The following is an 860,092-nucleotide window of genomic DNA, read 5'->3' on the forward strand; positions in this document are numbered from 1 at the left end:
GGATTGCTGGACATTGCCAAAGAAACATGGGAGGGGCAGTCCAGTCCGTATAAAACAGTTATTGAGCATGTTTCCCAAATGCAAGAAGAATTGCTGCTGTGGTGCCGATAGTAAGAGAGCACTTGGAACAGGCCCAACAGGCACAGCAGAGGGTGTACAACCGCAATGCTCACTTACGCAACTTTACTTCTGGGGACAGAGGGCCTAATTCAGACCCGTTCTCGAGCGGTGAGCGCTCACAAGCGGGTCGATGTTGGCCCAGTGCGCATGCGCACGACAGAGGTGGCTCCATCGTGCCGTGCACGAGACCCGGATAGCGACGAGCTAGCCGTCGCTATGGGTCTCGCTACAAAGGGGGCGTGCTGTCGATGGTGAGTGACATCACGTGGGCTGGTTAGGCTTTTGGGGGGGACCTTATGCCATTTTTTTTCTAAATTTTTACACATTTTTTTTACAGGTTAACAAAAACGGGAATTTTTGGGAAATATTCTAGGGACCCCCTAATGATGTCTAGACATGGGGGATCACTATGGGTACCCCCATTTTTAACTCCTGAAGGAAGTCGGGCTTTCTAATAGCCGCGGCAAGTGCATAAATGCGACTTTGAAGAAAGTGGTGCAGAAGAGCATTTAGAATTTTTTTGGGGGAAAAATAACTATGCCCAGCAAATTTGGGGTACTTGAAAATGGGGGTCAGCATATTTAAAAGTTGCTAAACAGACTTGAATAAATCGTGAAAAACCCACTTGCGCAAGGAGCTGCAATGAAAAAAAAACACCTGGGGCGTACTTGGGGACCCCCCCCAGAGTCAAGTTCGCTATTTTTTAACTTTGTTCCCCAACATTTTTTTTTGGCCCCCAAATTCAAAGTGCTTTTTTTGGGGTGTCCCGATTTTTTTTTTCTTTGACACAGATCGTTTCAAGGGGTCATTCTGAAGGGTGCAGGCTATTTTTTTTAAGCCTGCACCCCTAAACTCCAATTCTGCACTTTTTTTCGACACCTATTCAATGGTGAAAACTTATCCCCGTTTTTTATCTTCGACTTTTCAAAACTGCGATAAGTCTTTGATATTGAATAAGGTGTAAAAGTAAAACCTCCGATAATGACGTCATAGCTCCGATATTAATGCAAAAACGGACTTATCGCTCCCATATTGAATACCCCTGTAAGTCTCATAACCAAATATGAAACAAACTAGACGACCTAGAAAATTGATTACACAGGAATAACCTTAGTTATAGGTGCAGGACTGTTTGATTTCCTTCACAATACACTGCCTGCGATGTTACAAGTTCAGGATGTGTGCACTGACTCTGTGATTTAATGTGCTCACACAGTGGGCCCTCAAAGGCTGCAAGAAGGGGCGTGTCCGAGGATGGTGTTATTAAAATGCCTCAATTACTGTATCTACATAAAGAAGCTCTTTGGCTGGCCTCTCATAAACATCGTAATTTGACCTGAAAGAGTCACAGGATTTTACTCTTCCAAGATTATTCAGCTGAATTTACAAAGGCCAGAAAAGAGAAACTAAGAAATTTGCTTTCCTCTACCCTGCAAGGCTTCGGATTTATAATGACACATCATTTGTGGATTTTTTGCCAGTAGCTGATAGGGCTTATCTCTGCCAGAGGAAGCAGAGAGTTACAAAAACCACACTGAGTCGTCAGAATCCTGCACTTGTTTTGTTCTTCACAGATCTACTATTTCAATGGCTTATTTCATGTTTAGTTTTGACTTTCACGTAAAATGTTTTTAATTTTGGGAACCTTGCAAAAAAACGCATTGCTCTTTTTTCAATGTAAAAGTTTTATTGTTTCTTTTCAGGTTTAAAGATTATTCTACTTACTATGGTTGCAAATGCATGCTCAAATTTGTTTGCATAGAGATTTATCTAGGTGAGGTCGGCTTTGAGTTCCGGTTTTTACATTGGAAATGCTTATCTTCATAATTCCGCCCGGAAGTGTGATCTCTTCTACAGAAGATTACTAAAATGGAAGTAACACAGTACTTACTGGGTTTTTTTTTTCTACGTCCTTATAGTTTGATCATATGGTTTCAAATCCCCTACATGTATTTTCCCTGAATTCCCTTTCCGTATTATCACTGCAATTTTTTGTAATTGAAGTGTAGCAATTGTGGTTCTCTGAAAATTACATAACTAACTGTATGTTGCTTAGATATGTTATCCTTTATTGTTAGTGAATGTCAATTTTGAAAATTGGTTCCTGAAATGTTGGAGGCATTAACTACCCTCAAAAGAGGAAGAAAATGCTATTATACCTTCATAAGTTAAAAATAGATATAGCATTCCTGCAGGAGACGCATTTGGTACCTCAAGAAATCCTTAAATTGAATATGCTGAAGTGGAAAGTAGTTGCCTCAGCTTCCTTTACTTCTAAGGTGAGAGGTGTTACTATTTTAGTGAAAAACAACATATTTCTATTGAAGTCACATCTACTGTTTCAGAGCCAGAGGGTCATTATGTGATATGCCAGGTTGTCCTGGATAAACAGTTATCTATTATGCCATGTATAGGCTCCAAACACGTATTCTATAAAAATGTTTCAGAAATTGTTGACCCTCCTTGCCCCCTATAATAACTTTCCATTACTCGTTTGTGGTGATTTTAATTTGGTGTCATCTGTGCAATTAGATAGGCAATTTCCACGTAAGGGAGGTGGAAAACCCCCTAAATTTGGAGTACCTTAGTTTGCACGTAGACTACAACTGTTAGTTATGTGGAGATTGCTCCATCCGGATGACAGGGATTTTTCATGTTTGTCGGCAGCATGTGGTACCATGTCCAGGATTGATTACCTGTTACTCTCTCACTCATTGTTACCAAAAGTATCTCAAGTGGAAATGGAACCCATTACTATGTTAGACCATGCTGTGGTTTGGTTAGAATTAAATGTTAATTCAGAGAAAGGTCCTTAGCGAATTCCTTCAACTCTTTCAGAAACGCTTAAATTTAGAAATAAAGTGGAAGCTGCCTGGGAAGAATACAGGATTAATAATCTAACCACAGCCACTGATGATCCAATTTAATTTTGGCAGGCCTTAAAGACTGGTCCAAGGGAAGATTATCTCCTATAATTCCTCTATGTATAAAAATGTATAAACAGATTATCTCCAGGCTCAACAAGCACTAATAGAACTAATCTCACACTGGCTTCTAGAGCTCACTATGATGGGGCTCAGCGTGATTTTGATGGCTTGTTCATTATAATGGAGTCTAAATATTCTTTTCAAAAAGACCATAGATTTTACAAATATGGCAACAAATCCGGGAGATTGTTTACTAATCTATTGAGGGGACAACGCCCCCTGACGGTGGTAAACCCCTCCAAAAATAGCTTCTGTATTTAAAGATTTTCTGGTTTCTGAATCTCAAGCTGCTTCCCTGATTGCCCCTATCGCTGAGACTGAGGTGTCTAGAGCTATATCTAGCTTGAAACTGAGGAAATCATCCGGCCCTGATGGCCTTACCTCCGATTTCTACAAGCTCTTGTCATCGTGTATAACCCCAATACTTACTACAGTATTTAATAGAATTTTAGATCTTGATAATATGCCCACCTATTTCAATTCCGCCATTCTAAATGCCCTCCCAAAACCTGTCTGATCCTGGGTCTTATCGTCCAATATCTCTACTTAACATAGATTATAAATTGTTGGCTGATAGCAGATTGCCATAGACAACAAGTTACCATCTTACTTGGTGCGCAGGTACACCTACTTCGATTAATAAAGTACGTTCTACCATTTATCATTTACCAGGATCAGACAGGTTTTATAATGGGTAAGTCTTCTGTAGTGATTATAAGAAGAGTATTGTCGGTGGTTCATGATTCCTAGCGTGCCATGTCTGCTATTCCAAAACCCATATAGTAATTGGATGCCGAAAAGGCATTCAACATGGTACACTGGGATCATTTATATGACATGTTATTAAGATTTGGTTTTCCCCAGAAATTTGTAACCTTTTTGAGAACATTGTATATTAACCCAACCACACAAATTCTTTGTAATGCTCTTTTATCAGACCCTTTCTATATAAATAAGGGCATTAGACAGGGAAGCACCCTGTCACCACTATTATTTGCAGTGGCGTTAGAACCTTTAGTGATAGCTTTACGACAGTCTCCGCATTTTTAGGTCATTGTTACAGGTGGAGTCGATCTACGCATAGCCTTGTTCGCAGATGATATGTTGCTCTTTTCGACCCAACCAGCTTATTCTATTCCTATATTTTGTTCGATATTATATCTAGATTTAGTGAGTTCTCTAGATATAAGATTAATATTAATAAGTCTGAATTCTTACCATTATGTGGAGTTGTAAATGACTTACCGACGGAGGGTTTTTTGAGTACTATAAAAGTCGTATCTACTCAGTTTAAATACTTAGGTATACAAATACCATCACAGCTTTCAAATTTGTATAAGGTAAATTTTACCCCCGTAATAAGTGCCATTTCTAAAATGTTAGACGGTTGGCAATTTTTACCATTATCTCTGCTAGGATAAAACGGTAATATTCCCAAAATTATCATATGTAATGGAAATGATTCCACTCAGATTATCGATGGCAGATATCAAACAGTTGACTAAAATTTTCCAAAAGTTCATCTGGAAAAATGGGAAATCAAGGATCTCCCACCCCAGTCTTCAGTTGTCACGTAAGGAAGGAGGTTTAGGGTTACCAGACTTCTTACTTCTTACAGTTTTCACATTCTATATTCTTTAGATATATCATTGACTGGTTATTGGAGGGGAGTATATAAATATAAATACACATTTTATGCCCTGGACTGCGCTGTTATGGCACCATTCTCTCCAGGTGCTGTACTTCATGCTCCCAAATCTCATATTCCTTCCCATATCTATACAAATATATTTTTTAGAGGTACTTATAATGCCTGGTGGGCCATAAATAAGAGATTACAGAGAAACTCCCGTAGGTCGAACTTGATTCCCTTTTGGGGTAACCAACTGTTTAAACCTAGGACAGATAATGCGATTTTCTATCGTTTAAAAACTAAAGGGATCAGGAAAACTGAGGATGTTTTTGATCCCGGAGGATCCATTTACTCATTTCAGACCTTGCAGGAACAACTGGGGTAAATCCCAACAAAGGGCCGTATTCAATTAGATGCGAAAAGTGGCATTTTGCAAAAAGTTTTCGTAGATTTGGACTTTTCGCCTGGTTTCAAAGTATCGCCGTATTCAATTCCAGGTTGTTCTCGCGTGCGCGGAAAGTCAATGCACTTTTACAAGGACGCTAGTAGCAAGCAATTGTAAACACTAGATTGATCCCCAATATTAGTGCATCTTTTTGGGGGGTTCAGGCTGATCTCCCCACTTCTGACAGCACTTTCCGCCTGTTTCACATTCGCCGGGTCCCGTTTCCGCGTGGTTTGTAATTGATAACGGCGAAAAGTGGGGGCGCACACAATATATTTTTGAGTCCAAAACACACGTCAGCGGAAAGTCGGGCATGCGGGTTAGCGTACATCTCTGAATAAGGCCCTCAGTCATTAAGATTAAGCCAGACTACCTATCCTTATACCATAATAGAAAGCTTTTCATGTGATGACATAAGAGCTTCTTCAACTCTGCATGCTAATTTACTTTCATATACTAGGAGAGCCTGGCTGTCCCTGCAGAGGTACAGTACTCTGCACTGTCTCCTCTGAGCCATCCGGACCCTGTACAGAATGACCTCTGACCCAGTCAACTGAGATATATTGTACTACTTATTTGCGCAGCTTTTCTACATGTCTTCCAGCTCTGTCCTCCATTGTGGAAGGACATGCCCCTCTGTGTCTTTCCTATGCGGAGAGGGTTAGTAATGCCTGAGATACCCCGTCTGTCATCACCACTAGTTGCACTAAGTACTCTACTGCCACCACTGTGTATTAACAAGGTGTGTGCCTCATTATACAGTACACCGCCTGCATTAACCCCCACACGTCCTGGCTGGATCTATTGAACCTGCTACACACATTGTATGCCTGCTGCATGAACCCTGTGCTATTCTGCAACCCATTCTGCATGGTTAATAAAACAAATCCTGGGTTAAGTTATTCATCGTGTGGACTGACCTCCATCACAACCACTACCAACTTTAACAGCATCCATAGGTTCTACCAATAGCCTCAATGTGATGGTCAGGTCCTCCAATTACCACTTATTTTCTGCTTTGCTCCTTACCTTGTATCATCCAGTGTCAAGATCCAGTATAGAGCTTCCATAACTGGATGGAAGATCGACATCAATAGATCGACAATCAATAGGTTGACATGGTCAAAAGGTCGACAGGGATAAAAGGTCGGCTGAAAAAATGGTTGACGGTGCAAAAGGTCGATAGGGTTAAAAGCTAGACAGGTTCAAATGGTCTACACAAAACTGGTCAACAAATGTTTTTCAGCATTTGTAGGGGTATGGTGAAGATTAAGCTTAGGTACTTGGGGGAGGGTTTGGGTTAGCCATGGGTCAGGTTTAGGCACTAGGAGGAGGGTTATGGTTAGGTACCAGGAAGGGGGTTAGGGTTAAGCACTAGGGGGGTGGTTAGGGTTACATTTAGAAAAAACATGTTTTTTTTCTAATTGTAAATGTTTTTTCGTGTCGATCATTTGAACCAGTCAGCCTTTTAACCCTGTCGACCTTCTGCACTGTCAACCGTCTGTCAATCAGCCTTTTGAGCATATTGATCTATTGCCTGTCGACCATCTGCTGTTGACTTATTGACTATCGATCTATTGACTATCTGTCTATTACACCACACTTTAAGCTTGAAGGTTAGGATAGACAATACTGTTTTAAAAAAGTGAATGGTGGTACTGGCTTATAATTACAATTTCAAATAGGGTTGCATTCCTCAGTTGCTGAACTATTAGGGCAATTCTATACTGTATACTGTATATAACATATATAAAACACATGCTTGCTTGTCTATGTATACTCCAGCATCAGGAATGTGTAGGTGTTGTATGTTTTACCAAGGTCCTTAACACAACATCTTAACACAACATGTGGGACTAGACTCCTATAGCTTTGTTTTACAATTGGATACCTAAAACAAGTGTGGGGTGGATTTCATAACCTGAATAAACAAAAAACGATGGGATTCCTGGCCTTGTAGATAACTTCTTTAAACTCTTCTGTAAACTGCATTGGTGCATACAATTAAAGCCGGGCCAGAAACTTTACAATTGTTTTCATTTTGTAATGAAATTTCACTTTTACAGAGTCCAAACTGAAGTGTGAGCCAACTTACTGGGCAAAAAAAACTATTAAAAAGATCCATTTCTAAGACAACATTATTATCATTTTATATTTACAGCAATTTCTTTTTTTAGTGTTATCATAAATTGCAGTGATGTTTTTGCAATTTGTATGTGTTGAATAGTCAACCACTATACAGATCGGTCATAAACTCCACTTCAAATATCTACACAATCAGTTTCTCACAATTTGCAACGAGAAATGCAGAAGTCACCAATCTACTGACACTGATAGCTCACTTTGGAAAACACTACATAATGACAAGATACAATGCTTCTTGAAAATTCCATTATAGAGCTGTCATCAAACAGTTCATTCCTCTAATGTATTACCCATATTCTACATGTCTTCTCACTTATCACCCATGCATTCCTGTGATAGACTCTGTTTCTCAACACCTCAGTGTCTATCTCATTTATTGCTTGGAAAGTACTGTAGCTGTAAGTAGGGATTGTTCCCGGTGGAAGGGAATAAGGTTCTTGGATACAGAAGGTTAATTAAGCCACACAAACCAGTATCTTGAAAAAATAGTAGCCATTTGCTATCCCAATACAGTCCACCCTTGGGCTTATGGTGTTGAAGACATGCATAACATGTTCTCATAGGAATCTTTCCTCCTAATCGGCATCAATTTAGCAGAATCCAGCGTGTTACAACATTTCCCTGCACAAAGAAATAATACCTTGATCCCAAGATACATACATATTATGATCATGATTCCATAAATAAACATATGCAGTAAACCAGTGGACCAACCCCCTACTTCTGAGCAGGGTTGAACCACCGTAACCGACTGTCCTCATGATGCCATTTTAGAGGCTGCACTGCTCTCTTGGTTAGCAAATGATGCGGAATCTGTTTGGTATTAACTTGATTCCCATCTGTAAAGAATGTGGTGGGTATCAAACGTCCCAATGTATAATTACCAAATCCCCATAGGGCAACCATTTGTATACCTTTCTCCCACAAAGGTAATACACATCATCTGGAAGAATATATGGAATATTAGCCACCACAGTGTATACATTGGCCAAAAGATCTCTGCTCTTATCAGGATCAAGTGTTAATTGCATCATGTCTGGGGTATTACTACAATTATGTGTATTATTTAACAGAGCCCACCATTCCCTGGCAGTATTAATCAATTGAGCTCCTACATCCCGTATATGAAATATCTTCCTACCCACCATACACTCAGACATAAACAATCCCCTTTTATATGTGAATACTCTAATAAAACAGTGAATAATACATATAATATCAATATATCAGTTACTTATAAGATAATATCAGTAAAGTTCAGTTCAGTTCAATGAAATCTTGAAAAAGTCTTGTGAACATTGGTGAGTGTGGATCCAACCAATATAAGGCACAAGTTCAGTTTTGCACAATGCACATAGATGTATGTAATGGTTGTGCTGTCAGATCTTATAACTCTGTTGTCCTCCTGGACTCTCTCTCCTGTATAAGGAATCACTCTCTGGTAATCGTCATCTCAGTCACGCCTCCAGCGACGTTCTCTCACCTCCTGATCCAACCATCAACCTGTTGGCTTAAACAAATAAACAGTGTGAGATAAACCATAACAACAAAACTAAATAAGCATTTACTTATCCTACTGCAATTATCTATTACACCTGTCTCTATTCTCTTCCTACTAAACATTTCTTCATAACAACCTTATCATAAGTGTTTGTGTCTGTGCACAAGATATCTTACTTAAAAAATTCCACCTTTACCACCCTCCGGTTATCAAAATATATATACTGTATACAGCCTGCTCTAAACACCCAACATTGTGTATATATGAACATTCCTGTTTCCTAAACAACACATTCACTAATTCAATTATACTGATGTCAGTTTTGTGAATGGTATGAAGCATAGAAAACCCAATATTGTATATAATAGGTGTCTGTCTGCTTGAATCGTCTCGGACATCCCATAATATAAACAAATCAGTCTGTGTCACATCTACAGGAAAGTCTCTTATCTTGTATCACTCTACTTAAGACAACTTCACTCCTGTATGACAGTGTTCTGTAGCTGTTCAGTACAACACTCGTCCTCCATCTTCTTGGTGGCAAACGATGAATTTAAACTGCCAGACTTGTGCAGTCATTTCACAGTATATGAGGCCTTTATCAGTTGCAAGCAAGGTAGGCCACATTTCCAGTTGTTGGTAAACATATCAGGTTTTTACAAAGTCTCTGACCATGGTTTGGATATAAGGAATCCCTTTGATTTGAGCTTGCTCGAATGCAGCGTCAGCTCCGTAATGGCTTAACAGTTCTCCTAGCACCATCAGTGCTGTCTTTGTGGTGAATTGCACATGTTCTGTGCTCAGTTCACTTGTGCACACACCATTGAAGCTGTAGGTGTGTGCATCAGCATGTCCCACGTCGTTCTTCCAGCTTTGCACAGCAACGCAAATTGGGCCTCATTCAGAGGCGGTCGGAGGATGCAAGCGGTCGCTCAGAAACTGGGCGGCCACTTGCATCTTGACCTCCCGCCTCTGTTGCGGTCGTTAGGCTGTGGGTTAACACCCACAGCTCTAACAACCGCTCGGTGATGGTCGCGATGGTCAGAGACCATCGCGACCATCGGGGCTTACGACGAGACCCTAGGGTAGGGTCTCACTTGTCGTAAGCCCCGGAGAGCTTCTGGCTCTGTCAGAGCCGGAAGCTCTCCACTGACATCACTAGTGATGTCAGTGGGGCCTTCCCCAAACGGCAGGCATTCCCATGGGAACACCTCTGTTTGGGCTGCCACCCCCCCGGCCCGCCTTCCAAACGGGGCGAGCTGTCAATCAACATCGACAGCTCGCCTCCTTTGGAAAGAGACCCGCTACGACCGGCACTGTTGGTCGTAGCGGGTCTCATGCATGCGCACAAGGGAGCCGGCTCCCTCGTGCGAATGCGCACTGGCAAAACATCGAGGCGGCCGTGCGGTCGTAGGCCGTACGGCCGCCTCTGAATAAGGTCCATAGACTTTGTGTCAAATGTCCATTTCTCAGTGTAAAGACTTACAGGCAGTGGCGTAACTAGGGGGGGTCGGGCAGGGTTCATGCCCTGGGCGCCGTGGGACCGGCGGCGTGGGGGGGGCACTGCCGGCAACGGTACCGGCCCACCCTAGTTAGCCACCAGTGTAGCTCCGACTGCAATGAGTGTGGTCAGCGCTACACATTTACACAGGACCGGCACTAGGCTTCCAGCGCCGGTCCTGTGCTGCACACCTGAGCTCGTTCCCTCCCCCTGAGCGCTTGCCCAATAGCGCCAGGAGGCGGGCTCAGGCTGTGCATAACACACGCATCGCTGGCAGCGCTGGCGGCGATGCGTGTGTTAAACAGCAGCCAATGAGAGTCAGATAGACTCTCATTGACTGCTGCAGCACCCACTGCAAGAGCCGGACTTCCGCCTGCATGACGTCTGTCCCATTATGCTGAGCGCGCCAGCCCAGGAGGACTGGCGGGCGGCGGTGGCGGGAGCGGCGTCGTGGACCGGAGGAGCAGCAGCAGCGTGGATTCAGGTAAGTATGTTTTTATATATATATTTTTAAAAACATGTCAGCACTACTGGGGACACAATGGGGGTGGCTACCACTGGGGGGACCTCTACTGGGGTGGGGGCACAACCGGGGGGCTACTACTGGGGGCACCATTATTAGGAGGACCTCTACTGGGGGGGCTATTACTGGGGGCACCATTATTGGGAGGACCTCTACTGGGGGGGGCTATTACTGGGGGCACCATTATTTGGAGGACCTCTACTGGGGGGGCTATTACAGGGGGCACCATTATTAGGAGGACCTCTACTGGGGGGGTTATTACTGGGGGCACCATTATTGGGAGGACCTCTACTGGGGGGGCTATTACAGGGGGTACTTAATCGGGAGGGGGAACCTCAACTGGCGACCACTACTTGGGGGGGGACTACTACTGGGGGCAGTATAAAAGGGGCACTGCACTGGAGGGACCACAACTGGGGGCAATAACAGGAAGGACCACTACAGGGACCACTGGATAGGGGGGGTCACTACTGGGAGCTTGCATCAGGGGGACCACTACTGGGGGCACGGCATGGGAGGGGACTACTGCTGTGGGCACTATATAAGGGGCTTACTGATAGCGGCACTGCATAAGGGGGACCACTACTGGGAAACCTGCATGGGGGGACTACTGCTGGGGGCACTATATAAAGGGCACTGCATAGGGGGGGACTACTACTGGGGGTTCTATATAAAGGGCACTGCATAAGGGGATACCACTACCGGGTGCACTGCATTGTGGGGACTGCTACTGGGGGCACTGCATAAGGGGGAACACTACATAGGGCACTGCATTTGGGGGGACCACTACTGGGGGCACTGAGTAAGGGGAACTAATTGGGGGCTGTATAAGGGGGACCACTACTGGGGATACTGTATAAGGGGCACTACTATGGGCCTGCATAAGCGGGACCTCAACTGCATACTGGGGGTACTGTATAAGGGGTACTACTACGGGTTAAGGTGCATATATATAGGAATGTTCAGCGTGAAAATAAAGAGGTGTGTCATGTTGACACGCCCCATTTTTAAGTGACCATGCCCACTTTTTCCGCGCGCGCCTAAGGCACGCGCACATATCGGGGTGGTTGGGGGGCTCCCCTTTCAAATTTGCCCTGGGCTCCAAATACCCTAGTTACGCCATTGCTTGCAGGGCATCCAGTCTTGTCAGTGATTTGGAAAACAGTCATAAATGCAACAAGTTCGCTAGCCCCTTCTTCTGGCTGTTGGCTATCAGCTTGTAAAGAAAGCTGCTTTGCTTCAACAAAAATCCACAACAATCCTGTGTGCTTGCAGATAGCACCATAGTCCATGAACCAATAATGCTCTCTGTCTTGGAAATCTTCCCACCACCGTGGAGCTGTGATCATAAAGAAATCCAGTATGGACAGTTCAAACATTGGTTTAAATTTCACTCGGCCAGCAAGTAGCACTTTGATCTCCTTAATCAGCATCAGAGAGGGGGGCGTGGCCTGATCTTTGAAGGAGATAGACGCATGCAGCCTGAGCTCCCGCTGACTAAGGAGATTATTCAGTCTATGACACATATTGGTGGCTGATTTCTACCCCCTTACCCACCAAGATTACTCATCACCGGGCGCACGAGGTCCGCGGAATCGGGCAGTGAGTACTAACACTGCCGCGGTTTGCAGCCTCCAACCGCCTTGCAGACCACGGCCTCGATTTCCGGCCACGTTTAGTTGGGACTCACGGCTACCACACGCGCAGTACACCAGGGCTCCCCCCCCCGCCCTCCGCCCTTCAGCGATTCTCCCGGGACTTACTTCTACCCTCTCATGGCGGTCCTCAGGATGCGGAGCTGCCCTTTGGAGCGTATTATACAGGAGAGCTGAGAGGGGACGCCGGCGCCATTCTGAGAAGCGCTACGAGCAGTGCACTGGTCACGGCTCGCGGCTAAAGATCACAACACCTGGAGAAGGGGGATTTATTAGTCTCTCTATTCTCCCTACTTTAGAGGCAGACTCTGACCGTGTCTGCTGGTCAGTGTCATTTTATCCTCATATGATGCGTGCTGTTTACTCTCACTCTCAGCCTGCCACACATTATACAGGCCTGTTTATTACTCTCAGTCATGTAGTAATTACTTTCTAATAACCCTGAGCCTCCGGTGAGATATGGTATAGTTCTATATTGTAATTCCACTGCCACCCCGACCATATATTAATCGCCTTTTAGGTGTCCGTGACCCCCTACACTCTTTATTTGATACATCTCTTGCTAAGTGTCTCCACTGTATGGAGAAATTTTTCCTTCCACTGATGCCAGGAAAATCAAGTCAGAAACAATGGGGAGACAGACGCAGAGATTCCACCATGGCCGCTGTTATTGAGCCGCAAGTGAAAGACTCTAACTTACAAGCTTCCGACTTGATCGCTACTAAGCCTATATATTCCAACCCCGAACAGCCTATAAGTTATGCATCAATGGTGCAGGCTATAAAAGACACAATGGGTCCGATGTTACAGGATCAAGCAACCATCTTTACACAGGCTATAGCAGACATTAAGTCTAATGTTGCACGGGTGGAAACTCTTGTGGACACAATTGAAAATAGAGTGCGGGTCAACTTCCATGACATACAAATCCTTAAAAGTAAATGTGAAACGCTGGAAAAATCTAATTATCAACTATGCAATAAGATCGACGACTTAGAAAATCGTTCCAGAAGAAACAACCTGCGACTAGTGGGACTGCCTGAATCTATCAAAGGAGCTGCCTTATACCATTTCTTGCATCAGACCCTCCCTGAATTGCTGGAGTTGAATTATATTAGCTCTGATTTAGTAATTGAACGAGCGCACCACCTGGGACCTGTCAGAGATACAGGTTCAAATAGACCTAGAGTGGTCATCTTCAAGTGCTTAAATTTCACACATAAGGAAGCCATCTGGTCAGCTTCTCATCGCAAGCACAATTTAATGTGGGAAAACACCAAACTATTTTTGTTTCAAGATTATTCTACTGAGGTCACCAGAGCCCATAAAGAGTTCAACCCAGTGTGCTCTCGGCTGATTAAGGATGGTCGCAAATTTTCACTATTGTTCCCTGCACGCCTTCGGATGTTTGATGGCTCCTCATATCAAGATTTTTCCACAGCAGCAGATGCGATGGCATTCCTATCGGAAGAGGGTGACGCTGCTCAAGCATCCCCACCCGTCCACTCTGCCTCTTCAGTGGGGTGACCTAGAGACTTCCTTCAATATGTTAATGAAAGATGCATAATGAATATGGTAATTACTACAATTTTCATAAATGTTTTTCCTTTTGCTGGTGAATTTTAACGTTCTTCTAGCTATGTATGTTAAATGTCAACACCTAAATCATAGGGCCGTGGCAGGCTAAAAGTATAATATGTTATATTGTTTTTCTATTCTTTTTATATTTCTTTGCCTGAGGCTTTGGGTATTGATGCTAATCATATCAGAGGTTTTCATGCGTTGCCTGAGGGCTTCAATTATAGATTACCTCCCTTTGGAGGGTAATTATATATGTTTTTATTTTGTCTTTAATTTTTTGAATGTTTTTCTTTCTCTTTTTTCCCCCCTTCTCTTCTCTTTCCACTTGCTAATCCACCCCTCTCCCCCGTCTTAATGAGGATAATGTACTTAATATACAACATGAGTCTTTTAAGAACATTCTAGAGTTTATTAACCCTAATCTTATATATGGAATAACCTTTAGTAGTGCTGCTAGTGTGAGACCTGATTTATCTCCTACATAATGGGCTCACTAAACATTGGCTCATGGAATTTGGGTGGGTTGCATTCTCCTATTAAAAAGAAAAGAGTGTTTACTTATATTCGCAAACTATGCATTGACCTGATGATATTTCAGGAAACCCATTTATTAGATCCTGAAATAAATAAATTGAACATGTTCCAATATAAAGTTATGGCTTATGCTTCTTTTACCTCCAAAGCAAGAGGTGTGGTAGTATTAATACATAAAAAGCACTCCTATGTGATACATTCCTCTGTCCTAGACCCAGAGGGTCATTTTGTAATAAGTGATGTGACTATTAATGGTACTAGATACAGATTGTGCAATGTTTATGCCCCAAATGTATATAACAGACCTTTCTTCCAAAAAATTCTCAATAAACTAAACTCACCTACTGGGACTAAGCTTATAGTGGGAGGAGATTTTAACATCATATCATCTCCAATTCTAGACAGACAGACAATTAGGTCCCGTCCAATTAAACCACCTAAACTTGGTATTTCAGCCTTTGAACAACAATTAGATCTTATAGACATATGGAGAACGCTACATCCATTAGAAAAAGAATACACATGTCTATCAGCTGCTCATGGTTCTCTTTCTAGAATCGACTATTTGTTAATCTCGACAGCGTCCAAAACAGTAATAGGCGAAATAATATCATATGTTAAACAACATACGAAGAATTATTATAAAAATTATCATAAGGCTCAACGAGAGCTAACTGATGCTTTTCAAGCATATAAATTAACTCTTTCCCCCATACAAAAAATAATTTACCTAGATAAAAAATTTACTTCTGATTCCATTGTGTCAAACTACCATGATAGATCACAATATGTCTCAATTTTAAATTCCACAAATTCGCCAACAAAACAGGACCTCTACTTTCCAATTTATTACGTGGCCCTCGTGCAACAAATATCATTCAATCCCTAATAGATCCAAAAGGTAATCGAATACACACCGGTATACAAATATCCGAAACTCTTAGGACGTTTTATTCAGATCTTTATGCAAACAGTCAAATAGACTACATACAAAGAAATAGATTCTGGGAGCAATTACACTTACCCCAGATCAGTCAAGAAATTGCAGAAAATCTATGTACCCCTATTACGATGTCAGAACTCTCTAGAGCTATACGCTCTCTTAAACCCAATAAAGCTTCGGGACCTGATGGCCTTACTGGAGAGTATTTGAAAATTCTCTTCACCCAATGTGGAGACAATCTATTAGAAATGTATAATGATATACTTCAAAATAAGTCTTTACCACTTTATTTTAACAGTGCTATTCTTAAATTGCTCCCAAAACCAGGAAGAGATCCTGAACAATCAGGGTCTTACAGGCCTATCTCTTTATTAAATTCGGATTATAAACTTTTTACAAAAATTATGGCAGATCGTCTTAAACTATGCCTGCCAGCGGTAATACATACAGACCAAACAGGTTTTATCATGGGTAGACACTCAGTAACCAATATTCGGAGAGAGAGTTTTCGATTATGCAGGGATTAGAACTCAGGGAGAAACGGGGAAAGCCTTTGCTTTTCTCTCTGGATGCTGAAAAGGCGTTCGATTTACTAACTTGGGATCATCTTTTCGAATCTCTAAGATGTTTTGGCTTTCCTTAAAATTTTATAAATTTAATTTCAGCTATTTATACTAGTCCAACAACCCAGATAGCCTGCAACGGTTATCTGTCTCATCCTATTGTGATAGGCAGGGGGACGAGGCAGGGATGCCCGTTGTCCCCCTTGCTGTTTGCATTAGCACTGGAGCCTCTGGCGGTCACTCTGAGGAATGATGAGCAGTTCTCTGGTATCAAGATAGGAACAGTGGAGTCCAAGTTGGCTCTATTTGCGGACGACATATTGTTATTTGTCTCCAATCCAGAGGCTTCTATACCCTCAATTTTAGAAAATATTGAACGCTTTGGATCCTTCTCGGGATATAGGGTCAATTTTCACAAATTTAAGTTATTATATTTGGGAACCTTCTATCCTTCCCACTGTTTGTTCCCAATTTTTAAGATCGCAGAACACTTTAAAATATTTAGGAATTTACATCCCCGAAATAACTACTAAAATATATAACTCTAATTTTTCCCCAATACTCTCGAAAATCAATACGCAATTAGAGGATTGGCATTATCTTCCTTTACTGATGGGAAGAGTGGCGGTCCTGAAGAATATACTCTTTCTGAAGATTGCTTATCTGATTCAAATGCTTCCTATTGCCCTTACCCAAAGCGATATTAATGTTTACTCAAAAGCAGCCTCCAAATTTTTGTGGCGTGGCGGGAAAACCAGAATAGCTCTAGCTAAGCTTCGGGGCGACAGGGGGAGGGGTGGTTTGGGTATTCCAGAGCTGAAAGACTTCTCAGCAGCTGTATTTTATAGATATGTGTTGGATTGGTGTCTTGGACATAATATCTATACGGATCTGTCTCTAGAAACAGAACTACTTTCTCCTTTTGCTCCAAGTGCCCTTCTACACACACCTAAACCCAAACTCCCCAATCTAATTTTAAATAATATAATTTTTTGTGACACCTACAAGGCGTGGTGGAACATCAAATGGAGACTCAACAGAAATGCTTGCTCTACTAAATACAACACTCTTTGGGGTAACCCTATGTTTAGCCCAAGTTTAGATAACTCCCACTTCCTCGTTTGGAAGGCTAAGGATCTTGCGAAAGTCAAGGATGTTTTTGACCCAGGGGGCACCTTTCTTCCGTTTCAAATTCTTAAGGATAAATTTAATCTTCCTAACTCGCAATTTTTTATGTATCTCCAAGTCAGACATTTTATTCAACATATACCTCCTGCTTTGACAGACCCAGGTACAAAAGATACATTAGACTCCATATTTACGTTCACAATGCAGAATAATTACAAAACTAAACTTTTAACAACTGAATTCACTTCATCTAAAGCAAACTCCCTATGGCATAAATGTGCGGTGAGATGGGCAGTAGATATCCCCACAATAAATTCTCCTGAAATTCTTTTAAGATATTATGAGACCACCTTGAAAATCTTACACTCGGCACGCCTACAGGAAGTCCATGTGAAGATTTTACACAGGGCATATATTTCACAGAGTAGTAGAGCTCATATGGTATTAGACGAGACAGGACAATGTGTGAAGTGCAAAGCCTCTAAAGCCACCTTCTGGCACAATATATGGGAATGTGGGCACATCCGCAAATTCTGGGATAAACTTATGTGCTTTATAAATGATTTGCTATCACTACGTCTAGTAAAAGATCCCTTAGCTTTAATTTTCGCAAATTTTTGTAATTGGAATGTGTCCCCACATAATACGAAAACAATAATTCCGCTCCTTACGACAATAGTGACGATCGCTAAGAAAGCGATCCTCATAAATTGGACGGTAAAGACCCCTCCTTTTCTTGGTGATGTTAAACGTATGTTACTTCAAGTTCTCTATTTTGACCGGCGTGACACTCTCCCGGATATAGAAAAGGGTGTAGAATGTTTCCAGAGAAAATGGGGTTTCTATATATCACATTTGGATAACACCACTCAATCCCATATTAACAACATTTTTGAAACCACATCATGGTACTTGCACCAAAAGCTGGTTTAGTTCATATACTATGTCTGTTTCCCTTGAGAGATTTGGAAGAATTTTGTTCAAGTTTTCTGTATTAAATTATTAAAAGGTCTGTACTATAGAAGACTCAGACATAGAGACACCTAGAAATACGGGTACTTATCTCTCTCCCCTCCCCCCCTCTATTCTATTCCCTTTCTTTCTACTTCTTCATCATGTATATTGTCCAGTTATATGTATTTTGGTTTTTATACTATTGTATTATTTTGTATTATTTAGTTAAAGATATAAATTGTCTTTATCCAATAGAATACCAGAATCTGGAACCTTGAAGTTCTCAATCATTACAGTTTTTATGTGATTTTTGAGATTGGAACTTCTTTTAGAGTTCCTTAGCTCTGTATTGTTTAAACTCATTTGTAAACAGTCGGAGATACTTGGTAATAACTGTTTATATCCTGGTCGACTTTTATGTCTTTATATCTTTGATCAATATGTTTGTATTTACTTTCTGCTATACTTACACGAGTATTTTGTTACTTTTTTTGTATTTTTCTGTCTGAAAAACTAAAATAAAAAGATATTTGAAAAAAATCAGCATCAGAGTTTGTCAGTGTGTGGTCAGTGTGTACCCACCAACCCCTCCTTCACAATGAACAAGTAAACCATGAACATCATTGGCAATGGATGTTTCATCAGAAAACACATCTTGCTCACTTTTTGCATCTTTAAACTCAATAATGACATGCTGATGTTCATGCCATGTAAAAGTAATGTTCTCATGGGGGTAGTATTCAGTTTCAGGGGCATGGTCTTTAACTGCAATCCTACCTAACTCCCACCCTCTAGCTTTGGGCAATGCCCATGTCTCATTGGGCAAGGCAAAAGGCATCATCACCACCCCTTCACTTAGCAACACCCTTTTGAATGGCCAAGAACATACATCCTGTTCTGCATTCATATCACAATGTATGGCAAGCAGGACAGTCCTGGGCAAGTCAGACATACCATCATTCAGCTCAGAAGTACAACAAATCAATGGCATGTTGTCCGAAACCTCATTTGAATTCAAGTTTGACTCTGATTTCTGGACACATTCTCTGAATTCATGGATTTCAACATTTTGTTCACATGTTGTCAAATCATAAGACATTTTCATTACACGACTCCTCTGATCAAACACATTTTCTGTTTTAAGTTCTTTCTGACACACTTCTCTGTGTATCTCAAACTCACTAATTTCTACACTGTCTGTGTGTAATAAATCAGCACTTATTTCTGCGCTAGCTGACATCTCAACTCTAGCTTGTGAGGATTCCCTCCTCCCCCCTATGGAATTTCTGGGACAATGTGAATTCAGGCTTACTCTCTCTGTCTGTGAGAGAGGCTTTCTTATCACTGCATTCCTCGGAACATATTTTACACTTCTTTCAACATAAATTAGTCTACGCAAAATTTCACTATTTTTACTCTTATCAATACCAGGCAGTGAAAAACCAACATTATGCTTTTCCTGGAAATCAGCCTGCTGAAATCCCAATTCATTTTTCAACATATTTGCATATTTCTTAAAAATCTTAAAATGCATTATTCTTGTTTGTTTCAAAAATACAAACACACAGACAGTAAACAGACAACATACAGATATACTGTGACGTACAGTATACACTCTGTGACTGATCAGGTCACACCTCCCTCATTCACTTATGAGACAGAGGATTTTTTACATGGGTTTGCACAACCCTGCATTTGCACAACACTACATTTGCACAGCAATGCTAAAACAATCGACTACACATTCCAAGCATGTTTATGACTATTAACTCTCTGTATCCCACATTCTGACACCACTTTAATGTTCCCGGTGGAAGGGAATAAGGTTCTTGGATACAGAAGGATAATTAAGCCACACAAACCAGTATCTTGAAAAAAGATATAATTTATTACAACAAATGAAAATATATAAAAGAATAACAGTTACTTAGCTTCGGAATATAAAATGGTTACACGATCCAGGAGCCTCCTCTCAGAATAGAGCTGGAACGAACAATTTCCTGGTCACCAACTGTAGTCTGGTCAAGGCTTAGGGCAGCTTATTTGTTCTTTGCTTATATAGTATCCTACTTGTCATACCCATCTAACTCTACTAATATGGGCATAAACCTACTTCAAACTACTTTATTGGTTAACTACTGATAAGAACTTTCTAAAACTTAACGCAAGCGTACATCGCAGTAGACAACGCCTTGTGGATTTATGGCCTGTCTGCTTTCCACATTCCTGTACCATTTCATATCTGATACACCACCTCATGTCTGATACACACATAAGAACCATGAATAGAAAATACAAGAAAAAAGGTTAAGTGGTGAAACCCCAAATACTCTCTAACTGGTTCCTGCACATGCCAGGCTTTCTTGTTTAGACCTATGGATACACATTTTGGGAATCAGTCAGATGCTAAACCCTGTGTATATACAGTCACTTGAAGGCAATATAGCACAAATGTTGATATTTTTTTTTGAACTTACATTTATTTATGTTATTGTACAACATATTTATATTACATACTTTTCTTGATTGCCCTTTGGATTGTTTCAATAAGGGATCATAAGCTTTATTTTTCCAAAACTTCAAGATGATCACATTTTCCCATATACCCTGTCTCTATTTTTTGGACCTTGGGTACGTACATTGCATGTCTGCAGCAGGTACTGTACATTGCTTGTCTATATAGTCCAATTGCTAGCTCAACATTGGAATTACTTGACCTACTACACTATACTGTATATTTTCTTTTTTCTAATTTTGATTTTTTTATCACAGATCATAAATATGAAATATCTCATAACTTTGGACTGCAAAATTCATTATTGTAGACTGGCCTGAGATTTAATTACATTAAATTAACAATTATTTATGATTTTAATTTTTTTTAAGCACCAGGAAAAGGTTTATTATTTTATTGCATATTAGATGGTCTGGTGATATCTGGGATCTCCTATTCTAGACTGCTTCAACTGCACTGATTTTGATGTCTAATTATTGTATTGTAACTGACAAAATACACAGATTCTTTCTGCAAATGTTTATCTACAAAATGTAAACCCGAAGTTGCAAGTTTTCTCACAAGCTCTGTCCCTGCTTGCGATATTTGATACATCCTTGCGATGTATTCAAATATTGCATTGCGAATCCACCTGAGATGCGGATTTTGATAAATAGAGCCCTTAAAGTGTTCACCTATTGCATGGTGTCCATATTTCATGTTCCCAGCCTAGCCGGGGTTTCCGAGGGGGGTGTGCGGGTACTAATTACCCGGTCTTGTTGGGGGGGCCAGCGGGTGCCCGGGTCCGACGCTGCTTCCCCTTTCTCTTACCTGTCAGCAGCCCAGCACACTAATTAAGTGTGCAATATTATTGGTTTTAAAGGTTTTGCAAATGTTTTAACTATTTTAAAAATTCAGTTTTGTTGAACAGTAGGGAATATATACTGTCCCCTGGAAAATAATGCATAAATGTCTGTCGATATTTGTTTCCTTCATGTACATTTAGTCATAAGAGATAAATCAGTCAGTATAATTGTTATTGTTATTAGACACTTTCCTATTCACTGGACAACGTTCTCAAACACATCTGCATAGTGGTTTCATTAATAATATCAATTTATTCCAACACAAAATTAAAACAAGATTCTGCAAGTGATTACCACTTACTTATTGGCATTTGGGTTGTCTGAGATTGATTGGCCTGTGGAAAATGGCAATTATAATAAGTGACACTAATATGTTTGATGCATTTCTGTACTGTGAAAACAATTGTTTGATCAAGCAGTGTTACTTTCCCTGGCTCATCTTTATCTGGATGAGTAACTACTGTATAGGCAATAATAGAATGTAAAACTCAGAGAAACAATATCAAAAGCATTAATGACATTTCATTCTACCAATCAATCTAAGAAAACCCCAATTACCTTGTTGGTCACATTTGGTCACTACGCCAGTCTAGGTGTATCACAGGGATCTACAGTAGTGTAGGGACCCCTTCATGTTAGAATAAAAACCTTGGCTACCCATTTACATTGGTGTTTGCCCTGACCATAAACTGAACCATATACTGCTGTTTAATAAAATAATAATTTTATACAAATGTATTAGCATATATTCTGTTTACTTAGATGCATCAGAAGTCTGAATTCCTGGAAAAAGATTGTTGTGAGTGAGTTAGGAAAAAAGCACCTGGCCTGTGACAATATCTAAGTCATAATGTAGGGGCAAAATGTGAAAGGTTTTGTAAAGGTAAAGCCTCCTCTCACAAGACTTTCCACATATGTGCAGTTATTATACTAATTGTATGTGCATAACAGGAGTGGTCTACATGAAACTCATTACTTATGAAATTGAATAAGGTTACCACCAAAGACTATATCAGCATTCCCGATTGGAAATTTGGGGTAAATTAGGAGAGGCTTTCATTCTACCTAAACATTGGCCCAATCCACCCAAGCCAGATCCATCTCTGATTAAGCACCCTCCTTTATTGAGTGGCCACTCCCCTCTTTGGTTGCCAGAAGTCAGGAATGTCCTGAGAACCGCCCCAATTGTATAAGCTGTCATTAATTGTTAGAAAGAAAAAAAATATATTGTTTAATCCAATATAAGGACTTTCAACATCAACAGTATACAAAAGTTTAAAATGAATTAGTTATTAATTTGCACTAGTTACTTTGTTGATTACATTTGGATTTGCCCTTGTGAGCTTTTTAGATAGTCAAGATATTATAATGTTTCCAGGAATTCACAATTAACCATAGGTAATTAATTAGAGATGGACCTTTGTACAAAATGGGGGCGTGTTGTCTCCATTTTGTAGGCGTGCATCGTCGGAAATAGACTTCCAGGACCTGGCAGATGGGTTCTGACGGCCGGACTGAATAAGCTTTGGCTTACGCAAGTTGGCCGGGGGCCGCGACCATCGTGAGCAATGGTCGCTATTGGGATCCGAAGGAGCGTCTACGGACGCTGTACACAGATCGCAGAAGCATGCAGGAGGTGTCCTTCAGACACCTCCAGCTGAATTTGCATTGTACTTGTATGGTATTGCACAACCACTTCCTTCCCAGATAGAACTGTCTGTTAGTTAAGTAGTTGAAGTAGTTGATGTGTATCATTGAAATATTACATTCTATGAAATATAAAAAGAAATACTAGAAAATATTTGCAACAATGCCCAGCTACGTATATATCAGCCTGTTATGGTAATCTCTATGGAGTGCTAGGCAAAACGTTTTGTGTAATTAGATGAGATTTGCTGTTGCGGAACGACAAATAGCGTCCAATGCTGAGAACTGAATTCCCCCCTCAACAGTAATTATATCATAAATCCTCATATTTATAGCTTAGAGAAAAGTGCTCCTTACATTACTCCATGGGTCTGATATAAATGTCTTAAACATTTAAACATCCATGTGCTTTGTTTCTCAACAAGTTTATCTATTAACTGTTAAAGTATCTCTCCATATGTCTATATTTTATATCTACAGAGTGAGCCAGCAGGGACAACACCAAAAATAGCTGTTCTGATTAAACTACAGCATAATCTTGGTATACAGCTGAAAAATGGTGTGGCTATCTGGAATCTGGGCTGTGACAGATGCCGTCTGATACAGGAAAAGATTGAGCACAGATTCAACTTTACAGATCTCTGGTTGATTTTCAGCACTATGAGCTGTGTAGAAAATGACCAGCATATGTTTTATTTGTACAGAAGTGCTAAAATGTATTGAGTATGGAGCAAATTGTTATGCAATACATGATTTACTTAGAATATATATAAACTAGTTACATTTAACATAAAAAAATGTAGATAAAATAGAAGTGTGGTATTTAGGAAGTCTGTCTATGATATAGACCAGTGCTGATCAACTTCTCAGGTATGAAGGGCCAATTTTTGGCATTGCATTGTGGAAGAGCAAATGGCAAAGCATGTAGTAAGGCAAAAAAATAAGTAGCATATATGATATGTCAAAAATTGATAGATTTAGTGAGCTGTATATAGAACAGCTCATAACCAGGAAATGACCAAAAATAAATATTTAATATTCGCAGAATGGCAAAGAAAGAAATACCAGGCATTGTAGACCAAATGCCCACTGCAAACAGCCTTGTGTCCATTATAACAACATTATTCAATGCCAGCCCTATGCCCTGAGCCTTATCAGTGCTATGCCTATATACATGCCTTTACCTAGCAGCTTCATGCCAACCACAGTCTTCCATACAATGCAAAACACAATACTTTGTTCATAATACACTTACAACAGTATTATGTGCCCGCCATACACTGCAACAGGGGCGGATTGGGATGGAAAACCAGCCCGGGAAATATCTGCAGCAGCCCTAAATGGGAGAAGGTGGAGTCTGTGAAGGGGGCAGGATCTGATGACATATCTAAATGGATCAGATGGTATATAGGTGGCAAGTGGAGGAGAGGCAGCAAGAAATCTCAGAGAGAGATGGGAGAAGGGAGAGAAACAAACGAGAAAGATAGAAAGAGAGAGATGAAAGCTGTTTTTTTCTTCATCATTTATCAATGTACAATCCCATCTCCTCTATATAATAATAATAATAATAATAATAATAATAATAATAATAATAATAATAATAATAATAATGCCACATATCAGTGTATGCTGGGGGCTGTTTTATTCCCCCTCACATCACTGTATAGTGCCTTCACCTCAATATAATATTAATACCACATATCAGTGTGTGCTGGTGGCTGTGTTATTCCCCATTCTATATCACTGTACTGTCCCATGTAACCTATAAAATAATAGTACCACATATCAGTATGCTAGGAGCTGTATTATTCCCCCTCATATATCACTGTACAGTCCCCTCTCCCCTATATAATAATACCACATATCAGTTTGCACTGGGAGCTGTGTCCCCTCTTCCCTATATATCAATAGCAATACCACATATCAGTGTGTGCTGGGAGATGTGTTATTTCCCCTCATATATCAGTGTACTGCCCCTCTCTCCTATAATAATACCATATATCAGTGTGTGATGGGAGCTGTGTTTTTCCCTCTCATATTTCACTGTACAGTCCCCTCTCCCTATATAAAAATACCACATATCAAGGTCCACTCGGAGCTGTGTCCCCACCCTCTCATATATCACTGTACAGTCCCCTCTTCCCTATATATTAATAACAATACCAATATCAGTGTGTGCTGGGAGCGGTGTTATTCCCCCTCATATATCAGTGTACTGCCCCCTCTCCTATATAATAATAATACCATATATCAGTGTGTGCTGGGAGGCGGGAGCTGTGTTATTCCCCCTCATATATCACTGTACAGTCCCCTCCCCCTATATAATAATACCACATATCAGTGTGTGCTGGGGGCTGTATTATTCCCCCTTTTATGTCACTGTACTGTTCCCTCTCCCCTATATAATAGCAATGTCACATATCAGTGTATGCTGGCAGCTGTGTTCAGCCCCCCCAGAGGGTCACTTACCTTACCAGCCTTTATCCAATCCTGGTCTCACTGCTCCACCAGCCGTGTTCAGATCGAAGAGCAGCTCAGCCAGTGACGATGCGCAAGCTGTGCTCTCTAATGAGGAGGCCACACTGGAGTGAGACACCTGGTGGTGGGGAGAGGTAACTTCAAGGCAATGTTACTGGCCGCCCTGAGAGACCGTGCTGTCTGCGCGGCCCAGCTGCCTGACATCTTCAGCTTCTCCACCACCGCCACTTCTAACATGTGCGGCCACAGCAGTGAAGGCCCTGACGGGGCTGCTAATGACAGAGATGTCCGGCCCAGCAGGAAGTACCCCGGTTTCCCGGCGGCCCAATCCGCCCCTGCACTGCAAAGAATAGTCCTATTTCCACCACACTATGCAGGGCCTGTCTGTCTGTGTTTTAGGAGGTAATCTAACCAAATTGCCCACCATGATGAAATGAATGACAAATAAAGGAGTTGTGTCTAGGACTGGACTGTCTCACCCGTCAACCCATTTCCTCTCCATTAGTGCATTTGAAATATGCTCTGTACAAGTAGATTCACTAAAATATGCATCCTCCACATGTTTGATATTATTTTATTTTTTCTTCCTGCAAAATAAAATGTATTTTTTACTTGTGGACGTAACGTGAGAAGCACAGGTGTGCCCAGCTGCATTCCATTTACAATGGCTTTATCCATCCATCTTCCCCTGTCAGAACATTTTAATTGCTGTACTCCTGCAAATACTGTCACAAGCAACCTTGTGAGTCTCGTTCAAAATCAAGTTGATGGGTCTTGTTTGTAGAAAGGAAAGCTATTACGCACCCTGTAAAATGATAAGCAGTGAAAAGACAAGCACTAGTACCCCCCCGCAACACAACATTAAATAATAATTAAGTATTAAAGCATAAATAAAAACTTGGGGACTGTGGGCCTGATTCAGACCTGCTCGCAAGCGCTGAGCGCTCGCAAGCGGGTCGATTATGCCCTAGTGCGCATGCGCACGACGGAGTGAGCTCCGTCGTGCGCATGCGCGAGACCCGAATAACGACGGGGTAGCCGTCGTTATGGGTCTCGCACCAAAGGGGTGTGCTGTCGATGGTGAGTGACAGCACGCCCCTTTGGTGTGAGTGCCAGGGGCGTGGCTGCCAAACAGAGGTATTCCCATGGGAACGCCTACCGTCTGGGTCCGGCCCCACTGACATCACTAGTGATGTCAGTGAGTGTGATTTTGGCTCTGATATGACTGCTTTGCTTACCCAAACCCCACATCACTTCACCATCACTTACCCATCTCCCCTCCTCTATTTCGTCATACATCTTTTAGCGATTTACTGTTATTTATATTGTCTGTCTGTTTGTTTGTGAGTTTTTTTGTTCATTTGTTTGTTTGTTTTTTATTTATTTATATTTTTTTATTTTGCTTACCGAAACCCCACCTCACTTCCCTATCCCTTACCCATCTCCCCTCTATTTCTTCATACATCTTTTTAGCGATTTATTGTTTTTTATATTGGTGTCTGTTTGCTTGTCTGTTTGTTTTTTTTTTTTTTAGTTCGTTTGTTTGTTTGTTTTTTATTTATTTATGAAAATACATCCACTGAGTGTCATACACTAACACGTTCAATTAGCGCTCAATGTGGTAACATTTTCCTAGTGAAGTGTGTAGAATGGGGAGAATTTCCGCAGCGATCGCGGGTCCCTGTGCAGGGGGCGGGGCTTAAGGAAGTGATTCTTCATGAATCTCGTCATTTAGCCCCACCCCTATTTAAATCTGTGCCAATTATGGTAATTTACCATGTAGGGAACTGGGCTTAATGACGTGAACCGTCAGGCCCCACCACCATCGCAACCCACCTGCTTCTCCTCCCCAGGCTTCTCCCGGGGTGAAGAAAAAAAATGTAGGCAAGAAAAAACAAGTGCATGCTCACATACACTCACACACGCACGTACGCACACAAAATAAGGGTCATTTATAAATGAGTGAAAATGCGCCTCCCTCTGTACAAATATTATATGCTCCTTGTTTTGGGCAAATAATCCTGATTTTATGTAATGTTCATTGTATTTTACAAATGTAAAAAAATGTGCAGGTTAGGTGCATGATTGTAGCATGCTATGTATCCATATGAAATTTATCATTTTTGCAGGATAATATTATTTAATTGAGATTCTTGAAATGATTTCCAGTTGCCAGTTACACATGCCATTTCTTCGACTCTAATTAACATATTTTGTACCAGAAATCAGGACTCCACTTATATTTTAAAAGGAACCAATTTTTCACCTTCACCTTTCATTCAAGGCACAATTATATTAAGTGCACCTTAATATAAACCTTATTCTAATTCTTATATTAAGCAGAGGTAAACGCAATCCCTCTCTTCTCACAGATAATGGTGATTAAATCACCAGTATTGATTACCATCACTGCCCAGGGCTGAGGAGATGAGAGAGAAGGAAAATGGACACAGCAGCCACCAGACAGCAGATGGCATGTGAGCAGCTGCCGAGGCTGGGCATGTACAGTACAGCAGCTCCACCTTAGCTTGTATTCTGTTGTGAACACAGAGCTCTGCCAATAAGAAATCTCTGTTTAAAGAGCTGCTGTGCACAGCTTTCTCCATCTCAGAAAAAATGTGTCCATCAGGGGGTACTCCCCGAGTGTGCCACTGATTAGGGTATGCACTTAAACCAATGTAATAAAAATATTCAATTAAACAAAAGTGACCTGTAATAAAGATAGTCTTGATACTCTTCACTCAGAATTAATTTCAGACATAAATAAAGCTAAAGCAAGCAAAAATTGAAATGATTCCATATTGTAGTTTGTAAACGACATTAACGTGCTGTACTAACTACATATAAATAAGTTTTGAGACCTATGGCAAAGCGTATGTCTGTTCTAAAACAATAATGGATGAAATGCCAAGAACCACCAGTCAATTAGTGGGCTCACATTTTGGCCCTCAAGGGATTGTTATACAGATTGCCATTTGTGCTGATTTAATTATAGTAAACACCCCCAGGAAATGAAATCAGATGGGCTTTATGACAAAGACCCTTGCTATTAACAGAAATTAGGTCACAAATAATCTTCAGATACTTGTTGCATGTATCATGTAAATGTTATTGTCTCTAGGGACTTTGTATGAAATTAAAGAAAACAATTATTTTATTATTTTGTTAGTGATAAATAGTATTATTTGTTCAATAGAATGTTATCACTTGCAATGTAACATGTATGTGGTGTAGTAGGTATTACCGCCGGACGCAGGGCCGGCGGTTCAAATACCGACAGCGGCAGCCAGGCAAGGGTGAAAATCCCGATCGTCCCTAAGGTAATTATCGCTAACCTAATTCCCCCCTAACGCTCCCTTAGGGGTGCCTAACCCTAACCTCCCCACAAGTGCCTAACCCTAATCCCCCCTCTAAGTGACTAAACCTAACCCCCCCTTCCCCGCAGCCTAAACCTAAGTCTCCCGGGGGGGGGGGGTGCCTAACTCTAACCTCCCCCCGGGGGTGCCTAACCCTAACCCCCCCTTTCCCCTAGCCTAACCCTAACCCTCCCAGGGGGGGTGTGTAACCTTAAGTCCCCCCGGGAGCCCTAAACCTAACCGTCCCCCCCCCCGCGGCTGCCTGCGCCCCGGCTTACCTTCGTTTGGTATCCCGGGCATCAGTCTTCCGGCGTCTAATTAATGACAGGCGTCGAGGTTTTCGACGCCTGTCATTAGTACCATGCCGGGATTAGAAAGTCTGGAAGCCAGCGGTCGGCATTTAGACCGTTGGTTTCCTAACTACACCCCATTGTATGATATTCTGTTTTACAATGGTAAAAAATATTAGGCAGCATGTTACTACAATATATATATATATATTATATATATATATATAATGTGTCATATCTAATTCCCTCTTATAACCTATTTTGTAAACAAAAAAGTCACTATTTTGCTGATGTTTAAACCATTTTCTTTTCAGATTCTAAAGTAAACATAATGAGAAGCAGTTCTCTATACCCAAAGCAGTAATAATTTTTATACAAACTTACAATTGGGGCAAATGTTAAAAATATATATGAGGGGCGTGGCCTGACTGAGCACCTGACGGGTCGCACTTTTCTGGGCTTTCTCTGCTGGAGTGATTCCCAGACATTTTGGCAGCTTTACCTTACCATTGTGCTACCCAACTGCCTCTCAGCTTCTCCCTTGCCCCCGGGGACCAGTTTGCATCAAACATGGTGCCGCTGGTTGCCCGTATCCATCAGGGCCTAGCTCCTGCTCCGGAACCACGGACTGGATTTTAGGCCAATGTGCTGCCTATTAGTAGCCTCCTTACTCACCAACGGATGTGTATTAGCCACTGAATGGGACCTCCGGTGAGTCCTGCCTTATCTGAAGAGCATCTTCTGAGCACCGCTGACTGCCTGCTATGGGGCCTCCCAGCCAGCTGCCATCGTAGGGTCTCTTCAGACTCCTATATAGCCTCTCTGCCCAGGTACCTGTGGGATCCCTCAGCCAGCCTATCCCTGACTCACTGCTGTGGTCTCCAGGGCTGACCTTACTACCCACACACCAAACCTGTCTGCCTGTTCCCTATCCACACACCAAACCTGTCTGCCTGTTCCCTTCTGCATCTGCCCTGCTGTGGAGGTCCTGTTGCTGTGACAGCTGGTCTGGTTTAGGAACTAACCTCTCCTCATTCTACCTACTTCTGAATGTACCCCAGCCCTGCCTGCACCCTTGGACTCTCTCTACTGTGAGTACTGGGAGTACTGGTCCCCCAGGACTTCCACCATCCCACTCAGTCGCCGTCTGACCACAACATCTCATATCAACTATCTCTGCACCATCTACAAAGTCCTAAAAAAAGACATACCAACCAAATAATTGCGCTAGTCAAATGAATGGTAATCAGATAATTAATGGAAGTCTGGTTCACATATAACACTAGTTTAATGTATAAAGATATAAAATCATATAAATATGGCTTCAAAACAAGAATACATTACTATTTACTATTAATAGTGTTTTTCATATAGTTATATATACATTGGTGTATATATTTTTTTTTTTTTCTGTCTATACATTTGATTATTTCCATTTTTTTTTCCGCAATTATATGGTTCCTTGTATAACATTTACTATTTATTACTACACCAAGGGAATGATGGTTGATATACTGTAATTTAATTTATTATTGTTTAATTATTTATTTTGAATTTATTTAATTGAATGCTCTTTATTAATTGGATGATAATATTTGGGAAATCTGGTTGATATATCATCATTCAATATTGTGGAATACTCGTGTAACCCTGGTTAGGGTTACGGAGATAATTCATATATACAATTGAAACAGGTATATATTTTCATTCATATATTTACTAGGGGTGTGCACCGGACACTTTTCGTGTTTTGTGTTTTGGTTTTGGATCTGGATCTTTCTTCGTGTTTTGGATCTGGATTGGTTTTGCCAAAACCACCCTTCCGTGTTTTGGGTTCTGGGTTTTGTGTTTTGGATCTGGATTTTTTCTTAAAAAATAAAAAAAAAACGCTAAAATCACATAAATGGGCCTTTTTTTGTTCCTACGCTATTAATAACCCCAATAACATTAATTTCCACTCATTTCCACTCTATTCTGAACACCTCACACCTCACAATATTGTTTTTAGGCCAAAAGGTTGTACCGAGGAAGCTGGATGACTATGCTAAGCGACACAAGGGGGCGGCACAAACACGTGGCCCATCTAGGAGTGGCACTGCAGTGGCAGACAGGAAGCCAATCAGCGTTATGGTGCCCATTTGCATGTAGCACGAACCCGGGAGATCCGTGCTACATGCATCTGTGTGATTGGCACAGAGCAATGACAGGTCCGTGAGACCCGTCTGTGCTGCTGTGGTAAAAAAAAAAAAAAAACCTGTGTAAAAAAAGAAAAAAATGGCGTGCACCCCCCCAAAAAAGAGCAACCAGCCCCGGGCATTAGTAACCCAGTGCTGGGTGTGCTTAAATACAGGGGACAAACGACGTAGGGGTCCCCTGTACTTAAGCACAACCAGCACCGGGCTAGTCAGAACCAGCGCTGGTTGCCAAAATACGGGGGACAAACGACGTAGGGGTCCCCTGTATTCTGCGCAACCAGCTCTGGGCTCTGATCCGGTCCTGGTTCTGGAAATATAGGGGACAAAAAATGAGTAGGGTTCCCCTGTATGTTCCAGAACCAGCACTGGACTTTTTCTAGCGGGGGGCTGATGCCACAGCCAGGGGAGCCCTTTCACCGGGCCCCCCAGCCGCAGCATCAACCCTGACCGCTAGTCAGCCCAGGCCGGGGATCCCTGGAGAGCTGGGGACCCCCCCAATAAAGGGGTCACCCTCTCCAGGGCACCCCAGGCCCAGGCTGATAGCCCGGGGCTATCCCCGCCACCCCTGGTGGCGGTGGGTGGCGGGTTGATTGTGTGGTGTGGTGTAAATAAAGAATATCAAACATTGTCTTTACAAGTAGAACTGCAAGTCCCAGCTAGCCTGCCCCGCATGCTGGTACTTGGAGAACCACAAGTACCAGCATGCAGGGCATTAAGGGCCCACTAGTACCTGTAGTTCACCTGTAAAAAAAATGTTTAAAAAAACACAGGACACACACACCGTGACAGTATAAGTTTATTAAACATACATACACACACACACACACACATGTACACATACTCACCTATGTAACCTGTAGCATCGGTCCACTTGTCCGGTAAAGTATCCCTAGGGGACCTGTGAAAAAAAACATACTCACCATCTCCTATGCGAGGTTCTGTCCTCTTCGTTCCAAAGTAGGCATCCCCGGACTTGGCAAAAAAAAAAAACGAAAACGCGATCCACGAACTTAGTACCGTTCTATAGAACGGTACTTCCCGAATGAGAGCTTAGCGGCGGGGTATCACCATGGAAACCCCGCTGCTAAGCGTTCATTGGCTGAGAGAGGTCATCTCCCGTCTCTCAGCCAATGAACGGCTCCCTCCATTGTAGTCAATGGTGGGAACCGCAGGGTAAACTTTAATAACCTTGCGGCTCCCAGCATTGACTACAATGGAGGGAGCCGTTCATTGGCTGAGAGAGACAGGAGATGGCCTCTCTCAGCCAATGAACGCTTAGCAGCGGGGTTTCCATGGTGATACCCCGCCGCTAAGCTCTCATTCGGGAAGTACCGTTCTATAGAACGGTACTAAGTTCGTGGATCGCGTTTTCGTTTTTTTTTTTTGCCAAGTCCGGGGATGCCTACTTTGGAACGAAGAGGACAGAACCTCGCATAGGAGATGGTGAGTATGTTTTTTTTCACAGGTCCCCTATGGATACTTTACCGGACAAGTGGACCGATGCTACAGGGTTACATAGGTGAGTATGTGTACATGTGTGTGTGTGTGTGTGTATGTATGTTTAATAAACTTATACTGTCACGGTGTGTGTGTCCTGTGTTTTTTTTAAACATTTTTTTACAGGTGAACTACAGGTACTAGTGGGCCCTTAATGCCCTGCATGCTGGTACTTGTGGTTCTCCAAGTACCAGCATGCGGGGCAGGCTTGCTGGGACTTGCAGTTCTACTTGTAAAGACAATGTTTGATATTCTTTATTTACACCACACCACACAATCAACCCGCCACCCACCGCCACCAGGGGTGGCGGGGATAGCCCCGGGCTATCAGCATGGGCCTGGGGAGCCCTGGAGAGGGTGACCCCTTTATTGGGGGGGTCCCCAGCTCTCCAGGGATCCCCGGCCTGGGCTGACTAGCGGTCAGGGCTGATGCTGCGGCTGGGGGGCCCGGTGAAAGGGCTCCCCTGGCTGTGGCATCAGCCCCCCGCTAGAAAAAGTCCAGTGCTGGTTCTGGAACATACAGGGGAACCCTACTCATTTTTTTCCCCTGTATTTCCAGAACCAGGACCGGATCAGAGCCCAGAGCTGGTTGCGCAGAATACGGGGGACCCCTACGTCATTTGTCCCCCGTATTTTGGCAACCAGCTCTGGTTCTGACTAGCCCGGTGCTGGTTGTGTTTAAGTACAGGGGACCCCTATGTCGTTTGTCCCCTGTATTTAAGCACACCCAGCACTGGGTCACTAATGCCCGGGGCTGGTTGCTCTTTTTTTTGGGGGGGGGGCACGCCATTTTTTTCTCTTTTTACACAGGTTTTTTTTTTTTTTTTTTACCACAGCAGCACAGACGGGTCTCACGGACCCGTTAGTGCTCTGTGTCAATGACACAGATGCAAGTAGCACGGATCTCCTGGTCCGTGCGTGCATCTGTGTCATTGAAATACACAGCAGCACAGACGGGTCTCACTGACCCATCTGTGCTCTGTGTCACTGTCAATCACACAGATGCATGTAGCACGGATCTCACGAGTCCGTGCTACATGCAAATGAGCACCATAATGCTGATTGGCTGAGAGCCGTGACAGACGGCTCTGTCAGCCAATCAGCACTTTGCCCATTAAAGGCAAAGGCATTTTTTTTAAAATGGCCGCTCGAGGCAAAACCTCGAGATCCGACAGCAGATCTCGAGGTTTTGCCTCGGGAGAGGGATCCGGGGCAGACAGGGAGATCCGAGCTTGGGCTCGGATCGCCCCGGATCCCCGAAGTTCGGGTGGGTTCGGTTCTCAGGGAACCGAACCCGCTCATCCCTAATATTTACAGAAAAAGGCCATTTATGAGGTAAATGTTATATATACTGTAGGGATAGATGTGATGTGATATAAATATAAGTAAATATGTGGAAATGTATGTACCCTGTGCATGTAAGATATCTATGATGTCAGTGGACTTTGGTGCTTCATGCTGCAGATATACATTTCACAGACATTGGTGATAGTTGCAGAAGGGGGCGGAGTAATATAGATGGGAGTGAATTGGTTCCTGTCAGGAAAATTGGATCCGGTGAGAGGGAGGAGATATAACAGTGGTTAGCAGCAGTTGAGAGGCAGTCTGCTGATCCCTCCCTCCAGTGCCTGCCCTCCTGTGACCCGGGCAGCCAGTGAGCGGCTATATGCTGCCGGGCGCAGGGGGGCAGAGCCGGAGATGGAGCCCAGCCGGAGCTGGGGAAGAAGGTGGAACAGTGGCACCCACCCTGCCTACCTGATGATGCCAGAGAGGCAGCGTTGTGGGACGTGGACTAGGCAGCATGAGTGGAAGTGGCTAGGAACCACGCAGGAAGTCCCGGCATCAGCCGCCACATCAGCGGGGAGGCAGCTCCGGAAGTTCTGGCTACTGTCCAGTGACAGGAGGGCTGCCTGCTTGGTGGCAGGCTATGACAGAGCCAGGGGAGAGGGAGACACTGCAGCTGATGGGGTGAGGCTATCAGCAGTCATCCCTGCACAAGCAGCTGGAGAGCCTGTGTGCACACAGCCCCTGTCAGTGAAGCAGACTAGTGTCCTGCCGAGGCAGGCACTAAACGCTGACGTGGTCATAAAACCGTCTATCTCCCTGGAAAGCACCAGTCATCGGCTGTGAGTAACCATAACTTGTGCCCTTACAGGATGCAGAAAAAGCTGTGCTGTCACACCAATAGCAGGCCGTGTTACCTGCAGTTACTAGCCTCATGTACTATATCTCTAATACTCTCTCATTAATACCAGACTGACTAAAGAGGTGGGGGAGAGAACAGTTTACTGCACTTATTCAGACAAAGCTGAAAACTGGTATATTGACATTTGATCACACAGTAAAGTAACTATTCAGTTTTGGCTTCTGATAGCAGAGATCCACAGGAACTGCAACCGGACTTTTAGAACTTAGTATTTAGGAGGAAATCTATATTGATATATTGTTATTATTTATGCATGATGTTACTGCATTGTTCAGATAAACATATGTATGTCAATATACAACACAGTACACTGTTATGTCATATAATGAGATGAATGTATGTTCTTATTTACTTGGAATTTCGTCAATATAAAGAACGTTATATCTATATGTAATTGTGTTTACTTACCTGGAGGTGTGATGCAAGCATCCAAAAAGTATAAGGAACAGATGTCTTTGTGTTATAATATTGTTTTCAACTAACATGCCCCTTCTACACACTACACTATAGGGAGTAATATTAATACTTGAGTGTATCCTTGGGCTTACATAGGCAAGTCCTATACATATTCTATGGGTTTTCCCAAGTAGACCCATACCGACAACCAATACTTGGGTGGAGGCACTGATAAAATAATGGTACACCACTTAGAGAGAGGTTAAGGGTGGGTACATTAGGAGTAATAGAGGTGTTAGTAACCTGGTGACCCTTTAGTGATAAAAGGGGGGTTACATATGGAGGCGCACTGCTGAGATGTGAATACACTCAGGTGCAAATATAGCACAGTAGCCAATATGGCTCAATTTGTGAGCAAGGAGGCCTGTGAGTACTCCTGAGAGGAGTTTTACACTATATGGGGATCTTACAGACCCTATAGAGATAAGGGATGAAGAATTAGAGTAAATGATGTCCAATCCTGGACCAGCAGAGCACCCTCTGTGGTTACAGGTGAGGACGAGGGACTAATCCTCAGGGAGATAGAGAATGTAGTAGAGGAGATATGGGGACCGGCTATACTAGCATGATATGGGAGACTAGGAGTAGAGGTGACCGGTAGATAAATTGAGAGATGGAAATAGCCAAGCTTTCATAGAGAATAGGAGAATATGTAGAAGTAGTCATGACCGGTATATAAATATAGTGAAAGACGGATGCAACCGTGCTTTCACAGTGAGTCGGGGGAGAAGATTATAGCCGGGAGCCATGGGGGCTGACCCTGAGGAGGAGACAGAAGGGGGGCCAGATGAGGAGGTCCACCCTTAGGTGTAAGGGAAAGGTAGGGGGAGCAGAATGGAGTTCTGCTTCTCTAGAATAAAAGTAGAAATGTGAGGAGACTCACTAACAGAATGAGAGGGTAGTAGAGGATGCCACATATGTGACAGGAAATAGAGAGAGGAAGAATCCCCCGGTAGTAATGGCAGTGGCCAATAGAGGTAGTTTGAGTGATAATCTGGATGATAACCATGTATCATTCACAGATTATCAGGGGGAGTGTGTAACCCTGGTTAGGGTTACGGAGATAATTCATATATACAATTGAAACAGGTATATATTTTCATTCATCTATTTACAGAAAAATGCCATTTATGAGGTAAATGTTATATATACTGTAGGGATAGATGTGATGTGATATAAACATAAGTAAATATGTGGAAATGTATGTACCCTGTGCATGTAAGATATCTATGATGTCAGTGGACTTTGGTGCTTCATGCTGCAGATATACATTTCACAGACATTGGTGATAGTTGCAGAAGGGGGCGGAGTAATATAGATGGGAGTGAATTGGTTCCTGTCAGGAAAATAGGATCCAGTGAGAGGGAGGAGATATAACAGTGGTTAGCAGCAGTTGAGAGGCAGTCTGCTGATCCCTCCCTCCAGTGCCTGCCCTCCTGTGACCCGGGCAGCCAGTGAGCGGCTATATGCTGCCGGGCGCAGGGGGGCAGAGCCGGAGATGGAGCCCAGCCGGAGCTGGGGAAGAAGGTGGAACAGTGGCACCCACCCTGCCTACCTGATGATGCCAGAGAGGCAGCGTTGTGGGACGTGGACTAGGCAGCATGAGTGGAAGTGGCTAGGAACCACGCAGGAAGTCCCGGCGTCAGCCGCCACATCAGCGGGGAGGCAGCTCCGGAAGTTCTGGCTACTGTCCAGTGACAGGAGGGCTGCCTGCTTGGTGGCAGGCTATGACAGAGCCGGGGGAGAGGGAGACACTGCAGCTGATGGGGTGAGGCTATCAGCAGTCATCCCTGCACAAGCAGCTGGAGAGCCTGTGTGCACACAGCCCCTGTCAGTGAAGCAGACTAGTGTCCTGCCGGGGCAGGCACTAAACGCTGACGTGGTCATAAAGCCGTCTATCTCCCTGGAAAGCACCAGTCATCGGCTGTGAGTAACCATAACTTGTGCCCTTACAGGATGCAGAAAAAGCTGTGCAGTCACACCAATAGCAGGCCGTGTTACCTGCAGTTACTAGCCTCATGTACTATATCTCTAATACTCTCTCATTAATACCAGACTGACTAAAGAGGTGGGGGAGAGAACAGTTTACTACACTTATTCAGACAAAGCTGAAAACTGGTATATTGACATTTGATCACACAGTAAAGTAACTATTCAGTTTTGGCTTCTGATAGCAGAGATCCACAGGAACTGCAACCGGACTTTTAGAACTTAGTATTTAGGAGGAAATCTATATTGATATATTGTTATTATTTATGCATGATGTTACTGCATTGTTCAGATAAACATATGTATGTCAATATACAACACAGTACACTGTTATGTCATATAATGAGATGAATGTATGTTCTTATTTACTTGGAATTTCGTCAATATAAAGAACGTTATATCTATATGTAATTGTGTTTACTTACCTGGAGGTGTGATGCAAGCATCCAAAAAGTATAAGGAACAGATGTCTTTGTGTTATAATATTGTTTTCAACTAACATGCCCCTTCTACACACTACACTATAGGGAGTAATATTAATACTTGAGTGTATCCTTGGGCTTACATAGGCAAGTCCTATACATATTCTATGGGTTTTCCCAAGTAGACCCATACCGACAACCAATACTTGGGTGGAGGCACTGATAAAATAATGGTACACCACTTAGAGAGAGGTTAAGGGTGGGTACATTAGGAGTAATAGAGGTGTTAGTAACCTGGTGACCCTTTAGTGATAAAAGGGGGGTTACACTCGTTTAAAATGTATTTAATTTAATGTATTTATTAGCTAACTGATAATATTTCTGGATTTATATAAAATGTCTAGGTATGGGTTAATGTGAAATCCACCTAGAGTGCCACTACATGGCTGCTGCCAATTAACTAATGGAGGATACTATTTAATCTTGACTAAGGATCCATGCCCACAATCCTCTGATGAACCTTCATTATTGAAGGGAAACGCGTTAGGACTGTGGGACCTCTAAATCGCTCTTGTCTTTGATCCAGCCAAACCGCTTGTTGCCAACTGCAACCTGCACTTTACTTATACCACAGAGCTTTTGCTCGACGGAGGACATGGGGAGAAACAGACCTGGTACACGCACCAGGTTGGAATAGAACCAGGTCTCTAGAAACCATGTGTTACCCTGTATAAGACCATCACTGATCTAGCACGCTATACTTGACAACCCTGCACAGCTTTGTTTAACACCTACCACATTTGGAGGAGTTTCATCCGTGACCATATACAACTATTACAGGTCACAACGTCATTGAAGTGCTGCTAACACGAATATACGCTGCTTAGATTGTGCACGGCAAGCAGCTTGGTAACAACCACACGAGGAGTGCGTAAAAACTTTTATTGACTAAGTTAATGTCATTTGCAACTTCAGTGACAGAGTTATTAATATTTGCAACATTGTATATCCAAACAGTGTGACGTTCTAATGTGGCTGTTCCTTAAAATGAGCTGGAGAGACTGATATATTGTTTTAAACCGAATGTTATCCAGCTGCTATAATCCAATTAGTGGAGTTTTATACAGACATTGGTTGTACTTTTTTGTATTTTTTATTTATCATTTCATTTATATATTTTTTATTATATATTTTTTTTATCTCTACCAAACACTGATTTCAAAAGGGTTTTCATGCTTGTACCCTGTTCATTGTTTATTGGTAATACTGTGTTTGACTGGAATTTTTTTATGTATTGTTGTTGTGAAGCCATATTTATATGATTTTATATCTTTATACATTGAACTAGTGTTATATGTGAACCAGACTTCCATTAAATATTTATCTGATTACCATTCATTTGACTAGCGCAATTATTTGGTTGTTATGTCTTGTTTTTGAACTTAAGAGTGAGGGCTACACAGATACCCTTTTACCAATTGCTGCAGTCTCAGTTTGGTAACGGATTATCATATCAATATATTGTACTAAGTAGCGCCATCAGATCCTTTTAATTTTTTTGTACTCTACACAATCCTTCCTGCAACTCTGGACTGGTGCATTTGCCGCTCTCCCTACTGCTTATACCATATTTACAGTGTTGACTCTTCTATCTGCCCCTCTTGACCCTGAGATATGCCTGCAGAATATTGGACCCTCTCTTCTGTATTTTTCCCATTCCTTCCATGTCCTCCTCTAAAAATGCCCAAGAGTGGGAAGAAATCTTCAGGAGGTGACCTCCTTCCTTATCTCTCTTGGCAGAAAACTCTGAATCAGAAGATGACAACCTCAGGCCTCTTACTCGCCGGTACTTTCTTTCCCTTCTCAAGGAAGTAAAGAACATCAAAGCCTCTGTTCCAGCCCTCTATTCCCTGAACTCTAATGTTACAGAATTGGGGCAACTGGAGTGTTGTATGGAATATGTGGTGTGGTTCCAACAATCCATAGTATCTGACTTTCATCTTATACATCAGGAAATTATCCAATTACAAGAAGCTCAAGGGGATCAGGACAACAGAGCGTGGAGGAACAATCTGAGAATTCGAGGAATCCCTGAGGATGTTGAGCTTACTCACCTTGAACTTTACTTCTAAAAGTTCTTCACCCAGCTCTCCCCTGGGAATCCTGAAGGTCATCTCCTTCTTGACCATGCTCACCATGCACTGCATCCTTGTCCACAAGATCAATCCCAGGACATTCTGCATAATAATAATGTCAACCTCAGAATGCATTATTTCACCGCCAAGGAAGCCATCATGAAGGAAATCTATAAACTCCATAGAAAAACCTACATTAACTCTTCACTACAAGTTTTCAAGGAACTTTCCCTAATTACCCTGGCTAAATGCAGGGACTTCAAGCCTATCACTACTATGCTTCGTCAAAAGGATAATAATTATCGCTGGGGCTTTCCCTTTCATTTAATGCTCACAGACAGATCACTTTCTGAAGCTCAATCCCTACTTTCTACATTAGGACTCACCACAGATGGAGCCGTGACTGCTGCTTTACCTCCACTTCCACAGAGGTCCCCAAGAGCAGACCCACATTAGCCCCCACGATCTGAATGGATGACCATCTCTGCTTCATCCTCATCACCAGCTCCACCCTCCAGGACTTGACTTTCTGCACCAGGTTTATTTTGTGTTCCTTCACCTTTTTGCAATTGACCCTCTGAGATTTTCCTCCCTCTATTGAGGATCCCTTTTGGTTCTTTAATTCATTACACTGTATTCAGTTTGTTATATTAGGTTGCTCGACATGTCACACTGTATTGTTGCTATGGCCCCCTGGGTTGTCTTTATGGCTCCTCTTCAGCCTCCCTACATTTACTTACCTTTCTTAGTCTTATTTTGAGTGTGCTATGTGTGAGCAATCCACCATATTATTTGGTTCCCAGTACTGTTACTGTGTTTATTATGTTTCCGTATAAGTTTATTGTTATTCCACTTCTGTTTCTTCTCTTTCCCCTCTACATTTCTCCCCTGCTTTTATGCACCTCCTCTCCTAAACTCAAATTTTTTACTTTTTTCTTCCTTCTTTTCCCCTACTATCTTCCATATTCTTCTCTATTGCCCCCACCCGCCTGTTCTGTACTCCAGTTTGTTTTCTCCCCAGTCCCTTTAAGAGGGGCCCCTTCAACTCCCACACATACAAACCACATGTTGTGCCCTCCTGTTGCCCAGCGATGCCTCCTTAGGGCTCTTAGCCCTCTAACAGACCTATGTGCTTTGTTGACACATAGTACCCCTTCCCACTGTCAGTCCTTTACCTCCTGGAGCCGCCTCATCATCTCCTGGCTGGGCAGGATCATATCAGTTAAAATTAATATTATACCTAAGTGGCTCTACCTGTTTCAAACACTCCCTGTGGCTGTACCTGCTACCCTCCTTTGTGACATCCAAAAAGCTCTGGTCCGTTTTATCTGGAATCACAGACCCCCTCGGATCTCAGCTAATATTTTGAAAAGACCGGTAGATGCAGGCGGCAGGGGTCTCCCAGACATTAGACTCTATTACCTAGCCTCCCACTTCTCACAAATTGTTACCTCCTTCTCACCCCCAGGATCCACTTCCAGGCTAGACCATAGAAGCCGCCTACATTACCCTTCCCGACCAGACCCCCATATGGGGCTTACCCCCAACAAAATGCCCTAACAACTTTAAACTGCTTCCTGTCCTCAAATGTAACATCTCTCTCTGGGTTCTGCAATTTCAGGACTCTCGGGTGTTTAGCACTGGTTTGTAAGGGTTACCTAACCCGGCATTGGTGGTGCGGTGGCGGGGCATGCAGGGTCCTCATGGACACCAAGTGAGACGGCAGAGATCTCGGCCATGACGGCTGGCAGCACTGGCTGGTGTATCAGTGGCCGGGGATCTGGGGTAGTTTGGTGTGTGTTCCAAGTGGCTGGTGTTCCTGTGCCTCTGCATGGGGGTGCCGCCATGTTGGAGACCATCAGCTGACTACCAGTAATCCAATGGTCAGCCAGAGGGAGTTCCTGGGCCAATCAGTGCGCTGCTATGCCTATAAAGCCAGTCTTGCCCAGAGGGGAATTGCCAGTGCAACAAGTCACTACACCTGTAAACTTTTTGTTACTGTGCTCCCTGTTGCGGTTGTTGGTTTGGTCCTAGTGCCCTGTGGAAACCCTTATTGGTGTTTTGGTCTGCTAGTACATGGTTGAGTCTCGGTCCTCCTGTGCCAATACTGTTGATCCTAATGTTTACCTCTGCTATCCTGTATAGATGGTTCTGCTCCACATTCTAGCATAACCTGTATAGCTGGTCTTGCTCTGCATTCCATCACATCCCGTATAGGTGGTTCTGCTCTGCATCCCAGCATAACCTGTATAGCTGGGATGTGCTCTACATCCCAGCACATCCTATATGGCTGATTCTGCTCTGCATCCCAGCATATCTTGTGTAGCTGGTTCTGCTCTGCATCCCAGCTTATCCTATATAGTTGGTTCTGCTCCACAACTCAGCACATCCTGTAGAGCGGGTACAGCTCCACAGTCCAGCATCATCTCTAGTAACACACTTTTATCAACACACAGTGAATCTTATGAACTTCTCCATCTAGGATACTCTACAGCTCTTATACTCACCTGATCCCAACAGCATTTAGTGTCCTGGTTCCATACTCACCTGCTACCTGTGATGTCCGGTTTCTATTCAAACTCCATACACACAGCTAATACATGAGGAGAAATTATATATTACCTCGTTGTTTACTCCCATCTGCTAGAGACTCTCCCACTACTACCCTCACCTAATCGGTGACAAAAGCCCACTAAGATCTGACAGCAGATCTGACATGCACTCACTTAAATTTAGCCTTACCTCCCCAATCCCCCCATGACTTCCATTTGGTTCAATCCCATTGTTTCCCCCTGGTCTTCCACCAAGAGAGCGTATTCATGGACCAAGGTAGGCCTTAAATTCCCTGTGGATTTTTCCAGGCAGGTTCAATGGGTGTACTAAGCCCCTTCAAATTTGTCCAAATCCATCATTTTTGGCGCTCCCTACCCCCTACCTCAGTAGGTCCATTAAGCCCTTTGAATACCTCTGCAAATTTCATCCCTTAACTAAAGGCCTGATCTCCCAACTTTATTCTATTCTCCTTGATATAGCCCTTCCCTCTCCGAGACTTCATGAGGATGAATGGGAAAAAGATCTTGGGTCCCCTCCGTTGACCTCGATGGTACTATACTCCTGTGAGACTCCACAAAATGTTCCCCTTCTCATTGCCTGACTGTTGGTGAGGCTGCGTCTACGGGGACACTATGCTGCATATCTGGTGGACATGCCCTAATATTATCCCATTCTTGGATTCAGTTCATGGTCTCTTGAACTCCCTTTTGGAATCCCCGTAGCAAGGGATCCCATTGCCTGGGTTTTCTTGTTATGCTACCCACCCCCCAGATCCTGATACATTTTCAAAGAAATGACTTATGCGTATCCTGTCAGCGGCCAAATCCCTGGTAGCCCTCAACTGGAAAACTATTCCTCCTCCATCTTTCTGCGCTTAAATGCCAGATTTGGCATGTGGTTTCTATGGAGGAGATAACATGTTATCTTCATGATAGGGGCCATATTTTTACTCAAGTATGGACTTCCTGGCTCTCTTCCGAATGTAGACTTTCATCTCTCTCTACCCCTGAGCACTAAACACCTGCGGAGACCCTTGGGCGGAATATGTTGTCTCCCTCATCGCTACTCCCTCCAACACTCCCAATCTCCCTTGAAACTGGCATGTAATTACTCATTCAATCTTTTGCTGTGGTCATCCCCCCCTCCTTCTCCCCTACCCGTCTACCTCACTGCACTCATTCCCCTTATAAAAATCTGTGTTACAATTGTTGTTTCCTAAATTTATATTTGCAGCAAAATTTGGTCACCTATTTGTGTCTATTACTAATATTTGCCGATGTTCTTTTAATTTCGTGTTTCAATTTTGGACCGGAATCCGCAGTGACATTTGTTAATTGCCATATTTGTTTTCCGCTGTATGTAACATAGCCTTAGGGGTCAATCCTATTCTGTGCGATGATCTCGCCAGTGCGAGTCATCGTGGCAGTGGCCGCACCTTCCGGCAGCCTGGATTTGCCAAATTTTGCTTGCAACCCCTTAGGACAGCGAATAAAGTTTGTCAAATTCAGGGGCGAGTTGGGCTGCGAAGGGTGCAATGTGGCAGTCCGTTCCCAAACTTTTTTTTACCACGGTGCCCTAGAGTATCAGCATTGTTCTCATGGCACCCCTAAGCCAAAAGTTTGTTATTGAGAAATTCAGAAAAAAATGAAGGTAAAGTAGTAAAGTGAAGTATATTGTGCTTACTTGTCATCCTTAGATACAGTTATGTGGTGGTAGACAGGTTTGTTCTTCTGTTTGTCCACATATTTATATTTCATTGACCATAAATAATTTCATTTGGTGCTGGACCACCAACCTAAGGCACCCCCTGCAAGTGTCCCGAGACATAGGCCACGGCGCACAGTTTGGGAACCACTGCCCTAGATACTCAGACAAACTCCATTGCAGAGTTAAACGTTCCTTACATGAACATCAACTGGTTGATACAGGGACGTATCTATAATGGGTGCAGGGTGTGCGAGGGGCCCCACCGCACACCATGCACCCATATTTCCTAACACTTAACTCTCTGAAGTCCCACGTCGACTGGAGAGGTGCTAGACAGAATGACTGGTTTTGGAATTGGATTTGGATTTGGATTTTTTACAAAAAAAGCTAAAATCACATAATTTGGGTTTTTTATTCCTAGAGTATCATTAACCTCAGTAAAATTAATTTCCAGTCATTTACAGTCAATTTAGACAACCTCACAGTTCACAATATTGTTTATACCATTATTGGCCAAAGGCTGCAGTGAGCTGGTTGGTTACTAAGCGACAGAGCAGCGGCACAGACACCATAGTTTAAAGCACATCTATGAAACATTGCCACACACAGCAGTGGCAGAAATGAAAGGTAGTACAAGATGGAATTGTCCTTGGGCTCTCCCACCCACCCAGTGTGGTATGGCCAGCAGAGTGACAGTACTTGTATATATTGGTGATAAAGATGTACTACAAAGTGTTAACTCACTGGTGCCGTTGTCCCAGTTTATTGGCTAAAATGTACCCTGGGTTGCCTAGTTTGTACTGGAGATGCAATAAGTCATTGGGCACGCTTTTAAATATTTGGTGGGAATGTTCACTACTGCGTCCCTTTTGGGATAAGGTGATAAAGACTGCAGGTATTATCCTAGGATGACCTGCCATCTTGCCTTAGTTTCTGGCTTTTGAACCTCCTCCAAATACCGCAGGCACTTTTTAAGAAAACTCTACTGTGGCATATACTCAATGCCTCAAAAGTGGTCATAACAGTACACTGGAGGTATGTTACCGTCTCTACCATAAAAAAATGGTGTTCGCGACTTGACCATTACCTGTCTATGGATGACCTTATACTACCTTTACCACAGGGTCATCAAGATTTCACAGCGATTTGGTACCCCTGGCTTCTATATAAAGAATCTGATAATTACAAATCGCTTTGGAGGGGACTGGGGTGGTGAGTGGTGAGAGGTCAATGTACTTCCTTGAGGGTATTGTGCACTGTCGTGACAGGCTTCTTTCCTATATCTAGGGTGCCTGTTTATGTTATTCTTTTCTGGCAGTGAGGATATGTTCTTTTCTTTTCTTTCTTTCCTTTTCCTTCTCTTTCTCTCATTTCTTTTATATCTCTTTTTATCTCTACTTAGTATGATTATGTTTCTTGTTTGTTTTTGTGTACTTATTAATTGATGTTTATTTGTAAAATGCGATTCAACACTTAAGGTTGTCTCTCTGCCATCATATAAATTGCATTACGGTATGTTTCCTGGTTTCTGTACCATTAACATGTTCTTGTATTTTGTGTTGGTCTTTAATAAACATAAATTGCAAAAAAAAAAGAATAAATATATGTAATTGGTGTTTGTCAACAGAAAGGCATGGAGTGAACTTAATTCACAAAACGTATTTATTCTCTAAAAATTATATGAATTAATACAATATACCCTTATGAGGTTAAACATACAGTCAGGTGCATAAATATTGGGACATTGACAGAATTTTCATATTTTGGCCTCTATTCACCACCACAATGGCTTTGAAATGAAACAAACAAGATGTGCTTTAACTGCAGACTTTCAGATTTAATTTGAGGGTAATTACATCCAAATCTGGTGATCGCTGTAGGATATACATAGGTTTCTATATGTGCCTCCCACTTTTTAAGGGGCCAAAAGTAATGGGACAAACTAAACAATCCTAAATCTAACTTTCACTTTTTAATACTTTGTTGCAAATCCTTTGCAGGCAGTTACAGCCTGAAGTCTGGTACGCATAGACATCACCAGACGCTGGGTTTCATCCCTGGTGATGCTCTGCCAGGCCTCTACTGCAAATGTCTTCAGTTCCTGCTTGTTTTGGGGAATTTTCCTTTCAGTTTTGTCTTCATAAAGTGAAATGCATGCTCAATCGGATTCAGGTCATGGGATTGACTTGGCCATTGCATAACATTCCACTTTTTAGCCTTAAAAAAGTCTTTGGTTGCTTTTGCAGTATGCTTCGGGTCATTGTCCATCTGCACTGTGAAGCACTGTCCAATGAGTTCTGAAGCATTTGACTGAATATGAACATATAATATTGCCCGAAACACTTCAGACTTCATTCTGCTGCTTTGGTCAGCAGTCACATCATCAGTAAATACAAGGAAACCAGTTTCATTGGCAGCCATACATGCCCACGCCCTGACACTAGCACCACCATGCTTCACTGATGAGGTGGTATGCTTTGGATCATGAGCAGTTCCTTTCCTTCTCCATACTCTTCTCTTCCCATCACTCTGGTACAAGTTGATCTTTGTCTCATCTGTCCATAGGATGTTATTCCAGAACTTTAATGGCTTTTTTAGATGTTATTTGGCAAACTCTAATCTGGTCTTCCTGTTTTTGTGGCTCACCAATGGTTTACATCTTGTGGTGAACCCTCTATATTCACTCTTGTGAAGTCTTGATTGTTGACTTTGACACATATACACCTACTTCCTGGAGAGTGTTCTTGATTTGGCCAACTGTTGTGAAGGGGTTTTTCGTCACCAGGGAAATAATTCTTCTGTCATCCACGACAGTTGTTTTCCGTGGTCTTCCGGGTCTTTTGGTGTTGCTGAGCTCTCTGGTGCATTCTTTCTTTTTAAGAATGTTCCAAACAGTTGATTTGGCCACACCTAATGTTTTTGCTATCTGTCTGATGGGTTTGTTTTGATTTTTAAGGGTAATGATGGCTTGCTGCACTGATAGTGACAGCTCTTTGGATCTCATATTGAGAGTCGACAGCAACTGATTCCAAATGCAAATGTCACACCTAGAATCAACTCCAGACCTTTTACCTGCTTAATTGATAATGAAATAATGAGGGTATAGCCCACACCTGTCCATTAAATAGCTTTTGAGTTGATAGTCCCATTACTTTTGGCCACTTAAAAAGTGGGAGGCACATATAGAAACGGTTCTAATTCCTACACTGTTCACCTGATTTGGATGTAATTACCCTCAAATTAAATCTGAAAGTCTGCAGTTAAAGCACATCTTGTTTGTTTCATTTAAAAGCCATTGTGGTGGTGAATAGAGGCCAAAATATGAAAATTCTATCAATGTCCCAATATTTATGCACCTGACTGTATGTAGCCCACCTTTGTCTCCCCTACTTAGGTAGGATACTTTAATAAGCTGTGCCTCTGCCCAAGCTATGTTCTAGGGTAAACAATATATCTCGAGGGCATGCTTGGGTAAGCCCTACTTAATTTTATATACCTCATTAGGATGACAGAGCTAAAGTAAATACTCTGAAATGTATACATATAATTCTGGAAGTATTTTTTAAGATGTCCTGAGTGCCGCCTATTTGGCTCTGTACCATTGGATGCTGTCCTGTTCTTCAGGATGTTAATTATGGAGGACACCGATGCAATCTATTAAAGAAGCAGAGGAGTGATAAAAACAATAAGAATAATTCATCAACAAAAGGTGGATTCAATAATGATGGAATCAATTTCACACCTCTAATAAAATAGATATAAAAATATATATAATGTAATCACCTATATTTTAGGAGTTAACATTGTAACTTCTGTGCATAATGTCACTTATCAGTAGCTAATTGGTCCTCAAAATAATTTATAGTAACAAAATATCTATGTAACAATGTCTGAAGAGTACTGAGGAATTACCTTTACCAAAATGTCTTGCAATGTTTTTCAGGACTCCCAGTCAAATCCTTATATCTAAAGTTGGCTAAACTGTGGTGATGATGCATTGTTTGTCCAATGGTCCAAATTACTAGAGGAGCACTGATAAATAATGTAAATGCAGTATCCAAGACAATATAATTGAAAAGGGGGCTGATGCGTTTTGTTGCTAACTAACAACTCCCCCATAGGTATTGCCTTATTGGGATCCTTTCCTATATAGTCTAGACAGGGCCGGCCCAAGCCTAATTTTTTTGGTAAGCAGCTATAGATTTTGGTGCCCCTTGGTGAAATAAATCCTCATATTTCAGTGTATGAAATATCGGGTGTACATGTAATGATGTAACAATTACAAAAGTGTTATAGCACCCTTAAACAGCAGGATCAACCTAGGTGCTAAGCTACAATTATACCCAAAGATACAAATTCAGAGAGAGGGTGACAGCACTTGATGACAGGGAGAGGGTGACAGTAGTGGGTTATAGGGAAAGGGTGACTACAGGGAGAGGGTGACAGCAGTGGGTGAGGGTGACAGCAATGGGTGAAAGGGAAAGGGTGACGACAGGGAGAGGTTGTCAGTACTGGGTGACAGGGAGAAAATGACAGCACTGGGTGACGGAGAAAATGACAGCACTGGGTGACAGGGAGAGGGTAACAGCAATGGGTGACGTAGAGGATAACAGACAGCACTGGGTGACAGCAATGGGTTAAAGGAAAAGGGTGATGACAGGGAGAGGGTGTCAGCACTGGGTGACAGGGAGAAAATGACAGCACTGGGTGACGGAGAGGGTGACAGCACTGAGTGACGGAGAGGGTGACAGCAATGGATGACAGTGATAGGGTGATGACAGGGTTAGGGTGACAGCACTGGGTGAAAGAGGGTGACAGCACTGGGTGACAGGGAGAGGGTGACAGCACTGGGTGACAGGGAGAGGGTGACATCACTGGGTGACAGAGAGAGTGACATCACTGGGTGACAGAGAGAAAATGACAGCAATGGGTGACAGTGATAGGGTGATGACAGGATTAGGGTGACAGCACTGGGTGAAAGAGGGTGACAGCACTGGGTGACAGGGAGAGGGTGACAGCACTGGGTGACAGGGAGAGGGTGACATCACTGGGTGAAAGAGGGTGACATCACTGGGTGACAGAGAGAGTGACATCACTGGGTGACAGAGAGAGTGACATCACTGGGTAACAGAGAGGGTGACAGCACTGGGTGACAGAGAGAAAATGACAGCAATGGGTGACAGTGATAGGGTGATGACAGGCAGAGGGTGACAGCAGTGGGTGACAGGCAGAGGGTGACAGCAGTTGGTAACAGGGAGAGGGTGACAGCAGTGGGTGACACCAAGAGAGGGTGACAGCAGTGGGGACAGGGAGAGGGTGACAGCCAGCGGATGATTAATACACATTTATATTTTATTACCTGGGCCCAGAACTGCAGTGTAGCTCGTGGATGGCGGCACCTCCTTGGCCTTTTAACGCCGGGGACGGTCACGTTACGTCAGATGCCTGGCGCCCAAGCACAGCCTTCAGAGAGGGGAGGAAGCCGGGGAACATAAGGTAAAAGGGGAGGAGCTGAGTATAGGTAGAGCGTGACCCCTCGTCCCCCTCCAGCTTTGTACGGACCTACTCCAGTAAGCCAGGCTGTCCCTATGGGGGAAGGAGCTGAGGAGAGGGGAGGAGAAGAGAGCACGTGGCCACTCCGCCACCTCCAGCCTTGTGCGAACGGACACCAGCATAAGCCAGGCTGTCACTCTGTGGGGAGGAGCTGTGGAGAGGGGAGGAGAAGAGGAAAGTGGCCCCTCCTCCCCCTCCAGCCTTGCGCAGACGGACTCCAGGATAGGCAATCTCTCTGGGGGGAGGAGCTGAGGAGAGGGGAGGAGAAGAGAGAGCGGCCCCTCCTCCCTCTCCAGCCTTGCAAGGATGGACTCCAGCATAAGAAAGGCTGTCACTTTGGGGGGAGGAGCTGAGGAGAGAGGAGGGGAGGAGAAGAGAGGACGCCCTTCCTCCCCCTCCAGCCCTGCCTGTACTGTCAATCACTGACAGTGTTCAGGACTTCAGGCTGCGGCACTGGCTGGCGGCGGGCAGCGCAGTGGCATAGTATAAGTCAGTATGACTTATTGTTTTGCCAGCTGCTGTAGGGGACAGCGGTGGGACTGAGGAGATGGTGCCCTTACAGATAGGCGCCGTACGCGGTTGCGTACCTCGCGTAATGGGCAGGCCGGCCCTGAGTCTAGAACATAATAAGATATCATTAACAGTTTCCACAGTTCTTACCTGTCATTATTATTGTTATTATTATAATTATTATTATTAATAATAATAACAGTTACTTATATAGTGCAGCATATTGCATTGCGCTTTACAGTTGGGAACTAATTATAAGAAAACAAGACTGGGAATAGCAGACAGACTTAGAGGTAAGAGGGCCCTGCTCACAAATTTACAATCTATAGGGAAATAGACACTGATACAGAAGCATAGGTGATACCTATTACATATTGGTCCAGCCAGATTGCAGAGGTTCTTGATGGGCTGTATGATCCAGACACACAGTAATGTTGGCCTAGGGATAGGAGGAAGTGAAAGTGAACAAAAGAGAAAATATTTAGAGTTATGTGCGAACTGTATGGAGAGGATGTAATTATAGCTTATAGAGACTATGGCCCTCATTCAGAGCCGTACGCTCTGAGCAGAGCGCACGCTCTGAATGAGGGCCGCCCTCCATGAAAATGGAGCGTCCTCCTGGACGCTCGTATAGCTGTGGGTCACCACCCACAGGCTATATGAGCGTGCAGTTTGATGGCCGCGATGGTCTTGACCATCGCGACCATCGAAACTGCGAGCCGGAGCCTGCGGTTGAGGTTTTCAACCGCAAGCTCCGGAGTGATTTTGGCTCTATCAGAGCCAAAATCACTCCCACTGATATCACTAGTGATGTCAGTGGGCCGGCTTCTGACGGGAGGCGTTCCCGTGGGAACGCCCCCGGCAGGGAGGCACGCCCCCGGCACGCCCACCAAAGGGGGCGTGCTGTCAATCAACATCGACAGCACGCCCCCTTTGATCAGACACAACGAGCGAAGGACTTTCCTTCGCTCGTCGCGTCTGGCGCATGCGCACGACGGAGCTCCCTCCGTCGTGCGCATGCTCAGTGCAGAACATCGACCCACTTGCGAGCAGACAGCCGCTCGCGAGTGGGTCTGAATCAGGGCCTATGTGATACTGTATATAAACTAGGGGTGTGCACCGGCCACTTTTCGTGTTTTGTGTTTTGGTTTTGGATCTGGATCTTTCTTCGTGTTTTGGATCTGGATTGGTTTTGCCAAAACCACCCTTCCGTGTTTTGGGTTCTGGGTTTTGTGTTTTGGATCTGTTTTTTTTTTTTTAAAAAGCATAAAAACAGCTAAAATCACAGAATTTGTAGGTTTTTCTGCTCCTATGCTATTATTAACCTCAATAACCTTAATTTCCACTCATTTCCAGTCTATTCTGAACACCTCACACCTCACAATAGTGTTTTTATGTCCAAAAGGTTGCACCGAGGTAGCTGGATGACTATGCTAAGCGATACGAGTGGGCGGCACAAACACGTGGCCCATCTAGGAGTGGCACTGCAGTGGCAGACAGGATGGCAGTTTGAAAAACTAGGCCCCAAACTGTACATAATGCAAATGCAAAGAAAAAAAAGAGGTGCAAGATGGAATTGTCCTTGGGCCCTCCCACCCACCCTTATGTTGTATAAACAGGACATGCACACTTTAACAAAGCAATCATTTCAGCGCCAGGGTCTGCCACACGACTGTGGCTGAAATGATTGGTTCCTTTGGGCCCCCACAAAACAAGCTGGCAATTAATCTGTCCCTGCACAAACTGGCTCAACGGAGGCAAGATGTCCTCCTCATCCTCCTCATCCACCGATTCCTCACCCTCTTCAGTGTTGTGTACATCCTCATCCTCACAGAGTATTAACTCGTCCCCGCTGGAATCCACCACCACAGGTCTCTCTGTACGTTCTGGAGGCTGGTCTCCCTGGAAGAGTTGATAATTCATTTTTATGAACATCATCTTCTCCACATTTTGTGGAAGCAACCTCCTACGCCTTTCGCTGACAAGGTTCCTGGCTGCACTAAACACTCTTTCGGAGTACACACTGGAGGGGGGGGCAACTCAGGTAAAATAGAGCCAGTTTGTACAGGGGCCTCCAAATTGCCTCTTTTTCCTGCCAGTACAGGTACAGACTGTCTGACATGCATACTTGGATGCTGTCACTGATGTAATCCTCCGCCATTCTGTCAATGGTGACAGTATCATATGCAGTGACAGTAGACATGTCAGAAATTGTTGCCAGGTCCTTCATTCCGGACCAGATGTCCAAACTTGGTCCTGCCTGCCCTGCATCACCACCAGCGGGTTGCTTAGGATACCTAAGTTTTTTCCTGGCAGCCCCAGTTGCGGGAGAAAATTAAGAAGGAGCTGTTGACGTGTCACGTTCCGCTTCAGCTAACAGTGTTTTCACCAGCAGGTCTTTGCACCTCTGCAGGGTTGTGTCGGCCGGAAAGAGAGACACCACATAGGCTTTAAACCTAGGATCGAGCACGGTGGCCAAAATGTAGTGGTCTGATTTCAACAGATTGACCACCCTGGAATCCTGGCAAAGCGAATGAAGGGCTTCATCCACAAGTCCCACATGCCGAGCAGAATTGCTCCGTCTTAGCTCCTCCTTCACTTTCTCCAGCTGCTTCTGCAAAAGCCTGATGAGGGGAATGACCTTACTCAAGCTGGCAGTATCTGAACTGACTTCACGTGTGGCAAGTTCGAAGGGCTGGAGAACCTTGCACAACACAGAAATCATTCTCCACTGCGCTTGAGTCAGGTGCATACCCCCTCCTTTGCCTATGTCATAGGTGGATGTATAGGTTTGAATGGCCTTTTGCTGCTCCTCCATCCTCTGAAGCATATAGAGGGTTGAGTTCCACCGCGTCACAACCTCTTGCTTCAGGTGATGGCAGGGCAGGTTCAAGAGTGTTTGCTGGCACTCCAGTCTTCGGCACGCAGTCGCTGAATGGCAAAAGTGGCCAGAAATTTTTCGGGCCACCCAAAGCTTCTCCTGCATGCCCCTGTCGCTTTTCAGAAAATTCTGCACCACCAAGTTTATTGTGTGAGCAAAACATGGGACGTGCTGGAATTTGCCCAGATGTAATGCCCGCACAATATTGGTGGCATTGTCAGATATCACAAATCCCCAGGAGAGTCTAAGTGGGGTAAGCCACTGGGCGATGATTTCCCTCAGTTTCTCTAAGAGGTTGTCGGCAGTGTGCCTCTTACTGAAACCGGTGATACACAGCGTAGCCTGCCTTGGAACGAGCTGGCGTTTATGTGATGCTGCTACTGGTGACGCTGCTGCTGTTGCTGCGTAAGGTGATACATCTACCCAGTGGGCTGTCACAGTCATATAGTCCTTAGTCTGCCCTGTTCCACTTGTCCACATGTCCGTGGTTAAGTGGACATTGGGTACAATGGCATTTTTCAGGACACTGAGGACACTTTTTCTGATGTTTCTGTACAGTCTCGGTATCGCCTGCCTAGTGAAGTGGAATCTAGACGGGATTTGGAACCAGGGACACACTACCTCCATCAATTGTCTAAATCCCACTGCACTAATGGCGGATACGGGACGCACGTCTAACACCAACATAGCAGTCAAGGCCTCAGTTATACGTTTTGCTTCAGGATGACTGCTGTCGTACTTCATCCTCCTCGCTAAGGACTGTTGGAGGGTCAATTGTTTAGTAAAAGTAGTGGTGTTCCTACTTCCTCTCTGGGTTGATGAACGACTCCCAGCAGCAGCAACAGCAGCAGCGGCAGCAGGAGGCGTAGCAATGCAGGATCCTCCGGAGGAATCCCGGATAGGAGAGTCAGTCATGCCAGTGACATGGCCTGCAGGACTACTTCCGATCCTGACTAAGGAGGAAATTGATGAGGAGGGAGTTGACGGTGTGGTTTGCAGGCGCTTGGATACAACAGGACAACAGGATTTAGGTGTCCCTGGACTGCTTACGGTCTTAGCCAAAGTTTCTGAACTTGACAGTAACTTTTTATGAGCGCGCTGCAGGTGCCGTATAAGGGAGGATGTTCCTAGGTGGTTAACGTCCCTACCCCTACTTATTTCACCTTTACATATGGTACATATGGCAAGACAGTTGTTGTCCAGATTTGGATAGAAATATTGCCAGACCAAAGAGGTGGAATGTTTGGTCTTCTGCCCAGGCATGACCGTGATGGGCTTTTTCATCCCACGGACAACAACTGTCTCCCCCGGAGCCTGATTTAAACAAACCACATCACCATCAGAATCCTCCTCGCCAACTTCCTCCTCAGCGCCAGCTACACCAGTATCCTCATCCTGTTGTACTTCAACAGTGACATCTTCAATTTGCATATCAGCAAGTGGACTGTGGGTGCTCCTTTCAGCACTTGCAGGGGGCGTGCAAATGGTGGAAAGAGCCACCTCTTCCTGTCCAGTGCTGGGAAGGTCAGGCATCGCAACCACCACCACACTTGGACTCTCCTTGGGGATTTGTGATATCTTCTTAGAATGCACAGTTCTTCGCTGTGCTTTTGCCAGCTTAACTCGTTTGATTTTTTGTGGGAGGAGGGCTTCCATTGTCATGTGAAGCTGAACCACTAGTCATGATCATAGGGAAACCTTGACAAAGACGCCCGAGGAGCGTCGAAACGCGTAGGTGCTATTACTTGAACTACCCCTGGATCCTCACTGTGCCATCTTTATACCTGTCCTGCTTGGCTATCACCATCGACACTGCCAGATTCTTCCATGCATGCCCCGAACCACCTGGCTACCACAGAGCACGGAGACTCTCATTGACTGAGACTACACAAGTTTTCCAGTTCCCCGCACTCGGGTTGAGCTGAGCCGCTGCAAGTCATCGCAGCGCTTGTACAGCCCGGTCCCTCTGCCGAACACCACAAGGGGAAGGTCAGCAAACATCAGCTGTGCCTCCCGCGCTTCATGCTGCAAGCGGTTCGCGGGGACTGAATCCCTTCACCACGGGAGTTACTGCCGCTACAAACAGAGCTGCCATACGGAGATCCAAGCTCCCCAGATAACAGGTGAGAGCTTCCCATCGTGACACCGTATTACAGACCGCTCACCTATTCACAGGCAATATTGGGCTACTTGAATATTTCTCCTGCCATTCAAAGGATACTTTACAATTACGGTGGTGATAAGTGTATCAATTTGCATCCTCACTTTTGTTGGATATTATCCTACATAGCCAGCGGGCCCGCAGCCATTCAATTTGGACATTGTTATCTCTACAGTAAGATCACCAATGTGATATTATGCACAGTTTTCTTTAAACAGATTATCCAGGGTTATATGTTTATTTATCTATTATACCATTTTAATTGTTAATAAATTTGTATATTTTAACACACGAACCTTGTCATATATTATCTATACCCCCTGGCACACCGGCTGCTTTTTCTTCATGAACATAGGGAAAGACCTTAGCCATTCCTTGCCACTCCGTGTTGTAAATGGCATATTGGCAAGTTTACGTTTCTCTTCAGATGATTTAAATGTTTTTTTCAAGGTCATTTTCTTTGTCATTTGGGATTGTATGTGCCCTCTACTATGACATTGGGCATTGGCCTTGGCAGACGACGTTGATGGCATGTTATCATCTATGTCATGACTAGTGGCAGCAGCTTCAGCACTAGGAGGAAATGGTTCTTGATCTTTCCCTATTTTATTTTTATTGGAGAAAGTTTGGTCCTCCATTTATGTTATATTGATATATATGTGCGGCTAAGGCGCACACAAACACAGAAAATAATTTTTTATTTTTGTTAGAGACTAGTGCACTTTGTGGGTTACACCACCCTTTAAGAAATGAGCCAGCCGGCCCTTTACTTATGGGACACAGGCGCACGCTTGACGCTGCTCCTTTGTTGATGCACGTGCAGCTACAGCCCACACAATTCACAAACACAGAAAATATTTTTTGATTTTGTTTGGAGTGCCCTTTGGGGGTTACAGCACCCTTTAAAGGACAAGCCAGCCGGCCTTTTACTTATGGGACACAGGCGCATGCTTGGCGCTGCTCCTTTGTTGATGCACGTGCAGCCACAGTGCACACAATTCACAAACACAGAAAACATTTTTTTATTTTGTTTGGAGTGCCCTTTGGGGGTTACAGCACCCTTTAGCGGTCAATCCAGCCGGCCCTTTATTTATGACACAGGCGCACGCTTGGCGCTACTTTGTTGATGCACGTGCGGCTACTGCGCACACAATTCACAAACACAAAAAAATATATTTTTTTATTTTGTTTGGAGTGCCCTTTGGGGTTTACAGCACCCTTTAGCGGTCAATCCAGCCGGCCCTTTATTTATGGGACACCCCGGCGCACGCTTGGCACTACTTTGTTGATGCACGTGCGGCTACTGCGCACACAATTCACAAACACAAAAAAATATTTTTTTTTATTTTGTTTGGAGTGCCCTTTGGGGGTTACAGCACCCTTTAATAGACAAGCCATCCAGCCTTTTACTTATGGGACACAGGCGCACGCTTGGCGCTGCTCCTTTGTTGATGCACATGCAGCCACAGTGCACACAATTCACAAACAGAGAAAAAAAAATGTACTTTGTTTGGAGTGCCCTTTGGGGGTTACAGCACCCTTTAGCGGTCAATCCAGCTGTCCCTTTATTTATGGGACACAGGCGCACGCTTGGCACTACTTTGTTGATGCACGTGCGGCTACTGCGCACACAATTCACAAACACAAAAAATATATATTTTTATTTTGTTTGGAGTGCCCTTTGGGGGTTACAGCACCCTTTAATGGACAAGCCATCCGGCCTTTTACTTATGGGACACAGGCGCACGCTTGGCGCTGCTCCTTTGTTGATGCACGTGCAGCCACAGTGCACACAATTCACAAACACAGAAAAAATATATATTTTTTTTGCACTTGGGGGGAGCACCCCTGATGGACAGAGCACCCCCTGGACAACACTACAGCACCCCTTTAGGACTGGGACACTGCACAGGACTTTGGAGTGGACACAGCCCCTATGGACAACTGACTGCACAACACAGTCCAGCCAGCCCCTATGGACTTTGAAGTAGTGGACACAGCCCCTATGGACAACAGCAGCACAGCGCAGCACAGCACAGCACAACACTACACTGCACTACACTACACTACACTACACAGCCCATCCAGCCCTAACTCCCACCCTCCCTCTTCACTGTCCACAGCCGAGTGAGAAAATGGCGCCGACGCGGGTACCTTATACAGGATCCAAAACCCGCGAGACCCGGAAGGCGGGATGATGACGGTTTGCCTCGATTTCAGATCCGAGTCAGGCGGGAAAAGTCGAGCCTGACTCGGATCGGCCTCGGATCGGGGGGCTCGGGGGGGTTCGGATTTCAGAAATCCGAACCCGCTCACCCCTAATTTAAACTATCCCAAGCTGTATGACCGGACAGGGCTTTAATTATCCATATACTATGAAATACTTTTATTTAACATGGGCTGTCTTTATTGAGATGCTTGGCATATGATTCGAAATCATAAATATGTTATACTGCCCATACCTGTATGTTATAGGTAGATTACGTAGGTATATCTGATGTAGGCCTGACATACAGATGTTGTAAATGCTACTAATGTACAGCTGGATAAATTTATATATGCAGGCAACTTTGTTACATATAATATATTTCCATAGAAATACAATAATATATATTAGATTTTAAAGAAATATATTCATGTGGTATAGGTAAAAGTGTTCACTATTGGCCATTATAGAGGAAAATGAAGGTAAGTCAAAAGTCGACTTTATATTTGGGTGACTTGATTAATAATTTACATTCCACCCCGCATAAAGTGTAATGTGTACTGATGGAAAATATGGACACCCACTTATTATAAGCAGTTTCTTGGACTATATTAATGTTACATTTGGCAGCGCTCTGTGGAGTTGAGACATCTGTTCTTCCTCTTCTCATCACACTTTGTCTCTTTAACTTTTCTGAAAACCTTCCAGTAGCAAATTCACGTTAAATACTTTAAGACCTAAGAACTTTAGCACATTACAAGTCTTTTACTTTCAGAAAAACATGTTCTGTTTCAGACCCCCAGTCTCCTCTATTATCAAAGTAGCATTGGTGGGTCATTTTGTCACGTTACTGTACCTCTAAGGAATAGGGGGGTGCAATAAAGCATTTGGTCAAATGTAGAATCCCACCATTACCCTGCAGGAAGCAGTTCATTATCTACAATCTGACTTATTTTCCCTTGCTAGCATATAACCATCTGGTGTGAAAGAGCCTTAATGAGAGTTGGAAGGAACAGGTTAACAAATACTGCTGAAAGTGGAATAAACTGTGCCAGACTTAATGATGCTATGCCATGATATTCAGATATACCAATAAGGGAGCTAATGAGAGGTGTCTCATGCAGTGTCCTCCGAAAATAGTGCAGAAAATTAACAGTCTGTGAAAAAAGCCTTTGTACCTAATGGTTTAAATTAAACATATTGTACTAAAATATCTAAGAATGGCAAAAGATCCAGGCGTCTGCATTTAAATGACAAGTTTTAAAGATTTAGATGATTTTTAAATGCTGAATATTCATCATAGAACAAGTGGACATGGATTGCAGGAAGCCTTTGCCAGAAATAGCTGCCTCTTTCCAATGACTTACAGGCTGAGGTTTGTCTGGTCTTTAGTTTGTGAGCTGCTAAAATGGCATTCTTTCAAACTTAGAGCCGTATTCAATTTGACCCGAGCCACGATACTTTTTCACGGCCCGGACTTTTCACCCACTTCGCCTGTTTTATAGGCGGAAAAGTATTGCGCACGTGCCCGCTTTATCCAGTATTCAATTTGAAAGTACGCAAAAACATGAGCCAGCGAAACTTGAACAGGCGGAAAGTACTGTCAGATTTGGGTAAATCAGCCAGACACCCCCCAAAAGATGCTCTGCCATGGGGGTTCACTATGGTACCCCCCGGTATTTGGTGTTTTTAAACGGGCTCAATAGCTGCTAAATAGCGGTTTTCTATATGTGGTGCAGAATAGTATTCAGGAGTTTTTTTTCCCAGAAAAGAACTTATCCCATCAAATTTGGGGTACTTGAAAATGGGGGTCAGCATATTTAAAAGTTGCTAAAGTGAAGTTGAAAACATCGCAAAAAATCCACCTGCCGCAAGCACCTGCAATCAGAAAAACATTTGGGACATACTTGGGGACCCCCCCCCCAGAGTCAAGTTCGCTAGATTTTAACTTTGTATCCCAACTTTTTTTTTTTTGCCCCCTTTTTCAAAGTAATTTTTTGGGGGTGTCCTTATGTGTTTTTTTAAAAAATGTTGACACAGTTTACCATTGGGGGACTGTCTGAAGGCTGCAGGGGGTTTCCCGCAACATTGCACCCCAAAACCCCAATTCTGCACTTTATTCCGCCTGCTATTTATAGGCAAAACTTTTTCGCCTAGTACATTGCATTGACTTTCTGCCTAGGCAGAAAGTCTTTCAAATTGAATACGGGGTAAAAGCAAAACAGGCAAAAATGACTTAATCGGCGAAAAAGTATCGCGGATCCGGATTTTTGGCCTCAAATTGAATACGGGCCTTAAAATGGGATCTCAATTTATGTAACACATATTATCCAGATGCTAACTCAAAATTGGCCAATGGTCAGACTAGTAATAGTTACTTGGGCCCGTCTCTTGCTATGATAACATTTTCAAACATTTCTCATTCATAACCTTGGCGCACCCCAAAAACAAATTGCATAAAATAAATCCACATTCACAATAATTAAAAGTGTTGTCATACTCTGAATTAGAGATATGGGCCGGACCATTTTTGCTGGTTTTGTTTTTAATTCATCATCCGTTTTTGGTTTTGCTAAATCGCCATCACTGGGTTTGGTTTTGGATTTTTTTCCAACAATTTCCAAATAAAGCTAATTTGAACCTTTATTAGTTCCTAGAGTATTATTAAAGTCACAGCTCACAATATTGTTTTCAATATTCAATTTTGCAACTGGATGAGAGCTGTCATACTTGCATAATTGTTTCACAGTCAGGTGGTTTTTTTTTAAATAGTAGTCTTCTAGGTCCCCTTCTGGGATGAAGATCCATCCCCAGCAGCAACAGCAGGCCTAGCGCTGATGGATTCTTCTGAGGAATCCAGGATAGGGGAGGAGTCACCTAGTCTTAACAAATTGGATGCAGGACTACCTTCGATCATTACTGTGGATATTGAGGATGAAGGTGTTGGCAGTAGAGATTGCAGGTGCTGGGATCCAGTTGAACTTGAGAGAATGCAGCTAGCTGATGCTGGACTGCTTGTTATTATTATTAGCACCGGTTTCTGATGTTGTCAAACATTTTTTATACAGATGAGCGGGTCCGGTTTTTAGAGAACCAGACCCACCCGAACATTGCAATTCCGAGTCGGATCCAAGACCGGCTCAGGTTTTCCCGCCTGACTCGGATCCAAAAACGGGACAAAACGTCATTCTCCCGCTGTCGGATTCTCGCGGATTTTGGATTCTATAAAGGTACCGGTGATCGGCACCATTTTCACTCCGGCTGTAGAGAGTGTGCAGAACAGATGTGCTCTGTCTGTGCTGCTGTTGCTCAAGGGTGCAATGTTGTTGGGCTGGGGGTCTGTGCTGCTGTTGTCCAAGGGTGCAGTGTTGTCGGGCTAGGGGTCTGTGCTGCTGTTGTTCAAGGGTGCAATGTTGTCGGTCTGGGGGTCTCTGCTGCTGTTGTCCAAGGGTGCAATGTTGTCGGTCTGGGGGTCTGTGCTGCTGTTGTCCAAGGGTGCAGTGTTGTCGGGCTGGGGTTCTGTGCTGCTGTTGTCCAAGGGTGCAATGTTGTTGGGCTGGGGGTCTGTGTTGCTGTTATCCAAGGGCGCAGTGTTGTTGGGCTGGGGGTCTGTGTTGCTGTTATCCAAGGGTGCAGTGTTGTCGGGCTGGGAATGCAGTACATAAAGGGGGGCTGCAGTACATAAAGGGGTGCTGCTGTGTTGTCCATAATGGGACAAGGGCTGCAGTGCATAAAGGGGGGGTGCTGTATTATCCTGTCTATAAAGGGGCCAGGGCTGCAGTATATAAAGGGGTGCTGTGTCATCCAGGGGTGCTCTTCCCCAGTGTTAAAAAAATAAAAGTTAAATAAAATTATCATTCCACAAAAAAAAAGATCTGTTTTGATTTTTTTTTTGTGTGTGCTACTGTAGTAGCTACGCTATTATTGTTCGGTGACACTGCCGGCCAGACCACAGTTTATCATGCACGTATTTGTGATTCTGCAGGTGGTCCATCCGCACTCCGTAGGGGTGCTTTGTTGTCCATAAAGGGATGCTGTGTTGTTCATCAAGGGGCTGCTGCCAGGTTTGGAATTGCTTTTTTAGTGAAGTTGAATCTAGATGGGGTTTGGTAGCAGGGACAAAGGATCTCAATTAACTGTTTAAAACTCACTGCAATATTGGCAGATATTGGATGCACATCTAATACCAGCATAGATGTTATGGCGTCAGTTATGGATGACGCCTGTCATACTTGCTCCCCCTTGCAAAGGATTAACAGTCAATTGTTTTTTAAAGTACTAGTAGTCTTTCTGGTCCCCTTCTGGGATGAAAATCCACTCCCTGCAGCAGCAGCAGGCGGCATAGCGCTCAAGGATTCTTCTGGGGGCAAGAACTGATGTGAATGATTTAAATATTTTTTGTAAATGCCTCCCCCTCCTCCCTCATAAATTGCTTTGGAATCAAAAAATGAAATTAAATGTACTACTCTTTAAATCTTGCTTTCTCCGCCTTCAACTACATACATACTCCAACTCCCTCAGGCCTCTTGAATAATAAAAACATTTGTTTCCTGATGTGCCATGTTGGAAGTTGAACTGCCACGTGTTTATGCCGCCCACTGCTGACGCTTAGCTTAGTCAGCCAGCTAGCTTGGTGCAACTTTGGGCCTAAACCGGATGGAAGCAATATTGTGAGCTGTGAGGTGGTCAAAATTGACTGGAAACGAGTGGAAATTAATGTTATTGAGGTTAATAATAGTAGGAATGAAAAAAGGCCAATTATGTGATTTTAGCAGTTTTTATAAATATTTTGAAAAAAAAAAGATCCAAAACCAAAACCCACAAAGGTGGTTTTGGCAAAACCAAATCCAGATCCAAAACACAAAGGAGACACAGATCCAAAACCAAAACACAGGGGTCGGTGCACATCCCTAATATTTTATGAGTTCACTGCAAGTGACTTAACAGGGAGGAGGTTCCAAGATAGTTAACGTCCCTACCTCTACTTACTGTGGTTTTAAAAATGCTACAGAGGGCTTGACAATTGTTTTCAGGATTTGGGTAAATATAATTCCACATATAAGAGGTGCATATGTTGGTTTTTATGCCCAGGCATGCCAATGGCCTTCCTCTTATCATGGCCAAGAGCTGCTTCCACTGGTGTCTGACTTACACAAACAACATCCTCATCCTCAACATCCTCATTAGCGCCAGCGTCAGCAAAACAAATGTCCCCCTTATTCTCTTGCACTTCCTCAGTGGCATCCTTAATTTCTATGACATTAGTTATATGTGTGCTGCTCATCCCCACATTTGCAGAGGGAGCAGAAATTGTGGAAGATGGCTTCTCTGCGAGTACAACAGTATCAGAAAGGTCAGGTTCACACATAGCACTCGTGGTTACAATTAGACTCTCCTCAGGTATTTGTGACATTTCTGTTTATGAGCACAGAGTTTGTTCTACTGCCTTAGTGGTTTTCATTTTTTTTACACTTCTTCTAGACTTTGAGTGAAAAGATCTTGCATCGTCATGAGAGGCAGAGGAAAATGCCTCACTGACACTTGCTGAACTACCATTCATAAATAAAGGCAATACCCTCAGTCATTCATTGCCACTGCGTGTTGCCAATTTAATGTTTTTCTGCATCACACTTTCCCTTTACTAGATGTGTTTATTCTTTAGCACTGTATATTGTTTTTTGTTTTTTTTAGATGCCCTGACTGCGGCTTTAGTAGATGATGTTGAAGGACTAGCATCGTCATCATGACTAGTGGCAGCAGCTGCAGTGACAGTATTTGGTTGCTCTTCTCTAAACTGAACGCTATCCATTTTTCAAGTTGGAGATCACTGTGTGGCTTATATATGCTAGTGAACAAAGTGCAACAAACAGTACAAACAATACAATTATTTTTAATATTTTTTTTATGTCACAGCTCTATTCCTGTGTGGACTGGAACCACAAGGCTTAAACAGCCATGACCAAAAGAGAATGACACATGTATTGTTTTTCACAATGTTTCCTGCTTCAGTCTTTCTTAGACCTTTTTGTCAGATGTTATAAATTGGTATACTGAAGTAAAATTACAAGCATTTCATAAGTGTCAAAGGCTTTTATTGACAATTACATTAAGTTTATGCAAAGAGTAAATATTTGCAGTGTTGACCCTTCTTTTTCAAGACCTCTGCAATTCGCCCCGGCATGCTGTCAATCAACTTCTGGGCCACATACTGACTGATGGCCACCAATCAATGCTTGGAGTTTGTCAGAATTTGTAGGTTTTTGTTTTGTCCACCCGCCTCTTGAGGACTGACCACAAGTTCTCAATGGGATTAAGGTCTGGGGAGTTTCCTGGCCATGGACTAAAAATGTAAATGTTTTGTACCCCAAGCCACTTAGTTATCACTTTTTCCTTGTGGCTAGGTGCTCCATCCTGCAGGAAAAGGAATTGTTCATCACCAAACTGTTCTTGGATGGTTAGGAGAAGTTGCTCTTGGAGGATGTTTTGGTACCATTCTTTATTCACGGCTGTGTTCTTAGGCAAAATTGTGAGTGAGTCCACTCCTTTGGCTGAGAAGCAATCCCAAACATGAACGGTCCCAGGATGCTTTACTGTTGGCAAAAAGTGTATACAGGTAGTGCTGGCCCTGACTGACATCTCTGTGCACATCTGCTTCAATTTGCAATTACATGAACACATCATAATTGTACTCAGGGCCTGATTCAGCAAGGATCGCTATTCTGCTAGAACGCACGCACCGCAGTTGCTATTATTAGCGGTGAAATGCAAATGTTTGCAATCGCATTGCAATCACAGCTTATCATAAGGATGTCCACTTCCCCTTACACACATCCGTATACTTGAGCAACACAGCAAAATAATCGGTAACATCAGACCCATATGCACAGTTAAGGCAGGACAGACCTCACTCAGGAATTGCTAACTTCAGGTCACACTATGAGGCCTCAGGCTGCGTATGGTATTGCAGTGGATAATTCATGTATGCCCCTACAATGCCTTCCCAACACACTGGTATACCTGCGTTCGCCCGACCCCCCCCCCCATCACCACCCACAAATGGCACTTCCTGTCAATCACTGTGCTTGGGGTCTGCGTAGCCTCTTCAAATGCATTTCCCATCGCAATTGCTAGGTCACGCGCGAGCACTGTGACGCATACGCATGCGCAATGCAAATTAATCGACCAATTGCGTGCGTCTTTGCTAGTGCAATCCTTGCCGAATCAGGCCCTCAGTCTGCATTTACATGCCCCTTTCTCCCAATCAGATTCTAGCTATTATCTTCTTCTAGAAGGTGCTAGTTAAATGTTAAGTAGAGTCTGATTGGTTGCTATGGGCAACATCTCTTATAAAACTCACTTCTGAAACTTTCACTTTAATAAATTTAGTAAGTTTAATGAGGAACAGGATTCAATGTATACACATGTAATTGTATGCTTTTATTTCAGGGCATTTGCAGTAAAAAGTGCATATTGTACACTAAGCAAAATGATATACATCCAATTTAGCATGAGCCCAAAAGTAGAGTATTATATTGATATGTAGGATTTTTTAGATATTGAGTCCACAAAGTATTAGAAACATTTTTGCTTCTGAAATAGGCTCCGCCAAACTCTAAGAGCTAATGGGCCTGATTCAGAGATGTACGCAATCCGCATGCAATGTCGATGTTCAGGGGCGCTGAGAGGGGTTGGAAGTGGGTACAGATTACCCGGAGTTCCTGAGGGGCCTGGCAGGGGCCCGGGTCCGGCGCTGCCCCCCCTCCCCTCACAGTAGCCCAGCACACTGCTGAGCAGCCTAACGCTAACCTCTCCTGCGCAGCCTAATCCTAACCCTCCTGGCAGCACCTCACCCTAAACGTCAACACTTCACATGGCAACCGTTCAGGTGGCGAAATTGTGAACATGTCCACATTCTAAGGATGTTGACAGTTGTAACTATGTCAACATTGTGATGTCATTATATTAATGTCAACATGTTTACTGTCAGCCGTCTGACTGGATATCATTTTAAGATTATAGTGTTTTATCTAAATCACAGTTGTGAAACCCGTTTTACTAAAATGCAGGGATCCCAAAGCTGCCCATTAATAATCTCAGACACACTACCCCTTCTGGAAAATGCCTGAGTTCCAGATTTCCAGGGTGCTACCAAATCTGGTTTGAGGACCAAACATTTTTGACTTCCAGTACCTAGGAATTTTAGCAAACAGAAGAGGCCAAGAAGTGATGCAATACCAGCGTAAAATAGACTGCCTACGGAATGGAACTTACATCAAAGAGCTTATTGCTCTACATTTGTTTAAAAACCCCTGTTGTGGTTTTCCTAAAGCCCCCTATTTATTCATCTGTGACATTTGGCACCAGAAGGGGTGGGTAACAGTAATGAGCTGGAGGCTGTTAATTTTCCCCATCCCTCACCTCCCTCAGTAGGGATAAAAAACATTAAGCTATTGGTCAGTACTCTTCATCATCTTCCACAATTTCCATAAGGGATTGATCAGGCCCCAGTACTAGTCTGGGACCATCGTGGGCTCACACTGCTCAAAATTTGGTCAGGTTACTGTATTTTGTGTTACCCATTATCAACACTGCAATTGATTATGGAAGTGTATGTGGGGCAGTGTCCGGCAAAACATTTCTGTTACTGGGACTAGTGAAACTGCATCTGAGGACACAACCACTGGCTTCTGGAAGCACCCATTTTCTGTAACACTCCCCCCTCCCTGCCCCCAAACAGCTGCAGACTGTCACTCACCTGATGTCTACAATGTTTTTAGAAAATTACCGTCCATATCTGAATGAGCCCCTCTGTTCTTATTTCATGATCTCCATGACTCCCTTAGTGGCAGACATACAGCTATTCTGAGAGTCTTTCCTACAAAAAAAACATTCAGAATTATTATGGGGTATAGTTGAAATGTTGGCATTCAGAATGTTGACATGACTTGAATGTCAACATAGACAATATATGTCAACATGCACAATGTTGACATGGTCATAATGCCAACATGGTTATAATGTTGACAGTCGGCATGTCAATATAGTGTTTTTATAGTGTAAGAGCCCTAACCACAACATAATCCTAACCAAAGCCTAACCACAGCCCTAAACCTAACCCTAACTCTAACCTGCACTCTAGCCCTAGTCCCACCCCTAAAGATAACCTTGTCCTGTACTGTTAAACATTCTGTTAACATTATGTCCATGTTGACATTTTAGCCATGTCGACATTCTGAATAACTACATGCCCTTATATTTTGTTGATTTATAAATATAGAATAATAATCAGGACCAGATTAAGGGGGGGGGCAACAGTAGTGGTCGCCCCAGGTCCCAACACACAGAGGAGCCCTACACAGGGTCAGTGTGACCCTGCTGAGAACAGGTGTCCAGTGGTACCTGTTCCCGGATGGGAGCTCGGCTGCCACAGCTCTGTGTTCTGGATGCAGTAGCACAGTCAGCGCTGCTGCATATAGCGCAGAGTGGTTCCCAAGTCCCCTCATCAGCGTCACGTGACACATCATGTCCGTGACGCTGATCACTGATGTAGGGCCTCAGGAGCTGCTCTGCGCTGTATGCAGCAGCAGAGTGACTGTGCTGCTGCACTCCAAACACAGAGCCAGAATCACGGGACTCGAAGTAAGTACAGAGGAGTAGCATGGAACCATGGCGCCCGGAGAAAGTGCATGTCATACCGCACCCCCCTGTACTGAACTGTGCCAGTGGGGTATGGCCAGTCTGTGGGGGAATACTGAAGTGAACAGAAAAAGAGAAAACAGTGGCAGTATCATGCTGAGTGTTGAAGTCCCATTGGGGGAATGGAATGCTTCGGTGATGCACTATCTGACATTAAGGGGTAGCACCTTTGGCACTGGATTATATATCTATAGCACCTAGGATCTGACTTTTATCTCCTTTGAATTATTATTAGTCAATAGAGGAGATTGATCAGAATATATAATACAATTAACTTAAATTGACAAAATAAATGTGCAAGAATGAAATGCCTCAGGGTGCACAGCTTATTACTGTAATTACTGCCCCAAGCAGCTGTCACTGGAGTGGGGACACCTATGGGAAGCTCCCTTCTCAGCTATGCTCCTACTTTGCAAATATACATCGCACCTATATTATGTGAGCACTACTAATCATGTTCTGTCTGCCACCATTATTATTATTTCAGGTCTCCTAATATTTTTTAAAAGACCTTTCAAATAACAATGTGTGGTCATGCCTGGGAACACCTCATTACTTTAAATAGCAAAGCAGTGATTTTATTTAATCTAATACCTTATAATTGAAGTTTAGGACTTTACCTCAGATGTGTCACTTTTAAGTCCATTGAAGCACAATGAATGAATGAGGAGAGAAGGAGTTAGGGGAACAAAGAGGAGAGGTTAGAGGAAAGTGCCAATCAGAGAGGGGAGGTGACAAAAGCCAATAAGAAAGGAGAGGGGAGGGGCAAAGAGCCGATCACATGGTAGAGAGGGGAGGGAATTATAGAGGTGAGAAGTGAATGTAATCAATCTGACAGGTAAGAGGAGGTGACAAAGATGATGAGAGAGGAGGGAGGGCTGGAGGGGAGGCAATCTGAGCAGCTTGAGGAGCATGAAATGTAGAATGGATCTCAGATCAGTAACTTATTTAGGATATAGAGCAAACAAACCGAGATAAAACTAATAGGCGGCCATCATACTGAGTAGCGCCCATGAATTCCGGAACCCTGGATGGCACCCTCTGTCCATTTTGGCACTCATGCTCCACCGGAACCACCCTCGCTACTCCCCTGGGTAAGTAATCAGGGGAGTGGGGTTTGGGGGGTAGGGTCCGTGCGACTTGGAGGGGGTCCCCAAAATGTAGTTGTCCCAGGGCCCTCACAAGCCTTAATCTGGCCTAATAATGCTCAGTATCACTAGGTTTTAATAGTAACTATCAAATTTTCAACATTCGTCCTGCTTAGAGATACTCAAAAATATTGCACTGGTTCAAAATTTATTTTGACCAGTTTTATAACCGCAAACACATTTGCCAGGGCCGGCTCCAGGGGTCTGAGCACCCTGTGCTGGCCCGGTACATAGCGCCCTGTAATCGCGTGCAACTGAAATTGGGGGCATGGCCTCATTTCCATAGGCCACGCCCCCTGTGTGACGTTATTTGGAGGCATGCCCGCATGGCACGCCTTCAAATAACATCAGGCTGGGGGTAAAGCCTAGCCTTCCGTCACTGGCTGGGCTTCCCCCAGCCCTCTGCCGTCAGTGAATGGTGCGGCATCCATTCACACTCCAGGTATCCGGCAATGCGGTGGGGGTCCCCAACCTTCTGATTTGACCACCCGTGGGCCACTGAAATTGGGATGTTGGGGAGGGGTGTGCCCTCTATGGGTGGTGCCCCTGTGCGACCGCACTTGTTCGAACACCCCTAGAGCCGGCCCTGACATTTGCAGTACAATCATTAATAGTCCTCAATTTTCTCATTGTGATTTGAAATGTGCTTGAACATATTCAAACAGCTTATACATGGTTCAATATGTTCTTTTGAATCTAATTTTAGGACCGATTCATCTTACTTGTTTCAGAATCAATATTCGTCAGGTTCAATCATTACGATTCATCACCACTGGATATTGCGGAACCATCAGTTGTTTAGTTCACTACACGTGTGATAACCATGCAGAGGAGTTGGAAGAGCACAGAAACAATAATATAATGTCTTCCATCTGTTACACAATTATCTGCTCCCAAATTACCCGTTTCATTTATCATAGCATTTACCTCTACTGAATGAAATAATTGATGAGGAGGATGATTTTTAAAAAATCAATTAATTTACTCAGCCCTCGTAATAGAAACAGAGCAATTTGCACCAGTTAAGGGGTTGCGTTAGAATGTATGTGAGTAATAGCGGTAATAATTACAGCTTATTTATAAGAGCACATTTTAAATGCTGTTCATTATGCATTGCAGTGATCTTTGAGCCCTAATTTAGAAATCAGCTATGTGAGTATTTTTATTACTATTGTTACTATTAATACAGATGTGTCCTCTTGTATCTTTGCCGCTTGTGCAGCAAATCGCGCCACGTATGGCGCAAGTCATGCGCCCGCGGCCAGGTACATGCGCTGCGTTCGCCACCACAGTCCATAGGATTGCATGGTGTGACCATATCTGCGGCCAGTCATACCATGGCGTGCGTGGCAAGTTGCATGGCGCATTGAGTGCGCACATTTGCCGCACAAGCGGCAAAGATACAAGAGGACACATTTGTAGTTATATTTATACTAATATATAAAATTACAAATAAGCTTTTGCAAGTAGGTTTTTAAGGTTTTGAACAGTACAAGTTTAATTTCTGATTTAATGTAAAAACAAGTACATAAAGTAAAATTAATTTGACTTCAATTATAGGACCCCATACATCTGCCTGCCAGAACCGCCCATCTGCTAGTCGTAAAAGCTGATCAGCGCCCATCGATGTTTGCCGATCCGTTGTGGAATCAGTTAAATTCTTTATGTTAAAAATCCCCGACGTGCAAATCATGATATTATTTTGGTCGGTATCGACAAATCGGGGAAATCCTAAATGTTGGATTTCACCGATGCCCGAACCCCTGGAGATCGGGGAATTGCGACAATCTGTGGCTGATGTATGGGGCCTTAAATTTATTAAATTAGCTATTGATGTTAATTTGTCAAATCACCACATGCTTTCTTAAACAATACTTCTCTTAATCCAAATCAAGAGCAAGCCTTGAGCAGAGTACTTTGTTGCTTCAGAATTGTCCTATATTAGCATGCTACTTTTTGTAGAAACAGCAGTGTCAATTATTGCATCCATTTATTTAATGATATTGGTTCCTCCCTGCTGTTGTGAGGACTATTTATCTATAGAGCAGATTAAGTGCAAGCTTTTGTTTGCCTGCCGTAGATTAAATACTGTAGCTTCACCTTACAATTTACATCTAGTAATACTAATTATACAATATTATAAAAATGTCTCTAAATCAGTCAAAGGTTGCCATTTAAATTGTAACTTAATTGACACATTAAGTATTTTAACTAAGTTGCATATTTATTTAGTAAAATTGATTGATTTGCTAGTCACTAACAACAGTACATGTACTATATACAAATTTGGATCAGATTTCTACAGCACATAAACAGCTTTCAGAGCTGGAGTGTGTATAATGGATACAATAGATTAGGTAGTCAATTTACCACTGAAAAAAGTAGCACATTGACAGCTTTATTACTATACTTTTATTCAAATATGAGGTTGCTCTCTCTGTTATGTGTTTGTTTTGGCCACAAAAAGTAAGAAGGCAGCAGATTAATAAAAAAAAAGTGCAGTGGTATTTTGCACCTCATATATCACTTCAAACACAAAAATAGAGAATCAATTAAATAAGTTCAAATAGCTGTAACACCATGGCAGAAGAAATAGCTCAAGGTTAACACCAATGTTATTACCGTAAGTCAGCTCTATATAAATTCATGGGTCATCAAACCTAGCCTGAGTTATTCCACATCCACTTTGCCCCAGGCACTCGCTTAAACTATTTCCAAGTTTCCTTTGGATACATAAAATGTTTTTTTTGCTTTTGTTTTGTGCCTTCAATAGACTTTAACTAATTGAAACTATCTTCTATTTGTTTTCTGTTTTGAGCAGCAGTATAATGTTACAGTCCTGATAGTAATTATAGAAAATTTCTATATTTAATCAAGGGACAAATTAAGCTGAGGACAATTTGTTATTAAAACATTACACAAAATTGCTAAAGTCCCCACTCCTTCCCAAAACTACACAGGCACGGACATCATTAGTAATACGTACTCTTGTTAACTAACTGAGTGCAAATCTAGTTCCTAATAAGTGTCAGATTAGGTTTATGGGTGCTCCCTGCTGTGTCTTAAGCATTTTCCCCCAACAGCATTTCTCCCCAACAGAACAAGAGAAATATATATGAATGTTGTTTTTCTTCATAGATCAAATTTCATATGACATATATTGAAAATTATACAATGGGTGAAAAGAAACAAGAAGATCCTCTATGTGATCTATGTATCTCACATGTAGCCATGAATGTACCAATCCATTTAAGATTTATTTATTTTTAACATATTGAAGTTTTGTATTTTCCAACCATTGTCACTGAGAAAATCACGCCTCGAGACCAGGGACAGGCCAGAGTACTGGGGGCGTTGCCAAATCAGGGAAGCATGGCCACGTCCCCTCCCAATATATTTTGGTTAAAAGTACACAGTAGGGTGTGCTGGGCTGGAGAGGGAGACTCCTGCCACTGAGCAGCAACTGCCTACTCTATCTTCCTGCCTGATATGCTACTGACCCAGGTCACACCAGCCAGCTCGGGCCCAGGTAAATAGTAACCACTCCCCAACTTTCGGGTGCCCTTGCTCATGAGTGACACTTACATTTTGGGTTCTGATACTATTTTTACCATATTCACAGCGGCTTCTATACTGCTCAATAGTCAAAAATCCTAATAAAAAGTTTCTCCAAATTTAGGCAATTTAGTGAAACAAACAAGTCAAATCACAGCTTTTTTATATATTGTCACTTCCATATTCCTTATGTAGATTATTTAGAAGTCTCCAGAAGGTTTGGTTGTGTCTGGAAAACAATGTAGATTACACCCTTTGTTCTAGAAAACATTGGGTATTGGCCATAAACCTTCACTCTATGACATCATTACCACCTGAGATAGTTCTATAACTTTTAAAAGAAAATTATTGTTTTTTCTATTTTTTTTTTTTAAAGAAGATAGCCCAGGGTTGGCTGCTGGCTCATAGATGATGGTACCAACAGTGAAAGTCAATCCCTGGCTTATAGGAGCTGGTCCCAAAAGTAAAGAGAAGTCATTGCAGAGAGTGGACAAAGAGCACTCAGTGTAACAAAATGGGAAATTCCTCATCTCACTTGTGAACCTACAAGTGAAGTCTCTGCTTCACTGTGCACACTCAGTTTGAGTGACCTACATTGACAGTAGAAGACACCGCATCCAAAATGAATATTCAACCTGGGGTGTTGCAAGGGGAAAGGATTTGGCAGGGGGAATTGTATGGCAGTCACTAGAATACTCTCCATGTTTTATGTCAGTCATTAGGGTGCTCTCTGTATTGTATATTGGTCATTAAAATGTTCTCAGTATTTTATTGCAGCCACTAGGATGATCTCTTTATTGTATGGCTGTCATAAGGGTGCTCTTTGTATTGTATATCAGTTACTCAGATGCTCTCATTATTGTATGTCATTAGGTTGCTCTACAGACAGATACACAGAGATAATATGATTTATTTTTTTCTTTTACATTGGTGAGAACCTGTATTTTATCCCACCTATTTTTTGTGTTGGCCCTGCCCACAGTTGATTTAGTCCTGCCTATATGAGGCCATTATCATCACTTTTTCCAGGGCAACTTTAAGTTCCCAATCTGTGCATAGCACTGTCCTGAAAGTCTTTATAGCATCTATTAGAGATGCAGTGGCAAACACAGGATTTGTAGACGTGGGTTTCCAAATGCTTGATTTTTAGAGTAAGTGTGACCAGTCCATGAAGAGGACATAATTAGCACTTAACCATCTTGGCAGTAGGGCCATCCTGCCTGAACTGAATGTTTTTATTTTAGATGTGGGCACAATTCCAGAGCATTGGAGCAAGTCCGGGAGTCTGGGGGAGCAGTAGAACAACCTAGAACTGCTCTTTCCATAAATGTACATATTTGTTCTCCTTATGCACTGGATAGTCAATGATTTTAGGGAAGACAGAAGAAAGACTCTTCTTTTTTTTTATTTTTGCTCTGTATAGTGCATTATTATACAGTAGTAATAATTAACCCTATTGATGGTCTATAGCAGTGCATCCCTAACAGTGCAGAACTCTTGGTTAAAAGATCAACAGGTGGTGCAAATGATTTAATTTGTGATACTGAGAAGAACATCCTGCACTAGTAAAATTCTATTATATTACTATTTCTATTGTGGTCAAGGTGTAAACTGGGGAGGGGGTTTTCCAGGCAACCGGAATACTGTGTTTGCCTATAAGATGAGCAGTGTTTTGGCAAGTTTTAGGGTTAAAATTTAGTAACTTTTGTCTAGCAAGTCAGTAAGTGGTAAAGCTAAAAACTGTTGTTCAAAATTTAGTAGGTAAAAGAAAAGAAAATGTTTAGTTTCACGTTTATGTAAAATTTATCCTGACATTGAAGTCTTTATTTACTAGTGCAGTATATAGATCCTGTTTAAAATGTGTAAAAAATGTAAAGAAATACACTAACAGACGATTGTGCCCTTGTAGTACTACACACCCTGCTCATATCACAGATACTGTTCAGCACTGCAGCTTCTTCCTAGTCACGACCTGCAGCCATTTGTTTTTCACCTTTTCCTGTTGCAATTCAGACACTCTAATATACTTATATTCTTCTAAATGCTACCATGTGAATAGTGCTACTTATTTAGCATTATAAACAAGACACATTGAAGAATTTCAGTTTTTTAGGTTATTCTTTTATATCTTTATTCTTGCCGTGAAAATTTCAAATGAATAGTCCATGAATTATACAGAACAAGTTTAGTTATTGACACATTAAGCATAGTTTACCAGTCTAAGTTTGTCAAAAATAATATATTTTGCAGGATTGTTGACAATATAATTCAACTTAGTCTTCCAACGTGGTAACGCTACAGATAATAAATCCATAGGCAGTCTCTGAAGCTTAAATAGCAGACACAATCTATCAACTGAAATATCCATCTATGAAAAGTAGAGAATTGGGACACAGAGTACTTTTTTCTCTGGAGTGTGTTTGATAAATTATCTCCTTCCTTAGACTGCATGCGAAAGTACCTGCAATCTGTCTCTTGAAAATCCTTGGTTTTTCACAGCATGTAGTCAGTCGCTTGTACTTGACTGTATTGCTTTTTTTATATTACAAGCTTTATCAGTTATTATATTTCCTACATTGTACTTATGAAACATGAATGAAATATTAAAGCCCAGTCTAAATGCTAAGGTGTTAATTACTGTTAAGGTTTTCTTGTAGTCAGTACACTCCAGAAAAATTTAGACTCTTGGTAAAGGCTTTAAGGTTTAAAGTACATATTGTATTAGAAACGGTCATGTTTGGTCTGAAGACATTTCTCAAGCAAGAGTAAAGTATTTACTAACCAGGATATTCATAGAAGAATCATTATGATGTGGATATGTGAAATATTACTGTTATGATGTCAATTGTATTAGAAGAGCCTATGGTGTAAATAGGTGTCAGTAGTGTGTGGTGGAAGACAATTCCACATGGCAGATAACTTAACCGGACTCAGGGCCACTTTCAGGGGGGTTTACATGTGGTACTAGTGTACCACGCCTAGGCTCAGTGGGGGCCCGCACCATGCAGATAGTTCTTTTTTATTTTCAGGCAGATGTTTGCTTGTGAGTAAGAAGCAGTTTGCTGCTGGAATAAGCAGTGCTGCGGGCCACTTGCCCTACACTGAGGACAGAAAGGGTTTAGATGGGAGCACAGAATTTGTATGCCCAGGCCACCCTTTCGTTGAGACCACCTGTTATTTTGTCTGACTGTAAGGCAAACTCCTCCTATTCCCCACCATCACCATTTCTCCTCCCACTGTCTGCTTCCATTCATGTACCTGCTGTGTCTGCCATACAGCTTCCACAGTAAGAGGAGCACACAAGTGAGCCTCTGCCCCAGCCCTCCCCATGTGTGCCTCTAACTCCATGTGTCCATCTAACTCCATGCATCATTCCCAAGTATGTCTCTGCCCCAGCCCTCCCAAAGTGCCTCTGCCCTCATCTCCGAGTGTGCCTTTGCCACCCTCCTCATGTATGCCACTGCATTAGTCATCCCCAAGTATGCCTCTGTCCCAGTTTTCCTCCGCCTCAACCCTCCCCAAGTATGCCTCTATCCCAGTTTTCCTCCGCCTCAACCCTCCCCATGTATGCCTCTGTCCCAGTTTTCCTCCACCTCAGCCCTCCCCAAGTATGCCTCTCTCCCAGTTTTCCTCCACCTCAGCCCTCCCCAAGTATGCCTCTGTCCCAGTTTTCCTCCACTTCAACCCTCCCCATGTATGCCTCTGTCCCAGTTTTCCTCCACATCAACCCTCCCCAAGTATGCCTCTGTCCCAGTTTTCCTCCACCTCAGCCCTCCCCAAGTATGCCTCTGTCCCAGTTTTCCTCCACCTCAGCCCTCCCCAAGTATGCCTCTGTCCCAGTTTTCCTCCACCTCAACCCTCCCCATGTATGCCTCTGTCCCAGTTTTCCTCTGCCTCAACCCTCCCCATGTATGCCTCTGTCCCAGTTTTCCTCCACTTCAGCCCTCCCCAAGTATGCCTCTGTCCCAGTTTTCCTCCACCTCAGCCCTCCCCATGTATGCCTCTGTCCCAGTTTTCCTCCACCTCAGCCCTCCCCAAGTATGCCTCTGTCCCAGTTTTCCTCCACTTCAACCCTCCCCATGTATGCCTCTGTCCCAGTTTTCCTCCACATCAACCCTCCCCAAGTATGCCTCTGTCCCAGTTTTCCTCCACCTCAACCCTCCCCAAGTATGCCTCTGTCCCAGTTTTCTTCCACCTCAACCCTCCCATGTATGCCTCTGTCCCAGTTTTCCTCCACCTCAACCCTCCCCAAGTATGCCTCTGTCCCAGTTTTCCTCCACCTCAACACTCCCCAAGTATGCCTCTGTCCCAGTTTTCCTCCACCTCAACCCTCCCCAAGTATGCCTCTGTCCCAGTTTTCCTCCACATCAACCCTCCCCAAGTATGCCTCTGTCCCAGTTTTCCTCCACATCAACCCTCCCCAAGTATGCCTCTGTCCCAGTTTTCCTCCACATCAACCCTCCCCAAGTATGCCTCTGTCCCAGTTTTCCTCCACCTCAACCCTCCCCAAGTATGCCTCTGTCCCAGTTTTCTTCCACCTCAACCCTCCCATGTATGCCTCTGTCCCAGTTTTCCTCCACCTCAACCCTCCCCAAGTATGCCTCTGTCCCAGTTTTCCTCCACCTCAACCCTCCCCAAGTATGCCTCTGTCCCAGTTTTCCTCCACCTCAACCCTCCCCAAGTATGCCTCTGTCCCAGTTTTCCTCCACATCAACCCTCCCCAAGTATGCCTCTGTCCCAGTTTTCCTCCACCTCAGCCCTTCCCAAGTATGCCCCTGCCTCCCTCCCCCAAGTGTACCCCACTTATGCCCAAGTGTACCACTGCACCAGTCATCCCCAAGTGTGCCTCTGCCCCATCCCTCCCCATGTGTTTCTCTGACCACCTCACCTTCTCCAACCTTGCCATCAGCCCCATTGCCAAATGTGCTTTTTCCCCCTGCAATCAGAAGTTGCGCAGACGAACTGAGTCAAAACTGTTTTAATTCCACATAAACCTACAATTTACAAACAATGCTAATTTTTCTTTAATAAATAATTTGAACATTTTCTTTCCTTAAAGGATTATCTACAGTATAAAACCCTGGTCTGAGGCACATTTCAGCACTGTTGAGGGTTTCATGGTGTGTGCTGCTCTGGGTGCCAGCACTCCATGATACACCTCTGCGTCCTACAAGTGGGCCCCACAAGTTTTGATGGCAGCCCTAACCAGGAATGTTGGTTTATTAACTAGCAGCTAACAAGATTCAGGGTAACACAGGGTTAATGCAGGCACGCACTTATACCAGCAAGACAGACCTAGCCAGGAGCTTCAGTGTTAATACACTGTAAGGTAATAAGGTGTGTGTAGATAGAATAGCAGTTTTAACATTGTTTAGGAATAAATGTTACTCTGATTAATATAGTAATTCTGCTCATGGAGAACTACTGGAACCCATGAAAAGAAAACAAAGAAGTTTTAGGATGCCCAAGCACCCAGCTTCACTGGTGAGGTGACCATTGCAGAGAGGACGGAGTGTTACAGCTCTGGGTGATTTGTCCTTTTAGAGAAAGAGGGACAGAATGGGAAAAAATGTTGTGGTGCTTCCTATCAGTGAAGGCAATGGGGAAAGTTGACAGTTCCTCTCCTGGAGGAAAGATATTACAAGAATGTTACGGTTTTCCAAGGATTCCCTGCGTAAACCACCTAGAACTCAATGGACGAGATCTTCTGCCACTAACAACTCCCCGTTGTTCCCCTAGAACTAGAAACATTCACCAACATTTAGGCGGCCGCCAGGACTTAGGCTCGGAGTAGTAGGGGGTTTACACAGATCTCCCAGGAGAACCAGAGTAAAATATGACACCAACATGAGCTGGTAGCTGAGATGCGACTTGTGCAGTACTGGTGTTATAGATGTGGCTAATGAAGCACTAGTGGTACAGATGCGGCTAATGTAGCACTGCTGTTATAGATGCGGCTAATGAAGCACTAGTGGTACAGATGCGGCTAATGTAGCACTGCTGTTATAGATGTGGCTAATGAAGCACTAGTGGTACAGATGCGGCTAATGTAGCACTGCTGTTATAGATGCGGCTAATGAAGCACTAGTGGTACAGATGCGGCTAATGTAACACTGCTGTTATAGATGTGGCTAATGAAGCACTAGTGGTACAGATGCGGCTAATGTAGCACTGCTGTTATAGATGCGGCTAATGAAGCACTAGTGGTACAGATGTGGCTAATGAAGCACTAGTGGTACAGATGCGGCTAATGTAGCACTGCTGTTATAGATGCGGCTAATGAAGCACTAGTGGTACAGATGCGGCTAATGTAGCACTGCTGTTATAGATGCGGCTAATGAAGCACTAGTGGTACAGATGCGGCTAATGTAGCACTGGTGGTACAGATGCGGCTAATGAAGCACTGGTGGTACAGATGTGGCTAATGAAGCACTGGTGGTACAGATGCAGAAATTGCTGCTGGTGAAGTAATGCAGCTGGCACAGTCTGTGGAATCGATGCAGCAGTAGCTGGTAGAATTGATGTGGCTGATATAGCCTGTTGAATTGATGCAGCTAGTAGCCGGTGGAATTGATGTGGCTGGTAAAGCCTGTTGAATTGATGCAGCAAGTAGCTGGAAGAATTGATGTGGCTGGTATAGCCTGTTGAAATGACGCAGCAAGTAGCTGGTGTGACTACCAGAGCCGGAAGATATGATTCAGCCTAAGGACCGAGGTGCGGCTAGGTGAGCCGTGGTGTGACTACCAGTGCCGGAGGATATAATGCTGCCTGAGGACTGATGTGTGGCTAGGTGAGCCGTGGTGCAACTATCAGAGCCGTAGGATGTGATGCGGCCAAAGGACCGAGGTGCGGCTAGGTGAGCCGTGGTGCGACTATCAGAGCCAGAGGATATCATGCAGCCTAAGGAACGAGGTACAGCTTAGTGAGATGCAGTTACAGAGTCCAGACACAGGAACCATAAGGACACTCACTAAGACGCTATAGCCGGCAAGGCCATGAAGATGTCACCGGATATTTAACAGACGAAGAACCAATAAAAGTAACGGAAGATCATTCTGTATCCTAGTAACACGTGATGTCGTCCGGCATCCAGATCGCCTAGCAACAGATGGTGCATTTCTCGTATGGCAGGCGGAAGTAGAAGGAGTAACCATCGAAGTAGTGGAGGGTAGCAAGTCGTGCCAGCAACTTGTAACAAGGACTCTACATAGGAGGAGACAGGTCAAATTATTTATTGCTGGATGTGAGAGAGCTGCCTGCAAAAAGGGAGGGCAGGCATTCACCACAGAGTGGTGCTATGGGGCTGATCAGTCATAGAAACACCCATTGAGCCACCTACCAGGTCTGGTTGAAAAGTAATGAGACTGCCTCTGTTTCTCTGTCCCATAGGTAGATGTGGCAACGCTATGCTGGTTATTGTGAAGCACATACATCGATGTGTCTGAACCTGCATATTGGACTGCTGTAGTCTTCTTACTATATATCTGGTCAAAACCATCGCGACCATAGGGCTTGCGACAAAACCCTTGTGGTAGGGTCTCGTTGCCGCAAGCCCTGGAGTGCTTTCAGCTCAAACAGAGCCAAAAGCACTCCGACTGACATCACTTGTGATGTCAGTGGAGCCAGCCCCAGATGGTAGGCGTTCCCATGGGAACACCTCCGTCTGGGCAGCCACGCCCCCGGCATGTTCACTAAAGGGGGCGTGCTGTCACTCAACATCTGTCGAAGCTGGATAATTGGCTGAGACAAGATCAGTTTAAAATTGGATCGCAGCAATGCCATCTTGCGACCGGCCACAAGATGCCATCTTGGAAATGAGATCGCAAGACGCCATTTTGCGAATGGCCGCCTAAGCGCCATTTTAGATAAACTCACACTTTAGTACATGTGACGATATTACTATTAGCATCATGCGATTGCATCTGTGACCATCGCCATAAGTTACGGCGATTCATCAAAAGCCCATTTCATGACTTTACGTAGTTTGGGTGCTCTGGATAAAGTGTGTATATTATTATAATTCCCCTAAAGGATATATTTCAGAAATGGCTGTACAGTATGTCAAAATTGGATTGCATTAGCTAAACAGAGCAAATGGCCACGTGACAACTAGCCTGTGAAGACAAGCTTCATGGACATAACGTCTGCTCTCACTCCATGTGGCCCTGCTCGAATACAGCAAGAGGGTCGTTTGTAGCACCTTACATTAGCAGGCTTCCTACAATAAAATACCTTCAAAGCCAAAAGTGTTATCTGAGGTTTGGGTCTTGTAGCTGTGCTAATTTGCATCTACACAGGCCCTGGGAGAACAAAGACCAGTATTTTGGAACCTGAAAAGGGTGGGGGCTGCTGGGGCACGAGCAAGTCATGGAACTATAATGCTCAGCATTCCACACTGCTAGGTGTTCACTAAAATGCTGAATATTAGCTCCATGCACACGCAAATGCCCCAAGTTAACTAGCGTCTTTACATCAAACCCCACATACTCACACATTACATATTCACATACAAGGTTCCATAAGCTTTAAGGTATAAGATTCATGTATGCACATTTATTATCATTGCTAGGAAATAAAGGTTATTTTGTAACTAAGGTTTTATACGTGATAAGTAAGCCATGTTTGGTATTGTACTGATGCGTACTCTCTCAACAGTATTCCGGTAATATCGATGGAGAGATCGCAACATGCATTCTCAACTTATGGACCGCAGAGACTTCAAGCAACAAAATGTACATCATATGAACAACTGTTAGTATTTGCATGAGGCGGGAAACCAGAGACCACCAGTTGTTAGAGGCTGGATTGTGTCTATTTGAACCAACCTGTTAAATGCCTTGTAACATATGCCCTCTCCTTTAGGACCAATGGTATTAGCAACAAACTTCTCTATTGTGTTGTTTATTTCTGGGGGGTATAAATATGTGTGCTCAGACCCTGGGTTCCTAGTCTTTGTGCTGAATGCTGATTGACGAGGGGTTTCTTGCTGATGCCTAACATCTGGACCAGAGAGCGCTGCATATGTATAATTGTACTTGGGTCTGTATAATCTCTTTGCGCTAAGATTATATGAGGAACATACCGTGTAACTGCTTACTTTTACTTGAATAATACTTTGTGCTTTGGAACCACAGGTTCTAGTTCTGGAGTCTTTATTTACTGTATGCCTGCATATGCAAATTAGCGTCATCCTTATAGGTTTATAGGCAGGATATTAGAAGGTATAGGCAGGGGTATATAGAGGTTCAAAGGCAGTATCCTTACATCGACAGCACGCCCCCTTTGGCACGAGACCCGGAGCGATGGTTTGCCCATCGCTATCCGGGTCTCACGCATGTGCACGACGAGGCCGGCTCCATCGTGTGCATGCGCACTGGGCCACCATCGACCCGCTTGCGAGCGCTCACGCGTGGGTCTGAATCAGGCCCAGTGTTTGCAGTCCAAGTGTGGTGCTGGTCTTGAACTGCAAAGATTGAAGATGTAGTTTCTCTCTGTGCAAGCTGTTCCCTCTGCACTTCCACAAAATGCTAGTGCTCAGACTGCATGCCAGAGGCCCTGATTCAGAGCAGGACGCTCTGAAAGAGCCCTTGCTCTGAATCTGGGTGTTTGCTTTTTTTGTGCGGCCTCCTGGCCGCTCGCATAGCTGTGAGTGACCACTCACAGCTATTGCGAGCGGCCAGGATTATGTCAGTGGAGCCGCCCACAAACGGCAGGCGTTCGCTTGGGAACGCCTCCGTTTGTGAAGTCACCCCCCGGCCACGCCTACCAAACGGGGCAAACTGTCAATCACCATCGACAGCTCGCCCCCTTTGGTGCGAGACCTGGAGCGACGGAGCACCCGGCTCCAGCCGGGTCTCGCACATGCGCACGACGGAGCCGGCTCTGTCGTGCGCATGCCCAGTGGGCAAACATCGACCCGGTTGCGAGTGCTCAGCGCTTGTGACGGGGTCTGAATAAGGCCCTGAGCTTCCTCCTAAACTCAGTATGGGCGCAGGCATTTTGGACTTTCCTCCACCACTCAGATCCCTGATCGCTGCATCATCCAATACCTGCGAGACACAGGGTACAGTATCCTGCTCTGACAGCATTCTGGGCCTAAGTTTCATTGCTATTGGACATTATAGGCTCCAGCTCCCTGACAAGCCATATACAGTTTACCAGTGGATTCTGCTGCAGTCCTAGCCGCTACCTGTTACCACATCGGTCCCAGACGATAGCTGTTACCATCGATTCCAGCTGATATCTGTTACCATCAGTTCCAGCCAATGCAGAGAATTTACGAAGCAGTGGCTCCTGTAAACAGCTGCCTCCCGGTGGTCTGCAGGTAAATATTTTAAACAGCACTCAGAGTCAGTGTAAAACATGCCGGACTTTACACTGAACATTTTAAATAACTCACCGTAAATTCTCCCGAAAATCTGTTATCATTAGTTCCAGCTGATACCTTTCATCATCTGTCTCAATCCAACTGTACTCCAGTCTGGTCCCAATCCGGCTGCAGTCTGTACTCCAAGTCTGGTCCCATTTTAGCTTCGGTCTGTGGGGGTCATTCAGACCCGTTCGCGAGCAAAGGACGCTCGCAAACGGGTCGATATTGCCCCACTGCGCATGTTGATTGACAGCACGCCCCCTTTGGTGGGCGTGCCGGGAGCGTGACTGTCAGACGGAGGCGTTCCCATGGGAACGCCTACCGTCTGAGTCCGGCCCCACTGACATCAGTAATGATGTCAGTGGGAGTGATTTTGGCTCTGATAGAGCCAAAATCACTCTTGGGCTTGCGGAAGCGAGACCCTACCACAGGGTCTCGTCGCAAGCCCGATGGTCGCGATGGTCTTTGACCATCGCGATCATCTTTTTGGCCGCTCGCATAAGCTGTGGGTGGTCACCCACAGCTATGCGAGCGGCCAGGAGGCCGCTCCAAATTTAGCTGGGACGGCCCTGATTCAGAGCGAGCGCTCTGGTCAGAGCGTTCAGCTCTGAATCAGGCCCAGTGCTCCTAGACCAGTCCCATTCTGGCTCCAGCATACACTCCAAGTATTTACTCTGAAGGCTTGAAAAATTCTGTGTGATTACAGCGTGTAAAGTCATGGTTCTGCTGTTCTTTTGATACGGTATGTTACTACAGCATTAGTTTCCCCGTGGACAGACAATTAATGGTATAAACAAAAACTGTGGTGGGTTACACTGTAAATGCACAATAGCAGCCCGCAATAATCTCCCAGGTTTAAAAGGAAATCACCAAGTCCAAAAAATACATGTACTATGATAGAAGGCAACACAGGGGATACAGACAGGCGCTAATAACAAATTATACTTAAATTGTGTGTGATGAACTGAAGCAGTCCTTATAATACTTGAAGTTGAATCTTCATACATTTCTTTATGTACAATTCCTCCTCAAAGATCACCACCGTAGATTCTCTCCATATGGTATATATGCAAGGAAAGATAAATGGGTGGTCACTGAGGGGTGCTTTCATGAAGAGAGAAACAGCCAGATATTGGCCCTCATTCAGAGCCGCTCGTTAGCAGCAGTACGCTCGTTGCGTTCCGATGTTGAGAAACCGCGCTTGCGTCGGTGTAACACTGCGCATGTGCGTACGGCAGTTTGCGAGCTTTTTTTCACTCGTTCGGCAAATTGCGAACAGGAAGTGACATGTCAAATGTGATTGACAGAACAGGCCGTTTTTGGGCGTTGACGTGGGTGGAGATGGGAAAACGCAGGCGTGGCGAGGCGTTTTTTGGGCATACATAAATTAGCTCATGCGAACGTAAAATGTGTTCGTACCAAGTCATACGTCACTGGCTGATCCTCTTTCTGTTCAAACTGCTCGCACAGCTTGGGGTCTGGATTACTCGACCACAATGGCGATGGCCTTGTCCTCTGGTCCGGGCCTCCTCGAACGCAGCTGAAAATCTCAGCTGCTAATTTCAGGATTACACAATCAATTAGCGTATTTTTGAAGGAATGTTTTTTACAATTTTGTTAGGGTTTTGTGATATTGTAACAATATTGTCATCATGTTTGTGTGTATTGTAACCTTTTGCATTGGCCTGGAGATTTTGGTTTTTTTTTTAAACAAAGTGTTCCTTAAAGAAACATTTTTTTTTAACCCTTTTTTTTATGGGTTTTTTTTAAAGCTAAGATTTAGTTTTTGCCTTGTGGTACAGGATTAACTCTAAACTATTTTTCAAATAATGTCACAATACAGTTGAGAACATTTTTTTTTTTTATTTACTCAACACATTTTTGAACAAATCATGTGCATTTTGCCTTAAAAGTTTGGGGTCATTGTTACCCACTAATATTTTTTACATTTGTCTTTAAAAAAAAGCCAATTTTGGGCCAAAAAAAACATAAAATTAAAAACAATTGACAAGAAAGGAGAGGGAAGTTTTGGCCCTTAAGGAATATGGGGCAAGCACAGAAGGAGTGTGGGAAAAGTAGCCAGTGCTGTCATCGTTTCTTTCCCCGTTTGGCTGGGGTAGGGTGGGCGCCAGACCAGGTCTGGGATGTCCTCTGGCTGGCCTGTCCAGAGGCAGATGTTGTGGCCTCTGGACTAGGCACAGGGCTAGGCACATTTGGAGGAATGGCTGTTGTTGTGCCAGAGGTGGAGGATCCAGATGTTCCGGCAGGAAGGGAGGTCGGCTCCACCATGTGCTGGCGAACGAGCTGCTCCAGGGCATTGGCGATTCGGATGTTGGCCCTGGTATTTTCAGCCAGGGCCTGACCAATGGTCACGTTGGCCGCAGCATTTTTCTCCAGGGCCTCAGCCACCCGTAGCAGACTGGTGTCCATCCTCTGCAGAATCTCCGTATGGTAATCCGATTTAAAATTGAGTTCTGTGAGGAGTGCCACTGCCTGCGAGGGGGATTGCCCAGGACTGGCTTCTGCAGGGTCCTCAGCCAGATGTACTGGTTCCTCCCCTGCAGAGCCAGCAGAAATTCTGCGGCCAAGGCTCCCCTCTGGAGCAGACTCATCCGCCTGTGTCTCTGTGAGTAAAAAGAGAAAAGAGGAACATTGCAATCTACATATTGTCACAATAACATTTCAGAGTTGGTTACATCACAACATTTACCTGGGACAACATGAGGAGCCGCAAAGTCTGGCATGTCCGTATCCATGTTGGACACGCCAAACACCTCCACATCCTGCACACACCCCTGTGCCAGCTCTTCCAAATCATTAAACTCCAATGACACAGGGGTAGGACCCCCACCTGTCCCCCTTGCATGCCTAGCCCTGTCAGCCATTTTTTGCTTCAGGCGATATTTGAAGTCTTGCCATCTGTGGGTGAAAAAGTAGGCATTATTCCTGCATTATTTGACCCTTTTTTTTTTTGTGGGTCAAGTTTTTACTTACCGGCGTTTGACATCCCGGGCTAGATGGACATAATCACCCACCCTATTGACAGCACTGGCTATCTCCTCCCACATTCTCCACTTCTGGCTTACACCCATATTCCTGTCTGCCTGTGGCAGGATGTCCACACACTTCTGAACCAAAACCTCCATCTCCTTTCTTGTGAATTGTGGCTGCCTTTTCTTTTTGCCAGCTTTGGCCGGAATACTGGGCCCAGCAACCTCTTCCATGTCATCCTCAACACCTATTTACATTAAATTAGTTTGAATTTAGATGTCAATCTTTCATTATATTCTGGTTGCAACTAAGCCTTCATTAGAAATGTGAGAAATACTTACCGGCCGCCTCTTGACCATTGTTTGGCTGGTCTGTAGCCATTTTTCATGCCAAAACTTGTACTACACCAGACCGTTAGTTTTTTTCCATGACGTATTTATACATGCGTCCTTATTATTCGGCCGCATCATTGATTGTGCGTTCCTATGATCCGTCCTTAATTTGAGCAGGAAAAAAAACACTATGGCTTTTGGCGACTCGAGTCGAGGTGGCGGGTGTTGTTTGTTGGAGGTTACATTGGTCGGAGTGGATTGTTGGCGGGAGTTGTGTTTGGAGTTGTTTTGGATTTTGTTAGAGGCGTTTTTTTTGTGTTTAACTTTCCGTTCGCATTTTTTGGTGTGGCTCTTTTAGTTGTGGTGTATTTTTTGTGTAAGTTTTTTCCCGTCATCCTTTTGTAAAATATGGCTCTCCTTTTTGTTTGGTTTTGGCCCAAAAATATTATTTACTTTTTTTTTTGTTTGTTTGTAGGTTTATTTTGGCTCTGCCCCAACGACCATTTTGTTCTGTGACTTCTTTATTGGTAAGTTTGGATTTTAACTTGTTTGTTAAATGTTCATGACTTGTTTTTCGCATCTTTTGGGGACATTACGGATTTTTTCCTGGTTTTTGGGGATGTGAAAACTGCGAACTATTTAGCGTACTTTTGTAGGCTTGATTCCCCTTGTAAAACTGCGAACTATTTAGCGCACTTTTGTAGGCTTGATTCCCCTTGTTAAAATGCGAACTATTTAGTGCACTTTTGTGGGCTTGATTCCCCTTTTAAAACTGCGAACTATTTAGCGCACTTTTGTAGGCTTGATTCCCCTTGTAAAACTGCGAACTATTTAGCGCACTTTTGTAGGCTTGATTCCCCTTGTTAAAATGCGAACTATTTAGCACACTTTTGTAGGCTTGATTCCCCTTGTAAAACTGTGAACTATTTAGCGCACTTTTGTAGGCTTGATTCCCCTTGTTAAAATGCGAACTATTTAGCGTTCACAATCTGGGTTGTTTTTTGGGGGCCAAATTGTGGAAGTCGTCGCAATGTCGGTTTGCTCTTTGTAGAAATGTGTGTTTACCCCCTTTATTTTTGTGCCTTTTCAAAATCAAGCTTACAAAATGGACACCCCAAAATCTTTACTTTTTATGGTCTGTTGAAATGTAGGTTTTTTTTAAATCATGACAATACCCCGGCATGTAAGCATCTTTGGATTGTATCGTAAAGATAAGTATTTTTCAGTCTATTTTTGGGGCAACATACCTTAACTACAATTCTTACCATTTCAGGTTGATGTTGGTCGTATTATTGTGGCCATGCTACCGGAAGCCGACCAACCTCAATCTCGTCCCAGGCGTAGGCATCATAGGCGTGCAAGGCCCCAGATATATAGAACACGTGTCACCCTTTTTGGAATGCCTGATGATGAGGTGTTAAGGTGCTACCGTCTTCTGCCCCAAATCATCATAGACACTCTCTCATTAATAGAGAGTGATCTTGAGCGGCAAATTGACAGTCCTACAGCAATACCACCACTTACGCAATTTATGGTGGTGTTACATTTCTGTGCCTCAGGATCCTTTCAAACCACGGTGGGAATAGTTGCGGGAATATCCCAATCCTCCTTTTCAAGGATCCTGAGGGCAGTGATGGAGGCCCTTTTCAAGCACCTCCATCATTTTATTAAAATGCCTTTGGATATGGGTTTCCTTAGTGTTGCCAAGGCCAATTTTTACCAAATAGCTGGCGTCCCACACATCATAGGGGTTGTGGATGGTACTCACATACCACTTCAGCCTCCAGCACGGCTGGAGGCAATTTTTAGGAACCGAAAACACTATCACTCACTGAATGTAATGGTGGTATGTGATGCCTCCCTCCAGATCCTGTCCCTGAATGCAAAATTACCCAGGAGTGCACATGACTCATTCGTCATCCGGCAATCAGGGATTTGGCACAAATTAACCAACCTACAAGCTGGTGATGCGTGGCTTCTGGGTAAGTGGAGACCTTTAGTAGATACCAATGCAAAGCTTGAAACACAGTGATCCTGATGTTGCCACTTCTTTTTCACAGGAGACAGTGGCTACCCTTGCACGCCCTGGCTGCTCACTCCTTATTTGGCTCCCACACCAGGCCCACAAAGTGATTTTAATTCCGCACTTACAGCCACCAGGCAAGTGGTGGAGCGCTGTATCGGCCTTTTAAAAGGCCGATTCAGATGCCTCCACCGCTCTGGTGGCGAGCTCATGTATTTGCCGGATATGGTTTCGAAAATTGTGGTCCTGTGTGGGATATTTCACAACATCGCCATAAGGAGTGGTGTCCCAATGCAGCCAGAGGATGCCTTGCCTGAGGATGGCCCCCCCGAGGTTGGTCGGAGGTCAGTATGTGGGGGGGCCATACGCGATGATGTGGTGGCCAGATTCTTTAGGTAATTATTGACACAAAATAAGTTATTTGACACAATGTAGAAAGGTAATTATTTTTAATTCAAATTAATCATTTTTTTCTTTCCCATCTTGTGTTTTATTTCTTAATATTTTGGACTGAAACGATGACTACTTCCTGCTCCCAAAAAATAACTTCATGTGGCCACATTGGATATATCTTCTGGACCCAATTTTGCAACGCCACATTTGCGGAATCATGTTGGCATGCTAATTCGTCAACCAGTTCTTGATTGTTTTTTGCCTTTTTTATTATGGTGTAGGCTGCATTTTTGAGATTGTTTTCACTGTGTGTATTGATTGTGACCCAACACTTTGTGTTTATTATTTATGTTTAATACATTTTCGCTTATTTAAAAAACATCATTTCTTTTCGACATTACAAGCAAGTGTAAGCTGGTTCACCCAAGGAAAAGTTGCTTAATGGCTAATCCTGTAATGTGTAAAATTGCTCAGTATTTTACTATGCTTTGTGGGTTAAAACCAACACCAAAAGGTATTATGTAGAATCAGTATGTTTTATAATCTCGGCCTAAGCATGTTTAAAATAATATTTACCGAACCCCACAAAAATTTAAAAACACAAATGCTGGTAACTCTCCAAACCTATTGTTAGTGTTAGGTGTTTCATGTGCCTGCTTAAAAAAATCAGCTTTACACAATCTTAGTTACATTACTTTCAATTACTTGCTGCAATAGTCTACTTATGTAAGTTTAAACAATCTAAGATTTACAGACAAGGAATGAGACTGTATTCAAAATTGAAATGTTTATTGTTTTAAAATATGTTGCAAACAAAAAAAAAATAAGAATAATTAGTGGCGCAGGATCCCCGTCATTTTATCCAGAACCACCAGCAGGCCGATAACATGCCCCCTCAACATCTGGACACACCCGGCTAGTTCCGCCAACCGCCTCTGGTCCTCTGTGGGTTACCAAAATGAATCCTTAATTTATGATTCCAAAAAACTTCAAAAGCAAAATCGACTTAGCAAAAAGTGACTATTGTTTTAAAAAAACCAAAAAAACACCAATTCATTTTTCAAATAAAAAACTAACCCCCCCCCCCCCCCCAAAAAAATAAAAAAATAAAAACATTCTTGCTACCGTAAACAAGAGTATAAGTGTTTGGACATGTGTGATATGTGTATGGGGAAAACATCTGAGAAATTTTTAAACAAAGATATATATAACCAACCTTTTAAATACTAAAAAATGGAAAAGGCACAGACAAAGGATTACATCAACACATTAAAAAAAAAGAAAAATGGTTAAAAGGGAAACATACCGTTCAGAATGACGCCTGGACCAGGAACCACACCATCGTCCTCCTCGGAGGTGGGACAATTGACTAAGGAGGTCGGCGGGGTTATTTCTGACAGTGGTGATGGGGTGGTCAAGAGAGGGGTGGGTTGAGGGGAGGGGGAATTTGTAAGGATGGGAATTCTCCAAGAGGGAGGGGCGTCAGGGTCTGGGCAGGCTGGGGTGGAGGGGGAATTTTGGGAATTTGGGGGAGAGGAGGTTAGGCTAGGAGTTGGGGAGAGGGGACGAGGGCGACGTCTTCGCAGGTGATGACGCCGTAGTCTTCGCTCGGCCCCTAAATGATGGATAACAAATTGAGGTTAGTTTTTAAATTCACCTTTCTAAACGTTAATTGGTTAACAAACAAAAAGGAAAACATGCATACGCAGATATGTTTTTAAAAAAGAAACAGGCCAAACAAGAAAACATGCACACGCAGATGTTTTTTAAAAAGAAACAGGCCAAGCAAGAAAACATGCACATGCAGATATGTTTTTAAAAAAGAAACAGGCCAAACAAGATAACATGCACACGCAGATATGTTTTTAAAAAAGAAACAGGCCAAGCAAGAAAACATGCACACGCAGATATGTGTGAAAAAAAGAAACAGGCCAAGCAAGAAAACATGCACACGCAGATATGTTTTAAAAAAAGAAACAGGCCAAACAAGAAAACATGCACACGCAGATATGTGTGAAAAAATGAAACAGGCCAAGCAAGAAAACATGCACACGCAGATAGGGCCGCAAATAAAAACATGAAAACCAAACAAAACATAACTTACTTTCCGCTATACGCTGGCAAAAACATGCCAGCAAGCGGGACGTCCGCCGTTGAAGGTCGGACCACCTGCGCTCCAGCTGGCCGATCTGTCGGCGTGAGCCGAAGGAACGCAGGCGGCGGCGAACCTCCGCATAGGCGGAACGCTTCTCCCTATTGCTGATGGGGGGAGGCTGGCTGGTGATACACCGGTCCATCACCTCTGTCAGGACAATAAGCTCCCGCTTGGTGAATGCAGAGGCTCTCACGATGGCAATGGTGTATTTTTAATAAAACAGTTTTAATAAAGACCAGAAAATAATTTTGATTGGCTAATGTAGTTGGGAAATTAACAGGAACCATTCTATTGGTTAGTGTATGAGTCATGTGTTCTACAGGCCAAAAAATCTATTGTGAGTTATGATAGGCTTGATGCAGTGACATGCGTAAGCTAATTTAAATAAAGAAATGAAACAAGTAAAATATGCGTGGGTAAAAACACGGAAAACAATTTGATAATTGGATCAAACATGTATTTTGGATAAAGAAAACCATTGTTTAAAGCGTACGTATTCTGCGGGTAAACAAAAACACGGACAAGAGTAAAGTTTATTGAAAATGAAAAAAAAAGGTTTTGAACACACGTGAAGAGCGATTAACCTAATTGATATATTGATTGGCATGATACGATTGAAGTAGGTAGGCAGAATGAACGAGCAGGTAATTGAAATCTGACAGGACCACTTCTGGTTTGTACTTGTGCGAGCGTTCCCTGCAAGCCACATTGGGGATGTACGCTCGCTATTTGGCTCGCTCGTTAGCTAGAGGAGGGGTTGGGAGACTTTGGGGAGGAAGTTTAGCTGCGTACGAAATTACGAGCGAGCGCTTAAATTAACATATTTCGGCACGTATGCCGAACGTACGAACGGCCACTTGCGTCTGGGTCTGAATCAGGGCCATTGTTCCTTATAATAGAAGGAGTTTATGTGTGCTTCAAATAATGCGTACCCAACTCACATAAAATATATATGAGTGCCTCCTACAAAGGTATCTTTAAAAAGAGACATTCACACCCAAAGTGTGTTAAGTGGAGGGAAAATCCTGCGTACCATTCACTCACATCAGAAAAAGTCGTGGGAAAAAACATAAAGGTTTCTTTTATAAAAACCCAAAAGGACACTGCGTACCGAACTCACAATTCTCATGGAGTTATGCCTGCACAGCAAGGTATCTTTCTTTTCCCTTTGTTCTCAATGGATAAAAAATCATCAAAATTGATAATACTCCATAAAATTTAAATTCCACAAGAAAGTTTATTTATACAAGTGTTCCAAAGTTTGGTAAAAAATGAAATTTTTTGATGTGCAGGCATAACTCCATGAGAATTGTGAGTTCAGGGCCTGATTCAGAGCCGGACGCAATTAACGCTCGCTCGTCCAGAAAATAGGGGTGGCTATTCAAATGAACCGTTCGCTCTTTGCGGTCTGTTTACGCCTCTAGGTCTGAACGAGCGAACAAAACTTGCGGTCATTTTTTTTGAAAAATACGCCCCCTGGCCGCTCGCATCCTACGTCATGTCCGCTATTTATTCGGTTAATCAAGTACATCGACCAGCGTATGAACTGCTTGCTATTCTTGTGGTTGGTTTTTGCTACCACTATCTTGCAAGCAGTTCTGGCTATAAAATAACCCAGTAACGTGGTCAATGACGCTGCTGTTTTAATTATGCACACCCACAAAACGCCCGTTTTGACCTTTAAGCACGCCTGCGTTCTGATCTCCACTCCCCGTTTTCAAGCACCTTCCCCTGTTACCACCCACATACGCCTCATTCTGTCACTCAAATTATCAGGCATTCGCTATTTTGTGAGCACATGAATTTCGACCGCACTGACTGGTTCGCGCATGCGTATAACGATCCGTACGCATGCGCAGTTGGGCAAACATCGCTCGGAGCGAACGAGAGGCCGCTTTCGAGCGGCTCTGAATCAGGCCCTCAGTACGCAGTGTCCTGTTGGGTTATTATAAAAGAAACCTTTATGTGTTTTCCCACGACTTTTTCTGAGTGAGTGAATGGTACGCAGGATTTTCCCTCCACTAAACACACTTTGGGTGTGAATGTCTCTTTTTAAAGATACCTTTGTAGGAGGCACTCATATATATTTTATGTGAGTTGGGTATGCATTATCTGAAGCACACATAAACTACTATTATAAGGAACAGTGGGTCTGATTCAGAGCCGGACACTCTGACCAGAGCGCTCGCTCTGAATCAGGGCCCTCCTACCTAAACTTGGAGCGGCCTCTTGGACACTCACATAGCTGTGGGTTACCACCCACAGCTTATGCGAGTGTCCATAATGATGGTCAAGACCATTGGGCTTGCGACGAGACCCTGTGGTAGGGTCTCGGTGACCGCAGGCCCTGGAGTGATTTTGGCTCTATCAGAGGCAAAATCACTCCCACTGACATCACTAGTGATGTCAGTGGGGCCGGACCCAGACGGTAGGCGTTCCCATGGGAACGCCTCCGTCTGGCAGTCACGCCCCCAGCACGCCCACCAAAGGGGGCGTGCTGTCACTCAACATCGACAGCATGTCCCCTTTGGTGCGAGACCCGGAGCGACAGCTTGGCTGTCACTATCTGGGTCTCGCGCATGCGCACAACAGAGCTCCCTCCGTTGTGCGCATGCGCACTAGGGCACCATCAACCCGCTTGTGAGCGGGTCTGAATCAGGCCCAGTATCTGGCTGTTTCTCTCCATGAAAGCACCCCTCAGTGACCACCCATTTATCTTTCCTTGCATATATACCTTATGGAGAGAATCTACGGTGGTGATCTTTGAGGAGGAATTGTAAATAAAGAAGTGTATGAAGATTCAACTTCAAGTATTATAAGGACTGCTTCAGACAATTAATGGTGACTACTATGGAAACATCTAGAAAACCCATTTGCATATAGCCATGAGGAAGAAAAGACCATATTTGCTGAAGAAACAGTGGTTTTTGCTCAAAGACAATGCCTGACCACATGCTACTGCTGTTGCATTGTCAGCACTGACTGAAATTAATGGGACAGCACTGGAACACCCTCCATATAGCCCAGACTTAGCGCCCTGTGATTTCTGGGCATTCCCAACCTTGAAAAACCAACTGCGAGGAAAGAAGTTCTCAACAGATGATGAAGTGAAAAATGCCACAGCTACAACACTAATAGTGATGTCACAATTGAATGTGAAGGGCGCTACTTTGAAAAAGAAAAATGTTCAGATCCTGTGGAGTCATCTGATTCTGAATAAAACCATCAGTCTCATTACTTTTCAATCAGCCCTTATATTAACTGATGCCAACCACAGTGACCTCTCCCCAGGAGGAGGAGAATGATGCCTGGAGCCTACCATGGAGATGTAGGGATGACCACTGACCATAGATATTTACAAATGATTGATGGTTAACAGCTTTGTCATCAATGGAGGAAAACCAATGGTTCTACACCACTGAGAACCCCCCAATATTTTTATTTTTACTTAATGCCATGACATGGAGCCTAGTTCTGTCCCCTGATGTACCCGTGAAGCCTAGTCTCTCAGTTCTGATTGGCCGGCAGCCCAGTATGTCATAGATCAGAGATGACTATCGGTGGTTGAAATGGTTTTATACCATCGATGATAACCACCGATGGTACCATCGATTGTTACCCACCTATGGCAATCCCTATGGAGATGTTTATTAGCTGGAGCCAGAGCAGAGGTTGCATCAGGATTTTTAAAGGAGGCAATATAATATAATATTATATAATATAATACATATGTGTAGGTTAATAGGCTGTTGACTAAAATGGACCCTAGTGTGTGCGTATGTGGGTTAGGACACTTAGGGCCTGATTATTACCTGTCACAACTGTGACTAAGCATGCAATCGACTGATTGATGCATACTGCGCATGCAAATGCATCGCAGTGCCCAAACAGGCCACTGCAATCAGTATTGCGATCACAGTGACTACACAGACCCATCACAGAGTGATTGACAGGAAGTGCCGTTGGTGGGTGGTGATGGGGGAGTTGGTGAAACGCAAGAGTGCCAGTGTGTTTCAATACTGTTGCATGGGCATGAATAAATTATCCACTGCAATGCCATACGCAGCCTGAGTACTCATAGCGTGTGACGAGGTTAGCAATTTCTGAGTAAGGTCATAGCTTGTGTGAGCGCGTGAGGCTGCGATTGTACTCGATGTTACCGATGGTTTTGCAGGCTTACTAACTATTACAGATGTGTGTAAGGTAAGGTGGGCGTCCTTATGCTGTGCTGCGATGACATAGTGATCACAATGAATTACCATACTATCGCATGGAGACAGCATGCGTAATCGCTATTGCGATCGCAGTTGCGATCGGTAATGAATCAGGCCCTTAGACTGTAAGCTCCAAAGTAGCAGGGAATGTTGTGAATTATACCTATTCTCTGTATAATGCTCGGAAAGTGATGGTGATCTATATACATAAATAAACATTAAAAAAATGAAAATGGAAAATTTTTCAAATTGAATGTATTGTTTGTATACCAAACTATAAAAACTACAGTAAGTAATTGTTCCCATTAAAACATTAATATATTTAATTCAACTTAATGTTTACTAGCATTCAAGAATGACGTTCAAATTGGAAAGTGAAATGTATTGTAATTACTTTAAGGTGTGTTTTGCATTTCAATCTGAGTTACCTTTGGGTACTATGGGGAAAAAAAACATAAAGTATAATACTGAGAAATCTGATACAATTTCTTTATAAAACATCTATGTCTCCACTTTTTGCCACACACAGTGAGTGTTAATAGTCTTTAGTATACAAATTGTCTAGAAATTCAGACATTTCATTAGTTAACAAACAATTACAAATAATTATTATGCTAATCCTACTGTTTTCTCTTAGAGACCATTCACAAAGTGTGTGGAGGATGGAGCGGAACCACAAAGCTCAGAGCAGTACAAGGTAATGTTAGGTCAGGTAACTAAATACTGCTGCTAGCATTATGTATGGCACAGCTGGGATATTTAGTACAATGAACTACAGTGAAATGATTATGATAGAAAGAATATATCATCACTTAATGTTTAACAAGTGAGAACATTGAACTGATACCTCACTGTATTTACTGCTTAGTAGCTGATCGCGTGATTACAAGAAAACCCTGTGTACACACATTTACATATACATTTCTTTATAGCTTTCTGATCATCATATTCTAAATACATGGAATGCTTATAACCACTGTACATTCTACCATGTCTAATCTACACTTTATTTTATTTCAGTGCAAAATTCAAATACAATTCAACAAGTTTTTCAAGGCAAAATTATTATTTTATTATTTAATGGCATTAAATAATTTTACAAAAGCACCACAATTCCTAGGGTGTTAGGTTTTAGGGTAAACTAGATTTAATTTCATAAGGAAATGTATGTGTATGCGTGCATATAAATGTACAGTATGTGTTTATATATTTATGCCTGTGTGCGTTTGTATATTTGTGTACATATATGTGTGTGTATGTATGTATATATATATATATATATATAAAAAGTATGTAAAGGACCCTATGTACCACCCATTGGTGAAAAATGTATAAAGCACATGTAACTTTGACAAGGAATATGGGCCCCCTCAGCTCTGGAGCCCATAGCAGCTGCTCCAGAGCTAAGGGGGCAGCTATGGTAGTTATGCCAATATATATTTAAATATATATATATATATATATATATATATATACATTGATTACATTCCAGAAGTGGCGGCACTCAGTACTACAAGGAGGACTCAATGGCAGGTATATTCCAATGTTTTGATACTTTACAGTATCATCTTCAGGGTACCAAACCCGAACGAACTTACCTAAACCGAGCAGATCCGTGCCGCTGCTCAGATCTCCGCTCCAAAACGAGGCTTAACATCATTTCTCCCGCTGTGATTCAGCGTAATTTGTCTCAGGACTGCCAGAGGGGAAGGAGGTTAGGGTAGTTAGGAGACTGGAGAGAGCGAAACAAGAGATAGTTCAGGACAGGTTCAGTGACACTGTCTTTGATGGGCAGTGCCACCCACGTCAGTCCCCTAACAGGAATGGTCAGTAGGTTAAGGGCTAATGCCTTAATATTATCTGCGCAGTGTGTTGCAGTTGGTGGGCAGTTTGTTTGTTTTTTAGTTGAAATAAAAGGTATTTTTTGTTAAAAAAGCCTTCAAGCCGTGAAGCCGATTCCGAACACGTTCCATGTTTTGCTCACACGATAAATTTGGTGGTACAGAATATTTTTTATAAATGACAGGGGCATGCAGGAGATGCTGTCCATGGCTCAAAAAATGTTGGAACATTTTTGGCATTCAGCAGCTGCAGGTAGAAAATTGCTGCACCTGCAAAAACAGTTCAATTTGCCCTGCCTCCAGTTGAAGCAAGAGGTAGTAACAAGGTGGAATTCCACCCTTTATATGCTTCAGCGGTTGGAGGAACAGTAAAAAGCTACACAGAAGCAGCCAGTGAAAGTTCCAATGCTGATATAATTGTGATTAACACTCCATAGTAAGGCAGTCACTTTAAGAAGAAACGCATCAAGGACACAGGAACACTTAGGATTTTGCACTGCACTTTATCGGGACTCTGCCTGTCAGCATACCTGCTTGCCACATTGAAAAATTGTGCCTCCACCACGGTCCACTCAGCCGTTCACCCCAGGATAGCGGTTACCGGCAAAACCCTCTCTAGAACCACAAGAGGGTCAAATAACATTACTGGGAACAACAAAGGATAGAACCGACATCTGAAATAGAAATGCCAAGTGGCTATGAAAGTGCTGTCTACAGGATACGAGTTAATATATTCTGTATATTTAAAAACATATGGATGTACACTTTAAAGTGACTGCATTATTATGGAGTATTAATCACAATTATATCAGCATTGAAACTTTCACTAGCTGCTTGTATTTCACTTTCCATAGGAACACTGCTACCAAAAGCTAAAAGGACATTCAGTCTTATCCACCGCATTGAAGGGTATTTATTTACAAACAGTTTTCAAGCAAATACATCGTATCAGTGTTACTGCAGAAACAAGTATATGTTACAAGTGAAAGATCACCTTGTTGCAATTCACCGGATTTAGTGCAATGCTTAGTTGATCAACTTAATTTAATACCTAGACAGGCTGCTTCTCTACAGGATTTTTTCTGTTGCACCATGCAGTGTTATTTACAGATGTTTTATATTGAATTTGTGATTTTATGCAATTGATTGTATTGATAACTACTGAGACCCATAAATAAATGTTTTAATTGATTCATCTACTAAATTCAGGGTAAACGCTTCACATTCTTTTATATTGATTTCTGTTTGGATCTAAAAGAATTCCTTAAAATTTGTGACATCTCTACCATGACTCCATCTGATACGGTCACCATCAAAAGAATGGTAGCTGATTATTTTAATGACAGCATCCAAATAGGCATGTCAGACAGTCCCTTTGACTACTGGAGGCACTTGTAAAAACTGGCTTTACTTAAGCTGCCCACCCTCCAGTGTGTACTCAAAAAGAGTTTTCAGCACAGTCGGGAACCTTGTCAGTGATCGGAATAGGAGGCTACTTCCTCAAGATGTGGAAAAGATGATGTTTATCAAAATGAACTACAAAATCCATGAGGAAGACCTTTACAGACAATTACGGCAAAGTGCAGAGGCATCTGTAAGGGTGGATTCCAGCGTGGACAAATTAATATTGTGTGAAGATGATGTACACACTGTTGAGGATGATAATGACGATGACATCTTGCTTCTGTAGAGCCAGTCTGTAGAGATGTCAGCTGCCCATCGGTAGCTTGTTTTGTGTGGGCCCAAACAAACCAATCACTTCAGCCACAATGGCAGTCCCTGTCGCTGAAGTGATTGGTTTGTTAAATTGTGCATGTACTTCTCTTGTGCTGTTAGGGGCATTGATGACTGCCTTTTTCCATCGACAACAAACATTTTTATAGTTTATTAAACTATAATCCTGTCTGCCAGTGCTGTGTGGCAATGTTTCATAGATTTAAAACTGCTGTGCATTTGTGACACTGATGTGTCACTTAGTTTAGCTAGCCAGCTCGCTGCAGCCTTTGGCCTATATCGGTGAAAAGTAAAAACAATATTGTGAGCTGTGAGGTAGTTAATATTGACTGGAAATGACTTGAAATTAATGTTATTGAGATTAATAATACTGTAATAACAAAACAGGCCCAAATGATGTGATGTTAGCTGTTTTTCGAAATTTTGGAAAAAAATACAGATCCAAGACCAGCACACATCTCTACTTTTGGTAACTAATAAAAAAATATCAATTATTTATGTAGTTTACAAAAATGTTAAATTATGTATTTAACTCAGGGGCATATCTATAATGGGTGCAGGGAGTGCGAGGTATATGGGCCCCTGAGTCCAGGGGGGCCCACGCCGCACACCCTGCACCCATATTTTTTTTACCTACAGTACCTCTATGGAGTCCCACGTCGGTGGTATCAGCACTGTAAAAATTGCCTGGAAAATGGCCACCGCAGCTATTTTCCTTGCATTTTGTAGCTGTGCAGTAGGGACAACACCGGGAAAATGGCCGCCGCAGCATTTTCCTGGTGACCTGCGCATGCACAGTAGACTTTGGGCACAGACTAGTGGCCAGAGTCTACTACTGTGGCGCTGCACTCTGGGCCCGATTCAGACCCGCTCTCTAAGCTGCGTTCGCACGTAGCCTGCCGATGTTTGCATTGTGCACATGTGTATAAGTTGCAGTGCTAGTCCATGCGATCGGGAAGCATTCGCACCCTGTACATGCCTCACTGGAATGAGTGACAGGACGAGCCATTTGTGGGTGGTGACAGGTGTTGGTTGATGGAAACGGTGGTGTGGTGGTGCAAACGCAGGCGTGCCTGAGTGTCTTCACGCCATTTCAGAAGCGTGCATAATTAAGACGCATCATCATAATACACGTCACGTGGCTGAATTACACACTGAAGCACTCGCAGTGCTTGCGGTAGGGTATGGTCAGCCACAAGTGCTGCATATGGGTCCAATGTTACTCGATGTTACTGATAACGTGTATCACTAAGGGAAAGTGGGTGTCTTAAAACAGGCTGGTGGGCGCGATACACACCGCGATCGCACGCCAAGACATAGTGGGCGTGCTAATGCCTTGCCGTGTGATTGCGGGATTTGCATACTTTGGCAGCGGACGGCTGCGTGCGACCGCATCTAGCGAGCAGGTCTGAATTGGGCGCTGCCAACCGCCAGAGAGAGAGGAGGGGGTACTGGATGGAGACTGCACACGGGCTTCTTCCTCTCTTAATATGCCCCTGAGTTAACTAATGTCAATTATAAAATTACTTATAATAGCAAATACTGGAATAAAGCTGTAAAACGTTTTACATTCAGTTACAGTAAAAATTTAGTGGAAATGTATTCAACAAATAGCTCTATGTACTGCAAAGAGAGCCCAGACATGAAGACAAATCTATTTTTATGTACTGTATTACACCAAAGTTAATACTTACAAATGAGATGCATGAAGTAGAATTGAACACCTGGCCTTCTTGCGTTTTACAGGTGTAGGATGTGTCTATATTTAACTTCACCAGTAATTTGAATCAATGCTTAGTTATAAATATACACAGCTAGTGCAATACAGCTGTAGACATGAAGCATGTTGCAAAATAATTGTGCTAGATATTATTATTATTATTATTATTATCCTTTATTTATATGGCGCCACAAGGGTTCCGCAGCGCCTTACAAAGTGCATAAGCAAATGCGCACACAAAAGACAAGTACATAAACAAATGAGCACACAAGAAAAACAGTTATTAACAGTACAACTAACACAGGACAAATATATGATTTATACATTGCTGCATAACACTTAAATAAGCAACATGGTGTCAGCAACCAAGGGTTAGGTGCTGTTGTAAATTAAAGTAGGAGTAAGTGAGGGAGAAGCACATGAGGAAAGAGGGCCCTGCTCTTGAGAGCTTACATTCTAATGGGGAGGGGGCAGACAAACAGGGGTGACACAGATGGGCTGAATTGTGAGGAAGGAACATGGAGTAGTGGGTTAGGATGAGAGCTGGAAAGCTTTGAGGAAGAAAGGGGTCTTGAGAGCCCATTTCAAGGTTAGAAGCCAAGAAGCAAAGTTAACATGGAATTTTGAGTTAAGGCCAGGGGGACGAGGAAAGGCAGCTACTCGAGGAAGTGGAGAGTTTAGAAGGTAAGAGTTGGTGGGAGTGACCAGATGATAGAAGTACGCCAACACGAACACTGTGGCAACCTCCAGGCCAGGGAGTGTGAAAGAATGTGAGGCTCCCAAAGGAGATAGCTGCAGGAGAAGTGGTGTCAGATGGGTAAGTCCAGGATTTGGTGATGGCTAGGAGATTGAAGGACTTGAATATGAAGCCATAATGGACAGGGACCAGTAGATTATAGACAGAACTGGCATTCCAGAGGAGACAGGAGAGATGGACAGAGTTGGGAGGAGAGAGAAGGAGATTGTTAGGGTTGCTGTAGCGTGGGGTTGAGATTGACTTAGAGCAGGGGGATAAGGAGAGTGTGGGTACCTGGTGGGCTTCTGAGTGAAGAAGGGTGACAGCAGTTGGTGGGCATGGTGGAGGTTTAGTGTGGTGTGGGTGGAGAAGAAGAGGTGTAACGGAGAAAAGGTAGGGTGCAGGACTTATGAGTTATGGGAGATGCGGTGGAGAGTACTAGATGGGATGAAGGGAGATAGATGAGAGGAGGGAAGGAGAGGAGAAAGTGGAGGAGACTATGGAGGGAGAAAAGAAATGGGAACTGGTGGTATAGGAAAGTATTATGCAGCTTCTGAGTGAGGCGGGGAGTCAAAGAAAAGAGAGACATTGCGTAGATGAGGGATTGGGGGGGGAGAAAACAGCAGTAGTAGTGATGAGAGTGAGATACAGGAATAGTACAGTTAAAATTTCTAAAAATTAGATAAAAGGAAGAACAGTGTTAGTAGATGTAAAGGCACACCTACAAGAGTATATAATAAACAAAATGAGTTTGAAGCTGTTAAAGTTGCAGGACTTTAAATTAAGGATAAAGCATTCTTATAGATGAGAAGGTGTTTCAAATTGGTAGATACTACAGTGGTGTAGAGATAAATTGGCAGTGATATAGGAATAATAAACAGTGTAGGGTCAAAAAACATACATTAAAAAATGTAAATGCCGCAATCCACCTGGTAGTTGCTTGCAATGCTGAAGCAGGCTGTTGGCATAAGGTGTGTTCAAGTTATAATGAAAGCTGGTGGCTGAGTTGCAGGGTATCCCAGAAGCTCATAAGATCCTTTTCAAGTTGTAAAGAGTTCTTTTTTAAATGTTGTCCTCCTGTTTTCCTCCTGTTTAACTCTTGTCTAACTCATTAAATTATGCTGTGCATATAATACCACTTAGAAAAAAAACACTTTGAAATAAAAACCTACTGTATGCAGTCTTAAACAGGCCTGCAGCCTGAAACCTACTGAGTATATAGTGAAGCATATATGTGTAGTCACTGATTACACCCCAAACCCCAATAACCTCACCCACACCAGATACAAGTCATAAAATTCTAATACAAACAGACAGACCCTAAACAGCATACCATGTATATAGGAGTTAAAAAATAGTTAAATTGCAAGACCTTAAGTCACTCTGGTTTTGGCAGATAATAATTAATAACAAAATACCTATAAAATCAGTGTAATCATACAGCAATGGTATTTCTATGTCATATGACTGGTCCCAATAGATTACCTATAAAATCAGTATAATCATACAGCAATGGTATTTCTATGTCATATGACTGGTCCCAATAGATTACCTATAAAATCAGTATAATCATACAGCAATGGTATTTCTATGTCAGATGACTGGTCCCAATAGATTATCTATAAAATCAGTATAATCATACAGCAATGGTATTTCAGATGTACAATCTTTGGACCTCATTCAGAGCCGCTCGCAAAATGCGAGCGCTCGCTCTGAATGAGGGCAGCCGCTTCTCTATAATGAGCTGACCTCCTGGCCGCTCGCTAAGCTGTCAAGACCATCGCGACCATCGGGGCTTGCGACGAGACCCTTGTGGTAGGGTCTCGTCTGCTGCAAGCCCCAGTGAGCTTTCGGCTCTAATAGAGCCGGAAGCTCACCACTGACATCACTCGTGATGTCAGTGGGGCCGCCCCCAAATGGCAAATGTTCCTTTGGTTACGCCTCCGTTTGGCCAGCCGCCCCCCCACCCTTGCTCCGGGGCTTGCGCACGTGCAGTGTGGCCGCTGCACGTGCGCAGGGCCTCAACATCGGCCCGCTTTCGAGCGGGTCTGAATGAGACCCTTTGTCTTTTAAAGAGGCAATATATACCTTGAATGATCATTTCATTTATTGCCTATTATAGGGCTCAAAATTATAATGCTTTTTAATACTATAGAGCATGGGGATGTCTAGACGGCACCCAATAGGATACCCTTTCTCCTGCAGAGTAAAGGGTTTTTTAACACTAGCGAAATCACATATCAAACACATTCATCATTGAAAATAGTTTATTTAGTTTTATGTTATTTATACCAGAATCTTATAGATCATTGAATAGATTTAAATGTTTTGAAAGTGCCTAAAAGCACATAATAATGGAACAAGTAGAGGCCCTGATTCAGAGCCGGATGCTCTGACAGAGCGCTCGCTCTGAATCAGGGCCGTTCCACCTCCTTTTTGGAGCGGCCTCCTGGCCGCTCGCATAGCTGTGGGTGACCACCCACAGCTATAGCGAGCGGCCAAAATGATGGTCGCGATGGTCAAGACCATCGCGATCATCGGGCTTGCGACGAGACCCTTGCGGTAGGGTCTCGCTGCCGCAAGCCCTGGAGTGCTTTTGGCTCTATCAGAGCCAAAATCACTCCCACTGACATCACTAGTGATGTCAGTGGGGCCGGCCCAGACGGCAGGCGTTCCCATGGGAACGCCTTGTCTGGGCAGCCATGCCCCCGGCACGCCCACCAAAGGGGGCGTGCTGTCAATCACCATCGACAGCACGCCCCCTTTGGTATGAGACCCATAATGACGGCTTGGCCGTCGTTATTCGGATCTCGCGCATGCGAACAACGGAGCTGCCTTCGTCGTACACATGTGCACTTGGGCAACATCTACCCGCTTGCAAGCTCTCAGCGCTCACGAGCGGGTCTGAATCAGGTCCAGAGTTCGGAAAAACACACAATAAAAGTGAAAATGTGAATGGGTATGAGCCACTTAGAACAATTATTACATGCATTTATCCATCATTAATAACAAATGTAAAACACATATAAAAAGCACCAGTGTGGTATGTGACCTTAATGTAATAAAATATATCAGCACCTAGCTAAGGGATCCATTATATAACATCAAGCTTAGTAAGTGAGATAAAAATGATAAAAAAGTTGTCTTATGCTAATGCGGTAGCAGTAAATTGTTATAATAATGAGACATCCTTGTTCCTGTGGAAGTTTGCAACTTTCTATGCACCATAAGTGCCTCATAGGATGCACCATCAGTGCACCATAGGACGCACCATCAATGCACGATACGACACACCATCAGTGCACCATAGGATGCCCCATCAGTGCACCATCATTGCACCATCAGTGCACCACAGAACGCACCATCAGTGCACCACAGGACGCACCATCAGTGCACCACAGGACGCACCATCAGTGCACCATAGGACGCACCATCAATGCACGATAGGACACACCATCAGTGCACCATAGAACGCACCATCAGTGCACCATAGGATGCCCCATTAGTGCACCATAGAATGCACCATAGAATGCACCATCAGTGCACTATAGAATGCACCATCAGTGCACCATAGGACGCATCATCAGTGCACCATAGGATGCACCATCAAAATTTGCACCAGCCCTATGGCAGGTGCAGTTTCTCTGTCTGAACATGGCGTCCTGTGTGAGCATCTTTAGACAAAGCCAATGTCAGCAAAATGCCCCTGTCTACCTAGTCACTCCTGCTACCACCCAGGAATGTTCACCTAATCTTCACTCCCTGCATCAAAATTCATTCCATGTTTCATTGTGGTAATAATTGGGATGCATGCACAGTGCGACTCGGACATATGCACATTGGCCAACTGCAGAATGGGATGACAGGACATGGGGGGTGCAAAACAAGGTGACAGAACATGGGGGGTGCAGAATGGGACACCAGGGCATGGGTGCAGTATATGATGACAGTAAGTGGGAGTGCAGAATGGGATGACAAAACAAGGGGGGTGCAGAATGGGAAAACAGGACATGGAGGTGCAGCAACAGTTCTTCATGACCATGCCAAGTTTCAGTGCAGTTCATCCAGTAACTTTTGATTTGTAGGCCCTCAATTACCATGCCCTCCTTTACAAGATTAACATGGCTGAATGCAGTTCATTCAATTCAGCCTTACTATAAGGGCACAACTGTACCCTTATAATATCTATAGAAACTAGCACCCACTTTTGCCTTCGGCCTAGTGCCTGCCTATAAAAGGAATATATATATATATATATATATATATATATATATATATATATTGTAACATGGGGTATAGAAATGAGGACTCCAGACAGACAGGTATTTTTGGTAAAGCAGTGGCTTTTTAATAGCAGCAAACACTGCACCTTAGCATATGTGAGTTTAGGCCTGGACACACACAGGCACATAACAGAAAATAAGAAAACAACATAAAAATAAATGTCTCGGCACTCCTTGTGCTAATGTCTGTGGACCCTCCAGGTCCTGGCACCCTAATGCTAACCACCACCCCCAGCCTTTCGCCTTACTAGCTTATCTAGCATCAGGAGCAAGGAGCATCAGGTGTGTGGGAGTTTTAAACCCTTCCTGTGCTCCAGTGATTAGTTGCAGCTTGGCATGTGCAACTGTGAAAACATGGAGTTCCATATTCTACTGCAGCTGCAGAATGTGCAGGTCTTGTTTTCCTCTCCCACTGTGACAACCTGGAATTCCACACCTCCATTGCTATTGCAGAACGCACAGACATCACTCCAGTCTCCCTTGTAGAGAGATGATCCCACAGAACTGTTGGCAATTCAGATGAGAGACAACCCCTCTCACCACACATCGCCCCCTTTCGCTTTTCCAAGCTTGGGGAGGCGCACATCTTCTTTCGCAACGGCCGACACCCCTCAGCTTTCTCAAACTTCCATTTTTCACTGGCCTGGGCAGGACAGCCTCTGAGATCAGTGTTAGCTCACTATAATATCTGGGAGTTCTCAGCCATTCAATGATACAATTTCCCACATTAATGAGGGTCTGGAATCCTGGGGTACCATCATGCAAAAATCGGGGTACGTAGCACCAATACTAGCAACCCCATACTCCATAGGCTCTGTTTTTCTGGGAAGGTCCCGTCTTACATGACCTGGCTCTCTGCACTCATAGCAAACAACCCTCACATCTCCAGCAGTGTTTCCTTGAGTTGGGGTGACAGTCACAGGCCAATGGGATGTCATCTTAATGGGTCGCCTATTCCCTGGGTTTTTTTCTGCCATTTTTGTCATATTTCCTGAGGTCTCATACTGCTCCAATACTGTAATTAATTCTTCTAAATTCTAAGGAACAGCGTTTGTGACCCAGCGCTGCATATTCTGCCCTAGAGTTCTTATACACTGGTCAATAACCACTGTCTGAGTGGCAGTACGGTCTTATGGCTGGAGCCAACTCCGCCCCTGTTTAGCGAGTTCTGCAACCTGCTTCCGAATAGGGACCCCTGGTATTAGGGCCCGTTCATGGAAGCGCCGCGCTTTCCCAGAAGGAGTGAGACCCGAGCTGACTAGAATAGCACTTTTGACTAGGTCATATTTCTCCACATCAGCAGAGGACAAATCAGCATAGGCTTTCTGAGCATCACCAGTGAGATAGGGAGCAAGTCTATCAGCCCAAGTATCTACTGGGCATTTTAAACACTGTGCCAACTCTCAAATATCAGCAAATATGCCTCTGGGTTATCTGAGGCAGACATTTTCTTCAGATACCCAGCACCTGTTGTGCCCATTGACTGGGTCACTAACTGTAGTATTTGTTCCTCTGTCTTTTGGTGAGAGGCCAACAAATTTACTATAGTGCAAAAAACTTCCTCCATTTTTATAGTGGGAGGGGTATGTACAAGTGCAGGTGCTTTTAGATAACAAGCCAGTTTATACAAATAAATATATTGCTTTCTTTCAGCAAAGCAATTGTCATTCATGTTTAACACAGAAAAAGAAACCACTGTTTTTTTTTCTCCAGAAATGCAGGGGTTAAACAGAACACGGGGAAAAAAATGGCTTTTTCTCTTCCAGCACTGCAGTGCTTAATTATACCTCAGTAATATGTGTGTCTTGCTCTTGTTCAGTCAATAGGTGAACTTAATTAGACAGCGTACTAGCCCATGAAGATGCTAATCAGCATCTGTTATATCTCAACCACCTTAGTAAAAAAAATAAAGCAAAGTACCTCTTTTTCTCAGTACACATAAACAGCTTTTGCATAATGCATAGCAAGTTACAGTGTCTTTAATATAACTGCATTTTTTCTAGTTCGCCAACCATATTCACGTATACCAAACGTTTTGCCTGGTCATATACACTACGCTGTAGGCTGCTAGCGATTGCCCTGCAACATAGCAGAACAGAGGTTCCCCGTACAGGCAACATAAAATTAAATGTCTCAGCACTCCTTGTGCTAATGTCTGTGGATCCTCCAGTCCTGGCACCCTAATGCTAACCACCACCCCCAGCCTATAGCCTGACTAGCTTATCTAGCATCAGGAGCAAGGAGCATCAGGTGTGTGGGAGTTTTAAACCCTTCCTGTGCTCCAGTGATTAGTTGCAACTGGGCATGTGCAAATGTGAAAACATGGTGTTCCATATTCTATTTCAGCTGTAGAATGTGCAGGTCTTGTTTTCCCCTCTCACTGTGACAAGCTGGAATTCCACACCCCCACTGCAGAATGCACAGGCTTCACTCCAGCTTCCCTTGGAGACAGTTGATCCCACAGAAATGTGGGAAATTCAGGTGAGAGACAACCCCTCTCACCACAATATATATATTAGGGATGTGCAGGCTGGGATAGGTTCGAGTTTGCACGTGGAGTTCGGATTTTTCCCTCCAAAAAAACGGAACTCAGAACGAGGCAAAACGTCATCTTACATGGACGAACATCATCATTCCTGGTCTTTTGTCCAGGAATGATGATGTTCGTCCATGTAAGATGACGTTTTGCCTCGTTCTGAGTTCCGTTTTTTTGGAGGGAAAAATCCGAACTCCACGTGCAAACTCGAACCTATCCGAGCCTGCACATCCCTAATATATATATATATATATATATATATATACAAAATGCTCTATAATTGTGCTAATACAGATTCAAATATACACAATTAGATATATAAAAGGTCTTTGCACCAGCAGCACCTCTCCACTTGCCCCCTGTTAGATGGGTGTTTAGAAAAATGTAGACGTAGAAAAGAAAAGGCGCTAGATCAAATCTTTAAACGGTTCACCTTAATGAATCACTTATTATATATACTTCTAGATGTACAATAAAACCATAATAATCAGTCCATAAGAAACACATTTAAGAACAGATCAGTTCTGGTGGATAATTAAGTAAATAGTCCTTTCTTGAAATGAACTCGAAAGGTATCTTTCGAATTCTTCATAGAAGGCTGAGAACCAGATATTAATTTTCTCCAAATGTCTGATCCTTCATTTTGGGTCGAGCTGAAAAAGACCCTCGCACCAGAAAAACACCCAGACAGATCAGGCAAAGGCCACCATTAATATTAAAATGTTTAATTAACATAAAAACATTTCATCACAAAGCAACTGTTTGGTCTTTCTTACATAGAAGAGATGATACACTCAATCTGTAATCGGGTAAGTTAGTACATCCACTGTTGCACCATATGGTTGAGACCTCACAATGGTGGACCCGACTAGTTCACAGATATAGCAGTGCTAAGACCCTGCTGGGTCTACAGGGACTAGTACCCTCTTATGCCTCAGGCCTAGCACCCACCACCAGCCCTGTAGTACCAGGGCCTAGTGCCCACTTGCCATACTAGCCTAATGCTCAAAAAATAAAATATCAAGCAATGTCTTCGGCTGAACCTGGTTCTGCCTGGGGCCTTTCTCCTTGTGACACCTCCAGATGGTATTCACCTAAGGCAGGCAAATCCCCATCACCTCAGGACTACTAGTGTATATAGTGCTGGCTTTCAGCTGTAGAGCAATGGTCTGTTTAAGCTATTTATGCTCCTCCAGGGCTTCCGGTGTCTTCACTGACTTTTCTTCCATTTTGCATCAGCTTTTCTTTCTTGAGCTGGGTAGCAGAGGCCTGCCTAAGTTCTTTTGCATAGGCCGTCATTGACCCAGGACTTCCGTTGTCTTCTCCATCATCTGTGTTGTCCTCATTGTTGTCTTCATTGGCCTCCGTGATATTCAGGAGCTCTTCATTGGAGAGCAATGTCATGTTTAAGCTATTTTGCAGAGGCCATTACTCCTCCAGGGGTTCAGGCATGTTCAACAACACTTCTTCCATCAGGAATGCAAAGGTTTAGCTTAGTACATTCAATAAGGTTTGCTGTGTAGCCCCGAAAACACCATGCCCCTCCCCCTCCCATCCAAGATCAATGTGGCAGAATGTTGTTTGTTCAATTGAGCCTTAATATATTGGTCTAATTTTAGAAAGAACAGGGTGTAATCACCAGGTTAACACGGACCTTTTTGGTACTGAGGCGCTAATTTTAAACTATTTTAAAATGTATAAACCTGGTGAGTTCACCCCTAAATTGTCTACTACTGAATCTTCAAATTGAATTGGGTTAGTACCACAGTCTTTTGAATTATTATACAAGAGTGCTGACACTATATGTATGTATATTAGAGATGAGAGGGGTTCGGACCAAATAGTACAAAGTCATGACTCAAATCTGCGATCCAAAATCGGACCTTGTCACAAGGCAAAACACCATTTTCCCGGAAATCTCGGTGTTGAGTTTTTGATCGCATAATCCAATCCTGAGGTGAAGCAGGTTAAATTACATTTTCTTCTCTGTGCTCATCGTGTTTTGATCACATATATGTAGGGATGCAGAGGGGGGGTACTAATTACCCAGGCATGGCATGGCCTGGCAGGAGCTCAGTCTGGGAAAATGTCACCCTGTTCTGCCACCAGCGCCCCCTCTCGTGCAGCCATTTTCTTTTCTTTTGAAGGGGAGTGGCCATGCCTACCCAGGATTTGGTCACACCCCCTGCCAGTGACAGCTCACTGAGCCCCTGCATATAAGAGCACTGCAATGTCACTCATCTGCCATTTTGACACTAGCGTGCGTAGGCGGAGGAAGGAGCGCTGATTATCAGTATTACAGAATTGATGTCCAGAGGCTGCCCTGCATCTCTCACATATTATTTGGGAAAATAAAATTTGAACAGTCTTCTGCATTAATATTTCTCTACAATAAGTGGGACCCTGCAATGTTTACTACCTATTAAGTTATAGTTTACTTTATACTCCATATTTATATAGAGGACACACAAAATTGGGCTACCAATAAGCTGGTATTTGTCTTTTTTCAGTGTATTTATCTGCCACCTACCCTCTCCACCCACAAAAAAAATGTTTCCAACAGTGTTAAAAAAAACACCTCAAAAAATCTATCTTGTGCTGAGTTTTACTAGGGATATGCAAAAGTTTGGGCTACAATGCTGAGTTTTGTCAGTGTACCCATCTCATACCATATCTATAATGGGTGCAGGGTGTGCAGTGCATGCGAGCCCCTGAGTCCAGGGGGCCCACACTGCATACCTGCGCCCATGTTTAATACTTACCTTTCTGGAGTCCCTCAGTAGCAGCGCAAATTACAAGGAAAATGGTGCAGTGGCCATTTTATGTTAGATTTGTGCATGTGCAGTAGAGGTATAATCGGGACCATGGTGCCTTGTTATCGGAGACTTGCACATGCGCAGTAGAGGTATAATCGGGACCATGGTGCGGGTGCCTTGTTACCGGAGACTTGCACATGCGCAGTAAACACTGGCACAATGCCAGAGTCTACTGCACCACAGAAAGGAGGGGACCCATATGGAGTAGTCTGCACATGGGTCCCCTCCTTTCTTAAACTGCCTCTGTATCTGCCCACCCAAAATTTAAGTTTCCAACAGAGTTAATAAAAATACCCCAAAAAAACTGTTATTTTATACTTAGTCTTATGTATTTTGTGCAGAGTTATATCACAGTTTCACTAGGAATCTGTTAAAGTTTTGGCTATTCTGTTGGAAGGGGCATAACTAGATATATGAAGGCCCCATAGCAAATGTTTGCAAGGGACCCTATGTACCACCCAACAGTGAAAAATGTATATAACACATGTACAGTAACTAACTTTGACAAGCAAGATGGCCCCACCTAAGCTCTGGGCCCCATAGCAGCTGCATCTCTTGCATCTATGATAGTTATGCCCATGTCAGCTGGTATTTTTGTGAATTGCTATAGTAGGTATCAGTCCCTCCTTTCCCTACCTTGTTGTGTGTAATAACCTACTGTTTACCTGTTATAAATTAATTGTAAAATCATCAGACTGTATTAAATAATATTCACTGATGGATCAGTCTATGGGTCAGGATGATCACATGAGTACTAGCAGCAACACTGGCACTAGTACCAGTAATTCAACATCTTCTACTAGTGGAAACAACGTTCATGTAAGAAGAAGACAATTTAAGCAAGTCCATTCCAAATCACATAAACCTTGCTCAAATGTCAAATGAAACATCAGCTGGTGGTGATGCGAAGGCAGCAGAAATGTCATTAATGATGAATGAAGTGATTTGGCCAAAAGAAGGAAAATTGCTAACATTTCATACACTACCCATAGCGGCAAAGAAAGGCTCAGACCATGGCCACTTTTTGCTTAACATTATACTACTGCAGTGGTTCCCAAACTTTTTTGAATCACGGCACCCTAGAGTATCAGCCTTGTTTTCATGGAACCCTTAAGCCAAAAGTTTATTATGGAGAAATTCAGAAAAAAATGTAGTAAAGTAGTAAAGTGAAGTAAATTGTGCTTAGCTGTCATCCCTAGGTTCAGTTACGGTATGTAGTGGTGGACAGGTTTGCGCTTCTTTTTATCCACATATTTACATTTACTTTGACCATAAAATTTTTTATTTGGTACTAGACCATCAGCCTGAGGCACCCCTGCAAGTATCCTGAGGCACCCCAGGGTGCCACGGCGCACAGTTTGGGAACCACTGCACTACTATACTACTAGTAGAAAAAAGCCCAGGTCAAAAGTGACCCGCCAACACAGTTATTCGTCTCCTGCAACTTCACAAGCACTAGCTTCTTGCTTTAAGTTGAAGTACTAGGAATGTGACTGTTGTCACCTCCTAAACAGACATATCCATAACTAAAACAAGAATCCAGATGAGAGTCCAACGGTGTCAATGGAAATGTGTCAGACATATTTCATTTGGAAACTGAGATAAGTTCTGAGCAGTATCCCCCCACAATTTCTAAATCATCTGAAAATTGGAGGATGAGTAGTATTGAGGAAGATTTAGTAATAGAGGATGGAAATATAGATGTTAATTTGCAACATGATGATGACGATAATTGTGTAGCTAACAATGAAGACGATTATGTTGATGATGACTGTACCTGAAAAAGATGATGGGGATGAATGTCTCCAAGTAAGACAGCCACCAATAGTCCCACCTCATGCCCATGATAAGCATATTATTACTATGTCTTCCCAAAAGACCAAAATCAGCAGCGTAATCATGCAAGTGGTTCATCAAAAAAGAGAAATCATATGCAATAAGCAGTCCAGTAATAGCTACCAGCAGCACAATGCTCATGCGATCTTCACAGCCAATACCCTCGTCATTGGTCTCTTTAGGAACAGTATTAAATAGTCCTGTATAATTGGATAAAATGCAATCTGACTCCTGTAATGCAATCCATAATTCCCAAGAAAAATCTCTGGGTGCTAGGGCAACTGCTGTTGGGAGTAGATTATCACCTAAGAAGGGGAACCAGAGTAAGCCTAGTTTCCATCAATTATCTGTTAAACAATAGTTTGAAAGGAGAAGCAACTATGACAGCCATCATCATGTTGCACAGTGGATCACCCAATCCATGACAGCCATGTTGGCACTTATTTATTATTAACCATTATTTATATAGCACACACATATTCCACAGCAATTTACAGAGAATATATTTAGCCATTCACATCAGTCCCCACCACATCACACACATATACGCTCGGCTTTTTATTTTGTTGTTGGAGGCTAATTAACCTACCAGTATATTTTTGGAATGTAGGAGGGAAACCCATGCAAGCACAGTTCGAACATACAAACTCACCACAGTTAGGGATGTGGTAGGAATTGAACCCAAGATCTCAGTGCTGTGAGTCAGTAATACTAACCAGTACTCCATCCGTGCTGCATCCAAAAGCAACTGTCACACATCGGGCTGTCCTACCCCGGTACGCGATCTGAAGCTTACCCTGCACTCACATGTGGAAGGGTCTGGACGCCTCTGCGGTCACACTAGTTAGTTCAGATGGATGCAGTATCTGCTAGTTACCTGCACCGGCGGTGCATGGGTGCCGCAATCTTGACTTTGGACTGCTGCTATTCCAATCAGATGACCTTCTGCTCTACATGACTGCATCAGCAGATCCTGCACAGAGGCAGCCTATTTAAACTTTGTTAGTCTCCTTGCCAGAACAACATTACTTTCTGCAAGCTACCTGACTCCTGTACAGCACCTGTCTGCAAAATAATTCTTAGTATTTGTCTGCAAAGACTTCTCAGCATTTGTCTGCATAAAGACTTCTCAGCGGAATGGGATTGAAATGCTGGCGGCTGTTTAGCGTCAGTCCGACAGGAGGAACTCCCGACAGCGGCAGGTAAATCACCTAACCCTCCCCTCTCCCCCCCTAACCCTCACTTAGGGGTGCCTTTCCCTAAATTCTTGGGGTGGTGCCTAACCCTAAATCCCCCCTGGGGGTGCCTAAACCTAACCCCACCTCCACCACACCCTAAACCTAACCCTCCCAGGGGGTGCCTAACTCTAAACTCCCCCCAGCGTCACCTAACCCCCTCTTCCCCTAGCCTAAACCTAACCCTCCCTGGGGGTGCCTATGCCTAAGTCCCCCAGGTATGCCTATGTCCCCCGGAGTTGCTTAAACCTAACACCCCCCCCATGCAGCTAAGTGCTAGGGACAGCCGGACTCACCTCGATTGGTCCAGCGTCCTTCGGCACTCCGGCGTCAAGATGGAGATAGGCATCTGTATATCAACGCCTATGTTCTGTCCCTTGCCGGTCCTCTGGTGTTTGGATATAGACCGGCGGCATTTAGTCTGCCGGTCTATTAACTACATCCCCTTCTCAACACATCTACAAAATACACCTGTCTGCAAAAGACTTCTCAGTATTTGTCTGCAACTTCTCAGCACCTGTCTGCAATACACTTCTCAGCACCTGTCTGCAATACACTTCTCAGCACCTATCTGCAATAGACTTCTCAGCACCCGTCTGCAATAGACTTCTCAGCACCTGTCTTCAAAAGACTTAGCACCTGTCTGCAATACACTTCTCAGCACCTGTCTGTAATAGACTTCTCAGCACCTGTCTGCAATACACTTCTCAGCACCTGTCTGTAATAGACTTCGCAGCACCCATCTGCAATAGACTTCTCAGCATCTGTCTGCAACAGACTTCTCAGCACCTGTCTGCAAAAGACTTAGCACCTGTCTGCAATAGATTTTGCAGCACCTGTCTGCAATACACTTCTCAGCACCTGTCTGCAATAGACTTCTCAGCACCTGTCTGCAATAGACTTCTCAGCACCTGTCTGCAATAGACTTCTCAGCACCTGTCTGCAATAGACTTCGCAGCACCCGTCTGCAATAGACTTCTCAGCACCTGTCTGCAATAGACTTCTTAGCACCCGTCTGCAATAGACTTCTCAGCACCTGTCTTCAAAAGACTTAGCACCTGTCTGCAATACACTTCTCAGCACCTGTCTGCAATAGACTTCTCAGCACCTGTCTGCAACAGACTTCTCAGCACCTGTCTGCAACAGACTTCTCACCACCTGTCTACAAAAGACGTAGCACCTGTCTGCAATAGATTTTGCAGCACCTGTCTGCAATAGATTTTGCAGCACCTGTCTGAAATACATTTCCCAGCACCTGTCTGCAATAGACTTCTCAGCACCTGTCTGCAACAGACTTCTCAGCACGTCTGCAAAAGACTTCTCAGCACCTGTCTGCAAAAGACTTCTCAGTATTTGTCTGCAAAGACTTCTCAACGTTTATCTAAAACAGACCCCTCAGATTTTGTCTGCAAAAGACTTCTCAGCACCTGTCTGCAATAGACTTCTCAGCACCTATCTGCAATAGACTTCTCAGCACCTGTCTGCAATAGACTTCTCAGCACCTGTCTGCAATACACTTCTCAGCATCTGTCTGCAATAGACTTCTTAGCACCTGTCTGCAATAGACTTCTCAGCACCCGTCTGCAATAGACTTCTCAGCACCTGTCTGCAATACACTTCTCAGCACCTGTCTGTAACACACTTCCTAGCACCTGTCTGCAATAGACTTCTCTGCACCTGTCTGCAATAGGCTCTCAGCACCTGTCTGCAATAGACTTTCAGGATTTGTCTGCCAAAGACTTGTCAGCACCTGTCTGCAAAGTACTCTATAGCACCAGCATCCAATGTGCTGGGCACTCACCGCAGTTTCCTACTTTGATCCTACCAGTGTCCTGTCTGCTCTGTCTGGCACACTAGGGTCCTTCCAGATTTGCTCTGTACCTCATGACTTTCAGCCTTGCCAATCTTCACCTTTGTCGCTGTTATTCTATGAGGAGAAACCAAATTAAGCATCCCAGTCCCCAGTCCGAATCTGCTCTTGGGTCCTGCTCAGAGTCCAGTAAGTCCTCAAGTTGTGACAGCAAAAGGTTTCAGACAATTAATAGGGTTCACATGCCCATGCTACCAAATTCCATCTTGATTCCATTTCTCTTTAAAAGCAATCCCACAGCTAAACAGGGAGGCCAAAGACAAAGACATTACTTCCCTTGACAAGTACATTGTACCCACTATCCACCTAACTACGAAAATGTGGACTACTGGCTCACCCCACTAAACGCTCCTCTGGATTTCTCACATCTGATAAAGGAGCATGCAATTTGAATGCTTGGCTTGTTTTGAAGTATTAACAAGGTGGAACTCCACACTTTATATGCTTAAAGGACTGGAGGAACAGCAGCAAGCCATCAAAAGCTACACATCTAACTATGGTCTAGGGAAAGAGGGGACATGTTACCTTACTGCAGCACACTGGAGAATAATTTCAGTTGTATGCAAACTACTAAAGCCTTTTGAAAGTGTAACATACAAAGGGCTCTATTTATTAACATTATTTCTACTAAAATAAAGTGGAAAAGGGTGTTTTCACACCCTTTTCACATTATTTTAGTTTAACATAAATTTACTAAAGGACAATTGGAGTAGAATTTGTAAAATTCTACTCCAAGCCCTAATTGTCACATATTTTTAGTAAGCAGATCACATTTCCCATAATTGTAATGGGAAATGTGATCTGCCTGAGATTTACTAAAAATAAATTGTGAAAAAAGAAAAAGTACCGGAGTAAGCACTGTGATAATAACGCCACCCGGAGATGCCGTTATCCAGGGCCTCCCCAAGTTACCAGACTCCTGTTCTACTCTAACAGGCAGAGCAGAGCCAGGAGCCAGGCTCCAGTGATTAGCTGTGTGATCTAAACAGATTACAAGCTGATCACTGCAAAAAAAAAAATAACTAACACCTGCATCCAGGATGATCAGTGCTCTGGTGATGTCCTCTGTGGCTCTAGTCAGCTGGTCTCCTGCACCTGCACTGTGACCCATGTTAGCTGACCGGGTCACATTGCAGGATGAGAGACCAGCTGACAGGAGGGGATTCGCAGGGACAGAGCTTTATTGCAAACTCTGTCCCTGCAAAAGGTTTTTAATAAATCCCTGTGATATTTCCTATATTCCCAATGCGAATTCAGTCGGAAATATCACACTACTATCTGCATTTTAATGCGGATTGTAGTAAATAGAGCCCATAGTGACTGCCAGCCTGAGTCAAGTTATACCCCTAATTAAACTACTTGAAAAGCATTTAGAGAAGCTGAAGGAGGATATAATAAAAGCAAATGATTATGCAAATTATGTTGGCCTAGTAAATAAATGTCTTCATTCCCTTTGCAATGACCCAAAGGTGTGTAGGATCATGCAAAATGATGACTACATTTTGTCAACCATACTTCATCCTAGGTTTAAGTCCTGTGTCATGTCTTTTTTTCCAAATGACCCACATCTTAAAAAATGTAAGGAGATCACTGTGAGAAAATTGATGGACTAAGGGCCTGATTCAGCAGAGATCGCAATAGCAACTATGTATGCAGATCGAGCTATTGTTAGCCATTGTGCATGCATAAAAGCCACACTGTGCATGTGATGCAACCACACTGTGATTATGGACACACTGTGGCTCACAGAGTGAGTGACAGGCTGTGAGTGTTTGGGGTGGTGGTAGGAAAAAAAGCAGGTGTGTCTGTCCGTTTGAACACATTGCATGGCCATGCATAAATTAGTCACTGCAATTGCATATGCAGCTTGATAGCCCACTGCGAGTGCAGAGACTTGCAGTGCTGCATGAGTGGCCAATATGCGTCAACGGTACCGATGTTTACACAGGAGAGCAACAGTGGACGGATGTGAGAAAGCAACAGTGGGCGTCTTTATGTCGGCATTGCTTTTGCAAGCATTAGCATATTTTCACAGCTGCTTTCCATGCGAATTCACAGCTGCGATCGCAGTAGCGATTGATGCTGAATCAGGCCATAAGTCTCGAGTGCCCCATCCTCTAATAGCTTCTTCTAGTGCTGGTATTAGTACTAGTAGTAGTAATAATGCTGGTGCTGGTATTAGTACTAGTAATAATAATAATGCCAGGGAAAAGTTATTACATCTTGGCAGGCTTAAATGAAATGTCTACTTTTGACAGTGACAAGTATACCACATCTCATTGTGATCCAGTGTCATTTAGTAGAATGGTGGAGGAATACTTTAATGCTAATACACAAATTAACATTACAGAGTGTTCATTGGAATTTTGAGAGGGAAAGAATGGAATTTGGAGCAGCTCTAGCTATGGAGTACTTAAGCTGCCTACCCTCCAGTGGGTACTGTGAAAGAGTGTTTAGCACCACAGGGAACAGGGAACATTGTCACTGATTGACGTAGGAGGCAACTGACCAAAATGTAGGGGAATTGGTATTCATCAAAATAAACTACAAATTGTTTGAGGAACATAAAATAGAAAAATAGAACCGAGCAAAATAGGAATTATTCTCCAGCTTTGAGGAATCGGTTTGGTACATTAAATACCTTGAATGATAGAGAGTATGTTTCACCAAATGAGGAGACCTTTTGTTGGAGCCCACAAAAGAGGGTATTATTTAGGGGACAATGCTCAGGGTCATATACCCCACCGTTCCCAAGAAAAAGGTACCGAGAAGACGAGGTAAAAGAGGGGGAAAAGGGACCACACAAAAAGAGAGCACTGTTCTAGCACCCAAAAGTAAAGGGATTTTTAATTTATCCCAATTTCCACTATCCTCAGCTGATGAGAATTTACTAGCTAAGGGACTTTCTTTTGCTCTGAATGTGGGCTGTAATAATTAGAGATTACAGATCGATTTAAGTTTATTTGCATGTAAATTGACGTCATTTTCTGAGGCATGACAATAGCACCTTTAAGGAATTATGAACCAGACAATTTGAAATCTTTTTCCGGTCTAAAGAACCGCTCAGTCTTTTATCCTGTTGAATCAAGAGGATCCCACATTGACATGTTTACCCAACTAGTCAAGAAAGACTTTGAAAAATTATGTGAGAATACTCCTATCACCAACCGAAATTTAACTTCTATGGAGACTCAGTCTTTAAAGAAATTGGTTGAGAACAAGACTTTAGTTTTCAAACAGGCTGATAAGGGTGGGGGCATAGTGATTTTAGATCATATTGATTATGAAAAAGAAATGCTGAGATTATTATCAGATAAAAAATCGTATGTACAGTTAAAGAAAGATCCCACTAGCGATTATTTGATTGTGCTGAAAAAAATATTAGATAGAGGGTTATCTTCCAGTATTTTAAATAATGAAGAATATCAATATTTATACAATTTATATCCACGTATAGCGAACATTTATTATTTACCCAAGATACATAAAAATCGGAATACACCTCCTGGTCGACTGATAGTATCTGGGATAAACTCTTTGGTGTCACGGATATCTGAATATGTTGATATCTTTTTAAAACCCTATGTCTCGCAGCTTGATACATATAGCAAAGATTCCACGCATGTTTTACAAATACTTGACTCATTTAAATGGGAAGAAGGCTATGGTTGGGGAACCATCGATGTTGAGTCACTTTATACTTCTATTCCCCATGGTAATTGTTTACTAAAAATACAAGATGTTCCCATTCTGATGTAAATATGACTGGTGCCAAAATCGATTTTCTTTGCGAATGTTTACAGTTTGTTCTTAAACTTAAATATTTTACTTTTTTGGATATTTTTTATCTCCAGACATGCAGTTGTGTAATGGGCACTGTTTGTGCACCGTCTGTAGCGAATCTATATATGGGAGAGTGGGAAAATTGTATGTTTTAAACAATAATCCCTTTACTGCCAAGACTCGATTATTTAAGTGATATATCGATGATATTTTGGTAGTGTGGGAGGGTGATAAAGATGAATTCGAAGAATTTGTGAAATATTTGAATATAAATGATTTTAATTTGAGATTTACTTCTAATTTTAAATGTAAATGAAATTGAATTTTTAGATCTGGTACTAAATACTAAGAATTGTACTGAGGAATGCAATAATATACAAACTTATAAATTTTTTAAAAAGTGGACTGCAACAGTTATTTCAATTACAAAAGTTGCCATCTGAATAGGTGAAAGAAAAATCTACCGTTCTCCCAGTTAGTGAGATTAAGACGTAATTGTAGTTCTCACGATAAATTCAAAGAACAGGCTGAAATATATAGGCAGAGGTTCTTAGAAAAAGGTTATCCTAGTGAATTAATTAATGCTACAGTGAAAAAAGCTGATACTTTAAATAGGAAGAGTCTTATTAACTGTAAAAAAGATGTCCTGAAAAAAGAAGGATCATCCATTGAGAATAATAAGTGTGCGTTTATTACTCAATTCAATTCTTCCAGTCAGGAGATTATCAAGATTCTTAATAATTATTGGCATATCATTCAAATGGATCCGGTTTTATCATCAATTATGCTGGATAAGCCTGAAATTGTATTTAGAAGAGCTCGCACTTTAAAAACAGCTTTGTCACCCAGCCTATTACCTTTGCCAGATGAAGGGAAATTAGAGAAATCCTGTCAGTTGATGAGATTTACAGGCTTCTATACATATGGCAGGGTTAAAGTCTGCCCTCATGGTTTGAACAAGGCAAAAAAAATTACCAGTAGTACAGGGAAAGATTTCAAAGTTAAGCATATTATTAATTGTTTGACCACTTATGTTATTTATTTATTAATTTGTAGTTGCAGCAAAATGTATGTAGGTAAAACAAAAAGGGTGTTGAAAATCAGAATTTTAGAACACCTGCGGAATATAAAAAATGGTGTTGTTAATCACAGTGTCCCTAGACATTTTAAAAAGTGCCATGGTAGTAATCCTGCTACTTTGAGATTTATGGTATCAGAACATGTGTTGGTTGACATAAAGGGAGGCAATAGAGATAAATTATTGGCAAAGAGAGAATCCTTTTGCATTATAACTTTGAATACTTTACAACCTAATGGGTTAAATGAGGGTTATGATATTACACCTTTTTTAAGAGATTAATTGGCCTGACGTTGTAGATCGATTTTTTATCTCTTTCATTCTACATTATTTTACATCCCGGAATTCCCTATTTCTATTGTAATTTATTAATTTTAATTGTATGTATTTGAATCAGTTTTTTATATTTATTATACATATTCATTATTATGTTTTTATCACAGGTTTGTATCTTTAGGAAAATTATTTCACTATGTTTACAATGTATTTTTTGTATTTATCCACATGTCATTTTTTCATTATGTTTTTATTCATATATGTTATGTAATGTGCAATATATGCATTTGGGTATTTAAGTACCTGTATTTAAACATCCGCTACTATTTCCTTACAATGTTTCCAATACTGAGGAGCTAAAGTATCTATTTAAAACACCTGTGGAAGTAGTTCGGATGACAAGTTTAAAAGCATGCCTGTTACTTACGCCAAACCAGCCTCCTGACGAAGTCGAGGACGAAACACTTTTGGGCGTGGTTTGGTGTTGCTTTCCATTATTGATTGAATAGCCGACGGAGTTTCCGGAGATGTTTGGGTAACACTCAGGCTTCCATATCTTCAATACTTGCGGTGGTATCTGACCGCTAATTGTGGTACGCATATCTATTGTACAAGCTTTATGTCCGCTGTCTGCATTAAAATTTATTTTACGGTTTCATGCACTATGTGGCGCCCCTTCTTTCTTGCTCTCAATTTCAGATAAACCTATACCCGCTTGGATCCGGGTCTCAACGTGGGGAAGACGCTGGCCTGTTTGGTTATCTGTTGCCTGTGCTATATCTGGCGTCTTTGACACAGAGTCATTTTGTTCTACTAGTCCATTTACTAGCTGGACTTTAAAAAACTTTTCTCACAGAGTTATGTGTGTTTATGTATTGATTGATTGATCGATTTGTGCACTGAATTTATTGTATTTGTCGAATATATATATATATATATATATATATATTAGACAGACAAATGCCCTCACTGTGCGCTAATTTTAAAAATAAAATAAAATGAAAATAAAAATCTAGAGTATACCAGAAAATACGATAGATGGCCGCTCCTTTCTATAGATATCTCTGTTAGACAGATAAGCAATAGACAGTAACACACCAAAAGCAGAAAAAGGGCACTCGCAAATACATACTTAATATGAATATTTATAAAAATAGAAACAGTACAATAAGTATAGATAGCAGTCTACGTGCTCAATCGAACGGTTCCAGATGGAGAGATAGATGGTAGATCCTTTTTCAAAGGGAATTCTATTGTTACATTCTTTTTGATCTTTTTAGTTTGGAAAAGGCTTTAGAGATGATGGCTACAAGGTGTCCGCTTGTTCTTTGTAGTCTCACTGAAAAATACCCTTACACCAGAGTATACCCAAACAAAGAGGGCCAATATGGCCACTATCAGTGATAGATAAAAAAAACTTCCTTAAAGACACAATTTATTAAAATAGTGTTTTATTCCATAAAACAGTAAATTCTGTATGAATTTGCTTACATCAAGTGTTTATTCAGGGGAGCTGACGTCAAGATGCCGCGGCCCCACTGCAGATGCCCCTCCCACATCCGGCAACGTCTGGTAACCATAGTAATACAACCTTTCACCAATTAAAACAAAACGTAACTACAAATATTTCACTGGGACATCAAGCTAGAAATTACATCATATAGTACTAGCAATAATAGATTACAAATCAGTGCATATAGGTTAAAGCATCTTGGTAGAAATATTTCCATATAAAAAGGATAATACGCTGCACTATACATTCTAAAGTAGCAACTGAAAGACCAATATTCAAAAAACACCCCATATGGCCGATGCACAATAGTACATGCTATTAGTTAGGCATCAATGATAAAAACAAATTACCTCATTAACATGGTTACAAAAAACAGGACAATGATAGATTTTCATTTAATCCAAGCGGAGCTACACAATTCATGCGATAGATGCACTTGGCCCTAAGTTGTAATAGAGTTTTCTCTCCATTCCCACCTCTTGGTGATATCAGGTCTATTATTTTGTAGAAAACAAGGGGTGTTAGTTCATAAAGAACTTCAACCAAAGGACTCTGTAGTGGTGCACTCTATTAGCTAAAATTACATCTTATAAAACATAACTTTTATTAATTTCCTATAACAAATCAAAGTAAAAAGGACTCACACAGATGTCACAGAATCTGACAAAGTTGTGAAAAGAGTGAGTAAAGTAATCTTGGCTGTAATAACCCAGATAAAGTAGGCAAAATATGGAAAAAACATACACTAGACAATACAACATAAAATATGTATTAATATAATAAAAAACACCAGGTTGTCATGATGTTGATTCGTTGTATCCAATGAACTTTGTAACAAAAAGATAGAAAATAGAAAGGTAAGGAGTATCAGACTCAGAACTAGGCTCTGCTGCTCCTTTCACACTTAATTAAGTGGAGGAAAAGGAGTGAGAGATCTGCTAGTAATGTAACTAGTATGATAAATAGTCAACAATGGTCCATCTTCAAAACCAAATTACTGCTTTATGTTGTCATTCCCAATGGTATTGGACAACAAATGAGCCAATTTACATGGTTGAAATGTGGGCCACTGGGAAATGGATAGATATTAATGTAACCTTACATCAGGTAGGAGGTACCCCATTGGGGAATGGATAGTCGAGGTTGGATATATCGCAGCCAATTTGCAGTGAGATGCTCTTAATGACCAAATAAAATTGGTTGGAGTTGACAGAAAAGTGGGGGCTAAAGATTCTACAACCAGGCTCTGCTGCTCAGTCTCATGCAATGTTGCAGAGGAGGAGGAGTGAGAGATCTGCTGGTATAGTAGTCCCGTGAAAAGTTAGTCAAGAGAGGTCCCCTTCATCAACCCCAATTTCTGCTGTTGGTTGTTATACCATAAGGCCTTGGACAACAAATGAGAGAATCATTAGGTTGGTATGAGAACCTCTTGGAAAGTAGATAGATGTATCACATAAACAGTCTGATCAAGGAGGTGAAACGTGTTCACAAATTGGTCACATAACAATAAATGTGAATAAACTCTGATAGTATCACCATCGTACATAAACTCTCAAGTTTTCAGACAGTAATAGTGTGCGAGTGAAACACTCGCACTCTATTATATTGCCCGACTTGTATTCTCACAATGGCAAAACATCTGGATGCGTGTTTTGCCATTGTGAGTTTGTATGTTCTCACACCCCATTACATAGGGTCAGTTCTAAAAATGTGCGAGTATAGCTCTATAATCGCACATTTTTCAAAACTTGGACCCTATTACATCTTGCCCTATGGGCCTGATTCAGCTGCGTGCACTGCTGATTGCAGATTCCCGATTATCAGGAATCTGCACATGCGCAGGACCCATTCTGCGAGTGTGCAGAACGGATCCTGCGTAGTCGCACGAAGACCCTTCTGTGCCTCTGAATGATTTTACAGGCAGAGGCATTTAATGGGCTGGGGCATCCAACGTTCCCTGAAACGAGGGTGTGTCTGCCCCAATTTCCGGGAGTGGCAAGCCCAGGGACTGTGTTGACCAACACAGTGTCCCGGGCTCAAAAGCCGGCCAGCCCGAGACTTACTCAGCTGACTGGCAGCCCGATGCCGTCCACCATCGGCCGATGGTCGCGTTGGTGATCCCAGCCTGCGACCTACGTCGCAGTGCTGGGATCGCAAATGCAGCAGGGGGTGTAATACACCTCCTGCTGCATTTGCATAATAGCAAGAATGTAATTGCAAAGCTGCCTGCATGCAGGTTTGCAATTGTGATCCTTACTGAATCACCCCTAACAGAACAAGGTCCATCCCCTCTGTTGCAGAAAAATTGTCTAGCTGTTTGTAAATTTTACAATTACTTGTCCTTTTTAAAATCAAAGGTGTTGGTCATTTAGTAAGTTTGCTTGTTGGAACTTGGAAGTATACAATTTTTTAAATGACCATGGTTCGTGCAGCTATTATAGATTCACATTTCTTGTTGTGACTGAGTGTTAAATTTTTAAATGAATAATAAATAATAATAATAATATAAATCAACCTAACATTAGGAAATCTATACTGGCTAAGAGTACAGTATCGGGTGGTTTGGGTTTACCTATTCTTCAATCCTACTACTCGGCATACCAACTCAACCACATTGTCTCCTGGCATTTTGCCTCGGGATTTTAAAAATGGGAGGATATTAAAGACTCCTTAATTCAAGAAGGTTCGGTTGGTTCTCTGATTTGGCTTTCCAGATCGTGTACACCAGCCTCGGCTTACGTAGCGCTTTACCCTCCATTTATGGGAGAAACTTTGTATCACCCATGATCTCTCCTCCTACTCTTCTCCCCTCGCTTTTCCACCATGCAAGTCTATGGGGAAATGTGTGAGACAGGCTGACCGCCCACTGCCAATCAGCGGGCAGCTCCTACAGAGGCGCTTGCTGATTGGCTGGCAGCTCCTACAATGATAGTCATTCATGCAGAGGAAGGAATTGTGTAAACACATACCCTTTCTCCTGTCCAAGCTGATTTCAGGTGCTGTTGTTTTCTTTGTTTCTTTGTTTTTTACAGGTGTCATGGATTCTACTGGACGAGTGGATGTGATTGGCTACAGTGATTATAGGTTAGTATGCGTGTATGTGAGAGTGAGTGTGAATATGAGGGTGCATGTATGCTTTAATAAAATTTTGCTGTCATGGTGGATGTGTCTTGTGGTTATTGTAATATTTATTTTGCAGGTGAACTAGAGGTACCAGCGAGCCTTTAATGCCCTGCATGCTGGTACTTGTGGTTCTCCAAATACCAGCCTGCAGGGAACACAATCAACTGCCCGGGGGTGCCAGAGATAGCCCCGGGCTACAAGCCTAGGCCTGAGGTGCCCTGCCCTGGGACACCCTTTATTGGGGGGATCCCCAACTCCCCAAGGAACCATGGCCTGGGCTGTAATGCATTGGCTGGGGGACCCGGTGAAAGGGTTCCCTGGCTGTGGCATTACACCCCCACTAGAAAGAGTCCGGTGCTGTTTATGGAAAATACAGGGTGCCCTACTCATTTTGTCCCCTGTATTTCCACAACCAAGACAGGCGGCGCCAGCTGAAAGAAGACAAGAAGAGGCGGCGCCGCTGGCCAGGATGGGCCAATGGCCAAAGAATGTGGCTGAGGACCGGAGAGGACTGCGGGGGTGGGAAGTAAAAGAGCACAATATAGAAAGGGGACTCTGGGCAGTAGGCCCAGTCCCTCCTATGCCCTGTATTAGGCAGGCTTAATTGCCTGAGCCGCTGGTAAGACCTTGGGCATTAGGCCCAGGGCCCTGAGCCCATTAAGAGTGCATCTCTGATATAGAAAGTTAGCAGCCCCTGTGTACTTGATTAGAGGTGTGAGCAGAAACCCCCGTGAAGAGCTGTCAGGCTCCCATCAATAAGCTAGTGTTTCCCCGGACACTAAGAAGAGGAGCTGGCCAGCTCTGGATAGGCAGGTAGCAGGCATTTAAAGGGACAGCACAGTGTTTTGCTCTTGTGTACTTATAGTCTGTGATTGTTGTTCAGGGCAAAAGTTTAGTTATTGTTATACATGTCACACTACACACTACACGCACTGTAAGTTGAGGGCGATGTTGTCTCAGTATGTGTAGTTGCGTGACATAGGTTTAGGCCCTGCACGGCTGTGGTGTATATCTCCTTACAGGGTCCTGTAGGCGAGTGAGCAGACGAAGAGCAAGAGTGGACACGGTGAGAAATATCTGTGTGTACTGTCTCTCCCTGTTTGTTTGTCACTACCTATCCTTCCTTCCTTCTGGGCGGACAGTGAACCTTGCATCCCGGTGCAAGGACGGGTCTTCACCTGGTGCATGAGTACCGATAGGTGAAAACTCGGGATCTGAGGCCAAAAGTGCCAATGATGATCTTCACTTAAAACCTGAATTTATCCTTTGCTTCGGTAGGGCGTGTCGGTCGACGTGAGGAGGGACGGTACTCACATAGGACCTCATTCAGAGTCGGTCATTGTGGCCGCTCGGTCGTAAAGTAAAAGGGGCCGGATATGCAAATGAAGCACTCGCAAGTTGCGTCGTTAAGATGGGATCATTAGCTGGACAAGCGAGGGGAGGATGCGGCCGTAAGGCTAAAAACACGCCCCATTCTAATTCGCAGTACACATCATCTCCGGGTATATAAGGATTAATCGAGACCATCGGGAACCATCGGAGCTGGTCGTAGAGATTAAGGTTAACCATACCCTCTCTTAAGCACTACGATCAAGTCAGTGTAAAAACCTCCCATGTCACATGTGCCATGACACTACTTAGTTAATTATGCACTCCCATAAAACGCCATTTGCATAGTCAGGCACGCCTGCGTTCAGATCTCCACTCCCCCGCTCACAAGCACCTTCCCCTGTTACCACCCACAAACGCCTCATCCTGTCACTCAAACTAACGACCTCGTAATAGCTAGTTTGCGCACACGCATTGCGAATTTTACGCATGCGCAGTTTAGCGAACATCGGTGGCGTATGACCGAGCGGCCGCAACGACCGACTCTGAATGAGGTCCATAACCTCCTTCCTCCGAGGTCATCGTGTCCATGTTGTATTTGGGAGTTCCAGGACCGTCTGTTCAACACACAGCCTGAAGGTGAGAGGGTGCAACGCAAGGTAAGGAACTGAAGTACACCTGCATGGCAGCAGGCACTGCACCGCACCCCTCTTACACCATGTAATAAACACTTACACAATGGGAGGACATTGTATGAAACATCACAGCCTATCTTTTCAATCAACCAGCAATGTCTGTGTTTATTGTGTATTACAAAATACATTGTCAGGATTGAATCTTAAAAACAAAAATACTGAAAGTACTATTTCTAGGAATTTTTATTGATGTAACAATGTAAGCTGTGGTATTGTTTTGCTATTTTTGGAATATTGCTTATATATGGCTGGAAAATTGCTGGTGAGATATCCCAGGGATGTCCTAAGATATTGCTAGTATATATTCCAATATGTGTTGAGACAGTGCATATGATGAAATATATCTTGAATCTGCAGTTAATATACAGTGTAATATAAGTCCTGCAGTATATAACACATTTGTTGTCCGTGTCGATTACCAGGCTTTATATACAACTAATTGGGACAGTCAACTCATAAAGAAAAATATTCTTGAAAACAATTTAACATGAAAAGACAGATGAAAAAATAATGCCTATGCTATGTATCAGTTAACAATAATATTATCGGGGGAGGGAGGGTTGAAACTTTTAATTGATTGTATTTATACTTTATAAGGGGAGCATCAATCAATTTTTCATAGTTTCAAATTGTACATTTTTATTGAGGTGTTTTTACATATTTATCAATAAATAAGGACTTTATTTATTTGCAACCTCCTGGATCCAAGGTCTTCCACAACTTATATGTTGCTATAATCATGTTGTACAGAATTATAGCTAACTATTTATTCTACCGTACGTACCTTTTAATTATTGTGTATGTTTCATGTACCTTTTCTGTTTTATCCATATATTGAATAGTCATACTTTTCTTCTTGACTCCTCATTCTCAGGTGGCTCTCCCAGGTGCCTGGAAGACTGGGCAAGTCATCTGGGGGCCGCCCGGTTCCCGAGTGAAGTGAGCTGTCCCGGTGACCGATGACGTGATTTGCACTGAAGAGCATCATCATGGCTCTGCCCCCCACTTCACAATGCAGATAATTACGGCATTGTATGGTGGGGTTTCATGCCCGCACCACCCACTTGACATAGTAATTGTATGTGTGACTGCATGTGAAACCCTATCCCACCCACTATTTTTATGCCCTCTGCCACAACTGTCGTTATTAGTACCAGGACTTACATCAGCCTGGTGCTGGGTGCAAAAGATGCGACTGAAACAGATGCCCCATTTCCGTTTGCGTTTCGAATGAGCAAGGATGTCAGCTGACATGCCCCAAAACACTCCCATGAGACAGCAGCTGTGCAGTTGCATGGTCATCATTACCCAGTTACTGCCCATTTCATGGCTAGTGTGGTACGTCGACAGATGGATTAATCTGTATGCACTACTGATCTCCTTCCGGATGAGGACACCTGATCCGATGCATGCACATACTGTATGCCAATTTCTTTAGCACATGCGCAGTATGCTGAAATTCACAGGATCCATGCGCATTGCGACTTACCTGTGACTCAGAATCAGCCCCATTATGTTTAAATGTTGCATTGTTTCTGATGTATAAGAAAAAAGTTTTATTTGTGCCTATTGGCTAGTGCATATTTAGTAAACCAAAAATATGGCTATAAACATGGGTGTAAGAGTATATGTTGTGTACCGGGCATATACTGGGCCCATATACTACTAATATTTAAATGCATGTATCTTGACATGTTTGCAGCTTTGCATATTTATACAATTGAGGGGTTTATTTACTAAGCAGTGTTAGGTGACAGAGTTAAAAGTGATAAGAAAGTGATAAGGTGCCAGCCAATCCGCTCCCAACTGTCAATGAGATGACTGTTGGGAGCTGATTGGCTGGCACCTTATCACTTTCTTATCACTTTTCACTCTGTCTCCTAACACTGCTTAGTAAATAGACCCCTTAGTCTCTTTTGGTGAACTCTAATTGTGCCTGCATTCCGGGATGCAGTTGTAGCTGACTCCATCGAGCCCCTAATACCTGTGTTTGGAAGGAAAAAAAACCTAACAGATTAAAATATAATCAGTTAATCAATATATGACAAAAATGTACAGCTTTGTTCAGTTACTGACCCATTATGTCAGTGGTCAGGGAACAGGGGTAAATTACCCCACATGGGGTAAAAGTGAAATTCCTGGGGCTAATGGACAGACAGCCGGCATGCATATGAATCATTGATTCATATGCATGCCCGGCTGTGCCGCAGGGAGGCTCTAAGCCGGACGCCTGCTGAGATGTTATTACCAGCGGGCGCCCGGCTACTTCCCTGCAGCGCCGCATTAGCCGGAGGCTGGAGTTCGCTTCTGAACTCCAGCTTCCGCCTCTCTCCATGCGCACTATGGGAGAGACGTCTTGACGTCTCTCCTATAGTTCCGAGGAGTAGCCGGGCAGACAGGAGGCAGGAGCAGGGATTAAGGTAAGTGTTTTTTTTTTTTTGTACAAGCAGTACTACAGGGGCATTATATGGGGGCACTACTACAGGGGTATTATATGGGGGCACTACTATGGGGGCACTACTACAGGGGCATTATATGGGGGCACTACTACAGGGGCACTATATGGGGGCACTACTACAGGGCCATTATATGGGGGCACTACTACAGGGGCAATATATGGGGGCACTACTACAGGGGCATAACTATGGGGGCACTACTGCAGGGGCATAACTATGGGGGCACTACTACAGGGGCATTATATGGGGGCACTACTACAGGGGCATTATATGGGGGCACTACTATATGATTTCCTTCCTATCAAATCAAGGGGGTAACGTTGGCGTATCTAAATATATTTTGGGGTAAAAGGTAAAAAAGTTCCCTGACCCCTGCATTATGTACTCTTCACACAGTCATTTCAGTTAATTAGATCTTTAAAAGAAAATAATCCTGCTAACTTTTAAAAGTACACAGCATAATTACAGTGGTCTACAGATATAGTATCTTAAATAGACTAAAAGGTACTATTTTATTATCTCTTCATTTGTATGTATATTTTTGAGTTTTGTGAAATGCTCAACAATAAGACAGAAATAGTAATTATCAAATATCTATGAAATGTACAAACTTTCCCCATACAGGTAGAGCTCAACTGTGTTAGGCTAACAGTGTACTCCAGCACTTGTCCAATTGATGTCAGTGTGCCAAGGGCGTAGAATAGCTAGAGGCATATGGCCATGCTCACTTTACCTAATACAATCAAATACATATGTCTCCCAGCATTGCTGTAATTTCTATTACTGTATATACGTACACTTACATTGTCTGGCGTCTTGTATCTCTAATGCAATTTTACCAAAGAAGTTGACTCAGTAAATGGATATATTTCTACTGGGATCTGGGTAAACTGCATATTTTACGAGGACAGTGGGTTCCAGTACTCTACTTAATCAATGATGTCTAAATGTAGCAGCACAGTCCATTAGATTTTTCACATACAGTGCTGGACTTTCTAATTGCTAGTAAAGTCTAGAAGGATTAGAAGGCTCATTGCACAGAAAAACTATTAGTAAAATAAATGTTATGACAACATGTTCCCAAAACCTGATTTTTTTTTCTGTCACACAAGTCTGAATAACTGACTTATAAGGGCAGAAGGAAGGGCAATGAAATATACCTGTCTGATGTATGTTAACAATCTATTTTTTTTTCATTTTTATGATCAGTACATGTGCTAGTTTGCTTGCATATACATTCTCTGATACCACAATATAATAGATTGAAGCGCAATAAATGTTTTGCTCATAAAAAAGAAAAATTAAATATTGAGTATTAATAAAGTTTATAGCATTTAAGTAGATGTTATGATGATAGGGTGAATTTGGAGCGAGTGCATTTGTCACTCGCTCTGGGGCTTGCACACGCGCAGTGCGAGCGCTGCGTGTGCGCAGGCCCTCACCATCGACCCGCTTGCGAGCGCATAGCTCTTGCGAGCGGGTCTGAATGAGGTCCTATGTCCACAACAGAAAAAAATATACACATAATGTCCGCCCGCCACAGGAAAAAAAATACACACACATTGTCCGCCAATAAAAAAAAAATGTAAAACATACATTAATTCATTTCCTCCACAGGAAAAATATAAAACATACATTAATGCATTGCACCCCACCCCTGCCAGAAAACTGAGTAACCTCCTCACAGAGCTGCAGAGAAAGTTTTAGGAGGAACTCCATAATGACCCATAGGTCCAGTGATTCGGTCCCTCACTTGCCTTTAGCCGCCGTAATACAGGCATGCAACAGCAGCCTCAGTGATTAGTCAGTAACTGCACTGTCTGCATTTCCACTGTGTGCGTGGGTGGGACAGCGTGCAGCAGCGTGACCTATGATGTCACGCTGCCGCCTATAGTCACATGCATAACACAGCAGAAACAGCGTTGTTCCCTTGGAGCTGGCAACCTAGTGGGAAATCTGGCCCTGATACACTGTACAGTATCTGTTTTCCTACCCAGGAGACACAGTGACATAAGCTTTCATTGGATGTCCATAATCTCTGATTACTCCCTAAGGTCTTGGGACACATGTTGGTCTGGGGCAGAGATATATATAAATCATCGTCTTTATCACTTGCTAGGTGTGGAGTTAGTCTAGGGTGCAAATATGTGCTCCATGAGTGTATTAGCAGTCTATGCATGTTTATATCAGAGCTGTAACTAGGGGTGTGGAACAGGTGCCACCGCACAGAGCACAAAGGCTCTGTGGGAGGCACCGTCGCCGCCCCACACCCCTTGTTATTGGCTGGTAGGATGCCCAGATGGTTTGTGCAGTGCAATCCGGAGCATCCTGTGGACACTCCAGTCAGGCGCTCTGCAATCTGTGCAGCTGACCAGGCATCCTCAGGATGCACAATCAGCGCTGCACTGGCCATACCCCTTTTGCATGATGTCATGCACACGACATCATGATGATGCACGCCCAGGCGGCGGGGCTGGCACGGGGCACGATTGTGTCCTGTTATGGCCCAGTTTAATATCATGACTTTTATATCTTGTGCTAATCATTTGTAGGCCACACGTTTGAGAAAGGAGTAATGCCTGATGGGTGGCTATTCAGTATATACTGCAAAAACAATCATTAGTTTGTATATTGATTTTTCACATGTGCAACGTGGGGCTGATATGCAGTTCAATGCAAGTTCATCTTGCATCTTTTCAGAAGGCTAACAAACACATTTAGGCCCTGATTCAGAGCTAGACCCTCTTTCAGAGTGCTCGCTCTGAATCAGGGCGTTTTTTTTTTGTTAATGAAGCCGGCCTCCTGGCCGCTCGCTAAGCTGTGGGTGACCACCCACAGCTTTTGTGAGTGACCAGGTGATGGTCGCGATGGTCTTGACTATCGCGACCATCGGGGCTTGCAACGAGACCGTTGTGGTAGGGTCTCATTCCTGCAAGCCCCAGTGAGCTTCCTGCTCTAAATAGAGCAGGAAGCTCACCACTGACATCACTGGTGATGTCAGTGGTGCCTCCCACAAACGGCAGGCGTTCCTTCAGGAACGCCTCCGTTTGTGTAGCCACCCCCTCCTGCCCGCCTCCAAAATGGGGCGAGCTGTCAATCACAATCAATAGCCACCCCGTTTTGGTGAGAGACCCGTAGCGACGGAGCGCCCGTCGCTGGCCGGGTCTCGCGCATGTGCACGCCGGAGGCGACGCATGCACAGGGGGCAAACATCAACCCGCTTGTGAGCGCATAGTGCTTGCGAGCTGGTCTGAATCAGCCCCTTAGTTCTGTGCATGCAATAACAGATAACTCTGCACTAGGCCTTATATGTTTATAAAATGTAATATGTGATTCAAGATTTGAGTGTCACATTTAGGTAATAATTACACTTCTGTTGAATGTACAACCTCCTGGCCAGCACAAGTTATTAATCCAGGTATGTAACAGAGCTTTGACATAGCAGTTTCAGGCACCTTGATAAATCTGGTGGTCTGTTTCTCTAAAGCAGGGGAGTCCAAACTTTTTTCTTGGATTGCCGTCTTAAGAAAATTACTTTGGACGGAGGGCCATGAAATATATACTTGCTGTTAGCCTCCAAGCAATTAAGTAAGGGTTCTTTTCTGAGTAAATGCTAAAACTAATAAAATAAGTAGATTGTGATAAATAGGTCCAATAGTCTCATAACTATGGCTTTTGTGAAAATATAGAGAGAGCATGTTTGGGCACAATGTACACCCACGTGGAACTGTGACATCAATTGATATATTGGGTATCACTGCAGAGGTTTATAACTATTGTGCACGCAGGACACAAATGTTGAGCTGTGCTGGTTCCATAGCATTTTGTCTTAATACTACAGAATTCTACGTAGGACAAGTTTAAAGAACCATTGAACCGCAGAGCTAATGTAATCCCTGCATTGCTGGGTTTGATAAAGGGGTTATAAAGGCTGGTTGTTTGGTTTACTCTTGGTGCCTTTATCTAGAGCAGTGGTCCTCAAACTCGGTCCTCAGGACCCCACACAGTTCACATTTTCCAGGTCACCCAGCAGGTGCACAGGTGTACTCGTTACTTACTGACACATTTTGAAAGATCCTTAGGTGAAGCTAATTATTTCACTTGTGATTGTGAGGAGACCTGGAAAACATGCACTGTGTGGGGTCCTGAGGACTGAGTTTGAGAACCTGTGATCTAGAGCTTTCAATGACCTAATGCACAGTACTCCAATGATTGAGCATGTCAGGACTCGAGTCTACTTGAGGAAAACCTGTCTGCTTTGTTCTTTAACCAATAACACACATTCGGCAGGTACAGTATATAAAGTCCAAAGTCATATATCTACTATGGGATAAATGAGAGTGTAGGCAGGAAAGCAATGGCATATTATTATTATTATTATTATTATTATTTATTTATATGGTGCCACAAGTGTTCCGCAGCACCTTACAAAGTACATAGACAAAAAAGTAACCATAGACTTACAATACAATACAATACACTACAGGACATGGATAAACATTGCTATATTAGCGACCTTAACGCCCGCATAAGCAGCCAAGTGTTAGTTGCCCTAGTGGGGAGTAGGAGATAAATTAAATTACAGTAGGGAGAAGCACAAGAGGGTAGAGGTCCCTGCTCGAAAGAGCTTCCATTCTTTAAGGGAGGGGAAGACAAACAGGAGTGACACAGATGGGGTGGGCGGGGAGAAAGGAAGATGTAGCAGCAAGTTAGGATGAGAGCTGGAAGGCTTTAATGAAGTATGAATGGGAGTGATGAGGGAAGGGGTGATGGAAATAAAACTGTTGGTTTTAACACTGTGTAACATTAATAAGCAGTACATTTATATGTAGGTGACCACACATAGTGCACTCAGATTGTTATGAGTGCTTTGGAAAGGATAATGGTATCTATCATCCTGTTATATTATTATTTTGGCTTGTGTTTTACATTCTCGCTAGAATATTGAGATAGAATATTTAACCTGCTTTACTCCCGGGACAGGAAACCACAATTCTGTTAAGTGCAAATTAGCCTCATTAGCAATTTTGCTTGTTACATACAGTGCCTAATCTCCTGTGTGTAAACCAAGGCAGTCAGCTAAGTTACAGATGTAATTAGAAAGCTCTAATATTGCAGAATATATTGAAACTGTGTCTTGTGAATAATATTCAGCCTTTGGAGATGGTTGTGTCACCTTTGAACCTTTTATATATATTTAGTCAGTAGGAAATATTACTCCCTGATCTGAACATACATGCCTGAATAGCCGGTGAAGTCATATCTGTAAAATTGTTGTTTGGAGGTCAAAAACCCAGGTTCAGTAATCATTCTATTTTAGCAGTGCTGCCATAAATGTTCTGTTGTCAGCATATTCTGCACTCTCATACTTCAACTCTCTTTATAGTGAGCTTCAGAGCAGTAAAATTGAAGTTTGTCCAATTCTATCTCTGCTATGAATAAAATAACTACAGCCTTACAGTACCTACAGTATTTAGAAGACCATCTTTTTGCTCACGATGTTTTTGGCCTGACATTATATTACTAATTTGCTTCCTGCTATTGGATCGGAACTTGTTATCACACTAGTTTGTCTGGTCATGTGTCTCTCTGCCCATGATATGTCTTCTTACTACTTTAGATGTTTATTTTATTTATTTTAACTAACTACTTACTCAAACACCAGTGTTTACATATAAATGTAATTGTTAGTGGAGAGCCCTGCGCTATCTCCTGTTTCCCGATGCAACCTATTCTGTCTGGTTGATAAACCAAAGACCTGGTTAAGTTATTCAAAATGTGGACTGACCTCCATCACTCACCGCTGGCACCTATATCAGCACCTGTAGGATCTGCCAAATAAATATGAAGGAAAGAGGTACATATCTTCTCTCCCCTCTATAATTGCTAGGGGTATATCCATAGGAGAAATCAGGATGCATCAAGGGTTTCCATGTAGATGTACAGTGATTGATTTTTACTTTCACTAGTACTGTACAAACCATCCTTCACTAATTAACAATCTGAATATAAACCTACACCTAGTAGGCAGCACTTTTCAAATCTATACTTTTAGGAAACAACTAGTTAGAAACCATTATTTCAATATCATAGCAACCACCACAGAAGCTGGCTTAACAATATAACTAAATTATGAGAATATATATATATATATATATATATATATATATATTATAAATATAAAGAATTCAAACAATTAATTTATAAAAATATATTTTTCAATCCACACCATCAAATTGTTTTCTATGATGAAGAGGTGTATGCCTTCTGAACATTGCTAGAATTGTAGTACCAATTTGCCAAAAAAATATTTCTATGCAAATGTTGGTACATATGACATTTAACTCATTCTAATAGTTTCCAATGGCTCTGGCAGTGTTTGAGATATCATATTTGGCTTATTAACGCAAACTAAATGTGCGATAAAATGTGCAACGAAGCATTGTTACATCTGACCAATACTTATTTTCTGTGAAAATCTTGCAGAAGACACTGATTATTGCAAAATTTGCTTCAATACATCAGCCCCTTAGTATCCAAATTAATGAAATAATTAATTTTTAAATGTCTTATTACTAACATATTCATTAATGTTTTTCTACATGTATATTTGTATTAGCTGATTATATACAGATATGTACTGTATACATTCTTAAAATATGACAAATTATAACACATTATAAAATATAACATTACTTTATGTCATCACGTATGATTTTGTACTATATAAGTCACAGATATAGGGTAAACATTACTTACAGTTGAAAAAAAAACTAATATTTGAAATAATTTAAAGATATGGAGTGTTTTTATTTTTTGTTTTTCAGGCTAATTTAAGATATTGGATGCAATTTCTTATTATTTCATTCAGAGATCCATATATGGATTTACACATCGATTGCCATTTGTACAGTGTTGGTTGCCATTTAAGAATTTTGTGTTGTTTGTTGAAGAACTCAGATATGATGACAGGCAATTAGATTATTTAGATCCCTTTTTTCCCTTTTTTTCAGTATGTAGCATTCCCTCATATTAGGTGAACCCTATTATTATATTGGAGGCTATGATCCTATTAAAAAAAACGTATTGTGATCACTTAATGCATTAGGCTCTGATTCTTCCAAGTGCAAGTATGGATATATGAATTCATTATTATCCACCTTAGGAGTATACATTATAATGCTCACACAATTGCTGACAGTCTTTATTTGAAGTTACAGTAACAGACATCTGCTGGCTCACAATGCTGAATGTTTTCTTTAATACTCAATGGTAATTTATTTTGCTGGATAATACACTTCAGTTGATATTTAAGATTTTAACTGCATAGCTGTCTGAATATAATAAACAGACTTAGGGCCTGATTCAGAGCCGTTCGCTATTTGTGGTCGTTCGTTCAAAAACAAGGGGTGGCTATTCAAATGATCCGTTCGCAAATTGCAATCTGTTCCCACCTCTAAGTCTGAACGAGCGAGCAAAACATATGCTCGTTTTTTTGATAAAAACGCCCCCTGGCCGCACGCACCATACGTCATGTCCGCTATTTATTAGATTAATCGAGTACATCGTACAGCGTATGAACTGCTCGCTATTCTTGTGGTTGGTGTTTTCAACCGCTATTTTGCGAGCAGTTCTGAGTTTAAAAAAACCAAGTGACGTGGTCAATGACGCTGCTGTATTAATTATGCACTCCCTTAAAACGCCCGTTTTGACCTTTAAGTACGCCTGCGTTCGGATCTCCACTCCCCGTTTTCAAGCACCTTCCCCTGTTACCACCCACATACGCCTCATTCTGTCACTCAAAATAGCAGGCCCTCGCTATATTGCGTACCAACGATTTTCGGCCGCACTGACTGGTTCGCGCATGCGTACTAAAAACCGTACGCATGCACAGATGTGCGAACATCGCTCGGAACGAGCGTACTGCCGCTAGCGAGTGGCTCTGAATGAGGGCCTTAGTTTGTTTTTTACATACTATTAGTTTTCAGTATGCTCCATAGAATACTGCAAGAATGGTTTTTCAGAATCTTGATTATATTGCATTCAAACTAAGCCAATATTACACAAACACATGCATGCACAAACATATAGATCATAATTACTTAACCTCTATAATTCAAAGAGGCCTATTCATCTTCACTTCATTTTTACAAAAGCAGATGAAAATGCACATTTTCACCTGCAATTGTAAAAATTAAGTTTTCAAGGCCATTCATCACGAAGGTGATGCAAGAGATATCACAGATATCTCCTGCTTACATTCCTTTTGTGGATTGGCCCGCTGTCCCCATACACTAGTATAACAGATATCTCCTGCTTATCTTCCTCTTGTGGAATGGCCCGCTGTCCCCATACACTAGTATCACAGATATCTCCTGCTTACCTTCCTCTGGCGGAATGGCCTGCTGTCCCCATACACTAGTATCACAGATATCTCCTGCTTACCTTCCTCTGGCGGAATGGCCTGCTGTCCCCATGCACTAGTATCACAGATATATCCTGCTTACCTTCCTCTTGTGGAATGGCCCGCTGTCTCCATACACTAGTATCACAGATATCTCCTGCTTACCTTCCTCTTGTGGAATGGCCCGCTGTCCCCATACACTAGTATCACAGATATCTCCTGCTTACCTTCCTCTGGCGGAATGGCCTGCTGTCCTCATACACTAATATCACAGATATCTCCTGCTTACCTTCCTCTGGCGGAATGGCCGCTGTTCCCATACACTAGTATCACAGATATCTCCTACTTACCTTCCTCTGGAAGAATGGCCTGCTGTCCCCATATACTAGTATCACAGATATCTCCTGCTTACCTTTCTCTGGCGGAATGGCCTGCTGTCCCCATACACTAGTATCACAGATATCTCCTCCTTACCTTCCTCTGGCGGAAGGGCCTGCTGTCCCCATACACTAGTATTACCAATATATCCTGCTTACCTTCCTCTTGCAGAATGGCCCGCTGTCCCCATACACTAGTATCACAGATATCTCCTACTTACCTTCCTCTTGCGGAATGGCCCGCTGTCCCCATACACTAGTATGGGGCAAGAATTCATCAACCTCTGAAAATATAATATTTTCGGAGCTTGAGTGCGGGAGCATTCGCCATCTTCAGATGTGTCCCCTTCCCCTTCCCGTCATGTTCTCCTAGTACCTGCTTCCAGAAGGCTATGTATGTAAAAGACACAGAAGACAGAGTATACAAATGTAATACTCCATAGGGGGAGATTTAATAAAGCTTGGAGATAGATAAAATTGGAGATAAATAGCACCAACCAATCAGCTCCTAACTGTCACTTTACAGGCTGTGTTTGAAAAATGACAGTTATGAGCTGATTGGTTGGTGCTATTTATCTCCAATTTTATCTCTCTCCAAGCTTTATTAAATCTCCCCACTATGTGAGTTATTACGTCTGACTTAGCATTACTTAGGCAGACAATTCCCAGCTGCTGAAGAGGTCAGGAGCAGCAGGTCACATGACCAGTGTCAGGCCAGTGACAGTTGGAAGTATGCAGCAGTTGGTCGGTGCAGTCTGAGGTAACAGTCTGTGCAGAGCACCAGCGCTGGTAAAAGGCTCCTGGCAGGAACCAGCGGCTGTGTTCAGGTGTTACAGGGACAGGCAGCTGTGCTGTGAGGTGAAACAATGGTGACTGTGCTGCCTGCTGGTCCTGAGGGTGCAGGAGGCTGGAGGAATCAAATCAGTGTCCAGGACTCTTTGGTACTGACAACTACATCCTGACGTCGAGGAGACAGGTCTGTCAGAGAACAGTCAGCCCAATATTAGATACACCTCTTCCAACAGGCATCTTCTTTATACAGTAAAAGACATTGCTGTACAGCGACACAGGCGGAGATATATGTATCAGCACTAGTATTATAGACTGGTACACCACCTGAAGGTTACGTGGATGTGCCACACAACAGTTCCTTGCCACCCTTGCTGAAAGTTTATGTTGAGGAGTAACACAATCATATAATGCTAGATTGCATTCTGCAGTAAGACAGCCTGTCTGTACTTATGGGAGAAAGCACATCTGACCCCACACCTTTAAAGTAGGGGTGTGCACCTTCGTGTTTTGGTTTTGGATCTAGATCTTTCTTTTTTTTTTTTTTAATCTGGATTGGTTTTGCCAAAACCATCCTTCCGGGTTGTGTGTTCTGTGTTTTGGTTTTGGATCTGTATTTTTTTGGGAAAAAGCATAAAAACAGCTAAAATCACAGAATTTGTTTGTTTTTTGTTCCTACGCTATTATTAACGTCGATAACATTCATTTCCACTGATTTCCAGTCTATTCTGAACACCTCACACCTCACAATATTGTTTTTAGGCCAAAAAGTTTCACCGAGGTAGCTGGATGACTATGCTAAGTGACACAAGGGGGCGGCACACATGGCACAGGGTAGCATACCCCTACACCACACAGGGCAGCCCCTGTAAAAATTATTTGTATGAGCATACCCCTATACCAGACAGGGCAGCCCCTGTAAAAATTATTTGTATACACAAACCCCTACACCAGACAGGGCAACCCCTGTAAAAATTATTTGTATGAGTGTACCCCTACACCAGAAAGGGCAGCCCCTGTAAAAATTATTTGTATACACAAACCCCTACACCAGACAGGGCAACCCCTGTAAAAATTATTTGTATGAGTGTACCCCTACACCAGAAAGGGCAGCCCCTGTAAAAATTATTTGTATGAGCGTACCCCTATTCCAGACAGGGCAGCCCCTGTAAAAATTATTTGTATGAGTGTACCCCTAAACCAGACAGGGCAGCCCCTGTAAAAATTATTTGTATACACAAACCCCTACACCAGACAGGGCAGCCCCTGTAAAAATGTATTTGTATGAGCGTACCCCTAAACCATACAGGGCAGCCCCTGTAAAAATTATCTGTATGAGCGTACCCCTACACCACCCAGGGCAGCCCTTGTAAAAATTATTTTGATGAAGGGCAGCTTTTCACACTGGAGGTGGGTGAAGAGAGCACCCCAGAAGGACAGAGCAGCCCCTGGACAGAACACCCCCTGGACAACACAGCACTACAGCCAGCCAGCCAGCCCCTATGGACAGGACAACAGCCAGCCAATATATGGACAAGGACAACAGTAGCCAGCCAGCCCCTATGTATATGGACAACAGTAGCCAGCCAGCCAGCCCCTATGGTCAGCGTCAGCAACAGCTAACAGCTCCCAGATCCCTCCCTCTTCACAGTAGCCAGCCAGCAGTGCTTATTTATAACACACAACACTGAGTGACAACAGTAGCCAACAGCTCCCAGCTCCCTAACTCTGCACACTGAGGCCCTGATTCAGAGTTGGACGCTCTGACAGAGCGCTCGCTCTGAATCAGGGCTGTCCCTCCTTCATTTTGGAGTGGCCTCCTGGCCGCTCGCATAGCTGTGGGTGACCACCCACAGCTATAGCGAGCAGCCAAAATGATGGTCGCGATGGTCAAGACCATCGGGCTTGCGACGAGACCCTGCGGTAGGGTCTCACTGCCGCAAGCCCAGGAGTGCTTTTGGCTCTATCATCGCCAAAAGCACTCCCACTGACATCACTAGTGATGTCAGTGGGGCCGGCCCCAGACGGTAGGCATTCCCATAGGAACGCCTCCGTCTGGGCAGCCATGCCCCCGGCACACCCACCCAAGGGGGCGTGCTGTCAATCATCATCGACAGCACGCCCCCTTTGGTGCGAGACCCATAACGATGGTTTGGTCGTCGTTATTCGGGTCTCGTGCATGCACACGACGGAGCAGCCTCCGTCATGCGCATGCGCACTAGGGCAACATCAACCCGTTTGCGAGGGCTCAGCGCTCGCGAGCTGGTCTGAATCAGGCCCTGAGTGACAACAGTAGCCAACAGCTCCCAGCTCACTAACTCTGCACACTCTACAGCCGGAATGAAAAATGTCGGCGGTTACGGGACCTTTATAGAATCCAAAACCCGTGAGAATCTGACAGTGGGATGATGTAGTTTTGCCTCGATTTCAGATCCGAGCCAGGCAGGAAAATCTGAGCCGGACTCGGTTCCCGGATTATGGGGGCTCGGGGGGGGGTTCGGATTTCGGAAATCCAAAACCGCTCACCCCTACTTTAAAGACAGTGTTCTGTCTATCCTAAGCTAAAAAGTTTTCTACACCATACTCAAATATACAATTTCAGGTCCTATTCTTCAAAGAAAGCGCACCATCGTTGGCCATGGCCAGACAGGACTACTAGGCTTAGCCTGGGGTTAGTGTATATTACAGTGACAAATTATAGTTGTGCCTCTGTAGAGTTATAGGAAACAAACAAATGTAAGATTATTGTAATTTTAATGGTGTAAACACTGGTAGTAGTTAAAGTTAGTGTAAATGAACCATATATAGGATAGCTTATCACTAAATGTAATTGTTTTTCTAAAATATATATATTTATCTGATAAGGTTACATTTTACCTTGTAGTCAGGTCACATTATGGCAGCTATTTAAGTAGTAACTTGAAATAACAACATAGGTTTTGATACTGTTATTTTCTAATTGTTGTAATACGCTGCAATGTTGTACAGTATGAAGTGTTAATTCAAGACAAATTCAGGTAAAATAAAAGGATCCAGAGGTTTCAGGGAGTTCCTGCTTAATAAAATAGATATAAATTTACTTATTGTGTAATTACTGTGTTGGGAATGGGGGCCACCTGCCTCTCTGCTGGGATGGGGGAAGAAGGAACAGGAACAACTAAATGGTGAGCAAACCCACATGGTACAGATTCCGAAACTACATAAGGGTATTACACAAATGTTACAGCAGCAATTTTACAGAGTTGTGTTAGGTGTGTAAAGTGCTGTATAGGTTAGTATGCTGTAGATAAGGCAGACTTTGATCAGGAATGCCAGTGTAACACCTGCTCACTTGTAGATAGTGTATGGATGAGGTATCACACTCATAGGATCAGCGTCTCCATCTAGGTAATTTCTTTATGACGGTGACTCTTTCTTGTTGATAGCAGAGGGAGTAGTCCAATAGGGGGTGGTTCAGAAGAACCCTATAACACAATATGGATGGATAGTGACCAAATCAGACTCCCTTCCCAATAAATTGACCCCAAATACAGTTATCAAAGAAATTAAATCCTGTATGTGAGCGGTGATGCTGATATTTATTAAAATACAGTAATACATTTGAAGGGGATTAATATAGTATATATACAATAACAATTACACAAATATGTATAAGCTTCCTTGGTTCTTTATCCATGTATCACAGTTATAACACTTTTCCAAGGAATATTACAAGTATTGTAGCAATAAATGTAACTTTTGACTAAATACCACACACCTTGTCCCCACTATACCGTTACCCTATTTTACAACTACCAAACTCTCATCAGAAGTCGTTACACCCTTGCTCCCAATTAGGGTTGGCCCGAGCTTATTTTTTTTGGTAAGCAGATATAGATTTTGGCGCCCCTCAGTGGACATTCATCTCAGCAAACTCATTCCCCCCATAGAGCCCCTCACAACCCAGCACCCCTCATCACAGCCCCTCACAGTACCCCTCATCACAGCCCCAGTCATCACAACCCCTTTCATCATAGCCCCTCTCACCCCCCTCATCACAGCACCTCACAGCCCCCCTCATCACAACCCCCTCATCACAGCCCCCTCATCTCAGCCACTCTCACTCCCCTCATATCCCCTCATCAAAGCCCCTATATCCCAGCCCCCTTCATCACAGCCCCCTCCATCACAGCCCCCCTCATCACAACCCCCTCATCTCAGCCCCTCTCACTCCCCTCATATCCTCTCATCACAGCCCCTATATCCCAGCCCCCTTTATCACAGCCCCCTCCATCACAGCCTCCTCCATCACAGCCTCCTCCATCACAGCCCATTCCATTATAGCCTCTCCATTACAGCCCCCTCTATTACAGCCCCCCACTCAGATTTACCTGCTGGCTCCAGGTTGTCCTTAACAGCGATGGGGGACTGGTCTGGCAGCAACGGAGGCGGGTGCCATCCTGAGCGCTGCGGCACACCTGCGCAGGCAGCTGTGTCACAGTGACACAGTCTGCCCAAAGGGCGCTTTGCATGTCACTGGCCGCGGCCGTGTCAGGACGCCCTCCTCTAGGTGGCGCCTTACTCGGCTGCATAACCAGCGTATATGTAAAACCGGCCCTGCTCCCAACTTAGTTCCCGATTCTTGGAGCACTAGGTATATGTGAAGCAGAAAGTCTATTACTAATACCTTGACATATTGAACCATCTACACATCTGACGTGGACTGAGGACCAAGTGGGAAGGTCTTAATAGCATGTAGGGTCCATGTGGGGAGGTCTGAAGTGCATGGTGCATGTGGGTAAGCCTGAGGGGCATAGAAGCTCAAAGTGAGGAGGCCTGAGGAGCATGCGGGGGATCTGAATTGCTATGAAGGTCTGGTGGCATGTGGGGAGGCTTGGGGCATATGTAAGGGGCATGTGGTGCACTTCATTACTGTGAGAGGGGTGGTCTTTCTCACGTTGCCAGGGGGTAGTCAATGATTAGGTGTTGCCCTGTCTGTTTCTTTTGTACTAAGCCTAATAATTCTTATGCTACTAAAGTGTTAATGAACCTTCTCTTTTTGTATCATTTTCCTTTTTAATCCTATGGGACACTGTATTTTTATCACTAAAAACTAACTTCACATTTTGCCTAGTTCCTATCAAATCCCAGGAACCTTCCAAGGAGTTTGTCATTGCTCATTGTATTTAAATATTTTGGCTTTTTATCAATCATATTTTGTATGTACTAAAATTTTCAGGGTGATGGGGACAGGCAGAGGGTTTACGAACAGAGATATACAGAGAGAGGCAGAGGGTCACTGGCAGAGGGTGATAGGGAATGGCAGAGGGAGACTGGCAGAGTGTGATGAGGGATGGCAGAGGGAGATGGGTAGAGGCAAAGGGTGTTAGACAGAGATTGACATAGAGACAGAGGGTGATGGACAATGGGTGATGGGTAGAGACAGATAGTGATGGGGAGAGAGAGAGAGTGATGGGGAGATGCCAGGCCCAGCGACAGGGGGGGACTAAGGGGACACCTGTACCGGGCCCCAAGATCCAGAGGGGCCCTGAGGTCCAGAGGGACCCCTAGGTCCATAGGGGCTCAAATTGTGGTCGTGTACTCACTGATCCAGGCGGTGCAGTGTGGCAGCCGCCGGGACCCATGCCCACCACTGCCGCTGCGCATCTCCCTCGCAGCCTGGCCCGGGTCGCATCTGACCAACCTGGCAGAGCCCAGGCGTGAACTTGCAGTCAGCAACGCAGTGGCGTGACATCATAGGTCACGTCGCCGGGACCGCACGTCCGTTACAGCCTCCCACGCAACTTTTACCGAAGGAGTCACTGAACCTGACACTGCATGCTGCAGTGCTGAGAAGGGTTATTGAGGCTGGTAATGGGGCTGAGAAATTTTGCTGGGAGGCTGAGGAAGGTCATTGAGGCTGGTATTTAATAGGGCTGATTAAGTTTGCTGGTGGCTGAGGAAGGTCATTGAGGCTGGTCAACCTCAGCCCTGGGAGAGGCAGAGGTTGACCTGCAGCCCGGGCAGTGGTAGATAGACTGGTCAAAGGACTCAAAGAGGTTTTCTACTCCTGCCTGCAGCACTGACAAGATCACCTCCAGGAGTCTCCAGCAGGCAGTGCTTACGAAGCAGTCCAGCCTTTCCTGGATTGCTGACAGACCATACTGCCCAAGGCAATCTCGGGTAGTAGCCACGAATCTGACAGCTGACGGTACTGCAAATCATAAATGACGATCATCTGATCAACAGCAGGAAGGAGGACACCGGCTGCACTTGCGGTAATTCCGCCTTTGCACAGGTTTCACTCATAAAGCAGAGACAGGAAATAACATCCAGTATGCAGGAATCTGGCAACAGGGGAGATTTATCAAATCCTGGAGAGAGATAAAGTGGAGAGAGCTTCTGTAATTTTTCTAGAGATGTGCACAGATCCTGTGTGCTGGTTTTGCTTCTAAGGGGCCTATTCAATAACACATAAAATTCTCTGGAGGTAACTAGGTTTAGAACTCGCATGGAGTTCTACCTGATTACCGAAGGAATTCATCATTCATCATTCCTCCTCCCCATAAGTATCTATTCCGAAAAGCTGTCATTTTTGCGATGACAGCTTTTTAGAAAAATAGATACTTTTCCCTGCCTATACCTACCTTACCGCAGCTGTAAACGGTGCTGCGAATGCAAACAGCGCATGCGCAGCACTGCCTACAGCCGTGGTAATTCTGTCCCCCCCCTCCGCTCACCTCCTCCCTGTCCCCCACTTACCTGGCCGCTTCAGGCTCCATCTGCTGTGCTGACACTGTGTTCTCCCGGCAGAGCACAGTAAAGTTTAGAAGAGAAAAAAATGTTTTGTTTTTTTTTTCTTAAACATTACTGTGCTCTGCCAGGAGAACACAGTGTCAGCACAGCAGACGGAGCCTGAGAAGCAACCAGAGTGACGGAGGGAGCTGGCAGAGGGCCTACCCAGCTGACAGCAGATAAGTGTAACCTTGTATACGCTACCTGACAGTGCCATATAGTAACACCATCAAATTCCGAAAATACATAATTTTTGGAATTTGATGAATAGCGTAATTTCCATATCCAAAACTAATGTATGGGGAGTGCGGAAATTAACGCAGGCAGACTTAACCAGGAGATATCAGTGATATCTCCTGTGTTAAGTGTCTTCATGAATACTAAAATAATGGTAATTAAGGAAAATGTCCTTAAAAACGTTTTTTTTTTAGTGTTGATGAATAGGCCCCACAATTTCTATTATGTTTTGGATTTGTTTTTTGTCAAATCCACCCTCTATTGGTGTGGTTTTGGATTTCTTTAAAAATTTATAAAAACAGCTAAAATCATGTAATTTCAACCTGTTTTTGTTCCTATAGTATTTTAACATCAATAACACTCTTTCTCAGACAATGTTTACCACCTCACAGCTCACAATATTATTTTTACCAATATTGGCCAAAGGCTGCAGTGAGCTGGCTACAGAGCAGAGGCACAAACACATGGCAATTTAAAAGAATATAGCACATCTATGAAACATAGTGGCACAGTAGTGGCAGACAGGATGGCAGCTTAACACAGTAAACTGTATGACTCTATGGAATTTTTTCATTAGTCAAACACAAATAGCATAAAAGTAAAAGCCTAGTAGAAAATATAATATATTAGACACTTCTCCAAACAGCAAATCACAGACTTTAAGCCAGTACAGGTAAATGAAGATGGAGTAACATGCTAGTAGTCTTTACACAAATTCCGCAAGGTGGGCAAAGCCCATAATGAAAAGTGGTGCATGGTGGAATTATCTTTGGGCCCTCCTACCAACTCTTATGTTATATTAAAAATGTTAAATTAAAAAATGCAGAGTTTAACAAACCAAGCACTTCAGTGGCAGGGACTGCCAGCTTTGTGGCTGAAGTGCTTGGTTTGTTTGAGGACAGGAAGACATTTTGGTGGTATGGTTAAACCGAGCTACCAATGGTCTTAAGGTTGACTGTGTTAATCATCCTCACAGTTGAAACATGTCATAATTCTCATCACCCTCCATCACTGTTGTTAATATCACCTCTCAATAATAGTTCATCACCACTGGAGTCCACCATTACAGTCTCTGTTTGTTGTAATTGGTGATAAAGGTATTCCTCATAGCATTGGTAGTTTATTTTTATGAACATTATTTCTTCCAGATTTTTAGGAAGCAGCCTCCGATGCTGATCACTCACTAAACACTCTTTCTAAGTATACACTGGAGGGTGGACAGCTTACAAACACCATAGCTAGTTTGTATAAGGGGCTCAAATTGCCTTTTTTTCCCCCAGTATTCAAATGGACTGTGTGAGATGCTAATTTGTACATTATCATTAAAGAGTCACGGTAAAGGTGTCAATATATGTTGGTAATTCATTTAAATTTATTTATTTATTAACAGTTTCTTATATAGCGCAGCATATTCCGTTGCGCTTTACAATTGGAAACATTGATAGAACAAAACAGGGTAATAACAGACAGACATAGAGGTAAGAGGGCCCTGCTTGCAAGCTTACAATCTATAGGGAAACAGGCATTGATACACAAGGATAGGTGCTACATATATTGCAATTTGGTCTGGCCAGAATGCAGAGTTTCTTGGTGGGCTGCATGATCCAGTCACACAGGAATGTCGGCAAAATGTCAGGAGTATGTGAAAGAAAGACAATATGTGAGGTAATGTGTGGACTGTGAGAGGGGATGTGATAAGATATGGAAGCTATGAAGGTTATGTGGTCGGTTCTGGAATCTGATAAGCTTGTCTGAAGAGGTGAGTTTTCAGGGAATGCTTGAAGGATTGAAGAGTAGAGGTAAGTCTTATTGTGTGTGGTAAGGCATTCCATAGAGTGGGTGCAGCCCGAAGAAAGTCCTGTAACCGTAAATGGGAGCAAGTAATGCGTGGGGATGAGAGACGCAGTTCTTATGCTGAGCGGAGAGGTCGGGTTGGGAGATATTTTGAGATGAGTGAAGAGATGTATGTTGGTGTAATTCGGTTAATGGCCTTATGTGTAAGTAACAGTATTTTGTATTGAATACGGTAGAAAACTGGCAACCAATGGAGGGACTGACAGAGCGGGGCAGCAGACGATGAACGTTTGGCAAGGAAGATAAGCCTCGCAGCTGCATTCATAATGGATTGTAATGGCGATAGCCTGTTTTTGGGAAGACCAGTAAGGAGACTATTGCAATAGTCAATGCGGGAAATAATGAGTGCATGGATTAGAGTTTTTGCAGTGTCTTGTGTGAGATATGGTCGAATTTTGTATATGTTTTTTAGATGTATGTAACATGATTTTGAGACAGATTGAATGTGGGGAACAAAGGACAATTCAGAATCAAGGATGACACCAAGGCAACGAGCTTGTGGGGTGGGGTGGATTGTTGAGTTATCAACAGTGATAAAGAGATCAGATTGGTAACTGTTATTGGCTGGTGGAAATATAATTAATTCTGTTTTAGAAATATTAAGTTTCAGGTAGCGAGATGACATCCAAGATGAAATGGCAGAAATACATTCAGTGACACGGACCAATACAGATGGTGATAAATCTGGAGAGGATAGGTAGATTTGAGTATCATCCGCATACAGATGGTACTGAAATCCAAAAGAGCGGATTAGTTTGCCAAGAGAGGTGGTATAGATTGAGAATAGCAAAGGACCTAAGACAGAGCCTTGCGGTACTCCAACTGATAGAGGTAGCGAAGAGGAGGCAGAATCAGAAAAACGAACAGAAAAAGAGCGATCAGATAGGTAGGAAGAGAACCAAGAAAGGGCTGTGTCCTTAAGACCTAGGGATTGTAATGTTTGTACGAGAAGAGAGTGGTCAACAGTGTCAAAAGCAGCAGAGAGATCTAGAAGAATTAGAAGTGAGTAATGGCCTTTAGCCTTGGCAGTGACCAAATCATTTACTACCTTAGTCAGTGCTGTCTCTGTGGAGTGCTGGGAACGGAAGCCAGACTGAAGTGGGTCCAATAAGTTGTGGGTGTTAAGAAAGTGTGTGAGGCGGGTGTAGACAAGTCTCTCCAGTAGCTTGGAGGGGCATGGCAGCTGGGAGATAGGACGGTAATTAGAGAGAGTGTTAGGGTCAGAATTTTGTTTTTTCAGAATGGGAGTAATCACTGCATGCTTGAACAGTGATGGAAAGATGCCAGTAGAAAGAGAGAGATTACAGATTTTAGTTAGGGTTGGGATGAGCACAGGAGACAGAGCTTTACTAATTTGTGAGGGTATAGGATCTAGTGGAGAGGTAATAGAGTAGGAGGATGAGAAGAGTGTAGATACTTGATCTTCGTTTGTGGGGTCAAATGAAGAGAATGTGCCAGAGGGTTCAGGTAGGGAATTGAGTAGGTCACTAGCTGAGGAAGAGAATAACATTTCATTTCGGATATTATCAATCTTGTCCTTGAAATAGGAAGCAAGATCTTGAGCACAGATAGTAGCAGGTGGCTCGGGTGAGGGAGGGGTAAGAAGCAGTTTAAATGTATTAAAAAGTCGCTTGGGGTTAGAGGCTTGAGCAGATATAAGAGATTGGAAATATATTTGCTTGGCAGTGTCCAGAGCAGTACGATAAGAGTTGTAGATAGACTTATATGTGAGGAAGTCACTTGGAGTGCGAGACTTTCGCCACTGACGTTCTACTTTACGTGAGAGTTTTTGTAGATGCCTTGTTAAGTTAGAATGCCACGGTTGACGTCTGAGTCTACGCGGAGTGTGATGGGTAGCTGGAGCTACTTCATCGAGGGCTTTTACTAAAATCTGGTTTAGCTGTGATGCAGCAGTCTCAGGAGAAGTGAGTGCAGAAATTGGTGAGAGTTGTTGTTGTAGAGAGGTAGATAGTTGTTGAAAGTTAATCACATTAATATTTCTGTGGGTTTTAGAAGGTTTGGTTGATTTCACTGACATTGAGGTTGATGTAATGGAGGAAAGTGTGCAGGTGATAAGATTGTGATCTGAGAGAGGGAAAGGAGCATTAGTGAAATCAGAAACTGAGCATAGTCTGGTAAATACAAGATCAAGGCAGTGGCCCTCCTGATGAGTAGAGGAGTCAGTCCATTGGGAGAGGCCAAGAGAGGAGGTTAGAGAGAATAGTTTGGAGGCATGAGGAGATTGTGGACTGTCAATGGGGATATTGAAATCACCCATAATGATGGTGGAGATGTCTGAGGATAGGAAGTGAGGGAGCCATAAATCTGCCCAGATGGCATAATATTTCACTTTGGTGCGTGGAGTTGACTTGTCATCACCAGTGGGTCTCTTAGAAAGGGTCAATTTCTTCCTGGCAGCAGCATTTGCAGGAGAAACTGAAGCAGGAGGCATTGTTGTGTCAGGTGCCAGTTGAACTGAGAATTTGCTTGCAAGGAGCTGTTTGCATCTCTTAAGATTTGTGTCAGTTGGAAAGAAAGACATTACCAAGGACTTAAATCTGGGATCAAGCATGGTTGCCAAAATGTAGTGGTCCAATTGCAAGATGTTGCAAACCCATTGAGTTCCGGTGAAGTGAATAAAGAACTTGATCTACAAGTCCAACATACTGTACTTACCGGAATGTTTAATCTCCTCCTTCAGCTTCTCTAGCTGCTTTTTTCAATAGTTTAATTAACGGTATGACCTGACTCATGACCTGGCAGTGTCTGAACTCACTTCATTGGTTACAATTTCAATGGTTTCAGTAGCTTACGTAAAGCCAGGAGTATCCTCCAGTGTGCTCCAGTAAGGTGGCAATATGTCCCCCCTCTACTATATCATGGCTTGATGTATACATTTATATGGTCTGTTGCTGTTCTTCCAGTCGCTGAAGCATATAAAGGGTGAAATTCCTCCTGGTTACTACCTATTGCTTTAGTTTGTGGCATGGCAAATTATACTTTTCTTGCAACTGCTGCAATTTTCTACATGCAGCTGCTGAATGTTGAAAAATGCTCATACAATGTTACTTGCATTATTGGAAATGAGAAATCCTGAGGAAACTTTTAGCGCGGTAAGCCATTTTGCTACCACATCCTTAGATTTTTCTAACAGATTGACATCAGTATGCCTCTTAGTGAAGCCAGTGATACAGAGAGTAGCCTGCCTTTGAATGAGCTAGCATTGTGTGTTAAATACTGTTGCTGCTAAAGGTGATACATCCACCCAGTGGGCTGATACAGTCATGTATTCTGTAGTTTGACCAGTACCACTTATCCACATACTGTAGTTAAGTGGATAATCGGTACAATTACATTTTCTAGGCAAATAATACAATTTTTTAATATCCATGTACAGCTGAGGAATATCTGTTCTGCTAAAATAGAATCAAGATGGAATTAGGTAACATGAACACATGACCTCAACTAATCGGCTTAAACCAGATGCATTGATGGTGGATATTGGATGCAGATTTAATGCTAACATAGACATCATGGCTTCAGTGATCCACTGTGTAACAGGATGGTGGCTGTCATACTTGGCTCCTCTTGCAAACAATTGTTTCACAGTCAATTGTTGTGATGAAAATTTATTATTTATTTATTATTTATTATCAGTTATTTATAAAGCGCACACATATTCCGCAGTGCTTTACAGAGAATGTTTGGCCATTCACATCAGTCCCTGCCCCAGTGGAATGTACAATCTATGTTCCCTACCACATGCTCACACACATACACACTAGGGTTAATTTGTTGGGAGCCAATTAACCTACCAGTATATTTTTGGATTATAGGAGGAAACAGGGGTACCTAGAGGAAACCCACGCAAACACAGGGAGAATATAGGGTTCAGAAATGGTGGGAGGAGGGTTCTCTGGGATTAAAGTGTCAGAAATGTAAAACTCACACATATAACTTGTTGACACCCTTAAAATCTCCACAGGAGTCTGTGAAGTTTTGTGAACACATAGTTTGTTCTTCAGCCTTAGTAGTCTTATTGTGCACTGATTTACCTGTTTTACAGATGACCCATCTAGAGTCAGAGCGATAAGGTGGTGCATACAAGGCTGCAGAAGATGCCTGAATGTGTTTGGTTGTGACTTTTGCAATAGACATTCTAGCGCATAAAAAAAGCAGTGGCAGGACCACCACTTCCTAAAAAAGACCATAGTCTGAGCCTTTCTTTCCACTGTGTGTGATGTATGGCATGTTGGCATTTTACTTTTTTCGGCAGTAACTTTTCCTTCTATAGTTGGTGTTGTCTTTAAGATTGTGAAATACTTTTTAGATTTGAGGTACCCTTTCTTTCCCCTTTATCACCTATTTTTAAGCACTATGACTGTCAGCACTAGTACTGGGTTGCTTTTCCTCTATCAAGTGATCCATGATTGATTTTATTTTTTACACCAGGACAGGAGTAAAGCTAGAGACTGTAATTGAACTTAACTGCCACCACACCAAGTGAACGTACAATGAAATGAGCAATGGCTACCTTTAGATTTGTTTTTACACCAGATAAAGTATTTATTGTACTTCTATTTGTTATTTTTTGCTATGCAGCTAATGGGGACACGACAACAGTACAGTAATATCTGCTGCCTTTCCAATACACACTTTTAAAACACTATTTAAATTGAATTACAAAGATTGCAGATCTTTTTTGACACCAAATAAAAAAAAATCCACTTTAATTATTGTTTGGGATGCAGATGCTGGAAGCTGGAGGAAGCTGGATGTGATTTAAACCAGAGAAAAGCGTTGAGCCTTAACTTTGGAGACTCTCCTATCCATTCAACTGGCTATACACTTTCTTGGACTGCACGAGCCCCAGTTGACTTTGGCGGAGTATGCATCTTCCGGTGGAATATTACAGCCCTAATACCTGCATCGGCCACTGAATGTTGCCAAGGATTGAGGAAAAATCATTCATCCAGTACCGGTAATTCTTCTCGCCTAAGGGACACTATAATCGATATAATTTTTTTCATCAGCCAGCACATGACTGTGTTATAATTGGAAGGAGGATCCATTTAAGAATCATCAGATATGGTTCACCTACACCTATATGTGGCTTTTTTATAATAGTTCATTTTTTATTTCATTCTCATTTTTATTTTCAAATTCCTTTGTGTATAATTTCTTTACATGTGTTTTTAGTGTAACATTGTATTACATTTTGTATTAGAATTATCATTTCGACTGTCCATTGTCCATCCTTTTTTTTTATATATTAGTAGCGGTGGAATCCTTTGGTTTCTTGTTTATGTGTTTTTTAGGGGCTGACATCCCCTTATTTCCAGCAGCTCTCTGACAGCGCTTGCTCAACATGTGCTGGGAGGCTGACCCAACGTGTGCTGGGCTGCTGACAGGTAAGAGGGAAGGAGAGCGGCATTGGACCCGGCCCCTGCCAGGCCCCTCCAACAAGCTTTGGCCCCAATAATTATTACCTGCTCCCCCCCTCTCTGCACCCATGTGTACACCAAGGCATCTATCCTAGCATAGAAGAAATCAGTGTCAATAGCCTGAAGAATCGTGTTTGACCCGTGTCTGTCAGAAGTTTTCTTTTTAAATAAATTTGGCAATTTACCAAGCTCCCGAATTTGTCAAGATCCTGTTCCCAGATGGTGTATATGATCATTTCTACCTGTGTTTAATCCCCATGTATCTGTGAGGGGCGGGTGCGGTGCAATGCCTGCTGTCGTGCAGGTGTACGTCTGTTACTTACCTTGCATCGCACCCTCTCACCTTCAGGCCGTGTGTTGAGCAGACGGTCCTGGAACCTCCGAATAGAACACGGACACGATGACCTAGGGGGAAGGAGACGAGGTGAGTACCGTCCTTCCTCACGTCGACCGACGCGCCCTACCGAACCGGGGGATAAATTCAGGTTTTCATCATTGGCACTTTTGGCCTCAGATCCCGAATTTTCACCTATCGGTACTCACGCACCAGGTGAAGATCCGTCCTTGCACCGGGTTGCAAGGTTCACCGTCCGCCCAGAAGGAAGGAGATAGATAGTGACAAACAGGGAGAGACAGTACACACAGATATTCCTCACCGTGTCCACTCTTGCTCTTCGTCCGCTCACTCACCTACAGGTCCCTGTAAGGAGATACACAACACAGCCGTGCAGGGCCTAAACCTATGTCAAGCAACTACACATACTAAAACGGCATCACCCTCAACCTACAGTGTGTGTAGTGCGACAGATATAACAAAAACGAAACATTTGCCCTGCACGGAACACCAAACACAGACTAAATACACAAGAGCAAAACACAGTGCTGTCCCTTTAAATGTCTGCTACCTATCCAGAGCTGGCCAGCTCCTCTTCTCGGTGACTGGGGAGACCACTACCTCATGGGTGGAAGCCGTACAGCTCTCCACCACTGCTCACACCTCTAATCATCCGCCTCTGTTAGCACTGCAGCTAATGGGCTCAGGGCCCTGGGCCTAACGCCCAGGGTCTTACCTGCGGCTCAGGCCTAGGTGCCTGCCAAACGGTGGGCTCTGGTAGTGGTCTGGGCCTAATGCCCAGACCACATTTTATGGGGCTCAGGCCTATTTGCCTGCCTGTCTGTGGGGCTCGCCTAGCGGTCTGGGCCTAATGCCCAGACCACCTTATATGGTGGGTGGCTCGGGCAGTTGCCCGCCTACTTTATTATATAGTGATCTGGGCCTAGTACCCAGGCCACTTACACCTACTAATGGGGCAATCCTTTCATAGGGCCTAATGCCCGCTATAGTGCCCCGGCCTTGTGCCCGCCTAATTACCCACGGGCCTAGTGCCCGACAATGCTCCACGGGCCTAGCGCCCGACAACCCTGGCGGTCTAGGGAGGGGGGTATATGGTGGGCCTCACGGAGGGCCTACCTGCTACGTTGGAAGAGGCTGCGGGGGGGAGTTTCGTGACGCTCTTTTACTTCCCTTCCCCGCAGTCCTCTCCGGTCCTCAGCCGCATTCTTCGGCCGCTGGCCCATCCTGGCCAGCGGCGCCGCCTCTTTTTCTCTTCTTCCAGCCGGCGCCGCTTGTCTTCTCTCTTGACAGCGGCGTCTTCTGGCCTCTTCCGCGGCCGCTGCCCCTGTTGCCGCGCCGATCTTCCACTCTTCGGGAGGTCTTCTCTCCTCCCTCTCCGCCGCCGAACTGCCCTTTCCCGCTCGGCGCCGTCTAATACAAGACGGCACGAGTGGGCGGGGCTATGACGCGGCGAGCCACGATTGGCTCATCGCGTCCGCCTCTGATTGGCTGCTGGCCCGCGAGCCAGGTTTGGCTCGCGGCCAGAGGCAAATGCCCGCCGCGCCCAACGCCTGACCGGCGCTGGGAGCAGGTACTCTCTCCCAGCGCCGGCTACCCGCCGCTTCTTGGCTGCCGGGCGCCAAGCTCCGCTGAGCTTGCGCCCGGAGCCAAGCTTCTCCCGGCGCCACAGTACCGTCGGCACTGGTGAAAGGGACCAGGCGGTCCCTTCACCAGGTGCCCGCGGTATCTGCACCGACGCTAGGGACATTACTGTCCCAGCGCCGGCAACGGATGTGTCCCACAGAGGACACATCCCTTCTGCCTGCCCCTGCACGTCGGCTGATGCTGGGATCAAACACGTGATCCCAGCACAGCCTTCCACATTTCCCCCCCCTTTTTCCTTTGTAGTCCCTACAAAGTCTTCTTCCATCTCCAACGTCCGCGGGTCAGGGTATTCTATGGTCCCTCCAGCGAGGATCTGTTCAAGGGCCCAGTCGGGACCGACTATGACACCACATTCCTTCTCCACTGGCTCCGGGCTCTCCATCTTCGTACCTCCTGACTTCACTCTGCGGATCCTCTGTGGGAGTGGTAACTCGGAAGTGCCACTCACGATGGGCCACCATGGGGAATTTTCTTCTAAGGGTGCCGCAGCCACCCACTCTTCTTCCAACTTGTCTGGGGCATCTTCACTGAATTCAGGGTGTGGCACTAACCACCACCCAATAGTCGATTCCTCCGGGGCATCCTCTTCCTCCCGGGTCTCCGCTGACATTTTCCATTAGTCTGGACTCTTCTCCACAGACTCCTGCAGCAAGCGACACTTTCCTTCTTCAACGTACTCCATCTCTTCCGCTGACATCTCCGGGTATCCAGGTCTCGGACTCTTCCAGCATGGGGAGATCCTAGACTTCTCTGCCACTGGGTCTTCACGCTCTTCCTTATAGCGTGGCATCTTCACCTCCCAGTCATCCACATCCGTCCTCTGCGGGCAAGGATCCTTCTTCACTGGGACCTCTTCGGAGCATAACAGTGTCACTGCCTCTTCCCAGGGACACTCATGGGCCAAGTGTCCCTGCCGCCGACACTTCCAGCATGGGGGTGCTGTTGCCATCTTCATCACAAAGGGGTCTCTACCCTTCGGCTCCTGCTCAGGAACAATGGGCACCTGCGAACGTACTTCCAGCAGGCTCTTCTGCTCCACTTCCCTGGCTTCTTCTATCCACTTCTGGGCTCGGCCATCCAAGATCATCCGGTTTTCGTCCCACGGACAATCTCGAAGCTCATGCTCTGGATCTCCACATCCTTCACACCGGAATTCTTCATCCTCCTGGTGCCACTCTTCATCACGTGGACAGCTATTATGCTCATGCCCGTAGGTTCCGCAGAGCATACACCAGAGTCTCTTCTTCACAGAGTTCTTCTGACCACATCTCTGGACCGCTTGCTGGGCCATCTGTGTGATCTCCAACGGGGACATTTCTTCCTCTTCTGTCGCCCTAAACTCTCTCCAGGGACATTCGCTGGCATCATGTCCCAGCCGCTGACACGTCTTGCAGGGGATCACAGCGGATTTCTTGCGCCCCTTCTCCGGCGCTCTTCCTTGCTGCGCTGTACCGACCGCTGCACCATCTTCATGATGTCTTCTCCCGACACCGTAATCCAGTCTCTCTTGTTCTCCTACGCCCGGAGATGGTTCCACTCCGGAGCTGTCCGTAGGGGGGTCCTCTTGCCGGTGGTCCACATCGTGTCCGTGATCCTGCCGACTACGCCAAATGTGAGGGGCGGGTGCGGTGCAATGCCTGCTGCCGTGCATGTGTACATCTGTTACTTACCTTGCGTCGCACCCTCTCACCTTCAGGCCGTGTGTTGTGCAGATGGTCCTGGAACCTCCAAATAGAACACGGACACGATGACCTAGGGGGAAGGAGACGAGGTGAGTACCATCCTTCCTCACGTCGACCGACGCGCCCTACCGAACCGGGGGATAAATTCAGGTTTTAAGTGAAGATCATCATTGGCACTTTTGGCCTCAGATCCCGAATTTTCACCTATCGGTACTCACGCACCAGGTGAAGATCCGTCCTTGCACTGGGTTGCAAGGTTCACCGTCCACCCAGAAGGAAGGAGATAGATAGTGACAAACAGGGAGAGACAGTACACACAGATATTCCTCACCGTGTCCACTCTTGCTCTTCGTCCGCTCACTCGCCTACAGGTCCCTGTAAGGAGATACACAACACAGCCGTGCAGGGCCTAAACCTATGTCAAGCAACTACACATACTAAAACGGAATCACCCTCAACCTACAGTGTGTGTAGTGCGACAGATATAACAAAAACGAAACATTTGCCCTGCACGGAACACCAAACACAGACTAAATACACAAGAGCAAAACACAGTGCTGTCCCTTTAAATGTCTGCTACCTATCCAGAGCTGGCCAGCTCCTCTTCACGGTGACTGGGGAGACCACTACCTCATGGGTGGAAGCCGTACAGCTCTCCACCACTGCTCACACCTCTAATCATCCGCCTCTGTTAGCACTGCAGCTAATGGGCTCAGGGCCCTGGGCCTAACGCCCAGGGTCTTACCTGCGGCTCAGGCCTAGGTGCCTGCCAAACGGTGGGCTCTGGTAGTGGTCTGGGCCTAATGCCCAGACCACATTTTATGGGGCTCAGGCCTATTTGCCTGCCTGTCTGTGGGGCTCGCCTAGCGGTCTGGGCCTAATGCCCAGACCACCTTATATGGTGGGTGGCTCGGGCAGTTGCCCGCCTACTTTATTATATAGTGACCTGGGCCTAGTACCCAGGCCACTTACACCTACTAATGGGGCAATCCTTTCATAGGGCCTAATGCCCGCTATAGTGCCCCGGGCCTTGTGCCCGCCTAATTACCCACGGGCCTAGTGCCCGACAATGCTCCACGGGCCTAGCGCCCGACAACCCTGGCGGTCTAGGGAGGGGGGTATATGGTGGGCCTCACGGAGGGCCTACCTGCTACGTTGGAAGAGGCTGAGGGGGGGAGCTTTGTGACGCTCTTTTACTTCCCTCCCCCGCAGTCCTCTCCGGTCCTCAGCCGCATTCTTCGGCCGCTGGCCCATCCTGGCCAGCGGCGCTGCCTCTTCTTCTCTTCTTCCAGCCGGCGCCGCTTGTCTTCTCTCTTGACAGCGGCGTCTTCTGGCCTCTTCCGCAGCCGCCGCCCCTGTTGCCGCGCCGATCTTCCACTCTTCGGGAGGTCTTCTCTCCTCCCTCTCCGCCGCCGAACTGCCCTTTCCCGCTCGGCGCCGTCTAATACAAGACGGCACGAGTGGGCGGGGCTATGACGCGGCGAGCCGCGATTGGCTCGTCGCGTCCGCCTCTGATTGGCTGCTGGCCCGCGAGCCAGGTTTGGCTCGCGGCCAGAGCCAAACGCCCGCCGCGTCCAACGCCTGACCGGCGCTGGGAGCAGGTACTCTCTCCCCGCGCCGACTACCCGCCGCTTCTTGGCTGCCGGGCGCCAAGCTCCGCTGAGCTTGCGCCCGGAGCCAAGCTTCTCCCGGCGCCACAGTACCACCGGCACTGGTGAAAGGGACCAGGCGGTCCCTTCACCAGGTGCCCGTGGTATCTGCACCGATGCTAGGGACATTACTGTCCCAGCGCCGGCAACAGATGTGTCCCGCAGAGGACACATCCCTTCTGCCTGCCCCTGCACGTCGGCTGATGCTGGGATCAAACACGTGATCCCAGCACAGCCTTCCACATATCCTGTCTGTGTTTCCCTCCCGAGAAAACAGCCTGCACATATCAGTGAGATACGTGCAATTTGCTTGTCGATGTGTTAGTATCTAAAAGGTTAAAAAGGTTTCTGTCATTCTCCGGGGCCTCCAGCCAATCAGAGGCCGCTCTACAGTTAGCGGCCGCTGATTGGTTGTGACCCACGTGTTGCTGACTGTCAACCTTGTTGGTAACAGCCAATCAGTGGCTGCTAACTGTAGAGCGGCCTGATTGGCTGGCAGCCCCAGAGAATGACAGAAGCCTGTTGGTCTCTGTCATAACAGAAGCCTGACGGTCTCTGTGTGTTAACACATACATCTCTACATATCCAGTATGGATCGTCTACCTCATTTTTTTATTTTGCGAAGACCCGTGGAGCCTACAGGAGAAGGGGACGGTGAGTATTGGATTTTTTTTTTACAGGTATTTCTACTGGAGAAGGGGACATGAACATCTGGTAGAAGGTAAGTATGTGTGAGTGTGTAAGAAACTTTTAAATTATATGGTGTGTGTGTACTGCCTTTTTTGTGCAATTTTTTTTTACAGTGGGGGTACGGGTGCCGGCCACCTGCTGGCACTTGTAGTTCCACAAGTGTCAAACTGCTGGCACCTGCAGTTCTACTGTAAAAAACAATAGTATCTTTCTAATTTTCCCACTATTACCCCTGCACCCACTGGCCAGGGGTGCAGGGAAAAGCCCTGGGCTATACCGTAAGCCTGGGGTGCTCTGGAGAAGGGAGACACCTTTATTGGGGGGGTCCACACCTTCCCTGAAATCCCCGGCTTGTGGTGTCTAGCTTGGGATGTTAATGCTTTGGCCGGGGAAACCCGGTGAACGGGTCCCCTGGCTGTGGCATTACACCCCAGCTAGATTTTAATCCAGTGCTGGTTTTAAAAATAGGGGGAACCCCATAAATTTTTTTCCTCAGTACTGCTTCCTAAACTACGGGGGAACCCTACATGTTTTTTCCCCGTATTTTTAGAACCAGGACTGGCTCAGAAGCCCGGGCTGGTTATGCTTTGGGGAAGGGGGGCACATAATTTTTTTTTTTTTATTAACAATTTATTGAAACCCAAAAGGCAGAAACATACATGGATCACACTGATCTGTGTATGTTTCTGCTAGACACGCTGCGCAGGAGGGGGTCTATTTGGAAGTTCTATTTTTACACCGTGTTTGGTTTTATTACACCCGTGATTCTAATCACGATTTTTGGTAAATTCCTGTGTTGTATTCGTACTGTCATGTTCAGATGATGGTGTATTCATTTCTAGTTGTATTTTCGGGTGCTTTTTTACTACAAAATCAGCTGTGATCACCTCTAAAGATACAGAAAAAACCCTTGTTTTTTTCATAGTAAATTCTCGTGTTTGGAAAATGTCAATTTACCCCCATGTGAATGATAAAATATTTTCTGTAAAGCACTGTGTAATATATAGGTACTATAAAAAAACTAAAGAGAGTAAATAATGCACATGGTGTTTTTTGGTTAGAATACCAGGAAATTGGTAAGTTGGCAGTTCAAGAGTTTCCAAGTTGTGTTTTTTTCACTAATAATTATTCTTTTTAATCTCCAAACATTAGATGTTAAGTGCACCAGATGTAAAAGAAACAGATAATTAAGTCCCATCTAGAACTCCACAGTGAAATCCCTATAATGACACAACTCTATTGGAGGCCTGTACTTCATGAACTAGTCTAGTGACAACACACGTAAATAAAATAATTACAACTGCTTTATCGCCAAACTGTGAATACCCTGATGAGCTGTGTGTATTTTTGTTCTCTCTATACTATGGAGATTGGCTGAGAATCGCTAACATTTACATGAATATCCTAGATGGTTATTTTGAAAATCTACTTGAAAAAGTGCAATATTGCCAAATTATATCAAATGTTTAGTCAGTTTTTTGTTATTATTTTATGACTGTTTTTGCCTGTGATTCCCTATATTAGCTTGTCTGCTTATTTGTAAGGTTGTCTAACTACATTGGTTTTTTAAATGTGTTTTTTTGTTTGTTTGGTTTTTATGCATGTGTTCATTTTATTTTCCCATCACATTACATTACAGAATCTATTGTTATCCATCCTGACATATTGATATAACCCTTGTTATATTATCATCCTGATATATTCTATATTTTACTGGATCTGAATATATGTATTTGCCTGTGAAAGTATCCTCCTATCGCGTATGAAATCAATCCATCATTTCTTGTCGGATGCCTATCTAAATTTGTTCACATGGGTAATTAAGCCCTCAGTTGAATTTATTATGCTGTACATGTACTGATGTTGAGTACAGCCGAAGAACAAATCTTGCTCAGTTTAATTAAGTTACTCATGCCTCCTCAAATGATTGAACAGATCGTATCCTTACTTCATGGAATCGTATAAGGAACATATAATAGAATAGTAAGCTTAGAGCTTTGTAAATGAATTGAATTAATCCAATTGAAGTAGAAATTAAAATAAAATTAATTAAAATTTCCTAAATTCAGACACCCCGGAAAAACATGTGAATCAGGCCTGATTTGTACAAACAAGTTTCGGCAATTACAAAAAAAACATAATGAAGTTTATGGTAAAAGTGGGGGCGTGGCAAAGACAGCAAAGGAGTGACTCGTGGGTCCGGAGAGCTCCCCGGCTCAAAATCCTTTATAATAATCCTGACCCTTAGACCTCTAAGTGTACAGGGCACCTGTGGGAGTGTTCCAGTCCGGTCCCTGGTTGCCGCTGCCGCTGTGAGCAGCTGCTCTCATCTGGTCCTGTTCCTTTGCTGCGCTGAGCCCCTGTGATTGTGTGCTGTACTGGGCAGTGGGGAGGGCGGTGAGTTTATACAGGGGTGCCCTGCCTTCACATATATATAAGACTGCCTTGCATCCAGTCTATTATCCGGCCAGAGATTGTAAAGTGGACATTGCTTGCCGGATCTCATGGCCATCTTCCCTTCCTCCTCCATTCCTCCCTGCCTTTATATTATTATTTCTACTTCAGGGTCCATAGGGGGTCCACAGGGTTGACCTTGGGATATAGGTTGGGAACCAAATCTGGGCACCATGCAGTTAAAGCTTTCAGCTTCCAGGAAGCACTGGGTCCACTCTCCCTATAACCCCGCCCCCAAGCCAGAGGAACCTCAGTTTAAGTTGGTGCCCGGCCAGAGTCGGGTCACCGTTATCGCAGGGGAGGCTGATTAGCAGCCCCTAAGCTTACTTTTATTTTATGAGTCAAAGGTTTTTTTTATTTTACTTTGACTCTTCAGAGCGGCAGCGTCGGACTGTCCATAGGACGTCCAAGCTGCCGCTCCGTCACCCCGCCGGCACTGAGACGCCAGTACAGATCTGGGGATCTCAACGGGACCCCAGAGTCTGTACTAGCCGGACTCTGCGTGCGCCCAGGACTGCTGCCAGATCGACGGGGAGCAGGTAAGGTCGTGGGTCACCGCTTGCAGTGATTTGCGCATTTAATATGCAGTCCGATGTCTCCGGTCTCTGGGGACAGACCGGAGGCACTGGCAGTGGCGGCGGGCTCCCCCTCCATGGAGGCATACACCGCGTGTCCACTAGACCACCAGGGACTTAACAATCAGCGCTGGGAGCCAGCGTCCCGGGGGTTAATAGCTGGCCAGGGGAGGAAGCCTTCCCTGTTGAAGCGGCTCCTCCCCTCAGTCAAGAGCGCCTTTCAGTGTCTATAGTCTAGCGTCACTGAGCTGCTTCCTCCGCAGGCCACGCTTCTCCTGAGGTCTCCAGGTGGCCAATTTCTTTTGTGGTGCAGCAGCAGATCTCCGGAGATGGTGGTCCAGTCCCCCTGCGTACATCACCATCAGGTCAGTGTACACAGTATAGCCATCCCAGACACTGAATCTGGGCAGTTGAATGTAGCGACATTTTGCAGTATATTATATGTCATGTTCATGTATATATATATATATATATATATATATATACTCATCCAAAAAGAGGGATCGGCACTCACGGGATTACCTCCAACGAAATTTTATTAACATATGGCAAGATCAGTCTACTTCACGTTTCAGGGCCTTAGCCCCTTCGTCAGGACCTCTGCACACCAAAGACACACAAACATGAACAACACTTACCCGCCCTAAATACCCACTGCCAGAGAGACCGCTACCTCCGTCCACATCCGGCTGCCAGTGATCCGACGGCTCCAGCCGCACCGCTTCCGGGATCCACTTGCTGCGTTGCCTAGCAACCAACTAGCTTGCGTGTCACACGGATCGAGCAGCCGGGCACACCCCCTCCACTAGCTACACGGATGGGTCAGGGGACCCGGATTCTGTAGCCTGCATAAAATCAAATACACATCATGAGATTACTACCACATAATCATAAAAATATACAGCATCATAAACATATACAGAAATAAAAAAAGAAAAAAGAGAAAAGATACAAAATCAGAATGCAAGATATTACTACAACACCTAAATTCAATACATCAAACTATTCCAATTAATTTTTTCATTAAGGCCTCTCGGCCACACAGTATCAAGACGGAAGATCCAACGTGCTTCTAGATTAAGGAGTTTTTTTAACCTATCTCCCCCTCTGCATGATTCAGGAATATGATCAATAATCTGATACTTAAGGACAGATAAAGGATGATGACAATTTTTGAAGTGTTTTGCCACAGGTTGCTCAATGTCTCTACCCGTACTTGCTAAATTAATAGCTGACCTGTGTAACGCCATCCTGTCATGAAATTTCCATGACGTTTGGCCCACATAATACAGGCCACATGGGCACCAAATAATGTACACCACAAAGGATGATAGACACGTAAGTACATAACGGATATCGAACATTTTATCAAGGTGAGGATGCTTCAAACAACGGGATGAGACCAAATATCTACACGTAGTACAGAATAGCACCCTGGAGGTTTCACATAAATGTTAGGTGGACCAGGTATTCCTCTACCAGTGATATCAGTGATCATAAGTCGGTCTTTAAGATTGTGGCCCCTACAAAAAGCAGCCACCGGTCGCATGTTCTTAAATACTGGTAATTCAGGGTCAGAGGAGACTATGGGCCAAAGTGCCTTAGTGGCATGTCTGATCACCGGACTTGTCACTGTGAAATCACTTGACCATGGAATAATCCTGTTACCATCCCGAACTCTGGGCAATAACAGTTCCTCTCTAGACATACTTAACACCTTCTTTTTTTGTTCTTGCAATATGTCATAATCATAACCTCTACTTAAATATTTGACAACCAACTCATCCAATTTATATGGAACCCTAGATCTATCACTCATTATCCTAGACACCCTCATCATTTGTGATAGTGGAAGGCCTTTTTTGAGAGCAGGTGGATGATGGCTACTCGCCATCAAAAAGTATTGCGGTCCACATCTTTGTAGAACACATCTGTAATAATCTTTCTATTGCTGATTTTAAGTTGTACATCTAAAAAAGATGCTGTGTCAGTGCTAAACACATAAGTGAACTTAATCGAAGAATCCAAACCATTCATTTCATTAAGCAATGACACAAAACGTTCAGCACCACCTGTCCACAACACAAATATATCATCTATATACCTAGTATAAACGGGCATATAGCACTTCACTTCTGGTCTATGCAAAAACATCTTGTTCTCCTGGTGAAACATGAAAATGTTTGCATATGATGGGGCCACAGAGGACCCCATCGCACAACCGCGCAATTGCAAGTAGTAATCACCATCATATAGGAAATAATTTTTAAACAGAGTGAATTCCAATAAAGACATAAATAGATCAATGTCCATCACATTAGGATCAAGGTATTGTGTCACAAAACTTTTCATGGCATCCAACCCCTCCTCATGAGGAATGGAGGTGTATAGACTTCAAATGTCCAAACAGCAAAGTAAAGTGCCATCTGGCACAACCTTAATCTCCTCAAGCAGTTTCAAAAAGCTGGTAGTGTCCTTAAGAAATGAAGCTTGTAAAGATAATAAAGGCTGGAGCAAAAAGTCCAAGAATTGCGCCACAGGCTGTAGCAATGAATCTCTGGCCGAAATGATCGGTCTCCCTGGGTTTTTTTTATTATCCTTATGCAGCTTAGGTAGAGTATACAATACTGGAACCTTGGGATGTTCATTAAATATTGCTTTCATCAGTTTAAGAGGTAGTTTATTCTCAGAGACTGCCCGGTCTAATAACATTTTAAGTTCTAGTTGATATTGCTTAGTTGGATCGGACCAAAGTTTTTTATACACCTTGACTTCCGAGAGTTGTTTGACAATCTCCTCTCTATAATCTTGAATATCCTGCACTACAATTGCCCCTCCTTTATCGGCAGGTCTGATGATAATGTCTTGGTATGATCCCAAGCTCTTTAATGCAATAGTTTCTGCCTTGGATAGATTTTTCTTAACCTTACCAGGTGCCGTAGTAAATCTAGTGACCGTATCATCTAAAAGCCTGTTGAATATTCTTAATGAGGAATTGGTCGAAATTGGATCAAATACAGATCTGGATGCTTTCTTCAAAAATTCACCAAACGCTGAAGTTTCCAGAGCAGATGTTTTGTGTTGAAAATGCTCCTTAAGCCTTAGACTGCGAGAGAATTTATGTTGATATCTTTTCCAGTTAAAGTTGTCATGGAAATTAGTCGGCACAAACGAAAGTCCTTTATTTAGGACCTGTATCTCAGTGTCCTTTAGAACTCTATTAGAGAGATTGAAAATTAACGTCTCCTTTTGGGAGGATTCCTGGGTGGGATTTTTTTGCCCCCTCTTGTTCTGTCGCCCCCTACGGGTGGCAATTCTTCTAAACCTGTATTGGTTACAGTTGGGGTTTGACCTAAAGGGACACTGCTTTGTGCTGAAGCATCATCAGACTCTGATAGAAAAAATTCGCTATCACTGTTACTGGTGGCATTATAATTCCAATCATGCTCCTCAACATTTCTAGATTGCCAGGGACACCTTTTGCGTACAGGATTGCGATTAAAATTAATTGCATTACCTCCTGCTAACCATTTATATACACGGTTCTCATCATAGTCTTGATCTACTGTATATTTCTTGTTTTTCTTGAATCTAATCAGATCGTTCTTATATTTATCACATGTTGTTGTTATTGATTTGATACATCATCCAAAATAAGTTTATGTTCTTTTTCCAAACTACTAATGTTATTTCTAGTAGCAAGTAATTCATGACCCGCCTCCTCCACAACTAACACCATCAGATCAAGGGCACACTTATTGAGGATGCCAATCCACTTTCTGACAAAATCTGGGTTCTGATATCCAATGGTAGGGACATTTTTTACCCTGAACCCATGAGGTATTTTACTTTCTCGCACATATTCAGAAATTGACACTCCATGTAATAAGTAATCAGTTTCTCTTCTCTTTAATTTGAACAATTGCTTTAATTTAATTGCTTTAATTTAGGATCTGATAATGTTACTATCTCTTTCAATAAAATTCCATCGATCTCAGCAGCTGAATAGCTAAACAATTCCTCTGCTGGCACATTAAAGCTTCTACAGCCTGCTGTTTCAGGCATACTCGATGATCCAACTCCTGGATCCATGATGTAAACACACCAACTCTAGTACTATCCAAATATCACAATGGTGCTGACTGTTTCCCACAGAAGTCGGTATCTAGGCAAGAAAAAGTCCAAAACACGGCCACAGCCTCAATAAATAGTTTCAATGGTAATTTAGGTGCCTTGCAACAGGTAATACCAAACTGTAATACAATACTTATAAATCCAAGACTGCCGGCACTCTGGTACAATGTCATCAACTTATCCAAAAATATGTCACATACTCATCCAAAAAGAGGGATCGGCACTCACGGGATTACCTCCAACGAAATTTTATTAACACATGGCAAGATCGGTCTACGTCACGTTTCAGAGCCTTAGCCCCTTCATCAGGACCTGCACACCAAAGACACACAAACATGAACAACACTTACCCGCCGACGGGGAGCAGGTAGGGTCGCAGGTCACCACTTGCAGTGATTCGCATATTTAATATGCAGTCCGATGCCTCCGGTCTCTGGGGACAGACCGGAGGCACTGGCAGTGGCGGCGGGCTCCTCCTCCATGGAGGCATACCCCGCGTGTCCACTACACCACCAGGGACTTAACGATCAGCGCTGGGAGCCGGCGTCCCAGGGGTTAATAGCCGGCCAGGGGAGGAAGCCTTCCCTGTTGAAGCGGCTCCTCCCCTCAGCCAAGCGCACCTTTCAGTGTCTATAGTCTGGCGTCACTGAGCAGCTTCCTCCGCAGGCCACGCTTCTCCTGAGGTCTCTAGGCGGCCATTTTCTTCTGTGGTGCAGCAGCAGTTCTCCAGAGATGGTGGCCCAGTCCCGCTGCGTACCTCACCATCAGGTCAGTGTACACAGTATAGCCTTCCCAGGCACTGAATCTGGGCAGTTGAATGTAGCAACATTTTGCAGTATATTATATGTCATGTTCATGTTATATTTCTGCATTGTATGTGACTTATGATAGTGCTGACTGTCTGCTTTTTCTCTCATCTGTCAGTGTATATCTATCCATTTTCTTTACAATCTGCCCAGATACAGGTGTACCTAGAGTGGTTCTGAGACCTCACATTTATATACTTGTCAATATTTGTGAGGTTTTGTCACATACTGTTGCATGCTGCCCGTTGCCATATTTTAGATGGAACTGTGTGTTGCATACGCTGATAATGGGTACCTGCAGCTAATCTTAGCATTAGTCAGTACCAGTATAGTGCTACTTGATTTTCCACGATGGAGTGTTAGTCAGATGTGTCTGACTAGGGAATACAGCACTGCCTGTCATGTGCTGCAGGTGTGAATGCGGAGGATTTGACTCGGAAAGGGTTATGTATGAGGTGCTGAGCTCCTTACAGAATACCCCTGGGGCAGTTTGTTTCTCTGGACACTGACCTCCTTTGCGGATCGCCTGGCGGCCCCCTTAGTTGCAACCCACTTTGGGTTGCTTCAGCATGCTACCCTTCCCTCTCAGGGTGTCTCGCAGTTCTTGCAATTACCCCTGGGATACAGACTACCGCTCCGTACCAGGGTTTTTAAAATTCCCTCAGGTAACAGTCTGTCATTTCCCTGGCAGGGACTACCACAACAGCCACCCTGGGTGGATGCCGTTTCTACAGTACACAAAATGGTGTAATAAACGCTGGGTGGTTACTGCCCAGTTTGCACTGCTGTCTAACATAGATCATCATCCATGCACTGGATGAGGCGTCGGATTCCTTCACACGTGGGGGTGCCTAAATCAAGTATTTTTTTTATCCCTGCCTTGGTGCTAGTGGTCATGTCCATCCTGGTTATAAAGGATGTTGAACCTGCACCTAAAATCAAAACACCCTCAGTTTAAGCAATTAAAATGTCTTTGGCTGTTTTCTCCCTCTCTGATCAGCGGGTGGATCACATGGTGGAGGTCGGGCAATTGCCAGATAAAAGGTATCACAAGTGCGTTGGGCCTCATGTTTCCCATTCCCTGAGGGTCATTGCAAATAATAGGAATCACCTCCTGGGGTGGATCCTCATGTTATTTGTCTGATTAAGAGCGCTACTACGCCTCCCATCCTTGCCCGGACGGATTCTACGGAACCGTAGGTGGTGACTTTGCCTGAAAATAATATACAAATACAAGTTTTCAAGGGCTGTTGCCCATCCAACCATGGCTATCGCAGGGGTGGCTAATGCTATTGAGTGCTGGGCCGCTGCATTTGTAGAGCTTTTTCCCTTAAAAAAAAAATAAAAAAAAGCTTCTGGGGTTCAGACATATTTTGTCGCTCACATTTAAAACTGCAGTTTCATATGCTGGAGCCGGTCATTGGACATTGGATGCCGGTCTCCTACTCTTCAGGGTTTCGGCTGCGACTGTATCCGCCACCATACCCTATGGCTGCGCTCATGGATGGCAGAGGTAGTCTCCATGGTAGGGCTTAAAATTGACTATTTTGGGGAGATCTTGTTTGGTCCTGACCTTGACAAGATTATAGCAATGTTGGCAGTTTCAATCGGCAAATTTCCGCCTTCAGCTACTCCCACTACGAGGCCTCGGACTACATCTGTTGAGTCTTTTTGTCCTCAGGGACAGCCTAAAGGCCAGTCTTTTCCTAGGCTGTCGGTCTCCATGAGGGCCGCCATACCCATTACCAAGCAGACCTGGTCATCCAGACACCCTGCTTCTGAAACTGAAGGACGAACCTTCAGCCTTATGGGACAGGTCTTCATCTGGGGGATCCCAGAGTGAGATTCCGACTTTCTCAGTTCGCCCAGTGCTGGTGTCAAGTCACCATGGACGCTTGGGTAAGAGGTGAAGTCTCTCACGGGGGCGCCCTCTCATTGCTCAAATGGCCTCCCCACATAATTTGCTACACAGGCCTTTCTTCAGACCCAAACAAGGCCTTACAAGTCCAGAAAGCTGTATAGTCCTTGCGATAAGCAGGGGTAATTATGCGAGCCCCGCTATCTCAGGGAGGGACTGGTTATTCTACCTTTCTTTTTGGTGCAGAGCCAAATGGTCCTCATTGGCCTATCCTATATCTGAAATCCCTGACCCAATTCCTAAAGGGGCCTAGGTTCAGGAGGGAACCCCTACGCTCCATCATCCAAGCTATGGATCCTGGGGACTTTATGGTATCGCTGGTTATTCAGGACAAGTACCTACATGTACTTATAGAGCCCTCTCATCAGCCATAGCTCAGGTTTGCTGTGCCACAGCTTCTCTTCCAGTTTTCAAGTTCTGCCCTTTGGACTGTCCACAGCCCCACTGGGGTTTACCAGATTTGTGGCTTTTATGACAGTCCACCTGTTCAGGGTATCCGACTGCTCCTGTATCCGGGCGACCTCCTGTGCTTTACAGGATCACCAGGATTCTTTGAAGGCATTTCCAGTTATCCATTGCTTCCCTTCACTAGCACGAGGGGTTAATCAACTGGGAAAAAGTCCTCCCTGAATTCCTCACAGGATATAATTCATCTGGGAGCCCTGCTGGATTCTCAGAATCGGAGAATCCTTTCTAGCATCAGACAAGATCTCCACTCCACTCTGTCATGTGGGTTCTGGAATCCAGGGTGTCTACCTTCAGAAGGGTGGTATATGCTCAGTTCCATTCCAGGCCTTTCCAAAGACTGGTCCTCTCCAGAATGAACTGTTTTCTCCATCGGATCACTGTTTAGAGATGTTCTCTCCGGAGATGTGTTTGTCTCTATCTGGGTGGTTATAGCCATCTCATCTGGGATAATCCTTACTATGGACGCCAGTCTCTGAGGTGCTGTGACCAGTCCGCATTCCTTTCGGGGCTGTTGGATGTCTGTCGCTTCCGCCCTGCCAATTAACTTGTTGGAACTTTAAGCTGTCTTGGGCCCTCACTCTGACCTAATACAGACTTCATGGTGAACCTGAAACGGTTCAGTCCGACAGTGTCACGACAGTGGCTTACATCTAGGATACACTGGTCATTGGGTAGCAATGACGGGAGTGTCACACATTCTGACATAGTCTGAGGGACTCCTCCTGGCCATTTCTGCAGTGTTCATTCCGGGAGTTGTCCATTGGGAAGCGAACTTCCTCAGCCATCATGACGTGCATCCCGGGGACTGGTCTCTTCTCCAAGAGAGGTTTCAACTCCTAATGAGCAGATGGGGCCTCCCAAAGGGGGCCCTCATAGCCTTCTGACTCTATCACACACTGCCTGTGTTAGAGTCCAGCTCTCACGGTACTGAATTAACCTTCGGTGATGAATTGTCAGTGAAGTGGTCCTTCCACTTTGTGTACCTGTATCCTCCAGTCTCACTTCTTCCTCGAGGTCGGAAGTTTTTCAATTGAGACGAAGGTGCTATCCTACTGGTGGATCCTGATTGCCCCAGACATCACGGGTACTTAGATTTTTGGAGTCTCCCCATCGATACTCCATTCCTGCTGCTTCCCTCTCCGGACCTGTTGTCCCAGGGTCTTTGTTTTACCCTGGACCTGGATCGTTCGTCTTTGGCTGCATCCCTACTGTGGTCCTAAGGCTTCCCTGGCTCTGTCATCATTGAGATGTTTAAGAGCACATAAACCAGCTTTTGCTGCGATCTACAACAGACTGTGGCATACATAATTCTTATGGTATCATACCTGTCGCTTCGATCCTCCGATGTTTAGGATTTCCAGAAATTCTGGCATTCTTTCCAGCTGGCTTAGGTCTCACTCTCTGCCTGGCCTTCCTGACAGTGCGGATCTTTACACTGTCAGTGTGGTTCAGATGTGGAATTGCTCCACTCTCTGGTATCCGGTTCATCCTTCAGGGTGTTTTCTGGATTATGCCTCCCTTTCTCCCCCCTAGGGGCTCCTTGGGATTTAGTAGTGGTTCTTCATGCCCTCCTGGGACATTCAGTTGAACCACTGGCTGTGATGGCCATTACTTGGTCTCTTGCTTAGGCTCGCTCTCTTTCTCACTCATGGCATTTGCATCTGCCAGGAGAGTGTCAGAATTGGGAGCGTTCTCAGGTGGCTCCCTCTTCTGGTTAGTCCACCATGTCAGGGTTGTGAGTTGCACTCGCCCTGTGTCTCTTCCTAAAGTGGTTTTTAAGTTCCATATTATTCCGGAACTTATGGTACTGACATTTCAGTCACCAGTCCTCTCGGCTGGTGTGGCCTCCTTGACTGGGGTCCAGCCTCTCCGGATTTATGTGATCCATTCAAGTTCCTTCAGGAAATCAGACTCCTTAGTTGTGGTCTTTGGATTTCACAGGAAAGGATGGCCGGCCAATAAATTGACATTGGCTAGATGACTTTGTATGACTATCTCAGGGGCCTACACATAGGCTAGGCCTTTCTGTCTTGGTTGATACTTCTTCTACTCGGGCTGTGGGCCCCTCGTGGGCAGCTCACTGTGGCGCCTCGGCTGTTCTGCCTTGCTAGGTGGCCACTTGGTCTTCTGTCCACACCTTTTTAAGGTTCTATACATTGGTTACCTTTGCCTCTCTGGATGCTTCCTTTGGGCAATGAATTCTCTTCTCAGCACAGGAGCATCCCCACCCTTATAACGACTGCTCTGGGACATCCCCAAGGTCAACCCTGTGGACCCCCTATGGACCCTGAAGTAGAAAACAAGAGATATGGTAAGAACTTACCTTTGTTATCTCTGTTTCTATGAAGTCCATAGGGTCCACAGGGTGCCCGGTTTCCCATCTCCTTCTTTGTGAGTATGGTTCTTGAGTGTTCCAGTCTTCTCTCTCTTTCTTTCCTCCTCCAGCCTTTGGCTACTTACAAACTGAGGTGCTTCTGTTCTGGCAAACGTAAGAGCGCTATTTTAATACTCTTCGTGGTGGCAGCTTAGGTAAAACCCACATCACAACCACCCAGCTACGTCAGGTTGGCGTATCTGAGCGCAGGCTGGGCACGGTGTCATGACAAACGGGTATACCATGTTCCTGCCCTTCCTCTTTCACCTGGTGCTCCACCCTGTACCTTTATTGCAAAATTACTACACTATAAAGACCAGGATGCAGTGTTTTACGGTTGGGATGCATAAAAGGTCCTCTGACTAGAAACGGCATGAAGATCTCTGCTTTCCCTGATTTTGCAATTGGAGGTCCAAAAGAATAAGGCCCAATTCCTTCCTATTAAGTGTAGACTTAGGGACCTTAATTTATCATATGTTATGCTATTCCCATCCAAACTCCGGATTGCGGCAGATGGGGAATCTAAATTTTTCTCAACTCCACAGGAGGCGGCTGCGTGACTGGATCGTTACACTACTGGGAACCATCAATTGGCTCTAACCTAAACTTCTCCTTGTTTCATGCTATAATACAATAGTTCTGCACCCATTAAAGATGCAGGTTCTATATTTGCTAAGTCATACGAAAAAATATATTTCTTCCTTCTAAGTTTGACATGTGAGGTTTAGAATTGATTACATCTGTGTATTGCACCGGGGTTTTTTTATTGACGGGGGGCTCCTTTGCAATGGTAGCTGCTACACTCTAATGCTCCCTTGCAGCTTTGATATCAGTTTAGTTCTTTAATTTGTATGTGTTTGGGATATATTTATGCCGATGTTGGGGGTGGTATACGGGGTGGGGGTAGGGTTAGAGATTCTGGGAGTTCTTGTTGCTTTCCTTTTGTTTTTTCTTTCCTTTTTTATTATTTTTATTTTTATTTGTGTTGCCACACAGGTGATATTTCTAATTATTTTTGTATGCTGGGTTCATGGGAAAAAGGCTGTGAGACTCGCAGTTTTATGAGCTCTACAACGTTATATGGCTTAGATAAATTTTCTTACATGGAATGTTCGTGGAGTCAATGAGACAGTTAAACGCGCTCTGTGTTACAAGTCGCGGTCACGGCTTGACACTTTCTGACAGTATGCCCAGACAGGATGGGGTTACTCCAGTTCTTACTGTTGCTAGGAGATCGGCACGCCTTAGGAAGTGATGTGTATTCTACCAGTGCAAATCTGATTGGGACCTCAGCCTATTTATACTAACTGGACTATTGCAGAAGTGCCGACTATAGAGTGTCTGTGAGTTGCCTGGCTGCATAGTCAGGTTGTTCCTGTTCTCCTGTTGATACGAACACCTATTCGACTTCCTAGCCACACCAAGCAGCCGCCGGGCTGCCTTCTGTTCAGATAATCCTCATTCAGTTTCCTAGCCACATCAAGCAGTCCCTGTGCTGCCATCTGTTCACTGAACTTCCATACTGCTTCCTAGCCGCACCTAGCAGCCCCCATGCTGCCGTCTGCTCAGCTATCTCCATACAGCTTCCAGCCGCACCAAGCAGCATCCATGCAGCCATCTGTTCTTCAAAACCAAACTGTACTCTCATGGCTATAGCCGCACCAACGGCTATTGCCGCACCATCGGCACCATTGCCACACCATCGGCACAATTTCTGCGCCATCGGCTCCCAAGCCATTGTCCAAAAACCAAACTGTACTCTCATGGCTATTGCCGCTCCATCAGTACCGTTGCAACACCATCGACTCCCAAGCCATTGTCCAAAAACCAAACTGTACTTTCACGGCTATAGCCGCACTAATGGCTATTGCCACACCATTGCCACACCATCAGCACAATTGCCGTACCATCAGCTCCCAAGCCATTGTCCAAAAATCCAAACTGTACTCTCATGGCTATAGCCGCACCAACGGCTAATGCCTCACCATCGGCACCATTGCCGCACCATAGGGACAACTGCCACACCATCGTGCAGTCAAATGCCCGACTGCTTGCGGCACGAAACCAAATGACTCCCAGCACGTTGGCTTGATTAGAGACAGGAGTCTCTTCCTGCGGCAGTTACCTAAGCCGTACTGTGACCTTTTAGGATACGTTATTTAATTTTTTAGACCCCATTGCCATTTAGCTACAATTGGTTCTCCAACGGGAGTCATAAATATCTGCAAGGATTTCACTTGGGATTTCTCAGGACTATTGCGATTTATGTGTTTGGATTTACTTGCTTACATTTGCGATATATGTAACAACTCAATATATTTATGCAATTTACAATTGTTATTATTTTAATAGTGTACTCAATTTGTTGCTGATTTCAGTATTTATAATCAGAGCTCGTTTTACATGTTGAGTGTTGATATTTTTATATCTTGTGGACTAGGAATCTGATCAATTCCGGTCCTATATCTAATTATTGTTTTTTTATTGTATTATTCATGTGTATATTCTTGATTAAGATTGAATAAATTGGTCAGTGCAGACCTATACACACATATATGTGTTATCGTCTATGTCCCAACATAGTTATTAGAGCGCAGTGTTCTTTTGTTTTGGTTTTGCCATCAATATTTTTATCACCATCAACTGTGTCAGTCCTAACTGTACATTTTTACCTATTGAAATCCCTTGCACCTCCATGTGAGCCGCTACTACCTCGAGCATAAGTCCAGGCGGCCACCTAAGTACCGGTGAACATATCCTAGTTCTAAGGTAACAACAGGCGGTTGTTATTTGTGGAAGATCTCGCTAGCTGGGTTCTTGTGGTCTCACATGGAGTAGGCATCGGAATTTGCAACACTCTGGTACTGAAGTTACTTCAACAGTTTAACACTGATATTATTTGCTTAACAGAGACCCATTTCATTGGTAATAGACTCCTCTCGCTTTGCTGGCCATGGGTGGGCAGAGCATACCACACTTCCCACACATCATTGTCCAGGGGGTCTTGATTTTAATAAAAAAATATGTCTCCTTTGTGTTAAACTCAGGTAAATCTGACCCCTATGGAAGATATGTGTTTCTTGACTGTAGAATACATTCCATACCATTGTATAAATTAGCTGTATACATACCTCCTCCTTTTTCATATGAAGTGCTGAAGCGTGCAGCTGAGTTTGTGGCTATATCTCCAAGTACTCCGATAATTTGTTTGGGGAATTTTAACAATCTCCTGGACCCTTCTATAGACAAATGGTGTGCTACCTCTCATATGCAGTTGGGTGAAGGAAAATTGGGTTTTACTAGCTTTGTAGAGAGCCTGGGATGGGTAAATGCATAAAGGGTTAAAAATCCAGGTTTACAGTAGTTGTCATGTTTCTCCATGACTTATCATTCTTTTGCCAGAATTGATTTGGCCTTAGTCTCCCCCAATCTGCTTCCCACAATATGTCACATTACGTATAAAGCCAGAGGGGTATCGGATCATTCTCCCTTCATGATGTCCTTAGAGGTAGATATTCCTAGGGGTCAAGTATTTTGGAAGCTACGTCCCTTCTGGCTCATTCAAATGAAAGCAGTCTCTGAGAGAGGTTCTGTGGGATGGGTATATTATAATATTGGCTCTGCTTCAGCGGGAGTTGTGTGGGATTCCTTTAATGCATATATGCAAAGTATTCTAATTAGGCATGTTGCTGAACTGAAGCTGTTTTATAGAAAGAAAGAGGCTGAACTTGAGTCAGAGTCATGACATCTAGCTCACTAAGTTAGTACATGCTGACCATCCATCTGCCACTGTTGCAGAACTTGTGCGACCTGATGGTACTTTTGTATGGATATGCACTGACACCCGTGTTTTGGTTTTGGATCTGGATTTGGTTTTGCCAAAACCGCCCCTTGTGTGCTTTGGTTTTGGATCTCTATTTTTTTTTTTAATTATAAAAATAGCTAAAAACAGCTAAAATCACATTATTTGGGCCTGTTTTTGTTCCTACAGTATTATTAACCTCAATAACATATATTTCCAGTCATTGCCAGTCAATTTTGACCATCTAGTTTAGGGCCAAAAGGTTGCATCCAGCTAGCTGGCTGACTAAGTTAAGCAGTGGGTGGCATTAGCATGTGGCAGTTCAGCTTCCAACATGGCACAGAGTGGCATTGCAGTGGTAGACAGGATGGCAGTTTAATAAACTATAAGACCCCTAGGAATTTTAAAAACCAAGAATGTTTTCCTTAATTAGGTCAGAGACCCGAAGGAGTTGGTATATGTTTATGGACTGAAGACAGGGAAAGGACAGAAGGATTGATTAGTTTTTAATTTATTTATTTTAATGTTTTGATTCTTAAAAAAATTTATGAGGGAAGATCAATCTAGGATCAAGTTCTTCAGTTCCTAAAATACATCTTTGATCTGGAGGAGGTTTTTCAATTTTTTATACATCTAATATAAAATGAGGTGGCCTTGCTTGTGGGGTATACAATCGGGAAGCCGGCTGCCTTAATACCGGCAGACAGCTTCCCGACTGTCATATACCGGTGAGGGTGAAATGCCGGGCATCTATATCTAGACGCCTATCATTTTCCCGACGCCGGGAGACAGGTGCCCGGCATCCCGATCAGGGTTAGGCTAGGGGGAGGGAGGGTTAGGGTTAGGCACCCCCCCGGGGGACTTAGGTTTAGGCAGCGGGGAAGGGGGGGTTAGGGTTAGGCACAGGGGGGAGGTTAGGGTTAGGCACCCCTAAGGAGGGTTAGGGGGGTTAGGTTAGTAGATACTTACCTTAGGACGATCGGGATTTCCAGCGCTGTCGGCCTTCCACTGCCAGGCTCTGCTGGTTTGTCGGGCTGTCGCTGCTGGGATTCGAACTCCCGGCCATGCGGCAGCTGGGATATCATACCAATTCCGCTTGTGGAGGTGCTGCTAGAACATACTGTAAACAGATGTTTACGTTGTACTCAGGGAGGTTGTTAGGGATAATGGGACCAAGACTTGCTGTTTACATCAGAGGAAAGTAGCCTGTAGTTCTCCAGCTGAACTAGAACTCCCAGCATCTGTGATGTTTGCTGGGCCTACTGGAAGTTATTTGTCAACAGGTGGCATGCTTCAGGTTACCTCAGCCTGCTTTACCCACTGTATGTACCATGTAAATATGTATATATGTGACCAATATACACAACTAATTTTTGTATTAAACGTATTTGCACTTTATTGCACACATCCTGGCAGGAAGATGCTCTGTACTGCTGCTTATATTTGCCCACCCCATCAACTTGGTGGTTCAGAATTTAAAAAAAAATGAAAGGGGCATACAGGAGATTCTGTCTGTGGCCATTACAATTTCTGGACATTCATAAACCATACAATTAAAAATGTCAGGCAGCAATACCCCAAACAGTACATAATGCAAAGAAAAGATGTGCAAGATGGAATTGTCCTTGGGCCCTCCCACCCACATTTATGTTGTATATATGAAACAGGACATTCAAAGTTTAACAATCCAATCACTTCAGTGGCAGGGACTGCCACTTGTGGCTGAAATTATTGGTTTGTTTGGAGCTCCACAAAACAAGCTGCCAATGTGCAGTTGACATTGGTGGCAATGATCCCATATACAAACTGGCTTTACAACATAGGTAAGATCAGATGTCATCATCGTCATCATCATCACATCAGTGTGTACATCCTCTTCTTCACACAATATTATTTCATCCCCGATGGAATCCACCATTACAGGGGCATCCGTATTTTTTTTTTACTTAAGTGCTGGTAAAGGTCTTCCTCATGGAATTTGTAAGTCATTTTGATGAATATCATCTTTTCCACATTTTGGAGAAGTAACCTCCTACACCGATCACTGACAAGGTTCCCGGCTGCGCTGAAATCTCTTTCAGAGTACACACTGGAGGGTGGGCAACTTAAGTAAAGCAAAGCCAGTTTATGATTGGAATATCAATTCATAAACTACCACTGACATTTATTAAATGTTTGCCCTCTGGGAAACAGCACAAAAAAACTTTTATTATTGGTGTTTATATGCAGAGTGTTACATTGCCTCTACTATGTGATTTTATATGTTGATCTTAGGAACTGCAGTTCTATTAGTAAGATTAATTGTTGTTACTGTGTTAATAAACTCCTTTTAATTATTATCCTTGGTTTGTCTAATGTGTCAGTGATCTCAGGCGCAGACACATTTTTTACTGTCTTTCTTGTTTTTTCGGGGGTATCTAGGCAGGAATCCCCTTGTGTCAGCTGCCAGTAATTCACTGATGATCTCTGTTTGAACACAGCGCTCCACTATTTCTCTTTTCTATTCAAGGTATGACTTAAACCTAGGATCAAGTATGGTCGCCAAAATATAGTGATCTGATTTCAAGAGATTGATGACCCCTGGATTCTGGTGAAGCAAATGAAGGGCTTGATCTACAAGTCCAACATACTTAGCTGAGTCACTACGTTTCAGCTCCTCCTTCAGTTTCTCCAGCTGCTTTTGCAAAAGTCTGATTAGGGGAATGACCTGACTGAAGCTGGCAGCGTCTGAACTAGCTTCACACGTGGCAAGTTCAAAGGGTTTGAGAACCTTGCACAACACGGAAACTATTCTCCACTGCACTTGACTTGGATGGCTTTTTGCTGCTTTCCACCCGCTGAAGCATATAGAGGGTAGAATTCCACCTAGTTACTGTGCTTCAGGTGATGGCAGGGCAAATTCAACAGTACTTGCTGGTGCTGCATTCTTCGACATGCAGTTTCTGAATGTCAGAATGTCCCAATATCTTTTGGGCCACCGAGAGCATCTTCTGCATCCCCCTGTCATTTTTAAAAAAATGTTGCACCAACAAATTAATTGTGTGAGCAAAACATGGGGGATGTGTTCAAATTCGCCCAGATGTAATGCTCGCACAATATTGATGGCGATGTCAGAAATCACAAATCCCGAGAGTCCAAGCGGGGTAATCCATTTTGCAGTGATTTTCCTGAGTTTTTCTAAGAGGTTCTCAGCAGTATGCCTCTTAGTGAAACCAGTGATACACAGAGTAGCCTGCCTCTGAATGAGCTGGCATTTGTTAGATGCTGCTGCTGCTGTTTGCACTGTTGGAGGCAATACACCTACCCAGTGGGCTGTCACAGTCATGTGATCTTTAGTTTCCTCTGTCCCACTTGTCCATATATCTGTGGTTAAGTGGACAGTGGGCACAATGGCATTTTGGAGTACAATAATAAGTTTTTTTTACTGTCCTTGTACAGACTGGGAATTGCTGTTCTAGCAAAGTGGAATCTAGAAGGGACATGGTAACGGGGACACAGGACCTCAATTAACTGTCGAAAACCTACTGCATTGATGGTGGATACTGGATGCACATCTAATACCAGCATAGCTGTTATGGTGTCAGTATTCCGCTGTGCAACTGGGTTACTACTGTCATACTTGTTCCCCATTGCAAAGGATTGTTTGACAGTCAACTGTTTTGTTAAACTACTAAAAGTAGTCTTCTTCCTGGTCCCCTTCTGGGATGAAGATTCACTCACAGCAGCAGCAGCAACAACAGGCGTAGCACTCAAGGATCCTTCTGAGAAATCATGGATAGGAGAGGAGTCAGTCATTCTTATGAAATTGGATGCAGGACTACTTCCGATCACGATTGAGGATGTTGATGATGATGCAGGTTTTGGTGGTGGAGATTGCAGGTGCTTGGATCTAACAGAGAGAAGGGAGCAGCTAAGTGACAGTGCATTGATTGTTACATTTTTAGCCAAAGTTTTTTAATTTGAAAAACACTTTTGAATTTGATGAATGCGCTACAAGTGATGTAACAGGGAGGAGGTTCCTAGATGGTCCTTACCTCTTCTCACTTTTGCTTGGAAAACATTACAGATGGCTTGACAACTGTTGTCCGGATTTGGGTGGAAATAGTTCCACACATGAGAAGTGAATTTTTTTGTCTTTTGCCCCGGCATGACAACAATGGGCTTTTTCATACCATAGGCAACAACTGTTGCCTGATTTACACAAACAACATTCTCGGCATCAACATCCTCATAATCCTTGTTAGCACCAACTAAAGAAATATCCTCCTCATCCTCCTGGTGCAATTCCACAGAAGCATCCTCGATTTCCACGTCAGCATGTTGACTTGTGCTGCTCATCCCCACATTTGCAGAGGGCACACAAATGGTGGAAGGAGGATCCTTTTCAAGTACAGAATTAGAAAGGTCAGGCTCACACATGGTAATCGCAGACACACTTGGACTCTCCTCGGGGATCTATGACTTTTCTGAGCACACAGTTTTTTTATCTCTGCCTTAACGATTTTAATTTTTTTGATACTTCTACAAGGAGAAGGGCTTATATCATCATAAGATGCAGAACCACCAGTCATAAATAAAGGCCAAGGCCTTATCCTTTCCTTGCCACTTCATGTAGTAAATGGCATATTGCCAATTTTTTGTTTCTCTAAAGCTGACTTAGCTTTTAATTTTTTTTTCTTTAACACTGTAAAACATTGCTTGTTTGACTTTGACCTTGGACATCGGCCTTCATAGATGACGCTGACAGTCCTGCATCATCATAATGACTGCTGGCAGCAGCTGCAAGACTGGTATGTGGCTCCTGCTCTCCTCTCATTTGATAGTCCTCCATATCAACAAACTTACACTGCAGTCTGACCGGCAGTGTCACCGAACAATATTTTTTTTTACACTGGGGAAGAGAACCCCTGAATGAGGCAGCAACCCATTGATGAACAACACAGACAGCACCCCTTTTTATGGACAACAAAACACCCCTGCTGAGTGCAGACAGACCACCTGCAGAGTCACAAACACGTTGACGATAAACTGCGGCAGTGTCACCATACAATAGTAGCGCGACTAAGTTGCTAATGCACACACACAAAAAAAGTACTTTTATTTTTTTATACACTGGTTAGGAGCACCCCTAATGGACAGAGCACACCCCCTGGACAACACAGCACCCCTTTATGGACTGCAGCCCTAGTCTGATGGACAGAACAACAACACAGTAGCAGCCACAGTTAATTGACAGGACAAGTGACACAGCAGCTGCAGCACCCACTGAAGGAAGCCCCCCTTTATATACTGCAGCCTAAGCCCCTTTATGGACAACACAGCAGCAGCATTCAGGCCAAGACCACATCTGGCCACACACACTGAGTGACTGACAGTGACTGACTACATCTGCTAGCTTCTCTCCCTACAGCCGGAGAGAAAATGACGCTGATCGCGAGGACCTTTATATAATCCAAAACCCGTGGGTCCGACAGCGGGAGGATGATGCGTTTTGCCTCATTTTCGGATCCAAGTCAGGTGGAAAAACCCGAGCCTAGCTCAGTTCTGGTCTCGGATTTGGAAATTCGGGTGGGTCCGGTTCTCAGAGAATCGGCCCCGATCATCTTTATTAGGGATGTGCACTGATCCCCATGTTTTGGTTTTGGATCTGTATCTCCTTGTGTTTTCGATCTGGATTTGGTTTTGCCAAAACTGCCCCTGGCATGTTTTGATTTTGGATCTGTATTTCTTTTGAAAAATTTATAAATACTGCTAAAATCACAACATTTGGGGATTTTTGGTCCTACGGTATTATTAACCTCAATAACATTAATTTCCACTCATTTCCAGTCAATTTTGACCCCCTCACAGCTCAAAATATTGTTTTCATCTGGTTTAGGCCCAAAATTTGCACCAAGATAGCTGGCTGACTAAGTTAAGTAGCAGCAGTGGGCGGCACAAACACGTGGCAGTTCAACTTCCAACATGGCACATAAGGAAACATATGTTTTCATTAATCAAGAGGCCGAGGGAGTTGGAGGCAGGGACAGAAAGGGTTGATTGGTAGTTAATTTAATTTCATGTTTTGATTCTGAAGTAAGTTGTGAGGGAGGAGAGGAGAGCATGGGTGAACAATATGTCCCATGTTTTGCCCAAAAAATCACCTTGGTGGTTCAGAATATTTTTTTTAAATTAAGGGGGGGTGCAGGAGATGCTGTCTGTGGCCATAAACATTTCTGGACATTTTGGCATTCAGCAACCACATGTCAAAAATTGCAGCAGCAGTGGCAGTTCAACTTCCAACATGGCACATCAGGAAACAAATGTTTTAATTATTCAAGAGGCCTGAGGGAGTTGGAATATGTATGTAGTTGAAGGCAGGGAAAGGAAGATTTGATTAGTAGTAAATTGAATTACATTTTTTGATTCCAAAGCAGATTTATGAGGGAGGAGGAGAGGGAGGGGAGGAAAGAAAGTTTTTACAAATACTTTTTAAATCATTCACATCAGTCCCTGCCCCAGAAGAATCCTTGAGCGCTATGCCTGCTGCTACTGGCAGTGGATTTTCATCCCAGAAGAGGACCAGGAAGACTACTAGTAGTACTTTAAAACACAATTGACTGTTAAACAATCCTTTGCAAGGGGGAGCAAGTATGACAGCAGTCACCCAGTTGCATAGCAGATCACTGACACCATAACATCTATGCTGGTATTAGATGTGTGTCCAATATCCATCAATAATGCAGTGGGTTTTAGCCAGTTAATTGAGGTCCTGTGTCCCCACTACCAAATCCCATCAAAATTCCAGTTCACTAGAAAAGCAATTCCCAATCTGTACAAGGATATTAGAAAAAACTTAATTAGTGGCCTCCAAAATGCCATTGTACCAACTGTCCACTTAACCACAGATATGTGGACAATCTGAACAGAGCAAATGCAAGATTTAAGATATAAGGTTTAAATCATATGTTGTGTTCTTCTTCCTAATGGACATAGATCTGAAGAGATGCAAAGAGCTGTTGGTAAGCAAATTGTCAGCTCAAGTGGCACGTGATGCAGCAATGGCTTCTCCTTCAGTTTCTCCAGCAAGTGCATCTGCCGAGAAAAAACTAAACTTTCCCAAAAGACCCACTGGTGATGCAAATGAGTCAACACAAAACACAAAAACTTTTTGGATGGATGTGTTGCAGATGACGTACAGTAACAGGGAGGAGATTCCTAGATGGTTAAGGTTCCTACCTCTACTTACTCTGGCTTTACAAAGGGTACAGATGGATTGACAATTGTTGTCCAGATTTGTTTAGAAATAATTCCACACATAAGAAGAGATTTTTTTGTCTTGTGCCCAGGCATGACAATGGGCTTTTCCTTATCATGGGCAATAACTGTTTCTTCTACTGGTGCCTGATTTACACAAACAACATCCTCATCAACAACATCCTTATTAGCGTCAGCTACACAAGTATCCTGCTCATCCTGGTGCACTTCCACAGAAGCATCCTCGATTTCTATGTCAGCATGTTCACTTGTGCTTACATCATCATAAGAGGCAGAACCACCAGTCATTTTCCTTGCCACTTCCTGTGGTGAAAGTCATATTGACAATTTTATGTCTTCTGCAGCTAACTTTCCCTTTGATGTTTTTTCTTTACCACTGTAAAAGATGAATTCTTGATTTTAGATGCCCTAAGTTAAGCCCTGTATGCCCTTGGGCATCGACATTAGTAAATGATGTAGATGGACTAGTATTGTCATGACTGGTGGCACTGGCAGCAGTATAGCACTAGAATGTGGTGCTTGCTCTCCTCTCAACTGATCATTCTCTATATCAACAAACACGAATGAAGTGGGGAACAGCACACACGTCAATTTGTACCAATTTGAAATATTACACTGCGGTATCAATGACCTACAGTTTCACAAGATTTTTTATGAATAAGAAAAGAATAACACACTATGCTACCATTTAGTGTCACAAGATTTTTTTATGAATAAGAAAATAATAAACACACTGTGCTGACACTTACAGTGATATCATTATGTTTTATATATAATGCATTTTATTTAGCACTTTGTTGTGATCTTGTATTCGGCGTGTAGACTAATAATTTATTCACGATTGATGAAAGAAGTGAAAAGTTGAATATTAGACTGCACTACCACTTAGTGTCACAAGATTTTTTCCGAATAAGAATAACACACTGCACTACGACTTATAGTGTTACATTACATGGACGATAAACTGTGATCTGGCCAGCAGTGTCACTAAACAATAATAACGCAGCTAAGTTGCTAACGTACAAACCCAAATTAAAAAAATATTTATTTTTTTTGTGGATTGATAGTAATTTAATTTCACTTTTATTTTTTTTACACTGGGGAAGAGCACCCCTGAATGAGGCAGCAGCCCCTTGATGAATAACACAGACAGCACCCCTTTTTTATGGACAACAAACCCACCCGGCCGAGTGTGGATAGACCATCTGCAGAATCACAAATACATGGACAATAAACGGCGGCAGTGTCACTGAACAATAATAGCCCAGCTAAGTTGCTAACATACACACATTAAAAAAAGCACTTTATTGTTTTTGGTTTGTGGATTGATATTAATTTAAGTTTCACTTTTTTCTTTTACACTGGGGAAAAGCACCACTGAATGATGCAGCAGCCCCTTGATGAACAACACAGACAGCACCCCTTCTTTATGGACAACAAAGCACCCCTGCCGAATGCGGACAGACCACCTGCAGAGTCACAAATACATGGACGATAAACTGCGGCAGTGTCACTGAACAATAATAGTACAGGCTGCGCAGCTAAGTTGCTAAAGCACACACACACACAAAGAAGAAAAAAAGCACTTATTTTTTTTTACACTGGGGAAGAGCACCCCTAATTGACAAAGCACCCCCCGTGACAGCACAGCACCTCTTTTTGGACTGCAGCCCTAGCCTGATGGACAGGACAACAACACAGCAGCAGCCACAGTTAATTGACAGGACAAGTGACACAGCAGCTGCAGCATCCACTGAAGGAAGCTCCCCTTTATATACTGCAGCCTAAGCCCCTTTATGGACAACACAGCAGCAGCCTTCAGCCCAAGACCCCGACTGGACACACACACTGAGTGACTGACTACACGTCTGCTAGCTTCTCTCTCCACAGCCGGAGTGAAAATGGTGTAGATCGCGGGGACCTTTATATAATTCAAAACCCGCGAGAATCCGACAGCGGGAGGATGACGCGTTTTGCCTCGTTTTCTGATGCGAGTCAGGGGAGAAAACCTGAGCCGGATTCAGATCTTGCCTCGGAACACAAAGTTCGGGTGGGTCTGGTTCTTGGAGAACCAGACGCGCTCATCTCTAATATATACAGTATATATAATAAATTCATGCCAACATAATGTATACTTTTAGTTCATATCAGATTTTACTGAATATGTAATCGTTTTGTGAACAGTCCTTTTCTTGTGTCGACTGAAACAAGAATGAGCAGGTATTAGTTGTACAATCAAATATATTGGCATGCTGGGGAGGTCTTTTGATAGATAGTTAAATGGGTTGAGTACGGGATGCCGGCGCTCAGGATCCTGGCACTCAGAATTCCGACATAAGAATCCCGACTAGATGAAATGCCGACACTTGCTGGTAAGTATCCTAACACTATCCCTAACCCTACCCTAAACCTAACACCACCTCCCCCCGCAGCCCAACCTTAACCCTCCCCCTAACCCTAATACTTACCGTTGGGATAATGGCGATTGGAATGCTGGCGGCGGGATCCTGACTGGTGTCTGGCATCTTGACCGCAGGCGTGCCATCTACATATCAGATAAATATATTATTCCATTTTATCGACTAATCACATGACCTTTATTCCTCTAATACTCTGAAAGGCACCTGGGCAAGTTTTCTTTACTGGCGTGACCTCCATGCTCTAGATATAATCTATCTATCTATCTATCTGTCTGTCTATCTATCTATCAGCGCAGGATAGTGTAGTGCAGTTTTTCAGTTTAGAGCTCATACAGGATGTAAAATGAAAACAGTTAATCTTTGTGAAAACAGATCACTGGGGCTCCTGTGATCACCCCACTTCTGATCCAAGCCCAATACTCGACAAATATTGTTCATGGCTTCTGTACAGTTATTATGGTTTATGCAGGCCTATGCCAGGTGGACAGAAACACCTACATAGAAATACCCTGATTATACTAAACTGCACTATTGTCATCATAGTTGGAAAACTGTGTTGCAGTAGAATGACAAATAATAGTTTGGGTCTTCAATATTTTAAAAAACACATAAGAGGTTTAAAGCAATAATAAAATGTAGGTTTCAGAGTACAAACCAAACATTTAACTTGTAAGTAAATACATCACAGTAGGCAAACAAGAGAGTAATCAAAACAAACATATTGTCTACACTAAGACAATAATTTATTGTGTATGAACACAATTATTTCCGTGCCTTTTATAAGGTTATTTGAACAAGAGCAGTTCTTGGAAAGAAGTTTTCTAGCACCTGCCAAAAGCCTTGGGCCACTCTAATTTTATTTAGAGCAGCTGTATCACCTCGCCTTTAACACGTTAAGAACATATTTTTCAAGATAAATGAAAACTTTAGAGCTTAAATTGCTATATTACTGTATTACTTGTGTTTAACAACCTTTGGGTAGCATTATGATAGATGATAGCTGCTGTAAATTTAAATGTTTATTAGTGTAACAATCTTCACAAATATAGACAGACAGACAGAGAGAGAGAGAGAGAGTGAGAGCGAGCGAGAGGGAGAGTTACTGTAGATACTACTGGGAATTCTGAAAGAAAGAGTAATATAAACTTGTGAGAATGAAATATATTCAAAGCAAGATATGATTATCATTAATTCCCATACTTTCCCTTTTTAGAAGCCAATACCACTTTGTGTAGAAAAGACCAAGTTATTGCCTCAGAGAGTCCAGTTTCTGGCAGGACTGTCAGAAGACAATATTTCATCAGATTCACTTTTCCAACTTTTTGAACACAATGACATTGAAATTTTGAAAAAGCATACCAGACAATCGTCTCCTTGATAAAATGGGTCACGAATGTCTGAGTTAGTGTCTTTTTATAACTGTAAGAAGAGTGCCTGTCAATCATAGAGTTACAGTATTTTGTCAGCAAGAAAAACAACAATAGATAAATGGAAATTATAATTTAAAATGATTTTGTGTTAATAAAGTAAATGCAGTATTGCCAGCAGAATAATTGTTTTATTAGGAATAGGTATTAGTTCCAGGAGAGGGCTGTTATATTGCACATTATAGGTCACTGAAAATACCTCAATGCAAATACTGAGTACAATTCAGCAGATCATATCTCCAGAAGGAACAGGACCAAGCTTATGTGTCAGGGGTAGAGCTTGGTTACAAGTGTCACATTGCCATGAGTGTAGGGAGATTATTTTGCATTTGGAACATGTGCTAGTAGAAGTCCGTGTTGACAAGCTTACCTTTACGTGGACAGGTCCTGCAATGATCATCCATGAAAGTTGAGGTTAGGCTGGGAATACCATGGGGCAGAACAACTCATCTCACGATAGTAACAATAGACTACAGTTATAAATGCTTGAGTGCTTAATGATGGGTGCTACAAGCACTTCTACTTCCATGAACTCTAACTTCAAAAGGATGTTGCTGAACAGTAAGGGGAATGCTTACAGTATATCATCAACCACTGACCTCTCAAACCCATTAGTAAGAATAGAGTCAAAACTATATCTTTGACACTGAATTCAACTTTGTGACAGCGACCCCATTTTGTGACCATGCCCAACCACACAATGGGTCTATTTACCACAATCCGCATTGGTAATGCAGATTGTAGTGTGATATTACCGAGTGAATTCGTATTGCGAATTCAGGCAATATCACAGGGATTTACTACAAATCCCTTGCAGGGACAGAGCTTGCGATAAAGCTCTGTCCCTGCTAATCCCCTTCGGAGCCTTATCACGGTATTTTCGCAAAAAATACCGTGATTAAGTGCCCGTGCATGCGCCGACCGCATCTACCCCCCCTCCGGCGCTAAGCCCCGCCCCCGGCACTAAGCCCCGCCCCTGCGATCGCGGACCCCCTCCCTTACTTACACTTACCTGCATGCTCCAGGCCTCCGGTGATGTTCTCCATTCCTCCGGTCAGGTGATCTCCCATACTACACTGGGGCCCGATCACCTGATGACCGGGCAGCAGTGCACTGTGGGAGACCAGCTGACTGGAGGGGAGTCATCACCGGAGGCCCGATCACCGGACCCTGGAGTCAGGTAAGTAACTTTTTTTTTTCACTATTTTTTTTCTAGTAATCAGCTTGCGGTCTGTTTAGCAGTGATCGGCGTGTGGTGTGTTTAGACCACACAGCTGATTACTGGGACCGACTCCCGGCTCTGCTTTCCCCGTTAGAGCAGGGCAGGAGGCCAGTAACCGGGGGAGACCCTGGATAACGCCACCTCCAGGTGGCGTTATTATCACAGGGCTTGCCCCGGTATATTTTTCACATTTATTTTTAGTAACTATGGTCAGATCACATTTCCCATTACAGTTATGGGAAATGCGATCTGCTTACTAAAAATAAGTGATACTTAGGGGTTGGAGTAGAGTTTTACGAATTCTACTCCAATTGCCCTGTAATAACTATAGATGATACTAAAATAATGTGAAAAGGGTGTGAAAACACCCTTTTTCACATTATTTTAGTAAAAATAATGTTGATAAATAGAGCCCAATGTGTGGAAGCCACTACCTGTCCAGAACAAAGTGGGTATGTCACAATATAGATTGAGGGGAGGGCAGCTATATCCCCATTGTGGTTGATAGGCCAGGTGCACACTGGTCATTATTTGTGGGTTTAAAAATGTAAAACATTATAGTGGAAAAACATATGAAATGCTAAATGTTTGATATTCATTAGTTATAAGCAAACTTACTAGCATTTGGAGGTCATTGTAGGCAAGATAATATCACAATGTATTAATAATGTATTCCAAACAATGCATTTCTTACTAGTCCCTAATACAGGCTAATATAGCTGGGGAACATCAGTGTGGTACACACATAAGGCTATCCTTAATTCTCAGATAGGTTTTGAGGTTGTCAGGAATAAAACATGGGCACACTACAGTATGTGGGGTTGTTGTTATTATCTGCCATCAAGTTTTATATATGTACTACCTAGCAACTAAATTGGGCTGGAGAGTGCCTGCTGTCAACCATTTGAAATCCAGTCTTACAAATTACACAGATTGGCAAATAGTAAAATGCATGTGAGGGAGGGAGCCCATGTCCAAAATTAGTTGTATACCTTTAGTATGTATACAAATAGTAATGCCATTGGTAAATATGGCAGCTGTGTTGAAACTTCCCAAACTTCTCAGTAAATAGTAAAAAAAAAACTATTCTGTATTGAACAGTTCATTATAGGACAGGTCTATTTATGTGATCTTTTATAATAAAAACCTAATTTAGATAAATAAAATAACACAGTCATACAGTTTTCCCAAAGGGAAATGGCAAAGTGTCTTGTTTGCATCACTCTCTAACTCCATGTTTGAGAGTATTCGTATAAATACAGTCACAATAAACAGAAAGCTTTTATTGCACCAACATAAAGTGCCGTGCATGCACCACTGAATGGCAGAGTGTGATGGCATGAAGAGCAGTAGGTGAAACCAGAAGACCCAAAAGCAGGTAAGTGTCTGTGGGCTGGAGCTACGAGGATTTGGAGGCAGCAGCTGGATAAACACTGCGGTGCTGGCTGGAGAGACACTGGGCGGCTAGGGAGACAGAAGGGGGCTGGCTTGAGAGACAGAAGGGGGCTGGCTGAAGAGACATTAAGGGTGCTGATGAGACAGTGGGTGGCATGCTGGAGAGACACTGGGTGGCTGGGGAGATAGAAGGGGGCTGGCTGGAGAGACACTGGGAGCTGAAGAGACAGAAGGGGGATGACTGGAGAGACTCTGGAGAAACAAAAGGGGCTGGCTGGAACTGAAGAAACACTAGGGAGACTGTAGAGACAGAAAGGGTCTGGCTGGAGAGACACGGGGGCCAAAGAGACAGAAGGGGGCTGGCTGGAGATGTAGAGACACTTGGGGGCTGTAGAGAAAGAAGAGGTTGGCTGGAGAAATATTGGGGGTTTGAGAGACATTGAGGAGCTGGAGCAAGCCGGAGTCACCTGGGTGGGTGCCCACCATCTATTTTGCCTCGCCTGGCAAGAGCTTATGACCCTGGTCTGAGACTTAATATAGTCTGTTTTTATTGATTTTAGGGCTTTGATAGAAAAAATATTTTAGTAGTATAGTTAATCCTTAAGTAAGGGTACTCCCCAGCCATATAATTAGGTATAGAAGCATTTAAGCAATCAGTGGAAAAGGAATGGCTTAATCAGCAGCTATTATTATTATTATTATTATCATTTATTTATATGGCGCCACAAGTGTTCTGCAGCGCCTTACAAAGTACATAGACTTAAAAGTAACCATTGACTTACAATACAATACAGGACATGGATAAACATTGCTATATTAGTGACATTAACGCCCGCATAAGCAGCCAAGTGTTAGTTGCCCTAGTGGCTAGTAAGAGAGAAATTAAATTACAGTAGGGAGAAGCACAAGAGGGTAGAGGGCCCTGCTTGAAAGAGCTTACATTCTTTAAGGGAGGGGAAGACAAACAGGAGTGACACAGAATGGGGTTGGCCGGGAGAAAGGAAGATGTAGCAGCAAGTTAGGATGAGAGCTGGAAGGCTTTAATGAAGTAGTGGGTCTTAAGAGCTTGTTTGAAAGATGGTAGAGAGGTGCAGAGTCTGATAGGGAGAGGGAGGGAGTTCCAAAGGTGAGGAGCAGCACAGGCAAAGTCTTGGAGGCGGGAGTGGGAGGAAGTAATCAATTGGCATGAAAGGCGGCGTGTATTAAGTGAACAAAGAGGGCGGACAGAAGAGTGAAGGGAGATGAGATCAGAGATGTAAATGGAAGAGGAATGGGTGAGGGCTTTGTAAGTGAGTGTAAGAGCCTTGAATTGGGTTCTGAAAGGGAATGGGAGCCAGTGGAAAGCTTGCAAAAGAGGGGAGGCAGATGTAGAGCGTTTGGAGAGGAAGATGAGCCGAGCAGCAGCATGGAGCAGAGACTGGAGAGGAGAGAGATGGGATTTGGGGAGGCCAGCTAGGAGAAGGTTACAGTAGTCCAGTCTGGACATGACCAGTGAATGTACAAGGGTTTTGGTAGCATCCTGTGTGAGAAAGGGTCTGATCTTGGAAATATTCTTGAGATGGAAACGACAGGACTGTGAGAGGTTCTGAATGTGTGGTTTAAAGGAGAGGGAAGAGTCCAGGATGACTCCAAGGCAACGCACTTTGGGGCTAGATGAGATAGTAATGCCATCTATTAATAAAGAAATAGTGGGACATGATGTTATGTGGGAGGGTGGGAAGACTATCAGCTCAGTCTTAGACATATTAAGTTTGAGAAATCGCTGGGACATCCAGGAAGAGATAGCAGAGAGACAGATACGAGTCAGTAGAGGGGGGGAAAGATCAGGTGAGGAAAGGTAGATCTGAGTATCATCAGCATAGAGATGATAATGGAGGTCAAAAGAGCTGATGAGTTTACCTAGAGAAGACGTATAGAGAGAGAATAGGAGAGGTCCAAGAACAGAACCTTGGGGAACACCTACTGTAAGAGGCTGTGGGGGGGAGGAGTCGCCATGAGAGGAAACAGAGAAGGAACGGTCAGAGAGGTAGGAGGACAGCCAGGAGAGAGCAGTGTCACGTAGACCAAGGGAGTGAAGTATATGCAGCAGTAGAGGGTGGTCCACAGTGTCAAAAGCAGCAGAGAGATCAAGGAGAATGAGCAGTGAGTAGTGGCCCTTGGATTTGGCAGCAAGGAGGTCGTTGCTGACTTTTGTGAGGGCAGTTTCAGTGGAGTGGAGAGAACGGAAGCCAGACTGAAAAGGGTCAAGGAGGGAGTGGGAGGAAAGAAATGTGGTGAGGCGGTTGTAAACAATACGCTCAAGGAGTTTGGAGGCAAAAGGGAGGAGAGAGATTGGACGGTAGTTAGAGAGAATGTTAGGATCAAGGTTAGGTTTTTTAAGAATGGGAGAAACACGGGCATGCTTGAATGCAGAAGGAACAGTGCCAGATGAGAGGGAGAGATTAAGGAGGTGGGCAAGATGGGAGCAGGCAGAAGGAGAGAGGTAGCGGAGGAGGTGGGAGGGGATAGGGTCAAGGGGAGAGGTGGAAGGGGGGGGAGGACTGGATAAGGGCCTTAACTTCCTCTCCAGTCACAGGGGAGAAGGATGTCAGAGTCTGTAAAATGTCCATGATTGCTAGCCCTAACTGCAAATCTGAAGTATAAATTATCACTGTGATTACATTTTGTACATATGTTTAAAACACAATATATCTGGTATTGATGCAAAGGGCAGCAATTGTGTGATTAAAAGATAGACTTATCTCATATTATTGCTATGTCTACCCCACATATTTTTACTGATTACCTATATACAATAGGGATGGACATCGGATACTGATGGTTACCAGTGGCATCACTGGGGGGGTGCGTACTGCACCAAGTGTCACCCTCCGATGAAGTGACACCAAAATGCCAGCATCTCCTCAGTGACCAGGAGCTGGGTGCTGCACTGTGATATTAGTAAGCAGCGCCCGGCTCTTGGTCACTGAGAAGCTGGCAGTGCAGAGAGAGTCTCTGGTGGAAGCCAGGCATCTCTGGGAGTGATGGGCACTCCCCCAGGGACTGATGGGCCATGCCCCCTTTTTGCCTTCAGCACGCTAAAGAGGTTTACTTACCTCACTGGGTGTAACCTACCCCAGTGCCACCACTGACAATTACTTACCAACAATGTTTTCGTTCAATGGTGATGGACGATCAACTAAATTTCCTGCATTGCAACCATAGGGCCTGATTCAGAGTTGAGAATAGAGAGAGATCTCTCAACTGATCATCTTGGTGAAACCATGTTGCACTGCAGGTGGGGCAGATTTAAAATGTGCAGAGAGATTTAGATTTGGGAGGGATGTGTCCAAACTGACATCTAAAGTGCAGTGTAATAATAAAGCTGTGCAGTATTTGTGAGCTACATGCAAAAGCAGCTAGTATTTACATTACATGCAAAAAAAAATATGTATTTACACCCCTTGCATTGCAACATGGTTTGCCCAGGTACACAGTTAAGTGCTATCTCTCTCTCTATTCCCAACTCTGAATCAGGCCCATAGTCCGCTTCGTTACAATGGCTGCTTTTTCAATGGTTGGTGACATCACTCCTGCTGCGTACACCATGAAGGAGAAACTCTGTGTCAGTAGCAGACCCCCTTATCCACAAACTATATTTGCCCAATGCCCATGCGCACTAGCATATAGATGTAACCTTTTTAATTACTGTATTTTTGTTGGGGCAAAGATTTTAAAAAGGTACATTTTCTTCTTGTGCATATTTTGTTGATACCATAAAATCTAATAAAGAGATAAAAAGGAAAAAACAGGCACACAAACTGATATATAGCAAATACAGTGCATCTCATTGTCATAATTAACTTAATCCTACCAAACATTTTAGGAGTAAACTGGAAATGTTTAAACTAATGTAGTAGGTTGTAGGTTGGACTTTAAAGGGATCTTTCACTTTTCTAACTACAGTATAATAATTTTAGCTGACTCCGCAAACTTGGGAAACTAGGATTAGATTGAATTTCTGCAGCAGAAACCAGGACTGGTAACTTGGTGTGTGCTTTGAAAAAATGCTTGTGTGCCAAATGGGCCATTACAAATCAAGAAGCAAAGACATTAGGCATTTTTTGCAAATAAGCCTTATTCAGACAAATTCATCCTATTTTCTATTTGGGTAAAATGGTAGGAAATTACTTGTTTTGAATAATATTTGCACATTTTTGCAGTCACACTCAGAACAGTGCATGTGCAAGCTGGACAAGAAAGTAAAAGATGACAATTTAAAGGTAGGTGATGGTCACAGCTCTTTCCAATAGAGAGCTCTCTGTTGCTCAAAACAGATAACCAATTATTTTACTATCATAAATGTGTCTGGAATAACATACTTTGGAGAGTGATCTCATTTTCATAATACATCTGGACCAAATACATTGGTTGCTATAACCTTAAAACATAAAAGCGAATAAAGCAGTAAATAATAAGATTAATGAGTAAAAACATCACACACATGCAAGAAGATACTTACAGATAAATGGGCATTTCCCTGCTAGGCTCACTCATACATAAAAACTATTTTTGTTTTGAGTGTCAGTACAGATCTTACATAAAATAACTCGGTACCAGCAGCAGAATGATAGAAATAACAAAAAAGTTTTCCAAAGAATGAAAAAAACAAACCTTTTTGAGAACTGTCAATTTTTTCAATGACATAAGGGACCTCAGGAAGAAGAAGGAGGGACAGCTGAGTTCATACGGATCAGGGGAGAGAGAGCATACGCTGGCATGGGATTGATGGGCAGTGTGGATGACTGACTGACCTGAGCTTGTCAATCTCAGTGGAAGTTTATTTCTTTGCATCTACTGTAACATTTGTGAGTTATTTTTTAAGTCATTTCTTTGTTGAACCCAGGGCATATTGGAAAAATCATACTTTCTAACAATCTGATAACAACATTACCAAGGACCCTGTGTGATTATTACCTTTTTTTGGTGTTTGACTCTCATGAGGAAAATTACTTCCACAGTTAAGTGATTGGCTAATTCAAGTAACCTGCTTTAAATTCCAAAGCTTAAATTGAATTTCCAGAAACATTTGATGCAATTGTAGTGCAGTCTTTGTACCACAGGACCCGTTATTTTCCTACATAACATGAACAATGCATATGATCTTAAGAGTAGAGTACGACATCCCAGCGGTTGGGATACCAGCGGTCAGAATACCAACAGAGGCATTTTGACAGTCAGAATCCTGATGCATCTGAAGGAAAGTAGTCTAACCCTAACACCTTACCCTCCTACTAACCCAATTTTCCCGCATCCTAACCCTCCCCCCGCCGCAGTCTAACCCTAACATGCCTCCTAGAGCCTAACCCTAACCACTAGCCCTAAACCTAACCCTCCCCCCTAACCCTAATACTTACTGCTGTAGAGATACTGTACAATACACAGTGTCACAGTGTGCCAGACCCCAGTCATCTCTTACCGGGTCCGGCAGCATTAGTTTTCTGGAGGGCAGCGGGCGGGTAGAACCAGCACTGGCTGCTTCCGGCTCCTGCTGTTATGGCTGTGTGCAGGCGGCCGCAGCTCCCCTAGGGGCGCACACGCCGTTATGCAGAAGATTTAAAGGGCCAGTGCACTATTTGTCATGACGTCACCGGAGGCATCTATGCTAGCCCTGCCTTTAAAATGAAGTTGCTGGGAACACTCCTGTGCCAGAATATAGGCTCCATACAATACTCCAGCATTCCAAGTACTCACCTGTTATCCTGATCTTGACCTTGGCTTGTTCATGACTCCGATTTGGCCTGATCCCTTGTACTGCTCCCGATATCTGGTTCTGACCTCGGCTACTCCCTGTGACCCATCTACATCTGCTCCCTGGTACCGTTTCGTCTGTTTGGTATTGATCCGGCCTGTCAACTACGTTATTCTTCTGCACAACATCCCATACTCACCAGCACCTGTATAGGGGAACCTAACCTGAGGGCCATGACCTGTGTGTCGGATGCAGCCAAGTCCAAACCTTCTTGTGAGGGTCCCTGGTGAATACCGCCGGCACATTAGACTCTGCGCCTCAGGCATAGGTCTAGCCAATTCCCTAAATACTGGCTGCATCCACAATCCGTCCGAGAGTTTGTGACATTCCAGAGAATGATATACATACAGATAGCATTCCATCATACAATACTCAGAACATTCTACTAATCTATATTAAGAATGATTAGAGAGAAACCTAGTGACTGTATACAATACAGATACCATCCAAGAGGGCACAATATAGTACAGAGATCACCCTGATGTTGAAATACAATACAGAGAGCATTCTAGTGACCAATAAACAATATAGAAAGCATCCACATTACACAAAGCATCACACAATCAACAATGGATGCTGTTATTCAAACTTTAGAAAATATACTTCATGCATAAATAATTTAATTCCAACACTTTATTGATTTATTTAAGGTCACAAAGTACAGTAGGTTGTATACTGTACATTGGTATAGACCAGGGGTGGGCAATAAGTGGCCCACCAGCTGTTATAGAACTATATATCCCAGCATGCCCTGCCACAGTTTTACTATTTGCCCATGCTAAAACTATTGCAGAGCATGCTGGGATGTGTACTTCATCACCAACTGGAGGCCCGCTTATTGCCCACCCCTGGTCTAGACAATAGCTGCCTTGTAGACAATTTAACAATTTATTTTTTTTTACAATTACATTTGGAGCCAGGGTGTCTGGTCTCAAGATAAAAAACTGAACTAAGGAAATATATACAAATGGTCATCTAATACATGATACTTGTATAATGTTATTTCATTAATACACCCTGAAAAAGTGCAGGAGATGTTAATGGGCCTGATTCTGAGGTGGGAGTAAAGCCAAAAAATTATATAATTTTTGACCTTTCAAAAGTGTAATCTAATATCATATCTCAACATTGTGAATCCGGTGTAAACATATTTGTGTTGCTGTTTGTATAATCTCATATGGAACACCCATTCATACATTTACTGTTATCGTCTGTGCATAAATTCTTGCAATATGCTGCTCTTGAGTTTGCTTCTCAAACAAATGTGTGCATCTTATCCATTGAAATGCATTTGTTTTTGTTGGTGTTCATGGATTTTCTATGTCTAGGTAAAGGATTAAATGCATTGTTAGTACTATCAAAATAGTTGCTGTATAACCTTTTTTTCGTTTGACATAATTCAGACATAATTATATTGACATAACCCAGTTACTGTGCCTGAAGAGAATTTCAGGGGCAAGTGAATTGTTCTGATGGGCATTTAAGCAGCAAGTGGGGTGGTCTGATGGTATGGTGGGGGTTAAATGTGAAAGAGTTGAATATTACATACAGTATAATATTAAACATATTACATCTAAATGTAACACATTGATTATAATAATTTGATCCAATGTACTGTATGGCAGTCACTGGGATGTTCTGTGTACTTTATGGTGGTTATTTGGGATGCTGTCTGTACTGTATGGGGGTCATTGGAATACTGTCTATACTCTATGGTGGTCACTGGGATGCTGGCTGAGTTGCTTAAAACTGCTTTTTCTTTCCCTTAAGCAATATGCCCAAACATGAGTGACAGACATAAACTCCACATGTGTATGTAAGTAGTGCAGAAAAAGGGAAATTGGTTAAATAACATTAGAATAAGCAACAAGAAACTATTGCATTGAGGATTACTTAACAAGCATGAGACAGCCTATTGTAGCAGCTTCAACATTGACGGTGCCAGCAGTGGCATCCCCAAGTTCACATTCATCACTGCAAACAGCAGAGAGAGCAACTACTTTTTCTTCAGATAGTAGTTAAGATTCCATTAAAGATATTAGTGATTCAATGATGGAAGGAAGTACTGACAATCAAAGAGAAAAAACTGGGTCCCAACCTCCTGGATTCGAAATTGATATTGGCTTATAGCCAGGATCACCCACACAGGAAATTATAATCTTTTGGGCAAAGACAGAATCGGCTCTATTACAAAACTGTGATGACCAATTTCTAGAGAAATCATCAACTCCATAAGAACAGTCTAAGGGCTGAATTCAATTCAGTGCGATGATGAATAGCAGCGGGAGGGAGCTCCCGCAGCTATTCAGTACACCACGCTGTTTGGGTAAATAAAGGATTTCTTCTTGCAACCACCTGGGGATGCGAGGAGAAATCCGCCAAAAGTGCAGGGCGCGTAGTATGGATGAAGTGATTGGATCACCAACAGAAAATTAACTTGGAATTTTGTTACCACCTTTTGAAGCAAATGATTGCAAGAATAAATGTATCAAATTATTATTGGGGATGTGCGCCGACCCCCGTGTTTTGGTTTTGGATCTGTATCTCCTTCAAGGTTTTGGTTCTGGATTTGGTTTTGCAAACCACCCTCAAGTGTTTTGGTTTTGAATCTGGATTTTTTAAATAAAAAATAGATAAAATTTTTTAAAAACAGCTAAAATCATGTAACTTATGCAATCCAAAACCCGAAAATTCAGATTTAAAATCTTAATTCCGAATTGCAAAAAGATCAGAACCACGACCCGGATTTACCCGGATTTCTTCAAGAGATTAGAACCACAATTCGGATTTTCCCGGATTCAAATTTGGGTGGATTCGGATTTCTGGAGAACCGAACCACACATCTTTAATTATTATTCATAATCACTTTATTCAACCCTGGATGAATCTAACATTGATCAGTTGATTTTGGTTTACACATCACATATTGTACACCACTCCAAAAGAAAGGTTTCTAATTTCCACTCCCAACCGTTGTCACACAGGTGCTGCTATGGCTAATGCATTACTTGAATTCTTGACTTGTCTTGACATTGATATAAATGAATGTCGAGGGCCGCACTACGATAATGCTGCAAACATGAGTGCCAAGTACCGAGGAATGCAAGCCCTCATAAGAGAAAACAAATAGCTTGTAGGTTGGGTATGAGATCCCGGCAGTTGGGATGCCACTGGTCAGAATACAGACAGCGGCATCTCGACAGTCAGAATCCCGACACCCATAAGGAAAGAAGGTAAGACCAACCCTTACCCCTAACCCTCCCCTTCCCGGAGCCTAACCCTAACCTCCCCCCTAGTGCCTAAAACTAATCTCCCTTCCCCGTACCCTAAACCTAACACTCACTCCCCGGTGCCTAAACCTAACCTCTCTCGCTAGTGCTTAAACCTAACCTCCCCCCTACTACCTAAACCTAACTTCCCCCTCCCCACACCCTAAACCTATCCCTCCCCCCTTGTGCCTAACCCTAACCCTCCCCCTAATGCCTAACCCTAACCCTGCACCCTAAACCTCCCCCTAATGCCCGATACTTACCTTCTGGATGGTGGCGGACGGGATTCTGGTGTCGGGATTCTGGTGCCAGGATGCCGACGCTGTCGGGATTCGGCACCGGTATTTCGCCCATCGGCATCCTGCACGCCGGGATGCTGACTACTCATGTTGTGGAAATTCTCTTAATTCAGTTGGGAAATCATAAACTCTGCAGCTGTACGTTACTTTGAATTTGCACAGCAATTACATGTATTGTTACTGCATCTACAACACACTATGCAATTCTAAAGGAAAAGTTGTCCCAGGCAGGCAGTATATTCCCAGAAGACTGAGTGAAAATTGTTGGGCTGATGCAACAAAAGCCATTGTATAAGGATATGAAAAGATAAAAGAAGCACTAGATGACATTTCAAGTGAATAAGAGAGAACTGAACATGATATATTTAACATGATTTCAATGATGTCATTTACTTATTTGCCTCTCATTGTAAATGCTCAATCCCTTGGTAATGTGTATACTTAAAGGAAATGCCTTTTGTGCATTTGTTGTGTTATTTTTGTATTATGCAAGATATCTGTAACAATACATTACATTTTGTAAATTGCCATTCGTAATGTTGTGATTTTCAAAACACTTTATATCATTTTTATGAAGGGATTGAAAATAATCACAATGTTGACTGATACATTAGGCTTTTTATGTAACATTGCCAGTCTATCACTTTGACAATTTTATTGATAGCCCTCCCCCCCAACCCTCAAGACTGTTGACCAGAGGTCCCCACAGACCTCAATCCAGCCCTACCCTTTTTACTTAATATTGAAGTTTATGTTACTCTCTATGCAGCTGCTTATGTTAGCTCTGTGCAAGTGTGATTTCAGATATGGTTGCTGCTAGATCCTAGTTGGAGAAGGGACCTCTCTTACGTCACAACCACGTGACCACTGCAGAAGGGCCGGACTGCTCCAGTGTTACCATCCATATGGGCATGGAGGGGGAATATATTTTTGAGGCGAGCATAGCGAGCCACTGTGCCCGAAGCGTGGCAAGTGAAGCAAGCCTGCGAGGTGCCACTTTTGCCCGGCCCCCTGTTCTGATCCTTGCCCCTCCCCCTTATATCACGGGTCACGTGGGTGTGACATCAGAGGTCCCTTGCAGCACCCAAGTCTAGACCTAACCTTTCATATATGTGCTGATCCTACCATACTGCAGGTAGCTTGGTGATGATGTCACAGGAAAGATACACATAATGCAATGCATGATGGTATATGTAGTTTTCTACCATAATCATTCACCCAAACCTGTGATCACTATAGGGTGCCCTTCTGTAACTAGAACAGTTGAACTACATTCAGAACAAATAGAAAAGCCAAAATGTAGCTAATTCTGGGGTCACAATAATAAAAAAACAAGACACAATTATTGGGAATATTTTAGATTTATTACATATTTTATTTAAATAAAGTATTATCCTTATATCAGACTAGCAGCGCCTACCCGTTATTACTGAATGATTATTCATTTTATTGAATAATGCGAGTGATTATTAATTTTATTTCAATGATACTGAATCGACGATTAAAGTATTATGTGGATGGGGACTCCATGTGGATGGGGACTCTCTCACCTGGTTGTCAGTGAGATCAGTCAGTCTGCCTGCTTAGAGCTGTGCGGGCAGTGTGGTGACTACCCCTTCCCTTTACTTCAGTCCTCTCCTGCACTGGGTTACACGCGGAGCTGTTGCTGGAAGAAGCCCAGTAAGTCCTTCAAAAATAGACTCAAGACTCACCTCTTCACCCAAGCATTTCACTAATGTCCCTGTTTAAGCTTATTTTGTATTTTGTGCTGTAAAGGTAAATGGAAAGCACTTTGAGTCCTTCAGGAGAAAAGCGCTATATAAATAAAATTATTATTATTATTATTAAGTTATCTCTGTAATGCTTAAACTGGTTAGCACTTATAAATGTGGTACATTTGTTTTTTTTGTTAGCATAACTGGTGATGTGCAAATTAAGAAATAAGTAAGGTGCATGGGGTAACCCTCGCCCTTACTGACAGACAGTACAAATTTCAGTACCTCTTTGTTTTAGCATACACAAATTATTCTGGAAATCACTGCTGCCTTCCAATAATGTAGGGAAGGAGTTAAGAAACAATAGAGACTATTGAATAACATATTTGGTACCTCTGTACTGTAACTCAAATTAAGCTTCATGTTGTGTCCTTGAATGACCATTACATGACAAAATTTGTTCAGATTTGAACCTTACTTTCCAGTGTATGTAGCCCAGTATAGTATTACCTCTCCGTTCCATTACAGACACATCTGTATTCTCCCACATCTTTAGGGTAGTGCTGTAATGGGATCTGATGCATGCCATGAAGCTGAGACATTAATTTGAGTTGTTGTGACAACACTGGCACTGCCCCATGTATGAATCCAGCTATACAGTGAATTTCTGACAAGCAAGTCTATTTTAGTTAGAGAGCTAGGTAGTATTTACCCTTTCATATATTTGTTAAATAGTGGTGTCACTTAATCTTTAAGATCCAATAAATAGTGCCAGGTTCCATATCAATCTCAGTAATCTTAACATGACATTAGAAGTAAAGTACCTCTCTGATCCCCCTCCTTCAGGTCAGCAGTCTGTGTCACTTTTTCCACCACTTCAAAGAAACTCGTATGTTTAGGAAATGTGCCAATACATTATGATTGTCCCTTTTATAGACTTGTGCGCAGCTACGAACATGTTACCCTTTCCAGGTTTAATTAATGGTTGTGCTGGGGAAGTAAAAATTATTATCTCATACGAAGATAGATGAGCCCCCTTGTGCAGGAACACATAGAGTGAAAACAGATTCTCACAATGCCTTTTGCCCAATGTAACCCACTGTGCAAGTCATAAATGGAACATAGAAATACGTTTGTGTTTCAGAAGGAAACGGTTCCTAGTTTTCATACCCAGTGGATTTTTTCGGTTTATGAAGAGACCTGGAATGGAAGTTTGGAAGAATTACAGTGTCTCTGTACTCATTTGTATCTAGAATGCCCATAGGGTGTATTTCTCCTACCATGCCTGTAACACTGGTTTGCTTCCAGATTCCAATACAGTGTTTACTGTGCCTGGAGGACATAAACTAGCTTTTTACAATTTCTTATAATTAATTTCCTTCCTTCAAACTACAGAGAATTAGCCTGGTGATCGCTACCATTGGATCAGTTCAATTAGCTGCGCAGGCACTGGAGAACAGTTACTATTCCAGGTCCCTGTGTTCTATGAGGCTTATTTTCTTATTGTAATTTATGGATGAATTCACTGTACACAGCATCAGCACATGCATCATTTTTATCTGTTCAGTTTTTTGTTGTGCTTTTCAACTAAAGCAGAGATTAATCGCAGATTTAATATTGTGACATTACAGAGTGTTTATATAAATTTCCAGGCTATTGTGTCGGCAGTTAAAAGAAAGTAAGAGACAGAGTAACAGACTGGATAGTTTTTATAAAAGTGGATGGGAAGTAGAGTAAAAGCTGAGTCCAAGAACACATTATTGAAGACATTTCAAAAACTTTTGTAAGCACCAAAGAGGATTGGCACAAACCCTAAAGAAAGCTAGTGAGAAGGTATTGAAAAGTCAGTGAGGATGATAGGTATCATGTTATCAAATGTGCAATAAAACATATGAAAAGTAGATCTCCCTTACATTTACATAGTAATTTGGCAATTCCATATAATTAAATATTAATCATTACAAAAGGACACCTAAAAAACAAATAAGATAAGCACCTCATAGTATGAAACCACTATTCATATCAAACATCTTAATGAAAAATTGGATATACTCATCAAAGTAGTAATAATAGTACTTATGTTGTAGCTCTTCTCTTACTGTAATGTCACATGAATTGCTAAAATGTCAGTTTTTAAATGTAACACTTAATCATTTCAGTACTAGGATGGTAAAATGACTACTAGCACAATATGATGATTACTAGCACAGTAATATGACTACTAGCACAGTAAGATTACTACTAGCACAGCAAAAGGACTACTAGCACAGTAAGATGACTACTAGCACAGTAAGATGACTACTAGCACAGTAAGATGATTACCAGCACAGTAATATGACTACTAGCACAGTAAGATGACTACTAGCACACCAAAATGACCACTAGCACAGTAAGATGATTACCAGCACAGTAATATGACTACTAGCACAGTAAGATGATTACCAGCACAGTAATATGACTACTAGCACAGTAAGATGATTACTAGCACACTAAGATGACCACTAGCACAGTAAGATGATTACCAGCACAGTAATATGACTACTAGCACAGTAAGATGATTACTAGCACAGTAAGATGACCACTAGCACAGTAAGATGATTACCAGCACAGTAAAATGACTACTAGCACAGTAAGATGATTACCAGCACAGTAATATGACTACTAGCACAGTAAGATGACTACTAGCACACCAAAATGACCACTAGCACAGTAAGATGATTACCAGCACAGTAATATGACTACTAGCACAGTAAGATGATTACTAGCACACTAAGATGACCACTAGCACAGTAAGATGATTACCAGCACAGTAAAATGACTACTAGCACAGTAAGATGATTACCAGCACAGTAATATGACTACTAGCACAGTAAGATGATTACTAGCACAGTAAAATGACTACTAGCACAGTAAGATGATTACCAGCACAGTAATATGACTACTAGCACAGTAAAATGACTACTAGCACAGTAAGATGATTACCAGCACAGTAATATGACTACTAGCACAGTAAAATGACTACTAGCACAGTAAGATGATTACCAGCACAGTAATATGACTACTAGCACAGTAAGATGATTACTAGCACACTAAGATGACCACTAGCACAGTAAGATGATTACCAGCACAGTAAAATGACCACTAGCACAGTAAGATGATTACCAGCACAGTAATATGACTACTAGCACAGTAAGATGATTACTAGCACACTAAGATGACCACTAGCACAGTAAGATGATTACCAGCACAGTAAAATGACTACTAGCACAGTAAGATGATTACCAGCACAGTAATATGACTACTAGCACAGTAAGATGATTACCAGCACAGTAAAATGACTACTAGCACAGTAAGATGATTACCAGCACAGTAATATGACTACTAGCACAGTAAAATGACTACTAGCACAGTAAGATGATTACTAGCACACCAAAATGACTACTAGCACAGTAAGATGATTACCAGCACAGTAATATGACTACTAGCACAGTAATATGACTACTAGCACAGTAAGATGATTACTAGCACACTAAGATGACCACTAGCACAGTAAGATGATTACCAGCACAGTAATATGACTACTAGCACAGTAAAATGACTACTAGCACAGTAAAATGACTACTAGCACAGTAAGATGATTACTAGCACTGTAAGATGACCACTAGCACAGCAAAATGGCTACTAGCACAGTAAAATGACTACTAGCACAGTAAGATGATTACCAGCACAGTAATATGACTACTAGCACAGTAAAATGACTAGAGATTTGGAACAAGCATATGTACAGTTTATAAAGGATAGCTCTTGGTCTACACTGACTTCTGCGAATCAGGGCTGAAGTGACGTGTGGAAATACAGTGCCTTAACCATGCATGTGATATAAGCCCTAGGACCCAAGGACTGTAGGGGAATCCCATACAGCTTGCTCAATGTAGTGTAACAAAGAATGAAGATAAAGGTGGGATGATGGATCATTGTCTGTTTGACCCAGAATTTCCTATAATGGTATCTGAACAGTACTGGTATTAGACTACAAGCTGGTGATGCTGAACCTTATTATGTAGGTAAAGTGTCAGTGATTAATAGGGAGAATTTCTGCTTGTGTGCGAACATTTTTATTGATCTTAAAAGATTGTCAAATTACTGAATGAGCTCCCACTGCTCCTAATCTGCAGACCAAATCATAGAAAGGCTGTTTAACCCAGCAGTTTCCTGTTTCCTTTGTTTCATTATTGTGGTTAGTACCTGTGGCCTCGCCTTGCTCCTTTTACTGTTATCTGTGTACTGGACCAGTTACTTCTTCACTATAGGGTATCAAACCTTCTAAAGAGGACAGTTGTTGGTCTTGACAATGCCCATAGCAACCAATCAGCTTCTAGCTATCATTTTATAGAATAATAGCTACTATAGAAATTGATTAGTTGTCATAAACAACTTCTCCACTTGCTCTCAGTTTGATTCATCTCCCCCTCAGCAAATGTGCCTACTCTCCCGGAATGGCTGGGAAGCTCCCAGCCGCCTGGAAAAGCAGGCAAGCCTCCCAGCTGTCCACCTACCCACAGACCTGAGGTTTCCACTTCATCCCTTTAAAGCTGGACACATATGAATTACACAAGTTCTGCAGACATGATCGCACGGTCACGGCCCTCATACTGATTGTAGCTTATTTAACTTATGTTTGTATAGAATTCCTTTCATGCTAGCAACTTCTCTTATACCAATACTGTTACAGAGTGTATCAAAGATAAACGTGGTGATGTGCATGGAGATCAGAGACTGGTCTCTAATACTCCATAAGCCATCTGTCAGCTACAGACTCCTCTATTCAGCTGCTGGATCTACTGAGCCAATTGTCCATTCATCCGCTGTTTTCAAAATAGGTTATAGGTGACTTGAGTAGTAGGTTATAGTAGATCTAGCTTCATAGTCACCTCCAGCTAACATAAATCAGGTAAACAGGATCATTTATCTATCTATAGGATCTCAGAATGAGGCAAAACATTATCTTTCATTGACATCTGTGCTGAGATGTCGGTGAAAGATGACGTTTTGCCGTGTTCTATGATCCGAACTTTGCTGGGAAGATCCGAGCCAAAACCGAACCGCTCATCTCTCATTATACAGTGATTTAGACTTCACCAATAAATCTCTCAGAAATTAACTGCTGAAGTAGCTGGACATTATGGTAGTGTTTTGAAGGTTAAGGTCAGAGCCAGATTGTAGTGTGTGCCATAGTTTCTTTACTTTAGAATTAATCTATGAGGCTGCATGGTTAAAGCGATTAACCCCTATCATTTTGTTAGATGTGTAAGATTTATTGGTCGAGACAGATATCACTAACATAGACATAGTACAACCGACTCACTAACTAAGAAGAAAGGGTGTTATGAATGTCCAAATTGCCTTACTTGTACCTTATGCCTTGTACAAGTTCTACCTAATTACCAGAGGTATTCATCATTCCTCCTCTCCATAAGTATCTATTCCGAAAAAGCTGTCAGTTTTGTGATGACAGCTTTTCAGGAAATAGATACTTTTCCCTACCTGCTGTAACTTACCGCAGCTGTAATCAGTGCTGCGCAGACGCCGTTACGTTCACAAAAGTGGCGCATGCACAGCACTGATTACAGCTGCGGTAACTCTGTGTCCATCTGCCCCCTCCGCTCCCCTCCCCTACCTACCTGGCTGCCTGGACCCCGACAGGCTGTTTTGTTTTTTATAACGTGTGTCTCTACTGGGGGGGCTACAAGTGGGGATTACTACTGGGGGCATTTGAAGGGGGGATTACTACTGGGGGCACTTGAAGGGGGGGATTACTACTGGGGGCACAGGAAGGGGGGATTACTACTGGGGGCACTGGAAGGGGGGATTACTACTGGGGGTACTTGAAGGGGGATTACAGGGGGCACTAGAAGGGAGGATTACTACTGGGGCACTTGAAGGGGGATTACTACTGGGGGCACTTGAAGGGGGGGATTACTACTGGGGGCACAGGAAGGGGGGATTACTACTGGGGCACTTGAAGGGGGGGATTACTACTGGGGGCACAAGAAGGGGGGATTACTACTGGGGCACTTGAAGGGGGGATTACTACTGGGGGTACTTGAAGGGGGGATTACTACTGGGGGTACTTGAAGGGGGGATTACTACTGGGGGAACTTGAAGGGAGATTACAGGGGGCACTAGAAGGGAGGATTACTACTGGGGCACTTGAAGGGGGGATTACTACTGGGGGCACTAGAAGGGGGGACTACTGGGGGCACTTGAAGGGGGGATTACTATTGGGGGCACTACTACTGGGGGCACTTGAAGGGGGGCTACTACTGCGGGCACTTGAAGGGAGGATTACTACTGGGGGGAACTACTACTGGGGGCACTACATGGGGGGGAAACCTCCACTGGGGGCACAACAATGGGGGGACTACTACAAGTGGGGACTACTAGGGGCACTACAAGAGGGGGGACTACTACTGGGGGCACTGTATAAGCTTACTAATGGGGGCACAAGGGGCACTGCACAGGGGGGACCACTACCGCGGGCACTGCATAGGGGGGGCGCCAAAAAACCTACTCGCTTACCAAAAAATTTGGGCTAGGGCCGGCCCTGGTGGAGACGCAAAGGTTTCAAGCAGGGAGGGCCAGAGGGGAGGGACAGGACTCAGACAGGAAGGTACCAGTGCACACTGCACAAGCCCCTTCAGCGGAGCGGAAGGAGTGCTCATTGTGCAACCACAAGCTGCATGGATGTGACAGACAGCCCGGTAACAGGCAGAGAATGCTGCCCAGCTTCTCTGATGGTGCTATAGTCGGAGCGACTGGAGAGCACTTTCTGCTTGTCACCCGGTTGTCAGTCGTGCATGTGCAGTGTGTGACTACAGCCCTCGCTGAAGCAAAAGTGTACGGGCCCGGGGGGCATATGGCACCCTGCCCCCCAGACCAACCCGTCCCTGGGGGCAGGGGGATTGCCGGAGGTGTGGACTGCCCTGTGTGCAGTGCTTGGGCCCCTCACAGTGTCAGGAGCCGAGTGGTGTGTGTATGCCGATTCCCCAAACTGGATTCATTCTCTAGGAATGAAAAGTGTCAGCATCCTCACACAGCAAAGAAACACACAATAGAAGTCAAGCAGTGCTACTGGAAATGAAGTGTTACTCACCTTAGACTTATGCACTCTTCTTTCTTTGTCTGTTGCAGTAAGCCGGGCAGGCACTCTTCATGCTTATTATGTATACTGATAGTGTGTTATCATCATTAGATAACATCTGGCCACTTCAAGGTGCAGAGATTTGGAGATATAAATTCAAATGCCAGGTTCCTACCACTTCAATTATTTAAGGGGGTAAAAAACAGTGGTGAGTGGAAGGCACAGGAAACCCCCTGAGAGAGGTGGGGCCAGGGCACATGCCCCTTGTCGTGACCCCTTCCCTTCCCCAGCTCTGCCCCCTCCGCTCCCCTCCCCTACCTACCTGGCTGCCTGGACCCCAACAGGCTGTAGCCGCGGACCCTGACCTCCCGCCCGGCTTGCTGAAGATTTTTTTATTTTTTTTTACTTTACTGTGTTCTGCCGGGAGAACACAGTCAGAGCAGCAACAGGAGCCAGGGGAAGGGACCAGGGAGCAACGGAGTGAGCCGGAGGAGGACCTGCCCATCTGAAAGCAGGTAAGTGTAACCTGCTATACGCCACCTGAGAGTTGCGTATAGTAACACCATCAAATTCCAAAAATACATAATTTTCTGAATTTGATGAATAGCCTAAACGCAGGCGGACTTAACCAGGAGATATCAGTGATATCTCCTGTGTTAAGTGTGTTAATGAATACTAAAAAAACGGTAATTAAGGAAAATGTCCTTAAAACCATTATTTTAGTGTTGATGAATAGGCTCCTTAATCATCCCCATTCGGGCAAGAAGTACTATATTAATCATTAACTGACGTGCAGCTCTAAATTTGTCATATACCTCATAACATGTCCTTGCAGACTTAGTAATGTAGATAAAACCTAAAGGCAATTCAAGGAACGTATGACTTTACAACAATTAACCATACGCACTGCTTTTACCAATGGCTTTAGCGACCACACAATTGCACGCCATTTACTTACTGCTGTCCATAACATATCTGTTCTTAAGTATTGTATAACTGATCATGTCCCAATCCCTCTTAGAGGAGGTGACAGGTCCAAGTTACTTATGCAATGTGAAACAAAATGGTTCCATCGCTTAGGAACTATGGCCTCTAGGAGGTCAAATGAGTCCTTAGTACCCAGTGGTTCTTGTAATTCCCTTGTATCATGTGATTTATTTTTCCATTCATTTGTTCATTTTTTTTATTTTTATTTTTTTTTATTCATTCAGTATGTTAATTAACATTATTTTGATTAATTTTTTTCAGGATGTAGCATATACTGTATATATTTTGTGCTATCTATCTTATCTTCTTTCAGTTGCAGAGTTGCTTGTATTAAGATTATCAAGAAGCATAGCATATTTAATCGTTACCATGGTAACGAATGTAATAATATGATTGACATTTTTGACCATATTAGCATATAGTATAATCATACTTTTGAGGATGGTTTGCTTTCAGCCATTAAGCAATCTTATTGTACCATGTTTTAAATGTAATGTTTATTGTATTTTAGGCACTGTGAGTGACAAGATTGGTGGTTGGTTCATTTGGTGACAGTTGGTGACATCAATCTAGTGCGCAGCAGGTGACAGGGAGCTGGATGTCGGCAATGTTGCACACGGTGAAGGGGCTATAAGGTGAGTGTTTCATTTATTAACTTTAATATGCATGAGGAAAATGTTTAAAACACTGAAACGTTGTTTGGGCACGAGCAGTGGCGTCCTTCCCCGTGGGGTCTCCCAATGCGGGGAGGGATGCTGTGTGCATGGCGAAACCGTGTGCCACCAAAAAGGGGCGTGGCCTTGTGAGCAGGGGCGTGGCCTCGTGGCCAAACTCCCGTGGTCCCGTCATCGTGCTTTTTACTGGGGGACAGGCAAGGACTGGATGGCAACTTTTAGCCTGGGGGCAGACACAAGTAAGTGGCCCGGTTTTTCCACCAGTGCATTGCAATGGGGAAAGACAGCAGATAATCGCCTCTGTAGGTAAGGTTTGTCTAATGTGAGTGTATTTTAAATAGACAATGAAATATATGAAACATTTTTAGGTCAAAGAGCTATAAACAAATACAACGACCAGCCCCATCCCAAACTAGAAACCATTCTAGTGACCCCTACAAAATGCACACAGCACTCTAGTGATGGATATTCAATGCAGGAACCATTCTACTTACCTTACCAATATACAATTCAGGGACCATTCCTGTGACCATTATACTACAGGGATTATTCTCGTGACCAATATACAATACAGGGACAATTCTTGTGACAGATATACAATAAAGGGACCATTCTTGTGACGAATATACAATGCAGGGACAATTCTAGTGACCAATATAGATTGCAGGGATCATTCTAGTCACTGATATGCAATATAGGGGACAGTCTAGTGAGATCATATTAGTAACCGACATATATTGCATGGACCATTCTAGTGACCAATATATAATACAGACACAATTCTAATAACAGGTATATAATATAGGGACAATTCCAGGGACTGGTATACAATACAGGGACCATTCTCGTGATTATTATAGTATATAAAGTAGTATAGTTAATAAATCCCCATTCTATAAGTAAAAATTAAATAAACACATTACAAATGTGGCATAATAATAATGTATTCTACTACTTGTTAGTGAGCACTAAGCAAACATCCCAGGTAGAATACCTGCATTATGCTATCAAATGTTTTCAGTGACAAGTTCAAAGGCGATGGAACGGCAAATATCAATTAATTAAAAACCTCTTATGAGAACTTATAGGACACAGTCTAGCAAGAGTTCAGCACATCTAACAATGGCAGCAGTAGTGAAAGTGTGAAATACATAATTTTAATCATTCACTAGTTAAAATAGTTTAACAAAAAATTGTAAATACAAGCAGCCTACCCAAGATCTTGGAATTGGGTCTGTCTCTTTAACAGAGCTATGGGGGAGATGTATTAACGACGACATCGCCGTTGCGGTACATCCCCCCCGACTTCGAGTACATTCCGCGGTTCATTACCGCGGTATGTACCAAGGATTTCGCAAAGGACAGCCCTCTCGATGAGAGCTGTCCTTTGCGATGCGGCCGGGCAGAGGGACTTCCGGGTTGAACACCCAGAAGTCCTTCTGCGCATGCGCAGAAGGCCGCGGGCCGCGGGGGCTCATGGGAGGGATCCGATCGGATCCCTCCCGGCCCCGAGCGTCGCGCTAAGAAGCCCATAGGCTTCTATTGGGTAACGCCTCCTGAAGGTGGCGTTACCTAGCGACGCGAAGCAGCAGAATGCAGCGCATTCTGCTGCTTAATACATACGGGGAATGCGGTAAAACCCCCGAAAACTGCATTTTCGGGGGTTTTACCGCATTTTGCCGTTAATACATCTCCCCCTATGTCCTTTATCTAGCCGCACTGTTATACACATAGCCGTACCTAGAAATTTTTGCACCCTGGGGACCCTGTCCTTGAGAATTCTTCTTTAATTTCACCCATATTTGCCTACTTTTGAAAAAGTATTTCAGGGAGATTGTGAAAGTGGGTTGTGTACTGCTACATCTGAGAGGTGTGTCATAAAATTGATTTACATCCACATGTAAATGAGCCCCAAAGCAGTTAGTAAGATCTACTTGTTGACGAAAACACACCGATACTTCTTAGAAAGTACATGTAACCATAGGGATCATTGTGCCTTATAACCAGTGCAGGGAAATTATACTAATGATCCCATTTGAATGTATATATCTCTGTTTTTCTTTTATATAACAGTGTCATAATGGGGGTAAGGTGAAATGAGGGACATTGGTAGACTCTTCAGGGAGACAGGGAGATTGCAGCTGTTTCAGGGAGTCTCCCTGACAATGAGGGAGAGTTGGCCATGATTTCACCTAACATATTTATTTTTCTAGCATAAGGCAGGAGAGATATTACATGATTCAAGCAGTGGCCAGTAACCGGTATATAATATACAGTGAGCGTTGCAGTGACCACTATTGTGATGCAGAGAATATTACGGCGACCGCCATATAATGCAGAGAACATCACAGTGACAGCCATCCATGTAATGCAGAGAATATTACGGTCACCACCATATAATGCAGAGAACATCACAGGGCCTGATTCAGCTTGGATTGCAGTTGCTAATATGCATTAACCGGCCACTGCGATCGGGACTGTGATCGCAGGGACTACACAGGCCTATCGCAGAGTGATTGACAGGAAGTACCATTTGTGGCTAGTGACGGGGGGGTGGTCGGAGATATGCAGGCATGCCAGTTCGTTTGAACACCGTTGCAGGGGCGTGCATAAATTACCCACTGCAATGCACAGCCTTAGGCCTCATAGCGTGCGAAGAAGTTAGCAATTTCTGAGTAAGGTCAGAGCTTCTGCAAGTGTGCGTGATGCTGCGATGGTACTCGATTGTACTGATGGTTTTGCAGTCTTGCTAAACATTATGGATGTGTGCAAGGTAAAGTGGTCATCCTTATGTTGTGCTGCGGTGACATATCGATCACAATGGATTACCATACTTTCGCAGTTGAACTGCGTGCGTAATTGCTATTGCAATTGTGAATGGTAGTGAATCAGGCCCAGAGTGACAGCCATATAATGAAGAGAATATTACGGTTACCCCTATATAATTCAGAGATCATAACAATAGCTACAAGATAATGCAGAGCGCATTACAGTGGTGCAGAGAACTTCATAGTGACTAGCATATAATGCAGAGAACATCTCAGTCACCAACATATAATGCAGAGAGCATCGCAATGATCGCCATATAATAAGAAGAGCATTGCAGTGACCACCGTATAATACAGAGCGTATTGCAGTGACTGCCATATAATATAGAGAGCATCGCAGTGGGCGACATATAATACAGAGAGCATTTCAGTGGCCACCATATAAAACAGTGAACACTGCAGTGACCACCATATAATACAGAGAACATCGCAGTGACTGCCGGATAATGCAGAAAGATTTGCAGTGATCGCCAATTCAGAGAGCATCGCAGTGACTGCTATATAAGGCAGAGGTTTGCAGTGACCAACATAAAATGAAGAGAACATGGCAGAGAGGTTTGCAGTGATCACCAGATCAGAGAGAATTGCAGTGACTGACAATATTGCAGAGAGGTTCGCAGTGACTGCTAGATCAGGGAGCATTTTAGTGACCACCGTATAAATTAGTGAACAGAGGACAGGAAGGAGTTTAGATCAGTCAGCGAGGATAGAGGAGGGGGCGGGGTCTTGACCAGGGACAGGAGGGAGTAGATTCAGTAGTAGAGTGAAGAATTTGATTCAGAGTAGTGACAGACAGGGTAGAGAGGATAGCAGGGGTGGAGACGCAAAGGTTTCAAGCAGGGAGGGCCAGAGGGGAGGGACAGGACTCAGACAGGAAGGTACCAGTGCACACTGCACAAGCCCCTTCAGCGGAGCGGAAGGAGTGCTCATTGTGCAACCACAAGCTGCATGGATGTGACAGACAGCCCGGTAACAGGGAGAGAATGCTGCCCAGCTTCTCTGATGGTGCTATAGTCGGAGCGACTGCAGAGCACTTTCTGCCTGTCACCCGGCTGTCAGTGGTGCATGTGCAGTGTGTGACTACAGCCCTCGCTGAAGCAAAAGTGTATGGGCCCGGGGGGCATATGGCACCCTGCCCCCCAGACCAACCCGTCCCTGGGGGCAGGGGGGTTGCCGGAGGTGTGGACTGCCCTGTGTGCAGTGCTGGCCCCCTCACAGGAGCCGAGTGGTGTGTGTATGCCGATTCCCCAAACTGGATTCATTCTCTAGGAATGAAAAGTGTCAGCAAAGAAACACACAATAGAAGTCAAGCAGTGCTACTGGAAATGAAGTGTTACTCACCTTAGACTTATGCACTCTTCTTTCTTTGTCTGTTGCAGTAAGCCGGGCAGGCACTCTTCATGCTTATTATGTATACTGATAGTGTGTTATCATCATTAGATAACATCTGGCCACTTCAAGGTGCAGAGATTTGGAGATATAAATTCAAATGCCAGGTTCCTACCACTTCAATTATTTAAGGGGGTAAAAAACAGTGGTGAGTGGAAGGCACAGGAAACCCCCTGAGAGAGATGGGGCCAGGGCACATGCCCCTTGTCGTGGCCCCTTCCCTTCCCCCAGCTCTATATTGCATGTCATCCTTTCACAGGGCAATGTTAATCTTCTGTGTATAATTCTAGTAGAAATCTTACATAAAGCTGTTTTGATCTTATGCAATGGGATATATAACCATGGCTTATGCAGTGTAGCAGCCCACATACAGCAGGTTTGGGTGAAGTGGGCTAAAAGGAGTCAAACAGCCTTTTGTTAGCTAAATACTGTAAAAGCTAATTCCAGATGTTCATCCTCAACCAAAATATAAACTAACATTGACTTTTAAAACCAATATATATTAGTGATTAATACTTACGTCAGGAACTGTAGACGGAAAATGTGCCGAGAATTAAATTTGAGAGTCGAAGCTCAAATCTAAATTGCAGTGTAAAAATAAAACTGTCCAGTATTTGTGGGACTACGGGCAAAAGCAGCCAGTATTCGCCCTGCAAGCAAAACAAACCTTTAGTTGCAAATTCGGAAACCCCATTGCCCACAGGTGAACAGATACCACATGCACACGGCATCTATTCACCCACTCATCTGTTATGCAGAACAGCAGTGGCAGTGCTCTCCCCTACTGGACACTGTGGCCTGTGGATGGTACAATAGCACAGTCCCTGGAAAGTAGGACTGTCCCGCCGAAAGCGGTACAGTTGGGAGGTATGGTGCAATGAGTTTCTTTATTACAAACTAGCGACCTGCCCTTGCTTCGCGCGGGAGCAATTTCATCTCGCTAAAGCCCCCTGCATCTAATAACAACCTATGCCATGTCACTAAAGTCACTCTTGCCCCCTGCATTTCACCAGTGTCACCACAACCACCACTGCTGCTGCCCTACAGCTGGCTGGGGCCCGGCTACTGGGATGTGCTGGGAAGGGCAGTAGGATCATGGATGAGAGATTTCTATTGCAGCTACCGTAAGCATTATCAGCAGCATGTCCCCAAGGCTCAGGCACCTGTGCATATTTCTACAGCCTCCATGTGCACCCCTCCCTGGCTGCCAACATGGCGATGAGCTATGTGCTGGTTGCACAATGTACTTTGTATTTCCAGGGCATTCTTTTTTGAGCTTCCTCGTCGTGGTGCCCCTTGTCCAAGAACAATGATGACTTCCACGGGAGGTGCCTCTTGTTCACCGAGGGCGTGTGGCTGAGCGGGAACATCACGCTGGAAATGGAGTGTCAGGTTGCGGGATAGGATTGCTCGTTACTCACCCCAGCGCTGGCTTCCCCTGACTTCTTGAGTGTCAGGGTTCAGCCTAGGATCGGCTATCTCTTACCTCTGTGGCAGCTGCCCCTGACTTCCTTGTGGTCAGATGCCTGGTGCAATGAGGGGTGTGATGCTGAGTAGTCTACCTTAGGCGCTTTTGCGGACTTCCATGGTTGGCTGTGTATTTTGGGGATCGGAGTTCCCATCATGGGCGCCGCCATGACAGTTCCTCTCATGTGACAGTCCTCCTAACCAATGGTAGCATGATCTCAGTCAGCTGACGCTGTGCTCCAGTAATCTGCTACCCCTGGGTATAAATCCGCCTCCAGAACTCCAGGAAGTTGCCTGATCAACAGTTGTCAATCCTAGTTTACTAGTTGAGTTTTGTTTCAGGTTCCCTCGGATTCCAAGCCTTTGTTCCAGTGCTTTCCAGCGAGCAGCAGAGCTATAACATTCCTGCCTGTGTTCCAAGCCTCCAGTGTCATTCCTGTGAGCCACAGAGCTATAACATTCCTGCCTGTGTTCCAAGTCTCCAGAGTCATTCCTGTGAGCCACAGAGCTATAACATTCTTGCCTGTGTTCCAAGTCTCCTGTGTATTATCCTGTGAGCCACAGAGCTATAACATTCCTGCCTGTGTTCCAAGTCTCCTGAGTATTCCTGTGAGCCACAGAGCTATAACACTCCTGGCCTGTGTATCTAGCCTCCAGCGAGCTACAGTGCTTTTATAGCTCTGTGTGTGTTGGAGTTCCAGTGTCTCCTTTCAGCACCAGGGTGATTAATATCTCTACCTGTGCATGCTGTTTTGTGATTCCCAGCTACAAGGTTATCCTGAGTGTTTCACAGCTGCACCAATTACAAGCTACAAGTGTTCCTGTGAGCAACAGTGCTGATTACATCCCAGCCTGAGAGCTTTGTTTTCAGTGACACTGCAATTCCATCTCTGCCTGAATATTTGCTACCAATGTCTCCTGTGAACTACAGTGCTATTCCATCACTGCCTGAATATTTGCTACCAGTGTCTCCTGTGAGCTACAGTGCAATTCCATTTCTGCCTGAACATTAAAGTTACCAGTGTCTCCTGTGAGCTACAGTACCATTCCATCTTAACCTGTGTATATTACCAGTGCCATTCCGTGTGGCTAAGTGTGTCCACACACCATTCCCTGTGTATCCTTTGTGTGCCACCCCGCTGTTCAAGTGCTATTTACAAGTACCTCACAAACAGCATCTCCTGGTGAATCTCCCGGTGCAATAGTGCCTTGGTTAGGCACTTCCCTTGGGCCACTGACATTCGAGTCTCTATTCCCACGGGGCTTGGATACCTGGTCAAATGACCGCGACCTGCCTGCAGGGTGCAGCTAAGCCCATATCCCACTTGCAGGGGTCACTGGCGAAGACCTCCCTGCAGGTTAGACTCCGCACCTTTGACCAGGTCTCGTCAATGTTCAAGACCTGTGGATGAGGAGTCCTGATGTCCAGGCCAGTTCCCCGAATTCTTCCAAACTACCATCACTACCCCTCACTAGGGGATTCCAGTACGTCAAACCTGACATTGAGCTGTCAGACGCCAGGTGCGGTGGTGGGTGACGTGCTGAGGATTATGCCTAGGGACTGCTTGGACATCCATGCGTTGCTCCATGACTTGGTTCCTGCGGTTGCCGTCATGGGTGCAGCCATGATGGTCTTCATCACCTGACTGGCCATTTACCCAATGGTAGCTTGGTTGTTGTCAGCTGACACTGTCCTCCAATGGACCGCTACCTTAGGGTATTTAGCTGGGCTCTTGACAACAGGAAGTTGCCTGTACAACGTTGTTACTTCCAGTGTATACTTGCCGATACAGCATTCCAGGTTCCATACTCCTCTCTTTACATTGGCTAATCCTTGTGTTTATACGTGTGCATTCTATATGCCATCAAAGTACAACTCCAAAGTGCCATTCTCCTGTGCCAGCGCTGCGTCTGGGTCCACAGCGTGCGTACTCCATACACCATCTGAGTACAACTCTGAAGTGCCATTCTCCTGTGTCAGCACTGCGTCTGGGTCCACAGCATGCGTACTCCATACATACGCCATCTGAGTACAACTCTGAAGTGCCATTCTCCTGTTCCAGCACTGCATCTGGGTCCACAACATGTGTACTCCAAACACCATCTGAGTACATCTCTGAAGTGCCATTCTCCTGTGTCAGCGCTGCGTCTGGATCCACAGAGTGTGTACTCCATACACCATCTGAGTACAACTCTGAAGTGCCATTCTCCTGTGCCAGCGCTGCGTCTGAGTCAACAGCATGCATACTCCATACTCCATCTAAGTACAACTCCAAGTGACATTCTCCTGTGCCCGTGTTGCATCTGGATCTGCAGCGTGCATACTCAATACGCTACCTAAGTACTAACTGTGAAGTGCTTTTCTGCTGTGCCAGAGCTGTATCTTCAGTGTGAGAATTCAGGATATCTTTCCGGTGCTATCCTGAAAGTTACATTCTCCTGTGCCTCTCCTGTGATTTTGTTCCTCTATTTCCCACTTGTACCGGATACCTGACCAAAGGGCCACTTGCTGGGTGTAGCTTAAACTCAAATCCCACTTGGAGGGGTCACTGGTGAACACTGCCCAGCAAGTATAGACTCCGCACTTTTAGTCAGGTCTCGCCAACATCTGGTACCTGTGGATGAGGAGGACATGTATCCTCCAGTTCTTTCCCCAACCCAGGACCTTGACTTCCAGCTCCTCAGTAGGAGAACTCCCTAACTCAAACGTGACAGGAAGTACTTCATGTTTGAGGAGTGGTGGCAGGAGTCCATCTGTAGGTTCAGCATAGGAATGTACACTAGAAACCAATGGTTACTAACCATAAATGTTTTTGTTCTGATGGTAGTGTTTTTAACATTTGATGGTGGCAGTACGATGTTTTGGTGTTCCGATGGTTTTTGTTTAATTAATTTTCTGATAGCTATGCCTTCACTGGTTGCTTCCTGGCTACTGTGTCTACATTAGGGCATCTTCATGGGTTTGTTGGAGGATGTCTCTCACTTTCTGTCTGCCCTAGATTTGACCATGCTCAGTCCCTGACTCCCTCTCCTCTCTAGGCTGCTGCTAAGCAACAGGGCACATTACTGCAAACATAACAAAGTGGAAGCTGCTCAAATCAATTTGGCAATATATTTCAGGTGCATGAAAGGGAGGGGTCACACTAAACACAAAAACAAAAGTGGAGTCTCCCCCCAGCACACTAAATTGTACTTGCAACAATGCTTGAAAAATATATGGTAATAGAAATTCAGAGATATTTGTTGCATGCATTTGCAAATACATGGTAAGCAACCAGCCCAACTTCACAGCTTCTCTGGTACTGGTCCCTACACTGCATGACACCAGTACACACTCTGGCCCAACAGTCAGACTCCTATACCGGGGGACTTTATTTTATACTGTATACAGATATTAAACCAACCACTTGGTATATTTATATATATAGTATATTCTATATATATATATTAGAGATGAGCACTTTGGATTTTAGAGAATCCAAATGCACCAGAACTTCCGGAATCTGTGTCTACCCGAGCCAGGGATCAGACTTGGATTCCAAATCGAAGCAAAACATGAAACTCTGACGTCGGATTCTCGCAGGTTTTGGATTCAATATAAGGGACCCACGGCAGTGACTTGGTGCCATTTCACTCTAATCTCAGGCACGCTGCTGTGTGCTGCGCTGAACTCTGCTGGTTCAAGTGGCTGTGCTGTGTCCAGACTCCATGAAAGTGGCTGTGCTCTGTCTATACAAGTGACTGTGCTGTGTCCAGACTCCATAAAAGTGGCTGTTCTGTGTTCATACTCCATACAAGTGGCTGTGCTGTGTCCATACAAGTGGCTGTGCTGTGTCCATACTCCAGACAAGTGGCTGTTCTGTGTTCATACTCCATACAAGTGGCTGTGCTGTGTCCATACAAGTGGCTGTGCTGTGTCCATACTCCAGACAAGTGGCTGTGCTGTGTCCATACTCCAGACAAGTGGCTGTGCTGTGTCCATACTCCAGACAAGTGGCTGTGCTGTGTCCATACTCCAGACAAGTGACTGTGCTGTGTCCATGCCTGTGCTGTGTCCTGGACATTCACAGTATATTTGAAAACCGATGTCTGTTTAATATAGAGTTTGTTGAGCTTTGTGTTGATATTCCAATCCAAAAAAATTTGCTTACAAAAAATCCAGTGATCAAATAATTTATAATTTATTAATCTATTAATCTATAATGGTGTTGTCTAATTACACCAGATGATGATGATGATAAAAGTAATTTTCATTATGGCATTATCGGTTTTCAAATATAAATGTCCAATGTTTCCATCACCCCCTATTCAAGGTTAGTATACTACATAACCCTGTAGGACAGGGGTTCCCAACCACGGTCCTCAAGGCACACCAACAGTCCAGGTGTTAAGGACAGCCATAGTTGAGCACAGGTGACTTAATTAGTACCTTAGTTATTTTGATTTAACCATCTGTGCTTAAGCATGGATATTACTAAAACCAGGACTGTTAGTGTACCTTGAGGACCGAGGTTGGGAATCACTGCTGTAGGACCTTGTGTTGGGTTTACTGATTTGCACAATGGAGGCCTGTCATATGTGTTTCCACCTATCTATCTACAAAGGTATAAAGATCTACGTTGCATTTTTGCAACCACCGCAGGACAACAGTGAAAATTGTGAAAATCATAGAAAGCGCTGGAACCATCCTGTACTTCTATATATATATATATATATATATATATATATATATATATATATATATATGGAATGGGTATGTAATGCCGGCTGTCGGGATAGCTCCTGTCAGAATACCGACAGCGTCATCCTGATGGTTGGTATCCAAGTATACTTACCCACCCCCTTCCCCCCCTAACCCTTTCTTCTTGTAGCCTAACCCTAACCCCCCGCACCCTAACCCTAACCCTCCGCATTAGTGCCTAAACCTAACCCTCCCCCTTTGAGCCTAAACCTAACTCTCCCCTTTAGTGCCTAACCCTAACCCCCCCAGTGGTGCCTAAACCTAACCCCCCCAGTGGTGCCTAACCGTAACCCTCCCTCCTAGGGGTGTCTAAACCTAACCTCCCCCACCAAAACCTAACCCTAACCCCGCTACACTCCCTAAACCTAACTTTCTCCCCCTGCGGTTAGCTAAGGGCGCCCCGAACTTACCTCGTTTGGGTTGCGTCCTTCGGCATTCCGGTGTCAGGATTAAGATAGGTGTCAGTATTTCGATGACTATCCTAAGTTCTTTTTTCAGGGATTTCCTTGTCAGTATTGAGACAAACGGCATCGCGGCCGCCGGTCTCATAACTACATCCCATATATATATATATATATATATATACTCATCCCAGCAGAACAGCTGCACTCACAGGACTTAATCGAGGTACACAGTAAAAAACTGCAGACACGCAGCTAAGTTCCGACGTTTCAACTCATATTCGAATTTTCGTCAGGGATATTACAAAATACAAGAAGTAATTTACCATTAAGTAGACTATACACCAAGTGCACAACAGCGTCTAGCTTGCGCATTCCGTCACCACTGGCTGACGTCATCAGTGAGCTCCGGGTCAGTGAATCCCTTCCTCCCTGTCTACGTCATCAGCCAAGCCGGGATGTTGCCATGGGTGCAAATGCTGAAAAAGTGACAACCCATCACCCAAAACATACTGTATATCAGAAAAAGTATATATATATATATACACACACACACAAGACAAAATGTAAAATATACCACTAAACTGTCACATTAATCCAGTCAAATGCTGAATGCATATCCATATAAATATGTAACAGAGCCCACAACTGGGTTTCCAACTGCAGGAGTGTTCGGTCCCTATCTCCACCTCTCAGGCTAGGGGAAATAAAATATATAATCTTGTACCTTAGGGTTGCCAGATTGTGTTTATATTCTCTAAAGTGACGCGCCACCGGTTGGTCAATATTTTTACCATCAATTGCTTAACGGATTGCCGACCGGGGGAGCGCCATTCTTTCCTTAAATTTACGGCAAGTTTTTCCCACATATGAATGACTGCATGGGCATCTAATGTAGTAGATAACATAACTACTGAAACAAGTTAAGCTAAAATTGATTTTAAATTTCCTGCCTGAGTGGGGATGTACGAAGGAATCTCCCGTCTCCATATACCCGCAAGTAGTGCAGCCTAGGCATTTGAAGCAGCCTTTTTTGCGTGAAAGAAAGTGTTGAGCATCAATAGTAGGACTGCCAGAAATATCTTTCCGTACGACGCAATCTCCTAGTTTTTCAATAATGGAAGATCCTTATCAGAATGAATCAAAGGCCCAAATTATTTGACAGACTTCATCACCGATTTCGTTGTATCATTAAAGTCATTCATCCAGTTCACTGTTTTAGACGTCCTTTTTAGCTTTGGAGATCAATGTATCCTCTATCTGAATTGATAAGACCTTAGTTTTCAATAATTCCTTTGGGTTATTATAACCTCTTTCAATGAACTTCGTGATGAGCAGATCTATTTGATTAGAAGTCTCCTTGATGTCATCAGATATGCGATGAATCCTTAACATCTGGGAGAAGGGTAAACCCCTCTTCAGGGGTGCATGGTGGAAGCTATCCACATGTAGCACAGTGTTCTGGTCTGTCGGTTTGTGAAAATTTGTTGTGTGGATTTGATTATTGCACAATGAAATGGACATCCAAAAAATGGATAGACCTATTGTTCACCTCGTACGTGAATTTGATGTTATTATCCTGTGCATTAATAGTGTCCATTGCATTCCGGAATTGGTCCTGTGTGCCAGACCAGATGATAAACAGGTCATCTATATATCTATATAGCAACCTCTGGATTCGTGAAAAATAAATCCTTTTCACATGAAAACACAAATGCATTCGCGAAAGACGGTGCTACGCACGATCCCATGGCACATCCCATTAACTGAATGAAAAATTTGCTGTCAAATAAAAAATAATTACGTTTAAGAGTTAGCTGTTTAACTCCATAAAGAACTTTAAATCAGGGCCAGAGTAATTTGGATTATTGGTTAATAGTCTTTCAGTGGCTGCCAGACCACGAGTATGTGGTATATTAGTATACAAGCTTATTACATCACTTGTGCATAATAGGCAATTTTGAGGAAACGTAGATAAACTTCTAAGCTTCATGATGAAACTAGAGTTCTGTCTACAATGGAACATAAAGTCTTAAATAAAGGATTTTCTTTTGTCCCTACGGATTCTTTTGATTTACTACGGAGTAAAATTGATTTGAACAGATTTATCAAGACAATTACACATTAAAGAATATTTTGGTACCAAAGATGGTCTACAAACAGTTTCAGGGGGACCCCACACAAATTTTTATGAAAGAATTAAAAGATATTATCTCAGAGGCGGTCCTTAACAACATCAACAGTGATAAAATAGGACAAGCACTTATTCCTGTCCATCCGGTAGTTCCGATCCTTTATACACTATCGAAGATTCATAAGGACCCAGTACGACATCCAGGGAGACCTATAATATTTGCAAGAGGGTCTCTTCTGTACAATGTAGCCCAATGCCTAGATAATTACCTGCAGCCAGTCATTCAACCTCAAACTACTTTCCTCCAGGACACAACTAGTTTCATCATGAAGCTTAGAAGTTTAACTACGCTTCCTCAAAATTGCCTATTATGCACAATTGATGTAATAACCTTGTATACTAATATACCACACGCTCGTGGTCTGGCAGCCACTGAAAGACTATTAACCAATAATCCAAATTACTGTGGTCCGGAGGGAACCTGGGCACAGTCTTTTATACCTTTATCAAGAGTGCCGGCTGTCATTTGGATATATATATATATATATATATATAATTCTTTTTTTGTTATCAGTCTCATATATTAGACATTTGGCTATCAAATTTGATGAAAACAAAACTGGAGCTGTTGGTTCGCAATGTGTTCCAGTGTATTAATTTATGAAAGTTATGCATAGTACATATTTTAATTGATTCCTTTTAAATGTTTTGTTTAGTAGAAGTAATCCAGTTTCACTTTCTGGCTTTTTTTCCACACCTCTTGGCAAGGGCAGATTTAGGGTTCAGGCCTCCCCTAGGTACAACATTAATGCCCAACTCCTAATTGTATTATTTCATTATTAATTTATAAGCCCTAATTTGGCTATTGCCAGTATAATCTAATAATAAAACAAGCTTTGACTAGGACGTTTTTAATTATGTACACTAAGTAGGACAGTTTACAGGGGTTTTCAAAACATTTCGGACTGACATTAATAAAACAAACTTCCAAGTGCTGCCCCCAGCAAGTGGCACTCTTAGGCAGGTGCTGCCTCCAGCAAGTATCACTCTTAGGCAGGTGCTGCTCCCAGCAAGTGGCACTCCTAGGCAGGTGCTGCCCCCAGCAAGTGGCACTCCTAGGCAGGTGCTGCCCCCAGCAAGTATCACTCTTAGGCAGGTGCTGCCCCCAGCAAGTGGCACTCCTAGGCAGGTGCTGCCCCCAGCAAGTATCACTCTTAGGCAGTTGCTGCCCCCAGCAAGTGGCACTCCTAGGCAGGTGCTGTTCCCAGCAAGTGGCACTCCTAGGCAGGTGCTGCCCCCAGCAAGTGGCACTCCTAGGCAGGTGCTGTTCCCAGCAAGTGGCACTCCTAGGCAGGTGCCTTAGGAGCCTACTGGGAAATTCACCACTGCTTCTTAGAACTTTTAAGTTGAACTCATGAGTTTTTAAATTTTTCACTGTTCAAGTCAGTGTCTCTAGACATAGATATTTAAGAACAAAAGGGTGATGCAGCTTTGATTATTTTATGACATTCTGCACTTGCACTTAAATGCATTGATAGAACATAATTTAGTTAGTAAAATTTGTAATCATTAGATCAAATTTTGTAAAAATCACGAAAAGATATAATAATTGATTACAACTCTAGTCATATGGAACTTACATTAGGACAAGTAAACATCCTATTCCAGGTGACCACTTGGATGCAAAGGGCTTCAGCTAATGCTCTCTCTGTCTCTGTCCTGCCCTAAACAACTCTTGCAAGGTGATCCAGGCAACTCTCATATCTCTGGGTCCTTCCAGCTGTGTAACTGAGCATCCATTAGTGGCAAACATTAGTCATTTTAATTAAATGAGCCTGTGGTAGTGAAATCAACTCCTTTATTTACAGATATTGTAAGTGCAGCACTTTATCTGACATACATAATCACTGAATCCGACAGTTAATTGCTATAAGTAAACATTTAAGCACATAAAAGATGTACAAATATACCTTGGGTAACATAATTGCCACAGGGAATTTACATAACATGCAAGTAGCCAGGCTGTAACTCTGTATAATTATTCTTTAATATTTTGACCACTAGAGGTCATCACAGGAAATATTACATTTGCTGTCACAAAATAGCTGACAAGATACTATATAAAGACTTGCTGCTAAATCTAATTTCCTCAGTACCCAAAATATCCATCTATGATAATTAGCATTTTGACCAATGAAATATTAGAAGATATAAATAGAAGTTTTAATAATTAATAAATGCAGTCTGCCAGAAGAGTAGAACCATTTTGTAACTTAACTATATGAATGCTGTCTACCTCCACTGACATGGTCACTGTCATACAATGTATAATCTTGCTTATTGTATATTGAATATTGAAATTGTGAAAGTGTGCATTGATCCTAATCAGCATACACAATGCCAAATGTCTTCAGAATACTTCATGCTATTACACATTTATTAGATGATTTTAGCAACTGATCAACATCAGCCTGTGGTCTTCGTGTCACTAACTGCAATTAAGAAGATCTGCGGTGTAACAAAAAGTCCATTACCAATCAGAGAGCATATATTGGGCTGTTTTACTGCTTGGGTAACCTTTTGCTTCTGCATCACAATGTACTATGTGACATTTTGCTTCTCCTCGAGCACATTTCACAAACACGTTTCTGTAAGTTACAAACAGAAGGCACTACTGGTGCATGATGTGAATATTGGTTTTGTAAATGTTCACTTTCAGAAGAACAAATTACAAAAAATAAAACTTTGTAATAACATTGTTAATCTGTGAGATTCATTTGTGACAAGTATTTTGTGAATCCTGCCTTGCAAAATATGTCCTGCTGTTTAGTAAAAATGGGTGACCCACAAGTGTAGTCTAAATTTTGTCTGATTCAGTAACCCCCAACAGGCATTGCAGTTAGTAGCCTCTATGACTGCAGGCAGGACTGGTTCCAGACCTTGCGGAGCTCAGAGCAAAAGTTCCTTTTGGCACCATGCCCCCCCCCCCACACGCACACACACACCTCAAAAACAGCATGAACAAATAGAAGAGGAAGTAATTTAGCGCACACGCTCCAGAAAAGGGGGTGTGGCTTTGTGACTCGCCTCCTGTTCATCACTCTAGGCATTACCAGCAGAAAGTGGATGCGCTGCTGCAGTGTGATGGTGTCACGCCCAGCACCACCGGCATTCTGGGAGAGATTGAATATGGTGCCATCAGAGTTTGTATGTCATGCCACACAGTAGTACTCCTTATACACATTATGCAACACTGTAGTAGTGCCCCTTATAACACATTATGCCACACAGTAATGCCCCTTACACAGTATGCCGCTAATGCCCCTTATGCAGTATGCTGCACACAATAATGCCTCTTACACAGTATGCAGCACATAGTAATGCCCCTTACAGAGTATGCCGCACACAGTAATGCCCCTTACATGTTATGCCGTGCACAGTAATGCCCCTCACACAGTATGCCGCACACAGTAAAGTACCACACACAGTAAAGCTGTACACAGTAATGCCCCTTACACATTATGACACACAGTAATGCCCTTTATAACACAAACTGGGTCTGAACCAAATGGACAAGACAGTATCAAGGAGAAGACGGAATCAGGTCACGAACAAACTAAGGTCAGGAACGAGCAGACAGAAATCACGTAAGGAGCCTATAATCTGGCAAAGGAGAAGTGTCCAGACCTCTCCTTATATGGTCACCGTTAGATTTGCCGCACCCAGTGACGTCACTATTGCTCGCGTCTGTTTCTTTAAATTTGTTTTTGAGCAGCGCGCACTCCCCTATGGGAGCAATGGTCACCAGGGGAAGCTGCAGCCAGCAGGGGAAAAACCGGGGAACTTAAGCAGCGGGCACTGGGGACTCCAGCCCAGTGTCACGATGCCAGCCAGCACTGCCGGACACGGTAAGTGAACGCCAGGATCCACCACGCAGTGACATTGGGGGTGGGCACCGAACACCAAATAAATTACTTGCTGGAGAACTTCTGATGAAATTTCCGGAGAAGTTGAGGTGCATGAACTATCAGAAAAACTGAACTGTGTCTCAAGATATTCTGGAGTCCAGAATTTGTTTCACCTCATACTTGATGGTTTACTGAACTAGCCAAAGGAAAATTGACAGGTGTTGAAAAAATGATTGATAACCAGCAGTTTAAGAAGGGAAACATGAAACACATTAGGTTTTCTGAGTGTGCCAGGGACCAATAAATCTAGGAACTTCATTGTGGGTACCTCCAAACTTATATGTTTGGTTGATAACAAAATTTTCTTACCGGGGTTCAGCAAAGAAATCCTCCTCCTCTTTGTGTTGGCAACCAACTTGTAACATGATGAGGCATTACACACCTCTTTTTCACCTCCTTCCATCTCTTTAAGAAACGGTCCACTGTACCACAGATGGCTGGAAGTGATACTGACCAAAAGGCTGATAATTCTGGTAATACAGGGTGATAACTGTACTGGATGAAGAATGGGGAGTGACCTGATGTCTCATGAAACAGATTATTATGCGCAAATTCAGCCCATGACAGCAAGGAGACCCAATCATCTTGATTGACCGACACATACATTCGGATGAATTTCTCCAAATATTGATTCACTCGTTCCATCTGAACGTTACTCTGGGAATGGAAGACTGATGAAAAGCTCAAGTGAACCCCAAAACACTTGCACAATGCCTTCCAGAATTTGGAGGTAAATTGCACCCCACGGTCTGAAACAATGTCTTTAGGGAACCCGTGTAACCTGAAGATCTCCCTTATGAAAACCTCTGCTAGCTTTGGAGCTGAATGTAGGTCTTATAATGGGATGAAGTGAGCAGCCTTGGAAAACCTGTGCACCACTACCCAGATGGTATTGAAACCTTGACAGGATGGCAAATCGGTGACAAAGTCCATGGAAATATGGGTCCAAGGATAGTCAGACACTGTCAATGGATGCAGGGGACTCGAGGGCAAGTGAGGTGGAACCTTATGTTGTGCGCAGGTAGAACAGGCAGCTATGAAGTCCTCAACATCTTGACGGACCGTTGGCCACCAATACCCCCTAAGAATTAGCTCCAAGGTTCTTTTAGCACCTATATGACCGGTGAAGTGTGAACCATGTGCCCATTGTAGTAGTTTCACACAGAGCTCAGGTGCTACGGATGTCTTCCCTGGAGGAATTTTGACCCTGGTAGTTACTGCTACAAAGCTAGCCTGGTTCAGGATGGGCTTATCCTCTCAAACTTCATCCACCTCCACGGAACTAAATGCCCGGGATAATGCATCCGCTTTGATGTTTTTGCTGCCTGGCCAGTAGGTGATCACCAGATTGAAGCAGTCGAAGAACATTGACCATCTGGATTGAAGATTGTTTAGGCAGTGAGCGGTCCAGAGATAACTAAGGTTCTTGTGGTCTGTATAACCTGTCACAGGAAATTTTGCACTCTCCAACAGATGTCCCCACTCCTTTAGGTCCAGCTTGATGGCTAACAATGCTTTATCCCAGATGGCTTGTTATTTTTCTCCGGAGCTGAAAACGTATGGGAAAAGCAATCACAAGAGTACCACTTTTCCTCCTTGTCCTTCTGGGAGAGCACTGCCCCAACCCAAACTGTCAATGTGTCCACTTCCAGAAAGAAAGGTTGGTCGCAATCAGGTTTCCTCAGAATGGGAGTCAAGGTGAAACACTGCTTCAAGCATTCAAATGAAGCAGCAAAAGGATTGGTGCACCTTTCAAGCAATCTATATAAATGCTTAGTCAAACTAGCAGCTCCAACAGCAAAATCGGCAACCTGCTAGAAAAAATAAATACAAAACCAGATATGTGGAGCACTTCTTTGAAAAAGGTAATAGATAAAAATATATTTAATATCACCAATCAGCAAGAAATATAAAATATAATGTAAATACAGTAGGTGCAATGATCTGCTCAGAACTTGTCACATCAATCAAGTCAGAAGTACAGTACACAATCCCTGTTACTGGCACCTTGCCAAAAATATTAACACATGAGAGTGTAATCCTGGACTTCTGTAAAGTCCCTCTCCTTAGCGAATGTTCACTAAATGTCTATCCTTATCGTTGCAATGAATCTCTGTAGTGTAAATGTTACTCACTTTCCTTATGCCAATCTCTGCGTGGGCGATTCGCACCAATATATTTTGGGAGTCCTCAACAAAGCAGGCGACAGTAATGGACGTACAAAGCCATGACAGTAATTTGCATACGTGCCGACGATGACTCACAATGTTCTTAGAAAAGATCAGGATGTCAATACACCGCTACGTACTTGTATAACAGGTCTCGAAAGATGTTATTCATGTACTTTTAGAAAACAGCTGGTGTATTGCTTAATCCAAAAGGCATGACCAAGTACTCGTAATGACCATCCCGTGTGTTGATGGCTGTCTTCCACTCATCCCCTTCTCAGATCCTGATTGGGTTATAGGCCCCACGGAGATATAATTTGGAAAAAATCTTTGGCCCTTTTACCCCGATAGTCTATACATGGTCTCAATCCTCCATCCTTCTTCTTAACAAAAAATAGACCAGTTCCTTAGGGTGATATAAACTCCCTGATGAACCCACGCTCAAGGTTCTCCTTGATATACTCAGATACTGCTTGGGCCTAAGGAAGCAAGAGGGAAAACACTCTTCCTCGAGGAGCCATTTTTACAGGCAGTAAATCAATAGAGCAGTCCCACTCTCGAAGAGCTAGAAGGGTTTCAGCAGCCTTTTGACTGAATACATCCTGGACGCTTGGAACAGCCGGCAAAGAGATTACCCTGTTCACCATAGTACAGACATACTTGTCCTTGAGCCTCTGCTCCTTTTCTGCAGCAGGAAGACATGTTTTATAAATCTGCATAGGCTCCTCCAGAGGGTCAATTGGTGCCATGAATCGAGGAGTGAATTTAAAGGGACTGTTCCCTTCTCTATGACAAAGGTCTACCCGGATGCATAAGGGTATTAGATCATCCAGAGATGTTGTCAGTTCTCGGGATACCAGTACGTCCTTATTTTGCTCTGAAAGTCCTTGCATGAATGCAGCAACCAGGGCTTTATTGTTCCATCCCAACTCGGAGGCAAAGGTTCAAAACTGCACCGGGTAAGACTGCCTTGCTTCAATTGCAGAAAACCTGATGTTGCGGAGAATACTCATCCAAGTTTATCAAGGACTTTACAGAAAGACACTATGAAATTAGCGCTATGGTTGACCAGAGTATTGTTCCTATCCCACAACGAAAATGCCCATGCTAAGGCCTGTCCAGCGAGATAACATTAGCCACTTTTGTCCTCTCGGAGGGGAAATGTTCTGCCTGGACCTCAAACACTGATTCAAAAAACCTCAACAGCCTTTGGGATCCCCATCATACTTCAAGGAATTCAAAATCCATAATGGTGCAGAGGCCCATGCAGCTTGAACAGCCACCGCAGGTGATGGTGCTGGTTGTACCGGAGGTGGCTGAGCGGCAGTAACCCGTTACATTAGTGTTTGCAGGTACTGCATAATTTGAGCCTTGTCTTGCTCTTGTTTCTTGACTCTGGCGAGGAGATTCACTAGCAGATCGCGAGGTGAAAGATTACCAGCGACATGGATCGTGGATGCTAACCCTTATTTATGGATTGATGAGACCCAGTACAGGAGGTTTGAACTTAGCTGCTTCCGACATGCAGGTCGCGGCCCTCAGACTTGGTTCCCTTGTATATGTTCTTTAGAGCAGATAAAATTCAGGTGTATATGTAGTCTACAAGCCGGGTCTGAACCAAACGGACAAGTCAGTACCAAGGAGCAGGCGAAAACAGGTCACGAACAAGTTAAGATCAGGAAGGAGTAGGCAGAAAACACTGGAGTAAGGTTTGGGAGCCTATACTCTGGCAAAGGAGAAGTGTCCAGACCTCTCCTTATATGGTGACAGTTAGATTTGCCGCCCCCAGTGACGTCATTATTGCACGCGCCCTGTCTCTTTAAATTTGTTTTTTAGTGGCGCGCACTCCCCTATGGGAGCAGCAGCCATAAGGGGTAGTTACAGCCAGTAGCAGGGGGAGAGCTGGGGAACTTAAGCAGCAGGCACCGGGGACTCCCGTCCCCTGTCCCGACGCCAGTTAGCGCCAGCGGACCTGGTAAGTGAACGTCTTGATCCGGTGCGCTGTGACATGACATCAATATCAGCCCTATACCTGGTGCAAGACATCCATCTGCAATAAGATGTCTTTGTGGTGATTTAGCAGAGAACGCAGTAGCTATCGCAACTGCTAACATATTAGCAGCTGCAATAGCGTAACATGGTACTGCAGCAGGAGGCGTTACACCTCCTGCATGCATTGCTTATCTGAGCTACGTCCAAGGACACAGCATCAGATAATCTGTGATCCCAATCTGCCGGCTGGGTGACCCGTGGGGTCACACAAGCCAGCCGCCGCAGATACAACAAAGGGGCCAGGAAGTCTCCGTCAGCTATAGGAGATTCTGGCCTCTTCCCTCCCCCTCAACAGTGGCGACACACAGCCCTTTTAGGAAACAGAGGTCGTCGCTGCTCCCTCCCCACCCACAAATGGCAGCAAACTATCAATCACTGACAGTCTGCTGCCGCTGTGCGTGCGATCACACAGGACCCATACTGCACATGACACCATCGGGAATCTGAGTTCAGCAGTGCACGCTGAATTAGGCCCTCTATGCGTACGCACAAATGAGCATAGACTGCAATTCTAACTACATGACTCAGTTTGGTATTGTAAATGCTCTATTACTGTTCTGGAAGAGTGTCACCAACCCCAATGTAGGAAGTAGCAATTATCCAGCTGCAGACAAGTTCCCAGTAATGTAACACTCGATCCCTTGAAGGACTGACTTATCAGCAGGTATAAAATGGAAGGAAAGAGTGTGCAAAGGAAATTTGATATGTTTGATGGATAAATAAACCTGACAAGCAATGTAATGCTGATGGAATACAATCTAAATTACTCCAGGTGTTGTTGATAAATTGCAGCAAAGATGAATCTATTAATTAAAGCTCTCTAGACAAATCCATTAATTAGTAGCTGCAAGAATGTTTTATACCTTATTGTTACAAAACTTCAGTTGTCACTTCATTGTTTCCAATCACTCTAAAAACAAAATTAATCATTTATACTCAGTTGTCATAATTTAGCAAATATAAATAATGAACCTCTTTCATTAAATGGTTTATCACGATACGGAAAAGATGCCCTTGGCCCAGTAGTAGTCCAGACTGAGCTGTAGTGGGCAGGATTTATGTTCATTTCCTTATTATCCTCGGTCCCTAATGAGACTACTTAAGTATGTTCATCCGACTTACTACTAGCATGTAGTAGGCTTAATTTATGGAAACATTTAGTAGGGTCACTTACCTGCTCCTGTCTAGTGCTTTGAAAATCCCTGGTGATCTATAACCTATGATCCTGGTGTCAATATTTGAATTGCTTACACCTGAAATACTGGACGGTCCTCCTTAGATGCTGGTGTGGTCCCAGGTAAGGTTCCTACATTGTGTTGGGTTGCTCGTGGCTGTCCCAGTTGCCCATGCTTCATTTTCCCTACTGTACCCTCTTCACAGGTGCTATTTCCTATGGCTGCATTTTTCACTTCCCTTCCTTTACCTCTTTTTCCTTCAATGCTAATTCCAACTAAATCAGACTAAAATATATCTGACACTTTAATATTTTTTGCCATTCTCTATCACTGTCTCTATCACTGTTTCTTGCACCTAGTTACTAGCCCTGTCTTCGGGACGCCTGTCATGATTTAACCCACGCCGGGATAAAGCAGTTGTGAAGCCGACTGTCGGGATCATGTCAGCCGGTTTCCTGATTGCATCCCATTTGTTGCAATCGCTTTTCAGTGACGTTTAAACATTGCGCTAGAGAAAATCATTTTCTGTTTTAGTATTTTCTATTTCTAACAATGAATCAGGGAAACATTTATTCAACTCTTATGTAAATACAATCAGACTCTTCACCAGTAGCAGCTCCTACCATAATCCATTAAGGGGGCTGCCTGAATTCAGGTTGAAGAAAGATATGGACTGTTGCAGCACCTGCCTGGTGCATATTACACATGCACAATGGATCTGGCAGGCGCCGCAATCAGTCCATGCACACCAACATCGGCTTGTAGGGATTGAATCGGCTGCGGCCCCTAGAAGTAAGGCTGACAGAAAGTCAGAAGTAAGGCTTACCATTGGAAGTGCTCTCCCTGCTATTGGCAAGCTGGACTAGCAGTCCCAGGGGGAGAAAACACATCACCCAGCTCACAGACACACTGGTTAGCTACACTGGGGTTGGCGGATTTTACTGGGGTGGCTACAGCTCTGCAGTCCCTCTGTAAAATCCGCCACTGCTTTTCACTACAGAAAAACAGATTTTACTGCAAACAATACAGCCATACATAGATAAGTAAGCATTGCGTTTACCCTGCAGAAATCTACACTATATACTGTAGGTACCTCCTTTGCTTTCCCTTGCTCTCACATTTAGGCATTGTTGGCAATTTTATTTCTTATATTATGGAATTAACATAGATCAACTCAGGACTTATCACTTGACTTAACAACACAACATAATACGTATTTTCAAATACTAGAACAATTTAGCGTCTTCTTCATTATTTATAAAAACTGACAATAATAGACTTCATTAGTATTCATTTCCCTTGTTTTAATATGTGCTAAATGAACATTTTGGGTCTACAGTATTTAGGTATCAGTTTTGTACATCTAGCCACTGTCAGTTTGTTCATTCTTCTTTACAATATTGCTGGAGTCGCATCAAATCGGATTGGGACTGTTAATAACCAGCAGTTTTGAATTTATTCCAGACATTTTTGACAGTCAATGCTCCCATGATAATGCACTATGTGAAAGATGGCATGCCTCTCTGGAGCCCACTGAGTGAAACAGCTCCTACTGTGCCAAGGTCAGACAACAGTATTAAGATAAGTTAATATGCGCAGTATCAATAGACAAGGAGATAATAGAAAACAGGGCAACAGTCCAAATAAAAAGAGGAGACAGAACAATACAAAGCAAAAGTAGAAGGGGGGCAGAAATGAGAAGCACATTTTGTTTATTTATATGGAGCCAGGAAGTCTTTTACTACAAAATAAATAATCAAATAGGAAAATTTATTTTTTGCAGTGATGATTAGGAGTGTCAGAGGGCCTACTGCCAAAATTACCAAAGTCTATATAAGTATTTATATACTTATTGAGACAACTACTATACTGTAAATCTGGCATATTGCTGGCTGGCAACTTTTAGCTCAAGGGTAATGTCCATCCAAGCATCTCTGTGTGTGGTTCCAAAAAATGTGTGATCAAGTGATGCAGGGGACATATATAGTGATGTACCGCACTCCAACCACTTTCCTCTTCATTCTCCAAGGAAATTCATTGTCCAGAGTTAAGCATCTAATGCAAAGCAGAGTGATGCATGATCTACCAGCTAACCACGGGCCAGGGTACTGAGAGGGGCACTGCCAAATCCTGCAAAGGCGTGGCCACATTCCCTCAATAGAAAATGAAGAAAAGGGGGGGGAGTGGGTACTAGTTGCCCAAGCCCAGGTCAGCTGCTAAGGGGGACCACCTGTACAGCAGCGATGAGGAGGAGACATGAAGGTGGGAGCGTTGCACCCAGGAGGAAGTCTATCCCCATAAATGCTAGTTGCTGTGGGTGGGGCTATGTGATCTACATGAGGCAGGGTGTCTCCTGCAGATTGCATAGCCCCGCCCACAGCAGCCAGCACCTATAGGGAGTAACTTTCTCCTGAGTGCACACCCCTCGCTTCCCCTCCTCCTCGCCATCCTGTGGGTGCAGCAGCTGCTGAGTGGGACAAACTTCCCCCTGTGCAGCCGCTGGCGCCAAAGCCATGCCTCATTTGATAAGTCATGCCCACTCCAAGTACTGGGGCACGTGGCAACTCTCTACTGCCCTGGTCTCTCACCCATCTACATTACATTATCAAGATGGTGTGTTAATTTATTTACTGTAAGACAGCTGAGTTTTTGCCAACACTACTAACAGGAGGTACCTGTTTCTTACTAACAATATAAATTGCTTTCTATAACTAAGCATTTTTGGATTCTATCTTCATTTTCAGCCAATTTAGATGTTGAATTTGGAGGCAAACATTCCATTAATCACTCATCAAGAAAGTGTAAATTCCCCCATACACGGTGAGATTCAAAGTGGGTAAGATCAGTTGGACGATTTCCCTTGAAATTCTTCATAAGATGTGGTCAAATGGTATAAGATGCATAGAAGTGTGTCACATCGTACAGGATCAGTTGAGATCTCTCTGCAAAACCATCTGATCTGTGATCCAACTAGATGACGGTGGGGAAGCGCATCGGGGTCGCAGAATACTCAAAATACAACTAATTTCAAACGATTGGTCTGTCCAACTTGTAGAAAGTACCAAAATCATGTTAAAAATCGTCCCGTGTATGGCCACCTTAACACTTTTCCTTACAGCCCTGCACACTCACACTTAGTAAGTAACATGAAATCTGCATCGGGAATTGAATGGGGGTGCTCTTAATTCACCCAAACTAGCAGTAGCACCTTACATTCAGAAAGATCAGGGAACACAGTGTGCATAGCCATCCAATGATCACACAGATGTAAGCTTAAATGTTTTGATGAAAATATGGACAATATTCACAAATTTTATTTCTACATACACACAGATTTGCAGCTAGTTACAGTGCCAAAAAACTGTCTTTCTATTTTGTATAAATGCAAAAATATTTCCCTGCAGCTGGTGACATGTACAATATGGTAAAAACGGGCATGGGCATATTTCTTTTCTGTTTTGTTAAAAATTTTGCATAGTGTTGCCATGGCATTTTATTTGCTAGATACACCGTTCTGCAGTGCAAATGATAGCACTGACAACAACTGTCTCTGTATGTATATATACATTAGGGATGTGCAGGCTCGGATTATTTCAGATTTTCCGGCCAAATTCAGATTTTTCCCGCCAGGTCTCAGAAAGAGGCAAAACATCATCTTTTATGGACAAACATCATCTTTCATGGACTTTTGTCCAGGAACGATGATGTTTGTCCATGAAAGATGATGTTTTGCCTCTTTCTGAGACCCAATTTTTTGGCGGGAAAATCTGAAGTAATCTGAGCCTGCACATTCCTAATTTATATATATATATATATATATATATAAATCATATAGATACATCTATGATGATATCATAAGAGGGCACTCACCACACTTGACACAGTATAGCTTCATATATCTTTAATATCTCGTCTTGTCATAAATGGTCATAGATACAATGTGTCGACATTTCTGACCAGGCCTTTCTCAAGAATTGTGATCCAAACACATGCAAATGTTCATAGCATCAGCAGTAGAGTTTAACAGCAACAGTATGCACACCCCACCGGGCCCCAGGATATATACCCACCCACAGCATATGATCTCTTACATTGGCAAAAGAAGCAGCTTATTTTGCCAATACATGCTATTTGCCAATACATTTTACATCCATACATGCTAATTGTCTTTCCTGAGGTGGATGGGATCTTCCAACAAGACAATGCGACATATCACGCAGCTAGAAATGTCCGACAGTGGTTGGACGATCACGACCAAGACTTACAAGTACTTCCCTGGCCCCCTAATTCCCCCGGACTTGAACCCAATTGAGTATCTGTGGGACCACCTCAATCGTTGTGTTTGCTCTATGGATGCACCCTTCAGCAGCTGTGGGATGCACTGCAGTCATCATGGCTCCAGGTACCTGTGCCAACCTACCAGCACCTTATTGAGTCACTACCAGCCTGTCTAGCTGCTGTCCGTGTTGCACATGATGGTTACTCTGGCTATTAGCTGGTGGTCATAATAATGTGGCTTGACTGGGTAATTGTTGCCTGTACACTATGAGTAAAACTGAGAGCAGACATATGCATTTTCTGTTTTCTACTCAGCACCTCCATCATACCCCCCAACCGTCCTGATTTTGTTGGGACAGTCCTAATTTCAGGGTCAATTTGCAGGAGTTTGGAAGGTATTTCTATTACAACATTATGGTATTTTATGTGAAAAATGCTGACTAGGCATGTGGCGATGCCAACTAGAAGTGTGGCTACATCCACTATGAAGCAGAAATTCCCCTGGGGATGCAGTCAGGAAGCCGACGGTCGAAATACCAACCGACGGCTTCCCGACAGTCAAATCCCGGCAGGGTACTAATGACAGGCGTCGAAATCCCAACGCCTGTCATTAAAACTATGCCGGGAGCCTGACGCCCGGCATACCGAACAAAGGTAAGCCGGGCATGGGCAGCCGCGGGGGGGAGGGATAGGTTTCAGGGCTCCCGGGGTGACTTAGGGTCAGACACCCCCTCAGGAGGGTTAGGGTTAGGCTAGGGAAAAGGGGGGTTAGGGTTAGGCACCCCCAGGGGGGAGGTTAGGGTTAGGCACTTAGCGGGGGGTTAGGGTTAGGCACTAGGGGGGAGGTTAGGTTAGGCACCACTAAGGGAGGGTTAGGGTTAGGGGGGGTAGGCAGTGGCAAATGCAGGATTTTCAGAGGGGGGTTTCCAAATGCTTAATTTTAGAGCGAGTGAGGCCAGTCAATGAAGAGGGCAGAATTAGTACTTAACCAGCTTTAATAAGCGTCATACAAAGTGTATTGTGTGTAATAAATCCAGCATATACAGGACCAGTGATCACAGTAAGCCATTAGATGCATCAGCAGGCCATCCTGCCTGAGCAGAATGTATTTATTTGAGATGTGTGCACCATTCCAGACTATTGGAGCAAGTCCGGGAGCCATGAGGAGCAGCAGAAGAACCTAGCACTGTCCTGGACATACAGTCAGGTGCATACATATTGGGACATTGACAGAATTTTCATATTTTGGCCTCTATTCACCACAATGGCTTTGAAATGAAACAAACAAGATGTGCTTTAACTGCAGACTTTCAGATTTAATTTGAGGGTAATTACATCCAAATCAGGTGAACGGTGTAGGAATTACAACGGTTTCTATATGTGCCTCCCACTTTTTAAGGGGCCAAAAGTTATGGGGCCACAGCTATGCGAGCGGCCAGGAGGCCGCAACTAAAAAAAACAGCACCTTCCCTGATTCAGAGCGAGCGCTCGCTTTTTGTGAGCACCTCTGAATCAGGCCCAATTCGAATGTGTCTGTTCTCTGACTCAACCTTCAATGCGGCACAAATTGTCATCTGTGGTATGACATGCTTGGCTGGCCAGATAGCTGCTCATCTTGAACGTCTGTCCTGCAGTCAGTGCACCAAACTGTTATCATCGTACACCTCGACAAGTTGGCGATGAATTTCAGCTGCTGATGCAGAAATCTAATGCAGAAATCTAATCACACTCAACACCTCAATGTTTGACCATGTTTCTGCCAGCCACACCATCTTGCAACTGATGTTGAGACAGTATGACTGATATGAGGTGCAGTCTAAAGGCTGTGGTGGGAAGCAGTGGTCTACTTGCTCTGCCCTGGCAGGAAATTGGAATGCAATAGAGAACATTACACATGTGAGAGGTATTGTTACTTACTTAACCACCCTCATATAATGTTTATCTGTATGGCCCATTTCTAACCAACTCCTTGCACAGTGACAAGGAATGGGTACCACCCATCCTGTTGATCTAGGACACTGCCATGGTATTGTCCTATCAAAGAAGGAATAGAGAACTGTGAATTGATGTGGGAAGCAAGGACTAAAAAAACAGTTTCGCTGCCCTCGGCTCTAGGATGTTGATGTGCAGGATTGATTCTACTAGAGACCTTTCTTCCCTCATTGTTGTCTCCTGAGAAACAGCTTCTCAACCCTGACAGGAAGTGTCTGAGTAGGAGCCGGAATAAGTAAAATTGTCCTGCTCTGTTATGTCTACATAGGCCAGGTGACAAATGCCTGACTAATTGCAATGATTTTTTTAACATTTAGGGTTTTTAGATATGAGTCAGGACCCGTGGACTAGGCTAACAATTCATAGCAGGATAGTTGTGGTTGAATAAGAGGTCTACTCCCGGGTGAGAACAATGTGGTAAATGCTAGGTGCCTTCAGAGAGGTCACAGTGACATCTGGAAGGCTCCCAGTCTGTCCCTGGAACTAACTGAGTGGAAATCAACAACTTAATTTAGGGATAAGGGGCTGCAACCACTGTTTGAGAACTCAAGGAAAAGAGCAGCAAGTAGTACAGATAATCGGTAGCCTACCTGGAATCTGCTAACAGATGCTGAATACTGATTACCAGAGCTGGGCCACTGGAATCTAAACCTTCAAAGATGAATCTAGATCCAGTACCCAGTCTCAGCAACTGGAGTGAACACTGAAGTAAAGACTCATCACAAACCTCAACACTCTACATGAGAACCCTCAGGGCAACAACAATCAATAGAGGTACTGATGGTACAGTGAGTAGAGAGTCCCAAATTAGGTCAGGAGCTACTATGCTGGGTATAAGCAATATAATTGCAGAGCAGAAAGGTAATCTGAAGTACAGTAAAAGTATAGTCCTCTTGAACCCACAATAAGAAGGAGAGTTGTACTCAGAGGACTTGATTGTAATCAGGATCACTGTAGGCTGAGTCTATATGATGCCCAGGAAACTTCAGACTACTATGCAGGCTGGAAACAGATATAAGTAACAGGCTTGGACCATACTTGAACCGGATAGGAACCGAGGGTCCAGACATAGAACCTGAATAGATCCGAAGACTTGACCTTGACCGGAACCAGAGGTAACAACAATAGAATCGTAGTAGGACTAGAGGCTTGAAACGGAATGGTACCGGAGGTAACAGCAGCTTAGCTGGAGTGGAACCACAGGCTTGATCCGGAATGGGACCAAAGGTAACAGCCGGTGAGTCGGAGTGGAACCAGAGACTTGGACCGGAATGGGACTGGAGATAACAGCAGCTTAGCCAGAGTGGAACAGGAGGCTTGAACCAGAATGGGCCCAGAGAAAGCAGCAGCTTAGCTGGAGTGGAACTGCAGGCTTGAAACAGAATGGGATTGGAGAGAACAGCAGCTGAGCCGGAAAGAAACCATTGCTTTGAACCAGACTGGGATATTTGAACACAGACTTGTGAGGAGCAAACTGGAAGCTGGGCAAAGCACAATGCTGTAGAGATCAGAAGTAGTAAACTACTCTCTGGTGAGTGAGATCACAGGAAGATAAAGAACCACATACAGAGGAGTATAATCTTGTCAGGAATATGAGGAGGCGGTTATGTGAGCGCAACAGACAGGTATAGACTGAATACTATTGCTCAAATGATCAGAGTCAGCATGGCTACGCCCAATACCCTCAGGAATGGAATGACTGCGCTCTGGGACAGAGTGACCCACCTTAATGAAGCACCGCCGGAAAGGGTAAGCCTGACTAAGTCTAGGTTTTGTGACAGATTTTGAATTAGTACTATGAGGAATCTCTGTGGTCCTCTGCAAACTAGAGGCACATGAAAATATACCCATATGTCCTAAAACTGTAGCTAGGTCCCGTGGGATATTTTCTGTCTGTGGAAAAAGACAGAAAGGGCATTCTGCACCCCTTTCCATTTTGTCTGGAGGAATGCTGAGTAAAAAGGAATGGGTGTTTAAGAGAAATACTAGAGACTGAATTTGAGTGGGTGGGGTGAGAATTGACTTTGGGTAGTTGAGAGTAAACTGTAATTCTACCAGAAGAGACATACAGTAACTATTACCTCTGTGTGCTCTCCAAGTATCTATGTCTGAGCTTACTAAAAGGATAATCTCTAAATAGACTATGCCAGACGTTCCCAAACGCGGTACTCAAGGCTCCCCAACAGTTCAGGTTTTAGAGATTTCCATGGTTGAGCACAGGTGGTTAAATCAAATTGACTGAGGTACTAATTAAGTCACCTGTGCACAACCATGAATATTTCTAAAACCTGAACTGTTGGGGAGCCTTGAGCACCGTGTTTGGGAACCTCAGGACTATGCAATGTATGCCTTGCTGACAAAGGTGGCACAAAGCTGCATTCATTACTCTGGTGAAGTAATATGGGGCATTCGCTAAGCCAAACCCCATCACTGTCCACTGGTACAGATGGTCTCTCCACCTAAACCGTAACTGCGGTCTGTGGTTTGGGTTAATGGGAATAGAGTGGAAAACATCCATGAGCTCTATCTTTATGCAGTAACAATCTCTGGCAAGAAGAAATGGAAGATTCTTCAACCCCTACATACAGAACTTTTTGTGTTCAGAAAACCATTCATGGCCTTTGCATTTAATACTGGATGAACTGAGCTATCCTGTTTTAAGACTGAGAAGATATGGCTTGTTCAGCCATTTCTGGGTCTGTGCATTCTATTTTGCCTTGCAGCAAGGCCGCCTGCAATGTGGCATCTAAATGTGAGCTGCAATTCTTTTGTGTACAGAATTTCTGATGAGGAATACAGATTAACAGCAGAATTAGGCCAAACTGAATAGATTTCAACAACCATGCATCTGAGGTAATCTGGACCTATTTGTGAAAGCAATGTAACAGAGGACCTCATTCAGAGTCTCTTGCTAGCGCTGTGCGCTCGCAGGCGACCCGATGGTTTGCGTACGTGCATGCGCATGCTTTGTTCTGCGTGTGCGCAAACTACTCTGTGCGATCGCAGGCCGCTCGCTCGCCCAGCAAAGGCAGCCCAGTGAAATGAGTGACAGGAGAGGCTGTTTGTGGGTGGTAACAGGGGCAGGACACTAATAACGGGGGAGTGGAGGTGCGAACGCAGGCGTGCCTGAGTGTTTCAATGCTGTTTTAGAGGCATGCATAATTAACAGGCAGCATCATAGTACACGTCACATGCCTGTTTTTTTACACTGAAGTCCTCGCAATGCTTGCGGTAGGGTAAGGCAACCACAAGCGCTGCGATCGCTTCCGATTGTCCTTGATGTAAAAAATGTTTTAATACACTTCCTGGAGATGACGTGTGCTGGTGGGAGGCTCTGCCTGTGCAATTGGGCGTACGCTGGCCGTTCGCTAAGACATGGTGGGCGTGCTTATGCCTTGGTGAGCGATCGCTTCCCGTGGTGTCACTTTGACAAATTTGCATATGCTGGGGGCGAGCGATCGCATCTAGCGAGAGACTCTGAATGAGGTCTGGAGTTATATGGGGAGAAGGAGTACTCACAGGTCATCCTCATCTGCCTGAATTGGACCAAGAAGTGGAAGGGTTTGTCCTGCGTTCTGCGGATTTGGATGTGAAAACTCCTTTCTGAATCTGCTGAAGCCACGGAAGTTTGGAGAAAGGGCTTCTTCCTGACTTCATGAATTTTTGGCCTGAGGTCAACAAAGGACTTTCTAGATCTAAAATGGGAGCAGACCTAATTAATAAACTCAGGGCCAAATACATTTTTAGCCGAGAAATATGGAAAATCAATGGCTTTGGAAGCAAGAGCTGATATCCCAGCACTAGTAAGCCAATGAGCCCTGTGTAAATTAGTAATGTAATTAAAGGTATACCCTATAATGAGGGTTGCTCTACTGACTGCATTGAACAAAGCAAATTTAGAAGCTACTAGTGACTCAACGGATGAGATGGACTTGTCTTCTCTTTCAGCCTTATTAATTAGTGTCAGGGAAGGATCTAAACCGGGAGTGAACAAAGCAGACTGCGGAACATGCATGACTGCGGAGAACTCACTTGCCCTCCTTAACTAGAACAGAATGAAAGGCCAGCAGAGTGAATTTAAACACCTCAGTATTCTCTGACAAGGTCCAACGTGTGAAGTATAGCTTATCTGGCTGCATTTTACCTGCTAGGGCTACTTTAGCCATCTTAATATCGCTCCATTATCCCCTTTGGAAGAGGAATCTGAATGGACTACCTCCACAGACTCCATCTACTACCTGCATATGTCTGTTAGGAGAAGACAATCTCATATGGGATGGACCATGTAATACATGCTTGGAGGTCCCTTTATGATGAGATGAAGAAATCCCAAAGCTTGACCTCCCTACCTGTCGAGTCAAAGTGATCATGCTCCACAGCATAATCTGCCTGTAAAGATTTTTTTTTCTTTTAATAAGAGGATACTTCCACTGGTCTTTTTTTTTAGAGGGTTTTATGGTCTTTAACAGGAGCCTAGTCCAATTATTCTTAAAGGAACACATTTCATTAACTCTTATTCCTAAGGAAATTGGGGTATTTCCCAAGCTTATCCATGGTGGATTGTGGGTTAACATCCAAAGGCTTGGGTGGAGGAACCATTGACAGACCAGCATAGAGAAAAAAAGCATCAATATACTGTAGTTGGTAGCCCATATAATACCATTTAGCAGGGGTTATATTAATATGGATCGAAGGCTGATGACATCATGGACAGGGTATGAAGGATCAGAGAAGTGCACATACACCATGGCACCAGAAGTTTGGTTTGTGAACGGAGCTTTAACTACAATTTACATGAAAGTTATTACTTATTAAATTAACTATACTTGCTAAAGTAATAATCATCATTTAGCCACTCATTCAGTCCTTAATTCTCCAGATGCATGGATACTATAAATAGTTAACGCTTCATAAGAAATATAACACTGCAATAATATCTATAGAACTGCTAAGAACCGCATGTTTTGTTTCTAAATTATTGTTGTGTTTTGGTTTTAGTTTTGGATTTCATTAAAATTAAATTAATGTAATTTGGACCTGTTTTTGTTGCTAAAGTATTATTAGCATCATCAACAGAAAATATAATATATTACCCACACACCTTTCCAAACAGCAAATCATCACTCAGGCCAGTAGAGGTGATTGCTGCTGGAATATGGAACTCTGCTGTGCTGTGTCTCAGTACCATCTCTGGCAACCGGTGAGAGAACCTGTCACAGGAGATGTATTACCGCATTATATACTTGTAAATATTTTTAACATGTGAGTGCATTGCGCGATATTAAATTGCCATTTTATCCAAGGATCTCTGCACTGCTGGTTGTTTTTCTCTCGTGTTTCTGCTGTGCCCCCACCTTGAATTGGTGAGGATAGCAGGGTGGCATTCTTCTAGGTGAAGGAAAGAGTGGAGGATTAAAGGAATTCTCCTAATATCTATTCTCTACATGAAGGTGTGAGATTCTGGTTACTATTTCTATTAATAAAGATTGAGACGTACATGTTAATCCTTGGGAGCACCTGAGTGGGTACATAACATTACTTGTTTATTTGAGAATAGCATACAGCAGTGGTTACTAAACTTTTTTGAATCATGGCCCCCTATAGTATCTGCATAGCTTTCATGGCACTCCTAAGTTTAAGTTTACTACATTTTCTTCTGAATCTCTCAAAAGCAAAGCAGTAAAGTGAAGTAAATTATGCTTACCTGTCATCCTTAGCTTCAGTTATGTGGAGGTGGACAGGTTTGCGCTTCTGTTTGTCCACATATTTACATTAAATTGTCCTTTAAATAATTGGATTTGGTGCTGGACCAAAAACCTGAGGCTCCCCTGCAAGTGTACCGAGGCACCCCAGGGTGCCACGGCGCACAGTTTGGGAACCACTGGCATACAGTACAACAACAATGTAACATTATGAACAGAACACACACATAACAATAACCAAGAAATAATGAGTTCCAGTCTAAAACAAATAGTGCCATAAACACCAGAACATCCTGTGTGCAATGTTGCATGGTAATTTATGATTTTAAATAACAGCAAAATTGGATAGTTTCTGGATACTAATGGCTTAGCATCCAGTATCCTTGCGCTTTACTTAAAGAGGAGTAGGATATTAAATGGGTAGTAAAGAATTCCCCCTTTAGGCAGCTAGTTCATCTACCAGTACCATCTGGTCCACAAAAGCACACACTAACTGTGGATTTTGGACATTCTCTCACATATTACAGCATGAAACATAAATGCTAATCATTAGTTTTGATCAGCGTAACAACTGGGAGCTACAGAGCCAGCTTGTGTGTATGACATGTTTTTAGTGTTGTGAGTCAAGTTAAAGAGTATATGTATTGAATGTAATAAATTGTGGAACATTTTTTTAAGAGAAGCCTTGTCCTTGGTACATTATTCAGACAGGTGCTACCATATTGCAACAAGTGTTTTATTATGTATACATTCCTTACGAGCGCAGTTCAATTAATTTGTTAGTGTATGATTTTAAATAAGCAAAATTTTCTACCACTGTTATAGTAAGTGGGCATGTTACTGCCATCATTATATTGCATTGACTTAAGGTCATCAGCTGTAATGGGATGTAGTTTACATCCCAGGCAGATGAGATGCCGGTGGTCGATATACCGTCGCTGACATCTTGCCGCCGGGCAAAATACAGATGCCAGTATCCCCTTACGCATCAGGATACCAGCATTGGAATCCCGACAGTCGGCATCCCGATCATAAGATACCAGACGCAGGTAAGTATTAGCCGCGGGGTGGTTAGGCTTAGGCACCACGGGGGAGAACTTAGGGTTAGGCAACCCCCCGGGAGTGTTAGGGTTAGGCTGTGGGGAGGGGGGGTTAGGTTTAGACACCATTAGGGGGGGTTAGGGTTAGGCACCCCCCTGGATACTTAGGTTTAGGGTGTTGGGAAGGGAGGTTACAGTTAGGCACCACCGGGGGGTTAAGGTTAGGCACACCCTCAGGGATGTCAGGGTGAGGCACCACCAGGGGGGGTTAGGGTTAGGCACCCCCCCCAGGGAGGTTAGGGTTTGGCACCACAAAAGGAGGGTTACGATTAGGGGGGGTAGAGGGGAAGGATGGTATACTTACCAGCCAGTCGGGATTCTGTCCTAGCCGGGTTCCAGTGTCAGGATTGTTCAGCCGCCGGTATTTTATACCCATTCCGATGTAGCAAAAAGATTGAAATATGCTATTGATTTCAAATACTTGTATTGCAGACAATAAGAACAACATAATTAATTGCATTTAGAATATAGTATGCAAAATTAGGCATATATAACTTTTAGAAAATGACTGTAGCTAGGCATACAGAGGGCTAAACATAGTACAGTACATTATGTTTTGTGCTCTTATAGGGTATATTTGTATTAGTCTATTTATACATAATATTTATAAAGAAAATCAATAGTTACTCTCTACAGTAGAGTTTACCTTTTATTTAAAATTTTCAGTAGTATTTCTGGTAAGTTTGTATTGACCTCAGTTATATTTATAGGTACAGTAATAAGTAGGTCACCTGTGCGCTTTTTCTCACAGTAAACAAACCTAGTTTTTATAAACTTTTTTTATTTTAATCCTACCATTCATTTTATTATGCTTGCTCACCACTGAACCCTCTTGATCATGGGCGTAACTACCATAGGTGCCAGGGGTGCAGCTGCTATGGGGCCCAGTGCTAAGGGGGCATCTTTCTTATCAAAGTTACATGTGATATATACATTTTTCACCCTTGGCTGGTACATAGGGGCCCTTATAAACTTTTGCTATGGGGCCTTCAAATACTTAGTTACTCCCCTGCTCTTGATTCGGCATGCAGCCGGGAAGCCGGCGGACGTAAGCCCGACAGCCGGCTTCCCGACTGCTTTATCCTGGCGAGGGTTAAATAACAGGCGCCTTAATCTAGACGACTGTAATTTTACCGATCGAAGTGATGCCGGGCGCAGCTGTGGGGGGAGGGTTAGGTTTAGGGTTCCCGGGGGGGACTTAGGGTTAGACACCCCCCCGGGAGGTTAGGGTTATGCTAGGGGAAGAGTGGGTCAGGGTTAGGCACCCCCCCCCCGGGGAACTTATGTTTAGGCAGCAGGGAAGGGGGGGTTAGGTTTAGGCACTTAGAGGGGGGATTAGGGTTAGGCACTGGGGGAAGGTTAGGGTTAGGCACCCCTAAGGAGGGTTAGGGTTAGGGGGGTTAGGTTATGTTAGTTGATACTTACCTGCGGACGATCGGGATATTCAGCCATGTCGGCCAGCCGCTGTCGGGATTTGAACCGCCGGACACAATTCATACTGATTTCCTTGATTCTCCTACTGTATATCTGTATATCTTTCTTACAGCAAGGTCGCCAGAACTAGTGCTCCATATTCAAGATTTTTGTTTGCCTCCTGTGCATTTCTTCTTCTTTCAGGGCCTGATGCAGATATGTACGAATGCCTGTTTGCAGAGCGTGTCTTGTGTGGTTTCACACTACTGATTATGATAGAGAGAAAGAAGACAGTATCTTATGGCGTACTCATGGTGTGTTTAGAAAGATACATTTAAGTAGGTTTGAGTCTTTTTGTTTATAAATTAACTGTTATTAAACTATTATTAAAAGGACTCATTTTCCGTTATGATACAAAACTAAAGAATAATGTGGATAGGTTAGAATTCTTAAGGTGAACTAAAAGTGTGTTCACTACAAAGGTGTGCCAGTCACCTTGTCTGGGGAATGGGAATGGGAAATACGGATGTGCAGAAAAACAGATTGTTGTATATGTTTAGAAAACATATACAACAATCTTCTTTTCTGTACATCCTTCTTTTCTAGAATCTTATCACCTGACTCTGTGTTACCTATACATGTGCAGATAAAAATTTACTATTTATACATTTAAGATAAATGAATTACATACATAACAAAATAAGACAGTACTAAAAACAATACTACTTGCCAAACCCTGTCTCAGAGGAATGAGGAGAATCAATATACAGTAAGTACAGCATATAGAATGCATAGTCTGCGAACTTAGACAGCAATAAACAAAACAGAAGGGGAATACTTTACAAATATGAGACAACCGTTGATAGTAAATGAAAAGTGATATATACATATAATTAAAAGACAAAAACCATCGCACAACTAAACCATATATATTCTGTATGTGTTTGCTCACACTTATTGATAATGTAAAAACTATTGTGACTATTAGAGAACAAGATATATGTACCTATTAAAGCTACTCATCAATATAATATAAATTAATAATCAAAATTAAAAATGAAGATAACATTATTTAGAACATATACTGTATACCAGCCACACAGAAATAGATATAAATCGCCTTGTAATTGCTAGAATTTTGGTGTCTTCTCTTCTTGACGTGTCATCTACTGTCTTATTTATGACATCTTCTTTCTGTTTCTTGCCAGTGGAGCCTCCTCTCCTCTGTCTTCATTCTTCAGAGGGTTTCCTCTCCACCCTCTCCACTGTCAAATGGACTGGCTATCATTTATTTATTTATTTATTTATTTATTTATTTATTTATTAACAGTTTCTGATATAGCACAGCATATTCCATTGTGCTTTACAATTGAAAACAACATTAATAGAACAAAACTTGGTGGTAACAGACAGACATAAAGGTAAGAGGGCCCTGCTCGTAAGCTTACAATCTATAGGGAAATAGGTGTTGATACACAAGGAAAGGTGCTACATATTGCAAATTAGTCCAGCCAGGTTTCAGAGGAATGTTGGCCTAGGGTTAGGAGGATGTGAAACAGAAGAAAAAGAAAATATGTGAGGTTATGTGTGGACTGTAAGAAGGGGTGTAATTAGATAGGGAAGCTGATAAGCTTGTCTGAAGAGGTACGTTTTCAAATAAGGTTTGAGGAGAGGAGTAAAGGGGAGTGAAATGGCTCACTGTCAACATTCAATTTAAAAGTTTGATTACAAGTTCTTATTGTATCACAGCCACTGCCTCTGACTAGACCAATTTTAGAAACACAGAATACTCACCAACTAGGGCTCCATCATTGTCAGTGACTTTGCAATACGATCTAGTGACTTCACTCCAGGTAAGTACCTTCTTCTTTTGGGAGTTCTCCATCCATGGCTGGATCCTATTTTGGACTCTCTTGCATCAACATCCCTAACACACTAAGGCTCTCCTGCATCCAGCATGGGTGACAGGTCTCCTCCAGCAACATTCCACCAGCTGGCAACTTCTTTACAGTATCTACCTGAAAAACTGAGTCATATTGGTGTGCTTAAGAAGATACTCAATTCCCAGAGTAACGTAGGTGCAAACAATGATTAATCAGGCTCTGCAAGCCTTTGGTAGAGCCAGAGAACAAATGATAAGTGCACCATAATTGGCCAGGGGTGGGTTGTAGCTAGAGAAGGGGATGTGTGCAAATGTGTGAGGGAATGTGGCCAAGCACAAAACAGAGGAAAATGGCGACACACTACTCGAGTGGGTTAGGGTACTTGACAACCTGTCACATTAAAGAGTGAGGTTTTTCTTAAAGATTTCATAACATTGATACACAAAATGGAAGTTGCTCATAATCAATGTATTGGCCCATCACAGGGGGAAGCAATCGGGAAGCTGACTGCCTATATACCGGCAGCCGGCTTCCCGACTGTCTTATCCCGGCAAGGGTGAAATGCCGGGCGTCTAGATGTAGACGCCCGCATTTCCCCAACGCCGGGAGACCAGCGCCCGGCATCACGATCATAGTGATGCCGGGTGCCGCGAGCGGACAGCTGCGGGGGGGGAGGGTTAGGTTTAGGGCTCCCGGGGGGACTTAGGGTTAGGCACCCCCCCGGGAGGGCTAGGGTTAGGCTAGGGGGAGGGAGGGTTAGGGTTGGCACCCCCGGGGGGGACTTAGGTTTAGGCAGCGGGGAAGGGGGTGGTTAGGGTTAGGCAATTAGAGGGGGGATTAGGGTTAGGCACTTGGGGGGGGAAGTTAGGGTTAGGCACCCCTAAGGAGGGTTAGGGGGGTTAGGTTAGGTTAGTGGATACATGCGGCCGGCGGTATATCATACCCATTCCATCACAGGTGCGTGTAAGGGAGGGGTTAATCTACACAAGACACAAACTCCTCTCAGCACTCTGCAATGGGCCAGCAAAAGATACATGCACCCTACATAATAATACAGGTTGAGTCTCCCATATCCAAATATTCCGAAATATGGAATATTCCAAAATACGGAATTATTTTGGCATGACTGAGATAATGAAACCCTTGATTTTTGAAGGGTCAATGTACACAAACTTTGTCTAAGGTACAAATTATTAAAAATATTGTATAAAATTACCTTCAGGCTGTGTGTATAAGGTGTATATGAAACATAAATGAATTTCATTTCTGTACACAAACTTTGTTTGAGCCCCAAAATTATTGAAAATATTGTATAAAATGACCTGCAGGCTGTGTGTATATTTGGGTCCTATTCCCAAGATATTTCATTATGATATGCAATTATTCCAAAATACGGAATATTCTGTTATCCAAAATACCCCTGGTCCCAAGCATTTTGGATATGGGAGATTCAACCTGTACAATGCAGAGGACTCAGGGCCTGATTCAGCAGTGGACGCAATGCCGATATTTTTGCAGAACGAGTGATTGTTTGCTTTTGCACATTCGAGAATGCTGCAGAGTGATTGCATTGAGATTACTCTCGTACATAGGAACTACTCGCAAAGTGAGTGACAGGTAGTCTGCATGTGGGGGTGTCTGACCGCTTAAACACAGTTTCATGGGCATGCATAAATTAGCCATTGTGATCACCTTTGCAGTATGAGAGCTCTCTGCATGTCAGGAGAGCTGCAGTGTTTGCAGCTGTTCAGACCTGGCTTACATGCTGCGTGACTGCTTGATGTGCGCTGATGGTACCAATGTTTATGCTGTTGCATGTCATTGGACGGATATGAGACGGCAGTAGTGGGCGTCCCTATGCTCAGTTAATCTTTGGAAGGCATTAGCATGAGATCGCAGTTGCAAATGCATTAGCGTCTGTCTCTGAATCAGGCCCTCAGTTACAGTAGATTTTATGACGATAAAGCTTTAGTCTTCTATACTCCCCTCACCTCCTCCCACCAGCTTCTCTGCACTTATGTTATTAAAAATAACAACTTAGGTCCTGATTCTGGCAGTCAAGACTGCAGTGCAGAATCACTGATGTATGATGCAGCACGCTGTCTTAGCTCCACTGCTGCTCAGGGGAAAACACAGGATTTCTAGAGGCAGGTGGCTTCCTACTGCTAGATTTAAAAAAAAAAAAAACTTAAAAAAAAACACCAGAATTTTTTTGTGATTATATGTTTAAGTTCTCAGTGTATTTATTAAGCATTTATTTAAAAGGAATGTGAAAAGCCTGTACTCCTGCACAATACAAAATGGGGACAATTAAGTTAGTATCAATGGCTACAAAGTCTCAGAGAAACAACCAGCACATCAGGGCCATTAACATCACATATTTTCTCTCGCACTCCATAGAGGTACAATTCTCAGAACACATTGCTGAAATTGAATTGTCCCAAACTGTCTATTCTAAAAAAGAGAAATAAAATAATAAAGAAATGAAAATTTCCACCAGTTTTTCCCTCACAGGTCCTTCTGCCCCCCATCTTTTCACTCAAATATCTCACAGCCCATCAGTGTTTCCCTCACATAACCTTCTGCCATCAGCTCTTCCATTATAAACCATTCTGCCCAAAAGCTTTTGCTCACCAGAATTTCCCTTTCATGTCTCTCTGCCCATCAGCTATTTCCATACATGCCCATCTGCCCACCAGATCTTTGCTTACATGTACAACTGTCTTCCAGCTTATAACTTACATGCCCACTGCTTCCCATCAGTATTTTTTTCACATGCCCAATATGGCCGAGCTGCCTTCCCCCACTTGCCCAACTGTTCACCAGCTTTCTCTCACATGTCAAACCTGCCCACCAGGGTATGCCTCCCCTACCTACCACATTTTTTCTCATGTTCTACCCCTTGCCAACCAAATTTTTCCTTACATGCCTCCCCTGCATACATTTTCATTAAATGCCCCCCCCTCCCGACCACCTAATTGTTTCTTAAAAGCCCCACTTCCCACTACATATTTCATACATGGCCTACCTACTCACCATATTTTTTCCTGCATGTCCCCTGGTGCCTATCACATTTTTCCTTACATGACCTCCTGCTCACCACAATTCACCCTACATCTCAGTCCTGCCCACAACATGTATCCCTACATGTCTCACCCTACCCACCACATTTTGTCTTACATGTCCACCCTTGTCCACCACATTTTTCCTTACAGTCTCCCACTGCCTGCCATATTCCCCTCTGCCTACCATTGCCTCTTTTACTTACCTGATTCTCCATCCCTGCTATTCTGTCATCACTGACCGAATGTAGCAGCCTCCATTCAGACAGGTTGGGTATGAAATTCCAGCAAGCAAGTCCGAAGAAGGATGATGCCGACAAGGGCAGTAAGTCGCCTAACCCTACCCTTCTCCCCTCCCTAACCCTCCCTTAGTGGTGCCTAACCCTAACCTCCCCCCGGTGGTGCCTAACCCTAACCTCCCCCCGGTGGTGCCTAACCCTAACCTCCCCCCCGGGGGTGCCTAAGTCTAAACCCCCTTCCTGTACCCTAAACCTAACCCTCCCCAGGGTTGCTTAACCTTAACCTCCCCCTGGGGGTGCCTAACCCTAACCCCCCTCTCCGTAGCCTAACCCTTCCCGGGGAGGTGCCTAACCCTAATCTCCCCCTAGGGTCCCTAAAACAAACCCCCCCCACGCTAACACCTTACACCTTAATCGGGAATCTGCGTTCAGCATTGCACTTGCGTGCTATGCTGAATCAGCCCCTATGACCCTAAGAAAGTGTAACATTTGTATCCAGAATATGAAGTCATTAACACACTATGTTAGTATTAAATCCAATATACTCTCCACCTTTTAATTAGATGTACTACAGAACAAATTACAGAATGTAATTATGCTACAGCTGCTCACACAGATTGCTATTTTATATAAATTCATTTTACAGAATTTTGCTGTGCTGCTGCCATAACATATTACATATTTTACTTCAGAAAACAAGAATTTCATTTAATGAGCAAAGTCAAGATGCCTAGTTTTGCCAAATGGGCTGTACAGTGACATAAATAAACTCAATAAACAGGAAAAATATATAATACCCTAATATTTAGGTTCTAGCTATAACAGATTATATACCTCTATTATGATATATAAAGATATTAGAAGGAATTGGAAGTCAATGAGAATTTATGTGACCATATAAAAGTACATGGCTAAAGGAGTAAATAGTTAATATATCTTTTAGACTAGATGGTGTTTACCACTCTTATATTTCTTATATTAAGGGGGTACATAGAATAGAACCTTATGAGGAGAAAATTAAATATTTTAGTATATAGCAATTTTGTTATGGAATACTTGTTCTTACTGCATTCATTAGTCCGATTTTTTTTTTCTTTTAATTAGCAACATTACATTACAACTACATTAGACAGGATTAGGTCCACATACAACAGCCCACTGTATAGGAAAAGGCCTGGGGCTGGGAATGCTCTGTGCACAATGGGTCTGATTCACTACAGATCGCTATTACATTCGCAGCTGCGATTGCGCACGCAGGTCTGTTGTATAAATATGCTAATGAATGCAATTGCAAAGCTATTATAGAGACACCCAAAGCCAGTATAGCGACGCCCACTACCGCTATCTCACATCCGTAATACATTGCAATCCTGCGTATACATCAAGAATATTGAGTAACATCGGCCCCTCACGCACAATTACAACAGGTCTGACCTTACTCAGAAATTGCTAACCTCATCATCCGCAGTGAGTACACAAGCTGCGTATGCCGTCACAGTGGCTAATTAATGCACACCCATGCAACAGCGTTTAAACAGACAGGCACGTCTACGTATCTCCGAGCACTCCCCCGTCACCACCCCAAACATTATCGTCCCATCCCTTTGTCTGCGATGGTTTTGTATATGCAGGAGCGATCACAATGCTATCTTGCGAACACGCATTGTGATGCATACACATGCGTAGTACACACCATCGACCGATCTGCGTACGCGGCTGCAATTACGATGCATGATGAATCAGGCTCAATGTAAACTCTGGGTGCAGAATCTAACAAGATATCTACATAAAAAACATGCAGAATTGATGTTTCATATGTTTCATATTGATACATACGTATGCCTTCTGGGCACCTACATTATCTAGTCATAACTTTATATTGGGTTTCGAGTACATCAATATAAGAGGATCATATATTTGTGATCTTAAAACCTTTGTACCAAATAATCCATTCTTTCTTAATGGCTAAGGGCCTGATTCAGACCCACTCGCGAGCGGCTGTCCGCTGGCAAGTGGGTCGATGTTATGCACTGAGCATGCGCACGACGGAGGGAGCTCCGTCATGCGCATGCGCCAGACGCGACGAGCGAAGGAAAGTCCTTCGCTCGTTGTGTCCGATCAAAGGGGGCGTGTTGTCAATGTTGATTGACAGCACGCCCCCTTTGGTGGGCGTGCCGGGGGCGTGCCTCCCTGACGGGGGCGTTCCCACGGGAACGCCTCCCGTCAGAAGCCGGCCCACTGACATCACTAGTGATGTCAGTGGGAGTGATTTTGGCTCTGATAGAGCCAAAATCACTCCGGAGCTTGCGGTTGAAAACCTCAACCGCAGGCTCCGGCTCGCAATTTCGATGGTCGCGATGGTCTCGACCATCGCGGCCATCAAAAAGCACGCTCGTATAGCCTGTGGGTGGTGACCCACAGCTATACGAGCGTCCAGGAGGACGCTCCATGAAAATGGAGCCCGGCCCTCATTCAGAGCGTGCGCTCTGCTCAGAGCGTACGGCTCTGAATGAGGGCCTAAATCTCTGTCCCATAGATCTGAAAATGCGGGCTGTCAGCATAAAGTTCCTGCATAATAAATACTCAACTTTGTACATGATGAGGTGATTTTGGGGAGCAAATACTGTAGATTCAAATTGAGTCACATTTCTATTGACTTCTTTTAAGCCTTCCGAGGATAAAATAGTAAATAAGTTTAATAAGATGAAAAAATTAATTATTTCTTATTTTGTTATATTTATTTTATAATTTTATCTAGAAATTAAAAAAATAAATGGGATGTAAAATTCTGTTTTACAGCATATATAGATACATATGACACCACAAATGTCCCACAATAGTTTCATAGGAAACTCACATCACCACTCTGTGCTGCTGAGGAACTACTGTAGGTCCTTTCAATTCCTAGTATGTGGATGTGGAACTTATTGTGCTGTTTACATTGACATTGCGTGTGAATTGCATGTGACTCAGAGTAAGGCTCTCTGTGTTTACCCAACATGAAGGAGAATAACAGGAGAAGTTATATTTAAAATAAGACAGACTTGTATAAAGCACAAAATAGTCTTATTATAGGAAAAAGGAGTTCCTTCTAGGGCCCAGGTTCTCAAACTCATTCCTCAGGACCCAAACAGTGCATGTTTTTCAGGTCTCCTCATAGAGGGCCTGATTCGCAAGTGAGAGAATGCACGACCTCGGCCGATTTTTTCGCACTGCGCGTGCGCAAACTAGCCAGTGCGATCAGGTAAGGGTACGCAGACTACACGCAGTGTGTACGCAGACCCTTCCGATATTGATTGACAGGAAGTGCCGTTTGCGGGTGGTGACGGGGTGTGGTCGGGTGAACGCAGGCGTGCCTGTGCGTTGGTATTCCGTTATAGGGGCGTACATAATTAAAGCAGTACAGCGTCATATGCAGCCAGACGACTCAATGCACGCAGGAAGTGGTCAACATCCTGCACGAGATCAGATCAACCTCTATTGTGCGTATGGTTCCGATGGTTGTCGATGTTACCGCTGTCTTGCTGACTACTCAGGCTTTGAGTAAAGGGAAATGAGCGGCATTGTGTAGCGCTGAGCGTCTGCATCTTATGCTGCGGTTGCCGTGCGCATGCATTGATTAGCATATATTCACAGCGTGCACACACTTGCGTTCCTTGCTGAATCAGGCCCAGAATCACATGTGAAATAACTAGCTCCACCTGTGGATCTTTTAAAATGTGTCAGTGAGTAATGAATGCACCTGTGCACCTGCTGGGTAACCTGCAAAACGTGACCTGTGTGGGGTCCTGGGGACCAAGCTTGAGAACCCCTGTTCTAGGAGGATGTAGTTATTAGACTGCCAGACGAGAGGCTGCCGGTCTAACTGCCAACGGTTCAAGCCCGACACGGGACTTAAGATAGGTGTTGAAATACAGACGCCTATCTTAATACCGATGCCGGAATCCTGACAGACGCCATCCCAAACGAGGTAAGTCCAGAGCATCATAGGAGTTAGCAGCAGGGGGAAGGTTATGTTTAGGCACCCCTGTGGGGACTTAGGGTTAGGCACCCCCACGGGAGGGTTAGGGTTAGGGAAAGGGGGGTTAGGGTTAGGCGCCACTGGGGGGAGGTTAGGGTTAGGCACCCCCATGGGAGGGTTAGGTTTAGGGTATGGGAAGGGGGGATTAGGTTTAGGCACCCGGGAGGACTAAGAGTTAGGCACCACCCCGAGAGTGTTAGGGTTAGGCACGACCAATGGAGGATACTTACCAGCCGGCGTCGGGATCTCCTCCTGTCGGGATTTGAACCAGCGGCTGTATTTCAATCCCATTCCCCTTCTTGAGTTGATTCTGATTTCAAGGCAGGTTTGTTTTGCCTTTATTAAATCGCAGAAACATACTGTAGGCACTTTCTGCAACTCTCAGGTGTTAAATAAAAATTCTTGGAAGGTCTATTTGTGATAAAGAACATATTAAGTAATATACCTCCACTATTTTGCGCATAGTGACGTGATCGATGACGCTTCTTTAGTAATTATGCACACCCTTAAAACGCCCGTTTTGACCTTTAGGCACGCCTGCGTTCTGATCTCCACTCCCCGTTTTCAAGCACCTTCCCCTGTTACCACCCACAAACGCCTCATTCTGTCACTCAAAATAGCAGGCATTCACTATTTAGCGAGCACACGATTTTCGGCCGCACTGACTGGTTCGCGCATGCGTATTAAAATCCGTACGCATGCGCAGTTGTGCGAACATCGGTCGGAACGAACGAGCGGCCGCTTACGAGCGGCTCTGAATCAGGCCCTAAGTACAAAATTACACAGTTCTAAATATCGAAATGAGGATATAGGGATATAGTACATGCTCTGGTTTCGTCACACAGAACTATTGGTAATGGTGTGGAGCGCACCACCCTGCCAGAGTTAGTGAAAACCTGGAGATTTGCGACAGTAAAGAGATTCTTCAGTCCTTCATTGGATTGAGGCAAAAGCCTTGATACCATATACAGTCAGGTCCACAAATATTGGGACATTGGCCCTCATTCAGAGCCACTCGCTAGCGGCAGTACGCTCGTTCCGAGCGATGTTCGCACATCTGCGCATGCGTACGGTTTTTAGTACGCATGCGCGAACCAGTCAGTGCGGCCGAAAATCGTTGGTACGCAATATAGCGAGGGCCTGCTATTTTGAGTGACAGAATGAGGCGTATGTGGGTGGTAACAGGGGAAGGTGCTTGAAAACGGGGAGTGGAGATCCGAACGCAGGCGTGCTTAAAGGTCAAAACGGGCGTTTTAAGGGAGTGCATAATTAATACAGCAGCGTCATTGACAACGTCACTTGGTTTTTTTTAACTCAGAACTGCTCGCAAAATAACGGTTGAAAACACCAACCACAAGAATAGCGAGCAGTTCATACGCTGTACGATGTACTCGATTAATCTAATAAATAGCGGACATGACCTATGGTGCGTGTGGCCAGGGGTCGTTTTTATCAAATAAACGAGCGTATGTTTTGCTCGCTCGTTCAGACTTAGAGGTGGGAACAGACTGCAATTTGCGAACGGATCATTTGAATAGCCACCCCTTGTTTTAGAACGAACGACCACAAATAGCGAACGGCTCTGAATCAGGCCCTTTGACAGAATTTTCAGATGTTGGCCTCTATTCACCACCACAATGGTTTTGAAATGAAACAAACAAGATGTGCTTTAACTGCAGACTTTCAGATTTAATTTGAGGGTAATTACATCCAAATCGGGTGAACGGTGTAGGAATTACAACGGTTTCTATATGTGCCTCCCACTTTTTAAGGGGGCAAAAGTAATGGGACTATCAACTCAAAAGCTATTTCATGGACAGGTGTGGGCTATTCCCTTGTTATTTCATTATCAAGTAAGCAGGTAAAAGGTCTGGAGTTGATTCTAGGTGTGACATTTGCATTTGGAATCAGTTGCCGTCAACTCTCAATATGAGATCCAAAGAGCTGTCACTATCAGTGAAGCAAGCCATCATTAGGCTGAAAAATCAAAACAAACCCATCAGAGAGATAGCAAAAACATTAGGTGTGGCCAAATCAACTGTTTGGAACATTTTTAAAAAGAAAGAACGCACCGGAGAGCTCAGCAACACCAAAAGACCCAGAAGACCACGGAAAACAACTGTGGTGGATGACAAAAGAATTATTTCCCTGGTGAAGAAAAACCCCTTCACAACAGTTGGCCAAATCAAGAACACTCTCCAGGAAGTAAACATATATATGTGTCAAAGTGAACAATCAAGAGAAGACTTCACAAGAGTGAATATAGAGGGTTCACCACAAGATGTAAACCATTGGTGAGCCACAAAAACAGGAAGACCAGATTAGAGTTTGCCAAACAACATCTAAAAAAGCCATTACAGTTCTGGAACAACATCCTATGGACAGATGAGACAAAGATCAATTTGTACCAGAGTGATGGGAAGAGAAGAGAAGGAAAGGAACTGCTCATGATCCGAAACATACCACCTCATCAGTGAAGCATGGTGGTGGTAGTGTCATGACGTGGGCATGTATTGCTGCCAATGGAACTGGTTCCCTTGTATTTATTGATGATGTGACTGCTGACAAAAGCAGCAGAATTAATTCTGAAGTGTTTTGGGCAATATTATATGCTCATATTCAGTCAAATGCTTCAGAACTCATTGGACGGTGCTTCACAGTGCAGATGGACAATGACCCGAAGCAAACTGCAAAAGCAACCAAAGAGTTTTTTAAGGCTAAAAAGTGGAATGTTATGCAATGGCCAAGTCAATCCCCTGACCTGAATCCGATTGAGCATGCATTTCACTTGATGAAGACAAAACTGAAGGGAAAATGCCCTAAGAACAAGCAGGAACTGAAGACATTTGCAGTAGAGGCCTGGCAGAGCATCACCAGGGATGAAACCCAGCGTCTGGTGATGTCTATGCGTTCCAGACTTCATGCTGTAATTGCCTGCAAAGGATTTGCAACAAAGTATTAAAAAGTGAAAGTTAGATTTAGGATTGTTTAGTTTGTCCCATTACTTTTGGCCCCTTAAAAAGTGGGAGGCACATATAGAAACCATTGTAATTCCTACACCGTTCACCTGATTTGGATGTAATTACCCTCATATTAAATCTGAAAGTCTGCAGTTAAATCACATCTTGTTTGTTTCATTTCAAAGCCATTGTGGTGGTGAATAGAGGCCAAAATCTGAAAATTCTGTCAATGTCCCGATATTTGTGGACCTGACTGTATATTTCAGACAGGCAGTCCCAGGGGGAGGTGTTTTCTCGATCCAGCACATGCAGAATGATCAGACAACGATCGTCTGATCGTTATCTGATCGTTGCTGTCGTACTGTGTGTACGCAGCTTAAGTCTGTGCAGTTAATCACTGCTGTTCTGAGCAGTTTCCTCTCTACTATCATCTCAGTTTCAGACTGCTATCCACTGCTTTCCAGTGCAGTCCCCTGTGCACTACAAGTACCTACATGTACTATCACTCACAACCTGCAAGCTGTGCATCCGATACCAGCATGCAGTTCCAGCTACAGCCTGCATATACCAGTGTGCGGTTCCAACTACAGTGTTTTGATACCAGCGTGCAGTGCCTGACACAGCCTTCAGGCACATCTCTCTAGTGCAGGCATGTCAAACTCGAAATACCAACCGGGCCGAATATTCAAGGTCTTAAGAGTGTGTGGGCCGCAACAGAATAAAGAGTCTTATATGCAATTTTGAAAGGTTTATTATTAACAGTGACGTAACTAGGGGGGGTCGATCGGGGCTTGTGCCCTGGGCGACGTGGCAGGCCCAGCAGAGGGGGGTACCAGCCAGGGCATTGTTACCCGCACCGCCCGCTCTCCGCTCCCCCCCCCCCACTTTCCCTGACGAAATCTACTACTGTACACAGTACAGTGTAGTGAGTGACTAGCAGCAGCAAGCTGCTGGTGCTGACTGTAGGGGGAGCTGCAGAAGAGACGCGCAGCCCCTCCAAGGCAGTCCTCCTGGTATTCTGCAGCATGCTGACCCTGAGAGGCTGAGAGCTGCTGCCGGCGCCGGGTGACACGGATAGTGAAAGTTCTCCTTCCCCAGCGCTCTGCAGCTTCACCACTGGTAAGTATTAGGGGGGGAGGGAGCAGCATGTCAGCATGTGTGTATATGCATCAGCGTGTGTATATATGTGTCAGCGTGTGTACCTGTTTCAGCATGTGCATGTGTGTATCTGTGTCAGCATGTGTGTATCTGTGTCAGCATGTGTGTGCATGTGTCAGAATGTGTGCATCAGTGTCAGCATTTATGTATATGTGTCAGCATGTATGTATCTGTGTCAGCATGTGTGTATCTGTGTCAGCATGTGTGTGCATGTGTCAGAATGTGTGTATCTGTGTCAGCATGTGTGTATCTGTGTCAGCATTTATATATATATGTGTCAGCATGTATATATATATGTGTCAGCATGTGTGTATCTGTGTCAGTATGTGTGTGCATGTGTCAGAATGTGTGTATCTGTGTCAGCATGTGTGTATCTGTGTCAGCATTTATGTATATGTGTCAGCATGTATGTATATGTGTCAGCATGTGTGTATATGTGTCAGCATGTGTGTGCATGTGTCAGCATGTATGTATCTGTGTCAGCATGTGTGTATCTGTGTCAGCATGTGTGTATCTGTGTCAGCATTTATGTATATGTGTCAGCATGTATGTATCTGTGTCAGCATGTGTGTATCTGTGTCAGCATGTGTGTGCATGTGTCAGAATGTGTGTATCTGTGTCAGCATGTGTGTATCTGTGTCAGCATTTATGTATATGTGTCAGCATGTATGTATATGTGTCAGCATGTGTGTATATATGTGTCAGCATGTATGTATCTGTGTCAGCATGTGTGTATATGTGTCAGCATGTGTGTATGTATATATGTGTCAGCATGTATGTATCTGTGTCAGCATGTGTGTATCTGTGTCAGCATGTATCTGTGTCAACATGTGTGTATCTGTGTCAGCATGTGTGTATCTGTGTCAGCATGTGTGTATCTGTATTACTGTCAGCATGCATGTATCTGTGTCAACATGTATGTATATGTGTCAGCATGTGTGTATATATGTGTCAGCATGTATGTACCTGTGTCAGCATGTGTGTATCTGTGTCAGCGTGGGTGTAATTGTGTCACTGTGTGTGTGTATCTGTGTCAGTGTGTGTGCATCTGTGTCAGCATGTATCTGTGTATGTGTCTGTATGCGTCTGTGTCAGCGTGTGTGTATCTGTGTCAGCGTGGGTGTAATTGTGTCACTGTGTGTGTGTGTATCTGTGTCAGTGTGTGTGTATCTGTGTCAGCGTGTATCTGTGTATGTGTCTGTATGCGTCTGTGTCAGCGTGTGTGTGTGCGTATCTGTGTTAGTGTGTGTCTGTGTTAGTGTGTGTCTGTGTGTGTATATGTCAGTGTGTGTATATGTGTCAGTATGTACTGTTTGTGTATATGTCAGTGTGTACTGTATGTGTATATGTCAGTGTGTGTGTGTATATGTGTCAGTGTGTGTATATGTGTCAGTATGTACTGTATGTGTATATGTCAGTGTGTGTGTATATGTGTCAGTGTGAATATATGTCAGTGTGTGTATGTGTACATGTCAGTGTGTGCAGCGCCGTAGCAGGACGGCAGTGCGCCCTGTGCTGCACTTCTGCCCCTCTCGCTTACCCCCGCCCCCCTCCTCCCCCTGAGCGCTTTCCTTTTCCTCTCGGAGGTGGGTGGAGGGCGGGGATCTTCGCCGGCATCGCTGGTGTGCGCCGCGTAACACTGCAGGTCACTTTCTGCAGACCTCTCCAGAGTCGGGCAGTTCGTGGCCGTAGCTTCTAGACGCACCGGCCACGCCCTGTGCTGAGGCATTGGCCGCACCACCCTCCCTATGGCCCTGAGTGTATGTTTATGTGTCAGTATGTACTGTATGTGTATATGTCAGTGTGTATATATGTGTGTATGTCAGTGTGTGTGTGTGTGTATATGTGTCAGTGTGTATATGTCAGTGTGTGTGCCATCGTCCCAGGGAGGATACATTTCTTCAGAGGTTCCACGATGTGAGAAACCACCGCAGAGGTAAGGTGCATATGGAATGTAAAGGAATGTGCCAAAATATGAGTGTCGTGTCATGTTGGCACGCCCCATATTCAGTAGCAACGCCCCTTCTGGTAGGTGACCACACCCATATTTTTGGCGCGCAAGATATATTTGTAGTGTGTGTGTGTGGGGGGGCGCCAATCTGAAACTTGCCCTGGGCTCCGCAGACCCTAGTTACGCCACTGATTATTAATAAAAACCAATGCAGTGCCCCCTGTAGTAGTGCTCCTTATGCAGTGCCCCCTGAATTTGTGCCTATTATGCAATGCCCCTTATGCAGTGCCCTAGTAGTGCTCATTATGCAGTGCCCCAGTAATGCCCCTTATGTTGTGCCACCAGTATTGACCCTTATGCAGAGCCCTCAGTAATGCCCCTTATGCAGAGCCCCCAGTAATGTCCCTAGTAGTGCCCCCAGTAATGCCCCAATGCAGAGCCCCCTGTAATGCCCCTTATGCAGAGCCCCTTATGCTGTGTCCCCTCCCAGTATAGTACAGGCCCCACTCACCTCTGCAGTACTTACCTTTTTCACGATGGCCGCTGGGCACTGCTCCAGTCTACTCCGTCTTCACTCCCACCATCCAACGTAGACGCTGCCACTGACTGGTAATTAGATTCAGAGAGGCAGACGCAGGCACCTCTCATCACGGGAGACGCGGGAGACATCATGACGTCAACCGCACACTGCATCACTGGGAACGCTGGCCTCTGAAGTGATCAGAGGCTTCTGATCGCTTCAGAGACCAGTGTTGCCAGCTTTAAATAGAGGAAACACTGCCCGACCGTTGCTGAGTTCTGATCATGGCAGGGGTGTAGGCCGCATATTATATATATGTGGGCCCACACAGTCAGGCCTCATAAAATGTTTATTCGGGCTGCATGTTTGACATGCTTGCTCTAGTGTGTATTATACTATCTGAACTCATTCCTCTTTGTTCCTGATACACCACCTATATTGTGCACTACCCATATATCTACTTTCTAGGCTTCAGTTAGTGTTATCTCCATAGTTGGTAGCATACCAGTTCCTCAGCCAAGTATTTAAACTGTTGTCCTTACTGTTTAGTTTATTCTGATGGTAGAACTGCTTGTGGAAGAGCCTTATACAATATGACCATATGACTTCATTCACTCCAGCACCAACCAGTCCAGCCCAGTGGTTCCAGTTCTGAATCTAAACAATTCACTGATTCTGACAGTGTTTTTTTTAGATGAGAACAGGCAAAAGGAGTGAAGGAGCAGAGGAGGCTGGAAGATTTGGGGTCAAGGGGGGAAGTGGAAGGGGGAGGACCAGATTAGGGCCATTAATTCATCTTTGGATACTGGGGAAAATGTCAGAGTTGGTAAAAAGGATGGATAGGGGCAGGTTATGAAGGAAGGAGATGGGGTGATTAGGGTCTGGGAAGATGTGATGGCCTGACGTATGAATTACATTTCAGATGTGAAGTGGGTGGTAAAGTCAAGTACAGAGAGTGAGATGGGGAGCAGAGGAGGGAGTCAAAAGTGGCAAAGAGATGACAGGGGTTGGAAGACAGAGGATGTAAGGGTATTGAAGCTTAAGGAGAGCATATGGTGGTCAGAAAGTGAGAAAGAAAAGTTATAGAAACCAGAATTGTTGAGTGAGAGAATACAAGACCAAGGAAGTGACCGAGGCTATGGGTGTGGAATTATGACCATTTAGACGAGTCAAGGGAGTATGTGAGAGAGGAAAGTTTGGAGGCTGCAGTGTCTGATGGGTTGTCAATGGGTTTGTTAAAATCCCTGAGAATGAGGGAGAACAGTCAGAGGAAATGAAGTGGAGAAACAAGCCACAAGGTTATCAAGGAAGTGGGTAGATGAGCCTGGGGGTTGGTTGATGACAGCAATATACAGTAAAGGTGGCATGGGAAGATTAAATAATTAGAATAGACCTTGAAGAAGAAAATGAAGAGTGGTGGAATAACACAGAGTGCACCTGGAGAAGTGGGTGAAAAATGGTCCTCCATAGGAAAGATCAGTGAAAGAACTGACATCAGATGGGGGAGGAATCTGGTTAGCAGGTCAAGATTAATTATGTTGACAATCACAATGTCGACATGGCTCAAACTGTTGACAGGCAACATGTCGACACCTTCAGAATATTGAATAACCGCGAATAACCAGCCCATTCCCACCATTGAAGTCTATGGGGAAGCGTTTATTGGCTGAGAGATCCGGGGGCTCAGCTCTCTCAGCCAATCAATAATCCACCCATAGATTTCTATGAGAAAAGCCGCGGCTGAAGCTTTATTTGCATTGTACTGTACTTATAGTACAGTGCTAACTCTGGTAGACTTAGGTTTTTCATCTTTTTCCATTCTACATGGACTGAAGAGGACCTGAACCAATGTGTGTGTGTATATATTGTCTTTATTTTAATATTTCTTTTAGAAGAGTACAGGTACCAGCGGGCCCTTAATGCCCGGGCTTGCTGGCACTTGTGATTCTCCAAATGCCAGCAAGCGGGGCAGGCTTGCTGAGACTTGTAGTCCTCCTCTAAAGGACAATATTATTTCTATTTTTGAAACAATCAACTCTGCACCCACCGCCCAGCATTGCGGAAGATAGCCCCTAGCTATTAGCCTGGGCCTGGGGTCTACTTAGGGGGGGCGGCTTTATTGGGGGGGGCTTTCTTGGGGGGGTCCCCACTTTCTGAGGAATCCCCGGCCTGGGCTGACAAGTGTGGGGTTGTGAATGCTTTGGCAGAGGGATCCCGTCAAGTGTGTCCCCCTGCTGTGGCATTACACCCCCGCTAGTTAGAGGCCAGTGTTGGTTGTGCATAATACAGGGGACCCCTACTCATTAAGGCCCCCATATTTCCACAACCAGGACCGGCTCACAGAGCCTGGTGCTGGATGATTAAAATACAAGGGACCCCTACGTTTTTTCCCCCCGTATTTTCACAACCAGGACCGGCTCACAGAGCCCAGTGCTCATTATGCTTTTGGGGGGAGACCCCACATCATTTTTTTTCTTGGATTTTTAATACTTTCATTCGCTTTTAACACAAAGGTTACATTGGCTAACTCGCACCTTGTAATGAAACTCACATTACAATTTGTGAGTTTTCCCGCAGTAACAATAGATTAAAACTTGCATGATTTTGCATTTCAGATAAGCTCACACCTTCCAACCCGCAGGCTATTACATACTGCGAATTTCACAGTATGTAATAGCCTGCAAATTTGCAGCGAGACGATGCAAAATCCATACTCGAACAAAAACTTGTAACCTATTATATTTATCCCAAAGTGTCTTGTTTTCCTAGGGTTTTACTCTGGTTGTAAGTCTCACTCCTCTGTGCATTGGTGTCGGTGATATAATATTATATAATTTTAAGATAATTAGTTAATATGTACATATTGTAAATTACCACAGGACATGCAGTAATAATTGGTTATTACTGCATGTCCCGGTAGCATAAAGATGTGGTTACTGTACATGGCACTTCTCTTGTAAAACTTGATTCCAGTCCAGCTTTGTTTGCTTAAGGTCAGTTTTATATCAAATTCATTTACTCACAGCTGTCTTCATATTTTATGATGTAGTTCCAAGAGAACCTTGGAGAAACTGTGCATTAGAGATATATGACACTCCCAATTTATTTTTCTGAGGACAAAGATAAAATATGCTGGAGTGTAGTATATCAACAGTCAAATGCAGAGCTTGGAGAGAAACAGAAAAAAAATATTTGCTATATTAGTAGATAAGGACTACCTTCTAAAAGAGCAAATGTGAAAGAAATGAAATTCAAAGTGTTAGCACTATTTAAAGCAAATTGGTTTTCAAACCAGTAATTAATCACTGTTTGTCACTGCTCAGTGGCACGTTCAGCGCATCTTCCTGGAGCTATGGCTAGCAGTCAGATTTCTGGGTTATGAATCTAATGGTAATGTGGTGACTTTTCCATTTGATATGCTTTTTTTACCAGGTAATTAACAGGCCATAATTATAATGCTTAATCTATCTACGGTAGCTGCTTATAGCTCATATTGTCCCCATACTGTAGGCTGCAATTCACAACAAAATCCCTATGTAAATAACCGTTTCTATTTAGATTTTAATATTAATGTTCTCTGATTTGATAAACGCTATATAAAATTACACAGCTCTGTGTAATAATAAGACCAAACCACCATTCATTGTTACAGGGGGTATCCACACAGGATGAAATAGTTGTAATTAACACAGTGCACTTGTTAATGTAATAACATAATATTGCAAAGAGCTGTACTCACTCAGGCATGTCATTTTTTTAAGTTGTATGTTAGAGATCCTAATGAATGAGGATTCCTTTTGTATTACTGTGTCCTAAGGGACCACACTAGCTGCTGCTACATCAATGTAACTGCTAGCAAGCTCTAGAGACATGGGACCAGAGAAACAACATTTCCAGGCATGCCTCAAGCATTGTATCTGGGCAAAATGTTATACGGCTGTGCCCCTCACACTACAATCAAGTGATCGCTCTGCCAATTGTTCATGCCATGAGAAGACAGTAGTGCTGAGTGGAGCTATATCCATTGGAACAGAAGAGTGGCATCTGGTGTATTCCACTGTGAGTCTGAACTGATCGTACCTAACAATGGTTGTTGATTATTAGAACACAGATTATTGTTCATACTATACATTCCTTCATAACTATCTCCATGGATGATGAAAAACAGAAGAAAATGTTTTAATAAAAAAAATATGGATTGTTTTAATGAACATAGTATGGTGTTTTATGAATGCAAACTAAATAAGCCTCAATGGGCCTGATTCAGAAAGGATCGCAACCGCGATTACGCACGTAATTGGCCGATTGTTGCGTACTGCGCATGCATTTGCATTGCATGTGTGTGCGTAAACACTCCACTGCGATTGGGACTGCGGTCGCAGTCACTACGCAGACCCATCACACAGTGGCGTAAGTTCATCCCAGACGCCCGGAGGCAAGTTATAATTTGGTGTCCCTCCCGTCACAGCCGCTGACACTGTAATGTAACAATTTGCATGCAGACAGGCTATAGAAAGACGCAGGCAGCAGCTGATGGTCTGACATGGAGCTCTCCTCTAGTGTATGCTGGCTTCTCAGGTGCCGTGAAGGGGTGCCATGTATTGGGCGGCCATGACAGTACACTCCGAGTACATAGTTACAGCCCTAAGTGGGGTGAATATGTTGTGGACAATGGAGGAGGTGCCCCTTTAGTGCTGGAGCCCAGCGGCAGGCGCCTCCATTGTCTCCCATAGTTCTGCCCCTGCCACCGCAGACAGATTGACAGGAAGTACCGTTTGGGGGGTTGTGACGGGGAGGATGTCGGCGAGACACAGACGTGCAAGTGCGTTTGAACTCCATTGCAGGGGCGTTCAAACGCATATCATCCACTGCAATGCCGAACGCAGCCTGAGTTCGCACTGGGTACCAGAAGGTTAGCAATTTCTGAGTAAGGTGAACTTGGAAGACTGGGTGCCCCTACCACTGTGTTCCCCCTATAGAATGGAAGAGAGGTGCCATCATCCCTCTGTTATTCAGTTGGAGCTCCTGCTGTGCCAACTGACAGAGACTACGGCACTTGCAGTTGAGCTCTGTTACATGGCACCCGTACGGCAGGCTATGCATATGCCTACTGAGAGCTGCTGACAGTCAGGAACACTGCAGTGTATATTGGCTGCATACTCCCTTTTAAGCTGACGTCTTCTCACATCATTCTACTGATATGGGAAGTGTAAAGTTGATTCCATGGGGACCAGGGCCAGATTAAGGTCTGTGGGGGCCCCTGGGCAACAAACATGTGGGGGCCCCTATTAAATGTGACAAACTGGGGGTATGCGCAATGGGGACCTTATGCAGAGCCCCCAGTAGTGTCAGTGCCCACAGTGGTAGTTCCCCGTATGCAGTGCACCCAGTAGTAGTGCCCCTTATGCAGTGCTCCCTATGCAATACTCCCATTAGTAGTGCCCCCTGTAGTAATGTCCTCTGTAAAAATGCCCCCAGTAGTAATACCCCTGTAGTTGTGCCCCAAATAGTAATGCCCCCCAGTAGTAATTGGGCGTGTGCCCAACAGTAATGCCCTAGTAGTAATGCCCCCTGTATAAATCCCCCAGTAGAAATACCCATGTAGTTGTGCCCCCAATAGTAATGCCCCCAGTAGTCATTCCCCCTTTAGTAGAGCCCTCTGTAGAAATGCCCCCAGTAGTAATGCCCCTCTATTAGTGCCCCAATACTAATGCTCCCTCTCTAGTAGAGCCCCCAATAGAGATGCCCCCTGATTAATGCCCCCAGCAGTAATGCTTCCCCCCGAGTAATGTTCCCAGTAGTAATTCCCCCCCAAGTAATGCCCCCAGTAGTAATGCCTCCCCCTCCCCGAGTAATGCCCCAGTAGTAATGCTCCCCCCTGAATAATGCCCCCAGTAGTAATGCCTCCCCCCTCCCCGAGTAATGCCCCAGTAGTAATGCTCCCCCCTGAATAATGCCCCAGTAGTAATGCCTCCCCCCTCCCCGAGTAATGCCCCAGTAGTAATGCTCCCCCCTGAATAATGCCCCCCGCCAGTAATGCCCCCAGTAGTAATGCCTCCCCCCTCCCCGAGTAATGCCCCAGGTATAATGCTCCCCCCGAGTAATGTCCCCTGTAGTACTGCCCCCCCGCCAGTAATGCCCCCAGTAGGCTGCTTGCACTAAAAAAAATAAAATAAATAAAGCTCATACTTACCTGAACCTTAGCCCCGCGTCCGCTGCAGTCCGCTCGGCTGCTCCTCCACGCTATGGCAGAGACGTCATGACGTCTCTGCCATAGTGCTCTGCGTGAGCCGGAAGCTGGAGCTCATGTGAGCTCAAGCCTCCGATTCCGGCTGCCGCTGCGGGGAGGGGGCCGGGCGCCCACTGTTTACAGCGGGTGACTGGTAAAAGGAGCCTCCCTGCGGCGCCGAATTAGGTTGGCCGGAGGAGGCGGAACTAGTTCCGCCTCCTCCGGTCCACTTTAACCCCGATGGGTGTGGGGGCCCTTAACGTGTGGGGGCCCAGGGATAATCGCCCCTGTCGCCCCCCCGTTAATTCGTCCCTGATGGGGACACTTCCCTTTGGATAGTGAGTATCAGTTTGCCATCACACCATTTGGACAGTCTTTTTTTGTACATTTTCACAGGAGAGGGGCTTATCAGGAGTTCCGTAATATGCTCTGGTATTCATATATTTGTCTAAACACTGTGTTTACAGCATAATTGCATTTTACTATTCTCATTAAGAATGATTTTGGGCGTTTTTTATTTTATTGCATCCCTGTGTTTACATTGTCTATGCCACACTCATGGTATTAAATTCATTGGTTTTATTGAACACTTGTCCGCTCCACAGTGTTTTTTTTCTTTTTTAGTGTTATTGCAGGTGACAGATCCTGTTTGTTGGAGCTGCTCGTGTGAATTAGTTTCATTTACTGATTGGTTGAAGGGCGCACCCCTTTTTTCCTATAGTCTACCTGCTCTGGCCTTGTGGGAAATTAGAATGAAATAGAGAACATTACACACGTGAGAGGTCTTGTTACCTTACTTGGAATCGGTATGAAATTCCCGGCATTGGCAAGCCGACAGAAGCAGAGTTCCCGGCAGTGAAATCCCGATCGTCCCTAAGGTAAGTATAAACTAACCTAACCTCCTAACCCTCCTTAGGGGTGCATAACCCTAACCCCCCCAAGTGCCTAAACCTAATTCCCCCTCTAAGTGCTTAACCCTAACACCCCCCCCCTTCCCCGCTGTCTACACCTAAGTCCCCCGGGGTGGTGCCTAACCCTAACCCTCCCCCCGCGGCTGTCTGCTCGCGGCGCCCGGCATCCCTTCGATTGGGATGCTGGGCGCCTGTCTCCTGGCGTCGGGGAAATGACAGGCGTCTAGATATAGACGCCCGGCATTTCACCCTCGCCAGGATATAACAATCGGGAAGCCGGCTGCCAGTATTAAGGCAGCCGGTTTCCCGATTGTATACCCCTTACTTATTGAACCATCCTCATCTTTCAAGTTGATCTTTTGACTCAAAAGACTGTCTCCCATCTTTTATATATAATCCTGTATTGCGTTTAAGCCCATAGTTGTAATTTATAATTATTTAAGAATGCCATCACCAAAGATAAAGTGTCAGTTAACTAATAAATTGGGTAATGACTTTCCTTTAATTAAGAAATTTAAAGAAAACAACAATAAAATAGTTTTATGCTCAATGTGCAGTGCTTTGTTTTCAATCGGCCATGGTGGGAGATCTGACATTATGGACCATATTAAATCAAAGAAACAAAAACTTGCAGCTCAGACTTCTTTAACTTCTAGGAAGGTGACCAGATTTTTTTACGCCTTTTAAAGCAGATAATGAGTCTCCCGGTCTCAAAACAAAACTTAACGCATCTGTAGGCAGTGCTGCGTATGCTCTGGTTTTACAGATGTAACAGTGCATGCGCAGCACTGTTTCCAGACACGATAAGGTAGTGTAGGTAGGGAAAAGTATCTATTTCCCGAAAAGCTGTCATCGCAAAAATGACAGCTTTTCGGAAATAGATACTTATGGAGAGGTGGAATGATGAATTCCACCTATAATTAGCTAGAACTCCATGAGAGTTCTAAAGCTAATTATCTCCATTGAATTTTTAGGTTTAATGAATAGGCCCCTCAATCTTATTAATTTATCTCAACCAGACCATTCCCTGTGTGATTGTTACATCTTTTTATCAACTGGTGGGAATACAGACTGCTGCACATGTAATCATTGTGTCATATTTATTTTTGCTTTGTCTTCCCACAGTATTGTCAACAAGGGAATGAGATGTGGTGACCCACCTGAGACAGATGGTAGTTTCAGTCTAGTAGATATCTGCCCCATGATAGTGCCTATCATACAGTATGTACCAAGCTGTCATACACACTGCTGGGAAGCCCCCCACCTTCTGGAAAAGGGTCTCCTGTGTATATGCATGATTTATAAACAAAACATTCTGCTGATACACACACCCTACAGATAAACAGTGGCCAATCCCAGATCTTGTTCTAAAAGATCCATCCTATTGTGCACCCCTAATTGCATCTTCCAATGCCTCAGCTAGCAAGTTGTTGGTTAGAGTTTGAACAGGTCACTGGGGTGGGTAACATTAATGAAATCACAGCAGCTTTGTTACTGGTGGGGGAAATTGGATTTGGTCATTTCTTAATGGAGTTCTTCCTACTGTTATAGATTTTGAGGATCCAGCTGTGTTTGCAATGTATTCCCCATCTGACTTCTTTCTATTCCAGCTCTCCATGATTTCTTTGGTAATATTTGACATTAGCTTTGATGCGTCCTTACCGTCATTTTAGTGGTGCATTGTTTATTAAAAAAGCCATTTTAATTATATAAGTATGTAGTATGTAAGTTATTATTTTATATTTGACTATGCATGTCTCTTCTTAATATATTACAAAATAACTTTATGGCATCTTCTTTTGAATCTCCCCAACATGAAAAGGTCTATCTATGCATCATGCTATTGTTACATTATCAAACTAACAACTTGCAATGTTTGTGTTGGATTGCTCAATGTGTGCAATGGCTAATTGCAAACAGCCTAATTTAGAAAAAAAAAAAAAATGAAATGGCTTAAGGCCCCCATACACGGTGCGATATAGCAGCCGATCCGACCGGATTGGTATGATATCGCTGCTATATCGTACCGTGTGTGGGCATGATATCGGCCAGTGCGTGCTCCCGTGGGGTCGTACATCGCACCGCCAGATCTTTCTGCGGAATCGGTATGATTTACCGCTGGACCCATGCCCAGCGGTTCAAATCCTGACAGCGGCAGCCCAACAAGGATGAAAATCCCGATCGTCCCAAGGTAAGTATTCACCAACCTATTCTACCCCCTAACCCTAACCCTCCCTTAGGGGTGCCTAACCCTAACATTCCCCCCCCAGTGCCTAACCCTAATACCCCCCTCTAAGTGCCTAAACCTAGCCCTCCCTTCCTCACTGCCTAAACCTAGGTTCCCCGGGGGGGGGTGCCTAACTCTAACCCCCCCACCCCCTAGTCTAACCCTAACCTCCCAGGGGGGTGCCTAACCCTAAGTCCCCCCCGGGAACCCTAAAACTAACCCTCCCCCCCACGGCTATCTGCGCTCGGCGCCCTTTCGAAAAGGATGCCGGGTGCCGGTCTCCCGGCATCGGCAAAATGACAGGCGTCTAAATTTAGACGCCTGTCATTTAACCCTCGGCGGGATTAAGCAGTCGGGAAGCCGGCTGTAGGGATTAGGGGGGTCATTCAGACCCGCTCGTGAGCAGCAGTACGCTCGCAAGCGGGTCGATGTTCCCCACTGCGCATGCGCACGACGGAGGGAGCTCCGTCGTGCGCATGCGCGAGACCCGGGGAGCGACGGGCTCTCCATCGCTCCGGGTCTCGCACCAAAGGGGGCGTGCTGTCGATGTTGATTGACAGCACACCCCCTTTGGTGGGCGTGCCGGGGGAATGCCTGCCAGACGGAGGCGTTCCCATGGGAACGCCTACCGTCTGAAGCCGGCCCCACTGACATCACTAGTGATGTCAGTGGGAGTGATTTTGGCTCTGATAGAGCCAAAATCACTCCAGGGCTTGTGGCAGGGAGACCCTACCGCAGGGTCTCCGTCGCAAGTCCGATGGTCGCGATGGTCAAGACCATCGCAACCATCTTTTTGGCCGCTCGCATATGCTGTGGGTGGTCACCCACAGCTATACGAGCGGCCAGGAGGCCGCTCCATTTTCATGGAGGAGGGCCCTGATTCAGAGCGAGCGCTCTGGTCAGAGCGTTCAGCTCTGAATCAGGCCCAAGGTCCGCCGGCTTCCCGACTGCATACCCTTTCTGCATGTTCACTTGATCTGGGGATGCCATGTACGATCCCATGCAGCGCTATACGTGGGGGGAAGGGGGGTGCCGGCATATCGGGCAGTGGATCGCTCCGTGTGTGGAGACTGCCCGATATGTCGGCCATCGGATCGGTGTCGCGTCGCAAGGTGCATATCGCACCGTGTATGGGGGCCTGTAGTAAACAGCAAAATAGATAATAAATAAAACTAGGTGGTAACCAGCAATTTCTCCTTTCCAACAGATCATTGTATCTTACTTCAATAGTAATTCTCCTTTAATAGCTTTGGCAGTCACTTTAAGAAGGGTGTTAAATAGAAAAGTGAAGTTAGATATTATGATTATTTATTATAATTTATTATTAATTATTATTATTATTATTATTATTATAGATATATTATGTTTAGCCATTTGCAGAAAATATATAATGTTCATCATAATTTTTAAGTGGTTCTCTAAGCTGAAATGTTGCATTAGTGCCTTGAGACAGACAGGTGGTGACAGAAGCTATTTGGAAAGTAATAATATGTGTCAGTTCCAATTTGCTTCCCAATTAAAAGTATACATCTATCCAGTCGCACATGACATAACTTTTGCACTGTTTGCCATGTAAGCACTCCCCGTGTTCTAATAAAGTATTTCATTTACAAACAAAAAAGACGAAGGCAAACAGTCAATGTAGTGAGTACGCTGAGGAAATAGCTCATTAATCATTTAATATTTGCTTGTGTGGACCTTTATCAGCAATGAGTTGTTTAGCGAAAGAAATTGTTTTAATGGATTTTCTCTAGGGGCCTGCAGTCTACACCATTTATAATTCATGAAAGTAATATTATTTAGCATGTGTGTTATGGAATTTTCAGGCCAAAGAGCTTCCAATTTGGTGATGTATTGATTGCTTATTATGATTACAGATATTTTTCATACCCTTGTATTTATAATCGGGGCGCCGAGAGGGTGGGGAGCGGGTACAGATTACCCGGGCCCAGGCTTCCTGAGGGGCCCAGCAGGGGCTCGGGTCCGGTGCCGCCCCCCCTCCCTCACAGCAGCCCAACACACAGCGTGTGAGCCGGGCTGAGGGGGGCTCAGAGCTCCTCCCCTTCCCAGTGCGCCACGCCATTTTGCGGCACTGCAAAACTTTTCTTTCTTTTTTTTCGGGAAGGGGGCGTGTTCACGCTTCCCGCAATTAGACCACACCCCGTTACCCGGGCCCGCCGCGGCTCTTGGTGGGCCTGTTTATAATGCATGGGTAAATATATAGTGACAATCAAACTTTTTCAGAAAAATCATGTTATGCATTCTGCTTTATACTTTACAGCAATATATAATATTCTAACAATTATAATATTAAAGCAAAATGTACGTAATACTAGTCATATCTTGGTGTTTTCTCCAACATTTTTCAGCAAAGCTACATGTGCAACCATAACAGCCCCACTTCTGGGAATTTTCTGGTATTACCTGTATATATAACTTTGCGTGTAATATTTGCTTAGTTAGGGGGCTGATGTAGAGTTGAAACCAAGGGCCTGATTCAGCAAGGAACACAACTGCTAATACGCACAAACCAGCCACTGTGATCGGAACTGCGATCACAGTGACTACACAGACCCATCGCAGAGTGATTGACAGGAAGTGCCGTTTGTGGATGGTGACGGAGGGTGGTCGGAGAAACGCAGGTGTGCCATTGCGTTTGAAAGCCATTAAATGGGCATGCATGAATTATCCACTGCAATGCCATACAGCCTGAGCTCTCACTGCGTGCAATGAAGTTAGCAATTCCTGAGTAAGGTCAGTGGCTTATGCAAGTGTGCATGAGGCTGCGATGGTACTCGATGTCACCGATGGTTTTGCAGTCTTGCTAAGGATTACGGACGTGTGTAAGGTAAGGTGGGCGTCCTTATATTGTGCTGCGGCAGGAAAAGCAGTCGCAATGGATTAGCATATTTTCACAGTGAGACTGCGTGCGTAATCGTAGCCACGATCGCAGTTGCGATCCAACCTGAATCAGGCCCAATGATCCCTATGGTTACATGCATTTTCTGAAAAGTATCAGTGTGTTTTCACCAACAAGTAGATCTTACTAACTGCTTTGGGGCTCGTTTATATTTGGATGTACAGTAAGTCAATTTTATGACACGCCTCTCAGATGTAGCAGTACACGCCCACTTTACTGCTGCGCTCATAGGTGTTTCTTTCCCAATCTCCCTAAAATGCTTTTCCAAAATTAGGTAAGTATGAAATATACCCCTTACTCTCATCAAATCGGTTTGTAGTCAAAAGGTCAACATCTACAATGTCAACAGTTATGATGTTGTCATTGTTAAAATGTTGACAGACAACATGTCAACATTGTCAGAATGTTGACTTGTGATATGCTGACATTGTCAGAATGACGCCATAAGGGTTAGGGATGTGGACCGGAGGGTTAGAGTTACTCTGCGGGGGAAGGTTAGGGTTAGGCTGCTTGAGGGGGTTTGGGTTAACCAATAGAGGGATGGTTAGGGGTAGGGATAGCAGATAAATACTTAACAGAACATCGGAGGATTGGAGTTCTGACCCGGAAGTGATGGTCACATGATTGCCGGGATCCGGAAGGCGCAGCTGCAGCTGCCAGCAGAAGGTAAGTTACTGCTGGGCCACCAGCACGAAATGTCAACATTCTATCATGTCACCATTTTATCACTGTTTACATAAAAAATATTGACATTGTCAACATCGACATTATGACCATGTCGACATTTTCATGATGTTCAACATGATGAATATTGACATTATCACTGTCAACATTTTGTACCCAACCCTTATTAACCAGACAGAAACAAGGAGCAGGTAACACAGTGTTAACAGCAGGTACAGATTAATGGGATTTCCTAGTCGCAGCCAGGGCCTTTAGGGTAATGCTGGGAATTGTGGGGTGCTGGTGTAGTACACTGTATATGCTGGCTTATGCACAGTGGTGGCAGCAATGGGGTCTATAATATATGCTGTGGTGGTGGCACAGTGTAATTAGAGTCTCTGTGGGGCCTCCTGTTTTACAGGATATTCAGAGGCAACTCCGTATATGTGTGACGCCGAATATGAAAAAATGTGCGGTGTAGCCGTGCATGCACAGAAGTGCCGGGTCAGAGGTTGCACTTCTGTGGAAATCCGCAAGGTCCTAGTGCCCAGCACCAGATCCCGGTAATACAGAGGCAGTGCAAAGTGCACCTCTAAAAACTAGGGGTGTGCACCGGCCACTTTTCGTGTTTTGGTTTTGGGTCTGGATTGGTTTTGCCAAAACCATCCTTCCGTGTTTTGGGTTCTGGGTTTTGTGTTTTGGATCAGTATTTTTTTGAAAAAAACCATAAAAACAGCTAAAATCACAGAATTTGTGGGTTTTCTGCTCCTATGCTATTATTAACCTCAATAACATTAATTTCCACTCATTTCCAGTCTATTCTGAACACCTCACACCTCACAATAGTGTTTTTATGTCCAAAAGGTTGCACCGAAGTAGCGACACGAGTGGGCGGCACAAACACGTGGCCCATCTAGGAGTGACACTGCAGTGGCAGACAGGATGGCAGTTTGAAAAACTAGGCCCCAAACAGTACATAATGCAAAGAAAAAAAAGAGTTGCAAGATGGAATTGTCCTTGGGCCCTCCCACCCACCCTTATGTTGTATAAACAGGACATGCACACTTTAACAAACTAATCATTTCAGCGCCAGGGTCTGCCACACGACTGTGGCTGAAATGATTGGTTCGTTTGGGCCCCCACAAAACAAGCTGGCAATTAATCTGTCCCTGCACAAACTGGCTCTACGGAGGCAAGATGTCGTCCTCATCCTCCTCATCCACCGATTCCTCACCCTCTTCAGTGTTGTGTACATCCTCATCCTCACAGAGTATTAATTCGTCCCCGCTGGAATCCACCACCACAGGTCCCTCTGTACGTTCTGGAGGCTGGTCTCCCTGGAAGAGTTGATAATTCATTTTTATGAACATCATCTTCTCCACATTTTGTGGAAGCAACCTCCTACGCCTTTCACTGAGAAGGTTCCCGGCTGCACTAAACACTCTTTCGGAGTACACACTGGAGGGGGGGCAACTCAGGTAAAATAGAGCCAGTTTGTACAAAGGCCACCAAATTGCCTCTTTTTCCTGCCAGTACAGGTACAGACTGTCTGACATGCCTACTTGGATGCTGTCACCGATGTAATCCTCCACCATTCTGTCAATGGTGTCAGTATCATATGCAGTGATAGTAGACATGTCAGAAATTGTTGCCAGGTCCTTCAGTCCGGACCAGATGTCCAAACTTGGTCCTGCCTGCCCTGCATCACCGCCAGTGGGTTGCTTAGGATACCTAAGTTTTTCCCTGGCAGCCCCAGTTGCGGGAGAAAATGAAGAAGGAGCTGTTGATGTGTCACGTTCCGCTTCAGCTGACAGTGTTTCACCAGCAGGTCTTTGGACCTCTGCAGACTTGTGTCGGCCGGAAAGAGAGACACCACATAGGCTTTAAACCTAGGATCGAGGACGGTGGCCAAAATGTAGTGGTCTGATTTCAACAGATTAACCACCCTGGAATCCTGGCAAAGCGAATGAAGGGCTTCATCCACAAGTCCCACATGCCGAGCGGAATCGCTCCGTCTTAGCTCCTCCTTCACTTTCTCCAGCTGCTTCTGCAAAAGCCTGATGAGGGGAATGACCTGACTCAAGCTGGCAGTGTCCGAACTGACTTCACATGTGGCAAGTTCGAAGGGCTGGAGAACCTTGCGCAACACAGAAATCATTCTCCACTGTGCTTGAGTCAGTTGCATACCCCCTCCTTTCCCAATGTCATATGGATGTATAGGCTTGAATGGCCTTTTGCTGCTCCTCCATCCTCTGAAGCATATAGAGGGTTGAGTTCCACTGCGTCACAACCTCTTGCTTCCGGTGATGGCGGGGAAGGTTCAAGAGTGTTTGCTGGTGCTCCAGTCTTCAGCACGCAGTCGCTGAATGGCGAAAGTGGCCAGAAATTTTTCAGGCCACCCAAAGCATCTCCTGCACGCCCCTGTCGCTTTTCAGAAAATTCTGCACCATCAAGTTTATTGTGTGAGCAAAACATGGGACGTGCTGGAATTTGCCCAGATGTAATGCCTGCACAATATTGGTGGCGTTGTCAGATATCACAAATCCCCAGGAGAGTCTAAGTGGGGTAAGTCACTGGACGATGATTTCCCTCAGTTTCTCTAAGAGGTTGTTGGCAGTGTGCCTCTTACTGAAACTGGTGGAACGAGCTGGCGTTTCTGAGATGCTGCTACTGGTGACGCTGCTGTTACATACATCTACCCAGTGGGCTGTCACAGTCATATAGTCCTTAGTCTGCCATGTTCCACTTGTCCACATGTCCGTGGTTAAGTAGACATTGGGTACAACCGCATTTTTCAGGACACTGAGGACACTTTTTCTGACGTTTCTGTACAGTCTTGGTATCGCCTGCCTAGTGAAGTGGAATCTAGACGGGATTTGGAACCGTGGACACACTACCTCCATCAATTGTCTAAATCCCACTGCACTAATGGCAGATACCCGACGCACGTCTAACACCAATATAGCAGTCAAGGCCTCAGTTATCCATTTTGCTTCAGGATGACTGCTGTCGTACTTCATCTTCCTCGCTAAGGACTGTTGGAGGGTCAATTGTTTAGTAAAAGTAGTGGTGTTCCTACTTCCTCTTTGGGATGATGAATGACTCCCAGCAGCCACAGCAGCAGCGGCAGCAGTAGGCATAGCAATGCAGGATCCTCCGGAGGAATCCCGGATAGGAGAGACAGTCATGCCAGTGACATGGCCTGCAGAACTACTTCCGATCCTGACTAAGAAGGAAATTGACGAGGAGGGAGGTGACGGTGTGGCTTGCAGGCGCTTGGATACAACAGGACAAAGGGATTTAGGTGTCCCTGGACTGCTTACGGTCTTAGCCAAAGTTTCTGAACTTGACAGTAACTTTTTATGAACATGCTGCAGGTGACGTATAAGGGAGGATGTTCCTAGGTGGTTAACGTCCCTACCCCTACTTATTTCATCTTTACATATGGTACATATGGTAAGACAGTTGTTGTCTGGATTTGGATAGAAATATTGCCAGACCAAAGAGGTGGAATGTTTGGTCTTCTGCCCAGGCATGACTGTGATGGGCTTTTTCATCCCACGGACAACAACTGTCTCCCCCGGTGCCTGATTTAAACAAACCACATCACCATCAGAATCCTCCTCGCCAACTTCCTCCTCAGCGCCAGCTACACCAGTATTCTCATCCTGTTGTACTTCAACAGTGACATCTTCAATTTGCATATCAGCAAGTGGACTGTGGGTGCTCCTTTCAGCACTTGCAGAGGGCGTGCAAATGGTGGAAAGAGCCACCTCTTCCCATCCAGTGCTGGGAAGGTCAGGCATCGCAACCACCACCACACTTGGACTCTCCTTGGGGATTTGTGATATCTTCTTAGAACGCACAGTTCTTCGCTGTGCTTTTGCCAGCTTAACTCGTTTGATTTTTTTTAGCAGGAGGAGGGCTTCCATCGTCGTGTGAAGCTGAACCACTAGTCATGAACATAGGGAAAGACCATAGCCATTCCTTACCACTCCGTGTCGTAAATTGCATATTGTCAAGTTTACGTTTCTCCTCAGATGATTTAAATGTTTTTTTTAAGGTCATTTTCCTGAACTTTGTCATTTGGGATTGTATATGCCATCTGCTATGACACTGGGCATCGGCCTTGGCAGACGACGTTGATGGCATGTTATCGTCTATGTCTTGACTAGTGGCAGTAGCTTCAGCACTAGGAGGAAGTGGTTCTTGATCTTTCCCTATTTTATTTTTATCGGAGAAAGTTTGGTCCTCCATTTATGTTATATTGATATTTACGTGCGGCTAAGGTGCACACAAACACAGAAAATAATTTTTTAATTTTGTTGGAGACTAGTGCACTTTGTTCGTTACACCACCCTTTAAGAAATGAGCCAACCGGCTCTTTACTTATGGGACACAGGTGCACGCTTGGCGCTGCTCCTTTGTTGATGCACGTGCAGCTACAGTGCACACAATTCACAAAGACAGAAAAAAAAGATTTTTTTATTTTTTGTGGAGCGCACTTTGAGGGTTACACCACCCTTTAACAGACAGATGCATGCTTGGCGCTGCTGCTTTGAGATGCATGTACAGTGCCCACAATTCACAAACACAGAAGAAAATGTTTTTTTTTGTTGGAGTGCACTCTGGGGGTTACACCACCCTTTAACAGACAGATGCACGCTTGGCGCTGCTGCTTTGAGGATGCACGTACAGTGCACACAATTCACAAAGACAGAAGAAATTTTTTTTATTTTTGTTGGAGTGCACTTTGGGGGTTACACCACCCTTTAACAGACAGATGCACGCTTGGCGCTGCTGCTTTGAGGATGCACGTACACTGCACACAATTCACAAACACAGAAAAAAAATATTTTTTTTTGGAGTGCACTTTGGGGGTTATAGCACCCTTGAACAGACAAGCCAACCAGCCCTGTACTTATGACACAGGCGCACGCTTGGCACTACTTTGTTGATGCACGTGCGGCTACTGTGCATGCAATTCGCAAACAAAAAAAATTATTTTTTTATTTTTTTTGGAGTGCACTTTGGGGGTTACAGCACCCTTTAATGGACAAGCCAGCCGGCCCTTTACTTATGGGACACAGGCGCACGCTTGGCATTGCTCCTTTGTTGATGCACGTGCAGCCACAGTGCACACAATTCACAAACACAGAAAATATTTTTTTATTTTGTTTGGAGTGTACTTTGGGGTTACACCACCCTTTAACAGACAAGCCAGCCGGCCCCTTACTTATGATACAGGCACACGCTTGGCGCTACTTTGTTGATACACGTGCGGCTACTGCGCACACAATTCACAAACACAAAAAAAAATTTTTTATTTTGTTTGGAGTGCACTTTGGAGGTTACAGCACCCTTTAATGGAAAAGCCTCCCGGCCCTCCACTTATGACACAGGTGCACGCTTGACGCTACTTTATTGATGCACGTGCGGCTACTGTGCACACAATTCACAAACACAAAAAAAAAATATTTTTTTTGGGAGTGCACTTCGAGAATTACAGCACCCTTTAACGGACAAGCCAGCCGGCCCTTTACTTATGGGACACAGGCGCACGCTTGGCGCTGCTCCTTTGTTGATGCACGTGCAGCCACAGTGCACACAATTCACAAAACAGAAAATTATTTTTTATTTTGTTTGGAGTGCACTTTGGGGGTTACAGCACCCTTTAACGGTCAAGCCAGCCGGCCCTTTACTTATGACACAGGCGCATGCTTGGCGTTACTTTGTTGATGCACATGCGGCTACTAATTCACAAACACAAAAAAAAAATATTTTTTTTGGAGTGCACTTTGGGGGAGCACCCCTGATGCACAGATCACCCCCTGGACAACACTACAGCTCCCCTCTAGGACCACAGCCTTTATGGGACATTGCACAACACAGTCCAGCCAGCCCCTATAGACTTTGGAGGGGACACAGCCCCTGTGACTGCAACTGACTGCACAACACAGCCCAGCCCCTATGACAGCAGCACAACACAGCCCAGCCAGCCCCTATAGACAACAGCAGCACAACACAGCCCAGTCAGCCCCTATGGACTGAGTGGTCACAGCCCCTATGGACAACAGCAGCACAACACAGCCCAGCCAGCCCTAGCTCCCACCCTCCCTCTTCACTGTCCACAGCCGGAGTGAGAAATGGTGCTGATGCGGGGACCTTTTATAGAATCTAAAACCCGCAAGATCCGGAAGGCGGGATGATGACGTTTTGCCTCGATTTCAGATCCGAGTCAGGCGGGAAAAGTCGAGCCTGACTCGGATACGACTTGGATCGGGGTGGCACTGGGGGGGTTCGGATTTCAGAAATCCGAACCCGCTTATCCCTACTAAAAACACACCGCCTTGATCAAGGCTGTCTCTGGTTACATAACTTCAACATGAGCATCTCAGAGGGTGTTCTGCAAACATGACCTAACTAAATGCATCAACATTCAAAGTCCAGCTGTAGCAGATGTAGGTGTGTTGTTGTAAGCAGTTACTTTCAAAGACGCACAGCCGCTCACGCAGGAGGCCATAGGGCTGGTGCAAGTTTCTGTTGAATCGTGCAACTGAACCTTTAGTACATTCCTGCCTATAAACCTCTAAGATTCACCTGCCTAGAACCTCTAAGACAAAACCTGCCTATACCTCCTAAAACCATAAGGTGTCGCTAATTAGCACTGTGTTTTAAATATACCATTAATAAGACTCTAAGACAGTGGAATAGCGGTCCAACGCGCTAAAGATTATTATTCAGGTAAAAGTACAGATGTTACCACGCTATGATCTAACAATGAGCGCAAACTAAATTGTACAAACATTTAGGTCATAAGGTACAGTCAATACATACGCGTGCGCTCTGGGACCAGATACCGGCATCAGTAATGAAACCTTCGTCGAAACAGCATAACAGGACCACCGCAGACTGGCATCTCGTTTCAGAGCACTCACATATATACCCGTACTGGGATAAGCAATACAATAGAATACGTTGGCAGGTTCTCATTGGTTCCTCTTCTTGCTTCTTCCGTTACGGTACAATTCATAGGTCAGTGCAAAGACTCAAACCAGCCTCTAACAGCCTGATTGTGTCCACTTTCCCGCTGCATAATGAATCTAGTCTAAACTATGGCATACATTTCAAGAAGTTATTCTCTCTATCATTCATATTTCATAGCCGCATGTTCTGATCTCCTCACTGATGCCACTGGAACGCTGTGGGAAAAGAGTAGATCAGTACGGCACCAATCACAGTCCATTTGCCATTTACTAAACCATAGTTACAGAAAACATTCATTTCTTCATATGCTGACATTGCGATTAAACCAAATAATAATCATTCCTTTCGTGCTGCGGGACCATTGCTTTTAAATGTGTATGCGGGGAGAAATGACTTTAAATTGTGTTGTGCGTTTGAGGGTCTGTGGGGCACTTAGCGACCAGCACTAAGTTGGAAAGGCTTCTGTGTATGTGTGTGAGCATGCCAGTATGGGTTTGGGAAAGATCACTAAAAAGCTGGCTGTGCGTCTAAATAGCTATTTTGCGTTGTCCTATGTTTAACATGAAGTGCAGGGAAAACACCACTAATTTGCTACTTTTTGCTACATCGCGTATGTGTTAATGTGAATGCAGGGGAAAACACCACTACTTTGCTACTGCTCAAATATGTTTGTGATGATTTTAATGTGTTGCAAAGTTATTTTATGTCTGCTAAACACCGTCGGTAGGTGTTTGGGGAAGATTGTGAAAAAGCTGTTCGTGCTACTTTTTAGCAACTTTGCATTGTGAGTAGCAAAATTGCTACTTTTAGCAATTTTGCACTGTGGATTGTGTACTATGTATTTTTGACAAAATGGTGCTTGTGTAAGCTTTCTTTTCTAAAATGGAGTCTTGCTGCCATTCACAAGATGGTGTTTTGAGGCCAGTCGCAAAATGGCGTCATCGCGATTAAATTTTAAACTGAACTTGTCTCAGCCAATTACTCAGCTTCGACAGTCCACCCTTTGATAGCAAACAACATGCTATCACAATCTGCTATTAGGATTTAATTTAGGCTTACATTTATATATTATTTAGTGTTATTATGGGATGGCACAAGGTGGTTCTTAATCCATCAATAATGTGTCTCTGGGTGGGGACATAAAACTACTATTATACGCACACCGCGGATCTTGGGAGATCATGTGACAGGTGTGGGAATGCACCAGTCTTATAACAGCAGTCTTGAAGGGGAATTTGAGACTTTACATTTTCTGGGTGTTCTATAAATAACATTTCAATAATATCCTCTATGCATGTCTAAATATTACACATTTAAATGATGGTACTTCCTAGCTCAGGGTTGTAATGCAGTTATGTATCTACCTCGGTATACATATTATCATTTCTAACCACCATCACAGTTTCATTCCTTCGTTTCACTCTGTTTTTACATTTTCCACACTTCAACACAATAGGAACACACCGGACGCATATGCCAATTACTATGATGACAATCAGTATAAGGATCAAGAATTTGCCTATGCTGGCGATCACTTCCTGGACCCATTCCCCTAGACCCGAGAACCATTTCACTGGGTTCAGCCATGACACCCATCCTTCTATCTTTTCCCCTACTTCAGCCACTGAAGCGTTATGGTTCTTGCGAAATTCCCACTTTAGCTACAGAATTTCATCCATCTTCCGGTCTATCACCTCCTTAGGGTCGCTGGTATCATTGGTGACATAGGTGCAACATTTTACTCCAAATTGAGTGGCCAATGTTATGCAATACCCTCCAGTAACAGCTGTTAAATAATTCAACACTAGCCTGTGTTGCACCAGTTCTTTCTTGTACGCTTGCAATTCTCTCCCTGTGTAACTGAATGTGTCATCGTACATCTCGGTGATATTATCTATTAATTTAGCAAGTTCTTGGATATATCTAAAATTTAATGTACCCCTCGCAATTCTGGTGGGATCCAGGGCGACTAAAACTTGGAAGCCAGTTGTCTCACTGATTAACTGAGCGGATTTATGCATATCACCAGGTATATTTCTCTTGCCTCTTTGTTCATATTGAGTGTGAAGATATGGTGACGGTGTGTTTTTATGTATACTCAGCATTTCAACATGTGTGAGGGTCATAACTTCTGGGACTACTCTTCCCAGGTAACACAAACCATCAGAACTCGGGGAGAGCCATTTATACGCTTTTCTTCCACATATAAAATATACATTATCAGGGAGAACATAAGGAATGGTATGCATCATTATCATTAAACACATTTCTCTTGCAAACAATCCTACCTCAGGCTCTTCCATCTGGTATATGCAAGTTTCTGGTTGTATTATTTTAGCACAATAACCATCTGGTACTTTACCAATCATTTCTTTGGTGGAACTCAATGTATACCGGTACCTAAAATATTTCCCACTTGATTTAATTGAGCGTAGCAGATCATAGTTTATGGACTCATTATCAGCTCTTTGTGAGAAGGTCATCGTCTGATTATTCCCCGTCACTTCCCAACCTCCGGGTTTATTGGGGTTGGTTATGTTCAAACACAAAAGTGATCTATCTACTTGGAATTGATAGAGTTTGAAATGAGGTGGTTTGGATGAGAGGATTTTTCCATCCAATGTTTTCCCTTTTTGCAATTCTAAAATTTCCGTGATATTCAGCGGAAATGGCACCAACCCTACATTATGCTGTCCCTGTGGCACATGTGAACACACCCAGGAATCGGTTTGATTTAACACTTTGCCTACCATGCTGTGATAATCCTCTAAAGGATACCCTCCCCAGTACGGATTATATTTTGGTTGGCACCGTTGGATACAGTTCTCATCAACTAGGGACCCACAAAGCTCACAAATACAGGAATCCTCAGACGATAACCCTCCACACCTTCCCCAAGTATCCGGAATGATAGCTCTTTTAACAATAACAGTACTAAGATTGGAAAGACACTCCCCTGATTGGCATTGCACTCCTCCTGTCTCCACTCCATCAGCACTGCCATCAGCTCCCGTTTCCTCAATCGGTCCCCCATCACAGACACTGGATATCCCTGGACTGACCAGAATGGTGAACACTCTAAAAGAGAATATGAAAATGAACACAGCAGGCCTGTCCATTTTAACAACAAGTCCTGCAAAATTTCTCTCGGTTCAAGTATCTCACTACGACCTTTTCAATCCTCCCGGAACAAGCTCTCAAGTGACAGGTCCACACTATCAGCCTTGTTTCCGACTTGTTTCTCCACCGGTTGATTGACCTTTTTGCAGTGAGTCGAATGGACCCAGGTATCTCTCTCGACTACCTTTACAGATGTAGTACTCGTCAGCAGCACCTGGTATGGACCTTCCCACCGGTCAGTCAAACAACCTGAACGCTAGAAATTTCTGATCATTACATATTCTCCTGGTTCAACGTCATGACAGTTAGTTTCAGGCATATCATTAGACAACAATTTCAGTTTCTGCTGCTGTTGCTTTAACTGCCTACTCATTGATATAAGATACTTTACAGTTACCTCGTTGTTACCCTTTAGATCTTCCTGTGGACTTATAATCAAATGAGGTTGTCTACCGAACAATATTTCAAATGGGGACAGATTCAGAGGAGGTCTAGGAGTGGTCCTTATGCTATGTAGGACCAAGGGTAATGCTTCTGGCCATCCTAGTCCAGTCTCTGCCATGATTTTACTTAGCTTATTTTTAATAGTCCCGTTCATCCTCTCTACCTTGGCACTGGCTTGCGGTCGGTAGGGGGTGTGAAGTCGGCTATTAATACCCATCAGCTTACACATATTTTGGAAAACATCACCTGTGAAATGGGTACCCCTATCACTCTCGATGATTCTAGGGATACCATACCTGCATACAAATTCCTGAACTATTTTCTTGGCAGTAAGTGCAGCAGTATTAGTGGCCGCTGGGTAGGCCTCAACCCAGTTAGAAAATACGTCTGTGCACACTAATACATACTTAAGGTTCCTGCAGGGTGGTTATTGGATGAAATCAATTTGTATCACCTGGAAAGGTCCATCAGTCGGTGGAATGTGGGACGGTTCGGTAGGGATCGCTTTCCCTATGTTCATTCTCAAGCAGGTCAGACAGGACATTGCTATCTTCTCTGCTTGTGAAGAAAAACCTGGTGCGCACCAGTATGCCCTCACCAACTTGCACATACCCTGTTTACCCAGGTGAGTCAGACCGTGTGCTGCCTCAGCCATGCTGGGGTAATATGCCTTGGGGGCTACTGGTTTACCATGTCCGTCCCTCCAGAGCCCAGAGGACTCTTGCCCACACCCCTTGGACTTCCAAATGGATTTTTCCTGAATTGAACACAAATTTTGCATCTCAATTAGTTTTAGCATGTCAACGGTTTGGAATGACATAATTGTTTCAGTTGGAGAAAACATTTTTAATCCTGCTGCCCATTTTGCAGCTTCATCGGCTCTGTTGTTGCCCAGTGACACCGGGTCATCCTCACATGTGTGGGCTTTACATTTAATTACTGCCACTGCCTTGGGCAGTTGGATTGCTTCTAAGAGATGTTTTATGTGTCGGGAATGTGCAACTGGTGTGCCTGCTGCTGTCATAAAATTTCTCAGATGCCATAGAGCCCCAAAATCATGCACTACCCCGAACGCGTACCTCGAATCAGTGTAAATGTTAGCAGATTTGCCTGCTGCCAGTTAACATGCTCTAGTCAGTGCTACTAACTCTGCCACCTGGGCCGAGTGAGGAGGACCGAGAGGTTTAGCTTCCATGATGTCTGTGTCATTTACAACAGCATAACCTGTACATAACTCACCTGTGTCTGTTTGTCTATGACAACTCCCATCCATATAAAAAGTTACATCCACATTCTCTAAAGGTGTGTCATGTATGTCAGGTCTAGCAGTAAAGGTCTGATTCAGATATGTCATACAATCATGCATATCATTATGTCTGCTGAACTCACCTCCCGCCAGCAACTCTTCTCCTTCCACCCTTTGTACATCATGTTGTACATATGGTAGGTATGTTGCTGGATTCAGCGTACTGCAACGTTTAACAGTAACATTTGCAGGAGCGATTAGGGCTAGTTCCCATTTGGTGAACCTAGCTGAGGAGACGTTTCTGGTTTGAGCTGAGTTCAACAGAGCAGATACAGCATGGGGAGTGTAGACAATCATATCATGGCCCAATACTACGTCCTCACTTTTACTCACCAATAGAGTGGTAGCTGCTACACTTCTCAAACAAGTGGGGAGTGATCTTGCTACCGTGTCCAATTGGGCACCGTAGTATGCTACGGGCCTACTGGCATCACCATGTTTTTGTGTAAGGACACTTGCAGCACAACCATCGGCTTCCGTACAATACAAATCAAAAGGTTTTTCATAATCAGGTATTCCCAATGCAGGAGCTCTTGTCAGACTATCCTTAAGATTAAGGAAAGCCTGTTCTGATTCCTCAGTGTGTATGACGCGATCGGGCTTTGAGGAAGAGACTAATTCCTGTAAAGGTAAGGCCAAAATAGAAAAACCTGGGACCCACATTCGGCAATATCCACACATTCCTAAGAAGGTACGAATTTGCTGTTGATTCTGCGGCAGTGTCATGTTTTGTATGGCTTGTATTCTATCTGTTGTAAGGTGTCATAACCCCTGGGTTAGGCAGTGTCCCAAATATTTTACTCTGGATTGGCACGGCTGTAGTTTGTCCTTAGCCACCTTGTGTCCTGTTTGTGAGAGATGAAGTAATAAAAGTTTAGTATCATTCAAAAATGACATAAACGAGTCAGAACATAGCAATAAATCGTCCACATATTGAATTAGAACAGATCCATTGGCAGATTGAAAAGCTTGTAAACAGTCGTGCAATGCCTGGGAGAAGATACTGGGGCTGTCTATGAAACCTTGGGGTAATCGTGTCCATGTGTATTGTAAACATCTGTATGTAAATGCGAATAGATACTGACAGGATGGAGAGGCACAGAGAAGAAAGCAGAACAGAGGTCAATGACAGTGAAATGGGTTGCATTTGGTGGGATCTGCATCAAAATGACAGCTGGATTTGGCACTACGGGGAATTGGCTCTCTACTACCTTATTAACACCTCTAAGGTCTTGTACCAGCCTATAGCCCCTCCCACCACTCTTCTTCACTGGAAAGATGGGACTGTTGGCTACACTAGCTGTACGGACTAAAATTCCTTGTTGTAACAATCGCTCAATTATTGGAAACACCCCTAATTCTACCTCCTGTTTTAGTGGGTACTGGGGAATTTTTGGAGCTTGCCTACCGTTTTTTAAGTTTACCATTACAGGGCTTACATTTGCCATTAATCCAGTGTCCTGTCCATCCTTAGTCCAAAGGGAATCTGGAATTAGGGACAACATTTCGTCTACTTGTGATGGGGTTTCATTTACAACTGTAGAGTGATACATTATCCTTTGAGGAGTGTCTAACATATCCCGCACCTCGTATACCATTCTCTCTGGGATATCTAAATATACCCCATCAGGGGTGCAATATATAACACATCCCATCTTACATAACAAGTCTCTGCCCAGTAGGTTAGTAGGAGCCGCAGCAGCCAGAAGGAACGAATGTCTGGTATGCAACGGCCCAATAGTAACCTCTGTGGACTTTGTTAAAGGATAACGTTCCACTTTACCTGTTACACCCATTGTTGGTACTGTCTCATTGGTCACCTGTAAATTAATGGGAGATTTCATCACTGACCTGGTCGCCCCTGTGGCTACAAGAAAAGGATATTCAGTACCAGCTACATCAACCATCATGACCAGTTCTTCCCTAGTACTTCCCGTTAACCTGACTATCTGTAGACTACAGGTATGACCTGACCCCTAGCGTTGGCTACCGTTCTCCAATAAAGCATTTACAGCTACAATTGGAGCTGGTGCCTGTTGAACATTTGCTGGCCTTTGTGCATATCCTTTATGGGGATATCTAAATTTTCCCTGATGTGGGATTCCTACTCCTTTTACTGTGCAGTTTCTACTTAAGTGTCCTGTTTGTTTACAGTTAAAGCATGTTCGTGTTTCGGGTGAAGACATGTGGTGTTGTGAGGTTTGCGCAGAGGGTAAAGGTGGTGGATATGGGTAAGGATAGGGAGGGTAAGGGTATTGTGGGGGATAAGAAGTTGGTGGATAGCCTGGGACCTGTGGTTGCATCGGGTTAGTGGGATAGAGTTGCGTTTGTTGTTGAGTGGGGTTAGTGAGAGTGGGTGTGTGTGCAAGTGCAAGCGTGTCTGTTGGCTGTGATGTTACCGTCATTCCCTCCAGAGCTTGTATACTGACAGCCATCAGTTTCTCGCTCTGGGCTTCTCTCTTTTTGGAGATGTTCTTATCATGTTCAATGGCGGTTTCTATGAGGGTATCTATTGTAAGTCCCCGCCAGCCAGGCTGTGAGGTCTGTACCCGAGTTTTCAAAGTCTCTTTCAGACCATCCACAAGTACTGTGACTATCATTCCCCGGTGGTGAGTGCTATCTTTAATATCCTCTATCCCAGTGTACTGGGTGATAGCCTGCAGAGCCCGATCACAGTAATCTTCTGCAGTCTCACTCTCTTTCTGTTTAATTGTGAAAATTTTGTTCCAGTTAACTACTACTGGAAAATATATACCCAATTGAGTTACTATGCGGGAAATGTTACCTTGGTTTACTTGATCTGTTAAGGGGACGTCACCATCCAATACACAATCCGTGATAAATTTTGTCACGTCGGTATTGCGTGGCAGACAGGCCCTTAACACCACACGCCAATCTTTATTAGTGGGCTCATGAGAACTACCCAAATTTCTCAAAAATCTTTGACATTTGGCTAATTCCTTTTTGGGATCGGGGAAATCATTTATGATGGAATTTAGTTCTGCTCTTGTCCAAGGACAATGCATTACTACTTCCCTCGTGGGCACTATACCGTTTGCGTCTGCATTTCCATTTGGAACAGTTATTGTCCGAATGGGATGCAGACCAGTAGCGCTGCTACCTTTGACCTGGTTACCTGGCTGGGGGTTTAATCTGCTGCTGCTACGTATGGTATTAACAACTTCCTCTATGGGTGCAGAGTGTGTTAACACTTCCCTTGCTGTTACCGATGGAGATGGCGGCACCACCCGTGATTGTGGTGATGCAGCATCTATCATTTGCACAGCATGGGAAATGGCAGACATTACAATAGGCTCATCATCCACATCATAAACATTTTCTTTAAGGTTGCTTAAGAGAGGGTACAATTTGTTTGTTACATTTTTATGGGGGGTTTTTTCATTGACTGCACCTACACACCCATCCGCATAGGGTGGTGGTGGTGCGCGGGAACCATCTGTACTACCTTCTGCGACGCTACCTTGCAGTGCGTGCGATCAAGCGATGCGTCTGTGGTGCTATTTAGCATCACCGGCGCATTGCCCGAGACTGTGCCCGCGACGCCTGCTTGCGTCGCGGGTACCTCCTTCAGCCACATTTCCCCCTCGTGCTGCCACAGTTTTAAACATTCAAAATATTTAATCTTTTTCTCTCGGGATCGCATCAAACTGATGTGATCCCGGACATTATCTAACACATTTTTATCAAAACTACCAATTCTGGGAAACGGTCTGACACTCTTCCTCGTCATATTAAACCATAAATCACAATACCTTATTGCATAAGTACCGTATTTGGTATGCATGATACGACGGGCCGATCTGATCGGCGCCTCCATTAGCAGCACATCATTGCCTAACATTTCTACTGTTTGCATGGCTCCCATTCTGGGACAACTCCTACGCTTTCCAATAAAAATTTAAACCGGTGAAAGACAATCAAGATACTTTCACTTACCTGCGGATGATTTAAGTCGGCGGCGCCCACACACCTGGATAAGATTTAGTAAGGCAACTTCCACACCTGGATAAGATTTGAAAAAGGCAACTTCCACACCCAGATAAGATTTAGTAAGGCAACTTCCAAGCCTATGAGAGTTTATATGTCGGCCACTCTCACGCACCTCTATACAACAAAAGACAACATGTACACCTGCTACTGTGTATAGAACGGTAAAGCTGCTTACCGAGCGACTAGGCTAACCCTTGCACCTAGCCCTTAAGGATCATACGATACCCTTAACTTTGTTCAACAAATATTCACTGTTACACACTTTTTTCCTGCGCATTAAAATACATGTTTAACCTAGATATTGGTAATAGAAAAAAAAAATGTAAACCTCAATGGCTTTGTTCAAACACGTGGCAGCACAACCGGAAGTACGTGTACACAATTGTGCGACTAGTCGCATACACAGTGATGCGACCAGATCCACGTGTTATTACCTTAATGCTATTATGCTACTCCCTCTAAACTTTTATCAACGAGAGAAAATAACTTTTTTCTCCTTGTCCCTGGATTCTGATCAGCGCTTCCTCTACACAATAACCGGCAGTATGCTCTCAGCAACTCTGTGGTAATGAAAGACTGATGCGTCTCTCAAAAGGCGCCTCCACCCTTTTGCTGAGAGGGAACTGACCGAGTGTTACCGTGTATCAGATAACGTGATAAACCTACGAGCCCCCAACTGTTGAATCGTGCAACTGAACCTTTAGTACATTCCTGCCTATAAACCTCTAAGATTCACCTGCCTAGAACCTCTAAGACAAAATCTGCCTATACCTCCTAAAACCATAAGGTGTCGCTAATTAGCGCTGTGTTTTAAATATACCATTAATAAGACTCTAAGACAGTGGAATAGCGGTCCAACGCGCTAAAGATTATTATTCAGGTAAAAGTACAGATCCCACCGGAACACTGTGGGAAAAGAGTAGATCAGTACGGCACCAATCACGGTCCATTTGCCATTTACTAAACCACAGTTACAGAAAACATTCATTTCTTCATATGCTGATATTGCGATTAAACCAAATAATAATCATTCCTTTCGTGCTGCGGGACCATTGCTTTTAAATGTGTATGCTTAAATTGTGTTGTGCATTTGAGGGTCTGTGGGGCACTTAGCAACCAGCACTAAGTTGGAAAGGCTTCTGTGTATGTGTGTGAGCATGCCAGTATGGGTTTGGGAAAGATCACTAAAAAGCTGGCTGTGCGTCTAAATAGCTATTTTGCGTTGTCCTATGTTTAACATGAAGTTCAGGGAAAACACCACTAATTTGCTACTTTTTGCTACATCGCGTATGTGTTAATGTGAAAGCAGGGGAAAACACCACTACTTTGCTACTGCTCAAATATGTTTGTGGTGATTTTAATGTGTTGCAAAGTTATTTTATGTCTGCTAGACACCGTCGGTAGGTGTTTGGGGAAGATTGTGAAAAAGCTGTTCGTGCTACTTTTTAGCAACTTTGCGTTGTGAGTAGCAAAATTGCTACTTTTAGCAATTTTGCACTGTGGATTGTGTACTATGTATTTTTGACAAAATGGCGCTTGTAGAAGCTTTCTTTTCTAAAATGGAGTCTTGCTGCCATTCACAAGATGGTGTCTTGAGGCCAGTCGCAAAATGGCGTCGTCGCGATTAAATTTTAAACTGAACTTGTCTCAGCCAATTACTCAGCTTCGACATTTCGATGGTGTGTCCACAGATATATAAGTGTTGCATATCAAATTAATCAGTGCAGTCTCCTGGTGCGTGCTACTACATCGCATTGTGATCTCGGCAAAAAAAGACACCAAAAAGGAGCCTGGCATTAGCAGTCGCATAGGACCTGGTGGCTCACTGCTGTCAGACATCTCATGCCACATGGCGTACTCAGGGCCGGCTTCACCATTAGGCAGCTGCCTAGAGGCGCGACGGCCACTGGAGGGCACCGTACGCTGCCAATAAATGTGCTTGTGTACTATGGATGAAGTCTGAGTGGCGGCCGCAGCGCTGGTGTAACCAGCTGCAGCCACCGCTATGTCAGTGACAGTGTGCATGGCAGTGCTGCACACTGGTTTCCTCATTCCCCACAGCATCTGCACACTGTGCCCAGAGCTGCCTGTCAGTGTCAGCGCTGCCGGCTGCTACGTTTGCTTTCACTTGTTGTTTTTTAAAGCAATGAATCAATTGCCTGCCCCCTAGCCTCCTCTATACTTCCCCTTTGCCCCTCCTCTTCCTCTCAGAGACGAGGAGCAGGGATGCCACCCAGGCTGACAGCCTAGGAAGTAGAAATGAGACTCAGGGACACATGTACTAAGCTCTGAAAAGTTATAAGGTGGAGAGTGATAAACCACCAACCAATCAGCTGCTAACTGTCATGTTTCAAACACAGCCTGTGGCATGACAGTTGGGAGCTGAGTGGCTGGTGGTTTATCACTTTTCAGAGCTTAGTACATCTCCCCCAGGGTCTTCACTATTAGTATTAGTGTAACTGCCTGCAGAGTACTGCGCTTGTGGAGCAGCCAGATAGCTCCTGACATTCTCCTTATTCCCAGTGTGACAGCAGCTAGATCCTCCAGGCCAGCATTACTCAGTGGCTTGGGAGGGGGATGAGAGGGGGGGGCGCTAGGCTGAAACTATGCCTAGGGTGCCAAGAAACCTTGCATCAGCCCTGGGTGTATTGAGGCTAGATGTATGAGCACATATCTGTAGGTGTTATTGTTCCCCTGTCTGATTGGTAGGCACAAAGAAACAGCCTGGGGCTTCCTTATTCCAACAACATGTCCAGAACCAAACTGACAAAGCCAGTCAGTGCTGTCAGCACTCCCTTTTCCCCTCTCACCATCACCTTCAGATCTCCATCACTTAGCCAGAGACCTTATCCTCCTAGGATCTAAGGACCAGGGGATGAAGTGCCCAAAATTGAGCAGATTCTTGGTGGTTGGGAATCTGCTCATGCACAGGACCTGTACTACGCATATGCAGTACGGATCTGTATGCCGCAGGCAGTCCGCCAGCAGACTGTCAGTGACTGACAGTTTGCTGACATTTTTGGGCAGGGAGAGGGCAACAACGGCCTCCTTTTCCCGAAACAGAGGCATGGCGCGGCCATTGGGGGGAGTGAAGAGGTCATGATCTCCTGGCGTCCCCATGGGTTACTCAGCCAGCTGATGGTATCGCAGATGATCCGATACTGTGTCCTAGGGTACAGTGGTTCAGCAATGCATGCTGGAGGTATGACGCCTCCTACTAAATTACCATATTAGATCTATCACGGCATATGGGGTATCTCTGCAAGTGCAGAGATCACCTGATGATCAGCCCCCCCTGACATACAATCCACTGCGCTCTGCTTTAGGAGTGAGGGGCAATGTCAAGGTGGAGGGGCATTGGCAGTAGAGGGTGCTCTCGTCACTGGGGGAAGAGAGGTGATGATCCTCAAAAAGTTTATTTACCCAAGGGGGCAGGCGGTTTTACAGGTATGCTGTATATGACATTTAGGGAGGTACTAGAACAGGGGGGCCTATGGGCCATGGTGGATGGAGGAGTTTGTGCCACTGGAAATCTCACCACTAGGGGGTGGGGGGTAATGCCACTGGGGATCTGTTGCTGCTGGAGAATTTATTGATACTGGGCAGAAGAACGTAATTTTACAAAGGGGTCCCAAGGACACGGTGGAGGGAGGGAGGGAGGAAGTTAGACACACCCCCTATGGTTTTTTATTCAATAAAATATTTCAATATCTTTATTTACTTTTTTTAAAAAACAAGGCAATTCCGGTTTTGTTTTGTTTTTAACTTAGCAAGTTAAGTGATTTATAGACCCCTCTGAGTTGAACAGAAGTGTAAATGTGCCTGCTTTCAGATGTTTCCACCAAGTATAGACTGTTGCAAGTATGCACTCGTGGCATACAGTAAGTATCTACTTTAATAGAACCTCCGGGAGATTCCCGAATCTTTGTGATTTCCCCCAGACTCCCGGAAGAGTGTGTAGTCCTCCTGCATCCTGCCCACTTCCTAGCAAAATTGGCAGGATGGGGAGAATTGTGGTCCATGGGAGAGGGGAGTTCCAATATGACGTGATTCTATGAGAATTGTGTCTATTCATAGACATGCAATTCATGGCATTATGCTATGAGAGAGCAGGGTCTAATGAGGTGAATAAACCGTGTCACGACCAGGGTTTCTCGGCATAGCGGTCGGCGGGTATTACCTGTGAGGTCACTTTGGCGGGGGGCGTCTGGCGGTGGTGCTGGTGCCTGGAGGGGAGCATTGGTTGTGCGTGATCCTGTGCATGTTGTCTCTCTGGGATTGTTTAGTCTGGCGGTGTCTCCTTCCGCTCCAGCATGGGTGCCGTCATTTTGCCTCTAGCCATGTGATCTAATCGCCCAATCCTGGTGGGTCACATGCTCTCTCTGGCCTGTCACAGCGGAGCACTGGGTATTTAAGGGAGTAGAGAGCTCTCTTTCATTACCAGTGCAACGTGTTTCCGCTGAGAGAGAGTTCCTGTGCTCACTTACTGCCTGTTGGATCTTTGCCTTAGCCTGCTTACCTGACCTGCTCCATACCCTGCTGGAATCCTCTGCCTCTCCCTTGCTTGAGTACCTGTGTCAGCTGTTACCCTGCACCCTGCCTCCACTTGCTAATCCCCTGGACATTATCAGTTCACTTCAGTCTGCAATCCACTTCAACCTGCAATTCATTACAGCCTCACAAGACCCGGATACTGGACTGCTCCTATCTGCCACTACCTGGACTTTTACTCATTGCTTCACCTCAGTTCCCATTTGCACTGTAGTGCCATCCCTGGACTTTATTTTCTCCCATTGTTCATGTCTGCCAAATGACTCATTAAAAGTTCCACGTTTTGTTTTAAATCTGCTTCTGTGTCTGCTCCTATCACCACCCCGGGCCCACAACAAAACATTACAGTCCGGCCCCACCCCATTCAGCTGCCACCTGCCCCTCCTCTATGGGTTTCTCTTGGAGAAAGGATTCTTAAAGTTGATAAGCATGACTGATAAGCATCAAACTGAGCACTCAGATAGGGGCGGCTCGCTAGCAAAGAAGTGTACAACTCTGCATACAGGGGAATATTTGCATTTTTTTCTATGCACCCAAAGCAGGAGCATTTACGGCCAAGTTGTTTTGGGATCAGTGGCGTAAGTTCAACCCAGACGCAAGTTATAATTTGGTGCCCCCCCCCTCCCCCCTCACAGCAGCTGATACTGTAATGCAGACAGGCTATAGATAGACAAAGGCAGCAGCTGATGGTCTGACATGGAGCTCTCCACTAGTGTATGGTGGCTTCTCAGGTGCCATGTATTGGGTGTCCGTGACGGTACACTCCGGGTACAAAGTTACAGCCCTAAGTGGGGTGAATATGTTGTGTGCAATGGAGGAGGTGCCCCCTTCAGAGCTGGAGCCCGGCGGCAGGCGCCTCCATTGTCTCCCATAGTTCTGCCCCTGGTTGGGATCTGCATTAGGCCCAAAGTGTGAAGCGTGGAGCAGCCACAGGAATAATAATTGTGGAAGGAGGCATTTGTATGTCACAATATAATGTTGCTTCAAAAAACTTGTAAATGCATTTACCTTTTAAATATGCGACCAAATCCCCTGATGGTTAGCAATAAACATAAAAAAAATACAAACAAGAAAAAGAAAACACAGATATTTGAGAAACAGCTTCCCATCCAAGGAGATCTACTATCAATGGCTATGAGTGAATATCAGTTCTGACACAAAACTCTCCAAAGTGAATTGCCATTGAGCAATAGCTGACAGATTAAAGTTCATAGATTTATTTCATCAGAAGCATCTGCTATGGTATGCCAGGTATACCTGCAAATGGACAACTAACAGGCTGCACAACACTCAGCCTGGTGTGCATTTTTATGATTACAAATCAGTTTTCTTTGACGGAGCCCATTTTTCATGGCAGCGTCTTGAACTTCCTGCTGGTCCTGCCAAATGTTATAACTTCATCAGTGCATGTGGGAATACACTTATAAAAAGTGTCTTTTGCTAAAGCAGTATAACTTTTGAGAAACCTGTAAACTGCGACTAACCCATTAGATGTACACGTATTGCACAAATAAATTTTTGTTGCCCTTTCAAGCAGCAACTGTAATGGATATTTTAAGAATCAAAATAGTTCTTACATTTATTATTATTAATAATAATAATAATAATAATATTAATAAAAATTAATAATTTTATTATTTTTATTATTATTCATAATAATAATATAGAATAATGATAATAAAAATAATATTACTATTATTATCATATAGCTAAACATGTAAAAATGGATAACTCATAGAAAACTACATTTAAATATTTGCTAAACATCAACAGAATAGGATTCTATGGTCAACTACTCTAAAGAAATTTTATGATGCATGACAACCTTTGGGATACTTCAGCAATGTACTTATGTGCACATGTGCAGAATGGATCTTGTGTGACCACATACAGCCCCTGCTATGCCTGTGCATGATTGACAGGCAGAGGTATCTATGGGACAAGGCGCGGCTGGGGGATCTGCGTCCACGGATGCAGTTTCTGGTCCCCGCAGGCCGGCTAGCCTGTGAAACCTGAGGCTTACTCAGCTGACCAGCGTCATCCACCATTGCGACTGATGGTCGTGATGGCTATCCCAGGCTGCAACATTGATCGCAGCACTGGGATCGCAGATGCAGCAGGAGGTGTCAGACACCTTATGCTGCATTTGTATATTTGCAAGGATGAAATTGCAAAGCTGCTTGTGGGGATGTAGTAAGGGCCTGATTCAGAGCCGCTCGTAAGCAGCCGCTCGTTCGTTCCGAGCGATGTTTGCACAACTGCGCATGCGTACGGATCGTAATACGCATGCGCGAACCAGTCAGTGCGGCCGAAAATCGTTTGTTTGCAAAATAGCGAATGCCTGATATTTTGAGTGACAGGAGGAGGCGTATGTGGGTGGTAACAGGGGAAGGTGCTTGAAAATGGGGAGTGGAGATCCGAACGCAGGCGTGCTTAAAGGTCAAAACGGGCGTTTTATAGGTGTGCAGAATTAATACAGCAGCGTCATCGACCACGTCACTTGGTTGTCTCTTAGCCTAAACTGTTCGCATGATTGCGGTAGGAATATTCAACCACAAGCACTACGAGCAGTTCAGACGCCTTTCGATGATTAATCAAATAAATAGCGGAGATGACGTAGGATGCAAGTGGCCAGGGGGCGTCTTTACAAACTAGCGAGCGCATGTTTCGTTCGCTCGCTCAGACATAGCAGGCACTCGCTATTTTGCGAGCGCTCCATTTCTGATCGCACTGACTGGTTGGCGCATGCGCATTACGACCCATATGCATGCGCAGATGTGCGAACATCGCTCGGAGCGAACGAGCGGCCGCTTACGAGCGGCTCTGGATCAGGCCCTCAATTCAATACTCAGTTACCCTGTACTCAAAATCAGTGGCGTAACTAGGGCAGGGCAAGCAGGGTGCATGCCCTGGGCGCCGTGGGACCGGCGGCGTGGGGGGGCGCCGCCGGCCACGGTCCGGCCCGCCCTAGTTAGCCACCAGTGTAGCACTGACTGCAGTGAGTGCGGCCAGCGCTGCACATTTACACAGGACCGGCGCTAGGCTTCCAGCGCCGGTCCTGTGCTGCACACCTGAGCCCGTGCCCTCCCCCTGAGCGCTTGCCCAATAGCGTCAGGAGGCGGGCTCAGGCTGTGCATAACACACGCATCGCCGCCAGCGCTGGCAGCGATGCATTTGTTAAACAGCAGTCAATGAGAGTTAGATAGACTCTCATTGACTGCTGCATCACCCACTGCAAGAGCCGGACTTCCGTCCGGCTCCTGCAGTGGGTAATGGGACAGACGTCATGACATCATGACGTCTGTCCCATTATGCTGAGCGCGCCAGCCCGGGAGGACTGGCAGGCGGCGGTGGGAGAGGTGTCGCGATCCGAAGCAGCAGCGTGGATTCAGGTAAGTATGTTTTTATATTTTTTTTAAAAAAAACCTGTCAGCACTACTGGGGGCACAACGGGGGAGGGGGGTGGCTACCACTGGGGGGACCTCTATTGGGGTGGGGGCACAACGGGGGGGGTGGCTACTACTGGGGGCACCATTATTGGGAGGACCTCTACTGGGGGGTGGGCTATTACTGGGGGCACCATTATTGGGAGGACCTCTACTGGGGGGGGGCTATTACAGGGGGCACTTAATCGGGTGGGGGAACCTCAACTGGGGACCACTACTTGGGGGGGGAACTACTACTGGGGGCATTGGGCTTACTACTAGGGGCACTGCACTGGGGGGACCACAACTGGGGGCAATAACAGGAAGGACCTCTACAGGGACCACTGGATAGGGGGGGTCACTACTGGGGGCCTGCATCAGGGGGACCACTACTGGGGGCACTGCATGGGAGGGGGGGGGACTACTGCTGGGGGCACTATATAAGGGGCTTACTGCTAGGGGCACTGCGGGGATCACTACAGGGGGCACTAGATAGGGGGGGGATCACTACTGGGTGCCTGCATAAGTGCCTGCATAAGTGCCTACTGGGAAAGCTGCATGGGGGGGGGACTACTACTGGGGGCACCATATAAAGGGCACTGCATAAGGGGATACCACTACTGGGTGCACTGCATTGTGGGGACTGCTACTGGGGGCACTGCATAAGGGGGAACACTACATAAGGCACTGCATTTGGGGGGACCACTACTGGGGGCACTGAGTAAGGAGAACTAATTGGGGGCTGTATAAGGGGGACCACTACTGGGGATACTGTATAAGGGGCACTACTATGGGCCTGCATAAGAGGGACCACAACGGCATACTGGGGGTACTGTATAAGGGGTACAACTGGGGTTAAGGTGCATATGGATAGGAATGTTCAGCGTGAAAATAAAGGGGTGTGTCATGTTGACACGCCCCATTTTTAGTGACCACGCCCATTTTTTCCCGCACGCGCCTTCAGCGCGCGCACATATCGGCATGTTGGGGGGGGCTCCCTTTTCAAATTTGCCCTGGGCTCCAAATACCCTAGTTACGCCACTGCTCAAAATATTGACAAGCAGACAGAGTCAGAGGAATATATTTACTAAAGTGAGAGTTTTTAGAAGTGGAGATGTTGCCCATAGCCACTAATCAGATTCTAGTTATTATCTTCTAGAAGGTGTTAGTTAAATGTATACTAGAATCTGATAGGTTGCTATGGGTAACATCTCCATTTCTAAAAACCTGCACTTTAGTAAATATACCCCAGAGCTGCTGAAAGGGAGAAGGAGACAAGGGAGGGAGCATTCTGACATGGAGTGTGTTAGGGAAGAACAAGAAGACGGAGGCCCCTCATGTAAGAACTTACACTCTAAGGGGTGAGCAGTTGCCTCCCAGAGCCAACCTATATAGTTGTTTATTGAAGCTACATTTTTACTGGCATTGAATACAGATGCTTCCTTTCAGGAATTTTCAGTCAGCTCTGGTTCAGTGAATATATACTGTAAGAATCCATGCTCTGTGGTGTAATAGAGGAAGCAGGAGGCAGATGCTATAACATTATACCAAGAAAATGAACTTAACTACTCTTCAAACTAGAGATGTGCGGGTTCGGTTTTACTCGGTTCTTTTCGACAAAATTATCGCAAGTTCAGATTTATTTTATTGGCTATCCAAAACACGTGAAATTACGTTTTTGAGATCCGAACATATCCGAGTAAAACCAAACTCGCACATCTCTATTGAAACTAGGGCAGGGTTGCCTACACTCCCGATTCGGGCGGGAGCCTCCCGATAAACGGGTGCAGCTCCGCCCCCCCGGAAAGGCAGGCAAGGCTCCCGCCTGCCGCCGATCCCCCGACCCCCCCTCCCCATTCCCGCGATTCGCGTCATTTTGGCCCCGCCCCCTGCATTGCAATGCCTTTTTTTCTGCATTGTGTAGCGGGGCAGGGCTAAAATGACGCGATCACATGGCCCCGCCCCTGTCACGCCCACAAACCGACCTCAGCTCATTTGGACCGCCCCCTTTTGCCAGCCACGCCCCCTGTTCTGCCGGTCTGGCTGCTCCCTCCCGGAAGGAGCAGCCAGATTGTCGGCAAGTATGAACTAGGGATGAGCGGATTTGGATTTACTCGGTTCTCAAAAGGGCATTTTATTGGCTATCGACTATCACGTGTTTTGGATAGCCAATAAAATAAATCCGAACTAATCCGTGGCGATAAGAACCGAGTAAATCCAAACCCGCTCATCCCTTCTACTATGCCATGTATTATTGAAAAATATCACATCACAAATGGTTAGGGCCTTGTTCGATTAAGTAAACATTAATGAGATAAGCAGACTTACTTTGCCTCCTTTACTTTTTCTTTTTACCCCTCTATTTTAAGAATTAATATTTTTGTGCACAATCTCCAGTACACTGGGCCTGATTCAGAGCCGGACGCTATTTGCGCTCGCTCGTTCAGAAAAAGGGGCTGGCTATTTAAATGAACCGTTCGCTCTTTGCGGTCTATTCACGCCTCTATGTCTGAACGAGCGAACAAAACATGCGAACGTAATTTTGAAAAAAACGCCCCCCTGGCCGCTCGCATCATACGTCATGTCCGCTATTTATTAGATTAATCGAGTACATCGAAAGGCGTCTGAACTGCTCGCTATTCTTGTGGTTGGTTTTTCCTACCACAATCATGCAAGCAGTTCTGACTATAAAACAACCAAGTGACGTGGTCAATGACGCTCCTTTGTTAATTATGCACACCCTTAAAACGCCCGTTTTGACCTTTAAGCACGCCTGCGTTCGGATCTCCACTCCTCGTTTTCAAGCACCTTCCCCTGTTACCACCCACAAACGCCTCATTCTGTCACTCAAAATAGCAGGCATTCGCTATTTAGCGAGCACACGATTTTTGGCTGCACTGACTGGTTCGCGCATGCATATTAAAATCCGTACGCATGCGCAGTTGTGCGAACATCGGTAGGAACGAACGAGTGGCTGCTTACGAGCGGCTCTGAATCAGGCCCACAAACTCCAATACTTGCCATTGCCCCCAGTAGTAATCACCCCTATGCATTTTCCCCAGTAGTAGTCCTCCATATACAGTGCCCCCAGTAGCACCCCCCCATGCTGTACCAGTTCCCGTGCCCACTTACACACACACACAGAAAAGAAAAAAAAACAAAACACAACTTACCTGAATCCCCGCTACTGCCGCTGTCTGCTCCTCCCAGCCCGCTCTACTGCACTTTGGTAGAGATGCCATGACGTCTCTCCCATCACCCACTGCGGGGGGAGCCAGAAGGTGGAGCTCATGAGTGAGCTATAGCTGGCTCCCTCCGTGAACGCAGCAGCCAATGAGAGTCTGTCTGACTCTCATTGGCTGCTATAACAAACAGCGGCGGCTGTGTGTTTGTTACTGTGTAGTGCTGACCGCTCTCACTGCGGTCTGCACTACACTTGTGGGGACACTAGCGTGGGTGCATCGGTGGCTATGGGCCCCTGCACCACATCGGGCCTCGGTGCAAGCCACCGGCTGCACCACCGCTAGTTCCGCCACTGACCCCACTCCCAGCACAGCATGTCAGCACCCCATATCCAGCACCTATCTACCAGCACACCATGTCAGCACCCCTCACACAATACCCCATTCCCAGCACCCCTCAACCCTCTTCCCAGCACGGCATGTCAGCACCCCTCACCTATCACCATTTTCCAAGCACAGGACCCCTCTCCTAGCACAGCAGGTCAGCACCCCTCACCTATCACCATTCTCCCAGCACAGGACCCCTCACCCAGCACCCCTCTCCCAACACAGCATGTTAGCACTCCTCACCCAGCACCCCTCTCCCAGCACAGCATGTCAGCACCCCTCACCCAGCACCCCTCTCCCAACTCAGCATGTCAGCACTCCTCACCCAGCACCCCTCTCCCAGCACAGCATGTCAGCACTCCTCACCCAGCACCCCTCTCCCAGCACAGCATGTCAGCACCCCTCACCTATCACCGTTCTCCCAGCACAGGACCCCTCTCCCAGCACAGCATGTCAGCACCCCTCACCTATCACCATTCTCCCAGCACAGGACCCCTCACCCAGCACCCCTCTCCCAACACAGCATGTCAGCACTCCTCACCCAGCACCCCTCTCCCAGCACAGCATGTCAGCACCCCTCACCCAGCACCCATCTCCCAGCACAGCATGTCAGCACTCCTCTCCCAGAATAACATGTCAGCACTCCTCACCCAACACCCCTCTCCCAGCACAGCATGTCAGCACTCCTCTCCCAGCATAACATGTCAGCACCCCACACTCAACACCCCTCTCCCAGCACAGCATGTCAGCACCCCTCACCTAGCAGCACAGATCACAGCAGCAGCTGGGCCAACAACACCCATCACCCCTCACCCAGCCAGTACACATAGCACCCCTCAAAGCATTCATCTCAATACCCCTCATACATACATGTTGAGCTGAGATACATTTTTACAAACCCCACTCTGCCAGGCTGACTGTAAAGCGAAGATGAGAATGCAACTGTGTCCACGGCCCGCCCCTGCAGTTGTCAGTCAGTGCAGCCTGCTGGTCCTGAACTCCGCAAAGGCCAATGGGAGGAGGTGCAGCTGCAACTGGGCATGTGCAGCAGGCCTTCAGCGGCCATTTTATTTGCTGCCCACTTTCTGCTTCCCACTGCCGGTTGCCCACCCACTGCATGCTGAGCTCCGATTGCAGAAGTCAGAGCCATGCTGCCATACACTAAGTGCCCCAAACACTGCCAACGGCCCTAGGCTTGGAATGCTCCTAGGCATTTGCCTACTTTGCCTATGCCTAGGGCTGGCTCTGACTGTGGGCCTGATTCTGAGTTTTACAGTATTAAAAAAGCAACCACATCCACAACATAGAGTATCTAGGGGCTATCTTGTCTGTACTCTGAAAAGTGACTTGGTGAGAGACAGAAGTCTTCTACAGCTCCTATGAGAGACCTGGTTAATACCTGCATTTAGTGCTGTTCCATCATCCTTGCACCCAATTGCCGCATACAGTCACTGGCTGGTGAGCTGTATAGAACCCTGCTTCACTTAAGCTCCACTCCATTACCAGTGTACATGTAATAGTGAGTATGGCTGTACCTGCTGTCTCTCAATAAACCAACACCATTGGTTAAGTAACTGGGCTGTACATAGTTTGAGTCATCTGCTGGTGTGTGCCTATTTATAGCTGAAATATTAGCACCTGTGCCCACATCATTTCCAATGGCAACTGGACGGCAATGGAGCATTCTCACATAGAATAACTATTCCGTAGAATTGCAACCTGTTCTGAGTTGAGCAAAGGTCACATCATTTTCAGTCAGATCTTCTGCACAGAGCATGGCATGGGTGTAGGTGCTATCACTGCGGGACGGGGCAGTTGCATAGATGCGTCTGACTCAGATTACAGGTGGATGTTCGCATAGGACTTCCAATCGCTAAGGGAGGCCAAAATTGCAAACCAATAGTTTATTAGAAAGCTTATATTAATAAATGTGGTCATACTTCATGTAACATTTTTACTGTTGATACCCTGGTAATTTTCCAGAATACAGTATCCACCAACCCTCAAATTTAGTAGCAAACTGGGTCTTCACAGTTGCTTACAAAGACCAGGAGGTGGGTGTGAATCTTGAAATACACTAGTAGGAAAATAAGGTCTTTGCACAACTAATGTTTATGCAGATAGTATTTTGTGTGATGTGTAAATAAGATTTGGTTTCACAAAAGTAGAATGTCACTCATTTTCTCTGTCTACTTTATTGCTTTACACTTGCTGTGATTATTAGCCATCTTTACAATATAGTGATATAAAAGTAGGATGTCATATTGACAAACTGCCTCCCAGCCATTATTCCTATAATGTATAACACTTTAATACAGTCCTTCTCTTTTTAGGAAGATATTCTTTCCAAAGCAAATACTTTATATATAACTGTAGACGGTTACGCTTTTGGCATATATACATAGGAAGATGGAAAGTCACGTTTTAGTAAACTATGAGGCATCATCAGGGTTATGTTCAATTCTCTACAAGAGGTGCAGGTAGTGGGAACTAATGTGTGTTTTGAAGTATTGAGAAAGTGACATGAAGTAGTGATTGGACAGGAATTCTTCTACATCATAAGTCAAAGGACCTCATTTAAGATGTATGATTACTGGAGGGCAGTAGTACTTGGATTGCCAAATCACTAATAATAACACTTTGTCTATCATTTGAATTTACTTAACTGAGTCTTTGGTTAGTTTGATCAATTTAATTACGGTAGACTTCATTATAGGTAGGCAATTACATTTGCACAATTTTATGATCTTAAGACTGGAAAATATTAAAGCTCACTCAGTAGCCAGTGTGTTCTTGTTGCCAAGAGGGCTATAATTGGGAACATTGTTAGGAATTTAATAAAATCACAGGAAAACCTGGGCTGATATCGCTGCCAAAGGGGGAAAGATTAATTACTTCTGTCGCTGCATTGATTAATTATTTACTGTACAGCTCTCCCCTCCTAATTTGCACTAAATTAAACACTATACTATACTAAACACTGACTTTCAATTAGGCAAATATGTGGCATTAAATGGAATTGAAGAGGAATTTAGGTTTATTAACTGTAAAATAGAAATTAAAAAACGTCTTTACAGCTGTATGGACATAAATTAGAAAAAAAAATCTAGATTGCATTTTAAAGTGGATTGCATGGATCCAACAAAACTAAATGAATGCATACCTTTTTTCCAGGTTGTCTATTGTATGGTACTGTATGGTGCTTCCAGTCCTGTGAGAAAGGAAAAATTCATTTCAGTTTCTTCACCATTCTACACATATTTCACAGTATATAAAAACAATAAAACCGTGAAGGGAGGGCGCGTGGCCATGCCTCCCAGATTTGGCCACACCCACAGTAACTGAACCCTGATCAACTGTCATAGCCCTTGGCAAACACTGCATCCTGTTCACCAGGGGGCAGAGTACCATGTCTGAGACCCAGAATAACAACACCTATCCATTTACAGTATGTTCTCTAGCCAAGAAATATATACAATTAAGCAACTGCTAAACTTATATACAGTTCTGTGCTATAGATATTAAATGGGCCCTCCACATGCCCCTATATGCCATGATACCCCACCAGATGCTCCTCATAGGGCATCGGACTCCTTCACATACCCATACCTCCCAACTTTTATGTTTGATCAAGAGGGAAAAGGGGCGGGGCTTCATGTAAAAAGGGATTGAACATCAGGAAACGGGATGGAACCTGGGAAACCAGGGCGGAGCCTCGTGGCACCCCCATTTACGTCATTGTGGGGGGCATGCCCAGCACTCTCCAGGATGCTGGGTAGCCCCCAGGCTCTGCCTACACTAGGGATGGACATCAGAAGCCCACCATCAAATGACTGGCCCAGCTTCCACCATTGAATCTCAGAAACAAGCCTAAAATTCAACCCTGAATGTAGTGACTGAAGCTACTGTACTACAATGTACACCAGGAAGTTAATGGTTTCTCGATGTGTTAATGGGTGCTGACAGGATGGCTAAATGGGGTTGTTGGGGGTAAAATGTGGTCGTAAATGAAGGTGGAGGTGAATGACCATATTGGGTGCTCGGATTATACAACAGTGTTTAGTAGATTTACACACAGGATGTGTAGGTTAATGCCTGGTTAGTTTAGCAGGGTTTGGGGTACAAGAAAAAATAAAAACAATGTCTAGATAGACATCAGATGTTAGACAGACAGTAGGTCAACAGGTACAAAAGGTCAACATATAAAAGGTCGACCTGGATGAAAGTCGACCAGTACAAAAGGTTGTCAGTGTCAAATGGTCAACGCAATAATGGTCACTGCAAAAAAATAAATGATCAACAGTTTTTTGTTTTCTAACCTTAATCCTCCGTCCTGGTGCTTAGCCCTAACCATCGGGGTAAGTGCCAAACTGGAACCCTCCGGTAAGTGCCTAACTCTAAGCATCCCTCCTAGTGCCCAACCCTAACCATCGGGGTACATGCCTAATCTTAACCGTCCCTCGTAAAGCCTAACCCTCCAGTAAGTGCCTAATCCAAACAATAAAAAAATGTGTCGACCATTTCGGCATCAACATTTTGACCATGTTGACATTTTGAACCTTTCGACCTTCACCCATGTCGACCTTTGTGTGTCGACCTTTTGTCCCTGGAGACCTATTGTCTGTCTAACATCTGTTGTCTATCTAGACATTGTCAACCTTTTTAATGTAGATCTATAGACTGGAACCTGTTTTAGCAGGGTGCTGCTCCCTGCCCTGTTTGCAGATGGAAGAATTAACTCAGACCCCTTTTTTAGTGCCACACTCACACAGGATGTGAGTCATTTGGATTGAAGGAGTGTTGTGCCACGCCACTAACTTTGCTGAGAGACTGGGGGTTGGGTTTGGATGCTACGCTTTCCACTAAGATCTCAGTTTGCCGCTTGGCCATTTTGGAATCTCAGTTCCACAGCCAGCATGAATCCACGGCTTCTCTTTGCCTCTGTGTCAACCTGGCCTGAGGTAAACAGATGTACAGATGTGTCCTTACTGATCTTTGCTGCAGTCACACCAAACAGCCCCTCTTTTTGCGCGTGGTCTCGTGAGACTTTGTTAAAGCCGGACCACCATTGTGCAGCAACAGTTAAGACCATATTGTCTAATCTGTGACAGGGGTCACGCTCTGTCTTATAATATAATAAAGAATTAAAGCATGGATGGGAGACACTGAGTGAAATGTCCTCTAAAATGCACCAATTTTGGTAGGGCTGACTGAGCAATTATATCAATGATGAACTGAGGCAATACTATGAGACAGCCTAATACCCCTTTTACACCGGAGCTAAAACCCGGGTTATTACAGGGTTAACCTGGGCAGCTCCCTGGTGTAAAAGGGGAGAGGGTTGGATCGCCGGGTCGAGTGACCGGCAATCCAACCCAGGTAAATAGCAGGGTTTAACACGGGTGTAGCCCGTGAAACCCTGCTGTGAGAACAGCGCACACCGAGTCACGATGACCTGGAGTGTGCTGCAAGCCGGCCGATTGGTCCGGCTTCAGTGGTGCTTGGAGATGACGTCATTTCCAAGCATCCACTTTCACGCCGGGTCTATTCAGACCCGACTCTGCTGTGAGCGGCGCTGACTCGGGAATATCCAGAGTCGGTGCCGGCTAAATTCCGGGTCTGATCTGGATAGGAACTCTGTTCCCACTCCAGGTCAGACCCGGAATTTTGGTGGAAAAGGGGTATTAGGCTTCTGTGCCTTATATTGCCAGCAAATGAACCAGTTGCTGGACTACGCTAATAAAATGATTATGTGCTTTGCATTGTTCACAAGTGTATCAGATCCTGGATTATGATGCTACTCACTCCCTTTATAAGTCACTTTTCAAAAATGCACAAAATAATTATTTATGAAGTGAATGAGTATCTCATGTGTCAGAGACGTACCCATGCAAATCTGAACAGACTAATACAAACTTGTTTGGGGTTTAAGACTTAAATAAATTGACAGTAAATCAACTATTTTCTGCTTCACAACCAAATATGATTGAAAATGTTGTAACAATGCTATGCAATGCAAAAAGAAAGACTTTAATGGCACATTATTGTTTTCCAATGACCGCTAGACATAATCATATTAGAGTCTTATGTAGAAATTAACCTGCCAAACACCAACACTTCTAAAATTTCCACAACTCTTTGCACACAGTTGCTAGTACACTGATCATTATAGATACTGTATTATTCAGCATGTACTTTTTTATTACATGGTTTAGCCTTGTGTCAGGTTTGTAAGAATTCTTTTTAACTTCCTTCACTTTGATTAATATCTTTAAGAAAATTGACAAAACCCATTTTAGGTGCTTTCACTTTAATCTGATCGTGTTTGATTGATCGACCTAAATTCAACCCTATCACTGTTATGTAGCAATAATAACTGTTCTTCCAGCTCATTTCACTGCTCAGTGGTGTCTCCTTTTTGACTTACACAGCAATCCTTTACACATTTGTCTATGTATATGCTCTCACAGTCACTAACTTTATTTTCTGTGTATACACTGTAACACACATGTATAATTATGTAGCCAGTTCTTAAACTGTGTCAATATTTTGAAACAACCTATTTTTATATGGCAAGGCTGTGTACACATTGTACATACAGTACCTTTGCCAAACATCGTCAAGTGAAAATAGACCATAGACCAAAACAAGAGCCCAGCTATACCTGATGTTAAGCATTAAAATCATTCTACAACATAAACCACAGAAGAGCTTACTTACAAACAATTCAGAGCCGTAATTAGGGTGGTGCGACGTGCCACAACACAGGGCAACGCCGGGCAGGGGGCGCTGTTCGGGCATGTCAATTTTATGTTTATAACCATTCTCACTTGTAGTTTCCGTTTCTTTTATGCCCAGCATCTAATGGCCACCCTGATCTCCTCCCTGGCTGGACTGCCCCTCCATCTGGCCATTTCCCCAAACATCTTCAGTCACATCCTCTTTTATTTAATACACACATTTCAAAATACTGTCATACCCGGGACTCGAACCTATCACCTCTCACATTGCAGTCAGACACCTTACACATGGAGCTATCTGCCCCACAATTTCTGATGGCAGCCCTGAACACAGAACCCAATTCCCGACCCAGATGTTACCAGCATACCTCGAGTCCCCTGCCGGTGAGTTTAGCTGCTGGTGCAGTGCACATACACAGTGTACATACACAGATCTCCCTGCTACTAATATTTACTGCATATACACTATAAGTAGCGCTCTTGCTATACCTTCAGTCAGTGATCTATACTGCCGGCTCCAGGTTTGTTCATGGCTGTTCTGATGAAAAAATCCTGCAGCAGGTGCAGTTTCACCAGCGATCTCCTACTTATAGAGCTAGTGAGTTATTGTGTATCATTAATGCAGCCATTGGATTCACACTGTATTTGGTAGTAATACCTGGATAACAGTGGTCCAAACGGATTGGTACCTCTTCATCATAGGACAATTAAGATTTGTCATGGCCCTTCCCCATGAGGTAATGCTCCCTTTTCAGACGTGCATCTTATGTCCCTATTCGAAAAATGTGAAGGGGGGCAGCGTCAATTGGCCCCTTTCCCTGACAAAAATGCGTGTATTTTGCATTGAAACGTTGGTTACACAACCTGATGTGTGTATGATTAGTTCCTGAGTGCCGCCGATTGTAAGTCTTTTGTTTACGGCCACATGGACAACATGTTTGGCGTGGAGGGCACCAGAGCGTAATTATTTTATTATTGTATTTTCATTCTTGAGGAGTGCCGCTTTCAAGACATTAATAATAAAATAAATACTGAGCGCTATGTGTATATGACTAATAGTAATGTGGCACCTGTGAAAAATAAAAATTGGTTAAAACAATTTGTTTATAGCTCCTTTTGGAGAATTTTGGTGGATCCCTTCGTGGAGAGGACTAACATTTCCGCCCGCAAAAGTAGATGTGAACTGTCTCTCCCTACCTTACCCTTCCTGAGGCCAACCGCTCCGTCTCCTCCACGTGCAGTGGTTCCGGATGTGGTGATGGTTAGGGAGTCGGAGAGCTGAAGCTTGGCCTTGGCTATAGCTCTCTGTAGTCTCGTGCCATCTGGCCGCGATCGGCCGCTGGAGATGACGTCACTCGAGACAGAAACGGGCGGCGTGTACAGCTGACTGTAAATAGGTAGTCCAAAGAAAGTCCACGATCTCCACCTGTTACCTCCAACGCGTTTCGTGCGCTTGCGCACTTTATCAAGGATGGTATATGATCCACCAGTGGTGGTTTAAATAGCGAAAAAACTTTATTTAGAAACCGGAACTTCCTCCAGGAAGTAGGTTAAAAAGGCGGTAGCCATGTGCTTTTCCTCCATATTTTTGGATGGAAAAGTAATTAAGGTGCCACATATAAAATTGTATAAAATTTATAAAATTAAGGATAAATATATAAAATGTTAATTACATGTTTAAGATCAAATGTATAAATAAACTCAAGTCTATATGAACGCATTTAATTCGATGTCTATATTTAATCCACATGGATATAAAGTCTTTAATTCATAAATCCATCTTGTTTCTGCTTTTTTTAAATTGTTGACCACATTTCCTCCTCTCCAATTACGCTGGATTTTCTGAATAATTGTGAATTTAAGTCCTTCTGGATTTTTTTCATGAACTTCTAGGAAATGGTTGGAGACGCTATGGGTCACCAATCCTCTTTTTATATTGTACACATGTTCTGCAAGTCTGGTTCTTGCTTTTCTCTTCGTTTGGCCCACATATTGCAGGCCGCACGGACACTCCAGAAGATAAATTACTTCCTCACTGTCACAAGTTGTGAAATCTTTATTTGTGTATACTTTTCCAGTGATATTGAATCTAAATTCTTTTAAAGGTTTTGTAGATGTTATTTTTGAATTTCTACACGCTGGACATTTAAGACAACAATGATGTCCTTTGTTCCCCAGTGGATGGTGCTCTTCTAAAGGAATGAAACTTCTTACCAACTCTTGTTTTATATTCTTTGCTCTTCTATAAATCACATGGGGTTTTTCTGGAATTATAGAATTCAGGTCTGTGTCCAATTTCAAGATATGCCAATGTTTGTTCAATATTGTTTCAATTGTTTTATTATTACTGTTGAATTGCGTTATGAACAATAAATTCATTTCTTCGTTCTCATTTTTTTGTTTATACGTAATGAGGTCTCTTCTTTCCAATTTGTTCACTTTCTCCAGTTCAACATTCAAATCCTTTTCTTTATATCCTTTACTCATGAAATTCTTCTTTAATTCCTCGCTTTGCATCTGGTATACTGACTCCTCCGTGCAGTTTCTTTTGTATCTCCTAAACTGTCCGCCAGGGATATTCTTTACCCAGTTTCTATGGTGGTTGCTGGAAATGGGTAAAACGTTATTTCCGTTGACATTCTTCACATGGGTCTTGGAATGGAGATTATTGTCTTTTATATAAATTTCTAGGTCTAAGAATATTATTTTCTCTTTGCTTACTGTAGTTGTAAACTCCAAATTGATGCTGTTCTCATTGATGTATTTGATGAAACCATCCAGGTCTTCTTCTGAACCGTCCCATATGAAGAAAACATCATCTATGAATCGTTTCCAGCAAACTAAGTTGTTTTTGTATTGGTTGTTATCCCAGATGTGAATCGTTGAAGAAAACGTCATCTATTAAGACATTGTTTAATATATATATATATATATATATATATATATATACACACACACACATATATATATATATATATATATATATATATATAGAGTATATATAAACATATATATATATATATATATCGGCAGATGGGGCGGGCAGGTATCTCGTTCGCGGCAGGCGGCGGGATCCTTTCACCTTGAGGAAGCAGGGGTGGGTTAGGGGGCGGACCCTCTGGGTGCCACATTCATCCACAGTAGCGGCGGCGGGCAGGTGGTAGGAGTGGGCCACACTCACATCAGGACTCTTTTTACACAGATTTATGGGTAAATTTGCTTAAGGTCAATTTTGAAAGTCGCTCTAAATCAATCAACAGCGATATTGTGTTTCAGGGGCTATATCGCACATTTACTAACATCTAAAATTGATATTAAAAAATGTTAGTGTTAGTAAATGTGTGATTTAGCCCCTAAAACACATCGATGTTGATTGATTTTGATCGATGTTTAATCCATTAAAATCGACCTTTAGTAAATTTACCCCAGACTCAGTCCCACACAGATGTACTAATAACAATAATATAATAATAATTTTATTTATATAGCGCTTTTCTCCTAAAGGACTGAAAGTGCTTTACATTTACAGTACAAAATGTAAAATAAGCTTAAACAAGGGACATTAGTGAAATGCTTGGGTGAATAGGTGAGTCTTGAGACTATTTTTGAAGCATTCTAGAGTGGAGGCCTCTCGAACTGTGCGGGGAAGTGAGTTCCAAAAGGTTGGAGCCACAAAACTGAAAGCTCGACCCCCAGACGAATTCCGTGAGATTCTAGGTACTGTTAATAATCCTTCGTCAACGGATCGCAGTAATCGAGAGGGACGATAAGGAATCAGAAGCTTTCAGGTACCCTGGGCCATGGTCATGTAGGGCTTTTGTAAGTTAGTAAGCCAATCTTGAAAACAATTCGCCATCTGACAGGCAGCCAGTGAAGGGAGTAGAGAATGGGTGTTATGTGGCTGGAACGTGGTTGGTTTGTTAATAGCCTGGCAGCTGCGGTTTGTACCATCTGCAAGCGGTGCAATTCTTTTGCTGGGAGACCAAGGTAGAGGGCGTTGCAGTAGTCTAGGTGTGATTATATAAATGCATGTATGACTTTAGGCAGATCTTCTGAGGGAATTAAGTGCTTGATTCTCGCTATGTTCCTCGGATGAAAGAATGAGGATTTGATTGTGGCTGATACCTGATGTTTAAGTGTCAAGCCACTATCCAGGACAACACCAAGATTCCACACATGTTTAGTGTTTTGTAATTCTGAACCCCCAAGCGTAAGTCCTGTTGGTTGGCTATGCTGTAGCCCTGTTTTATCAGGGTTCAGTCGCAGCCAACTGGCACTCATCCACTCCTGAAGCTCAGCTAGGCAGCCATTTAGGGTTGTTATTGGGTCCTTTGTACCTGGAGCAAAGGACAGTTACAGTTTTGTATCATCTGCATAGCAGTGGTAGACCAGGCCATGGTGTCTGATTACTTCACCCAATGGTAGCATGTATACTGCAAAAAGCATTGTAGATAGTATAGAACCCTGTGGGACTCCACATGGAAGTGGCACTGGTGATGAAGAGTTTACTCCAGAAGAAACTCTCTGTGACCTGCAAGTGAGAAATTATTTGAACCAGCTAAGGACTGTGCCATCCGGTCCACAGAAATTTCAGGCGCTCAATTAGAATCCCATGGTCCACAGTATCAAATGCTGCTGAGAGATCCAGAAGGATTAAGATTGAACAATCACCTCTGTCTCTTGCCATCAGAAGATCATTAAGCACACATACCAGGGCTGTTTCAGTGCTATGTCTATGTGCTATCCTGACTGGAATGGATCATAAATATCATGGGTAGACAGGTGGGTTTCCAGTTGCATTGCCACCACTTTCTCAATGACCTTTCCTAGAAAAGGAAGGTTTGATACTGGTCTATAGTTGGTCATGCAGTCGGGGTCTAAATTAGGTATTTTAAGAAGTGGTCTAACAATTGCTTCCTTTAGCGCTTCTGGAAAAATGGCTGTTTGCAAAGAGCATTGAACTATTTTTGCAATTACAGGCCAATAATGTCTATACACCCTACCAGTAGCTTGGTTGAGGCAGGGTCCAGCTCACAGGTGGTGGGTCGCAATATTCTGATAATTTTAGCAATGTATTTTACATCCATTATGTCAAAGCTGTTCCAGGGAGACAGGTGGCTTACCTTGGCAGACTTGGTAGTTTGGCACTCCTTTGATGGATTCCAGCCCGGATGGAGGAAACTTCATCTGCAAAGAATTTTGCAAACTCATTGCATCTTGACTGGGAGAGGAATTCATCATGCAAATTCTCTAATATGTTTGATTAGTGTTAACTTATCCTCTACCAGGTTTGTTTTCCTGCATCGCCTTTCAAGTCTACGCCCCCTTTTCTTGAGTTCACTAACACTATTGTCAAACCAAGGGGCTTGATGGTGTGGTATGAGGGGTCGTATATGCACAGGGGAAATAATATCCATTGCAGCTGTCACATCCCTGTTATAGTAATGGACAAGGGAACAAGGATCTTCACAGGCCCCCATTACTGCAGAAAGATCCAGGTTTGCTGCAAGAGCCTGGGGAGTCATGCCCCTCCTTGGACGATACCTTGTCAACTCCATGGGTAAAGTTCTATTTTGAGGGGTTGCGACTGAGAAGTGAATTGAGTGGTGGTCTGACCACGTGACTGGATTTAAATTTAGGTCAGAGACATCTAATCCAATCTGGAAGACAAGATCAAGAGTATATGAGTAGCCGAAGGAATGACTTGTGTGAGGCCCAGAGCATTCATTGTGCACTTGATCCTGGCCAAGGGGTGAGAGCTCATCAACCCATGCATTGAAATCCCAAAGGATCAGCCATCTTTGATGCTCCAGAACTAGACCAGCAACAATATCTGCAAATTCTTGGAGAAATATCTTTCCATCGCCAGGGGGGCTGTAAATGAGAAGTACTCTGAATCCTAATTCTGTAGAACTCCGAGCAGCGATGCACTCAAATGAGTGAGTAAATTCTATTGGGTGGACCCTAAGTTTAAGTGCTTTTTTAAAGCAGATGGCCACTCCCTCTCCCCTGCGGTTTAGTCTCGGGTTGTGAATGACAGAATAATTTGTTGGAACTGCAGCTTCCAAGATAGGTGCTGCATTTTTGTCTAGCCAAGTCTCTGTAATACAGGCAAGATCTGCAGATTCAGTAAGGTCCACAATTGTGGCAGTCTTTTTTCTTATAGATCTGGCATTACAAAGGACAAACCTGATTGGGCATACCAGAGGGCCTGTAGTTTTCTTTATATTGAGTGTAGGGGCTCTGGGGATGTCAGTCACAGAGCGAGAGTTTAATGATCTGTTCTTCCAAGCACAGGGCAGTTTGATAGGTACCACTTCTATTTGTCTCCTATATGAAACTGGTGAACCTGAAGGCAAGGAACTTAGGTGGTTACAGCGGATAGGAGATTTTCGTCCTCGCTTCCCATGACTGCCCCGTTCAGTTTTTTTGAAAATGCCAATGGATTTAAGAATTAAAGCCTACTAATGTTGCACAACAAAATGATCACTATAAGCTAGCAATGCAGTTTTGCCGCTTAGTTGTTTTAATTATGTGAATAAGACACACATTTCGAGCGAAAAAGAGGCTCAGTGCAGCCTAGTCGCGAGATGGGCCATTTGGAGTGACTGGAGCAACAGGAATAAAGGACACATCTGCAGTTATGGTGGTAATCTGAGTTCCTTGTTGTCTGTAGTAGGTTGTAGGACCAATTATCTTTCTATATAACTAGCTACCATGGGAACAGAGATTGAGCAAATTCTGGGTGTCAAATTAAAGGATCTCTAGAATTAGATACTTGGGAATATTCACCTATACCACCCCTCAGACAAACAGAGGCAACGCAGCCATTAAGGGAGTACCTGATGTACTGATGTATGGGGCCTGGAGTGACAGGAGGGCCCACCAGCACCAATGACCTTGGTTCTAAACAGCTTCTTTTTTCATTAGCAGATGTCTGCCTGTGAATAAGAAGACTACTCCCATCTGTCATTTGGTACTGTTGTACCATCTCCGTACTGTACACTGGACCTAGACAACAACCTATCGCCACTTGTTTGGATTTCTGCTGTGGCTAAGAGACTGGTTTGGGAGCTCACATCAGGACTAACTGTTCCCTTGGTGGCACTGGTACAGAGCGTATACACTTGGAGATTGCGCTCTGCATGAATTCCCAATAAAGAATTTTCTTCATACAAGCTGGATATTATACTGATAATGTAGGACATGTGCAAGTACACCATTTTGAAGCATATTTAACCATTAAGCAGCTTCAAGACTTTGATTAATCTATCAGCTGTGGCAGGTATACAAACAGCTTTATTGTGTATCCAGACGGAGATTCCATTTATCAAACTGATTATTTTTAAACTGCAGTTTATAGAATTACTTATTTTAGATATTGATATTTATGTGATAACTCTCATTGTTATTTTTGTATGATTTGTTTTTTATTAAATTTTGTGTTATTGTTTAGCAAGTCACGTCTTGGTTACATCAATCTGCCATACTAATACCTCTGTTTTTACAGGAAATAAGTAAACTATCGCCAAGCCTTTGATGATTTAATGTAATATCACATTTCACATTCTTAATTCAAAACTATATTTGCCTGGGAAGCAGAGGCATAGCTATAGAGGGGATGTAGTCAATATGTCCACAGTCAAAAGGTCAACACCATAATGTCGAACATCACAATGTCAAAATAAGGGTGTTTTCCACTTCTTTTTCCCAAATATTGTCAACTTGATATTCATTTGCATTGTCTTGGTTTAAGGCTATATACCACAAAGCAATTGTGCCGAGAAGTCTGTGATGTTTTCCTCGTTCTGAGGTCAAAGCTAAAACCAAACCGCTCTAGATTATAGGGGGGGTGTGGACGGGGCAGGTCACACATTGGGGACTCACACACTGCCACTAACATTACCATCTAGCCGTCTCCAGCCACTGATGGCAGCATTACGGACATGATGTACTATGATGCAACGCTAATAAGGGGTATACTTGTGGTGGAGGTGGTGGCAGCAGGGGTGTAGAGAGGCTGACCAGGCCCGGGGTGAGGGGGGCGTGACCTAATTGTGGGAGTCGTGGCCACACCCCCTTAGGGTTGAAAAAAAAATGTTTGCAGCTGGGGAGGGGGGCGATGTGACCTCCTTAGCCCAGTGCAAAGCCAGCAGGGTGGACAATCAGCAAGATCGCTGCCCCCCACAGGCATAGGAGGCTGCTGCACAGCAGCTGTGAGCAGGCTCCCACTGCAGCCCAGCACACAGCAGCGTGTGCTGGTCTGCTGTGATTTAAGAGGGTGGGGTGGCTGCGCCGGACCTGGGCCCCCTGCCAGGCCCCTCCATCAGTACCCTCCCCCCCTTTCTGCACCCCTTGGTGGCAGATGTGTGGCTGGGGGTCAATTTTTTTTGTGGGGTCCCCAACAAGCCTTAGTCTGGCCCTGCTATTACTACTATATGCACTTATTTATTTATAAGCACAATACAGAAAGCTTATTATATGAAGGACAGTATGTTAGAAAAATAGCAACACACACTAATCTGAACTTAAATATGACCGTATTTGGGGTAGTTGGTACAGGTCCATTTATGCTCTCCCTGAGGTGTAATGGCCAATTGTTGTTTAAATGATTGTATGATTTACTGCAGGCTTGGGAGAAGCTCCTCTTCTCTCTTTTATTTTATTTTTTATATATGTATATATATATATATATATATATATATACATTAACGAAACTGGATCAGAACCTTTATATACCCCTGCCTATACCTTCTAAAATCCTTCCTATAAACCTCTAAGAATAACGCTAATTTGCGTACGCAGTCTGACCGCAAATACAGACAGGAGTGGAATCTGTGTTTCCAACGCACAAGTATTATTCAGGTAAAAGTACAGTCAGTTACACGCAATTGATACATACACAATTTAGGCGTAAAAGGAAATATTACAGACCCAAGTACAGTATACATACGCTGCGCCTCCGGACCCAGAGATAGACCTCAGAATAGAGACCCTCAGTTCATACAGCATTCAGCATGGACTAAAAAACCAGTGTATGGGCACACATAGTTATCCCCCTCACACTAAAACAGGACAAAGGGGAAGTTTCTTGCTGATGTCATTGGTTCCCAGAGGAGAAGCATATGTTACACCACATTTAACAGGCTGAATCTTTCTAGTAACGCCTTCTGTACATTCCAACAGTTAAACATTTTGTTGCTTGTAGGTTCTGCGATCCATAACTTGAGTTTGCATGATGCGATCTCTCCACCGATAATACCGGAATGCTGTAAAAAGCGTACGCATCAGAACAAGACCAAACACAATTTGCTTATCATGTATAATACCTTAGTTATCAAAAACCTTTATTTCTCAGCATTGAAACAAACTTAACCGACTTAAATCATACATTTTGATGCTTATGGAACCTTATGTGTGAATATGGAATGTGTGGGTATTCAGGGTTTGATATAAGGACGCTAGTTAACTTGGGGCAGATGCGTGCGCATAAAGGGACTTTTACAGCGGTTTCATTCAAAGTCTTATGCACTCGCTAATATGCGACTAGTTAATACCGCTCTTGTGGGTATGATTGTGTGTATGAGAAATGATGAAAGAAGCAATCACATAGTGCTAACATAAATATCGCCACATGTACTATACTGTGAGTTTACCTAAAATGGCGCTTAGGTGGCCATTCGCAAAATGGCGTATTGCGATCTCATTTCTAAAATGGAGTCTTGCGGCCATTCGCAAGATGGCGTCGCTGCGATTAAATTTTAAACCGAACTTGTCTCAGCCAATTATTCAGCTTCGACAGTCCACCCTTTGATAGCAAACAACATGCTATCACAATCTGCTATTTAAATTTATTTTAGGCTTACATTTACATATTATTTAGTGTTATTATGGGATGGCACAAGGTGGTTCTTAGTCCATCAATAATGTGTCTCTGGGTGGGGACATAAAACTACTATTATACGCACACCGTGGATCTTGGAAGATCATGTGACAGGTGTGGGAATGCACCAGTCTTATAACAGCAGTCTTGAAGGGGAATTTGAGAATTTACATTGTCTGAGGTGTTCTATAAATAACATTTCAATAATATCTTCTATGTATGTCTAAATATTATACATTTAAATGATGGTACTTCCTAGCTCAGGGTTGTAATGCAGTTCTGTATCTACCTCGGTATACATATTATAATTTCTGACCACCATCATAGTTTCATTCTTTCGTTTTTCTCTGTTTTTACATTTTCCACACTTCAACACAATAGGAACACACCGGACGCATATGCCAATTACTATGATGACAATCAGTATAAGGATCAAGAATTTGCCTATGCTGGTGATCACTTCCTGGACCCATTCCCCTAGACCTGAGAACCATTTCACTGGGTTCAGCCATGACACCCATCCTTCTATCTTTTCCCCTGCTTCAGCCACTGATGCGTTATGGTTCTTACAAAATTCCCACTTTAGCTGCAGAATCTCATCTGCTGGTCTATCACCTCCTTAGGGTCACTCGTATCATTGGTGACATAAGTGCAACATTTTACTCCAAATTGGGTGGCTAACATTACGCAATACCCTCCAGTAACAGCAGTTAAATAATTCAACACTAGCCTGTGTTCCACTAGTTCTTTCTTGTATGCTTGCAATTCTCTCCCTGTGTACCTGAATATGTCATCGTAGATCTCGGTGATATTATCTATTAATTTAGCAAGTTCCTGGATATATCTAAAATTTAATGTACCCCTAGCAATCCTAGTGGGATCCAGGGCGACTAAAACTTGGAAGCCAGTTGTCTCACTGATTAACTGAGCAGCTTTATGCATATCACCAGGTATCATATTTCTCTTGCCTCTGTGTTCATATTGTGTGTGAAGATATGGTGACGGTGTGTTTTTATGTATTCCCAGCATTTCAACATGTGTGAGGGTCATAACTTCTGGGACTACTCTTCCCAGGTAACACAAACCTTCGGAACTCGGGGGGAGCCATTTGTACGCTTTTCTTCCACATATAAAATATACATTATCGGGGAGAACATAAGGAATGGCATGCATCATTATCATTACACACATTTCCCTTGCAAACAATCCTATCTCAGCCTCTTCCATCTGGTATATGCAAGTTTCTGGTTGTATTATTTTAGCACAATAACCATCTGGTACTTTACCAATAATTTCTTTGGCGAACTCAATGTATACCTGTACCTAAAATGTTTCCCACTTGATTTAATTGAGCGTAACAGATCATAGTTTATGAACTCATTATCAGCTCTTTGTGAGAAGGTCGTCGTCTGATTATTCCCTGTCACTTCCCAACCTCCGGTTTATTGGGGTTGGTTATGTTTAAACACAAAAGTGATCTATCTACTTGGAATTGATAGAGTTTGAAATGAGGCGGTTTGGATGAGAGGAATTTTCCATCCAATGTTTTCCCTTTTTGCAGTTCTAAAATTTCCGTGACATTCAGCGGAAATGGCACCAACCCTACAATATGCTGTCCCTGTGGCACATGTGAACACACCCAGCAATCAGTTTGATTTAACACTTTGCCTACCATGCTGTGATAATCCTCTAAAGGATACCCTCCCCAGTACGGGTTATATTTGGGTTGGAACCGTTGGATACAGTTCTCATCAACTAGGGACCCACAAAACTCACAAATACAGGAATCTTCAGACGATAAACCTCCACACCTTCCCCGAGTATCCGGAATGACAGCTCTCGTAACAATAACAGTACTAAGATTGGTCAGACACTCCCCTGATTGGCATTGCACTCCTCCTGATTCCACTCCATCAGCACTGCCATCAGCTCCCGTTTCCTCAATCGGTCCCCCATCATAGACACTGGATATCCCTGGACTGACCAGAATGGTGAACACTCTAAAAGAGAATATGAAAATGAACACAGCAGGCCTGTCCATTTTAACAAGAAGTCCTGCAAAATTTCTCTCGGTTCAAGTATCTCACTACGACCTTTTCAATCCTCCCGGAACAAGCTCTCAAGTGACAGGTCCACACTATCAGCCTTGTTTCCGACTTGTTTCTCCACCGGTTGATTGACCTTTTTGCAGTGAGTGGAATGGACCCAGGTATCTCTCTCGGCCATCTTCAAAGATGTAGTACTCGTCAGCAGCACCTGGTATGGACCTTCCCACCGATCAGTCAAACAACCTGAACGCAAGAAATTTCTGATCATTACATATTCTCCTGGTTCAACATCATGACAGTTAGTTTCAGGCATATCATTAGACAACAATTTCAGTTTCTGCTGCTGTTGCTTTAACTGCCTGCTCATTGATATAAGATACTTTACAGTTACCTCGTTGTTACCCTTCAAGTCTTCCTGGGGACTTATAATCAAATGAGGTTGTCTGCCGAACAGTATTTCAAATGGGGACAGATTCAGAGGAAGTCTAGGAGTGGTCCTTATGCTATGTAGGACCACAGGTAACGCTTCTGGCCATCCTAGTCCAGTTTCTGCCATAATTTTACTTAATTTATTTTTAATAGTCCAGTTCATTCTCTCCACCTTGGCACTGGCTTGCGGTCGGTAGGGGGTATGAAGTCGGCTATTAATACTCATCAGCTTACACATATTTTGGAACACATCACCTGTGAAATGAGTACCCCTGTCGCTCTCGATGATTTTAGGGATACCGTACCTGCATACAAATTCCTGGACTATTTTCTTGGCAGTAAACGCAGCAGTATTAGTGGCCTCTGGGTAGGCCTCAACCCAGTTGGAAAATACGTCTGTTCACACTAGTACATACTTAAGGTTCCTGCAGGGTGGTAATTGGATGAAATCAATTTGTATCACCTGGAAAGGTCCATCAGTAGGTGGAATGTGGGACGGTTCGGTAGGGATCGCTTTCCCTATGTTCTTCCTCAAGCAGGTCAGACAGGACATTGCCATCTTCATTGCTTGTGAAGAAAAACCTAGTGCGCACCAGTATGCCCTCACCAACTTGCACATACCCCGTTTACCTAGGTGAGTTAGACCGTGTGCTGCCTCAGCCAGGCTGGGGTAATATGCCTTGGGGGCTACTGGCTTACCATGTCCGTCCCTCCAGAGCCCAGAGGACTCTGGCCCACATGCCTTGGACTTCCAAATGGATTTTTCCTGAATTGAACACAAACTTTGCATCTCAATTAATTTCAGCATATCAATGGTTTGGAATGACATAATTGTTTAAATTGGGGGAAGACATTTTTTTCACCCTGCTGCCCATTTTGCAGCTTCATCAGCTCTGTTGTTGCCCAGTGACACTGGGTCATCCTCACATGTGTGGGCTTTGCATTTAATTACTGCCACTGCTTTGGGCAGTTGGATTGCTTCTAAAAGATGTTTTATATGTCGGGAATGTGCAACTGGTGTGCCTGCTGCTGTCATAAAATTTCTCAGACGCCATAGAGCCCCAAAATCGTGCACCACCCCGAACGTGTACCTTGAGTCAGTGTAAATGTTAGCAGATTTGCCTGCTGCCAGTTCACATGCTCTATTCAGTGCTACTAACTCTGCCACCTGGGCTGAGTGAGGAGGACCGAGAGGTTTAGCTTCTATGATGTCTGTGTCATTTACAACAGCATAACCTGTACATAATTCACCTGTGTCTGTTTGTCTATGACAACTCCCATCCATATAGAAAGTTACATCCACATTCTCTAAAGGTGTGTCATGTATGTCAGGTCTAGCAGTAAAGGTCTGATTCAGATATGTCATACAATCGTGAGTATCATCATGTCTGCCGAACTCACCTCCTGCCAGCAACTCTTCTCCTTCCGTCCTTTGTACATCATGTTGTACATATGGTAGGTATGTTGCTGGATTCAGCGCACTGCAACATTTGACAGTAATATTTGCAGGAGCGATTAGAGCTAGTTCCCATTTGGTGAACCTAGCCGAGGAGACGTGTCTGGTTTGAGCTGAGTTCAACAGAGCAGATACAGCATGGGGAGTGTAGACAATCATATCATGGCCCAATACTACGTCCTCACTTTTACTCACCAATAAAGCGGTAGCTGCTACACTTCTCAAACAGGTGGGGAGTGATCTTGCTACAGTGTCCAATTGGGCACTATAGTATGCTACGGGCCTACTGGCATCACCATGTTTTTGTGTAAGGACACCTGCAGCACAACCATCGGCTTCCGTACAATATAAATCAAAAGGTTTTTCATAATCGGGTATTCCCAATGCAGGAGCTTTTGTCAGACTATCCTTAAGATTAAGAAAAGCCTGTTCTGATTCCTCAGTGTGTATGACGCGATCGGGCTTTGAGGAAGAGACTAGTTCCTGTAAAGGCAAGGCCAAAATAGAAAAACCTGGAATCCACATTCGGCAGTATCCACACATTCCCAAGAAGGTACGAATTTGCTGTTGATTCTGCGGCAGTGTCATGTTTTGTATGGCCTGGATTCTATCATTTGTAAGATGTCATAACCTCTGGGTTAGGCAGTGTCCCAAATATTTTACTCTGGATTGGCATGGTTGTAACTTGTCCTTAGCCACTTTGTGTCCTGTATGCGAGAGATGAAGTAACAAAAGTTTAGTATCATTCAAACATGACATAAACGAGTCAGAACATAGCAATAAATCATCCACATATTGAATTAGAACTGATCCATTGGCAGGTTGGAAAGCTTGTAAACAGTCATGCAATGCCTGGGAGAAAATACTGGGGCTGTCTATGAAACCTTGGGGCAATCGTGTCCATGTATATTGTGCACCTCTGTATGTGAATGCGAATAGGTATTGACAGTCAGGGTGGAGAGGCACAGAGAAGAAAGCAGAACAGAGGTCAATGACAGTGAAATGGGTTGCATTTGGTGGGATCTGCATCAGGATGACAGCTGGATTTGGCACAACAGGGAATTGGCTCTCTACTACCTTATTAACACCTCTAAGGTCTTGCACCAGCCTTTAACCCCTCCCACCACTCTTCTTTACTGGAAAGATGGGACTGTTGGCTACACTAGCTGTACAAACTAAAATTCCCTGTTGCAATAATCGCTCAATTATTGGAAACACCCCTAGTTCTACTTCCTGTTTTAGTGGGTACTGGGGAATTTTTGGAGCTTGCCTACTGCCTTTTAAGTTTACCATTACTGGGCTTACGTTTGCCATTAATCCAGTGTCCTGTCCATCTTTTGTCCAAAGGGAATCTGGAATTTGGGACATCATTTTATCTATTTGTGATGGATTTTCTTTTAAAACGGTAGAGTGATACATTATCCTTTGAGGAGTGTCTAACATATCCCGCACTTCGTATACCATTCTCTCTGGGATATCTAAATATACACCATCAGGGGTGCAATATATAACACATGCCATTTTACATAACAAGTCTCTGCCCAGTAGGTTAGTAGGAGCCGCGGCAGCCAGTAGAAAAGAATGTCTGGTATGCAACGGCCCAATACTAACCTCTGCGGACTTTGTTAAAGGATAACATTCCACTTTACCTGTCACACCCATTGTTGGTATTGTCTCGTTGGTCACCTGTAAATTAACGGGAGATTTCATCACTGACTTGGTCGCCCCTGTGTCTACAAGAAAAGGATATTCAGTACCAGCTACATCAACCATCAAGACCGGTTCTTCCCTAGTACTTCCTGTTAACCTGACTATCTGTAGACCACAGGTATGACCTGACCCCTAGCGTTGGCTACCATTCTCCAATAAAGCATTTACGGCTATAATTGGAGCTGGTGTTTGCTGAACATTTGCTGGTCTGTGTGCATATCCCTTATGGGGGTATCCAGGTTTCCCTTGATGTGGGGTCCATACTCTTTTTACTGTACAGTTTCTACTTAAGTGTCCTGTTTGTTTACAATTAAAACATGTCCGTGATTCATGTGAAAGCATGTGTTGTTGTGAAGTTTGAGCAGAGGGTAAAGGTGGTGGATATAGGTAAGGATAGGGAGGGTAAGGGTATCGTGGGGGGTAAGAAGTAGGTGGATATCCTGGGACCTGTGGTTGCATTGGGTTAGTGGGATAGAGTTGTGTTTGTTGTTGAGTGGGGTTAGTGAGAGCAACTTGTTCTGACATGAGTGTGTGTGCAAGTGCAAGCGTGTCTGTTGGCTGTTACCGTCATTCCCTCCAGAGCTTGTATACTGACAGCCATTAATTTTCGCTCTGGGTCTCCCTCTTTTTTGAGATGTTTTTGTCATGTGCTATGGCAGACTCTATGAAGTTATCTATTATAAGTCCCCTCCAGCCAGACTGTGAGGTCTGAACCCGAGTTTTTAAATTCTCTTTTAAACCGTCCATCAATATTGTGACTATCATTCCCCTGTGGTGAATGCTATCTTTAATATCTTCTATCCCAGTGTACTGGGTGATAGCCTGCAGAGCCCGGTCGCAATAGTCTTCTGCAGTTTCACTCTCCTTTTGTTTGATTGTGAAGATTTTGTTCCAGTTAACTACTACTGGAAAATATACACCCAATTGAGTCACAATGCGGGAAATGTTACCTTGGTTTACTTGGTCTGTTAAGGGAATGTCGCCATCCAATACACAATCCGTGATAAATTTTGTCACGTCGGTATTGCGTGGTAGACAGGCCCTTAACACCACACGCCAATCTTTATTAGTGGGCTCATGAGAACTACCCAAATTTCTCAAAAATCTTTGACATTTGGCTAATTCCTTTTTTGGATCAGGGAAATCATTTATGATGGAATTTAGTTCTGCTCTTGTCCATGGACAATGCATTACTACTTCCCTCGTGGGCACTACACCGTTTGCATCCACATTTCCATTCGGAACAGTTATTGTCCGAATGGGATGCAGACCGGCAGCGTTGCTACCTCTGAACTGGTTACCTGGCTGGGGGTTTAATCTGCTGCTGCTACGTATGGTATTAACAATTTCCTCAATGGGTGCAGAGTGTGTTAACACTTCCCTTGCTGTTACCGATGGAGATGGCGGCACCACCCGTGATTGTGGTGATGCAGCATCTATCATCTGCACAGCATGGGAAATGGCAGACATTACAGTAGGCTCATCATCTACATCATAAACATTTTCTTTATGGTTACTTAAGAGGGGGTACAAATTACTTGTTACATTTTTATGGGTAGTTCTAGTAATTGTACTTGCACCTCCATCCACATAAGGTGGGGGAGGTGAGTGTGAACTGCTGGCAATACTCTCCATGACGCTACCTTGCCGCACATGCACGACAATTTGCAGCTCGCCCGTATTGCAACTCAGCGTCGCGGACGTATTTTCTGGCAATGCGCTCGCAACGCTAGTTTGCGTCGTTTGCACATTTTTAAGCCAAGCATCCCCTTCATGCTGCCATAGTTTTAAACATTCAAAATACTTAATATTTTTCTCTCGGGAGCGCACCATACTGATGTGATCCTGGACATTGTCTAACACATTTTTGTCAAAACTACCAAATCTGGGAAACGGTCTAACACTCTTCCTCATCATATTAAACCATAAATCACAATACCTTATTGCATAAGTACCGTACTTAGTATGCATAATACGACGGGCCGATCCAATCGGAGCCTCCATTAGCAACACATCATTGCCTAACATCTCTACTGTTTGCGTGGCTCCCATTCTGAGTAAACTCTTACGCTTTTCAAAAAAAATTTATACTGGTGAAAGACAATCAAGATACCTTCACTTACCTGTGGACGATTTAAGTCGGCGGCGCCCACACACCTGGATAAGATTTAGTAAGGCAACTTCCACACCTGGATAAGATTTGAAACAGGCAACTTCCACACCCGGATAAGTTTTAGTAAGGCAACTTCCAAACCTATGAGAGTTTATATGTCGGCTACTCTCATGCACCTCTATACAACAAAGACAACATGTACACCTGCTACTGTGTATAGAACGGTAAAGCTGCTTACCGAGCGACTAGCCTAACCCTTGCACCTAGCCCTTAAGGATCATACGATACCCTTAACTTTGTTCAACAAGTATTCACTGTTACACACTTTTTTCCTGCACAGAAAAATACACGTTTAACCCAGATATTGGTAATAGAAAAAAAAAATGTAAACCTCAATGGCTTTGTTCAAACACGTGGCAGCAGAACCGGAAGTGCGTATATGCTATTGTGCGACCATCCGCATACACATTAATGCGACTACCACACAACCGTATAATGACTTTTTAACTGCGTATGCAAAAATGCGTTTTAGCCGCGTACGCAACCGGGCGGCACCCCTCTAAACGCAAGGTTCTATCAACAGAGGAAAACAAACTTTTTCCTCTCTTGTCCCTGGATTCTAGCCAGCTTCCTTAATTCACACGGAGACGGATAGCGATCTATCAGCACAAAGCGGTTGCAGGCAAACCCTGCATGTGGCCACTCCACCCTTTGCTGAAATATCGATGACCGAATGTACCGTGTGAGCAGGTAAGTGACTTCTTTACGAGCCCCCAACTAACAAAACTGGATCAGAACCTTTATATACCCCTGCCTATACCTTCTAAAATCCTTCCTATAAACCTCTAAGAATAACGCTAATTTGCGTACGCAGTCTGACCGCAAATAAAGACAGGAGTGGAATCTGTGGTTCCAACGCACAAGTATTATTCAGGTAAAAGTACAGTCAGTTACATGAAATTGATACATACACAATTTAGGCGTAAAAGGAAATATTACAGACCCAAGTACAGTATACATACGCTGCGCCTCCGGACCCAGAGATAGACCTCAGAATAGAGACCCTCAGTTCATACAGCATTCAGCATGGACTAAAAAAACCAGTATACGGACACACATATTTATCCCCCTCAGACTAAAACAGGACAAAGGGGAAGTTTCTTGCTGATGTCATTGGTTCCCAGAGGAGAAGCATATGTTACAGCACATTTAACAGGCTGGTACAAATAGACTCTCCCTGCCTCTAACAGCAGGGGAATCTTTCTGGTAATGCCTTCTGTACATTCCAACAGTTAAACATTTTGTTGCTTGTAGGTTCTGCGATCCATAACTTGAGTTTGCATGATGCGATCTCTCCACCGATAATACCGGAATGCTGTAAAAAGCGTACGCATCAGAACAAGACCAAACACAATTTGCTTATCATGTATAATACCTTAGTTATCAAAAACCTTTATTTCTCAGCATTGAAACTAACTTAACCGACTTAAATCATACATTTTGATGTTTATGGAACCTTGTGTGTGAATATGGAATGTGTGGGTATTCAGGGTTTGATATAAGGATGCTAGTTAACTTGGGGCAGATGCGTGCGCATAAAGCTACTTTTACAGTGGTTTCATTCAAAGTCTTATGCATTCGCTAATATGCGACTAGTTAATAGCGCTCTTGTGGGTATGATTGTGTGTATGAGAAATTATGAAAGAAGCGATCGCATAGTGCTAACATAAATATCGCCACATGTACTATACTGTGAGTTTACCTAAAATGGCGCTTAGGCGGCCATTCGCAAAATGGCATCTTGCGATCTCATTTGTAAAATGGAGTCTTGCGGCCATTCGCAAGATGGCATCGCTTCGATTAAATTTTAAACCGAACTTGTCTCAGCCAATTATTCAGCTTCGACAACATACATACAATATATAAGATACCATTTTTTCTATAATAAAAGTAGGTTTTGTTTGCCGTAGGATATGGGTGTTTGTATTAAATAATATGGTGGAATAGATGTCCTAATTGTGATATTGTATTAGAATATTTGGTGTTTAGGACTGAGTGGTACCAATTGGATATGTTTGTAATATATGCAACATTTTTACAAAGTCGAGATGATGTTTAAAATTTGAAGACATGTTAGGGTTATTTAAAATACTGAATATTTCTTTACCATATTACGGTGTAAATATACCCTTATTTGATACGATGATGTATATGTTTTTTACTGAAATATGCAATTATTATTGTTACTGTTTGTATTGAGTGTTGGTTTTGTGAAAACTCCAATAAAAAAAAAAAATACTCAATTTAAAAAAAAAAAAAAAACACCCACTAATTTGCATAACTGACAACTCTAAATCTGAAGATTGTGACAATCCCATGTCTAGCCTCACACCACTGATTTTCTGGGAAAAAAAAAAAGTCTTCAATTTCTGCAAGTATGCTGGTACACATGAACAGAGGGTGTGTCGTAGAAGCTCTAAACAACGATGAAGATAAAAAGGATAGACAAGAGAGAAATGTGTGCCAATCAGTATTTTTGTGTCCTTAGTGGCAGATGTATGAAGCTCTGGAAAGTGATAAAGTGGAGAGTGATAATGTCATGTTACAGGCTGGGGGGTAGATGTATGATAACGGCACTTTACCAAGGCGAAGCAGAAAGCACTAACGATGAGATGTATTAACATCTCATTGGCCAGAGCGGGGAAGTGAAAACTCCCCCCTCTGGTGATCCCCGCTAAAGCTCACAGAGCATCAGCTTAATGCTGATGTGCAGTGTCTCAGTCCCGGCTGGCACCACTGAGCATGCGCAGGATCTTGCAAGCAGCCCTGGAGATGGCAGCCCCCGCATCAGGGACAGCGCTGTCCCTGCTATGGGGATACGGCATCGCCAGACTGCAGCTGTCGCTATTGATAGCTGCAGCTGGTGGAAGGTCAGGTGAACTGACCGTTCATACATAGCCCTGCCCATTTGTGCGGCTATCTTGTTGATAGCAGTGCCGATAATGACAGGGGCGCATAGGGCCCTTGTCATTTACCGCCCGGACCCCCAATCATACATAGAGCATACTTGCTGACATTCAGCTCCCTCCTTCCGGGCAGCAGAGTTGCGCGATCGCATCATTGTGGCCCCGCTCCCTCCTCACAATGCCAAAAATAAACATTGTGAAGCAGGGGGTGGAGCCACGATGATGCGATTCAGCGCAAATCGCCTCATCGCCCCCCCCCCCCCGCTGTGCGGGTTTCTAGTAGGTAGTTGGGGGGGCAGGCGAGAGGCTTGCCTGCCTTTCCGGGGGGTTGGGAGCAGCACCCGATATTCGTGAGGCTCCCGACCAAATCGGGAGGGTAGGCAAGCTTGGCATGGGGGAGAAGCAGCATCAGCGCACATAACATACTGTACATCTCTCCCTGTGTTTTAAAAATTACAGTTGAGAGCTGCTTGGTTGACAGTTTATCACTCTATACTTTATCACTTTCCAGGGCTTAGTACATCTGACCCTTAGTATGGTGACTTCTGTAATTAAAAATAAAGTCATGAGGGTAAATATGACTAGCTAATGGGTAGATTCCGTCAGAATACTGTACTTCATGCACACATTGTGGATAAAAGCGGGAGGGAAAACTTTACTTGTTTTTGTTCACTCCATTATATGGTGCAAGAAAAATTAGTCCGTTTATTATACCACAGAGGTTCCCAAATTCCGCCATTACAGTCCAGGTTTTAAGGATATTCATACTTGAGCACAGGTGACTTAGGTACCTCAGTCAATTTGATTAAGCATCTGGGCTCAAACATGGATATCCCTAAAACCTGGACTGTAATGGCAGATTTGGGAGCCTCTATCCTACCGAATAAACCCCGTTATAGTAATGCATGAATGTTTGACAGAACCTCACCGCTAATTGAATCTGCCCATAAGTGTGTACGTAGTTTGCAGTGTGCTGTAAGGGTTTAGGGATGTAGTCAGAGATGGTGATTTCTTTCTAAAAAAAAAAAAAAACCTGATAGGTATATCCATTACCCAGGGTACTGTAATAAGCAGGAAGTATACAGATCACTTGACAAATGTGGAAATTAAGGCATATTAAGAGATAGGCCTGAGGAAGAGGTGTCATTAGTATTTGTTATTTGTATAATACATGTTATAAAGGCTGATAGATTAGATTTTTTGTTGAAGCACAAAAAGTACGGTATGATGAAGTATAAATTTAGGACAAAATTCTCAATATACCTTATACTATAGCAAGCGATTTAAAAAGCACTTCCACAGCGCACATAATATTCAAATGATTTTCATTCTGCATTTGTTTTCTTTAATGATTGTCTACTACATAGTATAAAATATAGGGGAAGAATTAATATGACTGAATTATGAGTTTACGCTAACAAAGGGAGACAATTAATATTGTAATTGTCTGCTTTATCTCATTAAACCACATTTTTATGGGCCAATGTGGTATTATCTCCAGGTTAATAGCATTTCTTGAATATCTACTGCTGAAAAAAGAAGCCATCCAAATCACAAATTTTGCAATTAAATTACTGAGATTAATGAGCCACCTTTAAAATATCACAATAACTTTTATTCACATCTTGACTATTAGTTCTAAAAATGTGAGTGGGGTATTTTTAATAATGTAATCTAAATCTAAGAATGTTTAAATTTTAAAAACATTTAGCAAAATAATGTTCTAGTGCAGGTGTAAAGCATATACTGTTTAATACGGTTGACTTCATTAACAAAGTAATATTTCCTTTACCCATACAGGTAAAAAAAAAAAAAAAAAAACCTTTTCATCATTTTATTTTATTTGGGTTTATAGAACAGTCAAAAAAAATGTTGACTGAAAATGATAAAAGGCAAAAGAGCAATATTTTTGTGTTATGGACAGCAAAAAATAGAATTTCAAATAAGAATAATTCTAAGGGGGAGTATAACTAAACCCAGTTACTGTACATATAGGCTATGTTTCCTACAGAAAAAAAAGAGTGTGGGGGGGAGGGTCAGTTGATTTATACTGTAAGTAGGAAGGGCAACAGGGGAAGATATGAGGAAGTGAACACAGGGTCGGTTGCCAGTTGACGTGGCAAAATTTATAAATAGAGCATATAAGAAAATTATAGAAATATTGAATTAGGGGAAAAGGGGATAGGAAATAAAAGATAAGGAGGACAAGACCATACAACAGAGTGTCACAGGGGCAGAATCTTTCAAGTCCAGTGAGAGTTGCATTGTGAAATGAGGACCATTGGAACCAAACAAATTGAAACTTGTCCACTGTATTGCTTTGAAGACTACTATAGCATTCCATTTTTGGACTCAAACCATATTCTACTCAAAAGTTCCTGACAGGCTGGAGGATCAGATCTCTTCCAATTGCAAGCTAGTTGATATTTACTGGCACAACATATATGTAGAACTAGCTGTCTGAAACTTGGGGCACATAGCAATAGATTAACAGGTGAAAAGGGGAATCAAGACCTGTGACTGGTCCATATTCTAATACAGAAAATTATTGGACACATCCACCAAATATGGAAAAATGTACCAACATGTCCACAATGTCTTCAACACAGGTCATAGGTACTAGGATAGATCTGGTGAAGGTGATCTGGAACTAAATACCACCTGGTGGACACTTTGTAGGAGTTCTCCCTAATAGCCACTTTAATAGAACATTTAGACATGTTTGTTAATATCACATCCAATGTATCATTACGCAGGGAAAAGCCAAAGCCTGTATCCCATGCAATTTCATGGGAAGCTAGAAGTGGTGACCAGTATAGTCATTAGGTCTGTATATATAAAGTTGTGCTATTGGTGAGGGACAGGGGGAAGAGGTTAAAATAGAGCATACAAAATTAAGGCTTTGAATGCATTGGTAACAAAAAAAAGACTGGAGAATTTGTTGTCTTTGTTGAATTGCTCAACAGCTTTTTGCACTCCTACCTACAATGTGTCGGAAGCAAATAGTGCCTGCGGCGTTCCAAACAGACACCTTGAGGAGTGATTGACTGGGCAGAAATGAGTAGGGAGTGTCTGCAGTGAAGTTTGGGGAAATGGGTACTCATAACGGGCACGTTTTTTATTGAGACTGTCCCAGTTGGAAAGCATGAGCTTGACTGTAGGTACCAGGAGAATCATCCTAGGTCCACCCAAAAAATAAATAAGTAAAATCAAATCAAGCACCAATGAGTGTCCAAAAGGAAAGTTTTCCAATCATCAATCTATACTCAGAAGGTTCCAGTATTCCTTAATCAAAGGTCCAGAATATCATATTTAACAGAGAAAAAACTGTGTGCCCTCCACAATAATATCGGATAGTATAGGAGCAGGAATGGGGTAGTAGTTCCCATTGGTATTGCACTTACTTAGGAAAAGATGGAATTCACATAATAATCTTTTGGTCCAAATACTCCCATTGCTCCTTCTTTCAGATTCTCATTCAAAGATGATTGCAACATGCAATAGAAAAGGCTTCCAAAAGTGTATGAATCATAAGAGTTTAAGAATTTATTTCACCTACATACAAATATGTACTCTGAACTGACAGTAAAAATAAATGTGGAGCTTAAGATGGCCGCGTACCAGAGAGTAGATGTAATGCACCTGTAGAGTTATGAATTTATTTTTCTTCTGTTTTACAAATCCAGCAAACCTGTCCCAGTGTCTCTGTATAGCTGCTTTGCGTGATTTCTGTTTTGTAATCTCTTTTTTTGAAAGGTTTGTCTGGCCTGGCCAATGACTGCATCCCTCCCCGGGATCTTTAGCAATGTCAAAGTTTCTCCTGTGTCTCACTCGCAAAATCTGGGACATCTGCTCCATGCTCTTATGAACTGATCTCCTTTCTTTTTTAGAAATCCAGGCAATCCTGTCCCAGCTTCTCTGTGCACCTGCAACACATGCATTTACCTCTCTCTTGGCTGGTTTTGTCTGGCCTGCCTGCATCTCTTTGCTTTTTTGTTCTGTTTTCCTTGGTTTTTCAATCTCCCTGCTTTGTCTGGAAGATTATTTCTCTTAATAGTTCCCATGTTATATAAGAAGACAACAACGGGGCTCTTAGAGAATAAAACAAACTTGCAATATCACAAGACTTGACTGCTCAGCTTGGAGTTTCTGAGAACAGAGCTTCAAGGGTATCAGCAGCTGTACAAGATGTTTGATGTCAGCAGTAACTGTGATATCACAAGCAGCTACAGTGTGCAGTTGAGCTTAGTCCTAATAGTAACATACATTATGGCAGTTCATGTATATAAAAGTTTCATCTTGTCCAAACTGTAAACAGTATAAGATACAGAGAAATATATTTTATTTTCCTTATCTACAAAGTACTTGTGCCCATATTAAGACAATAAAATGAATAATTTATAAGAAAGAAGACATTTTGGTGGTGGGATTAGACTGTACTGCTGTCAGTATACTGTATATCAGACTAGAGAAGCATTTAAAACAGTGTTGGCTAACCTTGACACTCCAGCTGTTGTGGAACTATATATCCCAGCATGCCCTGCCACAGTTTTAGCATGCCCTAATAGCAAAACTGTAGCAGTGCATGCTGGGTTATGTAGTTCCATAACAGCTCGAGTGTCAAGGTTAGCCAACACTGATTTAAAAGAACCTTTTCTCTCAATTTTAGACAGTGGGTTCCAGTCAGAACACCACAGACTGATCTTTGTGATACTTTCTGCTATGTATACATACTCCTTCCTCCCTGCCTACCCCATCTGTGTCACACCTGTTTGCTTGCCCCTCCCCTTTAGAATGTAAGCTGTTACGAGCAGGGCCCTCTACCCGCTTGTGCTTCTCCTTCTCTACTATCACCTACTTCTTACTCCCCACTAGGGCACCAAACACTTGGCTGCTTTGCTCTGTTGCTTATCTGGGTGTTATGGTTGCTAATGTAGCAATGTATATTATCCATGTCCTTGTCCTGTATTGTATTGTACTGTAAGTCACTGGTCAATTTATTTGTTTATGTACTTTGTAAGTTGCTGCGGAATACTTGTGGTGCCATATAAATTATTAATAATAATAATAATAATAAAAATTAAAAAAAAAGATACAGAGGGTTGAGGTTGCAGATCTCCTGGCAACCAGCAAGACTTGCCTGAAATTGAAGGCTCAGCAATTGGTAGTGTCTACAAAAAGTACAACAGTTTGGGGAAGGCATTCATCTTTATTACATTTATACGGTCCACCCAAGATATAAAGTATTTCATCCTTCTTGTCAAATCCTGTTTAATTGACTTAAACAAAGGGGGGTAATATGCCTTATATAATTGGGCATAGGTTTTGGTAAAGTGAATTCCCAGAAACTTCAGTTAATCCTTCCTCCATATAAAATCAACATTTAGCTGTAGTCATTTATTTAAATGCTCTGGGAGGTGGAAATACAGAATCTCAGATTTACTGTGGTTAAGTTTACAAAGAGATAGCATTTCATAGTGAGACAGTTCTCAAAATAGATTGGGGAGGGAAATCAGTCAGTTGGGATAGAGAAAACCATGGAAAGAGCAGTGGTGGGGTAGTAGGACCATGGCAGGGGAGAAGACAGAAAAACAGGAGAAATGGGAGGTGGGGGAGGGGGAGGAGACTATGGGTTGAGGATCGAGGTGGGAACAGGGATGGAGTAAAGAATTATGTGGACACTGAGTAAAGGGGAGGCTGAAGAAGAGGTGGTCATGATGTGGATGAGGAAAATAGGGGGAGGAAAATTGGAAGTAGGAATGGAGTCAGTGCAGTAGATTTGCTTCAACGTAGGTGAGAATACAATGTTGGTAAAAATGTATGTTCAAATGACAGTAGTTAATTATTGGATGGAATAGCTATGGTGAACTTATGGTTGCAGAAATTACATTTTAAAATATACAATGCTACAAGTGAGAGGATGTGAGGCTAGGTTAAAGAGCAATGGTAGTTTAGAAAGAACTTTCAAGGATATAAAGGCAAATTGACAAATAGTAGAGAATACAGATTACAGATGTTTTTGAACAACAAAAAGCCAGCACATATATATGCAAGTCAAGTGGGAAATGTTTGCAGTACCAAGCAGGGAGTTCAGTGTAGAGTGTCCAGGTCATGCAGGCAGCAGCTGTTTAGTATGGAGACTTTGCTAACTCACATTTGCGGTTTCAAAGCAGTCATTTTAAAGTAGTGATTGATGAATGGTAAAAAGAAATGGCAATGCAGGTAGGAGTTACAGTTTTCTAACGTGAAATGGTACAGGAGTGTTTTCAAAAGTGACTTGTTGTGTTTTGTTGTGTGGGGAAAATAAAATAAAACCTTAATTAGTCCAGCAAGCAAAGTAATAAACCCATACTTGGCTACTCTCCCGGAACTGCCAGGAGGCTCCTGAAAATCGGGTGGCGCTCCCAACCACCCAGAAGAGTGGGCCTGCAAATCCCACCTACCGGCGTCCATTCACCCCCACCCACTTATACAAGTGGGTGGTACGGGGGGAGCCGATGATGTGATTCGCGATGAATAATGTCATGATGGCCCCGCCCCCTGCTGCACAATGCTGGTAATCTCGGCATTGTATAGCAAGGGCGGGGCTGCAATGACGCAATTGCGACGTCAACCCCTTTTTGATTGGATTGGACAAATAAATCTTTAGGTAGGTACCCAGCTTTAAAATGGTTACTAAACAAGTATGTTCACTAATTACAATCAAGACCCAGACCTCCTTCCCACTACACAGCCTGCCATAAAATTCTACTCAAACAAACAAACTAACAACAAGATAACATCATACTTCCCACCATGACCAATACTCTGTTCCTGGACTTCGCTCTTAATTGCCGTAATTGATAAGAAAGGTGTTTCACCACAGGTGAAGGCAATCAAACATTAGGTGGTAAGTCCAGGAACAGAGCATTTTGTCCCTCCTGGAATGGGTCATGTTGGGATGCATGTAACGTTTCATTAAGCATTAAAATGCCATCCTGTCTTAATATAGAATGACGGCTGATAAAATTTATGAAGCATTTACCAAAGATATTTACTAAACAGCAGTTCAGATTACTAGCAACTAAAAGGGATAGGCATATTGTTGTTATGAAGATATTACAATATAAGAATACAAATCAGTAACAACAATGATATATGAACGAAATGATATATACCATAAAGTACTAGTACAAAGCTTTTAGTATGCATAAGAAAACCATTCAAATAATATTGCAACTGTCTGACTAACTTATCTTAACCAAGCTAATTAGTGTAATCAAACTGAGCTAAGCAGAATGTAAATATTTCTGGTCTCATGGGGAAAGTTAGAGAAAGTGACTAAATGTTCCATTCAGCTCCTGGCATACTTCTAGCTTCAGTAGGTTAATAGATCTGGCATCATATGTTTTGTGCTGGGGTTACAGTCATAAAAGAAAATAGGTTAGAACCAATTGTTGTAATTAATGAGGGTGCAAGCAACACTTTTGTAGCTTGTGGTTCTTGTGAAGTAAAGATAGGCACTTCTAATATAATAATAGTTATAGTAAAAACAGGACATCTTTCCAGCTTAAAGGTGCTCTATACACCAATATTTAAAAGTAATAACAATGACAGATAGAAACACCACCAGTTAATGCAAAATCTTCACAATTGATATTCATCTGTTATTTCTTCATCTAGTTAACAAGAAATAAAGCTTAACAATGAGAAAACCATCCTAAGTATTAGTGCTGAATAATATAATGCTCATGCTTTTTTGGTGGGGGGGGATTTTGGGACAGTTCGTATGCTTTGGTGCTCATTTGGAATTGGACATATTTGCACACTGAACATATATAAGTAAAGATGTGTGCAAGAAACGTGTTCTGACATGTATATGTGGAGTCGCGATGTTTCTGAAATAGTGTCCAGCTGAAGACCGGAAGCGTTTGCATCAGACATATGTTATGCATACAAGGGTGTATACTTACACCCATAAGAGCATTGAGATTTGGGTTATAGTATCAGTAGGAAATGCTAAAGGTGCACTACCTTATTTATGCACAATATAATGATGTAACAAACTGCCATTGTCACGATCCAGTGCAAGAGTTCCTCTGTGGAGGACAGTGAGCCGGGGGGGTTAGGGTGGCTAGGGAACAACTAGGTAAGTGACAGCTAGGCCTTCCTATTGCGGCCAAACCCAGGTTTGGCTAGAGCTGCCCAGAGGCACGGAGTCTAACCCACTTGGTGGTCTTCACCAGTGACCTCTCCAGTCAGGATTTGGGTTTCGCTGCACCAAGTTGGCATGTCACGGCCCTCTGGACAGGTACCTGGGAGTGGCAGAAAGACCGGAACTATATTAAATTAATTTGTCTATAAACTAATATTGAACACTTGAAATGAACTAAGAACTTGAATATTAGATATGAACTAAATATTTAAAACACTGGAGATGCACAGAATACTTGAAGACTGGAGATGCACTGAACACTTGAACACTGGATATGAACTAAGTACTTGAACACTGGAGAGTAAATAAATACTTGAACGCTGGTGATGAACGGAATACTTGAACACTGGTGATGAACAGAGAATGAAGAAATCCTAATCGCAAGTTTGCTTGAGAACACAGGGAAATGTACTGGGAACTGCTACAGATTCAGGTGCTGATTTGCGCAGAGAGAAGTGGACACAGGCATGTACTGGGGATTGCTATAGATCCAGCTGAGAACTAACTAGAAATTAGCAGGAAACCTGACACCTGAGTAACACAGGGAAGCTGCAGAAGAGCTAGCAGTACACTACAAGACACACAGGAAAAAATATAAAACACTGGACTTTTGAGAGTGAACTAAAGTCTCAGACTGAGAATTAGCATGGGAGCTAATACAAGAAATACTGGAGAACTGTGAGTAGGCTGAAGCAACACTCTGAAGGAAACAGCACAGATCATCACAAGTCACTGGAACAGCGAAGTTGAACAGCAGTTTCCTGTTCCTGGAGTCAGACTTAAATACCCCTGGGTAGCTGATCATTGGATCAGCTGAGTGACCACAGGACTACCAGGTGATATGCACCAACATCGCTGCGCCCATGCCCAGCACCCCGGAAACCAGGATGAAAACCTTATCAGACCCTGGGGAGAATACTCAGACACCACTCACCTCCACTCCCAGCGACTGGACAGCTAAGTCCAAGGACGCTGGCACAAAGGTGAGTAGTGGCCAATCCCAGGCTGTATCCTGACAGTCATACATGGGATGTAGTCAGCATCCCGGCTCCAGAATCCCAACCGCTGATATCCCGATGGTGAATACTAGGGTTACGTTTAGGGTTAGGCACTAGGGAGAGGGTTAGGCTGCTGGAGGGGAAGGTTAGGATTAGGCTACAGGTGGAGGAGGGTTAGGGTTAGGCTGCGAGAAAGATGGGTTAGGAGGAGGATTAGGGTAAGGGTTTGTACACTTACAAATTCTGTTAGGATTCTGACTGTCGGGATACCACTGTCGGCATCCTGACTGCCGGGATTCCATACCTAACCCATATACACAAGAGACAATACTTTCATGAGTCATTAATAAATATTAAAGTCATATTTTCAATACAATATGTAGTCAAATACAAGTACCTCCACATATATTGTTTTTCATTTTAACAATCAAATAGGAATATTCTTTTATGTAATATTGTTCTTACTAGAAGCCTTCTGGAGCAGTACAACAGGATCAAACTGGGTGGAACCAATATTCTCTGCTCTGTTAGGGAACATTGCCACTTCAGAGATCAGCAAAAAGTCTGGTGTAGCAGCTTGGATTGAGTACTTTGGGCTGATTACAGCTGGTAAAGTTCACTCTGAAGACTAAAGTTTGGCAGCTTGATTCCTGGATAACAAACTACATCGGAATACCTAATACAAGATCATTTCCCAGGACTACTATGGGAAAACTGGCCATAGCTGCCACTTTCAGGACCTTCTTCCCAGGTGCCTATTCAAGAAATACCTTAGTCATGGGTACTTCCCACTGGTCTCTATTTGCCACAGTAATTGGCAGTGTGAGCCTGTAATACAGCAATAGGGTCAAGAAGATGAAGGCCTTTAAATTTCTCGAACCTTCTTACAAGTTACTCTTTACTTGGTAACTCAGTTTCTCACCACACAGAATTGGACTAGTTGGGAACAGTCTCTGCTTCCTTCCACACTCTAGTTTTTCCATAGCATGTTCTAACCAGCTGGGGCCCCAGTGGCCTCTAATAGCTGCTAGTGACTGAACAGAGCAGTGACTTGTGAGAGGCACCTAGGTATGTGGGTACTTGCTTGAGAGAGCAGTGGCAGTAGCTATGATAACTCCAATTGGCTTGGCCAAACCAGCCACTCATCACAAAAAATTCAAAAGTTGAGGTCAATTATTCTTATTCCTCCCCACACACACCTAGTCGGCATCCCAACGCGACCTATGCAAAAAATAGTAATTAATTTGATAACTCTTTGCTTGTCTATGTAATACAGCTCAAAGAGTGATGTTGATCAGTCAGTTTTGTATTATACAGCATTGGTGCTCTTTACACCATGTAATTAAACAATCCCATAGTGGTAAACTAGTGAAATGACTTTCAGTGGAGACAGAACGGTTCTTTTCCTTGTCCTTGCTGTCTTATCTATGTATATGAAACAGTCAGAGAAAATCACTGACATTAGATTTGTTACAGCTGTGTTTACCGGTTGTAACGATTGCTACTATTTAATTTAAGATAAGAGTCAATAGTCTATGAATGTCTGTCTGAACATGTAATTTGTAACTTTGTCATTGTAACTTTATTTATGCTTTGAAACTTTGAAAGAGCCATAGAAAAATCAAGGAAAATAAAATCTCTTTAACTAGAAAGCTTTCATCACTGCCATCTGTGTTTTATTTTATTTTTTTATTCTTTATTTATTTTTGTGTTGGAGCAAGATAATCTTCTTTTATCTTTTGTGGTAAAATAGAGCCTATAAATTATTTCAGAGGTTGTCTCAATATATAGACAAAACAAAAAACAATTCTGTGTTCCTCTTATTAGTCCCACACAAATCAAAGTCTATTAAAGGGCACCCTTGCTAATCAGGAAAAGCAGATTCCACTAACCACACAAAGGAATCATTGTGTATGTCACAGTGCACAGAAGCCACAGATAAACTGCACTTGTCTGACAGTGGACAGAGGAACGGGCCAGCCAGGAGCTATGATATGCCAGGAATTAGCAATCCATGTCTGTTCCTCTATTTCACAAGATGGTGACATTGGAGGTGATAAGCTTCTGATTGAATTTCTATCATTCAGCGCAACTCTCAAACTGCTGAAGCAATACAAAAGGTCCGTAGTTTGAAGCGGTCTAAACCCAAGTTTGCTCCATGTGCAAAGTTTTAAAAATTGTCAGCACCATAATGAATTCACCACAATGATTTTTTTCATTCCAAAACAAAAGTGTGCATTGATCAAACTTGTGTTACAAAGAAACTTCAGATCAGCACATTCAAATGCCTTCAAATGGAATAAATTCATATTTTTTTGTATTTAAAAATGTTTTTATGCTTTCCATAAATGTGCTGTTTATCTAAAGGGCCCCATAGATATGCCGGCCGATTCACCAATCGGACCAGAACTGCCGATCCAACGTCGTAAAATGATGACTGGTGGCCATCGATGGTCACAGACCGATCAGGTAATCTTTGAAATTCTACATGTTAATAATCCCTGATTTGCTAATCAAGATCATATTTTGATCATGATATCAAATTTAGGTTAGGCTGGCAATTATTGAACAATTATTAAATAATGAAACAATTATTGAACACAAGAAAAATGAAACAACTAGGCAGTCTTCCTATCACATATCCTGCATATAGATGTTGTAATCTGAAAAACATTGGTTTATGGGGCCCATACATCAGCAATCAATTAGGGCAAAACCCCATTTTGCAGATGATTGTGTAAAAATATCTGCAATGTATAGGATTCACCAATTGCTGATTTTGACCATAAAAGTGATTGGAATTGGTAACTCAGGTTGTCCAATGGGGCCCATACATCTAATGCTGGCCATACAGCAGCGCGATTTTGGGCCGATTTTAGACTCGTCGTACGATGAATTGTCGAAAATGTGTAGTATTTAGGTAGGATACGATCCGATGTGCACTCCCGTCGCTCTTAAAACGTATCATATGATCAGATGTGCAGCCCATATTATCTATCGTAATCGTATGCAGATCGTGCCGTGTATTTGTGCATGCTATGCATCGTGCGTCCGGCTGGCGTCATTTCGAGTGACATTTTGAAGAAGTGTAATATCCTGTATGGAGAGATGATGATCACTTTTTCAGCAGGCACACGATTGATGGTATGGTGAGATCTTGTGTCCAAAGCACCAAAGCGTGCATCCGGGACTGTCAGGGAGCTGCCGAGGAGTTGAAGGGAAATCGTAATATGAATCTCATCTTATGCTGGTCGTACTACTGTATGGCCAGCATAAGATTGATTGCCGCAATTCACCGTGCCGCCAAAGGTGGGGTCGGGGAATTGGGGAAGTTCAACATGTTGGACAATCTCGAATCCCCGATTCCTACCTGAAAATGTTTGGAATTGGCTAATTGGTGCTTTTTAACATGCTTTTTTCCCTGATCCATCGACAGATCGACGATCATCAATGTCCGCGGATCAGCATTTTTGATCACCGAACAGCATATTGGCTAAGTATTGGCAGGACGGGGAGTTGAGTCATGGATATATTGCCCACACAACATGTTGGATTTCACCGATCAATCGGGGCTGTAGATTGCTAGTGTATGATAATGATCAGCCGATTTGCCGACTGTTACTAGCAAAATGATGATCGTTCGCAATTGGCAGATCTGATCTTTGCTGAAAATAATATGCAAATCTCTGTAATATATGGGTGCATATCGGTGTATTGGAAAATTGTGAAATCAGGCAAAGAATACAATTTTTTTTTCTGATTGCTGATTTATGAGATTACTTGCACTTAAGTTTAGTAAGAAAAACCTGTGCCACCATGAAAAGTAGGGAAATACCAGTTAGTATTTTTTCCACGCAATGGGCATGATTTACAGTTGAACATTTAGTGCATCTGTAGGGGATAAATATTTGTATTTCTGTACAGTGGATGTGTACTAAAATGCTTCTTTATTTAGATGTGACCATATCACAGACTTGCAGACAGAATGGAGTGGGCAAGCATTCTTATTATAATTATTTATATGGTGCCACAAGTGTTCTGCAATGCCTTACAAAGTACATCCTATAGATTATAAGCAGGGCCCTCTTACCTCCATGTCTGTCTGTTATTACCCTGTTTTGTTCTATAAATGTTTCCAATTGTAAAGCGCAATGGAATATGCTGCGCTATATAAGAAACTGTTAATAAACAAAAGCATTACATCAGTTCAGTAAAGGAGTGTACATATAGGTGTAGCATACAGAGGCAGTCCAATAAGGTTTGGATGCATCCTCAAAGATGTTACTTAGACATTATTTGCAGGCACTGGAGGCATGATGGAGTAAACGTGATGAAGAAACAGCATCAGCACAACTTAGCCCTTCTGATTGGATGCACGTATGAAATAAACACTATTTTTATACATTCCAAATTACACCTTGCTTTTTTTTGGGTTTGATTCGTACATATCCATTTTTTTCATCTACGGAGAGAAAAAATATGAACTGATACGTATCGTATATAAAGAAACCCAGATAAGAGGAAACAGGCATCTTTTCCTGTGAGTGTGGTAGCCTGCATTGATACTATAGATCTTTCAAACCTGCTTGTAAAGAAACCTTTATATACCTATCTCTACTCTCTCATAAGTGAGTTTGGGTACGCCTTTTTCCATGCATATTCTTTGGTGGACATTATACATCACTGAGAAAAATAAAAAAAGATCTCTCTATATTTTCAACACCAGGTGTTAAAGTGTAAGTTCGGGACGCTACTCCTATTAATTTTTAATAATTGTGGATCACCACTAAGAAACAGATGTACCTATAGACTATATGTGTGTAATCAAATGATACCACCCATTGCATTTATTTTTTAATTTTCATGCGCTTCGATGTAATTACTGTTGAAGTGTAGAAGAAAGAGAGGACAATATCATAAATTGCTGCACAGAAAGGAACGTATTGTATTTTATCCTTTTTGTAAACATTTGTATTGTATAAGCACAGGCGGTCTCATTCAGACTCGGTCGCAAGCACCCATGTGCTCACAATCGGGTCGATAGTTAGCCCTGCGCACGCGCAGCGGCCGCACTGCGCGTGTGCAAGCCCCTGAGCAAGAGAAAAACTCTCTCGGTCGGGAGCTCTCTACAAAAGGGACGGCTGTCGATGGTGATTGACAGCTCGCCCCTTTTTGTAGGCAGGCCAGGGGGGTGGTTTCCAAAACGGAGGCGTTCCTTAAGGACAGTGATGTCAGTGGGGCGTTTCCTGCTCTTTCAGAGCAGGAAGCTCCCTGGGGCTTGCGGCTGCCGACACCCAACCTTAGGGTCTCGTCGCAAGCCCCGATGGTGTTCACCATCGCGACCATCAACCTGGTCAGTCGTTAAGCTGTGGGTGGTAACCCACAGCTTACCTAACGACCAGAAGGCCGCACTTCCAAAATGAAGCGGCCGCCCTCATTCAGAACGAGTGCTCGCTTCTTGCGAGCGCCTCTGAATGAGGGCCAGAGAGCTGTACGCTGTAGCACAGCCACTGTGTCTTTGTACACAGCAGCTGTGCTACAATATGCAAAAGTCGCAGAAGGCAACTTGTGTAAATAGACTTCTGTTGAGTCCAGAAATCGGATCATTTGGGTGACCATGGGACATCTGAGTAACCCTCCGGTTACTCAGGATGTCCAGTGTAATCACACTGCAGAGGCTATAAAATTTGAATTGGAAGATGCAGACCCTGGCCTTGAAAATAGGGCCAACATTTATTTATTACCAATTATTTATATAGCACACACATATTCCGCAGTGCTTTACAGAGAATATTTGTCCATTCACATCAATCCCTGTCCCCAGCGGAGCATACAATCTATATTCCCTATCACATGCACACACACATATACACTGAGGTTAATTTTTTTGCACTCTGTATTACATGGTGGTCACTGCAGCACTCTCTGCATTATATGACTGTCACTGCGACACTGCATTATATGGTGGTCAATGCAACAATCTCTGCATTATATGGTGGGCACTGCGGCACTCTCTACATTATATGGTGGGCACTGTGGCACTGTATTATATGGTGATCACTGCAACACTATTATTTGGTGGGCACTGCAAACTCTACTTTTTATAGTGAGCAATGCAACACACTGCATTATATGGTGGGCACTGTTGCACTCTCTGTATCAGATGGCGGTCAATGTGGCAGTCTCTGTAAATACATGGTGGTCACTGCGGCGCACTGTATTACATGGTGGCCTTCAAACTGCTGTTGTACCCACTGTCCACTTAACCAGAGCAGATATGTGGACAAGCGGAACAGAGCAGCAAATGCAACATTTTAGATTTAAGTCTTATGTTGTGTCTTTCTTGAGAATTCTTGAGCACCATGCCTGCGGCTGGGAGTGGATTTTCATCCCAGAAGGGATGAAGACATTGTTTTGTCTTGAAAAAACAAACAGGTGCAAGCGCTCAGGCCTCAAGGATATAAACAAATCCCAATTTTTGGTCAGGATAAATATAATATTGAAAGAACAGATGTTTTGTGTATAGTCACATTTGTAGTTCCACTTAAGGTGCATACACACGATCAGATTTTTCCTTCAGATATGAACGATAACGATTTAAAAATCGTTCAGTCGTTCATATCTGAAGGAAAATCGTTCATATCTGACATGCCTGAACGATGGACGATCAACGATGCGCGTTCCCGATGGTCAGATAACGATTTCTGACATCTGATGGGTTTGCAGTCAGACTTGGACGATTCCATTCATTTTAATGCAGTCAAAAATCGTTCAATCGTTCAAATCGTTCAAAACTTTGGTAAAATCGTTCAAATCGTTCAGATCGTTTAATCGTTCAATCGTTCATCTGACAAATCTGACAAGTCTGACAAATCTGACCGTGTGTACGCTCCAGAAAAAGGTAATAATAAAAGTCTGCCCAATCCTGTTTCCGTCAACATATATAGGTTGTCAACACCATGGATCCAATGCTAATCTATGTTTCCTCGTGTAGATATGCAAAACAGAGGAAAAAACACATAGTATAAAACCATTAAACAATTTATTTCACTTAAAAACACACATAAAAATGGCTGCGTACCATATATGTCCTTTTTCAGAAAAGGTACAGCCAAAAGCATATAGGGGTCATTTGAGCTCCCCCTACTAAGCTATAACTCATTTTCTCCAGGTAATGGTACTGCAGCCTTTGAGATCCACCTCTTCCTGGGTCAGGTTACAGCCAGAATCTTATATGTGAATGAACAAAGACTGTGAACACACGTGTTGAGACTGCTGACTGAGAAGGTTCTAAGCCAGGCCTGTGATCACCAAGAACATACGTATCATATTATTATATTGTTTTACTTAATATTACATTGAACATATATATGTAAACTGTATTTTATGTGTGTAATTGAATATATTGTTTTGTAGTTAATTGTATCAGGGATATATACAGTATGTACTGTGTAATCCTACTTTGATAAACTAATATTATAAAGATAACTCTGTGGTTGTTTTATGTTATTTCATGTGGTGATAGGACTAAGATTTATACAGCAAGAAACAGTATAAGAAATTAAAGGGAATATAAGAATCCCTTAATAGATACTTACTGTATCTTTGAGTCTTGAGGCAGTTGAGCCTGCATGTTCTCATCCTACAGTACTTATCAAATTACTATTTCAGTGTTTGATTCTTTGAATCCACCTCCTCTTTGCTACCTTTATCAGTTGGAGTACCTCAAGGCTCAGTCTTAGGTACCCTGCTTTTCTCAATCTATACCACCTCTCTTGGCAAATCTATCAGCTCATCTGTATGTGAATGATACTCAAAGCTACCTATCCACCCCGAATTTGTCATCATCTGTAGTGGCCCGAGTTACTGAATGTCTTTCTGCAATTTCATCAAGGATGTAATCTTGCCATCTCAAACTTAATCTTTCCAAAACAGAATGAATAATATTTTCACTGGCCAATAGTAGTTACCAACCTGATATCTCTATCTCTGTTGATAACTCGACAATCACCCCTACCCCACAAGCTCACTGCCTAGGTGTTATCCCTGAAATTGAACTGTTTTTTGTAACCCACATTCAATCACTTTGCAATTAATGTGTAATACATCTAAAAAAATATATCCAGAATATGCCCTTGTCTTACACAAGACACTGCAAAAACTGTAATTCTTAGTTTCCATAGTGGACTTTCCCAAAACAGACTTTCATCACTACAATCCATTTTGAAAGCAGCTGCGTGATCTTCCTCACTAAATGTTCATCATCTGTCAGTCCCTCCACTTGTATTCTACGTAATTTAATATAAAATACTGTTACTTACATAAAAGGCTATCAACCAAACTACACCAACATACATTTCTTCACTTATCTCAAAATATCTCCCAGCTCCGTTTTGCACCTCTAGTAATAATTATGACATGTATGACAAGTGTGACAACGATGGTTATAGATCTGTATTATTACTCTATTCTCCATATTAAGTGTATAATTTTCTATAGCTGTATTGTGTGTTTGTACTATTGGAATTGGATATATCTTTTTCTTTGTAATATGTCACTATATTTGCAAAGACACTGTATGATTTGCTATCATGGAGTTTCAATTAAATTTTCTTAAAAAATAAATAAATAAATAAATGAAAATGTGGCATGTGGCCCCTTCTCAATTCTTTATCTAGTCCCAACAGTAGACTGCTGGAACTGGTTCACACTACAACGGGGAAACCACAAATATTGGGTCGCCTTAACATTATGGAAACCAGCCTCAAACTGGTCACTGTATTGCAGAAGCCTTGATAAGGTATTTGTATTAAAGAAGAAAAAAAAAAAAGGAGGATGGCCCCCTCTCAGTGATGACCAGTCCATGATAAATAGAATTTGGACACTTCCTCGGCCCCCTAGGCTGTGGGATAATAAGGAGGATTAGGAAACAGAGGAGTCACTAATGCCATGGCAGCCCATGTGGCTACTGTGAGGTCCAGCAAGAGGGCCAAGTGATGTGTTCACCTGCTATCTTGGTACCATCTGCCCTTTATTTCCATTGAGATATAACTGTAAGATCCACTATAGCTGTGGTTCCCAAACTGCGCAGTGGCACCCTAGGGTGCCTTGTGACACTTGCAGGGGTGTCACAGGGTGGTGGTTCAGCACCATATCTACTTATTTATAGTCAATGTGAATGTAAATATGTGAACAAACATATCCATATGCAAACCTGTCCACCACCACATAACTGAGCCTAAGGATGACAAGTAAGCCCAATATACTTCACTTTACTATTTTACTAGATTTTTTTGTGAATTTCTCAATAACAAACTTAAATTTATGGGTGCCGTAAAAACAATGCTGATACTCTAGGACACCGTGATTCAAAAAAGTTTGGGAACCACTGGACTACAGGATCACTATGGGGATCCACTTTAAAAGCACTGGATTAGGCCAATGACACGAATAGGAGAACAATAAATAGCACAACGCTGGCAATGTACTTCTTCAAGGCATTGAACACACTGAAATCAATCAAGTGACATCCCACTGCAGCAGTAGGATGACACAAGAATGAACGCAAATTAATATGTACACATAGGGCTCGATTCAAGTTAACATGAATTGAATAGCGCCGGAATGGAGCTCCCGGAGCTATTCAATTCTGCGCACTGTTAGGTCGGGGAGTGCCCGTTCTCCCGCCCTTCATGCCTTAAACAGGTTGTTTAGTCGTGAGAATGAGCATTCTGCGACTAAACTTCCCAGCGCAATGCTGTTTTCGCCGCACTAAGGGCAGAAAAGAGCATCGCGTCTGTACTTTTGTCAGATTTCTGCTTGCATCCCAGGAGGGATGCGAGAAAAAATCCTTAGTCGTGCTTAGCAGCGCACTGAATTGAATAGCTCCTGGAGCTGATTCCTGGCACTATTCAATTCGCGTTGAATTGAATCAAGCGCATAGAATGGAATATATTTTCTACTAAGTGGTTCAATGATTTGTACATAACACCATGAGAAATGGTCTAAAAGTAAAATGAAGGGTAACAGTAAGCCTCTCTGAGGAGTAAGCGTAGGGAACTTTTACAGCATAATGTTACAAAATGACTTTTCGGATTGTAGCAACATGGAATAGCTTGTTCTTAGCTTAAGAATCAAGAAACATAATGTAACAGCTCATTTAAATGAATTTATAAGAACAGTGATACTGCCTTAAGGAAGCTTTCAAAGCTTTAGATGTCAAACATGCTTGTTTTTAATTAGTCCACAAGGGTTCAAGGACTGGCTCCTCTGTGATTACTTGTACATTTGCTGACATAACATTTAACAACCTATTGTATGATCACACTATAATACTTTGTTCACTACATTGTGCCTATACATTTCTGTACTGCCCATGTGAGCAAAATATGTGTATCTATATTTTTGTGTGCCATTGACATGCATATCCCTACTGTACATATGCAGAGGTGGAATATCAGCGGCCAAACAGGCTAATACAACCGAGGCGTGTTCATGTAGTTGGGGCACAGCTAGTCATGAACGCATCATCATACAGTGTTGTAAATAGGGGTGTGCGAGCGCAGGGCTCTTTGGGCGGCACAGTTGCAGACCAACGGTCCCTGCATCTGGATAGCAGGGTGACTGGAATGGAGCGCTGCAGCATCCATTGGATGTGCAAGAGTTGCACCCTGCAGCCTTTAGAGCACACCAGAGCATCCTGAGGATGCTCCTGTGGCGCTGCTGTTCTGACCGACGACCCCGCCCCTTCGACATGATGTTATGCGGTCGGAGGACATGGCTGGCACAGGGTGCCGCAACAATGCTATCCCTCTTTTGGGAGGTGTATATTTGGATACAAGAGGGGTCGTGCTATGATAAGCAATGATGATGATGAGGACTATCAATAACACTAGATAGATGCTACTGTTTGGTTGCTTGTATACTGACTTCAGCTTGCATGACTTAAAACATTAGCACCATAGCAATAGTATAGCAAGTGGCAGCTTTCTATTATGCTTTATTTAAATGACATTTTCATTTAGACTACTGTATGACTTTTAAAGTACCATTTGACTTTTAAGGGGAGACAAAAACAGATGTAGAGGTGTTTATATTTCATTTAATATGTAAATTTATATTTGTTGGATTTAACTGTCAAGTGTTAGGGCTAGTGCTGGACACTAGATAAAACCCTAGAACATGATGTAAGGAGGTCGTCACCTATAGCAAGCTAGCATTCCTGTTGAGCACAATATGCTCACAGGTACATGGATGACCTCAGGACTTTGGGCTGAAAGTAGTATCAAGTTGTCCGATATGCAGCTTAGTTTAGGAATATGGAGACTAGCAAGGTGTTACATGGAGTGCAGGATGAATGGTACACGGGTTGGGTATGATGGTTAGAATACAGATGTCACGCTTGTTACTGGAGATTTAAAAGCCGAGGTCTGGGGCTGTGGTAGGAATCGGAGGCGAGGGTCCTGAATATATGACCTCCTCATCTACGGGTCTTGGTCGTTGGCTAGACCTGGTCAATGGTGCGGAATCTAACTCACAGGGAGGTGTTCGCCAGTGACCCTCCAAGCGGGATATGGGCTTAGCTTCACCCTGTAAGCAGGTTGCGGTCCTTTGACCAGGTGTCCAAGCCAGGTGGGAATGGAGACTCAAATATCTGCGGCCCTGGGAGAGATGCCTAACAAAGGCATGTCCAGAAGGAATGACCCAGGAGGTGGTACCCAGGAAGGGGTACTTGGGTATGTTCCTATATAATGGAGTTGGCACTTGAGGAGCTCCTAGGAAGTGCGGTTGGACGTACTTTAGCACAAGGCCGGTACTGGTAACTGGTACACCAGCAATGGATGTTTGGACACTCTGTGGCTCGAGAAGACACTTGTAATACTGGTAACTGGCACACAGGCTGAGATGTTGGACGCACTGCAGCTTACGGTAACAATGGTAATAGCTCACAAGAAGAAAGGAACCTGGGATGAGAACTCCACTAGTATGCACTAGTCACATGGGGAGACTGTCATGGCGGCGCCCATGACGGGAACTCAGATTCCTGGCACCGGACCACCACTGACACTCCAGCACACAGAGAGAATCCTCAGCTCCTCTTCCGCCGCTGCACCAGCCACCCGACTGCCTGGGAAGTCAGGGGAAGCCGGCGTGACAGTAAGAGACGGTCGATCCCCGGCTGAACCCTGCCTGTACCCCCTCTTTCAGGGTGGACACCGAACACCCACCAGGCTTATCAGGAAACCTCCTATGGAAGGCTCAAACTAATTGAGGAGCATGAACATCAGAAGCTCTAATCCATGCCCTTTCCTCAAGACCATATCCTTTCCGTTCAATGAGGTATTGGAGACCGTTGGATCTAAATCGGGAATCCAGGATTTTTTCTACCTCGAACTCCGTACCCAGTAACGTCCGTACTTGAGGTAACTTAGGAGAAGAGGCTTCAAAACGATTCAACACCAGAGGACTTAACAGAGAAACATGAAAGGTTTTAGATATCTTCATTTGAGGAGGAAGTTCCAACTTATATACTACAGGATTTAATACTTTGCGAATATGATATGGACCAATGAAGCGTGGTGCCAACTTCATGCTTGGCACCCTCAAATGAATATTTTTGGAAGACAACCAAACTTTATCTCCAACTCTCAGCAGTGGAACTGCAAGGTGTCTCCTGTCTGCAAATCTTTTATAATTCTTGGACGATTGTCTCAAAGAAGAATGGATCTTCTTCCATAGGGTTGAAAAAGATTCTACCAAACTGGAGACTGCAGGAACCTCTACAGCAGATAGATCCTGAAAATCTGGAACTCGAGGATGTCTCCCGAAGACAGTGAAGAACGGAATGGATTTAGAAGAAACATGATACCTGTGATTATGTGAAAATTCTGCCCATGGTAACAGATCTACCCAATCATCTTGAGAAGACGACACAAAGAGCCTAATGAAAGTCTCCAACTCCTGATTAACTCTTTCGGTTTGACCATTAGTTTGCGGGTAATAAGCTGAAGAAAATTTCAATTTGATCCTACAGGTATTGCACAAAGCTCTCCAAAATTTGGCCACGAATTGAACTCCCCGGTCCGATATTATCTCCTTTGGAAGGCCGTGCAACCTGAAAATATCAAGAATAAAGATTTTGGCCAACTGAGGAGCAGATGGCAGTCCTACCAACGGGATAAAGCGATCCACCACCACCAAAATGGTATTATGGCCTTTGGACCGTGGCAGCTCAGAGATAAAGTCCATAGATATATGTGTCCATGGAGCAACTGGAATAGGCAATGGGTGTAATGGGCCAACTGTCCTTCTGCGAGGTACTTTATGCTGAGAGCATTTCACATAGGACATCACAAACTCTCGAGTGTCCTTCTTCATAGTGGGCCACCAGTAGAATCATTGGAGGAATTTGTACGTCTTGATAATCCCAGAATGACCTTCAAAAATAGAACCATGAGCCCAAGTCAACAACCTGCTTCGCAACTGAGGGGCTACAAAGATTCTTCCCTGGTGGAGGAGATAATATTTGAGTAGGAGCAAAAACAATAGGATCCAAAATTGGACGAAGCCGGTGATGATCCTCCTCTTCTTGTTCAGACAAACACGAATGTGAGACAGCATCAGCTTTTTTGTTTAGGATGCCAGGACGAAACTGAAGTTTTAAATCAAATTGCGAGAAAAACAAAGACCAGCGGGCCTGCCTGGCATTTAAATGGTGAGCTGTCTGGAGATATATCAGGTTCTTATGGTCTGTGATGACAGTAACTGGGAATTTAGCTCCCTCCAAAAGATGACGCCATTCTAGTAATGCCAGTGATATTGCCAGTAACTCTTGATCTCCAATTGCATAGTTTTTCTCCGCAGGAAAATTTGCGAGAGAAGTAGCCGCAGGGCTGTTCCCATCCTTGGTGGTATGAGACAGAACCGCCTCTACTCCAACTGAAGAGGCATCAACCTCTACAACAAATGGTTTATCCAACTGAGGTTGGCAAAGAATCATTGCTGTAGAAAATGCTGCCTTTCATTTTTGAAAAGATCGTATGGCTGAGTCTGACCAACGGGAGGGGTTAGCACCCTTCTTTGTGAGGGCCGTTACAGATGACACCAACGTAGAAAAATTCTGAATAAATCGCCTATAATAATTTGAGAATCCCAAAAACCATTGGGTGGCCTTCAGAGACCCTGGTAGATGCCAGTCAGCAATGGCTTTTAGTTTCTCTGGATCCATTCGAAAAGAGATCTTCCGGAGATTATGTGTCCCAAGAAAGGCACGAAGGTTTGTTCAAAAAGGCATCTTGACAGCTTCCCGTAGAGACAGTGTTCCCGGAGGCGGGACAATACTTCCCGTACATGAAGTTGATGAGTCTGTAGATTCTTGGAAAATATTAGAATATCGTCCAGATAGACTATGACGAAACTGTAGAGGATATCCGGGAAAATTTCATTTACATAACCTTGGAACACTGCTGGTGCATTACACAGTCCGAAAGGCATTACAAGATATTCAAAGTGACCATCTCGGGTATTAAAGGCGGTTTTCTATTCATCTCCGGCTTTAATACAGATTAAATTATAGGCTCCGCGAAGATCCAATTTGGTGAAAAAATGGGTCCCATGCACCTTGTCAAAAAGCTCCTGGATTAGAAGTTGAGGATACCGGTTTTTGACGGTAATTTGGTTAAGTCCCCAGTAATCGATACAGGGCCGAAGTCCTCCATCCTTTTTGCCAACAAAAAAAACCCCGCACCTGCAAGAGAAGTTGAGGGCCGAATGAACTCCTTTGCTAGGTTTTCCTTTATATACTCAGTCATAGCGGCTGTTTTTGGAACCAATAAAGGATAGATGCGACCCCGAGGAGGTGACTTTACCGGAAGAAGTTCTATACCACAGTCCCTAGGTCGATGTGCAGGTAGTTTATCAGCCGCCTGCTCACAGAATACATCACAAACATCTTGATAGGCTGCAGGTAGACAGGAGTCCAAAGACACTTTAAAACCTTCCAAAACAGAAGGCTCTACCACAGTACTGGAAATGAGAGGATGGATGCGTACTGGAACTACTCGTGTTAGACATCCGTGAGAGCAGTTAGGTCCCCACGACAAAATTTCCATATTAGACCAATCGAATGTAGGACTATGTTGCCTCAACCAAGGCAGTCCTAGGACTACTTCATATGCTGATTTGGGAAGCACAGCAAATTCTAGCATCTCCTGATGCAGACACCCAATCTTGAGTGACACGGGCCGAGATTTGTACTAAATGGATTCCCCGACAACAGGATTACCATCCACTCCAGAGAGCAACAATTTGTTTGGTAAAGAGGTAACCAGGATATCCAAGGTTTCCACAAGTGAACTTGAAATAAAATTTCCGGTGGCTCCGGAATCAACTAAGGCTTTGACTCTCCTGGTTTTAGACTTGTGGGAAAGCAACACAAATAATAGACTATCTGTTATTTGGAATGGCTCCAAGATCACCCCTAACTGAATGCTCCCGACCTCAGTTAGGGTCTCGCATTTCCCGCAAGTGGACAATTTGTAAGGATGTGGTCTGGAATAGCGCAATATAGGCAAAGCTTGTTTTGGAAGCGCCGATTGCGTTCGGCCGTGGTCAACTTAGACTTGTTGAATTAATTGGTTCCTCATTGTTGGTGGATGGAGAACCAGAACGGCCTCCTAGGAATGGACGATCCCGGGCATGATCCCCTCGTCCCCTATTACCCCACCGCTCCCTATGGCGCAAGTCAATCTTAATGCATAGGGATATGACATCATCAAAGGATGTAGGTAAATCTCTCAAAGCCAGTTCGTCCTTCATGCTTTCGGAGAGACCATGAAGGAAAGCTGCTTTAAGGGCTTCCTCATTCCATTTCAGCTCTGAGGCAAGAGTTTGAAACTGGACCACATACTGACCTACAGAGAGAGTCCCCTGACGGACATGTAGTAAGTCAGAAGTGGAGACGGACCTGCCTGGTTCATCGAAAATACTTTTGAAGGCTAAAACAAAGTCTTCATATATACAAACCAACGGATCCGCATGCTCCCATAGCGGGGAGACCAAGTCCAACGCAGCATCAGTTAATAAAGAAATTGCGTATGCTGCCTTGGACCTGGAGGTGGGGAAATTCTAAGGCAGGCACTCAAACTGGATCTCACATTGGTTTATGAAACCACAACACCGTTGGGGATTACCATCGAACCTTTCCGGGGTAGCCAACTGAAGACAGGACCTTTGCGGCATTAACCCCTTGGGTAACACTGGAGAGGAGACTGGAGCTGCAACTGATGGAGCGGGTAGCAAAGACGCCAAAGTGGATTGAATGGATATCAGCTGACCCGAGAGTTCCTGCAAATACTGAGCCAGCTGTTGCTGTGCTGCCTCTTGGTTATCCATATGAGAAGCTAAGTCCTGAAGGGTCCCCATACCCTGGGATCCTGCGGACTCCATTGGGCCTGAACAAACTGTCATGCTTGCTACTGGAGATTTAAAAGCCGAGGTCTGGGGCTGTGGTAGGAATCGGAGGCGAGGGGCCTGAATATATGACCTCCTCCTCTACGGGTCTTGGTCATTGGCTAGACCTGGTCAATGGTGCGGAATCTAACTCACAGGGAGGTGTTCGCCAGTGACCCCTCCAAGCGGGATATGGGCTTAGCTGCACCCTGTAAGCAGGTTGCGGTCCTTTGACCAGGTGTCCAAGCCCGGTGGGAATGGAGACTCAAATATCTGTGGCCCTGGGAGAGATGCCTACCGTAGGCACGTCCAGAAGGAATGACCCAGGAGGTGGTACTCAGGAAGGGTTACTTGGGTATGTTCCTATATAATGAGTTGGCACTTGAGGAGCTCCTAGGAAGTGCGGTTGGGCGTACTTTGGCACAAGGCCGGTACTGGTAACTGGTACACCGGCAATGGATGTTTAGACACTCTGTGGCTTGAGAAGACACTGGTAATACTGGTAACTGGCACACAGGCTGAGATGTTGGATGCACTGTGGCTTACGGTAGCAATGGTAAACTGGCACACAGGCTGAGATGTTGGACGCACTGCGGCTTATGGTAACACTGGTAATAGGAGAACAATTGAAAAGGTTGCGCTGCTGCTGCTGTTGTATATTGGTATATACTTAATTGATCCACGTGACAAAAACCTCCCTGATTCACAAAATGTTTAATGTACACATACAAATTTACATGATAAAAGATATATCTCTATAAAAATCAACAAATTGTAACAGTTACTGTGACAGCGATAAAACTGGAATATAAGTATCTATGAATGGATACAATTAAATTAATCCGCTCAATGTATCAGCTGTCTGGTGCCTGATGAATTTATCTGAAAACCGGCATCCAGACTCGTGATACAATGTACCAAAGTTCTTTATAATTTGATAAAGATGTGCCACTAAATCCACCAAGGCAACTTGGCCCACAATAAAATATGCAATATTGTTCTCTCTCCAGTCAATCTGTATCTGGCTGGGACCTATAGTGCGCCAGTACTTGTAGTTGTAAATAGATATATAGCAAGATCAATGTTAATTTGTATGTCAACAGTCACTTCTGAAAATCAGAGCAGAGTAGGGGCTGTATATGTGGCAAATACCTGACCGGCACCGTGATCTATTAGCGGTCTCGTGTCCTCACTGATTCTGCAGAGGGTGCAGTTTGTTCTCACAGCCAAAATTCCAGCTGGATGATCTCAGTACGAAGCAGAGTTGAAACATACTGACCGGTAATCCAGACTGATAGTGAACACTATCACGAGACCGCTAACAGATCACGGTGCCGGCCAGGTATTTGCCCCATATACAGCCGCTACTCTGCTCTGATTTTCAGAAGCGACTGTTGACATACAAATTAACATTGATCTTACTGTATATCTATATACAACTACAAGTTCTGGCGCACTATAGGTCCCAGCCAGATACAGATTGACTGCAGAGAGACCAATATTGCGTATTTTATTGTGGGCCAAGTTGCCTTGGTGGATTTAGTGGCACATCTTTATCAAATTATAAAGAACTTTGGTACATTGTATCACGAGTCTGGATGCCGGTTTTCAGATAAATTCATCAGGCACCAGACACAGCTGATACATTGAGCGGATTAATTTAATTGTATCCATTCATAGATACTTATATTACAGTTTTATCGCTGTCACAGTAACTGTTACAATTTGTTGATTTTTATAGAGATATTATATCTTTTATCTTGTCAATTTTTATGTGTACATTAAACATTTTGTGAATCAGAGAGGTTTTTGTCACGTGGATCAATTAAGTATATACCAATATACAGCAGCAGAAGCGCAACCTTTTCAATTGTTCTCCTTGTAGTTTTTGTTGTGTCAGTTTAGCAACTGACATTAAGGTATGCTGCGCTGGTGCTAGTATAGGAATTTTTGCACATATAGTAATACACAACAATATTGTTTACATTACAATTGTGATTTAAGGAGAGCTGGGTAGGAACTGAGATCTCAAGATCTCAGCTCTCTTTATTTTAACACTGGTAATAGCTCACAAAAAAATGCAAGGAACCTTCGAACGAGAACTCCACTAGTATGCACTAGAAGTGGCAAACGTTGTTCAGGCACTTTCCTGGAGAACGGGAGCTGGATATATACCGGCTGATAGGTGCACAGCATCAGCTGACCAATGTAACCTATCATGGGAAGGAAGCACTGTCACATGGGGAGACTGTCATGGCGGCACCCATTACGGGAACTCCGATCCCTGGCACCGGACCACCCACTGATGCTCCAGCATAGGGAGAATCCTCAGCTCCTCCTCCGCCGTCGCACCAACCGCCCGACAAGTCAGGGAAAGCCGGCGTGACGGTAAGGGACGGCCGATCCCCGGCTGAACCCTGCTTAAACCTAACCTCCCCCTCCCTAATCCTAACCCTCCCCCTAATGCCTAACCCCGCTACCTAACCCTAATCCCCCCTAACACCCCGATACTTACCTTCGGGATGCCGGCGGTCAGGATACTGGTGCCGGTTGGCATCCCGCATGCCGACTGCATCCCATGGTACACTGGTACCAGGGTTGACAGTAAAGAGAATAACTACGAATAGACTAAAGGACAAGACAAGTGGCAGACATGTAGTAACCAGTATAAAAAGATCGGGATGTAGTCAGCATCTCAGTGTGCGGGATGCCGGTGGTCGGGATGTCGGCGCTGGAATCCCGACAGTGCCGGGATCCTGGCTCCAGTATCCTGACCACCGGCATCTCAAAGGTAAATATCGGGGGTTAGGTTTAGCGTTAGGCACTAGAGGGAGGGTTAGGCACTAAGGGGTAAGGGTTAGGCTGTGGAGAGGTTAGGTTTAGGCACCAGGGAGGGAGGGTTATGGTATGGGTAACGGTTAGTGGTATTATACTTACCTACCGCTATCAGGATGTAAATAGGAGATGAAAGAGTGAGGGCTTTGTAAGTGAGTGAAAGAACCTTGAATTCAGTTCTAATGGGGAGCCAGTGGAGAGCTTGTAAGAGAGGGGAAGCAGATTCAAAGACTCAGCTGCACACAGATATACAAGTGTTGCATATCAAATTAATCAGCACAGCCAAGCTGTCGCTCCGGGTCTCGCACCAAAGGGGGCATGCTGTCGATGGTGACTGACAGCACACCCCCTTTGGTGGGCGTGCCGGGGGCGTGGCTGCCAGACGGAGGCGTTCACATGGGAACGCCTAACGTCTGGGCCCGGCCCCACTGACATCACTAGTGATGTCAGTGGGAGTGATTTTGGCTCTGATAGAGCCAAAATCACTCCAGGGCTTGGGGTCACCGAGACCCTACCACAGGTCTTGACCATCGCGACCATCTTTTTCGCCGCTCGCATATGCTGTGGGTGGTCACCCACAGCTATGCGAGCGGCCAGGAGGCCGCTCCATTTTTAGGTAGGAGGGCACTGATTCAGAGCGAGCGCTCTGGTCAGAGCGTCCGGCTCTGAATCAGGCCCTGAGATCAGTCTTACAGAGTAAAAATGGCAGCATTTTAATAGGGTAGAGGAGGCAGGGAAAAGTGATCATCATAAGTATATGGCAGCATCCATGATTTCACAGAGGAAGAGGACTCCATTTTAAACAGCAACTGCAATAGGTGCAGAAGGGGTGGAAAATTTGCTGAATAAATCTGGGAAGGGTGAGATGGAAAACGTAAGCCCAACAAGTAATAGTAGAATCAGCCCAGTTAAGGGGAAAGCGTGAGCCCCAGCCAGCCCTATTAAGGCGAAAACGAGAGCCCCAGCCAGCCCTATTAAGGGGAAAGCGAGAGCCCCAGCCAGTCCTATTAAGGGGAAAGCGAGAGCCCCAGCCAGTCCTATTAAGGGGAAAGCGAGAGCCCCAGCCAGTCCTATTAATGGGAAAGCGAGAGCCCCAGCCAGTCCTATTAATGGAAAAGCGAGAGCCGCAGACAGTCCTATTAATGGAAAAGCGAGAGCCCCAGCCAGTCCTATTAAGGGGAAAGCGAGAGCCCCAGCCAGTCCTATTAAGGGGAAAGCGAGAGCCCCAGCCAGTCCTATTAAGGGGAAAGCGAGAGCCCCAGCCAGTCCTATTAAGGGGAAAGTGAGAGCCCCAGACAGTCCTATTAAGGGGAAAGCGAGAGCCCCAGCCAGTCCTATTAAGGGGAAAGCGAGAGCCCCAGCCAGTCCTATTAAGGGGAAAGTGAGAGCCCCAGCCAGTCCTATTAAGGGGAAAGCGAAAGCCCCAGTCAGTCCTATTAATGGGAAAGCGAGAGCCCCAGCCAGTCCTATTAATGGGAAAGCGAGAGCCCCAGCCAGTCCTATTAATGGGAAAGCGAGAGCCCCAACCAGTCCTATTAATGGAAAAGCGAGAGTCCCAGCCAGTCCTATTAATGGAAAAGCGAGAGCCCCAGCCAGTCCTATTAATGGGAAAGCGAGAGCCCCAGCCAGTCCTATTAAGGGGAAAGCGAGAGCCCCAGCAAGTCCTATTAAGGGGAAAGCGAGAGCCTCAGCCAGTCCTATTAAGGGGAAAGCGAGAGCCCCAGCCAGTCCTATTAATGGGAAAGCGAGAGCCCCAGCCAGTCCTATTAAGGGGAAAGCGAGAGCCCCAGCAAGTCCTATTAAGGGGAAAGCGAGAGCCCCAGCCAGTCCTATTAAGGGGAAAGCGAGAGCCCCAGCCAGTCCTATTAATGGGAAAGCGAGAGCCCCAGCCAGTCCTATTAAGGGGAAAGCGAGAGCCCCAGCCAGTCCTATTAAGGGGAAAGCGAGAGCCCCAGCCAGTCCTATTAAGGGGAAAGCGAGAGCCCCAGCCAGTCCTATTAATGGGAAAGCGAGAGCCCCAGCCAGTCCTATTAAGGGGAAAGCGAGAGCCCCAGCCAGTCCTGGCCTTTCTATGAAATGCTAAAGCCACCATTTTAGTAGTGCTAATAAGGAAACCAGCTATAGAATGACAATCGTTTAGGGTAAACATTAGCAGGGGGATAGTCACCTGAGGATTCTGAAAATATAGCAATAAATAGTCTACAAAAAAATTATACTTTAATCTTATGATTACCTAGAATATACCCTTCCATCCCGTAGTTTGTACAAAATGTCTGATAAGTTGGACTACGACAAGGTAAAAGAGGACATCCCTGTCTGGTGCCTGCAAAGCGAGAATAATTCAGAATTTCTACCATTGATGGTCAAATATGCCATGGGCTAACGATAGAGCACCTGGAAAAAATGCATAAAATCAGACCTGAAATGTTACATGGGACCTGAAAGCCGCACTGGAGCCACCAGGAGCAGGTTAAGTCACCACTGGGCCTCCAGGGACGATATGTCGACATTCAAATATGTCAACATTTCATCATTGTCTACATAATGAATGTCTCCATGGTTAATGAAGACATGACCATTTCGACATTTATTTCAGAAATGTATCAATAAAAATGATAACTTTAATATCAAATAATCACACATCATACATATACTTTTCAGTGTCTATTATTTGTAATGCAGTCCTGTAGGGGCTAGTAGAGTGTTGTGGTAGTCAGGATGTGGATGCTACTTGGACTGAAGAGGATAAAAGAATGAAGTCTCTGGGAAATTTTTAAAATAAAGTGATTAAAACATTCAGTGTATCTTTAGTTACATTTTTTTAACAGTACTTTTATTCTCCAAGTGCCAGCATATGTTTTATATACATGGCAGCCATTAAAATTGGACATGACTGGGCTTGGTGGAACATGCAATGCGTCAATGATTAGATATTTTACTAATATTAAACACTTTATTAACCCACACCCACTGCCCAGTGGTATGGAAAGAGCCCTAGTGCTATTAGCACGTGGCTACTTTTTCTTTGGGGGAGGAGTTTTTTTGTAGGCCAAATCACCATAGGGAATACAGCCCTGTGCTGACTTGCTTAGGATTGGTTGGCACTATGGTGGGAGACTCCAAGCTGTGTCCCCCTCTGCTATAGTGGGACGAGCTCTGGCTGGTAATGCCTAGTGCTATTATTCCACTACATGTCTAGGCTGAAGTGCTGGTTTTACACTGGGAGGGAAGACACGCCCCCTATTTATTTTTAAAAAAAGTCACTGAAAACACACTGGAGTGCTTGGGAAGTGTGGGTTTAGAAAATAAGACACATTGCCAGAAGAGTGGCAGCGATTTGGAAGCAAAAATCAACATGATCTGGGGTGATTTAGAAGTTTTGATTCTTTCTTCTACACAATTGCAAAATACTGTTCATAGTGTTACATATGCAATATGTGTAGTTATCTTTGTATACTGTGATGCGATATGGGATATTACAGTATATGTTGTTTTGCATGTCATATGTTTTTGTACTTCAGAGGTGTACTTTAAAAAAAAATAGAAAGAATTCCATTAGTATCATGTAAAAATATGATGTGTAAAATTTTACATACTGTGCATATATACAACTTGCGCCTGTGTTCTGAGATGAGAATGTCTTACATTAACACTTGTATAATGTATTGTAATTGTGTGTATGCTGTTTAAAGGTTTGGTATGGGATCCTGGCTGTCGGCTGTCAGAATACAAACAGCAGCATCCCGACAGTCACAATCCCGGCACTGAGAGGTGAGTTCCCTACACCTAACCCTTACCCTCCCTCCCAATGCCTGAACCTAACCTCCCCCCCCAGTGCCTAAACCTAACCTCCCCCCTCCTCGCACCCTACCGCAGTGGTGGCGGGCAGGATTCCGGAGGTGGTATTTAGACCATTGGCATCCCATCTGCCAGGATGCTGACTACATCCCGTTTTATGTATGCACACATTTATTAATTTATATAGTTACATACTACTGTTGATTTTTATGAAGACAGCATGGGGAATAAAATAAAATACATAAATTCCTAGTGACTTAACAGTCGTGGAGCAAAGATACCTCATACATACCTTTCCCATGCATGTCTGAAAACTGAGCATATATCCATGATAACATATATTCCTTATATATTACTGTATTGTAACTATAAAGGGGATCCCAATAGCAGCTATAATTCGCTATCTACACATGACTTTTGCAGACAATATCAGATAAAGACCAGAGTATTGTAATATACAGTACTGTATATGGTCACAAAACTCCACAGTGACATCTAATACACTTATACTGTATGCTACACTAGGATCTGCAATATCTAATATTCCTTTAAAACAATTGAGTAGAAGTGCAAAAAAACACAATAACCACCTTCCAACCTGATGGAAATTTACTTTCATGTCTTGTCATTATATTTAAGTTTATTTCAGTGTCACTCTATAAAACACGTCCTTATGATAGAACAGTTTTTCTTTGTGTTTTAGTTTGTATTACCCTAGACTATGACCATGCAATCTCATTTCCATTTTTTTACCAAGTTTAATATTACAACTAAAATCAAATTTAAATTAGGAAAACAATGTAGTATGTACAACTTTAGAAAAAAAAAAAAACCTTTAAGTCATACTGTCTGTGTGGGATTTTAGAATTCCTAAGCTATGTTCTATTCCTCCCCTACCCCTTTTTGTCTATACCCCCCTCCCTACTTTGTATTGCCCAGATCAAACAGTATTATTTAGACTTGGATTAAGATCATTTGGAAGCCCCTACACTTAATGATAAGGATGACCATTGGATGGAATCGAAAACCATTTCAAAAACACTTGTAAAGAAATATATTTTAGTAAGATCTATTTTTTATTTTTTTTAAACTATATAATTTTACTGCATGACGATGTCTAAAAGCACATAATAGAAGTATAAGAAATATGATGGACTTGGCATTTAATGTGCATCAACAACGACGCATAGGACATAGCTCACACAGCAGCTCCCATTACCAATCATGTTATACATTACAGAGATTTATATCCCAGAACACTGACGTGGTACTTTGGTAATGTTTTGCTTTATTTTATGTAACAAAATATACAGAAAAATGTATTATTACAATCAGAAAACAGCAATGACAAGATGTCAAAGTACACACTCAGCTGACAACTCTCTTTCTATTTATATAACTGAAAAAAATATTTGCCCTTCAATCATTTTTAACTGGCTGTAAAAACCTATGGCATTTTGTATGCTGGTTTGTACATGATCACTCCTAGGTTTCAACATGACTACCATGCATTACTTCACTTATTTCAGGAGGTGTGCATACTGCACTCATTATGCAGCTGATCCATAAGATCACATGTTAAAATTCTGTATATATAGATGGAGCAGGGCTGTATAAGACAAGAGGAGCTTTACAGCACTAACTTTCCTTACATAAAATAGGTGACAATTGTTCTGGTCGTCTAGTCCTAGTCTTGCAGAAGCTATGTCTCCTACAGGAGCTATCGTTGATTTACAAGATCTGACTGCTATAGGGGTATGAATGTTGCTATCATGACTTGTTTTAAAGGTAGTTTTAAAAATATGCCCCGCTGGTAATCATAAACACTCAACACCAAGCAATGTCTAAGTACGACCTGGTGAGACTTAGAAAGATAATTAGATAATGACTTTCCAATGGAATTACTGGTCATATTCCTATTACTGGTTGTCTCCACAGACTATTGAAAAAAAATACTATGTGCGCTTGAAATTACAGTCACTTGTCTATGTTTCACATTATGAGACAATGTAGGTCATCTATATTCATCCACTTTTTGTTTACTGGGAGAATAGCAGTATCCAAATTGTGTGTTAATGATTAGTTCCTCATATCTTCAAGTAGGCTACCTGCAGAGTAAACACAAAAATACACAATAAATATGACAGATAAAATACAAAAAACAACAATATTTATTCACTTAAAACAGCAATATTTACTAAATATATTGACAAATTAATTCTCCAATGTACAAAACTTTAGTTTATTAGTAGGCTGTAATTAGAATTTGGTGTAACTGAAAAATCTAACAATTCTTCAGCACACTATTAACTATTATTTATATAGTGCCACATTATTCTATTGTGCAATTAGCTAGACAAACTGAACATACCATCATAACAATAAGCAAACTATAATATGAATCACAAGGCAATAGTACCCTGGCCTTTAGAGTTCACATTTTAAAGGATATGGTCTCTGTCAAGTGCACAATAATGCTGTAATGAAACAGACATCCAGCTGCCAATATATGTTGTGATGGGATGATGAAAAACATTTTGTTAGGTACAGAAAGCTGTAGCACTGTGTTATGATACCTGATGAACTCCTGCACTGTCAAAACCTAAACAAAGTGCCCTTTACCAATAACCCCCCCCCCCTTCCCCAGAACATACACTTATACGTAGGTACTCAGCTGCCGCCTGGACTTCACACTTAGAGGGGTATTCAATATGAAACGTAAACTTCGCTGTCGAAGTTTACGTTTCATATCGGAGCTTTTACCTTCGTTAAAGTATCGGGCGCGCGCCCGCTTATCCCTGTATTCAATATGAAACTAACGAAAACGGGAGCCTGCGAAGTGGGATTTGCGTAAAGTTACAAAATTTTCCGTAAAAAAATTGTAGGACCCCCCTAAAGTTGTAAAAACATGGGGGATCACTATGGGTACCCCCGTTTTAGCCTTTAAATGAAAGTCGAGGATTTAAATAGCCGCAGCAGGTGTTTTTTCCCGACATTGAAGAAGTGACGCAGAAGAGCACTTAGGTTATTTTTTTCATTTTTTTAAGTGGTCCCATCAAATTTGGGGTACATGAAAATGGGTACTAGGATATTTTGATGTCCCTAAAGTAAGTTTTTAAAAATTCTGCAATTGTGCACTTGCCGCTATAAATCTATTCTAGAAAACACCTGCCGCATACTTGCAGAATAGCCCTGAACCTATTTCCATATTGTTAAACAATTTTTTCCCATTTTTTTTTCACCCCAATTTTTGAATTCATTTTTTGGGGTGTCCCTATTTTTTTTTTTAAACTTTTTTTGACACAGTTCTTTTTTGAATGTCATTCCCAGGGGTACAGGTTATTTTTTTTAAGCCTGCACCCCTAAACCCCAATTCTGCACTTTTTTTCGACACCTATTCAATGGTGAAAAGTTATCCCCATTTTTTATCAAAGACTTTTCGAACCTGCGAAGAGTCTTTGAAATTGAATACGGTGTAAAACTAAAACCTGCGATAATGACATCATAGGTACGATATTAACGCAAAAACTGAGTTATCGCTCCCATATTGAATACCCCTGTTAAAGTAATAACAGTGCAGGAAGCACAGGTATCAAAATATAGACATAGGAATATGACACTCTAAGAACTCATATAGGGAACTAACTACACCTAGATTCTCAGGAGGTCTCCCAAGCCAGGAATAAACCCAAGCCCTTACTGCTTAGATTCCGAAACTAGATAGAAGTCTGTCAAAAGCTAATAGATGTAATAATACAAATAACACTCCTAAAGAGTGATAACCAGAATATTCTCCTGCAGTTAATGTCACTGCAAGCTAGTAACAAACAAGGGTTCAATTTAGCTACTTAAATAAAGCAGCTAAAAAAATTATGCAGTTATATTTTCACTACATTAATAATATATACATTCTTAAGCAATAGTAATAATTCCATAATGATAATTCAATAAACATGAGAGTAATTGTAAAACTCAGTAATTTCTTTAAATATAAAGCAAACTGCAGGATAAGACATTTCAAAACACATGGACTATCCAGAGTAGTATATTAGCCAGGTGTACATCTGCTAGCAATATCATGTAATAGAATATATCCAGGATACTTAGCAAATGAAGAAACCAGCAATCCTCGCTAGGCAGCTTGCAAACAGCTAGAACCAGGGACCAGGCAAGACATGGAATCCTGTGGGAAACTCAGCCAGAAAAGAACAACCCACAAAGGCTCAAGAGCCAGCACCTGATTAAAACTGCTGACAGACACTTATGCTTGGTAGTACACCGGATGCTACTGCCTGTGTTTGATACCGGCAGATACATTTTTTTTTTTTTTCACAGAATATACTTTACTCCATTTAGTGTCTTTAATATGGGGATTCGGGCAGATTCCACATGTTGTATATGTGGGTCAGCTGAGGTGACTTTTTGGCATCTCCTTTGGAGTGCCAAGCTGTGCACCTTTTTGGAACCAGGTGTGGGACTACATCCGTACTACTCTATCTGCTTTGCCCCTCCTTGACCCACTTATATGTCTTTTTGGTTTCTCCCTTGAAGAATTGTTTGATGTTATAAACTATAAGTATGTTTTTAAGTGGTTATCCCTGGCAAAGGTTATTATAGCATGGGCATGGCCCGGGGTTGATTCTCTTCTTTTTCACAGCTGGGTTTCCTTAGTTAATTATACTGTTAACCACAAAAGATTTCTGAATACAGCTAGAGGAACTTTGTCCAAATGTCACAAATTATGGTCACCATGGTACACATGTCACTATTGTTGAAGGGGTAGTGCCTTCTCCCCATCTGACACTGGTTGATTTGGGGATGCTGCCAGCACTTTCTATTGTACTACGTTGTTTGCTGCCACATTGTTAATATTTTGTTTAATACGAAGCTCTGCACATATATACAGTATATGCTGTATATATGTGCATGTTAATGTGATTCTTTTTATTGTTCATTCTTCGACCGCTTGAACAATGCACTTTGTACTGCTGTTTTTTGTTTTCTATAATTTGTTTGTTTTGGTTTTATTGAAAATCAATAAAATACACTTAATTTAAAAAAAAAAAACTGCTGGCAAACCAATCACAGTCGACCAGGACAACATCCAGGCTGACATCATCATAACAGGTGAACAAGTCAACAACCATTCCAATGATTCAGTCTAGACTCGAGCAGCCTACAGATAAAACTCAATGTAGCTGTAGCAATGTAAAAGCAAATTCACAAAAGAGTGTTAATTATAACTTAAGTAATTTAGATAGAGGGTGCTAATGAGGGTGCTCACACTTCCTCATATTATTGTTACATACTGTCACCCAGTGCCAGATTAAGGTTCTCATGGGCCTGGAGCTTAAATTTAAGAAGGGCCTAATGTGTGCTGTGACAGGGGGTGCAATGTTTCAATGATGTTCAAGGACCACGTAGGACCAGGCTTGCCTACCCTCCCGATTTGGCTGGGAGCCTCCCGAATATTGTGTGCCGCTCCCGGCCCCCTGGAGAGGCAGACAAGCCTCCTGGCGGCCGACCCCACAGTATTGATAGAAACCCCCGCAACGGAGGGGGCGGTGATGTGAGTCGCGTCATCGTGGCCCTGTCCCCTGCTTCACAATGCCGTTCATTTTGGCATTGTGAAGAGGGGGCAGGGCCACAATGACACGATCACGCCACCCCCTCCATTACTTTATCACCGCCACGCCCCCCGCTGTATAGAGACATTCAGCTCTCTCCCGGAAGGAGGGAGCTGAATGTCAGCAAGTATGCGTAGGACCCTTTCCTCATGGCGCTGTTTCATCGCAAGTGAAGATGTCACAGGTCTCACGAGATTGAGTGTCCCAGAGCATGCATACCACAAGTAGGCTGTAAATAAAGAATGTGATTGGGATCATGCTGCGCCATTGTTGGTCCAGTCTGGTTATTTATCTTTGCAATTGTTATGTTTGTATGCACCCTGACAAAAATATTAATCTTGCACCTGCCCCATCTGATCTCATTTAAATATTGTGCTTTTATTTGTCACTGTTTCAGACATCCAAAAATCAATCATACTCTGTGCATATATTAATATATACACATGTATTATATATATTTATTTATAAACACATACTGTATATAGATATGCATACATACAGTATATATATATATATATATCTATACACACACACATATATATATATATATATATATATATACTCTAAATATGTGTGTACATATATATATATATATATATATATATTTTATACACTGTGCATATGTAATATATATATATTACGACATATATACACACACACACACACTAGAAACCAAGCATCGGCGGGTCTTGAAATGAAGTATAACACCACACAAGGTAATTCGTTCAAGCAAACTACCCTGTGTGGTGCTATGTTTCCAGTACATATTAAGTATTATATATTTTTGAGGGCACCAGGGAAAGTTTAAATTTTGATTGTGAAGTGCCGACTCTGTGTTGGTACATAGATATATATATACATAGATACATAGATAAATATATATATATATATATACACATATATATATATATATATATATATATATATATATACACACAGTCAGGGGCATAAATATTGGGACATTGACAGATATTTCATATTTTGGCCTCTATTCACCACCACAATGGCTTTGAAATGAAACAAACAAGATGTGCTTTAACTGCAGACTTTCAGATTTAATTTGAGGGTAATTACATCCAAATCAGGTGAATGGTGTAGGAATTACAACGGTTTCTATATGTGCCTCCCACTTTTTAAAGGGCCAAAAGTAATGGGACTATCAACTCAAAAGCTATTTCATGGACAGGTGTGGGCTATTCCCTCGTTATTTCATTATCAATTAAGCAGGTAAAAGGTCTGGAGTTGATTCTAGGTGTGACATTTGCATTTGGAATCAGTTGCTGTCAACTCACAATATGAGATCCAAAGAGCTGTCACTATATGTGAAGCAAGCCATCATTAGGCTAAAAAATCAAAACAAACCCATCAGAGAGATAGCAAAAACATTATGTGTGGCGAAATCAACTGTTTGGAACATTCTTAAAAAGAAAGAACGCACCAGAGAGCTCAGCAACACCAAAAGACCCGGAAGACCACGGAAAACAACTGTGGAGGATGACAGAATTATTATTTCCCTGGTGAAGAAAAACCCCTTCACAACAGTTGGCCAGATCAAGAACGCTCTCCAGGAGGTAGGTGTATATGTGTCAAAGTCAACAATCAAGAGAAGACTTCACAAGAGTGAATATAGAGGGTTCACCACAAGATGTAAACCATTGGTGAGCCACAAAAACAGGAAGACCAGATTAAAGTTTGCCAAACAACATCTAAAAAAGGCAGTACAGTTCTGGAACAACATCCTATGGACAGATGAGACAAAGATCAACTTGTACCAGAGTGATGGGAAGAGAAGAGTATGGAGAAGGAAAGGAACTGCTCATGATCCAAAACATACCACCTCATCAGTGAAGGATGGTGGTGGTAGTGTCATGGCGTGGGCATGTATGGCTGCCAATGGAACTGGTTCCCTTGTATTTATTGCTGATGTGACTGTTGACAAAAGCAGCAGAATGAATTCGGAAGTGTTTCGGGCAATATTATATGCTCATATTCAGTCAAATGCTTCAGAACTCATTGGACGGCGCTTCACGGTGCAGATGGACAATGACCCGAAGCATACTGCAAAAGCAACCAAAGAGTTTTTTAAGGCTAAAAAGTGGAATGTTATGCAATGGCCAAGTCAATCCCCTGACCTGAATCCGATTGAGCATGCATTTCACTTGATGAAGACAAAACTGAAGGGAAAATGCCCTAAGAACAAGCAGGAACTGAAGACATTTGCAGTAGAGGCCTGGCAGAGCATCACCAGGGATGAAACCCAGCGTCTGGTGATGTGTGTGCATTCCAGACTTCAGGCTGTAATTGCCTGCAAAGGATTTGCAACAAAGTATTAAAAAGTGAAAGTTAGATTTAGGATTGTTTAGTTTGTCCCATTACTTTTGGCCCTTTAAAAAGTGGGAGGCACATATAGAAACCGTTGTAATTCCTACACCGTTCACCTGATTTGGATATAATTACCCTCAAATTAAATCTGAAAGTCTGCAGTTAAAGCACATCTTGTTTGTTTCATTTCAAAGCCATTGTGGTGGTGAATAGAGGCCAAAATATGATAATTCTGTCAATGTCCCAACATTTATGCACCTCACTTTTTATATATATATATATATATATATATATATACATATACACACACACACACACACAGCATATATATGCACTATAGACAGACAGTATATAATATAGATTATACTCTAAAAATATATATTTATTCAGGTAAGTGGCATGCCCTGCATTATGCATACCATTTATGCTACACTATCAGCAGCAGCCAGGCTGCCTGGCCAGCAGGACTGAGCAGCATCTCACCTCAGTCAGGACTAGGTAGATCAGACACCACTGCCAGGCCATCTTCCCGGAGCTGCTGTGTCTGCAGTGCTGAGCCTTCTGCTGGCTCGGGCGGGATTCTTCAAGTTCAGACCAGGATGCGGTGCTGGTGGAGGGCGGCATCTATGTGACGTCAGGCGGCGCCGAGTCACTGTGAGTTAGCTGTGCTTGGAGCGCTAGTGTAAAGCCTTCCACCGTGCCGCCATCAGGTACTGCTGTCAGCTTTTAAACCTCCGGCGCCGCAGCCAAGGGGGGGTGGATGTCGGCCGGGAGGGGGGCGGGGTCTCAGACTGCCACTGACCAGCGGGCTGCTGTAGGAGGAAAACAAATTCCTGTCTACAGCAGCAAACACAGCAAATACTTCTGTGGGCCTATTCTGATAGTGGACCTGGAGCTGAAGCTCCATCAGCCCCATTGTTAATCCGGCCCTGCTGTCACCTAACACAATCATCCAAGCTAACTTATTGACCAGTACAAAGTACTGGAGGTCTGGGGCAAAGAAACTGCTCTTCTCGACTGACCTGTTTATGGATTTAGTTACTAAGACGATTTGCAGGCAGAGCTAACCAGTCTTCTTCCTGTAAGTCAGCCCTTCCTATGCTTAACAGTTGTGGAAAATGAAGGGGGATTTCAGAGGGTAGATATAATTACCCACATATGCTGTTTAAATGCTCTACAATGCACCCTTTTCTGAGTCAACTAACGGTGGTGGTGTTGGTAGCAGTGCGGAACTCCCGGAGACAATGGAGTCATTTGCCGCCGGGCGTCAGCCCTGAAGGGGGCGCCTGGTTCCATTGTCCCCGGGAGCTGCATGGAGAAGGAGCGCCGCTGATCGGCGCTCCACCTCCATTGGCGTAACTACGGAGGGTGCAAGGGGTGCGGTCGCACCCCCTGCACCCTCCATTTGCCGGGCACCCGCTGAGTGTGTTACCAGCGGGTGCCAGGCTCCTATTCAAAGCCCGGCGGCTGCCGGAGGACGGAGTTCCCTCTGTCTTCCGGGTTCCGCAGTGTACTATGGGAGTGACATCATAACGTCACTCCCATAGTGCCAAGGAGCGGACGCCGGGGACGGAGCTCAGGAGTGACTACTCACTACTGGGGGCAACTACAGGGTGCTCACTACTGGGGATAGCTACAGGGTGCTCACTACTGGGGATAGCTACAGGGTGCTCACTACTGAGGGCTCACTACTGGGGGGCAACTACAGGGGGCTCACTACTGGGGGCAACTACAGGGGGCTCACTACTGGGGGCAACTACAGGGGCTCACTACTGGGGGCAACTACAGGGGCTCACTACTGGGGGCAACTACAGGGGCTCACTACTGGGGGCAACTACAGGGGCCTCACTACTGGGGGCAACTACAGGGGCCTCACTACTGGGGGCTCACTACTGGAGGTACTGCATAGGGGGACCATTACTGGGGAGCACTAAATAGGCGGGCACTGCATAGGGGAACCACTACTGGGGGCATTATATAAAAGGAACTGCATAAGGGGGGCGGCGGCAGCTGGGGCTGGCATAGGTGCTGGGGGTGGTACATTTTAGTTTGGGGGGGCACCAACATTTATCTTGCCTCCGGCACCTTGGATGAAGTTACGCCACTGGTTGGTAGGGAGGAACCATACTTTGGCCCTCATTCAGAGCCGTACGCTCTGAGCAGAGCGCACGCTCTGAATGAGGGCCGCCCTCCATGAAAATGGAGCGTCTTCCTGGACGCTCGTATAGCTGTGGGTCACCACCCACAGGCTATACGAGCGTGCAGTTTGATGGCCGCGATGGTCTTGACCATCGCGACCATCGAAACTGCGAGCCGGAGCCTGCGGTTGAGGTTTTCAACCGCAAGCTCCGGAGTGATTTTGGCTCTATCAGAGCCAAAATCACTCCCACTGACATCACTAGTGATGTCAGTGGGCCGGCTTCTGACGGGAGGCGTTCCCGTGGGAACGACCCCGTCAGTGAGGCACGCCTACCAAAGGGGGCGTGCTGTCTATCAACATCGACAGCACGCCCCCTTTGATCAGACACAACGAGCGAAGGACTTTCCTTCGCTCGTCGTGTCTGGCGCATGCGCACGACGGAGCTCCCTCCGTCGTGCGCATGCTCAGTGCAGAACATCGACCCACTTGCGAGCGGACAGCCGCTCGCGAGTGGGTCTGAATCAGGCCCTTTGTTCTAAAAGGGATACGGTCAGTATCCCAGGCACAGGGGATCCCGAAGGTAGTAGCGGGGTTAGGGTGAGGGTTAGGCACTAGGGGGATGGTTAGGTTTAGGGTGCGGAGAGGGGGAGGTTAGGTTTAGGCATTAGGGGGGGTGGTTAGGTTCGGCACCGATGAAGGAGAGTTAGGGTAGGGAGAGAGGGAGGGTTAGGATACCTACCGTCAGGTGTTGGTATCCTAACTCTGTTGGGGTGTCTGCGTCGGGATTTTGACCACCGGAATCCCATACCCATCCCATTCTAAAACACTCCAAAAATCATTATTTTTGTTATATACATTGAAGTATAGGAAAAGGAAGGAAAAACGCATCAGCTAATATAATTGGTCAAATTGAATCGATTTTCAATATTTGAAAGCACAGACCTGACAGTATACTACTATGTACAATGTAGGGTAATCAGCTGGTGAGTGATGCTGTTCCCCATTGACTAGACATATTTTATGTACAGAAGAGGGAAGATAGCAGAAGTCAACTTGAAATGGACGTTCACGTATGCAGACTTTCGACACATGGGAGTAAATTTACTAACAATCGTGTTTGGTCGAGATTGCAATCTCAGGTGTGTTTAGGCATTTTTTTCAACTTGCAAATTTACGAATGACAAACTCGGGTGAGTTTGGGAGAGACTTCTCTATTAAACTGAAAAACCTGGTGAGATTGCAAACACTATTAAATACATCATCGGCCAAACTCGAAAGTACTTTCACTGAAAAGTATACAGCTCGGGAATTTAACAAGAATCGTGTTTACAATCACGGGTGTAATTGTAGCACACTCGGACCTAAATAGAAGTTTCAAATAGACCACCTCCTGAGGTGCGTGTTTCGCTGAAAAATACAGTGCTCTGTGTATTTTTCGGTGTCTATATATTGTTTTAGGGGTTAATTTAAAAAAAGAAATACTTGGGCTCCCGCCACCCCCCCAAAAAAAAGCATAACCAGCCCCGGGCTGCTCAGCCAGTCCTGGTTTTAAAAATAGGGCGGAAAAATTGTGTAGGGTTCCCCCTATTTTTAAAACCAGCATCAGACTCAAATCCAGCCGGGGTGTAATGTCACAGCCAGGGGACCTTTCCACAGGGTCTCCTCATCCAAAGCATTATCACCCCAAGCTGGTCAGCCCAAGCCGGGGGGGATCTCAGGGGAGGTCTGGACCCCCCCCAATAAAGGGAACCCCTCTTCTCTTGAACACCCCAGGCTTAAGCTGAAGCCCGGGGCTCTTCCCCGCATCCCTGGGCAGTGAGTGCAGGGGTAATAGGGTTGAAAATATTTTTTTTTACAGTGAAACTACAGGTGCCATCGTGTCTGCCCTTTAGCACTTGTGGAACTACAAGTGCCAGCAGGCGGCCGGCACCCGAACCCACACTGTAAAAAAATTAGTTAAAAAAACCACAAGACACACACACCGTAGTAAGTAAAAATGTATTACATACCTTCCAAACTCACACATACTTACCTGATGCCAGATGTTCGGTCCCCTTCTCCAAGTACAAATCCAATGGGTTACCTGGTCTCTGTAGCATCCAAGGGTCTTCTCAAAATAACAAAACGACACCCAGACCAGAATGGACTGTAGTGATATATGTGTGACCACATACATCTGTACCTGGCTATTGACTGGAGACCCCACGTCAGTAGCTGGAGCCGCCAGTTAATCAGTGGCCGATAAATGTAGGAACCAGGACTGGCTGAGCAGTCCGGTGCTGGACATGGGGTGGGACCCTATGTCATTTTTTTTTTTTTAAATTAAACCTTTATTCACATTAAAAAGACACAAGTAGCCTTCACATATTTCACTGATATGTGCAGGCTGCTTGTTCAGGAGTGTTTGGGCGAGGTCAGACACACAAACTCGGGTGAGAAAACTTGATCACATACACTACTGGAAAACACACTCTCAGCAAAACACGATTCTTGGTAAATTTGAGTGTTTCAGAAGCCTAAAATCACCTGAGTTTCAGCAAGGCAAAACGAGTTTCAAAACGGCAAAACTCGACCAGACACGATTCTTAACGTGGGTACACACCTGAAAGATATATCTGCAGAGTGAGTGATCTGCAGAAATATCTGCAGATGATGGTCGTTTATTCACACTGAACGACCATCATCTGTGCTGCAGCGGGTCCCGGCGGCCAAGGGTTGTGTAGGGGGTGTGGCCTAATAGCAGAATGTGTGGCCACGCCCCCTTCAAAAAATAAAAATCACCATTTGCGGCGCTGGGGAGGGGGCAGCTGTTTGCCCCTCAGCTCGGCACACAGCCAATGGGGGGGGGCGCGATCAGCGTGATCGCTCCCCCCTTTGGCATAGGAGACTGCTCAGGCTGCTGCTTTAGGAGCCTCGGACAGTCTCTCAGTGCAGCCCAGCATACAGCAGCGTGTGCATGGCCGCTGTGGATGAGGAGCTGTGCCAGAGTCGGGCCCGCGGCTCCCCCCCTGATCGCCCATACACACTTGCGGATGGACAGATCTGTCTGCAGACATATCTGTTCATTGGCTATGCAGCACAGCCAATGCGATATGTCTTTGAACGACGTTGTTCACAGACATATCGTCTGTACACACTGGCCGACGGGGGCACGATATATTGGCCGATCAATTTATCGGCCAGTGTGTACCCAGCTTTAGTAAATTTACTCCATGGTGTGATCTAGTTGTTAAGCACATTATACAGGATTACAATGCTATCACCTATGCTTGCGCTTTGTTTTTTTTGTCATGCCTTATCAAACAGATCTTGATTGGCTACTCAAGCCCAAAAATGGATTCATCAAGTTGCAGAAACTAACAACAAAGATTACACCACTGGTCACTAGCTTTAGGAAGAATAGGGTGAAACACAGGAGTGCAACGTTTATTTATGCTCTTTATTTTTAACTCTTACCTTTTGTAAATGTATTACAAATACAAAAACACCATGGCAAATGGCAATGATAAAATAATGAAAACAATAAAACCATCAATAACATTTACAAACCAAGGATAAGGTACATCAATTTAGGAGGGTGTGAGCAAAAATGTGCGAGAAACCTGTGGTTAGGGCGCCGTAACCAGTTAGGACAACCTAACAAAGTCTTTCACCCTCTTCACACCCTATTAGACCGAGTTTAGCCGTTTTAGCCGCGTAAAACGGCTAAACCCGGCCGAATAGGGTGTGAAGAGGGCAATAATTAATGGGCGCCCAGAACAATTGAATTGCAAACTGGATGCTCATTGATTATCGCCGCCCACGCAACAATTGAATCGACCCCAATGAGCAGGAGTGGCACACTGTACATGTGTTGTAAATTATTAGCCTTTATCATTATTATACTTGGAGAGAACTGAAGAGTTACCATAATAAATAACAGCATGAATGAGCTTTTTTTAGCTACTAAGCAAACACTTGTATAGAGAACATGATTGGAAATATCAATATAGAACATATTTCCACACTTGATATGGCTCTTGCAATGCATTCAATCCATGTTACTCTGAAACCACATAAAACTGCTTTTTTTTCTATTTTTAAATCTAACAAGAGATTTCAAAGCAGATATAAATGTTTCCAATCTCTGTGTACCACACTTGTTACTGAACCAGCAATCATGAGGTGCAGGATAATAGGAAAACCCTACAGCTGATGCGATGGTAAGAAATTGATGTATTACAGAGATTGTGCCCATGTAGCATTGTCAGTGTGGGTGCACTCTCGGTGTGAAGGCATATAGTGGATGATACACAAAAACAGAGGACAATTACAATTGTCAACAGGATTCGCTGTACATTTATCTTACTGTAATATCTACTGCATAATCTCTGCTCTCAGCATACACAAATATAGTCATGCAATCAAGCTTTGATCTCAGATAGATTATGCATTGGAAACAAAATAATATACGGTTGTTGTCTGATTTATTGGGTTTTCAAAAATACAATGAGGCCATCAATAATTCAAAATCTCAAAAGTCATAAACAAGAATATAAACAATGCTGTCAAACATATAGACTAGGCGTCATCCTAGTTATTAGTAATGCCACAAAATGGCCATGTAATCGCTTGAATGTACACTTGCGTGACTGTGGACATATTTCATCTATATATACTGTATATCTAGCATAAATGAAGGCAAACACTATGTACCCTAGAATAGAAGTGCTTGAGTTGTTTTAATCATTTGTGCCTGGAAGAAATAAGTCCTGTTTATTCACTCCCTTAGCCTGGAGGACTAGTTTTTAAATTAAATCTTAAAGAACATTGGAAAAAAATACCAAAGCAAGCAGAAAAAAAATAAAAGCCACACAACAGAAATTGTCCTGGAAACATTAAACCAGGGATAAACCAATCTAATCTGAAGTGACCTTTATTTTCGGAATGCATCAGGGCAAATCGCGGATACTGTAGGATCATTTATGATTAATGTGAAAATATATTACATTTAAAATGTGACAGGTATTTTAGCCAAATAGTCTAAAAAGGCTTTACTATGCACTGTAACATTACACTAAAAATATTATAATCGTACATAAGTTTCTAATGACATGCATGCCAATGGGGAGGGCAGAATTTGTATAAATGCAGGGGAATCACTTGGGTGACCCCAATGCCTACACAATCAATATTTGGAGACCTGTATCCACCAAACTGTAGGGTGGATTTAGGACACTGATGAGAATTCCACACTGAATGGACAAATTTAAACTTATTGCTTTCAAAATTGTAGAATGCTGTACGACAGGGGTATTCAACATGCAGCTCCCCATCTGCTGTGGAACTACACATCCCAGCATGCCTTGCCACAGTTTTGCTATTAGGGCATTCTAAAACTTCTGTCATGGCTTGTTGGGATGTGTAGTTCCACAACAGCTGGAAGGCTGCATGTTGAATACTCTGGCAGTACAGTAACCCAATAAAAAAGTAACCTAATAATGTTAGCAAATAAGCATGGTAAGTTAGCAAATAATGTGTAGATGTCTGTGGGCTGCTAATATGATAATATAATATACTGTACATGTGTAGGGATGACTCAACTACATGACTTGTATCAAATATTAAGCAGTACAATGTAGTATTTAGGCACAGCAAAAAGGAATCAGATTTTGTTTTCTTTTTAGCAGTGAATATATAATGTTGTGTGTTAAGGGCTGCTGTGAAAAGTGGATTTAAAAACAAAATTGTAAAGCTGATAAGAATCTGATGCTGTGTGCAAATAGATTTTACATATTACATATCTTATGGGGGAAATGGAGTAGTCATAAATCACTGTACTTGGATTTAACAGCTTGAGGGTTTATAAATGTGAGGTTACAAAAGATAAAAAGTAACAAAGTTAAAAGTAAGCATTTCAGTAACACATATCCGAGTTGATATACTTTATAGCTTATATTGCGCCTCTCCTTAACAATACACAGTTTTACATATACTGTGGACAACAGACTAACAATTATAGGCTGCTGAGAGTCAACATCCTCTAACTTTAAAGCTCAATAAAACATACTTTGTAAACTAGCTGAAGTACCCGGAGTTGCCTAGGTTGAAATCTTCAAGTTTTTAAGATTTATTATGTTATGTCATCCAAAATCCATCCAATGGAAGGCCCAGAACAGGCTCCCTGGGTCCGTTCTGCCTGGCGCACTCCGCCATGAGGTCCAACTGGGACCCCAAACACTATATTAGGCATCCCAAACCAATTGCTAACCCTCTGTGAAGTTTCATCTAAATCCATCCAGAGGAAGACCCAGCACAGGCTCCCCGGTCAAAGTCCTGCCCAGCATATACCAAGAGGAGGTTCGACCGGGTCCTAAACACCCTAGTATGTCTTCTGGGATTCAATGTTACCACTTTGTGAAGTTTTCGTCCAAATCCATCCAGTGAAAGGCTCCGAACAGGCTCCCTGGGTCAAAGTTCTTCCCAGCGCACTCCGGCGCGAGTTCCGACTGAGACCCCAAAAACTCCATTAGGCATCCCAGACCAATTGCCACCCCTCTGTGAAGTTTTCATCCAAATCCATCTAGTGGAAGGCCCAGAACAGGCTCCCTGGGTCAAAGTTCTGCCCACCCTCAAAGTTCTGTCTAGCTTACACCAATAGGAGGTCCGAGGAGAGACCTCAACCCCCTAGTATGTTTTTTGGGATCCGATGTTACCACTCTGACGCTTTTGTCCAAATATATCCAGTGTAAGGCTCATAACAGGCTCCGTGTGTCAAAGTTCTGCCCAGCGTACACCAACGGTAGGTCCGACTGGGAGCCTAATCCACCTAAAACCTGGCCAGAATCCAACGGGATCACCTCACGAATGCATAACCAGACAGACAAACAAACAGACCATTGAATTTTATATATATAAGATAATGTGGATGCACAACTGCACAATGCTCACGGAACAACAGGAACTGTGAGCCTATCACAAATTGTTCCTTTTGGCAGAACAAAATTGGCTTGATGAGGTCAAACAATAATGTCAGGTGTTGCATGTTATAAGATATCAACATTTCTGATGGCACTGAATTAAATTACAACAATGATTGAGTTAATTGTCAGACTCCTTGTCAGTCTAAACAGTGATTTAAGCGATGAGGTCATAAAATGTTATGCAGTCACATTGTGGACGTTGTAAAGACAAAATAATTTAAATAAAAACATTGTGGGAGTACTAGATCTTCATATCTAATATTGATACATTCACGAACACAGTATAAACTTTTTAATTATACTAATTACAACTAATTTGAGGCCGAGCATATAGAGCCTTGGGATCCTATATACAAAATATAATATAAGGAGGAGACATGATGCTCCACCTACATTTACTCGATTGAATGCAGGAGGTTTAAAAGTCCCGGTCTTTCATGTAATCTGCTTGCCTTGAGAAAGCTCTAGCGAAACGTACGTTGCCATTAGTGTCCGCCTGTTAAACCCTAAACTCCTAAAAATGAAGAATATATGTTAAGCTGACAGGTTTCAATCCCTGTGGCATCTGACTGTGTATACGATGCTTAAAAACCATCTGAACAGCACCTTCATTTAAAGCACCCTCAAAGCTTACAGGTACGTAACCCTGGAGCATTTGTATGAGTCTATCTAATGTTGAAACTGACAGGTCTAGAATTAGGCAGCGCTAGTAAAAGTGTAGGATTGCTGTGATTGTCTTAGAACAAAATATATCCTATAGATCACAGGTCTGTAACCCTGGAGTATCTGCATGTGTGTATTTGATGTTGAAACTGACAGGTCTAGAATTAGGCAGCACTAGTAAGAGTGTATGATTGCTGTAATTGTCTTAATACAAAATATATCTTAAAGCTCACAGGTCCGTAACCCTGGAGTAGCTGTATGTGTAGTAGCTGTACATTTAAAAACACTGCTGCAATCACCTGAATACATAATATATCCTAGATTCACAGGTCCATAACCCTGAAGTACTTGTATGCATATAACTGATGTTGGAATTAATAAGTCTGGAATCGGACAGTACTAATGAGTGCACAGGGTTACCTAACATTAACACTGTAACTACTTATCAGAAGGTATACCCTTGGTCGATAGGTTTGTAATTCTGCAGTATAATTGTGTCAGTATAAGTTATGCACATTGACAAGTTATTAATTTATACTGTATAAATGAATAACCTGTCAATGTGCAAAACTTATATTTAACATGCAAGAGATGTTTATGGAGAATCCCGCGATTCTGAGATACACGTGGTACTAAAAGAATTATGGTAACTTTATACTACATATACTGCAGACTATAGAGAGTGTATAAATATATTATTACTGATTGATAATGGAATGCTATAGTAATTGTGTGAAGTGTATCAAATAATTACCAGTACTGTCCTGTATCAGAAACATCGATATCACATTGTGCAAAAACATTGGTACCTTGGCACATATGTTAAGGGGATAATAGAAGTAATGCATATTAATATAACATCGATATTAGGATATGTTGCATAATAATGAGAACATCGGAACTCAAACACTTAATTGGATCTAAACAACATTAATAATTTATTGAAACCAAAGACAATACTGAATTAAATAAACAGTGCATTGATAATGTCTTGAAAAATCAAATAGTGGGGACACAAATAATTGATTTAAGTCATACTATATATATATATATATTAAACACCCAATATAAGGGCGTCTATAATGAACGCAGCATGAATACAGAATTTATAACCTAAATATACTTACAAATATTCATTAGAAATTATGTACCAGCTTTATATACATGCAGAAAAGGCTGTCGTCATATGATAAAAACAAAAATGTATTGAGTGACGGCAGTCACCAAACTTATAAAGACTGTATTTTGAGAATATTACAACCCTCTGATGTATTTATTACTCAGCTTATTCAAGGACATCCCTTAGTACACAGGTTCTCAAACTCGATCCTCAGGACCTCACACGGTGCATGTTTTCCAGGTCTTACAGAATTACAGGTGAAATAATTAGCTCCATCTGTGGATATTTTAAAATGTGTCAGTGAGTAATGATTACACCTGTGCACCTGCCAAGAGACCTGCAGAACGTGACCTGTGTGGGGTCCTGAGGACCGAGTTTGAGAACCACTGCCTTAGTAGATGAGAATCATATTAGATCCAGACTAGCAGTCAACATTAGATACATCGTATTCTACATTGTAACAAATATTGGAAAACAGGAATAATGTAGCAATGAGAATACACTGTAAATACCAAAAGGGAAACTAAGTGATTTTTTGCTACAATTAAGTAGAAAAATGATTATCTGTTGGAGATATCATAGGATGTGATTACAAGTAGACACTTTGTTTTCAAAAATGATTATTCTAATCCCTTTTTCTTTACTATCATCACTTCTATATTTTATATTTCGCTAATAAGAGTAAGATTTTGAGAATGAACAAATAAAAGTTATTTTTGAATCAAGTCATTGAACACTCACAATGATTCATAATTGCTGTAAGCAAGCAATAAATGGGCATGTGCACTTAGTAAAGCAACCCCCTCTCCTTTTCCCTTTTTAACTTTACTACATTGTGGACATTGTCGAGATCAACATTCGGTATGCAGTCGGTTCCCGACTGTCATATCCCGGCAAGGGTCTAAAGACAGGCGTCGATATGCTGATGCCTGTCATTAGACATACGCCGGAGCCCGACGCAGGGCACGGAGCGCGGACAACCGCGCGCGCGGGGGGGAGGGGGTTGCTAGGTTTAGGCACTTAGAGGGGGGATTAGGGGGGGCGAAGGTTAGGGGGCAGATATAGGTTAGTTAGTACTTACCTTAGGATGATCAGGATGTCCTCCTCTGCCGGGATGCCGCTTTTGGAATTCCAACTGCCGGGCATGGGTCCAGCGGTAAATCATACCAATTCCCAACATTCATATATCGACACCAGAATGTTGATATTGACAGAATGTCGACATATGAAATGTCTACATTGTCAAATGTCGACATTGGCTTTAAGGTAACGCTTATGTTTAGGGTTATGGGTAGGTTTTGGTGTGAGGGTTAGGCTTAGGGCTAAACATACCCTAAAATAAAAACAAAACAAAAAAAATATTGACTACATTTTGCCTTAAAACTAATTGCTGTTTTAAATCTAATGGCTACATCACCAAAAGCATGAATCCTAGCTATTATATTTTGTCCATAATGCTGTAACTACATTCATCATTCCTACATATGAGGAGTAAAAAATGATGTGATAGAAAAGATAGTAAGGATGTTCTTATGGAGGGTGTGGTACAAAATGTCGACATTCAGAATGACACAGACTAAATCGTTACATTCAGAATGTCGACATTGCCTGAATGCCGACAGTCAGCACAACATTTTCAGGTGATTGTAGCCCTAACAATACCCTAACCGCAGCCTAACCCTAAAATCAAAGGTCGACATTCACAATGTCGAAATTATGACCAAGTTAACATTATGTCCATGTCGACTTTGTGTATGACATTTAGTCCATGTCGACATTTTGAATATCGACATTCAGACATACAGGTTTTTAAATTATTTTATAGGAATACATTTAATTAGAATATCAAAATGAAAAGTGTAAAAAGAAGTGTTAGCAGCAAAATACTGTGGCTATAAATAGCAGACTAAGGGGTCTATTTATTAAGCTGTTAGGAGCTAAAGTGAATGGTGATAAGGTACCAGCCAATCAGCTCCTAACTGCCATTTTTCAAACAAAGCCTGTGACATGCCAGTTAGGAGCTGATTGGCTGGTGCCTTATCACCGTTCACTTTATCTCCAAACACAGCTTAGTAAATAGACCCCTTAGCCTCATTCATAAATTAAACTATACTTTCTATAATAAGTCTCTGCATGTATAGTAATATTAAATATGGTTTTATGGAAGTGTGGCTATATCCCAAAAACCCAGACACATTAGAACACAGCTGTATATAGTATAACTAGCTCTCTAGAGATCCTCTGTGACAAGAACCTAGCTATATAATGACAAACCGCTTTACAGTGGTGCTTATTAGTGGCGGATTCAATGTTAAGAGTATGAATTCCTCTCTGTATTGAGTCCCTCTCTCAAACGCTCACCTTGTATAGATGCCGATGGTAAATGCTACAGTTCACTGACATTAAATTCAAGCTAAAAAGCCTGAAGACGAAAGAAATGCAGTGGTATCTGTGCACATAACCATCTGCCTCTCACCTGCCAATGACTGTGGACTGTTCTGAAAACATCTATGCGACATGACATAACGGGGCAGAAACTATAGCAATTTGTTTACTTTAAAGGCATTATGACATTTTAACCCTTTAAGTGCTAAAGACGACTCACCAAAGGAGTGTAAATAAACTCAGGGGGAGCCTTATTTATTGGACTAGGCTGATTACTTTTCAAAATGTGGGGTTAATTATGTTATTTCTACATATACTATGCATTTAATTTATTTGTAGATGGTGCAAATTAGCAAAAACAATAAATAAAATTTAATTTTGGAGCGTAGATTTTATTAAGAAAACCTGATGAGGATCACACCACACACACATGCTATTGTTCACTTTCTTGTAATATCAATAAAAAAAAAACAACAACATATTGGGCAAATTTATGTTGTAATGACAGGAGGTATTACCAAACTAATGATCTATTCTGTAAACTCACAGGCTTGAGAAAAACTCAACAAGTTTATGTGGGTACTATACAAACATATTACAGATATTGATGTTGGAAGGAGACCAGCCCAAAAAGTGCTGAAGTAGACTCATCACAGGAGTGAGAAAAGCCTCAGTGGTAAGGGAGTTAAGACATGACTACTAGCACACAGGGGAGCCAAAAGGGGAGGGGAGGGGGGTTGCGGGTACTAATTACAATGGCCAGGGCTTACTGGAGGGGCCAGAGTCCACCACCCCCTTCCCTTACCTGTCCGCGGCAACAGCCTCTTCCCCCAGCCCAGAACACGCTGTTGTGTGCTGGGCTGAGGTAGGTCCAGGAAGGCTGCTGCCACTGAGAGCAGCAGCAGTCTCCTCTACTTGCACCTCATGTGCAGGGGGATTGATCACACTGATCGCGTCTCCCACGTGTATCTGCCCCTGGCTGAGGGCACCACAATTATTTTTTTCTTCAGACTTTTTATTTGTAGGGGGTGTGGTACCGCTCTCTATGATACTGCTAGCACAGTATACCCTTGATTGAGGATTTCCAAAATGTTATGTATAAATTGTATATCCTTGTTAAATGTAACAAGCAACACACACTATTAAATATTTGAGTATGATTTTCTTCAGAGAATCATAATATAATTTGTTTTTAAAAATACAATTGTATATTTTTTGCTTTAACAGAAAAGAAGACACTTTTTAAAAGCACAAGTAAAAAGCAAGACAATAAACTATATATAAAAGCCTCTAGCTCATGGTCCAACTGGTAAATAAAAGTTATGAATAAGATTTCAAGAATGACAGTGTTAAGAATACACAGTTTTCTGTAGGTATTCAACATGACAGCACTATGGCTGTTCATAAGCTGGTTGGGGAACTTTAACTTGCTGGAAGCAACATGGACTATGAGCCTTTCTGCAGCAATACAAATACTAATGTTTTATTATGCACATTATGCATTGTACAAGTGTTATTTTCATTTTTACAGGCATCACTTATTGCATCATTGTAGCAACTCATGACTCCGATTGAACACTAGGCTGCTCATGGCAAGGCAAGGAGAATTATCAGAGTTTGAACGGGGCATGATAGTGGGTCAATGACAGATGGGACATTCCATTTCCGAAGTTTTGCGGACATTCAGCTTTCCTTGATCTACGGCGTCATGTGTGTATCGGGAATACCTCATGGAAGGCATTACAATCCCACCTTGGACAGGGCAGTGGCCGAACCACAGGTGCCTAATTACCGTGACCAGCAGCATCTAGCCAGAATTGTTCGTGGTAACAAACAAGTGACACTGGCTCAAATCACATCCACATCCAATGCAGGAGGTACCAGATGCATATCCAGCAGGTCAGTGCAGCATTATTTAGCTTCCATGGGATATGGAAGCAGAAGACCCACCAGAGGCCCCTGTTAACTACAACACCAGACATAGCTCCTCACCTGGGCAATTAATTGGACCCTGGAGGACTGGACACATGTGGCTTGGTTCGATGAGTCACAGATCTAGTTGTTTGGGCTGATAGTAGCGTTCAGGTGTGCCGCAGACCCCATGAGGCCATGGACCCCAGTTGTCAACAAGGCATCGTGCAGGCTGGTGGTGGCTCCATAATGGTGTGGGGTGTGTTCACATGGCGTGGGTTGGGTCCGCTGGTCCTCCTAAACACATTATTGAAAAGTTACGTGGCATTGCTTGATGACCATTTGCAGCCCTTCATAGACTTCATGTAATATTTGTGGAATATTCCAGAAGGTTAATGTAACATGTTATTGGTTTCAAATTGTCTAGAATTGGTTCGAGGAGCATTGTGGAGAGTTCCGACGAATGGTGTGGCTACCGCGTTGTCCCAACATGAACCCATCGAGCATTTATGGTGGTGAGGTCCATTCGCACCCAAGAGCCTGCACCTATAAATATCAGGGAGCAGTGGGAAGCTATCCAGATGGCATGGGCCAACATCTCCAGGGGTATTTTGTCCACTCGTGGAATCGATGCCACATCGAGTTGCTGCACATCATACTAGGTTAGTAGGCAGCTCTCTCATGACTTTTGGCACTTCAGTGTGTGTGTGTGTGTATATATATATATATATATATATATAATTATTAATGATAATAATGGGACCATCAAATAAACAATGTATATTTTTAATTAGTGAAAATATGCAACACATTTCAATCCATAAATCTATAAAGTGGGGGCAATAGTGAGAATAGTAGTATTAAAGAGTTGGTGGCAGCTGGTAACACACTAAGTTTATAGATAAATCACTCTATTTAGGCTTACTTCTATTGTTTGCTACCGGTAACTAGAAAAAACGCAAAACAAAATAATAGTATTTTTGATCCATCACTCGCTGGGTTGCAAAAATTCGAATGTTTGGCCAACAGACTATAGCCATCTACAATGCACGGCAACGTATACATGCTGGCACCTAGTGTTCGTCCAAATAGTTCCGTTGCACAAGAGTTAATGGGTCACTTTTGGGTCAGTTGCAATGTAGGTTATTAGTTGGCCATACAGTTTTCACAAAGCATTTCTGAAAAATGATTTTGGGAATTTCCCATCTTGCCACTCTCTCTATAGATTGGTGCTAATGAAGGAAGTAACCAAAAACATTGGGCTTGATGTACTAAGCCCTGGAGAAAGATAAATGTAGAGAGAGAGAGAAAGTACCAACCAACTAGCTTCTAACTACAACGTTACAGGCTGTGGGCCTGATTCAGCAAGGGTCGCAATTGTGCTTAAACGCACGCAATGCAGTTGCTAATATCAGTGGGGATATGTAAATGTTTGCATTCGCAATGCAATCGCAGCCTAACATAAGGACGCCCACTTCCCTTTACTCATATCCGTATACTGTGTCAAAATAGCGAAACAATCAGTAAAATCAGACCCAGACGCACAGTTAAGGCAGGTCAGACCTCACTCAGGAATAGCTTACTTCAGCGCACGCTATGAGGCCTCAGGCTGCGTCACGTCTGCATTCGCACCACCACCCTCCCGTCATCACCCACAAACGGCACTTGCTGGCAATCACTCTGCCATGGGTCAGCGTACACATTGCGATCTCATTCCCGATCGCAGTGGCTAGTTCGTGCATGCGCCCTGCGATGCATACGCAGATCGCCAAAATGATAGGAGTTGATTGATTGGTACTTTATGTCTCTCCAAGGTTTGATACATCTCCCCCATTGTTACTAAGTAACAGCTACATTACAGTTACTGCTGGTCTGAACCGCTGTCTCCAGTGTGCGGGATGTAATTATCGGAGAGTTGCAACATCTATTGAGCATGCCGATATCAGGACATGTATTGTAGAATTATGTAGATTGAGCTGATGAATGTTTAGAACCTTTTGTGTGCCACTTAAAACTGTTCTGCATACCACGTCTGGCACATATGCCGAGGGTGGCTGAGCCCTGTTCTAAAGTATTGCACTCTTTTTTTCGCTAATAAGGTTCACTATAGGAAAGTACTTGCTAGATAAAATACCAAAAAAATAGCAACATGAGTACAACCTCGCATAAAGGCTTATCACATTAAATTTGTTTTGGTGCATATATGTAAAAATACAAATTTAGTTCTGATATATATAGATTACTTTTTTGTTGACATTATGAAACATTGTTTTTTCTTTAGGAAAGCGATAGCTAATTGCTAAATGCACATTGCTATTTAAGCCTGCAAGCCATATTAGTTTAAAACTGCAAAAAATGCTTAAAGTAAGCCTTCATTAAATACTTCCCCAGAAGACAATTAAACCCCAAAACAAGATGAATCACAATTAGCGCTAAGGCCATTTGGAATGCAATTCTTTTTCCTTTTATAAATTGAATTGTAAAAATAGCCATACCCACAGCCTATGTGGAAACATTGCTATTTTAATGAATAACAGCTAAATCCAATGTCAAACAACAAACACTTTTTCCGTCTTTCTGAAAAATCAGAATATTTAAAAGTGCAGTAAATTGAGTCTTATACAGAGCTATGAGCAAGCTACTGGAATCTATCTCCATGCAAAACAGAAATGACTACGGATGTAACATACTGTAGTTACATTTATTTTGTCCAGTGGTTTGAAAATATCACAGTGCATAATTGTCATGCCTCAAAGTTTGCATTTCCCTTTAGCAATTTCAAACTTGGCTGATCGCTGTTTACACAGATTTGATAGAGTGTTGCATTCATTTCATATTCTGCACAGTTTATCAATACACTAATAAATGCTTTGAATGGAAGATGCTTCATATATCCTAGTAGAGTAGAATAACAAAACTAATTCTTTATAAAAGCAAAATCAGATGGTATAGAAGCAAATCCTTAAGCTGGGTACACACTAGACAATATATTGAGGGATTTGTCGTTTTGAAGTGAATCGAAACGACAAATCGACCAGTGGGCAGGCCAATCTGAAGATCCGGCGGCCGACACCATGCTTCTGGATGCAGCGGGGCAACGACATATTGGGCGGTCGTACACCAGATCGAGCAGTGTGTACAGACCGCCCGATATATTGTGCCATCGCATCTGCAGTCATTGGGTACACACATCGTACAGTGTGCACCTGGCTTTAAATTCAGCTCAAAGGATTTATATTAATAAATAAAGTCCCTCATAATCTGGAGTAACTTACTTTTCTGTAGAATTGAAACATTTGTAAAAGCAGACATGAAAATGTTTTACTGTAATCAAAAACTAAACAAATTAGAACATAAAACTGTGGAATACAAAATAATATTTAACATTGTAACAAAAATGTACTTTGTAGACTTAAAAGAAATCAGTCAAAATAAGAGTGGTGATGTGCTCTAATAAAGAAATATGATACAAAGGAAAATATCATATTGTAAATGGGCACAGATTGTTATTCTAACAGTCACAAAAACATCACACAAGCACAAAATTAATCTTTAAACAACTGGATTAAAATAAATTCAAGGTACAAGATCAAACATGTACTTATATATATATTTGACAGTTTGAGCTTTAACAGACAGCAACTCTGCTTTAATGTGAACCAGAGAACCAGGAATCTTGGAGAGTGGGATGAGTTAACATTCAAAGGTGGGAGTAGGAGAAAAGTAAAAGTTGAAATCAGGTGACTTGGCTTCAAGTTTTAATCAAAAACATAATTGAAAACCTTAGCACCTCATGTATGTGATGGAAATGTTTATACTAAATATACATAGCTATGGAAACAGGGAATACAAACAGCCTATGATCTAGCCACATGCTTCACACAGGCTTACCAACACACTCATGTTTCTTGATTAGAAAATATTCAAACATCAGCTGTACAGAGAACTGGTTTACCACATTATCAGACTTATTTATTAATGGGAGATACCCTATTTGCTCACTATCTAATAAAGCTCAATAGGCTTTTCCATTTTATTTAACAAGGACAATGGTGCCTCCTATAATCGCTGTAGTAGGATGGCAACAGTAGAGGACCCTTACTGGGAATAAATACTTTAGAGACATTATTATTGGTTGGAAGTGGAACTGAAAACCCAACACCAGACCACTGCAGTACACAGCTGCAGCAGCTAAATGTTCTAATTAAACGCGGGGATACAAGATTTGTTATTGCTGCTTTATATTAAATAGACCTCTAAGTTTCCAAACAGGGGAATTTTAATGCCATTACGTCAGATTCATTACACAGCAGAAAATTACAGCTAATAAGGTTTGCCAGTATTGCTGATTTCTTTTTGCATTGACAATAAAGAAAACTATGAATATAGTGCATACGTTTTCAACTGGCCTGAAAAAGAACAATAAAGTGAAATAAAACAGAATCATGAATATCACATCAGCTTGATATGTCAAATGCCCCAATATTTAGAGACTGTTTGGCTTATTACTAGTTCTGGGACTGGTAACAAAATGACATCCCAAAATACAAATGTTTTATGTGAATTTGCATACATGTCCTGGCACCTGCATTGAAGGTGTTTCTGTAATCTTGGAGTGCAACTGTGACTTGGAGCACTGACAGCAATGAGAAATGATGCTACTTCCCAGAGTCTCCAAACGCTGGAGTCGGTAAAGGTCATGGAGAACATGGATTTTGCAGATAATAGATACTTACTCTTTCCTCAGGACTTTGCGTTTGTTATTTTAGTTTGCTGACCTCTGCATGTTCATAGTCTGTCACAGAGGAATTCCAGCAGAGTCCTGAACTGCTGCTTTGAGGCTTGTTAGTGTAATCCTTTCAGATATCTGACATACAGTAAGTGTAACCAATTCTCTAGTACACATTTTCGGCAGGGTACAAGAAGCAGATCTCATTAATGAAGCCACTTCCTAAAACTATTTAAAACTAAATATTTGCACCTCTCAAGAGGCTATTTGCTTATTATCTTGGGTACCAGTCACTCTTCCAATCCATATAGCCCTGCCACAGAAATGTGTTAGTATATACAAAAAATACAGAGGGAGAGTAGAGTGAAAAGTCACATCCCCAGGAGAAAAACTACAGGCAGGTGTACAGTAATTGGGAGGCCAAGAGATGCTCAGCAGGAAAAGTTTTAGCCATGCAATTGATACACAAATACCCAGCTGTTTACAAGGAGCAGCAAGCTGAACAGAAATCCCATGATGTATAGCTCTGTGTGTCTGCAGTGCCTTAGGAAAGAATAATATCTTGCAATATATCTTGTTTTAAAGTTTGAAAATGTATTGTTTTAAAGAAATGTGGTATGAAAGTGGCAGCACAGAAGCCAGTGTGTGATTATTTAGTAACATCCTGCTGCCTGTCAGTGCTCATAGGATTTCTTTGAGAATAAGCTGAATCAGGGAAAAGACAGGTGCTCCTCAACGGAGGGCAAGGAAAACTGTCAGTGCTCAAACAATTCAATGATGAAATATGGTGATATATTGTTGGCAGAAGTAAGTCTGACCAGGTGGTGTGAATTTATCATCATAATAATAGCCTGCTGAGACGTAGTTATCACTTTGCATTTTGCTAGGTTCAACTTACAACTGTTTAGGGATTTCATGTGTTCTAGAATATTGAAAGGCAATCCCCCAGATTGCTCACATGGGTTCCTTTAAAATTACTAGTATATTTGTTCTATGTATTTCTTTGTTGGTATTTCACACATGCCATTTTGTTTTCCTATTGGTTCTACTTGACGCTATGGTGTGCCCTAGGTTATTGCCATTTCCCAAATGCCCGCTCACTGGGACGTGTAGGGAATTTGTCTTTTCTAACAATTTTTATATTATTTGGCCTAGGACAGCTATAAGTTAAATATGGCTGCGATTACGGTTAATTCCACCAGGGTAAAGAACGTTCTAAAATATAAAACATGGAACGTAGAAGGGCTGAATACCCCTATTAAGAGAAGACATTACTTACCTCTCTTAAGGCTGGTTCACACTAGATGATGGGGGGCTTTGATTGTATGTCATAAACATCTTCCCTACCAAATACGGGATAATCTATTAGATCCTGAGGGTCGTTTTCTTTTACTTAAATCAATTTTACATGATTCTTTCCATACCTTGGCCGCAAGACTGGGTGGAGGGTAAGCTCATTTTGGGAGGTGATTTTAATTGTGTACAATCCTGAGGACTAGACAGGACAAAATACTTTTGGTGAGGGTAGGAGGGTATCTCCTTTTAATTTACTATTGATAATGGATTCACTAAGACTTTGTGATCCCTGGAAGTGCCAACATCCCACGTCTCGTGAGCATATCTTTAATTCTGACCCTCACCACACCTCGTCCGTATAAACTTTTGGTTGCTTTCTAATTCACTTCTCCAACGGGTAGTACAATCGTGTATTGAACTCATTACTATTTATGACCATGCCTCAGTATGGTTCACACTTACCCTACGCTCCCACATTTTTGTTTCTTATAACTGGAGGTTTCCTGCTTAGGGCCGTATTCAATTAGTTTTGCCTCCGCAAAAAAGTTCCGCCTACCCGACTTTTTGCCTACGACGCGTGTTTTGGACGCGAAAACTTATCGTGCGCGTCCTCCTCGCTTTTCACCCTATTCAGTTACCAACCAGGCGATAACGGCAAGTAGCGAATGCAGAACAGGGTAGAAAGTACTTTCAGAATAGGGGAAATCAGTCTGAACCCCCAAAAAAGATGCACTAACATTGGGGATCAATGTAGAAGTGTTCCAATAGCCCTAATATAACTAATTGGGGTACTGAAGTTGTTTTAAATCCTTGTTATTAGCGTCCTTGTAGAAGTGGTGAAGAATGGCGTCAAGCAGTATTTTTTGGTGAAAATAAGTAGTCCAGTCAAATTTGGGGTACTTGAAAATGGGTGCTAGCACCTTTTAGATTCAAAAACACCTGACCCATCCTTGCAGACCCCTAAGAAGGCTATTTCGCTAGTTTTTATGAGTGTCCCCCCACTTTGCACTTTTTCACCCCCAAAATGAAAATACTTTTTTGGGTTTGTTCTTAAATTTTTCCCTGAATTTTTTGACACAGTTGTCCTTTGGGGGGCTGTCCCGAGGCTTCTAAGTGGTTTCCCCATGTTTGCACCCCCCAAAAGAATTTTGCATTTATTTTCTCCTGCTATACTTAGGGAAATCTTTTTCGCCTATTACATTGTATTGACTTTCTGCGTAGGAAAAAAACGTCTGGAATTGAATTTGGAGATAAGTTCCGACCACGCGAAAAGCCCCGATCGGCAATACTTTTCAGCGGAAAACGGCTTTTCGCTTCTAATTGAATTAGGCCCTTATTTGGAAGTCGACTGATTTTCGTACTCCTTTGGAAAGGGCCTTTCTTATTTATGTAGATGATAATGTAGAGCATTTGGATGATGTCAATTTATTCTGGGCCGCTTCTAAACCGGTACTTTGTGGTCAGGTTATGAAATATGTGGCCAGAAGACAAAATGGGTTTATTAAAAGTCGAGCGTTAGTGCACAATGTTCGCGTGTTAATCGCAGCAGTGACCAGTTCACAGCAAATGGCTAATTGTGAGGCTATTATATAGTTAGTTGTGACACAGATAAGGCCTTTGATCGTGTCTCCTGGCCCCATATTTTGCAAATCCTCCATTTCCAGCAATTTGGCCTGGAGTTTATACGTATTTTCCGAATGCTCTATGCTCAGCTGACTGCTTTTCTTACAATCAATGGTTTTAATACCTCTTCCTTCACATTACACAGGGGTACTTGTCAGGGCTGCCCCCTTTCCCCTTTTCTTTTTAATACTGCTCTAGACACATTGATCCAAACTTTTGTCCGGGATGTCTCTTGGAGGGGGATCTCAGTCGGGACTCATGATATTAAAGTTTCTGCTTTTGCAGACGATCTCGTTATATTTTAGTAAGCCCCAGGTAGCGCTCCCTTCAAAACTTGAATTCAATGTCAGATATCCTTATTAATTTCAATAAAACAGGCTTTGGCACTTCATACCGCAGCTAGAGCTGGGTGAGGCCATACATTTCCCTTTCGATGGGCTCATTTGAAATACTTGGGATTGCGGATCCCATCCTCACCCTGGATTTATATTCCTCTAATATCCAGCATTTTATTCACCGAATGTTGGATGATTTTGAGAGATGGAAACATTGTCTGATATCATATTTAGGATGATGTCATTTATTAAAATGGTCTCTTTTCTCTCATCTCCTCTACCAGCTAAAACTGCTGACCTTTACCATCACTAATCATGATATTAAATCTGTTAATATGGCTTTGAATAAATTAATTTGGGTTGGTAAACGTCCTTGCATTTCCCTATTTAAACTACAACAACTGCTGTCTACAGGATTATGCCAAAGCGGCAAATTATAGATATGCCTTTGACTGGAATGGGAGAAGCAACAATTTTGTGTATACAGCCCTAGAGGCATTTAGTCCACATGTGGATCTACTAAGTTTGCTGCATTCACCTCCAAGTCTTCTTACCCCTGATTTATTTGCTAATCCTCTTCTTTACACACCCAGTTTTGCCCGGTGTACACTACAAAAAAGGCTTGGCCTACTTCCGACCCACTAATTATTTTTATCACTAATCTCTAACACAGACTTTCAGTGTGGTGAGCCTAAGTCAGTGGTCCGATCTTGGCACCTCCAGGGACTCAAACTGGTGTATCAATTTCTAGATTCAGACTGCTCCTCTGTCCTTACCTTATCACAGCTTAAATAGAGATACCCCTCTCTTGACTTTCCACTTTTTGCTCATTTTCAGATTCAGTTACATTACACAATTGCTGTCTCATTTATAACAAACTGACTGATTTGTCCTGCTCTTTAGATAGTATTGTTAAGACTCCGATGCCCTCACCCTACATCTGTGCTCTATGATCATACTAGATGAAGGTTAGATTTATCTATCAAAGAAAACGATTCTATCCCAGTGGTTACATGTTTAGCCAATTTATTTCAGATGGATTGGACTGAGTATTCTATTGATGTAGAATCTCGAGCAGAGAAATTTTTCACGATTTGGCTCCCCTATTTAGTCATCCTACCACTGTCTACTAGGGATCATGTTAGAAAAGTGGTTAGAATGACCACATGGTATAATATATATTATTATTTATTACTAGTTATTTATATAGAGCACACATATTCCACAGTGCTTTACAGATAATATTTGTCCATGGATCTACCCCTGTTTTAGCTAGGGCTGTTACTAAATGTCACAATTTTCTCAAGTATGTCAGAAGTGGGATACAAAGGGTTATTAGCCATAAATCTGCTTAGGATGTGTAGTCAATGGTTTAAGGGTTGTGAAAACCATTTGTAAATTCCCTTCATGGTTCAGTAGCTTCTGACTACTACTGTTCTGAAAGGACTCTATTTACTACAATCCGCATTGGGAATGCAGATTGTAGTGTGATATTACCGACTGAATTTGCATTGCGAATTCAGGCAATATCACAGGGATTAACTAAAAATTCCTTGCAGGGACAGAGCGTGTGATAAAGCTCTGTCCCTGCAATCCCCTCCGCACACTTATCAGGGTATTTTCTCATAAAATACCGTGACAAGTGCCAGCACATGCGCCGACTGGTCACCGCTAATCCCCGCCCCCGTTGCTAAGCCCCGTCCCCGCAATCGCGACCTCCCTCACTTAATTGCACTTACCTACAGTGATTGGGGCTGCGGTGATGTCCTCCATGGCTCCGGTCAGCTGACATCCCATCCGCCACTGGGACCCAGTCACCTGATGACCGGGTTCCTGTGCAGGATGGGAGACCAGCTGACCGGAGGGAGGGCATCACCGGAGCACCGATCTCTGGTCCCTGGACTCAGGTGTTTTTTTTACTTTTTTTTAGCAGAGATCAGCGTGCGGTCTGTTTAGACCACACAGCTGATCACTGTGGTCGGCTCAGGGCTCTGCCTGTTAGAGCGGAGCAGGAGTCCAGTAACCGAGGAAGACCCTGGATAATCCCACCTCCAGGTGGTGTTACCACAGGGCTTCCCCCGTTTTTTTTTCACTATTTATTTTTAGTAACTACCAGGCAGATCGCATTTCCCATTACAATTATGGGAAATGTGATCTGATTACTAAAAATAAGTGATAATCAGGGGTTGGAGTAGAATTTTACGAATTCTACTCCAATTGCCCTTTAGTAACTTTAGGTGAAACTAAAATAATGTGAAAAGGGTGTGAAAACACCCTTTTTCACTTTATTTTAGTAAAAATAATGATAATAAATAGAGCCCTATATGAGAGAGGTTTGATCTGATCAATCAGAGTGTATGTTGTTGTTGTTTTTTCTTACTGAACAAACAAGAAAAATGCATTTTAAGGTTTTCTAGAAAATATGCCATTTTGGTAAGTGATGAGTTTGAAACTCAGCTGGGTGATTTCCAGAGGAATGTACGTGTGTATGAAAAAACGTATAATGTGAACAAGCAGCATGTTGATTGTGAGTTGTGTTTTGTATTACAGAAAAGCAGATTGTGAGTAGTAAGAAATATCAGACTCCAGTGTATTTCCTGGCAAAACCTTATCAGGAAATGGTTGTGAAACAGCAATTACCAGAGCCGACATGTCGATTGCTGAGAAGTTCAAAGCAGAGGAATGGATTGTGCATAACAGAGGGATGCAAAATTCAGACTTTGAAACATGGATGATGGTACTTACAAGAAATAATACGCATGAAACAATAAGACCCATTATACCATAGCCGCTTGCTGGGCTTGTCAAGTTTAAACCATTGTTGCCAACGATACCAGGACTGGATTATGGTGCTGCCTGCACCGATACAGATTTTTCTTCTTTCTGTAGCAATGCAGCCATCTTTTCGGACAGACAAGTGTAGAAAAGGAGCTACTCATACTGCAAATAGGTGGTAGACCAGATCAGGTGGCAGAGTCATATGCCGAATTAAAAGAAGACCAGCTGCAACTTGTGTGGTTCACAGATGGATCAGCCACATTGAAATCGCTAGGGCACTGATGGACAGCAGCAGCATTCCAGCTAGCTACGCAAGAACTGTATGAGAGCAGTAAAGGTGGATCAAGCCAATGTGCAGAACTGCGAGCTCTGATGATGGTGCTGGAAGAAACCCAAAGCCCTATGCTCTTCTACACAGACAGCTGGGCCGAGTTCCAAGGACTAACCACTTGGATGCCGATGTGGAAGAAGATAAACTGGAAAGTCCACTGCAAAGTAATCTGGGGTAGCACTGCCCTGTGGAACGAAATTTGGAATCAATGCAACTATTTTAGGGGAAGGGGGCATGAACTGCACACCCTAGCTATTTCTTATTTATTGAAAATAAAATAAAAATAGCAGTGAAGTGTTAGGTAAGTAAAAATGTAACAAATAAGTATAAAGTATTAAAAATAAGTGTTAAGTGGTCCCAAAGTCCAGCCAGAGCAGTTCAAGGGGCCCCACTCCCCAAAATTCACCCCATGACTGATTTGCTATAGTTCTAAATGCATATAGGTCTTACCTGTGGCTTTGAGCCTCCGATCGCTTTAGAGGCCAGCGTTCCCAGTGATGCAGTGCGCGGATGAAGTCATGACGTCACCCGGGACTTGAAAAGCCTGCCCCGTACGCCTGCTGGATCTAGTTAGATCCAGTCAGCGCGAGGCAGCGAGAGCGGGAGCGGCCAGCAAGTAAAGGTAAGTGCTGGGCTGGGGCCGGGCCAGGACCAGTCTGGGGGCACTGCATAAGGGACACTATTTGTGGTGTACACAGTTCTCATTTCACTGCATAAGGGGCCAGCCTGGGGGGCACTGCATAAGGGGCCAGCCTGGGGACACTGCATAAGGGACACTATTAAACCTGGGGCTCTGCATAAGGGGCCAGCCTGGGGGCACTGCATAAGGGGCCAGTCTGGGGGCACTATTTAAGCCTGGGGCACTACATAAGGGACCAGTCTGGGGGCACTACTTCAGCCAGGGGTCAATGCATAAGGGCAAAGTTAAACTACAGGGGGCACTGTATAATGGGCACTTTTGAGAGCCAGTGGGGAAGCAGCCTGAGACCTTTCGGGCTGGATTGGTAAGGCAGATACCCCTTTTCCCGCCGCGCGCATAATTGCGAAGGCCCCTACCCGGCTACTTTTGGATGCCACCTGGCTGGTAAAAATTTCTGGGGAGAACACTGGTCCCTAATTAAAAACATCAGAGGCAGTTGGGCGGGGTGCTAGTCCAGATTGAAGGAGTCTCAGCCTTCATGCGTTTATACATACACATAATATATTAAATATTTTAGGGGAAGGGGGCCTGGACTGTACACCGTAGCTCTTTCTAATGGGATGTGCTACCTAGCTGGGACTTAATACTACAATATAGAAAAGAGAGAAAAGATGCACCATACAACCATTAATAATTATACATCAAATACGAGGTTTTTGGCATAAATTTGGCCAAATTTATGAGCTTACCCACCAACGCCAAGGTAACCTGATCGGGTAAGTACCTTGACGTTGGTATGTAAGCTCATACAGGAAATAAGATGTAGATTTTGCTGTCCGGCAAATTCACTGAAACATTTAAGTAAAAAATGATATTCATAGGACAATTTATTATATTGTATTTGAAATAGAGAGACACCATATTTTCTTCCTCCTTTCAGGATGTATTATGGAGAAGGATGATGTCCCTTGCGTTTATCTCAGGCCTGCTGATACAAGTTCTTTCCCTTTTTCCCTTCTACTACAGTATATCAGAGACTGCCCTATGACAACAGGGGGAAGACTGTTAAATTTGTATGAGATCTCCCACATTGCAGGGTGGGGAAATATTGACTTTAAACGAGACTTTCACAACAACTGATATCAGGTCAAATATATTATAATCTCACACAGGACAGTTTCAGATACCATCAAGGACTAAATATGTTCAAGTAACAGAGATCTGGCACTATGTTTATTATGATTGATATATTTGTTCATGTATGGTTAAAAGCCAAAGTATGGTTAAAGATGTTGACTAAATTATCAAATGTAATGGTATCAGTGGCATAACTAAAGGGGTTTGAGTGGGGCACGTGCCCTGGGCGAAGCAGGCCCAGCAGAGGAAGGGGGTGTGTGTGTGCCGCCGGCCAGGGCATCGTACCCGTACCTCCACCCCGCCACCATTACGCCATGACCGAAGACTTTGATGTGCTCTCGGGCAACTGTGCATGCTGGGCTGACTGTAGGGAGAAGCGTGCAGTCCCCCCTAGGCAGTATTCCTATATTATATCCTGAGAGCTGCACTGGGTAATAGAGTGACTCGTCATTCCTTGGCGCTCTCTCCGCTCCGGAGTAGGTGTGTATTACTTTTTTTGCTGGGTGGTTGGGGCGGTCTGCTGTGAGGGAGGGCGTGGACTGCCGCGGGGGTTGGGGGGCCGGATATGCCAGCATATTTATTTGGCTGGCTGCATTTGTGTGAAAGAGGTAGGTGTGTGTGTGTGTACAGATGTGCCCACATACATCTATCCTCCGTGCGCGCCACACACCGCGGGAGCTCAGTGTGATTCAGTAGCGCCAAACGTTTTTCGTGTGTCTTTTTACCCTCAAATGCGTCTTATTCGCACAACGATGCGAATAGATAGCACAAGCAGCTTCTGCTAATTATAATTATATGCGGCATGCCCGTATTCTGTGCGTGACTGCGGGTGTATCTGCATGATAAGTACTAGTGCTTTCGCATGCAGATACACCTGCAGACGCACAGAGAACATAGGCATGCTGCATATCATTTTAATCAGCAGAAGCTGCTTGTGCTGTCTCAGATCGTTGTGCAAATAAGAAACATTTAAAGGTAAAAAGACGCACAAAAAGATGCTCGGTGCTACTGAGTCAAGCCACGGCATGGCGCGACTAGAAGGGCTGTTTAACGTGCCAGGAGACTAGATGCATGTGGACCCCATCTGTATCTGTCTCATTGTATGTATCTGTGTGCATGTGTGTGTCCATCAAATACACATGTAGAAATTTGACAAGCCCACAAAAATGTAAAAGTTTGCTCAAAGAAGGGGTGAGAGGTTAGAGAGCTAAATTTACTAAGCACTTTTGTCTGCCCAGAGCAGTACCCTGTCCAGGTCAGCCCCGTCACTCCTAGCTATATATATATATATATATATATATATATATGTAGGGAATATCCCATGTGGAGCTTTTCAGCCCCTCATTCACATGGTGTGCTGAGACGATGCGGAGGGGGGAGGTGGAGGCGATGGTGTGGGTGACAGACGACGCGGGGGGGTGATGGTGTGTGACAGACAACAAGGGGAAGGCAATGGTGTGCTGAGAGATGATGCAGGGGGAGGAGGCAATGGTGTGCTGAGAGACGACGTGGGGGGAGGAGGCAATGGTGTGCTGAGAGACACCGACGCGGGGGGAAGATGATGGTGTGCTGAGAGATGACATGGGGAGATTGTGTGGCTGAGAGACGTAGGGGTAAGAAAGATATACAGGGGGAACCACTGTTGTAGGATGATGACCTTGCTAATATCCCTACACAAACGGGCATCTTCCGGATGATGTGACCTACATGAATAGTGAATACCAACTGAATACGCCAGGGAGGATAATTTCTTCAGAGGTTCCACATTGTGAGAAACCATTTTTAGTGGCCATGCCCCTTCAGTATGTGATCACGCCCATTTTTGGCCACGCAAATATAATTTTGTGTGTGTGTGTGTGTGTGTAGGGGGGGGCATTCTTCAACTTGCCCTGGGCTCCAAAGACCCTAGTTATGCCTCTGAATGGTATGTTAACACAAGGAGGTTTTACACTCTACATATTACAAACATATTACAAACAGGGATTTGTTACCAGATAATATGTATTATCTTAGTGGTAGAAAGGGTTGTAGCGGGGAAGCCCATTTCGTATTGACATGGGCGTAGTAACAAATTGTACTGTTTACATTGTAGGTAAAAATGTATTTTAAATTGTATGGCTGATAGCTGAGAGGTAATTGACTGGCTAGTGTTTACTTACTGCCCTAGACTAAGGCCCTGATTCAGAGCCGGACGCTCTGACAGAGCGCTCGCTCTGAATCAGGGCCGTCCCTTTGAATTTAAGAGCGGCCTCCTGACCACGAGCTGCCAAAATGATGGTTGCGATGGTCAAGACCATCGTGACCATCGGGCTTGCGACGAGACCCTTGCGTAGGGACTCGTTGCCGCAAGCCCTGGAGTGCTTTTAGCTCTATCAGAGCCAAAAGCACTCCCACTGACATCACCTGTGATGTCAGTGGGGCCGGCCCCAGACGGTAGGCGTTCCCATGGGAACGCCTCGGTCTGGGCAGCCACGCCCCCGGCATGCCCACCAAAGGGGGCGTGCTGTCACTCACCATCGACAGCACGCCCCCTTTGGTGCAAGACTCATAACGATGGCTTGGCCGTCGTGATTCGGGTCTCGCGCATGCGCACGATGGAGCCGCCTCCGTCGTGTGCATGCGCACTAGGCCAAAATCGACCCGCTTGCGAGCGCACAGCGCTCGCAAGCGGGTCTGAATTAGGCCCTCAGTGTACAAGTTGTCTGTGGTTCTCTCACTTGGATCAATAATCAAAGACTGGGGTCTGTTTATAACACCACAGGGGTGAGGCTTACAGGCCAGGGAAACATACAGGCCCACAAAGTGTCAAATCCTCTTGCTAGCCAGTTGCAAAACTTGTCCAAATATGTAGACACAAGCCTGGTTTCAAAACTTCAAACAGGATGGATTAAGTAATTAACTAACCCCTGCTCATGTGACCAGGAGACCCTGTGTTACAGTCACCTAAATAATTATTTCTGATCTGGGAAGGCGTAACGCTATCCCAAGAGGGGGAGGGGGGGGGAGTGACCAAGAGCAGCCTGTGAAAGGGCATAAAAATGTGTGTTTGATATGAAACAGGGTTCAGTTTCGTGTGGAGGCCTGTCAGTTAGAATGCACCATATCCCCAAGAAGAGACCTCACTTCTGCCAATGTTCAACCCTGCATAGGTGATCTGAACTTAGTTTTTTGAAATTCTTAGTAACTTGTGTGACCTTTTAAATTATTATAATCTTTGTAACTTTTTTGTAAAATAAGCGTTGGAATATAGTTGAAATTAAAATTAAAACTTTTACTAAGTGTGCATAATTGTGTGGGCAGGTAAGGACAAAGGCTTACCTCGTGTTTTAACACTAAAGTTCCCATTTACTGGTGGCAGTGACTGTGTTTGAGTAACCACACATGCTGAGGTAACCAGTAAAAGCACGGGCGGCGATTCTCAGATTGGCGTATCTGGAGGGTCAGCCCGCAAGACTGTGACATTGGCGTTGCAAGGTTTGCTCAGTCCATCGCACTGAAGTACACAAGAGGATTGCTCGAGCAGAGATTTGCACATTTTCGCACTTGCAAATCCATGAGAAAACGCAACAGCGCACTAACGTTGTGCACTTATGAATCAGGCCCATTGATAGGTTACAATGGCATTACACTGTATGTGGAATTTCCATTCTAACTTTAGATTCAAGAACCAATCCATCTGCCAAGGTGATTAGCATTGGCTTTCTGGCTATCACAACACCAATGGTGTTCGACAGGAGGGCTCCCTCTCCCCTCTAACCTTTGTGAAGACTATCAAACCAAACCTTTATCTACATAAATTGTAGCGGCTTGGTGTTATGGTTAGAGAGACACACCACAAACTTTACAGATAACATTCTTTTATTTGTTTCTGAGCCAGAGACTTTACGGTTGGGCCACTACAGCAAAGCCTTTTTCTGCAAAACGAACGCATCTAAATCCGGCGCTCGTTCTGTTAATATATAACGGCTTATTATAGGTCTACTACAGTCTACATACACCTTGAAGATGGACTCTATTATACTTAGGTATATAATTCTCTCCATCCATAAAAAATATTTTTTTTATGTTAATAACCCACGTCATAAACCAGTTGTCTACCTTTACAAAGGCGTTTCCTACATAACATCTTTGCTGTACTACATAGCAGCATATTAAATGATGTTACTCCCTTAACTTATGTTTATATTTCATACAAATCTTACATTTTAAAACAAAAAAAAATAAATGCAGATAAACTTTATTCTATACAGTTATCATACAGATGTATTCACATGCATCTTTTTTTTTTTAATATTTTATTGAAATATTGTCTTATCCCACTCTTCCACTACCAGATGGTGTCCTCCAATGTTCTCTTCTTGGTCCCCTTCTGTTATCCCTCCTTAGGTGGGCTCATCAGCTCTTTTGGCCTCCAATATCATAATATGTTCTCTCACATCCCTTGATTTCACTATCCATTAACAATCTCACCATTTCTTCTATTATGCAAATCCTGTCTTGGAGTTATCACTGATGCCGCCCCTCTACTTCGTACCTCGCATTCAGTCCCTGTCCCAGTCTCGTCACTTCCATCTTCAAAATATCTCCAATATCAGACCCTTTCTCACCCTGAAGGCAAAAGAGACTCTCAACCACACACTGGTCTATGGACTAAGTTACTGTTACCTCTTCTTATCTGCCCTCCCCAACTCCCTCCTCACCAATCTGTCCTCAATGCTGCTACTCAGCTCATCTTCCTCTCTAAAGGAACTACTTCCTTTCCACTAAGTCTTACACTGGCTCCCAATCCCATTCAGAACACAATTCAAACTCTTCATATTCACCTCTAAATTCATCCAATCCCCTCCCTCCTACATCTCACTTCACACCCCCGCCAGCGCACTTTGCTTTACCAATAGCCACCTCTCCTCCTAACTGACCTCCTCTAACTCCCGCCTCCAAGATTTTACCCGTGAAGGTCTCCACCTCTGGAATTCCCTCACTCTTCCAAACACTTCCAATCAGACTCTGCACCTCTCTTCAAAGCTGTACAAGGGCTCTCAAAACCTATTTAATAAAGCTTTCCAACTCTAATCCTAAGCCACGGCTCTGCACCCTTCGCACACTCTCTCTCCCCTCTGTATCACCCCTGCAGATTTTAAGCTGTAATGAGCAATGTCCTTTTCTCTCTTGTTTTTTCCCTCCCTTACTTAAAGCATCATCTCCTTCCCATTGCTAACAGCAGTACTGTTCCTTTGGGTTCAACAGACATTGCTTTTGTGGATATATCATGTGCAGCAATGGTTATGTAGCTTGCATCCTATGTTATGAAGTGGTTTTTACTGTCAGTCTTTTGCATTTTTCCTTTTTGGGTCTGCATTGCTTCTATCCTATACTATATAATACACATAGTTGTGTTTGCATTGCTTCTGTACTATATCTTATTTTATGTATATGGCACCACATGGGGTACACGCTGCAGTCCTCATGTGGTCCCATATACAGATGGGTCCTCATACATCTAGCTTCAATATCCCCATTTGGTCCCATATATAGATGTGTCCTCATAGACCTAGCCTCAATATCCCAAGGAAGGTGAGAAGTCTGGTGCGAGTGCATCATGACTTGCGGCAAACGTCTTTTTCACCCAAAAAGGGGCTTAGTCACAATCAGATGACACAAACCGCTTCACAAGACTGCACGGATTAATTTGATGTCCAAGAATTGTTTATCTATGTGCGTCTGAGTATGTACACGCTACGTGGTGTGAGCAGCCAGATCCCAAGCGACTTTGCTAGCACCAGGCCTTTTCTGCTTTTTGTTTTGCCGAAAATGCATCTTATTTGCAATGTGAAGTACTAGTACGCGCCAGGAGACTGAGCTTATTTATTTAATATACAACATTTGTGTATCTGTGTGCGACTGAGACTGTACACAAACACAATGGAACTTGGTGTGGGAAAAGCTGTGGCCACTGCATCGTAGCATTTCATATATATAGATTCAGAGACACAGCCGCACACAGAAAGACAGCTGCCGCTGTCGGGATTAGAAATCATACTGGATCCAGAGCAACATCACTGGGCTTCTATGCAAATCTAGCAATGGCGCCTAAAGTGAACAGTTTCGCAATAGCCCAAGATGATATGTTATGTTGTAGTATTTAGTAATGCAGCAGTTCTTGATTTAAATTAACAGGCTGAAGGACTTGAATGTTTATCTCTATGGGTGCACGGGCAGTACCCAGGCTGTAGAACACTACTACAAACACTATCAGTTAATCACTGATAACAGATACTAATTATTGTGAAAAATAAAAAAGGTTACTGACTGTAAACTAGAAACAACCATGACCTTGAAAAAAATATGTTTGAAAATAAATTATGCATTTTGATGATATGTCCCTTTAAGTTACCACCAAAATTATGCTGTATGGTATTTATGTTGTACTGTGCTTATATGGTTCTGTGCAAACACATTTTTTTCTTTATTTTAATAGCTTTTGCTATATTGAAGTTCTTTACTGAATAGCTTTTCCCAAATGCATGACTATATTTAGACAATGCACAAATAGAAAGCACATGCAGAATTGATGCATCAGCACTCTAAGGAGATATATTACTCACACTACTAATATTGAACACTCCGGGAGCCACTGAAGTGTACTGAACCCATAATGTCACAGAGGGAAAGCAAAATAATTTGCTGCATGAAAATGAGATCAAAGGGACATTTTATAATATACATACACACACACTGTATGTATGTGTGTATATATATATATATATATATATATTTTAGGGGTGAGCGGGTTCGGATATCTGAAATCCGAACCCCCCCGATCCGAGGCCGATCCGAGTCAGGCTCGACTTTTCCCGCCTGACTCGGATCTGAAATCGAGGCAAAACGTCATCATCCCGCCTTCCGGGTCTCGCGGGTTTTGGATCCTATATAAGGTGCCCGCGTCTGCGCCATTTTCTCACTCGGCTGTGGACAGTGAAGAGGGAGGGTGGGAGTTAGGGCTGGCTGGGCTGTGTAGTGTAGTGCAGAGTAGTGTTGTGCTGTGCTGCTGTTGTCCATAGGGGCTGTGTCCACTACTTCAAAGTCCATAGGGGCTGGCTGTGTTGTGCTGTGCTGCTGTTGTCAATAGGGGCTGTGTCCACTACTTCAAAGTCCATAGGGGCTGGCTGGACTGTGTTGTGCAGTCAGTTGTCCATAGGGGCTGTGTCCACTCCAAAGTCCTGTGCAGTGTCCCAGTCCTAAAGGGGTGCTGTAGTGTTGTCCAGGGGGTGCTCTGTCCATCAGGGGTGCTCCCCCCAAGTGCTAAAAAAATAATATATTTTCTGTGTTTGTGAATTGTGTGCGCAGTAGCCGCACGTGCATCAACAAAGTAGTGCCAAGCGTGCGCCTGTGTCATAAGTAAAGGGCCGGCTGGCTTGACCGTTAAAGGGTGCTGTAACCCCCAAAGTACACTCCAGTCCAAACCAAATAAAAAAATATTTTCTGTGTTTGTGAATTGTGTGCGCAGTAGCCGCACATGCATCAACAAAGTAGTGCCAAGCGTGCACCTGTGTCATAAGTAAAGGGCCGGCTGGCTTGACCGTTAAAGGGTGCTGTAACCCCCAAAGTACACTCCAAACCAAATAAAAATTTTTTTTCTGTGTTTGTGAATTGTGTGCGCAGTAGCCACACGTGCACCAACAAAGGAGCAGCGCCAAGCGTGCGCCTGTGTCCCATAAGTAAAGAGCCGGCTGGCTCATTTCTTAAAGGGTGGTGTAACCCACAAAGTGCACTACTCTCCAGCAAAAATAAAAAAATATTTTCTGTGTTTGTGTGCGCCTTAGCCGCACGTATATATCAATATAACATAAATGGAGGACCAAACTTTCTCCGATAAAAATAAAATAGGGAAAGATCAAGAACCACTTCCTCCTAGTGCTGTTGCTGCTGCTGGGAGTTGTTCATCATCCCAGAGAGGAAGTAGGAACACCACTACTTTTACTAAACAATTGACCCTCCAACAGTCCCTAGCGATGAGGATGAAGTACGACAGCAGTCATCCTGAAGCAAAACGTATAACTGAGGCCCTTGACTGCTATGTTGGTGTTAGACGTGCGTCCGGTATCCGCCATTAGTGCAGTGGGATTTAGACAATTGATGGAGGTAGTGTGTCCCCGGTTCCAAATCCCGTCTAGATTCCACCTGCATCCTCAAAGCAGCAGCGACAAGCGTGCGTCTGTCTGTTAAAGGGTGGTGTAACCCTCAAAGTGCGCTCCACAAACAAAAAAATATTCTTATTTTTTTTTCTGTCTTTGTGAATTGTGTGGGCTGTAGCCGCACTTGCATCCTCAAAGCAGCAGCGACAAGCGTGCGTCTGTCTGTTAAAGGGTGGTGTAACCCTCAAAGTGCTCCAAAAAATAAAAAACTATTTTTTTATGTGTTTGTGACATGTGTGCGATGTAGCCGCACGTGCATCAACACAGTAGCAGCGCCAAGCGTGCGCCTGTGTCATAAGTCAAGGGCCGGTTTGGATATCTGGTCCGGACTGAAGGACGTGCCAACAATTTCTGACAAGTCTACTGTCACTGCATATGATACTGTCCTCAAAGCAGCAGCGACAAGCGTGCGTCTGTCTGTTAAAGGGTGGTGTAACCCTCAAAGTGCGCTCCACAAACAATAAAAATATTGTTCTTTTTTTCTGTCTTTGTGAAATGTGTGGGCTGTAGCCGCACCTGCATCCTTAAAGCAGCAGCGACAAGCGTGCATCTGTCTGTTAAAGGATTACATCGGTGACAGCATCCAAGTAGGCATGTCAGACAGTCCGTACCTGTACTGGCAGGAAAAAGAAGCAATTTGGAGGTCCCTGTACAAACTGGCTCTATTTTACCTGAGTTGCCCCCCCTCCAGTGTGTACTCCGAAAGAGTGTTTAGTGCAGCCGGGAACCTTGTCAGCGAAAGGCGTAGGCCTATTTTGCTTCCACAAAATGTGGTGAAGATGATGTTCATAAAATGAATTATCAACTCTTCCAGGGAGACCAGCCTCCAGAACGTACAGAGGGACCTGTGGTTGTGGATTCCAGCGGGGACGAATTAATACTCTGTGAGGATGAGGATGTACACAACACTGAAGAGAGTGAGGAATCGGTGGATGAGGAGGATGAGGACGACATCTTGCCTCCGTAGAGCCAGTTTGTGCAGGGACAGATTAATTGCCAGCTTGTTTTGTGGGGGCCCTATCGAACCAATCATTTCAGCCACAGTCGTGTGGCAGACCCTGGCGCTGAAATGTTTGGTTTGTTAAAGTGTGCATGTCCTGTTTATACAACATAATCCCAAGGAAAATTCCATCTTGCGCCTCTTTTTTTTCTTTGAATTATGTACTGTTTGGGGCCTAGTTTTTCAAACTGCCATCCTGTCTGCCACTGCAGTGTCACTCCTAGATGGACCACGTGTTTGTGCCGCCCACTCGTATCTCTTAGCATAGTCATCCAGCTACCTCGGTGCAACCTTTTGGATATAAAAACACTATTGTGAGGTGTTCAGAATAGACTGGAAATGAGTGGAAATTAAGGTTATTGAGGTTAATAATAGCATAGGAGCAGAAAAACCCACAAATTCTGTGATTTTAGCTGTTTTATGCTTTTTAAAAAAAAAATACAGATCCAAACACAAAACCCAGAACCCAAAACACGGAAGGGTGGTTTTGGCAAAACCAATCCAGATCCAAAACACGAAGAAAGATCCAGATCCAAAACACGAAAAGTGGCCGGTGCACACCCCTAATATTATATATATATATATATATATATATATACACATATACATACATACATACATACACACACACACACACACACACACACACACACCCACTGTGTGTGTATATATATATTTTTTAGGGGTGAGCGGGTTCAGATTTCTGAAATCCGAACCCCCCCGAGCTCCCCGATCCGAGTCAGGCTCGACTTTTCCCGCCTGACTCGGATCTGAAATTGAGGCAAAACGTCATCATCCCGCCTTCCGGGTCTCACGGGTTTTGGATTCTATATAAGGTACCCGCGTCGGCGCCATTTTCTCACTCGGCTGTCGACAGTGAAGAGGGAGAGTGGGAGTTAGGGCTGGCTGGGCTGTGTAGTGTAGTGTAGTGCTGTGCTGTGCTGCCCATAGGGGCTGTGTCCACTCCTCCAAAGTCCATAAGGGCTGGCTGTGTTGTGCTGCTGTTGTCCATAGGGGCTGTGTCCACTACTTCAAAGTCCATTGGGGCTGGCTGGACTGTGTTGTGCAGTCAGTTGTCCATAGGGGCTGTGTCCACTCCAAAGTCCTGTGCAGTGTCCCAGTCCTAAAGGGGTGCTGTAGTGTTGTCCAGGGGGTGCTCTGTCCATCAGGGGTGCTCCCCCCAAGTGCAAAAAAAATAATATTTTTTCTGTGTTTGTGAATTGTGTGCGCAGTAGCTGCACGTGCATCAACAAAGTAGCACCAAGCGTTCGCCTGTGTCATAAGTAAAGGGCCGGCTGGCTCGTCCGTTAAAGGGTGCTGTAACCCCCAAAGTACACTCCAAACCAAATACAAAAAATATTTTCTGTGTTTGTGAATTGTGTGCACTGTAGCCGCACCTGCATCCTCAAAGCAGCAGCGACAAGCGTGCGTCTGTCTGTTAAAGGATTACATCGGTGACAGCATCCAAGTAGGCATGTCAGACAGTCCGTACCTGTACTGGCAGGAAAAAGAGGCAATTTGGAGGCCCCTGTACAAACTGGCTCTATTTTACCTGAGTTGCCCCCCCTCCAGTGTGTACTCCGAAAGAGCGTTTAGTGCAGCCGGGAACCTTGTCAGCGAAAGGCGTAGGAGGTTGCTTCCACAAAATGTGGAGAAGATGATGTTCATAAAAATGAATTACCAACTCTTCCAGGGAGACCAGCCTCCAGAACGTAGAGGGACCTGTGGTGGTGGATTCCAGCGGGGACGGGTTAATAGTCTGTGAGGATGAGGATGTACACAACACTGAAGAGGGTGAGGAATTGGTGGATGAGGAGGATGAGGACGACATCTTGCCTCCGTAGAGCCAGTTTGTGCAGGGACAGATTAATTGCCAGCTTGTTTTGTGCCGCCCACTTGTGTCGCTTAGCATAGTCATCCAGCTACCTCGGTGCAACCTTTTAGAAATAAAAGCACTATTGTGAGGTGTTCAGAATAGACTGGAAATGAGTGGAAATTACGGTTATTGAGGTTAATAATAGCATAGGAGCAGAAAAACCAACACATTCTGTGATTTTAGCTGTTTTTATGCTTTTTTAAAAAAAAATACAGATCCAAAACACAAAACCCAAAACACGGAAGGGTGGTTTTGGCAAAACCAATCCAGATCCAAAACACGAAGAAAGATCCAGATCCAAAACACAAAAAGTGGCCGGTGCACACCCCTAATATATATATATATATAAATATATATATAAACACACACAGCATATATATTATAATATATATATATATATATATATATATATATATATGCACACATATTTATTTATTTCGGATATTAGAAAGATCTATTAAGTTGCTCACTAGTGACTGCCACAAAGCACAGTGTGTTGGATATGTAAGGACATATTTTATGTGAGGGCTGGATAATAAGTAGCTGAAATTAATAACACTATATGTAGGACAACAGCAGAAACACCTGCTTGTTAATTAACAGCAGGTGATTTATTTAACGATCACCAAAAGTTACAAGTTAAGCATACTTTTTGTGAGAAATAAAACAGCACCATCACTTTTTCAAGTACAAACCATCGATTTTCAGTGTGGGAGGTGCAGATATCTTACTGTAGCCGTAATGCACTGCCTTGACGGACTGTGGAATTGAATTCACATTTGAATTGATAAAGGAACTACTGAAAATAATGTAGTAAGCGCATTTTAATGGAAATAGGACAGGCTTGGAAATAGAGCAATTAAATAGCTACAGGCTACAGAAAATGGGCTATCAAACAGAAACCTATAAGGTGTTAAAGTATATCTCACTGAGAAAATATGCAGCATGACAGAACAATAACTAGAAAATAGGACAAGCACAATGCCTCTGCATCCAGTATGTATGCCGTCATGCTTTCAAACAAGGAGCGTCGGATGTCAAACTTACTCATCAGCTCCTTAACCCACTCTCTGATGTGCTGACCATGTAATAATGCAAATTTAAATTTTTAGTATGCATGGTGTCTGTTCAAAGTATCTTGAGGATATTTTGTGCTCTTTAATGTGAACCTGTTATCACTATATAAATTAGCATTCTTCAAGACATCCATCAAGGATTTTATAAGTTAATTGTTTGATAAGGGAGTTACTAGAACACTTAAGACTATATTGGCACTGGCAGACATAATCTTTCTTTGTAAACTAGTAGAATAGTTGCTGACTATAACTATGTAGTATCCTTACGAATAATGCAAAGACGGAAAGAGACTAAGGGCTCTATTTACTACAATCCGCATTTGTAATGCAGATTGTAGTGTGATATTATCGACTGAATTCGCATTGTGAATTCAGGCAATATCACGGGGATTAACTAAAAATCCCTTGCAGGGACAGAGCTTGTGATAAAGCTCTGTCCTTGCGAATCCCCTCCGCACAGTAGTCACAGTGTTTTCGCAAAAAATACAGTGACAAAGTGCCCGCGCATGCGCCGACCGGCCGCCGCTGCTACTACCCCCCGGTGCTAAGCCCCGCCCTCATTGTTAAGCCCGGCCCCCCACCGCGACCCCCCCCCTTAATAGCACTTACCTGCAGTCACCGGTGCTCCGGTGATGTATTCCATGCCTCCGGTCAGCTGATATCCCATACTGCACTGGGACCAGATCACCTGATGACCGGTCCACAGTGCACCATGGGAGACCAGCTGACGGGAGGGAGATCATCACCGGAGCCCTGATCACCGCTTCCTGGAGTCAGGTAAATACATTTTTTTTTTACATTTTTTTTTTATTTATTTTTTTTATTAGCAGAGATCAGCTTACGGTCTGTTGAGCCCACACAGCTGAACACTGGGACCAGCTCCAGGCTCTCCTCTGCCCTTTAGAGCAGAGTAGGAGCCCGGTAACTGGGGGAGACCCTGGGTAACGCCACCTCCAGGTGGCATTATTATCACAGAGCTTTCCCCGATATTTTTTTACAATTTATTTTTAATAACTTTGGTCGGATCACATTTCCCATTACAATTATGGGAAATGCGATCTGCTTACTAAAAATAAGTGATACTTAGGGGTTGGAGTAGAATTTTACGAATTCTACTCCAATTGCCCTGTAATAACTATAGGTGATACTAAAATAATGTGAAAAGGGTAAGAAAACACCCTTTTTCACTCTATTTTAGTAAAAATAATGTGAATAAATAGAGCCCTAAGGGGGGAATTCAACTAGCCCTGTTAAGTTAACGGGTGCTAATCGGGGATTTCTTTTTAAGTCTACTGAAGAAATCTGAGTTAACCCTGCAGTTTTGGGGTGATCACAGCCAGTTAACGCACAAATCGTGTACTTTACATAGATTGCGCGTTAACGCCCAATAGCCAGCATTAATGGCCATTAACACGTTTAATTCGTACAGCATCTGAAGGAGCTGTGACCTCACATCGATGAGATGATCATCAGGCATCCAAGTGCACCACCCATAGTGAATACCTCTGAATTTGAAAGTCCATGAAATCATTAAAATATTTGAAGCGCTAACAATACTTATAAGTGGGGAGTGATATTTAACAAGTAGAATGGCAATGCACATTGTTTCCATAATTGTTAACAAACTTCAAAAATTGAAGCAAAACAAGGAAAGTCCAAAGGCCATTTTAAAAGAAGCAATAAGTTGCGGGAAGAAAAGATATGACAGCATTAAACATGTGTTTTATTTGCAGATGCCACAGTCATGCTTCAAGGAAATGTACTTTAGATATCCTACTGCTTTGGCCAAATAAGTAATTTATCTTACTAACAAACTGGGAAAGATGCTCAGGAAAGTGCAAAAAACAAAGTCTCCAGTTCTTATCAAATAGTGAAGGTAAGATGGCTTCTTCTATTAACATAAAAAGCTGCTGACACTCACACATAATGTACAGAAAACAAAAACGCTTTGTGGGAATAAAGGGCCCGATTCACTACGGATCGTTATTGCGGTCACAGCTGCGATTACGCAAGCAGATCTGCTATGAAAATATGCTAATATTTGCAATCGCAAAGCCAGCATAGAGACGCCCACTACCGCTATCTCACATCTGTAAGACCTCGCAGACCTGTGTATACATCGGCCCCTCACGCACTATTACAACAGCCCTGACCTGTCTAAGAAATTACAACTCTCGTCGCACACAGTGAGTACTCAAGCTGTGTATGCCGTCGCAGTCACTAATTTATGCATGCCCAAATGGACTGGCACGCCTGCGTTTCTCCGACCACTCCCATGTCACCACCCCCAGCCGCTGACATCCCGTCACTCACTCTGCGATGACTTTCTTTCAGCGTGCGTGATCGCAGGGCAATTGCAATGCTATCTCAAGCACTCGCACTGCGATGTATGTGTGTGCACAGTACATACTATCGACAATCTGCTTATGCGGTTGCAATTGTGATCCATGCTGAAGGCCCAAAGCAGTTATTTCAAATGCAACTTCTGCCAACTTCTTTAAACTTAAATTTAAGATTTTTTTTTTCTTTTTTAGCGTTATGTAAAATTTGTTTACAGATGTGTCCATATATACCTTCCTTCCTTGCGCGTTAAACAACCTGCGTCATGCCGTGGCATGACTCAGTAACGCAGAGCGTATTTTTGTGCAACTTTTTACCTTTAAGATAGGTATCTGCATGCAAAATGCTACGTTACAGTGTCACAGTCACAGTAGCTGATACTATAACATAGTGGCACACAGCATATAGGCTGCGACACTGTAACATAGCGTTTCGCATGCAGATACACCCGCAGTCGCACATAGAATATAGGCATACCGCATAGAATTTTAATTAGCAGAAGCTGTTTGTGTGTCCTATTCACATCACTGTGTGAATAAGACGCATCTGAAGGTGAAAAGTCGCACAAAATGACGCCCAGCGCTACAGATTCACACCACGGCATGGCGCTACTAGAAGGGCTGTTTAACGGGCAAGGAGGCTAGATGTATAAGGACATATCTGTATATTTTATGTTTTTATATCGTGTTTGCTAAAATTCTAGTATTAATTGCTATTTGACATGTAAAGTTTGTGTTGCTGTATTCTCAACCTACTGTCGAGCCAATCAAACAATCTTTTCTACCCAATATGTATATTGGAATTTTTTTTCTCATATGCTGAAATTGAGTTTTTTGTTTTATTGGGAACATTGAGTATAGTTTCTCCTTTAACATGGAGCTTATATTAATTGGATTCTACCACTAAAAGATTTTACATATATACAATAATTTTTTATTTAAGCACTGTTGATGTCTATCGGTTTTAAGCCCCTATCCTGATGCAAACTGTACAACAAACTGATGAGGATCCACCATAAATCTGCTGCGAGTTTCAAGTACTGCAACGCTCTGACCAATCAATGCGGCTCTAGTCATTCTTATGGACAGTGGGCCTAATTCAGACCCGTTCGCGAGAGCTGAGCGCTCGCAGGCGGGTCGATGCTGGCCCAGTGCGCATGTGCACGACGGAGGCGGCTCCGTTGTGCGCATGTGTGAGACCCGGATAGCGACGGGCAAGCCGTCGCTCCGGGTCTCGTACCAAAGAGGCTGTGCTGTCGATGGTGAGTGACTGTGGTCACCCACAGCTATACAAGCGGCCAGGAGGCCGCTCTAAAAATTCAGAAGGACGGCCCTGATTCAGAGCGAGCGCTCTGTCAGAGCGTCCGGCTCTGAATCAGGGCCAGTGTACACAAGTGATGCCTCAGATGTGCAGAGCTCCTAGAGGAGCAGTATCATCATTTTTTTTTTATTTTGCCAAGACCCACGGATGCAATATGGACTGAAGAGGAGCTTTTCCAAGGATGTGCGAGTTATAAATTGGAGAACAAGGGATGTGTTTGTTTTTTTATAAAATAATACCACATTCAGTGAGTGTGTATGTCTTGAGTATATTTCAAAATTTTTTTACACTGATGGGTAACAGATGCCAGCGGGATGGGAACGTGATACCTGGACATGCTGGCACTTGTGGTTCTCCAAGGTTCATCATTCCTTGGCAGTTTTACTGGGAACTACTCCCAAAACCACCCAGGGTTTGTTGTTATTTTGGAGGGGAGGGGAGGGGAGGGGTGGATTCGTCCACACTTACCGAGGGTTGATCAGTCTGGGGCTGGTTAAAATTATGGCAGGGGTACTCCACACTGTGTGCCTCCTTGCTAGAGTGATTTAGCGTCACTAGCCCTGGCTGGTTCAGCCGTGTGCATATTACTGCAAATAAAAGGGGGACCATAAACATTTTTAACCCTTATTTTTCAATACCAGCCTAAGCTAAGAAGCCTAGGACTGGTTATGAATTTGATGAGGACCCATTTTTTTTTCTCCTTCTGTCAAAGCCTGGATAGATCCTATAGACATAGGCAGTACTTCCTGCAAACGTAGTAGCTCGTCTATTGTTTGCAAGAGTTTGCCATCAGTTTCTGAAGAAGACGCTTAGTACATCCGTGGTTTCTCTACTACTACTGTAAAAACATTGATGGGGATGCGATGTACAATTGTGTTCTAAAGTCTGTATTGATGGCGGTCTCCTGTCGGTTTTGCCTCTAGTAAATCAGTGGATTGCAAAACCCCAAACTGACACTTAGTAAATATTGCATTGGAGTGTGTCAGGATAATATGTCTCTGTTCTGATAAGACAGTAAAGAGAAATAAAACACTACAGAATGCTATCAATGCAAATGCAGAAAAAACTCAGTTGAACATCACAATGCTATGTGCAAAATGAACTCTCCATTAGTTCATTTTACCAAACTTTTTATGAGATGTGTTCAAATATTTAATGATGGCTTACTGGGAATAGAACCAAAAATGAACAGCAGTCAGCCATGACTATCTGTTCGCACTGCTTTAAAGTCAGAAATAGCTTATGCATGCTCAGCAAAAGTAAAGCACATCCATTGCTTCTTATTAAATTGTAAAGTTGACAACAGTTTTCGAGCACATTTTATTGGTGCATACAGAGAAAACGTAAAGGAACTTCTTTTTCTGTGCAGACAACGATATATTCAGAGCGCACAGTATGAGGAAAACTTATGAGAGAGATTGTGATGGCTGAAATCTCATGTAACAAATGACAAGAGGAAAAACTAAACTGTAGAAGACTGACAACAATTATTAACTGAACTTCTAACTGTACTATACTAAATTACTTATGAAGAAGATAATTCTGAAAAGCAAAATGCCAGTCACAATGCACTTCATTCACAATGGGGGTGATTTAGAAGAGGTGGGTGCTACCGTGTCTTTATGTTAATGCACTGGCAGATGGGCTTCCCATTGAAACGCCAACCAACTGCGGCACAATTCCGCTGATGTGCTTACAAAGACTATTGAGGGGAATTCAATATGGAGTGAAAACTCAGTTTTTGCGTTAATATCGCACCTATGATGTCATTATCGCAGGTTTTAGTTTTACACTGTATTCAATTTCAAAGACATTTCGCAGGTTCGAAAAGTCTTTGAAAAAAAACGGGGATAACTTTTCACCACTGAATAGGTGGCGAAAAAAAGTGCAGAATTGGGGTTTAGGGGTGCAGGCTTAAAAAAAATAGCCTGCACCCCTGGGAATGACATTTTAAAAATAACTGTGGCCAAAAATTTTTTTTTAAAAAAAATAGGGACACCCCCAAAAAATTAATTTAAAAATTGGGGTGAAAAAAAAAATGGGAAAAAAGTGTTTAAAAATAGGGAAATAGGTTCAGGGCTATTCTGCAAGTATGCGGCAGGTGTATTCTAGAATAGGTTATTAGCGGCAGGTGCATAGTTGCAGAATTTTTAAAAACTTACTTTAGGGACATAAAAATATACTAGTACCCATTTTCATGTACCCCAAATTTGATGGGACCACTTAAAAAAACGAAAAAAAATAACCTAAGTGCTCTTCTGCAACACATCTTCAATGTCGGGAAAAAAACACCTGCTGCGGCTATTTAAATCCCCGACTTTCATTTGCAGGCTAAAACGGGGGTACCCATAGTGATCCCCCCATGTTTTTACAACTTTAGGGGGGTCCTACAATTTTTACCAGGAAAATTTCGTAGTTTATAGCAAATCCCACTTCGCCAGGTCCCGTTTTCGTAGATTTCATATTGAATACAGGGATACAGCGGGCGCGCGCCCGATACTTTATCCCTGAAAAATCTCCGATGTGGAGCGAAAAGTCCAGCACGGACTTATCGCTCCCATATTGAATACCCCTCTATGACGCAGAATGTATGACTGGCCATTGCTGCCGGTGTCAGTGCAAACTGCATCTTTAGGCGAAGTCTCTGACTCCAACACGCCTGCGACTCTCCCGCAACTGCCAGCAAATCCTCCATTTACCACCTCAAAAATCCCCCATTCAATTTCAATCTGCGTCTCTGTGCGGGAACCATCACGGCAAATGCGCAGTGTGGCCCCATGCATGCGCAGAGGGTAACAAACAGACACTTGCATCATATAGGCTACATCACCAGGTATGCCAAGACTTCCAGTGGAAATGGGTGCAGGAAGAGGTGGTCATAGGATTGGATGAGGCTATGCCGCCTCAGTCAGTACTTCGCTATAGAGTGCAGTAACATGGTTTTACCTCCCCTGCACTCCCGGGCCACAATAGAGGCCTTGGCCTGAGTAATTCGTATCCAGTACTCAGTCCCTTCTCATGGCGCCCCTGTCCATTACTGGTGCAACAATATCACAGTAATAAATTGCAACACTGCTGATAAAATAAAATGTTTGTTTTTAAACAAAGGATAACAAAAAACAAAAATAAAATCTGCACCAATAAACATATGATATTAAAATAAATTACTGAAAAGCAACTAAAATATTACTATTTGTACACTTTACCCCCTGACCACCCATGAGATATAAGTTAGAAAGACAGAAGGCACCTTTAAAATAAGTGATAAGTAGAATAAATGGTATTTGGACAAAAGTCATATTTGTCAAGGTTCTGTAAATGTACACATTCAAATATGCTGAAAATCCATGTATATACAGGCAAATGGACATCACAGGGGATTTTTGGAAAACATAAATCACATATCTGCACCATAAAGTCCAGTGATACTGTTAGTGAGAAAAGTTATGCTTTCAACACTAAAAATGCAATTAATGAATATGAAATGAATAGCACCAAACAAAGCATGACTTTTTTACCTGAACAAATTAAATAATTTGCTTCATCTCTTTGCTAATGTATGTATGGCTTACAGAGCATCAATATTTACATAGGGAAATGGAATCTTGATATCTTTGCCACAACCAAAAGAATACAAATCCCTGTCACTCAGCAAATTTACTGTAAATCCAATTTTCTGCTAATGTTCAATGTACGTAGACAATGTGCTCTATTTATAAATGTGTCAATTCCCTTAAAGGGAAATGTTGTCTCCTGGAATACTCCCTGCTCCTGCCCAAGTTCTTTGCATGTAAAAAACATGGAGAGGGCAGCAGCGCCCATGAATGGTCTGGAGTTCATTATGTTGTGAACTTGCGGTAAGTAATGGAAAACAATTCTATTGCCTTCTGCGTAAGAGGTCAAGATGGTACTCTTTTTCCTGTGCTGTATGCTCACGGCCTTGGGCAAGAGATGATACCCTCGGGGACCTGTCACTCCTCATTTCATGGAAGGACTGATGAAATAGCAGGGCGATATGAAAAAGTGGACTTATTCCATTAAAGCAGTGATTGCAAATACGCGCTATAATGCGTATTTTATCCGGTATTGCGAATCGGGGACTCAGTTTTCCAGAATGGGTGAGTTCCCCGTTATACGCGCAGTGTGTGGCCAATCCCTGGGCTCCTGATTAAGTGCTCGATGACCTGGACTCCGGCTGCAGGCTATAAAAAGCGGAGGTGGAGCCACTACAGGGACATTCAGCTCCATGACTCGGGTGAAGACGGCCCCTGCACCTGGAGCGAAGATGGCCCCTGCAACCGGAGCGAAGATGGCCCCTGCAACCGGAGCGAAGACGGTCCCTGCAACTGGAGCAAAGACGGCCCCTGCAACCGCCTTGGATGAAAGCAACTTGCAGTAAGTATAATAGAGGTAGTGACCAGGGCTTTGGTGCTGCGGAAGTGAGCAGGAGACTGGTGCTGTGGCGGGTGAGGAGAGTGGGTTAGAAGATGGCATTTTAGTGCTGTGGCAGGTGGGGGTGCTTTAGGGGTGAACGGATGCTGTATTGTGATGGGTGACTGGTGATGTGGCAGGTGGGACCGATGCTTCAAAGGTGAGCCAGTGAGTGGTACTGTGGGGGTGGGGTCGGTGCTTCAGGGGCGAGCAGGTGACTGGTGCTGTCGTTACTTCAGGGGCGAGCTGGTGCTGTGTATTGGAGTGTGGCAGGTGCGAACGCAGGGGGGGGGCAGGGGGGGGGGTTGAGTTATCTAGAAACCCCCTGCCCCACGATTCATCGCTGCAAGTGACCGATATACAATACTGTGCAAACGTTTTAAGTAGGTGGGGAAAAAATGCTGCAAAGTAAGAATGCTTTCAAAAATAGGAGTGTTAATAGTTTACCTTATTATCAGTGAACAAAATGCAAAGTGAATGGACAGAAATCTAAATCAAATCAATATTTAGTGTGACCACCCTTTGCCTTCAAATCAGCATCAATTCTTCTAGTACAAATTCTTTGTACACTTGAACAAAGTCAGGGATTTTGTAGGATTATAGTCAGGTGTATGGTTAACCAAACAGGTGATAATGATCATCATTTTCATATGTAGGTTGAAACGGTCATTAACTGAAACAGAACCAGCTGTGTAGGAGGCTTAAAACTGGGTGAGGAACAGCCAAACTCTGCTACAAAGGTGAAGTTGTGGAAGACAGTTTCATGTCACAGGTCTTACACCATGGCAAGACTGAGCACAGCAACAAGACACGAGGTAGTAATACTGCATCAGTAAGGTCTCTCCCAGGCAAAGATTTCAAAGCAGACTGGAGTTTCAAGATGTGCTGTACAAGCTCTTTTGAAGAAGCACAAAATAATGGGCAACGCTGAGACTGTATATGCAGTAGTCGGCCAAGGAAACTTAGTGCGTCAGATAAAAGGCACATCATGCTTACTTCCCTTTGAAATCGGAAGATGTCCAGCAGGGGATGAAGTTTATAGACCGGTGGACTAAATGCCGCCGGTCTATATCCCGACACGAGAAGCCCAATGGGGGACTTCAGTTAGGTGCCAAGATACAGACTTTGAGGAACCCGGATGACGCACTGACTCAACTACTTCCATTCAATACTGATAGTAACAGGTGTGCATCTGGGTGCCAGGCAGGGGGGGAGCATCTTTAATAAAGTGATTGTCGGCTGTGTAAATATATTTAATTGATTTTTGCACAGAAAATGGGATACAGAAAGTAAACAGGAAAGGAGGAGGGAACTAATGAAGCATACTTACCGACATTCTGCAGCAGGGAGGGTGGGGGCGGATTAAGTGGGCAGAGTGCCAACGTGATCGCGTCATTGTGGCCACGCCCCCACTTTATGCTGATATTACTGTCATTACAAAGCAGAGGGCGGGACTACAATGACGTGATTCAGAGTAAAACGCATCATCATCCCCCCGAACCGTCCACTTTCACGTGCAGGCGCGGTGGAAAATCCAGGGGACTTGCCTACTCTTGCGGGGTGCCGGGAGCAGCACCCGATTTTCGGGAGGCTTCCAACAGTCCCAGGAGAGTAGGCAAGTATGAAAGGAAGCCCATAGACGAGGGTACACAAAGAATCATATAGAACGGAGATCACAGACAAAATTATATTGACAGTAAGAATTAACATCAGAAAAGGGGGACAGGTATATATGATACTTAAGAAAACTGCAGAATCCCACCACTTAGGCACTTTACTTTTCTTAATGTGTTTTATATTTTTCTTAAATCACTTTTGCTTGATAAGCCATTTGTTATTATAATACTATAGGCTGGGATATCATATAAACAGATACATACACTAAGGGTGCTGTGGTAAAGAATATTTGACCCAAATCTTCTTTACCACAGCACCCTTAGTGTATGTATGTGTTTATATGATATCCCAGCCTATAGTATTATGATAACAAATGGCTTATCAAGCAAAAGTGATTTAAGAAAAATATAAAACATACATTCATACATCAAGACACAGAGCCCCTCTCTCCTGCAGTAAACCCAGTGATCACATCACAGAGGCTTCCTGCTATCATCAAATGTCCCCTGTGACACACTGGAAGCAGCAATCTCTATGATACAGCAGTTAAGAAGTCCAGTGACTTCCACAAGAAAACAATTTGCTTTATTACAATAAAATAGTTCTTTAAATAGTCCAAAAAATATATGGCACAGGTTCAGTACACAGCAAAAGAACAGCTTTTCTACATATTGGCAATAGTACAGACAAATATAATACATCATAAAAACAGACAGAGCTGGCAGTAGCTTCTAAACAGGATATAAAAAGCTGTGTAAATGATTTCCTGAAAAAAATTAATTTTAACAATAGCAAAATGGTCATTGCCATGGCCAGATTAAGGGACACATGAGCCTGGGGCTGAAAACCATCAAGGACTTATTGTGACAAGCAAAGGTATGGCTAGTGCGCTCTAAGTGTGGCCAGTGCCATGTGGGCATGTAAACCCCTAGACCATCAGCCCCCATGTCTTCCTAAATACATAACTGTAAATTAGAAATACAATTTAAAGACTGATGATTTATGGATGTCTAACGTGAATACGTGAATTTGGATGGGGGGGTTAGGATTAGGGACCTCCCGGGTGGGTTAGGGGAGGGTTAGGCTACGGGGAGAGGGGGTTAGGCACCACCAGGGGGGGAAGTTGGGGAAAGGCACCACCCCGGGAGGGTTAGGTTTAGAGTGCGGGAAGGGGGGGGGGGGTTAGGCACCATCGGGGGGAGGATAGGATTAGGCACCACCAAAAGGAGGGTTAGGGGGAGGGTTAGGGTACTTACCGTCTCCTGTCGGGATTCTGCACGATCGAGATTCCGGCGTCGATATTTGAACTGCCGGCATCTCATACACAGGCATATCAGACCCATTCCATTTGATATATGACAGTTACTTACCAAAAGTAAGTGACAAAACAAACTGTGTATGATGTAAACCAGTCCCATTATTCATTTAATGAGTTAATACATCTCAACCAGAATGCATTTTACCACTGCAATAGATAAATATTTTTATATAAAATTTAGGTTAAAATAATCTTACCTACATCAGCAGACACAGCTTTAAGCTTACAGTTGTAAACTAAAGTGACCTTTGTACCAAAGCTGAGTGACATCACAAAGGCTCTTTATGATGTATGTAAGCCACATCATAAGCATACTAAAGTGATAAGTCACAACCTGCCTGCATTTCAGCACCGATATTTATATATCTGTTTGTCTATCTATAGATGTATCTAACATTTAAGTTAAAATAAGCTTACATTACACTTTGAGAAGCAAGGGCCATTTTAAGGGCCACATAGCCTGGGCCTGATAATTATCAAGGGTTTACTGTGAGAAGCAGAGGTGACCAGTGCTGTGTGTGCCATTCTGGCATGTACAAAATGGTATTATTTTGTATGAAAATTTTAAATACTTAAAATTTATGGATGTCTGGATGTGAATACTGCTGTCCTGTCAGACGGAGACTGTCACTTTGCTCTCTTTAAATAAAGACTGTCTGCTGTGGCAGCCTCAAGTCATGGGATTCAAAGGGATGTTGATTCTGAGACACTACACTGGAGGGCGGGCAGTCTAGAGAGGCTAACAGCCTGTCCCAGAGAGCCACCATTTTATAAAGCTGGGGTACTATTTCACCGGTTCTGGTTCCCATCAGTGTACAGTTTGTGTAATATAATTCTGTTTTTCACTCTATATTTCTATAAATATATTGCCAACAGAATGCCCTTCAGACCTCCCAATATGTCCTTCAGCCTTTCTTATTTGCCTTTTAAATGTCCAGCATATGTCCACACATATACTCTGACCTGATCAAAAACTGTAGACAAACTTGAGGTAAGGGCCAGAAGCACAGACAATGCCCAGTGGAAGAGAGGATTTTATATGATTTAAAAATAACAGATAAAACATTAAATTAATCTTATGTTATCTTGTACCATAGTTAAATCACCTAATTTGTAATTAAGGTTATAGCAAATTTTACAGAAATAGTTGTTTTAGAACATATGGAAAACAACTCTCTTGTTTGCTAATGTACAGTATATTATACACAGTAACTACAGTATAGTCAATTTCCCATACTAATTAACTAAAGCAAAGAAAAATTTACCAAAGCAACTTATGGCAGTTATGACCAACAGTGATCTTCATTTCAGACTTCTTTGGAAAGTGTGTCTTCAGTAGGAGCATTTGCAGTGGCAAATCTGCCCAGGAACTGCTCAAAGGAGGACATGCAGAGGTACAATCAGGGGGCCACTTCCAGAGCACTGTGCACAGGTGCGTGCTGCCTTTTTATGGGTATAGACAGCGTGCAGTCAATTGTGAAGAGAAATGGGAATGATCCTGCTGTCACATCCCACAAGCTGTGCCATGTGGAGTTTAGAAATGATGCAGTCACCTATCCTGAGTTTAGAAATAGACCTCTGCGCTTGATAACATATATAGGGCCATATTCAATATGGCTTTTCGCCCTCATCGCCGTTTTTTGCAGGGATAAAGTATTGGGCGCATGCCCACTTATCCCCGCATTCAATTAGGATCCGGCGAAAACGGGACCCGGCAGAAAGGTAAGTATCGAAAAGTCCTGGGAATTTTTGGGAGATCATCCTGGCACCCCCCCTAAAGATGGTCTGACATAGGGGTGACTATGGGTACCCCTTATTTGGCCTGCTGAAGGTAGTCTGGGGTTTTTAAATAGCTGCGGCAGGTGCATAAATGCAGCTTTGGTAGAAGTGGTGAAGAATAGCACTTAGGTTTTTTTGGGGGGAAAAAATAACTAGTCCCATCAAATTTGGGTTACATTAAAAAAATGGTTGCAAGCATATTTTTAAGTCCCTAAAGTAATTTTTAAAAATTCTTAAAAAATGCACCTGCCACTACCAGTTGCACTCTAGAAAACACCTGTCGCATGCTTGGGGACCCCCCTTGAATCAATTTCGCTAGTTTAAAACATTGTTCCCCAATATTTTTTTTCGCCCCCCAAATTAAAGAACATTTTTTGGGGTGTCCAGAGGGTATTTAAAAAATGTTTTTGACACAGATTACTTTTAAGGGACATTAAAAAGGCTCCAGGCTATTTTATTTTATTCTACACCCCTAGACTCCAATTCTGCACTTTTTTTCGCCATGTACAGTATTACTTGGTGAAAACTTATCCCCGCGAAAAGTCTTTGAAATTGAATACGGGGATAATTGAAACAGGCGAAAATGACGTCATGCCGATAACGGCTTTTCGCAGCATAATTGAATACCCCCCATAGAGAGAGGAGCTGCATGAAATGATCTATAACACTTCACAAATTGGCTATATAGAGTTTTAATAACTAATAAAATTAATTATAATTCATTGACCAGTCAAATAAAATCACAATAACAACCTATAATACATACACAAATACTGTATATAGAGGAAGCAACATTGCAAATTTTATATTAATAAAAACAGTTAGCTTAAATAGCAGCACTATATTTAAATAGAATTGGTAAATGATAATAATAATAATAATAATAATAATAATAAGTTGAAGAAGGTGGATCATAAACCATCCAAAAAGATTTTTCAAGGTCCAAAAAAATGTAAGAAACAAAAAAAAAAAAAAAGGGGAGGGGGGGGGGGGGATAGTTTCAAATCATCCACATCTGCAGTAGCTGTGATAATAAGCAATATCCAAGTGTATCCAAGTTACAGCTCACAGTCACACTTTTACTTAATAAAGATTGTAACAAGCTCCTGTTAGAGTCTGTGTTTGTTGTGACCCGGGGTGGTAACAAGCTAAAAAATAAGCATAATATGCCACACATAATAAATGAATAGATAGCCAATACTCTAAGTGTCTAGATTGAAATAAGATGTTAAATTCAATATTAGAGCAATGTCTCTGTTCCTGTGTATTGAAAAAGATGTATAGGACCTAGGACTCCTTCCACTATGTCCAAAGCTTTGAGATTTCAAGCAGCCATATAGGTTATCGGTATAATAGGTTTCAAAACAGTCTTTAGCATCGAAATGCAAATAGATTAGAGCTGTATACAATCCACCTGTATTGGTATATTCTGACGCTGAATGTGGAGGTCCAAAGTATAGTCCAATTGTCACAGAATTCCCAGAGTGTTCCACCTCAATGCGTTTCACTGGGTAATTATACACCCAGCTTCCTCAGGAGTATGTAAACTGAAAGGTGGGTTGTTTAATGTGAATGCTGGAAGACATGAACAATAAAGATAAACTAAGGTCCAGTAATAAACAAACTAATATATGTGGCAGGAGGGAACTGTAGTGAGTGGGAATAAACGAATGTCCAGATCAGGGACAGAGATGAATGAGGTGAATCCAGATAGACTAAGAGTGAAGAGGATATCCTGGTATGCTGAATAGTGGCTGAGAGGGATATCCGGTAATGCTGTGATGAAGGCTGAAAGGGAAATCTGGTAATGCTGTGATGATGGCTGAAAGGGGAATCCGTTAATGCTGTGATGAGGGCTGCGCAGGGATGGGTTAACTGAGGATACAGGTTCAGGTAGGAGTGGGTCTAGTGGAAGGTGCAGGCTGATCCCAGGGAGTGCAAGGCAAGGCCGAGCAGAGCAGGCTATGCAGGGAGCCGGAGGCTGACAAGGAGCTAGGGCAAGCACCGGAGCACAAGTCTAAGGTTCAGGAGCGCAGAGAACTCTCTCACAGCTGACGCTGTGAACACGTTGCACTGGCAACTACAGGGGGCTCCAAACACCCTTAAGTACCCAGTAACAGAGCGTTATAGGCCAGAGAGAACAGGTGACCCACAGACGATTGGCCTGCTATGTCACATGGCCAAAGACAACATGGCGGCGCCCAGACAGCCCTGACGCCACTAGACTTACCCTTGCCAGGATGGCTCAACGATGGCAGACCTCTGCGTACATGCAATGCCAGTCTCCACACGCCAGCTCCCCCACCAGAAGGACCGCGCCACAGCGCCCTCAACGGTAAGGACTGCAAACCCCCACGCTGCAAAACTCGGGTCGTGACAGCTCCATAGAACTCCATAACTTGAATGTTACGGATTCCTTGCAGAGTTCCCCGCAAAGAATTCACGGTGGGGCTATGTAGCTGAGACGGAGTGGCGGGGGTAAGGGGAATAGACACAACATCCTTCGGAGAGATATAGTGTACGGCGGCTAACCTTGCATGGGTACAATTCCTTCCAGCCGTATGTCAATCCCTGCGCCGCAAATGTCCAGATAATGTCCTTCTCACGTTTCTCAAGTCTTCCAAACACTGCAGGTAGGTGTTAGAAGTATCCCAAGTGGGTCCAATGCTGTCCTCTAACCGGTTTCGCTCTTTTATAAAGCCCCCATGGTGTGGAGCGCAGTGGCGTTTTATTAGTTATTAAAACTGTATACAGCCAATTTGTGGAGTGTATGATTCATTTCATGCCGCTTCTCTCTATACATATCATCAAGCACAGAGGTCTATTTCTAAATTTGTGTTATACCTGTTTATAAGGTTATTTTATGTGCAACCACAAGCACATCTTTTTCCTCTTTGCTGCTGGGTTTGACAGTTTAATTGATATTATTATCATTAAATTGACATATCTGCGCTGGGCTTCCTTTTTTCTTTTAACTTAGTCACCTATCTTGGCCTGTTTGTGCCATCCTCTAAAGCTCCCTGGGTTAAGCAGCAGGAGACTGACCATGCAGTTGGTCATCAGATTTTGTTTTATGTGTAGATTTAAGGCTATAGTCCTATTGTTAATCCAGCTTTGGTCAAAACATATCATGTATCTTCCTACCCTGTTAATCATTCTACTGGCTTAGACAAGGAACCATATAAAATACATTTCAAACTCCTCTCGCTAACCTATAAAGCTCTCAACAACTTTTCTTCCAACATCTAAAAACTTATTTGCACTCACACTCCACTCCAAACCACGTCACCCAATCACCACTGACTCATCTCCTCCCACTTCTGCCTTCAGGATTTTTCTTGAGCTGCACCCAACCTGGAATGTTTTCCTATTCTTAACCAAGCTCTAAGGGCCTGATTCAGACCCACTCGCGAGCGGCTGTCCGCTCGCAAGTGGGTCGATGGTCTGCACTGAGCATGCGCACGACGGAGGGAGCTCCGTCGTGCGCATGCGCCAGACACGACGAGCGAAGGACTTTCCTTCGCTCGTTGTGTCCGATCAAAGGGGGCGTGCTGTCAATGTTGATTGACAGCACGCCCCCTTTGGTGGGCGTGCCTCCCTGACGGGGGCGTTCCCACGGGAACGCCTCCCGTCAGAAGCCGGCCCACTGACATCACTAGTGATGTCAGTGGGAGTGATTTTGGCTCTGATACAGCCAAAATCACTCCGGAGTTTGCGGTTGAAAACCTCAACCGCAGGCTCCGGCTCGCAATTTCGATGGTCGCGATGGTCACGACCATCGCGGCCATCAAAATGCACGCTCGTATAGCCTGTGGGTGGTGACCCACAGCTATACGAGCGTCCAGGAGGACGCTCCATGAAAATGGAGCCCGGCCCTCATTCAGAGCGTGCGCTCTGCTCAGAGCGTACGGCTCTGAATGAGGGCCTAAGACTTTACAAATTCCCTTAAAACTTCTCTTCTTTCAAACTTACAGCTCCTCCTCCTAACTCTCCAGACTCTGCATCCTACAGCTTAGTTCCCCTTTCCCTTCTTGTGTACACCCACATCCCCACACAGGCAGTGCTCCTTTGTTTTTTCCCATGTACCGTATATACTCGAGTATAAGCCGAGTTTTTCAGCACATTTTTTGTGCTGATAATGCACCCCCTCGGCTTATACTCGAGTCATGCCCGCATGGTACTTAGCTGAGTAGCGTACCATGTGGGCCGTGGTGCAGACTGTCTCTGTGACACAGCTGCACCGCGTGTGTAGCGCTGACCGGACGGAATTCGGTCAGCACTACACACTGCCAAACACACAGCCGGAGCCGGCAGCTGTGTGTTTGTTGTAATCAGCAGCCGATGAGAGTCTGTCAGACTCTCATCGGCTGCTGCTGCTCCCACTGCGGGAGCCATCTTCCGGCTCCCGCAGTGGGTAATGGTAGAGACGTCGTCATGACGACGTCTCTCCCATAATGCAAAGCGGCCGGAGGAGCCAGTAGCAGAGTCGGGACCAGGAGTGGGGTTTCAGGTGTTTTTTTTTTTTTGTTACATCTCTCTCTACTGGGGGGGCTACTACTGGGGGCACTACCAGGGGGGTATTACTACTGGGGGCACTACCAGAGGGGAAATATTACTACTGGGGGAGTACTAGGGGGGGGGGATTACTACTGGGGCAGTACCAGGGGGGGATTACTACTGGGGGAAGTACCAGGGGGGGGATTACTACTGGGGGCAGTACCAGGGGGGGGATTACTACTGGGGGCAGTACCAGGGGGGGGATTACTACTGGGGGCACTACCATGGGGGGGATTACTACTTGGGGCACTACCAGGGGGGGGATTACTACTGGGGGCACTACCAGGGGGGATTAATACTGGGGGCAGTACCAGGGGAGGGATTACTACCAGTAGCTGCTGCATTTCCCACCCTAGGTTTATACTCGAGTCAATAAGTTTTCCCAGTTTTTTGTGGTAAAATTAGGTACCTCGGCTTATATTCGGGACGACTTATACTCGAGTATATACGGTAATTATGTCATTCGCAGGCTGCAATTATGTACATTTGTGACACCTATGTAAGTTTGTTGAATGTTCAATCCCCTATGTACAGTGCTATGGAACCATTGTGGTGACATACAAAAATATGAATAAATAATAATGTCCTAGAGCCAGGATTAGACATTTCCATCTAGTTTTAGTATCTGCTTTTTAACATGATCAAATTGCTCAGTAACATAATCCACATAAAATGATCCTGAGAGATTGTACAATGCAGCCTTCATTAGTAAAATCATAATGATGATAATATGATGTGGTAAAGTGAATGACTTAGCTCATGTGTTCAGCAGAATTTTCTCTCACAGCTAATAGGCTGCATGGTGTGAAAGCAATGAGGCATTGTAGACAAGGCAAATAGAGAACCTCTTCTGATCACCTCTATCTAGGGTAGTGTCAGAATCGGGGAGGAACACTGGTCAATGGGAATGATGTCAGAATAGATCTAAGGGGGAGCTAAGAGTCTCTAAAAGGCTTGTTTTCCCTGTGGGTGGGGCAATATTTATGCCTACAGAATGTAGAATTAGTCTATGGTAGGGCAATGCTAGGGATCACCAACAGAGAATTGGACTTTTCTTTGAGAATTATTGCCACCCTGACAAATAAACAAAAGGCTATAAACCTAAAATACATCGTGAGCATCCTCATAGAGGTGTCATGGCTTTAAACACGTGTTATATATAATTAGAATTGCTAATATGCTTGCATTAATTGTAGGTCATATGTATGAATAGATAGATAGATAGATAGATAGATAGATAGATAGATAGATAGATAGATAGTATCTAGAGAAGGCGGCACCCAAAAGGGACATTAAAATCATACTTATCTGATGGAAAATACATTTTGCCCCTGGACACTAAGTCATAGTTGATGAGAGGTTCAGGAACTGAGTTCCTGCTGAAAAATAGCACTGATGTCCAGTTTATAATATGTTGGCTTAGTCTATGATACCAATCAATTTGCCAGCTTTATATGCTTCATAAATGTTATTAAAGACAAGAAAAATGAACAAAAGTTCCTAAATACTGCTTAGGGAGGTATTAGAATATCATATAATTAATCTCAAGGAGGAATCCTGATCTGAATAACATTGTGCTAATATCATTACCTATATTACGCAAGAGACAGTAAACAAGTGTTTGAATCAAACAACAATGTTGTATTCACATCATGGGCTGCAAATGGACAAAATTATGAATTAAGCATATATGTATATAAATTTATGGTCTAAGACCACATATTTACAGTATTCATAGTGAAGGCACTTATTATAGTGAATTACCTGCAACTTGTACCTATACTTTATATATAGCCTTATATAGGAAAAACCTCACTGCTGAATACGGAAATGTCTGCCAAGACACTTAGGGGTTAATTAATGCAAATTCTGCATTTATCAACAGCAACCGTTTGTACTTGCATGAGTAGCACCACCGTGACTGTTTTTTTGCACATAACATTACCTTGATATATGACTGTGAATATAACAATTATTTCTTAAGTGTGTCAATATATATGATAAATTGTGTCAATGCTGAGCCTCTGATATTACCTACTAACAGCTAGAAAACCTCTGGTCTCAAGTGGGACACCTCTGTTCCATATGCACTGTATGCTTCTTAATTAATCATAATTAAGCATAATTGAACCAGAGTGTCCTTTTGTTGCCAATTTATGTGAATACAACATTAAGTTGATTGATCCAAACACTTGTTTATTGTGTTTTAGTTAACATTATTAGCACAGTATTTTAGAGTAACGGATTTGGATTCCTCCTTGAGATAATGTCTAGGACAGTAGTTCACAAACTTGGTGCCGTGGCAACCTGGGGTCCCGCGGGGCACTTGCAAGGGTACCACGACTTGGTGGATCAGGACCAAATCAAATTATTTATGGTCTATGTGATAGGCAAGACCTGAGCTGGTGGCTGCCAATCATAAAATATGTGGACAAAATAGAAGCGCAAACTGGTCCACAACCACATAACTGAACCGAAGGATGATATGTAAGCACAATTTAATTAATTTCATAATTTTTTCTGATTTACTTAATAAAATACTTTTGGCCTAGGGATGTTGTGAAAAAAATGCTGAAACTCTAGGGGGCCATGATTCAAAAAGGTTTGGAAACCACTGCTCTATGAATGTTACAAATTCATGGATGGATAGTGGATGCTTGCCTGTATTTTGGGATTGACTAAGACCCAGTACAGAGGCACGTAGTCTAACGTACAACCGGTATTCACCAGGGACCCCCACAAGCAGGTTTGGAGTTCGCTGCATCCACAGTCCTCTGACTTGGTTCCCTAATACAGGTGCCGGTGTACACTGGAGCAAAGTGGAATAAGTTGTAATGTATAAGTGTAGTCAACAGGCCGCGTCAGAAGCAGATGGCTGAAGCAGTACCAGAGGTCAGACGGAAACAGGTTAAGAACAAAGCCAAATTTAGGAATACACAGCAATAATCAGAAGTAACAAGAACGCTGGCGCAAGGTTGGGAACCTATTTTTTGGCAAAGGAGAAGTGTCCAGGCTTCTCCTTATATAGTGAGAATTTAAATATTACGCCCACAGTGACTTCTCTATTGGCGCACCTGTCTCTGTAAATCTATCTCTGAGCGGTGCGCTTGGTCCTAAGAGAGCGGCAGCCGTGAAGAAGAGCTGCAGCCGGCAGCAGAGGGGAAGCCAGGGACTTCAGCAGCAGGTGGGGACTCTTCGCCCATTGCCCGGATACCGACCAGCGCTGCCAGACCCGGTAAGTAAGCGCCTGTGACAATGATGTACTAATACCTTTCTAAGCAGTATTTAGGGAGTTTTGTTCATTTTCCTGACTTTAATAACATTTACGAAGCATATGCAACTGATAAGTTTATTGGCACCTCTATCATAGACTAAGGCAACAAATTATATATACTGGATATCATTTGTCTTTTAGGATTACTAAAATCTATGGTATAATTGAATATTTCCTCTCTTCACCCATCTATTATAAATACTGGGAGTATCGATTTTTAAGTGTGCCCCCACAAAGAGTCCTTTCTCTTTCACCCAGTGTTCTACTATATTGTTTTTGACTCTTGGGCAGAGTTGGACTGGCTCAGGGGTACAGGGGATATCCCCGGTGGGCTCCACCACCTCCTCTAGGTGTCATGTTCCAGACTGTGTACTGAATTGTACATTGTTACTGTATTAGAGGGTCAGTTACTTTGTGGAGCAGGACCACTGATAAACATTGTTTCTAAGTTTGCTTCTATAGAAACTACACCAAGATTTGCCTAATAGTTAGCCAAGCAACTGTGGTGGCTGGCCACACCCATTATGCACGGGTCACTATCACTCCATTCCCCCGGAGAGCCCTTTGTGCCTTAGTCTGACACTGCTCTGGGAAGTACCATTAGCTGGCCAAATGAATATCCCATACCTTGATTAGAATACCGGATTTTCTAGTTTACGTGACCCTTGTCCTTTATTGTACAGTTAAATTACAGTGCCAAGATATTCCTTTAGTATCACATTCTTATCTTTCTAATTATTTGGTCACCCATTCTTTGTGAGTTTTTTTCACATTTCTCGTTCGTATAATTCATAATTCTTCAGCTTTGCCACAGTATCATGGAATACCATGGCAACAGCAGTCACATGATTCAAGGGGAGATGCGTTATACCTTCGAGAGAGAAAGTGGAGAACTTGCCCAAAGCAACAAATCAGCTTCTGTCATTTTATAGACCAATGGAGGGCGGCATGCGGCCCTCTAAGCCTTTACTTCCTCCAGCTCCTTCTTGCTGAAAGGGTCTATTTACTAAGTCTTGGATAGAGATAAAGTGAATAGAGATAAAGTACCAGCCTACCAGCTCCTAAATCCATCCAAGGCTTAGTAAATAGACCCCTAAAGCTGCATGCACACTGATAGATATATCGCCTGCTGGTTTGAATGGGCGATATATCTATAGTGCATTGCCAGGTGTGTATACACTTACCAATCGTCAGATAGGTTGACCGACCCATTGACCCAGTGTGTACCCAGTTTAAGAGTAATCTAAGGCCCTTTTGAAGGTATCAGGTTGTCTATCACTGTTATAGGCAGTGCTAGATAAATGATAGCTGGAAGCCGATTGATACTGTATGTTGGTATGCTCAACTTTTTCTCTCTCTGGAAGGTTTGATTCAGCTCTCCTATAGTGAGCAAAGCAGTGCTTGATTACCTCTCTGAACTCTTGTTTTCACTGCGACATCCTCTCCTACTTCCCCCTTTGCCTCCAGAGCACATGCTGACACTATGTGCTATACGTAATAGTCCGTGAGTTGCAGGTACATGCTGGGTTTGCCTTTAATTTTATTGCTACATATTCACTGAATACTAGTGGATGCCTGCAACTCGCAGGATTCCGCACTCTCACTCCTCTGCCATCACATGACATGCTGAGAGCAGTGACCCTTTTATTGTCATTATTGTGTGCCTTCCAGATACACACAGAAAAGGAGATCACGATTTGTAGGAGGATAGCTAACGACTACCAAAAGTGTCAAACCTGCAATTTAAAGAATAAAAAATCATGCTATGTGGAATTGTTGTATTAAACTAAAAAACAGCAAATGTGTATTGTGAACATTATGTAATCAATATTACAACATGTAAGTGTTAGCAGCATACAGTAAAGATAAACACTCAAATAAAAAGTGTTATTACCTCTTCCCAGAACTACATTTTCAGAAATTAAAAAAATATCATAATACTGTGTGCCTTTTAATGCAAGACCAAGTCAATACAAAATGCATTATTAATGGCATTACCAGTAATTTTATCCCACAGATATAACTTCTAACCTGAAGCACAATATAGTGTTAGGTTTTCCGTCTAGAGTACACCGAGACAACATGACATTTGGGTTATCAAAAATGTTATTTAGGTATTTCCACAATTTCCAAGTCATGATATTCTGGTCTGGATATATAGCCTTAGTGCTGAAGTCTCTCTAACCTTTGTATTTTTATCCAAATGTATGTAACTCAAAATATCTCTTGTCCTGACCTAGTAGTTGTCAGCATTATGAAGGAAAGAAAGCATCATAAATTATATGCAAAATGGGATTGTACAGGATACACTTTTGGAATAATTTGCATTTTGTTATGCAAATTGCATATTAAAAGACCCATGCTAGTGAATATATACTGTAAGCTCCACCGCAGCAGAGACTGATTTGAATGACAAATATACAATGTAAAGTAAGTGCTGGGTATTATGGGTCTGATTCAAATTTCTATGCTATTGCACAGTCACTGCGACTTTGTACATAGCAATAATATGCTAATGCCACAGGACACGTTTTCTGTAAATAGACACCTCCAGCCGGTTTCTGTGATCCGCTGCCGAGTCCGAAGGTGCGGTATCAGATCACTCTGCGTGAACATCAGTCATCTGAGCAACTTTCAGGATATTCAGGATGGCCGGTGTTTTCACAAAGCTGAAGACAGTGGGGGTCATTCAGACCCGTTCGCGAGCAAAGGACGCTCGCAAACGGGTCGATGTTGCCCCACTGCGCATGCGCACGACGGAGGGAGCTCCGTCATGCGCATGCGCGAGACCCGGACTGCGACAGCCAAGCTGTCGCTCCGGGTCTCGCACCAAAGGGGGCGGTGCTGTCGATGTTGATTGACAGCACGCCCCCTTTGGTGGGCGTGCCTGCCAGACGGAGGCGTTCCCATGGGAACGCCTACCGTCTGAAGCCGGCCCCACTGACATCACTAGTGATGTCAGTGGGAGTGATTTTGGCTCTGATAGAGCCAAAATCACTCCAGGGCTTGCGGCACCGAGACCCTACCGCAGGGTCTCCGTCGCAAGCCCGATGGTCTTGACCATCGCGACCATCATCATGGACGCTCGCATAAGCTGTGGGTGGTAACCCACAGCTATGCGAGCGTCCATGAGGACGCTCCTAAAACAGGTAGGAGGGCCCTGATTCAGAGCGAGCGCTCTGGTCAGAGCGTTCATCTCTGAATCAGGCCCAGTGTACAGTAGCTATGTTTAAGGATAAAGCTACTAGCTTCAGCACGCCCAGAAAACTGGGCCAACACGCCAGGCATGGAGAGCACGCTCGCAGAAGGAGAACTGCACACGTGCACTACAGATCCTGCGCAGGTCTGCAAACATCGGAGTTTTACACAAACTAACGGTTTTACATAGATCTCTGAATCAGGCCCTATGTGAGCAGTTTATACAAAAACTGTTAAATAAAATAAATAATCACTTAAAAATGGGAAAATATCCTGTTATTCAGCAATGGTTTATACTGCAAGTAAAAGCCATGTTAGTCAGAAATACATATAAAAGGTAATTGTACAGTTTAAACCTATACTGTAAATGACACAAACTTTTAAAATGATCAGAGTTTTATATGTATCGCATATTACAATTCCTAATAAACTTTGCGCAATAGGGCTGTGATTTTTACCTGTACAGATATGAATGTGCAGAGCTTCCTGTTATTTCTTAGTTCTGACTAGTTTGACATCAGCCAAATATAACTATGGTATTGCTGCTGTGACATAACAGTAAACTGCTTTCAAGAACATATTCTTAGCCCTCCTGCACTGGCATAATTCAGGTTTCTGCTTGGGTCAGGCAGAATTGTTCTTTTTTTTTTTCCTTAGGTTGACAACCCCTCTAAACCTTCAGTCAAAATAAAATAAATCCTTCATAGCATCCTTACCAGCAACCTCAGGATTTTCATGTAAATGATCCCTGAGAACATATTTTGGGGAGTAACCCTTGACAGGAATGACAAATTGCCTGTGACTGCACTAGCCTAGCTGGGACTCTTGAACAGGAACATACTCTAGCGGTGCTCTAATAGACAGGAGGATCAGCATTTTACAACACTATATATTTCATACATCTAACATGGCATGAGTAGTGGAAACTGAATTCCTTAAATGGGCCTGCCAGTCTGAATGAATGCTTTCAGATTCAACAACACATTTCTTATATAAGAAACCAAATAAGGCATTTGTTCCTAAAATGCTGCTTCTCTTTTCCTCTTCATTATCATCTTTATCAATGTGCTATGCTGGACATGGACAGAACAATTTCCCTGGGCAGGAATAGTTTTTGTCCACCCAATCAGTGGCGCCTGCACCAGGTACCAGCATACTTGCTGACATTTAGCCTCCCCGGAAGAAGCCAAGAGAGGAGAAGCAAGTGGGAGGTGTTGGGGGCCGGGCCAGACGGGTTGCGTCATTAAGCTCTGCCCCTTGCGACAATTTGCAGAGAACGGCACATATTTAAATAAGGGGACGGGGCACAATGACATGATTCTCATAAAATTGCATCATTAGGTCACGCGCCCTACTCGCAGACCCGCAAGAAAATTCTCCTTATTCTGCCCACTTCCTAGTGAGCAGTGCCTACCCATCCGGGGGTGCGGGGGATTCCCGAAAAATCGTCAGCCTCCCGAGACTTTCGGGAGGGTAGACATGTATGGGTACCAGGGCAGGAAAGGGTGCCCACTGCTCTGTGGCAGTGCAGGCGCAGCGTAGCTGTTCCAGATGTAAATAGCGCCCACTGTGCCCACGGAACTATGGAGTATGCCTCACTGTCTGTGTCCTAGACAGCTCCAGGGGTACATTTACTAATTGTCAGTTTTTTTTCTAACAGTCGGTGTGTGGGTACTTTGGTTATTTTAATATTTTCTTTACAGGCAGACTACAGGTGCCAGCGTGTCCTTAATGTCCGGGCACAAGTGGCAGCATGCTGGGGCACGCATCACATCATGGGCAGGACTAGTGTTTAGCCTCTTTTTGTCACTCTCCTGTGCAGGATAAGTGCTTGGCCTCTTTTTGTCACTCCCCTGGGCAGGACTAGTGTTTGGCCTCTTTTTGTCACTCCCCTGGGCAGGACTAGTGTTTGGCCTCTTTTTGTCACTCCCCTGGGCAGGACTAGTGTTTGGCCTCTTTTTGTCACTCCCCTGGGCAGGACTAGTGTTTGGCCTCTTTTTGTCACTCCCCTGGGCAGGACTAGTGTTTGGCCTCTTTTTGTCACTCCCCTGGGCAGGACTAGTGTTTGGCCTCTTTTTGTCACTCCCCTGGGCAGGACTAGTGTTTGGCCTCTTTTTGTCATTCTCCTGTGCAGGATAAGTGTTTGGCCTCCTTTTGTCACTCCCCTGGGCAGGGCTAGTATTTGGCCTCCCTTTGTCAACTCTATCTCAATCCTTAAATGAAATGCTCAAAACACATTTGTGAAAGGTACCATAGACTTCATCGTGACTGCAGCCCACGTAAAATTAGAAGCAACAAAATTGTTATTGTAGTAAATAGTGAAAAAATAAAACTGCCGTTGTCCTTGCCATGGCATTTTAAACAAAACTACATTTAAACCAACAGCATCTACCTTTTATTTTATCAATATTGATATATGATGTTTTTGCAAGTACAATGGCTCTTCCAGCTTTTAACAAATCCTTTCCCCAAAACACATTAAATTCAAAATAACGATAACTTAGCCCTATGACCTTACCTGTCAGTAACCATCATCAAAATAGAAATACTGACATTTCAGTAATAGAAGTCAAATGGAAATGTTCTAATAATCCACAGCTAAATACACCCATACATCATCATAACAATCCAATACCAGCAGAAAGTCTGTATACCAGCAAGCCGGGCACAGAAAGATGAGGTTAACAAAATAGAACACAGATTATGTGTCAGTTTAAAGTATTTCTTACACTAAGTGATTTTGTGTGGTTAGCAGAAAAGTAAGAATGGTGTCAGGTCACATTTTGAGCTGAGCTATAATGACTGAACAACTCAGTGATACAGCACATGATTTATAGAATATATGCAAGTGAGCATCTAGCAGCTGAGAAAGCACAAGAAGAAATGAAGCAAACATTGAAGATATCATTCCACCATATAATTTTATTTCTCCAATATATTTTCTTCTATTTGTGGCATAGACAGTAATGCTGGCCATACACTAGTACGACCAGCATAAGATAAGATTTCCCTTGAACCCCCTGACAGTCCCGGTCGCACGATTGACACACGATGTACATACGATCACACGATACGATCGATCTGCAGTTGGGAGGGTAGCTCATTGAAAGAACACACACTTCTTCAAAATGTCAGTGAAACGACGCCGTTCGGATGCACGCACGATGCATCGAATGCACAAATACACGGCATGATCTGCATACGATTACGATGTGTCCTTTTACATCTTTGCTGCAGTCATGCTAGAAAGCCTGTCGGCGCGCCAGATCCCGTGAGACTCTGCTAGCGCCAGGCTTTTTTTGGGTAATTTTTGGACGAAAATGTGTCTAAGTCGCAATGCGATGGACGCACCAGCAGACTGTGCTGATTAAGATATGGGATACTTGTATATCTGTGTGTGACTGAGTCTCTGAGTCTGTATACAAATGTAGCGGCGGGATGTAGTTATGAGGTCTCAATCCCGACAGCGGAATCCCGGCAAGGGATTTAACATAGACGTCGAAATACCAATGCCTATGTTAATCCCGACGCCGGAACGCTGATGACGCCAGCCCGAACGAAGGTAAGTCCGGGACGCCCTTAGCATTAGTCGCGGGGACGGGGGGTTTAGCATTAAGGAGTCTAGCTGTGTTAGGGGGAGATTAGGGTTAGGCACCCCTAGGGGGGAGGTTTAGGGTTGGGCTCCCCCCCTCGAAGAGGGTTAGGTTTAGTGTTAAGAGGGGATTAGGGTTAGGCACCCCCGGGGGAGAAGGTTAGGGTTAGGCACTAGGGGGCGATGTTAGGGATAGGCACCACTAAGGGAGAGTTAGGGGGGGACAGGAGAGAGTTAGGGTACTTACCTGCCCCAGTCGGGATCTACTCCTGTCGGGCATACACTGTCGGGATTTGAACCGACGGCTATTTCAATCCCATTCCGTAGCAGCCACAGCTTTTTTCATTCCAAGTGTCGTTATGCTTCAAATACTGACTCAGGTGCACACAGATATACAAGTGTCACATATAAAATTATTCAGCACAGTCTGCTGGAGCATCCTTGTCGCATCACATTAGACGTAGTTGCATTTTCGTCTGACAAAGATGGCCAGCACTTGCAGAGTAGCACGGGACCTGGCGGCACACTCATGCCAGGAAAGTCACGCTGTGTAGTGTATTGAGGTTAGATGTATGAGGACAGATCTGTACAAAGGGTACAAGAGGCCTTGCTCGAAAAGCTTACAATCTAGAGGAGTGCAATGGACAAGAGATAACAAAATAGTGCTCAAGTCTTGACACTTCAGCTGAAGGCTAAAAAACAGCCTAATTTAGTACTTGCATGCCACCTGATGGTAATGAAAATCAAATGAATTGTAGATATTAAGATTGCTTATAACCTTGTAAATATTTCATGCCATCTTAAATATTGATTAGATGCTGCTATGTAACGGTCACCACACATATACTTATTGTGTTAACATAGCTCAGAGACTGCACGCAAACTACAGTAATGACAGTCAACACCATATGTAAGATTTACATGGAAAATTCTTAAACCTCAAAAAGCTTACGTTTAACTTTATAGTATATAATAAAATGTAATTTCCTAGCACAATACATCAATACCAGAGGTAAAAAAATACTTAGAGCTCTATTTACTACAATCCGCATATTGAAAGCTGATTGTAGTGCGATATTAACGACTGAATTCGCATTGCGAATTCAGGCAATATCACAGAGATTTATTACAAATCCCTTGCAGGGACAGAGCTTGCGATAAAGCTCTGTCCCTGCGAATCCTATCCGCACACTAGTCACAGTATTTTCAGAAAATATACCGTGACAAAGTGCCCGTGCATGTGCCGATTGGCCGCCGCTGTTACCCCACCCTGGCGCTAAGCCCCGCCCCCGTGATCGCGGACCCCCCGCTCCCTTAATTACACTTACCTGCATGATCCGGGCCTCCGGTGATGTCCTCCATGCCTCCGGTCAGGTTATATCCTATACTGCACTGGGACCCGATCACCTGATGACCGGGCTGCAGTGCAGCATGGGAGACCAGCTGACCGGAGGGAGGACATCACCCGAAGCCCCGACCACTGGTCCCTGGAGTCAGGCAAGTTAATTTTTTTTTTTGCAGTGAATCAGCTTGCGGTCTGTTTAGACCACACAGCTGATTACTGGGACCGACTCCCAGCTCTGCTCTCCCCGTTAGAGCAGAGTAGGAGTCCGGTAACCGGGGGAGACCCTAGATAACGCTACCTCCTTGTGGCGTTATCATCACTGGGCCTCCCTAGGTATTTTATTCACAATTTATTTTTAGTAACTTTGGTCGGATCACATTTCCCATTACAATTATGGGAAATGCGATCTCCTTACTAAAAATAAGTGATACTTAGGGGCTGGAGTAGAATTTTACGAAATTCTACTCCAATTGCCCTGTAATAACTATAGGTGATACTAAAATAATGTGCAAAAGGGTGTGAAAACCCCCTTTTTCACTTTATTTTAGTCAAAATAATGTTAATAAATAGAGTCCTTAGTGTTCTAATCAAGCCATTTACAGCTAAAAGTACACATTTATATGGTCTCTACAGTCAGTCAAATTCTGGCATTTGACAGAAGGGCTGATGTGCCTAAGGGTACTAGTGGGCTGCTCTGGGAACCTACAGTATTTCTCTAAATGGCCTGTGTAACCTCAGTCATCCTACTAACCCTGCTTTTCATAAAATATTTGAGGCCCGCAGTCACACAGGTGTAATGTTCACCACTGATACAGGGGAAGCTGTAATGCTAATATACAGCAAATACTAATGGAGGCTGATGTGCTTTACATATATACAAAAACTATGATTTGGGAAAATCCATTCATCTGGCGGAAATGGCGTTCTGCCTATTTATCAAGCCCTTCTTGCCGGTAAAAGTCATAGCCAGACCATATTTTATAACCAATGGTCTATTATTTTCTTTAAATTAAATTACATTTGGGGGGGCGTGGCCTAGCAAGCAATGAGGGAAGACGCGTTCTGAGTGAGCTCCTTCCTGGCCTTCTTTAAAAGCTCCGTTTCTGTGGTCACTGACACCCCTGCTTGCTGCCACATCGGTTCTGAACTTGCCTGTACTGAGGTGGAAGGTCCGCGGAATCGGAAGGCATTTTTAAATGCGTTTGCGGGTTGCGGCCTTCCCGCCCTCCTGAAGCCGGGAACTGGATTTCCGGACCTGGTGCGGCGGTGCCTCTACGTCCGCGGCGCCTGACCCTGCCGCTACACGGGGGATCGGCTGACCCTCCCTCCGTGTGAGTGATATCAGGTGGTCTCCTCCTTACCTCTGCTGGCCTGAACCGCTGCAGACGCCCGCCGGGAAGCCCGTGCTGCGCTCCAGCTCTGACGCGCTCGGCGCGACCTCCCTGGAGCCGGGTGTGGATCTTGGCCTTCTCTTCCTCCTGACGCCGGAAACTATACCTACGGGCAGGTAACGGAGGTGTCTCTGGGTCCGCATCACCTGATTTTACCGCTGCATTCGGGGATTACTGAGGCTGGTTTTCCCTTTAACACCTGCTGGGGACCCTGTCCTACGCCCTTACCCTGCTGCCCCTGGTGTGGCCCTCCTGCGGCCCTCTGGAATCCTGATACCTGTTAGACCCTGATTTGGGCTGTGGATCTGCAGAATTTGGCTGTGCCCCCAGTAGTGCCGAGGTGTTTGCCCTGGAGGCAATATTCCGGATAGTGGTAGCTCATATCTCTCCTTTACCAGCTTAGTCCCCTTAGCACTGCTTTTATTGTATATGTCTTGGGGGCTTGTATATCATCCTCTTCCCCATTCTGCCTATGGGCTGTTATACTACCATCTTGGCTAGCCTTCACCTGCTCACCAAACGCTTCCTAGGTATTCTATCCCCTTTTTCAGTGGAACTATAGTGTGAGCCCGGTGGCTCTATGTGATCGTTTCCGGCTTGCTATGTGGTCTTACTAACAGGGGAATGTGCCACACGCCATCCATCTATCTAACACACTACATGCCCTTATGATTCCTCCTCAAGTCTTTTCCTGATGGGCAGGACCAAGAGAGTTTCGCAGAAAAAAGATCCTCGGACACCGAAGGTCGATTCTTCTCAACCTAAGCTTCGCTCATATCTATCCATTTCACATATTGCGGATTCACCTGTTGCCGATTCCATACCTGTGCAGATTTCCTCCCCTACCATGGCTCGTTCTCCCACATCCAGTGACCTCCATGCTCAATTGTCTCAACTGCGAGGGGAAATCACAGAAGTATTAACACATGTCCGTTCTCTACCCTCTAAACAAGACATGCAGGCGTTGGAATCTCGAATCCAGGACTCAATGCAAACTCAGATCTCGTTAGTACAAGCTGATGTTAAACATCTTGGATCCCGCATGGTCACTCTTGAAGAGGAGAAAGAGTCAGTTGACAACCAGTTATCTCATCTTCATGATTTAGTCTCCCAACAAGCCTCAGACATGAGGACAATGCAAATCAGATTGGATGACCTGGACAACAGAGGTCACAGAAATAATATTCGTGTCCGGGGGCTTCCTGAGGATGTCCCTCCATCTGGTCTGATTGATGCCCTAAATAAAATTTTTGGAGAAATACTGGAACTTGACCCTAATGATCCTGTGGAATTTGATCGTGCTCACAGAGCTCTGCGTCCGAAGGGTCTTGCAACTGACCGTCCGAGAGACGTTATTTGTCGTGTCCACTACTTCTCACAAAAAGAAGAGATTATACGTAAAGTCCGTAATCTGGAAGGTGTGGAATTTAATGGTACACGTCTACAAATTTTTCAAGACCTCTCATGGAGGACTCTCCAACAGCGGCGGTTATTGAAACCTCTTACAGAATCCTTGCGTAAACAAGAAATTAAATATAGATGGGGATTTCCGTTCTCTCTACAGGTCACTCATGCCGGTAAACATCTAATTCTCCAGTCTCCTGAGGATTTACCTGATTTCTGTTCTGCTTTAGGCGTGGAGCTTATTACACTTCCAGATTGGCAGGCTTTTTCACTTCCTCTACTTGCTCCTCCTGGACGTCCGAGAAGAGACCGTTGGCAACAAGTACAGTACCATAAAAAGAAACCTAAATGTCCTGATTCCCCTCCAGCATCGGACCCCACCTGATCTATGTTCAGATTATTAGAGGGTTCCCCTTCATTGAGATGATATTCATTTTTGGCTCTTCCTTTTAATTATTTTTTGTAGAAGTGTTATTACAGAAATGTTTAGAGTTGGGCCGTCCGGGCCTCATTTGTTATTAGAGGCTTAATAGAGCTCTTTCATTTATGTGTTTCTTTCTCCTTCTTCCCAAGGTTCGTTTGTAGTCAGATATGTCAGAGTAACTGAGTGATATATCTTTTTTCAAATTAATATGTTAGCATATGTCTTTTCTCTACATACCCGTTTTAAAAAAAAAAGAGGGAGGGAGAAGAGAGGGAAAACAGAAAAAATATATATTCTGACTACATTTAATTCTTTTTTTTGAGGAGTTTTAGGAGTGTGTTTATTTAATTTATACTGATAATGTTGTGTGTTTCTATTTGATTGTGAGTTTTGTTTTTTTATTGGATGGCGTGGGCACTCCGCCCCTGTGTGCCCCCTACCGCTAATTTTTTCCCGTGACAAGGGTTCCCTGGCGGTCCCCTTATTGTCCGGCAGCGGTTTTTTTTTTTTTCTTTTTCATCTCATAAATGTATTGCTATACTAACGCAATTTTCGTTTTTTGTGTCTCCCCATCATTCCTGCATGTTTTTTCCCTTTTTCCCTTTCTCTCCCTCCTCTCTTATTTAGTCCCTCTACTAAATTTTTTGTTTTATCTGATGTCTTCCTCTCGGTCATGTTGCCTTAGCCCTATTCTCCACATATGGCTGCTTCATTACGTATAGTCTCTATTAATGCCAGGGGATTGAATATCCCAGAGAAGAGAACCCAAGCCCTTCGTTCTTTTCATGCAGATAAAGCAGATATCGTTTTTGTACAGGAGACCCACTTCCGTCAATCCTCATCCGCTCCTAGACTTAATAATCAATTTTACCCCATAACATATTATAGTAATTATTCCCAATCAAAATCTAAGGGTGTTGCTATTCTTTTCGCTAAACATCTACCTGTTACCAATGCTGAAGTACATGACTTGGAGGAGGGGAGATGCTTACTGGTTAAGTGCTCTATTTTTAATCAACCTTTTACATTTGTTAATATTTACGCACCGAACCAGGGCCAGCTATCCTTTCTTGAGAGGGTTCTGGATAAAATTGATTCACTCCAACAGGTGATCTTGATGGTAGGTGGAGACTTTAATTGGGTTCTGGATCATCTACTAGACACCTCGTCGGGTTCCTCATCAGTCCCTTGCCGAACTTCAAGGAAGGGAAGACGGTTGCTTTACACTCACCAGCTGTCTGACGTTTGGCGTATCTCACATCCATTAGATAGAGACTACTCATATTATTCTAGTTCCCACCAATCCTATTCCAGGATAGATTACATATTAGTTGGCCATAGATTTTTACATTTGATTCAAGACACTTTTATAGGAGTGACAACCTGGTCTGACCATGCTCCGGTAGGGGTGGACATCTCCCTTGGATTTTCTGATCCAATCACTAGATCTTGGCGTTTCAATGAGTCCCTTTTGTCTGACCCTTACTGTAGATCCCAGTTAGAAGAGGCCATTGATACATATCTGGATTGTAACATCACCCCAGATGTTTCTGGCCTCACTATATGGGAAGCCCACAAATGCGTCCTTAGAGGAAAATGCATCCAACTCGGTTCCTATTTAAAGAAACAAAGGTTGGGGCAGATAGATCATTTATTGCAGAGAATACAGGTTTTAGAATCTACTCATAAAACTTCCCTTTCCTCTGATGTTTATGTGGACTTAGTTCGAGCTCGTTCAGCCTTAAATAAACTTCTACTCGAAAAGGTCAAACATTCTTTCCGAAAATGCCGTAATCGATACTATCGTTGGGGTAATAAACCCGGAAAGATGTTGGCTAGAGCTTTGCGAACTCGGAGAGCTCGTTCCTTTATCCCTTCTATCAAAGATGGGAGGGGAATAGTTTTACATGATACTCATAAGATTGCAGAAGCTTTCTGCTCATATTATTCTGCGTTATATAATTTGCCTGCCCCTTCTGCATTTCCTGATGTCCTTGGGAAACAACAGGCCATAGAGGCCTACCTCAATAGAATTGGATTTCCCAAGCTGGACGACCTTGCCAGTGGAGACTTAGAGAGACCTTTTACTTTAACTGAGTTGTTGGAAGCTATTAAATCCACCCCTTCCGGGAAAAGTCCTGGCCCTGATGATTTTTCTATCAATTACTACAAAGCCTTTAAGGACAAACTTGCTCCCCCATTGTTGGAGGCTTTCAATTCGGTTTCTGATAGGACCCCCTTCTCAGGCCAATCCCTAGAATCCCACATTACGGTCATTCCTAAGGAAGGCAAGGACCCCTCCCTCTGTCCCAGTTACCGTCCAATCTCCCTCCTTAACATAGATATTAAACTATATGCGAAACTTTTATCAAACAGATTAAAACACTTTTTACCTTCTCTCATTCACAATGACCAGGTGGGGTTTGTACCGGGTCGGGAAGCTAAGGACAATACATCCAAAATTATAGCCCTTATTCATTATATCTCGTCTTCTAGCACTCCAGCTATCCTACTGTCTACTGATGCCGAGAAGGCATTCGATAGAATAGATTGGAGTTTTATGTCTGGAATATTAAGACACTTGGGACTCGGTCCTATTTGCCTTCAACGCGTTCTTGCTCTTTATCATTCTCCCTCTGCCCGCATTAGGGTTAACGGCTCCCTCTCTAACTCCTTTTTCATTAATAATGGTACTAGGCAGGGCTGTCCTTTGTCCCCCCTGATTTTTGTTGTGTGTATGGAGGCTCTGGCAAGGTCGATCAGAATGAATCCGAATGTTTCGGGCTTTAGATTACATAACGATGAATATAAATTAGCTCTATTTGCTGATGACTTATTGGCCACGATTACTAATCCTGTTATTTCTCTACCAAATTTGGTGAAGGAATTTAGGATATTTGGTGATCTCTCCAACTTTAAAGTCAACTATTCTAAATCGGTGGCCTTAAATATTACGGCTTCCCCACAGATGGTTTCAGGCCTTAAATCAGCGTTCCCTTTCACCTGGCACCCCTCCCAACTTACATATCTAGGAGTTAATATTACTAGAGATCTTTCCCGCCTATTTGAAGCCAATTTCACTCCCCTTCTGAGCAGGATACGCTCGGATTTGAGACTATGGAAATCAGGTCCCTTCTCATGGTTTGGGAGGCTGGGCATTCTCAAAATGAATTCGCTCCCCAAGATCCTTTACTTATTACAAACCCTTCCAATTAAATTACATTAAATAATTAAATTTTAGACGAACCGGTCCCTACAGAGCCAACATTTTGGTTGTTTCACCTATCATCAAGGCCCCTTTCACAGTACAAGAAAACTTTATTATGTCATTTGAATAATGCTGCTAAAGCAGTTATTCCGGTGAAATGGCGCTCCTCCTCTCCTCCAACAGTCATGGACTGGTTTACTAGGCTGGATCTATATATGGATATGGATGACATAATGTCCTCTGTTGATGGTGATTATGAGTCTTTTAGAGATACTTGGGGTCGCTGGATGGATTTCAAGGACTCAATGTTCTTCAAAAGTATCCTTTCCGCTTCCCGCCCTCCAGTGTCCTAGATTAGTATCAAATATTATTTGATAACATATTCTGATAATCCTTGTGTATCTTCACATGGTTTAGACATTAACAGCTATACCTCTCATTACATTTCTCTTAATTCCCTCCCATTAAGTACTGATAAATTTGAGACTATATTATATGATATGAGGTGACTGCTATTTTTTGTTTTACTATATTGATTCCTCTTCTTTCCTCCCCCCTCTCCCCTTGTTGCTTGTTTTGTCTGTCTACTTGTGTTATGTCTTTTTTATGTTTCTTATTTCTATATAAATGGGTCTTATGTTGTAATATTTTATGATGCCACTGGCACTTTTTGTGATTGAGGTTTGCCGTTCTCCAGTGTCGTATCTCTACTATAGTGTCTCTCCCGGCAACGACCCGGATACTGTATGTATGTAATTGTATTGTTATTTTATTGACTTTTCTACAATAAATACAATTTGCACTAAATTACATTTGTTTCCCTATATTTTTCAGCTTTCATTTCCACTGTGTATGTGTGTACATGCAAAGCTGGGTAACGCTTGCTCACAGATACTGGCTAGAGAGGCGAATATACTCCTCTTACTGTTGCCAGCCAGTATGAACAAATGGAGGGTTTTGGGCTAAGAAATACTGAGCTATCTCAACTTTGCTTGATAATTTGGTGCAAAAGTAAATTTTCTTCCATGAATTGGTGCGCAAACCAGTTTAAAAGTTTTCAAAGTTTGGACTATGGGGGTGGTTGTTATTATAACATAACAATCTACCAAATTATATATGAAATTATACAAATACAGAAATATAGGAGAGAAAACTGCTGTATAGGGAAAGCAATGTCTATTTTATTTATATATAAATAAAGGGCAAAACTGCATAATATACATTAAAAAAGCCGGATCCACATTAAAAACAACAACCATTGAAATAGCCAGATCCACATAATACACTGAAATGCCATATCTATATACAGTGCATCCGGAAAGTATTCACATCGCTTCACTTTTTCCACATTCTGTTATGTTACAACCTTATTCCACAATGGAATAAATTAATTTTTGTCCTCAAAATTCTACACACTATACCCCACGATGATAACGTGTATAAAGTTTTTTTGAGATTTTTGCAAATTTAATTTAAGAAAAGCACTAAGAAATCACATGTACATAAGTATTCACAGCCTTTGCCATGAAGCTCAAAATTGAGCTCAGGTACATCCTGTTTCCACTGATCATCCTGAAATGTTCCTACAGCTTAACTGGAGTCCACCTGTGGTAAATTCAGTTGATTGGACATGATTTTGAAAGGTATACACATGTCTATATAAGGTCCCACACTTGACAGTGCACGTCAGAGCACAAACAAAGATTGAAGTCCAAGTAATTGTCTGTAGACCTCAGAGACAGGATTGTCTCGAGGCACAAATCTGGGGAAGGGTACAGAAAAATATCTGCTGCTTTGAAGGTCCCAATGAGAACAGCTGCTTCTCCTGTAGCATAGGTCAGAAGATGTGTAGGGGGTGTGGTGATGATATGGACTAAAATGGAGCTCACATCCACTAAAGTGGACAATTAATCCCCAATCTAACAGGGAGCGCAGCTGTAATTTATACACAACACAGGATGGGATGACAATATAGGCTTGGGTGATGGTATAATGCTGGAATCCACCATTACAGGTGCCTCTGTAATCTTTGCATGTAATTGTCGTTAAAGGTCTTTCTCGTAAAATTTGTAGTTCATTTTGATGGACATAATCTTTTCCACATTTTGGGGAAGTAGTCTCAGGCCGATCACTGACAAGGTCCCCGGCTGTGCTGAAATCTCTTTCTGAGTACACACTGGAAGGTGGGCAGCTCAAGTACAGCAAAGGCAGCTTTTTGTGTAACTTCATTTTTAGAAACTTTAGTAAAACTAAAATTACCCCCAATTTGCCACTTTTTCCTGCCAGTAGTTATTTACATGTATCTCTTTCTCTTCAGATCTGTGTCCATTGGGAAGAAAAAAACAAGGTCTTCATCCCTTCTGGGATGAAAATCCACTCCCAGCAAGCAGGTATGGCGCTCAAGAATTCCCAAGAAAGACACAACGTAAAACTTAAACCTTAAAATTAAATGTTGCATTTAATGCTCTGTTCCGCTTGTTCACATATCTAAGTAATATGATTAAGTGGACAGTGGGAACAACGACAGTTTGAAGGCCACTAACTAACTCTGTTTTTTTAATGTCCTTTTACAGGTTGGGAAATGCCTTTACTTCCACTAATCCAAAGGATTATTTAAATCAATTGTTTTTGGAAGCACTCTTGCTGGTCCCCTTCTGGGATGAAAATCCACTCCTAGCCACAGAAGCAGGTGCAGGATTCTCAAGAAAGATACACCATAAGGCCTAAATCAGGGGAAGCCAACCTCGGTTCTCAGGAGCTACTAACAGTTCATGTTTTCCAGACCACCTAGCTGGTGCACAGGTGTATTCATTGATCACCAATACATTTGGAAAGAACCACAGGTGGAGTTAATTATTACAGTTTTTATTCTGTGAGGAGACCTGGAAAACATGCACTGTTGGTAGCTCTCAAGGACCAGGGTTAGCTACCCCTGCCTTAAATCATAGATCTTACGCTTGAGGCCACTAACTGTTTTTTTTAATGTCCCTGTACAGATTGGGAAATGCTTTTTCATGTGGAAGCACTACTAGAAGTCTTCCTGGTCCCCTTCTGGGGTGAGAAAATCCACTCCCAGCAGCAGAAGCAGCAGCCATGCTCAAGGATTATTCTGTGGCAAGGACTGAGGTGAATGTATAAAAATTTTTTGGTAAATACATCCTCCCCTCCCCTTCTGCCTCATAAATTTTCTTCGGAATCAAACATTTTTATTCAATTTACTACCAATCAACCCTTCCTGTCCCTGCCCTGCCTTCAAATACATACATACTCCAAATCCCCCAGGCCTCTCTTGAATAATAAAAGTGTTTCCTGATGTGCCATGTTTGAAGTTGAACTGCCAAGTGTTTGTGCCGCCCACTGCTGCCGCTTAGCTTAGTCAGCCAGCTAGCTTGGTAAAAATTTTGGGCCTAAACTGGATGAAAACAATATAGTGAGCTGTGAGGTGGTCAACATTGACTGGAAACGAGTGGAAATAAATGTTATTGAGGTTAATAATACTGTAGGAACCAAAAATAGGTCCATTTTATGTGATTTTAGCTGTTTTTATGATTTTTTTAAAGAAAAAATCCAGATCCAAAACCAAAAAAAAAAACACGGAGGTGAGGTTTTGGCAAAACCAATTCAGATCCAAAACCAGGGGAGATCCAGATCCAAAACCAAAACACGGGGGTCAGCGCACATCTCTAGAATATACCAACAGAGCCAGGAGTTTCAATGTCTCATATCCCACCAAGCTATTTAGAGTAGCTGGACCCAAAACCATATACTAGCAACAATGAGATCTCTTCTATACCCACACCTAGATAAATAATTTCAATATGCTATCAATTCAGTTAGTGAGAAGTTGGTTCCACTTTGGGATCTGGAACATTGACCCTGAGGAAGTTTCAATATTTAGGCACATTGCTATTGTGTATTTTTTGTTTTTAATAAAAACAATATATAGTCTTGATAGCTGATTTTAGTCATTATTTATTATCCAACTGGAGTGCTGCAATGAAATCAGATGGTAAGGGGCTGCAGAACATACTGTACCACACACTGCTATCCACCACAGAAGGTGAGTGCAGTATTTTACCTTGCACTGAACTTAATTGATCATCTGATGCACTGCACCATCTGGGCACCATCTGTTTTCTTTGACATAAATATCTTATGGCAGTATCCATATAGGGATTGGCACAAATTTCATTTTTTGGTATTCTTGTATGTACTTTAGAAGTATGTAAAAAAAATATTTTTTTTAAATCTTTTTTTTACATAAACGTGTATGCACTTTAACAAAGCCTCATTATTCGAATATTTTATTGTAAAATCACATTGCAGAAAAAGTAAATAACCATATTATGATATTTGAAAACATACTCATATATGCCCATATTTTGTTAAAGAAAGAATCTTTACAGCAGCAATTCTGAAGTTATATGATGCATGCATTGTGTCTATTTCTGTGGGGCACAATGTCTATGCAAGGTGTCTGTAGAAGAACACCTGTTTATTCTGAATTAGAGATGAGCAAAATCACAGGGAAATATGGCAGGAGTCCAGTTTCGCTGGGGAACAGACTAAGCTCCAGTGACATATTCTTCGAGTTCTGCTTTTACTTTGGAGAATTTATAGTCTACTAGCTAAGTACCCGGCATTGCCCGGGTTTAAATCTTCAAGTAATTAAGTTTTATTATGTGATATCATCCAAATCCATCCAGTGGAAGCCCCAGAACAGGCTCCCTGGGTCAAAGTTCTGGCCAACGTCCTGGAAGGTCCCTTAGTATGTCTTCTGGGATCCAATGTTATCATTCTGTGAAGTTTTCGTCAAAATCCATCCCTCCATGGACCAAAATTGTGTCCAGCGTACACCAACGGGAGGTCCGACCGGGACCCTAAATCCCCTAAACCTGGCCAGTATACAACTAGACCACCTTGCGTTGGTTTCATCCCAATCGGTGCAGGGGTGTCTGAATGCATAACCGGACAGACAAACAGACCAATGAATTTAATATATAAGATGAATAGAGCTGGCACGTCAGTGGTAGGTTCATGGAGCTGTGTGAGAGTGCTTGTGATAGAACATGGATACACTTTAGGCCAAATTTTGACAGCAAACTTTAAAAACTTTGATGATTGTGTCAATTTGGTGGAAATATTTTGGAAATTTAATAAATTTTTATTATAAAAAAAAAAAGGAAAAATTGACAAATTATTCAAATATATTTTATGATGTACAATGCATCACATCCAAAGTCATTTATCCCTTATCAATTGTATCATGCTTCATCTAACCTCAGTTTTAACTCTACAACGTCAACTATATCATATTTGTTATATATTATACTTTAAGTATCAGGCTTAACAGTGTTAAGTTATTCTTAACACTTCTATCTTATTTTGTAGCAGAAAAGGATGTGTGGGGTGCAATTTATATCTGGGTAGACCCCAGGTCAGGTGATTGTCCCAGTTTTTTATTTAAACATTATTGAGCTCTATTTATAGGGGATTCGCTTGCAATGATTATGAAAGATGTTATTACTGTAGTAAGGTTTTCCACAGGGACTTTGTATGTGGTGTTTACATCAACCACTTTAAGGCTACAGTATGTCTTTTCTGACTAAAAACAAAGTTTCTCTAAGAAATATGTGTATATAATGCAGCCACTGTCTTTAACCAAAAGGCCAAAAAAAATATGGTTTTGGATCAACTACAATTTGGTAAAGCAGAAAGATGGTCATATTAGCATAAAATGCAGATATCTGCCTCCTGGCTGGATCATCCATACCCTCCATTACTATATGGTAAGGCCTGTAAATATGGACTGGGGTTACATAGGACTGTTATATGATGAAAACGTGAGTTAGCTTATTGTTTACAACATTGGTAGCCACCTCTGGGGTATCCAGACCCATGGTCGACATTCACAATGTTGATATATTTATAATTTCAACACTAAAATGTAGACATGGCTCAACATATCAACAGGCAGCAGGTCGGCAGCCTGAGAATGTCCACATCTGAAATGTCACCATGTTAAAAGTCGATATTTTCAAAAAGCCTACAGTTATGGTGCATACACACGGTCAGATTTAGCTGGTCGATATAAACGATAACGTTTATTGTTTGATCGTTAATTTGTAAATTTTTTAGCTCCTTCCAACCCCCAAACGACGTTCGATGTGCGGGCACGGATGGTTGATAATGATAATGACCATCGCCCGTGCATGCAGTTCAACCTGATCACTATTGACCAGGTTACTATAGGGACCCGTCGTTTAGGGATCGGTGCTGTGCTGGATGTTCGATAACAATCATCCAGCACATGCAGAACGATCAGACAACGATATCTTTATCGTTGTCTGATCTGACTGTTTGTATGCACCAATAGGGTTAGGCGCCGCTGGGAGGGTAAGGCTGTGAGGGGAGGTTAGGTTTAGGCAAGTCGACCTGACTCCTGGAATGAACTTCAAGTTTCCACCCCTGGCATGGGGTGTGTGGTCAAATTTTGAAGATCATACCTCAAAATCAGTTTAGGTGCATAATCAAGACAGGGGGTTCACATCACAAATGTGGCATGGCAGAACATGACTTTGTTACCAAATGTGTGTTAAGTGCTAGGCTTCCCCTTAGCCATCATCCTTCTAAACATTCATTCATTGGCTACTGCTAAACTTGAAATCTGTTCCCTTGCTATACAGAGCAGCAGTGAAGGAGCCAAACCTCCCAACTTTCCCACAATGCAACAGATATGTCCGCTGGCACGACCGAGCTCTCAGATCGAGACTGTCCAAGATACGATAAGACTCGTTTATAGTCTAATGATATAATCCTGCCAACTCCTTAACGATGGGTAAACAATTACACCATGCCGCAATTGTAAATACATGAAGGTTTCTAAGGAGGCAGCTTTTCATAACTGTAAAAATTGTTACAGCTTGCGAGATGCTAAGTACCAGTGACATGTGTCCTTCACAAAAGGGATGGAACTTGCACATATGGTATTATGTAGTATATAGTAAAGCCAGAAAGGTGAAAGAGACTTGTCAGTATTCAGTTCAGCAAAGGACGGTTTGTTTTGTTGGGATGTAGTTGCGCTCAGAATAGCAGCACCGAAATCCTGAAATCAGTCGGAATCCCGTGGCCAGAATCCTAACCACCGGCATCCTGATAGTAAGTATTAGGAAGAGGGTTAGGTTTCAGGTTGTGCGCTAGGAGGAGGGTGAGGGTCAGGCTGCGTGGGATGGGGGAGGTTTAGGGTGCAGGGAGAGTTAGAGTACAGGAAAGGTGAGTTAGGATTAGGGGGAGGGTTAGCGGTTAGTCAACTTACCTACACTGCACCCGTGTGCTGTGTGGACGGCACCAGCCCGGGGTATTACCGGGTCGGCGCCACAGTGGAAATGGGTTAAATCCCTGGTCTGACCCAGCTTGGAACAGAGGGCCTAATTCAGACCCGCTCGTGAGCGCTATTCGCTCGCAAGCGGGTCGATGGTGACCCAATATGCATGCGCACGACGGAGCCGGCTCCTTCGTGCGCATGCGCGAGACCCGGATAGCGACAGCCAAACCGTCGGTCCGGATCTTGTACCAAAGGGGGCGTGCTGTCGATGTTGAGTGACAGCACGCCCCCTTTGGTGGGCGGGCTGGGTGGGGCTGCCCAGATGGAGGCGTTCCCATGGGAACGCCTACCGTCTGGGGCCTGCCCCACTGACATCACAAGTAATGTCAGTGGGAGAGCTTTCGGCTCTGTTAGAGCCGAAAGCTCTCTGGGGCTTGCGGCAACGAGACCCTACCACAAGGGTCTCGTTGCAAGCCCGATGGTCACGATGGTCTTGACCATTGCGACCATCTTCCTGGCCGCTCGCTATAGCTGTGGGTGGTCACCCACAGCTATACGAGCAGCCAGGAGGCCGCTCTAAAAAACAAAAAGGCTGGCCCTGATTCAGAGCGAGCGCTCTGTCAGAGCGTCCGGCTCTGAATCAGGGCCAGTGTTCCAAATCCCGGGTCAGACCCGAGATTTTGATAGAAGAGGGGTATAATAAAGACATCTCCGCACAACATAGTACAATTCCCTCAATATAGAGATCAGAGTTTACAACTGATAAGATCTATATTCTTCCAGAAACCTTTAAATACATGACCACCCTCTTGCACCAAGTAAACAAACATCTCATGGAAGACAGCATCAGGAAAATGACAAAAGTGAAGGTGAGGAGAGGAACTGGGGTGGGAGAGTGGGAGTCAGTCCAGGGAGGTCCCAGGAACAATATCACATATTGTTAATACACTGAGTAATATAGCCCTTTCTCTTGTGCACAATTATCACTTATACTAGGGTTTCTATTATATAGGGTCTCTTCCAATGGGGTGAATTCCTGGACACTAGCACCAAATGTGCATAGGAGTTCCTTTAGCCAAACCACAAGAATCAGAGGTACCAAGGTTCATCTGCACAAAAATGCTTGGACACCGATACCATCTTGATACTACTTCAAACAGATTTTCCACAACGGCCACATTCATAGAACTAGCATGCATGTTTTAGAAAATTCTAATCCAGTTACATTCCCTATGACTCCTAAAATTGTTTTCAAAGTCCAATAGTGTGTTCAAAATGAATCACAATGAGAACTTTGTAACTTAGCAAGATATGCGCTGCCAACCATCGTACATTCAATTAAGCACTGTCCCTTATTTATATATATTTGCTCTTTTTGATTTAACCAATAGGGCCACCTTGCTTAGTGTCAATCTTCCTGTTGAAAGAATTTGAAGAGGAGCCAGTAAATCTGAATCTGGCGGAGAATAACTTATACAATGTACATGATCAAGGCTTTTTGGCACCTGTTAACAGGAGGATAATTGGAGTATCTGATTGGGAAATATAATGTATTCAATCAATGACTTTAATGGTGTTATCGCAAGCCCCATAATCAGGTACAAAGTACTTGGCCATTATGCATCAATTTTGGTATGAAGTATTTTACCGGTAATCAGTTTGCAATTAACTTTGTATAAGGTTTTATGTCAATATTAAGTAGTGATATCGGCTGGGATGGATCTTTCCCTCTAGTTAAAATGGTTAGGTGCCTCAAAGGACTTGAGAAACCGATCTGTTCAGAAATCATGTTAAAGGCCTGCGTTACAAGAACAACAAGCTTTTCTGTAAAAGGGTTTAAAGAAAATCTGAAACCCATCTGGGCCATCCCTTTCCAAGAAGAGTTTGTTTCATAACAGTAACTAAATTCTCTTAAATATACAGTAATGCGGGCAGTAAGATAATGTTACTTACATTTATCATGCCCAGCACTGATAACAGGGCATTTCTACCACACTAAAAATGTGACTAAATCAAGTAAATGTGGAGGAGACATTAACATCTTAAAGTTTAGAGGGAGACTTGGTAATAACTACACAAGAGTCCTCACTTAACTATTCTTCAGGCTGGATATATAATTGGCTTTTTTTATACTACCTACCTGTACAATAGAGTTCTATAAAATAATAGCTTGTAACACTTGTCTCATTTCAGTCAGCTCTAAGTTATGTCCAGCCAAAAGGACAGTTAAGTGAGGACACCTGAACTCTGTCATACTGTTTGTTAGGGATATTCCAATGGATGTTACATTTTTGTGGGATATCTAAGAATTATTATTTTCATGTTTTATTTGTAAGTCGCCACAAATGGTCCACAGCACCAAACATGGGGGGTTAAAAGCAAACACATTAAGCAAAGCACAGACAATAACAAACAATACATATTTCCACAATATGGCCAAACAACAACAAATTAACAGATAATACAGACAAATAAGTAAACAACTTATTGTAGAACTGCAGATCCAGCTAATGAGCGTCAGTGACAAGTAGCAGCCGCGTGAGGTAGGTCAGTGCTCAGGAGCAGCAGCGGCTCCTGCCCTCTTACCTGAGGGGGGCTGCCCCTGCTGCTTGCTTGGGTCCCGACGCCTGCTCAATGAATCTGGCAGGCACTGTGTCTGATGCATGCGCATAACACCAGCCCTGTAGGGCTGCCCAAAAGGCAGAGCAGCGGCTTCCACTCAAAGCCGCTCTCTGTTGATCGCAGCCCGGACAGGCAAACACCTCCCCCTGTGGCTGCCTGTCTTCAGCATGACTGGCGGGTAGTGCTTCCAATGGGAAGCCACCTGCAGCCACAGTGCAGCTAGTGCAGTCACGGAAGTTGATGATTTTACTAGGGGGGCTGCAGCCCCTAGGTAAAATCTGCCACTACAGACACAAATAGGGTTGTACTAAGAGGGAAAGGCCTACATAACCAGATAACGTTTACTGCCTAAAATAGTTTAAATATAGTACCATACCATCACCATATAACTCAAACTTTTCAACCACTGGACCGAACTTTAAAAACCTATAACAATCAGTCACTATATTAATTTAATTTCCAGGACTTCTAAAGATATTGTAAACAGAAAAAGAAAGATGACAGCTCTAGCAAATGCCTCGCTGGATGGGGAATGAGGCGGTTAGAAGGAAATGTAATAGCCTGCGACTTGCAGACAGTGACGAGGTACCGGTGATGTGGCAATCATTTAAAAAGTAAAATGGCAAGGTTGGTAGGTTGGTCTGTTTTGCCTTTACGAATAAAGAGATGGATCTGGGATGGGAAGAGGCATTCTTGTGTAGGCAAAGTTCAGAGTGTGTTCAAGCTGGGCTTGAACACATTTTCTGTACACCGCCCTACGGGTTTACATTCCTGAAAATGGACTGGCAGTTTTCACATTATGGGCCGAATTCAATTAGCCTTGAAGGGCTAATTAGTCACGATGCAGTCCCCAGCACACGGCAGCCACTTAACATGGTTGTTCTAATGATCTCCTTCTAAGGCTCGTACAGAAACCTGCATTAAATAGGGCTTTCTGACCTTATCGCGTCAGCTACGAACGTGTTAACATAAAGCTCTTACTTACTTATCCCGGAATCTATGGGTTAACACGCTGTTGCCACAATTTTACCACGCGAGGCAAAGGGATTTTAATTGTAAAGCTCTGGGAAGTAAAAGTCCGAGGCTATCATCTTTTTTCCCGAGCTGTGAATTAACAAGACTAATTTAACCCGGCCCTAAGCCACCTTGATGTTTTTTGAAGTTTAGCAATTATTTTTTATGTAACACTGTTTATGAGCAAATCACATTCATACATTTATATATAAATACTTCAGGTTCTTTCCAGGTGCAGCGATAGTAAAGATAAGGGTTGGATTTTTTATTTATTTGATAAGGACATTAGATTTCCTGTCAGTTAGACTATAAAAGGCGCTGCCTAAGGGCTCATACTCATGGATGGTTGCAGAGCCGTGCAGATGGTGTGAACGTTACTGTCTGTACTTATGGTTCGGACTTCAGGCACTGCAGGGATTCTGACTACAGCAAGCTACACTTTGTTTGATTTAAAGTTTGAAGTCATGCCAGGAGTCCTGATAGTGTTGTCCTCCTAGGGGCATATCCAATCGGGTGCGAGGTTTGGCGAGGTAAAAAAAAACCTTGCGCTCAGTTTTGGATTGCAGCGGATATGCGCACTCCCGATACCCACGGTATCTAATTTTAAAAAAGTGGTTTCGGGGTTTCCAGCTCTGAAAACCCTGCAGTGAGTAAAAAAGAAAAAAAAATTATGTTTGAATTTCCGGGGTCTCTGCGCCTCCCCCTCCTTCTTGTCACTGGTGAGGTGGCTCCGGGGGTGCAGGGAGGCACAAGGGCTGCTGGGAGATGTGGTTCTCCCAGCGCCAATTACAGGGTATATACCTACAGGTGGAGAGGGGGGGGGGTCACTCACACAGACTCAGGAGCACACACTAACTTCCAATAGCTTAATTAGTCCTCAGGGGGGTGCCGCCGGGGTCCCAGAGAAAGCCCCACTGTTTTTTCCTAAAATTAAAGATTTTCGGAAAAATGGGACTTGCTCTGGAGGTGCGAAAAAAAAGACGCAGTGATTTCCATTTTCAGGCACTTTATTGAATAGCAAAACCCTGCGGCTGCGGGAAAAACCCAGCGCACAGACTTTTTTAAAAAGCCCGTCTGCAATTGGATATGCCCCCTAATGTTGAATAGATCACTATTTAAGTGCAATAGAATACCATCAAAAGAGGATAAGACGATAAATCAATTTAAACATGCTTGGGATAGACATAAGGATAACCTTACAAAGATCTAAGGATCACATAGGATTAAGGTTACCATAAAGGCTGACAAGATGGGCCAGGTGATGCTAATCTGTCCTCAAATTCTATCCTTCTCCTCCCTTTCCTTCAGAGAAGAGGAGGTGCATACTGCCGATTCCAATGGTATATGTGTATGTGGTCAGAACCAGATCTCAACTAACTGGAATAAACTTGTATCATGTATCAGTTCATTTGATAGGCAGGTCACTAAAGGCCTAGAGAATATATGGGCATTAGTAAGGTGGGTATTGCTATGGGCAATAGCAAAATTAGTTGGTATTAGTGTGACATTGTGAATTGGTGTTAGCGGAATTGTGCGAGTTGGTATCAGTGGGTCAGTGTGAATTGGTGTTAGCGGAATTGTGCGAGTTGGTATCAGTGGGTCAGTGTGAGTTGGTATCAGTGGGTCAGTGTGAGTTGGTATCAGTGGGTCAGTGTGAGTTGGTATCAGTGGGTCAGTGTGAGTTAGTGTTGTGACATTGTCAGTGAGTTTGCATCTTTGTGTAATTATAAATTTATATAGACCCAAAACATGAATATTTACATTTTATTTTGTCAAACATTTTGCTAATTCTACTAAAGCCATCCTACATGGCTACTAGGAGACCACAAGTTGATCAGTATCTATACAGGCACTGCAACAAGAGTTTATAGACTGATGAGGACCTTGCACACCAGATTTTGATCTAATTGTGCTTCTATAAATCAAAATTTCAGACCAATCAATAATTAGCTTTCATTCGTCTAGAGGACTTAAACAATGTAAGCAAATATCTGATTGAAGTATCTGGTTTTATACAGCAATGTTTGCAGATAATCCTCACGGTTTGTATTGCACTCTTGCCTTACATACACTGTACAGCCAAAGGAACTAGAGTACAGCTCCCTGTCTAGGATCCATGTCTTCCCACTTTGCATCCATCATAAAACCAATGCAGCCCAGTATGCAATTGTAACTTGCCCCTCTCCGCTGAGGCTAGTATTTAATAGCTGCCCTCAAATTAGTGCCATAGATAAAATGTAGTCAGTGCCAGATTGGACATTCAGGATGTAAGAGACATCCCTGGTGGTCCTCTCTGTACACACAGTACCCACACATATATTGTGCCCAAAAGCATACAAACTTGGTTTTATGTATATGGCTGGGACGAGAGTTTTGGGTGGAATAAGGGCGGTAGGTGAAGTTTTGCCTAGGGCGTAAAGAAATGTTGCCCTGGCCCTGCATGCAGACCAGCATTTAAGCATAAATACTGTACTAGCATATTTTTTGCACCTAGTATAGGCCAAGTGCACAGATATCCTGATGATGTGGAACATATGTTACCATGCGCATCTCAAAATGTCATCAACTTTGAATACAGTACATGCAAAATAAGACGATGTTTCCCTGCGGTTTCTTTTGAACACTGTAGTTCTGTTTTGCTTCCAACTCTGCAGCAGCCTCATGATCTTTAAATGTACAGCTAGGACAGAGCAATGATATACTGCTTTGTATGGAGGTTAGGAAGTTACCAATTTGGAAAGAATCAATTATAAATGTGCACTGCAAAGGACAAAGTATACGTTTCTACGTTAGATTATGGGGGGAATTTAATTAGCCGCGGATCCTCCAAAGCAATTCAATTAGTAGTGCAGCACTTATATGGTATTTTTTCTCACCACTGTACAGGCAGCAAAAATGATAACTAGGTGGTTAACTAATGTCACGACGCTGTTAACGCAGAAATACGAATAATCAGTGTGAACACCCAATACCAGTGTTAACGCCCATTAATACGTCAATTTAAAGTGCATTAACAAAGGTATTGGGTGAAAAAGGAGCCTAATTGCATAGCCTCTGGCTATAAAGCCCAAAGCTACCTCCCTTTTTTACTCTCTCTGCTAAGTTATTGGGGCTAACTGATTCGTGCACAATAGGCCAATGCAGTCATTTTTAACAAAATAAAAATGGTACCCGTCCTTAGCAGATATAAACAGAAACATGATTCAGCCATTTTCACTTTAGATCCATTACAAAGTTTCCTTGTGAATAGTGAAAGCTCAGACTTTTCTTACATAATATATAAAAGTGCACAATTTTTAAACACAGGTTGTTGTTTAATCCCTAGATTCTTTGAAACACACTCATTCCCTTCATTCACTAGAAGGGCTCTCCATAAAACACAGTGTGTACAACAAACAATGCAATATCATGAGGTTTCCTCAGTATCCTGGCAAATTGATCCAATAAACATTGCAACCCTTCCAAATAATGGTTCACTTTCCAGTGACCTTTCTAAAACAAGATCATATGGTATTAAAACATATCAATCATGACAAAATGACTTCTTACTACAAGGACAATGTAGGAATCAATAGAATTTTCTGCCCTAAAAGTTGGCCTGCTTCAACAAATGCTAGATTTTGTGACTAGTGTACATAGAGTGTGTCGTGTACATATTTTATTGTGTTTTTTGTTCTAGAATATATTGGCACACTGTAGGCTTCAGCATAAGTCTTACGCAAGTCCGAATGAGGCCACGTTGTGAGTTTCAGCAAAGTGAGTTAGCGCCACAGCCAACATACGCAACTTAGAACATCTACGAGCCATTCTCAGTTGGACGCATTGCAGTCACTCCTCACCAACAACTAAATGGGCGTTTCAAGATGGCAACTGGGCATTCACACATTATAGAAGTGCCCAGTGGGCATCTCGTGGCTGTGTAGCCAGAGTTGAGACTAGCTGACAAAAGGAGCGTGCAAAGCATGTTCACTACTATTCTATTACAGACCATGTTAAACCATTATGTAAAGTGAAAGCTATTACAAAAGTAAAATAGAACAATGGTTTTTATTACCTGCCAGTTGTTCATGAAACGAAGGGAGTGAGGCAAAGCAGCATTGTTGAGCGAGAGCAGCAAGATCAGTTCTAAGCAGGTACTTGATGGGAACGTCAGCACATGAGCCCCAGTTTCATTCATCCATTTATCCACAAGCCTGGAAGGGACAGACATTTAATTAATTGCAACATCATGCTAAGTTAGCAGCAATCAAAGGAACTTTTTATGATGCTCGCCATTATCAAGCTTCATTAGCAACGCTATAAATTGATTAGAGGAACTTAGCTCACAAATGATTTTTTAATATATTCTCTGAGATAAAACATTTTAAGCATGCAATGAATTGCGTTTGAAAATATTAAGGTTTTATTATGTTTGAGGCTTATTAGTACTATTGCTTTACTTTCCTCTCTGGTGACCCCTTAATATCATAGTGAGAGACTAGCCATCATTAAATAGCTAGACTTCAAGTTTTGCATTTTCTTTTTATTACTTAAAACCACATTCTATCTTCATAGCTCTATGACAGTCATTACAATTGTGCTATCAGCCTGTAAATATCTATTTGGGGACGATAAATAAATTATGTTACATGACAGTCCAAATACTTTCATTTTCAGGGCAAACTTAATCCCTCAAAGGAAGGCCCAGAAAAACAAAAATGTTCCCCTTGCTGTACCTGTGCAGCTGTCCTCCAGTTTTACATCTTATACAAGCAGTGAATAGAGGAGGGGGTGTATTGTGGATGCTGGAGATCTGGTGTGTGATATGAGGCACATCCTCTCCTCTATCCACTGCTTGTATATTAGCCAAGAAAATGTCGGAAGAGTAAAAAAAAAAAAAAAGGATGAAAATTAATGAAGGAGAGGGAGGAGACTGGTGATTGAAAATGTATTATAGGGCAGGGTGTTTGGCGGGGGAAATTGTTATAATTTAAATGTATATTTTAAAGCTAATTTCAGAAGTTGTCTAAAAATGACTTGATCAGGCTACAATAGGAGGCAAGGAGAGGAGTACAGAAAAAGACCAAAATGTAAATCTACATGGCATACCTGGGCGGCAACCCAAACACATAGTACCAGCCTTTTTGTTAAGAAAAAAAAAATCTATTTCAAGTCAGACATTTAACTTTCTCATACTATGGGGTCAATCCTATTAGGTGCGAATTGCGAGGTGCAAGTTGCTATTCTCACTTCGAATTTGCATAGCGAATTCACTTTGCAATTCAATTAGCAACTCGCACTGAAATCAGTCAGACTGAATTCACATCTTTCCAGTCGCACCTCCCTGAGGGTGAGAGATGGAAAGGAAAATCTTTATTTTAAGGTTAATATGTGGGGACACCGTGCTGAACCCCTTGGACACCTCCCTAATGACTAATTAGGTATTTGGATGTATCCAATTAGCTTAATTAGTCCAATAATTACATGTCATTTTTTGAGGGTAACAAAAAAAATTGTCCTCAAATTACCCCAAAATCAACTTTTTCGTTAGTTTAGGCAACCCAAATTTAATTACAATAATTTTTTAGTTGAAAAATAATTGCTTTTATAATTTTTTTTTCCAAGGTGATCCAAAATCACAATTTTTCCTATTTTTTTTTGTATTTTTCTTTTAATTTGTTTGAGATTAAATAAAAAAAAGTTTATTTTTTTTGTTTCATATATAAAAACACAAAAAAACACAAATCAGCCATTTGTCCAGGATGGTCTCCCCACATTTTCATGCATTTCTCGCAAAACTCATTTGGCAGTCAATTCGCACCCCTGCGTTGCGAGTAGTACGAATAGGCATTTTTAATTGGATTGGAGAATTCTCGGGAGTGCGTCGCTGCAAAGTGTGCGAGTTTCAGGAAACAAACTCGCTACTTGCTATTCGCACCTAATTGGATTGACCCCTAAAGCTGTATTTACGAACTACACAAGACTGATACAAAATAAAGTAGTAACATTCTACTAAACGATTTCTGCTTTCTCTAAATAACCAAACAAATTTTGTGTACAGTCATCTGCAATTCCAGGCATACTATTTTTTCCCGTAATTCTGGCGTTTTGAAATCAATACAATGCTCAATTGTAATGTTTTATTTGATCTTTGGTGCTGGAATCAGTTTTAATGTTCATATGTGAATATAAATCATCAACATTAAGAGCATACCTGCCTACCCTCCCGGTTTTCGCGGGAGGCTCCCGATTTTTCGGGTAACCCCCCGCACCCCCGGAAGGGTAGGCACTTCTCCAGCATTCTGCCCACTTCCTAATGAAGTGGGCAGAATGGGGAGAACTTCAGCGGCAATTGCGGGTCCCTTTGTACAGGACGGGGCTTAAAGACACGATTCTTCATGAATCGCGTCATTTAGCCCCGCCCCTTATTTAAATATGCGCCAATCGCGACAATTTGCCACGGAGGGGGCGGGGCTTAATGCCGTGAATCGTTGTTTGGCCCCGCCCCCGTCGGGATCCAGCTGCTTCTCCTCCCTGGGTTCTCCTGGGGAGGAGATTTAAAAGGTAGGCAAGTATGATTAATGGTGCATACACACGATCAGATTTTTCCTTCAGATATGAACGATAACGATTTAAAAATCGTTCAGTCGTTCATATCTGAAGGAAAATCGTTCATATCTGACATGCCTGAACGATGGACGATCAACGATGCGCGTTCCCGTTTGTCAGATAACGATATCTGACATCTGATGGGTTTGCAGTCAGACTTGGACGATTCCATTCATTTTAATGTAGTCAAAAATCGTTCAATCGTTCAAATCGTTCAAAACTTTGGTAAAATCGTTCAAATCGTTTAATCGTTCATCTGACAAGTCTGACAAATCTGACCGTGTGTACGCTCCATTAGAGTAACGCCAGGCCATTGATTTACAGTATGGGAAAGTAGGAGTAAATGAATGAAAAATCGAGTGATGACATAATCTTGAAATTTTTGCCATAAGATATGAGACCAAGATGTGCCTTAAAACTTAGAATCTCAAAATCTGAAAGCAAAAAGACTGTGGTTCAAGAAAATTAGTAACTACCAGAATAGTGTATTTATCAAAATAGGTTCCTGTACAATATTATTATTATTTTTTTTTTGTTATATACTGTGTTTTACTACTTTACTGTATCATTCTCCTTAGTATACAGGAGACAAGGATTATGTTTTTAACCTCATTTTTACAGTGCAATAAATATGCCCCTTTTTACCATATCACACATTAAAACCATTTGTATTTCCAATGTACTGTTTCATACATGCAAAGTGCCTCATGGATTTTATTTTTGCCATGCACATAAAAAGCCTCATTAGCTGTAGTGTTGCAACAATACGGTTTTGGCTTTAGCAAAACAAGTTAAACCAAGTCCTGTCTGAACTCCTTGGCAGAGCTGTGCTATATCTTGTAAACAAACACAATTTCGTTTATAAAAGGGTTGGGTATAGGATCCCAACGATCAGGATGCAGATGGTCAGAATATAGTATTTTAACCCAAATATTAACCCTTACCCATCTTTCCTGAAGCCTAAACCTAACCCTCTCCTCCCGCAGCCTAAACCTTCCCCTAATACTTATTAGCAGAATCTACCGGGATTGTGACCTTCGGGATGCCACTGTCGGTATTGTGACCATGGGCATTCTGACAGTAGGGATCCTGACTACGTCCCCTATAAAACTGGTTCAACATTTGGGAGGCCATTAAATTTTTTTAAACCCGCAGATGTTACTAATGAGTGCGTAACGGAGCAATTCAATTGTTTTTCCGACTGGGCACCCTCCTAAGGTGGCAAGCAGAAATCTACAAAAAGCCCTGGTTTGGTTTGGGTGCACTGACCAGGGCTTTAGACAGGATTAGCTGTTTCACATGGTCTATTTGGGTGCGACATGAGTGAAAAGGTATGGGCGCCCCAAAAACTTTTGAATATTGCCCTTCGATATCCCGTCACTTTAGACGTGAGGTCTGGAGCGATAAAACAAACCCCCTTGGAGTGGTTCCACGAGGAAGTATTCATTTAGTCATTCTATACAGGGTGACCAATCAGCAGTAAATTTACTGACCACCAAACAAATTTGAATCAGTAAAGAACAAATAGTGGTCTTAAAAATCATACCCCACTTGCAACCACTGTAACACAGTTGCCAATTGACCTGTAACAGTCCTATATTTTAAACATTGTACCTGGAGATACTATACCCACCATTAATCAAGACTAGCCAACTGCACAATAACATTTTTGCTAAAATTTATAATCTATTCTTATTCTCCTGTGTGTTAAAATTTATTGAAGGAATATTTAAAATGCAAAACAATAGATCAGATTTTGCCTCTAGCTCTATATACATATTTAAAAACCAAGTTAAACGGTCTGTAAAAAAAAAAAAAAAAAAAAAAGCTAGGCTCCAAAAATCGGTCAGTAAAAATATTTTCAAAATGTTGGCACACTACAGTGGGAAGACAAAGTCTGGTAAGCTAATCATGCAAAAAGAATAGTCACATACCGTACATTTAGCTGCTTTTACAACAAATTCAACACTTATCGCTGTAAGTCACAGCCATGCACATAATAAAGAAAGGTGGGTGCAAAGCACTGGCACTGAGAGTGCTGCTGTTTGATAAGCTTTGTGTATAGTGACAGAACAATCCCAAATGGAAGGTGGGAATTGGCTTTGTGATCCGCAGAGCCGTAATACGCGAAAATGTGTTGGACAAAACCTTTACATAAATAAATTATTATAATGAAATTTCTTTAGCAAGCCACCTATTGATTTGGAAAAACACATCCAGCTTCACAAGCTAAAAATAAAACCTTGCCTTTTCTAAGTCTTGTTCAAAGCTTGTACTAATGAAATATTCAGCAGACACTGGAAGAAAGACCAAAACAAAACTCCCAATCTCAGCACACAAAATGGATTTTTCCATTTGCAAAAGAAACAACAACTACTGTATATTTATATCACTTTTGTTTCTTTATACTCTTTTCCCCAAGTCATCACTGCGAAATGTAACGGAGAAGACTATATAATGTGTTTCAGAGGAGACAAAAATTTTATTATAGAATGGCACTAAACCATCTCGAATAAATGCATTTAAAATGCATGACCCCACAAACTTACTGTATAACTCTCGGTCAGTCATCCCTCCACTAGATGATTTGCTAGATATATATCTGCAGAGTTTGTTTATCCTTCCCATGTTCATGTGCGTTTCCTCCCACAGTCCAAACAAATATAAAAAGTAGAGTGTAAGCTCCATTGGGAAAGGCACTGATCTGAGTGACTGAGCATTCTCTGCATAGCATATTATGTTGGCATTACATATAAATATTAATAAAATAAATGGGTAAACAGCAACAAGAGCAAAAGATCCCCCTTTCCTTCATATAAAAAGTTTTAACAAAACACATTTTGTAAACGTCCTATACTTGTTCGTACTAGGAATAAATGCTACATATATGTTGTTTGTATTGCTTGAACATGGAGGTAAACTGAACAACATCATTGCATAGTGTGCTATAATGTCTCTTGTGTATTCCTAGTCCTGCAATTCTTGTTTTTTATTATTATTTTTAATTTAGCACATAAAAGCAGCAGGCGGACATGTAGAGCATTTCAACTGCAAGGTAATTACAGATCCGAGTAAGTGAAATGTTAACATATTTATGTTTTGATAAAATCTTATGCTTTTGTGTTGTCAATTCAATTACTGTTGCAATGAACCACAACTCACTAACGGCTGTCGTAAGCAAAAGAACATTTAGCAAAAGGAAGCGTGCTGTGATCATATTTCAAGTACTGTACAGAACATCCAAGATAGTGGTCAATTATATCATTATGGTGACCCAGGAGGAAAGCAGGTGTCTGAGCACTAGATAAATGACAAGCACCATGGTAGCGGAGAAAGATTCCAGCTCAATCCGTGCCAGACAATTAACTATTCCAACAATCACTGAATACAAGGTTTTTTTTGCATTGGCGTGCTACTCTACATTTCTATATGGATTACTTTCCAACACAGAATGTCCTCATATTTACAGTATACAAATGTAACCCCCCACAAATACCTAGAGAAGTGACTGTAGGTACAGAAGAATTAACAGGTACAATCTCCCAATTCTGGAGTTTTATTCATAATCCGTATACCTCCAATACATAAAGGGTTTCCCACGAGCTCTGTAATCATATCTACTCCTGTCCATCTGCTCTCATTTTAATCAAAGTCACAACAGGGAGTAAAATCTTTTTCTGGGCAGGCAATTTATACCAGGAAGGGGGCAGGATATAGCACAACTGCATTAATGTTGCCCTGCAATGTATAGTAACAGTCACACAAAATAACCACTAAAAGTGTTGATATTATACAATGCGGTATACTAAGCATGATACAGAGCTAGGATCAAATAAAAACAAATAAAAAACAGGAGCACTTTGCTGCTGGGACAAACCATGTTGCAATGCAACTGCAATTATGATTTTTCATGCAGGGGAAAATACCAATGCTGGGTAGCTTTCTTTTTACACTGAAGAGCAGAATTAAGGTAGGACACACCCTTGACAACTATAAATCTCTTTGTACATTTTAAATCTGCCCCTTCTACAGTGCAATTTTTTAAAAAGGTGTTCTTAACCCTGATTCAAGCCTTAATGAGAGCGGGTGCTATGTGCAGGGTCGGATTGGGAACTTAAAGTGGCCCTGGAAAAAATTCTGAGTGGCCTCATTCAAATTTGGTGCCCCAAAACAATCACAAGTTGTGCTAGCAAACAGCCAACTTGACAGCCATACAATACAGAGAGTAGCTTTGTGTCTGCCATACAGCACAAACAGCATCCCAGCCAAGGGCGTAGCTATATTAGGTGCAGAGAGTGCGGCTGCTACGGGCACCCACTCCCTGGACTGATTAAAACGCCATCTCCTGAGCCTCAGCTTTTCTATTCTCACCAGAGTGCTGCTGCAGGACATCTGGGCCCAGAGCTGATCCAAGCTATAGCCATCTCTAGCTGCTGCCTGCATGCATTGTGATGTCACAGTGCAGGTCACAGCCCTATATAAAGGATGCCCAGCTACTGGCAGCCATTTTGTGGTGACATTTTGTCCTATATTGATACTCTCTGAGCAGTTCCTTTTTTATGTAGGCGACTTTGGATAACGACTACTGATATGAACTTTGAATTATATCTCTCAATAAGGTCCTGAACAGCAACATTTTTAGAAAAAGAATCTGAATAACATCTTAAGGTAAGGACTTTATAATAAATTTTACCCCTCCCTCCATTTTACCTGCAGATTTTAATTTACAAACAATGGATAAAGTAAATTATTTATCTGATATGACACTGCATGACTTAACATGGATACACACTTGTCCAAGTGGAGGATTCAACTCCAGGCCAGACTGTTAACACAATCCTACTGGAGACCTGGATGCAGATTCAACCTCCAGTATATGCCTACACACCTGTCCAATTTTGCAGCAAATCTCAGATAGTAGGTACAGTGTTATTGCAGGGTATCTGCTGCCAATGGCCCATTCGTCTCTGCCTCCTTCTCTCTTCATTAACTGATTTATTAGTGAAACATAGCCTTCTTATATACCATATTGTTTCAGAAACATTTAGGATTAGAGAGACTATACATATATTTATTTTTTCATTTATAATGCTTACTATATGCTAATTACAGTTTATTTAATCCTGCATGTCAGCTAAGTAGGTAGTTATTAGGTAATTTACAATCAATATTTGCCCCGAGGGGGGTGCTTTGGAAGTTTTGCTACTGGGCACCCATAGGCCTTGCTTGCGATCCCAGTAAACACCTTACAGTACAAAGAGCATCTCAATCACCACCTTCAGCTTGGTTACCACCATAAAGTTCATAGATCATTCCAGGGACTGGCACACATTAAATTGAGCATCCTAGTGACAATACAGCACAAACAGCTACCACCATACAGCAAAGGTTATATCCTATCATCACCATACAGCATCCCAGTTACTGCCATAATGGACAGACAGCACTCCATTGAATGTCATACAGTACATTGAGCTTCAAGGTGATGCCATACAGTACATAATAATGTACATAGCACTCCAGACTTGCAGCTTGATAATTTCTGGATGACAAACTCATGAAACAGCACTCTGGCCATAGCCCATGTCCAACAGACTGTGTGGAGACCAGCATGGGAGATCACCATACTTGATTGATCCTTGTTGCCCAATTACTGTTGCATGTTGAAAAAAACAAATTTAATACATCTACCAGTGAAGCCTACAACCAATCCACCCTGCTGTTAAAGTGTGTATAGTTATTCTAAGTATTTTAAGTAATTGTTTCCTATAGTTTAGTAAAATTAGCTAGTATCTTGGTTTAATTATTTATTATATAGGAGTTATGTTTTCTCATAACCTGCCACTAGTTAAAGTTAGCATTCTGCAGACTCGAGTACGAGAAAGCCAAATTATGTATCCCTGAGTTGGTTTAATCACAATTGTATTTTGATTGCTGGCAATCTAAGTGTGTTTTTGTTATTTTGATAAAGGGATCTTCATATGTGCACTGTATGTTTGGACGATTATGTAATATTTCCCTCACCACATTTATGAGAGAGGAGTCGTCAATTAAATGTTGAGGAGGGGAGGTCTTGTTGGCTGGGACCCACTTTGTTAATCCCCAGAGGTGAATCCTCAAGCTCATTGGTAACCGAGTAGACAGGACTTTCCTCTCTGTGAGGGAGTTTCCCAGCTGCTGGACTTTGGGCGTTTGTTCTCCTCCTGTCACTGTCAGCAGGGCCAGATTAACAATTGAGCTGATGGAGCCAAGGCCTCCACAGAAAAATAGGCCTATCATCATTGCAGCATGGTGGTGATCAGCTGCATCATATAGTCGGCCATAAATCTAAAATTATAAAATGGTATTTCTATTTTTTTCACAAAATTCTGCAACTTTTCTCTTAATGTGTTTAGGGAGACAGTGGGGCTGAGAGTGTAGGGGTGGCCACACCCACACAGCACTGTCACAGACTCTCCCCTTCTCAATATAAGCCATTGTACATTTACAGCCCCAGGCCCATGTAGTTCTTAATGCAACCCTGCCTGTCAGCCATGGTTAGGAGAAGCAAGGCTGCTTATTCTTCAAAGGTGGCAGGACAAGTGGTGGAATTTCAGCTGGGGGCAGAGACATTTACAGAGTACACAGTAAGTGCAGACTGTGTTATGTAGCCTAATTTTAATGGCTGCACATAGGGAAGTTACACCACTGGGCAATGTAAAAATATTATTTACAGTATATACAAAATAAAAGCACAAAACAGAACACTAGGAATTACTGGAGAAGTTATGGCCAATCCTCCCTTGTCCTCAGCAGTGAGTGTACATGGGTCTAACCCTAGTGTAGTTACCCCCTCAGCAGTGAGTGTTCAGGGGGCTGGCCCCAGTATAGGTGTCCCCTCAGCAGTGAGTGCTCAGAGTGCTAACCGCAGTGTAGGTACCCTCTCAGCAGTTAGTCCCAGTGTTGGTTCCAGTGTAGGTACACCTTCAGCAGTGAGTGCCCAAGGGGCTGGCACCAGTGTAGGTACCACCTTTAGCAGTGAGTACCCATGGGGCTGTCCCCAGCTACACTAAAACAATAGTCAGAACTTGTTCACACGTTTTCAGACACTACATTAGTTGGATTACCAGGAGTAGAGGGCCCCCAGCTCCAGAGCCTCAAAGTTTGACCAGGTCCTGTAGGGGCAGAGGGGGACACATAACCTGCCAGCCTATACCCTAGCATACTTCCAGTCTGCCTGGCTATATACCCTGGCATACTTCCAGGGGCCTGTAATACAATGCAATGAAAGATGCTGCAGCCCTCCCAGACAACCAGATGGGTAAACTCACAGCAGCGCCCCAGACAGCAGCCCCCAGGTGCATGCACACTCCGGAATTCACCCAGCAGCAGGCATTGCTTGGTGTCCACTGCTGGCTAACTCATGCCCGGTGATGAAAGAGAAGATGATCTCTGGGGGTCTGCAGGCTGAGGAGCGGAAGTGACGGGTGACCTCTGCCGCCATGACCAGGAGGGGCAGCAGCCGCCAATCCCAGCATCCACAGACTAGATAGACAGGCAGTCAATGTGTATGTGTGACCCCGGCTTTGAGACATTGTCTTTTCTACTCACTTCACATCCCTACATTCTACTCACTTCACATTCCTACTTTCCAGCACCAGACGCCAATAGCGGGTAACCAAGGTTGAGCGAGTAGTGAATCAGGAAGGGATGGACTGATCTGTGAAGCACAGCCATAGGTGGCTGGTCCCTGGGAAGGGGCCAGCCACCATGAACAAATCATGTCGGTTTCAGCCATTAATATGCCAGGGCCAACTCTTAAAAAAAAAAAAAAAAAAAAAAATCAGAAAAATAAATTGTTTAGAGTGGCCCCAAAACTGTTTGTCCCACTGGGAAAACTCCCTGTGAAGTCTATGGCCAATCCGGTCCTGGCTATGTGCCATACTTCTAGTTCAGTGGTTCTCAAACTCGGTCCTCCGGACCCCACATCGGTCACATTTTCCAGGTCACAACCTAGATGCACAGGTGTACTCATTACTCACTGACACATTTAAAGAGATCCACAGGTGGAGCTAATTATTTCACTTGTGATTCTGTGAGGAGACCTGAGAAACATTGTTTGGGGTCCTGAGGACAGAGTTTGAGAACCTGTGTTCTAGTTTATACGATGGAAAAGGACAGGCATTACAGCCTCGACAGCCAAATGGGCTCTTGAGATTTGTACTGTAGGGTTCCCTGTTGCGTTGAGGTTTCTGTGTTACCCAGACAGGGCTTCTGTAGTCTTGTATAAAGAGCAGAAAGAGCATATCATGATGATAAGGGGAAAGAAAGTTATGTATTGGGCATTTACCTTTAAACATTTAGCCAGTGCTCATCTACAATATAGCGATATCTTTGGCTTTACATAGGCTGGACTGACAATTTACTGTGAACTCCAAACCATTAGCATATACAGTATTAAGGCACAATTGTGAGTTTGTACTCATAAAAGGTTATGCTAAATTAGAACAGTCTTACAATGCTCTCTACATTTTATCAAGTGTAATTCCCTACCTTAATTATTCTCCTAAGGAAATATGTGGACACAAAACGCTGAAAAACATGCCCTGTTATCCATTGTAGCTCCTCATTAACATAGCAGTGTGCCAAGCACAAATTATTGGTGTAATTCCCTGGCATGATGTAATTTAAAAAACTCCCAGCAGAGAACTGCCTTGCTATTATAAAAGTTGAACAAAATTATTCACATAGCAGCTGAGTGGGTGGTGTTTGAAAAGAGCTTACGCTTATGTTTTAATATTGCAATGGCTAGCTATGAGCAGATATGTTCTGGCACAAAAGGTTGCGTCGCTCTTACTTGGTAGTTATTAACACAATCCATCAAAAATAGCTGCAGGTGTTGAGCTAACATTACTTCCAGAGTTCTCTAATAGACATTGAGGTGATACTGTTCAGCGCTGCTAGATTCTCTTTCATACAGAGATAATCTGGTTGCATCTAGCAACTGAATTTAAAAAGTAATCTTATGATTTCTCTTGAAACTGCAAAACTATGAAACCGAAGGCTCTATTAAGAAACAAAAACAGGTGTGAATTTACTGAAAATTGTACTGATTTAGCACATCAAATTGGCTTCTCATGCCAAGTGATTTAGATAGTCTTCTGTGTAATGCAGCTTTAAGGAAAATTCCCTGCAATACATTTTTCTGCCACCAGACTAATAAAAATTGTACCCAGCATGTCAGATGAATGAACAGTATGCAACACATGCGTATTTTTTAATCAAATTACTATGATCCAGTGTCGTATCTAGGACAGGGCGAGTGGGGCACATGCCCTGGGCAATGTGGCAGGCCCGGCAGAGGGGGACGCCACTGGCCAATGCAGTACAGATGCCGGCACTGGGATCAATTGTCAGATCTCAGCTCCGGAAATGCAGCAGTGGCGGCAGACAGTGCTGGGAGCAGGTGTCTGCCGTCAGCTCCAGCCAAGTAGCAGCAGCAGGTGAAGCCTTGATGTTGCCTCTATTTAAATTTGGCAAGCAATGGCTATTTAGTTTTGGCACCGGCTGCGAGCCAATAGCGGCTCGTGGACCGGCAACCAATTGGGTGGCCACGTGGAGCCTATAGCGTCTCACAGCATCGGACATCAGAGGCTGCCAAGCAGTAAAGGGAGTTCACCAGCGGATGGACAAAGAAGAGGACATTCCATAAAGAGTGGCTGCGGAAGAGACCAGAAGATGGTGCCGTCAAGAAAGAAGATGCCTGGCTGGATGTGGAGAAGACGAGGCAGCAGAAGATAGAAATTGAGGACCGGAGAGTGCTGCAGTGCTGGGAAGTATTACAGCTAATGAAGCTGCCCACTGCAGCCTCTCCCAGCGTATCGGAAGGCAGCCTTGGGCCACCCGTATTTATTAACCCCTCCCTAGACCACCAGGTTGTAGGGCGCTAGGCCCGTAGGGGTAATCAGGCTTTAGGCCCATGGCACAGATAGCCAGACATTAGGCCCATGCTCCTGTAAGTGATCCAGGGCATTAGGCCCAGGTCACATAAGTTGGCACTACACTGTGGCATAATGTGTATAAGGGGCATTAACTGCAATGTGGCCTAATGTGTATAAGGGGTATTGACTGCAGTGTGGCATAATGTGTTTAATGGGCACTGACTGCAGTGTATCAATGGACCTCATTCAGAGCCGCTCGCAACAAGCGAGCGCTCGCTCTGAATGAGGGCGGCCTTTTTTTTTTTTTTTTTTAGCCGGCCTCCGGGCCGCTCGCTAAGCTGTGGGTGACCACCCACAGCTTTTGCGAGCGGCCAGGTGATGGTCGCGACCATTGGCCTTGTAACGAGACCCTTGTGGTAGGGTCTCATCTGCCGCAAGCCCCAGTGATTTTCCTGCTCTAATAGAGCAGGAAGCTCACTACTGACATCACGAGTGATGTCAGTAGGGCCGCCCACAAACGGCAGGCGTTTCTTCAGGAGCACCTCCGTTTGTCCAGCCACCCCCCCTCCCTTTCTACAAAACGGGGCGAGCTTTCGATCAACATCGACAGCCGCTCCGTTTGTAGTGAGCCCCGGAGCGAGTGAATTTCTCACTCGCTCCGGGGCTTGTGCAAGCGCCGCAGTGCCCCACCATCGACCCGCTTGCGAGCTGGTCTGAATGAGGGCCAATGTGTATAAGGGGCAATGACTGCAGTGTGGCATAATGTGTATAAGGGGCATTGACTGCAGTGTGGCATAATGTGTATAAGGGGCAATGACTGCAGTGTGGCATAATGTGTATAAGGGGCAATGACTGCAGTGTGGCATAATGTGTATAAGGGGCAATGACTGCAGTGTGGCATAATGTGTATAAGGGGCAATGACTGCAGTGTGGCATAATGTGTATAAAGGACTGACTGCAATATGGCATAATGTGTATAAGAGTCATTGACTGCAGTGTGGCATAATGTGTACAAGGAGAATTGACTGCAGTGTGGCATAATGTGTATAAGGAGCAATGACTGCAGTGTGGCATAATGTGTATAAAGGACTGACTGCAATATGGAATAATGTGTATAAGGGGCAATGACTGCAGTGTGGCATAATGTGTATAAGGGGCAATGACTGCAGTGTGGCATAATGTGTATAAGGGGCAATGACTGCAGTGTGGCATAATGTGTATAAGGGGCAATGACTGCAGTGTGGCATAATGTGTATAAGGGGCAATGACTGCAGTGTGGCATAATGTGTATAAGGGGCAATGACTGCAGTGTGGCATAATGTGTATAAGGGGCAATGACTGCAGTGTGGCATAATGTGTATAAAGGACTGACTGCAATATGGCATAATGTGTATAAGAGTCATTGACTGCAGTGTGGCATAATGTGTATAAGAGTCATTGACTGCAGTGTGGCATAATGTGTATAAGGAGTATTGACTGCAGTGTGGCATATTGTGTATAAAGAGAATTGACTGCAGTGTGGCATAACATATATAAGGGGAACTGCTACTGTGTGGCATAAAGTGTATAAGGATCACTACTGTGTGGTGAAATATTAATTTTTTTTTAAGGGGGCGTTGTTTTTAATTTTTCCCTAGGCGCCAAAAACCCTATATACTCCTCTGCTATGATCGCCTCTTAGTTTAGATGAATAAGCTGACAGCCTCTGTAGTCTGAATAAAAGGCAACTGCCAATTACTTGATTCACGGAAATAAAACATGCAGCTGTATAGGAGAGGATCGCAAGTGACTGTTTCTGCTAAGACCACATATACTGAACTCTGAAGAGTGCTTGATTAGAAGGGAATCTGAATTGATCTTTAAAAAGTAATAATTGTGGCCATAAAAATGGAAACGTTTTCTGACACTGTACGATGTAGTATGTTCTTGACGTCACCATGACTGTTAGCGCTACCTCAGATGCTCCTTCTGAACAACAAATTCCAGGAGTTACAGATTTTGCTTACACAGCGCTTGACAATTTGCAGCCATTAAAATGTTGAAAAACTGTTGCAATCTGCTGTATGTGCCAATCAGAACTGTGTCTAACTAAAGTGTCAAGTTAGGCCGTAGATTTCAACTAAAAATATTGGATTAACCGTCCTGGTATAGTTTTAGTTTTCTTTCACAGGAAAGGTCCCAGTATCCTTCAATATAAAAAAACAAATATAGGGTGTGTATCGCTTTTAGAACACATTTCCTTGCATGACTAGTCGCTGTAGATTTGTTTTCCTTTTTACTGACAAGTAAATCAAGTCTTGTTTTTCTTTTCACCTATTTTTCAATGACTTTCAATTCAAACTTCAGAAATGCTATAAAAATTGTGAGTCTGCCTGACACCAGGTTCTGTAACATTATCATGCCTGGTGACTGATGTTCACCTCGGTCTCTAATGCTGGGCATACGCCTATACAATAGGCCATTCTTTAAATTTTGACCAGTTCCTTCGATATCGCCTGAACCTTTGACCATGTTTTGTCAGATAAAAACTGGATGAATCGAAGGATTGCATCTTATTTGCTGTTTAATATCCATCTTATTTTACAGGGACTTATCGGACAAAGTGCGCACCTTTGACTGTTCATCCGTTCTTTGAGAGACGAACGATATATCGATGGTGTATCAGGTGTGTACAAATAATATTTCCGTGTACAACGTCATTAACAGACATATCCGATAGGCCATGCTGCACAGCCAATGACTATATATCTAGCAGATATATTGTTTCATCTGTCTGTACGGTCGACCAAGCGATATGTCGGCAGCGGCAGCCACTGAATATGATGTCACAAGGGGGCGGGCATATTCAAATAGTTCTGCTGGCCACACACATTGGGCGGTTGATTGTTAAGTGTGTATGCACTTACCAATCGTTAGATAAGTCGGCAGTTTGGCTGAGCCATCGGCCTGGTATGTTCGCAGTTAAGATGCATCAGAATCTGCACACAGTCTTATGCCAGACTCCTTTTTTAATTTAAATCAACCATCACACTCCAGATCATTATTAAAATGTTCAGTTTAGAAGGCGTCGCTTGGACTTGATTGGGAAAGGACGCATGGCACAGAGGGCCTGATTCAGACCCGCTCGCTAGGATGCGTTCGCATGCAGCCAGTCGATTGTCTCCATTCTGCAAATGCATCGCAATGCACGTGCGCCAACCAGTGCGAGCGATCGGGAAGCATATGATCGCTGCACAGAGACAGCCGGGCTGAATGAGTGATAGGAGAAGCCATTTGTTGGTGGTGACAGAGGCTGGTCGCTAGAAACGGGGCAGTGGAGGTGCAAACGCATGCGTGCCTTAGCGTATTAACGCCGTTTCAGAGAGGTGCATAATTAAGAGGCAGCGTCATAATACACATCACTTGGCTTAATTTTAAACTGAACAGCTCGCAGTACTTGTGGTAGGGTATGGTCAACCACAAGCGCTGCGTATGCATCCGATGGTACTCGATGTTACCGATGGTTGCATACACTTCCTGGACATGACGTGCGCAAGTGGGCGTCTTAAGACAGGCTGGTGGGTGTCTACATACACACAGAGCAAGACATAGTGGGCGTGCTTATGCCTTGCCGTGCTTTCGCCTGCCTTGACGAATTTGCATACGCATCTAGCGAGCGGGTCTAAATCAGGTCCAGAGTTCCTGCTTCAATCCGGTTAATCACCTTCTTCTGGCTCTCGCTCCCCATCAAAACCTGAATCACTTTCCACTGAAACATTATAAGTGAAACATTAACTGCAGTCTACAGTCCTGTGGGAGGAGGTTTTGATGCCTTGCCACGTGGTGTATTGCAGCCGTCACCATGGGGCCCTGTGTATGCAGCCACTCCTGCAGGTGGACAGCTATCCTGCAATACTGAAATGCCACTAGGATCCTGCTGTGGCGCTGCTGGACACTTCTACAGTGGTGTTAACCACTGTGGCTCCCTGGCTCTCAGAGTACTGTTCCATCATTAGAATGTGAATCAGACTCTCACGCAATACCGATGCTGGCGCAGTTGAGAATTTTGTCTTTGTTACTGCACGTGTCTGAAAAACTCTAAATCTCTTACAGCACGTGTTTATACAGAGTGTGGGCACAAAGGTGCTGTTGCAATTGAGACGCACAGAATCAGAAATGTCTTGGAAAAGTGCTGGGCATTCCTGGGCTGTGACTTGGAGCTGAACAGATATACAGAGATGGTCTGTCTTATGGTGGGTACACACCTGACAGATATACAGTCAGGTGCATAAATATTGGGACATTGACAGAATGTGCATATTTTGGCCTCTATTCACCACCACAATGGCTTTGAAATGAAACAAACAAGATGTGCTTTAACTGCAGACTTTCAGATTTAATTTGAGGGTAATTACATCCAAATCAGGTGAAATCTGTAGGAATTACAACGGTTTCTATATGCACAACGACATAGTTCACAGACATATCGTGTGTACACACTTGCCATCGAGCAGCAGATATAATGTGTACCCAGCTTTATGGTAGTATTATGGGAGTGATGCAGGCGTGTCACTGAAATGTTTGCATACTCAGACGCTTAATTATTCACTTTAGAGGCTATAAAATATGCACCTGCCATAGGACTGGTGGAAGTTTCAATGGTGTGACCGATATTAAATTTGCCGCTGTTCCGACTTCACTATTGGGCCGGCCAATGGCTGCTCCTCCCACCCTCCCTCCTAGCTAGTCTGAATGATGGCAACAACAGCCACTCAGTCACTAATCCAGCCCCCTTACTTTTATTTTACCAACCAATCAGCAACTGGTACTGATGACAGAGCGACCAATAGATGGAAAAGGACTGTCCTCCCTGAAATATGGATGACCATCCCTGCATCCCGAATGTTGTTATAACTCACTGATATAGAGGGTTTTGGAGCCTGCGCTGTGCACCAGGTAGGTACCAGCAGTACATTATCTATATTATAGGTCAGAGGTGGACAAAGTTTCAATCGTCATTGACTAATCAACCGCAGACGCTCAACCAGTCACGCCCCCTTTTTGCATGCCACGCCCCCTTTTGGGGGATCTTGCCTACAGCATGAGCAAATGTACTTACACTGTAGAATACAAAAGATTTTTAGCTTCATAAGTAGATCACCAAGTCCAAAAGTCTGGCCACCCCTGGTCTATGTTGTTTCCATGTTTTTGTTTTGTTATTGTTAATACTTGTTTTTCATTGCTGATTTTTTTGTGCTGTACAATAAATAAGATTAAAATACAAAGGTTAATTTGAGCTGCAGTGTGACCTGAAAGGCTATGGGCTATATTTACGAAACGGCGGCTTTTGTAAGCCGATGCTTCTCGGGCTTAATGGAGCTGGAAATTTAAAGCTGCACTAACATTCAGTGTAAAGCACACTGGACGTTACACTGAATGTGAGTGCCGCTTTAAATTTTCAATTGCAACCTGCCAAAAAAATATAACCCTTCATGTTTTAATGTTTTAGTTAAACAAAACTAACAATTTTGGTAGAGTATGCAAGTGAATATATATTTTTTTCTTGTGACAGAGGCGGCTTTCTTTCGACAGCATTTTAAAGTCTCAGAGGTCTATTTACTAAACCGTGTTAGGAGTTAAATTGAACGGTGGTAAGGTACCAGCCAATCAGCTCCTAACTGTCATGTCACAGGCTGTGTTTGAAAAATGGCATTTAGGAGCTGATTGGCTGGTACCTTATCTCTGTTCACTTTATCTCCTAACAAAGCTTAGTAAATAGACCCCATACTCTTTTATTGGTTATGATAATAGAGACAAAATATAAACTTTATAACTATACACGGGATTATAGTCATGCAGGTGGTTCACCCTAGAAATACAGATGGAAAATGTTTTTTTTAGTTGCATGGCATATTGATCGTGTGGTTTGTGCCCTGCTGCCATTTAAATACAACAAAGGGAGCAGGGTTATTGTTGTGCTATTCAGTGCTCTGAACTGTATGGGTTATTGGATAGCGCCACTTATTTAAAAGGAACATGATCTATCTGTAAGAATTTATATTATTTAAATCATTTACTTTGTCACCTAGCATGTACAGTAATCTTGGCATTATGGAAAGTTATAGAGGAATGATGGTGTGTTTCTTTTTTTTTGTTACAAATTGTTTCACAGTATATTTATTAATGTATCCGCCAAGATGGTCACCACTGCAGATACACTATAATATGTACATTTCTTATTTGTTGTAATGGAAGTTTGCAGATGCCATTTCCAGCCTCCGTAAAAATGACAGCTAAGAACATCGCTCTGTAGTACTGGTTGAGTCTCTCATATCCAAGATGCTGGGACCAAGGGCATTTTGGATATCGGAATATTCCGTAATTTAGAATATTTGCATACCATAACGACATATCTTGGGAATGGGACACAAAATATAAGATATGGTAAGAACTTACCCTTGTTATCTCTATTTCTACGAAGTCCATAGGGTTCCACAGGATACCTTGGGGTATAGGTGTGACGTCAGTCATCGGGCACCATAGAGTTAAGCTTTCAGCCTCCCAGGATGCACTAGGGTCCCCCTCCTACACCCCGCCCCCGAGCCAAGGCACCTCAGTTAGTTATCAAGCCATAGGCCGGAGGAGGAGAAGGAAGAGAGAGAAAAAAGATCTGGACACACACAAGAATCACATTCTCACCAGAGGGAGATGGAAAAACCGGTGACCAGAGCAAAGCCCATCTGCAGCACAGGTGCGACAGGGCAGGAGTCCTGTGGAACCCTATGGACTTCGTAGAAATAGAGATAACAAGGGTAAGTTCTTACCATATCTCATATTTTCTACTTCAGGGTCCATAGGGCATCCACAGGATACCTTGGGGATGTCCCAAAGCAGTATCCTTTAAGGGTGGGGACGCTCCTGTGCAGAAAGGAGAATCCGCTGCCCGAAGGAAGCATCCTGAGAGGCGAAGGTGTCAAACCTGTAATACCTCACGAAGGTATGGACAGAGGACCACGTAGCAGCCTTGCAGATCTGGACTGCAGAGGCACCACGTCGAGCTGCCCACGAAGGACCCACAGACCTAGTGGAATGAGCCTTCACAGAAGGAGGAACCGGCAGGCCTTCATGAAGATAAGCTTCAGAAATAGCCATACGGATCCAGACTGCCAAAGTTTGCTTTGAAGCAGGCCAACCCTTTTTACAGAAGCCATAGAGGACAAACAAGGCGTCCGACTTCCTAAACGAAGAAGTGCGGTCAACATAAGTCCTTAAGGCCCGCACAACATCCAAAGAGGCCTCACCCACGGAAAGACCAGGTGAGTTAAAGGCCGGAACAACGATTTCCTCGTTACCATGAAACTGGGAAACAACTTTGGGAAGAAACTCGGGCCGAGTGCGGAGCACTGCCCTGTTCCCGCTTCTGTCGGCGTCCACCTGCCCTGGAACAAGTGTGGACCTGAAACTGCTCCCCAGCCCCGAAGACTGGCGTCCGTTGTCAACAGGACCCAATTTGGAACCCAGAACGGACGTCCCTTGCTGAGATGGGTCGTCTGTAACCACCAGGCAAGGGACAGGCGAACCTCCGGAGTGAGCACAATCGTCTGGGACTTCAGAGACTGAGGCAGCCCGTTCCACTTGGACAGGATCAGGTGCTGCAGAGGTCTGGAGTGAAACTGGGCATATTCCACCATGTCGAACACCGACACCATGGAGCCCAGTAACCTCATCGCCGAGTGTAGAGACACCCGGCGGCTGTGCAGACAACTGCGCACCCTCGACTGTAAAGCAGAGATCTTTTCCCCCGTCACGAAGATCCTTTGCTGTTCCGAGTCCAATAAGGCTCCGAGGTGCAGAATCCGCCGAGACGGGATTAGAGTGGACTTCTGCCAGTTGATTAGCCAGCCGTGCCGTTGCAGTAGCGCAATGGTCAGGTCCAAGTGGCGTAGAAGGAGCTCTGGAGATCCCGCCACCAATAAAAGGTCGTCCAAGTACGGCAACATGCGGACTCCCTGCAGCCGCAGAGAAGCCGCCATGACCGCCATCACCTTGGTGAACACACGTGGTGCTGTCGCCAGGCCAAAAGGTAACGCCCGAAACTGGAAGTGGTCGCTGCGGATTGCAAACCTGAGGAACTGTTGATGGCGCAAAAGAATAGCGACATGCAGGTAAGCGTCCTGTATGTCCAATGACACCATGTAGTCCCCAGGTTCCAGCGCCAGAATGATGGACCGTAGGGTCTCCATCCGAAACTTCGGTACCCGCAAAGACTTGTTGAGAGCTTTGAGGTTGAGAATCGGACGATACGACCCATTGGGTTTCTGTACCAAAAAAAGATTTGAATAGAAACCCTGGCCCCTCTGGTAGAATGGAAAAGGCACTATAACTCCAGCCTGGAGCATAGTGTGCAATACCTTCCGCAGCTCCGTAGCCTTGTTCCGGTCTGATGGTAGACCCGTGGTGAAGAATCGAGCCGGGGGTCTGTGCCGGAAAGAGAGGGCGTACCCGTGGGAGACCACCTCGAGAACCCAAGTGTCTGTCGTAGTGACCGACCAACGCTGGGCGAACAGCAGCAGGCGGCCTCCCACTTTGGGATCCCCCAAAGGGAGGCCCGGACCGTCAGGCCGTAGGCTTGTCATCTGGCTTAGGGGCCGGACGTCTGGTACTCCATGCCTGCTTCCGGGGCTTGGCCGATTTCTTAGGGCCAGCCTGTCGAGGAAAAGACTGTGGTTTGGGCCTGCCCTGGGCCCTATAAGACCGAAAGGACGATGGTCCAGAACCAGAAGGAGCAGCGGCCGACGGGAGACAAGCCGATTTAGCTGCCGCCAGCGTGGCCACAATCTTGTCCAGATCCGGACCGAAGAGAACTTCTCCGGTAAATGGCAACGCCTCCAAACCCTTCTTGGAATCTGCGTCCGCCTTCCAGGATCGCAGCCACAAGGTGCGACGAGCAGCCACCGCTGCTGAAGAAATTCTAGACACCAGAGTACTAATGTCTAAGGCCGCCTCGTTGATATAAGTGGCCGAATCACGGAGATTACCAATCAACTCCGCCTGTTCGGCCGGACAGTCGGAATCAAAAGACGCCTCTAATGAATCCGCCCAGCGCTCCATCGCTCTGGCAACCCAGCAAATGGCCATAGCCGGACGTGCTGCCCCCCCCCGCAAGGGAATAAGCGGACTTCAGGCAGATCTCCACCTTGCGGTCCGTAGCATCCTTAAGGGAGGACATGGATGGTATCGGCAATGTGGCACTACGGACAAGACGGGTCACGTGAGAATCCACCTGTGGAGGGGATTCCCACTTTGCAAAATAATTATCCGCGAACGGATAAGCCACTGCCAGGCGCCTCTGCGGCTGGTATCTTTTGCCAGGCTGTTTCCACGCCTCCTCTAAATGGTCCACTAACTGACCCGAAAGAGGAAAGACTGTGGCATCGCCCTTCACATCTTTAAAAAAAGCATACTTGGATTTAGCCGCTGGGGGAACTTCGTCCTCAATCACCAAGGCTGTGTGGACTGCCCGAATAAGCCCAGGAATATATACCTTGGACTTAGCGTCAGCGTCCTTAGTATGGAGAGGTTCCTGATCGTAAGGATCCAGAATCTCCCCATCATCAGACGTCCCCTCGTCATCCTCATAAGGAGCCGACAGAGACGCCGCCGGCCGTTTATGTGGCCGCATCACATACTCCCCTTGCAACACATCCGACAAGTGCTGTACAGAACTCGTCAGGGAGTTAACCCACGCCGGCTCCTGAGAAACCGGGAGCAGGGAAATAGGGAGACTGTGGGGTACCACCAATTGTCGTGGGGAAACCCTGCATGGGTGACGACACCACTGACTGCTGGGACAAACCCATCGGCATAAACGCGGGCTGCGGAGCTAACTGGCCCACTAAGGTTGTAAGCGCCTGAGCGAAACAAGCCCAGGGCGGCTCCTGTATCGGTGCTGTAACCGTAATAGGCCGCGCCATAGACAAACACTGCCGGCAGAGGCCCTCCGCGCTACCCTCCCCCTCCGCTAACGGTACTTTACACGTAGTACACTGTAGGCGGAGAGGAAAATCACTTTCAGACATGATGGCACCAAGTATGTGACCCCTCTCACCAATTATATATTAAATAGGCGAGAGACCACCCTGCAGCACCGCACCGCAAGGGCTTAGCAGAAAGGACAGGGACAGTAATAAAGCTGACAGTTAGAAGAAAAGTTACAGGCAGCAGCGCTAGCACAGTCACATACAATGCAAAGAAAAATCAATTCCTGCACTAACAGCGCTGATCACTCAACTACGCAGACACAGGGCCTGGTAGGACACAGCGCAGCATACACAGACCTGACCCAAATCGGAGGAGAGGTATGCGGGGGGACCCAGACCACGATGCTTCCGTCCAGGCTTCCAGCAGTGTTCACCATGCGTTGGAAAGATGGCCGCCGAGGAGCAGAGAGGAGGCTGGCCTGGGGGAGGAGCGCTGCTACAGGACCAGTCGGCAGTGTGCAGAGAGGGCTGTGTGCAGCGGGGGAGGCGCCGGCTGTGAGACAGGGAAGGCGCGCTCCCCTGGCATGCATTTAACCCCCGGGACGCTGCAGCGCTACCGCTCTGCTGCGGTCCGCTGTCCCAGGGGGTAGTGGAAGCGCAGGTTCAATACCTGGCTCCACGCTGCAGCCAGTCCCCAGGGAGCCCCCTGCCTGGGGACTCTGGACCATGTAACAGCGGGGACCCACCGCGGGACTCCGCTGCTTACCTGCTGCCCCCCTTGAATCCGGCAATGGTCCGGAACATCTGGGGTCACATCTAGCTGTGACCCCAGATGCTCACCAGCATCCCCGGATCGGTACCGGCGTTCTGGTACCGGCGGGGGTGTAGGGAAGACAGCATGGACGTCAGGACTGACTGTCCATGCTGTTCATCCAGATGTGCAGCCACAGCTGCATGAAGAAAAAGCTTCAGGGGCTCTTCTAGCCCCCACTCCAACAGGTGCACCCGACTCCTGCCGGGCACCAAACGTAACTGAGGTGCCTTGGCTCGGGGGCGGGGTATAGGAGGGGGACCCTAGTGCATCCTGGGAGTCTGAAAGCTTAACTCTATGGTGCCCGATGACTGACGTCACACCTATACCCCAAGGTATCCTGTGGATGCCCTATGGACCCTGAAGTAGAAATCTAAAAACACAGTATGCATGTATGTTTCATATACACCTTATACACAAAGCCTAAAGGTAATTTTATACAATATTTTAATAATTATGTGCCATTTACAAAGTTTGTGTACATTGAACCATCAAAAAGCAAAAAGGTTTCACTATCTTAGTCATGCTAAAAAAATGTTGTATTTCGGAATATTTGGATATGAGACTCAACCTGTAATGACAATACAAATATTGTGAAAATTGACATACAGTATTAAGTTTTCCCTGAGGGGGTTATTTGCCAACAAAAGCATACATGCAGTAACCCATGGCAGCCAATCACAGATTTGCTTACATTGTCTTACTGCAACTAGACTGCTCATAGCTAATAAATGATTGATAGTTATGGATTACTACAAATTGGTACTGCAATCGGTTGTTATGGGTTACTACAAGTTGTTAATGTAATTTTCAAAGACCCCTCAAAGAGGGACATAAAACAAGAACCTACAGCACTTCATCGAAATATTGATCAAACAGGAAATCATTGAGGAAACAATTGGAAATTATAGAAAGCAACAACATTTCTGCTAAAATCATCAGTTATAATATTTACAATATAGTAACAAGTTGGACATAGAAAGATACATTTAGGTAGAGGTTCAAACAAGAAAATAAAAGTTTTGGTGTGAAGTTTCCAAATGAAATCTATATAATCGAAGGTGTTATGTGTTGAGATTGACATGCGAAGCTAGCGGCTCCCACTGAGGGGGAAAGAGAGAAGGGAATCAGGACCGTTTTCGAGGTAAGAGTAGGAGCGGAGAGAGAGGCGAGACTCCTTCACCAGGTATTTGCCAATAAACTAGTTGATTATGGGCCTGATTCATCACAGATCGTAATTGGAACAGCGTACGCTGATTGGCCGATGGTGCGTACTGCATATGCACCGCAGTGAACGGGTCAGCATTGCGATCGCACTGCGATCACGTACGGAGATACAAAGCCATTGTAGAGTGAGTGATAGGATGTCAGCGTTTGGGGTGATGGTGGTGAAGTAGTTGGAAATATGCAGGCATGCTTGTCTGTTTGAAGGCCTTTCCTGGGCGTGCATAAATGAACCACTGTGACGGCATTCGCAGCTTGAGTACTCACTATGTGCAACGAGACTTACAATTTCTGAGACAGGTCAGACTTGCTGTAATTCTGCATGAGGGACCGATGTTACTCGATTTTAGCGATGTATACACAGGACTGCAAGGTCATACAAATGTGAGATAGCGGTAGTAGGCATCTCTATGCTGGCTGAGCAGTTGCAGACATTAGCATATTTTTGCAGCAGAACTGCGTGAGTAATCGCAGCTGCGATTGCAATAGTGATCCATAATGAATCAGGCTCTATATTCAAACAACCCACTACATTAAAGTAACCTGTAGAAAGTTTCTTAAAGATACAACAGTCTATATGAATAATACCCATTTCACACAGAAAAGCAAATTCCCTGGTCAAGAATATGAACCCGGTAATTTGCAGATCAACACGGTTCCTTTTTCTGTTTGAAAGGGTCAACTCGGCTCAAAACTTTACCCAGGTTGACCCTTTCACACAGAATAAATACCCATGTTAATCAGCAAATTACCGGGTCCATATGCTTGACCTAAGAGTTTGCTTTTCTGTGTGAAGTGGGGTACAGACTGGGACCGGCAAAAAAAACCTTTGCATCAGATGCCGGGTAAAAGCCGGGTTATTGATGTTTTCCTGTTTGAAAGTGGTATAACAGAACAGTTCTAAAAATGTATTTGTATTAAGTTTCTATTTTTATTAACTAAAATGGCGAATAAATAAAAAATCTTTATGCAGTAATAAGTTTTCCTATAGTTCTGTTACGTAAGCATTTAAAAACTTCAGTGCTACTTTTTTATTTTTTAATCACCAGGATGAAGTTTGATTCTATTTAAGAGGCATTAAACTTCATGCATAAGGATTTATACTGAAAATATACTTTATCTTATTGATATGATAATGCTGTTGGGAAATATCAACACTTCTGCTAGCTAGAAGTCTAATGCCGATGTTTCATAATCTCCATTATTAATGGAAAATCCCAGAATGCAAAGTAGACAATTATTTGGAAGAGGCACATTCAACAACTCCAGGATAATAATCTAGATCAGAACATTTTACTAAATATTTATTATTTGATGCATTTTCTCTCGTTTTGTCAATTCAGTCTTGGGATAATCTTTTCTTTGCGCTACTAAACATTCAAGGAAAATAGTTTACATTTCATAAGGGTTTAAATAAATAATCCCAAATCCCTATTGGCCTCGTTATAGTAGCCTCATACAAATTTACACTTGTATATGAAGTCAAATAAAAGTGTCTACCTTGCAATTTGAGCTCCTGCTGACTAGTTTCGCCTTAAGGAAGTATTGAAATTCACGTTGCTCATTATTGCAAGCAGTTTTAAGCAGCCTATTGTGATAAATCATTGTGAGGCTTGTCAAACTAAAGATTCTTCTGAAATGAAAATAAACCCATTTTGAAAACCCACATTTTTAGAGAATGCACAAACTTTTAGGTGGAAGAGGGTTTTTTTTGTCACACTGACGGCCATTGACTCGAAATAGAGCTCTCGAACACTGATAGCAGAAATAGAATTGAAAGCAGACCAATTCAAATGGTAATTTTCAGAAAGGCAAGCAGAAAATACACAATTATGAGAAAAACAGAATTTACCTGGCTTCCGTCTGTCACTTTAGTTTATTTTCATTTTATTCATTATTGTTCAGTAAAATGCAGCATTACAACATCTGCAAATGTTTCATATATAACCAAATATACAAAATAAACAAAAGAAAAACATGCTGTACAGCGGTTCACAGGTAAGCGGAAATTTAATACTTTAAAACAAAGAAAAACGGTTTGTGCACAACCTTAAGTCTTTAGTCCTAGTATTGTACACCAGTAAATAGCATAGAAAAGGCTATAGTACATTAACATAGGACATGTTAAACGTAACCCTGGTTGCCTTTATATACTGAATCAATGTGGGATGAATGTTATTCAAGTAATGGTAAAAACAGTGTTCCCGGAAAATGGTTTTGTAGTTAGAGGTCCCTTCAGAACAGCAGATGTTCAGGAAGAAAATTAATTGTTTGAACTACTCTGGGCTTTAAATGCAATTTGTTTTAAATTATATACCAATGTTCATCTGAATTGAAATTAGCAATGTTTTAACAATCTTTATCACAGGAATAATGAACAAATTTAAAGTACAAACTGGAATGTAATTACTCTAGAAATTAAAAAAAAAAAGTGACATTCTGGATGGAAAACCTACAAACCCTACAAAAAAAAGATAATAAAAAAAACACAAAAAAAAAACACATTACAGGACAATATCTTGTCACTACAATAAGTATTAATATCACACTGAATTATTCCAGTACACAATAATAAAGTTAAAATTTGATAATGATAAATAAAATCTACCCACTCTGTGTTGCTCCTGTAAATGCATGGCGTGTATAGAACCCTTGCGACATTTCGGACTTCTAGGGCCTCTGCTGAGTCGTTGGAGGTATTTCCGGAGAAGAAGTAGGAATTGCCTTGTCCACATTTTGTCGATTCCAGCAATAACGTATCAATATTTAACAGCCAGAGCTATATGGGGTAACAAACATTCACTATATGAATACAAATACAGTATGTTTAAATAGCAGGAAGAGGGCTACAGTTAAGAGTGTTAGACATATAACCACACCTGCTTGAAACTTCTAAGCACCAAATCACCAAATGCAATTAAGGATTTATGGAGATATTGATGCTTTGATATACAGTATAGTATGTTATAGTTCACATAAAAAGTTTAAAATGAAAAGGACTGGGTCATTCATACATAATGGGCCTGATTCAGAGGTGCAGGATAACTGCACGCAATGCCGGTATGCTCGCAGTTGGAAGTACTGCGTCTGGGTAAGAGTCACACTGCGCATGTGCCCTGATGGTAACCTGCTGGAAGATACAGAACAAATTTGGATGCAAGAGCTGTGGATTTCATTGGGCATCCCTGGGAGGTAATAGAGAGGCGGTTAGGCAGGCGCAGGTGTGGAGCTGACAGCGGCTGAGTCTAAAGACACAGTAGCGCTAGTACAGGACGTCATGTTCAGAAGGAGAAATTGCACCTGCCATTGGGAAAAACGCAGTGAGATGTAATAGCGCCGCTGCCTGTGTGAGTCTCTGTAGATAGATCATTGGTGGCAGCATTAGCATAAAGATGAAGACGCTCTGAATGAGGCCTAATAGGAGGCAATACATTTATTAATTTGCTGGCACAATGACAATACTAAGCACCTTGAGTCCTTTTGGTGAAAAGCACTATATACATAAAATTATTATTATTATTAATGTCTGATGAGAATGTTTTTTAGTTCAACTCATATTAACATGATCTGGCAATGCAAATACTTCAAGCCACCGTTCGAGTATATACGTAACTGACTGTTTAAGGGGTGTAAAGTGATCTAATTTTATATAACAGTTTTGTTGGACTCTGCAAACAGGCTTATTAATACAGAAAGATAATTTGGTATCTTAGTCACCTACATGCAAGAACTGTAGGAGTATCAAAAAACCCTGGCCAGCGTGCAAACATGGGGGAAGCATATTTGGAAGGTCCCACAATTTTATTTTCCCATGTAATTATAACAAAAGTAGTGCAGATGAAAAAGGCTTCAGAACTAGCCTTACTGTACAGAACAGGCCTGAGAATATGTAGCACTTATAGAGCCAATGTAGCCAAAATGTGCCTTAATTGCGCTAGCATATTTAAGTTCCATATAATAGTTGTTCTTTTCAAATGTACTTTAATGGGTGTTAAGCAGAATCCATCTTTCACACACAGTGGAAAACTAATTACATCAACGCTTTCAGTTTTCTGAAATGCATTCAGTTGCAAAAAACAAACAAACCGGAAACAAAATTAAAAGTATTCAAACCGTAATTTCCACATTATATTTGGCAAAGGTACAGAAGAACGGTATTATGAACAGAGAAAGCTTGTAGCAATAAATCTTATAATGTAACCTAAAACAACCTGCACTAGTAGAAATTAAAACTGGGACACACAGCGACCAATGAGATATTTTCTAAATAACACTATAAATGAACAGTTAAATATGACACTATGGGTTATAGCCCCTTCTATTGTGCACACTGTTTTAAAACAAAGCAAAATATGCCATTATGTTTTATAGTTTGCAAATCTCATGAACTTCTTTCTGGGCACATAGTTATACGGCTTCACACATGATAAAAGACACCACGAGTGAAACAAATTATCAAACATTACAAAGAAAAGGTTATATTCACCAGGATAATGAAGTAGACCTGGGAGGTAGGAGAGCCCTATATACACCACCTGCCCTCTTTTTTTTTAATCAAGTAAATCAACATTACATCAGTGCAGTGGTTTCCAACACAGCGCCCTAGAGTATCAGCATTTCCTTCAGGTTCCAGGTCCACCGCCGGCTCATGCCCCTCCGAAACCGGGACACTAGGGTCTACTGTACATGCACGCAGGGCCGGTTCTAGACATTGTGGAGCTCAGGGCGAAAGTTCACAGTTGCGCCCCCCCCCCACCAAAAAAAAACAAAACAAAACTTTTTTTAGATGACGTTCTTCTGCGCACGCTGAAAGCGCACGCGCTTCCAAAAAGGGGGCGTGTCCTTGCGGAACACCTCCAATTCATCACACTCGGGGGCGTGCCCAGCACTTATGAAGGTGCTGGGCTTCCCCCAAGCTCTCCCCTTGTGGCGAATAATTGCCATGTGCAGTAATGCGCCTTACACAGTATGTCTTACACAGTAATGCCCTTTATAACACATTATGCCACTTGCAGTAATGCCCTTTATAAACACATTATGCCACTCGCAGTAATGTCCTGTATAACACATTATGCCACACGCAGTAATGCCCTTTATAACACATTATGCCACACGCAGTAATGCCCTGTATAAACACATTATGCCACACGCAGTAATGCCCTGTATAAACACATTATGCCATACGCAGTGATGCCCTGTATAAACACATTATGCCATACGCAGTAATGCCCTGTATAAATCATGCCACCTGCAGTATTGCCCTGTATAACACATTATGCCACATACAGTAATGGCTTTTATAACACATTATGCCACATACAGTAATGCCCTGTATAACACATATTGCCATACGCAGTAAGAACCTGTATAACACATTATGCCACACGCAGTAATGCCCTGTATAATACATTGTGCCACACACAGTAATGCCCTGTATAATACATTGTGCCACACACAGTAATGCCCTTTATAATACAGTATCCCCAATTCAAATTACGCCACACATTAGTCTCTTATTCATGTTATGATACACAGTTGTGTCCCTTTTACACAATGCCCAAATTAGTGCCCCTTATACACAAGGCCCACAGTACTGAGCAGTAGTGCCCCTAATACAATGCCCACAGTAATGGTGCCCCTTATAGAATGCTCACAGCAGTGGTGCCCCCCATGCAGTGCCCTCAGTAGTGCCCGCAGTGGTAATGCCTACAGTGTTAATGCACCCATTGGTAAAGTCCCCTGTAGTAGTGCCCCCATTGGTAATTCCCCCAATAGTGGTGCCCCCAGTAATAATGCCCCCTATAGTAGTGCCCACAGTAGGAATGCCCCTATAGTAGTGCCCAAAGTAGTAATGCCCCCTATAGTGCCCACAGTTGTAATGCCCCCATTAGTGCCCCTTATAGACATGCCCCCAGTAGTAATGCCCCCTTATAGACATGCCGCCAGTAGTAATGCCCCCAGTAGTAAAGCCCCCTTATAGACATGCCCCCAGTAGTAATGCCCCCTTATAGACATGCCGCCAGTAGTAATGCCCCCAGTAGTAAAGCCCCCTTATAGACATGCCCCCAGTAGTAATGCCCCCTTATAGACATGCCCACAGTAGTAAAGCCCCTTTATAGACATGCCCACAGTAGTAATGCCCCCTTATAGACATGCCCCCGGTAGTAATGCCCCCCAGTAGTAATGCCTCCTTATAGACATGCTCTCAGTAATAAAGCCCCCTTATAGACATGCCGCCAGTAGTAATGCCCCCTATAGACATGCCCCCAGTAGTAAAGCCCCCTTATAGACATGCCCCCAGTAGTAATGCCCCCTTATAGACATGCCCACAGTAGTAAAGCCCCTTTATAGACATGCTCACAGTAGTAATGCCCCCCAGTAGTAATGCCTCCTTATAGACATTCCCCCGGTAGTAATGCCCCCCAGTAGTAATGCCTCCTTATAGACATGCTCTCAGTAGTAAAGCCCCCTTATAGACATGCCCCCAGTAGTAATGCCCCCATTCCTCCCTTCTGAAAAATAAAAAATAGAAACACAATACTTACCTTAGGCCCCGCTCCTGCGTCCGCTGCCGTCCAGTCTGACCACGGCTCCACCACGGATCTATGGGACGTCCTCCCATAGTGCTCTCTACTGGAGCCGAAGCTCAGGAGTGAGCTCCGGCTCTACGGATCTATGGGAGAGACATGACGTCCCTCCCATAGTGCTCTCTGCGGAGCCGTAGTTCTGGAGTGAGCTTTGGCTGCCGCTGCAGGGAGGGAGCCGTGTGCCCGCTGATAACAAATATCAGCTGGCGCCCGGCAATGTGGGGGGGACCGGCGCTGTTTTTTTTTTAATTATTATTATTATTATGGGAAATTTTTTTTCTTTCTGGGGGACTCAGTGGCGCCCTCTAGGGGGCGGCACTCCGGGCGACGGCCCTGTTAGCCCGCCCCTATAAAACCGCTACTGCATGCACGTCCATATTCAGAGACGTATAGCATCCCTGTCCTGCGCCTATATCCAACTAGAAGGTATGAGTTGAGCATTCACCATAATCGATGAACAGAATTTGAGCGTTTTCTATCACTTGCTATGTCCCTGTAATTATCACACAGGTGCTATTCACCAGGGGTCCACAGCTCTATTTGTTTTTCTACCTAGTGACTTGTGCCATTAATTTGTATCGAATACCTTTCACATCTATGCTTTCTTGGGAATTCATAGTGGTCCCTAATAAGAAACAACTTATATTAAACAACTTGGTTTAGGTGCAGGCTTTGTGGTAAAAAGTCCTCATTGCTTAAAAGGGGCTGTACTTAAGGAATGTAGTCAGCATGCCTCCACGCAGCATGCCGACGAACTGTATCCCGGCGCCGGAATCCCGACAGCAGTCTTAAACCACTCTCACAATCTACAGCGCAATCTGGACCTGCCTCCCCCATATCACCTGTAGATACGTACATTGATCCAAACATTCACGTGGTTCTAACCACTTTGGTGAATGGCATTAAGATAACTTTTCGACAAGAACTAAAGCGTGCGGGTGATGACTTCAAATCTGAGATTACTGCTCTGGGTACTAGGACAGGTACTCTTAAAACCAAAACTGATTACCTCTGTCGCTACAAAGGGGTTGTGGATAGAGAGCTCACCTCAAACAAGAGGACTTGGAAAATAGATCAAGAAGAAACAATCTTCACATTAGGAACATATCTGAAACAATCGCTCCTCTAGCACTACCTTCCTTTCTACAGGATATTTTACCAAGCCTGGAGAATAGTGACCTTATACAGTATTTGATCAGGCGCATTGAGCAATGAGGTCAAGACCACCCCCTGGGAAACAGCCATGAGATGTTATCAGGTTGCATTATTTTCACATAAAAGAAAAGATTATTACAGAAATCCAGGATATTCCCATTATTGATTACCTGTCAAATGTTTCAAGACCTTGAACCATCTACCATCCAAAAGCACCGGGATCTGAAACCCATTACTAAGGTGCAGGGATCACACCATTTTCATGGATAGACCATGCAGGAACTTGCAATCATATTGATCTGTTTCATCCTCCACTCATCCACCCACCCAGACACCTCCTCCACTACCAATCCATTTCATAATCTACTTCCTCATATTACTGTTCAGCAAACTGCAGAACTGAATACAGACATCGCTGAACAGGAGATTATGACGGCAATTAAGTGACTTAAAGAATCGGCGGCTCCTGTTCCTGACGGTGTTACACCTCAGTATTATAAAAAAAAAAAAACTTGCTAGTTCCCTCACCCCTTTCATTAAGACTTTCTTCAATTCACTCTTGAGATGTTGCCCATAGCAACCAAACAAATTCTAGCTATTAACTTCGAGAACGGCCTAGTTAAATGTTAAGTAGAATCTGATTGGTTGCTATGGGCAACATCTCCAGTTCTAAAAACTCTCACTTTAGTAAATATACCTCTTAGATGGAGCCTCTTTGGCCCCAATAACATTGTTGGCTAATATAGTAGTCATACCGAAACCAGGACATGACCTGGGGTTGTGCACCAATTATAGACCCATCATACTAAATGTAGACATTATATATGGGATTATACCGTGCTGCGAAGCCCTTGATGACACACGCCTATGGTTGACTTGATTCACGCTATACATAATCAGAAGATCCTAGCTATGATTTTGGGATTAGACGAGGAAAAAACTTTGACTATATAGCCTTGCCGTTTATGTTTAAGACTCTACGTTTACTGGAGCTTGGAGATAGGTTTTATAATGGTGTTGCAGTGCTTTATGACAGTCCAAAGGAATCGGTATTAGCCAATGGGGTAGCTTATCCCCCTTTTAATATTTCTAACGGCACTAAACAAGGGTGCACCTTGTCCCCACTAATTTTTGCCCTAGTAATAGAGACACTGGCGGTGCAGATCCGCACTAATCCACACATAAAATAAAATTAAGGTGAGCGCTGAGGAGCACAAAATAGCGTTATATGCAGATGTCATACTACCCACTATAACTGACCCAGCTCAATCTGTGCCTCACTTATTTCAAGAAATTGAGAGGTATGGCAGCCTTTCTGGTTATAAGATCAATACACAGAAAATGGAAATCTTGGACTTCTAGGTTTCTCAAGACCTCAAACATGAATTGGAACCTACCTATCCATTTAAATGTAAGAGTCGCCAGATTAAATATTTGGAGATTTATTTTACTAAAAATTACCATCAGCTTTTTCAAGCTAACTATCCTAAATTGTTAGCACAATTCAATATTGATAAATGGAGTGGCTGCTATATCTCTTGGATTGGCCGGATCAACCCTGTCAAAATTAATTTAATACGACTCATTTATTTCAAACCTTACAGCTTGCAGATCCCCCATATGTCTTTAAATATTTGCACCACCTCTTCTCAAAATGTATTTGGTTCAAAAAGCATCCTAGGGTGAGGAGAGACATTTTGCAAAGTGGCGGTCTGTGCGTCCCAAGCTTTAGGCTTTATTACTTGGCAGCCAGACTTACTCAATATGTACTATGGAATCGACCAAAGTCGGAGAGTGTCAGGAGGGTAAATTTACTAAAGTGAGAGCTTTTAGAAGTGAGTTTTAAAAGTGATGTTGCCCATAGCAACCAATCAAGTTCTAGCTATTATCTTCTAGAAGGTGCTCGTTAAATGTTAAGTAGAATCTGATTGGTTGCTATGGGCAACATCAGTTTTAAAATTCACTTCTAAAAAAACCTCTCATTTTAGTAAATTTACCCCCAGGAGTCAATTGAATCGTAAACGCTTAAACTATACTCACTCAATATTTTCTTTATTATGGTGCCCCCGATTGACCTGCCCTAAAACTTGCTTACATCATCCCGTTATCTCTCACTCTCTAGATACATGAGATTTTACCAACCGATTTAAAATTGAGCCATTTGCTCTATATGCATTCGCATTAAAGAGAATGCTTACAAATTGTTTAAAGATGGTATTCTGTCCCTTCCAGACTAAATAAAATGCACCCAGACATCTCAAATCTATGCTGGAGATGTGACTCAGATGTTGGAACGTTTCTACATATACAGCGGGTAAAGTAATTATTGAACACATCAACATTTTTCTCAGTAAATATATTTGTAATGAGGCTATTGTAATGAAATTTTCACCAAATGTCAGCAACAACCCATGCAATCCACACATGCAAAGAATTCAAACCATAGATATCCATAAATTAAGTTACGTGTAATAATGTGAGATGACACAGGGAAAAAGTATTGAACACATGAAGAATGAGAGGTGCAAAAAGGCATGGAAACCCAAGAAACCAGTTGAAATCTATCAGTAATTAGAAAGCAATCCTGCCCCTTTTCCATGCAAATTAATATAAGCTGGCTCAGTCCCAACTGATGGACTAAAAAAGGTGTCTCATTACCAAGGTGTCAAACAAGAAATATCTCATGATGGGTAAAAGCAAAGAGCTCTCTCGTGACCTTTGCAACCTTATTGTTGCAAAACATACTGATGGCATTGGCTACAGAAGGATTTCTAAACTTCTGAATGTACCAGTGAAGCACTGTTGGTGCCATAACCTGGAAGAGGAAAGAACATAATTTCAACATAAACCGGCCACGACCAGGTGCTCCTCGCAAGATTTTTGACAGAGGAATGAAAAGAATTATCAGAAGAGTTGTCCAAGAGCCAAGGACCACTTGTGGAGAGATTCAGAAAGACCTGGAATTAGCAGGTACAATTGTTTCAAAGAAAACAATAAGTAATGCACTCAACCGCAATGGCCTGTATGCACGCTCACCACGCAAGACTCCATTGCTGAAGAAAAAGCATGTTGAAGCTCGTTTAAAGTTTGCTGCACAACATTTGGACAAGCCTGTGAAGTACTGGGAGAATATAGTCTGGTCAGATGAGACCAAAATGTAAGTAATTGCACTGCACATCACCCCAAAAACACCATACCAACAGTGAAGTTTGGAGATGGGAACATCAAGGTGTGGGGCTGTTTTTCAGCATACAGTACTTGCATAATTCATATAGTCGAAGGAAGGATGAATGGAAAAATGTACCAAGACATTCTTGATAAAAATCTGCTGCCATCTACCAGGATGCTGAAGATGAAACGAGGATGGACATTTCAGCAAGACAATGACCCCAAACACACAGGACACTCTCAATTGGTTTCAGAGAAAGAAAATAAATCTGCTAGAATGGCCCAGCCAATCACTTGACTTGATTCTAATTGAAAATCTATGGAAAGAACTAAAGATCAGAGTTCATAGAAAAGGCCCACGGAACCTTCAAGATTTGAAGACGGTTTGTGTGGAAGAATGGGGCAAAAGCACACCTATGCAATGCATGCGACTAGTTACTCTATACAGGGGGCGTCTTGAAGCTTTCATTACCAACAAAGGCTTTTGTACGAAGCATTAAATAAATTTCAGTAAGCGTGTCAATACTTTTTCCCTGTGTCACTTCACATTATTACACATAACTTAATTTATGGATATCTGTGCGGATTGCATGGGTTTTTGCTGACATTTGGTGAAAATTTCATTACAATAGCCCATTACATATATATTTACTGAGAAAAATACCCGCTGTATGGTGGAGTTACCCGAAGCTTGTGTCCTTTTGGAGTGAGATTAATACTTTGGTTCATTCTATAATGGACTCCTAAATACTTCTTACTACCATTATGTGTCCCTGATACCACTCACTACCAACACAACTTATTTCGACATATAGTAATGGCAGTCACATGTTTATTGGTGGCTGTATGGAAAAAAATGGAGGTTCAATCTATGGGGTAGAGCATAGCCAAAATCTGGTATATCCATTCTATGGAATACATGACTAGCATTCTTAAGAATTCTTCTAAAAGTTTTACTAAGACATGGGAGCCATGGACCACTCATTTTCACATCCCCCCCAACATACATATAATTGTTTATTACATAGATCTTCTCGATGCTTTACCTTCATTCTTTCCTCACAGAGATAAGGCCTCCCTGAGAACAGGTTTACTACTTAGTAGACTTGTGAGATTGTCCAGCTGAGTCAGCTCCCTTCTACTCTTCCCTTCCTAGCTTTCCTGCTTGTGGGCAGCAACCCCACGTTTCTAATTTTTTCCTTTTTCCACATTGTTACTTCTATTCTATTTGCATCTTTTCCCTTTTTGCATTGATAGACAGAAGAGTGTAGAAAATTTGGATGAACCTTCCTTATAGTTATAAGTCCAAAAATAATTATAGCGCACCTGAACTGTGTGTAAGCTGCTTCCTTTCTTCTTATGGTAAAATATTGTAAAATAGGAAGTAAGATTCGTGCTGTATAGGAAGCGCTATACATATATATATATATATATATATACATACACACACACACACACACAGTCAGGTGCATAAATATTGGGACATTGACAGAATTTTCATATTTTGGCCTCCATTCACCACCACAATGGCTTTGAATGAAACAAATAAGATGTGCTTTAACTGCAGACTTTCAGATTTAATTTGAGGGTAATTACATCCAAATCAGGTAAACTGTGTAGGAATTACAACGGTTTCTATAGGTGACTCCCACTTTTTAAGGGGCCAAAACTAATGGGACAAATGAAACAATCCTAAATCTAACCTTCACTTTTTAATACTTTGTTGCAAATCCTTTGCAGGAAATTGCAGCCTGAAGTCTGAAACGCATAGACATCACCAGACGCTGGCTTTCACCCCTGGTGATGCTTTGCCAGGCCTCTACTGCAAATGTCTTCAGTTCCTGCTTGTTCTTGGGGCATTTTCCCTTCAGTTTTGTCTTCAAGTGAAATGCATGCTCAATCGGATTCAGGTCAGGGGATTGACTTGGCCATTGCATAATATTGCACTTTTTAGCCTTAAAAAACTCTTTGGTTGCTTTTGGAGTATGCTTTGGGTCATTGGGCCTGATTCAGACCCACTCGCGAGCGGCTGTCCGCTCGCAAGTGGGTCGATCGTGCACTGCGTCCAAGGGAACGCCTACCGTCAGAAGCCGGCCCCACTGACATCACTAGTGATGTCAGTGGGAGTGATTTTGGCTCTGATACAGCCAAAATCACTCCGGGCCTTGCGGTTGAGAAACTCAACCGCAGGCTCCGGCTCGCAGTGGCGATGGTCGCGATGGTCAAGACCATCGCGACCATCAACCTGCACGCTCGTATAGGCTGTGGGTGGTGACCCACAGCTATACGAGCGTCCAGGAGGACGCTCCATAATTATGGAGGTGGGCCCTGATTCAGAGCGAGCACTCTGGTCAGAGCGTCCGGCTCTGAATCAGGGCCATTGTCCATCTGCACTGTGAAGCGCCGTCCAATGAGTTCTGCAGCAGCAAGTGCATACACACTTGAAAGATGCTGGGGGAGACTGCGCAATGTAGGATGTCATGCTAGATTCCTCAGTATGGCATAGTACACAATATGTTATGATTGACTATGCAGCACGGCCAACCAGAAGATATGGAAGTTCAATTTGGTACAGACAGTCTAAACCAGGGAAGGGAAACCACCTGCCCGGGGGCCTTATAAGGCCCTTGGAATCATTGTGGTGGTGAATAGAGGCCAAAACATGAAAATTCTGTCAATGTCCCAATATTTATGCACCTGACTGTATATCAAAATGGCCCTCGGCAGAAAAAAGGTTCCCCACCCCTGGTCTAAACTTTTTAAAGCGATATCATTATTAAAAGCATTTTATTGCACACAATATATTATTATCTTGGAAGTGATCTTTTTTTCTCTTTATCTAGTCATTGCAATCTCTATGTCATCAAAATATTGATATCATAAGATATTTCAGAATGCTAATACAGCAAATTGTTAAGTTAATGAATTTACAAGGGGTGAGAATGTAGTGTCACGATCAGCTGCAATACTGCTGTACAACGAGTGGTGCTGCTTTCTCCAGTGTTGCTACTCTGCTATGTTTCAGCCAGTCTGGTCCCACATTCTGTTTGTTATCCTGCAACCTGTGTTAATTTATCTGATCCAGCAGCTATGGGCTGCACCTGTGACTGCCCTATTTCAAACTGTGTCAGTGTTCTATCTGTGCCAGATCATCTTGTCAGATTTCTGTGCTTCTGCTGGTGCATTTCTGGTTACACTAAACATCCTCCAAATGGGAGACAGTTATTAGACCGGTGGACTGAATGCCGCCGGTCTAACTACTGCCGCCTAAAGCTCGACACGGGACTTGAGATGGGCATCGAAATACAGAAGCCTATCTTAATCCCGACGATGTAAGACAGACAGACGCCGCACCGATCGAGGTAAATCTGGCGCTTCTTAACTGTTAGCCGTGATGGGGGTGGGTTAGATTTAGGCACCCCTGGGGGGGTTTAGGGTTAGGCACCCCTCGGGGAGGGTTAGGCTAGGGGAAGGGGAGTTTAGGGTTAGGCACCCCCCAGGAGGGTTAGGTTTAGGGTGCGGGAAGGTGGGGTTAATATTAGGCAACCCCCAAGGGGATTTAGGGTTAGGCACCGCCCCGAGAGTTTTAGAGGTAGGCACCAACAAGGGAGGGTTCTCCTGACGGGCTTGTGTAGTTGGGATTTGAACTGGCGGTATTTCAATCCCTTTCCCCTCCAAACATGCTCCAGTATTCCTACACTGGACATCCTTAAAACCTGTTGTTCTTATAAACATGTGCCTGTCATCATTTTTTGTTATGGTCTTAGTGCATTCCAGGACATCCGTTCCTAGACCTTGTTCATTGCTAGCTCATCAGAATCCTGTGTGATCAGCCTGCTTCAATCCTGCTTAAATAAAAGCTTATTCACCGCACTATACCCTGTGTGTTAATAAACATCATTGTTTCACTTATAGTTCAGTAGTGCTTGGATCATTCCTTCCAAGCACACAAACAGGGAAATTCCTATATATATATATATATATATATATATATATCTATCCGGGAACATGGAAATAAGAACAGATCCATCTCCCATTAGTGAACAACCTTTCACCTTCTAACCAATACCTAATATTGACCATTCTGGGACAAAGGGTATGTAGTTAACCCGTGAATTTCCACATCTGGATCCAGAAGCACCTTCATCATGAGGCAAACCCACAAACAATATGAAGAAAGATTTTCTCGTAAGTGTAAGCAGAGAGGTATTTAATGGAGTCTAGTAACGCTTGAAGTAAACATTTCACATTCAAGGTGGGGTAATGTTTCAGCAAATGTACCTTATCCAACATTAGAAGTGAGTAGAAACTCCTAGTTAGTATGATGTTTGCAAGGCCAGGTGCAGACCTAGTGGAGCTAGTTCCCTTTGCCCCCCTCTCCCCCCCCCAAAAAAAAGACACAAACGGGGTGTGTCTTCGTGACCCGCCCCATTCATAACTCTAGGGGGGAACGCCCAGCAGTAAGTGGATACGCTGCTGCAGTGTGCTACTGCTCCATTCTTTCCTTCAGCTACGAGATGTCATGCCCCACCACCACTGGCATTCTGGGTGACTGGGAGGGATTGGGAACAGCAGCACAGTTTGTGAATAAGGCACCACCAGAGTTTGTAAGTTATACCATACAGAGTTAATTCACGTTAAGCCATACAGTAGTACTCCTTATACACCAGTGATCGTGCAGAGCGACAAATATGTGGGTCCCAGGGACCCGCAACTTTAAAAAAAATGGGGTCCTACCTGACCATTTCTGTGTCCCATTGTAATTTATGCTTTAGAGCTCCCCACATACCCCTCAGACCTCCCCACATGTCACCACACTTCCCCACATACCCCTAGAATGTCCATCTAATACCAGCCAATAGCATCAGTTTTGTACCCAGAGGTCAGACTGCAATCCCCACTGACAATAATGGGGACTTGTGCATTTAAAAAAAAAAAAATATATAGAAAAAATTATAAAAGGCAAACTTTTTTCATTTGATCTCAAACGAATAACCGAAAAATGCAAAAAAAAAAAAAAAAAAAAAAAAAAAAAGGTGATTGTGTGTTAATTTGAGGCTACTAACATTTTTAAAATGATAAAAAGACATTTTTAATTAAAAAAAAAATAAAAATACTGTCATTAGTTTAGGCACCCCAAATGTAATTAAACAGTTGACATGTAATTATTAGGCTAATGAAGCCAATTAAAAATATGCTAAATGCCTAATTAGTCCAAGGGGTTCTGCACTGTGTCCCGATATTTTGTACCTTAAAATAAAGATTTTCCCTACCATCTCATACCCTTAGGGGGGTGCGCACAAAAAAATGTGATTTACCTCTGAAAAAAGATGCGAGTTTGAAATTGGAGTGCAACTGCACTTCGCAAACTAGACAACCTACTGCATTAAATGAGGGTCTCCTTTTTTTTATTTGACACAAGATGGGTGAGATATGGGCTTTAGATCCCCTTCCTCATCCATGGAAAATATAATTTTTTGTGTACTGTTTGTTATTACTTGATAATCACCAGACAATAACTACTAAGGGGACATCGTTTGAAAGAGGAGACTCCCCTCATTCAAGATGGGGGAGCAGGCCTCCCACTCAAACACAGAAAACATGTATTTTCTGTAGTGCAGGGTAATATTGTCTGGTGATCACCAGACAATAGCTACTAGTAGGCCACATAATTTGAAAGAACAGACTCCCTTCTTTGTGCCCACAAAGATACCGGTATCTTTATGGTGGTGAAAAGGCCCTCCCCCCATGTATACAGAAAACATACATTTTCCGTAGCGAAGGCTAACATTGTTCAGGTATCATAGGTGGTCACAAGACAATAAGTACTATAGGTTGTCTGTGACAGGTTGGGTTATAATGCAGACACCTACCGGTACGAAGGCTAACCCGTGCTCATGTGAGTAAATGCATTCATGTGAAAACACTATTTATTCACCTGAAGTTTCCGTACAAACAAAACTGATTCTAATGATTGATATTCGCAAGGGCAGAAAACCCAAGGGAAGTATATTGGTTCAGGCCACACAAACAAAAAACAAAACAGTCTCCACTGTGTGCAGAAGACAGAGATGCTCTTTAAGAGCTCTATTAAATCAAAACAAACTAAGGTACCAATGTAACCAAAACAACGGTTTTATTATTACTTTACAGTAAAAAAAAAAGCCTTGGAAACTGAATAGTTTGATTTGATTGTTTCCTAATGTTTATACATGTTTGAACAGCCTCCATTTTCTTACCATGAGGAAGAGTTTGCCATCTTGTCCTTGAACACAGAACCTGAAGGTGCTTCTAGAGGCTGAGAATTCCATAAGGAGCTGGACAATCATACGCTCCACAAACTGATTCCTGTTGAAACAAAGATCAGTCTTCACAGCGTGTGTCCATGTTAACTATCATTGAAAAGACAAGCAAGTTAATGGTAAGTGGTCATTAGGACAAAATAAACCCTCTATATTATCCATTTTCCTTTATATGCTGTCAGCTCCCTACTGGATATTACAGAAGCCTTGCTAGCTAGGGATAGTTAACAGGTAATGAAAACACCAGTGTTCTATATCATTTTCAACTTTTACAACACAGGGAATTCTCATTTTCAGAGCCAAATAATTCATTGTCATAAACCAGAGCAACCTAACCCACCTCCACAACAGAATGCGTCATACTTGCTCTAAATTAACAGGACATGTTGTCTTTACATTTACACGGTGCAACATGAAAATAACTAATATACATTGCTACTTATATACTGTGAATTGTGTAGTGAACAGATTCCTTCTCACTTAAATGTACTTTGTTTCTTAAAATATAGTATTTTATTTAGAAGCAAATAAAAAGGACTTTAGTGTTTAATCATTTCTGTCATTTCTCTGCAAATATTGTACCAGGAACCATTTTCTTAACCACAGGAACTTGCACCAAATGAAGATATTAGGTTTAACCTCTTCGGTCTGTGACTAGTTTGATATTCCAACATCAATATAAGTAATTATTTATGTAGTACCCACACTAACCCTTGTTTCTGTGTATGTTTTCTTTCTAGCTGCCTACAAGAACTACTTTGTGGTTCTAGCTTAAGCATTAGTTCCCCTTTCCAAAACAGCAAAAGGCAGAATTATACATATTTCTATGGAATGGGTATGAAATACCAGCGGTTCGATTCCCGTCAGCGGCAGCCCGACAGGAGCAGAGTGCGACGCAGCGGAAGCCCGACAGCGCTGGAAATCCCGATCGTGGATAGGTAAGTATCCACTAACCTAACCCCCCTAACCCTAACCCTCCTTAGGGGTGCCTAACCCTAACTTCCACCCCAAGTGCCTAACCCTAACCACCCCCTTCCCCGCTACCTAAACCTAAGTCCCCCGGGGGGGTGCCTAACCCTAAGTCCCCCCCTGGGGGTGCCTAACCCTAACCCTCCCTCCCCCTTGCCTAACCCTCCCGTGGGGGTGCCTAATCCTAAGTCCCCCCCGGGAGCCCTAAACCTAACCCTCCCCCCCCGCGGCTGTCCGCTTGCGGTGCCCGGCATCACTACGATCATGATGCCGGACGCCGGTCTCCCGGCGTCGGGGAAATGCGGGCGTCTACATCTACATCTAGACGCCCGGCATTTCACCCTTGCCGGGATAAGACAGTCGGGAAGCCGGCTGCCGGTATATAGGCAGTCGGCTTCCCGATTGCTTCCCATTTCTATAGTAAATTCTAAATTATGAGCAAATAATTAAAAAAGGAGCAATTTGCTCCTTGAACAAATCCTGTTGCAATGCAAGGTTTGCAAATGCATTATTCTTTTGTGTATGCAGGGAAAATACAGACTGCTTTTGCAAACCAAAGGGCAGAGTTGTTTTTACACTGAAATCAAGAATTTAGTTAGAACATATCACTTCACTATAAACCTGCAGCTTTGCCAAGGTGCAAATTGTTCCTTTTATTGATTTGCTAACTCTGGAGTAGGCCCAAAATGTGTAGTAGTAATATGGTAGCCAAACAAGGCATACCATTTTGAGAAATAGACATACCTCATAATGCAGAAGTAAAATTTAGTACAGATATATTTTATTTGCATGTTCCCACCAGACCTGAATTACTAATGTGCCCACATACATCTATGCTCCATGCGCTAAAAGTTGCGTTCCACATGCTGCTTGAGCGCGGTGCAACTCTGTAGCGCCAAGTGTCTTTTTGTGCATCTTTTCTCTTTAAAATGGGGCTTATTCACAAATCAATGCGAACAGGACGCACAAACAGCTTATACTGATTAAAATGAAATACTGCATGCCTATATTCTGTGTACGACTGCAGTTATATCTGAATGCAAAATGCTACGTTACAGTGTCAGTGGCTGTGACACTTTAGCGTTGTATTTCGCATGCACATATAACCAGAGTTGCACACTGAAAATAGGCATGCCGTATTTAGCATTTTAATCAGCATAAGCTGCTTATGTGTCCTATTTGTATCTCTTTGCGAATAAGATGCATTTTAAGGGGAAAAAAAAGTGGCACAAAAAGATGCTCTGCGCCACAGTGTCACTAGAAAGGCTGTTTAACATGCAAGGAGGCTAGGTGTATGTGCACACATCTGCAAAAGTGAGCCATGATATACTAGGGGCATGCAGCTTCTTTGGTTTTCAATGACTTGCTTTATAGTGCCTCTAATTAAAAGGACTCAGTAAACGAAGGCTGCAATTACTGACAAGCAGCAGAGAGATGCAGATAGAGGGTATTTTGAGTCAGGAAATCAGAATACAAAACTTACCAACATAAACATTTGACACAAAGGTGGCGAATTTAGAAAAGTTAGCTTAACTGGTCAATCTATGGCTTTCTACTTATCAACATATCCATTCTCATATCACAACCCTGACTCTTTCACATGCAGCTCTGTCAGCACTTACTCAGCTGCATGAGTATACGTGCCACTATCTAGGCCTGTATACTTATGCTGGGAACACACTAGGCGATTTTTCAGACGATATGCCGAATCGGACCAACATATCGTCTAGTGTGCATGCACTATGCACGCTCCCACAAGATGACATCGTTCTGTCGGCTGTGCATATACGGTCGATTGAGTTACCCAGCTGCCGTCGCCAGGAAGGTGAATGGTGCAGGTGAACGATATATCGGTCGTTTGTTCACCTGATTGTGCAGTGTGTACCGATCACCCGATATATTTTGTAGTCGTACCATTGGGCCTCGTATTGGCGGGTCACCTAGGGTGTATCCAGCCTTACTCACATTCTGCAATCATCTGTACTGCTGTTATTATTCCAGCAATCTGATAATACATTGCTCTAAGCCCACCCCATTTAAATAATGGGATAATAACTGATGAGAAGGAGATGATTATTGATTCTAATAGAAAAAGTAATCTTATATTTTGCAATAACACAGCTTTAAAAATGTAAATCATTTCAGTAAAACTTCTCTAACAATATACAGGTGTTTGCAATATATTATTCAATTAAAACATGTTAATTCATGTTGACAGTCAATTGAATGTAAAGCAGTCAATTATTAACGCATACTTGCAGTAATCTCTAATATTGACCAAATGTATATAACAAGTTTTCTTAAAATCCAATTTTTAACTATTTTATATTATGGTCAAAAATTGGACTCTTAGGGCAAAATTTACTAAGCGGCGGTTTGACGGCGGTTTCTATTCTATTCTAAACCCTGGCGGTTTGGTGGCGGTTTCTATTCTATTCTAAACCCCGGGGGTTTGGTGGCGGTTTTGCAGCGGTTTCTAAATAACAGCCCTGTTCTATTCTATTCTAAAATGTGTTTTGATGGCGGTTTTGCAGCAGTTTTGGCCTTAGTAAATCTGCAGATGGCCAAACCACCGCCAAACCACAGTCAAAACACATTTAGAATAGAATAGAACAGGGCTGTCCTTTAGAAACCGCTGCAAAACCGCCACCAAACCCCTAGGGTTTAGAATAGATTAGAAACCGCCATCAAACCACCGCTTAGTAAATTTTGCCCTTAGTACATTACATTAAATGGTTAATTAGGGAAGCCAGTCCTGGGATACCAGACGTTTTTGAGTCCCAAAAATACCCGGGATTTTAATAATTAACTCCTGGGTATTACGGGACACAAAACACACTGTGAATTGGGCTGGGGGCAGTGGTATAATGCTTAGCTTCTCAGTTTCCGTCACTTTATCTGGTTCTCTCAGGCTTTCCCAGCTGCCTGTAGAATAGATGGAGTCCCATGATGCAGTTGTCTCAGACTCAGTAACTGAGGAGTGCACTGTGCGGGGACATCATCACTGACCATCATGGTCCCAGCCAATCAGTGACTAAGAGCATCTGTGACGCATGACTGCAGCTCTTCGATTCAGCTAAGCCTGGGAGAGCTGTGCACTGAGCTGTGCGAGTCCAGCGCCGGAGTTATAGACTCTGGGCACTAGAGTGTGCCCAGAGTCTATAGTCTTTCCACAGGTCACCGGGAAAATGGCAGCGGCGGCCATTTTCCCTGTACTGCGCATCCGCAAACGACGGGAAAATGGATACCGTGGCCATTTTCCAGCCGTTTTACAGCGCCGGACACCCACGCCGACGTGGGACTCCGGAGAGGTAAGTAATATTATGGGTGCAGGGTGTGCGGTGCGGGGCTCCCCTGGACCCAGGGGCCCGTGTTCCCCGCACACCCTGCACCCATTATAGATACGCCCCTGTGCAGAGTTCCTTATAGTGACTAAAAATAGAAAGCTGATGTATATAAGACTGTCAAAGTAGCAGCAAGTTTTTAAAAAAAAAATTTCTCTTCAAATTATGTTATTATAGCATGTCCATAAGACAAACATACATCAAACAATTGGTAAATGAGAATAGCAAAACACAACTGAATAAAACAAGTACATCGTAGGAAGAAAAAACTTCAAGGAGGATAATACACAATGAAGGCAATGATCAAATACACATTGCCATGAGGACAAAATCAATCTCCAGAAAAATGGTTGTATGCTGTGGTGCCGCGTGGGCGATGGGGATGCTACTGATTGCCAAGGCCTGGGGCTTGCCTGGGCCAGTCATGGATGAGGAGAAAGTACACCACCAAAAAATGTTTTCATTAGCAGGTGTTACCATGCCCCCTGCAGCACCCTAGCCCACAGTATATCTGCAGCCCTGATTGTACGTGTGGACAGAAAAATAACAATATATTTTGAATAAACTACAGTCTACAATGTGTTATGCTTACCTTGAAATCATTTTGTAAGCTTGACAAGATGGCAGAATCATTACTTCAGTGATATAATACTTAACAGTGTCTAAAAACAAGAGTTAGGAACAATAAGAACAATACACTGTACATGTATTCAAACACAATGTAGAACAAAACGTACAACACTTTCTATAGATTTATTCAAATCATTAAGTGTGATATGCATAATGAAAACATTTGTTGTATACAAAATAAAAAGTAAATTTGCAAAAAAAAAGAAAAAAAAAAAAAAGGACAACAAGAAAACAATCCCTACAACAATGAGCAGCCTTTAACTAAAGTTGTGCAAAGAAAAAAAATCAGAGTTATGGTGTAACTTACCTTAGATCGCTCTTTTTCTTCGAAGTCCATAGGGTCCACAGAATCTACCTTGGGGTATGTAGTTGGAGAGATCCATTGCACCAAACAGATACAGCTTTAAAGCTCCCAGCATGCACTGGTCCTCCTCCCTATATACCCCGCCTCCAGCCATAGGCATTCAGTTTGTAAACAAGCCTAACGGCAAGAGACGGAAAGTGGAGAAGGAAGTACAATGTACCCAAGAAACACTCTCAAAAATACGAAGAGGGAATCAGTGATACAAAAGAGAAAAGAACAGATCCGAACTGAGGCTAGCTGCGTCAGGGAGGGTGCTCTCTGGGCCCTATGGTCCTTGAAAAAAAAAAAGAGTTATCTAAGGTATGTTATACCAAAACTCTGATATTCTTCTTCAGGGTCCATAGGGTCTACAGCAGTGATTCCCAACTTCGGTCCTCAAGGCACACTAACAGTCCTGGTTTTAGTGATATCCACGATTGTGCACAGATGGTTAAATCAAAATAACTGAGGCACTAATTAAGTCAGTTGTGCTCAAGTATGGCTATCGCTAAAACCTGGACTGTTAGTGTGCCTTGAGGACCATGGTTGGGGTATACAATCGGGAAACCGGCTGCCTTAATACCGACAGCCGGCTTCCCGACTGTCATATCCCGGCGAGGGTGAAATGCTGGGCGTCTATATCTAGACGCCTGTCATTTCCCCGATGCCGGGAGACAGGCACCCGGCATCCCGATCGAAGGGATGCCGGGCGCCGCGAACGGACAGCCGCGGGGGGGAGGGTTAGGTTTAGGGCACCCGGGGGGACTTAGGGATAGGCACCCCCCTGGGAGGGTTAGGGTTAGGCTAGGGGGAGGGAGGGTTAGGCACCCCTGGGGGGGGACTTAGGGTTAGGCACCCCCCGGGGGACTTAGGTTTTATACAGCGGGGAAGGGGAGGGTTAGGCACTTGGGGGGGAGGTTAGGGTTAGGCACCCCTAAGGAGGGTTAGGGGGTTAGGGTAGGTTAGTTTATACTTACCTTAGCGACGATCGGGATTTCCAGCGCTGTCGGGCTTCCGCTGCCGGGGACTCTGCTTTTGTCAGCCAGGCGCTGCCAGGAATCGATGCGGCCGGCGGTATTTCATACCGATTCCATGGTTGGGAATCTGCCTTGGGGGCGTCCTAAAGCAGTTCCCTTAAGGGTGGGAAAGCTCCTGAGCAGAGAGGAGAATCCTCTGCCCAAAGGAAGCATCCTGGGAGGCAAGTATCAAATGCATAGAATTTGATAAAGGTATGGACGGAAGACTAAGTGGCTGCCTTGCACAGATGATCAGCCAAGGCGCCATGTCTAACCGCCTACAACGATCTGACAGACAGAGTAGAATGTGCTGTCATCTTGTTAGGAACAGGGAGATCAGTACGCAGCCAGCGAGCCAAAGTCTGTTTGTTAACTGGCCACCCTCGTTTGTGAAACCCATATAACACAAAGAGCAAATCTGATTTCCTGATGGAGCTGGTCTGATCCACGTAGATATGAAGGGCTCGAACCACATCTAGAGAAGCTTCACCTGTAGACAGGTTTGAAGACTGAATTTCCTCATTTATATGGAAACGGGATACTACCTTCGGAAAGGTAACCCACCTTAGTACAAAGGACAGTTCTATTTTGATGAAAAATCAAATACGTAGAGCGACATGACAGTGCTGCCAAGTCAGAAACTCTACGAGCTGTGGAGATATGGAGGAGAAAAAAAGTGTCTTCGCTGTCAACCATCTTAAGTCCACTTTATCCAAGGGTTCAAATGGGGGAGCTTGCAGTGCCCTGAGAACCACGGATAAATGCCATGGTGCTACCAGAGGGACAAACGGAGGTTGCAGTCGGAGAGCCCCCTGCAAAAATGTTCTTACATCTGCCAGGGGTGCAATTCTGCGCCGGAACAAAACTGACAAAGCAGAAACCTGGACCCTCAAGGTAGCCAGGCGCAGACCCAAGTCTAACCCAGCCTGCAGAAAATCAAGTACTCTTAATACCATGAAAACCATAGGGTCATATTTTGTTTGGGAACATCAACGAAAATAAAAACGCCAAATCCTGTGATAGATGCGGGCCGAAGCAGGCTTCCTTGCCCTTTTCATCATCTGGATCACAGAAGCAGAGAAACCTTTGGCCTTTAAGACGGAAGCCTCAATAGCCACGTCGTCAAAGCAAGCCGAGGTAAATCCGGATATAAGCAGGGACCCTGCACTAGCAAATCCGGTCATAGAGGCAGTGGAAATGCTATCAGTAATAGAGGGCTGTATCAAGTCTGCCACACAGATGGATAGAATGATCACTAATTGGATTGAGTTTAAAAGACCCTCCTGACAGAGGATTGACATGCTGTTTGCCTTTTGAGAAAACCCCTGTATAGGGGAGAAACGCGTCAAGGAACCAGTGAACTGCCGACAACTCCATACACTCTTGGTTCAAATTTGCTGAAGTGATTGCCATTTGGGCTCTCCGGTCGAGCCTTCTGGATCCCTGTATGCTCAGCTTCCGGCAGCCGCCCATATCCATCTAGCGGTCATTTGATTGCATCCCGCTTAACCGCCGGGCTCCTGTGCCGGTAGGACGGACACGCACCTGTTTGGTTGCCGCTGGTCTCCATTGTCCTCTGGGGCTTCTTGGCTGTGGTGCCCCCTCTGCTGCGGGCTGTTGTCCTTCTGCCTGCGATGTGTATGGGAGCCGGTCCCGTGGTGCCATTCAGCTATACACCAGCACCCGGTATGTTGCACTTTTCATCCACGGTCTTTCGCTATCCACCCAAAGTGCAGGCAGGAGTCGCCTGAATGGTGTGACTCAGTCTAACATCACTGCCGCTCAATTTTTCTCCTATGAGCCTTTGTGGGGTAAGGAGGTATAGTCACTGGACTTTACACATTTGGATGTGAGCGATTTGTGACATTGACCAGCTTGAGAACTTTATTCCCTTTATTGGGCCCTATTGTATACCAACATTATTGTCATTTGCTTGATATCATTTACTGGCTATCATATTAGCCGTTGGGAACAATTGGATACTATCCTTTTGTAACAACCACCCCATTCATTTGGTTGTTTGCATCATTTATGGCATTAATTCTTATTAATTATTTGTTATATGTGTGTATGTTGTATTGAACTGCAGTTCACTATCGAATAAATTATATATTTGTTTTATTTTGAAGGTGTCACATATTTATATAATTACCAGCGCAGATACCTCAACTTTCTCTTTTTTCTATATTATTTTGAGGGTTTATGCAGAAGCCCCTCTGGTGTCAGCTGCAGGTTTTTATATTAAGACAGCAACTGAACAGATAGCGCACCTATTTGTTTTTCCTTTACATTTCACTTGATGAAGACAAAACTGAAGGGAAAATGCCCCAAGAACAAGCAGGAACTGAAGACATTTGCAGTAGAGGCCTGGCAGAGCATCACCAGGGATGAAACCCAGCGTCTGGTGATGTCTATGTGTTCCAGACTTCAGGCTGTAATTGCCTGCAAAGGATTTGCAACAAAGTATTAAAAAGTGAAAGTTAGATATTGGATTGTTTAGATTGTCCCATTACTTTTGGCCCCTTAAAAAGTGGGAGGCACATATAGTAACCGTTGTAATTCCTACACCGTTCACCTGATTTGGATGTAATTACACTCAAATTAAATCTGAAAGTCTGCAGTTAAAGCACATCTTGTTTGTTTCATTTCAAAGCCATTGTGGTGGTGAATAGAGGCCAAAATATGCAAATTCTGTCAATGTCCCAATATTTATGCACCTGACTGTAGCTGCTTCTCGCATCTAATAGAGGGAAGACAGCTGTTCTCTGGTAGCATCAGGCATGCTATCCTCCAGAGACTCCGTCCATTCTTCCATAGCTTTGACTACCCAGGCTACAGCCACAGCTGGCCTGGTAATAGCTCCAGATAATGAAAACGCTGATTTTAAATAGTTATCAAGTTTTCTATCTATCTGTAACCTCCTTCAAAGAGGATGCTGCAGGAATGGGTAACAGAGCTCTTGATCAATCTAGTCACATGAGCATCTAGTGATGGAGGAACTTCTCATTTGCTACATTCACCCTGAGCAAGTGAATATCGGGAGATTAAATTCCTTGTAGTATGGAAATGCTTATTTGGAGTACACCATGCTTCAGATAAGAGATTCGTCAGTTGCTCAGACTGAGGAAAATAATCTCTAGCCACCTTTTGACGCCTAAAGACCGGAGTCTTAGCTTTCGGGGGCACCTCCTTTTCCTCTATACTGAGGACAAATCTAACCACTTTCACCAGAGAGGGGACATCCACAGAGGATTGATGGTCTTCTTCCACTAAGTAAGACCCAGAACTCTGAGTATATGAGTTTGATGAGGAGGGTGGGTCAGAATCCTGAGGCAATGTCTGAAGAGAACCACTCTTATACCCCAGCTTTTTTGCTGCCCCAGGTATATTCGCCTGTTCCACCTGCTGAGGGGTTATAGATGGCAGCATACTCTGATTAGAGTGAGTAGAAGAATCAAACCAACAGGGATTCATAGGGGACATGTACATAAAAGGATGCAACTGCTGTGGGTATCCCACAGTAGGAGGCAATATCGTGGTAGGAGCACGCAACGTATGCAACCTTATCCACCATATGCGACAAAACCTGCGACCAAGACGCCACCCACAATGGCTCTTATGTAGGTGCAGGGGTACCAGATAGGAAAGGTGGCTTGTTTACAACAGGCACTAAACAATCCATCTTGCACAAAATCCTGTTCAGGCAGGCCTGCCAAACAGGATTTACATGACTTGAGCACCAGAGACTCACCCTTCTCACCTTTACCCTCAGACTTGACAAATGTTTGATTGGTATAACGTGTACAGTATAAATGCAATGCGCCCACTTCACATATGAAAAACCCCACACACATTTTCAGAGGGATGAGGAGAAACACAGTGATCAATATAACAGACAGTTTGAAAACAAAGGACGGTGTATATACAGCAGCTAGCATGAAAGTAACATACAATGTATATATACAAACATTGCTATTGCAATTTGACTCTGAATCAACTGACCAGAGCCTCCGGGATATTGGCAGGATATAGAGCGCTATACACCAGACCCAGGGGAGAGGTATACAGGGAGACAGACCAGACAGACAGACTGAGATAACTAGTCTGCAGCAGTACGCACTATTGCTAACTGCGAGCGTCTCACACATGAGGTTGTGAGAAGTAGCAAACCAGAGGTGGGAATTCGTAACCAAAAGTTGCATCTGGGTCGGAGGAGGAGCAGCCGGGGAAGCGCTTATCTCCCCTAAACTGTGATTTTGATGGCACGGATACACTGGCCTCACAGTAGTAAACACTAACTAGTGCGTCTACTACCCATCCCCGGCGACAGACATTATGGCCCCGGTCGCCTTAGAGAGTAGACGTTACACGAGGCCTTCACCAGCAGCCACCTCTGGTGCGATTCCTACACCGGAGGCCTGGACTGTGTCACGCATGATTCCCAACATGAGGTATTGCTTACCTGCCATCTCCGTGAATCCGATCGCAGTCCGGACTCCAGTGACACCGCTAGCTAAGCCTCGCTGAGGCAGCCAAAATTCTCAAGGCATGTAGAGGTACTGGCATTTTGGCATCGGCGGAGTCGCAGTACCTGTGTCCTATTCGACGCTTAGTACCGCTCAAATAAGAAGTTCAAAAAACTAAGGTAAATCACAAAAGAAAAATCCTGGGACTGCCTAGGCAGTCCAACTCTTAAACAGGTGCATCTGGATACTTGCTGCACACCAAACAAAAAAAACTGAATAGCTGTAGCTGGAGGCGGGGTATATAGGGAGGAGGACCAGAGCATGCTGGGAGCTTTAAAGCTGTAGCCGTTTGGTGTAATGGATCTCTCCAACTACATACACCCCAAGGTAGATTCTGTGGACACTGGTTGATAAACGCAATGTATCCTTTTCTTCAATCTAAGCTGCACTAGAAAAATTACTATGATTCTACTTGATCACTATGGATAATAGCACTTTATGCCTCTCCACCAGTTCATTAGCCATCCTCAAACACTGTGCATGAGAGCTACTGTAAGGGCTGATCTGTTTATGCTAGTCATGCAGGGCCAGCGCAGGTGACTACTACCGTGCTGGCTGCTGCCGTGCCTAACACACTGTATGACAGGCAGCAGCCTGCTACAGAGAAGCGCAGCCTAGCATGAGAGTCTCCTCACACAGTCCCCCCCCTGCCGATCGCAGAGTGCCAGGTGAGGTGGCTGTATTGCTTACTTCCCTAGTACTCCTATGTAAACAGGCTCCTTGCTCTGCCGCAGTGTGGATGACCCAAGGAATCCCTTTCTCCCTGCCTAAGAGCCCGGAGTCTCTACCCCCTCCTACCATCTTCCTGTCACTGTCAGTCCCTCTTCTGTTCTATGAAATCTCCTCCTGTGACTGTCTCTGACTGCTCTGGCCCCTCACCGCGAGTCTCAGACTCTCCAGTCTGTCACTACTCTATTCTATTGAATATGCTCACCCTTTGTCCTTAGCCAAGACCCCGCCCCTCACACAGTCCCAGCATCCTCATCAACCCTGTCTGACTATTCTATTTTATTCACCGCTGGTTAAGACTGTGCCCCTTGCCTGAGACCCCGCCCACCCATATACCCTGTCTGACTTTTCTCATCTACTCCCTCTAGTCCCTTGCCAAGACCCTGCCCCCTTGCCCAAGTCTCCGCCCCTTTCCCAGTCTATGCTGCTGTTAAATTATTTTCCTGTATCCTGGAAATCGGCAGGAACCAGACTGTCACTTCCTACTTCCGTAAGTGCTAAAGGAGGGGTGAAAATGTTTAGATATTGTCTAGGGGGATGGTATACTTATGCAATGAGATTGGGTGGTTTTGTTCTTTACTTGGGGAGGGGGTTAATAATGTCTGTGCTGGGGACGATTTATTAATGTGTGTGCGTGGGTATTATTATTGTATTTGTGTGTAAGGGGTATGTTCATGTTATCTGTTGTATCTGGGTCAATTATGGTCTCTGCATTATCTGACGGTCACTGCGGCACTCTCCACATTATTTGACAGTCACTGTTTATGCTCTGCATTATCTGACGGTCATTGCTACACTCTGCATTATTTGGCAGTCACTGCAATGCTCCCTGCATTATCTGGTGTTCAATGCGACACTCTGCTTTATCTGGCGGTAATTGTGATGTTCCCTGCATTATATAGCGGTCACTGCGACACTCTCTCCATTATCTAATGATCACTGTGACTCTCTGTGCATTATCTGGTGGTCATTGCGATTCTCTCTGCATTATTTGGCGGTAAGTGTTATGCTCTATACATTATCTGACAGTCATTGCTACACTCCCTGCATTATCTAGCGATCACTGCGGTGTTCCCTGCATTATATGGTGGTCACTGGAATGTTCCCTGTATTATCTTACGATCACTGCAATGCTCTCTGCATTATCTGGTGGCCATTGCGAAGCTCTCTATATTATCTGGGGGTCACTACAACACTCTCTGCATTATCTAGCAGTCAGCTTTACTTTAAAATAAACTCCACTCAAGCTAACCAGTGCTACAATCTGCTTTCGTCCTAAGGGCCTGATTCAGCATGGATCGCAGTTGCTAAACGCACGCAATCGGCTGATGATAGCAGTCTGCGCATGCATCTGTGTCACAGTGCGCGAACCGCTCACTGCGATCGGGTCTGCAAGCGCAGCTAGTACGCAAGTCCCCTCGCAGAGTGATTGACAGGAAGTGCCATTTGTGGGTGGTGGAATGGTCGGCGGAACGCAGGTGTGTCAGTGTGTTTGAATGCCGTTACAGGGGTGTGCACAAATTAGCCACTATAATGCCATATGCAGCTTGAGGACCCATAGCATGCGTGGCTGTTAGCAATTCCACGAGCTTGTGCAATTTCTGCGTATAGGGAATCGGTATGAAATACTGTTGGACGGGATGCAGACTGTCAGTACACTGACAGTGACATCCCGATGGTTCAAATCCCGACTGGGGAACAGTGAGTAATGTACCCCTGTCCTATTTACCCCTATCCCTCCTTTTTATTACCCTAATGCTAACCCTCCCCACCCTGCTCCCTAACCCTCCCGGTAAGTGCCTAAACCTAACCATCCCCCCTTAGTACCTAACCCTAACCCTCCCCCGCTTAGTGCCTAATCCTAACCTCCCCCTGGTGGTGCCTGAACCTAACACCCCCCCCCCCCCCGTCTACAGACTAACCTTCCCCATCCCGCAGCCTAACGCTAACTCCCCCCGGGACGTCATGACATCTCTCCCATAGCGCAGAGCGAGAGGAACTGTCGGACAGCAGCGGGCACAAGTGCGGGGTTTCAGGTAAGTATAGTGTGTATGTGTCATTATGTGTAAAGGGCATTATTACTGTGTGTCATTATGTGTTAGGGGCACTAGTACTGTGGGCATTGTGTAAGGGGCACTGCTCCTGTTGGCATTGTATAAGGGGCACCACTACTCTGGGCATTGTGTAAGGGGTACTACTACTGTGGGCATTGTGTATAAGGGGTACTACTACAGTGGGTATAATGAGTATAAGGGGCAGTACTGTTGGCATTGTGTATAAGGGGCACTACTGTATGTTGTAACATAAGGGATACTACTATGTGGTGTAATGTGAATCAACGGCGCTATGTGCGGTGTAATGTGAATAAGGTTCTGCTACTGTGGAATAATTTGAATTGGGGGTACTATTGTGTAGCCACGCCCCTTCCTTGTGTGACCACACGCCATTTTTGTGGTGCGCTCTGAAGGAGAGCGCTATCCCTTTATAAAAGCTGGTAGCGAGGGTGCAAATTTATAGTTTGCAGGGGGGGGCGCTGAACACCCTAGCACCAGCCCTGTAGTCTTGGGATTCATGAAACATGAGAGACAGACACGGACACACACAAAATTATTATATAAATAATATACACTCTGTAAGCTCAGAAATAATACGAATGACTACAAGACTGGAACCTACAAATGTAATGGAAATGTAATCTGGGTCAGCAATGCCCTTGACAATGAAAGTGTGAATCTTCTTGCTTCATTCAAAATTCAATGCATTGATCAATCATTCCAGGAGCACTCTCTGGGGTTTAATTTAGAAATAATGAGCCATTTAGAGAAGGTATGCAATGTACACTACATTCAGCCACCCCCCTCCCTCACTCCATAAAAAATATCTACCGTAACAGTAAGAAGTACCTTGTAGGAGTAGGAAAACTATTCCTTATCTTTCCTTCACAACACAACAGGTCATGTAAGAAAGCTGCACGTAATGCCAAATGTGCCTTAAGTTCTGTTATTGTCAGGCTGGTATTAGAGTTGTTTCTGGTGTACATACCTGATGACAAAGTCTCTCCCAGTATTGCTTTGCAACGCTTGCAAACGACTTTGGTATTTTCCTTTGATTTCTGCAAGCCAGAAAAAATGTCACTTAAATGTCAAATTACACGTTTAGTAAAAGATTGTATAAATTTTATATATCCTCTCTGGAGGGCAGACAACTTTATTTTGCTTTGCCTTTAATGTAACAGTCAGCGTCATCTATCATCTTGAGAACACGCATATCCAAGCTTGCCAAATTACGAATGTAACATTAATATAATAGATATAAAACTTGCTTGTGTTCGTGTTACAGTGAACACCTAGTTTTATGCTACAGTTCGATGGACTGTGGTGGTTAAATACAAATAAAATCTTAATGTGATCTCACAAGCATCTATGAGAAAGGGTGAGGGTGGCGTTAATTTAGCAGTAAACATTATTATAGTTTGGCATAAACTCTGATGTAATATACAAAACAAAAAAACAATAAGTGGAAAATACTTAAATAGTACAATCATTTCACAGGGCTCATATGAAGCTAACGGCTGCCACAGGGTCATTAGAAACACTAAGGGGGCGATTCAATTGACCGGGATGTTGGTCCCGCAGCTATTCAATCTAGTCTGACTATAACCACTTAAGTCGGAGAATGCTGGTTCTCGTGACTAAAGCAGGGTGTTTAGTTGAGAGAACCGGCATTTTCCGACTAAAGTACCGGCTGCAAGGCTGTTAGCGCCGCGCTAAGCCGGAACACAGCCTTGCGGCCAGCAGTTAAGTCGCACCCTTAGGGGGTGGAGGAAAAATAATTTAGTCCCCCTGACAGCACGCTAAATGAATAGCTTCGGGAGCTCCCTCCCAGCTCCATCAACAGCCCTCTGAATTGAATCGCTTCCTGAGTGACATTATGTCACCTATGATAACCGCATATGCTCACCTAATGCAGCAGTAGCTCTGTTTGTAAGAAAGTGCAATAATGAGCAAGAGAAGCTGGCACAAAGAATTTAAGTGGATATTTAATTATATGGAATGAAGGGTACAAAAATATACAGCATTTATACTGCTTTAGTGTGTGAACTAAACATGTAGATCAACCCAAGGTTTTTGATTGATGTGCTAATTCTATCCACAAAACAGGTACATACTATTAATAAGTTAGCTATTGATCTACAGGCACCTACTATCAATGAGACAGTTGATGCTCTAAAAGTACATACTATCAATGAGACAGCTGTTGTTCTAGAGTAGCTAGGTGTAGCTATGCCAATATGCAAATTATACAACAAGAAGATAGGCCTAAAGATGTAAAATGCCACCACCATCAGCAGCCAGTTGTATCTATTCTCCGGGCTTATTCCAGATCATACAGTACGTATTATATGGTAGCAGTGTAGTGGGCACAGTAGCGGCTCCAGGCACGGGCAAGCAGGTCCGTCGCCCAGAGCGCTACTGTTTCCGGAGGGTGCAGGAAACGCCCACCTCCCTCCCAGCGCTATGGGTTATATTTAAGCTCAGCTGGGAGGCAGCGGAGGAGGGAAGGGGCGGCAACACAGGACGGTGCTGGGTGCAGCGCAGCCTAGCGCCGGCCCTGAGTAGGCATTTGCTGCAAAACATATCAGATACAATGCAAAATAAGTCATATGCGTAACATAACACTACACACATGTAGTTAACAGCATATTGTCATATCCTTAATATTACATGTACACTTAGCTAGAGGAAACATAAAAGTGTACTTTTCTATTGAATGCATTATGGAATAATGGGTTTCAGTGGGCCCTGGCTAAAATGGCTTTTGGGGACTTTTAGTTCCATAATAGGTCATTAAACTATTACCATGGCATCCAGCATAAAAAGAGGTACCAGGAGAAGCCTCGCTTCAGTACAAGGCTAGTATGCCCTGGCGGCTTCTACAATCCTGATTGACCTATGGCAATGCTGACTGGGCTGGGGTTGGTTTGACATTATGACAGGGGCAACATAAAATATAGATCTTTTTGTGGTATAGTGACCAACCCAGCCTGATGTAGCCTTGTGCTGTATGACGCTTTTTCAGGGGGTCCCCATGCTTGTGCCCCTGTGCTTTAACGGGAAGCAGCCTAGGCTACAGCACTGAAACTGGCTATTCGTTTGGAGGGGGCAATATCAATTTCATCTATATTTTGTTGGCCTTTTTTTTATATTTAGGGGGCGATTCAATTGTTTATTGCTCCTGTAGCTCCAGTCTAAAGTGACAGAGATCTATTCAATTGTTTTGGATGACCTCTCCCGAAACTGCACTTACAGTGGATTTCTACTTGCACCCTTTCGAGGCGCTTACAGAAATCCATGTAAAAGTAGAGATTTGGGGCTGGTCACGAGTGCCGCATGCGCCGTAACTGCACTCGGCACTTAGCAGGTGAGAAGCTGCTTAACGCTGCTAATCCCATACATTAGGGCGTGAGATTGTCGCGGGGCTGGTCACACAAACAACTGAATAGCTCACGGTCACTTGAACAAATGAAAAGCTCCCGGTGGAGCGATAAACACTTGAATCGCCTCATTAAAAATAATTCATTTTGAAATGTGCGATACGGTCCAGTTAGTACTAATGCTAAACACAAAACTTTTTAAGAAAGGTATATGATGGTATCACATAGTGAAGCTGAAATCAGAAATGGTTCATTGCACTAAAATTGTGACGTATTGTGGGAAATCAGTTCAATGCATGTAGTCTTTAATAGGAAGAATTTTGGAAACAAAATATCCAGTACTTATAAATTTATCTTATAATCAGTCAAAATATACTGTTTGTCTTCAAGTTATAAATATCATGTTTCAGGAATACCTTAAGCTGGGTACACACTGAAAGATATATTGGCCGGCTAATATATCTGCTGCCCGTCGGCCAGTGTGCACCCACGATATGTCTGTGAACGATGTCGTTTACAGACATATCGTATTGGCTGTGCTGCACAGCCGATGGACAGATATGTCTGCAAACATATCTGTCCATCGGCAAATGTGTACGGGTGGTCTGCAGACCTCCCGTACACATGCACCCGCAGGGAGGGGGCCAGACACGCCTCCGGTAAGCGGGACCCGCCCCCTCCTACACACTGATCACAGATGATGGTTGTTCAGTCTGTATGAACAACCATCATTTGCAGATATATCTACAGATCACAAGATCTGCAGATATATCTGTTTAGTGTGTACCCAGCATTACATAATATTACCCTTCAAAGTACTTTTGAGATTACGCATTTAGGGCCTGATTTAGAAATTGAGTAAGATAAAGCAAGTAACTGTGCAACTTGGTAAAACCAGGGCTGGCTCCAGGGGTCGGAGCACCCTGTGCCGGCCCCCCTCCAGAGCGCCCTATCTACCTTCACCACGAGCGACCGAAAATGGGATGTGGCCTAATTACCATAGGCCATGCCCCCTACGTGATGTTATTAACGTCAGGCTGGGGGAGCCTCACTAGCTGGGCTTCCCCCAGTCCTCTCCAGTCACTGAATGGATGCCGCACACAGCATCGATTCAGAGTCTGCCGCGCGCAGGGCCGGCCGGCCCGTTATGCCAGGTACGCAGCTGCGTACGGCACCAATCTGTAAGGGCGCAGCCAGCATCACAATAAGTCACAGTGACTTATACTATATGCCGCTGCGCCGCTATCGGGGGAAGACTGCAGTGGTTCCGTGCCCGGACACCGAGGCCCGCCCGCTCCTATCGCTACTCCCTCCAGCGGAGCTCGCCGCGTTCAAAACAAACTTTGTCGAACATACCCATCGGAGGCAGCCAGCGGGCCGTCCCAGGTCCCCTATGGTCAATAAAGTTTGTTTTGGTCGTGCCGCGCGTGATGACATCACACGCCGCTGGAGGGAGTGGCGATAGGAGCAGGTGGGCCCCGGTAGTGTGAAGTGGTGATGGCTTCTGGAGTCTGGACGTACAGGAAGGTGAAGGGGACAGAAGAAGATGGAGGCTGGGCCAGAAGAAAGTGATGAGGACTGGGGGGCAGAAGGTGACAGGTCACAGAGGCAGGTGAAGGGGGCAGAGGATAATGAGGGAGGCTAGAGGCAGAGGTGATGGGGTAGGAGGTGACAGGGGCTGGAAGGTGGAGGAGCAGAAGCAGATGAAGGAGGCTGGGGCAGAGGAAGGTGATGGGGGCAGGAAGCAGAGGCAGGTGAAGGGGGCAGATGATGATGAGAGAGGCTGGAGGCAGAGGTGATGGGGGTAGGAGGTGACGGGCTGTTGCAGAGGAAGGTGAAGGGGCAGAAGAAGATGAAGGAGGCTGGGGCAGAGGAAGGTGATAAGGCTGGATGCAGAGGAAGGTGAAGGAGCAGAAGAAGATTAAGGAGGCTGGAGCAGAGGAAGGTAAAGGGGCAGAAGAAGATGAAGGAGGCTGGGGCAAAGAAAGGTGATGGGGCAGGAGGTGACAGGGGCTGGAAGCAGAGAAAGGTGATGGTTCCTGGTGACGGAGTAAGGTGATGGGGGCTGGGGATTGAGGAAGGTGACGGGAGGCTTCTGGGCTGAGGATGGTGATGAGAGGCTGAATTTGAGAAAGATGATGTGGGGCTGAGGATGGCTGGCTGCAGACACCATTCCTCTTAACCCTGAGGCATCCACAGCACTGTCATCAAGAAGAACTTGCACAAAAGACGGAAGACAAGAACTACAGCCTGAAAGACAGTATGGTAAGCCATAGCGTATTTTTACTTTATTTAAAGGCAGGCATATATTTCAGTTAAAATATATATAATATATATATATATATATATATATATATACATACACATACATACATACACACACATATACACACACATACACACACACATTACATACATATATATATATACACTCATTACAAACACACACACATTATATATATATATATATATATATATATATATATATTATTTATTATAGTTTGGCAAATAGGTGGCACTCCAGAGACTTCTACCTCCGTGAACAAACGTTTTATTTTCAAGTTTCGGGATTACATTCCCTTCATCAGGATACACACATGGGACGGAAGGCGGGCAGGTGGGGGGCGGGGCAAAACATATTCTTGCACCTGAGCCCACCATTCTCTAGTTCCGACACTGGGGGGAGGCATTACATGTATGTGGCATAATGCAATATGGAGGGCATTACATGTGTGGTATAATACATTATAAAGGGCATTACATGTGTGTGGCATAATACACTATAAAGGGCATTACATGTGTGTGGCATAATACATTATTAAGGGCATTACATGTGTGTGGCATAATATATTATAAAGTGCATTAAATGTGTGACATAATATATTAGAAAGGGCATTACATGTGTGTGGCATAATGTGTTAGAAAGGGCATTACTGATTTCACCCCCTCCCTGTTACCAACTGCTGTCACAGTCTCCCTGTCACCCAGCGCTATCACCCTCTCCCTGTCACCTACTGCAGTCACCCTCTGCCTGTCACTCACTGCTGTCACCCTCTCCCTGATACCAATTGCTGTCACCCTCTACCTTTTGTCAATCATTGCTGTCACCCTCACCCACTGCTGTCACCCTCTCCCTGTCATCCAGTGCTATCACCCTCTCCCTGTTATCACCTCTTTCCCTGTGACCATCTCCCTGTCGTCACCCTCTCATCATCACCCTCCCTGTTACCAACTACTGTCACTCTCTCCCTGTCACCTATTGCTGTCACGCAGTGCTGTCACCCTCTCCATGTCGTCACCCAGTGCTGTCACCCTCTCCCTGTCGTCACCCAGTGTCGTCATCCTCTCACTGTCACCAAGTGCTGTCACCCTATCCCTGAATATGTATCTTTGGGTATAATTGTAGCTTAGCACCAAGGGTGGTCCTGCTGTATAAGGACTTCATACATATTCATGTGGGGTCTATGTGTTTTTTTTGCAAAGCATAAAAGCATAATTATGTTTTTGCGTAGCCTATGGGGGTTAATCAATTAGACATAGGGTTTCCCCTGTGACTAATTACTGTCAAAAATCCCCGCTGCATGGGGAAAGGCTGTGCAATTAAATAGCCTTTTTCTGTCACCGAAAAATCGGGATTATTTCACAAGGGGCTCCAAAATTTATATCCGCTTACCAAAAAAAATTAGGCTCGGGCCGGCCCTGGTCGTGCGCAGCATCGATTCGGAGTCTCCGGGGTCCCTAACCTCCCAATTTAACCACCTGCGGGCCACTTCGGCCCACGGGTGGAACAGCGGGACAGTAATGTGTGTGGGAGGGGTGTGCCCTCTATGGGTGGCGCCCCTGTGCGACCGCTCAGGTCAAACACCCCTAGAGCCGGCCCTGGGTAAAACCATGCTACACTGCAGGTGGGGCAGATGTAAAATTTGCAGAGAGATTTAGATGTGAGAGGGGTGTGTCCAAACTGAAATCTATAAAGCTGTCCAACATTTGTGGGCTACAGGAAAAAGCAGCCAGTATTTACCCTGCATGCAAAAAAATATAATGTATTTGCACACCTTGCATTGCAACATGGTTTGTCCAGGTGTACAATTACTTGCTATATCTTAATCTATTCCCAAATCTGAATCAGGCCCTTAGCCCACAGTCTGTATGATGTATAATTGCCAAACCCATGACACAACCTCTAGAGAAAGTGCCAAAGAAAGTAGCCTCAATACCTTACTCCCTTTCCTGTGAGTGCTACAGAAGGCACGCGGCAGGGCTCTCTTACTCCGACAGTAAGACAGGATCTACTGAAATGCTATACTGACAGGAGGAATAAATTAACATCAATTCACCTACAAACTTATTTCAAATGGTATTTGATAACAGCTCATGGAAGCACTGAGAAAGATTATCCCAAGGAATAAACCTCATTTGAGATAATAAAGTTATACTGGGCAATATAAATGTACCAATTAGTTGATGTCATTAACTCTAATAACTTACTGAGACATTAGCATCAACTGGATGAGGAACATCTGACATCTCATTAGTCTCTCCAGGGGGGTCTGAAATATTTGCTTTATTCACCAAAAGGAACGTGTCTCCAAGAAAGCAGTCGTTAACCTTGGGAAGGCAACTTCGATTGGCAAAGGGATCAGGGTGGCAGCACCATTCTTCAACCAGAGAGCTCCAGTTCTTACTAGGCAAAGGCAGGACTCTGAGGAACTTCCTGAAAAATAAAAGGAAATGCTATTAACATTTCAGGAGGGTGTGTTTATGTGAAATAAATATAAATCCACCTTATAGTAAAAAACAATGAATTCTGTAAAGGTTTTTGAACAGTGCAAGAATGTTTAAGAGCACATTTATATATGCTGATTATTGTTTAACTTGCAAAATGGAGTGGCTTTAGTTTTGTTTTTCCAGTCTGCTTTCCTTTTATTATTCTATAATAACGAACTAAAATCATACAGAAAGAAGCTCCTTATAAAAGAGACATTTAGCTGCACATCTATATATATATATATATATATATATATATATATATATATATATAGATTACCCATCTGAGGTATGCATGTGCGCTCTCATAGGCACACCGCAGTGCCTGGGTGCCTGACAGTTTTTGAAAGAATTTCATTGTCTAAGATGCAGTTTACATAATTTACTAACATTTTTCATATTTTATCGTTGTACAAGACTGGATATCATTTAATCCTTTCAAAACAAAAGTACAATAAAAAGTAAAAAATATTCTAAATTGCAAAAGAGTAGGGATGATGGAGGGATTGGGATTCCGGAAATGATGATTTTCACGGATTCTATCTTTCTGGATGATGTCTAGATCAGACTGATTACATCAATTTAAATCCGGAATTACATTTCTTTTGTGCATTTTCTCCTGCTGCTCTATTGCATCTCCCTATGGATGTGTCCTCATACACCTATCCTCAACAAGTCATGCGGCACAAGATGCCTGGCGCAAGTTAGCCGCATCGAGCGGTGCAGAGTAGTAATCTGTGTCTTATCTGCATCGCAGACGCAGCGAAACACCATTCAATCTGTACCATAGACGCAGGAATTTTTTTAAATATGTACAAAGTCGCAGAAGAGCACAATGGAACTTAGAGTGAAAAAAAGCCGCCACTGCCGCATCGTATCACTTTGTAATTCAGATTCAGAATCACTTGTAAACAGATGTACAAGTGTTGCATATAAAAAAATCAGTGCAGTCTCGTTAAGCAGTTTTGTCGTATTACATTGCGACTAAGATGCTTTTCAGGCAAAAAAGACGCTTGGCGCTAGCAAAGTTGAATAGGACTTGGCATATCAAGAAGGGTTGTCTTTCCGATAATATGTCCTAAAGATCTTCAAAGTGCCATTTTTAAATGAACGATCAGGCACAAAAGTCTGACCAAATATGTACACGCTACATTTTCTGCACGATAATCTCATCGTTATCGACAAATGTTGTGCAGCAGGCCAGATCAGATAAGCAGATCAGTCAGGTTTTTAAACAATTATCGGCCCTGAGTGCTGTATACACACTGTAAATAAAGCTGGGTACACACTGACAGATATATTGGCCGATCACTAGATTAGCCAATATATCTGCTGCCCGTCGGCCAGTGTGTACACACGAAATGTCTGAACTCCATCGTTCACAGACATATCGCATTGGCTGTGCAGCACAGACGATGGACAGAAAAGTCTGCAGGCATATCTGTCCATCGGCAAGTGTGTACGGGCGGACTGCAGACCTCCCATACACACACAGCGGCAGCCGTGGGGAGGGACACGCCCCCAACTCTCCAACCAGGTCCCAAGAAAATGATGGCCTTTCAGTGTGTATGAACGACCATCATCTGCAGATTTATCTGTCAGGTGTGTGCCCACCTTTACTCAGACTGAGCAGCTGAAAATTGGCCTTGCAGACAGATTATTGCACAGGGGAGATATACAGCGCCTTGAAAAAGTATTCACCCCCTTGGCTTTTTACCTTTTTTGTTACATTACAACCTGTAATTTATTTATTTTTTTTAATTAGAATTTTATGTGATGGATCTGCACAAAATAGTCTAATTTGGTGAAGTGAAATGAGAAAAATATATATAAAAAGAATCTTTATAAATAAAATTCAGAAAATTGGCATATGTAATCACCCCCTTTGCTATGAAGCCCCTCAAAAGTTCTGGTGCAACCAATTACCTTCAGAAGTCACATAATTAGTGAAATGAAGTCCACCTGTGTGTCACATGATCTGTCAGGGCATTCAATCGGGAAGCCGGCTGACATAAGCCCGGCAGCCGGCTTCCTGATTGCTTTATCCCGGCGAGGGTAAAATGACAGGCGTCCAAATCTAGACGCCTGTCATTTTTCGATGCCGGGAGACCGGCACCCGGCATCCCGATCGAAGGGCTGCTGGACGCCTCGAGCGGACAGCCCCGCGTGGGGGGGGTTTAGGTTTAGGGCACCCAGGGGGGGGGGCTTGGGGTTAGGCACCCCCCCGGGAGGGTTAGGGATAGGCTAGGGGGAGGGTTAGGGTTAGGCACCCCCAGGGGGAGGTTAGGGTTAGGCACCCCCCCCGGGGGACTTAGGTTTAGGCAGCGGGGAAGGGGGGATTAGGGTTAGGCCCAGGGGGGAAGGTTAGGGTTAGGCACCCCTAAGGAGGGTTAGGGTGGTTAGGTTAGGTTAGTTTGTACTTATCTAGGGACGATCAGGATTTCCAGCGCTGTCGGGCTGCTGCTGCCGGGATCTCTGCATCTGTCGGCCGACGCTGCCGGGAATCGACCTGCCGGCCATGCGTCAGCCGGTCTTTCATACCGAATGCATCTGTCAGTATAAACACACCTTTTCTGAAAGGCCCCAGAGGCTGTAACACCACTAAGCAAGAGGCATCACACCATGAAGACCAAGGAGCTCTCCAAACAAGTCAGGGACAAAGTTATTGAGAAGTACAATTCTGGGTTGGATTACAAACAAATATCCAAATCTTAGATGATCCCCCGGAGCCAGGGCCGTCATCAGAAATTATGGAGCCCGGTACTGACAAAATAGTCAGGGATATTCTTGAGCAAAACCTGGTTCAGTCTGCCTGCGATTTGATACTGGGACGGAGGTTCACATTTCAGCAGGACAATGACCCGAAGCATACAGCTAAAGCAACACTCGAATGGTTTAAGGAGAAACATTTAAATGTGTTGGAATGGCCTAGTCAAAGCCCAGATCTCAATCCAATTGAGAATATGTGGTCAGACTTGAAGATTGCTGTTCACAAGCGGAAACCATCCAACATGAAGGAGCTGGAGCAATTTTGCCTTGAGAAATGGGCAAAAATCCCAGGGGCAAGATGTGGCAAGCTCATAGAGACTTATCCAAAGCGACTTGCAGCTGTAATTGCCGCAAAAGGTGGTTCGACAAAGTACTGACTTTAGGGGGGAATAGTTATGCACGCTGAAGTTTTCTGTTGTGTTGTCCTAAATGTTGTTTGATTCACAATATAAAAAAAAAAAAAACACAACTTCACAGTTGTAGGCATGTTCTGTGAATGAAATGATGCACACCTTCAAACAATCCACTTTAATTCCAGGTTGTGGGGCAACAAAAACAGGATTTTGGTACTTACCGATAAATCCCTTTCTCCGATTCCACAGGGGACACTGGAGTTCAAGACAGTGGGGTATAGACGGTGGTAGAGTAGAGCCTGGCACCTTAAATAATTTAGAAGTGTGACTGGCTCCTCCCCCTCTATGCCCCATCAGCCCCAGTTTAAGAACTGAGCCCGAGAAGAGACGGAGGACAACAGGAAAACGAGGAGAAGGAGAAGACCACAGAACGGAACAAGACCGACTGAAGGAGAACAGAGGAAACCACTGCAGGGAATCATGCAGTCACACAACCATAGAAGGAACGAAACAACTGGCAGGTATGCAGCGCTGGGCGGGCGTCCAGTGTCCCCTGTGGAATCGGAGAAAGGGATTTATCGGTAAGTACCAAAATCCTGTTTTCTCCTTCATCCCCTAGGGGACACTGGAGTTCAAGACAGTGGGGACGTCCCAAAGCCAACCTCCTGGGTGGGAAGCGCTGAGAACATGCCAACCCTTTGGCCAACCGAACAGGGACCGCCAAGAACCAGAGGTTCAACGGAAAGGCAAGAGCTGAGGATCAAATGTCGTGTGCCAGGAGACAATCAGAACTCCCTGCGGAACAGACACAGAAATACCACAACTTACAGCATAAATAGAATGGAATAAGCGGCTAGCGAGAAAACACCCTCAGGTGAGAAGCATCCTAACGCTGTAAGCTCAGCTGAAAACAGACCAAGCCGGACTGTTGGGAGCAGAGAACTCCAACCCGAATCCATATGAGAAGGGCAGTAACCCGAGAACAAAACTCGAGAAAACCGTACCAGATTCAGAAACAGAAAGCTGCAACAGTCGCAGATAGCAGAATACCAGCACTGTTGGACATAGTCATAAAGATACAAGTAGAACGATACCAATCTACAGAAACAGAGCTGATCCTGTCCACAGACTCCTAACAGAGTATGCAGAGAGGTAAAAGACAAGGCCGAACAGTCACCATAAACCATTCTGGAAGTCCAACTACTACAAAGTTGTAAACCAGCGGAAGGGAGAGACCATAGAAGACTCCAACGAGTGGAGATCACACTGGGAATGAGGCCGAGGCAGCTTGAGAGGATTGAGATTACAATACCTGTCAGAGGGTCAGACAGCAGAACAACCCATTCTGAAAACAGAGTAGAAAACAGCGACTGAACACCTGCAGTCGAAAAGCAAATCACAGCCACAAACTTCAAAACAACAGACAACTTCCAACATGATGGAAGTGCGTAGGCAGTACCAACCGCTGGCCTGAACATAGGGTGAACAACCAGGATACCCTAGTAGTTAAAGAGCACGGATGCAACAGCCACGCAGGAAGCTACCAATATAGGGAAGCATTCCATACCACAAGGCTAGAGCACTAGGACAACCCTGAAGGTACCAGTCAGGTACCCGTCAATGTGATGAAAACATCCACAGAGACTGAACAGGAAATCCACCAGGCCCCCTGCGTAGGACATATTGACTGTCACACTTTAATGTAAAGATGTGCACTAGACCCTCAAAGCGCTTCAGTCCATAATCCCAACAGATCTAGTAGAAGAGTGTCACTAATCTCAATGTTGAAACTATGCACCAGGGAAGCTCTAAAGTGTAGAGCCAACTGATTAAAAAAGCAGATGGCTGCTAGGACCGCAGCTAGGGTGCATAAGGGAGAAAGCGGCTATGCAATGACAGGTTGAGCATTAGTGGGGTAAGCCCGCTTACCTGTGAGCGGCCAAAAGCCCTCTGGACGCTATGTAGAATGTCACTGACCTCTTTCATCTCACAGCAACCTGCCCCGTCAGGTATAGGGAATAGCTTCAGTGGGCTAAGACCCAATGCTCTACAGCACGGACTTCAGTCTGGAGATGTTGCAGTAGAAAACACTGTATAAACTAGCAAAATGTTAGTGGAGGCAGGAAGGTCGTTCAACAGGACTCTATACCTGAGCTTGTTATATTAGGGATGTGTATCCATATAGACATTATACCTATACCACAAAACGGTCTACTAGTTTAAGTATCAGTACATTAACACTTATAATGGAGAAGTGTGTATTACGCCCATCAATCTAATAAAATCCAGGCCTGACCCTGCCTATATCGGCGGGGGCCCTAGGCCTTCATGTAATTTAACAAATGAATCCCTGATTACAGAATAGAACCTGGATTCTCTATGTACAGATAGAATGTACCTAGGGGCCCTTTAGAGACTCATGTTATTGAGATATGTGACAAGACAATAATATGGAGTACCGGAATCTATACTGAGAAGGGTACCTGTACATAGACAGAGTGCATTAGTTATCCCAAGAAAGGAAGGGACATATCTGTAGTGATAACCAATAGGGTTAAAAACCAGGTTTTGCCAATTATTAGAAATTATGCATACAAGTAATGGGAATATATCAGTATATATACACCCGTACATATAGATAAACATAGTTGCATAAGAAGGCCATCTCTTTGAAAGAAAGAGTAGTGCCAACATAGCAAGTTAACTTGTCAGACTCCGGCATCGGGAGATCAGCATGCTATATTTATATATATGTCCTGCTATATCCTGCATTCTCAGTGTCTTATAAGTTTGCTACCAAGTGCAAAGTTAAAATAATCATAGATCACCCTAAAGGGGGGCGCCATAGATAGGGACTAACAAGAAGGAACTATAACCCCAGAAGGATGGAAGTACATATCTTTATATACAAGAAGGCCCCAGTCATGTATAGGGTTCATAATATAAGCAATGTCTATCACTATGTAAGCTGCAGAACATGACTCTAGTCTACAGAGCCACCATTTAATATATATATATATATATATATATATATATATACACACACATACACACAGATAAGCTGACAGCTTTGGTAATCGCAGGCGGCTTCCCATCCGTGGAAATATAGGTACGTACACACACCCACATACAAATCCTTAGGGAGAGATGGTGTAAAGCGGAGTTATTGTACCAACTACTGGATGAGGAGAGTCCAGACTTCAATTGCAGAATCCTTCTTTTAAATAAGCTAAGTACCAGACATAAAACTGATAACAGATCCTACCTCTGCCTTATAAGGATAAGAAGCGATATATATATCTCCACATATGCATACCTACATAGTAGTACATAGATTAGTAGGTGCGATAATATTTAAAATTAGAACATGAGCAATACACGTATATGTTCTATAGCAGGGCTTAGTATAAATACATGTGGCTTACCTCAACGCAGGGAGACTGCTCAAGTGTTGCGTGTAGCCATCAGCCTGCTACGGTGTAATGGGCAGGATATTTTATCAGTGTGCTGTCCCAGACTGGTATCGAACCTGGGACCCTTCTGTTACTGGAGTGCTCGCCTTAATCAGTTGAGCTATATATGTGTGCAGAAGAGTAACAATCCACAAACTTAAGGGATTACTGTCCCCAAAAAGTGAGCTGTATTCTAACAGAGCCTCCCCAACATATTAAAAGGGAGACCTGTCCCTTGGGAAAAACCACAGCGCAATCCCCCAATCTAAACAGGGGATAAAGGCCTGCTGTTGTTATTAACACAGCTAAAGAAGTGGCCGTCCCGGCCTCTAATGCTGGGCCACAGGGATGGTAAGCCCAATATGGGATTCTTGTTCCTGAGAATGGATGATTCGGGAGGACCTGACCCAAGGCCTGCCCCCTCAGCCAACGCTGGGTTGAGACCCAACCCAATGGAGAGTTCTCCTCACCCACAGATATCGTTTCAATATTTTTGTATATGTGCTGCCAAAGCGTGCACTGGAACATTGTCAACCTTGCACAGTGTGCTAATTAACCTCTCTGGAATAAGGCTTGTCCATAGACCACCCGATTAGCAGAGTAGAAAAAAAGGTATACACTATATATATATCTATCTATATCTATATATATATATATCTATATCTATACATATACATACACACACACACACATATATATCTATACATACATCCCTATATGGGATTACATATACATCTACATACACACACACACACACACACAACACGTACATTGTAGGCGCTGGGACACGGGGAGCGATCTGCAGAAGTGACAGAGATGACTCTTACACTGCGCTAGGGTAAAGTTATACCGCGCTGTGTGCGCAAAATGTCCATGCTAGCCTGGAGGAGTCCCGGCTAACATAAGCTGTCCCCTCAACAGAACCGCATAAAGCGGAGTCATAGTGCACCTGCTAAGCGCAAGTTTGAGGGAGGGGCAGCAAAAGGCTAGACATATCCATCAGAGCAGCAGGTGTTAGGGCAATGAGCTATACTGCTGTGGAGGGCGCCGAAGCGGCTTAAACACAAGAGCCCCGAAGTAGCTAGCGCCGGAGCTTATACATTAAAGCACCGCCTCAGCAGACTAACAGCTACTCTGTTATAAAACACACACAAGCACAGGGAGAATATACAAACTCCACACAAACCCATGACCTCAGTGCTGTGAGGCGGCAATGCTAACCATTATACAGTCTGTGCTGCCCTGTTAAATATATACAGGCTGCCTCAGTGCGACTGGCGCTGTACCTACAGTGAGAGCTACAGCGCTTTTCGTAAGTGATAGCGCAGTCAGCCGTCTGTCACTTACCTGACCTACAGTTAACGGAGCTTCAATACACATCTCCCCCTTGTGGGGGGAGGGGCAGGAGACCCGGACTCAGCCGGCGGCGGGACCCTTTTCTTCCCCGAGCAGGAGTGAGTCAGTGCTGTGCTACACAACGGACCCTCTTAATAAAAGGGGGAGTTGTTTATATTGTAAGCTGTCCCCTCTCCTTAAGAGGGAAGCGCGCTCCCTTGCCGGCGCTGGTCCGCGCTGCATACTCTTAAAAGAACACCTCTCCTGCTAAGCAGGAGAGGAGAGCCTCAGCTGATGTCCACTGCTCCAGTGAAATGACTCAGCGATGTGCTTGCCGGCTATTACTGCTGCGGAGCAATAAGGGGGAGAACCCTTACAAATGGCGCCGCTGTTGCAGGACGCGCCATAAGTGTTTGTTTAGGGCGGGTCTCGACGCCGGGTCCGTGCGCTGATTAAGACAGCGGGACTTAGTAGCCACAGCAGCCCGCCATGTGTGAGGAGGGCAAGCGCGATCGGCGCTGCTAACGAGCTCTCCTATGCAGCAGCGCCGACAGCCGCGTGGTGCCCACAGCGCGGCAGTGAGGAGGAAACCCGACTAAAATAGGCGCCGCTAGATTGCATGACGCGCCTCCAGCAGCCCCAGCGACGACCGGGGCTGTAATTTGCGCCCTCGCTGGTGACCCCCTTGTATCCGAAGTCGGGGAGAGGGTGGTGCGGGGCAGGGGAAAGTCGGGCCCTCCTAACAGTGACAGTGTCACTGAGCCCAGCTATACTTCCACTGCTCCTGCTAATCAGGAGCAGTGGTCATACTTACAGCTGTTGCGGCCGGGAAGCTGGGCTGAGGGGGCGGAGAGGAACCCGGACACATGCCGGTGTCAGCAGTGGCGGGTCTTCTCGGGGTCCGATGACTCCTTTGTGTGTGCCCCCTCCTCAGGGTCACCGGACACAGGCTGCAGTAGCCGTGTGGTGCCCTTCCCGGCGGCTCCCACGTAGCAGGCAGACTGCCACAGCAAGCAGCCTGCCTGTCCTCAGCTGTAACTGTTATAAAAATTAAAAAATATGAAAAAGGCTGGAGACAGCCTGATGTGCGACCGGCTCTCTCGGGCACATTCTAAAAACTGGGGCTGATGGGGCATAGAGGGGGAGGAGCCAGGCTCTACTCTACCACCGTCTATACCCCACTGTCTTGAACTCCAGTGTCCCCTAGTGGATGAAGGAGAAACATGAAAAATGCAAAGGGTAGGAGGTGAATACTTTTGCAAAGCACTGTAGTCATAATGTTGAAATTTCAACTTTGAACAGATCGGCATATGCAGAATGTCGACATGTTCACAATGTTGACATGTGAAATGTTGACATTCTGCATGTATGACAGCGGAGGATTAGGGTTAGGTTACGGGAGGGGAGGTTAGGGTTAGGCACTAAGAGGAGGGTTAGGGATATACTGACCACCGGAAACACCACTGGATCTGCCGGAAGTCATCATCACCTGACCGCCGTATCCGGAAGACAGGGCTGGAGCCGCCGAACCCGACGTACCAGATAAGTCACCACTAGACTACGAGGAACGTTGTAGACATTCTTGTCATGTTGATATTGGAAAGAACGATGAATGTCGACAAAATATACCACACCCTTGCACAGTGTGTACCTAGCTTTACTCTCTCAAGATTCACAAGCATCTTGGCTGAATAAATTATATGGGGGAGATTCCCTCTTAGCAACATCTAAAACGAGAGAGTCAATGAAATTAGTCTCTTTATGGGATTGTAGAAAAACAGATTTTTTAATAAACTCCTGTCATTCATTAACTTCTCATTTGGGCCACTGTCTGATATCCATGCTGTGCTGCAATTTTGATCCCTGGGTCCAATTCTTCCAACCCAAAACCCTGCCCGATATTAGGGCCTGATTCAGCAGGGATAACTATTGCAATCACAGCTCCATAATCGCAAGTAGGTCTGCTGCAAAAATACGCTAAGGAATGCAATCGCAAAGCCGTCGCACAGCCAGCATAGAGGTGCCCACTATCTCACATCCGTAATACCTCGCAGTCCTGCGTGTACACCTGTAACATCGGTCCTTCATGCAGAATTACAGCAGATCTGACCTGCAGCAGAAACTGCAAGTCTTGTTGAATGCAGTGGGTACCCAAGCTGCGTATGCTGTCACAGTTGCTACTTTATGCACGCCCAGGAAACGGCGTTCAAACGGACATACACACCTGCGTTTTTTCGACCACTCCTCCATCACCACCCCCAAACGCTCACAGCCTGTCACTCACTCTGCGATGGCTTTTATTCCGCTTGAGTGATCGCAAAACAATCGTAATGCTAACTCACGCACGCGCATTGTAGGGACCATCGATCGATCTGCATAAGCTCTTGCAGTTGCGATTCATGCTGAATCATGCCTCCAATGCACTTTTGACAGACAAAGTCAAATTACTGAGAAAGATGCTTAAACATGTTACAATGAATTAGGAGCTTATATTGAAATATTAGATATAGAGACATGGTCACATATTATGAAGCTTTTTGAATCCACCGATTGATTTGATAAATTTCTGGTCACATAGTGGGGAATTATAGTTCTTTCCTATGAGCCAAATGTCTACTGCTCCTATCCTTACTACTCCCCCACTTCTATTCTTTCTGCCCTCCGCCCTCTACTTTACCCTCCGCTTGTTCCATGTGGATCCATCATGTGGAATAAATAGAATAGGTCGACAATGTCACTGTCAGCAGCAGGGGATCCAGTCAAGATGCCGGCGGACAGGATGCCTGACGTCAGGATACCGACACCGGAATCCCGAAGCCCCTCAGAATACCGACGCCGGCATCTCGAAGGGATCAAAATACCAATGTCTGCATCCAGAAGATAAGTGTGCAGGTTAGGTTTAGGCTGGATATTTGGTTATTGACCTGTCTGGGTGGGTTAGGCACCAACCGGAGAGGGTTAGGATGCGGGTAGGGGGGGGTTAGGCACCACCGGGGGGGAGGTTAGGGTTAGGCAACACCCGGGGAGGGTTAGGTTTAGGGTGCGGGAAGGGAGGTTAGGTTTAGGCACCCCCGGAGGGAGTGTTAGGGGGGGGGGGGGGGCGGGAGAGGGGGAGGGTTAGGCTACTTACCAGCCCCTGTCAGGATGTTCACCATCGGGATGCCACTGTCTCTCTTCTGACCACCGTTATGCTGTCCGACGATAAATCATACAGATTCTGGCAGCAGCATGCCAGCACGATATCGTCAATGTTAAAATGCTACTTAAAAGATTTTAACTGTGTCGACAGTAGAACTTGAAGCATGCTATTAAGATGCTTTGCCCTCAATGTCCACTTAGCTAAACTGCACATGACTTTTTTCTCTCTCTCTGTACCAGGTGAATTTTTTTTTTTAGCTATTTTTCTTGCTTAGAATGAATATTTTGACTGTGTCTGTGTAGAGTTTCTCGTTCCTAACAAAAGTACATTATGATTGATGTTTGACAGAGAAATTGTCTTGGATTCTTTCTCTAGACCTCTTTGAGGATATGTGTCACCTGATAACTGTACATTTTATATCAATTCATTGTGTTGCAACACTACCAGTTTTATTTGTGTAATGTTTTATGCAAAACCTTTATAAAAACAGACTTGCAAAAATAAAGTATGCTAAAAAAGGAAACAAATATTATCATGCACTTAATACAAACATTGCATGCAATGGGCAAACAGTCCAAAAATATAATATAGTTGCCATCTAATGCTGTTGTCACAGGAATTTCTTGACTTAACACAAAACTAATGGCAGGAACACACTAGACGATGTATGTACCCAGCGACGGCAGATACGACAGCACAATACTGTATATCACACTGCACAATCTAGTGTACGACCGCCTGATATATCGTTCCCCCACCGCATCCAATAGCATGGTGTCCGCTACGGGATCTTCAGACTGGCCTGCACTGCAAGCATATGACGATTGACGTGTGAGAGCGCACAATAGTGCGTACACACAGGACGATTTGTCTTTCAGATTTGCCTCAAAACAACAAATCGTCCAATATAAATCTGGTGTGTACCCAGCTTAATATGAAATTGTACTACCGGTCTACCCTCACAGGGGACTGCAGTAATCAGCTACGGCCATGTGTGGGACTTGCCTTCCAACATGAAAACTGACCAGTGAACCAATATACAACTGTATATTACAAAAGTCATGGGGGCCCAGGACACCAGTAGTTCTATCAGTTGAGTGTTGGGAGACGTGTTACAGTACAAATTTAGTTCTGAATGGATGTTTTCTATAAAACTAACTATTCATAAAACCAGAGTGGTCTGTAAGGAGCGTTTTTCAAGTTTCAGACGTTTATATTCAAAGACAAGTAGATATTTGGTGATAGATGAGGCTGTGTGTTAGAACTATACATATAAATTCCAGTCACTTAATCCTCAACCCTACAGTCCCAGCTTTCTTATTACAATGAAATCCAAAAGAGACGTCTGGCGACAGATTTACAGATTCAGATGATAAATAACAACATAAAATGCTGCAGAAGAACTGTTCAACTCAAGCTGTAGTGTTTAAATTAAAAAGTGCAGTACAACTGCCTTATAATATACATGATGCATTGTTTACATTTAATTCTAAAGGTGACTTTATTGTTTATATTCATTTGCCAACATTACAAAAGAGAAATCTGTGATGGTTAAAGTCTGTTAATTGTCAGAAGACATTAACTCAAAATAGTAGACTAATACACAGTGGTGTTAATTTAAGAATTTTAGACACATTCTCAAAAACTATTTAATGCATTTAAAGTTGATAGCCTAAAAAAATAACATAAGCAAATTACCAAAAGGTCATTTAGAATGTCGCTGTTGCCTTTAAAGGATATTACCATTCTGTAAAGTACAATGAAGTTGTACAAGGATGATCATAAAGTACATAGGGGCAGATGTACTGAGCCTTGGAGAGAGATAAAGTGGCGAGAGATAAAGTACCATCCAATCAGCTCCTAACTGAAATTTTTCAAACACAGCCTGTAACATGGCAGTTAGGAGCTGATTAGTTGGTACTTTATCTTTCCACTTTATCCCTCTCAAAGGCTTAGTACAGCTCCCCCATAGTAACAAAATGCTTCAGCGTAGCTTAGAGATGCTTTAGTATATGCCCTTCTTACATTGTGTTAAAAAAAAGAATGCAACACAGGTAAGGCTTACTGGCCAATGATGGCGGTAGAACCAATGTGCTGCTATGTTCGAATACAGTTACAATCTCATCAAACGGGACTTGCTTTGACATTCTCAGCAACACATACCTGCATTTTGTTCCCTTTCTCCCAGGCTTTCGAGCCATCCACCTAACTTACGGACCCATTTCTCACCCAGGAGTAGAGGCTTACATCTCCAGTGTTTGGTGGTTAGCGACTTCATGACTGACTAACATCGATCCTACTTTCAACAAGGGTTGTGGAGTCTGTATGCAAAACTTTCGATTTTGACTCCTATTTTACTACTCTCTGACTTAGGGGCAGATTTAAGCAAAGCTTGGAGAGAGATAAAGTAGACAGAGATAAAGTGCCAACCAATCAGCTCCTGTCACTTTACAGGCAGTGTTTGAAATAAGACAGTTAGGAGCTGATCGGTTGGTACTTTGCCACTGTCCATTTTATCTCTCTCCAAGCATTGATCAACTCTGCCCCTTAATGTGGGTACTTAATCACTCAGGTCAGTGCAGCATTCTTTAGACCTACAAGAGTGCTCAAAAGCACTAGAACATTGGACACAGCACCTCACCTTGGCTCGTAACATCGCTAATAGGACCCTGGAGGGCTGGCAATATGTGACGTGGTCCGTTGAGTCATGGTTCCAGTTGGTTCAGGCTGATGATAGAGTTTGGGTGTGGCACAGACCCCATTTGTCAACATGCACTGTGCAGGCTGACGGTGGTTCCATAATGGTGTGGGGTGTGTTCACGTGGCATGGGTTAGGTCCGTCTGAAAAAGTCATTGACCAGTAACTGCTACGTTGCATTGCTTGATGACCATTTGCAGTCCTTTATGGGACTTCATGTACCCCCACAACGATGGAATATTTCATGAGAATAATGCACCGTGTCATCGGCCCTAAAACTTGGTTAGAGGAGCCATCTGGAGAGTTCAGACGAATGGTGTGGCCACCTCGTTCGCCCGACATAGACCCAATCAAGATTTATTTGATGTAGTGGAAAGATCTATTCACACCCATGATCCTGGACCTACAAATATCAGGGAGCAGTGTGAAGTTATCCAGATGGCATGGGTCAACATCTCTCCAGAGGTCTTCCGTCCATTTGTGGAATTGATGCCATGTCAAGTTGCTGCACTTCGCCGGGCTAGAGAGGGTCCTACACGATACTAGGCATCTATCCTATTACTTCTGGCACTTCATTGTATTGTTACAAAATAAACTGAAGTATAGAAAAGGGCAGCTTTGGTTACTTTACACACCTCCCCCTGTTCAAATACGGGGAAGAAACTTTTGTCCTAGTATCGGGCAAGTTTCATGAGACAGTCAAGAGTGTGTTATAGAAGTCTTTGCCCTTGCGATAAGAAATAACAAAATTATATGTTTGCAAGGCCAATTTCCATCTCAGAAACTTCCCATTATCCTCCCGCAGTCATCTGTAGACAGTTGAAGGTGTTATGGTCAGACAAAAAAAACTCCCAGCCATACAAATAGCACTACAATCTTTGGACATCCCACAATATGGCCAAACATTCCTTTTCCAATGTGGTATATGCCATCTCCCAGGCCAGTAGCTTGCAGGATAAATTTGCCATAGAGCACTCTTGAACATCCTCCCCCAACTGGCTCAGCACAGTGCCCAGTCGAAGACCTGATACATCAGTCTGCACGATGAAGTCTCCAGAATTCTGGCCCAGATAACACTGGGCTTCTGGAAAGTATCACATTCAGTCTGTTCAATGCCTGCTCACAGTCAATTGTCCAGTTGATGTCAACTGTATTTTTTGGATGCTAAATCGGTCAAGAGTTAGGTGACATGGAGTGGTTTACTGTGACATGACATTTTGGTAATATTGGGTCATTCCCAGGAACTTCCTCACCTGCTTTTGATTGATGGGTCAAGGCCACTGAATGATTGTTTCAATTTTACCTGGACAAATCCTGCTTTTACTGACACAATGTCCCAAATACAACAGTTTAGACATATCCATCTCACATTTATCAGATGGTCAATTCAGCATCTGCAATTCTGTGTAAATCCTCAGTTATGTGTGAAAGGCGGACCTCTCATGTCATGCTGAAGATAGCTATATCATCCAAACTCTTTGGCACTCGCGTATTAGATCATCAACTGCACAATGGAATGCGGAGCACTCCTGTGTTTCCTTGGCAAGAAGTATCTGCCAATACCCATTAATAAGGTCATAGTAAACATAAAGTAGCCCACCCCCAGCCAAACCTGGAGATCATCTATGCTAGGAATAGGGTAAACATAGGTCACCGTGGCATTGTTCAACTTTTTAAAATCTTGCAGAAGCACATGCTACAATCCTTTTTTGGTAGAAACACAACCACGGCTGTCTATGGGCTGTTACAAATGCACAATTACAAATTATTCCAGCATATCATTAACCTTGTGTTTGATCACTGCTGACAACTCTGGGCTCACGGGAGCAGCTTAATTGGCCGTGCCCCTCTGGTGTCAAAATGATGAGCAACCAATGTGGTGTGCCAGGTATGGTGGTAAAGTAGAACCTTTTGGCCTTGAATACCCTTCGCATCTGCTGTTTTTGACTCATGGACAACTGGTCTCAAAGTCCAACTCCTAATCTCTTTTTAGTGGTGACCAGAATGTCTGAGATGGGGTCAGACTCTGGGTCATCCATAGGTGGGGAGCTGATGGCTTCCACACTTACCTCTTTAGTTACTTAGGCCTGCAGTCTGTTCATACTTCATATGATAGGTACTTAATCTGCTGGAACTATCCAGGGCTAACACATAATTAACCTTACCCCAATGTTCAATTATTATATAAAGACCCGCCAAGGCCAATAGCCAGCTATCAAACAAGGACCTGGCGATCGCAATACCCTCTTCTTCAGTGTTGTTACAAGCCAACTGCATCAATCGCTGCAGTATTTCTCATAGCTTTGACATACGCCAGACCAGAATCTTCAGGTTCCTTGTGTCATATTCATCAGGGTACAGGTCCCCGTTACTGGATCCAGCGGTGTCACCTTACTGCCATCCACGCCGGCTGCCTGCGAAATCCCTGAGATCTGTCGTCACTCATCTATAAATGTGGCTCATATCCCACTTCTGGTGGCTCCCGCTGTTCTGCATCATGAACGCCGCCATCTTGGACAGTATAACATGATCCGCTCCGACAAACAATTCTCCAGCAACTCCGTTCATAATTCATCTAGCCTATTAGTGCTAAAGGCGCGCTATTTAAACCAGGAATTGCTTACAGCTCATTACCAGTAAAATGTTTCTCCCTGAAGAGCAGTACCTTGGCTCCTGGTTCTGTTTTGCATACCTGAATTCTGGACCTAAGATGTAAGCATGGTTACGATGATGATCCGGATGCTGCGTCTTCGGATGTGGCACTCGGATCTGCAATGCTGGCTGGAGGCATCTTCCGACGCAAACCCTGGTCTCGGCATTCCCAGAGAAAAGGGTTGAAAGCCCTGTTCCTGGGAATGCAGGCCAGCACCACTCCCTCCTCGCCCGCATATGGTAACAGCCTGTCAATCAGGCAGTGCCTTGGAGACATTGTGAGCGAACTCACAAATGGAGACCTGCACATGCCTAGCACATACTGTATGTCCTCACGCCATTGGAGATGTATGCAAACTAGGGATGTGCAGGCTCGGATAGGTTCAAGTTTGCACGTTGAGTTCGGATTTTTCCTTAAAAAAAAAAACGGAACTCAGAAAGAGGCAAAACGTCATCTTGGGAACACAATAAGAAAGAAAATGGGAGCGCTGGCAGTGGCTGCTGATTTAAAAAATCATTATTTATTTTAATTGCACAAAATACAATCTCAAACACTTTTGTTTAAAATATCAAGATAAATGAAGAATACAGATGGATTCAATCAATTAGGCTAATAGTGCCTTACTGTTAAAATGTGAAACCGGTTCCACCCTACAATATTAGTACATATCAATATATAAATCACTCCAGAGACTAGTATAGAGATCTCTTATATAGACATATATATATTGGAGCATCAATCGAAAAATCATTGGTCACAATTTTCCAGCATGGATTTAATAGTTGTCAATATTTATGTCCACTTATACCCAATTGATAGAGGGTTAAATGTATAAAGAAGAAGCAGCACAGCTCATTCAGCACAGATTAGAGTGTTAGTATTGCAGTGTTAGTAAATAGGTAGTTCCTAATATAGGTACATTATCATCCAACCATGTAGGTGGAGAAGCAAAGTGTATCTCCATCTGTATTCTTCATTTATCTTGATATTTTAAACAAAAGTGTTTGAGATTATATTTTGTGCAATTAAAATAAATAATGATTTTTAAAATCAGCAGCCACTGCCAGCGCTCCCATTTTCTTTCTTATTGTGTTCCCATTGTGAATAGGTGGACTTCCAGATCCACTGTGTGGGGGCAGCAGGAGTGGTATAGATTTTGGCCTAATTGGTGATTTATATTGGTAGCGCCCACTTTTTTCTCCTTTTGCAGTTTATTAAAACGTCATCTTGCATGGACGAACATCAACTTTTGTCCAGGAATGATGATGTTCGACCATGCAAGATGACGTTTTGCCTCTTTCTGAGTTCCGTTTTTTGGAGGGAAAAATCCGAACTCAACGTGCAAACTCGAACCTATCCGAGCCTGCACATCCCTAATGCAAACCATCAAGTTTGAGTACATCTCTGAATGAGGCTCCAAGTTTTAATGATCCTGCAGTGTGCTACAGCACCCAGTTCCTACTCCAGTCATGCTTCCGGCTACCATAGGCTGACTTGATATCCTGCATCTAGTCTCAGTATCTGTTCCTCATCATTCTGTTGCATCAGTTATTGTTACTACCAGTGGTCTGCATGAAGAATAGTATAGTCAGGCCATCCAGCTTCATTTAAACTCAAGCAAATACAGCTACTGTAGTTACAGGGTCCTGAATTGAATCAACAAACTCCAAGTGACGTGACAATCCTGCAGCAGGTCAAAGGGCCCTTGTGCCCTACGTCTGTAAAACAACTTAATGGGACAGAACTAACTTGCTGCAATTCACAATACACAAACAGCTGCAGTTAACGTAAGTCCACAACAATCACTTAAGGGTGTCAGTGGATCAAGTATACAGTCGGTTGGACCGGGGATGGTTTGGAATGGTGCAAAGGGGACATGTTCAACATCTATGGTGCCACAGCTTCCAAATACCTAGTAGCGTAGTCCAACGCAGCGAGTATAAGCTTCAACCAAGTACTGCTGGGTTTACTCAGTGAACCAATGATGTACAATAATTGATGACGGGTATTATATGAGGGGAAACACAACCAGGTGGACCCCCAAGGCTAGGTAATGTCTAATATCCTGGTTGATTCCTTTACAAAAAAAATTGCAACAGCTGGGCACGAATATTGCACGCACCCTAAGTGCCCTGCTACTGGGGTGTCATAAGCTAACTAACAATTTAGCATGATAATACTGTTGAGAGACCACTAACTGCCTTTTGGCCAGCTCTGGATCAGTTATGCCCATCCCAGTCAGTAGTATGTACTGTTTTTCACCAATATGAAGCTATAACCATTGGAGTGATCCTCAGACCTTTTAGTAGCATTTCTTAACCCCGCCAGTGACTTTTCCAGCTATTGGGCACTGCTTTTCCTAGGTTTAAGTTAATTTTGGGCAATTCTGTCAACTGCGCATTGTCACTTATCATAGGCGGTTTAGGGGTCATGGAAGCAGTTTCCTGTGGAGATTTTGGGATGGTGACTAAGGGACTAGAACACTCCAAGTGCTGCTGACTGGACTTTCTGTGGATCCTACCTAGCTCCCACAAAATAAGTAATTCCCCTTTAGCAAGCCCTCTAAAACCCCTACTTCAACCTTCCCCACTCTGCACCTCCAATGTAGATGATCCCAGCCAGGGATAATGTGATTGCCTTCAAGGCCCTCATGGGCCTGTCCTTTACATGGCAGCCTTACCTCCACTTGGTTTTTGGCTTCTCTAATATTCCTGTGACAAAAGATACTAAGTCCATTCTAAAAGATCTGAAAAATGCTGCCAAAGCTCTTAACCAAGCCCACGGTAGATCCTCTTCTCACCACTATTTGTCTGGTACATTTGCATACATTTCTTTATGACAATGGACAATATCACCATGTCCGCTACAGATGGATTCCAGAAATCTTCCTCATATAAATCATGCATAAAACCTCAATTATAATAGTGACCACTTGTCTCTACCTCCACTGAAGCTCCCCCAGTGTTATTTTTAACTTCAGGTTTTGCACAAGCCTTCAGTTGCTTTTAAGAAAAAGCAACTTAAGAGTTCTGTCCACTTCCCTCCCATCGTTCCCTTCTTCCGCTTCACCCACTCAGAATTCTCTCACTTGTTCTCTCTATGGCACTCTATTATGATTTCACCTAAGGTGGAGTTTATATGTCATGTATAAATTCTCTGTGAATTACATTAAGAGTTAAAAAATCTATATACTGTATCATTAACTGTAGCACCACAAGAGTATTTTTTTTTTTCTTTTTACACCAGGACACTGGTAGAATACACACATTATCAGATGTAATGTACATTTATGTATGTGTGAGGAACAAGTATAGGGAAATTGCTGTTAATAGGGAGTGTACCTCTGCTGTATGCAAAACGATTTGCAGACTGGTTGGGTGGTTTCTTACTGATCATTTGCTCAGTGAGTAGTAACAGCACAGCACATTAATTCTGAAGTAAGTGAATTAAAAACCACTCTCTTGAAAATCTAGTTCAAATCATTGTAAAAATCAATAATACAGAGTCATATTTAAAATCAGGAAGTGGAAGTAAATAAAGTTTTGAAGAAAGTACTCTCCTTTTATTGCTGCAATTAAAAAGTTACTTCAACTTTGAGGTCAATGGTTCTTAAAGTGCTATTATCATTTAAAAGAAATGTAAAAAAAAATGCATGCAGTTTACAATAGTTTTCCATGCTAGTGGAGTTACATAATGAACAGAGATACCTACACATGTATTTAATGTAGTCGGCATCCTGGCGTGTGGGATGTCGACGTTCTGAATAACGGCGCCAAAATCCCGACTGGTTGGGATCCCGGCACCAGTAGCCTGACCGCTGGCATCCCGAAGGTAAGTATCGGGGTGTTAGGGGGAGGTTAGGGTTAGGTATCGGGGTTAGGCATTAGGGGGAGGGTTAGTGTTAGGCACCGGGTAGGGCGTGTTAGATTTAGGGTGCGAGAAGGGGGAGGCTAGATTTAGGCACCGGGGAGGGGGTGTTTGGTTTAGGGTACAGGGAGGGGGAGGGTTAGGCACAGAGGATGGAGGGTTAGGGTAGGGGTTAGGAATTCATTCACCATGCGATCCTATGGGTGTCGGGATGCCGCTGTCGGTATTCTGACTAGCTGCATCCCGACAGCCGGGATTTCATACCAACCCCTACAAACATATTATATACAAGAGGACATTCTATTCAAACCTCCTGTTGACTGACAAGTGCCACACTTACAGTAAAGCAACAGAATGCCTCTGCCAGACAATGCTTTTGATTTGATTTGTTGTGTGCAAAGGTACTATATTTGTATACAGACACAGAAATAAACTCATCAGGGAACACCTTTTCCCTGTAGTGATAGTGCTTTATCAGCAATTGGATATTATTATTTTATTTTTAATGACAAGAAAGTTTCTGGACAATGTTGAAGCTCTCACGTTTGTAGAACACAATAATCGTATATATATGCCAGCAGAAACAGTACTATCCATTAATTAGACATCAATAGTTAAAACGCCCAGTTTTAAGTACTGTAGCTACTGCAATACTTAATCTGGGCATACACGTGCAGATAAAAGTCAGACCGACAGACATTTTATCTGGCAGCATGCCAGCCGCAGATGTCCACGGCATACACTGAGATTTCTCACAGTGTATTAGCCAGACATCTGCGCTCCGCTCCCCAGGGGAGGAGACATTTCCCTGTACCTTCCATGGGAAGGAAGACAGGAAATGTTGCTCTGTCGGCCGCGGCTGGGCATACACAGCCCGATACGGCCGACAGTTTACCTGTTAAATATCGCATCGGACGGCATGCAGGACAAACAGACATGCCTGATCGAGCAATATTTAACCCTCGGTCACCCGCACACAAGCTACAATTATCGGGGCGATCCGTGGATAGTTGGCGGATCGGCCCGATAATTGCAGCGTGTATGGCCTGCTTTAGTAGTATACCACTGTAGTAATGAACAAGAACATAGTAATGTCCTGTAATATGCTAGCAATAATACCCAGTAATAATAAGCAGTAAAAAATAATATTCATAGCGCGTGATCACACTGACCCCACCACTTCTGACTCAGCCTCATTATCAGTTAACTAGCTACTAGTAATGCGCCCCCTGCATAGCTCACTATGACAAGTTAGTGCCACATCTCCCGGTGATATACAAGGTGGTGGCTACACAGTTCCCACTGCTGCACCTTCCGAGACATACCCTCCCTCTCCTTTTCCTCCTTTGAGGTCCACTCTATCCGTTTCTTATACCGTATTCATCTTCATGTTGTGGTTCCTTCTTCCACTTCCTAGATAGCTTGCCACCTGGCTTATAGTCCTATGACTAGTCTTCCTTATGCCTACAAATTCCTTGAGAGGATTGTCTATCTCCACCTCACCTCATTATTTTCTATCCACTCACTTCCTGACCCTCTTCAAACTGGCTTCCGTACCATCCACTACACTGAAAGTGCCCTCACCAATGTCACTAATGACCTTCTCATGATCAAATCCAAAGGTCACTTCTCTATCCTCATCCTCTGCCACCTTCAACACTGTCGGCAAACCTCACCTCCTACATACTCTCTTACCAGGCTTGCACGATTTAAATCCATCAGCCTCTGTGTCTCTATCCTATCAAAGCCCTACTTCACAAACCACTCCTTTTTTTCTACCTCTCCCTCACTTCTTCTACCTCTAGGCATCCCTAAGGGTCTATTCTTCGCTGCCTTTAAAATTTGCCTGTACATCTCCTACTTTAAAATCTCATCAGCTCTTTCTGTCTTCAGTACCATCTATAGGAAGATAACACTCAAATTTCTCTCTCTTCCCCTGACATCTTTTCGCATCTCAAATTTTGCCTGTCTGATATCCCCTCCTAAATGTCCCAAGGTGATATGGATTAATCTGGAGTCCTCTGACAGAATAAAGTATGTCTATTGTCCTACAAAATCAAAAGTTCAATGCAAGGTTTTAGGTCCCCACTGTGAAATATGGGGAGGGGGGGTTCTCTAGTAGGGGCATTGGTCATCTACACTGTGTAGAGGGTATCATGGATCAGTTTGTGCATGGAGAAATCTTAGATAAACAAATGCTAAAGTTTGCAAATAGAACATTCCCAAAAATTGATCTACAAACATCAACATGATTCGGCATTACTTCCACAAAAAAAAAAAAATGTACTAGAGTGGCCATGTCAAAGTCCTGATCTAAATTGCACTTGTGGGAAGAGCTAGACAGACGTGTAAGGACCCAAGAGTACCAAGACACTTTTTTCAGAGCTTTATAAGGGGACTGGGCAAATATTCCTTAGGAACGTTTACTCAATCTTGTTGAGTCAATGCCCTGACGATGCCAGGCCATAGTAGCACCAACTGGTTTTGTAAAAAAGAAAAAAAAAAAAGTACTAGTGTGGTTGTCTTGAAATACTCTGTTTTGTGTTTTTAGTTTGATCAATGTTATGAATATAATGAAAAGGTTTTGTACTGTCAAAACACTTTTGAGTCTATTTTTATATTCTCATAACTACATAGTGTGCAGTGACCAAGTCTCCGTTTAAATTGAAACGAAACGCATTGACATCACAGACAGCTATCCCAACAGTACTATCCGGAGTACCTGGAGCGGCAAGCTCACTCATACTGCACCCTCCCTGGAACAACCAAATACCGATCACCCACGTGTTTAGCCTGCATACCCGCAGCACTAACGTGACCTGCCTAGTAGGAGCTAAAGCAGGAGGAAGCGGCGATCTCCTCACTGCCAGTGAGCATAGTAGACACACCACGCTGACAGTCCAAACACCCGGGCAACATTAAATAACATCAACGGGAGGTGCGGGAGTTGGAGCATATACCACCATCTACAGTGAATCAAACGTCGTACAAAGTCAACTTTGATCTTGGCTGGGACACCAGCACAGATTATCTGAGTCACCTTTATAAGGTATTGACACTTTTTTATTATCCACGATATATGAACTATTACGTTCAACTTACATTTTCTGCATTGTGGATGAAAGTTCCTATTTATGTAAGAGAACTGGTATACCAACTTACTCGGGACTTCTAATAATCGATCTCTAAAGTGTTTTAATTACTTACTATTTACTTATATGCCATATTAATGTGTTTTGTATTTATGTGAATAGGTCTACATGAATAAGATAAAATCTTAATCTCTTTTTTTGACACTTGCTGCATTCACGTTTCATTCATTTAGATACTATTATAAGGAAGCCTTCCTGATAAGGATATGTGGTGTAAGCCTGCAATTAATTAGACTATTATTATTCACACACATCTGTAATGTGTCAGTATTAGGGATGCTAGGGACCATCTGATGGGGTTCACCTTGCCATGACGGATGGGCGCACAGTTATGGGCAAACGTACTAAGAACTTAATTTATCTTCCATGTTAATTGCAGAGTTTATCAAAATTGTTTTGACTATCAGTATTCTTAGTGCTTGGAGTGTGCAACTGCATTTCCTTTTTTCTGCATGACACTACAAGTCTCACGCTTCTCAATATGTGGGGTGAGAGAAGAAATATACACATGGCTGATTCATTACTCTACACAACTCCCACTTTGGCAAGTACTGCTATAGATCAACATAGTTTAGCGATAACAGCAGCTGTGGAACAGAACACCGAGATACAAGTCATAAATCTTACGATTGCTACCATTTGTTTTTAAACATAGCTTTACATTTGTAGGACTGTTTATTTTATTTAGCAATTTCCACGAGTAACTAATAAATTTATGCATGGTGGAGCTGCATTATCAGCTCTATAGCTTTGATACAACTTCTCAAAATTGCTTTTCATTGTTCTCTAAACAATAAGCAGTCATGTTATGATCTGTATGATCTGTTTATTTACTGTATGAAAATATACTTAGTGAATGGGAAGAGATATCACCAGGTGACACCTAAGCACTGCTCTTTGGGGCCTGTTCATTAATCATTGTGCGTTGCCAAGGAAATTTAATGATCTCAATCACCAGTGCAAAGAGCAGCTGTCCCTCAAGCCCTACCACTGCTACTTTGGCTGCTAATTAGTAGTGGTGAAAGTGTTTACTGCCTTCTTCCTCTGGGGAGCTGGATTGATTCCACTCCGCAAACCGGATATCCTTCTAATGGAATGTGGAGCAGTTCTCTACCGCTCCAGGTTAGCACACATCTCTGATGTTTTGTACTCTGTGCTTGCACAGGACCCATTCTACGCATGTGCAAAATGGGTCCTGCGATCGGGCACACAGAATGAAAGTTCTTTTACCAAAACTCTTCAAAGGAGACCAGTTGGGCTTTGCTCTGGGCTGAGCTGAGGAGCTGGCAACAACACTACCAAAGTTATATCACTTATTCACAATATTTCATCCTCCCCTTCATCAACAATCCTTCGGTCAACTGAAAAAGTTTTTGACAAAGTTGATTGGGACTTCTTGGGACAGGTTCCTACCTAATATCAATGTGTTTTCATCTAGAATTCTCCCTCAGCTAGGATTAAAATAGTAACGGCAGTAAACAGGGGTGCAGACTCTCCTCACTGTCTGCTACACAGAAGCTCTAGAATGGTCTATTAGGATTTACCCCAATATCTCTGGATTCATATCAAAGAAAAGTAATTTAAATTAGCTCCTTTTGTGATCAACCTTCTAGCAGTTCTTACTAATTCAGTAGTCTCATTACCTAATCTGATGGAGGAGTTCATGAGATATGGGGGCACTGGCCAAGTTTAAAATTAATTATAAAAAATATCACTAAGCCCTCACATGTAGTAGAATTCCTTAAGATCTCCTTATACTTTATTTGGCATCAGTCTCGTTTGAAATACCTAGGGGAGGTCCTCTTCAGATACCTGGGCTCCCTGTTTCAGGTAATTTTGTCCTGCTTTCAGATAAACTACAAAATTATCTCCAATCTTGGCGGTCTAAACCCTTGCCCTGGTTCAGTAGGCTCAGAGTCCTCAAGATGAACTGCCTTCCTAAGAGCTTATATTTCCTGTAGGCTATGCCCATTCAGGGTCCATGTACATGGTTCCAGGATATAAAGAACCTGATAAGAACCTTTATCTGGAGAGGCAAGGGCTCTCAATTAAAACTAGATATATTTTACAGGTGCAAACATCTAGGAGGCCTCCAACTCCCAAATATTCATGGTTACTACCAAGCTAACTTGCTTGAAAGAGTACAGGGATGAAGTGGCTGTAACTAAACAGTGGGCTGGGTTAGAGGAGCAGGCGTTGCACATTCCAATAACTATGGCATCCAGTCTTGTTTCGAGTCTCACATTCTATCATTACTCCTATTATTAAATGTTGAAAATCCACTAAGATGTGGCAGTCTAATTCTTCTACGACCTTTCTCATTAAGTATTTTCTTTGGAAACCCCAATTTCCACCAGGTTCAAACCTTGTGCCTTTTAGAAACTGCTGACTAATAAAAAGGTGAGTAATAAGAAACTGCTTTCTTGTAATCCAATGGCTGACAGGGACCTTTGTCCCTCTGATGAATGGAGACACATGCAAATACATCACTCTGAGATCTCATTAGCTGTGCTCTATGGATCATCAAGGACTCTTACACCTTTTGAGCAACTCTGCACTTCCCTATATGCCCCTAACCACAACATCTACTAGATTTATAAAATCCTTATAGGAACCACCATGCCCATGCTAGCTTATCTAGTTACTCAGTTGTACAGACCCAATATAAACTCCTCTCTACCTTGTATACATGCCCTGATGTGCAGATGTACTTGGGTGTGCTCAGCACCTGCTGGTGATGCTCTTCTGCGCATGGTTCCTTATTCCATTTCTGGTGGGAGTACTCCCACTTGGGATACTGTGAAAAGCCTTTTTCAGCACAATACCCATCTCATGCTACAAGGAGACCCTTCAAAAGCATTAGAACAATCCTTCCAGGTTGGTTAAACCAACTTGCTTGCACTCCTCTTCTCCAACAGAGTTTTTTTTTTTTATAAGGGTAAAGATGATTTGGTTTCGTCTGCAGGTGATGAACATGCTGTCTTTTGGGATACATGACTCCACTGGTTTGACTTTAAAGGCTTTAACCCTTCTAAGACTCATCTTACTGCTCCTCCGCCATCTTGACAGCCCTTTAACTTATAGCTTTCAGCCACTAGCCCCACAACTGGTTAAACCCACGGCCCTCCACAACTCTAGACAACTTTTATTGAGTATACTATAGATTAGTTATATTTATCTTTTGGCTGACAACCTTCCCCCTACCCAAGTCCCCTCGTATCCCCCCTTCCTTCACATACACACTTGACTTGTTCTGTCCAATCTGGTTCTTTTTGTTGTGCTATTAGATTGTTCACTAATGGATATCCAACCACCTGTACATGCACCATTATTTACTGGTCTTGCATGTGTGTGTTTTTGTTTAAAAAAAATAAAGAAAATTGCAGGAAAAGTAAAAGATACTAAATGAGAACTTATTTCAAAACCAGCATTATTTTCCTATGAAATTGTGTGGCCGAGGTACAGAAATTCCTACCTACTTCAGTATACTAGAAAACTGCCCAAAAAGCAATCTTTGGAGCTGTATGAACACAACAGTATTAGTAATGGTACTCCTTTGGGACTACTAAATTTCTAGTCTATACACTTATGTGCGTTGGAAATTTAACCTTTAAATTGGTTTTCTAGCAACCTAAACAACTTCCTTATTAATGGAAAATTGCTGTGTACAAAAATACTTCTCTAGTACAGAAGGGTTCTGTATTAATCATTCATCTCTCAATAAAGCAAAGTAACACAAATGCGTTTTACATTGAAAAAGTACATTATTGCCTTTTGCAGTCTAAACAATAATTAAAAAAAAAAAGTGATAACTATTTTCTAAAAAAACATGTCACAAATTAGAATAAAATATGATAAATACTGGATGTTAGAATAACTGTGCAATGCCCTGCCTTTTTTTGCTGCCTCTGCTTGTCTTTGTGCGGGTTATGTTATATTACCAGCACAACCGCCTTATTAATTTCCATCCATACATTACCAAGCACAACATCTGTCAGTACTATATACTCCCTGAATCGTCTTTAATCAAAACAAAATCGAGTGTTATAAAGCATGGCAGGCTCCCTCTGTAATGGCAATGAAGTGATGATTCAATTACTCTCACACTGGCCATAAATCAACATATCTGAAGAAGTTTTACAAACTGGATTACATTTAAATTATCAGTCCAAGCAGCAGAACTGACAATGACAAAGACAAGTGCAGAGTGTTCTCTGGATCATACCAGCTGCTGTACAGTCTCCTGGAAAACACTATTCTGTATTCACTCATCCCTAACATAACACCAACGCATTTGGTATTCATATTCACACTTCTGTAGATGCGTAACACACAATATAACAATTTCTAACCGACATAAACCTTAAATTGTGTATTTGTTTTGCTAATAGATGCACAATAAAATCTGATGTCCACAGTGATGAATATAATCACACTAAATACACAACTGAATAAACAAAGGATCCTAGTTCAAGTAAAAGAGCCCATACGTCAGAACCGAGATTCCCCATTCCGATCATCGATGATCGGCGATCCACTGGTGGATCAGGGAAAATGAACATGTAAAAAAAACCTGACTCGCCGATTCTGACCATTTTCACATCGTGATCAGGGAATTGAGATTTTTAAACATTTTGAATATTCCAGATTCCCCAACCCTGCTGTCTGCAGAACTAGGAATTGCCACGATAGCGGCTAGATGCATGTGCCCCTTAAGTGTATTTCTAAATATAAAAGTGTAATTCACTTTACAAACAGAGCATTTTTATTCTCTAACATAATGAAATAACTCAATTCAACTACTGTAAAGTGCATTAATGGCATATTGGAAGGATTTCTGGACTTAAGGAAAATGTACATTTCCATACCCAAATGCTAGCAGGTTGTCAGTAGATGCTGTATATATATGGAATAGATACATAAGGGTCGCAATGTTTGCAATGACAGAACACACACTACGACGCCACATCACTCATTTTGCCTTGGACCCCCATAGCTGTACACAGTAAAGTAGATTTTGCTCTACCTAAAATTTAGAGTGAGGTGCGCAGCCACACAACGCTAGGAACTGAATTGTGCACATAAATTCAAGAGCATTGTGCAATTTAAGTTTCCTATCTTTTTCACACAACAGTAAATGTACAGCTCACTTACAGAAGCAGAAAAAAGGAAATGGGGACTTTTCAGGGCTCCAAAGAATTTAAAATTCTCCAAAGAATGTAAAATTTACCAGATTAAAATGTGCAATATGAGAGTCTCTCGTCCAGGCTCACTACCTGCTCCCATGCATGGCTACAGGAATTTTTTTGGGCTGCACCCACTCTGTGGAATGCCCTCCCACACACACACACACACACACACAAAGACTTTCTTCTAGTCTCCGTATAGTCAAGCATTCCCTGAAAACTCAATTCTCCGGCAAGTATGTCAAATTAAAGAACCACCCATGTAACTACAGTAGGATATTCTACTAAATTACCTCCCCTCTACACACTCCACCCATGACTTTAGAGATTTTCATTCAAGATTCACATATTCCACTATCCCCAGGCTGGCCAGCATTAAAATGGATCACACAGCTCACTAAGAACCTCTACAATCTTGCTGGACTGATAACAATATGTAGCACTTATTAATTCCTATTTCCCTATAGATTGAAATCTTACAAGCTGGGCCCTCTTACCTTCTTGTCAGTCTATAATTACCCAGTTTTGTTTAATTACTGTGCTCTCAATTGCAAAAAAGCATTGGAATATGCTGGGGCTATAGAAGTAATTGTTAATAAATATTTAATAAATAAATAAATTGATGGAACTACCATTCTGTGTATCACTGTTCTTAGAGTGGGATCAGTAGTAGGAGGATATGCTTATTCTTGTAGTTCCATATTGGAGGATCTTGGAGTGCACAGAGGTGAGTTGGCTCTCAATTTAGAAATACATAAATGTATGTCTCGAATTAGGTGCTATTATCAAGTAGCATAGGACCACCAGATCAGAGATGCCTTGCTGTGGCTGGTGGCTTACCATATGTTCGCAAATGTATGCAACTGAGATCTCTACAATACTATTATCATGTAGAATGCGTGTCTCTTTTGCTGGTCCATTATAGTGTGCTGGGGGCATTGGTTTGTGTTTTACAAACCTAGATCAATCCCTCCATTACATGTATCATGGTGTTAGTTCACTTCAATATCAATTAAAAAAAAATTATTTTTTTTTTCTCTCATTTTATGCTTGTTTTTCCAGTCAAGGCAAAGACAAATGTATGCTATTTTCTGGAAATTCTAAGTCTTCTGACAAAAAACAGGTATACTTTCTGTGGGTACTGCATATAATCATTTATATTGATGTAGGCTTGTGATCAGCCCAAAACATGCCAAAAAAGGGTTCAGAGGTGAAGGGGTTAAAAAGCATTGCCTGCAAGCCTTCTACTTTATGACAATTTGGGCAGACTTGGAAGGAGAATCTGGAAGTTCTGGCAAATTTCCGATAAATTTGCGTTACTAACATAAGCAACTCCAAACCTAATTATATGACAGAAGCTATCTAGACTGTACAAAACATCATCCAAGTAAGTTAAAAACTTCTCTGCCTTTTAAGCACCTGTACAAAGCAAATATATTCCAAACTGTATTTAGATTGCACATTCACCCCACCAAGACAGGATTGCTATAAGCCAGTGGTTCCCAAACTGTGCGCTGTGGCACCCTGGGGTTCCTCGGGACACTTGCAGCGGTGCCTCAGGTTGGTGGTCCAGCATCAAATCAAATTATTTATGGCCAATGTAATATAATATGTGGACAAACAGAAGCACAAATCTTTCCACTACCACATAACTGACCCTAAGGATGAGAGGTAAGCACAATTTACTTCACTTTACTACTATTTTTTTTTTCTGAATCTCTCGTAACAAACAAACTTAGGGTGCCATGAAAACAATGCTGATGCTCTAGGGCGCCGGGATTCAAAAAAGTTTGGGAACCACTACTATAAGCTCTGTGCAATTAAAATTGTATTAGCATTCTGCATTGTTATCTAAAATCAACTTTTCACAAAATACATACAAATGTTGCCTTTAATAACCTACAAAATGACCGATAAATCCCATTAACCACAGTGGGAAATTAACATATATTTTGCACAAAGGCTCAAGTTCTAAGGGAAGCCTGAAAAATAACTAGGCTCTAAAATTATTTTACTTGTCATTACTTCCAAGGACAATTGCAGGTTTGAAAAAAAATGTGCCCAAGGTAATTTCTTCCATCAAACTCAAAGATTATTAGGTTTCATATCATAATAAAATGCAAGGCAGAGAAGAGGCATGGGAAACTAAAGACACATTGACAAGTTAATGCGCAGAAACAACCCAACAAAAAGATAACAATTAAGCTTACTGAAGTTAAAACAAATATGATTGCGGTAAGGGCGGCAAAGGGAGGACATGGTTAGAGCATGGGACAAAGCAGGAGAGAAAAGAGGCATCAATGGGCCATTAACCACACAACCAGAGACTGAGTAGTTAGATAACAGCAATGGCATACTAGAGTACACCACGAGGCATAAGGGGATGGGTAGGGGATGCTGACGCTAGGGATCCTGGCGGTCAAGATCCCGACGCTGGCATCCCGACAGTATTAGGATACAGACACTTGTCGGTAGGTATCCTACCCCTACCCTAGCCCTCCCCCCCCCAGTGCCTGGCCCTAACCTTCCCCCTAGTGCCTAACCCTAACCCTCCAACACCGCTACTTACCTTCAGGATGACAGCGTTCAGTATGCCGGCGCCGGGATTCTGGCACCGGAATTCTAAGCTCCGACATCCCTTGTGTTGGGAATACTAAACGTATCCCGATATAAGATGTGGGTCTAGGATTGATGGGTCACAGACTAAACAGCAGTGCAACTATTAATCTTTAACTTGGATGCCCAAACCTGTCTTCTTTGGTTAATTATCCATAATAAATAAATCATATTTTCAAAGAGATACAATTAAGGGTGGCCCCACATGCTTCAATGCTTTAGCTATCAACAGGCAATTTAATGCAACAAGAGTATATATACGTATATAAAATCAGCAGAGTAGTACAGGAGAAAGATTCCTTAGGCGGGGAGAACCCAATCATCATATTAATGAGGTTAATGACCTTGTCTCACATGAAGGAGGCACTTCCCTTTGGTTCACTTTATTGAAATTTCTATTAAAAAAAAGCAAAAACAATTTTTTGTCCACTTTAGTAATATTTAATGTGATGTGTTAGAAGGAACAAGACTAGTGGTATTTTATGAAAATACATGAAAAAAATAAGGTATTATTTGTGTGGGTACAGTACTGCATAACAACAATTGGCTATATTAATGTTGGAATGGGATAAGTGCCAACATTGAAAAATGGCTTCAGCACATGGGCTGTAAAAATCGTCAGCAGCGAAACGGTTAGGATAAATGGGGTTTTATTATGTCATTTATTTTTATACAATTAGCAGCATATATGCGGAGTAGATTCTTTTTGGGGTCAAGGTGGGTTTTCCTAATTGTCTATCCCAGTGTACTCCACACTACGATAGAAAGTAATGTTTGGGGTATCCTGCTGGGCCCATCAACTCCCTTTCCAAGTGTTTAGTAAGAGTCTTGCAGTACAGCAAGGCGATTTTAAGGTCTTGCATGACTGTAGTGTTACGGGAAACATTGCACACATACTTGAATATACATTTGCAAAGCAAAACAATTACAAACATGTTCTGTACCACAGGCTCTGCTGGACTAGAGAACTGAAATGTCCTTACTGTTGATGGATTAGGACACCTCCACATGACTGGCAGTAAAATGTGTTTTTGTCTTTACACTTCAGGATTTCCTTCAAAGTTGGAATCAGTTCTGAAAAACATTTAACACCACAATTGATTAATTAATTTAACTCAATTCTATAGATTACTAAAAGACTAACAGATTATGGTTAATGATTTTCTTGCAGTGTACATTTAGAAAAACTGTATATTTCTGGCACCCCGAAGTTTATATAAAGACCCTACGCTAATTGCCAGCTGCTATGGGGGAGATGTATCAAAAAAGCATGGACATTGAAAGAAAACATTGGTAGTACCGATGTTATTAACATGGGTTGTCTTAAACATTGGTTCCAGAACCAATGGTTTCCGATGTTTCTACTTATTTGACATAGGGGTCTGGGGCAGATGTATGAAGCTCTGGAAAGTGATAAAGTGCAAAGTGATAAACGACCAACCACTCAGCTCCCAACTGTCATATTACAGGCTGTGTTTGAAAAATGACAGTTGAGAGCTGTTTGGTTGGTTGTTTATCACTTCACAGAGCTTCATACATCTGCCCCTATGTATAAGCCTTTTAGAGAGATAAAGCGGACGTAGATAAAAGTACCAACCAATCATCAGTTCCTAACTGCCATTTTTCAAACACAGCCTGTACAGTGACAGTTAGGAGTTGATTGGTTGGTACTTTATCTCTATCCACTTTATCACTCTCCATGGCTTAGTCAATAGACCTCATAATACACTTCCTTATGTGATCATCCTTACAATATATTAGGTTTATCTTGATAGATTTAAACTGTATAATAATGTATACAAATAATGAAAAAATTATAATGATGTATGCATTTAAGCCATAATACAAACGCAAAAACTATACAGCACTCTAATGAGCCCAGAAAAGAACTAGCCATTATAAGAAATAATGCCAATAAAGGAGTACTGTACACTTTATATGGTATATAACTGCTACTACAGTAACACGGCTGCACAACTCTGCTCAGTGATCGGACACTATTGTACGTGCTCCGCTCTTAGCACCGCGACAAATGACACCCATGTGACTATCAAAAACTATATAAAAGCTACGCTACGCCTGGTGAAGCTTTTTAACCAAGACGTATAAAGAAATCTCCACAATAAACACAATTAAGTAAACATCATAAAATAATACATTTAAATTAATATAACAAACCCTAAATTTCAAACTAGCTAGTAGTTTCAATTTACTCCAGAAGTAGAATTCAACTTATTACATTCATTAGATAATAGCAGCAGCAACAAATATTCTTCTTCATAGAGAACCAGTGTCCTTTCTTCCTGTTGCTTCAGTCGCGCCAAATGGCCTCTCCCGGTGCACTGTGGTCAGCGTCTTTCTCACTGAAAATGTGCAACTGGGTACAATAGGTGTGTGCGACAGAGTCTGAATCGGAGTTAAAAAGGGCTACGATGCGAGCAGCCGCGTCATGTCCTCACACGGTTCCATTCTGTTTCACCTGCTACTTTGTAGTTTGTAATTTATTTGCCATTAAACTTACAGCTTAGCGTCTTTGGTACACTGTGGACGTTACTGCGTCTGATCTTGCATCTGTTGCCGGAATCGCAGGAGTGATAATATGCAAATGCTAGTTTTAACCTTCTGCATAAATAAGCAAGCACAGACACGCCCACTTTTTGCGTCTCACCGCTGGCGATTCTGGACACACCACCATCGGCGCACCATGGACACTTGCACCAGCCCTATGGCAGGAGAAGTTTCTCAATGTGACTATGGCCTCTGTGGTACCGGCTTTGCACCGGAAAATGCAGCCGCTTTTACAGAGACGCACACTACACTCACATAACACGCCCCCAAAAGACAGATCTATCTTTGTGTTCACTTAAGGCCACCTCCCAGTCACCGCCCAGGACTGGCCATCGGTTTGTGCTCGATATCTTATACCATCTGAGCCAATCACATATGTGCGTACACTCACGGTAACGCATGCGCAGTCAGAGTTTTAGGAATTTTTTGGCGCAATTGCAAATAATCTATCGACTACGTGCACATCAGCACTGCATGTAGTTTGCGTCTCACTCAGAATCAGGCCCTGTAAGTGGCTTTTCGCGGCATCTGCAAAGTGACTAAAGACACAAGATTTAAAGAAAAATATGGCATGCTACTCCTCTTGATAGGGCTCATTCGTGCCGAGCGTCCTGTGCCATACGGTGCACAGACAACCGGTAATGGGGGGCATCCACTAGACGATTTTATCCCTGTCCAACCTCTTAACGATTTTCCCTTGAAGTTTCCCTTGAAATATGATCTTCCACTCTGAACAATTTGCAAAAGATTTGCAAAGGATTTGCAAAAGTTTTGCAAAGGATTTGCAAACGATTTGCAAAAGATCTAACAATAAACTATGTTGTTTTAATCTGTGATTGAGAGCTTTCAGCTATAGTGGGCAGACAGTGGTTCATCGTTTGATCGTTCAGCGTGAACGATGTGTAAACGATGTGTAAACGATGTTCAAACGATTTTATCATTATCGTTCAACTTTATTGTCTAGTGGATACCCCCCTTTAGTGAGTACACATCTGTAGTCAATTATCACAGATTACCTGCATAAGTGAAAGCACTATGAAAGTATTATAGGGGGTAAATTTACAAAGATTCATGCTTGTCCAGAGTTTGTTCGAGATCAAACATGCTGGACATTGCAGGGACACGGGAGACTTTTGACAGCTGAAACACCCAAGTTTACCAAGAATCAGGTTTTGAGTTTTTTGAGTGTATGTGTTCGTGTTTCTCTGACCGCAGCCAAACACACCAAAACATGCAGCCTGCACATATCAGTGAGATATGTGGAGGCTGCATGTGAGTATTCTGTTTTTTTAATTTTTTTACAGAAGTGGAATTGCCCCCCAAAAAGCATAACCAGTCCTGGGAGCCAGTCCAGGTTCTAAAAATAAGGGGGACAAAATGTGTATGGGTCCCCCGTATTTTATGAACCAGCATTGGGCTCTGAGAGCTAGTCCTGGTTCTATAAATATGGGGGGACAAAATGTGTAGGGGTCCCCCGTATTTTATGAACCAGCACAGGGCTCTGTGAGCCGGTCCTGGTTTTAAAAATACAAGGAAAAAATTGCGTGAGTTGGGTTCTGTCACTTGCCAGGACACCAGACAATTAGAGGCCATCTCTAGAGTAATCAGCCACTGATTGGCTGTGGCCCACATGCAGTGGCGTAACTAGTTGAGCAGGGCTTATGCCCTGGGCGCCATCAGAGCGGCGGTGTGGGGGGCACCGCCGGCCGCAGTCAGGACACTGTGGTCAGTGTAGTGCTGACCAGACGGAGTTCTGTCAGCACTGCACAGTAACAAACACACAGCCTGTGTTTGTTTTAGTTAGCAGCCAATGAGAGTCAGACAGACTCATTGACTGCTGCTCCCACTGCCGGATCCGGGCTCTATCTTCTGGCTCCAGTAGTGGGTGATGGATGGGAGAGAAGTCATGATGTCGCTACCATAATGCAGAGCGGGCTGGCCCGGGAGGACGGAAGAGCGACGTCGACGAGAGCAGGAGCAGGGATTCAGGTAAGTGTTTTTCTTTCGTGTGTGTCTTTATCTGCACTACTGGGGGCACTGCATAGAGACGGGACTACTGCTACTTGGGGCACTGCGTCGGGGGTGGGGGGGGACTACAACTGGGGGAACTGCAGTGGGGGGGGGGGGGACTACTACTGGGGGCACTATGTAAGGGGTACTGCATGGGGGTATCAGTACTAGGGGTCTGCATAAGGGGGACCACTACTGGGAGCACTATATAAGGGGCACTACTTGGGGCCTGCATAATAGGGACCACTACTGGGGGCATTGCATACTGGAGGTACTGTATAAGGGGCACTACTGGGAGCCGGCATAAGGGGGACCACTACTGGGGGCACTGCATTAAGGTGCATATGGAATGGAAAGGAATGCTCCCGGAGTGACGAGAAAGGGGTATGTGTGTGTCATGTTGACATGCCCCACTTTTCAGTGGCCACGCAGGTTTTCGCACATGAAAAAGGGCTGTTTGCCGCGACTGCTGCAATAGTGTATAAGGACACATCTGTAGCATATATCACTTATCTCAAAAATGTATAAACATCGTAACATAACTATCGATGGCGTGAAAATGTTGGAACCTCACAATTGTAGGTTAAAACACTGAACATCGAAAACAAACCTATGTTCAAATGTTTTACGATTTCACTCCCATTCCTAGTATCAATCCTAAAAAAAAAAAAAAAAAAAAAACAGGTGAAGAAGTTGCTCACAGCAACCAATCAGCTTCTATTTGTCACAAGCTGCTTATGCGAATGCCGGGGGACTGTTCGCTGAACTCCTCCTATCAACTGTCCGTCATCCCTGCCCTGTTCTGGATTGGTTCCTGCGGCTATTTCCTTCTGGTGCGAACCCTGCTCCGATGCCGGTGATAGCGTTTCACATGTTTCCGGTTCTGGCTTTGTCTCCTGTTTCCAGTCGAGATCCCACTTCTCCTGTCAGTTTTGTACTATCTGCCGTTTGTTTCATCTAGCGGGCACGGTCCGCATATCTACTATCTGCCATTTGTGTCATCCAGGCGGCAAAGTCCACATACCAGCTCTCTGCCGTATGTGTCATCCAGGCGGCACAAACAGCACTCAGTGTCCAGAGTGCGCAGTTCTACGTCCATCTGCTTGTGTCAACCCGGCGACACTGGTCGCAATCCAGCGTCCAGAGGACCTCATTCAGAGCCGCTCGCAAAATGCGAGCGCTCGCTCTGAATGAGGGCGGCTGCATCTAAAAAATGATCCGGCCTCCTGGCCGCTCACTAGGCTGTGGGTTACCACCCACAGCTTTAACAAGCGGCCAGGATGATGCTCGCGATGGTCAAGACCATCGCCACCATCGGGGCTTGCGACGAGACCCTTGTGGTAGGGTCTCGTCTGCCGCAAGCCCCAGAGAGCTTCCGGCTCTAATAGAGACGGAAGCTCTCCCACTGACATCACTGGTGTTGTCAGTGGGGCCGCCCACAAACGGCAGGCGTTCGTTTGGGAACGCCTCCATTTGTGAAACCACCCCCCCCGCCACGCCTACAAAACGGGGCGAGCTGTCGATCCACATCGTCAGCCGCCCCTTTTGTAGTGAATCCCATGCGCAGAGCCAAACATCGACCCACTTGCGAGCGCTCAAGGGCTTGCAAGCAGGTCTGAATGAGACCCAGGGTATGCATTTCAGTGTACCATCGCTTGTGTAAGTGGTGGCAACTGATATTGGGGGGCTCTGGACAGATGACAACCAATAAGAAAAAAGCGTTATCATATCCTTGTTTTCAAAGTAAAAAACGCAGTGGGGCTGACTGAGTCACGTGGCTGTAGTCACAGGAGACTGTTTTACTACTTCATGCTAATGGCGTATTCGTTCATCTAATGTAGGGGATTGTGAAAGAGAAAATTAGCGGCACCCATTAAGTTTACGCCAGCAGATGCAACGGCATCATTAGTATCTGCACTTGCACAAGTCCCAGGTGCACAGATCTGTCAGAAACAGGCTTCTCTTGTCCGTACACGTGACTTAGAATCACACAGAGCTTTTGCTTTACACCCACAACACTCCCAGAACCAAGTCTAGTTGGTTCTGTGTGATGGCTTTGTTACCACCCCAATACGCCCTATTTCATGAAAAAACTGATCCAGCCAAGTTGCATTAATTTCAGCATAGGACAGACAAACGCAAAAGTGTCTGAATTAGCATCTGCGCATGTGCTGTATGCAAAAACTCGCCATTTGCGTCATTCAAGAGAGATCTGTGCAACTCAGAACCAGACTCCGTATGAGCAAGTATGGAAACCATTAAAGGCAGAGATGTAAGAGATGGTCTTAGCATGCATCAGCCAGCGATCCCATGTACAGTAGGGTTCCAATCATATTAAAATGAAAAACACAGACTTACGTTGGAACAGAAAAGAGTAGCTAATTAAATAAAGGAAATAGTGGAAGCTTCAAAGACTCAGCACACATGGTGGGAGGCACTATAGCAAAACACAATTATGCAATTACATTTCATTGTAAACTTACAGTATGGATATACAGGTTGAGTCTCCCATATCCAAATATTCCGAAATACGGAATAATTTTGGCATGACTGAGATAGTGAAACCTTTGATTTTTGATGGTTAAATGTACACAAACTTTGTCTAAGGCACAAATTGTTAAAAATATTGTATAAAATGACCTGCAGGCTGTGTGTATAAGGTGTATATAACACATAAATGCGTTCTGTGTGTATATTGGGGTCCCACTCCCAAGATATTTCATTATGATATGCGAATATTCCAAAATACAGAATATTCCGTTATCCAAAATACACCTGGTCCCAAGCATTTCGGATATGGGAGACTCAACCTGTACTGCGATTACGACATCTTGTTATGAATACAAATATTTAACAGCTTAAGTTTTATATTCCGATATCAGAATGCACGCAACACCAAATTTTATTACCGTATATTTAGAGAGGAACCAAAGTATAATAAAATATCTTAATTGAATTAAACAGAAGCTAGGTAATTAAAACCATCTCTTATATTTTTCAGCCTGAAAGGAAAGGAATTAACATTTGAGAAGATTAAAAAATTAAGCAAAATAATTTGTGCGCCAAACCAATTAGACCAAGTGGGGACAACAGATAAAGTATATGTAACAATATAGATAAAATAATAGGGTGATAGTTTCTGTGGGTAAGGTAACACAAGCGGCTGTCTCTAACCAAGATATCACTGGATACATGTCACATATGGAGTAGGAGAGCTAAATGACATGCTGTACGGTAGCAGCGGGAGCACAGTGGATCTGAGGCCAATAAGTTTTTAAAACTATTAAACATTTTGCAAGTATAAAGGGGGCCAAAGGGATTCATATTATTTTCAGCAAAGATATTGTCTGAAGCAGTTGTTCAATAGCACCTTTCTCTCCGTGATGCTCATTAGAAGAACTGTAGGTTGGTAAAATGATTGATTTTCTTTCCTCCTGAAACAGCCCAGCATTACAGGGGCTGGAGAGCAGATAAGACTGGTGGGGAAATACACAAGGAAACAGTGCCCTCAGCTGGACAAATAATACAGCACATAAAAGCTACTGACATTATTGCTTAAATGTGGTTTTATGTTGAAACATTAACAATCCTAAATGTTATAATGCAGAGAATTATTATTAAAAATTATTTTTACAACAAAAAGTATGATGAAAACATACATATTTAACATGAGTGGTACGCATAGAAAAGAAAAAAAGACTGCATCAGACTCACATGTCCATCACATAATGCCAGCGCCTACAGTACACCGCAACACCATATAACCATGCCCAGTTTTGCCTCATATTGATGGTTGTTTGTAATTACTAACATAATACACAGGTACAAATGTGCATTACAGCTATAACATACGGACAGGATAGATAAGTACCTTAAACATACACACAACTCTTTGAAATAACATGCCCCCTCGGAGAATTAGACATTAGCACACTGCTGTACAGAATGCATTAAGACGTACAGAAATGGGGGTGGGGCTGTGTTGCCCATTATGGCTCAAATAAACAGAGTATGCTGTCACATTTCTCAACCGAGCTAGGTGCTACTCAGCCTGCTTGTCCACCACTGCCACCCAGTTATACACATCACTGGTTTCCTGCTCTCAAATATAAAGGAGTCCAACAGTGGAAAAGACGCATACTGGGCATACCCCACAGCAAAGGCTCACCGAACCTTTATTAAACATAACAGGCCATCTATAATTAGAGGGCATTAATTAAGCATTTAAGAAGTATCCTATTAATGAAAAAACTACATTAAAGTAGTTACTGGAGCCCAAAAAGAAAAATATTGAATACAAATAAATGAATGACATGCTACACAGCTAAATGATCCTGCATACTATGGCTTTAAAGAAAGAAAACCAAACACTCAGATCTTTATGCTTTGCAGCAATCTCAAAAGATGAAAGAAACTATTTTCTAATAGAAGGAAACATATCCAGACAATACTACTTGTACAAGCTTTACCATTAAATATGTGCGGGATATTCCCCATATATTTCAAGGACCCCACAGATGTACTATGGAGGGATCGCAGCAGATATATCCAATTCTGCTGGAGCCCTCCTTTTTGTCCACAACTGCAGCCCCAATAGGTTTCCCATTAACATTCCGGGGCTTGGCCTCCTCAGATGACGTTATCCTATAGTAGACTATGGGCTACTATTTAGTATATTTTTACAGAGAGGGATCCAGAGGATCCCTCATTGTCAGCCCCCGGTGACGCATGCACTGGCCGACAGCCGCATGTGCACAGCTTGTGCCGAGGATCCGAACCAGAAAGCACTGCGATAGGTTTTCACTCTTATCAGAGTCCATCTTCCTGGCAAGAGCAAAATAGTAATTTTGCCTGAAAATATACATTTTCACAAAAATTATTTATCACAACCACATGAAAAGTGCAGATTGTTATAAATATGCCCCTTAGCTAAAGCAGTGTACTCATTACCAGCAAGTATCTTATCGTCACATCGTCCTATCTCTAAGCAATATGTGCAAACATAGCTTTTCCTGTAATACATTAACCAGAATACAAATATATGTACTAAAATCTCTTGGTAAACTTCCAAGCTTTAGTCTTCACCCATTCTGCATTCGGTGCTGTTCATTGCTAAATTCTAAAGTGGCTAATATTAAACATTTAATGATCTAGATGTATTTTAAAGGTTTAATGCTATCTTTGAAAAAAATAATTATCTAGATTAGTAAAATAAAATAATTTATAACAGACATAGGGCCGGATTCAATTAGCCGTGGTTTGGCGAAAAGTTTTCGCACAAAAATGTGTATCGTGCAATCCTCTTGTTGAAGTTTTTGCATGTGGGAATTCTCCATAGACAAAAACTGGTGAACTGTTTTCACCATCTAAGAGTGGGTGAAAAGTTGTGCAAAATCCCTATTTTTGCTTACAAAATGTGGGGACTTGGTTGAGGTACTCTTAGACACCACCCCCCCCTCCCCCCCCTCTTAATGACAAATTAGGCAAATTTAATTGTTTAATTAGCTTAATTTGGCCAATAAAGAAATGTCAATTGTGGGGTGAAAAAATTTAAAGTAGTGGAAAATGGGTTTAAAGTAGTGGGTCACGTATTTTGGGGGCTGTATGGATGGGATATGTGAAGTGTGCGAAAAATTCGATGTTAAGTTTTCGCTTTATCGTGTGTAACTGAATTCCCCCCATAAGATTTTAAAACACCCTGAAACATATCACTGCACAAAGGAGAAACTTTGTAAGCAATAAATAGCTTGACTTGTACTATAACTAATAGTAATAAAAAAAAGAAGAACCTGCTATACAGGGATCTCCTGCTATACAGGGATCTTCTATCAGGTGTAACTTTGATTGCCCTTGCTCTGTTATTAATCTGTGCAAGAGCCACATATACACGAGGAGGAGGGAGGTTAATTAAACATAATATTATTAATGTTCCAGTGACACCTGATAATTAACAGGACTCATATTTGCAATGCACTGAAAAGCTTCAGTAAAAAGAAAAAAGTATAGGATTGCTTTAGTTTAGGTCTGGTAGGATCATACAAGTAAAAGTCATCATATATCAGTACTTTATATTACTTTATCAGAATTATGTACAAATGCTTATGCAATCTTAATGTCACAGTACGCCGGACTCTGGGGTGCACTTACCGGGTCCGGCGACACTGAACTGCCAGGCAGCGGGTGAGGAGATCAGGATGCCCGCTGCTGATGCTTCCGGCTCCCTCCTGCGGCTGCGACAGGCTGCCGCGCGCCGTACTGTTCTAGATTTAAAGGGGCAGGCGCGCCAAACGCTAATAGAGTTTGGCGCGGGAATTCAAGTCCTCCCTATAAGAGGGAGTCTCTGGCAGCACACAGGTGTCAGAGTATAGACTCCATACCATACTCCATTGTCCTGACGTTACTGTTATCCTGATCTTGACCTTGGCTTGCTTGTGACTCAGATATCGTCTTACCCTTCTGTACTGCATTGGATATCTGGTTCTGACCTCGGCTACTCCCTGTGACCCGCTTACGTCTGCTCCTTGTCTCGTCTGTTGGTATTAACGGCTTGGGTTCACCAGCACCTGTATAGGGGAAGCTAACCTGAGGGCCGCGACCTGTGTTTCGGACGCAGCCAAGCCCACACCTTCTTGCGAAGGTCCCTGGTGAATACCACCGGCACATTAGACGCCGCGCCTCAGGCTTAGGTCTAGCCAATTCCCTAATACGGGCCGCATCAGCAATCCATCCGAGACTTGTGACACTTCGTTTTTCTAGTTATAACCCCAGGGCATTGATTTAGTGCTACTCTAGTAGCAGAAAAGTATAGTGCTTTAGCACATTAAAAGAAAAAGTATTGACAAACTAAGTACATACTGTAAATAACCACTATGCAGTCCCCAACACTATCGGGGTAAAGGGGCACTTCCACTAGCAGACTGTGAAACAACTGCACGATTATGACATTGTAATTGTGCAGTCGTTTCACAGTCTGTGCTGTGCCTACACTGAACGATCAGGCATTCAGTGTAGGCACCCTCCCTCATGCGGGAACATGGCCAATCTGTCGTTATCGGCAAATTGACCAGCATTTTCGGGCGATGATCGATGTCAAAAACAACCAGCGGGAGCACGCATCGTTGTTATCAATAATCATGATGTTATCGTTCATTCGCTCTGTTTAATCGGGTAGTGGATACCCGCCTTAACAATTGGTAAATATTGTTTACAAGTACAGTGGACTCTGGCAGGAAATTAGAGTCTGCTACATAAGAAGCAGTCTGATATTATTTACCAATGAGAGTGATGAGGGCTGTTGAGTGTTTGTCATGACAGCCCAAAAATAGTTACTCTGAGATATGAAAAAAATGGAGCAGAGCGTAGGCCAATGGATGGTGAGTACTTGATAGTGGGATGGGGGGTCCTCAAGCCACAAGTTATTAGGCTCTATTTTGCACAGTCAGTGCCAACAGAGATCACGTCTATATTATGTAAACTACAGCGTATATTGAGGTCTGATCTCTATAGCAGCAAACAGATTTGAATTTGTATTAATTAGTCATACGGCTTAATACTCCTTATTTCTGCAGGCAAAAAAAGAATAGGTAGAGCTTCATAAGATATAGGTGTGATCTGAATAGCTCAGGAGCTTAGCGTTCGATTTTAGCTTCCCGCCAAGTTCGAATCTCAGAATGTGCGGTTCAATTTTGGCTTCCTGACCAAGATCGGATCTCAGAATGAGGCAAAAAAATCATCTTATACGGACAAACCGTCATCTTTTTTGGACATCTGTGCCGAAATGTCTGTGAAGGATGACGCTTTGCCTCGTTCAGAGATTCGAAATTGGCGGGAAGGGGCGTGTTATATTTGATAAGAGCTCTTTGAAATGTTTAGTACTCAAGGGATTGCTATACCTCAAATGGCTAACAGACGCCATTTGATAATACTTAAGGAGGGAGATTTATCACATTTTGGTGAGAAATAAATTACCAACCAATCAGCTTCTAACTGTCACTTTATAGGCAGAGCTAAAAACAATGAGACATTTAGAAGCTGATTGGTTGATATTTTATCTCTCTCCACGATTTGATAAATCTTCTCCAATGAGTTATTAAAAAAAAAAAAGTCATGCAAAGAACTACTATAATTCACTCTTGTCTGAATGTCCAACCTGGAACCAAACCTGCCTACTACATGCAGGCGATGAGGTTCAGGAGGCATCAAAGTCCATAAATGCCGACAAAACAATTAAATACATTTTGGTAAAACAGACAGACCTTATATAGAATGATCTGTACAACATTCATTATGGTTTCTCTGCATGTTAGGTCCTCTTGAAATTTCCCTTAAAACCGAATATATATATATATATATATATATATATATATATTTATTTATTTTTTTATTATTTTTTTTCAGTCAATCCGGAGGCACTCACAGACTACTTGTAATAAACGCTTTCACAGCCCGCTCATATATATGTGTGAAAGCGTTTATTACAAGTCGTCTTTGAGTGCCGCCGGGTTGACTGAATATACATATTTGTCCCTCACATGGGTGAGAGGTAAAGTGGAAGGCACCAGATGCAGCTGTACCATTTTGGTAAATAGGGAATGCCAGTCAACAAATTTCCATAATATTATATATATATATATATATATATATATATATATATATATTCATATTCAGGTGCATAGATATTGGGACATTGACAGAATTTTCATATTTTGGCCTCTATTCACCACCACAATGGCTTTGAAATGAAACAAACAAGATGTGCTTTAACTGCAGACTTGCAGATTTAATTTGAGGGTAATTACATCCAAATCAGGTGAACGGTGTAGGAATTACAACGGTTTCTATATGTGCCTCCCACTTATTAAGGGGCCAAAAGTAATGGGACTATCAACTCAAAAGCTATTTCATGGACAGGTGTGGGCTATTCCCTCGTTATTTCATTATCAATTAAGCAGGTAAAAGGTCTGGAGTTGATTCTAGGTGTGACATTTGCATTTGGAATCAGTTGCTGTCGACTCTCAATATGAGATCCAAAGAGCTGTCACTATCAGTGAAGCAAGCCATCATTAGGCTGAAAAATCAAAACAAACCCATCAGAGAGATAGCAAGAACATTATGTGTGGCCAAATCAACTGTTTGGAACATTCTTAAAAAGAAAGAACGCACCGGAGAGCTCTGCAACACCAAAAGACCCGGAAGACCACGTAAAACAACTGCGGTGGATGACAGAAGAATTATTTCCCTGGTGAAGAAAAACCCCTTCACAACAGTTGGCCAAATCAAGAACACTCTCCAGGAGGTAGGTGTATATGTGTCAAAGTCAACAATCAAGAGAAGACTTTACAAGAGTGAATATAGAGGGTTCACCACAAGATGTAAACCATTGGTGAGCCACAAAAACAGGAAGACCAGATTAGAGTTTGCCAAACAACATCTAAAAAAGCCATTACAGTTCTGGAACAACATCCTATGGACAGATGAGACAAAGATCAACTTGTACCAGAGTGATGGGAAGAGAAGAGTATGGAGAAGGAAAGGAACTGCTCATGATCCAAAACATACCACCTCATCAGTGAAGCATGGTGGTGGTAGTGTCATGGCGTGGGCATGTATGGCTGCCAATGGAACTGGTTCCCTTGTATTTATTGATGATGTGACTGCTGACAAAAGCAGCAGAATGAATTTTGCAGTGTTTCGGGCAATATTATATGCTCATATTCAGTCAAATGCTTCAGAACTCATTAGACGGCGCTTCACAGTGCAGATGGACAATGACCCGAAGCATACTGCAAAAGCAACCAAAGAGTTTTTTAAGGCTAAAAATTGGAATGTTATGCAATGGCCAAGTCAATCCCCTGACCTGAATCCGATTGAGCATGCATTTCACTTGATAAAGACAAAACTGAAGGGAAAATGCCCCAAGAACAAGCAGGAACTGAAGACATTTGCAGTAGAGGCCTGGCAGAGCATCACCAGGGATGAAACCCAGCATCTGGTGATGTCTATGCGTTCCAGACTTCAGGCTGTAATGTCCTGCAAAGTATTTGCAACAAAGTATTAAAAAGTGAAAGTTAGATTTAGGATTGTTTAGTTTGTCCCATTACTTTTGGCCCCTTAAAAAGTGGGAGGCACATATAGAAACCGTTGTAATTCCTACACCGTTCACCTGATTTGGATTTAATAACCCTCAAATTAAATCTGAAAGTCTGCAGTTAAAGCACATCTTGTTTGTTTCATTTCAAAGCCATTGTGGTGGTGAATAGAGGCCAAAATATGAAAATTCTGTGAATGCCCCAATATTTATGCACCTCACTGTGTGTATATGTATATGTATATATATATATATATTTTTTTTTTTTTTTTTTTTTTTTTACACACACATATGCATATACACATACAGGTAAGCTACCATAAATTAGAGAATCATATAATATAAAATGTGTACAGTTCAAATCCTATTTAGGTAAATGCTTGTACTTGTATTTAACTTGGAGTAATCCAGAATGAACTCTTGTCTTTTTCTTCATATGACAAATATGAATAATGTGGTGAGTGGGGAATGCCCCACCAGGGTGAGGCTGCTGCTGTCAGCCCTCCCCGAGCCGTGCAGGTCAGTCGTCTGTGAGGGGGATGGGGAGTGTTCTTTTCTTTTTTCCTGTGTGGGGCCAGTGTCTGTGTTTATTTTTGTGGGGTAAATTTTTTTGTAAAGGGGCCAGGGGGTGCTGTGTGGTGGGGTGAGGAGTGCTGTGAGGTGGACAATGAGTGCTGTGAGGGAGTGAATGAGTGCTCTGAGGTAGGCTGTGGGTGCTGTTAGGTGGGCAGTGAGGGAGTCAATGAGTGAGCTGTGTGGGGGGGGGGGGTGCTAGCATATTTTAAAATTGCTAAAGTTCAACAAAAAAAAAAAAGAGAGTGAAAAATCCACTTGCAGCAAGCACCTGCAATAGAAAAAAACACCTGGGGCATACTTGGGGGACCCCCTGGAGTCTATTTCGCTAGTTTTGAAGTTTGTTTCCCAACTAAAGTATTTTTTTAAATTTTTTTTACGCAGGTTACCTTTGGGGTTCTGTTCCAAGCCTGCAAGGGGGGTTTCCGCAAACTTTGCACCCCAAAACCCCAATTCTGCACTTTTTTCCGCCCGCTTTCATAGGCAAATGTTTTCCGCTGAATACTTTGAGCAGACTTTTCACACCGGCGAAGTAACTTTGCAGTTGAGTACGGGAAAAAGTTTTCGCCTACCGAAATGACAAAACTTTTTGCCGAACTGCGCTTTTCGCACCTAATTGAATATGGGCCACAGTGTCTAACAGTGCAGTGGTCACCAGGGACCTCTGCAAGTAGATTTGGACTACGATGCAGATACACTGCAATCAGGGAAGATCCAGACATAGTAAATACAAAACAACCCAAGGTGCTAATATAGGATGTCAATAGGTATATATGTCGCATCTATATAGTACAACAATTGTAAACTGTATTTCAAAATATGTATTCAAAATAAAGTCCACCTAGTTGACAGCCAGCCACCACAGTTGGGAAAACTGGATAATCCCCAAAAGAGATAAATGCAACAAAGAAAATACGTGGGGCGCTAGTCAAATAAAAAGTGTAATTTAATAAAATGACATATTTATAACACATTTTATACAATATAGAATATAATAAAAATAAAGAAAAAGATTTATTGAGTAAATAGATACATAAAAATAGAAATATAAATAAAAAAAGCTATAAAAATAAATGGAAAAAGAATTATAAATAAAAATAAATACCGCCGACGGGCTTAAGGCGGATAAACGCGTAACAAGAGTGCCCACCTGTGGAAAGGCTATTGGTCGTATGGGTTGCCGCTCCCTCTGAATATGATCCCCGGTTTTCACATAGAAACAACACAGTGATTGGTAATTACCACTGCAGGCTTTGCCAAATCTTGTCATGCAGTACCGGGTCTGACATAAGGGATACCACTGGGGCTTTTTATCTTCCTGAGTGAGACGATTACTCACTATACATGCATGTTGCTTAAAAACTATACCGGCAAACCCATGTTTAAAATTCCACAGGCTCACTAATTATAAGTGTCTCAACTGCATCTACTCACAGTTTATATCCCTGTTTGGGACTGCTACATACAGCAAAAAACAGTATACTGAATATACCTGTTTTTTCCTGGAACTTTGTTTTTATATGAATATATTATATATTCTTTTCTGTGGCAAATTTTGTGCTTTTCTAAAGGACACAAAGTATCCCTTCTAAATGGAACTATAACTTGATGATCTGATACTATAAACATTTATAACCAGATTTCATTTTCTGATGTTGTGCTGCTAAGCAGCTTTACTTGGAAAATTATTTTATATTAATTAATATTAGTTGAAGCACTTTTGTCTTTGCAGCACCATAACAATAGGAGTGGTGCAAGCTGAATTGCTTGTTATTTATATTATTGATGTATATGTTCCCTTGTTTTTTGTTTTTATTCTTTATAATTCTTTTTCCATTTATTTTTATCGCTTTTTTATTTATATTTCTATTTTTATGTATCTATTTACTCATTAAATGTTTTTTTTATTTTTATTATATTCTATATTGTATACAATGTGTTATAAATATGTGTCATTTTATTAAATTACACCTTTTATTTGACTAGCGCCCCACGTATTTTCTTTGTTGCAAAGATCCAGACATGACTTTAGGGAGATTGGAAAACAGGAATTGTAGAGGTATGGGGGGCTATGCAACGTCCTGGTAGACTAAGCAGGATATTAGGGCACAGCACACTGATGTTTAACAAAGTCTCAGGAGTACAAAACCGGATTCTCTAACGTGAAATGCATACACAAAATCACTGCAGGAATGCTGGAGCATAATACACAGGTGTTTGATTAGGACTCTGGAGCACAGTAAAGGATGGTGCAACTTGGAAAGCTGGAATGCAATACATAGAGGCACTGCAGGAATGCTGGAGCATAACACACAGTTGTTAGGAATCTGGATCACAACACATAGAAGTGAGATTAACTCTAATACAGCACACAGTAATATACAAAACACTGGAGAACATCACACAGGAGTGAGTGATAGTGCAGATCATGGTGAGATTGAGAGCACTGGAGCATGGCACACAAGAGTATGAAGTCTCCAAAGCAGTTAGAGAGTCAGCAGCCCAGAAAGGTGAGACGAAGACTGACAATGGACTGCCAGCCAAGCAAATTTAAAAAGGATGAAGTCACAATGTCAACATAGTTGAAATGTTGTCATGTGCAGAACATCATCATGTTCACAATGTGGACATGTGAAATATCGACATTCTGCACAGACTGGTTGGGGGAGGGTTAGGCTATGGGAGGGGAGGTTAGATTTAGGCACTGGAGGCAGGTTTAGGGGCTAGGATTAGCAATACTCACCCGGAAGCGCTGCAGGATCTACTGGAAGTCAACATGACACCACTGCTGGACCCAGAAGACACCGCTGGAGCCACCAGACCCGCGGTACCAGGTAAGTCACCATTATACCACCATACATGTTTTGTCAACATTCGAATCATGTCGACATTTCATTAGTAATGACATGATGAATATCGACAAAATATACCACACCCAGTTTAAAAATTCTGCATTCTAGTGTCAGAGAATGTCAATGTCTGGGCTGATCAGCTTAAGCTGCCCATCCACTAGGCGATTAAACCTAGCTAGTGCGCGAGAACGACCGTTGTCATCATTCAATCGCTTGGAAATCGTCCGCAAATCGTGCAGTACAATGCCCTAAATGACCAGTGATGCGCTATCCCGACGGTCATTTGCGTCGTCCTGCTTTGCCCGTCAATTAGTTGTAATTGGACATCGTTATTTTTCCATCGTTCATGCATCGGTGCACGTTTTCAAAGCCGGAACGACAAACATATATAGATTTAAATAAATATTTCATCCCACTTTTATTAATGGTCTTTGGTCGTTTTGTGCACATGAACGATAACGATCATCAGGAATTAATGATTGATGTATGAAGATCTTTTGATCTTTCATCTTTCAGGGAGAAGTCTGCTAGTGGATGGGCAGCATTACTAGAGTTCACAAAATGGGGACCTGGTCTTACCTGGAAGAAAACCAGAACCCTAAATCCAATTAGTGTATCCTGTGCGCCAATTCCTGACAGTAACTTATGTCAAACTTAAGTTTTAAGTTTTCTCTTGGTGGATTAAAAATCTGAGACCATGGCAACGCAGAGAGAAAGATCGGGGAAGAATTGTGAGGAGGAAAAACCCAGGCAATGCTGAGGAAAACAGCTACCTATATATAAAACTAATGTAAACCTATTTACCACATATTTTGTGGGTGTTGAGAGGGTATTGCCTGGCTAATTATTAGAGTCGCACACAATTTACACCCATCAGCTATAACATTAAAACACCTGCCTTATATTGTGTGGGTCCCACTCGTGCCTCCAAAACAGTTCTGAACCGTCAAGACATGGACTCCACGTTCCAAATGTAATAGGGTGAGAGTATAGATAATGTGAGCGTTTAGCAGTAAGCTCTCACACATTTTAAACTCGGCCAATGTAATAAGAGTCAGAGAACATGCAAACTCGCATGATTTTAGACTTAAAAAAACTCTCACAATTTAAACTCTCATCCAGATGTTTTCCCATTTTGAAGATAAAACTTGACCAATGTGAGAGTTTACTGCTAAACGCTCACATTTTCTAAACTCTCACCCTTTTACATTTGGCCCTGCAAGACCTATGTAGGTGTTCTGTGGTATCTGGCACCAAGACGTTAGCAGCAGATCCTTTAAGAAGCAAGGTGGGGCCTACATGGCTCAGACCTGTTTTCCCAGCAAATCTCACAGATGCTTGATTGGACTGAGATCTGAAGAATTTAGAGACCGTCAATACATTGAATTCTTTTTCATGATCATCAAAGCATTCCTTACTAAATGCTTTGTTATAAATAAAATGATGACCATTCTTAATGCATTTGAATCCTAATTTTTAAAGTCATTTAGAGACAAGTTATAAATTGTGTTACAAGGTATGATGGGGTCCAAGTCCATCATCACTGTTAAGGTATCTAAGTATACCAAGGCAGGACTGGGACTACAAGAGAAATGTGGACAGGTTATTTACAGTCAACATTTCAGGAAGAAAATAGTAAACAGCCTAGCCTCCATGCAGGGCACTACCTCAATGCTTTAACCCCGACAATAATGGGCAGCTAGTCTGCAAATATAACAGTCTCTTGTAGTCCCAATCCAGTCTCTTTCAATTATAAACACTGCCTCCTGGCCTTCACACAAAGTCTTTCTTGTGGTCCTCCCTGACTGGCTTGCAGGTCTGGACACAAAGTTACACAAACAGTCCCAGAGATTTGTGGTCCTCTCTGTCTGACTGCAGGTCTGGAAACCAGCCAAGCCTGACCCCCACTGGCTTCCAGGCACAGTGGGGTCTGTAGCTGATACCATCCCACTTGGACTTTCCTCTGGTAGCCTGACTGGTCTGCCTCAGTCCTCCGTGGACAGCCTCTAGGTGAGGTCAAACTTTGTTTTTCTACCCTGTGTGGGCGGATCCCTCCAGCCCCACACAGAGTACATAACTCACCATTGCCACCTAGTGCGATATTGCCACAGTGCAGACTACCTTACTGAATTGCTTCTTGAACAACTCTTTGTTGTTGATTTCAATTTGGCTATCATAAATTGTCATGATATTATTAAACTTTATTTACAGGATGCTACACGTGGTCCACAGAGACGTACAGGGGGCAAAACAATAAGACAGCACATGGTAAAACACAATACAATACAGTAGATAACTAACAATTAGCACTACAAATCTCAACACAAATACAGATGCAAGGGGTGCAATGGAAATATTATGCATAAGCAGAAAATGGATCCAGGTTGTAGGAGTGGAGTCCAGGGGCAGTGAGTCCAAGGAGGGAGCTGTAGAGTGTAGCTGGTGTGTGAGAGAAGTAGGTAATGAGAACAGGAGGGAGAAGGGCCCTGTTCATGGATCTTACAGTCTAAAAGGTAGTTGATTTAAATGGTCTAATTTAGGTGTGGGCAAAAAGCAGCCCCCCAGCTGTTGTAGAACTACACATCCCAGCATGCCCTGATACAGTTTTGCTATTTTTCCACGGTAAAACTGCAAGGCATGCTGGGATTTGTAGTTCAACAACAGCTGGAGGGCCGCTTATTGCCCACCTCTGGTCTAAATGGTAGCTGAAGAATCTTTTACCCCATTTACATTAGACAAAGACCCGGAAAAAGCCCAGGTTGTGTGTAGATGTGAATGGGTCAACCCGGGTCCCCAACCATGATCACGATCAGAGTTTTTCACTGGTCTGAGTCGGCTATGCTGCAGTCTGAATGGGTATTCCTGGGTTACACTACCTGGGTTCTGTTAAAAGAACCTCTCATTGGCAGATCAGAAGCTTTTAAGGATGTAGCAACTTGATGATCCTGTTCTGCAGAGTAAATGCAGCATGAGTTGAAATAGTGTTCATGAGCCAGGATCGGACCTGGTATTTATGTGTGAAAGGGGTATCAGTGAGCGAATCCATTACTGAAATATTTCTTTCCAGTTGCCTCTCACTTAAAAAAAACAAAAACACAAATACATGCAGCTCAGTTATTTCTCTGCTCGAAAAATTATGTGGATCTGAGCTCCCCATATGCCTCCCCACATAGCATCAGTCCATCAGACATGCCCTACAAATACACCATGGGAAGTCACACTGTATTGGGATAGCAAAATGGCTACTGACAGCCATTTCTATTCATGGTTCTTATGTGTGTATCAGACATGAAGTGGTATCAGGCATGAAATGGTACAGGAATGTGGAAGCAGACAGGCCATAAATCCTTTAGGCGTTGTCTACTGCGATGTACGCTTGCATTAAGTTTTAGAAGTCCTTATCAGTAGTTAACCAATAAAGTAGTTTGAAGTAGGTTTATGCCCATATTAGTAAGAGTTAGATGGGTATGCAAGTAGGATACTATATAAACGAAGAACAAAGAAGCTTCCAGTGGCCTGCCCTATGCCTGGACCAGAGACTGCAGCTGGTGGCCAGGATATTGTTCGTTCCAGCTCTATTCTGAGAGGAGGCTCCTGGATCGTGTAACCATCTTATTTTCCGAAGCTAAGTAACTATTATTCTTCCATATCTTGTTATCTGTTGTAATAAATTATATCTTTTTTCAAGATACTGGTTTGTGTGGCTTAATTAACCTTCTGTATCCAAGAACCTTATCTCGTTCCACCGGGAACATTAAAGTGGTGTCAGAAGGTGGGATACAGAGAGTTAATAGTCACAAATCTGCTTGGAATGTGTAGTTGATTGTTTTAGCATTGCTGTGCAAACGTAGTGTTGTGCAAATGCAGGGTTGTGCAAACCCATGTAAAAAATCCTCTGTCTCATAAGTGAATGAGAGAGGTGTGATCTGATCAGTCACAGAGTGTATACTGTACATCACAGTATATCTGTATGTTGTCTGTTTACTGTCTTTGTGTTTGTGTTGTTGAAACAAACAAGAATAATGCATTTTAAGATTATTAAGAAATATGTAAATATGTTGAAAGATGACTTGGGATTTCAGCTGGCTGATTTCCAGAAAAAGCATAATGTTGGTTTTTCACTTCCTGGTATTGATAAGAGTAAAAATAGTGAAATTTTGCATAGACCAATATATGTTGAAAGAAGTGTAAAATCTGTTCAGAAGAACGCTGTGATAAGAAAGCCTGTCTCACAGACAGAAAGAGTAAGCCTGAATTCACATTGTCTCAGAAATTCCATAGGGAGGGGGAGTGAATCTTCACAAGCAAGAGTTGAGATGTCAGCTAGCGCAGAAATAAGTGCTGATTTATTACACAGAAAGTGTAGAAATTAGTGAGTTTGAGATACACAGAGAAGTGTGTCAGAAAGAACTTGAAACAGAAATTAAACAATGTATTCACACTACAGAAAATGTTTTTGATCAGAGAAGTGATTGTGTGATTACATTTTCTGATTTCACAAAATGTGAACAAAATGTTGAAATCCATGAATGCAAGGAATATGTCCAGAAATAAGAGTCAAAATTGAATGCAAATGAAGTTTCTGATAACATGCCATTGGTTAGTGATACTCTTAAGGTGAATGATGGTATGTCTGACTTGTCCAGGAGTGTCCCGTTTGCTATGCAATGTGAACTGATTGAAAAAAAAAGATGTGTTTGCATGGCCATTCAGAGGGGTGTTGCTAAGTGAAAGGGTGGTGATGATGCCTTTTGCCTTGCCCAATGAGACAAAAGTGAAGGGGTGGGAATTAGGCAGGATTCCAGTTAAAGACCATGCCCCTGAGACTGAATACTCCCCTTGTGATAACATTACTTTTACATGGCATGATCAACGTGTCATTGTTGAGTTTAACAATGCAAAAAGTGAACAAGATGTGTTTTCTGATTAAACATCCATTGCAAATGATGTTCATGATTTACTTGCTCATTGTGAAGGAGGGATTGGTGGGTACACACTGACCAACCACAATGGACATACATGCATCACAGACACACTGATTGTGGGAATATTTTGTGACAAAGGTGCAGATTTTGTGTTTGGTAATGAAATTCGCATCCCAGTGTATTTCCTTACAAAGCCTTACCAGCCAAAGTTTTTGAAGCAGCTGAAAGACACACAGTTGCTAACGACAAAGGCAGAAACTCTCATGCTAATTAAGGAGTTTAAAGCACTACTTGCTGGCAGAGTGAAATTGAAACAAATGTTTGAACTGTCCATACTGGATTTCTGTATGTTCACAGCTCCACGGTGGTGGGAAGATTTCCAAGACAGAGAACATTATTGGTTCATGGACTATGGTGCTATCTGCAAGCACACAGGATTGTGTGGATCTTTGCTGAAGCAAAGCAGCTAACTTTACAAGCTGACAGCAGAAAGCCAGAAGAAGGGGCTAGCGAACTTGTTGCATTTATGACTGTTTTCCAAGTCACTGACAAGACTGGATGCCCTGTAAGTCTTCACACTGAGAAATGGACATTTGACACAGTCTATATGTGCTGCTGTCCAAAGCTGGAAGATCGACGTGGGACATGCTGATCCACACACCTACAGCTTCAATGGTGTAAAAAAAACTGAAGAAGATAGCGCTTCCTAGATGATCTGTTATGTGAGAAGAGACTGCTGCCAAAAAGAAGATTATGTGCGATTGCTTCAGATACTATTTGAAAAAATTGGCTGCGCTCAATTCATCACACTAGGTATATATATTATGAGCCACACTATAGTGAAAAATATAAAAAAAGATATTTAATATGGCAATATTGTACACAAATAAAATTATTCAAAAAATATGTGGAACATATATGTGTTCCTGATAGAAAATACATACATACATACAAACAACATATAAATTAATATCAAAAAGGAATAGAACAAATTGAATGATTATAGTCAGTATTCCTGGTCATATTGTTGCCAGAGAAGAAATGAGTAAAATGTTTCTCTTGAGTATAGATACTGTGTATCTGTGGCAGCTTTTAAATTAGTGCAGCAATTGGATAGAATGTTGCTATTAGGTAACACGGAATGAGCTCACCCGATTCTGGTAGAAATGGTGTCTGTGATCTCCAGATCAGGAGTCTCAGTGTTCCACGTGTGATGCTGTGTATATCCCAATACTTGCAGCGCGTGTTCTTTATGTATCCGTCACTGGATATCAGAAGATCTCCCTCTCATCGCGGGAACTCTTAGTATTAATGCTCCGCTCCGTATCAAGTGATATGTAGTTACTGGTGGAGCCGCCGGCCGGCTCAGTTGTATATTCACTTGGGAGCAGGTGCTTGTAGTCTCATGTAAAGGACAAATTCCCCGATGGAGACTTCATACCGGTTTGGATGTTTGACCGGACTCTCCCTATATGAAGGAGTGGTGGAAGCAGGTACCTGCAGTATCAATTGAAGAATATAGCTCTCGATATAAGCTCCTTAGCCGTTTGTGGATCGCTGGAATCTTTCTGTTTGAGAGAGCATGAAACGGTGTAATGATCGGGATGGTGGGTCTGCTTGAAGGGAGAGAGGTGGCTGCTTTTTGGATCAGATGCCACAGGATCAGCTGTATAAGCTCAACGCGTTTCCGTGTGTCTACACACCTTCGTCAGGAGCATGCTGGGAAAAGGGGTTTTGACCCTTTTACCCAATTTCTCTTAATTAGGATAGTTTTCAGCTGAAACTTTCACAGGATATCAATCAAATACATTGAGTTTGATCTCTCCTATGTCTTGTATAGTTACAAATAGTTAATTGTAATCTTTGATACACATTAACAATTTAAAAAAAAAATCAGGACTTATCTACGGCAATATTGCTATACATTTTAAAATAGTTTGAAGTTATACATTCTAAATATATTTTTCGCTTTGCATTTATTTTGTCAAGTGAAAACAGTTTAACTGTTTTACTAATCTCACGGCCCTTATGTTTTATTACATCATGGAAACCATCACATTGAATAAATTAATATTAACAAACTAAATGAAAATGGAAATTAAAATAAAATAAAAATTAACATATAAAATACAAAAATAAATAAATGTAAATAAATATAAATAAGTATGAAGGTGTGGATATAAAAAAATGAAAATAAATGAATAATAAGTTAATTGTATGTTTTATTACGGTATACAATAATTCTATTCCCAACTTTAAGTAGATATGTAAATGTATAATTCTATACTGTAGACATATATATACGTATTTATCAGTCTCCTCTCATACGTTTTTAAAGACAACAATGTTATACATATCATTATATTGTTTTATTTTATGAAATCACTGTTATAAAAGAGTAATTAGTCCTATGGTGATGATAGGGTATGGACATACATTAGTCCTAGAAACCTACAGGGAACTGTAGTTGAATCAAGGACTATATATCAAAATCCACCTCCGCCATCTCGTTAAGACCCTCAGGGTATAGAGTGCGCATTTTATGGATCCAGTATGTCTCTCGGAGACAGAGGCGTGAGTATCTGTCTCCTCCTCTGGCTGTGCTTGTTAGGTGTTCTATTCCTATAATCTTTAAACATTTAAATTCACCTTGATGTTTTTCAATACAATGTCTTGGAACTGAGTGTTCTGTTTTTTTATTAATGACATTCCTTCTGTGTTCTAACATTCTGTCTTTCAATTTTCGTGTTCATCAGCCGATGTATTGTACCCCGCATACGCATTGGAGAAGATATATTACATATGTGGAGTTACAGTTTAAGAATGTTTTATTATGAAAGGTTTCTTTGGTTACTGATTATGTAAATTCTTTAGTTCTATGTGAAATGTAATCACATGTGATACATCTATTGGAGCCGCATCTGTAGCAGCCCACAATATCTGTATTAAGCCACGTGTGTTGTCCAGTTTTTTCTCGATTGGGTTTAAAAAAAGATGGTGCTAAAAGATTTCCCAAATTTTTGGCTTTTTTAAAGATAACTCTTGTACCCATTTTTAGGTCAGATTTTAATAGTGGATCGCTCATAAGGATCTTTTGATTGTTAAGTATAATAGTTTTTATTTTTTTGGCTGCTGAATTATGCATGACAAACTTGATGGCATGATTGCAATTTTGATCTTTATTCTTGATATCTTGATTTTGTTGGGAATTAAAATATGAATTCCTGTCATTACTAATAATTTTCTTATATGAATCTTCTAAAAGAGATTCAGGATAGCCTTTATCCTTAAATGCATTGATTAATTTCTTAGAATGCTGTTTAAATTCTTCTGTGTTGGAACAATTTCTATGTATGCGACGTAACTGTCCCGCAGGTATGTTCTGCAGCCATTTGTGATAGTGATTGCTATTAAACGGAATAAAGTTATTTGAATCAGTTTCTTTTTGAAAAGTACAAGTAGAGATTATTCCGTTTACTATAGAAAGGGTGATATCAAGAAAATCAATGGAAAGTGAACTGTATATACTGGTGAATGTGAGATGAAAAGTATTATAATTAAGATGTGTTACAAACTTTTCATCTCCATCCCATATGAAAAAAAGATAGTTTATATATCTCCCGTATAGGACCAGGCTTGCTCTGAACCCGCCTCCCCAAATGAGCCTCTCCTCTAGGAGGCCCATATACAGGTTGGCAAAGCTCGGAGCAAACCTGGTCCCCATTGCGGTTCCGCAAGTTTGAAGGAAATGTTGGTCATTGAAGACAAAATGATTGTGGGTGAGTATAAATGAAATACTGGCTAATATGAATGATTTTTTATTGTGATCCATAGTGTCACTTAACTGGAGGAAGTGATTTGTGGCTTCTATACCCATTTCATGTGAAATGTTTGTGTACAGGGCCTGTACATCACATGTGAGGAATTTATACGTGGGTAGCCACTGCACAGATTGGATCATTTTCAAAAATTGGGTAGAACCTTTAATGTGTGATCTGAGGGTCTGAGCCAAGGGCTGGAGGTGGGAGTCAATATAAAATGATAAATTCGATGTTAGTGATCCTATGCCCGATATAATGGGGCATCCGGGGGAGTTAATAATAGACTTATGTAGTTTCGGTAGGTGGTAATAAGTAGCGGTGATAGGATGAGGAGGAAACAAAAAAGAAAATGTTTCTTTGGATATCACCCCTTTTTCCAATGCCTCAGAGAGGAGTGACCTCAATTCTTTTTGGAATTGGCCTGATGGGTCTTTTTCTAATATTTTGTAAAAATTGGGATTTTTTAATTGACGATAAGCTTCATTAATATAATCTGTTTTGTCCTGTATGATAAGCCCTCCGCCTTTATCGGCGGCCTTGAAGATAATTGATTCATCAGACATTAATTGCTTGAGGGCTAGTCTCTCTGGACCAAACAGATTATCTGAATATAGAGTAGTTTTGCCCCCCTCCTGGGTACATAACATTTTAAATTCCTCTAGTGTTGTCTTATAAACATATCAATTTGGGTACTCTTACTGTGAATTGGGAAGAACCTCGATTTACATTTAAATTTACTTTGTACCTGTGAATTTTCAGCATTATTGATATCATATATGACTATAGGACTGGGAACAGATATATTGTTCGGACTGGAGTTTTCTAAAAGTAATGTGTCAAGAATATCAATATAGGGATCATCTGTAGAATCCAATGTAATAGGTTGTAAATTATCTGATATTTTCATTTGATTAATCTTTTTTAGAGTGAAAAATCTTTTTCTGCATAAACATCTTACATAACGGTTTCATTCGGTAAAGAGTTCAAATAGATTAGGTCTATTTGAAAGTGCGAATTTTAACCCTTTCATCAATAGCTTTATTTGTGAATCCATGAGGGTTTTGGAGGATAGGTTATAAATGCCTTTTGGCCTTATTGTATTTTGGCATTTTTTTCTTATTTGTCTTAGCTCGTCCACTGTTTCCTCTCCTTTTTCTCTTGATCTTTTCGGTGTGAATAACTGTATTGGTTCCTATCGATATTTTGGGGAGAAAGGTCCATCTATTGGAAAATTTAAATCTGTGTGATTTGATTTTTGAAAAGGGCGGTTTTGATGGTTAATATGTGAATTTAATTTTTTTGGTCTAGCTCCCTGCCATCTATAAGGACTCAAAATGGTCTGGTTGGGATGTCTATTAGTAGATTTGATGGAAAAATGTTGTTTTCTTATCTCCATAGATGATTTTGGTATGTGATGGTCTGTCGGTGTAAGGGTTCGTGTTTGAGTTTGATTGTAATTATTTGAGTAATGTTCCTGTTGTAAAACTGACTGTCTCTTTATTTTCTTATATGTATGTATCTGGTTATTTTTATAATATGTAGAATCTCTAAGAAATTTTGTGTTTTTAGTTTGTATAATCTCACTTTCAAATCTCTGCACTCTTTTACTCACAAGTATGTCTCTTTCCTGAAACAATGGGTGATCTTTAAATTTTTCTAAATCTTTTTTAGTTGTTTCAAGTTCTTTTTCGATTTCCGATACTAATGTTTTCCTGTGTTCAATTAGAATGCGCATGAGTGTTTGGGAACAGTTATCTAGTGCGGAGTTCCATTTTATTATAAAATCTGGATTCTCTGTGAATGAGGGTGTTTTCTGAATCCTAAGGCCCCTAGGTATCATATTGTTCTCAAGATATAAGGTTAATGATGTATAATCCCACCAATGTCTTGAGTCTTTTTTAAGTAGGTCCTCTATCTTGTTAAATTGTCTAAAAAACTCTCGATCGTATGATCTACTGTCATCGTTTAATGATTAATTTTTCTGTAATCTAAAATTTTCTGGTTTCCTATTGGTTTTAGTATTAAAACAAGCAATTTGCATAATTGAACAGTGGATACAAATAATATTTATCTTTAAATGTTTAAATGATTAAACAACAATTATCAGATCAACAAGGTGCAGCTTCTTCTACAGAAACACAATATTAGATCAAAGTATAAAAAACTAAAGAAGATAGCGTTTCCTAGATGATCTGTTATGTGAGAAGAGACTGCTGCCAAAAAGAAGAATTTGTGTGATTGCTTCAGATACGATTTGAAAAAATTGGCTGCGCTCAATTCATCACACTAGGTATATATATTATGAGCCACACTGTAGTGAAAAATATAAAAAAAGATATTTAATATGGCAATATTGTACACAAATAAAATTATTCAAAAAATGTGGAACATATATGTGTTCCTGATAGAAAATACATACATACATACATATAAACAACATATAATTAATATAAAAAAGGAATAGAACAAATTGAATGATTATAGTCAGTATTCCTGGTCATATTGTTGCCAGAGAAGAAATGAGTAAATTGTTTCTCTTGAGTATAGATACTGTGTATCTGTGGCAGCTTTTAAATTAATGCAGCAATTGGATAGAATGTTGCTATTAGGTAACACTGAATGAGCTCACCCGATTCTGGTAGAAATGGTGTCTGTGATCTGCAGATCAGGAGTCTCAGTGTTCCACGTGTGATGCGTGTTCCACGTGTATTTTAAAATGTATAGCAATATTGCCATAGATAAGTCCTGAATTTTTTAAAAAATTGTTAATGTGTATCAAAGATTACAATTAACTATTTGTAACTACAAGACATAGGAGAGATCAAACTCAATGTATTTGATTGATATCCTGTGAAAATTAGGATAGTTTTCAGCTGAAACTAAGAGAAATTGGATAAAAGGGTCAAAACCCCTCTTCCCAGCATGCTCCTGACGAAGGTGTGTAGACACACGGAAACGCGTTGAGCTTATACAGCTGATTCTGTGGCATCTGATCCAAAAAGCAGCCACCTCTCTCCCTTCAAGCGAACCCACCATCCCAATCATTACACAGTTTCATGCTCTCTCAAACGGAAAGATTCCAGCGATCCACAAACAGCTAAGGAGCTTATATCGAGAGCTATATTCTTCAATTGATACTGCAGGTACCTGCTTCCACCACTCCTTCATATAGGGAGAGTCCGGTCAAACATCCAAACCGGTATGAAGTCTCCATCGGGGGAATTTGTCCTTTACATGAGACTACAAGCACCTGCTCCCAAGTGAATATACAACTGAGCCGGCCGGCGGCTCCACCAGTAACTACATATCACTTGATACGGAGCGGAGCATTAATACTAAGAGTTCCCGCGATGAGAGGGAGATCTTCTGATATCCAGTGACGGATACATAAAGAACACGTGCTGCAAGTATTGGGATATACACAGCATCACACGTGGAACACTGAGACTCCTGATCTGCAGATCACAGACATCATTTCTACCAGAATCGGGTGAGCTCATTCCGTGTTACCTAATAGCAACATTCTATCCAATTGCTGCACTAATTTAAAAGCTGCCACAGATACACAGTATCTATACTCAAGAGAAACATTTTACTCATTTCTTCTCTGGCAACAATATGACCAGGAATACTGACTATAATCATTCAATTTGTTCCATTCCTTTTTTATATTAATTATATGTTGTTTGTATGTATGTATGTATGTATGTATGTATGTATGTATGTATTTTCTATCAGGAACACATATATGTTCCACATATTTTTTGAATAATTTTATTTTGTGTACAATATTGCCGTATTAAATATCTTTTTTTTATATTTTTCACTATAGTGTGGCGCATAATATATATACCTAATGTGATGAATTGAGCGCAGCCAATTTTTTCAAATAGCTTCAATGGTGTGTGCACAAGTGAACTGAGCACAGAACATGATGTGCAATTCACCGCAAAGACAGCACTGATGGTGCTAGGAGAACTGTTAAGCCATGACGGAGCTGAAGCTGCATTCGAGCAAGCTCAAATCAAAGGGATTCCTTATATCCAAACCATGGTCAGAGACATTGCAACAACCTGTTACATTTGCCAACAGCTGGACATGTGGCCTACCTTGCTTGTTACTGATAAAGGCCTCATATACTGTGAAATGACTGTACAAGTCTGGCAATTTGAATTCATCATTTGCCACCAAGAAGATGGAGGACGAGTGTTGTACTGAACAGCTACAGAACACTGTCATACAGGAGTGAAGTTGTCTCAAGCAGAGTGATACAAGATAAGAGACTTTCCTGAAGATGTGACAGACTGATTTGTTGATATTATGGGATGTCTGAGAGGATTCAAGCAGACAAAGACACCCATTTTACAGAAACATGGAGTATGTTGGGTTTTCTATGCTTCATACCATTCACAAAACTGACATCAGTATGATTGAATGAGTTGTTTAGGAAACAGGAATGTTTATAATATATATATATATATATATATATATATATATATATATATTACACACACAATGTTGGGTGTTTAGAGCAGGCTGTATACAGTATATATTTTGTTAACCGGAGGGTGGTAAAAGGTTGATCTTTTAAAGTAAGATATCTGGTGCACAGACACAAACACTTATGATGAGGTTATTGTAAAGAAATGTTTAGTAGGAAGAGAAGAGAGACAGGTGTAATAGATAATTGCTGCAGGATAAGGAAATGCTTATTTTATTTTGTTGTCAGTGTTCGCAAAATACGCGTTACAGGAAGTTGCGGACCCAATTTTAAAAACCGAGCGGGTCCTGCAGGACGCGCTATGTGGGGCTGTGCTCTGTGCAGAAGTCAAACACCGCCGGCATCTCATCAAACAGTCTCCACCATGCGGCGTCTCCTCTGGCTACAGCAGTTTAGTCTGACCTGTGAGTCAGACACCAGCCGGCCCACCACGCTCCGACCTGGGACTGTCAAGCCTCGCCCACTGCCCGGGAGCAGCAGCAGCAGTGAGGCAGTGTCTCCACCACCCCGCATTCCTCCTGTCCCAGGTCACACTTAGAGTGACGTCTGCATGTGGTCACAAATTGTTTGCGGAGCGCAGAGCGGTGATTACAGGGAGCTCAACTCTCTCTCCCCAATCACAGCAGGCCTTTCCCCTCCTCCTTTCCCCCTTCCTTCCGTGGCTTGCAAAGCCGAGGAAGGTGAGCGTCTGAGCTGGCTCACATCAAGCACACAAAGTATCCGTCACCAGGCCTGGAGACAGTAGTTATTTTTAATTAGTCTGTCTGAGGCTCCGCCCATTAATCCCCCTCTGCCTGGCCGCCACCATCTACTGCCCCTGCCTGCCTGGATGTGCAGGGGGTTAAGTCTCGGGAATAATTTCAATAAGCCTAGCAGCGCAGTGTAAGGCTTTACAAGCCCTCCCTGCGCTGCAGTGAAGCTCCTCCTCCCAAGCCGCGCATGATGTCACATAGGTGCTCTAGCCGGCCCGGGCCCACATACACAGGATGTGCAAAATAGCACTCCACAGAGGACAGGGCGCTGATCCGCCTCCTCGATGCGGCAGCTGCATCTATAGTGATTGACATTTTCTGCTGACACTGACTTGCTGGGAGCAGGAGGCTTCTGATTGGCTGAGAAATTCCTGCTGCACATCCCAGCTGATGATCTCATTAGGATGGGCTGACTGCTTGGAGAAAAACTAGTGCCCACGTTTGTAGTAGCATAGTTGCTGCTCTTGCACACTGGGCTGCAATGCAGGTGAAAAATCACATGTGTGCCCACTTTGGTGATTACTGTGTATTTTCAGAATACTCTTTTGGTATCAAGCTGGTATCTCCCCAAAGTCCATGCATGTGTGAACATGCATGAGAGCATTTAAGCGAGTTCCTGTGTCAGGATGCACAAGGTTGTGTAGGCTCCCAGTGTATGTGTGTGCACATATGTGTGCATGTCTGTGTGGGATGTGGTCCGTGGAGGGTGAATTGTAACAAGGATATCCCAGATTCCCCTCTTCTCCAAATCCACCGCTCTCCCATCATTTTCCCATCCTGTATGAATTCTACACACCTCCTCATGACTTATAGTCATTATCCTAACTATTGGAACGCTGACGCTCGGCAGAATCCCGGCCCCAGCATCCCGACTGCCAGAATCCCAATAGTAAGTATTACGGTTAGCGCTTAGTTTTAGACACTAGGGGGAGGGTTAGGGCTGGCAAAACACACACACTAGCCAATTACAGGGCACAAGTGGTAGGGGAAAATATGGGGGGGCGCCAGTCCCTTTCTTTGCCAGGGGCACTTGGACACCTAGCTACACCTCTTTGTCCTGCCATTTTTACTTTGTTCTCATTAATCACATCATCAGCCTGGTGTTTAGGAATCTGCAGGAAGATTTGTAGTTCTAGCAGCTTGTAGCCTGTCTAATGTTTATGTATAGAGTGCTCCATGAGAAAGTGTTTTTAGAGAATGCGGCTTGATGGTACAACGCTAGAATATGTTGGTGTTTAAAATCATAATACAGTACCTCCATTATTTGCCTTATAAGTAAACTTATATAATTTAGCAGAAATGTGAAACTAGAAAGTAAAATTTAACTACATAATATAAGCAGTGATAGCAAAACACGCTCTATACTTAGATACACCCTAACTGCTATCTACCCTTACTCCATACTTTCCCACCAGTACTACACAAGCTTCTTTCTACACTTGCCCCCTAGCACTGTCACAACTGCTGTCTGCGCTTATCCCTCCCTACCGGTGGCACTGCCTGCCCTTACTTCGCTCTACCCCAACTTTTCCCTGCCTATACCTCCAGCTCTACCCCAACTGCTTTTTGCCCTCAAGCCCCTCTACACCAACTGCAACATGCCCCCAGCACTGTCCAAACTGTTGCCTGCCCTCACCCCCTATAAGATGTGATGGGACTCAGAAACTGTGAAATAGGACCCCAATTTTTTAAAGTGGGGGGTCCCTGGGACCCACAATTTGTTTCGCTCTGCGCCATCACTGGTTGTTATGGTTTATCTCACACGGTTTCTTTGTTTAAGCCAACAGGCTGATTGTTGGAGCAGGAGGTGAGAGAACGTCGCTGGAGATGTGTCTAAGATGGCGATGGCCTGAGAGTGATTTCTTATACAGAAGAGAGAGTCCAGGAGGACAACAGTTACAAGATCTGATGGCACAGCCATTACATACATCTGTGTGTATTCTACAAAACTGAACTTGTGCCTTATATTGCTTAGATCCACAGTCAACAATATTCTGAAGACTTTTTCAAGATTGAACTGAACTGAACTTTACTGATATTACTTTTCTTATAATTATATCAAATATATCAGTTACTTATATGTATTATTCACTGTTTTATTAGAGTATTCACATATAAAAGGGGATTGTTTAAGTTTGAGTGCATGGTGGATAGGAAGATATTTTAAATATGGGATGTAGGAGCTCAATTGGTTGATGTTGCCAGGGAATGGCGGGCTCTGTTATACATTACACGTAATTGTAGTGATACCCCAGACATGATGCAATTAACACTTGAATCTGATAAGAGCAGAGATCTTTTGGCCATTGTATACACTGTGTTGGCTAATATTCCACATAGTCTTCCAGATGATGTGTATTACCTTTGTGGGATAAAGGCCTACAAATGGTTGTCCTATGGGGGATTTGGTAATTGTACATTGGGAAATTTGATCCCCACCACATTCTTTACAGATGGGAATCAAGTTATACCAAGCAGATTCCACATCATTTGTTAACCAAGAGAGCAGTGCGGCCTTTAAAACAGTATTATGAGCAAAGTTGGTTACAGTGGTTCAACCCTGTTCAGAAATAATATGAGATATGGTAAGAACTTACCCTTGTTATCTCTATTTCTACGAAGTCCATAGGGTTCCACAGGATACCTTGGGGGTATAGGTGTGACGTCAGTCGCTGGGCACCATAGAGTTAAGCTTTTCAGCCTCCCAGGATGCACTAGGGTCCCCCTCCTATACCCCGCCCCCGAGCCAAGGCACCTCAGTTAGTTATCAAGCCATAGGCCGGAGGAGGAGAAGGAAGAGAGAGAAAAAAGATCTGGACACATACAAGAATCACATTCTCACCAGAGGGAGACGGAAAACCGGTGACCAGAGCAAAACCCATCTGCAGCACAGGTGCGACAGGGCGGGAGTCCTGTGGAACCCTATGGACTTCGTAGAAATAGAGATAACAAGGGTAAGTTCTTACCATATCTCATATTTTCTACTTCAGGGTCCATAGGGCATCCACAGGATACCTTGTGGATGTCCCAAAGCAGTATCCTTTAAGGGTGGGGACGCTCCTGTGCAGAAAGGAGAATCCGCCGCCCGAAGGAAGCATCCTGAGAGGCGAAGGTGTCAAACCTGTAATACCTCACGAAGGTATGGACAGAGGACCACGTAGCAGCCTTGCAGATCTGAACTGCCGAGGCACCACGTCGAGCTGCCCACGAAGGACACACAGACCTAGTGGAATGAGCCTTCAGAGAAGGTGGAACCGGTAGGCCTTCATGAAGATAAGCTTCAGAAATAGCCATACGGATCCAGGCTGCCAAAGTTTGCTTTGAAGCAGGCCAACCCTTTTTACGAAGCCATAGAGGACAAACAAAGCGTCAGACTTCCTAAACGAAGAAGTGCGGTCAACATAAGTCCTTAAGGCCCGCACAACATCCAAAGAGGCCTCACCCACGGAAAGACCCGGTGAGTTAAAGGCCGGAACAACTATTTCCTCGTTAACATGAAACTGGGAAACAACTTTGGGAAGAAACTCGGGCCGAGTGCGGAGCACTGCCCTGTTCCCATGAAAAACCAAGAAAGGGGGTCTACAAGAAAGAGCCCCTAACTCAGAAACACGTCTGGCCGAAGCAATGGCCAGAAGGAAAACAGTCTTAGCTGTTAGCCATTTAATATCCACTGAGCCCAGTGGTTCAAACGGCGGTCCTTGGAGAGCCCTCAGGACCACAGCCAAATCCCAAGGCGCCACAGGTGGAACAAAGGGCGGCTGAATACGGAGAACACCTAGCATAAAGGTGCGCACATCCGGGATTGTAGCAATCCTACGGTGAAACCAGACAGATAGGGCCGAAACCTGTACCTCCAAAGAAGCAAGGCGAAGCCCATGATCTAGTCCCGCTTGCAGGAAGGCGAGAATCCGAGACAGACGAAACTCCCGCGGTGCATAACCTCTCGGTCGACACCACTGGATGAACGTATGCCACACGCGATGGTATATCCTCTCGGAAGACGGTTTCCGAGCTCGTAACATGGTACGCACCACAGAGCTGGAAAACCCCCGGGACCTTAGCATGGCCGTCTCAACAGCCACGCCGTCAAAGACAGCCGAGTCAGGTCCGGGTGAAGGCAAGGACCCTGAGACAGAAGGTCCGGTCGTAGCGTTAACCGCAGAGGACTGTCCACGGACAGACCCTGAAGGTCTGAGAACCAGTGCCGTCTGGGCCAAGCGGGAGCTATCAACAGGAGCGTCCCTCCTTCCTGTTTGAATTTCCGGATTACCCGTGGAAGAAGGGAGACCGGAGGGAACAGGTATGCGAACCGGAACGTCCACCGGACAGACAGAGCATCCACCAGAGACGCCCCTTCGTCTCTTGTGCGAGACCCGTACACCGGCAACTTGTTGTTGTGCCGGGACGCCATGAGGTCGATTTCTGGAAGACCCCACCTGTCCACCAGTAGTTGAAAAACGTCCGGGTGCAGGGACCATTCCCCTGGATGAACGTCCTGGCGACTTAGAAAGTCCGCCTCCCAATTTAGCACTCCCGGGATGAAGACCGCTGATATGGCCGGAAGATTGCGCTCCGCCCAAACCAGGATCCGAGAGACCTCTACGAGAGCCGCCCGACTGCGAGTTCCTCCTTGCCTGTTTATGTAGGCCACGGTGGTAGCGTTGTCCGACTGGACCTGCACCGGGTGACCCTGGAGAAACCGCTGTGCCTGCAGGAGAGCATTGAAGACCGCACGGAGTTCCAAGATATTTATTGGAAGCTCCGCTTCTGTCGGCGTCCACCTGCCCTGGAACAAGTGTGGACCCGAAACTGCTCCCCAGCCCCGAAGACTGGCGTCCGTTGTCAACAGGACCCAATTTGGAACCCAGAACGGACGTCCCTTGTTGAGGTGGGTCGTCTGTAACCACCACGCAAGGGACAGGCGAACCTCCGGGGTGAGCACAATCGTCTGGGACTTCAGAGACTGAGGAAGCCCGTTCCACTTGGACAGGATCAGGTGCTGCAGAGGTCTGGAGTGAAACTGGGCGTATTCCACCATGTCGAACACCGACACCATGGAGCCCAGTAACCTCATCGCCGAGTGTAAGGACACCCGGCGGCTGTGCAGACAACTGCGCACCCTTGACTGTAAAGCAGAGATCTTGTCCTCCGTCACGAAGATCCTTTGCTGTCCCGAGTCCAATAAGGCTCCAAGATGCAGAATCCTCCGAGACGGGATTAGAGTGGACTTCTGCCAGTTGATTAGCCAGCCGTGCCGTTGCAGCAGTGCAATGGTCAGGTCCAAGTGGCGTAACAGGAGCTCTGGAGATCCTGCCACCAATAACAGGTCGTCCAAATACGGCAACATGCGGACTCCCTGCAGCCGCAGAGAAGCCGCCATGACCGCCATCACCTTGGTGAAAACACGTGGTGCTGTTGCCAGGCCAAAAGGTAACGCCTGAAACTGGAAGTGGTCGCTGCGGATTGCAAACCTGAGGAACTGTTGATGGCGCAAAAGAATAGGGACATGCAGGTAAGCGTCCTGTATGTCCAATGACACCATGTAGTCCCCAGGTTCCAGCGCCAGAATGATGGACCGTAGGGTCTCCATCCGAAACTTCGGGACCCGCAAAGACTTGTTGAGTGCTTTGAGGTTGAGAATCGGACGATATGACCCATTGGGTTTCTGTACCAAAAATAGATTTGAATAGAAACTCTGGCCCCTCTGGGAGAATGGAACAGGCACTATAACTCCAGCCTAGAGCATAGTGTGCAATACCTTCCGCAGCTCCGTAGCCTTGTTCCGGTCTGATGGTAGACTCGTGGTGAAGAAGCGAGCCGGGGGTCTGTGCCGGAAGGAAAGGGCGTATCCGTGGGAAACCACCTCCAGAACCCACGCAGGCTTGTCATCTGGCTTGGGGGCCGGACGTCTGGTACTCCATGCCTGCTTCCGGGGCTTGACCGATTTCTTAGGGCCAGCCTGTCGAGGAAACGACTGTGGTTTGGGCCTGCCCTGGGCCCTAGATGACCGAAAGGACGATGGTCCAGAACCAGAAGGAGCAGTGGCCGACGGGAGACAAGCAGATTTGGCTGCCGCCAGCGTGGCCACAATCTTATCCAGATCCGGACCGAAGAGAACTTCTCCGGTAAACTGCAACGCTTCCAGACCTTTCTTGGAATCTGCGTCCGCCTTCCAGGATCGCAGCCACAAGGTGCGACGAGCAGCTACCGCTGCTGAAGAAATTCTAGACACCAGAGTACTAATGTCTAGAGCCGCCTCGTTGATGTAGGTGGCCGAATCACGGAGATTGCCAATCAACTCCGCCTGTTCAGTCGGATTCAAAAGAAGCCTCTAACGAATCCGCCCAGCGCTCCATCGCTCTGGCAACCCAGCAAATGGCCATAGCCGGCTGTGCTGCCCCCCCTGCAAGGGAATAAGCGGACTTCAGGCAGATTTCTACCTTGCGGTCCGTAGCATCCTTAAGGGAGGACATGGATGGCATCGGCAATGTGGCACTACGGACAAGACGGGTCACGTGAGAATCCACCTGTGGAGGGGATTCCCACTTAGCAAAATAATTATCCGCGAACGGATAAGCCACCGCCAGGCGTCTCTGCGGCTGGTATCTTTTGCCAGGTTGTTTCCACGCCTCCTCTAAATGGTCCACCAACTGACCCGAAAGAGGAAAGACTGTGGCATCGCCCTTCACATCTTTGAAAAAGGCATACTTAGATTTAGCCGCTGGGGGAACTTCGTCCTCAATCACCAAGGCTGTGTGGACCGTCCGAATAAGTCCAGGAATATATACTTTGGACTTAGCATCAGCGTCCTTAGTATGGAGAGGTTCCTGATCGTAAGGATCCAGAATCTCCCCATCATCAGACGTCCCTTCGTCATCCTAAGGAGCGGACAGAGACGCCACCGGCCTTTTATGAGGCCGCATCACAGACTCCCCTTGCAACACATCCGACAAGTGCTGTACAGAACTCGTCAGGGAGTTAACCCACGCTGGCTCCTGAGAACCCGGGAGCGGGGAAATAGGGAGACTGTGGGGTACCACCAATTGTCGTGGGAACCCCTGCATGGGTGACGACACCACAGACTGCTGGGACAAACCCATCGGAGTAAACGCGGGCTGCGGAGCTAACTGGCCCACTAAAGCTGTTAACGCCTGAGCGAAACAAGCCCAGGGCGGCTCCTGTACCGGTGCTGTAACCGTAATAGGCCGCGCCATGGACAAACACTGCCGGCAAAGGCCTTCCGCGCTACCCTCCCCCTCCGCTAACGGTACTTTGCACGTGGTACACTGTAGCCGGAGGGGAAAATCACTTTCAGACATGATGGCACCACGTATGTGACCTCTCTCACCAATTAAGTATTAAATAGGCGAGAGACCACCCTGCAGCACCGCACCGCAAGGGCTTTAGCAGAAAGAACAGGGACAGTAATAAAGCTGACAGTTTAGAGAAGAAAAGTTACAGGCAGCGCTAGCACAGTCACATACAATGCAGAGAAATAACAATTCCTGCACTAACAGCGCTGATCACTCAACTACACAGACACAGGGCCTGGTAGGACACAGCGCTGCATACACAGACCTGAGCCACAGCGGAGGAGAGGTATGCGGGGGGACCCAGACCACGATGCTTCCGTCCAGCGCTACCAGCAGCGTTCACCATGCGTTCTGGAGAAGATGGCCGCCGAGGAGCAGAGAGGAGGCTGGCCTGGGGGAGGAGCGCTGCCACAGAACCAGTCGGCAGCATGCAGAGAGGGCTGTGTGCAGCGGAGGGAGGCGCCGGCTGCGAGACAGGGAGAAGGCGCGCTCCCCTGGCATGCATTTAACCCCTGGGACGCCGCAGCGCTACCGCTCTGCTGCGGTCCGCTGTCCCAGGGGGAAGTGGAAAGCGCAGGTTGGTCGCCTGGCTCCACGCTGCAGCCAGTCCCCAGGGAGCCCCCTGCCTGGGGACTTAGGACCATGTGACCAGCGGGGACCCACCGCGGGACGCCGCTGCTTACCTTTGTCCCCCTTGGATCCGGCCATGGTCCGGAACATCTGGGGTCACCGCTAGCTGTGACCCCAGATGCTCACCAGCATCCCCGGATCGGTACCGGCGTTCTGGTACCGGCGGGGGTGTAGGGAAGACAGCATGGACATCAGGACTGACTGTCCATGCTGTACATCCAGATGTGCAGCCACAGCTGCACTGAAGAAAGCTTCAGGGGCTCTTCTAGCCCCCACTCCGACAGGTGCACCCGACGCCGGCCGGGCACCAAACTAAACTGAGGTGCCTTGGCTCGGGGGCGGGGTATAGGAGGGGGACCCTAGTGCATCCTGGGAGGCTGAAAAGCTTAACTCTATGGTGCCCAGCGACTGACGTCACACCTATACCCCCCCAAGGTATCCTGTGGATACCCTATGGACCCTGAAGTAGAAAGGGGGTTGGTTCACTGGTTTACTGCATATGCTTATTTATGGAATTATGATCATAATATGTATGTATCTTGGGATCAAGGTATTATTTCTTTGTGTAGGGAAATGTTGTAATATGCTGGATTCTGTTAAATTGATGCCGATTAGGAGGAAAGATTCCTATGAGAACATGATATACATGTCTTCCACACCATAAGCCCAAGGGTGGATTGTATTGGGATAGCAAAATGGCTACTGACAGCAATTTCTATTCATGGTTCTTATGTGTGTATCAGACATGAAGTGGTATCAGGCATGAAATGGTACAGGAATGTGGAAGCAGACAGGCCATAAATCCTTTAGGCGTTGTCTACTGCGATGTACGCTTGCATTAAGTTTTAGAAGTCCTTATCAGTAGTTAACCAATAAAGTAGTTTGAAGTAGGTTTATGCCCATATTAGTAAGAGTTAGATGGGTATGCAAGTAGGATACTATATAAACGAAGAACAAAGAAGCTTCCAGTGGCCTGCCCTATGCCTGGACCAGAGACTACAGCTGGTGGCCAGGATATTGTTCGTTCCAGCTCTATTCTGAGAGGAGGCTCCTGGATCGTGTAACCATCTTATTTTCCGAAGCTAAGTAACTATTATTCTTCCATATCTTGTTATCTGTTGTAATAAATTATATCTTTTTTCAAGATACTGGTTTGTGTGGCTTAATTAACCTTCTGTATCCAAGAACCTTATCTCGTTCCAACGGGAACACACACTCATATTTTCAGTACAGATAATGCTTATAAATACATTGCCTTGATCTCACATAGCTAACAGGTACAGTGCTGGGGCAGAGAGGGGTGTGAGAACAGGCAACAGTTGGGAGAGTGCTGGGGGTGAAGTCAGGTGGCAGCTATGGCATTGCTGGGGGCATGTCCTGGGCTGCTCAGTTGACAGGTAAGAGGGAGGGAGCGGGTGGTGTCGGAGCTGGCCCCCCGCCTGGCCCCTCCAGCAAGCACAGGTCTAGGTAATTAGCACCCACTCCTCCCCTTTCGGCATCCCTGGATAGCAGCTGTGGCAGTACTGGTTAGGAGCAGGCTGTGCTAGGGTTAGCAGTTATCTCCTTCCTGCTAGGAGACGCCAGTCGTTGTACCAGAGCCATCTCATCCAGCATGAGCTGCAGCCACAGCTTGTCCCTCAACACCTGTGGACGCTATAGCGCGTATTTGCGCTCACTGCAACTATTCAAACTTTAACAGCATTCTCCGCAACATTTGTTTTGGTAAAAACAACCATTTCTGATTAGGTCAAAATTAGTTACTGTCATAAATACATATAAATATTCTGTACAGATTAGTGGATTTACACACCTTGCATGTGCTTTAACAGTAAGCAAAACTAAAATGCTTTGCATTTTCACTTGAGCTTTTTATTATACTGCATATTGGCTCTATTTTCCCCTGTCTAAGGTCTATGTTATGTGGCTTCAGCCATTTCTGGAAGAGACATAATTCCTTCACACTTTTTACAAAACTGGCAGTGAAAAGTTAGAGTAAAGTTGGGTATACACTGGGCCTCATTCAGAGATGGATGGATTTGCAGAGCTGCACACAAGCGGCTGTGCAAGTAAGTCCATCTAAAATGCAAATGTAGCAGGAGTTGTCTGTAGGAAACAGACACCTCCTTGCTGCTTCTGCAATCCCAGCTTCGCGACCAGCCTGGGATCACCATCGCGAACCATCGGTTGAAGATGAAACTTACACAGCCTGGGGATCTGGCAGCTTGCTAAGCTAGGAAATCTGCGTCCACCGATGCAGACCCTGGCCTCTTCCTTCCCAGAAAACAAGGCGGAGCGCTGACCAGAAACTCCTCGCTCTGCCTCCCAAGCGCATCAGTCTGTGGCTGGGAGGCACTGCGAGCAAACTCTCAGATGGAGGGCTGCAAATTGGGTCGTACATCTCTGAATCAGACCCACTATACGATGTGTGAAGCCAGCGATGATGCGTTGCAACAATATATTGCGTATACAGTACACACTGCAAGATTCAGTGTACAATGACGTTACAAGCTGCATGTAACAGAACAGAGCCGTGTCGTTCATTGCATCATCCCAAGTGAAGAGCAGATGTAATGAACCAATGAATGACCATCGTTAGCAACAGATCGGATGTACACACTAAACAATGTGTGTACGATATATATCGTTCCGATCCACGATGGAATGATAAATCATACGATTTATCGTATAGTGTGTACCCCAGCTTAAGCCTGAACAATGTATAGCGGCTTGCAAAAGTATTCAACCCCCTGAAAAGTCAACAGAATTGTCTGTATTAAAAATTACACTTACACAAATTGTTCCAGACAGTAATTTGCATTGCAATCTACTAGGCTCTGAAAGTAATTTTTTCTTTTAACTCAATTATATGCCTGTAGACTATTATGTAGCCTTTTACTATCTTATGTATGTCTGACTATAACATTATCTTTAACTAGCTGATGTACCCGGTTTCACTCGGGTAGACCTTTACTGTTTCTATTTCCATCTCACCACTCCTTCACCTCTATATTAATGCATCCCCTCCCTCACTGCTATAGTAAGATAGCAGTGAGGGAGGGGACTAATACATACACTGTGTACTAATACATTCCACTCCCTCACCTCTATGGTAACATATTATTCTTGCTCACCTCTGTAGTAACAAAGTTCGCTCCCTCGCCCGTGTTGTAACACATTCGACATTCCCCTCCTTCACCTGTGTAGAAATACAAACCTTCCCTCACACCTGTAGAGGCACATTACCCTCTCTCACACCTATAGTAAAACATTCCCATCCCTCACCCGTATTGTAATATTCCCCTCACTTACCTATGTAATAACACATTCCCCTCCCATACCGATGTAGTAAGACATTCCCCTCCCATACCTGTGTAGTAACACAATCCCTTCCCTCACCTCTAAAGTAACAACTTCCTCTCTCACTGCTGTTGTAACACATTTGCCTCTCTCACCTATGTAGTAGGACATTCCATTCCCTCAGTATTCAATTAAGGGAGCCACACCAACTGCCAGTGATGTTTGGCAGCACTTGGGATGACAGCTGGTGTGTAAAGAACTGTGCTGCAGCCACCATGAGACAGTAAGGCAGGACATGCACAGGGGGAAGAAACATTTTAGCCCTTTAGCCCACTAAGCAGGGATTTTTTTTACAATCGACACCTAAGGAGGTGATCCTTAGGAAACGAATTTCAAAAAATCCCTTCTTAGTGGGCACCTACATCATGGAAGGAATATACTTCCCGATTTTAATCTTTCTAGGTCCAGGGGTTTCACAGAATGCTCTCTGGTCTTAGTTTCGCAACTTTCATTGAGATTCACAGTATGACCAATGTTATTTGAAATATGGGGTCTTTATCCATAAGACTTGATCTTTTTTTTAATGATACACAGGTAGAGACTAATTGAAAGCCAATTGTCAGGGCAATAGCTTTCATCTGTGTAAACATGGAGCTTCCATAGTACAGGGGTTGAATACGTATGCAAGCAGATTTTTTTCAGTTCTTATTTTTCAAATTAAAAAAACATTTAGACAATGAATTATGAATTTGAAAAGTTTAACTTTTACTATAAGATCTTACAGATTCACACTAAAAATACTATCTGTATAGGCAAATCTGAACAATTTATGTGGTTGAATTATTTAGCAAACCACTGGTATATTACCTTTACAATTCTTTAATTAAAATAGGAATGATTGGGTTTAGTTGTTCTGCAGCCAGTTTATTACAGCCAGAGAACTAGTTTTAAAAGGGTGCCAACATCACAGATCACCACTCTGGTAAAATTTTTTAAAAAAAGCTTCTTTATTTTAGTTATAAACAAGTCTAGCTTTATAGCATTGGCTGACCTGAAAAGCTGAAAAACAACACCTATAGTACAGAAAAGCATGTGGATATACAGTATAACTACTGCATGACATTACTTCAGACAGCAAAAATGAAATACTCCAACAATTAAATACATAACAGCGATAAGCATAAAGCTTATAGGAAGGTTTATTGGATACACAAAGTGTCTGTGGGTTTAGTACAGAATATTATATAAAAATGTATCTCCTACAAAACAACATTATAGGATTATACAGTGCAAAATATACACAAATGTTTTCTTCAGCTGAACACCCGATCATAGCAGGCAAACCTCTGTATGTCCCTGCTCAATAAATCAGTATTTCTGTATCAGCTAAAGCGCGGCTTGAATCCTCAAGTGTTGTGCGAGTTGGAAACAGAACCCGAGGAGTTAGAACTGTGTAGCAACTGTTACACAAGCATTGTCATTTACTGTCAACATCTGATACAGTGTTTGATGTAGTGCAGTGGGTATAATGCAGCTGTTTTACGGAGGACAATTTGGAAACTCAAAGTTCAATCTATAAGCAATTCTCTCATAGCTAAACTACAGTCTGAGATATGTATGATAACTATAACTTTGAGGCCAGGTCTCAGAGGTCCCCACAATACAAGGAGAGGTTAAACTGAGGAATACGTATATAAAGACACAGGAAAGAATAGGGAATGTCAGTAAAGTACTCTTGTGTAAGGCGGTCCGGAATCTTTGGTGCCATACAAATCATGATGATGAGAAAGTAGGAAACCCCTTATGGTGGACTCCTTTGTAAGGGACATGGATTTAGAAGTAGGTAGTGAAAGGAAGAAGGAAAACATATTCCTTCCAAGGGCTGCAGCTAAAGGACACAATCTAAACATTGCTCAAGCAGCAAAACAGAAGGATGAGGTAAGGTGGTCATGGAAAGTCATTATGGAAGGGAAGTACAGAAGATATTCAGGGAGATAGTTACTGCTCTTAGACGTGCAGAAAACTCGAGTGTCTTGCATATGGGAGTGAAAGCAGGATTCTTAGAGCATTTAATGAGTGGATGAATAGTTGGATTAAGGAGCGAGGATTTGGGTTTGTTGGACACAGGCATAATACTTGGTCAGATATGGATCTATACAAAAGATTGCCTGCACCAAATTTGTACCAAAGCCATAAAATTAGGTGCACAGTTCAGTAAAATTAATAAGTCAGGAAAAATCAAACTGTCCCCACCGAATAAGGTATTAATAGAGCATTTCTCTAGATCAGATAATATAAAAACTATTTAATAAAGCAGAAAAGGACAATAGAAACTATTAAGAAAAACAGTAATAGAAATGTTCAGGCAATGGATACAAAAGTTTGTAACTTAGGGAAAAGAAACCAGAACGAGTGGCAATAATGATAAGGATTCTGACTATTACAGAGTCATGACCGGGAGATAGGTTATGATTCTTCAGTTCTATCACATCATTAATGAAAAGAAAAGGAGTAAGTACAGGAGATTTCAGACTGCTTGAAGTGGGTCTGCTGTAGGTTCAATCAGAATAGGAGCATCCCAAGTTCCTTGCAGTGGTCGGAACCCACTTGCATAGAAGCCATCCCTACAAATGGTAACAGAGGTAAGTATGCATGGGAAAATGTAGAAGTGATTATAGGTTAGAGTGGAGGGTTATGAAAGCATGAATATTGGGAAAAATGAAACTGTTTTAAAAGCAGCAAACCTTCGTGTCAGGTGTCATTAACAAAAACGAAAAAAAAAAGTCAAAAACGCTCTCAAAAGGGCGCCAAATAATAGGTCATGAGTGCACAAGAGAGAATACAGAGAAAATGACACAGTTCTGGGCTGGTACAGAAGTGAACACAAGACAGACCTAACGGCATTATTGCGATCAAAGAACTAAATGCATATACGAGTATTTAGAGTTGTACACATCTCAGGCCCTATCTGTACCTATTTGTTGTAATCATCAGTTCACACTTGCACCAGCTCTATCCTTATATATAGGTCTGAAAACACAGGTAATTAGGCATGTGCACAACTCTTCATAACCAACAATTCTCTGAACCGAGCCTGCATGCGATCACCACTTTACCACCCAGCCAGATTGGATCATGCTTAGTTGGGAACGCCCAGCTCAGGAGCATGCGCAGTGCAAACTTAAAGACACATCCGCAAATCTGACCCTTTTGTTCAGTAGCTACAGTAGGAGGAAGAGGAAAGGGACCTTAATCAAGTAGCAGACATATTTATGCATGGTAGATATTGATATATCTACAGAGGACAGTATCCTGACAGAATGTAAACATGTCACTGACATACATTCGAGATTACTAAAATTACATGATTATCCCCAGAGGTTTGGAATATAACAAGCATAGTCATGCTACACAGAAGTGGAAGTAGAGAAGAAGCCGACGACTACAGAGCAATGATCCAGACAACAGTAGCTGAGAGACTAAAGGAAATGCTGCCGAAAGAAGAAATTATACAATAGCTTAAACTATGACAAACAGAATGGATTTACTGGAGGAGTCAAACAAATCTCATTATTTTTTTTTGCCTTGGTGACAAATAATAGATTAGGGTGGATCTGAAGCTCATACCCTTTTTACACCAGCACTAAAACCGGGTTATTGCAGGGTTAACCCGGGTAGCTCCTTGGTATAAAAGGGGAAAGGGCTGGATTGCCGGGTCGAGTTACCCGGCAATCCAACCCAGGTAATTTGCAGGGTTTAACACGGGAATAACCCGTGTAACCCTGCAGTGTAAACGGCGCGATCCGGGTCAGGGTGACCTGGATCGTGCTGCATGCCTGCTGATTGGCCGGCTTCAGTGGCGCTTGGAGATGACGTCATCTCCAAGCGTCCACTTTAGCGCCAGAAAAGCCGGGTCTCTGCAGACCTGGCTCCGGTAAGAAATTCCAGGTCTGATCTGGATTGGAACCCTGTTAAAACCTCCGGGTCAGACACTGAATTTCGGTATAAAAGTGGTAATATATAGATGATAAATGTTAGTAAGTCTTTGATAGGGCTGTAGTGTGCCCTGTGTCAACCCCAGCCCCTGAGCATGTGTCGTCATGATGTCACAATGAGGGGTCAGGGCCACTGGATCAGGGAGAAGTGGAGAGAGCCACCAGGACTGGTTTAAATAAAATTTAGGTTTTTAGGATTCTCCCTTATTACTATAACTTCCAATTTATAAATATCCAATTTATTGTATATCCAATTGATTACTCTAGATGTATTATCTGATTGTATAGTTTATTCAATGCATCTATTTTTATATACAGGTTATTTATTATTCCATGTACATTCCTTATAATTCATGAGATGCCTGTCTGTAGCCAATGTCCAATACTTATGTTATTTATTATCATTTTGATATTCAATGGTTTTAAGTCCATTTTACGCACGTGTACTATATCAATGTTAGCCAGCTCCGCAAATCAAAGGCAATGATTGGCTACACTTTCCTACATAAACAGTATCCTTAGCAACAGTGTTCAATATCTCTGATTAAACAACCATTCTGATAAGTCGGATAAATGCGTCAGCCGACATCTATTCCTGCAAGCACGTCCACACATGTGCATCTCGTCCCATACTGATTAGTTAGAGCTCCTGAAGCCGGTAAAACTTGCCAAAGCTGGGACTACACCAGCTTTGGTCCACTCCTTCCAGCACAGATCCTCAGTCACTGAGGTTTCCCTCATACTACAGCCATGGCCAAAAGTTTTGAGAATGACACAAGTATTGGTTTTCACAAAGTTTGCGGCTTCAGCGTTTTTAGACCTTTTTGTCAAATGTTACTATGGTATACTGAAGTAAAATTAATGAGCGTTTCATAAGTGTCAAAGGCTTTTATTGACAATTACATTAAGTTTATGCAAAGAGTCAATATTTGCAGTTTTGACCCTTCTTTTTCAAGACCTCTGCAATTCGCCCCGGCATGCTGAGCCACATACTGACTGATGTCCACCCATTCTTGCCTAATCAATGCTTGGAGATTGTCAGAATTCGGGGGTTTATGTTTGTCCTCCCGCCTCTTGAGGATTGACCACAAGTTCTCATTGGATTACGGTTTGGGGAGTTTCCTGGCCATAGACCGAAATTTTAATGTTTTGTTCCCCGAGCCACTTGGTTATCACTTTTGCCTTATGGCAAGATGCTCCATCATGCCGGAAAAGGCAATGTTCGTCACCAAACTGTTCTTGGATGGTTGGGAGAAGTTGCTCTTGGAGAATAATTTGGTGCCATTCTTTATTCATGGCTGTGTTCTTAGGCAAAATTGAGAGTGATCCCACTCCCTTGGCTGAGAAGCAACCTGACACATGAATGGTCTCAGGATGCTTTACTGTTGGCATGACACAGGACTGATGGTAGCGCTCATCTTTCCTTCTCCGGACAAGCAGTTTCCCAGATGCCCCAAAAAATCTAAAAGGGGATTCATCAGAGAAAATAACTTTACCCCAGCCCTCAGCAGTCCAATCCCTGTACCTTTTGCCGAATATCAGCCTGTCCCTGATGTTTTTCCTGGAGAGTAGTGGCTTCTTTTGCTTCCCTTCTTGACACCAGGCCATCCTCCAAAAGTCTTCGTCCTGTGTCATGCCAACAGTAAAGCATCCTGAGACCATTCATGTGTGGGGTTGCTTCTCAGCCAAGGAAGTGGGATCATTCACAATTTTGCCTAAGAACACAGCCATGAATAAAGAATGGTACCAAAACATTTTTCCAAGAGCAACTTCTCCCAACCATCCGAGAACAGTTTGGTGACGAACAATGCCTTTTCCAGCATGATGGCGCACCATGCCATAAGGCAAAAGGGATGACTAAGTGGCTCAGGGAACAAAACATCAACATTTTGAGTCCATGGCCAAGAAACTCCTCAGACCTTAAGTCTATTGAGAACTTGTGGTCAATCCTCAAGAGGTGGGTGGACAAACAAAAACCCAGATTCTGACAAACTCCCAGCATTGATTAGGCAAGAATGGGTGGCCATCAATCGGTATGTGGCCCAGAATTTGATTGACAGCATGCCAGGGCGAATTGCATAGGTCTTGAAAAAGAAGGGTCAAAACCGCAAATATTGACTCTTTGCATAAACTTAATGTAATTGTCAATAAAAGCCTTTGACACTTATGAAATGCTTGTAATTTTACTTCAGTATACTATTGTAACATCCGACAAAAAGCTCTAAAAACACTGAAGCAGCAAACTGTGCGAAAACCAATACTTGTGTCATTCTCAAAACTTATGGCCATGGCTGTACAGTATCAGCGCACAGTCTAGCAGCTATTTCATGAGTTCCAACTCATAGTTTCCAGCTCGGTCCTGGTGTAGCCGCCACAACTCATCTTTTGGATGTGATGGCATCATCTTCCATGTTTGTACACTACCAACATCATCAGTGTCTACATATTAATGGAATCAAGAGCTGCTGGGAATGGATTTTTTTTGTGCTTTAGTTTGTATGCATCTACTCAAGAATGGTAATAGAATAAATAAGCAGTATACTTTTATAAAGTAAGCCTTAGATATAGGGTACTACTGCAAACAAAAACAATCTAAAGATAATATTGGATCATAATTTTTCTTATTATACGTTACAGGGTATATCAGGAAGAGCAGAGTGGGTAAATCCATCAGAACTTCTTCACAAGGTTAGGAAAGATATTTTGCCTCCTACAGTAGGTCTTGGAACAAAACAGTATACTAAACCTTGGGAGAAGACTGGGAATCCCTACAGAGCTGTGGACAGTGATTGCATGTTTATCTTGTCTACTGAAGCGAAGTAAAATAATTTTCATTACATCTTGTGTGTGAGTTGTCATTCTTTTGCTGTGCTATAATTTAACGATTGCAACTTCGTTACCGGATACAGGAATAAGTTTTTCAAGGAATTATTTTATGTATAATCTAAAAACAGTACTATCTGGTATCAATTTTGGTACAAACCTTTGTAATCCCACTTGCTACTCTCACCATTTCCCCCACTCATTTACAGGTGCTCCATTATGCCAGTACCTGTAGTGCAGTCAACTTCAGCCTTTAATCTCACATGTAATCCTTCACCAGAGAAGTACTGTACATATCTGCATGTGGAAGGAACTAGTTTGACCTCATGTGGTAAATGAAGCTTCTCGCAGTTATCAGGAGACTGAATTTGTAAGGACGACTGAGTTACTGAAATGTCAATTGGAAATCGTTTTCCTTCAAGGCTCCTAAGAAAATAGAAAGACACAAACAGAGAGCATTTAACAAACGCTTGTTGATAAGTACTTTGCTCATTTACTTTTGCAATGCAATTTCAGAAAATAAATGCCTATAGCACACAATATAGTTCATATTGAGTGCATATAGTTACATTAAAAAAGGTCACATTTGATTGACACTGCTGAACCAAAGGGAAATATAAAATGAAACGAAAGCTACAACCAGAGGGAAATCAAACCAATCTCCAGTTCAATTAATTCAGTGTGGAGGAAAAGTAAATGGAGGGTTGGTTCTTCACCCATTTTTCCTTAAAATGGGTTTTACATTATTTAGATTTTACACCCTAAGCACAGAAAATTAAGGCTGCAGAAACTTAATTATAAAAACAAATATTAAGACATAGCCCTGCAAATGTGCTGTCAATACTTTCAAAAAGTAGATTGAAATCATAATTTGGTTTCTTATTAGCTATTTGGAACATAGATTTGTCTGATAAATGTGGGCATGTAGTTTTCTCAAACATAAAAGTTAATTTAATACCGGTTTATTATTTATTGTGTTAACATCTACACCTTTGCAAAATTGTACAGGTATAACAGTATTTACTGTATATGATATTGTCTGTACCAAAAAAACAAAAATTAGCGATGCTTATCTGTTAAGGGATTTTTGGATTAGTAAATACCCTCCAGAAATATACTATACTGTTACCACTTTTATGCTATTAAATATGACACTATTAGGCACATTCCCTTTCTTTATCATTTTAGATTTTCCTAACTGATCTATTTATTATAGTGAAGGATAACCACCACCCAAACGGGAAGTGTACTAAGGAGAAAGAGCTATTTAATCTGACAATATACAAACCTTTACTATAGAATGATCTAATGTTTTAATTTTTATAATATATACTGTATCGTATCTAAAGGTGTAGCTGTAGGCTAAGCGCCTCTGCCTGTCCAGTAAGCTCACATAACCAGTCATGACCGTTTATAAATATTAGGATATGTTGTAGTGGAGAACAACAGACTTGCATTTTCTAAAAATAAATTACAGCTTGACTGAAAGAATTATTCAGCAGTAGTTGATATATTAAAAAAGGCAGCTGTAACTTCCCCTGCTTACATAATATGTATGTCACATGACATATATGCAGAGAAGAAAATGAAGAGGCAAGGGGCACATGTGCAGTCTTTTCATCCACAGCCAAATTCTGTTTGTATTGCATGTTAGTTTTGTAGTAGCTAGAGAAGGTGCGATAAACTAGTAACCCTGCAAATTTGCTCAACTGCCTTCTGTGAATCTGTTTTATCTGGACATTCCTTAACCTTGGGCTTGATTCAATTCAGTGCAATCCTGAATTGCCCTAGGATGGAGCTCCCGAAGCTATTCAATTTAGTGTGCTGTTTGGTCCAACAGTTAAGTCGGAGAATGACAGTTCTCGAGACTTAACCCGGGTGTTTAGTTACGAGAACCATCATCCTCTGACTAAAGTGCTGGCGGTAAGGCTGCTAGCGCCGCGCTAAGCCGGATAACAGCCTCACGGCCGGCACTTTTGTCGGATTTCTTCTCGCACCCTCAGTAGGGTGCGAGAAGAAATCCTTTAGTCGGACCAAACAGCGCGCTGAATTGAATAGCTCCAGGAACTCCCCCACCGGGGCTATTCAGCATTGCGCTGAATTGAATTGAGCCCCTTGACTAGAGCACTCTGTAGGATCCTACAATTGCTTGCCAAATCACTTGCTAAGAAACCCATTACCCTTCGATTTTCCTGAGGTTAAGATTAGCACATGGTGATTATTCCTCAACAATTTAGGGCCTGATTCACTACAGATCGCAATATAGCATACGCACACAGTTCAAATGTGATAGCATGCTAATCCATAGCGATCGCGCTACATAAGGACGCCCACTTCACCTACACACACATCTGTAATGGAAAGCAAGACTGCGAAAACATCGGTAGAATCGAGTACCATCGGACCCATACGCACAGTTAAGGCAGGTCAGACCTCACTCAGGAATTAAACAGGGGAATACTGCAAAGGCGCTTATGCCATCATGAAAAACACCAAATAAGTGCAAAATGTATAATATTTAATTTAATAATTTAATCCCCCTTCAAGTGCCCCCAGTAGTAATCCCTTCAACTGCCCCCAGCAGTAATCCCCCCTTCAAGTGCCCCCAGTAGTAATCCCCCCTTCAAGTGCCCAAGTAGTAATCCTCCCTTCTAGTGCTCCCTGTAGTAATTCCCCCTTCAACTGCCCCCAGTAGTAATCCTCCCTTCTAGTGCCCCCCAGTAGTAATCCCCCCTTCAAGTACCCCCAGTAGTAATCCTCCCTTCTAGTGCCCCCAGTAGTAATCCCCCCTTCAAGTACCCCCAGTAGTAATCCCCCCTTCAAGTACCCCCAGTAGTAATCCTCCCTTCTAGTGCCCCCTGTAGTAATCCCCCTTCAAGTGCCCCCAGTAGTAATCCCCCCTTCAACTGCCCCCAGTAGTAATCCCCCCTTCAAGTGCCCAAGTAGTAATCCTCCCTTCTAGTGCCCCCTGTAGTAATCCCCCCTTCAACTGCCCCCAGTAGTAATCCTCCCTTCTAGTGCCCCCAGTAGTAATGCCCCCTTCAAGTACCCCCAGTAGTAATCCTCCCTTCTAGTGCCCCCTGTAGTAATCCCCCCTTCAACTGCCCCAGTAGTAATCCTCCCTTCTAGTGCCCCCAGTAGTAATCCCCCCTTCAAGTACCCCCAGTAGTAATCCTCCCTTCTAGTGCCCCCTGTAGTAATCCCCCCCTTCAACTGCCCCCAGTAGTAATCCTCCCTTCTAGTGCCCCCAGTAGCAATCCCCCCTTCAAGTGCCCCCAGTAGTAATCCCCCCTTCAAGTGCCCCCAGTAGTAATCCCCCCTTCAAGTGCCCCCAGTAGTAATCCTCCCTTCTAGTGCCCCCAGTAGTAATCCCCCCTTGTAGCCCCCCCCAGTAGAAACACACGTAATAAAAAAAATAAAAAAACACTTACCTGAACCCCCCGCTCCTGCCACCGCTATCAGCTACTCCCGACCATTCTCGAGGGCCGCTTTGCATTATGGGAGAGACTTCATGACGTCATGAAGTCTCTCCCATTACCCACTGCGGGAGCCGGAAGATGGCTCCCGCAGTGGGAGCAGCAGCAGCCGATGAGAGTCTGACAGACTCATCAGCTGCTGAAGCAAACACACAGCTGCCGACACCGGCGGCTGTGCGTTTGGCACTGTGTAGCGCTGACCGAACTCCGTCCGTCAGCGCTACATGCGCGGTGCAGCTGTGTCACAGATACACAGTCTGCACCGCTGTAATTCTGCATGGCCGCGGCGCACTTCACCATGTGGCGCCTTACGCGGCCGCGTACCATGCGTAACCATAGAACCGACCCTGATTGAAACCTCAGTATTGCTGATGGCAAAACTAGATGGTAAATGATAGTCTCAAATAGAAACAAAGGGCCTGATTCAGACCCACTCGCGAGCGGCTGTCCGCTCGCAAGTGGGTCGATGTTATGGACTGAGCATGCGCACGACGGAGGGAGCTCCGTCATGCGCATGCGCCAGACGCGACGAGCGAAGGAAAGTCCTTCGCTCGTTGTGTCCGATCAAAGGGGGCGTGCTGTCGATGTTGATTGACAGCACGCCCCCTTTGGTAGGCGTGCCGGGGGCGTGCCTCCCTGACGGGGGCGTTCCCACGGGAACGCCTCCAGTCAGAAGCCGATTTTGGCTCTGATAGAGCCAAAATCACTCCGGAGCTTGCGGTTGAAAACCTCAACCGCAGGCTCCGGCTCGCAAATTCGATGGTCGCGATGGTCTCGACCATCGCGACCATCACAATGCACGCTCGTATAGCCTGTGGGTGGTGACCCACAGCTATACGAGCGTCCAGGAGGACGCTCCATGAAAATGGAGCCCGGCCCTCATTCAGAGCGTGCGCTCTGCTCAGAGCGTACGGCTCTGAATGAGGGCCAAAGTCTCCAGTGTTAATGGTAACAGAAGAGATATACTATGAGTTCCACAGCTGTTTAAATAGAGTGCAAATGCACTGAGATGGTGTGGCCGGAGGCAGGCCACATGGGGTTAATGGCTGCCACGGCACTGAAGGGGTTAACCCCTGTGCTGTGCAGCCATTTTTAAAAGGACAAAAAGGCGCCCATTGTAAATTTATAATCTGCGCTATGCGCTGAGTGTTAATAAGTGTGTTTTTTAAATGTTTTACATGTCACGGCCAGGGCCCACTGCACTGGGGGAGTGTAGGTAGAGTGTGGCTGCACGCTAGGAGCCACTGCGACCAGCGCTGAAACAGTTATGGTCCCAGTGGGGACACAGTTTAAAAGCACACTGCACATGGTTTATTATTATTATTATCCTTTATTTATATGGCGCCATAAGTGTTCCGCAGCGCCTTACAGAGTACATAAACAAATAATTTGACAACTGGCTTACAGTACAAAATAGGACAAGGACATGGATAATATACATTGATACATAAGTGACCATAACACCTAGATATGCACCAGAGCGTAAGCAACCAAGTGTTAGGTGCCCTGGAGGGGGGTAAGAAGTAGGCGAAAGTAAAGTAAGGAGAAGCACAAGAGGGTAGAGGCCCTGCTCGTAAGAGCTTACATTCTAATAAACTGTATTAAAATGTATATGTGTATTGCTGTAATGCACTGCAGCTGCTCTGCAATGCATTAGTGCATGAAGCAACGTATATTTAATAGGCTATGCACTATATGGTTTAAATTTATATTTTGTAGAGAAAATGCACTTCTTGAATATACGCCTGTATATGACATGACCAGCCTCTGTGTCTGCAGAAACTAGCAGGAGGTCTGATGATTAGGAAGACCTGTTGTGGTCAGTGAACTCTGGCTAGAAGGTTTCTGTTTGAAGGTGTGAATCGTGTCACATAGCCAAACCCTTCAGATAAAAAAAACTTCCTTTGAAAAGACAATTTGTTTGTTTTTCAGAACCTTTTGGATGTCACAATGTTTTAAGGTTGGGAATGCCAAACTGATTGATACTTCCATTGGGAAGGATGAATGTCATTTACTTTTTCCTTTGAAATGTAATATGTGGTTAAATTATATTACTGTATGTGAGGAAGCATTGATTGGTTGGGGACCACAGGGCGGACTCACCCCCTGTGGCACTGTGCCCTGAGAGAAGGCCTGCTGTTTGATTCCTGTAACATATGCTGATTATTCCCCTTCAATCCGAAGGGAGGGTCTTTTTTAAGACTTTGAGCAAATAAACACCTTTTGCCTTTAAATTCTACTACATCTGTACCCTGCGACCAACAGAATTGCGCAAAACACTATTCCGTTCTCCTGCTGTTCTGGGTAAGAGCTCAGCGTCTCCAAGTTCAAGCCCTCTGCCAAGCTACTGTGCACACCTGGTCCATTGCGCGGGATCAGCCGACACCAAACAGGAGGTGTGCCCGCAGTTAATCAAACGCATACATAAGCAGAAGCGGTTCCAAGTGCCGAGGTAGGAGCCTGAGGGTAACGTAAAAAGCGGTTCCAAACGCCGATGGTAGAGTTTGGTAGAGTTTGGTGGTGGCAGCATCGTTAAACGCCCACGGCGCAGTGGGCCGAGTCAGTGACAGGCGGTCACTGACGGTGAGTGGGAGTCAAAAAGCGATAACCTGTGACCAGGGTCGGCCTAGACGAAAGGCGTCCGATCACAGATGGTGATCACAGATAAGCACTCATCTGCCACTTGTTCCACACCAGAGCGCTTTGTTTCACTGGCTTGCCAGAGCAAGCAGATACAGCCGAACAGAGACCCTGCTTATAGAGGCCCAGCATGGCCCAGGACTCACTCGGGAGACTGGCGGTCAGCTGACCATGACCGCCTGGAGCTGAATTCCAGGACCCTCCACTTACAGCTTGGCAGTTACATTGCATCCTTTAGCCGTTAGAACCACCACATTTAAACACTTAGACTGGAGTCTGTTACAGAGGACTATACTGGAGTGAGTATTTCTCCTATACATCATATCACTTTTACTCCCAAAAAGGATTACCATCTCAGTGCATTTGCACTCTTTATAAACAACTGTGGAACTCATAGTATCTTCTGTTACCATTAACAATGGAGACTTTGGCCCTCATTCAGAGCCGTACGCTCTGAGCAGAGCGCACGATCTGAATGAGGGCCGGCCTCCATGAAAATGGAGCGTCCTCCTGGACGCTCGTATAGCTGTGGGTCACCACCCACAGGCTATACGAGCGTGCATTTTGATGGCCGCGATGGTCGTGACCATCGCGACCATCGAAACTGCGAGCCGGAGCCTGCGGTTGAGGTTTTCAACCGCAAGCTCCGGAGTGATTTTGGCTCTATCAGAGCCAAAATCACTCCCACTGACATCACTAGTGATGTCAGTGGGCCGGCTTCTGACGGGAGGCGTTCCCGTGGGAACGCCCCCGTCAGGGTGGCACGCCCCCGGCACGCCTACCAAAGGGGGCGTGCTGTCAATCAACATCGACAGCACGCCCCCTTTGATCAGACACAACGAGCATGCTCAGTCCAGAACATCGACCCACTTGCGAGCGGACAGCCGCTCGCGAGTGGGTCTGAATCAGGCCCTTTATTTCTATTTGAGACTATCATTTACCATCTAGTTTTGCTATCAGCATTACTGAGGTTTCAGTACAAGTTTTTTTTGCTATTAGCCATTACCAATTATCAAGCTCTCATACAATTGCTTTTATTATTGATTGTTATGTGTAATTATTTATTTACCCCCGGGAGCAACTAGTTTTGTTTTTGTTTATATGTATTAATATTACATTAATTTTATACATTTTGCACTAATTTGGTGTTTTTTATGATGGTATAAGCGCCTTTGCAGTATTCCCGTTTAGCTCTCTTTTTGTATTGGAGACAGTCAATCTCCAATTCTGCAAATTGGCAACTGTACCTTCTGAGTTTATTCACCACAGGTCCCCATCAGGCGCCAAGGTTATTTTGTGCTCACTCAGGAATTGCTTACTTCAGCGCTCGCTATGAAGCCTCAGGTTGCGTATGGTATCGCAGTGGATAATTTATGCACGCCCATGCAGCGGCGTTGACAGGCACTGGCACGCCGCATTTCCCCGACTACCCCATCACCACCCACAAACGGTGCTTCCCGTTAATCAATCTGCGAAGTGACTGCGTAGCCTCTGCGATCGCAGTCCCGATCGCAATGACTGGTTCGCACACTGCGATGCATACGCAGAAGGCAACAATCGGCCAACTGCGTATAGGCAACTGCGATCCAAGCTGAATCAGGCACTTAGTCACTATTAGATATTCAGCCAACTCAGATTCCCACCCAAAATTCCTTCTGTTGATGACAAGTGGATGGAAATCACGGAAAATTCAGCATCTAGTTCAATCTCATAAAGGAAAATTCTTACAAGCTTCTCTATAGATGGTACTACATACCCACAAGACTTACTAAGATACACCCAGATTACTCTGACCAATGTTGGTGAGGCTGCTCATTGCCTGGATCATTCCTTCACATATGGTGAAGCTGCCCAAAAGTCTAAGGGTTCTGGAGAGAGATACACAAGTTGGTTTTCCTGGTCCTCAAGGTCAGCATCACCATGACCCCCCCAAGTTCTTTCTTCTACCCTGTGGAGTCCTATCAGCCACACAAACTCAAAGAACAAAGTAATCAGGCATACGTTTCTGCTACTACCTTCCAACTAGCCTCCGAGTTAAAATAGCCGAACCCTCCACTGATGTAGCTGGGTCATTCCATATCAAGTGGACCAATTTTGAAGTTCGTCCTCTCCTTCATATATAGTAATATACCGATGGACATCGGGATGAGGAAATGAATGTCCAAGGCGTATAATGTATCCCACTCAAGGTGAGCACACTGCATATTGTATAAAATCTTGGATGGGGTAAGTTGATCTGTACTATGGAGGCTTGTTGTATTTTTTTCCCCATTTACAACACTATTTGTGGGAGGAATTAAATAACTCACCTTAAAGACCAGCATTGCATTTTGCAACCACAGCAGGACCACAGTGAAAATTGGGTCCAATGTCTATAACTCCGTTCTAAAGGGTGGGTGTATATCAATCTTTCACGGTTTATAAAACATGGTTACGGTTTTACACTATATATTATCTTTTTCTTTCACATATATTTTTTGGAGAAAAATACCAAAAAGAAAAGACTCTCATTAGATCACAAGAAGCGCCGGAACCACTTCATAATACAATTATCCTTTTGAGGGGCCTTGTTGATAGCTCCTGCTGTTCCTGGCTGCATTCTGGATCTATCGTTATACTTCTGTGACAGACTTTTTGACAACTTTCAGCTAAATTTGCAAAACAAATATTGGTAGCAATCCAAACAAAAATGTCTGAAATCACCACCAAAGGTTGTACAAAGACACAGGGTTCTGGCTCTTGTTGCTTTATAACAACAGCCATTGAAAATGCCTTTTTTCATAATATTGTTGCCATAAGCTGATTTTTCCCTTCAGTGGCAAAACACTGATCCAGAAGAAAGGTAGTTTGAAATTTGCTTTTTTATATATAAAAAAACAATGGATTATGATCTTTTTTGCTACTGGACTTCAAAAATAGGCAAAAAGAGAGGATTCTCTGGTTACTCACCGTAGAATCAATTCTATCTGGGGAATACGGACGCTGGGATATGAGGGAGTGGCCGAGGACTAGGCACTAAAGAAATTGGCTGAAACTCCCCATTCCTTATATACCCTCTCCGTCCCTTAGCTCCTCAGTTATCCGACTAGCAAAGCCAAAAGGAGAATATAAGGAAGAAGAGATAAACCTGTAAATCAATCAATCACTCACATCAGGGAGGGAACTCATTATTCCCCAGATGGACTCAGAGGAATTGATTCTACGGTGAGTAACCAGATAATTCTCTTTCACACAGAACACGGACACTGGGACTTTCCAAAGCAAGCCTCAAGAGGGAGGGGGATATTACGCAGACAATGCTATACGTAAAAACCTTGCGAGCAAAACTCCCATCCTTAGCCACAAACATGTGAAACTGATCAGATTTAGTAAATGTGTGCACAAACGACCAGGTGATCGCCTTGCACAGTTGCTCAATCAAGGCACCCTGCCAAACTGCCCAAGAAGCACTCATAACCCGAGTTGAATGGCTACATTAGCCTGTTTGATATATCAAACCATCACAAAAAAAAGTGGAGAAGACTTGATACGCTATAAAATAAAGGAAAAGGAAAAGGAAAAGAAGGACCAGAACTATCATTCATTACTCAATTTAACAGTATCAGTACCAAGATAGAAAACCGCATTAAGAAACACTGGCATATTCTCAAACTAGAAGATGATCTAAAAACATTCATTCCGGAACATCCAAAGATAATATACAGAAGGGGAAGAGTATAAAACAAGAACTCGTGACCAGTCATATACCGTTAGACAGTAACAGATACACAAAGCAAGGTGGTTTCCAGTTCTGCCTAGATTGCAAAGCCTGAAAAAAGTCTAGGATCATCTACTAAAAACAGGATTTTGGTACTTACCGATAAATCCCTTTCTCCGATTCCACAGGGGACACTGGAGTTCAAGACAGTGGGGTATAGACGGTGGTAGAGCAGAGCCTTGCACTTTAAATAATTCTGAAGTGTGACTGGCTCCTCCCCCTCTATGCCCCATCAGCCCCAGTTTTAAGAACTGAGCCCGAGAGGAGACGGTAAGGAGAAGACCACAGAACGGAACAATACCGACTGAAGGAGAACAGAGGAACCCACTGCAGGGAACACATGCAGTCACACAACTAGATAAGGACCCAACAAAACGGCAGGAACGCAGCGCTGGGCGGGCGTCCAGTGTCCCCTGTGGAATCGGAGAAAGGGATTTATCGGTAAGTACCAAAATCCTGTTTTCTCCTTCATCCACTAGGGGACACTGGAGTTCAAGACAGTGGGGACGTCCCAAAGCCAACCTCCCGGGTGGGAAGCGCGGAGAACTTGCCGACCTTTCGGCCAACCGAAACAGAGACAGCCCAAGACTGGAGGCATGTCGTAGAGCCAGGAGACAATCAGAGCTCCTTGCTGAACAGTCACAGACATTCCACAACTTACAGCGTAAATTCAATGGAATACGGCTAGAGAGTAGCCGCAGATGAGAAGCATCAGAACACCGTAAGCTCAGCCAAAAACAGACCAAGCAAGACCGCTGGGAGCAGAAAAACCCCAACTAGAATCCATAGAATGGCCGTAACATGAGAACAAAACTCGAGAAAACCGTACCAGCGACAACTACAGGAAGCTGCAACAGTCTCAGACAGCAGAATCCCAGCACTGCGGGACATCAATCATATAGATAAAAGTATAATGATACCAATATACAGAGACGGAGCTGAACCCGTCCACAGACTCCTAACCAAGCAAACAAGGAGGAAAGAGTCACGACCTAACAGTCGCCCTGAACCATTCTCGAGGTCCAACTACTAAAGGGTTGGTAACCAGTGTAAGGTTTAGACCATAGAAGTTGTCAACGAGTGGCGATCCCACTGGGCATGAGGCGGATACGAGAGGATTGAGACTACACTTCCTTCCAGTGGGTCAGACGGCAGTACCACCCCTCCTGTCAAACAGCAGACAACTTCCTACATGATGGTAGAGTGTAATCAGTACCAACTACTGGCCTGAACATAGTATGAAAACACCCAGGATACCCTTAGCAGAAAAAGAGCACGGATGCCACCTCCACCCAGGGAGAGTTACCAATATAGGGAAGTATCCCATCCGCAAGGCTAAAGCACTAGGACAACTATGAAGGTACCATTCAGGTACCTGTCAGTGTGCTGAATTTATCAACAGATACTTAACAGGAAACAAACCAGGCCCCCTGTATGGAACATAGAGACTGTCACACTTTATAGTAAAAATGTGCATTAGCCCATAGATGCGCTTCAGTCCATAAACCCAACAGATTCCAGTAGAATAGGGTCACAAATCTCAATGTTACAACTATGCACCTACATACCAGGAAAGCTCTAAAGTGTACAGCCAACTGATTTAAAAGAACTGAAGGCTGCTAGGACAGCTATGTCAGGATGCATGAAAAGGAAGCATCTTCCGAGGCATTAGTGGGGTAAGCCCGCTTACCTGTGAGCGACCAGAAACCCTCTGGACGCTATGTAGAATGTCACTGACCTTATTCATCTCACAGCAACCCACCACGACAGGTACAGAGAGTAGCCTCAGTGGGCAAAGATCAATGCTCTACAGCACGGACTTCAGTCTGGAGATGCTGCAGAAGAAAATACTGTAGAAACTAGCAAATTGTTAGTGGAGACAAGAAGGCCGTACAACAGGACGCTATACCTGAGCCTGTTCCATTAGGGATATGTATCCATATAGAGATTACACATACCCCAAAAACGGTCTGCTAGTGTATCCTTACATTAACACTTATAATGGTGAAGTGTGTATTACGCCCACAATCTGATACAACTCAGGCCAGACCCTGCCTATATCGGCGGGTGGCCCTAGGCCTCATGTAAATTAACTAATAAGCCATGAGGATGGAATAGATCCTGGATTCTCTATGTACTGATAGGAAATGTACCCAAGGGACCATCAGATACCCATTTTATTGAGATATGCGACAAGACAATAATATAAAGTACCAGAATCGATACTGGGAAAGGTACCTGTACATAGACATAGAATGCGTTAATTATCCCAAGTAAGAAGAGATATATATATGTAGTGATAACGCCAGACAGGGCCAAAAACAGATTTCTCCAATTATTAGGAAAATTCATACAAGGAACGGGAATATATCAGTATATATACACATACACACACATAAACATAGCTGCATGAAAAAGCAAACTCTTTGAAAGGAAGAGTTAGTACCGACATAGTAAGTCAGTTGTCAAACTCCTGCACCAGGAGATCAGCACGCTACATACATATACACACATATATATATCCCGCAATAGGAGATCAGCATGCTATATCTATATATACACACACTGCATTCCTAGTGTCTTACAAGTTGGTTACTAAGTGCGCCCTAGAGTGTAGTTGTAATTAATAGGTCCCCCGAAGTGGACGCCGTAGATATAGACTGATGGAAACAGGACTATAACCCGAGGCGGGTGTAAGTACATATACATGTGTGGACATACAGGAAGGCCCCAGGACATGTATAGAGTCCATACTAGAAGCGATGCCGTAGGAGCCTGTGACTATCCTATGTAAGCTGCAGAACATGACTCTAGTCTATAGAGCCACCATATAATATGTATAACAGACAGCTTCTGGTAAACCCTGGCAGCTTTCCAGACGTGGAATAATATGTACCTTAATGATTGTGGAAGTATAGGCATACCTACACATATCCATAATTATATACATATACACACACACCACCCAATCCCTAGGGAGAGATGGTGTTAAGCGGAGTTATAGAACAAACTACCGGATCAGGAGAGTCAGCCTCTCGTCGCAGCATCCTCTTTAAATATGCTAGGTATCAGACATAAAACTGAGAAGAACATATCCTACCCCTGCTTTAATGGTAAGGATAAGAAGCAAAACATATATATATATATACATACACATACACACATATATATATATATTACACACACAAATCCCCACATGCCTACGCGTACCTACATACAAGATTAGTAGGTGACGATATAATTTGAAAAATATAACATGGGCAATAGTTAGAGCCATGGAAGGAACTGAGCCCCAGGTCTTAACGCCGGGTTTAGTTTAAAATACAAGTATATACATACATGTGGCTTACCTCCACGCAGGGAGACTGCTCATGTGCCGTGCGTGGCTGTCATTCTGCTACGGCGTTGGGGCAGGAAATGTTAGCAACGTACTATCCCAGACTGATTGCCATCCTGGGACCCTTCCGTTACCGGTGTACTCGCCTTATCAGGTGTGCCCTTCTGGCTCCAGATGATGGAAATCAAAAGATGACCTCAGTGATGCGAGACAGCAATGCCAACCACCACAACGGCCATATGTTACTACTTCGTGTTGTGTGTGCTGCCGAAGGGAATAAATAAGATATAAATCCATATAGATGCACAGATGCATACCTTCTAAGGTAAGCACCGAAGGCTGTTGAGATTTAACATATGTGCAGCCACATATGTGCCCTTCTTATGCATGAGAAGAGTACGGCTCATTGTTAAGGCGAGCCAATGTGAGGCATAAGCCTGAGGATGGGACGCACCCTTTTTGTAACCTTGAGTTAAAGATATGCAATAACCGTAATTTCTGGCAGCAGCCAGAACAGTGGCCCGACTATGCATACTATACACATTTAGGCAGAGTGATCTCTGGCAGCTATAGATGGAAGAAACACACTGCATTATTCTGTTACACATCAAGCATATTTGCCCCAGATGTTCAATGTAATAAGCCTGCCGCACCTGGTATACCCAGGCGGTCTCCCATCCAAGTACTACCCAGGCCTGGCGCTGCTTAGCGTCCAAGATCAGACGAGATCGGGCGTGTGGCCGTAGGCGCTGATAGATATGTGGTGGGCAAAGTGGCGTGGACACAACCTCTATATTAGCCTGTGACATGTTCCTCCCTGTGCTTCATTTTTTTTTTTTTTCTTTTAAATATAATATTAAACCAGTACACTACCCAGTTCCGTAGGGGAACTACCGACGTGCAATATAACAGAGATGAGGCAGAGCCAGAATCTATATAAAGACTGCAGGTTAAATTACAAACTCCACAGTTGTGCCGTTAAACCTAATAAGACCAGGTGCTGTAGGTTTAAGTAAAGAAAAAAACGGAAGAGGCCATATGCAAGCACAGGGAGAACATACAAACTCCAAACAGTTAGGGACGTACTGGGAATAAAACCCACAACCCTGTTAAGGGTTGCACCCCCCACAGAACTCCAGAGTGAGGATGCAGGAGATGCTGGCAATAAGCCCCGGCTCCTTTTAAGGCAGGTGCATATGCTGTTTAAGAATACTCGCTGGAGGTAATGGCGGCATCTGTGCACGCCAGCATGGACTAGACTCCGCCCCTTATCAATAAGCTGGCGGGGTGCAAACAATGGCTGGTATAGCAGGCATAATGCGAGTGGGGGAGCGGGAACGTAATAGCCAGCGCCGGTGCATCTTCATACAAGCACCGGCGCCGCAACCAGCAGCCGAGAGCGCTGTGAATAACAGCCTTGCTCTCCGGCGGCTGTGTGCAGAAGCCAGCGCTTCTACAAGCACCAGCGCGGCAGGGAACAGCCGCGCTGAGCAGCTCCCTAAGCCCCGCCATGCGGCCAATTGTAGCCAGCGCCGGTGCAATCTCCGGCGCCGCAACCAGCAGCCGAGGGCGCTGTGAATAACAGCATCGCTCTCCGGCGGCTGTGCTCCTCCCCCTGCAGAAGCCCAGTGCTTCTTCAAGCACCAGCGCGGCAGGGAACAGCCGCGCTGCTGCGCAATGTAGACTCCCTTATGGGAGTAGCGGGTCGCGGCAGGCTCCCTCCCCGTGGGGATATAGCAGAGGGAGGATTCGGCTCTCGTGAGAGCAGCAAACAGAGCGCTGTCAGGCTCTATAAAGTAAGACAGCGCTCATCGTGCAGGGATCAGGCATGCTGCTAGGCAGCAACATTACAGACTGTCTGAACAGTCTCCCTGTACATGTATCCGCGCTCTATGCGCGGTACCTCCGCCCCTTGTAACAACGCTAGCGGCGTTATAACAGGATTCCAGGAGGGGTTATACTACAGTATATACCACCTGAGCCTGGGAGGGGGCAGAGGGGCCGCAGATTAAACTCCGTTCCCCATAAGGGGAACAGAGCTATACTTACCACTGCTGGCATCAGGGCTGCGGCTAGGCATTCGGAAGCACGGACACAGCCTCTATATTAAGCTGTGGCGTGTCCTCCCTGAGCTACTGCCAGGGTGCCTGGGACTCCGACACACACTCTTTTTAGTGGAGGCGGGTCTCCTGATGCCTCCATGTAGCAGGCTGACAGACGCAGTACTCTGTCAGCCTGTCCTCAATGCTTTGTGAAAGCTAGAAATTAAAATAAAGTTGAAATAAAAGAAAAAATACTAAGTGTGGGCTGGAGCTCAGCCCTATGTGACCGGCTCTCTCGGGCACATTCTAAAAACTGGGGCTGATGGGGCATAGAGGGGGAGGAGCCAGTCACACTTCAGAATTATTTAAAGTGCCAGGCTCTGCTCTACCACCGTCTATACCCCACTGTCTTGAACTCCAGTGTCCCCTAGTGGATGAAGGAGAAATTATACATTAATTCAAATCTAACAAAAATGGGAAAATCTTCAAAATTAAAGATCGCAGCACATGCAATTCAGAAGTAATTTACATGTTGGAATGCCCCTGTGGACTACAATACTTTCGGACAAACAAAAAGAAAAGCAAAAATACATCTAGCAGAACACTTGTACAATATAAAGAGGGGCCTCCAAACACATAGCGTATCAAACCACTTCCTAGAAATACACAACAAGGGATCATCTGGATTAATATTCCCTGTGATACAAAAAAAAACTGGAGAAGGTGATGTAGTCAATGACCTAAAAAGAAACTAATCAAGATGGACTTTTGAAATGCAGACCCTAAAATGCAAACGTAATGGCCTAAACATAGATTTTGTACTTAACCCCTTCCTTTAGTCACATTGTTAGATTCACAGAATAACCCATATCCACCAAAGCCCCTAACACACAAATAAATATCTTTAAAAAAAATATATATATATTTTTTTTTATCTTATTTTCTAATTTTTATACTTTCATATTTCTATTTTTTTATATATTTTATAATTCTTGTACTTCATTTTATTAGTTTTTAGTCTAATATTGTACTTATAGAAAAAATTATAAAAAGCGCTAACACACAGTTCTAAAATAAAAAAATAATCTTTTATTATTCCATTTTTAAATAGGATTTAACAGCTCTTTAGCATATGTAGATAGCCATTTTGCATTAACCGATAGTATACATCAATAAATACAATTATACATTTGTTAAAACAGTATCTATGAAAAATGATAACTTAAATGTATCTAAAATTTTGTGGCCACAATCTTGAATCAAACAGGAAAGGAAAGAAATCCCTAGTGATCTGTTCATCTAGGTATTTATCACAGCTGTTTTGTTTTGTGAGGGAGATCCAGCCTGCTGCTCAGAAGACTGCTACAGCGGTAAGGTAGGGACAGTTAGGTTTAACATCCACACACGGCTGGCTCAACCAGGACTCCTCCAATTATTCTCAAAGAGAGCTACAGTCAGGTCCATAAATATTGGGACATTGACAGAATTTTCATATTTTGGCCTCTATTCACCACCACAATGGCTTTGAAATTAAACAAACAAGATGTGCTTTAACTGCAGACTTTCAGATTTAATTTGAGGGTAATTACATCCAAATCAGGTGAACGGTTTAGGAATTACAACGGTTTCTATATGAGCCTCCCACTTTTTAAGGGGCCAAAAGTAATGGGACTATCAACTCAAAAGCTATTTCATGGACAGGTGTGGGCTATTCCCTCGTTATTTCATTATCAATTAAGCAGGTAAAAGGTCTGGAGTTGATCCTAGGTGTGACATTTGCATTTGGAATCAGTTGCTGTCGACTCTCAATATGAGATCCAAAGAGCTGTCACTATCAGTGAAGCAAGCCATCATTAGGCTGAAAAATCAAAACAAACCCATCAGAGAGATAGCAGAAACATTAGGTGTGGCCAAATCAACTGTTTGGAACATTCTTAAAAAGAAAGAAGGCACCGGAGAGTTCAGCAACACCAAAAGACCCGGAAGACCACGGAAAACAACTGTGGTGGATGACAGAAGAATGATTTCCCTGGTGAAGAAAAACCCCTTCACAACAGTTGGCCAAATCAAGAACACTCTCCAGGAGGTAGGTGTATTTGTGTCAAAGTCAACAATCAAGAGAAGACTTCACAAGAGTGAATATAGAGGGTTCACCACAAGATGTAAACCATTGGTGAGCCACAAAAACAGGAAGACCAGATTAGAGTTTGCCAAACAACATCTAAAAAAGCCATTACAGTTCTGGAACAACATCCTATGGACAGATGAGACAAAGATCAACTTGTACCAGAGTGATAGGAAGAGAAGAGTATGGAGAAGGAAAGGAACGGCTCATGATCCAAAACATACCACCTCATCAGTGAAGCATGGTGGTGGTAGTGTCATGGCGTGGGCATGTATGGCTGCCAATGGAACTGGTTCCCTTGTATTTATTGATGATGTGACTGCTGACAAAAGCAGCAGAATGAATTCTGAAGTGTTTCGGGCAATATTATATGCTCATATTCAGTCAAATGCTTCAGAAGTCATTGGACGGCGCTTCACAGTGCAGATGGACAATGACCCGAAGCATACTGCAAAAGCAACCAAAGAGTTTTTTAAGGCTAAAAAGTGGAATGTTATGCAATGGCCAAGTCAATCCCCTGACCTGAATCCGATTGAGCATGCATTTCACTTGATGAAGACAAAACTGAAGGGAAAATGCCCCAAGAACAAGCATGAACTGAAGACATTTGCAGTAGAGGCCTGGCAGAGCATCACCAGGGATGATACCCAGTGTCTGGTGATGTCTATGCGTTCCAGTCTTCAGGCTGTAATTGCCTGCAAAGGATTTGCAACAAAGTATTAAAAAGTGAAAGTTAGATTTAGGATTGTTTAGTTTGTCCCATTATTTTTGGCCCCTTAAAAAGTGGGAGGCACATATAGAAACCGTTGTAATTCCTACACCGTTCACCTGATTTGGATGTAATTACCCTCAAATTAAATCTGAAAGTCTGCAGTAAAAGCACATCTTGTTTGTTTCATTTCAAAGCCATTGTGGTGGTGAATAGAGGCCAAAATATTAAAATTCTGTCAATGTCCCAATATTTATGGACCTGACTGTATATGCATTAAACATCGTTACTACATAATTTACTTTTTTCTTTTCAGGTAGCATCAGCGACAGGATCTTGTTTTGCTTTTTTCAGTTCACTACAGTGTTATTTATTTTATTTATCTAAATTTTTTTAAACCTACTCTTATCTTTGTTTTTACTCTGCTTTTATACTTTCATAATTGTTGTCATTTTTTATTTATATCTACTCAATTTTATCTTTTATTATTTTTCCATTATATTACTTACTCCACACACAAGTTTAGATCTGTTCATTAGCGCTTATTCACCAACTATACCATATTGATTTTATTAAAATAAACTGCTTCTAATTTGAGCGGGCTCATATAATTTTTTCAGCCTGTTTGATAGTTGAAGTAATCCAACAAGCAATCAAATGCTTGATGCTAACCAGCCTCTTTTATGGGCATCAAAGCACTAAAAGGCAGTCCCGTCTTATAGATAGCAGCAGTCCTATCCACACATATTCTGAGTGCTCTTACCACATCCAAAAAACAGAGAGTCGTCTCTGTATCAGGTGGATGCAACACTGGAACCACAATCTCCGGATTTAGATGAAATTGAAAAACACCTTAGGAACAAAGGAAGGCCAAGTGCGGAGAACTGCCCAGTCCATATGAAAAATGAAAAGGGGAAGCTAGCTGACAATGCTGCCAACTGAAACTGTGCGAGCTGTGGAGATTGCAAAAAAAAAAAGCAACTTTAACCACGTTAATTCCACCATTTCAAGTGGCTCAAAAGGAGCCCTTTGAAAAGAGCAGCCAAAACTAATTAAAGGTCCCATGGTGGGACGGGTGGAATAAAAGTTGGCTGGACATGCAATACTGCTTGCATAAAAGATGCCAGACGTCTTTGAAACAATATAGACAGGGCCGAAAACTGACCCCTTAGGTATGGAGATCTTACATCTAATGGTGTGAAACTAAGCGTTTCTGCTTCTCGATTTCGCTTACCTCGTGTACTTTCTTTCTTACAGGACGGATTGTCTTACAGGACAATCCATCCTGTAAGAAAGAAAGTACACGAGGTAAGCGAAATCGAGAAGCAGAAACGCTTAGTTTCACACCATTAGATGTAAGATCTCCATACCCTATAATAAATAATAGAAGTGGAACACTTAGGTGCCTGTAATATAGTCTGGCTAACGGCTGTAGAAAACCCCTTGGATCTCAAGAGACTGGTCTGCAAATGGAATTGCCTCAAATGCAGCTACCACAGTGATAGCGCTGAGCGACAAAATATGTGGATCCCAGCTACCCACCACTTTAAAAAAAATGGGGTCCTACCTGACTATTTCTGGGTCCCATCATAATCTTTGCTTTAGAGCTCCCCATATGCCCTTCAGATCTCCCCGTATGCCACCACACGCCTACATACCCCTAGAATGCCCATCTGATACCCCCAATTGTACTTAGAGGCCAGACTGCAGTCCCCATTGACAATAATGGGGACTGCAGTCTGCTGCAGTAGTTAGCCTTCTGTAGTAGATTTATGGGAAATCTTCTGCATAAGACTGTTCTTACATAAAATTATGCAGAAACTGTAGTTTCAGCATAATTTTATGAAAAACCCTTGAACCAATAAATACATTTTAAAAAATATACTAAAAAGATTTTGTTTTCTTACCTTTGAACAAAAAAGCTCAAGGCTTCTGCTCCTGACTGAGCGAGATGAGCTGGGTCTTCGGCTCCGCCTCCAACTGCCAGGATGGACGGCAGCATATGAAATTTCCTCCAGTTTTTTGAAGGGATACATTCCTATTGGCTGCAGCACACAGCATCTCAGCCAACTCAGGGGCCAGGGATTGGTCGCAGGGGACCCACCCATTCTGCAAAAGTGAGTCCCTGGTCCTCAATATCGGGTAAAATATGCGTTATAACGCGTATTTGCGATCACTGTACCATTTACCCTAGTAGCTGCATGCAGTGTAGAATGAACACCCTGTGAAGGCACAAAAGAGCTCATACCATGGGCTGCAATTCCTTGATCTTGTCCCTTGGCAGAAACAGTCGCTGACGTAAGGTATTGAAAAGAAGGCCCAAAACACCATCCTCTGTGCCAAATGTCATAACAACCTGCAAGTGAGCCTTTACAAGCTCTGCTGAAGGTGCCTTTATAAGCAATTCAGCCAGGTAGGGACTTACAATAATTCCTTGACGACGCAGTATAGCCACCATAGGTGACATCATTTTGGTAAATACAGTTGGCATGGTAGAAAGTCCGAAGAGCAGAGCCTGAAACAAAAAATGCAAGGGGACTACAGCAAAACGCAGCAGCTGGTGATCTTGTTCCCAAATTGGCACATGCAGATTTGTGATCTTTATATCGAGGGACACAAGAAAATCTCCGCCTTCCATAGGAGGCAATTACGGAACGGAACGACTCCATCTTGAAATTCCGCACTCTTAAATATGTGGGTTGAGCTTTTTTAAAAGAACCATCTGGCTTTCCTAATAGGAAAATATTTGAATAAAAGCCTAGCCCCTGATGATGCAGTGGAACAGGTATCACTACCCATGAAATTAAATGGATGTGAATTGCCCTCCTTAATGACCTTCTTCGAATTAGATCTCGAAAAAGAGGCGATACAATGAATTGATGGGGACGTGGGCCCTCCAGGTTCAATATGTAACCTCTGGATAGGTGAAGACGAGCAAATACACAAGTGTTTCGGGAGTCCCCCTGACAGAAGTCATTGGGAGGATCTGTCACCATTATAGAAGCCTGGATGGCGGGACCCCATGGCCATTCTCCCTCTCTACTGACATGCTCTGTGAACACCTGTCGCACTTCTGGTGGACAGAGGCTGGAACTTACCAGAGTACCGAAAGGGGCGATACCTAGGAGTTCTAGAGCAAGACGAAAGAACTAAGAGAAACTGACTTTTAGCGCCAGATGCCTGAGCAATAATGCGCTCCAGCTCTGGTCCAAATAAGGATTGACCCATAAAGGGAACTTCCTCCAAAACCTTTTTGAACTCGCTATCCGCTTGCCAAGACCATAACCAGAGTGTCCTTCTGGCCGGAAGAGATTAGACTGACACACCTGAAAGGAGAGAAATAGCATCCAAAGACACGACTCACATAAATTGAAGTCTGCTTCAGATTGTCTACCAGGGCTAGGAGATCTAAAGGGTCTGCACCTGAATAAATAGCCTCTGCTAATTGGACTGACCAAGCGTCTATGGCCTTGGTAGACCCAGGCCCCTGCCAATACATGGTGCAGGGTAGTACCTGTCTAAGAAAACAAGAATTTAAGTAAGGATTCACACTTACAGTCAGTAGAATCTTTTAAAAGCAGCCACAGTAGTTAGAAGAAACTTAGCCTTGGTCAAACAGACGATCAGGGCATCCACTGTTGGAAATACTTCCCATGGAGCCATATCCATCTTATAACCTGCTGGAAGCTTAAATCGTTTATCTGGTTTAGACCAAGTTTTGCCCAACACAGCTGAAAAATTTATAAATGAAAGAAAGGTTAAAACCAGTTTCTTTTTTCTTTTAAATAACCTTCCAGGAGCTGTTGAGCATAAGGCTACTCATCCTCGACTTTTAGGGTCTGGTGGATGGCCTGGAAAGGCTCAGTGACTTACAGGGGACAAAGGCCTTCATTCAGAGCCGCTCGCTATTTGCGGTTGTTCGTTTTCTAAAAAGGGGTGGCTATTCAAATGAACCGTTAGCACTTTGCGGTCTGTTCACGCCTCTAAGTCTGAACGAGCGAGCAAAACATGCGAACGTAAATTTTAAAAATACGCCCCCTGGCCGCTCGCACCATACGTCATGTCCGCTATTTATTAGATTAATCGAGTACATCGACCAGCGTATGAACTGCTCGCTATTCTTGTGGTTGGTTTTTTCAACCACTATTTTGCGAGCAGTTCTGAGTTAAAAAAAAACAAGTGACGTGGTCAATGACGCTGCTGGATTAATTATGCACTCCCTTAACACGCCCGTTTTGACCTTTAAGCACGCCTGCGATCGGATTTCCACTCCCCGTTTTCAAGCACCTTCCCCTGTTACCACCCACATACGCCTCATTCTGTCACTCAAATTAGCAGGCATTCGCTATTTTGCGAGCACATGAATTTCGGCCGCACTGACTGGTTCGCGCATGCGTATAACGATCCGTACGCATGTGCAGTTGGGCAAACATTGCTTGGAGCGAACGAGCTGCCGCTTACGAGTGGCTCTGAATCAGGCCCAAAGACCACAGGTGCACACTCTGAGTACTAAGAACAATAATAGTCAAAAAAAATCCTGATATACTCCATTTTGATTGTAGAGTTTAAGTGAGGTTCTTAGTACAAGTTTGGCCAAAATTGTGAACCCCATAAGATGGGTCCCTAACATCCCTAATACTAACACATTGGGCGGAATTCAATTGTCTTCGCGGCCCGCATCTCCCGTCTAAAGTGACAGGAGATCGCGGGCCGCTATGCAATTGTTCCAGATTTTCGTGCTGATCGCGCCCAAAGCCGTGTAAAGCAGCTAAACCCGACCAAAGTGCTGGGCGCGATCGCAAAAAGTGATGTTTGGGCGCCCAAACATGTCACTTTTCGCACATTTCAGCTCTCATTCCCCAGGGGCTGCGAGCTGAAATGTAGCGCTGGTAGCTGATGGTGCCCGACAGGAGCAAGAATTGAATAGCTCCGTCGGGCGCGATGGGGGCAGGAATCAGTTGAATTCCGCCCATTATGTCAATTTATCCAGGACTTACCTCTCATAATGCCCATTCTAATATGTAGATAGCAATGCAGGAACCTGTGCAGATGATTAAAAGCACCTAAGGGCAGATGGGTGGGGTGCAAATACCAAGTAGAAGGAGACTCAACCTTCAAGTGTATAAAATACACAAATATTATGGAAAGGGGGCGGGGGCTTGGACTGCACACCCTAATTTTAAACACAATAAGATGTGCTACCATGCCGAGACTTGTAGTAAAATACAGGGGACAAAGGCCCCGTTTCAGAGGCGCTCGCTATTTGCAAGTGCTCGCTCTGAATCAGGGCGGGCCGTTTTGTTTTTTTTATTCACCCACAGCGTAAGCGAGCGGCCTGGCGATGGTGGCGATTATCGCGACCATCGGGCTTGCGACGAGACCCTTGTGGTAGGGTCTCGTCCACCGCAAGCCCCAGTGAACTTCCTGCTCTAATACAGCAGTGTGCACCTGTGTTCATTGTCCCCTGTATTGTATTACAAGTCTCAGCATGGTAGCACCTCTTATGTTTAAAGCTCAGTAACTCCCAGACTATCGGGAGAACTAAAAAAGAAAGATGTAACAATCGGCGCCAATTAATACTCCTTACTACAGAACAGAGTTGTTTGCTGCTTTCAAAGAAAGGGAATTACTCAGTCCCCACAAATACAAACTACAAAAAACGAAAAATAGAACGTGCTGCCACACAGTTCTTAATATAGAAAAAATATTTTAATGTATTCATTATTTTCTTAGTAAAGAGATATTGCCAGCTATTTTAGAACGTATTATTGATATTGATCAATATTTATAAACGGGTATATATACACAGCAGTAATTAAAACAAATTTATGAGAATTACAAAAAAATATTAGTTATTTGTATTATTGTATACCTTCATTTAAAAACCCACCTAAACTCATGCGGCCATATGTATCCCTTATTCTGATGAAAGAAACACCCCTAGCATACTTTAACTTCTGGGGATTGGTCACAGCTTTGTTAAATATAACCACAATTTTTATTGCAACTTTGTTTCACAATGATTAGTATTTTTACCCTAGTTGTTTCTTAAGTAGCAATATGACAAGAAACGGATCCTCGTGCGTCAGTTTGTTTTGACACTCGGCTGTTTTATATACAGTAGGTCCTTTCAAAACAGGAGATTTGAAGGTGGAAAAAAATCAAGTCCTTAGTATCCAATAGCTTGTACTCTCACAACACGTATTTCTCCTTCTGATCTAAACAGCACTGTTAAGGGACCTGTCCATTAGAAGATCTTTCTCTATGATGAAAGACAAAAGATTTATCCCTTGAAAATTCCTGGGGCTGCGGTGACAGATATCGGTCATGTACATGACAGATTTTTACGAACGACGAACGATATTGCATGACATCATTCAGGGAGTGGATTTTTTTTAATGTTTCTATTAATTTTCATTAAAAATATCGTTCGTCGTTTACCGCTTATAAACTGACAGATATTTCTAATATCTGTCAGCGATAAGCGATAATTGACCAACATGTTGGAGAGACGAAAGACACAATTTGTTGGCCGCGGGAGTGCGCATCTGTCATCGTTCAGGGCCTATCCATGACAGATAAATTGAACGACTGAACGATATATTGTTCATTGTTCAAATTTATCTGCTAATGGATAGGCCCTTTATACAGCTGTCCTTATTTTAATTAGATCTGGGGAGATACATTATAACCTCATAAGGCTACTTATATTACACCAGTCAGACAGATTTTCTAGCTGTTTCCAAACGTCTCCTGTAACAGTTTACCAGCATTTAACTCCACATTAAAATTTTAAACATAGCTTTTTAGGCTAATTAAAACCAATGGAGACTCACAGTCATAGGAAGTCAATCCTGCTAACAAACGAGTCCTTAATATAAGTGGGAAGCAGCCGCAAAGTGCATAACGCAAAACACACAGAGGATACGCTGCCGACAGTGAGGAGAGGGGAGAGAGAATATATAAGTGGCACAATATACCAACTATCCTATTTGCCATTAAAATACCAGCTGGCCGTATTTCACGTCTCTGGGACTCCCTATCCTCCCCAGATGATCTTCATGTCTGCCATACTTACCCTTCTATCTGGGTCTGCGTCCTCCTTAGGGTTATCCTCGGTGACACGTTGTTTATCTAGCTTCTATCTGGTGTGTACTCATATACTTTATACCCATGTCCCTTTAACAAATGATGGTTGGGATAATTTTCTTGTTCCATATGTCTTGCTAGTCTATTCATTATTCCATTTATATATATATATATATATATATATATATATATATATATATGCCAACTATTACTCCATAGAATGAATTCTCTAGTATAATGCTGGTCTGATCTAATTTAATAAGTGCACTAGCCTGGGTTTTAGACCCTCATCCGTCATATTGTTTTTCAATGTGATTTTTAGTTATTAGAATTTTGATAATATTATGTACATATATCTTGTTTATTATCTGATTATTCAATTCCATATTTTTGGTCTACACATGGATAGCTAATCATATATAATTTATTTTTCAATACATACTATACAATTAACGTTGACATATTTTTTATTAAATTATTCCATTTAACTTTACTTCGAGCTATATGGTGGTCAGTGGCGGTTCTAGGGGTGGGCTAACAGGGCCGTCGCCCAGAGCGCCGGCCCCTAGAGGGCGCCACTGAGTCCCGAGAATGTAAAAATAAAATAAAAAATATCCCACAAGAAATATATAGAATATAAAATATCAGCGGGCACCTGTCCCACCTCCCTGCAGCGACAGCTGAAAGCCAGAGCTCACTCCTGAGCTCCGGCTCCCGCAGAGAGCACTATGGGAGGGACGTCATGACATCTCTCCCATAGATCCGTAGTGGAGCCATGGTCGGACTGCTGTGGGCATTGTATAAGCGGCACTACTGCTGTGGGCATTATATTAGGGGCACTACTACTGTGGGCATTGTATTAAGGGCACTATTACTGTGGGCCTTGTGCATAAGGGGCACTAATTTGGGTCATAACATGAATAAGGGACTACTGTTTGGTGTAATCTGAATTGGGGATAATGTATTATAAAGGGAATTACTGTGTGTGGCACAGTGTATTATACAGGGCATTACTGCGTGTGGCATAATGTGTTATGCAGGACATTACTGCGTGTGGCATAATGTGTTATACAGGGCATTACTGCATGTGGCATAATGTATTATAAAGGGCATTACTGTGTAAGACACTGTGTAAGGCGCATTACTGCACATGGCAACTATTCGCCACGAGGGGAGAGCTGGGGGTATTCCGCAAGAACACGCCCCCTTTCCAGAAGCGCTTGCAGCACGCGCAGAGGAACGCCATCTAAAAAAAGTTTTTTCTGGGAGGGATGGGGGAGGGCAGTGGCTCCGAAAGGAGCCCGTCCCTGCGATGTGCCTTGATTGCTACCAAGGCTGCTGCGAATGTGCAGTCACACTGACTGCACATGTGCGTCCGCCATTGATGGGGAGGATCCCGGGGGAACCCTCTGCCGGCTAATTATGCGACGTATAGCCCATAGGCTACAGCGGCTAACGCCATTTGGGGGCAAATCTTTTGTTTATTTATATTGCGGCTGTGGATTTAAAACACCCAGAGCTAAACCCATTGTAAAGGTGTGCAATAGCTTTTTAAGCAGCAGACTTCTAGTACACTTACACTGCTTTTATACAGAAATTCCGGGTCTGACCCGGAGGTTGGAACAGGGTTCCAATCCGGATCAGACGCGGAAATTTCCCCCGGCGCCAACCCAGGATATTTCTGAGTTGGCGCCGTTCACACCGAAGCCAGGTTTTCAGCGGCTTTTCCAGCGTTGAAGTGGACGTCATCTCCAAGCGCTACTGAAGCCGGCCAATCGGCAGGCATGCGGCACGATCCAGGTCACCGATGACCCGGGTGGCGCCGTTTACACTGCAGGATTTCACAGGTTAATCCCGTGTTAAACCCTGCAAGTTACCTGGGTTGGATAGACGGGTAACTCCACCCGGGACTCCAACCCTGTCCCTTTTTACACTAAGGAGCTACCCGGGTTAACCCTGCAATAACCCGGGTTATAGCTCTGGTGTTAAAAGAGGTATTATAGCATGTAGCCGATCATCACCTCTAGCAGACCATTTGCCATTGAGCACTACATGCCCACCAATATTCAGACACCCCAGTGACCTGCCAGGGCTAGGAGGTGCAGGAAAGGCACTGTCCTGGCAACGGACACACAATGGTGGAGCCAGGCACAGAAAAACTAAGTCCGCACAGACGGGCACACAACTCACACAGCATGAACGTGAATGGTGTGACTGCATGAGACAGCTGCAGCAGGAGCCTGCCAAAAGAAGAGTAGATAAAGTGAGGGTGGCACGTAACTGGGGTCACTGTGTAACAATGTGATCTTAGGGGTACTACAAAGTGGCATCCATCTACGTTGTGTGCAGATCCGACGTGGGCTGAGAACATTCCACCACCGACACCACATCGGACGCACATCTACTCCTCGAGTACGTCCTGGGCTGCACAGATTCTGGATCAATATTCTCTCTAAAACAGCCTCTAATACTGTGGTGCTGCGATTGGGAATACAGCCGCATTCGCTGACACACCCTGGAACTCCCATAACATGCCCACGGTCCAGCTTCTTTTTGCAAACACTTTTATCCACCTGCCTGACTCCACCCAGGAACGCCCATGGCTTGCAGCGGTATAATCAGGACCTTGCAATCACGGAGACATTGCGAACTACAGCTTGAACGTGTCCAGTAAGACATTCCACTGCATTTTACTAATGCGCAGTAGAAAGAAAAAAAATCGCTCAACTGCACAAACATTGGTACTACCTCCATCTCTGAATCAGGCCTACAGAAGGGAAGGAGAAGTCACATGTGTATCCATTCAGTCTCTAATTAGCCAACTAATACCTGGAAGGCATATACTTCCCTGCTATGTCAGTGTTCTCCCCAGAAAATGTTTTCAGCCGGGTGGTATCAAGAAGTAGCCGGGTGGTATCAAGAAGTAGCCGGGTGGGGCCTTCACAATAATAAAATGTTTTAAACCTGACCTTATAATGATTTAAACTTGAAATAACATTTTCATATATTAATTCTCCTCTTATTAGAGGCCCAGTTGTCTGATTATGACAAGCTGCAAAGTCTGTAGGATCTGGTCCTTTTTATACAGTTCCCAGCTACTGTCGCCTCTTGCAGGCTCCCAAAGTGCTGGGTGGTGCACCCGCAAAAAACAGCCTGGGGAGAACACTGCCCGCCCTTACCATTCCAGCCCGACAGGTCTCAGGCTGCTCCCCCTCTGGCTCTCAGTCAAAGGTGCCCATTATGCAGTGCCCCCTGTAGTTATCCCCATATGCAATGCCCACTGTATTTGTGCCCTTTATACAGTGCCCCCTATAGTTTTCCCCTTTATACATTGCCCCCTGTAGTTTTCCCCTTTATGCATTGCCTCCCCTAGTTTTGTTTTGCCCCTTATGCAATGCCCCCTGTATTTGTGCCCTTTATGCATTGCCCCGTGTAGTTTTCCCCTTTATACATTGCCCCCTGTAGTTTTCCCCTTTATACATTGCCCCCTGTAGTTTTGTTTTGCCCCTTATGCAGTGCCCCCAGACTGGCCCCTTATGCAGTGCCCCCAGACTGGCCCCTTATGCAGTGCCCCCAGACTGGCCCCTTATGCAGTGCCCCCAGACTGGTCCCAGCCCAGCCCCAGCCCAGAACTTACCTTAATATGCTGCTCGGCGCTCCCACTCCCGCTGCCTCGCTCTGACTGGATCTAACTAGATCCAGCAGGTGCGCAGGGCAGGCTCCTGACGTTGCAGGTGACGTCATAACGTCACCCGCGCAGTGCATCACTGGGAACGCTTGCCTCTTGCTTCTTTAGCCTCCGGTCTCTTCAGAGTCCAGTGTTCTACAGCAGGAGCGCGGAGGGTGTCTGGGAATGCGTCAGGGGTGGGGGGGGGGGGGGGGGAGTGCCGTCCGGTAGGCTATTTCTGCCAGGCGATGCGCCCGTAGAAAACAGCCTGGGGAGAACACTTTATGTCTTCTCAGTCATCTGACTACGGATGTTGAAAATGTTACAAAATGTAACGCAAGAGCCATTTATCCATACTGTACGTGCAAAAGTACTAAATGGAAATTGACTTCCGACACCATGATGAAGAAAGTGGATGGTTTATTGCTATTTCTACTAAGGGGGCCACAGTGCACTGATGATCCTGGCAGCAAGCTGCTTCTTATTCACAAGCAGACATCTGACTGTAAAGGTGCGTATCCACTTATAGACATGCAAACGAGAGCACAATTACGACATTGCAATCATGCTGTCGTTTGTATGTCTAGTGATGTGCCTAAACTGAACGTTCACTTGTTCAGTCCAGCCACATTCATCATCCCCGTACATGCTGAACCTGATGGGATCGTAAGGTTGACCAGCATGTATGGGCGATGATAGATGGCAAAAACGACCAGCGGGCATGCGGATCGCTGGTCATTTTTGTCATTTACATGCCCGAATTGCGGGCGATTGCACGGTAACGATGTCGTTATCGTGCAATCGCCTGTCAAAATCGCCTAGTGCACAGGTTTTCAAACTCGGTCCTCAGGACCCCAAACAGTGCATGTTTTCCATGTCTCCCCACAGAATCACAAGTGAAATAATTATGTCCACCTGTGGATCTTTTAAAATGTGTCAGTGAGTAATGAATACACCTGTGCACCTGCTGGGTGGCATGGAAAACGTGACCTGTGTGGGGTCCTGAGGACAGAGTTTGAGAACCACTGGCCTAGTGGATACACTGTTTAAGAAGCAGTTCCTGGCGGGATCACTATTGCCAGAGGATTCCCCTAGGAGTCTTGGAACAACATCATCATTGGATCCACTCTGACCTCTTATGGCACACATCCACTTGCAGACCACAAAACGACCGCACGATTACGACATTGTAATCGTGCAGTCATTTGACAGTCCGTGCTGTGCCTACACTGAACGAGCAGTCATTCAGTGTAGGCACATCAATCATCCCCTAACATGCTCAACCTGACGTTATCGTCAGGTTGTTCAGTATGTTTGCCCGATGATATATGTCTAAAACGACCAGCGGGAGCGCGCATCGCTGGTCGCTTTAGACATTTAAATGAACGATTTAGTTATCGTTCATTTTAATCGTGTGTGCCTTTACTGTGCTACCTGAATATCTGTAATTCCTGACATTTAAGCTGGCCACACACTAGACCACAGGTTCTCAAACTCGGTCCTCAGGACCCCAAACGGTGCATGTTTTGCAGGTCTCCACACTGAATCAAGTGAAATAATTAGCTTCACCTGTGGACCATTTAAAATATGTCAGTGAGTAATGAATACACCTGTGCACCTGCTGGGTGACCTGCAAAACGTGACCTATGTGGGGGTCCTGAGGACAGAGTTTGAGAACCACTGCACTAGACCAATTTACATCCAACTAGTTGATTGGTTGGAATGAAAATCTGGTAAGATATGAAAGCAAATGACAATCAGCAATTTGCACCCAAACACCGGAAAATGGACAAAAACTGTTGTTTGAACAATTTGTTTAGATCAAACATTTAACAAACTTGTCTGAACCACCATTTTCATCTGTTTTCTGGCATTTAGGAGCAAATTGCTGATCATCATACCTTACCAGATTTTCATTCCAACCAATCAACTAGCTGGCCAGATAATCTTTAGATGTGTGGCCAGCTTTATTGTACTCTAAAGCACAGGTTCTCAAACACAGTCCTCAGGACCCCAAACAGTTCATGTTTTCCAGGTCTCAAAGAATCACAAGTGAAATAATTAGCTCCACCTGTGGATCTCTTAAAATGTGTCAGTGAGTAATGACTACACCTGTGCATCTGCTGGGTAACCTGGAAAATGTGACCTGTATGGTGTCCTGAGAACTGAGTTTGAGAACCACTGCCCTAAAATGTTTATTGTATTTAAAGCCAAATTTGGATGTGGTCTGCACCTAAATGATCAAATCCATTTCCATGCGTTTGCTTTGCGGCAAGTTTAAGTTTCACTAGGTCAGTGGTTCTCAGGACCTCAAACAGGTCACGTTTTCCAGGTCGCCCAGCAGGTGCACAGGTGTATTCATTACTCACTGACACATTTTAAAAGATTCACAGGTGGAGCTCATTATTTCACTTGTGATTTAGGAGTAAACTTACTAAAATGAGAGTTGTTAGAAGTGAGGTTGTTGCCCATAGCAACTAATCAGATTTTAGCTATTATCTTCTAGATAGGTGCTAGTTAAATGTTAAGTAGAATCTGATTGGTTGCTATAGGTAACATCCACTTCTAAAACCTCACACTTTAGTAAATATACCCCTCTGTGAGGAGACCTGGAAAACATGAACTGTTTGGGGTCCTGAGGACCGAGTTTGAGAACATGTGCACTATCCTTGGCAAGATAAACCCTTTCTAGTACAAATTAGACAACTACAGCAAGCGTCTGGCACATGGTCTGCACTACTGCACATGTAATATAATTTTACCCAATATTTAGTACAAGAGAAGCAGTAATACAAATTAGGAAACTGCTTGACTTAGAAACTTCCAGCAGAATACCACATTACCTCACATACTGGAAACATAGGCACGTTACATGCCTCGATTCATGCGGTCAATTAATTTAAATTATTTGGAACTAACTAGAGCAGGATGATGGCTGCAGTCTATAATGGGCAAAGCATCGATTTCCACTAAGTATATAAAGATTAAAAACCAAATTTACCCCAACATCAGACTGGCACTCTGCATGTTCTTCCTGATCTCAAGCCGCACGGTGGATCCCATGCCCAGTGCTGCCGTGCGGTACCTGCTGCTAGCGCTGCCCGCTGGCGTGTACAGGAAGCCCTCTGTCCGGTGCAGTGTGCCAGCAGCGATCTGCATCCTCCTCACTGCTCCATACAGCGCTCCCTACCGACACCTCACACACACTCAGCGCTCTGTGACATCATCCCTACGTCACAGTCACACACAGGACTATTGTTCGCGTAATAACCTGGCTGCAGCTGTCAGTGTCCTCTGTGCCCGCACACACAGCCGGGATCCTGGTCACTGACTATATGGATGCTATACGGTTACTGGCATTAGGAAAGACGGGTATACTGTCACACGATCAGAAGTTACTTCCCATGAAGCTGGCCGGTCTGCACGGAGCAGCATGGCATATTTGCAGTGGCATACAATGTAAACTGTGAAGAAGTAATGAATAAAACAATTGACATACTTATTTTCATGTAGCACATAAAAAAAATAATCACTAAACCAAAATTAAGCACCTTTCACACAAACCGTGTCTAGCTCAGGTCACTCGCAGCGTTGTCACAGTCACACCGTCGCGGTTCTTGAAAAAAAATAATCGATTTATAAAACCGTGTATGGGCAATTTTCCAGTATCAAATATGGCCATCCAGGGAAATCATTTCCTGTCGCAGTCTCAGAATGTCACTCGTGCGCCTTCCACCCCTGGCTTGTTTGGTGGTGGTGGTATCCCGTTGCATGCCGGGAGCTGTCAGCCGGGCAGTGAGCGCGGCTCTGCAGTCTGTACAGGTGAGAGCAAGATCCCCGGTTAGACGGGAGCGGGCGCTGCTGCTGTGCGGGTTGTAGGGGTGGCGGGAAGCACAGGAGGCTGCGGTAGTGGCAGCTAGGCACTGTCCTCCTCCTGTCAGGTCACTCGGATCGGGCGGCCCGAATACAGGGTCAATTAGATCTGCGGGTCAGACTCAGACAATCCCAAACAGAGGAGGCGTTTGTAGATCATGCTCCATACATGTGACATGCGCTGACGTCACACCCGGCCACATCCAGCCTGGGATAAGCTTGACCTCAGGGACTGGCAGCCAGAGTACACTGCTACACACTCGCAAATACTTATACACATGGAGCACTGTAGATGTGTCACAGTGTGAGGCCAGGGCTAGGTGTGGAATAGTGCACACAACTGGCAGGAGGACATACTATAGACAGGTAGCATATAATACAGGTTACATAGCAGAAACCACTTGTTATGTACAATATTTACTGCTGTGGTTCCTGTTCACGATAACAGATTACACGACAGCCACACAGGTAGCACCATAATATGGGGTATGTATCATGTGGTGTGGTAATTATGTGCCAGACTGGTGTGTAGGTTAATGACAGAATGGTTGCTATAGACCATTTTTCCTTCTGTCTTCAAAAATGATTCCAGTTCGTGGTCAGGAATTATAATGGTTGTAAACACAATATTGATTTTCCAAATAATATTCTGCTGCTTTGATGTATGGTTTAAAGTGTAGTCGGCAGAAATACAGTAGTTTGTATCTATGTATTTTATTCATTAGCAAAAATATCTGTAATCGAGATGTATTATTCATTGTGTTAGGTTTAACTAATTCCAGAAGCTAGGCACAAATGAAACCTTACATATACTATATTGTATGTACTGACCGGTTGCTAAGTGTTACAGCAAGCTCTTCCTGTGCATCAGCGTATAAAAATTGCTCCCAATGAATCTTGTAAATTGAAAAAGGTTGTTTTAACATTATGCTGTAAGAAAAGTAGCACACTGCATCAGTTTAAGTAAAATCACAAAACCACACTGCAATATTAATACAAATATACATATTAGAGGTTTTTGTCATCTTTGCTCTCCATGCAATCCTCCCCCCCCCCCCCAACCCTCCCTTAGTGGTGCCTAACTCTAACCTCCACTTCCCAGGGGTGCCTAATCCTCCCCCCTAGGGTTGCCTAACCTCCCTTCCCCACAAAACCTAACCTTCCCCCGCAGCTAACACTAAGGATACCCCGGATTTACCTAGTTCGGGTCGGCGTTGGTGTCGGTATTTCGACGCCTATCTTAAGTCCCTTCTCGGGTTTCGGATGCCGGTATTGAGACCGGCGGCTCTCATAACTACATCCCATTACCAAGCTCCTCGTAGAAGAATGTTATGAGAAAAGAATTTGGCACTAAGAACATACAATATAGTGGGATTGTTAGCGATCTTGAGCAATGGATTAATAATAATGTCGACATCCGCAATGTTGACTTACAATATCCGTGTAAATGTTTTGCATGGTGCATAATGTTGACACCCAATTTTAAGCCTAACCCTAATATTTCTATTGTAGACATTTTAACCATGTGAATATTATGGTGTCGATCTTTTGACTGTTGACATTGTGATTGTCGACAACATGACTGCATATCCATTTGTACATATTTGAATCTTCATAATGAAAAGCCATAGGGCCTAATTCAGTATGGATCGCAATTGCAATCGCAGCTGTGTAATCGCATGCAATGCAGCTGCAAAAATATGCTAATGCCTGCCACAGCTCCGTCAGCATAGAGATGCCCAGTACTGCTTGTTCACATCCAGAATACCTCGCAGCCCTGCGTATACTTCGGTACCATCGAGCACATCGGCCTGTCACGCACAATTACAGCAGGTTCGACCAGTCGCAGAAACTGCAAGTCTCGTTGCATGCAGTGAGTACTCATGTTGTGTTCTGTCAGATTCCCTTAAAAGTTTCACTTTGTCATTGTACTATCAGAAATTAGTTGAATGTTTTTGTCAAGTGCCAATGATGTAAATATTCTCAGGTTGTAGTTGGCATCCCGACGGTCAGGATGCTGACTCTTAGAATGCCGGCGCCAGAATCCCAACAGCAGTCAGAATCTTGGCACCAGGATCCCGATCACTGACATCCCGACGGTAAGGCTGGGTACACACCTGAACGATATTGGCCCGATTTGGCTAAATCGGAATGACAAATCGGGCATATCGTGCAGTGTGTATGCCCGATTTGCTCGCTCCCAAGGTTGCATGCAATATCGTGTGATTGGCCGTGCTGCACAGTCAATCCCACGATATCGCATGTGAGGCTGTACATATTAATGAAGGACAGAACAGTGATTGTTCCATCGTTCATTTAGTCTTTCAAGTGTGTACCGGAAATCATGCAATGCCCAGGGTGAAGGCAAATTGCCCTGATCATCAGCATAATTGCCGGTCGTTTAGATGTGTACCCAGCCTTAGGGTTAGTCACTGGGGGGAAGGTTAGAGGTAGGTTTAGGAGTAGAGAGTACTTACCTGCTGGTGTTGGTATTTCAAATCAGTCGGGATTCTAAGTGCAGGCATTGCGTGTGCCGGGATCCCTTACGCAACCCATATTATCATGTCCAAGCTGTCGGCAAAAGTTTAATGGCAAGATTTTCACTGAAAATTGGAGTTATGAGATAGAGACAGATATAATAGTTATGCTGGCCATACACTAGTGCTATTTCGGGCCGATTGCCCGATTGGCGACACATCATACGATGAATCTTGTGGAAATAGTGTAGTTTTTAAGGTAGGATACGATCCCATGCGTGCTTTCGCAGCTCTTAAAATGTATCGCATGATCAGATGTGGTCAGGGTTGATGCTTTGGCTGGGGGGGGCCCAGTGATGGTTCTGGAAAATACAGGGGGACCCTATGCATTTTTCCCCCTGTATTTCCAGAACCGGATCAGAGCCCAGTGCTGGTTGGGCAGAATACGGGGGACCCCTAAGTCGTTTGTACCCTGTATTTTGGCAACCAGCACTGGGTCACTAAAAGCACGGGGCTGGGGAAATGGAAATGGAAACACTTTTTTTTTTCCTCCACAAATGCACGGATGGTTCTCACTGAACCATCCCTGCATCTGTGTTTATTTTATTAAAGACAAATGCATGCATCACGGATCTTCCTGTAAGTGCATCAGTCTTTTTTTTTTAATTTTTTTTAACAATTCGTAAGATAAATCTTATCTTATGCTGGGCGTACTAGTGTATGGCCAGCATTAGTGTTTGATGTGCTGTAAGGTCTGCATTCAAACTTGATAACACCTTTATAAAACCTGGCTAAAGTTCTGCAACATGAATATTATTACACATTTTTTTCTTGAAGGATAACGCATTAAGCTATACAAGAATACTGATTCTTCTTTATCTGGAATACAGTGCTTCTCCCAATCTAATATGTCCTCGATGCAAAGCAGCGTCTTTGATCTCAAAATATAAAGCGGCACTAATATTAAGCGCAAAGCCTGTTGTGTTATGCGCTTAGGCCCTAATTCAGAGCCGGATCCTCTGACAGAGCACTCGCTCTGAATCAGGGCCATCCTTCTTGATTTTTAGAGCGCCATCCTGGCTGCTCGTATAGCTGTGGGTGACCAGGTGCAGAGGGGAGAAAGGGAAGGAGGTAGTGACAGGTGCAGAGGCGAGAGAGGGAAGGAGGTAGTGACAGGTGCAGAGGCGAGAGAGGGAAGGAGGTAGTGACAGGTGCAGAGGGGAGAAAGGGAAGGAGGTAGTGACAGGTGCAGAGGGGAGAGAGGGAAGGAGGTAGTGACAGGTGCAGAGGCGAGAGAGGGAAGGAGGTAGTGACAGGTGCAGAGGGGAGAAAGGGAAGGAGGTAGTGACAGGTGCAGAGGGGAGAAAGGGAAGGTGGTAGTGACAGGTGCAGAGGGGAGAGAGGGAAGGAGGTAGTGACAGGTGCAGAGGCGAGAGAGGGAAGGAGGTAGTGACAGGTGCAGAGGCGAGAGAGGGAAGGAGGTAGTGACAGGTGCAGAGGCGAGAGAGGGAAGGAGGTAGTGACAGGTGCAGAGGGGAGAGAGGTAAGGAGGTAGTGACAGGTGCAGAGGGGAGAGAGGGAAGGAGGTAGTGACAGGTGCAGAGGCGAGAGAGGGAAGGAGGTAGTGACAGGTGCAGAGGGGAGAAAGGGAAGGAAGTAGTGACAGGTCCAGAGAGGAGACAGGGAAGGAGGTAGTGACAGGTGCAGAGGGGAGAAAGGGAAGGAGGTAGTGACAGGTCCAGAGGCGAGACAGGGAAGGAGGTAGTGACAGGTGCAGAGGCGAGAAAGGGAAGGTGGTAGTGACAGGTGCAGAGGCTAGAAAGGGAAGGTGGTAGTGACAGAGGCGAGAAAGGGAAGGAGGTAGTGACAGGTACAAAGGGTTATAGATGAAAGGAAAGAAAGACGACACGCCCCCATTTTGCCTGGCCACACCCTAATGACACGTAGCCATGTCCCTCATGCAGTTTGGCCACACCCATTGTCCCATGTGCCTTCGGCACGAACGCAGATTGTATCTCCATACCCCCACTTCAAAATTTCCACTTCGACCACTGCTTACAAGTATAATACATTTAAAGCATGGCATTTCTTTTCCTGTACTGGGCCACTGGTTCTTTTATACTAGCACATACTGGTTTCAAACATAAGCTATCTACCTATATATCTTTATAGATAAGAGAACATGTGATCATTAAATGCTTAATTAACGTTTCTCCAAAGTCAGGGCAGTGGAATATTTGCATTATTAAATTGTGTGTTATAAGTGTAACAAAACCTACAACAATAATAAATAACTATAAGCCAATAACTTGCTTTCATGTAGAAATCGCTATTTAACTCTATGGTTACAGCCACAGAACCTGAGTAATTCAAGTGTCTCTTGATTAAAGGGATACTATAGCAACCCTAGCCTACACATGTAATTATAAAGATGTCATTACTTTGTTTACCATGTTTTGTATCTTTGCTCTGTACGGTATTGTGGGAATTCCTGTCACTTTATATATATATATATATATATATATATATATATATATAATGCTAATTATAACACTTTAAAATCTGTATATTGTTACCTTCATTTACATTTGCTACGATTGTCTTTTAAAATTCTCTGGACATTTAGACCAGCCCCTCCCAGTGACTTTACCACATCCATGTAACAATAACCTGAATAACCAGAGACTTACTCAGGCTGTAATTACCTTTTTTTTAAAAAAATCTCTTTATTTAGAATAGTTGACATAAAATACAGTATAGTAAAAATTCGCGCCCCCTTTGGTGCGAGACCCATAGCCACGGCTTGGCCGTCGCTATTCGGGTCTCGCGCATGTGCACTAGGGCACCATCGACCCGCTTGCGAGCGGGTCTGAATCAGGCCCTCTGTGTGTACCCAGCTTATGTGTTTGCGTTGTAGTAAATTTGCTGGGAGTATCTTTACTGGTAACCACCTAAATGAGTCACAAGTTAATTCAGTAAGTCTCCCTTATTTCCACAATGAAATAGATTAAATGTACACTGGACCTATTACATATAGTTCAGCTTGGATGCATTATTTTTGCCTTGCATGGATTTATTAGGGCTTCAGTGCAAGGGTGTCTTCCATGTTTTGGAGTTCCAATCAGGGAGTTATAGTACATATGCCAGTAGCCAATGCGTTAAACAGATTTCTGCCGACTCTTTTTCTGGGTACTGAAGGCAGGGCTGTGGGGTCGGTACACTAAACTTTCAACAACTTTTTTACTACAGCTCAATTCCAACTCCTTCCTACAGATGCGCCCAAGTTCATTGTGGCTAATCGTGCCACAAATGTGCGCATGCATCGCGCTATATGCTATGGCGTGTCCCCGATCGCGGGAATACTTCTCCATTCAGTCCTATGGATACGCGAATGCGCATCTCTGATCGCTGGAGTGCGCCTCCCATTCATTCCTATGGAGACGTAAATGTGCGTCACCGTTCGTGGGAGTCAGTCTCGTGTCACGCATGGCGCGATTCGCGGCGCTGCAGGCAAGGATGTATCTGGGCATATCTGTACATGGCAAATTAAAATTAGTGTATATTGGTAATAACAAATGTAGTAACATGGCAGCACAAATCAATTTTATAAACACGACATAGTGTTCACTCTAGGTGGCGCCGGACGGGGTGTGGCCAAGGAAAAGGGGGCGTGTCTTTATGACACATCCCCTTTTTTATATTCTTGTGGGCGTGCCCGGCACTTACGGACATGCCGGGCAGCCCCCAAGCGCTGCGGTCACTATGAATGGATGCAGGGTGCATGCCCGTAGGAGGGAACAGAACCTGCAGGCTGTTTCAATGGGGAGCTGCGTCTGAGCTCAAGTTGCTCTCTGCCCTTTAGAAATAGGGCAGGGCGCGGTGCCCCGCTGAAATAGCCTAGCGGGAACACTAACCACGTAAATGAACAGGCTGTGTAGATTGTCTGCACATAAAATATGTTTATTTTGTTAACATTTCTGAACAAGTAAACTTTGTTTTTACATTCCAATAAAAGTAATAGAGGGTAACCCAGCCTTGCTGACTCAGTGTATTGCTATGCAGCCCTGGCAGCTTCTGCTCCTGCTGTATGAAGCTGGAGTTGGCACATACTAAACTCCACAGCATTGCCGGAAGGGTTCCATCATTTGTAAACAGAAACCTGTTTCTATGCATTTCACCACATGGGGACTCATATTTACAGTATCTGGTGAAGAAGAGGACATTACAGGAAAACAAAATAACCTCCTTATTGCTCATTCTGGATATTTGTGTGATGTTTGTGGTCACTTTTGTGTCTCTCTAATACTTTGCAAGTGTGTATATAAACATCGGCTGCTTGATGTTTTCAGGTGATGGTTTCTGCTGAACATAGAGCTGGTCTCTAGTGGTACCTGGAGGGAGAATGAACACAGAAGAAGTGGAGTTACTGAGTGACTCCAAGTATAGAAATTATGTGGCAGCCGTGGACAAAGCATTGAAAAATTTTGAGTATTCAAGTGAGTGGGCTGATCTGATATCTGCACTTGGGAAGCTGAACAAGGTGAGTGTACGTTATTGAGTAGTGATGTGATGCTGGATACACACAACAAATGTAGAATTATGAACCAGAAACACGGATTTGTATTGCAAAATATTTAATATTAAGATAATAAAATCACATACTAAAATGACACGCCCCAGGGTCAGCGGTGCTTTTGGTGAGAATTTCCCCTTCAGTCTAGCAGTCAATCTTTACTAATCTACTCTCATCATTTTTAAACTTTCTTGTCTTGATGAATTAACTTGACCTCGTCTGTAACTATTTTGCTTCCCATACTTGTAAACTATTTTGGCTCCTAAATGGTGAATATTATATTAAGACAAATACCCACAGATGGTAAACAAGCTGAAGAAAGACTGAATAGTAGTAATAAGGGCAGATTCAAGCTCAGACTATACGCAAAAATGAGGAACATGGACTGCTAAGTTATCCCTATGACTAAAGGTGTGTGTATAAACAACCGCACAGGGTCTGTGCTAGCTAGACCCCGGGGGGTGCTCCCAGGACTGCAGCCGGGCTTACGGGGAAGGTAAGTGGAGCAGATCACTGTTGGCGGTGATCCGCCCATTGCAGTCTTTTGCCCTCCAGTCCCGGGGGAGAGATTGGGGGATGACGGCAGTGGAGCCAGGTCCGTACAACCTGCGCTTCCACAGATTCCCTGCGGTAGGGATCGACATAGATGGTCGATGTTTGCCGACATCTATGTTTTTCTTCCGATGTTAGTGTTTTTACCATTTAATGGCAGCATTCCGATGTTTGTTGTCATCGAATGGTAATCATTCAATTGTGTTTTGATATTGGCTTCTTTTCTTTAAAAACTAAAAGCTATGCCTCCCATGGCTGCTGTGTGCTGTGTCTCTGCCTCTGATAACCTTTCTGGCTCATGCTGCTGGGATCGTCGGAGGCTGTCCCTGCCCTGTTCACAGCCAGCTCCTCAGCGCGCCTTTCCACAGCGGTCTGGCTGGGCTGAGGTAGTGCTGTTCCTTCGACACGCCCCCTCTGGGATCTCTCTCAAGGCACAGTCGCAGATCTTCCTCAGCAGTGCGAAGCTTGGGTCTCCCTACATATCTCTCCCCAGGTGTGGTCAGTGTATGTAGCACTACAGCCTACCAGACGCTAAGTCTGTGTAGTTGAATAGTAGTGCCATTGAACAGGAGTTTTTCTCTGCATTGTATGAGACCTTATGCTAGCGCGATCTGTGTTTATTTCTTTTCACATCTGTCAGCCATATTTCTTTCCCTATGTTTTTCCCTCTCAAGCTCTTACAATTCCAGAGTTGTCAGGGTGTACATTTTACCTCACAGTTTTATTATATCTGTGTGGTGGGTCTCCTACAGGGAGCGCAGTATGTCTGGTAGTGATGATAATGTGCAAAACAGTGCTCCTGTCCTGTTGTCATGCCAAAAATGTAACGCACGAATAGGTGAGGGGGATATTGTACGTGAGGGCTTCTGTGCGAGATGTTATTCTCTTCCAGGACCCTCTACTGCCCCAGCCACCTCACAGGAGCCTCCTTGGGCGTGCTTTTCTCAGGAATTGACGACCATGGTGGAACGTTGGGCAGCTTCCCCCTGTGTTTTCGCAAGTGGAGTTCCCACTGTGGGCGGTTGTGCCCTTGCAGAACCTGTCTTCACAGGCAACGTCCGGACTTATAGGGTCTGATCCTCCAGGGACTGTGATACCAGCCCTGCAGGACATGCGGCAGGGAGATACGTCTCTCAGACTGGCTAAAATACCAGTGCCATCCTCTCACTCTACTCCGTATGATGACGAGGACATGACGTCAGATGACGGGGAGCTCCCTAAATCTGACTCCGAACCCTCTACACGAAAGGTGGAGCCTTAGTCAAAAGTTTATATTCCAGGTTTGATACGGGCGGTCCGTGCGGCCTTGGTTATAGATGAGGACGAACTTCCAGCTCCCCGGTCAAGACATGCCCTGTTTAAGCAGGTAAGGACTACCGTTGCATTATTTCCCATATCTGATCAGCTGGTAGATCACCTGGAGGTGGCAAGGAAAACTCTAGGAAAACGTTACCAGCCCCAAAGGCATCTGGCTTTTGCATATCCCTTTGCTGAGGATTACTTTACCAAATGGGAAACATCTCCTTCGGTGGATTCTCATGTGACAAGCTTAGTTAAGAGTGCCACTCTAAGGAAGACATGGATGGCATTAGTAAAGGATAGGAAGGCGGAGGTTTGTTTGAAATCCATGTATTCCCTCTCAGGGCCAGAGCTATGCAGTGCTGGGCGAACTCCTTGAAGGAGTCTTTTTCTACAGATGCTACCAGTGATCAGGTAACACTGGTAGACAATCTCAGGGATTCAGCCACTTACATTAATGAGGCTGCTTTGGATATCGGCCTCTCAACTTCCAGGATTTTGGCTGCTGCAATTTCAGCTCGCCGCTCCCTGTGGCTCTGCACTTGGAGAGCAGATGCGGATTCTAAGAAAGGGTTTGAGTGTTTACCTTATAATGGAGAGGTCTTGTTTGGTCCAGACTTGGACAAGATTGTGGATACATTGGCGGCGGCTAAGTCGGCATGTCTGCCTTCTGCTCCTGCTCCCTCTGGGTCTCGGACCTCGTATTTTCGGCCCTACAAGCTGCAAGGTAAGCCAAAAAGTCAGTACTTTCCTAGGCCGTCAGCCCCCAAAAAGGCTACCAGGCCCAAGAAGCAGGCTTGGAGTGCCAGATGTCCGGCTGCCAAGCCTTGATGACAAATCATCAGCCTGATGGGGCGGGCCTCCCCTTGGAGGATCCCAGGGTGGGAGGCCGACTTCTTCAGTTCGCCCAGTGCTGAGGTCAGACCACCACAGACTCTTGGGTAAGAGAAGTGGTCTCTCAAGGGTACACCCTCTCCTTTCGCAGAAGGCCTCCCTATAATTTCTTTTGCACAGGCCCTCTGTCGGACAAAGACAAGGCATTCCAAATCCAGAAAGCGGTACACTCCTTGCTCCAAACAGGGGTTATTGTGCCGGTCCCGTTGCCTCTGAGAGGAACAGGTTATTACTCCAATCTCTTTCTGGTTCAAAAACCGAACGGATCCTTTCGGCCGATCCTCAATCTCAAGTCCCTGAACAAATTTCTCAGGGTAGAAACCCTACGCTCTGTTATTCTGGCTATGGAACCTGGGGATTTTATGATGTCGCTGGATATTCAGGATGCTTACCTGCATATTCCAATTGCTGCGTCTCACCAGCGTTTTCTTAGGTTTGCTGTACTGCAGAAACATTTCCGGTTTCGGGCCCTGCCATTTGGCCTCTCAACTGCACCTCGTGTGTTTTCCAAGATTATGGCAGTAATCACAGCCCATCTGCGGTTGAAGGAGGTCCAGCTGTTACCCTACCTGGATGACCTGTTGCTGCTGGCCGGGTCTCCAGAAGTACTTCACCACAATCTACAGCTCACGATTTCGGAGCTCCAGAATCACGGGTGGTTGATAAATTGGACGAAGTCCTCCTTAACTCCGTCCCAGAGAATGCTCCATCTGGGAGCTCTGTTGGATTCACAACAACAAAGGATCTTTCTGACTGAAGAAAAGATCTCCATTTTGCAAACGCTGGTACGCAGTTGCCTCCACTGTCGCCGGGTGTCCATACACTCGGCGATGCAGTTGCTGTGCTCCATGGTCTCAACCTTTGACATGGTAGAGTATGCCCAGTTTCACTCCTGGCCTCTGCAGAAATTGATTCTAGCCAGGTGCGACAGATTACCCCATCGGATCAAGACACAGACAATGGTATTGCCCCCGATGGTGCTGCTGTCTCTCACTTGATGACTGCAGACAGGTCACCTCACCAAGGGGCGCCCCTTTTGGATCCTGGACTGGGTTCTCCTGACGACGGATGCCAGTCTCCGGGGTTGGGGGCGGTGACAGGTCCACACTCGTTTCAGGGTCGGTGGATGGCAGAGGAGTCTGCCCTACCAATCAACATATTGGAAATTCAGGTGGTCTTCAGGGCCCTCCAACAAGCCAGACTCATACTTCATGGCAAACCCGTGCAAATCCAGTCAGACAACTAGTCAGGCAGCTATGACAGAGGTGTCACGCATTCTGACATGGACAGCATCTCCCAGCTATATCGGCAGTGTTCATTCCAGGAGTTCTCAATTGGGAAGCGGACTTCCTCAGCCGTCACGACGTGCATCCAGGGGAATGGTCTCTTCACCAAGAAGTGTTTCAGCTCCTAGTGGACAAGTGGGACCTTCCACCTCCCGACACAATCACAAACTGCCAGTGTACGGGTCCAGAACAAGAGACGCCGAGGCTCTCCTGGCTCCTGGTAGACGCTCTGTCAGTCAAGTGGACCTTCCAGTTTGCGTACCTGTTTCCTCCAGTCCCCTTTCTTCCTCGAGTAATTCGGAACTTCAAACAAGGAGGCACTGTCCTGCTGGTGGCTCAAACGTGGCCCAGACGTCAGTGGTACTCAGATCTTCGGAGTCTCTCCATCTACACTCCGTTGCTGGACCTGTTGTCTCAAGATCCTTGCCTTTACCCGGACCTGAGTCATCTGTCTTTGACGGGGCTCTTGAGACATCCCTTTTAAGGTCCAAAGGTTTTTCCGGCTCTGTGGTTAATACCATGCTCAGAGCACGGAAACCAGCCTCTGCTAGCATTTGCCACAGGGTGTGGCATACCTACTTTGAATGGTGTTATGCCAGAGGTTATGATCCCCGGGTGTTTTGGAATTCCAGGGTTCTGGCTTTCCGGCAGGCGGGTTTGGATCTCGGTCACCGCCTTGCCTCACTAAAGGTGCATGTCTCTGCTCTGTCAGTGTGGTTCCAGCGAATGACTGCTCCTCTTCCTGATATCTGCACTTTCCTACAGGGGGTCCTTCGCATTCAGCCTCCCTTTGTCCCTCCTGTGGCGCCTTGGGATTTGGCTGTTGTCCTTAGGGCCCTCCGTTTGAACTCCTGGATTCAGTGGATCTCAAATGGCTTACAACTAAGACTGTGTTTTTGTGGCTATTGCTTATGGATTTCACAAGACGGGTTGGCCAGCCAATAAGCAGATTTTGGCTAGATGGCTTCGCCTGACAATTTCTGAGACATACACTCGGGAAGGCCTTCCAGTTCCGCCTTCTGTGACTGCTCATTCTACTCGGTCTGTAGGTCCTTCGTAGGCAGCTCGCTGCGGCTGTTCAAGTTTGTAAGGCGACCACTTCTGTCCAGACCTTTCTGAGGTATTATGCTTTTGATACCTTTGCCTTTTTTAGGATGCTTCCATTGGGCGGTGGATTCTCCTCTCTGCACAAGAGCGTCCCCACCCTTAAAGGGACTGCTTTGGGACATCCCCAAGGTATCCCTGTGGATCCCTATGGACCCTGAAGTAGAAAATGAGATCTGGCAAGAACTTCCCTTTATCTCTCTTTCTACAAAGTCCATAGGGTCTACAGGGCACCTACCCTGACGCACCTGTGCTTCAGTTGGGCTTCGCTCTGGTCACCGTTTTTCCGTCTTCTACTGTGTGAGAATGTGATTCTTGGGTGTTCCAGACATTCTCTCTTTTCTCCTCCACCAGCCTTTGGCCTGCTACGTAACTGAGGTGCCTCTGGCCCGGGGCTTTGTATAGGTAGGAGGTCCAGTGCATCCTGGGACAAAATTTTTAACTGCGTGGTGCCCAGATGACTCCTGCGTCGCCCATACCCCCAAGTTATTCCTGTGGGCCCTATTGACTTCGTACAAAGAGAAATAATAAAGGTAAGTTCTTACCATATCTCTCATTTTATTCCCCCTTCTCTTTTCCTTTCTTTATACTTACACTATATAATAAAACACAAACAAAATAAATAAAGGGCTATATTATGCAATATATGTATTGTTTAGAATTACCATCTTTATGAAAATATATATATATTTCTAATGTGGGTCCTTAAGTGATGATCTATGATTTTTTTTTTCAAGCACACTGCAGTTTTTGAGAAGACTAATAAGTAAACAAAATATTATGTACATGTGTAATATGTACATAGTTGAGATATATATGTACATTATTGAATAATTTTATGCTGTATGGATTTTATTTTGTATTCAATGTTTTTATAGTGTGTATGTGTATATAGAATGATTAGCAAAACTATGATACAGATGGAAAGATCCCCATTAGGTTATGATTGGTTTATGGACCTATAAATACCTCTGGTGATTACTGGTTACACATCCTCTGAAGAAACTGCAACAGTAAAGGGGGTGGAGAAATGCATCAGTTTATTTCTAGTCTTGATACGCATGGTGGAACATAGGGCCTGATTCAGACCCGCTCGCAAGCGGGTAGATGGCCGGGCAGTGCGCACGCGTGAGCGAGAAATCACTCGCTCCGGCGCTCACATCCAAAAGGGGCGGCTGTTGATGTTGATCGATAGCTCTCCCCGTTTGATCGACCATCATGACCATCACCTGGCCGCTCGCAAAAGCTGTGGGTGGTTACCCACAGCTATGCGAGCGGCCAGGGGGCCGAAACAAACAAACAAAAAAAACCGCCCTGATTCACAGTGAGCGCTCTGAAAGAGCGTCCGGCTCTGAATCAGGGCCACAGGCCGGAAGTTTAACCGGCAGGAGTAAGCCAGAGTGCTTCTAGCTCCCAACACTTCCCATCTACCAACGCAGCACCGGTGTGCCAGGAGCGTTTGGGGTACTAGATGTGGGAGCTCCGGCAGCCACACCAGCACAAGCGGCACCACCTGGACCTGAATTCCTAGCCGGGTGCGGCAATTACATTGTAGCGGCAGGCGGTAAGAAAACAAGCTTTGGCTCGGTTGTGAGCTGCGGACCTGTCATTTACTACATTGTTCTAGGCTCGCTTGTGTATGTACATATTGGCTCTGTCTATTCCCTATAAAAGTATAACAGCTAAAGTTGTCGTAGTTCAGTTGGGACATTGTCTGGAGACTAAAGCAGCGTACACACTTGGCGATTAGGAAAGACAATACGATTACGTCATCGTAATCGTACAGTCGTTCCTGATCCCCTGTAATATGATATGTCATTCAGTGTAGGTACCCTCCCTCAGCAATGAACATGGCCAATCTGTCGTTATCGGCAGATTGAGCTGCATGTTCAGGTGATGATAGATGTCGGAAACAACCAGCGGAAATTGGTCGTTTCCGACATTATAGTGCACAATGTCGTAATCGTTCAATCGTTCATTAATATCGCCAAGTGTGTACGCTGCTTTAAGGTGCATCACACGGTACGATATCGTTCAACGATGTATTGTTCATTTTTTGCAGTGAACGACCAACGATGCGCGTTCCCGCATGAACGATAATATCTATGATTGTTCGTACATGCAGGCCAACTTGCACGATATTGTAAACTTTGCCTGTTCAGAGATGTATAGATTGTAAGCTTGCGAGCAGGGCCCTCTTACCCTTATGTATGTCTTTTACAACCCAGTATAATGTTAATATTGAGTCAAATTGTAAAGCGCGACGTAATTGCGCTATATAAGAAACTGTTAATAAATAAATGTGTCAGGATGACTTCACTGAAAGATCTCTTTGAAAGGGATCTTTGAAAGATATCTTTCAAGTCGTTGGTGGTACAGATCGTACTGTGGCCCTGATTCAGAGCCGGACGCTCTGACAGAGCGCTCGCTCTGAATCAGGGCCGTCCCTCTTACTTTTTGGAGCGGCCTCCTGGCCAAAATGATGGTTGCGATGGTCAAGATCTTCGCGACCATCGGGCTTGCGACGAGACCCTTGTGGTAGAGTCTCGTCTACCGCAAGCCCTGGAGTACTTTTGGCTCTATCAGAGCCAAAAGCACTCCCACTGACATCACTGACAATCACCATCGACAGCACGCCCCCTTTGGTGCGAGACCCATAACGACGGCTTGGCCGTCGTTATTCGGCTCTCGCGCATGCGCACGGCGAAGCCGTACTTGGGCAACATCGACCCGCTTGCGAGCGCTCAGCGCTCGCGAGCCGGTCTGAATCAGGCCCTGTGTGTTTGCAGCTTAATGGTGCGTACGGTAAGACTTACATTAACGATATCGTTCACTTTTTTGCAGTCGCCAGCCTGACAACGAGCAATAATGCGCGTTCCTGCATGTACGATAAAGATATCTTTCATCGTCCATGCATGCAGGCCAACTTGGAAGATATCGTCAACTTTGACTGTTCAGGGATGTGGCAGGATGACTTCTCTGAAAGATCTTTGAAAGATATCTTTTATATCTTTCAAATCATTGGTGGTACAGATCATAACGTGTGTAAAAGATGAGTACTGATGATTTGGGCTTTTTTAAAGTAGCCTAAACAACTGACTATTAAGCTTTAATAACTGGCTTTATAAAGCGACTGACTGGCTTATTAACCACTTGCCTGGCATGGTTGTATCAGATACAACCATACCAGACTGGGCTTTTCCTGACATGGTCATATCTGATAAGACCAGTCAGAAAAGCTCTGTGGGCGGCTGCTGGAAAATCATTTTCTAGCAGCCGTCAATCACAGAGGGACCTCCTGGTCCCTTTGCACACTTTGTCCCTCCCCATGGGCCGATCGCTGCAGTGATCGGCCAGCCCAGCGCCGGTGAGCCCACCCTCCGGTGGCTGCCGAGAGGACAGGGCAGAGAAGGCAGCGCTGACAGCGCTCTCCTTCTCTCCCTCCTCCGGCAGTTAGCAGCAGCCCAGCGGCTGCTGACAGGGCAGAGAAGGCAGCCGCTAGCAGCAGCCGCCGGGCAGAGAAGGTAGCGCTATCAGCGCTGTCCTTCACTCTCACTCCGCCTCCACTAATAGCAGCCCCTCCCCATTTTTGAAAGCCCCACCCCCATGAATAAAGCAGAGCCCTGGCCATAATGTATGTGTGTGTGTGTATATATATATATATATATATATATATGTGTGTGTGTGTATATGTATGTGTGTATATATATATATATATATATATATATTCGCAGCCCCCAACCAATGTTAAGGAAGCATCGGCAGCTGTGTTCACAATCGATGTTTCTATCGATGGCCATCACTACTATATACCATAAAAATTGCCATTTTAATGGTATGCAGCGTTTAAAAAAAAATATATATTTTTTTTTTACAAAATCGTGTTGGATACGTTTTAAAAAGCTATTCCTGACCTAATTCAATCATAAAAAAAAGACAATTTTGGAGCGGTTTTTGGAAAAAGAATTTGTCAGTTAAATGTGGACATTTTGCGAGCGGAATTTTAAGCAGGAGTGATTAACACAGTTTCTAACCGTTACTAATTAAGTGCATGCATGATAATTTAACTGTGACCACAGTCTGATAATATAATTAATTGTATTATTTTAGTGGAAACTGTGTTTTTGCTATAAATACGAATATGTAATTTTGTACCATGCGGTCCTATTTGCTTTTTTAATAAATATATAAATATTCTTATGCAGCAACTCACTAGCAGCAACTAATTTCTCTTAATAATTTCAATTATATTTGTTTTCCTTTGTTTCCTTGTGTTTTTTTCTGGGATGTAGTCGGCATCCCGGTGTGCGGGATGCCGACGGTCTTAATACCGGCGCCGAAATCCTGACAAGTTGGGGTCCCGGCACCAGTATCCCGACTGTTGGCATCTCAAAGGTAAGTATTGGGGTGCAGGGGGAGGGTAGCGTTAGGTTTAGGCACTAGGGGGAGGGTTAGGATTAGGGTGCGGGGAGGGGGAGGTTAGGATTAGGGTGCGGGGAGGTTAGGTTTAGGCTCCAGCCAGGGGGTGTTATGTTTAGGGTGCAGGGTGGAGGAGGTTAGGTTTAGGCACTAGGGGGGGAGGGGGGTTAGGCACCAGGAAGGGTGGGTTAGGGTAGGGGTTAGGAAACTACTCACCATTGAGTCCTATGGGTGTCGGGATTCTGGCTGTCGGGATGTCTCTGTTGGTATTCTGATTAGCGGCATCCCGACAGCCGGGATATCATACCCAACCTGTTTTTTCTATATTCCTGTTTTCTTCCTCCAAAGGGGCACAGGCTCTACGCTGGGTATAGGTTGGTGAGTAGGAGTCTGGACAACGCATAGTTAAAACTTGTTACCCATCAGCCCTGGCTCCCTCCCCCTTTTCTCACGCCCCCAGCCACAGGCAAATCGTCTTTTTGTTGGTGGCTGCAGGAGTGGCACAGTGTGGGATGCTGCTCAAGCAGCTTCATATTTTACTTTCAGTTTTTATTTTTATTACTACAAAGTGGGCAGTGTTGTAGGACGCCCACACTGCTGCTCCACCACCCCAGTGCCAGCGATCACAACGCTGGCAACTGGATCAGTATCTTTGGCCGGAGGGGAGCGTAGGCGCAGCAGGGGGACAGGTAAGCCAGCTCCCTACTTGCAGGGAGCCTTGTTGTTGCGGCTTTCACCGCTGGTGTGGGAGACCACCAGTGGTGCTGGCTGTGGGGATCCAGGTCCTTTCCGCATCCCCACTAGGACAGATGGGCAGCAGGGTGTAGGCGACCATTTTGGTCCGATGCAATATTTTTTTTATAAATTAAATGTGGGCCGCATCAGGCAGTGTATGCCCAGCCGCGGCCAACTGACAGACATTTCCCCTGTTCCCAGTTAAGGAACGGGGAAATGTCTCCTCCCCGGGGGCAGAGTGCTGTATGCCCGTGATATCTGCAGATGACAGGCATTTTATCTGGCAGTGTATGCCCAGCATAAGGTTTATGTCCCATGCGCACAGTCCAGTCTTGAGATCTCCTCCTATATGATAGCATAGGGTAATGCGAGCCATAATCTAAGACGCAATATTTATTTTAGTGAGGTATAAATCTAAATAATTTAATTCTAACCTCCAGCTGCACAACCCAGAGCTATTTCTATTTACTGGCAGTGTTTTCCATTGAGCAGTTGTCCATCTATACAGCTGCCCCCTACTTTACTGTATCACTATTAGCTGAGTTATGATCCTAGTCCTTCACAACACAGCCTAATCTATTTTTTTTAAACTGCATTCTTCTGTAAATGTGGACATTGAATATAAGCAATGTGTGAGGGATTGTGAGTGTTGTGGGAATATATTTAATTCAGACATGCAAGGTCTATTCTGTAAAAGTACTGACTTGGCTAGTGGCAGTTTTGTTATGTGCACTACCTGTACAGAAACATTGGCTCCCACAGGTACAAGTTTAATTTACACTGCCTGTCTCTTATTTGGGAAAGTGCCAAGTCATCATTTCTGTCTATCATCCACTATCCCAGGGTGGACTTGTTCTGTACTTCATTAAAATGAGCCTAGTCAGGTGTTCAGGCAGATGTGGCACAAGAATATTCTTTCTTGTAAGATGTCAGCAGGAAGGTGAATGGCAGATTTCCTGCTCTTAATGAACCCACAGTGTTGTCCAGGACCTCTTGCCAAGTCTGTAATTCAGGATATGCCCTGCACACTGTAATTGGCACATAAGGGGCATAGAATGAATATGGAGTTAGTGGGATTTCAAAGTCTATTGAAAAAAAAAGAAGCATTTTAACTACAGATATGAGTTAAAATGCGTGAGGTATGTGACCGCACCATTTAAATAAAATAAGTATCATACATATTTATTACAAAATATTGCAATCATTTGTTAAGCCAGCCAACTTTGTCAATATATCTATATAATAAACAGTACTTAGAAGTGTGCAAAGAATGTTTTCAAATGTAACACCAATCAATAGTATAAATCAATTTCTTTATAATGGATCAAATGTCCACAAATACAAGTTTCTTTCATAATGTGCCAGTTTTCTTTTTGGTAGAAGTTGGACCACTTCTGTTATAGTTGATAGTAGATTTCATAAACTATGAAATAAATTTGTAAAAAAGACCCGCTCACCAGAAAAACACCCAAGAACAATGGCCCACTATTAGATGTGGTAAAAAAGTATATTTATTAAAATTATTTTGTCATCTGACAAAATAAAAATTGCTTACACAATTAGCTTTCCATTGGTTTTTACAGAGGAAGATGACAACTTATATTCTGCTGTTTTCCCTTTACTTTGTAAATTTCAAATAGGCAGGTACTCTCCCTTCTGACCAATGAATAAATCACAACCCAACGTGTTTCATCCGCTAGGACTTCATCAGGGGTATACACATCTTTAGAAACAGAATGTGATTGATTACGGTGAGCTCAAATGAACATATAGGGTCTTACTTTAAAATGTGCCTATAATGGCAAAATTACCATACACACCAGAATTTGGTAAATGATCCAATATAGGATTCAAATATGAAACTTGATGGAGTACTGTCCCTAAATAGGACCTATACAATAAAAGATAATGTATAACCATCATGTAATCTAAAAAAAAGCATTGAATATAATCCATTAAATCCATCATAATTACCAATACAAGGTGTTAGCTGATAGACACCACTATGGCCTTATTTTTGTGTAATGGGCTCTATGGGATTCACATATCCTTCTGTACTTAAGGCAGCCCGATATGGGGCCCATCATAAATTTGTATGAGAAATAACCATGCATTTAACCATAATTTTAAAAGGCCATTACTACAAAATTATAATGGAATAACAACAACATGTTATATTATTTTGCACTCATAATAACCTTAAAAGAGGCTCATCTAAAAAATGTCTAAATAATGACATTTCATTTAACAATGTAAATGTATATAACATAGTTGAAGACTAATAAAATAAAGTTGCAATAATACTTTAGTTAGAGATTAATACAATAAAGATATAACATTAACCAGAAATGTACTGCAAGATTTCCATATACACTTCACAATGTGATGCACTCTGATCCCAGATTCAAGCTGAAATGAGGTGTGCTCTGCTTCCTCCCTTATATGTTTAACTAGAAGTGATGTCACTTCCTGCTAGGTATTCTCCTTAGATTGGAATTTTCTCCCTTTTATACAATGATTCCCATGACCTTAATAAAACCTTGGGCCACTTAGATGAGGGTGAAAACTCTCACCAAAAAAATGGCGTGAATAACCGGTCCTCTTAGTAGAAAATAATTTTATCAGCCCGTCCAATCCCCAATCGTTCCTCTGAGACTGCCAGTTCCAGGTTAATCCCCCGGTAACTAGTGTGCTTGCGGTCCAGCAACCAAAACTTACTGGCTGGAGAGACGAGCTATGCGTGTCAGCTGTCCAGAGGCACACACTTCCGGGTAAGTATCCCGGCAACGAGTGTGTTTGTGTGCTTGTGTTCCATCAAGCAATTCTTACTAGCCGGAAACACGAGCTATGCGTATCAACTGTCCGGATGTACGTACTTCCGGGTGGATATCCCGGCATCAGGTGTATTAAACGCCTGTTAGATTCAGGTGACTCAAGGTTCCTAATTTGTTGCCTAGCGACCGGTGCGCTTCCCTTCCAGCGGCCATATTAATCGCCAAAAATAAATTAAAACTAACCCGTCAGCAATCATAAAGATTAACTGACCGCATGAGATTACCAACAGCAATCTTGACTACATTGTAGGGGAGAAGAATACAGTGAGCAATGAAATAAAAATAAAAAAGCTAATTTATATATCAGCGATCTTCTAGATTCACTGACCATAAATAGATGGTAAAAATCAAACCATTTTCAACCCTACACCTTTCCTCCCAAATTATTATACATTCGAAAATGTATTAAAGTGCATTCCAACCACTTTTATTACCTACTGTAAAATATCGATTAAATTAGTATAAATTTCCTCTATTAAGATGTACAGTATTCACTCTAATATGTATAGCTAACTCATATAAATGTGTACACCCATTATAACATATGATCCTCTCCTAAGAATCAAGAGATCTTCCAATACATTTACTAGTTTTACAAAAGTTTCTCAATTAACCCTTCATTTTACCAATGTGTTAAGAAAAAGAAAACAAAATAAAACCCAATACATGATCACAAAAAATACACTATATCAATACTTTCATTAAGGCCATTAGGAGCCATAGAATTTAAAGTGTAGATCCAAAATGTTTCCTTTTTGAGAGCAGGAGTTCGGTACCGACCCCCCCCACCCCCCTTGGGTAATTTATTACATGTTCTAGCCTAGTGAATTAAAAATCTTTAGTATTAGACATATGGACTTAAATGAAGTTGCGAGGTAGACTATGTGTTTTTAATTGTTTATATTTCGCATGTGTTCTTGAATGCAAATTTTTGCACATCTTTTTTTTTCCAACATAGTTTAATTTGCAACTACACATAATCTTGTAAAACACAAAGTCCGTATTACATGTAACAATATCCTTTTAATGAATATGTTGTTTTATCCTCAAATTCCCAACTGAAGCTCTTCTTGTTCATAAATTTACAACAAGTGCAACGGTTGCAAGGGAAACAACCATTCCTCTTATTTAGAAAGCTTCCTACATTGGTACTTCCTGACTCTTTTGGTTTATCTGGCAGTATTGATTTCAGCCTACTAGCAGCTAAGATACTTTTCAAATTACTCGCCCTCCGAAAGGTAAGGTTGGGTCTTGATGGCAAACAGGGACCCAAAATCGAATGTTTGAGGAAAACGCCCCAATGGCGTTCTAATATTTTCCTTATTGAATGGCTTTCTCTATTAAATTGGGTGACAAAAGACCCTCTTGACCTACTGTTATTCTCTATCTAAGATTCACCTCCTTTAATTTTCTCAACCAATAGTTCCCCTCTATTCATATCTGAAGCTTTAGATCTAGCCTCCTCAATTTTAGTTACATCATAACCTCTTTCTACGAAATGATCTCTGAGTAGGGAAGACTGTTTCCAAAAATCCTCTAATGAGCTAGAGGAACTGCATAGGGAACACTATTCAACCAAACAGGGTGATGACAATTCTTAGAGGGAATAAAACTGTTTGCATCGACTTCCTTAAAGAAAGTAGAAGTATTAACGACCTCATTAGGTCTCCCTTCCAATACAAGATCTAAATAATCAATCTTCAAATCATCAAACTTATTAGTAAATTTAAGATTGAAATCATTGGTATGGGTATGTAACATAAACTCCTCCACTGTAGAGTTATCTCTCTTCCAGATAAATATTAGATCATCTATATATTGTTATAGAATTTAATATTATCTAACATGAAATATGATTCATAAATAAAAAAATGTTCCCATTCCCCCATTAGCAGTTTCGCATACGATAGGGAAAATTTTGTCCCCATCGCAGTGCCCTGCTTTTGGAGGAAAAAAGTACCATCAAATTCGAAATAATTATGGTCCAAGATATATTTGATACTTTTAATAATGAAGGCCACCTCAACTGATGTTTTTTCATGATCTGCCATCAAGATTTTTCTAACAGCTTCCAAACCTTTAGCATGAAGAATGGAGGAATAAAGAGCCTGAATGTCAGTTGTTAACCACTTTAACTCAGAAGACCATATTACATCCTTTTATATCTCTCAAGACTGGCAGAATCTCTTAAATGTGATTTTTGCTGTTTCACATATGGCTGTAATTTAAGATCTATAAAGTGCAATAAATTTGCGGTCAATGAGCTCACCCCAGAGATGATGGGCCTCCCTGGTGGATTATTTTTATCCTCATGGATTTTCGGGATGTGATTTAAAAAAAAGTGGCATTCTGGGGAATTTAACATATCGATATTCAAATTCTTTATCACAGATAACACCTTCCCTTTTAGCTTCAAACAATAAATTATAAAGTTCCTCTTGATAAAGGGCCTCAGGGACTTCTGATAATTTACAATAAGTTGACTGATCATTTAAGATTTTATAGGCCTCGTTTAAATATACTTGCCTATCGTGTAGCACCACGGCTCCTCCCTTGTCTGCTGACTTAATAATTAAGGTATTATCTTTCTTCAGCAGGTTCATCGCATGTTTTTCACTCACCTCTAGATTATTGTTATATTTCTTATTACGAATTTTAATCGATCTAAAGTCATCTCACTGATTGGTAACAAAATATCTAGATGACTACCTCGGGATTCGACTGGATAAAATTTGGATGGTGGAGCAACTAAAGGCTTAGATTGGGGCATATAGGATCATTTTGGTACTGGATTTTTTAGAAAGTGTCTTTGTATGGTTAAATTACGAACATATTTATTAAGATCAATGAGCAAATTAATTAAATGTATTCAGATGTTGATCTGGTGCAAATTTTAGGCCCTTTTCTAATAATGTAACCTGTGGGGTGGCTTTAGAGTTATTGCTGATCCCTGATTGACATTCTCTGGTTGGAATTGCAGGGGCTTTCTTTTTTGGAGGGGGGGGTTCCCCCCCCTCTTTACTCGTCTCCTGAACGGAACCCTCTTTTGGTCCCTTGTGGTGAATCTAATCGGACAAACAATTCCTCCAACCTTTGTGAATGAGGGAGAGTTACTCCCTTGTTTTCCTCTAAAAAAAAACTATTTTCTGACGGAAAGCATTAGGGGAAGGAGATCTTAACGTCTCATATCTGTTGTGAGTAGAGATTTGCTTATCTGTCCGATGATTATAATGGGAGGCAATCCGTTCTCTATATCCACCATATTGACGGGGAACAAATCTCTCCCTTCTATTCCCATTATATGGCATTTGATTGGAAGAATTCCTACTTTGTTTATAATTAATCTGTTGCCAATCTGATCTCTGATTATTTGCAAAATTGGAAGGTTTATTAACATACCCAACATAAGGTCTAGTGTTTTTCAACATCTGATTATTTGTTTGAAAGTTCATATCATGGTCAGACCAATCATGGACTTTTCCATTTACATAATCTTTCTTATCGCGAATAAACTTTTTATGTTTCCTCGCAATAATTTCATCTTCCAGACTATCCAATTTAAATTGAAGATCGTTAACATCCCTTTTGAATTCTTCGCTATTTTTCTTCGCTATTTTATTTTGTTTTATTTTTCTTAACACATTGGTAAAATGAAGGGTTAATTGAGACAATTTTGTAAAACCAGTAAATGTATTGGAAGGTCTCTTGATTCTTAGGAGAGGATCATATGTTATAATGGGTGAACACATTTATATTGAGTTAGCTATACACTTTAGAGGGAATACATCTTAAAAGAAGAAATGTATACTAATTTAATCAATATTTTCCAGTAGGTAATAAAATTGATTGGAATGCACTTTAATAAATTTTCTAATGTATAATATTTTGGGAGGAAAGGTGTAGGGTTGAAAATGGTTTGCTTTTTACCATTTATTTATGGTCAGTGAATCTATAAGATCGCTGATATATGAATTAGCTTTTTTATCTTTATTTCATTGTTTCACTTTATTCTTCTCCCCTACAATGTAGTCAAGATTGCTGTGGTAATCTCATGCGGTCAGTTTTTTATCTTTATTTCATTGTTTCACTTTATTCTTCTCCCCTACAATGTAGTCAAGATTGCTGTGGTAATCTCATGCGGTCAGTTAATCTTTATGATTGCTGACGCGACAGTTTTATTTTTTATTTATTTTCGACGATTAATATGGCCGCTGCAAGGGAAGCGCATCGGTTACTAGGCAACAAATTAGGAACCGTGAGCCACCTGAATCTAACAGGAGTTTAATACACCTGATGCCGGGATATCCACCCGGAAGTACGTACATCCGGACAGTTGACGCGCATAGCTCATGTTTCCGGCTAGTAAGACTTGCTTGATGGAATGCAAGCACACAAACACACTCGTTGCCGGGATACTTACCCGGAAGTGTGTGTGCCTCCGGACAGCTGACACGCATAGCTCGTGTCTTCGGCCAGTAAGTTTTGGTTGCTGAAACGCAAGCGCACTAGTTAGCAGGGGATTAGCCCGGAACTGGCAGTCTCCCAGGAACGATTTGGGATTGGACGGGCTGGTAAAATTAAGTTATTTTCTACGTTTTTTTCCTCCAGTTTTTTGGTGAGTTTTCACTCTCATCTAAGTGGCCCAAGGTTTTATTAAGGTCATGGGAATCATTGTATAAAAGAGAGAAAATTCCAATCTAAGGAGAATACCTAGCAGGAAGTGACATCACTTCTAGTTGAAGATATAAGGGAGGAAGGAGAGCACACCTCATTTCAGCTTGATCCTGGGGTCAGAGTGCATAACATTGTGAAGTATCCTTAGTGGAATAGTAAGTATATGGAAATCTTGCAGTACATTTCTGGTTAATGTTATATCTTTATTGTATTAGTCTCTAACTAAAGTATTGTTGCAACTTTATTTTATTAGTCTTCAACTGTTATATACATTTACATTGTTAAATGAAATGTCATTATTTAGACATTTTTTAGATGAGCCTCTTTTAAGGTTATTATGAGTGCAAAATAATATAACATGATGATGTTGTTGTTCCATTATAATTTTGTAATAAGGGCCTTTTAAAATTATGGTTTAATGCATGGTTATTTCTCATACAAATTTATGATGGGCCCTATATAAGGCTGCCTTAAGTACAGAAGGATATGTGAATCCAATTAGACACCACTAAGGCCTTATTTTGTGTATCAGCCAACACCTTGTATTGGTAATTATGATGGATTTAATGGATTATATTCAATGCCTTTTTTATATTAAATGATGGTTATACATTATCTTTTAATGTATAGGTCCTATTTAGGGACAATACTCCATCAAGTTTCATATTTGAATCCTATATTGGATCATTTACAACTCCAAATTCTGGTATGTATGGTACTTTTGCCATTATATGCACATTTTAAAGTAAGACCCTATAGGTTCATTTGAGCTCACCGTAATCAATCACATTCTGTTTCTAAAGATGTGTATACCCCTGATGAAGTCCTAACTGACGAAACACGTTGGGTTGTGATTTATTCATTGGTCAGAAGGGAGAATACCTTCCTATTTGAAATTTACCCAGTAAAGGGAAAACAGCAGGATATAAGTTGTCATCTTCCTCTGTAAAAACCAATGGAAAGCTAATTGTGTAAGCAATTTTTATTTTATGTCAGATGACAAAATAATTTTAATAAATATACTCTTTTACCACGTCTAATAGTGGGCCATTGGGCCATTTTTCTTGGGTGTTTTTCTGGTGAGCGGGTCTTTTTTAGAAATTTATTTCATAGTTTATGGAATCTACTATCAACTATAACAGAATCGGTCCAACTTCCACCAAAGAGAAAATTGGCACATTATGAAAGAAACTTGTATTTGTGGACATTTGATCTATTATAAAGAAATTGATTTATACTATTGATTGGTATTACATTTGAAAACATTATTTGCGCACTTCTAAGTATTGTTTGTTTAGAATGTTTGTTCCCACTAACGGGTCCACTTGAGGTGCAGCAATTTCACATCATAGTGCAGGATAAGGGCATTTTTTCCTATTATATCTATATAATAAGTGAAAAAGCATATCTGTCTGTTTGTCCTTTATGCACGGCCAGAATTTTGGACCTATTTCCACCAAATTTGGCATGGTGGTGTAGTTTGACCAGGATTAGGTTTTTTTCAGGGCCACACACTCACACAATCCCTAAAATTGGGGACACTTTTAAATCACACAGGTTTCGGGGCTGGCTCAAGTGGAAATTCAGTCTTCCAATAACCTGTGTGAAAGCTACAAAATTATCGTTTTAAACTCACAGGGGGCGATTCAATTGTTGCGTGGGCGGAGATAATTAATGAGCGCCCACTTTTGCAAATCAATTGTTCTGGGCGCTCATTAATTATCGCCCTCATCACGCTTTATTAGACAGAGATTAGCCGTGTAAAATGGCTACAGCCATCTAAAGTCTGGTTAGGGCGCCCTAACCACAGATTTCTCGCGCATTTTTGCTCGCACCCTTCTGAGGGTACAAGCAGAAATGCCAGCGGCTATCGCGCTCAGACAGAGCAACAATTGAATTGCTCCATCCGGCGCCTGAGAATATAGCATCGGCTGAACAATTGAATCGCCCCCTCTGTCTGAGCAACTGTCAAACTTTGACTCATACAAGTTCATATTAAATCCAGAGTTAGTCCTTTTTGAAGTGACCATAGATATTAGTTAGCCCTCTGTGTTTGCATGCAAGGGCATAACTAGAACTTTGTGGGCCACATAGCAAGATCTTAAAAGGACCACCCCAGAGGTAAAAAAAAAACCACATACTTTGCACCCACACTGACCCCATTCATGTTATGCCACGCAGTAGTACCCCTTATACACATTATGTCACACAGTAATGCCCTATACAGATTGTCACATAGTAGAAGTGCCCCATATAACACATTATTTCACACAATGGTAGTACCCCTTACACATGATGCCACACAGTAATGCCCCTTATAACATTACGCCACACATTATGCTCCCCCAGCAACTCACCTCCCCGTCTCCCACCAGCAGTCTCTCACCTTCCCCTGTTTGTTATCTGCTGACACCAGGGCCCCCCTCGGCGGCCCTGACTGGACCAATCCACATTGGGTGCGTGACTGGATGCAGGGGGTGTGGCGGGCCACAGAGACAGCTCGGCCACCATGGCAGCCGCACTCTTTTCACCCACGGTAGTTACGCCACTGTTTGCCTGTATGTTAGCAAACAGTGGGATCCTATTCGGGATCAATGGAATGGGTTATAGGCAAGGACAATGTAAACAAATAGAGGCTACAGGTGTACTTCGGGGTCCTGTCTTCAATTCGGGCAACACAATGTATCCCAGCTAGTATATAATATCACTAGCAGTGCCTACCTGTCATTGCCAAGTGGTTATTATTTTTATTCAATGATGCAGAGTAATTCCTAATTTTATTCAGTGATACTGAATAGACTATGTTATTGTGAACATACAAACTAACGTACTGTTTTACAAAATGTATATATATATATATATATATGTATGCGTGAATGTATGTATATATGTGTGTGTGTGTGTGTGTGTGTGTGTATATATATATATATATATATATATATATATATATATATATATATATACAAAGTCAGAAATCCACTGCACTCGCCACACCTAGATTTGGGGTGCAGACCTGCACTCGCCATTCCCAGTACTGGGGTGCAAGTGGCCTGTGACCACATTGCTTAAATAAATAAAGACAGCACTCACCATGTTTAAACACTCACGATGATGTATAAATAAGTAAATAAATAATGGGGATTTAGTTCATGGATTGATCAATGCATTTAAGCCCGCAGCCCACATCACGGGACCCCACTTTCTGCAGGTCCTACACTATCCGTCACACTGATGGAAACCTGTTAGCTGCTATCACATAGTTTAGACTGAAAAAATGTTACCTGGTTTAAAGCTCACCTGCCAGCTAATGGCTTTTAAAGGTAAGGCAGTCATCTGACATAGCTTCTATCACACTACCAAAAAGACAGCTGACACAGGTTAATATAAACGAGTTTGCACATAGGGTGCATGGGAAAGCTATGATCACAAAAGGTTAATAAAAATTAACCGCATAAACAAAGTCAGAAATCCACTGCACTCACCACTCCTAGATTTGGGGTGCAGACCTGCACTCGCCATTCCCAGGACTGGGGTGCAAGTGGCCTGTGACCACATTGCTTAAATAAATAAAAACAGAAAACCCAGCACTCACCATGTTTAAACACTCACGATGATGTATAAATAAGTAAATAAATAATGGGGATTTAGTTCATGGATTGATCAATGCATTTAAGCCCGCAGCCCACATCATGGGACCCCACTTTCTGCAGGTCCTACACTATCCGTCACACTGATGGAAACCTGTTAGCTGCTATCACATAGTTTAGACTGAAAAAATGTTACCTGGTTTAAAGCTCACCTGCCAGCTAATGGCTTTTAAAGGTAAGGCAGTCACCTGACATAGCTTCTATCACACTACCAAAAAGACAGCTGACACAGGTTAATATAAACGAGTTTGCACATAGGGTGCATGGGAAAGCTATGATAACAAAAGGTTAATAAAAGGTTAATAAAAATTAACCGCATAAACAAAGTCAGAAATCCACTGCACTCGCCACTCCTAGATTTGGGGTGCAGACCTGCACTCGCCATTCCCAGGACTGGGGTGCAAGTGGCCTGTGACCACATTGCTTAAATAAATAAAAACAGAAAACCCAGCATTCACCATGTTTAAACACTCACGATGATGTATAAATAAGTAAATAAATAATGGGGATTTAGTTCATGGATTGATCAATGCATTTAAGCCCGCAGCCCACATCACGGGACCCCACTTTCTGCAGGTCCTCCTGAGCTTTAAACCTTTAAACCAGGTAAAAAAATTTCAGTCTAAACTATGTGATAGCAGCTAACAGGTTTCCATCAGTGTGACGGATAGTGTAGGACCTGCAGAAAGTGGGGTCCCGTGATGTGGGCTGCGGGCTTAAATGCATTGATCAATCCATGAACTAAATCCCCATTATTTATTTACTTATTTATACATCATCGTGAGTGTTTAAACATGGTGAGTGCTGGGTTTTCTGTTTTTATATATATATATATATATATATATATATATACACACACACACACACACACACACATACAGGTTGTCTCTCCCATATCCAAAATGCTTTGGACCAGGGTTATTTTGGATATTGGAATATTCTGTATTTTGGAATATTTGCATACCATGATTATATATCTTGGGAATGGGACCCCAATATACACACAGAATGCATTTATGTGTTATATACACCTTATACACACAGCCTGCAGGTAATTTTATACAATATTTTCAATAATTGTGTTGCTCAAACAAAGTTTGTGTGCATGCATGAAATTAATTTATGTCTCATATACACCTTATACACACAGCCTGAATGTAATTTAATGCTTTATTTTTAATAATTTTGTGCCTTAAACAAAGTTTGTGTACATTGAACCATCAAAAAGCAAAGGTTTCACGATCTAAGTCATGCTAAAAATATTCCGTATATATGAATATTTGGATATGGGAGACTCAACCTGTATATAAAAAGCAGAGAGAGGGATAATTTTATAAAATTTTTCACAAAACCTGTTCAGCAAGGGGGTGTTCCATCAAAATACCGATGAGGAAACCTACAACAAAGTTATCATATATTCATAAAGGGCACTCACAAATCCAGATGAAAGTCCTCATCGTACTTGATCAAACAAGGTCGACGTTTGAATTTTCTGAGCACCTTTGTCAAGAAAAGATTACAACAATGGGAGAGATTTAGGCTCAGATGCCATTGCAGCAGCTAACATGGTAGCAGCTGCGATAGCACTATTATGGTAATGCAGCATGAGGCATCACGCCCCCTTCATGCATTACTGATCCGAGCTGCTTCCATGGACGCAGCATCGTATCATCTGCAGGATCCTCTGCCGGCTGAGTGACCATGGGATCACTCTAGCCGACCGCTGAAGATACACAAGAGGCCAGAAAATCGCCATCAATCGACAGAGATCCTGGCCTCTTCCCTCCCCCCAAAAGCTGCGAAACGCCTCTGTTTTGTGAAACTGAGGCTGTCGCCGCACAGATACGGCAGTCTGCTGCCGGACTGCGTCGGGGATTGCATACTCCGTACGGGTCATGCGCTGGCACAGAGGAGTCGGGTTAGCACACATCTCTGAATCAGCCCCAATATGTACAAATGGCAAACTATAGTCACCGGTATGTTCTGTAAACTGCTTTGTAGTAAGTAAAGGCTGATTAATTGGGTTTCTTCTGTTGACAGGTGTTACAAAATAATGCAAAATATCAAGTTGTCCCTAAGAAGTTAACTATAGGGAAACGTCTAGCACAATGCCTCCACCCAGCATTACCAGGGGGTGTTCACAGGAAAGCTCTGGAAACGTACGAAATCATTTTCAAAATTATTGGACCAAAGCGCTTAGCCAAGGACCTCTTTTTATACAGGTAAGGAAATGCTCATTTTCACTGCAGTATATTCTGTACTAATAATTTGATTTAGTTTTGCAAAGCTAAGAGGGGTATGCAATTAGCGGCGGGGTTTACCCCGTGCCTAATTGCTGGCAAAAATCTCTGTGGCGTGGGGAAAAGCTATTCAATTAGCCTTTTTCCTGTGCCAAAAACTTGGGATTCAGGCACGGAAACCCACTGATTCCGCGTAAAGTGCTAAATCAATTTTTTTTTTACCCAAACGCGAACCCGATATTGTGGTTTTTTTTTCCAATGACTTTACGGTTCAGTCGACTGTGGGGACTTGCGCGTGGGGTAATCCCCTTACCTGAATAGCTCCGGTGCGGCAATTAATTGAATACCCCCCTAAGTATTTCAGCTAAATGATTCTCTAGTATTTTAGCATTTCTATTGGTATTTTCTTCTTATAATTACATTTTATTCTGCTTTTTTAGTGCTGGCCTTTTTCCTCTCCTTACAAACGCTGCTATGTCTGTGAAACCAGTATTACTTAGCCTGTATGAGATGTATTACCTACCTTTGGGCAAGACCTTAAAACCAGGCCTGCAAGGACTGCTCACTGGTATACTTCCTGGCTTGGAGGAGGGCTCTGAATATTATGACAGGTTAGTGACTAATAACAGTAATTGTCATTAGGAATAAACAAAGCAATTCATGAAAGAGCACCAGTCTTGAAGCTTGCAAAATAAAATCTCTCCTTCCCCAGTAAATACCTATTTTCTATGGCAGGACCTTTTATAGCACTAGATTGTGACAGATGTATGTTAGATTTGATTGTAGTATTTTGTTGTATTCTTAAGGGTCAATTCAATATGCCGCGTTCGGCTTGCTGCGTGAGTAGGAGCGGCCATATGCCGCACTTAGGAAGCCCCATACTCTGTTTTTTTTCTTCGCGGCCCTGCAGGGCCAGGTACAAATATCTGCAAGTCTGGGGTGAGATGAGGTACTGTTGTTGCAACACTTTGCCCACTTGCACATAATTTAATCAAACCCTTAGCGTTGTGTGTGAATAGGGATACAAGGTGTTAAAGGTAAGAATTGCTTCTCTCATGACATACGTTCATTATACTTTTAACATTGCAATCAGGAATTTTGTTATTAGTCTGTTAATAAAGTTGTGTAACCCTTTGTCTTTCCATGTACAAGATTTTACACTGCTAGTGAAATGATTGTGCCCTTAAATGACTTTGCAGAACGAACACCCTCCTGGAGAAGGTGGCCTCAGCAGTGGAGCAATCTGCCTTTTACAGTGCTCTATGGGGCAGTCTGCTCACCAGCCCCGCAGTGCGTCTGCCTGGCATCACATATGTCCTGTCACATCTGAATAGGAAGCTGTCAATGGAAGACCAGCTTTACATCATTGGAAGTGACATAGAATTAATGGTAATGTGATTTGTAGACCTGCTACTTGCTCTCATAACAGAAAAGAGAAAGATCCCGCACAGGACTAAAAATTTGCGCCCTACCCTGAGTTATGCTTTCCAAAAAAAAACCCATAGAGAACAGCAGAAAAGTGGTCCTAATTAAGAATGTCAGAAAAAAGTGACAGTTGGAGCTTTAGATTACTCCCAAATCCTCACTTTTTATGTTTATGCCCTGAAACTTGGCATGCACCGAGCGACAGTTCTACCTGTCCGTACCAAATTTCAGCTCTGTACCTCCAATAGCTTTTGAGGTGTAACCCCTTAAACATCATGCCCCCCCTCCGGAATTCTCTATGGGAGAATTGCAGTTTTTTAGATGCTGCCTTAATATAAGGGCACGACTGTGCCCTTATAGTATTGTGTAGTAGGTATAGTATAGTACAGCGCTGAGGTGTCTCCGTCCCCTCTGCTGTCCAGTGTCTTACAGAGAGAGGACACTGGATGAGAGATATACGAAATCAGCGCTGATGGAAAAAGAGTAAGTGCCTGGAGTTAGGTGGTCTCTGATGTCAGTGACAGTGCAGAGGACAGATTCTTGCTCTGTCAGTTCTGATAGCCCAAAAAACAACCTACTACCTTCATTTAATTTCGGTATATGTAATATAATTTGATAAGTATAATAATTTGAAAATACATATACTTGTACAAACTGCAGTCATTTTAATATTTCTTGTAGTTGTTAAATATACTTTCTAATGTCTTTTTTTGTTTGCCTGTTCTATGTGGTTTATTTGAAGGAGTCCATGTCTGTTGTGGTGTGGCCACAACAATAGCTACTATTTAAACTAGGGGTGTGCATCGGCCACTTTTCGTGTTTTGTGTTTTGGTTTTGGATCTGGATCTTTCTTCGTGTTTTGGATCTGGATTGGTTTTGCCAAAACCACCCTTCCGTGTTTTGGGTTCTGGGTTTTGTGTTTTGGATCTGTATTTTTTTGAAAAAAAGCATAAAAACAGCTAAAATCACAGAATTTGTAGGTTTTTCTGCTCCTATGCTATTATTAACCTCAATAACCTTAATTTCCACTCATTTCCAGTCTATTCTGAACACCTCACACCTCACAATAGTGTTTTTATGTCCAAAAGGTTGCACCGAGGTAGCTGGATGACTATGCTAAGCGACACGAGTGGGCGGCACAAACACGTGACCCATCTAGGAGTGACACTGCAGGACATGCACACTTTAACAAATCAATCATTTCAGCGCCAGGGTCTGCCACACAACTGTGGCTGAAATGATTGGTTCGTTTGGGCCCCCACAAAACAAGCTGGCAATTAATGTGTCCCTGCACAAACTGGCTCTACGGAGGCAAGATGTCATCCTCATCCTCCTCATCCACCGATTCCTCACCCTCTTCAGTGTGTACATCCTCATCCTCACAAAGTATTAACTCGTCCCCACTTGAATCCACCACCACAGGTCCCTCTGTACCTTCTGGAGGCTGGTCTCCCTGGAAGAGCTGATAATTCATTTTGATGAACATCATCTTCTCCACATTCTGTGGAAGCAACCTCCTACGCCTTTCGCTGACAAGGTTCCCGGCTGCACTAAACACTCTTTCGGAGTACACACTGGAGGGGGGGCAACTCAGGTAAAATAGAGCCAGTTTGTACAGGGGCCTCCAAATTGCCTCTTTTTCCTGCCAGTACAGGTATGGACTGTCTGACATGCCTACTTGGATGCTGTCACCGATGTAATCCTCCACCATTCTGTCAATGGTGACAGTATCATATGCAGTGACAGTAGACATGTCAGAAATTGTTGCCAGGTCCTTCAGTCCGGACCAGATGTCCAAACTTGGTCCTGCCTGCCCTGCATCACCGCCAGCGGGTTGCTTAGGATACCTAAGTTTTTTCCTGGCAGCCCCAGTTGCGGGAGAAAATGAAGAAGGAGCCGTTGACGTGTCACGTTCCGCTTCAGCTGACAGTGTGTTCACCAGCAGGTCTTTGCACCTCTGCAGGCTTGTGTCGGCCGGAAAGAGAGACACCACATAGGCTTTAAACCTAGGATCGAGCACGGTGGCCAAAATGTAGTGGTCTGATTTCAACAGATTGACCACCCTGGAATCCTGGCAAAGCGAATGAAGGGCTTCATCCACAAGTCCCACATGCCGAGCGGAATCGCTCCGTCTTAGCTCCTCCTTCACTTTCTCCAGCTGCTTCTGCAAAAGCCTGATGAGGGGAATGACCTGACTCAAGCTGGCAGTGTCTGAACTGACTTCACGTGTGGCAAGTTCGAAGGGCTGAAGAACTTTGCACAACACGGAAATCATTCTCCACTGCGCTTGAGTCAGGTGCATACCCCCTCCTTTGCCTATGTCATAGGTGGATGTATAGGCTTGTATGGCCTTTTGCTGCTCCTCCATCCTCTGAAGCATATAGAGGGTTGAGTTCCACCGCGTCACAACCTCTTGCTTCAGGTGATGGCGGGGCAGGTTCAAGAGTGTTTGCTGGCGCTCCAGTCTTCGGCACGCAGTCGCTGAATGGCGAAAGTGGCCAGAAATTTTTCGGGCCACCCAAAGCGTCTCCTGCACGCCCCTGTCGCTTTTCAGAAAATTCTGCACCACCAAGTTTATTGTGTGAGCAAAACATGGGACGTGCTGGAATTTGCCCAGATGTAATGCCCGCACAATATTGGTGGCGTTGTCAGATATCACAAATCCCCAGGAGAGTCTAAGTGGGGTAAGCCACTGGGCGATGATTTCCCTCAGTTTCTCTAAGAGGTTGTCGGCGGTGTGCCTCTTACTGAAACCGGTGATACACAGCGTAGCCTGCCTTGTAACGAGCTGGCGTTTCTGAGATGCTGCTACTGGTGACGCTGCTGCTGTTGCTGCGTAAGGTGATACATCTACCCAGTGGGCTGTCACAGTCATATAGTCCTTAGTCTGCCCTGTTCCACTTGTCCACATGTCCGTGGTTAAGTGGACATTGTGTACAACGGCATTTTTCAGGACACTGAGGACACTTTTTCTGACGTTTCTGTACAGTCTCGGTATCGCCTGCCTAGTGAAGTGGAATCTAGACGGGATTTGGAACCGGGGACACACTACCTCCATCAATTGTCTAAATCCCACTGCACTAATGGCGGATACCGGACGCACGTCTAACACCAACATAGCAGTCAAGGCCTCAGTTATACGTTTTGCTTCAGGATGACTGCTGTCGTACTTCATCCTCCTCGCTAAGGACTGTTGGAGGGTCAATTGTTTAGTAAAAGTAGTGGTGTTCCTACTTCCTCTCTGGGATGATGAACGACTCCCAGCAGCAGCAGCAACAGCAGCAGCGGCAGCAGTAGGCGTAGCAATGCAGGATCCTCCGGAGGAATCCCGGATAGGAGAGTCAGTCATGCCAGTGATATGGCCTGCAGGACTACTTCCGATCCTGACTAAGGAGGAAATTGACGAGGAGAGAGTTGACGGTGTGGTTTGCAGGCGCTTGGATACAACAGGACAACGGGATTTAGGTGTCCCTGGACTGCTTACGGTCTGAGCCAAAGTTTCTGAACTTGACAGTAACTTTTTATGAACGCGCTGCAGGTGCCGTATAAGGGAGGATGTTCCTAGGTGGTTGACGTCCCTACCCCTACTTATTTCACCTTTACATATGGTACATATGGCAAGACAGTTGTTGTCCGGATTTGGATAGAAATATTGCCAGACCAAAGAGGTGGAATGTTTGGTCTTCTGCCCAGGCATGACCGTGATGGGCTTTTTCATCCCACGGACAACAACTGTCTCCCCCGGAGCCTGATTTAAACAAACCACATCACCATCAGAATCCTCCTCGCCAACTTCCTCCTCAGCGCCAGCTACACCAGTATCCTCATCCTGTTGTACTTCAACAGTGACATCTTCAATTTGCATATCAGCAAGTGGACTGTGGGTGCTCCTTTCAGCACTTGCAGGGGGCGTGCAAATGGTGGAAAGAGCCACCTCTTCCCGTCCAGTGCTGGGAAGGTCAGGCATCGCAACCACCACCACACTTGGACTCTCTTTGGGGATTTGTGATATCTTCTTAGAAAGCACAGTTCTTCGCTGTGCTTTTGCCAGCTTAACTCTTTTGATTTTTTTAGTGGGAGGAGTGCTTCCATCGTCATGTGAAGCTGAACCACTAGTCATGAACATACTAGGGATCGACCTTAGCCGTTCCTTGCCACTCCGTGTCGTAAATGGCATATTGGCAAGTTTACGTTTCTCTTCAGCTGATTTAAATGTCTTTTTCAAGGTCATTTTCCTGAACTTTGCCATTTGGGATTGTATGTGCCCTCTACTATGACATTGGGCATCGGCCTTGGCAGACGACGTTGATGGCATGTTATCGTCTATGTCATGACTAGTGGCAGCAGCTTCAGCACTAGGAGGAAGTGGTTCTTGATCTTTCTCTATTTTATTTTTATCGGAGAAAGTTTGGTCCTCCATTTATGTTATATCGATTTGATATATACGTGCGGCTAAACACAGAAAATAAATTTTTTTTTGGTTCGGACTGGAGTGTACTTTGTGGGTTACAGCACCCTTTAACGGTCAAGCCAGCCGGCCCTTTACTTATGACACAGGCGCACTCTTGGCACTACTTTGTTGATGCACGTGCGGCTACTGCGCACACAATTCACAAACACAGAAAATAATTTTTTTTTGGTTTGGACTGGAGTGTACTTTGGGGGTTACAGCACCCTTTAACGGTCAAGCCAGCCGGCCCTTTACTTATGACACAGGCGCACGCTTGGCACTACTTTGTTGATGCACGTGCGGCTACTGCGCACACAATTCACAAACACAGAAAATAATTTTTTTTTGGTTTGGACTGGAGTGTACTTTCGGGGGTTACAGCACCCTTTAACGGTCAAGCCAGCCGGCCCTTTACTTATGACACAGGCGCACGCTTGGCACTACTTTGTTGATGCACGTGCGGCTACTGCGCACACAATTCACAAACACAGAAAATAATTTTTTTTTAGGTTTGGACTGGAGTGTACTTTCGGGGGTTACAGCACCCTTAACGGTCAAGCCAGCCGGCCCTTTACTTATGACACAGGCGCACGCTTGGCACTACTTTGTTGATGCACGTGCGGCTACTGCGCACACAATTCACAAACACAGAAAATAATTTTTTTTTTGGTTTGGACTGGAGTGTACTTTCGGGGGTTACAGCACCCTTAACGGTCAAGCCAGCCGGCCCTTTACTTATGACACAGGCGCACGCTTGGCACTACTTTGTTGATGCACGTGCGGCTACTGCGCACACAATTCACAAACACAGAAAATAATTTTTTTTTTGGTTTGGACTGGAGTGTACTTTCGGGAGTTACAGCACCCTTAACGGTCAAGCCAGCCGGCCCTTTACTTATGACACAGGCGCACGCTTGGCACTACTTTGTTGATGCACGTGCGGCTACTGCGCGCACAATTCACAAACACAGAAAATAATTTTTTTTTTGGTTTGGACTGGAGTGTACTTTCGGGAGTTACAGCACCCTTAACGGTCAAGCCAGCCGGCCCTTTACTTATGACACAGGCGCACGCTTGGCACTACTTTGTTGATGCACGTGCGGCTACTGCGCACACAATTCACAAACACAGAAAATAATTTTTTTTTAGGTTTGGACTGGAGTGTACTTTCGGGGGTTACAGCACCCTTAACGGTCAAGCCAGCCGGCCCTTTACTTATGACACAGGCGCACGCTTGGCACTACTTTGTTGATGCACGTGCGGCTACTGCGCACACAATTCACAAACACAGAAAATAATTTTTTTTTGGTTTGGACTGGAGTGTACTTTCGGGGGTTACAGCACCCTTTAACGGTCAAGCCAGCCGGCCCTTTACTTATGACACAGGCGCACGCTTGGCACTACTTTGTTGATGCACGTGCGGCTACTGCGCACACAATTCACAAACACAGAAAATAATTTTTTTTTAGGTTTGGACTGGAGTGTACTTTCGGGGGTTACAGCACCCTTAACGGTCAAGCCAGCCGGCCCTTTACTTATGACACAGGCGCACGCTTGGCACTACTTTGTTGATGCACGTGCGGCTACGGCGCACACAATTCACAAACACAGAAAATAATTTTTTTTTTGGTTTGGACTGGAGTGTACTTTCGGGGGTTACAGCACCCTTAACGGTCAAGCCAGCCGGCCCTTTACTTATGACACAGGCGCACGCTTGGCACTACTTTGTTGATGCACGTGCGGCTACTGCGCACACAATTCACAAACACAGAAAATATATTATTTTTTTAGCACTTGGGGGGAGCACCCCTGATGGACAGAGCACCCCCTGGACAACACTACAGCACCCCTTTAGGACTGGGACACTGCACAGGACTTTGGAACTGACTGCACAACACAGTCCAGCCAGCCCCTATGGACTTTGAAGTAGTGGACACAGCCCCTATTAACAACAGCAGCACAGCACAACACAGCCAGCCCCTATGGACTTTGAAGTAGTGGACAACAGCAGCACTACACTACACTACACTACACAGCACTAACTCCCACCCTCCCTCTTCACTGTCCACAGCCGAGTGAGAAAATGGCGCCGACGCGGGTACCTTATATAGGATCCAAAACCCGCGAGACTCGGAAGGCGGGATGATGACGTTTTGCCTCGATGTCAGATCCGAGTCAGGCGGGAAAAGTCGAGCCTGACTCGGATCGGACTCGGATCGGGGGGGCTCGGGGGGGTTCGGATTTCAGAAATCCGAACCCGCTCACCCCTAATTTAAACACGTGTTCTTAAAGTTTGGAAAATGCATTTCAACGCTGATGGTCTAAAAATTATATAGTATGTAAATGGACCTGTGGACCTATTTTCTGAAAAGCTTTAACAGTTTGTAAAATATAATGGGGTTCTAGAAGAGCACTTATCAATTGCATTGGACACAAAGCTGCAGGGAAGCTCTAAGCACAACATTTTAATACTCTCTTAAAAGTGAGAACACGCGGTTTTCTGCATTTAACATATGATGTTTGTCAATACCTATATGTAAAAAGCTGCGCTTGGAAATCCACTACATTTAAAGTATAATTTTTGTGTCATTTGTTACAATATTAGGACTCAATCCAATTAGCAGCGCCGTTGCCATGGCGTTAAAATGGCGGCAATTGCACAGCATCTCGCGGCCGGCTCAGAGCCTCAATTTGCACAATTTTGCTCAGAGCCCTATGGTGCTGCGAGCACTTTTGCGAGCTCTGGCTGCCGTAAAGTGCAGCTGTTGCTGTGATTACTCGCACCCGAGAGATCATCACGATTAATTGGATTGACCCCTAAGTGTTTTTATTTTTTATACAAATGTTATAATTATTGCTTCATTGGGGGTATCTATTATATTGTTGGTGATGTCCACCTCAGTGCCATCTTCATTGTTTCAAGTTGAGTTTTTAGTTTAGCTCTACTATATATTATTTTACTGTTTACTTTTGTTGTTTGCTTGATACCTAATATGAATACAGCCATGGCCGGAAGTTTTGAGAATTACACAAGTATTGGTTTTCACAAAGTTTCCTGCTTCAGTGTTTTTAGACTTTTTTGTCAGATGTTACTATGGTATACTGAAGTAAAATTACAAGCATTTCATAAGTGTCAAAGGCTTTTTTTTAACAATTTCATTACATTTATGTAAAGAGTCAATATTTGCAGTGTTGACCCTTCTTTTTCATGACCTCTGCAATTCACCATGGCATGCTGTCAATCAACTTCTGGCCACATACTGACTGATGGCCGCCCATTCAATGCTTGGGGGTAAATTTACTGAAGTGAGAGTTCTTAGAAGTGAGTTTTAGAAGAGATGTTGACTATAGCAACCAATCAGATTGTAGCTATTATCTATTAAGGGTCAACACTGCAAATATTGACTCTTTGCATAAACTTAAGGTAATTGTCAATAAAAGCATTTGACACTTATGAAATGTTTGTAATTTTACTTCAGTATACTATAGTAACTTCTGACAAAAAGGTCTAAAAACACTGAAGCAGCAAACATTGTGAAAACCAATACTTTTGTCATTCTCAAAACTTTTGGCCATGGCTGTACATTCTAACCTGTTGTGAAGAATGGGGAAGGTCAGGAGGATTAATATGATCTATTGTTATCTAAAGAGTATTTTTACTTTAATATTATCTATTATAATCTGTGTTAAAAAGTAATTAAATAAGTAAAGTTGTTTAAAGTTGGCCTACAGTATCACTAGCACTTAGGCGTATTAGGATGGAAATTGGCATCCTAGCATTCATCTTTCATTAAAAGTGTTACATGTTCCTAAGGGTTTTATTTTGTTCTAGATCAGGCATGTGTAGTGTCCTTTTAACATGTTTGTTATAACTGTTGCACTTCAGGTGGAGGCCGTGAGCACATCCGTACAGGACTCCAGTGTGCTGGTTCAGAGGAGCACGTTAGACCTCATCCTGTTTTGTTTTCCCTTCCACATGAGTCAGGTACAGGTTTTTCAATAATTAAAGCACTGACTCAGATTTGTCTTAAGAGTCACTCTATTGGATGGTTTTTACCTTCTATTCAGTCAGTGATGAGCCTTCTGCTAGAATTAAGATAATTTCCAAGCCAGAGTGAAATTTTTTAAATGTTTTACTGATTATTACAAAAACAACATCTTTGTATTGTGGAGTGAACGAAACCACTGCCTCCACTGTTTAGGAGACTATTTTTCAGGTTCTGAGATCTCCTTGGTCTAATTAACGATTCTCATTCTCCATATGTAGACTAGCCACCTTTTTGAATTCACTTAATACAGTTATGTCACTCTAATGCTGGGTACACACCAGCAGATATATTGGCCGATCAATTGATCGGCAAATATATTGTGTGCCCGTTGGCCAGTGTGTACCAGTGAAATGTCTGTGAACTACGCCGTTCAGAGACATATAGTGTCGGCTGTACTGCACAGCCGATGACAGATATACAGTATTTGTAGATGGGATGTAGTCAGCATCCCGGCGTGCAGCATGCTAACTGTCAAAATACCGGCGCCAGGGTCCCAACAGCATCGGGATCATGGCTTCAGAATCCCGACCGCCGGCTTCCCAAATATTAGGGGTTAGGGGAAGGATTAGGGTTAGGCACTAGAGGGAGAGTTAGGGTTAGGCACTAAGGGGGGGGGTTAGCTTTAGGGTGCGGGTAGGGGGAGGTTATGTTCAGGCACTGGGGGGGGGGTTAGGTTCAGGCATCGGGGAGGGTGGGTTAGGGGTAAGGCTTAGTGGTAGGATACTCACCTGATGGTGTCGGTATTCTGTCTGTCAGGAAGGATGACGTTGTCTGTATTCTGACTGGCTGCATCCTGACCGCCGGGATCCCATACCCAACCCTTTACAGATATCTGTCCATCATGCAGTTTGTATGGGCAATCAGCCGACAACCCGTACACTTGCAGCGGAGGCTGCAGGGAGGGGGGCGCGGCGCCACCCGTGACCAACAGGACCTGCGACCAGATGACAGATGATGGTTGTTCAATGTGTATGAACAGCAATCATCTGCAGATCACTCGATCTGCAGATATATCTGTTAGGTGTATACCCAGCTTAAGGGGTATATTTACTAAAGTGTGGGTCTTTAGAATTGGAAATGCTTCCCATAGCAGCCAATCAGATTCTACTTATTTATCTAGTACCTTCTAGAAGATAATAGCTAGAATCGGATTGGTTGCTATGGGCAACATCTATACTTCTAAAAGCCCGCACTTTAGTTAATATACCCCAAAGTGTCCGTTTGTTTCCTAACAAAGTTCACTAGACGATTTAATTGACCGGTTGAACGATAACGATATAGTTCAATCATTCATAAATCGTTTGCAAAAATGTCTAAAACGACCAGCGATGCGCGCTCCAGCTGGTCGTTTAGACACCTATCATCGGGCAAACATGCTGGACAACCTGACAATAACGTCAGGTTCAGCATGTTTGCAGATGATTGATGTGCCTACACTGAACGACTGCTTGTTCAGTGTAGGCACAGCACAAACTGACAAATGACTGCACGATTACAATGTCGTAATCGCGCAGTCGTTTTCATGTCTGCTAGTGGTTCGGCACCTTCTGCATACACTCTGATGATATTATAATTGAACCTCTATACACACCTTCCTATACCTTCTAATATCCTGCCTATACCTTCTAATATCCTGCCTATACCTTCTAAGGATAACGCTAATTTGCGTACGCAGTCATACAGTAAATCAAGACTTAGACCTGGAATCTGTGGTTCCAAAGCACAAGTATTATTCAAGTAAAAGTACAGTCAGTTACACGCAATTGATCCAGACACAATTTAGGCGCAAAGGAGTTATACAGACCCAAGTACAGTATACATACGCAGCGCTTTTGGTACCAGATGTTGGGCATCAGCAAGAAACCCCTCAGTCAGCATTCAGCAAGAAGACTAAAGACCCAGTGTTGGAGCACACATATTTATACCCCCTAGGAATAGGCAAAACAATGGGGACGTTTGTTGCTGATGCTATTAGTTCCCAAGGGGGATCCATCTGTTACGAAGCATTTAACAGGCTGGTTCAAATAGACTCACCCAGCCTGTAACAATTGGGGGTCTCTCCCTTCCCGCCCCCTGTAACATCCTAATAGTTAATACATTTTGTTGTTTGAAGTCTCTGCGTTCCATAATTTGAGAATGCATGATGCGATCTCCCCACCGATATCACCGGAATACTGTGGAAAGAGTACGCATCAGTACGAAACCAAACACGGCTTGTTTAGCATGTATAAAACCTTAGTTACCAAATATCTTTATTTCACAGCGTTTATATTAACTGAACAAACTTAAATCTTATACCTTAACGCTAATGGAACCTTGTAAGTGAATATGTAATGTGTGAGAGTACGGGGTTTGATATGAAGACGCTAGTGGGGACAGATGCATGCGCATTTAGCTACTAAACGGTGTTTTCATTCGGGGTCTTAAGCATAATGTGTGTATGTGACATGGTGAAAGATGCAATCGCATGATGCTAATAATTGTGCATTCGCTACTGGGCATCATGTTAGCAGCTCAATTGTGCGTAATGTGCGGTGTTTATGCATGAGATTCCATCTATGATGGACTTAACATATATATATATATATATATATATGTATATATACATACATACACACACACACACACACATATCATTCCTCACTCACAGTTTCAGACTGCAATGCAAATGTGACCTCCAGCTGTGAAGCTAGGCCATTCTGTCTGGGTGTGAAACTAAAACCTGTTTAGGATTCAGACAAATCCAGTTGTGTAGATCAATGACTGGATTATATTACAATTGCCAACAGGGATTCCCAATTTGTATGTAAAACACTCAGTTTCTGGTGCATTGTCTTTTCTATTTACTTTTTCGCATGAGGCTGTTCTCCTAGTTGCCCTTGGTAGATTATCAAAAACATTGCCATCTGTTCTTAGCTCGTGAGTTGTAACTTAAAGTGACGCTGGTCGCAAAATGGCGTCTTGCAGATTCTTGTTTCTAAAATGGAGTCTAGCTGCCATTCACAAGATGGCGTCGCGCACGCTTCAATTTTAAACTGATCTTGTCTCAGCCAATTAACCAGCTTTGACAGTCCACCCTTTGATAGCGAACGGGAGGCAATCGGGAAGCCGACTGCCTAAATACTGGCAGCCGGCTTCCCGACTGTCTTATCCCGGCATGGGCGAAATGCCGGGCGTCTAGATGTAGACGCCCGCATTTCCCCGACGCCGGGAGACCGGCGCCCGGCATCCCGATCGTAGTGATGCCAGGCACCGAGAGCGGACAGCTGCGGGGCGGGAGGGTTAGGTTTAGGGCTCCCGGGGGGGACTTAGGGTTAGGCACCCCCACGGGAGGGTTAGGGTTAGGCTAGGGGGAGGGAGGGTTAGGGTTAGGCACCCCCGGGGGGGACTTAGGGTTAGGCACCCCCCCGGGGGACTTAGGTTTAGGCAGCGGGGAAGGGGGTGGTTAGGGTTAGGCACTTAGAGGGGGGATTAGGGTTAGGCACTTGGGGGGGAAGTTAGGGTTGGGCACCCCTAATGAGGGTTAGGTTAGTGGATACTTACCTATCCACGATCGGGATTTCCAGCGCTGTCGGGCTTCCGCTGCGTCACACTCTGCTCCTGTCGGGCTGCCGCTGACGGGAATCGAACCGCCGGCGGTATTTCATACCAGTCCCCATAGCGAACAACATGCTATCACAATCTGCTATTAGAATTTAATTTAGGCTTACATTTACATATTATTTAGGGTTATTATGGGATGGCACAAGGTGGTTCTTAATCCATCAATAATGTGTCTCTGAGTGGGGACATAAAACTATTATTATACGCACACCGCGGATCTTGGAAGATCATGTGAAAGGTGTGGGGATGCACCAGTCTTATAAAAGCAGTCTTGAAGGGGAATTTAGACTTTACATTATCTGAGGTGTTTTAAAAATAACATTTCAATAATACATTCTATGCATGGCTAAATATAATACATTAAATGATGGTATTTCCTAGCTCAGGGTTGTAATGTGGTTCTATATTTACCTCGGTATTCATACTGGCCACCATCATAATTTCATTCTTTCGTTTTACTCTATTTCTACATTTTCCACACTTCAACACAATAGGAACACACCGGACACATATGCCAATTATTATGATGACAATTAGTATAAGGATCAAGAATTTGCCTATGCTGGCGACCACTTCCTGGACCCATTCCCCTAGACCTGAGAACCATTTCACTGGGTTCAGCCATGACACCCATCCTTCTATCTTTTCCCCTACTTCAGCCACTGAAGCATTATGGTTCTTACGAAATTCCCATTTTAGCTGCAGAATTTCATCCATCCTCCGGTCTATCTCCTCCTTAGGGTTGCTGGTATCATTGGTGACATAGGTGCAACATTTTACTCCAAATTGGGTGGCTAACATTACGCAATACCCTCCAGTAACAGTAGTTAAATAATTCAACACTAGCCTGTGTTGCACCAGTTCTTTCTTCTACGCTTGCAATTCTCTCCCTGTATACCTGAATGTGTCATCGTACATCTCGGTGATATTATCTATAAATTTAGCAAGTTCCTGAATATATCTAAAATTTAATGTACCCCGAGCAATTCTGGTGGGATCCAGTGCGACTAAAACTTGAAAGCCAGTTGTCTCACTAATTAACTGAGTGGCTTTATGTATGTCACCAGGTATCATATTTCTTTTGCCTCTGTGTTCATATTGCGTGTGAAGATATGGTGATTGTGTGTTTTTATGTATACCAAGCATTTCAACATGTGTGAGGGTCATAACTTCTGGAAGTATTCTTCCCAAATAACATAACAATTACAATACTAAAATTGGTCAGACACTCCCCTGATTGGCATTGCACTCCTCCTGACTCCACTCCATCAGCACTGCCATCAGCTCCCATTTCCTCAATCGGTCCTCCATCACAGACACTGAGTATCCCCAAACAGATCATCACGACAAAAACTCTGGAAAGAAAAAGAACTAGGATGACCACAGCAGACCACTCCATTGCTGGAAGCACTGATCTACACATTTTTTTTTTTAGCTCAGATATCTCCGTCACCTTCTTAATCCTTCCGGCACAAGCTCGCAATCGACAGTTCCACGTTATCGGCCTTGTCTCCGCCTTGTATCTCCACCGGTTGGTTAACCTCCCTATAGTGAGTGGAATGGACCCACGTAACTTCCTCGGCTACCCTTTGAGGATGTTGTATCGTCAGATACGGACCTTTCCACCGATCAGTCAAACAATCTGAGCTAAACAAAAATTTGGATCATAACAAATTCTCCAGGTTTGACATCATGACAGCTTGCATTAAATATGTTAGTTAATAACACTTTCAATTTCTGTTATTCGCATTCATCTTCGTGAGACCCTGCACAGTAACCTCATTATCATATTTTCACATGAGGCTGCCTGTTTGAACAGTATCTCCAAGGGGTGCAAATAAAGGAAAAGACAGTCTGGGATAATCTTAGTGTTGTTACCCATCACCTTACACATGTTCTTGGAAACGTCACCTGTAAAATAAGTCCCCCCATCATTTTTAATAATTCTATGGATATAGTATCTGCATACAGGTTCCTGCAATTAAATCTTGTTATTAATAGCTACTGCTCTAAATAATGCCTGGGCCATTGGGTTGGATAATATTCCGAGTAGGCGACCTTAGCCTGGCATGGCTGCCGTTTATCCTTATCAACCTTGTGTCCTGTGAGTGGGAGACAAAGCACACCAGTTTAATATCATTTAAACATGACCTAAATACAACAATAAATCGTCCACATTCTACACTAGAACAGATCCATCGGCAGGTTGAAAAGATTGTAAACAGTCATATAAGGCCTGGGAGAAGATACTGGGGTTGCCTATGAACCCATGGGAAACCCGTGTTCATGTGTGGTGTTATTTACTTTGCAGTACTTACTTATGTGTCCCGCTTGGTTGCAGTTAAAACATGTTTTTGAATGGGTTGGATGAAAGGATTGTTGTGGGAGTTAAGCAAGAGGGAAAGGTGGTGGGTATGGGTAAGGATATGGAGGATAAGGGTATGGTGGGAGGTATGAAGTTTGTGGGTAGTATGAGGCCTGTGGTTGTGTATGATATTTGGGGTAAGGATGTGTTTGCTGTGGTGTGGGATTGGTGAGGACGTGTAACTGTTCAGGTGCAGGTGTGTGTGTGGGTGCAGGTGTGTCTGTTGGCTGTGATGTTATTGTCATTCCCTCCAGAGCTTGGATACTGACAGCCATTAGTTTTTCACTCTGGTCTCTCTCTCTCTTCTTTGTGATATTTTTATCATGCTCTATGGCAGATTCTATGAGTGTATCTATTGTGACTCCCCTCGAGCCAGGTTGTGAGGTCTGAACCCGAGTCTTTAAGTCGTCTTTCAGACCGTCCATGAGTACCGTGACTATCATTCCCCTGTGGTGAGTGCTATCTTTAATATCTTCTATCCCAGTGTACTGGGTGATAGCCTGCAGAGCCCGGTCGCAATAATCCTCTGCAGATTCACTCTCCTTTTGCTTAATGGTGAAAATTTTGTTCCAGTTAACTACTACTGGAAAATATATACCCAATTGAGTTACAATGCGGGAAATGTTATCTTGGTTTACTTGGTCTGTTAAGGGAACGTCACCATCCAATACACAATCCGTGATAAATTTTGTCACGTCGGTATTGCGTGGTAGACAGGCCCTTAACACCACACGCCAAACTTTATTAGTGGGTTCATGTGAACTACCCAAATTTCTCAAAAATCTTTGACATTTGGCTAATTCCTTTTTGGGATCGGGGAAATCATTTATGATGGAATTTAGTTCTGCTCTTGTCCAAGGACAATGCATTACTACTTCCCTCGTGGGCACTATACCGTTCGCATCTGCATTTCCATTTGGAACAGTTATTGTCCGAATGGGATGCAGACCGGTAGCGCTGCTGCCTTTGACCTGGTTACCTGGCTGGGGGTTTAGTCTGCTGCTGCTGCGTATGGTATGAACATCTTCCTCTACGGGTGCAAAGGGCATTAACACTTCCCTTGCTGTTACCGATGGAGATGGCGGCACCACTCGTGATTGTGGTGATGCAGCATCTATCATTTGTACAGCATGGGAAATGGCAGACATTACAATAGGCTCAACATCCACATCATGAACATTTTCTTTATAGTTGCTTAAGAGAGGGTACAAGTTGCATTTTGCGGCTCGCCCGTATTGCAATTCAGCGTTGCGGATGTATTTTCTGGCAATGTGCTCACAACGCTAGTTTGCGTCGTTTGCACATTCTTAAGCCACGCATCCCCTTCATGCTGCCACAGTTTTAAACATTCAAAATATGTAACCTTTTTTCTCTCGGGAGCGCATCAGACTGATGTGATCCCGGACATTATCTAACACATTTTTATCAAAACGACTTATTCTGGGAAACGGTCTAACACTTTTCATCGTCATTTTAAACCATACATCACAATACCTTATTGCATAAGTACCGTACTTAGTATGCATAATACGACGGGCCGATCCAATCGGAGCTTTCATTAGCAGCACATCATTGTCTAACATCTCTACTGTTTGCATGGCTCCCATTCTGAGAATCTACGCTTTTCAATAAAGATTTAAACTGGTGAAAGACAATCAAGATACTTTCACTTACCTGTGGACGATTTAAGTCAGCGACGCCCACACACCTGGATAAGATTTGAAAAAGGCAACTTCCACACCCGGATAAGATTTAGTAAGGCAACTTCCACACCTATGGGAGTTTATATGTCGGCCACTTAAAGCTACTTACTGAGCGGCTAGACTAACCCTTGCACCTAGCCCTTAAGGATCATACGATACCCTTAACTGTCCAACAAATACTCACTGTTACACACTTTTTCCTGCGCAGAAAAATACACGTTAATCCAGATATTGGTAATAATTAAAAAAATGTAAACCTCAACGGCTTTGTTCAAACACGTGGCAGCACAACCGGAAGTACGTATACGCTATTGTGCGACCAGTCGCATACACAATAATGCGACTACCACACAACCGTATGACAACTTTTTAGCTGCGTATGCAAAAGTGCGTCTTTACTGTGCGCAAAACTGCGACTCAGCCGCATACTCAATCCTGCGGCACCCCTTTAAATGCTAGGTTCTATCAACAAAGGAAAACAAACTTTTTTTTCTTTCTTGTCCCTGGATTCTAGTCAGCTTCCTTTGCTCACACGAAAACGGATAGCGATTTTTCAGCACAAAGCGGTTGCAGGAAAACCCTGCATGTGGCCACTGCACCCTTTGCTGAGACATCGATATCCGTATGTGCCGTGTGAGTAGGTAAGTGACTTCACTTGATGAGCCCCCATCTCATGATATTAAAATTGAACCTCTATACACACCTTCATATACCTTCTAATATCCTGCCTATACCTTCTAATATCCTGCCTATACCTTCTAAGGATGACGCTAATTTGCGTACGCAGTCATACAGTAAATCAAGACTTAGACCTGGAATCTGTGGTTCCAAAGCACAAGTATTATTCAAGTAAAAGTACAGTCAGTTACACACAATTGATCCAGACACAATTTAGGCACAAAGGAATTATACAGACCCAAGTACAGTATACATACGCAGCGCTTCCGGTACCAGATGTTAGGCATCAGCAAGAAACCCCTCAGTCAGCATTCAGCAAGAAGACTAAAGACCCAGTGTTGGAGCACACATATTTATACCCCCAAGGAATAGGCAAAACAATAGGGACGTTTGTTGCTGATGCTATTGGTTCCCAAGGGGGATCCATCTGTTACGGAGCATTTAACAGGCTGGTTCAAATAGACTCACCCAGCCTCTAACAACTGGGGGTCTCTCCCTTCCCCCCCCCCTGTAACATCCTAATAGTTAATACATTTTGTTGTTTGAAGTCTCTGCGTTCCATAATTTGAGAATGCATGATGCGATCTCCCCACCGATATCACCGGAATACTGTGGAAAGAGTATGCATCAGTACGAAACCAAACACGGCTTGTTTAGCATGTATAAAACCTTAGTTACCAAATATCTTTATTTCACAGCGTTTATATTGACTGAACAAGCTTAAATCTTATACCTTAACGCTAATGGAACCTTGTAAGTGAATATGTAATGTGTGAGAGTACGGGGTTTGATATGAAGACGCTAGTTAACTGGGGACAGATGCGTGCGCATTTAGCTACTAAACGGTATTTTCATTCGGGGTCTTAAGCATAATGTGTGTATGTGAAATGGTGAAAGATGCAATCGCATGATGCTAATAATTGTGCATTCGCTACTGGGCATCATGTTAGCAGCTCAATTGTGCGTAATGTGAGGTGTTTATGCATGAGATTCCATCTATGATGGACTTATATATATATATATATATATATATATATATATATATATATATATTATATATATAAAAAATATCATACAAACCACTACCACTATGGGGCATATTCAATTCCAGGCGAAAAGTCATTATGTAGATGGTGTGGTCACATACCAAGGGCACCCCAGATGGTCGAGTGCCGTGGATTGAGCCTGTCGTTTAATAAATATATATATATATATATATATATATATATACACATACACATACACACACACATATCATTCTTCACTCACAGTTTCAGACTGCAATGTAAATGTGACCTCCAGCTGTGAAGCTAGGCAATTCTGTCTGGGTGTGAAACTAAAGCCTGTTTAGGATTCAGACAAATCCAGTTGTGTAGATCAATGCCTGGATTATATTACAATTGCCAACAGGGATTCCCAATTTGTATGTAAAACACTCAGTTTCTGGTGCATTGTCTTTTCTATTTACTTTTTCGCATGAGGCTGTTCTCCTAGTTGCCCTTGGTAGATTATCAAAAACATTGCCATCTGTTCTTAGCTCGTGAGTTGTAACTTAAAGTGACGCTGGTCACAAAATGGCGTCTTGCAGATTCTTGTTTCTAAAATGGAGTCTAGCTGCCATTCGCAAGATGGCGTTGCGCACGCTTCAATTTTAAACTGATCTTGTCTCAGCCAATTATCCAGCTTTGACAACACTGAACAACGTGAACAACCATAGATATCGTTGATAGATTTCCCTTCAACTTTCTGTAGTGCAGGTCAAACGATTTTGGTTGTACACACTGATAGATATCTATGATAGATATTTCAATGAAGCTATTTTTACAGGCAAATCTTTACAAAATCGTCCAAGTTGGCCTGCATGCATGAAATACCATATATATAGTTATCGTTCATGCGGGAACGCGCATCGTTGGTTGGGGACTGCAAAGAAGTGATCGATAACGATATGAACAATATCGTTCAAATCGCTCATAAAAGTCGTACCGTGTGTATGCACCATTACACACGGTACATACCGTGTGCATACACACGTAAAGATTTTCTGTCCAACCATCCAACTAGTTGATTGGTTGGAATGAAAATCTGGTAAAGTATGAAAGCAAATGACAATCAGCAATTTGCTCCCAAATGCCGGAAAATGGCCAAAAACTGTTGTTTGAACAAATTGTTTAGATCAAACATTTAACAAACTTGTCTAACGACCATTGTCATCTGTTTTCTGGCATTTAGGAGAAAATTTCTGATCGTCAGTTACTCCCATACATTACCAGATTTTCATTCCAACCAATCAACTAGTTGGATGGTTGGACAGAAAATCTTTACGTGTGTATGCAGCATAAGAGGATAAAAATAACACAGGAATTGAGTTTAATGGATCCAACACACACACACTAAGCACCATGCCTTGTTTACACTAATTGACATTTACACATTTTCTCATTCTCACACTGCAATTGATATTCCCATCCTAATGTGCTCTTTAAGGAGATTGTAGCAAGAAATGCTTAGTGTAGACATAATTACCAAACTGCAGCAATTACTTTATACTGGTTGGTTAAAGCATTTCTGGATACAAGATGTCTGCCATTGCTGTACAAGTGATGCTTCGAGCTGTTGTATTAATCAGTGTTTTTGTTAAAAAAGAAATAAATAAACAACACTGCAGCAGTAACTTATACCCATTTTTTGTCCTCAAAACAAAGGTCTAATATTACCTAGATCTATTTGGCTCATCCTGCTGACTGGTACCCCAGGGCTGTTCCATGCAGCCATGTTCATGGTTCATCCATTACTAATACCTCTTTTCCACCAAAAACCCAGGTCCGACTTGGGTTTTTGGACATGCTTCCAACCCTGGTCAGACCCAGGTCAGACCCATTTACACTGCAGCTTCGATCTGGGTTACTCCCAGGTCAGCCCTGTTCACACTGAACTCAGGACTGCCCTGCTAAACCTGTGAGGTCATAAAAAGTGGGAGGTGAATGCCCCACAACCACCAATCAGCTCATTTTAGGCATGACCCAGGTCAGATAACCCGGGTTGAACCGTTTACACTGCACCATTACCCAGGTCCATCCTGGTTCCAACACTGGTAGCTACCTGGGTTGGATTGCTGGGTCACTTGACCTGGGTTATTTTTCAGGAACCCTTTTACACTGAGCTGCGACCCGGATAGACCCAGCAAAAACACAGGTTTTTGCTCTGGTGTAAGGGTTATTAGATTGTCTGAAAACTTGGGCTGTGTGACCAAATGGAGGATATTACAGCTTCTAATTGGTCGTACATGCTTACTCTCGCCTTCTGCAGACATTTTAATGTGGTAGTACATCTTTTAGTTTATTTTTTTTTAACATTGTATAAGTGTGCTGTGATTATGTTGAAATTATCCATGACATTAAGGTAAATGTATCAATTCAAGGGAGTGTATTGATAACTGTTTATTTCCCCCACTTCCTTCCTTTACTAGGCGACCCGTCCTGACATGGTCCGTATCCTATCAGCTGCACTACGGGTTGTCTTACGCAGAGATATGTCCTTAAATAGGAGGCTTTATGCATGGCTCCTGGGTAAGTCTGTAATCATATTTAGTTGAATGGGGCACTGTATATTATCACCACTTATATTGACAATGATAAAATGTGTTTGATACCATGTTAATATATTTTGCATTATATAATTATTCTTTCTTGAAGTAAGCCATATAAATTTAGTGAGTAGTCTACCTTGCATTAATAAAATATAACAGCTGCCATGGGTCATTATATGTGATCTCTGATTAAAGGATTATCTTATTAAACCAATTAAGAGCCTCAATTGAGTATGCAAGGTGATTAAGCTCCTATTTTATTTGTTGCCTACTCGTGCACCAAGTTTAGTGTGAGACCTAACAGTGTGATACAATACGTGGCAGCATGCAGAATTGTTTATTGGCTTCACCCGCTCACATTCAGGGGGGTATCCAATTAGCCGCGTAAAATTACCACGGCTATTTACCTCACTCGGGGCTATCCAATTAGCCCCGAAGCCGGCACTTATCAGGTTTTTTTTCGGGACCTTATGTGTCCCGAAAAATAATCCACAATAAGTGACTTTTTATTTCACCAAAAAAAAAAGGCGAAAACATATAGGTCCGGGAGCTTATCACGGCTCCTATGTGTTTTCAGGAGAACTATCCTATTATTTTGACCGAAATATAAGGATAGGGTGAAAATAAATCAGCAAAAATTGGGCATAATCGGCGAAAAATCCAAGTTTTTCGCCGATCGCGGGGATCAGTTAGCGCCCAATCAATGTTCGGATCTAATTGGATACAGCTCTCAGTGAGTTTGAGTCCAACTTGAATGAGTTAACTTGGCATATTACTTGTTATGATGAACTTGCTCCATCTATCTTGCAATACAATTTTTGTATGTAGTAGACAGGTCACAGTTGTATTTTTTCACAATTTATCTACAGTGAAGAAATGTTTTAGGCATTACATAATCATTTACAATGTATAACACTTTAGGTATAAAATTACTTTTCTCTCTGCTATCCTTTTCACTTGTGTTATTTATTTGGATTAGTTATGACAGTAAAACACACAAGCATTGTCGTGTGATATATTTGGCAGCATTTGCTTAGCACATTGTTCTTTTGTGGCATAAACTATATACATTTATTTCATTTTATTTATTTTTTTTACATTATGTTGACCGTTCCTTTTTGAGTAATTCATAACACTTTTTTACATTGCTCACCTAGATTCATCAGATTATTGCATACATTTTATATGTATTAAAATTAGTGTTTGCTTATCCAGGTGTGGATGTGTGTCATTAACTTGCACTTTTGCTTTTCACACAGCCTGTTTTGAAGAAAAAAAAATTATGCACAAGAGAAATATAAACATGTGGACAACCCTTTATTTTAGTGCTTTGTTCATGAAATGCACTTTATTTTGATATTCTCACCATGAAATAAAAACGGTAGTACACCAGCACTTTCTCAGCCAAGTGGAAATGTAACACATACTGGGGCAGATGTATGAAGCTCTGGATAGTGATAAAGTGCAGTCTGATAAACTACCAGCCACTCTGCTCCTAACTGTCATGTTACAGGCCGTGTTTGAAAAATGACAGTTGGGAGCTGATTGGTTGGTCTTTTATCACTCTCCACTTTATCACTTCCCAGAGCTTCATACATCTGCCCCACTGTTACATAACCTGCTTTTCTTGTGACCAGCATCACTACACATTGGGTCATATGCTGGGACATTTTTAGATTTATGCGGCCAGCACAAGAGAACAGCAATTCTCATGTTAATTTTTATTTTTTTTTTCAATTCCGATCGGTAAATCATCATTGTTCACTAAATTGCACCAATTTAATGGAATTCTGTTTATCTGTATGACTGTACTGTAAATAGAGGAATGCAATTGTACTCTCCGTTTTTAGTACGGATGTGCAGGCTCGGATAGGTTAGAATTTGCACGCCGATTTTGGATTTTTCCCTCCAAAAATCTGGTCTCAGAAAGAGGCAAAACGTCATCTTTCATGGACAAACATCATCATTCCTTGACAAAAGTCCATGAAAGATGACGTTTTGCCTCTTTCTAAGACACGATTTTTGGAGGGAAAAATCCGAACTCGACGTGCAAATTCGAACCTACAGTATCCGAGCCTGCACATCCCTAGTTTTTACACATCCGAATAGCTGGGAATGTGTCAGAGCTGTAAGTGGATGTGACAATAAGTAGACAGATGTTCTTGCATATGAAGCTTAGTAAGCCGTTCTGTTGTTAAACTGTGCTGTGATCTCTTCTTGCGGTCATTATGGGGACTACACATTTGGTGAGTTATCAGTGCCTGTGTGCCTTGTGTCCTTGCAGTCATAGTTGATAGATGCTGTAAATTTGCATAATGTATGTGTTTCTTCTAAGGATTTGACAACAATGGGGCAATTGTAGGACCAAGGAGCGTGAGACAAAGCAATCCAGAGGAGCATGCCTCTTACTATTTCACTACTTTCTCCAAGGAGCTCCTAGTGCAGGTGTGTATCACTAAATATGCTTATTCTCTAAACCCAAAATCATTTCTATGGTAAAACAAAGGATAGTTACAATGTATACTTTATACTTGTTTCTATTTATATGTATGTATGCATTTATTTTGAAACCCCCTTCATCCTCATTTTGGAACCTGCTTAGAGATACCAGAAAAGTTCATAGCATTTACCTCCAGCTCCTACTCCTTCATGTATCAGGGAGGAGGAGGGCTTAGGACGGAAGTCATGTTTTCTGGGTTATCAGTCTACCTGTCCTTTAATGGTTTTAGCTCCACTGTAAGAGATGTGTTGGGCTCAATAACACGGTTTATATTCATTTTTTTTTTCAGAATGCTTTTGCTTATGTCCTTAAACTTCTCAGAATATATACATGATATGTGATGCTTTATGGTTACATGTAAAATTTTAGCTTTGCCTTAAGGTCAATTGTGTTAAAATTGGCAGGGCAAAGTAGATTTATTCTGCATGATAAATATGAACAAGAACAATACATGTCGTTAATAGTCCTAGATTGTAAGCTCCTAGGAGCAGGGTCCTCCTCTCCACTGTCTCACAGCCTGGAGAATTGTGTTGCTAATTGTTACTTGTGTTCTGTTTATATTTTGGTTACTGTATTGTAATGTAATGTTCTGTGTACCCTTTACTGTATGTACGGCGCTGCGGACCTCTAGTGGCGCCCTATAAATAAAATATAATAATAACAATCATCTGTACTTGTGTGTGAGGATGTAATTTGTGGTGCAATAGGTCTCCAATTATCTACTATGTCACAGTACTGAGGCTCTTGCCTAAGCCACATGTGAAATATCAGACTGCCTCAGTTCTATGGATTCTGTTGCAGAAATAGTTGTGATGCCCAGTAATATGTTAGCAATCAAAATAATGCTAAGACGTATTTACAACCGTAATGCCTGTAGTGCTAAGAAGTATACGTCAGCATCCAATAATAAGTCAATAGGTGTCATGTCTACTTATATGTTCAGCAGTAAAGGTAAGGCCCATTAATATGCCATCTACAGTTGTAATACCAAATAGTATGCCATCTGTAACTTGAATTGCCTCCAGCCTTAGTAATCTTTATTTAATAGGTCATAAGTACTCTAGTAATGTCCAGTAATAAGCCGGCAGTGTCAGTAATGCTCAATAATATGTCAGCAGTGCATTGATTGGCATTATTTTTGATGCTAGGATACAGCTATACAAAAATGTGGTTTCTCATATGCGTAAGTAAACTGGAAATTTAGGATTTTCTTTCAGTGATAGAAGAAGTCTATTACTTAAATATCAATAACTATTTTACAACCATGTGATGATTTTTCATTTACTTCCTCATTTGAAGAGCAGATTGAACTGCATTTAGAACATTCAGTCATTTTAATATTTGCAAGTATATGAAGTGTTTCACGGGTCGCAGCCCACTTCATCAGATCAAAAATGTACTTTAAAGGTGGACTCTAGCATATAAGGGTTTGCAGAGGCCTGTATCCACTGATATTCTGATGTCAGCTACCATCCGTGTCAGCTGGCCGTGTTGAAGAATGTTCAACACGGCCAGCTGACCAGGACAGTCAGCTTGTATCATGTGCTTGTATGTATGGAAATGATTGTTCTATGTAAAGTCTCACCTGCTTTTTAAATGGAAAATACATGAAAAATCATTACACTGTTGGAAAATACTTATTGATATATAAGTGATTAGACATCTTCTATCCCTAAAAGAAAATCTATTTTTCTGGTTCACTTGCTGCAGGAATAAAATGAATGGACGGTACTGGCTTCCACTTGCCCACGCATTACACTGGCATTAGCATAAAGTAGTAGAACAGGCTTCCGTGCCTGCCCTCTGGGTGAGACTTGGAATCAGCCCCAGAATGTTTGAAATATAATTTGTCACGTTCGTTAATTGCATACTCATATATACAAAACTGTTTGTTCTTTTTTGTTATTTCAGGCTATGGTGGGAATTTTACAAGGAAAAGAACTGAGCAGGGAAAATTCACTAATGCAAGATCTAAAGCCATTTCGTATCCTCATAAGTCTGCTGGACAAACCTGAGCTTGGTATTTCTTCTTTTATGTTTAGAATATGATCACATAGCACTTAATAAATCTTGTCTATTGCTAATTTACAGTTGTGTATTTGTGTTGGTGCCAGGCCCTGCGATTCTGGAAGATGTGCTTATTGAGGTGTTCAGGACATTATACACACAGTGCAAAGCTGAGCTTGATCTTCAGACACAAACTCCTTTCAGTAAGGACCCTGCACAGCTGAGTAGGTAAGTGATACTGGGCAGCATCCATATTGATCTGCTAAAGCATTGTTTCCTGTGAATACAATCATTTCTGTAACACTGGGAAAAGTATGATGGCCACTCAACGGGTTTCTTGGGGCTGTACCACTGTTATCTCCAACAATATATCTAGAAACCTCTTCTGTTTATGAATTGCTCAACTGGATGTCTTCTGCTTCTGGGTGTCGTTTGCTAGATATATAGACCAACATTTTCTGTATGATTGTTATCAGTGCTCGAAGTGGGAATTTAGAGGTGGAGTATGGAAAATTGAAGCCACCCCTTCTATACCCTCCCCTCCCCCACACCCACCCCCACCACGCACACTACAGCCCCTTCCTGCCAGACCTCTGAGCTGAGGTCTGTCCTCCAGGGTCTCCTCGATGGGCAGCTTGTCTGTCCTGAGCATTGCTGAGGCTACTCGGAGGGCAGCAAGGACCTACAGCAGATGTCCACAGTCCCACCCCTGAACCAGCTGTCAGAGAAGGAATAGGGATCCGCGATGCAGTTTACTGGCGGGGACGTGTGATTCAGTCATAAGAAGGAGCGGCTATTTAATCCAGCGCCGGCCGCGAGCCAATGAGAAGCTGCCACTTTGCAACTTCTCATTGGCTGGCGGTCCACAAGCCGCTATTGGCTAGCGGAAGGCGCCAGATTAAAAGATCCACCCCCTTATTTTGAATGGCAGCTAGTCTGCGATGCTCACGGCTCCTCCGTGAGGCCAGCACTGCCGCCGATTGAGATGTGTCCTCAGCGGGACACATCTACACACAATGCCGCTTCTGTTCCAGCGCTGGGATCCCATACTCTATCCCAGCGCTGGTACATACTGTACTGCGGCAAAAATTAAGTGGCAGGATGTCATACCGCCGTATATTGCCCCACTTTGAGCACTGATTGTTATCCACCTAGTCCCCTAGTGCATTATTTTTTGTGTCATATTTTGTTCGTTGTGTCCACTTTGTGTGTCATTTTGTTTATATTATGGGGGTTTACTTAGCGTTAGAAGCAATTCCAATTACTAGGTTTAACAATTGTCCCTGGAAAACCATTTTGTTCTGCAGGGGTAAAATCAAATCAGATTGATCTCTGCATATCTGGATAGTCTGTAATTCCGATTTCACACGCGCAGGACTTCTTGTCTACATGCAAACGCCCAGTTACAATACAGTTATAGCCAATATACAGATTGAGATGGGGCTGAGATGTGTACGACTTTGAATCGCCCGTTGTGTATGTTCAACTATAGACCTTCAGCAGTGCAAATAATCGCAGCATCTATCTACAAAACAGACTTTCATGCAATTAGGAACCAGCCCTTGATTGTGGAGGGAGCATGAACTTGACCATCTATAACATGCAGTGTAAAAATCAGTGGCATAACTGGGGTGGGGAGGATTATGAGAGCAACACTGTTATGGTTCAGAAATGCAAAAATTGCCCTTCTCGTTTATGACCATCACATTAATGTGTTGTATGTGTCACTGCAGGAAAGAGTCAGGGGATGGTGTCCTGCACTGCAGGAAAGAGTCAGGGGATGGTGTCCTGCACTGCAGGAAAGAGTCAGGGGATGGTGTCCTGCACTGCAGGAAAGAGTCAGGGGATGGTGTCCTGCACTGCAGGAAAGAGTCAGGGGATGGTGTCCTGCACTGCAGGAAAGAGTCAGGGGATGGTGTCCTGCACTGCAGGAAAGAGTCAGGGGATGGTGTCCTGCACTGCAGGATTGAGTCAGGGGATGGTGTGCTGCACTGCAGGATTGAATCAGGGGATGGTGTCCTGCACTGCAGGAAAGAGTCAGGGGATGGTGTGCTGCACTGCAGGAAAGAGTCAAGGGATGGTGTGCTGCACTGCAGGAAAGTCAGGGGATGGTGTGCTGCACTGTAGGAATGAGTCAGGGGTTGGTGTGCTGCACTGCAGGAAAGAGTCAGGGGTTGGTGTGCTGCACTGCAGGAAAGAGTCAGGGGATGGTGTGCTGCACTGCAGGAAAGAGTCAGGGGATGGTGTGCTGCACTGCAGGAAAGAGTCAGGGGATGGTGTGCTGCACTGCAGGAAAGAGTCAGGGGATGGTGTGCTGCACTGCAGGAAAGAGTCAGGGGATGGTGTGCTGCACTGCAGGAAAGAGTCAGGGGATGGTGTGCTGTACTGCAGGATTGAATCAGGGGATGGTGTGCTGCACTGCAGGATTGAATCGGGATGGTGTGCTGCACTGCAGGAAAGAGTCAGGGGATGGTGTGCTGCACTGCAGGAAAGAGTCAGGGGATGGTGTGCTGCACTGCAGGAAAGAGTCAGGGGATGGTGTGCTGCACTGCAGGAAAGAGTCAGGGGATGGTGTGCTGCACTGCAGGAAAGAGTCGGGATGGTGTGCTGCACTGCAGGAATGAGTCAGGGGATGGTGTGCTACACTGTAGGAATGAGTCAGGGGATGGTGTGCTGCAGGTAAGAGCAACAGCTGAGAGTATGTTGGAAGGGAGAGATTGGATGAAGTGAGTTGTTTCATGCACATAGGGTTGCACCATATGTCAGCAAAGGGAGGATGGAAATAAAGGTGATGCACAGATAAAATGTAGGGATGAAGGTTCTGGATCAATGAAAAGTGTTTTGGAAGTTCTGGGCTTTAGGATGAGGGCAAGGAGAAGGTTGTATTTATGTGATGTCACAATTAGCTGGTACCTGCCATTTGCACTATTTAGTTCCATGTCAGATTTTGTTGAGGTTCATCAACCAATGGTGTGCGTGCGTGCGTGTGTGTGTGTGTGTCTGCGTGTGTGCATGTGGGTGTGTGTGTGTGAGCCCAGGGTATACGTTGAGCTGGCCAGTACTGTATGTATGGTTTGCTTGATGCAGTATTTGCCCTGCATGTTCTTGTACCCCTTGTGGTTTTCTCAGCTGAGATTCCTGCATCTGACTGTAATCGGCCCCATAATGGCTATTTCTACTTCAGGGTCCATAGGGTATCCACAGGATACCTTGGGGGTATAGGTGTGACGTCAGTCGCAGGGCACCAAAGAGTTAAGCTTTCAGCCTCCCAGGATGCACTAGGTCCCCCTCCTATACCCCGCCCCCGGGCCAAGGCACCTCAGTTTAGTTTGGTGCCCGGCCGGAGTCGGGTGCACCTGTTGGAGTGGGGGCTAGAAGAGCCCCTGAAGCTTATTCTTCATGCAGCTGTGGCTGCACAACTGGATGTACAGCATGGACAGTCAGTCCTGACGTCCATGCTGTCTTCCCTACACCCCGCCGGTACCAGAACGCCGGTACTGATCCGGGGATGCTGGTGGGCGTCTGGGGTCACAGCTAGCGGTGACCCCAGATGCTCCGGACCATGGCCGGATTCAAGGGGGACAGAGGTAAGCAGCGGGGTCCCGCGGTGGGTCCCCGCTGATCACATGGTCCTAAGTCCCCAGGCAGGGGGCTCCCTGGGGACTGGCTGCAGCGTGGAGCCAGGCGACCAACCTGCGCTTCCACTACCCCCTGGGACAGCGGACCGCAGCAGAGCGGTAGCGCTGCGGCGTCCCAGGGGTTAAATGCATGCCAGGGGAGCGCGCCTTCCCTGTCTCACAGCCGGCGCCTCCCCCGCTGCACACAGCCCTCTCTGCATGCTGCCGACTGGTCCTGTGGCAGCGCTCCTCCCCCAGGCCAGCCTCCTCTCTGCTCCTCGGCGGCCATCTTCTCCAGAACGCATGGTGAACGCTGCTGGAAGCGCTGGACGGAAGCATCGTGGTCTGGGTCCCCCCGCATACCTCTCCTCCGCTGTGGTCAGGTCTGTGTATGCAGCGCTGTGTCCTACCAGGCCCTGTGTCTGTGTAGTTGAGTGATCAGCGCTGTTAGTGCAGGAATTGTTATTTCTCTGCATTGTATGTGACTGTGCTAGCGCTGCTGCCTGTAATCTTTTCTTCATCTAAACTGTCAGCTTTATTACTGTCCCTGTTCTTTCTGCTAAAGCCCTTGCGGTGCGGTGCTGCAGGGTGGTCTCTCGCCTATTTAATACTTAATTGGTGAGAGAGGTCACATACGTGGTGCCATCATGTCTGAAAGTGATTTTCCCCTCCGGCTACAGTGTACCACGTGCAAAGTACCGTTAGCGGAGGGGGAGGGTAGCGCGGAGGGCCTTTGCCGGCAGTGTTTGTCCATGGCACGGCCTATTACGGTTACAGCACCGGTACAGGAGCCGCCCTGGGCTTGTTTCGCTCAGGCGTTAACAGCTTTAGTGGGCCAGTTAGCTCCGCAGCCCGCGTTTACTCCGATGGGTTTGTCCCAGCAGTCTGTGGTGTCGTCACCCATGCAGGGGTTCCCACGACAATTGGTGGTACCCCACAGTCTCCCTATTTCCCCGCTCCCGGGTTCTCAGGAGCCAGCGTGGGTTAACTCCCTGACGAGTTCTGTACAGCACTTGTCGGATGTGTTGCAAGGGGAGTCTGTGATGCGGTCTCATAAAAGGCCGGTGGCGTCTCTGTCCGCTCCTTATGAGGATGACGAAGGGACGTCTGATGATGGGGAGATTCTAGATCCTTACGATCAGGAACCTCTCCATACTAAGGACGCTGATGCTAAGTCCAAAGTATATATTCCTGGACTTATTCGGGCGGTCCGCACAGCCTTGGTGATTGAGGACGAAGTTCCCCCAGCGGCTAAATCTAAGTATGCCTTTTTCAAAGATGTGAAGGGCGATGCCACAGTCTTTCCTCTTTCGGGTCAGTTGGTGGACCATTTAGAGGAGGCGTGGAAACAACCTGGCAAAAGATACCAGCCGCAGAGACGCCTGGCGGTGGCTTATCCGTTCGCGGATAATTATTTTGCGAAGTGGGAATCCCCTCCACAGGTGGATTCTCACGTGACCCGTCTTGTCCGTAGTGCCACATTGCCGATGCCATCCATGTCCTCCCTTAAGGATGCTACGGACCGCAAGGTAGAAATCTGCCTGAAGTCCGCTTATTCCCTTGCAGGGGGGGCAGCACGGCCGGCTATGGCCATTTGCTGGGTTGCCAGAGCGATGGAGCGCTGGGCGGATTCATTAGAGGCTTCTTTTGAATCCGACTGTCCGGCCGATCAGGCGGAGTTGATTGGCAATCTCCGTGATTCGGCCACCTACATCAACGAGGCGGCTCTAGACATTAGTACTCTGGTGTCTAGAATTTCTTCAGCAGCGGTAGCTGCTCGTCGCACCTTGTGGCTGCGATCCTGGAAGGCGGACGCAGATTCCAAGAAAGGTCTGGAAGCGTTGCCGTTTACCGGAGAAGTTCTCTTCGGTCCGGATCTGGATAAGATTGTGGCCACGCTGGCGGCAGCCAAATCTGCCTGTCTCCCGTCGGCCGCTGCTCCTTCTGGTTCGGGACCATCGTCCTTTCGGTCATCTAGGGCCCAGGGCAGGCCCAAACCACAGTCGTTTCCTCGACAGGCTGGCCCTAAGAAATCGGTCAAGCCCCGGAAGCAGGCATGGAGTACCAGACGTCCGGCCCCCAAGCCAGATGACAAGCCTGCGGCCTGACGGTCCGGGCCTCCCTTTGGGGGATCCCAGGGTGGGAGGCCGCCTGCTACAGTTCGCCCAGTGTTGGTCGACCACTACGACAGACACTTGGGTTCTGGAGGTGGTTTCTCACGGATACGCCCTCTCCTTCCGGCACAGACCCCCGGCTCGCTTCTTCACCACGGGTCTCCCATCAGACCGGAACAAGGCTACGGAGCTGCGGAAGGTATTGCACACTATGCTCCAGGCTGGAGTTATAGTGGCGGTTCAATTCTCCCAGAGGGGCCAGGGTTTCTATTCAAATCTATTTTTGGTACAGAAACCCAATGGGTCATATCGTCCGATTCTCAACCTCAAAGCACTCAACAAGTCTTTGCGGGTCCCGAAGTTTCGGATGGAGACCCTACGGTCCATCATTCTGGCGCTGGAACCTGGGGACTACTTGGTGTCATTGGACATACAGGACGCTTACCTGCATGTCCCTATTCTTTGGCGCCATCAACAGTTCCTCAGGTTCGCAATCAGCAGCGACCACTTCCAGTTTCGGGCGTTACCTTTTGGCCTGGCAACAGCACCACGTGTTTTCACCAAGGTGATGGCGGTCATGGCGGCTTCTCTGCGGCTGCAGGGAGTCCGCATGTTGCCGTATTTGGACGACCTGTTATTGGTGGCAGGATCTCCAGAGCTCCTGTTACGCCACTTGGACCTGACCATTGCACTGCTGCAACGGCACGGCTGGCTAATCAACTGGCAGAAGTCCACTCTAATCCCGTCTCGGAGGATTCTGCATCTTGGAGCCTTATTGGACTCGGGACAGCAAAGGATCTTCGTGACGGAGGACAAGATCTCTGCTTTACAGTCAAGGGTGCGCAGTTGTCTGCACAGCCGCCGGGTGTCCTTACACTCGGCGATGAGGTTACTGGGCTCCATGGTGTCGGTGTTCGACATGGTGGAATACGCCCAGTTTCACTCCAGACCTCTGCAGCACCTGATCCTGTCCAAGTGGAACGGGCTGACTCAGTCTCTGAAGTCCCAGACGATTGTGCTCACCCAGGAGGTTCGCCTGTCCCTTACGTGGTGGTTACAGACGACCCACCTCAACAAGGGACGTCCGTTCTGGGTTCCAAATTGGGTCCTGTTGACAACGGACGCCAGTCTTCGGGGCTGGGGAGCAGTTTCGGGTCCACACTTGTTCCAGGGCAGGTGGACGCCGACAGAAGCGGAGCTTCCAATAAATATCTTGGAACTCCGTGCGGTCTTCAATGCTCTCCAGCAGGCACAGCGGTTTCTCCAGGGTCGCCCGGTGCAGGTCCAGTCGGACAACGCTACCACCGTGGCCTACATAAACAGGCAAGGAGGAACTCGCAGTCGGGCGGCTCTCGTAGAGGTCTCTCGGATCCTGGTTTGGGCGGAGCGCAATCTTCCGGCCATATCAGCGGTCTTCATCCCGGGAGTGCTCAATTGGGAGGCGGACTTTCTAAGTCGCCAGGACGTTCATCCGGGGGAATGGTCCCTGCACCCGGACGTTTTTCAACTACTGGTGGACAGGTGGGGTCTTCCAGAAATCGACCTCATGGCGTCCCGGCACAACAACAAGTTGCCGGTGTACGGGTCTCGCACAAGAGACGAAGGGGCGTCTCTGGTGGATGCTCTGTCCGTCCGGTGGACGTTCCGGTTCGCATACCTGTTCCCTCCGGTCTCCCTTCTTCCACGGGTAATCCGGAAATTCAAACAGGAAGGAGGGACGCTCCTGTTGATAGCTCCCGCGTGGCCCAGACGGCACTGGTTCTCAGTCCTTCAGGGTCTGTCCGTGGACATTCCTCTGCGGTTGCCGCTACGACCGGACCTTCTGTCTCAGGGTCCTTGCCTTCACCCGGACCTGACTCGGCTGTCTTTGACGGCGTGGCTGTTGAGACGGCCATGCTGAGGTCCCGGGGGTTTTCCAGCTCTGTGGTGCGTACCATGTTGCGAGCTCGGAAACCGTCTTCCGCGAGGATATACCATCGCGTGTGGCATACGTTCTTCCAGTGGTGTCGACCGAGAGGTTATGCACCGCAGGAGTTTCGTCTGTCTCGGATTCTCGCCTTCCTGCAAGCGGGACTAGATCATGGGCTTCGCCTTGCTTCTTTGAAGGTACAGGTTTCGGCCCTATCTGTCTGGTTTCACCGTAGGATTGCTACAATCCCGGATGTGCGCACCTTTATGCAGGGTGTTCTCCGCATTCAGCCGCCCTTTGTTCCACCTGTGGCGCCTTGGGATTTGGCTGTGGTCCTGAGGGCTCTCCAAGGACCGCCGTTTGAACCACTGGGCTCAGTGGATCTTAAATGGCTAACAGCTAAGACTGTTTTCCTTCTGGCCATTGCTTCGGCCAGACGTGTTTCTGAGTTAGGGGCTCTTTCTTGTAGACCCCCTTTCTTGGTTTTTTATGGGAACAGGGCAGTGCTCCGCACTCGGCCCGAGTTTCTTCCCAAAGTTGTTTCCCAGTTTCATATTAACGAGGAAATAGTTGTTCCGGCCTTTAACTCACCGGGTCTTTCCGTGGGTGAGGCCTCTTTGGATGTTGTGCGGGCCTTAAGGACTTATGTTGACCGCACTTCTTCGTTTAGGAAGTCGGACGCTTTGTTTGTCCTCTTTGGCTTCCGTAAAAAGGGTTGGCCTGCTTCAAAGCAAACTTTGGCAGCCTGGATCCGTATGGCTATTTCTGAAGCTTATCTTCATGAAGGCCTACCGGTCCCTCCTTCTCTGAAGGCTCATTCCACTAGGTCTGTGGGTCCTTCGTGGGCAGCTCGACGTGGTGCCTCGGCAGTTCAGATCTGCAAGGCTGCTACGTGGTCTTCTGTCCATACCTTCGTGAGGTATTACAGGTTTGACACCTTCGCCTCTCAGGATGCTTCCTTCGGGCGGCGGATTCTCCTTTCTGCACAGGAGCGTCCCCACCCTTAAAGGATACTGCTTTGGGACATCCCCAAGGTATCCTGTGGATACCCTATGGACCCTGAAGTAGAAAATATGAGATATGGTAAGAACTTACCCTTGTTATCTCTATTTCTACGAAGTCCATAGGGTTCCACAGGACTCCCGCCCTGTCTCACCTGTGCTGCAGATGGGCTTTGCTCTGGTCACCGGTTTTCCGTCTCCCTCTGGTGAGAATGTGATTCTTGTATGTGTCCAGATCTTTGTTCTCTCTCTTCCTTCTCCTCCTCCGGCCTATGGCTTGGTAACTAACTGAGGTGCCTTGGCCCGGGGGCGGGGTATAGGAGGGGGACCTAGTGCATCCTGGGAGGCTGAAAGCTTAACTCTTTGGTGCCCTGCGACTGACGTCACACCTATACCCCCAAGGTATCCTGTGGAACCCTATGGACTTCGTAGAAATAGAGATAACAAGGGTAAGTTCTTACCATATCTCATATTTTTATTTGTAACATAAAACAATGGCCATGCCTTTTGTTTTTGTCTCTACAGTAAATTGAGGGAAAACAAGAGGACTGCAGAGCTCATTAAAACAGCCAACCTTTTGTTTAACTCCTTTGAGCCTTACTACATGTGGGATTACATTGCACGTTGGTTTGAAGAATGCTGCAGGTAAGAAAGGATTCTATATTGAATAAAATCTGCCAATTTTTATTTAATACCACTCAAGCTTCACAAATGATTTATTACAGCCTAAGTACTTTTGGTCCTTTGGGCAAGTAATCGTTTGCTAACGCAGCAGTGACAAATGTCCTTTGATTCAGCTTTGGTACAGACTGCGTACTGTTGACATTTGTAGCTGTTTTTCTTTTTCCACTTTAAATACCATGTATTTGTATGCACCGTATACTTTCACTGTGGATCACTTTTATTTGTTCCCAGTATTCTCATAAAATGTTTCTGTACTGAAATCAGATATCTGACAATGGATTCCAGTCAGGATTTCGACATTCATTATGTAAACACCAGGATGTCGACCTGTTTAGAATGTAGACAACTAACATGCTGACATGAACATAATGTCAACAGTCATTTTTATTATTATTTATAAACTTTATGGGGTGCCACATGTTGTTTGCAGCACAATACAGAGGGGATATCATACAATACAATCAGTCATAGAATAAGACAGTACACTGTAAAACAGTGCAGTACAGTCAACCGCACACTACAGTAAATCAAATAACACTACAACTCAGCACAGCTACGAAGCCAAGGGGATACTTCAGCGTACGTTAAAACCTGTACCCATTAGCATGGGCGTAACTTATTGGTTTATAGTCACTGAAGTGGTATAAAACAGCGAATAAGTGGAGTTCAGGGGTAGAGAGCTTGAGGAGGTGTTTCAGTGAAGCTAGTGTGCAGGAGTAGGTAGTGAGAACATGAGGGAGGAGTGTCCTGCTCAAAAATGCTTACAATCTAAACCGGAAGGGGAGACAGGCGGATGACACAAGGAGTAAGACAATGAGAACTGAGGGCAGGAAGCTAGAGTGGGAGAGATGGAGGAGGCAGGGGAGTGAGGAAAGCCTAAGGTGACAAGGTCATATGGTGGAAGGATATGCTTTCCTGAACAGGTGGGTTTTTAGTACTCGTTTGAAGCTATGCAAGCTGGGCGATAGCCTAAGAGAGAGAGGGGGGGGTCAGCGTAGGAGAAATATTGGATTCGGCAGTGAGATGAGGTTACCAGGGTGGAAGAAAGACGACAGTCATTTGCCGACCAAAGAAGGCGGGAGGGAAGATGTAAGAAGATGAGGTTGGAGATGTAGTGAGCAGTGGCGTTTGGAGAGATCCTTATACAGTGAGGAGTTTGAAGAGAGTTATGTAGAGGCAGGGGGAGCCAGTGTAGGGCTTGGTAGAGAGGGGAGGCAGATGTGGAGAGTTGTGAGAGGAATATAAGTCTAGCTATAGCGTTGAGTACAGACCGGAGAGGAGAGAGATGTGAGGAGAAGGTTGCAGTAATCGAGATGGGAAATGATCAGAGATTGGATAACAGTTGGCACAATGTTGACACTTGTCACTATGGTTAGGCTACAATTAAGGTTAGGGATATTTTTAGTCTAAAATATCATTGTTGAAACTATGACAGTATTGATATTATGGATGTTGACATTCAGAACATGTTAACCTCCTGTATAATACCACACTACTGACTAGCTTACTAGTGTTGCCCATAACGGGGAATTCTAACTAGTGTCCCTCAGTCTCTTTATCTGTGTTCTAAATGTAATTAAGCCTTGAAGTCTTGTCTGAAGTATTGCCTTGCCCATGCAATAAGACATGTGACTATCACCAGGAAAACTCCCACAACTGGCCTGCAAATGTCTTGTGTTACTTACCATCAATGACCATCATTAGTATGATGTGAACATTCTTTGCCCACTGTGAGAGTGATTCAGAGCGAAATATAAGTTGCCGCATATGCTGCCTAATTGCATCCTCTAAAATAAATGCAGATCTTTGCCTATATTCAGAGTTGCCCGCCACTATACATCCACTAGTGACAGTATTTCACATTCATACTAGCCCTAGCCATAGTGCAAGAGATCTGTCTGAAATCCTTGGTTTAGGATCTCAATTCTGAATACCAAGCAATTCTGCCTACATATTAGTACATTAGTCACATTAGCGATGCGACGAAGATACATATTTTGTAAAAAAAAAAGCCTCTGGTGAAACACATGGCGCAGCTTAGTCGCAAAGTCTGTGGCGCAGCAAATGGTGCTATTTGAGGATAGGTGTATTTGGACACATCTAGACTTGTTCTGAAATAATTTTTGAACGGTCTGAATGAACACACAAATCAAACTGGTTGTTTTTTATTGTAATCTCCTTTTTTCTAGGAGGACGCTACATGCAAGGCTTCAGTCTTCATCTGATGACGGCAGTAATCCACCAGAGTTACCACTTATCAATTTTTGCTTGTTAGTGGATTTCTTGCTGGACATAGTGTCTTTGGTAAGATCATAGTTGGATATATTAACATTGTTTCAAATACAGAGATTCTGTGGATTGCTCATTCCCTCTGCCAGCATTTCAGTATATGTTGAAATAAAATAATACAGGTCGACCTTAATAACTTGACAGACTGTTGTAGCCTCTATTACAATAGTTTCCTACTGTAGGGTCAGAAAAATGTCATATAAATGCTATCCTCCTTCCTTGTCTTGGTAGAGGAAAAGCATGCAGAATATGGTCCTTTTACAGATGTAGAGCACGGACACTGAACACAGTGGCAGCAGTAGCCGCAATTACCCCGCTGGCCTTTCTGTTAAGAATGCTATCAAGGTTAATTAGCATGATAGACAGCCAGAGACATGAAGGCTCTCCATACTCTCTTGCTGCTACAAGGCTATAACTAGATAGTACTTAACAAAAAGGAAGCGACAGATGTGACAGGTCCTCTGCAATAGGACTGCATCATCTTATTAGCTACATGCAGTTCTTACAAGATAACATGTACTATTGTGTACAATTGCATTATTATTTCTTTCACAAACAATTTTTCTATAGTAGATAGCACACTAATTTCAAGTCCAGTCCATGTTTTTGCTAAACAGTAAAGCTGCATACACACACACACACAACGATTTTGTTACCAACGATTTTATGAACGATTTTCTGTCAGATTATCTGTCAGATTTTTTAAAGTGTAATGAAAGATTTTTTTGAACTACAAACAATTTTTGCATATTCCCTTAATGAAAATCGTTGAGTTGACAAGTCTGACTGAACTACAAACGTGAACGCACATGAACGATTATCGTTCATCGTTTGACTCAGAAAGTGAACGATTTTTTTAAACGATAATCGTTCAAAAAAGTGTGTGTGTATGCAGCTTAAGTGGTGATATGTCTGAAAATAAAAGTTTGTTTTTTGCTTCTGTATTTGTTTAAAACTTTAGTCTAGATTTTTATACACATACTGTCTGAGACACAGAAAAGGATAAATCATTTGTGTTGGTCACTTTAAGCTACTGACATAACAGTTTGCTGAGACATTTGCACAATGCATGTTGATTGTGCATCTATGGGCCATGAAAAGACATGGCATCTTGCAAAGGAGACCTATTAGAACTCCGTATAGTTTATTTCTACCAAATCAACTCCATGCCTGCTAACCTATACTGTCATGGTTCTTTAATGCTGACGGCGTTGATGCTGAAATTTTGCTGTACAAGTTTTATTTCTCTAACTGCTATTGTAGATCATTTTTATAATGTGTTTTGAAATGTTATTATGATTCCTTATGTGCATTGTGCAGTACAAATAACTGCTGAACCTGTTCTTTCCATTCTTTACATATTTTGCTTTCTTTTCCCAAGCCTACTAGAAGTATGAGAGTGATTTGTCAGGTACTGTATTTTACTTTTCCTTCAAACCCATGCTGACACCAACACATTACTGTATTTTTCCTTCTGCTTAAGGCGGAGGTTCACAAACGCGGTCCTCAAGGCTACCCAACAGTTCAGGTTTTACAGATATCCATGGTTTGGCACAAGTGGTCAAATCAAATTGACTGAGGCACTAATTAAGTCACCTGTGCTCAACAATGGATATCTCTAAAACCTGAACTGTTGGGGAGCCTTGAGGACCGTGTTTGGGAACCCCTGGCTTAAGGTGAGGGAGTAAGGGACACCGTGCTTCCCAAAATAATAGTGGTTACACAGTGTAATCATAGATGTGCCGATATATAATATACTTAAATGCTAAGGTGTATGTGCTGAGCCAACGATTGCTCTCTTTATCATTGCATTGCTGGTTTCCATATAACGCTGTATACTGCTTTAACTGCAATGGGGTGTTTGTTGGCTTGGGCTGATCTTGCATATGTCTCATACGCAGATAATTAAAACTTACAGGACTCATGATGGTCTTCCAAACAAAGTTATATGCATATATGTATGTATGTGTATACCGTTTACACTGCTCAGCCATACTACTGACAGGAGATGTGAATAACATTGATTATCTCATTACAATGGCACCTGTCAAGTTGTGGGATATATTAGGCAGCAAGTGAACACTCAGTTCTTGAAGTTGATGTGTTGGAAGCAGGAAAAATTGGCACGTGTAAGGACCTGTGCGCCTTTGACAAGGGCCAAATAGTGATGGCTAGACGACTGGGTCAGAGCGTCTCCAAAATGTCAGGTCTAGTGGGGGTGTTCCCGATGCAGTGGGTTAGTGCCTACTAAAAATGGTCCAAGGAAGGACAAGCGGTGAACTGGCAAACAAGGTCATGTGGCGCAAATGGCTAATTAATACATGTGGGGAGTGAAGGCTAGTCCCTATGGTCCTATACCACCGAAGAGCTAGTGTAGCACAAATTGGCGTGAGAGATGTACGCTAATGCAATTGTAGCTGCTGTGCGAAAATATGCAAATGTTGCACACGCTGGGATATGTATTGAGATGCCCACCATGGCTATCACAAATCCTAGCAACTGTGTACACATACACAGCCTTAGTCGCAAATCATTCAATAATAATTCACTACCCTATGGTCGTGCAGAATGGCCACCTGATTTGAGATTTAGGAACCACTTTATTTGCACACGGGTCCGCAGCTGTGGGCTGAGACACACCCGGAAAACAGTCGCAACATGCCTGCATTTTTGCTGCCACTCCTCGTAATCGCCCCTAAATGGTCCCTGAATGTCAATCGCTTTGCAAAGAAATCCTCATTGCAAACGGCATAGTTAAGGTGCCTTGATATATGCTCAGTGCGACCGTAATGCTAGCTGATAATTGCTCAACTGCGTAAATATCTGCATTGTGCATCTATAATAGAAAGGCGTCAGAACACACAGTGCATCACAGCTTCTGCGTAGCCGAAGACAGGTCAGAGTGCCCATGCTGACCACTGTCCACCGCTGAAAGCAGCTACAATGGGCACATGAGCATCAGAACTGGACCAAGGAGCAATGGAAGAAGGTGGCCTGGTCTGAGGAATAATGTTTTCTTTGACATCATGTGGATGACTGGGTGCACATATGTTTATCTGGGGAAGAGATGGCACCAGGATGTACTATGGGAAGAAGGCAAGCTAGTGGTGGCAGTGTGATGCTCTGGGCAATGTTCTGCTGGGAAACCTTGGGTCCTGGCATTCATGTGGATGTTACTGTGACACATACCACCTACCTAAGCATTGTTGCAAACAAAATACACTGCTTCATGGCATTGGTATTCCCTGATGGCAGTGGCCTATTTCAGCAGGATAATGCATTCTGCCATACTTCTAAATTGTTTGTGAGGTACATGGCAGAGTTCAAGGCATTGACCTGACCTCCAAATTCTATAGATCCAATCAAACATCTGTGGGATGTACTGGAAAAACAAGTCCAAGCTATGGAGGCCCCACCTTACGACTTACAGGACTTAAAGGATTTGCTAACGTCTTGGTGCCAGATATCACAGGACTCCTTCAGAGGACTTGTGGAGTTCATGCCTCGTTGGATCAGAGCTGTTTTGGTGGCACAGGGGGAACCTACGCAATCTTAGGCAGGTGTTATGGCTGATTGGTGTGCGTGTGTACACACCTACACACATATTTTCTCATGTGCTGTTTCCCATTAAACAGCTAGAGTTGTCAATATCTGGACAGGTGTAAGTCGGCCATAAACTGAACAATTCTTGTTCAGATCCAGCATATGCCAAACAGTTTGAACAATATCGTTAAGAGTATGTACATGAACGATATAATCGTTCAAAGCTGCAAATTGCAGATAAAAGTTCTGGATTGATTGATTTGATTTGCACATTCGTTCTATGGTCCAGAACTTTATTCTGCTGCTCGCATTCACTGAAGATCGTGCCCATAGTGCAGTGATTGTATAATCGCTTGGCCAGATCCCCCATTGGTTGGAGCGCGTGTATCTGGTAGTATATTGCCAGGATTACTCTTATAATATATGATATAATGGATAAGTTAAACAAAAACCCTATGTAATGATCATCTTACAATTCTATGTTCTGCTGACTCAATTAAATGACTGCTTTACTTTTCTATAAATGTGTACTGTATTTGTTTATTTTTTGTTTAGGAGACATATATTGAAATACAGACAGAACATCTTCCTCAGCTGCTCCTCCGGATGATTTCTGCTCTTACCAGCCACCTTCAAGCTCTGGACCTCAAGGAGTTGACTGATTCATTAAGACTTTGCTCAAAAATCCTCAGCAAGGTCCAACCTCCCCTCCTATCTGCAGGCAGTGGAGGTGCTTTTCAGCTCCCTAGGACCCAAAATGGCTCTAGTAAAGAAAAGGAGGATAAGAAGGTAAGACTTGTGATCTGAATTATAAATAGCCTATTTCTACATGTTCTCCTTTTACGGTGTCATTTATTAGTATTTTGTTTGATTTATTTTTGTAAAAAAATCTTTTTTACACGTACTTAGTCTGCTGTCCGTTATTGTTGTCATGTAGCTTCATGTCTGAGCTGCAGTTTGTTTGGGGTTTTTTTTTGGGGGGGTGGGGGCTTAGTTGATTTCATATGAATCTTCTGTTCATCAATTTCTACTTCTACTTTTTTTTTCTAATCCCGTGTTTAATTCACCCCTTATTTGGTACAAAGTCAATTAAAACACAAAAAGTGCTTTCTTTCTCTTTCCACGCACGGTCTTATGTGAAAAATGCAGCAATGCGTAAAGGTGGGTATATACCGTGCAGAACTCTCTGCCGACCCGCCATTACGCCAACAGAGGGGCCGATCAGGTAAGCTATACACACTTACCGATCGGCCGCCTTAACATGTGGGTGCTGACATCACAGCTGCCCGCACAGCTGAGATGTCCATCACCAGCGGTCCATGCAGCATTTGTATGGGCTGTCGGCAGACCCTCCCCGTACACAGCAAGATACGCAGATATATCTGCTATCTGCAGAACAGAAGTGATTTGTCTGTGAACTACATCGTTCAGACATTTCGGGGATACAGGGATACACATACGCTGACCCACTCTCGATATGTCGCCCGTTGTGTACCCAGCTTTAGTGATGCACAGTGGTATAATATGCAAGATGGACATCAAGTACTTTTTCCATAATACTGATGTGTAACTAAATAAAGAAGCACAAATTTGATGCTACTTTGGCAACTGGTGTTTATTAAATGGCAACATCATAACTTCACTCCACTTGTTTTAATTCTTAATTTCTTCTTTGAAGAAAATATTTATCTTTTTTATGTTAGAATTGCTTCAAGTGAAGAATTTTCTATTGCATTGAAGCCAATATATTTGTATGAAGTGTTGGCACATTTCCTAGTATGTACTGTACCTTTATGGTGATAATCAGCTAAGGGACTGAGTCAGAGTAGTACGCAAACTCAATGGTTTGCTTACTACCCCGATTACGAGAGACTGAGAGATCGACAGGCTTCAGCCCTTTGGGGGCAGAGAGCGGGTGGGGCCGTCCTCCGTTCCTGAGTGTGTATGGGGGGGGAGCGGGTGAGGGGGTCATCCCCGTTTTCTGGGAGTGCTGAGGCCAGGGTCTGCATCTTCCAACTCAGACTTCCTTGCCTTGGCCACAGAGCTGTGAGCTGCAGTCTGAGTAACCTCAGGGCTACTCAGATTGTCTCACAGGAAACCATACATAGGATCTAAGTACTATAAGACCATTCTTAGGATCTAAGTATTTTCAATGCTTATAGTTCTATAAAGGCAGTTATCTATTAAAATATAATTGAAACGTGTGACACAAAATATATATATATATATATATATATATAATTAGGGGTGAGCGGGTTCGGTTTTACTCGTTTCTTATCGCCACTTTACCGCAAATTTGGCTCGATTTTATTCGCTATCCAAAACACATGTTCGGCGATAGCCAATAAAAAGATCCGAGTAAAACCGAACCCGCTCACCCCTAATATATATATATATAAATGTTAATAAATTTAGTGTATCACTTTAGTGTAGTAGCTAATAAATGTTATTTATTTATCACTTAGCTGTCCCCAGTCACCCCAGAAAATGCAGGCGATGTGTTTGAAGATGGTGAGAACCCCCCAAGCAGTCGATCTTCTGAGAGTGGCTTTACAGAGTTTGTGCAATACCAAGCAGACAGAGCTGATGATATTGACCGGGTACAGGGCGATGGGCAAGGGGCAGCTGGTCTGCCCTTAGGTAGCACTTCATCAGAAACTGAAACGTCATCTACAGTGGGTTCTGAGGAGACAGTGGTGCAGCACAGCTCCAGGGGTGCGCAGGGAACAGCTACATGGAATTTAAAGGCAACACAGAAAACATCAATGCAGTGCTGCCTGGAGTATTTCCAACAGTTCCTCACTAGACTCATTACTTTATATGTTATCCCCAAGAATTCAGCCCCTAAAGCACTTGCAGTCATTCTACCAGGAGAATCCTCTGAAGGTGAAACAGACAATATTAAATGGGAGGCACCTACAACCGAAAATGCTAAAGAAAATAAAATAAGCAAGCAAGTTGTACCAAAAGATTACCACCCTGCCTTTGTCGCTGCCTGCCAGCTGTTCCTTGAATGTTCCAGCTTCCCTGTGTACATTGCAGAAGGCAGTCACACTTCAGACCTTCATTCTGGGAAAGCAGAAGTGGGTAAGTAATCTGTACCATGGACAGCGTTTTCCCCGTTGTAAACAAATATACACCAGTCTCTAAACAATATAGCAATAATATAGCAAGGTATGATTTACTACACTAGCTTTAAATAACATCACTTATTTAGCACACTTGATGGCAAGATACTATACATCTAACTCAATACTATGTGTAAATAGATGGACCTGTTACTTTTTTGTGAGGCATTAATTGTAAGTAATCAGTGATACCAATTATGTCATCATCTTCAGTAGTTATTTATAATCCCTAAAAGTGCAAATAAAAGGCCTGAATCAGCAAGGATGGCAACTGCGATTACGCACGCAATGAACCGGTTGTTACGTTCTGCGTATGCATTACAGTGCGGTTGCGCGAACTAGCCACTGTGACCGGGACTGCGATTGCAGTGACTACGCAGAGTGATTGACAGGAAGTGCCGTTTGGGGGGGGTGATGGGGAAGGGGGGGGGTCGGCAAATTGCAGGTGTGCCAGTGCATTTGAACGCCGTTACAGGGGCGTGCAAAAATTAGTCACTGCGATGCCATACACCGCTTGGGCTTTCACTGCGTGCGATGAGGTTAGCAATTTCCAAGTAAGGTCAGACCTTGTGCAAGTGTGCGTGAGGCTGCTATTGTACTCGATGCTACTGGTTTTGCAGTCTTGCTAAACATTCCGAATGTGTGTAAGGTAAGGTGGGCGTCCTTATGTGTGCTGCGACGGCATAGCGATCGTAATGGATTAGCATATCATCGCAGTCAGGCTGCGTGCGATCCTTGCTGAATCAGCCAAAATACGAATACAAAAAAGGGTAGACAACACAGAATGATGCATAAACACAAGATAATGCATGGCCAGACTTAAGCGTAGTCAAACAGACAAATGTGTGTAGCTATCATAATGAAATACAATATAAAATACACTGTATTGGTGCATACACACGGTCAGATGTGTCAGATGAACGATTGAATGATTTCTGACTGCATTAAAATGAATGGAATCGTCCAAATCTGACTGCAAACACATTAGATATAAATGCATATACATCAATATTGAAAAAACTATTAAGTTATAAATACTGTATAAACATGCAGAAATTACATGAAAGTAGCAAGCCACAGGTGGAGTTGATCAGACTCCCAGAGATTGCATCTCAGTGGCCAGATACAAACTGCAACGTGAAAACTAATTGTAGGCACAATGCAGCTGTTGTGTATCAAAAATAAAAAATGTAAAAAAAAAATATATATAGTTTAGAAAACTAGGATTCCTGGGTGAGTTAGTTCAAATGACTGTAGTTGGTACCAGTACTCTCTGTATATTTAGAATACAATAAGGTGCCTGTCACAATATTGAATAATGTGCTTTTGAGTGCATAGCAGTCCTGGAAATGAACTCCAATGTGTGCAAACAGTGTATCAAGGACACTAAGTTGCTGCCTGTAGGCAATATAGTCTGAGAATAGCAGGACAGTGACCTTGAAGATTGTATATATATGATGACACTCACGGTCGGTTTCTGGTCCTTAGCAGCCGGTGGAACAATCAGTAACGACTGTAGCCCAGTAAGGGCAGTAACTGATAGTAGCTTCAGGACCGAGATTGATCCCCGCCCCCATGTTGTAACAGCGGGGTAACTGGAGGCCGCTGCTGTATTAACCGTTATGGATGAAACAGACAGTAGCGGCCACAGCCCAAAAGTGTGCAGCGACTGATGGAAGCTCCGGGGCAGAAGCTGATCCCCTTCTCCGTATAGTGTCTGCGGGGCAGCTGGATCTCGCTGATGAGACACACCGCTCTTGCCTTTGTGGGAGAGCTGTATGCCGTTAAGTACTGGTACCAACTACAGTCATTTGAACTGACTCACCCAGGAATCCTATTTTTCTAAACTATATATATATATAAATATATATTTTTAAACATTTGTTTTTTGATACACAACAGCTGCTTTGTGCCTAAAATTAGTTTTCACGTTGCAATTTGTATCTGGCCACTGAGATACAATCTCTGGGAGTCTGATCAACTCCACCTGTGGCTTGCTACTTCATGTTATTTCTGCATGTTTATACAGTATTTATAACTTAATAGTTTATTCAATATTGATGTATATGCATTTATATCTATATATGGTTTTTTGTATTTTTTAATTGCTTTATCCTTTCAATTTATTTTTAGATAATAAATTATTCGTATTCATTTATTGTTTGTACCTTAGGTCTCTACATAGACATTAGAGCACAGTTCCTTTTTTATTGTGTTGTTCATATTAGTGAGGTTGGCAATACCGCCTTGTACTGCTGCACCGTTTTCTGATACCCCTCTTTGAGTAGCGCTAGGTATTTTTGGTTGTGCTTGCAAACACATCAGATGTCAGATATCATTATCTGACAAGCAGGGAACGCTCATCATTCATCTGACAAACATGTCAAATATGTCAGATTTTCCTTCAGATATGAACGATTGAATGATTTTTAAAATCGTTATTGTACAGATCTGAAGGAAAATCTGACCGTGTATATGCACCATAACAGTATGTGTGGCTGGCAAAATGCACAATTCCACTGTACGGCATATACACTTAATCAGGACAAAGAAGGATGATTGTACGGTACAGAGAGCCTGATTCAGATCCACATGCACTGCCCATATTTACGCAGTTTGAGCAATTGGTATACATTGTGCATGCATGAAAGCCTTACTGTGAATGCACAGTGATTGTTTTGCAATCACTCACACACAGAGCATTCACTTGCATAGTGAATGACAGGTAGTCAGTGTTTGGGGGAGGTATCTGGGAATGGTTAGGAAAATGCAGATGTCTGACCATATAAACACTGTTTTCAGGGCGTGCATAAATTAGCTACTGCGTCCTTGCTTGCAGCAGGAGAGCCCACTGCGCGTCTGGAGACACACTTACTGAGAAGGCTGATGGTCGCCAAATCTGCGTTCGATGTTTCTGGTTTTGTACCTGAGCAGCATTTGTGAGATCTTTTCAGTGGGTGTGTCTTAGCGTTCGATTCCGTGAGAGATCACCGCTGTGATGGCATTTGCGTGCGGATCTAAATCGGGCCCAGAGGGTCTTGCTTCCGTGAACTTGCAATCTAGAGAGAGAGAAGCGAGACGGTAGGAGCGAATAGAGCAGCAATGACTGTAGAGAGAGCAATAGTAGGCGATCTAGGAGGGGGATTGGTAGACAAGAGGAGAGTTTTGAGAGAGCGTTTAAAGGTTGGGGTATTGTCTGGTAGTGCAGGGAAACTATCCAGTGGTGGGGGGCAGTGCAGGACAAGTCCTGGATCCGTTAATGAAAGTCTCTAATAATTATGATTAAGTTTTTCTGATAAAAGCACGGTCATCCTTGAAATGTAATGTTTTTTTTCCTGATCAAATATTATTAGGTTCGCACCCAGGTGATATTTAGCATAGGGAGCTTTAGGCAAGAAAATGTCTGTGACTTACTTGACTCAAGCTGGGTACCCATATACGATGTAACAAACAATGCGAGGGTAGTACCAAGTTCACTGAATCCTAGAACACACGATACATAGTGTGCACACTATGCAGTCTTCTGAATGACCGCACAATATATTGTGTCGGGGGATTGCAATCAATGAATTGATCCTCCTGTACACACTATGCAATCATTGCGTAGATCACTGGCAGTTCAGGTGGTGTCTTCACAGGAAAAATTGGACCAGTATATTGTGTGGTCGTGCCGTTGTGCATACACACTACACAATGTGCACCACATCGTTCATTGCATTGTCTTATCTGCCGTGCAAAACAAATGCAATGAACAATGACCGTGTATGACGGATTGGGCATATACGATGTGAACAATATATCGTTCCGGTCCACATTGGAATGCTATATCTAATAGCCCTTATAGTGTGTACCCAGCTTTACAGTACGTAATGACTTCCATGCTATGTAACAGCTAGAGCCAGTTATATAGTATGTAGTATTGGTCATTTGCATTATATATTTTCTTTCTGTTTTCCTTAGACTGTGAGAAAGTGCATCCCCCCATATGGCTTCAGACCCTTATGAATGTGTGCAGTGTAGCGGTAGACTTCAGCATTCAGAGTGTCGCCATATCACTAGTGATGGACCTGGTTGGCCTGACACAGTCTGTCGCTGTGGTAGCTGGAGAAAATGCTAACAGTTTGGAGACTTCTCAGCCTTTAAGTCCAAACCAAGGGCGAGTGTCTGTAGTGATCCGACCACCCCTTACTGAAGGCAATTTGAGATACATGGCAGAGAAGACGGATTTCTTCAAGGTAGGTAGATTGTCTTTTTTTAATCAAGTATCTTTTTATTGTTTTTCAAAAAAAAAACTATAAAGCAAACATAGAACAGAAACATAATACAAAGAAGTGTACCATATTCCCGTCTGTATCGTACACAGAAGCCCAATTGATAGAGAGAATGTACAAAGAACAATACTAAACAGAAAACAAAACAGGGCAATTAGCAATTAAAAAAAGAGACAGGTCATATACACGGGGCCCCCAGCACTAGCAGCAACAACCTCGGCAGGCAAAAGAACATACTGAGAAGTATACCAGGACTCCTATTTAGTGAAACCTGGGTAATGCTGTGCAGTTAGTGTACATAAACTCCTCGAAGCTGCATGGAGGTATTAACCAATATTCACCTCAGTCCAAATACATATTTCTTCTTCAGGGTCCATAAGGATCCACAGGGATACCATGGGGTGTAGGTGGTTGGAGCTAACCGGGCACCAAACCGTCAAAGTTTTAGCTCTTAGGATGCCTCGGCCCTCCTCCACATATACCCCAGCCAAAGGCAGATCAGTTTGAGTTTGGTGCCGGCAGGAAGCCAGTCACACCTTTAGACAGGGGGACTGCATTAGGCAGCCCCAAGCTTTAATTTTATGTCTTAGGGTTTTTTTTTCTAGCGCAAGCAGCGTGGGCATCCTAATGGGCGCCTGCGCTACTGCTCCAACTACCCCCGCTGGTGCCGCAACACCGGTGAGTGGTCCGGTGATTACAGCGGGAGCCAGCGGGACTCAGCTAGCCGCTCCACTGGAAGACCCAGGGCTGCAGCCAGGCAAACGTGGAAGACAGGTATCACGTATTCGGCAGTGCTTACCTCCGTTTGTGGAGATTACCCGGAGGACGCTGTAGTGGGGAGTCTGGTTCGTCCGCACCCCCACTAGACCACTGTGGCAGTTAATTCTGGCGTCGGGGACCAAGGCAACAGTGGGGAGGTAAACTCTCCCCCAGCCCAGAGCACGATCCCTCACAAGAGGTTTCCCATCTCTGAGCTGCTCCTCCTCACCCTACTCCCACTGTGAGACGCTCAGCAGCCATTTCTCAGGGCATGGTTGATACTACAAGTCTCAGGAGAATCAGGATCAGTCTCTCTGTATATCTCTCCTCTGGGCCAGGTTATACAGCGCACAATCCTACCAGCCTATTAAGGCTTGAGTAGTTGATTTAGTGCCCATTGTAAGTATATTTATTTATATGCATTGTATGTGACTCGTGTTCGCTCTGCTGTTTTGATATACTGTCTTAAACATTCTGACTTTCAGTTATGTCTATCCCACCTGCTTTTTCTTAACTTAACTACCAGATGTATACGGGTTCATTATTACTTCACATTTACCTATATTTGTGAAGGGTGTTCACATTGCATTACTAGCTTTACACTGATTGTGTGCTGCTTGCTGGTTATTACTATGTCTTCTAAAGGCAAGGGTAAACCGGAGCCTGTGCTGGTTACTTTCAGATCCTATTCAGTGGGCTTGTCTCCTCAGGATTCTGTGCAGAATGGTATGTGTGCTATTTGTTATGTTCCACAACGGCCCAACTTACCAGCCCTGTCCAGGAGCCACCTTGGGTATCTTCCATAAACCAGGTTATTACGCAGTTACTGGACCGCTTATCAGTCCCCATGCAGCCTCCCACCATGGGGTACCCACAGCAGTTGCAGCCTGCTATATCTGTCCCCCCTATGCATCCTCCTTGGATGTTTTTTCCCACTCAGTTCAGAATATGGCTCAAATGTCTGCTGCCTTTCAGCAAATGTTACAGGCGGACAGACCGTTAGCCGCCAAAGCACATAGGCGGACTGTAACATCCTCTCGGTATAACTTTCGGATTGACTCATCATCTGAGAAGGCAGTTGATGCACAAGATTCTCCCCCCTGGGTCTTCCTCGTGAGAAGAGGACCATCATTTGACAGTGGATGTCCCTTCTTTAGTGAGGGCGGTAAAATCAATCCTGAACATAGGGGATGATGAACCGGCTCCTAAGCCTAAAACCCTAATGTTGAAACGTCAGAAGGTGGTTAAGGCTGAATTCCCTCAACCAGACCAGCTCACTGAGATCATGGGGAAAGTTTGGGGTACTCCTGGCAAACTGTTCCAGGTCCTAAAAAGACTAGCGTCTTTTTACCCTCTCCCTCCTGGTGAGTGTACAAAGTTGGAAGTCCCGTCTACCGTTGATTCTCACGTGGCACGCTTAGTCAGAAGCTCTACGCTGCCTGTACTGTCCGCATCTTCCCTTAAGGATGCCATGGATAGAAAACTGGAAGCTTATCTCAAGTCTGTTAACTCTCTTTTGGGGGCAATATTACTCGGACGGCTATGGCCGCAGCCTGGGTAACTAAGGCTATCAAAGGATGGACGGATGCGCTTGAGGACAGCCTGCCGTCAGACGCTACTAGGGAACAACTGGCCCACATTTCCCATACCCAGAAAGCGACCTTGTATTTGGGAGAAGTTGCGTTGGATATTGGACTCCTTGCCTTTAAAGCACCTGTGACCTTGGTAGTCGCCTGCCGAGTCCTTTGGCTACGATCCTGGAAAGCGGACGCGGAATCCAAGAGGGCCCTCGAATCCTTACCCTTCTCAGGAGACAGGCTGTTTGGCACAGAGTTGGGCAAAATCGTGGCTACCGTTGTAGCCTCAAAATCTGCCTTTCTGCCATCAGCAGCTGCTCCTAAGCCTAGGCCATCCTCCTTTCGGTCCTTTCGCCCCCAGGGTAAGGAAAAAGGTCAGTCCTTTCCAGGCAGCCTAGTTCTCACAAGACCACCAAGCCACAATCCAAGCAGTCTTGGTCGGCCAGACGTCCAGCTTCCAAGTCTGACGACAAACCCTCCACCTAATGGGGTGGGCCTCCTCCTGGGGAATCCCAGGGTGGGGAGCACGACTTCTTCGATTTGCCGACTCTTGGCGTCAAACAACAACAGACGCCTGGGTCCAAGAAGTGGTCTCTCGGGTACTCCCTCACCTTCCTAAGGCGTTTTCACCAGCATTAAGGCCCTGGCCCTCCAAGAACCCAATTAATCCCTGCTGTAGTCAGGTGTGATAATATCGGTCCTTTCGGCTCAGCGAGGAACTGGTTTTTATTCCACTCTTTTTTTGATTCAGAAGCTAAACGGGTCTCATCGGCCTATTCTGAATCTCAAATCCCTCAACAGATTTATCCGAGTGCCCAAATTCCGCATGGAAACTCTACGATCAATTGTCCTGGCATTGGAGCCTGGGGATTTCATGGTTTCTCTGGACATACCTGCATGTACCTATTCCTCCACCCCACCAACGGTTCCTACGGTTTGCTGTTCTGCAGTAACATTACCAGTTTTGGGTGCTGCCCTTTGGTCTGTCAACTGCCCCTCGGGTCTTTACCAAAGTAATGGCAGTCATGGCACCCCACCCCGCGTCAGGGAGTCAGAACCCTGCCATACCTAGACCACCTCTTAATCTTGGCATATTTACCGGCTGTTTTATAACACCATCTCCAGCTGTCCATTGCCTGTCTACAAGCACACGGCTGGCTCATCAATTGGAGAAAGTCCTCCCTCTCTCCCACACAGGGGATGGTACATCTGGGTGCACTCCTGGATTCTCGGATACAAAGGATCATTCAGCCAGTGGACAAAATTTTGGCACTGCACTTGCGCAACTTGCTCCACAATCGAAGGGTATCCATTCACACAGCAATGCAGGCCATGGGGTCCATGGTATCCACCTTCGATATAGTGGAATATACGCCCAGTTCCACTCCAGGGCCCTTCAACAGTTGATTCTCTCCGGTGGAACGGGCAGTATCATCTGATCCGATCCCAGACTATCCTCCTTTCTCCGAAGGTTCGGCTTTCCCTCTCAGGGTGGCTACAGACGTCCCATCTGGACAAGGGTCGCCCCTTCTGGATTCCAAATTTGGATCTTCTCACTACAGATGCCAGCCTTTGCGTATGGGGCGTGGTAACCGGTCATCATACCTTTCAGGGTCGGTGGGCAACCCTCTTTTACATAAGCGTCTTCCCAAGTGTTTTCGGGCCAGTATAGGGTGCCCCTGAATGTATGAAAGCCAGGTTGGGATAGTTCTTCCTCCATCCCTGGACTCCAGGCAATAACTTCTGTGGAGGCAACAAGTTTGAAACCCTTCCTAATGAGGATGGACCCCCACCTATTGTAGATACTATTGTTGTGATCTGAGGGCGCCTGGGGTGAGATTTAAAGTATCTGCAGAGGAGGTGCCCCGCTTACCCTCTACATTGAAATGATCCAAGGGCAAATATTAATATTTAGTAATATCTGTATTAAGGCTAATATTTCCCTGAAAACATATCTGTACTTATATTATTATTGTGACTGCAGAAATACTTTTTTTTTTTTTTAACCACAAAATGGAATTTCAAGTGGGAGGGTGCAGGCCAGACCGTCTTAAGGAGGTGTTGCAATGTATGTTACCCACAGCAACCAGTCTTAACAATATTACTCAGAAGGTCAGGCATTGCTGTATTAACTAAACTAAATCTCTTAGCAAATATGTATGTTTGGGGTTAATATATTTATTCAAAGCCACTTGTATGATAGTGACACGATCTTTTAATACCTTTATTAAACCATATTTACATATCATGCACTGTGTACATTTTTCTTTATTTTGCTGCTTAAAAACAGCATTGATTTTTAAACAAAAGGTCTTTATTACTAACATTGTATTTATTTGCAATATTGGCACTTAACCATGGTAGCCAAACGGCTGTCAGCTTTTACCTGCCTGGTGTAAGTAAGGCAACTAAAGAAAGTTATGGTGGGTACACACGGGCAGATAAGCTGTCAGATTTATCTATAACAATCCTATCGTTATCGTTAAAATCTCACAGCTTCTTGCCCCTGAAAACGACCAAACGATGGTCGTTGCGTGGCCACATATGGCCCTTATCGACCATCGTCCGCAGTCCGTGCAAGCAGGCATACCTGCTCGATATCGACCAGGTTAGCCTGGGTCGTTAGCCGTAGGTGCCAAACATGCATGTGTTGGATGTTCGATAACAATCATCCAACACATGCAGGACGATCAGATAACGATCGTTATCTGATCGTCCCGCGGTATGACCATGTGTACGCACCATTCCTGTACATGTTCCACCTAAATTCGTTGTTGCCGAAACAATTGATTGATCTTTAAATATGCTCTGTTACATTGTGTTTACAGGTAGGAACATTTAGTGCATGGTACCTATCTACTGAAGCAGCATCATATCTATTGTAACCCATGTGCAGACTTTACTTTCCAATTCTGTAAAATGCCATGTGTAATGCTGGAAAATGAAGTAATGCATTTGTGAGGGCTAATTTATCTTTTAGTATTTTGATTGCAGAGAGTTGCCACCTAATAGATTTTAAGTTGCCAATGTTTTTTGCTTGTTTCATGTTGTGAAGAATGTGGCCATGACTCTGTGGGAACAGTTAGGAGACTGGACTCCACAGCACCATCAGAGAAGTGTAGAACTGTTCTATCAGCTGCACAATCTGGTCCCATCCTCTAATATTTGTGAGGATGTCATCAGCCAGCAGCTGACGCACAAGGACAAGGTAATGTTATATGTGCACAATTATTAAATCACTGTTCTGCTGGATTAACTCCGCTCATTGTATAGTGTCATTATTTCAGTAACTCAGTGTTTGATTTCAATGGGAGCTTAAACATGAGTAGCCAATTCCCAAATGGACATTTTCTATATTACACCTACTATGAGAAGATATAAGTATGGCGGCCAATACAGGCTAAATTTAACAAGTACTGCTACTACACCGAGGTCGGGCGGGTATTGCCATGTAAGATTTTAAAGCAGGATCTGTATGTAGAACATTTTTAAATATTAAGTTAAAAACTTTTAGTTTTTGGTTTGCGGTTATACAATTTTTGAATGGAGCTTAGAGACAGAATTTCTACAGTAGCGTTTCTTGTGGATTAAACCCATAGCAAGCATAGCCTAGACAATTTTGGTTCTAGGCAATCTATTAATGAACTTGATTCCTTTTTCTGTGATCATAGAGCCTGATTAAGAGATGGATTCTAACCCAATGGTTAGTGCACATCTGCAATGTTTCCTACTCTGTGCATGCGCAGGACCCGTTCTGCGATATCACATGGAGTTCCCCAAAGCCACTGCCTGATTGACAGGCAGAAGCAGTGCGGGGGTGGGGCCGGCCTGCGTTCCCGGATATGGGGATGTGTCGCCCCAGTTTTCTGGGTGTGCTGAGGACAGGATCTGCGTCCATGGACTCAGACTTCTTGGCCTCGCCAGGACCGGGTCAGGCTGTGGTTGCAGCGCTGGGATGCAGCAAGGAGATGTCTGTTTCCTGGCCTCGCCAGGGCCGGGTCAGGCTGTGGTTGCAGCGCTGGGATGCAGCAAGGAGATGTCTGTTTCCTCTTGCTGCATTTGCATTTGAAATGGACGGAATTACACAGCCACTTGTGTGCGGCTCTGCAATTCCGTCCATCTCTGAATCAGGCCCATAGTGTATAATGCAGTGTTGTATGGTGGTGGGTTTTATTTTTAATACGAGTTAATTTGTCACAGAAAATAAGGATGGAGGCTCATGGGAGATTTGCAGTCCTGTGGCACCTCACAAGAGACCTTCATGTCAACAAGTCTTCAGCCTATGGTCGTACATTTGACAGGTTTGTCATATTTACCTATGTGTTTTGTATATAAGTTGCTTGACATGTAGATAAGTAAGATTTAGATATGGTATTTTTGCATTCTAGTGGAATAAATCTTTAGAAAACCTGTGATTTTTGTATTGTGGAAACATGAAAAAACTTACACAAGTCAAGAAACTCCATGGCATTGAATCATTATATACACTGATGTAATAAATGATTGAGTGTCTTATTGCACATTTCTTAAATAATTGCTGCAAGCAATCACTTGTTCAAAACCATGGTGCTTGATCGTTTTGGAATAAAATACTGTGTGGTCCAACTTTTGTTACAATGTGACTCCCTTAATCAGAATAGCATAACAGGCATTGAAACCTAACATGCAGTGGCGTAACTAGGACAGGGCCGCCGAGGCTCGTGTCCTGGGTGCTGAGGGACCGCGTCGGCCATGGTACAGGTCCGCCCTAGTCAGTCACTGTAGTGCAGACCGCAATGAGTGCGGTCCACACTACACATTTACACACACATCACCACCAGTGCTGGGTAGTACACTTGTATTACCCGGCGGCAATGTGTGTGTTTCAGAAGTCAATGAGAGTCAGACAGACCCTCATTGGCTGCTGCGCCCACTGCCAGAGCCAGGTTGGAGTTCAGTCATGAGCTCCGCCTTCCGGCTCCTGCAGTGGGTGATGGGAGAGTCGCCATGATGTCTCTCCCGTAGTACAGAGTGGGAGGACGGAGGAGCCGAGAGCGGCGGGCGCAGCAGGAGCTGGGATTAAGATAACTGACACTGTATCACTACTGGGGGAACTGAATAGAGCAGACGAGGACCACTACAGGGGGCACTGTATAGGAGCACTACATAGGGGGATCACTACTGGGGGCACTGTATAAGGGGTACTACCGGGGGCCTGCATAAGGGGAACCACTACAGGGGGCACTGTATAAGGGGCACTACTGGGGGCCTGCATAAGTGGGACCACTACTGGGGGTACTACTGGGGGCCTGCATAAGGGGGACCACTACTGGGGGTACTGTATAAGGGGCTCTACTGGAGGCCTGTCATGATGACACGCCACATATTTCAGTGGCCACGCCTCTTGTGGCATGTGACCATGCCCATTTTTCGGCGCGCACGCATATAGACGGGGGGGGCTCCATGTATTGTGTCGATACTTACTCACTGTCTTTTTAAAAATGTTAGAAAAAATATTTACTGATTGTATTGTGTGGTGAAAGTCGGTGTACTTTATGCCAGTATTCTCGTTTACTCCTTCCGGACAAATACAAAAATGGCAGTTCTTACAGCAGAAATGTATTGTTGCAGTAATATCATCAAGACTCTGTAAGCCCAGTGGCAAAATGGCTGTTCTACTACCAATAAAAGTCTAATAACCCCACCCACCTCCCTCCCCAAATCACTATTGGCTGATTGTGGTTGCCTGGTGTACCTGACATCTAAGTGACACATTTATCATTACTTCTCTACAATTGTAGGTCACTGTTAATCATGCTGGACAGTCTGAACAGCTTAGATGGCTGCACATCATCTGTCGGTCAAGCCTGGTTACATCAGGTGCTACAGAGACATGACATAGCCAGAGTCCTTGAACCACTGCTTCTCCTGCTCCTTCATCCAAAGACTCAGCGAATATCTGTACAGCGAGTCCAGGCTGAGAGACATTTGAGTAAATCTATTCGACACTTTGAAGAAAATAGAAAAATATTTACCAAGACGTGTAATGGCAGTGACGGTATGTATGTTGCTGATAAGGTGTAATGCTAGTTATATTACAGATGTGTCCTTGTTCATCTAGCCTCAATACACCATGCAGCACAATATGCCTGACGTCGGGAGTATTTATTTATTTTTTTGCTGAAAATGCGCCTAGGGGGTCAATCCTATTAGGTGTGATGTGCCGTTGCAACGGCTTTCAAGCGCTGGCAACAGCACCACATCTCGCACCCTTCGCTACCCGACCAGAGCCTGTAGCTGCCGTAAAGTGCGGCCACCGCCGCGATGACTCGCACCGGCGAGATCATCGCGACTAACAGGATTGACCCCTATGTTGCAATGTGATCAGACTAGGACGCACCAGGAGACTCAGCTGATTAATTTGATATGTGACACTTTTATATCTGTATGCAACTGAGGCTGTAAACAGAACTTGACGTGGAAAAAAGCTGCGGCTGCTACATCGTAGCACTTTGCATGCTGATCGAAAGACTCAATGCACACAGATATACAAGTGTCACATATCAAATTAATCAGCACAGTCTCCTGGTGGTCCTAGTTGCATATCATTGCGACTTACACATTTTCATTAAAAAAGACACCCCAGCAGTAGCAGAGTCTTACGGGACCAGGCGTGCCGAGAGGGGCTGTTTGGCGCGACTGCAGCAAAGACGAGTGAGGACACATCTGTATGTGTGTTTCTGTTATTATTTATACATGCAGCTTTGGGTGCTTCTTTATTCCCTGAGTAGTTTATATTATTTACTTATACTTCTCTTTAATGTTGTTTTGTATCTGTTTCAAATTTGTATACCTAATTTGGAGGTAACACTAAAGTAACTAAAAGGAAACCAAGTAAAAAATGATAACTTAGAGTCCTGGTTAAAGAAAAAGAAAAATTAGTCTTAAGCAAGTGTAAAATAAAACCATCCTGATATTGCGAGTCCCTGTAATATAATCATACCTTTATAGAAATTACTTATAATTGGAAAAGTAGCCAATTTATTTTCTCGGTGACTGTTAGAAGAATCCTAGAACAGTGTGTAATCCTGGAAAGATCATACAGTAGTCATTGTGAGTATAGCAAATGTTTGTAGCAGGATATGATTTGACAGTTGTGGAAATAGTTACACAACGTTTCTTTCTTCTTTCCATTCATGCAGCATTCTCCAGCGCACAGATGTGTTCTGGGACAACAACCTCTAAACAAGTTCTTATGGATGAGATGGAGAATTTTAGCCTTACAGTGAACCCTCTGAGTGACAGACTTTCCCTCCTGAGCACCAGCAGTGAGACCATCCCAATGGGGGTATCAGACTTTGACCTTCCAGACCAGCAAACAGAGATCCTTCAGAGCTCAGACTCTGGATGTTCTCAGTCTTCAGCGGGAGATGAGGTGGATGCAGAGAGTTTAACTGCTCAAGATAACTGTCTGAACTCGAAGGAAGACACAGTTGATGAGATAGTTCAACAAGTTATTTCTGACTTGATTTGCACTGTTCTTAGAAATGTTGGTGAAGATCCTGAATCAAATTGCTCATGCATTGATCATGTAGATACATTTAACAAGATAAATCTATGCAGCCCAGCAGTAGATGAGACTGGTAATGAGGATGAAGTAGCTCAGGGGAATGAGATTAACCTCTCGGTCAGAGAGCCGTCTAACTTCCTGCCTGTGTCTGCAGAGGCTGGCATTGAAAGTTTGGCAAATGTAATCTCCAGGAACTTATCATCTCCCTCAATTATGTATCAGCAGATATCCACAGACTTCAGTTCGGATATGATGGGCGGGCACCACAAGAAAAGGAGTCACAGTAGCATCCAGTTTAATTTCAAAGGGAAGGGGACAGAAAGAGACTCAAATAGCAAAGAGGGGGGTAAGCCAACAGGAACAAAACCTAAAGTTAAAATGCCAAGAAGGAAAGATGATGACAAGAAAAGGGCCCAGAATGAGAAATTAAAGCAAACCAATGTTTTCTTCAGCGATGGATTAGACTTGGAGAATTGGTATAGTTGCGGAGAAGGAGAAATCTCAGAAATTGAAAGTGATGTGGGTTCTCCCGGAATACGGAAGTCTCCACATTTTAATATCCACCCTCTTTACCAGCATGTTCTTTTATACCTCCAACTGTATGACTCCTCGCGAACGTTATATGCGTTGTCTTCTATAAAAGCCATATTAAAAACATGTCCAACAGTGTTTGTCAGTGCTATCTCCACTACCAGCGTTAATAATGCATACACTCCTCAGCTATCTTTGCTCCAAAATCTTTTGGCAAGGCATCGAATCTCCGTGATGGGAAAAGATTTTTATAGCAATATTCCACTGGACTCCAACCACAATTTCCGGAGCTCCATGTATATAGAAATACTTATTTCACTATGTTTGTATTTTATGAGAAGCCACTACCCAACTCATGTTAAAGTGTCACAGCAAGATCTCATAGGCAACCGTAACATGCAGATGATGAGCATTGAAATCCTGACCTTGCTATTTACGGAATTGGCAAAGGTCATAGAAAGCTCAGCTAAGGGCTTTGCCAGCTTTATCTCTGATATGTTGTCCAAGTGTAAGGTTCAGAAAGTGATTCTACACTGTTTACTCTCTTCAATCTTCAGTGCCCAAAAGTGGCACAACGAGCGCATGGCTGAGAAGAATATAATGGCCATTGAGGAAGGCTTTTCTGAGGACAGTCTCATTAACTTTTCCGAAGATGAGTTGGACAATGGCAGTACATTACAGTCCCAACTATTAAAAGTTCTTCAGGGACTTATTGTTTTAGAGCATCGCGTGTTAACCATTCCAGAAGACAGTGAAGCCGGCTTTGATTTTGTCATCACTGATCTCGAGCATATCAACCCTCAGCAGCCAATGACCTCCCTTCAGTATATGCATTCCCAGCCAATCACATGCCAGGGAATGTTTCTTTGTGCTGTTATCAGGGCTTTACACCAGCATTACACATGTAAAATGCACCCACAGTGGATAGGTCTCATTACATCCACATTGCCTTACATGGGGAAAGTCTTGCAGAAAGTGGTCGTTTCGGTGACGCTACAGCTTTGTAGAAATCTTGATAACTTAATTCAGCAATACAAGTATGAAACAGGATTATCTGACAACAGGTATGTCATGTTTTGGTCACATTTATCATACATGAAGGGGTAGTTGTACTAAAGCTTTATCTATTGCATTCTACAAAATGATAAACCAGATCTGATTGGTTGCTATGGGCAACACCTCCACTTGTCTGCGGTAGATTTACTGAAGCTTCTAAAACAAAGTTTTTTTCTTTTAGTGCGGTTGCTATAAGAGGCTAATTGTATTGTGTGTTTCAGGCCTCTGTGGATGGCATCCTTTATCCCACCAGACATGATCCTGACTCTACTAGAGGGCATTACATCAATCATTCACTACTGCCTGCTTGATCCCTCAGCTCAGTACCACCAGGTAAATGGACAATGTACTATGTGGGTTATCTTTTGCTGCATTGAAAAATAATATCCAATCTGGAGACACTGGGCCACCACAGGTCCAATTCTGAGTGTTGAAGCTCTTAATTATGGTGCTGTTAGAAAGAGTCTTATTAATTTATAAGACAAGTGGTTAGATCAGCTCTTTAACAAAGAGTTTGGAAACTATGGAGGCCCATGCCTTGATATCTGAGAGGTATCAGAGTATTTGGGCACGTGGCTGTGGATGCTGGTTTTATTAGGGCTAGAATTTCGGCTTCAGTGATTTCTGCTTACCGAGCTCTTGGCTCCAGGTTTGTGAGGCAGATGCAGAGTCTAAATGATATTAACAATCCTGACATTTTCAGGCAAAGCCTGTTTTTTGTCTTGGAATGGATACAATTTAATATTCCGGCAACTTATGGGAACAGCTCCTTCCTACAGGCAAACTTTCCCGGTTTAAAGCCTTTCATCCTGCAGGTAGAGAAAAATCTCAGGTCTCAAGAAAACAGACTTCTACCCATAAGGGGAAGGACAACATAGAGAATAACAGTCCTGGTCCGCAAATAAGTCAGTCACCAAGCCCTCAGGCAATCTGTCTATATGAAAGGCGATCATCCTGCCCAGTGTCGGCTGTAGTGGGAGCCTTGTTGCTCTTCTAATGAAATTGGTGATTCATTTCCACTTCACATACCTAGGTGAGATGATTCATAGAGTGCAGATATATCAGAGGTCTCCTCAAGACTCCCCCTGACATTTCACTACCAGGTTTCCGATGGACTTTGTAGAACATTGAGGCCTTTCAGACTGTACTCTCTGCCGGTGTTATCATCCCAGTACTAACAGGAAAGTACAGAAAACAAATGGTTCCTCTTTAACTATTTTAAACCTAAAAACATTCAATATATTTCGATTGGATGGACAAGTTCTTCAAATAGTCATAAATATGTCATCAAAAGCTTGTAAACTTGTAGGTTTCCATAGATGTCAGTGATGCTTTTGTTATCAGATTTACCGTTCAGTCTCATGATTTCCAATCTGTGACCAGCTCTTTGTTTTGCAACAGACCCTCCTGTATTTATTGAAATGTATGTCATGGCAGTGCTACTGTGGTCCAAGTGGATTAGGGTTATGTTTACATGGACTACATCTTAATCAGTGTACACATACCATGGTTTTAATATCAATTATCAGATGTCCAGTCTGGGAAGCACCCAGTGGTTTGTTTCTCTAGGTTTGTTACTGGTATTGCTCAGACAGTTGGTTTTCCTTCTGGGAGACCGATTCTGTTATGGAAATAACTCACTAAAAACATAATTATGAATAAAGAAAGTTTTGTTTGTTTTTTGTATGTACGAAGAAGACTAAGGGAATCACAAGAAGCTCTCTTGCTCTGAAAAAGACAGCAGGGTTACCTTAAATTGATTTATCTATTCCTTTGCGACCAGCTGCTGTATTTAAAAAAGAGAAGAGATCAGGTTATTGTTGGTGGCTCAGCTACATGGACTATAGACATTCTCAAGATGTCTGTGGGTCAGTTGCAGCAACTTCCCTAGAGGGACGATATTGTAACCCAGGAACTGGGGTTTTTTTTTTCATCAGTGATTAACTGGATTAGCTTTAACAGTGTGGTTGCGAAAACCATGATCGATTAGATGAAGGGATTTTTTGACGGTGTAGTCGCTGCCATGTTTATACCAAGAAATCCGGTTTGGGCAAAAAGGTATCATAGAGTCTGAAAGCTCTGTGTTTAATAGCGAGAGACTAGGTTGTTTTCAATAACTTTGTTTCAGTCGGAACATCACCTAATGTACCTACAGGATGGTTTGGATAACGGAATAAAACGGAGTTCACTGAAGAGCCATGTCTCCTTGGCACTTGATTTGTATTGAAAGCTTTAGAACAGGATCGTTTTGAATCCATGAATCTCAAGTTTCTTAGAGTTCAAAGGGACTGATCTGTAGGCCTAATTCAGCATGGATCGCTATTGTGCTTATACGCACGCAACTGCATTGCTAATATCAGCGGGGTATTTAAATATTCGCATTGGGAACGCAGCCTGACATAAGGACGCCCACTTCCCCTTACTCACATCCGTACACTTAGCCAACATAGCAAAATAATCGGTAACATCAGACCCATACGCACAGTTAAGGAAGCCCAGACCTCACTCAGGAATTGCTAACTTCTGTGCACGCTATGAGTACTCAGGAGGCGTCCGGTATTGCAGTAGATAATTTATGCACGCCCATGCAACGGCGTTGAAATGCACTGGCACGCTTGCGTTCGCGTGGCCACCCACCCGTGTCCACCCACAAACGGCACTTCCTGTCAATCACTCTGTAATTCGTCTGCATAGCCTCTGCGTACGCAGTTCTGACCGCAGCGTCTGGCACGCGCGCTGCGATGCAGTGCAAAATAATCGACCGATTGCGTGCGTATTAGCAACTGAGGGCCTGATTCAGAGCCGCTCGTTCGCTCCGAGCGATGTTCACACATCTGCGCATGCGTATGGGTCGTAATGCGCATGTGCCAACCAGTCAGTGCGGTCGGAAAACGTGTGTTGGCAAAATTGCGAGTGCCTGCTAATTTGAGTGACAGGATGAGGCGTTTGTGGGTGGTAACAGGGGAAGGTGCTTGAAAACGGGGAGTGGAGATCTGAACGCAGGCATGCCAAACAGTCAAAATGGGCGTTTTAAGGGTGTGCATAATTAACAAAGCAGCGTCATCGACCACGTCACTTGGTTGTTTCTTAGCCTGAACTGTTCGCATGATTGCGGTAGGAGAATCCAACCACAAGCACTGCGAGCAGTTCAGACGCCTTTCGATGTACTCGATTAATCTAATAAATAGCGGAGATGACGTATGATGCAAGCGGCCAGGGGGCGTCTTTACAAAATAGCGAGCGCATGTTTCGTTCGCTCGCTCAGACATAGAGGCGTCAACAGACCGCAAAGAGCGAGCGCTCAATTTAAATAGCCGGCCCCTTTTTCTGAACGAGCGAGCGCAAATAGCGTCCGGCTCTGAATCAGGCCCTGAGTTCCTTGCTGAATCAGGCCCTGTGTCTTTTGCACACAGAGATCCCAATCTGATTTTTCATTAGGATAAGGCTATTCTGCATAGAAAGTCATCTGGGTTTTTTTTGGCCGGCACTTAAACAGGCTATTAATGGATGGATCATTTCTGTGATTCGTTACGCTTACCCTGGAAAAGAGAAAATTGCCCCTGAAAATGTGAAGGCTCATTCTGTCAGATGGTTGACCGTGGCAGGGAGTTTTGGCTGATGAGCTGTGTTGGGCAGCCGCTTGGTCCTCCGTTCATATTTTTTGTGTTTCTCCTTCATCCACTAGGGGACACTGGAGCTTCATGACAGTGGGGTATAGACGGTGGGTTGAGTTGAGCCTGGCACTTTAAAAATCTACAAGTGTGACTGGCTCCTCCCCCTCTATGCCCCATCAACCCCAGTTTTTAGAATGTGCCCGAGTAGAGCCGGTGCACAGGGGCTGTCTCCAGCCCTTATATTAATTTTTATATGATTTGTAAAAGAATCAAGCAAGAGGACAGGCAGACTGTTAGCTGTGACAGTCTGCCTGCATCGTGGGAGCCGCCAGAGAGGGGACCACACGGCTACTGCAGCCTGTGTCCGGTCACCCTATGGAGGGGAGGCTGCTTTAGGCAGTTAGGAGTCATCAGACTCAGCGGGGCCCGCCACAGCTACCACTGGCTTGTGTCCGGGTCCCCGCTCTCCCCTCACTGCCCAGCGCTCTGGCCGCAGCAGCTCGGTGAGTAGCACACCTCTCCTGACTAGCAGGAGAGGTGAAAATAACTGCTGGGTCTGAAAACAGCGCGCGGCTGTCAGCCCCGCTGTCAGTTGCCACGCTGGTGTTGTGATAGAACACCGGCGCTGGCTGTTAGGTAGGCGCGCTCACAGCGGTCCTGCCTCTGCGTGCCGGTGCTTGTGTAAAAGGCACCGGCACGGTTATCACTGGGGCGGTCGTGCCGCTTGCCCCCGCTGTTAGTGCGGGGACAGAACGTCCCACTGTATAAGTGTATGCCGCGCGCATACAAAGCGGCGGCCATTAGGGGAGGAGCTTATGGGTCCCTCCTCCTCTTCCTCCTTCACTGCCTGGGCTAGTTTGGCGCGCTCTGAACGGGAGTGGCGCCTCAGACTGCAGGCACTGAGCGGAGGGGGAGAGGAGCAGATGAGAGCATCTACAGGGGGTCTGTAAATACAGAGGGTGGTTTTAACTACTTTCTGGTCCTATTGATTGCTCCTCCCTTATATGCCTGTCTGCCCCTGTTACTGAGTTGCATTTTCTTGAAATTCTGCTCCTCTTATACTGCTCTGCATGCAATTTGAGTAGCATTATTATTGAAATTCTGCTCCTCCCTTATTGCTCTGTCTGCTCCCATACTTGAGTAGCATTATTATTGTAATTCTGCTTCTCCCTATACTTCTTCTGCATTCCTGAATTGTATGTGGTGCTTGTCTGTGAGTACATGATGACATCCAGGACAGAAAAAACTGCATCACAAAAGCTGTTTGCCTGCACTAAGTGCAGGAAGAAGTTTACCCATGCTCGCTCCGAAGGGTCTTCCCTGTGCGAGACATGTGAAGCAGACAGTGCTAACACGCAGTCTGTCACTCCCTCCTTCATAAATAGTTTGGCCGGGGTCATGGCGGACCTTTCTTCTGAATTAGCCGCTTCCCGTAGGGAACGGGAGGCTGCCAGAGATCTACCTGGCACATCTCACCCTTCTTTTCTAGCAGAACCAGCGTGGGCTCAGAATTTAGTCTGCTCGGTGAATAGCCTTGCTCAAGTGATGGGTTCTGCGTCTAAAGCTCCTGAAGCTACGGTAAGTCGCTCTTCTAAAAAGAGGGCTCTTCCGGCGGTTCTCCAGTCGGATGAGGATTCGGCAGCGGATCACTCGTCTCAGGAGGAAGGGGAGATGCTGGACGAATCAGACGTAGAGACTTACTCACAAGAACCTGAGGCATTGCAAGGTATTGACGCACTCATTCTAGCGGTAAGGGAAGTTCTTAAGATTTCTGGCCAGGAAGCTCCAGAATCGTTAGAAGACTCCTTATTTGCCAGGTCACAGAAGATGGCCGTCACATTCCCTGTTTCTCTCCAGTTGGATGAACAGATGACGGCAGCCTGGCAGAATCCGGACCGTAAATTCCAGATTCCTAAGCGTTTCTTCTCTCTTTACCCATTTCCTGCGGAAAATAGGAAGAGGTGGGAGACCCCGCCACCTGTGGATTCTTCGGTTTCTCGGTTGTCAAAGAAGACCACGTTACCTGTTCCAGGAGCTACTACATTGAAGGAAACCTCAGAGCGGAGATTAGAAACCACTTTGAAATCCATTTATACGGCCGCAGGTGCACTTCTCCGCCCGGCCTTGGTAGGATCTTGGGTCAACAAGGCTGTGGAAAAGTGGGCGGAACAATTGACTGAGGGTCTTAGATCCAGCACTCCGCGAGCAGATCTGATTACCTTGGCAGAACATATTCAGGAGTCTGCTGTATACTTAGGAGACGCCTCCAGAGATATCGGCCAGGTAGGCGCTAGGATTTCTGCTTCGGCGGTCTCTGCTCGCCGGGCACTTTGGCTTCGTGCCTGGCAAGCGGATGCGGAGTCAAAAAGAGCAGTGGAAGCTCTTCCTTTCACAGGCGATATTTTATTTGGTCCAGAGCTGGACAAATGGATTTCGCTGGCCACTGGAGGTAAGAGTACTTTTCTACCTTCATCAGCACCTCCTCCGCGTCGCTCGTTTAGGGGACCTTCCTTTCGTTCCTTTCGAGCATCGGCAAGATTTCAGGGACGATCGCGAGGTTCGTCTTCAGCGGGGCGAGGAGGCCGTACTAGAGGACGTCAAGCAAATATTGGCCGCCGTCCAGATCCCAAGCCAGCAGACAAGCCTGTGGCATGACGGGCTCCCATCCCATCTCGGAAATCCAAAGGTGGGGGCACGCCTCCAGCGTTTCTCGGAGGTTTGGAGACTGACTTCTCCAGACACTTGGGTTCGAAATCTGGTATCTCAGGGGTACAAGATCGAGTTCGCTTTCACTCCTCCTCGGCGTTATTTTACAACAGGTTTGCCCATCGATCCCTTGAAGCAACTAATTTTGCGTCAAGCGATCGAGACACTTTTGCTGGCCGAGGTCCTTGTGGCGGTTCCCACTGCACAAAGGCAACAAGGGTTTTACTCAAACCTTTTTGTGGTTCCGAAACCAGATGGGTCAGTCAGACCCATTTTGAATCTGAAATCATTGAACCAGTATCTTTCATTTCACAGGTTCAAGATGGAATCTCTCCATTCTGTCCTTGCAGGACTAGAGGCAGAAGAGTTTCTGGTGTCGATAGATATCAAGGACGCCTATCTGCATGTCCCAATTTGGGTTCCTCACCAGGCTTTCCTCAGATTTGCCATCAGGGAAGCTCATTTCCAGTTTCAGGCCCTGCCATTCGGTCTCTCGTCAGCTCCCAGGGTATTCACCAAAGTGATGGCCGTCATGGTGTCTCACTTGCGCTCTCGGGGGGTGACGATAGTTCCGTACCTAGACGATTTACTCATCAAGGCTCCGACGGCAGAAGTCCTTTTACACCAAGTGTCCCTTACACATCAGATTCTCATTCAACATGGATGGATTGTGAACTTCCAGAAGTCTCAGTTGATGCCGTCCCAGAGACTTCAGTTCCTAGGAATGATTCTAGACACTGTTCTGCTTCGTATATTCTTGCCAAGGGACAAGGCCATAGCCATACAGGAGCTGGTTCGTCTAGTGCTCAGACCCAGGAAAGTATCTGTGCATCTTTGCATACGTCTCCTGGGGAAAATGGTGGCTTCCTTCGAGGCCATCCAATTCGGCAGATTTCACTCCAGAATATTTCAACTGGATCTTCTGTCTCAGTGGTCCGGGTCCCACCTACAGATGCATCGGCTGGTGCGTCTGTCTCCCCGGACCCGCATATCCTTGCTCTGGTGGCTTCGGACGGAGCATCTGTTAGCGGGTCGCCGCTTCGGAATTTGGAATTACACCTTGGTCACCACGGACGCCAGCCTCCGCGGATGGGGAGCGGTGGTTCTGGACAATCACTTCCAGGGGCTTTGGTCGCAGCAGGAGTCCCTCTTACCAATCAATGTTCTCGAACTGCGGGCAGTCTACAGAGCTTTGATACAGGCTGCTCCTCTGTTACGAGGACTTCCGGTTCGGATACAATCAGACAACGCCACGGCAGTGGCATACATAAATCGCCAAGGGGGAACCCGCAGTCGGATGGCAATGAGAGAAGCCAGTCGCATCCTTCTGTGGGCAGAAAGACACGTAGAGGTCATTTCAGCAGTGTTTATTCCGGGGGTCGACAACTGGGAAGCGGACTACCTCAGTCGTCAGGATCTTCATCCCGGGGAGTGGTCCCTTCATCCCGAGGTCTTTCATCAACTGGTTTGCAGATGGGGGAAGCCACAGATAGACCTGATGGCATCTCGGATAAATCATCAACTACCCCTTTACTGCTCCAGGACCATGGATCCGGCAGCGGTGGGAGCGGATGCTTTACTGATCCCTTGGCCGTACAGCCTTGTGTACCTGTTCCCACCGTTTCCGCTCCTCCCTCGGATTCTCAAGCGGATCAAACGAGAGTCGTCCACCGTCATCCTAGTGGCTCCGGATTGGCCTCGTCGGGTTTGGTACTCCGATCTTTTATTCCTTCTGGCAGACGAACCTTGGCATCTTCCGCTACGATCGGACCTTCTACAACAGGGTCCATGTGTGTACCCGGATTTACGGCGGCTTCGTTTAACGGCGTGGCTATTGAGACCGCCATCCTAAGACGCCATGGAGTTCCTAGGTCGGTCATTCCTACCATGCTTAGGGCTAGAAAACCGGTAACATCAGCGCATTATCATCGCATTTGGAGGGCTTATATCTCCTGGTGTGAAGGTCGTGGATCCTCCACTTCCTCTTTTCATTTACCACGTCTTCTTCTTTTTCTTCAAAAAGGCCTCGATGCGGGGTTACGCTTGGGATCGCTTAAAGTGCAGATTTCTGCTCTTTCTATTTTTTTCCAGCGTCGCCTAGCTCTGATTCCGGAGGTTCAGACCTTTTTTCAAGGGGTTCTTAGAATTCAGCCCCCCTTTGTGCCACCCACGGCTCCTTGGGACCTGAATCTTGTTTTATCTTTTCTTCAGTCATCCACCTTTGAGCCTTTGCAGGAGGTGGAATTGAAGTATTTGACTTGGAAGATGATCCTTTTATTGGCCCTGGCTTCGGCCAGACGTGTGTCGGAACTTGGAGCCTTGTCCTGCCGTTCCCCTTACTTGATTTTTCACGAAGATCGGGCGGAACTTCGTACCCGGCCTTCCTTTTTGCCCAAGGTGGTCTCGGGTTTTCATCTGAATCAGCCGATTGTAGTGCCAGCGTTGTCGGACTCTTCTGGGGATTCTCACTCCTTGGATGTGGTTCGGGCACTTCGCATTTATGTGTCCCGTACTGAGGGGCTACGTAAATCAGAGGCTCTATTCGTCCTTTATGATGCTAATCGGCGTGGCTGGCCGGCGTCTAAACAAACTTTGGCCAGGTGGATTCGTCTGACTATTCGTCAGGCATATGTTGCTTCTGCTCGACCACCGCCGGTATCCATTTCTGCGCATTCTACGCGCTCTGTGGGTACTTCTTGGGCGGCACGTAGAGGTGTCTCAGCTTCACAGCTTTGTAGGGCAGCGACGTGGTCTTCGGTTCATACTTTTGTACGTTTCTACAGATTTGACACTTTTGCGGCTTCTGCTTCAAATTTTGGTCGTAGTGTCTTGCAGGGCGTTCAGCACTCTCCCCCCCAGGAGGGTAGCTTTGGGACGTCCCCACTGTCATGAAGCTCCAGTGTCCCCTAGTGGATGAAGGAGAAAACAGGATTTTGGTACTTACCGTTAAATCCATTTCTCCGATTCCACAGGGGACACTGGACGCCCACCCAGTGCTTCTTGCCTGTTCTCAGTTGTTTGTTCTGCTTCAGTTCTGTTGCAGTTTTGTCTGTTTTATTGTGTGACTGTTTATCACTGCAGCCTGCTGTGTTCTTGCAGTGTGTCAGTATGTTGGATGTTTCTTTTCCTGTTCTCCTTCTCTGTTCTTCAGTCTGTTCTCCGTCTCCTCTCGGGCTCAGTTCTTTAAAACTGGGGTTGATGGGGCATAGAGGGGGAGGAGCCAGTCACACTTGTAGATTTTTAAAGTGCCAGGCTCAACTCAACCCACCGTCTATACCCCACTGTCATGAAGCTCCAGTGTCCCCTGTGGAATCGGAGAAATGGATTTAACGGTAAGTACCAAAATCCTGTTTTCTACATGTTCAGTTTTTTTTGTTTCTAAGTACAACACTTTTGGTAGGGAGGTACTGCACACTCTTACTTTGAGAGTACCCACACGAGGAGGCAGGTTTGGGACATCTCTGTGTGCCCAGTATCCCTAAATAGGATCTATGAGATTGTGATTTATGTGTTTGTTAAATTAATTTCTCTGAATCTACCTAAATATGCTCCAGTTATTCTGTTATGTTTCAGGGGTGTTTTGTTTTCTCTTTGGCTTATGTCCTGTTGTGTTGGGCTTTACAGAGGAGGAAGGCGTTTAAAAGTTTGTTTTTATTTAAATTCTGACAAGTCCATGGGGCACTTTGTTTTCTGTGATCTGCATTAATGTGCCCTATTAAACCTTCTTGTTGCCAAGTTATTTGTTTTACATTTTCTTATTTGGTAGCTTATGGTGAATGTAGATCAGAAGCACTTACTGGAAGCACGCAGTGGGATCCTCTCTATCCTGCATTTGATAATGACCTCAGTCACTCTGCTGTGGAGCGTCCTACATCAGGCTGATACCACTGAGAAAAGCTTTACAGCTGCCGCTGCCTCCGTTACTACAATCAATCTTGGCTCAACAAAGGTAACGCAAACTAAATGCATCTCATTGCTTAATCTTCCATATTTATGTGTTAAAAACAACCAATATGATTGCTTAATGGAATTATACATGTACCCCTACTGTACATTATAAGTCTATTATATGTACTGAGGACCTCGATGACCATATAAAGTAAATGCTTTTATACAGATCTCTGAGGTGACTTCTGACATCTACAATAATTTGCAGTAGCGGACGGGTTAATCTTATAATACACAACTTTGTACGTTTGTAGGCAGTAACATTAGAACTCACCGTGATATTATATACATATTAGTACACAAATACAACATATGCTGTGACAGTGCCTGGTCCAATCACTGTTAAACTGCTCTTGTTATCCTTCCACAGTAGATCACCTCCTATATGTTTGTATACCGGGAGGAAGCAGTAGGGCCTCAGAGGACCAGTCATTGTTGCCGGATGTGTTTAAAGCTAGAAATGTGCGGGTTCTGTTTTACTCTATTCTTTTCGCCAAAATTATCGCAAGTTCGGATTAGTTCGGATTTATTTTATTGGCTATCCAAAACACGTGATGGCCAATAAGATGCCGTTTTGAGATCCAGACATATCCGAGTAAAACCGAACCCGCACATCTCTAGTTTAAACATACCCACCGTCTAATGCAGAAATCTCTTTACTCAAACAGAATTAAGTTGGCTGTATGAACTTCATTTTATGTAAACCGTGTCAGATTGATAGGTTCCCAATCTTACTAGGACCTACTCTGTCCTCTAGCTAACTATTAGTCTGTGGCTCCCTGCTTTCCTCCATTCCCCTGCTTTCCTCATGGCCCAGCTCTTTCCTTATTATACATGTTGGTGGATAAATTGCTGTTACCCAGCTAATCATCACATTCAGTTCCTGAACCATTCTGTACTTCTCTGACCGTTACCTTATTTGCTATAGGTTGTTATTTTCTAGCTATATTGATCACAAACATTTTGTTTTGTTTTGCAGAGTTCCAGCTTTCAAACATTTTTATTCTGTTTTCTCTTCTATCTTGTTATTCCCATTGTAAATGATTGTCTATGGGTAAAATAAGTATTAGGATAAGAGTCAACAAAGAATTATTAGATATGGTCAGATGAAGAGACTTATTAGGAGGTAATTGTGAGTGTTTTAGTAGTAAAATATGAGGTCTAGGATAGTAAAATATGAAGTTAAAGAAAGTATAGTTTGTCTTACAAGTGTATCAGATACTAGTAGTGCGCCTGTCCTGCTATACTAACCTTCTGGTGGGCTCTTCTCTGGGCTTCATGCTGGCAAGAGGGAGTCATTGGAGGTGGAGGTGCGCGACACGACTCCTGCTGCCTATGACCGAGACGTCCTCACTTATTATAATGACTTGTCGTTCTGGACCTGTCCTATGACAGGCTCGTGTCCGTTCCCACCTTTGTTGCCATCCCTGCTCCACTATCTATCCCGCCCCCATCCCTGCTTCACGTCTGTCACATCCCCGTTCCACCGCCTCCTCCCCCATCACTATCCTCCAATCCAGACCCATTATACTTACCTTCCAGAAGCTGGTGAGACATGATGGGCTTATTTAATTATAATATAGATTATATAGCAGGGATTTTCATCAAGTGGCTCTCCAGCTGTTGTGTAACTACACCTCTCTGCATTCCCTACCACAGTTTTGCTAGTAAGGTATACTGAAAATATGGCAGGGCATGCTGGGGTGTGGAGTTCCACAACAGCTTGAGGGCCGCAATATGAATACCCTGTTCTACAATATACGCGCTCTGTATTTCTCCGTCCATGCTGTAAGACCTCTGTCAACTATCCATAAAGATCAATGATCCATTCATCTATAAAAAAAAACCAATGTAAGGCAGACCCATTTCTCTGAGTAGCCTTAATGTGACATAATATTCATCTAAATATATATACAAGTCTGACTGTTTCTTATAGTAAGGATATGCTCATTGCTAGGTGCATTGTGTATGTTTTCCCCATGTTACTGTGGGATTATGTACTATAGTATGATAGTGTGTATGGTCCCAATTGTAAAGTACAACAGAACATGTTGGTGTTATATAAGTAACTGCTGATAATAATTAGACTGTAAACTCCAATGAGACAGTAGTGAATAAATAAATATTTTCTGTACAGCGCAGCGTAATATGATGGCACTATATAAATCAGCGGTAATAACTAATTCCTTAGGGATCATGGCTCATCTAAACGTCACTATATTACCATTCATAAGGAATTGTTTATTTACCTTATTAATACATGTAACAATATATGACATGATGCTTTTGCCTATGGTTCCCTCTGGCAATAGCAACTCTTTCTATACTTCCCATGGTACGTGCTTTATTTCTTTCAATCTGTGTATAATATATTGGCCACAAGTCAGCCATCCAGGCCATTAAGCTAGTCACCATGAAATGTAAAAACATGAAGTTTCCTGGCTTGGCATGGTTTCTGCGCCCATCTCAGTACCTGTCTTCATGTAGTTTAAGTCTGATAACTTTCTGCGGTCATCATGTGTTTACAGCCCTCCGGGTTCATTGGATCATGAGTTTACCATGATAGCAAACACACGGAGCCCATCTAGTATGAGTGTTGTGTGTTGATTTTGTGAACAATTTAAATGAAAACTTGTCTGTATTCTGTATAATTGCTTTATGCAGGGCTAGCATGTTTTGTTCCAGTGTAGAAACTCCATGTAAACATGGCTGACGTGATCAGAGACCATAACCTGAGTTTTTGTAATGGTATTACTTGCAGTTTATATTATGTAGTTATATTTGTACATGTAAAAGCAGAGCTTTTTTTATTATATATCATGATACTGTATATTGCAGCGAACAATAGTTTATACTGTGGTTACAAATTAAGATTATGCCATTTAATATTGACAAATGTGTCAGTAAAGCGTTTTTGGGTACACAAATAAACACAGATGGAGAAGTGACAGTGTATAACTGGTTAATGCTAACTTTGATCTCTAGAACCTGAGACAGCAGATTTTGGAGCTACTGGGCCCCATTTCCATGAACCATGGAGTGCATTTTATGGCCGCTATTGCATTTGTATGGAATGAAAGAAGACAGAACAAAAACTCTGCACGCACAAAGGTAATACATACATTGTACTGCAGGGACAGGCCAACCACGTACACAGGAGCACAAACAGGCCTATCCTTGTGACTTGTCTACATATCTGGGTATCGGGAAAGTAGGATGGCAGCACTCTGTACTGGGGAAGTTCAACGGAACAGTTACATATGACATGTTGTGCACAGGCCATTATAGATTTCTGTAATAAAATACTAAGCTTATACCAGTGCATTCTGTAATGCAGTATAGCATAAACACTTAATTTAATACCAGGGTAAGTACACCTACAGTTTACTTTGTATTATTATTTACTATACTCTAAGGTTATCCCATCAGCAAGTGAAGAACAACTTCTGCTTGTTGAGCTGGTTCGCTCCATCAGTGTGATGAGGACAGAAACAGTCATACAGACAGTGAAGGAAGTATTAAAACAACCGCCTGCCATAGCGAAGGATAAGGTATAGTAATCCCTTGTTATTACATTTAGCTGACTTGTTAAATTGCAGGTTTTATTTGTTTTTGTTAGCATTGCATATTATTGCTGTACATAGCATGTACATATTGTTTAGAGCATCGCCGGGCAACAGACGGGCAGTCAGTGAGCCTTAATGGCAGCCCGTTGTTGTTATTAGCTCAGATGCGACTGTACAGGAGCTGGATCATGTGACTACCACTGCACAACGCAGGGACATCCGGGGAGCAGGGGGAGTGAGTGCAGTGTATTATGCACAGCCTGGTATCCATGTGTCATTTGTGAGCTCCGGGCTAAATTTAAGTATATTTACTAAAGATTAGAGTTGCCAGAGCGTGGTGACATATTAGGAAGTCTGAGTGACTTATGGGAGGGCAGGTGTGGAGGTCTGAGGGGCTAGTAAAGGCATGCCCAGATATCTGAGTGGAATGTCCCAGACTTGTGATGTACATACGGGATCTGAGAACATTGCAGGGGCATTTTAAGGCAATGAGAGGTCTTGGGGGCATTTTGGGTTGCATGAGGTGGAATGTGCTGAGGGGTAATGTCAGTGCTTTTGATGGGTGGAGTTTGACGTGTGTGTGAAACCATTGGTCTAGACCAGGGGGTTCTCAAACTTTTTTGCTCTGGGAACCAGTCTAAAACTAAAAATTATTACAGGACTGTAAATGTTACTGTAGAATGACTGCCACACGTGTGGTCAGCAGACCGCTCATGCACAGTAACACTATGGAGAGACAAAACTGTAAGGTGTCCGATAATGCGATCGTTTCATTTTTTACACATTGCAGGGATGAGCTCTTTTCAAAGCCCCTGTCCCTGCAAGGTGAGGCAGAGAGTGACTGAGGAGACAGTGGGTTACTGGTGAGACAAAGGGTGACGTAGGAGGCAGTGGATAACAGGGAGAATCTGTGGGTGACAGGGGTGAGGAAGTTGGTGGCAGAGGGTGGCATGGAAAGGCAGAGGGTGACTGGGGAGGCAATAGGTGACGTAGGAGGCAGTGGACAATAGGGAGAAGCTGTGGGGGATGGGGAGGCAGATGGTGTCAGAAGGTGATGGAGAGGCAGGGAGTGGCAGTGGCTGGCAAGGAGCAGCATAGGGTGGCAGGGAGAGGCAGAGGGTGGCAGGGGAGACTGTGGGTGACTGGGGAGGAGGTGGGAGGCAAAGGGTGACATAGGAAGCAGCGGGTAACAGAGAACCAGAGGGTGACAAGGGAGGCAGATAGTGCCAGAGGGTGAGGCAAAGGGTGGCATGGAAAGGCAGTGGGTGACTGGGGAGGCAATAGGTGACGTAGGAGGCAGTGGGTGATGGGGAGGCAGAGGGTGTCAGAAGGTGATGGAGAGGCAGGGAGTGGCAGTGGCTGGCAAAGAGCAGCATAGGGTGGGTGGGGTTAGTGGGTGACTGGGGAGGCGGTGGGAGGCAAAGGGTGACATAGGAAGCAGTGGGTAACAGAGAACCAGAGGGTGACGAGGGAGGCAGATAGTGGCAGAGGGTGAGGCAAAGGGTGGCATGGAAAGGCAGAGGGTAACTGGTGAGGCAATACGTGACGTAGGAGGCAGTGGGTAATAGGGAGGAATAGTGGGTGACAGGGTAGGCAGAGGGTGTCTGTGGGTGACGGAGAGGCAGTGGATGACAGGAAAATGGAGTGGGTTGCAGGAGGAGACAGTGAAAGGCAGCAAGAAGCAGTGGATAGGGGAGGAAGTGGTGACAGAGAGAGGCAGTGGTTGGCAAGGAGCAGCAAAGGGTGGCAGAGAGAGCCAGAGGGTGGCAGGAAAGACAGTGGGTGACTGGGGAGGTAGTGGGGGGGGGCAAAGTAACATAGGAGGTAGTGGGTAACAGGGAGAACCAGTGGGTGACAGGGGGAGGCAGAGAGTGAAAAGGAGAGACAGAGGGTGGCAGTGGGTGACAGGGTGAGGCAGTAAGTGAGAAAGACAGAGGGGGCAGTGCGTTTCAGGGGGGAGGCAGTGGGTTTTTAATAAATTCATTTTTTTTTCTGTTTCCCGCCTCCAGTTCCAACACTGTATGCTCCCCTGTTCCCCCATGGGGTCTGTGCTCAGCACTCCCCTCATTCCACATGCTCCCCTGTTGATGTTTCTTCCCCCTCCACAGCAATCATCACACATTCTGTGTCCCCCCACCCTGGCAGCAACGGTCCCCCAGGCTGCACTTAAGAACATCTGCACAGACTGCAGAGAGAGTCTGGCAGCTGGCTCCTCTGAGTCTGTCTGCTGCTGAGGCTTGCTGCCTGTGTGTCAGTTTCTGCTGCTGGGCAGGAGGACAGGAGACGCTGAGCACTGGGGTGGGGACGGGGCTGCCTGATGGCTCCTCGGATCTCTCAGCCAGTGATCCGAGGAGTCTGAAATAACAGACAGTTCAACTGGTTTCACTCTCTTCAGATCACTGGCTGAGAGATCAGAGGAGTCCTCAACCTGACCCCATGTGAGTCGCGACCCCAAGCTGAGATGGCCGCGACCCACTTTGGGGTCACGACCCACAGTTTGAGAACTGCTGGTCTAGACAAAAGAAGAGTTTAGTTTATTATTTTAATAAATAGAGAACATCTAGATTCCTTTGCATGGTCATATATTCAGCACATCCATATGCTTCTATGCATAATAATGTATTAAATGTGTGCTGTATAAGTCTATTATTTCTGTTTTAATGAGATAATGTATTTGTCTCGTCAATTACAAAAATATTTTTTAAAGACCTGTTTACAGTCAGTGATATGAATGTACTACTATGTGGGGCATAATACAATGACATAGTAAATAATTGCTAATGAAGCCATTTTGATTGCCTTGATGATTAACAAAATCAGCAACCAATCTCAGAGCATCTTTACCTTCTTGTTTGCATCTGATTGTCTACAGCTGGTATCTGTGATGCGGTTCCTGCACTGTAGAACTGCAGTATGTGCCCTTATAGCTTTGCAGTAGAGTGGCTCACAGTGACTACATAACTTGCTATGTTTATTTTGCTACTAAGCTGTTTCCTCTGCTTTTTAATTTTTTAGAAGCACCTTTCACTTGAGGTCTGCATGTTACAGTTCTTTTATGCCTATGTTCAGAGGTAAGACTAACATTTCAAGTATTACTGTACTTGCCTTTCTGCCTGCTCTCTCTTGTATTTCTACTTTATAGTCTATACCCAATTGTTTTTATTTAGACTGTTCCTGTAGTTGCATGCCAGTGGCTTAGTGAACATACAGTAGTATAATGTTCTTAGTGTTGCAGAATACTGTAAAAGCATTTTTTCTTAACAAATATCATCTATAACGAAAATCTTCGGTACTTCCGTATCTTTGCGGCACCTGGTTACGCTACTTGCATGTCTTCACTATTCAGTGAAGATACGTAAGTAACGTAAACTTCAGGAAATATAAGCTTGTGTCAAACGTCATTCCCTACCATCCAACGTCATTCCCTACCATCCAACGTCATTCCCTACCATCCAAGTGGGCATGGAGGGGGAATAAATCCATGTGGCAAGCGAAGCGAGACACCGTGCTCGCGGCGAGCGCAGCGAGCCCGCAAGGGTCCGAATAGTATTTCCTGAAGTTTACGCTAATTCCGTATCTTCAACACACATCCAGCAGGGTGCCGCAAAGATACGGAAATACCAAATCTTCTACATAGTAAAATACAGTGGACTGTAAAATAACGTATTCTAGTTTGTTAGGTTTATTGTCTACAAGTATTTACCAAATCCTTGATATGAAGCGGTTTGTGTTTTTCATAGTCTTTTGAAATTTCACTTCAATTTAAATTTAATCTGTGGTCTGTGTTCATTCATTCCTCACATGTATTTGGTGGTATTCTAACAGGATTCCTGTGTCTAACCTTGTGGACAGCTGGGCTTCTTTTCTTGTTCTCCTGAAAGATTCAAACCAACTCAACCTTCCAGCTCCGGGGCAATTCCTTATACTAGGGTAATTCTTTTCTGTATTGTGTGTGTGTGTGTGTGTGTGTGTATATATAACAAATAAACATGGAAATATTTGCATACACTGCTGGACTGCAACAATGGTGCATACAAAAGGTAGGATCAGGCTCTGACATCATGCTCAGTCCAGTTTATCCTAAGCTATAAAAACATCTGTCCTCATGCTTTGAGTTATGTGGGGTACACAGGGCCAACTGACTGATCGACAGACTTGATCAGTATGCAGCTGTACATGCACACTTACCAATCGGCCGACCAATATGTCTGGTGCAGGAACCAGTTGTGAAGTCATTGTTGCTGGTTCCTGCGGCCAGCATATGGGTCGGTTGGTCGCCAGTACAAACAGGCAGATGTGCACGATATATCTTTCACATATATTGCATCTGCCGTGCTGTATGACCACCACAATATATCTGTGAACGATGTGGTTCATAGATACATCGTTTGCACACACTGGCCGATATTCTGGATGATGTATATCGTTCGTTGGCCGGTGTGGACCCAGCATAAGTAACACATTTTCAGGACAGTCTTGGGAGAAGATAGAAGAGCTCTTAGGTGGCTGCTAATTAATCAGAATATTTTTCTATGTATAAAATAATAGTACTTATAGGAGAAACCTGTTATTCTTAGTGGGCATAGCATCTTCTAGCGAGCCCAGGAAGCACGCCTCAGGGAATATAGTAACAGGGAAGCTCATTTTGGTGTGAATACATTTACACACTTAAAGAGGTTTAAGCCCTCTGATTCAAGATTTCCTAAATGTATTCTCTGTCAGTAGATGATCAGAATGATACATGTTGGTGTTTCCTATTCATTGCTTTTAATTCCTACAGATAAGTCAGTAACATATGTTTTCCTGCTGACTTTGACATTTCAGGGTTTTGAATGAGTTCATTATGAAAAATCCAACTCTAGATAACAAGAAGGACCAGAGGGATTTGCAGGTAAGAGCCCGGCCTGCTGCTGCATTGTGTAACTGTGATCTGAGCCCGGCCTGCTGCTGCATTGTGTAACTGTGATCTGAGCCCGGCCTGCTGCTGCATTGTGTAACTGTGATCTGAGCCCGGCCTGCTGCTGCATTGTGTAACTGTGATCTGAGCCCGGCCTGCTGCTGCATTGTGTAACTGTGATCTGAGCCCGGCCTGCTGCTGCTGCATTACATAACTGTGATCTGAGCCCGGCCTGCTGCTGCATTGTGTAACTGTGATCTGAGCCCGGCCTGCTGCTGGATTGTGTAACTGTGATCTGAGCCCGGCCTGCTGCTGCATTGTGTAACTGTGATCTGAGCCTGGCCTGCTGCTGCATTGTGTAACTGTGATCTGAGCCCGGCCTGCTGCTGCATTGTGTAACTGTGATCTGAGCCCGGCCTGCTGCTGCATTGTGTAACTGTGATCTGAGCCCGGCCTGCTGCTGCATTGTGTAACTGTGATCTGAGCCTGGCCTGCTGCTGCATTGTGTAACTGTGATCTGAGCCTGGCCTGCTGCTGCATTGTGTAACTGTGATCTGAGCCCGGCCTGCTGCTGCATTATGTAACTGTGATCTGAGCCCGGCCTGCTGCTGCATTGTGTAACTGTGATCTGAGCCCGGCCTGCTGCTGCATTGTGTAACTATGATCTGAGCCTGGCCTGCTGCTGCATTGTGTAACTGTGATCTGAGCCCGGCCTGCTGCTGCTGCATTACATAACTGTGATCTGAGCCTGGCCTGCTGCTGCATTGTGTAACTGTGATCTGAGCCCGGCCTGCTGCTGCTGCATTACATAACTGTGATCTGAGCCCGGCCTGCTGCTGCATTGTGTAACTGTGATCTGAGCCTGGCCTGCTGCTGGATTGTGTAACTGTGATCTGAGCCTGGCCTGCTGCTGCATTGTGTAACTGTGATCTGAGCCCGGCCTGCTGCTGCATTGTGTAACTGTGATCTTCTGCTACAGTATGAGAATGATTCTCTTATTTTATTTTATTTTCCATCAATGTATAAAATCACTCCTAAGTAACGTCAGGTGCATGTCCCTTTGGCAGCATAATGCTGCAATGACTGGCAATAGGAAGATAACCAAGTACTTCAGTTATTTATAGTATTTGATTCCATTAAAAGTTAAGCGCTGGAACGCAATTCACGACTCCAATATGGCACCAGTAAAAACAAGATTCCACTTCCTTACTAGATTCAGTCACGTTTAATAGAAGAGTGCAATATCTCTTATATGTAACTTCAGTGCCGTTTTTTGTTTGCTACACATTTATTGTGCACCAGAAACATATCAGCCCTCTCTTCAATGTTTTAGTCTGAGTGTAAACATCATTTGTACTGCACTGCAAAATATGATGTCATTGTAGTAATATACAATATATGAATAATAGTAATAATAATTCCGAATTTGCTTTATTGTTGGCATGACAACACCTACAATTATTTCTGGTTTTCCTCAGGATGTCACTTATAAAATTGTAGATGCCATTGGTGCAGTTGCTGGCTCATCACTGGAGCAGACTACATGGTTACGGAGAAACCTGGAAGTGAAGCCTTCCCCTAAAATAACTGTAGATGGGACCATTCTAGAATCTGATGTTGAAGGTATTGTTATTCTTACAAATAGAATGCAAAATAGCCCCCTGGACCAGAGCATAATGTTGTACGTCCGTATAGGATAAGAGTTTTCACTGTACTTCTGAAATGCTGATGAGTCCACTTTGTGGAAGGGGGAAAAGAGGTAGTGATACCTGTTAGATCTTCTCCACCCATCACCCCATAGTGACCAAGTCCCTGTCTCTCTACCCTCCTTGCTCTCCACATACAGCTGGTTCCATTATTGGTTGGGAGTCTATAGACTAGAAGAGGGCAAGCTCATCTGAAGGTGGAATTCAAACTCAAAACATATCAAATTATTATCCTTAAACCATGGAGTTTAAAAAGTAACTCAACAAATACATTTCCCTGTCTATCCAACAGTTCATGATAATAATATTTTCAAGTTATTGCTTTTTTTATACTGGCTTATGTTAGAATACTGTGACTTAAACTTCTCAAAATGTTTGTGGCTCTAAGGGCTTATGTCCACTGGTGTTTATTACCTGCATTTTACTGGTGCTTTTCATAGGTATTGCCACTAGAGTCCATGGTTTACGTTATAGTGTCGCTATAACCCACCACCACTGTTACTAGCATTGCAGAGACATTACATTTGTAGTGTTCATTCTAGCACCCTGCACCTGTCACAACCTGTGCAGTTCCTCTTTCCTTCCTGGGGTGTCGCTCTCTGCTCTGGTGCTTCTAGCACACTCAGCTAATTATTTTTTTTATTATTACCAGTTATTTATATAGCGCACACATATTCCGCAGCGCTTTTACAGAGAATATTTGGCCATTCACATCAGTCCCTGCCCCAGTGGAGCTTACAATCTATATTCCCAACCACATGCACACACACATACACACTAGGGGTAATTTTGTTAGGAGCCAATTAACCTACCAGTATATTTTTGGAGTGTGGGAGGAAACCGGAGTACCCGGAGGAAACCCACGCAAGCACAGGGAGGATATACAAACTCCACACAGTTAGGGCCGTAGTGGGTATCGAACCAACGACCTCAGTGCTGTGAGGCAGTAATGCTACCATTACACCGTCTGTGCTGCCACAAACTGCTGAGATACAGACCAGAGTGTGCTAGAAGCATCAGCAGAGAGTGACACCCCAGGCAGGAAAGAGGAACTGTGCGGGTTGTGACCGGTGCAGGATGCTAGAATGAATACTACATTTGTATTCCAGTCTTTGGAATACATTGTGTTCCATTACTTGTTTACAGCGTGTTAATACATTGGGGAAGCTGACAGTGATCTCTTACATGCTAATAACATATGTTTGACATGTATTTTTGCTAGTATAAAAATGTGTTTGATGTTTGCTTATTTATCCTGCACATAAGTAAACAAATGGAAAACCCCTTCTCAAAAATAAAGCCCTCCCTGGACAAGCTTTGGGGCGCGCTGTCTGTACTCCCTTATCTGCATTGGAAAAACAAGTGCACTATAATGGAAGGGGCAGTAGTGGAGGTATCATTTTTTTTATTTAACTTGGGACGTTATTTAATATACTATTTTTGCCTCTGTTTCAGACATTATGCTGTCTCCTACGATGGAAATATCACACATCACCCCATCAGTGTATAGTGTACATGCTCTCACCTTACTTGCCGAGGTAAGAGAAGTATTGTTGCTTTTTCTTTCCGTATAAGAGAAATTGATGTGGCTCAGTGTTACCCATGATGTATTACACGAAGCATTTTTATTTTTGTATCTTGCCAGGTTCTTGCTCATTTGCTGGATATGGTGTTTTACAGTGATGAAAAGGAGAAAGTTATCCCTTTACTTGTCAATATAATGCATTATGTAGTACCCTATTTACGTAACCACAGGTAAGGTCACACTGCCTGTTTCATTCTTATTGATGGTTTTCACTATTTGTTCTGGTGAAATTAAAAAAGTGATTTGAGTGACCTATACAATATCAAACTTCAGTTTTTACTTGTAAGGTTTAATTTATATTTAATAATATAAATGTAATTCCTCAAACTTTGGGAAGCAATTTTGACATTATCGCCTGCAGGATATACACACCCAGCCCTGACATTGTTCTGAAGCCTTTTTGTTAGAGCCTACAGAGTTTTGCATTGTCTTTAATAACCTAAAAAAAAGAGGTGTCCTGTGCTAACCGTAGCTTTCTAAGATGATGTTACTAGACCCTATGCCTAAACGAGGGGCTTGGCCTCACGTTCCCCATTAGGTTACATAGGCAAAGAGCTCACCAACCTGGTGTAGTATATTGATTGCACTGTAACGAATGCTGTGGGATGGCCACTGCGGGCTCACTCAACCCTATATCTGCACCCCAGAAGAAAACTCTCCTCCTAATGAAATAAGTTTGTTCAGTCCTTGCTGTCCTATCAATAACGGGCTATGTTGTGTCATGTCTGTGCTTTATCACTGCAGTGCTCATAATGCTTCCAGTTACCGAGCTTGTGTGCAGCTACTAAGCAGTCTCAGTGGCTATCAGTACACCAGGCGCACATGGAAGAAGGAGGCCTTTGATCTCTTCATGGATCACAACTTCTTTCAGATGGATGGCTCCTGTGTTAGTCAGTAAGACCCCCTTCCATCCTACTGATAACATGCAGGTGTTATAGCTGCACGTATGGTGGAATAAAGCCTTCAGAATGGGATTGAATGTGTTTGTAATGCTTAAATTATAGTTAAATATAAGCTCTTGTGCCAAGGACCATCTGTGCCTATGTTTTTTCAAAGACAAGGTTTGACTGTAGAATGTGGGCAGATTTAGTCCATTGTGTGTGGGTGTATTATATAATTATATCTGATTGTTACACTAGTTGAGTTGTTGCTCTGGATGCCTGTGTTGAATGAACAGAGCTGTGACACACTGTGGCTGTGGTTTGCATAATGTTGAACATTAAATTGCCATTTTGAATTGATATTAAGTGGTGAGCGCCTTCCTTTACCGATTGTTGCATTGAACTTTGTGTGTGTGTATAATATCAGTTTAGGTTCTCTTGTGTCTCCAGACTAGAGCACACAATTACTCCTGTGTAAGGCACATTCTTCCTCTAATAAGTTTATCTTTCCATGTAGCTGGAGGGCAATCATGGACCATCTGATGACACATGACAAAACCACATTTCGAGACTTAATGAGTAAGTGGTTTCCTCTTCTCAGTTTGTCTGCCCTTTCTGTACCCTACATTGCATTTGTATTCTTGTATTTGAGCACAAGGCTTGTTTATGCCCTGTTGATGTGAATTGTCTGACTGCAGAGGGTAGTATGAACATATCTGCAATAAGAAGCATAAATGCTGTGTGTTCCTAACTTCCCTATACTATATTGTAGCACGTGTAGCTGTGGCTCAGAGCAGCTCTCTCAGCCTGTTCACTAACCGGGACGCTGAGCTGGAGCAGAGGGCAATGCTGCTAAAGAGACTGGCCTTTGCTATCTTCAGCAGTGAGATCGACCAATATCAGAAATTTCTTCCTGACATACAAGGTGAGATATGGCACGTATTATGTAATAAGCAGGATAGAAGCTATATTTCAGCCTTGGCTTCGTATGTTTACTCTGTCATTACAATTATTACGTTTGTCATAAGCCTATGTCTTGGTTTTCGTGTGTACAAACTATAAGAGGCTGTATCTTAAGTACTAAATACTTTATGCCGTCTGTTCCCAGAACTGCATACTGCTTATTTATTTTGTCATTTGCCATAGTTTCATTTCTTCATGCACATGATATAAGCTTATTATATAGCACATAAAATCTCTGGGCAGGTCAGTACTATTTCATATAAAATCAATAACAACAGGGAGCATTTGCTTGCACAGTATATAATACACCTGTGTCTCTCTGAATTGAAGAAAGGCTAGTGGAGAGCTTGCGGTTGCCACAAGTGCCCACTCTACATTCCCAGGTGTTCCTGTTTTTTCGAGTATTGCTCCTCCGAATTTCTCCTCAGCACCTCACCTCTTTATGGCCAACTATGATCACTGAGCTGGTGAGTACCTGCTGATCTGTCTTTCATTCATCCAAGCATCTTATCTCTTCATGCTGATACAGTAGGACTTATGTTCTAGGCTATCGAGTAGGCTCCTGCACCTACATTCTGTATATTATAAAGGTGGGCACTACACTGCCCACCTCCCTCACTAGAACCAGTGCCACTGACTGGAACATGCACTATTCTGTAACCCAAGGCAATGCATACGCTACTAGCTTGATCAGGCTATCCCAGTGCAAAGTAGAATAATAAAAGCTAGTATCTGAGCACTGTTGGTCAATGCACAATGCATGTCTTCAGCTATGTTAGTAAGTGACCCCTTATTGTTTCCAGTTTCAAGCACAGAGTTTGCCGTCCCAGTTCAGTCCCTAATCACTTGCCCTACAGTTAGACCTGACAGCAGATTTTAATTAGTGAGTAACCCAATGTTTAATGTTCTGTTTTGGTGGATATAAGATTAATAGTAATAATATGTACATTCTCTTATCAGGTACAAGTGTTTCTGTTAATGGAGCAGGAACTTACTGCAGATGAAGATATAACCAGGTATTTTTATAAAATTTCAGATTGATAGTTGGTTGTATTGGCATTGATGATTACAAACAAACAGGTTGGTAATTATTATGCTGTAAGTGACCATATATTCTGCAGTAACAATATATGTTCTGTAAATCTTTCTTCCATCTTCCTGTAGGATTTCTGGACCCTCTGTTGCTGGGCTGGAGACTACATACACTGGTGGAAATGGATTCTCCACATCCTATAACAGCCAACGCTGGCTAAACTTCTACCTGTCAGCATGTAAATTCCTAGACTTGGCCCTGGCATTGCCCTCTGATAATCTGCCTCAGTTTCAGATGTAAGTTGGTGTTTGTCGTTTTATTTCTTTTACTCTGTATATGAGATAAATAAGGTTTGTTTTCACTACTTTTTTTTTAGCTTTAGTTTTTAACCACATACTTGACTCTAGTATATTGTGTTGTATTGGGAATCTTACCCAATATATGACTGTGACCGAGGAAACTGCAGAGTAAAAGAAAAGAAAAAAAGGTACCACTTGTAGCAATGACAAAATAAAATACACTTCCTCATCTCTGCCCTCACTGGCCAATTGTTTTTTCTTACTGTAGAGGACTTCTGCACTTCTATGGAGGACTGGGTGCATTAGTCTTGCATTAGGTTGCATGAAATTTACTGACACTTGGTGTAGCTGGCCAGAGTCTAAAGAATCTGACTCCTATCTGAAATATATATGAATGCACCTGATTGTTGGGTATTTTTTGTTCTCTTGTTTGTCTTTAGTACTTGTGGTACCACCTGTGGCTATAAAGACACATGGGGTCACCTTCCCCATCTCCCTCACCCCATACCTAGTACTGTGTTAATGGTAGTTGTGAATCAGCCAGTGAATGAACACTACCAGTGAACGTTTTCAGTTTTAATACAGTAATCTTACATTTTCATGCATACAATCTTAGATCTGCTGACTGTTTTATTGATTTAAGTGATATTATGTATTTACTTGTCTGTATTGTGCATTTATTCACTAGTAATCTGTACACCTCTCCTGTTTTTTGGTTGTAATATTGTAACTATTCCTTCAATCTTTAAACTAAAAATGTAGTAATAATGATGGCACTTGTCTCAAAATGGCTTTTCTGTTGTATCTTCTACATATACCATCCCCTCAAGTTTGAGAATTCCCTTAACAGTTCACTCACTGGACGATTCACCCTATAAATAGAAATAGATTTATATATATATATATATATATATATATATATATATATACTGTACTATACAACAGAACCCTAACAGACTGCTGCGTATCATTGTATTTACCTTGTGACACACTGTATCCAAGATAGAAAGGAGGGTTTGGGCTGCACATCCTAATCTTAAACATAGTAATAAGTGCTACCATGCTGAGACCTGTAGCTCTACAGCAGAAAAAAGGGGTGAGATGCAGGTGCACACTATAAGCACTAAGAATTCTAATGATCAAAATATTAATTGTTGGAGTTTATTATAAACATGGCTTTTAAAGTAAGGTTTCTTGGTACATATTTGGCCAAAGAAGTTTGCCCACCTACCACGTCACGGTGAACCTTTATAAGGTGGGTCCCTAACATCCCTAATAGTGACACATTAAATAATTTATCTAGGACTTACCTTTAATAGAGCCCATTAAATGTGTGTACTGCAATGCAAAGGACCCACACCAATTAAAATCACCTGGGGCAGGTAGGAGGAGTGCCAGCCTAAGAGAAGGGGTCTCATCTTCTAATGTACCTTAAATACACACATACACAGAGGAAAAAGGAGGGGCTGGGCTGCACATCCTAATCTTAAACATAATAATAGGTGCTACCATGCTGAGACTCTGTATTCTGTAAGTTCTTGAAGTTGATGTGTTGAAAGCAGGAAAAATGGACATCCGTAAGGATCTGAGTGACCTTGACAAGGGCCAAATTGTGATGGCAAAGCAACTGACTCCAAAACGGCAGGTCTTGTGGTGTGTTCCTGGTATGCATTGGTTAGTACCTACCAAAAGTTGTCCAAGGAATGACAACCGGTGAACCGGCAACAGGGTCTTTGGCGCCCAAGCCTCATTGTTGCACGTGGGGAGTGAAGGCTAGGCAGTGTGGTCCGATCCCATAGAAGAACTGCTGAAAAAGCCAATGCTGTCTATGATAGAATTGTACACTTTACAGGGAGTTAATTTGTAAAGGGCAGATACACTAAAAGAAAACCCTCTTGGGGGGGCATGCATTAGAAGAGAAATATTTGTGTATGTACATTTTTAATAGTATTGTTGTTGAAAATACTGAGGGATCAAATGCTCCAGAGATGTGAGTGAACTAGGGGGTTCTTCATTTGGAACACACACAAAAATGACACCAATAGGTAAAAGGACAAATATTTAAGGTATATAATTACCTTTACTTTTTAATTAATGTCATAGGCCCATATTTAATTAGGTGTGATAAGCGCTTTTCGCCGGTGACGTCATTTCGCCAGGCGAAAACTTTTTCCCGTATTCCGCTGGTGTGAAAAGTCTGCACATAAGAACCAGCGGAAAAGATTAGCCTATGAAAGCAGGCGAAAAAGAGTGCAGAATTGGGGTAAACTGCGTCAAATAAAAAAACTTAACACCCCAAAAATCTGCTTTGAAAAAGGGGACGAAAAAGTACAAAGTTGGGGTACAAACTTAAAAACTAGCGAAATAGATTCCAGGGAGGCCCCCATGTATGTCCCAGGTGTTTTAAATTTGCAGGTGGTTGCGGCAGGTGGATTTTTCACGATTTTTAAAACTTCAATTTAACAACTTGCTTGCAATATGCTAGCACCCATTTTCAGGTACCCCAATTTTGCTGAGACTACTTATTTTCTCAAAAAAAAAAACTTCTAAATACTATTCTTCACTTATGCAAAGACGCAAAATAGCACCTATTGAGACCATTTAAGTTCCCCAAATACCTTCAGGGCTATTCGGGGGTATCCATAGTGATCCCCCCATGTCATTGCATTTTTGGGGGGGTGTCAGGCTGATTTCCCCAAATCTGACAGCACTCTTCACTTGTTCGCGTTTCGCCGGGTCCCGTTTTCGCCAAATTTGAATTTAATACGGGGATAAGCGGCGACGAGCGCGATACTTTTCCGGATTGAAAACCAGCAATGTCTGCAAATACCTTGGCAGTGGGACTTTACACACCTAATTGAATATGCTCCATAATGTCTAATTCATGCACATTGTATGTAGCAGTAATCAAATCATTGACTAGATTCAGTGCAGTATCAGTGGAAAGTTGGAACAAAAGCCTGACTGAAGACATCCAGTAGAGTATGTTAGGCCAGTGCAGGCAAGGCTCTCTAAGAGCTTGGAGGGACATGGGACTTGAGAATTGGAACAGTTATACCAAAGGTGTTTTGGCCAGAACATGAACAGTCACCAGATGCTTTAATAATGTAGCAGTAGAGAATGTGATTGCAGATGGTAGTTATACTGGCATGTGCACAGGGATATGTGAGGCGATAGGATTAAAAGGACAGGCAGTATAATGGGTGAAGACTATAGTTGTTACTTCCTGCTCATCTGTGGGACCAAATGAAGAGAAAGTACTAGTGATTGCAGGAAAGAAATTGAGCAGGTTGTTGCTCGGTAAACTCTGTAGGATGCCATTTCACCTCAGATCTTGTCACTGAGGTAAGGAGCAATATTTTGGCCATATATGGCTATCACAAAGTGGCGGAGGTTAGAAGCAATAGTGAGCACGAGAGATTGGAAATATTTTTGTTTGTCAGTCTCCAGAGCATTTAAACAGAGTTTATGTAGTGTGTCATGGCTGGTGCTGGGAGGAAGAGCAGCTAAAGCCACTTAACCAATTGCCATGGCTAGGGTTTGGTTACGATGTGATACAGCCAGATCAATGTACAAAGCTGTTAGAGGTCTATGTACTAAGCCTTGGAGACTGATAAAGTACAAACCAATCAGTTCCTGTCACCTTACAGGCTGTGTTTGAAAAAAATGACAGGAGCTGATTGGTTGATACTTTCTCTCTCTCCAAGGCTTAGTGCATAGACCCAATAGCTAAGTGCAGATATGAGAAGACTCGGTGGAGTTAGAGGGCAAAGATGTTAGTGTTGGATGAGAACTTGCATGTGATTAGCCAAAGGTCTTGGAGAGGGAATATGTAAGAAATCAAAAAGAAGTATGGAGAAAGATTACCTGCAGTTAGGCTGCCTAATACCAAGGTTAGCTGGAGCTACGGGACTGGAGTCTCTGTATATTGCTAGGTCATGATTAGTGGTCTCGGCCCTTTTTACCTGTTTCTAGCACATATTGTTTTCATGTGGTGATTCATCAGGTCTCGCACCGTATGGCATGCCGAGGCTATGTGTGTATGAGGACACATCCGTACAGGTGCCATGTTAATAGCATAACAGCAAAATTCTGAATTGACACTAAACAGGTCTTTGGTCACTGATGCTTGAAGACCCTTTGTCTTATTGTTAAATATTCTTTATAGCATGCAGAAGACACTACAGCACTTTTTATTATCGCAGTATTCTTACCTGCCTCTCTTCTTTTCAGAGCTATAGCACCCCATCTTTCCTTTTCTATTCCCTTTTTTTATTTGTTGTCATTTATTATTATTATTAACACATACACAGTATATAGAAGCTACTCTGGTTACCATTTGCCATAAACCCATAGCTTATTATTATGTGCTATATGGTAATAGTGTGCTTGTATTTCAGCTTCAACCTGTAGTCTTTTGACTTCCTACTGTAGTGCAGAACGTTCAAAAATGATTTAGATTGTACAGGGATAATGGCAATTATCTGTTAGTGTGCACCTCATGTTCTCTTGAGTTCCTAACATATTATATAATTTATAATAATACATTTTCAATTATATTTTTAGGTATCGCTGGGCATTTATTCCAGAAGCATCAGATGATTCAGGGTTAGAAGTTCGCCGGCAAGGCACCCATCAGCGGGAATTTAAACCATATGTCGTTCGACTAGCAAAACTCTTAAGGAAAAGAGCAAAGGTATTTGTGTTTAACTGATAAAAGGAATTATTATGCTGGGTACACATTAGCCGATGTGTACCCAGCACGATATCGTAGGCGGCGGGACCCGGCGAGGGTCATGGCATCGGCAGGTGCATCCACAATTGCCGGAGCGACGGTGTGACAGCGGAGGCCATGCTATCGCCCCCGCTGACTATATAGCCCATCGGACCTGCATGCAGATCTAATGGACGATGTAGCTGACTATGTGCAATAGCGCGAATCGGCAGCGACATACCCGGGACACACTGGCCGATATGACATTTCATCTAGTGTGTACCTGGCTTTAGGCTAATAATTGTACAAAGGACTGAATTAATTATTTTTGTTTTATGTACACCTGTTGGGATCTACATCAGATATAGCCAAGGCCACTTAGCACAAATTAATATACAATATCTTAAAAACACATTTACTACTGAAAGTAAAGTGTTACGTTTGCAAATTGGTTTGGATCATGAATGTTGTTTCAACTTCGTAATAGTCACTGTAATGTTAATAGCCAAGATAAGTATTGCATAACATATATGATTATTCACAGTGTGTATTTGCTTCAGAATTGCCACCAGGAGTCCGATATCTGTCAGCTGAAACAATTGTCCAGTAATGTTAATTATTAGCAGAAGCTAATGGAAATGTATATGTTTGCATGCATTATGTTATTGTTTGGTGAAAACATTACCCAATAAGTTTTTATTTTTATATATTCCAGAAAAATCCAGAAGACGACTGCTCAGGGAGAACATTAGACTGGGACCCGGGCCATCTGCTGCTTACATTGTCCACCATCCGCAGCATGGAACAGCTGCTGCCTTTTTTCAATGTACTCAGTCAAGTCTTCAATAGCAAAGTGACAAGCAGATGTGTTGGAGACTCAGGGAGCCCAGTACTTTACCAAAACTCTTTTCCCAACAAGGATATGAAGTTGGAGAACCAGAAATTGTTCTCCAGCAAAGCAAGGCAGAAAATAGAGGAGATGCTGGAGAGGGATTTTTTAGAAGGAGTACTGAAGAGCTGACCGGCTTCATGCTACCACTCACTCCTGATTTTACTGACCTACATTGTTTTATAGGGTTTTTTTTTTTACTTTGTATGTACTGTAACAAATATGATTCTGACTTAAGTTTTGTCTCTATTTAATTTAAATATTTTTATTTGTAAATAAAAGTGAAAATTCTGGATGTGACCTACAGTAATCATGTTAATGTACTGTCTCCCAACATCATGCTGCATAAATTATTTGTCTTATGTTGTTTACTGATCAAAAACATCTAAAAAAAAAAAAAAAATACAGATTTGACAATTTTTCATTATGGCTTTGCCTTTTGTTATTTGGATGTACAGTCAGCTCATGTGATTAGGAGCTGTCCATATGCATATCTATACTAATATAATAAGAACGTTGTGTCTGTCTGTTCCAAGTTGGTGCAAAAAATACTGAAAACATTTTTATAAAAATGAAATTTTGTAGTGGAAACTCCTAGAAATAATCTGCACTTTTTTCGTCTTGATCTGTCAAGTTAAAGCTGAGCAATAACAATAACAAAATGTATTGCCATCAATACAAGAGATAGGTGTGGCACCATGCCCATGGGGGGAGTAGCGGGAGAGGTGCTTTGGGCCCGCGTTCACTTGAATAGAATAGGCTACATTGTGCACAGGGCACACAGTAACATTAGTGTGAGTGGTGGGTGAAGGTGCTGCTGCCACCAGTCTGTATAGTGCTGCTGGTCGCATGGGCCACTCCTGTGATAGGGCCCCTATGCAAAGCAATACAACTACAACACTTCAAATAAAAAAAATGTGTCCAGAAGCGATTTCACTGTGGGTGAAGCCACGGGCAACAGCTCATTCAGTGATAAATGAAGGAATGTGCTCTCTGGGCTACGTGTACAGGTTGTGGTATAGAAGATCGACAACAGATGGTAGACAGGCAATAGGTCGGCAGGAACTAATGGTCAACACAGAAATGGTCGACTTTTTTATTATCTAAGCCTAATCTTCACCCTAACCCTCCCCCTAGTGCCTAAACCTAACTGTCCTCTTCCGCAGCCTAACCCTTGTCCCTAACTTAAAAATGTAGAAAAAACGTGTCGACCATTTGTCCTTGTCGATCATCTGGTGTCGAACTATTGAGTGTGTATCTTGATATTCAGTGTAACAACTCTGTTCTTCATTTTTTTTGCATCGGGCCTACAGTGGACCTTTGAACAGAAGTACTGAATGCAGTGATTTATCAGGAGTCTGTTAATAATATCAGTCATTTATTATCAGTTACTTATATAGCGTAGCATATTCCGTTGCACTTTACAATTGAGAACAAACAGTAATAGAACAAAACTGGGTTATAACAGACAGCGTTAAGGGGCCGTACTTACAATCTATAGGGAAATAGGCATTGATACTCATGGATAGGTGCTATATATTGCATTTTGGTCCAGCCAGAATGCACAGTTTCTTGGTTGGCTGTATGATTCAGTCATACGAGAATGTTGGCCTTGGGTCAGGAGGATGTGAAAGTATGTAAAGTTATGTATGGACAGTATATAGGGGAAGTAATTGGGTAAGATAGGTTATGTGGGTGGTTCTGGGATTTGATAACCTTGTTTAAAGAGGTGAGTTTTCAAGGAACATTTGAAGGTTTGGAGACTAAAGTCTTATTGTGCATGGGAGGGCATTCCACAGAGTGGGTGCAGCCCGAAAAAGTCATGTAACAGTGAATGGGAGCAGGTGATGCATGACAATGAGACGCAGATCTTGTGTAGAGTGGTCGGGTTAGAAGATACGCGTACTTTGAGATAAGTGAAGAGATGTATGTTGGTGTAGTTTGGTTAATAGCCTAATGTGTAAGTAAAAGTATTTTATATTGAATTCGGTAGAATACAGGTGACCAATGGAGGGACTGACAGAGCGGAGCAGCAGACTATGAACGTTTAGCGAGGAAGATCAGTCTCACAGCTGCATTCAAAATGGATTGTAGTGGTGAGAGACTTTTGGGAAGACCAGTAATGAGATTACTGCAATAATCAATGTGGGAGATAAAGAGTACATGAATGAGAGTTTTTGTAGTGGCTTGTGTAAGACATGGTCGTATTCTGGATATGTTTTTTTAGATGTATGTAACATGATTTGGAAACTGACTGACTGGATGTGGGGAACAAAGGACAGTTCAGAGTCTAGGATAACTCCTAGGCAGCGAGCTTTTGGGGTGTGGGTTGATTGTCGAGTTATTAACAGTGATAGAGATAATATGGTCATATCTCGCCGAGAGATTGTACATATCACAGTAAATTAGGACATTCTATTTTTTTCAAGACTGAAGATGGCTTAAATTGGGAGAAAAGTCCGTTAACTGTTATAGCAAATCAAGTTGCTGGGGATAGACACCCCTCAGGACCCAGCGTGTAATATAGCACCACTACCAGATTAGTTAATGAAAGGTTTATTATTACACAGGATATGATACAGAAATCATAGTAAGCAGGCAGCTATTAAGCAGAACTGAGTTAACAGAAGTGCATTATATGATAGTCCCGGATAGTAATGGTAATGCAGATAACACAGGTGCTAGGATAATGCAGGATGTTTGCAGATAGGAACAGAATACTTGAAAATGCTAAGATATATTGATGACCGGAACAGAATCCTTGGAAATGACAATAAAATATATTGTAGACAGGTACAGGATATAATGCAGAAACTAGAAAAAGCAGACGGCTATCAAGGTTAACATAAAAGTGGACAAAATAGCGCTAGTGGGTATCTGATAATAAATTCAGTCAAATTGCAGGTACGGTTAATATAACAGACACATTTATTAGGATATATACCGCTACTTCCGTATCTTTGCGGCCCCCTGGTGACGCTACGTAAGTAGCGTAACCAGGAAATACTATTCGGCCGCTTGCGGGCTCATGCTCACCACGCTGCGGGCACAGTGGTTCGCTTCGCTCACCACATGGATTTATTCCCCCCTCCATGCCGGAATCGGTATGATATCCCAGCAGCCGCATGGCCGGGAGTTCGAATCACGGCAGCAGCAGCCCGACAGCGCTGGAAATCCCGGTCGTCCTAAGGTAAGTATCTACTAACCTAACCATCCTAACCCTCCTTAGGGGTGCCTAACCCTAACTTCCCCGCTGCCTATACCTAAGTCGCCCAGGGGGATGCCTAACCCTCCCGGGCGGTGCCTAACCCTAAGTCCCCCCCCGGGAGCCCTAAAGCTAACCCTTCCCCATGGGCATGGGAGGGGGGAATAAATCTATGTGGCGAGCGAAGCGAGCCTGCAAGGGGCCGAATGGCATTTCCTCAAGTTTACGCTACTTGCGTATCTTCACTCAGTAGTGAAGATACGTAAGTAGCGGAACCAGGGGGCCTCAAAGATACGGAAGTACCTATACAGTAGAGTAATTAAAAAGGTTATATAAAAGTAATCACTTGCTTCATAAGCCTGATAAAGGAGTGGAGCAATAAGCAACTAATTTGATAATATTGCTCTAATCTAATAGTCACCTGTTGAATCCTGTAAGAGTCACTTAATCCATATAATGAATGTTCACAAAGTTCCGGTATTTTATCCAGTAATTAGAGAGAGCTTGTTACCCAGTATGGTAGATCCACAATGGACATAAGTTGGCAAGGTCTCCTCGCAACGATCCTGGTATGGTAGATGTCAATGGGTGGTATGCCCGGGTATCTCTATCCTTTTAAAACTGGTCCGGAAAATTTAGATGGAACAATCCAATGTAGCTCTATACAGGAGAGGTGATCCAATATGTAGCTCAACGCATTTCTGTGGGGAATATCCCCACACCTTCTCTTTTTCCTGAGGAAGGTGCTCCACTCTTTTATCAGGCTTACGAAGCACATGATTACTTTTATATAACCTTTATCATTACTATACTCTAAAGGTATATATCCTGATAAATGTGTCTTTGTTATATTAACCAAGCTTTACCTGCAATTTAACTGAATTTATTATCAGATACCCACTAGCATTGTTTTGTCCACTTTTATGCTAATTACTTGATTTAGGAGGTTAACACCCTCCTTTAAATAGCTGCTGATTGGCAGGTGCCGCACAGGCAGTAGTGCGTCCACACAGACCACGGAGGCCCATTGCAGATTGATTGACAGGAAGTGACACAGGCGTGCCTGGCCGTTTTAACTTTTTTACGTGATTTAAAACTTCACTTTATCAACTAAAAAGTATGCTAGCACCCATTTTTAAGTACCCCAAATTTGCAGGGAGTACTTATTTTCTAAAAAAAAACCTGCTTAATCCTATTCTTCACTACTTGTGCTAATGCGCTAATTGGCACAACTCAAGTACCCCAAATACCTTCAACTCGGGGGCATCTATAGTGATCCCCAATGTTATTGCCTCTTTTGGGGGGTGTCAGGCTGAGTTCCACATTTTCGACAGGACTTTTCGCCTGTTTCAGTTTCACCGGGTGCGGTTTTGGCATCCTTTCTAATTGAAAATGGGGAATAGCGGAAGCGCGCCTGATACTTTTCCAAATGGAAAACACGCGATGTACTGTAGGCGAAAAGCCCGGCATGTGAAAAAGTATTGCGGGTGTGAAACTAATTGAATACGGCCCTTAAGCTTAATCAGAATATCAAGAAAGCATATCTGTGTTGTATCATGAGACAATGTTAATTTGATAGGATTATCAGACAAATTCCATTTTGAAACCACCTCAGACAGAAACCATATATCATCATGCCAAATACCTAAAATATATAATCATATTTTAGAACATATTTCATAATTGTCCCATGGTGGAGTGACGTATAAAGAAACCTTTTAAGAAATATAGGGTATTGTGATTTGGTGAGTGGGATCCTTGTTACAAGTTTATAGCTTGGAAAGAAAACATTTTCAGGGGGACCACATTGTAAAAGAACATTTGAGAAGCTTTCTTCTAGGATTAGTATTGAGACTGCGCTTAAGGAACTACTCCAAATTTCCTCTTGTACATGATTATTTAGGATTGGTGTTCCTTGGAGTAGGCCCAAGCTGCCGTGTAGGGCACTAGTTATTTTCCACTTTTTTGTTTTATTAGATTCTATACATTAGTTGGCTGGTTGGGATGCTATCATTCTGATGTATGGCCTTCTTAAATAAGGCAATCCCAGGTGCAGCACATAGCTGCTGGATCAGCTAATCAAGCCAGGTTACATGCTCGCAGAATCAGACCATATAGGCTAGAACATAATCAGTTGTACCACTGGTGGGAGTACTACCACTACTGGTAGAACAGTGGCTCTTTCAGATGATGCATAAAAATTCAACTGTAATATAACATTTGTGCATATGCGCTTCCTATAGATATGTAAATTATGTGGAAGATAGTGCTGCCTGATGATACTAGCGATCTAAGATGCTAAAATTTGTATACAGAAAGCAAATGGTACGTGTTGATGCAAAAAGCTACTCTTCTATTTAATAGTGAGAATGTGGAAATATATTTGAGATTATGACAGTAGTGTAAAGAGACACTACTGTAAATCTCAGATACATTTCATAAATAATTGAAGAGGCGACTGGATGAAGTTAGTTATGTTTAGAAGGAACTGAGATATTTACAGTTAAAAGGTACATGTTACATTTGACACCAGCTGGGATACCCGGCGTTACTCCATTTGGCTTGTGACCGGTGCCATATTCAAATTGCGCAGGCACTGTATTTGTCTGCTGGTGCCTGCCGGTGCACCAGCTGTAATTAGCTGGCAGCCCAGCACAAAATCCACATCTGCTGGTTGCTGATGCCACACAGAGGCAAGAGGCTGCTGGAGGGACACGGGGGGGTGTAATAATGTGTAAGAGGCATTACTGTGTGGCATAATGTGTAAGAGGCATTACTGTGTGGCATAATGTTATAAGGGGCACTACTATTGTGTGGAATAATGTGTTATATGGGGCACTAGTACTATGTGGCATAATCTGTAAAGGCCATTACTGTGTGGTATAATGTGTAAGGGGCATTTTGTGTGGCATAATATATAAGGGGCACCACTACTGCATGGCACAATGTGTATAAAGGGGTACTACTGTGTGGCATAACCTCAATGGGCTCTGTGTGGGGGCAAATGTATGGGGGGGGGGGGTTTACCTCTGGGGGCCCTTTTAAGATCTTGCTTTGTGGCCCCCAAAGTTCTAGTTACACCCTTCATGCAAACACAGAGGTTTGACTAATATATCTAGTCACTTTAAAAAGGACGAACTCTGGATTTAAAATAAACTTGCATGAGTCATGACGTTTGTCACTTGCTTAAGGTCCCCATACAAGGTAAGATTTTACACACGATATGCACAATTTCGATCGATCACAACGATCAATCGTGCATATCGTGTGTATTTTGGCATGCTGTACAACGGTGATGCGCATCCCCGCCGTTGTACATCGGCATCGTAGATCTTATGGAAAAACCATAATATCTGCGATCTGTCATGCTGTTTAATAGGTAAATTAAGCATCTTGAAAGATGCATCGTTTACCATTCACAGCAGCATGCAATGCATCGGGCTGAATTTGAAAATGTACCGAGGTGTCGTACGTTTTCGAATCGCACCGTGTATGGTCGGCATTAGACTGTGAGGTTAAAATGATACTTTTGTAGCTATCATTACACATGTTTTTGGCAGACTGCCCATTTCCACTTAGGCAAGCCCCAAAGCTTGTGTAATTTAAAGGTACGTACACACTGGACGATATTTTAAACAATATTGCCTATACACATCGTTTTGACAATTTTGTTTTATCGTCCAGTGTGTACGCACTATATAGTTAACGATGCACACTCCTGCGGGTCGTTATCGTGGTCTTCCATCGTATGTATTTGCAATACAATTTCATAAATCGACTAGGTGCATATCGTTCAGTGTGTACGCTACGAACAATGAACGACGAACAACAAGATGTCATCACAGCCACTTCCTGGACACTCCCAATCGCCATTTTGTAGAGTGAAGGCACAGATCACTGTCTGGAGCACGGAGCTGCTGCCTGGCTGCATAATTCTGCAAATATCGGTAGGTATAGTTCATGCCACACCTATCGTTCCACACCACCACTGACCACCAAAGTATTCTGCATGCCCCCCCTATCACCCCACACCACCACTGACCACCAATGTATTCTGCATGCCACCCCCCCTATCACCTCACACCACCACTGACCACCAATCTATAGTGGTTGCCACCCCTATATAATCGCCCCACACCATCACTGACCACAAATGCATAGTGGATGCCACCCCTATGTATCGCACCACACCACCACTGACCACCAATGTATAGTGGATGCCACCCCTATATAATCACCCCACACCACCACTGACCACCAATGTATAGTGGATGCCACCCCTATGTATCGCACCACACCACCACTGACCAGCAATGTATAGTGGATGCCATCCCTATGTATCGCCCCACACCACCACTGACCACCAATGTATAGTGGATGCCACCCCTATGTATCGCACCACACCACCAATGTATTCTGCATGCCACTCCTATGTATCGCACCACACCACCACTGACCAGCAATGTATAATGGATGCCACCCCTATGTATCGCACCACACCACCACTGACCACTAATGTATAATGAATGCCACCCCTATGTATGTCTCCATAAATGCTCATTATATAACCAACATGTGGAAAATAGTATTTAAAAAGGTACTTTCAACCCCACTAGTAAAAGGTGTAGCCTTCCAGTCATTAGGGCAGCACAGACGGTGTAATGGTTAGCATTACTGCCTCACAGCACTGAGGTCGTTGGTTTAGTACCCACTACGGCCCTAACTGTGTGGAGTTTGTATATTCTCCCTGTGCTTGCGTGGGTTTCTTCCGGGTACTCCGGTTTCCTCCCACACTCCAAAAATATACTGGTAGGTTAATTGGCTCCTAACAAAATTACCCCTAGTGTGTATGTGTGTGATAGGTAATATAGAGTGTAAGCTCCACTGGGGCAGGGACTGATGTGAATGGGCAAATATTCTCTGTAAGGCGCTGCGGAAAATGTGTGCGCTATATAAATATCTGGTAATAATAATAATAATTAGTCGTGTAAAATGTTCATATGTTTAGATGTTTATCCACGGGATGTCCATAATTAAATCCATATATGGCTTGTAGTTTGCAGGGGTTTTTTTTCCGTTGTTTGGCATTGTCCAAAGGCAAGATTGCCCTTCAGGTCCAAAGGAAAGGTTGACCTACAGGTAAGTTTTTGAATTTAAACCTGCTTTTAAACTTTAATCACTATTTACTACAGGTTGAGTCTCCCATATCCAAAATGCTTGGGACCAGGGGTATTTTGGACAAACGGAATATTCCATATTTTGGAATATTTGCATATCATAATGACATCTTGGGAATGGGACCCAAATATACACACAGAATGCATTTATGTATTATATACACCTTATACACACAGCCTGAAGGTCATTTTATACAATATTTTCAATAATTTTGTGGCTCAGGCAAAGTTTGTGTACAGAAATAAAATTAAATTATGTTTCATATACACCTTATACACACAGCCTGAAGGTAATTTTATACAATATTTCTTAATAATGTGTGCCTTAGACAAAGTTTGTGTACATTGAACCATCAAAAATCAAAGGTTTCATTATCTCAGTCATGCCAAAATAATTCCATATTTCTCAATATTTGGATATGGGAGACTCAACCTGTATATACAATAAAAACCATACATTGTTATAAAAAAAGGTATACATTAATTGAAAAACAACATAACACTAACATACTACTTTCTAAAAACATTTAAAAACAGCTAACTATGGGGGTCATTCAGACCCACTCGCGAGCGGCAGTACAAATTAGGGTCCCATAAGGGTGCATGACCAGTCTCAAAAGCATTGTGGCAACTAACAGATCTAGTCAGCTCGATGCCCCCTCTCTCTCTCTTTTTGTCATTTACATATAATAAAAGTAAAATAGAACACTTAAAAAAAAAAAAAAAATGCAAGATGGTGTTAGGTGGTGTAGCCCACAGATTTTTTCAGGAGAGGGGTCTGTAGGATCCTTTCCAGGTCCTGCCTGCATGTATGTACATGCTCCAACGGACCTTGGTACATGCACGTAAACAGGAATTAAAGTAATCACATACAGGGGCCCATTTATCAACGAGTTTTATCATACGCAACAAGTTTTAAAACTTGTTGTATATGATAAATGGTGCTCTAGCCAATCAGGTCCCAACTGTCATTTTTCAAACAGATGATATGAGCTGATTTGCTGGCGCACCATTATCATACACAATGGGTTTTAAAACTCATGATAAATGAGGCCTTGTATGCGATTACTTTACATCTAACTGATCACCAAGACAGGCTTCTCAGTGATCATACATTATAGAACATAAAGTGTCCTTATTGCTGTGATAAGGAATCTTTAATATTGGGGGCTTGCTGCAATTTATAATAACTATCATTTGTAAAGTGCAACGGAATATATAAGAAACAGTTAATAAAAAATAAATAAATAACTGTGCCCACAATGATTAATGGGAGGGATAAAAAGAAAAGCTTATGTGGTGGATTATAATGCTAATAAAGAAACAGTTGTAAATGCAGGGTTAACAATGGTACAGTGGGAAATAACGAGGCAGAGGTTATATGCACATAAATAATGAAAGCTGTAAATCACTGGTGGTTCTGTCCATGCTTGGATATACTGTTAAATGCATCTTACGTTATTGTACCTGTTAGAGGGAGACAGTTGATAATTTGTATAAGCAGATTTATTGATGTGAGGAGCTACACTTCCAGCAGGTCTCTTCTCATTCCTCCTGCCCTGCTTCCTGATAGTGTGGCCATGACAGACAGCAGAGTCTGACCCCTTACCACCAGCAAAGTCTGAGCCCTCCTGCCCTGCACTGATGACTGCAATTAGCGGTACATTGTGACTCATACATGTATCTCCCCCTGATCTCTGTGACAAAAGGACAGTGACATGGAGTGTAGCAATTTGCTTATGATTTGGCCACACTGGGCCAGTCCGACCTACTGTGAACGTGGTAAAAGTGAAGCATGCTATAATGCTGTGCCTAGAAGCTGTAGTCAAGAAAGAGGCACTGGAGAGGAATCTGGAGAACACTGTCTAGGGAGGAGCACAGGCTAATAAATGATGTGATTACATGCTAGTGAGGTGTGGGCTGGCATTTGGGGCAATGATATGCTGCTATTGCTACAACCCAACATACAGCACTGCATCCCTTAAGTGGTTTTGCATTGCTAAATAACCTCCAGAATTTCTGGTTCCTAATGTCTATTCCAGAGGTCAGAATAAGAATCTGCACTTGAAAATGATGATTTTTTTATTGTAACAGTTTGAATGAAATGCATAAAATGTTTAGAAATAATACAGTAGCCCAACAAGGCATACAAACCTACTGATCAAATAAGGGAGACCCTGTGTTTATTGAAATCAGGATTGGGGGGGGGGGGGATATCTGGGCATTAGAACCCCCACCCCTCTCCACCCACCCATTTCAGGACCATCTGGATTATAGGGTCATTATTTAAATAGGGACTCAACATGCAGGGAGACGCAGAGAGTGCATAGATCCCAGGGAAGGAAGGGGGGGGGGGAATCAGTATTTTTAGTCCATCCCCCCCCAACTACTACTATTTCTGCAGTGCAGGGTAATATTGACAAGTGATCACAAGTCAAAAACCTCTAACGGATCACAATTTAAAAAAGTTAATGTATCTCTTTAAAATGAGTATACCAGAGTTTATTGTAGTTAGGATGGGGGAGATACACTAGAATCTCTTGACTTCTTAAAGATTACTGAGATAGGCGATGTTCTCTATTGATCATACATGATCACCAAAATATATCGTTACAGGTGTCATATAATTAAAAAGGACTATACTCCTTCCACCAAGGGGTAAGCGAGAGCACAAGCTAACTTTTTGGTGCACTCCCCTCTGTTCTGTGGCATTTTACAATAGATTTCATAGACTTTGCTATGAGGGGCAGGGCTTAATGACATTGCACCTTCTGCACAATGAGCCTTTAAGCCCTGCCCCCTCCCCACCCAGCAACAGTTACCAGCAATGGAGGGGCTTTTTAGGTAAATTTCTACTTTGTTTCAATTCCTGCAACTCTCAGAACAAAGGGCTCACCCCGCGAGTAAGTCCATTCATATGCAGCACTTAAAGTAGCCCGGGCTCATTGATTTTTATCTCATCCGGTGCTGGTGTAGACAGCATAGGTGGGCGAGCGAACATAAAAAAATAGGAACCCAAGGCGTTTAAAGATTCAAATATCAAGTAGTAAATAAAAGTGTTTTTATTTGCAGTTTGCTATCATTATCTTTCATTTTGTACATTTAACTTTTATTTTGTACTATTTTTATTTTATTATGGAGTCTCGTTAAGATTATATCTAGAATAATTTTGTCTTTTAGCCTGTCATTGCATAGAAATGTCTCTGCCCGCTGTCTACCTTTAACCCACAATATTTTGGGCATAGCAGTGCAATCCAGCATTTATACAGCAGAATAGCTGATGGGCTGTGCAAGTTATTGATACAGAAAATACTTCCGGATAAACCCTCTCACAGCAGCGATCAAACATGCAGCTCGCACATATCCCCCTTCTAGCATCCCAATAGGCAGAAGGGGTTCAGCTTTCTATCAGCCCTATAGTTCTGGAGATTAACATTATGATGAGAGTGGTGTGAGTAAGACCTGGCAGAATGACACAATTTGTATTGTGCTTAGGCTTGGAACATAGGGATAGGAGGATGAATATACAGTCAGGTGCATAAATATTGGGACATTGACAGAATTTTCATATTTTGGCCTCTATTCACCACCACAATGGCTTTGAAATGAAACAAACAAGAGGAATTACAACGGTTTCTATATGTGACTCCCACTTTTTAAAGGGCCACAAGTAATGGGACTATCAACTCAAAGGCTATTTCATGGACAGGTATGGGCTATTCACTCATTATTTCATTATCAGTTAAGCAGGTAAAAGGTCTGGAGTTGATTCTAGGTGTGACATTTTTATTTGGAATCAGTTGCTGTCGACTCTCAATATGAGATCCAAAGAGCTGTCACTATCAATGAAGCAAGCCATCATTAGGCTGAAAAATCAAAACAAACCCATCAGAGAGATAGCAAAAACATTAGGTGTGCCCAAATCAACTGTTTGGAACATTCTTAAAAAGAAAGAACGCACCAGAGAGCTCAGCAACACCAAAAGACCCGGAAGACCACGGAAAACAACTGTGGTGGATGACAGAAGAATTATTTCCCTGGTGAAGAAAAACCCCTTCACAACAGTTGGCCAAATCAAGAACACTCTCCAGTAGGTAGGTGTATATGTGTCCAAGTCTACAATCAAGAGAAGACTTCACAAGAGTGAATATAGAGGGTTCACAACAAGATGTAAACCATTGGTGAGCCACAAAAACAGGAAGACCAGTTTAGAGTTTGCCAAACAACATCTAAAAAAGCCATTACAGCTCTTTAACAACATCCTATGGACGGATGAGACAAAGATCAACTTGTACCAGAGTGATGGGAAGAGAAGAGTATGGAGAAGGAAAGGAACTGCACATGATCCAAAACATACCACCTCATCAGTGAAGCATGGTGGTGGTAGTGTCATGGCGTAGGCATGTATGGCTGCCAATGGAACTGGTTCCCTTGTATTTATTGATGATGTGACTGCTGACAAAAGCAGCAGAATGAATTCTGAAGTGTTTTGGGCAATATTATATGTTCATATTCAGTCAAATGCTTCAGAACTCATTGGACGGTGCTTCACAGTGCAGATGGACAATGACCCGAAGGATACTCCAAAAGCAACCAAAGAGTTTAAGGCTAAAAGTGGAATGTTATGCAATGGCCAAGTCAATCCCATGACCTGAATCCGATTGAGCATGCATTTCACTTGATGAAGACAAAACTGAAGGGAAAATGCCCCAAGAACAAGCAGGAACTGAAGACATTTGCAGTAGAGGCCTGGCAGAGCATCACCAGGGATGAAACCCAGCATCTGGTGATGTCTATGCGTTCCAGACTTCAGGCTGTAATTGCCTGCAAAGAATTTGCAACAAAGTATTAAAAAGTGAAAGTTAGATTTAGGATTGTTTAGTTTGTCCCATTACTTTTGGCCCCTTAAAAAGTGGGAGGTACATATAGAAACCATTGTAATTCCTACACAGTTCACCTGATTTGGATGTAATTACCCTCAAATTAAATCTGAAAGTCTGCAGTTTAAGCACATCGTTTGTTTAATTTCAAAGCCATTGTGGTGGTGAATAGAGGACAAAATATGAAAATTCTGTCAATGTCCCTATATTTATGCACCTGACTGTAGATATGTATATACAGATGTGTCCTCATACAATTTATCCTCAATACGCCACGCAGCCTGACTTGTATGGCGGGAGAGAGCCGCCAGGTCCTGTGCAACTCTGCTAGCGTTAGACTCATTTTCATCAAAAAAAGACGCTCAAGTCGCAATGTGATGTGACTAGGATGCACCAGGAGACTCCGATGATTAATTTGACATGTATCTGTGAGCACCTGAGTCTGTATATGAAGCACTAAAGAACTTGGAATTAAAAAAGCTGCGGCTGCTACATTGTAGCACTTTGTATAGAGATTCAGATTCAGCCGCACACAGACTTAGACGCTTTTTTCAAAAAAAAAAAAAAAAAGTCGAATGGCATTGTGATCACAGCCTAACATAAGGACGCCCACTTCCCCTTACAGCGTATACTTTGACAACATAGCTAAACAATCGGTAACATTGAGTAACATCGGACCCATATGCACAGTTAAGGTAGGTCAGACCTCAGTCGATGGCCTCGATTGGCCTCAGTCGATGTCTGGTATCACAGTGGCTAATTCATGCACGCACCTGCAACGGCGTTGAAACGCACTGGCACGCCTGCGTTCATCCGACCACCCCACCCGTCACCACCCACAAACGACACTTCCTGTCACTCTGCCATGGGTCTGGTTCGCACACTGCAATGCGTACGTATGCGCAGTGCGAATTGGCCATTTGCGTGCGTATAAGCAACTGCGTTCCTTGCTAAATCAGGTCCCTAATTTATACCTCATTCTCTGATTTAACCACCTGTGCTCAACCATGAAGATCTCTAGAACCTGAAGTGTTGGGGTGCCTTGAGGACCACGTTTGGGAACCTCTGCCTTATAACTTTAATGCATACAATTTAAATACTGTGGGTCTGCCAATTTCTTCTTGATCGGCCAAGTGAGAGAGATTCTGAGAAAGCATTCACCTGAGAACCACCACTGAATCTCCCGGTTACGGAATTCAGTAGCTAAATACCTTTTCTATCTTGCAGTCGGCAGCTGCTGTCCCTTCCAGCTTGTCACGGCCTTCTACTCATGCTCCGCTGCTGCGCGCAGTTTGGGACCACCCCCTTGCATTATTATGCCCTGCTGCAGAGCTAGGGAGACACAGGCACCAATGCGTACAAAAGTCTGCAAGCCTGGGGCCACACGGGGTGTGAGTTGAAGTGCCGTTGCAACGTCACTTCAACCGGCTCGCCCCTAATTGAATTGGCCCCTTACTGTACGCGATGCAGACTCATCCTTAGCAATGAAGATTTTAAAACTCATGGTCTGTGCAAGGTATGCATTTCATTATAGTGATTATGTAATCCGTTTAAATAGGGGAATGCAGATTCTGAAGTTGGAACCTTGCTTAATGTAAAATATCACTGCTTTCCTAGTGGACGGCTGCACAGTACAGGTTGAGTCTCCCATATCCAAATATTCCGAAATACGGAATATTTTTAGCATGACTGAGATAGTGAAACCTTTGTTTTTTGATGGATCTATGTACACAAACTTTGTTTTAGGCACAAAAATATCACAGATATGGTGTAAAATTACCTTCAGGCTTTGTGTATAAGGTGTATATGAAATAAATTAATTTCATGTATGTGCACAAACTTTGTTTGAGCCACAAAATTATTGAAAATATTGTATAAAATGACCTGCAGGCTGTGTGTATAAGGTGTATATAATACATAAATGCATTATGTGTTTAGATTTGGGTCCCATTCCCAAAATATTTCATTATGGTATACATATATTCCGAAATACAGACTACTCCGATATCAAAATACCCCTGGTCCCAAGCATTTTGGATTTGGGAGACTCGACCTGTACTACTTTTTAGCTTAGTGTTATTACTAACATGTACTATTTTGCATGATGCATTAACACAGGCAGGCAACATGATTCTCTAACTAACCCATATTATATAATTATATATATATATATATATATATATATATATATATATTCTAAATCTTGATTGTGTACATAGGTCAATTTCTGTTCATAGCGTAATGTTGTTTAAATAGTTTACCCACTATATCAAAGCAACTCAAAACAACTCAACACTTACAGTGCCTACAATGTGTATTGCAGCAAGAACATGCAAGTACTGTTACTTTTTAGTGCTACTGTAAGATGCTCCTTTATACACACGGCTTGTATAAACACTGGGAAGGACATGTACAAATAGTAACAAAGGTGGTAATTGCAGAGCTGTAACTAGACATTTTGGTGCCCTGTGCCAGAAAGTGCATTGGTGAACCCCCAGTCCCCCCCCCCCCCCAGTAGTAATGACCCTTACACATTATGCCCACAGTAGTGATGCTCCTTACACATTATGTCACACAAGTACATATTCCCCCTCCCCCAAGTCTCTTTCCCAAAAGCAGGGGGGTGGGGGGGCAGTATCTGACAGGAGCAGGCGCCAGAGGAATAGCATAGCAGCGCCACCACGGCTCCTCGGCAGCAGGGGACTGGACTGGGAGAGACATCATGACGTTTCTCCTAGTCCCTGCCTTAAAACAGTGACGCTTGAAACAGGGAGGGGGCAGATCACAGGGGCAGGCCCGCTGTAATGTATATTAGTAGCGGTGCACCCAGCAGATAAAGAGCCGGGCACACCACTACCATTATACATGGTAGCGGGCGTTAGAGGTAGTGGCCGTGGTCACGGGTGGAGGTGGCCATTTCCATCCACAGGGCATGTGCGCTCTGTGCAGGCGCACCAGCTGCACCACCCTAGTTACGCCCCTGGGTAATTGACTATATATAGAAGTGGTAGCTTCTACAGTAAGATTATGTAAGCATACACTAGGCTAATCTAATACAATAATAAGGCATTACAAATGTAAGATACAAAAAAACAACACAACACAATTCAAGTAAATTACAAAGTAGTGTATTACAAATGAAAATGATTTGATAAATGTACTATAAGCGCTAGAAGGCACTGTATAAGAAATATACTGATGCATATACTGTATTGTGCAGTCTGTCACCATAATTGTAAACCTTTTATATCCCTAGTACAAACAAATTTCCAGTTCTTTCATACAAGCATTCAGAGTAAGCACTGGCACGTTTCATCTTAGTGGCTTTGGTTGATCTCCAACTCCTCCTGCAAGGTGAAATACTGCCAAGCATACCTCATGTGCCAAGGCATCCGCATTTTCCTGTCAATTCAAAATGATAAATAATAAATGCAGGTATACTGGCAGTGCCAATTATATAAAGAGAGAAAGGGGATACACACTCAAATACACAAAAGAAAAAAAAAGAAAAATTATTATTATTATAATCTGAAAATGAACTTCTGGAATGGTCCACTCTCTTAAAAGATGGAATTGATTATATCATAACGTACATTTTATTTGTTATAGCAAAATATGTTAAAACAATAAAGAGCTATCCACCTGACTGGGAGTGTGAAAATGAGGCGGATCTAGTAAGTGTTATCCTGACTCTCTATCCCGCTCATAAATGTGCCTATACCCCAAACTAGGTTTTTGGTATAAAGGGACTATAATAAGAAGACATATTTCTATTTATTATAGATCTATAAAAAGGAGCATGTCTGACATAAATAGGTGCATCACAGTTACAAAATAATGAGTGCGTGGAGCCAATGCATTGCCTTTTCTAAATGCCAACATGTGCTCACTGTGCCACTTGTGTGAAATAAAAAAGCTCCAGAAGTGCTTATGTTGCAGTCACACAACTTTTTGGGACATCTTATAAACTTGTTGTAAATTGAAAAAAAAAATATTTAAAGAAGGACGACAGCTGGGGCTGTGGTGCGATAGCCTCACAATACCCTAAGCAAAGACTACATCAATGCAATATAGTAACATACTGAAACTAGACCATTTAAAATGTCATACACTTTAAAATACAGGTACAGTTATCCTGTTAATACACTGTATAGGAAAATATCAACTTGACATTTTATTTTTATCTCTGTATTATTGATTTGGCGCTAAGGAGTGTGACAGAGTTTAATGGATCAGCATATCACCTGGGTGTCCGCCTCAGCATAGACACGGACTACATCCTCTGTTCCTGAAGGACGTACAAATGCTCTGGACATACTGTATGTCTTGACAAGATCGTCAATTTTCTCCTGCAGCCCTGGTGGTTTTATAGTGCGCCTCTCTGCATCGGTTGTATCAATCACTTTCCTGTCTGCCACCTATTAGGGGAAAGAGAATGGCAGGAAGCTGCATATGTAAGGCAGAAGCGTCAGACACAAGACAGCAGGACAGACATTGGCTTCCCCTTAGCAAGCTCCTACATGTCAGTAGGGGAGTGACCTCAGCCACTTTTGCACTCATATTTGACATCATTTATATAATTACACCCACAAGACACGCAATCTGCATGAGAGCTTCGCAGCAGCATCTGGTCTCAGTCCCTTCACTACCTAATAATATAATACAATAACGTGACTATTCTCTCTCTAGTCTAATCACTATGATTTTCAGGTCGGGTGTGACAGCAGCAAAGTAGCACCCCCAATACCCCTTCCACAGCATCATCTTATTTTACATCGGGGTGTTCAAAGTGGCAGCACAAATCTGTATTCTCACTGGCAGACTGAGCTGCTCCCTATGCTTCCAGAATATTGTCATGTCAGGGATGATACAATAACAACTGTTTAATCCATCCACACTAATTACATTTAAGCAATATTATAATTGTGAATAAAACGCATGTAATGGGAAAGGAGCGCCTCACTTTTTTTTCCCTCACACATTTGAATTTCTTGTGATGCCTGGTCACATACATAGCAAGAAATAGTGGCCTGATTCTTAGCTGGGAACAAAGCAAAACAGAGCAAGTAACTGCTCACATTATGCTGCACTGCAGGAGGGGCAGATGTAAAATGTACAGAGAGATTTAGATTTGAGAAGGACGTGTCCAAACACAAATCTAAATTGCAGTGCAAAAATAAGACTGTCCAGCATGTGTGGGCTACATGCAGAAGCAGCCAGTATTTACCCTCATGCAAACACAATAAATGCATTTGCACCCCCTGCATTGCAGCATGGTTTGTCCAGATGCAGTGTTTAGCGGCCCATACATGGTGCGATTTTTTTACACGATGTGCACGATTTCAATCAATCGTAACGATCAATCGTGAGTTGTTTCTGTGTGTACACGATGCCGATTTGCGTCCCTGCAGTCGTATAGTTGGATCATAGATCTTACTGCAAAACAGTAAGATCTATGATCTTTTGAGTACAATGTGATACACTTCTATGCATCTTGTCCTATGATCGTAACGATCAATCGTACACCATTTGACCACATCGTATGAAGAATTTCAAGAGAAATAGTACAACATATCTCACCAACTTTGAAACGCACAGTGTATGGGGGCCTTTACTTGCTCTTTTTTGCTTTACTTCCAAATCAGAACCAGGCCCAGTGGGTGCTATGTTATCAGAGCAGCACTATGATATCAGTAATACAGAATAGTAAATCTGCCACAACTACATGCAATAAAATAAATACACATCACTTACATTGTATCCGGTCTGATAAAAAATACAATTATACTGTATACTGCACAGGGGCGTCTTAAGAGAGGAGGAGGCCCGTGTGCACTCCCTATGCGGGGCCCCCTCCTCTCTCCCCGGTGGCCGGCAGCCGACTGACACGGCTAGCCAGCCACCGGAGCATTAGTAGACTCCGGGCACTAAAGTGTGCCCGGAGTCTACTGCACATACGCAGAACGCTGGAAAGTGGCCGTGGCGGCCATTTTTCCGGCGCTTTGTGCATGCGCAGTAGTGTCCGGGCACACTCTAGTGCCCGGAGTGTACTGCGCATGCGCAGAACACCGGGAAAATGGCCATCGCGGCCATTTTCTGGTGTTCTGAGCAGCGCAGACACCCGACGTGGGACCACGGACAGGTAAATCTAAAATAATATGGGTGCAGTGTGTGTGGTGCGGGGCCCCGCTGGACCCGTGTGCCCCGCACACACTGCACCCATTATAGATATGCCACTGATACTGCATTACAATAATTACTATGCTAATTAAATAGGGCCTAAGTGTATACATAGTAGATAAAGCTCACTTGTCTCAAACACATGCCAGACCATCCCAATCACTATTGGTCCAATAATGATTTGATCAGGGCATTAACCAAACTTATTGGTGTGTACAGCGGGTGTGGTATAAGAGATCGACAGCTAATAGGTCAACAGGGACAAATGGTCAACACTTTTTTTTTAAACCTAACACTGCCCCTGGTGCCTAACCCTAACCGTTCCCGGGTGCCTAAACCTAACCATAGTCTAACCCCAATCCTAAAACTGTTGAATTAATAAAATCATGTGTGGACCAGTTATGCATGGACCATTAATGTGTGGACCAGTTATGCATGGACCATTTGAACCGATCAACCTTTTGCATGTCGACATATAGCATGTCGACATTTTTACCGTCGACTTGATCTACTAACCGTTACTTTCAGCTGGCGATTCGGAAGATCAGTGTAAATGTCATCCCATTTCTGCACAGTGAGACCCTTAAGAGACAGGATTGCTTCAATGACTAACATATCAGAAATGGCATCTCCCACAGTCTGGAAAGACAATAGAACATCTCCAATAAACACACAGTATAGACACAGATGCACAGTTTGAAGGCATTTTTAAAAGTAAAAGCAAAGCTCATTTTGTGGAGGGAATTTGTAATCTCATGTAATACTGGCCACTTTACTGTAGCTACAGACTCGTGGTTTTAATTGTCAGTACAATCCATCTTACCTGGTTAATTAGATTAATGAGATGTTCTAGTGTTTGAGCAGCTTTTCTGGTTTCCTCAGTGGCTCCCACTTTAGTCAGCTGTTTTATTTGTTCTTCAGCTGTTTTACTAAACAGTACCTGTAAGATTGAGACAACATATAAAAAAAATCTATTTCTATCCTTCCTGCTGCAATAATAGAGCCCATGTAGGAATATGTAAAATATACTAGCCTGCTTTCTGGACCTACTTTCTGCAGCAATATGGAATGGGGGAATTGTACAGTGTGGGGGTGACCTAAAGCACTTTGGTGTACAGTAGAGGTGGAGCATGATTATGTGAATCATGTAATCGACAGTTTTTATGCTTTGACGAAGCTTCTACTCTACACAGATGCTACTAGTAGCATTAACCACTTACTTGGCGTCGATGCATCAGATGCAACCACTCTGTGCCGGGCTTTCCCTGACATGGTCACATCTGATGTGACCAATCAGAAAAACCCAATGGTGGCTGCCGGAAGCCACTAATCTCATAGGGTTTCCCAGCATCTGCTCCTATCCCTTCAACCACTCACATCTCTCTGGGCCTGCCACAGAAGTAATAAATCACCCACAGCTGCCGGAAGCCACTCATCCAGTAACAGTCGGTCTCACTGGGTCTCCTGACATCTGCTTTTTCTACAATCACTCAGGTATCCTTTCCCCAGGCCGGCCACAATGATCAAACAATGGTTTCCGGCAGCCTCAGATGATCTCTAGTCTAGCAATCTGAGTGGGTCTCCTGCAGGTTCTGCTCCTCTCCCATCCAGTCATTCCCGCGGTATCCGGCCAGACACAGATGCCCATAACATAGCCCACCTATGGCTTATTGCAGCCGGTGAGGTTAAAGCTGTCACTGTGCTGTTCCCCAGTCTTTCCCTCTCTCAGGTTCTTACCAGAAACAATAAAATAGGAATGGACCCCCCTCCCTTTCTCACAGGACTGTGAAGCCCTGTGAGTAATGTATGATAGAGTGGAGAGATTGATTTTGTTACACAGTTGCAGGCAACAGAACAATAATAAAAGAAAATGATATAATGTGTTCTATTGTGCCATCATTGATCGCACAGCCCAGAGCGTAATCACAGCCCTAGGTCAGCAAACACTAAAAATAAATAAATTACAGACATACCACACGACTCGGTCGTTAAACGAGCAATTATAAAATGAAGCTAGAAAGAAGCTGGCACATTCAACAATTTTGAACGGTAAAAATAGCGTGAAAGTCAGTGAAAGCATCAACAGGATATACAGTACTGTATATGCATACTTATAGTACAGTACATGATTGTACCTGTATACAGTATGCACAGCAATCATTTATATATTTACCTGTACTGTATTATGAAGAAAAGGAAACTTTGCATAACTTGTTTTATTTTAAATAACTGTTTACTTTGCATACAGTAATTGTGCATAACTTTACAGTACTTTGCATAACTTGTTTCATTTTGCATAACTTTAATTAGAATAATTTTTTATTACTTTGCAAAACTTCTTAGACTTAGCATCTGTTGCATTCTGTACCTTTACATGTACAGGACAATCAGCATAAAAAATAAATAATAAACAGACATTCTAGCCACCAAATCCTTCATCATGTGATGCGTCATCATTGGTGTTATCAGGATCTGTATAGGGCACGGGTAAGGGAGATGATGGCAAGGAAATGGAAGGACTTGTAGGGGTAGGGGTACTTTGTGTAGCTTTCGAGAAGAATCCTGTTAGTGTGGTCTGCTTTGTAATTTCTTTTTTATCTTCATAAATTTCACGATAGCATTGTAAGTGTTCATTCATTTGCCGTTCCACTTTCGGATCCATACACTCTAGTTGTAACATAGCCACATTCACTTTCGAGAACACACCGGCTAACCCCTTCACAGTGAACTTCTTTTGTACCTCTTCCATTCTTTTCTCTTCTCCTTCCTCCTCTTCAAGGTGCTGCTGCGCTTCCAACTCTATTAAATCTTCGATAGTTAGCTCTCCCTCGGCATATACTTCAATATTTTCCACTTCAAGATCTAAATTAAGCACGTTAGCAAGTTGCACAGTTGTTTGATTTATGTCATCAACATGGTCGTCTAGGTCAAACACTTCAACATTATTCACAAGACTTTTTAGGCATTTTTTCCATATGCCTTGCATACAATTTCCTGTCACTTCCTCCCAAGCGGATTCTATGTTCTTTATGCAATTTAAAAGGTTGTATGATTTTCAAATATCACAAAGGGTTTCTTCATCATTTTCTGATGCTGAGACAATTTTTGAAAAAGTTGAGGGCATATAGTATGCTTTGAATGTAGCTATAGCCCCCTGGTCCATTAGCTGTAAGATAGTGTTTTTAGGCATATACACTACCTTTACATCTAGGTTAACATCATCAAGATGCTGGGGGTATCCTGGGCAATTATCAAGCAGGAGGATAATTTTAAAGGGAACACCCTTGTCCAGACAATAATGCTTGACCATGGGTATGAAGTAGTTGGTAAACCAATCCTCAAATAAAGCTGGTGTCATCCATGCCTTGTTATTTGCACGATAGTATACGGGCAGCATGTGCTTACTGACCTGCTTAAATGCACGTGGGTTCTGGGAGCGATAGATGAGCAAAGGCTTTAATTTAAACCCAGCGACACTTCCACCCAGCAACAACGTGACCCTGTCCTTAAAAGCCTTGAAACCGGGCATTGTTTTAGCTTCTTTGTGTATGTAAGACCTTTCGGGCATTTTCTTCCAAAAAAGTCCTGTTTTATCCACATTGAATATTTGTTCCCGGACGGTAGCCTCGTTTCTTGAGGATTTCATCAAGTTGGTCAACAAAGTTTTCAGCTGCTTCTACGCCAGCACTTGCTGCCTCACAGCTTGAATCTCTGACTAAACCGTTGAAACCATCCATGGCTTGCCTTAAAATGTTTCCATCAATTCATCCTCCTCACGTGTCTTCAAAGTTTTATAGATACTGTGTGCCTTGGCTTGAATTATTGAAAGGCTCAGTGACATTTTTTTTTTTTGCATATGGTCATCAAACCAGATCGCCAGTAAGTTTTCCATTTCATGAATGAGGCCTTTCCGCTGCCTAGTTATTATGGCTTTAAATCCTGTTGATGCTTTCACTGCCTCTTTCACTTTATCTTTATCCTTCAAGATTGTTGAAATGGTTGAATGTGCCAGCACCAAGTCACCTGTTATCTCTTTAAACTTTCTTTCCAGCTTTATAATCGCTTATGATCTTCATTTTCAAGTCAAGATCAATAGCCTTCCTTTCCTTTGCGCTCATTTTCTTTGACTTCTCCTTCTCCGACATCTCTCCGATGCTGAGACGCCACACACGCTGCCTGTCGCTTTAGAGTCAGGGCGGGTTGTAACTCCAACGGTCGCTAAGAAGTCAGCGCGGGTTTAAGTTCAAGGCATACGGTAACGCGCGGGTGTGATCGTAAGTGTGAACGGTCGGTAAACAGGTAGGTTGTTAAGTGAGGACTGCCTGTAATGAAATTAGCGTTAACTAAGTTTTATATATGCTCTAAATAGTTTTAAAGTTTTTGAAGTTCTAATACAAATTGTCATTTTCTTTTTAAATTATTCTGTATCTAAAAAAACTTACTTTTTTTGGATAAATATATGTTGGATGAGTTCAAAAGAGATATTAAAAATATTCAGTCAATAAATATAGACAATTTCTGAGACATTTTTACAATAAATATTCATCAGTTAACTGGTTAATAGCCAAAAGGTATTTGTAAGGTTTCCAATGTATTGAAACACAGATCTACCAAATTGGAACATAATACAATCTGAAAAAATTTACAGTTATTGAAACAGCTAAAACGGTCAATGAAAAGAGTAACAATGACTATTACTAGTCATGTTTTACAAGGAAAATGGCATTTGCAAAAACACAAATGGCTATGAAGCCCTACTTAAATGCACTTATAAAACAGGCCACATCCATTTGTGGCATACTTTTTCTTTTTTTTAAACGCAAATTACAAAATATTTAGCAAAGACAAAAATAAATATCATGCTTATTTAACGCAACAAAAATCATACAGTATTTTTTTCTGCCTCCAGCTGGTATATCTGATTTCATGAAAAAGGTCTTTTCAAAACACCTCCAGATATTCCCAGGGATGTATAACTGAGTGTGCGGATAAACACAAAGGAGATTGGGTAGTATTATTTTAACGTGGTTGACCAGGCTACCGTCTTCTATTGCTTCATGGTTCAGTTCTCTCACATGCCTATTGTAGGTGTTTTCAGAGGTAGACAGGGTCAGGTACGCAGCAAGCTACAATGCACTGAGGCCCTCATTCAGACCCACTCGCAAGCGGGTCGATGGTGGGGCACTGCGCATGCGCAAGCCCTGGAGCAAGTGAGAAATTAACTCGCTCCGGGGCTCACTACAAACGGGGAGGTTGTCGATGTTGATCGACAGCTCACCCCGTTTTGTAGGCGGGGAGAGAGGGTGGCAGGACAAACAGGCGTTTATGAAGGAAGGCCTGCCGCGTGTGGGCGGCCTTACTGACATCACTCGTAATGTCAGTAGTGAGCTTCCTGGGGCTTGCGGCAGACGAGAATCTACCACAAGTGTCTCTATGACCCCGACGTGGGTTGACCGGTTGGCCTTCTTTGAATTACTTTTGGTAGGTACTAACCACTGCATATCAGAAACACCCCACAAGACCTGTAGTTTTGGAGATGCTCTGATCTCGTTGTCTAGCCATCATAATTTGGTCCTTGTCAAAGTCGCTCAGATCCTTCCTGACTGTTCACTTGTTGCCTAAAATATTCCAACCCTTGACAGGTGCCATTATAATGAGACAATGTTATTCACGTCACCTATCAGTGGTTTTATTGTTGTGACTGATAGGCGTATATTACACTTGTGCCAATTTAACAACAGGCCCGAAAAGTGTCTAAAACTTAGGTTTTTTTACAAGCATCTTGGAGAAGCAGTGAGCATCTGTCAAAAACAGGTGCATATAATTTATGTATAATGAGACTTTGTTAGCCAGGTCTCCCAATATTAACCCCTTAATATATGTGTCTGACTTTATGAAGCAGGCTAAGGGCTCAATGATCAGTGCACTGGAGCAGAAAACAAGCCCAATACTGCCACTACAATTATATACTGTTATGGTGCCCATCCACTAGCAGACATGAAAACGACTGCACGATTACGATCGTGTAATCGTGCAGTAGTTTGTCAGTCCGTGATGAACCTGCACTGAACGAGCCGTCGTTCAGTGCAGGCTCATCAATCATGTGCAAACATGCTCAACCTGACGTTTTTGACAGGTTGACCAGCATGTTTTCACGATGATAGATGTCTAAATGACCAGCGGGCACGCACATTGCTGGTCGTGTTAGACATTTTTGCAAACGATTTATGAACGACTGAACGATCGTTATCGTTCAACTTAATCGTCTAGTGGATGGGCACCTTTAGTATACTGGTTGTATGCAAAATGCACTAAAAACATACCAATGGGACATTTGCTTCCATCGTTTAAGATGCACTAGGCCGGCATAAACAGGATTTTGGTACTTACAAATAAATCCCTTTCTCCGATTACACAGGGGACACTGGAGTTCAAGACACTGGGGTACAGACAGTGGTAGAGTAGAGCCTGGCACTTTAAATAATTTATGTGTGACTGGCTCCTCTCCCACTATGCCCCATCAGCCCCAGTTTAAGAACTGAGCCCGAGAGAGGAGACAGAGGACAACAAAAAAACGAGGAGAAGAAGACCACAGAATGGAAAAAGACCGAAAGAAGGAGAACAGAGGAATCCACTGCAGGGAATCATGCAGTCACACAACCATAGAAGGAACCAAACAACTGGCAGGTACGCAGCGCTGGGCGGGCGTCCAGTGTCCCCTGTGGAATCAGAGAAAGGGATTTATCGGTAAGTACCAAAATCCTGTTTTCTCCTTCATCCACTAGGGGACACTGGAGTTCAAGACAGTGGGGACGTCCCAAAGCCAACCTCCCGGGTGGGAAGCGCAGAGAACATACCGACCCTTAGGTCAACCGAAACAGGGACCGCCAAAAACCAGAGTTTCAACAGAAAGGCAAGAGCTGAGGATCAAGTGTCATGAGCCAGGGAGATAAATCAGAACTCCCTGCGGAACAGACACAGAAATTTCACAACTTACAGCGTAAATAGAATGGAATAAGCGGCTATTCAAAACGCTGTAAACTCAGCTAAAAACAGACCAAGCCTGACTGTTGGGAGCAGAGAACTCCAACCCAAATCCATATGAGAAGGGCAGTAACCCGAGAACAAAACTCGAGAAAACTGGACCAGATTCGGAAACAGAAAGCTGCAACAGTCGCAGATAGCAGAATACCAGCACTGTTGGACATAATCATAAAGATACAAGTATAACGATACCAATCTACAGAAACACAGCTGATGCTGTCCACAGACTCCTAATAAAGAGTATGCAGGGAGGCAAAAAACAAGAGATATGGTAAGAACTTACCTTTGTTATCTCTGTTTCTACGAAGTCCATAGGGTCCACAGGGTTGACCTTGGGGGTATAGCTGGATCTGGATCCATGGGCACCACGCAGTTAAAGCTTTAGCTGCTCCCAGGATGCACTTGGGTCCGTCCTCCTCTATACCCCGCCCCCGAGCCACAGCACCTCAGTTGGTAAGCAGCCAAGGCCGGAGGAGGAGACTAAACAGAGAGAAGGAAGACTGGAACACACAAGAAACCATACTCACAGAAATGGGAGACGGAAAACCGGTGACCCGCCACACAGCCCATTTGAAGCCAGGTGCGTCAGGGCGGGTGCCCTGTGGACCCTATGGACTTCGTAGAAACAGAGATAACAAAGGTAAGTTCTTACCATATCTCTTGTTTTCTACTTCAGGGTCCATAGGGGGTCCACAGGGTTGACCTTGGGGATGTCCCAAAGCAGTTCAACTAAGGGCGGGGACGCTCCTGTGCTGAAAGGAGCACCCGGCGCCCAAAGGATGCATCCTGAGAGGCGAAGGTGTCAAACGCATAGAACCTCAAAAACGTTTGAGTTGAAGACCAAGTGGCCGCCTTACACAGCTGAACAGCAGAAGCGCCACGTCTAGCAGCCCAAGAAGGACCCACTAACGAGTGGAATGAGCCTTAACAGAGGCTGGCACAGGTAAACCCTCCTGTGCATAAGCCTCACAAATAACGGAACGAAGCCAACGGGCTAACGTTTGTTTGTTGGCAGGCCAACCCCACTTATGAAAACCAAAGAGGATAAACAAGGAATCGGACTTCCTAACCGAAGCCGTCTGGTCCACATAGATTCTAAGCGCCCGGACCACATCTAAGGAAGTCTCACCAGCTGAAAGATCAGGGGACTGAAAAGCTGGCACAACAAGTTCCTGATTAATGTGGAACTTCGAGACCACTTTGGGCAAAAACTCAGGACGAGTGCGGAGCACCGCTCTGTCCTGGTGAAAAATCAGGAAAGGAGGGCGACAGGAAAGCGCCCCCAATTCAGACACCCTCCTGGCCGAAGCAATTGCCAGGAGAAAAACAAACAGTCTTAAATGTTAGCCACTTGAGCTACACCGACTCAAGAGGCTCAAACGGAGGACCCTGCAGGACCCGTAGAACCACCGCCAAGTCCCAAGGAGCCACAGGAGGCACAAAGGGAGGCTGGATCCTGAGAACACCTTGGAAAAAGGTGTGACCATAAGGCAGTATTGCAATCCGCCATTGAAACCACACGGACAAGGCGGACACATGAACCTTCATAGATGCAAGGCGTAAGCAGAGGTCCAATCCTGATTGAAGAAATTCCAAGATCCTAGAAACTCAGAACACCTGAGGATCATAATGTCTGTACTCACACCACTGAAAGTAAGTGTGCCACACCCTGTGATAAATCCGTGCTGAAGCAGGCTTGCGTGCCCTGAGCATGGTACCAATAACCGAACTGGAGAAGCCCAGAGACCTCAAGACGGCTGTCTCAAGAGCCACGCCGTCAAAGTCAGCCGTCAGGTCCCGACGCTGAGGAAGAAGGTACGGCGCGTCGATGGAGAGGCTCCTGAGATCGGAGTACCAAGGACGTCTGGGCCACGCCGGAGCCACCAGCACGAGCGTGCCGCCGTCCTGCTTGAATTTCCGCAGAACCCGAGGAAGTAGGGATATCGGAGGAAACAGATACGCCAGGTGAAACGCCCATTTCACCGACAGCGCCTCCACCAGACTTGCGCCTGGCGTCTCTTGTCCTTGACCCGTAAACGGCCAACTTGTGATTGTGACGGGAGGCCATCAAGTCCAGCTCCGGCAGTCCCCACCTGTCCACGAGTAGCTGAAACACCTCTGGGTGAAGCGACCATTCCCCGGGATGCACGTTGTGACGGCTGAGGAAGTCCGCTTCCCAATTGAGGACTCCGGGAATGAAGACCGCCGAGATCGCTGGAATGTGACACTCCGCCCAAGTCAGGATGCGAGACACCTCCGGCATCGCTGCCCGACTGCGAGTTCCGCCACCGTGGTGGCGTTGTCGGACTGCACCTGTACCGCCCTTCCGTGAAGAGCGGGACCGGACGACTGCAGGGCCCTGTATACTGCCCGCAGTTCCAGGATGTTGATGGGGAGAAGTGCTTCTTCCGCAGACCAACGACCCTGGAGAGACAATGAGCCGATCACTGCCCCCCAACCCCGGAGACTGGCATCCGTCGTGAGCAGGACCCAGTCCGGGATCCAAAAGGGGCGCCCCTCGACCAGATGAGCTGTCTGAAGCCACCAAGCCAAAGATTGCCGAACCTCCGGAGACAACACCAGCACCTGAGAGCGGATCCGGTGAAGTAACCTGTTCCATTCCGATAGAATCAGCCCCTGCAGGGGCCGGGAATGGAACTGGGCAAATTCCACCATGTTGAATGTCGACACCATGGACCCCAGAACTCTCATAGCTGAATGGACCGACAGGCGGCAACTACTCAGGCAACTGCGTATCCGCAGCTGTAGGGAGGCGACCTTCTCCGGAGTCAGGAAGATCCTTTGCTGACGCGAACCCAGCAGGGCTCCCAAATGAACCATCCGCTGTGATGGAAACAGGGAGGACTTTTTCAAATTTATCAACCACCCGTGTGCTTGCAGGCAAGCGATCGTCAGGTGGAGATGTTGAAGCAGTACCTCCGGGGAGCTCGCCAGCAACAGGAGGTCGTCCAGATACGGCAGCAGCCGTACATTCTGGTTCCGAAAATGTGCGGCCATGACCGCCATAATCTTCGTGAACACCCTCGGTGCCGTGGAGAGACCAAAGGGTAGCGCCCGGAACTGATAGTGATGTTGAAGGATAGCGAATCTCAGATACTGCTGGTGCGAAGGTGCTATCGGAACATGGAGGTAGGCGTCCTGGATATCCAGGGACACCATGTAATCCCCCGGTTCCATCGGCAGAATGATGGAACGTAACGTTTCCATCCTGAACTTGGGAACTCTGAGGAATTTGTTCAGAGACTTCAAGTTGAGGATAGGACGATGAGAACCATTGGGTTTCTGCACCAGAAACAGAGACTAATAATACCCCGTCCCTCGTTGTGATTGAGGAACGGGAACAATGACCCCTGCCTTCAGCAAGGACTCTATAGCCTCCTGAATCTGTAATGCCTTGGTCTTGTCCTGAGGACTTGTGCAGAAAAACTGGTGGGCTGGTCTGTGCCGAAAAGACAGGGCGTACCCCTGGGAGACCACTTCTCGAACCCAGGCATCCGTGGTGGTATTGTGCCAGCACTGGGCAAATAGAAGAAGTCGGCCTCCCACTCTGAGGTCCCCCAGAGGGAGGCCCGTCCCATCAGGCCACAGGTTTATCTTCCTGCTTGGAAGAAGGGCGCCGAGCACTCCAGGCTTGCTTCTTGGGTTTAGAGGCAGTCATACTCGCCGACTGTCTCGGGAAGCACTGACCTTTTGCCTTACCCTGAACCCGAAAGGAACGAAAAGCCGAACTCCGAACCTTAGCAGACAGTGCCGCCGAAGGGAGGAAAGCCGACTTGGATTTAGCCAGGGTATCCACTATTTTGTCCAAGTCCGGACCAAATAGTAATTCCCCATTGAAAGGTAAGGCGTCCAGGCCTTTCTTTGAATCAGAGTCCGCTCTCCAGGACCGCAACCATAAGGATCGGCGGGCAGACTCCGCTGCAGCCGATACCCGCGAAGTCAGCAGACTAGCACCTAAAGAGGCTTCCCCAATGTAAGAAGCAGCGTCCCTTATCTGTCCCAACAACGCCCTCTGGACATCCGGAGCGTCGTCCAGGAAGGTATCTTCCAATGCATTGGCCCACCCCTCAATGGCCTTGGCCACCCAGGAGATGGCCATGGACGGTCGGGCCACCACCCCGGAGAGGGAGTAAATAGACTTTAAGCAAGTCTCAACTTTCCTGTCCGTGGGATCCTTCAGCGAGGATATAGACGGTAATGGTAAGGTAGCGCCCCGAGTTAAACCGGTGACATGGGAATCCACCGCCGGTGGAGTTTTCCATTTTTTACAATGTGCCTCAGGGAAGGGATAATTAGAAGCCAACCGCTTCTGAGGAAGGAATCTCTTACTGGGCGCCTGCCAAGCTACCGCCATATGATCCGTCAACTGATCCAACATGGGAAACACCACAGAAGCCACCTTAGTTTTTTTTAAACTAGGATACTTCGACTTAGGAGCCGGTGCCTCATCCTCTATAAGAAGAATGGCTCACACCGCCCTAACCAGTGCTCGCACATTAATTGGCGACTTGGTATCCATTTCCTGGACCGAGGCGTCCGAGTCAGTGTCATCAGGGACCTCCCCATCATCTGAGGAACCCTCTGAGTCCGATACCTGAGCCGCCCGCGCCATGAGTGGGCGCTTTGAAACCCTAAAAGGCATGTCAGTCTGCAACATTGACTGAAAAGCCGAGGATGCGGCCGCCAAATTTTGCACGGAGTTGGAGAGCACATCCACCCAGGGTGGAGGAGTCGCCATAGGGGCCTGAAAAGGTACCACAGGCTGCTGCGGCACAGGGGAAGCCTGTATATACATAGGCAACCCCGTATATGGACCCACAGACAGACCCAGGAGGACTCCGCAATAACTGCGGGACACCCGGGGAATGGGGGATGGTTGGCTGGGATAACGCCCTGGGTAGGGAGAGCAGTCGGGACCGACAGACGGTCCGCAATAGACACCAGCACTTGAGAAAACATCGCCCACGGTGGTTCCTGCGTCAGAGAAGGTCTGGATGGGCCAGGAGCCACCTGGCACCGACTACACAGGCCATTCTGTGACAAATCCTCCCTATCCACTCCTGCAGAACAGCGTCCGCAGGAGGCCAACACCGGAGCCACTGAGCGCTCAACCTCCTCGTCTGACATGACAGAATATATTATATAGACAAAAAAATATATATCTAGCAACAGGGCAGAAGTAAACGCACTCACCGGTGTGTTGAACAACAGCCCATAATATGGCACTGTGTAGCACACGACTGTATGTGACGGACCTCACAAATACGTGATTTATATAGGTGAGGTCTGTAGAAACGCCCCTCCCCCACACACCTGTAGGGCTTGTAGAAGTAAAGGAACAGGTATAAGCTGACAGTAAGTGGAAAATAAGCACAGACAGGCAGCACTAGCAAAAGTCACATACCATGCAGAGAAGATATACTCACTGCACCTTTTCACCACAATCAACCTGCCCAGATTCAGTGTCTGGGAGGGCTATAGTGCTGTGTACGCTGTCCTTAAATCGGGGGAGAGGTACACAGGGGGACCGGTCCGCGTGCTCCCTGAGATCTGCGTTGCCACAGAGAAAATGGCCACCAGAGACCTCAGAGGAGGAGTGGCCGAAGAGTCTGCAGCTCAGCGACGCCAGACTGCGTGCTGAAAGGCGCGCTGAGCTGAGGGGAGGAGCCGCAAGACAGGGAAGGCTTCCTCCCCTGGCTAGTCTATTAACCCCAGGGCTTGCCGGCTTCCCGCTTGCCAATATATCCCTGGTGGTCTAGTGGTCCCACGGGGTATTCCTCCTCAGAGGGGGAGCCCGCCGCCACCGCTAGCAGCCCCCGGTCTGTCCCCTAGGACCGGGGGCAAAGGACTGCATTTGCAGGCAATACCCGCGAGCCGCCGCTAATCGGCGACTCGCGGCTTACCTTATCCCCGGCGACTCCGGCAGCAGTCCAGGGAGGTACCCAGAGTCCGGCTAGTACGGACTCTGGCCCCCCCGCCGCGATCCCCAGTGCAGTACTGGCGTCGCGGCGCCAGCGGGGAAGGAGAGCGGCAGCGTGGGCGTCTGCATAGACAGCCCGTCGCTGCCACACTAGAGAGCCTCTGTTTAAAAAAATCTAACAGGCTCCTTTTTTTTTAAATAAAAAACTTTTGGGGGCTGCTCCCCGGCGCAGGTGAACCGACTCCGGCCGGGCACCAACTCAAACTGAGGTGCTGTGGCTCGGAGGCGGGGTATAGAGGAGGACGGACCCAAGTGCATCCTGGGAGCAGCTAAAGCTTTAACTGCGTGGTGCCCATGGATCCAGATCCAGCTATACCCCCCCCAAGGTCAACCCTGTGGACCCCCTATGGACCCTGAAGTAGAAATCAATGCCGAACAGTCACCATGAACCATTCTGGAGGTCCAACTACTACAAAGTTGTAAAGCAGCGGAAGGAAGAGACCATAGAAGTCTCCAATGAGTGGAGATCACTCTGGGAGTGAGGCCGAGGCAGCTTAGAGAGGATTGAGATTACAATACCTTTCAGGGGGTCAGACAGCAGAACAACCCATTCCGAAAACAGAGTAGAAAACTGCTACTGAACACCTGCGGCTGAAAAGAAAATCACAGCCACAAACTCCAAAACAACAGACAACTTCCAACATGATGGAAGAGCGTAGTCAGTACCAACTGCTGGCCTGAACAGAGTAGGAAACAACCAGGATACCCTAGTAGTTAAAGAGCATGGATGCATCAGCCACCCAGGGAGAGCTACCAATATAGGGAAGCATCCCATACAGCAAGGCTAGAGCACTAGGACAACCCTGAAGGTGCCAGTCAGGTACCCGTCAATGTGATTAAAACATCAAGATACTGAATAGAATATCCACCAGGCTCCCTGCGTAGGACATAGTAACTGTCACACTTTAATGTAAAGATGTGCATTAGACCATAGAAGCGCTTCAGTCCATAACCCCAACAGATTCCCGTAGAATAGTGTCACTAATCTTAATGTCGAAGCTATGCACCAGGGAAGCTCTAAAGTGTAGAGCCAACTGATTAAAAGAGCAGATGGCTGCTAGGACCGCAGCTAGGGTGCATAAGGGAGAATAACGGTTATGCAATGTCAGGTTGAGCATTAGCGGGGTAAGCCTGCTTACCTGTGAGCGTCCAGAAGCCCTCTGGGCGCTATGTAGAATGTCACTGACCTTTTCCATTTCACAGCAACCTGCCCAGTCAGGTATAGGGAGTAGCTTCAGTGCTCCACAACACGGATTTTAGTCTGGAGATGTTGCAGTAGAAAACACTGTATAAACTAGCAAAATGTTAGTGGAGACAGGAAGGTCGTACAACAGGACTCTATACCTGAGCTTGTTATATTAGGGATGTGTATCCATATAGAATTATACATAGTCATATACCACAAAACGGTTTGCTAGTGTAAGTATCAGTACATTAAACACTTATAATGGTGTTTAATTGGGTTAAAAACCAGGTTTTTGACAATTATTAGAAAATATTCATACAAGGAATGGGAATATATCAGTATATATACACACGTACATACAAATAAACATAGTTGCATGAGAAGGCAATCTCTTTGAAAGGAAGAGCGGTGCCAACACAGCAAGTTTACTTGTCGGACTTCTGCACCGGGAGATCAGCATGCTATATCTATAGATATGTCCTGCACCAGGGGCATGCTATACACATATATATATCCTGCATTCTCAGTGTCTTATAAGTTGCTACCAAGTGCAAAGTTGAACTAATCATAGAGCACCCTAAAGGGGGGCACCATAGAAAGGGACTGACAAGAATAGAACTATAACCCCAGGAGGATGTAAGTACATATCTTTATATACATGTGTGTACACACAAGAAGGCCCCAGTAATGCATAGGGTTCATAATAGAAGCAATGCCTTAGGGAATTGTGTCTATCACTATGTAAGCAGCAGAACATGACTAGTCTATAGAGCCACTATAATATATATATATATATATATATATATATATATATATATATATATATATATATATAGTAATCATAGGTTTATACACACACCCACATACAGTTATCGTACCAACTACCGCATTAGGAGAGGCCAGTCTCCAATCGCAGAATCTTTCTTTTAAATATACACATACACACACACACACACACACACACACACATCTACATATACACACACACAACACGTACATATACATGTGTTGCAGAAGTGAAGGGTAGAAGATTATACCACGCTGTGTGCGCAAAATGTCCATGCTAGCCTGGAAGAGTCTCGGCTACCATAAGCTGCCCCCTCAACAGAACCGCATAAAGCGGAGTCTTAGTGCACCCGCTAAGCGCGATGCTGGGGGAGGGGCAGCAATAAACTAGACATGTCCATCAGTGCAGCAGGTGTTAGGGCAATGAGCTATATTGCTGTGGAGGACGCCGAAGTAGCTAACGCCGGAGCGTATACATTAAAGCACCGCCTCAGCAGACTAACAGCTACGCTGTTAAGCCACTAAATATAAGCAGGCTGCCTCAGTGCTACTGGCGCTGTACCTACTGTGACAGCTCCAGCGCTTTCAGTAAGAGACAGCGCAGTTAGCCGACTGTCACTTACCTGTCATACAGCGAACGGAGCTGCAACACACATCTTCCCATTGTGGGGGCAGGGTAGGCGACCCGGACTCAGCCGGCTACACCTGGCGGCGGGCCCCGTACTTTTATTATCTCTCCTGAGCGGGAGTGAGTCAGCGCTGCGCGACGGACCCCTCTTAATAAAAGAGGGAGTTGATTATACTGCCCTAAAGAGGGAAGCGGGGCTCTCTTTCAGGCGCTGGTCCGCGCTGCATACATCAATGTGTGTAGGCGTCGGGACACGGGGAGCGATCACGAGTGAAAACTCGGCTCCTCACAATCATAAAAGAATAACTCTCCTGCTAAGCAGGAGAGGAGAGCATCAGCTGATCCTGAAATGACTGCCGGCTATGCTCCGGCAGGATTTCAATGTGCTGCTGCAGAGCATACCCCCTCATGAGGGGGGAGAGTCAGTTACAAATGGCGCCGCTGTGCAGGACGCGCCATAAGTGTACGGTTTAGGGCGGGTCTCAAGCCGGGTCCATGCTCTGATTAAGACAGTGGAACTTATTAGCCATGGCTGCCCGCCTTACAAACCCCGGGAGGGCAAGCAGTGGCGGGTCCGATGACTCCATATTTGTGTGTGCCCCCTCCTCAGGGTCACCGGACACAGACAGCAGTAGTCGTGGCGGTGCCCTTCACGGAGGCTCCCACGTAGCAGGCAGACTGCCACAGTAAGCAGCATGCCTGTCCTCATGCTTGTAAATAAAAACAATTAAAATAAAAAAATAAAAAATATGACAAAGGCTGGAGACAGCCTGATGTGCAACCGGCTCTCTCGGGCACATTCTAAAAACTGGGGCTGATGGGGCATAGAGGGGGAGGAGCCAGTCACACTTATAAATTATTTAAAGTGCCAGGCTCTACTCTACCACCATCTATACCCCACTGTCTTGAACTCCAGTGTCCCCTAGAGGATGAAGGAGAAAGCCAGTAAATTGGTTGCCATGATTTTAGTGCAATTATGCTCTTTTTGAAAAGTGAATATAAAAGGAAATATGCTACAGGTATTTCCTACATTTCACTTTCTAAGGGTAGGCATCTGATTTTTTCCATTCTCTCTCGCCAGTAACTGGACACATTCCAGCATCTTAACAATTTGATATGGTCCCTTACACTCTAATAAAGTCAATTACATTGCTCTGTCACTCATTTTTATGTTGCTTAAGCTGGGCATACACGCTACAATTATCGGGGCGATCCGCCCGATATCCGTGGATCGCCCTGATAATTGTAGCGTGTTAGAGCGACCAAGGGTTAAATATCACTGGGTCGGGCATGCCGGATCTATCAGCATGCCCGCCCGATGCGATATTTGGGAGTTAAAATGTCAGCCGCATCGGGCAGTGTATGCCCGGCGGCAGCCAACAAACATTTCCTGTGTTCCTTCTCATGGAAGGAACAGGGAAATGTCTCTTCCCCTGGGGAGCGGAGCGCAGATGTCTGGGCTAATACACTGTGAGATATCTCACAGTGTATGCTGCAGACATCTGCGGGCTGACAGGCTGCCAGATAAAATGTCTGTCGGTCTGACAGGCATTTTATCTGGCCGTGTATGCCCAGCATAAGCAATAGTTCTACATGAAATTCTGAAAAATTAAGTCTGCTTCATTTTTAACTTACTGTTCCATGACCGTTTGCCTCAAAATAAACCCCGATGTCAAACTCTTGCGCTTTATGGTGCAAATGTTTTACACCTGTTTTTGCACAGTACACAGGAACCTATTAAAAAAAAAAAAATAGAATAAATAGATATCCTAAAATTTACTGTACTGACATGGTAATGACAAAAATAATTATCTACAGTACTCAAAATATGCTACTATAAACAAAAATTAAGAGCAGGTAAATGAAGCCGTAAACATCCTGGGTTTGAATACTACACACTTTTGGCAACAAATAGTAACAAAACAATTGTGATTTTTTTTTTATAGGTTATGAGAATCACAGAGCAAAATAGTGCCAATAACACACCTACATTAGCAAGCAATATACTTTAAAGTAGTAATGGGGAACAGACAGCCTACAAACTCTGGGCGTCCCTGTCCCCCCCCATTATGTTAAAAAGTAGTAAGGGGTCAATTCAATTATATGGCATGTAATCGTGTATGGGTTAATATTCGCATAGTATGAATGTATAGTAGAAAAAGGAAAATTAAAATGTATTGTGTGTTTGACTGTAAATCCCACATATCAGATATGATAATTGTCTGAATAATGTGATACATATGTCTAGGAGAATCCACAGAGCAGAAAAGGAATATTATTTACCTTGAGGACCAAGTTTGGGAACCACTGGGTTAGCGAATGAGTTTAGTTTGTAAATGGTAATTAGCATATAAGACTTGTTATAAATAAGCCACTCAGTGCTATTAGCATATCTTTTTGCAAGTATATTTTATACTAGCTGGGATACCTGGCATTGCCCAGGTTGAAGAATGGACCTTGAAGTACAACTGCAGCTTTAATTTTTTTACATTGCAGACCAACATTGGAGACTATGGCATATGGAAATGTGCTTGGATGAAATTGGTAACTGTCAGTGCAGGTGCAGTGTGACAGTTGATCCTCCTACTCACTGCTCTTCTGTTGGAGCTATGCCTGCCCCCCACTGGTACATATTAGCCTGTGTCTTCAGATCAGTGCAGTTTTAGGCACTGGAAGACATCCTGAGCGAACTTGCTTAAACCAAAATTTCAAATCAGAGACTCCACTGCCTACTTGGTGGGCACCATGTAGCCCTTCATGTCCCTGATGGATTTCAAACATAGCCAGAAACCTAATCCTGGTCAAACTACATCGCCATGCCAAATTTGGTGGAGCTAGGTACAAAACTCTGGCTGTGCATAAAGGACAACAGACACACACAATCTTACTTATTATATAGAAGTGCTGACATACTTTACAGCACTGCACACTGAAGGGATTATGACAAACAAATTACATACATCATCATGAAACAAAGGTATATCTGGTCCAGTCTCAATGAGTTTACAGTCTAGGTTTGTGGAACACCTGATACACAATATAGGGAATTATTACACCATACAACACAGAAATACTTTTAATTTGTTTCCTTTTTAACAATAGTCATACTTTACTAATTGAGGTCAAGAAAAACTAATATGACTTCAGAATGTTTTTATTGGCTTTTGTTTGAGCCACACTACTTGTGCTATATGTACCTCAGTAATATATAGTGAAAAGCAATTTTTAAATATTCAGATTTTTTTTCATATGACATACATAACCGTTGTTTCAAATGAATCAAACACAAAATGAAAAAACACACAGCAACCGAAAGTATTATCTCAATAGTGGCCTATATATGAGAGCACATTCTCTTTGCTTGACGCTTGTACGCCTCTTCTGGGGCATCTCTTGTCACTGCCCAGCAGTAGTCAGCAGCATAGAAGTTTCACCCTACCCTGATAATCTTCATTCCATTACTGACATGTCTTGGTGGAATTGCTCACCATGCTTGTCACTCACTGCACAGCAGTTGTCAGGGCAGAAGTCCAGATGAGAGTCAAGAAAGTGGATTTTTTTAAGTAACATGTTGCAGCCTAACTGATGATACTTTTCTGGAAGGTTATTCACAATCTTCTGTTACCCAAGAAAACATGCACACCACATTTAAAGGCTATCCAAGCAGCTTTCTCATTAACCTTTTTTTGGTCCACAAATTCGTGAAGTTTTTATTCTTAAGAACTTCACGAATTTGTGAACCAAAAAAAAAAAAAATTCCTTCCTTAACTATAGCATTACTCAGAAGTGGAAATTTTCCTCTCAGGTACTTGACAGCTTCATATTTGTTCATCCCCTTCATAAGTAAGAGTTTGATGTGTAAAGGGGGGTATTTTGCTTCTATCAACTGAGGACTGTGATGGACATTTCTTTTTCTTATGGCCTACAATGACTACATGGTCATTAATGACTCAGCATTCCTGTATTCAGGTTTGCCAACCTATATATTGATGAGATGAGACAACACAAGAACCAGGCCTTGGAGAAACCTTCAAATAGTCATAACTGTTCTTTGCATTTATAATAACAGAGTCTCCAACCTCTTCTGGTTGTGGGATACAGAGCTAGGATTTATGTATCACATGGCTGCAGAAACAAGCAGGTAGGGCCCAGAGCTGATCTAAGCTACAGCTATCTCTAGCTATTGCTTGTATGCATTGTGATGTCACAATGCAAGTCATAGCCCTATATAAAGGATGCCCAGCTACTGGCAGCCATTTTGTCCTAGATTGCTACTCTCTGAGTAGGTCTTCCTTTGTTTGACCCTGCAACAGGCGCAGCTGGCCTGACAGGCGCCACAAAGCGGTTCTCGCTCACCTCTCCGCCGCAAGGGGGAGCAGGGCCTGCCCCTTCTAGTACCTTCCTATCTCTAGGTGCTGTTTGAAACCCCCCCATGGCAGTTCTACCACCGCCTGCGTGGAGTGCAGTAGTGACCTGCCTGGCCTCTCAGGCTCATTGTTACCGAACTCGTCCGACTTTTGAAGGTACGTATTTCTTTTTATTTTCTCACAATGTTGTGTATTTTGCTCATTTTATGAATGAAAATTACAAAGGTTGTGGGTATTTTGCGGAAATATGTAGGTTTGTCCAGGGTGGCCTCTTAGTCACACTGCGCCTCTTATAATTTAGTATTTTTTGTTTTACTTGCTTTAAGGTTAATAAATGTGGTTTTGTGAATCAGATTTCCATATATTCTCTCTTTGTATATCCTATTGAAGGTCACTGATCACTTTAAGAACGTTCACTTCACACACTTCCCTCTATTTGATCTGCAGTTTTTAATTCAGAAATAATGGTTAAAGCAAATTATCTATAGTGACTGAATGAGTTAAGATGGGTACACACTTGTCTAATCCTCCGGGCATCCAACTCCAGACCAGACTTTTCACACAATTCTATTGGAGACAGGATCACAGATTCAACACCCAATATATACCTACACACCTGTCCAATTTTGCATCAGATTCAGATCCACGGCTGCTAAAAAGATTCTGTCACCATACACACTTTTCCAATCTTTGGCAGACCAGCTGCCACTAACAGGGATGAATTAGGATAAAAATTCATAACACAGGGATGAATTGTGAGAAAAACTGATAACATCAAGATAATCCTCTATAAAATTATGCTCTCCGTTGAATTAAAGGGAAAAAAAAATGTGTGTATATATATAAACAAAACCACATAGTAGCAACAAGCAGAACGCACTCACCAGGGCTTCTCATTAATGCTCAAAAAAGAGCTTGATCACATTATGGGTTCAATGTTACAAGTCAATGTTTCGACCACATAAACATGGTCTTCTACAGGACACCACCAGTGAGCAGAGGGCAGACAAACACCTATCACCCAGAGTCACCTTATATAACCTTACCAATTAATCCATCCAATGACTCCGTACATATTAAGTGCCGTCACCCCAGCACATTTTAGATATATATTATACACACACACATATGAGAAGTGTGTGAAGTTTTTGGAGGTAAAGTAAACAACAAGCACGCTCGGATTTATTCCCTTGGAAAAAAGGACTGGCTTAATTCTGATAAGACCAAGTTATTTTATAATTGGCATCGATTTTATCTAAGCAAGACATTTCTCCTCCTTTTTGGAACTTGATGTAAAATGAATTATTTGTGGTATTACTACATTGGCACCTTCTTATTTAAATTGTGTAACTCATGAGTTTGCAGTATAATTAAAACTTTGATATGCTGTTGTTATTTACCTGTACAAAAGGATGAATTATGAACAGAATGGTGCATTTACCACATTCTATTGTACCACTCAGTAATCCCAGACTCCTTCATCCCCTGCATTATCTGTAGTGCTAGAGCATTTTCAGAATAGTCAGTTTTTAACATTCTCTGTTGTGCTGCATTGTTTCCATCACTTAGGGGCAACCCAATTGCCACAGGTCCCCTTGTGGTGCAATTACGTACGGCTGTATGTGAGTACTTGCAGCTGTATGTAGGGCTGCGTGCACAAATGTGCGAGTCCAGCACGAGAAAAGGTGTTCAGGTGCCATTGGCGGCGTTTGTACACCATTGCAACAGCAACTCTCCCCCTTCGCGGGTAACTGGATTGACCCCTATATTTTGTTTGGCTAGTTGTATTGGACAGTTTTCCTGTGAAATCAATTATCAGAGACCAGAGACCATTTAAAGAACAGAAAATTGTAGTTACCTTCATAACTTCTTCCAAGTAACGAGTAGAGCTCCCATTAGCATAGGCTGTCTGCACAACTGCCATTTTTAAAGATAAATCAACCTGTGCAAGTTAGAAACAAAATAGTAATATGTAATCTGAACCAAGTATAGCATAAGCCCATTCAACAACATACATATATTTCATACGCAGGTACTAATGAAAACACAACATTATTCCCCTAATTTATAATTACCACCACTTCCCATCATTATGCTGTATCCACTTGTACCTATTGTAATTATGGGTGGTCACAGTAATCCCCTCACCACAGCTATCGCTCTGACAGTCACTAGAAAACTGGGAAGACATTTCAGCAGATCAGACAAATGAGCAATGGTCTGACAGATGCAAGGATCTGGAAGGGTAGAGACCGTTGAAACTGCGCACAAAAAATCATTATGTGTGAGCATTGCAGGTACACCTGAAAATGCACATGGTGGAAAGAATGAAATGTCTCTTCCAATTCATAGACTAGGATCATTCCCCTACGGTTATGTTTTCAGTTTCTCTCAGAAAGTGCTGTTCCGTTTATTTATTTATTATATATATATATATATATATATATATATATATATATATATATATATATATACACACACACACACACACACACACACACACACGCAAGGCTGGTTCAATAAATATGGTAACAAGACCTCTCATTTCCTAAATGGAATCAACTTGTACATATACGTATAATCGGAATCTGTATGTAATACCGCCGGCCGCATGGCCGGCAGTTCGAATCCTGGCAGCATCAGGCCGATAGATGAAGAGATCCCGGCAGCGGCAGCCCAACAGCGCTGGAAATCCCAATCGTCCCCAGGTAAGTACAAACTAACCTAACCTACCCCCCCTAACCCTCCCTTGGGGGTGCCTAACCCTAACCTCCCCCCCAGGTGCCTAACCCTATTCCCCCCCCATAGTGCCTAAACCTAACCCTCCCTTCCCCGCTGCCTAAACCTAAGTCCCCCGGGGGGGTGCCTAGCCCTAACCTCCCCCCAGGGCTGCCTAACCCTACCTTCCCCTAGCCTAACCCTAACCTCCCGGGGGGTGCTTAATCCTAAATCCCCCCCGGGAGCCCTAAACCTAACCCTCCCCCCTGCGGCTGACCGCTAACGGCGCCCCGCATCCCTTCGATCGGGATGCCGGGCGCCGGAATCTAGACGCCGATCATTTCAACCTCACCAGGATAGGACAGTTGGGAAGCCGGCTGTTGGTATAATGTTAGCCGGCTTCCCGATAACATCCCTTATAATCAATAGTATGGCCTTCGCACAAATAATTTTTCCATTTAGTCCCCACACTTGTGTAAGCATGTTCCAATGGTACACCAAGGCATCTATCCTGGCATAGAAGAAATCAGTGTAAAGTGCCTGAAGCCAGGATATGACAGCTTGGTGGACTTTACCATCGGTTACAAATCTCCTTGCACCCAGGTGCTTCTTCAATGGTTTAAAGAGAAACACTTTGTGCCAGGTCAGGGCTGTAGGGAGGATGGTCCAATACCGTCAATGGTAGTGCCGTAAACAACTCATGTGCACGGTTGGCCTGGCGTTATCGTTCAGCAATACAATGCCTGTTCACAGCAACGTAGGTAATTTTCGACAAATTGCCCTCCGCAACCGACTGAATGTGTCACAATAGCGGTCAGCAGTCACAGCATCTCCCTTGGTGAGGGAATCAACAAGAAGCACGCTCTTGTGCTCCCAAAACACGGTCTGCATGACCTTCTTAGCCGATGGAGTTGTTTTGAACTTCTTTGAAGATGGGGACGATGTGCGTTTCTATGTCATGGATGCTTGCTTAGTCTATGCTGTCACATGTTGCACCCACGAGGTATTGCCTGTAACAATATGCTGCAGGAACTACACTCACTCCTCATGGTACTGCGTCAAGTGCATGAGAGACAATTCCATCCTATTGGTTTTGTGAACTTCTGCAAGTTGCTTCGGTAGCCAGTGTGAACACTTTTTCCTGTACCCCAGTTACTCATGAACAATGTTGTGTATCAGTACCCACTGAGATGTCCAGACGGTCAGCAATATCACTAACTCAAATGTGTCTGTCCTCCTGAATCAGACCTTCAATGCAGCACAAATTGTCATCTGTGATGGACGTGCTTGGCTGGCCGAATCGCTGCTCATCTTGAACATCTGTCCTGCCGTTATCAAAGTGCATCAAACTCAAACCTGTTTCCGTGACTTGATGTTATCACCGTACACCTCGACAAGTTGGCTAAGAATTTCAGCTGCTGATTTGCCCTTTAGACACTGAAATCTCATGACAGTATGCCCCTCAATGTTTGTCCATGTTTCCGACAGCCCCGCCATCTTACAACTGATATTGGGACAGTATGACCGATATTAGGTGCAGTCTAATGGCTGTGAGGAGAAGCAGTGGTCTACCTGCTCTGGCCTGATGGGAGGAAAATTAAAATGAAAAAGAAACCATTACATATGTGAGAGGTCTTGTAACATTACTTAAGGAACCATCCGTGTGTGTATGTACACGTATACTGTATACTTAACCTTACCTTAGTGCATAACCCTCCCAACTTCTGAGAATGTGGGCATATTCATGTGTCATTTCAGATGTCAACATTGTGTTGTTCACATTATGTATGTCGACATTGTTATTGTCGACCTTATGACTGAATCCTGTGTATTATAAATGTAGCTGTCTGCCCATTGAAAATAAATAACTGGTCTTTGATATAATATTCATGCAATAGAGAGAATGCATGTTTGAGGCTGCAGAGTCTAACCATATACACTTTTAATGCACGGTCTTGTACTATAATCAGATTATGTTTGTTATGCACCTTATTACGTAGTACTATTAAATACATGGGAGTGTGAAAAATAAAAACTTCAAGTGACCCATCCATTATATGGTTCTCATGTGCCCCCGATATTTCCAGGAGAGAATGCATCCATATTAACATCATTTTCCACACCAAAAGGAAAAATCTGGGTCCCCTAACAAAGAATATACAGACACATGCCCAGTTTTCACTTTTATACATTACCTTCAACAAGAGTTCTTTAATAAAAGTGCTTATTAGTGTAGCAATTTTATCTCCATCAAGAAGGTGAAAGCAATTACTAGGGTCATTGTAGTAGTAAACAATACGGTCAGCATCCCCATCAAAGGAACAGCAGCGCTCTCCAGGCTTCATGTCTAGGCCTAGACATATAAAACAAAATGTATAGTCCCTGCTACAGGTTACAAGCAACACAGAACATCAATATGTAGACTTTCAGCTTGGTGAGTAATCATTACAACATGACAGTATCAACAACTAGCTACACATGGAGTAACTGGCGATAACGTACCATGCACATGCAGGATAGGAAAAATATCATTTACATCAGACTACAAGTAATAAATCCATTCATTACAGAACATGTGCATTTAAGCCTTAAACCCACAGGAAATCAACAATAGTAACCAAATCTGGATTGTACCAATTCAATGAACAGAAATAATGTTGTGTAAATTGTTTTTATCTGTCTGTTTAATTTTTGGCAGTACCTCAAATTTAAGGGGACACACACACACACACACGGAAACTGAGACAGTACATCATAGGAGTAACATGTCCAGGTTTGCAAGATTGTCTTCCAGAGACCAGACTAGCTTTCAGTGGTTGGGAAGATGAACAAGCATTTGTACAGTAGATGCTGGGAAAACAGCTAAATTGAGAAAGCTGTAGTAATGTGTGCTTAAACATTTAACATAGTTGCTAGATGCCTCAAAATAATGGTCATTTGAACAACATTTACCTTATATAAATGAACGTAAACAGGTACACTATGTATACAAAAGTGATTGGACACTGACAGCAAGTAGATCAAGATTTTATTGATGTCAGTACTTTGTAGGTCCACCACGTGCATTTGGAACTCGTGTGCAATGGTATGCATTTCTCTTGCGCGTGGGTGTCCAATCACTTTTGTCTACATAGTGTATATATTTTGGGTCAGATCTGTATTGAGCAGATCAGAACAGATAGAGCTGCCAGCATGTGCTAAGCAATTGCTGAAAAGCAGGTCCTTACCCTCAGGAGGCTTCTGTTGGACTTTCACATAGTCTGCACCACACATACTGTTCAGTTTCCCTTTAGAGCCATCATTGAACAGCTTGAGAGAGAGCACAGTTTGAATGTACTGCTCCATTTCCTTTAACTTCAAAGCCCCAATGCCATTAGCTCCATCTACATTCAAACACCTGTGTTCAGCTCCACAACTGTGACACTAAGGACAGAAGTTACTGTGTCAGTATATATCAGTTTGATGTAGGTGAATATTGGGCTCAAATTTAAAAACCAAATATGGTCTAAAATTTCCATTTGGTAAGAAAAAAAACTCAACAGTGAGGTTCTCTGTTGGGGAGCAGATAAAATATGACTCAAGTAGTGATCTGTAGAGTTCCCAGAACAGTTTCTAGGCAACAGATTATTATCCCAGTTAGGATGCTGAGAACCATAGTTTGTTTTGATTGAGCTCTGACCTCTCACTTTCATTACTTGATGATGTCTAACACTGTATTAGTGACATCCCAAACAGAATATTATTTTAAAAAATAAACCTTGGATTGATGAAGAGGGAAAAAAAAAAAAAAACTTCTGGCTTTATATTTTTTTCCATAACAAACTTGGAATGTTCTATATTATTTGTTAGGGAGCACCTTACTTATTTTATAGTACCATTTGGCTTGCTTTTGTTGTGCTGTCTATTGCTATCATATCAATTGTTCCTCACTCCACTGCTTCCCCTTTTGATAATTCCTTCCTTAATCATTCCTGGAAAGTACTTGATAAAGAATAAAAAAATATATATATTTTAGTATTAAGGACGTGAGCACTTTTTATAATCCATTTAGAAACAGATCAATCAGTACTACAGAATCCTCCACACAGCCTCATCATTTAAATGCTGTGCGCAGGGTCCCTCTCACATACATAGATTTAACATAACCAAAAAATCACACAGCTTCTACCCCTTTTTCCCCTGGATTCATACATACTCTCTACACACCTCATACACACTCTTTCATCCCCTCCTCAGACCTCAGGAACAATGGTGGAGACACACACACACACGGAATGCTGTGTATGGCATATAGCAGAAGTTCCCAAAATCCGCCATTACCGTCCAGGTTTTAAGGATATCCAGGTGGTTAAATCAAATTGACTGGAGGTGCTAATTAAGTCACCTGTACTCAAGCACAGATATCCTTAAAACCTGGACTGTAATAGCAAAGTTTGGGAACATCTGGCATATAGTAACACTATAAGAAAAGACTAATTAAAAAAGATTGAAGATTAATATGCCGAGAGAATGATTAGTAATGACAATGCTGCAGTTAGTTTGTGGCATGGATTATTGGAAAAAGTGTTATATTGATACAGATTGTAAACGGCTTATTATACATTGTGACATGGAGGCTGTTGTATGAGGACTGTTATAGGATAATATGGAGATTGTGATGACCACATGAGGATATGGGGACTGTGTTGTGATGCATATAGGCTGAAGTGGAATTTGTATTGTGTTAGGGATAGGGGAAAAATACTCACCCGAATGCTGGAAGAACACAGCTCTGATACGGAAGTCACAGTCACATGACAGCGGGGACCCGGAAACTGTGTTGGAGCTGTCAGGAGCAGGTAAGTCACCGCTGGGCCACCAGGGATGATATGTCAATATTCTAACATGTCGACATTTCATCAGTCTACAATATGAATGTCCACATGGTCAATATTGACATTATGACCATATCGACATTCTAATGTTGACTTTATGAATCTCAATATATCATACCACACCCGTATATTGAGAGTAAGTTGTATATATAAGGAAATCACTGCATCCTATATTATTGCTAAACTAATGCTGCCTATGTAGGAATTGTAATAGTCTAGGAAACACATAGACGCTAGTGTGCATGCAAATATTTATTATATCTTTGTTGAAGGGTGTGGTATGTTAGGACGACAGTTATGTCAACATGCATCAGGTCAACATGAGAATGTTATGATGGCATGTAGCACGTTGGCATGGTTACTATGTCAACAGTGGTCATGTTGACATTTCTCATGTCTATACGGATGACCTGTCGACATGATAGAATTTCAACTTCGTGTCTCTGGTGGCTTAGTGGGCATTTACCTGCTCTAGTCAGTTGCAGCCGCTTCAGCGCGGGGTCCGGGTCCCTGTGATCGTCACATCCGGTGCAAACGTCTGATGGAGTGGCGGTTTGGGCGAGTATTTTCTGTCTATCCCTAATCCTTCCCCTAGTGCCTAACCTTCCCCCCTGCAGCCTAACCCTAACCTGCCCGACGGCGACTAAATCTAACACCACCGGCAATCTGAGAATGGCGACATTGTAAACTTGGCGACATTCTGAGTCACTGTATAAGGAACAGAATTACTTTCTTAAGGCTCTGGAGATGTAAAAAACCAGAAGTTAAAAAACTCTTTGCATCTCAGAATTGTGCTCCCTGAGACAAGGTTCTCGCATCACTTTATGGTTGGAATCGCCTTACTTCCACCTCCACACACTCCAATTCATGCTGGCATTTATTGGTTACATGGTTTCAATGAAAAGTCTTTAATGGTTTTAGAATTAAAAAAAATGATTACCTCTTTGACTAATTCATTAAATGCTTTTGACAGTTTTTGGTAATATCCTTCAACAGTTGGATCCCCGTATCCTCCATTTGTGTTGCGACAACAGATAATATAGTGCAGCTGTGGTGTAGTCACTAGACCATAGTCTTCAAACAGAGAAATGGAAAACTATTAATATTCTAAAATGACGGCTTATTTTAGCATTATTTAATGACTTCATCTCTGCATAGGCAATCATGTAATGAGAGTCACTTGCAGACAGTATGAAATTACTGTACCTATAAAATGCATAGAGATTGAATGCTGCCATCTATAACAGAATATGTAATCCACTGCCAGCTAACAGTCTTATTTGTTACATACCATGGTATTTGGACTCAAGAGCAGTCACTCCATCTATTACTGCACAGGAAAGGTTTTCGCTGCTTGGTCTGCAAATATAAATATTAAATTAAAAATAAATGTGAACAGATTTATAAAGTTTTTGTTAGAAAAATAAATAAAATACAAAGATAGTGATAAGTAATTGAAATGTTAGTGTTTTGTAGAATCGTGACCGACAATGACATTTGCATTTCTTCACAAATGATAATGCAAAGTCATTTGTTAACTATGAACTATAATAACATCAGGGGTCAAATGTAATAGGCTGCGGCTCTTTTGATATTGGCAAGCCCCGTGCGAGACTGCCCGATGTTTTAAAGTAGCAGTCTTCTAATCTGCAAAATCAACCTAGTTTTGCCTAGCTAAAAGACTGCTACTTTAAAATATTGGACGGTCTCACACGGGACTCGCCAATGTCTCAAAGCTGCAACCTATTACATTTACCCCAAGTGCCCATTTTGGTCAACAACCTAATTAAAACACATTTGTGATGTCACAGTACAACAATCTTGCTATTTATTGAGAGGTGCTAGGTAAACAGTCTCTGCACATCATGAATCACGATGACATATTGTTAGGAAGGTCCATCAGTCCAATAAAGTTAGAGGTAGATGGGTGGTCCTCGGAAATGACTCCAGGGAATAAGACTGTAATCTTAAGCAAGGAATGGTCATATGATACACCTGAAAGGAAGCTGGAGCTTAGGCAGGCTAATAAGTGGCTGAGAAATGGCTGCAAGAAAAAAGGGTTTTGGGTTCAGAGAGAATGTTTATTTATCTAGGCTACAAGCACTACAGTAAGGACAAATTATATATCAATGTATGGAATAGAGAAGAGGAATGTACAGCTGTATTGGAGAAGCAGATGGTTAGAAGGTTTAGGAACATTTGAAACTAGGAAATGGAGGGTATAGTGCAGGTAGAAAAGATGGAGAAGAGTTTTGTTAGGCGAAATAACAGAAGTGGGAGGGTGGGGGGAATTGGGTAAGGAGGTAAATAAAAATGAAAATACTGGGCTGGATGAAAGTCATAACAGTGGATTTGCAAAGACATATTTTGGAAATATGAGAGAGGAGGAGACATTTTTGTGTATAAAAACCTATTAAAGACCTAACCAGCATAATAAGACATGGTAGCGTTCACATGTGGGTGCAGGGTAGTGGAAGGGCACAACACCATACTGCAGGGATGGGAAACCTCAGGCCCGGTGGCCGTAGAAGGACCCTGGAATAATTTGGTCTGGTCCTCTGAGCTTCTTTCCGCTAGCCTCATCTGGATAACAGGGTGCCTAGAATGTCACCCTGCAGCCAGAATCTATGCAGCAGTGCCTTTGAACACTCATCCTCAGGATGCCCCGGGCTTTGCTTTAATCACTGCCAATTGTGGCCCTGCCCCCGTTTGAAGTCACATGGAGAGGCGTGGCCTGCACCATGCCCACGCATAATGTTATATATATCAAAATGGCCCTTGGCAGAAAAAAATAGGTTCCCCACCCCTGCCGTACAGATTGAGCAGCCACTCTAGTACTTATTCTTTTCTGTCTTTCTTAAATATTTTTTTTTACACGACAAAGGAAGCATGATTGAATACACAACAACATGATCAAATTTAATTATGGCTTCTAAAATATAAAATTAAAAAAAAGGTATACAAAAAGGTATACACAAACCAGTGTATTCATTTTGCAGAGTTCTGTAGCAAGCAGGTCACTAGCAGAGAGACTTCATTGATCTGTGCCACTACAGGGAAAGATAATGGAGGGTCCAAGCCTTTTTCTGGCAGGAGAAGATCACATTGCGCCATTCCCAAACTGGTATACATTAATGTAAAAGCTGCATTCATATTATTATGCTAGTTATCCTTTATAAATAAAGCACCAATATTGTAGTCATGACACAAATAAACACACAATGACATAAAATAGAAGGTAAAGATGGCCTTGACTAAATTAGATTATAATTTAAAAGTGAAGGAAATAGTTGAGACATATGATAGCAGAATAAGAATTGTAGCTGTGGGGGAAGCGTGACCAGTGTAAAACAAAAGCATTATTAGCCACAGATGGTGAATCAGCAGTGGTATACTCTTTACTCCCTCGAGGAAACCAGTTATCCTTCTCTTTAAGAGACTCTCTTCTCACCCATTATCTCCTTTCCATTCCCTCACCTATGCTTTTGACACCCCAGCAAGTCACTACCAGCCTACAATGTTTTCCTCCACAACTTTGGCAATCCTCTAACCCGCATTCCCCAAAAGTGCTCAAAGACCATGCTCTGCATCTCTGGAGGAATAGAGCTCTCTTACACTTCAAATTAATTTGGTCCTATGTTTAGCAAGTGGGATTGCAAAGCTAATCAAAGTTCAAGTTAACGTTTCCTCGCAGTCCTCCAACCCACTTCACCTTCAAAATTTTGAGCCTATCAATCCTGATGTCTCCTTTCTTTAAATACCCTGCCACCTACACCAGGACTATCTCCAACGGTTGATGTTTGCTTCATCCTCTTCTACTCCCCACCGTCCACTTGCCCACTCGAATCTATCCCCCACTTTAACTTCCTTGCTCATTTTATACCTCACCACTAGTACTGTCACCTTGTCCCTCAAACACAAACTCGTCTCCCCGATTCTTAAGAAACCTTCTCTTATCCGCTCATCTCTTGCTAACCTGTGGCCCATTTCTCTCCTACCCTAAACCGAACAACTACCTCTCTTCCTTCGCCTGCTACCACTCCTTGCTTTAACCACTCCAAAACAGTTTTCTGTCTCTTCACACCATTAAAACTTCAATACCCAAGGTTACCAATGACCTCCTTACAGTCAAAGGGACATTTCTTTATACAAGGCCTGGTCAACCTCCAGCTGTTGTGAAACAAGTCCCAGGATGCCCTGACACAGTTTTGCTATGGTAATGCTAAAACTGTGGCAGGGCGTGCTGGGTCAACAGCTGGAGAGCCATAGGTTGGCCAGGCCTGCTGTATACGTTTCCTCCTTGACCTCATGGCTGCTTTTAACACCAGTGACTACCCCTTCCAAATTCTCCACTTCAACCACTGTTGGAGTGGACAATTTGGAAGGGGTAGTCACCATATCTCGCTCATGGCTCTCCTGTCACTTGTCTATTTGCTCCTTTTCTGTCTTCACTTCCTCTTCCCTCCACTGACTGTGTCCCTCAAGGTTCTGTCCTTGGTCTGTTCTCGCCTCCCTATACACTTCTTTTTACAGAGAGCTTATGAACTCCTCTGGCCTATAATACCACTTGTATGTTGACGACACACTAGCCTACCTCTCCTGCTGTCTATCAGCCATCTACTCATGCATGACTCAGTGAATCCTCAAACTCCCTCTCCTATCCCCCCTCTCCTCTGTTCCCAAAGTTCGCAGTCTGTATCAGTCTTGACTTTGCTCTCTCTACATTCTGTTCCTCTCTCCATCCTGCCACCTACACCTTCGCAACATCTTCAGAATCAGACCTTTCCATCCCTAGAGGCCACCAAAACACTCATCAACACACTCATAATTTCTAACTTAGATTGCTTCAATCTACTCCTCTCTAGCCTTGTGATACCTTGCCCTCCTCAGTCTATCCTCAGTGCTGCTGCCCATCTAATTTTTCTACCTATGCTGCCCCCCAGCCAGTCAGCCCAATGGCTCCCTATTACCCTCAGAAGCAAATTTAAACTTCTCTCACTCACCTACAAAGCCTTCAAATACTCCTGCTTCCTTACATCTCCACTCACATTCCCAACCATTCACTTGACTCTACTAATGACCGCCTTTTTTTTTCAAACCATATACATATGAAAAGTTATAGCATGATATACCCAATGAGAGCAATAATTTTTTTGATCACCTAAATGTGCTTACCGTGTATCTCTTCCAATAGCTATAAAAGATTCTTCTTTCATATTAATAGATTCCTGCTTTATTATGTTCATCAGTACTGTCTGTAATTCATGCTGCTCTGCATTAGCCAGGTTAGTAGCATACAGCTCCCATTCCTGAGCCAGCATTTCTCCCATGGGGTCCACTAACTTTACTCCATTGTCTTCCTAAATAAGAATGTTTGAATGTCATGATCTGTTGAATTTGGTTATGAAACCGTACAATAAGTACAACATATTTACCCCACTAACCTCAGGATTGTGAGAGGCAGTGACCATAACCCCAATAACAGATTTAGTAATCCTTGACCTCAGAACTGCCAACAAGCCCATGCGATACATAACATGGTCCAGATGTTCTGCTTTAGTCCGAAATCCCGCCGTGCCATACTGAAGAGCGAGTCCTACAGGCTTAGCGTGACGGGTGGATGATGTCAAAACGGCTTCCAAATGCATGCTACAATAAGATGACATACCAACAACATATTGCATAGAATCCCAGATATATGGAATTTGTACTTCCAGAACATCAATATAATTTATCTTTGCTTCATGATGTAAATATGAAACTAAACTATGTACATGTATATGTACTAAAAAGAGTTATAAACAAGCACCTTCTAGTTTAAGAAATCCAGAAGTATCATATGGTAAAAGAAAATTAGTGTGCATACCAGATCAAATTAGTAAGCAGACATAGCAAATGCCTGAAAGGCTCTTTATGCACCCTTTTAGTATTAGGACCCATCCATTATTGCATAGTTCCCATGTAGAAACAAAAGAAAATAGATCCCATTGTGAAATATTTTCAAATTTATTAACAACACACAATATACACACAAAATACAAACCAGAAGGATTCTTACATGAACAGCATCAAAATGTAGGAGGTGGTCACAGGACAGCACAATGCCTCAAAGCGTTTTGACTCTTATGCAATACTAGCTGGGATACTAACGTTGCCTGGGTTGAAGACTGGACCTTGAAGTACACCTGCAGCCTTTATTTGTTTACATTGTCCTCTCCTGTAACCTCATTCCAATGATCCTGAAAAGGACCCCACTATTTGCTAACATGCTTGCAAACAGTGGTGTAACTACCGTGGGTGCAAGGGGTGCAGCTGCTAGGATGCCCAAGCTGCTTCTGTGGCTCCCCCTGCACCCGGTCACGCACACAAGATGGGCCGGGCCAGTCAGGGCCGTCGAGGGGGGCCCGGGCGTGAGCAATGTTGATTTGGTGCTGACCCGCCAGCTGATTACAGCTGGCGCTCTGGCAGGCAGACATGGAGAGACAGCGCCACCAGTCGCGATGCAATCAAAGGTCGCCGACTGCCAGCCAATCAGTTGCAGCACCTGACTGGATGCCGGTCCGTGAGCTCCGAATGGCTTGCAACCGGCGACAGATTCAAAATGCGCCAGCGCTGTCTGTCCATTTCTGCCGCTACGCCAGCTCTAATTAGCTGGCGACATAGCCCCAAAGCCACACCTGATGGCTGCTGATGGCACACAGAGGGAGGCGAGAGGCTGCTGGAGGGACATGGGGAGGTGAGTTGCTGGGGGGGGCATAATGTGTAAGGGGCACTACTATTGTGTGGAATAATGTGTTATATGGGGAACTACTGCTATGTGGCACAATCTGGTATTACTGTGCGGTATAATGTGTAAGGGGCATTACTGTGTAGTGTAAGGGGCAATACTGTGTGGCAAAATGTATAAGGGGCATTACTGCTGCATGGCATAATGTGTATAAGGGGTAATATTGTGTGACATAACCTGAATGGGCTCTGGGTGTCATAATATGAATAGGGTCTGTGTGGCATAACATGAATGGGCCCTGTGTGTGGGCAAATGTTTTTTACCTCGGGGGTGGGGGGGGGGGGGTTTCTTCTAGTTATGCTCTTGAATGCGCACAGAGGCTCTGGATTTAATATGAACTGGCATGAGTCATTAATACCCCTTTCACATTGCCATAAAATCACCTGGGTTACTGCACATGGCCGCGCAGCAACCCGGGTTACTGCGCAGTGTGAAAGGGCCCAGTTGATATTAGAGATGAGCGGGTTCGGATTAGGATTAGTCCAGGAACGATGAGGTTTGTCCATGAAAGATGACGTTTGCCTCTTTCTGAGACCCGATTTTTGGCGGGGAAAATCCGAACTTGGCGGGAAAACCCGCCATCTCTAGTTGATATAACCCGGGTTGAGCGACGCAGCATTTCAACCTGGGTAATGAGCAGGGTTGAACACGGGCATGTGGAAGGGACAGATGGCATGTAATAGGCATTACGGTGTCAACATGATGACTACTTCCCCAATTCTGTCTATACATGTTACTCCCCTGTCTCCAAACACCCATTCACTGCCACCACTGGTGTGAGTAGCACCCGCTCCCCAACAGTGAATTAAACATTCTGGCTAAAGGCCCCTAGGCCAGGTTTTAGCATGTGAACACCTATCGACCCAAGCTTTTGGTATGCCTGAAAACAAACAACATCCCGGTTCCATGACCCTGCTCTTTACCAGGGTCGGGCTGAGAGCCGAGAATTTGCCTGGTTGATAGACCCAGCAATTTGCTGTGCCTAGTCTAAAAAGGGTATTAGACAGATGCTGGCATGACTGGGTTTTACTTCCTCAGTTTTTTCATGATAACAGGGACACTGCAAGTGAGCATACTGTAACACTGCTTACATTATAATATTGGAGCATCAGCTTACAACCATTATATATATTCATCCAAAACATTATACATGGCGATATAAAATCATCAAATCAAACATAAATGAAATATAATATAACAATAAGTACAATAAGAATAATTAGGTGACTGCATGTTCTGCCAATAACTCCTATTCGCCTCAGAGAATGTCTGAATGAAATAGGACCCTTCTGATAGCGATATACAGCAAGAGCCATCCTGCCCCCTTACCTGCTGCTCACAGTCACTGTGCGGAGAGGCGCCGGTGACGTTACCCCTGGTGACGTTGTACAGAGCTGTGACTGTGACGCAGGAGAGAGAGACAGACAGAGGGCTGGGCTGTGACGCCGCTCCTCAGCGCTAGGGGTCAATCTACGGAACGGGATCTAGCTGTAACCCTCAGCGCTAGTGCTGCATAGTAGGAAGCGACGTAGATGACAGAGCCAATCACAGTACAGGGGGCGGGACAGAGCCAATCACAGTACAGGGGGCGGGACACACGACGTGGCTGCTGGGCTGAGCTATCTTACAAGACGGTGAGTGAACGTGTGTCAGTGTCAGTCCCGAGTGCACAGCATATATCATGTATTATGTATAGTCAGTCACGTTACATATTCTGTGTTATTTTAGATAACTGTCATTGGTTGAAGTGTTTATATTTAAAGATTGGAAAACGTACTGTAATCTTCACATCTACTGCGCTGTCTGAGTTCATTCAGACCGTGGCATGTTCAGCCAGAGACTTTTTTTCTCACAGAATGCATCACTTGCTGGGCATACACTTTAACAGAGGTTCCCAAAGACCTCAAGGCTCTCCAACAGTTCAGGTTTTAGAGATATCCATGGTTGAGCACAGATGATTTAATTAGTACCTCAGTAAATTTGATTTAACCACCTGTGCTCAACCATGGATATCTCTAAAATATGAACAGTTGGGGTGTCTTGAGGACCGCGTTTGGGAACCTCTGCTTTACAATTATCTGTCAGATATCTGTCCAATCTTGCTGGTTGGAATGACAACCTGGTAATGTATGGGAGCAAATGACAGTCGATCATATGGTTTTAAACACTGGAAAACGGACAAAAACAATTGTTCAAATTGGTTAAATTTGTTTTGTTTAACCATTTTGGCTGAACAACCATTTTTGTCTGTATTCCAGTGTTTTTGAGCAAATGTTCAATTGTTATTTGCTCCCATAAATTACCAGATTTTCATTCTAACCAGCCAGATTGGTCAGATATCTGACAGAAAATTGTATAGTGTATGCCCAGCATTAGTCGCATCACTAATGCGACAAAAGTACTACACTGTGAGCAAGGGCGCTGCTAGGGTGTTCGGCACTCCCCTGCAAATTATACATTTGCGTCCTACCACCCATATTCTATAAAGGGACATCACGCCCCAAAGAGGTGTGCTCTCACAAGTAACAACACATAAGTACCCCCAATTAAAATGACGCCATGCAGTAGCACATTCTTATTCACATTACACTGCACGTAGTGCCCGATTCACATTACACCACATAGTAGTGCCCCTTATTCACGTTACGCTACACAGTAGTCCCCCTTATACACATAATGCCACAGTAGTAGTGCCTCTTATACACATGCCACAGTAGTAGTGCCTCTTATACACATGTCACAGTAGTAGAACCTCTTATACACATGCCACAGTAGTAGAGCCTCTTATACACATGCCACAGTAGTAGAACCTCTTATACACATGCCACAGTAGTAGTGCCTCTTATACACATGCCACAGTACTAGAGCCTCTTATACACATGCCACAGTAGTAGTGCCTCTTATACACATGCCACAGTAGTAGTGCCTCTTATACACATGCCACAGTAGTAGAACCTCTTATACACATGCCACAGTAGTAGAGCCTCTTATACACATGCCACAGTAGTAGAACCTCTTATACGCATGCCACAGTAGTAGTGCCTCTTATACACATGCCACAGTAGTAGAGCCTCTTATACACATGCCACAGTAGTAGAGCCTCTTATACACATGCCACAGTAGTAGAGCCTCTTATACACATGCCACAGTAGTAGTGCCTCTTATACACATGCCACAGTAGTAGAACCTCTTATAGTAGTGCCTCTTATACACATGCCACAGTAGTAGAGCCTCTTATACACATGCCACAGTAGTAGTGCCTCTTATACACATGCCACAGTAGTAGAGCCTCTTATACACATGCCACAGTAGTAGTGCCTCTTATACACATGCCACAGTAGTAGTGCCTCTTATACACATGCCACAGTAGTAGTGCCTCTTATACACATGCCACAGTAGTAGAGCCTCTTATACACATGCCACAGTAGTAGAACCTCTTATACACATGCCACAGTAGTAGAACCTCTTATACACATGCCACAGTAGTAGAACCTCTTATACACATGTCACAGTAGTAGAACCTCTTATACACATGCCACAGTAGTAGAACCTCTTATACACATGCCACAGTAGTAGAACCTCTTATACACATGCCACAGTAGTAGAACCTCTTATACACATGTCACAGTAGTAGAGCCTCTTATACACATGCCACAGTAGTAGAGCCTCTTATACACATGCCACAGTAGTAGTGCCTCTTATACACATGCCACAGTAGTAGAGCCTCTTATACACATGCCACAGTAGTAGAACCTCTTATACACATGCCACAGTAGTAGAGCCTCTTATACACATGCCACAGTAGTAGAGCCTCTTATACACATGCCACAGTAGTAGAACCTGTTATACACATGTCACAGTAGTAGAGCCCCTTATATACATGTCACAGTAGTAGTGCGTCTTATACACATGCCACAGTAGTAGAACCTCTTATACACATGTCACAGTAGTAGAGCCCCTTATATACATGTCACAGTAGTAGTGATAGGAAACCAGACAGCATCATCCTAGGGCAGAATTTAAGCAAATCATTTGAAATGCATTTTCAGTCATGTGATCCTGTTATTCCACTGCATCACAGCCTTTCCTACCATTTACATGTTTGTTGCCCATGGTGTCTAGATTACCAAATAAAAATACTTAGAATAAATGTGTCAAAGCAATACAGGAGGACAATTAGGTAACATTGGTAATAAAAATGTGGGAGCAGGGTGTTTGGTGGTCAGTCTAATAGAGTTTAACTGGGGCTCATAGACCTCAACTTACACCCCTAGGAAGCTTCTTCCATTATCAGTAAAATAGGTTACAAATCAGTAATGGGGGGATAGTCTACATTTGGATCTTCTATAAGAACACTGCCCGGCTTACCTTCGTCCGGGAAGCCGTCTGTCTAGATTCCGGCGTTGGGATATAGACGGGCGTCAGGATTTGGACGCATGTCTTTAATCCCTCGTCTGTATTTAGAGTCTGGGGTTTAGTCAGACAGCTTCCCAGCCATCGGCATTTTGACTGTTTTCCATACAAGGAACATCCCAGTGAGCACCATATAATGCAGGGAACATCGCAGTGACTGCCAGAGTATGCAGGGAACATTGCAGTGACCGCCTGATAAAGTAGAGCGTAACAGTGACCACCAGATAATGCATAGAGAGTAAAGCTGGGAATCCACTATACCACAGGTTCTCAAACTCGGTCCTCGGGACCCTAAACAGTGCATGTTTTTCCAGGTCTCCTCACAGAATCGCAAGTGAAATAATTAGCTCCACCTGTGAATCTATTATAATGTGTCAGAGAGTAATGAAAACTTTGTGGGGTCCTGCGGACCGAGTTTGAGAACCACTGTGCTATACAATTTTCTGTGCCCTGCCTGCTGCCGGACCTAGAGTGAATGCTACTTGTGTCTAAAGGTCACTTGTGATACTCATACTCCTCCACTTTAGACACTATGGACCTGTTTCAGAGATGGATGGAATTGCAGAGCCGCACACATAAGAGGCAGTGCAATTCTGTCCATCTAAAATGCAAATGGCAGCAGGAGGTGTCTGTAGGAAACAGACACCTCCTTGCTGCATCTGCGATCCCAGCACTGCGACTGAGGTTGCAGCCTGGGATCACTTATGCTTGACTCTTTGCCCAGGCTGCGGTAGCTGAAGCTCACCGAACCCTGACTGGGTCCTGCCTGCTGGCGAGGCCAGGAAATCTGCGTCCACCAACGCAGACCCTGGCCTCCTCCCTCCAGGAAAACGGGACAACGCCCCTGTTTCTGGGAATACTGCCCAAGAACGCCCCTGTATCGCCTCCCAAACAGTGCAGCCTGTCAACCAGGTAACAAGTGGACTCGCTGATGGAGGACTGCACATGTGCAATACACGTCCTGCGCATGCACAGTCCTCTAACAATCAAAGATGTGCGCTAACCACCAGGTAAGAGTACATATCTGAATCAGGCCCTATAAGTTACTTTCCATGACGCTCTTCACTCTCTTGTCCTTGTAACACTGCCGTTCCTCCAGTGTCTCTACCTTTGACTCTTGTTTCTTTCTACATCAGGCTCCCTTAAAGCTCTGGGGGTGATTCATCCTCAGACGATATTGCTATCACAGCTGCTACCGTGGTAGCAGCTGTTATAGCACCCTTTATGGTAATGCAGCAGGAGGCATCATGCCTCTTCATGCATTAATGATTCGACCTGCGTTCATGGACGCAGCATCGGATCATCTGTGTGATCCTCGGCCGGCTGACTGACCATGGGGAAATGGAGGCCATCGCTGCCCCCTCCCTACCCAGAAAACGTCAGGAGACTGTCAATCACTGACAGTCTGCTGCCGGACTGCGGCTAACCATTGTGTTAGCGTATATCTCTGAATCAGCCCCTCTGTTTTTTGTCGTTGCTTCTCTCTCTACACATCTCCTCTAGGTGAACTCACTACCCACTACACCTCTACACAGCCTACTCCTGTATTTACCACTCCTTCTCTAACCTCTCTTTTTAACTATTCATTGCCACTTTAGACTTAACCAAATCTGAGCTCATTGTCTTTTCTCTACTTATATCTCTAATCCTCCCCGCATCTCCCTTCTGTTTGAAAACATCACGCTCCATATTCCTGCTACCTTGGTGTCATCATTGACTCTACCCTCTGCTTCATTCTTTATATCCAGTACCTCTATACCCTGCACTATAGAACTGATGCTTCTAAAGGCAGAAAAACAAGTTCTAAATACCAGTGTCATTTAATCTTGGCTAAAGGATACTGGACACTAAATCTCCATTAGGGAATAGAGAAAAAAAGTCTGCTAATCCCAATTTACTACTAGAAACAAAAATTGAGGCTGCGCTTATGGGATACAAAGCCATGAAAATGTACACATCGAGGAAACATTCATAGTTTTTAATATTTAAACATAAGCAAATATCTTGTATTAAAAGCACAAAAATATCACAATCAAAATAATCCAGATTATTAATACTATTAATAGCAGAAATAATCATTGAAATATTGAGTCAGCAGCATCCATAATAAAGGGGTTTTATATCCCATCTGCTAAACTCAAAATATAAAGGAAAGTACACCATTTAATGAATGGAACTTCCAGTCTATTATAGGAACATTCCGAATTCATTCATTTCCCCTCTCACAGGATAATGCATCTTGAGTCCTGCTTGCTTCCCGACATCTTGGTTTCCCCATCTTGTGTGGTATGCTGCCTGTTGTATTATTAAGTGTGCAGCTCTCTCCAGGTCTGGCAGGAACTGACATGCGCTGAGGTGGGCCTTAGACGGTTACAGATGGCCCCTGAGGGATTTCTAGGCAGCCTGGGCAGCGTATGAGCCGGAAGATGAGCCCAGGCCAGAAGTTTAATAGTGTCACGACTAGGGTTTCTCGGCATGGTGGTCGGCGGGTGTTACCTGTGCGGATGTTATGGCTGGTGCCTGGCGGGGAGCATTGGTCTTACCACCTTTCTTTCCTCTCATTCCCTCCTTGACCCTTTTCAGTCTAGCTTCCGTTCTCTCCACTCCACTGAAACTGCCCTCACAAAAGTCAGCAATGACCTCCTTGCTGCTAAATCCAAGGGCCATTACTCTCTGCTCATTCTCCTTGACCTTTCTGCTGCTTTCGACATTGTGGACCATCCTCTCCTTCTGCAAATCCTTCACGCCCTTGGTGACACTGCCCTCTCCTGGCTATCCTCCTACCTCTCTGACCGATCCTTCTCTCTCTCCTCTAATGACTCCTCTTCTCCCCCACAGCCTCTTGCAGTGGGTGTTCCCCATGGTTCTGTTTTTGGACCTCTCCTATTCTCACTGTATACATCCTCACTAGGTGAACTCATCAGCTCTTTTGACCTCCAATATCATCTCTATGCTGATCTATCAGATCTACCTTTCCTCCCCTGACCTCTCTCCCTCTCTCCTCACTTGTGTCTCCAACTGTCTTTCTGCCATCTCTTCCTGGATGTCCCAGCGATTTCTTAAACTTAATATGTCTAAGACTGAGCTAATAATCTTCCCTCCCCCCTACATAACCACACTTCCCACCATTTCTTTATCAATTGATGGCACCACTATCTCCTCTAGCTCCAAAGTGCGCTGTCTTGGAGTTATCCTGGACTCCTCCCTCTCCTTCAAACCACATATCCAGAACCTCTCACAGTCCTGTCGTTTTCATCTTAAAAATATTTCCAAGATTAGACCCTTTCTCACCCAGGATGCCATTAAAACCCTCATACACTCATTGGTCATCTCCAGATTGGACTACTGTAACCTTCTCCTAGCTGGCCTCCCCAAATCCCTTCTCTCCCCTCTCCAGTCTGTCCTCAATGCTGCTGCTCGGCTCATCTTCCTCTCAAAACGCTCTGCATCTGCCTCCCCTCTCCTACAAGCTCTCCACTGGCTCCCCTTCCCTTTTAGAACCCAATTTAAGGTTTTCACACTCACTTACAAAGCCCTCATCCATTCCTCTTCCATTTACATCTCTGATCTCATCTCCCTTCACTCTCCTGTCTGCACTCTTCGTTCAACAAATGCACGGCGCCTCTCATGCCAATTGATTACTTCCTCCCACTCCCGCCTCCAAGATTTTGCCCGCGCTGCTCCCCACCTTTGGAACTCTCTCCCGCTTCCCATCAGACTCTCCACCTCTCTTCAATCCTTCAAACGGGCTCTCAAGACCCACTATTTCATCAAAGCCTTCCAGCTCTCATATTAACTTGCTGCTACATACTCCTTTCTCCCTGCCTACCCCATTTGTTTCACCCCTGTTTGTCTGTCCCTCCCCCTTAGAATGTAAGCTCCTATGAGCAGGGCCCTCTACCCTCTTGTGCTTCTCCTTACTCTAGTTTCATCTACTTCTTAAGGTGCATACACACACAACGATTTAGTTAATGAACGATTTTAGTAAAAGATTTTCTACCTTGGAAAAATGAACTAAAATCATTTACTAAAGTTGTTCATTTACTATGTTCATTTAAATGTAATGAACGATTTTTATGAACTACAAACGATTTTTGCATATTAACTTAATGAAAATCGTTGAGTTGACAAGTCTGACTGAACTACAAACGTGAACGCGCATGGACAATAATGGTTCATCGTTTGACTCAGAAAGTGAACGATTTTTTCAAACGATTATCGTTTAACGATAATCGTTCAAAAAATCGTTGTGTGTGTATGCACCTATACTCTCTACCAGGGCACCTAACACTTGGTTGCTTTGCATTGTTGCTTATCTGGGTGTTATGGTCGCGAATGTAGCAATGTATATTATTCATGTCCTGTAATGTATTGTATTGTACCTTTGTAAGGTGCTGCGGAAGACTTGTGGCGCCATATAAATAAACGATGATAATAATAATTGGCTGGCGGTGCTTCCATTACGCTCCAATCCTGGCGTGTCACATGCTCACTCTCTGACCACTCACGGCTGGGTGCTGGGTTTAAAAGGGAGTTCAGAGCTCCCTTGCATTGCCAGTGCAATGTGTTTCTCAGCGCAAGCTGAGAGGGAGTTCCTGAGCTTATCCGCCTGCCTATTGGATCTGCTTCACCTAACATGCTCCTTACCCTGACGGACTTCCACTGCCTCCTCCTATTGCCTCTCCCATTGCCTGAGTACCTGTGTCAGCCGTTACCCTGCACCTTGCCTCCACTTGCACTTTCCCTGGACATTATTTCTTCAGCCACAATTCATTTCAGCCTCACAAGACCTGGAATACTGGACTGCCTTCTGTTATCACTACCTGGACTTTTCCCATTGTCTCACTACAGTTCCCAAGTGCACTTTAGTGCTATACCCGGACTTTTTGTTTTACCACATTCATGTCTGTTAAGCCACTCATTAAAAACTCCACGTTTATTTTTAAATCTGCTTCAGTGTCTGCTCCTGTTACCACCCCGGGCCCACAACAAAACCAGAACCTCACAAATAGCTGCTGCCACCACCGACTGGCGGTCAGCACCAGTCATCAGTCCCGGCAGGACTGGACATGGTTGGACCCCCGGTAATGGCCCCCTTTACTCTCTAATTAAATTGGTCTTCCCTCCGAATAGTAAAACTATAGCAATCTCTACATGGATCACTTGGGTAAGAAGTCGCACTACTACAGTGTCCTTTAGTCTATTAATAAGGGAGCTAACAAGTAAGCAATGTTTGGCATTAGTTGTCCTGCGTGCAGCATATTGAGGGCCAGTACAACCTAATTTTAAAAATCAGCCAGGTGCCATGACATATTCAAGGGGTGAGTGTTATTCCCTGGACACACATAAAGTATAGGGAAAGCATCAGGCCTACCTCATTGTTCAATTAGCCTTTAAAGGTTTCATTTTATAACCAGGGGGAAATGTAATAGCCTGTGAGATGTAGGCATCAGTGCGATTCCAGTGGGTCTGCCTGATGTTTGAAAGTAGCAAGGTGTGTATGGTAAATTGAGACTGGCACTGCTGCAGCCTCCCATATGTACAGGGACACTCAAAAGCCTCCCAGCCGTTGGCTGTTCCAACCTCTGTCACATCACAGCAGAAGTGTCTAGTGACTGCCTGCACACTCTGGCCAGGTTACCGAGCTGCTTTCATCCTCTGGAATATGGGTTGGTATTAACTGTCTCCTTCTCTATGCTAAACTCCAGCAATGCAGGATAGTAAATTGAGTGAGTCTATTATTGAATGAATACAAGGAAAACAAAGTGAACTCAAGATACCCATAAAATCTCCTCTTAAATGTGACTTTGGCTAACTCTACATCCAGAACAGCTGGCTAATAGCCCAGATAGGTAAGCAGTTTACAGTGGTTTCAGTCTTATTAAATATACTAATGGAAAGTGCTAAACTGGCTGTTTTATAGGAGTGAGGATACCTTCATTCTAAAACAGAGAACCAGGCTCTATGCAACATGAAGTCTGATTAGCTCATGAAATCCATTAGTGCTTCCTTTTGAGATCAAACTAAAGTTAACCATCTGTAGAAGTGTAATTCCCTCCAATTACAGATTGGGAGTAATAAGCATTCTTACCTGTTCTCTGATAACGGCTCCCCTAATAACAACAGAAGAAAAACATCTTATCATGACCCGTCTTTTGCTTCTAACAAACAGAAGACTGTGGGGCCTATTTATCAATATTATTTTTACAACAAAAATATGAAAAAGTATGTTTTCACACCCTTTTCACATTATTTTAGTATCATAAATTAATTAAAGGGCAATTAGAGTAGTTTTCATGAAAAACTACTCTATACCCTTTCATTCACATATTTTTAGTATGTAGATCGCATTTCCCATAATTGTAATGGAAAATGTGATCTGCCTGAGATTTACTACAAATAAATTGTAAAAAAATAAGTGAGAAAGCCCTGTGATAATATCACCATCTTTAGGGCTTTCCCCCTAGTCCCCCGACTCCTGCTCCGCTCTGACAGGCAGAGTAGAGCCGGAGCCGTCTTGTGATCAGCTGTGTGGTCTAAATAGACCACAAGCTGATCACTGGAAAAGAAAATTTTTAAAAAGTAAAAAAAACTTACCTGATTCCAGGGACTGGAGATTGGTGATCCGGTGAGGTCCTCTGGGGCTCCGGTCAGCTGGTCTCCGGGCATGTAAGTGCTAGCGGTGGGGCAAGGGGGTAGTGTATGTGTGTGTGGGGGGGCTGTAGTGCTAGTCAGCGGGCGCATGGCAGAGACATCTCAACGTATTTTATTACGAAAAATACTGTGTGAAGTCTAAGGTGAGGATCCACCGGGACATAGTTTTATCGAAAGCTATGTCCTGGCGTGGGGATTTTGATACATCTGTGTGATAACTTTATCGCAATGCGATAATAATCGTTATCATCACTGGGTAGCCTCAATTAAATTGCGGATTTTGATACATAGGGCCCTGTAAAGTATTTCTATATTTATGTTTATCATAGCCAATATAGGCACAGTAATAGCAAATTAAGGATGCAAGGTATCAAAGCCCAATTTGCTTGCTTAGGATAAGTACAGGTTTGGGAACTGTGGGCCTGATTCAGCAAGGAACGCAGTTGCTAATACGCACGCAATCAGCCGATTGTTTCGTGCTGCGTATGGATCGCAGTGTGCGAAGCGGCCACTGCAATCGGGACAGCGATTGCAGTGACTACGCAGACCCATCGCAGAGTGACAGGAAGTGCCATTTGTGGGTGGTGACGGGGGGATGGTCGGCGAAACGCAGGCGTGTCAGTGCATTTGAACGCCATTGCCGGGACGTTCATAAATTATCCACCGTGATGCCGTACGCAGCCTGAGGCCTCATAGCGTGCGATGAAGTTAGCAATTTCTGAGTAAGGTCAGGAGTTGTGCAAGTGTGCGTGAGGCTGCGATGGTACTCAATTGTACCGTTGGTTTTGCAGTCTTGCTAAACATTACGGATGTGTGTAAGGTAAGGTGGGCATCCTTATGTAGTGCAGCAGCATAGCAATCGCAATGAATTAGCATACTATTGCAGTTGAACTACTTGCGTAGTCGCTATTACATTTGCAGTTGCGTTTCGCAGTGAATCAGGCCCTGTGATCTGTAATGTTTGTGACTTCTTGGAAATAATCAATTCTGATACATTTAAATGTTTTCTGTGTTCCTCACTATGCTCCTGCCATTCACCTGCTCATTAAATTGTTTAGAGTAGTTCCTCATAGTAACTATAGGAAGAAATACTTGATGATCTTGTTTACCTATAAGTCAAAGGGGTAAATTTACTAAGATTTGAGTTTGTAGTTTGCAAACTCACGTGACTTTAGGCATTTTTTTCATCTCGCAAGTTTACTAAAGACAAACTCGAGTGAGTTTGAAGTGAGTTTTCTTTTTTCACTGTGAAAACTCATGTGAGTTTGCAAACTCGAAAAAACTCACCCATCGGCCAGAATAGGAAGTACTTTAGATGAAAAAGTAGCACTCGCAAATTTACTAAGAATCGAGTTTCCAATCTCGTGTGAGATTGTAGCAATCTCACTGTGAAATAGAAGTTTCAAATAGACCACCTCTTGAGCTGCGAGTTTGGTAGAAACATACACAGATCAGTGTGATTTGTGTATGTTTCTGCCTGTATATGTAATATAAAGTGTTTTTATTTATTTTTTTAATTACATAGGGTCCCCTCCCCCAAAGGCATAACCAGCCGCAGACTTGCCAGCCAGTCCTGGTTCCTTAAATTATGGATGTTCCCGGTGGAACGAGATAAGGTTCTTGGATACAGAAGGTTAATTAAGCCACACAAACCAGTATCTTGAAAAAATATATAATTTATTACAACAAATGACAAGATATGGAAGAATAATAGTTACTTAGCTTCGGAATATAAGATGGTTACACAATCCAGGAGCCTCCTCTCAGAATAGAGCTGGAACGAACAATATCCTGGCCACCAGCTGCAGTCTCTGGTCCAGGCATAGGGCAGGCCACTGGAATCTTCTTTGTTCTTCGTTTATATAGTATCCTACTTGTCATACCCATCTAACTCTACTATTATGGGCATAAACCTACTTCAAACTACTCTATTGGTTAACTACTGATAAGGACTTTCTAAAACTTAACGCAAGCGTACATCGCAGTAGACAACGCCTTGTGGATTTATGGCCTGTCTGCTTTCCACATTCCTATACCATTTCATGCCTGATACACACATAAGAACCATGAATAGAAATGGCTGTCAGTAGCCATTTTGCTATCCCAATACAATCCACCCTTGGGCTTACGGTGTGGAAGACATGTATATCATGATTTCATAGGGATCTTTCCTCCTAATTGGCATCAATGCAACAAAATCCAGCATGTTAAAACATTTCCCTGCACAAAGAAATAATACCTTGATCCCATGATACATACATATTATGATCATAATTCCATAAATAAGCATATGCAGTAAACCACTGAACCAACCCCCTATTTCTGAACAGGGTTGAACCACTGTAACCAACTTTCCTCATAATACTGTTTTAAAGGCTGCACTGCTCTCTTGGTTAACAAATGATGCAGAATCTGCTTGGTATTAACTTGATTCCCATCTGTAAAGATTGTGGTGGGTATCAAACGTACCAATGTACAATTACCAAATCCCCCATAGGGCAACCATTTGTAGGGCTTTCTCCCACAAAGGTAATACACATCATCTGGAAGAATATATGGAATATTAGCCACCACAGTGTATACATTGGCCAAAAGATCTCTGCTCTTATCAGGATCAGGTGTTAATTGCATCATGTCTGGGGTATTGCTATAATTACGTGTAATGTTTAACAGAGCCCACCATTCCCTGGCAGTATTAATCAATTGAGCTCCTACATCCTATATTTGTAATATCGTCCTACCCACCATATACTCAAACATAAACAATCCCCTTTTATATGTGAATACTCTAATAAAACAGTGAATAATACATATGATTATATCAAATATATCAGTTACTTATAAGATAATATCAGTAAAGTAAAACTCAGTTCAGTAAAATCTTGAAAAAGTCTTGAGAATATTGGTGAGTGTGGATCCAACCCATATAAGGCACAAGTTCAGTCTTGCACAATACACATAGATGTATGTAATGGTTGTATTGTCAGATCTTTTAACTCTGTTGTCCTCCTGGACTCTTTCTCCTGTATAAGGAAATCACTCTCTGGCCATCGTCATCTCAGTCACATCTCCAGCGACGTTCTCTCATCTCCTGCTCCAACCAGCAACCTGTTGGCTTAAACAAAGAAACAGTGTGAGATAAACCATAACAACAAAACAAAATAAGCATTTACTTATCCTGATGCAATTATCTATTCCACCTGTCTCTATATCGCTTCCTACTAAACATTTCTTCATAACAATCTTATCATAAATGTTTGTGTCTGTGCACCAGATATCGTACTTTAAAAAGTTCAACCTTTACCACCCTCCGGTTAACAAAATACATATGTACTGTATACAGCCTGCTCTAAAAACCCAACATTGTGTGTATATATATATATATATATATAAACATTCCTGTTTCCTAAACAACACATCCACTCATTCAGTCATACTGATGTCAGTTTTGTGAATGGCATGAAGCATAGAAAACCAAATATAATCCATGTTGTGTCTGTAAAATGGGTGTCTTTGTCTGCTTGAATCTTCTTGGACATCCCATAATATCAACAAGTCAGTCTGTGTCACATCCTCAGGAAAGTCTCTTATCTTGTATCACTCTGCTTGAGACAACTTCACTCCTGAATGACAGTGTTCTGTAGCTGTTCAGCACAGCACTCGTCCTCCATCTTCTTGGTGGCAAACGATGAATTCAAATTGCCAGACTTGTGCAGTCATTTGACAGTATATGAGGCCTTTATCAGTAGTAAGCAAGGTAGGCCACATTTCCAGCTGTTGGCAAATGTAACAGGTTTTTGCAATGTCTCTGACCATGGTTTGGATATAAGGAATCCCTTTGATTTGAGCTTGCTCGAATGTAGCGTAAGCTCCGTCATGGCTTAACAGTTCTAGCACCATCAGTGCTGTCTTTGCGGTGAATTGCACACCATGTTCTGTGCTCAGTTCACTTGTGCACACACCATTGAAGCTGTAGGTGTGTGTATCAGCATGTCCCACGTCGATCTTCCAGCTTTGGACAGCAGCAGTCCATATAGACTTTGTACCAAATGTCCATTTCTCAGTGTGAAGACTTACAGGGTCTTTAGTCTTGTCAGTGACTTGGAAAACAGTCATAGATTCCACAAGTTCACTAGCCCCTTCTTCTTGCTGTCTGCTGTCAGCTTGTAAAGATAGCTGCTTTGCTTCAGCAATGGGCAACAAAAGTCCTGTGTGCGTGCAGATAGCATCATAGTCCATGAACCAATAATGCTCTCTGTCTTGGAAATCTTCCCACCACCGTGGAGCTGTGATCATAAAGAAATCCAGTATGGACAGTTCAAACATTGGTTTAAATTTCACTCGGCCAGCAAGTAGCACTTTAATGTCCTTAATCAGCATCAGTTTCTGCCGTTGTCATTAGCAACTGTGTGTCTTTCAGCTGCTTCAAAACCTTTGGCTGGTAAGGCTTTGTAAGGAAATACACTCGGATGCAAATTTCTTTAGCAACCACAAAATCTGCACCTTTGTCACAAAATATTCCCACAATCAGTGTGTCTGTGATGCATGTATGCCCATTGTGGTTGCTCAGTGTGTACCCACCAACCCCTCCCTCACAATTGGCAAGTAAATAATGATCATCATTTTTGCAATGGATGTTTCATCAGAAAACACATCTTGTTCACTTTTTGCATTCCTAAACTCAACAATGACACATTGATCATGCCATGTAAAAGTAATGTTGTCACAATGGGAGTCTTCAGCCTCAGGGGCATGGTCATTAACTGCAATCCTGCCTAATTCCCACCATTTTTCTTTGGGCAATGCCCGTGTCTCATTGGACAAGCAAAAGGCATCATCACCACCCCTTCACTTAGCAACACCCCTCTGAGTGGCCATGCAAACACATCTTTTTTTTTCAATCAGTTCACAGTGAATGGCAAGCTGGACACTTCTGGGCAAGTCAGACATACAATCATTCAGCTCAGAAGTATCACTAACCAATGGCATGTTATCAGAAACCTCATCTGCACTCAATTTTGAATCTGATTTCTGGACATATTCTTTGCATTCATGGATTTCAACATTTTGTTCACATTTTGTGAAATCAGAAGAAATTTTCATCACACTTCTCTGGTCAAACACATTTTCTGTAGTGTGAATACAATGCTTCATTTCTGTTTCAAGTTCTTTCTGCGTAACTTCACACATTTCTCTTTGTATTTCAAGCTCACAAATTTATACACTTTCTGTGTGTAATAAATCAATACTTATATCTGCGCTAGCTGACATCTCATCTCTTGCTTGTGAGGATCCCCTCCTCCTCCCTAAGGAATTTCTTAAAGGCAGACTGGCAGAATACTCAGAAACACGTAAAACTTCATCTGATTCAAAATCAGTTGCTTTTAAAAATCTCACATCACTACATTGTAAAGGCATCCCTAAACATGTTGGATTAATCCGAGATTTTTTAACACATTTCTGAAATTTCACCAACTTTTTCTGTTGTCTACCATTAGCATTTTTCACGTTTCAAAAGTTTGCAAAGCATTTTTCTCTATTTTTTTTTTCTTTTTAAAAGAAAAAGACAAAACAACATACAATGTGATTTAAGCTAAATCACAATCTTCTTTCTCATAGGAATGAGACAGAAAACATACACAATGCAATATACAGGTCAGCAGAGAAAAAGCAAAACATAATTTTGCACTTTTTTTTTTTACAGAATCAATCAATTGGTCACAAACTAATTAACCCTTCCGATCCCACTTCTCGACACCACTTTAATGTTCCCGGTGGAACGAGATAAGGTTCTTGGATACAGAAGGTTAATTAAGCCACACAAACCAGTATCTTGAAAAAAGATATAATTTATTACAACAAATGACAAGATATGGAAGAATAATAGTTACTTAGCTTCGGAATATAAGATGGTTACACGATCCAGGAGCCTCCTCTCAGAATAGAGCTGGAACGAACAATATCCTGGCCACCAGCTGCAGTCTCTGGTCCAGGCATAGGGCAGGCCACTGGAATCTCCTTTGTTCTTCGTTTATATAGTATCCTACTTGTCATACCCATCTAACTCTACTATTATGGGCATAAACCTACTTCAAACTACTCTATTGGTTAACTACTGATAAGGACTTTCTAAAACTTAACGCAAGCGTACATCGCAGTAGACAACGCCTTGTGGATTTATGGCCTGTCTGCTTTCCACATTCCTATACCATTTCATGCCTGATACACCACTTCATGTCTGATACACACATAAGAACCATGAATAGAAATGGCTGTCAGTAGCCATTTTGCTATCCCAATACAATGGAGAACAAAATTAATAGGGTTCCACCGTAATTTAAGAACCAGCACCAGGCAGCAGGGCCAGACCTGGTTTTAAAAATAGGTTGAAAAAAAATGGCGTGAGTTTCCACCTATTTTTTAAACCAGCTCCAGACCCTTTCTAGTGGGGGACTGATGCCACAGCCAGGGGAGCCCTTTCACCGGGCCCCCCAGCCACAGCATCAGCCCTGACCGCTAGTCAGCCCAGGCCAGGGATCCCTGGGGAGTTAGGGACCCCTCCAATACAGGGGTCCCCCTGGCCGAGGTTGATAGCCTGGGGCTATCCCCGCCACTCCTGGGCGGTGGGTGGCAGGTTGATAGTGTACTTGTAGTGTGTAAAAAGTTGAATAATTCACATTGTCATTACAGTGAAACTACAGGTCCCAGCAAGCCTCCCCCGCATGCTGGTATTTGGAGAACCACAAGTACCAGCATGCGGGGCATTAAGGGCTCAATTGTACATGTAGTTCACCTGTAAAGAAATGTGTAGAAAAACACAACACACACCATGAAAATAAAGATTTATTACATACATACATACATACATACATACACACACATACTTACCTGCTCCCAGATGTTCAAGTCCCCTTCTCAACGTAAAGTATCCAATGGTTGTACCTGAAAAAAAGATCCAATACTCGCCTTTTGTCCCACGATGTTCTCCGAAGTTATCCAAAGAGGGCCCCGGAGACACTGTAACAAGACGCTGCAGCATATTGTTACAGTATCACTAATGACAGCTCCGGGCTTGAGCTATCACTAGTGCTGGCGCGCCAGCCAATCAGCGGCGGCTTCCATTAGTGGTCGCTCATTGGCTGGGACCCACGTGGAGGAGCCGCTCATTGGCTAAGCCCACCTCGGTCCCAGCCAATGAGCGTACCAGCAAAATTCTGTGTGGATATATTTTATCAAAATTGAAACCAATAATAAGCAAAAATACAGGAGGCCAGGAACAATGGTAATGAACAAAGGGTTCAGCAAAAGCAAATTCAACACTGACAAGCGCACCCATGTTAGAAAACTAAAACTTGGGTGCCTAAGGAGCCTATTCAAGATGTTAATTATCGAGGTCTGAACAGACCACGATAATTAACACCCTGACTCGCATCAGACACCGGAACAATTCACCATTGCTCCGGCGCTGAAGCAGCTGATTCGAAAATCAGCCGCCCCAGCAAGCAGCTTCACTGCTCCTTTCGGTCACGCATGCGCACAAGAGCCCCAACGTCCATCGGAAGGAGCCGGACAGGGGCGGAGGGATACGAAAGGATCCCTCTTCACGACCCAGGACTCCTTCCCATAGGGAAGGAGCGGGTAGCGGTAGCAAACGCCATCTGAAGATGGCGAATGCTACCGTAATCAATCTCCGAAAAAATAATATTTTCGGAGCTTGATGAATTCTGTCCTCATATTAGTGTATGGGGACAGCGGGCCATTCCGCAAGAGGAAGGTAAGTAGGAGATATCTGTGATATCTCCAGCTTTACTTTCTTGATGAATGGCCCGAAAACTTAATTTTTACAATTGCAGGTGAAAATGTGTATTTTCACACGCTTTTGTAAAAATTAAGTGATGATAAATAGGCCCCTTAGTGATCCAAGTTATGTGCTTATGTGGTTGTGACAGGCGCACAGTGGCAGTCATGTTAGTTTTCTGGGTTTGGACGCTCAAATTTTCCTAATCTACTACACATGTAAAAAATTATCTGTTGCAAGAATAGAAATATTGGATGTGTATACAGTCAGCTGCAGAAATATTGGGACATTGACAGAATTTTCATATTTTGGCCTCTATTCACCACCACAATGGATTTGAAATGAAACAAACAAGATGTGCTTTAACTGCAGACTTTCAGATTTAATTTGAGGGTAATTACATCCAAATCAGGTGAACGGTGTAGGAATTACAACGGTTTGTATATGTGACTCCCACTTTTTAAAGGGCCAAAAGTAATGGGACTATCAACTCAAAAGCTATTTCATGGACAGGTGTGGGCTATTCCCTCGTTATTTCATTATCAATTAAGCAGGTAAAAGGTCTGGAGTTGATTCTAGGTGTGACATTTTTATTTGGAATCAGTTGCTGTCGACTCTCAATATGAGATCCAAAGAGCTGTCACTATCAGTGAAGCAAGCCATCATTAGGCTGAAAAATCAAAACAAACCCATCGGAGAGATAGCAAAAACATTAGGTGTGGCCAAATCAACTGTTTGGAACATTCTTAACAAGAAAGAATGCATCGGAGAGCTCAGCAACACCAGAAGACCACGGAAAACAACTTTGGTGGATGACAGAAGAATTATTTCCCTGGTGACGAAAAACCCCTTCACAACAGTTGGCCAAATCAAGAACACTCTCCAGGAGGTAGGTGTATATGTATCAAAGTCAACAATCAAGAGAAGACTTCACAAGAGTGAATATAGAGGGTTCACCACAAAATGTAAACCATTGGTGAGCCACAAAAACAGGAAGACCAGATTAGAGTTTGCCAACAACATCTAAAAAAGCCATTACAGTTCTGGAACAACATCCTATGGACAGATGAGACAAATATCAACTTCTACCAGAGTGATGGGAAGAGAAGAGTATAGAGAAGGAAAGGAATTGCTCATGATCCAAAACATACCACCTCATCAGTGAAGCATGGTAGTGGTAGTGTCATGGCGTGGGCATGTATGGCTGCCAATGGAACTGGTTCCCTTGTATTTATTGATGATGTGACTGCTGACAAAAGCAGCAGAATGAATTCTGAAGTGTTCTGGGCAATATTATATGCTCATATTCAGTCAAATGCTTCAGAACTCATGGACAGCGCTTCACAGTGCAGATGGACAATGACCCGAAGCATACTGCAAAAGCAACCAAAGAGTTTTTTAAGGCTAAAAAGTGGAATGTTATGCAATGGCCAAGTCAATCCCCTGACCTGAATCCGATTGAGCATGCATTTCACTTGATGAAGACAAAACTGAAGGGAAAATGTCCCAAGAACAAGCAGGAACTGAAGACATTTGCAGTAGAGGCCTGGCAGAGCATCACCAGGGATGAAACCCAGCGTCTGGTGATGTCTATGCATTCCAGACTTCAGGCTGTAATTGCCTGCAAAGGATTTGCAACAAAGTATTAAAAAGTGAAAGTTAGAGTTTGTCCCATTACTTTTGGCCCTTTAAAAAGTGGGAGGCACATATAGAAACCGTTGTAATTCCTACACCGTTCACCTGATTTGGATGTAATTACCCTCAAATTAAATCTGAAAGTCTGCAGTTAATGCACATCTTGTTTGTTTCATTTCAAAGCCATTGTGGTGGTGAATAGAGGCCAAAATATGAAAATTCTGTCAATGTCCCAATATTTATGTACCTGACTGTATATGCATACATAAGAAGTGAGGAGGCACCTTCTCCTATCCCTTTGTATTTTTTATTTTTAGTTGGTAACATAGGGCCGTATCCAATTAGCTGCGATAAGTCAGTTTCTGTGGAAAAGTATCGCAAGTGACGTAATTTCCCCCTGCGAAAAGTTTCCTCCGTATTCAATTCAGAAGAGTTTTCACCGGTGCGGAAACTCCATGCAATGGGACCTGCGATACATTTTCGCCTATGAATAGGGGTAGAAGAAAAGTGCAGAATGGGGTTTTGGGGTGCAAAGCTGCAGGAAACCCCCCCCCCCTGAACCCTTGGGACAGTCCCCAAAGGTAAACTGCATCAAAAAACAGTCAGTTAAAAAGTCTTTAGATCACCCCAAAAAAGTACTTTCGTTTTGGTGACGAAAAAGTCCAAAGTTGGGGGAGAAACTTAAAAACTAGGTAAATCGACTCCAGGGGGGTCCCCAAGTATGCGCCAGGTGTTTAAGTTTGCAGGTGCTTGCGGCAGGTGGATTTTTAACGATTTTTAAAAATACACTTTAGCAACTTAAAAATATGCTAACACCCATTTTCAGGTACCCCAAATTTGCTGGGATTACTTCTTTTGAGCCCAAAAAACTGCTAAATGCTATTCTTCACCACTTATGCAAAGACACGATATAGCAGCTATTGAGAGCATTTAAGTACCCCAAATACCTTCAGCAGGACTATTTGGGGGTAACTAGAGTGAACCCCAATGTCAGTGCATCTTTTGGGAGGTGTCAGGCTGATTTCCCCAAATCTGACAACACTTTTAGTGTGTTACAGTTTTGCCGGCTCCCGTTTTTGCCGATTTCTAATTGAATCCGGGGAAAAGCATGTACGTGCGCGATACTTTTCCGCATTGAAAACCAGCGATGTCGGCGAAAAGTACGGGACTTTTTGCTTGGAATTGAATATGCCCCATGGTGGTACAGCAGTTCTCATTGCTAGTTTTGCAGGTCTGAGGCCTTGGGTTTGCATTATACAGTATAAGGGTTCTTTAAATGCTCAATCATAATTTTATCCATCTAAATTCTATAGGAAAAATTCAGTTGTCGGTGTTATAGTCAAGATAATTTTAGTTATGGTGGTTTATAAAGTTTACAGATGCATAAATCATATAACAAATTAAAAAGTTATGTATGGTGTAGTATCACTTCAGGAAGGTAAATGATAAGCATCATAGGGGTGACAAGTGTTATATATTGTTGCAGTAAGAGTCCATGCAAATTGCATGTTTTCAAGTAACCAACTCGGATTAATTAGCTTTAGCTTTTCAGGTATACGTATGTGTCCCTATTTTCTTGCTCGACATGCAAGTCAAATTTAAACATATCATTTCTAATAGCGGTAAAGTACATTGGACTTCCGCAACATATTAGATATGAACCTTTATCTGTCTTATTAGACAATGATGTTTTATTGATTGCTATGTGTAAGGACAAATTTTACCCGTAAATGCAATGTTAGTAAATAAACCATACAGAATTATACATTACAGTTTTTCCTCTAGATGGCGATGTTGCTCAAACTTATCAGCAAAGCTGTTTTTATTATAGATCTTCCTTTTTGTTCTATGTTCCTGGAAAGCACATTATCTAATATAAGGCTCATTTTGTAATATAAGGCTCCCCCACTTGCTCGTCCTTGGGACAGCCCCCAGAAATTGATTTGCTCCTAGTTTTGCAGGTTTGTTTGTCCGTCTGAAACTGTGTAAAGCGTTAAAACGTCACTTCAATCCTACTTTCTACTACAGTAGTGAAATCACTACACTTCCTGGCGCTAATTATGTGAAAATGTAATTAAATAACACTAGCTGCAGGTAAAAGTTCCAGTTAGGACCAAAAGGAATGGAAGGAGCTACAAAAATCTTAATTAACTGCGCTAGGTGATACAAAGTAATCCCATTTAATAAAAGATAATAAATAAATCAATGATTGCTCTCTATTTTGAACACATGAGGCTTGTCTATAATAAAAAAAAAAATCTGTTTAATCACATAGACATCTAAATAACATAGAAATTAATAAAATGCAGATAAAAACACAATCAATATAGCAGCATATTTTTAAGACCCAATACTTTTCCTATTGATAATCATATGGGATAGAAATCAATTACTAAATAGGCTTTACATTCAAAGGTGTTCAGTCACCACTAGTCAGTGTTCACAGCTGAGTGAGTATTTGGTTGCTACAAATAGATTTATGTATCAGATGGCTTAAAATAAGTAACAAATTTGTTGCAATTGTAGTCTCACAGAACAAGCCTGAAGCTAGATCTCCGTAGTTAGCAGTGATAACTAATTTTGGAAGACCGAATGACCAGCAACAATACAAAACCAATTTCAAAGAGAGAACATATAAACTACCTACCCCTGTCTCGGACAGAGAATGGGAACAGACTGATATTATTAATGATTTTTTTCCCTTGGCAAAATATCGCCATCCGAATCCATACAAGACACTGACCAATTGCACCCCCATAAGAAAACGCAGAGAAAGAGAGGAAGCAGAGATAGAGGTAAAAGAAACAAGGAGAGCCAGGCACCGATAGATATCAATGGAATATACAACTTGTCCTGTCAAGAACTATCCATTGATCAGAAAAAATATTACAGAAAGACTTCAGCTTTGCCCCAGCTAAAGCACCCAATATTTTTTAGCTTTTTTTTAGACCTCAACAAATTCACAAGAGACGTTTGCATAAAGCGTTATTTTGCTTCTAAGAAACAAAAAACCTCTGATAATGTTCAAGAAACACCTATAGTCCTAATGAATCAGATCAAGAAGGATTGCTCTCTCTGGAACAATTATTAAATGAAAATACCACAGAGATTTTGTTGTTTGATACCAAAGCAAATGTTGAGATATCAAAGCTACCTAAATTCAAAAGGAAATCACAATTCTTTCCACTTGAACATAAAAACCCTGCTGAGAATATTTTCTATAACAAAACTTTGAATGAATTTAAAACATTATGTAAAAAATCAGATATTAAAAATAGAAACAAAAATATATACTATCCTATGTCATTTAAACAAAATTTCATTACAGCAACTAATGGATGACATCTCTCTTATTATAAGGCCAGCTGGTAAGGGGGTGGAATCATCATCCAAGATAGAATTGATTACATTTTTGAAGCAAAAAGACAGTTGGATGATGAGGACTATTACACCTTACTGTCAGGAGATCCAACCATACCGTATCGGCTGGCCTTTAGAAACATGTTGGATCAGGCAAAAACTTAGAATGCGATATCTGAAGATGAATTTAAATTTTTTTTAATGTACACATCCTGTTACTCCGATATTTCATCACCTACCCAAAATTCACAAAACACTAGTTTCACCCCTGGATCGTCCTATAATTTCTGGTATTGGTTCACTCCTAATTTGTCACACTTTGTAGATGATCACTTACAATAATCATGTCACAAATTTAAAATCTCATATTAAAGATACTAAACACATATTGCAAAAAAACTTCTGAGGTACGCTGGACCAAAGGGTGGGGATTCCTCACCCTTGACGTCCAGACGCTTTATACAAACATTCCTCATCAAGCAGGTATCAAAGCAGTAAAATATTACCTAGAAACTAATGATAATCTGGCAGTAGAGCGACAGGATTTTTTGTTGGAAGCTATTATGTTTATTCTTACACATAATTATTTTCTTTTTGACAACAATTATCTTTGAGCACTCGGGACAGCCATGGGGACCAGGTTTGCGCCAAGGTTCACAAATCTCTATATGAGCCATCTTGAAGAACAACTTATTTGGGCCGGTCCATATAGAGAGAACCTGGTCCTCTATGGCCAGTTTATAGATGATTTGTTTATTATTTGGGATGGGGGACTTATACGAGCACTGGAGTTTGTTAATTATTTAAACACCAACACGTATAACCTTTCTTTTACTCACACGTTTAGTTATGATTCAATAATTTTTTTAGAAATCACATTCTCAGTACAAGATGATAATAATATTGTTCCATCAAATTATGTAAAACCTGTTGCTGCAAATAATTATTTGCATTATCAAAGTAGTCACTATAGACCGTGGATAAAGAACATTCTGAAAAATCTAATACTAAGACTTGATTTTCTTCTTCAAATGTAGGAGATGATCACTCATTTTAGAAGAAGAGTCTACCCAGAACAATTATTGGAAGATGCAAAACAATATGCTAAATCGATTAATAGATTAGATCTCCTTACAAACAAGAAAAAAGAAGAAAATTACATACAAAAAGATGAATACTTTGATAAAGATACCTTAGAATCAGTAACCTTTATATCCAGATTACTAGATCAGGACAAATTAAAAAGATTATATCCAATAATTTTTCTATTTTGAAACAAGACCCTATACTAAAAAATTGTATCATAGATAAGCGTAGGATCAATCTATTTGTAGCAACCAAAGACTCACTCAGCTGTGAACACTGACTATTCCCACACAGAAGTGGTAACCGAACACCTTTGAATGTAAAGCCTATTTAGTAACTGATTTCTATCCCATATGATTATCAATAGGATAATTATTGCGTCTTAAAAATATGCTGCTATATTGATTGTGTTTTTATCTGCATTTTATTAATTTCTATGTTATTTAGATGTCTATGTGATTAAACTGATTTTTTTAATTATAGACAAGCCTCCTGTGTTCAAAATAGAAAGCAATCATTGATTTATTTATTATCTTTTATTAAATGGGATTACATTGTATCACCTAGTGCAGTTAATTAAGATTTTTGTTTCTACTACAGTGCTTTATGGCCGTAATTTTATTAATTTTAAATTTTAACGTTTTTCCCCACAAATACGGCTCCATTTAGCTCCCTTTTAGTCTTAAATTACTAAAGGCACACATCCACTAGAAGACAGGCAAAAGTCTGCACAATTTCGACATTGTAATCGTGCAGTCGTTTGTCAGTCTGTGAAGAGCCTGCACTGAACGAGCAGTCGTTCAGTGTAGACACATCAATCATCTGCAAACATGCTGAACCTGACGTTATCATCAGGTTGCATAACATATTTGTACAATGTTAGATGTCTAAATGACCAGTGGGAGCGTGCATCGCTGGTGGTTTTAGACATTTTTGCGAACGATTGAACTATAACGATATTGTAATCGTTCAATCACTCAACTTAATCGTCTAGTGGATGTGTGCCTTAAGAGTGGTGCAGTTAATGTCATGTGATTATGATTACTATTCATCTTTATTCATGTAGTGCCAACATATTTATAAAGGTTGCTTAATGATTCACCTGTCCCTACTCTACTGGAGCTTGCGGTCTTAATTGTCTACCACAAAAAATAGACATGCCCAAGGGTTCATTTCATTGAAAGCAATTTAACCTACCGGTATAGTTTTTGTGGATAAAACCGGAGCACTGGAAGGGAATCCAAAGAAAGAATTTGTTGTTATTGCATTTACTGTATGCAATTTTCTATATTTGCCTTTGATTTTTCTGCTTATTCTGTTTTATGTAGCTTACTCTGGGCCTGAATCATTAGATGGGAGCAATGCTGATATTTTCACAGATAAGCGATTATCGGTAATCTCTGCATGCGTCTGAGTCGCTTTGCACATGCATCAAGTTTAATCTTTGTTGTCGCTCGCAGTGAGGATTTATTCGCAAAAGTGATACACAGGCAAGCTGAGTTTGCGGAGGGGTGTCGACTCAAACGCAGGTATGTCGCCACCGTTTTCGAGGTGTGTCTCAGCCTGTGACTGCGATCCCATGCGCAGTAAAAATGGCTCTGGCGTCTCAGTTCACGTGGCCATTTTGCACGACCACAGGGTCACTCAGAAGGCTGATTATCCACTGATCTGCGACCAATGATGCGTCTTTGTATGCAGCTGCTTGGATTTGCAAAGCTGTCGGTGGGCGTCTCAATACAAATCCCGGCAGCTGTGACATTTGCATGTTTTCACACAGCTGCTGCATACAAATTCGCAGCTGCAATGACATTAGCGTACATCTCTGAATCAGACCCTCTGTTCCCCCATTTAACAACACTGTGTAATCCTGTGGTACCTTCTATATAAATAATAATAGAAAATACTACACACAAATGCTGTAAACCAAGGCCCCAACTGTGTAAGGCAACTGTGACACCCTACCGCCATGGGCATGATTTGGAGTTGGACAAAAGTGCATTTGAGATTTTAGCCGATCATACATTATAATTCCAGAGACGGACCAGGACTATTTACATACAAGTGCAACACAGTGGGAACATGGAGAAGCATGTAAACATCGCCCCTCTGAGCACCACACATATTTAGTACTAGAGTTGCTTCTGCAATGTAAGTTTGGTAAGCATATTTTTGCACCTATACAAAAATCAGGTACTAGTTCTACACTTGCCATGCAAGTTACATCTGTTTTTAGAGTAAAGAACCACCTAACAACACTGAATATTCACAGGCATATTCAACGTGCATCCACTCATATTTCCACACCAGCAAGTACGCAACTCTAACTTACCCCCTATTTCAATAATGCCATGTATTATACCATTTAATCAGCTGAAATTTTTGGATAGATTATCTGCTACAGTACTATTATTGGGAGAGGTAGGAACATTTTTCAACTCAGATATTATTGTAAACTTGTTAGCTCAACGGAGACACATCAGAGGGGAATCTCCTCTAAACCATACAGGTGCTTCCACATGATTTTACGGGTATGGTATGATTTAATGACAGTCATAATGTCAACATTCACAATGTAGGCACTGCTGAAATGTGGACGTGTTAGAATGTCGACATATCATTCCTGACGGGTGTAGCAGATTCCAGGTTCCAGCGGTCATGTGACTATAACTTCCGGTTAAATATTCTTCCCCTATCCCTAATCCTACTTCCCCAATGTCGAAATTTCACATGTCGACATTCTGAGAATGTCGTCATTTTAACTATGTTGATACCATAACTGTCGACATTGTGTTGTGAACCAAGGCACACTACCAGTCTCCCATGGGAAAAAAACATACACTTTGGCCCTCATGGGAAAAAACACATACATTGGCCTCCACGAGAATAAATCACACATACATTGTCCCCCACAGAAAAACAAACAATCACATTGCTCCTTACAGAAAAAAACAAACACATTGGGTCTCATCAAAAAAACAACTATCACATTAGACCCCCCCCCCCCAAAAAAAAAAAAAAACACACATAGGCCCCTACCTGTCGTTAGCTGAGAAGGGAGTTCACTGTCGTCCCTGTCCCTCATTGCTCAGTCACACTCACAGTGCAGAGCTGTGAGCAGAGTGCGGGCTGGTGGGCTGGCAGGACGACAACGCAGTGTGCATGACCTATGATGTCATACCACCGCATCTTCATAGGTCACTGCCCTGTGCCTGAGCCACCCAGAAGAGCCCAGCGCTGCCAGGGCCCGCAATTGAAGAGAAGGCAGTTCTCACTCTGCAGCACGGCGGTTGAAATACAGATTTTACCATGTCAACATGGTTAAAATGTCAACATATGACATGTTTATATAGTCATAATGTCCACAGTGGAAATCTTAGGGTTAGCGTGACTTGTAGACATTTTAACATGTCGACTTTATGGCAATGGTGACATGTTCCAAGTCGACACCTATCTCATAATGTGGACAGTGTTATATTGGTATCTGCTACTGACAGTCATCTTCCCCACTATTCTACCAAACCACTAAGAGCTTGTGCATTTAGACCTAGAACAGAGACTTGGTAGTGGTTTACAGGGCTCCAGGGATATCTATTTTTAAGTTTTTCATGCACTACTTCATAGCCTTTCAGTGATTGTTTCTATGTGTATCAATAAATTTAAAACGTTTTCAGACTAGTACACAATACACAGTTTGATTTCTCACTATACAGTAGCAAAATAACTGCCTTTGTCTTACTGGCATTTTCTCTTCTGAGCTTCAGTAACAGTTATCTACAGTCCTATTTTTGCAGTCACTGCACTGATGATGTATGACATATGAGAACATTGTTTTTGTACCTCCTGATTATTTGGTAGAGCTCTGGTGCATATGTGCCTACTCTCCCGGAATGACTGTCAGACTCCTGGATTTCATCGAGTCCCCTCTGACTCCAGCGAGAGGACACATCCCATCCATTTCCTAGTGAAATGGGCAGGACGGGGGCTATGATGACACAATTCTCATTTAATTGTGTCATCTTGGCCTCAACCTATCTGCATGATGCCAAGATTCACAGCATTGCGTTTCAACCGGATCGAACCATGATAAATAATGCATTGTTCCCCCGCACAGGCCATCTGCAGAAGAAAATAGTAGTCATGTACTGTATGCTCTGGTGGTTTACTGCAGACTGCTAAACATAAGCTAATTTATCAATTGAGCTCCAGTCAGGGGCATTTTTAGAAATTAATGGGCCTGTTTGCAAAGTCCAGTGGTGAGGCAGCCCAGTGGCATATCTATAATGGGGGCAGGGTGTGCGCTGCCGACCACCTGGGTAGAGAGGAATGGGGACTGCACACGGGCCCCCACCTCACTTAGTATTCCCCTGAGCCAGCCCCTCCCCCACTATACAAAGATGCAAAGACATCTAAGCTCTAAATCGGGTGGGCAATATGCGGCCCTCCAGCTGTTATTTAACTACACATCCCAGCATGTCTTGCAACAGTTTTAGCATGGCCAAATAGCAAAACGGTGGCAGGGCATGCTGGGGTGTGTAGTTCTACTTCTGGGGGGCCACTTATTGCCCACCCCTACAAAATAGTGGTATTTACCAAACTAGTTAGCTCAGTAATTCTATTTTCTGCAGATTCCAATATTATTATTTTTTTTATTACACATATAAAATAGTTCATTAATTGTAGTTATTACCATGGTTATTACCATTTTTTCTCCTATGGAAGCAGATTATGGGATGGGTAATTCATGAGTGCATATGATTTGTATGGGTTTAAAAAAAAATACAAATATTATGCATGAAGTTCTAATTTTAAATTTGTCCAAAATGAGTACAAACCTTTATGACCAAAAGTGTAATAAGCCATAATTGCCAACTCTCCCTCATTGTCAGGGAGACTCCCTGACATAGTGACAATCTCCCTAACTCCCCGAAGAGTCTAGCAATCTGCCTGATTGCACCTTACCCTCATTTATGTAGCTGTTATATACTTGGGGAAAAAAGAAATAAGATATATATACATTCAAATAGGATCATAAGTGTAATTTCCCTACATTGACTATAAAGTACAATTATATATCAGTGTGTTTATTTACAAGCAGATCTTACTGAGCAACAACTGCTGCTTTGGGGCTCATTTACATTTGAATTTAAGTCAGTTTTATGACACACTTCTCAGATGTAGCAGCACACGTCCATTCAAACGCAGCGCTCATAGGTGTTGCTCACACAATCTCCCTGAAATGCTTTTTCAAAAGTAGGCAAGTATGACGTAAACTCCAGATAATGGCCTAAGTCTAGAGTGTGAAACCACAGGTCCTGTCAGGTCACGGTCCTCCTGTTAAGACTGGGACCAGCAGAAAAGGGCTGGCCTGACACCCATCACACAGGTAACAAAGCCCCAGGAGGGATGATGAAGGCAGAAGGAGTCTTCAGTGAAAGTGGTGCCGTGGGGTCATGAGATTGCAGCTCATCCAATCAGGCTGCATGTTTGATAGAGTGGAGCCTGAGCTGTGAGCTCCATTCAATCACTGTTGTTCAGGAGAAAATGAGGAACAACTCAAAGGAGCAATGCATTATTTAGTTAGTTCATATCATACTTGCCTACTTTGCTGCCCGAGAGGGGGCAGCCAGGTCTGCAGAAAGAGGGTGTGACGGCCGAGAAAGTGGGCGGTACAGGGGGCATGATTGCGTCATCGTGCCCCCCCGCGCTATACAGTGCTGAGAAAACAGGCATTGTATAGCGGGGGCAGGGCTAGGATGACACAATTCACTGGGAATCGCGTCATCAGCCCTTTTGTCCACGGAGGGGCCAGGGGGTGCGAGCGGATCACAGCGCTGGCGATGGAGAGAGGTGCGGGAGTCTTGCCTACCTCTTCCGGGTGAGTGCCACCCGATTTTTGGGAGTATGGCAAGTATGGTTAATATAGTTATATAATAAAAATAACCCTGTCTCTCAGAACTCTGACCCAGGCCAGCTGACATCATATCCTGGCTGTATGTAGTTCTAGCCAGACAGTGTATACTACATATACATAAAGCACAAATAAGGCAAGACAACCATATTGTTGATTAATTAAATTTTAATCGGTGTTATAAAATATGAAACCCATGGATGTAAAATTAAAATGTTAATATCATCATGATGTATAATTTTAGTTTAGTGTGGTCATGTCACAGCGGTTATATTGCTGTGGCTAGCAGTGCTTGTGTTCCTCACTACGCTTTTCTCCAATGTACAGTATGTAGGGTAGGTCTATGAGGCTGTCACACAATGATAACAGTAACACATATGTTGCGTGTTATCATCAAAAAGTTCTGGCAGTATGCAGAGGAGGAGACAGAGCGTAAGTGACAGACTGTAGGAGATGGAGTGAGAGCCAAAGGCTGGCCAGTCTGAGACTGGAGAGTGAGTGACAGACTGTAGGAGGCGGGGACGGAGCCAAATGCCACACAGATGGGGTAGGGCTCCTTGGTTCTCTGGATTTTATATTCTTTCCTCAAATTAATAGTACTTGAGAACTGTGGTAGATAGATGCTGGGTACATCCCCCTGGCTCGGAGGCTCATGTGCAGTGAACACCCTGCACCCATTGTTAATACGTCATTGGCTCCAGTCAATATACACACTTTTCTATGTGTAATCTAACTTCCATTCATCTTATGTTTCCTTTAGGTAGAGGTAGCTACCCTGCATCCATGTATTATTATGAGTGACATCACCAGGGAATGTCTTCAACTTCAGCTCTTAGAGATGGAAATGCTCTTCTCTATGTTTCCCAACAAGGAGGATATAATCATGAATGATGTGAATTCGGTTTCCATCATCCAAAAATATTTAGACGGAATGAATGAATCTTTGCCACCGTCAATTGAATTCACAATTTTTGTTATAACAGAGGATCAGACGGTAAGAATGTTTCATATAACGTTTTTGTTTGTTCTAGAGTTTTATAAAACTGTTGTTAGGCAAATTAGGGATACTTGCTGCAAATAATACCTGAGACCCATGAATAAGCTCCACCCACTTACATCTTGTTATGACAATATATAATAATCAGTAATAGCGTTGTGTAGCAGGAGTTTGCCACCCACCAAGATATGAGAATTACATTAAACAAATGCCTAATTAATAGTGACCAAGAACAGTATAACTATCTATCACTTTTTGGGCATGATTTACTCAGGTGTAGAACTTTTATCACAGTAAGCGTGAGGACACATTTAAAAATTAGAAAACTTTTTTACAATTCCTTACATAATTTAGTGAACAGCATTGTGGTAATTAGAATTGTTAGAAATACTTTGAAGTAATCTGATTTATGTTTAAAATGGTATTTAAAAACATAATTTCACTAAATCTCTCAACCATACCCCCCCAACTGCTTCATTTAAACATAGCTGCCCCATAGGGGCTAACTAAGTGACTATATTGTGGACAGCAATTCAAGGGAGTTCTTAGTGGGGACTGCTTAAGCCTTTCTGAACACTGGGGCATGATGCCGGCAGACATGTCACACCGTTCAACATGGTGGGCCCACGCCACTGATTTCTAAATTTGCTTCATTCACCACTGGGACAATGTTGCTGGGTATGGCTAAACGTCTTACTTGGAGGCATATGCCCCAAAAACAGATATTTTTTTGTTTTTTTTGGGGGGGGGAGGCCATCTATGGGGGCTGCTATGAAGTCGAATTTACTAAGCTTATTCCAGAGCTTGGCCCCCACCGCTAACGCCAGATGGGATAGTCTATAGTAGCCGATGGGCTACTATATCGCAAATTTTAGCTGCACGGGACACAAACCTTCCAGTCTGCTTCCATCTCTGTGCCAGGACGGGCTGTTATTGGAGCCCATCTCCCGGCATCGGAAGCTTACTACATTCATGTGAAAATATTAATTTTAATGTTGCAGATTTAGGTGAAAAAAATGTGTGACATCCTTAGTAAAAAAAAATATGAATTGTGCTAAATAGGGACTCAGCCCAAAGAATAGCTAATGTTGCAGGCATATCATATAACACATAATAAAATAGTAGGGCTTCTTATTCTAGATGGGATTATTATAAGAAAACAGGGTATTTGCAAGAATTTTGACAGCATTGTATTGCTATTTAATATATTCAATGACCTGTTGATAATTAATGCCAGTCTACAATTTAAATCTGATAATTTTGATGTTATCTTTGCTTCAGATGAAGGCAGAGATGAATGTGTCACTTCCTCACAGTTACCCCACAAAAGAACCGCAGCTGTTTGTCCGGTCTGGTGGTTTGGACAAGCAGCAACACAACATTCTGAACAAATGCCTGGCATCCTATATTAGTTCATTGGATCGCGGGGATCTCTGCATCACAAACGCTGTACAGTGGCTGAAAGAAAACATATTTTCATACATGCAGAGTCCTAAGCACACCAGTGAGTCTGAATTAGATTTAAACAAAGTTGCTAGTACTTTTCATCGTAAGTGGATCTACACCCACCATATATACCGCCAGGAGTTAAGGAAGAAGATTTTGGACTGTGCTGCACGACTCAACTTGACTGGTTTCTGCTTGACAGGGAAGCCGGGTGTGATATGTGTAGAGGGGAAGAAAGAGCAATGTGAGGAATTCTGGCGTGATATTCGCTACCCTAACTGGAAACACATCTCATGTAAACACTGCGAGAGCAAGGATGCAACTGGTTCCATAGATGACCTGCGTCTGTTCTCTTCCTTTGAAGAGCTGATATTTGCTGCACATGGAGACTATGGGCTCAGGAACGATTACCATATGGACCTAGGGCAATTTTTTGAATACCTCCGACAGCATCATAGTGAGCACATCTTTCAGATTTTATTTGGTATTGAGGGAAAATCATAATGTCCAACTAAATGTATACTTATTTTAAGTATCACATAGGCAAGACTGCAGGAAAGACCTTGGAGTGAGCCGAATACACAGAAGCATAGCAGCGGTGTTTTGTGGTAATACTTTTTTTATACCTCAAACCTCACTTAGTATTCAGAGAACATACAATGCGTCATGCTCTTCTAGTCCAGAACGTGATTGTCAGAGTACCTTGTGCTGATGCACTCAGTGAAAATAAATTCTCTAACATGCTACCCTCAAACCTTACTGTCTTTTTCAATGTCACATTGGAGTGGGCAGTCCTCAATCCTGCCACCACCAGAGCTGGTATATTTATACTGTCCAAAGCTGGTGGAGATCCCAATCTATATGGCAACAATTGAACAATAACTGAACAATTTCTTTACTAAAAGTGGTACTGAAAATAGTTGCTAATGTTCTAGCCAAAATCCTTGCCAGTTGACTGAATTATCCCTTGCTTAGTCTATCCACACGATAGCCCTGATTCATACAATGCAACAGAAAAAGTCGGTCCTCAGGAGCCTACACAGTCCCCGTTTTCCAGGTCACCCAGCAGGTGCACAGGTGTATTCATTACTCACTGACACATTTAAAAAAAATCCACAGGTGGAGCTAATTATTTGACTTGTGATTCTGTGAGGAGTCCTGGAAAACATGCACAGTTTGGGGTCCTGAGGACTAAGTTCGAGAACCTATGGTCTAGATACCTTAACTATTTATTCACAGGATGGATCATTCTTAAACGGGATCTCCACACTACAGTATATAATAGCCCATGGGCAGTAGTCACAACTAATGGATTTAATCTTCTTCGTTCACTATATCCAATTGTATCAACAATGTTGCCTATTCTCATCTCTTTTTCTGCTTTGATTATCATGCTCCTAGTGATCAAAGTATGATATAACCAAGATATATGAACATAGACTTGGGCCATAGCGAGCATAAAATTAGGTTATATTTGGTCAATGCCTTTCTTAAACTCTCCCAAGAGTTTGACCTCACAACCTAATCCCTTCCACAAAATAAAACCATAGAGCTCTTTATCTTAACCTCAACACAGTTAAAATGCCCAGGCTGCTTTATCCCTTCCATACTTTTCCGATTCAGGCTGCACCAATATCTTTAAATTCTTTTCTACTTCAGGGTCCATAGGGTATCCACAGGATACCTTGGGGTATAGGTGTGACGTCAGTCATCGGGCACCATAGAGTTAAGCTTTCAGCCTCCCAGGATGCACTAGGGTCCCCCTCCTATACCCCGCCCCCGAGCCAAGGCACCTCAGTTTAGTTTGGTGCCCGGCCGGAGTCGGGTGCACCTGTTGGAGTGGGGGCTAAGAAGAGCCCCTGAAGCTTTCCTGCATGCAGCTGTGGCTGCACATCTGGATGTACAGCATGGACAGTCAGTCCTGACGTCCATGCTGTCTTCCCTACACCCCCGCCGGTACCAGAACGCCGGTAGCGATCCGGGGATGCTGGTGAGCATCTGGGGTCACAGCTAGCGGATTCAAGGGGGACAGCAAGGTAAGCAGCGGGGTCCCGCTCTCACAGCCGGCGCCTCCCCCGCTGCACACAGCCCTCTTTGCACACTGCCGACTGGCCCTGTGGCAGCGCTCCTCCCCCAGGCCAGCCTCCTCTCTGCTCCTCGGCGGCCATCTTCCTGAACGCATGGTGAACGCTGCTGGAAGCCTGGACGGAGGCATCGTGGTCTGGGTCCCCCCGCATACCTCTCCTACGCTGTGGTCAGGTCTGTGTATGCAGCGCTGTGTCCTACCAGACTCTGTGTCTGCGTAGTTGAGTGATCAGCGCTGGTTAGTGCAGGAATTGATTTTCTTTGCATTGTATGTGACTGTGCTAGCGCTGCTGCCTGTATCTTCTATTCTGACTGTCAGCTTTATTACTGTCCCTGTTCTTTCTGCTAAGCCCTTGCGGTGCGGTGCTGCAGGTTAGTCTCTCGCCTCTTTAAAATACAATTGGTGAGAGGGGTCACATACTTGGTACCGTCATGTCTGAAAGTGATTTTCCTCTCCGGCTACAGTGTACTACGTGTAAAGTACCTTTAGCGGAGGGGGAGGGTAGCGCGGAGGGTCTCTGCCGGCAGTGTTTGCCAATGGCGCGGCCGATTACGGTTACAGCACCGGTACAGGAGCCGCCCTGGGCTTGTTTCGCTCAGGCGCTTACAACCTTAGTGGGCCAGTTAGCTCCGCAGCCCGCGTTTACACAGATGGGTTTGTCCCAGCAGTCAGTGGTGTCGTCACCCATGCAGGGTTTCCCAAGACAATTGGTGGTACCCCGCAGTCTCCCTATTTCCCCTCTCCCGGTTTCTCAGGAGCCGGCGTGGGTTAACTCCCTGACGAGTTCTGTACAGCACTTGTCGGATGTGTTGCAAGGGGAGTCTGTGATGCGGCCACATAAACGGCCGGTGGCGTCTCTGTCGGCTCCTTATGAGGATGACGAAGGGACGTCTGATGATGGGGAGATTCTGGATCCTTACGATCAGGAACCTCTCCATACTAAGGACGCAAACGCTAGGTCCAAGGTGTATATTCCTGGACTTATTCGGGCAGTCCGCACAGCCTTGGTGATTGAGGACGAAGTTCCCCCAGCAGCTAAATCCAAGTATGCCTTTTTTAAGGATGTGAAGGGTGACGCCACAGTCTTTCCTCTTTCGGGTCAGTTAGTGGACCATTTAGAGGAGGCGTGGAAAAAGCCTGGCAAGCGATACCAGCCACAGAGGCACCTGGCGGTGGCTTATCCGTTCGCGGATAATTATTTTGCTAAGTGGGAATCCCCTCCACAGGTGGATTCTCACGTGACCCGTCTTGTCCGTAGTGCCACATTGTCGATGCCATCCATGTCCTCCCTTAAGGATGCTACGGACCGCAAGGTGGAGATCTGCCTGAAGTCCGCTTATTCCCTTGCGGGGGGGCAGCGCGGCCAGCTATGGCCATATGCTGGGTTGCCAGAGCGATGGAGCGCTGGGTGGATTCATTAGAGGCGTCTTTTGATTCCGACTGTCCGGCCGATCAGGCGGAGTTGATTGGTAATCTCCGTGATTCGGCCACTTATATCAACGAGGCGGGCTTAGACATTAGTACTCTGGTGTCTCGAATCTCTTCGTCGTACCTTGTGGTTGCGATCCTGGAAGGCGGACGCTGATTCCAAAAAGGGTTTGGAGGCGTTGCCCTTTAACGGAGAAGTTCTCTTCGGTCCGGATCTGGACAAGATTGCGGCCACACTGGCGGCAGCCAAATCGGCATGTCTCCCGTCGGCCGCTGCTCCTTCAGGTTCAAGACCATCGTCCTTTCGGTATTATAGGGCCCAGGGCAGGCCCAAACCACAGTCTTTTCCTCGACAGGCTGGTCCCAAGAAATCGGCCAAGCCCCAGAAGCAGGCATGGAGTACCAGACGTCCGGCCCCTAAGTCAGATGACAAGCCTGCGGCCTGACTGTCCGGGCCTCCCTTTGGGGGATCCCAAAGTGGGAGGTCGCCTGCTGCAGTTCGCCCGGTGTTGGTCGGTCACCACGACCGACACTTGGGTTCTCGAGGTGGTCTCCCACGGGTACGCCCTCTCTTTCCGGCACAGACCCCCGGCTCGATTCTTCACCACGGGTCTACCATCAGACCGGAACAAGGCCACGGTGCTGCGGAAGGTCTTGCACACTATGCTCCAGGCTGGAGTTATAGTGCCTGTTCCATTCTCCCAGAGGGGCCAGGGTTTCTATTCAAATCTTTTTTTGGTGCAGAAACCCAATGGGTCGTATCGTCCGATTCTCAACCTCAAAGCTCTCAACAAGTCTTTGCGGGTGCCGAAGTTTCGGATGGAGACCCTACGGCGCTGGAACCTGGGGACTACATGGTGTCATTGGACATACAGGACGCTTACCTGCATGTCCCTATTCTTTTGCGCCATCAACAGTTCCTCAGGTTTGCAATCCGCAGCGACCATTTTCAGTTTCGGGCGTTACCTTTTGGCCTGGCGACAGCACCGCGTGTGTTCACCAAGGTGATGGCGGTCATGGTGGCTTCTCTGCGGCTGCAGGGAGTCCGCATGTTGCCGTACTTGGACGACCTTTTATTAGTGGCAGGATCTCCAGAGCTTCTTCTACGCCACTTGGACCTGATCATTGCGCTACTGCAACGGCACGGCTGGTTAATCAACTGGCAGAAGTCCACTCTAATCCCATCTCGGCGGATTCTGCACCTCGGAGCCTTATTGGAATCGGGACAGCAAAGGATCTTTGTGACGGGGGAAAAGATCTCTGCTTTACAGTCGAAGGTGCGCAGTTGTCTGCACAGCCGCCGGGTGTCTCTACACTCGGCAATGAGGTTACTGGGCTCCATGGTGTCGGTGTTCGACATGGTGGAATATGCCCAGTTTCACTCCAGACCTCTGCAGCACCTGATCCTGTCCAAGTGGAACGGGCTGCCTCAGTCTCTAAAGTCCCAGACGATAGTGCTCACCCCGGAGGTTCGCCTGTCCCTTGCCTGGTGGTTGCAGACGACCCATCTCAGCAAGGGACGTCCGTTCTGGGTACCAAATTGGGTCCTGTTGACAACGGACGCCAGTCTTCGGAGCTGGGGAGCAGTTTTGGGTCCACACTTGTTCCAGGGCAGGTGGACGCTGACAGAAGCGGAGCTTCCAATAAATATCTTGGAACTCCGTGCGGTCTTCAGTGCTCTCCAGCAGGCACATCGGGTTCTCCAGGGTCACCCGGTGCAGGTCCAGTCGGACAACGCTACCACCGTGGCCTACATAAACAGGCAAGGAGGAACCCGAAGTCGGGTGGCTCTCGTAGAGGTGTCTCGGATCCTGGTATGGGCGGAGCGCAATCTTCCGGCCATATCAGCGGTCTTCATCCCGGGAGTGCTAAATTGGGAGGCGGACTTTCTAAGTCGCCAGGACGTTCATCCGGGGGAATGGTCCCTGCACCCGGACGTTTTCCAACTGCTGGTGGACAGGTGGGGTCTTCCAGAGATCGACCTCATGGCGTCCCGGCACAACAACAAGTTGCCGGTGTACGGGTCTCGCACAAGAGACGAAAAGGCGTCTCTGGTGGATGCTCTGTCCGTCCGGTGGACGTTCCGGTTCGCATACCTGTTTCCTCCGGTTTCCCTTCTTCCACGGGTAATCCGGAAATTCAAACAGGAAGGAGAGACGCTCCTGTTGATAGCTCCCGCATGGCCCAGATGGCAAATGGTTCTCAGACCTTCCGTGGACAGTCCTCTGCGGTTGCCGCTACGACCGGACCTTCTGTCGCAGGGTTCTTGTCTTCACCTGGACCTGACTCGGCTGTCTTTGATGGCGTGGCTGTTGAGACAGCCATGTTGAGGTCCAGGGGGTTTTCCAGCTCTGTTGTGCGTACCATGTTACGAGCTCGGAAACCGTCTTCCGCGAGAATATACCATCGCGTGTGGCATACGTTCTTCCAGTGGTGTCGACCGAGAGGTTATGCACCGCGGGAGTTTTGTCTGTCTAGGATACTCGCCTTTCTACAAGCGGGACTAGATCATGGGCTTCGCCTTGCTTCTTTGAAGGTACAGGTTTCGGCCCTGTCTGTCTGGTTTCACCGTAGGATTGCTACAATCCCGGATGTGCGCACCTTTATGCAAGGTGTTCTCCGCATTCAGCCGCCCTTTGTTCCACCTGTGGCGCCTTGGGATTTGGCTGTGGTCCTGAGGGCTCTTCAGGGACCGCCGTTTGAACCACTGGGCTCAGTGGATCTTAAATGGCTAACAGCTAAGACTGTTTTCCTTCTGGCCATAGCTTCGGCCAGACGTGTTTCTGATTTAGGGGCTCTTTCTTGTAGACCCCCTTTCTTGATTTTTCATGGGAACAGGGCAGTGCTTCGCACTCGGCCTGAATTTCTTCCCAAAGTTGTTTCCCAGTTTCATGTTAACGAGGAAATAGTTGTTCCGGCCTTTAACTCACCTGGCCTTTCAGTGGGTGAGGCCACTTTGGATGTTGTGCGGGCCTTAAGGACTTATGTTGACCGCACTTCTTCGTTTAGGAAGTCGGACGCCTTGTTTGTCCTCTATGGCTTCCGTAAAAAGGGTTGGCCTGCTTCAAAGCAAACTTTGGCAGCCTGGATCCGTATGGCTATTTCTGAAGCTTATCTTCATGAAGGTCTGCCGGTTCCTCCTTCTGTGAAGGCTCATTCCACTAGGTCTGTGGGTCCTTCGTGGGCAGCTCGACGTGGTGCCTCTGCAGTCCAGATCTGCAAGGCTGCTATATGGTCCTCTGTCCATACCTTCGTGAGGTATTACAGGTTTGACACCTTCACCTCTCAGGATGCTTCCTTTGGGCGGCGGATTCTCCTTTCAGCACAGGAGCGTTTCCACCCTTAAAGGATACTGCTTTGGGACATCCCCAAGGTATCCTGTGGATACTCTATGGACCCTGAAGTAGAAAATATGAGATATGGTAAGAACTTACCTTTGTTATCTCTATTTCTACGAAGTCCATAGGGTTTCACAGGACTCCCGCCCTGTCGCACCTGTGCTGCAGATGGGCTTTCGTCTGGTCACCGGTTTTTCCGTCTCCCTCTGGTGAGAGTGATCTTCTTTCTCTCTCTTCCTTCTCCTCCTCCGGCCTATGGCTTGGTAACTAACTGAGGTGCCTTGGCTCGGGGGCGGGGTATAGGAGGGGGACCCTAGTGCATCCTGGGAGGCTGAAAGCTTAACTCTATGGTGCCCGATGACTGACGTCACACCTATACCCCAAGGTATCCTGTGGAACCCTATGGACTTTGTAGAAATAGAGATAACAAAGGTAAGTTCTTACCATATCTCATATTTTAACAAAACATCTCAAACTTTTTCTGTCCAAGCATTTTGGTGGTGAAATTGCACTCACCACCCTACCACACCCCCATTGCAAAAGCCTGGACCACCCTTGAAACAGAGCAATTTAAATCCCATCCCTGATTTTGTTACTAATGTAATGGGTTAATATATTATTTTATATTGGGAAAAACACAGCCTTTTGTGGCCTGACAGCTAGGTAGCAGTAGGTTTCTAAAAAACATTGCACTTAGATGCTCCCCTCATTTAAAGACATAAAAATAAAGCTCTTCATCTCATCTCATGATGCTTTTCTAAGCAAATTGAACTGAAGCATTTTTCCGCTTCTAAAAACCCATTTTAATCATCACATTTTTATAAAAAACGTATTCCGGTTACTCCATGAATTAGTGAACGGGCCACATTTATGAAATATGTCATCAAAGTCACCTATAACTGGCATTTTTGTATATTATTTCAAGTCATTTATATTACATATATATATTAATTACTATGTTAAGTGTTTGTTTAAAACAAAGTGTATATCTGTCCAACATATACCATTTCACATCTACAAAATCTAGTGCCTGCTGTAGCAAAATATTTCCTTACCATGATTAATGTTCTTTATGTAATCTAAACATGTTTCAACTAACCCTTCATTCTTTTTGGCTGATTTGGTTTCAAACAGTTCCAAAGAGCTATTTAACTGTTTCATTCTGCCAATGTATTACCACTGAGTCTGTCTGAAATCACCAAAGGTAAGCCTTTTGGCTTAATACTCCTTGGCGATATTTATACTTTGACCAATATTTATAATTTCTAAATATGTTTGTAACCTGAAGTAAGATTCCAGAAACAGTCCAGCTGTCAGATGTTATACTATTATCTTTAGCAGATTGAAAGTTTAGCAAAATTATAGGTTTTGTAAAGTTAAACACTTGGCATTACCTTATAGTAATTACAGAGAGCTGGAAACACTGATATAACTGCCATGACCAAGAGCCTGTAACATTATAACCCAGGTCTTAATTGAGACCCTGTCACTTGCCAATTTGGAGAGCCCAATTACATACCCTAAGAAACGTGGCAATCATTTAAAGACAAAATCCCCCAAATATTAAAGTACTGTAGTAAATTTGTATTCTTCACCATATAATCTGCAGAGTGACTTTATATTTTTATAGTTTATATTTTGGTTTGAGTATCACCCATTAGTAGTTTTTCTGGATATTCTGTCAATAGACGCTAATTTATATATAATAAATGCGTATTCTTCATTCTAATACATGTACAGTAATAACACTTAAATATTGAAAATCATACTAAGGGAGCATCCCACATGGTGGAACTATCACAACTTGAATGAATCCTATCACAAATGTAATGTTTATGAATGTTTAAGCATAGAGAGTTATAGCATTTAAAAATGAATACATTTGTAATGGAATATTCTAAAAGTTGTAGCTTATTATTTAGTATAATACTGTCCCTAACCTGACTGTTCTTCTAATATAAGCCCCCACCTAACTCCTCTCCATTCAGGTTACAGGTACTGGCAGCTGCTGCATCATTACCAGATGTCTGGTAGCTCAATCCATCAGGCTGATTTTTGTCTTTCACACTGGTAGTCTGAATAAGCTGAAGTCAGTGAACGGTATTAGAGTCGGGTGTCATCCTTTGTTTGCTTTGGTAGATTGAATACTGTGATGTTATACATAGCACACCTGTGATGAGTCTTGCATTTGTCAATGAGTACACACACAAAGACTGGAAATAACTTTTTAAACTACAGGTCACCATAAATCAGTTGTAGACCACTTACATGTTTAGGTAACTGTAACTAGAGAAGGATATAGTTGGAGAGAAGTTTTATATAATTTTTGTTTAGGTCTGGGGATCTGAGAGACTAGAGTCATCATCAATTTGATTATGAACATCTTGATCTCAAATACGCTTCACTATTTCTCAGGTCTCTGGCTTCCCATCTGACTACAAGAGTCTTGGATACTGGCGGGTTTTACAGGGTTGTTCAGGGAGAGCCAAGCAGTGACACTGAATCTCACAGGTTCCTGCGCCCAGATGATAGTACCTTTTTGGAATTGGGGGTGACGTCATCATTAACGTTTTGTATGCCTCAGCAACTACATAAATCCTGAAGCTATAAAATGACATTAGCATTGCCAGATTATTGTGTCCATGAACCAATGTCTAGCAATTCCTGTTATGCTCAGGCCTGACACCAGTGTACCAATCCTCTGGCTTTAATTCAGACCTCATTTTCTGATGTTTCTCTGGCTCTCAAGTGTTCCGAACTGTTGGCTTTACCACAGAAATTGGTCTCTGATTATTTCCTTGCGTCACCTTGACCATAACTGTTGATAACTCTTTGGCTTTCAAGTGTCAAAAAAATACAGTACTTATAGTAAACCAGGGGGTAGATGATGCATTCTTTTCTGTGGAAAACATACAATTCTTTACTTTTATGTATTTAGGGAGACATTGGGGCTGATAGTGTAGGGGGTGTACATGCAAACTTGACACTGGTCATACCTGCTCTGCTTCTCATAATAGGCCCTTGATCATTAGCCCCAGGCCCATGTTCTGAACAAGCTAGGGTTGGTTGTCATGATAGCAGGGATTGGCCACTCAGGGGAGTTTCCCTGCTTTAGTGCACAGTTGGCATAGTGGTTAGAATTAATGCCTCACAGCCCTGAGGTCATGAGCTCAGTTCCTGACCATGGCACTATCTGCATGGAGTTTGTATGTGTTTGCTTAGGCTAACTGGCTTCTGACAAAAATTAACCATAGTGTGTGTTTGTCCATGTGATAGAGAACATAGATTGTAAACTCCACTGGAGCAGGGACTTATGGGAATGACTAAAATAGTCTCTGTAAAGTGCTGGGTAATATGTGTACCCTATATAAGTTATTTATAAGTGCAGATGTATATAATTTTGCAAAGGGACACACACATATGCATTATACATGCACAGCACTCAAAGGTGCATTTTACATTAATTCATTGGACTTGTGCCCAACTCTACATCAACCCCAATGCGTTTGCTCTCTTTGTATTATATATGTATTTATATATCCTTATTAATAGTTTAAAAAATATACATGTGAATAGTGTACTTTATTTGCAAAACCATTTAGGATTTTAGTATGAATCTCCTCTTATCGTATTAAAATGTGTAATTTTATTCTCATCCAGAACGTCATGTAATTCATGTACAGGACAATGCTTTGTAAATGTGCTGCTCTAGAAATCCTTGTTTTAGGCATATAAACCTTCACTAGGCCTACTACTTAAATATTCTATTCCTAACTGAGCAGCCCTGTAAGATGGTGGGCAGGACAGCAAGGAGGATTGATAGTCCGGTTTGCTAATAAAACAAGATAAGCCCTTGATTTCTCTTGTAGAGTTTTATTCTGCAACATTCTTTCCTAATAGATATCTAAATGGGTGGGCTTCACAATATAAAATAGATTTATTGCTTTCTCTGAAATGTTTAGAATGTAGAACACACCCTGTATTCAGAAAGCATTAAATGTGTTTACAGAAAGAGAATTTTATAAGGGTGTAGCATGAAGACACAACACGACTGGCCTGTTGAACAGATGTGTAATGAATTGTCACTGGCTGGACTTAATAGCTTTGTACAGCCTGGGAGAACTAATAGCTTATTGATGTTTTCTTACTAAAAGTGAAACTGGCATAACCTAAAACGGGCGAAACAAGAGTGGCCCAGGTAATTGTACTCTGTATGCGTGTGACCATTCAGAAAATATTGATTGGTCAGGAATGCCGTATTGTCCAGCATGTCTGTCCGATACAATATTTCGTAAGTTAAAAGACGGCCGCATCTGGCAGTGTATGCACTGCCGCGGCCGACCATCGAACATTTCCTCTGTTCCCTCACAGGTTAGGAAACCAGATATCGCGGCCAATGCACTGACATAACAGTGTATGCCCATGATATCTGCCGGGTGTCAGGCTGCCAGACAAAATGTATTTTATCTGCCAGTGTATGCCCAGCAATTGTAAGGATGTTTCATAGTTACTCCATTTATACGTTTATCTACATAATTATTGTGTAAGAGCAGGGGATAGAACAAGAGAGAGGGGGTGAAGTGGATAAAGGGCCAGGGCCGGAGAGTGATTGATTGTGTGTGTGTGTCTGTGTGCATGCATGTGTATATATATATATATATATATATTAGGGGTGTGCACCGGCCACTTTTCGTGTTTTGTGTTTTGGTTTTGGATCTGGATCTTTCTTCGTGTTTTGGATCTGGATTGGTTTTGCCAAAACCACCCTTCCGTGTTTTGGGTTCTGGGTTTTGTGTTTTGGATCTGTATTTTTTTGAAAAAAAGCATAAAAACAGCTAAAATCACAGAATTTGTAGGTTTTTCTGCTCCTATGCTATTATTAACCTCAATAACCTTAATTTCCACTCATTTCCAGTCTATTCTGAACACCTCACACCTCACAATAGTGTTTTTATGTCCAAAAGGTTGCACCGAGGTAGCTGGATGACTATGCTAAGCGACACGAGTGGGCGGCACAAACACGTGACCCATCTAGGAGTGACACTGCAGTGGCAGACAGGATGGCAGTTAGAAAAACTAGGCCCCAAACTGTACATAATGCAAAGAAAAAAAGAGGTGCAAGATGGAATTGTCCTTGGGCCCTCCCACCCACCCTTATGTTGTATAAACAGGACATGCACACTTTAACAAATCAATCATTTCAGCGCCAGGGTCTGCCACACAACTGTGGCTGAAATGATTGGTTCGTTTGGGCCCCCACAAAACAAGCTGGCAATTAATGTGTCCCTGCACAAACTGGCTCTACGGAGGCAAGATGTCATCCTCATCCTCCTCATCCACCGATTCCTCACCCTCTTCAGTGTGTACATCCTCATCCTCACAAAGTATTAACTCGTCCCCACTTGAATCCACCACCACAGGTCCCTCTGTACCTTCTGGAGGCTGGTCTCCCTGGAAGAGCTGATAATTCATTTTGATGAACATCATCTTCTCCACATTCTGTGGAAGCAACCTCCTACGCCTTTCGCTGACAAGGTTCCCGGCTGCACTAAACACTCTTTCGGAGTACACACTGGAGGGGGGGCAACTCAGGTAAAATAGAGCCAGTTTGTACAGGGGCCTCCAAATTGCCTCTTTTTCCTGCCAGTACAGGTATGGACTGTCTGACATGCCTACTTGGATGCTGTCACCGATGTAATCCTCCACCATTCTGTCAATGGTGACAGTATCATATGCAGTGACAGTAGACATGTCAGAAATTGTTGCCAGGTCCTTCAGTCCGGACCAGATGTCCAAACTTGGTCCTGCCTGCCCTGCATCACCGCCAGCGGGTTGCTTAGGATACCTAAGTTTTTTCCTGGCAGCCCCAGTTGCGGGAGAAAATGAAGAAGGAGCCGTTGACGTGTCACGTTCCGCTTCAGCTGACAGTGTGTTCACCAGCAGGTCTTTGCACCTCTGCAGGCTTGTGTCGGCCGGAAAGAGAGACACCACATAGGCTTTAAACCTAGGATCGAGCACGGTGGCCAAAATGTAGTGGTCTGATTTCAACAGATTGACCACCCTGGAATCCTGGCAAAGCAAATGAAGGGCTTCATCCACAAGTCCCACATGCCGAGCGGAATCGCTCCGTCTTAGCTCCTCCTTCACTTTCTCCAGCT

The 860,092-nt window shown here is 43.5% G+C and overlaps 4 protein-coding genes across 11 annotated transcripts; 2 read left to right on the forward strand and 2 right to left on the reverse strand.

Annotated features, from left to right (window-relative positions):
* Positions 1–363,304: 363,304 nt before the first annotated feature.
* UBE3D (ubiquitin protein ligase E3D) lies at positions 363,305–637,432 on the reverse strand. Of its 2 annotated transcripts, none has more exons than XM_088471808.1 (10): positions 637,149–637,428; positions 605,535–605,731; positions 556,142–556,232; positions 523,660–523,885; positions 516,780–516,849; positions 507,086–507,155; positions 502,118–502,226; positions 487,581–487,747; positions 460,521–460,659; positions 363,305–364,270 (listed from the first exon to the last, which is right to left on the reverse strand). In XM_088471808.1, exons 1-10 carry the CDS (start codon positions 637,304–637,306, stop codon positions 364,250–364,252), a joined length of 1,248 nt encoding a protein of 415 aa, XP_088327934.1. In that variant the 5' UTR covers positions 637,307–637,428; the 3' UTR covers positions 363,305–364,249. The 2 variants fall into 2 exon arrangements, with proteins under 2 accessions (XP_088327934.1, XP_088327928.1); XM_088471802.1 differs by lacking the exon at positions 363,305–364,270 and adding an exon at positions 385,396–385,589 and having other exon boundaries at positions 637,149–637,432.
* A 437-nt stretch (positions 637,433–637,869) lies between these two features.
* Positions 637,870–760,371, forward strand: DOP1A (DOP1 leucine zipper like protein A). 4 transcript variants are annotated; one of them, XM_088471772.1, is made up of 38 exons: positions 637,881–637,969; positions 644,847–645,037; positions 668,555–668,736; positions 669,195–669,365; positions 669,954–670,143; positions 678,516–678,614; positions 690,497–690,596; positions 692,952–693,061; positions 695,028–695,136; positions 695,231–695,351; positions 704,290–704,409; positions 706,638–706,752; positions 708,119–708,148; positions 710,836–711,069; positions 712,746–713,367; positions 717,369–717,643; positions 723,071–723,223; positions 724,216–724,316; positions 725,796–726,052; positions 727,197–729,159; positions 729,373–729,484; positions 739,238–739,420; positions 742,405–742,530; positions 742,836–742,970; positions 746,001–746,056; positions 746,811–746,915; positions 747,810–747,876; positions 749,361–749,505; positions 751,044–751,126; positions 751,234–751,343; positions 751,918–752,067; positions 752,572–752,633; positions 752,827–752,979; positions 753,348–753,484; positions 753,978–754,033; positions 754,182–754,346; positions 758,916–759,045; positions 759,779–760,371. In XM_088471772.1, the coding sequence occupies exons 2-38, from the start codon at positions 644,900–644,902 to the stop codon at positions 760,082–760,084; spliced, it is 7,371 nt and encodes a 2,456-aa protein (XP_088327898.1). In that variant the 5' UTR covers positions 637,881–637,969; positions 644,847–644,899; the 3' UTR covers positions 760,085–760,371. The 4 variants fall into 4 exon arrangements, with proteins under 4 accessions (XP_088327919.1, XP_088327898.1, XP_088327911.1 ...); XM_088471777.1 differs by lacking the exon at positions 637,881–637,969 and adding an exon at positions 638,424–638,506; XM_088471785.1 differs by lacking the exon at positions 708,119–708,148.
* A 15,955-nt stretch (positions 760,372–776,326) lies between these two features.
* On the reverse strand, positions 776,327–815,297 carry PGM3 (phosphoglucomutase 3). Its single transcript, XM_088471821.1, has 13 exons — positions 815,115–815,297; positions 812,443–812,647; positions 812,174–812,358; positions 808,290–808,357; positions 807,939–808,072; positions 805,352–805,547; positions 804,320–804,477; positions 801,265–801,348; positions 796,675–796,773; positions 780,218–780,334; positions 779,911–780,033; positions 777,459–777,632; positions 776,327–776,616 (listed from the first exon to the last, which is right to left on the reverse strand). Exons 2-13 carry the CDS (start codon positions 812,644–812,646, stop codon positions 776,527–776,529), a joined length of 1,632 nt encoding a protein of 543 aa, XP_088327947.1. The 5' UTR covers position 812,647; positions 815,115–815,297; the 3' UTR covers positions 776,327–776,526.
* Positions 815,298–815,350: 53 nt separating this feature from the next.
* Positions 815,351–847,836, forward strand: RWDD2A (RWD domain containing 2A). Of its 4 annotated transcripts, none has more exons than XM_088471828.1 (4): positions 815,372–815,419; positions 840,060–840,260; positions 845,400–845,633; positions 846,918–847,836. In XM_088471828.1, exons 3-4 carry the CDS (start codon positions 845,433–845,435, stop codon positions 847,584–847,586), a joined length of 870 nt encoding a protein of 289 aa, XP_088327954.1. In that variant the 5' UTR covers positions 815,372–815,419; positions 840,060–840,260; positions 845,400–845,432; the 3' UTR covers positions 847,587–847,836. The 4 variants fall into 4 exon arrangements, with proteins under 4 accessions (XP_088327955.1, XP_088327954.1, XP_088327961.1 ...); XM_088471835.1 differs by having other exon boundaries at positions 815,399–815,419; positions 840,192–840,260; XM_088471829.1 differs by lacking the exon at positions 840,060–840,260 and having other exon boundaries at positions 815,351–815,419.
* The last annotated feature ends 12,256 nt before the right edge of the window (positions 847,837–860,092 follow it).

The sequence above is a fragment of the Taudactylus pleione genome, unplaced genomic scaffold (genome assembly GCF_031769625.1).
Source record: "Taudactylus pleione unplaced genomic scaffold, aTauple2 ptg000015l, whole genome shotgun sequence".
NCBI classification, from domain to species: domain Eukaryota; kingdom Metazoa; phylum Chordata; class Amphibia; order Anura; family Myobatrachidae; genus Taudactylus; species Taudactylus pleione.

Coding starts and splice junctions, on each gene's coding strand:
- UBE3D (XM_088471802.1), bottom strand. CDS start 637,306: ATGCAGATCGCTGCTGGCACACTGCACCGGACAGAGGGCTTCCTGTAC. Junction 605,732..637,148: donor AGTGCCAGTCTGATGTTGGG/GTAAATTTGGTT, acceptor CTATTTTCTTAG/GAGCCTTGAAGGAAAACGAT. Junction 516,850..523,659: donor CAGTTGATGCTAATGTCTCA/GTAAGTTATTAG, acceptor TCTGGCTTGCAG/AAATCAAAGGAAAATACCAA.
- DOP1A (XM_088471772.1), top strand. CDS start 644,900: ATGAACACAGAAGAAGTGGAGTTACTGAGTGACTCCAAGTATAGAAAT. Junction 746,057..746,810: donor TTTTATGCCTATGTTCAGAG/GTAAGACTAACA, acceptor GTATTCTAACAG/GATTCCTGTGTCTAACCTTG. Junction 759,046..759,778: donor TCTTAAGGAAAAGAGCAAAG/GTATTTGTGTTT, acceptor TATATATTCCAG/AAAAATCCAGAAGACGACTG.
- PGM3 (XM_088471821.1), bottom strand. CDS start 812,646: ATGCATTTGGAAGCCGTTTTGACATCATCCACCCGTCACGCTAAGCCT. Junction 812,359..812,442: donor CTGCCTCTCACAATCCTGAG/GTTAGTGGGGTA, acceptor ATTCTTATTTAG/GAAGACAATGGAGTAAAGTT. Junction 804,478..805,351: donor CCAACAGAAGCCTCCTGAGG/GTAAGGACCTGC, acceptor TTATATGTCTAG/GCCTAGACATGAAGCCTGGA.
- RWDD2A (XM_088471829.1), top strand. CDS start 845,433: ATGAGTGACATCACCAGGGAATGTCTTCAACTTCAGCTCTTAGAGATG. Junction 845,634..846,917: donor TTATAACAGAGGATCAGACG/GTAAGAATGTTT, acceptor TCTTTGCTTCAG/ATGAAGGCAGAGATGAATGT.